At 42.5% G+C, this 1,148,187-nt stretch overlaps 21 protein-coding genes, 4 long non-coding RNA genes and 4 pseudogenes across 31 annotated transcripts; 24 read left to right on the plus strand and 5 right to left on the minus strand.

Moving 5' to 3' along the window:
* Positions 1-34,505: 34,505 nt before the first annotated feature.
* Positions 34,506-45,763, plus strand: LOC146548203 (protein NLRC3-like). Of its 2 annotated transcripts, XM_085266195.1 has the most exons (5): positions 34,506-34,530; positions 34,968-35,097; positions 36,721-36,944; positions 37,049-38,837; positions 38,978-39,079. In XM_085266195.1, the coding sequence occupies exons 1-5, from the start codon at positions 34,506-34,508 to the stop codon at positions 39,024-39,026; spliced, it is 2,217 nt and encodes a 738-aa protein (XP_085122321.1). In that variant the 3' UTR covers positions 39,027-39,079. The 2 variants fall into 2 exon arrangements, with proteins under 2 accessions (XP_085122321.1, XP_085122320.1); XM_085266194.1 differs by lacking the exons at positions 34,506-34,530; positions 34,968-35,097; positions 38,978-39,079 and adding an exon at positions 45,586-45,763 and having other exon boundaries at positions 36,689-36,944.
* A 9,225-nt stretch (positions 45,764-54,988) lies between these two features.
* Positions 54,989-58,881, plus strand: LOC146548204 (uncharacterized). The gene has a single exon (XM_085265039.1). It carries the CDS (start codon positions 54,989-54,991, stop codon positions 58,745-58,747), a length of 3,759 nt encoding a protein of 1,252 aa, XP_085121165.1. The 3' UTR covers positions 58,748-58,881.
* A 10,925-nt stretch (positions 58,882-69,806) lies between these two features.
* On the minus strand, positions 69,807-71,401 carry LOC146548205 (uncharacterized; annotated as a pseudogene).
* A 30,139-nt stretch (positions 71,402-101,540) lies between these two features.
* Positions 101,541-106,239, plus strand: LOC146548206 (NLR family CARD domain-containing protein 3-like). The gene is made up of 3 exons (XM_085266202.1): positions 101,541-101,817; positions 104,212-105,982; positions 106,062-106,239. Exons 1-3 carry the CDS (start codon positions 101,541-101,543, stop codon positions 106,237-106,239), a joined length of 2,226 nt encoding a protein of 741 aa, XP_085122328.1.
* Positions 106,240-113,578: 7,339 nt separating this feature from the next.
* LOC146548207 (ribonuclease inhibitor-like) lies at positions 113,579-121,475 on the plus strand. The gene is made up of 4 exons (XM_085263818.1): positions 113,579-113,754; positions 115,862-116,038; positions 118,746-118,922; positions 121,298-121,475. The coding sequence occupies exons 1-4, from the start codon at positions 113,579-113,581 to the stop codon at positions 121,473-121,475; spliced, it is 708 nt and encodes a 235-aa protein (XP_085119944.1).
* A 46,255-nt stretch (positions 121,476-167,730) lies between these two features.
* On the plus strand, positions 167,731-754,230 carry LOC146548208 (NACHT, LRR and PYD domains-containing protein 12-like). Its single transcript, XM_085266164.1, has 13 exons — positions 167,731-167,840; positions 168,169-168,303; positions 170,126-170,257; positions 170,563-170,694; positions 172,324-172,559; positions 172,664-174,449; positions 178,574-178,747; positions 186,734-186,928; positions 192,645-192,839; positions 198,556-198,750; positions 200,858-201,034; positions 753,327-753,503; positions 754,179-754,230. Exons 1-13 carry the CDS (start codon positions 167,731-167,733, stop codon positions 754,189-754,191), a joined length of 3,657 nt encoding a protein of 1,218 aa, XP_085122290.1. The 3' UTR covers positions 754,192-754,230.
* Positions 241,481-247,537, plus strand: LOC146548209 (NLR family CARD domain-containing protein 3-like). Its single transcript, XM_085266225.1, has 2 exons — positions 241,481-241,754; positions 245,763-247,537. The coding sequence occupies exons 1-2, from the start codon at positions 241,481-241,483 to the stop codon at positions 247,535-247,537; spliced, it is 2,049 nt and encodes a 682-aa protein (XP_085122351.1).
* On the minus strand, positions 296,171-307,731 carry LOC146548210 (uncharacterized). 4 transcript variants are annotated; one of them, XM_085266238.1, is made up of 4 exons: positions 307,484-307,731; positions 305,816-305,909; positions 303,583-303,802; positions 296,171-300,608 (listed from the first exon to the last, which is right to left on the minus strand). In XM_085266238.1, exon 4 carries the CDS (start codon positions 298,593-298,595, stop codon positions 297,033-297,035), a length of 1,563 nt encoding a protein of 520 aa, XP_085122364.1. In that variant the 5' UTR covers positions 298,596-300,608; positions 303,583-303,802; positions 305,816-305,909; positions 307,484-307,731; the 3' UTR covers positions 296,171-297,032. The 4 variants fall into 4 exon arrangements, with proteins under 4 accessions (XP_085122364.1, XP_085122366.1, XP_085122367.1 ...); XM_085266240.1 differs by having other exon boundaries at positions 296,171-298,887; positions 305,816-307,731; XM_085266241.1 differs by lacking the exon at positions 303,583-303,802 and having other exon boundaries at positions 296,171-298,887; positions 305,816-307,731.
* On the plus strand, positions 314,616-335,242 carry LOC146548211 (protein NLRC3-like). Its single transcript, XM_085263819.1, has 5 exons — positions 314,616-314,629; positions 315,239-315,481; positions 331,353-331,487; positions 333,110-333,345; positions 333,450-335,242. The coding sequence occupies exons 1-5, from the start codon at positions 314,616-314,618 to the stop codon at positions 335,240-335,242; spliced, it is 2,421 nt and encodes an 806-aa protein (XP_085119945.1).
* Positions 348,246-350,016, minus strand: LOC146548212 (uncharacterized; annotated as a pseudogene).
* Positions 351,105-362,260, plus strand: LOC146548213 (ribonuclease inhibitor-like). The gene is made up of 4 exons (XM_085263820.1): positions 351,105-351,109; positions 358,501-358,677; positions 361,053-361,226; positions 361,902-362,260. Exons 1-4 carry the CDS (start codon positions 351,105-351,107, stop codon positions 361,909-361,911), a joined length of 366 nt encoding a protein of 121 aa, XP_085119946.1. The 3' UTR covers positions 361,912-362,260.
* Positions 396,628-409,294, plus strand: LOC146548214 (NLR family CARD domain-containing protein 3-like). Its single transcript, XM_085266231.1, has 2 exons — positions 396,628-396,901; positions 407,520-409,294. The coding sequence occupies exons 1-2, from the start codon at positions 396,628-396,630 to the stop codon at positions 409,292-409,294; spliced, it is 2,049 nt and encodes a 682-aa protein (XP_085122357.1).
* On the plus strand, positions 416,110-552,922 carry LOC146548215 (ribonuclease inhibitor-like). Its single transcript, XM_085263821.1, has 4 exons — positions 416,110-416,177; positions 421,377-421,553; positions 550,445-550,618; positions 552,727-552,922. Exons 1-4 carry the CDS (start codon positions 416,110-416,112, stop codon positions 552,920-552,922), a joined length of 615 nt encoding a protein of 204 aa, XP_085119947.1.
* Positions 425,979-429,688, plus strand: LOC146548216 (uncharacterized). Its single transcript, XR_014890916.1, has 3 exons — positions 425,979-426,121; positions 428,481-428,671; positions 429,330-429,688. It is a non-coding gene; the product is annotated as an uncharacterized LOC146548216 (long non-coding RNA).
* LOC146548217 (protein NLRC3-like) lies at positions 457,456-468,762 on the plus strand. Of its 2 annotated transcripts, XM_085266189.1 has the most exons (4): positions 457,456-457,610; positions 459,233-459,474; positions 459,579-461,367; positions 461,507-461,555. In XM_085266189.1, the coding sequence occupies exons 1-4, from the start codon at positions 457,456-457,458 to the stop codon at positions 461,553-461,555; spliced, it is 2,235 nt and encodes a 744-aa protein (XP_085122315.1). The 2 variants fall into 2 exon arrangements, with proteins under 2 accessions (XP_085122315.1, XP_085122314.1); XM_085266188.1 differs by lacking the exons at positions 457,456-457,610; positions 461,507-461,555 and adding an exon at positions 468,585-468,762 and having other exon boundaries at positions 459,201-459,474.
* On the plus strand, positions 525,361-531,940 carry LOC146548218 (NLR family CARD domain-containing protein 3-like). The gene is made up of 3 exons (XM_085266203.1): positions 525,361-525,634; positions 529,913-531,683; positions 531,763-531,940. The coding sequence occupies exons 1-3, from the start codon at positions 525,361-525,363 to the stop codon at positions 531,938-531,940; spliced, it is 2,223 nt and encodes a 740-aa protein (XP_085122329.1).
* Positions 555,190-557,010, plus strand: LOC146548219 (uncharacterized). Its single transcript, XR_014890923.1, has 2 exons — positions 555,190-555,452; positions 556,128-557,010. It is a non-coding gene; the product is annotated as an uncharacterized LOC146548219 (long non-coding RNA).
* Positions 657,115-692,537, plus strand: LOC146548220 (NACHT, LRR and PYD domains-containing protein 12-like). Its single transcript, XM_085266175.1, has 10 exons — positions 657,115-657,235; positions 659,050-659,181; positions 659,487-659,618; positions 666,890-667,125; positions 667,230-669,015; positions 671,184-671,357; positions 686,478-686,654; positions 688,757-688,954; positions 691,330-691,503; positions 692,179-692,537. The coding sequence occupies exons 1-10, from the start codon at positions 657,204-657,206 to the stop codon at positions 692,189-692,191; spliced, it is 3,054 nt and encodes a 1,017-aa protein (XP_085122301.1). The 5' UTR covers positions 657,115-657,203; the 3' UTR covers positions 692,192-692,537.
* LOC146548221 (NLR family CARD domain-containing protein 3-like) lies at positions 735,347-741,803 on the plus strand. Its single transcript, XM_085266223.1, has 2 exons — positions 735,347-735,620; positions 740,029-741,803. The coding sequence occupies exons 1-2, from the start codon at positions 735,347-735,349 to the stop codon at positions 741,801-741,803; spliced, it is 2,049 nt and encodes a 682-aa protein (XP_085122349.1).
* An 11,987-nt stretch (positions 754,231-766,217) lies between the features above and the next one.
* LOC146548222 (dynein axonemal heavy chain 5-like) lies at positions 766,218-767,524 on the plus strand. The gene is made up of 3 exons (XM_085266303.1): positions 766,218-766,244; positions 766,953-767,139; positions 767,355-767,524. Exons 1-3 carry the CDS (start codon positions 766,218-766,220, stop codon positions 767,522-767,524), a joined length of 384 nt encoding a protein of 127 aa, XP_085122429.1.
* Positions 767,525-795,724: 28,200 nt separating this feature from the next.
* Positions 795,725-800,551, plus strand: LOC146548223 (NLR family CARD domain-containing protein 3-like). The gene is made up of 3 exons (XM_085266211.1): positions 795,725-795,998; positions 798,527-800,294; positions 800,374-800,551. The coding sequence occupies exons 1-3, from the start codon at positions 795,725-795,727 to the stop codon at positions 800,549-800,551; spliced, it is 2,220 nt and encodes a 739-aa protein (XP_085122337.1).
* Positions 800,552-809,233: 8,682 nt separating this feature from the next.
* Positions 809,234-810,828, minus strand: LOC146548224 (uncharacterized; annotated as a pseudogene).
* Positions 810,829-841,893: 31,065 nt separating this feature from the next.
* Positions 841,894-843,421, plus strand: LOC146548225 (uncharacterized). The gene is made up of 2 exons (XR_014890909.1): positions 841,894-842,266; positions 842,942-843,421. It is a non-coding gene; the product is annotated as an uncharacterized LOC146548225 (long non-coding RNA).
* Positions 843,422-874,848: 31,427 nt separating this feature from the next.
* Positions 874,849-1,117,097, plus strand: LOC146548226 (NACHT, LRR and PYD domains-containing protein 12-like; annotated as a pseudogene). The gene is made up of 12 exons (XR_014890740.1): positions 874,849-874,861; positions 875,558-877,628; positions 886,058-886,223; positions 888,207-888,397; positions 890,505-890,678; positions 892,788-892,964; positions 895,667-895,864; positions 897,970-898,146; positions 1,111,060-1,111,233; positions 1,113,341-1,113,514; positions 1,115,890-1,116,063; positions 1,116,739-1,117,097. The product of XR_014890740.1 is annotated as an NACHT, LRR and PYD domains-containing protein 12-like (transcript).
* On the plus strand, positions 950,972-954,522 carry LOC146548227 (uncharacterized). The gene is made up of 3 exons (XR_014890928.1): positions 950,972-951,095; positions 953,957-954,091; positions 954,397-954,522. It is a non-coding gene; the product is annotated as an uncharacterized LOC146548227 (long non-coding RNA).
* Positions 956,120-991,394, plus strand: LOC146548228 (protein NLRC3-like). Its single transcript, XM_085263822.1, has 7 exons — positions 956,120-956,393; positions 956,498-958,289; positions 972,370-972,543; positions 979,576-979,671; positions 987,534-987,710; positions 990,084-990,257; positions 990,933-991,394. The coding sequence occupies exons 1-7, from the start codon at positions 956,120-956,122 to the stop codon at positions 990,940-990,942; spliced, it is 2,697 nt and encodes an 898-aa protein (XP_085119948.1). The 3' UTR covers positions 990,943-991,394.
* On the plus strand, positions 1,001,618-1,006,164 carry LOC146548229 (uncharacterized). Its single transcript, XM_085263823.1, has 8 exons — positions 1,001,618-1,003,091; positions 1,003,213-1,003,284; positions 1,003,384-1,003,502; positions 1,003,586-1,003,646; positions 1,003,737-1,003,831; positions 1,004,267-1,004,810; positions 1,005,003-1,005,318; positions 1,006,031-1,006,164. Exons 1-8 carry the CDS (start codon positions 1,003,056-1,003,058, stop codon positions 1,006,162-1,006,164), a joined length of 1,377 nt encoding a protein of 458 aa, XP_085119949.1. The 5' UTR covers positions 1,001,618-1,003,055.
* On the plus strand, positions 1,027,534-1,034,233 carry LOC146548230 (NLR family CARD domain-containing protein 3-like). The gene is made up of 3 exons (XM_085266205.1): positions 1,027,534-1,027,807; positions 1,032,206-1,033,976; positions 1,034,056-1,034,233. Exons 1-3 carry the CDS (start codon positions 1,027,534-1,027,536, stop codon positions 1,034,231-1,034,233), a joined length of 2,223 nt encoding a protein of 740 aa, XP_085122331.1.
* Positions 1,039,859-1,042,929, minus strand: LOC146548231 (uncharacterized). The gene is made up of 5 exons (XM_085266291.1): positions 1,042,451-1,042,929; positions 1,041,304-1,041,554; positions 1,040,969-1,041,136; positions 1,040,753-1,040,848; positions 1,039,859-1,040,302 (listed from the first exon to the last, which is right to left on the minus strand). The coding sequence occupies exons 2-5, from the start codon at positions 1,041,445-1,041,447 to the stop codon at positions 1,039,985-1,039,987; spliced, it is 726 nt and encodes a 241-aa protein (XP_085122417.1). The 5' UTR covers positions 1,041,448-1,041,554; positions 1,042,451-1,042,929; the 3' UTR covers positions 1,039,859-1,039,984.
* Positions 1,117,098-1,148,187: the final 31,090 nt, after the last annotated feature.

Genomic DNA, 1,148,187 nt, shown 5'->3' on the forward strand with positions numbered 1-1,148,187 from the left:
TATGTGATTATTACAGATGTAATTCATATTTCAGAGTAGTAATTGCAAATTACTTTGTGTAATCAAGATGAGAGACCACGGCTATAAAAGCGAAGGTGGATTTGGGAAGTCTGTCGCAGCCATGTCCTGTCCGTTTACGCGAGCCACCCATTGCGGAAGGTGCAAGACCGTTAAGGAGAGTCCTCAGAATCCAGCGTATATTGCGGGACAGACAGGATCCTTTAGCTCAGCGCGACAGTGTGCTCATAGAGAGATATCGATTTTCCCGTGAGGGTATTATTTACTTAACCAACTTGTTGACGAGGGGGTGCAGGACCACCACCTGTCTTTTTTGCTCTGCCCTTTTCTTGGTTGCTGTTATGAACAAACAAGCAGATTATTTCAGGGTCTCTTTCCAAGAGACGAAAAGCAATATAAGTGATAAATATTACCATTCTGTAGAATATTCTTATATTTCACTTTTACTTGTTCCCATGTTCTAGTGGGTCCTGTTGTGGCTCTAATGTGAAAGGGGATATAATGTAATATAATATAATATAATGTAATATAATATTGGATAATATTTCAAGGCTGCATTTCTCACCCTCAGGAGCCTGTAGACCTCACCTGTGAGCCATGGTTTCTGATTGGCCTGGACAGTGGTCTCTATGACCTCATCGATGCCTTTTGAGATGTAGCCAATGACAGTTTCTGTATATTCCTGCAGGTCTGTGGTGTTGTCATGTGTGGCGGCCTGTTTAAGGATCTCCCAGTCTGTGGTGGAAAAGCAGTATTGCAGGTCCTTCTGGCCACACACGTACCTGCTTACGAACTGGTTTAGTGACTTTGACCAGGGGCCTGTATGCTGGCATTAGCATAACAGTGATGTGATCAGAGGCACCAAAGTGGGTGGGGGGCTTTGTAATCTCCTCTCTTGGTGGTGAAAACATTATCCAAAAAGTCGTTTCCTTGTGTTGGAAATTCAATGTGTCTATGCAGTAGTAAACATAGGGGGTGTCCAAATTCATGGGCTGCATCCTCCTGAGGACGCATTTGTAGACCGATTACGTCACAGCGACACGATGAAGGCTGTCCAAATTCATAGACTCCTCTGAATGCAGCCGACCAATGCGTCCTCTTTTTCCCCAAAATTAAAGGATGGGTCGGGTGTGTCCTTCGTGGCCCACCATATCCCAGAATTCATAGCGTGGCCCATCCAATTCCACTTTCCGGCAATGGCGGTCGCTACTAAGTTTTCAATATTACTCTTATTACTCTTTCTGGGTCACAAAATAAACTTTTAACATATTTTCAGGTGAGAATGTAGCTGTGTAAACTTTAAATATCTGCTCAGTTTATCAAGATATCGCATATTTGCAAAAGTGCTCCGACGTTTCTGAGACGTCTGTTACCCACCAGCTCGATAGCTAGCCGAGAGCTCGAGGGTCAGTAGAGCCGCCGAGAACAGCAAACTCCCGGCACATCATGTTCAGATCACCGCGGTCTTTCGCTACTCAGGTTAAACGTAATATATAAGTGACTTAGACAACCTAAAAATGTTATTGTTTGACTTTTTTCAGTGTTTTATTTGTTCCTGAGTAAATCAGTTTGGCTGAGATTAAAGTTATTAGATTAGATTAGACAAAATAAACCTTTACAGTGGCAAAAGTATTCGGTCCCCTTGAACTTTCCCACATTTTGTCACGTTACAGCCACAAACATGAATCAATTTTATTGGAATTCCACGTGAAAGACCAACACAAACTGGTGTACACATGAGAAGTGGAATGAAAATCATACATGACTCCAAACATTTTTTACAAATAAATAACTGCAAAGTGGGGTGTGTGTAATTATTCAGCCCCCTTTGGTCTGAGTGCAGTCAGTTGCCCATAGACGTTGCCTGATGAGTGCTAATGACTAAATAGAGTGCACCTGTGTGTAATCTAATGTCAGTACAAATACAGCTGCTCTGCGACGGCCTCAGAGGTTGTCTAAGAGAATATTGAGAGCAACAACACCATGAAGTCCAAAGAACACAGCAGACAGGTCAGGGATAAAGTTATTGAGAAATTTAAAGCAGGCTTAGGCTACAAAAAGATTTCCCAAGCCTTGAACATCCCACGGAGCACTGTTCAATAGTGATGGGCAGATGAAGCCCCATGAAGCACTGAAGCTTTTCATCCAATTGGTTCACCCCAACGCGAAGCTTCTTGAAGCTTCATTTGCTCTAGCAGGACACCTACTGGACGTAAAAATATTAGTTGGCATGAATTTGAAGAGTGTGGCATTTTGCACACAGCCTGTGAATGTCAACAACAAAAGGAGTGTGTAAAACATCTATATTGTAGTGATGGCAGTATACTGTGTATATTTATGCTGGCAGTATGGAAAATGATTATTTGGAAATGCCTAAAATGGAAATGATCATATACTGTGAGGTGAGGTGTGGACAGTGGTTGTGCTTTTGTAACATTGAGGCAAGGACAGTGATTAGTAGGGGTGCAACGATACACAAAATTCACGGTTCGGTTCGATACTTTGGTGTCACGGTTCGATATTTTTTCGATACAAAAAAAATGTTCATGCCTTTTTAATTTGTCATTTATTAAAATTATAAATATATATTTTAACTCAAAAGTACAGTTTTTAAATTTAACCCTAACCCTTGTGCGTGTTTTTTATTTTGACAGAGAATGCGCACCACTTATGTGCACCCCTGGTTATTTAGCTCGTCATATTGCAGCCACAGAAATTCTTTTGTCCATGAAACCATAAAGCTGCACTTTCTTTTTGCCTTATAGTCTGATTTGTCATAACTTCTCCGTTTTGTGGTAAGCTTTTCTTTGGCTGTCACTTCTTCACCCTGACCTGTCTTATTTGGCTCAGCAGAACTAAAATATATATTCTGCTGCTTTTACACGCGCACTCACATAAGCTCAGCGATTCTCTGCGCGATCAACTTCTCACATGTTTAAGCTGCGGGAGATTTCACTTGTCATGTTTGCATAGTAAGCTAACGATTAATAAGACAATGTCAGAGGAATTGGTGCACAAATTATCATCACTCACCAATCATTGCTGTCGCTCTCTATACACAGTTCGCACGATTGCAAAGTGAAAGCAAAAAAACAAGCGCAAATTCAAACGCGATTTCAATATGTCACATATTGACAGTGGCTCACCGATGCCAATGACATAATTACCCAGCTACATTTCCGAAAGAATGCAAAAGCATTGACATATATTTTTCCTTCCTACAATAGCCCGACGGGCAGGGCAGAGATAGATTTTGGTACCCCGACTGAAAAAATCGCTAGCCCCGGGACGTCGGGCTAGCGATATTGCGAGCCCTGTATCTGATTGAGGAATCACTCATCTTTGTCTTTGCACTAGGATAATGTCGGTGTAAATGTGCAGTCATATTCGTTATGTTCCCACTAGTGCTTTCAGGTTAATCTTGTTGAAATGACCTTAACGCCACAACACGGCAAATCTCCGTTAACGAGCTACCGCCGATCGCCCCGTGCATGGGGCTAGACGGCCAACACGTTAACGAGCTAACTGCGCTAACACACTAGCTCCCACCCATGTAATTGAGCATTGCGTGGCACATCCAACATACTGTTTTACTTTAGTCCATGACTCGCTTACCTTCAGGGTCATACGTCACATGAAAACCAAAATAATTCCAAATGCCAGATCTGAATGAGGGTGGGCGAGGTCCAAGTTGCAAGGAGTGCTTAACTTCTGTCTCGCTAGCTTGCCCTGCGCTCTTCCTTCTGACGATGCTGTCTGTGTTGAGCGCTCAGTGGATCTGCGCTGGACAGTACAGCCTAGGCGGAGTAGTCGAACGCAGATTCACTGAGCGCTCAACACAGACAGCATCGTCAGAAGGAAAGTTGATAAAATAAATTACAAATTTTGTATTGTTCGATACATATGCGTACCGAACCGAAAGCACTGTATCGAACGGTTCAATATCGATACGAATATCGTTGCACCCCTAGTGATTAGTGTTTAGGGGACACATCATTGGTTTTTATTTAAAAACAACAGTTTCTCCACTGTGGCAGGTCGTAGGCGATTTCTTTTTTTTCCAAACTGTCTCTAACTCTCACTAACCGCAACTCTCCATCAAACGCCCACATTTTGAATGGGGTCTGAGGGGTTTATATCGCTGTCATAGCTCGTGGCAAAGTTTGAACCGCTTCCTGAACCAGTCACGTGGTACAGCCGGACAGCGAGGCTTCGGACGTCATCATTTTCAGCTCCTCCCATAAATGAAGCAAGCCTCGATACGCGCTTCGCGGAAACGCCCCCTCCATTACTCGACACACGCTTCGAAGCCTCGATACAGAACGTCACATCACTACTGTTCAAGCCATCATTCAGAAATGGAAGAAGTATGGAACAACTGTAAACCTACCAAGACAAGGCTGTCCACCTAAACTCACAGGCCGAACAAGGAGAGCGCTGATCAGAAATGCAGCCAAGAGGCCCATGGTGACTCTGGATGAGCTGCAGAGATCTACAGCTCAGGTGGGGGAATCTGTCCATAGGACAACTATTAGTCGTGCACTGCACAAAGTTGGCCTTTATGGAAGAGTGGCAAGAAGAAAGCCATTGTTAACAGAAAACCATAAGAAGTCCCGTTTGTAGTTTGCCACAAGCCATGTAGGGGACACAGCAAACATGTGGAAGAAGCTGCTCTGGTCAGATGAGACCAAAATGGAACTTTTTGTTCAAAATGCTCTGTGTGGAAAACTAACAGTGCACATCACTCTGAACACACCATCCCCACTGTCAAATATGGTGGTGGCAGCATCATGCTCTGGGGGTGCTTCTCTTCAGCAGGGACAGGGAAGCTGGTCAGAGTTGATGGGAAGATGGATGGAGCCAAATACAGGGCAATCTTGGAAGAAACCCTCTTGGAGTCTGCAAAAGACTTGAGACTGGGGCGGAGCTTCACCTTCCAGCAGGACAACGACCCTAAACATAAAGCCAGGGCAACAATGGAGTGGTTTAAAACAAAACATATCCATGTGTTAGAACGGCCCAGTCAAAGTCCAGATCTAAATCCAATCAGGAGTCTGTGGCAAGATCTGAAAACTGCTGTTCACAAACGCTGCCCATCTAATCTGACTGAGCTGGAGCTGTTTTGCAAAGAAGAATGGGCAAAGATTTCAGTCTGTAGATGTGCAAAGCTGGTAGAGACAGACCCTAAAAGACTGGCAGCTGGAACTGCAGCAAAAGCTGGTTCTACAAAGTATTGACTCAGGGGGCTGAATAATTACACACACCCCACTTTGCAGTTATTTATTTGTACAAAATGTTTGGAATCATGTATGATTTTCGTTCCACTTCTCACGTGTGCACCACTTTGTGTTGGTCTTTCACCTGGAATTCCAATAAAAAATGATTCGTGTTTGTGGCTGTAATGTGACAAAATGGGGAAAAGTTCAAGGGGACCGAATACTTTTGCAAGCCACTTTATTAATCCCCCGGGTGGTTTTCACACAGCTGAATAAACGTCAAACAGAAAACTGATTAAGCAGAAGTGTGAGCTGGTCGAGAGTTTACTCCAGTGTCCTGTTATATTTTAGATAGCAAGGAGCAGACAGCTGAGTTTATTAAACTCCATCGAGACAGCGGTGATGCTAATCTGAAGGCTAGACCGTCCCATTTCATAGCCGTTTACTTCTGGCCTACCCGACCTTTGGAGGTATAGTTCTCATCACGCTGATTTATGTCCAAGTTTGATTCTAATTCCGACAGCGGTGATGTTAAAATGGGGTGTAACGTCATCATAGCAGCTTTGACTCAGAGTGATGCTGAAAAACTAGTTCATGCATTTATTACTTCCAGGCTGGACGACTGTAATTCATTATTATCAGGATGTCCAAAAAACTCGCTGAAAAGCCTTCAGCTAATCCAAAATGCTGCAGCAAGAGTCCTGACAGGGACTAGAAAGAGAGAGCAGATTTCTCCTGTTTTGGCTTCCCTTCATTGGCTTCCTGTTAAATCCAGAATTGAATTCAAAATCCTGCTCCTCACATACAAGGTCTTAAATAATCAGGCCCCATCTTATCTTAATGACCTTGTAGTACCATATCACCCTATTAGAGCACTTCGCTCTCGCTCTGCAGGCCTACTTGTTGTTCCTAGAGTATTTAAAAGTAGAATGGGAGGGAGAGCCTTCAGTTTTCAGGCCCCTCTTCTGTGGAACCAGCTTCCAGTTTGGATTCGGGAGACAGACACTATCTCTACTTTTAAGATTAGGCTTAAAACTTTCCTTTTTGCTAAAGCATATAGTTAGGGCTGGACCAGGTGACCCTGAATACTCCCTTAGTTATGCTGCAATAGATGTAGGCTGCCGGGGGATTCCCATGATGCATTGAGTTTTTCCTTTCCAGTCACCTTTCTCACTCACTATGTGTTAACAGACCTCTCTGCATTGAATCATATCTGTTATTAACCTCTGTCTCTCTTCCACAGCATGTCTTTTATCCTGTCTTCGTTCTCTCACCCCAACCAGCAGATGGCCGCCCCTCCCTGAGCCTGGTTCTGCCGGAGGTTTCATCCTGTTAAAAGGGAGTTTTTCCTTCCCACTGTCGCCAAAATGCTTGCTCATAGGGGGTCATATGATTGTTGGGTTTTTCTCTGTATCTATGAAGCGCCTTGAGGCGACTTTTGTTGTGATTTGGCGCTATATAAATAAAATTGAATTGAATTGAATTGACTGGCAGCTGCAGTCACGGAGAAACTTGCGTATCTCTGTTCGGGAATAGCAGATAGAGGTAGGCTCTGAGAGGACAGCCAGCGTTTACGCTACGAAGACACGGCCGAGTGTTTTAACCTGACAGCCTGAGGTGTTCTTCAGTAAACTGGACTACCCGACAGAAGGACCCGAGGCCCCGCTGCACTTTTTCGGTAAGTTAAACGTGTTTGTAAGCTACTCCGTAACTACCGTCCTTAGCTCGGTCCTGAGACCTAGCTAGCTAAGATGAGCACTCGGCCGTCAGGGTTTGTTTAGCTAACCCGTGCAGGTGAATGAATTTACTCTGACTAAAGAAATCAAGAGAAACGCCCCGGGCTGCTCAGTCACTAATTACCGTTACTGTACTTTTATTACAAGTATTATACTGTAAAGGCAACAGGCTGCACCCCGCTGCAGCTCCTGTGCAGAGCTGAATATTAAATATCTTATTAAACAGCACCATGTTTTCAGTCTCCACATGTGTAGAGACAGTAACACCTACTTTAAAAACCTGGCACTTCAGTAACTCCTCATTAATCTGTAAAAACCGATCAAATAGCAAAGCCTGATATTTACTGAAACCAACGACTTCCTCTTGGCAGCTTAAGTTAAAATTTAAATTTTTCGACTGATTAATTTTTTAGCACTGACTGTATTTTTTATACTGAGTTTGTTGCAAATATTCAGGTTAAAAACTGTCTGAAATATTGTTAATGAGGTATGTTCACAAAGACACATGTGCAGAACTCTGTACAGCTTCCATCCTTTAAGACAAATAGTTTGAAGCATTAATATTTCTTCTTCAATACCAGTGCTGATACCAGTGCTGATACCAGTGCTGATACCAGTGCTGATACCACCTCCGTATATTGTGACCAGGATGCAGCAGCACTGAAACCTGCTCCATCATCACATCTTTGCAGATGTCCATTTATAAAGCTCCAACAACTCAAAGGTGAACATGATATAGGAACATCTGTTCGTATATAAGGCTTTTTTTAAATAAACAGCTCATATGTCAGCTGTCAGCAGAACTGTAGGACTGAAAAAATGTAAGAGAAGAGAAGAACACTCCCGAGTGTGTGAGGACAGAAGGATCAGCTTTATTTCAGATTTGAGAGATAAACTTTATTTATTTATTTATTTATTAATTTATTTAGGACAGTGCATGTTAATGAACATAAATTGTAAAAAAAAAAATTACATGAATGTAAACATACCAGATTATAGCCAAGGACTAATTTCCATCTGTTGTCCTTAAGCATAAAAATAGACATAATAATTCATAAAAATTCATCATTCATTCATAATAAAAACTCCGTCACCAAACTTACACACACACACCATTCTGTTCCCAAATAAAACATTAAAACTGTACAATTCATACATGATCGCACACTTGATTTGTCCATAACCAGTTTTTCACCTTTGCCTTAAACAAACTGAGTGTAGAGCATTCTCTAATGGGTTGAGGAAGACTGTTCCACAGATGGCCTCCCTGGACAGAGAGGACGTTCTGCCCAAATGCTGTCCGTCTGTGGGGTATAAACAAGTCTCCTCGGATTGTAGCTCGAGTGGTCCTGTCTGAGCTTTCTTTATGCCTAATGAACTGCTTTAATGGTGGTGGAGCAAGGGAGTGTAAGACTTTATATATTAAACACACTCTTTTAAGTTTCACCTAGTTATTGAAGTTCAGTAATTTATGTTTTTTAACACATGACAGTGGTGGTGGGAAGTCGGTTTTTTGTCAAGTAGTTTTAAACGTCTTTTATAAATGTTTTCAATAGTTTTAAGTGTTGTTGGACAAGCAAGTGACCAGGACGTCAAACAATAGTCCATATGAGAGATGATCATTGAGTAAAAATAAGTTTTTGCAACATTCATATTTAAATTATTACGTATATGATTAAAATTTCGATTATTAAATTTAAGTACCTGGGACACTTTATTTATGTGACTCTTGAAGGATAATGTTGGGTCTAGAAGGACCCCAAGATATTTAGATTCTGGAGCTAATTCAAGCTCTACTCCATCATATTTATATTTCAGTTTGTGATGATTGTGTTCTTGTTGTGACTACAGGAGCCGTCCTCAGATTCAGACCTCAGCACCACCCAGTGACAGCAGACAGATCATCCTATAGTTTCACTCTTTGTAGTAACTCCATAATTAACTGATGAAAACAGTCCAAAGGTTAAAGTACCACATGTGCTGTCAGTGACAGCTGCAGCTGTTTAAAGATAAAGTTAAAAGGATGAATCACCCATGTAACTGTGTCACTGTATATCAGCATCAACAGGACCTGAGTTTGGTGTTTCAGAGAGCTGTTGTCTACGTCTGTGTGCTGTCATTGCTCAGTCTGACCGAACGATGGACAGACTCAAGTTTGACTTTGAAACAAACTGTGTTGTTAAACAGTTTCATGGTTCAAAAAACAAAACAATCAAAAACACTTTTTTCATACTTGTGTTAAGTTTTGTATAGAAATGAGACCAAATTGATTGTGAGGTTAAATGTGATAGAAACAGCTCACACTGACATCCATCCTGATCAAACATGAGTGTCATGAAGCCTGTTTGCAGTTGTTTGCACTGTTTTCCACTCTGGATGTTGTTTCTGTTCAGCTGTGAGTATAAAAGGCTCCATTCTACAACCTGTTTGTGTTAGTTGTTCAATAGAAACATTATTTTGTGCTGATGTTGCACTTCTTTTATTCACAACCAAAGAGTTTTTGACGTCCGCATCAAAATACAAAGATCAGTATTGTCTAATGTTTTGGCTGCAGTGTGTTTTTGCAGACAGGTATAACTGAACAGCTTTAGTGTTTAGATTTTTTAAACTTGAGTATGAACTTATACAAAATGCAGCAAGATATTAAAAAAACGTTTGATTATAAAATCGACTATATTGGATTCATATCGATATCGGACATAAAAAGTGGCATCGTTCCATCTCTGCTTTGACTAGAGACACAGCTCTAATCAAAGAGGTGGTCCGCTTGCCTCCGCCCCAGAGAGAAGGGTTACATCTCCTGGGTTTAGGTGCGGCTTGCCCCTCTGAGGGCGGGGGTACCTGGACTTGGGATATAGAGTATGTTTGGGGAGTGCGACGGTCTGTGCAGTTTCTATTTGTGTCTGTCTACACGTTGGGTGAGTGCCGAGTATTTGGTTGTGCATATGGGGTGGGAATGCACGTTGGTGTCCGCGTGCGCCTGTTCGTCTGTGTCTATGTGTCAGGTTGGGTCTTAGACTCCACCTCTCTGGGTACATCTCAGGCCCTCCAAAGTACGGAGGCCTATCTCCCCTCACCACACTCCCTGCCGGTGGCTGATGCCCTCAGACGTTGGTGTGTTGGTGGTCCTTGTCGTCTGGGGCTGGGCGCTCATGTATGTACCGGCTCACTCCTGGTGGCCGATTGGCGATTCCCCCCCTTTTGGTGGTCCTCCTCGGGTCCTTGTACTCTGGGGCCTCTGGATATCTGGGGCCTGGATCTCCTCCATACCTGCTTCATACCCTGGTGGACGGGGCTATGGCTCCCCACACTCCCTAGCAGATCGTTACATGGAGAAACCTTTGGAATACAAGCATGCTGATCCACACAGGTATGCACACAGGTGTACACACGGGTGTTCACAGACGCGGACTACACCTTTATGGCTGCTTCCTCTAAGCACATTGTGCGCTGTCTATCTTGCGTGCTGCACAATATCGTTTATTATTTAGTATCTACTGTTATCTACTACTAGCTAGTTTATTGTGATGGTGCTGTTTTTATTATGTTGCTTGCTTTCTCTTCTGTTTTTTTTTTCTCCATACAGGTGATCCAGGTGTTTTGTTTGTTTTTCTTTTTTTCTTCCCCCCTTTCTCACCGTCTCTTCTCCCCTTTGGTTTTCTTTCTCTCCCTCTCTTTCTTTCATTCTCTCTCCCTGTCCTGTCCCCCAGTCATGTCTGTCCCGTTTGTAGCAACCGAAAATAAAATAAATTCATAATTATAATAAAGGTCAATCAAATGGACCAATATGGAAAGGCCATGATGATCCACTTGGTAAAATAAATCCGCTTGGCATCTTTCTTGGCGTTAAGACAACAATTCTGATGGCTAAAGATCCAAATGGGACACACAAAAAAAAAGAGACACGTTTTGAAAGTTTACATTTCTTCAGTGTTGAGCAGCAGAAATGAGACTTTCCTGTCAGAGGTCATTTTTTAAAAAATGAGGTGAATCAACCATGAAAACCATGAATCAACATGTGAACATGAGCTGATGCTGCTGAAGTGAAGCAAAGTTACAGAGGTTTGATTAATATTGAGTAAGAACTGGACTCTCATACAGCGAGACTCAAATGCCTTTAAACATCAGCTTATCCTGCTGATCCAAGTCCAACACTGAGTTTGTAAAAACATGTTTGTCAATCATTTTGTTTGGTTTCTGAGGAAAATGATTCAATAACTTGCTGCTAATACACAACATTTCATCATATTTCCTCATAACCCTCTTTTGTCTGACCATTTGATCCCATTTGAATTTGCAATAAAGGATCCACAGAGTTTGGTGACAATAATGACAGTAGATGTTTGTGTGAAAGTGCTGGAAGCAAATGAGTGTGTGATGTTCTTTCAGTGTTGCACTTTGTAGACGCTCCCTGAGCACTGGTCTCACAGCCAGCTGCACATAGAGACCAGTGTTGTTAGTCCAGGTCAGAAGATGACTTGTTGGAATGAAAATGAGCTTGTAGTTTGTCTGCTTTAATAATGTGACTGGAAAAAGGTGTTGGACTTCAAATATGTCCATTTCTGTCACACTTCACCTTTAAAAGTGAAGCCATGTGGTTCCTGGAAGGAAAAACACGACTTTTTCAAGTCTTTGTCCTGTTTTTATGAGAAATGTACAACTTTAATGTGAAACATTCAGAGTTTTTTCTCTTGTTGTGTTTGTTTGAAGCTGCTTCCTGTTGGCTTCAGCTGTTTGGAGTTTCCATTTTCTAAACTTCTACATTCTGAACCTTCTTCAGCTCTGAACAGATGATGAAACACTGAATGATTTCAAGCACTTTGTCTAATAAACTTACATCTTTCATTCTTTATACAGATTGGAGCGCTGTGGTTTGTCAGAGATCAGCTGTGATTATCTGGCAGCAGCACTGAAGTCCAACCCCTCCCATCTGAGACAGCTGGACCTGAGCGACAACAACAACCTGCAGGATCCAGGAGTGAAGCATCTGTGTGGTTTCCTGGAGAGTCCAGGATGTAAACTTGAAACTCTGAGGTCAGTCAGCATGTTTTAGTTGTGCTGAGATGAATATGATGTGAAAGTTGTGCTGACACTAAACTGCAGACATCAGGCTGATATTATACTGATCCACACTGAGGATCTTCATGGTAAAGTCTGTTTTCTTCTTCTCTGGTTTAGTCCATTGACTGCAGCAGAACAATGTTCACATTTCAAACAGTGATACTCAACGTATGGCCCGCGGCCCACACGCGGCCTGCCCACCTTTCCTGATTCAGAGAGAGGGGACCCTGATTAACTGTGTAGCTTCTTCCTCACAGTTCTAAGTATCAGACACAACAATGAATAATCCACAGCTGACTGTCTTTAGCAGGTCAAAGGTCACGGCACACAGCAGACAGTCAGAAATATTCTAACTCTGATCATTTATCAGTTGTGACACTGTGAGACTTGATCAGAGGTGTGATCATCACAGCAGAGGCCTTTGTGTCAAAGTCACTGAGGATCAAACAGAAACACATGAAGCAGATTTTCCTCTTCTGGCTTTTTATAGCAGATAACCTTCAAAATATTCTGCAGTCGATCAAAAACTGAAGCAAACCATGAAGCAACATGTGAACATGAGCTGATGCTGCTGAAGTGAAGCAAAGTTACAGAGGTTTGATTACAGACACAGCTGAGAGTTTGTAATCTGTCATCATTTTAAAAAGTTTCCATGGAACAGCAGAAATGAGGCTTTACTGTCAGAGGCCGACAGCACTGAACACAACAGCAGACTGGTGGCTAATAAACAGTGAATGATGCAGAAACAGATGTTTGAAGCTGTTCTTGGAGTACACTGAGAGAGAGAGAGCTGTGCAGGCAGGAACAGCCAAAGTCAGAGAGAATTCATGAGCATATTGATCAAACGTGAAGCAGAGTTTGGATCTTCTTTTGCTGCTGCTTCACTCAGTTTTGGTTGGAGACAGATGAAACCTGCAGCTTCAGGATCTGTGAGCTGTCCACTTTCAGCCCCGACGGCGTGTCCGTGTACGTGCCGTCGAGTGAACGATCCACGCTCTGTGTTTCCATCTTTGTGTGTTTAGCTGCTCTCATTTACTGTTTTATCTGTTTGCTGCTTGTTGAAATAGTTTGTGAGCTTTAACCTGAGATTCTGGCAAAATACATTTATATTAAACATCGATTCAGGATTGAATGAATCAACATCGTTTTATTCAAATTAAAACCATTTAAATGGGAACATGAATTTTTTACAGCCGCCTCTAATGCTGGGTAATGTCAGCTGGTCCATGTGCAGCTGGCTGTGAGGCTCAGGGAGCGTCTACAAAGTGCAACACTGAAAGAACATCATCCATAAATATTGAGTAAGAACTGGACTCTCATACAGCGAGACTCAAATGCCTTTAAACATCAGCTTATCCTGCTGATCCAAGTCCAACACTGAGTTTGTAAAAACATGTTTGTCAATCATTTTGTTTGGTTTCTGAGGAAAATGATTCAATAACTTGCTGCTAATACACAACATTTCATCATATTTCCTCATAACCCTCTTTTGTCTGACCATTTGATCCCATTTGAATTTGCAATAAAGGATCCACAGAGTTTGGTGACAATAATGACAGTAGATGTTTGTGTGAAAGTGCTGGAAGCAAATGAGTGTGTGATGTTCTTTCAGTGTTGCACTTTGTAGACGCTCCCTGAGCACTGGTCTCACAGCCAGCTGCACATAGAGACCAGTGTTGTTAGTCCAGGTCAGAAGATGACTTGTTGGAATGAAAATGAGCTTGTAGTTTGTCTGCTTTAATAATGTGACTGGAAAAAGGTGTTGGACTTCAAATATGTCCATTTCTGTCACACTTCACCTTTAAAAGTGAAGCCATGTGGTTCCTGGAAGGAAAAACACGACTTTTTCAAGTCTTTGTCCTGTTTTTATGAGAAATGTACGACTTTAATGTGAAACATTCAGAGTTTTTTCTCTTGTTGTGTTTGTTTGAAGCTGCTTCCTGTTGGCTTCAGCTGTTTGGAGTTTCCATTTTCTAAACTTCTACATTCTGAACCTTCTTCAGCTCTGAACAGATGATGAAACACTGAATGATTTCAAGCACTTTGTCTAATAAACTTACATCTTTCATTCTTTATACAGATTGAGGAGCTGTGATTTGTCAGAGATCAGCTGTGATTATCTGGCAGCAGCACTGAAGTCCAACCCCTCCCATCTGAGAGAGCTGGACCTGAGCTTCAACAGCAACCTGCAGGATCCAGGAGTGAAGCATCTGTGTGGTTTCCTGGAGAGTCCAGGATGTAAACTTGAAACTCTGAGGTCAGTCAGCATGTTTTAGTTGTGCTGAGATGAATATGATGTGAAAGTTGTGCTGACACTAAACTGCAGACATCAGGCTGATATTATACTGATCCACACTGAGGATCTTCATGGTAAAGTCTGTTTTCTTCTTCTCTGGTTTAGTCCATTGACTGCAGCAGAACAATGTTCACATTTCAAACCTTCAAAGAAGAAGAAAAATCCTCCACTGGAAAATTCACTGTGAAACTCTCAAACTCTTCATTGCACCTTAAAGTCTGTCTGACACTGAAATCCAAAGCAAAATGTGCGTTTGCTTTACAGACAGCAGTCCAACACAAACATACACACATCATCCAAAACACAGTCCAACATCCAAATCTCCTCCACTGCCAGCATGAATGATGGGAAAGAGAAGGAGGAACACTCTGACATTCAGGGTTAGAATGAGTTTCATCAAGCAGACTGTGAAGATCAAAGCTGCATTAGAAAGCTTACATGAATGAATGAGTGGACAGAAGTGGACAGAGATCATCTGAAGCACTTCAAAGGCTTTAAATCAGCACATTTCTCTTTATTCTTTATCAACTCTGTTAGTTTCTCTCAGTTTTCTGTGGAATGAAGCTAACAGCAGGCTAATAAGATGCTGACCAATAGGTTTCTATTAAAGGTTGTAATTTGTATATGAAAAAGTGCTTTGGCTCAGCAGGGATCAGCTTACAGGTAGAATACAGCTGCTGGATGGGATTAGCATGTCATAGCTATCTACCAAACTGCTAACTGGGGGATTTCAGGCCATCTATGGATCATTTTTGCTAACTGTTTATTCAGCTTAGGCTCACAGGGCTGCAGCCTGTGCCCTAGCTGTCATAGGGCAAGAGGCGTGGTCCACCTGCACAGGTGAGCAGTCCATCACAGGGCCAACAGAGAGCGACAGAGAAGCACTCCCTCACATCCACACCTACAGCCAATGTAGAAGCACCAATGAACCTAAGCAGCATTTCATTGGACTGTGGGAGAACATCCAACCTCCACAGAAAGGCCCAGCTGACCAACAAGCTTCAACCTACAACCTTCTTGCTCTAAGGCACTAGTGCTAACCACTTTTGCCCATTTCAGCCCAAATCCTGCATCTTCCTGTTTCTGACTCCAGGCCAGCTCCACTAACACTTTCTCATCAGACACTGCCACCTAGTGGAGGAAGTCTTAGTTCCATTTGAAGCTTCAGATTACAGTTAGTTCCTTTACAAAGAGGTGGAGGTGGTGGGGCCACAGCACCATCATCACTGAGTGCCATAGGACACTTAACCTTTGTTTCCATATGCTGGGAACTTCCTGTTGTTCCAAGGAGGACTGGAAAATGTGTGAAAATCTCCCAGTCAGTTCCTCACAGCACACTTCAATCATTTCCCTCCCACAGCATCAGGACCAGGGCTTTTTCTCTCTTTGGTCCCACTAAGAGATTTCCACACAAACACCTCATCAGTGGGACTCTCAGAGCTACCAGCCCTTTGCTACAATCACAAAGCTCTTCATTGAAATCAATGATATCAAAGCTGGAATCAAATGAGTCCAAGTCTTCTGCTGATTCAGCATCACATTCATCTTTGCTCCTTGTTCTGCATCCCCACCATGGACTTCATTCCTTTCCAAGCCAGCCTTGAGTGTCCTTTATTCAGCTCATCCTCTGCTTTACTTTTACACCTGATTTTAGCTGCTTTATCTCTCTTTCAACAGGTTTCTGTGCCTCAATCTTTTTCTTCTCTCCCTCATAACAAGACAGCTTCTTCTGCCTGAGAACATGTTGGAGTGATTTACTAATCCAGGGCTGCTTATTGGGGAAAATACTTCCTGTTTGCAAAGTAATCCCCATTTTTCCCAGAAAGAAATGTCAGTAGAAATCGATGATCTAAGTGAGAACATGAGCCTTTAAAAAGTCCCAGTGGGTGCAGTCAAAGCAGTCCCTCAGTCCCAGTATAGAGTCTTTGGTCCAGACTGGAACTACTGTGTGCCCAGTTTGAGCTCTCTTCAGTGCTGTGACCTGACAGACCCAGAGGGGCCATCACATCACATTTAGAAGCTCCCCTGATGGAGCCACAACACATGTCCAATACTTAGTCTGTCTTGTTGGACCAACTGGAAGAAATGATTCAAGGACTTAGTCACAGAACAGAGATTCAAATCTCCAAAATCCAACTGGCTGCATCAGGACATATAGTCTGAAACTCTGCACAGTTTCCTGTTTGAAGCTGCTTCCTGTTGGCTTCAGCTGTTTGGAGTTTCCATTTTCTAAACTTCTACATTCTGAACCTTCTTCAGCTCTGAACAGATGATGAAACACTGAATGATTTCAAGCACTTTGTCTAATAAACTTACATCTTTCATTCTTTATACAGATTGAGCTGGTGTGGTTTGTCAAAGATCAGCTGTGATTATCTGGCAGCAGCACTGAAGTCCAACCCCTCCCATCTGAGAGAGCTGTACCTGTGGGGAAACAACCTGAAGGATCCAGATGTGAAGCAGCTGTCTGATCTTCAGCAGAGTCCAGACTACAGACTGAAGACTCTGCTGTAAGTAGAGTGATGGAGTGAGTGGGTGGTGCTGTCAGCAGTATTGTACTAAACACAGTCAGTATGAAACAAAGATCCAGTGTTTCCTGTAAAGCTGCAGCTTCTCAGTGAAGCTGTGAGAGGAGAACGGTGACAGGCTTCAGGATTGGACACAAACACTTCCTGTTTCTCACCTTTATGGTCACCATAGTAACGGCTGACACGCTCTGATCAAACGCTGTCAACAGCCAATCAGCTCTCTGAACAAAGCAGCACGCAGACCAATGACTGCATTGATTTCCAAGTTTAAAGCAGTGAAGAACACAGTCTGTAGGTGAGGAAGAATTTAGTGAGAGCAGATGTTTGGATGGAATTCCTCCAGTTAACAGCTGGAACCGTCCATCTGGATTGTTGGGCTTGTTGTTGGGGTTCCTACAGAGCTCAGAGTGGACACACCAAGGTTCTTCTAATGAATGAAAGTCCAAACTCAAACTAGGAGGGAAAAACATTTTCAGCAACTTCAATAAAAATCCAAAGATTAGAAAAAGTGAAGCAACAATGAGTCCTAGTACAGTCCCAGCACTGACGTCCCTGCTGCTCTTTATACTGGATGTGCTGCATCACTGACTGACAGCTGATGAAGAGTCTCTGGAAACACTCGTTTATCTCCTCTGCTCTTCCTCCTTCTCTCTGCAGGTGGTGATGATGGTAAACAGGACGGTGTGTGTGCTGAGAGAGGAGCAGCTGTGTCCTGATGATCCAGAGAGGTTGAAGCAGCAGCAGCTTGTGTGTAGAGACGCTCTGACTGGGCCATGTTACTGGGAGGTGGAGAGGAGAGCTTCATCCAGCAGTGACTGACAGAGGAATGAAGTGCAGATGACTGTCAGTGCTGCAGAGTGAACTGCTCTGAGAACAGCTCCACTGTCAGACACAATGTAGAGTCCAGCATCAGCCCTGTGTGTCCCTCTGGATCTGACAGAGGATCATCAGTGTATCTGGACTGCTCTGCTGCTGCTCTGTCCTTCTACAGTCTCTGCACAGTCTCTGTCTCACTCTGGAAAGATTTTACAACTTGTTGTAATTACAGAACGTTAATATAATATTCAAACATGTGATCTTCTCTTTATTTCTGAATCTTTACCAAATAAAGAAAAACCAAACTAACAAACAGAAGCTGTCGTGTCCTTTTTCACCACATCTGTGAATCTTTTCTGTGTTTTTCCTCTTTTCCTCCTTCCTGCAGCTCCATCTTCATCATTCTGTGTCCAGTATATGTGAACACGTCCAAAGCATCTGAGCCTCATGTTACCCGTTTGTGTGAGTTACGCCTGTCGTTGTGTTGTGGTGTATAAATAAGGGGCAGGAGACAGCGCTGGATCTCTGAGTTCTTTACTCTCAATTTCTGCAACATCTGCAATATCTAGAAATGCAAACCTGTGAGCTGTGTGTGTTGTGCGTCTGCTCGGCCACCTCTCCTCCGGCCGTGCTGGAAGCAGCTGTGCGTTTGACAGTTTTATCGACTCGACAATAATCGAACAAATTAAATGTTCAAAAATATCAACTTAAGCACTTCAAAGTCAACAAAAAGCTTAAAACAATGAAATAATATTTCACTGACAAAACAACAGCTCATAAGAACGATACACAAAATAATACAGAAACAAACAAATAAAAGTTATTAACCAGGATCCATGTTTTTGTCACAAACACTGAATCAGCTGATTCACTCTTTATGTTTCTGAGTTTGTTTTGTGATTATAGTTCTGGTTTCTGTTTCTGTGTCTTCACTGTGTCCCACGTCTCCTTACTTTGGACTCTGTGTTATATTTCCTGTTTTACTTTGACAGTCCTGTGTTACTGTTTCCTGTCTCGTGTGTGTAATTGGTCCCAGCTGTGTTTCCCTCCTGTCTCCCGTTCCCTGATTACTAAACTGCGTCCACGCCGCCGGCGCTCCTCTCCACAGCTGGATTCCAGGATTTCAGAGCATCCAGCTGTGGTGAGTGATGGAGACACTTTCTCTGCTCCCTCAGTAATCAGGACAGTTTATTGAACATCAGAGGACATAAAGGACTGTTTTTCACCTGCCCGTTCTGAACCTGGACATTAAAGACTGCTGGCTTCAAGGACATTAATCCCAGTGTCAGCCAGCCAATAACAGCCTGTGTTTTTCAGCTCTTTAGGAGTCAGAAATGAGAAAGACACAGACTGCTAACCTCTCCCTGCAGGAAATAAGCTCCGCCTCTTCCTTTCCTGTATATGAGTGATTCTGACATGAGACACAATGAGTTTCCTGTTTATTGTGACTTAAAGCGAGCAGCAAAGACACTAAACTGTGTGTTTCCAGCTGAAGCTGCTTTTTGTGTTGCTCCCACAATCCTGTCTGAAACAGTCAGTGAGGAAAACTCAGTTTATGCTTCCAAGCTCATTGTGAGAGGGCACATTGTGTTCCTGCAAGTGCTGATTTTGTCTGCATCCCTGAGTTTAGTGAGCTGCCTCCAAGGACTTGTGAAGCCCAGTGTGTTAAGGCTGCATCTCCCAGATGTTTCCACCTTTCCAGCACAGACGATAAATGTTCCCACAAAGGCTCAAAGATGGTTTGATTTTCTGAGTGTTGGCCTCAAGAGATTGCTCAGTGAGCACCTGAGTGTTTCTGGGACATCGGACACTAACTGGAACTTCAAGTCTGGTTCTGAAGCTGCACATGCAAAGACTGTTTCTGGTTGTAGAGACCTGGCTGTTCCAGGGATTGTAACCTCCCCAGAGGCTGAGCTGCTGACCTCAGCTGACTCTGGAGCCTTGAAGGTAACTAAGTTTGCACCGCTCGGGTGAGCCATCTCAGCTGCAACAGCCTCCACAGAGAGCTCACGCAAGCTTACCCAGCCTGCTGAGGATTTTATGCTGCTGCAGCCCAAAAGGCATCCTGAGCTGGCTGACAGCCACCCACAGCTTCAGCTGCCTCAGCCAGGGGTCTCCACACCTGCTGGCCCTGCATCTGCTCTGACTGGGGGCTCCGGAGAGCCGCGCCAGCCATCCATCTCTGCTGGGGCTCCTGTTTGAGAATGTAGGAGTGTAAACTTCAAATATCTGCTCGGTTTGTCAAGATATCACATATTTGCAAAAGTGCTCTGACGTTTTTGGAGACGTCTGTTACCCACCATCTGGATAGCTAACCGGGAGGTCGAGGGTCATTAGAGCCGGCGAGAACAGCGGACTCCCGGCACATCGTTTTTGGACCCCCACGGCCTTTGGCTGTTCAGGTTTAAACATGATATATAAGTCACTTAGATCATGTAAAAATGTTATCGTTTGGCTTTTTTCAGTGTTGTTTGTTTGGTTTGGCTGAAGTTACAGTTTTCACACAGCTGAATAAACGCCAAACAGAAAAGTGATTAAACAGAAGTGTGAGGCGGTCGAGAGTTTACTCTTTGGAAACATGTAGCGAGGCGCTAAATGCTCCACCAGACAACCGAGAGGTCTCTTGTTGTCACATGCAAGAAAGCATGCTCTGAAGAATATCCAGGTAGATAACTGTGGCGATATGTTGGTTATATTACTTTAAAGTGCAACTGGCTAATTCTTATTTTAGCCAACTCGAAAAGTAAAAATGATGCAACGACCTTGAAATAACATTTATCTCACTGAAACATGTCATTTAAATAAAAACATTTACTGAAATTAAAATAAATATACTGAATATAATATGGCTCAGATTTAATGGAATATAATGACCCTTTTGTGTTGCTGTTAAAGAAAGGGATAATGTGTGATTACTGTTTTTAAACTATGGGCTACAAACTAAATCCTTTTATTATTTCTGTCCTCGGTTTTAACTCATTAATAATCATTAGGATGAAGCCCCCTAAAAAACAACGTAAAGGTCATGAAAATGTAAACAATTTGGCATTTTGATGATGCATCATCCACATTAAAAAGTAGAGATCATATCAGCCCTGTATTTACTTGTATCGGATACATAAAAAATCTTTCCGTATCACACAGCACTACAGAAAGCTCTTTTCTAGGGTTGTATTAAACATCTGTAACTACCGTAACTCCTGATCCATTTCCTCAATTAAAAGAAGTCCAATGATTCCTGAGAGCAGCAACTCTGCACTTTTCATTAATATTTGCATCATTACGGTAATCCCAGGTACATTGTTGCAGCAGCCCCGTGAAGGCAAAGGTTGAGAGAATAGTGAGTGAGCGTGATGGAACAATGTTATCACACGTTTGGCTTCTTTTTACCATGTTTGTTTGTTTTGTTCTTTCATGTGTTATTTACCAAGATTTGGATGGTGTTCTGCCTCGAGTTACCATAATGTCCCTAACATCACAAAAAAGCAGAGTTGCTGCTTTCAAGAACTGCTGGAATTTTTCATTTGCCCCAATGGTTCAAGACTCAAGTTAGGCTAAAAACACTGGGACCAGTTTAAATGGGTTCATCTGTGTCAGCTGCATCGTCACTGCTGCTCTTATGTTATGTGTTTTTGTTGAAAACTAGGTGCTGTTTGGCCTTAATGATGTCAAACTTTTCATTCACTTGTTTGCTCCTAAATACGTTTCTATTGCAGGTCTTTTCCAGTTGAAAATGTGAGTGAGCACTACACAAATTACTGACACTGAAATACACTGAAAAGAAAAACAACAAAACTAAATCCAAACAAAAACAACTAAACGAAGTAGTTACACACGTTATAGAATATATATACTGGGCATACAAGCCTGGCCTAAGCTTTCTGTCAGGAAGACTGCAGCAGTCCAGGAGTTGGGTTAACTGTCTTTAAGTCCCACAGAAGAAATGTTTACATCAAAGTGCTTGCCAGGCTTAATCCAAATTAGGTACAGCCATACTTGAACTTATCATTGTATAGTATGTGGGACTATGAGCAATGGTTTTCTGGAAACAGAAACAGGCAATTTTATCATTAGTAGAGTCACAAATAACTAGAAAAACAATTGAAAACATAATGTACTCAACACAGCAATATCTCACAATATCCACAAGGGGTCACTATAGCTCATATATTGCCTAAATAGCACGTCATACAAATTGCCAATCATAAGGCACGGACATGGCAAGCTAGCCACAGTTAAACTAAACAATAGAAAAGTCCTTTATTTGTAATCTGGATGTAATGACTGCGGGAGATTACAGCCACTGCTATTAACTTAGTGCCAAATAATCCTACCAACATGGTATCAAAGAACTGAGGCATAACTTTAACATGCACAAACAATTATAACAGCTTCATGCGAGTCATCCTGCCAAAAGGACTAACACTCACAGGTTCATAAACACACAACTTAATCACACGAAACAACTGCGATGCTCTGCAGTGGCACCTTTAGTCACTCCCACTCTGCGTGCTGAGCACATGCCCACTGATACGCTTATTTCCTTTGAGTGTGCTTGATTTCTGCCTCTAGACATTCTGAGGCCGAGTCAGAGCAGGAAACTTGAGCACACGTGGTCTCATTAAATCAGACAGCTGGAGTCATTTAAAAAGGATCTTTTAAGCAGTGCTGTCCCTCAGCTTCATAGTAGATCCATCTATGGATCAGTTTGAAAATCCTAGCTGTCTTCTTTCCAGTTATCATGTTACAACATTTTAAGAAAACTTGAACGCTGATCATGAGTTGAATGCCACTGATCTTCAAAATCATCCAAGCTTTTTGATAAATGCACACAAAAGTCGGGTGTCCATGCCACCCGCATGCAAGGTGACAAAAATACCCCAATCAGCCTTTCAAGCTGACAGCTAAAAAACCATTTCACCAGATTTAGCTTCTTGGATATTGTGTTCACTATACTGTGTTCAAAATGTACTTCTCATTTAATAGAAGAAATGTAATCATGTCAATATAGAGGATTTCAAATTCTCACTCCGGTAATTAAAAAAAAGAAAAAAGTAGGATAAGACATGAGAAACTCCTTGAAAAGGACAGTCTCCATTATAGCACCTCATGGAAGCTTTGTTAGACGACCTGTCATTAAAAACTAGAAAGACCATCCAGCATCGGGAGCTTTCAGACTTCCAGGTACGACAACAAGCCTATTGCTGGTTTGCCCACTCTGACTGTGTCAGTATTTGCTCCACATACCAACTGCTCTGACCCTAAAGTAAGCCAGAATCACACACAGCCATATGTAGGCACATTCCAACCACAAAGAATAACTGGGGATTCTTCATCCTGTAAACATCCTGAACAACTGGTTTTGGTGGTTTGATGGGAACAGATCCTCACCTGATCAGGAATACCAACGATCACCCCACCACTCATGTCTTGTTGGGAAATGTTTGCAGTCCTCAAGCTGTGAAAGTCATCAGGTGCAGCAGTCATGAATACCATGTAAACATCCCTGTTGGTAGGACAAACAAATAACAGTGGGATTCATTCGAGAAAACAGAACTTGTTTGATTCCCTGTCTGACAAAAAGAAATTAATGCAACGTAAAAATTAGATTTAAAAAATCAGCAGCATCATATGTAACCAGGTCCTAAATTACATATTGTTATAATTACACAAAATTTGTTCTAAAGCCCAAACTGCTCCTGGTATATCTGACTTTTAGCACCTCCAAGCCTGTAGTCATCTTGGTTATTAGTTAGGCCCCTCCCCCGTGTGTCGCTATGTGTATAGGCACTGTTAATGCTAGCATGAACAGATCATTCTTGCTGGCTGTTGTAGTGGCTTGAGCTAACTCTCATCCCAACTGTTTATATTTGGTTATAGGAGCTGGAGTGGGCATTAATGCTCCACAATTTACAAGCTGGGACCTGCCGCTAATCCATGGTTAAAGCCTTTACCCACATCAACACTGCAGGCAGAGGCTAACATCTGCAATACTATTAATAATTACACATAACTGTAGCAACAACAAAGAGAGGCTCGAACAAGAAAGGCTTGAAACCCTTAGAAAAGACTGATCAGAGTTGGTTCAATGAACTCTGATCATGTTCATTCGGAGTTAAGCTCGTGTGTGTTTAGAGACAGAAAGCCATCATGTTACCAGGATTCTCCAGAGAAACACAGAAATAAAGAGCAGAGCCTCCATCTTCATTTAGTGGACAGAGGAATATGATCACAAATCAGTGTGGGCCAAAATTTGTATCTTAAAAACTAGGAGGGGATAAAGTTATACCAACATACTGTAATATTTTTATAATATACACTAGCAAACTTTCATGCTGTGTGTGATATTAAAAATATTGTATTGTGTGATATCACATTCTATTGTGATCCAGCATTTTAATCTGACCTTTGATTTCTAAATGCTTCATTAAACTGTCAAATATACAAATATAGACAACTGTGGGATTTGTCTAAAGTATTTGCATATGCCATAGAAATGTTAGCACTCACAGTTTACTGGGCAAGGTTTATGCAAATCTTCAACAAGACCAGTCCACTTATGACAAACGCGATCATACGAGCATTATAGTACGATGCAGTCTCTGCATGATATGACTATCTATTCAGCTGTAACCTGACAGGGACAAAGTCTAGGAGACAGAAACTGAAGATAGACACCATTTACTGATGGACCTGTTATATTAGGTGACAATTCCACGTGAAAGTCAAAAGAAATGAATACATACAGGGCAAGTCTTTATGAGGCAAACATGATGTGCATCTCACACGAAAGCGATTTAGGTGATTTTCTGTGAGAAATGTGTAAAAAGATCCGTACTCTGAATTTCAGATACTATTGATCTGTTTGTTGTGTGTCTGAGGGTTTACGCAGGGACGTTTTGTGTAAGCGCTGATTGCTACAATAGCATCCAATCAATGCTTACAGTGCAAAGAAACTGGCCTACAGTCTGACAGCTGCATTAATGTCTACACAATCTAAGAGTTTGAAAGATGGACACACGTGAGATGATCATAAATCCACAACAGAATCCTTTCTGTCCTAACATACTGATGAGAAAATAACTGAAGCACTCGTGTCAAGAACAACAACAAAGGGAAACATGCCTAACTTGGATTTCAGTGATTGTGAAAACAAACATATGCAAATGAATTTCCTCTGTGCGCTTTGCCTAATTCAGGAAATCACTATCAGTCAAGTTGAGTGTGAGTCAGTGAGTATGTTATGTTCACATAGACTGTTACCTCAGGGGCTAACTTACCAGATGAAATGAACCTTTATGGAACGGAAACCCAGAATTTGTTTCAAGTCACATTTTAGCTTAACCTGCATGGTGGAAAGTGCCTGTACCAGAGACATGATTGTTGCTGCTTAGGTTAAAATATCTAGTATATGTCAATAATGTAACAAAAAAGAAGAAGAAAATCTGTGGCGGTGTAAAAGTCCCACTAAATGCGTCTCTCGGTGTACATCTAAACTATATAACGATTAACCGCCAACTGTGAGTTCAATTTAAATTTTCCTTTACAAATCAGAATCAGAATCAGAATACTTTATTGATCCCTGGGGGAAATTATTTTTTGTTACAGTGCTCCATTTTAAACCAACATTAAGACAAGACAGACAATACGCTAACTAAGAATAGTACAATATATACATATATATACATACATACATACATAAGTCACTTATAAATAAATATTTGGAAAAGAAACATGTGTAGTTGTAGCAGCAAACAGTGTGTTAAGTGGATGCGTTGTACAGGGAGCCACAGGCAGGAATGATTTCCTGTGTCGTTCAGTGGTGCTTTTCGGTAATCTCAGTCTCTCACTGAACGAGCTCCTGTGACTGACCAACATGTCATGGAGTGGGTGGGAGGTGTTATCCAACATTGTCTTTATCTTGGACAGCATCCGCCTCTCCGACACCACCTTGAGGGAGTCCAGCTCCATCCCCACAACATTGCTGGCCTTACGGATCAGTTTATTAAGTCTGTTGGCATCTGCGACCCTCAGCCTGCTCCCCCAGCATGCAACAGCATAGAGGATCGCACTGGCCACCACAGACAAATGTGTGTTTGTTTAGGAAGGAAAGAAATGTGTGCGCACAGTGTTCGGCAATATAGACTCAAAGGCAGCAGCAAGACTGGCACGAGACTATTTCCACTGCACTGAGGGTGGGAACTCCAGGCCTCGGGGCCGCTGTCCTGCAGGGTTTAGATGTGTCCTTGATCCAACACAGCTGATTTAAATGGCTCATTTTGAACGTTGACATATACATCAAGGAATGGACCAGCCACTGCACTGATGTTAAACCAGTTCAGAAGTTCATTTATCATCATGAACCACCAATTTATGAGCAGACAAACCAAAGTGCACTCCAAGATTCAGTTGCTTGTAGAAGCACGTTTAGCAGCAACAGCTCAAAGTCATTGTTTTCTGTATGACTATCAGTCTCTCACATCATTGGGGAGTCATTTAGGCTCACTCTTCTTTATAATGTTGCTTCACTTCATTGAGGTTTGCACAAATTTGTTTATGCAAAACTCACGACCACACTACTTCTATTAAGCTGAGCTTTAAACTTTCTAAAATATAAAACCTGCTAGACACCGGTGTTGTGCCAAAAAGTGATTGTCTGCCAAAAACTGATTTCTGGTATTTGCCAAAAAGTGATTGCTCGTATTTAAACTGCTATAAGTAACTTGTTGGGCTATAATATGTGAAACATATGTCAAATGCTTCCCTCATGGATGACATAAAGTCATCTTGAGCCACAAACAACATTCGTGTAACAAGGTAGAAGCCGCGATCAGTTTTTGGCAGCGACTTTTATATAACCTTTATTTATGTAGTTAAAAAAAATCTCATTAACATTAAACATGTCTTTTGTAAGAGTAAGTTGGCCAAGAGGACAGCAGCAATGACAGCAAATATTACAATAGTTCAGTAAAAATATTTTAAGTGGGGATAAAGGAGCGGATTGGTTATAATGTAAGTACAGGGTGGGCCATTTATATGGATACACCGTAATAACATGGGAATGGTTGGTGATATTAAAGTCCTGTTTGTGGCACATTAGTATATGTGAGGGGCAAACTCCTCAAGATGGGTGGTGACCATGGTGGCCATTTAGAAGTCGGCCATCTTGGATACAACTTTTGTTTTTTCAATAGGAAGAGGGCCATGTGACACATCAAACTTATTGGTAATGTCACAAGAAAAACAATGGTGTGCTTGGTTTCAACGTAAACCTCCAGCAGAACCAGGCTCAGGGAGGGGCGGGGCCATCTGCTGACCGGTTGGGGTGAGAGAAGGAAGACAGGATGAAGACATGCTGTGGAAGCGAGACAGAGATTAATAACAGATATGATTCAATGCAGAGAGGTCTGTTAATACATAGTGAGTGAACCAACCAACCACAGCATCTGTGGTGAGAGAGTCATCAAGGAGTTCAGGCACTCCATCAAGCTCACAGTCACAGACTCAGGTGAGATTCTAGAGTTGCAGGGCTTCCTCCAGAGCAGCTGTTAGAAACACAGCTGCATCTTCTTTCTCTCACACACAGAAAAGAGTGAGACAGAGTGAGGCATCAGGGAGTTTAATTACCAGCTTTAAGACAAATGAATGAGAGTGCTGAATGATAGCACTCATGAGTGGTGCAGCATGCTTTAATTACTACCCACTAGTGAATGTGTCAGCAGCTGAAACTGTATTAATGGTGATTTAAAGAAACGAGTCCCAGTGTGTAGACCAGGCAAGCTGCTTCACTTGTAACACACTGGCAGAAACCCCAAGTCAGTTAGGATGACTACCTGAACATTTGAATGTTTCCACTGGTCACTGAGGTGGTACGTTACAGGGATCCAGTCTGTTCATTTACAGGACTCTACTAGAGCTGCTTTGCATGACTCACAGTTGAAATAATGCTTCTTTGTCTGATGCAGGGCCTTGGTTCACCCCATCAGTCGTGCAGGGGGTCGTCTGCTCTGCAAAAGTGCACTTTAATGTAAACTGTGCAGCAGTGCTGCAAACTAACCCAGACGAAATAAAAGCACAATGTCAGGAGCTACTGCAGTTCAGCATCAAACGTAGGCCAAATCAATCATTAATATGATTTTCATGATCATCTTGTTTGTCTTAATGTTCTTATGATTCAAAGAAACATCCAGCAGCTGTGAGATCGGCTGTACTGATTTAAAATGAAGTGTGTACGGCCCCAAAGCCTCTGAATGAGCTGCAGATGTGTTTCAAACTCCTGTAACAAAAGCAAACATGTCTGCATACCGGCTAACTTTGTCCACACACTGTTTCTGCTCTGCAGGTTTCACAGATGAAGATGCAAATAGTGGAGGATACGGGGATGGAGGAGATTGGGTTGGACTTTCATTAATAGTTTGTCTGTTAGTTTGGGCTGTTTGTTGTTCCTGCTGCTTCCGCTGTCGTCATAATTACCTGCAAGGAACTAAAGCCATTATAGCAGCATCCTCCTGAAAACAACATCTGCTCTGCTTTTCCACAAGAATGAAGATGCAGAGGTCTGGCTTTAGGATCTGAGCTCAGATAACATCTGGAGTTTAAAGCATCATTTTAATCTTCTTCTGCACAAAATGGCTCAGTCGAGTGCTGCCAACTCCAAGAGGTTTTCGGAGGATCGGGTGATGGAGATCTATAAAGTAGGAGTAACATTATATAGCTACTATGTCAAAATTCTATAGTATGGTATATGATATGGCACAGCCCTGCTGTAAAGATCAAATGTGTGACAGTGAAAGGTGCTACAAAGAAGTCGGGAGAGAAATGCTGCAGAAAAGTCTCTTTAGCAAACAACGAGCAAACATAAAGCCCGTCCATTTCACATTTAAGGCAGGTAGTATGTTTGTTTTTCTAATGTTGACAAACTGACCCTCCATCCATCCACTTCTGCTGATCCTTTTCAGGGTCGCGGGGGCGCTGGAGCCTAACCCAGCTGTCTTAGAGCGAGACAGACTGAAGACCTGTCCAGTCCGCTGTCCCTACTAAGTGCATGTCCTTGAAACAGTGGAATAAAAACTAAAGCAATGAAAAATAATGATCCTCATCATCAACATTACTACCGAAATGTGAACTAGCAAGTACAGCCTGAGCTCATAGAAACAACATCTTTGTAATCTGTAACAGTTTTGGATTTTTGGACATGTTAAACAACTTTTAAAGGGTTTTTCACAAAGATGCTGAACATTAAATGCAGGATGCCACAGACATCCATTTTAGCCAACAATCTGCCATCTTCACCTCCAGTGTTCAAATAAAACGGAGACGTTGTGACATCAGCAGGAGACAGAGATCAGCTAGAGACACGCAGACAGTTTAAGCAGGCTGCTGTTCAAGTGGAGGCTGGTATGAATCCTGCTTCTGTTTATGTTTCCTGTTGAACAAAAACTTGACCAGAAACTGACATACCAACTTTCAGACTAGCAGATCCATCCTCCTTCCCTCCATCCTCTGTGTGTCCTTCTGTCTGACCTGCAGCTGAGAAACAGGTGTGAGGTGTCAGCTGTCAGGTAGGTGATGAGTGAAGAACAGAACAGAATCCATTTCCTCTTCAAACTGCTGTCAGACATGAGCTGTGTTCCAATTCGTCGGCTGCATCCTTCGGAGGACCCGGCCTTTGCGGTCTACGTGGGCCGGGATGGTGGGGACAGAGAGGCTGTAACTACATCTGCTGGTGTCACTGTGACCTCAGAGCAGTTTACATGAAACATGAAACGAATTACAACTTTTGCGATATTGACCAGCTCATGATGCAGAGTGTAGACTGTATCTGTGATAATGAAAATGATTTAAGGACTGGTTTATGACACGTCTATAAAAAATATAAAGTCTGTACAAATGTGAAACTACAAAGTTAAAAGCAGCTGGAACGACAGCTGTTCAAAGCTGAACACTTACATCAGCCAGAAGACAGAGTGAGTCCTCCATCTCTCTGAAGGAGGCCATCGTGGTGAGCACAGATGCAGCAGCAGTGTGGATGTGTCCACTCTCACAGTGTCTCTCTTTCAAGTTTGTCCTCACATTCTCAAAAAAAGAACATGTCTATGCAGATGCCCAGAGCCTAACAACACACCCGCTATAAAAATTTTTTGCACCACCAGAGAGAGAGCAGGAAGAACCAGTCTCAACAAGAGACACACACACCTGATTTCCTGTAACTGCAGAGGGGAGGAGCCACCCGAGCAGGTGGGAACAGGAAGAGAAACAGCTGAGCCTCCGTCAGAGCAGCAGGAGGACGGTGGAGCTGAGGCAGGGTGAGTGTTAACACCACATTGTTGTAGTTTTGCTGTCAGAGTCTCTGAGTGTGTTTGTTTGTGTGACTGTAGAGAGAAGAAGAGTCACAGTGAGCTCTGTAGCTGTGATTGGCTCAATAATCACCTTCAATGGACTGAACGCAGAGAACGAGCCGAGGAACCTGACAAACCTGTTTGTGTGTGTGTGTGTGTGTGTGTGTGTGTGTGTGTGTGTGTGTGTGTGTGTGTGTGCCTGTTTAGACATGTTTGTGAGGACAAAGAGTTGGTATGCTACTATACTTGTGGGGACTAATAGGGTCCCACAAAATGGCCGTCCTCACGAGTTTGAGGATATTTTTGAGGCTTTTTGGTGTCCTCACTAAAATCTGAAAACAAGTGTCTGTGTGTGTGTCTGTGTGTGTATGTGTCATAAAGAGAGTCGAGTTCACGGTCGCACACTTTCTATCTCAGAGGCTGTATCCCAATTCTTCGGAGCCCCTCTGATGACATGGTCCAAAAAATAAATCAATTGTGGCCACAAAATACTACTTCGTGCGCACGAAATGCTAATTTGTGGGCACGAAACACTTGACCAATAACCGTGATCCTTCCCAGGCCCTTGCAGTTGGTTGACAATAAAATCTATCCCGGCGTCCAGGTCCTGTAAAGCAACTGGGCTCTCAGTATCCTGTTTAAATGTCTCTCCGTAATAATGGTTCCTTGCATTGCAGGCTTTTCAAAATGCATTGTAGCTCATTCCCAGCCTAAAATAAAACTCACTCATACCGTCTCTGTCCACGGTGTATAGGTTTAGCCTACTCTCATGCTTGTGTCTCTACGCAGCTGTCCAGGAATTGTATCAATATGATATGCGCACGTTATCTATTTTGTTGCCACAAATGAGTAATTCATTGCCACGTTATACCCATTTCATGCCCACAAATTAGCATTTCATGCGCACGTTATACCTATTTCGTGCCCTCGAAAATAGTATTTCGAGGGCACGAAATAGTATTTTGTGGCCACAATTTATTTATTTTTGGGCCATGTCATCAGAGGGGCTCCGTACAATTCAGGTTCTGCAGCCTCAACGATCCTCAAGGGCCACGTACTCAAGGACCGCTAAGGCCGGAAGTACGAGGCTTGTGAAATGGGCGGTCTAGCCTCCGTCGCGCTGCCCCGGTTGCCTAGCAACCATGATACTAACAGCTGGAAACGTTTCACACAGCTTTGTTTGACAGAAATGAAGGAGAACATATTTTAGACATCTTTGTGAAGGACGCATTTCGAGCAGCCTTTGAATTGGGAAAGCCTTCGGTGCGCCACTGTGACGTAATCGGCCTTAAAATGCAGCCTTTAAGGCTACAGACCCTGAATTGGGATACAGCCTTTATGAAAGTGCGACGTTTGAGCCACTTCCTGTTCTCAGTGCCGGCGTCCTGATCACCGAGGTTTCTGTTGCTCTGATATCTAATATTGATTATATCGGTAAACAGGCTGTAGGCAGAAACATCAGGTCTGATCTGAAAATCCCTTCAAAAACAAACTTTAAGAGTTTTATGTCCGTGTGAGGCCGCACGCTGATTGGATAACCACCTGTCAGTCTCAGGGTATTAGCCAATGAGCGCGCAGATTCACAGTAAGATCTTATCACGTCATTCTTTTAAACTAAAACATCGACAGTGAAACTGTAACGTGTCCTGTGATCTATAAACACTCTGTGATGAATAATCTGAAGTCATTTTGAGCCTGACAGTAGTTTCCTGTCACAGAGCAGAAGCTGCAGGCAGTTTTTGGCACCTTTATATTTAATTTATTCCAAAATAAATCAATAAAGGTAGAAAAGAACTCTCAGTGACATTAAAAATCTATTTTTAAAGACAGATGTGACCAAGTGCAACAAATATAAGATGAGATGTTTACAGATATTTGAAGTATTGATCATATGTAGAACACAGAGCAGGTCCAATAACAGAGTTCCTTCATCCACCTGATCATGTACTTATTAAATAATGTGATGGTTTTGGTGTTTTTTAAAGACTTTGAGCCTTTGAGCCTGGTTTGGACTTTAGGGCCAAAGCTCCAACATTAGAAAGCCGTCAGTGTGATGCTTCCAGTACAACAGCACCTCTGAGTGTGTGTGTTTACCTCTCAGACTAACTCCACCCTGACATCAAGAAGATGGAGGAAGAGGACGGAGCAGCATCTGCAGCATCCAGCTGTGTGTCTGTGAGGAGTGACGGAGTTACACAAACACCTCCACCTTACAGTCATGGACCTGCAGCAACAATGTAAGAACACTACTAACTTTATTAGTCATTTCAACGTAACCATGACAGAATCATTGATCTGTGATTGGTTCAAACTGTTTGATCTGAGTTTGATTTTTATTGACTTGTTTTCTTGCTAAGATCTGAACTCTGTAAGTTTAAGTGAAGTCAGTGCAGCAGAATCAGAGAGAAGAGCTGAGAACAAACTGAGTTCATTCAGAGACAGAAAAAACTGGCTGATGATTGGCTGACCTGTCAGCGTTATGAGGCAGACACAATATCACAGAGGGATCAGCTGATCATATGGCTGTCAGAGAGAACTGATCAGTTATTGATGTTTGTGTTTGCAGAGGTCAGAGGTCACAGTCTCCAGCATCCAGCTGTGTGTCTGTGAGGAGTGACTGGTCCAGAGAAAAACCTCCAGAGTTCAGTCATGAACCTGCAGCAACAATGTTCTTCAATCATGGAGCTCAGCTGACCATGTAAGAGAGCTGCTGACTCAGAGTTCAAAGGTTGTTTCTATAAATGTTCTGCCAGTGACATCATAACTTAACCTAACACTGGTCTGTGTATGAAGTATCATTTAGTGGCAGTTGTTAAAGTTGTATAATGATGATGCTAGTTTGGGGTGTATTTTCCTGCTGATGCAAATGCATCTACTTTGCCCTTTGTCTGGTGCTTTGGACAAAGACGTCCAATGAAACTCAGAACAACACAGTTTGCACCACCAGCAGGCAGAGGAAGTGGCTGACATCCAGAAATCCTACCAGTGGCTGAACAAAGCTGGACTGAAAGACAGCACAGAGGCACTAATCATGGCAGCACAGGAACAAGCTCCGAGCACAAGACCCATAGAGCCCGGGGTCTACATGGCTCTTTTTGGGGGGGTTGTGTTGTATTAATAGTGACTTTGTTTCTTTGGACCTGACCAAAATCTTTTGTTTTTCAGTTCAGTTGCAACATTGACTAACACTAATGCAGGGGTCGGCAACCTGCGGCTCTTTAGTCCTTACAGTGCGGCTCCTCGTGGTTTGGGAAAATAAATTAGAAGTATTTAGCTGAAGTGTATTTTATTTATGTTCTTTTTTAACTTGTAGTTCTAAATTGGAAGATTTTTGTGATATTGAAATATAAAAATAAAATTATATTTTTTTATTTTTTTCATCGTTCAAATAAGCGTCACACTCGCGGAAGCCGGTGTACCCGCCGAAACGCCGTGCATTTATCGAGACTTTCAGCCCCAGGTAGGCCAGTTATGGATCTTGGATCCACATTATGTCAGCAGCTGTTCTCCACCGTGAACTACGTTAAAAACAAACACCGCTCACGCCTCACAGACGACAGCTTACAGTCCTGTAAAGATGAAAGTGACTTCGTACAGCCCCGACCTGCAGACGCTGTGCGCAGAGGTTCAGGAGCAGAAGTCCCGTTGTAAACATATCACGGCAGACCCGACGATGTTTGCAGAACACGCTTTTCAGCTTCTCTTTATTGACCACTTTTCACACACGGTTGCTGTACGCACACAGCCGGCTGTAGCTTTGCAGCTCACAGCCCGACACACACCAACACAACAGCACAGACGTTAAGGCGGCGAGGCGTGATTGCGGGTGCTGCTCAGGTGCGTCCGCCTCCCCTGCAGCGGCGCTGCAGACCACGCCCCGCCACACACATTAACCAGGTAAAATACATATTTAGGCAGAATTTTGCAAATATCTATTTTTCATCTTTCAGCAGCATAGAGCTTTTTTTCCAATTGTTTTTTAAAAGTCAGGTCAAGGCTCCAAAAGCCCAAAGGAGATATAAGGGTGGCGGCTCACAGCAGTTTTTGTTTGCTACATCATTTTAGTTCAGCTGGGTGTCTTTCCTTTTGTTATATTTCTGTAAGAGTTCAAATGTGTTCATTACATAAATAACCTGTAATTTTCTCTGTAGCACTTCATGGATTTCATAAGCAACACACCTTAGTTGTTCACACAAAGCATAAAGGTAAAAAACAGTATATACAGTGTTATCTTCATTCTAGACGTCAAAAAGTATTTGTGGCTCCCAGTGTTTTCTTTTGCGTGGAAACTGGCTCCAAATGGCTCTTTGGGTCCTGAAGGTTGCTGACCCCTGACCTAATGGTATATTTTTTTTAGCTGGATCGTTCTATAAAAACATGAATCAAATCTGAGAAAAGTTTCCACCTGACCTGTTGAATGTTATTGAAGCCAGAAGTTTGCCTTCATACTGTGTTTCTTGCATGCCTTTTGTGGTGTACTAATTGATGTGAAATGAATGCAATGTGGTTGTGTTTGCAGAGGTCAGAGATCACAGTCTCCAGCATCCAGCTGTGTGTCTGTGAGGAGTGACCGGTCCAAAGACAGACCTGTAAACTTCAGTCATGAACCTGCAGCAACAATGTTCTTCAATCATGGAGCTCAGCTGACCATGTAAGAGAGCTGCTGAGTCAGAGTTCAAAGGTTGTTTCTATAAATGTTCTGCCAGTGACATCATAAATGATTCCTAATGGTGGTCCGGGTACGATAATGCTAGTATCAATCGTAGTAGTAATGCAATCCAAGGTAATGATTTCTTCTCTGCTGCTGTGAACGTCTCTGCAGCCGTCTGTACTCTAATCTGAGACAACTATTACTGACAGAAACCATCACATCATCCAGTTTGTGTGTTTGCAGCTGCTTAAAAGATTTTAAACAGAGATTAATCAGTAATTCATGTGATGTGTTTGTGTTTGCAGAGGTCAGAGGTCACAGTCTCCAGCATCCAGCTGTGTGTCTGTGAGGAGTGACTGGTCCAAAAACAAACCTCCAGAGTTCAGTGATGAACCTGCAGCAACAATGTTCTTCAATCATGGAGCTCAGCTGACCATGTAAGAGAGCTGCTGACTCATTTACGGGTGTTTGAAATTCTGTGACCACTTTGTAATTTTAGTTTATATTTTAAAAGTGTTTTTATTTGTAGTTGCCTGTATTTTTATTACACTGTGTGTAACGTGGTGGTTTGTGCTGTTTGGGATCGTTTTGGTGTATTTGTGTCAGAACATCAGATAAATGATTTCATCACATTTTAAAAGAAAGTATCAGGATAATAATCTGAACTGAGTCATCAGAAATAGAAAGATGGTCTCAACAGGCCACTGAGCTGATCTCCAAAGAAATGCAGAAGATTGAAGAGTCCGAGGCTGTTTATTTGTCACAGGCATCGTCATACACGTACAACACAGTGAAATGTGCTGAGCTGCTCCTGTGACTGGACAAAACATTAGAAACAATCATTAAATGAAATAATGAAACATTGTGCAGATGTAATGTTAAAGTGCTTTGTGCCACATTAGCACAGCATGTACTGACAGAGCAGTGCAAGCAGAACAAAGCAAATGAGCAAAGTGATGTAAACAGAGTAACTGAACAGAGTGAGCAGAGTAATATCAGCAGTAATGAAGCAGCAGGATCAGTGTAGCAGCGTGTGACGTCATAATGAATCAGGTATGATCTGAAATATGACAGTGAGACAAGAACATGATGTAAGGTCCTGTTTAAACCCTGATGGTGATGCTATGAGGGGAGCATGTTCTGATTTAGGACTTGGATGGTCTGAGGATAGAAGCTCCTCTCTGTTTGTGTCCTGATGGTGCAGAAGCTTCTGCCTGATTGTAGAAGGAGCTGAAGCCAGCATCATCCCAGAGGTGAAGCTCCTCTGTGTGCAGACCTGAGGTCAGATTCCTCCAGGCTGATGTTCAGGATCTACAGAAACGTGTGGTTGTAGTTATTGCTGCACTGTGTGCTGACAGCAGATACTCAGAACAAAGCGCTGCACACGTGTTCTTTACAAACATCTGTACATATCAAATATGGATCATGGCAGTGAATGAACACGTTTCTGTCATTTGTTTCATTGGCTTCTTTTTTCTGCCTGTGTTCATGTGATTAATGTCTAACACATAAACAGGTTTGTAATCAAACATCACATCATCAGGGAGGCATCATGAAACAAAGTTACTGCTGGAGGCTGAACTCAATTTGGTGGCAATGTTCAAAAATATCACTCAGATCATTTCAAAGCTTTTAGTTCTTCTTCTTCACTTCTGTAAAATAATAGAAAGGAAATCAGAACCCAGAAGTTCACTTCCTGATGACTGAACTCTTTCAAAATAAAGCTGAAAGCTCTGAATGTGACACCGCTGCTCCACCACAGTTTTTAGAGGAGGTCAAAGGTCAGTTGAAAGTGATGGATCCCAAACTTCCAGTACATCCAGTGAAGGACATAATCAGCTCTGTGATGAAGGCTTTTACTGTGGAGTTTGTAGGCTGATCACTCTGTGTTTAATAAGACAGGCAGGAACAGCAAAGGAAACTTGGATTCTGAACTCAAACACAAGTTTCTCCACTTTGACTTTTCTCTGTGACCATCAGAGCTTCTGCACAGTGTCATCAAATCTGGATGTTTGTCACTGACAGTCAATGATTTTAGTGATAAAGAAATGTGTTCACAGAGGGAGGAAGAGGAAGAGGAGTGGTGTCTGTGAGGAGGAGCAGCTGTCCTGCTGTGCTTTGTGTCAGGACGTCCTGAAGGATCCAGTCTCGTTCTGCAGACAGTGCATCTCCTCATACTGGGACCAGTCTGCTTCATCAGGAGACTGGTCCTGTCCCCAGTGTGGAGAAAGATCCAGAAGCAGAGCTGGAGTGCAGACAGCCAGTCAGAGCAGCTGTGTACAAAGTAAGACTGAACATCTGTCTGCTGATGGACTCATTTCTGAAAACTGGACTTCTTGTTGTTGTTCAGACATTGAAGAGTTTTCTTTCTGTTTTTCTTTCTTTCAGCAGATGTTGGTCTGCAGGAGGTTTTAGATGAACATAAGATCAGTCTGAGGAGGAGATGTGAACGTGTGACTGAAGGAAGTGATGAAACAGGAAGTAGAACCCTCCTCAACAGGATCTACACTGAGCTCTACATCACAGAGGGACAGAGTGAAGAGGTTCATAGCCAACATGAGGTGAGGCAGCTGGAGACAGCTTCCAAGATGGACGCCCTCCATGACACTCCAATCAGGTGCCAGGACATCTTTAAAGCCTTACCTGACCAACAGAGACCCATCAGAGTGGTTCTGACCAACGGCGTGGCTGGTGTTGGAAAAACCTTCTCAGTGCAGAAGTTCACTCTGGACTGGGCAGAGGGCTTGGAGAACCAACATGTCAGTGTGGTGGTTCTGCTTTCATTCAGGGAGCTGAACCTGATCAGAGAGGAGCAGTACAGTCTTCTGGAGCTGCTCCATGTTTTCCATCCAACACTACAGAAGGTCACAGCAGAGAAGCTGGCTGTCTCTCAGCTTTTGTTCATCTTTGACGGCCTGGATGAAAGCAGACTTTCATTGGATTTCACCAACAGGAAGCTGCTGTCTGATGTCACACAGAAGTCATCAGTCAGCCAGCTGCTGACAAACCTCATCCAGGGGAATCTGCTTCCCTCGGCTCTCGTCTGGATAACTTCCCGACCTGCAGCAGCCAATCAGATCCCTCCTACATGTGTTGACAGGCTAACAGAAGTACGAGGCTTCACTGACGCCCAGAAGGAGGAGTACTTCAGGAGGAGATTCAGTGATGAAGAGCTGTCCAGCAGAATCATCTCCCACATGAAGACATCCAGGAGCCTCCACATCATGTGTAGAATCCCAGTCTTCTGCTGGATCACTGCTACAGTTCTGGAGCACATGTTGACTACAGAGCAGAGAGGAGAGCTGCCCAAGACCCTGACTGACATGTACTCACACTTCCTGCTGGTTCAGACAAAGAGGAAGAAGAACAAGTACCACGAGGGACATGAGACGAGTCCACAGGAGCTGACGGAGGCTGACAGGGAAGTTCTTCTGAAGCTGGGGAGGCTGGCGTTTGAACATCTGGAGAAAGGAAACATCATGTTCTACCAAGAAGACCTGGAGCAGTGTGGTCTGGATGTGACAGAGGCCTCGGTGTACTCAGGAGTTTGTACAGAGATCTTCAAAAGAGAGTGTGTGATCTTCCAGAAACCAGTCTACTGCTTTGTTCATCTGAGCATCCAGGAGTTTCTGGCTGCAGTCTACATGTTCCACTGTTTCACCAACAGGAAGTCAGAGGTGCTGAAGAACTTCCTGGGAAAAAAATACAGAGAGTCATCTCTGGATGACTTCCTTAAACGAGCCATGGAGAAATCCCTCCAGAGTAAAAATGGCCACCTGGACCTGTTTGTCCGCTTCCTTCATGGCCTCTGTCTGGAGTCCAACCAGAGACTCTTAGGAGGTCTGCTGGGTCAGACAGAGAACAGTCCAGAAACCATCCAGAGAGTCATCAAGAACCTGAAGAATAACAAGAAGTTTAAATCCTCTCCTGACAGAAGCATCAACATCTTCCACTGTCTGATGGAGATGAACGACCTCTCAGTACATCAGGAGATCCAAGAGTTCCTGAAGTCAAAGAAAAGGTCAAAGGACCTCTCTATGATCCACTGCTCAGCTCTGGCCTTCATGCTGCAGATGTCAGAGGAGGTTCTGGATGAGTTTGACCTGCAGAAGTACAAAGCTTCAAAGGAGGGACGACTGAGACTGATTCCAGCTGTGAGGAACTGCAGAAAGGCTCGGTGAGTCCAGATGTGATCATTAACATCATTGATCAGTGTCGGTTAATAGTTTAATCTTTAAATTAAAAACACAGTCCTTGGTTATAAAGTGCTTTACAAACACCAACATTACGGCTAACAGCTGGATTCTCCTGTTTCAGTGCAGCTAGCCAAACAACAAAGAGCCACTTGCTGCTAAAGACAGAGTGAAAGTGGACGGTATATCCTCCATTCTTCATGTAAAACACATGCAATGAATTGTAATGCACCATCTGTGTTTCCCTTCATGCAGTTTTCTCTTTATGGTGGACTTGGATATTTAAATGTTTACCTCCTGGAGAGTCTTGTTCACTTGATTAGTTTTTGTGAAGGGGATTCTCCTCACCCCGTCTCCAAGGGAGACACCAGCTACCCTTCAGAGAAAATTTATTTGCCCCACTTGTAACCACGATCTGGTTCTTCCCGTCACTGCCCACAGCTCGTGACCATAGGTGAGGGCAGGGACGTAGATCGACCGGTAAATTTAGAGCTTTGCTGTCACGCTCAGCTCTCTCTCTTCACCACGACAGACCGGTACAGCGTCCACCTCACTGTTACCGCAGCAACAGTCTGTCTGTTGATTCCTGCTCCCCTCCCCCTTCTTTACACGACCCTGAGACTCCTCCACCTGGGGCAGGAACGTCTCTGAGCCAGAGTGGGCACTCCACCCTTTCCCAGCTGAGGACCATGGCCTCAGATGCTGATCCTCATTCACACGGCTTCACACTCTGCTGAGAACAGCTCCACTGTGAGCTGGAGGCCATCACCTGATGAAGCCAACAGAACCACATCCTCTGTGAAAACAGAGACCAGACTCTGGCTGTATCCCAATTCAGGGTCTGCAGCCTTAAAGGCCGCATTTTAAGGCCGATTACATCACAGCGACGGGACGAAGGTCGCTGCTCGAAATGCGGCCCTCAAATGCGTCCTTAATTTCGCTGAATTTTAAGGACGTGGCGGTGTAGACTTCATATAGTATACTACTATACTATACACTATTATTAGTATAGTCTACTATTATACTATACACTATTATTAGTATAGTATACTATACTATACTATACACTATTATTAGTATAGTATACTATTATACTATACACTATTATTAGTATAGTATACTATTATACTATACACTATTATTAGTATAGTATAGTATACTATACTAATAATAGTGTATAGTATACTATACTATAATACTATACACTATTATTAGTATAGTATACTATACTATACTATACACTATTATTAGTATAGTATACTATTATACTATACACTATTATTAGTATAGTATAGTATACTATACTCTATTATTAGTATAGTATACTATACTATACTATACACTATTATTAGTATAGTATACTATTATACTATACACTATTATTAGTATAGTCTACTATTATACTATACACTATTATTAGTATAGTATACTATACTAATAATAGTGTATAGTATACTATACACTATTATTAGTATAGTATACTATACTATACTATACACTATTATTAGTATAGTATACTATTATACTATACACTATTATTAGTATAGTATAGTATACTATACTCTATTATTAGTATAGTATACTATACTATACTATACACTATTATTAGTATAGTATACTATTATACTATACACTATTATTAGTATAGTCTACTATTATACTATACACTATTATTAGTATACTATACTAATAATAGTGTATAGTATACTATACACTATTATTAGTATAGTATACTATACTATACTATACACTATTATTAGTATAGTATACTATTATACTATACACTATTATTAGTATAGTATAGTATACTATACTCTATTATTAGTATAGTATACTATACTATACTATACTCTATTATTAGTATAGTATACTATTATACTATACACTATTATTAGTATAGTCTACTATTATACTATACACTATTATTAGTATAGTATAGTATACTATACTATACTATACACTATTATTAGTATAGTCTACTATTATACTATACACTATTATTAGTATAGTATAGTATACTATACTATACTATACACTATTATTAGTATAGTCTACTATTATACTATACACTATTATTAGTATAGTATAGTATACTATACTATACACTATTATTAGTGTAGTCTACTATTATACTATACATATCTGTTTTTAACAGGGAATCTTGATCATGTTACATTTGACTTCTGTTGAGCTTCTTGAATTGTCACCTTCAGTTCCTTTCCTTTACTCTTCCAGTGTCTTTGGTTTAAATGTATTTACCCTGATAACTGCATATGAAACAGTTCACCTCTTGTCACTCACTATTATCTGTTTGCCATAAAAGTGTTGGTGATGTGTTGGGAGAATCATTATTTTCAGTCTCTTCTTATAAACATAGTGAGGCAAAGATGTGGGTTGTGGTCCCTGATAATCAGACGTGTCTGTGTTCTGTTACATGTGACGTTAGAGAGGTTTTAGTGGAGATAAAAACAGGACCAACATCACTCGTGACTGCTTTCCTGTCTTCAGTGTGTTTACTGTTGGAGCTCGTCCTCCTGTTGCATCTGTCACAGCTGTTACGCTCCTCTGTGACTCCTCCTCTATCTGCTGTGACACTGCAGGAGTTTTTGGTCATGGCGTGTGAATAACTGCCGAGGTCGGCTAGGACGACGCCACCACTCGTTGTCAGACCCTGTCACGCTGTCTGTTTTCATCTTTAGCCGAGGTTATTAAGTACTTCAAAATGAAACCAGTCTCTGTTTTCAGTCTCCGCCCTCTTTTGCAGCTTTGAGCCAGGTTGTAACACCTGTTAAAGTCACCACCTGTTGTGACCGGGGAGTGAGATGAGTGTGAGAAAGATGAAAACAACGTCTCATTCTGACTAGTTACTGGGAACTGATGTGTGATGATGCAATAACAAAGATGACTGTTTCTATGATTTTCTGTTTTATTAATTGTTTTTATTGATGATAAGGACAGGCAGAGGAGATTGGATGGATTTACTTCGTTTTATTCTTTTGCACTGAAATGGAGTCCAGTGTACAGTCCTTTGGCGTTGCACATTTTAATATGTTTTAGCTGAGACTGTAGTGGGCACTCTTTAAATGTCGGGTCAGTTTGTCACGTTAGAGCTGCGATGACTTCAGACCGAGCTGACTGAGGGGTCTAAGCTCATGATGCCACCAGCAACACCCGGGTCATGCTGCAGAGTTTTCAAACCCGACATAATTTACTCAGGTTATATCAGGTGATCTAAGAAAGGCCGCTTAGAAAGAAAAGCGAGTGCACTGCTTTAAGTTTCTTGAAGATGTTTAATCCGAACATTCAGCTTCTTCACTTCTAAAACCAAAAAGTGGAGAGTCCCAGATTTTAATCCTAGTGGGAGTGTCCCTTAAGAGGGTCGCTGACCAACTATTGATCATGTGGCTCATCACATGAGCCAAGCTGTGAAAAAGGGTGTGGGTGATTATCAGCAGAGGTTTCGAGAGATGAAACGTCTTCAAGAAACTTAAAGAAGTCACTTTTCTTTCCAGGCTCCTTAGATTACCATGACTGTATGATGAGAACCTACACAGACATATCAGGTGAAGGTTTCAGTGTTTTGGTTCAGTTTAATGTAAAAATGGAGATGAAACACATATAAAGGCTGGTTTACACCACTGAGCCCTGCTCTAAAACACTGACACAGATCTGTCTGTGAAGCTGGCTTTAACAAATAAGAGCTTCAAGTTTTAAAAACATGTTTAGCGCCAAACTGTCCACTTTACTGTCTGTAGCAGGAAGTGGCTGTTTGGCACTGAAACGGGAGAATCCAGCTGTTAGCCGTGATGTTGTGTTTGTAAAGCTCTTCATAAACGAGGACTGTGGAGGAGGAGAGCCTGTGTGAGTCAGGTGGTTCACCGGCCGAGTGTGTCAGCGGCAGAAACAGCTGATCAGCGCCGTTTTATGCAGTAAAATAATCTTTCTGTTCCCAAACACATCCACACAGTTTACAACATAACAGCCCACTACATGCACATCACACCACAAATATGCATAAACCTAAACATAAAATATGCCCTGTACCTGTGTGATCTCTTTAAGTAACTCACAGAATATCAACACTAACGCCACAAGTTTGTTGGTATTTTAACATTTTGACCATTGATTTTGAATTAAAACCAACAGTTAAAATATTTTTGCACCAAAGGAAAGAGCAGCAGAAATATTAAGACAGATAAATCGTTCTGTCTTCAGTCTCCATGAACAGCATCAACATCCTCTGGTGAAATTTCTCTTTCCTCCTTAAAATATATTAAATGTCAGTTTAATTCCAGATTAATGGTTAAAACATGTATGTCACATATGAACATGAGGAAATAAAGAAAAGTGACTGATTCAGTTCCATATATGCTCCAGGGAGGCGTTAAGGTTCATTAAAATTGTTCAGTTATTAAAGTTTAATCTGAGCCGAGCTGACTTCCTCAGGAACAAATAAACACCGAGATAAACTTCACCTTACAGATATAATCTAAATGAATCATATCCAATCTCAGAGAGTTGACAGTCAGCTGTGTGCTGGGAGATATGTTTGTCTGCAGTGTACGAGCTCTGACCGCTCCCCAAAAATGTCGGAGTGAATATATGAATATTAAAAGTGTAGCTGGTGACACAGAAACAGAGGATTTAAGAAGTTTAAGTGTAGGTCGGGTCCACACATGTCCAAACACCTGTGCGTAGTCCTGCTTGTTACTGAGAAATGCACACTAATAAAATGGCCATAAGGCCAAAGCAATGGTTTTGACTGGTGTTGACCCCGCCCCCACCCTGAGTGTGGATGCTGAGAGAAGGGCCAGCTGTGAATATGAGGCTGTGGGAGCAGATGGAGAGAGAGTATGTCGGGGTATCCCAGTACAAGCTTTACTGGGGTCAGAAATTAGACAGACCCCAGTTCCTTTGTTTGATTTATCTAGTTTGATGTTAGGAAAGAGATTCATGAGATGGAAAAACCTCCCAGTCTACTGAGATTCAGAAATGATTTCTACACATGGAAACTCCCTGAGTGGGAACAAAGAGTGTCCTGTCAGGAAGAGCATTTGGAATATGGATGTTGAGGATGTGACAGTGCCTGAAATCCTGCTGCTGTTCTGAACCATAGTTTCTGATCTGAAGGTCAAACAGAGTCATGATGGTTGTTTCTATTTGTTCCTTTTTAGTTTAGTTCCCCTGAAATCAGATGTGATATCAGCAGCTCTGAGTTCATTCATCATTATTGTCCAGTGATGACATTTCTGCTCCGTTTGGTGACAGTCAGCAGGTTTTTCCTGAGTGTGGACGTGAACAGTCGTACCTGCAGTGTTGGGGAGTAACGGAATACATGTACCGCCGTTACGTATTTAAAATACAAAATATGAGTAACTGTATTCCGTTACAGTTACCGTTTAAAAAGGTGGTATTCAGAATACAGTTACTTTGTTGAAATAAATGGATTACACTGCGGTACTTTCCTGTTTCATATTGTCGCGGGTCAGGACTGTTTGGGTTTTGTTTGACAGCTACGTTCTTTCGTTCCAGGCGGCAGCGTTACGGTTGCCATGGTTACAGGGCGACGCTCTCTCTCTCTTTCTGCGACTGTGTGTTTCCTGGGTGAGAGAGCGCCTTTTCGTTGTTGTTGTTGTGCTAAGCTAACAGGCAGAATGCTACAAGCATAGCTCTAAAGAATGTAGCATCATGGGCAGTGTAGTCCGTGCTGCAGGGAGAATGGACTGCCATACACGTTATGGGTCTGTGAGCGCGAGGAGGGAGAAAAAGGCGAGTGGAAAGGTACGAGTTGTCATCGAGGAAAAACGGGAGCTGGAAACATGTAAATATAATAATAACCACTGCAGCCAAGAAGAGTGCCTGACGAGCCCAGTTGTAAGTAAGCTATTAAGACTCGACTGTACACCGTGTTCGTGTTTTCCTCCGAAAACAATAAGTTCCGTTGGAGCAGCCTTTCAACGCCTCTCTCTGTCTCTCGCAAGAAAAGTTGACCTACACAACAAAGTAAAGCTATTTTTCGGCTACGAGCAAACCTCTGACTAATACGACAGGGACCCCGCCGTATTAGTCAGAGGTCCCTTTACTACAGTTCGGAGTCGCGGACCTTCAGTAATAGTAATAAATCACACAGCAATAGTACATTCACGTTGTTGTAAAAAGCACGATAATATATTAAGTAATCCAAAGTATTCAGAATACGTTACTCTCATTGAGTAACATAACGGAATACGTTACAGAATACATTTTGGGGCATGTATTCTGTAACGGAATACATTTTAAAAGTAACCTTCCCAACACTGCGTACCTGACAGCAGCAGGTAGCAAACAGAGATCATCTTTCCAGCTGGAACTCTTCACTGAGCTGAGCTCATTCAAAATGTTCTGGATTCAAGACAGGAAACAGTCCAAATGTGTGTCTTCACTCTGACTCTGGATCAGATCTCAGTGACAGACTGTGGACATTATGGAAGCCTAAATGTGACACCATCTTCCTCCTTCATCTGCAGATTAAAGCCAAACAAAGATTCTCATTAAAAGTCTGCAGGTCTGAGAGAGACTCAATCGTTGTGTCATGTCAAACACAGTAAGAGGAGCTGAAGCACAGATGTGAAGAGCAGATGTTCATCAGATTATGACCTCACTATGTTTTGTCTTCATATACATTCAGTCTGTGTTTATAATGCAGACTTTCTGCTTTTATAATAACATATTTTATATTTTCTGTAATCTCAGACTGGCTGACTGTGGACTCTCAGAGACTCACTGTGAAGTTGTGGCCTCGGCTCTGAAGTCCATCCCCTCCCATCTGACAGAGCTGGAGATGAGTAACAACAAGCTGCAGGATTCAGCAGTGAAGCTTCTGTGTGCTGGACTGGAGAGTCCAAACTGTCGACTGGAGACTCTGAGGTGAGTTCACTGACTGCAGCTGTTGTTGTTTTTCTATATTTCAGGCTGCAGAGACTTTGAGCTTGTGTGGAAACAGAGAGAGGGAAAATAAAGACATGAATGTCAAAGCTAATAAAGGTGAAGTTAGGAGCTGTGACGATGTTCATGTATCAGAAGCTGATCTGGCTGCTACAGAGACGACCCACACAGCTGCTGTGGTGAGGTTTGTGTTAAAGCAGAGGAACACAGGCCCAAACATGACAGCAAAGCAGGTTTCAGGCTCTGTGAGAGGATTTCAAACAGAAGCTGGAGAAGAGAAAGGACTACAGAAAGAAGGCAGCTGAGACCAGTCCAAGTGTTTCCATGGAGCCCAGTCTAACATTCATTTATACACTAACGTACAGAAGTGAACGGGAAAATGAATCCATAGTTTCAAATGTAGAAATAGTTCTCAGTTCATTTACAGAGTTTAATACAGTTCATGAGGAAATGTTCAAAACAGCAGCTGAGAAAAAATCTGCTTGACAAAGTTGGATCCAATTCCAATAGTTTGTGATGCACTTGAACGCAGCGTGAGCAGTTCACTGCCTAACCCCACAGAGACTGTCAGTCTGGACTTTTCTTTATTTCTATTGGCTGTCAGTGAGATTTCAGAGCAATCAGAGACTGTGGGTCTGTGTATGAAGTATAATTCATGTGCAGTTGTTGAAGTTGTAGAATGAGAAATGGCAGTTTGGGGTATTTCCTGCTTTCATTGTCCTGCTTGTGCTGATGAAAATGTTTATTGACGTGTGAATTCATTCTTCAACGCTCGATTCTGCCTGAACAACGTGAAAACTTTGCTTTGTGTAACACAATTCAAAGCACTGAAGCATCGACTTATTTCATTATCCAACAATGGAAACAGGAAACAGAGACAGCTGGCCTTCAAAGTAAAAGCTGCTCCTTTTGAAACACGTTGGTGGTAAAATGTAAGAAGAGCTGAAGCACATAAATGATCTACGTGCCAAAATATTAAACACAGTTGATATATTTGTGTGAGTGTTGTGATTCAGGTGTAGATGTAATAATGTACATATAGCAGAGTTTCCTCTTCTAGATCAGCTGATCAGAGTCAGGCCAATCAGCTCTGAGCATGCTCAGTCTGAGGTATGGAGCCACATACTATGATTCACCATGGCAACGGCATGAGCAGAGGCTCCGTGTGAATCCAGAGGAGCAGGAACATGAATGATGACAGTAGATGATTGTGTGAAAGTGCTGGAAGCAAATGAGTGTGTGATGTTCTTTCAGTGTTGCACTTTGTAGACGCTCCCTGAGCACTGGTCTCACAGCCAGCTGCACATAGAGACCAGTGTTGTTAGTCCAGGTCAGAAGATGACTTGTTGGAATGAAAATGAGCTTGTAGTTTGTCTGCTTTAATAATGTGACTGGAAAAAGGTGTTGGACTTCAAATATGTCCATTTCTGTCACACTTCACCTTTAAAAGTGAAGCCATGTGGTTCCTGGAAGGAAAAACACGACTTTTTCAAGTCTTTGTCCTGTTTTTATGAGAAATGTACGACTTTAATGTGAAACATTCAGAGTTTTTTCTCTTGTTGTGTTTGTTTGAAGCTGCTTCCTGTTGGCTTCAGCTGTTTGGAGTTTCCATTTTCTAAACTTCTACATTCTGAACCTTCTTCAGCTCTGAACAGATGATGAAACACTGAATGATTTCAAGCACTTTGTCTAATAAACTTACATCTTTCATTCTTTATACAGATTGTGGAGCTGTGATTTGTCAGAGATCAGCTGTGATTATCTGGCAGCAGCACTGAAGTCCAACCCCTCCCATCTGAGAGAGCTGGAGCTGAGCGACAACTACAACCTGAAGGATCCAGGAGTGAAGCATCTGTGTGGTTTCCTGGAGAGTCCAGGATGTAAACTTGAAACTCTGAGGTCAGTCAGCATGTTTTAGTTGTGCTGAGATGAATATGATGTGAAAGTTGTGCTGACACTAAACTGCAGACATCAGGCTGATATTATACTGATCCACACTGAGGATCTTCATGGTAAAGTCTGTTTTCTTCTTCTCTGGTTTAGTCCATTGACTGCAGCAGAACAATGTTCACATTTCAAACAGTGATACTCAACGTATGGCCCGCGGCCCACACGCGGCCTGCCCACCTTTCCTGATTCAGAGAGAGGGGACCCTGATTAACTGTGTAGCTTCTTCCTCACAGTTCTAAGTATCAGACACAACAATGAATAATCCACAGCTGACTGTCTTTAGCAGGTCAAAGGTCACGGCACACAGCAGACAGTCAGAAATATTCTAACTCTGATCATTTATCAGTTGTGACACTGTGAGACTTGATCAGAGGTGTGATCATCACAGCAGAGGCCTTTGTGTCAAAGTCACTGAGGATCAAACAGAAACACATGAAGCAGATTTTCCTCTTCTGGCTTTTTATAGCAGATAACCTTCAAAATATTCTGCAGTCGATCAAAAACTGAAGCAAACCATGAAGCAACATGTGAACATGAGCTGATGCTGCTGAAGTGAAGCAAAGTTACAGAGGTTTGATTACAGACACAGCTGAGAGTTTGTAATCTGTCATCATTTTAAAAAGTTTCCATGGAACAGCAGAAATGAGGCTTTACTGTCAGAGGCCGACAGCACTGAACACAACAGCAGACTGGTGGCTAATAAACAGTGAATGATGCAGAAACAGATGTTTGAAGCTGTTCTTGGAGTACACTGAGAGAGAGAGAGCTGTGCAGGCAGGAACAGCCAAAGTCAGAGAGAATTCATGAGCATATTGATCAAACGTGAAGCAGAGTTTGGATCTTCTTTTGCTGCTGCTTCACTCAGTTTTGGTTGGAGACAGATGAAACCTGCAGCTTCAGGATCTGTGAGCTGTCCACTTTCAGCCCCGACGGCGTGTCCGTGTACGTGCCGTCGAGTGAACGATCCACGCTCTGTGTTTCCATCTTTGTGTGTTTAGCTGCTCTCATTTACTGTTTTATCTGTTTGCTGCTTGTTGAAATAGTTTGTGAGCTTTAACCTGAGATTCTGGCAAAATACATTTATATGAAACATCGATTCAGGATTGAATGAATCAACATCGTTTTATTCAAATTAAAACCATTTAAATGGGAACATGAATTTTTTACAGCCGCCTCTAATGCTGGGTAATGTCAGCTGGTCCATGTGCAGCTGGCTGTGAGGCTCAGGGAGCGTCTACAAAGTGCAACACTGAAAGAACATCATCCATAAATATTGAGTAAGAACTGGACTCTCATACAGCGAGACTCAAATGCCTTTAAACATCAGCTTATCCTGCTGATCCAAGTCCAACACTGAGTTTGTAAAAAGATGTTTGTCAATCATTTTGTTTGGTTTCTGAGGAAAATGATTCAATAACTTGCTGCTAATACACAACATTTCATCATATTTCCTCATAACCCTCTTTTGTCTGACCATTTGATCCCATTTGAATTTGCAATAAAGGATCCACAGAGTTTGGTGACAATAATGACAGTAGATGTTTGTGTGAAAGTGCTGGAAGCAAATGAGTGTGTGATGTTCTTTCAGTGTTGCACTTTGTAGACGCTCCCTGAGCACTGGTCTCACAGCCAGCTGCACATAGAGACCAGTGTTGTTAGTCCAGGTCAGAAGATGACTTGTTGGAATGAAAATGAGCTTGTAGTTTGTCTGCTTTAATAATGTGACTGGAAAAAGGTGTTGGACTTCAAATATGTCCATTTCTGTCACACTTCACCTTTAAAAGTGAAGCCATGTGGTTCCTGGAAGGAAAAACACGACTTTTTCAAGTCTTTGTCCTGTTTTTATGAGAAATGTTCGACTTTAATGTGAAACATTCAGAGTTTTTTCTCTTGTTGTGTTTGTTTGAAGCTGCTTCCTGTTGGCTTCAGCTGTTTGGAGTTTCCATTTTCTAAACTTCTACATTCTGAACCTTCTTCAGCTCTGAACAGATGATGAAACACTGAATGATTTCAAGCACTTTGTCTAATAAACTTACATCTTTCATTCTTTATACAGATTGGTGGACTGTGGTTTGTCAGATATCAGCTGTGATTATCTGGCAGCAGCACTGAAGTCCAACCCCTCCCATCTGAGAGAGCTGGACCTGAGCGACAACTACAACCTGCAGGATCCAGGAGTGAAGCATCTGTGTGGTTTCCTGGAGAGTCCAGGATGTAAACTTGAAACTCTGAGGTCAGTCAGCATGTTTTAATTGTGCTGAGATGAATATGATGTGAAAGTTGTGCTGACACTAAACTGCAGACATCAGGCTGATATTATACTGATCCACACTGAGGATCTTCATGGTAAAGTCTGTTTTCTTCTTCTCTGGTTTAGTCCATTGACTGCAGCAGAACAATGTTCACATTTCAAACAGTGATACTCAACGTATGGCCCGCGGCCCACACGCGGCCTGCCCACCTTTACTGATTCAGAGAGCTGTGTTTGTGTGGGCGGGGCTCAGACAGCTCTGCCCACTCAGTTTGTTCCCTCCTGATTCATCTGCATGTGTTCTGCTTCACACTGCTCACCTCCACCAAAGACTTCACAAACATCTTCTTTCTTTGAGTCCAGTTTGTCCCACAAACACTTCCAAATCTCCTCCTCTGAGATTCTGCAGCTTCTTGCAGTGTGACTCAGCTGACTTCTGACAGACCACAGACTGGCACAGCATCCACATGTGTCTCCTTTCAAACAGGCTCTTGATGTTTCCTCCCACATCATTCTGGCCTCTCAGTCTCCTTTGTTCTCCAGCTCTGTAGCTCCAGCTGGTGAAGCTTCAGTTTTCCATGTTGGTAACAGTAAACTACAGCCTCTGCTGTCAGCTGGGTAACTAAACAGAGCTGCAGCACGTCTCTGCGGTGGTGCTACATCCAGCCTGCAGACGGCCGTCTACATGTTGTAGTGGTTTACAGTCACCAGGGGGCGCTGTCCCAGCCATGCAGGCAGTGGGCTGCTCTGCTTGTGCTGTTGTTGGTGAAGCTGAAGTGAAAGTGATAGGTTTGTAGTTTGAACCTATCCACTGGAACGTTAAGGACAATCTGCTACGCAGCAAAAAGCAAGACACAAGGCACCAAAGTTCTCTGGTTTACTCATGCATGAGGGAGACCTGGCTGGAGCCAAGCGTCGTTCCACCACTTGACCACCATCAGACTCTCAGCCAGGCTCCCCATAGCACTCCTTTTATTGTGGTTACATGAATATGCATAGGGTCATTAACATATAGCATCTCACATAGGTATACATGTGAACAAAGAATACTGTGTGTGTGTGTGTGTGTGTGTGTGTGTGTGTGTGTGTGTGTGTGTGGTACTGCTGATCAAAGGGTCATATAACATCCTTGGTCAGGAAGAGGGTAGACCCCCCTTCACCCTAGATGGTTCACCCTAGATAACATGGTGAGGAAGTCCAGCAGTTCATCTAAACAAAAAGCACTTAGACTAGAACAGACGTAGCTACGTTAATCCTGCCATAAAACAATAAGAGAAGGTACGACCTCTCTCGTGCTCCCAGGATGTGGGTGTGCATTCTAGTGTGGAATACACACCAAGCCCCTGCAGCCTGCTAAAGATCACACATCCTATCACTACACAATTGATTATACACCTCTAAGAATATATGGTTAAATATTTCCTAATACAAATGACAATAATAAAATCTAAACCCATCAGAAAGCGAGAGTTAAAACACTGAACAGTGTCCACTGAGCTTCTTATGCTATTCTCATGCTCATTCTCACACTCACACGACGTGCGGCGAAGTTGATGGAGTAAAGGTTACAGTGAAAGAAGCTGAGGATGGGGTGTCAATGTGGAGCGATGAGGTGACCACCCTGCAGTCTACAGTAGAGAGTATGAAGGAGGAGCTGTCTGACCTGAAGGATAAATGTGATGAAGGCAGGAAGCGGAGAGCTAACATCCACATCATAGGGATCCCAAAGGGCCTGGACTCGAGCTCCTCCACGGCCGTATCCGTGCTACTACGTGAAGTGCTGGGTATGGATAAAGACGTTATTGTCGACCGCTCACACAGGAGCCCTATCCTGAGAAAGCCAGCTGGTAACCCGCACGCCGTCATAGCCGAGCGTCACTACTACCAGGATTGTGTGGCTACGCCGTGCCAGGGCCCAAGCCCCGCTTGAGTTTAACGGACAACCTATTGCAATATTACGACTGGGCGATATGACCCTAAATTCATATCTCGATATTCTTTAGCTGGATGGCGATATACGATATATATCTCGATATTTTTGAAGCCAGAAAGTACGAACAAAAAGAGAGTTCTTAGTCAAAGCTGTGTCCCAAATCTCACACAGGCACATTTATTAACATACAGCGTAGATGTACATGAAACAATTACTCAGAAATAAATGATCAGCATTTATTAAATAATAATGCTCCATAAATAAAAGAAAACAATGTTGTTTTTGTGCATAACAAAAAGCTCACAATCGTGCAGTCAAAATGTAAACAGACGCTGAGCATAATAACAAGCAGCTGCTCTGTTCCCAGGTTCTACTGCGTGACTGACAGCCTGGAGTTTGAAACCCTCTTTGTAACCGTGTCTCTTACAGGTGCCATTTATGGTCCTTATACACACTCAATACAGTAATATTACGTTGAAGCAGAGTACGTATCACTCCGCGAGGCTCCTCGTAGCTGTAATGCTCCAACAATCCATCAAGCGGTGCGGCCTCGTAGCTGAGCAAAGTCGTACCAAAACATCTTTTGAAAGGTTTCTGAGCGCCGTGTAGCACATAAAATCGGTTCGAGGTCAGTAAGCACAACCAGAATTCATCCATAAGCCGCACTGTCGATTTATGAGAAAATTACAGGATTTTAAGTGCAGAAAATATAGTTTATGGTTTTCCTTTGATCTTAGCAAATATCTACGCCTCTAATTGGGACGATCACAGATTTTTCACTAATGTCTTTGCGCGGCTCCCCAATATGTCATCACACAATATCATCTTTGAGGGAGACCTAAACTGCTCATTATCTGCTATGGACCACAGTTCACGCAAAAGTACACTTAGTCCAAAGTCAGCATGCGTCATTCAGAGCTTTCTTGATCATTATGGGCTGGCTGATGTATGGAGATTTCATAATCCTGCTTCACATCAATACTCTTTTTTTTCTAATGTCCATAAAACATATATTTGTATAGAAAAACGTCTCCCTTTAGTTACAGAATGTGATTATAAGACTCTGGTGATTTCTCCTCTTGTTTTTTCAATGTGTATTCCTGATGCCTGCTCCAACTATCAGCCATGGAGATTCAACTCAGTGTTGTTAGCAGATGAAGAGTTTGTCAGTTACAAAAGGTCTCAAAGACATTTTTTTTCTATCAATCAGACCCCAGAGATGTCATCATCAGTCATTTGGGAATCTCTAAAAGCATCTGAGAGGCCAAATAATTTCATTTTGTGCCAAACAGAATAGAATAGAATAGAATTAGAATAGAATTCAACTTTATTGTCATTGCACATGCACAGGTACAGGGCAACGAAATGCAGTTTGCATCCATCCAGAAGTGCTTTAGTGACATAGATATATTACAATATATATTAGCAATAATATAGATATGTGAGTATATTACAGAAATGGGTCTATTATGGTATGTTATAATGTACACGGTATGAAGTATGTTGTGAATATTCTATAACTATAAGTATGTACAGGCTGTAGTGAGTACGAGCTATGTACAGAATATGAACAGGATATAAATATGAAAAACTATACAGAATATGAAATAAATAACTTTACAGAATCTGGGATATACAGCTATACAGAAATGGGAACTATGCAAGTTGTAAACAGTTGTAGGATTAAAGATTATCGAATGTACAGAATGATTATTTACACAGAGCTAGTGCAGTTAAGATAAGTGAGATATGTAGATAGTTTCTACAGAGGCTATATAAAGTGCTGGTGGTTGTGAGTGGTGATTCAGTCCATGTTATTATTGTGTGTTTGAGGGTACAGTTGTCCATTGTGGGTGTGTGTATGTTCAGTCCATGAGTTTAACGTGGGTCAGATGTCAGGAGGCAGAGTTCAGGAGTCTGACAGCTGTGGGGAAGAAGCTGTTCCGGTACCTGGTGGTCTTAGTTCGGAGGCTCCTGTAGCGCCTCCCGGAGGGCAGGAGGGTGAAGAGTCCATGTGATGGGTGACTGGGGTCTTTGATGATTTTCCCAGCCCTTTTCAGACACCGCTTCCTGTAGATGTCCTTTATGGCAGGAAGTGGTGCTCCGGCGATGTGCTGGGCAGTTTTCACGACCCTCTGCAACGCCTTCCGGTCCGAGGCAGAGCAGTTCCCGTACCAGACTGTTATACAGTTGGTCAGGATGCTCTCGATGGTGCAACGATAGAAGTTCACCAGGATGTCTGAGGACAGGTGGTTCTTCCTCAGAGTCCTCAAGAAGAAGAGGCGCTGGTGAGCCTTCTTGACCAGCTTGGAGCAGTTGGTCGTCCAGATGAGATCCTCGGAGATGTGGACTCCCAGGAACTTGAAGCTGCTCACACGCTCCACAGCTGTCCCCTTAATGTGGATGGGTGGATGTGGGTCAGCATTCCTCCTGTAGTCCACGATGAGCTCCTTGGTCTTCTCAGTGTTAAGCAGCAGGTTGTTTCTGTCGCACCACTCAGCCAGACGATCCACCTCCTCCCTGTAGGCGGCCTCATTGTTGTCACTGATGAGGCCAATCACCGTGGTGTCATCTGCAAACTTAATGATGGTGTTGGAACCATCAGCAGGTCTGCAGTCGTGGGTGAAGAGGGAGTAGAGGAAAGGGCTCATCACACAGCCTTGTGGTACACCGGTGTTCATTGTGATGGTAGATGAGCAGTGGTTCCCTTTCAGTCGATTCACTCGGTACAACACATAAGTATGGGATATCACGCCCTCGCGTGTCCTGGCTGAAGAAACCTTTATTCACGCCTTTACGGCAGATGACGTGTGATGACACGCGCAAGGCCCCGCCCGCACATATAGCCGCTGCCATCACCGTCATCCCTCAGTTCTTACGCTCTTCACCTCGCTGAGAACACCTCTGCTGAGTTGGGCTAGCTAGCTACTGCTAGTTAGCTCCGTTGTCTGCCAACTTGAACCTAGCTTAACTGCCCCTGTTGGTGTTAGCCTCCACCGCCCAGCTGGTGCGTAGGCTGCCCGCGGAGCGCTATTTTCAAGTTTTTCTTGTGCAGCGTTTCGCTTTGCGTTTTGGGAATGGACTCCAAACCGAAGCGAGCAAAGCAGAAATCTTCTGTTCGCCCCTGTCCTCAGGGATGTGGTTTCTCTTTGCACGACAGCGACCAGCACGATGCCTGCCCTGTCTGCCTGGGGATCGTCCACGCTAGGAGAGCGTTGACGGAGCCCGAAGCTTGTGCGTTTTGTCGCCAGCTCCGACGCTCGACCCTGGAAAGACGGGTGACGTTTGTGGAAAGAGTGCTGGGACGCTCGGCTGTCGCACGGCATGACCCTCTTCTTTCCGAGTCTGGAGCCCCGGCTTCGTCCGAGTCCGAAGACGAAAATTTTCAGGTCGATGTCCCCGCGATTAGCTGGGCTGACCACATGGAATACGTTGACGGGTTAGCCGATGACGGACCGGAACCATGCAGGAGCGCTGACGGGCTTCAGCCTGGGTTGAAGCCCGCCAGCGCTCCCCAGGAAGACGATGACGTGCTGGACATCGGCCTGGACATCCATGGTTTGTCGGAGGATGAGCAGGAGAGCTCATTGTCGACCCAATATGCCGCCGCTGCTGCGCCGGTCGGCCACGATGACACCTCTCTTTTCTCCCTGTTTCGCCGTGCCGCTGAGAAGCTGCAGGTGGACTGGCCCTCTCCTCCACCAGCTCGGAAGCCGTCGCGGTTTGCGGGTTTTTTCCTTCCACCGGAGCCCGCAACGGCCAAAAACTGCCTCCCCATGTTCCCAGACTTTCTCTGCGAGCTAACAGCGTCATGGGACAAACCTCTGTCTACCCGCGTCACTGTGCCCGGCTATGGACAGTACATGGAATTGGACGGCGCCGAGGGAGCTGGTTTAGCTAACCCACCCCCTATGGAGCCGTCTCTGGCTGCTTATCTGGCCCCGTCCCATAACCATGGTGTCGGTGGCCCCGCAACTCTGCCGTCCAAGCACTGCAGATTCTCGGCCTCGCAGCTGGAGAAGATTTATCGGGCTCAGGCCGGCACCGCTCGAGCCATGAGCTCCGTCACCATGCTCCAGACGTACCAAGCAATGTGCCTGGCGGAGCTTGGATCGCTGGTTCCGGAGGACAGCCCGCTGTCACCTCTTCTTAACGAGGTTAGAGTCACCACGGATTACATCCTCCGTGCGTCTCGCTGTGCAGCGCTCTCCCTGGGCAGAGGGATGGCTTCGACAGTGGTGGCGCAGAGGCACCTGTGGCTGACCCTCTCCGACGTCCCTGATAGAGACAGAGCTGTGTATCTGGACGCACCAGTGTCTGCGGCTGGGTTATTCGGGCATTCACTTGAAGCCATTCAGGCTAGATTCGATCTGAGGAAGAAGCAGACGGAAGCTCTGCGCGACATCATCCCCAGACGCCAGCCCCAGCCCAAGCCCACTGCTAGCTCTCACAGGCCCGCCGCTCCTCTGACAGCTGGCAAGAGACCGGCGCCCACTGCTGGAGTGGGAGGGCCGCCGGCGAGAGCACGTACTCCGGCCCGAGCTCCACGCCAGTCGGCCTGGGGCAAAGGCCGGGAGACGCAGGGAGACGCTGCTCTTACCCCTCTGTTGCCGCACAAGAGGTGCCGCTTAAGTTCTGTTCAGGTTGTCAGCCCCAGAAGGCGCTGCACTTCCCTATCGCGGTCTCCCAAGCACATAACCCCTGCACACGGTTCAGATGTGTTGAATGTTCAAGCGACCACATCGAGTGTTCCCGCTGTTTTTCATTGTTATGCCCCGGAAAAGGTGCACCCAACAAAATGTATAAATGTACATGTTCCCATGTTGCAATCAATAAAGAGTGTTGTTTACTCTCAAACAATCTCAAATGCTCAACCTGCAGGCGAAATGAGCCAGGTCAGGCAGGGGATGCAGTCCCCTGCAGACACACTGGGGGGCGACGGCGCCCCGCCGTCAGTGCTGCAGGCCAGCCGGCTGGCTGCTCACTTCCCTCAGTGGCGCGCTTGCGCCCCCTCTCCGTGGGTGCTGCAAACCGTTGCCATGGGTTACCGGTTGCAGTTCCGGGTCAAGCCGCCTCGTTTCCAAAGAGTCGTGAACACGATTGTCAACCCCGAGGCAGCCTTGGTACTCAGAGAGGAAATACAGGCGCTATTACAGAAGAGAGCAATACGGGTGGTCCCCGCTTCGGAGACGGACAAAGGTTGGTACAGCCGTTATTTTGTCATTCCGAAGAAAGGGGGAGGGCTTCGTCCCATCCTCGACCTGCGAGTCTTGAACACGTACCTGCGAACGTACAGGTTCAAGATGCTAACACTCAGACAGCTCCTGAGTGCAGTCGGCCCGGGAGATTGGTTTGCGACAATCGATCTAACAGATGCTTATTTTCATGTCGCTTTACACCCGAAACACAGGCAGTTTCTGAGGTTTGCGTTCGAGGGCGTAGCCTACGAATACCTAGTGCTGCCGTTCGGGCTGTCGCTCGCTCCCCGCACCTTTACGAAATGTGCCGAGGCAGCGCTAGCGCCCCTCAGGAAGAGGGGCATCCGCATCTTGGCCTACCTGGACGACTGGGCTCTCGTGGCTTGCTCCAGAGAACAGGCGGAGACGCAGCTGTCGCGGGTTCTGTCACACATTCAGACACTGGGGTTCTCTGTGAACTTTCAGAAGAGCTCGCTAATCCCAGGTCAACAGATCGCTTTTCTCGGTCTGGAAATATGCTCTCTTTCCAGCCGCGCACGGTTGTCAGAGCACAGAGTGGCCGCGTTTCATCGCTGCCTCGCTCAATTTCAGCTGGGACGCAGACTGCGTTTCCAGACGATATTGCGCTTGTTGGGCATGATGGCATCTATGATCGCCGTAGTGCCGCTTGGGCTGTTGAAAATGAGAGCGTTTCAACGCTGGACTCTCTCTCACCGTTTGTGTGCTTCGCGTCACCTCCGGAGGAGGCTGCCGGTAACTGCGTCTTGCATGCTAGCTCTCCGTCCTTGGAGGGAGCCCGGGCTGCTGCACCAGGGCTCTCGGATTGGGAGGGTGTTGTTTCGCAAGGTGGTGTCCACAGATGCTTCCCTAAGTGGGTGGGGAGCGCTGTGCGAGGGTGCGTCAGTGAGAGGGATCTGGTCCGCGGCTCAGCGCCAGCTGCACATCAACCACTTAGAGCTGTTGGCAGTGTTCTTAGCTCTAAAGCGTTTCCGTCCAGTCCTGCAGGGCCAGCATGTCTTAGTCAGGACGGACAATTCAACAGTGGTGTCTTATATAAACAGGCAGGGAGGAACACGCTCTCTTCCCCTGTTGCAGCTGTCTCGCTCTCTGCTGTTATGGTGCAGTGTTCATTTTCTGACTCTAAGAGCCACCCATGTCCCAGGCCACCTGAACCTGGGGCCGGACCTTCTCTCCAGGGGGGGTCCTCTGGTGAGAGAATGGAGGTTACACCCTTCAATAGTGGCTCAGATTTGGGATCTATTTGGCGAGGCGCAAATAGATCTTTTTGCTTCCAGGGTGAATGCTCACTGCCCCCTGTACTTCTCCATAATCGACCACGATGCACCCTTGGGCTTGGACGCGCTAGCGCACCAATGGCCAGACGTGCTCCTGTATGCATTTCCCCCAGTGGAAATGATATCTCCAATTCTGGAGAGGGTGCGTCGGCATTCCCTCTCTCTGATCCTGGTGGCCCCTTGGTGGCCCGCGAAGTCGTGGTATGCAGAAATAATCAGCCTGCTTGCAGCAAGTCCTTGGCAGCTTCCTCTCCGCAGGGATCTCCTCTCTCAGGCGGGGGGGGAAGTGTTTCATCCGCGCCCGGATCTGTGGCACCTTCATGCTTACCTGCTGAGAGGTTAAACTTGGTTGCTAAGGGTCTGCCACCTAGTGTGGTAGCGACGATTCAGAGCGCCAGGGCCTCGTCTACTAGAGGCTTGTACGCTTACAAATGGCGAGCCTTCGAGCGATGGTGCCAGGACCGCCACACTCTCCCATTTCAGTGCTCTATTGTGGATGTTTTGACATTCCTGCAGGAGCTGTTGGATAAAGGCCTTTCGTTTCAACGATCAAGGTTTATTTAGCGGCTATATCTGCTTGTCATATCGGTTTTGACGGGGTGACACCAGGTGCGCATCCCCTCGCCGTGCGTTTTCTGAAAGGGGTTCGCCGGCTGAGGCCCGTGCTTAAGTCCAGTGTCCCGGCTTGGGACTTGTCTTTGGTGCTGGAGGCCCTTTGTGGCCCTCCGTTTGAACCCGTTGAGTCGGTAGATATGAAACTTCTTTCGTATAAGACCGCATTACTTCTCGCTTTGGCCTCGGCGAAGCGAGTGGGGGACCTTCATGCGCTGTCTGTGCATCCTGCCTGCACACAGTTTTCTCCTGATGGCCGCAAGGTCGTATTGCGTCCGAATGCCGCCTATCTTCCCAAGGTCATGCCTGCATCTTATAGTTCAATGGAGTTTGAGTTGCTGAGCTTTTGCTCCCCTCCTTTTGAATCTGAGGAGCAGAGGAGGGTGCATTCTCTTTGTCCGGTGCGTGCGCTACGCACCTACATTGAGCGCACTCGGGATGTGCGTTTGTGTGACCAGTTGTTTGTCTGCTTCGCTAATCCGAATAGAGGTAGAGCTCTGTCCAGACAGAGGCTGTCCCACTGGATTGTAGAAGCTATCTCGCTGGCATACAGCACCGGAGGTTTTGCGTTGCCCCACGGGGTGGGAGCTCATTCCACCAGGGGGATGGCGACCTCATGGGCTCTTTTTAGAGGGGTGCCTGTGGCTGATATTTGTGCAGCGGCTAATTGGGCGTCGCCGCACACTTTTGTGCGGTTTTATCGGTTGGACGTTACAGCCCCTTCGGTGGCTCATGCTGTCCTTTCTGCTGGGTCTACCACTCACTAAGGATGTGGTGGTCCCGTTCCGGTTCGGTGGCTGCTCTGCGGGGCGTGTATATAGGTCCCATACTTATGTGTTGTACCGAGTGAATCGACTGAAAGGGAACGATTAGTTATGTCTATAACTTCTGTTCCCTGAAGGAGAGGAACGAGGTACAACACAGGGTGGCCCCACTGAGCAGTTGGCTCGGTGAAGAGCGGCTATCGAACTGAGGGATGACGGTGATGGCAGCGGCTATATGTGCGGGCGGGGCCTTGCGCGTGTCATCACACGTCATCTGCCGTAAAGGCGTGAATAAAGGTTTCTTCAGCCAGGACACGCGAGGGCGTGATATCCCATACTTATGTGTTGTACCTCGTTCCTCTCCTTCAGGGAACAGAAGTTATAGACATAACTAATCGTTATCCAGCCGGACATGTTGGGGGCGGTTGGAATAAAATAGGGACCGAGCGCCTCTCTCAGTTAGCTGATGAAATGACTAAACTACATGCTGTGTACAGCCACTCTCCTGAGCCTGTATTATATACACAGCGGTTACAATGACAAACTGAATACAATCTCATATCTACAAAACAAGCTTAGTCAAAGTTGCAGCTACGCTTATGAACATGGAGAAAAAACAGGCGAGTTATCAGCTCACCAGCTACGACTAAGAACAGCTAACCAACTATCCTTGAGATCTACAATGACCAGGGAATAAGGTCTACAGACAACCAAACTATCCTTGAGATCCACAATGATTTCAATAAGGTGTTTTATATTCCCTCCTTGGGAGAAGATGCGATCGCTAGTCTGGAGGAACCTGTCTCTAATGTTGGAATTGAAACGGTCGTACGGAGCATGCAGTCTGGAAAATCTGCTGCCCCGACGGGTATCCATCTGATTTTTTCATAAAGTTTTCTGACCGACTGAATTCACTGTTAAAATCAACTTTTGAAGAATCCTTCCTCTCACAGTCGTTGCCTCCAACAATGCATCAAGCAGTGATGTGTTTAATTGTAAAACAGGAAAAAGACCATTTAGATTGTCGTTCATGTCGTTTAATATCTTTGTTCAACACAGACACCAAGATCCTGGCTCAAGTGTTGGCCCGTCGCTTACACAAGTATTTGTCCTCCATTATTTCACCAGACGGGCTTTATTAGGCACTCTTTTTTGAACATTAGAGCTCTATTAAATATCATTTATACCCATGTTAAAGGTGATACATTGGAAACTGTAATTTGGCTTGACGCAGAAAAGGCGTTGGATCGGGTGAGATGGGATTTTTTTTTATACGCTTAAAAAATGTGTCTTTAATTTTGTATCTTGGATAAAAGTATTGTATTGCTCCCCTCTAACAGCCGTCCGGACTAACAATAATCTGCCCTCCAGGACAGGGATGCCCTCTGTCTCCTTTTTGCCATTGAACCGCTAGCTGTTGCTCTGAGACAATGTGTTGGTGTTGAGGGAAAACATCGAGGGGTATCGAACATGAAGTCTCTCTTTATGCCGACGACATGATTTTATTTATTTCCAACCCATCGAACAGCCTCCGCAAACTTTTGGATAGACTTACAATGATAATAATAATAATAATAATACGTTTTATTTATATGTGCCTTTAAGAGCCTCAAGGTCACCTTAATGCATACTTAAGGAATTTGGGACAATTTCTGGATATAAAGTGAATTTTGGGAAGAGCGAGGCAAAGTCTATCTGTACGACAACTGGGAGTTTTGTGTATTTTAGCCCCTTTTAAACCCAGCTATAAGAAGTTTAAGTACTCGGGCATCTGGGTGACAAGAAAACCACAAAGACTTGTATAAAACTATCTTCCTTTATTGTCGAAGATTAAAGAGGATTTTGGAAAATGTGAGTTTTGCCTCTTTATATTTATGGTGGGGATGCAGAACAAGGAGCAAAGATTAATGTGATGCTGAATCAGCAGAAGACTTGGACTCATTTGATTCCAGCTTTGATATCATTGATTTCAATATGTCCATTTCTGTCACACTTCACCTATAAAAGTGAAGCCAAGTGGTTCCTGGAAGGAAAAACACGACTTTTTCAAGTCTTTGTCCTGTTTTTATGAGAAATGTACGACTTTAATGTGAAACATTCAGAGTTTTTTCTCTTGTTGTGTTTGTTTGAAGCTGCTTCCTGTTGGCTTCAGCTGTTTGGAGTTTCCATTTTCTAAACTTCTACATTCTGAACCTTCTTCAGCTCTGAACAGATGATGAAACACTGAATGATTTCAAGCACTTTGTCTAATAAACTTACATCTTTCATTCTTTATACAGATTGAAGAGCTGTGGTTTGTCAGAGATCAGCTGTGATTATCTGGCAGCAGCACTGAAGTCCAACCCCTCCCATCTGAGAGAGCTGGACCTGAGCTCCAACAACAACCTGCAGGATCCAGGAGTGAAGCATCTGTGTGGTTTCCTGGAGAGTCCAGGATGTAAACTTGAAACTCTGAGGTCAGTCAGCATGTTTTAGTTGTGCTGAGATGAATATGATGTGAAAGTTGTGCTGACACTAAACTGCAGACATCAGGCTGATATTATACTGATCCACACTGAGGATCTTCATGGTAAAGTCTGTTTTCTTCTTCTCTGGTTTAGTCCATTGACTGCAGCAGAACAATGTTCACATTTCAAACAGTGATGCTCAACGTATGGCCCGCGGCCCACACGCGGCCTGCCCACCTTTCCTGATTCAGAGAGAGGGGACCCTGATTAACTGTGTAGCTTCTTCCTCACAGTTCTAAGTATCAGACACAACAATGAATAATCCACAGCTGACTGTCTTTAGCAGGTCAAAGGTCACGGCACACAGCAGACAGTCAGAAATATTCTAACTCTGATCATTTATCAGTTGTGACACTGTGAGACTTGATCAGAGGTGTGATCATCACAGCAGAGGCCTTTGTGTCAAAGTCACTGAGGATCAAACAGAAACACATGAAGCAGATTTTCCTCTTCTGGCTTTTTATAGCAGATAACCTTCAAAATATTCTGCAGTCGATCAAAAACTGAAGCAAACCATGAAGCAACATGTGAACATGAGCTGATGCTGCTGAAGTGAAGCAAAGTTACAGAGGTTTGATTACAGACACAGCTGAGAGTTTGTAATCTGTCATCATTTTAAAAAGTTTCCATGGAACAGCAGAAATGAGGCTTTACTGTCAGAGGCCGACAGCACTGAACACAACAGCAGACTGGTGGCTAATAAACAGTGAATGATGCAGAAACAGATGTTTGAAGCTGTTCTTGGAGTACACTGAGAGAGAGAGAGCTGTGCAGGCAGGAACAGCCAAAGTCAGAGAGAATTCATGAGCATATTTATCAAACGTGAAGCAGAGTTTGGATCTTCTTTTGCTGCTGCTTCACTCAGTTTTGGTTGGAGACAGATGAAACCTGCAGCTTCAGGATCTGTGAGCTGTCCACTTTCAGCCCCGACGGCGTGTCCGTGTACGTGCCGTCGAGTGAACGATCCACGCTCTGTGTTTCCATCTTTGTGTGTTTAGCTGCTCTCATTTACTGTTTTAGCTGTTTGCTGCTTGTTGAAATAGTTTGTGAGCTTTAACCTGAGATTCTGGCAAAATACATTTATATTAAACATCGATTCAGGATTGAATGAATCAACATCGTTTTATTCAAATTAAAACCATTTATATGGGAACATGAATTTTTTACATCCGCCTCTAATGCTGGGTAATGTCAGCTGGTCCATGTGCAGCTGGCTGTGAGGCTCAGGGAGCGTCGACAAAGTGCAACACTGAAAGAACATCATCCATAAATATTGAGTAAGAACTGGACTCTCATACAGCGAGACTCAAATGCCTTTAAACATCAGCTTATCCTGCTGATCCAAGTCCAACACTGAGTTTGTAAAAACATGTTTGTCAATCATTTTGTTTGGTTTTTGAGGAAAAAGATTCAATAACTTGCTGCTAATACACAACATTTCATCATATTTCCTCATAACCCTCTTTTGTCTGACCATTTGATCCCATTTGAATTTGCAATAAAGGATCCACAGAGTTTGGTGACAATAATGACAGTAGATGTTTGTGTGAAAGTGCTGGAAGCAAATGAGTGTGTGATGTTCTTTCAGTGTTGCACTTTGTAGACGCTCCCTGAGCACTGGTCTCACAGCCAGCTGCACATAGAGACCAGTGTTGTTAGTCCAGGTCAGAAGATGACTTGTTGGAATGAAAATGAGCTTGTAGTTTGTCTGCTTTAATAATGTGACTGGAAAAAGGTGTTGGACTTCAAATATGTCCATTTCTTTCACACTTCACCTTTAAAAGTGAAGCCATGTGGTTCCTGGAAGGAAAAACACGACTCTTTCAAGTCTTTGTCCTGTTTTTATGAGAAATGTACGACTTTAATGTGAAACATTCAGAGTTTTTTCTCTTGTTGTGTTTGTTTGAAGCTGCTTCCTGTTGGCTTCAGCTGTTTGGAGTTTCCATTTTCTAAACTTCTACATTCTGAACCTTCTTCAGCTCTGAACAGATGATGAAACACTGAATGATTTCAAGCACTTTGTCTAATAAACTTACATCTTTCATTCTTTATACAGATTGATGGGCTGTGATTTGTCAGATATTGGCCTTGATTATCTGGCAGCAGCACTGAAGTCCAACCCCTCGTATCCCACAGAGGTGGACCTGAGTGGAACCTACAGCAACCTGAAGGGTTCAGGAGTGAAGCATCTGTGTGATTTTCGGGAGAATCCACGATGTCGATTTGAAACTCTGAGGTCAGTCAGCATGTTTTAGTTGTGCTGAGATGAATATGATGTGAAAGTTGTGCTGACACTAAACTGCAGACATCAGGCTGATATTATACTGATCCACACTGAGGATCTTCATGGTAAAGTCTGTTTTCTTCTTCTCTGGTTTAGTCCATTGACTGCAGCAGAACAATGTTCACATTTCAAACAGTGATACTCAACGTATGGCCCGCGGCCCACACGCGGCCTGCCCACCTTTCCTGATTCAGAGAGAGGGGACCCTGATTAACTGTGTAGCTTCTTCCTCACAGTTCTAAGTATCAGACACAACAATGAATAATCCACAGCTGACTGTCTTTAGCAGGTCAAAGGTCACGGCACACAGCAGACAGTCAGAAATATTCTAACTCTGATCATTTATCAGTTGTGACACTGTGAGACTTGATCAGAGGTGTGATCATCACAGCAGAGGCCTTTGTGTCAAAGTCACTGAGGATCAAACAGAAACGCATGAAGCAGATTTTCCTCTTCTGGCTTTTTATAGCAGATAACCTTCAAAATATTCTGCAGTCGATCAAAAACTGAAGCAAACCATGAAGCAACATGTGAACATGAGCTGATGCTGCTGAAGTGAAGCAAAGTTACAGAGGTTTGATTACAGACACAGCTGAGAGTTTGTAATCTGTCATCATTTTAAAAAGTTTCCATGGAACAGCAGAAATGAGGCTTTACTGTCAGAGGCCGACAGCACTGAACACAACAGCAGACTGGTGGCTAATAAACAGTGAATGATGCAGAAACAGATGTTTGAAGCTGTTCTTGGAGTACACTGAGAGAGAGAGAGCTGTGCAGGCAGGAACAGCCAAAGTCAGAGAGAATTCATGAGCATATTGATCAAACGTGAAGCAGAGTTTGGATCTTCTTTTGCTGCTGCTTCACTCAGTTTTGGTTGGAGACAGATGAAACCTGCAGCTTCAGGATCTGTGAGCTGTCCACTTTCAGCCCCGACGGCGTGTCCGTGTACGTGCCGTCGAGTGAACGATCCACGCTCTGTGTTTCCATCTTTGTGTGTTTAGCTGCTCTCATTTACTGTTTTAGCTGTTTGCTGCTTGTTGAAATAGTTTGTGAGCTTTAACCTGAGATTCTGGCAAAATACATTTATATTAAACATCGATTCAGGATTGAATGAATCAACATCGTTTTATTCAAATTAAAACCATTTAAATGGGAACATGAATTTTTTACAGCCGCCTCTAATGCTGGGTAATGTCAGCTGGTCCATGTGCAGCTGGCTGTGAGGCTCAGGGAGCGTCTACAAAGTGCAACACTGAAAGAACATCATCCATAAATATTGAGTAAGAACTGGACTCTCATACAGCGAGACTCAAATGCCTTTAAACATCAGCTTATCCTGCTGATCCAAGTCCAACACTGAGTTTGTAAAAACATGTTTGTCAATCATTTTGTTTGGTTTCTGAGGAAAATGATTCAATAACTTGCTGCTAATACACAACATTTCATCATATTTCCTCATAACCCTCTTTTGTCTGACCATTTGATCCCATTTGAATTTGCAATAAAGGATCCACAGAGTTTGGTGACAATAATGACAGTAGATGTTTGTGTGAAAGTGCTGGAAGCAAATGAGTGTGTGATGTTCTTTCAGTGTTGCACTTTGTAGACGCTCCCTGAGCACTGGTCTCACAGCCAGCTGCACATAGAGACCAGTGTTGTTAGTCCAGGTCAGAAGATGACTTGTTGGAATGAAAATGAGCTTGTAGTTTGTCTGCTTTAATAATGTGACTGGAAAAAGGTGTTGGACTTCAAATATGTCCATTTCTGTCACACTTCACCTTTAAAAGTGAAGCCATGTGGTTCCTGGAAGGAAAAACACGACTTTTTCAAGTCTTTGTCCTGTTTTTATGAGAAATGTACGACTTTAATGTGAAACATTCAGAGTTTTTTCTCTTGTTGTGTTTGTTTGAAGCTGCTTCCTGTTGGCTTCAGCTGTTTGGAGTTTCCATTTTCTAAACTTCTACATTCTGAACCTTCTTCAGCTCTGAACAGATGATGAAACACTGAATGATTTCAAGCACTTTGTCTAATAAACTTACATCTTTCATTCTCTATACAGATTGGAGCGCTGTGATTTGTCAGAGATCAGCTGTGATTATCTGGAAGCAGTGCTGAAGCTCAACCCTTCGTATCCCAGAGAGGTGGAGCTGAGCTACCACAAGCTGCAGGATTCAGGAGTGAAGCAGCTGTGTGTTCTTCTGGAGAATCCACAACATCAAATTGAAACTCTGAGGTCAGTCTCCACGTTTTAGTTGTGCTGACACTGTCGATCTGTGGAACTAAAACCTTTATACAGGAAGTCTGGTTCAGCTCTTTGTAGACCTTCTAATCTCTGATCCTCTGAGTCTTACTCAGTAGGTGATGCAGAGTTGTGAAGCCGATGTGGGTGAGGACACTCGCCCAGCTCTAACTACTTTGACGTCCAGGCGGCTTCCCTGCTTGTCCTGATACAAACAAACCTGAGTAACGTTGCAGGTCAGATCTCATCAGTCACACCTGTTATGGCAGCTCTCCTCTAGATTGTAGTTCTTGTTAACCTGGGATGGTTTTAGAAGCCTGGACCACAGACTGCAAGGGAAGATATTACTGGGAAAGGCCAAAGCAACCTATTAGACCCATTAAACACTAACATAGATGAATACTCAGATTTAAACCTTTATTGTTTCACAAAGGGTTAAAAAGGGAACGTCCACAGTTTAGACTGCAGCAGATTTTATTAAAGCAGTTTGACAGGAGCAAAGCAAAAACACAAAGAATAAGTGTTTCACATATTAATACATATAACATAATAATAAAAGAAAAGCAAAATAATGATACAAAAGAATGAAAAAGTTGTCCAGAGCAGCAGGATGTCTGAGGTCTGCAGAAACACAAAAACACAGCAGCTAAAAATAGTTGTTGAAAGAAAACGAGGTGGGAGCTGCTGATTCCTGAGCTTTGATACTGGATTAGCTTCAGTAGTTATTCCCATCACTGCTGTAGGAGCTACATTTAGTCACAGCTGATTGTCTCCTTTGACCAATCAGAAGACTACTGTTGTAAAAACAAGCAGACAAAGAACCAATGAGAGTGAAGAACAGGATAAAGAGCTCGTGTGATGGAGGCAAAGCAATAATCAGCAGACTGTAGCAGTTTCTATCTGGATGAAAGTAGAAGGAGCTCAGCGGAGCTCAGTCCCATATCTTTGGTTAGAAACAACATCAGTGATTTCCTGCTGCTCGAGATGATTCCAGCAGCTCTCATTACAGCAGCTGATGAGAGAAACAGCTGATGGCTCACAGCTCGTACACTGTTGGATCTCCAGATGTTCACGTGGCTGAAGTCTGTGAAGAAACTGTGGTCCACGTAGTTCACACGGCCTCAGATTGGACCGAGCTCCCTGGATCACTGCAGCATCCTCAGCTGGTACATGGACATCTCTGCTCCTCAGTCTTGGAGCCCCTGCAGGTCCGTCCACACCACCAGGGTCTTCTCACTCACCTTTCCTTTGTCCTCGTCCTTCATCGGCCGTGCTGTGTCTTTGTTCCTGCGGTGTTGTTCCCACGATGCAGCGCTGATGTTCCCTCCTTGAATGCACAACAAGTACGGTGCTGGTCTTTCTCGGGTGGAGCAGAGACAGATTGAAGTCTTTCAGGCTTTAGTGCCGACTTCCCTGACAGAGGCTGGACTCCATGGTCTGCACAGGAGGCTTCTACACTGTGTGGAGGTGACTCCTGGACTCGAAGACAGGCTGCAGGTACATGTGTGATGAAGAGGAGCTACAGCAGTGTGATGGAGCTGCAGGTGTGAAGGAAGTCCTGCTGTCCTGTCCCACCCTCATCTTTGCTTCCTCTGTCTTCTCTGGACTTGTCCTCCTGTTTCAGAAACAGCACTGCTTCATGCCGAGGGTGGACGGGAGCGTTGGCTCTGATTCTTTTACCGTCCACCACAAGGAGACACTGATGCTGACCTCCTGATTCATCTGCATGTGTTCTGCTTCACACTGCTCACCTCCACCAAAGACTTCACAAACATCTTCTTTCTTTGAGTCCAGTTTGTCCCACAAACACTTCCAAATCTCCTCCTCTGAGATTCTGCAGCTTCTTGCAGTGTGACTCAGCTGACTTCTGACAGACCACAGACTGGCACAGCATCCACATGTGTCTCCTTTCAAACAGGCTCTTGATGTTTCCTCCCACATCATTCTGGCCTCTCAGTCTCCTTTGTTCTCCAGCTCTGTAGCTCCAGCTGGTGAAGCTTCAGTTTTCCATGTTGGTAACAGTAAACTACAGCCTCTGCTGTCAGCTGGGTAACTAAACAGAGCTGCAGCACGTCTCTGCGGTGGTGCTACATCCAGCCTGCAGACGGCCGTCTACATGTTGTAGTGGTTTACAGTCACCAGGGGGCGCTGTCCCAGCCATGCAGGCAGTGGGCTGCTCTGCTTGTGCTGTTGTTGGTGAAGCTGAAGTGAAAGTGATAGGTTTGTAGTTTGAACCTATCCACTGGAATGTTAAGGACAATCTGCTACGCAGCAAAAAGCAAGACACAAGGCACCAAAGTTCTCTGGTTTACTCATGCATGAGGGAGACCTGGCTGGAGCCAAGCGTCGTTCCACCACTTGACCACCATCAGACTCTCAGCCAGGCTCCCCATAGCACTCCTTTTATTGTGGTTACATGAATATGCATAGGGTCATTAACATATAGCATCTCACATAGGTATACATGTGAACAAAGAATACTGTGTGTGTGTGTGTGTGTGTGTGTGTGTGTGTGTGTGTGTGTGTGTGTGTGTGTGTGTGTGTGTGTGTGTGTGTGTGTGTGTGGTACTGCTGATCAAAGGGTCATATAACATCCTTGGTCAGGAAGAGGGTAGACCCCCCTTCACCCTAGATGGTTCACCCTAGATAACATGGTGAGGAAGTCCAGCAGTTCATCTAAACAAAAAGCACTTAGACTAGAACAGACGTAGCTACGTTAATCCTGCCATAAAACAATAAGAGAAGGTACGACCTCTCTCGTGCTCCCAGGATGTGGGTGTGCATTCCAGTGTGGAATACACACCAAGCCCCTGCAGCCTGCTAAAGATCACACATCCTATCACTACACAATTGATTATACACCTCTAAGAATATATGGTTAAATATTTCCTAATACAAATGACAATAATAAAATCTAAACCCATCATCACCACCCTGTATTGTCATTTTTTAAGGCTATACGGCATATATATATCTTCAGCTCTACACCACTTGTCAACATTTTCAGTGCAGGCTTCATTTCATACACACATATTAGCCTTAGCATCCATGTCACTCTGCTGCAACAGTATGAAATTGGTAAAGGTGTTAGCAATCATTTTATTCACCATCGATCTTACACATGGCAAAATGCAACCTGTAAACAAGCAAAGCAAAGCCAATAATGTAAGAATGGGAGTCAAAAACTTTAGAAACATATTCCACCATGGTCCAGATGTCAACCAGGCTATCCAGCCTTGTGACGTGTCTCCTCCTGATGTGTGGTCCGCCACATATTTCTGCAGAGCAGTTAAGTTCTGCAGTGCCTCATAGATGTCTCCTCCAGTCGTATATCCATCCGGAATAAACGTACAACATGTCTCTCCAATCAGCTTACACACTCCTCCTTGTGATGCTGTTATCAAGTCTAGGGTCAGCCTGTTCTGCAGTACCATCGTTCTGATGGCCTTTTGCTCCTCCGCTAAGGCTGTTCCCAGAGTCTTAGTGAGATTAATGTGTCGCAGTAAGGCATATCGGTTGATCTCCACATGATCCCGCACCTCTGCAACTCCGATGTTTGGGATCAAACTTTGGAAGAATTTAGCTCCTCCACTCCAAATGCGGAATTCTCGTGGCACTCCAGTGTCTACTGTCACTCCAAAAGAGTTAGGTGAGGCTATATTCACCTCACGCTTCCGTCGGTTGCTAGGGTGATGTTCAACTCTGTCCATGAAGAAGACATGATCCGATAACTTCACCACGGCACACAATCCTCCCCATCCCTCAGGGAGTGATAGATAGGCTTTATGTCCACACAAGAAATACCAATCAGCCAAAACTCTTGTTCCTTTACTGCTCGGCACCATCCTTGCACATCCTGTCCACTTCTGACTCTTTGCTTTTACTGGTATCCTGTAAGCCCGGTTGGACTTGCATTCAGTCCTCCTTAATGTCAAGTTCTCAGCTCACTTTGCACTGGTCAAGCATTTCATACACCTGCTCTCATTCTCTGGAGGGCAGTAGGTGTATATGTATCCACATAAACGAAGCGGCAGCTCCCCCACTGACAGTGATCCATTGTTCATCACACACAACGGCAGTTGAGCTGTATTCAGCTTGTTCAGCAATATTATGTCTGGCAGTGGGTCTGACACTTGAGGCCAGGCCAATAAGTCAGTTTGCTCAGAACAATTCACATCTATAAGTGGCGACTTACTCCAGGTGATGTTCAGAGGTGTACTATAGTTGGCCTGGGACCAGAGGACTCTGTTGCCAGGATGAGTTGCTAAGCCCAACAGACACCAACTCCTGTCCTCTGGTATGCTGTACGGCCACAGTCCAGATGTATATGCGGATAACGGCATATGAGCACACACATAGCAGTCCGTCCTATTGTTCAAGTGAGCAGTTGTATTCATAAACTGCCACCAAAAGTTTGTAGAATAGCCATGAGGGTATTGGGTGTGGTTTCCTTGGACATACAGGGTCTCCACAGCTGACCATGATGACATCAAAGCCATTACACCCAGCAGGGTAGACAACACTTTACCAGCCATTCTGATGAGTACCTGTGGCTCAGTTGGTTTCTTCACCGGATTGAGACGAAGGGCCCTAGAGGCTTTCCCCCCCTTTGTACCCGGTCTTCCTGCCACTTACTCCGAGCTGGCCTGGATGTGTGTCACCTTTTTGCAGTGGCTTTGGTGTATCCAGGTGGGTCGTTCTGCAATCTTCACAGCAGTTGGTGTTGTCAGCAGAGCCTGGTATGGTCCGTCCCACCGTGGCTTCGACCAGCACTTCCTCTTTATGACCTTTATCAGTACCCAGTCCCCTGGCTTCAGACGTTCTTCCTGTACAGAAACAGAATCATCTGGCAGATTATTTGCACTCATGACTTCTTTGCTTTTCAGCATTTTAATCATCCAGTCTGCTAGTGTGTTTTCTTCTTCTGCTTTATCATTATCATTACAAAACACTGGAACTCTAAATGGCCTGCCATATATTATTTCAAAAGGCGTTAGGCCATTATCAGTTGGCGTGATTCTCATATACATTTTCACTAGCTCAATGCAGTCTACCCATGTTCTGCCTGTTTCCTCCATTGTTTTCCTGAGTCTCAGCTTTACTGTGCCATTAGTCCTTTCAACCAGCCCTGCACTTTGTGGGTGATATGAGCAATGGTTTTTCAGCGTTATCCCCAGATGTTGTGACATTTTCTCAATTACTTCATTCACAAAATGAGGACCATTGTCACTGTAAATAGTCTGGGGGATCCCATGCTCTGGGATCACATTTTTGCATATCACTTTAGCCACTGAAATAGCATCTGCTTTCTTAGTGGGGACAACTTCTACCCACTTTGAGAACGGGCACACAATCACCAGGCAGTACCTGTAGGTGTTACAGTTAGACAACTCAATGAAATCCATATGGATTACTTCAAATGGGTAGCTGGGTCTGGGAAACTTTCCTCTCCTAGGTCTGAGGTTTCCCTGAGCATTATGTTTACAACATATTAAACATGCTTTACAAAAATGTTTTGAATAAGCATTGAATCCCAGTGTGAAAAACTGCCGTTCGACTGCTGCCACCATCCCAGCTGTCGAGACATGGCAGAGCCCGTGGCTCAAACTTGCAGCAGTCCTGTATAGGCTCTTAGGCAATATAGGTTTATCACAAAGATAGTAGACATCACCTCGCAGGCTTGCTCCTTTAGTGAGCCACAGCTGCTTCTCAGCTGGAGGTGAGTGTGACTGCATGTCTGCTAACACATCATGTGTGATGGGCGTAGTTTGCTCCTGTGACGCCAGAACATGAACCCCATGTGTTCCAAGGGCCGCTTCCTTTGCAATTTTATCTGCAAAGGCGTTGCCTAGTACAATGGGGTCAGTGCCACGTGTGTGTGCTGCACATTTACAAACCGCAACTTTACTAGGCAGTAAGACTGCTTTCAACAGGGCCTGCAACAATGTCGCATGCTCCACAGGTTTACCTGTTGATGTTGTCATGCCTCGTCTTGACCACTGAGCGGCAAAGAAATGAAGTGTAGCATATGCATACTGACTGTCAGTATATATAGTCACTGCCTCCTGTCTCTTCTGCGCCTGTTCTAACCACAATTTAGCGGACGCCACTTGTAACTCTCTCTCCTGTTTCAATTTCCCTGTCGCACAAGCTGCTTTCACTGTCAACTGGTCTACTAACATTTGACATTGTCCTACAACCAATTTACCTTCAAAATCATATTTCTTGCGCCAATGTCCTAAATACTTTGCGCTACCGGGAGCGAATTTCACCATAAACTTCTCGTCACCCTCTGACACACTCTTGGTTGCTTGGGAACCCATAATAACAACAACAGCTGCCGACGTCACAGACCACGTGTTCTGCTCCGCACACACTCACACAACAACAACAACAACAACAAAAAATATCCTCACACACAAACAACAAAAATTAGGCCTATTGTCTCAACGCAGTCTCACACAGTGACTGCGTGCTTTGTCGCACACAGTGGCAAAGACTTACATAGCAGTGATCACGCGCTTTATCGCACACAGTGATAAAGACTTTCAACGCAACCTCACACAGTGGATGCGCGCTTTGCTGCACACAGCGGCAAAGAATAGTCGCACACAGTGACTACACGCTTTATCGCACACAGTGATAAAGACTTTACAACTCAGCCTCACACAGTGGCTTAGATTTTTCACATACCTACTTGGTGTTGCTTATTGCGAGTAGCATCAGTCCCGAATCCCGTCAATCGTCATCCATCGAGGAGAAAAAACAGACGGCTAATCCACCGGCTCGATGACGAATTCTCACGCCTCGGGACTTTGCTGCAGGACCTCTATAAGTCCTGGCTGACGTCAGTCTGTCGGCGTGTCTCTTTTCCCCTCGGTGAATGTCGACTCCAGGGATCCGGCTCTCGAAGGACCAATTAATGATAGGTTTGTAGTTTGAACCTATCCACTGGAACGTTAAGGACAATCTGCTACGCAGCAAAAAGCAAGACACAAGGCACCAAAGTTCTCTGGTTTACTCATGCATGAGGGAGACCTGGCTGGAGCCAAGCGTCGTTCCACCACTTGACCACCATCAGACTCTCAGCCAGGCTCCCCATAGCACTCCTTTTATTGTGGTTACATGAATATGCATAGGGTCATTAACATATAGCATCTCACATAGGTATACATGTGAACAAAGAATACTGTGTGTGTGTGTGTGTGTGTGTGTGTGTGTGTGTGTGTGTGTGTGTGTGTGTGTGTGTGTGTGTGTGTGTGTGTGTGTGTGTGTGGTACTGCTGATCAAAGGGTCATATAACATCCTTGGTCAGGAAGAGGGTAGACCCCCCCTTCACCCTAGATGGTTCACCCTAGATAACATGGTGAGGAAGTCCAGCAGTTCATCTAAACAAAAAGCACTTAGACTAGAACAGACGTAGCTACGTTAATCCTGCCATAAAACAATAAGAGAAGGTACGACCTCTCTCGTGCTCCCAGGATGTGGGTGTGCATTCTAGTGTGGAATACACACCAAGCCCCTGCAGCCTGCTAAAGATCACACATCCTATCACTACACAGTTGATTATACACCTCTAAGAATATATGGTTAAATATTTCCTAATACAAATGACAATAATAAAATCTAAACCCATCAGAAAGCGAGAGTTAAAACACTGAACAGTGTCCACTGAGCTTCTCATGCTATTCTCATGCTCAAAGAAGTTTAACAGGAAGGACGACTCGTCCATCAGGCGTCCAGCTGTCCGTGACCGTGTCCACAGCAGAGTGTGACTGAGGCTTCATGCTAACACGCACACATGAAGCTAATACCACCACGAGCAGCTGCTCAGTGGATTTGGAGGACAAATGTCTGCAGCTTCTCACAGGCAGTATGCAGAATGTGGATCTCCACAAAGACTGTGGAGAGCTCGTCCCACACTCTAAATCCAAACTTGTCTGCACAAAACTTCTCACACGTTCCCGTCACAAGTGTCTTCTAAGTGAAGCTACCAGGTTCAGGTCCAGCTTGTTTATCTGGAGCTGCAGGAGATGATCCATCCTCACAAAGCAACACAGCAGATATGCAAACACACAACACAACCAAAGGATTCTCTCTGCATGTCTGTGGCTGATGCTGCTGGAACGAAGCTGTTTGAAACCTTGTTGTTCTGCACTTTGGGACCAGAAGAGGAAACTGAAGCTCTGTGCAGAGGGTCCAATGGAAGCAGCCAAGCGCTGTAAGTGTCTGCTGTACAGGGATGCTGGTTCAGCTGTGGCTCAGTTTCACAGTGTGACTCAATAAAAGCAGCAGGAAATCAAAGCTTGATGCTTTCATCAGTGTGGAAATAAGAAAGTTTCCTGTGACAGACGCTGGAGCTCTTTCACTCTCAGCTTCACAGTTTCAGCTTCAAACTTCTTCCAACATGTTTCTAACACGGCCACATTCCACCTTAATGGAGCTGATATCTTGTGCATCAGCACATTTTCTAAAGGCAGCGATCACATCTTTAGTTTTGGATGTTTAACTGCAGATTGTTTATGTGTTTATAGCACATTAATTACAGCAGCAGCGTTGACCACAGTGCTGTACAAGAATCCAAGATAACTATTAAAATAACTCCTAATATTAATATCACACATCAAATATCAAATAACTCTCATGCTGTATTAAAAGCCAGTGAATACAAATGTGTTTTAAGAGCAGATTTACAGAGACTGACAGCAGGAGCTGGGGCTGTTCGATAGAACGATGTATATATGATGACCATATGAAAACGTCTATCGTTTCATATCACGCTCTTTGTTTCCTGCTTATGTGTTTGTGTTTTCCAGATAAAGCTTTCAAAATAAATCTGAAGATCCTGTTGAGAGTTTTCAAAATAAACACAATACAGTACTGCGGTCGCTCGTTTATCGAGTTACGTTCTAAAAATAAGTCTCAGAATGAAGTAGCAGCTTTATGTTTTACAAGTATTATAGAAGTTTTAAGGCAGTTAAACCCTCACTGCACACTTTCTACACTTTTCTCAGACAGGCATGAACATTTTCACACTTTTCTCTCTTGTTTAAACAAAGTTCAAACCTTCATAGAAAAATAAGTTCATTATTAAAGAATGAAAGCAAAGTGTTTCTGAAACGTGTCAAATCAGCCTTTGCTGGCATTAAATGAGCTTCTGTGTGAGGAGCACTCGTCCATGGCCTGGGCTCCTCGCTGTCAGGTAAAGTTTCATAAAGCTTTTGAGTTTTTCTGCAGATAATGTTGGTGTCCAGCACGATGTTCTTTTTCCTGCGGTCACTGAGCCACAAAGCCAAAGCTGACTCCATCCTTACGATGTTCTTGTTGTGGACAGTTACAACCTTTTTGCCTCCTTGTTGAAACTATGATGGTCAGCATCTTCCTCTGCCTTTGGCTGCTACCACAGGTGCAAAACGTCTCGTCATCATTGTTGTTTGTTGGGACAAAACGTACAAACATACAGTGCAGCACTGCAGAGTCACACTGCTGTAAATTTGAACACATTCTGTACTGTACAGGAGACACGGCACGAGATTGGCTGACAATGGTCTACAGCCAATCAGGACGCAGAACACAATGCGCTGTAAAAAACAAAAACATGCAAAATTGCACAAAAAAGATCAGCGAAACAGCGAGGCCGCCAAAGGTGAACTGTGTTACAGCGAGGGACCAGCGTATATGTGGTTGTTGGGACGATAAATGTCTTTGAGCTTGTGTCAGAAGACGAGCTGCAGCTTTCTGGACCAGCTGCAGTCTTGCCAGGCAGGTCCCACTAACTCCAACATATAAGGAGTTACAATAATCCAGCTGGGACGTCATGAAAACGTGGATCGCCCGTTCAAGGTTTTTAAAAGATAGAAATGATCTCACCTTAGATAAAAGCCTCAGTTTGAAGAAAGACCGCTGTACAACTGAGCTCAGCTGTTTTTCAAATTGCCGTCAAATATAAGCCCCAAATGTAATAATGCGATTTAATAAAAGAGCTGAACCAGTCTAATAGAGCGCCCTTGATGCCGCCATGCTCCAATGGTGAGGTCAAGATGCTGTGGTCAACGCAGCGGTCAGATCCAAAAGCACAGCGGAGTCTCCTGATCAGTGGCTGATAAAAGATCATTAAGAACTTTTCAAAGTGCAGTTTCAGTGCTGTGAAGAGCTTTAAAACTAGACTGAAACCTTTACAACAGATTGCAGCTGAACAAATATAATCTTTTACAAAATCTTCGACAGGAAGGGAAGCTTTGAAATAGGCCTGAAGTTTGAGCAGACAGAGGATCCAGATCAGGTTTTTAGTACAGGCTGTACAACAGCATGTTTAAAACAGGCTGTACAACACCTGAACTAAGACTGCTGTTAAAAATCGCTAAGATGTCGGAACCGACAACCTTTAAAATCTTTTTAAACACGTGTTGGAACAACTTCATTTGGACGAGATGATGTCTTTATAGCATCACATCGTTCCTCCACCTGATCAAACCACACAGGCTCAAACTGATCAAAAACAGCTGAGCAGGTGAATATTTTAGCCCCGGTGCGATCTCGGGCGAGAGTATCGATGATGGCCAAAGGGCAGCGTCCAGCTCTACGGCCGCTGAAGAGCAGACTCAACAGACGCGCGTGATGTGGATCCTACTGCTCTAAAACTGGAGCTTCTTCAATCCATTAAAGAGGACATTAGTACGCTGTTAAAAGAAGAAGTCAGAAATGCATTGAAAGAAGATTTTGACAATATAAGGGCTGACGTGCAAGGACTGAGAAATGAGATGGCAAACAGCATGGCGGCGACGTGCGGCGAAGTTGATGGAGTAAAGGTTACAGTGAAAGAAGCTGAGGATGGGCTGTCAATGTGGAGCGATGAGGTGACCACCCTGCAGTCTACAGTAGAGAGTATGAAGGAGGAGTGGTCTGACCTGAAGGATAAATGTGATGAAGGCAGGAAGCGGAGAGCTAACATCCACATCATAGGGATCCCAGAGGGCCTGGACTCGAGCTCCTCCACGGCCGTATCCGTGCTACTACGTGAAGTGCTGGGTATGGATAAAGACGTTATTGTCGACCGCTCACACAGGAGCCCTATCCTGAGAAAGCCAGCTGGTAACCCGCACGCCGTCATAGCCGAGCGTCACTACTACCAGGATTGTGTGGCTACGCCGTGCCAGGGCCCAAGCCCCGCTTGAGTTTAACGGACAACCTATTGCAATATTACGACTGGGCGATATGACCCTAAATTCATATCTCGATATTCTTTAGCTGGATGGCGATATACGATATATATCTCGATATTTTTAAAGCCAGAAAGTTCGAACAAAAAGAGAGTTCTTAGTCAAAGCTGTGTCCCAAATCTCACACAGGCACATTTATTAACATACAGCGTAGATGTACATGAAACAATTACTCAGAAATAAATGATCAGCATTTATTAAATAATAATGCTCCATAAATAAAAGAAAACAATGTTGTTTTTGTGCATAACAAAAAGCTCACAATCGTGCAGTCAAAATGTAAACAGACGCTGAGCATAATAACAAGCAGCTGCTCTGTTCCCAGGTTCTACTGCGTGACTGACAGCCTGGAGTTTGAAACCCTCTTTGTAACCGTGTCTCTTACAGGTGCCATTTATGGTCCTTATACACACTCAATACAGTAATATTACGTTGAAGCAGAGTACGTATCACTCCGCGAGGCTCCTCGTAGCTGTAATGCTCCAACAATCCATCAAGCGGTGCGGCCTCGTAGCTGAGCAAAGTCGTACCAAAACATCTTTTGAAAGGTTTCTGAGCGCCGTGTAGCACATAAAATCGGTTCGAGGTCAGTAAGCACAACCAGAATTCATCCATAAGGCGCACTGTCGATTTATGAGAAAATTACAGGATTTTAAGTGCGGAAAATATAGTTTATGGTTTTCCTTTGATCTTAGCAAATATCTACGCCTCTAATTGGGACGATCACAGATTTTTCACTAATGTCTTTGCGCGGCTCCCCAATATGTCATCACACAATATCATCTTTGAGGGAGACCTAAACTGCTCATTATCTGCTATGGACCACAGTTCACACAAAAGTACACTTAGTCCAAAGTCAGCATGCGTCATTCAGAGCTTTCTTGATAATTATGGGCTGGCTGATGTATGGAGATTTCATAATCCTGCTTCACGTCAATACTCTTTTTTTTTCTAATGTCCATAAAACATATATTTGTATAGAAAAACGTCTCCCTTTAGTTACAGAATGTGATTATAAGACTCTGGTGATTTCTCCTCTTGCTTTTTCAATGTGTATTCCTGATGCCTGCTCCAACTATCAACCATGGAGATTCAACTCAGTGTTGTTAGCAGATGAAGAGTTTGTCAGTTACAAAAGGTCTCAAAGACATTTTTTTTCTATCAATCAGACCCCAGAGATGTCATCATCAGTCATTTGGGAATCTCTAAAAGCATCTGAGAGGCCAAATAATTTCATTTTGTGCCAAACAAAGTGCAACACTGAAAGAACATCATCCATAAATATTGAGTAAGAACTGGACTCTCATACAGCGAGACTCAAATGCCTTTAAACATCAGCTTATCCTGCTGATCCAAGTCCAACACTGACTTTGTAAAAACATGTTTGTCAATCATTTTGTTTGGTTTCTGAGGAAAAAGATTCAATAACTTGCTGCTAATACACAACATTTCATCATATTTCCTCATAAGCCTCTTTTGTCTGACCATTTGATCCCATTTGAATTTGCAATAAAGGATCCACAGAGTTTGGTGACAATAATGACAGTAGATGTTTGTGTGAAAGTGCTGAAAGCAAATGAGTGTGTGATGTTCTTTCAGTGTTGCACTTTGTAGACGCTCCCTGAGCACTGGTCTCACAGCCAGCTGCACATAGAGACCAGTGTTGTTAGTCCAGGTCAGAAGATGACTTGTTGGAATGAAAATGAGCTTGTAGTTTGTCTGCTTTAATAATGTGACTGGAAAAAGGTGTTGGACTTCAAATATGTCCATTTCTGTCACACTTCACCTTTAAAAGTGAAGCCATGTGGTTCCTGGAAGGAAAAACACGACTTTTTCAAGTCTTTGTCCTGTTTTTATGAGAAATGTACGACTTTAATGTGAAACATTCAGAGTTTTTTCTCTTGTTGTGTTTGTTTGAAGCTGCTTCCTGTTGGCTTCAGCTGTTTGGAGTTTCCATTTTCTAAACTTCTACATTCTGAACCTTCTTCAGCTCTGAACAGATGATGAAACACTGAATATTTCAAGCACTTTGTCTAATAAACTTACATCTTTCATTCTTTATACAGATTGAAGAGCTGTGGTTTGTCAGATATTGGCCTTGATTATCTGGCAGCAGCACTGAAGTCCAACCCCTCGTATCCCACAGAGGTGGACCTGAGTGGAACCTACAGCAACCTGAAGGGTTCAGGAGTGAAGCATCTGTGTGGTTTTCGGGAGAATCCACGATGTCGATTTGAAACTCTGAGGTCAGTCAGCATGTTTTAGTTGTGCTGAGATGAATATGATGTGAAAGTTGTGCTGACACTAAACTGCAGACATCAGGCTGATATTATACTGATCCACACTGAGGATCTTCATGGTAAAGTCTGTTTTCTTCTTCTCTGGTTTAGTCCATTGACTGCAGCAGAACAATGTTCACATTTCAAACAGTGATACTCAACGTATGGCCCGCGGCCCACACGCGGCCTGCCCACCTTTCCTGATTCAGAGAGAGGGGACCCTGATTAACTGTGTAGCTTCTTCCTCACAGTTCTAAGTATCAGACACAACAATGAATAATCCACAGCTGACTGTCTTTAGCAGGTCAAAGGTCACGGCACACAGCACTCTGTGAAACAGTTTGGAGCAGGAATTCTTGCACATTTACAAACTGACACTGCTGCACGGCATGCTGGGTAATGCTAGCTGCTCAGGTATGGGCGTGCTAATGGCTGTGAGGCTCTGTGGCTGCAGAACACCGAAGAAGAGAAAAGAGAGGTGGAGGATGAAGAAAAGAGGCGGAGATGAAGCAGAAGTTTTGCTCCAGAGAGGAGCTGTGTCTGTGTGGGCAGGGCTCAGACAGCTCCGCCCACACAGTGACAGTGAAGCAGGTGAAGAGTAATAAATGAAGACAGCAGACAGTATTTGATAAGCTGATGTACAAACATGTAGGTCGTGTCCAAATTCATGGGCTGCATCCTCCTGAGGCCGCATTTGTAGACCGATTACGTCACAGCGACACGTCGAAGGCTGTCCAAATTCGTAGACTCCTCCGAATGCAGCCAACAAATGCGTCCTCCTTTTCCCCGAATTTGAAGGATGGGTCGGGTGTGTCCTTCGTGGCCTACCATATCCCAGAATTCATAGCGCGGCCCAGCCAAACTCCAGTTTCCAACAATGGCGGCCGCTACTAAGTTTTAAAATTACTCATACTAATCTTTTTCGGTCACAAAATAAACTTTTAACATATTTTCAGGCGAGAAAGTAGCTGTGTAAACATCAAATATCTGCTCGGTTTATCAAGATACCGCATATTTGCAAAAGTGCTTCGACATTTTCGGAGACGTCTGCTACCCACCAGCTCGATAGCTCGCCGGGAGCTCGAGGGTCACTGAAGCCGCCGAGAACGGCACAACTCCCGGCACATCATTTTCACATCACCGCGGACTTTCGCTACTCAGGTTAAACGTGATATATAAGTCACTTAGACAACCTCAAAATGTTATTGTTGGGCTTCTTTCAGTGTTTTGTTTGTTCGTGAGTAAATCGGTTTGGCTGAGATTAAAGTTATTAGATTAGATTAGATAAAATAAAACTTTATTAATCCCCCAGGTGGGTTCCTCCTTGGTCTTTACAGAGCTGACTAAACGTCAAACAGAAAACTGATTAAACAGAAGTATGAGACGGTCGAGAATTTACGCCAGTGTCCTGTTATATTTTAGATAGCAAGGAGCAGACGGCTGAGTTTATTAAACTCCACCGAGACAGCGGTGACGCTAATCAGAAGGCTAGACCGTCCAATTTCCCCAGCCGTTTATTTCCAGCCTACCCGACCTTCTGAGGACCCAGCCCACGTAGACCGCAAAGGCCGGGTCCTCGGGAGGATGCAGCCCATGAATTTGGACACGACCGTAGAATGATGGTGGCAGCTACAGAAACAGGTCCATACAGACTGAAGCGTGTCTCAGTCTGAATGTACACTGCTGTTATAAGAGCTGTGGAAACTCAGGTCAAAAGGACGTAACCACACTGCTGACAGTTCCAGGACATTCACAGAGTTACAGCATCATTTGTGACCATAAAGACAGAAAGCTCATCCAAATCCTGGGATTAAAAGTCTGTCCTGGTGGTGTCCAGTCAAACACGTCTCTGTGAAAGCTTCAATCCAACAGGCTCCAAAGTCCTTCTGCTCATTTCCTCGCCGGGTTCTTGATGCTCCTGTACCATCTCTCTGTCATCCTCCTCGCTCCCTCTTTGCACTCACAGTCTTTGTGCATCATTAACACTCACATGTGGAAAACCAAAGTTTTACTGGGCAGAAGATGATCATCAGTGACGCTGTCTTTAAAACACTCTTGTTAGAAATGTACGACTTTAATGTGAAACATTCAGAGTTTTTTCTCTTGTTGTGTTTGTTTGAAGCTGCTTCCTGTTGGCTTCAGCTGTTTGGAGTTTCCATTTTCTAAACTTCTACATTCTGAACCTTCTTCAGCTCTGAACAGATGATGAAACACTGAATGATTTCAAGCACTTTGTCTAATAAACTTACATCTTTCATTCTCTATACAGATTGGAGCGCTGTGATTTGTCAGAGATCAGCTGTGATTATCTGGAAGCAGTGCTGAAGCTCAACCCTTCGTATCCCAGAGAGGTGGAGCTGAGCTACCACAAGCTGCAGGATTCAGGAGTGAAGCAGCTGTGTGTTCTTCTGGAGAATCCACAACATCAAATTGAAACTCTGAGGTCAGTCTCCACGTTTTAGTTGTGCTGACACTGTCGATCTGTGGAACTAAAACCTTTATACAGGAAGTCTGGTTCAGCTCTTTGTAGACCTTCTAATCTCTGATGCTCTGAGTCTTACTCAGTAGATGATGCAGAGTTGTGAAGCCGATGTGGGTGAGGACACTCGCCCAGCTCTAACTACTTTGACGTCCAGGCGGCTTCCCTGCTTGTCCTGATACAAACAAACCTGAGTAACCTTGCAGGTCAGATCTCATCAGTCACACCTGTTATGGCAGCTCTCCTCTAGATTGTAGTTCTTGTTAACCTGGGATGGTTTTAGAAGCCTGGACCACAGACTGCAAGGGAAGATATTACTGGGAAAGGCCAAAGCAACCTATTATACCCATTAAACACTAACATAGATGAATACTCAGATTTAAACCTTTATTGTTTCACAAAGGGTTAAAAAGGGAACGTCCACAGTTTAGACTGCAGCAGATTTTATTAAAGCAGTTTGACAGGAGCAAAGCAAAAACACAAAGAATAAGTGTTTCACATATTAATACATATAACATAATAATAAAAGAAAAGCAAAATAATGATACAAAAGAATGAAAAAGTTGTCCAGAGCAGCAGGATGTCTGAGGTCTGCAGAAACACAAAAACACAGCAGCTAAAAATAGTTGTTGAAAGAAAACGAGGTGGGAGCTGCTGATTCCTGAGCTTTGATACTGGATTAGCTTCAGTAGTTATTCCCATCACTGCTGTAGGAGCTACATTTAGTCACAGCTGATTGTCTCCTTTGACCAATCAGAAGACTACTGTTGTAAAAACAAGCAGACAAAGAACCAATGAGAGTGAAGAACAGGATAAAGATCTCGTGTGATGGAGGCAAAGCAATAATCAGCAGACTGTAGCAGTTTCTATCTGGATGAAAGTAGAAGGAGCTCAGCGGAGCTCAGTCCCATATCTTTGGTTAGAAACAACATCAGTGATTTCCTGCTGCTCGAGATGATTCCAGCAGCTCTCATTACAGCAGCTGATGAGAGAAACAGCTGATGGCTCACAGCTCGTACACTGTTGGATCTCCAGATGTTCACGTGGCTGAAGTCTGTGAAGAAACTGTGGTCCACGTAGTTCACACGGCCTCAGATTGGACCGAGCTCCCTGGATCACTGCAGCATCCTCAGCTGGTACATGGACGTCTCTGCTCCTCAGTCTTGGAGCCCCTGCAGGTCCGTCCACACCACCAGGGTCTTCTCACTCACCTTTCCTTTGTCCTCGTCCTTCATCGGCCGTGCTGTGTCTTTGTTCCTGCGGTGTTGTTCCCACGATGCAGCGCTGATGTTCCCTCCTTGAATGCACAACAAGTACGGTGCTGGTCTTTCTCGGGTGGAGCAGAGACAGATTGAAGTCTTTCAGGCTTTAGTGCCGACTTCCCTGACAGAGGCTGGACTCCATGGTCTGCACAGGAGGCTTCTACACTGTGTGGAGGTGACTCCTGGACTCGAAGACAGGCTGCAGGTACATGTGTGATGAAGAGGAGCTACAGCAGTGTGATGGAGCTGCAGGTGTGAAGGAAGTCCTGCTGTCCTGTCCCACCCTCATCTTTGCTTCCTCTGTCTTCTCTGGACTTGTCCTCCTGTTTCAGAAACAGCACTGCTTCATGCCGAGGGTGGACGGGAGCGTTGGCTCTGATTCTTTTACCGTCCACCACAAGGAGACACTGATGCTGACCTCCTGATTCATCTGCATGTGTTCTGCTTCACACTGCTCACCTCCACCAAAGACTTCACAAACATCTTCTTTCTTTGAGTCCAGTTTGTCCCACAAACACTTCCAAATCTCCTCCTCTGAGATTCTGCAGCTTCTTGCAGTGTGACTCAGCTGACTTCTGACAGACCACAGACTGGCACAGCATCCACATGTGTCTCCTTTCAAACAGGCTCTTGATGTTTCCTCCCACATCATTCTGGCCTCTCAGTCTCCTTTGTTCTCCAGCTCTGTAGCTCCAGCTGGTGAAGCTTCAGTTTTCCATGTTGGTAACAGTAAACTACAGCCTCTGCTGTCAGCTGGGTAACTAAACAGAGCTGCAGCACGTCTCTGCGGTGGTGCTACATCCAGCCTGCAGACGGCCGTCTACATGTTGTAGTGGTTTACAGTCACCAGGGGGCGCTGTCCCAGCCATGCAGGCAGTGGGCTGCTCTGCTTGTGCTGTTGTTGGTGAAGCTGAAGTGAAAGTGATAGGTTTGTAGTTTGAACCTATCCACTGGAACGTTAAGGACAATCTGCTACGCAGCAAAAAGCAAGACACAAGGCACCAAAGTTCTCTGGTTTACTCATGCATGAGGGAGACCTGGCTGGAGCCAAGCGTCGTTCCACCACTTGACCACCATCAGACTCTCAGCCAGGCTCCCCATAGCACTCCTTTTATTGTGGTTACATGAATATGCATAGGGTCATTAACATATAGCATCTCACATAGGTATACATGTGAACAAAGAATACTGTGTGTGTGTGTGTGTGTGTGTGTGTGTGTGTGTGTGTGTGTGTGTGTGTGTGTGTGGTACTGCTGATCAAAGGGTCATATAACATCCTTGGTCAGGAAGAGGGTAGACCCCCCTTCACCCTAGATGGTTCACCCTAGATAACATGGTGAGGAAGTCCAGCAGTTCATCTAAACAAAAAGCACTTAGACTAGAACAGACGTAGCTACGTTAATCCTGCCATAAAACAATAAGAGAAGGTACGACCTCTCTCGTGCTCCCAGGATGTGGGTGTGCATTCTAGTGTGGAATACACACCAAGCCCCTGCAGCCTGCTAAAGATCACACATCCTATCACTACACAATTGATTATACACCTCTAAGAATATATGGTTAAATATTTCCTAATACAAATGACAATAATAAAATCTAAACCCATCAGAAAGCGAGAGTTAAAACACTGAACAGTGTCCACTGAGCTTCTTATGCTATTCTCATGCTCAAAGAAGTTTAACAGGAAGGACGACTCGTCCATCAGGCGTCCAGCTGTCCGTGACCGTGTCCACAGCAGAGTGTGACTGAGGCTTCATGCTAACACGCACACATGAAGCTAATACCACCACGAGCAGCTGCTTAGTGGATTTGGAGGACAAATGTCTGCAGCTTCTCACAGGCAGTATGCAGAATGTGGATCTCCACAAAGACTGTGGAGATCTCGTCCCACACTCTAAATCCAAACTTGTCTGCACAAAACTTCTCACACGTTCCCGTCACAAGTGTCTTCTAAGTGAAGCTACCAGGTTCAGGTCCAGCTTGTTTATCTGGAGCTGCAGGAGATGATCCATCCTCACAAAGCAACACAGCAGATATGCAAACACACAACACAACCAAAGGATTCTCTATGCATGTCTGTGGCTGATGCTGCTGGAACGAAGCTGTTTGAAACCTTGTTGTTCTGCACTTTGGGACCAGAAGAGGAAACTGAAGCTCTGTGCAGAGGGTCCAATGGAAGCAGCCAAGCGCTGTAAGTGTCTGCTGTACAGGGATGCTGGTTCAGCTGTGGCTCAGTTTCACAGGGTGACTCAATAAAAGCAGCAGGAAATCAAAGCTTGATGCTTTCATCAGTGTGGAAATAAGAAAGTTTCCTGTGACAGACGCTGGAGCTCTTTCACTCTCAGCTTCACAGTTTCAGCTTCAAACTTCTTCCAACATGTTTCTAACACGGCCACATTCCACCTTAATGGAGCTGATATCTTGTGCATCAGCACATTTTCTAAAGGCAGCGATCACATCTTTAGTTTTGGATGTTTAACTGCAGATTGTTTATGTGTTTATAGCACATTAATTACAGCAGCAGCGTTGACCACAGTGCTGTACAAGAATCCAAAATAACGATTAAAATAACTCCTAATATTAATATCACACATCAAATATCAAATAACTCTCATGCTGTATTAAAAGCCAGTGAATACAAATGTGTTTTCAGAGCAGATTTACAGAGACTGACAGCAGGAGCTGGGGCTGTTCGATAGAACGATGTATATATGATGACCATATGAAAACGTCTATCGTTTCATATCACGCTCTTTGTTTCCTGCTTATGTGTTTGTGTTTTCCAGATAAAGCTTTCAAAATAAATCTGAAGATCCTGTTGAGAGTTTTCAAAATAAATCTGAAGATCCTGTTTAGAGTTTTCAAAATAAACACAATACAGTACTGCGGTCGCTCGTTTATCGAGTTACGTTCTAAAAATAAGTCTCAGAATGAAGTAGCAGCTTTATGTTTTACAAGTATTATAGAAGTTTTAAGGCAGTTAAACCCTCACTGCACACTTTCTACACTTTTCTCAGACAGGCATGAACATTTTCACACTTTTCTCTCTTGTTTAAACAAAGTTCAAACCTTCATAGAAAAATAAGTTCATTATTAAAGAGTGAAAGCAAAGTGTTTCTGAAATGTGTCAAATCAGCCTTTGCTGGCATTAAATGAGCTTGGTTCTGTGTGAGGAGCACTCGTCCATGGCCTGGGCTCCTCGCTGTCAGGTAAAGTTTCATAAAGCTTTTGAGTTTTTCTGCAGATAATGTTGGTGTCCAGCACGATGTTCTTTTTCCTGCGGTCACTGAGCCACAAAGCCAAAGCTGACTCCATCCTTACGATGTTCTTGTTGTGGACAGTTACAACCTTTTTGCCTCCTTGTTGAAACTATGATGGTCAGCATCTTCCTCTGCCTTTGGCTGCTACCACAGGTGCAAAACGTCTCGTCATCATTGTTGTTTGTTGGGACAAAACGTACAAACATACAGTGCAGCACTGCAGAGTCACACTGCTGTAAATTTGAACACATTCTGTACTGTACAGGAGACACGGCACGAGATTGGCTGACAATGGTCTACAGCCAATCAGGACGCAGAACACAATGCGCTGTAAAAAACAAAAACATGCAAAATTGCACAAAAAAGATCAGCGAAACAGCGAGGCCGCCAAAGGTGAACTGTGTTACAGCGAGGGACCAGCGTATATGTGGTTGTTGGGACGATAAATGTCTTTGAGCTTGTGTCAGAAGACGAGCTGCAGCTTTCTGGACCAGCTGCAGTCTTGCCAGGCAGGTCCCACTAACTCCAACATATAAGGAGTTACAATAATCCAGCTGGGACGTCATGAAAACGTGGATCGCCCGTTCAAGGTTTTTAAAAGATAGAAATGATCTCACCTTAGATAAAAGCCTCAGTTTGAAGAAAGACCGCTGTACAACTGAGCTCAGCTGTTTTTCAAATTGCCGTCAAATATAAGCCCCAAATGTAATAATGCGATTTAATAAAAGAGCTGAACCAGTCTAATAGAGCGCCCTTGATGCCGCCATGCTCCAATGGTGAGGTCAAGATGCTGTGGTCAAGGCAGCGGTCAGATCCAAAAGCACAGCTGAGTCTCCTGATCAGTGGCTGATAAAAGATCATTAAGAACTTTTCAAAGTGCAGTTTCAGTGCTGTGAAGAGCTTTAAAACCAGACTGAAACCTTTACAACAGATTGCAGCTGAACAAATATAATCTTTTACAAAATCTTCGACAGGAAGGGAAGCTTTGAAATAGGCCTGAAGTTTGAGCAGACAGAGGATCCAGATCAGGTTTTTAGTACAGGCTGTACAACAGCATGTTTAAAACAGGCTGTACAACACCTGAACTAAGACTGCTGTTAAAAATCGCTAAGATGTCGGAACCGACAACCTTTAAAATCTTTTTAAACACGTGTTGGAACAACATCATTTGGACAAGATGATGTCTTTATAGCATCACATCGTTCCTCCACCTGATCAAACCACACAGGCTCAAACTGATCAAAAACAGCTGAGCAGGTGAATATTTTAGCCCCGGTGCGATCTCGGGCGAGAGTATCGATGATGGCCAAAGGGCAGCGTCCAGCTCTACGGCCGCTGAAGAGCAGACTCAACAGACGCGCGTGATGTGGATCCTACTGCTCTAAAACTGGAGCTTCTTCAATCCATTAAAGAGGACATTAGTACGCTGTTAAAAGAAGAACTCAGAAATGCATTGAAAGAAGATTTTGACAATATAAGGGCTGACGTGCAAGGACTGAGAAATGAGATCGCTAACAGCATGGCGGCGACGTGCGGCAAAGTTGATGGAGTAAAGGTTAGAGTGAAAGAAGCTGAGGATGGGCTGTCAATGTGGAGCGATGAGGTGACCACCCTGCAGTCTACAGTAGAGAGTATGAAGGAGGAGCTGTCTGACCTGAAGGATAAATGTGATGAAGGCAGGAAGCGGAGAGCTAACATCCACATCATAGGGATCCCAGAGGGCCTGGACTCGAGCTCCTCCACGGCCGTATCCGTGCTACTACGTGAAGTGCTGGGTATGGATAAAGACGTTATTGTCGACCGCTCACACAGGAGCCCTATCCTGAGAAAGCCAGCTGGTGACCCGCACGCCGTCATAGCCGAGCGTCACTACTACCAGGATTGTGTGGCTACGCCGTGCCAGGGCCCAAGCCCCGCTTGAGTTTAACGGACAACCTATTGCAATATTACGACTGGGCGATATGACCCAAAGTTCATATCTCGATATTCTTTAGCTGGATGGTGATATACGATATATATCTCGATATTTTTGAAGCCAGAAAGTACGAACAAAAAGAGAGTTCTTAGTCAAAGCTGTGTCCCAAATCTCACACAGGCACATTTATTAACATACAGCGTAGATGTACATGAAACAATTACTCAGGAATAAATGATCAGCATTTATTAAATAATAATGCTCCATAAATAAAAGAAAACTGTTGTTTTTGTGCATAACAAAAAGCTCACAATCGTGCAGTCAAAATGTAAACAGACGCTGAGCATAATAACAAGCAGCTGCTCTGTTCCCAGGTTCTACTGCGTGACTGACAGCCTGGAGTTTGAAACCCTCTTTGTAACCGTGTCTCTTACAGGTGCCATTTATGGTCCTTATACACACTCAATACAGTAATATTACGTTGAAGCAGAGTACGTATCACTCCGCGAGGCTCCTCGTAGCTGTAATGCTCCAACAATCCATCAAGCGGTGCGGCCTCGTAGCTGAGCAAAGTCGTACCAAAACATCTTTTGAAAGGTTTCTGAGCGCCGTGTAGCACATAAAATCGGTTCGAGGTCAGTAAGCACAACCAGAATTCATCCATAAGCCGCACTGTCGATTTATGAGAAAATTACAGGATTTTAAGTGCAGAAAACATAGTTTATGGTTTTCATTTGATCTTAGCAAATATCTACGCCTCTAATTGGGACGATCACAGATTTTTCACTAATGTCTTTGCGCGGCTCCCCAATATGTCATCACACAATATCATCTTTGAGGGAGACCTAAACTGCTCATTATCTGCTATGGACCACAGTTCACGCAAAAGTACACTTAGTCCAAAGTCAGCATGCGTCATTCAGAGCTTTCTTGATAATTATGGGCTGGCTGATGTATGGAGATTTCATAATCCTGCTTCACGTCAATACTCTTTTTTTTTCTAATGTCCATAAAACATATATTTGTATAGAAAAACGTCTCCCTTTAGTTACAGAATGTGATTATAAGACTCTGGTGATTTCTCCTCTTGTTTTTTCAATGTGTATTCCTGATGCCTGCTCCAACTATCAGCCATGGAGATTCAACTCAGTGTTGTTAGCAGATGAAGAGTTTGTCAGTTACAAAAGGTCTCAAAGACATTTTTTTTCTATCAATCAGACCCCAGAGATGTCATCATCAGTCATTTGGGAATCTCTAAAAGCATCTGAGAGGCCAAATAATTTCATTTTGTGCCAAACAAAGTGCAACACTGAAAGAACATCATCCATAAATATTGAGTAAGAACTGGACTCTCATACAGCGAGACTCAAATGCCTTTAAACATCAGCTTATCCTGCTGATCCAAGTCCAACACTGAGTTTGTAAAAACATGTTTGTCAATCATTTTGTTTGGTTTCTGAGGAAAATGATTCAATAACTTGCTGCTAATACACAACATTTCATCATATTTCCTCATAACCCTCTTTTGTCTGACCATTTGATCCCATTTGAATTTGCAATAAAGGATCCACAGAGTTTGGTGACAATAATGACAGTAGATGTTTGTGTGAAAGTGCTGGAAGCAAATGAGTGTGTGATGTTCTTTCAGTGTTGCACTTTGTAGACGCTCCCTGAGCACTGGCCTCACAGCCAGCTGCACATAGAGACCAGTGTTGTTAGTCCAGGTCAGAAGATGACTTGTTGGAATGAAAATGAGCTTGTAGTTTGTCTGCTTTAATAATGTGACTGGAAAAAGGTGTTGGACTTCAAATATGTCCATTTCTGTCACACTTCACCTTTAAAAGTGAAGCCATGTGGTTCCTGGAAGGAAAAACACGACTTTTTCAAGTCTTTGTCCTGTTTTTATGAGAAATGTACGACTTTAATGTGAAACATTCAGAGTTTTTTCTCTTGTTGTGTTTGTTTGAAGCTGCTTCCTGTTGGCTTCAGCTGTTTGGAGTTTCCATTTTCTAAACTTCTACATTCTGAACCTTCTTCAGCTCTGAACAGATGATGAAACACTGAATGATTTCAAGCACTTTGTCTAATAAACTTACATCTTTCATTCTTTATACAGATTGTGGAGCTGTGGTTTGTCAGAGATCAGCTGTGATTATCTGGCAGCAGCACTGAAGTCCAACCCCTCCCATCTGAGAGAGCTGGACCTGAGCTACAAGAACAACCTGCAGGATCCAGGAGTGAAGCATCTGTGTGGTTTCCTGGAGAGTCCAGGATGTAAACTTGAAACTCTGAGGTCAGTCAGCATGTTTTAGTTGTGCTGAGATGAATATGATGTGAAAGTTGTGCTGACACTAAACTGCAGACATCAGGCTGATATTATACTGATCCACACTGAGGATCTTCATGGTAAAGTCTGTTTTCTTCTTCTCTGGTTTAGTCCATTGACTGCAGCAGAACAATGTTCACATTTCAAACTTTCAAAGAAGAAGAAAAATCCTCCAGTGGAAAATTCACTGTGAAACTCTCAAACTCTTCATTGCACCTTAAAGTCTGTCTGACACTGAAATCCAAAGCAAAATGTGCGTTTGCTTTACAGACAGCAGTCCAACACAAACATACACACATCATCCAAAACACAGTCCAACATCCAAATCTCCTCCACTGCCAGCATGAATGATGGGAAAGAGAAGGAGGAACACTCTGACATTCAGGCTTAGAATGAGTTTCATCAAGCAGACTGTGAAGATCAAAGCTGCATTAGAAAGCTTACATGAATGAATGAGTGGACAGAAGTGGACAGAGATCATCTGAAGCACTTCAAAGGCTTTAAATCAGCACATTTCTCTTTATTCTTTATCAACTCTGTTAGTTTCTCTCAGTTTTCTGTGGAATGAAGCTAACAGCAGGCTAATAAGATGCTGACCAATAGGTTTCTATTAAAGGTTGTAATTTGTATATGAAAAAGTGCTTTGGCTCAGCAGGGATCAGCTTACAGGTAGAATACAGCTGCTGGATGGGATTAGCATGTCATAGCTATCTACCAAACTGCTAACTGGGGGATTTCAGGCCATCTATGGATCATTTTTGCTAACTGTTTATTCAGCTTAGGCTCACAGGGCTGCAGCCTGTGCCCTAGCTGTCATAGGGCAAGAGGCGTGGTCCACCTGCACAGGTGAGCAGTCCATCACAGGGCCAACAGAGAGCGACAGAGAAGCACTCCCTCACATCCACACCTACAGCCAATGTAGAAGCACCAATGAACCTAAGCAGCATTTCATTGGACTGTGGGAGAACATCCAACCTCCACAGAAAGGCCCAGCTGACCAACAAGCTTCAACCTACAACCTTCTTGCTCTAAGGCACTAGTGCTAACCACTTTTGCCCATTTCAGCCCAAATCCTGCATCTTCCTGTTTCTGACTCCAGGCCAGCTCCACTAACACTTTCTCATCAGACACTGCCACCTAGTGGAGGAAGTCTTAGTTCCATTTGAAGCTTCAGATTACAGTTAGTTCCTTTACAAAGAGGTGGAGGTGGTGGGGCCACAGCACCATCATCACTGAGTGCCATAGGACACTTAACCTTTGTTTCCATATGCTGGGAACTTCCTGTTGTTCCAAGGAGGACTGGAAAATGTGTGAAAATCTCCCAGTCAGTTCCTCACAGCACACTTCAATCATTTCCCTCCCACAGCATCAGGACCAGGGCTTTTTCTCTCTTTGGTCCCACTAAGAGATTTCCACACAAACACCTCATCAGTGGGACTCTCAGAGCTACCAGCCCTTTGCTACAATCACAAAGCTCTTCATTGAAATCAATGATATCAAAGCTGGAATCAAATGAGTCCAAGTCTTCTGCTGATTCAGCATCACATTCATCTTTGCTCCTTGTTCTGCATCCCCACCATGGACTTCATTCTTTTCCAAGCCAGCCTTGAGTGTCCTTTATTCAGCTCATCCTCTGCTTTACTTTTACACCTGATTTTAGCTGCTTTATCTCTCTTTCAACAGGTTTCTGTGCCTCAATCTTTTTCTTCTCTCCCTCATAACAAGACAGCTTCTTCTGCCTGAGAACATGTTGGAGTGATTTACTAATCCAGGGCTGCTTATTGGGGAAAATACTTCCTGTTTCCAAAGTAATCCCCATTTTTCCCAGAAAGAAATGTCAGTAGAAATCGATGATCTAAGTGAGAACATGAGCCTTTCAAAAGTCCCAGTGGGTGCAGTCAAAGCAGTCCCTCAGTCCCAGTATAGTCTTTGGTCCAGACTGGAACAACTGTGTGCCCAGTTTGAGCTCTCTTCAGTGCTGTGACCTGACAGACCCAGAGGGGCCATCACATCACATTTAGAAGCTCCCCTGATGGAGCCACAACACATGTCCAATACTTAGTCTGTCTTGTTGGACCAAAGGCGTAGATTTGGTTTTGCCATTGGTGGGGACGAATAATTCAACCACCGAACTCTGCCCTGTTTCTTTTTTTTTCCCTTTTTGTTTTGGCTTTGTTAAGGTTCAAAATATTGGGGATGGAGACAAGAGAAAAAACCACAATAACAACACTGGTCCGGCCGGGTTGAGTCAAACGATGATTTTAATGAACACACGCGTGGGAGATGGACACTGATGCAGACAGCCTCAAAATCTCAAAATGGTGGAGCATTGCTCAAACTTTTATAGCCTCTGGTGCCTCCACCTTATCATACAAAGCCTAAACATTCACATGCTTTCTCTCACACAGCGCCTAAGCTACGACCTTGGCTCCCTGTTTATCTGCTCCTGCTGAAATGGGGCAGAAAACTCCAGTATATTCTGTTCTCTTCTACTCAGACAAATTAGATTTCTTATAACTCAGCAGTATAATGCATCATAAAACAATATCATTCATTCACAACAAGTCAGCAGTTTAATGTAATGCAAATCAGTTTAACTAATGCAATAGTTATCAGCTTCTTCTAATTCAGGAGAATAATGCAAACTAAAACTACATAATAATTCACAATCTTTAATTAGGGGTCTAACATGGCATAAAATAATATTATAATCTAACAATTCCCCCTGATGAGGTCATTAGAATAATGACCTCACAAACACCCTGTAGCCCAGTGTGGCCGGGTTCATCTCTTCTCACTCCTGAGGTCCTTTGTCCCCCTGACGGGCAAACCATGTGTAAGATGACCTCTGTGTTTGCGCAAGTCAGGTGCAAGACAAACTATTACTACAAGGATAGCAGGTCCAGATGACACTCCCCTGTTCTCCCACAGCTTTATTTGGTGTTCCCTTATACCATTCAGACGTAGACTAGAACCTCTGTCCGAAGAGCTCTTAACCTTTATTTTATTGCTGCAGCTACCAGTGTCGTCCAGTTGCGTGATCCTCTGTTCTTCTTACTTCAACCTCAGGGGTTAGACAACCCTTCAGTCGTGACACAGATCAGGGGATTATTCTGCCCCTATTTCAAACAACGATCTGTGTATCCTCGGGTCCTGTGTCTCCCGTGTATCCTCCAGAAAAGAACAGGAAGGTGTCCCCCTTTTGCCCAAGAGCCTCTCGAACCTCGTTGGTCTGGTGTTTCCGGATTTCCGTCAACCCCTTCATGGTTATTGCTGTATTTATGGGATTCATCCTTTTAAAGTGACTAGCTGGAGCCCAAACGCCATGACCCTTGGACCCAGTTGGTGTCTCGGCAGTCACTGTATCTGTCTCTGCTGCGAAGGACCCTCGTATCTCTGTGGCCTCGTCTGGTGTCTGTTCCTTTCTCTGTAAGAGACAGAAAACCAAAACACCTCTCTTCCTAACCCTAATAATCTAATGTTGTTATCTACTGACCTTCTAGTGATTCAAAATTGGTCTAAAACATTCAGAATGTCCCAGGGACTTATTCTAATCATATCTTATGTGTGTGTAAGCGTGTTTGCATTTAGCCCTCTGCACTCAAGGCGTTTCCTACATTTTATCAGTCCGGACAGTCACGCCGAACGAAGCTTCTGACCTTCAAAAGGCCGAGTGCCAACTCGTTATAAGCACATTTGCAAGGTGTGTCTGAAAATTATTGAAACCACTCTTTTTAACAAAAGACAAAGAAATTAACAAATCTTCTAAGCGCTATTCAGTTCATTTCAATGAGTAATGATTAAACATGAAAGTGATAGTTTATGCTTTTTCACTGATTCTCTAAAAGGTCCGTCTTCTCGGACCGCTATTAGCTTAAGCTTTACCATTCCTAAATTATTAAAGACACAAATGAAGTTATAAATTGTTCAAATAATCCTTGTTTGATGTTAAAGCTCAACCTTCCCCCCCCCCCTTTTTTTTTTTTGACACATTCCAATGTGTCAAATCAACGGAGCTAGAACATTCAAAAAAAAAAAGTTAGGCAGCTACAAAGTTTCCCAGACTCTTAAGGTGATCCGCGTGTAACGTTCTGACTCAGGTATTTAATATTTTAATAAATGTCGTTTAATTAACTGCCACTATTTAAACTAACCTTAAAGACATAATTGAAGAAAAGATCACAAAGAATAACATGATATCAATGTTATGTAAGCGCGTGTGGCCTTCTATGCTCGAAGCCTTTTCCCTCAATAGATCGGTCAGACATTCGCGCTGACTGTAGCTTTTAACCCTTATTAACTTGAGCACAACTCTACAATGAGCAACAAGTTGCAATATGTATAAAAATGATCATAGTTACACCTGCAATGAAAAATTATATCATTATCCTAACACCTGTAAATAGAAGATTCATCAGAGGTTATAACCATCACAGGAACACAGATGTTAGTATAAGGTCAAAAGCTTCAATAAATGATCATCGATGCAATGCTTGTTGCATGATTCTCATACAATAATAATGCTGATATTAAAATAACAGTAAAACACCCCCTTTTGTCCCGTTTCACTTGACACCTAAACGTTTATAAATGCCTCTTTTATTCTTGATTTTATTTCCCCCTTTTCTCCCCTTACTGACCACAGCAGGGGGATCTTAGTTTTGAATCAGCCATGAATCCAGCTCACCTGATTCATCAGTGAGCTCCACCATCACTGGCGTCTGACAGGGTGGCGCTGCATACTCTTCCTTTAATGTCACTATTTTCAACCTGTTAATGAGAGTGTTTAAACCTGAAGTCGACTACGTCCACAACAAGTCAATACAGCTGTAAATGTGGCCAATTATCAATCTATTACCAATCAATAACAACAGATAACTTCTATTTTATGCATGCTTTTAATCAACCACTCACCCAGAGGATCTCCAATCCCAGGAAATGCCTTCTCCTCCTTTAATGAGTCTGTCCTCCTTCCATGCCCTCGTAACTGGTCCATCCAGAGCCATATGATCTCAAATATACATACAACAAGCCAAACCACACCTTGGTCACACCAACTCTCTTCCGCCCCGAAGATGTCCAATGCCATCCTAGTATGGACTGTCAAATGTGGCTTTAACGCTGACTGTTCTGACAATCCATTTTATAACGTTCCTGGTCAGATTTGCCAATCTCTGCACCAGGGTTTTAAACGTTTCGCCATTTTCATTAGGTTTTATTTTTTATTTAGTTTCGACTCCAGATTTTCAATTTTTTGCCAGTTGTAATTAGTTTTTACCAATTCTTTGCTAGTTTAGTCTAGTTTTTATTTTCTGAAAATCCTTAGTTTCAGTTTAGTTTTAGTTGTGTTTTGCAAAAGTTAAGTGTAACAAACTCTCAGTTCCATCATATCAATCATGCTCTTCTGCTTATCCTTGGGTGTTGAGACTAATAACTATTAATTCTTGCCGCACCGAGTGTTCCTAATTTTGGTTGAAGTCAATTGATAACCTTTTCCATGCGATTGTTACCCACACCTTTATTTAGATGTCCCAGTCCTGTTATCTCGGGATACATCACGCTGCCTTATCTGGGGTTAGCTATTTTCTTGGGATGCGAGTTAAGTGGGTGAGCTCTTCAAAGAGGGGGAGTGTGCTCCCCCTGATGAGGTCTTCTAGGTAAGCTAGGTTAACCTTCTTGTGTGAGCTTTTCAAGTGCACTTTTAAGGTTTGTGGGATTTTTTTTTATATAAATGTCCCTCAAGACCCCCTGATGGCCCAGTAATTCATTTTTTTCGCACTGTAGTACACATTTAGTTTTTTGCTTGTAGCTCTCATACTCTACTTGCCACTCCTCTAAGTCCTGATGTTTCTTAGAGAGGACAACAGTACCTTTAAAATTATGTCACATGTGTGGGGGTGTGGCCTTGCCAATTGTTTTTCCCACCTTTTCAAAATGGCTGGCGTGCCCACAAGCACATTTTATGGAAGAGAGAAAGGTAAGCTTGATATTTACATTTAAAATGTTTTGTTAAACTCAGATTTTTATTTTATTCAAAAAATAAACATCTAGTAAATAATTTCAGGGGTCTTTAAGAATTAGGCTCATTTACTTTCACAGGGAACATGACTAATTTATTAATGTGTGCTCTACACATTGGGACTTTATATTTATATTTATTTCACTTTTTCCTAATACCCAACTTTTGACCAAGGCGGAGAGAATTCTTAACACAATTATTAAGGGAGATTCAAACATAGATTTTTCAAAATATGAGAGGGTCAGGACCCACTAGAAGCCACACAAAGATTATCGAGATGCAGTGGCAGATGTAATAGAGAAAGACACAGGGCCACCTGAAATCTGTCATCCTATCTGGTGCAAAACCAACATGTAGTAGAATCTGGAATTTTGATTTTGAGTTAAAAATAAAATATGGGTAAAATGCAGAAATCTTTTCCAGTAAAGTAAAAAATAAGAGTCGCAATTATAGTTGAATCCATAACACCTAATTGTTTCTACGAGATCACGTCGTTGCTGAGAGTTATCAGTGATCTCAATGTGTGAAAGGAACTCACAGTATCTGGAGTTTAAGCTCCTCTTAGCTGAGAAACCTGGGACAAACATGTGAACAAGACCTGAATAATACCAGTAATGAAGACTTCTCTCCAAAGATCAATAAAGGGAAGCCCCAATCTGATGAGAGTCTAGCAAAATATAGTTCACTCCACTTGCCTGAAATGGTTAGCAGTCCAAGGCATTTCAGTTGTAGAATGATTGGGTACAACAATGAAACAGATGTGAGATGAGGGAAGTGCCAAATGTTCCTTTGTGTCTCCAAATAAAATCAGTACTTCCTCAGATATCCTAAATAAATTGACTTTTGTGAAATAGAAAGTTCAGTGCCATCACTTATTCCTAAACCAATAGTTTACAGCTAGTGAAGTGTCAGTGACTTCTGGGTTGGTCCCTGATCTTCATCTTATGAGATTGTTATTTTAATAACACTTGATTCATTTAAAAGAAAAAAAAGAAAAAAGAAAAAACGAAAATATTTTCTCCCTGTTTTTTCTTATTCTCTGGGTCTCAGGAGGACATTACGTCCCTCTCCACTACAAGACTCTTGTTATGTCTACAAAACAGTCATATTAAAATCATCCTCAATTCTATTCTGGCGCTGTCTCCCGACTTTTCCTGACCTGATTCTGCGCGTGGACGGAGCAGCAACACAGACGACTCGACTAACGTACTACCTTAATTTCACTACAGCAGGGCACGCACACATCAATGCAACCAAACACATTTTGCTATAAATCTAGTTAATTTTAGTTAGTTTTGTGAACATTCAGTACAGTTTTAGTTAGTATTTCTTTTTTTTTGATTTTATTACCGTTAACGCAAATTTTTCCACTTCTACTTTTCATTATTTCATTTGTTGTCTTTAATAATAATAATCTCCTCTGCACCCTTGAATAAACACCATTAACATGATCAACCTTTTGCTGCTTGTTTTTTCACCATCTTATTGAATCAAATACTTCATGCTTATGTGGTTTACGACATTATATTTATCTAAATCTCCACTTTGTGTCTAAATGTTTGAAGAATTTTTGAGGGTCAAATTTCGAGAATTTGACCATAGTGAAAGTTATGGCGTTATCACCCCCTTTGGGGATTACCTTTTGCCAGTTTTGATGATATTCCTCCCCGTTCTTTATTTTTTTTTGCAAGTACCCCTCTTCGGTGGCGAGAAACTGTTGGTGTGATCAAGCGGGTGCTGTAAAAACAAAAGCTCAGGACAGAACAGTCACCAGTCATGTACTTCATTCAAAATTAACAAATATCCAGCTTCATATTGATCCTCTGAGTGTAATGGTACATTTTAATTTGCACTTCTAAAAACAATATTTTCTTTATTTTACTCTTGTTCTTGTGCAGCACCACCCCTCAGCACATGCCCCTGTTATTTTATCTTACTTTTAAATTGTTGACTACTTCAAGAGAGCGCCCAAAAGACGGGGACCAGTGTTTATCATTACATATCTCCATTTTGAGTGTGGCTGTCTATCATTCCTCTCTTATTCATAGACCTCGGTGGAGGGTTTTTTGTTTGTTTGTTTTTTTTTCTAAAATTAATTGACTCTCTATAGTGACCCACTATGGTTAATAATAACATGCTCAGTCATGAGTGGGATCAAACCATTTCAAACTAAAACTACATAATAATTCACAGTCTTTAATTAGGGGTATAACATGGCATAAAATAATATCATAATTTTACACTACCTTGTCAGGTTCGAGCAGATTTTAAGGTCCTGCTGCTCACCTACAAGGCTTTAAACGGATTGGCACCTTCATACCTCTCCGACCTTTTACACCTTTATGTTCCATCTCGTGCTCTCCGATCTCAGGACTCTGGTCTTCTAAAAGTTCTTAGAGCCAGAAAAAAGACAATTGGAGAGCTTTTTCTTTTCATGCCCCGTTTCTGTGGAACAACCTCCCACAAGATATTCGGCAGGCTGCTCTGTGGAGGTTTTTAAAACCAAGTTGAAGACACATTTGTTCACCCGATCCTACATGTCTTAATTCTATGGCTTTTAGTTTTTACATTTTTATTGTTTTTAACTTGTATTGTGTCTTTTACCTGTATTGCTATGTATCGCCTTTATTTTATTTATCTCTTTAGTTGTACAGCACTTTGTTTGAAAGCGCTTTATAAATAAAGTTATTATTATTATTATTATTACAAGGTCCACATTTACGGGAACATCTGCTACAGATATGGGAGAATATTTGATTTCTATTGTAGACAGAAGCCACGGGTGTGTTCAGTCAAACGTTTAGAATAAACTTTGGTCTATAAATGTGTTTCATGATTTATTTTTTAACTCCAACTGCTTATTTGTACTATGCTTTCATTTCAGAGCGCAATGAGAAATAAAAAGGATATTTTCAATAAAACTGTCACGATCCTGGGTCTGTGACTCAGTGTTTTCTGTTTTGTATTGTTAATCTTTGATTTCATGATGTATCTTTGTTTATTCTTACGTTTTGGTTCTGTGTTTTGTTGTACCTCTAAGTTCAGTCTATGTATTTCCTGCTTTGTTGTGAAGGTCCGTGTCTCATGTCAGTGTGTTTAGTTTGCGTTTCCTCTGTCTCGTCTTGTCAATCACTCCCAGATGTGTCCTCCTTCTGTGTCTCATTCCCTCGTTATCCCTCTGTGTATTTAAGCCTTGTGTTTGCCTCTGTTAGTTGCTGGTTTGTCTGTGTATCTGTCAGGGTCCTGGGTCTCCTGATCTAGTGGTTTCAGTTCTTTGTGATTTTTGTGTTATGCCAGTTTAGTTTGTGAGTTATTCTATGCTTCCTAGGTTTTGATTCCCTGCCCCCCTTGTTTCTCTGTGCGCTCTGTTCTGTGTTTAGTCTTCTCTGTCCATTTGTTCTGTCCCTGTGTTGTTGCCTTCTGTGTCTCCCTCTGTGTAACTGTCTATATAGTGATGTGTTGTGGTGCTTTGCTCCCACCCCTTGTGTTCCGTGTTTTCGTCTTCCCTTCGTGTACTTCTTCATATTCGTGTACTATTAGTTTTTAGGTTTTTGCTTAGTTTCCATGCTCACCTTCGCCATTTCTGTTTGTATCACCATGTGATGAATAAACTCACTTGCATCTGAGCTGCCTGCATAAAGGGTCCTTTGATAATTTACACACGGCTCGCAAACCGTGACAAAAACACTGGAAAAATTGGGCTGTTCTAAAACGTTTGACGGGTAGTGTATATATTTAGTTTATATATTTTCTTTATTTATAATAGTTTGTTTTATATTGTAGCAAAGTGTTACTTGGATACTTCTCTATGTGCTTCTTCATGTGCAATTTTGTTGCATTCTGAGCCTAAGAATTTTATTGGTGGTAGTGATGAACTGCTGTTAGAATCAAGTTAAATTCTGATAAATCAGACAATTACCTCTCCAGCTGTTGTTACAGTCTTTGTTTATCGGGTCCTTACAGGGTAAAAGATGACGACACCTAAAGAAATCCTTCTGGGGACTTTGAAGGATTTGGGACGTGATGACTTTGAAGAATTTAAGTGGCATCTGAAGAACAATGGGTCTGTAGAAGGTTTACCAGCAATCCCAGTGAGTGAACTGGAGAATGCAGAGAGGACGGACATAGTGGATCTGATGTTTGATACCTACTCTATCAACACTTTTGAAGTCACTAAAAATCTTTTGGGGAGGATAAACAAGAATGATCTGTTGGAGAATTTAAATAAAACCATCCCAGAACCCACAGGTAAGTCAGGGAATGACTAAACAAAAAACACATAAACAATAAAAACCTTAGTTAACATTACACAGGTGCCATTAAAATCTATATAAATAATAAATCCAAAACACTTGCCAACACTTTCAGGAGTGAGAGACTGCAGAAAGCCTACAGTTTATGTTTTATGCATCTGCACAAATAACCTCCTGTGTACACACATGAATATCTGCTCTTTGGGTTGGTTTGATTAAAATGGGACCAGCAGCAGGTTTTCTGCCCATTTTACAGATTTATATTGTCAGATTGGTTTTAGAGCTGTTTTATCAACATAAATGAGGCGACAACAACAGTTTGGGACACGTCACAAATATGATCAAAGTGATAGGGTTTCCGAAAGAGACTCAGGCGCAGGCCAGGGTATTCCTTTAAGCGAAGAACAGTGCGTTTATTTACAGTGAACACATTCACCAAGTGGCTACATACAACGTGCAGGGGAAACGGGTCCGGGTCGCCAGGGTCCGTGGGAAACAGGGATGGGAGAAGGGTGCTCCACACTTTCTGTACAAATGTTCCTCCTCAATCACTCCTCTCAGAATCGGGTTCCAAAAAAACGATACTGATAGCTCAACGATCCAGCGAAGACTAGTGCAGACTCGCCATCTAAGTAGTGCAGTTATCAGCTGGGATCAGCGGCCGGTGCGGTGATGAGCAGGTGTGCAGGCCAGCAGCGGGAGCCCGCAATGAGCGTCGCCGCGGCGAGAGAGAGTGAGAGAGAGCAAACAAACCACAAACATATTGCACAATAGAGGATCGACCAGCGGGGCACAGGGACCATGACACAAAGTGCTTTTTCTTAAATCTATTTACTAGTTGAAGGTAAAGTTAAAAAAAATGGCTGCCATTTCTTTCTGCTGTTTGGAGACCCAAACAAAAAAATGCCCACACAGTAAATGCTTTTTATTATGGTTGATAAACAGGACACTAAGGTGATTGGTCAAAGGTTGGAGGAAAGCCACAGTTCTCCTTATTTGACTGAAATCCACCATTTCAGCTTCTGCAGCTTTCTGGGAGAGAGCAGATTTCTCCTGTTTTGGCTTCCCTTCACTGGCTTCCTGTTAAGTCCAGAATTGAATTCAAAATCCTGCTCCTCACATACAAGGTCTTAAATAATCAGGCCCCATCTTATCTTAATGACCTTGTAGTACCATATCACCCTATTAGAGCACTTCGCTCTCGCTCTGCAGGCCTACTTGTTGTTCACAGAGTATTTAAAAGTAGAATGGGAGGCAGAGCCTTCAGTTTTCAGGACCCAAAAAGATAGTTGGGTTTTTTTCTGTTGTATTATTGTAAGTTCTTTACCTTACAATATAAAGCACATTGGGGTGACTGTTGTTGTTATTTGGAGGAATTTAAAAAAACAACAACTTGAAATTCTTTCATTTATTCTACATATTTATTCATCACTGGCTCCATATTGTTGTTTATGTAATATGTGAAATGTTGCTAGTATTGATTTGGTGCTGTATAAATAAACATAATTAAATCAAATGTGTCTCTATAAAACCTGCCCTCAGTTATAACCCAAGTGTCAGGGCTCAATGGCTCATGAAAAGGAATGGAGTCAAGCACAGAACCAAAAAACGGAGGCTGAGTGACTTTTAACAGAAATGTATTTTACTAGATTTCTTGACAGAGAAAGCTGAATCACGGCTAAATTCAACAGCAAGCGAGGTATTATGAGAAGTGCAGAGCTGAGGCCAGAACATAAGCTGAGGCAGGTCAAAGGAACAACAGGGGCAGAATCGGGCGAATAGAAACTATCCAGGATCACTGGAACAAAGGAGATAATAATCAGAGTGGTCCACAGTGTAGTGAATGAGTCCAAGATTTAAAAACTAAGAGGTGTTACGTGGCTGCAGGTGGAGATCAGCTGGAGGAGGAGATGAATTAAATCTGGGTACAGAGTGAGATGTGGGTGCACAGGGAGGCAGGCAGGTGAGGATGGCAGTTTGCAAGAGTGAGTTTTCCCAGCAGTGGCAGGGCAGAATCCTGAGGCGTGACTTATGGCGAGAGTTGGAAGATATATCCAGGTGCCGACTAGGGAACAGGAAAAGAGGGTTACGCGAAACAAGCTGAGGAGCACAAGACAAAATGTGAGGCAGAGAACTGACTGTGCTAAGCACACAATCTGGAGAAGGTTCATTGTGAGTGCTGCTCATAAATACTGCCGGAGTAATTGGCAACAGGTGAGGAGCACGGAGGAGTGAGGAGGGCTCCACCCAGGGGAGGAGAGCTGATGCTGTGGAAAGTTACTCAGACTCACCCGGATCATGACACCAAGAGTCCAGTGAACTGAACACATAACCACAGTAACCAGAATGCAGTTTTCTCATTTGTGTCATTTGCTGTTTATTCATGCAGAGATTCTCACTGAGTGTCAGCTCAAACTCAAGTCAAAATTGAAAAAGAAGTTCCAGTGTGTGCTCGAGGGGATTTCTACAACAGAAAACCCGACCCTCCTGAGTCAGATCTACACAGAGCTCTACATCACAGGGGGAGGGACTGCAGAGGTCAATGATGAACATGAGGTCAGACAGATTGAAACAGCATCCAGGAAATCAGACAGACCAGAAACAACCATCAGACAAGAAGACATCTTTAAACTCCCACCTGGAAGAGATAAACCAATCAGAACAGTGCTGACAATGGGAGTGGCTGGCATTGGGAAAACAGTCCTAACACAGAAGTTCACTCTGGACTGGGCTGAAGACAAAGCCAACCAGGACATCCAGTTCATGTTTCCATTCATTTTCAGAAAGCTGAATCTGCTGAAAGAGGAAAAGTTCAGCTTGGTGGAACTTGTTCATCACTTCTTTACTGAAACCAAAGAAGCAGGAATCTGCAGCTTTGAAGACTTCCAGGTTGTGTTCATCTTTGATGGTCTGGATGAGTGTCGACCTCCTCTGGACTTCCACAAAACTACAATCCTGACTGACCCTAGAAAGTCCACCTCAGTGGATGTGCTGCTGATAAACCTCATTAGGGGGGAACTGCTTCCCTCTGCTCACCTCTGGATAACCACACGACCCGCAGCAGCCAATAAGATCCTTCGTGACATTGTTGACATGGTGACAGAAGTCAGAGGGTTCACTGACCCACAGAAGGAGGAGTACTTCAGGAAGAGATTCAGAAATGAGGAGCAGGCCAGCAGCATCATCTCCCACATCAAGACATCACGAAGCCTCCACATCATGTGCCACATCCCAGTCTTCTGCTGGATCACTGCTACAGTTCTGGAGTTTGTCATGAAGAACAAAGAGAGCAAAGATCTGCCTAAGACTCTCACAGAGCTCTACCTACGCCTTGTGCTATTTCACCTACAAACGAAGGACATCAAGTATGATGGAGGAGCTGAGACAGAGTCGTGCAGGAAGATCATTGAGTCTCTGGGAAAACTGGCCTTTGATCAGCTGCAGAAAGGAAACCTGATCTTCTATAAATCAGACCTGACAGAGTGTGGCATCGATATCAGAGCAGCCTCAGTGTACTCAGGAGTGTTCACACAGATCTTTAAAGCTGATGAGTGCCACATGTTCAACAACGTTGTTTACTGTTTCGTCCATCTGAGCATTCAGGAGTTCTTTGCTGCTCTTCATGTCTATCTGACCTTCATCAACTCTGGAGTCAACCTGCTTAAGAAACAATCTCCTCGCTTTAAAATCTTCCAGAAAACACTTACTGTAAAAGACTTCTACCAGAGTGCTGTGGACAAAGCCTTAGAGAGTCCAAATGGCCACCTGGACTTGTTCCTCCGCTTCCTCCTGGGTCTTTCACTGCAGACCAATCAGGATCGCCTATGCATGCTGACACAGACAGGATGTAGCTCACAGACCAATCAGGAAACAGTTCACTACATCAAGAAGAAGCTCAGTGGGAAACTGTCTGCAGAGAAAAGCATCAACCTGTTCCACTGTCTGAATGAACTGGATGATCGTTCTCTAGTGGAGGAGATCCAACAGTCCCTGAGATCAGGACGTCTCTCCACAGATCAACTGTCTCCTGCTCAGTGGTCGGCTCTGGTCTTCATCTTACTGTCATCAGATCTGGATGAGTTCAACCTGAAGAAATACTCCCGTTCAGAGAAGGCATTTTTGAAGCTGCTGCCAGTGGTCAAAGCATCCAAGAAAGTGCTGTAAGTGAATCTATGAACAAATATGTTTAATAATGCTAGATGAATAAAAGAATATGTCTCCATTGTTATTCTTCCTCAGGCTGAGAGATTGTAAACTCTCAAAAAGAAGCTTTGAAGCTTTGTCTGAAATTCTCAGCTCCCCATCCAATCATCTGAGAGAGCTGGACCTGAGCTCGAACAAACTGCAGGATTCAGGATTGGATTTGCTGTGTGTTGGACTAAAGAGTCCTGACTGTAAACTTGAAACTCTCAGGTAAGGATACAGACTTTTTGACACTTTTTGACTCTTAAATCTGTAAGTTTATCTTGATGCGGACGTTCAAAGTCAGCACAATTTTCCTTTTAAGTTCCTGAGTTTATATTTTTGACTGTCAGGTTGTCTGGACAGATGTTTTTATTTTATTTTATTTTTTTACTTGTCCCTAAAGTCAGAACTAAACCCACATGTAGATGACTTTCAAATTCAAATTCAAATTCAAATTCAAATTCAAATTTTATTTGTCACGTACACAGTCATACACAGTACGATATGTAGTGAAATGCTTGGACAACTGCTCGTGACCTAAAGAAAACAAAAAAGGAAAAGGCTATGAATAAGATAGGAAATAAATATGAAAAATTAAAAAGGGTAAATTTAACTAGGAAGGAATAAAATATAAATTAAGGTTAAAAATGAAATAACTGTACAACACAAATTAGAATGAAGGGTAAATTTAACTGGGAAAGAATAAGATAAAATACATAAATTAAAGTTGAAAATAAAATAACTGTACAACAAAATACACAATATAGAACTATATAAGAATGTATGAAGAAATATAAATAAATATATACACAATAACAGCAGCTGTACAAGTATTAGCTTGAAATGAAGAATATAGTGTCCAGTGTTGTGCAATCCACATTATGTCTTGTGCAGTGCAAATATGCTTAAAGTGATTTAAGTGATGAAGTGAAAACAATGTCCAGAATGTCCAGTGTGTGTGTAAGAACTGTATGTGTGGGTCAGTACTGTGTGGTGGTGTGATTGAGAGACCGTATCGCCTGCGGGAAGAAGCTCCTCCTCAGTCTCTCTGTGTTGGTCTTCAGGGAGCAGAATCGCTTTCCTGACCTCAACAGAGAGAACAGTCTGTTGTTGGGATGGCTGAGGTCCTTCACCATCTTCCTGGCCTTGGTCCAGCACCGCCTGCTGTAGATTGAGTGCAGGTCAGGGAGCTCGGAGCGGATGGTGCGCTCAGCTGACCGCACAACCCTCTGTAGAGCTCGTCTGTCCTGCATGGTGCTGTTCCCGAACCAGGTTAAGATGTTTCCCGTCAGGATGCTCTCTATGGTGCACGAGTAAAAGTTCCTGAGCACCTTGGAGGGCAGTTGGAAGTCTCTCAAGCGGCGTCCGGGTACACACCGGCTCACTCCTTGGCGGCTCGCTCGGGCCACTTCGGAGGTGGGGTGCCCCCGGCCTCTCGGCCTGGGGCTCGGTCACTCAGGCACAGCTGGCTGCCGGCGGAGCTCACGGGCGCGTCACTGCAACTCCCCCTGGCTTCTGCTCCGCGGCTGCTGAATGAGCCCTCATCTGGGACTCTCCTTAGCTCTTACTGGGACAGTGGCGCGGCTGCCCCTCTGTGGGTCTTCCTTGGTCTCTTGTGTTCTGGGGGCCTCTGGATGTCTAGAGTTTTGATCTCCTCCATACCTGCTTGATACCATAGAGGACAGGGCTGTGGCTCCCCACACTCCCTAGCAGATCATTACATGGAGAAACCTTTGGAATGCAAGCATGCTGATCCACACAGGTATGCACACAGGTGTACACATGGGTATTCATAGACGCGGACTACAGCTTTCTTGGCTGCTGCCTCAAAGCACACTGTGCGCTGGCTATCTTGCGTGCTGCACAATATCGTTTATTATTTAGTAACTATCGATATCTACTGCTAGCTAGTTTATTGTGATGGTGCTTTTTTTTTCTTATTATGTTGCTCTTTGTTGTTTGCTTTCTCCTCTGTTTTTTTTTCTCCATACAGGTGACCCAGGAGTTTTGTTTTTTTTGTTTGTTTGTTTTTTTCTCTCTTCCCCCCCTTCTCACCGTCTCTTCTCCCCTTTGGTTTTCTTTTTTTCTCTCCCTCTCTTTCTTTCATTCTTTCCCCCTGTCCTATCCCACAGTCATGTCTGTCCCGTTTGTAGCAACTGAAAATAAAATAAATTCATAATTATAATAAAGGTCAATCAAATGGACCAATATGGCAAGGCCATGATGATCCACTTGGTAAAATAAATCCGCTTGGCATCTTTCTTGGCCTTAAGACAACAATTCTGATGGCTAAAGATCCAAACGGGACAAAAAAAAAAAAAAAGGAAGTCTCTCGAGCGTCTGAGGTGGTAGAGACGCTGTCGGGCCTTTTTCACCACGGTGTTGATGTGACAGGACCATGACAGGTCCTGCGTGATGTGAACTCCGAGGTATTTGAAGTTGTCCACTCTCTCCACTGGGCACTCGTTGATGACGGGGGTCTGGTAGTTCCTCTCCTGCTTAGTGCTGAAGTCCACTATCAGCTCCTTTGTCTTACTGATGTTTAGAAGGAGGTTGTTCCTCTGGCACCAGTTCTCCAGATTCCTAATCTCCTTCAGGTAGGCCGTCTCGTTGTTATCAGAGATCAGGCCCACCACGACGGTGTCGTCAGCAAACTTGATGATGGTGGTGGAGCTGGTAGTGGCCACACAGTCATATGTGTACAGAGAGTACAGCAGGGGGCTCAGAACACACCCCTGGGGGGCTCCAGTGCTGAGAGTGGTGGAGGCTGAGACATGTCGGCCCATCCTTACTGCCTGTGGTCTGCCAGTTAGGAAGTTGGAGATCCACTGACACATAGATGAGCTGAGTCCCAGATGCTCCAGCTTGGTGGTGAGTGTGGAGGGAATTATGGTGTTAAATGCAGAGCTGTAGTCTATAATAATAATAATAATAATAATGGATACTTTATTGATCCCCATGGGGAAATTACTTGTTTTTCTCTGCATTTGACCCATTCACTCAGTGAAGCAGTGGGCAGCCCACTAAGCAGGCGCCCGGGGAGCAGTGTGTAGGGACGGTACCTTGCTCAGGGGTACCTCAGGGTAGCCGTTAAGTGGATTCGAACCGCCGACCTTCCGATCATGGGGTGCCCACTTTACCTACTGAGCTATCCCTGCCCCCTATGAAGAGCATTTTAACATAATTCCCCCTTCTAGTGTCCAAGTGAGTAAGTGATGTGTGGAGGAGATGAGAGATGGCATCGTCTGTGGAACGATTTGGACGGTAAGCGAACTGTAGTGGGTCCAGTGTGTCTGGTGGTGAAGAAATGATGAAGTCTCTGACCAGGCGTTCAAAACACTTCATCACTACTGAGGTGAGGGCTACAGGGCGATAGTCATTGAGAGAAGCAGGGTGGGGTTTCTTCGGGACAGGAACAATGATGGACTCTTTGAAGCATGTGGGGATCACCGACTGAGATAAAGAGATGTTGAATATCTCAGTGAACACAGGAGCTAGCTGGTATGCGCAGTCTCTTAGGATACGACCTGGGATGCCGTCTGGTCCTGCTGCTTTCCTGGTGTTCACTCTCTTGAAGGCTCTCCTTACTTCATGCTCGGAGATGACGAGCACGTTTCCGGTGCTGGCAGTATCTTCCTGTCTACAGCCGTTAGCGCCGCTAGCACTAGCATTGTTGGAGTCCTTAGCTGCAGCCTCAAAGCGAGCATAGAAAGTTACTGGAGCAGCCTTCCTGAAGACAGCAGTGTGTTTTCATGCTTTTAAAGCCAAACTCACCTTTCAGACCTGGCTTTCATTTATTATCTATTTTTATTTGTTTATTATATATTTATTTCTACTGTTTAACTACTGCTCACATCTTTTATCCTCCTTTTTAATTGTTCATTTCTTTTTACCCAGTGTTTCTATATTGCACTTTGTATTTGTCATCTATATTTATCATGCACTACTTTGCTCAATTATTGTTTGGTTTTAATGTTATTAAATTCCGGTTCTTTTGGTATTCGTTATGGCCAAAAAGACACGGCTCAAAAGTGGTCTTTTTACTTTAAAAGATTATCTTTATTTTACATATCCGGATATGGAGACCTGAACACACAACCCCAGGTCTGAAGCACAAAACAGCAAGCCTAGTCATTTATATAGACATCACACACACTTTAAGTTTCGACCAAACACTCTGCTTAGTTTCACTTTTCGCCTGCAAAAGCATGTAATTTCCTGTCAGTCCTGTCGGCACAGAGTGTACTCAGATTTGGGCCTTTCTTATAAAGCAATATAATCAGCATATAAGTATTTAAGATTATAAATTTAAACCTCAACAATGTTCTTACCTGGGGTCCGTTCTTCGTACCTCGCTTACTACATCCAAGATCAAATCATCGCGCCAACTTTGAGCTTGCTATTCCGGTACTCCGAACACACCTGTTGTTGACGATTAGTATAGCTGGATGAAGTAATGTGAGATCACTGGGTGGCTTAACAGGGGCTACGCATCGATAGTAGAAACATTGATCGGCAACCCTTTGTTTGTTTATTGATTTCACACAGATACATACAGGTCATTTCCTAAAAAAGGGAAATGTACTATTAACATTCTATTACATGTATGTGATTATTACAGATGTAATTCATATTTCAGAGTAGCAATTGCAAATTACTTTGTGTAATCAAGATGAGAGACCACGGCTATAAAAGCGAAGGTGGATTTGGGAAGTCTGTCGCAGCCATGTCCTGTCCGTATACGCGAGCCACCCATTGCGGAAGGTGCAAGATTGATAAGGAGAGTCCTCAGAATCCGGCGTATATTGCGGGACAGACAGGATCCTTTAGCTCAGCGCGACAGTGTGCTCATAGAGAGATATCGATATTCCCGTGAGGGTATTATTTACTTAACCAACTTGTTGACGAGGGGGTGCAGGACCACCACCTGTCTTTTTTGCTCTGCCCTTTTCTTGGTTGCTGTTATGAACAAACAGATTATTCCAGGGTCTCTTTCCAAGAGACGAAAAGCAATATAAGTGATAAATATTACCATTCTGTAGAATATTCTTATATTTCACTTTTACTTGTTCCCATGTTCTAGTGGGTCCTGTTGTGGCTCTAATGTGAAAGGGGATATAATATAACAATATAATATAATGTAATATAATATAATATAATGTAATATAATATTGGATAATATAGTGTAATATAATAAATCTACCCTACCGCCTACTGGTGTTGGCCAGAGGGGCCGATGGCGCGATATGGCAGCCTGGCTTCTGTCAGTCTGCCCCAGGGCAGCTGTGGCTACAACTGATTAAACTCTGAAACTCCTGAAATCCCTCACTCAAGAGTTCTTGCTCTGCTGCCGAAAAATACCGAGCGCGCTCCTTCGACATTTCCGCCGACCAATCAGAGGGTTGCCGATCAATGTTTCTGCTATCGATGTGTAGCCCCTTTTACGACACCCAGTGATCTCACATTACTTCATCCAGCTGTACTAATCGTCAACAGCAGGTGTGTTCGGAGAACCGGATTAGCGAGCTCACGGTTAGCGCGATGATTTGGTCTTGGATGTGTCATTTGATCTTGGATGTAGTAAGCGAGGTACGAAGAACGGGCCCCAGGTCTCTGGTTTGTTTGTTTGTTTGTTTTGCTCAGTTCTGTTTTTCTGAGGTTTTTTAAGTTATTAAATTTGTAACTCTAGTGATTTGTGTGTGTGACAGAGAGGCACTGCTAGGGATTTTTTGACACAAGTTGTTCTTGTAAAATCAGTCTGTGGAGGTTCTCAGACATCCAGGTCACCGTAGTCTAAGGAGCTTGGAAAGAAAAGCGTCTTCTTTAAGTTTCCTTGAAGATGTTTCACCTCTTATGAGAGGGTCAAATGGTGGAGTAGGGCAGTCAGTGAAAGGGCAATGGTGGTGGCTCAGGGTTTGTATGTTTGGGGGGTTCAGAGGGAAAAGATGAATGCAGGTCTGGAGTTGGTGTGTGAGAGCAGGGAGTGAATTCAGCATCCTGACAACCTGGATGAAGCTGTCTCTCAGTCTCCTGGTTCTGGCCCGGAGGCTCTTCAGTCTCCTCCCTGATGGCAGCAGGTCCTGACAAGCATGTTGATAGTGTCACCACCCGATCGTTGGGGGGTGGAGTCTTCTGTGCTGGGGTGTCGTTCTGTGTCTCAAAGCAAGAGAAAATTTCACTTAGCTCTTACGGTAATATGGTGGACCCGACAGCGGTCTGAGGAGTGGGCTTGTAGTCTGTGATGGTCTGTATCCCTTGCCACAGCCTCTGAGTATCTCTGCTGTCACTGAAGCTTTGCAAAATCCTCCTGGAGCACTGCATTTCCACCTCTCTGATGCATGTGACAGGTTTGCCCTTGCTGTTGTTAGGCTCACCTCATCCCCAGCTTTCAAGGCTGCATTTCTCACCCTCAGGAGCCTGTAGACCTCACCTGTGAGCCATGGTTTCTGATTGGCCTGGACAGTGGTCTCTATGACCTCATCGATGCCTTTTGAGATGTAGCCAATGACAGTTTCTGTATATTCCTGCAGGTCTGTGGTGTTGTCATGTGTGGCGGCCTGTTTAAGGATCTCCCAGTCTGTGGTGGAAAAGCAGTATTGCAGGTCCTTCTGGCCACACACGTACCTGCTTACGAACTGGTTTAGTGACTTTGACCAGGGGCCTGTATGCTGGCATTAGCATAACAGTGATGTGATCAGAGGCACCAAAGTGGGTGGGGGGCTTTGTAATCTCCTCTCTTGGTGGTGAAAACATTATCCAAAAAGTCGTTTCCTTGTGTTGGAAATTCAATGTGTCTATGCAGTAGTAAACATAGGGGCTGTCCAAATTCATAGACTCCTCTGAATGCAGCCGACCAATGCGTCCTCTTTTTCCCCAAAATTAAAGGATGGGTCGGGTGTGTCCTTCGTGGCCCACCATATCCCAGAATTCATAGCGTGGCCCATCCAATTCCACTTTCCGGCAATGGCGGTCGCTACTAAGTTTTCAATATTACTCTTATTACTCTTTCTGGGTCACAAAATAAACTTTTAACATATTTTCAGGTGAGAATGTAGCTGTGTAAACTTTAAATATCTGCTCAGTTTATCAAGATATCGCTGTGTGCTCCGACGTTTCTGAGACGTCTGTTACCCACCAGCTCGATATTTGCCTCTTTATATTTATGGTGGGAATGCAGAACAAGGAGCAAAGATGAATGTGATGCTGAATCAGCAGAAGACTTGGACTCATTTGATTCCAGCTTTGATATCATTGATTTCAATATGTCCATTTCTGTCACACTTCACCTTTAAAAGTGAAGCCATGTGGTTCCTGGAAGGAAAAACACGACTTTTTCAAGTCTTTGTCCTGTTTTTATGAGAAATGTACGACTTTAATGTGAAACATTCAGAGTTTTTTCTCTTGTTGTGTTTGTTTGAAGCTGCTTCCTGTTGGCTTCAGCTGTTTGGAGTTTCCATTTTCTAAACTTCTACATTCTGAACCTTCTTCAGCTCTGAACAGATGATGAAACACTGAATGATTTCAAGCACTTTGTCTAATAAACTTACATTTTTCATTCTTTATACAGATTGATGGACTGTGGTTTGTCAGAGATCAGCTGTGATTATCTGGCAGCAGCACTGAAGTCCAACCCCTCGTATCCCACAGAGGTGGACCTGAGTGGAACCTACAGCAAACTGCAGGATCCAGGAGTGAAGCATCTGTGTGATTTGCTGGAGAATCCACGATGTCGATTTGAAACTCTGAGGTCAGTCAGCATGTTTTAGTTGTGCTGAGATGAATATGATGTGAAAGTTGTGCTGACACTAAACTGCAGACATCAGGCTGATATTATACTGATCCACACTGAGGATCTTCATGGTAAAGTCTGTTTTCTTCTTCTCTGGTTTAGTCCATTGACTGCAGCAGAACAATGTTCACATTTCAAACAGTGATACTCAACGTATGGCCCGCGGCCCACACGCGGCCTGCCCACCTTTCCTGATTCAGAGAGAGGGGACCCTGATTAACTGTGTAGCTTCTTCCTCACAGTTCTAAGTATCAGACACAACAATGAATAATCCACAGCTGACTGTCTTTAGCAGGTCAAAGGTCACGGCACACAGCAGACAGTCAGAAATATTCTAACTCTGATCATTTATCAGTTGTGACACTGTGAGACTTGATCAGAGGTGTGATCATCACAGCAGAGGCCTTTGTGTCAAAGTCACTGAGGATCAAACAGAAACACATGAAGCAGATTTTCCTCTTCTGGCTTTTTATAGCAGATAACCTTCAAAATATTCTGCAGTCGATCAAAAACTGAAGCAAACCATGAAGCAACATGTGAACATGAGCTGATGCTGCTGAAGTGAAGCAAAGTTACAGAGGTTTGATTACAGACACAGCTGAGAGTTTGTAATCTGTCATCATTTTAAAAAGTTTCCATGGAACAGCAGAAATGAGGCTTTACTGTCAGAGGCCGACAGCACTGAACACAACAGCAGACTGGTGGCTAATAAACAGTGAATGATGCAGAAACAGATGTTTGAAGCTGTTCTTGGAGTACACTGAGAGAGAGAGAGCTGTGCAGGCAGGAACAGCCAAAGTCAGAGAGAATTCATGAGCATATTGATCAAACGTGAAGCAGAGTTTGGATCTTCTTTTGCTGCTGCTTCACTCAGTTTTGGTTGGAGACAGATGAAACCTGCAGCTTCAGGATCTGTGAGCTGTCCACTTTCAGCCCCGACGGCGTGTCCGTGTACGTGCCGTCGAGTGAACGATCCACGCTCTGTGTTTCCATCTTTGTGTGTTTAGCTGCTCTCATTTACTGTTTTATCTGTTTGCTGCTTGTTGAAATAGTTTGTGAGCTTTAACCTGAGATTCTGGCAAAATACATTTATATGAAACATCGATTCAGGATTGAATGAATCAACATCGTTTTATTCAAATTAAAACCATTTAAATGGGAACATGAATTTTTTACAGCCGCCTCTAATGCTGGGTAATGTCAGCTGGTCCATGTGCAGCTGGCTGTGAGGCTCAGGGAGCGTCTACAAAGTGCAACACTGAAAGAACATCATCCATAAATATTGAGTAAGAACTGGACTCTCATACAGCGAGACTCAAATGCCTTTAAACATCAGCTTATCCTGCTGATCCAAGTCCAACACTGAGTTTGTAAAAACATGTTTGTCAATCATTTTGTTTGGTTTCTGAGGAAAAAGATTCAATAAGTTGCTGCTAATACACAACATTTCATCATATTTCCTCATAACCCTCTTTTGTCTGACCATTTGATCCCATTTGAATTTGCAATAAAGGATCCACAGAGTTTGGTGACAATAATGACAGTAGATGTTTGTGTGAAAGTGCTGGAAGCAAATGAGTGTGTGATGTTCTTTCAGTGTTGCACTTTGTAGACGCTCCCTGAGCACTGGTCTCACAGCCAGCTGCACATAGAGACCAGTGTTGTTAGTCCAGGTCAGAAGATGACTTGTTGGAATGAAAATGAGCTTGTAGTTTGTCTGCTTTAATAATGTGACTGGAAAAAGGTGTTGGACTTCAAATATGTCCATTTCTGTCACACTTCACCTTTAAAAGTGAAGCCATGTGGTTCCTGGAAGGAAAAACACGACTTTTTCAAGTCTTTGTCCTGTTTTTATGAGAAATGTACGACTTTAATGTGAAACATTCAGAGTTTTTTCTCTTGTTGTGTTTGTTTGAAGCTGCTTCCTGTTGGCTTCAGCTGTTTGGAGTTTCCATTTTCTAAACTTCTACATTCTGAACCTTCTTCAGCTCTGAACAGATGATGAAACACTGAATGATTTCAAGCACTTTGTCTAATAAACTTACATCTTTCGTTCTTTATACAGATTTATGGACTGTGGTTTGTCAGAGATCAGCTGTGATTATCTGGCAGCAGCACTGAAGTCCAACCCCTCCCATCTGAGACAGCTGGACCTGTTCTACAACAACAAGCTGAAGGATCCAGGAGTGAAGCATCTGTGTGGCTTCCTGGAGAGTCCAGGATGTAAACTTGAAACTCTGAGGTCAGTCAGCATGTTTTAGTTGTGCTGAGATGAATATGATGTGAAAGTTGTGCTGACACTAAACTGCAGACATCAGGCTGATATTATACTGATCCACACTGAGGATCTTCATGGTAAAGTCTGTTTTCTTCTTCTCTGGTTTAGTCCATTGACTGCAGCAGAACAATGTTCACATTTCAAACAGTGATACTCAACGTATGGCCCGCGGCCCACACGAGGCCTGCCCACCTTTCCTGATTCAGAGAGAGGGGACCCTGATTAACTGTGTAGCTTCTTCCTCACAGTTCTAAGTATCAGACACAACAATGAATAATCCACAGCTGACTGTCTTTAGCAGGTCAAAGGTCACGGCACACAGCAGACAGTCAGAAATATTCTAACTCTGATCATTTATCAGTTGTGACACTGTGAGACTTGATCAGAGGTGTGATCATCACAGCAGAGGCCTTTGTGTCAAAGTCACTGAGGATCAAACAGAAACACATGAAGCAGATTTTCCTCTTCTGGCTTTTTATAGCAGATAACCTTCAAAATATTCTGCAGTCGATCAAAAACTGAAGCAAACCATGAAGCAACATGTGAACATGAGCTGATGCTGCTGAAGTGAAGCAAAGTTACAGAGGTTTGATTACAGACACAGCTGAGAGTTTGTAATCTGTCATCATTTTAAAAAGTTTCCATGGAACAGCAGAAATGAGGCTTTACTGTCAGAGGCCGACAGCACTGAACACAACAGCAGACTGGTGGCTAATAAACAGTGAATGATGCAGAAACAGATGTTTGAAGCTGTTCTTGGAGTACACTGAGAGAGAGAGAGCTGTGCAGGCAGGAACAGCCAAAGTCAGAGAGAATTCATGAGCATATTGATCAAACGTGAAGCAGAGTTTGGATCTTCTTTTGCTGCTGCTTCACTCAGTTTTGGTTGGAGACAGATGAAACCTGCAGCTTCAGGATCTGTGAGCTGTCCACTTTCAGCCCCGACGGCGTGTCCGTGTACGTGCCGTCGAGTGAACGATCCACGCTCTGTGTTTCCATCTTTGTGTGTTTAGCTGCTCTCATTTACTGTTTTAGCTGTTTGCTGCTTGTTGAAATAGTTTGTGAGCTTTAACCTGAGATTCTGGCAAAATACATTTATATTAAACATCGATTCAGGATTGAATGAATCAACATAGTTTTATTCAAATTAAAACCATTTAAATGGGAACATGAATTTTTTACAGCCGCCTCTAATGCTGGGTAATGTCAGCTGGTCCATGTGCAGCTGGCTGTGAGGCTCAGGGAGCGTCTACAAAGTGCAACACTGAAAGAACATCATCAGAATCAGAATCAGAATGGGGTTTATTGCCAAATGTTGAGCAGGTTTACAACATTAGGAAATTGCTGCGGTGCTTCAGTGCAAACATAGTGTCATAAATAGCACTTAAATAGACATGGAAAAAAATAAAAGTAGGGATAAGAATTAAAAGTGCTACGTGGGAAGATATGTGCATGAGATATACATGAGATATATACATGAGAATAAGAATTAAGAGTGCTACGTTGAAAGATATATACATGAGTGCAGGTGGTGATCAGTGCCAAACATGGAATGATGCAGTGAACACAGCGTAGGGTCATGTGTTAGTGATGGGAACAGTCATACGGTTATTGTTCATGTGTCCGACAGCAGAGGGGAAGAAACTGTTCTTATGGCGAGAGGTTCTGGTGCGAATGGACCGGAGCCTCCTGCCTGAGGGGAGCAGGTCAAACAGACTGTGTCCAGGGTGAGAAGGGTCAGCTGAGATCCGAGCTGCACGCCGCAATGTCCTGGAGGTGTACAGGTCCTGCAAAGATGGGAGTCTGCAGCCAATCACCTTCTCAGCAGAGCGCACAACACGCTGCAGTCTCTGTTTGCTGCAGTCTCTGTTTCATTCATCCATAAATATTGAGTAAGAACTGGACTCTCATACAGCGAGACTCAAATGCCTTTAAACATCAGCTTATCCTGCTGATCCAAGTCCAACACTGAGTTTGTAAAAACATGTTTGTCAATCATTTTGTTTGGTTTCTGAGGAAAATGATTCAATAACTTGCTGCTAATACACAACATTTCATCATATTTCCTCATAACCCTCTTTTGTCTGACCATTTGATCCCATTTGAATTTGCAATAAAGGATCCACAGAGTTTGGTGACAATAATGACAGTAGATGTTTGTGTGAAAGTGCTGGAAGCAAATGAGTGTGTGATGTTCTTTCAGTGTTGCACTTTGTAGACGCTCCCTGAGCACTGGTCTCACAGCCAGCTGCACATAGAGACCAGTGTTGTTAGTCCAGGTCAGAAGATGACTTGTTGCAATGAAAATGAGCTTGTAGTTTGTCTGCTTTAATAATGTGACTGGAAAAAGGTGTTGGACTTCAAATATGTCCATTTCTGTCACACTTCACCTTTAAAAGTGAAGCCATGTGGTTCCTGGAAGGAAAAACACGACTTTTTCAAGTCTTTGTCCTGTTTTTATGAGAAATGTTCGACTTTAATGTGAAACATTCAGAGTTTTTTCTCTTGTTGTGTTTGTTTGAAGCTGCTTCCTGTTGGCTTCAGCTGTTTGGAGTTTCCATTTTCTAAACTTCTACATTCTGAACCTTCTTCAGCTCTGAACAGATGATGAAACACTGAATGATTTCAAGCACTTTGTCTAATAAACTTACATCTTTCGTTCTTTATACAGATTTATGGACTGTGGTTTGTCAGAGATCAGCTGTGATTATCTGGCAGCAGCACTGAAGTCCAACCCCTCCCATCTGAGAGAGCTGGAGCTGAGCTCCAACTACAAGCTGCAGGATCCAGGAGTGAAGCATCTGTGTGGTTTCCTGGAGAGTCCAGGATGTAAACTTGAAACTCTGAGGTCAGTCAGCATGTTTTAGTTGTGCTGAGATGAATATGATGTGAAAGTTGTGCTGACACTAAACTGCAGACATCAGGCTGATATTATACTGATCCACACTGAGGATCTTCATGGTAAAGTCTGTTTTCTTCTTCTCTGGTTTAGTCCATTGACTGCAGCAGAACAATGTTCACATTTCAAACCTTCAAAGAAGAAGAAAAATCTTCCACTGGAAAATTCACTGTGAAACTCTCAAACTCTTCATCCCACCTTAGAGTCTGTCTGACACTGAAATCCAAAGCAAAATGTGCGTTTGCTTTACAGACAGCAGTCCAACACAAACATACACACATCATCCAAAACACAGTCCAACATCCAAATCTCCTCCACTGCCAGCATGAATGATGGGAAAGAGAAGGAGGAACACTCTGACATTCAGGGTTAGAATGAGTTTCATCAAGCAGACTGTGAAGATCAAAGCTGCATTAGAAAGCTTACATGAATGAATGAGTGGACAGAAGTGGACAGAGATCATCTGAAGCACTTCAAAGGCTTTAAATCAGCACATTTCTCTTTATTCTTTATCAACTCTGTTAGTTTCTCTCAGTTTTCTGTGGAATGAAGCTAACAGCAGGCTAATAAGATGCTGACCAATAGGTTTCTATTAAAGGTTGTAATTTGCATATGAAAAAGTGCTTTGGCTCAGCAGGGATCAGCTTACAGGTAGAATACAGCTGCTGGATGGGATTAGCATGTCATAGCTATCTACCAAACTGCTAACTGGGGGATTTCAGGCCATCTATGGATCATTTTTGCTAACTGTTTATTCAGCTTAGGCTCACAGGGCTGCAGCCTGTGCCCTAGCTGTCATAGGGCAAGAGGCGTGGTCCACCTGCACAGGTGAGCAGTCCATCACAGGGCCAACAGAGAGCGACAGAGAAGCACTCCCTCACATCCACACCTACAGCCAATGTAGAAGCACCAATGAACCTAAGCAGCATTTCATTGGACTGTGGGAGAACATCCAACCTCCACAGAAAGGCCCAGCTGACCAACAAGCTTCAACCTACAACCTTCTTGCTCTAAGGCACTAGTGCTAACCACTTTTGCCCATTTCAGCCCAAATCCTGCATCTTCCTGTTTCTGACTCCAGGCCAGCTCCACTAACACTTTCTCATCAGACACTGCCACCTAGTGGAGGAAGTCTTAGTTCCATTTGAAGCTTCAGATTACAGTTAGTTCCTTTACAAAGAGGTGGAGGTGGTGGGGCCGCAGCACCATCATCACTGAGTGCCATAGGACACTTAACCTTTGTTTCCATATGCTGGGAACTTCCTGTTGTTCCAAGGAGGACTGGAAAATGTGTGAAAATCTCCCAGTCACTTCCTCACAGCACACTTCAATCATTTCCCTCCCACAGCATCAGGACCAGGGCTTTTTCTCTCTTTGGTCCCACTAAGAGATTTCCACACAAACACCTCATCAGTGGGACTCTCAGAGCTACCAGCCCTTTGCTACAATCACAAAGCTCTTCATTGAAATCAATGATATCAAAGCTGGAATCAAATGAGTCCAAGTCTTCTGCTGATTCAGCATCACATTCATCTTTGCTCCTTGTTCTGCATCCCCACCATGGACTTCATTCCTTTCCAAGCCAGCCTTGAGTGTCCTTTATTCAGCTCATCCTCTGCTTTACTTTTACACCTGATTTTAGCTGCTTTATCTCTCTTTCAACAGGTTTCTGTGCCTCAATCTTTTTCTTCTCTCCCTCATAACAAGACAGCTTCTTCTGCCTGAGAACATGTTGGAGTGATTTACTAATCCAGGGCTGCTTATTGGGGAAAATACTTCCTGTTTCCAAAGTAATCCCCATTTTTCCCAGAAAGAAATGTCAGTAGAAATCGATGATCTAAGTGAGAACATGAGCCTTTCAAAAGTCCCAGTGGGTGCAGTCAAAGCAGTCCCTCAGTCCCAGTATAGAGTCTTTGGTCCAGACTGGAACAACTGTGTGCCCAGTTTGAGCTCTCTTCAATGCTGTGACCTGACAGACCCAGAGGGGCCATCACATCACATTTAGAAGCTCCCCTGATGGAGCCACAACACATGTCCAATACTTAGTCTGTCTTGTTGGACCAACTGGAAGAAATGATTCAAGGACTTAGTCACAGAACAGAGATTCAAATCTCCAAAATCCAACTGGCTGCATCAGGACATATAGTCTGAAACTCTGCACAGTTTCCTGTTTGAAGCTGCTTCCTGTTGGCTTCAGCTGTTTGGAGTTTCCATTTTCTAAACTTCTACATTCTGAACCTTCTTCAGCTCTGAACAGATGATGAAACACTGAATGATTTCAAGCACTTTGTCTAATAAACTTACATCTTTCATTCTTTATACAGATTGATGAACTGTGGTTTGTCAAAGATCAGCTGTGATTATCTGGCAGCAGCACTGAAGTCCAACCCCTCCCATCTGAGACAGCTGGACCTGTACTACAACAACCTGAAGGATCCAGATGTGAAGCAGCTGTCTGATCTTAAGAAGAGTCCAGACTACAGACTGGAGACTCTGGTGTAAGTAGAGTGATGGAGTGAGTGGGTGGTGCTGTCAGCAGTATTGTACTAAACACAGTCAGTATGAAACAAAGATCCAGTGTTTCCTGTAAAGCTGCAGCTTCTCAGTGAAGCTGTGAGAGGAGAACGGTGACAGGCTTCAGGATTGGACACAAACACTTCCTGTTTCTCACCCTTATGGTCACCATAGTAACGGCTGACACGCTCTGATCAAACACTGTCAACAGCCAATCAGCTCTCTGAACAAAGCAGCACGCAGACCAATGACTGCATTGATTTCCAAGTTTAAAGCAGTGAAGAACGCAGTCTGTAGGTGAGGAAGAATTTAGTGAGAGCAGATGTTTGGATGGAATTCCTCCAGTTAACAGCTGGAACCGTCCATCTGGATTGTTGGGCTTGTTGTTGGGGTTCCTACAGAGCTCAGAGTGGACACACCAAGGTTCTTGTTACGTTTCGGTGTTGTCAGGGTTTTGTTTTTGCGTGACTGTCATGTGTTTCCTGTTTTACTTTGAAGGTCTGTTGTTATCTTAGTGTGTTCAGTTTACGTTTCCTTGTCTCGTCAGGTCTAATTTGCCCCAGCTGTGTTTCCCTCCTGTGGTCCATTCCCTGATTGCTCCTTCTATGTATTTAAGCCCTGTGTGTCAGTTGGTCATGGTCGCGATCTCCCCCGAGTTGTAAATAGTTTGGTGTGTTTGTTGTAAATAAATAGTTTGTTGTAAATACTTTCGTCATGGGATATTTTCGTTTTGGGATTTTGGTGGAGAGCTTTAGTTTTTTTTCTCGTGTGTTTTGCCTTATTTTTATTTTCCTGCGTTGCACCCCGGTTGCCTAGGCCGGGGTGTAACATATGGGGGCTCGTCCAATCGCTGAGGGGTCCGAGGACCGCTTCAGCCGTCCGCCGTCGCTGGAGGGTCCGAGGGAGGGACCGCTTCAGCCGTCTGTCTTCGCTGGAGGGTCCGAGGGCCGGTCCAGCCTTCATCCGTCTTCGCTGGAGGGTCCGGGGGACCGCTCCAGCCTTCGTCGTCTGCTGGAGGGTCAGTGGGACCGCTCCAGCCTTCGTCAGCCTTCGTTTGTCTTCGCTGGAGGGTCCGAGGGACCGCTCCAGCCTTCATCCGCCTTCGCTGGAGGGTCCGAGGGACCGCTCCAGCCTTCGTCGTCTGCTGGAGGGTCAGTGGGACCGCTCCAGCCTTCATCAGCCTTCGTCCGCCTTCGCTGGAGGGTCCGAGGCACCGCTCCAGCCTTCGTCTGCCTTCGCTGGAGGGTCCGAGGAACCGCTTCAGTCTTCGTTGTCTTCGCTGGAGGGTCCGAGGCACCGCTCCAGCCTTCGTCTGCCTTCGCTGGAGGGTCCGTGGGACCGCTCCAGACTTCATCCGTCTTCGCTGGAGGGTCCGGGGGACCGCTCCAGCCTTCGTCGTCTGCTGGAGGGTCCGTGGGACCGCTCCAGCCTCCACCAGCCTTCATCCGCTTTTGATCAAACATTTCACTTGGGGTTACATGTTTGATTTTTGGGTGGGGGGAAATGTTACGTTTCGGTGTTGTCAGGGTTTTGTTTTTGCGTGACTGTCATGTGTTTCCTGTTTTACTTTGAAGGTCTGTTGTTATCTTAGTGTGTTCAGTTTACGTTTCCTTGTCTCGTCAGGTCTAATTTGCCCCAGCTGTGTTTCCCTCCTGTGGTCCATTCCCTGATTGCTCCTTCTATGTATTTAAGCCCTGTGTGTCAGTTGGTCATGGTCGCGATCTCCCCCGAGTTGTAAATAGTTTGGTGTGTTTGTTGTAAATAAATAGTTTGTTGTAAATACTTTCGTCATGGGATATTTTCGTTTTGGGATTTTGGTGGAGAGCTTTAGTTTTTTTTCTCGTGTGTTTTGCCTTATTTTTATTTTCCTGCGTTGCACCCCGGTTGCCTAGGCCGGGGTGTAACAGTTCTTCTAATGAATGAAAGTCCAAACTCAAACTAGGAGGGAAAAACATTTTCAGCAACTTCAATAAAAATCCAAAGATTAGAAAAAGTGAAGCAACAATGAGTCCTAGTACAGTCCCAGCACTGACGTCCCTGCTGCTCTTTATACTGGATGTGCTGCATCACTGACTGACAGCTGATGAAGAGTCTCTGGAAACACTCGTTTATCTCCTCTGCTCTTCCTCCTTCTCTCTGCAGGTGGAGGTTGTGGCATTAAACAGGACGGTGTGTGTGCTGAGAGAGGAGCAGCTGTGTCCTGATGATCCAGAGAGGTTGAAGCAGCAGCAGCTTGTGTGTAGAGACGCTCTGACTGGGCCATGTTACTGGGAGGTGGAGAGGAGAGCTTCATCCAGCAGTGACTGACAGAGGAATGAAGTGCAGATGACTGTCAGTGCTGCAGAGTGAACTGCTCTGAGAACAGCTCCACTGTCAGACACAATGTAGAGTCCAGCATCAGCCCTGTGTGTCCCTCTGGATCTGACAGAGGATCATCAGTGTATCTGGACTGCTCTGCTGCTGCTCTGTCCTTCTACAGTCTCTGCACAGTCTCTGTCTCACTCTGGAAAGATTTTACAACTTGTTGTAATTACAGAACGTTAATATAATATTCCAACATGTGATCTTCTCTTTATTTCTGAATCTTTACCAAATAAAGAAAAACCAAACGAACAAACAGAAGCTGTCGTGTCCTTTTTCACCACATCTGTGAATCTTTTCTGTGTTTTTCCTCTTTTCCTCCTTCCTGCAGCTCCATCTTCATCATTCTGTGTCCAGTATATGTGAACACGTCCAAAGCATCTGAGCCTCATGTTACCCGTTTGTGTGAGTTACGCCTGTCGTTGTGTTGTGGTGTATAAATAAGGGGCAGGAGACAGCGCTGGATCTCTGAGTTCTTTACTCTCAATTTCTGCAACATCTGCAATATATAGAAATGCAAACCTGTGAGCTGTGTGTGTTGTGCGTCTGCTCGGCCACCTCTCCTCCGGCCATGCTGGAAGCAGCTGTGCGTTTGACAGTTTTATCGACTCGACAATAATCGAACAAATTAAATGTTCAAAAATATCAACTTAAGCACTTCAAAGTCAACAAAAAGCTTAAAACAATGAAATAATATTTCACTGACAAAACAACAGCTCATAAGAACGATACACAAAATAATACAGAAACAAACAAATAAAAGTTATTAACCAGGATCCATGTTTTTGTCACAAACACTGAATCAGCTGATTCACTCTTTATGTTTCTGAGTTTGTTTTGTGATTATAGTTCTGGTTTCTGTTTCTGTGTCTTCACTGTGTCCCACGTCTCCTTACTTTGGACTCTGTGTTATATTTCCTGTTTTACGTTGACAGTCCTGTGTTACTGTTTCCTGTCTCGTGTGTGTAATTGGTCCCAGCTGTGTTTCCCTCCTGTCTCCCGTTCCCTGATTACTAAACTGCGTCCACGCCGCCGGCGCTCCTCTCCACAGCTGGATTCCAGGATTTCAGAGCATCCAGCTGTGGTGAGTGATGGAGACACTTTCTCTGCTCCCTCAGTAATCAGGACAGTTTATTGAACATCAGAGGACATAAAGGACTGTTTTTCACCTGCCCGTTCTGAACCTGGACATTAAAGACTGCTGGCTTCAAGGACATTAATCCCAGTGTCAGCCAGCCAATAACAGCCTGTGTTTTTCAGCTCTTTAGGAGTCAGAAATGAGAAAGACACAGACTGCTAACCGCTCCCTGCAGGAAATAAGCTCCGCCTCTTCCTGTCCTGTATATGAGTGATTCTGACATGAGACACAATGAGTTTCCTGTTTATTGTGACTTAAAGCGAGCAGCAAAGACACTAAACTGTGTGTTTCCAGCTGAAGCTGCTTTTTGTGTTGCTCCCACAATCCTGTCTAAAACAGTCAGTGAGGAAAACTCAATGTGACTTCAGAGTGACAGAGGTAAGCGACTCATGTTGTAACTGACGTCAGACGCCGGAGATTTTGGCGGAAAATTAAAGCGAATGGTAGTTTAGAATTGAACAAATTCCTTTAAGCTTCAGTATTACCAAATACACTTATCAATAGTCTTCTAACTAACAATATTTGTCTAAATCATCTCCAACACCCTGGAGAACAACGGGGAGAGTTTAGAGGCTCTCCAAGATTACATTGATCAGTGCTTCCAGGATCTTGTGATGAAGAAGGCTCAGAGTGCAAAACCTTCATCAAAACCCACCTGAAGCTGCCGGAGGACACGGTGAAGATCATCGCCTTTGATAGAGTGCATCGCATCGGCCCCATGCGGGCTGCGACCGGGAGACCACGTCCTACTGTGGCCAAGTTCGGCCACTTCAAACAAAAGGAACAGGTGAAAAGTCTCCGTGTCCATCGGTGTTTCTCCACGTCTCTCTTCCTTCTTCGTGTCATCTCTGTGTTTCCCTGCTGCCCTCATGTTTTCTGCTTTGTCTGTTAGTTCTTCCCAGTTTAGGTTGATGTTCACTTCTTCCCTCACCTTTGTTATTTTCACTGTAAATAAATCTCCACTCGCATCTCCACCGCCGTCTGCATCTTGGTCCTCATTCACTCCACCACACGACTGCTGCCCCAGCCGTGACAAATTTTGATGTTTCCTCTACATTTACCTTTAAAAAGTATTTACTTTGCCTTGTTTGGTATCATTTGGTATCAGATGGCCGACTTCTAAATGGTCACCATGGTCACCACCGAACTTGAGGAGTTTGCCCCCTCACATATACTAATGTGCCACAAACAGGACTTTAACATCACCAACCATTCCTATGTTATTACGGTGTATCCATATAACTGGCCCACCCTGTACAGTTATGCTTTCATGTTGACATACTGTATTAACACAATTCAGGGAGGATTCTAGGATCAGAGCTTCGGGGGGCTGAGCACCCAGAGAGCTGCCCAGCCAGCCAAGATACACTTTACTCGTCACAATGAGACTTCTTCCCCGTCTCTGTCCCTGCATCCTCCCTGTCCTCATGTTGTCTTCGCCTCCTTTATCAGTCATCATAATTTTACCGTCTCTGTGCAAGTCTGCAAATTTCTTTATTAAATCAAAAGATTATTAAATCCATCAAGTCTCTCTGTGTCTGGGTCCTCGTCACAAAACATGACATCACTGTTTTGTACTTTTTAACAATTTAATCCCACATTTGTGAAAGAAAAGCAAAACACTTTTTTGAAAAGTCTGTAACAAAACCATCAAATCTGATCAAGGTTATTTAAATGCTGCAAAAGAAGAATGGATTGGAATAAAAAAAATACATATCCTAACCTTAATTACTGGAGGAGAATAATGAATGATGCTCACAGTGAGTAAGAAGTAAACTGAGTGCATATTTTGGACAGAGATTTACTTTTAATGTGTTTGTATAATATAATACAGATGCATAAAAACACTCCTGAAACATAATAAATTATTACAAATAAATTATTACAAAATATTAAAAAATATTATGGATACTTTTGTTGTTAAAATGTTACCTCTCAACCAAACAGCAAATATTGTCCAAAAAAAGTAAGTAAGTGCTGAAGCACCCCCAAAAATAAACCAAAGCACCCCAAAAATAAACCAAAGCACCCCAAAAATGAACCAAAGCACCCCAAAAATGAACCAAAGCACCCCAAAAATGAACCAAAGCACCCCAAAAATGGGTTAAAATCGCCCCTGTTAACAAATAATAGCCCAACAGTCACTTTTATGCTTACTGTAGCTGTTAGCTAAAAACACTAATTTAGCTTAGTTTGCCCTGAATTCAGCTTTGACAGACATGATCGACTGTTTCCAGTAGAATTCCTCGTTGTCATCTTGTTCCCTCTCAGAGCCCCGTATGCTTGCAGAGACCCCTACAGTAGGGAAATGTGCCAAAGAACGTCCAAAACATTGCATTTTAGGTTTATTTATGCCTTACACACAATCCCAACTCTTTAGCTAACTTAACAACTTTGGCTAAAGTCTATAGTCTTACTCGTTTGTACAACATTTCTGGATCGCCACTGTTTGAAATGATATGACATATGACTCTCACTGAGACAGCAAACTTTGTAGAAAACACAACACTTCTGATTCTCTATCTAGCTGTTTGCTCACAGCTGTAGATTACATTATAAGTGGTTGTTCACTCTTGTCAATAATTACATTTCTAAATTCTATTTGTGCAGTTACATGTAAACAAAGTCCAATATTGTATCTAAATGATTGTGTTATCGTGGGACAGTTTCCAATTTTGTTGTATTATTGTACTAGGTATGACTGTGCAAGAGTTATCTTATCTTCCTTGCTTGCACCACACTCTTTGCAGAAATGTTGCACAGCAGCACTGCATCATGTTATTGTGTTGTATAATATACCAGAACTAATACAAAGCAACATCCATGTACACTATAGGTCCATGCCAATGTGCCCAAATGGGACCTCCATAAATGGTAAGGGGCGCAAAGGCACTTTAAGACCAGTGGGCACACCGTCGGTGCACATCCGCTCGGATGCTTTTTTCTATTCATTTATTTCCCTGTTTATTTATCGATGCACAAAAGCAATTATCTCAGAGACACCATCCTCTTAACAGAGACTCAAATCAGGAACCTGCAGATTATTAGTCAGCAGCTTTAACTTCCTGTCTTTGTCTCACTAAACCTTCCACGTGGAAACTTGAGCTGCCCACTCAAGCACAGTAGGCTTTAACTGGCTCTGCTCAAGTCACTTCAGTATCTGAGAAACTGTCTCGATGCATGCCAAAGAACACTTTGACAATACGCTTGTGTTGAGTCAAATCCACCACAAGCATATTCTATGGCAGTTTAATTCCACTCCACATAAAAATAGTCACGTATTATTTCCCCCCACCACACTTCCTGCCAGTAGCTGGTGCCCCCACCCACAGTGCATTAGTGGTTCTCTGTGTTTAGTGGCTCACTCTGGGCGGCTGCTCGGTGGGGCCCGGCCCCCTGGCTCTGTTGGGCCTGTGCTGCGGGTGGGGTGCCCTCAGGTCTCGGCCCTCTGGGCCCATTTACTGTGTGCTGCTCAGTGACATTTAACAACACCTGCAAAGCCAGGCTTCTACCTTTCTACCTATAAAACCCGGAGAGCAGCCAAATGGCTGATAGGCTTTTAGCTAAGCTTTAGCTTCAGCCAAGTGGAAGCTAAATTGGCTAGTCATTCATATGTATATTAGGTTGTTACCTGGGAATTCTGGAGGGAGGGGAGTGGGGGTGTGTGATTGAGGGCGTGGGGGAGCTGCTAAAAGCTGTGCACTTCCTTTTGTGTTTCATCTTGATGCATTCTCAATCATCCAGGGAAATAAATCTCCAAAAGTCACCAACTTGGAGTGTTTCAGTTTGCCATCTTAGGGAGAAATCAACACACATGGGTGTATGTCCTTTGTTGCTGAGATTTATTGATAAAAACAGTACAAAAAACCAACCATTTGTACACATATTTACAAATAATAATAAAAAGCGAGTGAGTACATTTCAACATTTTCAGCAATCACTCACAATCCTGGCACTGCCATGGTATCTGTAGTCTGCATTTACCACATGTGTATCAGTTGCAGTGAACACATCGCACAGTGGCATGATTGTTCTTGCATTTGTGTTTGACCTGACACATGGCTCTTTTTCCAGGGCTAGGTGTGGAGGGTTCTGCCCGAAGCAACTGATCTTTTCTTGCCTTCTTCGCAGCTACATGAGAGTGAGCCAACTCTCCTGCAAGCTCCACCAGGAAGTCCACCCGTCTTTCCTTCGTCCCGGTGCATGCTTGATACAGCACATGTGCATTCAGTGCTGCCATGTCAATCATGTTATAAAACACGGCAACTGGCCAGCACCGTGTTCCTCTGCGGACAGTGTACTCCCGAACCATCTGGTCCATCACATCCACGCCACACTTTGTTTTGTTGTAAAGGGTGACAGTGTTTGGCTTCCTTTTGGTAGTGTTATCAGTCTGAACCACGCTGTGCATGCTGCTAAGAATATAGACTGTCTTCTTCCGTTTGGCCGCATACGCCGTCAGCGTGGCAGCAGAGGTTGAAAACACCTAAGAAATAAGATAAATTGTTATTTCCATAGCCCTTTTACACACAATGAAACACATAAACATAGAACCACAAAAGACCTGCAACATACCTGAGTGGTGAATTCATTGCGATCTGTCTGTCTAGTGGATTGAGGAATTTCCCTGCGAATCTTGTTGACTGTGCCGAGGATGGTGGTTTTTCGTCTAAGAAGTTTTTGCGCAAGTGAAAGCGATGTGAAAAAATTGTCCGTGGTAACATTTCTGCCCTTGTCTAGGAACCATCAGCCTCATCACTACATTTTCAGAAAGTCTCTCCCTAGTGGGACGATTGGGGTCCTTGCCAAGATATGGGAAGACATTGCAAATGTACTTGGATTTTAGGTCGCAAGCCACCCAAAACTTGATCCCAAACTTGTCAGGTTTACTTGCAATATACTGCAGGAAACAGCACCGAGTCTTTGATGGGAAAAGCTGTTCATCAACGGTGATATGTAGACCAGGGTTGTAGCACGTGATGCAGTTGGTGACAAATGATCCCCACACACTGGAAATTGCAGCGAACTTATCAGTCTTTGCTCGATCACTGCGGGTGGACTTGTCATCAAAGCGTAGGTGTTGCATGATGTCTTGGAAGCGGTTCCGTGCCATAGTTCCAATGATCTGTGGGTTTCCCAGGTTTGCTGACCAGCAGTCACGTAAAGATGGAACCCTGTTAACCCCCCGCAAGATGACAATTGCAATAAATGCCATTAGTTCAGGGAGGTCCATGAACCAATGAACATGCTCCGTTTGCTGTGCATGTTGAATAGTCCATTCTTGAATGCTATGAAGCATGTCAAGAGTGATGAAACACAGGAAGCTCTGAAGGCGACTCGAGATACTTCTCCTGGCCTTAGCCGTTGGCTCTCCATCTGCAGCGTACGCTTCTATTGGGGTGAAAGGGAGACAGGTCCCCACCTGTTCTTCATGCCACACTGTGCCATCTTTCGCTGTCTCAGTCCCCAAACAAGCTCTCTTTTTAGGTGCAGAAGCAGTCTCCTCATCTGCAGTGTGAACAAATTCTAATTGTGAGCAATGGGAAGGTCAAACAAAATCACAAATGCATGCATAGATACTAATTATAATTCCAGTATCTCCTCCTCTGTATCAGAATAATGTCTGAAATATCTTACTTACTAACTACATCCACTTACTTGTTTGAAATGAAATAGGAAATAACATGAAATGAAACTAACCGGAAGACTGATCAGACAGCTCTGAGTCCGAATCCGGCTGAACTTCTAGGTCTTCTCCATCCGAGTCACAAGGGTCGACTTCCCTCAGGATCATTTCCAAGGCCTGCTGAGTGGTGAGTCTTCTCTGCATTTTCTTTCCTTGGAGAGGAGGTCCGTACACCACAGAATTCTTCAGGGCAATGAAGGATTAGGCTAAGTGCAGTGAGATTGTATCATATATATAGGGCTTGGCTTCCTGATCAATGGTCCACTACCAAAAGGAAGCCAAGCCCTGTGATCACACCTTGTTTTGTTGTAAAGGGTGACAGGGCTTGGCTTCCTTTTGGTAGTGGACCATTGATCAGTCGTCCATTGTGGCATCAATCAGACCACTGCTGTGGTGTTTTTAGCCCAGTCCAGTTTATTGTCAATGTGTACTCCAAGGTATTGTGGAGGACTATAAATACCTTGGAGTACACATTGACAATAAACTGGACTGGGCTAAAAACACCACAGCACTTTACAGGAAGGGCCAGAGTCGTCTCTATTTTTTGAGGCGACTGAGGTCCTTCAACATCTGCCAGAAAATGCTGAGGATTTTCTATGAGTCTGTTGTGGCCAGTGCGATCCTCTATGCTGTTGCATGCTGGGGGAGCAGGCTGAGGGTCGCACCTTGAGGAGCTGGACTCCCTCAAGGTGGTGTCGGAGAGGCGGATGCTGTCCAAGATAAAGACAATGTTGGATAACACCTCCCACCCACTCCATGACATGTTGGTCAGTCACAGGAGCACGTTCAGTGAGAGACTGAGATTACCGAAAAGCACCACTGAACGACAGGAAATCTTTCCTGCCTGTGGCCATCTCCCTGTACAACGCATCCACTTAACACACTGGTTACTGCTACAGCTACACATGTTTCTTTTCCAACTATTTATTTATAAGTGACTTATGTATGTATGTATGTATATATATGTATATATTGTACTATTCTTAGTTAGCGTATTGTCTGTCTTGTCTTAATGTTGGTTTAAAATGGAGCACTGTAACAAAAAATAATTTCCCCCAGGGATCAATAAAGTATTCTGATTCTGATTGATTTCTCCCTAAGATGGCAAACTGAAACACTCCAAGTTGGTGACTTTTGGAGATTTATTTCCCTGGATGATTGAGAATGCATCAAGATGAAACACAAAAGGAAGTGCACAGCTTTTAGCAGCTCCCCCACGCCCTCAATCACACACCCCCGCTCCCCTCCCTCCAGAATTCCCAGGTAACAACCTAATATACATATGAATGACTAGCCAATTTAGCTTCCACTTGGCTGAAGCTAAAGCTTAGCTAAAAGCCTATCAGCCATTTGGCAGCTCTCCGGGTTTTATAGGTAGAAAAGCCAAATGGCTGGTCTCTGGGAGTTTAATTAATATCTATTATTTACTACTACTTACTAGATTAGATTAGATAGATTAGATAGAACTTTATTAATCCCTCGGGTGGGTTCCTCTGGGAAATTCGATTTCCAAAAAATCACAGCACCGACAGAAGTTACAGAGGTACAGAATATTATATATATATACACACACACACACACACATATATATAAATACAGAGACAATATAAAAAAAATATACGAAGGGGATAAATAGAATAAATAGGAATAAAAAATAAAAATACAAGTGAATTGCACATTTCAAGTAACGCGTTACAAGTAACGCGTTACTGTAATCTGATTACTTTTTTCAAGTAACGAGTGAAGTAAGGGATTACTATTGCAAAAACGGTAATTAGATTACCGTTACTTTCCCGTAGGAACGCTGCGTTACTGCGTTACTAAAACCGTGATTTTTTGCGAGAATGTCTCACGACAGTGACGTAAGCGAGTGCGCCGTTCGTGACAACAGCTGTGTGCAGATCAACAATGGTTCACATATCGATTGTGGGAGAGAGTATGAGCGTGCAGCGTTTAAAGCGTGGAAGTACTGACCTTACTTTGAGTTTGATTCCATAAAAAGTGACAAAAACATTAGCGTCCATCGTGCGTGGGAAGAAAACTTCTTTTTACAGCGAAAAAAACCCCTAAACTTCCAAGCAAGCACCGAGTGCGCTATGACGTAATGGGAAACTCACAGAGAAACTCGCGGATTCTTCAACTGACCGCGGCACACCTGCACCAGGGTAAACCTCCGCCTACCACAGTCCTGCTTTACAGGTGAAAATAGAGCAACAGGACCGCTGAGTCTTTGACTTTATTTATTTTCTGCTGCGTTTTACTTGCATCTATTTGAAAGACTGAGTGTAAACACAAAAAATATTTTATTTTATGTGCTGGAATGTGTAGAAAATAGGTTTAAATGTTAAACTAATTTATTCAAGTCAGAGAATGTTGCATATAATTACATTTTTGCTTGATGCATAAAGTTAAAAGATTTAAACTAATAAAACAAGTTTAAAAAAAGAGACTTTTCCATTTGATTACATTTTGTATGATGGATTATGTAGAAAAAGTAGAATTGGGCTGAAAGATCTATCGCTTTATCACCTCTTCAGGTTGTAAATCGTGTTTTTAAAAAGTAACTAAGTAACTAAGTAATTAATTACTTTTGAAAATAAGTAATCAGTAAAGTAACGGGATTACTTTTTTGGGAAAGTAATCAGTAATTAGTTACTGATTACTTTTTTCAAGTAACTTGACCAACACTGGTTGACTATTTACAAAAGTATTGCACAAAAGGTATTGCACAGTGAGGTGAAGAGGCACTACAGCTTAGTTGTTCCCCCCTCCTTTGTCCTCCTGTTTCCCCTCCCTCTCCCCTCCAGAGAGGAGTTAAACAGTCTGATGGCGTGTGGGACAAAGGAGTTTTTAAGTCTGTTAGTTCTTGTCTTTGGGAGAAGCAACCTGTCACTGAACAGACTCTTCTGGTGGTTTATGGCCGTGTGCAGAGGATGCCTGGCATTGTCCATAATGTCCATCAGTTTCTTTAATGTCCTTTTCTCTGCCACTGTCACCAGAGTGTCCAGCTTCATGCCGACCACAGAGCTAGCCCTCCTGATCAGTTTCTCCAGCCTGGATGAGTCCTTCTTTGCTGTGCTGCTCCCCCAGCACACCACAGCATAGAAAAGGACTCCAGCAACCACCGACTGGTAAAACATCCTCAGGAGCTTCCTGCAGATGTTAAAAGACCTCAGCCTCCTGAGGAAGTACAGTCGGCTTTGGGCTTTTTTATACAGGTGCTCTGTGTTGCATGACCAGTCCAGTTTATTGTCCACCCACAGCCCGAGGTACTTGTACTTGTTGACCACCTCCACCTCCTCCCCCTCTATCTGAACCGGCAGTGGACCTGCTCTAGACCTCCCGAAGTCCACAACCAGTTCCTTAGTCTTTGAGGTGTTGAGTTGCAGGTGGTTTGTGTGACTCCATGCGACAAAGTTCCTCACCAGACTTCTGTACTCCTCTTCCTGATCATCCCAGGTACACCCCATGATGGCTGTGTCGTCTGCAAACTTCTGAATGTGGCATAATTCAGAGTTGTAGCAGAAGTCAGAGGTGTACAGGGTGAAGAGAAGAGGGGACAGCACAGTTCCCTGTGGTGCTCCTGTGCTGCTGACCACTGTGTCAGACGTGATGTCCTTCAGCCTGATGTACTGTGGTCTGTCGGTGAGGTAGTCGGAGATCCAAGCCACCAGGCAGGGGTCCACCTCCATCCTGTTCAGTTTTTCCTGAAGCATACAGGGCCGGATGGTATTAAAGGCACTGGAAAAGTCAAGAAACAGTATCCTGACCGTGCCTTTTCCCCCATCCAGGTGTGAGTGGGCTCTGTGTAGGAGGTACAGGATGGCATCCTCCACTCCGACACCCGCCTTGTATGCAAACTGTAGTGGGTCCTGGGCATGTTGTACCTGTGGTCGGAGGAGGTTGAGGAAGAGCCGCTCTAGAGTCTTCATAAGATGTGACGTCAGTGCCACCGGTCGGAAGTCATTCAGCTCATTGGGCCGGTTCTTTTTGGGGACCGGGACGATGCAGGATGTCTTCCATAGGGCGGACACTCTCCCCAGTCGCAGACTGAGGTTGAAGACTCGTTGTAGCGGCTCCCCAAGTTCAGCAGCACACGCCTTTAGCATCCTAGGACACACCTTGTCTGGGCCTGCTGCCTTTCTGGGGCGAAGCTTCCTCAGTTGTCTCCTGACCTGATCCACTGTGACACTGGGAGATGTTTGGGAGGAGGGGAGGGGGGAGATGTCTTGCTGCTGAGAGAGGGATTGGAGGAGGGGGGTGTCATGGTGTCAGGAAGGGGGGGAAGCGAGGGAGGTAGGAGAGTGGGGATTGGACTCTGTAGTGAAGGTGAGGGTGAGGGTGGGGGGGTTGTGGGCTGGTCAAACCTGTTGAAGAAGTTGTTGAGTTCGTTTGTCTTCTCCACAGTCCCCCCCACTGTGCTTTTCTTGGTGTTGTGGCCTGTGATGGTTTTCACACCATTCCAGACCTCCCTCATATTGTTCCTCTCCAACTTCTGCTCCACCTTCCTCCTGTAGGTGTCCTTTGCTTCCCTCAGGCAGCGTTTCACCTCCCGCTGTGCTGCTTTCATCTCCTCCTTCACTTTGCTCCTGAAAGCCTTCTTCTTCATGTTGAGGACAGCTTTGACTTCCTGTGTTACCCACGGTTTGTTATTAGGATAACACCGTACCATCTTAGCAGGGGCGACCGTGTCCACACAAAAGTTGAGGTAGTCTGTAAGACAGTGTGTCGCCCCCTCTATGTCCTCACCATGTGGGCTCAGGAGCACATCCCAGTCTGTGGTGTCATAACAGTCCCTCAGAGCATCCTCCTTTTCTGGGGTCCATCTCCGGATGGAGCGCGTTGTGACCGGCTGCCTTTGGACGAGGGGTGTGTATTGTGGCTGTAGGTAAACCAGGTTGTGGTCTGACTTCCCTAGTGGGGGGAGGGGGGTGGCTCTGTATGCATCTCTCACATTAGCATATAGTAGGTCAATTGTCCTGTTGCTCCTTGTGGGACAATTCACTAGCCTAGTTACTGCATATTATTGGTTGTTGCTGTGGGTTCCCCACTGTGTTGGTTTTTCCTTGTGTTTTTCAGCAGATGATGAAATAGATTTTCAGTATGTTTTCTCTCTTCCTCTCCATCTATTTCTCTTCTTCTCTATTTTTCCCTCTTCTTCTGTTAACTTTCTCCCCAGCTTATCTTTTTTCTTCTTTCCTGACCCCCGTTCTGATTCTAATGACTCAAAATAAAGTAAAATCATCATCAAATATGACTATCAAGTGGACCAGTATAGCAAAAACCATGATGGTCGCAGAGGCCACAGAGCCAAGTGGAGGATTTTCAACGTTCAAACCAGATAAAAAACAGAAATTAAATGGTGTTAAAAGCCATGAATTAAGGCAATTCATTCACAACATCATTACAAGTTTTACTGGACGTTAATATTTTTCTCTTTTTTCAGTGCAAAACAAACTAACAGTACACATGATGCTGGCAAGTTAAAATGTCAGTGTCTTTTATAGATAGCATGTCTAGCATCATAGTTTTATAGATCACGTAGTCAGGGTAAAAACTCCATCTCTGATTATTATTGTACATGACTGTGACATGCAGTGGCCTCAGCATCATGATGAAGGCGACCGGAGGAGATAGTTTGGTAGACATCGATGTTTTGCCGATGAAGGCTCATGTAGCGGTCCTCTTTGTCCTAAACAACAATTTACACTGTCATTTACATTTAATTAAAGTGCAGCTTAAAACACAGACATAATGCACTGCAGCCTCGGCACAATTAAGTGTAAAACAGAACTATGGAAAACTCACAAACATCTGGCGAGTTTCAGATCCTGTTAAGTTAGTTAGACCTGATCTGTTTTCTCTGTTAGGATAAAAACATCAGAGGTCATGGGGTGAAAAATACCTCAAAAACAAGACTAGCTATGTCTACAACTAATGTGTGGTGTTTTAAAAGAACCTATGAGATACTTTGAACACCACAGTGGCTGCTGTATGCAGTAATGTGCTCAAGTGATTTCAAAGGGTCATTTCATGAGTTTAAATGCGTCAGTAAAAGTTTTCACCTGCGAGGATTTCTCCTCAGGCTGTAACCACAGGTTATCACAGCCACACTGATGAGTGAAGCAGCAGCAGAAATGATGGGAACTGTAGCCATGAACTTCATGCCAGAAGAATCTCCATCGTCTGTTGAATGTTGCCACACACACAAAAAAACTTCATTTTGAAAACATGAAAAGTCACGAAATTTGCATTAGCCTGTTATATTAAAGTGGAAAACATGTTTATCTTTTCATTACATTAGAGTTTCAATTGCATCATTCAAACATTTCACTGATGAAATAACACCAAAGTTGTGATTGGAGCAGTTTTATAATGAAATTTTAAACAAATTAGCCAGAAGAAGAGCTTAAAAACATTCCAGATGTTCATCTCCTGACTGAAACCTTTCATTAAGCCGCTGCAGGCGGGAATGACGACCTCAAACCATGTATGACAGAAAAGAAAGTGTTAACGCAGTTCCAAACATCCACCTTGAATCTGCGGTGTGGGTATAAATAGAAAATGTTTTTACCTCTCACAGTCACACTGAGATGGAGAACATACAATCCACCACGAAATCCACACTCACAGGTGTAGTTCCCACTGTCTTCAGATGTTAAGTTGAGCAGGTGGAGAAACACAGTCTCATTTTCTTTGATCAGTGTGAACCTGGAGTCACAGCCATGAATAAAGCCTCGGTCGTAACGATAGAGCAGACGACACTGTTCTCCTCGGCTCCTCTCTGTGCTGATCTCACACAGTATCATCACAGTAATATTCAGAGTTGTTTTGCTGCATATTTGAGTGGAATCGGGTTTCTTTCCAATTGTCTTCACAAGAGTCTCTATAAATTGTTCCAGTTAAAATGAAACAAAATCGGGATTATAGTTTCTATATATTTGTTGTTGTGGGAAAATCAATCACATATATTATTTCACTAACCTAACTAAAGCTTTCTTCTTAAACACCTGGCTTTACAGCTTTTCTTTTTAAATTATATATATTTACCTTCACTGCTAAAAACCACAAGCAGAAGCAGGAGAAAGCAGAGTTTCCGTGCAGTCATGCTGGTGAGGAAGTAACTGTGGCTGACAGTGTGAGGTAGACTATAGTGAAGGCAGGAAGACTTGCACCCTCCTTATTTCACCTCTTGTGTCTACACTGAAACTTTTACTATGTCTAAAATAGAAGTGCATAAAAGTGGAAGGACAGTAGAAGGTAAACCACCAACATTGTTTAAGCCAGACTGATCTCTCTGTTTATCTGGATGGACATTGTGTTCAAATTATGATGAGATGTTTGTTCAAAAACAAAACTAGTCTGATACAAAGAGTCATGTTTGCCACAGTTTATTGTGTTTGTATTGTATTAAATCTGAGAGCCTGAGTTGGAGTATTATGACTGAATGGTCTCCATTACTGGGAAACAACTATCCAGTGTGAAAAGATGGACGTTTATTATAATATATGAATATTATTATATTAGTATGTCACCTAAAGTTTTATATACTTTAAAATGTTTCATAGAGCTTTATTATCCACTCCCACAGTTCCTGTGCTTCTTGCTGAGCGTGTCTTGTTGTCGTGTTGATGGTTCACTGAGATGAGAGTCTGGTAGGAATCACTCGATGGCTGCTGAAGGTTTGTATAGGGCTGATCTGGCTCATCGTCATCCTTTAGAAAAGTGAAATATTTTAGGTATTAATCAAGTTCAACCCGGTCTACCCACACACTCTATTGATCTTTAAATCTCTCCATCTGTTGCCTGGATTATTTAATGTTTCTGCTCATTTCTGTAAGAGCTTCTTCACAAAATAAAGGACACTGAAGTTGGCACTAATAGTATTATAACACTAATCTGTAATTATCTATATAAGTAGTTAACATCCTAAAACATAAATGTACATGTTTTATGTTTACTGGCAAACTTTTAACTAGCTGCTGTAGATCGTAGCAATAAATTGCTCACCAAACCGTTGGGATTTTCAGGTACAGACACTCCAGATGTTCCTGACCTTAAGCAGCCACGTTGATAAGAAAGGATGTCAGCATTAGTGTAACACTATTCACATTCAAACAGAGAAAAATCAAGTAAGAACATCTACATTTATATTATCTTCTCTCTTAATAATGATAATTATTTTTGGAAGGATAAAAAGTGTTCATTCTAGACATGATGTTTAACATACACCGAATTCTCATTTATTGAAATGTGATGTTTCCTTTTACTTTCTCTACATCTATATCATCTTTGAATTACTACAGCAAAAATAGTCTCACCCATTACTTTTCCTCCAGTAGATAAATCCCACGATAACTCCAGTTATAAAGATGATCACAACACCGGGCAGATAAACGGAAAAAGATTTGTCTGCTGAAGTGTGGGCCTCGTTTGTGTCTAAATCATTGAAAAGATGCATTTGTCAGTAAAATCATTTACTTTCATTTCCTGGAAATCAAAACACAAATCAAACACAGTTTACGTCTACTGAAACTCTGAGTGAAGTAATGAAACCCCAGTTTTATAACCACAGAGCTTTAAATATTGTCACTGTGCTCTTTTCTTTTGTCTTCTTCTTCTTCTTTTGCATCTTTTCTGAATATTACTATGAACTGAAATTGGTCCAGCTGCTTATATACATTCACTGGCCACTTTATGAGGTATACTTGTTCAGGGTGTAACACAAATATTTCAGTGTTCATTTCATTTGTCAATCACATGTCAGCTTCATCTTCCTGGTTAAATAAAGGTTAATAAAATAATAAAATGTCAGCAAATCAATGCTCAAACAGAGCAACATGGCACATGTTACTGGTCCCAGTGCTTCACAAACTGCTGATCTGCTGGGATTTTCCCACACAATCATCTCTGTTCACAGACAATGGTCTGAAAAATAGAAAATATCCAGTGAGCTGTGATTCTCTGGGTAAAAATGCTGTTTACACATCAAACCTTGAGGCAGAGCGGACCACACTGGATATCACTGCTGTCCTCTAACAACAGCAAGCTGAGGCTACAGTTTGCAAGTCTGGACAACAGAAGACTAAAAAAACGATGCCTTGCCCGATGAGTTGATTTCTAACAGTTCAGACTGCTGGTGGTGTAATGCTCTGTGGGGGATTTTCTTTGCAAACTTTGGACCCTGTAGTAACCACTGAGCATCATTTAAACACCACAGCCTGCCTGAAGGTTGTTGCTGACCACATTCATGTCTTTATGCCCAAAAAATACCCATCGTCTGATGGCTGCTTCCAGCAGGATACCACACCATGTCACGGCGCTCAAATCATGTACGGCCTGCGCAGTCACCAGATCTCAATCCAGCAGAGCACCTTTGGGATGTGGTGGAACGGAAAGTTTGCTTCAAGTAAGAGCAGCTGACGAATCTGCAGCAACTGTGTGATGATGTAATTTCAATATGTCTTGAGAATCTTTGAGGAATGTTTTTAGCGCCTTGTTGTGCCACAAAAAATGAAGACATGTTTGATGGCTGAAGGTGGTCCAACTCGGTTCAAAGATGTACCTGATAAATGAGTCAGTGAGAGTATTTAAACTGCTGTAAGTGAAAATAAGAAGAAAAGAAATGAACAAATTACAAGAATAAAAAACACATAAGCAGGTCAATACAATGCTGACACAGTGCTGAATAACTGTGTCAAATAAAGAAACCAAAATGCATTTACCTTCCACAGTGACACTGATATGGACAATATATGTCCCTTCAGTGTTTGTACACTCACAGGTGAAGTTCCCACTATCAGCTGGTGTTAAACTGGTCAGCTCGAGAAAGGCAGTCTGATTTTCTTTTGTTATTGAGAACCTGGGGTCACATTCCTGAGTAACGTTCTCTCCGTGTCGATACAGCAGATGACACTCTCCTCCTGTGTCCCTCTGTCTTTTGATCTTACAGATAATCAAAACAATAGTAGTCTGACTTTCCTTGTTGCAAATCCGAGTGACATCGTGTTCTCTCCTGACTGTCTTCACAACAGTCTCTGTAAACAGGGACAGCAAAATACGGTAAATACAAGATTCAGCCTGTGTCAGAGAGGACTTTAGTTTCTATATTTTGTGAATGTTAAACCATCTTTTTAATCCCATAATAATGTGTTTAGTTTAAACTAAAAGCAAGGAGGTTATAAATTTAAAAATATTAATAATGCATAATGAAAATAGTTTCCTTGTATTACCTTCAGCATCATGGGACACAGCTAGTGGTAACAGCAAAATCAAGCAAAGTTTTGATACGTCCATGCTTGTTAACATGTCTGTGAGCCACCGACAGTGAAGAGGAAGCTGTGCGGAAAGAAACAAGCTGAAGCTTTCCTGGCTAAGCAGACGTCAGACTGTTGCCCTTCACGGGGCAAGTGTGAAATGATGTAAAAAGGAAGTGTACTGACAGGACTTTCATATTAAAAGGCTGTAAAGTTGAAACACTGTGCCAGCTCCCACACAAAAAGAAAACAAGCTAATTTTTCTTTATCACAGAGGAATTATTACACTGCTAACTGTCATGTTCGCTGAAACTGAAGGATGGATAATATTGTAAAAGTAGCAACAAAACTACCATTTATCATAACATTATAAGCATTTTAAACTAAAATAGCGTGTGTTATGGTTCAAAATATTGGGGATGGAGACAAGAGGAAAAACCACAATAACAACACTGGTCCGGTCGGGTTGAGTCAAACGATGATTTTAATGAACACACGCGTGGGAGATGGGCACTGATGCAGACAGCCTCAGATCTCAAAATGGTGGAGCATTGCTCAAACTCTTATAGCCTCTGGTGCCTCCACCTTATCATAAAAAGCCTAAACATTCACATGCTTTCTCTCACACAGCGCCTAAGCTACGACCTTGGCTCCCCGTCTATCTGCTCCTGCTGAGATGGGGCAGAAAACTCCAGTATATTCTGTTCTCTTCTAATCAGACAAATAAGACAATAACTTTCTGCGAACAGTATTTCTTATAACTCAGCAGTATAATGCATCATAAAACAATATCATTCATTCACAACAAGTCAGCAGTTTAATGTAATGCAAATCAGTTTAACTAATGCAATAGTTATCAGCTTCTTCTAATTCAGGAGAATAATGCCAACTAAAACTACATAATAATTCACCATCTTTAATTAGGGGTCTAACATGGCATAAAATAATATTATAATCTAATAATTCCCCCTGATGAGCTCATTAGAATAATGAGCTCACCAACACCCCATAATCCAGTGTGGCTGGGTTCATCTCTTCTCACTCCTGAGGTCCTTTGTCCCCCTGAGGGGCGAACCATATGTGGGATGACCTCTATGTTTGCGCAGTTCAGATGCAAGACAAACTATTATTCCAACAATAGCAGGTCCAGATGACACTCCCCAGGTCTCCCACAGCTTTATTTGGTGCTACCTTATACCCTCCAGACGTACTCAGACTAGAACCTCTGTCCAAGGAGCTTTTAGCCTTTTATGTTATTGCTGCAGCTACCAGTGTCGTCCAGTTGGGTGATCCTCTGCTCTTCATTCTTCAACCTCAGGGGTTAGACAACCCTTCAGTCGTGGCACAGATCAGGGGATTATTCTGCCCCGATTTCAAACAACGATCTGTGTATCCTCCAGAAAAAGGAACAGGAACGTGTCCCCCTTTTTGCCCAAGAGCCTCTCGAACTTCGTTGGTCTGGTGTTCCCGGATTTCCGCCAACCCCTTCATGGTTATTGCTGTGTTTATGGGATCCATCCTTTTGTGGTGACTAGCTGGAGCCCAAACGCCATGACCCTTGGACCCAGTTGGTGTCTTGGCAGTCACTGTGTCTGTCTCTGCTGCGGAGGATCCTCGTATATCTGTGACCTCGTCTGGTGTCTGTTCCTTTCTCTGTAAGAGACAGAAAACCAAAACACCTCTCTTCCTAACCCTAATAATCTAATGTTGTTATCTACTGACCTTCTAGTGATTCAGAATTGGTTTAAAAACATTCAGAATGTCCCAGGGACTTATTCTAATCATATCCTATGTGTGTGTAAGCGTGTTTGCATTTAGCCCTCTGCACTCAAAGTCAATACCTGCAATATATCAGTCCGGACCATCACGCCGAACGAAGCTTATGACCTTCAAAAGACCAAGTGCCAACTCGTTATAAGCACATTTGCAAGGTGTGTCTGAACATTATTGAAACCACTCTTTTTAACAAAAGACAAAGAAATTAACAAATCTTCTCAACGCTATTCAGTTCATTTCAATGATTGATGCTTACACATGGAAATAATGATCTATGCTTCTTACTGATTCTCTACAAAAGACCGGAAACTTCTCGGGCCGCTATTAGCTTAAGTTTTACCATTCCTAAGGTATTAAAGACACAAATGAAGTTATAAAATGTTCAAATAATCCTTGTTTGATGTTAAAGCTCAACTTCCCCCCCCCTTTTTTTTTTTTGACACATCCCCATGTGTCAAATCAACGGAGCTAGAACATTAAAAGAAAAGGTTAGGCAGCTACAAGGTTTCCCAGATCGTTAAGGTGATCTGCGTGTAATGTTCTGACTCAGGTATTTAATATTTTAATAAATGTCGTTTAATTAACTGCCACTATTTAAACTAAACTTAAAGACATAATTGAAGAAAAGATCACAAAGAATAACATGATATCAGTGTTTTGTAAGCGCGTGCGGCCTTCTATGCTCGAAGCCTTTTCCCTCAATAGATCAGTCAGACATTCGCGCTGACTGTAGCTTTTAACCCTTATTAACTTGAGCACAACTCTACAATGAGCAACAAGTTGCAATATGTATAAAAATGATCATGGTTACACCTGCAATGAAAAATTATATCATTATCCTAACACCTGTAAATAGAAGATTCATCAGAGGTTATAACCATCACAGGAACACAGATGTTAGTACAAGGTCAAAAACTTCAATATATGATCATCGATGCAATACTTGTTGCATGATTCTCATACAATAATAATGCTGATATTAAAATAACAGTAAAACACCCCCTTTTATCCCGTTTCGCTTGACCCATAAACGTTTATAAATGCCTCTTTTAAATTTTATTTCCCCCTGTTCTCCCCTTCCTGACCACAGCAGGGGGATCTTAGTTTTGAATCAGCCATGAATCCAGCTCACCTGATTCATCAGTGAGCTCCACCGTCACTGGCGTCTGACAGGGTGGTGCTGCATACTCTTCCTTTAATGTCACTATTTTCAACCTGTTAATTAGAGTGCTTAAACCTGAAGTCGACTACGTCCACAACAAGTCAATACAGCTGTAAATGTGGCCAATTATCAATCTATTACCAATCAATAACAACAGATAACTTCTATTTTATGCATGCTTTTAATCAACCACTCACCCAGAGGATCTCCAATCCCAGGAAATTCCTTCTCCTCAGTCAATGAGTCTGTCCTCCTTCCATGCCCTGGTAACTGGTCCATCCAGAGCCATATGATCTCAAATATACATAAAACAAGCCAAACCACACCTTGGTCACACCAACTCTCTTCCGCCCCGAAGATGTCCAATGCCATCCTAGTATGGACTGAAAGTGGCTTTAACGCTGACTGTCCTGACAATCCATTTTATAACATTTCCTGGTCAGATCTGCCAATCTCCGCCCCAGGGTTTTAACTATTTTGCAATTTTCATTAGTTTCTATGTTTTTTCTAGTTTTGCCTCCAGATTTTCAATTTTTTTTTACCAGTTGGAATCAGTTTTTACCAATTCTTTGCTAGTTTAGTCTAGTTTTTATTTTCCTGAAAATCCTTAGTTTCAGTTTAGTTTTAGTTGTGTTTTGCAAAAATTAAGTGTAACAAAATCTCAGTTCCATCATATCAGTCATGCTCTTCTGGTTATCCTTGGGTGTTGAGACTAATAACTATTAACTCTTGCCGCACCGAGTGTTCCTAATTTTGGTTGAAGTGAATTGATAACCTTTTTGAAGGCGATTGTTTCACACATTTATTTAGATGTCCCAGTCCTGTTATCTCGGGATACATCACGCTGCCTTATCTGGGGTTAGCTGTTTTCGGGGGATGCGGGTTGAGTGGGGGAGCTCTTCAAGGTAAGCTAGGTTAACCTTCTTGTGTGAGCTTTTCAAGTGCACTTTAAGGTTTGTGGGATTTTTCGTGTCATAAATGTCCCTCATAACCCCCTGATGGCCCAGTAATTCATTTTTGCGCACTGTAGTACACATTTAGTTTTTGCTTGTAGCTCTCATACTCTACTTGCCACTCCTCTAAGTCCTGATGTTTCTTAGCGAGGACAACAGTACCTTTAAAATTATATCACATGTGTGGGGGTGTGGCCTTGCCAATTGTTTTTCCCACCTTTTCAAAATGGCTGACGTGCCCACAAGCACATTTTATGGAAGAAAGAAAGGTAAGCTTGATATTTACATTTAAAATGTTTTGTTAAACTCAGATTTTTATTAATTTTCAAAGAATAAACATCTAGTAAATGATTTGAGGGGTCTTTAAGAATTAGGCTCATTTAGTTTCACGGAGAACATGACAAAATATGGTTCACTCCACTTGCCTGAAATGGTTAACAGTCCAAGGCATTTCAGTTGTAGAATGGGTGCAACAGTAAAACATATGTGAGATGTGGGAAGTGCCAAATGTTCCTTTGTGTCTCCAAATACAAATAAAAATCACAGTACTTCCTCAGATATCATAAATGAATTGACTTTTGTGAAATAGAAAGCCCAGTGCAATCACTTATTCCTGAACCAATGGCTTACAGCTAGTGAAGTGTCAGTGACTTCTAAGTTGATCCCTGATCTACATTTTTATGATATTGTTATATAAATAAGTTTTAATATCCTGCTTACAAAAATTTCAGTGGAACATGTAATCTTCTTAAATAGCTCTTGAATGTTGTTAGTTTCACATTCGTGATCAATGAACTCCCCTTGTGCACTGTAGTGCACATGTTGTAAAATTTAAATAAAATTAGTTAAAAACAATTTTGTTTTTGTAATGTGTTTATTTTACCGTCCCAGCACTTGATTTATCTTAAAAAGAAAAAAGAAAAAGAAAAAGAAAAAAATGAAAATACTTTTCCCTTTTTTCTTTCCCTGGGTCTCAGGAGGACATTGTGTCTCTCTCCACTACAAGACTCTTGCTATATCTAAAAAACAGTCATATTCAAAGTAATCCTAAATTGGACTCTGGCGCTTTCTCCCGACTTTTCCTGACATGATTCTGCGCGTGGACGGAGCAGCAACACAGACGACTCGACTAACGTACTGCCTTGACTTTACTATTGCAGGGCACGCACACATCAATGCAACTAAACACATTTTGCTATAAATCTAGTTAATTTTAGTTAGTTTTGTGAACATTCAGTACAGTTTTAGTTAGTTTTCCTTTTTGTTTTGATTTTATTACCGTTAACGCAAATTTTTCCACTTCTAGTTTTCGTTATTTCATTTGTTGTCTTTAATAATAATAATCTTCTCTGCACCCTGGAATAAACATAATCAATATGATCAACATTTTGCTGCGTATCAATTCACCTTTTTGATTCAAATGCTCCAGCCTTATGTGGTTTGTGACATGTGTTGATCTAAACCTCCACTCTGTCTCTAAATGTTTGAAGAATTTTTCAAGTTCGGGGTCAAATTTTGAGAATTTGACCATAAGTGAAAGTTATGGCGTTATCACCCCCTTTGGGGATTACCTTTTCCAGTTTTGATGATATTCCTCCCCATTCTCTATTTTTTGCAAGTACCCCTCTTCGGTGGCGAGAAACTGTTGGTGTGATCAAGCGGGTGCTGTAAAAACAAAAGCTCAGGACAGAACAGTCACCAATCATGTACTTCATTCAAAATTGACATATATCAAACTTCATATTGATCCTCTGAGTGTAATGGTACATTTTAATTTGCACTTCTCCAAACTGAAAACAATATTCTCTTTATTTTACTCTTGTTCTTGTGCAGCACCACCCCTCAGCACATGCCCCTGTTATTTTATCTTACTTTTAAATTGTTGACTACTTCAAGAAAGCGCCCAAAAGACGGGGACCAGTGTTTATCATTACATATCTCCATTTTGAGTGTGGCTGTCTATCATTCCCCTGTTATTCATAGACCTCGGTGGAGGTTTTTTTTTTTTGTTGTTGTTTTTTTTTTACCTCTATAAAAATTAATTGACTCTTTACAGTGACCCACTATGGTTAATAATAACATGTTCAGTCATGAGTGGAATCAAACCTTTTCTTCACTTTAGCATTTAACATTCCCCACCATATAATATGATACATTAATCGAAACACAGCTACTAAAACACAATTTTCTTAATGCAAACATCAGTAACTCAAAATTAGCAACCAAAGGGTTAAGCCTGCAGTTCACACTCCTGTGAAGCTACAGCTCTTTAGTCTCTGTCATCCTTCTGTTCTTGCAAAAACAAAACATCCACCCTTCTTTTACAGGCTGGGTGAATTGTCTGTGGACATTCAATAATCCTAAAGTCGGTACCGTTTTTGTCTCAATATCAAGTCAGTTAAAACTTTTAGTCGTCAGTCCGTCACAGTTCAGTCACATGCATACATCCACACACATTCATACCAGATATTGCTGATAATGGAGTCTCACGCGCAACCTATTCGAGCCTCCATCACCAGCAAGATGACGTCATCATTTTAAAGGAAACAGTTCCTTGTTTGTTTTTTTTCTTTTTTGGACTGGATCGACTCGCTGCAATCCTTTTAGGCTCAGGACTTCTCATGTGATCAATGTCCCATATAAGTGAATTTCTCCCAAGCCCATTATAATCATGGAGAAAAATACTTTGCGACTGTTTTCAGTAAGAATATTTTATAGCGCTTTAAAGTTCAATCTCTCAGGCCTGGATTAAAGAGCTGATTTGTTAAATCAGGAACTCACAAGATACCAAAATATCACCACCGGTGGATCACACCTCTCTGATGTTCTTATCTCAGTGCACTGTAACAAAAGCACAAACAAACGCAACCAATAAAACACTCATATAATAACAAATACTGGGGCCCATTACAAACATGTCCAAAGATCAAACCCTCTTTCTCTATGTTAGAGAAAGAGAACAATCCAAACCTCACTGATAGTATCAACCTAGTGTCAAACAAAACCCAAAAATCAACCAGAACTTCACACACTATATTGTGTAGGCATACAGGTACCGTAACTCCTTTTTGCACTGACAAATACATGTTGGATTGACTTAATTCAATAGTGGACACTGGTTGCACACAAATGTTTTGCTTTGGCAGAAACTTAAACAACTGAGTCAAATCAACACAACCTTTTCATATTCTCTCCGAAATAAAACTCACACCGTTAATTCATCATTTTCACTCTGTACCACTGCTCCTTATCAGGCTGTGTGAAGCACAGTAAACAATTCAGTGGAGGCCTTGAGCCATAAACAGACATCACGCACAGACATTGTTTTCACAACCAAACTACTTTAGACCTTGTCCCCTAAATCTACACAGATGCCCTCTGTGTGGCATGAAATGCATTTAACCAATAAACAATCAATGGCTTCTTGTTGTTGTAACCGACTCCATATTTGGATGTTTGTGTGCAGCATTTGTTAGTAAAGCATTCTTCATTGCAACAGCGTGTGTGTATCACTCTTTATTGCACAAGCTTGTAAATGTGTGTGTGTGGATCACTCCTCAGTGACTTGAATCAGCATTTCGATTTTTTTTTTTTGCGCGTGTGTGTGTCATTTCTCACTCAATCAACGAGTGCATATGTTCATATGTGTGTTTCTCTTCATTCTGAGTCAGTGCATGTAGATGTGTGTGTTTGTGTGGGTGTTTGTGTTCATCACTTTCCTGTTCTGGTGTTCTGGGTAAACCACGGCCTGAAGCATGCCCTGGGGTCCTGCCCTCCTCCTTTTCAGTCTGTTTGCATCCGTTGGTGCTGCTGCTCAAAGTTCTGTCCATACTGGTTCTGGCCCCAATTGAGGCAGTGCTTTTCTCCAGTGTCCTGCAACTTCTCCCTGTTCCACTCCTCCTTAACTTGACCCTTTTTCTTCTGTAGCTCCTTCAGGGCTTGCTCCTGCTGTTGGAGCTTCTTCGTCAGGTTTGGCGACCTCCTGCTCCAGCAAGCTCCAGCCTGATTCCAAGTCCTGTGTCTGGGACTCCAAGCCTGATGGGTTCGATTATCAGCCAGCTCCTCCTGAGCCATGGTCAGTTTCTGCTCTGATGCCTTGAGCTCTTACTGAGGGGCAGAAACCTCAGAATCTTTTCCGTCCACTTCAGATTGAAGTCCATCGATGTTTTCTTTGCTTTGCTCCACGGCCTTTTGCGGCTCTGCTGTTCGGCTCTTCTCAGAGGTCAGCTCCTGGCCAAGCCCCGACACCTGTGCCTTCAGCTTATTTTCTCCTGGTGTTTTGTCCATTCTGAGGTGCCTCCTGACCTCAGTTACTCCTCCTGTCTCTGGCACGCCCTTTTTGCTGCCCGACGATCATTGTTGGTCCGTCACTGTCCTGCACAGTTTTAATGCAGGGTGGTTAAGGTCAGCATTGTTTTGCTCGGCCTCACTTTTCATCTGGGCTTAATGGGCGTCCCATCACAGCTCTGTCAGCTGAAGCTATCTTTTTCCATATGGCAAGAGTGTGAAGAGTGTGTGAGAGGGGTGTGTCCGATCAGGCACAATGCTGGTGGCTTTGCGAGTGCCTCGTTTTCCAAATCCAGATGTTTATTTGTCACGTACACAGCAACAGAGAGAACAGTCTGTTGTTGGGATGGCTGAGGTCCTTCACGATCTTCCTGGTCTTGGTCCAGCACCGCCTGCTGTAGATTGAGTGCAGGTCAGGGTGCTCAGAGCGGATGGTGCGCTCAGCTGATTGCACAACCCTCTGTAGAGCTTGTCTGTCCGGCATGGTGCTGTTCCCGAACCAGACAGTGATACAGCTGCTCAGGATGCTCTCGATAGTTCCTCTATAGAAGGTGGTCAGAATCGGTGGTGGGAGCCGGGCCTTTCTCAGTCTTCTCAGAAAGAAGAGACGCTGACGGAAATCTCCCCGTGTAGTGAAACGGGCCTTGGATTTAACGCTCTCCGTCTCCGCTGCATGAGATCGTTTTCCTGCAGCACTGTTGACATTTTCAAGTTGTTGTTGTGGGTCCAGCTGCTTTAGCATTTGGTCAGGGTCACATCAAAGATGGTAAAGGAGAGAGCAAAGATGGTAGGGGGGAGAGCAGGAGTCCAGGGTCAGCTTCGGCTTTCAGGGCCGACAAAGCAGCCTGTAATCAAGCATAAAGAGAAAAAACAAAACAAAAACAAAACAAAAACAGATGAACAGGAAAATGATGTTATTTTGGCTGTGTTACTCAGAGAGGGGAGAAACAACGGGACCAGGCCCTGTGTCAGCCTTCTCTCCCCCTTTTTTTGTTTTTTCTCACCATATAATCCACTCATGACCCACCAAGCTGACAGGACATCACAGGTACATGTTAAAATTCTTAAGATCGGTGCGTTGGTGGTTCTTTGTGTCCGGGGATGGGCGTCCAGGTACACACCGGCTCACTCCTTGGCGGCCGCTTATCGGGGCCTGGAGCCTGGGGCTCGCTCGGGCCACTTCGGAGGTGGGGTGCCCCCGGCCTCTCGGCCTGGGGCTCGGTCACTCAGGCGCAGCTGGCTGCCGGCGGAGCTCACGGGCGCGTCACTGCAACTCCCCCTGGCTTCTGCTCCGCGGCTGCTGAGTGAGCCCTCATCTGGGACTCTCCTCAGCTCTTTCCGGGACAGTGGCGCGGCTGCCCCTCTGTTGGTCTTCCTTGGTCTCTTGTGTTCTGGGGGCCTCTGGATGTCTGGAGTTTTGATCTCCTCCACACCTGCTTCACGCCCTGGAGGACGGGGCTGTGGCCCCCCCACACCCTCTAGCAGATTATTACATGAAGGAACCTTTTAAAAAAACAAAAAACAAGCACGTCCATGCTCACAGGTGTACACACGGGTGATCACACCCACAAACTACACCCTTTTTGGCTCCTACCTCAAAGCACACTGTGTTCTGTTGATCTTATGTGCTGCACAATAATGTTTAATATTTAGTATTTACTGTCATATTCCCATATATCATTGTGATGTTGTTTATTCTATTACTCTTGTTCTCTTCTGCTTGCTTTCTTTTTTCTTTCTCAGCAGGTGATCCAGGTGATTGATATATGCATTTTTTTTTTCTCTGCCCGTTCTGTTGGTTTTTGTCTTTTGCCCTTCTCCCCCGTCCCTCTTCTCAGCTGTTTCTCTTTCCCTCTTTCTTTCTCCCCTTCTTTCCCCCAGTCAAGTCTGTCCCGTATTCAGTAAGTGAAAATAAAATAAACAATAAAAGGTGAATCAAATGGACCATTACGGCAAGGCTGGGATGGTCAGTTTGGTAAAGTAAATCCGTTGGGCATCTTTCTTTGCCTTTAGACAACAATTCTGATGAAAAAGAGCCAAACGGGACAGGCCAAAAAAAAAGAAAGAAAAAAAGATCGTGTTTAAAAGCACAAAAATTGGAATTTTCTTTCATCTGGTAATCACTTGTATTGATCAATCAGCAGAAAACATGTCACAATTTGACTTTTCTAACCACTAAATTTGTCGTGTTATCACTGGTTGGTCAGACCAGTGCCTTTTTTTTTTTTTTGAAGTTAAGTTGTTGTCCTGCAACCCAGAGAGTTTATTTGTTAGTAGTGGATAAACTTTATTATTTAACGGCGGGTGTATGTTAAGTTTCACTGCTTTAAACTTGCTGGAAAATCTTCACGTGTTCATGAGTGTAAGCTGTTTCTTCATTGCGTGTATGTGCGTTTGTAGGTGGGCTAATTTAACGTTTTTTCCTCAAACAAGGCATTTCTCTAACATGTGCCTCTCTCTCACATTACTCTGCTTGTGTGTGTTTTTGTTTCACCTTTTGTTGTGATGCTCCGGAAGCCTTCCCAACCTCCACAAGTCTGTTGGCCCCAATTTTATGTGTTAAAGCTTCTCTTAATTTCTCCTTTAATTCTCTGCTAGCTGCTGTCTTTTCCACAGCTGCTGATTCTTGCTGAGTGTGGTCTCCATTACTATAATTTGCTTCGGCCGCTGTGCTTGTGGGGGCAGTTGGTCCAGGCCCGTAGCCACCTGTATCAACACACTGAGAGATTTATTTAATATCATTTTCCTCACAATCTTACTCTGCCGGCTGACGTGCCGGTCTTAATCATGCTCGATTTGTCTCTTCTATATCAAAACCCAGCCGAACATCAAACATTCAGCGTAGTCATTCAAAACCTTATCTGTAGTATTATAATCAGCAAAATCAGCGTTTTAATTACAGGCATGTATCATTATTTGCAAATCATAATTATAAAACTCAAAAACACGCTAAACAGCAACAAAAGTCCTCTGTGCGCTCCACAGCTCATTTGCATGTTCACACACAGTCTAAAAATAGCTCGCAGCGCTGCAGTGCGCTGTCGTCACACACAGGGTCACACAAAGCTCAGACAAAACTCTTTTATTTTATATTACAAAGACGTCTTATATTTACAATCACTGACAGGCCTGACAGATTCAGCGCCTAACAATTTCAACAAATTTAAGTTAACGGGTCCAACCGAAGAAAGTCCAACTTTTTTGTAATCAATTAACCAGTATCAGACTCTAACTTTATCTGGCCTAATCCCTAAGGTCCCTAACTCAATTTAACAGTATTCAAAAAAGCACATCACACCGTTCCAAACGGTGAGGAGACTCTAACTCCTAGCTTATTTCAGGATGCCCTGTACCCCACAGATAAGCCAAACTGAACTAACCCTGTTCGCCGACAGGTCAAGACCGCGCGTCCACGGCCAGGAGGGAGCGTAACCTCCGGGCTATGCGCTTCTTAGCGGACTCTAACCGCCGTTCTATAATAATTTATAACAATTTGAAACACCAGTCAACGCCTTAAAACAAGAGTATGACTAAGGCAAGTGCCACCTAGAGGTCAATGGGGACTCGAACCCACAAACTGACCACTCAGGTCCACTCTATAACCAATTTGGACTCTAACCAACAAAATGACCAATTCCCTATCAAACTACTTGAGACTCTAACTCAATTCCTTGGGACTCGAACCCAGCATTTCTTTCAATTCCTTTTTCAACTTCATTAAAGACTCTTAGCCGACTTTAACTGCATAACACACACGGATCCTCATCAAAATCAAAACAGACCCTCTACCAGTAATTTCAGTGAGTAGACTTTAATTTAGTCATATCCAATTTGGCACACTTTGGAAATAATTCAACAGGTAGTGCCTTACCTTTAGATAAGCCGGCTTATGCCCACTCACATAAGACCACTGGCTCGTGCCTGTCCGTTCGACAACCTCGGACCGTCCAAACTTTTAAATTCCACCCCAATACCACAGGACGAGCCCCCCAAATGTTATGGTTCAAAATATTGGGGATGGAGACAAGAGAAAAAACCACAATAACAACACTGGTCCGGTCGGGTTGAGTCAAACGATGATTTTAATGAACACACGCGTGGGAGATGGGCACTGATGCAGACAGCCTCAGATCTCAAAATGGTGGAGCATTGCTCAAACTCTTATAGCCTCTGGTGCCTCCACCTTATCATAAAAAGCCTAAACATTCACATGCTTTCTCTCACACAGCGCCTAAGCTACGACCTTGGCTCCCCGTCTATCTGCTCCTGCTGAGATGGGGCAGAAAACTCCAGTATATTCTGTTCTCTTCTAATCAGACAAATAAGACAATAACTTTATGCGAACAGTATTTCTTATAACTCAGCAGTATAATGCATCATAAAACAATATCATTCATTCACAACAAGTCAGCAGTTTAATGTAATGCAAATCAGTTTAACTAATGCAATAGTTATCAGCTTCTTCTAATTCAGGAGAATAATGCCAACTAAAACTACATAATAATTCACCATCTTTAATTAGGGGTCTAACATGGCATAAAATAATATTATAATCTAATACGTGTTACGTCATCAAACCGCTTCATCCAAGCACTCAGATACTTACAAAGTTTTGACTGCATTACCTTTAAAATTTGTACGAAGATGAGCATAAAATGAATAAAACTGACATGCTTGCATTTGTTGTGTAGTGCAACAGGTGTATGTGGCTGAGGGATTCCCATGATGCAATGCGTATTTCTTCTTCAGTCACCTTTCCTACTCACTGTGTGTTAATGCAGCTCTCTGCATTGAATCATACCTGTTATTAACCTCTGTCTCTCTTCCACAGCGTGTCTTTATCCTGTCTTCCTTCTCTCATCCCAACCAGTCGCAGCAGATGGCCCCGCCCCTCCCTGAGCCTGGTTCTGCTGGAGGTTTCTTCCTGTTAAAAGGGGGATTTTCCTTCCCACTGTCTCCAGACTGCTCACTCATAGGGAGTCATATGATTGTTGGGCTTTTTCTCTGTATGTATTATTGTAGGGTCTGCCTTATAATATTGTTGTGATTTGTCGCTGAGAAAATAAAATTGAATTGAAAATTGAATTGTGAAGGCCACACCAGAAGCCACACAATTGGGAAGTCAGTAACGTCAGACACCAGCATCTTTATTTTAATTTTAATGCACATTTCCACAAACATAAATAACGACACATGTCCCATAAACAATTTCTGGTTAATGTTTTACTGGTGCTGGAGGTCTGTTGGACTGCTGAGGGTAACTGGAGAGAAAATGATGTGTTGTTTTCATTGGGCGTTAAGGCGTCTGGGAAGGGATCTCAGACCATTTACATCCTGGGCCATCTGACCTCAGGAAATCACATGATAAGGTGGGGCCAGGTTTCACAATGAGCTCACCCGAAACCCTGGCTGATTAGGACCCACACCCGCTTTCACACCTTGGCTCATGTGATTAGGTAGAGGATCATCAGGGGTCCTTTGTCCCTCTTTGGGGGGAAACTCCCACTGGTTTTAAGTCTGGGACTCCCCACCATTGACCCTTAGAACTGAAGAAGCTTCTCGGATGAGAGGTGAAACGTCTTCAAGCAACTCAAGAAGTCCAGACGCTTTTCCTTCCAAGCTCCTTAGACTATGATGACCTGGATGACTGAGAACCTTCACAGACTTAAGTATTAAATTAATAGTTGGTTTTCATTCTTTGTTTTTAGATTTTTTTTTTCTATTCGTATCCTCTCGTGTATTTAACTGGCCAGTTCAGTCCAATTTACTTTGGGAAATATTTAATCTGAGGTAGGGTTGCACCGATACCGGTATCTGGTATCGATACCACATTTTCTAAAGTACTCGTTAAAAGTTCCCCGATACCGAGGACTGATACCACGGTCTGAGACCTGTCTATGTTTGAGCGGCATGTAAGGGGTTAATCACAGGCGCCGAGTGCCTGCCCCCAGGCCCCGGCTGCGTCTCAGAGCTGGGAGAAAGCGAGGCGAGACAAGTCAGCCGTGTGGAACTATTTCAAAGTGAACGAAGACACGAAAACAAAGGCGGACTGCAAATTGTGCTCATCGAAATTGTCCAGAGGAGGCTCTAAAGGTAGCGCATTTAACACAAGTAATTTAATCAAGCACCTAAAATCCCAACACGACAACGAGTACAAAGAGTTTGCCCACGCTTATTTACCCACGCTTATTAGCACAGAGGAGCATAGCTGATGCTAAAGCAGTGGGACGGAAAATAGTTGGGCATTTTAAACATTCCGCCTTAGCCTACTCCCGCCTCGAGGACATTCAGGGACAGCTCAACCAGCCAATAAAGAGACTGCAGCAGGACGTACAGACACGCTGGAACAGCACGTATTACATGACATCAGTCCTATTTTTCCACATATTAATACATTTATGAATTTTGTGTAGGTATAAAGATCGCTTCTTCTCCAACAACACTGCTCCAGAGGCCAAGCTGCACCTGAAGCAGGAGCTTCTAGAGGTGAGGCAGAGGGGAGTCGGGCAGAAGCTGCAGAACCTCCTGCTAAACTGTTCCTCAAGGCCCAGGCTGCCGCTGGCAGCAGGTGCTGCCATTGAGCTCGACACATACCTCGGAGAGGCCCCAAGCCCTCGTGAAGACAGTCCTCTGAAGTACTGGGGTGTCAACAAAATCAGGTTCCCCACTTTGGCTAAAATAGCCTGTAAATAGCTCTCAGCCCCATGTAGCAGTGTGGACAGTGAAAGGCTTTTTAGCTCAGTGTCACACATTATAGATGAAAACAGAAACAGTCTGACTGCTGATGATGCAGAAAAGCTACTTTTCTTAAAAAACCCTGCCACTCACTGTTTCTCTCCATTTAGTGAGTCATCTTAGACTTGATGTTAATACCTACCTCAGTTGCACTGACTGCCACAGTTCTATGTCAGTGGATGTTGTTAGTTTATTCACATATTGTGCACTAAATGGCAAAGATGTTTATTAATGCCCCTTGTGTTGTCCAAAGCGGCAGAGTTTAAAATAAACTGAAAAATACTTGAGTTGCACTGTCACTGTTTACATTTTTTTATAATTATTTATTCTGTAATATGTTGCATACAACATGCTTTTATTTTAAATAAATGTTCTTAATTCCAAACCAGTCCCTTGTTTTTTTGTTGTTAAATTATAGGACTAAAGCTGTTACCTGTCACGGGAGTGGAACGGACTCAGGCGCAGACTGAGGTAGCACAGTTCAACGACACTTTATTAATCACACTGGTGCACTATATACACGTGAAGGGGGGGGGAAACACCAGGGTCCCGGGGATCACTTGGCTGGGGAGACACACTTCTTCGCACTCGCTCTGCTCCTCGTCCAAACAGTCTCCACACAAGCAGCTCAGCTCACTCTCCTACTCACGGGGTCCAGGGGTCACAAAAGGGCTGATCCAGGTAAACCTGTTTACACAGACGAGGGTAAGTCGAAGGCAAACACGGGAACAGTAGAATCGCAAGGAAGCCAGGCAATACTAACGAGAGTTACTCAATATTCCAGCGACGAACAGCTCAGAGCCCCAGCCTTAAGAGCCAGAGAACTGCAATCCGCTCGAGATCAGCTGCAGGTGCGTGGGCCAAGGGCAGGAGCCCAATCAGAGCTCCGCCCAGGCAGACAGGTAGGAGAGAAAGAGTGAGAGAAAAACAACAAACACTTGTGGCCACACTGGGCTGGCCGGGGAGGCACAGGGACCATGACATTACCTGTAAATTTAAATCATGTTTTTATTAAGTACTCGGTATCGGCGAGTACTGAAATGCAAGTACTCGTACTCGTACTCGTTTCCAAAAAAGTGGTATCGGTGCATCCCTTATCTGAGGTAAACATTTTGCTTTTCATTTGACCCCTGACCTGTCTGCTGTAATGCAGGAGGCAGGTTTATGACCTATACTGCAGCCAGACACCACAGGAAGCCTTCCTCCATGTTTTCTTTACAGTAATTGATTCAGCCAGTTTAAGTCTCCTTTGTTTTTGTGCATTAGATCACTGTGTGGGTTGTGTTGAGTGGTTATGTATTTGTAAGTAGCCATTATGACTTGACTAGTGGTGTTTATCTCTTTTAAGGATCTAGTATCATCAGTTAATTAGTTTTTACACGTTGCAGGCACTTTGCTGTAAATACAACAACACTGCTGAAAACTCTAATTTAAATAATTACTACTGATGCACCTATCAAATAAACTAACATTTGCACAGGTGTTGAAATGCTGGACTCTTCCTCTCCTAAATCTGTGGCAGAGAAAAAATGTTGCAGGAGTGTTTTTTTACATGATATGTAAGAAAAATAAGAAAAAGAAAGAAACCCTGTGATTTTAATGTGAATGCATTACTGACATCTTATGCAAACACACATTGTGCACACTACTTTATCCCCTATTACAACTGCAGCTTTTATTAGTGCATGTTCACGGGACTTCTGATTCTATAGGGTCTTGACAAAAGTCTCTGCAATCAATTGATTACAATCAAGTGATTCAATTGAAACATGGAAATCAGCATTTCACCATTTTATACTATACATACATGTTTTGCTTTCAAGACTGGACAGGAGTGGCATGTGGGCGGCATTGTAGAGTGTGTTGACAGGAGGAAAACTTACACGCTCAGTAAATCACCCCCGTCACTACCTAAACCTCAAAGTCTGTAAACAGGAAGTGCATCTGCATGAAAGCTTCTGTTTTATATGCAGACAGATGACCTTTTGATGTAAAACCTTTCTCTGTATCTAGAGAAACACTTTAACTATATATTCAACTATATAGTTTAACATTTGGTCCGTAACTATCATTTAAAAACAATAAAAAGGTTTAAAAGAATATACATAGGCGGCTATAAAGACTGCAGGTCAAACATCGTGCAGATACAGAAGGACCTCCTGGGGTCCAAAATGTCGCACTATTACAGAGCAATGCTTACAATAGTCTTGCATGGTTAGCCAGTTAGACAGATGCAAATGTTAAAGTGCTAAAACAGACATGTAAATAAAATACAACATCATGTTAGCAGCTTATTGGTATTAATGTCTCTTAAAGCTCTCCATGACCTAGCTGCATCTTAACTCTCTGAGCTGCCACAGTCTTATAAACCCACCCGCTGTCTCAGGTCAGCTGATCAGCTGTTCCTGAATGTTCCCAGGACTGAGCGTAAACTTAGAGGACATCGTGCTTTTGCTGCAGCATCTCTGAAACTGTGACACGATCTGCCTTTAGAGATTAGACAGGCTTCTTCTCTGCCTGTTCTTAAATCACTCCTGAAAACTCATCTCTTCACCCTGACCTTTGACACCTTGTAAGATGTTGGTTTTTAGTTTGAGTTTTTTAGTTTATTTTTGCTGTTTTATCTTGTTTTGAAATATAGGGCTGTTTACATTTTTTATGTATTATGTGTTTTATTTTTTTACTGTTATGTTTTATTCTATTGTTCTTAACTCATTTACTGTACAGCACTTTGGTTTTGTCCTGGGTTTTTTAAAGTGCTTTCTCAATAAAGATGGATTGGATTGGACTGGAAGATAAACACTTTAGTTTGCAGTACTGTGGTGAGTTCACAGTAAAGCACTGTGTTGGACTGGCGCACAGTGACTGTGGCGTTCATGGTCAGTGTTAGGTTACCTCAAGTACAGTGGATTCATTTGCATTTAAGCTGATGATGCTTCGATTAAGTCATCAAATTTCACCTTTATATCAGCTCTATAAGCCAATTCTCAGGATACTGTTAGTGTAGGAAATGGAAAGACAACCAAGATATCTGTGAAACGTCTGCTTACATCTTGAATTCAGCTCCGGCGTATGTGGTAAGTTGTTAATGAGTGACTTTAATTGATTCTTTCTTCAGATGTGGCTATACACTCTACTGAGAATAAGCATACTGTCATGATATGAGTGGATCTTCAAAATAGACATCAAAATAGGTCATGGAGAAAATAAGTAGAAAAAGTAAAGATCTTATTAGGAATAATACTGTTTGGATAATTATAACCATCATAATCAACCAAATCATCTCAACATGTATTTGCTCAAAAATGTATTTATTACCACAAACACGTATTTAATTATCAACACAAGCAAAATCAACAGTTTCTAGAACTCCAACAGGGGCAGGACTTGGAGGTACTGGGATTTCAGGAGGCAGCAGAATGGTACACTGGTCAGTGTCATTATTATTGACCTGTGATGGTGGATGGCCTTGGAGGGAGCTGAGAGGTAACTCAGACCTCTTGTCTTCAGGACACGTAAAGCAAACATACTCCTCAGCAGCTGGAGACTTAGAGACATCCCAACTCATCAGCCTCATGCGTTTGGGCATCAAATGTTCCTCTTCATCATTAACAGAAAAAGCAGTAGAATATCTGCGCTTTCTGCAGAGACCTAACTCTGCAGTGGGTGGAGGTCTCGGAGGCAGAGGAACATCGCTAGGACACATGAAAAACATCACTTCATCATCCAGGGATGAACGATCGTTTTTCAAATCTGGATTAATGATCTTGTCAGTGTCCTTTGCATGAAAGCTGGCATCAGCAGGTGGAGGAACTGAAGAAACTGGAACATCAGAACTCATCAGCCTCATGCGTTTGGGCATCAAATGTTCCTCTTCATCCTCCACAGAAAAAGCAGTAGAATATCTGCGCTTTCTGCAGAGACCTACCTCTGCAGTGGGTGGAGGCACTGGGATTTCAGGAGGCAGCAGAATGGTACACTGGTCAGTGTCATTATTATTGACCTGTGATGGTGGATGGCCTTGGAGGGAGCTGAGAGGTAACTCAGACCTCTTGTCTTCAGGACAAGTAAAGCAAACATACTCCTTCTCAGCAGCTGGAGACTTAGAGACATCCCAACTCATCAGCCTCATGCGTTTGGGCATCAAATGTTCCTCTTCATCATTAACAGAAAAAGCAGTAGAATATCTGCGCTTTCTGCAGAGACCTACCTCTGCAGTGGGTGGAGGTCTCGGAGGCAGAGGAACATCGCTAGGACACATGAAAAACGTCACGTCATCATCCAGGGATGAACGATCGTTTTTCAAATCTGGATGCATGATCTTGTCTGTGTCCTTCGACTGAAGGCTGGCATCAGCAGGTGGTGGACTTAGGAGCTCACATGCAGGTGCGCTGATAGGTCGGAACATGAAAGCGGGAACTTCATTGTCCAGAGCACAACGGTCTGCACTGGATGAGCGTGGGAGCTTCTCCTTTGCCTGTGGAGGAGGCAGACTTTGACTTTGTGTTGCAGAGGAACATTCAAGTCATCTGACGTTTTGCTCTGTTACATATTATTATTGTTGTTGTTGGATTTTTCTTTAAAAATTCACACGATTTAATGTTTAGAAACAGACACAGTGAAGGGTAACTTACCACAGCTCGAGCCATTTTAGGCGTCTGTCAAGGCAAAGACGCAGGATTTGGTTTCTCTGTGTAAGATTACAGGACAGTTGTCAGTTTCATTTTCAAGTCAGTTGGATAAATTCATATCAAACTTCTCAAACTGTATCATTAAAGCATTGTTTAGGTGGACAAATATGAAAGATATGAAGATAAAAACAGTAACAGCTGACAATCAAGGGAAAACAACCTTACGAAAAAGGTCTTAATCATTATTGTTTTAAAGTAAATCTTTCAGTCCTTACTTCAGTGATTGTTTGAAGTCTCTGTGCTTGTTGTCAGTCGCAGATTTGTGTAAAATATTTGCAGTTTGTGCATAAAGTTTGCAGGAGCTCCAAAGTTTGTCTGTTCAATACCAAAGTAATGAGGAGACTGAGTGCAGGTTTGGAATCCTCAGTGACAGAAGAATGCAGCAATGTTTGAATTTGAATTTGTTATTGTTTTATTAACAACAACTACCAGGATCATACCATAGCAACACAGTGATGCCCAATCAAATGTCAGGTACAAGGGATAGCCCACATACACATCCAACAGCACAGTAAAGCAATGGGCACCAATGCCACCAGTCAGGCCTTAAAAATACCTGAGTTATATAACAGCACACTGACAGTGTCTCATCCAAAAATAGAAAATGTATAAATACAGTTAATATCATTTTCATTTAAATTTTATTTAATTCTCTTCATATACGGCCAAACAGATGTCTCAAGTCGTCACTGTTACAACATAGATAAACATGAACATGAAATCCATTATTTAATTCTCTTCCATTCACTCCAGTTCAATTCAATAGCTATATAGATGGATAGACAGATACTGTATTATATACTATATTGATTCCAAATGGAGAATTAATGTGTTATATCACCAGGATAATGAATTCAAGTAGTACAATCTCCAATAAACAGACAACACAGTTCAAGTTCAAAGTGCAATATGTGCAGGATCCAGGCTTTATATTGTAAGATGCAAAATGTTTATATATACATAATATTGTTGAAAAACTAAAGAAAGTTAAAAATCAAAATAAGTTTATTGTCACTGTGGCTGATGTGATTGCAATATGAACCCGGAAGCAGACAAGGGAGAGATGGAACTGAATCTTAACAAAAAAACAAACCATTTATTAGGTTGAAAAACACGAACACAAAACAAGGCCCAGCAAACAGGAGCGGAAACTAAAACTAAAACCTATCCTGAGAATAACTCGGTATGACTATGACAACTATGACAAGAAAACATGAACATGAATCCGAGGAGGTGCATGCGAGAAACTCTGATGAAAAAACATGAACATGAACATGGACCTAAACAGAATCAGGAGATAACCTGAAACCCGGAATAACGTGAACGGAGGAAAACGCACCAACACTGCCCAGAGGAAGACAGCGGACTTAAATACACAGAAGAGAAAGGAGGGAAGTGGAAACACAGCTGACACAAATGAACCTGACACCACAGGGGAAGCAAAATGAAACACACTGAACATGGAAACACAACCCTTTCATAATAAAAGACGAAACAAGGAGAGACGTGGACGTGTGATGGGCTGAGTTGCCAAATGGCTGGTAGGCTTTTAGCTAGGCTTTAGCTTCAGCCAAGTGGAAGCTAAATTGGCTAGTCATTCATATGTAAATTAGGTTGTTACCTGAGAATTCTGGAGGGGAGTGGGGGTGTGTGAATGATTGCTGATTTCTAACTGCCAACTGCCTCTTTGTTTGTCTGGGGGGGAGCTGCTAAAAGCGGTGAACTTCCTTTTGTGTTCGTCTTGATGCATTCTCAATCACCCAGGAAAATAAATCTCCAAAAGTCACCAACTTGGAGTGGTTAGTTTCCTGAGCCACAAGGAAACTTGTGTTTCAGTTTGCCATCTTAGGGAGAAATCAACGCACATGGGTGTATGTCCTTTGTTGCTGAGATTTATTGATAAAAACAGTACAAAAAAACCAACCATTTGTACACATATTTACAAATAATAATAAAAAGTGAGTGAGTACATTTCAACATTTTCAGCAATCACTCACAATCCTGGCACTGCCATGGTATCTGTAGTCTGCATTTACCACATGTGTATCTGTAGCAGTGAACACATCGCACAGTGGCATGATTGTTCTTGCATTTGTGTTTGACCTGACACATGGCTCTTTTTCCAGGGCTCGGTGTGGAGGGTTGTGTCCGAAGCAACTGTTCTTTTCTTGCCTTCTTCCCAGCTACATGAGAGTGAGCCAGCTCTCTTGCAAGCTCCACCAGGAAGTCCACCCGTCTTTCCTTCGTCCTGGTGCATGCTTGATACAGCACATCCTGCGGAGCTCCATAGGATAATTCTAAAAAATGCTTTAGTTCCTCACATTTTAATGCAACCCACTGAATTAAAGCTGAAACTACATCTGAGTTGTATCATTTCAAATTCATTGTTGTAATTTACAGAACCAAAGTTACAGAAAGTTGTTTCTGTCCAAAGTCTTATAGACATAACTGTATGATTTTCAATGATTTCAAGGACAGCTGAAGATAAAAAGTATTCAACAAGGAGAGACCAGGAATTAGTGACGTGCAGAGTTTGAATAAGAAGCTGTAATTAGACTGAATGCAAGACGAGAGTAAAGCCATGGCAACAGCAGGAAGTGGAGCAGGACCTGCGTGTGTCCATGAAGCTCGATGTTTTTCTGCACAGATCACATGCAGTCTGAAATGTTGTGCAGTCCAGACTGTATATTTTGCTGAGTGAAATACAAAAGCTTCCTTCATGGATGGAAAAGAAACTGTTTCAGTGTCAAATGAAACACTTTCTGTTGATTTCAACTCCCAGAACTGAGTTCAGCTGAGCTCCACGGTGCAACAATTAGACTCCACTATGTTTCCTCTGTTTTGTAACAGCAACAGGCTGTTTAGGGCAAGATTTGCTAAAAGGCTCAAAACAGCGCTTACAGACATGGTTCGTTTTTTGGGCCAATTACAAAAGTTCTGCTGTTTTCTAAACACAGGAGATGTGAGTTCAAATGTATAAAACACAAAAATAAGGCATGCTTATTTGTATTAAATATCTGGATAATGATCTGTAGATGTTAAAAACATTGTTCGTCTGGGGTTTCCTGCTCAGCAGCGCTAAACAGGCAAAAGCAGAAAAACACAAACAGAAAGAAACAGGAAAATATGTGTTTCTGTGAACAATGCAGCAGCAAAATGAAAGACCAGGATTTATCTTTTAATGACTGACAAAAACATTAAATGATCATGTTTATTTTCACATAAATGTTCCATCGGTCCTTCTTTTACAATAAGTTTAGAAATTAAAAATACTAATAACACACCAGGAAAAAGCCAACAGCACGAGTCCTGAAAGGCTTAAAGAGAAAATAAACGCACAAAGAATGAAACAAAAAGGCACAAAACCTCAAAACAAGAGTGAATTAAATCTGAGCGACACACAAAAATGCTAAAAGCCCCAAACATGAACCTGTGAGGTCATTAATACCTGTGTGTGTGCATGTTTACATGTCTTTGTGGGGACCAAAATGCCCGTCCCCAAAAGTTTGAAGACATTTGTGAGACTCAGAATGTGGTTTTAGTGTCAGGGACAGTCAGGTCAGGGTTAGGCATTCAGTCTTAATGGTTAGAGTAAAAGGCTGAGGAGAGCATGATGTCAAATAGATGTCCCCACAAGGATATGAAAACACAACCGTGTGTGTGTGTTACTGTGAATTTGTGAGACAAGTGAAGATTTCAGAATCAGTGAGAAATGTTTCACTTCCTGTTGGTGAAGAAGAGCAGACTCCTCTTCAGCCACAGAAATGAAGAAGCTTTTATTTTGTCAGCCTGACAAACACGAGCTCAGCCACGAGCAGAGGCGACCCTGCAGAGGTGAAGGTCACAGTCAGAATCAGCGCCAGAGAACCGCACAAGGACGGCCTCATTGGTCACGGCTGAGTTCATTATGTGATGGTAACAAGCTGATTATTACAGAACAGGAAACACACGTCTGCTCATCAAACACCAGCTGCTGCTGCTTTTATCAGTCTGACAACAAAACCTCACAAGAAAGAAGTTTTTGTGAGTTTGCAGCGTTCCTCTAAACTGAAAACTAAAACAGCCTGAAAATGGGAACACGCACCCACACTCGAGAGTCAGGCAGCTTAAATGTGTTTGTCTTCATCTGTAGTTACGTTTCATTGGCTGGAAATGTGCTAACTGGAATCATTCACGAGTCCAGATGAATAAAAACAAGTGTTTACTGCTCCACGCTGCACGAATCTGAATCAAAATCACTCAGACGCGCCCACGTAGGCATTCCACTAAAACCATGTGACCACCTTCACCTTTAAACCTGTCGTGAATATAATTTTAGACTTTTCACTTTATTTTGAAAGAACAGATTTGCAGGAAGTGCGGCTGCTGCAGAAACTCTTCACTTTTCACTGGCTTTAATCTTGAAGGTTTCTCCAGATGTGGAACTTTCATGCTAAACATTCAACATCTGACGACCGTCTCCGTGTAAAACACTGACAAACTCAAACTTTATACGGTAACTGACAGATTTATTCCTCCATTTTCAGGCATTTCACAATGAACTTGGATTAGTTTGATGATTTTATTCACGTTGGTGAATAAAACCAGCCAAGAGGCTGATTCCTGCAGAGGAGGAGGCAGAGTGGAGGAATCTGCAGGTTCTGTCTCTAACACACAACCAGAGCTTCAATCATAACGAGCACATAATAAAACCATGATCCCCCTGATCGACTCTTTTAGCCTGTTTCCTCTGGATCGAACAGGATCTAACAAACCCCAGCTTCTGCTGGGACACTGGTCATCATGGGAGGAAAAAGATGGCTGCCGTGTTGCCGTTTCCTGTCTTACACCAGCATTATACTTCCTGTATCTGTGGGTCTGAGTTTTTAATCAGAGGATGAAGTTAAAGCTTTCAGTCTGCTCTACAACCCACCACCTATCCACACGTCTGCTAAGTGGACTGGAAATCAGTAAAACTTCTACCAGACTTTAGTAAATATTGCATTAAGATGAGCAGACAGATTTTAATCTCAGCATCGTGCACACAGATTTTTCAGGACACTGGAAGAGTTCCTGCCGTGGATTTAGATGTTAGTGTTGTGTGGATGATCCCATTCTGTGATCTTTGTGTTACTAACACTGATGCTTTTACACTTTAGGACCCTCGAGACCTCTGCTGCTCAGCCGTCCTGATCGCTGCCTCCACTTTAACCAGAGGCTGTAACCTCTGATCATTTCACCTGCACCGGCAGTAAAACTCTTCTCCAGAACCAAACATGCCATAAACCCGTCACAGCTTCATCATCAGCTCAGTCTCAGCAACATGCAGACGACCGAGCAGCAGAAACTCTGCAGGGAACGTCTGAAGTCTGTTCTTCAGTTTTCCCAGCTTACTGTTTATTGAACATGAGACAGAAAAATAACTTCACCTTTAATGTGAAACTTTTATTGCCTGTGACATATTTGCAGGAAGTTTTCATGCTGTGATTTAGTGTCACAGCCATAAATATCACACAAGGTAAAAACTGTGTGTTTAGGGAGGAGCAGTGAAACAATGTACATTTCAAATTCCTTTAATTTTAAATATGTTTATATTGTCTATCCTGTAAAATAGTCAGATGTCTATTCATATTAATGTACAGAATTCACCTGCTTGCTGCTACTACTGTACATTCACCCAATATATATATATATAATGTTCTTCCTCTACCCCCCCAATTTTTGCACATGTCGAGGAGCGTGTCAGGCTACATTTCACTGTGTGTTATACTTATATAACTATGCATGTGGCAAATAAAGAACCTTGAACCTTGAACCTTGAAAGTGAAAGTGTTGATCCTCCGTTCAGAGCAGCAGGAGGAGGAAGGTGGAGCTGATGCAGGCGAGTGTTAACATGAATATGTTTCTTCTTATGACATAAAATAATTCCACGCTGTTCGTGTCTGTGGGTGAAACGTGAGGCCGGTCGGCTCCTCTGAGCGCTGGTTTCCTGTAAGTAGAGAGGAAGTGAGTTTAGCTGAGAGAGCAGGAGGAGAGTGAGAGCTGTGCTGAGGCAGCTGAGTGTTAACACCGCTCTGACATTACTGTGTCTCTGTGGCGGGAACAACAGGCTCCGTCAGTGGAGGCAAAAATAATCAGACTTTGGTTTTTCAAAGGAAACTACTTTATGTTGGGAGAAGCCGCGCGCGCATTGGATAACGACTTGTCAATCTCAAGTTATTAGCCAATGAGCGCGCAGGTTCACAGTAAGACCCGCCCTTATCACGACAAAAAAAGATGGCGACAGAAACTCCTTTCAGGCTGACTTTAAACTGTTTGAGCCACTTCCTGTTCTCAGTCCCGGCGTCCTGATCACCGAGGTTTCTGTTGCTCTGATGTCTGATATTGATTATATCGGTAAACAGGCTGTAGGCAGAAACATCAGGTCTGATCTGAAAATCCCGTCAGAAACAAACTTTAAGAGTTTTATGTCCGTGTGAGGCCGCACGCTGATTGGATAACCACGTGTCAGTCTCAAGTTATTAGCCAATGAGCGCGCAGATTCACAGTAAGACCTTAACACAGCATTTTTTTAAAAACTAAAACATCAACAGTGAAACTGTAACGTGTCCTGTGATCTATAAACACTCTGTGATGAATAATCTGAAGTCATTTTGAGCCTGACAGTAGTTTCCTGTCACAGAGCAGAAGCTGCAGGCAGTTTTTGGCACCTTTATATTTAATTTATTCCAAAATAAATCAATAAAGTTAGAAAAGAACTCTCAGTGACATTAAAAATCTATTTTTAAAGACAGATGTGACCAAGTGCAACAAATATAAGATGAGATGTTTACAGATATTTGAAGTATTGTTCATATGTAGAACACAGAGCAGGTCCAATAACAGAGTCATGCTGCTCACAAACAGCAGTTTGGTTTCATGAGCTCACTTCCTGCAGTGATCCTCAGCTTCTCTCCAAAGGAGCCGTAACATGTGGGCTCCTCACCATGATGATGATCCCAAACACACTGAGTTCCTTCATCCACCTGATCATGTACTTATTAAATAATGTGATGGTTTTGGTGTTTTTTAAAGACTTTGAGCCTCTAAAATAACTGGTTTGGACTTTAGGGCCAAAGATCCAACATTAGAAAGCCGTCAGTGTGATGCTTCCAGTACAACAGCACCTCTGAGTGTGTGTGTTTACCTCTCAGACTAACTCCACCCTGACATCAAGAAGATGGAGGAAGAGGACGGAGCAGCATCTGCAGCATCCAGCTGTGTGTCTGTGAGGAGTGACGGGGTTACACAAACACCTCCACCTTACAGTCATGGACCTGCAGCAACAATGTAAGAACACTACTAACTTTATTAGTCATTTCAACATAACCATGACAGAATCATTGATCTGTGATTGGTTCAAACTGTTTGATCTGAGTTTGCTTTTTATTGACTTGTTTTCTTGCTAAGATCTGAACTCTGTAAGTTTAAGTGAAGTCAGTGCAGCAGAATCAGAGAGAAGAGCTGAGAACAAACTGAGTTCATTCAGAGACAGAAAAAACCGCTGATGATTGGCTGACCTGTCAGCGTTATGAGGCAGACACAATATCACAGAGGGATCAGCTGATCATATGGCTGTCAGAGAGAACTGATCAGTTATTGATGTTTGTGTTTGCAGAGGTCAGAGGTCACAGTCTCCAGCATCCAGCTGTGTGTCTGTGAGGAGTGACTGGTCCAAAGAAAAAGTTCCTCCACACTTCAGTCATGAACCTGCAGCAACAATGTTCTTCAATCATGGAGCTCAGCTGACCATGTAAGAGATCTGCTGACTCAGAGTTCAAAGGTTGTTTCTATAAATGTTCTGCCAGTGACATCATAACTTAACCTAACACTGGTCTGTGTATGAAGTATCATTTAGTGGCAGTTGTTAAAGTTGTATAATGATGATGCTAGTTTGGGGTGTATTTTCCTGCTGATGCAAATGCATCTACTTTGCCCTTTGTCTGGTGCTTTGGACAAAGACGTCCAATGAAACTCAGAACAACACAGTTTGCACCACCAGCAGGCAGAGGAAGTGGCTGACATCCAGAAATCCTACCAGTGGCTGAACAAAGCTGGACTGAAAGACAGCACAGAGGCACTAATCATGGCAGCACAGGAACAAGCTCCGAGCACAAGACCCATAGAGCCCGGGGTCTACATGGCTCTTTTTGGGGGGGTTGTGTTGTATTAATAGTGACCTTGTTTCTTTGGACCTGACCAAAATCTTTTGTTTTTCAGTTCAGTTGCAACATTGACTAACACTAATGCAGGGGTCGGCAACCTGCGGCTCTTTAGTCCTTACAGTGCGGCTCCGTGTGGTTTGGGAAAATAAATTAGAAGTATTTAGCTGAAGTGTATTTTATTTATGTTCTTTTTTAACTTGTAGTTCTAAATTAGAAGATTTTTGTGATATTGAAATATAAAAATAAAATTATATTTTTTTATTTTTTCATCGCTCAAATAAGCATCACACTCGTGGAAGCCGGTGTACCCGCCGAAACGCCGTGCATTTATCGAGACTTTCAGCCCCAGGTCGGCCAATTATGGATCTTTGGATCCACATTATGTCAGCAGCTGTTCTCCACTGTGAACTATGTTAAAAACAAACACCGCTCACGCCTCACAGACGACAGCTTACAGTCCTGTAAAGATGAAAGTGACTTCGTACAGCCCCGACCTGCAGACGCTGTGCGCAGAGGTTCAGGAGCAGAAGTCCCGTTGTAAACATATCACGGCAGACCCGACGATGTTTGCATGAACACGCTTTTCAGCTTCTCTTTATTGACCACTTTTCACACACGGTTGCTGTACGCACACAGCCGGCTGTAGCTTTGCAGCTCACAGCCCGACACACACCAACACAACAGCACAGACGTTAAGGCGGCGAGGCGTGATTGCGGGTGCCGCTCAGGTGCGTCCGCCTCCCCTGCAGCGGCGCTGCAGACCACGCCCCGCCACACACATTAACCAGGTAAAATACATATTTAGGCAGAATTTTGCAAATATCTATTTTTCATCTTTCAGCAGCATAGAGCTTTTTTTCCAATTATTTTTTAAAAGTCAGGTCAAGGCTCCAAAAGCCCAAAGGAGATATAAGGGTGGCGGCTCACAGCAGCTTTTGTTTGCTACATCATTTTAGTTCAGCTGGGTGTCTTTCCTTTGGTTATATTTCTTTAAGAGTTCAAATGTGTTCATTACATAAATAACATGTAATTTTCTCTGTAGCACTTCATGGATTTCATAAGCAACACACCTTAGTTGTTCACACAAAGCATAAAGGTAAAAAACAGTATATACAGTGTTATCTTCATTCTAGATGTCAAAAAGTATTTGTGGCTCCCAGTGTTTTCTTTTGCGTGGAAACTGGCTCCAAATGGCTCTTTGGGTCCTGAAGGTTGCTGACCCCTGACCTAATGGTATATTTTTTTTAGCTGGATCGTTCTATAAAAACATGAATCAAATCTGAGAAAAGTTTCCACCTGACCTGTTGAATGTTATTGAAGCCAGAAGTTTGCCTTCATACTGTGTTTCTTGCATGCCTTTTGTGGTGTACTAATTGATGTGAAATGAATGCAATGTGGTTGTGTTTGCAGAGGTCAGAGGTCACAGTCTCCAGTATCCAGCTGTGTGTCTGTGAGGAGTGATTGGTCCAGAGACAGACCTCCAGACTTCAGTCATGAACCTGCACCAACAATGTTCTTCAATCATGGAGCTCAGCTGACCATGTAAGAGAGCTGCTGACTCAGAGTTCAAAGGTTGTTTCTATAAATGTTCTACCAGTGACATCATAAATGATTCCTAATGGTGGGCCGGGTACGATAATGCTAGTATCAATCGTAGTAGTGATGCAATCCAAGGTAATGATTTCTTCTCTGTTGCTGTGAACGTCTCTGCAGCCGTCTGTACTCTAATCTGAGACAACTATTACTGACAGAAACCATCACATCATCCAGTTTGTGTGTTTGCAGCTGCTTAAAAGATTTTAAACAGAGATTAATCAGTAATTCATGTGATGTGTTTGTGTTTGCAGAGGTCAGAGGTCACAGTCTCCAGCATCCAGCTGTGTGTCTGTGAGGAGTGACTGGTCCAAAAACAAACCTCCAGAGTTCAGTCATGAACCTGCAGCAACAATGTTCTTCAATCATGGAGCTCAGCTGACCATGTAAGAGAGCTGCTGACTCATTTACGGGTGTTTGAAATTCTGTGACCACTTTGTAATTTTAGTTTATATTTTTAAAGTGTTTTTATTTGTAGTTGCCTGTATTTTTATTACACTGTGTGTAACGTGGTGGTTTGTGCTGTTTGGGATTGTTTTGGTGTATTTGTGTCAGAACATCAGATAAATGATTTCATCACATTTTAAAAGAAAGTATCAGGATAATAATCTGAACTGAGTCATCAGAAATAGAAAGATGGTCTCAACAGGCCACTGAGCTGATCTCCAAAGAAATGCAGAAGATTGAAGAGTCCGAGGCTGTTTATTTGTCACAGGCATCGTCATACACGTACAACACAGTGAAATGTGCTGAGCTGCTCCTGTGACTGGACAAAACATTAGAAACAATCATTAAATGAAATAATGAAACATTGTGCAGATGTAATGTTAAAGTGCTTTGTGCCACATTAGCACAGCATGTACTGACAGAGCAGTGCAAGCAGAACAAAGCAAATGAGCAAAGTGATGTAAAGAGAGTAACTGAACAGAGTGAGCAGAGTAATATCAGCAGTAATGAAGCAGCAGGATCAGTGTAGCAGCGTGTGACGTCATAATGAATCAGGTATGATCTGAAATATGACAGTGAGACAAGAACATGATGTAAGGTCCTGTTTAAACCCTGATGGTGATGCTATGAGGGGAGCATGTTCTGATTTAGGACTTGGATGGTCTGAGGATAGAAGCTCCTCTCTGTTTGTGTCCTGATGGTGCAGAAGCTTCTGCCTGATTGTAGAAGGAGCTGAAGCCAGCATCATCCCAGAGGTGAAGCTCCTCTGTGTGCAGACCTGAGGTCAGATTCCTCCAGGCTGATGTTCAGGATCTACAGAAACGTGTGGTTGTAGTTATTGCTGCACTGTGTGCTGACAGCAGATACTCAGAACAAAGCGCTGCACACGTGTTCTTTACAAACATCTGTACATATCAAATATGGATCATGGCAGTGAATGAACACGTTTCTGTCATTTGTTTCATTGGCTTCTTTTTTCTGCCTGTGTTCATGTGATTAATGTCTAACACATAAACAGGTTTGTAATCAAACATCACATCATCAGGGAGGCATCATGAAACAAAGTTACTGCTGGAGGCTGAACTCAATTTGGTGGCAATGTTCAAAAATATCACTCAGATCATTTCAAAGCTTTTAGTTCTTCTTCTTCACTTCTGTAAAATAATAGAAAGGAAATCAGAACCCAGAAGTTCACTTCCTGATGACTGAACTCTTTCAAAATAAAGCTGAAAGCTCTGAATGTGACACCGCTGCTCCACCACAGTTTTTAGAGGAGGTCAAAGGTCAGTTCAGAGTGATGGATCCCAAACTTCCAGTACATCCAGTGAAGGACATAATCAGCTCTGTGATGAAGGCTTTTACTGTGGAGTTTGTAGGCTGATCACTCTGTGTTTAATAAGACAGGCAGGAACAGCAAAGGAAACTTGGATTCTGAACTCAAACACAAGTTTCTCCACTTTGACTTTTCTCTGTGACCATCAGAGCTTCTGCACAGTGTCATCAAATCTGGATGTTTGTCACTGACAGTCAATGATTTTAGTGATAAAGAAATGTGTTCACAGAGGGAGGAAGAGGAAGAGGAGTGGTGTCTGTGAGGAGGAGCAGCTGTCCTGCTGTGCTTTGTGTCAGGACGTCCTGAAGGATCCAGTCTCTACCAGCTGTGGACACTGGTTCTGCAGACAGTGCATCTCCTCATACTGGGACCAGTCTGCTTCATCAGGAGACTGGTCCTGTCCCCAGTGTGGAGAAAGATCCAGAACCAGAGCTGGACTGCAGACAGCCAGTCAGAGCAGCTGTGTACAAAGTAAGACTGAACATCTGTCTGCTGATGGACTCATTTCTGAAAACTGGACTTCTTGTTGTTGTTCAGACATTGAAGAGTTTTCTTTCTGTTTTTCTTTCTTTCAGCAGATGTTGGTCTGCAGGAGGTTTTAGATGAACATAAGATCAGTCTGAGGAGGAGATGTGAACGTGTGACTGAAGGAAGTGATGAAACAGGAAGTAGAACCCTCCTCAACAGGATCTACACTGAGCTCTACATCACAGAGGGACAGAGTGAAGAGGTTCATAGCCAACATGAGGTGAGGCAGCTGGAGACAGCTTCCAAGATGGACGCCCTCCATGACACTCCAATCAGGTGCCAGGACATCTTTAAAGCCTTACCTGACCAACAGAGACCCATCAGAGTGGTTCTGACCAACGGCGTGGCTGGTGTTGGAAAAACCTTCTCAGTGCAGAAGTTCACTCTGGACTGGGCAGAGGGCTTGGAGAACCAACATGTCAGTGTGGTGGTTCTGCTTTCATTCAGGGAGCTGAACCTGATCAGAGAGGAGCAGTACAGTCTTCTGGAGCTGCTCCATGTTTTCCATCCAACACTACAGAAGGTCACAGCAGAGAAGCTGGCTGTCTCTCAGCTTTTGTTCATCTTTGACGGCCTGGATGAAAGCAGACTTTCATTGGATTTCACCAACAGGAAGCTGCTGTCTGATGTCACACAGAAGTCATCAGTCAGCCAGCTGCTGACAAACCTCATCCAGGGGAATCTGCTTCCCTCGGCTCTCGTCTGGATAACTTCCCGACCTGCAGCAGCCAATCAGATCCCTCCTACATGTGTTGACAGGCTAACAGAAGTACGAGGCTTCACTGACGCCCAGAAGGAGGAGTACTTCAGGAGGAGATTCAGTGATGAAGAGCTGTCCAGCAGAATCATCTCCCACATGAAGACATCCAGGAGCCTCCACATCATGTGTAGAATCCCAGTCTTCTGCTGGATCACTGCTACAGTTCTGGAGCACATGTTGACTACAGAGCAGAGAGGAGAGCTGCCCAAGACCCTGACTGACATGTACTCACACTTCCTGCTGGTTCAGACAAAGAGGAAGAAGAACAAGTACCACGAGGGACATGAGACGAGTCCACAGGAGCTGACGGAGGTTGACAGGGAAGTTCTTCTGAAGCTGGGGAGGCTGGCGTTTGAACATCTGGAGAAAGGAAACATCATGTTCTACCAAGAAGACCTGGAGCAGTGTGGTCTGGATGTGACAGAGGCCTCGGTGTACTCAGGAGTTTGTACAGAGATCTTCAAAAGAGAGTGTGTGATCTTCCAGAAACCAGTCTACTGCTTTGTTCATCTGAGCATCCAGGAGTTTCTGGCTGCAGTCTACATGTTCCACTGTTTCACCAACAGGAAGTCAGAGGTGCTGAAGAACTTCTTGGGAAAAAAATACAAAGAGTCATCTCTGGATGATTTTTTGATGGAAACACTAACAAAATCCTTCAGGAGTAAAAATGGTCGTCTGGACCTGTTTGTTCGCTTCCTTCATGGCCTCTGTCTGGAGTCCAACCAGAGACTCTTAGGAGGTCTGCTGGGTCAGACAGAGAACAGTCCAGAAACCATCCAGAGAGTCATCAAGAATCTAAAAGGAAGGAAGACAAAATCCTCTCCTGACAGAAGCATTAACATCTTCCACTGTCTGATGGAGATGAACGACATCTTATTATCTCAGGAGATCCAAGAGTTCCTGAAGTCAGAGAACAAATCAAAGAAACTCTCTGAGATCCACTGCTCAGCTCTGGCCTTCATGCTGCAGATGTCAGAGGAGGTTCTGGATGAGTTTGACCTGCAGAAGTACAAAACATCAGCAGAGGGACAACGTCGACTGATTGCAGCTGTGAGGAACTTCAGAAAGGCTCGGTGAGTCCAGATGTGATCATTAATATTATCAATTAGTGATAGTTTAGTTACTCAGTCACACAGTAATAAATTCTGCTTTATTTTGTGTTCACAGTGAAGAGTTGTTTTCATGCTTTTAAAAATGTTTTGTTTTTTATCAGAACACTACATTTGTATTATTCTGGCAGAGACCTTGGTAGGAGAGTGCACCTTCACATGTATGTGGGTGTGTAACTGTGAGCTTTTCACCACGTCGTCGGTTTTTAGTCTTACGCTGAGTTTGCAGTCTGACATGTTTTATCTGTGTGCTGTTTCCGCTCGGTCGTGTTAACACGGTGCAGCAGACAGTAATGAGACTGTTGCTCATGTCTGTGCTGCTGTTGGTCTGTTAGCATTGCTCCTTAGGAGAGAAGACTGAAGTGAGACTTTACAAAGAACGTGTTTGTAGTAAAGTGAAACTGTGTGAAACAGTGAAGATGGTCCAACGCAGCCTCTGTTTGTGCTTCTGATCACTGCTCTTTCTGTCTGATGTTATTGTCTTTATCTGGGCTCTGATTGCACTTTCTTAATTTTTCCAACTAATTATTGAACGTGTGAACAATCACATTATCTGTGACATCATCACCATCAGCATATGTGCTTCAGTTCTTTAGTTTTTCTTTCCTCTGTACTAAAGAGCTGAGATGGACAGCAGTGTGCCAGCATACATCCAAAATTAGAGTCAAAGGTCACTGCAGGTCATTATTTTTATACTGTCACCACTCGTGACTCCGCCCCTTTACAACAAAAGTCCCACAAACAGCGTGTGAGGTCACGAACACACCACAGCATCACCAAGTCACAAGGACGAGGCTCTGACAGGGACGACTCACAGCAGGAAGAGGTCAGTCTGTGCCCGTTGGCAGAGTGTTGGGCGTGATCACGTCGTATCTGCATTATTTGGTACGATCATCATAGAAATGATCAGAAATCATCACCAGACGAGAAGCTGAGCTTTGATTACTTGATGCCAGCATCATCATCATCATCCCTGGTGGTTGGTGACGTGTAGCAGCAGTGAGTGGGCCAGAGTGATTTGTGTGTTTGTTTTTCTTAAAGTGGATTGTTGAGTCATTCTGGCTCGTTTTGGTTTCACAGCCATCCTCCTCACCTGGATGCTGACTTGCCACTTAGTGAGAGCTCTGTGGAGATCTTCAGGTTCGCCAGTATAGTCGAGAGTCACTTTTATTCTTTTGGGACCCGACGCTGGAGATGTGGAGCTCACAGGGGCCTTACTTGCCGAGTTCTTCAGCGTGATTTCTCCACGGTGAACAGGTTTACCGTGGAGCACAAGAAAGCTGACCTTATTGCTTCGATGGAAACGGAGTAAGGCCGAGTTTTAGGACCACGGTAAGAAAAATATTCCCGATCATTTTAAGATAAAGTCGAGGTTAAAGTCAAAATTGTATTTGGAGAAAAAAGTTGAAATGTGGAGATTTGATGTTTCAAGACAAACTGCCAGGTTTGCTGTCCCCTCTACAAAACGCTTTGTTTAGATGAGTTAGTGAAACAAAGTGATCCACCGTCTTATGATAATAACTTTATTTCTAAAGCGCTTTCAAACAAAGTGCTGAACCAATATTTCATCATCCAGTTTTGCAGCATCCATCCTCTTTATTGTATGAAGGTGGAACCATCGATAACCTCGCATCCGTCCATTACAAGACATTTGATTTTGTACAAATCTTCCAGATTTGTGTTTTTCAGCTTTCTGCACCATCCTTTCAGCATCTTTATACTTTTCACCACACTGTGTTTATATAACACATGGATGTGTAACAGGAATCATTTCCCTTCTTTAGCTAACACCACTGCTGAAGTTTCACTGACTCAGAGAGTACAGCAGCTGTGGCACTTTGTCCTGAAACAGCAAATCTCCACATTTCTTCTTTATTCTCAAAGTCATTTTCACCTTTAATGTTGAAATTAAGGACATTATTTTTTCCTTAATGTGGCATGGGCCTTCTGTATAACAGAGACCCAGCAGTAACTAGTGAAGCCCAGTGTGAGGGTCTCTGTCTTTAAAATAATGAGAGCTGGTGATAAAGTGGTGGTGAGGGAATCACGGCTGAGACTGAACTTCGATCCGCCTCCCTGCATCCTTTTTACTTACCAAGAGAGTTTCCACAGATCCTTGTTACTGATGTGTACGTTCAACTGAGGGCGAATGTGGAAGTCGCCACTCAGACCACAGTAACGTCACACCAGACGCTCCCAGTTTATTTTGTCATTTTAATCAATGTACAGTTGGGAGGTCGCTCGCTGACGTTTGTTATGGCTCCATCAAGGAACCTAATAAATCTTTCTGTAGAGCTCTCTGTGGCATGTTTGACTGAAATGTGTTTTATTTGGTTCCCATCATGAAATCTGTCTTAAAGAGAACTAAACCTCAGTGCTGGTTCTGGTGTGGTCAGCGAGTCCATCCAGACCCTTCAAGACTGTTTTTCTTGGACTGATTAGGACTTATTTCAAAATGCTTGTGTGACTTGGATAAATTTACAGACTGTGCACATGTGCACTGGCTCCAGACGTGGGGTTGTCCTGCATAGTCAGTGGTGTCAGTAAATCATTAAGTAAAATAATATGTAACTAGATTCCTTTGAAAGAGCAACCATGGACGACAAAGCTGGGCGGAGTCTGCTCTAAGACACCAAATGAGCAAATGTTTGCTGACCTGTATCAGTGATCACCTTTTTGTTGGCCTGGTCCCCCAGTCCTCCCACTCCCCCCGGTCCTCGGTGGATGCTGTCACTTCCTCTGACACTGGCTCACCATTTATGTTGTGTCAAAAATCAAACGTGAAGATCTAATTTACTCTAAACTCTCTGACTGTTACTAATATAGTCATAAAATATGCAACAACCACTGGAGATGGAGATGAAGCTTCAACTTGCATAAAATAGTTTATTAAAATCAGTTTGAATAAACCCAAGGCTCAGAGCAAAAGAGACAAAAGCGCCCCCAAGTGGTCAGACAATAGACGAACAGAATAAACCCTATCAAAGACAAACACGCTGGAAGCATCTTTTCTAACACTCCAGTATTTATTAGCATTTATTATAAATTTATTGTGACTTTGAAGACGTTCAGTGTTTCCTTTGGTATAACGGAGGTCTGACTACAGTCCAGTAAACACACTGATTAGGATTATAGATTAAACTGCAGTAATACTTTCACAGTGTGCAGTGATGCACAGGTCCGAGTGGTTTTACACTGAAATTCTCAACAACAGGAAACTATAAGAATTTGTTACTCTAATAATAAACATAGAAGAAGAAAAACATTTTTCATTTAGAGTTGATGAATATAAATGAATTTGAACTTTACAAACCAATCAAAGACAAACTGATCCATGTGAGTTTATAACAATATTCAAAGGCTGCTGCTGGACACAGACAGGTAACATCATTTTGACTTGCTGTCACCTGGATCTGGAGTCATAAACACTGAAGCGCTGAACATTAATACAAGTCTGTTTCTGCCAACTAGTGATAAACCTGCAGACTAATGGCTCAGAAAGCTAAAACGAGCCAATCATTTCTGTGTTTAGTTCCCCTGAAATCAGATGTGATATCAGCAGCTCTGAGTTCATTCATCATTATTGTCCAGTGATGAGATTTCTGCTCCGTTTGGTGACAGTCAGCAGATTTTTCCTGAGTGTGGACGTGAACAGTCGTACCTGACAGCAGCAGGTAGCAAACAGAGATCGTCTTTCCAGCTGGAACTCTTCACTGAGCTGAGCTCATTCAAAATGTTCTGGATTCAAGACAGGAAACAGTCCACATGTGTGTCTTCACTCTGACTCTGGATCAGATCTCAGTGACAGACTGTGGACATTATGGAAGCCTAAATGTGACACCATCTTCCTCCTTCACTGCAGATTAAATCCAAACAAAGATTCTCATTAAAAGTCTGCAGGTCTGAGAGAGACTGAATCATTGTGTCATGTCAAACACAGTAAGAGGAGCTGAAGCACAGATGTGAAGAGCAGATGTTCATCAGATTATGACCTCACTCTGTTTTGTCTTCATATACATTCAGTCTGTGTTTATAATGCAGATTTTCTGCTTTTATAATAACACATTTTATATTTTCTGTGATCACAGACTGACTCGGTGTGGACTCTCAGGGACTCATTGTGAAGTTGTGGCCTCGGCTCTGAAGTCCATCCCCTCCCATCTGACAGAGCTGGAGATGAGTGAGAACAAGCTGCTGGATTCAGCAGTGAAGCTTCTGTGTGCTGGACTGGAGAGTCCAAACTGTCGACTGGAGACTCTGAGGTGAGTTCACTGACTGCAGCTGTTGTTGTTTTTCTATATTTCAGATCTTTGATTGATGTTTGAAACGTTCTTTAGTTCCTAAATGTTCAGGATGTGTCTGAAGACAAATGTGAAGAAGTTTGAGTGCTTTCAGAAATGTTGTGTCTTTCCAAACGACTGAACAACAGTTTTTCCTCTTGGCTGCAAATAGAAGTGACAGACTTGAGCAGGGTTCATTTAAAGGCTGACAGAAGTGGAGTGGTGACGGGGAGATGTTTGACAGGACAGCTTTTCAGCCTCCACAGGTTCATGTTGTGCTCCATCAGTCAGTGAAGATGAAGTCAGTACTGATGAGGCTGTAGAGTGTGTGAGGGATGTGAATGAGGCTGTTGGAGATCTGATGATAGCAGATAAAAACAGGCTGCAGAGACTTTGAGCTTGTGTGGAAACAGACAGAGAAAAGAAAGACATGAATGTCAAAGCTAATAAAGGTGAAGTTAGGAGCTGTGATGATGTTCATGTATCAGAAGCTGATCGGGCTGCTACAGAGACGACCCACACAGCTGCTGTGGTGAGGTTTGTGTTAAAGCAGAGGAACACAGGCCCAAACATGACAGCAAAGCAGGTTTCAGGCTCTGTGAGAGGATTTCAAACAGAAGCTGGAGAAGAGAAAGGACTACAGAAAGAAGGCAGCTGAGACCAGTCCAAGTGTTTCCATGGAGCCCAGTCTAACATTCATTTATACACTAACGTACAGAAGTGAACGGGAAAATGAATCCATAGTTTCAAATGTAGAAATAGTTCTCAGTTCATTTACAGAGTTTAATACAGTTCATGAGGAAATGTTCAAAACAGCAGCTGAGAAGAAATCTGCTTCACAAAGTTGGATCCAATTCCAATAGTTTGTGATGCACTTGAACGCAGCGTGAGCAGTTCACTGCCTAACCCCACAGAGACTGTCAGTCTGGACTTTTCTTTATTTCTATTGGCTGTCAGTGAGATTTCAGAGCAATCAGAGACTGTGGGTCTGTGTATGAAGTATAATTCATGTGCAGTTGTTGAAGTTGTAGAATGAGAAATGGCAGTTTGGGGTATTTCCTGCTTTCATTGTCCTGCTTGTGCTGATGAAAATGTTTATTGACGTGTGAATTCATTCTTCAACGCTCGATTCTGCCTGAACAACGTGAAAACTTTGCTTTGTGTAACACAATTCAAAGCACTGAAGCATCGACTTATTTCATTATCCAACAATGAAAACAGGAAACACAGACAGCTGGCCTTCAAAGTAAAAGCTGCTCCTTTTGAAACATGTTGGTGGTAAAATGTTAGAAGAGCTGAAGCACATAAATGATCTACGTGCCAAAATATTAAACACAGTTGATATATTTGTGTGAGTGTTGTGATTCAGGTGTAGATGTAATAATGTACATATAGCAGAGTTTCCTCTTCTAGATCAGCTGATCAGAGTCGGGCCAATCAGCTCTGAGCATGCTCAGTCTGAGTTATGGAGCCACATACTATGATTCACCATGGCAACGGCATGAGCAGAGGCTCCGTGTGAATCCAGAGGAGCAGAAACATGAATGATGACAGTAGATGTTTGTGTGAAAGTGCTGGAAGCAAATGAGTGTGTGATGTTCTTTCAGTGTTGCACTTTGTAGACGCTCCCTGAGCACTGGTCTCACAGCCAGCTGCACATAGAGACCAGTGTTGTTAGTCCAGGTCAGAAGATGACTTGTTGGAATGAAAATGAGCTTGTAGTTTGTCTGCTTTAATAATGTGACTGGAAAAAGGTGTTGGACTTCAAATATGTCCATTTCTGTCACACTTCACCTTTAAAAGTGAAGCCATGTGGTTCCTGGAAGGAAAAACACGACTTTTTCAAGTCTTTGTCCTGTTTTTATGAGAAATGTACGACTTTAATGTGAAACATTCAGAGTTTTTTCTCTTGTTGTGTTTGTTTGAAGCTGCTTCCTGTTGGCTTCAGCTGTTTGGAGTTTCCATTTTCTAAACTTCTACATTCTGAACCTTCTTCAGCTCTGAACAGATGATGAAACACTGAATGATTTCAAGCACTTTGTCTAATAAACTTACATCTTTCATTCTTTATACAGATTGGAGAGCTGTGATTTGTCAGAGATCAGCTGTGATTATCTGGCAGCAGCACTGAAGTCCAACCCCTCCCATCTGAGAGAGCTGGAGCTGAGCTGGAACAACAACCTGCAGGATCCAGGAGTGAAGCATCTGTGTGGTTTCCTGGAGAGTCCAGGATGTAAACTTGAAACTCTGGGGTCAGTCAGCATGTTTTAGTTGTGCTGAGATGAATATGATGTGAAAGTTGTGCTGACACTAAACTGCAGACATCAGGCTGATATTATACTGATCCACACTGAGGATCTTCATGGTAAAGTCTGTTTTCTTCTTCTCTGGTTTAGTCCATTGACTGCAGCAGAACAATGTTCACATTTCAAACAGTGATACTCAACGTATGGCCCGCGGCCCACACGCAGCCTGCCCACCTTTCCTGATTCAGAGAGAGGGGACCCTGATTAACTGTGTAGCTTCTTCCTCACAGTTCTAAGTATCAGACACAACAATGAATAATCCACAGCTGACTGTCTTTAGCAGGTCAAAGGTCACGGCACACAGCAGACAGTCAGAAATATTCTAACTCTGATCATTTATCAGTTGTGACACTGTGAGACTTGATCAGAGGTGTGATCATCACAGCAGAGGCCTTTGTGTCAAAGTCACTGAGGATCAAACAGAAACACATGAAGCAGATTTTCCTCTTCTGGCTTTTTATAGCAGATAACCTTCAAAATATTCTGCAGTCGATCAAAAACTGAAGCAAACCATGAAGCAACATGTGAACATGAGCTGATGCTGCTGAAGTGAAGCAAAGTTACAGAGGTTTGATTACAGACACAGCTGAGAGTTTGTAATCTGTCATCATTTTAAAAAGTTTCCATGGAACAGCAGAAATGAGGCTTTACTGTCAGAGGCCGACAGCACTGAACACAACAGCAGACTGGTGGCTAATAAACAGTGAATGATGCAGAAACAGATGTTTGAAGCTGTTCTTGGAGTACACTGAGAGAGAGAGAGCTGTGCAGGCAGGAACAGCCAAAGTCAGAGAGAATTCATGAGCATATTGATCAAACGTGAAGCAGAGTTTGGATCTTCTTTTGCTGCTGCTTCACTCAGTTTTGGTTGGAGACAGATGAAACCTGCAGCTTCAGGATCTGTGAGCTGTCCACTTTCAGCCCCGACGGCGTGTCCGTGTACGTGCCGTCGAGTGAACGATCCACGCTCTGTGTTTCCATCTTTGTGTGTTTAGCTGCTCTCATTTACTGTTTTAGCTGTTTGCTGCTTGTTGAAATAGTTTGTGAGCTTTAACCTGAGATTCTGGCAAAATACATTTATATTAAACATCGATTCAGGATTGAATGAATCAACATCGTTTTATTCAAATTAAAACCATTTAAATGGGAACATGAATTTTTTACAGCCGCCTCTAATGCTGGGTAATGTCAGCTGGTCCATGTGCAGCTGGCTGTGAGGCTCAGGGAGCGTCTACAAAGTGCAACACTGAAAGAACATCATCCATAAATATTGAGTAAGAACTGGACTCTCATACAGCGAGACTCAAATGCCTTTAAACATCAGCTTATCCTGCTGATCCAAGTCCAACACTGAGTTTGTAAAAACATGTTTGTCAATCATTTTGTTTGGTTTCTGAGGAAAAAGATTCAATAACTTGCTGCTAATACACAACATTTCATCATATTTCCTCATAACCCTCTTTTGTCTGACCATTTGATCCCATTTGAATTTGCAATAAAGGATCCACAGAGTTTGGTGACAATAATGACAGTAGATGTTTGTGTGAAAGTGCTGGAAGCAAATGAGTGTGTGATGTTCTTTCAGTGTTGCACTTTGTAGACGCTCCCTGAGCACTGGTCTCACAGCCAGCTGCACATAGAGACCAGTGTTGTTAGTCCAGGTCAGAAGATGACTTGTTGGAATGAAAATGAGCTTGTAGTTTGTCTGCTTTAATAATGTGACTGGAAAAAGGTGTTGGACTTCAAATATGTCCATTTCTGTCACACTTCACCTTTAAAAGTGAAGCCATGTGGTTCCTGGAAGGAAAAACACGACTTTTTCAAGTCTTTGTCCTGTTTTTATGAGAAATGTACGACTTTAATGTGAAACATTCAGAGTTTTTTCTCTTGTTGTGTTTGTTTGAAGCTGCTTCCTGTTGGCTTCAGCTGTTTGGAGTTTCCATTTTCTAAACTTCTACATTCTGAACCTTCTTCAGCTCTGAACAGATGATGAAACACTGAATGATTTCAAGCACTTTGTCTAATAAACTTACATCTTTCATTCTTTATACAGATTGAAGAGCTGTGGTTTGGAAGGAAAAACACGACTTTTTCAAGTCTTTGTCCTGTTTTTATGAGACATGTACGACTTTAATGTTCTTTTTTTTTAACTCAATTTTTATTATAATTTACAACATTACAACTTGTACTTGTCAGTGTTCACAAGTAGGACAGTTACAGGAACTGCAATGCAGAAATGTAGATTAAAATAAGAACTGCAATTAGGAAGCACAAAACAAAACTGGGAAGCAAAACAAAACCCAAGCAAGCAAACAAACAAACAGACAACAACAAAAACAAAAAGAAAACAAAACAAAAACTTTATGTAATATTAAATAACTTGTGACAAACTTAGCCGTAAATGGACAAAACGAAACAGACCTATGCTAAATTATTGAAACAGTAAAGCATGTATGGGTCGCCAACGCTCAGTAAACAATTCTCTCTGAATCCGCAGAGCAGATGTTGTTTCCTCCATCTGGTAAATTTCTCTTGCTTTATCAATCCACATATTATATGAAGGTGGGTCAAGATTCAGCCATTTAATAGTGATACACTTTAGTGCTGCTGTAAGATTCTTAAGAGATACGTTTTATTGTTTCCCGCAAAACCCTTTGGTAAGACTCCTAAAATGACTAACTGTTGGTCTTTTGTTAATGGTTGTTGGAAAACTGTACTGAGAACTTTAAATATGTCATTCCAAAGTGAGCAGATTTTTGGGCATGACCAGAATATATGTGAGTGGGTTCCTAAAGAAGTACCACAATTTCGCCAGCAGGTGTCAGGATTTGTAGGCTTCATTTTGGCAATTATCTCTGGGGTTCTAAAATATCTCATGACCACCTTCCATTTAAATTCTCTCCACAGCCCAGAATTAGTCACCAGATGGGCTTCACCGAACACCTCTTCCCAGGTGTCCTCTGAGATTTGAGTGCCAGTCTCAGCTTCCCACCTTGCCTTAATATCCAAAGTTGCATTTGTATTGAAACTCATAAATGCGTTATAAAAATGACTGATTCATTTTGGGGAGGAATTACTTTGAAATGTTTTTAGAAATATTTCCTCAATGGGTGAGGGCTCCAAAACTTGCCTCCATTCTTTATGTTTTGTCAAAAAGCTTCTTAGCTGCAGAAATCTAAAAAAGTCAGAAGAAGGAAGCCGAAACTGACCTCAACTGTTCAAATGAGCTCAGGTGCCCATTCCTCACAACATGACAAAGTTGATGACCATGCTCTGAAGCCAGAGTCTTCCACAATAGGAGAAAAACCCTGCAGGGAGTAGAGACTTGATAGAATTGAAATTTCTTTTGGAAGACCAAATGATTGTTTGATTCTACGCCAAATCTTTAGTGTGACCCTCGTCCGTTCCCCCATATGCACATTTTTAATTGAAATGTTAGAACAAAGCAGGGATTCCAATGATCTTTCGCACATTGTCTTCTCAATGTTTAGCCACTGAGTTTCAGACAAATCTCGCACCCATACAGTCAGGGGTCTCATCTGAGCTGCCCAGAAATAATATTTCAGGTTTGGAACAGCCAATCCCCCCTGCAGCTTTGACAGTTTTAATGTTTGGAACTTGATCATCCCTCATGTGTATTTAGTCTCTGTGTCGCGTCATCTGTGTTCCCACCCTCCATATTTTCATGCGCAGTCTTTTGTATTCTTAGCCATAGCTTTCTGTGTCTTCATGATTTATTATAGTATTAGTTCCCCAGTTTAGCTCTCTTCACTGTGATTCTGCCTTGTTTGATGTCTTCAGCCGAAATAAAGGCTCGCTTTTCGTTCAAAACTCAGTTCCATGTCTGCGCCAGTGTCTGCGCCTGAGTCCTCCACACACTCTCCATACGGTCAGCCACTGTGACCGTGACACTAAACTACATGCTGTGTGCAGCCACTCTCCTGAGCCTGTATTATATACACAGCGGTTACAATGACAAACTGAATACAATCTCATATCTACAAAACAGGCTGAGTCAAAGTTGCAGCTACGCTTATGAACATGGAGAAAAAACAGGCGAGTTATCAGCTCACCAGCTACGACTAAGAACAGCTAACCAACTATCCTTGAGATCTACAATGATTTCAATAAGGTGTTTGATATTCCCTCCTTGGGAGAAGATGCGATCGCTAGTCTGGAGGAACCTGTCTCTAATGTTGAAATTGAAACGGTCGTACGGAGCATGCAGTCTGGAAAATCTGCTGCCCCGACGGGTATCCATCTGATTTTTTCATAAAGTTTTCTGACCGACTGAATTCACTGTTAAAATCAACTTTTGAAGAATCCTTCCTCTCACAGTCGTTGCCTCCAACAATGCATCAAGCAGTGATGTGTTTAATTGTAAAACAGGAAAAAGACCATTTAGATTGTCGTTCATGTCGTTTAATATCTTTGTTCAACACAGACACCAAGATCCTGGCTCAAGTGTTGGCCCGTCGCTTACACAAGTATTTGTCCTCCATTATTTCACCAGACGGGCTTTATTAGGCACTCTTTTTTGAACATTAGAGCTCTATTAAATATCATTTATACCCATGTTAAAGGTGATACATTGGAAACTGTCATTTGGCTTGACGCAGAAAAGGCGTTGGATCAAGTGAGATGGGATTTTTTTTTTTATACGCTTAAAAAATGTGTCTTTAATTTTGTATCTTGGATAAAAGTATTGTATTGCTCCCCTCTAACAGCCGTCCAGACTAACAATAATCTGCCCCCCAGGACAGGGATGCCCTCTGTCTCCTTTTTGCCATTGAACCGCTAGCTGTTGCTCTGAGACAATGTGTTGGTGTTGAGGGAAAACATCGAGGGGGTATCGAACATGAAGTCTCTCTTTATGCCGACGACATGATTTTATTTATTTCCAACACATCGAACAGCCTCCGCAAACTTTTGGATAGACTTACAATAATAATAATAATAATACGTTTTATTTATATGCGCCTTTAAGAGCCTCAAGGTCACCTTAATGCATACTTAAGGAATTTGGGACAATTTCTGGATATAAAGTGAATTTTGGGAAGAGCGAGGCAAAGTCTATCTGTACGACAACTGGGGAGTTTTGTGTATTCTAGCCCCTTTTAAACCCAGCTATAACAAGTTTAAGTACTCGGGCATCTGGGTGACAAGAAAACCACAAAGACTTGTATAAAACTATCTTCCTTTATTGTCGAAGCTTAAAGAGGATTTTGGAAAATGTGAGTTTTGCCTCTTTATATTTATGGTGGGGATGCAGAACAAGGAGCAAAGATGAATGTGATGCTGAATCAGCAGAAGACTTGGACTCATTTGATTCCAGCTTTGATATCATTGATTTCAATATGTCCATTTCTGTCACACTTCACCTTTAAAAGTGAAGCCATGTGGTTCCTGGAAGGAAAAACACGACTTTTTCAAGTCTTCGTCCTGTTTTTATGATAAATGTACGACTTTAATGTGAAACATTCAGAGTTTTTTCTCTTGTTGTGTTTGTTTGAAGCTGCTTCCTGTTGGCTTCAGCTGTTTGGAGTTTCCATTTTCTAAACTTCTACATTCTGAACCTTCTTCAGCTCTGAACAGATGATGAAACACTGAATGATTTCAAGCACTTTGTCTAATAAACTTACATCTTTCATTCTTTATACAGATTGAAGAGCTGTGATTTGTCAGAGATCAGCTGTGATTATCTGGCCGCAGCACTGAAGTCCAACCCCTCCCATCTGAGAGAGCTGGACCTGAGTAATGACTCCTTGTTGTTGACCAACAACAACCTGCAGGATCCAGGAGTGAAGCATCTGTGTGGTTTCCTGGAGAGTCCAGGATGTAAACTTGAAACTCTGGGGTCAGTCAGCATGTTTTAGTTGTGCTGAGATGAATATGATGTGAAAGTTGTGCTGACACTAAACTGCAGACATCAGGCTGATATTATACTGATCCACACTGAGGATCTTCATGGTAAAGTCTGTTTTCTTCTTCTCTGGTTTAGTCCATTGACTGCAGCAGAACAATGTTCACATTTCAAACAGTGATACTCAACGTATGGCCCGCGGCCCACACGCGGCCTGCCCACCTTTCCTGATTCAGAGAGAGGGGACCCTGATTAACTGTGTAGCTTCTTCCTCACAGTTCTAAGTATCAGACACAACAATGAATAATCCACAGCTGACTGTCTTTAGCAGGTCAAAGGTCACGGCACACAGCAGACAGTCAGAAATATTCTAACTCTGATCATTTATCAGTTGTGACACTGTGAGACTTGATCAGAGGTGTGATCATCACAGCAGAGGCCTTTGTGTCAAAGTCACTGAGGATCAAACAGAAACACATGAAGCAGATTTTCCTCTTCTGGCTTTTTATAGCAGATAACCTTCAAAATATTCTGCAGTCGATCAAAAACTGAAGCAAACCATGAAGCAACATGTGAACATGAGCTGATGCTGCTGAAGTGAAGCAAAGTTACAGAGGTTTGATTACAGACACAGCTGAGAGTTTGTAATCTGTCATCATTTTAAAAAGTTTCCATGGAACAGCAGAAATGAGGCTTTACTGTCAGAGGCCGACAGCACTGAACACAACAGCAGACTGGTGGCTAATAAACAGTGAATGATGCAGAAACAGATGTTTGAAGCTGTTCTTGGAGTACACTGAGAGAGAGAGAGCTGTGCAGGCAGGAACAGCCAAAGTCAGAGAGAATTCATGAGCATATTGATCAAACGTGAAGCAGAGTTTGGATCTTCTTTTGCTGCTGCTTCACTCAGTTTTGGTTGGAGACAGATGAAACCTGCAGCTTCAGGATCTGTGAGCTGTCCACTTTCAGCCCCGACGGCGTGTCCGTGTACGTGCCGTCGAGTGAACGATCCACGCTCTGTGTTTCCATCTTTGTGTGTTTAGCTGCTCTCATTTACTGTTTTAGCTGTTTGCTGCTTGTTGAAATAGTTTGTGAGCTTTAACCTGAGATTCTGGCAAAATACATTTATATTAAACATCGATTCAGGATTGAATGAATCAACATCGTTTTATTCAAATTAAAACCATTTAAATGGGAACATGAATTTTTTACAGCCGCCTCTAATGCTGGGTAATGTCAGCTGGTCCATGTGCAGCTGGCTGTGAGGCTCAGGGAGCGTCTACAAAGTGCAACACTGAAAGAACATCATCCATAAATATTGAGTAAGAACTGGACTCTCATACAGCGAGACTCAAATGCCTTTAAACATCAGCTTATCCTGCTGATCCAAGTCCAACACTGAGTTTGTAAAAACATGTTTGTCAATCATTTTGTTTGGTTTCTGAGGAAAAAGATTCAATAACTTGCTGCTAATACACAACATTTCATCATATTTCCTCATAAGCCTCTTTTGTCTGACCATTTGATCCCATTTGAATTTGCAATAAAGGATCCACAGAGTTTGGTGACAATAATGACAGTAGATGTTTGTGTGAAAGTGCTGGAAGCAAATGAGTGTGTGATGTTCTTTCAGTGTTGCACTTTGTAGACGCTCCCTGAGCACTGGTCTCACAGCCAGCTGCACATAGAGACCAGTGTTGTTAGTCCAGGTCAGAAGATGACTTGTTGGAATGAAAATGAGCTTGTAGTTTGTCTGCTTTAATAATGTGACTGGAAAAAGGTGTTGGACTTCAAATATGTCCATTTCTGTCACACTTCACCTTTAAAAGTGAAGCCATGTGGTTCCTGGAAGGAAAAACACGACTTTTTCAAGTCTTTGTCCTGTTTTTATGAGAAATGTACGACTTTAATGTGAAACATTCAGAGTTTTTTCTCTTGTTGTGTTTGTTTGAAGCTGCTTCCTGTTGGCTTCAGCTGTTTGGAGTTTCCATTTTCTAAACTTCTACATTCTGAACCTTCTTCAGCTCTGAACAGATGATGAAACACTGAATGATTTCAAGCACTTTGTCTAATAAACTTACATCTTTCATTCTTTATACAGATTGAAGAGCTGTGGTTTGGAAGGAAAAACACGACTTTTTCAAGTCTTTGTCCTGTTTTTATGAGACATGTACGACTTTAATGTTCTTTTTTTTTAACTCAATTTTTATTATAATTTACAACATTACAACTTGTACTTGTCAGTGTTCACAAGTAGGACAGTTACAGGAACTGCAATGCAGAAATGTAGATTAAAATAAGAACTGCAATTAGGAAGCACAAAACAAAACTGGGAAGCAAAACAAAACCCAAGCAAGCAAACAAACAAACAGACAACAACAAAAACAAAAAGAAAACAAAACAAAAACTTTATGTAATATTAAATAACTTGTGACAAACTTAGCCGTAAATGGACAAAACGAAACAGACCTATGCTAAATTATTGAAACAGTAAAGCATGTATGGGTCGCCAACGCTCAGTAAACAATTCTCTCTGAATCCGCAGAGCAGATGTTGTTTCCTCCATCTGGTAAATTTCTCTTGCTTTATCAATCCACATATTATATGAAGGTGGGTCAAGATTCAGCCATTTAATAGTGATACACTTTAGTGCTGCTGTAAGATTCTTAAGAGATACGTTTTATTGTTTCCCGCAAAACCCTTTGGTAAGACTCCTAAAATGACTAACTGTTGGTCTTTTGTTAATGGTTGTTGGAAAACTGTACTGAGAACTTTAAATATGTCATTCCAAAGTGAGCAGATTTTTGGGCATGACCAGAATATATGTGAGTGGGTTCCTAAAGAAGTACCACAATTTCGCCAGCAGGTGTCAGGATTTGTAGGCTTCATTTTGGCAATTATCTCTGGGGTTCTAAAATATCTCATGACCACCTTCCATTTAAATTCTCTCCACAGCCCAGAATTAGTCACCAGATGGGCTTCACCGAACACCTCTTCCCAGGTGTCCTCTGAGATTTGAGTGCCAGTCTCAGCTTCCCACCTTGCCTTAATATCCAAAGTTGCATTTGTATTGAAACTCATAAATGCGTTATAAAAATGACTGATTCATTTTGGGGAGGAATTACTTTGAAATGTTTTTAGAAATATTTCCTCAATGGGTGAGGGCTCCAAAACTTGCCTCCATTCTTTATGTTTTGTCAAAAAGCTTCTTAGCTGCAGAAATCTAAAAAAGTCAGAAGAAGGAAGCCGAAACTGACCTCAACTGTTCAAATGAGCTCAGGTGCCCATTCCTCACAACATGACAAAGTTGATGACCATGCTCTGAAGCCAGAGTCTTCCACAATAGGAGAAAAACCCTGCAGGGAGTAGAGACTTGATAGAATTGAAATTTCTTTTGGAAGACCAAATGATTGTTTGATTCTACGCCAAATCTTTAGTGTGACCCTCGTCCGTTCCCCCATATGCACATTTTTAATTGAAATGTTAGAACAAAGCAGGGATTCCAATGATCTTTCGCACATTGTCTTCTCAATGTTTAGCCACTGAGTTTCAGACAAATCTCGCACCCATACAGTCAGGGGTCTCATCTGAGCTGCCCAGAAATAATATTTCAGGTTTGGAACAGCCAATCCCCCCTGCAGCTTTGACAGTTTTAATGTTTGGAACTTGATCATCCCTCATGTGTATTTAGTCTCTGTGTCGCGTCATCTGTGTTCCCACCCTCCATATTTTCATGCGCAGTCTTTTGTATTCTTAGCCATAGCTTTCTGTGTCTTCATGATTTATTATAGTATTAGTTCCCCAGTTTAGCTCTCTTCACTGTGATTCTGCCTTGTTTGATGTCTTCAGCCGAAATAAAGGCTCGCTTTTCGTTCAAAACTCAGTTCCATGTCTGCGCCAGTGTCTGCGCCTGAGTCCTCCACACACTCTCCATACGGTCAGCCACTGTGACCGTGACACTAAACTACATGCTGTGTGCAGCCACTCTCCTGAGCCTGTATTATATACACAGCGGTTACAATGACAAACTGAATACAATCTCATATCTACAAAACAGGCTGAGTCAAAGTTGCAGCTACGCTTATGAACATGGAGAAAAAACAGGCGAGTTATCAGCTCACCAGCTACGACTAAGAACAGCTAACCAACTATCCTTGAGATCTACAATGATTTCAATAAGGTGTTTGATATTCCCTCCTTGGGAGAAGATGCGATCGCTAGTCTGGAGGAACCTGTCTCTAATGTTGAAATTGAAACGGTCGTACGGAGCATGCAGTCTGGAAAATCTGCTGCCCCGACGGGTATCCATCTGATTTTTTCATAAAGTTTTCTGACCGACTGAATTCACTGTTAAAATCAACTTTTGAAGAATCCTTCCTCTCACAGTCGTTGCCTCCAACAATGCATCAAGCAGTGATGTGTTTAATTGTAAAACAGGAAAAAGACCATTTAGATTGTCGTTCATGTCGTTTAATATCTTTGTTCAACACAGACACCAAGATCCTGGCTCAAGTGTTGGCCCGTCGCTTACACAAGTATTTGTCCTCCATTATTTCACCAGACGGGCTTTATTAGGCACTCTTTTTTGAACATTAGAGCTCTATTAAATATCATTTATACCCATGTTAAAGGTGATACATTGGAAACTGTCATTTGGCTTGACGCAGAAAAGGCGTTGGATCAAGTGAGATGGGATTTTTTTTTTTATACGCTTAAAAAATGTGTCTTTAATTTTGTATCTTGGATAAAAGTATTGTATTGCTCCCCTCTAACAGCCGTCCAGACTAACAATAATCTGCCCCCCAGGACAGGGATGCCCTCTGTCTCCTTTTTGCCATTGAACCGCTAGCTGTTGCTCTGAGACAATGTGTTGGTGTTGAGGGAAAACATCGAGGGGGTATCGAACATGAAGTCTCTCTTTATGCCGACGACATGATTTTATTTATTTCCAACACATCGAACAGCCTCCGCAAACTTTTGGATAGACTTACAATAATAATAATAATAATACGTTTTATTTATATGCGCCTTTAAGAGCCTCAAGGTCACCTTAATGCATACTTAAGGAATTTGGGACAATTTCTGGATATAAAGTGAATTTTGGGAAGAGCGAGGCAAAGTCTATCTGTACGACAACTGGGGAGTTTTGTGTATTCTAGCCCCTTTTAAACCCAGCTATAACAAGTTTAAGTACTCGGGCATCTGGGTGACAAGAAAACCACAAAGACTTGTATAAAACTATCTTCCTTTATTGTCGAAGCTTAAAGAGGATTTTGGAAAATGTGAGTTTTGCCTCTTTATATTTATGGTGGGGATGCAGAACAAGGAGCAAAGATGAATGTGATGCTGAATCAGCAGAAGACTTGGACTCATTTGATTCCAGCTTTGATATCATTGATTTCAATATGTCCATTTCTGTCACACTTCACCTTTAAAAGTGAAGCCATGTGGTTCCTGGAAGGAAAAACACGACTTTTTCAAGTCTTCGTCCTGTTTTTATGATAAATGTACGACTTTAATGTGAAACATTCAGAGTTTTTTCTCTTGTTGTGTTTGTTTGAAGCTGCTTCCTGTTGGCTTCAGCTGTTTGGAGTTTCCATTTTCTAAACTTCTACATTCTGAACCTTCTTCAGCTCTGAACAGATGATGAAACACTGAATGATTTCAAGCACTTTGTCTAATAAACTTACATCTTTCATTCTTTATACAGATTGAAGAGCTGTGATTTGTCAGAGATCAGCTGTGATTATCTGGCCGCAGCACTGAAGTCCAACCCCTCCCATCTGAGAGAGCTGGACCTGAGTAATGACTCCTTGTTGTTGACCAACAACAACCTGCAGGATCCAGGAGTGAAGCATCTGTGTGGTTTCCTGGAGAGTCCAGGATGTAAACTTGAAACTCTGGGGTCAGTCAGCATGTTTTAGTTGTGCTGAGATGAATATGATGTGAAAGTTGTGCTGACACTAAACTGCAGACATCAGGCTGATATTATACTGATCCACACTGAGGATCTTCATGGTAAAGTCTGTTTTCTTCTTCTCTGGTTTAGTCCATTGACTGCAGCAGAACAATGTTCACATTTCAAACAGTGATACTCAACGTATGGCCCGCGGCCCACACGCGGCCTGCCCACCTTTCCTGATTCAGAGAGAGGGGACCCTGATTAACTGTGTAGCTTCTTCCTCACAGTTCTAAGTATCAGACACAACAATGAATAATCCACAGCTGACTGTCTTTAGCAGGTCAAAGGTCACGGCACACAGCAGACAGTCAGAAATATTCTAACTCTGATCATTTATCAGTTGTGACACTGTGAGACTTGATCAGAGGTGTGATCATCACAGCAGAGGCCTTTGTGTCAAAGTCACTGAGGATCAAACAGAAACACATGAAGCAGATTTTCCTCTTCTGGCTTTTTATAGCAGATAACCTTCAAAATATTCTGCAGTCGATCAAAAACTGAAGCAAACCATGAAGCAACATGTGAACATGAGCTGATGCTGCTGAAGTGAAGCAAAGTTACAGAGGTTTGATTACAGACACAGCTGAGAGTTTGTAATCTGTCATCATTTTAAAAAGTTTCCATGGAACAGCAGAAATGAGGCTTTACTGTCAGAGGCCGACAGCACTGAACACAACAGCAGACTGGTGGCTAATAAACAGTGAATGATGCAGAAACAGATGTTTGAAGCTGTTCTTGGAGTACACTGAGAGAGAGAGAGCTGTGCAGGCAGGAACAGCCAAAGTCAGAGAGAATTCATGAGCATATTGATCAAACGTGAAGCAGAGTTTGGATCTTCTTTTGCTGCTGCTTCACTCAGTTTTGGTTGGAGACAGATGAAACCTGCAGCTTCAGGATCTGTGAGCTGTCCACTTTCAGCCCCGACGGCGTGTCCGTGTACGTGCCGTCGAGTGAACGATCCACGCTCTGTGTTTCCATCTTTGTGTGTTTAGCTGCTCTCATTTACTGTTTTAGCTGTTTGCTGCTTGTTGAAATAGTTTGTGAGCTTTAACCTGAGATTCTGGCAAAATACATTTATATTAAACATCGATTCAGGATTGAATGAATCAACATCGTTTTATTCAAATTAAAACCATTTAAATGGGAACATGAATTTTTTACAGCCGCCTCTAATGCTGGGTAATGTCAGCTGGTCCATGTGCAGCTGGCTGTGAGGCTCAGGGAGCGTCTACAAAGTGCAACACTGAAAGAACATCATCCATAAATATTGAGTAAGAACTGGACTCTCATACAGCGAGACTCAAATGCCTTTAAACATCAGCTTATCCTGCTGATCCAAGTCCAACACTGAGTTTGTAAAAACATGTTTGTCAATCATTTTGTTTGGTTTCTGAGGAAAAAGATTCAATAACTTGCTGCTAATACACAACATTTCATCATATTTCCTCATAACCCTCTTTTGTCTGACCATTTGATCCCATTTGAATTTGCAATAAAGGATCCACAGAGTTTGGTGACAATAATGACAGTAGATGTTTGTGTGAAAGTGCTGGAAGCAAATGAGTGTGTGATGTTCTTTCAGTGTTGCACTTTGTAGACGCTCCCTGAGCACTGGTCTCACAGCCAGCTGCACATAGAGACCAGTGTTGTTAGTCCAGGTCAGAAGATGACTTGTTGGAATGAAAATGAGCTTGTAGTTTGTCTGCTTTAATAATGTGACTGGAAAAAGGTGTTGGACTTCAAATATGTCCATTTCTGTCACACTTCACCTTTAAAAGTGAAGCCATGTGGTTCCTGGAAGGAAAAACACGACTTTTTCAAGTCTTTGTCCTGTTTTTATGAGAAATGTACGACTTTAATGTGAAACATTCAGAGTTTTTTCTCTTGTTGTGTTTGTTTGAAGCTGCTTCCTGTTGGCTTCAGCTGTTTGGAGTTTCCATTTTCTAAACTTCTACATTCTGAACCTTCTTCAGCTCTGAACAGATGATGAAACACTGAATGATTTCAAGCACTTTGTCTAATAAACTTACATCTTTCATTCTTTATACAGATTGAAGAGCTGTGGTTTGGAAGGAAAAACACGACTTTTTCAAGTCTTTGTCCTGTTTTTATGAGACATGTACGACTTTAATGTTCTTTTTTTTTAACTCAATTTTTATTATAATTTACAACATTACAACTTGTACTTGTCAGTGTTCACAAGTAGGACAGTTACAGGAACTGCAATGCAGAAATGTAGATTAAAATAAGAACTGCAATTAGGAAGCACAAAACAAAACTGGGAAGCAAAACAAAACCCAAGCAAGCAAACAAACAAACAGACAACAACAAAAACAAAAAGAAAACAAAACAAAAACTTTATGTAATATTAAATAACTTGTGACAAACTTAGCCGTAAATGGACAAAACGAAACAGACCTATGCTAAATTATTGAAACAGTAAAGCATGTATGGGTCGCCAACGCTCAGTAAACAATTCTCTCTGAATCCGCAGAGCAGATGTTGTTTCCTCCATCTGGTAAATTTCTCTTGCTTTATCAATCCACATATTATATGAAGGTGGGTCAAGATTCAGCCATTTAATAGTGATACACTTTAGTGCTGCTGTAAGATTCTTAAGAGATACGTTTTATTGTTTCCCGCAAAACCCTTTGGTAAGACTCCTAAAATGACTAACTGTTGGTCTTTTGTTAATGGTTGTTGGAAAACTGTACTGAGAACTTTAAATATGTCATTCCAAAGTGAGCAGATTTTTGGGCATGACCAGAATATATGTGAGTGGGTTCCTAAAGAAGTACCACAATTTCGCCAGCAGGTGTCAGGATTTGTAGGCTTCATTTTGGCAATTATCTCTGGGGTTCTAAAATATCTCATGACCACCTTCCATTTAAATTCTCTCCACAGCCCAGAATTAGTCACCAGATGGGCTTCACCGAACACCTCTTCCCAGGTGTCCTCTGAGATTTGAGTGCCAGTCTCAGCTTCCCACCTTGCCTTAATATCCAAAGTTGCATTTGTATTGAAACTCATAAATGCGTTATAAAAATGACTGATTCATTTTGGGGAGGAATTACTTTGAAATGTTTTTAGAAATATTTCCTCAATGGGTGAGGGCTCCAAAACTTGCCTCCATTCTTTATGTTTTGTCAAAAAGCTTCTTAGCTGCAGAAATCTAAAAAAGTCAGAAGAAGGAAGCCGAAACTGACCTCAACTGTTCAAATGAGCTCAGGTGCCCATTCCTCACAACATGACAAAGTTGATGACCATGCTCTGAAGCCAGAGTCTTCCACAATAGGAGAAAAACCCTGCAGGGAGTAGAGACTTGATAGAATTGAAATTTCTTTTGGAAGACCAAATGATTGTTTGATTCTACGCCAAATCTTTAGTGTGACCCTCGTCCGTTCCCCCATATGCACATTTTTAATTGAAATGTTAGAACAAAGCAGGGATTCCAATGATCTTTCGCACATTGTCTTCTCAATGTTTAGCCACTGAGTTTCAGACAAATCTCGCACCCATACAGTCAGGGGTCTCATCTGAGCTGCCCAGAAATAATATTTCAGGTTTGGAACAGCCAATCCCCCCTGCAGCTTTGACAGTTTTAATGTTTGGAACTTGATCATCCCTCATGTGTATTTAGTCTCTGTGTCGCGTCATCTGTGTTCCCACCCTCCATATTTTCATGCGCAGTCTTTTGTATTCTTAGCCATAGCTTTCTGTGTCTTCATGATTTATTATAGTATTAGTTCCCCAGTTTAGCTCTCTTCACTGTGATTCTGCCTTGTTTGATGTCTTCAGCCGAAATAAAGGCTCGCTTTTCGTTCAAAACTCAGTTCCATGTCTGCGCCAGTGTCTGCGCCTGAGTCCTCCACACACTCTCCATACGGTCAGCCACTGTGACCGTGACACTAAACTACATGCTGTGTGCAGCCACTCTCCTGAGCCTGTATTATATACACAGCGGTTACAATGACAAACTGAATACAATCTCATATCTACAAAACAGGCTGAGTCAAAGTTGCAGCTACGCTTATGAACATGGAGAAAAAACAGGCGAGTTATCAGCTCACCAGCTACGACTAAGAACAGCTAACCAACTATCCTTGAGATCTACAATGATTTCAATAAGGTGTTTGATATTCCCTCCTTGGGAGAAGATGCGATCGCTAGTCTGGAGGAACCTGTCTCTAATGTTGAAATTGAAACGGTCGTACGGAGCATGCAGTCTGGAAAATCTGCTGCCCCGACGGGTATCCATCTGATTTTTTCATAAAGTTTTCTGACCGACTGAATTCACTGTTAAAATCAACTTTTGAAGAATCCTTCCTCTCACAGTCGTTGCCTCCAACAATGCATCAAGCAGTGATGTGTTTAATTGTAAAACAGGAAAAAGACCATTTAGATTGTCGTTCATGTCGTTTAATATCTTTGTTCAACACAGACACCAAGATCCTGGCTCAAGTGTTGGCCCGTCGCTTACACAAGTATTTGTCCTCCATTATTTCACCAGACGGGCTTTATTAGGCACTCTTTTTTGAACATTAGAGCTCTATTAAATATCATTTATACCCATGTTAAAGGTGATACATTGGAAACTGTCATTTGGCTTGACGCAGAAAAGGCGTTGGATCAAGTGAGATGGGATTTTTTTTTTTATACGCTTAAAAAATGTGTCTTTAATTTTGTATCTTGGATAAAAGTATTGTATTGCTCCCCTCTAACAGCCGTCCAGACTAACAATAATCTGCCCCCCAGGACAGGGATGCCCTCTGTCTCCTTTTTGCCATTGAACCGCTAGCTGTTGCTCTGAGACAATGTGTTGGTGTTGAGGGAAAACATCGAGGGGGTATCGAACATGAAGTCTCTCTTTATGCCGACGACATGATTTTATTTATTTCCAACACATCGAACAGCCTCCGCAAACTTTTGGATAGACTTACAATAATAATAATAATAATACGTTTTATTTATATGCGCCTTTAAGAGCCTCAAGGTCACCTTAATGCATACTTAAGGAATTTGGGACAATTTCTGGATATAAAGTGAATTTTGGGAAGAGCGAGGCAAAGTCTATCTGTACGACAACTGGGGAGTTTTGTGTATTCTAGCCCCTTTTAAACCCAGCTATAACAAGTTTAAGTACTCGGGCATCTGGGTGACAAGAAAACCACAAAGACTTGTATAAAACTATCTTCCTTTATTGTCGAAGCTTAAAGAGGATTTTGGAAAATGTGAGTTTTGCCTCTTTATATTTATGGTGGGGATGCAGAACAAGGAGCAAAGATGAATGTGATGCTGAATCAGCAGAAGACTTGGACTCATTTGATTCCAGCTTTGATATCATTGATTTCAATATGTCCATTTCTGTCACACTTCACCTTTAAAAGTGAAGCCATGTGGTTCCTGGAAGGAAAAACACGACTTTTTCAAGTCTTCGTCCTGTTTTTATGATAAATGTACGACTTTAATGTGAAACATTCAGAGTTTTTTCTCTTGTTGTGTTTGTTTGAAGCTGCTTCCTGTTGGCTTCAGCTGTTTGGAGTTTCCATTTTCTAAACTTCTACATTCTGAACCTTCTTCAGCTCTGAACAGATGATGAAACACTGAATGATTTCAAGCACTTTGTCTAATAAACTTACATCTTTCATTCTTTATACAGATTGAAGAGCTGTGATTTGTCAGAGATCAGCTGTGATTATCTGGCCGCAGCACTGAAGTCCAACCCCTCCCATCTGAGAGAGCTGGACCTGAGTAATGACTCCTTGTTGTTGACCAACAACAACCTGCAGGATCCAGGAGTGAAGCATCTGTGTGGTTTCCTGGAGAGTCCAGGATGTAAACTTGAAACTCTGGGGTCAGTCAGCATGTTTTAGTTGTGCTGAGATGAATATGATGTGAAAGTTGTGCTGACACTAAACTGCAGACATCAGGCTGATATTATACTGATCCACACTGAGGATCTTCATGGTAAAGTCTGTTTTCTTCTTCTCTGGTTTAGTCCATTGACTGCAGCAGAACAATGTTCACATTTCAAACAGTGATACTCAACGTATGGCCCGCGGCCCACACGCGGCCTGCCCACCTTTCCTGATTCAGAGAGAGGGGACCCTGATTAACTGTGTAGCTTCTTCCTCACAGTTCTAAGTATCAGACACAACAATGAATAATCCACAGCTGACTGTCTTTAGCAGGTCAAAGGTCACGGCACACAGCAGACAGTCAGAAATATTCTAACTCTGATCATTTATCAGTTGTGACACTGTGAGACTTGATCAGAGGTGTGATCATCACAGCAGAGGCCTTTGTGTCAAAGTCACTGAGGATCAAACAGAAACACATGAAGCAGATTTTCCTCTTCTGGCTTTTTATAGCAGATAACCTTCAAAATATTCTGCAGTCGATCAAAAACTGAAGCAAACCATGAAGCAACATGTGAACATGAGCTGATGCTGCTGAAGTGAAGCAAAGTTACAGAGGTTTGATTACAGACACAGCTGAGAGTTTGTAATCTGTCATCATTTTAAAAAGTTTCCATGGAACAGCAGAAATGAGGCTTTACTGTCAGAGGCCGACAGCACTGAACACAACAGCAGACTGGTGGCTAATAAACAGTGAATGATGCAGAAACAGATGTTTGAAGCTGTTCTTGGAGTACACTGAGAGAGAGAGAGCTGTGCAGGCAGGAACAGCCAAAGTCAGAGAGAATTCATGAGCATATTGATCAAACGTGAAGCAGAGTTTGGATCTTCTTTTGCTGCTGCTTCACTCAGTTTTGGTTGGAGACAGATGAAACCTGCAGCTTCAGGATCTGTGAGCTGTCCACTTTCAGCCCCGACGGCGTGTCCGTGTACGTGCCGTCGAGTGAACGATCCACGCTCTGTGTTTCCATCTTTGTGTGTTTAGCTGCTCTCATTTACTGTTTTAGCTGTTTGCTGCTTGTTGAAATAGTTTGTGAGCTTTAACCTGAGATTCTGGCAAAATACATTTATATTAAACATCGATTCAGGATTGAATGAATCAACATCGTTTTATTCAAATTAAAACCATTTAAATGGGAACATGAATTTTTTACAGCCGCCTCTAATGCTGGGTAATGTCAGCTGGTCCATGTGCAGCTGGCTGTGAGGCTCAGGGAGCGTCTACAAAGTGCAACACTGAAAGAACATCATCCATAAATATTGAGTAAGAACTGGACTCTCATACAGCGAGACTCAAATGCCTTTAAACATCAGCTTATCCTGCTGATCCAAGTCCAACACTGAGTTTGTAAAAACATGTTTGTCAATCATTTTGTTTGGTTTCTGAGGAAAAAGATTCAATAACTTGCTGCTAATACACAACATTTCATCATATTTCCTCATAAGCCTCTTTTGTCTGACCATTTGATCCCATTTGAATTTGCAATAAAGGATCCACAGAGTTTGGTGACAATAATGACAGTAGATGTTTGTGTGAAAGTGCTGGAAGCAAATGAGTGTGTGATGTTCTTTCAGTGTTGCACTTTGTAGACGCTCCCTGAGCACTGGTCTCACAGCCAGCTGCACATAGAGACCAGTGTTGTTAGTCCAGGTCAGAAGATGACTTGTTGGAATGAAAATGAGCTTGTAGTTTGTCTGCTTTAATAATGTGACTGGAAAAAGGTGTTGGACTTCAAATATGTCCATTTCTGTCACACTTCACCTTTAAAAGTGAAGCCATGTGGTTCCTGGAAGGAAAAACACGACTTTTTCAAGTCTTTGTCCTGTTTTTATGAGAAATGTACGACTTTAATGTGAAACATTCAGAGTTTTTTCTCTTGTTGTGTTTGTTTGAAGCTGCTTCCTGTTGGCTTCAGCTGTTTGGAGTTTCCATTTTCTAAACTTCTACATTCTGAACCTTCTTCAGCTCTGAACAGATGATGAAACACTGAATGATTTCAAGCACTTTGTCTAATAAACTTACATCTTTCATTCTTTATACAGATTGTGGCGCTGTGGTTTGTCAGAGATCAGCTGTGATTATCTGGCAGCAGCACTGAAGTCCAACCCCTCCCATCTGAGAGAGCTGGAGCTGAGCTCCAACTACAAGCTGCAGGATCCAGGAGTGAAGCATCTGTGTGGTTTCCTGGAGAGTCCAGGATGTAAACTTGAAACTCTGAGGTCAGTCAGCATGTTTTAGTTGTGCTGAGATGAATATGATGTGAAAGTTGTGCTGACACTAAACTGCAGACATCAGGCTGTTATTATACTGATCCACACTGAGGATCTTCATGGTAAAGTCTGTTTTCTTCTTCTCTGGTTTAGTCCATTGACTGCAGCAGAACAATGTTCACATTTCAAACCTTCAAAGAAGAAGAAAAATCCTCCACTGGAAAATTCACTGTGAAACTCTCAAACTCTTCATTGCACCTTAAAGTCTGTCTGACACTGAAATCCAAAGCAAAATGTGCGTTTGCTTTACAGACAGCAGTCCAACACAAACATACACACATCATCCAAAACACAGTCCAACATCCAAATCTCCTCCACTGCCAGCATGAATGATGGGAAAGAGAAGGAGGAACACTCTGACATTCAGGGTTAGAATGAGTTTCATCAAGCAGACTGTGAAGATCAAAGCTGCATTAGAAAGCTTACATGAATGAATGAGTGGACAGAAGTGGACAGAGATCATCTGAAGCACTTCAAAGGCTTTAAATCAGCACATTTCTCTTTATTCTTTATCAACTCTGTTAGTTTCTCTCAGTTTTCTGTGGAATGAAGCTAACAGCAGGCTAATAAGATGCTGACCAATAGGTTTCTATTAAAGGTTGTAATTTGTATATGAAAAAGTGCTTTGGCTCAGCAGGGATCAGCTTACAGGTAGAATACAGCTGCTGGATGGGATTAGCATGTCATAGCTATCTACCAAACTGCTAACTGGGGGATTTCAGGCCATCTATGGATCATTTTTGCTAACTGTTTATTCAGCTTAGGCTCACAGGGCTGCAGCCTGTGCCCTAGCTGTCATAGGGCAAGAGGCGTGGTCCACCTGCACAGGTGAGCAGTCCATCACAGGGCCAACAGAGAGCGACAGAGAAGCACTCCCTCACATCCACACCTACAGCCAATGTAGAAGCACCAATGAACCTAAGCAGCATTTCATTGGACTGTGGGAGAACATCCAACCTCCACAGAAAGGCCCAGCTGACCAACAAGCTTCAACCTACAACCTTCTTGCTCTAAGGCACTAGTGCTAACCACTTTTGCCCATTTCAGCCCAAATCCTGCATCTTCCTGTTTCTGACTCCAGGCCAGCTCCACTAACACTTTCTCATCAGACACTGCCACCTAGTGGAGGAAGTCTTAGTTCCATTTGAAGCTTCAGATTACAGTTAGTTCCTTTACAAAGAGGTGGAGGTGGTGGGGCCACAGCACCATCATCACTGAGTGCCATAGGACACTTAACCTTTGTTTCCATATGCTGGGAACTTCCTGTTGTTCCAAGGAGGACTGGAAAATGTGTGAAAATCTCCCAGTCAGTTCCTCACAGCACACTTCAATCATTTCCCTCCCACAGCATCAGGACCAGGGCTTTTTCTCTCTTTGGTCCCACTAAGAGATTTCCACACAAACACCTCATCAGTGGGACTCTCAGAGCTACCAGCCCTTTGCTACAATCACAAAGCTCTTCATTGAAATCAATGATATCAAAGCTGGAATCAAATGAGTCCAAGTCTTCTGCTGATTCAGCATCACATTCATCTTTGCTCCTTGTTCTGCATCCCCACCATGGACTTCATTCCTTTCCAAGCCAGCCTTGAGTGTCCTTTATTCAGCTCATCCTCTGCTTTACTTTTACACCTGATTTTAGCTGCTTTATCTCTCTTTCAACAGGTTTCTGTGCCTCAATCTTTTTCTTCTCTCCCTCATAACAAGACAGCTTCTTCTGCCTGAGAACATGTTGGAGTGATTTACTAATCCAGGGCTGCTTATTGGGGAAAATACTTCCTGTTTCCAAAGTAATCCCCATTTTTCCCAGAAAGAAATGTCAGTAGAAATCGATGATCTAAGTGAGAACATGAGCCTTTAAAAAGTCCCAGTGGGTGCAGTCAAAGCAGTCCCTCAGTCCCAGTATAGAGTCTTTGGTCCAGACTGGAACAACTGTGTGCCCAGTTTGAGCTCTCTTCAGTGCTGTGACCTGACAGACCCAGAGGGGCCATCACATCACATTTAGAAGCTCCCCTGATGGAGCCACAACACATGTCCAATACTTAGTCTGTCTTGTTGGACCAACTGGAAGAAATGATTCAAGGACTTAGTCACAGAACAGAGATTCAAATCTCCAAAATCCAACTGGCTGCATCAGGACATATAGTCTGAAACTCTGCACAGTTTCCTGTTTGAAGCTGCTTCCTGTTGGCTTCAGCTGTTTGGAGTTTCCATTTTCTAAACTTCTACATTCTGAACCTTCTTCAGCTCTGAACAGATGATGAAACACTGAATGATTTCAAGCACTTTGTCTAATAAACTTACATCTTTCATTCTTTATACAGATTGATCGACTGTGGTTTGTCAAAGATCAGCTGTGATTATCTGGCAGCAGCACTGAAGTCCAACCCCTCCCATCTGAGAGAGCTGGAGCTGAGCTCCAACTACAACCTGAAGGATCCAGATGTGAAGCAGCTGTCTGATCTTCAGCAGAGTCCAGACTATAGACTGGAGACTCTGCTGTAAGTAGAGTGATGGAGTGAGTGGGTGGTGCTGTCAGCAGTGTTGTACTAAACACAGTCAGTATGAAACAAAGATCCAGTGTTTCCTGTAAAGCTGCAGCTTCTCAGTGAAGCTGTGAGAGGAGAACGGTGACAGGCTTCAGGATTGGACACAAACACTTCCTGTTTCTCACCTTTATGGTCACCATAGTAACGGCTGACACGCTCTGATCAAACACTGTCAACAGCCAATCAGCTCTCTGAACAAAGCAGCACGCAGACCAATGACTGCATTGATTTCCAAGTTTAAAGCAGTGAAGAACACAGTCTGTAGGTGAGGAAGAATTTAGTGAGAGCAGATGTTTGGATGGAATTCCTCCAGTTAACAGCTGGAACCGTCCATCTGGATTGTTGGGCTTGTTGTTGGGGTTCCTACAGAGCTCAGAGTGGACACACCAAGGTTCTTCTAATGAATGAAAGTCCAAACTCAAACTAGGAGGGAAAAACATTTTCAGCAACTTCAATAAAAATCCAAAGATTAGAAAAAGTGAAGCAACAATGAGTCCTAGTACAGTCCCAGCACTGACGTCCCTGCTGCTCTTTATACTGGATGTGCTGCATCACTGACTGACAGCTGATGAAGAGTCTCTGGAAACACTCGTTTATCTCCTCTGCTCTTCCTCCTTCTCTCTGCAGGTGGAGCTGGTGATGATGGTAAACAGGACGGTGTGTGTGCTGAGAGAGGAGCAGCTGTGTCCTGATGATCCAGAGAGGTTGAAGCAGCAGCAGCTTGTGTGTAGAGACGCTCTGACTGGGCCATGTTACTGGGAGGTGGAGAGGAGAGCTTCATCCAGCAGTGACTGACAGAGGAATGAAGTGCAGATGACTGTCAGTGCTGCAGAGTGAACTGCTCTGAGAACAGCTCCACTGTCAGACACAATGTAGAGTCCAGCATCAGCCCTGTGTGTCCCTCTGGATCTGACAGAGGATCATCAGTGTATCTGGACTGCTCTGCTGCTGCTCTGTCCTTCTACAGTCTCTGCACAGTCTCTGTCTCACTCTGGAAAGATTTTACAACTTGTTGTAATTACAGAACGTTAATATAATATTCAAACATGTGATCTTCTCTTTATTTCTGAATCTTTACCAAATAAAGAAAAACCAAACTAACAAACAGAAGCTGTCGTGTCCTTTTTCACCACATCTGTGAATCTTTTCTGTGTTTTTCCTCTTTTCCTCCTTCCTGCAGCTCCATCTTCATCATTCTGTGTCCAGTATATGTGAACACGTCCAAAGCATCTGAGCCTCATGTTACCCGTTTGTGTGAGTTACGCCTGTCGTTGTGTTGTGGTGTATAAATAAGGGGCAGGAGACAGCGCTGGATCTCTGAGTTCTTTACTCTCAATTTCTGCAACATCTGCAATATCTAGAAATGCAAACCTGTGAGCTGTGTGTGTTGTGCGTCTGCTCGGCCACCTCTCCTCCGGCCATGCTGGAAGCAGCTGTGCGTTTGACAGTTTTATCGACTCGACAATAATCGAACAAATTAAATGTTCAAAAATATCAACTTAAGCACTTCAAAGTCAACAAAAAGCTTAAAACAATGAAATAATATTTCACTGACAAAACAACAGCTCATAAGAACGATACACAAAATAATACAGAAACAAACAAATAAAAGTTATTAACCAGGATCCATGTTTTTGTCACAAACACTGAATCAGCTGATTCACTCTTTATGTTTCTGAGTTTGTTTTGTGATTATAGTTCTGGTTTCTGTTTCTGTGTCTTCACTGTGTCCCACGTCTCCTTACTTTGGACTCTGTGTTATATTTCCTGTTTTACTTTGACAGTCCTGTGTTACTGTTTCCTGTCTCGTGTGTGTAATTGGTCCCAGCTGTGTTTCCCTCCTGTCTCCCGTTCCCTGATTACTAAACTGCGTCCACGCCGCCGGCGCTTCTCTCCACAGCTGGATTCCAGGATTTCAGAGCATCCAGCTGTGGTGAGTGATGGAGACACTTTCTCTGCTCCCTCAGTAATCAGGACAGTTTATTGAACATCAGAGGACATAAAGGACTGTTTTTCACCTGCCCGTTCTGAACCTGGACATTAAAGACTGCTGGCTTCAAGGACATTAATCCCAGTGTCAGCCAGCCAATAACAGCCTGTGTTTTTCAGCTCTTTAGGAGTCAGAAATGAGAAAGACACAGACTGCTAACCTCTCCCTGCAGGAAATAAGCTCCGCCTCTTCCTGTCCTGTATATGAGGGATTCTGACATGAGACACAATGAGTTTCCTGTTTATTGTGACTTAAAGCGAGCAGCAAAGACACTAAACTGTGTGTTTCCAGCTGAAGCTGCTTTTTGTGTTGCTCCCACAATCCTGTCTAAAACAGTCAGTGAGGAAAACTCAGTTTATGCTTCCAAGCTCATTGTGAGAGGGCACATTGTGTTCCTGCAAGTGCTGATTTTGTCTGCATCCCTGAGTTTAGTGAGCTGCCTCCAAGGACTTGTGAAGCCCAGTGTGTTAAGGCTGCATCTCCCAGATGTTTCCACCTTTCCAGCACAGACGATAAATGTTCCCACAAAGGCTCAAAGACTGTTTGATTTTCTGAGTGTTGGCCTCAAGAGATTGCTCAGTGAGCACCTGAGTGTTTCTGGGACATCGGACACTAACTGGAACTTCAAGTCTGGTTCTGAAGCTGCACATGCAAAGACTGTTTCTGGTTGTAGAGACCTGGCTGTTCCAGGGATTGTAACCTCCCCAGAGGCTGAGCTGCTGACCTCAGCTGACTCTGGAGCCTTGAAGGTAACTAAGTTTGCACCGCTCGGGTGAGCCATCTCAGCTGCAACAGCCTCCACAGAGAGCTCACGCAAGCTTACCCAGCCTGCTGAGGATTTTATGCTGCTGCAGCCCAAAATGGGCTAAAATCGCCCCTGTTAACAAATAACAGCCCAACAGTAACTTTTATGCTTATTGTAGCTGTTAGCTAAAAACACTAATTTAGCTTAGTTTGCCCTGAATTCAGCTTTAACAGACATGATCGACTGTTTCCAGTTAGGGTTGCCAACCGTCCCTTAAAATACGGAATTGTCCCGTATTTAGAAACAAAAGTACACGTCCCGTATTGAGCTAATAAGGGACGCACTTTGTCCCGTAATACAGTGAGACTCAAAAGTAGTCTATAACTTTTAATGGAATTAACACTTTGTTTGAAAACATAATTCCCAGCCCCTCTCCTGCTTTGTGACCAATGAGCTGACAGCACACTTATCGCACACTGTTTGCCCAGCATAAAGCTGGGCAAACAGTGTGCGATTTTTTTTTTCAGTCACGTTATTCAGCTCCTGCTCAAACTGCACGATTGACTCGCAGGGGTTAGAAGTTGGTAGGTCACGATGCAGGTCTCACACTATACGGCCCGATGCTCTGATGCGACCTGAGTGCTCACACTGTGCCTCCATAAAATGAAGGTTATAGCAGAAAATCTGTCGCTCTCTGTCTTTCACTCACACAGACACACCACCACCATCAACTTTGCTAAATTGCTAATGAAAAACATTGATCAGGCAGCTCGGATGAGCTTTCCAAAGTTCTACAAGTTGTGCCTCCATCGCTTGTGTCCAGATCACACGCTGCACAGCCGTGCTGCTCCATCTTTTACACCGACGTTTACGTGTTTGCGCGTGAGCAGTGTGAGCGGCTCACGAGCGATTGATGATCGGGAGCTGCTCGAGGTGTTAATCGCTTCTCGTTACCCCACGTATACTACACGACGCACGACGAAGGCCAAAAAACGGTCCAATCACCAAAACGGTCGCACGACTCAAAAATCGGCTCAAAATGGGCCTAAAACCGCACAGTGTGAGCCCAGCATTAGAGCAGCAATGTTTGTTCCCCTCAGAGAAAGGGAAGAATGGGAAAAGGAAAACACCTGGCTGGAAAAAGTTAATATGGGCATGTGCAGTCAATATCAGCGCTATGTGGCCAGAAGTGTGATAATATAACTTATTTTGTGTAAGAAACAACTGCAAGGATAGATGATTACAACAAATAGATGACTAATACATAAAAGTAATACATAGATGAATAATGATGATGAGTTAAGATGCGTAATCATGGGAACAAGTGGGTTTACAAACAGGAGCAGCTGATTAGCATTAGAAAAGCTGAAATAATACCTCAGCTGAAGCCAATTGTACTAAATGCACTAAATGTGCACTGTTAGAAGAATATTTTTCTTTCTATTGTTTTCTATTATTTTAAGTTAAGCAGGACAGAGTTCTTTTAAAGAAAGATTTACTTATATTCTCAAAAGTTAAGCATGACAGGCTTCTGTTTAAGAAAGAGACCTGTTTTACTGTGTTAATGTTGTCATTTTGAGCTACAAAAAAATGGCTAAATGATCATTTGTTTCACATGTGTTCATATCACAAAGAATAGAATAGGATTTAAGTAGAACATATCTACTTAAATCAACTTCAAGTCAAATGGTTAAAAAAAAGAGCTAGAAAATTCACCACACTGGGAAGGGTGAAGACAACTGGGTCGCCTGGCCCTGGCCACGAGGTGTCCCTTATTTATTTTTCAGGAAGTTGGCAACCCTATTTCCAGTAGAATTCCTCGTTGTCATCTTGTTCCCTCTCAGAGCCCCGTATGCTTGCAGAGACCCCTACAGTAGGGAAATGTGCCAAAGAACGTCCAAAACATTGCATTTTAGGTTTATTTATGCCTTACACACAATCCCAACTCTTTAGCTAACTTAACAACTTTGGCTAAAGTCTATAGTTAGTCTTACTCGTTTGTACAACATTTCTGGATCGCCACTGTTTGAAATGATATGACATATGACTCTCACTGAAACAGCAAACTTTGTAGAAAACAACACTTCTGATTCTCTATCTAGCTGTTTGGTCACAGCTGTAGATTACATTATAAGTGGTTGTTCACTCTTGTCAATAATTACATTTCTAAATTCTATTTGTGCAGTTACATGTAAACAAAGTCCAATATTGTATCTAAATGATTGTGTTATGGTGGGACAGTTTCCAATTTTGTTGTATTATTGTACTAGGTATGACTGTGCAAGAGTTATCTTATCTTCCTTGCTTGCACCACACTCTTTGCAGAAATGGTGCACAGCAGCACTGCATCATGTTATTGTGTTGTATAATATACCAGAACTAATACAAAGCAATATCCATGTACACTATAGGTCCATGCCAATGTGCCCAAATGGGACCTCCATAAATGGTAAGGGGCGCAAAGGCACTTTAAGACCAGTGGGCACACCGTCGGTGCACATCCGCTCGGATGCTTTTTTCTATTCATTTATTTCCCTGTTTATTTATCGATGCACAAAAGCAATTATCTCAGAGACACCATCCTCTTAACAGAGACTCAAATCAGGAACCTGCAGATTATTAGTCAGCAGCTTTAACTTCCTGTCTTTGTCTCACTAAACCTTCCACGTGGAAACTTGAGCTGCCCACTCAAGCACAGTAGGCTTTAACTGGCTCTGCTCAAGTCACTTCAGTATCTGAGAAACTGTCTCGATGCATGCCAAAGAACACTTTGACAATACGCTTGTGTTGAGTCAAATCCACCACAAGCATATTCTATGGCAGTTTAATTCCACTCCACATAAAAATAGTCACGTATTATTTCCCCCCACCACACTTCCTGCCAGTAGCTGGTGCCCCCACCCACAGTGCATTAGTGGTTCTCTGTGTTTAGTGGCTCACTCTGGGCGGCTGCTCGGTGGGGCCCGGCCCCCTGGCTCTGTTGGGCCTGTGCTGCGGGTGGGGTGCCCTCAGGTCTCGGCCCTCTGGGCCCATTTACTGCTCAGTAACATTTAATATCTATTATTTACTACTACTTACTAGCCTACTTACTGCATATTATTGGTTGTTGCTGTGGGTTCCCCACTGTGTTGGTTTTTCCTTGTGTTTTTCAGCAGATGATGAAATAGATTTTCAGTATTTTTTCTCTCTTCCTCTCCATCTATTTCTCTTCTTCTCTATTTTTCCCTCTTCTTCTGTTAACTTTCTCCCCAGCTTATCTTTTTTCTTCTTTCCTGACCCCCGTTCTGATTCTAATGACTCAAAATAAAGTAAAATCATCATCAAATATGACTATCAAGTGGACCAGTATAGCAAAAACCATAATGGTGGCAGAGGCCACAGAGCCAAGTGGAGGATTTTCAACGTTCAAACCAGATAAAAAACAGAAATTAAATGGTGTTAAAAGCCATGAATTAAGGCAATTCATTCACAACATAATTACAAGTTTTACTGGACGTTAATATTTTTCTCTTTTTTCAGTGCAAAACAAACTAACAGTACACATGATGCTGGCAAGTTAAAATGTCAGTGTCTTTTATAGATAGCATGTCTAGCATCATAGTTTTATAGATCACGTAGTCAGGATAAAAACTACATCTCTGATTATTATTGTACATGACTGTGACATGCAGCGGCCTCAGCATCATGATGAAGGCGACCGGAGGAGATAGTTTGGTAGACATCGATGTTTTGCCGATGAAGGCTCATGTAGCGGTCCTCTTTGTCCTAAACAACAATTTACACTGTCATTTACATTTAATTAAAGGGCAGCTTAAAAACAGACATAATGCACTGCAGCCTCGGCACAATTAAATGTAAAACAGAACTATGGAAAACTCACAAACATCTGGCGAGTTTCAGATCCTGTTAAGTTAGTTAGACCTGATCTGTTTTCTCTGTTAGGATAAAAACATCAGAGGTCATGGGGTGAAAAATAGCTCAAAAACAAGACTAGCTATGTCTACAACTAATGTGTGGTGTTTTAAAAGAACCTATGAGATACTTTGAACACCACAGTGGCTGCTGTATGCAGTAATGTGCTCAAGTGATTTCAAAGGGTCATTTCATGAGTTTAAGTGCGTCAGTAAAAGTTTTCACCTGCGAGGATTTCTCCTCAGGCTGTAACCACAGGTTATCACAGCCACACTGATGAGTGAAGCAGCAGCAGAAATGATGGGAACTGTAGCCATGAACTTCATGCCAGAAGAATCTCCATCGTCTGTTGAATGTTGCCACACACACACAAAAAAACTTCATTTTGAAAACATGAAAAGTCACGAAATTTGCATTAACCTGTTATATTAAAGTGGAAAACATGTTTATCTTTTCATTACATTAGAGTTACAATTGCATCATTCAAACACTTCACTGATGAAATAACACCAAAATTGTGATTGGAGCAGTTTTATAATGAAATTTTAAACAAATTAGCCAGAAGAAGAGCTTAAAAACATTCCAGATGTTCATCTCCTGACTGAAACATTTCATTAATCCGCTGCAGGCGGGAATGACGACCTCAAACCATGTATGACAGAAAAGAAAGTGTTAACGCAGTTCCAAACATCCACCTTGAATCTGCGGTGTGGGTATAAATAGAAAATGTTTTTACCTCTCACAGTCACACTGAGATGGAGAACATACAATCCACCACGAAATCCACACTCACAGGTGTAGTTCCCACTGTCTTCAGATGTTAAGTTGAGCAGGTGGGGAAACACAGTCTCATTTTCTTTGATCAGTGTGAACCTGGAGTCACAGCCATGAATAAAGCCTCGGTCGTAACGATAGAGCAGACGACACTGTTCTCCTCGGCTCCTCTCTGTGCTGATCTCACACAGTATCATCACAGTAATATTCAGAGTTGTTTTGCTGCATATTTGAGTGGAATCGGGTTTCTTTCCAATTGTCTTCACAAGAGTCTCTATAAATTGTTCCAGTTAAAATGAAACAAAATCGGGATTATAGTTTCTATATATTTGTTGTTGTGGGAAAATCAATCACATATATTATTTCACTAACCTAACTAAAGCTTTCTTCTTAAACACCTGGCTTTACAGCTTTTCTTTTTTAATTATATATATTTACCTTCACTGCTAAAAACCACAAGCAGAAGCAGGAGAAAGCAGAGTTTCCGTGCAGTCATGCTGGTGAGGAAGTAACTGTGGCTGACAGTGTGAGGTAGACTATAGTGAAAGCAGGAAGACTTGCACCCTCCTTATTTCACCTCTTGTGTCTACACTGAAACTTTTACTATGTCTAAAATAGAAGTGCATAAAAGTGGAAGGACAGTAGAAGGTAAACCACCAACATTGTTTAAGCCAGACTGATCTCTCTGTTTATCTGGATGGACATTGTGTTCAAATTATGATGAGATGTTTGTTCAAAAACAAAACTAGTCTGATACAAAGAGTCATGTTTGCCACAGTTTATTGTGTTTGTATTGTATTAAATCTGAGAGCCTGAGTTGGAGTATTATGACTGAATGGTCTCCATTACTGGGAAACAACTATCCAGTGTGAAAAGATGGACGTTTATTATAATATATGAATATTATTATATTAGTATGTCACCTAAAGTTTTATATACTTTAAAATGTTTCATAGAGCTTTATTATCCACTCCCACAGTTCCTGCGCTTCTTGCTGAGCGTGTCTTGTTGTCGTGTTGATGGTTCACTGAGATGAGAGTCTGGTAGGAATCACTCGATGGCTGCTGAAGGTTTGTATAGGGCTGATCTGGCTCATCGTCATCCTTTAGAAAAGTGAAATATTTTAGGTATTAATCAAGTTCAACCCGGTCTACCCACACACTCTATTGATCTTTAAATCTCTCCATCTGTTGCCTGGATTATTTAATGTTTCTGCTCATTTCTGTAAGAGCTTCTTCACAAAATAAAGGACACTGAAGTTGGCACTAATAGTATTATAACACTAATCTGTAATTATCTATATAAGTAGTTAACATCCTAAAAAATAAATGTACATGTTTTATGTTTACTGGCAAACTTTTAACTAGCTGCTGTAGATCGTAGCAATAAATTGCTCACCAAACCGTTGGGATTTTCAGGTACAGACACTCCAGATGTTCCTGACCTTAAGCAGCCACGTTGATAAGAAAGGATGTCAGCATTAGTGTAACACTATTCACATTCAAACAGAGAAAAATCAAGTAAGAACATCTACATTTATATTATCTTCTCTCTTAATAATGATAATTATTTTTGGAAGGATAAAAAGTGTTCATTCTAGACATGATGTTTAACATACACCGAATTCTCATTTATTGAAATGTGATGTTTCCTTTTACTTTCTCTACATCTATATCATCTTTGAATTACTGCAGCAAAAATAGTCTCACCCATTACTTTTCCTCCAGTAGATAAATCCCACGATAACTCCAGTTATAAAGATGATCACAACACCGGGCAGATAAACGGAAAAAGATTTGTCTGCTGAAGTGTGGGCCTCGTTTGTGTCTAAATCATTGAAAAGATGCATTTGTCAGTAAAATCATTTACTTTCATTTCCTGGAAATCAAAACACAAATCAAACACAGTTTACGTCTACTGAAACTCTGAGTGAAGTAATGAAACCCCAGTTTTATAACCACAGAGCTTTAAATATTGTCACTGTGCTCTTTTCTTTTGTCTTCTTCTTCTTCTTTTGCATCTTTTCTGAATATTACTATGAACTGAAATTGGTCCAACTGCTTATATACATTCACTGGCCACTTTATGAGGTATACTTGTTCAGGGTGTAACACAAATATTTCAGTGTTCATTTCATTTGTCAATCACATGTCAGCTTCATCTTCCTGGTTAAATAAAGGTTAATAAAATAATAAAATGTCAGCAAATCAATGCTCAAACAGAGCAACATGGCACATGTTACTGGTCCCAGTGCTTCACAAACTGCTGATCTGCTGGGATTTTCCCACACAATCATCTCTGTTCACAGACAATGGTCTGAAAAATAGAAAATATCCAGTGAGCTGTGATTCTCTGGGTAAAAATGCTGTTTACACATCAAACCTTGAGGCAGAGCGGACCACACTGGATATCACTGCTGTCCTCTAACAACAGCAAGCTGAGGCTACAGTTTGCAAGTCTGGACAACAGAAGACTAAAAAAACGATGCCTTGCCCGATGAGTTGATTTCTAACAGTTCAGACTGCTGGTGGTGTAATGCTCTGTGGGGGATTTTCTTTGCAAACTTTGGACCCTGTAGTGACCACTGAGCATCATTTAAACACCACAGCCTGCCTGAAGGTTGTTGCTGACCACATTCATGTCTTTATGCCCAAAAAATACCCATCGTCTGATGGCTGCTTCCAGCAGGATACCACACCATGTCACGGCGCTCAAATCATGTACGGCCTGCGCAGTCACCAGATCTCAATCCAGCAGAGCACCTTTGGGATGTGGTGCAACAGAAAGTTTGCTTCAAGTAAGAGCAGCTGACGAATCTGCAGCAACTGTGTGATGATGTAATTTCAATATGTCTTGAGAATCTTTGAGGAATGTTTTTAGCGCCTTGTTGTGCCACAAAAAATGAAGACATGTTTGATGGCTGAAGGTGGTCCAACTCGGTTCAAAGATGTACCTGATAAATGAGTCAGTGAGAGTATTTAAACTGCTGTAAGTGAAAATAAGAAGAAAAGAAATGAACAAATTACAAGAATAAAAAACACATAAGCAGGTCAATACAATGCTAACACAGTGCTGAATAACTGTGTCAGATAAAGAAACCAAAATGCATTTACCTTCCACAGTGACACTGATATGGACAATATATGTCCCTTCAGTGTTTGTACACTCACAGGTGAAGTTCCCACTATCAGCTGGTGTTAAACTGGTCAGCTCCAGAAAGGCAGTCTGATTTTCTTTTGTTATTGAGAACCTGGGGTCACATTCCTGAGTAACGTTCTCTCCGTGTCGATACAGCAGATGACACTCTCCTCCTGTGTCCCTCTGTCTTTTGATCTTACAGATAATCAAAACAATAGTAGTCTGACTTTCCTTGTTGCAAATCCGAGTGACATCGTGTTCTCTCCTGACTGTCTTCACAACAGTCTCTGTAAACAGGGACAGCAAAATACGGTAAATACAAGATTCAGCCTGTGTCAGAGAGGACTTTAGTTTCTATATTTTGTGAATGTTAAACCATCTTTTTAATCCCATAATAATGTGTTTAGTTTAAACTAAAAGCAAGGAGGTTATAAATTTAAAAATATTAATAATGCATAATGAAAATAGTTTCCTTGTATTACCTTCAGCATCATGGGACACAGCTAGTGGTAACAGCAAAATCAAGCAAAGTTTTGATACGTCCATGCTTGTTAACATGTCTGTAAGCCACCGACAGTGAAGAGGAAGATGTGCGGAAAGAAAGAAGCTGAAGCTTTCCTGGCTAAGCAGACGTCAGACTGTTGCCCTTCACGGGGCAAGTGTGAAATGATGTAAAAAGGAAGTGTACTGACAGGACTTTCATATTAAAAGGCTGTAAAGTTGAAACACTGTGCGAGCTCCCACACAAAAAGAAAACAAGCTAATTTTTCTTTATCACAGAGGAATTATTACACTGCTAACTGTCATGTTCGCTGAAGCTGAAGGATGGATAATATTGTAAAAGTAACAACAAAACTACCATTTATCATAACATTATAAGCATTTTAAACTAAAATAGCGTGTTACGTCATCAAACCGCTTCATCCAATCACTCAGATACTTACAAAGTTTTGACTGCATTACCTTTAAAATTTGTACGAAGATTTGCATAAAATGAATAAAACTGACATGCTTGCATTTGTTGTGTAGTGCAACAGGTGTATGTGGCTGAGGGATTCCCATGATGCAATGCGTATTTCTTCTTCAGTCACCTTTCCTACTCACTGTGTGTTAATGCAGCTCTCTGCACTGAATCATACCTGTTATTAACCTCTGTCTCTCTTCCACAGCGTGTCTCTATCCTGTCTTCCTTCTCTCATCCCAACCAGTCGCAGCAGATGGCCCCGCCCCTCCCTGAGTCTGGTTCTGCTGGAGGTTTCTTCCTGTTAAAAGGGAGTTTTCCCTTCCCACTGTCTCCAGTCTGCTCACTCATAGGGAGTCATATGATTGTTGTGCTTTTTCTCTGTATGTATTATTGTAGGGTCTGCCTTACAATATAAAGCGCCTTGAGGCGACTTTATATTGTTGTGATTTGTCGCTGTGCAAATAAAATTGAATTGAAAATTGAATTGTGAAGGCCACACCAGAAGCCACACAATTGGGAAGTCAGTAACGTCAGACACCAGCATCTTTATTTTAATTTAATGCACATTTCCACAAACATAAATAACGACACATGTCCCATAAACTATTTCTGGTTAATGTTTTACTGGTGCTGGAGGTCTGTTGGACTGCTGAGGGTAACTGGAGAGAAAATGATGTGTTGTTTTCACTGGACGTTAAGGCGTCTGGGAAGGGATCTCAGACCATTTACATCCTGGGCCATCTGACCTCAGGAAATCACATGATAAGGTGGGGCCAGGTTTCACAATGAGCTCACCCGAAACCCTGGCTGATTAGGACCCACACCCGCTTTCACACCTTGGCTCATGTGATTAGGTAGAGGATCATCAGGGGTCCTTTGTCCCTCTTTGGGGGGAAACTCCCACTGGTTTTAAGTCTGGGACTCCCTACCATTGACCCTTAGAACTGAAGAAGCTTCTCGGATGAGAGGTGAAACGTCTTCAAGCAACTCAAGAAGTCCAGACGCTTTTCTTTCCAAGCTCCTTAGACTACGATGACCTGGATGACTGAGAACCTTCACAGACTTAAGTATTAAATTAATAGTTGGTTTTCATTCTTTGTTTTTAGATAATTTTTTTCTATTCGTATCCCCTCGTGTATTTAACTGGCCAGTTCAGTCCAATTTACTTTGGGAAATATTTAATCTGAGGTAGGGTTGCACCGATACCGGTATCTGGTATCGGCCTCGATACCACATTTTCTAAAGTACTCGTTAAAAGTTCCCCGATACCGAGGACCGATACCACGGTCTGAGACCTGTCTATGTTTGAGCGGCATGTAAGGGGTTAATGACAGGCGCCGAGTGCCCGCCCCACAGGCCCCGGCTGCATCTCAGAGCGGGGAGAAAGCGAGGCGAGACAAGTCAGCCGTGTGGAACTATTTCAAAGTGAACGAAGACACGAAAACAAAGGCGGACTGCAAATTATGCTCATCGAAATTGTCCAGAGGAGGCTCTAAAGGTAGCGCATTTAACACAAGTAATTTAATCAAGCACCTAAAATCCCAACACGACAACGAGTACAAAGAGTTTGCCCACGCTTATTTACCCACGCTTATTAGCACAGAGGAGCATAGCTGATGCTAAAGCAGTGGGACGGAAAATAGTTGGGCATTTTAAACATTTTAAACGCCTTAGCCTACTCCCGCCTCGAGGACATTCAGGGACAGCTCAACCAGCCAATAAAGAGACTGCAGCAGGACATACAGACACGCTGGAACAGCACGTATTACATGACATCAGTCCTATTTTTCCACATATTAATACATTTATGAATTTTGTACAGGTATAAAGATTGCTTCTTCTCCAACAACACTGCTCCAGAGGCCAAGCTGCACCTGAAGCAGGAGCTTCTAGAGGTGAGGCAGAGGGGAGTCGGGCAGAAGCTGCAGAACCTCCTGCTAAACTGTTCCTCAAGGCCCAGGCTGCCGCTGGCAGCAGGTGCTGCCATTGAGCTCGACACATACCTCGGAGAGGCCCCAAGCCCTCGTGAAGACAGTCCTCTGAAGTACTGGGGTGTCAACAAAATCAGGTTCCCCACTTTGGCTAAAATAGCCTGTAAATAGCTCTCAGCCCCATGTAGCAGTGTGGACAGTGAAAGGCTTTTTAGCTCAGTGTCACACATTATAGATGAAAACAGAAACAGTCTGACTGCTGATGATGCAGAAAAGCTACTTTTCTTAAAAAACCCTGCCACTCACTGTTTCTCTCCATTTAGTGAGTCATCTTAGACTTGATGTTAATACCTACCTCAGCTGCACTGACTGCCACAGTTCTATGTCAGTGGATGTTGTTAGTTTATTCACATATTGTGCACTAAATGGCAAAGATGTTTATTAATGCCCCTTGTGTTGTCCAAAGCGGCAGAGTTTACAATAAACTGAAAAATACTTGAGTTGCACTGTCACTGTTTAAATTTTTTTATAATTATTTATTCTGTAATATGTTGCATACAATATGCTTTTATTTTAAATAAATGTTCTTAATTCCAAACCAGTCCCTTGTTTGTTTGTTGTTAAATTATAGGACTAAAGCTGTTACCTGTAAATTTAAATCATGTTTTTATTAAGTACTCGGTATCGGTGAGTACTGAAATGCAAGTACTCGTAATAGTGGTATCGGTGCATCCCTAATCTGAGGTAAACATTTTGCTTTTCATTTGACCCCTGACCTGTCTGCTGTAATGCAGGAGGCAGGTTTATGACCTATACTGCAGACAGACACCACAGGAAGCCTTCCTCCATGTTTTCTTTACAGTAATTGATTCAGCCAGTTTAAGTCTCCTTTGTTTTTGTGCATTAGATCACTGTGTGGGTTGTGTTGAGTGGTTATGTATTTGTAAGTAGCCATTATGACTTGACTAGTGGTGTTTATCTCTTTTAAGGGTCTAGTATCATCAGTTAATTAGTTTTTACTGTTTGGAGAATTATAACCATCATAAGCAACCGAATCATCTCAACATGTATTTGCTCAAAAATGTATTTATTACCACAAACATGTATTTAATTATCAACACAAGGAAAATCAACAGTTTCTAGAACTCCAACAGGGGCAGGACTTGGAGGTACTGGGATTTCAGGAGGCAGCAGAATGGTACACTGGTCAGTGTCATTATTATTGACCTGTGATGGTGGATGGCCTTGGAGGGAGCTGAGAGGTAACTCAGACCTCTTGTCTTCAGGACACATAAAGCAAACATACTCCTTCTCAGCAGCTGGAGACTTAGAGACATCCCAACACATCAGCCTCATGCGTTTGGGCATCAAATGTTCCTCTTCATCATTAACAGAAAAAGCAGTAGAATACCTGCGCTTTCTGCAGAGACCTAACTCTGCAGTGGGTGGAGGTCTCGGAGGCAGAGGAACATCGCTAGGACACATGAAAAATGTCACTTCATCATCCAGGGATGAACGATCGTTTTTCAAATTTGGATGCATGATCTTGTCTGTGTCCTTCGACTGAAAGCTGGCATCAGCAGGTGGAGGACTTAGGAGCTCACATGCAGGTGCGCTGATAGGTCGGAACATGAAAGCGGGAACTTCATTGTCCAGAGCACAACGGTCTGCACTGGATGAGCGTGGGAGCTTCTCCTTTGCCTGTGGAGGAGGCAGACTTTGACTTTGTGTTGCAGAGGAACATTTAAGTCATCTGACGTTTTGCTCTGTTACATATTATTATTGTTGTTGTTGGATTTTTCTTTAAAAATTCACACGATTTAATGTTTAGAAACAGACACAGTGAAGGGTAACTTACCACAGCTCGAGCCATTTTAGGCGTCTGTCAAGGCAAAGACGCAGGATTTGGTTTCTCTGTGTAAGATTACAGGACAGTTGTCAGTTTCATTTTCAAGTCAGTTGGATAAATTCATATCAAACTTCTCAAACTGTATCATTAAAGCATTGTTTAGGTGGACAAATATGAAAGATATGAAGATAAAACAGTAACAGCTGGCAATCAAGGGAAAACAACCTTACGAAAAAGGTCTTAATCATTATTGTTTTAAAGTAAATCTTTCAGTCCTTACTTCAGTGATTGTTTGAAGTCTCTGTGCTTGTTGTCAGTCGCAGATTTGTGTAAAATATTTGCAGTTTGTGAATAAAGTTTGCAGGAGCTCCAAAGTTTGTCTGTTCAATACCAAAGTAATGAGGAGACTGAGTGCAGGTTTGGAATCCTCAGTGACAGAAGAATGCAGCAATGTTTGAATTTGAATTTGTTATTGTTTTATTAACAACAACTACCAGGATCATACCATAGCAACACAGTGATGCCCAATCAAATGTCAGGTACAAGGGATAGCCCACATACACATCCAACAGCACAGTAAAGCAATGGGCACCAATGCCACCAGTCAGGCCTTAAAAATACTGAGTTATATAACAGCACACTGACAGTGTCTCATCCAAAAATATAAAATGTATAAATACAGTTAATATCATTTTTATTTAAATTTTATTTAATTCTCTTCATATAGTGCAAAACAGATGTCTCAAGTCGTCACTGTTACAACATAGATAAACATGAACATGAAATCCATTATTTAATTCTCTTCCATTCACTCCAGTTCACTTCAATAGCTATATAGATGGATAGACAGATACTGTATTATATACTATATTGATTCCAAATGGAGAATTAATGTGTTATATCACCAGGATAATGAATTCAAGTAGTACAATCTCCAATAAACAGACAACACAGTTCAAGTTCAAAGTGCAATATGTGCAGGATCCAGGCTTTATATTGTAAGATGCAAAATGTTTATATATACATAATATTGTTGAAAAACTAAAGAAAGTTAAAAATCAAAATAAGTTTATTGTCACTGTGGCTGATGTGATTGCAATATGAACCCGGAAGCAGACAAGGGAGAGATGGACCTGAATCTTAACAAAAAAACAAACCATTTATTAGGTTGAAAAACACGAACACAAAACAAGGCCCAGCAAACAGGGGCGGAAACTAAAACTAAAACCTATACTGGGAATAACTCGGTATGACTATGACAACTATGACAAGAAAAACATGAACATGAATCCGAGGAGGTGCATGCGAGAAACTCTGATGAAAAAACATGAACATGAACATGGACCTAAACAGAATCAGGAGATAACCTGAAACCCGGAATAACGTGAACGGAGGAAAACGCACCAACACTGCCCAGAGGAAGACAGCGGACTTAAATACACAGAAGAGAAAGGAGGGAAGTGGAAACACAGCTGACACAAATGAACCTGACACCACAGGGGAAGCAACATGAAACACACTGAACATGGAAACACAACCCTTTCATAATAAAAGACGAAACAAGGAGAGACGTGGACGTGTGATGGGCTGAGTTGCCAAATGGCTGGTAGGCTTTTAGCTAGGCTTTAGCTTCAGCCAAGTGGAAGCTAAATTGGCTAGTCATTCATATGTAAATTAGGTTGTTACCTGAGAATTCTGGAGGGGAGTGGGGGTGTGTGAATGATTGCTGATTTCTAACTGCCAACTGCCTCTTTGTTTGTCTGGGGGGGAGCTGCTAAAAGCGGTGAACTTCCTTTTGTGTTCGTCTTGATGCATTCTCAATCATCCAGGAAAATAAATCTCCAAAAGTCACCAACTTGGAGTGGTTAGTTTCCTGAGCCACAAGGAAACTTGTGTTTCAGTTTGCCATCTTAGGGAGAAATCAACACACATGGGTGTATGTCCTTTGTTGCTGAGATTTATTGATAAAAACAGTACAAAAAAACCAACCATTTGTACACATATTTACAAATAATAATAAAAAGTGAGTGAGTACATTTCAACATTTTCAGCAATCACTCACAATCCTGGCACTGCCATGGTATCTGTAGTCTGCATTTACCACATGTGTATCTGTAGCAGTGAACACATCGCACAGTGGCATGATTGTTCTTGCATTTGTGTTTGACCTGACACATGGCTCTTTTTCCAGGGCTAGGTGTGGAGGGTTGTTTCCGAAGCAACTGTTCTTTTCTTGCCTTCTTCCCAGCTACATGAGAGTGAGCCAGCTCTCTTGCAAGCTCCACCAGGAAGTCCACCGTCTTTCCTGCGTCCCGGTGCATGCTTGATACAGCACATGTGCATTCAGTGCTGCCATGTCAATCATAATTATCAAAGACCAGTGGTCTGATTGATACCACAATGGACCTCTGATCAATGGTCCACTGTTCTCCCCGTGTTTGCGTGGGTTCCCTCCGGGTACTCCGGCTTCCTCCCACCGCCCAAAGACATGAAGCTTGTGGGGATAGGTTATTTGGATAATCCAAATTGTCACTAGGTGTGAATGTGCGAATGAATGTGGGGGGCGGTCAGCCTGTACTCGTGTCCCGTCTACAAGAAGCCTTGACGCACCGACCTGAACTTCATCTTCTCCCTGCAGCTGAGGAGCGTGCAGCCGCCCGAGCACTGGACGCTGCGAGGCGCCGCGCTGCTCTGCGACTGCAAGTGATCCAAACGTTGTTGTTCCACAGACACGGACAGACACTCACCGTGGGGCTCTGCCGTGTCTCACTCAGACCTCCCCACAGGTTTCACTTTTTTATTCTGATGTTCTGATATTTTCCATTTTTCTTCAGCACCAAACATGTTTGTAGGTTTTTAGTCTGTTAAATTTATGAAAATCAAAATGTTTCCACCTCTTCTCTCTGCAAGTCTCTAATAATAATAATAATAATAATAATAATAATAATAATAGTAACATTAATGATTTTGTATGGGACCTCACACAGTAAAGCTGATGTGAGGATCATCACAGTTTTGGTGGTTGTATGAACTTAGAATGCGTAAACTAATAATTTGTTTTAATTAAAAAACTTTCCCTCTGTCATTTCCTGAGTGTTTCAAAATAAAAGTCCTCTCTTTCATGTTTTGAATGTGAGGCTGTTCCTGTGATGCCTTCAAATCTGTTTCAGTCTGCAGATTTTTACATTTCAGACCCAAAGTGACTCAAACATTTACTTAAAAGAGATTTTTGTTCGTCTGGGTTTTCCTGCTCAGCAGCGCTAAACAGGCAAAAGCAGAAACACACAAACAGAAAGAAACAGGAAAATATGTGTTTCTGTGAACAATGCAGCAGCAAAATGAAAGACCAGGATTTATTTTTAATGATTGACCAGTGTTGGGTAAGTTACTTTAAATGAGTAACTTAGTTACATTGCTAGTTACTTCTATCAAAAGTAACTCAGTTACTTCAAGTTACTCGTTACTTTCAAAGTAACTAGTTACTAGGGAAAGTAACTTTGGTTTTACTCAGAATTCTCTTGTTAATGTGTTGCTTCCATAACTTTGCCAGTCTTCTAGCTTGCTTACCTGCCACAAGTGCACTGTGCCACCTACCAATAGAAAGGAAAAGATAATGTGCATATTTCCACGAGAGAAATCCCACGCCTGGACCGCCGTTGACCGCCACCATGATTCTAGCCTACGTCACAGCATCATGTGCGCCTTTTACATCCAACACAAAAACTGCAGTCGTGGTGCTTTCGATTGTACTCAGAACTCGGAAATTCTGCCTTCTGAATAGGAAGATGTTGGTAACACCAGACTGCAGATGAACTGCATACAGGGCTGGACTGGGACAAAAAAATCAGCCTGGGCATTGTGACTAGAGACCGGCCCACCATTATAGCAAAAATCCTAAAGCCTTTGAATGAAAACAAACGCTGTTGTGACAGTGATGCTCACTGTCTTGATGGTGTATATGCATCAATCTATCAATCGTTTGTTGTAAGATTCAGATAATTATTTTTTAAAAGCGAGACACTTTAAATGAGAATAAGATAGAAAAGTATTTCCTTGTGCCCCCCTCTCCCTGTTAATGCCCTACCTGGCCCCCCTGGCAAAACTTTGCTAGAGCTGCCCCTGCACAGTTACCAGCTGTCAGCTACCTAAAAAAGGATCCTGGTGTTATTTGTCTCTCAGAAACAGTTCATAACTTCCCTTCAACTCATTCATGTCACCTAAAAGGTAAACCTGTTTCTCCATCACAGCTCTGATGATTCAGTAAGGACATCTCCTGGTTTCATCTTCATGTTTCCCTCTCACCACGTAACCAAACCGACATCATGACCAGCAGCTTTTTTGCAGCTGTGGCTCCAGCAAACATCAGCTGATACTAGAAATTAATATGAAATAAATTCTAACAACAGCTGATCAAGCTTAAACGTGCTGCTGTTGTTTAACGTGAACTCCGCTGGTTTCCTCTTTCTGATGCAAAGTGGGAGATAAACAAACAAGAGAGACGATCAGCTGATCATTGATCAGTTTTCATGATTGAAGTAGAAACAGGAGAGGGAGGGGGGAGAGAATGAGAGAAGAAGAGGCAGCTGTACAGCAAAGACACAGAATAACTCCAGCTTTGTGCCTTTTTCATTGTAGCTGAATTACGGGACTAACTGTTCCTTTTCACCTCAATAAGAAATGCGTAATATTTTCTCTGAATACCAGATGAGACGGTTGGCAATTCTAATAACTTATGAACGAAATAAAGTTCAACATCATTAACTTCATAGCACCCACCCAGCTGTATAGAAACTCATGCTAGCTAGTATGCAGTACGGAAAAAGTCAGAATAACAAAAATAAACTCCACCTAAACTTGGTTTATATCTGACCCAGAGAGACTGCAGGTCATAACTTCTTACCTGAAGTTCAGTTCACACTTGGACCGGCGGCCGCCTCGGGTCTCTTTTCCTTCTGCGTCCCCCTTTCCCTCCTCCACCTGCTGGCTTCCACCACTTGCTAATGTTACTGAATCTGTGGAAGCTCCGCGATAGCCACCACATGAAGTAACGAGTAACGAGCCTATCTAAATCCCAGTAACGACTAACGCGTTCCTGATTTTAGTATAATAACTAGTTACTGTGCTCGTTACCACAATAATAACGTAGTTACTGTAACACGTTACTTAATAACGCGTTAGTCCCAACACTGTGATTGACAAAAACATTAAATGATCATGTTTATTTTCACATAAATGTTCCATCGGTCCTTCTTTTAGAATAAGTTTAGAAATGAAAAATACTAATAACACACCAGGAAAAAGCCAACAGCACGAGTCCTGAAAGGCTTAAAGAGAAAATAAACGCACAAAGAATGAAACAAAAAGGCACAAAACCTCAAAACAAGAGTGAATTAAATCTGACCGACACACAAAGATGCTAAAAGCCCCAAACATGAACCTGTGAGGTCATTAATACCTGTGTGTGTGCATGTTTACATGTCTTTGTGGGGACCAAAATGCCCGTCCCCACAAGTTTGAAGACATTTGTGAGACTCAGAATGTGGTTTTAGTGTCAGGGACAGTCAGGTCAGGGTTAGGCATTCAGTCTTAATGGTTAGAGTAAAAGGCTGAGGAGAGCATGATGTCAAATAGATGTCCCCACAAGGATATGAAAACACAACCGTGTGTGTGTGTTACTGTGAATTTGTGAGACAAGTGAAGATTTCAGAATCAGTGAGAAATGTTTCACTTCCTGTTGGTGAAGAAGAGCAGACTCCTCTTCAGCCACAGAAATGAAGAAGCTTTTATTTTTGTCAGCCTGACAAACACGAGCTCAGCCACGAGCAGAGGCGACCCTGCAGAGGTGAAGGTCACAGTCAGAATCAGCGCCAGAGAACCGCACAAGGACGGCCTCATTGGTCACGGCTGAGTTCATTATGTGATGGTAACAAGCTGATTATTACAGAACAGGAAACACACGTCTGCTCATCAAACACCAGCTGCTGCTGCTTTTATCAGTCTGACAACAAAACCTCACAAGAAAGAAGTTTTTGTGAGTTTGCAGCGTTCCTCTAAACTGAAAACTAAAACAGACTGAAAATGGGAACATGCACCCACACTCGAGAGTCAGGCAGCTTAAATGTGTTTGTCTTCATCTGTAGTTACGTTTCATTGGCTGGAAATGTGCTAACTGGAATCATTCATGAGTCCAGATGAACAAAAACAAGTGTTTACTGCTCCACGCTGCACGAATCTGAATCAAAATCACTCAGACGCGCCCACGTAGGCATTCCACTAAAACCATGTGACCACCTTCACCTTTAAACCTGTCGTGAATATAATTTTAGACTCTTCACTTTATTTTGAAAGAACAGATTTGCAGGAAGTGCGGCTGCTGCAGAAACTCTTCACTTTTCACTGGCTTTAATCTTGAAGGTTTCTCCAGATGTGGAACTTTCATGCTAAACATTCAACATCTGACGACCGTCTCCGTGTAAAACACTGACAAACTCAAACTTTATACGGTAACTGACAGATTTATTCCTCCATTTTCAGGCATTTCACAATGAACTTGGATTAGTTTGATGATTTTATTCACGTTGGTGAATAAAACCAGCCAAGAGGCTGATTCCTGCAGAGGAGGAGGCAGAGTGGAGGAATCTGCAGGTTCTGTCTCTAACACACAACCAGAGCTTCAATCATAACGTGCACATAATAAAACCATGATAATAATAATGGATTGGATTTATATAGCGCTTTTCAAGGCACCCAAAGCGCTTTACAATGCCACTATTCAGTCACTCTCACATTCACACACTGGTGGAGGCAGCTACAGTTGTAGCCACAGCTGCCCTGGGGCAGACTGACAGAAGCGAGGCTGCCATATCGCGCCATCGGCCCCTCTGGCCAACACCAGTAGGCGGTAGGGTAAAGCGTCTTGCCCAAGGACACAACGACCAGGACAGAGAGCCCAGGGATCGAACCGGCGACCTTCCAGTTACAGATACGCTTCCCAACCCCCTGAGCCACGGTCGCCCCCCCTGATCGACTCTTTTAGCCTGTTTCCTCTGGATCGAACAGGATCTAACAAACCCCAGCTTCTGCTGGGACACTGGTCATCATGGGAGGAAAAAGACGGCTGCCGTGTTGCCGTTTCCTGTCTTACACCAGCGTTATACTTCCTGTATCTGTGGGTCTGAGTTTTTAATCAGAGGATGAACTTAAAGCTTTCAGTCTGCTCTACAACCCACCACCTATCCACACGTCTGCTAAGTGGACTGGAAATCAGTAAAACTTCTACCAGACTTTAGTAAATATTGCATTAAGATGAGCAGACAGATTTTAATCTCAGCATCGTGCACACAGATTTTTCAGGACACTGGAAGAGTTCCTGCCGTGGATTTAGATGTTAGTGTTGTGTGGATGATCCCATTCTGTGATCTTTGTGTTACTAACACTGATGCTTTTACACTTTAGGACCCTCGAGACCTCTGCTACTCAGCCGTCCTGATCGCTGCCTCCACTTTAACCAGAGGCTGTAACCTCTGATCATTTCACCTGCACCGGCAGTAAAACTCTTCTCCAGAACCAAACGTGCCATAAACCCGTCACAGCTTCATCATCAGCTCAGTCTCAGCAACATGCAGACGACCGAGCAGCAGAAACTCTGCAGGGAACGTCTGAAGTCTGTTCTTCAGTTTTCCCAGCTCACTGTTTATTGAACATGAGACAGAAAAATAACTTCACCTTTAATGTGAAACTTTTATCGCCTGTGACATGTTTGCAGGAAGTTTACATGCTGTGATTTAGTGTCACAGCCATAAATATCACACAAGGTAAAAACTACAAGTCCCAGCATCCTCTGTGTTTAGGGAGGAGCAGTGAAAGTGTTGATCCTCCATTCAGAGTAGTGATGGGATTTCCGGCTCTTTTTAGAGAACCGGCTCTTTCGGCTCCAAACCGGCTCTTCAGGTTGTTTTGTTGCTTTAATTAATTTATTATTAACAATAATATAAAATTATGCACAAAAAGGAATTACTGACGTAAAAAAAAAGTGGTTATGGTAGATATATGCGGTGGCCCCTAGAGACAAAACACGTACAAACTCCAAAATACATTTCTAGCATGAACTGAACTTCCAAAGCTGAGCTACTAGATCACTTAAATTACACAATTGAAAGCATGTGTGTATTGTTTGTGTATTTATACACAGGCACTCATATATATTCAAATAATTTAAAAAATTTTTTCATTTACCTGTTACTACCACACACCAAATCCGGTCGTTGGTACTTGCTGGCTTGTGTAGCCACTAGGTAACAAAAGCTCAACACTGCGCCCAGCATCCTGGAGCACTTCTGTTGTCTTTTGTACGTGTTTTGAGTTTTTATGTGCTTCTGAGTTTTTATGTGCTTCGGCGTTTGTACGTGTTTCGGAGTTTGTACGTGTTTTGGAGTTTGTACGTGCTTCAGAGTTTGTACGTGATTTGAAGTTTGTATGTGCTTTGTCTCTAGGGGCCACCGTAAATATACTTTTATTTATTCACTCCACATAAAATGTAATAAATAAATCATATAATACAAAAATCAACTATTCACATTTCAACTTTTAACTGTTTAAATTTTCAGCTTTTTCCTTTTACAAATTTAAAGTGAAACAACACAACACACTGCAAACCACAACACAATTAAATATAAATTAAAATATGAAAACAAAAAGAAGATGCATATTCTCTGTCATATGGACCTGCATGAATAAACTTTCTGAATCCTTTATCATCTCCAACTGAAAATAGTTGTGGATGATTACTATACCTTTCTAATGTGACGTTGTTGGCCCTGGCTCTTTCTCTCTCTCTGCCTCTGTTCCTGTGAAGCAGAAAAAAAGTGCAAGAGAGAGAGAGAGAGGCTGAGAGAAAGAAAAAAAAAAACATGTGACGGCTCGTGATAAGGAGGCGGCTGCGTTGTTCACGTCTAAGATCCGGCTCTAAGAGCCATTTCGTTCGCGAACGACCCATCACTAGTTCAGAGCAGCAGGAGGAGGAAGGTGGAGCTGAGGCAGGTGAGTGTTAACATGAATATGTTTCTTCTTATGACATAAAATAATTCCACACTGTTCGTGTCTGTGGGTGAAACGTGAGGCCGGTCGGCTCCTCTGAGCGCTGGTTTCCTGTAAGTAGAGAGGAAGTGAGTTTAGCTGAGAGAGCAGGAGGAGAGTGAGAGCTGTGCTGAGGCAGCTGAGTGTTAACACCGCTCTGACATTACTGTGTCTCTGTGGCGGGAACAACAGTCAGTGGAGGCAAAAATAATCAGACTTTGGTTTTTCAAAGGAAACTACTTTATGTTGGGAGAAGCCGCGCGCTCATTGGATAACGGCTTGTCAATCTCAAGTTATTAGCCAATGAGCGCGCAGGTTCACAGTAAGACCCGCCCTTATCACGACGTCTTTTAAAAACTAAAATGGCGACAGAAACTTTTTTTTTTTTTAATTAAACTTTATTTACAAACAACAGTATAACATACAAGGCACCATAATTAATCCGATTACGTTACATCCTCGGTTGAGCATCAGAGGCGGAGCCAGATATTTGAAACACCCGGGGCTTAGCCCAAAGAGTAGTATGCATGTGGGATTTTTTTTTTTTTTTGGGGGGGGGGGGGTAGAAATGACTGAAAGATTAATAGGCTCTGTTCAAAAAAGAATGACTTCATATAGGGAAAAATATATATCACATGTGCAGGACACCTTAAACGAGTTTTTTAATTAAGCAGCAAGGCAGAACAAGGTCAGGGCTGTATCAAGACACGAGGACTAAACCCCAATTCAACCAGACCCAGAACTGATCCAGAATTAAAACAGGACTACAACAGTTCAAAATCAGGACTACTGAGGACTTAACCAAGACAGAACCACAATCAGAACTAGATGATAGTAGCACTAAAAACCATCATAGACCTGCACTACACTTGTTTTTTAATTCTACCAAAGTCCACTATTTAGATTGAGAAAAGTTTATATAATTATTCAGCCTTGTTGTACAAACAAGCCTGCAGAACTTAATAAATACAGAATTTGAAAAATAACAAACCTAAAAAGAAACACTAGGTACGAGATACATGAGGACCTATGATACGGTGATACTTTTGGTAAACAACCATGTGACTAACATGCGTGTCTCACCTGCTCGTGTTCATCTGTTCTGTCCTCGTTCTCCTCTCTCTCCCTCTTTGTGCTGACAATCATCAAATATACAGTTGAAACCAGATATTTACTCTTCAGATAAAAACACTTTTTTAATTGTAACATCAAATCAGACAAAATGTTTATTTTTTTAGATTGATAAATATAAAAACATATTTGTTAACTTTAAGAGTAAAGAGAGAAACTATCTGTATTTCTTAATAGCAAATGGCACCAAATTGTATTCAAACTGAGCCACACTTATGGAGCTCCACAGTTCTTTTCCTGGTGTTTTGGTTGACATCTCTTGATGTTCCCATGTCACAGAAACAGGCTCTGTGTTTTGCCTTATATGCATCCACAGGTGTGTCACCAACTTACTCACATGGACTCTACAAACCTATCAGAAGCTTCTTCAGCTCAGAATGGAATCGTCTGGAGTTTTCTTATTAATTAACAATAAACTTAGTGTATATGTACTCCTTAATATGATGAAAGTAATAATAAATAGACAGCTCTGTCTCTCTTTATTCTGACATTTAACTAATTCAAAAGATATTTCAATATTTATCTAAAACAAAAGTTTAATCTAAATTGATGTTGTACAGTAAAAATGTTTTATGTTTTCTCCCTAAAGTGTAAATATCTGGTTACAAATGTGAATATCCTGCTGTGTACTGAAATCCCTCTTGTTTTGCATAGAAATGACCAACATACAAAACATAATATATAAAATAACATCTACCTGAGTTTTTTCTTTGAAAGAACCCTCTAATGTCCATTCTTATATTTCAGTACATAACTGAAACCGATTTAGTCGGGAGGGTAAGAACTGAAAATATGAAATAAACACACGTAAGCTAAGACTCTCTAAAAAATAGCATTTGTTCGGCTTTTCATTTCGCCATTTGTTGATTCACTTGAAGAGCAAGTAACGTAATATTGGTCAAGTGATCAGTTTGATATCAATCTTTCGTGATGCACCGTCATATTTACATTATTTGTACAGTACGAATGATTTGCTTTGGTACCTGGTCAAACTTCAGCTCTCCTTAGTATGGCTGGCTGCGTTTCTCCAACAGCGCACTCACTGCTGGCAGCAGCTGCCCCGCCCCCTCGCTCAGTCGCTTAGTGCCTGAGCTCGGATCATACCAATATCGGGGGATTCACGCACAGTCGTAAATTCCCACAGTGTGCACTATGTGCTTCGAATATTGTGTGTACTTTTTGTTTTATACAGTTGTCAGCCAGGCATCTAACTATGAAAAATTACACTCCAAAAGACCCCGGGCTTCTGACAAAACAACCCGGGCTTAAGCCCAGTAAGCCACCCCCACGCTCCGCCCCTGTTGAGCATTATAGCAAAACAAACAAACAAAACGAACAAAAAAACAACAACAACAACAACAACAATAAGCACAAAGCTAAAAGAGTTAGCACAAAAAGAAAGAACAGTCATTGAAGGATTTGAACCAAAGGCAAAAAATAACGTGCAAAAAAAGGGCAGTCGTGATTATAAAATAGGGAGTTTTTTTTTTTTAACATAGGTTAAACTCTTTAAATAAAACAACAAGTTTATGGGCTTTCTTGTTATTCACAAGTTTCAGCGATTTAGCCCAGAGTCTAAAGTCATTCAGCCATCTGTTTATACATGGTTTAGCTTTAAAGTATCTGCATTTGTGAAGAAAAAATTTTCCCATCGTAAAGAAAACTCCCTTAAAATATGGACAATAACAAACCTGCTAAATTCCTTCCAGAATCTCTGTGTAAAAGAACAGTACCAAAAAAGATGTGTCACAGTTTCTGGATGATCCCCACAGAAAGTACAATTAGTATTAATGTCCCTTTTAAATTTTACCATGTAGTGACTGGCTGCATAACATTTATGTAGAATTTTAAATGAGACTTCTTTCACCTTATTTACAATCAAATATTTATGGGGGACCATCCAGACTGTCTTCCACTTGATATCTGGAACATATCGGTTCCAATAAGATATTACATATGGGAGAGAGACGATATCTTCTTGGAATAAACTACGTATTCTCTTATTGCTGTTACCAAGTTCCTGTGAAAAGCAGATTTTTCCTATTGGTAACTCAGCTGGATCAGGGAGAGCATAGGTGTCAAACTCTGGCCCGCGGGCCAAATTTGGCCCGCAGCCTAATTACATTTGGCCCGCGAAGCCATACCAAATTATTATTAGAGCTGGCCTACTGGTATTATACAGCTAATATATATATTGTTTAGTATTAAGCTTTGCTTGTTCCATATTCAGTTTTTCAGAAAAACTTGTTTGAGTCCATAAGAAGAGATTCATTCTTAAATCTGGAGGAAGATTTTTTTTTCAGTAAATATTAATGTTAGCCCGCGACCTTGTTCCAGTTTTGAATTTTGGCCCACTGTGTATTTGAGTTTGACACCCCTGAGGGAGAGTGACTGAGGTAGATATTGAGCTGTCAGTGTTTTTATATAATATTAAAGTCCCTGAGGGTATGGCACCAAGCACCATTGAGAATTCCTGAACACTGATTGGAAAATTATATAGTGCAATAAAGTCGTTGTAAGTAAGTAGTTGTCCCTCTTTATTAACCAGCTGAGCCACCAATAGGATCCCATTTTGGACCCAAGTTTCCAGGAAAAGTGATTTATTTTTCTATAAAATATCTCTGTTGTTCCAGATAAGGTATTTGTGAGGTGAGAAGTTGTGTTTATAAATGAGGGTCCACGCTAAGAGGACCTGCTTATGGAAGGATGAAAGCTTTACAGGGAGTTTCTCAACATTGTAATTACAATTTAAAACAAAATTAAAGCCACCAAAACGAGAGAAAATATAATGTGGTATAAAGTTCCAGATAGAGGTAGGGTTTTTAAGAAAATGTTTGGCCCAATTAATTTTGAAAGTGTTATTTAAAGTAGAAAAGTCTAAAACGTTAAGCCCACCTGATTCGTACTTATTCATCACAACAGTTTTTCTAATATAATGCGTACGGTTTTTCCATATAAAATTAAAGAGCATACAGTCAACATCTTTACTAATTTTCTTATCCAGATGTAAGGAGACAGCAGCATATGTTAATCGGGATATCCCTTCTGCTTTAGTAATTAACACTGTACCTTTCAAAGACAAGTCCCTTTGCAGCCACTGGTTGAACTTTTTTAGGGTTTTCTGTATAATTGGAGTGAAGTTTGAAGAGAATCTTGATTTTTGGTCTTTGGATATTAACAGTCCCAAGTATGTGACTTCTTGTTTAACAGAGATATTACAGATAGTATTTGCAGGGCAGTCTTTAAATGCTAGTAACTCACACTTTTTTAGATTTAGGCATAAACCAGAGGCCTCAGAGAAATCACTAATCACAGTAAGAGCTGGAGGGATTTGGTTTGCATTCTTCAAGAAGAGTGTGGTGTCATCGGCTAACTGGCTGATGACGAGCTCCTTATCAGCTATGGTGATTCCTTGTACAACACTGTTTGAAATATTAGTTGCAAGAATTTGTGTACAAAGTAAAAATAAATATGGTGAAATAGGACATCCTTGGCGAATACCACGTTTCAGGTCAAATCTCGGGGTGGAGCCGTTAATCATTTCAATAGAACTATTGCCATTTGTGTATAAGGTTTTGACAGCTTTACAGAAAAACTTGCCAAAGCCAAATTTTTCCAAAGAGTGGAAAATAAATTGATGTTCAATTGTATCAAAAGCCTTATAAAAATCCAGGAAGAGAATGAAGCTATTGTCAGATACCAAATCAGAGTAATCAAGTAAATCCAAAACCAGTCTAATGTTATTAGAAATGTGTCTGTTTCTCATAAAGCCTGATTGTGTCTCATCAATAATTGTTTCCAAGACCTCTTTAATTCTGTTAGCAAGTATTAAAGCCATAACCTTATAGTCATTATTGAGCAGGGAGATGGGTCTCCAATTATCAATAAAGAGTAAGTCTTTGTTTGGTTTTGGAATAAGTGTTATGAGACCTTGAGTTAGAGAAGGAGGGAGGATGTTATTCTCTATACTTTCTGTAAAAACCTGCAGTAAAAATGGAGCCAGGAGATTAGAAAATGATTTATAAAACTCTGCAGTCAAACCATCTGTGCCGGGAGATTTATTGGCCTTAAGTGCAGAAATGGAATTACAAACTTCCTCCACAGTCAGAGGGCTGTCACAATAACTTCTATCTTCCACAACAATAGATTTTAGGTTTTTAATATTATTGAAAAATCCTGTTGAGACAGCCTCATTATATTTTGAGTTGTATAGTTTAGTATAGAATTCGGCACAGAAATGTGAAATTTCTCCAGGATTGTCAGAGACAATGCCATTAATATTTAGTTGATGAATAGAGTTTGTTTTTGATCTGTATTTTTCAAGTCTGAAAAAGTAAGCAGAATTTTGTTCGCCCTCCTCCAGCCACCTCTTCCTGGATCTTATGAAAGCACCCTCAGCCTTGCGTCGATATAAACCGTCCAGTTTATTTTGAAGTTCTAGTAAACTTAATTTATCTTCCTCTGAGATTTCTTCTGGAGACTTCTGGTAATAAGAGGCAATTCTGCTTATTACTTCTTGTTCTTCAGCTTTCCTTAATTTAGCAATTTGACTCCCATATCTTCTCAAGAATTTGCATGCTTCAAATTTAAAAAGTTCCCAATTGGTACAAAAGGACTTCTCTCTGTTAGCTTTGTTCCAATAATAAACAATTAATTTATTAATCTGCATGTTAACCATTTTATCTTTTAGTAAAGAATTATTTAACTTCCAATAAGAGAATTTATGAGGTATATTATCCAGTGTAAACATTCGGACGTTAATGTAAATGGCTCTATGATCAGTGAGGGGCGTGGCAAGTATATTAACAGTAATATTATCTTTATCAATACAGTCAGAAACAAGCCAAAAGTCAATACGTGATTGCCTGGATCCTGTCTTATTGCTCCAAGCAAAGAGTCTATCATCTGGAAAATTTTCTCTCCAAATATCCACAAGATTAAATTTTCCCATGAAATTTTTTAAGTTTGCACTGTATGAAGACTGCTGCCCTGGAGGCCACCTATCAACCGTATTGTCTAAAGCAATGTTAAAGTCTCCACCAATTAAGAGGACTGAATTTGGGTATTTGGAGAGCCAGCAATTAATTCTTTCTTCTAAGGAGTCAAGTAATTTATCATTTTCAGTTTTATTATTGTAACCATATATATTTACTGCAATGAAAGTACTGTTATTGTGTCTGATTAGTGAGCAGAGGTAGTGTCCTAAGGTGTCACAGTCAGAGTGTAACACATCTCCAGAAAAATAATTTTTAAGCGTGCCAACTCCAGCAGAACGCTCAGAGCCATGGGACAACCAGACTTCATTACCCCATTGTGATTTCCAAAAATTTGTATCAGCAGGTGTGGAATGACTCTCTTGGAAAAAGCAAAAATCTGTTTTAAATTGTTTGGCAAATAAAAACAAAGCTTTGCGTTTACATGTTTGTCTTAAACCCCTGGTATTAAGAGAAACAAATGAAAAAGATAAAGTTATTAGAAAAAAGAAAGAGAAAAAGTAAGTTCCAAACTTCTACAACTAAGAATAGATCTATAGGATAAGGGGACCGGGTGCTGCACAATTTAGGTAGTAGAACAGTAAAAACCCTGAGTGACTAAGCTTATAAAAATACAGTATTTAACTATCTGCTATGGTTTAAATATAGCTTTTTATAGATAAACACACTCTTCAACACAAAATAAATCTTTAACCTGAGGGTGAAAATATCAAGTTCACCATGTAAACAAGCTTACAGAAATGTCATTTCGGAGACTGAATAAGCGTCTCTATGAAGGAGGGAAAACTTCTGATCCACTGATGAATCCTCGGCCTCCCACGAAATAAGCCGGCTTACCCTCCTTAGGGGCTTTGTCTATCATCGGCCACAGTTTGTCACGACGTTCTCTGTCCTCCCTGGACAGATCTTCAGCGAACCTCAAATGATTGTCCTGCAGGTAGGAGGATGTTTTGGCTGCTTTCCATACAGCATCTCTGTAGATTCGGGAGGTGAACTGCACGATGATGCCTCTAGGTCTGGTGCTACCTTGTCGCTTGGCTCCGAGTCGGTGTACGGTGTCGATGACGTCAGGCAGCCTATGATTTTGTTCTGGCAGAACAGACTGGCATATCACAGTCACCTTTCCCCTTACGTCTTCTTTCTCAGCCTACCTGACTCCATGTAGTCTGAGATTCCACCTCCTGGAATATCTTTCCAACTCAGAGATTCTCTGTTGGCAGTTGTCCACTCGACCTTCCTCTTTAGTTACTTTTTTTTCCAAGTCGCAAACTTTCCCCTTCATATCTTTCATTTCCGCGCACACAAAATCAATCGTCTTTTTGAGACCCTCAATCTGGAGCGTATTCTCTTTCACCATGTTCGAGTTCTCTCTCACCATGCTCTCAATGTTATCAGACCTGGTGTTTATTAGTGCCGACAGACGAGAAATTATCTCATTTACATCAACTGGGTCAGAGTTGCTGCGTTCGTACATCACCTTCTTCGGAGCTGGCGATTTGAGAGGTGTAACAGGGAGAGGTGGGAACTCATCCACTTCTTCTTCGGCTAACGTGAGTGCCACCGTAGTAGCTGCGTAGTTATGGAAGCTATCCATTAGCACGTTGCTGGGCGTAGCACTCTCCTCGTTAGCATTCTCAGGCGCTATCTTAGACTTGGAACTTTCCAGTCCCCTTTTCGCTCCTTTCTGATTCGGCATTCTGCTGCTTCTTGCCCTATGATTGCTGCATCTTCTCTTATTTAGTGAATTGTTAGTGTTAGCAGCATAAAGTTGAGGTTTTACCGTTGTTCACGAACTTTCTGTGCAGAACTCGGTAGAGAGCGTCTACTCACTCCGCCATTTGGCACACCCCCGATTGGGTAGTGACAGTGTCCAAATTCATCGGCTGCATCCTCCTGAGGACCCGGCCTTCGCGGCGTACGTGGGCTGGGTCCTCAGAAGGTCGGGTATGCCGGAAGTAAACAGCTGGGGAAATTGGACGGTCTAGCCTTCTGATTAGCGTCACCGCTGTCTCGGTGGAGTTTAATAAACTCGGCCGTCTGCTCCTTGCTATCTAAAATATAACAGGACACTGGAGTAAATTCTCGACCGTCTCATACTTCTGTTTAATCAGTTTTCTGTTTGATGTTTATTCAGCTGTGTAAAAACCAAGGAGGAACCCACCCGGGGGATTAATAAAGTTTTATTTTATCTAATCTAATAACTTTAATCTCAGCCAAACCGATTTACTCACGAACAAACAAAACACTGAAAAAAGCCAAACAATAACATTTTTAGGTTGTCTAAGTAAGTTATGCAGGCCCGTGCAGAGGGGGGGGGGGGGGGGGGGGCTGGAGGGGCTTGAGCACCCGCCCCTTTCCTGATGGGTGCCCAAAGTGCCCTTTTGTTGAGGCAACTTTTAAAAAACATTTTTTTTATTTTTTTATTTTTATGTGTGTGCGTGCGGAGTCCTGTCTGTGCCCCTCAACAATAATATTTAACTATTAATCACAGTTTTGCTAAATAAAAGGATCTGGCTTGCATCAGTCACATGATCACATTTAACCAATGATCGCCCTCGACGGCAGAACGCGCTGGTTACGAGCCGGGAACGAGCTCACAAAGAGCACGCGCATTTTTAGCGGTCCGGAGCTGTAGGAGAAACACAAGTTAACTCAGAGACACAGACTGATGCGACAAACCCAGTAAGTAGCTGTACAGCGTACACTGTAGTGTGTAGCACACAGGAGTATTGGCTTATTACGTACACGTTGGCAAGTTGTCTTGTGGCAATTTGACGAACTGAAACAAACGAGCGTGCTGTGTGTGCAACAGCGTGACAAACATTACCTGTCCTTTTATTAACTGCACATGTAGTGCTGGTCATAGCTGCTGGCTACCTGTGTAAGGCTGTCATAGGTCTGTAGCTCTGTCACCGTTTTAGGGAACATATTTAGTTTTAAAGTAAGTTACAGAGCATTTGCTGCCTTTCTGAGGGGATTATATTTCACTAAAAAACGATCTAATATGCATGTCCACATAATTATGCATTATTATAATTATAATATTTTAAAAAACACACGCTGTATTTTAAAGAACATACTTTAAGAAGCAGATTATATTAGCTTTATATTTTTAATAAGATAAAATTTGGATGTTACAGCAGTAAAATGATTGTATCTCTACAGTTTAAAAATGTAATAAGCTTTGCCCTGCACAGAGTGGATAGTGAAACAAATGGAATCATCATAAATACATTATTTCATATTTATTACTTCCCCCTCCTCATTGCTTTATTATTGTAGCTCTAGTAATAAATAATAATGTAAGGATTCTGGATCAGCACCATGGAAACTGTTATGAAATCAGTTTTACCCTGGTTCTTTTATTCCTCGAGCATCCAGAGATGGCACCGGACTCAGTAGTCATTTTCACAAAATCTTTATTCATCTTTATTCATCTTCATTTACTCATCTCCATTTATCTTTACTCTTCTTCATTTATCCTCATTTAAGCATGCACTTCTAGAAGGGAAGACGAGGCCGGTGTCCCTCTCCAAAATCTTCACTCCTTTGTCTGTGAAACACAGTTTTATAGAAGGACCCCATCATAAAACCCCCTAAGGTGTGCTGCAAACTCTGTGTCTGTGTCTATGTGCACGAGCACATGAATGCCTACATGTGCGCGTTCCCCGTGCCTATATGAGTGCTCGTGTGTGACTGTGTGCACATGAGTGAGTGTGCGTGTGGATGTGTGTGCGTGACAGTTAAAACACTGTGGGTGTAGGTAACTCCCTAGAGGTCATAAAACCCCTCTCCCTTCCAGACCACAGGTATCCAGTTACAATGTTGAGACCCCCCCCACCATACATCCTCTGGGGAATTTCCACTCAGCATTAACTCTTCTCTGTTTTACTTTCACAGCTCAAGTGGGGGAGGGGTACAATCTACTCCTAAGTTCACGACAGAGTCAGCCTTTATTATATTGAGGGCAGTGTCAGTGTCTCTACAACAGTTCTACATTCTATGATAATACATTTCTAAACTCTAAATCAGCTAAATATTCTACAATGCCCATAGTACAGTATTCTGAAGAAGGTCTAAAATGCATGAAATGTGCATGAAGTGTGATTTTATCCTGGTGGAAACAAAACAGCAAAAGTCAGAGTGAGTTCATGACGATGTTTATGTGAAGCGTAGTTTGGATCTCCTTTTGCTGCTGGTTCAGTCAATATTGTTTGGAGAGAGATAAAACTAACAGCTTTAGAATCAGCGTAAAAAGGACGTAAACACAAAGCTCGGAGCTCGGCTTTCAGCCCCGACCGTGTCCGTCCCATCGGGTGAGAAAGGCAACATCTCACTGATTCTGATGCGTCGGCGGCTCCGCGCTTTGTGTTTACATCTTTGTGCAGAATCCGTGTTCCTGCTCTCATTTACTGTTTCAGCTGTTTGGTGGTTGTTAAAGTTTTGTGAGGTTTAACCTGAGATTCTGGCGTTTCGGGCAAAATAAAATTATATTAAAAAATCGATTCAGGATTTTAATGCATCGATATCACGTTATCCAAGCCAGAATCGATTTTAATTGATAAATCGATTATCAAAACCCACCACTAGTCGCAAATTATAGACCCATCTCACGTCTGTCTTTTTTATCTAAAATCTTTGAAAAAGTGTTTTTTAAGCAGCTCACTGAGCATCTGTCAACTAACAATCTGTTTGAACCATTTCAGTCTGCTTTTAGACCAAATCACTCCACAGAAACAGCTTTAGTCAAAGTGGTAAATGATCTGCTGGTAAATGCAGACAACAATCGCACTTCAGTTTTATTACTGCTGGATCTAAGTGCTGTGTTTGACACTGTGCATCACTGCATTTTATTGGATAGGCTTGAACATTTTATTGGAATTACAGGAAATGTTTTATCATGGCTGAGATCTCACCTGTTTGGGAGGTCTCAGACTGTTAGTTTTAAAAACTATCTCTCCGAGACTTGTGCAGTGAGGCATGGGGTCCCTCAGGGCTCCATACTGGGACCATTGCTGTTTTCTATGTACCTGCTGCCTCTTGGTGTTCTTTTACGTTCTTTTAATGTAACCTTTCATTGTTACGCTGATGACCTGCAGCTTTATGTTCCTTTAACCATTGGAAATTGTGCTGAAGTCTCTAAACTAGAATGTTGTTTATCTGCAATTAAGGGCTGGTTATCAGATAATTTCTTGCTCCTAAATACTGATAAGACAGAGGTGATGGTCATTGGGCCACACAAATTTCAGCACTTGTCCCAAAATTTGATCTTGAGAATTGATGACAGTGTCATAAATTGCAGGAACAAGGTAAAAAACTTGGGTGTGTGGTTCGACATGGTGCTCTCTTTCGAATCTCATGTAAAAGAGATAACAAAGACCGCCTTTTATCATTAGAGGAACATCAGCCAGAATCAGACAAGTTTTGTCAAGCGACACTGCAGAGGTTCTTGTCCATGCATTTGTGTCTTCCCGTATTGATTATTGCAATGCTCTTCTTTCTGGCCTACCAAAGAAAAGTTTTAGAGGTCTGCAGATGGTGCAAAATGCAGCTGCTCGCATTTTAACAAGAACTGGGAAATTTGAGTACATTACCCCTGTTCTGAGATGTCTTCACTGGCTACCTTGTCAGGTTCGAGCAGATTTTAAGGTCCTGCTGCTCACCTACAAGGCTTTAAACGGATTGGCACCTTCATACCTCTCTGACCTTTTACACCTTTATGTTCCATCTCGTGCTCTCCGATCTCAGGACTCTGGTCTTCTAAAAGTTCTTAGAGCCAGAAAAAAGACAATTGGAGAGCTTTTTCTTTTCATGCCCCGTTTCTGTGGAACAACCTCCCACAAGATATTCGGCAGGCTGCTCTGTGGAGGTTTTTAAAACCAAGTTGAAGACACATTTGTTCACCCGATCCTACATGTCTTAATTCTATGGCTTTTAGTTTTTACATTTTTATTGTTTTTAACTTGTATTGTGTCTTTTACCTGTATTGCTATGTATCGCTTTTATTTAATTTATCTCTTTAGTTGTACAGCACTTTGTTTGAAAGCGCTTTATAAATAAAGTTATTATTATTATTATTATTATTACAAGGTCCACGTTTACGGGAACATCTGCCACAGATATGGGAGAATATTTGATTTCTATTGTAGACAGAAGCCACGGGTGTGTTCAGTCAAACGTTTAGAATAAACTTTGGTCTATAAATGTGTTTCATGATTTATTTTTAACTCCAACTGCTTATTTGTACTATGCTTTCATTTCAGAGCGCAATGAGAAATAAAAAGGATATTTTCAATAAAACTGTCACGATCCTGGGTCTGTGACTCAGTGTTTTCTGTTTTGTATTGTTAATCTTTGATTTCATGATGTATCTTTGTTTATTCTTACGTTTTGGTTCTGTGTTTTGTTGTACCTCTAAGTTCAGTCTTTGTATTTCCTGCTTTGTTGTGAAGGTCCGTGTCTCATGTCAGTGTGTTTAGTTTGCGTTTCCTCTGTCTCGTCTTGTCAATCACTCCCAGCTGTGTCCTCCTTCTGTGTCTCATTCCCTCGTCATCCCTCTGTGTATTTAAACCTTGTGTTTGCCTCTGTTAGTTGCTGGTTCGTCTGCGTATCTGTCAGGGTCCTGGGTCTCCTGATCTAGTGGTTTCAGTTCTTTGTGATTTTTGTATTATGTCAGTTTAGTTTGTGAGTTATTCTATGCTTCCTAGGTTTTGATTCCCTGCCCCCCTTGTTTCTCTGTGCGCTCTGTTCTGTGTTTAGTCTTCTCTGTCCATTTGTTCCGCCCTGTGTTGTTGCCTTCTGTGTCTCCCTCTGTGTAACTGTCTATATAGTGATGTGTTGTGGTGCTTTGCTCCCACCCCTTGTGTTCCGTGTTTTCGTCTTCCCTTCGTGTACTTCTTCATATTCGTGTACTATTAGTTTTTAGGTTTTTGCTTAGTTTCCATGCTCACCTTCGCCATTTCTTTTTGTATCACCATGTGATGAATAAACTCACTTGCATCTGAGCTGCCTGCATAAAGGGTCCTTTGATAATTTACACACGGCTCGCAAACCGTGACAAAAACACTGGAAAAATTGGGCTGTTCTAAAACGTTTGACGGGTAGTGTATATATTTAGTTTATATATTTTCTTTATTTATAATTGTTTGTTTTATATTGTAGCAAAGTGTTACTTGGATACTTCTCTATGTGCTTCTTCATGTGCAATTTTGTTGCATTCTTAGAAATTTATTGGTGGTAGTGATGAACTGCTGTTAGAATCAAGTTAAATTCTGATAAATCAGACAATTACCTCTCCAGCTGTTGTTACAGTCTTTGTTTATCGGATCCTTACAGGGTAAAAGATGACGACACCTAAAGAAATCCTTCTGGGGACTTTGGAGGATTTGGGACGTGATGACTTTGAAAAATTCAAGTGGCATCTGAAGAACGGGTCTGTAGAAGGTTTACCAGCAATCCCAGAGAGTAAACTGGAGAATGCAGAGAGGACGGACATAGTGGATCTGATGTTTGATACCTACTCTATCAACACTTTTGAAGTCACTAAAAATCTTTTGGGGAGGATAAACAAGAATGATCTGTTGGAGAATTTAAATAAAACCATCCCAGAACCCACAGGTAAGTCAGGGAATGACTAAACAAAAAACACATAAACAATAAAAACCTTAGTTAACATTACACAGGTGCCATTAAAATCCATATAAATAATAAATCCAAAACACTTGCCAACACTTTCAGGAGTGAGAGACTGCAGAAAGCCAACAGTTTGTGTTTTATGCATCTGCACAAATAACCTCCTGTGTACACATGAATATCTGCTCTTTGGGTTGGTTTGATTAAAATGGGACCAGCAGCAGGTTTTCTGCCCATTTTACAGATTTATATTGTCAGATTGGTTTTAGAGCTGTTTTATCAACATAAATGAGGCCAGATAACACACACCAATGAGTTAAACTGCAGGAATGTCTTAAAGACAGAAAGACCTGGATGGCCGCTAACTTTCTGCTTCTTAATTCAGATCAAACTGAGGTTATTGTACTCGGCCCTGAAAATCTTAGAAATATGGTATCTAAGCAGATTCTTACTCTGGATGGCATTACCTTGGCCTCCAGTAACGCTGTGAGGAACCTTGGAGTCATTTTTGACCAGGACATGTCCTTCAACGCACATATTAAACAAATATGTAAGACTGCTTTCTTCCATTTGTGCAACATCTCTAAAGTTAGAAATATCCTGTCTCAGAGTGACACTGAAAAACTAGTTCTGTCATGGTCCTGGGTCGTTCAGCGTTTTGTTTCATTTTTGGTATCACCTTGTGTACTTTGTGTTAATTCTGATTTTGTATTAGTTCTTAGGTTGATCTCTACCTGTGTCTTTCCTCTGTGTTCTGTTCGTGTCCCCGAGTTTGTGTTGTAAAACAGTCTGTTTCCTGTTTTACTTTGAAGGTTTGTGTCTCGTCTTGTGAATTAGGATCAGCTGTGCTCCCCTCCTGTGTGTCATTCCCTCATTACCTTGTGTGTATTTATAGTGTGTGTCTGCCTGTGTTCCTCGTTGTGTCGTCTGCATTACTGTGTTAATCAGTGTTACTACTCGTCTCTCTATCCAGCCTTCTTTGTGTCATCTCTGTGTATTCCCCGCTGTCCTTATGTTTTCAGGTTTGTCTGTTACAGTGGCAAAAGTATTCGGCCCCCTTGAACTTTTCCACATTTTGTCACATTACAGCCACAAACATGAATCAATTTTATTGGAATTCCAGGTGAAAGACCAACACAAAGCGGTGTACACGTGAGAAGTGGAACGAGAATCATACATGACTCCAAACATTTTTTACAAATAAATAACTGCAAAGTGGGGTGTGCGTAATTATTCAGCCCCCTTTGGTTTGAGTGCAGTCAGTTGCACATAGACGTTGCCTGATGAGTGCTAATGACTAAATAGAGTGCACCTGTGTGTAATCGAACAAGGCCGAACAAGGAGAGCGCTGATCAGAAATGCAGCCAAGAGGCCCATGGTGACTCTGGACGAGCTGCAGAGATCTACAGCTCAGGTGGGGGAATCTGTCCATAGGACAACTATTAGTCGTGCACTGCACAAAGTTGGCCTTTATGGAAGAGTGGCAAGAAGAAAGCCATTGTTAACAGAAAACCATAAGAAGTGCCGTTTGCAGTTTGCCACAAGCCATGTGGGGGACACAGCAAACATGTGGAAGAAGGTGCTCTGGTCAGATGAGACCAAAATGGAACTTTTTGGCCAAAATGCAAAACCCTATGTGTGGTGGAAAACTAACAGTGCACATCACTCTGAACACACCATCCCCACTGTCAGATATGGTGGTGGCAGCATCATGCTCTGGGGGTGCTTCTCTTCAGCAGGGACAGGGAAGCTGGTCAGAGTTGATGGGAAGATGGATGGAGCCAAATACAGGGCAATCTTGGAAGAAAACCTCTTGGAGTCTGCAAAAGACTTGAGACTGGGGCGGAGGTTCCCCTTCCAGCAGGACAACGACCCTGAACATAAAGCCAGGGCAACAATGGAATGGTTTAAAACAAAACATGTCCATGTGTTAGAACGGCCCAGTCAAAGTCCAGATCTAAATCCAATCCAGAATCTGTGGCAAGATCTGAAAACTGCTGTTCACAAACGCTGCCCATCTAATCTGCCTGAGCTGGAGCTGTTTTGCAAAGAAGATTGGGCAAGAATTTCAGTCTGTAGATGTGCAAAGCTGGTAGAGACAGACCCTAAAAGACTGGCAGCTGGAACTGCAGCAAAAGCTGGTTCTACAAAGTATTGACTCAGGGGCTGAATAATTACACACACCCCACTTTGCAGTTATTTATTTGTACAAAATGTTTGGAATGATGTATGATTTTCGTTCCACTTCTCACGTGTGCACCACTTTGTGTTGGTCTTTCACCTGGAATTCCACTAACATTGATTCATGTTTGTGGCTGTAATGTGACAAAATGTGGAAAAGTTCAAGGGGGCCGAATACTTTTGCAAGCCACTGTAGTTTTTCCAGTTTAGGTTTATGTTTAGTTCTGCCCTCACCTTGGTTTGTTCACTGTAAATAAAACCTCACTCGCATCTCCACCACTGTCTGCAACTTGGGTCCTCATTTAACTCCACCGCACGACTGCTGCCCCAGCCGTGACAAGTTTATGCATTTATTACGTCAAGGCTGGACGACTGTAATTCATTATTATCAGCAAGTCCTAAAAACTCGCTGAAAAGGCTTCAGTTAATCCAAAATGCTGCAGCAAGAGTCCTGACAGGGACTAGAAAGAGAGAGCAGATTTCTCCTGTATCGACTTCCTGTTAAATCCAGAATTGAATTCAAAATCCTGCTCCTCACATACAAGGTCTTAAATAATCAGGCCCCATCTTATCTTAATGACCTTGTAGTACCATATCACCCTATTAGAGCACTTCGCTCTCGCTCTGCAGGCCTACTTGTTGTTCACAGAGTATTTAAAAGTAGAATGGGAGGCAGAGCCTTCAGTTTTCAGGACCCAAAAAGATAGTTGGGGTTTTTTCTGTTGTATTATTGTAGGTTCTTTATCTTACAATATAAAGCACATTGGGGTGACTGTTGTTGTTATTTGGAGGAATTAATAAAAAAAACTTTTATACTTGAAATTCTTTCATTTATTCTACATATTTATTCATCACTGGCTCCATAGTGTTGTTTATGTAATATGTGAAATGTTGCTAGTATTGATTTGGTGCTGTATAAATAAACACAATTAAATCAAATGTGTCTCTATAAAACCTGCCCTCAGTTATAACCCAAGTGTCAGGGCTCAATGGCTCATGAAAAGGAATGGAGTCAAGCACAGAACCAAAAAACGGAGGCTGAGTGACTTTTAACAGAAATGTATTTTACTAGATTTCTTGACGGAGAAAGCTGAATCACAGCTAAATTCAACAGCAAGCGAGGTATTATGAGAAGTGCAGAGCTGAGGCCAGAACATAAGCTGAGGCAGGTCAAAGGAACAACAGGGGCAGAATCGGGCGAATAGAAACTATCCAGGATCACTGGAACAAAGGAGATAATAATCAGAGTGGTCCACAGTGTAGTGAATGAGTCCAAGATTTAAAAACTAAGAGGTGTTACGTGGCTGCAGGTGGAGATCAGCTGGAGGAGGAGATGAATTAAATCTGGGTACAGAGTGAGATGTGGGTGCACAGGGAGGCAGGCAGGTGAGGATGGCAGTTTGCAAGAGTGAGTTTTCCCAGCAGTGGCAGGGCAGAATCCTGAGGCGTGACTTATGGCAAGAGTTGGAAGATGTATCCAGGTGCCGACTAGGGAACAGGAAAAGAGGGTTACGCGAAACAAGCTGAGGAGCACAAGACAAAATGTGAGGCAGAGAACTGACTGTGCTAAGCACACAATCTGGAGAAGGTTCATTGTGAGTGCTGCTCATAAATACTGCCGGAGTAATTGGCAACAGGTGAGGAGCAGGGAGGAGTGAGGAGGGCTCCACCCAGGGGAGGAGAGCTGATGCTGTGGAAAGTTACTCAGACTCACCCGGATCATGACACCAAGAGTCCAGTGAACTGAACACATAACCACAGTAACCAGAATGCAGTTTTCTCATTTGTGTCATTTGCTGTTTATTCATGCAGAGATTCTCACTGAGTGTCAGCTCAAACTCAAGTCAGACCTGAAGCAGAAGTTCCAGTGTGTGCTCGAGGGGATTTCTACAACAGAAAACCCGACCCTCCTGAGTCAGTTCTACACAGAGCTCTATATCACAGGGGGAGGGACTGCAGAGGTCAATGATGAACATGAGGTCAGACAGATTGAAACAGCATCCAGGAAACCAGACAGACCAGAAACAACCATCAGACAAGAAGACATCTTTAAACTCCCACCTGGAAGAGATAAACCAATCAGAACAGTGCTGACAATGGGAGTGGCTGGCATTGGGAAAACAGTCCTAACACAGAAGTTCACTCTGGACTGGGCTGAAGACAAAGCCAACCAGGACATCCAGTTCATGTTTCCATTCACTTTCAGAGAGCTGAATCTGCTGAAAGAGGAAAAGTTCAGCTTGGTGGAACTTGTTCATCACTTCTTTACTGAAACCAAAAAAGCAGGAATCTACATCTTTGAAGACTTCCAGGTTGTGTTCATCTTTGATGGTCTGGATGAGTGTCGACCTCCTCTGGACTTCCACAAAACTGCAATCCTGACTGACCCTAGAAAGTCCACCTCAGTGGATGTGCTGCTGATAAACCTCATCAGGGGGAAACTGCTTCCCTCTGCTCGCCTCTGGATAACCACACGACCTGCAGCAGCCAATAAGATCCTTTGTGACATTGTTGACATGGTGACAGAAGTCAGAGGGTTCACTGACCCACAGAAGGAGGAGTACTTCAGGAAGAGATTCGGAGATTCAGAGCAGGCCAGCAGCATCATCTCCCACATCAAGACATCACGAAGCCTCCACATCATGTGCCACATCCCAGTCTTCTGCTGGATCACTGCTACAGTTCTGGAGTTTGTCATGAAGAACAAAGAGAGCAAAGATCTGCCTAAGACTCTCACAGAGCTCTACCTACGCCTTGTGCTATTTCACCTAAAAACGAAGGACATCAAGTATGATGGAGGAGCTGAGACAGAGTCGTGCAGGAAGATCATTGAGTCTCTGGGAAAACTGGCCTTTGATCAGCTGCAGAAAGGAAACCTGATCTTCTATAAATCAGACCTGACAGAGTGTGGCATCGATATCAGAGCAGCCTCAGTGTACTCAGGAGTGTTCACACAGATCTTTAAAGCTGATGAGTGTCACATGTTCAACAACGTTGTTTACTGTTTCATCCATCTGAGCATTCAGGAGTTCTTTGCTGCTCTTCATGTCTATCTGACCTTCATCAACTCTGGAGTCAACCTGCTTAAGAAACAATCTCCTCGCTTTAAAATCTTCCAGAAAACACTTACTGTAAAAGACTTCTACCAGAGTGCTGTGGACAAAGCCTTAGAGAGTCCAAATGGCCACCTGGACTTGTTCCTCCGCTTCCTCCTGGGTCTTTCACTGCAGACCAATCAGGATCTCCTATGCATGCTGACACAGACAGGAAGTAGCTCACAGACCAATCAGGAAACAGTTCACTACATCAAGAAGAAGCTCAGTGGGAAACTGTCTGCAGAGAAAAGCATCAACCTGTTCCACTGTCTGAATGAACTGGATGATCGTTCTCTAGTGGAGGAGATCCAACAGTCCCTGAGATTAGGATGTCTCTCCACAGATCAACTGTCTCCTGCTCAGTGGTCGGCTCTGGTCTTCATCTTACTGTCATCAGATCTGGATGAGTTCGACCTGGAGAAATACTCCGGTTCAGAGAAGGCATTTTTGAAGCTGCTGCCAGTGGTCAAAGCATCCAAGAAAGTGCTGTAAGTGAATCTATGAACAAATATGTTTAATAATGCTAGATGAATAAAAGAATATGTCTCCATTGTTATTCTTCCTCAGGCTGAGTTATTGTAAACTCTCAAAAAGAAGCTTTGAAGCTTTGTCTGAAATTCTCAGCTCCCCATCCAATCATCTGAGAGAGCTGGACCTGAGCTCGAACTACCTGCAGGATTCAGAATTGGATTTGCTGTGTGTTGGACTAAAGAGTCCTGACTGTAAACTTGAAACTCTCAGGTAAGGATACAGACTTTTTGACACTTTTTGACTCTTAAATCTGTAAGTTTATCTTGATGCGGACGTTCAAAGTCAGCACAATTTTCCTTTTAAGTTCCTGAGTTTATATTTTTGACTGTCAGGTTGTCTGGACAGATGTTTTTATTTTATTTTGTTTTTTTTACTTGTCCCTAAAGTCAGAACTAAACCCACATGTAGATGACTTTCTGTTACTGGAGCAGCCTTCCTGAAGACAGCAGTGTGTTTTCATGCTTTTAAAGCCAAACTCACCTTTCAGACCTGGCTTTCATTTATTATCTATTTTTGTTTGTTTATTATATATTTATTTCTACTGTTTAACTACTGCTCACATCTGTTATCCTCCTTTTTAATTGTTCATTTCTTTTTACCCAGTGTTTCTATATTGCACTTTGTATTTGTCTATATTTATCATGCACTACTTTGCTCATTTATTGTTTGCTTTTAATGTTATTAAATTCCGGTTCTTTTGGTATTTGTTATGGCCAAAAAGACACGGCTCAAAAGTGGTCTTTTTACTTTTTAAGTTATTAAATTTGTAACTGTAGTGATTTGTGTGTGTGACAGAGAGGCACTGCCAGGGATTTTTGACACAAGTTGTTCTTGTAAAATCAGTCTGTGAAGGTTCTCAGACATCCAGGTCATCGTAGTCTAAGGAGCTTGGAAAGAAAAGCGTCTGGACTTCCTTGAAGATGTTTCACCTCTTATGAGAGAAGCGTCTTCAGTTCTAAGAGTCAAATGGTGGAGTGGGGCAGTCAGTGAAAGGGCAATGGTGGTGGCTCAGGGTTTGTATGTTTGGGGGGTTCAGAGGGAAAAGATGAATGTAGGTCTGGAGTTGGTGTGTGAGAGCAGGGAGTGAATCTGATCAAACATGAGTGTCATGAAGCCTGTTTGCAGTTATTTGCACTGTTTTCCACTCTGGATGTTGTTTCTGTTCAGCTGTGAGTATAAAAGGCTCCATTCTACAACCTGTTTGTGTTAGTTGTTCAATAGAAACATTATTTGGTGCTGATGTTGCACTTCTTTTATTCACAACCAAAGAGTTTTTGACGTCTGCATCAGACTGATTTAAATGACTTTTGAATATTACTTTAAATACTTAGATTTAAAGTTCTGAAAAAAAGTTTAAATACAAAGATCACTATATTCTAATGTTTTGGCTGCAGTGTGTTTTTGCAGACAGGTATAACAGAACAGCTTTAGTGTTTAGATTTTTTAAACTTGAGTATGAACTTATACAAAATGCAGCAAGATATTAAAAAAAACGTTTGATTATAAAATTGACTATATTGGATTCATATCGATATCGGACATAAAAAGTGGCATCGTTCCATCCACCTCCGCCCCAGAGAGAAGGGTTACATCTCCTGGGTTTAGGTGTTTTCCAATTTGTCATCATTTTGAAAAGTTTACATTTCTTCAGTGTTGAGCAGCAGAAATGAGACTTTCCTGTCAGAGGTCATTTTTGAAAAAATGAGGTAAATCAACCATGAAAACCATGAATCAACATGTGAACATGAGCTGATGCTGCTGAAGTGAAGCAAAGTTACAGAGGTTTGATTACAGACACAGCTGAGAGTTTGTAATCTGTCATCATTTTAAAAAGTTTCCATGGAACAGCAGAAATGAGGCTTTACTGTCAGAGGCCGACAGCACTGAACACAACAGCAGACTGGTGGCTAATAAACAGTGAATGATGCAGAAACAGATGTTTGAAGCTGTTCTTGGAGTACACTGAGAGAGAGAGAGCTGTGCAGGCAGGAACAGCCAAAGTCAGAGAGAATTCATGAGCATATTGATCAAACGTGAAGCAGAGTTTGGATCTTCTTTTGCTGCTGTTTCACTCAGTTTTGGTTGGAGACAGATGAAACCTGCAGCTTCAGGATCTGTGAGCTGTCCACTTTCAGCCCCGACGGCGTGTCCGTGTACGTGCCGTGGAGTGAACGATCCACGCTCTGTGTTTCCATCTTTGTGTGTTTATCTGCTCTCATTTACTGTTTTATCTGTTTGCTGCTTGTTGAAATAGTTTGTGAGCTTTAACCTGAGATTCTGGCAAAATACATTTATATTAAACATCGATTCAGGATTGAATGAATCAACATCGTTTTATTCAAATTAAAACCATTTAAATGGGAACATGAATTTTTTACAGCCGCCTCTAATGCTGGGTAATGTCAGCTGGTCCATGTGCAGCTGGCTGTGAGGCTCAGGGAGCATCTACAAAGTGCAACACTGAAAGAACATCATCCATAAATATTGAGTAAGAACTGGACTCTCATACAGCGAGACTCAAATGCCTTTAAACATCAGCTTATCCTGCTGATCCAAGTCCAACACTGACTTTGTAAACACATGTTTGTCAATCATTTTGTTTGGTTTCTGAGGAAAATGATTCAATAACTTGCTGCTAATACACAACATTTCATCATATTTCCTCATAACCCTCTTTTGTCTGACCATTTGATCCCATTTGAATTTGCAATAAAGGATCCACAGAGTTTGGTGACAATAATGACAGTAGATGTTTGTGTGAAAGTGCTGGAAGCAAATGAGTGTGTGATGTTCTTTCAGTGTTGCACTTTGTAGACGCTCCCTGAGCACTGGTCTCACAGCCAGCTGCACATAGAGACCAGTGTTGTTAGTCCAGGTCAGAAGATGACTTGTTGGAATGAAAATGAGCTTGTAGTTTGTCTGCTTTAATAATGTGACTGGAAAAAGGTGTTGGACTTCAAATATGTCCATTTCTGTCACACTTCACCTTTAAAAGTGAAGCCATGTGGTTCCTGGAAGGAAAAACACGACTTTTTCAAGTCTTTGTCCTGTTTTTATGAGAAATGTACGACTTTAATGTTCTTTTTTTTTTTAACTCAATTTTTATTATAATTTACAACATTACAACTTGTACTTGTCGATGTTCACAAGTAGGACAGTTACAGGAACTGCAATGCAGAAATGTAGGTTAAAATAAGAACTGCAATTAGGAAGCACAAAACAAAACTGGGAAGCAAAACAAAACCCAAGCAAGCAAACAAACAAACAGACAACAACAAAAACAAAAAGAAAACAAAATCTTTATGTAATATTAAATAACATGTGACAAACTTAGCCGTAAATGGACAAAACGAAAGAGACCTATGCTAAATTATTGAAACAGTAAAGCATGTATGGGTCGCCAACGCTCAGTAAACAATTCTCTCTGAATCCGCAGAGCAGATGTTATTTCCTCCATCTGGTAAATTTCTCTTGCTTTATCAATCCACATATTATATGAAGGTGGGTCAAGATTCAGCCATTTAATAGTGATACACTTTAGTGCTGCTGTAAGCAAGATTCTTAAGAGATACTTTTTATTGTTTCCCGCAAAACCCTTTGGTAAGACTCCTAAAATGACTAACTGTTGGTCTTTTGTTAATGGTTGTTGGAAAACTGTACTGAGAACTTTAAATATGTCATTCCAAAGTGAGCAGATTTTTGGGCATGACCAGAATATATGTGAGTGGGTTCCTAAAGAAGTACCACAATTTCGCCAGCAGGTGTCAGGATTTGTAGGCTTCATTTTGGCAATTATCTCTGGGGTTCTAAAATATCTCATGACCACCTTCCATTTAAATTCTCTCCACAGCCCAGAATTAGTCACCAGATGGGCTTCACCGAACACCTCTTCCCAGGTGTCCTCTGAGATTTGAGTGCCAGTCTCAGCTTCCCACCTTGCCTTAATATCCAAAGTTGCATTTGTATTGAAACTCATAAATGCATTATAAAAATGAGTGATTCATTTTGGGGAGGAATTACTTTGAAATGTTTTTAGAAATATTTCCTCAATGGGTGAGGGCTCCAAAACTTGCCTCCATTCTTTATGTTTTGTCAAAAAGCTTCTTAGCTGCAGAAATCTAAAAAAGTCAGAAGAAGGAAGCCGAAACTGACCTCAACTGTTCAAATGAGCTCAGGTGCCCATTCCTCACAACATGACAAAGTTTATGAAGCCCGCTATGTGACCATGCTCTGAAGCCAGAGTCTTCCACAATAGGAGAAAAACCCTGCAGGGAGGAGAGGCTTGATAGAATTGAAATTTCTTTTGGAAGACCAAATGATTGTTTGATTCTACGCCAAATCTTTAGTGTGACCCTCGTCCGTTCCCCCATATGCACATTTTTAATTGAAATGTTAGAAAAAAGCAGGGATTCCAATGATCTTTCGCACATTGTCTTCTCAATGTTTAGCCACTGAGTTTCAGACAAATCCCGCACCCATACAGTCAGGGGTCTCATCTGAGCTGCCCAGAAATAATATTTCAGGTTTGGAACAGCCAATCCCCCCTGCAGGTTTGACAGTTTTAATGTTTGGAACTTGATCATCCCTCATGTGTATTTAGTCTCTGTGTCGCGTCATCTGTGTTCCCACCCTCCATATTTTCATGCCCAGTCTTTTGTATTCTTAGCCATAGCTTTCCGTGTCTTCATGATTTATTATAGTATTAGTTCCCCAGTTTAGTTCTCTTCACTGTGATTCTGCCTTGTTTGATGTCTTCAGCCGAAATAAAGGCACGCTTTTCGTTCAAGACTCAGTTTCATGTCTGCGCCAGTGTCTGCGCCTGAGTCCTCCACACACTCTCCATACGGTCAGCCACTGTGACCGTGACACTAAACTACATGCTGTGTGCAGCCACTCTCCTGAGCCTGTATCATATACACAGCGGTTACAATGACAAACTGAATACAATCTCATATCTACAAAACAGGCTGAGTCAAAGTTGCAGCTACGCTTATGAACATGGAGAAAAAACAGGCGAGTTATCAGCTCACCAGCTACGACTAAGAACAGCTAACCAACTATCCTTGAGATCTACAATGACCAGGGAATAAGGTCTACAGACAACCAAACTATCCTTGAGATCCACAATGATTTCAATAAGGTGTTTGATATTCCCTCCTTGGGAGAAGATGCGATCGCTAGTCTGGAGGAACCTGTCTCTAATGTTGGAATTGAAACGGCCGTACGGAGCATGCAGTCTGGAAAATCTGCTGCCCCGACGGGTATCCATCTGATTTTTTCATAAAGTTTTCTGACCGACTGAATTCACTGTTAAAATCAACTTTTGAAGAATCCTTCCTCTCACAGTCGTTGCCTCCAACAATGCATCAAGCAGTGATGTGTTTAATTGTAAAACAGGAAAAAGACCATTTAGATTGTCGTTCATGTCGTTTAATATCTTTGTTCAACACAGACACCAAGATCCTGGCTCAAGTGTTGGCCCGTCGCTTACACAAGTATTTGTCCTCCATTATTTCACCAGACCAGATGGGCTTTATTAGGCACTCTTTTTTGAACATTAGAGCTCTATTAAATATCATTTATACCCATGTTAAAGGTGATACATTGGAAACTGTAATTTGGCTTGACGCAGAAAAGGCGTTGGATCAAGTGAGATGGGATTTTTTTTTATACGCTTAAAAAATGTGGCTTTAATTTTGTATCTTGGATAAAAGTATTGTATTGCTCCCCTCTAACAGCCGTCCAGACTAACAATAATCTGCCCCCCAGGACAGGGATGCCCTCTGTCTCCTTTTTGCCATTGAACCGCTAGCTGTTGCTCTGAGACAATGTGTTGGTGTTGAGGGAAAACATCGAGGGGGTATCGAACATGAAGTCTCTCTTTATGCCGACGACATGATTTTATTTATTTCCAACCCATCGAACAGCCTCCGCAAACTTTTGGATAGACTTACAATAATAATAATAATAATACGTTTTATTTATATGCGCCTTTAAGAGCCTCAAGGTCACCTTAATGCATACTTAAGGAATTTGGGACAATTTCTGGATATAAAGTGAATTTTGGGAAGAGCGAGGAAAAGTCTATCTGTACGACAACTGGGAGTTTTGTGTATTTTAGCCCCTTTTAAACCCAGCTATAAGAAGTTTAAGTACTCGGGCATCTGGGTGACAAGAAAACCACAAAGACTTGTATAAAACTATCTTCCTTTATTGTCGAAGCTTAAAGAGGATTTTGGAAAATGTGAGTTTTGCCTCTTTATATTTATGGTGGGGATGCAGAACAAGGAGCAAAGATGAATGTGATGCTGAATCAGCAGAAGACTTGGACTCATTTGATTCCAGCTTTGATATCATTGATTTCAATATGTCCATTTCTGTCACACTTCACCTTTAAAAGTGAAGCCATGTGGTTCCTGGAAGGAAAAACACGACTTTTTCAAGTCTTTGTCCTGTTTTTATGAGAAATGTACGACTTTAATGTGAAACATTCAGAGTTTTTTCTCTTGTTGTGTTTGTTTGAAGCTGCTTCCTGTTGGCTTCAGCTGTTTGGAGTTTCCATTTTCTAAACTTCTACATTCTGAACCTTCTTCAGCTCTGAACAGATGATGAAACACTGAATGATTTCAAGCACTTTGTCTAATAAACTTACATCTTTCATTCTTTATACAGATTGAAGAGCTGTGGTTTGTCAGAGATCAGCTGTGATTATCTGGCAGCAGCACTGAAGTCCAACCCCTCCCATCTGAGAGAGCTGGACCTGAGTAATGACTCCTTGTTGTTGACCAACAACAACCTGCAGGATCCAGGAGTGAAGCATCTGTGTGGTTTCCTGGAGAGTCCAGGATGTAAACTTGAAACTCTGGGGTCAGTCAGCATGTTTTAGTTGTGCTGAGATGAATATGATGTGAAAGTTGTGCTGACACTAAACTGCAGACATCAGGCTGATATTATACTGATCCACACTGAGGATCTTCATGGTAAAGTCTGTTTTCTTCTTCTCTGGTTTAGTCCATTGACTGCAGCAGAACAATGTTCACATTTCAAACAGTGATACTCAACGTATGGCCCGCGGCCCACACGCGGCCTGCCCACCTTTCCTGATTCAGAGAGAGGGGACCCTGATTAACTGTGTAGCTTCTTCCTCACAGTTCTAAGTATCAGACACAACAATGAATAATCCACAGCTGACTGTCTTTAGCAGGTCAAAGGTCACGGCACACAGCAGACAGTCAGAAATATTCTAACTCTGATCATTTATCAGTTGTGACACTGTGAGACTTGATCAGAGGTGTGATCATCACAGCAGAGGCCTTTGTGTCAAAGTCACTGAGGATCAAACAGAAACACATGAAGCAGATTTTCCTCTTCTGGCTTTTTATAGCAGATAACCTTCAAAATATTCTGCAGTCGATCAAAAACTGAAGCAAACCATGAAGCAACATGTGAACATGAGCTGATGCTGCTGAAGTGAAGCAAAGTTACAGAGGTTTGATTACAGACACAGCTGAGAGTTTGTAATCTGTCATCATTTTAAAAAGTTTCCATGGAACAGCAGAAATGAGGCTTTACTGTCAGAGGCCGACAGCACTGAACACAACAGCAGACTGGTGGCTAATAAACAGTGAATGATGCAGAAACAGATGTTTGAAGCTGTTCTTGGAGTACACTGAGAGAGAGAGAGCTGTGCAGGCAGGAACAGCCAAAGTCAGAGAGAATTCATGAGCATATTGATCAAACGTGAAGCAGAGTTTGGATCTTCTTTTGCTGCTGCTTCACTCAGTTTTGGTTGGAGACAGATGAAACCTGCAGCTTCAGGATCTGTGAGCTGTCCACTTTCAGCCCCGACGGCGTGTCCGTGTACGTGCCGTCGAGTGAACGATCCACGCTCTGTGTTTCCATCTTTGTGTGTTTAGCTGCTCTCATTTACTGTTTTAGCTGTTTGCTGCTTGTTGAAATAGTTTGTGAGCTTTAACCTGAGATTCTGGCAAAATACATTTATATTAAACATCGATTCAGGATTGAATGAATCAACATCGTTTTATTCAAATTAAAACCATTTAAATGGGAACATGAATTTTTTACAGCCGCCTCTAATGCTGGGTAATGTCAGCTGGTCCATGTGCAGCTGGCTGTGAGGCTCAGGGAGCGTCTACAAAGTGCAACACTGAAAGAACATCTTCCATAAATATTGAGTAAGAACTGGACTCTCATACAGCGAGACTCAAATGCCTTTAAACATCAGCTTATCCTGCTGATCCAAGTCCAACACTGAGTTTGTAAACACATGTTTGTCAATCATTTTGTTTGGTTTCTGAGGAAAAAGATTCAATAACTTGCTGCTAATACACAACATTTCATCATATTTCCTCATAACCCTCTTTTGTCTGACCATTTGATCCCATTTGAATTTGCAATAAAGGATCCACAGAGTTTGGTGACAATGATGACAGTAGATGTTTGTGTGAAAGTGCTGGAAGCAAATGAGTGTGTGATGTTCTTTCAGTGTTGCACTTTGTAGACGCTCCCTGAGCACTGGTCTCACAGCCAGCTGCACATAGAGACCAGTGTTGTTAGTCCAGGTCAGAAGATGACTTGTTGGAATGAAAATGAGCTTGTAGTTTGTCTGCTTTAATAATGTGACTGGAAAAAGGTGTTGGACTTCAAATATGTCCATTTCTGTCACACTTCACCTTTAAAAGTGAAGCCATGTGGTTCCTGGAAGGAAAAACACGACTTTTTCAAGTCTTTGTCCTGTTTTTATGAGAAATGTACGACTTTAATGTTCTTTTTTTTTTTAACTCAATTTTTATTATAATTTACAACATTACAACTTGTACTTGTCGATGTTCACAAGTAGGACAGTTACAGGAACTGCAATGCAGAAATGTAGGTTAAAATAAGAACTGCAATTAGGAAGCACAAAACAAAACTGGGAAGCAAAACAAAACCCAAGCAAGCAAACAAACAAACAGACAACAACAAAAACAAAAAGAAAACAAAATCTTTATGTAATATTAAATAACATGTGACAAACTTAGCCGTAAATGGACAAAACGAAAGAGACCTATGCTAAATTATTGAAACAGTAAAGCATGTATGGGTCGCCAACGCTCAGTAAACAATTCTCTCTGAATCCGCAGAGCAGATGTTATTTCCTCCATCTGGTAAATTTCTCTTGCTTTATCAATCCACATATTATATGAAGGTGGGTCAAGATTCAGCCATTTAATAGTGATACACTTTAGTGCTGCTGTAAGATTCTTAAGAGATACGTTTTATTGTTTCCCGCAAAACCATTTGGTAAGACTCCTAAAATGACTAACTGTTGGTCTTTTGTTAATGGTTGTTGGAAAACTGTACTGAGAACTTTAAATATGTCATTCCAAAGTGAGCAGATTTTTGGGCATGACCAGAATATATGTGAGTGGGTTCCTAAAGAAGTACCACAATTTCGCCAGCAGGTGTCAGGATTTGTAGGCTTCATTTTGGCAATTATCTCTGGGGTTCTAAAATATCTCATGACCACCTTCCATTTAAATTCTCTCCACAGCCCAGAATTAGTCACCAGATGGGCTTCACCGAACACCTCTTCCCAGGTGTCCTCTGAGATTTGAGTGCCAGTCTCAGCTTCCCACCTTGCCTTAATATCCAAAGTTGCATTTGTATTGAAACTCATAAATGCATTATAAAAATGAGTGATTCATTTTGGGGAGGAATTACTTTGAAATGTTTTTAGAAATATTTCCTCAATGGGTGAGGGCTCCAAAACTTGCCTCCATTCTTTATGTTTTGTCAAAAAGCTTCTTAGCTGCAGAAATCTAAAAAAGTCAGAAGAAGGAAGCCGAAACTGACCTCAACTGTTCAAATGAGCTCAGGTGCCCATTCCTCACAACATGACAAAGTTTATGAAGCCCGCTATGTGACCATGCTCTGAAGCCAGAGTCTTCCACAATAGGAGAAAAACCCTGCAGGGAGGAGAGGCTTGATAGAATTGAAATTTCTTTTGGAAGACCAAATGATTGTTTGATTCTACGCCAAATCTTTAGTGTGACCCTCGTCCGTTCCCCCATATGCACATTTTTAATTGAAATGTTAGAAAAAAGCAGGGATTCCAATGATCTTTCGCACATTGTCTTCTCAATGTTTAGCCACTGAGTTTCAGACAAATCCCGCACCCATACAGTCAGGGGTCTCATCTGAGCTGCCCAGAAATAATATTTCAGGTTTGGAACAGCCAATCCCCCCTGCAGGTTTGACAGTTTTAATGTTTGGAACTTGATCATCCCTCATGTGTATTTAGTCTCTGTGTCGCATCGTCTGTGTTCCCACCCTCCATATTTTCATGCCCAGTCTTTTGTATTCTTAGCCATAGCTTTCCGTGTCTTCATGATTTATTATAGTATTAGTTCCCCAGTTTAGTTCTCTTCACTGTGATTCTGCCTTGTTTGATGTCTTCAGCCGAAATAAAGGCACGCTTTTCGTTCAAGACTCAGTTTCATGTCTGCGCCAGTGTCTGCGCCTGAGTCCTCCACACACTCTCCATACGGTCAGCCACTGTGACCGTGACACTAAACTACATGCTGTGTGCAGCCACTCTCCTGAGCCTGTATCATATACACAGCGGTTACAATGACAAACTGAATACAATCTCATATCTACAAAACAGGCTGAGTCAAAGTTGCAGCTACGCTTATGAACATGGAGAAAAAACAGGCGAGTTATCAGCTCACCAGCTACGACTAAGAACAGCTAACCAACTGTTAAGTCTAATTGTTGAATGTCGCCATTGTGTTTCTTAAATTTGTATAGTCTTAGTTTAAGCAGTAGGATCAAAGCCATTCCTTTGATCCCGACCACCTCTCCAGCCACTCTGTGCTGGGGGAGGTTTTATTGTAGATACATCCTAACTTGAAGATCTGTTTGATGTTTGGTAGAGCTTCCTACCCTTTGTATGGTTTCACTGTGTTATCTTTGGTAAACCATACATTGGGTGTGGGGGAAGACTACCCTCTTTATGACCAAGGATGTTGTTCCTGCTTTTAGGTTTTATGACCCTTTGACCAACCAACAAACACAAACACACACACACACACACACACACACACACACACTCACACACATTCACACACACACTCAGTGTATACATTTACATACAGTGCCTTGTCTTTGTAACCAAAGGGGGGTTGCAAGGGGAGGTGTTTTGTAAACTATTGTTTGAAGTTTGTCAATAAAAGGCGGCGAGAGGAGGCCACCAGTGTGGTCATTTCAACGTGCTGGTCACAGACGAGAGGCCTCCCTTGCGCAAGAAATCGATCGAACACTGTTGCCTTGCTTTTCTTTCATGGGAATAAGTCCTGGATACAGCGGGGTCTGAGTTTAGACCCAACATTTATTTGGTCCTTCGGAGCCGGAGCCTAACACATTGCATCCACCGAGGAGAGGGAGAGGACGCCACCGCAACGTCTGGGATGATTGACGTAAAGCCCTGGTGTTTTTGGCTTGCCACCAGGCCGGGAAGTTTGCGCCTGACCTCCCCTCGGGATGGATGACGATTGACGGGATCCAGAGACTCTTCCCATGAACGTAAACAAACAGTGAGTACAGAAGGCCTTAGAGAGCGTCTCTATAACCGTGTGAATGAATGTGGGATCCTAGAAACGCGTCACCGTGATTCTGCGTGAAACGTTTGAGTCCCGGGGAGCGCTGGTCACGAGAGCGCACGTGGACCCAAAACAATAGAGAGCGGCTACGGGCTGTGCGTTAAACGTGAGTCCGGGAGCGCGCTAGCCGCGTGAGAGAGACGCAGGCTTCTCCGCCGTTTGGGGCGTAGAGAGTTCTCCGCCATTTGGGGGCGTGGAGAGAACCTAGGTTCAGAGTCCGGAATCTCCGCCATTTGGGGCGTTGGAGAGTGTCCGAAGGTTGAATTCTCCGCCATATGGGGCGTTTGAGAGTTTTCAACAGAGAGCGCTAGCTGTGCGTGCAGACGCAAGCGATAGGCCTATGTTGTGTGTGTGCGGGCCAGACGTGGTCTGCGTGAGTGTGGCTGATTGTTGTCTTATAATGGAGAATAAAATGTGTAAGTCTGCCTTAGAAGGAGATGTAAAATTTATGCAGAAAGTTTACCAGGCAGCACGCAGTATGTAGGTTGTTGGTATAAGAAATGTGGATTTGAAGGGACATTAGTGGAAGTTAAGTGTAAAATGCTGGTAGAAAGAATTGCTGTAAGTGTAGCAGGTAAAACAGGTAAAGCGAAGCAGAGGAAGGAATTGCAGTTAGCAGTTGCTAAGTTGTGGCTGGAGCAGGTTCAGAAGAGGAGAGAAGCAAGAATGTTAGCAGAAAGTAGAGTCAGAGAAGAGCGTGAGAGAGCAGAGGTAGAAGTGGAGGAGAGATTAAAGGCATATTAGGAGCAGCATTAAGTCCAAGACAGACTAGGCAAGAGAGGAGACAGAAAGGAAAGAAAGTGAACACAAACGTTACAACTACATATCCATCCCTGACACAACACAAAAAAACCCAAAAAAAAAAACATATGGTGTTTCTGTAACAGAGTGTGAAGATGAAGAAAGTTTTTCTCCTGATCAATTCCGCGAGTGTGAGAGTGTCTGACGTCATGGTGTGTGTGAAAGGTATCCAGCTGGGGCAGACGTGATTCTGCAGGTCACCTGCCCAGTGGACAAAAAGAAATAAAATAGTTGTGTGGATGAATGATGGCACGAAGAGTGTTTGGTGTTTCTCAGTCTGAAACAGCTGTAATGCTATTTTCTGTTTTGGAGAAAAGTACAGTTAAAGAAAAAAAACAGAGAGAGATGTGTGTTGTTTTAAGCAGTGATGAGAATAATGAAAGTGTGATGAGAGAAGAACACAAAAACATACTGAAAATGCATTAACTATACTAACCCTACATGCATTTACACATAAATGATACTCATGAAGACCAGACAGCATCTTAAGCATGAGATTCTGTTTGTCATCTTGTCCAAGTCACTAGTAAGATGAAAGTGATACATAGACTAGTGGACTGAATATTATAGGAGGACAGATGGTTGCATCATAGAGGAGGAAACAGAATGCTGATGAGAGGTCTTAAATGAGTGAGTTGAGTGAGCTGATTGTGAGTTTCTGGTGTGTGAAGAAGTTTTACCATGACACACATTTAGTTACATGAGAACTAAAACTGATTATGTGCTAAGACAACAGGGTTATGCTGTATGTTGTGTGTATGGCTGATTGGATGAATGTTTGAGATTAAACTGGCTGTTTGATTTGTCTTTTGTTACGATTTATCCCCCTGGCATGAAGAACACGTGTCATGATTTAAACAAGGCCTATCTTTCCTTTATTTTCTTTGATTTCTTTTATTTTCTTTCTTTTATTTTGTTACTTTCATGGTGCACTGAAAGTTTTGTTTGATGATCTCTGAGCAGATCTGCACGATTAGAATCGAAGCGTCGTCGAGAAAACTGTTGCAAAGTGAGCTTCTCCAAAATTAAAATGGGCTCTTATTTGGGACAATCAGGAAACAAATTCCTGTCCAAAAGGATTCAACGAGGAAATCCAGTCTAAATTATTTTTCTTTTTGAAATGACGTTGTTTTGCTGAGCGTGGAAACGAATGCGACGATAATTTCCACAATTAGCAAAAGAAGGAATCACTGAGTGAATGAGTAAGAATTTTAAAATAAATGGGGAACTGACTGACTGACTTAACACCATTGTGTGAAGTCAACCCCCACTTGACAAAGGTGTGGATGTATCTCTGTGTGTGTCTCTGTTACAGGAGCAGAAAGATGATAGCAACATCTGAGGTTGCGTGATGGTTTAACCTTTTAAATGCCATTTTTATGTTTGTGAATCTATCAGAGGTGTGTTATTCATGGGCTTGTGGTACTCACAGAAGTTACTGTGAGAAAGTGTGTACACACCTGCGCAGCGCTAACATTTGCATTTTTTCTTACAGCATTGCAGTTTTTCATGTGATTTGATGATGTGGTTTTTAGCAGAACAACTGGTGGATGTTTGTTTCTTTATTTCAGGTTTTGTTTTCTTTAAGAGTGCATGTAGCATTCAGCAGAAGTGGACAAGTGACATGAGTAAAACAAATAAGAGATTACGATATTTATGGAATAGTTTATTATGGGCACATTTGCTGGCCACTTTTGGACCCATAATAAATATATGAGTGGAGTGACTTTGCTTAAGAGAAGTCACCGATTACATTAATGTTAACTGAGCACATGGGATGATCCATGTTTGAGGCGAATTATGGTAACAATAGTGATTTCATGATTTGAGAAAACCTGCACATGACACTTGTCTTGCTGATGCTGAATGCTTGTTACCCTTGTGATATACTTGTTTATAAGTGTGAAGTTTGATTTTACTTCCAGATCTTGTTTTCCAGGCCATGATGGTGAGTATGCAGGCTCCTGGTGGAGCCAGTTTTTAAGGCAGGGATCCAGGTTTGGTGAGTTGACGCATGAGTGTCCATGCGTCAAGAGGTGGGGTCCAGAAGTAACATTAAACAATGTTTTCTATTATTGTTGCAGTGATTTGTGTGATTAGCTGTTTATTTACAAGTATTAAACCTATGCAAGTGGTGCATCCTTGTTCAGATGAGGCTTTGATGGCCTATAAGTGAAGTTCACTGATTACAATGTGGAATAACATTGAGATGTTAAATAATTTGGAATAAATTATGGGAAAACGTAGGAGTTTGATGAGTTTAGAATAAACCTGCAATGATACTTGTCTCTGTGATGCTGAATACTTTATTACTCTTATGATCTACAGTTGGTTGCGAATGTGAAGTTGTTTTAAATTTAAGACTTTGTCTTCTGTGATACAGGAGCTGGGAGCTAAACAAGCTGAACATTTAAGTGCTGATTAATGTTTTTACACAGGGTTACAGCTGGGAGTGAAGCTGCTCCAAGGGACAAACCCTGGAGATTGTTTTAGGGAGACTGTGCAACATTCTTGTACATGTCTCATTGGGGAGTTGACACATGGCAAAAGCCGTGTGGCGAGGGGAGTGTCATTTTTTCAATTTGTAGATGTCGTGAGATGCCATGATGAGAAGGAGTGACTGAGAGGATCGCCCACAAAATGGAACCTGAGGGAGCGTGCCAAGCTCCAAAAAGTGACAGCGCAGAGGAGGTCCAGCGATGGACTTGCGGTTCTGTGAACAGCACAAATGCAAGGTGACTGTAAAATAACTAACAGCACTTTTTCCACAAGTGAAGCCAGTAACTTACTATCCTAAAAGATTAGCTCTAGTTGCTCGTGCTTTACCTCCATGCGTGAGATCAGTATGTGCAGCAGCTTAAGCTGTACAATGTTTCAATAGTTTATTTCACCTTTTGACACTGTTAGTTCCACACGAGGTAGATGTTTACTATTGCAGACTAAACTTACATTTCTGTCACCTACAAGACACTTGTCTTTAATGTTACTGTTACTCTCACAACCACACATATTACCATAAAGTGGTGCAGAATTCTGAATCTGTCCAACCCTTTTTGCCAACGGAGGAGGGCACTTCTCATGAGTGTAGAGAGCGCGAGGAGAAGACGTGTAAGCTGAGGGATGACTTAATAGATGTGCCACTCGTTGAGGGAAAGGTTTGGTTTGCTGATGGTTTGAGTTTTATAACAGCAGAGGGACAGACTAGAACAGGTTTTACTGTAGCAGACAGTGAGAGAGAGTTATCTATGTAGGACAACTAGCATGTTTCATATTTGCTTGAGCAGCAGAGATGCTAGCTTTAACGGAAGCGTGTAAAGCTGTAGAGAGACAATATACACTGATAGGTAGTATACATTTGCTACTGTACATTTCTTTGTAGTGCAGTGAGTGAGACGAGGTGTGACAACCTCTACAGGGAAACCTGCAGAACACACCAAACTCTTGCAAAATCTGCTGGAGGCAGTGTTATTAACCAGTGGAATTGCCGTTTGTAAATGTGCAGCACACATGTGAGGGAAAGATCCGGTTGCATTAGGGAAAGTTTTTGCAGATAAGATCGCAAAAGAGGCAGCTTTAGTTAAACATGGTGTTAACCTTTTATCAGTACAGCATTAGCAGACATGCAGGCCCACTCACCTACTGCAGGACAATAGTTGTGACTTACAGAGGGAGCAAGCTTGCAGGATGATTTTTTATCTGTGTGATAAACCAGTACTGCCTAATAATTTGTATAAGACTGCTGCTATTTTGAGCCATTGGCTATACCATGTCTCAAACAGGAGGGAGATGAGCAGTCGTTATACTCACTCTAGGATTATTAAATACTTTTTAAAAAAAAACTTTTTTGCAGAGAGAACTAATGGAACAGTAAAGTTAAGATTTAGGAAGACAGGCAGGACATGGTTAGACTGTATAGAATAAGTACATGAGGATTACTCCAACAGAGAATGGTCTGACTCTTTGAGATTACACATGTTAGAGCATTTAGAGTTCCAGTCTTCTGTAGTGATGATAGAAAAGCAGAAGAGAGAGCGTATTAGCAGATTAGATGCTTGAAAATGTTTAAAAGTAAAGTAGTCATGAGAACAAATGATCTGCCAGATGATTCTGTTTCTCCGCAGGAGCAGAGTCTGAAGTCTGGAGATTGGATGTTGATAAGGCCATGGAGAGGAAGTGCTGGTCCAGTCCATGGTGGGAAGGTCCATATCGGATGCTGCTGACGACGACCACAGCAGTGAAGATTGCTGGAAGGAACACTTGGATATATCAAGCGCACTGCAAGAAGGTGACACACATCCAGGCCAGCTCGGAGTAAGTGGCAGGAAGACCGGGAACAAAGGGGGGGGAAAGCCTCCAGGGCCCCTCGTCTCAATCCGGTGAAGAAACCAACTGAGCCACAGGTACTCATCAGAATGGCTGGGAATGTGCTGTGCATCTTCTTGTGCCTGTGGACCCTGAGTGGGATGACAGGAGCGCACTGGAACAGAGCAAACCACACCCAGTACCAGCATGGGTTTTCAACAACTACTGGTGGCAGTTTAAGAACACAACCGCTCACATAAACAACGAGACCAATGGTTATGCTTGTGATGCCACTGGCTACACATTCTTCTGGACTGTGGCCCTGTAGCATCACTGAGAGCGAGACAGTTTGTTTGGTTGCTTTAGCAACACATCCAGGAACACTGCCAACTTTTCAACTGCTCTGAACCTGAATGGAAGGTTGATTCACCAGTAGCTGGGAAGGTGAACTGCTCTGGTGAGACAGACCTGCTCGTCTGACTCAAAGAATATGACTTGTTGCAGGACATTATACAGTTAAACGAACTGGAAACAGGCCAATTGCCTATGTGTACGAAGGACAATGGATTAGCCCAAGTTGGAGATTAACCATGGAACATGGCAACATCACCTATTCTTTTGTCTTTTGCAAGAAGGATGTAAACAGAAGCCTTTTGTCTACATTTACATCATGAACACTTGAGGTTTTGAGCCAAGAAGATCAAAACACCTTGATCCAATTTCCTTTACAAAGCTTTTTCTGCGGTGACAACAGGACAGGAGAAGAGTTGTAAATGCAGATAATTCACAAGTTGACTCTAACCCCCACAGGATGCCTACAGTGAAAAGATTTGGGGGGTTGATAGGAGTCAATAAAGAAGGGTGTTGACTTGCTGCAGCTTTGAAGTTAGCTGAGAGCCACATGGACAAACAATAAAGTCAACTGATGCGTTTAAATACCTATGTCTGTATACAGTTGGATTGTAGTGACATATGATTTTTGAGAATGATGATTCTTCTTGTTTGACCTTTGACATTCAGTTGTGTACTTGAAGAAATACATAATGAATTGCACGACAGGAGTAGATCCGCCACAAGACTGGATAGCTTGGTTACCGTCTGGTCCTTGGTGGCATCTTCTTTTGAAAATATTAATTCCTGTTTTTGAACTGTTGATACTGATTTGCTTATGTATAGGATGTAGTTTACTGTGCATGAATGAAATCTACACTGACACTGTCTAAACAAAGGGTGCATAAGTTGAAATTTAAGTATACAATGACAAAAAGGAGGGAAATGTTAAGTCTAATTGTTGAATGTCGCCATTGTGTTTCTTAAATTTGTATAGTCTTAGTTTAAGCAGTAGGATCAAAGCCATTCCTTTGATCCCGACCACCTCTCCAGCCACTCTGTGCTGGGGGAGGTTTTATTGTAGATACATCCTAACTTGAAGATCTGTTTGATGTTTGGTAGAGCTTCCTACCCTTTGTATGGTTTCACTGTGTTATCTTTGGTAAACCATACATTGGGTGTGGGGGAAGACTACCCTCTTTATGACCAAGGATGTTGTTCCTGCTTTTAGGTTTTATGACCCTTTGACCAACCAACAAACACAAACACACACACACACACACACACACACACACACACTCACACACATTCACACACACACTCAGTGTATACATTTACATACAGTGCCTTGTCTTTGTAACCAAAGGGGGGTTGCAAGGGGAGGTGTTTTGTAAACTATTGTTTGAAGTTTGTCAATAAAAGGCGGCGAGAGGAGGCCACCAGTGTGGTCATTTCAACGTGCTGGTCACAGACGAGAGGCCTCCCTTGCGCAAGAAATCGATCGAACACTGTTGCCTTGCTTTTCTTTCATGGGAATAAGTCCTGGATACAGCGGGGTCTGAGTTTAGACCCAACACCAACTATCCTTGAGATCTACAATGACCAGGGAATAAGGTCTACAGACAACCAAACTATCCTTGAGATCCACAATGATTTCAATAAGGTGTTTGATATTCCCTCCTTGGGAGAAGATGCGATCGCTAGTCTGGAGGAACCTGTCTCTAATGTTGGAATTGAAACGGCCGTACGGAGCATGCAGTCTGGAAAATCTGCTGCCCCGACGGGTATCCATCTGATTTTTTCATAAAGTTTTCTGACCGACTGAATTCACTGTTAAAATCAACTTTTGAAGAATCCTTCCTCTCACAGTCGTTGCCTCCAACAATGCATCAAGCAGTGATGTGTTTAATTGTAAAACAGGAAAAAGACCATTTAGATTGTCGTTCATGTCGTTTAATATCTTTGTTCAACACAGACACCAAGATCCTGGCTCAAGTGTTGGCCCGTCGCTTACACAAGTATTTGTCCTCCATTATTTCACCAGACGGGCTTTATTAGGCACTCTTTTTTGAACATTAGAGCTCTATTAAATATCATTTATACCCATGTTAAAGGTGATACATTGGAAACTGTCATTTGGCTTGACGCAGAAAAGGCGTTGGATCAAGTGAGATGGGATTTTTTTTTTTATACGCTTAAAAAATGTGTCTTTAATTTTGTATCTTGGATAAAAGTATTGTATTGCTCCCCTCTAACAGCCGTCCAGACTAACAATAATCTGCCCCCCAGGACAGGGATGCCCTCTGTCTCCTTTTTGCCATTGAACCGCTAGCTGTTGCTCTGAGACAATGTGTTGGTGTTGAGGGAAAACATCGAGGGGGTATCGAACATGAAGTCTCTCTTTATGCCGACGACATGATTTTATTTATTTCCAACCCATCGAACAGCCTCCGCAAACTTTTGGATAGACTTACAATAATAATAATAATACGTTTTATTTATAGGCGCCTTTAAGAGCCTCAAGGTCACCTTAATGCATACTTAAGGAATTTGGGACAATTTCTGGATATAAAGTGAATTTTGGGAAGAGCGAGGAAAAGTCTATCTGTACGACAACTGGGAGTTTTGTGTATTTTAGCCCCTTTTAAACCCAGCTATAAGAAGTTTAAGTACTCGGGCATCTGGGTGACAAGAAAACCACAAAGACTTGTATAAAACTATCTTCCTTTATTGTCGAAGCTTAAAGAGGATTTTGGAAAATGTGAGTTTTGCCTCTTTATATTTATGGTGGGGATGCAGAACAAGGAGCAAAGATGAATGTGATGCTGAATCAGCAGAAGACTTGGACTCATTTGATTCCAGCTTTGATATCATTGATTTCAATATGTCCATTTCTGTCACACTTCACCTTTAAAAGTGAAGCCATGTGGTTCCTGGAAGGAAAAACACGACTTTTTCAAGTCTTTGTCCTGTTTTTATGAGAAATGTACGACTTTAATGTGAAACATTCAGAGTTTTTTCTCTTGTTGTGTTTGTTTGAAGCTGCTTCCTGTTGGCTTCAGCTGTTTGGAGTTTCCATTTTCTAAACTTCTACATTCTGAACCTTCTTCAGCTCTGAACAGATGATGAAACACTGAATGATTTCAAGCACTTTGTCTAATAAACTTACATCTTTCATTCTTTATACAGATTGAAGAGCTGTGGTTTGTCAGAGATCAGCTGTGATTATCTGGCAGCAGCACTGAAGTCCAACCCCTCCCATCTGAGAGAGCTGGACCTGAGTAATGACTCCTTGTTGTTGACCAACAACAACCTGCAGGATCCAGGAGTGAAGCATCTGTGTGGTTTCCTGGAGAGTCCAGGATGTAAACTTGAAACTCTGGGGTCAGTCAGCATGTTTTAGTTGTGCTGAGATGAATATGATGTGAAAGTTGTGCTGACACTAAACTGCAGACATCAGGCTGATATTATACTGATCCACACTGAGGATCTTCATGGTAAAGTCTGTTTTCTTCTTCTCTGGTTTAGTCCATTGACTGCAGCAGAACAATGTTCACATTTCAAACAGTGATACTCAACGTATGGCCCGCGGCCCACACGCGGCCTGCCCACCTTTCCTGATTCAGAGAGAGGGGACCCTGATTAACTGTGTAGCTTCTTCCTCACAGTTCTAAGTATCAGACACAACAATGAATAATCCACAGCTGACTGTCTTTAGCAGGTCAAAGGTCACGGCACACAGCAGACAGTCAGAAATATTCTAACTCTGATCATTTATCAGTTGTGACACTGTGAGACTTGATCAGAGGTGTGATCATCACAGCAGAGGCCTTTGTGTCAAAGTCACTGAGGATCAAACAGAAACACATGAAGCAGATTTTCCTCTTCTGGCTTTTTATAGCAGATAACCTTCAAAATATTCTGCAGTCGATCAAAAACTGAAGCAAACCATGAAGCAACATGTGAACATGAGCTGATGCTGCTGAAGTGAAGCAAAGTTACAGAGGTTTGATTACAGACACAGCTGAGAGTTTGTAATCTGTCATCATTTTAAAAAGTTTCCATGGAACAGCAGAAATGAGGCTTTACTGTCAGAGGCCGACAGCACTGAACACAACAGCAGACTGGTGGCTAATAAACAGTGAATGATGCAGAAACAGATGTTTGAAGCTGTTCTTGGAGTACACTGAGAGAGAGAGAGCTGTGCAGGCAGGAACAGCCAAAGTCAGAGAGAATTCATGAGCATATTGATCAAACGTGAAGCAGAGTTTGGATCTTCTTTTGCTGCTGCTTCACTCAGTTTTGGTTGGAGACAGATGAAACCTGCAGCTTCAGGATCTGTGAGCTGTCCACTTTCAGCCCCGACGGCGTGTCCGTGTACGTGCCGTCGAGTGAACGATCCACGCTCTGTGTTTCCATCTTTGTGTGTTTAGCTGCTCTCATTTACTGTTTTAGCTGTTTGCTGCTTGTTGAAATAGTTTGTGAGCTTTAACCTGAGATTCTGGCAAAATACATTTATATTAAACATCGATTCAGGATTGAATGAATCAACATCGTTTTATTCAAATTAAAACCATTTAAATGGGAACATGAATTTTTTACAGCCGCCTCTAATGCTGGGTAATGTCAGCTGGTCCATGTGCAGCTGGCTGTGAGGCTCAGGGAGCGTCTACAAAGTGCAACACTGAAAGAACATCATCCATAAATATTGAGTAAGAACTGGACTCTCATACAGCGAGACTCAAATGCCTTTAAACATCAGCTTATCCTGCTGATCCAAGTCCAACACTGAGTTTGTAAAAACATGTTTGTCAATCATTTTGTTTGGTTTCTGAGGAAAAAGATTCAATAACTTGCTGCTAATACACAACATTTCATCATATTTCCTCATAACCCTCTTTTGTCTGACCATTTGATCCCATTTGAATTTGCAATAAAGGATCCACAGAGTTTGGTGACAATGATGACAGTAGATGTTTGTGTGAAAGTGCTGGAAGCAAATGAGTGTGTGATGTTCTTTCAGTGTTGCACTTTGTAGACGCTCCCTGAGCACTGGTCTCACAGCCAGCTGCACATAGAGACCAGTGTTGTTAGTCCAGGTCAGAAGATGACTTGTTGGAATGAAAATGAGCTTGTAGTTTGTCTGCTTTAATAATGTGACTGGAAAAAGGTGTTGGACTTCAAATATGTCCATTTCTGTCACACTTCACCTTTAAAAGTGAAGCCATGTGGTTCCTGGAAGGAAAAACACGACTTTTTCAAGTCTTTGTCCTGTTTTTATGAGAAATGTACGACTTTAATGTTCTTTTTTTTTTTAACTCAATTTTTATTATAATTTACAACATTACAACTTGTACTTGTCGATGTTCACAAGTAGGACAGTTACAGGAACTGCAATGCAGAAATGTAGGTTAAAATAAGAACTGCAATTAGGAAGCACAAAACAAAACTGGGAAGCAAAACAAAACCCAAGCAAGCAAACAAACAAACAGACAACAACAAAAACAAAAAGAAAACAAAATCTTTATGTAATATTAAATAACATGTGACAAACTTAGCCGTAAATGGACAAAACGAAAGAGACCTATGCTAAATTATTGAAACAGTAAAGCATGTATGGGTCGCCAACGCTCAGTAAACAATTCTCTCTGAATCCGCAGAGCAGATGTTATTTCCTCCATCTGGTAAATTTCTCTTGCTTTATCAATCCACATATTATATGAAGGTGGGTCAAGATTCAGCCATTTAATAGTGATACACTTTAGTGCTGCTGTAAGATTCTTAAGAGATACGTTTTATTGTTTCCCGCAAAACCATTTGGTAAGACTCCTAAAATGACTAACTGTTGGTCTTTTGTTAATGGTTGTTGGAAAACTGTACTGAGAACTTTAAATATGTCATTCCAAAGTGAGCAGATTTTTGGGCATGACCAGAATATATGTGAGTGGGTTCCTAAAGAAGTACCACAATTTCGCCAGCAGGTGTCAGGATTTGTAGGCTTCATTTTGGCAATTATCTCTGGGGTTCTAAAATATCTCATGACCACCTTCCATTTAAATTCTCTCCACAGCCCAGAATTAGTCACCAGATGGGCTTCACCGAACACCTCTTCCCAGGTGTCCTCTGAGATTTGAGTGCCAGTCTCAGCTTCCCACCTTGCCTTAATATCCAAAGTTGCATTTGTATTGAAACTCATAAATGCATTATAAAAATGAGTGATTCATTTTGGGGAGGAATTACTTTGAAATGTTTTTAGAAATATTTCCTCAATGGGTGAGGGCTCCAAAACTTGCCTCCATTCTTTATGTTTTGTCAAAAAGCTTCTTAGCTGCAGAAATCTAAAAAAGTCAGAAGAAGGAAGCCGAAACTGACCTCAACTGTTCAAATGAGCTCAGGTGCCCATTCCTCACAACATGACAAAGTTTATGAAGCCCGCTATGTGACCATGCTCTGAAGCCAGAGTCTTCCACAATAGGAGAAAAACCCTGCAGGGAGGAGAGGCTTGATAGAATTGAAATTTCTTTTGGAAGACCAAATGATTGTTTGATTCTACGCCAAATCTTTAGTGTGACCCTCGTCCGTTCCCCCATATGCACATTTTTAATTGAAATGTTAGAAAAAAGCAGGGATTCCAATGATCTTTCGCACATTGTCTTCTCAATGTTTAGCCACTGAGTTTCAGACAAATCCCGCACCCATACAGTCAGGGGTCTCATCTGAGCTGCCCAGAAATAATATTTCAGGTTTGGAACAGCCAATCCCCCCTGCAGGTTTGACAGTTTTAATGTTTGGAACTTGATCATCCCTCATGTGTATTTAGTCTCTGTGTCGCATCGTCTGTGTTCCCACCCTCCATATTTTCATGCCCAGTCTTTTGTATTCTTAGCCATAGCTTTCCGTGTCTTCATGATTTATTATAGTATTAGTTCCCCAGTTTAGTTCTCTTCACTGTGATTCTGCCTTGTTTGATGTCTTCAGCCGAAATAAAGGCACGCTTTTCGTTCAAAACTCAGTTTCATGTCTGCGCCAGTGTCTGCGCCTGAGTCCTCCACACACTCTCCATACGGTCAGCCACTGTGACCGTGACACTAAACTACATGCTGTGTGCAGCCACTCTCCTGAGCCTGTATCATATACACAGCGGTTACAATGACAAACTGAATACAATCTCATATCTACAAAACAGGCTGAGTCAAAGTTGCAGCTACGCTTATGAACATGGAGAAAAAACAGGCGAGTTATCAGCTCACCAGCTACGACTAAGAACAGCTAACCAACTATCCTTGAGATCTACAATGACCAGGGAATAAGGTCTACAGACAACCAAACTATCCTTGAGATCCACAATGATTTCAATAAGGTGTTTGATATTCCCTCCTTGGGAGAAGATGCGATCGCTAGTCTGGAGGAACCTGTCTCTAATGTTGGAATTGAAACGGCCGTACGGAGCATGCAGTCTGGAAAATCTGCTGCCCCGACGGGTATCCATCTGATTTTTTCATAAAGTTTTCTGACCGACTGAATTCACTGTTAAAATCAACTTTTGAAGAATCCTTCCTCTCACAGTCGTTGCCTCCAACAATGCATCAAGCAGTGATGTGTTTAATTGTAAAACAGGAAAAAGACCATTTAGATTGTCGTTCATGTCGTTTAATATCTTTGTTCAACACAGACACCAAGATCCTGGCTCAAGTGTTGGCCCGTCGCTTACACAAGTATTTGTCCTCCATTATTTCACCAGACCAGATGGGCTTTATTAGGCACTCTTTTTTGAACATTAGAGCTCTATTAAATATCATTTATACCCATGTTAAAGGTGATACATTGGAAACTGTAATTTGGCTTGACGCAGAAAAGGCGTTGGATCAAGTGAGATGGGATTTTTTTTTATACGCTTAAAAAATGTGGCTTTAATTTTGTATCTTGGATAAAAGTATTGTATTGCTCCCCTCTAACAGCCGTCCAGACTAACAATAATCTGCCCCCCAGGACAGGGATGCCCTCTGTCTCCTTTTTGCCATTGAACCGCTAGCTGTTGCTCTGAGACAATGTGTTGGTGTTGAGGGAAAACATCGAGGGGGTATCGAACATGAAGTCTCTCTTTATGCCGACGACATGATTTTATTTATTTCCAACCCATCGAACAGCCTCCGCAAACTTTTGGATAGACTTACAATAATAATAATAATAATACGTTTTATTTATATGCGCCTTTAAGAGCCTCAAGGTCACCTTAATGCATACTTAAGGAATTTGGGACAATTTCTGGATATAAAGTGAATTTTGGGAAGAGCGAGGAAAAGTCTATCTGTACGACAACTGGGAGTTTTGTGTATTTTAGCCCCTTTTAAACCCAGCTATAAGAAGTTTAAGTACTCGGGCATCTGGGTGACAAGAAAACCACAAAGACTTGTATAAAACTATCTTCCTTTATTGTCGAAGCTTAAAGAGGATTTTGGAAAATGTGAGTTTTGCCTCTTTATATTTATGGTGGGGATGCAGAACAAGGAGCAAAGATGAATGTGATGCTGAATCAGCAGAAGACTTGGACTCATTTGATTCCAGCTTTGATATCATTGATTTCAATATGTCCATTTCTGTCACACTTCACCTTTAAAAGTGAAGCCATGTGGTTCCTGGAAGGAAAAACACGACTTTTTCAAGTCTTTGTCCTGTTTTTATGAGAAATGTACGACTTTAATGTGAAACATTCAGAGTTTTTTCTCTTGTTGTGTTTGTTTGAAGCTGCTTCCTGTTGGCTTCAGCTGTTTGGAGTTTCCATTTTCTAAACTTCTACATTCTGAACCTTCTTCAGCTCTGAACAGATGATGAAACACTGAATGATTTCAAGCTCTTTGTCTAATAAACTTACATCTTTCATTCTTTATACAGATTGAGGGGCTGTGGTTTGTCAGAGATCAGCTGTGATTATCTGGCAGCAGCACTGAAGTCCAACCCCTCCCATCTGAGAGAGCTGGACCTGAGCATCAACAGCAACCTGAAGGATCCAGGAGTGAAGCATCTGTGTGGTTTCCTGGAGAGTCCAGGATGTAAACTTGAAACTCTGAGGTCAGTCAGCATGTTTTAGTTGTGCTGAGATGAATATGATGTGAAAGTTGTGCTGACACTAAACTGCAGACATCAGGCTGATATTATACTGATCCACACTGAGGATCTTCATGGTAAAGTCTGTTTTCTTCTTCTCTGGTTTAGTCCATTGACTGCAGCAGAACAATGTTCACATTTCAAACAGTGATACTCAACGTATGGCCCGCGGCCCACACGCGGCCTGCCCACCTTTCCTGATTCAGAGAGAGGGGACCCTGATTAACTGTGTAGCTTCTTCCTCACAGTTCTAAGTATCAGACACAACAATGAATAATCCACAGCTGACTGTCTTTAGCAGGTCAAAGGTCACGGCACACAGCAGACAGTCAGAAATATTCTAACTCTGATCATTTATCAGTTGTGACACTGTGAGACTTGATCAGAGGTGTGATCATCACAGCAGAGGCCTTTGTGTCAAAGTCACTGAGGATCAAACAGAAACACATGAAGCAGATTTTCCTCTTCTGGCTTTTTATAGCAGATAACCTTCAAAATATTCTGCAGTCGATCAAAAACTGAAGCAAACCATGAATCAACATGGGAACATGAATTTTTTACAGCCGCCTCTAATGCTGGGTAATGTCAGCTGGTCCATGTGCAGCTGGCTGTGAGGCTCAGGGAGCGTCTACAAAGCGCAACACTGAAAGAACATCATCCATAAATATTGAGTAAGAACTGGACTCTCATACAGCGAGACTCAAATGCCTTTAAACATCAGCTTATCCTGCTGATCCAAGTCCAACACTGAGTTTGTAAAAACATGTTTGTCAATCATTTTGTTTGGTTTTTGAGGAAAATGATTCAATAAGTTGCTGCTAATACACAACATTTCATCATATTTCCTCATAACCCTCTTTTGTCTGACCATTTGATCCCATTTGAATTTGCAATAAAGGATCCACAGAGTTTGGTGACAATAATGACAGTAGATGTTTGTGTGAAAGTGCTGGAAGCAAATGAGTGTGTGATGTTCTTTCAGTGTTGCACTTTGTAGACGCTCCCTGAGCACTGGTCTCACAGCCAGCTGCACATAGAGACCAGTGTTGTTAGTCCAGGTCAGAAGATGACTTGTTGGAATGAAAATGAGCTTGTAGTTTGTCTGCTTTAATAATGTGACTGGAAAAAGGTGTTGGACTTCAAATATGTCCATTTCTGTCACACTTCACCTTTAAAAGTGAAGCCATGTGGTTCCTGGAAGGAAAAACACGACTTTTTCAAGTCTTTGTCCTGTTTTTATGAGAAATGTACGACTTTAATGTGAAACATTCAGAGTTTTTTCTCTTGTTGTGTTTGTTTGAAGCTGCTTCCTGTTGGCTTCAGCTGTTTGGAGTTTCCATTTTCTAAACTTCTACATTCTGAACCTTCTTCAGCTCTGAACAGATGATGAAACACTGAATGATTTCAAGCACTTTGTCTAATAAACTTACATCTTTCATTCTTTATACAGATTGAAGAGCTGTGGTTTGTCAGAGATCAGCTGTGATTATCTGGCAGCAGCACTGAAGTCCAACCCCTCCCATCTGAGAGAGCTGGACCTGAGCTGGAACAACAACCTTCAGGATCCAGGAGTGAAGCATCTGTGTGGTTTCCTGGAGAGTCCAGGATGTATACTTGAAACTCTGAGGTCAGTCAGCATGTTTTATTTGTGCTGAGATGAATATGATGTGAAAGTTGTGCTGACACTAAACTGCAGACATCAGGCTGATATTATACTGATCCACACTGAGGATCTTCATGGTAAAGTCTGTTTTCTTCTTCTCTGGTTTAGTCCATTGACTGCAGCAGAACAATGTTCACATTTCAAACCTTCAAAGAAGAAGAAAAATCCTCCACTGGAAAATTCACTGCGAAACTCTCAAACTCTTCATTGCACCTTAAAGTCTGTCTGACACTGAAATCCAAAGCAAAATGTGCGTTTGCTTTACAGACAGCAGTCCAACACAAACATACACACATCATCCAAAACACAGTCCAACATCCAAATCTCCTCCACTGCCAGCATGAATGATGGGAAAGAGAAGGAGGAACACTCTGACATTCAGGGTTAGAATGAGTTTCATCAAGCAGACTGTGAAGATCAAAGCTGCATTAGAAAGCTTACATGAATGAATGAGTGGACAGAAGTGGACAGAGATCATCTGAAGCACTTCAAAGGCTTTAAATCAGCACATTTCTCTTTATTCTTTATCAACTCTGTTAGTTTCTCTCAGTTTTCTGTGGAATGAAGCTAACAGCAGGCTAATAAGATGCTGACCAATAGGTTTCTATTAAAGGTTGTAATTTGTATATGAAAAAGTGCTTTGGCTCAGCAGGGATCAGCTTACAGGTAGAATACAGCTGCTGGATGGGATTAGCATGTCATAGCTATCTACCAAACTGCTAACTGGGGGATTTCAGGCCATCTATGGATCATTTTTGCTAACTGTTTATTCAGCTTAGGCTCACAGGGCTGCAGCCTGTGCCCTAGCTGTCATAGGGCAAGAGGCGTGGTCCACCTGCACAGGTGAGCAGTCCATCACAGGGCCAACAGAGAGCGACAGAGAAGCACTCCCTCACATCCACACATACAGCCAATGTAGAAGCACCAATGAACCTAAGCAGCATTTCATTGGACTGTGGGAGAACATCCAACCTCCACAGGAAGGCCCAGCTGACCAACAAGCTTCAACCTACAACCTTCTTGCTCTAAGGCACTAGTGCTAACCACTTTTGCCCATTTCAGCCCAAATCCTGCATCTTCCTGTTTCTGACTCCAGGCCAGCTCCACTAACACTTTCTCATCAGACACTGCCACCTAGTGGAGGAAGTCTTAGTTCCATTTGAAGCTTCAGATTACAGTTAGTTCCTTTACAAAGAGGTGGAGGTGGTGGGGCCACAGCACCATCATCACTGAGTGCCATAGGACACTTAACCTTTGTTTCCATATGCTGGGAACTTCCTGTTGTTCCAAGGAGGACTGGAAAATGTGTGAAACTCTCCCAGTCAGTTCCTCACAGCACACTTCAGTCATTTCCCTCCCACAGCATCAGGACCAGGGCTTTTTCTCTCTTTGGTCCCACTAAGAGATTTCCACACAAACACCTCATCAGTGGGACTCTCAGAGCTACCAGCCCTTTGCTACAATCACAAAGCTCTTCATTGAAATCAATGATATCAAAGCTGGAATCAAATGAGTCCAAGTCTTCTGCTGATTCAGCATCACATTCATCTTTGCTCCTTGTTCTGCATCCCCACCATGGACTTCATTCCTTTCCAAGCCAGCCTTGAGTGTCCTTTATTCAGCTCATCCTCTGCTTTACTTTTACACCTGATTTTAGCTGCTTTATCTCTCTTTCAACAGGTTTCTGTGCCTCAATCTTTTTCTTCTCTCCCTCATAACAAGACAGCTTCTTCTGCCTGAGAACATGTTGGAGTGATTTACTAATCCAGGGCTGCTTATTGGGGAAAATACTTCCTGTTTCCAAAGTAATCCCCATTTTTCCCAGAAAGAAATGTCAGTAGAAATCGATGATCTAAGTGAGAACATGAGCCTTTCAAAAGTCCCAGTGGGTGCAGTCAAAGCAGTCCCTCAGTCCCAGTATAGAGTCTTTGGTCCAGACTGGAACAGCTGTGTGCCCAGTTTGAGCTCTCTTCAGTGCTGTGACCTGACAGACCCAGAGGGGCCATCACATCACATTTAGAAGCTCCCCTGATGGAGCCACAACACATGTCCAATACTTAGTCTGTCTTGTTGGACCAACTGGAAGAAATGATTCAAGGACTTAGTCACAGAACAGAGATTCAAATCTCCAAAATCCAACTGGCTGCATCAGGACATATAGTCTGAAACTCTGCACAGTTTCCTGTTTGAAGCTGCTTCCTGTTGGCTTCAGCTGTTTGGAGTTTCCATTTTCTAAACTTCTACATTCTGAACCTTCTTCAGCTCTGAACAGATGATGAAACACTGAATGATTTCAAGCACTTTGTCTAATAAACTTACATCTTTCATTCTTTATACAGATTGAGTTACTGTGGTTTGTCAAAGATCAGCTGTGATTATCTGGCAGCAGCACTGAAGTCCAACCCCTCCCATCTGAGAGAGCTGTACCTGAGCTGGAACAACCTGAAGGATCCAGATGTGAAGCAGCTGTCTGATCTTCAGCAGAGTCCAGACTACAGACTGGAGACTCTGGGGTCAGTAGAGTGATGGAGTGAGTGGGTGGTGCTGTCAGCAGTATTGTACTAAACACAGTCAGTATGAAACAAAGATCCAGTGTTTCCTGTAAAGCTGCAGCTTCTCAGTGAAGCTGTGAGAGGAGAACGGTGACAGGCTTCAGGATTGGACACAAACACTTCCTGTTTCTCACCTTTATGGTCACCATAGTAACGGCTGACACGCTCTGATCAAACACTGTCAACAGCCAATCAGCTCTCTGAACAAAGCAGCACGCAGACCAATGACTGCATTGATTTCCAAGTTTAAAGCAGTGAAGAACACAGTCTGTAGGTGAGGAAGAATTTAGTGAGAGCAGATGTTTGGATGGAATTCCTCCAGTTAACAGCTGGAACCGTCCATCTGGATTGTTGGGCTTGTTGTTGGGGTTCCTACAGAGCTCAGAGTGGACACACCAAGGTTCTTCTAATGAATGAAAGTCCAAACTCAAACTAGGAGGGAAAAACATTTTCAGCAACTTCAATAAAAATCCAAAGATTAGAAAAAGTGAAGCAACAATGAGTCCTAGTACAGTCCCAGCACTGACGTCCCTGCTGCTCTTTATACTGGATGTGCTGCATCACTGACTGACAGCTGATGAAGAGTCTCTGGAAACACTCGTTTATCTCCTCTGCTCTTCCTCCTTCTCTCTGCAGGTGGTGATGATGGTAAACAGGACGGTGTGTGTGCTGAGAGAGGAGCAGCTGTGTCCTGATGATCCAGAGAGGTTGAAGCAGCAGCAGCTTGTGTGTAGAGACGCTCTGACTGGGCCATGTTACTGGGAGGTGGAGAGGAGAGCTTCATCCAGCAGTGACTGACAGAGGAATGAAGTGCAGATGACTGTCAGTGCTGCAGAGTGAACTGCTCTGAGAACAGCTCCACTGTCAGACACAATGTAGAGTCCAGCATCAGCCCTGTGTGTCCCTCTGGATCTGACAGAGGATCATCAGTGTATCTGGACTGCTCTGCTGCTGCTCTGTCCTTCTACAGTCTCTGCACAGTCTCTGTCTCACTCTGGAAAGATTTTACAACTTGTTGTAATTACAGAACGTTAATATAATATTCAAACATGTGATCTTCTCTTTATTTCTGAATCTTTACCAAATAAAGAAAAACCAAACTAACAAACAGAAGCTGTCGTGTCCTTTTTCACCACATCTGTGAATCTTTTCTGTGTTTTTCCTCTTTTCCTCCTTCCTGCAGCTCCATCTTCATCATTCTGTGTCCAGTATATCGTTAGCTTCATAGCATAATTGCCTAAGTCATTTGACTAAGTCAATGACTTAGGCACTTATGCTATGAAGCTAACGATATGTGAACACGTCCAAAGCATCTGAGCCTCATGTTACCCGTTTGTGTGAGTTACGCCTGTCGTTGTGTTGTGGTGTATAAATAAGGGGCAGGAGACAGCGCTGGATCTCCGAGTTCTTTACTCTCAATTTCTGCAACATCTGCAATATATAGAAATGCAAACCTGTGAGCTGTGTGTGTTGTGCGTCTGCTCGGCCACCTCTCCTCCGGCCGTGCTGGAAGCAGCTGTGCGTTTGACAGTTTTATCGACTCGACAATAATCGAACAAATTAAATGTTCAAAAATATCAACTTAAGCACTTCAAAGTCAACAAAAAGCTTAAAACAATGAAATAATATTTCACTGACAAAACAACAGCTCATAAGAACGATACACAAAATAATACAGAAACAAACAAATAAAAGTTATTAACCAGGATCCATGTTTTTGTCACAAACACTGAATCAGCTGATTCACTCTTTATGTTTCTGAGTTTGTTTTGTGATTATAGTTCTGGTTTCTGTTTCTGTGTCTTCACTGTGTCCCACGTCTCCTTACTTTGGACTCTGTGTTATATTTCCTGTTTTACTTTGACAGTCCTGTGTTACTGTTTCCTGTCTCGTGTGTGTAATTGGTCCCAGCTGTGTTTCCCTCCTGCCTCCCGTTCCCTGATTACTAAACTGCGTCCACGCCGCCGGCGCTCCTCTCCACAGCTGGATTCCAGGATTTCAGAGCATCCAGCTGTGGTGAGTGATGGAGACACTTTCTCTGCTCCCTCAGTAATCAGGACAGTTTATTGAACATCAGAGGACATAAAGGACTGTTTTTCACCTGCCCGTTCTGAACCTGGACATTAAAGACTGCTGGCTTCAAGGACATTAATCCCAGTGTCAGCCAGCCAATAACAGCCTGTGTTTTTCAGCTCTTTAGGAGTCAGAAATGAGAAAGACACAGACTGCTAACCGCTCCCTGCAGGAAATAAGCTCCGCCTCTTCCTGTCCTGTATATGAGTGATTCTGACATGAGACACAATGAGTTTCCTGTTTATTGTGACTTAAAGCGAGCAGCAAAGACACTAAACTGTGTGTTTCCAGCTGAAGCTGCTTTTTGTGTTGCTCCCACAATCCTGTCTAAAACAGTCAGTGAGGAAAACTCAATGTGACTTCAGAGTGACAGAGGTAAGCGACTCATGTTGTAACTGACGTCAGACGCCGGAGATTTTGGCGTAAAATTAAAGCGAATGGTAGTTTAGAATTGAACAAATTCCTTTAAGCTTCAGTATTACCAAATACACTTATCAATAGTCTTCTAACTAACAATATTTGTCTAAATCATCTCCAACACCCTGGAGAACAACGGGGAGAGTTTAGAGGCTCTCCAAGATTACATTGATCAGTGCTTCCAGGATCTTGTGATGAAGAAGGCTCAGAGTGCAAAACCTTCATCAAAACCCACCTGAAGCTGCCGGAGGACACGGTGAAGAACATGGCCTTTGATAGAGTGCATCGCATCGGCCCCATGCGGGCTGCGACCGGGAGACCACGTCCTACTGTGGCCAAGTTCGGCCACTTCAAACAAAAGGAACAGGTGAAAAGTCTCCGTGTCCATCGGTGTTTCTCCACGTCTCTCTTCCTTCTTCGTGTCATCTCTGTGTTTCCCTGCTGCCCTCATGTTTTCTGCTTTGTCTGTTAGTTCTTCCCAGTTTAGGTTGATGTTCACTTCTTCCCTCACCTTTGTTATTTTCACTGTAAATAAATCTCCACTCGCATCTCCACCGCCGTCTGCATCTTGGTCCTCATTCACTCCACCACACGACTGCTGCCCCAGCCGTGACAACTTTTGATGTTTCCTCTACATTTACCTTTAAAAATTATTTACTTTGCCTTGTTTGGTATCATTTGGTATCAGATGGCCGACTTCTACATGGCCACCATGGTCACCACCGAACTTGAGGAGTTTGCCCCCTCACATATACTAATGTGCCACAAACAGGACTTTAACATCACCAACCATTCCCATGTTATTACGGTGTATCCATATAACTGGCCCACCCTGTACAGTTATGCTTTCATGTTGACATACTGTATTAACACAATTCAGGGAGGATTCTAGGATCAGAGCTTCGGGGGGCTGAGCACCCAGAGAGCTGCCCAGCCAGCCAAGATACACTTTACTCGTCACAATGAGACTTCTTCCCCGTCTCTGTCGGTCCCTGCATCCTCCCTGTCCTCATCGTCTGTTGTCTTCGCCTCCTTTATCAGTCATCATAATTTTACCATCTCTGTGCAAGTCTGCAAATTTCTTTATTAAATCAAAAGATTATTAAATCCATCAAGTCTCTCTGTGCCTGGGTCCTCGTCACAAAACATGACATCACTGTTTTGTACTTTTTAACAATTTAATCCCACATTTGTGAAAGAAAAGCAAAACACTTTTTTGAAAAGTCTGTAACAAAACCATCAATTCTGATCAAGGTTATTTAAATTCTGCCAAAGAAGAATGGATTGGAATAAAAAAAATACATATCCTAACCTTAATTACTGGAGGAGAATAATGAATGATGCTCATAGTGAGTAAGAAGTAAACTGAGTGCATATTTTGGACAGAGATTCACTTTTAATGTGTTTGTATAATATAATACAGATGCATAAAAACACTCCTGAAACAGAATAAATTATTACAAATAAATTATTACAAAATATTAAAAAATATTATGGATACTTTTGTTGTTAAAATGTTACCTCTCAACCAAGTTCTGCCTTTTATATTTTTAGTAGTGTGTCACACAAACAGCAAATATTGTCAAAAAAAAGTAAGTAAGTGCTGAAGCACCCCAAAAATGAACCAAAGCACCCCAAAAATGAACCAAAGCACCCCAAAAATGAACCAAAGCACCCCCAAAAATGGGCTAAAATCGCCCCTGTTAACAAATAATAGCCCAACAGTCACTTTTATGCTTATTGTAGCTGTTAGCTAAAAACACTAATTTAGCTTAGTTTGCCCTGAATTCAGCTTTGACGAACATGATCGACTGTTTCCAGTAGAATTGTGGGCGACCGTGGCTCAGGGGGTTGGGAATCGCATCTGTAACCGGAAGGTCGCCGGTTCGATCCCAGGGCTCTCTGTCCTGGTCGTTGTGTCCCTGGGTAAGACACTTTACCCTACTTGTCTACTGGTGTTGGCCAGAGGGGCCGATGGCGCGATATGGCATCCTCGCTTCTGTCAGTCTGCCCCAGGGCAGCTGTGGCTACAACTGTAGCTTGCCTCCACCAGTGTATGAATGTGAGAGTGAATGAATAGTGGCATTGTAAAGCGCTTTGGGTGCCTTGAAAAGCGCTATATAAATCCAATCCATTATTATTATTAGAATTCCTCGTTGTCATCTTGTTCCCTCTCAGAGCCCCGTATGCTTGCAGAGACCCCTACAGTAGGGAAATGTGCCAAAGAACGTCCAAAACATTGCATTTTAGGTTTATTTATGCCTTACAAACAATCCCAACTCTTTAGCTAACTTAACAACTTTGGCTAAAGTCTATAGTTAGTCTTACTCGTTTGTACAACATTTCTGGATCGCCACTGTTTGAAATGATATGACATATGACTCTCACTGAAACAGCAAACTTTGTAGAAAACACAACACTTCTGATTCTCTATCTAGCTGTTTGCTCACAGCTGTAGATTACATTATAAGTGGTTGTTCACTCTTGTCAATAATTACATTTCTAAATTCTATTTGTGCAGTTACATGTAAACAAAGTCCAATATTGTATCTAAATGATTGTGTTATGGTGGGACAGTTTCCAATTTTGTTGTATTATTGTACTAGGTATGACTGTGCAAGAGTTATCTTATCTTCCTTGCTTGCACCACACTCTTTGCAGAAATGGTGCACAGCAGCACTGCATCATGTTATTGTGTTGTATAATATACCAGAACTAATACAAAGCAATATCCATGTACACTATAGGTCCATGCCAATGTGCCCAAATGGGACCTCCATAAATGGTAAGGGGCGCAAAGGCACTTTAAGACCAGTGGGCACACCGTCGGTGCACATCCGCTCGGATGCTTTTTTCTATTCATTTATTTCCCTGTTTATTTATCGATGCACAAAAGCAATTATCTCAGAGACACCATCCTCTTAACAGAGACTCAAATCAGGAACCTGCAGATTATTAGTCAGCAGCTTTAAATTCCTGTCTTTGTCTCACTAAACCTTCCACGTGGAAACTTGAGCTGCCCACTCAAGCACAGTAGGCTTTAACTGGCTCTGCTCAAGTCACTTCAGTATCTGAGAAACTGTCTCGATGCATGCCAAAGAACACTTTGACAATACGCTTGTGTTGAGTCAAATCCACCACAAGCATATTCTATGGCAGTTTAATTCCACTCCACATAAAAATAGTCACGTATTATTTCCCCCCACCACACTTCCTGCCAGTAGCTGGTGCCCCCACCCACAGTGCATTAGTGGTTCTCTGTGTTTAGTGGCTCACTCTGGGCGGCTGCTCGGTGGGGCCCGGCCCCCTGGCTCTGTTGGGCCTGTGCTGCGGGTGGGGTGCCCTCAGGTCTCGGCCCTCTGGGCCCATTTACTGCTCAGTAACATTTAATATCTATTATTTACTACTACTTACTAGCCTACTTACTGCATATTATTGGTTGTTGCTGTGGGTTCCCCACTGTGTTGGTTTTTCCTTGTGTTTTTCAGCAGATGATGAAATAGATTTTCAGTATGTTTTCTCTCTTCCTCTCCATCTATTTCTCTTCTTCTCTATTTTTCCCTCTTCTTCTGTTAACTTTCTCCCCAGCTTATCTTTTTTCTTCTTTCCTGACCCCCGTTCTGATTCTAATGACTCAAAATAAAGTAAAATCATCATCAAATATGACTATCAAGTGGACCAGTATAGCAAAAACCATAATGGTGGCAGAGGCCACAGAGCCAAGTGGCAGGATTTTCAACGTTCAAACCAGATAAAAAACAGAAATTAAATGGTGTTAAAAGCCATGAATTAAGGCAATTCATTCACAACATCATTACAAGTTTTACTGGACGTTAATATTTTTCTCTTTTTTCAGTGCAAAACAAACTAACAGTACACATGATGCTGGCAAGTTACAATGTCAGTGTCTTTTATAGATAGCATGTCTAGCATCATAGTTTTATAGATCACGTAGTCAGGGTAAAAACTCCATCTCTGATTATTATTGTACATGACTGTGACATGCAGCGGCCTCAGCATCATGATGAAGGCGACCGGAGGAGATAGTTTGGTAGACATCGATGTTTTGCCGATGAAGGCTCATGTAGCGGTCCTCTTTGTCCTAAACAACAATTTACGCTGTCATTTACATTTAATTAAAGTGCAGCTTAAAACACAGACATAATGCACTGCAGCCTCGGCACAATTAAGTGTAAAACAGAACTATGGAAAACTGACAAACATCTGGCGAGTTTCAGATCCTGTTAAGTTAGTTAGACCTGATCTGTTTTCTCTGTTAGGATAAAAACATCAGAGGTCATGGGGTGAAAAATACCTCAAAAACAAGACTAGCTATGTCTACAACTAATGTGTGGTGTTTGAAAAGAACCTATGAGATACTTTGAACACCACAGTGGCTGCTGTATGCAGTAATGTGCTCAAGTGATTTCAAAGGGTCATTTCATGAGTTTAAGTGCGTCAGTAAAAGTTTTCACCTGCGAGGATTTCTCCTCAGGCTGTAACCACAGGTTATCACAGCCACACTGATGAGTGAAGCAGCAGCAGAAATGATGGGAACTGTAGCCATGAACTTCATGCCAGAAGAATCTCCATCGTCTGTTGAATGTTGCCACACACACACAAAAAAACTTCATTTTGAAAACATGAAAAGTCACGAAATTTGCATTAACCTGTTATATTAAAGTGGAAAACATGTTTATCTTTTCATTACATTAGAGTTACAATTGCATCATTCAAACATTTCACTGATGAAATAACACCAAAGTTGTGATTGGAGCAGTTTTATAATGAAATTTTAAACAAATTAGCCAGAAAAAGAGCTTAAAAACATTCCAGATGTTCATCTCCTGACTGAAACCTTTCATTAATCCGCTGCAGGCGGGAATGACGACCTCAAACCATGTATGACAGAAAAGAAAGTGTTAACGCAGTTCCAAACATCCACCTTGAATCTGCGGTGTGGGTATAAATAGAAAATGTTTTTACCTCTCACAGTCACACTGAGATGGAGAACATACAATCCACCACGAAATCCACACTCACAGGTGTAGTTCCCACTGTCTTCAGATGTTAAGTTGAGCAGGTGGAGAAACACAGTCTCATTTTCTTTGATCAGTGTGAACCTGGAGTCACAGCCATGAATAAAGCCTCGGTCGTAACGATAGAGCAGACGACACTGTTCTCCTCGGCTCCTCTCTGTGCTGATCTCACACAGTATCATCACAGTAATATTCAGAGTTGTTTTGCTGCATATTTGAGTGGAATCGGGTTTCTTTCCAATTGTCTTCACAAGAGTCTCTATAAATTGTTCCAGTTAAAATGAAACAAAATCGGGATTATAGTTTCTATATATTTGTTGTTGTGGGAAAATCAATCACATATATTATTTCACTAACCTAACTAAAGCTTTCTTCTTAAACACCTGGCTTTACAGCTTTTCTTTTTTAATTATATATATTTACCTTCACTGCTAAAAACCACAAGCAGAAGCAGGAGAAAGCAGAGTTTCCGTGCAGTCATGCTGGTGAGGAAGTAACTGTGGCTGACAGTGTGAGGTAGACTATAGTGAAAGCAGGAAGACTTGCACCCTCCTTATTTCACCTCTTGTGTCTACACTGAAACTTTTACTATGTCTAAAATAGAAGTGCATAAAAGTGGAAGGACAGTAGAAGGTGAACCACCAACATTGTTTAAGCCAGACTGATCTCTCTGTTTATCTGGATGGACATCGTGTTCAAATTATGATGAGATGTTTGTTAAAAAACAAAACTAGTCTGATACAAAGAGTCATGTTTGCCACAGTTTATTGTGTTTGTATTGTATTAAATCTGAGAGCCTGAGTTGGAGTATTATGACTGAATGGTCTCCATTACTGGGAAACAAATATCCAGTGTGAAAAGATGGACGTTTATTATAATATATGAATATTATTATATTAGTATGTCACCTAAAGTTTTATATACTTTAAAATGTTTCATAGAGCTTTATTATCCACTCCCACAGTTCCTGTGCTTCTTGCTGAGCGTGTCTTGTTGTCATGTTGATGGTTCACTGAGATGATAGTCTGGTAGGAATCACTCGATGGCTGCTGAAGGTTTGTATAGGGCTGATCTGGCTCATCATCATCCTTTAGAAAAGTGAAATATTTTAGGTATTAATCAAGTTCAACCCGGTCTACCCACACACTCTATTGATCTTTAAATCTCTCCATCTGTTGCCTGGATTATTTAATGTTTCTGCTCATTTCAGTAAGAGCTTCTTCACAAAATAAAGGACACTGAAGTTGGCACTAATAGTATTATAACACTAATCTGTAATTATCTATATAAGTAACATCCTAAAACATAAATGTACATGTTTTACCAAGTCTGCCAGAGCTCATATTATATTTTTACATGCTGTAGTGCCATTTTTGGGAGCATTTCAAGTTGATATACATCAATACAACCATTATAGCCCAAATTCTAATAATATGTCTGCATTAAGTGCACAGTAATTACATAAATTGCAAAAAAAATGCAATAAACTACCAAAAAATTGAAAATCGTTTTTGTTTTTTAACATATATTTCTAGTTAGAGAAATTTAAGAGGCTTATCTCTCAAAACTGTAAATACAAAATAGTTGCACAAAATAGTTTCCCACCACAGGAAATTTATTTTGAGTGTCTTCATAGTTTTATTTCTGAAATACACCAATTTTTATATAATGCAGGAAAAACAAAAATAAATATTATAATGCAAAATTAATCATCAAAATAAACTATTTCCAGCAGTGCAATTTGAGTTCTAAGCATCCCAGAAACGACACAGAAAGTCATAAAGTCAAACATAACTTTTAAAAACACCAGTATAGGCTCATAAGGCCCTGATGGTAAAAAACTACATTTCTGCAAACTTTTAACTAGCTGCTGTAGATCGTAGCAATAAATTGCTCACCAAACCGTTGGGATTTTCAGGTACAGACACTCCAGATGTTCCTGACCTTAAGCAGCCACGTTGATAAGAAAGGATGTCAGCATTAGTGTAACACTATTCACATTCAAACAGAGAAAAATCAAGTAAGAACATCTACATTTATATTATCTTCTCTCTTAATAATGATAATTATTTTTGGAAGGATAAAAAGTGTTCATTCTAGACATGATGTTTAACATACACCGAATTCTCATTTATTGAAATGTGATGTTTCCTTTTACTTTCTCTACATCTATATCATCTTTGAATTACTACAGCAAAAATAGTCTCACCCATTACTTTTCCTCCAGTAGATAAATCCCACGATAACTCCAGTTATAAAGATGATCACAACACCGGGCAGATAAACGGAAAAAGATTTGTCTGCTGAAGTGTGGGCCTCGTTTGTGTCTAAATCATTGAAAAGATGCATTTGTCAGTAAAATCATTTACTTTCATTTCCTGGAAATCAAAACACAAATCAAACACAGTTTACGTCTACTGAAACTCTGAGTGAAGTAATGAAACCCCAGTTTTATAACCACAGAGCTTTAAATATTGTCACTGTGCTCTTTTCTTTTGTCTTCTTCTTCTTTTGCATCTTTTCTGAATATTACTATGAACTGAAATTGGTCCAACTGCTTATATACATTCACTGGCCACTTTATGAGGTATACTTGTTCAGGGTGTAACACAAATATTTCAGTGTTCATTTCATTTGTCAATCACATGTCAGCTTCATCTTCCTGGTTAAATAAAGGTTAATAAAATAATAAAATGTCAGCAAATCAATGCTCAAACAGAGCAACATGGCACATGTTACTGGTCCCAGTGCTTCACAAACTGCTGATCTGCTGGGATTTTCCCACACAATCATCTCTGTTCACAGACAATGGTCTGAAAAATAGAAAATATCCAGTGAGCTGTGATTCTCTGGGTAAAAATGCTGTTTACACATCAAACCTTGAGGCAGAGCGGACCACACTGGATATCACTGCTGTCCTCTAACAACAGCAAGCTGAGGCTACAGTTTGCAAGTCTGGACAACAGAAGACTAAAAAAATGATGCCTTGCCCGATGAGTTGATTTCTAACAGTTCAGACTGCTGGTGGTGTAATGCTCTGTGGGGGATTTTCTTTGCAAACTTTGGACCCTGTAGTGACCACTGAGCATCATTTAAACACCACAGCCTGCCTGAAGGTTGTTGCTGACCACATTCATGTCTTTATGCCCAAAAAATACCCATCGTCTGATGGCTGCTTCCAGCAGGATACCACACCATGTCACGGTGCTCAAATCATGTACGGCCTGCGCAGTCACCAGATCTCAATCCAGCAGAGCACCTTTGGGATGTGGTGGAACGGAAAGTTTGCTTCAAGTAAGAGCAGCTGACGAATCTGCAGCAACTGTGTGATGATGTAATTTCAATATGTCTTGAGAATCTTTGAGGAATGTTTTTAGCGCCTTGTTGAGCCACAAAAAATGAAGACATGTTTGATGGCTGAAGGTGGTCCAACTCGGTTCAAAGATGTACCTGATAAATGAGTCAGTGAGAGTATTTAAACTGCTGTAAGTGAAAATAAGAAGAAAAGAAATGAACAAATTACAAGAATAAAAAACACATAAGCAGGTCAGTACAATGCTAACACAGTGCTGAATAACTGTGTCAGATAAAGAAACCAAAATGCATTTACCTTCCACAGTGACACTGATATGGACAATATATGTCCCTTCAGTGTTTGTACACTCACAGGTGAAGTTCCCACTATCAGCTGGTGTTAAACTGGTCAGCTCCAGAAAGGCAGTCTGATTTTCTTTTGTTATTGAGAACCTGGGGTCACATTCCTGAGTAACGTTCTCTCCGTGTCGATACAGCAGATGACACTCTCCTCCTGTGTCCCTCTGTCTTTTGATCTTACAGATAATCAAAACAATAGTAGTCTGACTTTCCTTGTTGCAAATCCGAGTGACATCGTGTTCTCTCCTGACTGTCTTCACAACAGTCTCTGTAAACAGGGACAGCAAAATACGGTAAATACAAGATTCAGCCTGTGTCAGAGAGGACTTTAGTTTCTATATTTTGTGAATGTTAAACCATCTTTTTAATCCCATAATAATGTGTTTAGTTTAAACTAAAAGCAAGGAGGTTATAAATTTAAAAATATTAATAATGCATAATGAAAATAGTTTCCTTGTATTACCTTCAGCATCATGGGACACAGCTAGTGGTAACAGCAAAATCAAGCAAAGTTTTGATACGTCCATGCTTGTTAACATGTCTGTAAGCCACCGACAGTGAAGAGGAAGATGTGCGGAAAGAAACAAGCTGAAGCTTTCCTGGCTAAGCAGACGTCAGACTGTTGCCCTTCACGGGGCAAGTGTGAAATGATGTAAAAAGGAAGTGTACTGACAGGACTTTCATATTAAAAGGCTGTAAAGTTGAAACACTGTGCGAGCTCCCACACAAAAAGAAAACAAGCTAATTTTTCTTTATCACAGAGGAATTATTACACTGCTAACTGTCATGTTCGCTGAAGCTGAAGGATGGATAATATTGTAAAAGTAGCAACAAAACTACCATTTATCATAACATTATAAGCATTTTAAACTAAAATAGCGTGTGTTATGGTTCAAAATATTGGGGATGGAGACAAGAGGAAAAACCACAATAACAACACTGGTCCGGTCGGGTTGAGTCAAACGATGATTTTAATGAACACACGCGTGGGAGATGGGCACTGATGCAGACAGCCTCAGATCTCAAAATGGTGGAGCATTGCTCAAACTCTTATAGCCTCTGGTGCCTCCACCTTATCATAAAAAGCCTAAACATTCACATGCTTTCTCTCACACAGCGCCTAAGCTACGACCTTGGCTCCCCGTCTATCTGCTCCTGCTGAGATGGGGCAGAAAACTCCAGTATATTCTGTTCTCTTCTAATCAGACAAATAAGACAATAACTTTCTGCGAACAGTATTTCTTATAACTCAGCAGTATAATGCATCATAAAACAATATCATTCATTCACAACAAGTCAGCAGTTTAATGTAATGCAAATCAGTTTAACTAATGCAATAGTTATCAGCTTCTTCTAATTCAGGAGAATAATGCAAACTAAAACTACATAATAATTCACCATCTTTAATTAGGGGTCTAACATGGCATAAAATAATATTATAATCTAATAATTCCCCCTGATGAGCTCATTAGAATAATGAGCTCACCAACACCCCATAATCCAGTGTGGCTGGGTTCATCTCTTCTCACTCCTGAGGTCCTTTGTCCCCCTGAGGGGCGAACCATATGTGGGATGACCTCTATGTTTGCGCAGTTCAGATGCAAGACAAACTATTATTCCAACAATAGCAGGTACAGATGACACTCCCCAGGTCTCCCACAGCTTTATTTGGTGCTACCTTATACCCTCCAGACGTACTCAGACTAGAACCTCTGTCCAAGGAGCTTTTAGCCTTTTATGTTATTGCTGCAGCTACCAGTGTCGTCCAGTTGGGTGATCCTCTGCTCTTCATTCTTCAACCTCAGGGGTTAGACAACCCTTCAGTCGTGGCACAGATCAGGGGATTATTCTGCCCCGATTTCAAACAACGATCTGTGTATCCTCCAGAAAAAGGAACAGGAAGGTGTCCCCCTTTTTGCCCAAGAGCCTCTCGAACTTCGTTGGTCTGGTGTTCCCGGATTTCCACCAACCCCTTCATGGTTATTGCTGTGTTTATGGGATCCATCCTTTTGTGGTGACTAGCTGGAGCCCAAACGCCATGACCCTTGGACCCAGTTGGTGTCTTGGCAGTCACTGTGTCTGTCTCTGCTGCGGAGGATCCTCGTATATCTGTGACCTCGTCTGGTGTCTGTTCCTTTCTCTGTAAGAGACAGAAAACCAAAACACCTCTCTTCCTAACCCTAATAATCTAATGTTGTTATCTACTGACCTTCTAGTGATTCAGAATTGGTTTAAAAACATTCAGAATGTTCCAGGGACTTATTCTAATCATATCCTATGTGTGTGTAAGCGTGTTTGCATTTAGCCCTCTGCACTCAAAGTCAATACCTGCAATATATCAGTCCGGACCATCACGCCGAACGAAGCTTCTGGCCTTCAAAAGACCAAGTGCCAACTCGTTATAAGCACATTTGCAAGGTGTGTCTGAAAATTATTGAAACCACTCTTTTTAACAAAAGACAAAGAAATTAACAAATCTTCTAAACGCTATTCAGTTCATTTCAATGATTGATGCTTACACATGGAAATAATGATTTATGCTTCTTACTGATTCTCTACAAAAGACCGGAAACTTCTCGGGCCGCTATTAGCTTAAGTTTTACCATTCCTAAATTATTAAAGACACAAATGAAGTTATAAAATGTTCAAATAATCCTTGTTTGATGTTAAAGCTCAACTTCCCCCCCCCCCCCCCCCCCTTTTTTTTTGACACATCCCCATGTGTCAAATCAACGGAGCTAGAACATTAAAAGAAAAGGTTAGGCAGCTACAAGGTTTCCCAGATCGTTAAGGTGATCTGCGTGTAATGTTCTGACTCAGGTATTTAATATTTTAATAAATGTCGTTTAATTAACTGCCACTATTTAAACTAAACTTAAAGACATAATTGAAGAAAAGATCACAAAAAATAACATGATATCAGTGTTTTGTAAGCGCGTGCGGCCTTCTATGCTCGAAGCCTTTTCCCTCAATAGATCGGTCAGACATTCGCGCTGACTGTAGCTTTTAACCCTTATTAACTTGAGCACAACTCTACAATGAGCAACAAGTTGCAATATGTATAAAAATGATCATGGTTACACCTGCAATAAAAATTATATCATTATCCTAACACCTGTAAATAGAAGATTCATCAGAGGTTATAACCATCACAGGAACACAGATGTTAGTATAAGGTCAAAAGCTTCAATATATGATCATCGATGCAATACTTGTTGCATGATTCTCATACAATAATAATGCTGATATTAAAATAACAGTAAAACACCCCCTTTTATCCCGTTTCGCTTGACCCATAAACGTTTATAAATGCCTCTTTTAAATTTTATTTCCCCCTGTTCTCCCCTTCCTGACCACAGCAGGGGGATCTTAGTTTTGAATCAGCCATGAATCCAGCTCACCTGATTCATCAGTGAGCTCCACCGTCACTGGCGTCTGACAGGGTGGCGCTGCATATTCTTCCTTTAATGTCACTATTTTCAACCTGTTAATTAGAGTGTTTAAACCTGAAGTCGACTACGTCCACAACAAGTCAATACAGCTGTAAATGTGGCCAATTATCAATCTATTACCAATCAATAACAACAGATAACTTCTATTTTATGCATGCTTTTAATCAACCACTCACCCAGAGGATCTCCAATCCCAGGAAATTCCTTCTCCTCAGTCAATGAGTCTGTCCTCCTTCCATGCCCTGGTAACTGGTCCATCCAGAGCCATATGATCTCAAATATACATAAAACAAGCCAAACCACACCTTGGTCACACCAACTCTCTTCCGCCTCGAAGATGTCCAATGCCATCCTAGTATGGACTGAAAGTGGCTTTAACGCTGACTGTCCTGACAATCCATCTTATAACATTTCCTGGTCAGATCTGCCAATCTCCGCCCCAGGGTTTTAACTATTTTGCAATTTTCATTAGTTTCTATGTTTTTTCTAGTTTTGCCTCCAGATTTTCAATTTTTTTTTACCAGTTGGAATCAGTTTTTACCAATTCTTTGCTAGTTTAGTCTAGTTTTTATTTTCCTGAAAATCCTTAGTTTCAGTTTAGTTTTAGTTGTGTTTTTTTTTTTTTTTTTTTTTTTTTTTTTTTTATAAATGACATCAGAAACAGCAGTATGCGACATTACGTGATGGCAGAGCTTCAGTTCATCCTTTGTCATTTTTTTTTTTTTTTTTTTTTTTTTTTAATAAATAGGACAGGGGGAATGAATGAGAGAGAGAGGGGGAGAGAAAGAAAGAAAACCCAAGGGGAGAAGAGACGGTGAGAAGGGGGGGGAAGAGAGACAAAAAAAAAAAAAAAAAAAACTCCTGGGTCACCTGTATGGAGAAAAAACAAACAAACAAACAAACAAACAAACAGAGGAGACAGCAAACAACAAAGAGCAACATAATAATAGAGAAAACAAAGCACCATCACAATAAACTAGCTAGTCATAGATATCAGTATTTACTAAGTAATAAACGATATTGTGCAGCACGCAAGATAGACAGCGCACAGTGTGCTTTGAGGCAGCAGCCAAGAAAGCTTTAGTCCGCGTCTGTGAATACCCATGTGTGCATACCTGTGTGGATCAGCATGCTTGCATTCCAAAGGTTTCTCCATGTAATGATCTGCTAGGGAGTGTGGGGGGGCCACAGCCCCGTCCTCCAGGGTGTGAAACGGGTATGGAGGAGATCAAAACTCCAGACATCCAGAGGCCCCCAGAACACAAGAGACCATGGAAGACCAACAGAGGGGCAGCCGCGCCACTGTTCCAGTAAGAGCTGAGGAGAGTCCCAGATGAGGGCTCACTCAGCAGCCGCGGAGCAGAAGCCAGGGGGGGTTGCAGTGACGCGCCCGTGAGCTCCGCCGGCCCCCAGCTGCGCCTGAGTGACCGAGCCCTAGGCCGAGAGGCCGGGGGCACCCCACCTCCAAAGGGGCCCGAGCGAGCCCCAGGCCCCAGGCCCCGACAAGCGGCCGCCAAGGAGTGAGCCGGTGTGTACCCGGACGCCCACCCCCAGACACAAAGAACCACCAACACACCGACACCTGAGGGAGTCCGCCACCGGCAGGGGAAGTGGTGGTGGGTGGAGATAGGCCTCCAAACCTTGGAGGGCCTGAGGTGTCCCCAGAGAGGTGGCGTCTGATACCCAACCTGACATATAGACACAGACATACAGGCACACACAGACACAAACATCCATTCCCACCCTCATGCTCTCATATGCACTCACTCCACACTCAACCAACGTGGAGACAGACATAAAGAGACGCTGTACACACAATCACACTCCCCAAGCGTACTCTACAAACCGGGTCTAGGTACCCTTGCCCCTGGAGGGGGGAATTGCACCCAGACCCAGGTGGTGTTACCCTTTTCCCTGCGGTGGGGAGAGGCAGACCACCCCGACTCCGCAGCAGCAGGGAGGCCCCATACCCCAGACCGCAGCCGGACGGCCAACTCCTCCTACTAGCCCCCCCGCTCCAGCAGGCCGCAGAGAATGGGGGTGGGAGAAGACTCCAAACCTCCCTCCACCCGCTCATTGTAGTGTTGATGCATATGTGTTCTAAGGTGCAATTAAAACCCAGGAGGGCATGGAGCTACCTGCCAAGGAGCAGCAGGTAAGCGCATGGTCCCTCCTGCTAGCCCTCAATGACTAAGTGTATTTAAAATTGAGAGGTGGGCAACGAGGTCAGGGGTGAGGTATACACCCAGATGGTGATTTGGACTCCGTGATTGTGCCCACCCCCAAGATCCTATATGTATGTGTAATGAGAGTGTGAATAATGTGAATGTCTAAGTTGTGGGATAAAATTGAGGCAGAGGCAGCCAGAAGGGGACAGGGGGGGGGGTAGCCTCCTCTGCACCCTGGTGACATACCCCCACTCCAAGGCCCTGCATGTGTGGGTGGTTGTGGAGGAGCGGGAAGAGGGAGGCAGCTGGAGATGGGGAGGGAAGGAAGGGAGGGGCAGGTAACCCCTCCCTGGGGCCAGCTCCCCCGCTGACCCCAGTAGGCACTCCCACCCTCCGCGACCCGCCAGGGAAAGGGGGGCCCAGGCCCATCAGACCGGGGCCCAGTGCAGTAGCGCCCCCCGGCTCCACAGAGCCCTGGACAGTCCACCCAACCCCACCACAGAGAAAACTGCACCCACCCCACCAACCACACATCTTCCAGACTACATAAGACGGTAAACGCCCAGGCTGAGATCTTCCTCCACCTCTCCTGTATCTCCCCCTCCTGCAGAGAGTTCCTGAGAGAAGAAAGCTCCTGCCAGATGTGACCATCCCCCCCACCAGTTGAAGAGCCCCCCAGGCGGCTCGATGCACCGGCGGCACCCTGCTCCAGGGCCGGGCCCCCATGCACCCACCCGCCCACAACCCCGGCAACACACCAACCAGGACCCGAGCCCCCGAGGCCCTGCCCGGGCCCCCGCCCAGAGACGGAGCACCCCCAGAACCTCACGCCCATCCCGGACCCACCCAGGGGCAGCCAGGTTGCCAGGTCAGTAACCCACGTCCGTCAGCACAGACCCTCCCCTAGCCCCGCTGCACGCAGCCGCGAGGAAACAGTCACCTGAGAGCCAACAGAGCCCTCAACCGGACGTGACCGCTACCCCGGGTTGAGCCCCCCAAGGAAGATGCCTCCGGGGAACCCCCCGACGCCCTAAGCCTGTCCCTACCCCCTAGTTTTAGTTGTGTTTTGCAAAAATTAAGTGTAACAAAATCTCAGTTCCATCATATCAATCATGCTCTTCTGGTTATCCTTGGGTGTTGAGACTAATAACTATTAACTCTTGCCGCACCGAGTGGTCCTAATTTTGGTTGAAGTGAATTGATAACCTTTTTGAAGGCGATTGTTTCACACATTTATTTAGATGTCCCAGTCCTGTTATCTCGGGATACATCAGGGTGCCTTATCTGGGGTTAGCTGTTTTCGGGGGATGCGGGTTGAGTGGGTGTTGGGGGAAAACTCTGTAAAAGACCCAGGAGAAATAAAGACACAATGAGACAAAGTTACTTTCTTTATCAAACGTGTACACGGGTGAGCTGCTAAGAACAACTCACACCATGCACAGTGGCTTGGTAATTTTTAAAGGAAAGACAGTGAGAACAGGATAAGAAAATACAAAACAAATAAAATAAACAACTCCATATGTGGCGCTAGTCTCGTCAGCAGAGAGCTGGGAGAAGGCTGTGAGAGATAAAACAATCTAAAACAATATGTCCCAAAACAGTATGTCTTTGCTGAGAAAGTCTAAAAAGATAATTCTAAACTAATCTAACCATAGACAAAAGGGCATCTTTGTACATTTAAAAGAAGGTAAAGAAACATAGAAACATTTTTCCTGTAACATTCCCTCCTGTTTTAACTTATTTTAAATGTATACAACAATTGTCTGTGAAGGTTATTTATTAAGTATCTTAAGCAATTTTTAAATTTTCAAAATGTCAGCATAGCAGAAATGGCAGTCATTTGGTCTAAAGAATAAAACAAAAGAAAATAATAAAAGAAAAACATAGTAAATGAAAATCATAGTAAATGAAAATCATAGTAAATGAAATAACAAGTGGAATAAACAAGAAAAAATAATAAAACTAAAACTACAAAAAATAAAGGATAAAAACCTTATATTTTAAAAATAATGAAAACTTCATATTAAAATGAAAACTTCAAAGAATAAAAGGATGAGAACTTCAAAAAAAATAAAAGGATGAGAACTTTATATTTAAAATGAAAAACTTTATGTTTAAAACTCAAGACTTCAAAAAAAAAAAATAAAAGCATGAAAACTTGCATAACCTACTAATGTTTTAATCAGTGCATGATCACTTGACAAGTCATTTTTAATCACCACGTCATTTATTAGCAGCTAGTACAAGTTCTCCTCTAACAGAATTGCAACGGGATGTTGTTCTTCTTCAGGCACGGCAACATAAGCAGTCATTGTAGTTGTTATCATCTGTGAAATCATTACTCTTAGGCATGGCAACACACACAACACTAATATGAGCAGTGCTATCATGATGAGACCTAGAAGAAAAAATGGCTTTGCTACAGCAGCCAGCCATGAACCGCTGAACAGCCAGTCAAGCCAGCCTTGTGCTGTAGCTGCTCCAGGTGTGTGGTCAGTGACATATTTTTGCAGAGCGGTCAAATTCCGCAAAGCTTCATAAATGTCTCCTCCAGTTTCGTATCCATCAGGGATAAAAGTGCAACATGTTTCCCCGATCAGCTTGCAAACTCCTCCTTGTGATGCTGTTAGCAGGTCTAGTGTCAGTCTGTTCTGCAGCACCATCGTTCTGATGGCCTGCTGTTCTCCTGCTAAGGCGGTTCCCAGGGTCTTAGTCAAGTTGATGTGTCGTAGCAGAGCATATCGGTTGATTTCCACATGATCCCGCACCTCGGCAACTCCAATGCCGGGGATCAAGCTCTGTAAGAATTTCACTCCTCCTCCCCAGATGCGAAACTCTCCCGGCACTCCAGTGTCCACGGTAATGCCGAAAGAATTGGGGGAGGCGATGTCCACTTCACGTCTCTGCCGGCTGCTTGGGTGATGTGCAACACTTTGCATGAAGAAAACGTGATCTGATAATTCCACCAGGGCGCACAGACCTCCCCAACCTTCAGGGAGTGACAGATAAGCCTTGTTGCCACATAGGAAGTACCAGTCAGCCAAAACTCTGGTTCCTCTGCTGCTGGGTGCCGTCCGTGCACATCCTGTCTGGTACTGAGTCTTTGTTTGTAGTGGCATTCGGTAGCTGTAGTCGGAGCGACAGTTTAGGCCCATCAGCGTCGTGTTACTGGCACAGGTGGCGTTGATTGAACAGGCCATACACTTCCTCTCGTTCCTTGGTGGGCAGAAAGTGTATATGGACTTACATAGGTGAGTAGGCAGCTCCCCCACTGCCCGCGAGCCATTGTTCATCACACATACTGGCAGTTGTGATGCGTTCAGTTTGTTCAGTAGAATTACATCAGGCAGTGGGTCTGAGACTTGGGGCCAGGTCAGTAGGTAGGTCTGTCCGGAACAGTTCACATTTGTGAGTGATGATGACCTCCAGGTTGCTTTTGCTGGGATGCTGTAGTTGGCTTTGGACCAAAGAGTACCGTAGCCTGGATGTGTTGCCAGGCCCAACAGACACCAACTGCGATCTTCAGGTATGCTGTACGGCCACAGGCCAGACGTCTGTGAGGATAGGGGCATATGGGTACATGCATAGCAGTCAGTTTTGTTATTCAAATGAGCTGTAGTGTTCATAAACTGCCACCAGAAGTTAGTGGCGTAGCCATGGGGAAACTTGGTGTACTTTCCTTTGTCATACAGTGTCTGCCTTTTCTCCATATAGCGTGACTTGTTGTCCCTCATGGAAGCAAAGGTGAAGAGCCCGGCCATGGTCAGGGCCGCTGCAGTTGATAAGAGCCACCACCTCATGACGACGGAACACACCCTCCTGTCGCGAGTAGACCCCCCGGCCAGGAAAGCTGACCCCTCCACCGGGCGAGATCACAACAAGTAGGCAAGCCTGCCGTCAGCTGTGTTTAGATGGCTTCACTGACTCGCCTGCAGTGACTCTGATGGACCCAGGATGGTCGTTCCGCAATTTTGCAAGCGGTCGGTGTAGTGAGGAGGACTTGGTATGGCCCCTCCCACCTGGGTGTGCTCCAGTTTTTCCTTTGGAGCACCTTGATCAGAACCCAGTCACCGGGCTTTAGTCTGCAAGACACTGGAGAAACATCATCAGGTTGTTGATTATGTACAATGATCTCTTTGTTTTCTAACAGCTTAGACATCCATTCTGCTAATGTGTTTTCTCTGATTGCTTTGTCTATTGGTTGACTGGTAATAGGCAGTGGAAACGGCCTGCCATGAATGATTTCAAATGGAGTTAGTTTATGGGAGCCTTGTGTTAAGCGCATCCACATCTTCACTAAACCCAAACATTCAGGCCACGGCCTTCCTGTTTCTGCCATGCATTTCCTGAGCCTTTGTTTTATAGTGCCGTTAGTTCTCTCTACAAGGCCTGCGCTCTGAGGGTGATAAGCACAGTGGTGTTTTATGCTGAAACCGAGTGCTTCAGAGACCTTAGTGATGACATCATTTACAAAATGAGTGCCGTTGTCTGATCGTATCAAAGCTGGAATGCCATATGTGGGTATGAAGTGATTGCACAGGCACTTTGCTACTGAAATTGCATCTGCCTTTCTCACTGGATAGATTTCCGGCCACTTTGAGAACACGTCTATAACCACTAGGGCGTATTTTGACCCTTGACATTCGCTTAGTTCAATAAAATCCATATGGATTGTGTGGTCTCAGGTTTCCCTGAGCATTACATTTTTGACACGTCATGCATGTTCTGACAAATTGTTTTGCTGAGGTTTCAAAATTTACAGTGTAGAATTTACAGTGTAGAAATGAGAGTATTGTGTAGAATTTACAGTGTAGAAATGAGAGTTGACAATACTGGTCAGTCCCCCCGTTGACAAATGCGTACAGCCATGAGTCACTAATGCCGCCATTTTGTGGAGGAATTTTGGCAACACTGGCTTGCCATAACACATCATTAAGTCGTTTGTCAGAACTGCACCGTGTTTTAGCCATTTTGCCTGCTCTGCTGTGCTTGCTGCTTTTTGTTCATTTTTCAACACATCCAGTGGAATCTGATGTGTGTTTACTGCCATCAATGTGATGTTTGCCTGTTGTGCCGCCTATTTTGCTGCTCTGTCAGCAAAATTGTTGCCTGTAGTAATGAAAGAGTCAGTAGGCGTTGTAAGAGGTTGGCATGCTGGTTTGCCAGTTGGTGTAATCATTCCTCTGTTATGCCAAATTTTTTGCAAAATGATGCACAGCAGAGAAAACATACTGGCTGTCTGTATGTATGTTTATTAGTTTGTTTTTGTGTATTTAGCTTTCGCGTATCACAGCTATCAGCTCCGCGCTCTGTGCAGGACATGAAGAAGAAAATGGTTTTGCTTCTATTATTTTACTATCTGTGGTTACTGCGTAACCTACACAATTTCGGCCTGTGCTGTAAGGTCAAATGCTAATACCAGAAAAGAATGGCATGACTGCTATCTTAAGTTTTGTCAGAGCGTCTCTACCTAGCAAAGTTACTGGACACGACGGGTCATATTCATTTAATAAAGCACCTGCGGCCACTTGCTGTATGTACTAGTTCTAAAGGGGCAGTTAATTGTTGTACAGTTGTGTGGCCTGCAGCTGACTTTACAACTAATTTGTCCTTTGAAAACTGTAAGTTTAAGTGGCTGCCTCAAAACTGTTTTGGATTATTTCTCTGTGGCCTACTCCTACAATCTCGTGGGAAGTGGCCTTCCTCTCCACGGTTCTAGCAGGCGTTGTCTCTATGTTATCTGCTGTTTCTGCGTGGCTGTCTGCAGCCTTAGTGTTTGTGACTTTGCTCGCCTCTCTGTTCCTGATAGCCACCTGCGGATTCGTGTTTTAGCCTGTTGTCAACACGTCAGCCTTATTTCTAAGTTACAGAATGCTTCTTCTCCTTTTTTTTTTTGGTATGGGAGAATAGATGCAACTCTACATTTTCACTTAAGGCATTTTTAGATAATTTCTAGTTCTTCAAACAATTCATGGATCTCACACATTTCAAACTTTCAAGTTAGGGTTGTTTCCCATTTATACAAATATATATATATTTAACTTTGCATTGCTCACAGCTCACAGCTCACAGCTCTAAACCTAGGCATTTTTCAATCATATGCCTAATCACTATGTGTCACTGTGATTCTCAAGTATTGTCACAAGTTCGTTTAAATGCGTTTCCAAAACCAACAAAATAATCAAACAAAAACAAAAAACATAAACGTGTCAGGACACAAAAGAAAAAAGAAAAATGCTGCCACCCGAACAAGGCAGAAGTCTGCATATGTTGGCTTTTAATAGCATGCAGCTTGTAACATGGTAGACTAATGTGCCTGTGTTAATTCAGCTCCATATTATTGTGTGAAGTTGCACTGGGTTGGGAGTGGTTTTGTGTGTGTCACATTTTTGGTGAGCCAATGGCTGGAATGAGGTTGGACTAATTAGAGGCAGGTGTACTTGATTGCACTGATACACTGGTCTACTTATAGCCCACACTACAAACACTGCTGTTTCGTTTTGTCTCTCTGTGCAGGTATGTAATGTGATGAAATCAGATATGTTTGGGATGGATGGATTTTGCACTATGAATTTTATATTAAGTGTGTCGTTTTGTCTCTCTGTGCAGGCCAGGGCCTATTATATGCCACAGCCTAAAGGCAGCAGGGTTGCAGAGGCTTGAGTGACCACTGACTATATGCTTGCAGGGTGGTGGGTCTCCAAGGACAACTTCTAACCCTGTTAGAGGCAACATGTGGGGTGCAACTTGGCTGTGTGGCATAGCTGGCTCTGGCCTTGGGACTGTGTGTTTTTATACAATTCTTAAGTGGGACACTGGACTGTTTTATCTTTTATCTCTTGATATATTTTTTGTCAATAAATTATCTTTTAGAATTTTATTGACTGACATCTTTTTGCCCATGACTGAAACGGTTGGTCAGACCTAGAGTCTTTCTTTGGGTGTGTTACAGCAGCTTCTGCTCTAAAAGAAACAAAAAAGAAAAAGAAAAGAACATGTGGAACATGCTCATCAGCTTAGCAGTGTCTACATATTTAATTCAGCTTCTCAATCCTGTAGTTTTAGCTGTTGTCTACAGGGTTTTGCTTATTGGTTGTTATTATAGGTGTGCTCTATATCTCAGCAATGTGTCATTGTAGGATGATAAGTTTCAAGCTGGTCAAGTGCCTCTATGCACTTCATTAGTTTAGTTATTCTCCGTATTGTCTTCATCTCACATGTCATTACACTGAGTTTCAGCAAACCTTAAGCTTGATGCAGACTACTGCTTAACAGTTATCCACCTCACATCATAACCGATTAAGGTGCCTCTTCATATTAATATTATGTCATTGTTAATATTATACCCTTTGTCTTATATAACAGCAATAGCATAATATTTTATCAGTGTGTACCACTATACTACTACTGAGCCAATTTGTTAGTTAGGATCATCTTATTCAGCAAACAGATAATTTTGAATTCATGCAATCTGCGGTCACATTTGTTCTCTCTGTTGCATGGCGGACCAGGCAGTTCTATTATAATATATTATTTTTATTTTATTTTGTATCCATCAAGGGCTTCAGATGACCTGCAGAATCATCCTTTTCCCAAGGTGGAGACAGTTACCTTTTCACACACTGTCCTTGGCTGAACAGTGACACAGCCTTAATATACCTTATTTATTTTATTAAAATATTTTCGTGTGAATTATTTGCTTTATATTCATTTTATACATGCTGGGCATGGTCATCATGCCAACTGTGTTTCATTGTTAATATCACTTTACAGGTTGTTATCCTTGCTATTATTAATTTCAAATACTCAGATCATTTCTACTGTAATTTTCCCTTTGTTTATCTTTATTTCGTACTTTTTATATTTATATCTACTCAGTGGGGTCTGTTTTCAACCCTTTTAAACTACTTCAAACTACTTTGATCTCTAGTTTTCACCTAATAAGGGATTATTATGTTCTTCCTGATATGGGTGTTGCTGCAGATGCGGCTGCAGGAGTGAGTGATGGTTTACTAAAAGGATTGTGGACACTGCACAGTGTCTTGTCTTCTGGTTTTACTAAACTGGCAGTTGAGTTCTGGTCTTCTGACTGTTTATATTTTGTTTTCTTAAATCTCTCTCTGTTTTTGTCCGGCGTCTGGACTTTTCTTTTCTCACCACTGCTCGTCAGCAGGAGTGAGTTTTAATTTCACTTGCTTGATTACCCATCTTATTTATGTATTTACTTATTTTTGTTTAAGTAATATATACACAATACAGCTGCTATCACCTTCGCTGGTATTAGAGACGAGAGTGGTTGCTCACACGCCCTTCTACTTTCGGACTATTTCCAAAAGCGGTGTGAACTTTACGAGACGGAACTCGACCGTTCTCTCAACTCACCAGCACGTCAGTGAATAGCAGTAAAAGAAAAACACAGTAGGAGCAGCTCAGTCTCTTGTTGGACCGTGAAAATTCAGCTTGCTCCGTTAATTAAAACAATACACACACATACATTCACACTTATTCGCGCGATCGGAACCCTTATCATAAGGGGAGCTGCCAGTCTTTCTGTAGACGAGCTACTTATTCCCTTGACCCAGCTGGGGGAGCTACCCAGAGCTCCAAACCTAACCCACAAGAGTGGGGAGCTTCCAGTCGACGAGCTCCAAGCTACCAGCCGACGAGCTACTTTAAACCCACAGAAGTGGGGAGCTTCCAGTCGCGACGAGCTACTTTCGCTATTTTAAATTCCCTGAATTTAAAATACGTTTTTACGCAAGATTGTGTCAGTGTGTCTGTATCTACCTGGTCAGTGTCGCCGGGTCTGGTCCACCTCGATCGGGCCCCACCACCGTGGGTCGCTTTCTAAGAACGTTGGCCAAGACTCGAATTTAACGCCCTTGGTCTTTGACCACACACCTAGTGTGTGGGCTGTCGACAGACGAACAACGTGGACTGGTCACGGAGATGGGACACGATGGAGGCGCTCCGGCTCCGAAGGACCAAGAAATGTTGGGGGAAAACTCTGTAAAAAACCCAGGAGAAATAAAGACACAATGAGACAAAGTTACTTTCTTTATCAAACGTGTACACGGGTGAGCTGCTAAGAACAACTCACACCATGCACAGTGGCTTGGTAATTTTTATAGGAAAGACAGTGAGAACAGGATAAGAAAATACAAAACAAATAAAATAAACAACTCCATATGTGGCGCTAGTCTCGTCAGCAGAGAGCTGGGAGAAGGCTGTGAGAGATAAAACAATCTAAAACAATATGTCCCAAAACAGTATGTCTTTGCTGAGAAAGTCTAAAAAGATAATTCTAAACTAATCTAACCATAGACAAAAGGGCATCTTTGTACATTTAAAAGAAGGTAAAGAAACATAGAATCATTTTTCCTGTAACAGTGGGGGAGCTCTTCAAGGTAAGCTAGGTTAACCTTCTTGTGTGAGCTTTTCAAGTGCACTTTAAGGTTTGTGGGATTTTTCGTGTCATAAATGTCCCTCATAACCCCCTGATGGCCCAGTATTTCATTTTTACACACTGTAGTACACATTTAGTTTTTGCTTGTAGCTCTCATACTCTACTTGCCACTCCTCTAAGTCCTGATGTTTCTTAGAGAGGGCAACAGTACCTTTAAAATTATATCACATGTGTGGGGGTGTGGCCTTGCCAATTGTTTTTCCCACCTTTTCAAAATGGCTGACGTGCCCACAAGCACATTTTATGGGAGAAAGAAAGGTAAGCTTGATATTTACATTTAAAATGTTTTGTTAAACTCAGATTTTTATTAATTTTCAAAGAATAAACATCTAGTAAATGATTTGAGGGGTCTTTAAGAATTAGGCTCATTTAGTTTCACGGAGAACATGACAAAATATGGTTCACTCCACTTGCCTGAAATGGTTAACAGTCCAAGGCATTTCAGTTGTAGAATGGGTGCAACAGTAAAACATATGTGAGATGTGGGAAGTGCCAAATGTTCCTTTGTGTCTCCAAATAAAAATAAAAATCACAGTACTTCCTCAGATATCATAAATGAATTGACTTTTGTGAAATAGAAAGCCCAGTGCAATCACTTATTCCTGAACCAATGGCTTACAGCTAGTGAAGTGTCAGTGACTTCTAAGTTGATCCCTGATCTACATTTTTATGATATTGTTATATAAATAAGTTTTAATATCCTGCTTACAAAAATTTCAGTGGAACATGTAATCTTCTTAAATAGCTCTTGAATGTTGTTAGTTTCACATTCGTGATCAATGAACTCCCCTTGTGCACTGTAGTGCACATGTTGTAAAATTTAAATAAAATTAGTTAAAAACAATTTTGTTTTTGTAATGTGTTTATTTTACCGTCCCAGCACTTGATTTATCTTAAAAAGAAAAAAGAAAAAGAAAAAAATGAAAATACTTTTCCCTTTTTTCTTTCCCTGGGTCTCAGGAGGACATTGTGTCTCTCTCCACTACAAGACTCTTGCTATATCTAAAAAACAGTCATATTCAAAGTAATCCTAAATTGGACTCTGGCGCTTTCTCCCGACTTTTCCTGACATGATTCTGCGCGTGGACGGAGCAGCAACACAGACGACTCGACTAACGTACTGCCTTGACTTTACTATTGCAGGGCACGCACACATCAATGCAACTAAACACATTTTGCTATAAATCTAGTTAATTTTAGTTAGTTTTGTGAACATTCAGTACAGTTTTAGTTAGTTTTCCTTTTTGTTTTGATTTTATTACCGTTAACACAAATTTTTCCACTTCTAGTTTTCGTTATTTCATTTGTTGTCTTTAATAATAATAATCTTCTCTGCACCCTGGAATAAACATAATCAATATGATCAACATTTTGCTGCGTATCAATTCACCTTTTTGATTCAAATGCTCCAGCCTTATGTGGTTTGTGACATGTGTTGATCTAAACCTCCACTCTGTCTCTAAATGTTTGAAGAATTTTTCAAGTTCGGGGTCAAATTTTGAGAATTTGACCATAAGTGAAAGTTATGGCGTTATCACCCCCTTTGGGGATTACCTTTTCCAGTTTTGATGATATTCCTCCCCATTCTCTATTTTTTGCAAGTACCCCTCTTCGGTGGTGAGAAACTGTTGGTGTGATCAAGCGGGTGCTGTAAAAACAAAAGCTCAGGACAGAACAGTCACCAATCATGTACTTCATTCAAAATTAACAAATATCAAGCTTCATATTGATCCTCTTAGTGTAATGGTACATTTTAATTTGCACTTCTCAAAACTGAAAACAATATTCTCTTTATTTTACTCTTGTTCTTGTGCAGCACCACCCCTCAGCACATGCCCCTGTTATTTTATCTTACTTTTAAATTGTTGACTACTTCAAGAAAGCGCCCAAAAGACGGGGACCAGTGTTTATCATTACATATCTCCATTTTGAGTGTGGCTGTCTATCATTCCCCTGTTATTCATAGACCTCGGTGGAGGTTTTTTTTTTTTTTTTTTACCTCTATAAAAATTAATTGACTCTTTACAGTGACCCACTATGGTTAATAATAACATGTTCAGTCATGAGTGGAATCAAACCTTTTCTTCACTTTAGCATTTAACATTCCCCACCATATAATATGATACATTAATCGAAACACAGCTACTAAAACACAATTTTCTTAATGCAAACATCAGTAACTCAAAATTAGCAACCAAAGGGTTAAGCCTGTGTTGCCTCCCTAAGATGATGACCAGAGGGGCAACTGGTTTCCTGTTCAACAACGTGTGGCGCTGTGATAAAGAATAGAAAAAGGGACACACGTTGAGCTGATGCCAGTTTCACAACAGGAAGGTTTATTCTTCACAACAGCTTAGAACAGCTTCAGGTATCACCATACTAACTGCAAAGAAATGGCCTTATGTTTCAGTCCAGTTTACCATACATGGCCACAGTTCCATGAGCTAGAGACTGTATAAATCCCTCAATACAACTTTGACAAAACATAAACAAAATGTTGCTTAAATCCATTGATAATATCAGATCCACAATGTATCACAATAAACACATTTGTTTTACAATGATAAACAAAACACAATAGTGTACTCTGTACTTCATTTTTAACTACATTTACAAACATCGTAAAATTAACTCATTTTAATTCTTGTTCAGCACTAAATTATTTATGTGAAATGTATTTCCACTGTACTGACAATGTAACTTCTGTTTTTTTAAATATAGCTATTTTACTCTTTACAAGGAAATAATGTCTTTGACATAAAACAGACATATTCACTGTTCTGATACAACCTACAACTATATAGAGTGCAATGCTCCTTTAACAGCGTTCACTACTACTGTGCAGTCAGCATTGATCAAACAGTTTCCTTATAACACTTTATAAATGTCTTTGTATTAAACCACAAACTTGTTCTTATAACCACAAGATCAACCAGAAGAATAAAACGTAGTATGAAGCCCATTTATCAGAGTGCATAATACATCAAGAGTTCAGTCCAGAAATCTCTCACAGGTCAGATTAGCTTCCCCACACACACTCCGTATTCCACATTAGCCAAGTCCGCTAGCATTAGCATCATTTAGCCTGCAGCCTTAACCCACAATTCAGACACAACTCAGAATGAATCCATTTCTTTAGCGAGTTGCGCTCATTACCCACATAAACAACATCGTCTGTTTGTAAGGTCTGCAGTATACATTCATTTAAATGCATTTACTAACCTGTGATAAAGAATAGAAAAAGGGACACACGTTGAGCTGATGCCAGTTTCACAACAGGAAGGTTTATTCTTCCTCTGTGCCCCAAAACGCTACTCGATACCACTGCGCGTAATGCGCCCTCTAGCGGCTGGATGTAGGATAGCATCTTAAATGACAGGTACAAAGATACAATCACAACAAAACACAACAACAACTGGGCTGTTTTCCCCAGTTTAATTCTGATACTAGATTTTACTAGAAAGCTATTTTCAACTCTCTACACCTGCAGTTCACACTCCTGTGAAGCTACAGCTCTTTAGTCTCTGTCATCCTTCTGTTCTTGCAAAAACAAAACATCCACCCTTCTTTTACAGGCTGGGTGAATTGTCTGTGGACATTCAATAATCCTAAAGTCGGTACCGTTTTTGTCTCAATATCAAGTCAGTTAAAACTTTTAGTCGTCAGTCCGTCACAGTCCAGTCACATGCATACATCCACACACATTCATACCAGATATTGCTGATAATGGAGTCTCACGCGCAACCTATTCGAGCCTCCATCACCAGCAAGATGACGTCATCATTTTAAAGGAAACAGTTCCTTGTTTGTTTTTTTTTCTTTTTTGGACTGGATCGACTCGCTGCAATCCTTTTAGGCTCAGGACTTCTCATGTGATCAATGTCCCATATAAGTGAATTTCTCCCAAGCCCATTATAATCATGGAGAAAAATACTTTGCGACTGTTTTCAGTAAGAATATTTTATAGCGCTTTAAAGTTCAATCTCTCAGGCCTGGATTAAAGAGCTGATTTGTTAAATCAGGAACTCACAAAATACCAAAATATCACCACCGGTGGATCACACCTCTCTGATGTTCTTATCTCAGTGCACTGTAACAAAAGCAAAAACAAACGTAACCAATAAAACACTCATATAATAACAAATACTGGGGCCCATTACAAACATGTCCAAAGATCAAACCCTCTTTCTCTATGTTAGAGAAAGAGAACAATCCAAACCTCACTGATAGAATCAACCTAGTGTCAAACAAAACCCAAAAATCAACCAAAACTTCACACACTATATTGTGTAGGCATACAGGTACCGTAACTCCTTTTTGCACTGACAAAAACATGTTGGATTGACTTAATTCAATAGTGGACACTGGTTGCACACAAATGTTTTGCTTTGGCAGAAACTTAAACAACTGAGTCAAATCAACACAACCTTTTCATATTCTCTCCGAAATAAAACTCACACCGTTCATTCATCATTTTCACTCTGTACCACTGCTCCTTATCAGGCTGTGTGAAGCACAGTAAACAATTCAGTGGAGGCCTTGAGCCATAAACAGACATCACGCACAGACATTGTTTTCACAACCAAACTACTTTAGACCTTGTCCCCTAAATCTACACAGATGCCCTCTGTGTGGCATGAAATGCATTTAACCAATAAACAATCAATGGCTTCTTGTTGTTGTAACCGACTCCATATTTGGATGTTTGTGTGCAGCATTTGTTAGTAAAGCATTCTTCATTGCAACAGCGTGTGTGTATCACTCTTTATTGCACAAGCTTGTAAATGTGTGTGTGTGGATCACTCCTCAGTGAGTTGAATCAGCATTTCGATTTTTTTTTTTTTGCACGTGTGTGTGTCATTTCTCACTCAATCAACGAGTGCATATGTTCATATGTGTGTTTCTCTTCATTCTGAGTCAGTGCATGTAGATGTGTGTGTTTGTGTGGGTGTTTGTGTTCATCACTTTCCTGTTCTGGTGTTCTGGGTAAACCACGGCCTGAAGCATGCCCTGGGGTCCTGCCCTCCTCCTTTTCAGTCTGTTTGCATCTGTTGGTGCTGCTGCTCAAAGTTCTGTCCATACTGGTTCTGGCCCCAATTGAGGCAGTGCTTTTCTCCAGTGTCCTGCAACTTCTCCCTGTTCCACTCCTCCTTAACTTGACCCTTTTTCTTCTGTAGCTCCTTCAGGGCTTGCTCCTGCTGTTGGAGCTTCTTCGTCAGGTTTGGCGACCTCCTGCTCCAGCAAGCTCCGGCCTGATTCCAAGTCCTGTGTCTGGGACTCCAAGCCTGATGGGTTCGATTATCAGCCAGCTCCTCCTGAGCCATGGTCAGTTTCTGCTCTGATGCCTTGAGCTCTTACTGAGGGCAGAAACCTCAGAATCTTTTCCGTCCACTTCAGATTGAAGTCCATCGATGTTTTCCTTGCTTTGCTCCACGGCCTTTTGCGGCTCTGCTGTTCGGCTCTTCTCAGAGGTCAGCTCCTGGCCGAGCCCCGACACCTGTGCCTTCAGCTTATTTTCTCCTGGTGTTTTGTCCATTCTGAGGTGCCTCCTGACCTCAGTTACTCCTCCTGTCTCTGGCACGCCCTTTTTGCTCCCCGACGATCATTGTTGGTCCGTCACTGTCCTGCACAGTTTTAATGCAGAGTGGTTAAGGTCAGCATTGTTTTGCTCGGCCTCACTTTTCATCTGGGCTTAATGGGCGTCTCATCACAGCTCTGTCAGCTGAAGCTGTCTTTTTCCATATGGCAAGAGTGTGAAGAGTGTGTGAGAGGGGTGTGTCCGATCAGGCACAATGCTGTTGGCTTTGCGAATGCCTCGTTTTCCAAATCCAGATGTTTATTTGTCACGTACACAGCAACAGAGAGAACAGTCTGTTGTTGGGATGGCTGAGGTCCTTCACGATCTTCCTGGTCTTGGTCCAGCACCGCCTGCTGTAGATTGAGTGCAGGTCAGGGTGCTCAGAGCGGATGGTGCGCTCAGCTGATTGCACAACCCTCTGTAGAGCTTGTCTGTCTGGCATGGTGCTGTTCCCGAACCAGACAGTGATACAGCTGCTCAGGATGCTCTCGATAGTTCCTCTATAGAAGGTGGTCAGAATCGGTGGTGGGAGCCGGGCCTTTCTCAGTCTTCTCAGAAAGAAGAGACGCTGACGGAAATCTCCCCGTGTAGTGAAACGGGCCTTGGATTTAACGCTCTCCGTCTCTGCTGCATGAGATCGTTTTCCTGCAGCACTGTTGACATTTTCAAGTTGTTGTTGTGGGTCCAGCTGCTTTAGCATTTGGTCAGGGTCACATCAAAGATGGTAGAGGAGAGAGCAAAGATGGTAGGGGGGAGAGCAGGAGTCCAGGGTCAGCTTCGGCTTTCAGGGCCGACAAAGCAGCCTGTAATCAAGCATAAAGAGAAAAAACAAAACAAAAACAAAACAAAAACAGATGAACAGGAAAATGATGTTATTTTGGCTGCGTTATTCAGAGAGGGGAGAAACAACGGGACCAGGCCCTGTGTCAGCCTTCTCTCCCCCTTTTTTTGTTTTTTCTCACCATATAATCCACTCATGACCCACCAAGCTGACAGGACATCACAGGTACATGTTAAAATTCTTAAGATCGTGTTTAAAAGCACAAAAATTGGAATTTTCTTTCATCTGGTAATCACTTGTATTAATCAATCAGCAGAAAACATGTCACAATTTGACTTTTCTAACCACTAAATTTGTCGTGTTATCACTGGTTGGTCAGACCAGTGCCTTTTTTTTTTTTTTTGAAGTTAAGTTGTTGTCCTGCAACCCAGAGGGTTTATTTGTTAGTAGTGGATAAACTTTATTATTTAACGGCGGGTGTATGTTAAGTTTCACTGCTTTAAACTTGCTGGAAAATCTTCACGTGTTCATGAGTGTAAGCTGTTTCTTCATTGCGTGTATGTGCGTTTGTAGGTGGGCTAATTTAACGTTTTTTCCTCAAACAAGGCATTTCTCTAACATGTGCCTCTCTCTCACATTACTCTGCTTGTGTGTGTTTTTGTTTCACCTTTTGTTGTGATGCTCCGGAAGCCTTCCCAACCTCCACAAGTCTGTTGGCCCCAATTTTATGTGTTAAAGCTTCTCTTAATTTCTCCTTTAATTCTCTGCTAGCTGCTGTCTTTTCCACAGCTGCTGATTCTTGCTGAGTGTGGTTTCCATTACTATAATTTGCTTCGGCCGCTGTGCTTGTGGGGGCAGTTGGTCCAGCCCCGTAGCCACCTGTATCAACACACTGAGAGATTTATTTAATATCATTTTCCTCACAATCTTACTCTGCCGGCTGACGTGCCGGTCTTAATCATGCTCGATTTGTCTCTTCTATATCAAAACCCAGCCGAACATCAAACATTCAGCGTAGTCATTCAAAACCTTATCTGTAGTATTATAATCAGCAAAATCAGCGTTTTAATTACAGGCATGTATCATTATTTGCAAATCATAATTATAAAACTCAAAAACACGCTAAACAGCAACAAAAGTCCTCTGTGCGCTCCACAGCTCATTTGCATGTTCACACACAGTCTAAAAATAGCTCGCAGCGCTGCAGTGCGCTGTCGTCACACACAGGGTCACACAAAGCTCAGACAAAATTCTATTATTTTATATTACAAAGACGTCTTATATTTACAATCACTGACAGGCCTGACAGATTCAGCACCTAACAATTTCGACAAATTTAAGTTAACGGGTCCAACCGAAGAAAGTCCAACTTTTTTGTAATCAATTAACCAGTATCAGACTCTAACTTTATCTGGCCTAATCCCTAAGGTCCCTAACTCAATTTAACAGTATTCAAAAAAGCACATCACACCGTTCCAAACGGTGAGGAGACTCTAACTCCTAGCTTATTTCAGGATGCCCTGTACCCCACAGATAAGCCAAACTGAACTAACCCTGTTCGCCGACAGGTCAAGACCGCGCGTCCACGGCCAGGAGGGAGCGTAACCTCCGGGCTATGCGCTTCTTAGCGGACTCTAACCGCCGTTCTATAATAATTTATAACAATTTGAAACACCAGTCAACGCCCTAAAACAAGAGTATGACTAAGGCAAGTGCCACCTAGAGGTCAATGGGGACTCGAACCCACAAACTGACCACTCAGGTCCACTCTATAACCAATTTGGACTCTAACCAACAAAATGACCAATTCCCTATCAAACTACTTGAGACTCTCACTCAATTCCTTGGGACTCGAACCCAGCATTTCTTTCAATTCCTTTTTCAACTTCATTAAAGACTCTTAGCCGACTTTAACTGCATAACACACACGGATCCTCATCAAAATCAAAACAGACCCTCTACCAGTAATTTCAGTGAGTAGACTTTAATTTAGTCATATCCAATTTGGCACACTTTGGAAATAATTCAACAGGTAGTGCCTTACCTTTAGATAAGCCGGCTTATGCCCACTCACATAAGACCACTGGCTCGTGCCTGTCCGTTCGACAACCTCGGACCGTCCAAACTTTTAAATTCCACCCCAATACCACAGGACGAGCCCCCAAAATGTTATGGTTCAAAATATTGGGGATGGAGACAAGAGAAAAAAACCACAATAACAACACTGGTCCGGTCGGGTTGAGTCAAACGATGATTTTAATGATCACACGCGTGGGAGATGGACACTGATGCAGACAGCCTCAGATCTCAAAATGGTGGAGCATTGCTCAAACTCTTATAGCCTCTGGTGCCTCCACCTTATCATAAAAAGCCTAAACATTCACATGCTTTCTCTCACACAGCGCCTAAGCTACGACCTTGGCTCCCCGTCTATCTGCTCCTGCTGAGATGGGGCAGAAAACTCCAGTATATTCTGTTCTCTTCTAATCAGACAAATAAGACAATAACTTTCTGCGAACAGTATTTCTTATAACTCAGCAGTATAATGCATCATAAAACAATATCATTCATTCACAACAAGTCAGCAGTTTAATGTAATGCAAATCAGTTTAACTAATGCAATAGTTATCAGCTTCTTCTAATTCAGGAGAATAATGCAAACTAAAACTACATAATAATTCACCATCTTTAATTAGGGGTCTAACATGGCATAAAATAATATTATAATCTAATACGTGTTACGTCATCAAACCGCTTCATCCAATCACTCAGATACTTACAAAGTTTTGACTGCATTACCTTTAAAATTTGTACGAAGATGAGCATAAAATGAATAAAACTGACATGCTTGCATTTGTTGTGTAGTGCAACAGGTGTATGTGGCTGAGGGATTCCCATGATGCAATGCGTATTTCTTCTTCAGTCACCTTTCCTACTCACTGTGTGTTAATGCAGCTCTCTGCATTGAATCATACCTGTTATTAACCTCTGTCTCTCTTCCACAGCGTGTCTTTATCCTGTCTTCCTTCTCTCATCCCAACCAGTCGCAGCAGATGGCCCCGCCCCTCCCTGAGTCTGGTTCTGCTGGAGGTTTCTTCCTGTTAAAAGGGAGTTTTTCCTTCCCACTGTCTCCAGACTGCTCACTCATAGGGAGTCATATGATTGTTGGGCTTTTTCTCTGTATGTATTATTGTAGGGTCTGCCTTACAATATAAAGCGCCTTGAGGCGACTTTATATTGTTGTGATTTGTCGCTGAGAAAATAAAATTGAATTGAAAATTGAATTGTGAAGGCCACACCAGAAGCCACACAATTGGGAAGTCAGTAACGTCAGACACCAGCATCTTTATTTTAATTTTAATGCACATTTCCACAAACATAAATAACGACACATGTCCCATAAACTATTTCTGGTTAATGTTTTACTGGTGCTGGAGGTCTGTTGGACTGCTGAGGGTAACTGGAGAGAAAATGATGTGTTGTTTTCACTGGACGTTAAGGCGTCTGGGAAGGGATCTCAGACCATTTACATCCTGGGCCATCTGACCTCAGGAAATCACATGATAAGGTGGGGCCAGGTTTCACAATGAGCTCACCCGAAACCCTGGCTGATTAGGACCCACATCCGCTTTCACACCTTGGCTCATGTGATTAGGTAGAGGATCATCAGGGGTCCTTTGTCCCTCTTTGGGGCGAAACTCCCACTGGTTTTAAGTCTGGGACTCCCCACCATTGACCCTTAGAACTGAAGAAGCTTCTCGGATGAGAGGTGAAACGTCTTCAAGCAACTCAAGAAGTCCAGACGCTTTTCCTTCCAAGCTCCTTAGACTACGATGACCTGGATGACTGAGAACCTTCACAGACTTAAGTATTAAATTAATAGTTGGTTTTCATTCTTTGTTTTTAGATTTTTTTTTTCTATTCGTATCCTCTCGTGTATTTAACTGGCCAGTTCAGTCCAATTTACTTTGGGAAATATTTAATCTGAGGTAGGGATGCACCGATACCGGTATCTGGTATCGGCCTCGATACCGCATTTTCTAAAGTACTCGTGAAAAGTTCCCCGATACCGAGGACCGATACCACGGTCTGAGACCTGTCTATGTTTGAGCGGCATGTAAGGGGTTAATCACAGGCGCCGAGTGCCCGCCCCCAGGCCCCGGCTGCATCTCAGAGCTGGGAGAAAGCGAGGCGAGACAAGTCAGCCGTGTGGAACTATTTCAAAGTGAACGAAGACACGAAAACAAAGGCGGACTGCAAATTGTGCTCATCGAAATTGTCCAGAGGAGGCTCAAAAGGTAGCGCATTTAACACAAGTAATTTAATCAAGCACCTAAAATCCCAACACGACAACGAGTACAAAGAGTTTGCCCACGCTTATTTACCCACACTTATTAGCACAGAGGAGCATAGCTGATGCTAAAGCAGTGGGACGGAAAATAGTTGGGCATTTTAAACATTCCGCCTTAGCCTACTCCCGCCTCGAGGACATTCAGGGACAGCTCAACCAGCCAATAAAGAGACTGCAGCAGGACGTACAGACACGCTGGAACAGCACGTATTACATGACATCAGTCCTATTTTTCCACATATTAATACATTTATGAATTTTGTGCAGGTATAAAGATCGCTTCTTCTCCAACACTGCTCCAGAGGCCAAGCTGCACCTGAAGCAGGAGCTTCTAGAGGTGAGGCAGAGGGGAGTCGGGCAGAAGCTGCAGAACCTCCTGCTAAACTGTTCCTCAAGGCCCAGGCTGCCGCTGGCAGCAGGTGCTGCCATTGAGCTCGACACATACCTCGGAGAGGCCCCAAGCCCTCGTGAAGACAGTCCTCTGAAGTACTGGGGTGTCAACAAAATCAGGTTCCCCACTTTGGCTAAAATAGCCTGTAAATAGCTCTCAGCCCCATGTAGCAGTGTGGACAGTGAAAGGCTTTTTAGCTCAGTGTCACACATTATAGATGAAAACAGAAACAGTCTGACTGCTGATGATGCAGAAAAGCTACTTTTCTTAAAAAACCCTGCCACTCACTGTTTCTCTCCATTTAGTGAGTCATCTTAGACTCGATGTTAATACCTACCTCAGTTGCACTGACTGCCACAGTTCTATGTCAGTGGATGTTGTTAGTTTATTCACATATTGTGCACTAAATGGCAAAGATGTTTATTAATGCCCCTTGTGTTGTCCAAAGCGGCAGAGTTTAAAATAAACTGAAAAATACTTGAGTTGCACTGTCACTGTTTACATTTTTTTTTATAATTATTTATTCTGTAATATGTTGCATACAACATGCTTTTCATTTTAAATAAATGTTCTTAATTCCAAACCAGTCCCTTGTTTGTTTGTTGTTAAATTATAGGACTAAAGCTGTTACCTGTAAATTTAAATCATGTTTTTATTAAGTACTCGGTATCGGCGAGTACTGAAATGCAAGCACTCGTACTTGTTTCCAAAAAAGTGGTATCGGTGCATCCCTAATCTGAGGTAAACATTTTGCTTTTCATTTGACCCCTGACCTGTCTGCTGTAATGCAGGAGGCAGGTTTATGACCCATACTGCAGCCAGACACCACAGGAAGCCTTCCTCCATGTTTTCTTTACAGTAATTGATTCAGCCAGTTTAAGTCTCCTTTGTTTTTGTGCATTAGATCACTGTGTGGGTTGTGTTGAGTGCTTATGTATTTGTAAGTAGCCATTATGACTTGACTAGTGGTGTTTATCTCTTTTAAGGGTCTAGTATCATCAGTTAATTAGTTTTTACTGTTTGGAGAATTATAACCATCATAATCAACCGAATCATCTCAACATGTATTTGCTCAAAAATGTATTTATTACCACAAACATGTATTTAATTATCAACAAAAGGAAAATCAACAGTTTCTAGAACTCCAACAGGGGCAGGACTTGGAGGTACTGGGATTTCAGGAGGCAGCAGAATGGTACACTGGTCAGTGTCATTATTATTGACCTGTGATGGTGGATGGCCTTGGAGGGAGCTGAGAGGTAACTCAGACCTCTTGTCTTCAGGACACATAAAGCAAACATACTCCTTCTCAGCAGCTGGAGACTTAGAGACATCCCAACTCATCAGCCTCATGCGTTTGGGCATCAAATGTTCCTCTTCATCATTAACAGAAAAAGCAGTAGAATACCTGCGCTTTCTGCAGAGACCTACCTCTGCAGTGGGTGGAGGTCTCGGAGGCAGAGGAACATCGCTAGGACACATGAAAAACATCACGTCATCATCCAGGGATGAACGATCGTTTTTCAAATCTGGATGCATGATCTTGTCTGTGTCCTTTGCATGAAAGCTGGCATCAGCAGGTGGAGGAACTGAAGAAACTGGTACATCAGAACTCATCAGCCTCATGCGTTTGGGCATCAAGTGTTCCTCTTCATCCTCCACAGAAAAAGCAGTAGAATATCTGCGCTTTCTGCAGAGACCTACCTCTGCAGTGTGTGGAGGCACTGGGATTTCAGGAGGCAGCAGAATGGTACACTGGTCAGTGTCATTATTATTGACCTGTGATGGTGGATGGCCTTGGAGGGAGCTGAGAGGTAACTCAGACCTCTTGTCTTCAGGACACGTAAAGCAAACATACTCCTTCTCAGCAGCTGGAGACTTAGAGACATCCCAACTCATCAGCCTCATGCGTTTGGGCATCAAATGTTCCTCTTCATCCTCCACAGAAAAAGCAGTAGAATATCTGCGCTTTCTGCAGAGACCTACCTCTGCAGTGGGTGGAGGTCTCGGAGGCAGAGGAACATCGCTAGGACACATGAAAATTGTCACTTCATCATCCAGGGATGAACGATCGTTTTTCAAATCTGGATGCATGATCTTGTCTGTGTCCTTCGACTGAAAGCTGGCATCAGCAGGTGTTGGACTTAGGAGCTCACATGCAGGTGCGCTGATAGGTCGGAACATGAAAGCGGGAACTTCATTGTCCAGAGCACAACGGTCTGCACTGGATGAGCGTGGGAGCTTCTCCTTTGCCTGTGGAGGAGGCAGACTTTGACTTTGTGTTGCAGAGGAACATTCAAGTCATCTGACGTTTTGCTCTGTTACATATTATTATTGTTGTTGTTGGATTTTTCTTTAAAAATTCACACGATTTAATGTTTAGAAACAGACACAGTGAAGGGTAACTTACCACAGCTCGAGCCATTTTAGGCGTCTGTCAAGGCAAAGACGCAGGATTTGGTTTCTCTGTGTAAGATTACAGGACAGTTGTCAGTTTCATTTTCAAGTCAGTTGGATAAATTCATATCAAACTTCTCAAAATGTATCATTAAACCATTGTTCAGGTGGACAAATATGAAAGATATGAAGATAAAAACAGTAACAGCTGGCAATCAAGGGAAAACAACCTTACGAAAAAGGTCTTAATCATTATTGTTTTAAAGTAAATCTTTCAGTCCTTACTTCAGTGATTGTTTGAAGTCTCTGTGCTTGTTGTCAGTCGCAGATTTGTGTAAAATATTTGCAGTTTGTGAATAAAGTTTGCAGGAGCTCCAAAGTTTGTCTGTTCAATACCAAAGTAATGAGGAGACTGAGTGCAGGTTTGGAATCCTCAGTGACAGAAGAATGCAGCAATGTTTGAATTTGAATTTGTTATTGTTTTATTAACAACAACTACCAGGATCATACCATAGCAACACAGTGATGCCCAATCAAATGTCAGGTACAAGGGATAGCCCACATACACATCCAACAGCACAGTAAAGCAATGGGCACCAATGCCACCAGTCAGGCCTTAAAAATACCTGAGTTATATAACAGCACACTGACAGTGTCTCATCCAAAAATATAAAATGTATAAATACAGTTAATATCATTTTCATTTAAATTTTATTTAATTCTCTTCATATAGTGCCAAACAGATGTCTCAAGTCGTCACTGTTACAACATAGATAAACATGAACATGAAATCCATTATTTAATTCTCTTCCATTCACTCCAGTTCAATTCAATAGCTATATAGATGGATAGACAGATACTGTATTATATACTATATTGATTCCAAATGGATAATTAATGTGTTATATCACCAGGATAATGAATTCAAGTAGTACAATCTCCAATAAACAGACAACACAGTTCAAGTTCAAAGTGCAATATGTGCAGGATCCAGGCTTTATATTGTAAGATGCAAAATGTTTATATATACATAATATTGTTGAAAAAATAAAGAAAGTTAAAAATCAAAATAAGTTTATTGTCACTGTGGCTGATGTGATTGCAATATGAACCCGGAAGCAGACAAGGGAGAGATGGAACTGAATCTTAACAAAAAAACAAACCATTTATTAGGTTGAAAAACACGAACACAAAACAAGGCCCAGCAAACAGGGGCGGAAACTAAAACTAAAACCTATCCTGGGAATAACTCGGTATGACTGTGACAACTATGACAAGAAAAACATGAACATGAATCCGAGGAGGTGCATGCGAGAAACTCTGATGAAAAAACATGAACATGAACATGGACCTAAACAGAATCAGGAGATAACCTGAAACCCGGAATAACGTGAACGGAGGAAAACGCACCAACACTGCCCAGAGGAAGACAGCGGACTTAAATACACAGAAGAGAAAGGAGGGAAGTGGAAACACAGCTGACACAAATGAACCTGACACCACAGGGGAAGCAAAATGAAACACACTGAACATGGAAACACAACCCTTTCATAATAAAAGACGAAACAAGGAGAGACGTGGACGTGTGATGGGCTGAGTTGCCAAATGGCTGGTAGGCTTTTAGCTAGGCTTTAGCTTCAGCCAAGTGGAAGCTAAATTGGCTAGTCATTCATATGTAAATTAGGTTGTTACCTGAGAATTCTGGAGGGGAGTGGGGGTGTGTGAATGATTGCTGATTTCTAACTGCCAACTGCCTCTTTGTTTGTCTGGGGGGGGAGCTGCTAAAAGCGGTGAACTTCCTTTTGTGTTCGTCTTGATGCATTCTCAATCATCCAGGAAATTAAATCTCCAAAAGTCACCAACTTGGAGTGGTTAGTTTCCTGAGCCACAAGGAAACTTGTGTTTCAGTTTGCCATCTTAGGGAGAAATCAACACACATGGGTGTATGTCCTTTGTTGCTGAGATTTATTGATAAAAACAGTACAAAAAAACCAACCATTTGTACACATATTTACAAATAATAAGAAAAAGTGAGTGAGTACATTTCAACATTTTCAGCAATCACTCACAATCCTGGCACTGCCATGGTATCTGTAGTCTGCATTTACCACATGTGTATCTGTAGCAGTGAACACATCGCACAGTGGCATGATTGTTCTTGCATTTGTGTTTGACCTGACACATGGCTCTTTTTCCAGGGCTAGGTGTGGAGGGTTGTGTCCGAAGCAACTGTTCTTTTCTTGCCTTCTTCCCAGCTACATGAGAGTGAGCCAGCTCTCTTGCAAGCTCCACCAGGAAGTCCACCCGTCTTTCCTTCGTCCTGGTGCATGCTTGATACAGCACATCCTGCGGAGCTCCATAGGATAATTCTAAAAAGTGCTTTAGTTCCTCACATTTTAATGCAACCCACTGAATTAAAGCTGAAACTACATCTGAGTTGTATCATTTCAAATTCATTGTTGTAATTTACAGAACCAAAGTTAGAGAAAGTTGTTTCTGTCCAAAGTCTTATAGACATAACTGTATGATTTTCAATGATTTCAAGGACAGCTGAAGATAAAAAGTATTCAACAAGGAGAGACCAGGAATTAGTGACGTGCAGAGTTTGAATAAGAAGCTGTAATTAGACTGAATGCAAGACGAGAGCAAAGCCATGGCAACAGCAGGAAGTGGAGCAGGACCTGCGTGTGTCCATGAAGCTCGATGTTTTTGTGCACAGATCACATGCAGTCTGAAATGTTGTGCAGTCCAGACTGTATATTTTGCTGAGTGAAATACAAAAGCTTCCTTCATGGATGGAAAAGAAACTGTTTCAGTGTCAAATGAAACACTTTCTGTTGATTTCAACTCCCAGAACTGAGTTCAGCTGAGCTCCACGGTGCAACAATTAGACTCCACTATGTTTTCTCTGCTTTGTAACAGCAACAGGCTGTTTAGGGCAAGATTTGCTAAAAGGCTCAAAACAGCGCTTACAGACATGGTTCGTTTTTTGGGCCAATTACAAAAGTTCTGCTGTTTTCTAAACACAGGAGATGTGAGTTCAAATGTATAAAACACAAAAATAAGACATGCTTATTTGTATTAAATATCTGGATAATGATCTGTAGATGTTAAAAACATTAATAACACAGTTTGAATGTCCAGAATTGGTCTTCATCAGGGTCACAAAAATCTTTGAGATTCTGTCTCTGACACACAATCCTGTCGCTGCGCTCGATTTGTAAACACTAACAGCTCTTTGACTCCAGAACCCAGTTTGTGTTGGTGCGAGGCATTAGTGGATCTCTCTCTTAGAGTAGAGTTAGAGTTACTACAGTTTCTTAGGAAACTGAAGAAGGCCCGTCTCCCTCCTCCAGATTCCCGTGCAAATGTCAGACAATTCAAAATCCTGTTTGACTTTATAAAGGAGACACAAATGTGCAACAATCTTGACAGAGTGCTACAGTGTCACAGACAGTTGCACTGCCTTTGATGAGAAACACTGAGTGATAGTAAAACTAAACAATCACTGCAACACACTGATACAGGAGAAGTTGTGATTGTTCTTTTCATTTGTCCTGTTGTGTAGTTTGGCTGTAGTGTGCCCCCCACCCACCCCCCTTTCAAGAAGCCAGCTGTATGATCGTCCACATTAAGAGAAGGAGTTAAAAGTGGGAGTCAAAACCTCCAAGTTAAAGTGGAACATTAATGTCACACAAATGCAGACACAGACTCAGTGCCATTTTTATATTGTTAGATTCAGAGATTTTATTGAAGTTCTCAGTTATATTAGGGACATACAGAATGCTTTCTAATGGAATAAGAGGAGAGAGTGAAGCAACTGTGCCACCCTAAGGACCATGGAGTGGGATTAATGATGAGTTGTGCTCATTTGATACCAACTAATGTGTGTTGGGTGCATTGTGAGCGCCGTCCAGGAGCGAACCAAACCCCAAGACTGGCAATTGGGACATTGAATGTCACCTCTCTGGTGGGGAAGGAGCCTGAGTTAGTGCGTGAGGTTGAGAGGAACCGGCTAGATATAGTCAGGCTCACCTCAACACACGGCTTGGGCTCTGGAACCAGCCTCCTGGAGAGGGGCTGGACTCTGTCTCAGTCTGGAGTTGCCCCTGGTGAGAGGCGGCGGCCTGGGGTGGGTATCCTGGTGTCCCTTCAGCTTGCTGCCTGTATGTTGGGGTTTCTCCCAGTGGATGAGAGGGTTTGTTATCTGTGCCTCCGGGTTGGGGTTCAGAGTACCCAGCCTTCTTGGAGTCCCTGGGTGGGACACTGGAGGGTCCTACTGGGAGACTTAAATGCTCATGTGGGCAACAACAGTGAAACCTGGAGGGGCGTGATTGGGAGGAATGGACCCCAGGACCTGAACCCGAGTGGTGTTTTGTTATTGAACTTCTGTGCAAACCACAGCTTGGCCATAACGAACACCATGTTCGAACATAAGAGTGTCCATAAGTGCACGTGGCACCAGGACACTCTAGGCCACAGGTTGGTGATTTGTTGAGTCTTCTCAGTTTGTGCTAAATCATTGAGTTGATTCTCAGTACTGTTCATTAGAGTTCCTGACCTGTTCTTTCCTGTACCTAGATTTCCTGGACGCGTCCCTGACCCTGTGTGGATTGCCTGTTGCTGGATTGGCATGAGAGTGTAACGGTGTGAGGGTGAGTGGCTGAAGAGGAGTGAGCGTGCGAGCCTGGAAGAGGTGAGTGTAACACAGACGATGCGACGAGGAGCACAGGCAGACAGGAGGGGACACAGCTGGAACTAATGGGCATAACGAGACACAAACCTACAAAGTAAAACAGGAAACTCACAGGCTGTTTCACAATACCAACTTGGGGACACGAACAGAACACAGAGGAAAGACACAGGTAGGGACAATAGAAACACTAAACACACAACTCAAACCCTAAGAACAAATACAAAACAGCAGAAACTGGAAAATAATACCAACAAACTCAAAACACTGGGTCAATGACTCAGGACCACGACAGATCTGCCCTGTTTCACACTTAACACTTTGTGCCCACAGAAATTGGGCGCACCCACAGAAACGCAAAGCAGGAGATGAAGCATTGCTGAATATATGTCCAAACCAACTTCATTCTAAGCCAAAGACTAGAAAATATGGTGAAGCATATTTTACATGTAGTTGTTTTTTCCTGTGTAATAATATTCAACATTGCTATCAATACCTACCTCGGCACTTGTGCAGGTGAAACCAAAGGGAAGATAATCACACCGTGACGCCTCTGCCTTTGTAAATGGAGGGACAGCAACTGCATGTGTGTATGTAAGTGTGTAAAACCTGCAGATAGTCAGATTAACAGTATTTTGTCTCTATCTGCCATTCTGCAATTCATCTCATGTAAACAATAATGTGCGCACAGCGTGACGTGAAAAAAAGGCACATATCTTTGACGTTGCGTGACCAACTCTGTATTCCTCGTCCACATGTAAACGCAAAAAAGGAGTTTTAAAAAATCTCAGTTTTCGGTGATTCGAAACGCCGTTTACATGTGGACGAAAGGTCCAAACACATAGAAACAGCTGCGTTTTCAAAAATCCCCGTTTAGATGTGGACGTAGCGTAAAAGAGTTAGTAGTTTATTTTCTTACTACCTGTAATTTATTGCAGATTATTTGTATTTGCTTAATTGTTTACTAAATGTTTGAGGTGTGAAATAAACCGCAATGGAGCAAAATATGGGCGTGTGTGGTTGGAGGTTGTGTTTGTGCGTGCGCGCGCGAGAGGGGGGCGTGAACATTTATCTTGTAAAACAAGAGGGGCCCAGCAAAAAAAAGTTTGGGAACCACTGCTTTAGGGTTTCCTGACCGCCATGCGCCAGGAGACGACACGCTCCAACCTGTCCAGGGGCTGGGCCTTGGACATGGTCACCCTTAGCAACGATGTCACCAAGATGATGAGGGAGGTTGTCTAAGCTCTGATGTTCTCATATTTTCCATTTTTCTTCAGCACCAAACATGTTTGTAGGTTTTTAGTCTGTTAAATTTATGAAAATCAAAATGTTTCCACCTCTTCTCTCTGCAAGTCTCTAATAATAATAATAATAATAATAATAATAATAATAGTAACATTAATGATCGTGTATGTGACCTCACACAGTAAAGCTGATGTGAGGATCATCACAGTTTTGGTGGTTGTATGAACTTAGAATGCATAAAATAATAATTTGTTTTAATTAAAAAACTTTCCCTCTGTCATTTCCTGAGTGTTTCAAAATAAAAGTCCTCTCTTTCATGTTTTGAATGTGAGGCTGTTCCTGTGATGCCTTCAAATCTGTTTCAGTCTGCAGTTTTTTACAGTTCAGACCCAAAGTGACTCAAACATTTACTTAAAAGAGGTTTTTGTTCGTCTGGGTTTTCCTGCTCAGCAGCGCTAAACAGGCAAAAGCAGAAAAACACAAACAGAAAGAAACAGGAAAATATGTGTTTCTGTGAACAATGCAGCAGCAAAATGAAAGACCAGGATTTATCTTTTAATGACTGACAAAAACATTAAATGATCATGTTTATTTTCACATAAATGTTCCATCGGTCCTTCTTTTACAATAAGTTTAGAAATGAAAAATACTAATAACACACCAGGAAAAAGCCAACAGCACGAGTCCTGAAAGGCTTAAAGAGAAAATAAACGCACAAAGAATGAAACAAAAAGGCACAAAACCTCAAAACAAGAGTGAATTAAATCTGAGCGACACACAAAGATGCTAAAAGCCCCAAACATGAACCTGTGAGGTCATTAATACCTGTGTGTGTGCATGTTTACATGTCTTTGTGGGGACCAAAATGCCCGTCCCCACAAGTTTGAAGACATTTGTGAGACTCAGAATGTGGTTTTAGTGTCAGGGACAGTCAGGTCAGGGTTAGGCATTCAGTCTTAATGGTTAGAGTGAAAGGCTGAGGAGAGCATGATGTCAAATAGATGTCCCCACAAGGATATGAAAACACAACCGTGTGTGTGTTACTGTGAGTTTGTGAGACAAGTGAAGATTTCAGAATCAGTGAGAAATGTTTCACTTCCTGTTGGTGAAGAAGAGCAGACTCCTCTTCAGCCACAGAAATGAAGAAGCTTTTATTTTGTCAGCCTGACAAACACGAGCTGAGCCACGAGCAGAGGCGACCCTGCAGAGGTGAAGGTCACAGTCAGAATCAGCGCCAGAGAACCGCACAAGGACGGCCTCATTGGTCACGGCTGAGTTCATTATGTGATGGTAACAAGCTGATTATTACAGAACAGGAAACACACGTCTGCTCATCAAACACCAGCTGCTGCTGCTTTTATCAGTCTGACAACAAAACCTCACAAGAAAGAAGTTTTTGTGAGTTTGCAGCGTTCCTCTAAACTGAAAACTAAAACAGACTGAAAATGGGAACACGCACCCACACTCGAGAGTCAGGCAGCTTAAATGTGTTTGTCTTCATCTGTAGTTACGTTTCATTGGCTGGAAATGTGCTAACTGGAATCCTTCATGAGTCCAGATGCACAAAAACAAGTGTTTACTGCTCCACGCTGCACGAATCTGAATCAAAATCACTCAGACGCACCCACGTAGGCATTCCACTAAAACCATGTGACCACCTTCACCTTTAAACCTGTCGTGAATATAATTTTAGACTCTTCACTTTATTTTGAAAGAACAGATTTGCAGGAAGTGCGGCTGCTGCAGAAACTCTTCACTTTTCACTGGCTTTAATCTTGAAGGTTTCTCCAGATGTGGAACATTCATGCTAAACATTCAACATCTGACGACCGTCTCCGTGTAAAACACTGACAAACTCAAACTTTATACGGTAACTGACAGATTTATTCCTCCATTTTCAGGCATTTCACAATGAACTTGGATTAGTTTGATGATTTTATTCACGTTGGTGAATAAAACCAGCCAAGAGGCTGATTCCTGCAGAGGAGGAGGCAGAGTGGAGGAATCTGCAGGTTCTGTCTCTAACACACAACCAGAGCTTCAATCATAACGAGCACATAATAAAACCATGATCCCCCCTGATCGACTCTTTTAGCCTGTTTCCTCTGGATCGAACAGGATCTAACAAACCCCAGCTTCTGCTGGGACACTGGTCATCATGGGAGGAAAAAGATGGCTGCCGTGTTGCCGTTTCCTGTCTTACACCAGCATTATACTTCCTGTATCTGTGGGTCTGAGTTTTTAATCAGAGGATGAACTTAAAGCTTTCAGTCTGCTCTACAACCCACCACCTATCCACACGTCTGCTAAGTGGACTGGAAATCAGTAAAACTTCTACCAGACTTTAGTAAATATTGCATTAAGATGAGCAGACAGATTTTAATCTCAGCATCGTGCACACAGATTTTTCAGGACACTGGAAGAGTTCCTGCCGTGGATTTAGATGTTAGTGTTGTGTGGATGATCCCATTCTGTGATCTTTGTGTTACTAACACTGATGACACCACCGTTATTGGACTCATCTCGGACGGGGATGAGTCTGCCTACAGGAGGGAGGTTGAACGTCTGGTGTCCTGGTGCAGCCACAACAACCTGGTGCTGAATGCCCAGAAGACAGTGGAGATTATTGTGGACTTCAGGACGCACACAGCTCCACTCCCCCCCATCATCCTGTCTGACACCCCCATCACCTCTGTGGACTCATTCCGCTTCCTGGGTACCACCATCACCCAGGACCTGAAGTGGGAGCCCACCATCATCTCCGTCATTAAGAAAGCCCAGCAGAGGATGTACTTCCTGAGGCAGCTGAAGAAATTCAACCTGCCAACACGGACGATGATGCAGTTCTACACCGCAATCATCGAGTCCATCCTCACCTCCTCCATCACTGTGTGGTACGCTGGAGCCACTATCAGGGACAAACAGAGACTGCAGCGTGTTGTGCGCTCTGCTGACAAGGTGATTGGCTGCAGACTCCCATCTCTGCAGGACCTGTACACCTCCAGGACACTGGGGCGTGCAGCTCGGATCTCAGCTGACCCTTCTCACCCTGGACACAGTCTGTTTGACCTGCTCCCCTCAGGCAGGAGGCTCCGGTCCATTCGCACCAGAACCTCTCGCCATAAGAACAGTTTCTTCCCCTCTGCTGTTGGACACATGAACAATAACCGTATGACTGTTCCCACCACTAACACATGACCCTATGCTGTGTTCACTGCATCATTCCATGTTTGGCACTGATCACCACCTGCACTCATGTATATATCATGTATATATCTATCTACTTAGCACTTTTAATTCTTATTCTTATTTTTATTTTCATGTCTATTTAAGCGTAATTTATGACAGTATGTTTGCACTGAAGCACCACAGCAATTTCCTAATGTTGTAAACCTGCTCAACATTTGGCAATAAAACCCTTTCTGATTCTGATTCTGATGCTTTTACACTTTAGGACCCTCGAGACCTCTGCTGCTCAGCCGTCCTGATCGCTGCCTCCACTTTAACCAGAGGCTGTAACCTCTGATCATTTCACCTGCACCGGCAGTAAAACTCTTCTCCAGAACCAAACGTGCCATAAACCCGTCACAGCTTCATCATCAGCTCAGTCTCAGCAACATGCAGACGACCGAGCAGCAGAAACTCTGCAGGGAACGTCTGAAGTCTGTTCTTCAGTTTTCCCAGCTCACTGTTTATTGAACATGAGACAGAAAAATAATTTCACCTTTAATGTGAAACTTTTATCGCCTGTGACATGTTTGCAGGAAGTTTACATGCTGTGATTTAGTGTCACAGCCATAAATATCACACAAGGTAAAAACTACAAGTCCCAGCATCCTCTGTGTTTAGGGAGGAGCAGTGAAAGTGAAAGTGTTGCTCCTCCGTTCAGAGCAGCAGGAGGAGGAAGGTGGAGCTGAGGCAGGTGAGTGTTAACATGAATATGTTTCTTCTTATGACATAAAATAATTCCACGCTGTTCGTGTCTGTGGGTGAAACGTGAGGCCGGTCGGCTCCTCTGAGCGCTGGTTTCCTGTAAGTAGAGAGGAAGTGAGTTTAGCTGAGAGAGCAGGAGGAGAGTGAGAGCTGTGCTGAGGCAGGTGAGTGTTAACACCGCTCTGACATTACTGTGTCTCTGTGGCGGGAACAACAGGCTCCGTCAGTGGAGGCAAAAATAATCAGACTTTGGTTTTTCAAAGGAAACTACTTTATGTTGGGAGAAGCCGCGCGCTCATTGGATAACGACTTGTCAATCTCAAGTTATTAGCCAATGAGCGCGCAGGTTCACAGTAAGACCCGCCCTTATCTCGACGTGTTTTAAAACTAAAATGGCGACACAAACTCGGTGAGTGGAGTTCAGGCTGACTTTATGAAAGTGCGACGTTTGAGCCACTTCCTGTTCTCAGTCCCGGCGTCCTGATCACCGAGGTTTCTGTTGCTCTGATATCTGATATTGATTATATCGGTAAACAGGCTGTAGGCAGAAACATCAGGTCTGATCTGAAAATCCCTTCAAAAACAAACTTTAAGAGTTTTATGTCCGTGTGAGGCCGCACGCTGATTGGATAACCACCTGTCAGTCTCAGGGTATTAGCCAATGAGCGCGCAGATTCACAGTAAGACCTTCGTCATTCTTGTAAACTAAAACATCGACAGTAAAACTGTAACGTGTCCTGTGATCTATAAACACTCTGTGATGAATAATCTGAAGTCATTTTGAGCCTGACAGTAGTTTCCTGTCACAGAGCAGAAGCTGCAGGCAGTTTTTGGCACCTTTTATGTTTAATTTATTCCAAAATAAATCAATAAAGGTAGAAAAGAACTCTCAGTGACATTAAAAATCTATTTTTAAAGACAGATGTGACCAAGTGCAACAAATATAAGATGAGATGTTTACAGATATTTGAAGTATTGATCATATGTAGAACACAGAGCAGGTCCAATAACAGAGTCATCCTGCTCACAAACAGCAGTTTGGTTTCATGAGCTCACTTCCTGCAGTGATCCTCAGCTTCTCTCCAAAGGAGCCGTAACATGTGGGCTCCTCACCATGATGATGATCCCAAACACACTGAGTTCCTTCATCCACCTGATCATGTACTTATTAAATAATGTGATGGTTTTGGTGTTTTTTAAAGACTTTGAGCCTCTAAAATAACTGGTTTGGACTTTAGGGCCAAAGCTCCAACATTAGAAAGCCGTCAGTGTGATGCTTCCAGTACAACAGCACCTCTGAGTGTGTGTGTTTACCTCTCAGACTAACTCCACCCTGACATCAAGAAGATGGAGGAAGAGGACGGAGCAGCATCCAGCTGTGTATCTGTGAGGAGTGACGGGGTTACACAAACACCTCCACCTTACAGTCATGGACCTGCAGCAATAATGTAAGAACACTACTAACTTTATTAGTCATTTCAACATAACCATGACAGAATCATTGATCTGTGATTGGTTCAAACTGTTTGATCTGAGTTTGATTTTTATTGACTTGTTTTCTTGCTAAGATCTGAACTCTGTAAGTTTAAGTGAAGTCAGTGCAGCAGAATCAGAGAGAAGAGCTGAGAACAAACTGAGTTCATTCAGAGACAGAAAAAACCGCTGATGATTGGCTGACCTGTCAGCGTTATGAGGCAGACACAATATCACAGAGGGATCAGCTGATCATATGGCTGTCAGAGAGAACTGATCAGTTATTGATGTTTGTGTTTGCAGAGGTCAGAGGTCACAGTCTCCAGCATCCAGTTGTGTGTCTGTGAGGAGTGACTGGTCCAAAGAAATATTTCCTCCAGGCTTCAGTGATGAACCTGCAGCAACAATGTTCTTCAATCATGGAGCTCAGCTGACCATGTAAGAGAGCTGCTGACTCAGAGTTCAAAGGTTGTTTCTATAAATGTTCTGCCAGTGACATCATAACTTAACCTAACACTGGTCTGTGTATGAAGTATCATTTAGTGGCAGTTGTTAAAGTTGTATAATGATGATGCTAGTTTGGGGTGTATTTTCCTGCTGATGCAAATGCATCTACTTTGCCCTTTGTCTGGTGCTTTGGACAAAGACGTCCAATGAAACTCAGAACAACACAGTTTGCACCACCAGCAGGCAGAGGAAGTGGCTGACATCCAGAAATCCTACCAGTGGCTGAACAAAGCTGGACTGAAAGACAGCACAGAGGCACTAATCATGGCAGCACAGGAACAAGCTCCGAGCACAAGACCCATAGAGCCCGGGGTCTACATGGGTCTTTTTGGGGGGGTTGTGTTGTATTAATAGTGACTTTGTTTCTTTGGACCTGACCAAAATCTTTTGTTTTTCAGTTCAGTTGCAACATTGACTAACACTAATGCAGGGGTCGGCAACCTGCAGCTCTTTAGTCCTTACAGTGCGGCTCCTCGTGGTTTGGGAAAATAAATTAGAAGTATTTAGCTGAAGTGTATTTTATTTATGTTCTTTTTTAACTTGTAGTTCTAAATTGGAAGATTATTGTGATATTGAAATATAAAAATAAAATTATATTTTTTATTTTTCATCGCTCAAATAAGCGTCACACTCGTGGAAGCCGGTGTACCCGCCGAAACGCCGTGCATTTATCGAGACTTTCAGCCCCAGGTAGGCCAATTATGGATCTTGGATCCACATTATGTCAGCAGCTGTTCTCCACCGTGAACTATGTTAAAAACAAACACCGCTCACGCCTCACAGACGACAGCTTACAGTCCTGTAAAGATGAAAGTGACTTCGTACAGCCCCGACCTGCAGACGCTGTGCGCAGAGGTTCAGGAGCAGAAGTCCCGTTGTAAACATATCACGGCAGACCCGACGATGTTTGCATGAACACGCTTTTCAGCTTCTCTTTATTGACCACTTTTCACACACGGTTGCTGTACGCACACAGCCGGCTGTAGCTTTGCAGCTCACAGCCCGACACACAACAGCACAGACGTTAAGGCGGCGAGGCGTGATTGCGGGTGCCGCTCAGGTGCGTCCGCCTCCCCTGCAGCGGCGCTGCAGACCACGCCCCGCCACACACATTAACCAGGTAAAATACATATTTAGGCAGAATTTTGCAAATATCTATTTTTCATCTTTCAGCAGCATAGAGCTTTTTTTCCAATTATTTTTTAAAAGTCAGGTCAAGGCTCCAAAAGCCCAAAGGAGATATAAGGGTGGCGGCTCACAGCAGTTTTTGTTTGCTACATCATTTTAGTTCAGCTGGGTGTCTTTCCTTTGGTTATATTTCTTTAAGAGTTCAAATGTGTTCATTACATAAATAACCTGTAATTTTCTCTGTAGCACTTCATGGATTTCATAAGCAACACACCTTAGTTGTTCACACAAAGCATAAAGGTAAAAAACAGTATATACAGTGTTATCTTCATTCTAGACGTCAAAAAGTATTTGTGGCTCCCAGTGTTTTCTTTTGCGTGGAAACTGGCTCCAAATGGCTCTTTGGGTCCTGAAGGTTGCTGACCCCTGACCTAATGGTATATTTTTTTTAGCTGGATCGTTCTATAAAAACATGAATCAAATCTGAGAAAAGTTTCCACCTGACCTGTTGAATGTTATTGAAGCCAGAAGTTTGCCTTCATACTGTGTTTCTTGCATGCCTTTTGTGGTGTACTAATTGATGTGAAATGAATGCAATGTGGTTGTGTTTGCAGAGGTCAGAGGTCACAGTCTCCAGTATCCAGCTGTGTGTCTGTGAGGAGTGATTGGTCCAAAGAAAAAGATCCTCCAAACTTCAGTCATGAACCTGCAGCAACAATGTTCTTCAATCATGGAGCTCAGCTGACCATGTAAGAGAGCTGCTGACTCATTTACAGGTGTTTGAAATTCTGTGACCACTTTGTAATTTTAGTTTATATTTTAAAGTGTTTTTATTTGTAGTTGCCTGTATTTTTATTACACTGTGTGTAACGTGGTGGTTTGTGCTGTTTGGGATTGTTTTGGTGTATTTGTGTCAGAACATCAGATAAATGATTTCATCACATTTTAAAAGAAAGTATCAGGATAATAATCTGAACTGAGTCATCAGAAATAGAAAGATGGTCTCAACAGGCCACTGAGCTGATCTCCAAAGAAATGCAGAAGATTGAAGAGTCCGAGGCTGTTTATTTGTCACAGGCATCGTCATACACGTACAACACAGTGAAATGTGCTGAGCTGCTCCTGTGACTGGACAAAACATTATAAACAATCATTAAATGAAATAATGAAACATTGTGCAGATGTAATGTTAAAGTGCTTTGTGCCACATTAGCACAGCATGTACTGACAGAGCAGTGCAAGCAGAACAAAGCAAATGAGCAAAGTGATGTAAACAGAGTAACTGAACAGAGTGAGCAGAGTAATATCAGCAGTAATGAAGCAGCAGGATCAGTGTAGCAGCGTGTGACGTCATAATGAATCTGGTATGATCTGAAATATGACAGTGAAACAAGAACATGATGTAAGGTCCTGTTTAAACCCTGATGGTGATGCTATGAGGGGAGCATGTTCTGATTTAGGACTTGGATGGTCTGAGGATAGAAGCTCCTCTCTGTTTGTGTCCTGATGGTGCAGAAGCTTCTGCCTGATTGTAGAAGGAGCTGAAGCCAGCATCATCCCAGAGGTGAAGCTCCTCTGTGTGCAGACCTGAGGTCAGATTCCTCCAGGCTGATGTTCAGGATCTACAGAAACGTGTGGTTGTAGTTATTGCTGCACTGTGTGCTGACAGCAGATCCTCAGAACAAAGCGCTGCACACGTGTTCTTTACAAACATCTGTACATATCAAATATGGATCATGGCAGTGAATGAACACGTTTCTGTCATTTGTTTCATTGGCTTCTTTTTTCTGCCTGTGTTCATGTGATTAATGTCTAACACATAAACAGGTTTGTAATCAAACATCACATCATCAGGGAGGCATCATGAAACAAAGTTACTGCTGGAGGCTGAACTCAATTTGGTGGCAATGTTCAAAAATATCACTCAGATCATTTCAAAGCTTTTAGTTCTTCTTCTTCACTTCTGTAAAATAATAGAAAGGAAATCAGAACCCAGAAGTTCACTTCCTGATGACTGAACTCTTTCAAAATAAAGCTGAAAGCTCTGAATGTGACACCGCTGCTCCACAACAGTTTTTAGAGGAGGTCAAAGGTCAGTTGAAAGTGATGGATCCCAAACTTCCAGTACATCCAGTGAAGGACATAATCAGCTCTGTGATGAAGGCTTTTACTGTGGAGTTTGTAGGCTGATCACTCTGTGTTTAATAAGACAGGCAGGAACAGCAAAGGAAACTTGGATTCTGAACTCAAACACAAGTTTCTCCACTTTGACTTTTCTCTGTGACCATCAGAGCTTCTGCACAGTGTCATCAAATCTGGATGTTTGTCACTGACAGTCAATGATTTTAGTGATAAAGAAATGTGTTCACAGAGGGAGGAAGAGGAGTGGTGTCTGTGAGGAGGAGCAGCTGTCCTGCTGTGCTTTGTGTCAGGACGTCCTGAAGGATCCAGTCTCTACCAGCTGTGGACACTGGTTCTGCAGACAGTGCATGTCCTCATACTGGGACCAGTCTGCTTCATCAGGAGACTGGTCCTGTCCCCAGTGTGGAGAAAGATCCAGAACCAGAGCTGGACTGCAGACAGCCAGTCAGAGCAGCTGTGTACAAAGTAAGACTGAACATCTGTCTGCTGATGGACTCATTTCTGAAAACTGGACTTCTTGTTGTTGTTCAGACATTGAAGAGTTTTCTTTCTGTTTTTCTTTCTTTCAGCAGATGTTGGTCTGCAGGAGGTTTTAGATGAACATAAGATCAGTCTGAGGAGGAGATGTGAACGTGTGACTGAAGGAAGTGATGAAACAGGAAGTAGAACCCTCCTCAACAGGATCTACACTGAGCTCTACATCACAGAGGGACAGAATGAAGAGGTTCATAGCCAACATGAGGTGAGGCAGCTGGAGACAGCTTCCAAGATGGACGCCCTCCATGACACTCCAATCAGGTGCCAGGACATCTTTAAAGCCTTACCTGACCAACAGAGACCCATCAGAGTGGTTCTGACCAACGGCGTGGCTGGTGTTGGAAAAACCTTCTCAGTGCAGAAGTTCACTCTGGACTGGGCAGAGGGCTTGGAGAACCAACATGTCAGTGTGGTGGTTCTGCTTTCATTCAGGGAGCTGAACCTGATCAGAGAGGAGCAGTACAGTCTTCTGGAGCTGCTCCATGTTTTCCATCCAACACTACAGAAGGTCACAGCAGAGAAGCTGGCTGTCTCTCAGCTTTTGTTCATCTTTGACGGCCTGGATGAAAGCAGACTTTCATTGGATTTCACCAACAGGAAGCTGCTGTCTGATGTCACACAGAAGTCATCAGTCAGCCAGCTGCTGACAAACCTCATCCAGGGGAATCTGCTTCCCTCGGCTCTCGTCTGGATAACTTCCCGACCTGCAGCGGCCAATCAGATCCCTCCTACATGTGTTGACAGGCTAACAGAAGTACGAGGCTTCACTGATGCCCAGAAGGAGGAGTACTTCAGGAGGAGATTCAGTGATGAAGAGCTGTCCAGCAGAATCATCTCCCACATGAAGACATCCAGGAGCCTCCACATCATGTGTAGAATCCCAGTCTTCTGCTGGATCACTGCTACAGTTCTGGAGCACATGTTGACTACAGAGCAGAGAGGAGAGCTGCCCAAGACCCTGACTGACATGTACTCACACTTCCTGCTGGTTCAGACAAAGAGGAAGAAGAACAAGTACCACGAGGGACATGAGACGAGTCCACAGGAGCTGACGGAGGCTGACAGGGAAGTTCTTCTGAAGCTGGGGAGGCTGGCGTTTGAACATCTGGAGAAAGGAAACCTCATGTTCTACCAAGAAGACCTGGAGCAGTGTGGTCTGGATGTGACAGAGGCCTCGGTGTACTCAGGAGTTTGTACAGAGATCTTCAAAAGAGAGTGTGTGATCTTCCAGAAACCAGTCTACTGCTTTGTTCATCTGAGCATCCAGGAGTTTCTGGCTGCAGTCTACATGTTCCACTGTTTCACCAACAGGAAGTCAGAGGTGCTGAAGGACTTCCTGGGAATAAAATACAAAGAGTCATCTCTGGATGATTTCCTTAAACGAGCCATGGAGAAATCCCTCCAGAGTAAAAATGGCCACCTGGACCTGTTTGTCCGCTTCCTTCATGGCCTCTGTCTGGAGTCCAACCAGAGACTCTTAGGAGGTCTGCTGGGTCAGACAAAGAACAGTCCAGAAACCATCCAGAGAGTCATCAAGAACCTGAAGAATAACAAGAAGTTTAATTCCTGTCCTGACAGAAACATCAACATCTTCCACTGTCTGATGGAGATGAACGACCTCTCAGTACATCAGGAGATCCAAGAGTTCCTGAAGTCAAAGCAAAGGTCAAAGGACCTCTCTATGATCCAGTGCTCAGCTCTGGCCTTCATGCTGCAGATGTCAGAGGAGGTTCTGGATGAGTTTGACCTGCAGAAGTACAAAGCTTCAAAGGAGGGACGACTGAGACTGATTCCAGCTGTGAGGAACTGCAGAAAGGCTCGGTGAGTCCAGATGTGATCATTACATCATTGATCAGTGTCGGTTAACAGTTTAATCTTTAAATTAAAAACACAGTCCTTGGTTATAAAGTGCTTTACAAACACCAACGTTACGGCTAACAGCTGGATTCTCCTGTTTCAGTGCAGCTAGCCAAACAACAAAGAGCCACTTGCTGCTAAAGACAGAGTGAAAGTGGACGGTATATCCTCCATTCTTCATGTAAAACACATGCAGTGAATTGTAATGCACCATCTGTGTTTCCCTTCATGCAGTTTTCTCTTTATGGTGGACTTGGATATTTAAATGTTTCCCTCCTGGAGAGTCTTGTTCACTTGATTAGTTTTTGTGAAGGGGATTCTCCTCACCCCGTCTCCAAGGGAGACACCAGCTACCCTTCAGAGAAAATTTATTTGCCCCACTTGTAACCATGATCTGGTTCTTCCCGTCACTGCCCACAGCTCGTGACCATAGGTGAGGGCAGGGACGTAGATCGACCGGTAAATTTAGAGCTTCGCTGTCACGCTCAGCTCTCTCTCTTCACCACGACAGACTGGTACAGCGTCTACCTCACTGTTACCGCAGCAACAGTCTGTCTGTTGATTCCTGCTCCCCTCCCCCTTCTTTACACGACCCTGAGATACTCAGACTCCTCCACCTGGGGCAGGAACTTGTCTCTGACCCAGAGTGGGCACTCCACCCTTTCCCAGCTGAGGACCATGGCCTCAGATGCTGATCCTCATTCACACGGCTTCACACTCTGCTGAGAACAGCTCCACTGTGAGCTGCAGGCCATCACCTGATGAAGCCAACAGAACCACATCCTCTGTGAAAACAGAGACGAGACTGTGACACCACACAAGTGGAATATAAGGTCAGAGGTCAGCTAATACCTAATATGGTAATCCTGAGCTAACAGGAAAGGGAAATGCAGTGAAGAAATGGATTTTCAAATGAGGAGTGGAATCACCATTTTAAATGTACAAAGTAAATCTTTGATTTTATTTTTTAAAAGATTTGTAAAATTGGAATTCAAAAATGTTTTTTAAAATGAAATACATTTACTCACTAAATTTACTATTATTAGTGTAGTCTACTATTATACTAGACACTATTATTAGTGTAGTCTACTATTATACTATACATATCTGTTTTTAACAGGGAATCTTGATCATGTTACATTTGACTTCTGTTGAGCTTCTTGAATTGTCACCTTCAGTTCCTTTCATTTTGTCTTCCAGTGTCTTTGGTTTAAATGTATTTACCCTGATAACTGCATATGAAACAGTTCACCTCTTGTCACTCACTATTATCTGTTTGCCATAAAAGTGTTGGTGATGTGTTGGGAGAATCATTATTTTCAGTCTCTTCTTATAAACATAGTGAGGCAAAGATGTGGGTCGTGGTCCCTGATAATCAGATGTGTCTGTGTTCTGTTACATGTGACGTTAGAGAGGTTTTAGTGGAGATAAAAACAGGACCAACATCACTCGTGACTGCTTTCCTGTCTTCAGTGTGTTTACTGTTGGAGCTCGTCCTCCTGTTGCATCTGTCACAGCTGTTACGCTCCTCTGTGACTCCTCCTCTGTCTGCTGTGACACTGCAGGAGTTTTTGGTCATGGCGTGTGAATAACTGCCGAGGTCGGCTAGGACGACGCCACCACTCGTTGTCAGACCCTGTCACGCTGTCTGGTGTCATCTTTAGCCGAGGTTATTAAGAACTTCAAAATGAAACCAGTCTCTGTTTTCAGTCTCCGCCCTCTTTTGCAGCTTTGAGCCAGGTTGTAACACCTGTTAAAGTCACCACCTGTTGTGACCGGGGAGTGAGATGAGTGTGAGAAAGATGAAAACAACGTCTCATTCTGACTAGTTACTGGGAACTGATGTGTGATGATGCAATAACAAAGATGACTGTTTCTATGATTTTCTGTTTTATTAATTGTTTTTATTGATGATAAGGACAGGCAGAGGAGATTGGATGGATTTACTTTGTTTTATTATTTTGCACTGAAATGGAGTCCAGTGTACAGTCCTTGGCGTTGCACATTTTAATATGTTTTAGCTGAGACTGTAGTGGGCACTCTTTAAATGTCGGGTCAGTTTGTCACGTTAGAGCCTATTTGTGCCTGTTAGTGCTGACGATGACTTCAGACCGAGCTGACTGAGGGGTCTAAGCTCATGATGCCACCAGCAACACCCGGGTCATGCTGCAGAGTTTTCAAACCCGACATAATTTACTCAGGTTACATCAGGTGATCTAAGAAAGGCCGCTTAGAAAGAAAAGTGAGTGCACTGCTTTAAGTTTCTTGAAGATGTTTAATCCGAACATTCAGCTTCTTCACTTCTAAAACCAAAAAGTGGAGAGTCCCAGATTTTAATCCTAGTGGGAGTGTCCCTTAAGAGGGTCGCTGACCAACTATTGATCATGTGGCTCATCACATGAGCCAAGCTGTGAAAAAGGGTGTGGGTGATTATCAGCAGCGGTTTCGAGAGATGAAACGTCTTCAAGAAACTTAAAGAAGTCACTTTTCTTTCCAGGCTCCTTAGATTACCATGACTGTATGATGAGAACCTGCACAGACACATCAGGTGAAGGTTTCAGTGTTTTGGTTCAGTTTAATGTAAAAATGGAGATGAAACACATATAAAGGCTGGTTTACACCACTGAGCCCTGCTCTAAAACACTGACACAGATCTGTCTGTGAAGCTGGCTTTAACAAATAAGAGCTTAAAGTTTTAAAAACATGTTTAGCGCCGAACTGTCCACTTTACTGTCTGTAGCAGGAAGTGGCTGTTTGGCACTGAAACGGGAGAATCCAGCTGTTAGCCGTGATGTTGTGTTTGTAAAGCTCTTCATAAACGAGGACTGTGGAGGAGGAGAGCCTGTGTGAGTCAGGTGGTTCACCGGCCGAGTGTATCAGCGGCAGAAACAGCTGATCAGCGCCGTTTTATGCAGTAAAATAATCTTTCTGTTCCCAAACACATCCACACAGTTTACAACATAACAGCCCACTACATGCACATCTCACCGCAAACATGCATAAACCTGAACATAAAATATGTCCTGTACCTGTGTGATCTCTTTAAGTAACTCACAGAATATCAACACTAACGCCACAAGTTTGTTGGTATTTTAACATTTTAACCATTGATTTTGAATTAAAACCAACAGTTAAAATATTTTTGCACCTGAGGAAAGAGCAGCAGAAATATTAAGACAGATAAATCATTCTGTCTTCAGTCTCCATGAACAGCATCAACATCCTCTGGTGAAATTTCTCTTTCCTCCTTAAAATATATTAAATGTCAGTTTAATTCCAAATTAATGGTTAAAACATGTATGTCACATATGAACATCAGGAAATAAAGAAAAGTGACTGATTCAGTTCCATATATGCTCCAGGGAGGCGTTAAGGTTCATTGAAATTGTTCAGTTATTAAAGTTTAATCTGAGCCGAGCTGACTTCCTCAGGAACAAATAAACACCGAGATAAACTTCACCTTACAGATATAATCTAAATGAATCATATCCAATCTCAGAGAGTTGACAGTCAGCTGTGTGCTGGGAGACATGTTTGTCTGCAGTGTACGAGCTCTGACCGCTCCCCAAAAATGTCGGAGTGAATACATTAATATTAAAAGTGTAGCTGGTGACACAGAAACAGAGGATTTAAGAAGTTTAAGTGTAGGTCGGGTCCACACATGTCCAAACACCTGTGCGTAGGCCTGCTTGTTACTCAGAAACGAACACTAATAAAATGGCCATAAGGCCAAAGCAATGGTTTTGACTGGTGTTGACCCCGCCCCCACCCTGAGTGTGGATGCTGAGAGAAGGGCCAGCTGTGAATATGAGGCTGTGGGAGCAGATGGAGAGAGAGTATGTCGGGGTATCCCAGTACAAGCTTTACTGGGGTCAGAAATTAGACAGACTCCAGTTCCTTTGTTTGATTTATCTAGTTTGATGTTAGGAAAGAGATTCATGAGATGGAAAAACCTCCCAGTCTACTGAGATTCAGAAATGATTTGTACACATGGAAACTCCCTGAGTGGGAACAAAGAGTGTCCTGTCAGGAAGAGCATTTGGAATATGGATGTTGAGGATGTGACAGTGCCTGAAATCCTGCTGCTGTTCTGAACCATAGTTTCTGATCTGAAGGTCAAACAGAGTCATGATGGTTGTTTCTATTTGTTCCTTTTTAGTTTAGTTCCCCTGAAATCAGATGTGATATCAGCAGCTCTGAGTTCATTCATCATTATTGTCCAGTGATGAGATTTCTGCTCCGTTTGGTGACAGTCAGCAGGTTTTTCCTGCGTGTGGACGTGAACAGTCGTACCTGACAGCAGCAGGTAGCAAACAGAGATCGTCTTTCCAGCTGGAACTCTTCACTGAGCTGAGCTCATTCAAAATGTCCTGGATTCAAGACAGGAAACAGTCCAAGTGTGTGTCTTCACTCTGACTCTGGATCAGATCTCACTGACAGACTGTGGACATTATGGAAGCCTAAATGTGACACCATCTTCCTCCTTCATCTGCAGATTAAAGCCAAACAAAGATTCTCATTAAAAGTCTGCAGGTCTGAGAGAGACTCAATCGTTGTGTCATGTCAAACACAGTAATAGGAGCTGAAGCACAGATGTGAAGAGCAGATGTTCATCAGATTATGACCTCACTCTGTTTTGTCTTCATATACATTCAGTCTGTGTTTATAATGCAGACTTTCTGCTTTTATAATAACATATTTTATATTTTCTGTAATCTCAGACTGGCTGACTGTGGACTCTCAGAGACTCACTGTGAAGTTGTGGCCTCGGCTCTGAAGTCCATCCCCTCCCATCTGACAGAGCTGGACATTAGTAACAACAAGCTGCAGGATTCAGGCGTGAAGCTTCTGTGTGCTGGACTGGAGAGTCCAAACTGTCGACTGGAGACTCTGAGGTGAGTTCACTGACTGCAGCTGTTGTTGTGTTTCTATATTTCAGGCTGCAGAGACTTTGAGCTTGTGTGGAAACAGAGAGAGAAAAGAAAGACATGAATGTCAAAGCTAATAAAGGTGAAGTTAGGAGCTGTGATGATGTTCATGTATCAGAAGCTGATCGGGCTGCTACAGAGACGACCCACACAGCTGCTGTGGTGAGGTTTGTGTTAAAGCAGAGGAACACAGGCCCAAACATGACAGCAAAGCAGGTTTCAGGCTCTGTGAGAGGATTTCAAACAGAAGCTGGAGAAGAGAAAGGACTACAGAAAGAAGGCAGCTGAGACCAGTCCAAGTGTTTCCATGGAGCCCAGTCTAACATTCATTCATACACTAACGTACAGAAGTGAACGGGAAAATGAATCCATAGTTTCAAATGTAGAAATAGTTCTCAGTTCATTTACAGAGTTTAATACAGTTCATGAGGAAATGTTCAGTTCGATTCAATTCGATTGGAATCTGGGAAATTTTGCCTCAGACAGAAATATTATAATTCAGTACATTTACATATTTTTGTGTCTATAAAAAGGAAGCTGACACTCGCAAGACTTTATCAAATGTGTGAGCATCACAGCAGAGGCCTTTGTGTCAAAGTAGCTGAAGATAAAACACGGAAGAACATGAAGGTGATTTTCCTGTTCTGGGATTTTATAGAAATATTCTGCAGTAGATCAAAAACGAAAGAAAACCATGAATCAACACATGAACATTACCTGATGCTGCTGAAGTGAAGCAGAGCAAAGTTACAGTGTTTTTATTAAAGACACAACTGAGCGTTTTGCAATTTGCATAATTTTAAAAAGTTTAAATTTGTTCAGTATTGAACAGCAGAAATTAGGTTTTCTTTTCGAAAGCAAGTAAAAGGAAAAAAACAGCGGCCGACAGCCTGTAAACAACGGTAGACTTGTGCGTAACAAGCAAGCGAATAATGCAGAAAACAGATTTTAAACAGGAAACTGTTCTTGAAGTACAGAGAGAGAGAGAGAGAGAGCTGTGCATGAAGTGTGATTTTATTGTGGTGGAAGCAAAACAGCAAAAGTCAGAGTGAGTTCATGACGATGTTTATGTGAAGCGTAGTTTGGATCTTCTTTTGCTGCTGGTTCAGTCAATATTGTTTGGAGAGAGATAAAACTAACAGCTTCAGAATCGAGCGCAAAAAGGACGTAAACACAAAGCGTGGACCCGCCGAAACATCAGAATCGGCGAGCTGTCGGCTTTCAGCCCCGACCGTGTCCGTGCCGTCAGTGAGAAAGGTGACATCTCACTGATTCTGATGTGTCGGCGGGTCCGAGCTTTGTGTTTACGTCTCTGTGCAGAATCCGTGTTCCTGCTCTCATTTACTGTTTCAGCTGTTTGGTGGTTGTTAAAGTTTTGTGAGGTTTAACCTGAGATTCTGACATTTCGGGCAAAATAAATTAATATTAAAAAATTGATTCAGGATTTTAATTAATCAATATCACGTTATCCAAGCCAGAATCGATTTTAATCGATGAATCGATTATTAAAACCCACTCCTAATTCAAAGCACTGAAGCATCGACTTGTTCCATTATCCAACAATGAAAACAAGAAACACAGACAGCTGGCCTTCAAAGTAAAAGCTGCTCCTTTTGAAACATGTTGGTGGTAAAATGTAAGAAGAGCTGAAGCACATAAATGATCTACGTGCCAAAATATTAAACACAGTTGATATATTTGTGTGAGTGTTGTGATTCAGGTGTAGATGTAATAATGTACATATAGCAGAGTTTCCTCTTCTAGATCAGCTGATCAGAGTCGGGCCAATCAGCTCTGAGCATGCTCAGTCTGAGTTATGGAGCCACATACTATGATTCACCATGGCAACGGCATGAGCAGAGGCTCCGTGTGAATCCAGAGGAGCAGGAACATGAATGATGACAGTAGATGTTTGTGTGAAAGTGCTGGAAGCAAATGAGTGTGTGATGTTCTTTCAGTGTTGCACTTTGTAGACGCTCCCTGAGCACTGGTCTCACAGCCAGCTGCACATAGAGACCAGTGTTGTTAGTCCAGGTCAGAAGATGACTTGTTGGAATGAAAATGAGCTTGTAGTTTGTCTGCTTTAATAATGTGACTGGAAAAAGGTGTTGGACTTCAAATATGTCCATTTCTTTCACACTTCACCTTTAAAAGTGAAGCCATGTGGTTCCTGGAAGGAAAAACACGACTTTTTCAAGTCTTTGTCCTGTTTTTATGAGAAATGTACGACTTTAATGTGAAACATTCAGAGTTTTTTCTCTTGTTGTGTTTGTTTGAAGCTGCTTCCTGTTGGCTTCAGCTGTTTGGAGTTTCCATTTTCTAAACTTCTACATTCTGAACCTTCTTCAGCTCTGAACAGATGATGAAACACTGAATGATTTCAAGCACTTTGTCTAATAAACTTACATCTTTCATTCTTTATACAGATTGAAGAGCTGTGGTTTGTCAGATATTGGCCTTGATTATCTGGCAGCAGCACTGAAGTCCAACCCCTCGTATCCCACAGAGGTGGACCTGAGTGGAACCTACAGCAACCTGAAGGGTTCAGGAGTGAAGCATCTGTGTGGTTTTCGGGAGAATCCACGATGTCGATTTGAAACTCTGAGGTCAGTCAGCATGTTTTAGTTGTGCTGAGATGAATATGATGTGAAAGTTGTGCTGACACTAAACTGCAGACATCAGGCTGATATTATACTGATCCACACTGAGGATCTTCATGGTAAAGTCTGTTTTCTTCTTCTCTGGTTTAGTCCATTGACTGCAGCAGAACAATGTTCACATTTCAAACAGTGATACTCAACGTATGGCCCGCGGCCCACACGCGGCCTGCCCACCTTTCCTGATTCAGAGAGAGGGGACCCTGATTAACTGTGTAGCTTCTTCCTCACAGTTCTAAGTATCAGACACAACAATGAATAATCCACAGCTGACTGTCTTTAGCAGGTCAAAGGTCACGGCACACAGCACTCTGTGAAACAGTTTGGAGCAGGAATTCTTGCACATTTACAAACTGACACTGCTGCACGGCATGCTGGGTAATGCTAGCTGCTCAGGTATGGGCGTGCTAATGGCTGTGAGGCTCTGTGGCTGCAGAACACCGAAGAAGAGAAAAGAGAGGTGGAGGATGAAGAAAAGAGGCAGAGATGAAGCAGAAGTTTTGCTCCAGAGAGGAGCTGTGTCTGTGTGGGCGGGGCTCAGGCTGCTCCGCCCACACAGTGACAGTGAAGCAGGTGAAGAGTAATAAATGAAGACAGCAGACAGTATTTGATAAGCTGATGTACAAACATGTAGGTCGTGTCCAAATTCATGGGCTGCATCCTCCTGAGGCCGCATTTGTAGACCGATTACGTCACAGCGACACGTCGAAGGCTGTCCAAATTCGTAGACTCCTCCGAATGCAGCCAACAAATGCGTCCTCCTTTTCCCCGAATTTGAAGGATGGGTCGGGTGTGTCCTTCGTGGCCTACCATATCCCAGAATTCATAGCGCGGCCCAGCCAAACTCCAGTTTCCAACAATGGCGGCCGCTACTAAGTTTTAAAATGACTCATACTAATCTTTTTCGGTCACAAAATAAACTTTTAACATATTTTCAGGCGAGAAAGTAGCTGTGTAAACATCAAATATCTGCTCGGTTTATCAAGATACCGCATATTTGCAAAAGTGCTTCGACGTTTTCGGAGACGTCTGCTACCCACCAGCTCGATAGCTCGCCGGGAGCTCGAGGGTCACTGAAGCCGCCGAGAACGGCACAACTCCCGGCACATCATTTTCAGATCACCGCGGACTTTCGCTACTCAGGTTAAACGTGATATATAAGTCACTTAGACAACCTCAAAATGTTATTGTTTGGCTTTTTTCAGTGTTTTGTTTGTTCGTGAGTAAATCGGTTTGGCTGAGATTAAAGTTATTAGATTAGATTAGATAAAATAAAACTTTATTAATCCCCCAGGTGGGTTCCTCCTTGGTCTTTACAGAGCTGACTAAACGTCAAACAGAAAACTGATTAAACAGAAGTATGAGACGGTCGAGAATTTACGCCAGTGTCCTGTTATATTTTAGATAGCAAGGAGCAGACGGCTGAGTTTATTAAACTCCACCGAGACAGCGGTGACGCTAATCAGAAGGCTAGACCGTCCAATTTCCCCAGCCGTTTATTTCCAGCCTACCCGACCTTCTGAGGACCCAGCCCACGTAGACCGCAAAGGCCGGGTCCTCGGGAGGATGCAGCCCATGAATTTGGACACGACCGTAGAATGATGGTGGCAGCTACAGAAACAGGTCCATACAGACTGAAGCGTGTCTCAGTCTGAATGTACACTGCTGTTATAAGAGCTGTGGAAACTCAGGTCAAAAGGACGTAACCACACTGCTGACAGTTCCAGGACATTCACAGAGTTACAGCATCATTTGTGACCATAAAGACAGAAAGCTCATCCAAATCCTGGGATTAAAAGTCTGTCCTGGTGGTGTCCAGTCAAACACGTCTCTGTGAAAGCTTCAATCCAACAGGCTCCAAAGTCCTTCTGCTCATTTCCTCGCCGGGTTCTTGATGCTCCTGTACCATCTCTCTGTCATCCTCCTCGCTCCCTCTTTGCACTCACAGTCTTTGTGCATCATTAACACTCACATGTGGAAAACCAAAGTTTTACTGGGCAGAAGATGATCATCAGTGACTCTGTCTTTAAAACACTCTTGTTAGAAATGTACGACTTTAATGTGAAACATTCAGAGTTTTTTCTCTTGTTGTGTTTGTTTGAAGCTGCTTCCTGTTGGCTTCAGCTGGTTGGAGTTTCCATTTTCTAAACTTCTACATTCTGAACCTTCTTCAGCTCTGAACAGATGATGAAACACTGAATGATTTCAAGCACTTTGTCTAATAAACTTACATCTTTCATTCTCTATACAGATTGAGGAGCTGTGATTTGTCAGAGATCAGCTGTGATTATCTGGAAGCAGTGCTGAAGCTCAACCCTTCGTATCCCAGAGAGGTGGACCTGAGCTACCACAAGCTGCAGGATTCAGGAGTGAAGCAGCTGTGTGTTCTTCTGGAGAATCCACAACATCAAATTGAAACTCTGAGGTCAGTCTCCACGTTTTAGTTGTGCTGACACTGTCGATCTGTGGAACTAAAACCTTTATACAGGAAGTCTGGTTCAGCTCTTTGTAGACCTTCTAATCTCTGATGCTCTGAGTCTTACTCAGTAGATGATGCAGAGTTGTGAAGCCGATGTGGGTGAGGACACTCGCCCAGCTCTAACTACTTTGACGTCCAGGCGGCTTCCCTGCTTGTCCTGATACAAACAAACCTGAGTAACCTTGCAGGTCAGATCTCATCAGTCACACCTGTTATGGCAGCTCTCCTCTAGATTGTAGTTCTTGTTAACCTGGGATGGTTTTAGAAGCCTGGACCACAGACTGCAAGGGAAGATATTACTGGGAAAGGCCAAAGCAACCTATTAGACCCATTAAACACTAACATAGATGAATACTCAGATTTAAACCTTTATTGTTTCACAAAGGGTTAAAAAGGGAACGTCCACAGTTTAGACTGCAGCAGATTTTATTAAAGCAGTTTGACAGGAGCAAAGCAAAAACACAAAGAATAAGTGTTTCACATATTAATACATATAACATAATAATAAAAGAAAAGCAAAATAATGATACAAAAGAATGAAAAAGTTGTCCAGAGCAGCAGGATGTCTGAGGTCTGCAGAAACACAAAAACACAGCAGCTAAAAATAGTTGTTGAAAGAAAACGAGGTGGGAGCTGCTGATTCCTGAGCTTTGATACTGGATTAGCTTCAGTAGTTATTCCCATCACTGCTGTAGGAGCTGCATTTAGTCACAGCTGATTGTCTTTGACCAATCAGAAGACTACTGTTGTAAAAACAAGCAGACAAAGAACCAATGAGAGTGAAGAACAGGATAAAGAGCTCGTGTGATGGAGGCAAAGCAATAATCAGCAGACTGTAGCAGTTTCTATCTGGATGAAAGTAGAAGGAGCTCAGCGGAGCTCAGTCCCATATCTTTGGTTAGAAACAACATCAGTGATTTCCTGCTGCTCGAGATGATTCCAGCAGCTCTCATTACAGCAGCTGATGAGAGAAACAGCTGATGGCTCACAGCTCGTGCACTGTTGGATCTCCAGATGTTCACGTGGCTGAAGTCTGTGAAGAAACTGTGGTCCACGTAGTTCACACGGCCTCAGATTGGACCGAGCTCCCTGGATCACTGCAGCATCCTCAGCTGGTACATGGACGTCTCTGCTCCTCAGTCTTGGAGCCCCTGCAGGTCCGTCCACACCACCAGGGTCTTCTCACTCACCTTTCCTTTGTCCTCGTCCTTCATCGGCCGTGCTGTGTCTTTGTTCCTGCGGTGTTGTTCCCACGATGCAGCGCTGATGTTCCCTCCTTGAATGCACAACAAGTACGGTGCTGGTCTTTCTCGGGTGGAGCAGAGACAGATTGAAGTCTTTCAGGCTTTAGTGCCGACTTCCCTGACAGAGGCTGGACTCCATGGTCTGCACAGGAGGCTTCTACACTGTGTGGAGGTGACTCCTGGACTCGAAGACAGGCTGCAGGTACATGTGTGATGAAGAGGAGCTACAGCAGTGTGATGGAGCTGCAGGTGTGAAGGAAGTCCTGCTGTCCTGTCCCACCCTCATCTTTGCTTCCTCTGTCTTCTCTGGACTTGTCCTCCTGTTTCAGAAACAGCACTGCTTCATGCCGAGGGTGGACGGGAGCGTTGGCTCTGATTCTTTTACCGTCCACCACAAGGAGACACTGATGCTGACCTCCTGATTCATCTGCATGTGTTCTGCTTCACACTGCTCACCTCCACCAAAGACTTCACAAACATCTTCTTTCTTTGAGTCCAGTTTGTCCCACAAACACTTCCAAATCTCCTCCTCTGAGATTCTGCAGCTTCTTGCAGTGTGACTCAGCTGACTTCTGACAGACCACAGACTGGCACAGCATCCACATGTGTCTCCTTTCAAACAGGCTCTTGATGTTTCCTCCCACATCATTCTGGCCTCTCAGTCTCCTTTGTTCTCCAGCTCTGTAGCTCCAGCTGGTGAAGCTTCAGTTTTCCATGTTGGTAACAGTAAACTACAGCCTCTGCTGTCAGCTGGGTAACTAAACAGGGCTGCAGCACGTCTCTGCGGTGGTGCTACATCCAGCCTGCAGACGGCCGTCTACATGTTGTAGTGGTTTACAGTCACCAGGGGGCGCTGTCCCAGCCATGCAGGCAGTGGGCTGCTCTGCTTGTGCTGTTGTTGGTGAAGCTGAAGTGAAAGCGATAGGTTTGTAGTTTGAACCTATCCACTGGAACGTTAAGGACAATCTGCTACGCAGCAAAAAGCAAGACACAAGGCACCAAAGTTCTCTGGTTTACTCATGCATGAGGGAGACCTGGCTGGAGCCAAGCGTCGTTCCACCACTTGACCACCATCAGACTCTCAGCCAGGCTCCCCATAGCACTCCTTTTATTGTGGTTACATGAATATGCATAGGGTCATTAACATATAGCATCTCACATAGGTATACATGTGAACAAAGAATACTGTGTGTGTGTGTGTGTGTGTGTGTGTGTGTGTGTGTGTGTGTGTGGTACTGCTGATCAAAGGGTCATATAACATCCTTGGTCAGGAAGAGGGTAGACCCCCCTTCACCCTAGATGGTTCACCCTAGATAACATGGTGAGGAAGTCCAGCAGTTCATCTAAACAAAAAGCACTTAGACTAGAACAGACGTAGCTACGTTAATCCTGCCATAAAACAATAAGAGAAGGTACGACCTCTCTCGTGCTCCCAGGATGTGGGTGTGCATTCCAGTGTGGAATACACACCAAGCCCCTGCAGCCTGCTAAAGATCACACATCCTATCACTACACAATTGATTATACACCTCTAAGAATATATGGTTAAATATTTCCTAATACAAATGACAATAATAAAATCTAAACCCATCATCACCACCCTGTATTGTCATTTTTTAAGGCTATACGGCATATATATATCTTCAGCTCTACACCACTTGTCAACATTTTCAGTGCAGGCTTCATTTCATACACACATATTAGCCTTAGCATCCATGTCACTCTGCTGCAACAGTATGAAATTGGTAAAGGTGTTAGCAATCATTTTATTCACCATCGATCTTACACATGGCAAGATGCAACCTGTAAACAAGCAAAGCAAAGCCAATAATGTAAGAATGGGAGTCAAAAACTTTAGAAACATATTCCACCATGGTCCAGATGTCAACCAGGCTATCCAGCCTTGTGACGTGTCTCCTCCTGATGTGTGGTCCGCCACATATTTCTGCAGAGCAGTTAAGTTCTGCAGTGCCTCATAGATGTCTCCTCCAGTCGTATATCCATCCGGAATAAACGTACAACATGTCTCTCCAATCAGCTTACACACTCCTCCTTGTGATGCTGTTATCAAGTCTAGGGTCAGCCTGTTCTGCAGTACCATCGTTCTGATGGCCTTTTGCTCCTCCGCTAAGGCTGTTCCCAGAGTCTTAGTGAGATTAATGTGTCGCAGTAAGGCATATCGGTTGATCTCCACATGATCCCGCACCTCTGCAACTCCGATGTTTGGGATCAAACTTTGGAAGAATTTAGCTCCTCCACTCCAAATGCGGAATTCTCGTGGCACTCCAGTGTCTACTGTCACTCCAAAAGAGTTAGGTGAGGCTATATTCACCTCACGCTTCCGTCGGTTGCTAGGGTGATGTTCAACTCTGTCCATGAAGAAGACATGATCCGATAACTTCACCACGGCACACAATCCTCCCCATCCCTCAGGGAGTGATAGATAGGCTTTATGTCCACACAAGAAATACCAATCAGCCAAAACTCTTGTTCCTTTACTGCTCGGCACCATCCTTGCACATCCTGTCCACTTCTGACTCTTTGCTTTTACTGGTATCCTGTAAGCCCGGTTGGACTTGCATTCAGTCCTCCTTAATGTCAAGTTCTCAGCTCACTTTGCACTGGTCAAGCATTTCATACACCTGCTCTCATTCTCTGGAGGGCAGTAGGTGTATATGTATCCACATAAACGAAGCGGCAGCTCCCCCACTGACAGTGATCCATTGTTCATCACACACAACGGCAGTTGAGCTGTATTCAGCTTGTTCAGCAATATTATGTCTGGCAGTGGGTCTGACACTTGAGGCCAGGCCAATAAGTCAGTTTGCTCAGAACAATTCACATCTATAAGTGGCGACTTACTCCAGGTGATGTTCAGAGGTGTACTATAGTTGGCCTGGGACCAGAGGACTCTGTTGCCAGGATGAGTTGCTAAGCCCAACAGACACCAACTCCTGTCCTCTGGTATGCTGTACAGCCACAGTCCAGATGTATATGCGGATAACGGCATATGAGCACACACATAGCAGTCCGTCCTATTGTTCAAGTGAGCAGTTGTATTCATAAACTGCCACCAAAAGTTTGTAGAATAGCCATGAGGGTATTGGGTGTGGTTTCCTTGGACATACAGGGTCTCCACAGCTGACCATGATGACATCAAAGCCATTACACCCAGCAGGGTAGACAACACTTTACCAGCCATTCTGATGAGTACCTGTGGCTCAGTTGGTTTCTTCACCGGATTGAGACGAAGGGCCCTAGAGGCTTTCCCCCCTTTGTACCCGGTCTTCCTGCCACTTACTCCGAGCTGGCCTGGATGTGTGTCACCTTTTTGCAGTGGCTTTGGTGTATCCAGGTGGGTCGTTCTGCAATCTTCACAGCAGTTGGTGTTGTCAGCAGAGCCTGGTATGGTCCGTCCCACCGTGGCTTCGACCAGCACTTCCTCTTTATGACCTTTATCAGTACCCAGTCCCCTGGCTTCAGACGTTCTTCCTGTACAGAAACAGAATCATCTGGCAGATTATTTGCACTCATGACTTCTTTGCTTTTCAGCATTTTAGTCATCCAGTCTGCTAGTGTGTTTTCTTCTTCTGCTTTATCATTATCATTACAAAACACTGGAACTCTAAATGGCCTGCCATATATTATTTCAAAAGGCGTTAGGCCATTATCAGTTGGCGTGATTCTCATATACATTTTCACTAGCTCAATGCAGTCTACCCATGTTCTGCCTGTTTCCTCCATTGTTTTCCTGAGTCTCAGCTTTACTGTGCCATTAGTCCTTTCAACCAGCCCTGCACTTTGTGGGTGATATGAGCAATGGTTTTTCAGCGTTATCCCCAGATGTTGTGACATTTTCTCAATTACTTCATTCACAAAATGAGGACCATTGTCACTGTAAATAGTCTGGGGGATCCCATGCTCTGGGATCACATTTTTGCATATCACTTTAGCCACTGAAATAGCATCTGCTTTCTTAGTGGGGACAACTTCTACCCACTTTGAGAACGGGCACACAATCACCAGGCAGTACCTGTAGGTGTTACAGTTAGACAACTCAATGAAATCCATATGGATTACTTCAAATGGGTAGCTGGGTCTGGGAAACTTTCCTCTCCTAGGTCTGAGGTTTCCCTGAGCATTATGTTTACAACATATTAAACATGCTTTACAAAAATGTTTTGAATAAGCATTGAATCCCAGTGTGAAAAACTGCCGTTCGACTGCTGCCACCATCCCAGCTGTCGAGACATGGCAGAGCCCGTGGCTCAAACTTGCAGCAGTCCTATATAGGTTCTTAGGCAATATAGGTTTATCACAAAGATAGTAGACATCACCTCGCAGGCTTGCTCCTTTAGTGAGCCACAGCTGCTTCTCAGCTGGAGGTGAGTGTGACTGCATGTCTGCTAACACATCATGTGTGATGGGCGTAGTTTGCTCCTGTGACGCCAGAACATGAACCCCATGTGTTCCAAGGGCCGCTTCCTTTGCAATTTTATCTGCAAAGGCGTTGCCTAGTACAATGGGGTCAGTGCCACGTGTGTGTGCTGCACATTTACAAACCGCAACTTTACTAGGCAGTAAGACTGCTTTCAACAGGGCCTGCAACAATGTCGCATGCTCCACAGGTTTACCTGTTGATGTTGTCATGCCTCGTCTTGACCACTGAGCGGCAAAGAAATGAAGTGTAGCATATGCATACTGACTGTCAGTATATATAGTCACTGCCTCCTGTCTCTTCTGCGCCTGTTCTAACCACAATTTAGCGGACGCCACTTGTAACTCTCTCTCCTGTTTCAATTTCCCTGTCGCACAAGCTGCTTTCACTGTCAACTGGTCTACTAACATTTGACATTGTCCTACAACCAATTTACCTTCAAAATCATATTTCTTGCGCCAATGTCCTAAATACTTTGCGCTACCGGGAGCGAATTTCACCATAAACTTCTCGTCACCCTCTGACACACTCTTGGTTGCTTGGGAACCCATAATAACAACAACAGCTGCCGACGTCACAGACCACGTGTTCTGCTCCGCACACACTCACACAACAACAACAACAACAAAAAATATCCTCACACACAAACAACAAAAATTAGGCCTATTGTCTCAACGCAGTCTCACACAGTGACTGCGTGCTTTGTCGCACACAGTGGCAAAGACTTACATAGCAGTGATCACGCGCTTTATCGCACACAGTGATAAAGACTTTCAACGCAACCTCACACAGTGGATGCGCGCTTTGCTGCACACAGCGGCAAAGAATAGTCGCACACAGTGACTACACGCTTTATCGCACACAGTGATAAAGACTTTACAACTCAGCCTCACACAGTGGCTTAGATTTTTCACATACCTACTTGGTGTTGCTTATTGCGAGTAGCATCAGTCCCGAATCCCGTCAATCGTCATCCATTGAGGAGAAAAAACAGACGGCTAATCCACCGGCTCGATGACGAATTCTCACGCCTCGGGACTTTGCTGCAGGACCTCTATAAGTCCTGGCTGACGTCAGTCTGTCGGCGTGTCTCTTTTCCCCTCGGTGAATGTCGACTCCAGGGATCCGGCTCTCGAAGGACCAATTAATGATAGGTTTGTAGTTTGAACCTATCCACTGGAACGTTAAGGACAATCTGCTACGCAGCAAAAAGCAAGACACAAGGCACCAAAGTTCTCTGGTTTACTCATGCATGAGGGAGACCTGGCTGGAGCCAAGCGTCGTTCCACCACTTGACCACCATCAGACTCTCAGCCAGGCTCCCCATAGCACTCCTTTTATTGTGGTTACATGAATATGCATAGGGTCATTAACATATAGCATCTCACATAGGTATACATGTGAACAAAGAATACTGTGTGTGTGTGTGTGTGTGTGTGTGTGTGTGTGTGTGTGTGTGTGTGTGTGTGGTACTGCTGATCAAAGGGTCATATAACATCCTTGGTCAGGAAGAGGGTAGACCCCCCTTCACCCTAGATGGTTCACCCTAGATAACATGGTGAGGAAGTCCAGCAGTTCATCTAAACAAAAAGCACTTAGACTAGAACAGACGTAGCTACGTTAATCCTGCCATAAAACAATAAGAGAAGGTACGACCTCTCTCGTGCTCCCAGGATGTGGGTGTGCATTCCAGTGTGGAATACACACCAAGCCCCTGCAGCCTGCTAAAGATCACACATCCTATCACTACACAATTGATTATACACCTCTAAGAATATATGGTTAAATATTTCCTAATACAAATGACAATAATAAAATCTAAACCCATCAGAAAGCGAGAGTTAAAACACTGAACAGTGTCCACTGAGCTTCTCATGCTCTTCTCATGCTCAAAGAAGTTTAACAGGAAGGACGACTCGTCCATCAGGCGTCCAGCTGTCCGTGACCGTGTCCACAGCAGAGTGTGACCGAGGCTTCATGCTAACACGCACACATGAAGCTAATACCACCACGAGCAGCTGCTCAGTGGATTTGGAGGACAAATGTCTGCAGCTTCTCACAGGCAGTATGCAGAATGTGGATCTCCACAAAGACTGTGGAGAGCTCGTCCCACACTCTAAATCCAAACTTGTCTGCACAAAACTTCTCACACGTTCCCGTCACAAGTGTCTTCTAAGTGAAGCTACCAGGTTCAGGTCCAGCTTGTTTATCTGGAGCTGCAGTAGATGATCCATCCTCACAAAGCAACACAGCAGATATGCAAACACACAACACAACCAAAGGATTCTCTCTGCATGTCTGTGGCTGATGCTGCTGGAGCGAAGCTGTTTGAAACCTTGTTGTTCTGCACTTTGGGACCAGAAGAGGAAACTGAAGCTCTGTGCAGAGGGTCCAATGGAAGCAGCCAAGCGCTGTAAGTGTCTGCTGTACAGGGATGCTGGTTCAGCTGTGGCTCAGTTTCACAGTGTGACTCAATAAAAGCAGCAGGAAATCAAAGCTTGATGCTTTCATCAGTGTGGAAATAAGAAAGTTTCCTGTGACAGACGCTGGAGCTCTCTCAGCTTCACAGTTTCAGCTTCAAACTTCTTCCAACATGTTTCTAACACGGCCACATTCCACCTTAATGGAGCTGATATCTTGTGCATCAGCACATTTTCTAAAGGCAGCGATCACATCTTTAGTTTTGGATGTTTAACTGCAGATTGTTTATGTGTTTATAGCACATTAATTACAGCAGCAGCGTTGACCACAGTGCTGTACAAGAATCCAAGATAACTATTAAAATAACTCCTAATATTAATATCACACATCAAATATCAAATAACTCTCATGCTGTATTAAAAGCCAGTGAATACAAATGTGTTTTCAGAGCAGATTTACAGAGACTGACAGCAGGAGCTGGGGCTGTTCGATAGAACGATGTATATATGATGACCATATGAAAACGTCTATCGTTTCATATCACGCTCTTTGTTTCCTGCTTATGTGTTTGTGTTTTCCAGATAAAGCTTTCAAAATAAATCTGAAGATCCTGTTGAGAGTTTTCAAAATAAACACAATACAGTACTGCGGTCGCTGGTTTATCGAGTTACGTTCTAAAAATAAGTCTCAGAATGAAGTAGCAGCTTTATGTTTTACAAGTATTATAGAAGTTTTAAGGCAGTTAAACCCTCACTGCACACTTTCTACACTTTTCTCAGACAGGCATGAACATTTTCACACTTTTCTCTCTTGTTTAAACAAAGTTCAAACCTTCATAGAAAAATAAGTTCATTATTAAAGAGTGAAAGCAAAGTGTTTCTGAAACGTGTCAAATCAGCCTTTGCTGGCATTAAATGAGCTTCTGTGTGAGGAGCACTCGTCCATGGCCTGGGCTCCTCGCTGTCAGGTAAAGTTTCATAAAGCTTTTGAGTTTTTCTGCAGATAATGTTGGTGTCCAGCACGATGTTCTTTTTCCTGCGGTCACTGAGCCACAAAGCCAAAGCTGACTCCATCCTTACGATGTTCTTGTTGTGGACAGTTACAACCTTTTTGCCTCCTTGTTGAAACTATGATGGTCAGCATCTTCCTCTGCCTTTGGCTGCTACCACAGGTGCAAAACGTCTCGTCATCATTGTTGTTTGTTGGGGACAAAACGTACAAACATACAGTGCAGCACTGCAGAGTCACACTGCTGTAAATTTGAACACATTCTGTACTGTACAGGAGACACGGCACGAGATTGGCTGACAATGGTCTACAGCCAATCAGGACGCAGAACACAATGCGCTGTAAAAAACAAAAACATGCAAAATTGCACAAAAAAGATCAGCGAAACAGCGAGGCCGCCAAAGGTGAACTGTGTTACAGCGAGGGACCAGCGTATATGTGGTTGTTGGGACGATAAATGTCTTTGAGCTTGTGTCAGAAGACGAGCTGCAGCTTTCTGGACCAGCTGCAGTCTTGCCAGGCAGGTCCCACTAACTCCAACATATAAGGAGTTACAATAATCCAGCTGGGACGTCATGAAAACGTGGATCGCCCGTTCAAGGTTTTTAAAAGATAGAAATGATCTCACCTTAGATAAAAGCCTCAGTTTGAAGAAAGACCGCTGTACAACTGAGCTCAGCTGTTTTTCAAAGGTCACATTGCCGTCAAATATAAGCCCCAAATGTAATAATGCGATTTAATAAAAGAGCTGAACCAGTCTAATAGAGCGCCCTTGATGCCGCCATGCTCCAATGGTGAGGTCAAGATGCTGTGGTCAAGGCAGCAGTCAGATCCAAAAGCACAGCGGAGTCTCCTGATCAGTGGCTGATAAAAGATCATTAAGAACTTTCCAAAGTGCAGTTTCAGTGCTGTTAAGAGCTTTAAAACCAGACTGAAACCTTTACAACAGATTGCAGCTGAACAAATATAATCTTTTACAAAATCTTCGACAGGAAGGGAAGCTTTGAAATAGGCCTGAAATTTGAGCGGACAGAGGATCCAGATCAGGTTTTTAGTACAGGCTGTACAACAGCATGTTTAAAACAGGCTGTACAACACCTGAACTAAGACTGCTGTTAAAAATCGCTAAGATGTCGGAACCGACAACCTTTAAAATCTTTTTAAACACGTGTTGGAACAACATCATTTGGACAAGATGATGTCTTTATAGCATCACATCGTTCCTCCACCTGATCAAACCACACAGGCTCAAACTGATCAAAAACAGCTGAGCAGGTGAATATTTTAGCCCCGGTGCGATCTCGGGCGAGAGTATCGATGATGGCCAAAGGGCAGCGTCCAGCTCTACGGCCGCTGAAGAGCAGACTCAACAGACGCGCGTGATGTGGATCCTACTGCTCTAAAACTGGAGCTTCTTCAATCCATTAAAGAGGACATTAGTACGCTGTTAAAAGAAGAACTCAGAAATGCATTGAAAGAAGATTTTGACAATATAAGGGCTGACGTGCAAGGACTGAGAAATGAGATCGCTAACAGCATGGCGGCGACGTGCGGCGAAGTTGATGGAGTAAAGGTTACAGTGAAAGAAGCTGAGGATGGGCTGTCAATGTGGAGCGATGAGGTGACCACCCTGCAGTCTACAGTAGAGAGTATGAAGGAGGAGCTGTCTGACCTGAAGGATAAATGTGATGAAGGCAGGAAGCGGAGAGCTAACATCCACATCATAGGGATCCCAGAGGGCCTGGACTCGAGCTCCTCCACGGCCGTATCCGTGCTACTACGTGAAGTGCTGGGTATGGATAAAGACGTTATTGTCGACCGCTCACACAGGAGCCCTATCCTGAGAAAGCCAGCTGGTGACCCGCACGCCGTCATAGCCGAGCGTCACTACTACCAGGATTGTGTGGCTACGCCGTGCCAGGGCCCAAGCCCCGCTTGAGTTTAACGGACAACCTATTGCAATATTACGACTGGGCGATATGACCCAAAGTTCATATCTCGATATTCTTTAGCTGGATGGCGATATACGAGATATATCTCGATATTTTTAAAGCCAGAAAGTTCGAACAAAAAGAGAGTTCTTAGTCAAAGCTGTGTCCCAAATCTCACACAGGCACATTTATTAACATACAGCGTAGATGTACATGAAACAATTACTCAGGAATAAATGATCAGCATTTATTAAATAATAATGCTCCATAAATAAAAGAAAACAATGTTGTGTTTGTGCATAACAAAAAGCTCACAATCGTGCAGTCAAAATGTAAACAGACGCTGAGCATAATAACAAGCAGCTGCTCTGTTCCCAGGTTCTACTGCGTGACTGACAGCCTGGAGTTTGAAACCCTCTTTGTAACCGTGTCTCTTACAGGTGCCATTTATGGTCCTTATACACACTCAATACAGTAATATTACGTTGAAGCAGAGTACGTATCACTCCGCGAGGCTCCTCGTAGCTGTAATGCTCCAACAATCCATCAAGCGGTGCGGCCTCGTAGCTGAGCAAAGTCGTACCAAAACATCTTTTGAAAGGTTTCTGAGCGCCGTGTAGCACATAAAATCGGTTCGAGGTCAGTAAGCACAACCAGAATTCATCCATAAGGCGCACTGTCGATTTATGAGAAAATTACAGGATTTTAAGTGCAGAAAACATAGTTTATGGTTTTCCTTTGATCTTAGCAAATATCTACGCCTCTAATTGGGACGATCACAGATTTTTCACTAATGTCTTTGCGCGGCTCCCCAATATGTCATCACACAATATCATCTTTGAGGGAGACCTAAACTGCTCATTATCTGCTATGGACCACAGTTCACACAAAAGTACACTTAGTCCAAACTCAGCATGCGTCATTCAGAGCTTTCTTGATAATTATGGGCTGGCTGATGTATGGAGATTTCATAATCCTGCTTCACGTCAATACTCTTTTTTTTTCTAATGTCCATAAAACATATATTTGTATAGAAAAACGTCTCCCTTTAGTTACAGAATGTGATTATAAGACTCTGGTGATTTCTCCTCTTGCTTTTTCAATGTGTATTCCTGATGCCTGCTCCAACTATCAGCCATGGAGATTCAACTCAGTGTTGTTAGCAGATGAAGAGTTTGTCAGTTACAAAAGGTCTCAAAGAGATTTTTTTTCTATCAATCAGACCCCAGAGATGTCATCATCAGTCATTTGGGAATCTCTAAAAGCATCTGAGAGGCCAAATAATTTCATTTTGTGCCAAACAAAGTGCAACACTGAAAGAACATCATCCATAAATATTGAGTAAGAACTGGACTCTCATACAGCGAGACTCAAATGCCTTTAAACATCAGCTTATCCTGCTGATCCAAGTCCAACACTGAGTTTGTAAAAACATGTTTGTCAATCATTTTGTTTGGTTTCTGAGGAAAATGATTCAATAAGTTGCTGCTAATACACAACATTTCATCATATTTCCTCATAACCCTCTTTTGTCTGACCATTTGATCCCATTTGAATTTGCAATAAAGGATCCACAGAGTTTGGTGACAATAATGACAGTAGATGTTTGTGTGAAAGTGCTGGAAGCAAATGAGTGTGTGATGTTCTTTCAGTGTTGCACTTTGTAGACGCTCCCTGAGCACTGGTCTCACAGCCAGCTGCACATAGAGACCAGTGTTGTTAGTCCAGGTCAGAAGATGACTTGTTGGAATGAAAATGAGCTTGTAGTTTGTCTGCTTTAATAATGTGACTGGAAAAAGGTGTTGGACTTCAAATATGTCCATTTCTGTCACACTTCACCTTTAAAAGTGAAGCCATGTGGTTCCTGGAAGGAAAAACACGACTTTTTCAAGTCTTTGTCCTGTTTTTATGAGAAATGTACGACTTTAATGTGAAACATTCAGAGTTTTTTCTCTTGTTGTGTTTGTTTGAAGCTGCTTCCTGTTGGCTTCAGCTGTTTGGAGTTTCCATTTTCTAAACTTCTACATTCTGAACCTTCTTCAGCTCTGAACAGATGATGAAACACTGAATGATTTCAAGCACTTTGTCTAATAAACTTACATCTTTCATTCTTTATACAGATTGAGGAGCTGTGGTTTGTCAGAGATCAGCTGTGATTATCTGGCAGCAGCACTGAAGTCCAACCCCTCCCATCTGAGACAGCTGGACCTGAGCTTCAACAGCAACCTGCAGGATCCAGGAGTGAAGCATCTGTGTGGTTTCCTGGAGAGTCCAGGATGTAAACTTGAAACTCTGAGGTCAGTCAGCATGTTTTAGTTGTGCTGAGATGAATATGATGTGAAAGTTGTGCTGACACTAAACTGCAGACATCAGGCTGATATTATACTGATCCACACTGAGGATCTTCATGGTAAAGTCTGTTTTCTTCTTCTCTGGTTTAGTCCATTGACTGCAGCAGAACAATGTTCACATTTCAAACCTTCAAAGAAGAAGAAAAATCCTCCACTGGAAAATTCACTGTGAAACTCTCAAACTCTTCATTGCACCTTAAAGTCTGTCTGACACTGAAATCCAAAGCAAAATGTGCGTTTGCTTTACAGACAGCAGTCCAACACAAACATACACACATCATCCAAAACACAGTCCAACATCCAAATCTCCTCCACTGCCAGCATGAATGATGGGAAAGAGAAGGAGGAACACTCTGACATTCAGGGTTAGAATGAGTTTCATCAAGCAGACTGTGAAGATCAAAGCTGCATTAGAAAGCTTACATGAATGAATGAGTGGACAGAAGTGGACAGAGATCATCTGAAGCACTTCAAAGGCTTTAAATCAGCACATTTCTCTTTATTCTTTATCAACTCTGTTAGTTTCTCTCAGTTTTCTGTGGAATGAAGCTAACAGCAGGCTAATAAGATGCTGACCAATAGGTTTCTATTAAAGGTTGTAATTTGTATATGAAAAAGTGCTTTGGCTCAGCAGGGATCAGCTTACAGGTAGAATACAGCTGCTGGATGGGATTAGCATGTCATAGCTATCTACCAAACTGCTAACTGGGGGATTTCAGGCCATCTATGGATCATTTTTGCTAACTGTTTATTCAGCTTAGGCTCACAGGGCTGCAGCCTGTGCCCTAGCTGTCATAGGGCAAGAGGCGTGGTCCACCTGCACAGGTGAGCAGTCCATCACAGGGCCAACAGAGAGCGACAGAGAAGCACTCCCTCACATCCACACCTACAGCCAATGTAGAAGCACCAATGAACCTAAGCAGCATTTCATTGGACTGTGGGAGAACATCCAACCTCCACAGAAAGGCCCAGCTGACCAACAAGCTTCAACCTACAACCTTCTTGCTCTAAGGCACTAGTGCTAACCACTTTTGCCCATTTCAGCCCAAATCCTGCATCTTCCTGTTTCTGACTCCAGGCCAGCTCCACTAACACTTTCTCATCAGACACTGCCACCTAGTGGAGGAAGTCTTAGTTCCATTTGAAGCTTCAGATTACAGTTAGTTCCTTTATAAAGAGGTGGAGGTGGTGGGGCCACAGCACCATCATCACTGAGTGCCATAGGACACTTAACCTTTGTTTCCATATGCTGGGAACTTCCTGTTGTTCCAAGGAGGACTGGAAAATGTGTGAAAATCTCCCAGTCAGTTCCTCACAGCACACTTCAATCATTTCCCTCCCACAGCATCAGGACCAGGGCTTTTTCTCTCTTTGGTCCCACTAAGAGATTTCCACACAAACACCTCATCAGTGGGACTCTCAGAGCTACCAGCCCTTTGCTACAATCACAAAGCTCTTCATTGAAATCAATGATATCAAAGCTGGAATCAAATGAGTCCAAGTCTTCTGCTGATTCAGCATCACATTCATCTTTGCTCCTTGTCCTGCATCCCCACCATGGACTTCATTCCTTTCCAAGCCAGCCTTGAGTGTCCTTTATTCAGCTCATCCTCTGCTTTACTTTTACACCTGATTTTAGCTGCTTTATCTCTCTTTCAACAGGTTTCTGTGCCTCAATCTTTTTCTTCTCTCCCTCATAACAAGACAGCTTCTTCTGCCTGAGAACATGTTGGAGTGATTTACTAATCCAGGGCTGCTTATTGGGGAAAATACTTCCTGTTTCCAAAGTAATCCCCATTTTTCCCAGAAAGAAATGTCAGTAGAAATCGATGATCTAAGTGAGAACATGAGCCCTTAAAAAGTCCCAGTGGGTGCAGTCAAAGCAGTCCCTCAGTCCCAGTATAGAGTCTTTGGTCCAGACTGGAACAGCTGTGTGCCCAGTTTGAGCTCTCTTCAGTGCTGTGACCTGACAGACCCAGAGGGGCCATCACATCACATTTAGAAGCTCCCCTGATGGAGCCACAACACATGTCCAATACTTAGTCTGTCTTGTTGGACCAACTGGAAGAAATGATTCAAGGACTTAGTCACAGAACAGAGATTCAAATCTCCAAAATCCAACTGGCTGCATCAGGACATATAGTCTGAAACTCTGCACAGTTTCCTGTTTGAAGCTGCTTCCTGTTGGCTTCAGCTGTTTGGAGTTTCCATTTTCTAAACTTCTACATTCTGAACCTTCTTCAGCTCTGAACAGATGATGAAACACTGAATGATTTCAAGCACTTTGTCTAATAAACTTACATCTTTCATTCTTTATACAGATTGATGGACTGTGATTTGTCACAGATCAGCTGTGATTATCTGGCAGCAGCACTGAAGTCCAACCCCTCCCATCTGAGAGTGCTGAACCTGTTGAACAACAACCTGAAGTATCCAGATGTGAAGCAGCTGTCTGATCTTAAGAAGAGTCCAGACTACAGACTGGAGACTCTGGAGTAAGTAGAGTGATGGAGTGAGTGGGTGGTGCTGTCAGCAGTGTTGTACTAAACACAGTCAGTATGAAACAAAGATCCAGTGTTTCCTGTAAAGCTGCAGCTTCTCAGTGAAGCTGTGAGAGGAGAACGGTGACAGGCTTCAGGATTGGACACAAACACTTCCTGTTTCTCACCTTTATGGTCACCATAGTAACGGCTGACACGCTCTGATCAAACACTGTCAACAGCCAATCAGCTCTCTGAACAAAGCAGCACGCAGACCAATGACTGCATTGATTTCCAAGTTTAAAGCAGTGAAGAACACAGTCTGTAGGTGAGGAAGAATTTAGTGAGAGCAGATGTTTGGATGGAATTCCTCCAGTTAACAGCTGGAACCGTCCATCTGGATTGTTGGGCTTGTTGTTGGGGTTCCTACAGAGCTCAGAGTGGACACACCAAGGTTCTTCTAATGAATGAAAGTCCAAACTCAAACTAGGAGGGAAAAACATTTTCAGCAACTTCAATAAAAATCCAAAGATTAGAAAAAGTGAAGCAACAATGAGTCCTAGTACAGTCCCAGCACTGACGTCCCTGCTGCTCTTTATACTGGATGTGCTGCATCACTGACTGACAGCTGATGAAGAGTCTCTGGAAACACTCGTTTATCTCCTCTGCTCTTCCTCCTTCTCTCTGCAGGTGGAGCTGATGATGGTAAACAGGACGGTGTGTGTGCTGAGAGAGGAGCAGCTGTGTCCTGATGATCCAGAGAGGTTGAAGCAGCAGCAGCTTGTGTGTAGAGACGCTCTGACTGGGCCATGTTACTGGGAGGTGGAGAGGAGAGCTTCATCCAGCAGTGACTGACAGAGGAATGAAGTGCAGATGACTGTCAGTGCTGCAGAGTGAACTGCTCTGAGAACAGCTCCACTGTCAGACACAATGTAGAGTCCAGCATCAGCCCTGTGTGTCCCTCTGGATCTGACAGAGGATCATCAGTGTATCTGGACTGCTCTGCTGCTGCTCTGTCCTTCTACAGTCTCTGCACAGTCTCTGTCTCACTCTGGAAAGATTTTACAACTTGTTGTAATTACAGAACGTTAATATAATATTCAAACATGTGATCTTCTCTTTATTTCTGAATCTTTACCAAATAAAGAAAAACCAAACTAACAAACAGAAGCTGTCGTGTCCTTTTTCACCACATCTGTGAATCTTTTCTGTGTTTTTCCTCTTTTCCTCCTTCCTGCAGCTCCATCTTCATCATTCTGTGTCCAGTATATGTGAACACGTCCAAAGCATCTGAGCCTCATGTTACCCGTTTGTGTGAGTTACGCCTGTCGTTGTGTTGTGGTGTATAAATAAGGGGCAGGAGACAGCGCTGGATCTCTGAGTTCTTTACTCTCAATTTCTGCAACATCTGCAATATCTAGAAATGCAAACCTGTGAGCTGTGTGTGTTGTGCGTCTGCTCGGCCACCTCTCCTCCGGCCGTGCTGGAAGCAGCTGTGCGTTTGACAGTTTTATCGACTCGACAATAATCGAACAAATTAAATGTTCAAAAATATCAACTTAAGCACTTCAAAGTCAACAAAAAGCTTAAAACAATGAAATAATATTTCACTGACAAAACAACAGCTCATAAGAACGATACACAAAATAATACAGAAACAAACAAATAAAAGTTATTAACCAGGATCCATGTTTTTGTCACAAACACTGAATCAGCTGATTCACTCTTTATGTTTCTGAGTTTGTTTTGTGATTATAGTTCTGGTTTCTGTTTCTGTGTCTTCACTGTGTCCCACGTCTCCTTACTTTGGACTCTGTGTTATATTTCCTGTTTTACTTTGACAGTCCCGTGTTACTGTTTCCTGTCTCGTGTGTGTAATTGGTCCCAGCTGTGTTTCCCTCCTGTCTCCCGTTCCCTGATTACTAAACTGCGTCCACGCCGCCGGCGCTCCTCTCCACAGCTGGATTCCAGGATTTCAGAGCATCCAGCTGTGGTGAGTGATGGAGACACTTTCTCTGCTCCCTCAGTAATCAGGACAGTTTATTGAACATCAGAGGACATAAAGGACTGTTTTTCACCTGCCCGTTCTGAACCTGGACATTAAAGACTGCTGGCTTCAAGGACATTAATCCCAGTGTCAGCCAGCCAATAACAGCCTGTGTTTTTCAGCTCTTTAGGAGTCAGAAATGAGAAAGACACAGACTGCTAACCGCTCCCTGCAGGAAATAAGCTCCGCCTCTTCCTTTCCTGTATATGAGTGATTCTGACATGAGACACAATGAGTTTCCTGTTTATTGTGACTTAAAGCGAGCAGCAAAGACACTAAACTGTGTGTTTCCAGCTGAAGCTGCTTTTTGTGTTGCTCCCACAATCCTGTCTGAAACAGTCAGTGAGGAAAACTCAATGTGACTTCAGAGTGACAGAGGTAAGCGACTCATGTTGTAACTGACGTCAGACGCGGAGATTTTGGCGTAAAATTAAAGCGAACGGTAGTTTAGAATTGAACAAATTCCTTTAAGCTTCAGTATTACCAAATACACTCATCAATAGTCTTCTAACTAACAATATTTGTCTAAATCATCTCCAACACCCTGGAGAACAACAGGGAGAGTTTAGAGGCTCTCCAAGATTACATTGATCAGTGCTTCCAGGATCTTGTGATGAAGAAGGCTCAGAGTGCAAAACCTTCATCAAAACCCACCTGAAGCTGCTGGAGGACACGGTGAAGAACATGGCCTTTGATAGAGTGCATCGCATCGGCCCCATGCGGGCTGCGACCGGGAGACCACGTCCTACTGTGGCCAAGTTCGGCCACTTCAAACAAAAGGAACAGGTGAAAAGTCTCCGTGTCCATCGGTGTTTCTCCACGTCTCTCTGCCTTCTTCGTGTCATCTCTGTGTTTCCCTGCTGCCCTCATGTTTTCTGCTTTGTCTGTTAGTTCTTCCCAGTTTAGGTTGATGTTCACTTCTTCCCTCACCTTTGTTATTTTCACTGTAAATAAATCTCCACTCGCATCTCCACCGCCGTCTGCATCTTGGTCCTCATTCACTCCACCACACGACTGCTGCCCCAGCCGTGACAACTTTTGATGTTTCCTCTACATTCACTTTTAAAAATTATTTACTTTGCCTTGTTTGGTATCATTTGGCATCAGATGGCCGACTTCTAAATGGCCACCATGGTCACCACCGAACTTGAGGAGTTTGCCCCCTCACATATACTAATGTGCCACAAACAGGACTTTAACATCACCAACCATTCCTATGTTATTACGGTGTATCCATATAACTGGCCCACCCTGTACAGTTATGCTTTCATTTTGACATACTGTATTAACACAATTCAGGGAGGATTCTAGGATCAGAGCTTCGGGGGGCTGAGCACCCAGAGAGCTGCCCAGCCAGCCAAGATACACTTTACTCGTCACAATGAGACTTCTTCCCCGTCTCTGTCGGTCCCTGCATCCTCCCTGTCCTCATCGTCTGTTGTCTTCGTCTCCTTTATCAGTCATCATAATTTTACCGTCTCTGTGCAAGTCTGCAAATTTCTTTATTAAATCAAAAGATTATTAAATCCATCGAGTCTCTCTGTGTCTGGGTCCTCGTCACAAAACATGACATCACTGTTTTGTACTTTTTAACAATTTAATCCCACATTTGTGAAAGAAAAGCAAAACACTTTTTTGAAAAGTCTGTAACAAAACCATCAATTCTGATCAAGGTTATTTAAATGCTGCCAAAGAAGAATGGATTGGAATAAAAAAAAATACATATCCTAACCTTAATTACTGGAGGAGAATAATGAATGATGCTCACAGTGAGTAAGAAGTAAACTGAGTGCATATTTTGGACAGAGATTCACTTTTAATGTGTTTGTATAATATAATACAGATACATAAAAACACTCCTGAAACAGAATAAATTATTACAAATAAATTATTACAAAATATTAAAAAATATTATGGATACTTTTGTTGTTAAAATGTTACCTCTCAACCAAGTTCTGCCTTTTATATTTTTAGTAGTGTGTCACACAAACAGGAAATATTGTCAAAAAAAAGTAAGTAATTGCTGAAGCACCCCAAAAATGAACCAAAGCACCCCAAAAATGGGCTAAAATCGCCCCTGTTAACAAATAATAGCCCAACAGTCACTTTTATGCTTACTGTAGCTGTTAGCTAAAAACACTAATTTAGCCTAGTTTGCCCTGAATTCAGCTTTGACAGACATGATCGACTGTTTCCAGTAGAATTCCTCGTTGTCATCTTGTTCCCTCTCAGAGCCCCGTATGCTTGCAGAGACCCCTACAGTAGGGAAATGTGCCAAAGAACGTCCAAAACATTGCATTTTAGGTTTATTTATGCCTCACACACAATCCCAACTCTTTAGCTAACTTAACAACTTTGGCTAAAGTCTATAGTTAGTCTTACTCGTTTGTACAACATTTCTGGATCGCCACTGTTTGAAATGATATGACATATGACTCTCACTGAAACAGCAAACTTTGTAGAAAACACAACACTTCTGATTCTCTATCTAGCTGTTTGGTCACAGCTGTAGATTACATTATAAGTGGTTGTTCACTCTTGTCAATAATTACATTTCTAAATTCTATTTGTGCAGTTACATGTAAACAAAGTCCAATATTGTATCTAAATGATTGTGTTATCGTGGGACAGTTTCCAATTTTGTTGTATTATTGTACTAGGTATGACTGTGCAAGAGTTATCTTATCTTCCTTGCTTGCACCACACTCTTTGCAGAAATGGTGCACAGCAGCACTGCATCATGTTATTGTGTTGTATAATATACCAGAACTAATACAAAGCAACATCCATGTACACTATAGGTCCATGCCAATGTGCCCAAATGGGACCTCCATAAATGGTAAGGGGCGCAAAGGCACTTTAAGACCAGTGGGCACACCATCGGTGCACATCCGCTCGGATGCTTTTTTCTATTCATTTATTTCCCTGTTTATTTATCGATGCACAAAAGCAATTATCTCAGAGACACCATCCTCTTAACAGAGACTCAAATCAGGAACCTGCAGATTATTAGTCAGCAGCTTTAACTTCCTGTCTTTGTCTCACTAAACCTTCCACGTGGAAACTTGAGCTGCCCACTCAAGCACAGTAGGCTTTAACTGGCTCTGCTCAAGTCACTTCAGTATCTGAGAAACTGTCTCGATGCATGCCAAAGAACACTTTGACAATACGCTTGTGTTGAGTCAAATCCACCACAAGCATATTCTATGGCAGTTTAATTCCACTCCACATAAAAATAGTCACGTATTATTTCCCCCCACCACACTTCCTGCCAGTAGCTGGTGCCCCCACCCACAGTGCATTAGTGGTTCTCTGTGTTTAGTGGCTCACTCTGGGCGGCTGCTCGGTGGGGCCCGGCCCCCTGGCTCTGTTGGGCCTGTGCTGCGGGTGGGGTGCCCTCAGGTCTCGGCCCTCTGGGCCCATTTACTGCTCAGTAACATTTAATATCTATTATTTACTACTACTTACTAGCCTACTTACTGCATATTATTGGTTGTTGCTGTGGGTTCCCCACTGTGTTGGTTTTTCCTTGTGTTTTTCAGCAGATGATGAAATAGATTTTCAGTATTTTTTCTCTCTTCCTCTCCATCTATTTCTCTTCTTCTCTATTTTTCCCTCTTCTTCTGTTAACTTTCTCCCCAGCTTATCTTTTTTCTTCTTTCCTGACCCCCGTTCTGATTCTAATGACTCAAAATAAAGTAAAATCATCATCAAATATGACTATCAAGTGGACCAGTATAGCAAAAACCATAATGGTGGCAGAGGCCACAGAGCCAAGTGGAGGATTTTCAACGTTCAAACCAGATAAAAAACAGAAATTAAATGGTGTTAAAAGCCATGAATTAAGGCAATTCATTCACAACATAATTACAAGTTTTACTGGACGTTAATATTTTTCTCTTTTTTCAGTGCAAAACAAACTAACAGTACACATGATGCTGGCAAGTTAAAATGTCAGTGTCTTTTATAGATAGCATGTCTAGCATCATAGTTTTATAGATCACGTAGTCAGGGTAAAAACTCCATCTCTGATTATTATTGTACATGACTGTGACATGCAGTGGCCTCAGCATCATGATGAAGGCGACCGGAGGAGATAGTTTGGTAGACATCGATGTTTTGCCGATGAAGGCTCATGTAGCGGTCCTCTTTGTCCTAAACAACAATTTACACTGTCATTTACATTTAATTAAAGTGCAGCTTAAAACACAGACATAATGCACTGCAGCCTCGGCACAATTAAGTGTAAAACAGAACTATGGAAAACTCACAAACATCTGGCGAGTTTCAGATCCTGTTAAGTTAGTTAGACCTGATCTGTTTTCTCTGTTAGGATAAAAACATCAGAGGTCATGGGGTGAAAAATACCTCAAAAACAAGACTAGCTATGTCTACAACTAATGTGTGGTGTTTTAAAAGAACCTATGAGATACTTTGAACACCACAGTGGCTGCTGTATGCAGTAATGTGCTCAAGTGATTTCAAAGGGTCATTTCATGAGTTTAAGTGCGTCAGTAAAAGTTTTCACCTGCGAGGATTTCTCCTCAGGCTGTAACCACAGGTTATCACAGCCACACTGATGAGTGAAGCAGCAGCAGAAATGATGGGAACTGTAGCCATGAACTTCATGCCAGAAGAATCTCCATCGTCTGTTGAATGTTGCCACACACACAAAAAAACTTCATTTTGAAAACATGAAAAGTCACGAAATTTGCATTAGCCTGTTATATTAAAGTGGAAAACATGTTTATCTTTTCATTACATTAGAGTTACAATTGCATCATTCAAACATTTCACTGATGAAATAACACCAAAGTTGTGATTGGAGCAGTTTTATAATGAAATTTTAAACAAATTAGCCAGAAGAAGAGCTTAAAAACATTCCAGATGTTCATCTCCTGACTGAAACCTTTCATTAATCCGCTGCAGGCGGGAATGACGACCTCAAACCATGTATGACAGAAAAGAAAGTGTTAACGCAGTTCCAAACATCCACCTTGAATCTGCGGTGTGGGTATAAATAGAAAATGTTTTTACCTCTCACAGTCACACTGAGATGGAGAACATACAATCCACCACGAAATCCACACTCACAGGTGTAGTTCCCACTGTCTTCAGATGTTAAGTTGAGCAGGTGGAGAAACACAGTCTCATTTTCTTTGATCAGTGTGAACCTGGAGTCACAGCCATGAATAAAGCCTCGGTCGTAACGATAGAGCAGACGACACTGTTCTCCTCGGCTCCTCTCTGTGCTGATCTCACACAGTATCATCACAGTAATATTCAGAGTTGTTTTGCTGCATATTTGAGTGGAATCGGGTTTCTTTCCAATTGTCTTCACAAGAGTCTCTATAAATTGTTCCAGTTAAAATGAAACAAAATCGGGATTATAGTTTCTATATATTTGTTGTTGTGGGAAAATCAATCACATATATTATTTCACTAACCTAACTAAAGCTTTCTTCTTAAACACCTGGCTTTACAGCTTTTCTTTTTTAATTATATATATTTACCTTCACTGCTAAAAACCACAAGCAGAAGCAGGAGAAAGCAGAGTTTCCGTGCAGTCATGCTGGTGAGGAAGTAACTGTGGCTGACAGTGTGAGGTAGACTATAGTGAAAGCAGGAAGACTTGCACCCTCCTTATTTCACCTCTTGTGTCTACACTGAAACTTTTACTATGTCTAAAATAGAAGTGCATAAAAGTGGAAGGACAGTAGAAGGTAAACCACCAACATTGTTTAAGCCAGACTGATCTCTCTGTTTATCTGGATGGACATTGTGTTCAAATTATGATGAGATGTTTGTTCAAAAACAAAACTAGTCTGATACAAAGAGTCATGTTTGCCACAGTTTATTGTGTTTGTATTGTATTAAATCTGAGAGCCTGAGTTGGAGTATTATGACTGAATGGTCTCCCTTACTGGGAAACAACTATCCAGTGTGAAAAGATGGACGTTTATTATAATATATGAATATTATTATATTAGTATGTCACCTAAAGTTTTATATACTTTAAAATGTTTCATAGAGCTTTATTATCCACTCCCACAGTTCCTGTGCTTCTTGCTGAGCGTGTCTTGTTGTCGTGTTGATGGTTCACTGAGATGATAGTCTGGTAGGAATCACTCGATGGCTGCTGAAGGTTTGTATAGGGCTGATCTGGCTCATCGTCATCCTTTAGAGAAGTGAAATATTTTAGGTATTAATCAAGTTCAACCCGGTCTACCCACACACTCTATTGATCTTTAAATCTCTCCATCTGTTGCCTGGATTATTTAATGTTTCTGCTCATTTCTGTAAGAGCTTCTTCACAAAATAAAGGACACTGAAGTTGGCACTAATAGTATTATAACACTAATCTGTAATTATCTATATAAGTAGTTAACATCCTAAAACATAAATGTACATGTTTTATGTTTACTGGCAAACTTTTAACTAGCTGCTGTAGATCGTAGCAATAAATTGCTCACCAAACCGTTGGGATTTTCAGGTACAGACACTCCAGATGTTCCTGACCTTAAGCAGCCACGCTGATAAGAAAGGATGTCAGCATTAGTGTAACACTATTCACATTCAAACAGAGAAAAATCAAGTAAGAACATCTACATTTATATTATCTTCTCTCTTAATAATGATAATTATTTTTGGAAGGATAAAAAGTGTTCATTCTAGACATGATGTTTAACATACACCGAATTCTCATTTATTGAAATGTGATGTTTCCTTTTACTTTCTCTACATCTATATCATCTTTGAATTACTGCAGCAAAAATAGTCTCACCCATTACTTTTCCTCCAGTAGATAAATCCCACGATAACTCCAGTTATAAAGATGATCACAACACCGGGCAGATAAACGGAAAAAGATTTGTCTGAAGTGTGGGCCTCGTTTGTGTCTAAATCATTGAAAAGATGCATTTGTCAGTAAAATCATTTACTTTCATTTCCTGGAAATCAAAACACAAATCAAACACAGTTTACGTCTACTGAAACTCTGAGTGAAGTAATGAAACCCCAGTTTTATAACCACAGAGCTTTAAATATTGTCACTGTGCTCTTTTCTTTTGTCTTCTTCTTCTTCTTTTGCATCTTTTCTGAATATTACTATGAACTGAAATTGGTCCAACTGCTTATATACATTCACTGGCCACTTTATGAGGTATACCTGTTCAGGGTGTAACACAAATATTTCAGTGTTCATTTCATTTGGCAATCACATGTCAGCTTCATCTTCCTGGTTAAATAAAGGTTAATAAAATAATAAAATGTCAGCAAATCAATGCTCAAACAGAGCAACATGGCACATGTTACTGGTCCCAGTGCTTCACAAACTGCTGATCTGCTGGGATTTTCACACACAATCATCTCTGTTCACAGACAATGGTCTGAAAAATAGAAAATATCCAGTGAGCTGTGATTCTCTGGGTAAAAATGCTGTTTACACATCAAACCTTGAGGCAGAGCGGACCACACTGGATATCACTGCTGTCCTCTAACAACAGCAAGCTGAGGCTACAGTTTGCAAGTCTGGACAACAGAAGACTAAAAAAACGATGCCTTGCCCGATGAGTTGATTTCTAACAGTTCAGACTGCTGGTGGTGTAATGCTCTGTGGGGGATTTTCTTTGCAAACTTTGGACCCTGTAGTAACCACTGAGCATCATTTAAACACCACAGCCTGCCTGAAGGTTGTTGCTGACCACATTCATGTCTTTATGCCCAAAAAATACCCATCGTCTGATGGCTGCTTCCAGCAGGATACCACACCATGTCACGGCGCTCAAATCATGTACGGCCTGCGCAGTCACCAGATCTCAATCCAGCAGAGCACCTTTGGGATGTGGTGGAACGGAAAGTTTGCTTCAAGTAAGAGCAGCTGACGAATCTGCAGCAACTGTGTGATGATGTAATTTCAATATGTCTTGAGAATCTTTGAGGAATGTTTTTAGCGCCTTGTTGTGCCACAAAAAATGAAGACATGTTTGATGGCTGAAGGTGGTCCAACTCGGTTCAAAGATGTACCTGATAAATGAGTCAGTGAGAGTATTTAAACTGCTGTCAGTGAAAATAAGAAGAAAAGAAATGAACAAATTACAAGAATAAAAAACACATAAGCAGGTCAATACAATGCTAACACAGTGCTGAATAACTGTGTCAGATAAAGAAACCAAAATGCATTTACCTTCCACAGTGACACTGATATGGACAATATATGTCCCTTCAGTGTTTGTACACTCACAGGTGAAGTTCCCACTATCAGCTGGTGTTAAACTGGTCAGCTCCAGAAAGGCAGTCTGATTTTCTTTTGTTATTGAGAACCTGGGGTCACATTCCTGAGTAACGTTCTCTCCGTGTCGATACAGCAGATGACACTCTCCTCCTGTGTCCCTCTGTCTTTTGATCTTACAGATAATCAAAACAATAGTAGTCTGACTTTCCTTGTTGCAAATCCGAGTGACATCGTGTTCTCTCCTGACTGTCTTCACAACAGTCTCTGTAAACAGGGACAGCAAAATACGGTAAATACAAGATTCAGCCTGTGTCAGAGAGGACTTTAGTTTCTATATTTTGTGAATGTTAAACCATCTTTTTAATCCCATAATAATGTGTTTAGTTTAAACTAAAAGCAAGGAGGTTATAAATTTAAAAATATTAATAATGCATAATGAAAATAGTTTCCTTGTATTACCTTCAGCATCATGGGACACAGCTAGTGGTAACAGCAAAATCAAGCAAAGTTTTGATACGTCCATGCTTGTTAACATGTCTGTGAGCCACCGACAGTGAAGAGGAAGATGTGCGGAAAGAAACAAGCTGAAGCTTTCCTGGCTAAGCAGACGTCAGACTGTTGCCCTTCACGGGGCAAGTGTGAAATGATGTAAAAAGGAAGTGTACTGACAGGACTTTCATATTAAAAGGCTGTAAAGTTGAAACACTGTGCGAGCTCCCACACAAAAAGAAAACAAGCTAATTTTTCTTTATCACAGAGGAATTATTACACTGCTAACTGTCATGTTCGCTGAAGCTGAAGGATGGATAATATTGTAAAAGTAACAACAAAACTACCATTTATCATAACATTATAAGCATTTTAAACTAAAATAGCGTGTGTTATGGTTCAAAATATTGGGGATGGAGACAAGAGGAAAAACCACAATAACCACACTGGTCCGGTCGGGTTGAGTCAAATGATGATTTTAATGAACACACGCGTGGGAGATGGGCACTGATGCAGACAGCCTCAGATCTCAAAATGGTGGAGCATTGCTCAAACTCCTATAGCCTCTGGTGCCTCCACCTTATCATAAAAAGCCTAAACATTCACATGCTTTCTCTCACACAGTGCCTAAGCTACGACCTTGGCTCCCCGTCTATCTGCTCCTGCTGAGATGGGGCAGAAAACTCCAGTATATTCTGTTCTCTTCTAATCAGACAAATAAGACAATAACTTTCTGCGAACAGTATTTCTTATAACTCAGCAGTATAATGCATCATAAAACAATATCATTCATTCACAACAAGTCAGCAGTTTAATGTAATGCAAATCAGTTTAACTAATGCAATAGTTATCAGCTTCTTCTAATTCAGGAGAATAATGCCAACTAAAACTACATAATAATTCACCATCTTTAATTAGGGGTCTAACATGGCATAAAATAATATTATAATCTAATAATTCCCCCTGATGAGCTCATTAGAATAATGAGCTCACCAACACCCCATAATCCAGTGTGGCTGGGTTCATCTCTTCTCACTCCTGAGGTCCTTTGTCCCCCTGAGGGGCGAACCATATGTGGGATGACCTCTATGTTTGCGCAGTTCAGATGCAAGACAAACTATTATTCCAACAATAGCAGGTACAGATGACACTCCCCAGGTCTCCCACAGCTTTATTTGGTGCTACCTTATACCCTCCAGACGTACTCAGACTAGAACCTCTGTCCAAGGAGCTTTTAGCCTTTTATGTTATTGCTGCAGCTACCAGTGTCGTCCAGTTGGGTGATCCTCTGCTCTTCATTCTTCAACCTCAGGGGTTAGACAACCCTTCAGTCGTGGCACAGATCAGGGGATTATTCTGCCCCGATTTCAAACAACGATCTGTGTATCCTCCAGAAAAAGGAACAGGAAGGTGTCCCCCTTTTTGCCCAAGAGCCTCTCGAACTTCGTTGGTCTGGTGTTCCCGGATTTCCGCCAACCCAGAAGTCCAGACGCTTTTCCTTCCAAGCTCCTTAGACTACGATGACCTGGATGACTGAGAACCTTCACAGACTTAAGTATTAAATTAATAGTTGGTTTTCATTCTTTGTTTTTAGATAATTTTTTTTCTATTTGTATCCCCTCGTGTATTTAACTGGCCAGTTCAGTCCAATTTACTTTGGGAAATATTTAATCTGAGGTAGGGTTGCACCGATACCGGTATCTGGTATCGGCCTCGATACCACATTTTCTAAAGTACTCATTAAAAGTTCCCCGATATCGAGGACCGATACCACGGTCTGAGACCTGTCTATGTTTGAGCGGCATGTAAGGGGTTAATCACAGGCGCCGAGTGCCCGCCCACAGAACCCGGCTGAGTCTCAGAGCTGGGAGAAGGCGAGGCGAGACAAGTCAGCCGTGTGGAACTATTTCAAAGTGAACGAAGACACGAAAACAAAGACGGACTGCAAATTGTGCTCATCGAAATTGTCCAGAGGAGGCTCTAAAGGTAGCGCATTTAACACAAGTAATTTAATCAAGCACCTAAAATCCCAACACGACAACGAGTACAAAGAGTTTGCCCACGCTTATTTACCCACGCTTATTAGCACAGAGGAGCATAGCTGATGCTAAAGCAGTGGGACGGAAAATAGTTGGGCATTTTAAACATTCCGCCTTAGCCTACTCCCGCCTCGAGGACATTCAGGGACAGCTCAACCAGCCAATAAAGAGACTGCAGCAGGACGTACAGACACGCTGGAAGAGCACGTATTACATGACATCAGTCCTATTTTTCCACATATTAATACATTTATGAATTTTGTGCAGGTATAAAGAGCGCTTCTTCTCCAACACTGCTCCAGAGGCCAAGCTGCACCTGAAGCAGGAGCTTCTAGAGGTGAGGCAGAGGGGAGTCGGGCAGAAGCTGCAGAACCTCCTGCTAAACTGTTCCTCAAGGCCCATGCTGCCGCTGGCAGCAGGTGCTGCCATTGAGCTCGACACATACCTCGGAGAGGCCCCAAGCCCTCGTGAAGACAGTCCTCTGAAGTACTGGGGTGTCAACAAAATCAGGTTCCCCACTTTGGCTAAAATAGCCTGTAAATAGCTCTCAGCCCCATGTAGCAGTGTGGACAGTGAAAGGCTTTTTAGCTCAGTGTCACACATTATAGATGAAAACAGAAACAGTCTGACTGCTGATGATGCAGAAAAGCTACTTTTCTTAAAAAACCCTGCCACTCACTGTTTCTCTCCATTTAGTGAGTTATCTTAGACTTGATGTTAATACCTACCTCAGTTGCACTGACTGCCACAGTTCTATGTCAGTGGATGTTGTTAGTTTATTCACATATTGTGCACTAAATGTATTTGTAAGTAGCCATTATGACTTGACTAGTGGTGTTTATCTCTTTTATTAAGGATCTAGTATCATCAGTTAATTAGTTTTTACACTTTGCAGGCACTTTGCTGTAAATACAACAACACTGCTGAAAACTCTAATTTAAATAATTACTACTGATGCACCTATCAAATAAACTAACATTTGCACAGGTGTTGAAATGCTGGACTCTTCCTCTCCTAAATCTGTGGCAGAGAAAAAATGTTGCAGGAGTGTTTTTTTTACATGATATGTAAGAAAAATAAGAAAAAGAAAGAAACCCTGTGATTTTAATGTGAATGCATTACTGACATCTTATCCAAACACACATTGTGCACACTACTTTATCCCTTATTACAACTGCAGCTTTTATTAGTGCATGTTCACGGGACTTCTGATTCTATAGGGTCTTGACAAAAGTCTCTGCAATCAATTGATTACAATCAAGTGATTCAATTGAAACATGGAAATCAGCATTTCACCATTTTATACTATACATACATGTTTTGCTTTCAAGACTGGACAGGAGTGGCATGTGGGCGGCATTGTAGAGTGTGTTGACAGGAGGAAAACTTACACGCTCAGTAAATCACCCCCGTCACTACCTAAACCTCAAAGTCTCTAAACAGGAAGTGCATCTGCATGAAAGCTTCTGTTTTATATGCAGACAGATGACCTTTTGATGTAAAACCTTTCTCTGTATCTAGAGAAACACTTTAACTATATATTCAACTATATAGTTTAACATTTGGTCCGTAACTATCATTTAAAAACAATAAAAAGGTTTAAAAGAATATACATAGGCGGCTATAAAGACTGCAGGTCAAACATCGTGCAGATACAGAAGGACCTCCTGGGGTCCAAAATGTCGCACTATTACAGAGCAATGCTTGCAATAGTCTTGCATGGTTAGCCAGTTAGACAGATGCAAATGTTAAAGAGCTAAAACAGACATGTAAATAAAATACAACATCATCTTAGCAGCTTTTTGGTATTAATGTCTCTTAAAGCTCTCCATGACCTAGCTGCATCTTAACTCTCTGAGCTGCCACAGTCTTATAAACCCACCCGCTGTCTCAGGTCAGCTGATCAGCTGTTCCTGAATGTTCCCAGGACTGAGCGTAAACTTAGAGGACATCGTGCTTTTGCTGCAGCATCTCTGAAACTGTGACACGATCTGCCTTTAGAGATTAGACAGGCTTCTTCTCTGCCTGTTCTTAAATCACTCCTGAAAACTCATCTCTTCACCCTGACCTTTGACACCTTGTAAGATGTTGGTTTTTAGTTTGAGTTTTTTAGTTTATTTTTGCTGTTTTATCTTGTTTTGAAATATAGGGCTGTTTACATTTTTTATGTATTATGTGTTTTATTTTTTTACTGTTATGTTTTATTCTATTGTTCTTAACTCATTTACTGTACAGCACTTTGGTTTTGTCCTGGGTTTTTTAAAGTGCTTTCTCAATAAAGATGGATTGGATTGGACTGGAAGATAAACACTTTAGTTTGCAGTACTGTGGTGAGTTCACAGTAAAGCACTGTGTTGGACTGGCGCACAGTGATTGTGGCGTTCATGGTCAGTGTTAGGTTACCTCAAGTACAGTGGATTCATTTGCATTTAAGCTGATGATGCTTCGATTAAGTCATCAAATTTCACCTTTATATCAGCTCTATAAGCCAATTCTCAGGATACTGTTAGTGTAGGAAATGGAAAGACAACCAAGATATCTGTGAAACATCTGCTTACATCTTGAATTCAGCTCCGGCGTATGTGGTAAGTTGTTAATGAGTGACTTTAATTGATTCTTTCTTCAGATGTGGCTATACACTCTACTGAGAATAAGCATACTGTCATGATATGAGTGGATCTTCAAAATAGACATCAAAATAGGTCATGGAGAAAATAAGTATAAAAAGTAAAGATCTTATTAGGAATAATACTGTTTGGATAATTATAACCATCATAAGCAACCGAATCATCTCAACACGTATTTGCTCAAAAATGTATTTATTACCACAAACACGTATTTAATTATCAACAAAAGCAAAATCAACAGTTTCTAGAACTCCAACAGGGGCAGGACTTGGAGGTACTGGGATTTCAGGAGGCAGCAGAATGGTACACTGGTCAGTGTCATTATTATTGACCTGTGATGGTGGATGGCCTTGGAGGGAGCTGAGAGGTAACTCAGACCTCTTGTCTTCAGGACACATAAAGCAAACATACTCCTTCTCAGCAGCTGGAGACTTAGAGACATCCCAACTCATCAGTCTCATGCGTTTGGGCATCAAATGTTCCTCTTCATCATTAACAGAAAAAGCAGTAGAATATCTGCGCTTTCTGCAGAGACCTAACTCTGCAGTGGGTGGAGGTCTCGGAGGCAGAGGAACATCGCTAGGACACATGAAAAATGTCACTTCACCATCCAGGGATGAACGATCGTTTTTCAAATCTGGATTAATGATCTTGTCTGTGTCCTTTGCATGAAAGCTGGCATCAGCAGGTGGAGGATTTGAAGAAACTGGTACATCAGAGCTCATCAGTCTCATGCGTTTGGGCATCAAATGTTCCTCTTCATCCTCCACAGAAAAAGCAGTAGAATATCTGCGCTTTCTGCAGAGACCTAACTCGGCAGTGGGTGGAGGTCTCGGAGGCAGAGGAACATCAGTAGGACACATGAAAAACATCACGTCATCATCCAGGGATGAACGATCGTTTTTCAAATCTGGATGCATGATCTTGTCTGTGTCCTTCGACTGAAAGCTGGCATCAGCAGGTGGAGGATTTGAAGAAACTGGTACATCAGAACTCATCAGCCTCATGCGTTTGGGCATCAAATGTTCCTCTTCATCATTAACAGAAAAAGCAGTAGAATACCTGCGCTTTCTGCAGAGACCTACCTCTGCAGTGGGTGGAGGTCTCGGAGGCAGAGGAACATCGCTAGGACACATGAAAAATGTCACGTCATCATCCAGGGATGAACGATCATTTTTCAAATCTGGATGCATGATCTTGTCTGTGTCCTTCGACTGAAAGCTGGCATCAGCAGGTGGTGGACTTAGGAGCTCACATGCAGGTGCGCTGATAGGTCGGAACATGAAAGCGGGAACTTCATTGTCCAGAGCACAACGGTCTGCACTGGATGAGCGTGGGAGCTTCTCCTTTGCCTGTGGAGGAGGCAGACTTTGACTTTGTGTTGCAGAGGAACATTTAAGTCATCTGACGTTTTGCTCTGTTACATATTATTATTGTTGTTGTTGGATTTTTCTTTAAAAATTCACACGATTTAATGTTTAGAAACAGACACAGTGAAGGGTAACTTACCACAGCTCGAGCCATTTTAGGCGTCTGTCAAGGCAAAGACGCAGGATTTGGTTTCTCTGTGTAAGATTACAGGACAGTTGTCAGTTTCATTTTCAAGTCAGTTGGATAAATTCATATCAAACTTCTCAAACTGTATCATTAAAGCATTGTTCAGGTGGACAAATATGAAAGATATGAAGATAAAAACAGTAACAGCTGGCAATCAAGGGAAAACAACCTTACGAAAAAGGTCTTAATCATTATTGTTTTAAAGTAAATCTTTCAGTGCTTACTTCAGTGATTGTTTGAAGTCTCTGTGCTTGTTGTCAGTCGCAGATTTGTGTAAAATATTTGCAGTTTGTGAATAAAGTTTGCAGGAGCTCCAAAGTTTGTCTGTTCAATACCAAAGTAATGAGGAGACTGAGTGCAGGTTTGGAATCCTCAGTGACAGAAGAATGCAGCAATGTTTGAATTTGAATTTGTTATTGTTTTATTAACAACAACTACCAGGATCATACCATAGCAACACAGTGATGCCCAATCAAATGTCAGGTACAAGGGATAGCCCACATACACATCCAACAGCACAGTAAAGCAATGGGCACCAATGCCACCAGTCAGGCCTTAAAAATACCTGAGTTATATAACAGCACACTGACAGTGTCTCATCCAAAAATATAAAATGTATAAATACAGTTAATATCATTTTCATTTAAATTTTATTTAATTCTCTTCATATAGTGCCAAACAGATGTCTCAAGCCGTCACTGTTACAACATAGATAAACATGAACATGAAATCCATTATTTAATTCTCTTCCATTCACTCCAGTTCAATTCAATAGCTATATAGATGGATAGACAGATACTGTATTATATACTATATTGATTCCAAATGGAGAATTAATGTGTTATATCACCAGGATAATGAATTCAAGTAGTACAATCTCCAATAAACAGACAACACAGTTCAAGTTCAAAGTGCAATATGTGCAGGATCCAGGCTTTATATTGTAAGATGCAAAATGTTTATATATACATAATATTGTTGAAAAAATAAAGAAAGTTAAAAATCAAAATAAGTTTATTGTCACTGTGGCTGATGTGATTGCAATATGAACCCAGAAGCAGACAAGGGAGAGATGGAACTGAATCTTAACAAAAAAACAAAAACTTCCTTGGGGGGCTCAACCCGGGGTAGCGGTCATGTCCGGTTAGGGGCTCTGTTGGCTCTCAGGTGACTGTTTCCTCGCGGCTGCGTGCAGCGGGGCTAGGGGAGGGTCTGTGCTGACGGACGTGGGTTACTGACCTGGTAGCCTGGCTGCCCCTGGGTGGGTCCGGGATGGGCGTGAGGTTCTGGGGGCGCTCCGTCTCTGGGCTGGGACCCGGACCGGGCCTCGGGGGCTTGGGTCCTGGTTGGTGTGTTGCCGGGGTTGTGGGCGGGTGGGTGCGTCGAGCCACCTGGGGGGCTCTTCAACTGGTGGGGGAGATTGTCACATCTTGCAGGAGCTTTCCTCTCCTCAGGAGCTCCCTCTGCAGGAGGGGGAGATACAGGAGAGGTGGAGGAAGATCTCAGCCTGGGTGTTTATTGTCTTATGTAGTCTGGAAGATGAGTGGATGGTGGGGTGGGTGCAGTTTTCTCTGTGGTGGGGTTGGGTGGACTGTCCCGGGCTCTGTGGGGCCGGGCGGCGCTGCTGCACTGGGCCCGGTCTGGATGGGCCTGGGCCCCCTTTCCCTGGCGGGTCGCGGAGTATGGGGGTGCCTACTGGGGTCAGCGGGGGAGCTGGCCCCAGGGAGGGGTCACTTGCCCCTCCCTTCCTTCCCTCCCCATCTCCAGCTGCCTCTCTCTTCCCGCTCCACCACAACCACCCACACATGCAGGGCCTTGGAGTAGGGGTATGTCACCAGGGTGCAGAGGAGGCTACCCCCCCCTCTGTCCCCTTCTGGCTGCCTCTGCCTCAATTTTATCCCACAACTTAGACATTCACATTACTCACACTCTCATTACACATACATATAGGATCTTGGGGGTGGGCACGATACACGGAGTCCAAAGTACCATCAGGGTGTACACCCCACCCCTGGCATCGTTGCCCACCTCTCAATTTTAAATACACGTAGACATTGAGGGCTAGCAGGAGGGACCATGCGCTTACCTGCTGCTCTCTGGCAGGTAGCTCCATGCCCTCCTGGGTTTTAAATGCACCTTAGAACACACATGCATCAACATTACAATGAGCGGGTGGAGGGAGGTTCGGAGTCTTCTCTCACCCCCGTTCTCTGCGACCTGCTGGAGCAGGGGGGCTAGGACTAGGAGGAGGAGTTGGCCGTCCGACTGCGGTCTGGAGTGTGGAGCCTTCCTGCTGCTGCGGAGTCGGGGCGGTCTGCCTCCCCCCACCGCAGGGAAAAGGGAAACACCACCTGGGTCTGGGTGCAGTTCCCCCCTCCAGGGGCGGGGGCACCTAGACCCGGTTTGTAGAGTACGCTTGGGGAGTGTGATCGTGTGTACAGCGTCTCTTTATGTCTGTCTCCACGTTGGTTGAGTGTGGAGTAAGTGCATATGAGAGCATGAGGGTGGGAATGGATGTTTGTATCTGTGTGTGCCTGTATGTCTGTGTCTATATGTCAGGTTAGGTGTCAGGCGCCACCTCTCTGGGGACATCTCAGGCCCTCCAAGGTTTGGAGGCCTATCTCCCCCTACCACCACTTCCCCTGCCAGTGGCGGACCCCCTCAGACATCGGTGCGTTGGTGGTTCTTTGTGTCCGGGGATGGGCGTCCAGGTACACACCGGCTCACTCCTTGGCGGCCGCTTATCGGGGCCTGGAGCCTGGGGCTCGCTCGGGCCACTTCGGAGGTGGGGTGCCCCCGGCCTCTCGGCCTGGGGCTCGGTCACTCAGGCGCAGCTGGCTGCCGGCGGAGCTCACGGGCGCGTCACTGCAACTCCCCCTGGCTTCTGCTCCGCGGCTGCTGAGTGAGCCCTCATCTGGGACTCTCCTCAGCTCTTTCCGGGACAGTGGCGCAGCTGCCCCTCTGTTGGTCTTCCTTGGTCTCTTGTGTTCTGGGGGCCTCTGGATGTCTGGAGTTTTGATCTCCTCCACACCTGCTTCACGCCCTGGAGGACGGGGCTGTGGCCCCCCCACACCCTCTAGCAGATCATTACATGAAGGAACCTTTTAAAAAAACAAAAAACAAGCGCGTCCATGCTCACAGGTGTACACACGGGTGATCACACCCACAAACTACACCCTTTTTGGCTCCTACCTCAAAGCACACTGTGTTCTGTTGATCTTATGTGCTGCACAATAATGTTTAATATTTAGTATTTACTGTCATATTCCCATATATCATTGTGATGCTGTTTATTCTATTACTCTTGTTCTCTTCTGCTTGCTTTCTTTTTTCTTTCTCAGCAGGTGATCCAGGTGATTGATATATGCATTTTTTTTCTCTGCCCGTTCTGTTGGTTTTTGTCTTTTGCCCTTCTCCCCCGTCCCTCTTCTCAGCTGTTTCTCTTTCCCTCTTTCTTTCTCCCCTTCTTTCCCCCAGTCAAGTCTGTCCCGTATTCAGTAAGTGAAAATAAAATAAACAATAAAAGGTGAATCAAATGGACCATTACGGCAAGGCTGGGATGGTCAGTTTGGTAAAGTAAATCCGTTGGGCATCTTTCTTTGCCTTTAGACAACAATTCTGATGGCAAAAGAGCCAAACGGGACAGGCCAAAAAAAAAAGAAAAAAAAGAAAAAAAAAAACAAACAAACAAAAAAAACCATTTATTAGGTTGAAAGACACGAACACAAAACAAGGCCCAGCAAACAGGGGCGGAAACTAAAACTAAAACCTATCCTGGGAATAACTCGGTATGACTATGACAACTATGACAAGAAAAACATGAACATGAATCCGAGGAGGTGCATGCGAGAAACTCTGATGAAAAAACATGAACATGAACATGGACCTAAACAGAATCAGGAGATAACCTGAAACCCGGAATAACGTGAACGGAGGAAAACGCACCAACACTGCCCAGAGGAAGACAGCGGACTTAAATACACAGAAGAGAAAGGAGGGAAGTGGAAACACAGCTGACACAAATGAACCTGACACCACAGGGGAAGCAAAATGAAACACACTGAACATGGAAACACAACCCTTTCATAATAAAAGACGAAACAAGGAGAGACGTGGACGTGTGATGGGCTGAGTTGCCAAATGGCTGGTAGGCTTTTAGCTAGGCTTTAGCTTCAGCCAAGTGGAAGCTAAATTGGCTAGTCATTCATATGTAAATTAGGTTGTTACCTGAGAATTCTGGAGGGGAGTGGGGGTGTGTGAATGATTGCTGATTTCTAACTGCCAACTGCCTCTTTGTTTGTCTGGGGGGGAGCTGCTAAAAGCGGTGAACTTCCTTTTGTGTTCGTCTTGATGCATTCTCAATCATCCAGGAAAATAAATCTCCAAAAGTCACCAACTTGGAGTGGTTAGTTTCCTGAGCCACAAGGAAACTTGTGTTTCAGTTTGCCATCTTAGGGAGAAGGAGGATCATCACAGTTTTGGTGGTTGTATAAACTAATAATTTGTTTTAATTAAAAAACTTTCCCTCTGTCATTTCCTGAGTGTTTCAAAATAAAAGTCCTTTCTTTCATGTTTTGAATGTGAGGCTGTTCCTGTGATGCCTTCAAATCTGTTTCAGTTTGCAGATTTTTACATTTCAGACCCAAAGTGACTCAAACATTTACTTAAAAGAGGTTTTTGTTCGTCTGGGTTTTCCTGCTCAGCAGCTCTAAACAGGCAAAAGCAGAAACACACAAACAGAAAGAAACAGGAAAATATGTGTTTCTGTGAACAATGCAGCAGCAAAATGAAAGACCAGGACTTATTTTTAATGATTGACCAGTGTTGGGTAAGTTACTTTAAATTAGTAACTTAGTTACATTACTAGTTACTTCTATCAAAAGTAACTCAGTTACTTCAAGTTACTCGTTACTTTCAAAGTAACTAGTTACTAGGGAAAGTAACTTTGGTTTTACTCAGAATTCTCTTGTTAATGTGTTGCTTCCATAACTTTGCCAGTCTTCTAGCTTGCTTACCTGCCACAAGTGCACTGTGCCACCTACCAATAGAAAGGAAAAGATAATGTGCATATTTCCACGAGAGAAATCCCACGCCTGGACCGCCGTTGACCGCCACCATGATTCTAGCCTACGTCACAGCATCATGTGCGCCTTTTACATCCAACACAAAAACTGCAGTCGTGGTGCTGTCGATTGTACTCAGAACTCGGAAATTCTGCCTTCTGAATAGGAAGATGTAGGTAACACCAGACTGCAGATGAGCTGCATACAGGGCTGGACTGGGACAAAAAAATCAGCCTGGGCATTGTGACTAGAGACCGGCCCACCATTATAGCAAAAATCCTAAAGCCTTTGAATGAAAACAAACGCTGCTGTGACAGTGATGCTCACTGTCTTGATGGTATATATGTATCAATCTATCAATCGTTTGTTGTAAGATTCAGATAATTATTTTTTAAAAGCGAGACACTTTAAATGAGAATAAGATAGAAAAGTATTTCCTTGTGCCCCCCTCTCCCTGTTAATGCCCTACCTGGCCCCCCTGGCAAAACTTTGCTAGAGCTGCCCCTGCACAGTTACCAGCTGTCAGCTACCTAAAAAAGGATGCTGGTGTTATTTGTCTCTCAGAAACAGTTCATAACTTCCCTTCAACTCATTCATGTCACCTAAAAGGTAAACCTGTTTCTCCATCACAGCTCTGATGATTCAGTAAGGACATCTCCTGGTTTCATCTTCATGTTTCCCTCTCACCACATAACCAAACCGACATCATGACCAGCAGCTTTTTTGCAGCTGTGGCTCCAGCAAACATCAGCTGATACTAGAAATTAATATTAAATAAATTCTAACAACAGCTGATCAAGCTTAAACGTGCTGCTGTTGTTTAACGTGAACTCCGCTGGTTTCCTCTTTCTGATGCAAAGTGGGAGATAAACAAACAAGAGAGACGATCAGCTGATCATTGATCAGTTTTCATGATTGAAGTAGAAACAGGAGAGGGAGGGGGGAGAATGAAAGAAGAAGAGGCAGCTGTGCAGCAAAGACACAGAATAACTCCAGCTTTGTGCCTTTTTCATTGTAGCTGAATTACGGGACTAACTGTTCCTTTTCACCTCAATAAGAAATGCGTAATATTTTCTCTGAATACCAGATGAGACGGTTGGCAATTCTAATAACTTATGAACAAAATAAAGTTCAACATCATTAACTTCATAGCACCACCCAGCTGTATAGAAACTCTGTCATGCTAGCTAGTATGCAGTACGGAAAAAGTCAGAATAACGAAAATAAACTCCACCTAAACTTGGTTTATATCTGACCCAGAGAGACTGCAGGTCATAACTTCTTACCTGAAGTTCAGTTCACACTTGGACCGGCGGCCGCCTCGGGTCTCTTTTCCTTCTGCATCCCCCTTTCCCTCCTCCACCTGCTGGCTTCCACCACTTGCTAATGTTACTGAATCTGTGGAAGCTCCGCGATAGCCACCACACGAAGTAACGAGTAACGAGCCTATCTAAATCCCAGTAACGACTAACGCGTTCCTGATTTTAGCATAATAACTAGTTACCGTGCTCGTTACCACAATAATAACGTAGTTACTGTAACACGTTACTTAATAACGCGTTAGTCCCAACACTGTGATTGACAAAAACATTAAATGATCATGTTTATTTTCACATAAATGTTCCATCGGTCCTTCTTTTAGAATAAGTTTAGAAATGAAAAATACTAATAACACACCAGGAAAAAGCCAACAGCACGAGTCCTGAAAGGCTTAAAGAGAAAATAAACGCACAAAGAATGAAACAAAAAGGCACAAAACCTCAAAACAAGAGTGAATTAAATCTGAGCGACACACAAAGATGCTAAAAGCCCCAAACATGAACCTCTGAGGTCATTAATACCTGTGTGTGTGCATGTTTACATGTCTTTGTGGGGACCAAAATGCCCGTCCCCACAAGTTTGAAGACATTTTTGAGACTCAGAATGTGGTTTTAGTGTCAGGGACAGTCAGGTCAGGGTTAGGCATTCAGTCTTAATGGTTAGAGTAAAAGGCTGAGGAGAGCATGATGTCAAATAGATGTCCCCACAAGGATATGAAAACACAACCGTGTGTGTGTGTTACTGTGAATTTGTGAGACAAGTGAAGATTTCAGAATCAGTGAGAAATGTTTCACTTCCTGTTGGTGAAGAAGAGCAGACTCCTCTTCAGCCACAGAAATGAAGAAGCTTTTATTTTGTCAGCCTGACAAACACGAGCTCAGCCACGAGCAGAGGCGACCCTGCAGAGGTGAAGGTCACAGTCAGAATCAGCGCCAGAGAACCGCACAAGGACGGCCTCATTGGTCACGGCTGAGTTCATTATGTGATGGTAACAAGCTGATTATTACAGAACAGGAAACACACGTCTGCTCATCAAACACCAGCTGCTGCTGCTTTTATCAGTCTGACAACAAAACCTCACAAGAAAGAAGTTTTTGTGAGTTTGCAGCGTTCCTCTAAACTGAAAACTAAAACAGCCTGAAAATGGGAACATGCACCCACACTCGAGAGTCAGGCAGCTTAAATGTGTTTGTCTTCATCTGTAGTTACGTTTCATTGGCTGGAAATGTGCTAACTGGAATCCTTCATGAGTCCAGATGAACAAAAACAAGTGTTTACTGCTCCACGCTGCACGAATCTGAATCAAAATCACTCAGACGCGCCCACGTAGGCATTCCACTAAAACCATGTGACCACCTTCACCTTTAAACCTGTCGTGAATATAAATTTAGACTTTTCACTTTATTTTGAAAGAACAGATTTGCAGGAAGTGCGGCTGCTGCAGAAACTCTTCACTTTTCACTGGCTTTAATCTTGAAGGTTTCTCCAGATGTGGAACATTCATGCTAAACATTCAACATCTGACGACCGTCTCCGTGTAAAACACTGACAAACTCAAACTTTATACGGTAACTGACAGATTTATTCCTCCATTTTCAGGCATTTCACAATGAACTTGGATTAGTTTGATGATTTTATTCACGTTGGTGAATAAAACCAGCCAAGAGGCTGATTCCTGCAGAGGAGGAGGCAGAGTGGAGGAATCTGCAGGTTCTGTCTCTAACACACAACCAGAGCTTCAATCATAACGAGCACATAATAAAACCATGATCCCCCCTGATCGACTCTTTTAGCCTGTTTCCTCTGGATCGAACAGGATCTAACAAACCCCAGCTTCTGCTGGGACACTGGTCATCATGGGAGGAAAAAGATGGCTGCCATGTTGCTGTTTCCTTTCTTACACCAGGGTTATACTTCCTGTATCTATGGGTCTGAGTTTTTAATCAGAGGATGAACTTAAAGCTTTCAGTCTGCTCTACAACCCACCACCTATCCACACGTCTGCTAAGTGGACTGGAAATCAGTAAAACTTCTACCAGACTTTAGTAAATATTGCATTAAGATGAGCAGACAGATTTTAATCTCAGCATCGTGCACACAGATTTTTCAGGACACTGGAAGAGTTCCTGCCGTGGATTTAGATGTTAGTGTTGTGTGGATGATCCCATTCTGTGATCTTTGTGTTACTAACACTGATGCTTTTACACTTTAGGACCCTCGAGACCTCTGCTGCTCAGCCGTCCTGATCGCTGCCTCCACTTTAACCAGAGGCTGTAACCTCTGATCATTTCACCTGCACCGGCAGTAAAACTCTTCTCCAGAACCAAATGTGCCATAAACCCATCACAGCTTCATCATCAGCTCAGTCTCAGCAACATGCAGACGACCGAGCAGCAGAAACTCTGCAGGGAACGTCTGAAGTCTGTTCTTCAGTTTTCCCAGCTCACTGTTTATTGAACATGAGACAGAAAAATAACTTCACCTTTAATGTGAAACGTTTATCGCCTGTGACATGTTTGCAGGAAGTTTTCATGCTGTGATTTAGTGTCACAGCCATAAATATCACACAAGGTAGTCTAAGGAGCTTGCAAAGAAAAGCGTCTGGACTTCTTTAAGTTGCTTGAAGACGTTTCACCTCTCATCCGAGAAGCTTCTTCAGTTCTAAGGTCAAATGGTGGAGAGTCCCAGATATAACCCTAGTGGGAGTATCCCCCCACAGAGGGACAAAAGGACCCCCTGATGATCCTCTAATCACCTGAGCCAAGGTGTGAAATTGGGTGTGGGACCCAATCAGCCAGAGTTTCGGGTGAGTTCATTGTGAAACCTGGCCCCACCTTGTCATGCGAAGTCCAGACGCTTTTCATTGCAAGCTCCTTTGACTACGATGACCTGGATGACTGAGAACCTTCACAGACATATCACACAAGGTAAAAACTACAAGTCCCAGCATCCTCTGTGTTTAGGGAGGAGCAGTGAAAGTGAAAGTGTTGATCCTCCGTTCAGAGCAGCAGGAGGAGGAAGGTGGAGCTGAGGCAGGCGAGTGTTAACATGAATATGTTTCTTCTTATGACATAAAATAATTCCACGCTGTTCGTGTCTGTGGGTGAAACGTGAGGCCGGTCGGCTCCTCTGAGCGCTGGTTTCCTGTAAGTAGAGAGGAAGTGAGTTTAGCTGAGAGAGCAGGAGGAGAGTGAGAGCTGTGCTGAGGCAGCTGAGTGTTAACACCGCTCTGACATTACTGTGTCTCTGTGGCGGGAACAACAGGCTCCGTCAGTGGAGGCAAAAATAATCAGACTTTGGTTTTTCAAAGGAAACTACTTTATGTTGGGAGAAGCCGCGCGCTCATTGGATAACGACTTGTCAATCTCAAGTTATTAGCCAATGAGCGCGCAGGTTCACAGTAAGACCCGCCCTTATCACGACGTCTTTAAAACTAAACGTCCAAATTCATCGGCTGCATCCTCCCGAGGACCCGGCCTTCGCGGTGTACGTGGGCTGGGTCCTCAGAAGGTTGGATATGCTGGAAGTAGTGAGGGCCAAATGAAGCTTTCCGAAGCACTGAAGCTTGTATTGAAAAACTGTTCATTACTCGAAGCTTTTCAACACAGTCCTCTCCGGTGACATCTGGTGGTGAAAATTTTGAAGAGCAGCTTGAATCTGCAAAATAAAACGGACTGCTCAATCATCACTGCTCACTCAAGAGCAGGGACGTGCAGAGGGGGGGGGGGCTAGAGGGGCTTGAGCACCCGCCCCTTTCCTGATGAGTGCCCAAAGTGCCCTTTTGTTGAGGCAACTTTTAAATTTTTTTTTATTTATTTATTTATTTATTTATTTTATGTGTGTGTGCGTGCGGAGTCCTGTCTGTGCCCCTCAACAATAATATTTAACTATTAATCATAGTTTTGCTAAATAAAAGGATCTGGCTTGCATCAGTCACATGATCACATTTAATAGAAGTATTAGCTTATTACGTACACGTTGGTAAGCTGTCTTGTTGCAACTGACGAACTGAAACAAACGAGCGTGCTGTGTGTGCAACAGCACGACAAACATTACCTGTCCTTTTATTAACTGCACAAGTAGTGCTGGTCATAGCTGCTGGCTACCTGTGTAAGGCTGTCATAGGTCTGTAGCTCTGTCACCGTTTTAGGGAACATATTTAGTTTTAAAGTAAGTTACAGAGCATTTCCTGCCTTTCTGAGGGGATTATATTTCACTAAAAAACGATCTAATATGCATGTCCACATAATAATTATTATAATTATAATATATTAAAAAAACACACGCTGTATTTTAAAGAACATACTTTAAGAAGCAGATTATATTAGATTTATATATTTAATAAGACAAAATTTGGATTTTACAGCAGCAAAATGATTGTATCTCTACAGTTTAAAAATGTAATAAGCTTTGCCCCTGCACAGAGTGGATAGTGAAACAAATGCAATCATCATAAATACATTATTTCATATTTATTACTTCCCCCTCCTCATTGCTTTATTATTGTAGCTCTAGTAATGAATAATAATGTAAGGATTCTGGATCAGCACCATGATGCCCATAGTATATACAGTATTCTGAAGAAGGTCTAAAATATCACTGTGTGTGCATGTGTGTGTTTTATTTACCTGGATTTAAAAAAATTATTACTCATGATATAACATTGTGCAGACATGGCTGGTAAGGACATGAGGAGGAAACAGCAGGAGCTGTGTGAGGCTACTAAAGGCAGGGCTATAACATTTTTCTCTCATCATTTTATTATAGATTAAGTGCAAGAGTTGTTAGGTGTGGATAATTAGATTATAGTTTATTGCAATAGCAAGTTGTGCCTTGTTCTCAGATAGACAGCAAGTGGAGAGTGATATATGAAATGATGGGATGGAAGGAAGAAGAGAAGCAAAGAGTGATTCACAGGCAGAGCCGAGTTTATGTCACAGTTTTTTGTTGCCTTATGGTTCCAAGCGCTGTCACCAATCTTTGCATTTTGTTATTATCTCATGACAATTGTTTAATCAGCTACCATCTCTCCTATGGACTTTTTAATGTCTACAGTCTCAGATCAACACAGCCCTGCCCTCCAGCACTATCAGCAGCAGGAGCAGCAGAAACACCTCAACAGCAACATTGTACCCATCAGGTAAAACATCGGCTACGTTTGCTTTGCCTTGTCGCCACCTCACAACAGTGATATAGTATGATGCAATCCCATATTAGATTGTTGATGAATGTGTGTTGTTGTTATTCAGCCTGGTTCAATGTGCACCTTTTTAACTTTGAGCACCCGCCCCTTTAAACGTCTCTGCACGGCCCTGGACTTATATATCACGTTTAACCTGAGTAGCGAAAGTCCGCGGTGATCTGAAAACGATGTGCCGGGAGTTGTGCCGTTCTCGGTGGCTTCAGTGACCCTCGAGCTCCCGGCTGGCTATAGTGCTGGTGGGTAGCAGACGTCTCCGAAAACGTCGAAGCACTTTTGCAAATATGCGGTATCTTGATAAACCGAGCAGATATTTGATGTTTACACAGCTACTTTCTTGCCTGAAAATATGTTAAAAGTTTATTTTGTGACACAGAAAGATTAGTATGAGTCATTTTAAAACTTAGTAGCGGCCGCCAAATTGAGGAACTGGATTTGGTGGTCATGAAAATGGCATTAAACAAGTCCCCAGGGACAGATGGACTCACTACTAATTTTTATCAATTCTTCTGGAAGGACCTAAGAACTTTATTGTTTGATGCATTAAAGGAATCGATAGAGAAAAAAAGAACTGATGCCGAGCATGAAACAAGCGCTGATAACCCTGATCCCTAAATCGGGTAAGGATAAAAGAATTTTAGACAATTTAAGACCCATCACCTTAAACACTGACTATAAGATCCTGTCTGGAGCTGTAGCTGAGAGGCTAAAGAAAGGCATCTCAAACATTATCAGTGAAACACAATCAGGTTTTTTGAAAGGAAGACTAATTCATAACAATATTGGGCTGGTTTTGGACCTCCTTGAGTACAGTGAAATAATCCAAGATGTCACGGTCCTGAGTCTGTGGACTCAGTGTTTTTCTGTTTGTATTAGTTATCTTTGATTTCATGATGTGTTTTGATTCTCTTGGGTTTGATTTTTGTCGCTAGTATTCCTAACTCCCTAGGTCCTTGGCATTTCTTGTGTTCTCCTTCTTAGGTCGTGGTTCTGTGTTACTTCTGTTAGTATACAGTCATCTCTGTCAGTGTGTCTCTTGTTCTGTCACTGTATCCCCTAGTTTAGTCCACGTCTGTTCAGTTTCCTGTTTTACTTTGAAAGTCTGTGTACTATGTCAATGTGTTGAGTTTTGCCACCCCTTGTCTTGTCATGTCTGATGAGTCCCAGCTGTGTTCTCCTCCTGTTTCACATTCCCTAATCACCTCAGTATGTATTTAAGCCCTGTGTTTTTCTCTGCCAGTTGTTGCGTCCTCCACGTTTGTTGTGTGTGTATTCGTTGTCGTCTACCTTCAGCATCTCCAGTCTAGTTAGTTTAAGTTGTTGTTTATGTATCGCCAAGGGTGACTCACCAGCAAATAAAGCTGTCGTTTAAGTTAATGTTTTTTCTCTGAGTCCTGCACGTGGGTCCAGCCACTGACAGCCACACAACTCATCGTGACACAAGAGAGAGGATACATCCTGTTCTTAGATTTTTACAAAGCATTTGACTCAGTTGAACATACGTTCATATTCAAAACTCTGCAGTCTTTTGGTTTTGGACAGGAATTTATCAATGTTATAGAGATGCTATATAATGACATTAACAGCTCTGTTTTGCACATATTCAACTCTGTATATTTTATATATTTTATTATTATTTTTTTTACTATTTAATTTGTAAAAATGTGTATACACACACACACACACACACACACACACACACACACACACACACACACGTAGGAAAATATTTAGTATACACATCCAGAAATGCATACACTATTATATATTGTACATATATTTATTAGTTTCAGGTTGGCCATTCTTGTATTTTGCTCGTTTGTGTTGTTGTGTTTGCACATCTCTGTTGCTTGTGGGGCTCGCCCACAAGAATTTCACTCGCATGTGCTGTGCCAGTGTGCCTGCACATGTGATGTGACAATAAAAGTGATTTGATTTGATTTGCTAGAACATGGTACATGTTCAAGGTTTGAGGTTAATAGAGGGATAAGGCAGGGATGTAGCAGCTCACCACTTCTGTTCATCATGGTTGCTGAGTTATCTATTTTGATTAAAAACAGTCACATTGAGGGGTTAACTGTGATGGGTGAACAGATAAGAATCAGTCAGCTCGCAGATGATACCACCCTGTTTCTAAAAAATGAGGACCAGATTCCTTTAGCCTTGCAGGTGATCAACCACTTCTCCAAAGCTTCTGGCCTACAGCTGAATATTAATGAATAAGAAATTCTAGCTCTGCATGAGTGTCCCCTGCAAGCAATAAATAATATACAGATCAAAAAAAGAGGTTAAGTATCTGGGCATTGTAATTTGCAAGGATAAGACATCAACTGAAAATAATCTGTGCCAATATAGAAAAGTGTAAGTCAATTTTAAACAGGTGGCTGCAAAGGGACATAACTCTGTTTGGGAGAATCTTGCTAACCAAAATGGACAGTCTGTCCAGACTAATCTATCCAGCCTTTTCTCTGCCCATATCTCCAAAACTAATTAAATCTATAAATAATCTTAATTTTAGGTTCATATGGAGGAACAAATGTCATTATATAAAGAAAAATGATATGATTAAGAATTATGAAGAGGGAGGGGCTAATGCCATTGACTTTGATGTTATGAATGGTGTACTAAAATTGAAATGGTTAAGATCTTTCATTAGGAACAAAAATTCCTTTTGGAACATTATTCCCAGTGTGATTTTTGGCAAAATGGGTGGAATAGACTTTTTGTTACGTTGTGACTTTGATTGCAGTTCGTTACCTGTTAAACTCTCAGCTTTCCATCAGCAGGTCCTTCTCTACTGGAAGATCTAAAGGGATTTGGGCTGTAGCTCATTTTACGGATGATAATGGGGTCTTATTAAAACATGAGACGTTTTGTGAGAAATTTGATGTAAGATGTACTGCTAAGAGATATAAATCCCTAGTGAAAGCCATCCCAGTCCCTTTGAGATCAATGATAAAAGAAGATATTGTGCAGTCTAAAATTTCTCCTGGACTGAGGCAGCTCTGCATAGCTGGAGCTGAATTTGGTGACAGCAGGTTTACAAACAAGGTGATCAGGAATATTTTGATCAACGACATTTGCCCTAATCTGGTTAAAAGAAATTATATCCTTAAAGAATTTGAGACCATGGAGGTTAAGGCGATAAGAAAAAAGTATATTTCACTTCCTCTTTCCCCTAAAGTAAAAGAGGTTCACTTTAAAATCATTAATGAGGTTTATCCAACCAATGAATTCTTAAGACGGAAATTTAACTTAGATGTGAACGCCTGCACATTTTGTGAAAATGATATTGAAAGTCTGGATCACTTGTTTTTCTACTGTGAATCAGTGCACTCCTTCTGGACTGACATGTGGAGCTGGCTACAGTCCAGGAGAATTCAGTTACCACATTTGACGGTGACAGTAATAAAATTTGGAATACTTGCTGAGAATGCAGATTTTGACCTGTTGATTAGGACGATTTTGTTAATGGGAAAATTTTTTCTTCACAAATGCAGATACTTTAAAGCTAAACCATGTATAAACAGATGGCTGAATGACTTTAGACTCTGGGCTAAATCGCTGAAACTTGTGAATAACAAGAAAGCCCATAAACTTGTTGTTTTATTTAACGAGTTTAGTCTATGTTAAAAAAAAGAAACCTCCCTATTTTATAATCATGACTGCCATTTTTTGCTCATGGTATTTTTTGCCTTTGGTTCAAATCCTTCAAAATACATACAAAATCAGTATCGATACTGACGTAAATTAATAGAAATAGAGATGGACCGATACGTAATATCGCATCGGTCCATCTCTATTTCCCTGTCTGGATTAAGTAAGGTTGTAAAAGCAGCTCGATGTACAACCTGTTCTTTGGATCCTCTACCAGCCTGGGCTATAAAGGAACTGTGGTCAGCATTAGGACCCTACAACCTGTTTCTTTTAAATACTTCATTGAGTCTTTCCTGAATGTTTTAAATCAGCTGTGGTAGTACCAATCTTGAAAAAGCCTGGACTGGATGTTGACATGGTCGCAAATAGGGCAGGGTATCGTCACTGATTTCTAGAATCGATTTGATTCCGATTCACAAGGTCCTGAATCAATTCGATCCACGATTCGATTCAATTCGATTTGAATCTGGGAAATTTTGCCTCAGACAGTCAGAAATATTATAATTCAGATCAGTACATTTACATATTTTTGTATCTATAAAAAGGAAGCTGACACTCGCAAGACTTTATCAAAGGTGTGAGCATCACAGCAGAGGCCTTTGTGTCAAAGTAGCTGAAGATAAAACAGAAAAACATGAAGGTGGTTTTATAAAAATATTCTACAGTAGATCAAAAACGAAAGAAAACCATTAATCGACATATGAACATTACCTCTGAAGTTACAGCGGTTTTATTAGAGACACAGCGTTTTGCAATTTGCATAATTTTAAAAAGTTTAAATTTGTTCAGAAGCCTGTTGAACGGCAGAAATTAGGTTTTCTTTTTGGAAGTAAGTAAAAGGAAAAAAACAGCGGCCGACAGCGCTGTAAACAACGGTAGACTTGTGCGTAACAAGCAAGCGAATAATGCAGAAAACAGATTTTTAGACAGGAAACTGTGTGAGAGAGAGAGAGAGAGAGAGAGAGCTGTGCATGACGTGTGATTTTATCCTGGTGGAAGCAAAACAGCAAAAGTCAGAGTGAGTTCATGACGATGTTTATGTGAAGCGTAGTTTGGATCTTCTTTTGCTGCTGGTTCAGTCAATATTGTTTGGAGAGAGATAAAACTAACAGCTTTAGAATCAGCGTAAAAAGGACGTAAACACAAAGCTCGGAGCCGCAGAAACATCAGAATCAGCGAGCTGTCTGCTTTCAGCCCCGACCGTGTCCGTGCCATCGGGTGAGAAAGGCGACATCTCACTGATTCTGATGTGTCGGCGGCTCCGAGCTTTGTGTTTACGTCTTTGTGCAGAATCCGTGTTCCTGCTCTCATTTACTGTTTCAGCTGTTTGGTGGTTGTTAAAGTTTTGTGAGGTTTAACCTGAGATTCTGGCGTTGGTGCAAAATGCAGCTGCTCGCATTTTAACAAGAACTGGGAAATTTGAGCACATTACCCCTGTTCTGAGATGTCTTCACTGGCTACCTTGTCAGGTTCGAGCAGATTTTAAGGTCCTGCTGCTCACCTACAAGGTTTTAAACGGATTGGCACCTTCATACCTCTCCGACCTTTTACACCTTTATGTTCCATCTCGTGCTCTCCGATCTCAGGACTCTGGTCTTCCAAAAGTTCTTAGAGCCAGAAAAAAGACAATTGGAGAGCTTTTTCTTTTCATGCCCCGTTTCTGTGGAACAACCTCCCACAAGATATTCGGCAGGCTGCTCTGTGGAGGTTTTTAAAACCAAGTTGAAGACACATTTGTTCACCCGATCCTACATGTCTTAATTCTATGGCTTTTAGTTTTTACATTTTTATTGTTTTTAACTTGTATTGTGTCTTTTACCTGTATTGCTATGTATCGCTTTTATTTAATTTATCTCTTTAGGTGTACAGCACTTTGTTTGAAAGCGCTTTATAAATAAAGTTATTATTATTATTATTATTACAAGGTCCACGTTTACGGGAACATCTGCTACAGATATGGGAGAATATTTGATTTCTATTGTAGACAGAAGCCACGGGTGTGTTCAGTCAGACGTTTAGAATAAACTTTGGTCTATAAATGTGTTTCATGATTTATTTTTAACTCCAACTGCTTATTTGTACTATGCTTTCATTTCAGAGCGCAATGAGAAATAAAAAGGATATTTTCAATAAAACTGTCACGATCCTGGGTCTGTGACTCAGTGTTTTCTGTTTTGTATTGTTAATCTTTGATTTCATGATGTATCTTTGTTTATTCTTACGTTTTGGTTCTGTGTTTTGTTGTACCTCTAAGTTCAGTCTTTCTATTTCCTGCTTTGTTGTGAAGGTCCGTGTCTCATGTCAGTGTGTTTAGTTTGCGTTTCCTCTGTCTCGTCTTGTCAATCACTCCCAGCTGTGTCCTCCTTCTGTGTCTCATTCCCTCGTTATCCCTCTGTGTATTTAAACCTTGTGTTTGCCTCTGTTAGTTGCTGGTTTGTCTGTGTATCTGTCAGGGTCCTGGGTCTCCTGAGCTAGTGGTTTCAGTTCTTTGTGATTTTTGTGTTATGTCAGTTTAGTTTGTGAGTTATTCTATGCTTCCTAGGTTTTGATTCCCTGTCCCCCTTGTTTCTCTGTGCACTCTGTTCTGTGTTTAGTCTTCTCTGTCCATTTGTTCCGCCCTGTGTTGTTGCCTTCTGTGTCTCCCTCTGTGTAACTGTCTATATAGTGATGTGTTGTGGTGCTTTGCTCCCACCCCTTGTGTTCTGTGTTTTCGTCTTCCCTTCGTGTACTTCTTCATATTCGTGTACTATTAGTTTTTAGGTTTTTGCTTAGTTTCCATGCTCACCTTCGCCATTTCTGTTTGTATCACCATGTGATGAATAAACTCACTTGCATCTGAGCTGCCTGCATAAAGGGTTCTTTGATAATTTACACACGGCTCGCAAACCGTGACAAAAACACTGGAAAAATTGGGCTGTTCTAAAACGTTTGACGGGTAGTGTATATATTTAGTTTATATATTTTCTTTATTTATAATAGTTTGTTTTATATTGTAGCAAAGTGTTACTTGGATACTTCTCTATGTGCTTCTTCATGTGCAATTTTGTTGCATTCTGAGCCTAAGAAATTTATTGGTGGTAGTGATGAACTGCTGTTAGAATCAAGTTAAATTCTGATAAATCAGACAATTACCTCTCCAGCTGTTGTTACAGTCTTTGTTTATCGGATCCTTACAGGGTAAAAGATGACGACACCTAAAGAAATCCTTCTGGGGACTTTGAAGGATTTGGGACGTGATGACTTTGAAGAATTTAAGTGGCATCTGAAGAATGGGTCTGTAGAAGGTTTACCAGCAATCCCAGAGAGTGAACTGGAGAATGCAGAGAGGACGGACATAGTGGATCTGATGTTTGATACCTACTCTATCAACACTTTTGAAGTTGCTAAAAATCTTTTGGGGAGGATAAACAAGAATGATCTGTTGGAGAATTTAAATAAAACCATCCCAGAACCCACAGGTAAGTCAGGGAATGACTAAACAAAAAATACATAAACAATAAAAACATTAGTTAACATTACACAGGTGCCATTAAAATCCATATAAATAATAAATCCAAAACACTTGCCAACACTTTCAGGAGTGAGAGACTGCAGAAAGCCAACAGTTTGTGTTTTATGCATCTGCACAAATAACCTCCTGTGTACACACATGAATATCTGCTCTTTGGGTTGGTTTGATTAAAATGGGACCAGCAGCAGGTTTTCTGCCCATTTTACAGATTTATATTGTCAGATTGGTTTTAGAGCTGTTTTATCAACATAAATGAGGCGACAACAACAGTTTGGGACACGTCACAAATATGATCAAAGTGCTTTTTCTTAAATCTATTTACCAGTTGAAGGTAAAGTTAAAAAAATGGCTGCCATTTCTTTCTGCTGTTTGGAGACCCAAACAAAAAAATGCCCACACAGTAAATGCTTTTTATTATGGTTTATAAACAGGACACTAAGGTGATTGGTCAAAAGTTGGAGGAAAGCCACAGTTCTTCTTATATGACTAAAATCCACCATTTCAGCTCATGTTTTTTCTTCTGCAGCTTTCTTGGAGATTCCACTTCAGCCTTCTGCTGGCAACGCTCCAGTTACCAAGCTTCCCTTAGGCAGCATCATTAGAAGACATAGCATACATTTACACTGCTATGCTGATGACACCCAGCTCCATCTGTCCATGAAGTCAGATAACACACACCAATTAAACTGCAGGAACGTCTTAAAGACATAAAGACCTGGATGGCCGCTAACTTTCTGCTTCCTAATACAGATCAAACTGAGGTTATTGTACTCGGCCCTGAAAATCTTAGAAATATGGTATCTAAGCAGATTCTTACTCTGGATGGCATTACCTTGGCCTCCAGTAACGCTGTGAGGAACCTTGGAGTCATTTTTGACCAGGACATGTCCTTCAACGCACATATTAAACAAACATGTAAGACTGCTTTCTTCCATTTGTGCAACTAAAGTTAGAAATATCCTGTCTCAGAGAGACTCTGAAAAACTAGTTCATGCATTTATTACTTCCAATTCATTATTATCAGGAAGTCCAAAAAATTCCCTGAAAAGCCTTCAGTTAATCCAAAATGCTGCAGCAAGAGTCCTGACAGGGACTAGAAAGAGAGAGCAGATTTCTCCTGTATCGGCTTCCCTTCATTGACTTCCTGTTAAATCCAGAATTCAAAATCCTGCTCCTCACATACAAGGTCTTAAATAATCAGGCCCCATCTTATCTTAATGACCTTGTAGTACCATATCCCCCTATTAGAGCGCTTCGCTCTCACACTGCAGGCCTACTTGTTGTTCACAGAGTATTTAAAAGTAGAATGGGAGGCAGAGCCTTCAGTTTTCAGGACCCAAAAAGATAGTTGGGTTTTTTTCTGTTGTATTATTGTAGGTTCTTTACCTTACAATATAAAGCACATTGGGGTGACTGTTGTTGTTATTTGGAGGAATTAAAAAAAAACGTTTATACTTGAAATTCTTTCATTTATTCTTTTTTTTTTTTTTTTGCCTGTCCCGTTTGGCTCTTTTGCCATCAGAATTATTGTCTAAAGGCAAAGAAAGATGCCCAACGGATTTACTTTACCAAATTGACCATTCCAGCCTTGCCATAATGGTCCATTTGATTCACCTTTTATTGTTTATTTTATTTTCACTTGCTGTATACGGGACAGACTTGACTGGGGGAAAGAAGGGGAGAAAGAAAGAGGGAAAGAGAAACAGCTTAGAAGAGGGACGGGGGAGAAGGGCAAAAAACAAAAACCAACAGAATGGGCAGGAAAAAAAAATGCATATATCAATCACCTGGATCACCTGTTGAGAAAGAAAAAAGAAAACAAGCCGAAGCGAACAAGAGTAATAGAATAAACAACATCACAATGATATATGGGAATATGACAGTAAATACTAAATATTAAACATTATTGTGCAGCACATAAGATCAACAGAACACAGTGTGCTTTGAGGTAGGAGCCAAAAGGGTGTAGTTTGTGAGTGTGATCACCTGTGTGTACACCTGTGAGCATGGACGCGCTTGTTTTTTTAAAAGGTTCCTTCATGTAATGATCTGCTAGAGGGTGTGGGGGGGCACAGCCCCGTCCTCCAGGGCATGAAGCAGGTATGGAGGAGATCAAAACTCCAGACATCCAGAGGCCCCCAGAACACAAGAGACCAAGGAAGACTAACAGAGGGGCAGCAGCACCACTGTCCTCAGCTCTTTAGCTGAGGAGAGTCCCAGATGAGGGTTCACCCAGCAGCCGCGGAGCAGAAGCCAGGGGGAGTTGCAGTGACGCGCCCGTGAGCTCCGCCGGCAGCCAGCTGTGCCTGAGTGACCGAGCCCCAGGCCGAGAGGCCGAGGGCACCCCACCTCCGAAGGGGCCCGAGCGAGCCCCAGGCTCCAGGCCCCGATAAGCGGCCGCCAAGGAGTGAGCCGGTGTGTACCTGGACGCCCATCCCCAGACACAAAGAACCACCAACGCACCGATGTCTGAGGGAGTCCGCCACTGGCAGGGGAAGTGGTGGTGGGGGGAGATAGGCCTCCAAACCTTGGAGGGCCTGAGATGTCCCCAGAGAGGTGGCGTCTGATACCCAACCTGACATATAGACACAGACATACAGGCACACACAAATACAAACATCCATTCCCACCCTCATGCTCTCATATGCACTTACTCCACACTCAACCAACGTGGAGACAGACATAAAGAGACGCTGTACACACGATCACACTCCCCAAGCGTACTCTACGAACCGGGTCTAGGTACCCTTGCCCCTGGAGGGGGGAACTGCACCCAGACCCAGGTGGTGTTACCCTTTTCCCTGCGGTGGGGAGAGGCAGACCGCCCCGACTCCGCAGCAGCAGGGAGGCCCCACACTCCAGACCGCAGTCGGACGTCCAACTCCTCCTCCTAGCCCCCCCGCTCCAGCAGGTCGCAGAGAACGGAGGTGAGAGAAGACTCCAAACCTCCCTCCACCCGCTCATTGTAGTGTTGATGCATGTGTGTTCTAAGGTGCATTTAAAACCCAGGAGGGCATGGAGCTACCTGCCAGAGAGCAGCAGGTAAGCGCATAGTCCCTCCTGCTAGCCCTCAATGTCTAAGTGTATTTAAAATTGAGAGGTGGGCAACAACGCCAGTGGTGAGGTGTACACCCTGATGGTAACCTGGATTCCGTGTATCGTGCCCACCCCCAAGATCCTATATGTATGTGTAATGAGAGTGTGAGTAATGTGAATGTCTAAGTTGTGGGATAAAATTGAGGCAGAGGCAGCAAGAAGAAGACAGAGGGGGGGGTAGCCTCCTCTGCACCCTGGTGACATACCCCTACTCCAAGGCCCTGCATGTGTGGGTGGTTGTGGTGGAGCGGGAAGAGGGAGGCAGCTGGAGATGGGGAGGGAAGGAAGGGAGGGGCAAGTGACCCCTCCCTGGGGCCAGCTCCCCCGCTGACCCCAGTAGGCACCCCCATACTCCGCGACCCGCCAGGGAAAGGGGGCCCAGGCCCATCCAGACCGGGGACCAGTGCAGCAGCGCCTCCCGGCCCCACAGAGCCTGGGACAGTCCACCCAACCCCACCACAGAGAAAACTGCACCCACCCCACCATCCACTCATCTTCCAGACTACATAAGACAATAGACGCCCAGGCTGAGATCTTCCTCCACCTCTCCTGTATCTCCCCCTCCTGCAGAGGCAGCTCCTGAGGAGAGGAAAGCTCCTGCAAGATGTGACAATCTCCCCCACCAGTTGAAGAGCCCCCCAGGTGGCTCGATGCACCGGCGGCACCCCGCGCCAGGGCTGGGCCCCCATGCACCCGCCCGCCCACAACCCCGGCAACACACCAACCAGGACCCAAGCCCCCGAGGCCCGGCCAGGGCCCCAGCCCAGAGACGGAGCGCCCCCAGAACCTCACGCCCATCCCGGACCCACCCAGGGGCAGCCAGGCTACCAGGTCAGTAACCCACGTCCGTCAGCACAGACCCTCCCCTAGCCCCGCTGCACGCAGCCACGAGGAAACAGTCACCTGAGAGCCAACAGAGCCCCTAACCGGACATGACCGCTACCCCGGGTTGAGCCCCCCAAGGAAGATGCCTCCGGGAAACCCCCCGACGCCCTAGGCCTGTCCCTACCCCCACACCAATCACAACAGTGAAGGCGGGACCAAACTATGACCCCCCCACCCCCACTAGGTGATGGAGCTGATCAAAGGAGCCCAGAGCAATTGATCTGATGTGGTGGCAGAGGCTGTATCAAGACTAATGTAATCCTAGCCCCCCCGCTCCAGCAGGTCGGCAACAACAATTAACTAATAGATAATTTCTATATTGGTTAGAATTAAGATTATTTTTATTTTTCCAGTTCATGAGGACTGTTTTCTTGGCTATGCATAGGGCAGTGAAAACCATATGGGCTATATTCTTTTCTGAAGTGACATTATCTAAGCTGCCCAACAAACACACTAAGGGGGAAGTTGGAATGTTACATTTCAGACACTTCGATAAGTCTTCACATATCTCGCGCCAAAACTTCCGAACTGGTGGACAGAACCAAAGAGCGTGGATATAATTGTCCGGTGAATTGGTTTGGCAGTGTGAGCAGTTGTTGGTAGACGTAAAGCCCATCTTGAACATCCGATGACCTGTATAGTGCACTCTATGTAATATTTTGTATTGAATTAATTGAAGACTGGGATTTCTAATTAGATGAAAGGTTTTTAAGCAAATCTGAGACCAGAAGTTTAGGTCTAAGTTAACTGATAAATCCGCTTCCCATTTTGCAATAGGAAGTGATATTGATTCATCTGTTTTAGAAAGCATTCTGTATATTTTGGATAGTAATTTGGGGGTTTTAAGAGTAAGAAATTGAACCACACTTGGTGGTGTTTGTAGTTCAACTTGACCCGGTTTAAATTTCGTTTTTACTATGGATTTAATTTGTTGATATTCTAAAAATCTTTTCTTGTTGATCCCATATTGTGTAACTAGTCCGTCAAATGAAATAAATTCTGTTCCTTCTAGTATATGTTCTAAATATTTGATTCCTTTACCACTCCAATCTGAAAAGTTTATCATATTATTGTTTTGTAATATGTCAGGGTTGTTCCAGATAGGTGTACGTTTGCATGGGATTAATGAAGACGCCGTCAATTTTAGAAACTCCCACCATGCTGTCAGAGAAGAGCTGATGTTGATGCTTTTAAAGCATTCATGTCGTTGGATGTTTGAGCTGATAAATGGTAGGTCTGAGATCTCTAGATTATTGCAAAGTGCTTGTTCTACATCTAGCCAAGGTTCATCTAAGAGGGTGTGTTTTAGCCATCCTGAGATAAACTGAAGCCTGTTGGCTAAGAAGTAGTGCTGAAAGTTAGGCAGTTCTAGTCCTCCTTTATCCTTGGTCTTTTGTAGTGTTTTTAAGCTTATACGTGGGGGTTTATTTTTCCAAAGGAATTTGGACATACATGAATCTAGAGATCTGAACCAATCTTGTGGCGGTTTAGTTGGGATCATTGAGAATAAATAATTTATTTTTGGTAAGACCATCATTTTTATAGCGGCAACCCTTCCCACGAGTGATATGGGTAGACATTTCCATCTAGCCAGATCATCTTCTACCTTCTTTAAAAGTGGGATATGGTTTAATTTAGTTAGATCTGCAAGCTTGGGAGAAACATTAATACCTAAATATTTTATATTTCCCGATTGCAGTGGTGTAGAAGAGGAATTATGGAGGGAGCAATTAATCGGTAGGACTGTAGATTTTGACCAGTTAATTGAGTAATCTGATATTCTTGCAAAAGAGTTTATCAATTCAATCACCCCAGAGATATTGGTTTGTGAATTTTGGAGAAAGAGTAACACATCATCCGCATAAAGGCTGATTTTATGTTCCACGTTCTTGCATTTTATGCCCTTAATTACTAAATTCTGTCTAATTGCTGCTGCTAGTGGTTCAATAAAAATTGCAAACAGTGAAGGGGAGAGTGGGCATCCCTGCCTGGTGCCCCTCAAGAGACAGAAGCTGGAGGATGTCTGGTCATTTGTTCTGACACAAGCTGTTGGGGAATTATATAATATTTTTAACCAGTTGATGAAAGAGGATCCAAAACCAAATTTGTGTAAAGTTGCAAATAGAAATTTCCAGTTAACTCTGTCAAATGCTTTTTCTGCGTCTAAAGAGAATATTGTAGTTTCTAGGTTTTTACTGTATGAGTAGTCTATCAAATTAAGTAATCTACGTGTATTTGTTGATGAGTGCCTACCTTTTATGAAACCAGTTTGGTCAGGATGAATTAAGAGGGGGGTTATTTTCTCCAGTCTCTTTGAGAGAGCTTTGCAGATTATTTTAAGGTCTACATTTATAAGGGATATTGGACGATAGCTTGAGGGATATACAGGGTCTTTGCCTGGTTTTAGCAGGAGATTAATGTTTGCAGAATTCATATTTGATGGAAGTCTGCCCTTTTCTTTGATTTCCAACAACGTTCTGTAGAAAACTGGTGCTAGAATCGACCAGAATTCTTTGTAGAATTCTGCAGGAAAGCCATCTGGACCTGGAGCCTTATTATTGGGCATACTTATCAGGGCTTCCTGGAGTTCACCTGGTGTCAGTGGTGAATCCAGTGCCATTGCTTGAGTGTCTAATAATTTTGGAAGAGTTATGTTGTCCAAAAACTGATCAATTTCTTTTTTAGATGGGTTTATTTGTGGTGAATACAACGTTTTATAGAAATCCCTGAAAATGTTGTTTATTTGTATCGGTTCATATATTGTGTTCCCAGATAAATCTTGAACAGCACATATAGTTGTTTTTTCTTTATTTATTTTTAGCTGGTTTGCTAGAAATTGACCGGATTTATTACTATGTTCATAATTTTGTAAGCGTAGTCTTTGTACTAAGAATTTTGTTTTTTTATCAATTATCTCATTTAATTCTAGTTTTGTTTTGCGTATTTTGTTCAATGTTTCCTGATCTTGGTGGGACACGTAGGCTTCTTCTAGTGATTTGATGTTTTTTTCTAATTCCTGAATATTTTTGTTTTCTTTTTTCTTTTTATGTGATGAGAAAGAAATTATTTTACCTCTCATCACAGCTTTCCCTGCTTCCCATAGAACAGAAGCTGATGTTTCGGGAATGTCATTATAGTCCAAATATGAAGTCCACTCTTTTTTAAAATATTTAATAAAGTCTTCATCTTTAAGTAGTGATATATTAAATCTCCAGTTTTTTCTTGGCGTAGTATTATTCTTGTGCATTAGTGTTAAAGATACAGGACCATGATCGCTGACAGCTATAGGATGAATCTCAGTGTCTGAAATGTCGTTCAGCAGTGAGCTGCTGACCAAAAAATAATCCAGACGAGAGTAGGAGTGATGGACATGTGAGAAAAAAGTATATTCCTTACTGGTGGGGTGAAGGGAGCGCCATGCATCGCAAAGACCAAAGTCGCTCATATACTGTTTGATTATATTTGTGGACTGCCAATTACGCTGAGTTCCCGCTGTATTGAGCCTATCCATGTCTTCATTTAGTCCAAGGTTGAGGTCGCCTCCAAGAACAAGTGTGCCATCTAAGTGTTCAGAGAGTGCACTGAAAAAACCGTGAAAGAATGAGGGATCATCAACATTTGGACCATATACACTTGCAATACATAGCTTTTTATCAAGTATAGATAGTTTAATGATTAAGAATCTGCCCTCTGGATCTATAACTGTATCGAGTACTGTGAAATTAATATTTTTATGTATTAAAATTGCTACTCCCCTTTGTCTAGAATTATAACAAGCTGAGAACACATTAGGAAACTCAGGTGTTTTAAGTTCATTCGAACCTCTAAGAGGTCTGTGGGTCTCTTGTAATAGGACAACATCCGCCTGTAGTTTTTTGAGTTGGTTAAATATTTTTAACCTCTTTTCTCTGGAGCCAGCTCCATTTATATTCCATGTAATGAACCTCAGTGTACCCATAGATGTTTGTGTATAACTAGGGATGTATGCTGTGTGCCTCGCTTAGACAGGTGGAGAGAATACGTCACTTGTTCATAAATAAAGAGAAGGAGAGAGAGAAAAAATGTGTGGCGAGATGCTCCCTGAGTCTGACTTTGTGTATGCATAGTTACTAATATGAGTAGGCTTGGCTTAAGTGTGTGTATCCTAAACGACTGTGTGCGCTGTCTGACTGAAGTAAATGTGCTGCCGTTGAGCGCATGGTGCGTATGTGTCGAAATAAAGGATGTTTGTGGATGAGTGTCGAAGCAGGTGATCGAGGCAGTGAAAGGAATAAAGAAAGAAACCAAGGACAGGGGTGAGCAGCATAAAACCGAGAGGGGGAAAAAAAAACAAAAAAAACAAAAACCCGAGAAGAAAAAAAACAAAAACAAAACGTAAACATTCCAATTAAATCACTGACGGAGAGTGACGGTGTTAATTCTGCTATGAAATCACACTTTAAGATGCGATTTGATACCGGTAAGTTAAACAGATGTTAATGCAAGTTAGTGTGAGTGGATAGGGAAAGGGTGTAGCTGATTCTTATCTGGTGTGAGGTTAATACAGCCACGGAGTGATGTTGGGGTCGCGGTGGAGCTGTCCGTCCACGTACAGCCGGTCCACAGCGATGACAGCGCGGGAGCCCTTCTGGATGAAGCCGCGTCGGATTGGGAAGAGGACCTTGCGTCGTTCCAAGATCTCTTTGGGGAACTGGTCGTTCACGCTGAAGTCCGTTCCTTTTAATTCCCTGCCGCGGCTTTTCACATGTTGCTTTTGTTTGAAGTGGCCGAATTTGGCCACGATAGGACGTGGTCTCCCGGCCGTAGCCCGAATGGGGCCGAGGCGATGTACCCGATCAAAGACGATGTTCTTCACAGTGTCCTCCGGCAGCTTCAGGTGGGTTTTGATGAAGCTTTTTACCGTGGTCTCCGCATCCTCTCCAGCGGCTTCTGGAATACCAGAAAATACCAGATTATCACGCATGCTACGAGCTTGTAGATCAATAACTGTTTCTTTTATTTTTTTATTTTCTCTAATTGAGCTGGGTAACATTTTCTGTGAGACATTTCACCGACTCCCTTAGCGTGGCATTTTCAGCAGCAAGCGTTTCCACCTGCTGCTGGCTGAACTCCAGGGATTCTCGCAAGCATTTAAATTCTCGGTGAAGAATCTCCACCAAGGACAGCCTTGCGTCGAAACTGGACAATCGCTTGTCGATTGACTCCAGTATGTCGGCAATGTCTTTGCCGGCTGGCGATGTTGAGCCGGGGGAATCTGCCGGGCGTTGTCTTTTCGACGACGGCGTCTCAGGTTTGGCCGGGGAAGCTGCACACTGGGCCTTCTTCATCACGAGATCCTGAAAGCACTGATCAATATAATCTTGGAGAGTCTCTAAACTCTCCTCGTTGTTCTCCAGGGTGTTGGAGATTATTTAGACAAATATTGTTAGTTATAAGACAATTGATAAGTGTATTTGGTAATACTGAAGCTTAAATGAATTTGTTCAAATCTAAACTACCATTCGCTTTAATTTTCCGCCAAAATCTCCGGCGTCTGACGTCAGTTACAACATGAGTCGCTTACCTTGTCCGTCACTTCCGTCACTTACCTCTCCTTCTTTCATTTATTCTACATATTTATTCATTACTGGCTCCATATTGTTGTTTATGTAATATGTGAAATGTTGCTAGTATTGATTTGGTGCTGTATAAATAAACACAATTAAATCAAATGTGTCTCTATAAAACCTGCCCTCAGTTATAACCCAAGTGTCAGGGCTCAATGGCTCATGAAAAGGAATGGAGTCAAGCACAGAACCAAAAAACGGAGGCTGAGTGACTTTTAACAGAAATGTATTTTACTAGATTTCTTGACGGAGAAAGCTGAATCACGGCTAAATTCAACAGCAAGCGAGGTATTATGAGAAGTGCAGAGCTGAGGCCAGAACATAAGCTGAGGCAGGTCAAAGGAACAACAGGGGCAGAAACGGGCGAATAGAAACTATCCAGGATCACTGGAACAAAGGAGATAATAATCAGAGTGGTCCACAGTGTAGTGAATGAGTCCAAGATTTAAAAACTAAGAGGTGTTACGTGGCTGCAGGTGGAGATCAGCTGGAGGAGGAGATGAATTAAATCTGGGTACAGAGTGAGATGTGGGTGCACAGGGAGGCAGGCAGCTGAGGATGGCAGTTTGCAAGAGGGAGTTTTCCCAGCAGTGGCAGGCCAGAATCCTGAGGCGTGACTTATGGCGAGAGTTGGAAGATGTATCCAGGTGCCGACTAGGGAACAGGAAAAGAGGGTTACGCGAAACAAGCTGAGGAGCACAAGACAAAATGTGAGGCAGAGAACTGACTGTGGTAAGCAGACAATCTGGAGAAGGTTCATTGTGAGTGCTGCTCATAGATACTGCCGGAGTAATTGGCAACAGGTGAGGAGCAGGGAGGAGTGAGGAGGGCTCCACCCAGGGGAGGAGAGCTGATGCTGTGGAAAGTTACTCAGACTCACCCGGATCATGACACCAAGAGTCCAGTGAACTGAACACATAACCACAGTAACCAGAATGCAGTTTTCTCATTTGTGTCATTTGCTGTTTATTCATGCAGAGATTCTCACTGAGTGTCAGCTCAAACGCAAGTCAGACCTGAAGCAGAAGTTCCAGTGTGTGCTCGAGGGGATTTCTACAACAGAAAACCCGACCCTCCTGAGTCAGATCTACACAGAGCTCTATATCACAGGGGGAGGGACTGCAGAGGTTAATGATGAACATGAGGTCAGACAGATTGAAACAGCATCCAGGAAACCAGACAGACCAGAAACAACCATCAGACAAGAAGACATCTTTAAACTCCCACCTGGAAGAGATAAACCAATCAGAACAGTGCTGACAATGGGAGTGGCTGGCATTGGGAAAACAGTCCTAACACAGAAGTTCACCCTGGACTGGGCTGAAGACAAAGCCAACCAGGACATCCAGTTCATGTTTCCATTCACTTTCAGAGAGCTGAATCTGCTGAAAGAGGAAAAGTTCAGCTTGGTGGAACTTGTTCATCACTTCTTCACTGAAACCAAAAAAGCAGGAATCTACATCTTTGAAAACTTCCAGGTTGTGTTCATCTTTGATGGTCTGGATGAGTGTCGACCTCCTCTGGACTTCCACAAAACTACAATCCTGACTGACCCTAGAAAGTCCACCTCAGTGGATGTGCTGCTGATAAACCTCATCAGGGGGAAACTGCTTCCCTCTGCTCGCCTCTGGATAACCACACGACCTGCAGCAGCCAATCAGATCCCTCCTGACTGTGTTGGCGTGGTGACAGAGGTCAGAGGGTTCACTGACCCACAGAAGGAGGAGTACTTCAGGAAGAGATTCAGAAATGAGGAGCAGGCCAGCAGCATCATCTCCCACATCAAGACATCACGAAGCCTCCACATCATGTGCCACATCCCAGTCTTCTGCTGGATCACTGCTACAGTTCTGGAGTTTGTCATGAAGAACAAAGAGAGCAAAGATCTGCCTAAGACTCTCACAGAGCTCTACCTACGCCTTGTGCTATTTCACCTAAAAACGAAGGACATCAAGTATGATGGAGGAGCTGAGACAGAGTCGTGCAGGAAGATCATTGAGTCTCTGGGAAAACTGGCCTTTGATCAGCTGCAGAAAGGAAACCTGATCTTCTATGAATCAGACCTGACAGAGTGTGGCATCGATATCAGAGCAGCCTCAGTGTACTCAGGAGTGTTCACACAGATCTTTAAAGCTGATGAGTGCCACATGTTCAACAACGTTGTTTACTGTTTCATCCATCTGAGCATTCAGGAGTTCTTTGCTGCTCTTCATGTCTATCTGACCTTCATCAACTCTGGAGTCAACCTGCTTAAGAAACAATCTCCTCTCTTTAAAATCTTCCAGAAAACACTTACTGTAAAAGACTTCTACCAGAGTGCTGTGGACAAAGCCTTAGAGAGTCCAAATGGCCACCTGGACTTGTTCCTCCGCTTCCTCCTGGGTCTTTCACTGCAGACCAATCAGGATCTCCTATGCATGCTGACACAGACAGGAAGTAGCTCACAGACCAATCAGGAAACAGTTCACTACATCAAGAAGAAGCTCAGTGGGAAACTGTCTGCAGAGAAAAGCATCAACCTGTTCCACTGTCTGAATGAACTGGATGATCGTTCTCTAGTGGAGGAGATCCAACAGTCCCTGAGATCAGGACGTCTCTCCACAGATCAACTGTCTCCTGCTCAGTGGTCGGCTCTGGTCTTCATCTTACTGTCATCAGATCTGGATGAGTTCAACCTGAAGAAATATTTTGGTTCAGAGAAGGCATTTTTGAAGCTGCTGCCAGTGGTCAAAGCATCCAAGAAAGTGCTGTAAGTGAATCTATGAACAAATATGTTTAATAATGCTAGATGAATAAAAGAATATGTCTCCATTGTTATTCTTCCTCAGGCTGAGAGATTGTAAACTCTCAAAAAGAAGCTTTGAAGCTTTGTCTGAAATTCTCAGCTCCCCATCCAATCATCTGAGAGAGCTGGACCTGAGCTCGAACTACCTGCAGGATTCAGAATTGGATTTGCTGTGTGTTGGACTAAAGAGTCCTGACTGTAAACTTGAAACTCTCAGGTAAGGATACAGACCTTTTGACACTTTTTGACTCTTAAATCTGTAAGTTTATCTTGATGCGGACATTCAAAGTCAGCACAATTTTCCTTTTAAGTTCCTGAGTTTATATTTTTGACTGTCAGGTTGTCTGGACAGATGTTTTTATTTTATTTTATTTTTTTACTTCAGAATCAGAATCAGAATCAGAATGGGTTTATTGCCAGATGTTGAGGTTTACAACATTAGGAAATTGCTGCGGTGCTTCAGTGCAGACAATAAGAATTAAAGTGCTATGTAGAAAGAAAGATATGTGCATGAGATATACATGAGATATATACATGAGAATAAGAATTATGAGTGCTACGTAGAAAGATATATACATGAGTGCAGGTGGTGATCAGTGCCAAACATGAAATGATGCAGTTACACAGCGTAGGGTCATATGTTAGTGGCGGGGACAATCATGTGGTTATTGTTCATGTGTCCAACAGCAGAGGGGAAGAAACTGTTCTTATGGCGAGAGGTTCTGGTGCGAATGGACCGGAGCCTCCTGCCTGAGGGGAGCAGGTCAAACAGACTGTGTCCAGGGTGAGAAGGGTCAGCTGAGATCCGGGCTGCACGCCGCAGTGTCCTGGAGGTGTACAGGTCCTGCAGAGATGGGAGTCTGCAGCCAATCACCTTCTCAGCAGAGCGCACAACACGCTGCAGTCTCTGTTTGTCCCTGATAGTGGCTCCAGCGTACCACACGGTGATGGAGGAGGTGAGGATGGACTCGATGATTGCAGTGTAGAATTGCATCATCGTCCGTGTTGGCAGGTTGAATTTCTTCAGCTGCCTCAGGAAGTACATCCTCTGCTGGGCTTTCTTGATGACGGAGGTGATGGTGGGCTCCCACTTCAGGTCCTGGGTGATGGTGGTACCCAGGAAGCGGAATGAGTCCACAGAGGTGATGGGGGTGTCAGTCAGGATGATGGGGGGGAGTGGGGCTGTGTGCTTCCTGAAGTCCACAATAATCTCCACTGTCTTCTGGGCATTCAGCACCAGGTTGTTGTGGCTGCACCAAGACACCAGACGTTCAACCTCCCTCCTGTAGGCAGACTCGTCCCCGTCCGAGATGAGCCCAATGACTTGATTAGCTTGACAGACTGGTGGGTGGAGGTGCAGCAGTTGGTGTACAGGGAGAAGAGCAGAGGAGAAAGAACACAGCCCTGAGGGGAGCCGGTGCTGATGGTCCGGGAGTCCGAGACATTCTTTCCCAGCCTCACGTGCTGCTTCCTGTCCGTCAGGAAGTCAGTGATCCACCGGCAGATGGGATCAGGCACATTCATCTGGGAAAGCTTGTCTCGGAGATGGTCTGGAAGGATGGTGTTGAAGGCAGAGCTGAAGTCCACAAACAGGATCCTGGCGTAGGTTCCTGGGGAGTCCAGATGCTGCAGGATGAAGTGTAGGGCCATGTTGATGGCGTCGTCTACAGACCTGTTGGCTCTATATGCAAACTGCAGGGGGTCCAGGAGGGGGGCCGTGAGGGTCTTAAGATGGGAGAGAACTAGGCGCTCAAATGACTTCATGACCACAGATGTCAGAGCCACGGGTCTGTAGTCATTTAGTCCAGTGATCCTAGGTTTCTTGGGGACAGGGATTATGGTAGAGGACTTGAAGCAGGCAGGCACATGACATGCCTGCAGTGAGGAGTTGAAGATGCCAGAAAACACTGGGGCCAGCTCGTTTGCACAGTGTCTGAGGGTGGCAGGAGACACACCGTCTGGGCCGGGAGCTTTCCGAGCATTCAGACTCCTAAACTGCTTCCTCACATCTGCTTCATGAATATGAAGAGTTGTGGTCGGAGGAGGTGGTGTGAAATCCTCTTTTGTGTGGGGTGAGGGGGCGGGTGTTGCAGGTGAACAGTTTGAAGGTGGTGATGGCTCTATGGAGGGGGGGGAGGTGGGGGAATGAGTGTCCAAAGTGCCTCTATTGTTGGGGTCGTTGGAGGTGTGAAGGCTGCCTGATGGCTCGTCAAAACGGCAGTAGAAGTCGTTAAGGGTGTTGGCTAAGAGCAAGTCATCAGTGGAGTGGGGGGTTTTAGGCTTGTAGTTTGTAATATTCCTAAAACCTTTCCACACAGAGGCCGAGTCATTCTCTGAGATCTGCTGCTGCATCTTCTCAGAGTGCTGATGTTTGGCAATGTCCACTTCTTTAGTGAACCTGTACTTGGCCTCTCTGTAGCAGTCCCTGTCTCCGCTTCTGAACGCCTTTCTCTTTTCCAGCCACAGCTTTTTGAGTTTAGGAGTAAACCAGGGTTTGTCATTGTTATAACTCACCCTGGTGCGTGATGGCACAATGCTGTCCTCACAGAAGTGGATATAGGAGGTGACAGTGTCCGTAAACTCGTCCAAGCTGTTAGAAGCAGCCTTCATTGTGTCCCAGTCTGTGGTCTCCAAACACGTGCGAAGCTCCTCCACAGCCTCGTTGCTCCACAGTTTTTTAGTCCTCACGACAGGTTTGGAGAGCTTCAGCCTCTGTCTGTACGCGGGGATTAGGTGGATCATGACGTGGTCAGAAAGTCCGAGTGAAGCGCGGGGCACCGCGCGATAGGCCCCGCTGATCGTGCTGTAGCAGTGGTCTAATGTCCTCTCCTCTCTGGTCGGGCATTTAATATACTGCTTATATTTTGGAAGCTCATGGCTCAGATTGGCTTTGTTAAAGTCCCCAAGAGCAATGATGAGAGAGTCCGGGAATGTCCGCTCCGTGTGGAGAATCTGCTCCGCGAGTGCGCACTGAACTGCCTGCGCATCTGCGTCTGGCGGGATGTAAACAGCGGCCAGGATGAATGAAGCAAACTCCCGCGGAGAATAAAACGGTTTGCAGTGAATAAAAAGATATTCCAGAGAGGGAGAGCAGTGCTGAGCAATCACTGTTACATCTGTGCACCAGCCACTATTGATGTAGAAGCAGACACCTCCACCTTTGGTTTTACCGGAGAGAGCGGCCTGCCGGTCCGCGCGCAGCAGATGAAAGCCCTCCAGCTTGAGCGCGCAGTCCGGGATGTCCTCACTGAGCCACGACTCCGTAAAACATAAGACACAGGAGGAGGCAAAGTCTCTGTTCATGCTTCTCATCAGGGCCAGTTCGTCTATCTTATTCCAGAGTGAGCGTACATTAGAAAGGAAGATCCCAGGAAGGGCCGTTCTCAATCCGCGTTTCCTCAAACGCACGAGTACGCCGGCTCGCTTACCTCTCTTTCGACGTCTCACTTTCCTGATCAGAGTCAGCAGTAAATCTGCCGCAGATGCGACAAATATTGGAAATAAATCCACAGGCGTTGTAGTCCTGCAGTTAAGGAGCTCTTCTCTGGTGTAAGAATATCCAGAGGAGTGCCCAGACACAGAAGAAATGCACAAAAACAAGACAAAAGTAACGCACTGAAGCACCAGGGAATCCATACGCGGCGCCATCTTGGTTGTCCCTAAAGTCAGAACTAAACCCACATGTAGATGACTTTCTGTTACTGGAGCAGCCTTCCTGAAGACAGCAGTGTGTTTTCATGCTTTTAAAGCCAAACTCACCTTTCAGACCTGGCTTTCATTTATTATCTATTTTTGTTTGTTTATTATATATTTATTTCTACTGTTTAACTACTGCTCACATCTTTTATCCTCCTTTTTAATTGTTCATTTCTTTTTACCCAGTGTTTCTATATTGCACTTTGTATTTGTCTATATTTATCATGCACTACTTTGCTCATTTATTGTTTGGTTTTAATGTTATTAAATTCCGGTTCTTTTGGTATTCGTTATGGCCAAAAAGACACGGCTCAAAAGTGGTCTTTTTACTTTTGAAGTTATTAAATTTGTAACTGTAGTGATTTGTGTGTGTGACAGAGAGGCACTGCCAGGGATTTTTGACACAAGTTGTTCTTGTAAAATCAGTCTGTGAAGGTTCTCAGACATCCAGGTCATCGTAGTCTAAGGAGCTTGGAAAGAAAAGCGTCTGGACTTCTTTAAGTTTCCTTGAAGATGTTTCACCTCTTATGAGAGAAGCGTCTTCAGTTCTAAGAGTCAAATGGTGGAGTGGGGCAGTCAGTGAAAGGGCAATGGTGGTGGCTCAGGGTTTGTATGTTTGGGGGGTTCAGAGGGAAAAGATGAATGCAGGTCTGGAGTTGGTGTGTGAGAGCAGGGAGTGAATCTGATCAAACATGAGTGTCATGAAGCCTGTTTGCAGTTATTTGCACTGTTTTCCACTCTGGATGTTGTTTCTGTTCAGCTGTGAGTATAAAAGGCTCCATTCTACAACCTGTTTGTGTTAGTTGTTCAATAGAAACATTATTTTGTGCTGATGTTGCACTTCTTTTAGTCACAACCAAAGAGTTTTTGAAGTCTGCATCAGACTGATTTAAATGACTTTTGAATATTACTTTAAATACTTTAGATTTAAAATTCTGAAAAAAGTTTAAATACAAAGATCAGTATTGTCTAATGTTTTGGCTGCAGTGTGTTTTTGCAGACAGGTATAACAGAACAGCTTTAGTGTTTAGATTTTTTAAACTTGAGTATGAATTTATACAAAATGCAGCAAGATATTAAAAAAAAACGTTTGATCATAAAATCGACTATATTGGATTCATATCGATATCGGACATAAAACGTGGCATCGTTCCATCCACCTCCGCCCCAGAGAGAAGGGTTACATCTCCTAGGTTTAGGTGTTTTCCAATTTGTCATCATTTTGAAAAGTTTACATTTCTTCAGTGTTGAGCAGCAGAAATGAGACTTTACTGTCAGAGGCCGACAGCACTGAACACAACAGCAGACTGGTGGCTAATAAACAGTGAATGATGCAGAAACAGATGTTTGAAGCTGTTCTTGGAGTACACTGAGAGAGAGAGAGCTGTGCAGGCAGGAACAGCCAAAGTCAGAGAGAATTCATGAGCATATTTATCAAACGTGAAGCAGAGTTTGGATCTTCTTTTGCTGCTGCTTCACTCAGTTTTGGTTGGAGACAGATGAAACCTGCAGCTTCAGGATCTGTGAGCTGTCCACTTTCAGCCCCGACGGCGTGTCCGTGTACGCGCCGTCGAGTGAACGATCCACGCTCTGTGTTTCCATCTTTGTGTGTTTAGCTGCTCTCATTTACTGTTTTAGCTGTTTGCTGCTTGTTGAAATAGTTTGTGAGCTTTAACCTGAGATTCTGGCAAAATACATTTATATTAAACATCGATTCAGGATTGAATGAATCAACATCATTTTATTCAAATTAAAACCATTTAAATGGGAACATGAATTTTTTACAGCCGCCTCTAATGCTGGGTAATGTCAGCTGGTCCATGTGCAGCTGGCTGTGAGGCTCAGGGAGCGTCGACAAAGTGCAACACTGAAAGAACATCATCCATAAATATTGAGTAAGAACTGGACTCTCATACAGCGAGACTCGAATGCCTTTAAACATCAGCTTATCCTGCTGATCCAAGTCCAACACTGAGTTTGTAAAAACATGTTTGTCAATCATTTTGTTTGGTTTCTGAGGAAAATGATTCAATAACTTGCTGCTAATACACAACATTTCATCATATTTCCTCATAAGCCTCTTTTGTCTGACCATTTGATCCCATTTGAATTTGCAATAAAGGATCCACAGAGTTTGGTGACAATAATGACAGTAGATGTTTGTGTGAAAGTGCTGGAAGCAAATGAGTGTGTGATGTTCTTTCAGTGTTGCACTTTGTAGACGCTCCCTGAGCACTGGTCTCACAGCCAGCTGCACATAGAGACCAGTGTTGTTAGTCCAGGTCAGAAGATGACTTGTTGGAATGAAAATGAGCTTGTAGTTTGTCTGCTTTAATAATGTGACTGGAAAAAGGTGTTGGACTTCAAATATGTCCATTTCTGTCACACTTCACCTTTAAAAGTGAAGCCATGTGGTTCCTGGAAGGAAAAACACGACTTTTTCAAGTCTTTGTCCTGTTTTTATGAGAAATGTACGACTTTAATGTTCTTTTTTCTATACTCAATTTTTATTATAATTTACAACATTGCAACTTGTACTTGTCAATGTTCACAAGTAGGACAGTTACAGGAACTGCAATGCAGAAATCTAGATTAAAATAAGAACTGCAATTAGGAAGCACAAAACAAAACCCAAGCAAGCAAACAAACAGACAACAACAACAAAAACAAAAAGAAAACAAAATCTTTATGTAATATTAAATAACATGTGACAAACTTAGCCGTAAATGGACAAAACGAAACAGACCTATGCTAAATTATTGAAACAGTAAAGCATGTATGGGTCGCCAACGCTCAGTAAACAATTCTCTCTGAATCCGCAGAGCAGATGTTATTTCCTCCATCTGGTAAATTTCTCTTGCTTTATCAATCCACATATTATATGAAGGTGGGTCAAGATTCAGCCATTTAATAGTGATACACTTTAGTGCTGCTGTAAGATTCTTAAGAGATACGTTTTATTGTTTCCCGCAAAACCCTTTGGTAAGACTCCTAAAATGACTAACTGTTGGTCTTTTGTTAATGGTTGTTGGAAAACTGTACTGAGAACTTTAAATATGTCATTCCAAAGTGAGCAGATTTTTGGGCATGACCAGAATATATGTGAGTGGGTTCCTAAAGAAGTACCACAATTTCGCCAGCAGGTGTCAGGATTTGTAGGCTTCATTTTGGCAATTATCTCTGGGGTTCTAAAATATCTCATGACCACCTTCCATTTAAATTCTCTCCACAGCCCAGAATTAGTCACCAGATGGGCTTCACCGAACACCTCTTCCCAGGTGTCCTCTGAGATTTGAGTGCCAGTCTCAGCTTCCCACCTTGCCTTAATATCCAAAGTTGCATTTGTATTGAAACTCATAAATGCGTTATAAAAATGAGTGATTAATTTTGGGGAGGAATTACTTTGAAATATTTTTAGAAATATTTCCTCAATGGGTGAGGGCTCCAAAACTTGCCTCCATTCTTTATGTTTTGTCAAAAAGCTTCTTACTGCAGAAATTTAAAAAAGTCAGAAGAAGGAAGCCGAAACTGACCTCAACTGTTCAAATGAGCTCAGGTGCCCATTCCTCACAACATGACAAAGTTTATGAAGCCCGCTATGTGACCATGCTCTGAAGCCAGAGTCTTCCACAACAGGAGAAAAACCCTGCAGGGAGGAGAGGCTTGATAGAATTGAAATTTCTTTTGGAAGACCAAATGATTGTTTGATTCTACGGCAAATCTTTAGTGTGACCCTCGTCCGTTCCCCCATATGCACATTTTTAATTGAAATGTTAGAACAAAGCAGGGATTCCAATGATCTTTCGCACATTGTCTTCTCAATGTTTAGCCACTGAGTTTCAGACAAATCCCGCACCCATACAGTCAGGGGTCTCATCTGAGCTGCCCAGAAATAATATTTCAGGTTTGGAACAGCCAATCCCCCCTGCAGGTTTGACAGTTTTAATGTTTGGAACTTGATCATCCCTCATGTGTATTTAGTCTCTGTGTCGCGTCATCTGTGTTCCCACCCTCCATATTTTCATGCCCAGTCTTTTGTATTCTTAGCCATAGCTTTCTGTGTCTTCATGATTTATTATAGTATTAGTTCCCCAGTTTAGTTCTCTTCACTGTGATTCTGCCTTGTTTGATGTCTTCAGCCGAAATAAAGGCTCGCTTTTCGTTCAAAACTCAGTTTCATGTCTGCGCCAGTGTCTGCGCCTGAGTCCTCCACACACTCTCCATACGGTCAGCCACTGTGACCGTGACACTAAACTACATGCTGTGTGCAGCCACTCTCCTGAGCCTGTATTATATACACAGCGGTTACAATGACAAACTGAATACAATCTCATATCTACAAAACAGGCTGAGTCAAAGTTGCAGCTACGCTTATGAACATGGAGAAAAAACAGGCGAGTTATCAGCTCACCAGCTACGACTAAGAACAGCTAACCAACTATCCTTGAGATCTACAATGACCAGGGAATAAGGTCTACAGACAACCAAACTATCCTTGAGATCCACAATGATTTCAATAAGGTGTTTGATATTCCCTCCTTGGGAGAAGATGCGATCGCTAGTCTGGAGGAACCTGTCTCTAATGTTGGAATTGAAACGGCCGTACGGAGCATGCAGTCTGGAAAATCTGCTGCCCCGACGGGTATCCATCTGATTTTTTCATAAAGTTTTCTGACCGACTGAATTCACTGTTAAAATCAACTTTTGAAGAATCCTTCCTCTCACAGTCGTTGCCTCCAACAATGCATCAAGCAGTGATGTGTTTAATTGTAAAACAGGAAAAAGACCATTTAGATTGTCGTTCATGTCGTTTAATATCTTTGTTCAACACAGACACCAAGATCCTGGCTCAAGTGTTGGCCCGTCGCTTACACAAGTATTTGTCCTCCATTATTTCACCAGACGGGCTTTATTAGGCACTCTTTTTTGAACATTAGAGCTCTATTAAATATCATTTATACCCATGTTAAAGGTGATACATTGGAAACTGTAATTTGGCTTGACGCAGAAAAGGCGTTGGATCAAGTGAGATGGGATTTTTTTTTATACGCTTAAAAAATGTGGCTTTAATTTTGTATCTTGGATAAAAGTATTGTATTGCTCCCCTCTAACAGCCGTCCGGACTAACAATAATCTTCCCCCCAGGACAGGGATGCCCTCTGTCTCCTTTTTGCCATTGAACCGCTAGCTGTTGCTCTGAGACAATGTGTTGGTGTTGAGGGAAAACATCGAGGGGGTATCGAACATGAAGTCTCTCTTTATGCCGACGACATGATTTTATTTATTTCCAACCCATCGAACAGCCTCCGCAAACTTTTGGATAGACTTACAATAATAATAATAATAATATGTTTTATTTATATGCGCCTTTAAGAGCCTCAAGGTCACCTTAATGCATACTTAAGGAATTTGGGACAATTTCTGGATATAAAGTGAATTTTGGGAAGAGCGAGGCAAAGTCTATCTGTACGACAACTGGGGAGTTTTGTGTATTTTAGCCCCTTTTAAACCCAGCTATAACAAGTTTAAGTACTCGGGCATCTGGGTGACAAGAAAACCACAAAGACTTGTATAAAACTATCTTCCTTTATTGTCGAAGCTTAAAGAGGATTTTGGAAAATGTGAGTTTTGCCCCTTTATATTTATGGTGGGGATGCAGAACAAGGAGCAAAGATGAATGTGATGCTGAATCAGCAGAAGACTTGGACTCATTTGATTCCAGCTTTGATATCATTGATTTCAATATGTCCATTTCTGTCACACTTCACCTTTAAAAGTGAAGCCATGTGGTTCCTGGAAGGAAAAACACGACTTTTTCAAGTCTTTGTCCTGTTTTTATGAGAAATGTACGACTTTAATGTGAAACATTCAGAGTTTTTTCTCTTGTTGTGTTTGTTTGAAGCTGCTTCCTGTTGGCTTCAGCTGTTTGGAGTTTCCATTTTCTAAACTTCTACATTCTGAACCTTCTTCAGCTCTGAACAGATGATGAAACACTGAATGATTTCAAGCACTTTGTCTAATAAACTTACATCTTTCATTCTTTATACAGATTGAAGAGCTGTGGTTTGTCAGAGATCAGCTGTGATTATCTGGCAGCAGCACTGAAGTCCAACCCCTCCCATCTGAGAGAGCTGGACCTGAGTAATGACTGCTTTCCGTCGACTAAGAACAACAAGCTGCAGGATCCAGGAGTGAAGCATCTGTGTGGTTTCCTGGAGAGTCCAGGATGTAAACTTGAAACTCTGAGGTCAGTCAGCATGTTTTAGTTGTGCTGAGATGAATATGATGTGAAAGTTGTGCTGACACTAAACTGCAGACATCAGGCTGATATTATACTGATCCACACTGAGGATCTTCATGGTAAAGTCTGTTTTCTTCTTCTCTGGTTTAGTCCATTGACTGCAGCAGAACAATGTTCACATTTCAAACAGTGATACTCAACGTATGGCCCGCGGCCCACACGCGGCCTGCCCACCTTTCCTGATTCAGAGAGAGGGGACCCTGATTAACTGTGTAGCTTCTTCCTCACAGTTCTAAGTATCAGACACAACAATGAATAATCCACAGCTGACTGTCTTTAGCAGGTCAAAGGTCACGGCACACAGCAGACAGTCAGAAATATTCTAACTCTGATCATTTATCAGTTGTGACACTGTGAGACTTGATCAGAGGTGTGATCATCACAGCAGAGGCCTTTGTGTCAAAGTCACTGAGGATCAAACAGAAACACATGAAGCAGATTTTCCTCTTCTGGCTTTTTATAGCAGATAACCTTCAAAATATTCTGCAGTCGATCAAAAACTGAAGCAAACCATGAAGCAACATGTGAACATGAGCTGATGCTGCTGAAGTGAAGCAAAGTTACAGAGGTTTGATTACAGACACAGCTGAGAGTTTGTAATCTGTCATCATTTTAAAAAGTTTCCATGGAACAGCAGAAATGAGGCTTTACTGTCAGAGGCCGACAGCACTGAACACAACAGCAGACTGGTGGCTAATAAACAGTGAATGATGCAGAAACAGATGTTTGAAGCTGTTCTTGGAGTACACTGAGAGAGAGAGAGCTGTGCAGGCAGGAACAGCCAAAGTCAGAGAGAATTCATGAGCATATTTATCAAACGTGAAGCAGAGTTTGGATCTTCTTTTGCTGCTGCTTCACTCAGTTTTGGTTGGAGACAGATGAAACCTGCAGCTTCAGGATCTGTGAGCTGTCCACTTTCAGCCCCGACGGCGTGTCCGTGTACGTGCCGTCGAGTGAACGATCCACGCTCTGTGTTTCCATCTTTGTGTGTTTAGCTGCTCTCATTTACTGTTTTAGCTGTTTGCTGCTTGTTGAAATAGTTTGTGAGCTTTAACCTGAGATTCTGGCAAAATACATTTATATTAAACATCGATTCAGGATTGAATGAATCAACATCGTTTTATTCAAATTAAAACCATTTAAATGGGAACATGAATTTTTTACAGCCGCCTCTAATGCTGGGTAATGTCAGCTGGTCCATGTGCAGCTGGCTGTGAGGCTCAGGGAGCGTCTACAAAGTGCAACACTGAAAGAACATCATCCATAAATATTGAGTAAGAACTGGACTCTCATACAGCGAGACTCAAATGCCTTTAAACATCAGCTTATCCTGCTGATCCAAGTCCAACACTGAGTTTGTAAAAACATGTTTGTCAATCATTTTGTTTGGTTTCTGAGGAAAATGATTCAATAACTTGCTGCTAATACACAACATTTCATCATATTTCCTCATAACCCTCTTTTGTCTGACCATTTGATCCCATTTGAATTTGCAATAAAGGATCCACAGAGTTTGGTGACAATAATGACAGTAGATGTTTGTGTGAAAGTGCTGGAAGCAAATGAGTGTGTGATGTTCTTTCAGTGTTGCACTTTGTAGACGCTCCCTGAGCACTGGTCTCACAGCCAGCTGCACATAGAGACCAGTGTTGTTAGTCCAGGTCAGAAGATGACTTGTTGGAATGAAAATGAGCTTGTAGTTTGTCTGCTTTAATAATGTGACTGGAAAAAGGTGTTGGACTTCAAATATGTCCATTTCTGTCACACTTCACCTTTAAAAGTGAAGCCATGTGGTTCCTGGAAGGAAAAACACGACTTTTTCAAGTCTTTGTCCTGTTTTTATGAGAAATGTACGACTTTAATGTGAAACATTCAGAGTTTTTTCTCTTGTTGTGTTTGTTTGAAGCTGCTTCCTGTTGGCTTCAGCTGTTTGGAGTTTCCTTTTTCTAAACTTCTACATTCTGAACCTTCTTCAGCTCTGAACAGATGATGAAACACTGAATGATTTCAAGCACTTTGTCTAATAAACTTACATCTTTCATTCTTTATACAGATTGTGGAGCTGTGGTTTGTCAGAGATCAGCTGTGATTATCTGGCAGCAGCACTGAAGTCCAACCCCTCCCATCTGAGAGAGCTGGACCTGAGCGACAACAACAAGCTGCAGGATCCAGGAGTGAAGCATCTGTGTGGTTTCCTGGAGAGTCCAGGATGTAAACTTGAAACTCTGAGGTCAGTCAGCATGTTTTAGTTGTGCTGAGATGAATATGATGTGAAAGTTGTGCTGACACTAAACTGCAGACATCAGGCTGATATTATACTGATCCACACTGAGGATCTTCATGGTAAAGTCTGTTTTCTTCTTCTCTGGTTTAGTCCATTGACTGCAGCAGAACAATGTTCACATTTCAAACAGTGATGCTCAACGTATGGCCCGCGGCCCACACGCGGCCTGCCCACCTTTCCTGATTCAGAGAGAGGGGACCCTGATTAACTGTGTAGCTTCTTCCTCACAGTTCTAAGTATCAGACACAACAATGAATAATCCACAGCTGACTGTCTTTAGCAGGTCAAAGGTCACGGCACACAGCAGACAGTCAGAAATATTCTAACTCTGATCATTTATCAGTTGTGACACTGTGAGACTTGATCAGAGGTGTGATCATCACAGCAGAGGCCTTTGTGTCAAAGTCACTGAGGATCAAACAGAAACACATGAAGCAGATTTTCCTCTTCTGGCTTTTTATAGCAGATAACCTTCAAAATATTCTGCAGTCGATCAAAAACTGAAGCAAACCATGAAGCAACATGTGAACATGAGCTGATGCTGCTGAAGTGAAGCAAAGTTACAGAGGTTTGATTACAGACACAGCTGAGAGTTTGTAATCTGTCATCATTTTAAAAAGTTTCCATGGAACAGCAGAAATGAGGCTTTACTGTCAGAGGCCGACAGCACTGAACACAACAGCAGACTGGTGGCTAATAAACAGTGAATGATGCAGAAACAGATGTTTGAAGCTGTTCTTGGAGTACACTGAGAGAGAGAGAGCTGTGCAGGCAGGAACAGCCAAAGTCAGAGAGAATTCATGAGCATATTGATCAAACGTGAAGCAGAGTTTGGATCTTCTTTTGCTGCTGCTTCACTCAGTTTTGGTTGGAGACAGATGAAACCTGCAGCTTCAGGATCTGTGAGCTGTCCACTTTCAGCCCCGACGGCGTGTCCGTGTACGTGCCGTCGAGTGAACGATCCACGCTCTGTGTTTCCATCTTTGTGTGTTTAGCTGCTCTCATTTACTGTTTTATCTGTTTGCTGCTTGTTGAAATAGTTTGTGAGCTTTAACCTGAGATTCTGGCAAAATACATTTATATTAAACATCGATTCAGGATTGAATGAATCAACATCGTTTTATTCAAATTAAAACCATTTAAATGGGAACATGAATTTTTTACAGCCGCCTCTAATGCTGGGTAATGTCAGCTGGTCCATGTGCAGCTGGCTGTGAGGCTCAGGGAGCGTCTACAAAGTGCAACACTGAAAGAACATCATCCATAAATATTGAGTAAGAACTGGACTCTCATACAGCGAGACTCAAATGCCTTTAAACATCAGCTTATCCTGCTGATCCAAGTCCAACACTGAGTTTGTAAAAACATGTTTGTCAATCATTTTGTTTGGTTTCTGAGGAAAAAGATTCAATAAGTTGCTGCTAATACACAACATTTCATCATATTTCCTCATAACCCTCTTTTGTCTGACCATTTGATCCCATTTGAATTTGCAATAAAGGATCCACAGAGTTTGGTGACAATAATGACAGTAGATGTTTGTGTGAAAGTGCTGGAAGCAAATGAGTGTGTGATGTTCTTTCAGTGTTGCACTTTGTAGACGCTCCCTGAGCACTGGTCTCACAGCCAGCTGCACATAGAGACCAGTGTTGTTAGTCCAGGTCAGAAGATGACTTGTTGGAATGAAAATGAGCTTGTAGTTTGTCTGCTTTAATAATGTGACTGGAAAAAGGTGTTGGACTTCAAATATGTCCATTTCTTTCACACTTCACCTTTAAAAGTGAAGCCATGTGGTTCCTGGAAGGAAAAACACGACTTTTTCAAGTCTTTGTCCTGTTTTTATGAGAAATGTACGACTTTAATGTGAAACATTCAGAGTTTTTTCTCTTGTTGTGTTTGTTTGAAGCTGCTTCCTGTTGGCTTCAGCTGTTTGGAGTTTCCATTTTCTAAACTTCTACATTCTGAACCTTCTTCAGCTCTGAACAGATGATGAAACACTGAATGATTTCAAGCTCTTTGTCTAATAAACTTACATCTTTCATTCTTTATACAGATTGATGGACTGTGGTTTGTCAGAGATCAGCTGTGATTATCTGGCAGCAGCACTGAAGTCCAACCCCTCCCATCTGAGACAGCTGGACCTGAGCGACAACTACAACCTGAAGGATCCAGGAGTGAAACATCTGTGTGGTTTCCTGGAGAGTCCAGGATGTAAACTTGAAACTCTGGGGTCAGTCAGCATGTTTTAGTTGTGCTGAGATGAATATGATGTGAAAGTTGTGCTGACACTAAACTGCAGACATCAGGCTGATATTATACTGATCCACACTGAGGATCTTCATGGTAAAGTCTGTTTTCTTCTTCTCTGGTTTAGTCCATTGACTGCAGCAGAACAATGTTCACATTTCAAACAGTGATACTCAACGTATGGCCCGCGGCCCACACGCGGCCTGCCCACCTTTCCTGATTCAGAGAGAGGGGACCCTGATTAACTGTGTAGCTTCTTCCTCACAGTTCTAAGTATCAGACACAACAATGAATAATCCACAGCTGACTGTCTTTAGCAGGTCAAAGGTCACGGCACACAGCAGACAGTCAGAAATATTCTAACTCTGATCATTTATCAGTTGTGACACTGTGAGACTTGATCAGAGGTGTGATCATCACAGCAGAGGCCTTTGTGTCAAAGTCACTGAGGATCAAACAGAAACACATGAAGCAGATTTTCCTCTTCTGGCTTTTTATAGCAGATAACCTTCAAAATATTCTGCAGTCGATCAAAAACTGAAGCAAACCATGAAGCAACATGTGAACATGAGCTGATGCTGCTGAAGTGAAGCAAAGTTACAGAGGTTTGATTACAGACACAGCTGAGAGTTTGTAATCTGTCATCATTTTAAAAAGTTTCCATGGAACAGCAGAAATGAGGCTTTACTGTCAGAGGCCGACAGCACTGAACACAACAGCAGACTGGTGGCTAATAAACAGTGAATGATGCAGAAACAGATGTTTGAAGCTGTTCTTGGAGTACACTGAGAGAGAGAGAGCTGTGCAGGCAGGAACAGCCAAAGTCAGAGAGAATTCATGAGCATATTGATCAAACGTGAAGCAGAGTTTGGATCTTCTTTTGCTGCTGCTTCACTCAGTTTTGGTTGGAGACAGATGAAACCTGCAGCTTCAGGATCTGTGAGCTGTCCACTTTCAGCCCCGACGGCGTGTCCGTGTACGTGCCGTCGAGTGAACGATCCACGCTCTGTGTTTCCATCTTTGTGTGTTTAGCTGCTCTCATTTACTGTTTTAGCTGTTTGCTGCTTGTTGAAATAGTTTGTGAGCTTTAACCTGAGATTCTGGCAAAATACATTTATATTAAACATCGATTCAGGATTGAATGAATCAACATCGTTTTATTCAAATTAAAACCATTTAAATGGGAACATGAATTTTTTACAGCCGCCTCTAATGCTGGGTAATGTCAGCTGGTCCATGTGCAGCTGGCTGTGAGGCTCAGGGAGTGTCTACAAAGTGCAACACTGAAAGAACATCATCCATAAATATTGAGTAATAACTGGACTCTCATACAGCGAGACTCAAATGCCTTTAAACATCAGCTTATCCTGCTGATCCAAGTCCAACACTGAGTTTGTAAAAACATGTTTGTCAATCATTTTGTTTGGTTTCTGAGGAAAATGATTCAATAACTTGCTGCTAATACACAACATTTCATCATATTTCCTCATAACCCTCTTTTGTCTGACCATTTGATCCCATTTGAATTTGCAATAAAGGATCCACAGAGTTTGGTGACAATAATGACAGTAGATGTTTGTGTGAAAGTGCTGGAAGCAAATGAGTGTGTGATGTTCTTTCAGTGTTGCACGTTGTAGACGCTCCCTGAGCACTGGTCTCACAGCCAGCTGCACATAGAGACCAGTGTTGTTAGTCCAGGTCAGAAGATGACTTGTTGGAATGAAAATGAGCTTGTAGTTTGTCTGCTTTAATAATGTGACTGGAAAAAGGTGTTGGACTTCAAATATGTCCATTTCTGTCACACTTCACCTTTAAAAGTGAAGCCATGTGGTTCCTGGAAGGAAAAACACGACTTTTTCAAGTCTTTGTCCTGTTTTTATGAGAAATGTACGACTTTAATGTGAAACATTCAGAGTTTTTTCTCTTGTTGTGTTTGTTTGAAGCTGCTTCCTGTTGACTTCAGCTGTTTGGAGTTTCCATTTTCTAAACTTCTACATTCTGAACCTTCTTCAGCTCTGAACAGATGATGAAACACTGAATGATTTCAAGCACTTTGTCTAATAAACTTACATCTTTCATTCTTTATACAGATTGTGGAGCTGTGGTTTGTCAGAGATCAGCTGTGATTATCTGGCAGCAGCACTGAAGTCCAACCCCTCCCATCTGAGAGAGCTGGACCTGAGCATCAACAACAACCTGCAGGATCCAGGAGTGAAGCATCTGTGTGGTTTCCTGGAGAGTCCAGGATGTAAACTTGAAACTCTGAGGTCAGTCAGCATGTTTTAGTTGTGCTGAGATGAATATGACGTGAAAGTTGTGCTGACACTAAACTGCAGACATCAGGCTGATATTATACTGATCCACACTGAGGATCTTCATGGTAAAGTCTGTTTTCTTCTTCTCTGGTTTAGTCCATTGACTGCAGCAGACCAATGTTCACATTTCAAACCTTCAAAGAAGAAGAAAAATCCTCCAGTGGAAAATTCACTGTGAAACTCTCAAACTCTTCATTGCACCTTAAAGTCTGTGTGACACTGAAATCCAAAGCAAAATGTGCGTTTGCTTTACAGACAGCAGTCCAACACAAACATACACACATCATCCAAAACACAGTCCAACATCCAAATCTCCTCCACTGCCAGCATGAATGATGGGAAAGAGAAGGAGGAACACTCTGACATTCAGGGTTAGAATGAGTTTCATCAAGCAGACTGTGAAGATCAAAGCTGCATTAGAAAGCTTACATGAATGAATGAGTGGACAGAAGTGGACAGAGATCATCTGAAGCACTTCAAAGGCTTTAAATCAGCACATTTCTCTTTATTCTTTATCAACTCTGTTAGTTTCTCTCAGTTTTCTGTGGAATGAAGCTAACAGCAGGCTAATAAGATGCTGACCAATAGGTTTCTATTAAAGGTTGTAATTTGCATATGAAAAAGTGCTTTGGCTCAGCAGGGATCAGCTTACAGGTAGAATACAGCTGCTGGATGGGATTAGCATGTCATAGCTATCTACCAAACTGCTAACTGGGGGATTTCAGGCCATCTATGGATCATTTTTGCTAACTGTTTATTCAGCTTAGGCTCACAGGGCTGCAGCCTGTGCCCTAGCTGTCATAGGGCAAGAGGCGTGGTCCACCTGCACAGGTGAGCAGTCCATCACAGGGCCAACAGAGAGCGACAGAGAAGCACCTACAGCCAATGTAGAAGCACCAATGAACCTAAGCAGCATTTCATTGGACTGTGGGAGAACATCCAACCTCCACAGAAAGGCCCAGCTGACCAACAAGCTTCAACCTACAACCTTCTTGCTCTAAGGCACTAGTGCTAACCACTTTTGCCCATTTCAGCCCAAATCCTGCATCTTCCTGTTTCTGACTCCAGGCCAGCTCCACTAACACTTTCTCATCAGACACTGCCACCTAGTGGAGGAAGTCTTAGTTCCATTTGAAGCTTCAGATTACAGTTAGTTCCTTTACAAAGAGGTGGAGGTGGTGGGGCCACAGCACCATCATCACTGAGTGCCATAGGACACTTAACCTTTGTTTCCATATGCTGGGAACTTCCTGTTGTTCCAAGGAGGACTGGAAAATGTGTGAAAATCTCCCAGTCAGTTCCTCACAGCACACTTCAATCATTTCCCTCCCACAGCATCAGGACCAGGGCTTTTTCTCTCTTTGGTCCCACTAAGAGATTTCCACACAAACAGCTCATCAGTGGGACTCTCAGAGCTACCAGCCCTTTGCTACAATCACAAAGCTCTTCATTGAAATCAATGATATCAAAGCTGGAATCAAATGAGTCCAAGTCTTCTGCTGATTCAGCATCACATTCATCTTTGCTCCTTGTTCTGCATCCCCACCATGGACTTCATTCCTTTCCAAGCCAGCCTTGAGTGTCCTTTATTCAGCTCATCCTCTGCTTTACTTTTACACCTGATTTTAGCTGCTTTATCTCTCTTTCAACAGGTTTCTGTGCCTCAATCTTTTTCTTCTCTCCCTCATAACAAGACAGCTTCTTCTGCCTGAGAACATGTTGGAGTGATTTACTAATCCAGGGCTGCTTATTGGGGAAAATACTTCCTGTTTGCAAAGTAATCCCCATTTTTCCCAGAAAGAAATGTCAGTAGAAATCGATGATCTAAGTGAGAACATGAGCCCTTAAAAAGTCCCAGTGGGTGCAGTCAAAGCAGTCCCTCAGTCCCAGTATAGAGTCTTTGGTCCAGACTGGAACAGCTGTGTGCCCAGTTTGAGCTCTCTTCAGTGCTGTGACCTGACAGACCCAGAGGGGCCATCACATCACATTTAGAAGCTCCCCTGATGGAGCCACAACACATGTCCAATACTTAGTCTGTCTTGTTGGACCAACTGGAAGAAATGATTCAAGGACTTAGTCACAGAACAGAGATTCAAATCTCCAAAATCCAACTGGCTGCATCAGGACATATAGTCTGAAACTCTGCACAGTTTCCTGTTTGAAGCTGCTTCCTGTTGGCTTCAGCTGTTTGGAGTTTCCATTTTCTAAACTTCTACATTCTGAACCTTCTTCAGCTCTGAACAGATGATGAAACACTGAATGATTTCAAGCACTTTGTCTAATAAACTTACATCTTTCATTCTTTATACAGATTGAGTTACTGTGGTTTGTCAAAGATCAGCTGTGATTATCTGGCAGCAGCACTGAAGTCCAACCCCTCCCATCTGAGAGAGCTGGACCTGAGCTGGAACAACCTGAAGGATCCAGATGTGAAGCAGCTGTCTGATCTTCAGCAGAGTCCAGACTACAGACTGGAGACTCTGGAGTCAGTAGAGTGATGGAGTGAGTGGGTGGTGCTGTCAGCAGTATTGTACTAAACACAGTCAGTATGAAACAAAGATCCAGTGTTTCCTGTAAAGCTGCAGCTTCTCAGTGAAGCTGTGAGAGGAGAACGGTGACAGGCTTCAGGATTGGACACAAACACTTCCTGTTTCTCACCTTTATGGTCACCATAGTAACGGCTGACACGCTCTGATCAAACACTGTCAACAGCCAATCAGCTCTCTGAACAAAGCAGCACGCAGACCAATGACTGCATTGATTTCCAAGTTTAAAGCAGTGAAGAACACAGTCTGTAGGTGAGGAAGAATTTAGTGAGAGCAGATGTTTGGATGGAATTCCTCCAGTTAACAGCTGGAACCGTCCATCTGGATTGTTGGGCTTGTTGTTGGGGTTCCTACAGAGCTCAGAGTGGACACACCAAGGTTCTTCTAATGAATGAAAGTCCAAACTCAAACTAGGAGGGAAAAACATTTTCAGCAACTTCAATAAAAATCCAAAGATTAGAAAAAGTGAAGCAACAATGAGTCCTAGTACAGTCCCAGCACTGACGTCCCTGCTGCTCTTTATACTGGATGTGCTGCATCACTGACTGACAGCTGATGAAGAGTCTCTGGAAACACTCGTTTATCTCCTCTGCTCTTCCTCCTTCTCTCTGCAGGTGGAGGCCATGATGGTAAACAGGATGGTGTGTGTGCTGAGAGAGGAGCAGCTGTGTCCTGATGATCCAGAGAGGTTGAAGCAGCAGCAGCTTGTGTGTAGAGACGCTCTGACTGGGCCATGTTACTGGGAGGTGGAGAGGAGAGCTTCATCCAGCAGTGACTGACAGAGGAATGAAGTGCAGATGACTGTCAGTGCTGCAGAGTGAACTGCTCTGAGAACAGCTCCACTGTCAGACACAATGTAGAGTCCAGCATCAGCCCTGTGTGTCCCTCTGGATCTGACAGAGGATCATCAGTGTATCTGGACTGCTCTGCTGCTGCTCTGTCCTTCTACAGTCTCTGCACAGTCTCTGTCTCACTCTGGAAAGATTTTACAACTTGTTGTAATTACAGAACGTTAATATAATATTCAAACATGTGATCTTCTCTTTATTTCTGAATCTTTACCAAATAAAGAAAAACCAAACTAACAAACAGAAGCTGTCGTGTCCTTTTTCACCACATCTGTGAATCTTTTCTGTGTTTTTCCTCTTTTCCTCCTTCCTGCAGCTCCATCTTCATCATTCTGTGTCCAGTATATGTGAACACGTCCAAAGCATCTGAGCCTCATGTTACCCGTTTGTGTGAGTTACGCCTGTCGTTGTGTTGTGGTGTATAAATAAGGGGCAGGAGACAGCGCTGGATCTCCGAGTTCTTTACTCTCAATTTCTGCAACATCTGCAATATCTAGAAATGCAAACCTGTGAGCTGTGTGTGTTGTGCGTCTGCTCGGCCACCTCTCCTCCGGCCGTGCTGGAAGCAGCTGTGCGTTTGACAGTTTTATCGACTCGACAATAATCGAACAAATTAAATGTTCAAAAATATCAACTTAAGCACTTCAAAGTCAACAAAAAGCTTAAAACAATGAAATAATATTTCACTGACAAAACAACAGCTCATAAGAACGATACACAAAATAATACAGAAACAAACAAATAAAAGTTATTAACCAGGATCCATGTTTTTGTCACAAACACTGAATCAGCTGATTCACTCTTTATGTTTCTGAGTTTGTTTTGTGATTATAGTTCTGGTTTCTGTTTCTGTGTCTTCACTGTGTCCCACGTCTCCTTACTTTGGACTCTGTGTTATATTTCCTGTTTTATTTTGACAGTCCTGTGTTACTGTTTCCTGTCTCGTGTGTGTAATTGGTCCCAGCTGTGTTTCCCTCCTGTCTCCCGTTCCCTGATTACTAAACTGCGTCCACGCCGCCGGCGCTCCTCTCCACAGCTGGATTCCAGGATTTCAGAGCATCCAGCTGTGGTGAGTGATGGAGACACTTTCTCTGCTCCCTCAGTAATCAGGACAGTTTATTGAACATCAGAGGACATAAAGGACTGTTTTTCACCTGCCTGTTCTGAACCTGGACATTAAAGACTGCTGGCTTCAAGGACATTAATCCCAGTGTCAGCCAGCCAATAACAGCCTGTGTTTTTCAGCTCTTTAGGAGTCAGAAATGAGAAAGACACAGACTGCTAACCTCTCCCTGCAGGAAATAAGCTCCGCCTCTTCCTGTCCTGTATATGAGTGATTCTGACATGAGACACAATGAGTTTCCTGTTTATTGTGACTTAAAGCGAGCAGCAAAGACACTAAACTGTGTGTTTCCAGCTGAAGCTGCTTTTTGTGTTGCTCCCACAATCCTGTCTGAAACAGTCAGTGAGGAAAACTCAATGTGACTTCAGAGTGACAGAGGTAAGCGACTCATGTTGTAACTGACGTCAGACGCCGGAGATTTTGGCGTAAAATTAAAGCGAATGGTAGTTTAGAATTGAACAAATTCCTTTAAGCTTCAGTATTACCAAATACACTTATCAATAGTCTTCTAACTAACAATATTTGTCTAAATCATCTCCAACACCCTGGAGAACAACGGGGAGAGTTTAGAGGCTCTCCAAGATTACATTGATCAGTGCTTCCAGGATCTTGTGATGAAGAAGGCTCAGAGTGCAAAACCTTCATCAAAACCCACCTGAAGCTGCTGGAGGACACGGTGAAGAACATGGCCTTTGATAGAGTGCATCGCATCGGCCCCATGCGGGCTGCGACCGGGAGACCACGTCCTACTGTGGCCAAGTTTGGCCACTTCAAACAAAAGGAACAGGTGAAAAGTCTCCGTGTCCATCGGTGTTTCTCCACGTCTCTCTGCCTTCTTCGTGTCATCTCTGTTTCCCTGCTGCCCTCATGTTTTCTGCTTTGTCTGTTAGTTCTTCCCAGTTTAGGTTGATGTTCACTTCTTCCCTCACCTTTGTTATTTTCACTGTAAATAAATCTCCACTCGCATCTCCACCGCCGTCTGCATCTTGGTCCTCATTCACTCCACCACACGACTGCTGCCCCAGCCGTGACAACTTTTGATGTTTCCTCTACATTTACTTTTAAAAATTATTTACTTTGCCTTGTTTGGTATCATTTGGTATCAGATGGCCGACTTCTAAATGGTCACCATGGTCACCACCGAACTTGAGGAGTTTGCCTCCTCACATATACTAATGTGCCACAAACAGGACTTTAACATCACCAACCATTCCTATGTTATTACGGTGTATCCATATAACTGGCCCACCCTGTACAGTTATGCTTTCATGTTGACATACTGTATTAACACAATTCAGGGAGGATTCTAGGATCAGAGCTTCGGGGGGCTGAGCACCCAGAGAGCTGCCCAGCCAGCCAAGATACACTTTACTCGTCACAATGAGACTTCTTCCCCGTCTCTGTCGGTCCCTGCATCCTCCCTGTCCTCATCGTCTGTTGTCTTCGTCTCCTTTATCAGTCATCATAATTTTACCATCTCTGTGCAAGTCTGCAAATTTCTTTATTAAATCAAAAGATTCTTAAACCCATCAAGTCTCTCTGTGCCTGGGTCCTCGTCACAAAACATGACATCACTGTTTTGTACTTTTTAACAATTTAATCCCACATTTGTGAAAGAAAAGCAAAACACTTTTTTGAAAAGTCTGTAACAAAACCATCAATTCTGATCAAGGTTATTTAAATGCTGCCAAAGAAGAATGGATTGGAATAAAAAAAATACATATCCTAACCTTAATTACTGGAGGAGAATAATGAATGATGCTCATAGTGAGTAAGAAGTAAACTGAGTGCATATTTTGGACAGAGATTCACTTTTAATGTGTTTGTATAATATAATACAGATACATAAAAACACTCCTGAAACAGAATAAATTATTACAAATAAATTATTACAAAATATTAAAAAATATTATGGATACTTTTGTTGTTAAAATGTTACCTCTCAACCAAGTTCTGCCTTTTATATTTTTAGTAGTGTGTCACACAAACAGGAAATATTGTCAAAAAAAAGTAAGTAAGTGCTGAAGCACCCCAAAAATGAACCAAAGCACCCCAAAAATGAACCAAAGCACCCCAAAAATGAACCAAAGCACCCCAAAAATGGGCTAAAATCGCCCCTGTTAACAAATAATAGCCCAACAGTCACTTTTATGCTTACTGTAGCTGTTAGCTAAAAACACTAATTTAGCCTAGTTTGCCCTGAATTCAGCTTTGACAGACATGATCGACTGTTTCCAGTAGAATTCCTCGTTGTCATCTTGTTCCCTCTCAGAGCCCCGTATGCTTGCAGAGACCCCTACAGTAGGGAAATGTGCCAAAGAACGTCCAAAACATTGCATTTTAGGTTTATTTATGCCTCACACACAATCCCAACTCTTTAGCTAACTTAACAACTTTGGCTAAAGTCTATAGTTAGTCTTACTCGTTTGTACAACATTTCTGGATCGCCACTGTTTGAAATGATATGACATATGACTCTCACTGAAACAGCAAACTTTGTAGAAAACACAACACTTCTGATTCTCTATCTAGCTGTTTGGTCACAGCTGTAGATTACATTATAAGTGGTTGTTCACTCTTGTCAATAATTACATTTCTAAACTCTATTTGTGCAGTTACATGTAAACAAAGTCCAATATTGTATCTAAATGATTGTGTTATGGTGGGACAGTTTCCAATTTTGTTGTATTATTGTACTAGGTATGACTGTGCAAGAGTTATCTTATCTTCCTTGCTTGCACCACACTCTTTGCAGAAATGGTGCACAGCAGCACTGCATCATGTTATTGTGTTGTATAATATACCAGAACTAATACAAAGCAATATCCATGTACACTATAGGTCCATGCCAATGTGCCCAAATGGGACCTCCATAAATGGTAAGGGGCGCAAAGGCACTTTAAGACCAGTGGGCACACCGTCGGTGCACATCCGCTCGGATGCTTTTTTCTATTCATTTATTTCCCTGTTTATTTATCGATGCACAAAAGCAATTATCTCAGAGACACCATCCTCTTAACAGAGACTCAAATCAGGAACCTGCAGATTATTAGTCAGCAGCTTTAACTTCCTGTCTTTGTCTCACTAAACCTTCCACGTGGAAACTTGAGCTGCCCACTCAAGCACAGTAGGCTTTAACTGGCTCTGCTCAAGTCACTTCAGTATCTGAGAAACTGTCTCGATGCATGCCAAAGAACACTTTGACAATACGCTTGTGTTGAGTCAAATCCACCACAAGCATATTCTATGGCAGTTTAATTCCACTCCACATAAAAATAGTCACGTATTATTTCCCCCCACCACACTTCCTGCCAGTAGCTGGTGCCCCCACCCACAGTGCATTAGTGGTTCTCTGTGTTTAGTGGCTCACTCTGGGCGGCTGCTCGGTGGGGCCCGGCCCCCTGGCTCTGTTGGGCCTGTGCTGCGGGTGGGGTGCCCTCAGGTCTCGGCCCTCTGGGCCCATTTACTGCTCAGTAACATTTAATATCTATTATTTACTACTACTTACTAGCCTACTTACTGCATATTATTGGTTGTTGCTGTGGGTTCCCCACTGTGTTGGTTTTTCCTTGTGTTTTTCAGCAGATGATGAAATAGATTTTCAGTATGTTTTCTCTCTTCCTCTCCATCTATTTCTCTTCTTCTCTATTTTTCCCTCTTCTTCTGTTAACTTTCTCCCCAGCTTATCTTTTTTCTTCTTTCCTGACCCCCGTTCTGATTCTAATGACTCAAAATAAAGTAAAATCATCATCAAATATGACTATCAAGTGGACCAGTATAGCAAAAACCATAATGGTGGCAGAGGCCACAGAGCCAAGTGGAGGATTTTCAACGTTCAAACCAGATAAAAAACAGAAATTAAATGGTGTTAAAAGCCATGAATTAAGGCAATTCATTCACAACATAATTACAAGTTTTACTGGACGTTAATATTTTTCTCTTTTTTCAGTGCAAAACAAAATAACAGTACACATGATGCTGGCAAGTTAAAATGTCAGTGTCTTTTATAGATAGCATGTCTAGCATCATAGTTTTATAGATCACGTAGTCAGGGTAAAAACTCCATCTCTGATTATTATTGTACATGACTGTGACATGCAGTGGCCTCAGCATCATGATGAAGGCGACCGGAGGAGATAGTTTGGTAGACATCGATGTTTTGCCGATGAAGGCTCATGTAGCGGTCCTCTTTGTCCTAAACAACAATTTACACTGTCATTTACATTTAATTAAAGTGCAGCTTAAAACACAGACATAATGCACTGCAGCCTCGGCACAATTAAGTGTAAAACAGAACTATGGAAAACTGACAAACATCTGGCGAGTTTCAGATCCTGTTAAGTTAGTTAGACCTGATCTGTTTTCTCTGTTAGGATAAAAACATCAGAGGTCATGGGGTGAAAAATACCTCCAACACAAGACTAGCTATGTCTACAACTAATGTGTGGTGTTTTAAAAGAACCTATGAGATACTTTGAACACCACAGTGGCTGCTGTATGCAGTAATGTGCTCAAGTGATTTCAAAGGGTCATTTCATGAGTTTAAGTGCGTCAGTAAAAGTTTTCACCTGCGAGGATTTCTCCTCAGGCTGTAACCACAGGTTATCACAGCCACACTGATGAGTGAAGCAGCAGCAGAAATGATGGGAACTGTAGCCATGAACTTCATGCCAGAATCTCCATCGTCTGTTGAATGTTGCCACACACACAAAAAAACTTCATTTTGAAAACATGAAAAGTCACGAAATTTGCATTAACCTGTTATATTAAAGTGGAAAACATGTTTATCTTTTCATTACATTAGAGTTACAATTGCATCATTCAAACATTTCACTGATGAAATAACACCAAAGTTGTGATTGGAGCAGTTTTATAATGAAATTTTAAACAAATTAGCCAGAAGAAGAGCTTAAAAACATTCCAGATGTTCATCTCCTGACTGAAACCTTTCATTAATCCGCTGCAGGCGGGAATGACGACCTCAAACCATGTATGACAGAAAAGAAAGTGTTAACGCAGTTCCAAACATCCACCTTGAATCTGCGGTGTGGGTATAAATAGAAAATGTTTTTACCTCTCACAGTCACACTGAGATGGAGAACATACAATCCACCACGAAATCCACACTCACAGGTGTAGTTCCCACTGTCTTCAGATGTTAAGTTGAGCAGGTGGAGAAACACAGTCTCATTTTCTTTGATCAGTGTGAACCTGGAGTCACAGCCATGAATAAAGCCTCGGTCGTAACGATAGAGCAGACGACGCTGTTCTCCTCGGCTCCTCTCTGTGCTGATCTCACACAGTATCATCACAGTAATATTCAGAGTTGTTTTGCTGCATATTTGAGTGGAATCGGGTTTCTTTCCAATTGTCTTCACAAGAGTCTCTATAAATTGTTCCAGTTAAAATGAAACAAAATCAGGATTATAGTTTCTATATATTTGTTGTTGTGGGAAAATCAATCACATATATTATTTCACTAACCTAACTAAAGCTTTCTTCTTAAACACCTGGCTTTACAGCTTTTCTTTTTTAATTATATATATTTACCTTCACTGCTAAAAACCACAAGCAGAAGCAGGAGAAAGCAGAGTTTCCGTGCAGTCATGCTGGTGAGGAAGTAACTGTGGCTGACAGTGTGAGGTAGACTATAGTGAAAGCAGGAAGACTTGCACCCTCCTTATTTCACCTCTTGTGTCTACACTGAAACTTTTACTATGTCTAAAATAGAAGTGCATAAAAGTGGAAGGACAGTAGAAGGTGAACCACCAACATTGTTTAAGCCAGACTGATCTCTCTGTTTATCTGGATGGACATTGTGTTCAAATTATGATGAGATGTTTGTTCAAAAACAAAACTAGTCTGATACAAAGAGTCATGTTTGCCACAGTTTATTGTGTTTGTATTGTATTAAATCTGAGAGCCTAGGTTGGAGTATTATGACTGAATGGTCTCCATTACTGGGAAACAACTATCCAGTGTGAAAAGATGGACGTTTATTATAATATATGAATATTATTATATTAGTATGTCACCTAAAGTTTTATATACTTTAAAATGTTTCATAGAGCTTTATTATCCACTCCCACAGTTCCTGCGCTTCTTGCTGAGCGTGTCTTGTTGTCGTGTTGATGGTTCACTGAGATGAGAGTCTGGTAGGAATCACTCGATGGCTGCTGAAGGTTTGTATAGGGCTGATCTGGCTCATCGTCATCCTTTAGAAAAGTGAAATATTTTAGGTATTAATCAAGTTCAACCCGGTCTACCCACACACTCTATTGATCTTTAAATCTCTCCATCTGTTGCCTGGATTATTTAATGTTTCTGCTCATTTCTGTAAGAGCTTCTTCACAAAATAAAGGACACTGAAGTTGGCACTAATAGTATTATAACACTAATCTGTAATTATCTATGTAAGTAACATCCTAAAACATAAATGTACATGTTTTATGTTTACTGGCAAACTTTTAACTAGCTGCTGTAGATCGTAGCAATAAATTGCTCACCAAACCGTTGGGATTTTCAGGTACAGACACTCCAGATGTTCCTGACCTTAAGCAGCCACGTTGATAAGAAAGGATGTCAGCATTAGTGTAACACTATTCACATTCAAACAGAGAAAAATCAAGTAAGAACATCTACATTTATATTATCTTCTCTCTTAATAATGATAATTATTTTTGGAAGGATAAAAAGTGTTCATTCTAGACATGATGTTTAACATACAGCGAATTCTCATTTATTGAAATGTGATGTTTCCTTTTACTTTCTCTACATCTATATCATCTTTGAATTACTGCAGCAAAAATAGTCTCACCCATTACTTTTCCTCCAGTAGATAAATCCCACGATAACTCCAGTTATAAAGATGATCACAACACCGGGCAGATAAACGGAAAAAGATTTGTCTGCTGAAGTGTGGGCCTCGTTTGTGTCTAAATCATTGAAAAGATGCATTTGTCAGTAAAATCATTTACTTTCATTTCCTGGAAATCAAAACACAAATCAAACACAGTTTACGTCTACTGAAACTCTGAGTGAAGTAATGAAACCCCAGTTTTATAACCACAGAGCTTTAAATATTGTCACTGTGCTCTTTTCTTTTGTCTTCTTCTTCTTCTTTTGCATCTTTTCTGAATATTACTATGAACTGAAATTGGTCCAACTGCTTATATACATTCACTGGCCACTTTATGAGGTATACTTGTTCAGGGTGTAACACAAATATTTCAGTGTTCATTTCATTTGTCAATCACATGTCAGCTTCATCTTCCTGGTTAAATAAAGGTTAATAAAATAATAAAATGTCAGCAAATCAATGCTCAAACAGAGCAACATGGCACATGTTACTGGTCCCAGTGCTTCACAAACTGCTGATCTGCTGGGATTTTCCCACACAATCATCTCTGTTCACAGACAATGGTCTGAAAAATAGAAAATATCCAGTGAGCTGTGATTCTCTGGGTAAAAATGCTGTTTACACATCAAACCTTGAGGCAGAGCGGACCACACTGGATATCACTGCTGTCCTCTAACAACAGCAAGCTGAGGCTACAGTTTGCAAGTCTGGACAACAGAAGACTAAAAAAACGATGCCTTGCCCGATGAGTTGATTTCTAACAGTTCAGACTGCTGGTGGTGTAATGCTCTGTGGGGGATTTTCTTTGCAAACTTTGGACCCTGTAGTGACCACTGAGCATCATTTAAACACCACAGCCTGCCTGAAGGTTGTTGCTGACCACATTCATGTCTTTATGCCCAAAAAATACCCATCGTCTGATGGCTGCTTCCAGCAGGATACCACACCATGTCACGGCGCTCAAATCATGTACGGCCTGCGCAGTCACCAGATCTCAATCCAGCAGAGCACCTTTGGGATGTGGTGGAACGGAAAGTTTGCTTCAAGTAAGAGCAGCTGACGAATCTGCAGCAACTGTGTGATGATGTAATTTCAATATGTCTTGAGAATCTTTGAGGAATGTTTTTAGCGCCTTGTTGTGCCACAAAAAATGAAGACATGTTTGATGGCTGAAGGTGGTCCAACTCGGTTCAAAGATGTACCTGATAAATGAGTCAGTGAGAGTATTTAAACTGCTGTAAGTGAAAATAAGAAGAAAAGAAATGAACAAATTACAAGAATAAAAAACACATAAGCAGGTCAATACAATGCTGACACAGTGCTGAATAACTGTGTCAGATAAAGAAACCAAAATGCATTTACCTTCCACAGTGACACTGATATGGACAATATATGTCCCTTCAGTGTTTGTACACTCACAGGTGAAGTTCCCACTATCAGCTGGTGTTAAACTGGTCAGCTCCAGAAAGGCAGTCTGATTTTCTTTTGTTATTGAGAACCTGGGGTCACATTCCTGAGTAACGTTCTCTCCGTGTCGATACAGCAGATGACACTCTCCTCCTGTGTCCCTCTGTCTTTTGATCTTACAGATAATCAAAACAATAGTAGTCTGACTTTCCTTGTTGCAAATCCGAGTGACATCGTGTTCTCTCCTGACTGTCTTCACAACAGTCTCTGTAAACAGGGACAGCAAAATACGGTAAATACAAGATTCAGCCTGTGTCAGAGAGGACTTTAGTTTCTATATTTTGTGAATGTTAAACCATCTTTTTAATCCCATAATAATGTGTTTAGTTTAAACTAAAAGCAAGGAGGTTATAAATTTAAAAATATTAATAATGCATAATGAAAATAGTTTCCTTGTATTACCTTCAGCATCATGGGACACAGCTAGTGGTAACAGCAAAATCAAGCAAAGTTTTGATACGTCCATGCTTGTTAACATGTCTGTAAGCCACCGACAGTGAAGAGGAAGATGTGCGGAAAGAAACAAGCTGAAGCTTTCCTGGCTAAGCAGACGTCAGACTGTTGCCCTTCACGGGGCAAGTGTGAAATGATGTAAAAAGGAAGTGTACTGACAGGACTTTCATATTAAAAGGCTGTAAAGTTGAAACACTGTGCGAGCTCCCACACAAAAAGAAAACAAGCTAATTTTTCTTTATCACAGAGGAATTATTACACTGCTAACTGTCATGTTCGCTGAAGCTGAAGGATGGATAATATTGTAAAAGTAACAACAAAACTACCATTTATCATAACATTATAAGCATTTTAAACTAAAATAGCGTGTTACGTCATCAAACCGCTTCATCCAATCACTCAGATACTTACAAAGTTTTGACTGCATTACCTTTAAAATTTGTACGAAGATGAGCATAAAATGAATAAAACTGACATGCTTGCATTTGTTGTGTAGTGCAACAGGTGTATGTGGCTGAGGGATTCCCATGATGCAATGCGTATTTCTTCTTCAGTCACCTTTCCTACTCACTGTGTGTTAATGCAGCTCTCTGCATTGAATCATACCTGTTATTAACCTCTGTCTCTCTTCCACAGCGTGTCTTTATCCTGTCTTCCTTCTCTCATCCCAACCAGTCGCAGCAGATGGCCCCGCCCCTCCCTGAGCCTGGTTCTGCTGGAGGTTTCTTCCTGTTAAAAGGGAGTTTTTCCTTCCCACTGTCTCCAGACTGCTCACTCATAGGGAGTCATATGATTGTTGGGCTTATTCTCTGTATGTATTATTGTAGGGTCTGCCTTATAATATTGTTGTGATTTGTCGCTGAGAAAATAAAATTGAATTGAAAATTGAATTGTGAAGGCCACACCAGAAGCCACACAATTGGGAAGTCAGTAACGTCAGACACCAGCATCTTTATTTTAATTTTAATGCACATTTCCACAAACATAAATAACGACACATGTCCCATAAACTATTTCTGGTTAATGTTTTACTGGTGCTGGAGGTCTGTTGGACTGCTGAGGGTAACTGGAGAGAAAATTATGTGTTGTTTTCACTGGACGTTAAGGCGTCTGGGAAGGGATCTGAGACCATTTACATCCTGGGCCATCTGACCTCAGGAAATCACATGATAAGGTGGGGCCAGGTTTCACAATGAGCTCACCCGAAACCCTGGCTGATTAGGACCCACACCCGCTTTCACACCTTGGCTCATGTGATTAGGTAGAGGATCATCAGGGGGTCCTTTGTCCCTCTTTGGGGGGAAACTCCCACTGGTTTTAAGTCTGGGACTCCCCACCATTGACCCTTAGAACTGAAGAAGCTTCTCGGATGAGAGGTGAAACGTCTTCAAGCAACTCAAGAAGTCCAGACGCTTTTCCTTCCAAGCTCCTTAGACTACGATGACCTGGATGACTGAGAACCTTCACAGACTTAAGTATTAAATTAATAGTTGGTTTTCATTCTTTGTTTTTAGATTTTTTTTTTTCTATTCGTATCCTCTCGTGTATTTAACTGGCCAGTTCAGTCCAATTTACTTTGGGAAATATTTAATCTGAGGTAGGGATGCACCGATACCGGTATCTGGTATCGGCCTCGATACCACATTTTCTAAAGTACTCGTGAAAAGTTCCCCGATACCGAGGACTGATACCACGGTCTGAGACCTGTCTATGTTTGAGCGGCATGTAAGGGGTTAATCACAGGCGCCGAGTGCCCGCCCCACAGGCCCCGGCTGCATCTCAGAGCTGGGAGAAGGCGAGGCGAGACAAGTCAGCCGTGTGGAACTATTTCAAAGTGAACGAAGACACGAAAACAAAGGCGGACTGCAAATTGTGCTCATCGAAATTGTCCAGAGGAGGCTCTAAAGGTAGCGCATTTAACACAAGTAATTTAATCAAGCACCTAAAATCCCAACACGACAACGAGTACAAAGAGTTTGCCCACGCTTATTTACCCACGCTTATTAGCACAGAGGAGCATAGCTGATGCTAAAGCAGTGGGACGGAAAATAGTTGGGCATTTTAAACATTTTAAACGCCTTAGCCTACTCCCGCCTCGAGGACATTCAGGGACAGCTCAACCAGCCAATAAAGAGACTGCAGCAGGACATACAGACACGCTGGAAGAGCACGTATTACATGACATCAGTCCTATTTTTCCACATATTAATACATTTATGAATTTTGTGCAGGTATAAAGATCGCTTCTTCTCCAACACTGCTCCAGAGGCCAAGCTGCACCTGAAGCAGGAGCTTCTAGAGGTGAGGCAGAGGGGAGTCGGGCAGAAGCTGCAGAACCTCCTGCTAAACTGTTCCTCAAGGCCCAGGCTGCCGCTGGCAGCAGGTGCTGCCATTGAGCTCGACACATACCTCGGAGAGGCCCCAAGCCCTCGTGAAGACAGTCCTCTGAAGTACTGGGGTGTCAACAAAATCAGGTTCCCCACTTTGGCTAAAATAGCCTGTAAATAGCTCTCAGCCCCATGTAGCAGTGTGGACAGTGAAAGGCTTTTTAGCTCAGTGTCACACATTATAGATGAAAACAGAAACAGTCTGACTGCTGATGATGCAGAAAAGCTACTTTTCTTAAAAAACCCTGCCACTCACTGTTTCTCTCCATTTAGTGAGTCATCTTAGACTTGATGTTAATACCTACCTCAGTTGCACTGACTGCCACAGTTCTATGTCAGTGGATGTTGTTAGTTTATTCACATATTGTGCACTAAATGGCAAAGATGTTTATTAATGCCCCTTGTGTTGTCCAAAGCGGCAGAGTTTACAATAAACTGAAAAATACTTGAGTTGCACTGTCACTGTTTAAATTTTTTTTATAATTATTTATTCTGTAATATGTTGCATACAACATGCTTTTATTTTAAATAAATGTTCTTAATTCCAAACCAGTCCCTTGTTTGTTTGTTGTTAAATTATAGGACTAAAGCTGTTACCTGTAAATTTAAATCATGTTTTTATTAAGTACTCGGTATCGGCGAGTACTGAAATGCAAGTACTCGTACTCGTTTCCAAAAAAGTGGTATCGGTGCATCCCTTATCTGAGGTAAACATTTTGCTTTTCATTTGACCCCTGACCTGTCTGCTGTAATGCAGGAGGCAGGTTTATGACCCATACTGCAGCCAGACACCACAGGAAGCCTTCCTCCATGTTTTCTTTACAGTAATTGATTCAGCCAGTTTAAGTCTCCTTTGTTTTTGTGCATTAGATCACTGTGTGGGTTGTGTTGAGTGCTTATGTATTTGTAAGTAGCCATTATGACTTGACTAGTGGTGTTTATCTCTTTTAAGGGTCTAGTATCATCAGTTAATTAGTTTTTACACTTTGCAGGCACTTTGCTGTAAATACAACAACACTGCTGAAAACTCTAATTTAAATAATTACTACTGATGCACCTATCAAATAAACTAACATTTGCATAAGTGTTGAAATGCTGGACTCTTCCTCTCCTAAATCTGTGGCAGAGAAAAAATGCTGCAGGAGTGTTTTTTTACATGATATGTAAGAAAAATAAGAAAAAGAAAGAAACCCTGTGATTTTAATGTGAATGCATTACTGACATCTTATCCAAACACACATTGTGCACACCACTTTATCCCCTATTACAACTGCAGCTTTTATTAGTGCATGTTCACGGGACTTCTGATTCTATAGGGTCTTGACAAAAGTCTCTGCAATCAATTGATTACAATCAAGTGATTCAATTGAAACATGGAAATCAGCATTTCACCATTTTATACTATACATACATGTTTTGCTTTCAAGACTGGACAGGAGTGGCATGTGGGCGGCATTGTAGAGTGTGTTGACAGGAGGAAAACTTACACGCTCAGTAAATCACCCCCGTCACTACCTAAACCTCAAAGTCTCTAAACAGGAAGTGCATCTGCATGAAAGCTTCTGTTTTATATGCAGACAGATGACCTTTTGATGTAAAACCTTTCTCTGTATCTAGAGAAACACTTTAACTATATATTCAACTATATAGTTTAACATTTGGTCCGTAACTATCATTTAAAAACAATAAAAAGGTTTAAAAGAATATACATAGGCGGCTATAAAGACTGCAGGTCAAACATCGTGCAGATACAGAAGGACCTCCTGGGGTCCAAAATGTCGCACTATTACAGAGCAATGCTTACAATAGTCTTGCATGGTTAGCCAGTTAGACAGATGCAAATGTTAAAGTGCTAAAACAGACATGTAAATAAAATACAACATCATGTTAGCAGCTTATTGGTATTAATGTCTCTTAAAGCTCTCCATGACCTAGCTGCATCTTAACTCTCTGAGCTGCCACAGTCTTATAAACCCACCCGCTGTCTCAGGTCAGCTGAACAGCTGTTCCTGAATGTTCCCAGGACTGAGCGTAAACTTAGAGGACATCGTGCTTTTGCTGCAGCATCTCTGAAACTGTGACACGATCTGCCTTTAGAGATTAGACAGGCTTCTTCTCTGCCTGTTCTTAAATCACTCCTGAAAACTCATCTCTTCACCCTGACCTTTGACACCTTGTAAGATGTTGGTTTTTAGTTTGAGTTTTTTAGTTTATTTTTGCTGTTTTATCTTGTTTTGAAATATAGGGCTGTTTACATTTTTTATGTATTATGTGTTTTATTTTTTTACTGTTATGTTTTATTCTATTGTTCTTAACTCATTTACTGTACAGCACTTTGGTTTTGTCCTGGGTTTTTTAAAGTGCTTTCTCAATAAAGATGGATTGGATTGGACTGGAAGATAAACACTTTAGTTTGCAGCACTGTGGTGAGTTCACAGTAAAGCACTGTGTTGGACTGGCGCACAGTTATTGTGGCGTTCATGGTCAGTGTTAGGTTACCTCAAGTACAGTGGATTCATTTGCATTTAAGCTGATGATGCTTCGATTAAGTCATCAAATTTCACCTTTATATCAGCTCTATAAGCCAATTCTCAGGATACTGTTAGTGTAGGAAATGGAAAGACAACCAAGATATCTGTGAAACGTCTGCTTACATCTTGAATTCAGCTCCGGCGTATGTGGTAAGTTGTTAATGAGTGACTTTAATTTATTATTTGTTCACATGTGGCTATACACTCTACTGAGAATAAGCATACTGTCATGATATGAGTGGATCTTCAAAATAGACATCAAAATAGTTCATGGAGAAAATAAGTAGAAAAAGTAAAGATCTTATTAGGAATAATACTGTTTGGATAATTATAACCATCATAATCAACCAAATCATCTCAACATGTATTTGCTCAAAAATGTATTTATTACCACAAACATGTATTTAATTATCAACAAAAGGAAAATCAACAGTTTCTAGAACTCCAACAGGGGCAGGACTTGGAGGTACTGGGATTTCAGGAGGCAGCAGAATGGTACACTGGTCAGTGTCATTATTATTGACCTGTGATGGTGGATGGCCTTGGAGGGAGCTGAGAGGTAACTCAGACCTCTTGTCTTCAGGACACGTAAAGCAAACATACTCCTCAGCAGCTGGAGACTTAGAGACATCCCAACTCATCAGCCTCATGCGTTTGGGCATCAAATGTTCCTCTTCATCATTAACAGAAAAAGCAGTAGAATACCTGCGCTTTCTGCAGAGACCTACCTCTGCAGTGGGTGGAGGTCTCGGAGGCAGAGGAACATCGCTAGGACACATGAAAAATGTCACTTCATCATCCAGGGATGTATGATCGTTTTTCAAATCTGGATTAATGATCTTGTCAGTGTACTTTGCATGAAAGCTGGCATCAGCAGGTGGAGGAACTGAAGAAACTGGAACATCAGAACTCATCAGCCTCATGCGTTTGGGCATCAAATGTTCCTCTTCATCCTCCACAGAAAAAGCAGTAGAATATCTGCGCTTTCTGCAGAGACCTACCTCTGCAGTGGGTGGAGGCACTGGGATTTCAGGAGGCAGCAGAATGGTACACTGGTCAGTGTCATTATTATTGACCTGTGATGGTGGATGGCCTTGGAGGGAGCTGAGAGGTAACTCAGACCTCTTGTCTTCAGGACAAGTAAAGCAAACATACTCCTTCTCAGCAGCTGGAGACTTAGAGACATCCCAACTCATCAGCCTCATGCGTTTGGGCATCAAATGTTCCTCTTCATCCTCCACAGAAAAAGCAGTAGAATATCTGCGCTTTCTGCAGAGACCTACCTCTGCAGTGGGTGGAGGTCTCGGAGGCAGAGGAACATCAGTAGGACACATGAAAAACATCACGTCATCATCCAGGGATGAACGATCGTTTTTCAAATCTGGATGCATGATCTTGTCTGTGTCCTTCGAATGAAAGCTGGCATCAGCAGGTGGTGGACTTAGGAGCTCACATGCAGGTGCGCTGATAGGTCGGAACATGAAAGCGGGAACTTCATTGTCCAGAGCACAACGGTCTGCACTGGATGAGCGTGGGAGCTTCTCCTTTGCCTGTGGAGGAGGCAGACTTTGACTTTGTGTTGCAGAGGAACATTTAAGTCATCTGACGTTTTGCTCTGTTACATATTATTATTGTTGTTGTTGGATTTTTCTTTAAAAATTCACACGATTTAATGTTTAGAAACAGACACAGTGAAGGGTAACTTACCACAGCTCGAGCCATTTTAGGCGTCTGTCAAGGCAAAGACGCAGGATTTGGTTTCTCTGTGTAAGATTACAGGACAGTTGTCAGTTTCATTTTCAAGTCAGTTGGATAAATTCATATCAAACTTCTCAAACTTTATCATTAAAGCATTGTTTAGGTGGACAAATATGAAAGATATGAAGATAAAAACAGTAACAGCTGGCAATCAAGGGAAAACAACCTCACGAAAAAGGTCTTAATCATTATTGTTTTAAAGTAAATCTTTCAGTCCTTACTTCAGTGATTGTTTGAAGTCTCTGTGCTTGTTGTCAGTCGCAGATTTGTGTAAAATATTTGCAGTTTGTGAATAAAGTTTGCAGGAGCTCCAAAGTTTGTCTGTTCAATACCAAAGTAATGAGGAGACTGAGTGCAGGTTTGGAATCCTCAGTGACAGAAGAATGCAGCAATGTTTGAATTTGAATTTGTTATTGTTTTATTAACAACAACTACCAGGATCATACCATAGCAACACAGTGATGCCCAATCAAATGTCAGGTACAAGGGATAGCCCACATACACATCCAACAGCACAGTAAAGCAATGGGCACCAATGCCACCAGTCAGGCCTTAAAAATACTGAGTTATATAACAGCACACTGACAGTGTCTCATCCAAAAATATAAAATGTATAAATACAGTTAATATCATTTTTATTTAAATTTTATTTAATTCTCTTCATATAGTGCCAAACAGATGTCTCAAGTCGTCACTGTTACAACATAGATAAACATGAACATGAAATCCATTATTTAATTCTCTTCCATTCACTCCAGTTCAATTCAATAGCTATATAGATGGATAGACAGATACTGTATTATATACTATATTGATTCCAAATGGAGAATTAATGTGTTATATCACCAGGATAATGAATTCAAGTAGTACAATCTCCAATAAACAGACAACACAGTTCAAGTTCAAAGTGCAATATGTGCAGGATCCAGGCTTTATATTGTAAGATGCAAAATGTTTATATATACATAATATTGTTGAAAAACTAAAGAAAGTTAAAAATCAAAATAAGTTTATTGTCACTGTGGCTGATGTGATTGCAATATGAACCCGGAAGCAGACAAGGGAGAGATGGAACTGAATCTTAACAAAAAAACAAACCATTTATTAGATTGAAAAACACGAACACAAAACAAGGCCCAGCAAACAGGAGCGGAAACTAAAACTAAAACCTATCCTGGGAATAACTCGGTATGACTATGACAACTATGACAAGAAAAACATGAACATGAATCCGAGGAGGTGCATGCGAGAAACTCTGATGAAAAAACATGAACATGAACATGGACCTAAACAGAATCAGGAGATAACCTGAAACCCGGAATAACGTGAACGGAGGAAAACGCACCAACACTGCCCAGAGGAAGACAGCGGACTTAAATACACAGAAGAGAAAGGAGGGAAGTGGAAACACAGCTGACACAAATGAACCTGACACCACAGGGGAAGCAACATGAAACACACTGAACATGGAAACACAACCCTTTCATAATAAAAGACGAAACAAGGAGAGACGTGGACGTGTGATGGGCTGAGTTGCCAAATGGCTGGTAGGCTTTTAGCTAGGCTTTAGCTTCAGCCAAGTGGAAGCTAAATTGGCTAGTCATTCATATGTAAATTAGGTTGTTACCTGAGAATTCTGGAGGGGAGTGGGGGTGTGTGAATGATTGCTGATTTCTAACTGCCAACTGCCTCTTTGTTTGTCTGGGGGGGAGCTGCTAAAAGCGGTGAACTTCCTTTTGTGTTCGTCTTGATGCATTCTCAATCATCCAGGAAAATAAATCTCCAAAAGTCACCAACTTGGAGTGGTTAGTTTCCTGAGCCACAAGGAAACTTGTGTTTCAGTTTGCCATCTTAGGGAGAAGGAGGATCATCACAGTTTTGGTGGTTGTATGAACTTAGAATGCATAAACTAATAATTTGTTTTAATTAAAAAACTTTCTCTCTGTCATTTCCTGAGTGTTTCAAAATAAAAGTCCTCTCTTTCATGTTTTGAATGTGAGGCTGTTCCTGTGATGCCTTCAAATCTGTTTCAGTTTGCAGATTTTTACATTTCAGACCCAAAGTGACTCAAACATTTACTTAAAAGAGATTTTTGTTCGTCTGGGTTTTCCTGCTCAGCAGCGCTAAACAGGCAAAAGCAGAAACACACAAACAGAAAGAAACAGGAAAATATGTGTTTCTGTGAACAATGCAGCAGCAAAATGAAAGACCAGGATTTATTTTTAATGATTGACCAGTGTTGGGTAAGTTACTTTAAATTAGTAACTTAGTTACATTACTAGTTACTTCTATCAAAAGTAACTCAGTTACTTCAAGTTACTCGTTACTTTCAAAGTAACTAGTTACTAGGGAAAGTAACTTTGGTTTTACTCAGAATTCTCTTGTTAATGTGTTGCTTCCATAACTTTGCCAGTCTTCTAGCTTGCTTACCTGCCACAAGTGCACTGTGCCACCTACCAATAGAAAGGAAAAGATAATGTGCATATTTCCACGAGAGAAATCCCACGCCTGGACCGTCGTTGACCGCCACCATGATTCTAGCCTACGTCACAGCATCATGTGCGCCTTTTACATCCAACACAAAAACTGCAGTCGTGGTGCTTTCGATTGTACTCAGAACTCGGAAATTCTGCCTTCTGAATAGGAAGATGTAGGTAACACCAGACTGCAGATGAGCTGCATACAGGGCTGGACTGGGACAAAAAAATCAGCCTGGGCATTTTGACTAGAGACCGGCCCACCATTATAGCAAAAATCCTAAAGCCTTTGAATGAAAACAAACGCTGTTGTGACAGTGATGCTCACTGTCTTGATGGTGTATATGCATCAATCTATCAATCGTTTGTTGTAAGATTCAGATAATTATTTTTTAAAAGCGAGACATTTTAAATGAGAATAAGAAAGAAAAGTATTTCTTTGTGCCCCCCTCTCCCTGTTAATGCCCTACCTGGCCCCCCTGGCAAAACTTTGCTAGAGCTGCCCCTGCACAGTTACCAGCTGTCAGCTACCTAAAAAAGGATCCTGGTGTTATTTGTCTCTCAGAAACAGTTCATAACTTCCCTTCAACTCATTCATGTCACCTAAAAGGTAAACCTGTTTCTCCATCACAGCTCTGATGATTCAGTAAGGACATCTCCTGGTTTCATCTTCATGTTTCCCTCTCACCACATAACCAAACCGACATCATGACCAGCAGCTTTTTTGCAGCTGTGGCTCCAGCAAACATCAACTGATACTAGAAATTAATATTAAATAAATTCTAACAACAGCTGATCAAGCTTAAACGTGCTGCTGTTGTTTAACGTGAACTCCGCTGGTTTCCTCTTTCTGATGCAAAGTGGGCGATAAACAAACAAGAGAGACGATCAGCTGATCATTGATCAGTTTTCATGATTGAAGTAGAAACGGGAGAGGGAGGGGGAGAGAATGAGAGAAGAAGAGGCAGCTGTGCAGCAAAGACACAGAATAAATCCAGCTTTGTGTCTTTTTCATTGTAGCTGAATTACGGGACTAACTGTTCCTTTTCACCTCAATAAGAAATGCGTAATATTTTCTCTGAATACCAGATGAGACGGTTGGCAATTCTAATAACTTATGAACAAAATAAAGTTCAACATCATTAACTTCATAGCACCCACCCAGCTGTATAGAAACTCTGTCATGCTAGCTAGTATGCAGTACGGAAAAAGTCAGAATAACAAAAATAAACTCCACCTAAACTTGGTTTATATCTGACCCAGAGAGACTGCAGGTCATAACTTCTTACCTGAAGTTCAGTTCACACTTGGACCGGCGGCCGCCTCGGGTCTCTTTTCCTTCTGAGTCCCCCTTTCCCTCCTCCACCTGCTGGCTTCCACCACTTGCTAATGTTACTGAATCTGTGGAAGCTCCGCGACAGCCACCACACGAAGTAACGAGTAACGACCCTATCTAAATCCCAGTAACGACTAACGCGTTCCTGATTTTAGCATAATAACTAGTTACCGTGCTCGTTACCACAATAATAACGTAGTTACTGTAACACGTTACTTAATAACGCGTTAGTCCCAACACTGTGATTGACAAAAACATTAAATGATCATGTTTATTTTCACATAAATGTTCCATCGGTCCTTCTTTTAGAATAAGTTTAGAAATGAAAAATACTAATAACACACCAGGAAAAAGCCAACAGCACGAGTCCTGAAAGGCTTAAAGAGAAAATAAACGCACAAAGAATGAAACAAAAAGGCACAAAACCTCAAAACAAGAGTGAATTAAATCTGAGCGACACACAAAGATGCTAAAAGCCCCAAACATGAACCTGTGAGGTCATTAATACCTGTGTGTGTGCATGTTTACATGTCTTTGTGGGGACCAAAATGCCCGTCCCCACAAGTTTGAAGACATTTGTGAGACTCAGAATGTGGTTTTAGTGTCAGGGACAGTCAGGTCAGGGTTAGGCATTCAGTCTTAATGGTTAGAGTAAAAGGCTGAGGAGAGCATGATGTCAAATAGATGTCCCCACAAGGATATGAAAACACAACCGTGTGTGTGTGTTACTGTGAATTTGTGAGACAAGTGAAGATTTCAGAATCAGTGAGAAATGTTTCACTTCCTGTTGGTGAAGAAGAGCAGACTCCTCTTCAGCCACAGAAATGAAGAAGCTTTTATTTTGTCAGCCTGACAAACACGAGCTCAGCCACGAGCAGAGGCGACCCTGCAGAGGTGAAGGTCACAGTCAGAATCAGCGCCAGAGAACCGCACAAGGGCGGCCTCATTGGTCACGGCTGAGTTCATCATGTGATGGTAACAAGCTGATTATTACAGAACAGGAAACACACGTCTGCTCATCAAACACCAGCTGCTGCTGCTTTTATCAGTCTGACAACAAAACCTCACAAGAAAGAAGTTTTTGTGAGTTTGCAGCGTTCCTCTAAACTGAAAACTAAAACAGACTGAAAATGGGAACACGCACCCACACTCGAGAGTCAGGCAGCTTAAATGTGTTTGTCTTCATCTGTAGTTACGTTTCATTGGCTGGAAATGTGCTAACTGGAATCATTCATGAGTCCAGATGAACAAAAACAAGTGTTTACTGCTCCACGCTGCACGAATCTGAATCAAAATCACTCAGACGCGCCCACGTAGGCATTCCACTAAAACCATGTGACCACCTTCACCTTTAAACCTGTCGTGAATATAAATTTAGACTTTTCACTTTATTTTGAAAGAACAGATTTGCAGGAAGTGCGGCTGCTGCAGAAACTCTTCACTTTTCACTGGCTTTAATCTTGAAGGTTTCTCCAGATGTGGAACTTTCATGCTAAACATTCAACATCTGACGACCGTCTCCGTGTAAAACACTGACAAACTCAAACTTTATACGGTAACTGACAGATTTATTCCTCCATTTTCAGGCATTTCACAATGAACTTGGATTAGTTTGATGATTTTATTCACGTTGGTGAATAAAACCAGCCAAGAGGCTGATTCCTGCAGAGGAGGAGGCAGAGTGGAGGAATCTGCAGGTTCTGTCTCTAACACACAACCAGAGCTTCAATCATAACGTGCACATAATAAAACCATGATAATAATAATGGATTGGATTTATATAGCGCTTTTCAAGGCACCCAAAGCGCTTTACAATGCCACTATTCAGTCACTCTCACATTCACACACTGGTGGAGGCAAGCTACAGTTGTAGCCACAGCTGCCCTGGGGCAGACTGACAGAAGCGAGGCTGCCATATCGCGCCATCGGCCCCTCTGGCCAACACCAGTAGGCGGTAGGGTAAAGCGTCTTGCCCAAGGACACAACGACCAGGACAGAGAGCCCAGGGATCGAACCGGCGACCTTCCAGTTACAGATACGCTTCCCAACCCCCTGAGCCACGGTCGCCCCCCCCTGATCGACTCTTTTAGCCTGTTTCCTCTGGATCGAACAGGATCTAACAAACCCCAGCTTCTGCTGGGACACTGGTCAGCATGGGAGGAAAAAGATGGCTGCCGTGTTGCCGTTTCCTGTCTTACACCAGGGTTATACTTCCTGTATCTGTGGGTCTGAGTTTTTAATCAGAGGATGAACTTAAAGCTTTCAGTCTGCTCTACAACCCACCACCTATCCACACGTCTGCTAAGTGGACTGGAAATCAGTAAAACTTCTACCAGACTTTAGTAAATATTGCATTAAGATGAGCAGACAGATTTTAATCTCAGCATCGTGCACACAGATTTTTCAGGACACTGGAAGAGTTCCTGCCGTGGATTTAGATGTTAGTGTTGTGTGGATGATCCCATTCTGTGATCTTTGTGTTACTAACACTGATGACACCACCGTTATTGGACTCATCTCGGACGGGGATGAGTCTGCCTACAGGAGGGAGGTTGAACGTCTGGTGTCCTGGTGCAGCCACAACAACCTGGTGCTGAATGCCCAGAAGACAGTGGAGATTATTGTGGACTTCAGGACGCACACAGCTCCACTCCCCCCCATCATCCTGACTGACACCCCCATCACCTCTGTGGACTCATTCCGCTTCCTGGGTACCACCATCACCCAGGACCTGAAGTGGGAGCCCACCATCACCTCCGTCATTAAGAAAGCCCAGCAGAGGATGTACTTCCTGAGGCAGCTGAAGAAATTCAACCTGCCAACACGGACGATGATGCAATTCTACACTGCAATCATCGAGTCCATCCTCACCTCCTCCATCACTGTGTGGTACGCTGGAGCCACTATCAGGGACAAACAGAGACTGCAGCGTGTTGTGCGCTCTGCTGAGAAGGTGATTGGCTGCAGACTCCCATCTCTGCAGGACCTGTACACCTCCAGGACACTGGGGCGTGCAGCTCGGATCTCAGCTGACCCTTCTCACCCTGGACACAGTCTGTTTGACCTGCTCCCCTCAGGCAGGAGGCTCCGGTCCATTCGCACCAGAACCTCTCGCCATAAGAACAGTTTCTTCCCCTCTGCTGTTGGACTCATGAACAATAACCGTATGACTGTTCCCACCACTAACACCCTACGCTGTGTTCACTGCATCATTCCATGTTTGGCACTGATCACCACCTGCACTCATGTATATATCATGTATATATCTATCTACTTAGCACTTTTAATTCTTATTCTTATTTTTATTTTCATGTCTATTTAAGCGTAATTTATGACAGTATGTTTGCACTGAAGCACCGCAGCAATTTCCTAATGTTGTAAACCTGCTCAACATTTGGCAATAAAACCCTTTCTGATTCTGATTCTGATGCTTTTACACTTTAGGACCCTCGAGACCTCTGCTGCTCAGCCGTCCTGATCGCTGCCTCCACTTTAACCAGAGGCTGTAACCTCTGATCATTTCACCTGCACCGGCAGTAAAACTCTTCTCCAGAACCAAACGTGCCATAAACCCATCACAGCTTCATCATCAGCTCAGTCTCAGCAACATGCAGACGACCGAGCAGCAGAAACTCTGCAGGGAACGTCTGAAGTCTGTTCTTCAGTTTTCCCAGCTCACTGTTTATTGAACATGAGACAGAAAAATAACTTCACCTTTAATGTGAAACTTTTATCGCCTGTGACATGTTTGCAGGAAGTTTTCATGCTGTGATTTAGTGTCACAGCCATAAATATCACACAAGGTAAAAACTACAAGTCCCAGCATCCTCTGTGTTTAGGGAGGAGCAGTGAAAGTGAAAGTGTTGCTCCTCCGTTCAGAGCAGCAGGAGGAGGAAGGTGGAGCTGATGCAGGCGAGTGTTAACATGAATATGTTTCTTCTTATGACATAAAATAATTCCACGCTGTTCGTGTCTGTGGGTGAAACGTCCTCTGAGCGCTGGTTTCCTGTAAGTAGAGAGGAAGTGAGTTCAGCTGAGAGAGCAGGAGGAGAGTGAGAGCTGTGCTGAGGCAGGTGAGTGTTAACACCGCTCTGACATTACTGTGTCTCTGTGGCGGGAACAACAGGCTCCGTCAGTGGAGGCAAAAATAATCAGACTTTGGTTTTTCAAAGGAAACTACTTTATGTTGGGAGAAGCCGCGCGCTCATTGGATAAGGACTTGTCAATCTCAAGTTATTAGCCAATGAGCGCGCAGGTTCACAGTAAGACCCGCCCTTATCTCGACGTGTTTTAAAACTAAAATGGCGACAGAAACTCTGTGAGTGGAGTTCAGGCTGACTTTATGAAAGTGCGACGTTTGAGCCACTTCCTGTTCTCAGTCCCGGCGTCCTGATCACCGAGGTTTCTGTTGCTCTGATGTCTGATATTGATTATATCGGTAAACAGGCTGTAGGCAGAAACATCAGGTCTGATCTGAAAATCCCTTCAGAAACAAACTTTAAGAGTTTTATGTCCGTGAGGCTGTAAAACTGTAACGTGTCCTGTGATCCATAAACACTCTGTGATGAATAATCTGAAGTCATTTTGAGCCTGACAGTAGTTTCCTGTCACAGAGCAGAAGCTGCAGGCAGTTTTTGGCACCTTTATATTTAATTTATTCCAAAATAAATCAATAAAGGTAGAAAAGAACTCTCAGTGACATTAAAAATCTATTTTTAAAGACAGATGTGACCAAGTGCAACAAATATAAGATGAGATGTTTACAGATATTTGAAGTATTGATCATATGTAGAACACAGAGCAGGTCCAATAACAGAGTCATCCTGCTCACAAACAGCAGTTTGGTTTCATGAGCTCACTTCCTGCAGTGATCCTCAGCTTCTCTCCAAAGGAGCCGTAACATGTGGGCTCCTCACCATGATGATGATCCCAAACACACTGAGTTCCTTCATCCACCTGATCATGTACTTATTAAATAATGTGATGGTTTTGGTGTTTTTTAAAGACTTTGAGCCTCTAAAATAACTGGTTTGGACTTTAGGGCCAAAGCTCCAACATTAGAAAGCCGTCAGTGTGATGCTTCCAGTACAACAGCACCTCTGAGTGTGTGTGTTTACCTCTCAGACTAACTCCACCCTGACATCAAGAAGATGGAGGAAGAGGACGGAGCAGCATCCAGCTGTGTGTCTGTGAGGAGTGACGGAGTTACACAAACACCTCCACCTTACAGTCATGGACCTGCAGCAACAATGTAAGAACACTACTAACTTTATTAGTCATTTCAACATAACCATGACAGAATCATTGATCTGTGATTGGTTCAAACTGTTTGATCTGAGTTTGATTTTTATTGACTTGTTTTCTTGCTAAGATCTGAACTCTGTAAGTTTAAGTGAAGTCAGTGCAGCAGAATCAGAGAGAAGAGCTGAGAACAAACTGAGTTCATTCAGAGACAGAAAAACTGGCTGATGATTGGCTGACCTGTCAGCGTTATGAGGCAGACACAATATCACAGAGGGATCAGCTGATCATATGGCTGTCAGAGAGAACTGATCAGTTATTGATGTTTGTGTTTGCAGAGGTCAGAGGTCACAGTCTCCAGTATCCAGCTGTGTGTCTGTGAGGAGTGACTGGTCCAAAGGAATATTTCCTCCAGACTTCAGTCATGAACCTGCAGCAACAATGTTCTTCAATCATGGAGCTCAGCTGACCATGTAAGAGAGCTGCTGACTCAGAGTTCAAAGGTTGTTTCTATAAATGTTCTACCAGTGACATCATAACTTAACCTAACACTGGTCTGTGTATGAAGTATCATTTAGTGGCAGTTGTTAAAGTTGTATAATGATGATGCTAGTTTGGGGTGTATTTTCCTGCTGATGCAAATGCATCTACTTTGCCCTTTGTCTGGTGCTTTGGACAAAGACGTCCAATGAAACTCAGAACAACACAGTTTGCACCACCAGCAGGCAGAGGAAGTGGCTGACATCCAGAAATCCTACCAGTGGCTGAACAAAGCTGGACTGAAAGACAGCACAGAGGCACTAATCATGGCAGCACAGGAACAAGCTCCGAGCACAAGACCCATAGAGCCCGGGGTCTACATGGCTCTTTTTGGGGGGGTTGTGTTGTATTAATAGTGACTTTGTTTCTTTGGACCTGACCAAAATCTTTTGTTTTTCAGTTCAATTGCAACATTGACTAACACTAATGCAGGGGTCGGCAACCTGCGGCTCTTTAGTCCTTACAGTGCGGCTCCTCGTGGTTTGGGAAAATAAATTAGAAGTATTTAGCTGAAGTGTATTTTATTTATGTTCTTTTTTAACTTGTAGTTCTAAATTGGAAGATTTTTGTGATATTGAAATATAAAAAGAAAATTATATTTTTTATTTTTTCATCGTTCAAATAAGCGTCACACTCGTGGAAGCCGGTGTACCCGCCGAAACGCCGTGCATTTATCGAGACTTTCAGCCCCAGGAAGGCCAATTATGGATCTTCGGATCCACATTATGTCAGCGGCTGTTCTCCACCGTGAACTATGTTAAAAACAAACACCGCTCACGCCTCACAGACGACAGCTTACAGTCCTGTAAAGATGAAAGTGACTTCGTACAGCCCCGACCTGCAGACGCTGTGGGCAGAGGTTCAGGAGCAGAAGTCCCGTTGTAAACATATCACGGCAGACCCGACGATGTTTGCATGAACACGCTTTTCAGCTTCTCATTTTCACACACGGTTGCTGTACGCACACAGCCGGCTGTAGCTTTGCAGCTCACAGCCCGACACACACCAACACAACAGCACAGACGTTAAGGCGGCGAGGCGTGATTGCGGGTGCCGCTCAGGTGCGTCCGCCTCCCCTGCAGCGGCGCTGCAGACCACGCCCCGCCACACACATTAACCAGGTAAAATACATATTTAGGCAGAATTTTGCAAATATCTATTTTTCATCTTTCAGCAGCATAGAGCTTTTTTTCCAATTATTTTTTAAAAGTCAGGTCAAGGCTCCAAAAGCCCAAAGGAGATATAAGGGTGGCGGCTCACAGCAGCTTTTGTTTGCTACATCATTTTAGTTCAGCTGGGTGTCTTTCCTTTGGTTATATTTCTTTAAGAGTTCAAATGTGTTCATTACATAAATAACATGTAATTTTCTCTGTAGCACTTCATGGATTTCATAAGCAACACACCTTAGTTGTTCACACAAAGCATAAAGGTAAAAAACAGTATATACAGTGTTATCTTCATTCTAGATGTCAAAAAGTATTTGTGGCTCCCAGTGTTTTCTTTTGCGTGGAAACTGGCTCCAAATGGCTCTTTGGGTCCTGAAGGTTGCTGACCCCTGACCTAATGGTATATTTTTTTCAGCTGGATCGTTCTATAAAAACATGAATCAAATCTGAGAAAAGTTTCCACCTGACCTGTTGAATGTTATTGAAGCCAGAAGTTTGCCTTCATACTGTGTTTCTTGCATGCCTTTTGTGGTGTACTAATTGATGTGAAATGAATGCAATGTGGTTGTGTTTGCAGAGGTCAGAGGTCACAGTCTCCAGCATCCAGCTGTGTGTCTGTGAGGAGTGACTGGTCCAAAGACAAACCTCCAGTCTTCAGTCATGAACCTGCAGCAACAATGTTCTTCAATCATGGAGCTCAGCTGACCATGTAAGAGAGCTGCTGACTCATTTACGGGTGTTTGAAATTCTGTGACCACTTTGTAATTTTAGTTTATATTTTAAAGTGTTTTTATTTGTAGTTGCCTGTATTTTTATTACACTGTGTGTAACGTGGTGGTTTGTGCTGTTTGGGATCGTTTTGGTGTATTTGTGTCAGAACATCAGATAAATGATTTCATCACATTTTAAAAGAAAGTATCAGGATAATAATCTGAACTGAGTCATCAGAAATAGAAAGATGGTCTCAACAGGCCACTGAGCTGATCTCCAAAGAAATGCAGAAGATTGAAGAGTCCGAGGCTGTTTATTTGTCACAGGCATCGTCATACACGTACAACACAGTGAAATGTGCTGAGCTGCTCCTGTGACTGGACAAAACATTAGAAACAATCATTAAATGAAATAATGAAACATTGTGCAGATGTAATGTTAAAGTGCTTTGTGCCACATTAGCACAGCATGTACTGACAGAGCAGTGCAAGCAGAACAAAGCAAATGAGCAAAGTGATGTAAACAGAGTAACTGAACAGAGTGAGCAGAGTAATATCAGCAGTAATGAAGCAGCAGGATCAGTGTAGCAGCGTGTGACGTCATAATGAATCAGGTATGATCTGAAATATGACAGTGAGACAAGAACATGATGTAAGGTCCTGTTTAAACCCTGATGGTGATGCTATGAGGGGAGCATGTTCTGATTTAGGACTTGGATGGTCTGAGGATAGAAGCTCCTCTCTGTTTGTGTCCTGATGGTGCAGAAGCTTCTGCCTGATTGTAGAAGGAGCTGAAGCCAGCATCATCCCAGAGGTGAAGCTCCTCTGTGTGCAGACCTGAGGTCAGATTCCTCCAGGCTGATGTTCAGGATCTACAGAAACGTGTGGTTGTAGTTATTGCTGCACTGTGTGCTGACAGCAGATACTCAGAACAAAGCGCTGCACACGTGTTCTTTACAAACATCTGTACATATCAAATATGGATCATGGCAGTGAATGAACACGTTTCTGTCATTTGTTTCATTGGCTTCTTTTTTCTGCCTGTGTTCATGTGATTAATGTCTAACACATAAACAGGTTTGTAATCAAACATCACATCATCAGGGAGGCATCATGAAACAAAGTTACTGCTGGAGGCTGAACTCAATTTGGTGGCAATGTTCAAAAATATCACTCAGATCATTTCAAAGCTTTTAGTTCTTCTTCTTCACTTCTGTAAAATAATAGAAAGGAAATCAGAACCCAGAAGTTCACTTCCTGATGACTGAACTCTTTCAAAATAAAGCTGAAAGCTCTGAATGTGACACCGCTGCTCCACAACAGTTTTTAGAGGAGGTCAAAGGTCAGTTGAAAGTGATGGATCCCAAACTTCCAGTACATCAAGTGAAGGACATAATCAGCTCTGTGATGAAGGCTTTTACTGCGGAGTTTGTAGGCTGATCACTCTGTGTTTAATAAGACAGGCAGGAACAGCAAAGGAAACTTGGATTCTGAACTCAAACACAAGTTTCTCCACTTTGACTTTTCTCTGTGACCATCAGAGCTTCTGCACAGTGTCATCAAATCTGGATGTTTGTCACTGACAGTCAATGATTTTAGTGATAAAGAAATGTGTTCACAGAGGGGGGAAGAGGAAGAGGAGTGGTGTCTGTGAGGAGGAGCAGCTGTCCTGCTGTGCTTTGTGTCAGGACGTCCTGAAGGATCCAGTCTCTACCAGCTGTGGACACTGGTTCTGCAGACAGTGCATCTCCTCATACTGGGACCAGTCTGCTTCATCAGGAGACTGGTCCTGTCCCCAGTGTGGAGAAAGATCCAGAAGCAGAGCTGGACTGCAGACAGCCAGTCAGAGCAGCTGTGTACAAAGTAAGACTGAACATCTGTCTGCTGATGGACTCATTTCTGAAAACTGGACTTCTTGTTGTTGTTCAGACATTGAAGAGTTTTCTTTCTGTTTTTCTTTCTTTCAGCAGATGTTGGTCTGCAGGAGGTTTTAGATGAACATAAGATCAGTCTGAGGAGGAGATGTGAACGTGTGACTGAAGGAAGTGATGAAACAGGAAGTAGAACCCTCCTCAACAGGATCTACACTGAGCTCTACATCACAGAGGGACAGAGTGAAGAGGTTCATAGCCAACATGAGGTGAGGCAGCTGGAGACAGCTTCCAAGATGGACGCCCTCCATGACACTCCAATCAGGTTCCAGGACATCTTTAAAGCCTTACCTGACCAACAGAGACCCATCAGAGTGGTTCTGACCAACGGCGTGGCTGGTGTTGGAAAAACCTTCTCAGTGCAGAAGTTCACTCTGGACTGGGCAGAGGGCTTGGAGAACCAACATGTCAGTGTGGTGGTTCTGCTTTCATTCAGGGAGCTGAACCTGATCAGAGAGGAGCAGTACAGTCTTCTGGAGCTGCTCCATGTTTTCCATCCAACACTACAGAAGGTCACAGCAGAGAAGCTGGCTGTCTCTCAGCTTTTGTTCATCTTTGACGGCCTGGATGAAAGCAGACTTTCATTGGATTTCACCAACAGGAAGCTGCTGTCTGATGTCACACAGAAGTCATCAGTCAGCCAGCTGCTGACAAACCTCATCCAGGGGAATCTGCTTCCCTCGGCTCTCGTCTGGATAACTTCCCGACCTGCAGCGGCCAATCAGATCCCTCCTACATGTGTTGACAGGCTAACAGAAGTACGAGGCTTCACTGACGCCCAGAAGGAGGAGTACTTCAGGAGGAGATTCAGTGATGAAGAGCTGTCCAGCAGAATCATCTCCCACATGAAGACATCCAGGAGCCTCCACATCATGTGTAGAATCCCAGTCTTCTGCTGGATCACTGCTACAGTTCTGGAGCACATGTTGACTACAGAGCAGAGAGGAGAGCTGCCCAAGACCCTGACTGACATGTACTCACACTTCCTGCTGGTTCAGACAAAGAGGAAGAAGAACAAGTACCACGAGGGACATGAGACGAGTCCACAGGAGCTGACGGAGGCTGACAGGGAAGTTCTTCTGAAGCTGGGGAGGCTGGCGTTTGAACATCTGGAGAAAGGAAACATCATGTTCTACCAAGAAGACCTGGAGCAGTGTGGTCTGGATGTGACAGAGGCCTCGGTGTACTCAGGAGTTTGTACAGAGATCTTCAAAAGAGAGTGTGTGATCTTCCAGAAACCAGTCTACTGCTTTGTTCATCTGAGCATCCAGGAGTTTCTGGCTGCAGTCTACATGTTCCACTGTTTCACCAACAGGAAGTCAGAGGTGCTGAAGGACTTCCTGGGAAAAAAATACAAAGAGTCATCTCTGGATGATTTCCTTAAACGAGCCATGGAGAACTCCCTCCAGAGTAAAAATGGCCACCTGGACCTGTTCGTCCGCTTCCTTCATGGCCTCTGTCTGGAGTCCAACCAGAGACTCTTAGGAGGTCTGCTGGGTCAGACAGAGAACAGTCCAGAAACCATCCAGAGAGTCATCAAGAACCTGAAGAATAACAAGAAGTTTAAATCCTCTCCTGACAGAAGCATCAACATCTTCCACTGTCTGATGGAGATGAACGACCTCTCAGTACATCAGGAGATCCAAGAGTTCCTGAAGTCAAAGAAAAGGTCAAAGGACCTCTCTATGATCCACTGCTCAGCTCTGGCCTTCATGCTGCAGATGTCAGAGGAGGTTCTGGATGAGTTTGACCTGCAGAAGTACAAAGCTTCAAAGGAGGGACGACTGAGACTGATTCCAGCTGTGAGGAACTGCAGAAAGGCTCGGTGAGTCCAGATGTGATCATTACATCATTGATCAGTGTCGGTTAATAGTTTAATGTTTAAATTAAAAACACAGTCCTTGGTTATAAAGTGCTTTACAAACACCAACGTTACGGCTAACAGCTGGATTCTCCTGTTTCAGTGCAGCTAGCCAAACAACAAAGAGCCACTTGCTGCTAAAGACAGAGTGAAAGTGGACGGTATATCCTCCATTCTTCATGTAAAACACATGCAATGAATTGTAATGCACCATCTGTGTTTACCTTCATGCAGTTTTCTCTTTATGGTAGACTTGGATATTTAAATGTTTCCCTCCTGGAGAGTCTTGTTCACTTGATTAGTTTTTGTGAAGGGGATTCTCCTCACCCCGTCTCCAAGGGAGACACCAGCTACCCTTCAGAGAAAATGTATTTGCCCCACTTGTAACCATGATCTGGTTCTTCCAGTCACTGCCCACAGCTCGTGACCATAGGTGAGGGCAGGGACGTAGATCGACCGGTAAATTTAGAGCTTCGCTGTCACGCTCAGCTCTCTCTCTCTTCACCACGACAGACCAGTACAGCGTCCACCTCACTGTTACCGCAGCAACAGTCTGTCTGTTGATTCCTGTTCCCCTCCCCCTTCTTTACTCAACCCTGAGATACTCAGACTCCTCCACCTGGGGCAGGAACGTCTCTGAGCCAGAGTGGGCACTCCACCCTTTCCCAGCTGAGGACCATGGCCTCAGATGCTGATCCTCATTCACACGGCTTCACACTCTGCTGAGAACAGCTCCACTGTGAGCTGGAGGCCATCACCTGATGAAGCCAACAGAACCACATCCTCTGTAAAAACAGAGACGAGACTCTGACACCACACAAGTGGAATATAAGGTCAGAGGTCAGCTAATACCTAATATGGTAATCCTGAGCTAACAGGAAAGGGAAATGCAGTGAAGAAATGGATTTTCAAATGAGGAGTGGAATCACCATTTTAAATGTACAAAGTAAATCTTTGATTTTATTTTTTAAAAGATTTTAAAATCATTTTAAAAATTGGAATTCAAAAATGTTTTTTAAAATGAAATAAATGTACTCATGTTTTATTGCACAATTTATTAATGAAGCATGAAATGTATTTTGATGTGTTTTGACTCTTCTGATCCTCCATAATATTGAGATTGTATAGAAGTTTTCAACATTTGCAGATTTAGGATTATACTGTACACTATTATTAGCATAGTATGTAACACATGGGGACACTAAAGCAGTCGCGCCAGAATGTCCTCTAAAAAGAAAGCTTCTTTAAAATACAAGCGAGTCAGACACCGAGGGCACAGAGATGAAGCATGTCTGATCAGGAACAGTTTATTACTGGGCCAGGGAGCACAAATAAAAACACCCTTAAAATGTACGTGATACAAGGTTGTCAATTTAGTAAAACTAAATAAAACAATCCTAGAACCCGTAAAACTACCATTTTCTATATTCACTAACAAACCCCTGCTATAATTATGCCACATGTTCATTATGGGTCCATCAGCAGGCCAGGAATTCCGGCTTTAGAGCAGAGTCCACGCCAGCCCCGTCTTCGGCAGACAAGCAAGAGCCTCCCATCTTGTCCTTCCACTGGCCCATCATATCCCAGCCCAGCTTGCGTTCTGCACCCGAATCCATCATGCGACCACCGCCACAGCTCCCCTTGCATCAGTGTCCTGTAAAATAACAGATAGTAAACCTGCTGCCAATCACACGCGTTGTCTCCTACTGTTGCCGTTCCATGAGGTCAGGACTGGGTCGCCGTGTCACGCTGGCCATCTAGCATTAGCCTTCCAGTCTTGGGCTTCTCTCCTTCAGTGCTCAGCTAGCCTGCTTTTAAAAGGTCTTTACACAGCTGACACACCCATGCCTCAGCAGGTGGTCCCTATCAGCTAATTTGTCCCATGTGTAGCCAGTCCACAGTGGATTAAAAACTGTGTCACATAAAACACTAAAGCCCATGCAATAGAAACAGAATAAAACAATGCAAATAAAACGTCACTCATAAATAAACACTAAAAATCTGAATAAAAACAATATACAAGATAAATACAAATTTCCACTGTGTGACATCCCCCCATATTTTAACTGTGACAGTCCCTGTCACAACATTCAGGTGTTCTGTCCAGGAGGGTGGCTGAACAACACTTGGCCTTGCTGGCTACTGTGTCTCTGGTAGTCTCTTCTTTACACATAACACATGAAACATCAGCAATAATCTGCTACCAACGAGTTCCTTTGAATGCATCCTAGAAAAGTTACAGCATAGGTGAGTTATACAGTCCAATTGCCACATCCAGGTAACCTGCTGTTCTTCCATTTCGTGACCACATAGCATAGCTAATGTATGGGATTATCAGAACACTGACTCCTCTCAGCTCAGCTCCTCTGATATCCCTTGTGGATGAACACTACTCATGAATACTCACGTGGCAATAAAACGTCTTTTCTGTACACCCCTTGCTCACAACCCTCAACAAGGGTAGCTGATTTAAACACTTAGCATTCTATCATCTATATCTGTACCCCAGGTACTGAACACTGCTCCCAAACTTGTATCCTGTCGACAAACGCCAAAATTATGTAGCCGCTAAGACTGGTGGACCTAAATCTTCACCTCCAAGTCCGTTCACATACAAGAGGAAGGGGAGCAAGCGGGTCAGCGCTCAGGGCACAGAAACTAAGCTGGCTTTGAACACACACCATTTATTTCCATAAAAAACACAGCCAGAATCACAAATACAAGTTAAAATCCCCCGTATACAATAAGAGTGTTCTCAATGCGCTAAAAACCCTGCCAGCAGAAATAACTATACACTATTAAAACAAAGCTAAAAAAATGTTTTCCATATGCTAAAATTACCCTCCCACAGTCCCATAATCCCACAGTACAGCCACACGCGGGCGAATGTGCCTTATCTGAAACAGGAGAGGAATTTCTCTTCCGGGATGGAAACCACGCCGGCCAGAAGAACAAGGAGGGGGCTCCTGTCGCAGACCTGTCTCCTGACAGCGCGTCGCCGCACAGTCTCGCCCCACTCCACACCTGCACACGGCCTCCCTCGTAGCACCGTCAGATGCAGGCAGAGGGGCATCCCTGCCCTGTTGTGAATTGAGGGCCATCGCCACCCACTGTTGCTGTCCCTGCAGTTGGGACTGGATCGCCGAACGACTCGCGGCGCCCCACAGTCAGGCAGCAGTTCCTTCAACACACGTGCGGGCTTACACGCGTTCCTTTTTCTCCTGCTCACCTTTCGTGCGTCGCTCCTCTTGTCTCTGCGCTCACCATCCCCTTTAACAGGTCAATCTGGCAGCTGATAGGCCACCTTGGGGAACGCCCCCATCTGTTTAGTCCTCAGTGGATTAAAGGAATATGGTACAACAACATTAACACACATAATATAAGTATGAGGATAAAACCATGCAATATAAATATCACAATAAAATCATGCAAATAAAATCAACACTATGTACCAATACACAGATTGATAAAACATAAAAACACAAATTTCCACTGTGTGACAAGTATACTACTATACTAATAACAGTGTATAGTATACTATTGTACTATACACTATTATTAACATAGTATATTTTAACAGGGAATCTTGATCCTGTTACATTTGACTTCTGTTGAGCTTCTTGAATTGTCACCTTCAGTTCCTTTCCTTTACTCTTCCAGTGTCTTTGGTTTAAATGTATTTACCCTGATAACTGCATATGAAACAGTTCACCTCTTTTCACTCACTATTATCTGTTTGCCATAAAAGTGTTGGTGATGTGTTGGGAGAATCATTATTTTCAGTCTCTTCGTATAAACATAGTGAGGCAAAGATGTGGGTCGTGGTCCCTGATAATCAGACGTGTCTGTGTTCTGTTACATGTGACGTTAGAGAGGTTTTAGTGGAGATAAAAACAGGACCAACATCACTCGTGACTGCTTTCCTGTCTTCAGTGTGTTTACTGTTGGAGCTCGTCCTCCTGTTGCATCTGTCACAGCTGTTACGCTCCTCTGTGACTCCTCCTCTATCTGCTGTGACACTGCAGGAGTTTTTGGTCATGGCGTGTGAATAACTGCCGAGGTCGGCTAGGACGACGCCACCACTCGTTGTCAGACCCTGTCACGCTGTCTGTTTTCATCTTTAGCCGAGGTTATTAAGAACTTCAAAATGAAACCAGTCTCTGTTTTCAGTCTCCGCCCTCTTTTGCAGCTTTGAGCCAGGTTGTAACACCTGTTAAAGTCACCACCTGTTGTGACCGGGGAGTGAGATGAGTGTGAGAAAGATGAAAACAACGTCTCATTCTGACTAGTTACTGGGAACTGATGTGTGATGATGCAATAACAAAGATGACTGTTTCTATGATTTTCTGTTTTATTAATTGTTTTTATTGATGATAAGGACAGGCAGAGGAGATTGGATGGATTTACTTCGTTTTATTCTTTTGCACTGAAATGGAGTCCAGTGTACAGTCCTTGGCGTTGCACATTTTAATATGTTTTAGCTGAGACTGTAGTGGGCACTCTTTAAATGTCGGGTCAGTTTGTCACGTTAGAGCCTATTTGTGCCTGTTAGTGCTGACGATGACTTCAGACCGAGCTGACTGAGGGGTCTAAGCTCATGATGCCACCAGCAACACCCGGGTCATGCTGCAGAGTTTTCAAACCCGACATAATTTACTCAGGTTATATCAGGTGATCTAAGAAAGGCCGCTTAGAAAGAAAAGTGAGTGCACTGCTTTAAGTTTCTTGAAGATGTTTAATCTGAACATTCAGCTTCTTCACTTCTAAAACCAAAAAGTGGAGAGTCCCAGATTTTAATCCTAGTGGGAGTGTCCCTTAAGAGGGTCGCTGACCAACTATTGATCATGTGGCTCATCACATGAGCCAAGCTGTGAAAAAGGGTGTGGGTGATTATCAGCAGAGGTTTCGAGAGATGAAACGTCTTCAAGAAACTTAAAGAAGTCACTTTTCTTTCCAGGCTCCTTAGATTACCATGACTGTATGATGAGAACCTGCACAGACATATCAGGTGAAGTTTTCAGTGTTTTGGTTCAGTTTAATGTAAAAATGGAGATGAAACACATATAAAGGCTGGTTTACACCACTGAGCCCTGCTCTAAAACACTGACACAGATCTGTCTGTGAAGCTGGCTTTAACAAATAAGAGCTTAAAGTTTTAAAAACGTGTTTAGCGCCAAACTGTCCACTTTACTGTCTGTAGCAGGAAGTGGCTGTTTGGCACTGAAACGGGAGAATCCAGCTGTTAGCCGTGATGTTGTGTTTGTAAAGCTCTTCATAAACGAGGACTGTGGAGGAGGAGAGCCTGTGTGAGTCAGGTGGTTCACCGGCCGAGTGTGTCAGCGGCAGAAACAGCTGATCAGCGCCGTTTTATGCAGTAAAATAATCTTTCTGTTCCCAAACACATCCACACAGTTTACAACATAACAGCCCACTACATGCACATCTCACCGCAAACATGCATAAACCTGAACATAAAATATGTCCTGTACCTGTGTGATCTCTTTAAGTAACTCACAGAATATCAACACTAACGCCACAAGTTTGTTGGTATTTTAACATTTTAACCATTGATTTTGAATTAAAACCAACAGTTAAAATATTTTTACACCAGAGGAAAGAGCAGCAGAAATATTAGGACAGATAAATCATTCTGTCTTCAGTCTCCATGAACAGCATCAACATCCTCTGGTGAAATTTCTCTTTCCTCCTTAAAATATATTAAATGTCAGTTTAATTCCAGATTAATGGTTAAAACATGTATGTCACATATGAACATCAGGAAATAAAGAAAAGTGACTGATTCAGTTCCATATATGCTCCAGGGAGGCGTTAAGGTTCATTAAAATTGTTCAGTTATTAAAGTTTAATCTGAGCCGAGCTGACTTCCTCAGGAACAAATAAACACCGAGATAAACTTCACCTTACAGATATAATCTAAATGAATCATATCCAATCTCAGAGAGTTGACAGTCAGCTGTGTGCTGGGAGACATGTCTGTCTGCAGTGTACGAGCTCTGACTGCTCTCCAAAAATGTCGGAGTGAATACATTAATATTAAAAGTGTAGCTGGTGACACAGAAACAGAGGATTTAAGAAGTTTAAGTGTAGGTCGGGTCCACACATGTCCAAACACCTGTGCGTAGTCCTGCTTGTTACTCAGAAACGCACACTAATAAAATGGCCATAAGGCCAAAGCAATGGTTTTGACTGGTGTTGACCCCGCCCCCACCCTGAGTGTGGATGCTGAGAGAAGGGCCAGCTGTGAATATGAGGCTGTGGGAGCAGATGGAGAGAGAGTATGTCGGGGTATCCCAGTACAAGCTTTACTGGGGTCAGAAATTAGACAGACTCCAGTTCCTTTGTTTGATTTATCTAGTTTGATGTTAGGAAAGAGATTCATGAGATGGAAAAACCTCCCAGTCTACTGAGATTCAGAAATGATTTGTACACATGGAAACTCCCTGAGTGGGAACAAAGAGTGTCCTGTCAGGAAGAGCATTTGGAATATGGATGTTGAGGATGTGACAGTGCCTGAAATCCTGCTGCTGTTCTGAACCATAGTTTCTGATCTGAAGGTCAAACAGAGTCATGATGGTTGTTTCTATTTGTTCCTTTTTAGTTTAGTTCCCCTGAAATCAGATGTGATATCAGCAGCTCTGAGTTCATTCATCATTATTGTCCAGTGATGACATTTCTGCTCCGTTTGGTGACAGTCAGCAGATTTTTCCTGAGTGTGGACGTGAACAGTCGTACCTGACAGCAGCAGGTAGCAAACAGAGATCGTCTTTCCAGCTGGAACTCTTCACTGAGCTGAACTCATTCAAAATGTCCTGGATTCAAGACAGGAAACAGTCCAAATATGTGTCTTCACTCTGACTCTGGATCAGATCTCAGTGACAGACTGTGGACATTATGGAAGCCTAAATGTGACACCATCTTCCTCCTTCATCTGCAGATTAAAGCCAAACAAAGATTCTCATTAAAAGTCTGCAGGTCTGAGAGAGACTCAATCGTTGTGTCATGTCAAACACAGTAAGAGGAGCTGAAGCACAGATGTGAAGAGCAGATGTTCATCAGATTATGACCTCACTCTGTTTTGTCTTCATATACATTCAGTCTGTGTTTATAATGCAGACTTTCTGCTTTTATAATAACACATTTTGTATTTTCTATGATCACAGACTGGCTGACTGTGGACTCTCAGGGACTCATTGTGAAGTTGTGGCCTCGGCTCTGAAGTCCATCCCCTCCCATCTGACAGAGCTGGAGATGAGTAACAACGAGCTGCAGGATTCAGCAGTGAAGCTTCTGTGTGCTGGACTGGAGAGTCCAAACTGTCGACTGGAGACTCTGAGGTGAGTTCACTGACTGCAGCTGTTGTTGTTTTTCTATATTTCAGATCTTTGATTGATGTTTGAAACTTTCTTTAGTTCCTAAATGTTCAGGATGTGTCTGAAGACAAATGTGAAGAAGTTTGAGTGCTTTCAGAAATGTTGTGTCTTTCCAAACGACTGAACAACAGTTTTCCTCTTGGCTCCAAATAGAAGTGACAGACTTGAGCAGGGTTCATTTAAAGGCTGACAGAAGTGCAGTGGTGACGGGGAGATGTTTGTCAGGACAGCTTTTCAGCCTCCACAGGTTCATGTTGTGTCCATCAGTCAGTGAAGATGAAGTCAGTACTGGTGAGGCTGTAGAGTGTGTGAGGGATGTGAATGAGGCTGTTGGAGATCTGATGATAGCAGATAAAAACAGGCTGCAGAGACTTTGAGCTTGTGTGGAAACAGACAGAGAGAAAAGAAAGACATGAATGTCAAAGCTAATAAAGGTGAAGTTAGGAGCTGTGATGATGTTCATGTATCAGAAGCTGATCGGGCTGCTACAGAGACGACCCACACAGCTGCTGTGGTGAGGTTTGTGTTAAAGCAGAGGAACACAGGCCCAAACATGACAGCAAAGCAGGTTTCAGGCTCTGTGAGAGGATTTCAAACAGAAGCTGGAGAAGAGAAAGGACTACAGAAAGAAGGCAGCTGAGACCAGTCCAAGTGTTTCCATGGAGCCCAGTCTAACATTCATTTATACACTAACGTACAGAAGTGAACGGGAAAATGAATCCATAGTTTCAAATGTAGAAATAGTTCTCAGTTCATTTACAGAGTTTAATACAGTTCATGAGGAAATGTTCAAAACAGCAGCTGAGAAGAAATCTGCTTCACAAAGTTGGATCCAATTCCAATAGTTTGTGATGCACTTGAACGCAGCGTGAGCAGTTCACTGCCTAACCCCACAGAGACTGTCAGTCTGGACTTTTCTTTATTTCTATTGGCTGTCAGTGAGATTTCAGAGCAATCAGAGACTGTGGGTCTGTGTATGAATTCATGTGCAGTTGTTGAAGTTGTAGAATGAGAAATAGCAGTTTGGGGTATTTCCTGCTTTCATTGTCCTGCTTGTGCTGATGAAAATGTTTATTGACGTGTGAATTCATTCTTCAACGCTCGATTCTGCCTGAACAACGAGAAACTTTGCTTATTTTTGTGTAACACAATTCAAAGTAGGGCTGGGTATCGTCACTGATTTCTAGAATCGATTCGATTCAATTCGATTGGAATCTGGGAAATGTTGCCTCAGACAGAAATATTATAATTCAGATCAGTATATTTACATATTTTTGTATCTATAAAAGGGAAGCTGGCACTTTCGCGACTTTATCAAAGGTGTGAGCATCACAGCAGAGGCCTTTGTGTCAAAGTAGCTGAAGATAAAACACAGAAAAACATGAAGCTGATTTTCCTGGGATTTTATAAAAATATTCTGCAGTAGATCAAAAACACATAAACAGTACCTGATGCTGCTGAAGTGAAGCAGAGCAAAGTTACACCGTTTTTATTACAAACACAGCGTTTTGCAGTTTTGCATAATTTTAAAAAGTTTAAATTTGTTCAGTATTGAACGGCAGAAATGAGGCTTTCTTTTCGAAAGTAAGTAAAAGGAAAAAAACAGCGGCCGACAGCGCTGTAAACAACGGTAGACTTGTGCGTAACAAGCAAGCGAATAATGCAGAAAACAGATTTTTAGATGGGAAACTGTTCTTGAAGTACAGAGAGAGAGAGAGCTGTGCATGAAGTGTGATTTTTATCCTGGTGGAAACAAACAGCAAAAGTCAGAGTGAGTTCATGACGATGTTTATGTGAAGCGTAGTTTGGATCTTCTTTTGCTGCTGGTTCAGTCAATATTGTTTGGAGAGAGATAAAACTAACAGCTTTAGAATCAGTGTAAAAAGGACGTAATAGAATAGAATAGAATAGAATAGAATAGCCTTTATTGTCATTGTACAGAGTACAACGAAATTGGAGTGCCACTCCCTTGGTGCAAGATTCAAAAATAAATATAAATGTAAAATATAAAAAGTACAATAAAACAATCGCAAGTATTCAAACAATAGTAAGTAAGATATATACAGGATAGCAGCATTAATATAATGACAGTATGAATAGCAGCATAATATAATGGCAGTGACGGTATGGTATAGCTAAGCAGGTTCAAACAGGTTAAACACAAAGCGCGGAGCCGCCGAAACATCAGAATCAGCGAGCTGTCGGCTTTCAGCCCCGACTGTGTCCGTGTCATCGGGTGAGAAAAGCGACATCTCACTGATTCTGATTCGCGGGTCGCGCTGTGTGTTTAAGTCTTTGTGCAGAATCCGTGTTCCTGCTCTCATTTACTGTCTTAGCTGTTGTTGAGATTTTGTGAGATTTCACCAGAAATTCTGGAATTTCAAGCAAAATAAATTTATATTAAAAAATAGATTCAGGATTTTAATTAATCGATTTTACGTTATCCAAGCCAGAATCGATTTTAATCGATAAATCGATTATAAAAACCCACCCCCTAAAAGCGTCCTATTAGACCCATTAAACACTAACATAGATGAATACTCAGATTTAAACCTTTATTGTTTCACAAAGGGTTAAAAAGGGAACGTCCACAGTTTAGACTGCAGCAGATTTTATTAAAGCAGTTTGACAGGAGCAAAGCAAAAACACAAAGAATAAGTGTTTCACATATTAATACATATAACATAATAATAAAAGAAAAGCAAAAGAATGATACAAAAGAATGAAAAAGTTGTCCAGAGCAGCAGGATGTCTGAGGTCTGCAGAAACACAAAAACACAGCAGCTAAAAATAGTTGTTGAAAGAAAACGAGGTGGGAGCTGCTGATTCCTGAGCTTTGATACTGGATTAGCTTCAGTAGTTATTCCCATCACTGCTGTAGGAGCTACATTTAGTCACAGCTGATTGTCTCCTTTGACCAATCAGAAGACTACTGTTGTAAAAACAAGCAGACAAAGAACCAATGAGAGTGAAGAACAGGATAAAGAGCTCGTGTGATGGAGGCAAAGCAATAATCAGCAGACTGTAGCAGTTTCTATCTGGATGAAAGTAGAAGGAGCTCAGCGGAGCTCAGTCCCATATCTTTGGTTAGAAACAACATCAGTGATTTCCTGCTGCTCGAGATGATTCCAGCAGCTCTCATTACAGCAGCTGATGAGAGAAACAGCTGATGGCTCACAGCTCGTGCACTGTTGGATCTCCAGATGTTCACGTGGCTGAAGTCTGTGAAGAAACTGTGGTCCACGTAGTTCACACGGCCTCAGATTGGACCGAGCTCCCTGGATCACTGCAGCATCCTCAGCTGGTACATGGACGTCTCTGCTCCTCAGTCTTGGAGCCCCTGCAGGTCCGTCCACACCACCGGGGTCTTCTCACTCACCTTTCCTTTGTCCTCGTCCTTCATCGGCCGTGCTGTGTCTTTGTTCCTGCGGTGTTGTTCCCACGATGCAGCGCTGATGTTCCCTCCTTGAATGCACAACAAGTACGGTGCTGGTCTTTCTCGGGTGGAGCAGAGACAGATTGAAGTCTTTCAGGCTTTAGTGCCGACTTCCCTGACAGAGGCTGGACTCCATGGTCTGCACAGGAGGCTTCTACACTGTGTGGAGGTGACTCCTGGACTTGAAGACAGGCTGCAGGTACATGTGTGATGAAGAGGAGCTACAGCAGTGTGATGGAGCTGCAGGTGTGAAGGAAGTCCTGCTGTCCTGTCCCACCCTCATCTTTGCTTCCTCTGTCTTCTCTGGACTTGTCCTCCTGTTTCAGAAACAGCACTGCTTCATGCCGAGGGTGGACGGGAGCGTTGGCTCTGATTCTTTTACCGTCCACCACAAGGAGACACTGATGCTGACCTCCTGATTCATCTGCATGTGTTCTGCTTCACACTGCTCACCTCCACCAAAGACTTCACAAACATCTTCTTTCTTTGAGTCCAGTTTGTCCCACAAACACTTCCAAATCTCCTCCTCTGAGATTCTGCAGCTTCTTGCAGTGTGACTCAGCTGACTTCTGACAGACCACAGACTGGCACAGCATCCACATGTGTCTCCTTTCAAACAGGCTCTTGATGTTTCCTCCCACATCATTCTGGCCTCTCAGTCTCCTTTGTTCTCCAGCTCTGTAGCTCCAGCTGGTGAAGCTTCAGTTTTCCATGTTGGTAACAGTAAACTACAGCCTCTGCTGTCAGCTGGGTAACTAAACAGAGCTGCAGCACGTCTCTGCGGTGGTGCTACATCCAGCCTGCAGACGGCCGTCTACATGTTGTAGTGGTTTACAGTCACCAGGGGGCGCTGTCCCAGCCATGCAGGCAGTGGGCTGCTCTGCTTGTGCTGTTGTTGGTGAAGCTGAAGTGAAAGCGAGAGTTAAAACCCTGAACAGTGTCCACTGAGCTTCTCATGCTCTTCTCATGCTCAAAGAAGTTTAACAGGAAGGGCGACTCGTCCATCAGGCGTCCAGCTGTCCGTGACCGTGTCCACAGCAGAGTGTGACTGAGGCTTCATGCTAACACGCACACATGAAGCTAATACCACCACGAGCAGCTGCTCAGTGGATTTGGAGGACAAATGTCTGCAGCTTCTCACAGGCAGTATGCAGAATGTGGATCTCCACAAAGACTGTGGAGATCTCGTCCCACACTCTAAATCCAAACTTGTCTGCACAAAACTTCTCACACGTTCCCGTCACAAGTGTCTTCTAAGTGAAGCTACCAGGTTCAGGTCCAGCTTGTTTATCTGGAGCTGCAGGAGATGATCCATCCTCACAAAGCAACACAGACAGCAGATATGCAAACACACAACACAACCAAAGGATTCTCTATGCATGTCTGTGGCTGATGCTGCTGGAACGAAGCTGTTTGAAACCTTGTTGTTCTGCACTTTGGGACCAGAAGAGGAAACTGAAGCTCTGTGCAGAGGGTCCAATGGAAGCAGCCAAGCGCTGTAAGTGTCTGCTGTACAGGGATGCTGGTTCAGCTGTGGCTCAGTTTCACAGTGTGACTCAATAAAAGCAGCAGGAAATCAAAGCTTGATGCTTTCATCAGTGTGGAAATAAGAAAGTTTCCTGTGACAGACGCTGGAGCTCTTTCACTCTCAGCTTCACAGTTTCAGCTTCAAACTTCTTCCAACATGTTTCTAACACGGCCACATTCCACCTTAATGGAGCTGATATCTTGTGCATCAGCACATTTTCTAAAGGCAGCGATCACATCTTTAGTTTTGGATGTTTAACTGCAGATTGTTTATGTGTTTATAGCACATTAATTACAGCAGCAGCGTTGACCACAGTGCTGTACAAGAATCCAAAATAACTATTAAAATAACTCCTAATATTAATATCACACATCAAATATCAAATAACTCTCATGCTGTATTAAAAGCCAGTGAATACAAATGTGTTTTAAGAGCAGATTTACAGAGACTGACAGCAGGAGCTGGGGCTGTTCGATAGAACGATGTATATATGATGACCATATGAAAACGTCTATCGTTTCATATCACGCTCTTTGTTTCCTGCTTATGTGTTTGTGTTTTCCAGATAAAGCTTTCAAAATAAATCTGAAGATCCTGTTGAGAGTTTTCAAAATAAACACAATACAGTACTGCAGTCGCTCGTTTATCGAGTTACGTTCTAAAAATAAGTCTCAGAATGAAGTAGCAGCTTTATGTTTTACAAGTATTATAGAAGTTTTAAGGCAGTTAAACCCTCACTGCACACTTTCTACATTTTTCTCAGACAGGCATGAACATTTTCACACTTTTCTCTCTTGTTTAAACAAAGTTCAAACCTTCATAGAAAAATAAGTTCATTATTAAAGAGTGAAAGCAAAGTGTTTCTGAAACGTGTCAAATCAGCCTTTGCTGGCATTAAATGAGCTTCTGTGTGAGGAGCACTCGTCCATGGCCTGGGCTCCTCGCTGTCAGGTAAAGTTTCATAAAGCTTTTGAGTTTTTCTGCAGATAATGTTGGTGTCCAGCACGATGTTCTTTTTCCTGCGGTCACTGAGCCACAAAGCCAAAGCTGACTCCATCCTTACGATGTTCTTGTTGTGGACAGTTACAACCTTTTTGCCTCCTTGTTGAAACTATGATGGTCAGCATCTTCCTCTGCCTTTGGCTGCTACCACAGGTGCAAAACGTCTCGTCATCATTGTTGTTTGTTGGGACAAAACGTACAAACATACAGTGCAGCACTGCAGAGTCACACTGCTGTAAATTTGAACACATTCTGTACTGTACAGGAGACACGGCACGAGATTGGCTGACAATGGTCTACAGCCAATCAGGACGCAGAACACAATGCGCTGTAAAAAACAAAAACATGCAAAATTGCACAAAAAAGATCAGCGAAACAGCGAGGCCGCCAAAGGTGAACTGTGTTACAGCGAGGGACCAGCGTATATGTGGTTGTTGGGACGATAAATGTCTTTGAGCTTGTGTCAGAAGACGAGCTGCAGCTTTCTGGACCAGCTGCAGTCTTGCCAGGCAGGTCCCACTAACTCCAACATATAAGGAGTTACAATAATCCAGCTGGGGCGTCATGAAAACGTGGATCGCCCGTTCAAGGTTTTTAAAAGATAGAAATGATCTCACCTTAGATAAAAGCCTCAGTTTGAAGAAAGACCGCTGTACAACTGAGCTCAGCTGTTTTTCAAATTGCCGTCAAATATAAGCCCCAAATGTAATAATGCGATTTAATAAAAGAGCTGAACCAGTCTAATAGAGCGCCCTTGATGCCGCCATGCTCCAATGGTGAGGTCAAGATGCTGTGGTCAAGGCAGCAGTCAGATCCAAAAGCACAGCTGAGTCTCCTGATCAGTGGCTGATAAAAGATCATTAAGAACTTTCCAAAGTGCAGTTTCAGTGCTGTGAAGAGCTTTAAAACCAGACTGAAACCTTTACAACAGATTGCAGCTGAACAAATATAATCTTTTACAAAATCTTCGACAGGAAGGGAAGCTTTGAAATAGGCCTGAAGTTTGAGCGGACAGAGGATCCAGATCAGGTTTTTAGTACAGGCTGTACAACAGCATGTTTAAAACAGGCTGTACAACACCTGAACTAAGACTGCTGTTAAAAATCGCTAAGATGTCGGAACCGACAACCTTTAAAATCTTTTTAAACACGTGTTGGAACAACTTCATTTGGACAAGATGATGTCTTTATAGCATCACATCGTTCCTCCACCTGATCAAACCACACAGGCTCAAACTGATCAAAAACAGCTGAGCAGGTGAATATTTTAGCCCGGTGCGATCTCGGGCGAGAGTATCGATGATGGCCAAAGGGCAGCGTCCAGCTCTACGGCCGCTGAAGAGCAGACTCAACAGACGCGCGTGATGTGGATCCTACTGCTCTAAAACTGGAGCTTCTTCAATCCATTAAAGAGGACATTAGTACGCTGTTAAAAGAAGAACTCAGAAATGCATTGAAAGAAGATTTTGACAATATAAGGGCTGACGTGCAAGGACTGAGAAATGAGATCGCTAACAGCATGGCGGCGACGTGCGGCGAAGTTGATGGAGTAAAGGTTACAGTGAAAGAAGCTGAGGATGGGCTGTCAATGTGGAGCGATGAGGTGACCACCCTGCAGTCTACAGTAGAGAGTATGAAGGAGGAGCTGTCTGACCTGAAGGATAAATGTGATGAAGGCAGGAAGCGAAGAGCTAACATCCACATCATAGGGATCCCAGAGGGCCTGGACTCGAGCTCCTCCACGGCCGTATCCGTGCTACTACGTGAAGTGCTGGGTATGGATAAAGACGTTATTGTCGACCGCTCACACAGGAGCCCTATCCTGAGAAAGCCAGCTGGTAACCCGCACGCCGTCATAGCCGAGCGTCACTACTACCAGGATTGTGTGGCTACGCCGTGCCAGGGCCCAAGCCCCGCTTGAGTTTAACGGACAACCTATTGCAATATTACGACTGGGCGATATGACCCAAAGTTCATATCTCGATATTCTTTAGCTGGATGGCGATATACGATATATATCTCGATATTTTTAAAGCCAGAAAGTACGAACAAAAAGAGAGTTCTTAGTCAAAGCTGTGTCCCAAATCTCACACAGGCACATTTATTAACATACAGCGTAGATGTACATGAAACAATTACTCAGAAATAAATGATCAGCATTTATTAAATAATAATGCTCCATAAATAAAAGAAAACAATGTTGTGTTTGTGCATAACAAAAAGCTCACAATCGTGCAGTCAAAATGTAAACAGACGCTGAGCATAATAACAAGCAGCTGCTCTGTTCCCAGGTTCTACTGCGTGACTGACAGCCTGGAGTTTGAAACCCTCTTTGTACCCGTGTCTCTTACAGGTGCCATTTATGGTCCTTATACACACTCAATACAGTAATATTACGTTGAAGCAGAGTACGTATCACTCCGCGAGGCTCCTCGTAGCTGTAATGCTCCAACAATCCATCAAGCGGTGCGGCCTCGTAGCTGAGCAAAGTCGTACCAAAACATCTTTTGAAAGGTTTCTGAGCGCCGTGTAGCACATAAAATCGGTTCGAGGTCAGTAAGCACAACCAGAATTCATCCATAAGGCGCACTGTCGATTTATGAGAAAATTACAGGATTTTAAGTGCAGAAAATATAGTTTATGGTTTTCCTTTGATCTTAGCAAATATCTACGCCTCTAATTGGGACGATCACAGATTTTTCACTAATGTCTTTGCGCGGCTCCCCAATAAGTCATCACACAATATCATCTTTGAGGGAGACCTAAACTGCTCATTATCTGCTATGGACCACAGTTCACACAAAAGTACACTTAGTCCAAAGTCAGCATGCGTCATTCAGAGCTTTCTTGATAATTATGGGCTGGCTGATGTATGGAGATTTCATAATCCTGCTTCACGTCAATACTCTTTTTTCTTAATGTCCATAAAACATATATTTGTATAGAAAAACGTCTCCCTTTAGTTACAGAATGTGATTATAAGACTCTGGTGATTTCTGCTCTTGTTTTTTCAATGTGTATTCCTGATGCCTGCTCCAACTATCAGCCATGGAGATTCAACTCAGTGTTGTTAGCAGATGAAGAGTTTGTCAGTTACAAAAGGTCTCAAAGACATTTTTTTTCTATCAATCAGACCCCAGAGATGTCATCATCAGTCATTTGGGAATCTCTAAAAGCATCTGAGAGGCCAAATAATTTCATTTTGTGCCAAACAGAATAAAATAGCGACCGAGCGCCTCTCTCAGTTAGCTGATGAAATGACTAAACTACATGCTGTGTACAGCCACTCTCCTGAGCCTGTATTATATACACAGCGGTTAGAATGACAAACTGAATACAATCTCATATCTACAAAACAGGCTGAGTCAAAGTTGCAGCTACGCTTATGAACATGGAGAAAAAACAGGTGAGTTATCAGCTCACCAGCTACGACTAAGAACAGCTAACCAACTATCCTTGAGATCTACAATGACCAGGGAATAAGGTCTACAGACAACCAAACTATCCTTGAGATCCACAATGATTTCAATAAGGTGTTTGATATTCCCTCCTTGGGAGAAGATGCGATCGCTAGTCTGGAGGAACCTGTCTCTAATGTTGGAATTGAAACGGCCGTACGGAGCACGCAGTCTGGAAAATCTGCTGCCCCGACGGGTATCCATCTGATTTTTTCATAAAGTTTTCTGACCGACTGAATTCACTGTTAAAATCAACTTTTGAAGAATCCTTCCTCTCACAGTCGTTGCCTCCAACAATGCATCAAGCAGTGATGTGTTTAATTGTAAAACAGGAAAAAGACCATTTAGATTGTCGTTCATGTCGTTTAATATCTTTGTTCAACACAGACACCAAGATCCTGGCTCAAGTGTTGGCCCGTCGCTTACACAAGTATTTGTCCTCCATTATTTCACCAGACGGGCTTTATTAGGCACTCTTTTTTGAACATTAGAGCTCTATTAAATATCATTTATACCCATGTTAAAGGTGATACATTGGAAACTGTCATTTGGCTTGACGCAGAAAAGGCGTTGGATCGGGTGAGATGGGATTTTTTTTTATACGCTTAAAAAATGTGGCTTTAATTTTGTATCTTGGATAAAAGTATTGTATTGCTCCCCTCTAACAGCCGTCCGGACTAACAATAATCTGCCCCCCAGGACAGGGATGCCCTCTGTCTCCTTTTTGCCATTGAACCGCTAGCTGTTGCTCTGAGACAATGTGTTGGTGTTGAGGGAAAACATCGAGGGGGTATCGAACATGAAGTCTCTCTTTATGCCGACGACATGATTTTATTTATTTCCAACCCATCGAACAGCCTCCACAAACTTTTGGATAGACTTACAATAATAATAATAATAATATGTTTTATTTATAGGCGCCTTTAAGAGCCTCAAGGTCACCTTAATGCATACTTAAGGAATTTGGGACAATTTCTGGATATAAAGTGAATTTTGGGAAGAGCGAGGCAAAGTCTATCTGTACGACAACTGGGGAGTTTTGTGTATTTTAGCCCCTTTTAAACCCAGCTATAAGAAGTTTAAGTACTCGGGCATCTGGGTGACAAGAAAACCACAAAGACTTGTATAAAACTATCTTCCTTTATTGTCGAAGCTTAAAGAGGATTTTGGAAAATGTAAGTTTTGCCTCTTTATATTTATGGTGGGGATGCAGAACAAGGAGCAAAGATGAATGTGATGCTGAATCAGCAGAAGACTTGGACTCATTTGATTCCAGCTTTGATATCATTGATTTCAATATGTCCATTTCTGTCACACTTCACCTATAAAAGTGAAGCCATGTGGTTCCTGGAAGGAAAACACGACTTTTTCAAGTCTAAATGATTGTGTTATGGTGGGACAGTTTCCAGTTTTGTTGTATTATTGCACTAGGTATGACTGTGCAAGAGTTATCTTATCTTCCTTGCTTGCACCACACTCTTTGCAGAAATGGTGCACAGCAGCACTGCATCATGTTATTGTGTTGTATAATATACCAGAACTAATACAAAGCAACATCCATGTACACTATAGGTCCATGCCAATGTGCCCAAATGGGACCTCCATAAATGGTAAGGGGCGCAAAGGCACTTTAAGACCAGTGGGCACACCATCGGTGCACATCCGCTCGGATGCTTTTTTCTATTCATTTATTTCCCTGTTTATTTATCGATGCACAAAAGCAATTATCTCAGAGACACCATCCTCTTAACAGAGACTCAAATCAGGAACCTGCAGATTATTAGTCAGCAGCTTTAACTTCCTGTCTTTGTCTCACTAAACCTTCCACGTGGAAACTTGAGCTGCCCACTCAAGCACAGTAGGCTTTAACTGGCTCTGCTCAAGTCACTTCAGTATCTGAGAAACTGTCTCGATGCATGCCAAAGAACACTTTGACAATACGCTTGTGTTGAGTCAAATCCACCACAAGCATATTCTATGGCAGTTTAATTCCACTCCACATAAAAATAGTCACGTATTATTTCCCCCCACCACACTTCCTGCCAGTAGCTGGTGCCCCCACCCACAGTGCATTAGTGGTTCTCTGTGTTTAGTGGCTCACTCTGGGCGGCTGCTCGGTGGGGCCCGGCCCCCTGGCTCTGTTGGGCCTGTGCTGCGGGTGGGGTGCCCTCAGGTCTCGGCCCTCTGGGCCCATTTACTGCTCAGTAACATTTAATATCTATTATTTACTACTACTTACTAGCCTACTTACTGCATATTATTGGTTGTTGCTGTGGGTTCCCCACTGTGTTGGTTTTTCCTTGTGTTTTTCAGCAGATGATGAAATAGATTTTCAGTATTTTTTCTCTCTTCCTCTCCATCTATTTCTCTTCTTCTCTATTTTTCCCTCTTCTTCTGTTAACTTTCTCCCCAGCTTATCTTTTTTCTTCTTTCCTGACCCCCGTTCTGATTCTAATGACTCAAAATAAAGTAAAATCAGAATCAAATTCTAATAAAATATGACTATCAAGTGGACCAATATAGCAAAAACCATAATGGTGGCAGAGGCCACAGAGCCAAGTGGCAGGATTTTCAACGTTCAAACCAGATAAAAAACAGAAATTAAATGGTGTTAAAAGCCATGAATTAAGGCAATTCATTCACAACATAATTACAAGTTTTACTGGACGTTAATATTTTTCTCTTTTTTCAGTGCAAAACAAACTAACAGTACACATGATGCTGGCAAGTTAAAATGTCAGTGTCTTTTATAGATAGCATGTCTAGCATCATAGTTTTATAGATCACGTAGTCAGGGTAAAAACTCCATCTCTGATTATTATTGTACATGACTGTGACATGCAGTGGCCTCAGCATCATGATGAAGGCGACCGGAGGAGATAGTTTGGTAGACATCGATGTTTTGCCGATGAAGGCTCATGTAGCGGTCCTCTTTGTCCTAAACAACAATTTACACTGTCATTTACATTTAATTAAAGTGCAGCTTAAAACACAGACATAATGCACTGCAGCCTCGGCACAATTAAGTGTAAAACAGAACTATGGAAAACTCACAAACATCTGGCGAGTTTCAGATCCTGTTAAGTTAGTTAGACCTGATCTGTTTTCTCTGTTAGGATAAAAACATCAGAGGTCATGGGGTGAAAAATACCTCAAAAACAAGACTAGCTATGTCTACAACTAATGTGTGGTGTTTGAAAAGAACCTATGAGATACTTTGAACACCACAGTGGCTGCTGTATGCAGTAATGTGCTCAAGTGATTTCAAAGGGTCATTTCATGAGTTTAAGTGCGTCAGTAAAAGTTTTCACCTGCGAGGATTTCTCCTCAGGCTGTAACCACAGGTTATCACAGCCACACTGATGAGTGAAGCAGCAGCAGAAATGATGGGAACTGTAGCCATGAACTTCATGCCAGAAGAATCTCCATCGTCTGTTGAATGTTGCCACACACACACAAAAAAACTTCATTTTGAAAACATGAAAAGTCACGAAATTTGCATTAACCTGTTATATTAAAGTGGAAAACATGTTTATCTTTTCATTACATTAGAGTTACAATTGCATCATTCAAACATTTCACTGATGAAATAACACCAAAGTTGTGATTGGAGCAGTTTTATAATGAAATTTTAAACAAATTAGCCAGAAGAAGAGCTTAAAAACATTCCTGATGTTCATCTCCTGACTGAAACCTTTCATTAATCCGCTGCAGGCGGGAATGACGACCTCAAACCATGTATGACAGAAAAGAAAGTGTTAACGCAGTTCCAAACATCCACCTTGAATCTGCGGTGTGGGTATAAATAGAAAATGTTTTTACCTCTCACAGTCACACTGAGATGGAGAACATACAATCCACCACGAAATCCACACTCACAGGTGTAGTTCCCACTGTCTTCAGATGTTAAGTTGAGCAGGTGGAGAAACACAGTCTCATTTTCTTTGATCAGTGTGAACCTGGAGTCACAGCCATGAATAAAGCCTCGGTCGTAACGATAGAGCAGACGACGCTGTTCTCCTCGGCTCCTCTCTGTGCTGATCTCACACAGTATCATCACAGTAATATTCAGAGTTGTTTTGCTGCATATTTGAGTGGAATCGGGTTTCTTTCCAATTGTCTTCACAAGAGTCTCTATAAATTGTTCCAGTTAAAATGAAACAAAATCGGGATTATAGTTTCTATATATTTGTTGTTGTGGGAAAATCAATCACATATATTATTTCACTAACCTAACTAAAGCTTTCTTCTTAAACACCTGGCTTTACAGCTTTTCTTTTTTAATTATATATATTTACCTTCACTGCTAAAAACCACAAGCAGAAGCAGGAGAAAGCAGAGTTTCCGTGCAGTCATGCTGGTGAGGAAGTAACTGTGGCTGACAGTGTGAGGTAGACTATAGTGAAAGCAGGAAGACTTGCACCCTCCTTATTTCACCTCTTGTGTCTACACTGAAACTTTTACTATGTCTAAAATAGAAGTGCATAAAAGTGGAAGGACAGTAGAAGGTAAACCACCAACATTGTTTAAGCCAGACTGATCTCTCTGTTTATCTGGATGGACATTGTGTTCAAATTATGATGAGATGTTTGTTCAAAAACAAAACTAGTCTGATACAAAGAGTCATGTTTGCCACAGTTTATTGTGTTTGTATTGTATTAAATCTGAGAGCCTGAGTTGGAGTATTATGACTGAATGGTCTCCATTACTGGGAAACAACTATCCAGTGTGAAAAGATGGACGTTTATTATAATATATGAATATTATTATATTAGTATGTCACCTAAAGTTTTATATACTTTAAAATGTTTCATAGAGCTTTATTATCCACTCCCACAGTTCCTGTGCTTCTTGCTGAGCGTGTCTTGTTGTCGTGTTGATGGTTCACTGAGATGATAGTCTGGTAGGAATCACTCGATGGCTGCTGAAGGTTTGTATAGGGCTGATCTGGCTCATCGTCATCCTTTAGAAAAGTGAAATATTTTAGGTATTAATCAAGTTCAACCCGGTCTACCCACACACTCTATTGATCTTTAAATCTCTCCATCTGTTGCCTGGATTATTTAATGTTTCTGCTCATTTCTGTAAGAGCTTCTTCACAAAATAAAGGACACTGAAGTTGGCACTAATAGTATTATAACAATAATCTGTAATTATCTATATAAGTAACATCCTAAAACATAAATGTACATGTTTTACCAAGTCTGCCAGAGCTCATATTATATTTTTACATGCTGTAGTGCCATTTTTGGGAGCATTTCAAGTTGATATACATCAATACAACCATTATAGCCCAAATTCTAATAATATGTCCGCATTAAGTGCACAGTAATTACATAAATTGCAAAAAAATGCAATAAACTACCAAAAAATTGAAAATCGTTTTTGTTTTTGAACATATATTTCTAGTTAGAGAAATTTAAGAGGCTTATCTCTCAAAACTGTAAATACAAAATAGTTGCACAAAATAGTTTCCCACCACAGGAAATTTATTTTGAGTGTCTTCATAGTTTTATTTCTGAAATACACCAATTTATATATAATGCAGGAAAAACAAAAATAAATATTATAATGCAAAATTAATCATCAAAATAAACTATTTCCAGCAGTGCAATATGAGTTCTAAGCATCCCAGAAATGAGACAGAAAGTCATAAAGTCAAACATAACTTTTAAAAACACCAGTATAGGCTCATAAGGCCCTGATGGTAAAAAACTACATTTCTGCAAACTTTTAACTAGCTGCTGTAGATCGTAGCAATAAATTGCTCACCAAACCGTTGGGATTTTCAGGTACAGACACTCCAGATGTTCCTGACCTTAAGCAGCCACGTTGATAAGAAAGGATGTCAGCATTAGTGTAACACTATTCACATTCAAACAGAGAAAAATCAAGTAAGAACATCTACATTTATATTATCTTCTCTCTTAATAATGATAATTATTTTTGGAAGGATAAAAAGTGTTCATTCTAGACATGATGTTTAACATACACCGAATTCTCATTTATTGAAATGTGATGTTTCCTTTTACTTTCTCTACATCTATATCATCTTTGAATTACTGCAGCAAAAATAGTCTCACCCATTACTTTTCCTCCAGTAGATAAATCCCACGATAACTCCAGTTATAAAGATGATCACAACACCGGGCAGATAAACGGAAAAAGATTTGTCTGCTGAAGTGTGGGCCTCGTTTGTGTCTAAATCATTGAAAAGATGCATTTGTCAGTAAAATCATTTACTTTCATTTCCTGGAAATCAAAACACAAATCAAACACAGTTTACGTCTACTGAAACTCTGAGTGAAGTAATGAAACCCCAGTTTTATAACCACAGAGCTTTAAATATTGTCACTGTGCTCTTTTCTTTTGTCTTCTTCTTCTTTTGCATCTTTTCTGAATATTACTATGAACTGAAATTGGTCCAACTGCTTATATACATTCACTGGCCACTTTATGAGGTATACTTGTTCAGGGTGTAACACAAATATTTCAGTGTTCATTTCATTTGTCAATCACATGTCAGCTTCATCTTCCTGGTTAAATAAAGGTTAATAAAATAATAAAATGTCAGCAAATCAATGCTCAAACAGAGCAACATGGCACATGTTACTGGTCCCAGTGCTTCACAAACTGCTGATCTGCTGGGATTTTCCCACACAATCATCTCTGTTCACAGACAATGGTCTGAAAAATAGAAAATATCCAGTGAGCTGTGATTCTCTGGGTAAAAATGCTGTTTACACATCAAACCTTGAGGCAGAGCGGACCACACTGGATATCACTGCTGTCCTCTAACAACAGCAAGCTGAGGCTACAGTTTGCAAGTCTGGACAACAGAAGACTAAAAAAACGATGCCTTGCCCGATGAGTTGATTTCTAACAGTTCAGACTGCTGGTGGTGTAATGCTCTGTGAAGGATTTTCTTTGCAAACTTTGGACCCTGTAGTGACCACTGAGCATCATTTAAACACCACAGCCTGCCTGAAGGTTGTTGCTGACCACATTCATGTCTTTATGCCCAAAAAATACCCATCGTCTGATGGCTGCTTCCAGCAGGATACCACACCATGTCACGGCGCTCAAATCATGTACGGCCTGCGCAGTCACCAGATCTCAATCCAGCAGAGCACCTTTGGGATGTGGTGGAACGGAAAGTTTGCTTCAAGTAAGAGCAGCTGACGAATCTGCAGCAACTGTGTGATGATGTAATTTCAATATGTCTTGAGAATCTTTGAGGAATGTTCTTAGCGCCTTGTTGTGCCACAAAAAATGAAGACATGTTTGATGGCTGAAGGTGGTCCAACTCGGTTCAAAGATGTACCTGATAAATGAGTCAGTGAGAGTATTTAAACTGCTGTAAGTGAAAATAAGAAGAAAAGAAATGAACAAATTACAAGAATAAAAAACACATAAGCAGGTCAATACAATGCTAACACAGTGCTGAATAACTGTGTCAGATAAAGAAACCAAAATGCATTTACCTTCCACAGTGACACTGATATGGACAATATATGTCCCTCCAGTGTTTGTACACTCACAGGTGAAGTTCCCACTATCAGCTGGTGTTAAACTGGTCAGCTCCAGAAAGGCAGTCTGATTTTCTTTTGTTATTGAGAACCTGGGGTCACATTCCTGAGTAACGTTCTCTCCGTGTCGATACAGCAGATGACACTCTCCTCCTGTGTCCCTCTGTCTTTTGATCTTACAGATAATCAAAACAATAGTAGTCTGACTTTCCTTGTTGCAAATCCGAGTGACATCGTGTTCTCTCCTGACTGTCTTCACAACAGTCTCTGTAAACAGGGACAGCAAAATACGGTAAATACAAGATTCAGCCTGTGTCAGAGAAGACTTTAGTTTCTATATTTTGTGAATGTTAAACCATCTTTTTAATCCCATAATAATGTGTTTAGTTTAAACTAAAAGCAAGGAGGTTATAAATGTAAAAATATTAATAATGCATAATGAAAATAGTTTCCTTGTATTACCTTCAGCATCATGGGACACAGCTAGTGGTAACAGCAAAATCAAGCAAAGTTTTGATACGTCCATGCTTGTTAACATGTCTATGAGCCACCGACAGTGAAGAGGAAGATGTGCGGAAAGAAACAAGCTGAAGCTTTCCTGGCTAAGCAGACGTCAGACTGTTGCCCTTCACGGGGCAAGTGTGAAATGATGTAAAAAGGAAGTGTACTGACAGGACTTTCATATTAAAAGGCTGTAAAGTTGAAACACTGTGCGAGCTCCCACACAAAAAGAAAACAAGCTAATTTTTCTTTATCACAGAGGAATTATTACACTGCTAACTGTCATGTTCGCTGAAGCTGAAGGATGGATAATATTGTAAAAGTAACAACAAAACTACCATTTATCATAACATTATAAGCATTTTAAACTAAAATAGCGTGTGTTATGGTTCAAAATATTGGGGATGGAGACAAGAGGAAAAACCACAATAACAACACTGGTCCGGTCGGGTTGAGTCAAACGATGATTTTAATGATCACACGCGTGGGAGATGGGCACTGATGCAGACAGCCTCAGATCTCAAAATGGTGGAGCATTGCTCAAACTCTTATAGCCTCTGGTGCCTCCACCTTATCATAAAAAGCCTAAACATTCACATGCTTTCTCTCACACAGCGCCTAAGCTACGACCTTGGCTCCCCGTCTATCTGCTCCTGCTGAGATGGGGCAGAAAACTCCAGTATATTCTGTTCTCTTCTAATCAGACAAATAAGACAATTACTTTCTGCGAACAGTATTTCTTATAACTCAGCAGTATAATGCATCATAAAACAATATCATTCATTCACAACAAGTCAGCAGTTTAATGTAATGCAAATCAGTTTAACTAATGCAATAGTTATCAGCTTCTTCTAATTCAGGAGAATAATGCCAACTAAAACTACATAATAATTCACCATCTTTAATTAGGGGTCTAACATGGCATAAAATAATATTATAATCTAATAATTCCCCCTGATGAGCTCATTAGAATAATGAGCTCACCAACACCCCATAATCCAGTGTGGCTGGGTTCATCTCTTCTCACTCCTGAGGTCCTTTGTCCCCCTGAGGGGCGAACCATATGTGGGATGACCTCTATGTTTGCGCAGTTCAGATGCAAGACAAACTATTATTCCAACAATAGCAGGTACAGATGACACTCCCCAGGTCTCCCACAGCTTTATTTGGTGCTACCTTATACCCTCCAGACGTACTCAGACTAGAACCTCTGTCCAAGGAGCTTTTAGCCTTTTATGTTATTGCTGCAGCTACCAGTGTCGTCCAGTTGGGTGATCCTCTGCTCTTCATTCTTCAACCTCAGGGGTTAGACAACCCTTCAGTCGTGGCACAGATCAGGGGATTATTCTGCCCCGATTTCAAACAACGATCTGTGTATCCTCCAGAAAAAGGAACAGGAAGGTGTCCCCCTTTTTGCCCAAGAGCCTCTCGAACTTCGTTGGTCTGGTGTTCCCGGATTTCCGCCAACCCCTTCATGGTTATTGCTGTGTTTATGGGATCCATCCTTTTGTGGTGACTAGCTGGAGCCCAAACGCCATGACCCTTGGACCCAGTTGGTGTCTTGGCAGTCACTGTGTCTGTCTCTGCTGCGGAGGATCCTCGTATATCTGTGACCTCGTCTGGTGTCTGTTCCTTTCTCTGTAAGAGACAGAAAACCAAAACACCCCTCTTCCTAACCCTAATAATCTAATGTTGTTATCTACTGACCTTCTAGTGATTCAGAATTGGTTTAAAAACATTCAGAATGTTCCAGGGACTTATTCTAATCATATCCTATGTGTGTGTAAGCGTGTTTGCATTTAGCCCTCTGCACTCAAAGTCAATACCTGCAATATATCAGTCCGGACCATCACGCCGAACGAAGCTTATGACCTTCAAAAGACCAAGTGCCAACTCGTTATAAGCACATTTGCAAGGTGTGTCTGAAAATTATTGAAACCACTCTTTTTAACAAAAGACAAAGAAATTAACAAATCTTCTAAACGCTATTCAGTTCATTTCAATGATTGATGCTTACACATGGAAATAATGATTTATGCTTCTTACTGATTCTCTACAAAAGACCGGAAACTTCTCGGGCCGCTATTAGCTTAAGTTTTACCATTCCTAAATTATTAAAGACACAAATGAAGTTATAAAATGTTCAAATAATCCTTGTTTGATGTTAAAGCTCAACTTCCCCCCCCCCTTTTTTTTTTTGACACATCCCCATGTGTCAAATCAACGGAGCTAGAACATTAAAAGAAAAGGTTAGGCAGCTACAAGGTTTCCCAGATCGTTAAGGTGATCTGCGTGTAATGTTCTGACTCAGGTATTTAATATTTTAATAAATGTCGTTTAATTAACTGCCACTATTTAAACTAAACTTAAAGACATAATTGAAGAAAAGATCACAAAAAATAACATGATATCAGTGTTTTGTAAGCGCGTGTGGCCTTCTGTGCTCGAAGCCTTTTCCCTCAATAGATCAGTCAGACATTCGCGCTGACTGTAGCTTTTAACCCTTATTAACTTGAGCACAACTCTACAATGAGCAACAAGTTGCAATTTGTATAAAAATGATCATGGTTACACCTGCAATGAAAAATTATATCATTATCCTAATACCTGTAAATAGAAGATTCATCAGAGGTTATAACCATCACAGGAACACAGATGTTAGTATAAGGTCAAAAGCTTCAATATATGATCATCGATGCAATACTTGTTGCATGATTCTCATACAATAATAATGCTGATATTAAAATAACAGTAAAACACCCCCTTTTATCCCGTTTCGCTTGACCCATAAACGTTTATAAATGCCTCTTTTAAATGTTATTTCCCCCTGTTCTCCCCTTCCTGACCACAGCAGGGGGATCTTAGTTTTGAATCAGCCATGAATCCAGCTCACCTGATTCATCAGTGAGCTCCACCATCACTGGCGTCTGACAGGGTGGCGCTGCATATTCTTCCTTTAATGTCACTATTTTCAACCTGTTAATTAGAGTGCTTAAACCTGAAGTCGACTACGTCCACAACAAGTCAATACAGCTGTAAATGTGGCCAATTATCAATCTATTACCAATCAATAACAACAGATAACTTCTATTTTATGCATGCTTTTAATCAACCACTCACCCAGAGGATCTCCAATCCCAGGAAATTCCTTCTCCTCAGTCAATGAGTCTGTCCTCCTTCCATGCCCTGGTAACTGGTCCATCCAGAGCCATATGATCTCAAATATACATAAAACAAGCCAAACCACACCTTGGTCACACCAACTCTCTTCCGCCCCGAAGATGTCCAATGCCATCCTAGTATGGACTGAAAGTGGCTTTAACGCTGACTGTCCTGACAATCCATCTTATAACATTTCCTGGTCAGATCTGCCAATCTCCGCCCCAGGGTTTTAACTATTTTGCAATTTTCATTAGTTTCTATGTTTTTTCTAGTTTTGCCTCCAGATTTTCAATTTTTTTTTACCAGTTGGAATCAGTTTTTACCAATTCTTTGCTAGTTTAGTCTAGTTTTTATTTTCCTGAAAATCCTTAGTTTCAGTTTAGTTTTAGTTGTGTTTTGCAAAAATTAAGTGTAACAAAATCTCAGTTCCATCATATCAATCATGCTCTTCTGGTTATCCTTGGGTGTTGAGACTAATAACTATTAACTCTTGCCGCACCGAGTGTTCCTAATTTTGGTTGAAGTGAATTGATAACCTTTTTGAAGGCGATTGTTTCACACATTTATTTAGATGTCCCAGTCCTGTTATCTCGGGATACATCACGCTGCCTTATCTGGGGTTAGCTGTTTTCGGGGGATGCGGGTTGAGTGGGGGAGCTCTTCAAGGTAAGCTAGGTTAACCTTCTTGTGTGAGCTTTTCAAGTGCACTTTAAGGTTTGTGGGATTTTTCGTGTCATAAATGTCCCTCATGACCCCCTGATGGCCCAGTAATTCATTTTTGCGCACTGTAGTACACATTTAGTTTTTGCTTGTAGCTCTCATACTCTACTTGCCACTCCTCTAAGTCCTGATGTTTCTTAGCGAGGACAACAGTACCTTTAAAATTATATCACATGTGTGGGGGTGTGGCCTTGCCAATTGTTTTTCCCACCTTTTCAAAATGGCTGACGTGCCCACAAGCACATTTTATGGAAGAAAGAAAGGTAAGCTTAATATTTACATTTAAAATGTTTTGTTAAACTCAGATTTTTATTAATTTTCAAAGAATAAACATCTAGTAAATGATTTGAGGGGTCTTTAAGAATTAGGCTCATTTAGTTTCACGGAGAACATGACAAAATATGGTTCACTCCACTTGCCTGAAATGGTTAACAGTCCAAGGCATTTCAGTTGTAGAATGGGTGCAACAGTAAAACATATGTGAGATGTGGGAAGTGCCAAATGTTCCTTTGTGTCTCCAAATAAAAATAAAAATCACAGTACTTCCTCAGATATCATAAATGAATTGACTTTTGTGAAATAGAAAGCCCAGTGCAATCACTTATTCCTGAACCAATGGCTTACAGCTAGTGAAGTGTCAGTGACTTCTAAGTTGATCCCTGATCTACATTTTTATGATATTGTTATATAAATAAGTTTTAATATCCTGCTTACAAAAATTTCAGTGGAACATGTAATCTTCTTAAACAGCTCTTGAATGTTGTTAGTTTCACATTCGTGATCAATGAACTCCCCTTGTGCACTGTAGTGCACATGTTGTAAAATTTAAATAAAATTAGTTAAAAACAATTTTGTTTTTGTAATGTGTTTATTTTACCGTCCCAGCACTTGATTTATCTTAAAAAGAAAAAAGAAAAAAATGAAAATACTTTTCCCTTTTTTCTTTCCCTGGGTCTCAGGAGGACATTGTGTCTCTCTCCACTACAAGACTCTTGCTATATCTAAAAAACAGTCATATTCAAAGTAATCCTAAATTGGACTCTGGCGCTTTCTCCCGACTTTTCCTGACATGATTCTGCGCGTGGACGGAGCAGCAACACAGACGACTCGACTAACGTACTGCCTTGACTTTACTATTGCAGGGCACGCACACATCAATGCAACTAAACACATTTTGCTATAAATCTAGTTAATTTTAGTTAGTTTTGTGAACATTCAGTACAGTTTTAGTTAGTTTTCCTTTTTGTTTTGATTTTATTACCGTTAACGCAAATTTTTCCACTTCTAGTTTTCGTTATTTCATTTGTTGTCTTTAATAATAATAATCTTCTCTGCACCCTGGAATAAACATAATCAATATGATCAACATTTTGCTGCGTATCAATTCACCTTTTTGATTCAAATGCTCCAGCCTTATGTGGTTTGTGACATGTGTTGATCTAAACCTCCACTCTGTCTCTAAATGTTTGAAGAATTTTTCAAGTTCGGGGTCAAATTTTGAGAATTTGACCATAAGTGAAAGTTATGGCGTTATCACCCCCTTTGGGGATTACCTTTTCCAGTTTTGATGATATTCCTCCCCATTCTCTATTTTTTGCAAGTACCCCTCTTCGGTGGCGAGAAACTGTTGGTGTGATCAAGCGGGTGCTGTAAAAACAAAAGCTCAGAACAGAACAGTCACCAATCATGTACTTCATTCAAAATTAACAAATATCAAGCTTCATATTGATCCTCTTAGTGTAATGGTACATTTTAATTTGCACTTCTCAAAACTGAAAACAATATTCTCTTTATTTTACTCTTGTTCTTGTGCAGCACCACCCCTCAGCACATGCCCCTGTTATTTTATCTTACTTTTAAATTGTTGACTACTTCAAGAAAGCGCCCAAAAGACGGGGACCAGTGTTTATCATTACATATCTCCATTTTGAGTGTGGCTGTCTATCATTCCCCTGTTATTCATAGACCTCGGTGGAGGTTTTTTTTTTTTTTTTTTACCTCTATAAAAATTAATTGACTCTTTACAGTGACCCACTATGGTTAATAATAACATGTTCAGTCATGAGTGGAATCAAACCTTTTCTTCACTTTAGCATTTAACATTCCCCACCATATAATATGATACTTTAATTAAAACACAGCTACTAAAACACAATTTTCTTAATGCAAACATCAGTAACTCAAAATTAGCAACCAAAGGGTTCAGCCTGCAGTTCACACTCCTGTGAAGCTACAGCTCTTTAGTCTCTGTCATCCTTCTGTTCTTGCAAAAACAAAACATCCACCCTTCTTTTACAGGCTGGGTGAATTGTCTGTGGACATTCAATAATCCTAAAGTCGGTACCGTTTTTGTCTCAATATCAAGTCAGTTAAAACTTTTAGTCGTCAGTCCGTCACAGTCCAGTCACATGCATACATCCACACACATTCATACCAGATATTGCTGATAATGGAGTCTCACGCGCAACCTATTCGAGCCTCCATCACCAGCAAGATGACGTCATCATTTTAAAGGAAACAGTTCCTTGTTTGTTTGTTTTTCTTTTTTGGACTGGATCGACTCGCTGCAATCCTTTTAGGCTCAGGACTTCTCATGTGATCAATGTCCCATATAAGTGAATTTCTCCCAAGCTCATTATAATCATGGAGAAAAATACTTTGCGACTGTTTTCAATAAGAATATTTTATAGCGCTTTAAAGTTCAATCTCTCAGGCCTGGATTAAAGAGCTGATTTGTTAAATCAGGAACTCACAAGATACCAAAATATCACCACCGGTGGATCACACCTCTCTGATGTTCTTATCTCAGTGCACTGTAACAAAAGCAAAAACAAACGTAACCAATAAAACACTCATATAATAACAAATACTGGGGCCCATTACAAACATGTCCAAAGATCAAACCCTCTTTCTCTATGTTAGAGAAAGAGAACAATCCAAACCTCACTGATAGAATCAACCTAGTGTCAAACAAAACCCAAAAATCAACCAAAACTTCACACACTATATTGTGTAGGCATACAGGTACCGTAACTCCTTTTTGCACTGACAAATACATGTTGGATTGACTTAATTCAATAGTGGACACTGGTTGCACACAAATGTTTTGCTTTGGCAGAAACTTAAACAACTGAGTCAAATCAACACAACCTTTTCATATTCTCTCCGAAATAAAACTCACACCGTTAATTCATCATTTTCACTCTGTACCACTGCTCCTTATCAGGCTGTGTGAAGCACAGTAAACAATTCAGTGGAGGCCTTGAGCCATAAACAGACATCACGCACAGACATTGTTTTCACAACCAAACTACTTTAGACCTTGTCCCCTAAATCTACACAGATGCCCTCTGTGTGGCATGAAATGCATTTAACCAATAAACAATCAATGGCTTCTTGTTGTTGTAACCGACTCCATATTTGGATGTTTGTGTGCAGCATTTGTTAGTAAAGCATTCTTCATTGCAACAGCGTGTGTGTATCACTCTTTATTGCACAAGCTTGTAAATGTGTGTGTGTGGATCACTCCTCAGTGAGTTGAATCAGCATTTCGATTTTTTTTTTTTGCACGTGTGTGTGTCATTTCTCACTCAATCAACGAGTGCATATGTTCATATGTGTGTTTCTCTTCATTCTGAGTCAATGCATGTAGATGTGTGTGTTTGTGTGGGTGTTTGTGTTCATCACTTTCCTGTTCTGGTGTTCTGGGTAAACCACGGCCTGAAGCATGCCCTGGGGTCCTGCCCTCCTCCTTTTCAGTCTGTTTGCATCTGTTGGTGCTGCTGCTCAAAGTTCTGTCCATACTGGTTCTGGCCCCAATTGAGGCAGTGCTTTTCTCCAGTGTCCTGCAACTTCTCCCTGTTCCACTCCTCCTTAACTTGACCCTTTTTCTTCTGTAGCTCCTTCAGGGCTTGCTCCTGCTGTTGGAGCTTCTTCGTCAGGTTTGGCGACCTCCTGCTCCAGCAAGCTCCGGCCTGATTCCAAGTCCTGTGTCTGGGACTCCAAGCCTGATGGGTTCGATTATCAGCCAGCTCCTCCTGAGCCATGGTCAGTTTCTGCTCTGATGCCTTGAGCTCTTACTGAGGGCAGAAACCTCAGAATCTTTTCCGTCCACTTCAGATTGAAGTCCATCGATGTTTTCCTTGCTTTGCTCCACGGCCTTTTGCGGCTCTGCTGTTCGGCTCTTCTCAGAGGTCAGCTCCTGGCCGAGCCCCGACACCTGTGCCTTCAGCTTATTTTCTCCTGGTGTTTTGTCCATTCTGAGGTGCCTCCTGACCTCAGTTACTCCTCCTGTCTCTGGCACGCCCTTTTTGCTGCCCGACGATCATTGTTGGTCCGTCACTGTCCTGCACAGTTTTAATGCAGAGTGGTTAAGGTCAGCATTGTTTTGCTCGGCCTCACTTTTCATCTGGGCTTAATGGGCGTCTCATCACAGCTCTGTCAGCTGAAGCTGTCTTTTTCCATATGGCAAGAGTGTGAAGAGTGTGGCTTTGCGAATGCCTCGTTTTCCAAATCCAGATGTTTATTTATCACGTACACAGCAACAGAGAGAACAGTCTGTTGTTGGGATGGCTGAGGTCCTTCACGATCTTCCTGGCCTTGGTCCAGCACCGCCTGCTGTAGATTGAGTGCAGGTCAGGGTGCTCAGAGCGGATGGTGCGCTCAGCTGATTGCACAACCCTCTGTAGAGCTTGTCTGTCCGGCATGGTGCTGTTCCCGAACCAGACAGTGATACAGCTGCTCAGGATGCTCTCGATAGTTCCTCTATAGAAGGTGGTCAGAATCGGTGGTGGGAGCCGGGCCTTTCTCAGTCTTCTCAGAAAGAAGAGACGCTGACGGAAATCTCCCCGTGTAGTGAAACGGGCCTTGGATTTAACGCTCTCCGTCTCCGCTGCATGAGATCGTTTTCCTGCAGCACTGTTGACATTTTCAAGTTGTTGTTGTGGGTCCAGCTGCTTTAGCATTTGGTCAGGGTCACATCAAAGATGGTAGAGGAGAGAGCAAAGATGGTAGGGGGGAGAGCAGGAGTCCAGGGTCAGCTTCGGCTTTCAGGGCCGACAAAGCAGCCTGTAATCAAGCATAAAGAGAAAAAACAAAACAAAAACAAAAACAGATGAACAGGAAAATGATGTTATTTTGGCTGCGTTATTCAGAGAGGGGAGAAACAACGGGACCAGGCCCTGTGTCAGCCTTCTCTCCCCCTTTTTTTGTTTTTTCTCACCATATAATCCACTCATGACCCACCAAGCTGACAGGACATCACAGGTACATGTTAAAATTCTTAAGATCATGTTTAAAAGCACAAAAATTGGAATTTTCTTTCATCTGGTAATCACTTGTATTAATCAATCAGCAGAAAACATGTCACAATTTGACTTTTCTAACCACTAAATTTGTCGTGTTATCACTGGTTGGTCAGACCAGTGCCTTTTTTTTTTTTTTTGAAGTTAAGTTGTTGTCCTGCAACCCAGAGAGTTTATTTGTTAGTAGTGGATAAACTTTATTATTTAACGGCGGGTGTATGTTAAGTTTCACTGCTTTAAACTTGCTGGAAAATCTTCACGTGTTCATGAGTGTAAGCTGTTTCTTCATTGCGTGTATGTGCGTTTGTAGGTGGGCTAATTTAACGTTTTTTCCTCAAACAAGGCATTTCTCTAACATGTGCCTCTCTCTCACATTACTCTGCTTGTGTGTGTTTTTGTTTCACCTTTTGTTGTGATGCTCCGGAAGCCTTCCCAACCTCCACAAGTCTGTTGGCCCCAATTTTATGTGTTAAAGCTTCTCTTAATTTCTCCTTTAATTCTCTGCTAGCTGCTGTCTTTTCCACAGCTGCTGATTCTTGCTGAGTGTGGTTTCCATTACTATAATTTGCTTCGGCCGCTGTGCTTGTGGGGGCAGTTGGTCCAGGCCTGTAGCCACCTGTATCAACACACTGAGAGATTTATTTAATATCATTTTCCTCACAATCTTACTCTGCCGGCTGACGTGCCGGTCTTAATCATGCTCGATTTGTCTCTTCTATATCAAAACCCAGCCGAACATCAAACATTCAGCGTAGTCATTCAAAACCTTATCTGTAGTATTATAATCAGCAAAATCAGCGTTTTAATTACAGGCATGTATCATTATTTGCAAATCATAATTATAAAACTCAAAAACACGCTAAACAGCAACAAAAGTCCTCTGTGCGCTCCACAGCTCATTTGCATGTTCACACACAGTCTAAAAATAGCTCGCAGCGCTGCAGTGCGCTGTCGTCACACACAGGGTCACACAAAGCTCAGGCAAAACTCTTTTATTTTATATTACAAAGACGTCTTATATTTACAACCACTGACAGGCCTGACAGATTCAGCGCCTAACAATTTCGACAAATTTAAGTTAACGGGTCCAACCGAAGAAAGTCCAACTTTTTTGTAATCAATCAAACAGTATCTGTTACTTCTGGAACAGTTTCTGACCTAACTTCTAAAGAGCACCTACACAATTTCGACAAATTTAACCATAACGGGTCCAACCGAAGAAAGTCCAACTTTTTTGTAATCAATCAAACAGTATCTGTTACTTCTGGAACAGTTTCTGACCTAATTTCTAAAGAGCACCTACACAATTTCGACAAATTTAACCATAACGGGTCCAACCGAAGAAAGTCCAACTTTTTTGTAATCAATTAACCAGTATCAGACTCTAACTTTATCTGGCCTAATCCCTAAGGTCCCTAACTCAATTTAACAGTATTCAAAAAAGCACATCACACCGTTCCAAACGGTGAGGAGACTCTAACTCCTAGCTTATTTCAGGATGCCCTGTACCCCACAGATAAGCCAAACTGAACTAACCCTGTTCGCCGACAGGTCAAGACCGCGCGTCCACGGCCAGGAGGGAGCGTAACCTCCGGGCTATGCGCTTCTTAGCGGACTCTAACCGCCGTTCTATAATAATTTATAACAATTTGAAACACCAGTCAACGCCCTAAAACAAGAGTATGACTAAGGCAAGTGCCACCTAGAGGTCAATGGGGACTCGAACCCACAAACTGACCACTCAGGTCCACTCTATAACCAATTTGGACTCTAACCAACAAAATGACCAATTCCCTATCAAACTACTTGAGACTCTAACTCAATTCCTTGGGACTCGAACCCAGCATTTCTTTCAATTCCTTTTTCAACTTCATTAAAGACTCTTAGCCGACTTTAACTGCATAACACACACGGATCCTCATCAAAATCAAAACAGACCCTCTACCAGTAATTTCAGTGAGTAGACTTTAATTTAGTCATATCCAATTTGGCACACTTTGGAAATAATTCAACAGGTAGTGCCTTACCTTTAGATAAGCCGGCTTATGCCCACTCACATAAGACCACTGGCTCGTGCCTGTCCGTTCGACAACCTCGGACCGTCCAAACTTTTAAATTCCACCCCAATACCACAGGACGAGCCCCCAAAATGTTATGGTTCAAAATATTGGGGATGGAGACAAGAGAAAAAACCACAATAACAACACTGGTCCGGTCGGGTTGAGTCAAACGATGATTTTAATGAACACACGCGTGGGAGATGGACACTGATGCAGACAGCCTCAGATCTCAAAATGGTGGAGCATTGCTCAAACTCTTATAGCCTCTGGTGCCTCCACCTTATCATAAAAAGCCTAAACATTCACATGCTTTCTCTCACACAGCGCCTAAGCTACGACCTTGGCTCCCCGTCTATCTGCTCCTGCTGAGATGGGGCAGAAAACTCCAGTATATTCTGTTCTCTTCTAATCAGACAAATAAGACAATTACTTTCTGCGAACAGTATTTCTTATAACTCAGCAGTATAATGCATCATAAAACAATATCATTCATTCACAACAAGTCAGCAGTTTAATGTAATGCAAATCAGTTTAACTAATGCAATAGTTATCAGCTTCTTCTAATTCAGGAGAATAATGCAAACTAAAACTAAATAATAATTCACCATCTTTAATTAGGGGTCTAACATGGCATAAAATAATATTATAATCTAATACGTGTTACGTCATCAAACCGCTTCATCCAAGCACTCAGATACTTACAAAGTTTTGCCTGCATTACCTTTAAAATTTGTACGAAGATGAGCATAAAATGAATAAAACTGACATGCTTGCATTTGTTGTGTAGTGCAACAGGTGTATGTGGCTGAGGGATTCCCATGATGCAATGCGTATTTCTTCTTCAGTCACCTTTCCTACTCACTGTGTGTTAATGCAGCTCTCTGCATTGAATCATACCTGTTATTAACCTCTGTCTCTCTTCCACAGCGTGTCTTTATCCTGTCTTCCTTCTCTCATCCCAACCAGTCGCAGCAGATGGCCCCGCCCCTCCCTGAGCCTGGTTCTGCTGGAGGTTTCTTCCTGTTAAAAGGGAGTTTTTCCTTCCCACTGTCTCCAGACTGCTCACTCATAGGGAGTCATATGATTGTTGGGCTTTTACTCTGTATGTATTATTGTAGGGTCTGCCTTATAATATTGTTGTGATTTGTCGCTGAGAAAATAAAATTGAATTGAAAATTGAATTGTGAAGGCCACCCCAGAAGCCACACAATTGGGAAGTCAGTAACGTCAGACACCAGCATCTTTATTTTAATTTTAATGCACATTTCCACAAACATAAATAACGACACATGTCCCATAAACAATTTCTGGTTAATGTTTTACTGGTGCTGGAGGTCTGTTGGACTGCTGAGGGTAACTGGAGAGAAAATGATGTGTTTTTTTCATTGGACGTTAAGGCGTCTGGGAAGGGATCTCAGACCATTTACATCCTGGGCCATCTGACCTCAGGAAATCACATGATAAGGTGGGGCCAGGTTTCACAATGAGCTCACCCGAAACCCTGGCTGATTAGGACCCACATCCGCTTTCACACCTTGGCTCATGTGATTAGGTAGAGGATCATCAGGGGGTCCTTAGTCCCTCTTTGGGGGGAAACTCCCACTGGTTTTAAGTCTGGGACTCCCCACCATTGACCCTTAGAACTGAAGTAGCTTCTCGGATGAGAGGTGAAACGTCTTCAAGCAACTCAAGAAGTCCAGACGCTTTTCCTTCCAAGCTCCTTAGACTACGATGACCTGGATGACTGAGAACCTTCACAGACTTAAGTATTAAATTAATAGTTGGTTTTCATTCTTTGTTTTTAGATATTTTTTTTCTATTCGTATCCCCTCGTGTATTTAACTGGCCAGTTCAGTCCAATTTACTTTGGGAAATATTTAATCTGAGGTAGGGTTGCACCGATACCGGTATCTGGTATCGGCCTCGATACCACATTTTCTAAAGTACTCGTGAAAAGTTCCCCGATACCGAGGACCGATACCACGGTCTGAGACCTGTCTATGTTTGAGCGGCATGTAAGGGGTTAATCACAGGCGCCGAGTGCCCGCCCCACAGGCCCCGGCTGCATCTCAGAGCTGGGAGAAGGCCAGGCGAGACAAGTCAGCCGTGTGGAACTATTTCAAAGTGAACGAAGACACGAAAACAAAGGCGGACTGCAAATTATGCTCATCGAAATTGTCCAGAGGAGGCTCTAAAGGTAGTGCATTTAACACAAGTAATTTAATCAAGCACCTAAAATCCCAACACGACAACGAGTACAAAGAGTTTGCCCACGCTTATTTACCCACGCTTATTAGCACAGAGGAGCATAGCTGATGCTAAAGCAGTGGGACGGAAAATAGTTGGGCATTTTAAACATTCCGCCTTAGCCTACTCCCGCCTCGAGGACATTCAGGGACAGCTCAACCAGCCAATAAAGAGACTGCAGCAGGACATACAGACACGCTGGAACAGCACATATTACATGACATCAGTCCTATTTTTCCACATATTAATACATTTATGAATTTTGTGCAGGTATAAAGATCGCTTCTTCTCCAACACTGCTCCAGAGGCCAAGCTGCACCTGAAGCAGGAGCTTCTAGAGCTGAGGCAGAGGGGAGTCGGGCAGAAGCTGCAGAACCTCCTGCTAAACTGTTCCTCAAGGCCCAGGCTGCCGCTGGCAGCAGGTGCTGCCATTGAGCTCGACACATACCTCGGAGAGGCCCCAAGCCCTCGTGAAGACAGTCCTCTGAAGTACTGGGGTGTCAACAAAATCAGGTTCCCCACTTTGGCTAAAATAGCCTGTAAATAGCTCTCAGCCCCATGTAGCAGTGTGGACAGTGAAAGGCTTTTTAGCTCAGTGTCACACATTATAGATGAAAACAGAAACAGTCTGACTGCTGATGATGCAGAAAAGCTACTTTTCTTAAAAAACCCTGCCACTCACTGTTTCTCTCCATTTAGTGAGTCATCTTAGACTCGATGTTAATACCTACCTCAGTTGCACTGACTGCCACAGTTCTATGTCAGTGGATGTTGTTAGTTTATTCACATATTGTGCACTAAATGGCAAAGATGTTTATTAATGCCCCTTGTGTTGTCCAAAGCGGCAGAGTTTAAAATAAACTGAAAAATACTTGAGTTGCACTGTCACTGTTTACATTTTTTTATAATTATTTATTCTGTAATATGTTGCATACAACATGCTTTTATTTTAAATAAATGTTCTTAATTCCAAACCAGTCCCTTGTTTGTTTGTTGTTAAATTATAGGACTAAAGCTGTTACCTGTAAATTTAAATCGTGTTTTTATTAAGTACTCGGTATCGGTGAGTACTGAAATGCAAGTACTCGTACTCGTTTCCAAAAAAGTGGTATCGGTGCATCCCTTATCTGAGGTAAACATTTTGCTTTTCATTTGACCCCTGACCTGTCTGCTGTAATGCAGGAGGCAGGTTTATGACCTATACTGCAGCCAGACACCACAGGAAGCCTTCCTCCATGTTTTCTTTACAGTAATTGATTCAGCCAGTTTAAGTCTCCTTTGTTTTTGTGCATTAGATCACTGTGTGGGTTGTGTTGAGTGGTTATGTATTTGTAAGTAGCGATTATGACTTGACTAGTGGTGTTTATCTCTTTTAAGGGTCTAGTATCATCAGTTAATTAGTTTTTACTGTTTGGAGAATTATAACCATCATAAGCAACCGAATCATCTCAACATGTATTTGCTCAAAAATGTATTTATTACCACAAACATGTATTTAATTATCAACACAAGGAAAATCAACAGTTTCTAGAACTCCAACAGGGGCAGGACTTGGAGGTACTGGGATTTCAGGAGGCAGCAGAATGGTACACTGGTCAGTGTCATTATTATTGACCTGTGATGGTGGATGGCCTTGGAGGGAGCTGAGAGGTAACTCAGACCTCTTGTCTTCAGGACACGTAAAGCAAACATACTCCTTCTCAGCAGCTGGAGACTTAGAGACATCCCAACTCATCAGTCTCATGCGTTTGGGCATCAAATGTTCCTCTTCATCATTAACAGAAAAAGCAGTAGAATATCTGCGCTTTCTGCAGAGACCTACCTCTGCAGTGGGTGGAGGTCTCGGAGGCAGAGGAACATCGCTAGGACACATGAAAAATGTCACTTCATCATCCAGGGATGCATGATCATTTTTCAAATCTGGATTAATGATCTTGTCAGTGTACTTTGCATGGAAGCTGGCATCAGCAGGTGGAGGATTTGAAGAAACTGGAACATCAGAACTCATCAGCCTCATGCGTTTGGGCATCAAATGTTCCTCTTCATCCTCCACAGAAAAAGCAGTAGAATATCTGCGCTTTCTGCAGAGACCTACCTCTGCAGTGGGTGGAGGCACTGGGATTTCAGGAGGCAGCAGAATGGTACACTGGTCAGTGTCATTATTATTGACCTGTGATGGTGGATGGCCTTGGAGGGAGCTGAGAGGTAACTCAGACCTCTTGTCTTCAGGACAAGTAAAGCAAACATACTCCTTCTCAGCAGCTGGAGACTTAGAGACATCCCAACTCATCAGCCTCATGCGTTTGGGCATCAAATGTTCCTCTTCATCATTAACAGAAAAAGCAGTAGAATATCTGCGCTTTCTGCAGAGACCTAACTCTGCAGTGGGTGGAGGTCTCGGAGGCAGAGGAACATCAGTAGGACACATGAAAAACATCACGTCATCATCCAGGGATGAACGATCGTTTTTCAAATCTGGATGCATGATCTTGTCTGTGTCCTTCGACTGAAAGCTGGCATCAGCAGGTGTTGGACTTAGGAGCTCACATGCAGGTGCGCTGATAGGTCTGAACATGAAAGCGGGAACTTCATTGTCCAGAGCACAACGGTCTGCACTGGATGAGCGTGGGAGCTTCTCCTTTGCCTGTGGAGGAGGCAGACTTTGACTTTGTGTTGCAGAGGAACATTTAAGTCATCTGACGTTTTGCTCTGTTACATATTATTATTGTTGTTGTTGGATTTTTCTTTAAAAATTCACACGATTTAATGTTTAGAAACAGACACAGTGAAGGGTAACTTACCACAGCTCGAGCCATTTTAGGCGTCTGTCAAGGCAAAGACGCAGGATTTGGTTTCTCTGTGTAAGATTACAGGACAGTTGTCAGTTTCATTTTCAAGTCAGCTGGATAAATTCATATCAAACTTCTCAAACTGTATCATTAAAGCATTGTTCAGGTGGACAAATATGAAAGATATGAAGATAAAAACAGTAACAGCTGGCAATCAAGGGAAAACAACCTTATGAAAAAGGTCTTAATCATTATTGTTTAAAAGTAAATCTTTCAGTGCTTACTTCAGTGATTGTTTGAAGTCTCTGTGCTTGTTGTCAGTCGCAGATTTGTGTAAAATATTTGCAGTTTGTGTATAAAGTTTGCAGGAGCTCCAAAGTTTGTCTGTTCAATACCAAAGTAATGAGGAGACTGAGTGCAGGTTTGGAATCCTCAGTGACAGAAGAATGCAGCAATGTTTGAATTTGAATTTGTTATTGTTTTATTAACAACAACTACCAGGATCATACCATAGCAACACAGTGATGCCCAATCAAATGTCAGGTACAAGGGATAGCCCACATACACATCCAACAGCACAGTAAAGCAATGGGCACCAATGCCACCAGTCAGGCCTTAAAAATACCTGAGTTATATAACAGCACACTGACAGTGTCTCATCCAAAAATATAAAATGTATAAATACAGTTAATATCATTTTCATTTAAATTTTATTTAATTCTCTTCATATAGTGCCAAACAGATGTCTCAAGTCGTCACTGTTACAACATAGATAAACATGAACATGAAATCCATTATTTAATTCTCTTCCATTCACTCCAGTTCAATTCAATAGCTATATAGATGGATAGACAGATACTGTATTATATACTATATTGATTCCAAATGGAGAATTAATGTGTTATATCACCAGGATAATGAATTCAAGTAGTACAATCTCCAATAAACAGACAACACAGTTCAAGTTCAAAGTGCAATATGTGCAGGATCCAGGCTTTATATTGTAAGATGCAAAATGTTTATATATACATAATATTGTTGAAAAACTAAAGAAAGTTAAAAATCAAAATAAGTTTATTGTCACTGTGGCTGATGTGATTGCAATATGAACCCGGAAGCAGACAAGGGAGAGATGGAACTGAATCTTAACAAAAAAACAAAAACTTCCTTGGGGGGCTCAACCCGGGGTAGCGGTCATGTCCGGTTAGGGGCTCTGTTGGCTCTCAGGTGACTGTTTCCTCGCGGCTGCGTGCAGCGGGGCTAGGGGAGGGTCTGTGCTGACGGACGTGGGTTACTGACCTGGTAGCCTGGCTGCCCCTGGGTGGGTCCGGGATGGGCGTGAGGTTCTGGGGGCGCTCCGTCTCTGGGCTGGGACCCGGACCGGGCCTCGGGGGCTTGGGTCCTGGTTGGTGTGTTGCCGGGGTTGTGGGCGGGTGGGTGCATGGGGGCCCAGCCCTGGAGCAGGGTGCCGCCGGTGCGTCGAGCCACCTGGGGGGCTCTTCAACTGGTGGGGGAGATTGTCACATCTTGCAGGAGCTTTCCTCTCCTCAGGAGCTCCCTCTGCAGGAGGGGGAGATACAGGAGAGGTGGAGGAAGATCTCAGCCTGGGTGTTTATTGTCTTATGTAGTCTGGAAGATGAGTGGATGGTGGGGTGGGTGCAGTTTTCTCTGTGGTGGGGTTGGGTGGACTGTCTGTGGGGCCGGGCGGCACTGCTGCACTGGGCCCGGTCTGGATGGGCCTGGGCCCCCTTTCCCTGGCGGGTCGCGGAGTATTGGGGTGCCCACTGGGGTCAGCGGGGGAGCTGGCCCCAGGGAGGGGTCACTTGCCCCTCCCTTCCTTCCCTCCCCATCTCCAGCTGCCTCCCTCTTCCCGCTCCACCACAACCACCCACACATGCAGGGCCTTGGAGTAGGGGTATGTCACCAGGGTGCAGAGGAGGCTACCCCCCCCCCCCCCCCCCCCCTCTGTCCCCTTCTGGCTGCCTCTGCCTCAATTTTATCCCACAACTTAGACATTCACATTACTCACACTCTCATTACACATACATATAGGATCTTGGGGGTGGGCACGATACACGGAGTCCAAAGTACCATCAGGGTGTACACCCCACCCCTGGCATCGTTGCCCACCTCTCAATTTTAAATACACGTAGACATTGAGGGCTAGCAGGAGGGACCATGCGCTTACCTGCTGCTCTCTGGCAGGTAGCTCCATGCCCTCCTGGGTTTTAAATGCACCTTAGAACACACATGCATCAACATTACAATGAGCGGGTGGAGGGAGGTTCGGAGTCTTCTCTCACCCCCGTTCTCTGCGACCTGCTGGAGCAGGGGGGCTAGGACTAGGAGGAGGAGTTGGCCGTCCGACTGCGGTCTGGAGTGTGGAGCCTTCCTGCTGCTGCGGAGTCGGGGCGGTCTGCCTCCCCCCACCGCAGGGAAAAGGGTAACACCACCTGGGTCTGGGTGCAGTTCCCCCCTCCAGGGGCGGGGGCACCTAGACCCAGTTTGTAGAGTACGCTTGGGGAGTGTGATCGTGTGTACAGCGTCTCTTTATGTCTGTCTCCACGTTGGTTGAGTGTGGAGTAAGTGCATATGAGAGCATGAGGGTGGGAATGGATGTTTGTATCTGTGTGTGCCTGTATGTCTGTGTCTATATGTCAGGTTGGGTGTCAGGCGCCACCTCTCTGGGGACATCTCAGGCCCTCCAAGGTTTGGAGGCCTATCTCCCCCTACCACCACTTCCCCTGCCAGTGGCGGACCCCCTCAGACATCGGTGCGTTGGTGGTTCTTTGTGTCCGGGGATGGGCGTCCAGGTACACACCGGCTCACTCCTTGGCGGCCGCTTATCGGGGCCTGGAGCCTGGGGCTCGCTCGGGCCACTTCAGAGGTGGGGTGCCCCCGGCCTCTCGGCCTGGGGCTCGGTCACTCAGGCGCAGCTGGCTGCCGGCGGAGCTCACGGGCGCGTCACTGCAACTCCCCCTGGCTTCTGCTCCGCAGCTGCTGAGTGAGCCCTCATCTGGGACTCTCCTCAGCTCTTTCCGGGACAGTGGCGCAGCTGCCCCTCTGTTGGTCTTCCTTGGTCTCTTGTGTTCTGGGGGCCTCTGGATGTCTGGAGTTTTGATCTCCTCCACACCTGCTTCACGCCCTGGAGGACGGGGCTGTGGCCCCCCCACACCCTCTAGCAGATTATTACATGAAGGAACCTTTTAAAAAACAAAAAACAAGCGCGTCCATGCTCACAGGTGTACACACGGGTGATCACACCCACAAACTACACCCTTTTTGGCTCCTACCTCAAAGCACACTGTGTTCTGTTGATCTTATGTGCTGCACAATAATGTTTAACATTTAGTATTTACTGTCATATTCCCATATATCATTGTGATGTTGTTTATTCTATTACTCTTGTTCTCTTCTGCTTGCTTTCTTTTTTCTTTCTCAGCAGGTGACCCAGGTGATTGATATATGCATTTTTTTTTCTCTGCCCGTTCTGTTGGTTTTTGTCTTTTGCCCTTCTCCCCCGTCCCTCTTCTCAGCTGTTTCTCTTCCCCTCTTTCTTTCTCCCCTTCTTTCCCCCAGTCAAGTCTGTCCCGTATTCAGTAAGTGAAAATAAAATAAACAATAAAAGGTGAATCAAATGGACCATTACGGCAAGGCTGGGATGGTCAGTTTGGTAAAGTAAATCCATTGGGCATCTTTCTTTGCCTTTAGACAACAATTCTGATGGCAAAAGAGCCAAACGGGACAGGCCAAAAAAAAAAGAAAAAAAAGAAAAAAAACAAACAAACAAACAAAAAAAACCATTTATTAGGTTGAAAGACACGAACACAAAACAAGGCCCAGCAAACAGGGGCGGAAACTAAAACTAAAACCTATACTGGGAATAACTCGGTATGACTATGACAACTATGACAAGAAAAACATGAACATGAATCCGAGGAGGTGCATGCGAGAAACTCTGATGAAAAAACATGAACATGAACATGGACCTAAACAGAATCAGGAGATAACCTGAAACCCGGAATAACGTGAACGGAGGAAAACGCACCAACACTGCCCAGAGGAAGACAGCGGACTTAAACACACAGAAGAGAAAGGAGGGAAGTGGAAACACAGCTGACACAAATGAACCTGACACCACAGGGGAAGCAACATGAAACACACTGAACATGGAAACACAACCCTTTCATAATAAAAGACGAAACAAGGAGAGACGTGGACGTGTGATGGGCTGAGTTGCCAAATGGCTGGTAGGCTTTTAGCTAGGCTTTAGCTTCAGCCAAGTGGAAGCTAAATTGGCTAGTCATTCATATGTAAATTAGGTTGTTACCTGAGAATTCTGGAGGGGAGTGGGGGTGTGTGAATGATTGCTGATTTCTAACTGCCAACTGCCTCTTTGTTTGTCTGGGGGGGAGCTGCTAAAAGCGGTGAACTTCCTTTTGTGTTCGTCTTGATGCATTCTCAATCATCCAGGAAAATAAATCTCCAAAAGTCACCAACTTGGAGTGGTTAGTTTCCTGAGCCACAAGGAAACTTGTGTTTCAGTTTGCCATCTTAGGGAGAAGGAGGATCATCACAGTTTTGGTGGTTGTATGAACTTAGAATGCATAAACTAATAATTTGTTTTAATTAAAAAACTTTCCCTCTGTCATTTCCTGAGTGTTTCAAAATAAAAGTCCTCTCTTTCATGTTTTGAATGTGAGGCTGTTCCTGTGATGCCTTCAAATCTGTTTCAGTCTGCAGATTTTTACATTTCAGACCCAAAGTGACTCAAACATTTACTTAAAAGAGGTTTTTGTTCGTCTGGGTTTTCCTGCTCAGCAGCTCTAAACAGGCAAAAGCAGAAACACACAAACAGAAAGAAACAGGAAAATATGTGTTTCTGTGAACAATGCAGCAGCAAAATGAAAGACCAGGATTTATTTTTAATGATTGACCAGTGTTGGGTAAGTTACTTTAAATTAGTAACTTAGTTACATTACTAGTTACTTCTATCAAAAGTAACTCAGTTACTTCAAGTTACTCGTTACTTTCAAAGTAACTAGTTACTAGGGAAAGTAACTTTGGTTTTACTCAGAATTCTCTTGTTAATGTGTTGCTTCCATAACTTTGCCAGTCTTCTAGCTTGCTTACCTGCCACAAGTGCACTGTGCCACCTACCAATAGAAAGGAAAAGATAATGTGCATATTTCCACGAGAGAAATCCCACGCCTGGACCGCCGTTGACCGCCACCATGATTCTAGCCTACGTCACAGCATCATGTGCGCCTTTTACATCCAACACAAGAACTGCAGTCGTGGTGCTGTCGATTGTACTCAGAACTCAGAAATTCTGCCTTCTGAATAGGAAGATGTAGGTAACACCAGACTGCAGATGAGCTGCATACAGAGCTGGACTGGGACAAAAAAATCAGCCTGGGCATTTTTGACTAGAGACCGGCCCACCATTATAGGAAAAATCATAAAGCCTTTGAATGAAAACAAACGCTGTTGTGACAGTGATGCTCACTGTCTTGATGGTGTATATGCATCAATCTATCAATCGTTTGTTGTAAGATTCAGATAATGATTTTTTAAAAGCGAGACACTTTAAACGAGAATAAGAATGAAAAGTATTTCTTTGTGCCCCCCTTTCCCTGTTAATGCCCTACCTGCCCCCCTGGCAAAACTTTGCTAGACCCGCCCCTGCACAGTTACCAGCTGTCAGCTACCTAAAAAAGGATCCTGGTGTTATTTGTCTCTCAGAAACAGTTCATAACTTCCCTTCAACTCATTCATGTCACCTAAAAGGTAAACCTGTTTCTCCATCACTGTTCAGCTCTGATGATTCAGTAAGGACATCTCCTGGTTTCATCTTCATGTTTCCCTCTCACCAGATAACCAAACCGACATCATGACCAGCAGCTTTTTTGCAGCTGTGGCTCCAGCAAACATCAGCTGATACTAGAAATTAATATTAAATAAATTCTAACAACAGCTGATCAAGCTTAAACGTGCTGCTGTTGTTTAACGTGAACTCCGCTGGTTTCCTCTTTCTGATGCAAAGTGGGAGATAAACAAACAAGAGAGACGATCAGCTGATCATTGATCAGTTTTCATGATTGAAGTAGAAACAGGAGAGGGAGGGGGAGAGGATGAGAGAAGAAGAGGCAGCTGTGCAGCAAAGACACAGAGTAACTCCAGCTTTGTGCCTTTTTCATTGTAGCTGAATTACGGGACTAACTGTTCCTTTTCACCTCAATAAGAAATGCGTAATATTTTCTCTGAATACCAGATGAGACGGTTGGCAATTCTAATAACTTATGAACAAAATAAAGTTCAACATCATTAACTTCATAGCACCCACCCAGCTGTATAGAAACTCTGTCATGCTAGCTAGCACGCAGTACGGAAAAAGTCAGAATAACAAAAATAAACTCCACCTAAACTTGGTTTATATCTGACCCAGAGAGACTGCAGGTCATAACTTCTTACCTGAAGTTCAGTTCACACTTGGACCGGCGGCTGCCTCGGGTCTCTTCTCCTCCTGCCTCCCCTTTCCCTCATCCACCTGTTGGCCTCCACCACTTGCTAATGTTACTGAATCTGTGGAAGCTCCGCGACAGCCACCACACGAAGTAACGAGTAACGAGCCTATCTAAATCCCAGTAACGACTAACGCGTTCCTGATTTTAGCATAATAACTAGTTACCGTGCTCGTTACCACAATAATAACGTAGTTACTGTAACACGTTACTTAATAACGCGTTAGTCCCAACACTGTGATTGACAAAAACATTAAATGATCATGTTTATTTTCACATCAATGTTCCATCGGTCCTTCTTTTAGAATAAGTTTAGAAATGAAAAATACTAATAACACACCAGGAAAAAGCCAACAGCACGAGTCCTGAAAGGCTTAAAGAGAAAATAAACGCACAAAGAATGAAACAAAAAGGCACAAAACCTCAAAACAAGAGTGAATTAAATCTGAGCGACACACAAAGATGCTAAAAGCCCCAAACATGAACCTGTGAGGTCATTAATACCTGTGTGTGTGCATTAGGGGTGGGTTTTTATAATCGATTCATCGATTAAAATCGATTCTGGCTTGGATAACGTAAAATCGATTCATTAAAATCCTGAATCGATTTTTTTAATATAAATTTATTTTGCCCGAAATGCCAGAATCTCTGGTGACATCTCACAAAATTTCAAGAACCACCAAACAGTTAAGACAGTAAATGAGAGCAGGTACACGGATTCTGCACATAGACTTAAACACACAGCGCGACCCGCGGATCAGAATCAGTGAGATGTCGCCTTTCTCACGGTCGGGGCTGAAAGCCGACAGCTCGCTGATTCTGATCTGTCGGCGGGTCCGCGCTTTGTGTTCACGCCCTTTATGAGCCGATTCTAAAGCTGTTAGTTTGCAAAAGAAGATCCAAACGCTTCACATAAACATCGTCATGAATTCACTCTGACTTTTACTGTTTTGCTTCCACCGCGATGCACAGCTCTCTCTCTCTCTCTCTCTCTCTCTCTGTACTTCAAGAACAGTTTCCCATCTAAAAATCTGTTTTCTTCATTATTCGCTTGCTTGTTACACAAGTCTACTGTTGTTTACAGCGCTGTCAGCCGCTGTTTTTTTCCCTTTTACATTCTTCCGAAAAGAAAACCTCATTTCTGCTGTTCAATACTGAATAAATTTAAACTTTTTAAAATTATTCAAAATGCAAAACGCTTAACCGTGTCTCTAATAAAACCGCTGTAACTTCAGAGGTGATGTTCATATGTTGATTAATGGTTTTCTTTCGTTTTTGATGTACTGCAGAATATTTTTATAAAATCCCAGGCCAGGAAAATCACCTTCATGTTTTTCTGTGTTTTATCTTCAGCTACTTTGACACAAAGGCATCTGCTGTGATGCTCACACCTTTGATAAAGTCTTGCGAGTGTCAGCTTCCTTTTTATAGATACAAAAATATGTAAATGTACTGATCTGAATTATAATATTTCTGACTGTCAAAATTTCCCAGATTTAAATCGAATCGAATCGAATTAAATCGAATTAAATCGAATTAAATCGAATCGTGGATCGAATCGATTCGGGACCTTGTGAATCGGAATTGAATCGATTCTAGAAATCAGTGACGATACCCAGCCCTAGTGTGCATGTTTACATGTCTTTGTGGGGACCAAAATGCCCGTCCCCACAAGTTTGAAGACATTTGTGAGACTCAGAATGTGGTTTTAGTGTCAGGGACAGTCAGGTCAGGGTTAGGCATTCAGTCTTAATGGTTAGAGTAAAAGGCTGAGGAGAGCATGATGTCAAATAGATGTCCCCACAAGGATATGAAAACACAACCGTGTGTGTGTTACTGTGAGTTTGTGAGACAAGTGAAGATTTGAGAATCAGTGAGAAATGTTTCACTTCCTGTTGGTGAAGAAGAGCAGACTCCTCTTCAGCCACAGAAATGAAGAAGCTTTTATTTTGTCAGCCTGACAAACACGAGCTCAGCCACGAGCAGAGGCGACCCTGCAGAGGTGAAGGTCACAGTCAGAATCAGCGCCAGAGAACCGCACAAGGACGGCCTCATTGGTCACGGCTGAGTTCATTATGTGATGGTAACAAGCATTTGACAGAGTTAATTGGAAATTTTTATTCGCAACTTTACACAAATTTGGTTTTGGAAACTCTTTCATAAACTGGATAAGAATATTATACAATTCCCCAACGGCTCGTATCAGAACAAATGACCAGACATCCTCCAGCTTCTGTCTCCTGAGGGGCACCAGACAGGGATGCCCACTCTCCCCCTCACTTTTTGCAATTTTTATCGAACCTCTAGCAGCAGCAATTAGACAGGCTACAACAATTAAGGGCATAAAATGTAAGAACATAGAACATAAAATCAGTCTCTATGCGGATGATGTGTTGCTTTTTCTGCAAAACACACAAACCAACCTCTCTGAGGTAATTACTTTAATAAACTGGTTTTCAAGAGTTTCAGATTATTCAATTAACTGGCCAAAATCTACAGTTCTCCCCATTAACTGCTCCTTCCATAATTCTTCCTCTGCCCCACTGCAATCCGGAAATATTAAATATTTAGGTATTAATATCTCTCCTAAGCTTTCAGACTTAACTAAACTAAACCACATCCCACTTCTAAAGAAAGTAGAAGGCGATCTGACTAGATGGAAATCTTTACCCATATCACTCATGGGAAGGGTCGCCACTATAAAAATGATGATCTTGCCAAAAATAAATTACTTATTTTTGATGATCCCTAACAAACCATCACAAGATTGGTTCAGATCTCTGGATTCATATATTTCCAAATTCCTTTGGAAAGATAAACCCCCGCGTATTAGCTTAAAAACGCTACAAAGAACCAAGGATAGAGGAGGATTAGATCTGCCTAATTTTCACCAATACTTCTTAGCCAACAGGCTTCAGTTCATCTCAGAATGGTTAAAACATACCTTCTTAGTTGAGCCCTGGCTAGATGTTGAACAGGCACTATGCAAGGATCTAGAGATTTCAGACCTACCATTTATTAGCTCAAACATCAAAAGACATGAATGCTTTAAAAGTATCAACATCAGCTTTTCTCTAACAGCATGGTGGGAGTTTCTAAAAATAACGGAGTCTTCATTAATCCCATGCAAACGTACACCTATCTGGAATAACCCTGACATATTACAAAACAATAATATGATTAATTTCCCAGAATGGAGTTGTAAAGGAATTAAATACTTAGAACATATATTAGAGGGAACAGAATTTATTCCATTTGACAGACTAGTTGAACAATATGGGATCAACAAGACAAGGTTTTTAGAATATCAACAAATTAAATCCATAGTAAAAAAGAAATTTAACCTCAGTCAAGTTGAATTACAAACACCACTAAGTGCGGCACATTTTCTTACTCTTAAATCCCCCAAATTATTATCTAAAATATACAGAACACTTTCTAAATTAGATGAATCAATATCCCTTCCTACTGCAAAGTGGGAAGCAGATTTATCAGTCAACCTAGACCAAAACTTCTGGTCTCAGATTTGCTTAAAAACTTTTAAATTAATTAAAAATCCCAGTCTGCAATTAATACAATACAAAATACTTCATAGAGTGCACTATACAGGTCATCGGATGTTCAAGATGGGCTTTACATCTTCCAACAACTGCTCACACTGTCAAGGCAATACACCAGACAATTACATCCACGCTCTTTGGTTCTGTCCACCAGTGCAAAAGTTTTGGCGCGAGATATGTGAAGACTTATCAAAATGTCTGAAATGTAACATTCCAACTTCCCCCTTAGTGTGTTTGTTGGGCAGCTTAGATAATGTCACTTCAGAAAAGAATATAGCCCATATGATCTTCACTGCCCTATGCATAGCCAAGAAAACAGTCCTCATGAACTGGAAAAATAAAAATAATCTTAATTCTAACCAATATAGAAATTATCTATTAGATTACATTAGTCTTGACACAGCCTCTGCCACCACATTAGATCAATTGCTCTGGGCCCCTTTTATCAGCTCCATCACCTAGTGGGGGTGGGGGGTCATAGTTTGGTCCCGCCTTCACTGTTGTGATTGGTGAGGGGGTAGGGACAGGCTTAGGGCGTCGGGGGGTTCCCCGGAGGCATCTTCCTTGGGGGGCTCAACCCGGGGTAGCGGTCACGTCCGGTTGAGGGCTCTGTTGGCTCTCAGGTGACTGTTTCCTCGCGGCTGCGTGCAGCGGGGCTAGGGGAGGGTCTGTGCTGACGGACGCGGGTTACTGACCTGGCAACCTGGCTGCCCCTGGGTGGGTCCGGGATGGGCGTGAGGTTCTGGGGGCGCTCCGTCTCTGGGCTGGGGCCCGGGCCGGACCTCGGGGGCTCGGGTCCTGGTTGGTGTGTTGCCGGGGTTGTGGGCGGGTGGGTGCATGGGGGCCCGGCCCTGGAGCAGGGTGCCGCCGGTGCATCGAGCCGCCTGGGGGGCTCTTCAACTGGTGGGGGGGATGGTCACATCTTGCAGGAGCTTTCTTCTCTCAGGAATTCTCTGCAGGAGGGGGAGATACAGGAGAGGTGGAGGAAGATCTCAGCCTGGGCGTTTACCGTCTTATGTAGTCTGGAAGATGTGTGGTTGGTGGGGTGGGTGCAGTTTTCTCTGTGGTGGGGTTGGGTGGACTGTCCAGGGCTCTGTGGAGCCGGGGGGCGCTACTGCACTGGGCCCCGGTCTGATGGGCCTGGGCCCCCCTTCCCTGGCGGGTCGCGGAGGGTGGGAGTGCCTACTGGGGTCAGCGGGGGAGCTGGCCCCAGGGAGGGGTTACCTGCCCCTCCCTTCCTTCCCTCCCCATCTCCAGCTGCCTCCCTCTTCCCGCTCCTCCACAACCACCCACACATGCAGGGCCTTGGAGTGGGGGTATGTCACCAGGGTCCAGAGGAGGCTACCCCCCCCCCCCCCTGTCCCCTTCTGGCTGCCTCTGCCTCAATTTTATCCCACAACTTAGACATTCACATTATTCACACTCTCATTACACATACATATAGGATCTTGGGGGTGGGCACAATCACGGAGTCCAAATCACCATCAGGGTGTATACCTCACCCCTGACGTCGTTGCCCACCTCTCAATTTTAAATACACTTAGTCATTGAGGGGTAGCAGGAGGGACTATGCGCTTACCTGCTGCTCCTTGGCAGGTAGCTCCATGCCCTCCTGGGTTTTAATTGCACCTTAGAACACATATGCATCAACACTACAATGAGCGGGTGGAGGGAGGTTTGGAGTCTTCTCCCACCCCCATTCTCTGCGGCCTGCTGGAGCGGGAGGGCTAGTAGGAGGAGTTGGCCGTCCGACTGCGGTCTGGGGTGTGGGGCCTCCCTGCTGCTGCGGAGTCGGGGTGGTCTGCCTCTCCCCACCGCAGGGAAAAGGGTAACACCACCTGGGTCTGGGTGCAATTCCCCCCTCCAGGGGCAAGGGTACCTAGACCCGGTTTGTAGAGTACGCTTGGGGAGTGTGATTGTGTGTACAGCGTCTCTTTATGTCTGTCTCCACGTTGGTTGAGTGTGGAGTGAGTGCATATGAGAGCATGAGGGTGGGAATGGATGTTTGTGTCTGTGTGTGCCTGTATGTCTGTGTCTATATGTCAGGTTGGGTATCAGACGCCACCTCTCTGGGGACACCTCAGGCCCTCCAAGGTTTGGAGGCCTATCTCCACCCACCACCACTTCCCCTGCCGGTGGCGGACTCCCTCAGGTGTCGGTGTGTTGGTGGTTCTTTGTGTCTGGGGGTGGGCGTCCGGGTACACACCGGCTCACTCCTTGGCGGCCGCTTGTCGGGGCCTGGGGCCTGGGGCTCGCTCGGGCCCCTTTGGAGGTGGGGTGCCCCCGGCCTCTCGGCCTAGGGCTCGGTCACTCAGGCGCAGCTGGGGGCCGGCGGAGCTCACGGGCGCGTCACTGCAACTCCCCCTGACTTCTGCTCCGCGGCTGCTGGGCGAGCCCTCATCTGGGACTCTCCTCAGCTCTTACTGGGACAGTGGCGCGGCTGCCCCTCTGTTGGTCTTCCATGGTCTCTTGTGTTCTGGGGGCCTCTGGATGTCTGGAGTTTTGATCTCCTCCATACCCGCTTCACACCCTGGAGGACGGGGCTGTGGCCCCCCCACACTCCCTAGCAGATCATTACATGGAGAAACCTTTGGAATGCAAGCATGCTGATCCACACAGGTATGCACACATGGGTATTCACAGACGCGGACTAAAGCTTTCTTGGCTGCTGCCTCAAAGCACACTGTGCGCTGTCTATCTTGCGTGCTGCACAATATCGTTTATTACTTAGTAAATACTGATATCTATGACTAGCTAGTTTATTGTGATGGTGCTTTGTTTTCTCTATTATTATGTTGCTCTTTGTTGTTTGCTGTCTCCTCTGTTTGTTTTTGTTTGTTTGTTTGTTTGTTTCTTTTTCTCCATACAGGTGACCCAGGAGTTTTTGTTTTTTTTTTTGTCTCTCTTCCCCCCCCTTCTCACCGTCTCTTCTCCCCTTTGGTTTTCTTTCTTTCTCTCCCCCTCTCTCTCTCATTCATTCCCCCTGTCCTATTTATTAAAAAAAAAAAAAAAAAAAAAAAAAAATGACAAAGGATGAACTGAAGCTCTGCCATCACGTAATGTCGCATACTGCTGTTTCTGATGTCATTTAGGAAAAAAAAAAAAAAAAAAAAAAAAAAAAAAAAGATCGACTCTTTTAGCCTGTTTCCTCTGGATCGAACAGGATCTAACAAACCCCAGCTTCTGCTGGGACACTGGTCAGCATGGGAGGAAAAAGATGGCTGCCGTGTTGCTGTTTCCTGTCTTACACCAGGGTTATACTTCCTGTATCTGTGGGTCTGAGTTTTTAATCAGAGGATGAACTTAAAGCTTTCAGTCTGCTCTACAACCCACCACCTATCCACACGTCTGCTAAGTGGACTGGAAATCAGTAAAACTTCTACCAGACTTTAGTAAATATTGCATTAAGATGAGCAGACAGATTTTAATCTCAGCATCGTGCACACAGATTTTTCAGGACACTGGAAGAGTTCCTGCCGTGGATTTAGATGTTAGTGTTGTGTGGATGATCCCATTCTGTGATCTTTGTGTTACTAACACTGATGCTTTTACACTTTAGGACCCTCGAGACCTCTGCTGCTCAGCCGTCCTGATCGCTGCCTCCAATTTAACCAGAGGCTGTAACCTCTGATCATTTCACCTGCACCGGCAGTAAAACTCTTCTCCAGAACCAAACGTGCCATAAACCCATCACAGCTTCATCATCAGCTCAGTCTCAGCAACATGCAGACGACCGAGCAGCAGAAACTCTGCAGGGAACGTCTGAAGTCTGTTCTTCAGTTTTCCCAGCTCACTGTTTATTGAACATGAGACAGAAAAATAAATTCACCTTTAATGTGAAACGTTTATCGCCTGTGACATGTTTGCAGGAAGTTTTCATGCTGTGATTTAGTGTCACAGCCATAAATATCACACAAGGTAGTCAAAGGAGCTTGCAAAGAAAAGCGTCTGGACTTCTTTAAGTTGCTTGAAGACGTTTCACCTCTCATCCGAGAAGCTTCTTCAGTTCTAAGGTCAAATGGTGGAGAGTCCCAGATATAACCCTAGTGGGAGTATCCCCCCACAGAGGGACAAAAGGACCCCCTGATGATCCTCTAATCACCTGAGCCAAGGTGTGAAATTGGGTGTGGGACCCAATCAGCCAGAGTTTCGGGTGAGTTCATTGTGAAACCTGGCCCCACCTTGTCATGCGAAGTCCAGACGCTTTTCATTGCAAGCTCCTTTGACTACGATGACCTGGATGACTGAGAACCTTCACAGACATATCACACAAGGTAAAAACTACAAGTCCCAGCATCCTCTGTGTTTAGGGAGGAGCAGTGAAAGTGAAAGTGTTGATTCTCCGTTCAGAGCAGCAGGAGGAGGAAGGTGGAGCTGAGGCAGGCGAGTGTTAACATGAATATGTTTCTTCTTATGACATAAAATAATTCCACGCTGTTCGTGTCTGTGGGTGAAACGTGAGGCCGGTCGGCTCCTCTGAGCGCTGGTTTCCTGTAAGTAGAGAGGAAGTGAGTTTAGCTGAGAGAGCAGGAGGAGAGTGAGAGCTGTGCTGAGGCAGGTGAGTGTTAACACCGCTCTGACATTACTGTGTCTCTGTGGCGGGAACAACAGGCTCCGTCAGTGGAGGCAAAAATAATCAGACTTTGGTTTTTCAAAGGAAACTACTTTATGTTGGGAGAAGCCGCGCGCTCATTGGATAACGACTTGTCAATCTCAAGTTATTAGCCAATGAGCGCGCAGGTTCACAGTAAGACCCGCCCTTATCACGACGTCTTTAAAACTAAACGTCCAAATTCATCGGCTGCATCCTCCCGAAGACCCGGCCTTCGCGGTGTACGTGGGCTGGGTCCTCAGAAGGTTGGATATGCTGGAAGTAGTGAGGGCCAAATGAAGCTTTCCGAAGCACTGAAGCTTGTATTGAAAAACTGTTCATTACTCGAAGCTTTTCAACACAGTCCTCTCCGGTGACATCTGGTGGTGAAAATTTTGAAGAGCAGCTTGAATCTGCAAAATAAAACGGACTGCTCAATCATCACTGCTCACTCAAGAGCAGGGACGTGCAGAGGGGGGGGCTAGAGGGGCTTGAGCACCCGCCCCTTTCCTGATGGGTGCCCAAAGTGCCCTTTTGTTGAGGCAACTTTTAAATTTTTTTTATTTATTTATTTATTTATTTTATGTGTGTGTGCGTGCGGAGTCCTGTCTGTGCCCCTCAACAATAATATTTAACTATTAATCATAGTTTTGCTAAATAAAAGGATCTGGCTTGCATCAGTCACATGATCACATTTAACCAATGATCGCCCTCGACGGCAGAACGCGCTGGTTACGAGCCGGGAACGAGCTCACAAAGAGCACGCGCATCTTTTGCGGTCCGGAGCTGTAGGAGAAACACAAGTTAACTCAGAGACACAGACTGATGCGACAAACCCAGTAAGTAGGTGTACAGCCTACACTGTAGTGTGTAGCACCCAGGAGTATTGGCTTATTACGTACACGTTGGTAAGCTGTCTTGTTGCAACTGACGAACTGAAACAAACGAGCGTGCTGTGTGTGCAACAGCACGACAAACATTACCTGTCCTTTTATTAACTGCACAAGTAGTGCTGGTCACAGCTGCTGGCTACCTGTGTAAGGCTGTCATAGGTCTGTAGCTCTGTCACCGTTTTAGTGAACATATTTAGTTTTAAAGTAAGTTACAGAGCATTTCCTGCCTTTCTGAGGGGATTATATTTCACTAAAAAACGATCTAATATGCATGTCCACATAATAATTATTATAATTATAATATATTAAAAAACACACGCTGTATTTTAAAGAACATACATTAAGAAGCAGATTATATTAGATTTATATTTTAAATAAGACAAAATTTGGATTTTACAGCAGCAAAATGATTGTATCTCTACAGTTTAAAAATGTAATAAGCTTTGCCCTGCACAGAGTGGATAGTGAAACAAATGCAATCATCATAAATACATTATTTCATATTTATTACTTCCCCCTCCTCATTGCTTTATTATTGTAGCTCTAGTAATGAATAATAATGTAAGGATTCTGGATCAGCACCATGATGCCCATAGTATATACAGTATTCTGAAGAAGGTCTAAAATGTCACTGTGTGTGCATGTGTGTGTTTTATTTAGCTGGATTTAAAAAAATTATTACTCATGATATAACATTGTGCAGACATGGCTGGTAAGGACATGAGGAGGAAACAGTAGGAGCTGTATGAGGCTACTAAAGGCAGGGCTATAACATTTTTCTGTCATCATTTTATTATAGATTAAGTGCAAGAGTTGTTAGGTGTGGATAATTAGATTATAGTTTATTGCAATAGCAAGTTGTGCCTTGTTCTCAGATGGACAGCAAGTGGAGAGTGATATATGAAATGATGGGATGGAAGGAAGAAGAGAAGCAAAGAGTGATTCACAGGCAGAGCCTAATTTGTTTCTCACAGTTTTTTGTTGCCTTATGGTTCCAAGCGCTGTCACCAATCTTTGCATTTTGTTATTATCTCATGACACTTGTTTAATCAGCTACCATCTCTCCTGTGGACTTTTTAATGTCTAGAGTCTCAGATCAACACAGCCCTGCCCTTTCCATATTAGATTGTTGATGAATGTGTGTTGTTGTTATTCAGCCTGGTTCAATGTGCCCCTTTTTAACTTTGAGCACCCGCCCCTTTAAACGTCTCTGCACGGCCCTGGACTTATATATCACGTTTAACCTGAGTAGCGAAAGTCCGCGGTGATCTGAAAATGATGTGCCGGGAGTTGTGCCGTTCTCGGCGGCTTCAGTGACCCTCGAGCTCCCGGCTGGCTATAGTGCTGGTGGGTAGCAGATGTCTCCGAAAACGTCGAAGCACTTTTGCAAATATGCGGTATCTTGATAAACCGAGCAGATATTTGATGTTTACACAGCTACTTTCTCGCCTGAAAATATGTTAAAAGTTTATTTTGTGACCCAGAAAGAATAGTATGAGTAATTTTAAAACTTAGTAGCGGCCGCCAAATTGAGGAACTGGATTTGGTGGTCATGAAAATGGCATTAAACAAGTCCCCAGGGACAGATGGACTCACTACTAATTTTTATCAATTCTTCTGGAAGGACCTAAGAACTTTATTGTTTGATGCATTAAAGGAATCGATAGAGAAAAAAAGAACTGATGCCGAGCATGAAACAAGCGCTGATAACCCTGATCCCTAAATCGGGTAAGGATAAAAGAATTTTAGACAATTTAAGACCCATCACCTTACTAAACACTGACTATAAGATCCTGTCTGGAGCTGTAGCTGAGAGGCTAAAGAAAGGCATCTCAAACATTATCAGTGAAACGCAATCAGGTTTTTTGAAAGGAAGACTAATTCATAACAATATTGGGCTGGTTTTGGACCTCCTTGAGTACAGTGAAATAATCCAAGATGTCACGGTCCTGAGTCTGTGGACTCAGTGTTTTTCTGTTTGTATTAGTTATCTTTGATTTCATGATGTGTTTTGATTCTCTTGGGTTTGATTTTTGTCGCTAGTATTCCTAACTCCCTAGGTCCTTGGCATTTCTTGTGTTCTCCTTCTTAGGTCGTGGTTCTGTGTTACTTCTGTTAGTATACAGTCATCTCTGTCAGTGTGTCTCTTGTTCTGTCACTGTATCCCCTAGTTTAGTCCACGTCTGTTCAGTTTCCTGTTTTACTTTGAAAGTCTGTGTACTATGTCAATGTGTTGAGTTTTGCCGCCCCTTGTCTTGTCATGTCTGATGAGTCCCAGCTGTGTTCTCCTCCTGTTTCACATTCCCTAATCACCTCAGTATGTATTTAAGCCCTGTGTTTTTCTCTGCCAGTTGTTGCGTCCTCCACGTTTGTTGTGTGTGTATTCGTTGTCGTCTACCTTCATCATCTCCAGTCTAGTTAGTTTAAGTTGTTGTTTATGTATCGCCAAGGGTGACTCACCAGCAAATAAAGCTGTCGTTTAAGTTAATGTTTTTTCTCTGAGTCCTGCACGTGGGTCCAGCCACTGACAGCTACACAACTCATCGTGACACAAGAGAGAGGATACATCCTGTTCTTGGATTTTTACAAAGCATTTGACTCAGTTGAACATACGTTCATATTCAAAACTCTGCAGTCTTTTGGTTTTGGACAGGAATTTATCAATGTTATAGAGATGCTATATAATGACATTAACAGCTCTGTTTTGCTAGAACATGGTACATGTTCAAGGTTTGAGGTTAATAGAGGGATAAGGCAGGGATGTAGCAGCTCACCACTTCTGTTCATCATGGTTGCTGAGCTGTTGTCTATTTTGATTAAAAACAGTCACATTGAGGGGTTAACTGTGATGGGTGAACAGATAATAATCAGTCAGCTCGCAGATGATACCACCCTGTTTTTAAAAAATGAGGACCAGATTCCTTTAGCCTTACAGGTGATCAACCACTTCTCCAAAGCTTCTGGCCTACAGCTGAATATTAATGAATAAGAAATTCTAGCTCTGCATGAGTGTCCCCTGCAAGCAATAAATAATATACAGATAAAAAAAGAGGTGAAGTATCTGGGCATTGTAATTTGCAAGGATAAGACATCAACAGAAAATAAGAATATCTGTGCCAATATAGAAAAGTGTAAGTCTATTTTAAACAGGTGGCTGCAAAGGGACATAACTCTGTTTGGGAGAATCTTGCTAACCAAAATGGACAGTCTGTCCAGACTAATCTATCCAGCCTTTTCTCTGCCCATATCTCCAAAACTAATTCAATCTATAAATAATCTTAATTTTAGGTTCATATGGAGGAACAAATGTCAATATATAAAGAAAAATGATATGATTAAGAATTATGAAGAGGGAGGGGCTAATGCCATTGACTTTGATGTTATGAATGGTGTACTAAAACTGAAATGGTTAAGATCTTTCATTAGGAACAAAAATTCCTTTTGGAACATTATTCCCAGTGTGATTTTTGGCAAAATGGGTGGAATAGACTTTTTGTTACGTTGTGACTTTGATTGCAGTTCGTTACCTGTTAAACTCTCAGCTTTCCATCAGCAGGTCCTTCTCTACTGGAAATTAATCTACAAACATAACTTTACTCCTCACAATACCCCTATATGGAACAACAGGTATATCCGTTTGTGTAGGAAATCTGTGTACATGGATGAATGGAGATCTAAAGGGATTTGGGCTGTAGCTCATTTTATGGATGATAATGGGGTCTTATTAAAACATGAGACGTTTTGTGAGAAATTTGATGTAAGATGTACTGCTAAGAGATATAAATCCCTAGTGAAAGCCATCCCAGTCCCTTTGAGATCAAGGATAAAAGAAGATATTGTGCAGTCTAAAATTTCTCCTGGACTGAGGCAGCTCTGCATAGCTGGAGCTGAATTTGGTGACAGCAGGTTTACAAACAAAGTGATCAGGAATATTTTGATCAACGACATTTGCCCTAATCTGGTTAAAAGAAATTATATCCTTAAAGAATTTGAGACCATGGAGGTTAAGGCGATAAGAAAAAAGTATATTTCACTTCCTCTTTCCCCTAAAGTAAAAGAGGTTCACTTTAAAATCATTAATGAGGTTTATCCAACCAATGAATTCTTAAGACGGAAATTTAACTTAGATGTGAACGCCTGCACATTTTGTGAAAATGATATTGAAAGTCTGGATCACTTGTTTTTCTACTGTGAATCAGTGCACTCCTTCTGGACTGACATGTGGAGCTGGCTACAGTCCAGGAGAATTCAGTTACCACATTTGACGGTGACAGTAATAAAATTTGGAATACTTGCTGAGAATGCAGATTTTGACCTGTTGATTAGGACGATTTTGTTAATGGGAAAATTTTTTCTTCACAAATGCAGATACTTTAAAGCTAAACCATTTATAAACAGAAGGCTGAATGACTTTAAACTCTGGGCTAAATCGCTGAAACTTGTGAATAACAAGAAAGCTCATAAACTTGTTGTTTTATTTAAAGAGTTTAACCTATGTTAAAAAAAAAAAACTCCCTATTTTATAATCATGACTGCCATTTTTTGCTCATGGTATTTTTTGCCTTTGGTTCAAATCCTTCAAAATACATACAAAATCAGTATCGATACTGACGTAAATTAATAGAAATAGAGATGGACCGATACGTAATATCGCATTGGTCCATCTCCATTTCCCTTTCTGGATTAAGTAAGGTTGTAAAAGCAGCTCGATGTACAACCTGTTCTTTGGATCCTCTACCAGCCTGGGCTATAAAGGAACTGTGGTCAGCATTAGGACCCTACAACCTGTTTCTTTTAAATACTTCATTGAGTCTTTCCTGAATGTTTTAAATCAGCTGTGGTAGTACCAATCTTGAAAAAGCCTGGACTGGATGTTGACATGGTCGCAAATAGGGCAGGGTATCGACACTGAATTCTAGAATCGATTTGATTCCGATTCACAAGGTCCTGAATCAATTCGATCCACGATTCGATTCAATTCGATTTGAATCTGGGAAATTTTGCCTCAGACAGTCAGAAATATTATAATTCAGATCAGTACATTTACATATTTTTGTATCTATAAAAAGGAAGCTGACACTCGCAAGACTTTATCAAAGGTGTGAGCATCACAGCAGAGGCCTTTGTGTCAAAGTAGCTGAAGATAAAACAGAAAAACATGAAGGTGGTTTTATAAAAATATTCTACAGTAGATCAAAAACGAAAGAAAACCATTAATCGACATATGAACATTACCTCTGAAGTTACAGCGGTTTTATGACAGACACAGCGTTTTGCAATTTGCATAATTTTAAAAAGTTTAAATTTGTTCAGAAGCCTGTTGAACGGCAGAAATTAGGTTTTCTTTTCGGAAGTAAGTAAAAGGAAAAAAACAGCGGCCGACAGCGCTGTAAACAACGGTAGACTTGTGCGTAACAAGCAAGCGAATAATGCAGAAAACAGATTTTTAGACAGGAAACTGTGTGTGAGAGAGAGAGAGAGAGAGAGCTGTGCATGACGTGTGATTTTATCCTGGTGGAAGCAAAACAGCAAAAGTCAGAGTGAGTTCATGACGATGTTTATGTGAAGCGTAGTTTGGATCTTCTTTTGCTGCTGGTTCAGTCAATATTGTTTGGAGAGAGATAAAACTAACAGCTTTAGAATCAGCGTAAAAAGGACGTAAACACAAAGCTCGGAGCCGCCGAAACATCAGAATCAGCGAGCTGTCGGCTTTCAGCCCCGACCGTGTTCGTGCCATCGGGTGAGAAAGGCGACATCTCACTGATTCTGATGTGTCGGCGGCTCTGAGCTTTGTGTTTACGTCTTTGTGCAGAATCCGTGTTCCTGCTCTCATTTACTGTTTCAGCTGTTTGGTGGTTGTTAAAGTTTTGTGAGGTTTAACCTGAGATTCTGGCGTTGGTGCAAAATGCAGCTGCTCGCATTTTAACAAGAACTGGGAAATTTGAGCACATTACCCCTGTTCTGAGATGTCTTCACTGGCTACCTTGTCAGGTTCGAGCAGATTTTAAGGTCCTGCTGCTCACCTACAAGGCTTTAAACGGATTGGCACCTTCATACCTCTCCGACCTTTTACACCTTTATGTTCCATCTCGTGCTCTCCGATCTCAGGACTCTGGTCTTCTAAAAGTTCTTAGAGCCAGAAAAAAGACAATTGGAGAGCTTTTTCTTTTCATGCCCCGTTTCTGTGGAACAACCTCCCACAAGATATTCGGCAGGCTGCTCTGTGGAGGTTTTTAAAACCAAGTTGAAGACACATTTGTTCACCCGATCCTACATGTCTTAATTCTATGGCTTTTAGTTTTTACATTTTTATTGTTTTTAACTTGTATTGTGTCTTTTACCTGTATTGCTATGTATCGCTTTTATTTAATTTATCTCTTTAGTTGTACAGCACTTTGCGTTTCCTCTGTCTCGTCTTGTCAATCACTCCCAGCTGTGTCCTCCTTCTGTGTCTTATTCCCTCGTTATCCCTCTGTGTATTTAAACCTTGTGTTTGCCTCTGTTAGTTGCTGGTTTGTCTGCGTATCTGTCAGGGTCCTGGGTCTCCTGATCTAGTGGTTTCAGTTCTTTGTGATTTTTGTGTTATGTCAGTTTCGTTTGTGAGTTATTCTATGCTTCCTAGGTTTTGATTCCCTGCCCCCCTTGTTTCTCTGTGCACTCTGTTCTGTGTTTAGTCTTCTCTGTCCATTTGTTCCGCCCTGTGTTGTTGCCTTCTGTGTCTCCCTCTGTGTAACTGTCTATATAGTGATGTGTTGTGGTGCTTTGCTCCCACCCCTTGTGTTCCGTGTTTTCGTCTTCCCTTCGTGTAATTCTTCATATTCGTGTACTGTTAGTTTTCCCAGTTTAGGTTTTTGCTTAGTTTCCATGCTCACCTTCGCCATTTCTGTTTGTATCACCATGTGATGAATAAACTCACTTGCATCTGAGCTGCCTGCATAAAGGGTCCTTTGATAATTTACACACAGCTCGCAAACCGTGACAAAAACACTGGAAAAATTGGGGTGTTCTAAAACGTTTGACGGGTAGTGTATATATTTAGTTTATATATTTTCTTTATTTATAATAGTTTGTTTTATATTGTAGCAAAGTGTTACTTGGATACTTCTCTATGTGCTTCTTCATGTGCAATTTTGTTGCATTCTGAGCCTTAGAAATTTATTGTGATGAACTGCTGTTAGAATCAAGTTAAATTCTGATAAATCAGACAATTACCTCTCCAGCTGTTGTTACAGTCTTTGTTTATCGGGTCCTTACAGGGTAAAAGATGACGACACCTAAAGAAATCCTTCTGGGGACTTTGGAGGATTTGGGACGTGATGACTTTGAAAAATTTAAGTGGCATCTGAAGAACGGGTCTGTAGAAGGTTTACCAGCAATCCCAGTGAGTAAACTGGAGAATGCAGAGAGGACGGACATAGTGGATCTGATGTTTGATACCTACTCTATCAACACTTTTGAAGTCACTAAAAATCTTTTGGGGAGGATAAACAAGAATGATCTGTTGGAGAATTTAAATAAAACCATCCCAGAACCCACAGGTAAGTCAGGAAATGACTAAACAAAAAACACATAAACAATAAAAACATTAGTTAACATTACACAGGTGCCATTAAAATCCATATAAATAATAAATCCAAAGCACTTGCCAACACTTTCAGGAGTGAGAGACTGCAGAAAGCCAACAGTTTGTGTTTTATGCATCTGCACAAATAACCTCCTGTGTACACACATGAATATCTGCTCTTTGGGTTGGTTTGATTAAAATGGGACCAGCAGCAGGTTTTCTGCCCATTTTACAGATTTATATTGTCAGATTGGTTTTAGAGCTGTTTTATCAACATAAATGAGGCGACAACAACAGTTTGGGACACGTCACAAATATGATCAAAGTGCTTTTTCTTAAATCTATTTACCAGTTGAAGGTAAAGTTAAAAAAATGGCTGCCATTTCTTTCTGCTGTTTGGAGACCCAAACAAAAAATGCCCACACAGTAAATGCTTTTTATTATGGTTTATCACTTAGACCCCTGGAGAGCAGTCATTTTGGTTTTCTACCTTAGACCCCTGCGGAGTCATCATTTTGCGTTTCTACCTTTAAAAGCCGGAGAGCAGTCAGTCAAATGCTGGAGTCGTTCATATGTATATTAGGTCGTTACCTAGGAATTCTGGAGGGAGGGGAGTGGGGGTGAGTGATTGAGGGGGTTTGGGAGTGGAGTGTTTCAGTTTGCCATCTTAGGGAGAAATCAACACATGTCCTTTGTATGTCCTTTGTTGCTGACATTTATTGATGAAAACAGTACAAAAAACCAACCATTTGTACACATATTTACAAATAATGATAAAAAGTGAGTGAGTACATTTCAACATTTTCAGCAATCACTCACAATCCTGGCACTGCCACGGTATCTGTCGTCTGCATTTACCACATGTGTACCTGTAGCAGTGAACACATCGCACAGTGGCCTGATTTTTTTTGCATCTGTGTACTTGGATTTTAGGTCGCAAGCCACCCAAAACTTGCTCCATGCACCACTCAGCAGGCCATTTGTAAATATGTGTACAAATGGTTGGTTTTTTGTACTGTTTTTATCAATAAATGTCAGCAACAAAGGACATACACCCATGTGTGTTGATTTCTCCCTAAGATGGCAAACTGAAACACTCCAAGTTGGTGACTTTTGGAGATTTGTTTCCCTGGATGATTGAGAATGCTTCAAGATGAAACACAAAAGGAAGCTCACCGCTTTTAGCAGCTCCCCCACCCCCTCAATCACTCACTGAGTGATTGAGGGGGTGGGGGAGTGGAGTGTTTCAGTGTTTCAGTTTGCCATCTTAGGGAGAAATCAACACATGTCCTTTGTATGTCCTTTGTTGCTGACATTTATTGATAAAAACAGTACAAAAAACCAACCATTTGTACACATATTTACAAATGGCCTGCTGAGTGGTGCATGGAGCAAGTTTTGGGTGGCTTGCGACCTAAAATCCAAGTACACAGATGCAAAAAAAATCAGGCCACTGTGCGATGTGTTCACTGCTACAGGTACACATGTGGTAAATGCAGACGACAGATACCGTGGCAGTGCCAGGATTGTGAGTGATTGCTGAAAATGTTGAAATGTACTCACTCACTTTTTATCATTATTTGTAAATATGTGTACAAATGGTTGTTTTTTTGTACTGTTTTCATCAATAAATCTCAGCAACAAAGGACATACACCCATGTGTGTTGATTTCTCCCTAAGATGGCAAACTGAAACACTCCAAGTTGGTGACTTTTGGAGATTTGTTTCCCTGGATGATTGAGAATGCATCAAGATGAAACACAAAAGGAAGCTCACCGCTTTTGTTGCTGCCATAAATGCCATTAGTTCAGGGAGGTCCATGAACCAATGAACATGCTCCATGCACCACTCAGCAGGCCATTTGTAAATATGTGTACAAATGGTTGGTTTTTTGTACTGTTTTTATCAATAAATGTCAGCAACAAAGGACATACAAAGGACATGTGTTGATTTCTCCCTAAGATGGCAAACTGAAACACTCCACTCCCCCACCCCCTCAATCACTCACCCCCACTCCCCTCCCTCCAGAATTCCTAGGTAACGACCTAATATACATATGAATGACTAGCCAATTTAGCTTCCACTTCCACCATTTGACTGCTCTCGGGTTTTATAGGTAGAAAGGTAGAAGCCACTTCCACCATTTGACTGCTCTCGGGTTTTATAGGTAGAAAGGTAGAAGCCTGGGGATGCTAGTGTTAAAAACAGGACACTAAGGTGATTGGTCAAAGGTTGGAGGAAAGCCACAGTTCTCCTTATATGACTGAAATCCACCATTTCAGCTCATGTTTTTTCTTCTGCAGCTTTCTTGGAGATTCCACTTCAGCCTTCTGCTGGCAACGCTCCCATTACCATGCTTCCCATAGGCAGCATCATTAGAAAACATAGCATACATTTACACTGCTATGCAGATGACACCCAGCTCCATCTGTCCATGAAGCCAGATAACACACACCAATGAGTTAAACTGCAGGAATGTCTTAAAGACATAAAGACCTGGATGGCCGCTAACTTTCTGCTTCTTAATACAGATAAAACTGAGGTTATTGTACTCGGCCCTGAAAAGCCTAGAAATATGGTATCTAAGCAGATTCTTACTCTGGATGGCATTACCTTGGCCTCCAGTAACACTGTGAGGAACCTTGGAGTCATTTTTGACCAGGACATGTCCTTCAACGCACATATTAAACAAACATGTAAGACTGCTTTCTTCCATTTGTGCAACATCTCTAAATTTAGAAATATCCCGTCTCAGAGAGACTCTGAAAAACTAGTTCATGCATTTATTACTTCCAGGCTGGACGACTGTAATTCATTATTATCAGGATGTCCAAAAAACTCGCTGAAAAGCCTTCAGCTAATCCAAAATGCTGCAGCAAGAGTCCTGACAGGGACTAGAAAGAGAGAGCATATTTCTCCTGTTTTGGCTTCCCTTCATTGACTTCCTGTTAAATCCAGAATTCAAAATCCTGCTCCTCACATACAAGGTCTTAAATAATCAGGCCCCATCTTATCTTAATGACCTTGTAGTACCATATGACCCTGTTAGAGCACTTCGCTCTCGCTCTGCAGGCCTACTTGTTGTTCACAGAGTATTTAAAAGTAGAATGGGAGGCAGAGCCTTCAGTTTTCAGGACCCAAAAAGATAGTTGGGGTTTTTTCTGTTGTATTATTGTAGGTTCTTTATCTTACAATATAAAGCACATTGGGGTGACTGTTGTTGTTATTTGGAGGAATTAAAAAAAAACTTTTATACTTGAAATTCTTTCATTTATTCTACATATTTATTCATCACTGGCTCCATAGTGTTGTTTATGTAATATGTGAAATGTTGCTAGTATTGATTTGGTGCTGTATAAATAAACATAATTAAATCGAATGTGTCTCTATAAAACCTGCCCTCAGTTATAACCCAAGTGTCAGGGCTCAATGGCTCATGAAAAGGAATGGAGTCAAGCACAGAACCAAAAAACGGAGGCTGAGTGACTTTTAACAGAAATGTATTTTACTAGATTTCTTGACGGAGAAAGCTGAATCACGGCTAAATTCAACAGCAAGCGAGGTATTATGAGAAGTTCAGAGCTGAGGCCAGAACATAAGCTGAGGCAGGTCAAAGGAACAACAGGGGCAGAATCGAGCGAATAGAAACTATCCAGGATCACTGGAACAAAGGAGATAATAATCAGAGTGGTCCACAGTGTAGTGAATGAGTCCAAGATTTAAAAACTAAGAGGTGTTACGTGGCTGCAGGTGGAGATCAGCTGGAGGAGGAGATGAATTAAATCTGGGTACAGAGTGAGATGTAGGTGCACATGGAGGCAGGCAGGTGAGGATGGCAGTTTGCAAGAGTGAGTTTTCCCAGCAGTGGCAGGCCAGAATCCTGAGGCGTGACTTATGGCGAGAGTTGGAAGATGTATCCAGGTGCCGACTAGGGAACAGGAAAAGAGGGTTACGCGAAACAAGCTGAGGAGCACAAGACAAAATGTGAGGCAGAGAACTGACTGTGGTAAGCACACAATCTGGAGAAGGTTCATTGTGAGTGCTGCTCATAAATACTGCCGGAGTAATTGGCAACAGGTGAGGAGCAGGGAGGAGTGAGGAGGGCTCCACCCAGGCGAGGAGAGCTGATGCTGTGGAAAGTTACTCAGACTCACCCGGATCATGACACCAAGAGTCCAGTGAACTGAACACATAACCACAGTAACCAGAATGCAGTTTTCTCATTTGTGTCATTTGCTGTTTATTCATGCAGAGATTCTCACTGAGTGTCAGCTCAAACTCAAGTCAGACCTGAAGCAGAAGTTCCAGTGTGTGCTCGAGGGGATTTCTACAACAGAAAACCCGACCCTCCTGAGTCAGATCTACACAGAGCTCTATATCACAGGGGGAGGGACTGCAGAGGTTAATGATGAACATGAGGTCAGACAGATTGAAACAGCATCTAGGAAACCGGACAGACCAGAAACAACCATCAGACAAGAAGACATCTTTAAACTCCCACCTGGAAGAGATAAACCAATCAGAACAGTGCTGACAATGGGAGTGGCTGGCATTGGGAAAACAGTCCTAACACAGAAGTTCACTCTGGACTGGGCTGAAGACAAAGCCAACCAGGACATCCAGTTCATGTTTCCATTCACTTTCAGAGAGCTGAATCTGCTGAAAGAGGAAAAGTTCAGCTTGGTGGAACTTGTTCATCACATCTTTACTGAAACCAAAAAAGCAGGAATCTACATCTTTGAAGACTTCCAGGTTGTGTTCATCTTTGATGGTCTGGATGAGTGTCGACCTCCTCTGGACTTCCACAAAACTGCAATCCTGACTGACCCTAGAAAGTCCACCTCAGTGGATGTGCTGCTGATAAACCTCATCAGGGGGAAACTGCTTCCCTCTGCTCGCCTCTGGATAACCACACGACCTGCAGCAGCCAATAAGATCCTTTGTGACATTGTTGACATGGTGACAGAAGTCAGAGGGTTCACTGACCCACAGAAGGAGGAGTACTTCAGGAAGAGATTCGGAGATGAGGAGCAGGCCAGCAGCATCATCTCCCACATCAAGACATCACGAAGCCTCCACATCATGTGCCACATCCCAGTCTTCTGCTGGATCACTGCTACAGTTCTGGAGTTTGTCATGAAGAACAAAGAGAGTCAAGATCTGCCTAAGACTCTCACAGAGCTCTACCTACGCCTTGTGCTATTTCACCTAAAAACGAAGGACATCAAGTATGATGGAGGAGCTGAGACAGAGTCATGCAGGAAGATCATTGAGTCTCTGGGAAAACTGGCCTTTGATCAGCTGCAGAAAGGAAACCTGATCTTCTATAAATCAGACCTGACAGAGTGTGGCATCGATATCAGAGCAGCCTCAGTGTACTCAGGAGTGTTCACACAGATCTTTAAAGCTGATGAGTGTCACATGTTCACCGGTGTCGTTTACTGTTTCGTCCATCTGAGCATTCAGGAGTTCTTTGCTGCTCTTCATGTCTATCTGACCTTCATCAACTCTGGAGTCAACCTGCTTAAGAAACAATCTCCTCTCTTTAAAATTTTCCAGAAAACACTTACTGTAAAAGACTTCTACCAGAGTGCTGTGGACAAAGCCTTAGAGAGTCCAAATGGACACCTGGACTTGTTCCTCCGCTTCCTCCTGGGTCTTTCACTGCAGACCAATCAGGATCTTCTATGCATGCTGACACAGACAGGAAGTAGCTCACAGACCAATCAGGAAACAGTCCAGTACATCAAGAAGAAGCTCAGTGGGAAACTGTCTGCAGAGAAAAGCATCAACCTGCTCCACTGTCTGAATGAACTGGATGATCGTTCTCTAGTGGAGGAGATCCAACAGTCCCTGAGATCAGGACGTCTCTCCACAGATCAACTGTCTCCTGCTCAGTGGTCGGCTCTGGTCTTCATCTTACTGTCATCAGATCTGGATGAGTTCGACCTGGAGAAATACTCCCGTTCAGAGAAGGCATTTTTGAAGCTGCTGCCAGTGGTCAAAGCATCCAAGAAAGTGCTGTAAGTGAATCTATGAACAAATATGTTTAATAATGCTAGATGAATAAAAGAATATGTCTCCATTGTTATTCTTCCTCAGGCTGAGAGATTGTAAACTCTCAAAAAGAAGCTTTGAAGCTTTGTCTGAAATTCTCAGCTCCCCATCCAATCATCTGAGAGAGCTGGACCTGAGCTCGAACAAACTGCAGGATTCAGGATTGGATTTGCTGTGTGTTGGACTAAAGAGTCCTGACTGTAAACTTGAAACTCTCAGGTAAGGATACAGACTTTTTGACACTTTTTGACTCTTAAATCTGTAAGTTTATCTTGATGCGGACGTTCAAAGTCAGCACAATTTTCCTTTTAAGTTCCTGAGTTTATATTTTTGACTGTCAGGTTGTCTGGACAGATGTTTTTATTTTATTTTATTTTTTTACTTGTCCCTAAAGTCAGAACTAAACCCACATGTAGATGACTTTCAAATTCAAATTCAAATTCAAATTCAAATTTTTATTTGTCACGTACACAGTCATACACAGTACGATATGTAGTGAAATGCTTGGACAACTGCTCGTGACCTAAAGAAAACAAAAAAGGAAAAGGCTATGAATAAGATAGGAAATAAATATGAAAAATTAAAAAGGGTAAATTTAACTAGGAAGGAATAAAATATAAATTAAGGTTAAAAATGAAATAACTGTACAACACAAATTAGAATGAAGGGTAAATTTAACTGGGAAAGAATAAGATAAAATACATAAATTAAAGTTGAAAATAAAATAACTGTACAACAAAATACACAATATAGAACTATATAAGAATGTATGAAGAAATATAAATAAATATATACACAATAACAGCAGCTGTACAAGTATTAGCTTGAAATGAAGAATATAATGTCCAGTGTTGTGCAATCCACATTATGTCTTGTGCAGTGCAAATATGCTTAAAGTGATTTAAGTGATGAAGTGAAAACAATGTCCAGAATGTCCAGTGTGTGTGTAAGAACTATATGTGTGGGTCAGTACTGTGTGGTGGTGTGATTGTGATTGAGAGACCGAAGAAGCTCCTCCTCAGTCTCTCTGTGTTGGTCTTCAGGGAGCGGAATCGCTTTCCTGACCTCAACAGAGAGAACAGTCTGTTGTTGGGATGGCTGAGGTCCTTCACGATCTTCCTGGCCTTGGTCCAGCACCGCCTGCTGTAGATTGAGTGCAGGTCAGGGAGCTCGGAGCGGATGGTGCGCTCAGCTGACCGCACAACCCTCTGTAGAGCTCGTCTGTCCTGCATGGTGCTGTTCCCGAACCAGGTTAAGATGTTTCCCGTCAGGATGCTCTCTATGGTGCACGAGTAAAAGTTCCTGAGCACCTTGGAGGGCAGTTGGAAGTCTCTCAAGCGGCGTCCGGGTACACACCGGCTCACTCCTTGGCGGCTCGCTCGGGCCACTTCGGAGGTGGGGTGCCCCCGGCCTCTCGGCCTGGGGCTCGGTCACTCAGGCACAGCTGGCTGCCGGCGGAGCTCACGGGCGCGTCACTGTAACTCCCCCTGGCTTCTGCTCCGCGGCTGCTGAATGAGCCCTCATCTGGGACTCTCCTTAGCTCTTACTGGGACAGTGGCACGGCTGCCCCTCTGTGGGTCTTCCTTGGTCTCTTGTGTTCTGGGGGCCTCTGGATGTCTGGAGTTTTGATCTCCTCCATACCTGCTTGATACCATAGAGGACAGGGCTGTGGCTCCCCACACTCCCTAGCAGATCATTACATGGAGAAACCTTTGGAATGCAAGCATGCTGATCCACACAGGTATGCACACAGGTGTACACATGGGTATTCATAGACGCGGACTACAGCTTTCTTGGCTGCTGCCTCAAAGCACACTGTGCGCTGTCTATCTTGCGTGCTGCACAATATCGTTTATTATTTAGTAACTATCGATATCTACTGCTAGCTAGTTTATTGTGATGGTGCTTTTTTTTTCTTATTATGTTGCTCTTTGTTGTTTGCTTTCTCCTCTGTTTTTTTTTCTCCATACAGGTGACCCAGGAGTTTTGTTTTTTTTGTTTGTTTGTTTTTTTCTCTCTTCCCCCCCTTCTCACCGTCTCTTCTCCCCTTTGGTTTTCTTTTTTTCTCTCCCTCTCTTTCTTTCATTCTTTCCCCCTGTCCTATCCCACAGTCATGTCTGTCCCGTTTGTAGCAACTGAAAATAAAATAAATTCATAATTATAATAAAGGTCAATCAAATGGACCAATATGGCAAGGCCATGATGATCCACTTGGTAAAATAAATCCGCTTGGCATCTTTCTTGGCCTTAAGACAACAATTCTGATGGCTAAAGATCCAAACGGGACAAAAAAAAAAAAAAAAGGAAGTCTCTCGAGCGTCTGAGGTGGTAGAGACGCTGTTGGGCCTTTTTCACCACGGTGTTGATGTGACAGGACCATGACAGGTCCTGCGTGATGTGAACTCCGAGGTATTTGAAGTTGTCCACTCTCTCCACTGGGCACTCGTTGATGACGGGGGTCTGGTAGTTCCTCTCCTGCTTAGTGCTGAAGTCCACTATCAGCTCCTTTGTCTTACTGATGTTTAGAAGGAGGTTGTTCCTCTGGCACCAGTTCTCCAGATTCCTAATCTCCTTCAGGTAGGCCGTCTCGTTGTTATCAGAGATCAGGCCCACCACGACGGTGTCGTCAGCAAACTTGATGATGGTGGTGGAGCTGGTAGTGGCCACACAGTCATATGTGTACAGAGAGTACAGCAGGGGGCTCAGAACACACCCCTGGGGGGCTCCAGTGCTGAGAGTGGTGGAGGCTGAGACATGTCCGCCCATCCTTACTGCCTGTGGTCTGCCAGTTAGGAAGTTGGAGATCCACTGACACATAGATGAGCTGAGTCCCAGATGCTCCAGCTTGGTGGTGAGTGTGGAGGGAATTATGGTGTTAAATGCAGAGCTGTAGTCTATAATAATAATAATAATAATGGATACTTTATTGATCCCCATGGGGAAATTACTTGTTTTTCTCTGCATTTGACCCATTCACTCAGTGAAGCAGTGGGCAGCCCACTAAGCAGGCGCCCGGGGAGCAGTGTGTAGGGACGGTACCTTGCTCAGGGGTACCTCAGGGTAGCCGTTAAGTGGATTCGAACCGCCGACCTTCCGATCATGGGGTGCCCACTTTACCTACTGAGCTATCCCTGCCCCCTATGAAGAGCATTTTAACATAATTCCCCCTTCTAGTGTCCAAGTGAGTAAGTGATGTGTGGAGGAGATGAGAGATGGCATCGTCTGTGGAACGATTTGGACGGTAAGCGAACTGTAGTGGGTCCAGTGTGTCTGGTGGTGAAGAAATGATGAAGTCTCTGACCAGGCGTTCAAAACACTTCATCACTACTGAGGTGAGGGCTACAGGGCGATAGTCATTGAGAGAAGCAGGGTGGGGTTTCTTCGGGACAGGAACAATGATGGACTCTTTGAAGCATGTGGGGATCACCGACTGAGATAAAGAGATGTTGAATATCTCAGTGAACACAGGAGCTAGCTGGTATGCGCAGTCTCTTAGGATACGACCTGGGATGCCGTCTGGTCCTGCTGCTTTCCTGGTGTTCACTCTCTTGAAGGCTCTCCTTACTTCATGCTCGGAGATGACGAGCACGTTTCCGGTGCTGGCAGTATCTTCCTGTCTACAGCCGTTAGCGCCGCTAGCACTAGCATTGTTGGAGTCCTTAGCTGCAGCCTCGAAGCGAGCATAGAAAGTTACTGGAGCAGCCTTCCTGAAGACAGCAGTGTGTTTTCATGCTTTTAAAGCCAAACTCACCTTTCAGACCTGGCTTTCATTTATTATCTATTTTTATTTGTTTATTATATATTTATTTCTACTGTTTAACTACTGCTCACATCTTTTATCCTCCTTTTTAATTGTTCATTTCTTTTTACCCAGTGTTTCTATATTGCACTTTGTATTTGTCATCTATATTTATCATGCACTACTTTGCTCATTTATTGTTTGGTTTTAATGTTATTAAATTCCAGTTCTTTTGGTATTCGTTATGGCCAAAAAGACACGGCTCAAAAGTGGTCTTTTTACTTTAAAAGATTATCTTTATTTTACATATCCGGATATGGAGACCTGAACACACAACCCCAGGTCTGAAGCACAAAACAGCAAGCCTAGTCATTTATATAGACATCACACACACTTTAAGTTTCGACCAAACACTCTGCTTAGTTTCACTTTTCGCCTGCAAAAGCATGTAATTTCCTGTCAGTCCTGTCGGCACAGAGTGTACTCAGATTTGGGCCTTTCTTATAAAGCAATATAATCAGCATATAAGTATTTAAGATTATAAATTTAAACCTCAACAATGTTCTTACCTGGGGTCCGTTCTTCGTACCTCGCTTACTACATCCAAGATCAAATCATCGCGCCAACTTTGAGCTTGCTATTCCGGTACTCCGAACACACCTGTTGTTGACGATTAGTATAGCTGGATGAAGTAATGTGAGATCACTGGGTGGCTTAACAGGGGCTACGCATCGATAGTAGAAACATTGATCGGCAACCCTTTGTTTGTTTATTGATTTCACACAGATACATACAGGTCATTTCCTAAAAAAGGGAAATGTACTATTAACATTCTATTACATGTATGTGATTATTACAGATGTAATTCATATTTCAGAGTAGTAATTGCAAATTACTTTGTGTAATCAAGATGAGAGACCACGGCTATAAAAGCGAAGGTGGATTTGGGAAGCCTGTCGCAGCCATGTCCTGTCCGTTTACGCGAGCAACCCATTGCGGAAGGTGCAAGACCGTTAAGGAGAGTCCTCAGAATCCAGCGTATATTGCGGGACAGACAGGATCCTTTAGCTCAGCGCGACAGTGTGCTCATAGAGAGATATCGATTTTCCCGTGAGGGTATTATTTACTTAACCAACTTGTTGACGAGGGGGTGCAGGACCACCACCTGTCTTTTTTGCTCTGCCCTTTTCTTGGTTGCTGTTATGAACAAACAAACAGATTATTTCAGGGTCTCTTTCCAAGAGACGAAAAGCAATATAAGTGATAAATATTACCATTCTGTAGAATATTCTTATATTTCACTTTTACTTGTTCCCATGTTCTAGTGGGTCCTGTTGTGGCTCTAATGTGAAAGGGGATATAATGTAATATAATGTTGGATATTGGATAATATTTCAAGGCTGCATTTCTCACCCTCAGGAGCCTGTAGACCTCACCTGTGAGCCATGGTTTCTGATTGGCCTGGACAGTGGTCTCTATGACCTCATCGATGCCTTTTGAGATGTAGCCAATGACAGTTTCTGTATATTCCTGCAGGTCTGTGGTGTTGTCATGTGTGGCGGCCTGTTTAAGGATCTCCCAGTCTGTGGTGGAAAAGCAGTATTGCAGGTCCTTCTGGCCACACACGTACCTGCTTACGAACTGGTTTAGTGACTTTGACCAGGGGCCTGTATGCTGGCATTAGCATAACAGTGATGTGATCAGAGGCACCAAAGTGGGTGGGGGGCTTTGTAATCTCCTCTCTTGGTGGTGAAAACATTATCCAAAAAGTCGTTTCCTTGTGTTGGAAATTCAATGTGTCTATGCAGTAGTAAACATAGGGGGTGTCCAAATTCATGGGCTGCATCCTCCTGAGGACGCATTTGTAGACCGATTACGTCACAGCGACACGATGAAGGCTGTCCAAATTCATAGACTCCTCTGAATGCAGCCGACCAATGCGTCCTCTTTTTCCCCAAAATTAAAGGATGGGTCGGGTGTGTCCTTCGTGGCCCACCATATCCCAGAATTCATAGCGTGGCCCATCCAATTCCACTTTCCGGCAATGGCGGTCGCTACTAAGTTTTCAATATTACTCTTATTACTCTTTCTGGGTCACAAAATAAACTTTTAACATATTTTCAGGTGAGAATGTAGCTGTGTAAACTTTAAATATCTGCTCAGTTTATCAAGATATCGCATATTTGCAAAAGTGCTCCGACGTTTCTGAGACGTCTGTTACCCACCAGCTCGATAGCTAGCCGAGAGCTCGAGGGTCAGTAGAGCCGCCGAGAACAGCAAACTCCCGGCACATCATGTTCAGATCACCGCGGTCTTTCGCTACTCAGGTTAAACGTAATATATAAGTGACTTAGACAACCTAAAAATGTTATTGTTTGACTTTTTTCAGTGTTTTATTTGTTCCTGAGTAAATCAGTTTGGCTGAGATTAAAGTTATTAGATTAGATTAGACAAAATAAACCTTTACAGTGGCAAAAGTATTCGGTCCCCTTGAACTTTCCCACATTTTGTCACGTTACAGCCACAAACATGAATCAATTTTATTGGAATTCCACGTGAAAGACCAACACAAACTGGTGTACACATGAGAAGTGGAATGAAAATCATACATGACTCCAAACATTTTTTACAAATAAATAACTGCAAAGTGGGGTGTGTGTAATTATTCAGCCCCCTTTGGTCTGAGTGCAGTCAGTTGCCCATAGACGTTGCCTGATGAGTGCTAATGACTAAATAGAGTGCACCTGTGTGTAATCTAATGTCAGTACAAATACAGCTGCTCTGCGACGGCCTCAGAGGTTGTCTAAGAGAATATTGAGAGCAACAACACCATGAAGTCCAAAGAACACAGCAGACAGGTCAGGGATAAAGTTATTGAGAAATTTAAAGCAGGCTTAGGCTACAAAAAGATTTCCCAAGCCTTGAACATCCCACGGAGCACTGTTCAATAGTGATGGGCAGATGAAGCCTCATGAAGCACTGAAGCTTTTCATCCAATTGGTTCACCCCAACGCGAAGCTTCTTGAAGCTTCATTTGCTCTAGCAGGACACCTACTGGACGTAAAAATATTAGTTGGCATGAATTTGAAGAGTGTGGCATTTTGCACACAGCCTGTGAATGTCAACAACAAAAGGAGTGTGTAAAACATCTATATTGTAGTGATGGCAGTATACTGTGTATATTTATGCTGGCAGTATGGAAAATGATTATTTGGAAATGCCTAAAATGGAAATGATCATATACTGTGAGGTGAGGTGTGGACAGTGGTTGTGCTTTTGTAACATTGAGGCAAGGACAGTGATTAGTAGGGGTGCAACGATACACAAAATTCACGGTTCGGTTCGGTTCGATACTTTGGTGTCACGGTTCGATATTTTTTCAATACAAAAAAAATGTTCATGCCTTTTTAATTTGTCATTTATTAAAATTATAAATATATATTTTAACTCAAAAGTACAGTTTTTAAATTTAACCCTAACCCTTGTGCGTGTTTTTTATTTTGACAGAGAATGCGCACCACTTATGTGCAGCCCTGGTTATTTAGCTCGTCATATTGCAGCCACAGAAATTCTTTTGTCCATGAAACCATAAAGCTGCACTTTCTTTTTACCTTATAGTCTGATTTGTCATAACTTCTCCGTTTTGTGGTAAGCTTTTCTTTGGCTGTCACTTCTTCACCCTGACCTGTCTTATTTGGCTCAGCAGAACTAAAATATATATTCTGCTGCTTTTACACGCGCACTCACATAAGCTCAGCGATTCTCTGCGCGATCAACTTCTCACATGTTTAAGCTTGCTGCGGGAGATTTCACTTGTCATGTTTGCATAGTAAGCTAACGATTAATAAGACAATGTCAGAGGAATTGGTGCACAAATTATCATCACTCACCAATCAGTGCTGTCGCTCTCTATACACAGTTCGCACGATTGCAAAGTGAAAGCAAAAAAACAAGCGCAAATTCAAACGCGATTTCAATATGTCACATATTGACAGTGGCTCACCGATGCCAATGACATAATTACCCAGCTACATTTCCGAAAGAATGCAAAAGCATTGACATATATTTTTCCTTCCTACAATAGCCCGACGGGCAGGGCAGAGATAGATTTTGGTACCCCGACTGAAAAAATCGCTAGCCCCGGGACGTCGGGCTAGCGATATTGCGAGCCCTGTATCTGATTGAGGAATCACTCATCTTTGTCTTTGCACTAGGATAATGTCGGTGTAAATGTGCAGTCATATTCGTTATGTTCCCACTAGTGCTTTCAGGTTAATCTTGTTGAAATGACCTTAACGCCACAACACGGCAAATCTCCGTTAACGAGCTACCGCCGATCGCCCCGTGCATGGGGCTAGACGGCCAACACGTTAACGAGCTAACTGCGCTAACACACTAGCTCCCACCCATGTAATTGAGCATTGCGTGGCACATCCAACATACTGTTTTACTTTAGTCCATGACTCGCTTACCTTCAGGGTCATACGTCACATGAAAACCAAAATAATTCCAAATGCCAGATCTGAATGAGGGTGGGCGAGGTCCAAGTTGCAAGGAGTGCTTAACTTCTGTCTCGCTAGCTTGCCCTGCGCTCTTCCTTCTGATGATGCTGTCTGTGTTGAGCGCTCAGTGGATCTGCGCTGGACAGTACAGCCTAGGCGGAGTAGTCGAACGCAGATTCACTGAGCGCTCAACACAGACAGCATCGTCAGAAGGAAAGTTGATAAAATAAATTACAAATTTTGTATTGTTCGATACATATGCGTACCGAACCGAAAGCACTGTATCGAACGGTTCAATATCGATACGAATATCGTTGCACCCCTAGTGATTAGTGTTTAGGGGACACATCATTGGTTTTTATTTAAAAACAACAGTTTCTCCACTGTGGCAGGTCGTAGGCGATTTCTTTTTTTTCCAAACTGTCTCTAACTCTCACTAACCGCAACTCTCCATCAAACGCCCACATTTTGAATGGGGTCTGAGGGGTTTATATCACTGTCATAGCTCGCGGCAAAGTTTGAACCGCTTCCTGAACCAGTCACGTGGTACAGCCGGACAGCGAGGCTTCGGACGTCATCATTTTCAGCTCCTCCCATAAATGAAGCAAGCCTCGATACGCGCTTCGCGGAAACGCCCCCTCCATTACTCGACACACGCTTCGAAGCCTCGATACAGAACGTCACATCACTACTGTTCAAGCCATCATTCAGAAATGGAAGAAGTATGGAACAACTGTAAACCTACCAAGACAAGGCTGTCCACCTAAACTCACAGGCCGAACAAGGAGAGCGCTGATCAGAAATGCAGCCAAGAGGCCCATGGTGACTCTGGATGAGCTGCAGAGATCTACAGCTCAGGTGGGGGAATCTGTCCATAGGACAACTATTAGTCGTGCACTGCACAAAGTTGGCCTTTATGGAAGAGTGGCAAGAAGAAAGCCATTGTTAACAGAAAACCATAAGAAGTCCCGTTTGTAGTTTGCCACAAGCCATGTAGGGGACACAGCAAACATGTGGAAGAAGCTGCTCTGGTCAGATGAGACCAAAATGGAACTTTTTGTTCAAAATGCTCTGTGTGGAAAACTAACACTGCACATCACTCTGAACACACCATCCCCACTGTCAAATATGGTGGTGGCAGCATCATGCTCTGGGGGTGCTTCTCTTCAGCAGGGACAGGGAAGCTGGTCAGAGTTGATGGGAAGATGGATGGAGCCAAATACAGGGCAATCTTGGAAGAAACCCTCTTGGAGTCTGCAAAAGACTTGAGACTGGGGCGGAGCTTCACCTTCCAGCAGGACAACGACCCTAAACATAAAGCCAGGGCAACAATGGAGTGGTTTAAAACAAAACATGTCCATGTGTTAGAACGGCCCAGTCAAAGTCCAGATCTAAATCCAATCAGGAGTCTGTGGCAAGATCTGAAAACTGCTGTTCACAAACGCTGCCCATCTAATCTGACTGAGCTGGAGCTGTTTTGCAAAGAAGAATGGGCAAAGATTTCAGTCTGTAGATGTGCAAAGCTGGTAGAGACAGACCCTAAAAGACTGGCAGCTGGAACTGCAGCAAAAGCTGGTTCTACAAAGTATTGACTCAGGGGCTGAATAATTACACACACCCCACTTTGCAGTTATTTATTTGTACAAAATGTTTGGAATCATGTATGATTTTCGTTCCACTTCTCACGTGTGCACCACTTTGTGTTGGTCTTTCACCTGGAAGTCCAATAAAAAATGATTCGTGTTTGTGGCTGTAATGTGACAAAATGGGGAAAAGTTCAAGGGGACCGAATACTTTTGCAAGCCACTTTATTAATCCCCCGGGTGGTTTTCACACAGCTGAATAAACGTCAAACAGAAAACTGATTAAGCAGAAGTGTGAGATGGTCGAGAGTTTACTCCAGTGTCCTGTTATATTTTAGATAGCAAGGAGCAGACAGCTGAGTTTATTAAACTCCATCGAGACAGCGGTGATGCTAATCTGAAGGCTAGACCGTCCCATTTCATAGCCGTTTACTTCTGGCCTACCCGACCTTTGGAGGTATAGTTCTCATCACGCTGATTTATGTCCAAGTTTGATTCTAATTCCGACAGCGGTGATGTTAAAATGGGGTGTAACGTCATCATAGCAGCTTTGACTCAGAGTGATGCTGAAAAACTAGTTCATGCATTTATTACGTCCAGGCTGGACGACTGTAATTCATTATTATCAGGATGTCCAAAAAACTCGCTGAAAAGCCTTCAGCTAATCCAAAATGCTGCAGCAAGAGTCCTGACAGGGACTAGAAAGAGAGAGCAGATTTCTCCTGTTTTGGCTTCCCTTCATTGGCTTCCTGTTAAATCCAGAATTGAATTCAAAATCCTGCTCCTCACATACAAGGTCTTAAATAATCAGGCCCCATCTTATCTTAATGACCTTGTAGTACCATATCACCCTATTAGAACACTTCGCTCTCGCTCTGCAGGCCTACTTGTTGTTCCTAGAGTATTTAAAAGTAGAATGGGAGGGAGAGCCTTCAGTTTTCAGGCCCCTCTTCTGTGGAACCAGCTTCCAGTTTGGATTCGGGAGACAGACACTATCTCTACTTTTAAGATTAGGCTTAAAACTTTCCTTTTTGCTAAAGCATATAGTTAGGGCTGGACCAGGTGACCCTGAATCCTCCCTTAGTTATGCCGCAATAGACGTAGGCTGCCGGGGGATTCCCATGATGCATTGAGTTTTTCCTTTCCAGTCACCTTTCTCACTCACTATGTGTTAACAGACCTCTCTGCATTGAATCATATCTGTTATTAACCTCTGTCTCTCTTCCACAGCATGTCTTTTATCCTGTCTTCGTTCTCTCACCCCAACCAGCAGATGGCCGCCCCTCCCTGAGCCTGGTTCTGCCGGAGGTTTCATCCTGTTAAAAGGGAGTTTTTCCTTCCCACTGTCGCCAAAGTGCTTGCTCATAGGGGGGTCATATGATTGTTGGGTTTTTCTCTGTATCTATGAAGCGCCTTGAGTCGACTTTTGTTGTGATTTGGCGCTATATAAATAAAATTGAATTGAATTGAATTGAATTGACTGGCAGCTGCAGTCACGGAGAAACTTGCGTATCTCTGTTCGGGAATAGCAGATAGAGGTAGGCTCTGAGAGGACGGCCTGCGTTTACGCTACGAAGACACGACCGAGTGTTTTAACCTGACAGCCTGAGGTGTTCTTCAGTAAACTGGACTACCCGACAGAAGGACCCGAGGCCCCGCTGCACTTTTTCGGTAAGTTAAACGTGTTTGTAAGCTACTCCGTAACTACCGTCCTTTGCTCGGTCCTGAGACCTAGCTAGCTAAGATGAGCACTCGGCCGTCAGGGTTTGTTTAGCTAACCCGTGCAGGTGAATGAATTTACCCTGACTAAAGAAATCAAGAGAAACGCCCCGGGCTGCTCAGTCACTAATTACCGTTACTGTACTTTTATTACAAGTATTATACTGTAAAGGCAACAGGCTGCACCCCGCTGCAGCTCCTGTGCAGAGCTGAATATTAAATATCTTATTAAACAGCACCATGTTTTCAGTCTCCACATGTGTAAAGACAGTAACACCTACTTTAAAAACCTGGCACTTCAGTAACTCCTCATTAATCTGTAAAAACCGATCAAATAGCAAAGCCCGATATTTACTGAAACCAACGACTTCCTCTTGGCAGCTTAAGTTAAAATTTTAATTTTTCGACTGATTAATTTTTTAGCACTGACTGTATTTTTTATACTGAGTTTGTTGCAAATATTCAGGTTAAAAACTGTCTGAAATATTGTTAATGAGGTATGTTCACAAAGACACATGTGCAGAACTCTGTACAGCTTCCATCCTTTAAGACAAATAGTTTGAAGCATTAATATTTCTTGTTCAATACCAGTGCTGATACCAGTGCTGATACCAGTGCTGATACCAGTGCTGATACCAGTGCTGATACCACCTCCGTATGTTGTGACCAGGATGCAGCAGCACTGAAACCTGCTCCATCATCACATCTTTGCAGATGTCCATTTATAAAGCTCCAACAACTCAAAGGTGAACATGATATAGGAACATCTGTTCGTATATAAGGCTTTTTTTAAATAAACAGCTCATATGTCAGCTGTCAGCAGAACTGTAGGACTGAAAAAATGTAAGAGAAGAGAAGAACACTCCCGAGTGTGTGAGGACAGAAGGATCAGCTTTATTTCAGATTTGAGAGATAAACTTTATTTATTTATTTATTTATTTATTTATTTATTTAGGACAGTGCATGTTAATGAACATAAATGTAAAAAAAAAAAATTACATGAATGTAAACATACCAGATTATAGCCAAGGACTAATTTCCATCTGTTGTCCTTAAGCATAAAAAATAGACATAATAATTCATAAAAATTCATCATTCATTCATAATAAAAACTCCGTCACCAAACTTACACATACACACCATTCTGTTCCCAAATAAAACATTAAAACTATACAATTCATACATGATCGCACACTTGATTTGTCCATAACCAGTTTTTAACCTTTGCCTTAAACAAACTGAGTGTAGAGCATTCTCTAATGGGTTGAGGAAGACTGTTCCACAGATGGCCTCCCTGGACAGAGAGGACGTTCTGCCCAAATGCTGTCCGTCTGTGGGGTATAAACAAGTCTCCTCGGATTGTAGCTCGAGTGGTCCTGTCTGAGCTTTCTTTATGCCTAATGAACTGCTTTAATGGTGGTGGAGCAAGGGAGTGTAAGACTTTATATATTAAACTCACTCTTTTAAGTTTCACCTAGTTATTGAAGTTCAGTAATTTATGTTTTTTAACACATGACAGTGGTGGTGGGAAGTCGGTTTTTTGTCAAGTAGTTTTAAACTTCTTTTATAAATGTTTTCAATAGTTTTAAGTGTTGTTGGACAAGCAAGTGACCAGGACGTCAAACAATAGTCCATATGAGAGATGATCATTGAGTAAAAATAAGTTTTTGCAACATTCATATTTAAATTATTACGTATATGATTAAAATTTCGATTATTAAATTTAAGTACCTGGGACACTTTATTTATGTGACTCTTGAAGGATAATGTTGGGTCTAGAAGGACCCCAAGATATTTAAATTCTGGAGCTAATTCAAGCTCTACTCCATCATATTTATATTTCAGTTTGTGATGATTGTGTTCTTGTTGTGACTACAGGAGCCGTCCTCAGATTCAGACCTCAGCACCACCCAGTGACAGCAGACAGATCATCCTATAGTTTCACTCTTTGTAGTAACTCCATAATTAACTGATGAAAACAGTCCAAAGGTTAAAGTACCACATGCGCTGTCAGTGACAGCTGCAGCTGTTTAAAGATAAAGTTAAAAGGATGAATCACCCATGTAACTGTGTCACTGTATATCAGCATCAACAGGACCTGAGTTTGGTGTTTGAGAGAGCTGTTGTCTACGTCTGTGTGCTGTCATTGCTCAGTCTGACCGAACGATGGACAGACTCAAGTTTGACTTTGAAACAAACTGTGTTGTTAAACAGTTTCATGGTTCAAAAAACAAAACAATCAAAAACACTTTTTTCATACTTGTGTTAAGTTTTGTATAGAAATGAGACAAAATTGATTGTGAGGTTAAATGTGATAGAAACAGCTCACACTGACATCCATCCTGATCAAACATGAGTGTCATGAAGCCTGTTTGCAGTTATTTGCACTGTTTTCCACTCTGGATGTTGTTTCTGTTCAGCTGTGAGTATAAAAGGCTCCATTCTACAACCTGTTTGTGTTAGTTGTTCAATAGAAACATTATTTTGTGCTGATGTTGCACTTCTTTTATTCACAACCAAAGAGTTTTTGACGTCCGCATCAAAATACAAAGATCAGTATTGTCTAATGTTTTGGCTGCAGTGTGTTTTTGCAGACAGGTATAACTGAACAGCTTTAGTGTTTAGATTTTTTAAACTTGAGTATGAACTTATACAAAATGCAGCAAGATATTAAAAAAACGTTTGATTATAAAATCGACTATATTGGATTCATATCGATATCGGACATAAAAAGTGGCATCGTTCCATCTCTGCTTTGACTAGAGACACAGCTCTAATCAAAGAGGTGGTCCGCTTGCCTCCGCCCCAGAGAGAAGGGTTACATCTCCTGGGTTTAGGTGCGGCTTGCCCCTCTGAGGGCGGGGGTACCTGGACTTGGGATATAGAGTATGTTTGGGGAGTGCGACGGTCTGTGCAGTTTATATTTGTGTCTGTCTACACGTTGGGTGAGTGCCGAGTATTTGGTTGTGCATATGGGGTGGGAATGCACGTTGGTGTCCGCGTGCGCCTGTCTATGTGTCAGGTTGGGTCTTAGACTCCACCTCTCTGGGTACATCTCAGGCCCTCCAAAGTACGGAGGCCTATCTCCCCTCACCACACTCCCTGCCGGTGGCTGATGCCCTCAGACGTTGGTGTGTTGGTGGTCCTTGTCGTCTGGGGCTGGGCGCTCATGTATGTACCGGCTCACTCCTGGTGGCCGATTGGCGATTCCCCCCCTTTTGGTGGTCCTCCTCGGGTCCTTGTACTCTGGGGCCTCTGGATATCTGGGGCCTGGATCTCCTCCATACCTGCTTCATACCCTGGTGGACGGGGCTGTGGCTCCCCACACTCCCTAGCAGATCGTTACATGGAGAAACCTTTGGAATACAAGCATGCTGATCCACACAGGTGTGCACACAGGTGTACACACGGGTGTTCACAGACGCGGACTACACCTTTATGGCTGCTGCCTCTAAGCACATTGTGCGCTGTCTATCTTGCGTGCTGCACAATATCGTTTATTATTTAGTATCTACTGTTATCTACTACTAGCTAGTTTATTGTGATGGTGCTGTTTTTATTATGTTGTTTGCTTTCTCTTCTGTTTTTTTTTTCTCCATACAGGTGATCCAGGTGTTTTGTTTGTTTTTCTTTTTTTCTTCCCCCCTTTCTCACCGTCTCTTCTCCCCTTTGGTTTTCTTTCTCTCCCTCTCTTTCTTTCATTCTCTCTCCCTGTCCTGTCCCCCAGTCATGTCTGTCCCGTTTGTAGCAACCGAAAATAAAATAAATTCATAATTATAATAAAGGTCAATCAAATGGACCAATATGGAAAGGCCATGATGATCCACTTGGTAAAATAAATCCGCTTGGCATCTTTCTTGGCGTTAAGACAACAATTCTGATGGCTAAAGATCCAAACGGGACACACAAAAAAAAAGACACACAGCTCTGTGTTTTCCAATTTGTCATCGTTTTGAAAATTTACATTTCTTCAGTGTTGAACAGCAGAAATGAGACTTTCCTGTCAGAGGTCATTTTTTAAAAAATGAGGTGAATCAACCATGAAAACCATGAATCAACATGTGAACATGAGCTGATGCTGCTGAAGTGAAGCAAAGTTACAGAGCTTTGATTAATATTGAGTAAGAACTGGACTCTCATACAGCGAGACTCAAATGCCTTTAAACATCAGCTTATCCTGCTGATCCAAGTCCAACACTGAGTTTGTAAAAACATGTTTGTCAATCATTTTGTTTGGTTTCTGAGGAAAAAGATTCAATAAGTTGCTGCTAATACACAACATTTCATCATATTTCCTCATAAGCCTCTTTTGTCTGACCATTTGATCCCATTTGAATTTGCAATAAAGGATCCACAGAGTTTGGTGACAATAATGACAGTAGATGTTTGTGTGAAAGTGCTGGAAGCAAATGAGTGTGTGATGTTCTTTCAGTGTTGCACTTTGTAGACGCTCCCTGAGCACTGGTCTCACAGCCAGCTGCACATAGAGACCAGTGTTGTTAGTCCAGGTCAGAAGATGACTTGTTGGAATGAAAATGAGCTTGTAGTTTGTCTGCTTTAATAATGTGACTGGAAAAAGGTGTTGGACTTCAAATATGTCCATTTCTGTCACACTTCACCTTTAAAAGTGAAGCCATGTGGTTCCTGGAAGGAAAAACACGACTTTTTCAAGTCTTTGTCCTGTTTTTATGAGAAATGTACGACTTTAATGTGAAACATTCAGAGTTTTTTCTCTTGTTGTGTTTGTTTGAAGCTGCTTCCTGTTGGCTTCAGCTGTTTGGAGTTTCCATTTTCTAAACTTCTACATTCTGAACCTTCTTCAGCTCTGAACAGATGATGAAACACTGAATGATTTCAAGCACTTTGTCTAATAAACTTACATCTTTCATTCTTTATACAGATTGGAGCGCTGTGGTTTGTCAGAGATCAGCTGTGATTATCTGGCAGCAGCACTGAAGTCCAACCCCTCCCATCTGAGACAGCTGGACCTGAGCAGGAACTACAAGCTGCAGGATCCAGGAGTGAAGCATCTGTGTGGTTTCCTGGAGAGTCCAGGATGTAAACTTGAAACTCTGAGGTCAGTCAGCATGTTTTAGTTGTGCTGAGATGAATATGATGTGAAAGTTGTGCTGACACTAAACTGCAGACATCAGGCTGATATTATACTGATCCACACTGAGGATCTTCATGGTAAAGTCTGTTTTCTTCTTCTCTGGTTTAGTCCATTGACTGCAGCAGAACAATGTTCACATTTCAAACAGTGATACTCAACGTATGGCCCGCGGCCCACACGCGGCCTGCCCACCTTTCCTGATTCAGAGAGAGGGGACCCTGATTAACTGTGTAGCTTCTTCCTCACAGTTCTAAGTATCAGACACAACAATGAATAATCCACAGCTGACTGTCTTTAGCAGGTCAAAGGTCACGGCACACAGCAGACAGTCAGAAATATTCTAACTCTGATCATTTATCAGTTGTGACACTGTGAGACTTGATCAGAGGTGTGATCATCACAGCAGAGGCCTTTGTGTCAAAGTCACTGAGGATCAAACAGAAACACATGAAGCAGATTTTCCTCTTCTGGCTTTTTATAGCAGATAACCTTCAAAATATTCTGCAGTCGATCAAAAACTGAAGCAAACCATGAAGCAACATGTGAACATGAGCTGATGCTGCTGAAGTGAAGCAAAGTTACAGAGGTTTGATTACAGACACAGCTGAGAGTTTGTAATCTGTCATCATTTTAAAAAGTTTCCATGGAACAGCAGAAATGAGGCTTTACTGTCAGAGGCCGACAGCACTGAACACAACAGCAGACTGGTGGCTAATAAACAGTGAATGATGCAGAAACAGATGTTTGAAGCTGTTCTTGGAGTACACTGAGAGAGAGAGAGCTGTGCAGGCAGGAACAGCCAAAGTCAGAGAGAATTCATGAGCATATTGATCAAACGTGAAGCAGAGTTTGGATCTTCTTTTGCTGCTGCTTCACTCAGTTTTGGTTGGAGACAGATGAAACCTGCAGCTTCAGGATCTGTGAGCTGTCCACTTTCAGCCCCGACGGCGTGTCCGTGTACGTGCCGTCGAGTGAACGATCCACGCTCTGTGTTTCCATCTTTGTGTGTTTAGCTGCTCTCATTTACTGTTTTATCTGTTTGCTGCTTGTTGAAATAGTTTGTGAGCTTTAACCTGAGATTCTGGCAAAATACATTTATATTAAACATCGATTCAGGATTGAATGAATCAACATCGTTTTATTCAAATTAAAACCATTTAAATGGGAACATGAATTTTTTACAGCCGCCTCTAATGCTGGGTAATGTCAGCTGGTCCATGTGCAGCTGGCTGTGAGGCTCAGGGAGCGTCTACAAAGTGCAACACTGAAAGAACATCATCCATAAATATTGAGTAAGAACTGGACTCTCATACAGCGAGACTCAAATGCCTTTAAACATCAGCTTATCCTGCTGATCCAAGTCCAACACTGAGTTTGTAAAAACATGTTTGTCAATCATTTTGTTTGGTTTCTGAGGAAAAAGATTCAATAACTTGCTGCTAATACACAACATTTCATCATATTTCCTCATAACCCTCTTTTGTCTGACCATTTGATCCCATTTGAATTTGCAATAAAGGATCCACAGAGTTTGGTGACAATAATGACAGTAGATGTTTGTGTGAAAGTGCTGGAAGCAAATGAGTGTGTGATGTTCTTTCAGTGTTGCACTTTGTAGACGCTCCCTGAGCACTGGTCTCACAGCCAGCTGCACATAGAGACCAGTGTTGTTAGTCCAGGTCAGAAGATGACTTGTTGGAATGAAAATGAGCTTGTAGTTTGTCTGCTTTAATAATGTGACTGGAAAAAGGTGTTGGACTTCAAATATGTCCATTTCTGTCACACTTCACCTTTAAAAGTGAAGCCATGTGGTTCCTGGAAGGAAAAACACGACTTTTTCAAGTCTTTGTCCTGTTTTTATGAGAAATGTACGACTTTAATGTGAAACATTCAGAGTTTTTTCTCTTGTTGTGTTTGTTTGAAGCTGCTTCCTGTTGGCTTCAGCTGTTTGGAGTTTCCATTTTCTAAACTTCTACATTCTGAACCTTCTTCAGCTCTGAACAGATGATGAAACACTGAATGATTTCAAGCACTTTGTCTAATAAACTTACATCTTTCGTTCTTTATACAGATTGAGTCTCTGTGGTTTGTCAGAGATCAGCTGTGATTATCTGGCAGCAGCACTGAAGTCCAACCCCTCCCATCTGAGACAGCTGGAGCTGAGCTGGAACAACCTGAAGGATCCAGGAGTGAAGCATCTGTGTGGTTTCCTGGAGAGTCCAGGATGTAAACTTGAAACTCTGAGGTCAGTCAGCATGTTTTAGTTGTGCTGAGATGAATATGATGTGAAAGTTGTGCTGACACTAAACTGCAGACATCAGGCTGATATTATACTGATCCACACTGAGGATCTTCATGGTAAAGTCTGTTTTCTTCTTCTCTGGTTTAGTCCATTGACTGCAGCAGAACAATGTTCACATTTCAAACAGTGATGCTCAACGTATGGCCCGCGGCCCACACGCGGCCTGCCCACCTTTCCTGATTCAGAGAGAGGGGACCCTGATTAGCTGTGTAGCTTCTTCCTCACAGTTCTAAGTATCAGACACAACAATGAATAATCCACAGCTGACTGTCTTTAGCAGGTCAAAGGTCACGGCACACAGCAGACAGTCAGAAATATTCTAACTCTGATCATTTATCAGTTGTGACACTGTGAGACTTGATCAGAGGTGTGATCATCACAGCAGAGGCCTTTGTGTCAAAGTCACTGAGGATCAAACAGAAACACATGAAGCAGATTTTCCTCTTCTGGCTTTTTATAGCAGATAACCTTCAAAATATTCTGCAGTCGATCAAAAACTGAAGCAAACCATGAAGCAACATGTGAACATGAGCTGATGCTGCTGAAGTGAAGCAAAGTTACAGAGGTTTGATTACAGACACAGCTGAGAGTTTGTAATCTGTCATCATTTTAAAAAGTTTCCATGGAACAGCAGAAATGAGGCTTTACTGTCAGAGGCCGACAGCACTGAACACAACAGCAGACTGGTGGCTAATAAACAGTGAATGATGCAGAAACAGATGTTTGAAGCTGTTCTTGGAGTACACTGAGAGAGAGAGAGCTGTGCAGGCAGGAACAGCCAAAGTCAGAGAGAATTCATGAGCATATTGATCAAACGTGAAGCAGAGTTTGGATCTTCTTTTGCTGCTGCTTCACTCAGTTTTGGTTGGAGACAGATGAAACCTGCAGCTTCAGGATCTGTGAGCTGTCCACTTTCAGCCCCGACGGCGTGTCCGTGTCCGTGCCGTCGAGTGAACGATCCACGCTCTGTGTTTCCATCTTTGTGTGTTTAGCTGCTCTCATTTACTGTTTTATCTGTTTGCTGCTTGTTGAAATAGTTTGTGAGCTTTAACCTGAGATTCTGGCAAAATACATTTATATTAAACATCGATTCAGGATTGAATGAATCAACATCGTTTTATTCAAATTAAAACCATTTAAATGGGAACATGAAGTTTTTTACAGCCGCCTCTAATGCTGGGTAATGTCAGCTGGTCCATGTGCAGCTGGCTGTGAGGCTCAGGGAGCGTCTACAAAGTGCAACACTGAAAGAACATCATCCATAAATATTGAGTAAGAACTGGACTCTCATACAGCGAGACTCAAATGCCTTTAAACATCAGCTTATCCTGCTGATCCAAGTCCAACACTGAGTTTGTAAAAACATGTTTGTCAATCATTTTGTTTGGTTTCTGAGGAAAAAGATTCAATAAGTTGCTGCTAATACACAACATTTCATCATATTTCCTCATAAGCCTCTTTTGTCTGACCATTTGATCCCATTTGAATTTGCAATAAAGGATCCACAGAGTTTGGTGACAATAATGACAGTAGATGTTTGTGTGAAAGTGCTGGAAGCAAATGAGTGTGTGATGTTCTTTCAGTGTTGCACTTTGTAGACGCTCCCTGAGCACTGGTCTCACAGCCAGCTGCACATAGAGACCAGTGTTGTTAGTCCAGGTCAGAAGATGACTTGTTGGAATGAAAATGAGCTTGTAGTTTGTCTGCTTTAATAATGTGACTGGAAAAAGGTGTTGGACTTCAAATATGTCCATTTCTGTCACACTTCACCTTTAAAAGTGAAGCCATGTGGTTCCTGGAAGGAAAAACACGACTTTTTCAAGTCTTTGTCCTGTTTTTATGAGAAATGTACGACTTTAATGTGAAACATTCAGAGTTTTTTCTCTTGTTGTGTTTGTTTGAAGCTGCTTCCTGTTGGCTTCAGCTGTTTGGAGTTTCCATTTTCTAAACTTCTACATTCTGAACCTTCTTCAGCTCTGAACAGATGATGAAACACTGAATGATTTCAAGCACTTTGTCTAATAAACTTACATCTTTCATTCTTTATACAGATTGTGGAACTGTGATTTGTCAGAGATCAGCTGTGATTATCTGGCAGCAGCACTGAAGTCCAACCCCTCCCATCTGAGACAGCTGGACCTGAGCATCAACAACAACCTGCAGGATCCAGGAGTGAAGCATCTGTGTGGTTTCCTGGAGAGTCCAGGATGTAAACTTGAAACTCTGGGGTCAGTCAGCATGTTTTAGTTGTGCTGAGATGAATATGATGTGAAAGTTGTGCTGACACTAAACTGCAGACATCAGGCTGATATTATACTGATCCACACTGAGGATCTTCATGGTAAAGTCTGTTTTCTTCTTCTCTGGTTTAGTCCATTGACTGCAGCAGAACAATGTTCACATTTCAAACCTTCAAAGAAGAAGAAAAATCCTCCAGTGGAAAATTCACTGTGAAACTCTCAAACTCTTCATTGCACCTTAAAGTCTGTCTGACACTGAAAATCAAAGCAAAATGTGCGTTTGCTTTACAGACAGCAGTCCAACACAAACATACACACATCATCCAAAACACAGTCCAACATCCAAATCTCCTCCACTGCCAGCATGAATGATGGGAAAGAGAAGGAGGAACACTCTGACATTCAGGGTTAGAATGAGTTTCATCAAGCAGACTGTGAAGATCAAAGCTGCATTAGAAAGCTTACATGAATGAATGAGTGGACAGAAGTGGACAGAGATCATCTGAAGCACTTCAAAGGCTTTAAATCAGCACATTTCTCTTTATTCTTTATCAACTCTGTTAGTTTCTCTCAGTTTTCTGTGGAATGAAGCTAACAGCAGGCTAATAAGATGCTGACCAATAGGTTTCTATTAAAGGTTGTAATTTGTATATGAAAAAGTGCTTTGGCTCAGCAGGGATCAGCTTACAGGTAGAATACAGCTGCTGGATGGGATTAGCATGTCATAGCTATCTACCAAACTGCTAACTGGGGGATTTCAGGCCACCTATGGATCATTTTTGCTAACTGTTTATTCAGCTTAGGCTCACAGGGCTGCAGCCTGTGCCCTAGCTGTCATAGGGCAAGAGGCGTGGTCCACCTGCACAGGTGAGCAGTCCATCACAGGGCCAACAGAGAGCGACAGAGAAGCACTCCCTCACATCCACACCTACAGCCAATGTAGAAGCACCAATGAACCTAAGCAGCATTTCATTGGACTGTGGGAGAACATCCAACCTCCACAGAAAGGCCCAGCTGACCAACAAGCTTCAACCTACAACCTTCTTGCTCTAAGGCACTAGTGCTAACCACTTTTGCCCATTTCAGCCCAAATCCTGCATCTTCCTGTTTCTGACTCCAGGCCAGCTCCACTAACACTTTCTCATCAGACACTGCCACCTAGTGGAGGAAGTCTTAGTTCCATTTGAAGCTTCAGATTACAGTTAGTTCCTTTACAAAGAGGTGGAGGTGGTGGGGCCACAGCACCATCATCACTGAGTGCCATAGGACACTTAACCTTTGTTTCCATATGCTGGGAACTTCCTGTTGTTCCAAGGAGGACTGGAAAATGTGTGAAACTCTCCCAGTCAGTTCCTCACAGCACACTTCAATCATTTCCCTCCCACAGCATCAGGACCAGGGCTTTTTCTCTCTTTGGTCCCACTAAGAGATTTCCACACAAACACCTCATCAGTGGGACTCTCAGAGCTACCAGCCCTTTGCTACAATCACAAAGCTCTTCATTGAAATCAATGATATCAAAGCTGGAATCAAATGAGTCCAAGTCTTCTGCTGATTCAGCATCACATTCATCTTTGCTCCTTGTTCTGCATCCCCACCATGGACTTCATTCCTTTCCAAGCCAGCCTTGAGTGTCCTTTATTCAGCTCATCCTCTGCTTTACTTTTACACCTGATTTTAGCTGCTTTATCTCTCTTTCAACAGGTTTCTGTGCCTCAATCTTTTTCTTCTCTCCCTCATAACAAGACAGCTTCTTCTGCCTGAGAACATGTTGGAGTGATTTACTAATCCAGGGCTGCTTATTGGGGAAAATACTTCCTGTTTCCAAAGTAATCCCCATTTTTCCCAGAAAGAAATGTCAGTAGAAATCGATGATCTAAGTGAGAACATGAGCCTTTCAAAAGTCCCAGTGGGTGCAGTCAAAGCAGTCCCTCAGTCCCAGTATAGAGTCTTTGGTCCAGACTGGAACAGCTGTGTGCCCAGTTTGAGCTCTCTTCAGTGCTGTGACCTGACAGACCCAGAGGGGCCATCACATCACATTTAGAAGCTCCCCTGATGGAGCCACAACACATGTCCAATACTTAGTCTGTCTTGTTGGACCAACTGGAAGAAATGATTCAAGGACTTAGTCACAGAACAGAGATTCAAATCTCCAAAATCCAACTGGCTGCATCAGGACATATAGTCTGAAACTCTGCACAGTTTCCTGTTTGAAGCTGCTTCCTGTTGGCTTCAGCTGTTTGGAGTTTCCATTTTCTAAACTTCTACATTCTGAACCTTCTTCAGCTCTGAACAGATGATGAAACACTGAATGATTTCAAGCACTTTGTCTAATAAACTTACATCTTTCATTCTTTATACAGATTGAGTGTCTGTGGTTTGTCAAAGATCAGCTGTGATTATCTGGCAGCAGCACTGAAGTCCAACCCCTCCCATCTGAGAGTGCTGGAGTTGAGCTGGAACAACGTGAAGGATCCAGATGTGAAGCAGCTGTCTGATCTTCAGCAGAGTCCAGACTACAGACTGGAGACTCTGAGGTCAGTAGAGTGATGGAGTGAGTGGGTGGTGCTGTCAGCAGTATTGTACTAAACACAGTCAGTATGAAACAAAGATCCAGTGTTTCCTGTAAAGCTGCAGCTTCTCAGTGAAGCTGTGAGAGGAGAACGGTGACAGGCTTCAGGATTGGACACAAACACTTCCTGTTTCTCACCTTTATGGTCACCATAGTAACGGCTGACACGCTCTGATCAAACACTGTCAACAGCCAATCAGCTCTCTGAACAAAGCAGCACGCAGACCAATGACTGCATTGATTTCCAAGTTTAAAGCAGTGAAGAACACAGTCTGTAGGTGAGGAAGAATTTAGTGAGAGCAGATGTTTGGATGGAATTCCTCCAGTTAACAGCTGGAACCGTCCATCTGGATTGTTGGGCTTGTTGTTGGGGTTCCTACAGAGCTCAGAGTGGACACACCAAGGTTCTTCTAATGAATGAAAGTCCAAACTCAAACTAGGAGGGAAAAACATTTTCAGCAACTTCAATAAAAATCCAAAGATTAGAAAAAGTGAAGCAACAATGAGTCCTAGTACAGTCCCAGCACTGACGTCCCTGCTGCTCTTTATACTGGATGTGCTGCATCACTGACTGACAGCTGATGAAGAGTCTCTGGAAACACTCGTTTATCTCCTCTGCTCTTCCTCCTTCTCTCTGCAGGTGGAGGCGATGATGGTAAACAGGACGGTGTGTGTGCTGAGAGAGGAGCAGCTGTGTCCTGATGATCCAGAGAGGTTGAAGCAGCAGCAGCTTGTGTGTAGAGACTAGAGATGGACCGATCCGATATTACGTATCGGTATCGGTCCGATACTGACCTAAATTACTGGATCGGATATCGGAGAAAAATAAAAAATGTAATCCGATCCATTAAATATCATGAAAGCACCTCACAAAACTTGCAACACCCCGTAACTCACCTCAGAACGTTAGCACTCGGAGCAGTATGCATCACGTGATAGAGCAGCTGTGGCATGCGGGACCTGTCGGTGGTCTGGATAGCATTTGGAGCTTCGCTAGCAACCCGGCATTTCATCTCCGACAAAGTTATCCCCGAGAGAAGTAAAGCAAGTGTGTAAGTCCATCTCTGAATGTTTGTAAAGCATTCCCACGTTAAGCTTAACGAGCGACTGCCTCTCGCTCTCGCTGCTACTTCAATCATGAAACTGCTTAAATGATCAGCTGATCGGCTTTTCTGTCGCGAGTCCGCCTCACTTGTTTGTTTTTGGTCCACTTTGCGCCAGAAAGAGGAAACCAGCGGCTGAACAACAGCAGCATGTTTAAGCTTGATAAGCTGTTGTTACAATTTATTTAATATTACTTTCTACTCGAGGATCTTTTTCTACAGCTGACGGCTGGTAACTGTGCAGGGGCGGATCTAGCAAAGTTTAGCCAGGGGGGCCGATAGGGCATTAACAGGGAAAAGGGGGCACAAAGACATACTTTTCTTTCTTATTCTCATTTAAAATGTCTAGCTTTTAATAAATAATTATCTGACACCCAAAGTTTTAATTTGATGCAAAATAAATAGAAGTCCATTACTGTATATAGTGACTATTAAGTCTAATATATATACCCTAGTAAGCTATAGTACTTTTTCCTTTGGGAAGGTACCATCTGTGCAGTCTGCAATTTTGTTGAAGAAAGATGTTGAATCTATTTAATATTTCTTGAAAAATAATTGATTTCTGTGCATTTTTTTTCACACTGCATCAAATTAAGGTTGATTACGTTGATTAAGCATCATGAGGTGGCGCGTGAGGGGTGGTTCCTTATTTTTTATTTATTTATTTTTGTTGTTGCTGGGAGTTGGAACCCTATTAGTTAGGTTGCTTAATATTTATGCTAAGTACTCTTTAAAATACCAGAATAGGGAGGATGGTGTAGGTTTATGTTTATTAGATTGATCAGTGTTGCTGAACTATGAAATATTTTTTATGTATACAGGTATAACAGAATAGCTTTAGTGTAGTTGTTGTTTTAAACTTGAGTATGAACTTATACAAAATGCAGCAAGATATTTAAAAAACAGTTTTGTTGATTAAAAAACACTATATTGGATTCATATCGGTATCGGCAGATATCCAAATTTATGATATCGGTATCGGTATCGGACATAAAAAAGTGGTATCGTGCCATCTCTAGTAGAGACGCTCTGACTGGGCCATGTTACTGGGAGGTGGAGAGGAGAGCTTCATCCAGCAGTGACTGACAGAGGAATGAAGTGCAGATGACTGTCAGTGCTGCAGAGTGAACTGCTCTGAGAACAGCTCCACTGTCAGACACAATGTAGAGTCCAGCATCAGCCCTGTGTGTCCCTCTGGATCTGACAGAGGATCATCAGTGTATCTGGACTGCTCTGCTGCTGCTCTGTCCTTCTACAGTCTCTGCACAGTCTCTGTCTCACTCTGGAAAGATTTTACAACTTGTTGTAATTACAGAACGTTAATATAATATTCCAACATGTGATCTTCTCTTTATTTCTGACTCTTTACCAAATAAAGAAAAACCAAACTAACAAACAGAAGCTGTCGTGTCCTTTTTCACCACATCTGTGAATCTTTTCTGTGTTTTTCCTCTTTTCCTCCTTCCTGCAGCTCCATCTTCATCATTCTGTGTCCAGTATATGTGAACACGTCCAAAGCATCTGAGCCTCATGTTACCCGTTTGTGTGAGTTACGCCTGTCGTTGTGTTGTGGTGTATAAATAAGGGGCAGGAGACAGCGCTGGATCTCTGAGTTCTTTACTCTCAATTTCTGCAACATCTGCAATATATAGAAATGCAAACCTGTGAGCTGTGTGTGTTGTGCGTCTGCTCGGCCACCTCTCCTCCGGCCATGCTGGAAGCAGCTGTGCGTTTGACAGTTTTATCGACTCGACAATAATCGAACAAATTAAATGTTCAAAAATATCAACTTAAGCACTTCAAAGTCAACAAAAAGCTTAAAACAATGAAATAATATTTCACTGAAAAAACAACAGCTCATAAGAACGATACACAAAATAATACAGAAACAAACAAATAAAAGTTATTAACCAGGATCCATGTTTTTGTCACAAACACTGAATCAGCTGATTCACTCTTTATGTTTCTGAGTTTGTTTTGTGATTATAGTTCTGGTTTCTGTTTCTGTGTCTTCACTGTGTCCCACGTCTCCTTACTTTGGACTCTGTGTTATATTTCCTGTTTTACTTTGACAGTCCCGTGTTACTGTTTCCTGTCTCGTGTGTGTAATTGGTCCCAGCTGTGTTTCCCTCCTGCCTCCCGTTCCCTGATTACTAAACTGCGTCCACGCCGCCGGCGCTCCTCTCCACAGCTGGATTCCAGGATTTCAGAGCATCCAGCTGTGGTGAGTGATGGAGACACTTTCTCTGCTCCCTCAGTAATCAGGACAGTTTATTGAACATCAGAGGACATAAAGGACTGTTTTTCACCTGCCCGTTCTGAACCTGGACATTAAAGACTGCTGGCTTCAAGGACATTAATCCCAGTGTCAGCCAGCCAATAACAGCCTGTGTTTTTCAGCTCTTTAGGAGTCAGAAATGAGAAAGACACAGACTGCTAACCTCTCCCTGCAGGAAATAAGCTCCGCCTCTTCCTGTCCTGTATATGAGTGATTCTGACATGAGACACAATGAGTTTCCTGTTTATTGTGACTTAAAGCGAGCAGCAAAGACACTAAACTGTGTGTTTCCAGCTGAAGCTGCTTTTTGTGTTGCTCCCACAATCCTGTCTAAAACAGTCAGTGAGGAAAACTCAATGTGACTTCAGAGTGACAGAGGTAAGCGACTCATGTTGTAACTGACGTCAGACGCCGGAGATTTTGGCGTAAAATTAAAGCGAATGGTAGTTTAGAATTGAACAAATTCCTTTAAGCTTCAGTATTACCAAATACACTTATCAATAGTCTTCTAACTAACAATATTTGTCTAAATCATCTCCAACACCCTGGAGAACAACGGGGAGAGTTTAGAGGCTCTCCAAGATTACATTGATCAGTGCTTCCAGGATCTTGTGATGAAGAAGGCTCAGAGTGCAAAACCTTCATCAAAACCCACCTGAAGCTGCTGGAGGACACGGTGAAGAACATCGCCTTTGATAGAGTGCATCGCATCGGCCCCATGCGGGCTGCGACCGGGAGACCACGTCCTACTGTGGCCAAGTTCGGCCACTTCAAACAAAAGGAACAGGTGAAAAGTCTCCGTGTCCATCGGTGTTTCTCCACGTCTCTCTGTCTTCTTCGTGTCATCTCTGTGTTTCCCTGCTGCCCTCATGTTTTCTGCTTTGTCTGTTAGTTCTTCCCAGTTTAGGTTGATGTTCGCTTCTTCCCTCACCTTTGTTATTTTCACTGTAAATAAATCTCCACTCGCATCTCCACCGCCGTCTGCATCTTGGTCCTCATTCACTCCACCACACGACTGCTGCCCCAGCCGTGACAACTTTAGGTGTTTCCTCTACATTTACTTTTAAAAATTATTTACTTTGCCTTGTTTGGTATCATTTGGTATCAGATGGCCGACTTCTAAATGGTCACCATGGTCACCACCCAACTTGAGGAGTTTGCCCCCTCACATATACTAATGTGCCACAAACAGGACTTTAACATCACCAACCATTCCCATGTTATTACGGCGTATCCATATAACTGGCCCACCCTGTACAGTTATGCTTTCATGTTGACATACTGTATTAACACAATTCAGGAGCGATTCTAGGATCAGAGCTTTGGGGGGCTGAGCACCCAGAGAGCTGCCCAGCCAGCCAAGATACACTTTACTGGTCACAATGAGACTTCTTCCCCGTCTCTGTCCCTGCATCCTCCCTGTCCTCATCGTCTGTTGTCTTCATCTCCTTTATCAGTCATCATAATTTTACCATCTCTGTGCAAGTCTGCAAATTTCTTTATTAAATCAAAAGATTCTTAAATCCATCAAGTCTCTCTGTGCCTGGGTCTTCGTCACAAAACATGACATCACTGTTTTGTACTTTTTAACAATTTAATCCCACATTTGTGAAAGAAAAGCAAAACACTTTTTTGAAAAGTCTGTAACAAAACCATCAAATCTGATCAAGGTTATTTAAATGCTGCCAAAGAAGAATGGATTGGAATAAAAAAAATACATATCCTAACCTTAATTACTGGAGGAGAATAATGAATGATGCTCATAGTGAGTAAGAAGTAAACTGAGTGCATATTTTGGACAGAGATTCACTTTTAATGTGTTTGTATAATATAATACAGATGCATAAAAACACTCCTGAAACAGAATAAATTATTACAAATAAATTATTACAAAATATTAAAAAATATTATGGATACTTTTGTTGTTAAAATGTTACCTCTCAACCAAGTTCTGCCTTTTATATTTTTAGTAGTGTGTCACACAAACAGGAAATATTGTCAAAAAAAAGTAAGTAAGTGCTGAAGCACCCCCAAAAATGAACCAAAGCACCCCAAAAATGAACCAAAGCACCCCAAAAAATGAACCAAAGCACCCCAAAAATGAACCAAAGCACCCCAAAAATGGGCTAAAATCGCCCCTGTTAACAAATAATAGCCCAACAGTCACTTTTATGCTTACTGTAGCTGTTAGCTAAAAACACTAATTTAGCTTAGTTTGCCCTGAATTCAGCTTTGACAGACATGATCGACTGTTTCCAGTAGAATTCCTCGTTGTCATCTTGTTCCCTCTCAGAGCCCCGTATGCTTGCAGAGACCCCTACAGCAGGGAAATGTGCCAAAGAACGTCCAAAACATTGCATTTTAGGTTTATTTATGCCTTACACACAATCCCAACTCTTTAGCTAACTTAACAACTTTGGCTAAAGTCTATAGTTAGTCTTACTCGTTTGTACAACATTTCTGGATCGCCACTGTTTGAAATGATATGACATATGACTCTCACTGAAACAGCAAACTTTGTAGAAAACAACACTTCTGATTCTCTATCTAGCTGTTTGCTCACAGCTGTAGATTACATTATAAGTGGTTGTTCACTCTTGTCAATAATTACATTTCTAAATTCTATTTGTGCAGTTACATGTAAACAAAGTCCAATATTGTATCTAAATGATTGTGTTATGGTGGGACAGTTTCCAAATTTGTTGTATTATTGTACTAGGTATGACTGTGCAAGAGTTATCTTATCTTCCTTGCTTGCACCACACTCTTTGCAGAAATGGTGCACAGCAGCACTGCATCATGTTATTGTGTTGTATAATATACCAGAACTAATACAAAGCAACATCCATGTACACTATAGGTCCATGCCAATGTGCCCAAATGGGACCTCCATAAATGGTAAGGGGCGCAAAGGCACTTTAAGACCAGTGGGCACACCATCGGTGCACATCCGCTCGGATGCTTTTTTCTATTCATTTATTTCCCTGTTTATTTATCGATGCACAAAAGCAATTATCTCAGAGACACCATCCTCTTAACAGAGACTCAAATCAGGAACCTGCAGATTATTAGTCAGCAGCTTTAACTTCCTGTCTTTGTCTCACTAAACCTTCCACGTGGAAACTTGAGCTGCCCACTCAAGCACAGTAGGCTTTAACTGGCTCTGCTCAAGTCACTTCAGTATCTGAGAAACTGCCTCGATGCATGCCAAAGAACACTTTGACAATACGCTTGTGTTGAGTCAAATCCACCACAAGCATATTCTATGGCAGTTTAATTCCACTCCACATAAAAATAGTCACGTATTATTTCCCCCCACCACACTTCCTGCCAGTAGCTGGTGCCCCCACCCACAGTGCATTAGTGGTTCTCTGTGTTTAGTGGCTCACTCTGGGCGGCTGCTCAGTGGGGCCCGGCCCCCTGGCTCTGTTGGGCCTGTGCTGCGGGTGGGGTGCCCTCAGGTCTCGGCCCTCTGGGCCCATTTACTGTGTGCTGCTCAGTGACATTTAACACCTGCAAAGCCAGGCTTCTACCTTTCTACCTATAAAACCCGGAGAGCAGCCAAATGGCTGATAGGCTTTTAGCTAAGCTTTAGCTTCAGCCAAGTGGAAGCTAAATTGGCTAGTCATTCATATGTATATTAGGTTGTTACCTGGGAATTCTGGAGGGAGGGGAGTGGGGGTGTGTGATTGAGGGCGTGGGGGAGCTGCTAAAAGCTGTGCACTTCCTTTTGTGTTTCATCTTGATGCATTCTCAATCATCCAGGGAAATAAATCTCCAAAAGTCACCAACTTGGAGTGTTTCAGTTTGCCATCTTAGGGAGAAATCAACACACATGGGTGTATGTCCTTTGTTGCTGAGATTTATTGATAAAAACAGTACAAAAAACCAACCATTTGTACACATATTTACAAATAATAATAAAAAGCGAGTGAGTACATTTCAACATTTTCAGCAATCACTCACAATCCTGGCACTGCCATGGTATCTGTAGTCTGCATTTACCACATGTGTATCTGTTGCAGTGAACACATCGCACAGTGGCATGATTGTTCTTGCATTTGTGTTTGACCTGACACATGGCTCTTTTTCCAGGGCTAGGTGTGGAGGGTTGTGTCCAAAGCAACTGTTCTTTTCTTGCCTTCTTCCCAGCTACATGAGAGTGAGCCAACTCTCTTGCAAGCTCCACCAGGAAGTCCACCCGTCTTTCCTTCGTCCCGGTGCATGCTTGATACAGCACATGTGCATTCAGTGCTGCCATGTCAATCATGTTATAAAACACGGCAACTGGCCAGCACCGTGTTCCTCTGCGGACAGTGTACTCCCGAACCATCTGGTCCATCACATCCACGCCACACTTTGTTTTGTTGTAAAGGGTGACAGTGTTTGGCTTCCTTTTGGTAGTGTTATCAGTCTGAACCACGCTGTGCATGCTGCTAAGAATATAGACTGTCTTCTTCCGTTTGGCCGCATACGCCGTCAGCGTGGCAGCAGAGGTTGAAAACACCTAAGAAATAAGATAAATTGTTATTTCCATAGCCCTTTTACACACAATGAAACACATAAACATAGAACCACAAAAGACCTGCAACATACCTGAGTGGTGAATTCATTGCGATCTGTCTGTCTAGTGGATTGAGGAATTTCCCTGCGAATCTTGTTGACTGTGCCGAGGATGGTGGTTTTTCGTCTAAGAAGTTTTTGCGCAAGTGAAAGCGATGTGAAAAAATTGTCCGTGGTAACATTTCTGCCCTTGTCTAGGAACCATCAGCCTCATCACTACATTTTCAGAAAGTCTCTCCCTAGTGGGACGATTGGGGTCCTTGCCAAGATATGGGAAGACATTGCAAATGTACTTGGATTTTAGGTCGCAAGCCACCCAAAACTTGATCCCAAACTTGTCAGGTTTACTTGCAATATACTGCAGGAAACAGCACCGAGTCTTTGATGGGAAAAGCTGTTCATCAACGGTGATATGTAGACCAGGGTTGTAGCACGTGATGCAGTTGGTGACAAATGATCCCCACACACTGGAAATTGCAGCGAACTTATCAGTCTTTGCTCGATCACTGCGGGTGGACTTGTCATCAAAGCGTAGGTGTTGCATGATGTCTTGGAAGCGGTTCCGTGCCATAGTTCCAATGATCTGTGGGTTTCCCAGGTTTGCTGACCAGCAGTCACGTAAAGATGGAACCCTGTTAACCCCCCGCAAGATGACAATTGCAATAAATGCCATTAGTTCAGGGAGGTCCATGAACCAATGAACATGCTCCGTTTGCTGTGCATGTTGAATAGTCCATTCTTGAATGCTATGAAGCATGTCAAGAGTGATGAAACACAGGAAGCTCTGAAGGCGACTCGAGATACTTCTCCTGGCCTTAGCCGTTGGCTCTCCATCTGCAGCGTACGCTTCTATTGGGGTGAAAGGGAGACAGGTCCCCACCTGTTCTTCATGCCACACTGTGCCATCTTTCGCTGTCTCAGTCCCCAAACAAGCTCTCTTTTTAGGTGCAGAAGCAGTCTCCTCATCTGCAGTGTGAACAAATTCAAATTGTGAGCAATGGGAAGGTCAAACAAAATCACAAATGCATGCATAGATACTAATTATAATTCCAGTATCTCCTCCTCTGTATCAGAATAATGTCTGAAATATCTTACTTACTAACTACATCCACTTACTTGTTTGAAATGAAATAGGAAATAACATGAAATGAAACTAACCGGAAGACTGATCAGACAGCTCTGAGTCCGAATCCGGCTGAACTTCTAGGTCTTCTCCATCCGAGTCACAAGGGTCGACTTCCCTCAGGATCATTTCCAAGGCCTGCTGAGTGGTGAGTCATATCTGCATTTTCTTTCCTTGGAGAGGAGGTCCGTACACCACAGAATTCTTCAGGGCAATGAAGGATTAGGCTAAGTGCAGTGAGATTGTATCATATATATAGGGCTTGGCTTCCTGATCAATGGTCCACTACCAAAAGGAAGCCAAGCCCTGTCACCCTTTACAACAAAACAAGGTGTGATCACAGGGCTTGGCTTCCTTTTGGTAGTGGACAATTGATCAGGAAGCCAAGCCAAGGTAAATGCAGACTACAGATACCATGGCAGTGCCAGGATTGTGAGTGATTGCTGAAAATGTTGAAATGTACTTACTCGCTTTTTATTATTATTTGTAAATATGTGTACAAATGGTTGGTTTTTTGTACTGTTTTTATCAATAAATCTCAGCAACAAAGGACATACACCCATGTGTGTTGATTTCTCCCTAAGATGGCAAACTGAAACACTCCAAGTTGGTGACTTTTGGAGATTTATTTCCCTGGATGATTGAGAATGCATCAAGATGAAACACAAAAGGAAGTTCACAGCTTTTAGCAGCTCCCCCACGCCCTCATCCACACACCCCCACTCCCCTCCCTCCAGAATTCCCAGGTAACAACCTAATATACATATGAATGACTAGCCAATTTAGCTTCCACTTGGCTGAAGCTAAAGCTTAGCTAAAAGCCTACCAGCCATTTGGCAGCTCTCCGGGTTTTATAGGTAGAAAAGCCAAATGGCTGGTCTCTGGGAGTTTAATTAATATCTATTATTTACTACTACTTACTAGATTAGATTAGATAGATTAGATAGAACTTTATTAATCCCTCGGGTGGGTTCCGCTGGGAAATTCGATTTCCAAAAAAGCACAGCACCGACAGATGTTACAGAGTTACAGAATATTATATATATACACACACACACACACACACACACATATATATAAATACAGAGACAATATAAATAAAATATACGAAGGGGATAAATAGAATAAATAGGAATAAAAAAAAAAATACAAGTGAATTGCACATTTCAAGTATTGAGTCTATTGCACTGTTGACTATTTACAAAAAGTATTGCACAAGGTATTGTACAGTGAGGTGAAGAGGCACTACAGCTTAGTTGTTCCCCCCTCCTTTGTCCTCCTGTTTCCCCTCCCTCTCCCCTCCAGAGAGGAGTTAAACAGTCTGATGGCGTGTGGGACAAAGGAGTTTTTAAGTCTGTTAGTTCTTGTCTTTGGGAGAAGCAACCTGTCACTGAACAGACTCTTCTGGTTGTTAATGGCCGTGTGCAGAGGATGCCTGGCATTGTCTATAATGTCCATCAGTTTCTTTAATGTCCTTTTCTCTGCCACTGTCACCAGAGTGTCCAGCTTCATGCCGACCACAGAGCTAGCCCTCCTGATCAGTTTCTCCAGCCTGGATGAGTCCTTCTTTGCTGTGCTGCTCCCCCAGCACACCACAGCATAGAAAAGGACTCCAGCAACCACCGACTGGTAAAACATCCTCAGGAGCTTCCTGCAGATGTTAAAAGACCTCAGCCTCCTGAGGAAGTACAGTCGGCTTTGGGCTTTTTTATACAGGTGCTCTGTGTTGCATGACCAGTCCAGTTTATTGTCCACCCACAGCCTGAGGTACTTGTACTTGTTGACCACCTCCACCTCCTCCCCCTCTATCTGAACCGGCAGTGGACCTTCTCTGGACCTCCCGAAGTCCACAACCAGTTCCTTAGTCTTTGAGGTGTTGAGTTGCAGGTGGTTTGTGTGACTCCATGCGACAAAGTTCCTCACCAGACTTCTGTACTCCTCTTCCTGATCATCCCAGATACACCCCATGATGGCTGTGTCGTCTGCAAACTTCTGAATGTGGCATAATTCAGAGTTGTAGCAGAAGTCAGAGGTGTACAGGGTGAAGAGAAGAGGGGACAGCACAGTTCCCTGTGGTGCTCCTGTGCTGCTGACCACTGTGTCAGACGTGATGTCCTTCAGCTTGACGTACTGTGGTCTGTCGGTGAGGTAGTCGGAGATCCAAGCCACCAGGCAGGGGTCCACCTCCATCCTGTTCAGTTTTTCTTGAAGCATACAGGGCCGGATGGTATTAAAGGCACTGGAAAAGTCAAGAAACAGGATCCTGACCGTGCCTTTTCCCCCATCCAGGTGTGAGTGGGCTCTGTGTAGGAGGTACAGGATGGCATCCTCCACTCCGACACCCGCCTTGTATGCAAACTGTAGTGGGTCCTGGGCATGTTGTACCTGTGGTCGGAGGAGGTTGAGGAAGAGCCGCTCTAGAGTCTTCATAAGATGTGACGTCAGTGCCACCGGTCGGAAGTCATTCAGCTCATTGGGCTGGTTCTTTTTGGGGACCGGGACGATGCAGGATGTCTTCCATAGGGCGGGCACTCTCCCCAGTCGCAGACTGAGGTTGAAGACTCGTTGCAGCGGCTCCCCAAGTTCAGCAGCACACGCCTTTAGCATCCTAGGACACACCTTGTCTGGGCCTGCTGCCTTTCTGGGGCGAAGCTTCCTCAGTTGTCTCCTGACCTGATCCACTGTGACACTGGGAGATGTTTGGGAGGAGGGGAGGGGGGGAGATGTCTTGCTGCTGAGAGAGGGATTGGAGGAGGGGGGTGTCATGGTGTCAGGAAGGGGGGAAGCGAGGGAGGTAGGAGAGTGGGGATTGGACTCTGTAGTGAAGGTGAGGGTGAGGGTGGGGGGGTTGTGGGCTGGTCAAACCTGTTGAAGAAGTTGTTGAGTTCGTTTGCCTTCTCCACAGTCCCCCCCACTGTGCTTTTCTTGGTGTTGTGGCCTGTGATGGTTTTCACACCATTCCAGACCTCCCTCATATTGTTCCTCTCCAACTTCTGCTCCACCTTCCTCCTGTAGGTGTCCTTTGCTTCCCTCAGGCAGCGTTTCACCTCCCGCTGTGCTGCTTTCATCTCCTCCTTCACTTTGCTCCTGAAAGCCTTCTTCTTCATGTTGAGGACAGCTTTGACTTCTTGTGTTACCCACGGTTTGTTATTAGGATAACACCGTACCGTCTTAGCAGGGGCGACCGTGTCCACACAAAAGTTGAGGTAGTCTGTAAGACAGTGTGTCGCCCCCTCTATGTCCTCACCATGTGGGCTCAGGAGCACATCCCAGTCTGTGGTGTCATAACAGTCCCTCAGAGCATCCTCCTTTTCTGGGGTCCATCTCCGGATGGAGCGCGTTGTGACCGGCTGCCTTTGGACGAGGGGTGTGTATTGTGGCTGTAGGTAAACCAGGTTGTGGTCTGACTTCCCTAGTGGGGGGAGGGGGGTGGCTCTGTATGCATCTCTCACATTAGCATACAGTAGGTCAATTGTCCTGTTGCTCCTTGTGGGACAATTCACTAGCCTAGTTACTGCATATTATTGGTTGTTGCTGTGGGTTCCCCACTGTGTTGGTTTTTCCTTGTGTTTTTCAGCAGATGATGAAATAGATTTTCAGTATTTTTTCTCTCTTCCTCTCCATCTATTTCTCTTCTTCTCTATTTTTCCCTCTTCTTCTGTTAACTTTCTCCCCAGCTTATCTTTTTTCTTCTTTCCTGACCCCCGTTCTGATTCTAATGACTCAAAATAAAATAAAATCAGAATCAAATTCTAATAAAATATGACTATCAAGTGGACCAGTATACAGTGGGGCAAAAAAGTATTTAGTCAGCCACCGATTGTGCAAGTTCCCCCACCTAAAATGATGACAGAGGTCAGTAATTTGCACCAGAGGTACACTTCAACTGTGAGAGACAGAATGTGAAAAAAAAATCCATGAATCCACATGGTAGGATTTGTAAAGAATTTATTCGTAAATCAGGGTTGAAAATAAGTATTTGGTCAATAACAAAAATACAACTCAATACTTTGTAACATAACCTTTGTTGGCAATAACAGAGGTCAAACGTTTACTATAGGTCTTTACCAGGTTTGCACACACAGTAGCTGGTATTTTGGCCCATTCCTCCATGCAGATCTTCTCGAGAGCAGTGATGTTTTGGGGCTGTTGCCGAGCAACACGGACTTTCAACTCCCGCCACAGATTTTCTATGGGGTTGAGGTCTGGAGACTGGCTAGGCCACTCCAGAACTTTCAAATGCTTCTTACGGAGCCACTCCTTTGTTGCCCGGGCGGTGTGTTTTGGATCATTGTCATGTTGGAAGACCCAGCCTCGTTTCATCTTCAAAGTTCTCACTGATGGAAGGAGGTTTTGGCTCAAAATCTCACGATACATGGCCCCATTCATTCTGTCCTTAACACGGATCAGTCGTCCTGTCCCCTTGGCAGAAAAACAGCCCCATAGCATGATGTTTCCACCCCCATGCTTCACAGTAGGTATGGTGTTCTTGGGATGCAACTCAGTATTCTTCTTCCTCCAAACACGACGAGTTGAGTTTATACCAAAAAGTTCTACTTTGGTTTCATCTGACCACATGACATTCTCCCAATCCTCTGCTGTATCATCCATGTGCTCTCTGGCAAACTTCAGACGGGCCTGGACATGCACTGGCTTCAGCAGCGGAACACGTCTGGCACTGCGGGATTTGATTCCCTGCCGTTGTAGTGTGTTACTGATGGTGACCTTTGTTACTTTGGTCCCAGCTCTCTGCAGGTCATTCACCAGGTCCCCCCGTGTGGTTCTGGGATCTTTGCTCACCGTTCTCATGATCATTTTGACCCCACGGGATGAGATCTTGCGTGGAGCCCCAGATCGAGGGAGATTATCAGTGGTCTTGTATGTCTTCCATTTTCTGATGATTGCTCCCACAGTTGATTTTTTCACACCAAGCTGCTTGCCTATTGTAGATTCACTCTTCCCAGTCTGGTGCAGGTCTACAATACTTTTCCTGGTGTCCTTCGAAAGCTCTTTGGTCTTGGCCATGGCGGAGTTTGGAGTCTGACTGTTTGAGGCTGTGGACAGGTGTCTTTTATACAGATGATGAGTTCAAACAGGTGCCATTCATACAGGTAACAAGTGGGGGACAGAAAAGCTTCTTACAGAAGACGTTACAGGTCTGTGAGAGCCAGAGATTTTCCTTGTTTGAGGTGACCAAATACTTATTTTCCACCCTAATTTACGAATAAATTCTTTACAAATCCTACCATGTGGATTCATGGATTTTTTTTTCACATTCTGTCTCTCACAGTTGAAGTGTACCTCTGGTGCAAATTACTGACCTCTGTCATCATTTTAAGTGGGGGAACTTGCACAATCGGTGGCTGACTAAATACTTTTTTGCCCCACTGTAGCAAAAACCATAATGATCGCAGAGGCCACAGAGCCAAGTGGCAGGATTTTCAACGTTCAAACCAGATAAAAAACAGAAATTAAATGGTGTTAAAAGCCATGAATTAAGGCAATTCATTCACAACATCATTACAAGTTTTACTGGACGTTAATATTTTTCTCTTTTTTCAGTGCAAAACAAACTAACAGTACACATGATGCTGGCAAGTTAAAATGTCAGTGTCTTTTATAGATAGCATGTCTAGCATCATAGTTTTATAGATCACGTAGTCAGGGTAAAAACTCCATCTCTGATTATTATTGTACATGACTGTGACATGCAGTGGCCTCAGCATCATGATGAAGGCGACCGGAGGAGATAGTTTGGTAGACATCGATGTTTTGCCGATGAAGGCTCATGTAGCGGTCCTCTTTGTCCTAAACAACAATTTACACTGTCATTTACATTTAATTAAAGTGCAGCTTAAAACACAGACATAATGCACTGCAGCCTCGGCACAATTAAGTGTAAAACAGAACTATGGAAAACTCACAAACATCTGGCGAGTTTCAGATCCTGTTAAGTTAGTTAGACCTGATCTGTTTTCTCTGTTAGGATAAAAACATCAGAGGTCATGGGGTGAAAAATACCTCAAAAACAAGACTAGCTATGTCTACAACTAATGTGTGGTGTTTTAAAAGAACCTATGAGATACTTTGAACACCACAGTGGCTGCTGTATGCAGTAATGTGCTCAAGTGATTTCAAAGGGTCATTTCATGAGTTTAAGTGCGTCAGTAAAAGTTTTCACCTGTGAGGATTTCTCCTCAGGCTGTAACCACAGGTTATCACAGCCACACTGATGAGTGAAGCAGCAGCAGAAATGATGGGAACTGTAGCCATGAACTTCATGCCAGAAGAATCTCCATCGTCTGTTGAATGTTGCCACACACACAAAAAAACTTCATTTTGAAAACATGAAAAGTCACGAAATTTGCATTAGCCTGTTATATTAAAGTGGAAAACATGTTTATCTTTTCATTACATTAGAGTTACAATTGCATCATTCAAACATTTCACTGATGAAATAACACCAAAGTTGTGATTGGAGCACAGTTTTATAATGAAATTTTAAACAAATTAGCCAGAAGAAGAGCTTAAAAACATTCCAGATGTTCATCTCCTGACTGAAACCTTTCATTAATCCGCTGCAGGCGGGAATGACGACCTCAAACCATGTATGACAGAAAAGAAAGTGTTAACGCAGTTCCAAACATCCACCTTGAATCTGCGGTGTGGGTATAAATAGAAAATGTTTTTACCTCTCACAGTCACACTGAGATGGAGAACATACAATCCACCACGAAATCCACACTCACAGGTGTAGTTCCCACTGTCTTCAGATGTAAAGTTGAGCAGGTGGAGAAACACAGTCTCATTTTCTTTGATCAGTGTGAACCTGGAGTCACAGCCATGAATAAAGCCTCGGTCGTAACGATAGAGCAGACGACGCTGTTCTCCTCGGCTCCTCTCTGTGCTGATCTCACACAGTATCATCACAGTAATATTCAGAGTTGTTTTGCTGCATATTTGAGTGGAATCGGGTTTCTTTCCAATTGTCTTCACAAGAGTCTCTATAAATTCTTCCAGTTAAAATGAAACAAAATCGGGATTATAGTTTCTATATATTTGTTGTTGTGGGAAAATCAATCACATATATTATTTCACTAACCTAACTAAAGCTTTCTTCTTAAACACCTGGCTTTACAGCTTTTCTTTTTTAATTATATATATTTACCTTCACTGCTAAAAGCCACAAGCAGAAGCAGGAGAAAGCAGAGTTTCCGTGCAGTCATGCTGGTGAGGAAGTAACTGTGGCTGACAGTGTGAGGTAGACTATAGTGAAAGCAGGAAGACTTGCACCCTCCTTATTTCACCTCTTGTGTCTACACTGAAACTTTTACTATGTCTAAAATAGAAGTGCATAAAAGTGGAAGGACAGTAGAAGGTAAACCACCAACATTGTTTAAGCCAGACTGATCTCTCTGTTTATCTGGATGGACATTGTGTTCAAATTATGATGAGATGTTCGTTAAAAAACAAAACTAGTCTGATACAAAGAGTCATGTTTGCCACAGTTTATTGTGTTTGTATTGTATTAAATCTGAGAGCCTGAGTTGGAGTATTATGACTGAATGGTCTCCATTACTGGGAAACAACTATCCAGTGTGAAAAGATGGACGTTTATTATAATATATGAATATTATTATATTAGTATGTCACCTAAAGTTTTATATACTTTAAAATGTTTCATAGAGCTTTATTATCCACTCCCACAGTTCCTGCGCTTCTTGCTGAGCGTGTCTTGTTGTCGTGTTGATGGTTCACTGAGATGAGAGTCTGGTAGGAATCACTCGATGGCTGCTGAAGGTTTGTATAGGGCTGATCTGGCTCATCGTCATCCTTTAGAAAAGTGAAATATTTTAGGTATTAATCAAGTTCAACCCGGTCTACCCACACACTCTATTGATCTTTAAATCTCTCCATCTGTTGCCTGGATTATTTAATGTTTCTGCTCATTTCTGTAAGAGCTTCTTCACAAAATAAAGGACACTGAAGTTGGCACTAATAGTATTATAACACTAATCTGTAATTATCTATATAAGTAACATCCTAAAACATAAATGTACATGTTTTATGTTTACTGGCAAACTTTTAACTAGCTGCTGTAGATCGTAGCAATAAATTGCTCACCAAACCGTTGGGATTTTCAGGTACAGACACTCCAGATGTTCCTGACCTTAAGCAGCCACGTTGATAAGAAAGGATGTCAGCATTAGTGTAACACTATTCACATTCAAACAGAGAAAAATCAAGTAAGAACATCTACATTTATATTATCTTCTCTCTTAATAATGATAATTATTTTTGGAAGGATAAAAAGTGTTCATTCTAGACATGATGTTTAACATACACCGAATTCTCATTTATTGAAATGTGATGTTTCCTTTTACTTTCTCTACATCTATATCATCTTTGAGTTACTGCAGCAAAAATAGTCTCACCCATTACTTTTCCTCCAGTAGATAAATCCCACGATAACTCCAGTTATAAAGATGATCACAACACCGGGCAGATAAACGGAAAAAGATTTGTCTGCTGAAGTGTGGGCCTCGTTTGTGTCTAAATCATTGAAAAGATGCATTTGTCAGTAAAATCATTTACTTTCATTTCCTGGAAATCAAAACACAAATCAAACACAGTTTACGTCTACTGAAACTCTGAGTGAAGTAATGAAACCCCAGTTTTATAACCACAGAGCTTTAAATATTGTCACTGTGCTCTTTTCTTTTGTCTTCTTCTTCTTTTGCATCTTTTCTGAATATTACTATGAACTGAAATTGGTCCAACTGCTTATATACATTCACTGGCCACTTTATGAGGTATACTTGTTCAGGGTGTAACACAAATATTTCAGTGTTCATTTCATTTGTCAATCACATGTCAGCTTCATCTTCCTGGTTAAATAAAGGTTAATAAAATAATAAAATGTCAGCAAATCAATGCTCAAACAGAGCAACATGGCACATGTTACTGGTCCCAGTGCTTCACAAACTGCTGATCTGCTGGGATTTTCCCACACAATCATCTCTGTTCACAGACAATGGTCTGAAAAATAGAAAATATCCAGTGAGCTGTGATTCTCTGGGTAAAAATGCTGTTTACACATCAAACCTTGAGGCAGAGCGGACCACACTGGATATCACTGCTGTCCTCTAACAACAGCAAGCTGAGGCTACAGTTTGCAAGTCTGGACAACAGAAGACTAAAAAAACGATGCCTTGCCCGATGAGTTGATTTCTAACAGTTCAGACTGCTGGTGGTGTAATGCTCTGTGGGGGATTTTCTTTGCAAACTTTGGACCCTGTAGTAACCACTGAGCATCATTTAAACACCACAGCCTGCCTGAAGGTTGTTGCTGACCACATTCATGTCTTTATGCCCAAAAAATACCCATCGTCTGATGGCTGCTTCCAGCAGGATACCACACCATGTCACGGCGCTCAAATCATGTACGGCCTGCGCAGTCACCAGATCTCAATCCAGCAGAGCACCTTTGGGATGTGGTGGAACAGAAAGTTTGCTTCAAGTAAGAGCAGCTGACGAATCTGCAGCAACTGTGTGATGATGTAATTTCAATATGTCTTGAGAATCTTTGAGGAATGTTTTTAGCGCCTTGTTGTGCCACAAAAAATGAAGACATGTTTGATGGCTGAAGGTGGTCCAACTCGGTTCAAAGATGTACCTGATAAATGAGTCAGTGAGAGTATTTAAACTGCTGTAAGTGAAAATAAGAAGAAAAGAAATGAACAAATTACAAGAATAAAAAACACATAAGCAGGTCAATACAATGCTGACACAGTGCTGAATAACTGTGTCAGATAAAGAAACCAAAATGCATTTACCTTCCACAGTGACACTGATATGGACAATATATGTCCCTTCAGTGTTTGTACACTCACAGGTGAAGTTCCCACTATCAGCTGGTGTTAAACTGGTCAGCTCCAGAAAGGCAGTCTGATTTTCTTTTGTTATTGAGAACCTGGGGTCACATTCCTGAGTAACGTTCTCTCCGTGTCGATACAGCAGATGACACTCTCCTCCTGTGTCCCTCTGTCTTTTGATCTTACAGATAATCAAAACAATAGTAGTCTGACTTTCCTTGTTGCAAATCCGAGTGACATCGTGTTCTCTCCTGACTGTCTTCACAACAGTCTCTGTAAACAGGGACAGCAAAATACGGTAAATACAAGATTCAGCCTGTGTCAGAGAGGACTTTAGTTTCTATATTTTGTGAATGTTAAACCATCTTTTTAATCCCATAATAATGTGTTTAGTTTAAACTAAAAGCAAGGAGGTTATAAATGTAAAAATATTAATAATGCATAATGAAAATAGTTTCCTTGTATTACCTTCAGCATCATGGGACACAGCTAGTGGTAACAGCAAAATCAAGCAAAGTTTTGATACGTCCATGCTTGTTAACATGTCTGTAAGCCACCGACAGTGAAGAGGAAGATGTGCGGAAAGAAACAAGCTGAAGCTTTCCTGGCTAAGCAGACGTCAGACTGTTGCCCTTCACGGGGCAAGTGTGAAATGATGTAAAAAGGAAGTGTACTGACAGGACTTTCATATTAAAAGGCTGTAAAGTTGAAACACTGTGCGAGCTCCCACACAAAAAGAAAACAGGCTAATTTTTCTTTATCACAGAGGAATTATTACACTGCTAACTGTCATGTTCGCTGAAACTGAAGGATGGATAATATTGTAAAAGTAACAACAAAACTACCATTTATCATAACATTATAAGCATTTTAAACTAAAATAGCGTGTTACGTCATCAAACCGCTTCATCCAATCACTCAGATACTTACAAAGTTTTGACTGCATTACCTTTAAAATTTGTACGAAGATGAGCATAAAATGAATAAAACTGACATGCTTGCATTTGTTGTGTAGTGCAACAGGTGTATGTGGCTGAGGGATTCCCATGATGCAATGCGTATTTCTTCTTCAGTCACCTTTCCTACTCACTGTGTGTTAATGCAGCTCTCTGCATTGAATCATACCTGTTATTAACCTCTGTCTCTCTTCCACAGCGTGTCTTTATCCTGTCTTCCTTCTCTCATCCCAACCAGTCGCAGCAGATGGCCCCGCCCCTCCCTGAGCCTGGTTCTGCTGGAGGTTTCTTCCTGTTAAAAGGGGGATTTTCCTTCCCACTGTCTCCAGACTGCTCACTCATAGGGAGTCATATGATTGTTGGGCTTTTACTCTGTATGCATTATTGTAGGGTCTGCCTTATAATATTGTTGTGATTTGTCGCTGTGCAAATAAAATTGAATTGAAAATTGAATTGTGAAGGCCACCCCAGAAGCCACACAATTGGGAAGTCAGTAACGTCAGACACCAGCATCTTTATTTTAATTTAATGCACATTTCCACAAACATAAATAACGACACATGTCCCATAAACAATTTCTGGTTAATGTTTTACTGGTGCTGGAGGTCTGTTGGACTGCTGAGGGTAACTGGAGAGAAAATGATGTGTTGTTTTCACTGGACGTTAAGGCGTCTGGGAAGGGATCTCAGACCATTTACATCCTGGGCCATCTGACCTCAGGAAATCACATGATAAAGTGGGGCCAGGTTTCACAATGAGCTCACCCAAAACCCTGGCTGATTAGGACCCACATCCGCTTTCACACCTTGGCTCATGTGATTAGGTAGAGGATCATCAGGGGGTCCTTTGTCCCTCTTTGGGGGGAAACTCCCACTGGTTTTAAGTCTGGGACTCCCCACCATTGACCCTTAGAACTGAAGAAGCTTCTCGGATGAGAGGTGAAACGTCTTCAAGCAACTCAAGAAGTCCAGACGCTTTTCTTTCCAAGCTCCTTAGACTACGATGACCTGGATGACTGAGAACCTTCACAGACTTAAGTATTAAATTAATAGTTGGTTTTCATTCTTTGTTTTTAGATATTTTATTTTCTATTCTTATCCCCTCGTGTATTTAACTGGCCAGTTCAGTCCAATTTACTTTGGGAAATATTTAATCTGAGGTAGGGTTGCACCGATACCGGTATCTGGTATCGGCCTCGATACCACATTTTCTAAAGTACTCGTGAAAAGTTCCCCGATACCGAGGACCGATACCACGGTCTGAGACCTGTCTATGTTTGAGCGGCATGTAAGGGGTTAATCACAGGCGCCGAGTGCCCGCCCCACAGGCCCCGGCTGCATCTCAGAGCTGGGAGAAGGCGAGGCGAGACAAGTCAGCCGTGTGGAACTATTTCAAAGTGAACGAAGACACGAAAACAAAGGCGGACTGCAAATTATGCTCATCGAAATTGTCCAGAGGAGGCTCTAAAGGTAGCGCATTTAACACAAGTAATTTAATCAAGCACCTAAAATCCCAACACGACAACGAGTACAAAGAGTTTGCCCACGCTTATTTACCCACACTTATTAGCACAGAGGAGCATAGCTGATGCTAAAGCAGTGGGACGGAAAATAGTTGGGCATTTTAAACATTCCGCCTTAGCCTACTCCCGCCTCGAGGACATTCAGGGACAGCTCAACCAGCCAATAAAGAGACTGCAGCAGGACATACAGACACGCTGGAAGAGCACGTATTACATGACATCAGTCCTATTTTTCCACATATTAATACATTTATGAATTTTGTGCAGGTATAAAGATCGCTTCTTCTCCAACAACACTGCTCCAGAGGCCAAGCTGCACCTGAAGCAGGAGCTTCTAGAGGTGAGGCAGAGGGGAGTCGGGCAGAAGCTGCAGAACCTCCTGCTAAACTGTTCCTCAAGGCCCAGGCTGCCGCTGGCAGCAGGTGCTGCCATTGAGCTCGACACATACCTCGGAGAGGCCCCAAGCCCTCGTGAAGACAGTCCTCTGAAGTACTGGGGTGTCAACAAAATCAGGTTCCCCACTTTGGCTAAAATAGCCTGTAAATAGCTCTCAGCCCCATGTAGCAGTGTGGACAGTGAAAGGCTTTTTAGCTCAGTGTCACACATTATAGATGAAAACAGAAACAGTCTGACTGCTGATGATGCAGAAAAGCTACTTTTCTTAAAAAACCCTGCCACTCACTGTTTCTCTCCATTTAGTGAGTCATCTTAGACTTGATGTTAATACCTACCTCAGTTGCACTGACTGCCACAGTTCTATGTCAGTGGATGTTGTTAGTTTATTCACATATTGTGCACTAAATGGCAAAGATGTTTATTAATGCCCCTTGTGTTGTCCAAAGCGGCAGAGTTTAAAATAAACTGAAAGATACTTGAGTTGCACTGTCACTGTTTACATTTTTTTTATAATTATTTATTCTGTAATATGTTGCATACAACATGCTTTTATTTTAAATAAATGTTCTTAATTCCAAACCAGTCCCTTGTTTTGTTGTTGTTAAATTATAGGACTAAAGCTGTTACCTGTAAATTTAAATCATGTTTTTATTAAGTACTCGGTATCGGCGAGTACTGAAATGCAAGTACTCGTACTCCTACTGGTTTCCAAAAAAGTGGTATCGGTGCATCCCTAATCTGAGGTAAACATTTTGCTTTTCATTTGACCCCTGACCTGTCTGCTGTAATGCAGGAGGCAGGTTTATGACCTATACTGCAGCCAGACACCACAGGAAGCCTTCCTCCATGTTTTCTTTACAGTAATTGATTCAGCCAGTTTAAGTCTCCTTTGTTTTTGTGCATTAGATCACTGTGTGGGTTGTGTTGAGTGCTTATGTATTTGTAAGTAGCCATTATGACTTGACTAGTGGTGTTTATCTCTTTTAAGGGTCTAGTATCATCAGTTAATTAGTTTTTACACTTTGCAGGCACTTTGCTGTAAATACAACAACACTGCTGAAAACTCTAATTTAAATAATTACTACTGATGCACCTATCAAATAAACTAACATTTGCATAAGTGTTGAAATGCTGGACTCTTCCTCTCCTAAATCTGTGGCAGAGAAAAAATGCTGCAGGAGTGTTTTTTTACATGATATGTAAGAAAAATAAGAAAAAGAAAGAAACCCTGTGATTTTAATGTGAATGCATTACTGACATCTTATCCAAACACACATTGTGCACACCACTTTATCCCTTATTACAACTGCAGCTTTTATTAGTGCATGTTCACGGGACTTCTGATTCTATAGGGTCTTGACAAAAGTCTCTGCAATCAATTGATTACAATCAAGTGATTCAATTGAAACATGGAAATCAGCATTTCACCATTTTATACTATACATACATGTTTTGCTTTCAAGACTGGACAGGAGTGGCATGTGGGCGGCATTGTAGAGTGTGTTGACAGGAGGAAAACTTACACGCTCAGTAAATCACCCCCGTCACTACCTAAACCTCAAAGTCTCTAAACAGGAAGTGCATCTGCATGAAAGCTTCTGTTTTATATGCAGACAGATGACCTTTTGATGTAAAACCTTTCTCTGTATCTAGAGAAACACTTTAACTATATATTCAACTATATAGTTTAACATTTGGTCCGTAACTATCATTTAAAAACAATAAAAAGGTTTAAAAGAATATACATAGGCGGCTATAAAGACTGCAGGTCAAACATCGTGCAGATACAGAAGGACCTCCTGGGGTCCAAAATGTCGCACTATTACAGAGCAATGCTTACAATAGTCTTGCATGGTTAGCCAGTTAGACAGATGCAAATGTTAAAGAGCTAAAACAGACATGTAAATAAAATACAACATCATGTTAGCAGCTTATTGGTATTAATGTCTCTTAAAGCTCTCCATGACCTAGCTGCATCTTAACTCTCTGAGCTGCCACAGTCTTATAAACCCACCCGCTGTCTCAGGTCAGCTGATCAGCTGTTCCTGAATGTTCCCAGGACTGAGCGTAAACTTAGAGGACATCGTGCTTTTGCTGCAGCATCTCTGAAACTGTGACACGATCTGCCTTTAGAGATTAGACAGGCTTCTTCTCTGCCTGTTCTTAAATCACTCCTGAAAACTCATCTCTTCACCCTGACCTTTGACACCTTGTAAGATGTTGGTTTTTAGTTTGAGTTTTTTAGTTTATTTTTGCTGTTTTATCTTGTTTTGAAATATAGGGCTGTTTACATTTTTTATGTATTATGTGTTTTATTTTTTTACTGTTATGTTTTATTCTATTGTTCTTAACTCATTTACTGTACAGCACTTTGGTTTTGTCCTGGGTTTTTTAAAGTGCTTTCTCAATAAAGATGGATTGGATTGGACTGGAAGATAAACACTTTTGTTCTCTTGTTAATGTGTTGCTTCCATAACTTTGCCAGTCTTCTAGCTTGCTTACTTGCCACAAGTGCACTATGCCACCTACCAATAGAAAGGAAAAGATAAGGTGCATATTTCCACGAGAGAAATCCCACGCCTGGACCGTCGTTGACCGCCACCATGATTCTAGCCTACGTCACAGCATCATATGCGCTTTTTACATCCAACACAAAAACTGCAGTCGTGGTGCTTTCGATTGTACTCAGAACTCGGAAATTCTGCCTTCTGAATAGGAAGATGTAGGCAACACCAGACTGCAGATGAGCTGCATACAGGGCTGGACTGGGACAAAAAAATCAGCCTGGGCATTTTGACTAGAGACCGGCCCACCATTATAGCAAAAATCCTAAAGCCTTTGAATGAAAACAAACGCTGTTGTGACAGTGATGCATATACACCATCAAGACAGTAGTGATGGGTCGTTCGTAGGGTTGCCAACTCCCTGAAAAATAAATAAGGGACACCTCGTGGCCAGGGCCAGGCGACCCAGTTGTCTTCACCCTTCCCAGTGTGGTGAATTTTCTAGCTCTTTTTTTGTGTGTGAAATTATTTTTTTAACCATTTGACTTGAAGTTGATTTAAGTAGATATGTTCTACTTAAATCCTATTCTATTCTTTGTGATATGAACACATGTGAAACAAATGATCATTTAGCCATTTATTTTTAGCTCAAAATGACAACATTAACACAGTAAAACAGGTCTCTTTCTTAAACAGAAGCCTGTCATGCTTAACTTTTGAGACTATAAGTAAATCTTTCTTTAAAAGAACTCTGTCCTGCTTAACTTAAAATAATAGAAAACAATAGAAAGAAAAATATTCTTCTAACAGTGCACATTTAGTGCATTTAGTACAATTGGCTTCAGTTGAGGTATTATTTCAGCTTTTCTAATGCTAATCAGCTGCTCCTGTTTGTAAACCCGCCTGTTCCCATGATTACGCATCTTAACTCATCATCATTATTCATCTATGTATTACTTTTATGTATTAGTCATCAATTTGTTGTAATCATCTATCCTTGCAGTTGTTTATTACACAAAATAAATTATATTATCACACTTCTGGCGCTGATATTCACTGCACATGCCCATATTAACTTTTTCCAGCCAGGTGTTTTCCTTTTCCCATTCTTCCCTTTCTCTGAGGGGAACAAACATTGCTGCTCTAACGCTGGGCTCACACTGTGCGGTTTTTGGCCCATTTTGAGCCGATTTTTGAGTGATCGGACCGATTTTGGCCTTCATCGTGCGTCGTGTAGTATACGTGGGGTAACGAGAAGTGATTAACACCTCACGACCAGCTCCCAATCATCAATCGCTCGTGAGGTTCTCACCACAGCCGCTCACACTGCTCGCGCGCAAACACGTAAACGTCGGTGAAAAAGACGGAGCAGCACGGCTGTGCAGCGTGTGATCTGGACACAAGCGATGGAGGCACAACTTGTAGAACTTTGGAAAGCTCATCCGAGCCTTTTCGATGTGGCATCACAAAATTATCACGACCACAACAACCGTGAAAATAGTTGGATTTACACTGCTGCTCAATCACAGCTGCCTGATCAATGTTTTTCATTAGCAATTTAGCAAAGTTGATGGTGGTGGTGTGTCTGTGTGAGTGAAAGACAGAGAGAGGGAGCGACAGATTTTCTGTTATAACCTTCATGTTATGGAGGCACAGTGTGAGCACTCAGGTTCCATCAGAGCATCGGGCGGTATAGTGTGAGAGTACATCGTGACATACGAACTTCTAACCCCTGCGAGTCAATCGTGCAGTTTGAGCAGGAGCTGAATAACGTGACTGAAAAAATCGCACAGTGTTTGCCCAGCTTTAGGTGACTGTCATCCGAGACTTGCACCGCAGAGTCGGCGTTTGTTCCCCTGTTGGCCATGCTTCTTGTTGTGGTCATCTGTTGTCTTCCGGTATTTTCTCCGCAAGCGACCTTTCCTCGACCAATGAGATGAGCGGTAATCTGAATTGTCATACTCGAATTGTCATAAGTGTGCTGTCAGCTCATTGGTCACAAAGCAGGAGAGGGGCTGGGAATTATGTTTTCAAACAAAGTGTTAATTCCATAAACATTTATAGACTACTTTTGATTCTCACTGTATTACGGGACAAAGTGCGTCCCTTATTAGCTCAATACGGGACGTGTACTTTTGTTTCGAAATACGGGACGATTCCGTATTTTAAGGGACGGTTGGCAACCCTAAGTGTGTCTGGTGGTGAAGAAATGATGAAGTCTCTGACCAGGCGTTCAAAACACTTCATCACTACTGAGGTGAGGGCTACAGGGCGATAGTCATTGAGAGAAGCAGGGTGGGGTTTCTTCGGGACAGGAACAATGATGGACTCTTTGAAGCATGTGGGGATCACCGACTGAGATAAAGAGATGTTGAATATCTCAGTGAACACAGGAGCTAGCTGGTATGCGCAGTCTCTTAGGATACGACCTGGGATGCCGTCTGGTCCTGCTGCTTTCCTGGTGTTCACTCTCTTGAAGGCTCTCCTTACTTCATGCTCGGAGATGACGAGCACGTTTCCGGTGCTGGCAGTATCTTCCTGTCTGCAGCCGTTAGCGCCGCTAGCACTAGCATTGTTGGAGTCCTTAGCTGCAGCCTCAAAGCGAGCATAGAAAGTTACTGGAGCAGCCTTCCTGAAGACAGCAGTGTGTTTTCATGCTTTTAAAGCCAAACTCACCTTTCAGACCTGGCTTTCATTTATTATCTATTTTTATTTGTTTATTATATATTTATTTCTACTGTTTAACTACTGCTCACATCTTTTATCCTCCTTTTTAATTGTTCATTTCTTTTTACCCAGTGTTTCTATATTGCACTTTGTATTTGTCATCTATATTTATCATGCACTACTTTGCTCATTTATTGTTTGGTTTTAATGTTATTAAATTCCGGTTCTTTTGGTATTCGTTATGGCCAAAAAGACACGGCTCAAAAGTGGTCTTTTTACTTTAAAAGATTATCTTTATTTTACATATCCGGATATGGAGACCTGAACACACAACCCCAGGTCTGAAGCACAAAACAGCAAGCCTAGTCATTTATATAGACATCACACACACTTTAAGTTTCGACCAAACACTCTGCTTAGTTTCACTTTTCGCCTGCAAAAGCATGTAATTTCCTGTCAGTCCTGTCGGCACAGAGTGTACTCAGATTTGGGCCTTTCTTATAAAGCAATATAATCAGCATATAAGTATTTAAGATTATAAATTTAAACCTCAACAATGTTCTTACCTGGGGTCCGTTCTTCGTACCTCGCTTACTACATCCAAGATCAAATCATCGCGCCAACTTTGAGCTTGCTATTCCGGTACTCCGAACACACCTGTTGTTGACGATTAATATAGCTGGATGAAGTAATGTGAGATCACTGGGTGGCTTAACAGGGGCTACGCATCATTGATCGGCAACCCTTTGTTTGTTTATTGATTTCACACAGATACATACAGGTCATTTCCTAAAAAAGGGAAATGTACTATTAACATTCTATTACATGTATGTGATTATTACAGATGTAATTCATATTTCAGAGTAGTAATTGTAAATTACTTCGTGTAATCAAGATGAGAGACCACGGCTATAAAAGCGAAGGTGGATTTGGGAAGTCTGTCGCAGCCATGTCCTGTCCGTATACGCGAGCCACCCATTGCGGAAGGTGCAAGATTGATAAGGAGAGTCCTCAGAATCCAGCGTATATTGCGGGACAGACAGGATCCTTTAGCTCAGCGCGACAGTGTGCTCATAGAGAGATATCGATATTCCCGTGAGGGTATTATTTACTTAACCAACTTGTTGACGAGGGGGTGCAGGACCACCACCTGTCTTTTTTGCTCTGCCCTTTTCTTGGTTGCTGTTATGAACAAACAGATTATTCCAGGGTCTCTTTCCAAGAGACGAAAAGCAATATAAGTGATAAATATTACCATTCTGTAGAATATTCTTATATTTCACTTTTACTTGTTCCCATGTTCTAGTGGGTCCTGTTGTGGCTCTAATGTGAAAGGGGATATAATGTAATATAATATAATATAATGTAATATAATATTGGATAATATAGTGTAATATAATAAATCTACCCTACCGCCTACTGGTGTTGGCCAGAGGGGCCGATGGCGCGATATGGCAGCCTGGCTTCTGTCAGTCTGCCCCAGGGCAGCTGTGGCTACAACTGATTAAACTCTGAAACTCCTGAAATCCCTCACTCAAGAGTTCTTGCTCTGCTGCCGAAAAATACCGAGCGCGCTCCTTCGACATTTCCGCCGACCAATCAGAGGGTTGCCGATCAATGTTTCTGCTATCGATGTGTAGCCCCTTTTACGACACCCAGTGATCTCACATTACTTCATCCAGCTGTACTAATCGTCAACAGCAGGTGTGTTCGGAGAACCGGATTAGCGAGCTCACCGTTAGCGCGATGATTTGGTCTTGGATGTGTCATTTGATCTTGGATGTAGTAAGCGACGTACGAAGAACGGGCCCCAGGTCTCTGGTTTGTTTGTTTGTTTGTTTGTTTGTTTGTTTGTTTTGCTCAGTTCTGTTTTTCTGAGGTTTTTTAAGTTATTAAATTTGTAACTCTAGTGATTTGTGTGTGTGACAGAGAGGCACTGCTAGGGATTTTTTGACACAAGTTGTTCTTGTAAAATCAGTCTGTGGAGGTTCTCAGACATCCAGGTCACCGTAGTCTAAGGAGCTTGGAAAGAAAAGCGTCTTCTTTAAGTTTCCTTGAAGATGTTTCACCTCTTATGAGAGGGTCAAATGGTGGAGTAGGGCAGTCAGTGAAAGGGCAATGGTGGTGGCTCAGGGTTTGTATGTTTGGGGGGTTCAGAGGGAAAAGATGAATGCAGGTCTGGAGTTGGTGTGTGAGAGCAGGGAGTGAATTCAGCATCCTGACAACCTGGATGAAGCTGTCTCTCAGTCTCCTGGTTCTGGCCCGGAGGCTCTTCAGTCTCCTCCCTGATGGCAGCAGGTCCTGACAAGCATGTTGATAGTGTCACCACCCGATCGTTGGGGGGTGGAGTCTTCTGTGCTGGGGTGTCGTTCTGTGTCTCAAAGCAAGAGAAAATTTCACTTAGCTCTTACGGTAATGTGGTGGACCCGACAGCGGTCTGAGGAGTGGGCTTGTAGTCTGTGATGGTCTGTATCCCTTGCCACAGCCTCTGAGTATCTCTGCTGTCACTGAAGCTTTGCAAAATCCTCCTGGATCACTGCATTTCCACCTCTCTGATGCATGTGACAGGTTTGCCCTTGCTGTTGTTAGGCTCACCTCATCCCCAGCTTTCAAGGCTGCATTTCTCACCCTCAGGAGCCTGTAGACCTCACCTGTGAGCCATGGTTTCTGATTGGCCTGGACAGTGGTCTCTATGACCTCATCGATGCCTTTTGAGATGTAGCCAATGACAGTTTCTGTATATTCCTGCAGGTCTGTGGTGTTGTCATGTGTGGCGGCCTGTTTAAGGATCTCCCAGTCTGTGGTGGAAAAGCAGTATTGCAGGTCCTTCTGGCCACACACGTACCTGCTTACGAACTGGTTTAGTGACTTTGACCAGGGGCCTGTATGCTGGCATTAGCATAACAGTGATGTGATCAGAGGCACCAAAGTGGGTGGGGGGCTTTGTAATCTCCTCTCTTGGTGGTGAAAACATTATCCAAAAAGTCGTTTCCTTGTGTTGGAAATTCAATGTGTCTATGCAGTAGTAAACATAGGGGGTGTCCAAATTCATGGGCTGCATCCTCCTGAGGACGCATTTGTAGACCGATTACGTCACAGCGACACGATGAAGGCTGTCCAAATTCATAGACTCCTCTGAATGCAGCCGACCAATGCGTCCTCTTTTTCCCCAAAATTAAAGGATGGGTCGGGTGTGTCCTTCGTGGCCCACCATATCCCAGAATTCATAGCGTGGCCCATCCAATTCCACTTTCCGGCAATGGCGGTCGCTACTAAGTTTTCAATATTACTCTTATTACTCTTTCTGGGTCACAAAATAAACTTTTAACATATTTTCAGGTGAGAATGTAGCTGTGTAAACTTTAAATATCTGCTCAGTTTATCAAGATATCGCATATTTGCAAAAGTGCTCCGACGTTTCTGAGACGTCTGTTACCCACCAGCTCGATAGCTAGCCGAGAGCTCGAGGGTCAGTAGAGCCGCCGAGAACAGCAAACTCCCGGCACATCATGTTCAGATCACCGCGGTCTTTCGCTACTCAGGTTAAACGTAATATATAAGTGACTTAGACAACCTAAAAATGTTATTGTTTGACTTTTTTCAGTGTTTTATTTGTTCCTGAGTAAATCAGTTTGGCTGAGATTAAAGTTATTAGATTAGATTAGACAAAATAAACCTTTACAGTGGCAAAAGTATTCGGTCCCCTTGAACTTTCCCACATTTTGTCACGTTACAGCCACAAACATGAATCAATTTTATTGGAATTCCACGTGAAAGACCAACACAAACTGGTGTACACATGAGAAGTGGAATGAAAATCATACATGACTCCAAACATTTTTTACAAATAAATAACTGCAAAGTGGGGTGTGCGTAATTATTCAGTCCCCTTTGGTCTGAGTGCAGTCAGTTGCCCATAGACGTTGCCTGATGAGTGCTAATGACTAAATAGAGTGCACCTGTGTGTAATCTAATGTCAGTACAAATACAGCTGCTCTGCGACGGCCTCAGAGGTTGTCTAAGAGAATATTGAGAGCAACAACACCATGAAGTCCAAAGAACACAGCAGACAGGTCAGGGATAAAGTTATTGAGAAATTTAAAGCAGGCTTAGGCTACAAAAAGATTTCCCAAGCCTTGAACATCCCACGGAGCACTGTTCAATAGTGATGGGCAGATGAAGCCTCATGAAGCACTGAAGCTTTTCATCCAATTGGTTCACCCCAACGCGAAGCTTCTTGAAGCTTCATTTGCTCTAGCAGGACACCTACTGGACGTAAAAATATTAGTTGGCATGAATTTGAAGAGTGTGGCATTTTGCACACAGCCTGTGAATGTCAACAACAAAAGGAGTGTGTAAAACATCTATATTGTAGTGATGGCAGTATACTGTGTATATTTATGCTGGCAGTATGGAAAATGATTATTTGGAAATGCCTAAAATGGAAATGATCATATACTGTGAGGTGAGGTGTGGACAGTGGTTGTGCTTTTGTAACATTGAGGCAAGGACAGTGATTAGTAGGGGTGCAACGATACACAAAATTCACGGTTCGGTTCGGTTCGATACTTTGGTGTCACGGTTCGATATTTTTTCGATACAAAAAAAATGTTCATGCCTTTTTAATTTGTCATTTATTAAAATTATAAATATATATTTTAACTCAAAAGTACAGTTTTTAAATTTAACCCTAACCCTTGTGCGTGTTTTTTATTTTGACAGAGAATGCGCACCACTTATGTGCAGCCCTGGTTATTTAGCTCATCATATTGCAGCCACAGAAATTCTTTTGTCCATGAAACCATAAAGCTGCACTTTCTTTTTACCTTATAGTCTGATTTGTCATAACTTCTCCGTTTTGTGGTAAGCTTTTCTTTGGCTGTCACTTCTTCACCCTGACCTGTCTTATTTGGCTCAGCAGAACTAAAATATATATTCTGCTGCTTTTACACGCACTCACATAAGCTCAGCGATTCTCTGCGCGATCAACCTCTCACATGTTTAAGCTGCGGGAGATTTCACTTGTCATGTTTGCATAGTAAGCTAACGATTAATAAGACAATGTCAGAGGAATTGGTGCACAAATTATCATCACTCACAGATCAGTGCTGTCGCTCTCTATACACAGTTCGCACGATTGCAAAGTGAAAGCAAAAAAACAAGCGCAAATTCAAACGCGATTTCAATATGTCACATATTGACAGTGGCTCACCGATGCCAATGACATAATTACCCAGCTACATTTCCGAAAGAATGCAAAAGCATTGACATATATTTTTCCTTCCTACAATAGCCCGACGGGCAGGGCAGAGATAGATTTTGGTAGCCCGACTGAAAAAAATCGCTAGCCCCGGGACGTCGGGCTAGCGATATTGCGAGCCCTGTATCTGATTGAGGAATCACTCATCTTTGTCTTTGCACTAGGATAATGTCGGTGTAAATGTGCAGTCATATTCGTTGTGTTCCCACTAGTGCTTTCAGGTTAATCTTGTTGAAATGACCTTAACGCCACAACACGGCAAATCTCCGTTAACGAGCTACCGCCGATCGCCCCGTGCATGGGGCTAGACGGCCAACACGTTAACGAGCTAACTGCGCTAACACACTAGCTCCCACCCATGTAATTGAGCATTGCATGGCACATCCAACATACTGTTTTACTTTAGTCCATGACTCGCTTACCTTCAGGGTCATACGTCACATGAAAACCAAAATAATTCCAAATGCCAGATCTGAATGAGGGTGGGCGAGGTCCAAGTTGCAAGGAGTGCTTAACTTCTGTCTCGCTAGCTTGCCCTGCGCTCTTCCTTCTGATGATGCTGTCTGTGTTGAGCGCTCAGTGGATCTGCGCTGGACAGTACAGCCTAGGCGGAGTAGTCGAACGCAGATTCACTGAGCGCTCAACACAGACAGCATCGTCAGAAGGAAAGTTGATAAAATAAATTACAAATTTTGTATTGTTCGATACATATGCGTACCGAACCGAAAGCACTGTATCGAACGGTTCAATATCGATACGAATATCGTTGCACCCCTAGTGATTAGTGTTTAGGGGACACATCATTGGTTTTTATTTAAAAACAACAGTTTCTCCACTGTGGCAGGTCGTAGGCGATTTCTTTTTTTTCCAAACTGTCTCTAACTCTCACTAACCGCAACTCTCCATCAAACGCCCACATTTTGAATGGGGTCTGAGGGGTTTATATCACTGTCATAGCTCGCGGCAAAGTTTGAACCGCTTCCTGAACCAGTCACGTGGTACAGCCGGACAGCGAGGCTTCGGACGTCATCATTTTCAGCTCCTCCCATAAATGAAGCAAGCCTCGATACGCGCTTCGCGGAAACGCCCCCTCCATTACTCGACACACGCTTCGAAGCCTCGATACAGAACGTCACATCACTACTGTTCAAGCCATCATTCAGAAATGGAAGAAGTATGGAACAACTGTAAACCTACCAAGACAAGGCTGTCCACCTAAACTCACAGGCCGAACAAGGAGAGCGCTGATCAGAAATGCAGCCAAGAGGCCCATGGTGACTCTGGATGAGCTGCAGAGATCTACAGCTCAGGTGGGGGAATCTGTCCATAGGACAACTATTAGTCGTGCACTGCACAAAGTTGGCCTTTATGGAAGAGTGGCAAGAAGAAAGCCATTGTTAACAGAAAACCATAAGAAGTCCCGTTTGTAGTTTGCCACAAGCCATGTAGGGGACACAGCAAACATGTGGAAGAAGCTGCTCTGGTCAGATGAGACCAAAATGGAACTTTTTGTTCAAAATGCTCTGTGTGGAAAACTAACACTGCACATCACTCTGAACACACCATCCCCACTGTCAAATATGGTGGTGGCAGCATCATGCTCTGGGGGTGCTTCTCTTCAGCAGGGACAGGGAAGCTGGTCAGAGTTGATGGGAAGATGGATGGAGCCAAATACAGGGCAATCTTGGAAGAAACCCTCTTGGAGTCTGCAAAAGACTTGAGACTGGGGCGGAGCTTCACCTTCCAGCAGGACAACGACCCTAAACATAAAGCCAGGGCAACAATGGAGTGGTTTAAAACAAAACATGTCCATGTGTTAGAACGGCCCAGTCAAAGTCCAGATCTAAATCCAATCAGGAGTCTGTGGCAAGATCTGAAAACTGCTGTTCACAAACGCTGCCCATCTAATCTGACTGAGCTGGAGCTGTTTTGCAAAGAAGAATGGGCAAAGATTTCAGTCTGTAGATGTGCAAAGCTGGTAGAGACAGACCCTAAAAGACTGGCAGCTGGAACTGCAGCAAAAGCTGGTTCTACAAAGTATTGACTCAGGGGCTGAATAATTACACACACCCCACTTTGCAGTTATTTATTTGTACAAAATGTTTGGAATCATGTATGATTTTCGTTCCACTTCTCACGTGTGCACCACTTTGTGTTGGTCTTTCACCTGGAAGTCCAATAAAAAATGATTCGTGTTTGTGGCTGTAATGTGACAAAATGGGGAAAAGTTCAAGGGGACCGAATACTTTTGCAAGCCACTTTATTAATCCCCCGGGTGGTTTTCACACAGCTGAATAAACGTCAAACAGAAAACTGATTAAGCAGAAGTGTGAGATGGTCGAGAGTTTACTCCAGTGTCCTGTTATATTTTAGATAGCAAGGAGCAGACAGCTGAGTTTATTAAACTCCATCGAGACAGCGGTGATGCTAATCTGAAGGCTAGACCGTCCCATTTCATAGCCGTTTACTTCTGGCCTACCCGACCTTTGGAGGTATAGTTCTCATCACGCTGATTTATGTCCAAGTTTGATTCTAATTCCGACAGCGGTGATGTTAAAATGGGGTGTAACGTCATCATAGCAGCTTTGACTCAGAGTGATGCTGAAAAACTAGTTCATGCATTTATTACGTCCAGGCTGGACTACTGTAATTCATTATTATCAGGATGTCCAAAAAACTCGCTGAAAAGCCTTCAGCTAATCCAAAATGCTGCAGCAAGAGTCCTGACAGGGACTAGAAAGAGAGAGCATATTTCTCCTGTTCTGGCTTCCCTTCATTGGCTTCCTGTTAAATCCAGAATTGAATTCAAAATCCTGCTCCTCACATACAAGGTCTTAAATAATCAGGCCCCATCTTATCTTAATGACCTTGTAGTACCATATCACCCTATTAGAGCACTTCGCTCTCGCTCTGCAGGCCTACTTGTTGTTCCTAGAGTATTTAAAAGTAGAATGGGAGGGAGAGCCTTCAGTTTTCAGGCCCCTCTTCTGTGGAACCAGCTTCCAGTTTGGATTCGGGAGACAGACACTATCTCTACTTTTAAGATTAGGCTTCAAACTTTCCTTTTTGCTAAAGCATATAGTTAGGGCTGGACCAGGTGACCCTGAATCCTCCCTTAGTTATGCTGCAATAGATGTAGGCTGCCGGGGGATTCCCATGATGCATTGAGTTTGTCCTTTCCAGTCACCTTTCTCACTCACTATGTGTTAACAGACCTCTCTGCATTGAATCATATCTGTTATTAACCTCTGTCTCTCTTCCACAGCATGTCTTTTATCCTGTCTTCGTTCTCTCACCCCAACCGGTCGCAGCAGATGGCCCCGCCCCTCCCTGAGCCTGGTTCTGCCGGAGGTTTCTTCCTGTTAAAAGGGAGTTTTTCCTTCCCACTGTCGCCAAAGTGGTTGCTCATAGGGGGTCATATGATTGTTGGGTTTTTCTCTGTATCTATGAAGCGCCTTGAGGCGACTTTTGTTGTGATTTGGCGCTATATAAATAAAATTGAATTGAATTGACTGGCAGCTGCAGTCACGGAGAAACTTGCGTATCTCTGTTCGGGAATAGCAGATAGAGCGTAGACTCTGAGAGGACGGCCAGCGTTTACGCTACGAAGACACGGCCGAGTGTTTTAACCTGACAGCCTGAGGTGTTCTTCAGTAAACTGGACTACCCGACAGAAGGACCCGAGGCCCCGCTGCACTTTTTCGGTAAGTTAAACGTGTTTGTAAGCTACTCCGTAACTACCGTCCTTAGCTCGGTCCTGAGACCTAGCTAGCTAAGATGAGCACTCGGCCGTCAGGGTTTGTTTAGCTAACCCGTGCAGGTGAATGAATTTACCCTGACTAAAGAAATCAAGAGAAACGCCCCGGGCTGCTCAGTCACTAATTACCGTTACTGTACTTTTATTACAAGTATTATACTGTAAAGGCAACAGGCTGCACCCTGCTGCAGCTCCTGTGCAGAGCTGAATATTAAATATCTTATTAAACAGCACCATGTTTTCAGTCTCCACATGCGTAGAGACAGTAACACCTACTTTAAAAACCTGGCACTTCAGTAACTCCTCATTAATCTGTAAAAACCGATCAAATAGCAAAGCCCGATATTTACTGAAACCAACGACTTCCTCTTGGCAGCTTAAGTTAAAATTTTAATTTTTCGACTGATTAATTTTTTAGCACTGACTGTATTTTTTATACTGAGTTTGTTGCAAATATTCAGGTTAAAAACTGTCTGAAATATTGTTAATGAGGTATGTTCACAAAGACACATGTGCAGAACTCTGTACAGCTTCCATCCTTTAAGACAAATAGTTTGAAGCATTAATATTTCTTGTTCAATACCAGTGCTGATACCAGTGCTGATACCAGTGCTGATACCACCTCCGTATGTTGTGACCAGGATGCAGCAGCACTGAAACCTGCTCCATCATCACATCTTTGCAGATGTCCATTTATAAAGCTCCAACAACTCAAAGGTGAACATGATATAGGAACATCTGTTCGTATATAAGGCTTTTTTTAAATAAACAGCTCATATGTCAGCTGTCAGCAGAACTGTAGGACTGAAAAAATGTAAGAGAAGAGAAGAACACTCCCGAGTGTGTGAGGACAGAAGGATCAGCTTTATTTCAGATTTGAGAGATAAACTTTATTTATTTATTTATTTATTTATTTATTTATTTAGGACAGTGCATGTTAATGAACATAAATGTAAAAAAAAAATTACATGAATGTAAACATACCAGATTATAGCCAAGGACTAATTTCCATCTGTTGTCCTTAAGCATAAAAAATAGACATAATAATTCATAAAAATTCATCATTCATTCATAATAAAAACTCCGTCACCAAACTTACACACACACACCATTCTGTTCCCAAATAAAACATTAAAACTATACAATTCATACATGATCGCACACTTGATTTGTCCATAACCAGTTTTTAACCTTTGCCTTAAACAAACTGAGTGTAGAGCATTCTCTAATGGGTTGAGGAAGACTGTTCCACAGATGGCCTCCCTGGACAGAGAGGACGTTCTGCCCAAATGCTGTCCGTCTGTGGGGTATAAACAAGTCTCCTCGGATTGTAGCTCGAGTGGTCCTGTCTGAGCTTTCTTTATGCCTAATGAACTGCTTTAATGGTGGTGGAGCAAGGGAGTGTAAGACTTTATATATTAAACTCACTCTTTTAAGTTTCACCTAGTTATTGAAGTTCAGTAATTTATGTTTTTTAACACATGACAGTGGTGGTGGGAAGTCGGTTTTTTGTCAAGTAGTTTTAAACTTCTTTTATAAATGTTTTCAATAGTTTTAAGTGTTGTTGGACAAGCAAGTGACCAGGACGTCAAACAATAGTCCATATGAGAGATGATCATTGAGTAAAAATAAGTTTTTGCAACATTCATATTTAAATTATTACGTATATGATTAAAATTTCGATTATTAAATTTAAGTACCTGGGACACTTTATTTATGTGACTCTTGAAGGATAATGTTGGGTCTAGAATGACCCCAAGATATTTAAATTCTGGAGCTAATTCAAGCTCTACTCCATCATATTTATATTTCAGTTTGTGATGATTGTGTTCTTGTTGTGACTACAGGAGCCGTCCTCAGATTCAGACCTCAGCACCACCCAGTGACAGCAGACAGATCATCCTATAGTTTCACTCTTTGTAGTAACTCCATAATTAACTGATGAAAACAGTCCAAAGGTTAAAGTACCACATGCGCTGTCAGTGAAAGCTGCAGCTGTTTAAAGATAAAGTTAAAAGGATGAATCACCCATGTAACTGTGTCACTGTATATCAGCATCAACAGGACCTGAGTTTGGTGTTTGAGAGAGCTGTTGTCTACGTCTGTGTGCTGTCATTGCTCAGTCTGACCGAACGATGGACAGACTCAAGTTTGACTTTGAATCAAACTGTGTTGTTAAACAGTTTCATGGTTCAAAAAACAAAACAATCAAAAACACTTTTTTCATACTTGTGTTAAGTTTTGTATAGAAATGAGACCAAATTGATTGTGAGGTTAAATGTGATAGAAACAGCTCACACTGACATCCATCCTGATCAAACATGAGTGTCATGAAGCCTGTTTGCAGTTGTTTGCACTGTTTTCCACTCTGGATGTTGTTTCTGTTCAGCTGTGAGTATAAAAGGCTCCATTCTACAACCTGTTTGTGTTAGTTGTTCAATAGAAACATTATTTTGTGATGATGTTGCACTTCTTTTATTCACAACCAAAGAGTTTTTGACGTCCGCATCAAAATACAAAGATCAGTATTGTCTAATGTTTTGGCTGCAGTGTGTTTTTGCAGACAGGTATAACTGAACAGCTTTAGTGTTTAGATTTTTTAAACTTGAGTATGAACTTATACAAAATGCAGCAAGATATTAAAAAAACGTTTGATTATAAAATCGACTATATTGGATTCATATCGATATCGGACATAAAAAGTGGCATCATTCCATCTCTGCTTTGATTAGAGACACAGCTCTAATCAAAGAGGTGGTCCGCTTGCCTCCGCCCCAGAGAGAAGGGTTACATCTCCTGGGTTTAGGTGCGGCTTGCCCCTCTGAGGGCGGGGGTACCTGGACTTGGGATATAGAGTATGTTTGGGGAGTGCGACGGTCTGTGCAGTTTCTATTTGTGTCTGTCTACACGTTGGGTGAGTGCCGAGTATTTGGTTGTGCATATGGGGTGGGAATGCACGTTGGTGTCCGCGTGCGCCTGTCTATGTGTCAGGTTGGGTCTTAGACTCCACCTCTCTGGGTACATCTCAGGCCCTCCAAAGTACGGAGGCCTATCTCCCCTCACCACACTCCCTGCCGGTGGCTGATGCCCTCAGACGTTGGTGTGTTGGTGGTCCTTGTCGTCTGGGGCTGGGCGCTCATGTATGTACCGGCTCACTCCTGGTGGCCGATTGGCGATTCCCCCCCTTTTGGTGGTCCTCCTCGGGTCCTTGTACTCTGGGGCCTCTGGATATCTGGGGCCTGGATCTCCTCCATACCTGCTTCATACCCTGGGGGACGGGGCTATGGCTCCCCACACTCCCTAGCAGATCGTTACATGGAGAAACCTTTGGAATACAAGCATGCTGATCCACACAGGTGTGCACACGGGTGTACACACGGGTGTTCACAGACGCGAACTACAGCTTTCTTGGCTGCTGCCTCTAAGCACATTGTGCGCTGTCTATCTTGCGTGCTGCACAATATCGTTTATTATTTAGTATCTACTGTTATCTACTACTAGCTAGTTTATTGTGATGGTGCTGTTTTTATTATGTTGCTTGCTTTCTCTTCTGTTTTTTTTTTCTCCATACAGGTGATCCAGGTGTTTTGTTTGTTTTTCTTTTTTTCTTCCCCCCTTTCTCACCGTCTCTTCTCCCCTTTGGTTTTCTTTCTCTCCCTCTCTTTCTTTCATTCTCTCTCCCTGTCCTGTCCCCCAGTCATGTCTGTCCCGTTTGTAGCAACCGAAAATAAAATAAATTCATAATTATAATAAAGGTCAATCAAATGGACCAATATGGAAAGGCCATGATGATCCACTTGGTAAAATAAATCCGCTTGGCATCTTTCTTGGCGTTAAGACAACAATTCTGATGGCTAAAGATCCAAACGGGACACACACAAAAAAAGAGACACAGCTCTGTGTTTTCCAATTTGTCATTGTTTTGAAAGTTTACATTTCTTAAGTGTTGAGCAGCAGAAATGAGACTTTCCTGTCAGAGGTCATTTTTTTAAAAATGAGGTGAATCAACCATGAAAACCATGAATCAACATGTGAACATGAGCTGATGCTGCTGAAGTGAAGCAAAGTTACAGAGGTTTGATTAGGTAATGAGTCCTAATGAGTCCAAGTCTTCTGCTGAATCAGCAGAAGACTTGGACTCATTTGATTCCAGCTTTGATATCATTGATTTCAATATGTCCATTTCTTTCACACTTCACCTTTAAAAGTGAAGCCATGTGGTTCCTGGAAGGAAAAACACGACTTTTTCAAGTCTTTGTCCTGTTTTTATGAGAAATGTACGACTTTAATGTGAAACATTCAGAGTTTTTTCTCTTGTTGTGTTTGTTTGAAGCTGCTTCCTGTTGGCTTCAGCTGTTTGGAGTTTCCATTTTCTAAACTTCTACATTCTGAACCTTCTTCAGCTCTGAACAGATGATGAAACACTGAATGATTTCAAGCACTTTGTCTAATAAACTTACATCTTTCATTCTTTATACAGATTTATGGACTGTGGTTTGTCAGAGATCAGCTGTGATTATCTGGCAGCAGCACTGAAGTCCAACCCCTCCCATCTGAGAGAGCTGGACCTGAGCATCAACAACAACCTGCAGGATCCAGGAGTGAAGCATCTGTGTGGTTTCCTGGAGAGTCCAGGATGTAAACTTGAAACTCTGAGGTCAGTCAGCATGTTTTAGTTGTGCTGAGATGAATATGATGTGAAAGTTGTGCTGACACTAAACTGCAGACATCAGGCTGATATTATACTGATCCACACTGAGGAGCTTCATGGTAAAGTCTGTTTTCTTCTTCTCTGGTTTAGTCCATTGACTGCAGCAGAACAATGTTCACATTTCAAACAGTGATACTCAACGTATGGCCCACGGCCCACACGCGGCCTGCCCACCTTTGCTGATTCAGAGAGAGGGGACCCTGATTAACTGTGTAGCTTCTTCCTCACAGTTCTAAGTATCAGACACAACAATGAATAATCCACAGCTGACTGTCTTTAGCAGGTCAAAGGTCACGGCACACAGCAGACAGTCAGAAATATTCTAACTCTGATCATTTATCAGTTGTGACACTGTGAGACTTGATCAGAGGTGTGATCATCACAGCAGAGGCCTTTGTGTCAAAGTCACTGAGGATCAAACAGAAACACATGAAGCAGATTTTCCTCTTCTGGCTTTTTATAGCAGATAACCTTCAAAATATTCTGCAGTCGATCAAAAACTGAAGCAAACCATGAAGCAACATGTGAACATGAGCTGATGCTGCTGAAGTGAAGCAAAGTTACAGAGGTTTGATTACAGACACAGCTGAGAGTTTGTAATCTGTCATCATTTTAAAAAGTTTCCATGGAACAGCAGAAATGAGGCTTTACTGTCAGAGGCCGACAGCACTGAACACAACAGCAGACTGGTGGCTAATAAACAGTGAATGATGCAGAAACAGATGTTTGAAGCTGTTCTTGGAGTACACTGAGAGAGAGAGAGCTGTGCAGGCAGGAACAGCCAAAGTCAGAGAGAATTCATGAGCATATTTATCAAACGTGAAGCAGAGTTTGGATCTTCTTTTGCTGCTGCTTCACTCAGTTTTGGTTGGAGACAGATGAAACCTGCAGCTTCAGGATCTGTGAGCTGTCCACTTTCAGCCCCGACGGCGTGTCCGTGTACGTGCCGTCGAGTGAACGATCCACGCTCTGTGTTTCCATCTTTGTGTGTTTAGCTGCTCTCATTTACTGTTTTAGCTGTTTGCTGCTTGTTGAAATAGTTTGTGAGCTTTAACCTGAGATTCTGGCAAAATACATTTATATTAAACATCGATTCAGGATTGAATGAATCAACATCGTTTTATTCAAATTAAAACCATTTAAATGGGAACATGAATTTTTTACAGCCGCCTCTAATGCTGGGTAATGTCAGCTGGTCCATGTGCAGCTGGCTGTGGGGCTCAGGGAGCGTCTACAAAGTGCAACACTGAAAGAACATCATCCATAAATATTGAGTAAGAACTGGACTCTCATACAGCGAGACTCAAATGCCTTTAAACATCAGCTTATCCTGCTGATCCAAGTCCAACACTGAGTTTGTAAAAACATGTTTGTCAATCATTTTGTTTGGTTTCTGAGGAAAATGATTCAATAAGTTGCTGCTAATACACAACATTTCATCATATTTCCTCATAACCCTCTTTTGTCTGACCATTTGATCCCATTTGAATTTGCAATAAAGGATCCTCAGAGTTTGGTGACAATAATGACAGTAGATGTTTGTGTGAAAGTGCTGGAAGCAAATGAGTGTGTGATGTTCTTTCAGTGTTGCACTTTGTAGACGCTCCCTGAGCACTGGTCTCACAGCCAGCTGCACATAGAGACCAGTGTTGTTAGTCCAGGTCAGAAGATGACTTGTTGGAATGAAAATGAGCTTGTAGTTTGTCTGCTTTAATAATGTGACTGGAAAAAGGTGTTGGACTTCAAATATGTCCATTTCTGTCACACTTCACCTTTAAAAGTGAAGCCATGTGGTTCCTGGAAGGAAAAACACGACTTTTTCAAGTCTTTGTCCTGTTTTTATGAGAAATGTTCGACTTTAATGTGAAACATTCAGAGTTTTTTCTCTTGTTGTGTTTGTTTGAAGCTGCTTCCTGTTGGCTTCAGCTGTTTGGAGTTTCCATTTTCTAAACTTCTACATTCTGAAGCTTCTTCAGCTCTGAACAGATGATGAAACACTGAATGATTTCAAGCACTTTGTCTAATAAACTTACATCTTTCATTCTTTATACAGATTGCAGAGCTGTGGTTTGTCAGAGATCAGCTGTGATTATCTGGCAGCAGCACTGAAGTCCAACCCCTCCCATCTGAGAGAGCTGGACCTGAGAGACAACTACAACCTGCAGGATCCAGGAGTGAAGCATCTGTGTGGTTTCCTGGAGAGTCCAGGATGTAAACTTGAAACTCTGAGGTCAGTCAGCATGTTTTAGTTGTGCTGAGATGAATATGATGTGAAAGTTGTGCTGACACTAAACTGCAGACATCAGGCTGATATTATACTGATCCACACTGAGGAGCTTCATGGTAAAGTCTGTTTTCTTCTTCTCTGGTTTAGTCCATTGACTGCAGCAGAACAATGTTCACATTTCAAACAGTGATACTCAACGTATGGCCCGCGGCCCACACGCGGCCTGCCCACCTTTACTGATTCAGAGAGCTGTGTTTGTGTGGGCGGGGCTCAGACAGCTCCGCCCACTCAGTTTGTTCCCTCCTGATTCATCTGCATGTGTTCTGCTTCACACTGCTCACCTCCACCAAAGACTTCACAAACATCTTCTTTCTTTGAGTCCAGTTTGTCCCACAAACACTTCCAAATCTCCTCCTCTGAGATTCTGCAGCTTCTTGCAGTGTGACTCAGCTGACTTCTGACAGACCACAGACTGGCACAGCATCCACATGTGTCTCCTTTCAAACAGGCTCTTGATGTTTCCTCCCACATCATTCTGGCCTCTCAGTCTCCTTTGTTCTCCAGCTCTGTAGCTCCATCTGATGAAGCTTCAGTTTTCCATGTTGGTAACAGTAAACTACAGCCTCTGCTGTCAGCTGGGTAACTAAACAGAGCTGCAGCACGTCTCTGCGGTGGTGCTACATCCAGCCTGCAGACGGCCGTCTACATGTTGTAGTGGTTTACACTCACACGACGTGCGGCGAAGTTGATGGAGTAAAGGTTAGAGTGAAAGAAGCTGAGGATGGGCTGTCAATGTGGAGCGATGAGGTGACCACCCTGCAGTCTACAGTAGAGAGTATGAAGGAGGAGCTGTCTGACCTGAAGGATAAATGTGATGAAGGCAGGAAGCGGAGAGCTAACATCCACATCATAGGGATCCCAGAGGGCCTGGACTCGAGCTCCTCCACGGCCGTATCCGTGCTACTACGTGAAGTGCTGGGTATGGATAAAGACGTTATTGTCGACCGCTCACACAGGAGCCCTATCCTGAGAAAGCCAGCTGGTAACCCGCACGCCGTTATAGCCGAGCGTCACTACTACCAGGATTGTGTGGCTACGCCGTGCCAGGGCCCAAGCCCCGCTTGAGTTTAACGGACAACCTATTGCAATATTACGACTGGGCGATATGACCCAAAGTTCATATCTCGATATTCTTTAGCTGGATGGCGATATACGATATATATCTCGATATTTTTAAAGCCAGAAAGTTCGAACAAAAAGAGAGTTCTTAGTCAAAGCTGTGTCCCAAATCTCACACAGGCACATTTATTAACATACAGCGTAGATGTACATGAAACAATTACTCAGAAATAAATGATCAGCATTTATTAAATAATAATGCTCCATAAATAAAAGAAAACAATGTTGTTTTTGTGCATAACAAAAAGCTCACAATCGTGCAGTCAAAATGTAAACAGACGCTGAGCATAATAACAAGCAGCTGCTCTGTTCCCAGGTTCTACTGCGTGACTGACAGCCTGGAGTTTGAAACCCTCTTTGTAACCGAGTCAGGAGTGGACAAACATCTTGAGAAAGTTGAGGGTAAACAGGAAAGTTTCCTCTGGATGAGTCCGACTCTACCAGAGGAAAAGGGGAAAGATGCAGAGAAGACAGCGCGAATGTAACAGGTGCCATTTATGGTCCTTATACACACTCAATACAGTAATATTACGTTGAAGCAGAGTACGTATCACTCCGCGAGGCTCCTCGTAGCTGTAATGCTCCAACAATCCATCAAGCGGTGCGGCCTCGTAGCTGAGCAAAGTCGTACCAAAACATCTTTTGAAAGGTTTCTGAGCGCCGTGTACCACATAAAATCGGTTCGAGGTCAGTAAGCACAACCAGAATTCATCCATAAGGCGCACTGTCGATTTATGAGAAAATTACAGGATTTTAAGTGCAGAAAATATAGTTTATGGTTTTCCTTTGATCTTAGCAAATATCTACGCCTCTAATTGGGACGATCACAGATTTTTCACTAATGTCTTTGCGCGGCTCCCCAATATGTCATCACACAATATCATCTTTGAGGGAGACCTAAACTGCTCATTATCTGCTATGGACCACAGTTCACACAAAAGTACACTTAGTCCAAACTCAGCATGCGTCATTCAGAGCTTTCTTGATAATTATGGGCTGGCTGATGTATGGAGATTTCATAATCCTGCTTCACATCAATACTCTTTTTTTTCTAATGTCCATAAAACATATATTTGTATAGAAAAACGTCTCCCTTTAGTTACAGAATGTGATTATAAGACTCTGGTGATTTCTCCTCTTGTTTTTTCAATGTGTATTCCTGATGCCTGCTCCAACTATCAGCCATGGAGATTCAACTCAGTGTTGTTAGCAGATGAAGAGTATGTCAGTTACAAAAGGTCTCAAAGAGATTTTTTTTCTATCAATCAGACCCCAGAGATGTCATCATCAGTCATTTGGGAATCTCTAAAAGCATCTGAGAGGCCAAATAATTTCATTTTGTGCCAAACAGAATAGAATAGAATAGAATTAGAATAGAATTCAACTTTATTGTCATTGCACATGCACAGGTACAGGGCAACGAAATGCAGTTTGCATCCATCCAGAAGTGCTTTAGTGATATAGATATATTACAATATATATTAGCAATAATATAGATATGTGAGTATATTACAGAAATGGGTCTATTATGGTATGTTATAATGTACACGGTATGAAGTATGTTGTGAATATTCTATAACTATAAGTATGTACAGGCTGTAGTGAGTACAAGCTATGTACAGAATATGAACAGGATATAAATATGAAAAACTATACAGAATATGAAATAAATAACTTTACAGAAATCTGAGATATACAGCTATACAGAAATGGGAACTATGCAAGTTGTAAACAGTTGTAGGATTAAAGATTATCGAATGTACAGAATGATTATTTACAGAGCTATACAGTAGTGCAGTTAAGATAAGTGAGGGTGTAGATAGTTTCTACAGAGGCTATATAAAGTGCTAGTGGTTGTGAGTGGTGGTTCAGTCCATGTTATTATTGTGTGTTTGAGGGTACAGTTGTCCATTGTGGGTGTGTGTATGTTCAGTCCATGAGTTTAACGTGGGTCAGATGTCAGGAGGCAGAGTTCAGGAGTCTGACAGCTGTGGGGAAGAAGCTGTTCCGGTACCTGGTGGTCTTAGTTCGGAGGCTCCTGTAGCGCCTCCCGGAGGGCAGGAGGGTGAAGAGTCCATGTGATGGGTGACTGGGGTCTTTGATGATTTTCCCAGCCCTTTTCAGACACCGCTTCCTGTAGATGTCCTTTATGGCAGGAAGTGGTGCTCCGGCGATGCGCTGGGCAGTTTTCACGACCCTCTACAACGCCTTCCGGTCCGAGGCAGAGCAGTTCCCGTACCAGACTGTTATACAGTTGGTCAGGATGCTCTCGATGGTGCAACGATAGAAGTTCACCAGGATGTCTGAGGACAGGTGGTTCTTCCTCAGAGTCCTCAAGAAGAAGAGGCGCTGGTGAGCCTTCTTGACCAGCTTGGAGCAGTTGGTCGTCCAGATGAGATCCTCGGAGATGTAGACTCCCAGGAACTTGAAGCTGCTCACACGCTCCACAGCTGTCCCCTTAATGTGGATGGGTGGATGTGGGTCAGCATTCCTCCTGTAGTCCACGATGAGCTCCTTGGTCTTCTCAGTGTTAAGCAGCAGGTTGTTTCTGTCGCACCACTCAGCCAGACGATCCACCTCCTCCCTGTAGGCGGCCTCATCGTTGTCACTGATGAGGCCAATCACCGTGGTGTCATCTGCAAACTTAATGATGGTGTTGGAACCATCAGCAGGTCTGCAGTCGTGGGTGAAGAGGGAGTAGAGGAAAGGGCTCATCACACAGCCTTGTGGTATACCGGTGTTCATTGTGATGGTAGATGAGCAGTGGTTATCCAGCCGGACATGTTGGGGGCGGTTGGAATAAAATAGGGACCGAGCGCCTCTCTCAGTTAGCTGATGAAATGACTAAACTACATGCTGTGTACAGCCACTCTCCTGAGCCTGTATTATATACACAGCGGTTACAATGACAAACTGAATACAATCTCATATCTACAAAACAAGCTTAGTCAAAGTTGCAGCTACGCTTATGAACATGGAGAAAAAACAGGCGAGTTATCAGCTCACCAGCTACGACTAAGAACAGCTAACCAACTATCCTTGAGATCTACAATGACCAGGGAATAAGGTCTACAGACAACCAAACTATCCTTGAGATCCACAATGATTTCAATAAGGTGTTTGATATTCCCTCCTTGGGAGAAGATGCGATCGCTAGTCTGGAGGAACCTGTCTCTAATGTTGGAATTGAAATGGCCGTACGGAGCATGCAGTCTGGAAAATCTGCTGCCCCGACGGGTATCCATCTGATTTTTTCATAAAGTTTTCTGACCGACTGAATTCACTGTTAAAATCAACTTTTGAAGAATCCTTCCTCTCACAGTCGTTGCCTCCAACAATGCATCAAGCAGTGATGTGTTTAATTGTAAAACAGGAAAAAGACCATTTAGATTGTCGTTCATGTCGTTTAATATCTTTGTTCAACACAGACACCAAGATCCTGGCTCAAGTGTTGGCCCGTCGCTTACACAAGTATTTGTCCTCCATTATTTCACCAGACGGGCTTTATTAGGCACTCTTTTTTGAACATTAGAGCTCTATTAAATATCATTTATACCCATGTTAAAGGTGATACATTGGAAACTGTAATTTGGCTTGACGGAGAAAAGGCGTTGGATCGGGTGAGATGGGATTTTTTTTTATACGCTTAAAAAATGTGTCTTTAATTTTGTATCTTGGATAAAAGTATTGTATTGCTCCCCTCTAACAGCCGTCCGGACTAACAATAATCTGCCCCCCAGGACAGGGATGCCCTCTGTCTCCTTTTTGCCATTGAACCGCTAGCTGTTGCTCTGAGACAATGTGTTGGTGTTGAGGGAAAACATCGAGGGGGTATCGAACATGAAGTCTCTCTTTATGCCGACGACATGATTTTATTTATTTCCAACCCATCGAACAGCCTCCACAAACTTTTGGATAGACTTACAATAATAATAATAATACATTTTATTTATAGGCGCTTTTAAGAGCCTCAAGGTCACCTTAATGCATACTTAAGGAATTTGGGACAATTTCTGGATATAATGTGAATTTTGGGAAGAGCGAGGCAAAGTCTATCTGTACGACAACTGGGGAGTTTTGTGTATTTTAGCCCCTTTTAAACCCAGCTATAACAAGTTTAAGTACTCGGGCATCTGGGTGACAAGAAAACCACAAAGACTTGTATAAAACTATCTTCCTTTATTGTCGAAGCTTAAAGAGGATTTTGGAAAATGTGAGTTTTGCCTCTTTATATTTATGGTGGGAATGCAGAACAAGGAGCAAAGATGAATGTGATGCTGAATCAGCAGAAGACTTGGACTCATTTGATTCCAGCTTTGATATCATTGATTTCAATATGTCCATTTCTGTCACACTTCACCTTTAAAAGTGAAGCCATGTGGTTCCTGGAAGGAAAAACACGACTTTTTCAAGTCTTTGTCCTGTTTTTATGAGAAATGTACGACTTTAATGTGAAACATTCAGAGTTTTTTCTCTTGTTGTGTTTGTTTGAAGCTGCTTCCTGTTGGCTTCAGCTGTTTGGAGTTTCCATTTTCTAAACTTCTACATTCTGAACCTTCTTCAGCTCTGAACAGATGATGAAACACTGAATGATTTCAAGCACTTTGTCTAATAAACTTACATTTTTCATTCTTTATACAGATTGATGGACTGTGGTTTGTCAGAGATCAGCTGTGATTATCTGGCAGCAGCACTGAAGTCCAACCCCTCGTATCCCACAGAGGTGGACCTGAGTGGAACCTACAGCAACCTGAAGGATTCAGGAGTGAAGCATCTGTGTGATTTGCTGGAGAATCCACGATGTCGATTTGAAACTCTGAGGTCAGTCAGCATGTTTTAGTTGTGCTGAGATGAATATGATGTGAAAGTTGTGCTGACACTAAACTGCAGACATCAGGCTGATATTATACTGATCCACACTGAGGATCTTCATGGTAAAGTCTGTTTTCTTCTTCTCTGGTTTAGTCCATTGACTGCAGCAGAACAATGTTCACATTTCAAACAGTGATACTCAACGTATGGCCCGCGGCCCACACGCGGCCTGCCCACCTTTCCTGATTCAGAGAGAGGGGACCCTGATTAACTGTGTAGCTTCTTCCTCACAGTTCTAAGTATCAGACACAACAATGAATAATCCACAGCTGACTGTCTTTAGCAGGTCAAAGGTCACGGCACACAGCAGACAGTCAGAAATATTCTAACTCTGATCATTTATCAGTTGTGACACTGTGAGACTTGATCAGAGGTGTGATCATCACAGCAGAGGCCTTTGTGTCAAAGTCACTGAGGATCAAACAGAAACACATGAAGCAGATTTTCCTCTTCTGGCTTTTTATAGCAGATAACCTTCAAAATATTCTGCAGTCGATCAAAAACTGAAGCAAACCATGAAGCAACATGTGAACATGAGCTGATGCTGCTGAAGTGAAGCAAAGTTACAGAGGTTTGATTACAGACACAGCTGAGAGTTTGTAATCTGTCATCATTTTAAAAAGTTTCCATGGAACAGCAGAAATGAGGCTTTACTGTCAGAGGCCGACAGCACTGAACACAACAGCAGACTGGTGGCTAATAAACAGTGAATGATGCAGAAACAGATGTTTGAAGCTGTTCTTGGAGTACACTGAGAGAGAGAGAGCTGTGCAGGCAGGAACAGCCAAAGTCAGAGAGAATTCATGAGCATATTGATCAAACGTGAAGCAGAGTTTGGATCTTCTTTTGCTGCTGCTTCACTCAGTTTTGGTTGGAGACAGATGAAACCTGCAGCTTCAGGATCTGTGAGCTGTCCACTTTCAGCCCCGACGGCGTGTCCGTGTACGTGCCGTCGAGTGAACGATCCACGCTCTGTGTTTCCATCTTTGTGTGTTTAGCTGCTCTCATTTACTGTTTTAGCTGTTTGCTGCTTGTTGAAATAGTTTGTGAGCTTTAACCTGAGATTCTGGCAAAATACATTTATATGAAACATCGATTCAGGATTGAATGAATCAACATCGTTTTATTCAAATTAAAACCATTTAAATGGGAACATGAATTTTTTACAGCCGCCTCTAATGCTGGGTAATGTCAGCTGGTCCATGTGCAGCTGGCTGTGAGGCTCAGGGAGCGTCTACAAAGTGCAACACTGAAAGAACATCATCCATAAATATTGAGTAAGAACTGGACTCTCATACAGCGAGACTCAAATGCCTTTAAACATCAGCTTATCCTGCTGATCCAAGTCCAACACTGAGTTTGTAAAAACATGTTTGTCAATCATTTTGTTTGGTTTCTGAGGAAAAAGATTCAATAACTTGCTGCTAATACACAACATTTCATCATATTTCCTCATAACCCTCTTTTGTCTGACCATTTGATCCCATTTGAATTTGCAATAAAGGATCCACAGAGTTTGGTGACAATAATGACAGTAGATGTTTGTGTGAAAGTGCTGGAAGCAAATGAGTGTGTGATGTTCTTTCAGTGTTGCACTTTGTAGACGCTCCCTGAGCACTGGTCTCACAGCCAGCTGCACATAGAGACCAGTGTTGTTAGTCCAGGTCAGAAGATGACTTGTTGGAATGAAAATGAGCTTGTAGTTTGTCTGCTTTAATAATGTGACTGGAAAAAGGTGTTGGACTTCAAATATGTCCATTTCTGTCACACTTCACCTTTAAAAGTGAAGCCATGTGGTTCCTGGAAGGAAAAACACGACTTTTTCAAGTCTTTGTCCTGTTTTTATGAGAAATGTACGACTTTAATGTGAAACATTCAGAGTTTTTTCTCTTGTTGTGTTTGTTTGAAGCTGCTTCCTGTTGGCTTCAGCTGTTTGGAGTTTCCATTTTCTAAACTTCTACATTCTGAACCTTCTTCAGCTCTGAACAGATGATGAAACATTGAATGATTTCAAGCACTTTGTCTAATAAACTTACATCTTTCATTCTTTATACAGATTGTGGAGCTGTGGTTTGTCAGAGATCAGCTGTGATTATCTGGCAGCAGCACTGAAGTCCAACCCCTCCCATCTGAGAGAGCTGGTGCTGAGCGACAACAACAACCTGCAGGATCCAGGAGTGAAGCATCTGTGTGGTTTCCTGGAGAGTCCAGGATGTAAACTTGAAACTCTGAGGTCAGTCAGCATGTTTTAGTTGTGCTGAGATGAATATGATGTGAAAGTTGTGCTGACACTAAACTGCAGACATCAGGCTGATATTATACTGATCCACACTGAGGATCTTCATGATAAAGTCTGTTTTCTTCTTCTCTGGTTTAGTCCATTGACTGCAGCAGAACAATGTTCACATTTCAAACAGTGATACTCAACGTATGGCCCGCGGCCCACACGCGGCCTGCCCACCTTTCCTGATTCAGAGAGAGGGGACCCTGATTAACTGTGTAGCTTCTTCCTCACAGTTCTAAGTATCAGACACAACAATGAATAATCCACAGCTGACTGTCTTTAGCAGGTCAAAGGTCACGGCACACAGCAGACAGTCAGAAATATTCTAACTCTGATCATTTATCAGTTGTGACACTGTGAGACTTGATCAGAGGTGTGATCATCACAGCAGAGGCCTTTGTGTCAAAGTCACTGAGGATCAAACAGAAACACATGAAGCAGATTTTCCTCTTCTGGCTTTTTATAGCAGATAACCTTCAAAATATTCTGCAGTCGATCAAAAACTGAAGCAAACCATGAAGCAACATGTGAACATGAGCTGATGCTGCTGAAGTGAAGCAAAGTTACAGAGGTTTGATTACAGACACAGCTGAGAGTTTGTAATCTGTCATCATTTTAAAAAGTTTCCATGGAACAGCAGAAATGAGGCTTTACTGTCAGAGGCCGACAGCACTGAACACAACAGCAGACTGGTGGCTAATAAACAGTGAATGATGCAGAAACAGATGTTTGAAGCTGTTCTTGGAGTACACTGAGAAAGAGAGAGCTGTGCAGGCAGGAACAGCCAAAGTCAGAGAGAATTCATGAGCATATTGATCAAACGTGAAGCAGAGTTTGGATCTTCTTTTGCTGCTGCTTCACTCAGTTTTGGTTGGAGACAGATGAAACCTGCAGCTTCAGGATCTGTGAGCTGTCCACTTTCAGCCCCGACGGCGTGTCCGTGTACGTGCCGTCGAGTGAACGATCCACGCTCTGTGTTTCCATCTTTGTGTGTTTAGCTGCTCTCATTTACTGTTTTAGCTGTTTGCTGCTTGTTGAAATAGTTTGTGAGCTTTAACCTGAGATTCTGGCAAAATACATTTATATTAAACATCGATTCAGGATCGAATGAATCAACATCGTTTTATTCAAATTAAAACCATTTAAATGGGAACATGAATTTTTTACAGCCGCCTCTAATGCTGGGTAATGTCAGCTGGTCCATGTGCAGCTGGCTGTGAGGCTCAGGGAGCGTCTACAAAGTGCAACACTGAAAGAACATCATCCATAAATATTGAGTAAGAACTGGACTCTCATACAGCGAGACTCAAATGCCTTTAAACATCAGCTTATCCTGCTGATCCAAGTCCAACACTGAGTTTGTAAAAACATGTTTGTCAATCATTTTGTTTGGTTTCTGAGGAAAATGATTCAATAAGTTGCTGCTAATACACAACATTTCATCATATTTCCTCATAACCTTCTTTTGTCTGACCATTTGATCCCATTTGAATTTGCAATAAAGGATCCACAGAGTTTGGTGACAATAATGACAGTAGATGTTTGTGTGAAAGTGCTGGAAGCAAATGAGTGTGTGATGTTCTTTCAGTGTTGCACTTTGTAGATGCTCCCTGAGCACTGGTCTCACAGCCAGCTGCACATAGAGACCAGTGTTGTTAGTCCAGGTCAGAAGATGACTTGTTGGAATGAAAATGAGCTTGTAGTTTGTCTGCTTTAATAATGTGACTGGAAAAAGGTGTTGGACTTCAAATATGTCCATTTCTGTCACACTTCACCTTTAAAAGTGAAGCCATGTGGTTCCTGGAAGGAAAAACACGACTTTTTCAAGTCTTTGTCCTGTTTTTATGAGAAATGTACGACTTTAATGTGAAACATTCAGAGTTTTTTCTCTTGTTGTGTTTGTTTGAAGCTGCTTCCTGTTGGCTTCAGCTGTTTGGAGTTTCCATTTTCTAAACTTCTACATTCTGAACCTTCTTCAGCTCTGAACAGATGATGAAACACTGAATGATTTCAAGCACTTTGTCTAATAAACTTACATCTTTCATTCTTTATACAGATTGTGGAGCTGTGGTTTGTCAGAGATCAGCTGTGATTATCTGGCAGCAGCACTGAAGTCCAACCCCTCCCATCTGAGAGAGCTGGACCTGAAGTCCAACAACAAGCTGCAGGATCCAGGAGTGAAGCATCTGTGTGGTTTCCTGGAGAGTCCAGGATGTAAACTTGAAACTCTGAGGTCAGTCAGCATGTTTTAGTTGTGCTGAGATGAATATGATGTGAAAGTTGTGCTGACACTAAACTGCAGACATCAGGCTGATATTATACTGATCCACACTGAGGATCTTCATGGTAAAGTCTGTTTTCTTCTTCTCTGGTTTAGTCCATTGACTGCAGCAGAACAATGTTCACATTTCAAACCTTCAAAGAAGAAGAAAAATCCTCCACTGGAAAATTCACTGTGAAACTCTCAAACTCTTCATTGCACCTTAAAGTCTGTGTGACACTGAAATCCAAAGCAAAATGTGCGTTTGCTTTACAGACAGCAGTCCAACACAAACATACACACATCATCCAAAACACAGTCCAACATCCAAATCTCCTCCACTGCCAGCATGAATGATGGGAAAGAGAAGGAGGAACACTCTGACATTCAGGGGTAGAATGAGTTTCATCAAGCAGACTGTGAAGATCAAAGCTGCATTAGAAAGCTTACATGAATGAATGAGTGGACAGAAGTGGACAGAGATCATCTGAAGCACTTCAAAGGCTTTAAATCAGCACATTTCTCTTTATTCTTTATCAACTCTGTTATTTTCTCTCAGTTTTCTGTGGAATGAAGCTAACAGCAGGCTAATAAGATGCTGACCAATAGGTTTCTATTAAAGGTTGTAATTTGTATATGAAAAAGTGCTTTGGCTCAGCAGGGATCAGCTTACAGGTAGAATACAGCTGCTGGATGGGATTAGCATGTCATAGCTATCTACCAAACTGCTAACTGGGGGATTTCAGGCCATCTATGGATCATTTTTGCTAACTGTTTATTCAGCTTAGGCTCACAGGGCTGCAGCCTGTGCCCTAGCTGTCATAGGGCAAGAGGCGTGGTCCACCTGCACAGGTGAGCAGTCCATCACAGGGCCAACAGAGAGCGACAGAGAAGCACTCCCTCACATCCACACCTACAGCCAATGTAGAAGCACCAATGAACCTAAGCAGCATTTCATTGGACTGTGGGAGAACATCCAACCTCCACAGAAAGGCCCAGCTGACCAACAAGCTTCAACCTACAACCTTCTTGCTCTAAGGCACTAGTGCTAACCACTTTTGCCCATTTCAGCCCAAATCCTGCATCTTCCTGTTTCTGACTCCAGGCCAGCTCCACTAACACTTTCTCATCAGACACTGCCACCTAGTGGAGGAAGTCTTAGTTCCATTTGAAGCTTCAGATTACAGTTAGTTCCTTTACAAAGAGGTGGAGGTGGTGGGGCCACAGCACCATCATCACTGAGTGCCATAGGACACTTAACCTTTGTTTCCATATGCTGGGAACTTCCTGTTGTTCCAAGGAGGACTGGAAAATGTGTGAAAATCTCCCAGTCAGTTCCTCACAGCACACTTCAATCATTTCCCTCCCACAGCATCAGGACCAGGGCTTTTTCTCTCTTTGGTCCCACTAAGAGATTTCCACACAAACACCTCATCAGTGGGACTCTCAGAGCTACCAGCCCTTTGCTACAATCACAAAGCTCTTCATTGAAATCAATGATATCAAAGCTGGAATCAAATGAGTCCAAGTCTTCTGCTGATTCAGCATCACATTCATCTTTGCTCCTTGTTCTGCATCCCCACCATGGACTTCATTCCTTTCCAAGCCAGCCTTGAGTGTCCTTTATTCAGCTCATCCTCTGCTTTACTTTTACACCTGATTTTAGCTGCTTTATCTCTCTTTCAACAGGTTTCTGTGCCTCAATCTTTTTCTTCTCTCCCTCATAACAAGACAGCTTCTTCTGCCTGAGAACATGTTGGAGTGATTTACTAATCCAGGGCTGCTTATTGGGGAAAATACTTCCTGTTTCCAAAGTAATCCCCATTTTTCCCAGAAAGAAATGTCAGTAGAAATCGATGATCTAAGTGAGAACATGAGCCTTTCAAAAGTCCCAGTGGGTGCAGTCAAAGCAGTCCCTCAGTCCCAGTATAGAGTCTTTGGTCCAGACTGGAACAACTGTGTGCCCAGTTTGAGCTCTCTTCAGTGCTGTGACCTGACAGACCCAGAGGGGCCATCACATCACATTTAGAAGCTCCCCTGATGGAGCCACAACACATGTCCAATACTTAGTCTGTCTTGTTGGACCAACTGGAAGAAATGATTCAAGGACTTAGTCACAGAACAGAGATTCAAATCTCCAAAATCCAACTGGCTGCATCAGGACATATAGTCTGAAACTCTGCACAGTTTCCTGTTTGAAGCTGCTTCCTGTTGGCTTCAGCTGTTTGGAGTTTCCATTTTCTAAACTTCTACATTCTGAACCTTCTTCAGCTCTGAACAGATGATGAAACACTGAATGATTTCAAGCACTTTGTCTAATAAACTTACATCTTTCATTCTTTATACAGATTGTGGGACTGTGGTTTGTCAAAGATCAGCTGTGATTATCTGGCAGCAGCACTGAAGTCCAACCCCTCCCATCTGAGACAGCTGGACCTGGACTTTAACAACCTGAAGGATCCAGATGTGAAGCAGCTGTCTGATCTTAAGAAGAGTCCAGACTACAGACTGGAGACTCTGAGGTCAGTAGAGTGATGGAGTGAGTGGGTGGTGCTGTCAGCAGTATTGTACTAAACACAGTCAGTATGAAACAAAGATCCAGTGTTTCCTGTAAAGCTGCAGCTTCTCAGTGAAGCTGTGAGAGGAGAACGGTGACAGGCTTCAGGATTGGACACAAACACTTCCTGTTTCTCACCTTTATGGTCACCATAGTAACGGCTGACACGCTCTGATCAAACACTGTCAACAGCCAATCAGCTCTCTGAACAAAGCAGCACGCAGACCAATGACTGCATTGATTTCCAAGTTTAAAGCAGTGAAGAACACAGTCTGTAGGTGAGGAAGAATTTAGTGAGAGCAGATGTTTGGATGGAATTCCTCCAGTTAACAGCTGGAACCGTCCATCTGGATTGTTGGGCTTGTTGTTGGGGTTCCTACAGAGCTCAGAGTGGACACACCAAGGTTCTTCTAATGAATGAAAGTCCAAACTCAAACTAGGAGGGAAAAACATTTTCAGCAACTTCAATAAAAATCCAAAGATTAGAAAAAGTGAAGCAACAATGAGTCCTAGTACAGTCCCAGCACTGACGTCCCTGCTGCTCTTTATACTGGATGTGCTGCATCACTGACTGACAGCTGATGAAGAGTCTCTGGAAACACTCGTTTATCTCCTCTGCTCTTCCTCCTTCTCTCTGCAGGTGGAGGCGATGATGGTAAACAGGACGGTGTGTGTGCTGAGAGAGGAGCAGCTGTGTCCTGATGATCCAGAGAGGTTGAAGCAGCAGCAGCTTGTGTGTAGAGACTAGAGATGGACCGATCCGATATTACGTATCGGTATCGGTCCGATACTGACCTAAATTACTGGATCGGATATCGGAGAAAAATAAAAAATGTAATCCGATCCATTAAATATCACGAAAGCACCTCACAAAACTTGCAACACGCCGTAACTCACCTCAGAACGTTAGCACTCGGAGCAGTATGCATCACGTGATAGAGCGGCTGTGGCATGCGGGACCTGTCGGTGGTCTGGATAGCATTTGGAGCTTCGCTAGCAATCCGGCATTTCATCTCCGACAAAGTTATCCCCGAGAGAAGTAAAGCAAGTGTGTAAGTCCATCTCTGAATGTTTGTAAAGCATTCCTGCATTAAGCTTAACGAGCGACTGCCTCTCGCTCTTGCTGCTACTTCAATCATGAAACTGCTTAAATGATCAGCTGATCGGCTTTTCTGTCGCGAGTCCGCCTCACTTGTTTGTTTTTGATCCACTTTGCGCCAGAAAGAGGAAACCAGCAGCTGAACAACAGCAGCATGTTTAAGCTTGATAAGCTGTTGTTAGAATTTATTTAATATTACTTTCTACACCAGGATCTTTTTCTACAGCTGACGGCTGGTAACTGTGCAGGGGCGGATCTAGCAAAGTTTAGCCAGGGGGGCCGATAGGGCATTAACAGGGAAAAGGGGGCACAAAGACATACTTTTCTTTCTTATTCTCATTTAAAATGTCGAGCTTTTAATAAATAATTATCTGACACCCAAAGTTTTAATTTGATGCAAAATAAATAGAAGTCCATTACTGTATATAGTGACTATTAAGTCTAATATATATACCCTAGTAAGCTATAGTACTTTTTCCTTTGGGAAGGTACCATCTGTGCAGTCTGCAATTTTGTTGAAGAAAGATGTTGAATCTATTTAATATTTCTTGAAAAATAATTGATTTCTGTGCATTTTTTTTCACACTGCATCAAATTAAGGTTGATTACGTTGATTAAGCATCATGAGGTGGAGCGTGAGGGGTGGTTCCCTATTTTTTATTTATTTATTTTTGTTGTTGCTGGGAGTTGGAACCCTATTATTTAGGTTGCTTAATATTTACGCTAAGTACTCTTTAAAATACCAGAATAGGGAGGATGGTGTAGGTCTAAGTTTATTAGATTGATCAGTATTGCTGAACTATGAAATATTTTTTATGTATACAGGTATAACAGAATAGCTTTAGTGTAGTTGTTGTTTTAAACTTGAGTATGAACTTGCAGACTTGCAAAATGCAGCAAGATATTTTAAAAAACAGTTTTGTTGATTAAAAAACACTATATTGGATTCATATCGGTATCGGCAGATATCCAAATTTATGATATCGTATCGGTATCGGACATAAAAAAGTGGTATCGTGCCATCTCTAGTAGAGACGCTCTGACTGGGCCATGTTACTGGGAGGTGGAGAGGAGAGCTTCATCCAGCAGTGACTGACAGAGGAATGAAGTGCAGATGACTGTCAGTGCTGCAGAGTGAACTGCTCTGAGAACAGCTCCACTGTCAGACACAATGTAGAGTCCAGCATCAGCCCTGTGTGTCCCTCTGGATCTGACAGAGGATCATCAGTGTATCTGGACTGCTCTGCTGCTGCTCTGTCCTTCTACAGTCTCTGCACAGTCTCTGTCTCACTCTGGAAAGATTTTACAACTTGTTGTAATTACAGAACGTTAATATAATATTCAAACATGTGATCTTCTCTTTATTTCTGAATCTTTACCAAATAAAGAAAAACCAAACTAACAAACAGAAGCTGTCGTGTCCTTTTTCACCACATCTGTGAATCTTTTCTGTGTTTTTCCTCTTTTCCTCCTTCCTGCAGCTCCATCTTCATCATTCTGTGTCCAGTATATGTGAACACGTCCAAAGCATCTGAGCCTCATGTTACCCGTTTGTGTGAGTTACGCCTGTCGTTGTGTTGTGGTGTATAAATAAGGGGCAGGAGACAGCGCTGGATCTCTGAGTTCTTTACTCTCAATTTCTGCAACATCTGCAATATCTAGAAATGCAAACCTGTGAGCTGTGTGTGTTGTGCGTCTGCTCGGCCACCTCTCCTCCGGCCATGCTGGAAGCAGCTGTGCGTTTGACAGTTTTATCGACTCGACAATAATCGAACAAATTAAATGTTCAAAAATATCAACTTAAGCACTTCAAAGTCAACAAAAAGCTTAAAACAATGAAATAATATTTCACTGACAAAACAACAGCTCATAAGAACGATACACAAAATAATACAGAAACAAACAAATAAAAGTTATTAACCAGGATCCATGTTTTTGTCACAAACACTGAATCAGCTGATTCACTCTTTATGTTTCTGAGTTTGTTTTGTGATTATAGTTCTGGTTTCTGTTTCTGTGTCTTCACTGTGTCCCACGTCTCCTTACTTTGGACTCTGTGTTATATTTCCTGTTTTACTTTGACAGTCCTGTGTTACTGTTTCCTGTCTCGTGTGTGTAATTGGTCCCAGCTGTGTTTCCCTCCTGTCTCCCGTTCCCTGATTACTAAACTGCGTCCACGCCGCCGGCGCTCCTCTCCACAGCTGGATTCCAGGATTTCAGAGCATCCAGCTGTGGTGAGTGATGGAGACACTTTCTCTGCTCCCTCAGTAATCAGGACAGTTTATTGAACATCAGAGGACATAAAGGACTGTTTTTCACCTGCCCGTTCTGAACCTGGACATTAAAGACTGCTGGCTTCAAGGACATTAATCCCAGTGTCAGCCAGCCAATAACAGCCTGTGTTTTTCAGCTCTTTAGGAGTCAGAAATGAGAAAGACACAGACTGCTAACCTCTCCCTGCAGGAAATAAGCTCCGCCTCTTCCTGTCCTGTATATGAGTGATTCTGACATGAGACACAATGAGTTTCCTGTTTATTGTGACTTAAAGCGAGCAGCAAAGCCACTAAACTGTGTGTTTCCAGCTGAAGCTGCTTTTTGTGTTGCTCCCACAATCCTGTCTGAAACAGTCAGTGAGGAAAACTCAATGTGACTTCAGAGTGACAGAGGTAAGCGACTCATGTTGTAACTGACGTCAGACGCCGGAGATTTTGGCGGAAAATTAAAGCGAACGGTAGTTTAGAATTGAACAAATTCCTTTAAGCTTCAGTATTACCAAATACACTTATCAATAGTCTTCTAACTAACAATATTTGTCTAAATCATCTCCAACACCCTGGAGAACAACGGGGAGAGTTTAGAGGCTCTCCAAGATTACATTGATCAGTGCTTCCAGGATCTTGTGATGAAGAAGGCTCAGAGTGCAAAACCTTCATCAAAACCCACCTGAAGCTGCTGGAGGACACGGTGAAGAACATCGCCTTTGATAGAGTGCATCGCATCGGCCCCATGCGGGCTGCGACCGGGAGACCACGTCCTACTGTGGCCAAGTTCGGCCACTTCAAACAAAAGGAACAGGTGAAAAGTCTCCGTGTCCATCGGTGTGTCTCCACGTCTCTCTTCCTTCTTCGTGTCATCTCTGTGTTTCCCTGCTGCCCTCATGTTTTCTGCTTTGTCTGTTAGTTTGTCCCAGTTTAGGTTGATGTTCGCTTCTTCCCTCACCTTTGTTATTTTCACTGTAAATAAATCTCCACTCGCATCTCCACCGCCGTCTGCATCTTGGTCCTCATTCACTCCACCACACGACTGCTGCCCCAGCCGTGACAACGTTTGATGTTTCCTCTACATTCACTTTTAAAAATTATTTACTTTGCCTTGTTTGGTATCTTTTGGCATCAGATGGCCGACTTCTAAATGGTCACCATGGTCACCACCCATCTTGAGGAGTTTGCCCCCTCACATATACTAATGTGCCACAAACAGGACTTTAACATCACCAACCATTCCTATGTTATTACGGTGTATCCATATAACTGGCCCACCCTGTACAGTTATGCTTTCATGTTGACATACTGTATTAACACAATTCAGGGAGGATTCTAGGATCAGAGCTTCGGGGGGCTGAGCACCCAGAGAGCTGCCCAGCCAGCCAAGATACACTTTACTCGTCACAATGAGACTTCTTCCCCGTCTCTGTCCCTGCATCCTCCCTGTCCTCATCGTCTGTTGTCTTCGTCTCCTTTATCAGTCATCATAATTTTACCATCTCTGTGCAAGTCTGCAAATTTCTTTATTAAATCAAAAGATTCTTAAATTCATCAAGTCTCTCTGTGCCTGGGTCCTCGTCACAAAACATGACATCACTGTTTTGTACTTTTTAACAATTTAATCCCACATTTGTGAAAGAAAAGCAAAACACTTTTTTGAAAAGTCTGTAACAAAACCATCAATTCTGATCAAGGTTATATAATTGCTGCCAAAGAAGAATGGATTGGAATAAAAAAAATACATATCCTAACCTTAATTACTGGAGGAGAATAATGAATGATGCTCACAGTGAGTAAGAAGTAAACTGAGTGCATATTTTGGACAGAGATTCACTTTTAATGTGTTTGTATAATATAATACAGATACATAAAAACACTCCTGAAACAGAATAAATTATTACAAATAAATTATTACAAAATATTAAAAAATATTATGGATACTTTTGTTGTTAAAATGTTACCTCTCAACCAAGTTCTGCCTTTTATATTTTTAGTAGTGTGTCACACAAACAGGAAATATTGTCAAAAAAAAGTAAGTAAGTGCTGAAGCACCCCAAAAATGAACCAAAGCACCCCAAAAATGAACCAAAGCACCCCAAAAATGGGCTAAAATCGCCCCTGTTAACAAATAATAGCCCAACAGTCACTTTTATGCTTATTGTAGCTGTTAGCTAAAAACACTAATTTAGCCTAGTTTGCCCTGAATTCAGCTTTGACAGACATGATCGACTGTTTCCAGTAGAATTGTGGGCGACCGTGGCTCAGGGGGTTGGGAATCGCATCTGTAACCGGAAGGTCGCCGGTTCGATCCCAGGGCTCTCTGTCCTGGTCGTTGTGTCCCTGGGTAAGACACTTTACCCTACTTGTCTACTGGTCTTGGCCAGAGGGGCCGATGGCGCGATATGGCAGCCTCGCTTCTGTCAGTCTGCCCCAGGGCAGCTGTGGCTACAACTGTAGCTTGCCTCCACCAGTGTATGAATGTGAGAGTGAATGAATAGTGGCATTGTAAAGCGCTTTGGGTTCCTTGAAAAGCGCTATATAAATCCAATCCATTATTATTATTATTATTATTATTATTATTATTATTATTATTATTAGAATTCCTCGTTGTCATCTTGTTCCCTCTCAGAGCCCCGTATGCTTGCAGAGACCCCTACAGCAGGGAAATGTGCCAAAGAACGTCCAAAACATTGCATTTTAGGTTTATTTATGCCTTACACACAATCCCAACTCTTTAGCTAACTTAACAACTTTGGCTAAAGTCTATAGTTAGTCTTACTCGTTTGTACAACATTTCTGGATCGCCACTGTTTGAAATGATATGACATATGACTCTCACTGAGACAGCAAACTTTGTAGAAAACACAACACTTCTGATTCTCTATCTAGCTGTTTGGTCACAGCTGTAGATTACATTATAAGTGGTTGTTCACTCTTGTCAATAATTACATTTCTAAATTCTATTTGTGCAGTTACATGTAAACAAAGTCCAATATTGTATCTAAATGATTGTGTTATGGTGGGACAGTTTCCAATTTTGTTGTATTATTGCACTAGGTATGACTGTGCAAGAGTTATCTTATCTTCCTTGCTTGCACCACACTCTTTGCAGAAATGGTGCACAGCAGCACTGCATCATGTTATTGTGTTGTATAATATACCAGAACTAATACAAAGCAACATCCATGTACACTATAGGTCCATGCCAATGTGCCCAAATGGGACCTCCATAAATGGTAAGGGGCGCAAAGGCACTTTAAGACCAGTGGGCACACCATCGGTGCACATCCGCTCGGATGCTTTTTTCTATTCATTTATTTCCCTGTTTATTTATCGATGCACAAAAGCAATTATCTCAGAGACACCATCCTCTTAACAGAGACTCAAATCAGGAACCTGCAGATTATTAGTCAGCAGCTTTAACTTCCTGTCTTTGTCTCACTAAACCTTCCACGTGGAAACTTGAGCTGCCCACTCAAGCACAGTAGGCTTTAACTGGCTCTGCTCAAGTCACTTCAGTATCTGAGAAACTGTCTCGATGCATGCCAAAGAACACTTTGACAATACGCTTGTGTTGAGTCAAATCCACCACAAGCATATTCTATGGCAGTTTAATTCCACTCCACATAAAAATAGTCACGTATTATTTCCCCCCACCACACTTCCTGCCAGTAGCTGGTGCCCCCACCCACAGTGCATTAGTGGTTCTCTGTGTTTAGTGGCTCACTCTGGGCGGCTGCTCGGTGGGGCCCGGCCCCCTGGCTCTGTTGGGCCTGTGCTGCGGGTGGGGTGCCCTCAGGTCTCGGCCCTCTGGGCCCATTTGCTGCTCAGTAACATTTAATATCTATTATTTACTACTACTTACTAGCCTACTTACTGCATATTATTGGTTGTTGTACAACAATCATCTCTGTTCACAGACAATGGTCTGAAAAATAGAAAATATCCAGTGAGCTGTGATTCTCTGGGTAAAAATGCTGTTTACACATCAAACCTTGAGGCAGAGCGGACCACACTGGATATCACTGCTGTCCTCTAACAACAGCAAGCTGAGGCTACAGTTTGCAAGTCTGGACAACAGAAGACTAAAAAACGATGCCTTGCCCGATGAGTTGATTTCTAACCGTTCAGACTGCTGGTGGTGTAATGCTCTGTGAAGGATTTTCTTTGCAAACTTTGGACCCTGTAGTAACCACTGAGCATCATTTAAACACCACAGCCCATTATTCTAATGACCTCATCAGGGGGAATTGTAAAATTATGATATTATTTTATGCCATGTTATACCCCTAATTAAAGATTTTGAATTATTATGTAGTTTTAGTTTGCATTATTCTCCTGAATTAGAAGAAGCTGATAACTATTGCATTAGTTAAACTGATTTGCATTACATTAAATTGCTGACTTGTTGGGAATGAATGATATTGTTTTATGATGCATTATACTGCTGAGTTATAAGAAATACTGTTCGCAGAAGGTTATTGTCTAATTTGTCTGAGTAGAAGAGAATAGAGTGTGCTGGAGTTTTCTGCCCCATTTCAGCAGGAGCAGATAAACAGGGAGCCAAGGTCGTAGCTTAGGCGCTGTGTGAGAGAGAGCATGTGAATGTTTAGGCTTTTTATGATAAGGTGGAGGCACCAGAGGCTATAAGAGTTTGAGCAATGCTCCACCATTTTGAGATCTGAGGCTGTCTGCATCAGTGTCCATCTCCCACGTGTGTGATCATTAAATCATCGTTTGACTCAACCCGGCCGGACCAGTGTTGTTATTGTGGTTTTTGCTCTTGTCTCCATCCCCAATATTTTGAACCTTAACAGTTCCCCACTGTGTTGGTTTTTCCTTGTGTTTTTCAGCAGATGATGAAATAGATTTTCAGTATGTTTTCTCTCTTCCTCTCCATCTATTTCTCTTCTTCTCTATTTTTCCCTCTTCTTCTGTTAACTTTCTCCCCAGCTTATCGTTTTTCTTCTTTCCTGACCCCCGTTCTGATTCTAATGACTCAAAATAAAGTAAAATCAGAATCAAATTCTAATCAAATATGACTATCAAGTGGACCAATATAGCAAAAACCATAATGGTGGCAGAGGCCACAGAGCCAAGTGGCAGGATTTTCAACGTTCAAACCAGATAAAAAACAGAAATTAAATGGTGTTAAAAGCCATGAATTAAGGCAATTCATTCACAACATCATTACAAGTTTTACTGGACGTTAATATTTTTCTCTTTTTTCAGTGCAAAACAAACTAACAGTACACATGATGCTGGCAAGTTAAAATGTCAGTGTCTTTTATAGATAGCATGTCTAGCATCATAGTTTTATAGATCACGTAGTCAGGGTAAAAACTCCATCTCTGATTATTATTGTACATGACTGTGACATGCAGTGGCCTCAGCATCATGATGAAGGCGACCGGAGGAGATAGTTTGGTAGACATCGATGTTTTGCCGATGAAGGCTCATGTAGCGGTCCTCTTTGTCCTAAACAACAATTTACACTGTCATTTACATTTAATTAAAGTGCAGCTTAAAACACAGACATAATGCACTGCAGCCTCGGCACAATTAAGTGTAAAACAGAACTATGGAAAACTCACAAACATCTGGCGAGTTTCAGATCCTGTTAAGTTAGTTAGACCTGATCTGTTTTCTCTGTTAGGATAAAAACATCAGAGGTCATGGGGTGAAAAATACCTCAAAAACAAGACTAGCTATGTCTACAACTAATGTGTGGTGTTTTAAAAGAACCTATGAGATACTTTGAACACCACAGTGGCTGCTGTATGCAGTAATGTGCTCAAGTGATTTCAAAGGGTCATTTCATGAGTTTAAGTGCGTCAGTAAAAGTTTTCACCTGCGAGGATTTCTCCTCAGGCTGTAACCACAGGTTATCACAGCCACACTGATGAGTGAAGCAGCAGCAGAAATGATGGGAACTGTAGCCATGAACTTCATGCCAGAAGAATCTCCATCGTCTGTTGAATGTTGCCACACACACAAAAAAACTTCATTTTGAAAACATGAAAAGTCACGAAATTTGCATTAGCCTGTTATATTAAAGTGGAAAACATGTTTATCTTTTCATTACATTAGAGTTACAATTGCATCATTCAAACATTTCACTGATGAAATAATACCAAAGTTGTGATTGGAGCAGTTTTATAATGAAATTTTAAACAAATTAGCCAGAAGAAGAGCTTAAAAACATTCCAGATGTTCATCTCCTGACTGAAACCTTTCATTAATCCGCTGCAGGCGGGAATGACGACCTCAAACCATGTATGACAGAAAAGAAAGTGTTAACGCAGTTCCAAACATCCACCTTGAATCTGCGGTGTGGGTATAAATAGAAAATGTTTTTACCTCTCACAGTCACACTGAGATGGAGAACATACAATCCACCACGAAATCCACACTCACAGGTGTAGTTCCCACTGTCTTCAGATGTTAAGTTGAGCAGGTGGAGAAACACAGTCTCATTTTCTTTGATCAGTGTGAACCTGGAGTCACAGCCATGAATAAAGCCTCGGTCGTAACGATAGAGCAGACGACGCTGTTCTCCTCGGCTCCTCTCTGTGCTGATCTCACACAGTATCATCACAGTAATATTCAGAGTTGTTTTGCTGCATATTTGAGTGGAATCGGGTTTCTTTCCAATTGTCTTCACAAGAGTCTCTATAAATTGTTCCAGTTAAAATGAAACAAAATCGGGATTATAGTTTCTATATATTTGTTGTTGTGGGAAAATCAATCACATATATTATTTCACTAACCTAACTAAAGCTTTCTTCTTAAACACCTGGCTTTACAGCTTTTCTTTTTTAATTATATATATTTACCTTCACTGCTAAAAACCACAAGCAGAAGCAGGAGAAAGCAGAGTTTCCGTGCAGTCATGCTGGTGAGGAAGTAACTGTGGCTGACAGTGTGAGGTAGACTATAGTGAAAGCAGGAAGACTTGCACCCTCCTTATTTCACCTCTTGTGTCTACACTGAAACTTTTACTATGTCTAAAATAGAAGTGCATAAAAGTGGAAGGACAGTAGAAGGTAAACCACCAACATTGTTTAAGCCAGACTGATCTCTCTGTTTATCTGGATGGACATTGTGTTCAAATTATGATGAGATGTTTGTTCAAAAACAAAACTAGTCTGATACAAAGAGTCATGTTTGCCACAGTTTATTGTGTTTGTATTGTATTAAATCTGAGAGCCTGAGTTGGAGTATTATGACTGAATGGTCTCCATTACTGGGAAACAACTATCCAGTGTGAAAAGATGGACGTTTATTATAATATATGAATATTATTATATTAGTATGTCACCTAAAGTTTTATATACTTTAAAATGTTTCATAGAGCTTTATTATCCACTCCCACAGTTCCTGTGCTTCTTGCTGAGCGTGTCTTGTTGTCGTGTTGATGGTTCACTGAGATGATAGTCTGGTAGGAATCACTCGATGGCTGCTGAAGGTTTGTATAGGGCTGATCTGGCTCATCGTCATCCTTTAGAAAAGTGAAATATTTTAGGTATTAATCAAGTTCAACCCGGTCTACCCACACACTCTATTGATCTTTAAATCTCTCCATCTGTTGCCTGGATTATTTAATGTTTCTGCTCATTTCTGTAAGAGCTTCTTCACAAAATAAAGGACACTGAAGTTGGCACTAATAGTATTATAACACTAATCTGTAATTATCTATATAAGTAACATCCTAAAACATAAATGTACATGTTTTATGTTTACTGGCAAACTTTTAACTAGCTGCTGTAGATCGTAGCAATAAATTGCTCACCAAACCGTTGGGATTTTCAGGTACAGACACTCCAGATGTTCCTGACCTTAAGCAGCCATGTTGATAAGAAAGGATGTCAGCATTAGTGTAACACTATTCACATTCAAACAGAGAAAAATCAAGTCAGAACATCTACATTTATATTATCTTCTCTCTTAATAATGATAATTATTTTTGGAAGGATAAAAAGTGTTCATTCTAGACATGATGTTTAACATACACCGAATTCTCATTTATTGAAATGTGATGTTTCCTTTTACTTTCTCTACATCTATATCATATCACAACACCGGGCAGATAAACGGAAAAAGATTTGTCTGCTGAAGTGTGGGCCTCGTTTGTGTCTAAATCATTGAAAAGATGCATTTGTCCGTAAAATCATTTACTTTCATTTCCTGGAAATCAAAACACAAATCAAACACAGTTTACGTCTACTGAAACTCTGAGTGAAGTAATGAAACCCCAGTTTTATAACCACAGAGCTTTAAATATTGTCACTGTGCTCTTTTCTTTTGTCTTCTTCTTCTTCTTTTGCATCTTTTCTGAATATTACTATGAACTGAAATTGGTCCAACTGCTTATATACATTCACTGGCCACTTTATGAGGTATACCTGTTCAGGGTGTAACACAAATATTTCAGTGTTCATTTCATTTGTCAATCACATGTCAGCTTCATCTTCCTGGTTAAATAAAGGTTAATAAAATAATAAAATGTCAGCAAATCAATGCTCAAACAGAGCAACATGGCACATGTTACTGGTCCCAGTGCTTCACAAACTGCTGATCTGCTGGGATTTTCCCACACAATCATCTCTGTTCACAGACAATGGTCTGAAAAATAGAAAATATCCAGTGAGCTGTGATTCTCTGGGTAAAAATGCTGTTTACACATCAAACCTTGAGGCAGAGCGGACCACACTGGATATCACTGCTGTCCTCTAACAACAGCAAGCTGAGGCTACAGTTTGCAAGTCTGGACAACAGAAGACTAAAAAAACGATGCCTTGCCCGATGAGTTGATTTCTAACAGTTCAGACTGCTGGTGGTGTAATGCTCTGTGGGGGATTTTCTTTGCAAACTTTGGACCCTGTAGTGACCACTGAGCATCATTTAAACACCACAGCCTGCCTGAAGGTTGTTGCTGACCACATTCATGTCTTTATGTCCAAAAAATACCCATCGTCTGATGGCTGCTTCCAGCAGGATACCACACCATGTCACGGCGCTCAAATCATGTACGGCCTGCGCAGTCACCAGATCTCAATCCAGCAGAGCACCTTTGGGATGTGGTGGAACGGAAAGTTTGCTTCAAGTAAGAGCAGCTGACGAATCTGCAGCAACTGTGTGATGATGTAATTTCAATATGTCTTGAGAATCTTTGAGGAATGTTTTTAGCGCCTTGTTGTGCCACAAAAAATGAAGACATGTTTGATGGCTGAAGGTGGTCCAACTCGGTTCAAAGATGTACCTAATAAATGAGTCAGTGAGAGTATTTAAACTGCTGTAAGTGAAAATAAGAAGAAAAGAAATGAACAAATTACAAGAATAAAAAACACATAAGCAGGTCAATACAATGCTGACACAGTGCTGAATAACTGTGTCAAATAAAGAAACCAAAATGCATTTACCTTCCACAGTGACACTGATATGGACAATATATGTCCCTTCAGTGTTTGTACACTCACAGGTGAAGTTCCCACTATCAGCTGGTGTTAAACTGGTCAGCTCCAGAAAGGCAGTCTGATTTTCTTTTGTTATTGAGAACCTGGGGTCACATTCCTGAGTAACGTTCTCTCCGTGTCGATACAGCAGATGACACTCTCCTCCTGTGTCCCTCTGTCTTTTGATCTTACAGATAATCAAAACAATAGTAGTCTGACTTTCCTTGTTGCAAATCCGAGTGACATCGTGTTCTCTCCTGACTGTCTTCACAACAGTCTCTGTAAACAGGGACAGCAAAATACGGTAAATACAAGATTCAGCCTGTGTCAGAGAGGACTTTAGTTTCTATATTTTGTGAATGTTAAACCATCTTTTTAATCCCATAATAATGTGTTTAGTTTAAACTAAAAGCAAGGAGGTTATAAATTTAAAAATATTAATAATGCATAATGAAAATAGTTTCCTTGTATTACCTTCAGCATCATGGGACACAGCTAGTGGTAACAGCAAAATCAAGCAAACTTTTGATACGTCCATGCTTGTTAACATGTCTGTGAGCCACCGACAGTGAAGAGGAAGCTGTGCGGAAAGAAACAAGCTGAAGCTTTCCTGGCTAAGCAGACGTCAGACTGTTGCCCTTCACGGGGCAAGTGTGAAATGATGTAAAAAGGAAGTGTACTGACAGGACTTTCATATTAAAAGGCTGTAAAGTTGAAACACTGTGCGAGCTCCCACACAAAAAGAAAACAAGCTAATTTTTCTTTATCACAGAGGAATTATTACACTGCTAACTGTCATGTTCGCTGAAACTGAAGGATGGATAATATTGTAAAAGTAACAACAAAACTACCATTTATCATAACATTATAAGCATTTTAAACTAAAATAGCGTGTGTTATGGTTCAAAATATTGGGGATGGAGACAAGAGGAAAAACCACAATAACAACACTGGTCCGGTCGGGTTGAGTCAAACGATGATTTTAATGAACACACGCGTGGGAGATGGGCACTGATGCAGACAGCCTCAGATCTCAAAATGGTGGAGCATTGCTCAAACTCTTATAGCCTCTGGTGCCTCCACCTTATCATAAAAAGCCTAAACATTCACATGCTTTCTCTCACACAGCGCCTAAGCTACGACCTTGGCTCCCCGTCTATCTGCTCCTGCTGAGATGGGGCAGAAAACTCCAGTATATTCTGTTCTCTTCTAATCAGACAAATAAGACAATAACTTTCTGCGAACAGTATTTCTTATAACTCAGCAGTATAATGCATCATAAAACAATATCATTCATTCACAACAAGTCAGCAGTTTAATGTAATGCAAATCAGTTTAACTAATGCAATAGTTATCAGCTTCTTCTAATTCAGGAGAATAATGCCAACTAAAACTACATAATAATTCACCATCTTTAATTAGGGGTCTAACATGGCATAAAATAATATTATAATCTAATAATTCCCCCTGATGAGCTCATTAGAATAATGAGCTCACCAACACCCCATAATCCAGTGTGGCTGGGTTCATCTCTTCTCACTCCTGAGGTCCTTTGTCCCCCTGAGGGGCGAACCATATGTGGGATGACCTCTATGTTTGCGCAGTTCAGATGCAAGACAAACTATTATTCCAACAATAGCAGGTACAGATGACACTCCCCAGGTCTCCCACAGCTTTATTTGGTGCTACCTTATACCCTCCAGACGTACTCAGACTAGAACCTCTGTCCAAGGAGCTTTTAGCCTTTTATGTTATTGCTGCAGCTACCAGTGTCGTCCAGTTGGGTGATCCTCTGCTCTTCATTCTTCAACCTCAGGGGTTAGACAACCCTTCAGTCGTGGCACAGATCAGGGGATTATTCTGCCCCGATTTCAAACAACGATCTGTGTATCCTCCAGAAAAAGGAACAGGAAGGTGTCCCCCTTTTTGCCCAAGAGCCTCTCGAACTTCGTTGGTCTGGTGTTCCCGGATTTCCGCCAACCCCTTCATGGTTATTGCTGTGTTTATGGGATCCATCCTTTTGTGGTGACTAGCTGGAGCCCAAACGCCATGACCCTTGGACCCAGTTGGTGTCTTGGCAGTCACTGTGTCTGTCTCTGCTGCGGAGGATCCTCGTATATCTGTGACCTCGTCTGGTGTCTGTTCCTTTCTCTGTAAGAGACAGAAAACCAAAACACCTCTCTTCCTAACCCTAATAATCTAATGTTGTTATCTACTGACCTTCTAGTGATTCAGAATTGGTTTAAAAACATTCAGAATGTTCCAGGGACTTATTCTAATCATATCCTATGTGTGTGTAAGCGTGTTTGCATTTAGCCCTCTGCACTCAAAGTCAATACCTGCAATATATCAGTCCGGACCATCACGCCGAACGAAGCTTATGACCTTCAAAAGACCAAGTGCCAACTCATTATAAGCACATTTGCAAGGTGTGTCTGAACATTATTGAAACCACTCTTTTTAACAAAAGACAAAGAAATTAACAAATCTTCTAAACGCTATTCAGTTCATTTCAATGATTGATGCTTACACATGGAAATAATGATTTATGCTTCTTACTGATTCTCTACAAAAGACCGGAAACTTCTCGGGCCGCTATTAGCTTAAGTTTTACCATTCCTAAGGTATTAAAGACACAAATGAAGTTATAAAATGTTCAAATAATCCTTGTTTGATGTTAACACTTAGACCCCTGGAGAGCAGTCATTTTGGTTTTCTACCTTAGACCCCTGCGGAGTCATCATTTTGCGTTTCTACCTTTAAAAGCCGGAGAGCAGTCAGTCAAATGCTGGAGTCGTTCATATGTATATTAGGTCGTTACCTAGGAATTCTGGAGGGAGGGGAGTGGGGGTGAGTGATTGAGGGGGTTTGGGAGTGGAGTGTTTCAGTTTGCCATCTTAGGGAGAAATCAACACATGTCCTTTGTATGTCCTTTGTTGCTGACATTTATTGATGAAAACAGTACAAAAAACCAACCATTTGTACACATATTTACAAATAATGATAAAAAGTGAGTGAGTACATTTCAACATTTTCAGCAATCACTCACAATCCTGGCACTGCCACGGTATCTGTCGTCTGCATTTACCACATGTGTACCTGTAGCAGTGAACACATCGCACAGTGGCCTGATTTTTTTTGCATCTGTGTACTTGGATTTTAGGTCGCAAGCCACCCAAAACTTGCTCCATGCACCACTCAGCAGGCCATTTGTAAATATGTGTACAAATGGTTGGTTTTTTGTACTGTTTTTATCAATAAATGTCAGCAACAAAGGACATACACCCATGTGTGTTGATTTCTCCCTAAGATGGCAAACTGAAACACTCCAAGTTGGTGACTTTTGGAGATTTGTTTCCCTGGATGATTGAGAATGCTTCAAGATGAAACACAAAAGGAAGCTCACCGCTTTTAGCAGCTCCCCCACCCCCTCAATCACTCACTGAGTGATTGAGGGGGTGGGGGAGTGGAGTGTTTCAGTGTTTCAGTTTGCCATCTTAGGGAGAAATCAACACATGTCCTTTGTATGTCCTTTGTTGCTGACATTTATTGATAAAAACAGTACAAAAAACCAACCATTTGTACACATATTTACAAATGGCCTGCTGAGTGGTGCATGGAGCAAGTTTTGGGTGGCTTGCGACCTAAAATCCAAGTACACAGATGCAAAAAAAATCAGGCCACTGTGCGATGTGTTCACTGCTACAGGTACACATGTGGTAAATGCAGACGACAGATACCGTGGCAGTGCCAGGATTGTGAGTGATTGCTGAAAATGTTGAAATGTACTCACTCACTTTTTATCATTATTTGTAAATATGTGTACAAATGGTTGTTTTTTTGTACTGTTTTCATCAATAAATCTCAGCAACAAAGGACATACACCCATGTGTGTTGATTTCTCCCTAAGATGGCAAACTGAAACACTCCAAGTTGGTGACTTTTGGAGATTTGTTTCCCTGGATGATTGAGAATGCATCAAGATGAAACACAAAAGGAAGCTCACCGCTTTTGTTGCTGCCATAAATGCCATTAGTTCAGGGAGGTCCATGAACCAATGAACATGCTCCATGCACCACTCAGCAGGCCATTTGTAAATATGTGTACAAATGGTTGGTTTTTTGTACTGTTTTTATCAATAAATGTCAGCAACAAAGGACATACAAAGGACATGTGTTGATTTCTCCCTAAGATGGCAAACTGAAACACTCCACTCCCCCACCCCCTCAATCACTCACCCCCACTCCCCTCCCTCCAGAATTCCTAGGTAACGACCTAATATACATATGAATGACTAGCCAATTTAGCTTCCACTTCCACCATTTGACTGCTCTCGGGTTTTATAGGTAGAAAGGTAGAAGCCACTTCCACCATTTGACTGCTCTCGGGTTTTATAGGTAGAAAGGTAGAAGCCTGGGGATGCTAGTGTTAAAGCTCAACTTCCCCCCCTTTTTTTTTTTGACACATCCCCATGTGTCAAATCAACGGAGCTAGAACATTAAAAGAAAAGGTTAGGCAGCTACAAGGTTTCCCAGATCGTTAAGGTGATCTGCGTGTAATGTTCTGACTCAGGTATTTAATATTTTAATAAATGTCGTTTAATTAACTGCCACTATTTAAACTAAACTTAAAGACATAATTGAAGAAAAGATCACAAAGAATAACATGATATCAGTGTTTTGTAAGCGCGTGCGGCCTTCTGTGCTCGAAGCCTTTTCCCTCAATAGATCAGTCAGACATTCGCGCTGACTGTAGCTTTTAACCCTTATTAACTTGAGCACAACTCTACAATGAGCAACAAGTTGCAATATGTATAAAAATGATCATGGTTACACCTGCAATGAAAAATTATATCATTATCCTAACACCTGTAAATAGAAGATTCATCAGAGGTTATAACCATCACAGGAACACAGATGTTAGTATAAGGTCAAAAGCTTCAATATATGATCATCGATGCAATACTTGTTGCATGATTCTCATACAATAATAATGCTGACATTGAAATAACAGTAAAACACCCCCTTTTGTCCCGTTTCGCTTGACCCATAAACGTTTATAAATGCCTCTTTTAAATGTTATTTCCCCCTGTTCTCCCCTTCCTGACCACAGCAGGGGGATCTTAGTTTTGAATCAGCCATGAATCCAGCTCACCTGATTCATCAGTGAGCTCCACCGTCACTGGCGTCTGACAGGGTGGTGCTGCATATTCTTCCTTTAATGTCACTATTTTCAACCTGTTAATTAGAGTGCTTAAACCTGAAGTCGACTACGTCCACAACAAGTCAATACAGCTGTAAATGTGGCCAATTATCAATCTATTACCAATCAATAACAACAGATAACTTCTATTTTATGCATGCTTTTAATCAACCACTCACCCAGAGGATCTCCAATCCCAGGAAATTCCTTCTCCTCAGTCAATGAGTCTGTCCTCCTTCCATGCCCTGGTAACTGGTCCATCCGGAGCCATATGATCTCAAATATACATAAAACAAGCCAAACCACACCTTGGTCACACCAACTCTCTTCCGCCCCGAAGATGTCCAATGCCATCCTAGTATGGACTGAAAGTGGCTTTAACGCTGACTGTCCTGACAATCCATCTTATAACATTTCCTGGTCAGATCTGCCAATCTCCGCCCCAGGGTTTTAACTATTTTGCAATTTTCATTAGTTTCTATGTTTTTTCTAGTTTTGCCTCCAGATTTTCAATTTTTTTTTACCAGTTGGAATCAGTTTTTACCAATTCTTTGCTAGTTTAGTCTAGTTTTTATTTTCCTGAAAATCCTTAGTTTCAGTTTAGTTTTAGTTGTGTTTTGCAAAAATTAAGTGTAACAAAATCTCAGTTCCATCATATCAATCATGCTCTTCTGGTTATCCTTGGGTGTTGAGACTAATAACTATTAACTCTTGCCGCACCGAGTGGTCCTAATTTTGGTTGAAGTGAATTGATAACCTTTTTGAAGGCGATTGTTTCACACATTTATTTAGATGTCCCAGTCCTGTTATCTCGGGATACATCACGCTGCCTTATCTGGGGTTAGCTGTTTTCGGGGGATGCGGGTTGAGTGGGGGAGCTCTTCAAGGTAAGCTAGGTTAACCTTCTTGTGTGAGCTTTTCAAGTGCACTTTAAGGTTTGTGGGATTTTTCGTGTCATAAATGTCCCTCATAACCCCCTGATGGCCCAGTAATTCATTTTTGCGCACTGTAGTACACATTTAGTTTTTGCTTGTAGCTCTCATACTCTACTTGCCACTCCTCTAAGTCCTGATGTTTCTTAGCGAGGACAACAGTACCTTTAAAATTATATCACATGTGTGGGGGTGTGGCCTTGCCAATTGTTTTTCCCACCTTTTCAAAATGGCTGACGTGCCCACAAGCACATTTTATGGAAGAAAGAAAGGTAAGCTTGATATTTACATTTAAAATGTTTTGTTAAACTCAGATTTTTATTAATTTTCAAAGAATAAACATCTAGTAAATGATTTGAGGGGTCTTTAAGAATTAGGCTCATTTAGTTTCACGGAGAACATGACAAAATATGGTTCACTCCACTTGCCTGAAATGGTTAACAGTCCAAGGCATTTCAGTTGTAGAATGGTTGGGTGCAACAGTAAAACATATGTGAGATGTGGGAAGTGCCAAATGTTCCTTTGTGTCTCCAAATAAAAATAAAAATCACAGTACTTCCTCAGATATCATAAATGAATTGACTTTTGTGAAATAGAAAGCCCAGTGCAATCACTTATTCCTGAACCAATGGCTTACAGCTAGTGAAGTGTCAGTGACTTCTAAGTTGATCCGTGATCTACATTTTTATGATATTGTTATATAAATAAGTTTTAATATCCTGCTTACAAAAATTTCAGTGGAACATGTAATCTTCTTAAATAGCTCTTGAATGTTGTTAGTTTCACATTTGTGATCAATGAACTCCCCTTGTGCACTGTAGTGCACATGTTGTAAAATGTAAATAAAATTAGTTAAAAACAATTTTGTTTTTGTAATGTGTTTATTTTACCGTCCCAGCACTTGATTTATCTTAAAAAGAAAAAAGAAAAAGAAAAAAATGAAAATACTTTTCCCTTTTTTCTTTCCCTGGGTCTCAGGAGGACATTGTGTCTCTCTCCACTACAAGACTCTTGCTATATCTAAAAAACAGTCATATTCAAAGTAATCCTAAATTGGACTCTGGCGCTTTCTCCCGACTTTTCCTGACATGATTCTGCGCGTGGACGGAGCAGCAACACAGACGACTCGACTAACGTACTGCCTTGACTTTACTATTGCAGGGCACGCACACATCAATGCAACTAAACACATTTTGCTATAAATCTAGTTAATTTTAGTTAGTTTTGTGAACATTCAGTACAGTTTTAGTTAGTTTTCCTTTTTGTTTTGATTTTATTACCGTTAACGCAAATTTTTCCACTTCTAGTTTTCGTTATTTCATTTGTTGTCTTTAATAATAATAATCTTCTCTGCACCCTGGAATAAACATAATCAATATGATCAACATTTTGCTGCGTATCAATTCACCTTTTTGATTCAAATGCTCCAGCCTTATGTGGTTTGTGACATGTGTTGATCTAAACCTCCACTCTGTCTCTAAATGTTTGAAGAATTTTTCAAGTTCGGGGTCAAATTTTGAGAATTTGACCATAAGTGAAAGTTATGGCGTTATCACCCCCTTTGGGGATTACCTTTTCCAGTTTTGATGATATTCCTCCCCATTCTCTATTTTTTGCAAGTACCCCTCTTCGGTGGCGAGAAACTGTTGGTGTGATCAAGCGGGTGCTGTAAAAACAAAAGCTCAGGACAGAACAGTCACCAATCATGTACTTCATTCAAAATTAACATATATCAAGCTTCATATTGATCCTCTTAGTGTAATGGTACATTTTAATTTGCACTTCTCAAAACTGAAAACAATATTCTCTTTATTTTACTCTTGTTCTTGTGCAGCACCACCCCTCAGCACATGCCCCTGTTATTTTATCTTACTTTTAAATTGTTGACTACTTCAAGAAAGCGCCCAAAAGACGGGGACCAGTGTTTATCATTACATATCTCCATTTTGAGTGTGGCTGTCTATCATTCCCCTGTTATTCATAGACCTCGGTGGAGGTTTTTTTTTTTTTTGTTTTGTTTTTTTTTACCTCTATAAAAATTAATTGACTCTTTACAGTGACCCACTATGGTTAATAATAACATGTTCAGTCATGAGTGGAATCAAACCTTTTCTTCACTTTAGCATTTAACATTCCCCACCATATAATATGATACTTTAATTAAAACACAGCTACTAAAACACAATTTTCTTAATGCAAACATCAGTAACTCAAAATTAGCAACCAAAGGGTTCAGCCTGCAGTTCACACTCCTGTGAAGCTACAGCTCTTTAGTCTCTGTCATCCTTCTGTTCTTGCAAAAACAAAACATCCACCCTTCTTTTACAGGCTGGGTGAATTGTCTGTGGACATTCAATAATCTTAAAGTCGGTACCGTTTTTGTCTCAATATCAAGTCAGTTAAAACTTTTAGTCGTCAGTCCGTCACAGTCCAGTCACATGCATACATCCACACACATTCATACCAGATATTGCTGATAATGGAGTCTCACGCGCAACCTATTCGAGCCTCCATCACCAGCAAGATGACGTCATCATTTTAAAGGAAACAGTTCCTTGTTTGTTTTTTTTTCTTTTTTGGACTGGATCGACTCGCTGCAATCCTTTTAGGCTCAGGACTTCTCATGTGATCAATGTCCCATATAAGTGAATTTCTCCCAAGCCCATTATAATCATGGAGAAAAATACTTTGCGACTGTTTTCAGTAAGAATATTTTATAGCGCTTTAAAGTAAAATAAAAAATAATAAAAATAAAAATAAAACTCACACCGTTCATTCATCATTTTCACTCTGTACCACTGCTCCTTATCAGGCTGTGTGAAGCACAGTAAACAATTCAGTGGAGGCCTTGAGCCATAAACAGACATCACGCACAGACATTGTTTTCACAACCAAACTACTTTAGACCTTGTCCCCTAAATCTACACAGATGCCCTCTGTGTGGCATGAAATGCATTTAACCAATAAACAATCAATGGCTTCTTGTTGTTGTAACCGACTCCATATTTGGATGTTTGTGTGCAGCATTTGTTAGTAAAGCATTCTTCATTGCAACAGCGTGTGTGTATCACTCTTTATTGCACAAGCTTGTAAATGTGTGTGTGTGGATCACTCCTCAGTGAGTTGAATCAGCATTTCGATTTTTTTTTTTTGCACGTGTGTGTGTCATTTCTCACTCAATCAACGAGTGCATATGTTCATATGTGTGTTTCTCTTCATTCTGAGTCAATGCATGTAGATGTGTGTGTTTGTGTGGGTGTTTGTGTTCATCACTTTCCTGTTCTGGTGTTCTGGGTAAACCACGGCCTGAAGCATGCCCTGGGGTCCTGCCCTCCTCCTTTTCAGTCTGTTTGCATCCGTTGGTGCTGCTGCTCAAAGTTCTGTCCATACTGGTTCTGGCCCCAATTGAGGCAGTGCTTTTCTCCAGTGTCCTGCAACTTCTCCCTGTTCCACTCCTCCTTAACTTGACCCTTTTTCTTCTGTAGCTCCTTCAGGGCTTGCTCCTGCTGTTGGAGCTTCTTCGTCAGGTTTGGCGACCTCCTGCTCCAGCAAGCTCCGGCCTGATTCCAAGTCCTGTGTCTGGGACTCCAAGCCTGATGGGTTCGATTATCAGCCAGCTCCTCCTGAGCCATGGTCAGTTTCTGCTCTGATGCCTTGAGCTCTTACTGAGGGCAGAAACCTCAGAATCTTTTCCGTCCACTTCAGATTGAAGTCCATCGATGTTTTCCTTGCTTTGCTCCACGGCCTTTTGCGGCTCTGCTGTTCGGCTCTTCTCAGAGGTCAGCTCCTGGCCGAGCCCCGACACCTGTGCCTTCAGCTTATTTTCTCCTGGTGTTTTGTCCATTCTGAGGTGCCTCCTGACCTCAGTTACTCCTCCTGTCTCTGGCACGCCCTTTTTGCTGCCCGACGATCATTGTTGGTCCGTCACTGTCCTGCACAGTTTTAATGCAGAGTGGTTAAGGTCAGCATGGTTTTGCTCGGCCTCACTTTTCATCTGGGCTTAATGGGCGTCTCATCACAGCTCTGTCAGCTGAAGCTGTCTTTTTCCATATGGCAAGAGTGTGAAGAGTGTGTGAGAGGGGTGTGTCCGATCAGGCACAATGCTGTTGGCTTTGCGAATGCCTCGTTTTCCAAATCCAGATGTTTATTTGTCACGTACACAGCAACAGAGAGAACAGTCTGTTGTTGGGATGGCTGAGGTCCTTCACGATCTTCCTGGTCTTGGTCCAGCACCGCCTGCTGTAGATTGAGTGCAGGTCAGGGTGCTCAGAGCGGATGGTGCGCTCAGCTGATTGCACAACCCTCTGTAGAGCTTGTCTGTCCGGCATGGTGCTGTTCCCGAACCAGACAGTGATACAGCTGCTCAGGATGCTCTCGATAGTTCCTCTATAGAAGGTGGTCAGAATCGGTGGTGGGAGCCGGGCCTTTCTCAGTCTTCTCAGAAAGAAGAGACGCTGACGGAAATCTCCCCGTGTAGTGAAACGGGCCTTGGATTTAACGCTCTCCGTCTCCGCTGCATGAGATCGTTTTCCTGCAGCACTGTTGACATTTTCAAGTTGTTGTTGTGGGTCCAGCTGCTTTAGCATTTGGTCAGGGTCACATCAAAGATGGTAGAGGAGAGAGCAAAGATGGTAGGGGGGAGAGCAGGAGTCCAGGGTCAGCTTCGGCTTTCAGGGCCGACAAAGCAGCCGCCTGTAATCAAGCATAAAGAGAAAAAACAAAACAAAACAAAAACAGATGAACAGGAAAATGATGTTATTTTGGCTGCGTTATTCAGAGAGGGGAGAAACAACGGGACCAGGCCCTGTGTCAGCCTTCTCTCCCCCTTTTTTTGTTTTTTCTCACCATATAATCCACTCATGACCCACCAAGCTGACAGGACATCACAGGTACATGTTAAAATTCTTAAGATCATGTTTAAAAGCACAAAAATTTGAATTTTCTTTCATCTGGTAATCACTTGTATTAATCAATCAGCAGAAAACATGTCACAATTTGACTTTTCTAACCACTAAATTTGTCGTGTTATCACTGGTTGGTCAGACCAGTGCCTTTTTTTTTTTTTGAAGTTAAGTTGTTGTCCTGCAACCCAGAGAGTTTATTTGTTAGTAGTGGATAAACTTTATTATTTAACGGCGGGTGTATGTTAAGTTTCACTGCTTTAAACTTGCTGGAAAATCTTCACGTGTTCATGAGTGTAAGCTGTTTCTTCATTGCGTGTATGTGCGTTTGTAGGTGGGCTAATTTAACGTTTTTTCCTCAAACAAGGCATTTCTCTAATATGTGCCTCTCTCTCACATTACTCTGCTTGTGTGTGTTTTTGTTTCACCTTTTGTTGTGATGCTCCAGGCGCCTTCCCAACCTCCACAAGTCTGTTGGCCCCAATTTTATGTGTTAAAGCTTCTCTTAATTTCTCCTTTAATTCTCTGCTAGCTGCTGTCTTTTCCACAGCTGCTGATTCTTGCTGAGTGTGGTTTCCATTACTATAATTTGCTTCGGCCGCTGTGCTTGTGGGGGCAGTTGGTCCAGGCCCGTAGCCACCTGTATCAACACACTGAGAGATTTATTTAATATCATTTTCCTCACAATCTTACTCTGCCGGCTGACGTGCCGGTCTTAATCATGCTCGATTTGTCTCTTCTATATCAAAACCCAGCCGAACATCAAACATTCAGCGTAGTCATTCAAAACCTTATCTGTAGTATTATAATCAGCAAAATCAGCGTTTTAATTACAGGCATGTATCATTATTTGCAAATCATAATTATAAAACTCAAAAACACGCTAAACAGCAACAAAAGTCCTCTGTGCGCTCCACAGCTCATTTGCATGTTCACACACAGTCTAAAAATAGCTCGCAGCGCTGCAGTGCGCTGTCGTCACACACAGGGTCACACAAAGCTCAGGCAAAACTCTTTTATTTTATATTACAAAGACGTCTTATATTTACAATCACTGACAGGCCTGACAGATTCAGCGCCTAACAATTTCGACAAATTTAAGTTAACGGGTCCAACCGAAGAAAGTCCAACTTTTTTGTAATCAATTAACCAGTATCTGTTACTTCTGGAACAGTTTCTGACCTAATTTCTAAAGAGCACCTACACAATTTCGACAAATTTAACCATAACGGGTCCAACCGAAGAAAGTCCAACTTTTTTGTAATCAATTAACCAGTATCAGACTCTAACTTTATCTGGCCTAATCCCTAAGGTCCCTAACTCAATTTAACAGTATTCAAAAAAGCACATCACACCGTTCCAAACGGTGAGGAGACTCTAACTCCTAGCTTATTTCAGGATGCCCTGTACCCCACAGATAAGCCAAACTGAACTAACCCTGTTCGCCGACAGGTCAAGACCGCGCGTCCACGGCCAGGAGGGAGCGTAACCTCCGGGCTATGCGCTTCTTAGCGGACTCTAACCGCCGTTCTATAATAATTTATAACAATTTGAAACACCAGTCAACGCCCTAAAACAAGAGTATGACTAAGGCAAGTGCCACCTAGAGGTCAATGGGGACTCGAACCCACAAACTGACCACTCAGGTCCACTCTATAACCAATTTGGACTCTAACCAACAAAATGACCAATTCCCTATCAAACTACTTGAGACTCTAACTCAATTCCTTGGGACTCGAACCCAGCATTTCTTTCAATTCCTTTTTCAACTTCATTAAAGACTCTTAGCCGACTTTAACTGCATAACACACACGGATCCTCATCAAAATCAAAACAGACCCTCTACCAGTAATTTCAGTGAGTAGACTTTAATTTAGTCATATCCAATTTGGCACACTTTGGAAATAATTCAACAGGTAGTGCCTTACCTTTAGATAAGCCGGCTTATGCCCACTCACATAAGACCACTGGCTCGTGCCTGTCCGTTCGACAACCTCGGACCGTCCAAACTTTTAAATTCCACCCCAATACCACAGGACGAGCCCCCAAAATGTTATGGTTCAAAATATTGGGGATGGAGACAAGAGAAAAAAACCACAATAACAACACTGGTCCGGTCGGGTTGAGTCAAACGATGATTTTAATGATCACACGCGTGGGAGATGGACACTGATGCAGACAGCCTCAGATCTCAAAATGGTGGAGCATTGCTCAAACTCTTATAGCCTCTGGTGCCTCCACCTTATCATAAAAAGCCTAAACATTCACATGCTTTCTCTCACACAGCGCCTAAGCTACGACCTTGGCTCCCCGTCTATCTGCTCCTGCTGAGATGGGGCAGAAAACTCCAGTATATTCTGTTCTCTTCTAATCAGACAAATAAGACAATAACTTTCTGCGAACAGTATTTCTTATAACTCAGCAGTATAATGCATCATAAAACAATATCATTCATTCACAACAAGTCAGCAGTTTAATGTAATGCAAATCAGTTTAACTAATGCAATAGTTATCAGCTTCTTCTAATTCAGGAGAATAATGCCAACTAAAACTACATAATAATTCACCATCTTTAATTAGGGGTCTAACATGGCATAAAATAATATTATAATCTAATACGTGTTACGTCATCAAACCGCTTCATCCAATCACTCAGATACTTACAAAGTTTTGACTGCATTACCTTTAAAATTTGTACGAAGATGAGCATAAAATGAATAAAACTGACATGCTTGCATTTGTTGTGTAGTGCAACAGGTGTATGTGGCTGAGGGATTCCCATGATGCAATGCGTATTTCTTCTTCAGTCACCTTTCCTACTCACTGTGTGTTAATGCAGCTCTCTGCATTGAATCATACCTGTTATTAACCTCTGTCTCTCTTCCACAGCGTGTCTTTATCCTGTCTTCCTTCTCTCATCCCAACCAGTCGCAGCAGATGGCCCCGCCCCTCCCTGAGTCTGGTTCTGCTGGAGGTTTCTTCCTGTTAAAAGGGGGATTTTCCTTCCCACTGTCTCCAGACTGCTCACTCATAGGGAGTCATATGATTGTTGGGCTTTTTCTCTGTATGTATTATTGTAGGGTCTGCCTTACAATATTGTTGTGATTTGTCGCTGAGAAAATAAAATTGAATTGAAAATTGAATTGTGAAGGCCACACCAGAAGCCACACAATTGGGAAGTCAGTAACGTCAGACACCAGCATCTTTATTTTAATTTTAATGCACATTTCCACAAACATAAATAACAACACATGTCCCATAAACTATTTCTGGTTAATGTTTTACTGGTGCTGGAGGTCTGTTGGACTGCTGAGGGTAACTGGGGAGAAAATGATGTGTTGTTTTCACTGGACGTTAAGGTGTCTGGGAAGGGATCTCAGACCATTTACATCCTGGGCCATCTGACCTCAGGAAATCACATGATAAGGTGGGGCCAGGTTTCACAATGAGCTCACCCGAAACCCTGGCTGATTAGGACCCACATCCGCTTTCACACCTTGGCTCGTGTGATTAGGTAGAGGATCATCAGGGGTCCTTTGTCCCTCTTTGGGGGGAAACTCCCACTGGTTTTAAGTCTGGGACTCCCCACCATTGACCCTTAGAACTGAAGAAGCTTCTCGGATGAGAGGTGAAACGTCTTCAAGCAACTCAAGAAGTCCAGACGCTTTTCCTTCCAAGCTCCTTAGACTACGATGACCTGGATGACTGAGAACCTTCACAGACTTAAGTATTAAATTAATAGTTGGTTTTCATTCTTTGTTTTTAGATATTTTTTTTCTATTCGTATCCCCTCGTGTATTTAACTGGCCAGTTCAGTCCAATTTACTTTGGGAAATATTTAATCTGAGGTAGGGTTGCACCGATACCGGTATCTGGTATCGGCCTCGATACCACATTTTCTAAAGTACTCGTGAAAAGTTCCCCGATACCGAGGACCGATACCACGGTCTGAGACCTGTCTATGTTTGAGCGGCATGTAAGGGGTTAATCACAGGCGCCGAGTGCCTGCCCCACAGGCCCCGGCTGCATCTCAGAGCTGGGAGAAAGCGAGGCGAGACAAGTCAGCCATGTGGAACTATTTCAAAGTGAACGAAGACACGAAAACAAAGGCGGACTGCAAATTGTGCTCATCGAAATTGTCCAGAGGAGGCTCAAAAGGTAGCGCATTTAACACAAGTAATTTAATCAAGCACCTAAAATCCCAACACGACAACGAGTACAAAGAGTTTGCCCACGCTTATTTACCCACGCTTATTAGCACAGAGGAGCATAGCTGATGCTAAAGCAGTGGGACGGAAAATAGTTGGGCATTTTAAACATTCCGACTTAGCCTACTCCCGCCTCGAGGACATTCAGGGACAGCTCAACCAGCCAATAAAGAGACTGCAGCAGGACGTACAGACACGCTGGAACAGCACGTATTACATGACATCAGTCCTATTTTTCCACATATTAATACATTTATGAATTTTGTGCAGGTATAAAGATCGCTTCTTCTCCAACAACACTGCTCCAGAGGCCAAGCTGCACCTGAAGCAGGAGCTTCTAGAGGTGAGGCAGAGGGGAGTCGGGCAGAAGCTGCAGAACCTCCTGCTAAACTGTTCCTCAAGGCCCAGGCTGCCGCTGGCAGCAGGTGCTGCCATTGAGCTCGACACATACCTCGGAGAGGCCCCAAGCCCTCGTGAAGACAGTCCTCTGAAGTACTGGGGTGTCAACAAAATCAGGTTCCCCACTTTGGCTAAAATAGCCTGTAAATAGCTCTCAGCCCCATGTAGCAGTGTGGACAGTGAAAGGCTTTTTAGCTCAGTGTCACACATTATAGATGAAAACAGAAACAGTCTGACTGCTGATGATGCAGAAAAGCTACTTTTCTTAAAAAACCCTGCCACTCACTGTTTCTCTCCATTTAGTGAGTCATCTTAGACTTGATGTTAATACCTACCTCAGTTGCACTGACTGCCACAGTTCTATGTCAGTGGATGTTGTTAGTTTATTCACATATTGTGCACTAAATGGCAAAGATGTTTATTAATGCCCCTTGTGTTGTCCAAAGCGGCAGAGTTTAAAATAAACTGAAAAATACTTGAGTTGCACTGTCACTGTTTAAATTTTTTTATAATTATTTATTCTGTAATATGTTGCATACAACATGCTTTTCATTTTAAATAAATGTTCTTAATTCCAAACCAGTCCCTTGTTTGTTTGTTGTTAAATTATAGGACTAAAGCTGTTACCTGTAAATTTAAATCGTGTTTTTATTAAGTACTCGGTATCGGCGAGTACTGAAATGCAAGTACTCGTACTCGTTTCCAAAAAAGTGGTATCGGTGCATCCCTTATCTGAGGTAAACATTTTGCTTTTCATTTGACCCCTGACCTGTCTGCTGTAATGCAGGAGGCAGGTTTATGACCTATACTGCAGCCAGACACCACAGGAAGCCTTCCTCCATGTTTTCTTTACAGTAATTGATTCAGCCAGTTTAAGTCTCCTTTGTTTTTGTGCATTAGATCACTGTGTGGGTTGTGTTGAGTGCTTATGTATTTGTAAGTAGCCATTATGACTTGACTAGTGGTGTTTATCTCTTTTAAGGGTCTAGTATCATCAGTTAATTAGTTTTTACACTTTGCAGGCACTTTGCTGTAAATACAACAACACTGCTGAAAACTCTAATTTAAATAATTACTACTGATGCACCTATCAAATAAACTAACATTTGCACAGGTGTTGAAATGCTGGACTCTTCCTCTCCTAAATCTGTGGCAGAGAAAAAATGTTGCTGGAGTGTTTTTTTTTACATGATATGTAAGAAAAATAAGAAAAAGAAAGAAACCCTGTGATTTTAATGTGAATGCATTACTGACATCTTATGCAAACACACATTGTGCACACTACTTTATCCCTTATTACAACTGCAGCTTTTATTAGTGCATGTTCACGGGACTTCTGATTCTATAGGGTCTTGACAAAAGTCTCTGCAATCAATTGATTACAATCAAGTGATTCAATTGAAACATGGAAATCAGCATTTCACCATTTTATACTATACATACATGTTTTGCTTTCAAGACTGGACAGGAGTGGCATGTGGGCGGCATTGTAGAGTGTGTTGACAGGAGGAAAACTTACACGCTCAGTAAATCACCCCCGTCACTACCTAAACCTCAAAGTCTCTAAACAGGAAGTGCATCTGCATGAAAGCTTCTGTTTTATATGCAGACAGATGACCTTTTGATGTAAAACCTTTCTCTGTATCTAGAGAAACACTTTAACTATATATTCAACTATATAGTTTAACATTTGGTCCGTAACTATCATTTAAAAACAATAAAAAGGTTTAAAAGAATATACATAGGCGGCTATAAAGACTGCAGGTCAAACATCGTGCAGATACAGAAGGACCTCCTGGGGTCCAAAATGTCGCACTATTACAGAGCAATGCTTACAATAGTCTTGCATGGTTAGCCAGTTAGACAGATGCAAATGTTAAAGTGCTAAAACAGACATGTAAATAAAATACAACATCATGTTAGCAGCTTATTGGTATTAATGTCTCTTAAAGCTCTCCATGACCTAGCTGCATCTTAACTCTCTGAGCTGCCACAGTCTTATAAACCCACCCGCTGTCTCAGGTCAGCTGATCAGCTGTTCCTGAATGTTCCCAGGACTGAGCGTAAACTTAGAGGACATCGTGCTTTTGCTGCAGCATCTCTGAAACTGTGACACGATCTGCCTTTAGAGATTAGACAGGCTTCTTCTCTGCCTGTTCTTAAATCACTCCTGAAAACTCATCTCTTCACCCTGACCTTTGACACCTTGTAAGATGTTGGTTTTTAGTTTGAGTTTTTTAGTTTATTTTTGCTGTTTTATCTTGTTTTGAAATATAGGGCTGTTTACATTTTTTATGTATTATGTGTTTTATTTTTTTACTGTTATGTTTTATTCTATTGTTCTTAACTCATTTACTGTACAGCACTTTGGTTTTGTCCTGGGTTTTTTAAAGTGCTTTCTCAGTAAAGATGGATTGGATTGGACTGGAAGATAAACACTTTAGTTTGAAGTACTGTGGTGAGTTCACAGTAAAGCACTGTGTTGGACTGGCGCACAGTGATTGTGGCGTTCATGGTCAGTGTTAGGTTACCTCAAGTACAGTGGATTCATTTGCATTTAAGCTGATGATGCTTCGATTAAGTCATCAAATTTCACCTTTATATCAGCTCTATAAGCCAATTCTCAGGATACTGTTAGTGTAGGAAATGGAAAGACAACCAAGATATCTGTGAAACGTCTGCTTACATCTTGAATTCAGCTCCGGCGTATGTGGTAAGTTGTTAATGAGTGACTTTAATTGATTCTTTCTTCAGATGTGGCTATACACTCTACTGAGAATAAGCATACTGTCATGATATGAGTGGATCTTCAAAATAGACATCAAAATAGGTCATGGAGAAAATAAGTAGAAAAAGTAAAGATCTTATTAGGAATAATACTGTTTGGATAATTATAACCATCATAAGCAACCGAATCATCTCAACATGTATTTGCTCAAAAATGTATTTATTACCACAAACACGTATTTAATTATCAACAAAAGGAAAATCAACAGTTTCTAGAACTCCAACAGGGGCAGGACTTGGAGGTACTGGGATTTCAGGAGGCAGCAGAATGGTACACTGGTCAGTGTCATTATTATTGACCTGTGATGGTGGATGGCCTTGGAGGGAGCTGAGAGGTAACTCAGACCTCTTGTCTTCAGGACACGTAAAGCAAACATACTCCTTCTCAGCAGCTGGAGACTTAGAGACATCCCAACTCATCAGCCTCATGCGTTTGGGCATCAAATGTTCCTCTTCATCATTAACAGAAAAAGCAGTAGAATATCTGCGCTTTCTGCAGAGACCTAACTCTGCAGTGGGTGGAGGTCTCGGAGGCAGAGGAACATCGCTAGGACACATGAAAAACGTCACGTCATCATCCAGGGATGAACAATCGTTTTTCAAATCTGGATTAATGATCTTGTCAGTGTCCTTTGCATGAAAGCTGGCATCAGCAGGTGGAGGAACTGAAGAAAATGGAACATCAGAACTCATCAGCCTCATGCGTTTGGGCATCAAATGTTCCTCTTCATCCTCCACAGAAAAAGCAGTAGAATATCTGCGCTTTCTGCAGAGACCTACCTCTGCAGTGGGTGGAGGCACTGGGATTTCAGGAGGCAGCAGAATGGTACACTGGTCAGTGTCATTATTATTGACCTGTGATGGTGGATGGCCTTGGAGGGAGCTGAGAGGTAACTCAGACCTCTTGTCTTCAGGACACATAAAGCAAACATACTCCTTCTCAGCAGCTGGAGACTTAGAGACATCCCAACTCATCAGCCTCATGCGTTTGGGCATCAAATGTTCCTCTTCATCCTCCACAGAAAAAGCAGTAGAATATCTGCGGTTTCTGCAGAGACCTAACTCTGCAGTGGGTGGAGGTCTCGGAGGCAGAGGAACATCAGTAGGACACATGAAAAATGTCACTTCATCATCCAGGGATGAATGATCGTTTTTCAAATCTGGATGCATGATCTTGTCTGTGTCCTTCGACTGAAAGCTGGCATCAGCAGGTGTTGGACTTAGGAGCTCACATGCAGGTGCACTGATAGGTCGGAACATGAAAGCGGGAACTTCATTGTCCAGAGCACAACGGTCTGCACTGGATGAGCGTGGGAGCTTCTCCTTTGCCTGTGGAGGAGGCAGACTTTGACTTTGTGTTGCAGAGGAACATTTAAGTCATCTGACGTTTTGCTCTGTTACATATTATTATTGTTGTTGTTGGATTTTTCTTTAAAAATTCACACGATTTAATGTTTAGAAACAGACACAGTGAAGGGTAACTTACCACAGCTCGAGCCATTTTAGGCGTCTGTCAAGGCAAAGACGCAGGATTTGGTTTCTCTGTGTAAGATTACAGGACAGTTGTCAGTTTCATTTTCAAGTCAGTTGGATAAATTCATATCAAACTTCTCAAACTGTATCATTAAAGCATTGTTTAGGTGGACAAATATGAAAGATATGAAGATAAAAACAGTAACAGCTGGCAATCAAGGGAAAACAACCTTACGAAAAAGGTCTTAATCATTATTGTTTTAAAGTAAATCTTTCAGTCCTTACTTCAGTGATTGTTTGAAGTCTCTGTGCTTGTTGTCAGTCGCAGATTTGTGTAAAATATTTGCAGTTTGTGCATAAAGTTTGCAGGAGCTCCAAAGTTTGTCTGTTCAATACCAAAGTAATGAGGAGACTGAGTGCAGGTTTGGAATCCTCAGTGACAGAAGAATGCAGCAATGTTTGAATTTGAATTTGTTATTGTTTTATTAACAACAACTACCAGGATCATACCATAGCAACACAGTGATGCCCAATCAAATGTCAGGTACAAGGGATAGCCCACATACACATCCAACAGCACAGTAAAGCAATGGGCACCAATGCCACCAGTCAGGCCTTAAAAATACCTGAGTTATATAACAGCACACTGACAGTGTCTCATCCAAAAATATAAAATGTATAAATACAGTTAATATCATTTTCATTTAAATTTTATTTAATTTTCTTCATATAGTGCCAAACAGATGTCTCAAGTCGTCACTGTTACAACATAGATAAACATGAACATGAAATCCATTATTTAATTCTCTTCCATTCACTCCAGTTCAATTCAATAGCTATATAGATGGATAGACAGATACTGTATTATATACTATATTGATTCCAAATGGAGAATTAATGTGTTATATCACCAGGATAATGAATTCAAGTAGTACAATCTCCAATAAACAGACAACACAGTTCAAGTTCAAAGTGCAATATGTGCAGGATCCAGGCTTTATATTGTAAGATGCAAAATGTTTATATATACATAATATTGTTGAAAAAATAAAGAAAGTTAAAAATCAAAATAAGTTTATTGTCACTGTGGCTGATGTGATTGCAATATGAACCCGGAAGCAGACAAGGGAGAGATGGAACTGAATCTTAACAAAAAACAAACCATTTATTAGGTTGAAAAACACGAACACAAAACAAGGCCCAGCAAACAGGAGCGGAAACTAAAACCTATACTGGGAATAACTCGGTATGACTATGACAACTATGACAAGAAAAACATGAACATGAATCCGAGGAGGTGCATGCGAGAAACTCTGATGAAAAAACATGAACATGAACATGGACCTAAACAGAATCAGGAGATAACCTGAAACCCGGAATAACGTGAACGGAGGAAAACGCACCAACACTGCCCAGAGGAAGACAGCGGACTTAAATACACAGAAGAGAAAGGAGGGAAGTGGAAACACAGCTGACACAAATGAACCTGACACCACAGGGGAAGCAACATGAAACACACTGAACATGGAAACACAACCCTTTCATAATAAAAGACGAAACAAGGAGAGACGTGGACGTGTGATGGGCTGAGTTGCCAAATGGCTGGTAGGCTTTTAGCTAGGCTTTAGCTTCAGCCAAGTGGAAGCTAAATTGGCTAGTCATTCATATGTAAATTAGGTTGTTACCTGAGAATTCTGGAGGGGAGTGGGGGTGTGTGAATGATTGCTGATTTCTAACTGCCAACTGCCTCTTTGTTTGTCTGGGGGGGAGCTGCTAAAAGCGGTGAACTTCCTTTTGTGTTCGTCTTGATGCATTCTCAATCATCCAGGAAAATAAATCTCCAAAAGTCACCAACTTGGAGTGGTTAGTTTCCTGAGCCACAAGGAAACTTGTGTTTCAGTTTGCCATCTTAGGGAGAAGGAGGATCATCACAGTTTTGGTGGTTGTATGAACTTAGAATGCATAAACTAATAATTTGTTTTAATTAAAAAACTTTCCCTCTGTCATTTCCTGAGTGTTTCAAAATAAAAGTCCTCTCTTTCATGTTTTGAATGTGAGGCTGTTTCTGTGATGCCTTCAAATCTGTTTCAGTCTGCAGATTTTTACATTTCAGACCCAAAGTGACTCAAACATTTACTTAAAAGAGGTTTTTGTTCATCTGGGTTTTCCTGCTCAGCAGCGCTAAACAGGCAAAAGCAGAAACACACAAACAGAAAGAAACAGGAAAATATGTGTTTCTGTGAACAATGCAGCAGCAAAATGAAAGACCAGGATTTATTTTTAATGATTGACCAGTGTTGGGTAAGTTACTTTAAATTAGTAACTTTGTTACATTACTAGTTACTTCTATCAAAAGTAACTCAGTTACTTCAAGTTACTCGTTACTTTCAAAGTAACTAGTTACTAGGGAAAGTAACTTTGGTTTTACTCAGAATTCTCTTGTTAATGTGTTGCTTCCATAACTTTGCCAGTCTTCTAGCTTGCTTACCTGCCACAAGTGCACTGTGCCACCTACCAATAGAAAGGAAAAGATAAGGTGCATATTTCCACGAGAGAAATCCCACGCCTGGACCGCCGTTGACCGCCACCATGATTCTAGCCTACGTCACAGCATCATGTGCGCCTTTTACATCCAACACAAAAACTGCAGTCGTGGTGCTGTCGATTGTACTCAGAACTCGGAAATTCTGCCTTCTGAATAGGAAGATGTAGGTAACACCAGACTGCAGATGAGCTGCATACAGGGCTGGACTGGGACAAAAAAATCAGCCTGGGCATTTTGACTAGAGACCGGCCCACCATTATAGCAAAAATCATAAAGCCTTTGAATGAAAACAAACGCTGTTGTGACAGTGATGCTCACTGTCTTGATGGTGTATATGCATCAATCTATCAATCGTTTGTTGTAAGATTCAGATAATTATTTTTTAAAAGCGAGACATTTTAAATGAGAATAAGAAAGAAAAGTATTTCTTTGTGCCCCCCTCTCCCTGTTAATGCCCTACCTGGCCCCCCTGGCAAAACTTTGCTAGACCCGCCCCTGCACAGTTACCAGCTGTCAGCTACCTAAAAAAGGATCCTGGTGTTATTTGTCTCTCAGAAACAGTTCATAACTTCCCTTCAACTCATTCATGTCACCTAAAAGGTAAACCTGTTTCTCCATCACTGTTCAGCTCTGATGATTCAGTAAGGACATCTCCTGGTTTCATCTTCATGTTTCCCTCTCACCACATAACCAAACCGACATCATGACCAGCAGCTTTTTTGCAGCTGTGGCTCCAGCAAACATCAGCTGATACTAGAAATTAATATTAAATAAATTCTAACAACAGCTGATCAAGCTTAAACGTGCTGCTGTTGTTTAACGTGAACTCCGCTGGTTTCCTCTTTCTGATGCAAAGTGGGAGATAAACAAACAAGAGAGACGATCAGCTGATCATTGATCAGTTTTCATGATTGAAGTAGAAACGGGAGAGGGAGGGGGAGAATGAGAGAAGAAGAGGCAGCTGTGCAGCAAAGACACAGAATAAATCCAGCTTTGTGCCTTTTTCATTGTAGCTGAATTACGGGACTAACTGTTCCTTTTCACCTCAATAAGAAATGCGTAATATTTTCTCTGAATACCAGATGAGACGGTTGGCAATTCTAATAACTTATGAACAAAATAAAGTTCAACATCATTAACTTCATAGCACCCACCCAGCTGTATAGAAACTCTGTCATGCTAGCTAGCACGCAGTACGGAAAAAGTCAGAATAACAAAAATAAACTCCACCTAAACTTGGTTTATATCTGACCCAGAGAGACTGCAGGTCATAACTTCTTACCTGAAGTTCAGTTCACACTTGGACCGGCGGCCGCCTCGGGTCTCTTTTCCTTCTGCGTCCCCCTTTCCCTCCTCCACCTGCTGGCCTCCACCACTTGCTAATGTTACTGAATCTGTGGAAGCTCCGCGATAGTCACCACACGAAGTAACGAGTAACGAGCCTATCTAAATCCCAGTAACGACTAACGCGTTCCTGATTTTAGTATAATAACTAGTTACCGTGCTCGTTACCACAATAATAACGTAGTTACTGTAACACGTTACTTAATAACGCGTTAGTCCCAACACTGTGATTGACAAAAACATTAAATGATCATGTTTATTTTCACATCAATGTTCCATCGGTCCTTCTTTTAGAATAAGTTTAGAAATGAAAAATACTAATAACACACCAGGAAAAAGCCAACAGCACGAGTCCTGAAAGGCTTAAAGAGAAAATAAACGCACAAAGAATGAAACAAAAAGGCACAAAACCTCAAAACAAGAGTGAATTAAATCTGACCGACACACAAAGATGCTAAAAGCCCCAAACATGAACCTGTGAGGTCATTAATACCTGTGTGTGTGCATGTTTACATGTCTTTGTGGGGACCAAAATGCCCGTCCCCACAAGTTTGAAGACATTTGTGAGACTCAGAATGTGGTTTTAGTGTCAGGGACAGTCAGGTCAGGGTTAGGCATTCAGTCTTAATGGTTAGAGTAAAAGGCTGAGGAGAGCATGATGTCAAATAGATGTCCCCACAAGGATATGAAAACACAACCGTGTGTGTGTTACTGTGAATTTGTGAAACAAGTGAAGATTTCAGAATCAGTGAGAAATGTTTCACTTCCTGTTGGTGAAGAAGAGCAGACTCCTCTTCAGCCACAGAAATGAAGAAGCTTTTATTTTGTCAGCCTGACAAACACGAGCTCAGCCACGAGCAGAGGCGACCCTGCAGAGGTGAAGGTCACAGTCAGAATCAGCGCCAGAGAACCGCACAAGGACGGCCTCATTGGTCACGGCTGAGTTCATTATGTGATGGTAACAAGCTGATTATTACAGAACAGGAAACACACGTCTGCTCATCAAACACCAGCTGCTGCTGCTTTTATCAGTCTGACAACAAAACCTCACAAGAAAGAAGTTTTTGTGAGTTTGCAGCGTTCCTCTAAACTGAAAACTAAAACAGACTGAAAATGGGAACATGCAGCCACACTCGAGAGTCAGGCAGCTTAAATGTGTTTGTCTTCATCTGTAGTCACGTTTCATTGGCTGGAAATGTGCTAACTGGAATCATTCATGAGTCCAGATGAACAAAAACAAGTGTTTACTGCTCCACACTGCACGAATCTGAATCAAAATCACTCAGACGCGCCCATGTAGGCATTCCACTAAAACCATGTGACCACCTTCACCTTTAAACCTGTCGTGAATATAATTTTAGACTCTTCACTTTATTTTGAAAGAACAGATTTGCAGGAAGTGCGGCTGCTGCAGAAACTCTTCACTTTTCACTGGCTTTAATCTTGAAGGTTTCTCCAGATGTGGAACTTTCATGCTAAACATTCAACATCTGACGACCGTCTCCGTGTAAAACACTGACAAACTCAAACTTTATACGGTAACTGACAGATTTATTCCTCCATTTTCAGGCATTTCACAATGAACTTGGATTAGTTTGATGATTTTATTCACGTTGGTGAATAAAACCAGCCAAGAGGCTGATTCCTGCAGAGGAGGAGGCAGAGTGGAGGAATCTGCAGGTTCTGTCTCTAACACACAACCAGAGCTTCAATCATAACGAGCACATAATAAAACCATGATCCCCCCTGATTGACTCTTTTATTTTTTTTTTATTTTTTTTTTTTTTCTAAATGACATCAGAAACAGCAGTATGCGACATTACGTGATGGCAGAGCTTCAGTTCATCCTTTGTCATTTTTTTTTTTTTTTTTTTTTTTTTTTTAATAAATAGGACAGGGGGAATGAATGAGAGAGAGAGGGGGAGAGAAAGAAAGAAAACCAAAGGGGAGAAGAGACGGTGAGAAGGGGGGGGAAGAGAGACAAAAAAAAAAAACTCCTGGGTCACCTGTATGGAGAAAAAAAACAAAAAAACAAACAAACAAACAAAAACAAACAGAGGAGACAGCAAACAACAAAGAGCAACATAATAATAGAGAAAACAAAGCACCATCACAATAAACTAGCTAGTCATAGATATCAGTATTTACTAAGTAATAAACGATATTGTGCAGCACGCAAGATAGACAGCGCACAGTGTGCTTTGAGGCAGCAGCCAAGAAAGCTTTAGTCCGCGTCTGTGAATACCCATGTGTGCATACCTGTGTGGATCAGCATGCTTGCATTCCAAAGGTTTCTCCATGTAATGATCTGCTAGGGAGTGTGGGGGGGCCACAGCCCCGTCCTCCAGGGTGTGAAGCGGGTATGGAGGAGATCAAAACTCCAGACATCCAGAGGCCCCCAGAACACAAGAGACCATGGAAGACCAACAGAGGGGCAGCCGCGCCACTGTCCCAGTAAGAGCTGAGGAGAGTCCCAGATGAGGGCTCGCCCAGCAGCCGCGGAGCAGAAGTCAGGGGGAGTTGCAGTGACGCGCCCGTGAGCTCCGCCGGCCCCCAGCTGCGCCTGAGTGACCGAGCCCTAGGCCGAGAGGCCGGGGGCACCCCACCTCCAAAGGGGCCCGAGCGAGCCCCAGGCCCCAGGCCCCGACAAGCGGCCGCCAAGGAGTGAGCCGGTGTGTACCCGGACGCCCACCCCCAGACACAAAGAACCACCAACACACCGACACCTGAGGGAGTCCGCCACCGGCAGGGGAAGTGGTGGTGGGTGGAGATAGGCCTCCAAACCTTGGAGGGCCTGAGGTGTCCCCAGAGAGGTGGCGTCTGATACCCAACCTGACATATAGACACAGACATACAGGCACACACAGACACAAACATCCATTCCCACCCTCATGCTCTCATATGCACTCACTCCACACTCAACCAACGTGGAGACAGACATAAAGAGACGCTGTACACACAATCACACTCCCCAAGCGTACTCTACAAACCGGGTCTAGGTACCCTTGCCCCTGGAGGGGGGAATTGCACCCAGACCCAGGTGGTGTTACCCTTTTCCCTGCGGTGGGGAGAGGCAGACCACCCCGACTCCGCAGCAGCAGGGAGGCCCCACACCCCAGACCGCAGTCGGACGGCCAACTCCTCCTACTAGCCCTCCCGCTCCAGCAGGCCGCAGAGAATGGGGGTGGGAGAAGACTCCAAACCTCCCTCCACCCGCTCATTGTGGTGTTGATGCATATGTGTTCTAAGGTGCAATTAAAACCCAGGAGGGCATGGAGCTACCTGCCAAGGAGCAGCAGGTAAGCGCATAGTCCCTCCTGCTAACCCTCAATGACTAAGTGTATTTAAAATTGAGAGGTGGGCAACGACGTCAGGGGTGAGGTATACACCCTGATGGTGATTTGGACTCCGTGATTGTGCCCACCCCCAAGATCCTATATGTATGTGTAATGAGAGTGTGAATAATGTGAATGTCTAAGTTGTGGGATAAAATTGAGGCAGAGGCAGCCAGAAGGGGACAGGGGGGGGGGGGGGGGGGGGGTAGCCTCCTCTGCACCCTGGTGACATACCCCTACTCCAAGGCCCTGCATGTGTGGGTGGTTGTGGAGGAGCGGGAAGAGGGAGGCAGCTGGAGATGGGGAGGGAAGGAAGGGAGGGGCAGGTAACCCCTCCCTGGGGCCAGCTCCCCCGCTGACCCCAGTAGGCACTCCCACCCTCCGCGACCCGCCAGGGAAGGGGGGCCCAGGCCCATCAGACCGGGGCCCAGTGCAGTAGCGCCCCCCGGCTCCACAGAGCCCTGGACAGTCCACCCAACCCCACCACAGAGAAAACTGCACCCACCCCACCATCCACACATCTTCCAGACTACATAAGACGGTAAACGCCCAGGCTGAGATCTTCCTCCACCTCTCCTGTATCTCCCCCTCCTGCAGAGAGTTCCTGAGAGAAGAAAGCTCCTGCAAGATGTGACCATCCCCCCCACCAGTTGAAGAGCCCCCCAGGCGGCTCGATGCACCGGCGGCACCCTGCTCCAGGGCCGGGCCCCCATGCACCCACCCGCCCACAACCCCGGCAACACACCAACCAGGACCCGAGCCCCCGAGGCCCGGCCCGGGCCCCAGCCCAGAGACGGAGCGCCCCCAGAACCTCACGCCCATCCCGGACCCACCCAGGGGCAGCCAGGTTGCCAGGTCAGTAACCTGCGTCCGTCAGCACAGACCCTCCCCTAGCCCCGCTGCACGCAGCCGCGAGGAAACAGTCACCTGAGAGCCAACAGAGCCCTCAACCGGACGTGACCGCTACCCCGGGTTGAGCCCCCCAAGGAAGATGCCTCCGGGGAACCCCCCGACGCCCTAAGCCTGTCCCTACCCCCTCACCAATCACAACAGTGAAGGCGGGACCAAACTATGACCCCCCACCCCCACTAGGTGATGGAGCTGATAAAAGGGGCCCAGAGCAATTGATCTAATGTGGTGGCAGAGGCTGTGTCAAGACTAATGTAATCTAATAGATAATTTCTATATTGGTTAGAATTAAGATTATTTTTATTTTTCCAGTTCATGAGGACTGTTTTCTTGGCTATGCATAGGGCAGTGAAGATCATATGGGCTATATTCTTTTCTGAAGTGACATTATCTAAGCTGCCCAACAAACACACTAAGGGGGAAGTTGGAATGTTACATTTCAGACACTTTGATAAGTCTTCACATATCTCGCGCCAAAACTTTTGCACTGGTGGACAGAACCAAAGAGCGTGGATGTAATTGTCTGGTGTATTGCCTTGACAGTGTGAGCAGTTGTTGGAAGATGTAAAGCCCATCTTGAACATCCGATGACCTGTATAGTGCACTCTATGAAGTATTTTGTATTGTATTAATTGCAGACTGGGATTTTTAATTAATTTAAAAGTTTTTAAGCAAATCTGAGACCAGAAGTTTTGGTCTAGGTTGACTGATAAATCTGCTTCCCACTTTGCAGTAGGAAGGGATATTGATTCATCTAATTTAGAAAGTGTTCTGTATATTTTAGATAATAATTTGGGGGATTTAAGAGTAAGAAAATGTGCCGCACTTAGTGGTGTTTGTAATTCAACTTGACTGAGGTTAAATTTCTTTTTTACTATGGATTTAATTTGTTGATATTCTAAAAACCTTGTCTTGTTGATCCCATATTGTTCAACTAGTCTGTCAAATGGAATAAATTCTGTTCCCTCTAATATATGTTCTAAGTATTTAATTCCTTTACAACTCCATTCTGGGAAATTAATCATATTATTGTTTTGTAATATGTCAGGGTTATTCCAGATAGGTGTACGTTTGCATGGGATTAATGAAGACTCCGTTATTTTTAGAAACTCCCACCATGCTGTTAGAGAAAAGCTGATGTTGATACTGATCGACTCTTTTAGCCTGTTTCCTCTGGATCGAACAGGATCTAACAAACCCCAGCTTCTGCTGGGACACTGGTCATCATGGGAGGAAAAAGATGGCTGCCGTGTTGCCGTTTCCTGTCTTACACCAGCATTATACTTCCTGTATCTGTGGGTCTGAGTTTTTAATCAGAGGATGAACTTAAAGCTTTCAGTCTGCTCTACAACCCACCACCTATCCACACGTCTTCTAAGTGGACTGGAAATCAGTAAAACTTCTACCAGACTTTAGTAAATATTGCATTAAGATGAGCAGACAGATTTTAATCTCAGCATCGTGCACACAGATTTTTCAGGACACTGGAAGAGTTCCTGCCGTGGATTTAGATGTTAGTGTTGTGTGGATGATCCCATTCTGTGATCTTTGTGTTACTAACACTGATGACACCACCGTTATTGGACTCATCTCGGACGGGGATGAGTCTGCCTACAGGAGGGAGGTTGAACGTCTGGTGTCCTGGTGCAGCCACAACAACCTGGTGCTGAATGCCCAGAAGACAGTGGAGATTATTGTGGACTTCAGGACGCACACAGCTCCACTCCCCCCCATCATCCTGTCTGACACCCCCATCACCTCTGTGGACTCATTCCGCTTCCTGGGTACCACCATCACCCAGGACCTGAAGTGGGAGCCCACCATCACCTCCGTCATTAAGAAAGCCCAGCAGAGGATGTACTTCCTGAGGCAGCTGAAGAAATTCAACCTGCCAACACGGACGATGATGCAATTCTACACTGCAATCATCGAGTCCATCCTCACCTCCTCCATCACTGTGTGGTACGCTGGAGCCACTGTCAGGGACAAATAGAGACTGCAGCGTGTTGTGCGCTCTGCTGACAAGGTGATTGGCTGCAGACTCCCATCTCTGCAGGACCTATACACCTCCAGGACACTGGGGCGTGCAGCTCGGATCTCAGCTGACCCTTCTCACCCTGGACACAGTCTGTTTGACCTGCTCCCCTCAGGCAGGAGGCTCCGGTCCATTCGCACCAGAACCTCTCGCCATAAGAACAGTTTCTTCCCCTCTGCTGTTGGACTCATGAACAATAACCACATGACTGTTCCCACCACTAACACATGACCCTATGCTGTGTTCACTGCATCATTCCATGTTTGGCACTGATCACCACCTGCACTCATGTATATATCATGTATATATCTATCTACTTAGCACTTTTAATTCTTATTCTTATTTTTATTTTCATGTCTATTTAAGCGTAATTTATGGCAGTATGTTTGCACTGAAGCACCGCAGCAATTTCCTAATGTTGTAAACCTGCTCAACATTTGGCAATAAAACCCTTTCTGATTCTGATTCTGATGCTTTTACACTTTAGGACCCTCGAGACCTCTGCTGCTCAGCCGTCCTGATCGCTGTCTCCACTTTAACCAGAGGCTGTAACCTCTGATCATTTCACCTGCACCGGCAGTAAAACTCTTCTCCACAACCAAACGTGCCATAAACCCGTCACAGCTTCATCATCAGCTCAGTCTCAGCAACATGCAGACGACCGAGCAGCAGAAACTCTGCAGGGAACGTCTGAAGTCTGTTCTTCAGTTTTCCCAGCTCACTGTTTATTGAACATGAGACAGAAAAATAACTTCACCTTTAATGTGAAACTTTTATCGCCTGTGACATGTTTGCAGGAAGTTTTCATGCTGTGATTTAGTGTCACATCCATAAATATCACACAAGGTAAAAACTACAAGTCCCAGCATCCTCTGTGTTTAGGGAGGAGCAGTGAAAGTGAAAGTGTTGATCCTCCGTTCAGAGCAGCAGGAGGAGGAAGGTGGAGCTGAGGCAGGTGAGTGTTAACATGAATATGTTTCTTCTTATGACATAAAATAATTCCACGCTGTTCGTGTCTGTGGGTGAAACGTGAGGCCGGTCGGCTCCTCTGAGCGCTGGTTTCCTGTAAGTAGAGAGGAAGTGAGTTTAGCTGAGAGAGCAGGAGGAGAGTGAGAGCTGTGCTGAGGCAGGTGAGTGTTAACACCGCTCTGACATTACTGTGTCTCTGTGGCGGGAACAACAGGCTCCGTCAGTGGAGGCAAAAATAATCAGACTTTGGTTTTTCAAAGGAAACTACTTTATGTTGGGAGAAGCCGCGCGCTCATTGGATAACGACTTGTCAATCTCAAGTTATTAGCCAATGAGCGCGCAGGTTCACAGTAAGACCCGCCCTTATCACGACGGGTTTTAAAACTAAAATGGCGACAGAAACTCTGTGAGTGGAGTTCACTTTATGAAAGTGCGACGTTTGAGCCACTTCCTGTTCTCAGTCCCGGCGTCCTGATCACCGAGGTTTCTGTTGCTCTGATGTCTGATATTGATTATATCGGTAAACAGGCTGTAGGCAGAAACATCAGGTCTGATCTGAAAATCCCTTCAGAAACAAACTTTAAGAGTTTTATGTCCGTGAGGCTGTAAAACTGTAACGTGTCCTGTGATCTATAAACACTCTGTGATGAATAATCTGAAGTCATTTTGAGCCTGACAGTAGTTTCCTGTCACAGAGCAGAAGCTGCAGGCAGTTTTTGGCACCTTTATATTTAATTTATTCCAAAATAAATCAATAAAGTTAGAAAAGAACTCTCAGTGACATTAAAAATCTATTTTTAAAGACAGATGTGACCAAGTGCAACAAATATAAGATGAGATGTTGACAGATATTTGAAGTATTGATCATATGTAGAACACAGAGCAGGTCCAATAACAGAGTCATCCTGCTCACAAACAGCAGTTTGGTTTCATGAGCTCACTTCCTGCAGTGATCCTCAGCTTCTCTCCAAAGGAGCCGTAACATGTGGGCTCCTCACCATGATGATGATCCCAAACACACTGAGTTCCTTCATCCACCTGATCATGTACTTATTAAATAATGTGATGGTTTTGGTGTTTTTTAAAGACTTTGAGCCTCTAAAATAACTGGTTTGGACTTTAGGGCCAAAGCTCCAACATTAGAAAGCCGTAAGTGTGATGCTTCCAGTACAACAGCACCTCTGAGTGTGTGTGTTTACCTCTCAGACTAACTCCACCCTGACATCAAGAAGATGGAGGAAGAGGACGGAGCAGCATCCAGCTGTGTGTCTGTGAGGAGTGACGGGGTTACACAAACACCTCCACCTTACAGTCATGGACCTGCAGCAATAATGTAAGAACACTACTAACTTTATTAGTCATTTCAACATAACCATGACAGAATCATTGATCTGTGATTGGTTCAAACTGTTTGATCTGAGTTTGATTTTTATTGACTTGTTTTCTTGCTAAGATCTGAACTCTGTAAGTTTAAGTGAAGTCAGTGCAGCAGAATCAGAGAGAAGAGCTGAGAACAAACTGAGTTCATTCAGAGACAGAAAAAACTGGCTGATGATTGGCTGACCTGTCAGCGTTATGAGGCAGACACAATATCACAGAGGGATCAGCTGATCATATGGCTGTCAGAGAGAACTGATCAGTTATTGATGTTTGTGTTTGCAGAGGTCAGAGGTCACAGTCTCCAGTATCCAGCTGTGTATCTGTGAGGAGTGACTGGTCCAAAGAAAAAGTTCCTCCAGACTTCAGTGATGAACCTGCAGCAACAATGTTCTTCAATCATGGAGCTCAGCTGACCATGTAAGAGAGCTGCTGACTCAGAGTTCAAAGGTTGTTTCTATAAATGTTCTGCCAGTGACATCATAACTTAACCTAACACTGGTCTGTGTATGAAGTATCATTTAGTGGCAGTTGTTAAAGTTGTATAATGATGATGCTAGTTTGGGGTGTATTTTCCTGCTGATGCAAATGCATCTACTTTGCCCTTTGTCTGGTGCTTTGGACAAAGACGTCCAATGAAACTCAGAACAACACAGTTTGCACCACCAGAGGAAGTGGCTGACATCCAGAAATCCTACCAGTGGCTGAACAAAGCTGGACTGAAAGACAGCACAGAGGCACTAATCATGGCAGCACAGGAACAAGCTCCGAGCACAAGACCCATAGAGCCCGGGGTCTACATGGCTCTTTTTGGGGGGGTTGTGTTGTATTAATAGTGACTTTGTTTCTTTGGACCTGACCAAAATCTTTTGTTTTTCAGTTCAGTTGCAACATTGACTAACACTAATGCAGGGGTCGGCAACCTGCGGCTCTTTAGTCCTTACAGTGCGGCTCCTCGTGGTTTGGGAAAATAAATTAGAAGTATTTAGCTGAAGTGTATTTTATTTATGTTCTTTTTTTAACTTGTAGTTCTAAATTGGAAGATTATTGTGATATTGAAATATAAAAATAAAATTATATTTTTTATTTTTTCATCGCTCAAATAAGCGTCACACTCGCGGAAGCCGGTGTACCCGCCGAAACGCCTGCATTTATCGAGACTTTCAGCCCCAGGTAGGCCAATTATGGATCTTCGGATCCACATTATGTCAGCAGCTGTTCTCCACCGTGAACTATGTTAAAAACAAACACCGCTCACGCCTCACAGACGACAGCTTACAGTCCTGTAAAGATGAAAGTGACTTCGTACAGCCCCGACCTGCAGACGCTGTGCGCAGAGGTTCAGGAGCAGAAGTCCCGTTGTAAACATATCACGGCAGACCCGACGATGTTTGCATGAACACGCTTTTCAGCTTCTCTTTATTGACCACTTTTCACACACGGTTGCTGTACGCACACAGCCGGCTGTAGCTTTGCAGCTCACAGCCCGACACACACCAACACAACAGCACAGACGTTAAGGCGGCGAGGCGTGATTGCGGGTGCCGCTCAGGTGCGTCCGCCTCCCCTGCAGCGGCGCTGCAGACCACGCCCCGCCACACACATTAACCAGGTAAAATACATATTTAGGCAGAATTTTGCAAATATCTATTTGTCATCTTTCAGCAGCATAGAGCTTTTTTTCCAATTATTTTTTAAAAGTCAGGTCAAGGCTCCAAAAGCCCAAAGGAGATATAAGGGTGGCGGCTCACAGCAGTTTTTGTTTGCTACATCATTTTAGTTCAGCTGGGTGTCTTTCCTTTGGTTATATTTCTTTAAGAGTTCAAATGTGTTCATTACATAAATAACATGTAATTTTCTCTGTAGCACTTCATGGATTTCATAAGCAACACACCTTAGTTGTTCATACAAAGCATAAAGGTAAAAAACAGTATATACAGTGTTATCTTCATTCTAGATGTCAAAAAGTATTTGTGGCTCCCAGTGTTTTCTTTTGCGTGGAAACTGGCTCCAAATGGCTCTTTGGGTCCTGAAGGTTGCTGACCCCTGACCTAATGGTATATTTTTTTTAGCTGGATCGTTCTATAAAAACATGAATCAAATCTGAGAAAAGTTTCCACCTGACCTGTTGAATGTTATTGAAGCCAGAAGTTTGCCTTCATACTGTGTTTCTTGCATGCCTTTTGTGGTGTACTAATTGATGTGAAATGAATGCAATGTGGTTGTGTTTGCAGAGGTCAGAGGTCACAGTCTCCAGCATCCAGCTGTGTGTCTGTGAGGAGTGACTGGTCCAGAAACACACCTCTACAATTCAGTCATGAACCTGCAGCAACAATGTTCTTCAATCATGGAGCTCAGCTGACCATGTAAGAAAGCTGCTGACTCAGAGTTCAAAGGTTGTTTCTATAAATGTTCTGCCAGTGACATCATAAATGATTCCTAATGGTGGTCCGGGTACGATAATGCTAGTATCAATCGTAATGGTAATGCAATCCAAGGTAATGATTTCTTCTCTGTTGCTGTGAACGTCTCTGCAGCCGTCTGTACTCTAATCTGAGACAACTATTACTGACAGAAACCATCACATCATCCAGTTTGTGTGTTTGCAGCTGCTTAAAAGATTTTAAACAGAGATTAATCAGTAATTCATGTGATGTGTTTGTGTTTGCAGAGGTCAGAGGTCACAGTCTCCAGCATCCAGCTGTGTGTCTGTGAGGAGTGACTGGTCCAAAAACAGACCTCCAGAGTTCATTGATGAACCTGCAGCAACAATGTTCTTCAATCATGGAGCTCAGCTGACCATGTAAGAGAGCTGCTGACTCATTTACGGGTGTTTGAAATTCTGTGACCACTTTGTAATTTTAGTTCCCTTTCAGTCGATTCACTCGGTACAACACATAAGTATGGGATATCACGCCCTCGCGTGTCCTGGCTGAAGAAACCTTTATTCACGCCTTTACGGCAGATGACGTGTGATGACACGCGCAAGGCCCCGCCCGCACATATAGCCGCTGCCATCACCGTCATCCCTCAGTTCTTACGCTCTTCACCTCGCTGAGAACACCTCTGCTGAGTTGGGCTAGCTAGCTACTGCTAGTTAGCTCCGTTGTCTGCCAACTTGAACCTAGCTTAACTGCCCCTGTTGGTGTTAGCCTCCACCGCCCAGCTGGTGCGTAGGCTGCCCGCGGAGCGCTATTTTCAAGTTTTTCTTGTGCAGCGTTTCGCTTTGCGTTTTGGGAATGGACTCCAAACCGAAGCGAGCAAAGCAGAAATCTTCTGTTCGCCCCTGTCCTCAGGGATGTGGTTTCTCTTTGCACGACAGCGACCAGCACGATGCCTGCCCTGTCTGCCTGGGGATCGTCCACGCTAGGAGAGCGTTGACGGAGCCCGAAGCTTGTGCGTTTTGTCGCCAGCTCCGACGCTCGACCCTGGAAAGACGGGTGACGTTTGTGGAAAGAGTGCTGGGACGCTCGGCTGTCGCACGGCATGACCCTCTTCTTTCCGAGTCTGGAGCCCCGGCTTCGTCCGAGTCCGAAGACGAAAATTTTCAGGTCGATGTCCCCGCGATTAGCTGGGCTGACCACATGGAATACGTTGACGGGTTAGCCGATGACGGACCGGAACCATGCAGGAGCGCTGACGGGCTTCAGCCTGGGTTGAAGCCCGCCAGCGCTCCCCAGGAAGACGATGACGTGCTGGACATCGGCCTGGACATCCATGGTTTGTCGGAGGATGAGCAGGAGAGCTCATTGTCGACCCAATATGCCGCCGCTGCTGCGCCGGTCGGCCACGATGACACCTCTCTTTTCTCCCTGTTTCGCCGTGCCGCTGAGAAGCTGCAGATGGACTGGCCCTCTCCTCCACCAGCTCGGAAGCCGTCGCGGTTTGCGGGTTTTTTCCTTCCACCGGAGCCCGCAACGGCCAAAAAAACTGCCTCCCCATGTTCCCAGACTTTCTCTGCGAGCTAACAGCGTCATGGGACAAACCTCTGTCTACCCGCGTCACTGTGCCCGGCTATGGACAGTACATGGAATTGGACGGCGCCGAGGGAGCGGGTTTAGCTAACCCACCCCCTATGGAGCCGTCTCTGGCTGCTTATCTGGCCCCGTCCCATAACCATGGTGTCGGTGGCCCCGCAACTCTGCCGTCCAAGCACTGCAGATTCTCGGCCTCGCAGCTGGAGAAGATTTATCGGGCTCAGGCCGGCACCGCTCGAGCCATGAGCTCCGTCACCATGCTCCAGACGTACCAAGCAATGTGCCTGGCGGAGCTTGGATCGCTGGTTCCGGAGGACAGCCCGCTGTCACCTCTTCTTAACGAGGTTAGAGTCACCACGGATTACATCCTCCGTGCGTCTCGCTGTGCAGCGCTCTCCCTGGGCAGAGGGATGGCTTCGACAGTGGTGGCGCAGAGGCACCTGTGGCTGACCCTCTCCGACGTCCCTGATAGAGACAGAGCTGTGTATCTGGACGCACCAGTGTCTGCGGCTGGGTTATTCGGACATTCACTTGAAGCCATTCAGGCTAGATTCGATCTGAGGAAGAAGCAGACGGAAGCTCTGCGCGACATCATCCCCAGACGCCAGCCCCAGCCCAAGCCCACTGCTAGCTCTCACAGGCCCGCCGCTCCTCTGACAGCTGGCAAGAGACCGGCGCCCACTGCTGGAGTGGGAGGGCCGCCGGCGAGAGCACGTACTCCGGCCCGAGCTCCACGCCAGTCGGCCTGGGGCAAAGGCCCTCCCCCGGGCCCCCGACGGGACCCGACGCCCAGGAGGAAGAAGCCTCAGCCCTCCTAGCTGTGATTGCGAGTGGGGAAGGGATCCGGCAGCAGGGAGACGCTGCTCTTACCCCTCTGTTGCCGCACAAGAGGTGCCGCTTAAGTTCTGTTCAGGTTGTCAGCCCCAGAAGGCGCTGCACTTCCCTATCGCGGTCTCCCAAGCACATAACCCCTGCACACGGTTCAGATGTGTTGAATGTTCAAGCGACCACATCGAGTGTTCCCGCTGTTTTTCATTGTTATGCCCCGGAAAAGGTGCACCCAACAAAATGTATAAATGTACATGTTCCCATGTTGCAATCAATAAAGAGTGTTGTTTACTCTCAAACAATCTCAAATGCTCAACCTGCAGGCGAAATGAGCCAGGTCAGGCAGGGGATGCAGTCCCCTGCAGACACACTGGGGGGCGACGGCGCCCCGCCGTCAGTGCTGCAGGCCAGCCGGCTGGCTGCTCACTTCCCTCAGTGGCGCGCTTGCGCCCCCTCTCCGTGGGTGCTGCAAACCGTTGCCATGGGTTACCGGTTGCAGTTCCGGGTCAAGCCGCCTCGTTTCCAAAGAGTCGTGAACACGATTGTCAACCCCGAGGCAGCCTTGGTACTCAGAGAGGAAATACAGGCGCTATTACAGAAGAGAGCAATACGGGTGGTCCCCGCTTCGGAGACGGACAAAGGTTGGTACAGCCGTTATTTTGTCATTCCGAAGAAAGGGGGAGGGCTTCGTCCCATCCTCGACCTGCGAGTCTTGAACACGTACCTGCGAACGTACAGGTTCAAGATGCTAACACTCAGACAGCTCCTGAGTGCAGTCGGCCCGGGAGATTGGTTTGCGACAATCGATCTAACAGATGCTTATTTTCATGTCGCTATACACCCGAAACACAGGCAGTTTCTGAGGTTTGCATTCGAGGGCGTAGCCTACGAATACCTAGTGCTGCCGTTCGGGCTGTCGCTCGCTCCCCGCACCTTTACGAAATGTGCCGAGGCAGCGCTAGCGCCCCTCAGGAAGAGGGGCATCCGCATCTTGGCCTACCTGGACGACTGGGCTCTCGTGGCTTGCTCCAGAGAACAGGCGGAGACGCAGCTGTCGCGGGTTCTGTCACACATTCAGACACTGGGGTTCTCTGTGAACTTTCAGAAGAGCTCGCTAATCCCAGGTCAACAGATCGCTTTTCTCGGTCTGGAAATATGCTCTCTTTCCAGCCGCGCACGGTTGTCAGAGCACAGAGTGGCCGCGTTTCATCGCTGCCTCGCTCAATTTCAGCTGGGACGCAGACTGCGTTTCCAGACGATATTGCGCTTGTTGGGCATGATGGCATCTATGATCGCCGTAGTGCCGCTTGGGCTGTTGAAAATGAGAGCGTTTCAACGCTGGACTCTCTCTCACCGTTTGTGTGCTTCGCGTCACCTCCGGAGGAGGCTGCCGGTAACTGCGTCTTGCATGCTAGCTCTCCGTCCTTGGAGAGAGCCCGGGCTACTGCACCAGGGCTCTCGGATTGGGAGGGTGTTGTTTCGCAAGGTGGTGTCCACAGATGCTTCCCTAAGTGGGTGGGGAGCGCTGTGCGAGGGTGCGTCAGTGAGAGGGATCTGGTCCGCGGCTCAGCGCCAGCTGCACATCAACCACTTAGAGCTGTTAGCAGTGTTCTTAGCTCTAAAGCGTTTCCGTCCAGTCCTGCAGGGCCAGCATGTCTTAGTCAGGACGGACAATTCAACAGTGGTGTCTTATATAAACAGGCAGGGAGGAACACGCTCTCTTCCCCTGTTGCAGCTGTCTCGCTCTCTGCTGTTATGGTGCAGTGTTCATTTTCTGACTCTAAGAGCCACCCATGTCCCGGGCCACCTGAACCTGGGGCCGGACCTTCTCTCCAGGGGGGGTCCTCTGGTGAGAGAATGGAGGTTACACCCTTCAATAGTGGCTCAGATTTGGGATCTATTTGGCGAGGCGCAAATAGATCTTTTTGCTTCCAGGGTGAATGCTCACTGCCCCCTGTACTTCTCCATAATCGACCACGATGCACCCTTGGGCTTGGACGCGCTAGCGCACCAATGGCCAGACGTGCTCCTGTATGCATTTCCCCCAGTGGAAATGATATCTCCAATTCTGGAGAGGGTGCGTCGGCATTCCCTCTCTCTGATCCTGGTGGCCCCTTGGTGGCCCGCGAAGTCGTGGTATGCAGAAATAATCAGCCTGCTTGCAGCAAGTCCTTGGCAGCTTCCTCTCCGCAGGGATCTCCTCTCTCAGGCGGGGGGGGAAGTGTTTCATCCGCGCCCGGATCTGTGGCACCTTCATGCTTACCTGCTGAGAGGTTAAACTTGGTTGCTAAGGGTCTGCCACCTAGTGTGGTAGCGACGATTCAGAGCGCCAGGGCCTCGTCTACTAGAGGCTTGTACGCTTACAAATGGCGAGCCTTCGAGCGATGGTGCCAGGACCGCCACACTCTCCCATTTCAGTGCTCTATTGTGGATGTTTTGACATTCCTGTAGGAGCTGTTGGATAAAGGCCTTTCGTTTTCGACGATCAAGGTTTATTTAGCGGCTATATCTGCTTGTCATATCGGTTTTGACGGGGTGACACCAGGTGCGCATCCCCTCGCCGTGCGTTTTCTGAAAGGGGTTCGCCGGCTGAGGCCCGTGCTTAAGTCCAGTGTCCCGGCTTGGGACTTGTCTTTGGTGCTGGAGGCCCTTTGTGGCCCTCCGTTTGAACCCGTTGAGTCGGTAGATATGAAACTTCTTTCGTATAAGACCGCATTACTTCTCGCTTTGGCCTCGGCGAAGCGAGTGGGGGACCTTCATGCGCTGTCTGTGCATCCTGCCTGCACACAGTTTTCTCCTGATGGCCGCAAGGTCGTATTGCGTCCGAATGCCGCCTATCTTCCCAAGGTCATGCCTGCATCTTATAGTTCAATGGAGTTTGAGTTGCTGAGCTTTTGCTCCCCTCCTTTTGAATCTGAGGAGCAGAGGAGGGTGCATTCTCTTTGTCCGGTGCGTGCGCTACGCACCTACATTGAGCGCACTCGGGATGTGCGTTTGTGTGACCAGTTGTTTGTCTGCTTCGCTAATCCGAATAGAGGTAGAGCTCTGTCCAGACAGAGGCTGTCCCACTGGATTGTAGAAGCTATCTCGCTGGCATACAGCACCGGAGGTTTTGCGTTGCCCCACGGGGTGGGAGCTCATTCCACCAGGGGGATGGCGACCTCATGGGCTCTTTTTAGAGGGGTGCCTGTGGCTGATATTTGTGCAGCGGCTAATTGGGCGTCGCCGCACACTTTTGTGCGGTTTTATCGGTTGGACGTTGCAGCCCCTTCGGTGGCTCATGCTGTCCTTTCTGCTGGGTCTACCACTCACTAAGGATGTGGTGGTCCCGTTCCGGTTCGGTGGCTGCTCTGCGGGGCGTGTATATAGGTCCCATACTTATGTGTTGTACCGAGTGAATCGACTGAAAGGGAACGGTTAGTTATGTCTATAACTTCTGTTCCCTGAAGGAGAGGAACGAGGTACAACACAGGGTGGCCCCACTGAGCAGTTGGCTCGGTGAAGAGCGGCTATCGAACTGAGGGATGACGGTGATGGCAGCGGCTATATGTGCGGGCGGGGCCTTGCGCGTGTCATCACACGTCATCTGCCGTAAAGGCGTGAATAAAGGTTTCTTCAGCCAGGACACGCGAGGGCGTGATATCCCATACTTATGTGTTGTACCTCGTTCCTCTCCTTCAGGGAACAGAAGTTATAGACATAACTAACCGTTTATATTTTTAAAGTGTTTATTTGCAGTTGCCTGTATTTTTATTACACTGTGTGTAACGTGGTGGTTTGTGCTGTTTGGGATTGTTTTGGTGTATTTGTGTCAGAACATCAGATAAATGATTTCATCACATTTTAAAAGAAAGTATCAGGATAATAATCTGAACTGAGTCATCAGAAATAGAAAGATGGTCTCAACAGGCCACTGAGCTGATCTCCAAAGAAATGCAGAAGATTGAAGAGTCCGAGGCTGTTTATTTGTCACAGGCATCGTCATACACGTACAACACAGTGAAATGTGCTGAGCTGCTCCTGTGACTGGACAAAACATTATAAACAATCATTAAATGAAATAATGAAACATTGTGCAGATGTAATGTTAAAGTGCTTTGTGCCACATTAGCACAGCATGTACTGACAGAGCAGTGCAAGCAGAACAAAGCAAATGAGCAAAGTGATGTAAACAGAGTAACTGAACAGAGTGAGCAGAGTAATATCAGCAGTAATGAAGCAGCAGGATCAGTGTAGCAGCATGTGACGTCATAATGAATCAGGTATGATCTGAAATATGACAGTGAGACAAGAACATGATGTAAGGTCCTGTTTAAACCCTGATGGTGATGCTATGAGGGGAGCATGTTCTGATTTAGGACTTGGATGGTCTGAGGATAGAAGCTCCTCTCTGTTTGTGTCCTGATGGTGCAGAAGCTTCTGCCTGATTGTAGAAGGAGCTGAAGCCAGCATCATCCCAGAGGTGAAGCTCCTCTGTGTGCAGACCTGAGGTCAGATTCCTCCAGGCTGATGTTCAGGATCTACAGAAACGTGTGGTTGTAGTTATTGCTGCACTGTGTGCTGACAGCAGATACTCAGAACAAAGCGCTGCACACGTGTTCTTTACAAACATCTGTACATAGAAAATATGGATCATGGCAGTGAATGAACACGTTTCTGTCATTTGTTTCACTGGCTTCTTTTTTCTGCCTGTGTTCATGTGATTAATGTCTAACACATAAACAGGTTTGTAATCAAACATCACATCATCAGGGAGGCATCATGAAACAAAGTTACTGCTGGAGGCTGAACTCAATTTGGTGGCAATGTTCAAAAATATCACTCAGATCATTTCAAAGCTTTTAGTTCTTCTTCTTCACTTCTGTAAAATAATAGAAAGGAAATCAGAACCCAGAAGTTCACTTCCTGATGACTGAACTCTTTCAAAATAAAGCTGAAAGCTCTGAATGTGACACCGCTGCTCCACCACAGTTTTTAGAGGAGGTCAAAGGTCAGTTGAAAGTGATGGATCCCAAACTTCCAGTACATCCAGTGAAGGACATAATCAGCTCTGTGATGAAGGCTTTTACTGTGGAGTTTGTAGGCTGATCACTCTGTGTTTAATAAGACAGGCAGGAACAGCAAAGGAAACTTGGAATCTGAACTCAAACACAAGTTTCTCCACTTTGACTTTTCTCTGTGACCATCAGAGCTTCTGCACAGTGTCATCAAATCTGGATGTTTGTCACTGACAGTCAATGATTTTAGTGATAAAGAAATGTGTTCACAGAGGGAGGAAGAGGAGTGGTGTCTGTGAGGAGGAGCAGCTGTCCTGCTGTGCTTTGTGTCAGGACGTCCTGAAGGATCCAGTCTCTACCAGCTGTGGACACTGGTTCTGCAGACAGTGCATCTCCTCATACTGGGACCAGTCTGCTTCATCAGGAGACTGGTCCTGTCCCCAGTGTGGAGAAAGATCCAGAAGCAGAGCTGGACTGCAGACAGCCAGTCAGAGCAGCTGTGTACAAAGTAAGACTGAACATCTGTCTGCTGATGGACTCATTTCTGAAAACTGGACTTCTTGTTGTTGTTCAGACATTGAAGAGTTTTCTTTCTGTTTTTCTTTCTTTCAGCAGATGTTGGTCTGCAGGAGGTTTTAGATGAACATAAGATCAGTCTGAGGAGGAGATGTGAACGTGTGACTGAAGGAAGTGATGAAACAGGAAGTAGAACCCTCCTCAACAGGATCTACACTGAGCTCTACATCACAGAGGGACAGAGTGAAGAGGTTCATAGCCAACATGAGGTGAGGCAGCTGGAGACAGCTTCCAAGATGGACGCCCTCCATGACACTCCAATCAGGTGCCAGGACATCTTTAAAGCCTTACCTGACCAACAGAGACCCATCAGAGTGGTTCTGACCAACGGCGTGGCTGGTGTTGGAAAAACCTTCTCAGTGCAGAAGTTCACTCTGGACTGGGCAGAGGGCTTGGAGAACCAACATGTCAGTGTGGTGGTTCTGCTTTCATTCAGGGAGCTGAACCTGATCAGAGAGGAGCAGTACAGTCTTCTGGAGCTGCTCCATGTTTTCCATCCAACACTACAGAAGGTCACAGCAGAGAAGCTGGCTGTCTCTCAGCTTTTGTTCATCTTTGACGGCCTGGATGAAAGCAGACTTTCATTGGATTTCACCAACAGGAAGCTGCTGTCTGATGTCACACAGAAGTCATCAGTCAGCCAGCTGCTGACAAACCTCATCCAGGGGAATCTGCTTCCCTCGGCTCTCGTCTGGATAACTTCCCGACCTGCAGCGGCCAATCAGATCCCTCCTACATGTGTTGACAGGCTAACAGAAGTACGAGGCTTCACTGACGCCCAGAAGGAGGAGTACTTCAGGAGGAGATTCAGTGATGAAGAGCTGTCCGGCAGAATCATCTCCCACATGAAGACATCCAGGAGCCTCCACATCATGTGTAGAATCCCAGTCTTCTGCTGGATCACTGCTACAGTTCTGGAGCACATGTTGACTACAGAGCAGAGAGGAGAGCTGCCCAAGACCCTGACTGACATGTACTCACACTTCCTGCTGGTTCAGACAAAGAGGAAGAAGAACAAGTACCACGAGGGACATGAGACGAGTCCACAGGAGCTGACGGAGGCTGACAGGGAAGTTCTTCTGAAGCTGGGGAGGCTGGCGTTTGAACATCTGGAGAAAGGAAACATCATGTTCTACCAAGAAGACCTGGAGCAGTGTGGTCTGGATGTGACAGAGGCCTCGGTGTACTCAGGAGTTTGTACAGAGATCTTCAAAAGAGAGTGTGTGATCTTCCAGAAACCAGTCTACTGCTTTGTTCATCTGAGCATCCAGGAGTTTCTGGCTGCAGTCTACATGTTCCACTGTTTCACCAACAGGAAGACAGAGGTGCTGAAGGACTTCCTGGGAAAAAAATACAAAGAGTCATCTCTGGATGATTTTTTGATGGAAACACTAATAAAATCCTTCAGGAGTAAAAATGGTCGTCTGGACCTGTTTGTTCGCTTCCTTCATGGCCTCTGTCTGGAGTCCAACCAGAGACTCTTAGGAGGTCTGCTGGGTCAGACAGAGAACAGTCCAGAAACCATCCAGAGAGTCATCAAGAATCTAAAAGAAAGGAAGACAAAATCCTCTCCTGACAGAAGCATCAACATCTTCCACTGTCTGATGGAGATGAACGACCTCTCAGTACATCAGGAGATCCAAGAGTTCCTGAAGTCAGAGAACAAATCAAAGGAACTCTCTGAGATCCACTGCTCAGCTCTGGCCTTCATGCTGCAGATGTCAGAGGAGGTTCTGGATGAGTTGGACCTGAAGAAGTACAAAACATCAGTAGAGGGACGACTGAGACTGATTCCAGCTGTGAGGAACTGCAGAAAGGCCCGGTGAGTCCAGATGTGATCATTAATATTATCAGTTGGTGATAGTTTAGTTACTCAGTCATAAACTGCAATCATTTCTTATTTGAGGTCACACTAGGGCTGCCACAAACGATTATTTTTGTGATTATTTGACTAATCAGATCAAAAATAAAACATACAGCTTATTGCACCAGCATGCATCTGCTGTTATATAACTATCATTAGCTTACAGCTTAGAGTTTTTAAGGTATGTGCTAACTAAAAATAAAGACCAGATGATAGTTTATTAAACTTTTAATGAAATTTGCAGATTGTAGCAACAAACAGAAAGGCCCCCAAAATGTGTGCCGAGTTCTTCAGTGTGATTTCTCCACGGTGAAAGCACACTCTGCTCCACATAGTTATGAAGATCTTGATTAACCACATTAGCTTCACATTAGTAACTTTGTCCTCGACAGCTCGGCCATCTTCAGAACCTGCCCAGGAATTGAACTGCACATGTGCACTGGCTCCAGACGTGGGGTTGTCCTGCATAGTCAGTGGTGTCAGTAGATCATTAAGTAAAATAATATGTAACTAGATTCCTTTGAAAGAGCAACCATGGACGACAAAGCTGGGCGGAGTCTGCTCTAAGACACCAAATGAGCAAATGTTTGCTGACCTGTATCAGTGATCACCTTTTTGTTGGCCTGGTCCCCCAGTCCTCCCACTCCCCCCGGTCCTCGGTGGATGCTGTCACTTCCTCTGACACTGGCTCACCATTTATGTTGTGTCAAAAATCAAACGTGAAGATCTAATTTACTCTAAACTCTCTGACTGTTACTAATATAGTCATAAAATATGCAACAACCACTGGAGATGGAGATGAAGCTTCAACTTGCAGAAAATAGTTTATTAAAATCAGTTTGAATAAACCCAAGGCTCAGAGCAAAAGAGACAAAAGCGCCCCCAAGTGGTCAGACAATAGACGAACAGAATAAACCCTATCAAAGACAAACACGCTGGAAGCATCTTTTCTAACACTCCAGTATTTATTAGCATTTATTATAAATTTATTGTGACTTTGAAGACGTTCAGTGTTTCCTTTGGTATAACGGAGGTCTGACTACAGTCCAGTAAACACACTGATTAGGATTATAGATTAAACTGCAGTAATACTTTCACAGTGTGCAGTGATGCACAGGTCCGAGTGGTTTTACACTGAAATTCTCAACAACAGGAAACTATAAGAATTTGTTACTCTAATAATAAACATAGAAGAAGAAAAACATTTTTCATTTAGAGTTGATGAATATAAATGAATTTGAACTTTACAAACCAATCAAAGACAAACTGATCCATGTGAGTTTATAACAATATTCAAAGGCTGCTGCTGGACACAGACAGGTAACATCATTTTGACTTGCTGTCACCTGGATCTAGAGTCATAAACACTGAAGTGCTGAACATTAATACAAGTCTGTTTCTGCCAACTAGTGATAAACCTGCAGACTAATGGCTCAGAAAGCTAAAACGAGCCAATCATTTCTGTGTTTAGTTCCCCTGAAATCCTGCTGCTGTTCTGAACCATAGTTTCTGATCTGAAGGTCAAACAGAGTCATGATGGTTGTTTCTATTTGTCCCTTTTTAGTTTAGTTCCCCTGAAATCAGATGTGATATCAGCAGCTCTGAGTTCATTCATCATTATTGTCCAGTGATGACATTTCTGCTCCGTTTGGTGACAGTCAGCAGATTTTTCCTGAGTGTGGACGTGAACAGTCGTACCTGACAGCAGCAGGTAGCAAACAGAGATCATCTTTCCAGCTGGAACTCTTCACTGAGCTGAGCTCATTCAAAATGTTCTGGATTCAAGACAGGAAACAGTCCACATGTGTGTCTTCACTCTGACTCTGGATCAGATCTCAGTGACAGACTGTGGACGTTATGGAAGCCTAAATGTGACACCATCTTCCTCCTTCATCTGCAGATTAAAGCCAAACAAAGATTCTCATTAAAAGTCTGCAGGTCTGAGAGAGACTCAATCGTTGTGTCATGTCAAACACAGTAAGAGGAGCTGAAGCACAGATGTGAAGAGCAGATGTTCATCAGATTATGACCTCACTTTGTTTTGTCTTCATATACATTCAGTCTGTGTTTATAATGCAGACTTTCTGCTTTTATAATAACACGTTTTGTATTTTCTGTAATCACAGACTGGCTGACTGTGGACTCTCAGAGACTCACTGTGAAGTTGTGGCCTCGGCCCTGAAGTCCATCCCCTCCCATCTGACAGAGCTGGACATTAGTAACAACAAGCTGCAGGATTCAGCAGTGAAGCTTCTGTGTGCTGGACTGGAGAGTCCAAACTGTCGACTGGAGACTCTGAGGTGAGTTCACTGACTGCAGCTGTTGTTGTGTTTCTATATTTCAGGCTGCAGAGACTTTGAGCTTGTGTGGAAACAGACAGAGAAAAGAAAGACATGAATGTCAAAGCTAATAAAGGTGAAGTTAGGAGCTGTGATGATGTTCATGTATCAGAAGCTGATCGGGCTGCTACAGAGACGACCCACACAGCTGCTGTGGTGAGGTTTGTGTTAAAACAGAGGAACACAGGCCCACACATGACAGCAAAGCAGGTTTCAGGCTCTGTGAGAGGATTTCAAACAGAAGCTGGAGAAGAGAAAGGACTCTGTTGGAATGACTACAGAAAGAAGGCAGCTGAGACCAGTCCAAGTGTTTCCATGGAGCCCAGTCTAACATTCATTTATACACTAACGTACAGAAGTGAACGGGAAAATGAATCCATAGTTTCAAATGTAGAAATAGTTCTCAGTTCATTTACAGAGTTTAATACAGTTCATGAGGAAATGTTCAGTTCGATTCAATTCGATTGGAATCTGGGAAATTTTGCCTCAGACAGAAATATTATAATTCAGTACATTTACATATTTTTGTGTCTATAAAAGGGAAGCTGACACTCGCAAGACTTTATCAAATGTGTGAGCATCACAGCAGAGGCCTTTGTGTCAAAGTAGCTGAAGATAAAACACGGAAGAACATGAAGGTGATTTTCCTGTTCTGGGATTTTATAGAAATATTCTGCAGTAGATCAAAAACGAAAGAAAACCATGAATCAACACATGAACATTACCTGATGCTGCTGAAGTGAAGCAGAGCAAAGTTACAGTGTTTTTGTTAAAGACACAACTGAGCGTTTTGCAATTTGCATAATTTTAAAAAGTTTAAATTTGTTCAGAAGCCTGTTGAACAGGAGAAATTAGGTTTTCTTTTCGAAAGCAAGTAAAAGGAAAAAAACAGCGGCCGACAGCGCTGTAAACAACGGTAGACTTGTGCGTAACAAGCAAGCGAATAATGCAGAAAACAGATTTTAAACAGGAAACTGTTCTTGAAGTACAGAGAGAGAGAGAGAGAGCTGTGCATGAAGTGTGATTTTATTGTGGTGGAAGCAAAACAGCAAAAGTCAGAGTGAGTTCATGACGATGTTTATGTGAAGCGTAGTTTGGATCTTCTTTTGCTGCTGGTTCAGTCAATATTGTTTGTAGAGAGATAAAACTAACAGCTTCAGAATCGAGCGCAAAAAGGACGTAAACACAAAGCGTGGACCCGCCGAAACATCAGAATCGGCGAGCTGTCGGCTTTCAGCCCCGACCGTGTCTGTGCCGTCAGTGAGAAAGGCGACATCTCACTGATTCTGATGTGTCGGCGGGTCCGAGCTTTGTGTTTACGTCTCTGTGCAGAATCCGTGTTCCTGCTCTCATTCACTGTTTCAGCTGTTTGGTGGTTGTTAAAGTTTTGTGAGGTGTAACCTGAGATTCTGACATTTCGGGCAAAATAAATTAATATTAAAAAATTGATTCAGGATTTTAATTAATCAATATCACGTTATCCAAGCCAGAATCGATTTTAATCGATGAATCGATTATTAAAACCCACTCCTAATTCAAAGCACTGAAGCATCGACTTGTTCCATTATCCAACAATGAAAACAGGAAACACAGACAGCTGGCCTTCAAAGTAAAAGCTGCTCCTTTTGAAACATGTTGGTGGTAAAATGTAAGAAGAGCTGAAGCACATAAATGATCTACGTGCCAAAATATTAAACACAGTTGATATATTTGTGTGAGTGTTGTGATTCAGGTGTAGATGTAATAATGTACATATAGCAGAGTTTCCTCTTCTAGATCAGCTGATCAGAGTCGGGCCAATCAGCTCTGAGCATGCTCAGTCTGAGTTATGGAGCCACATACTATGATTCACCATGGCAACGGCATGAGCAGAGGCTCCGTGTGAATCCAGAGGAGCAGGAACATGAATGATGACAGTAGATGTTTGTGTGAAAGTGCTGGAAGCAAATGAGTGTGTGATGTTCTTTCAGTGTTGCACTTTGTAGACGCTCCCTGAGCACTGGTCTCACAGCCAGCTGCACATAGAGACCAGTGTTGTTAGTCCAGGTCAGAAGATGACTTGTTGGAATGAAAATGAGCTTGTAGTTTGTCTGCTTTAATAATGTGACTGGAAAAAGGTGTTGGACTTCAAATATGTCCATTTCTGTCACACTTCACCTTTAAAAGTGAAGCCATGTGGTTCCTGGAAGGAAAAACACGACTTTTTCAAGTCTTTGTCCTGTTTTTATGAGAAATGTACGACTTTAATGTGAAACATTCAGAGTTTTTTCTCTTGTTGTGTTTGTTTGAAGCTGCTTCCTGTTGGCTTCAGCTGTTTGGAGTTTCCATTTTCTAAACTTCTACATTCTGAAGCTTCTTCAGCTCTGAACAGATGATGAAACACTGAATGATTTCAAGCACTTTGTCTAATAAACTTACATCTTTCATTCTTTATACAGATTGAAGAGCTGTGGTTTGTCAGATATTGGCCTTGATTATCTGGCAGCAGCACTGAAGTCCAACCCCTCGTATCCCACAGAGGTGGACCTGAGTGGAACCTACAGCAACCTGAAGGGTTCAGGAGTGAAGCATCTGTGTGGTTTTCGGGAGAATCCACGATGTCGATTTGAAACTCTGAGGTCAGTCAGCATGTTTTAGTTGTGCTGAGATGAATATGATGTGAAAGTTGTGCTGACACTAAACTGCAGACATCAGGCTGATATTATACTGATCCACACTGAGGATCTTCATGGTAAAGTCTGTTTTCTTCTTCTCTGGTTTAGTCCATTGACTGCAGCAGAACAATGTTCACATTTCAAACAGTGATACTCAACGTATGGCCCGCGGCCCACACGCGGCCTGCCCACCTTTCCTGATTCAGAGAGAGGGGACCCTGATTAACTGTGTAGCTTCTTCCTCACAGTTCTAAGTATCAGACACAACAATGAATAATCCACAGCTGACTGTCTTTAGCAGGTCAAAGGTCACGGCACACAGCACTCTGTGAAACAGTTTGGAGCAGGAATTCTTGCACATTTACAAACTGACACTGCTGCACGGCATGCTGGGTAATGCTAGCTGCTCAGGTATGGGCGTGCTAATGGCTGTGAGGCTCTGTGGCTGCAGAACACCGAAGAAGAGAAAAGAGAGGTGGAGGATGAAGAAAAGAGGCGGAGATGAAGCAGAAGTTTTGCTCCAGAGAGGAGCTGTGTCTGTGTGGGCAGGGCTCAGACAGCTCCGCCCACACAGTGACAGTGAAGCAGGTGAAGAGTAATAAATGAAGACAGCAGACAGGATTTGATAAGCTGATGTACAAACATGTAGGTCGTGTCCAAATTCATGGGCTGCATCCTCCTGAGGCCGCATTTGTAGACCGATTACGTCACAGCGACACGATGAAGGCTGTCCAAATTCGTAGACTCCTCCGAATGCAGCCAACAAATGCGTCCTCCTTTTCCCCGAATTTGAAGGATGGGTCGGGTGTGTCCTTCGTGGCCTACCATATCCCAGAATTCATAGCGCGGCCCAGCCAAACTCCAGTTTCCAACAATGGCGGCCGCTACTAAGTTTTAAAATTACTCATACTAATCTTTTTCGGTCACAAAATAAACTTTTAACATATTTTCAGGCGAGAAAGTAGCTGTGTAAACATCAAATATCTGCTCGGTTTATCAAGATACCGCATATTTCCAAAAGTGCTTCGACGTTTTCGGAGACGTCTGCTACCCACCAGCTCGATAGCTCGCCGGGAGCTCGAGGGTCACTGAAGCCGCCGAGAACGGCACAACTCCCGGCACATCATTTTCAGATCACCGCGGACTTTCGCTACTCAGGTTAAACGTGATATATAAGTCACTTAGACAACCTCAAAATGTTATTGTTTGGCTTTTTTCAGTGTTTTGTTTGTTCGTGAGTAAATCGGTTTGGCTGAGATTAAAGTTATTAGATTAGATTAGATAAAATAAAACTTTATTAATCCCCCAGGTGGGTTCCTCCTTGGTCTTTACAGAGCTGACTAAACGTCAAACAGAAAACTGATTAAACAGAAGTATGAGACGGTCGAGAATTTACGCCAGTGTCCTGTTATATTTTAGATAGCAAGGAGCAGACGGCTGAGTTTATTAAACTCCACCGAGACAGCGGTGACGCTAATCAGAAGGCTAGACCGTCCAATTTCCCCAGCCGTTTATTTCCAGCCTACCCGACCTTCTGAGGACCCAGCCCACGTAGACCGCAAAGGCCGGGTCCTCGGGAGGATGCAGCCCATGAATTTGGACACGACCGTAGAATGATGGTGGCAGCTACAGAAACAGGTCCATACAGACTGAAGCGTGTCTCAGTCTGAATGTACACTGCTGTTATAAGAGCTGTGGAAACTCAGGTCAAAAGGACGTAACCACACTGCTGACAGTTCCAGGACAGTCACAGAGTTACAGCATCATTTGTGACCATAAAGACAGAAAGCTCATCCAAATCCTGGGATTAAAAGTCTGTCCTGGTGGTGTCCAGTCAAACACGTCTCTGTGAAAGCTTCAATCCAACAGGCTCCAAAGTCCTTCTGCTCATTTCCTCGCCGGGTTCTTGATGCTCCTGTACCATCTCTCTGTCATCCTCCTCGCTCCCTCTTTGCACTCACAGTCTTTGTGCATCATTAACACTCACATGAGGAAAACCAAAGTTTTACTGGGCAGAAGATGATCATCAGTGACTCTGTCTTTAAAACACTCTTGTTAGAAATGTACGACTTTAATGTGAAACATTCAGAGTTTTTTCTCTTGTTGTGTTTGTTTGAAGCTGCTTCCTGTTGGCTTCAGCTGTTTGGAGTTTCCATTTTCTAAACGTCTACATTCTGAACCTTCTTCAGCTCTGAACAGATGATGAAACACTGAATGATTTCAAGCACTTTGTCTAATAAACTTACATCTTTCATTCTCTATACAGATTGGAGAGCTGTGATTTGTCAGAGATCAGCTGTGATTATCTGGAAGCAGTGCTGAAGCTCAACCCTTCGTATCCCAGAGAGGTGGGCCTGAGAGACCACAAGCTGCAGGATTCAGGAGTGAAGCAGCTGTGTGTTCTTCTGGAGAATCCACAACATCAAATTGAAACTCTGAGGTCAGTCTCCACGTTTTAGTTGTGCTGACACTGTCGATCTGTGGAACTAAAACCTTTATACAGGAAGTCTGGTTCAGCTCTTTGTAGACCTTCTAATCTCTGATGCTCTGAGTCTTACTCAGTAGATGATGCAGAGTTGTGAAGCCGATGTGGGTGAGGACACTCGCCCAGCTCTAACTACTTTGACGTCCAGGTGGCTTCCCTGCTTGTCCTGATACAAACAAACCTGAGTAACCTTGCAGGTCAGATCTCATCAGTCACACCTGTTATGGCAGCTCTCCTCTAGATTGTAGTTCTTGTTAACCTGGGATGGTTTTAGAAGCCTGGACCACAGACTGCAAGGGAAGATATTACTGGGAAAGGCCAAAGCAACCTATTAGACCCATTAAACACTAACATAGATGAATACTCAGATTTAAACCTTTATTGTTTCACAAAGGGTTAAAAAGGGAACGTCCACAGATTTTATTAAAGCAGTTTGACAGGAGCAAAGCAAAAACACAAAGAATAAGTGTTTCACATATTAATACATATAACATAATAATAAAAGAAAAGCAAAATAATGATACAAAAGAATGAAAAAGTTGTCCAGAGCAGCAGGATGTCTGAGGTCTGCAGAAACACAAAAACACAGCAGCTAAAAATAGTTGTTGAAAGAAAACGAGGTGGGAGCTGCTGATTCCTGAGCTTTGATACTGGATTAGCTTCAGTAGTTATTCCCATCACTGCTGTAGGAGCTACATTTAGTCACAGCTGATTGTCTTCTTTGACCAATCAGAAGACTACTGTTGTAAAAACAAGCAGACAAAGAACCAATGAGAGTGAAGAACAGGATAAAGAGCTCGTGTGATGGAGGCAAAGCAATAATCAGCAGACTGTAGCAGTTTCTATCTGGATGAAAGTAGAAGGAGCTCAGCGGAGCTCAGTCCCATATCTTTGGTTAGAAACAACATCAGTGATTTCCTGCTGCTCGAGATGATTCCAGCAGCTCTCATTAGTTTTCAGTTTTCAGTTTTATTTGTCATATGCAAGTTAGCACAGGGTCAACATTGCAATGAAATGTGTTTGATGAGCAGCAGTCACTCAGCAGCATGATACAGTAGGAGAAAATATAATAAAAGAAAATAAAATAATAAAGAAAATAGAAAAATAGTAAGGAGCAAAATATTAGAGAGACGTGGTAAAAGAGAAAAGATGACTAAATATATATGTATCTATAAATATAAATATATGTACACTAGTGATTAAATAAGAAAATCTTGAAAAGAAATATGACGGGAGGGCAGATGGGATATTGCACAGGAATGAACAGCAGAAAATTACAGTATTGCACTTTTAAATATAAATATCAATGACAATAAAGTGGAGTGACCAGTGCAGATTAAACAGAGTACTTGTGAAGCTGCAGGGTAGCTTCTGAGTGCTGTGTTGTGTGTGTTTAAGTGTTGTGGTTGAGGTGTCGTATGGCTTGGTGGTAAAAACTGTTTTTAAGTCTTGTAGTCCGAGCAGACAGACTCCTGTAACGTCTGCCAGATGGTAACAAGGAGAACAGCTGATGTGCTGGGTGGCTGTGGTCCTTGATGATGCTGTGTGCTTTACGGAGGCATCGCTGGAGATAAATGTCCTGAATGGCAGGAAGCCTCGTGCCAGTGATGTGCTCTGCTGCCTTCACCACCCTCTGTAGCGATTTACGGCTGCTGGCAGAGCAGCTTCCGTACCAAACTGTGATGCAGCTCGTCAGCAAGCTCTCAATTGCACACCTGTAAAAATTTGAGGTGATGTTGGCGTTCATGCCAAACTTCCTCAGCTTCCTCAGGAAGTAAAGCCGCTGGCGAGCTTTCCTGATAGCAGTGTCTGTGTGAAGGGTCCAGGAGAAGTCCTCGGTGATGTTGACTCCAAGGAATTTGAAGCTGCTGACCCTTTCGACCTTGACACCGTTGATGTGGATGGGCTGGTGTTCCCTGACTGGTCGTTTCCGGTAGTCCACTATCATTTCTCTAGTTTTGCTGATGTTGAGAGTCAGGTTATTTTCCAGACACCACTCGTACAGTGCCATCACCTCCTCTCTATAGGCCGTCTCATCGTTGTCTGTGATGAGGCCTATGATGGTTGTGTCATCCGCAAACTTGATGATGATGTTGGACTCGTGTTTAGCAACACAGTCGTGTGTGAACAGGGAATATAGGAGGGGCTAAGCACACAACCCTGTGGCGTACCTGTGTTCAGGATGAGTGATGAGGAGGTGTGCTTACCAACTCTCACCACCTGGGGCCTGTTTGTGAGGAAGTTTAGAATCCATCTGCAGATCGGTGTTCCCAGCCCAAGGTCGACGAGCTTCGTGGCAAGTTTTGAGGGGATGATGGTGTTAAATGCCGAGCTGTAGTCGATGAAGAGCATCCTTGCATATGTATTCCCTTTCTCCAGGTGAGTGAGGGTGGTGTGCGTTGCCAGGGCGATGGCATCCTCTGTGGCTCTGTTTGTCCGATAGGCAAACTGAAGAGGGTCCAGTGTGTCAGGGAGGGAGGAGCAGATGTGACCTTTGACCAACCGCTCCAGGCACTTCATGATGACGGATGTCAGTGCAACAGGACGGTAGTCATTCAGAAGGGAGACCACTGATTTTTTGGGAACGGGAATGATGGTGGATGCTTTGAGGGACGTGGGAACCACTGACTGCCTCAGGGAGAGGTTGAAGATGTTGGTGAACACCTCTGCCAGCTCGTCTGCACACACTCTGAGTTGCCGGCCTGGGATGCCGTCTGGGCCTGGAGCTTTGTGAGGATTTACCTTTTTAAAGGTCCATCTCACAGCTTCTGTTTTCAGAGTTAAAGTTGCAGCCTCACTGTCCTCCTGAGGGTAGAGGATCTGTTCTCTGTTGTCTGCGTCAAAATGAGCATAGAAGTTGTTAAGCTCGTCTGCAAGAGATGCAGTGGGCTGAACACTGACTGTGTTGACCTTCTTGTAGTCAGTGATGCAGCACAGTCCATTCCACAGTTGCCTGGTGTCAAAGCTGTGGTAGCTGGACTCCATTTTGTCCCTGTAGTCCTTTCTGGCCTTTTTTATGGATTTCGGAGGTCGTACCTGGCTGCTTTATATGCATCAGCATCCCCGGAGTTAAAGGCAGAGGTCGGCACATTCCAGCAGCTGATGAGAAAAACAGCTGATGGCTCACAGCTCGTGCACTGTTGGATCTCCAGATGTTCACGTGGCTGAAGTCTGTGAAGAAACTGTGGTCCAAGTAGTTCACACGGCCTCAGATTGGACCGAGCTCCCTGGATCACTGCAGCATCCTCAGCTGGTACATGGACGTCTCTGCTCCTCAGTCTTGGAGCCCCTGCAGGTCCGTCCACACCACCGGGGTCTTCTCACTCACCTTTCCTTTGTCCTCCTCCTTCATCGGCCGTGCTGTGTCTTTGTTCCTGCGGTGTTGTTCCCACGATGCAGCGCTGATGTTCCCTCCTTGAATGCACAACAAGTACGGTGCTGGTCTTTCTCGGGTGGAGCAGAGACAGATTGAAGTCTTTCAGGCTTTAGTGCCGACTTCCCTGACAGAGGCTGGACTCCATGGTCTGCACAGGAGGCTTCTACACTGTGTGGAGGTGACTCCTGGACTTGAAGACAGGCTGCAGGTACATGTGTGATGAAGAGGAGCTACAGCAGTGTGATGGAGCTGCAGGTGTGAAGGAAGTCCTGCTGTCCTGTCCCACCCTCATCTTTGCTTCCTCTGTCTTCTCTGGACTTGTCCTCCTGTTTCAGAAACAGCACTGCTTCATGCCGAGGGTGGACGGGAGCGTTGGCTCTGATTCTTTTACCGTCCACCACAAGGAGACACTGATGCTGACCTCCTGATTCATCTGCATGTGTTCTGCTTCACACTGCTCACCTCCACCAAAGACTTCACAAACATCTTCTTTCTTTGAGTCCAGTTTGTCCCACAAACACTTCCAAATCTCCTCCTCTGAGATTCTGCAGCTTCTTGCAGTGTGACTCAGCTGACTTCTGACAGACCACAGACTGGCACAGCATCCACATGTGTCTCCTTTCAAACAGGCTCTTGATGTTTCCTCCCACATCATTCTGGCCTCTCAGTCTCCTTTGTTCTCCAGCTCTGTAGCTCCAGCTGGTGAAGCTTCAGTTTTCCATGTTGGTAACAGTAAACTACAGCCTCTGCTGTCAGCTGGGTAACTAAACAGAGCTGCAGCACGTCTCTGCGGTGGTGCTACATCCAGCCTGCAGACGGCCGTCTACATGTTGTAGTGGTTTACAGTCACCAGGGGGCGCTGTCCCAGCCATGCAGGCAGTGGGCTGCTCTGCTTGTGCTGTTGTTGGTGAAGCTGAAGTGAAAGCGAGAGTTAAAACACTGAACAGTGTCCACTGAGCTTCTCATGCTATTCTCATGCTCAAAGAAGTTTAACAGGAAGGACGACTCGTCCATCAGGCGTCCAGCTGTCCGTGACCGTGTCCACAGCAGAGTGTGACCGAGGCTTCATGCTAACACGCACACATGAAGCTAATACCACCACGAGCAGCTGCTCAGTGGATTTGGAGGACAAATGTCTGCAGCTTCTCACAGGCAGTATGCAGAATGTGGATCTCCACAAAGACTGTGGAGAGCTCGTCCCACACTCTAAATCCAAACTTGTCTGCACAAAACTTCTCACACGTTCCCGTCACAAGTGTCTTCTAAGTGAAGCTACCAGGTTCAGGTCCAGCTTGTTTATCTGGAGCTGCAGGAGATGATCCATCCTCACAAAGCAACACAGCAGATATGCAAACACACAACACAACCAAAGGATTCTCTCTGCATGTCTGTGGCTGATGCTGCTGGAACGAAGCTGTTTGAAACCTTGTTGTTCTGCACTTTGGGACCAGAAGAGGAAACTGAAGCTCTGTGCAGAGGGTCCAATGGAAGCAGCCAAGCGCTGTAAGTGTCTGCTGTACAGGGATGCTGGTTCAGCTGTGGCTCAGTTTCACAGTGTGACTCAATAAAAGCAGCAGGAAATCAAAGCTTGATGCTTTCATCAGTGTGGAAATAAGAAAGTTTCCTGTGACAGACGCTGGAGCTCTTTCACTCTCAGCTTCACAGTTTCAGCTTCAAACTTCTTCCAACATGTTTCTAACACGGCCACATTCCACCTTAATGGAGCTGATATCTTGTGCATCAGCACATTTTCTAAAGGCAGCGATCACATCTTTAGTTTTGGATGTTTAACTGCAGATTGTTTATGTGTTTATAGCACATTAATTACAGCAGCAGCGTTGACCACAGTGCTGTACAAGAATCCAAAATAACTATTAAAATAACTCCTAATATTAATATCACACATCAAATATCAAATAACTCTCATGCTGTATTAAAAGCCAGTGAATACAAATGTGTTTTAAGAGCAGATTTACAGAGACTGACAGCAGGAGCTGGGGCTGTTCGATAGAACGATGTATATATGATGACCATATGAAAACGTCTATCGTTTCATATCACGCTCTTTGTTTCCTGCTTATGTGTTTGTGTTTTCCAGATAAAGCTTTCAAAATAAATCTGAAGATCCTGTTGAGAGTTTTCAAAATAAACACAATACAGTACTGCGGTCGCTCGTTTATTGAGTTACGTTCTTAAAATAAGTCTCAGAATGAAGTAGCAGCTTTATGTTTTACAAGTATTATAGAAGTTTTAAGGCAGTTAAACCCTCACTGCACACTTTCTACACTTTTCTCAGACAGGCATGAACATTTTCACACTTTTCTCTCTTGTTTAAACAAAGTTCAAACCTTCATAGAAAAATAAGTTCATTATTAAAGAATGAAAGCAAAGTGTTTCTGAAACGTGTCAAATCAGCCTTTGCTGGCATTAAATGAGCTTCTGTGTGAGGAGCACTCGTCCATGGCCTGGGCTCCTCGCTGTCAGGTAAAGTTTCATAAAGCTTTTGAGTTTTTCTGCAGATAATGTTGGTGTCCAGCACGATGTTCTTTTTCCTGCGGTCACTGAGCCACAAAGCCAAAGCTGACTCCATCCTTACGATGTTCTTGTTGTGGACAGTTACAACCTTTTTGCCTCCTTGTTGAAACTATGATGGTCAGCATCTTCCTCTGCCTTTGGCTGCTACCACAGGTGCAAAACGTCTCGTCATCATTGTTGTTTGTTGGGACAAAACGTACAAACATACAGTGCAGCACTGCAGAGTCACACTGCTGTAAATTTGAACACATTCTGTACTGTACAGGAGACACGGCACGAGATTGGCTGACAATGGTCTACAGCCAATCAGGACGCAGAACACAATGCGCTGTAAAAAACAAAAACATGCAAAATTGCACAAAAAAGATCAGCGAAACAGCGAGGCCGCCAAAGGTGAACTGTGTTACAGCGAGGGACCAGCGTATATGTGGTTGTTGGGACGATAAATGTCTTTGAGCTTGTGTCAGAAGACGAGCTGCAGCTTTCTGGACCAGCTGCAGTCTTGCCAGGCAGGTCCCACTAACTCCAACATATAAGGAGTTACAATAATCCAGCTGGGATGTCATGAAAACGTGGATCGCCCGTTCAAGGTTTTTAAAAGATATAAATGATCTCACCTTAGATAAAAGCCTCAGTTTGAAGAAAGACCGCTGTACAACTGAGCTCAGCTGTTTTTCAAATTGCCGTCAAATATAAGCCCCAAATGTAATAATGCGATTTAATAAAAGAGCTGAACCAGTCTAATAGAGCGCCCTTGATGCCGCCATGCTCCAATGGTGAGGTCAAGATGCTGTGGTCAAGGCAGCGGTCAGATCCAAAAGCACAGCGGAGTCTCCTGATCAGTGGCTGATAAAAGATCATTAAGAACTTTTCAAAGGGCAGTTTCAGTGCTGTGAAGAGCTTTAAAACCAGACTGAAACCTTTACAACAGATTGCAGCTGAACAAATATAATCTTTTACAAAATCTTCGACAGGAAGGGAAGCTTTGAAATAGGCCTGAAGTTTGAGCAGACAGAGGATCCAGATCAGGTTTTTAGTACAGGCTGTACAACAGCATGTTTAAAACAGGCTGTACAACACCTGAACTAAGACTGCTGTTAAAAATCGCTAAGATGTCGGAACCAACAACCTTTAAAATCTTTTTAAACACGTGTTGGAACAACTTCATTTGGACAAGATGATGTCTTTATAGCATCACATCGTTCCTCCACCTGATCAAACCACACAGGCTCAAACTGATCAAAAACAGCTGAGCAGGTGAATATTTTAGCCCCGGTGCGATCTCGGGCGAGAGTATTGATGATGGCCAAAGGGCAGCGTCCAGCTCTACGGCCGCTGAAGAGCAGACTCAACAGACGCGCGTGATGTGGATCCTACTGCTCTAAAATTGGAGCTTCTTCAATCCATTAAAGAGGACATTAGTACGCTGTTAAAAGAAGAACTCAGAAATGCATTGAAAGAAGATTTTGACAATATAAGGGCTGACGTGCAAGGACTGAGAAATGAGATCACTAACAGCATGGCGGCGACGTGCGGCGAAGTTGATGGAGTAAAGGTTACAGTGAAAGAAGCTGAGGATGGGCTGTCAATGTGGAGCGATGAGGTGACCACCCTGCAGTCTACAGTAGAGAGTATGAAGGAGGAGCTGTCTGACCTGAAGGATAAATGTGATGAAGGCAGGAAGCGGAGAGCTAACATCCACATCATAGGGATCCCAGAGGGCCTGGACTCGAGCTCCTCCACGGCCGTATCCGTGCTACTACGTGAAGTGCTGGGTATGGATAAAGACGTTATTGTCGACCGCTCACACAGGAGCCCTATCCTGAGAAAGCCAGCTGGTAACCCGCACGCCGTCATAGCCGAGCGTCACTACTACCAGGATTGTGTGGCTACGCCGTGCAAGGGCCCAAGCCCCGCTTGAGTTTAACGGACAACCTATTGCAATATTACGACTGGGCGATATGACCCAAAGTTCATATCTCGATATTCTTTAGCTGGATGGCGATATACGATATATATCTCGATATTTTTAAAGCCAGAAAGTTCGAACAAAAAGAGAGTTCTTAGTCAAAGCTGTGTCCCAAATCTCACACAGGCACATTTATTAACATACAGCGTAGATGTACATGAAACAATTACTCAGAAATAAATGATCAGCATTTATTAAATAATAATGCTCCATAAATAAAAGAAAACAATGTTGTTTTTGTGCATAACAAAAAGCTCACAATCGTGCAGTCAAAATGTAAACAGACGCTGAGCATAATAACAAGCAGCTGCTCTGTTCCCAGGTTCTACTGCGTGACTGACAGCCTGGAGTTTGAAACCCTCTTTGTAACCGTGTCTCTTACAGGTGCCATTTATGGTCCTTATACACACTCAATACAGTAATATTACGTTGAAGCAGAGTACGTATCACTCCGCGAGGCTCCTCGTAGCTGTAATGCTCCAACAATCCATCAAGCGGTGCGGCCTCGTAGCTGAGCAAAGTCGTACCAAAACATCTTTTGAAAGGTTTCTGAGCGCCGTGTAGCACATAAAATCGGTTCGAGGTCAGTAAGCACAACCAGAATTCATCCATAAGGCGCACTGTCGATTTATGAGAAAATTACAGGATTTTAAGTGCAGAAAATATAGTTTATGGTTTTCCTTTGATCTTAGCAAATATCTACGCCTCTAATTGGGACGATCACAGATTTTTCACTAATGTCTTTGCGCGGCTCCCCAATATGTCATCACACAATATCATCTTTGAGGGAGACCTAAACTGCTCATTATCTGCTATGGACCACAGTTCACACAAAAGTACACTTAGTCCAAACTCAGCATGCGTCATTCAGAGCTTTCTTGATAATTATGGGCTGGCTGATGTATGGAGATTTCATAATCCTGCTTCACATCAATACTCTTTTTTTCTAATGTCCATAAAACATATATTTGTATAGAAAAACGTCTCCCTTTAGTTACAGAATGTGATTATAAGACTCTGGTGATTTCTCCTCTTGTTTTTTCAATGTGTATTCCTGATGCCTGCTCCAACTATCAGCCATGGAGATTCAACTCAGTGTTGTTAGCAGATGAAGAGTTTGTCAGTTACAAAAGGTCTCAAAGACATTTTTTTTCTATCAATCAGACCCCAGAGATGTCATCATCAGTCATTTGGGAATCTCTAAAAGCATCTGAGAGGCCAAATAATTTCATTTTGTGCCAAACAAAGTGCAACACTGAAAGAACATCATCCATAAATATTGAGTAAGAACTGGACTCTCATACAGCGAGACTCAAATGCCTTTAAACATCAGCTTATCCTGCTGATCCAAGTCCAACACTGAGTTTGTAAAAACATGTTTGTCAATCATTTTGTTTGGTTTCTGAGGAAAATGATTCAATAACTTGCTGCTAATACACAACATTTCATCATATTTCCTCATAACCCTCTTTTGTCTGACCATTTGATCCCATTTGAATTTGCAATAAAGGATCCACAGAGTTTGGTGACAATAATGACAGTAGATGTTTGTGTGAAAGTGCTGGAAGCAAATGAGTGTGTGATGTTCTTTCAGTGTTGCACTTTGTAGACGCTCCCTGAGCACTGGTCTCACAGCCAGCTGCACATAGAGACCAGTGTTGTTAGTCCAGGTCAGAAGATGACTTGTTGGAATGAAAATGAGCTTGTAGTTTGTCTGCTTTAATAATGTGACTGGAAAAAGGTGTTGGACTTCAAATATGTCCATTTCTGTCACACTTCACCTTTAAAAGTGAAGCCATGTGGTTCCTGGAAGGAAAAACACGACTTTTTCAAGTCTTTGTCCTGTTTTTATGAGAAATGTACGACTTTAATGTGAAACATTCAGAGTTTTTTCTCTTGTTGTGTTTGTTTGAAGCTGCTTCCTGTTGGCTTCAGCTGTTTGGAGTTTCCATTTTCTAAACTTCTACATTCTGAACCTTCTTCAGCTCTGAACAGATGATGAAACACTGAATGATTTCAAGCTCTTTGTCTAATAAACTTACATCTTTCATTCTTTATACAGATTGAGGAACTGTGGTTTGTCAGAGATCAGCTGTGATTATCTGGCAGCAGCACTGAAGTCCAACCCCTCCCATCTGAGACAGCTGGACCTGAGCTTCAACAACAAGCTGCAGGATCCAGGAGTGAAGCATCTGTGTGGTTTCCTGGAGAGTCCAGGATGTAAACTTGAAACTCTGAGGTCAGTCAGCATGTTTTAGTTGTGCTGAGATGAATATGATGTGAAAGTTGTGCTGACACTAAACTGCAGACATCAGGCTGATATTATACTGATCCACACTGAGGATCTTCATGGTAAAGTCTGTTTTCTTCTTCTCTGGTTTAGTCCATTGACTGCAGCAGAACAATGTTCACATTTCAAACAGTGATACTCAACGTATGGCCCACGGCCCACACGCGGCCTGCCCACCTTTCCTGATTCAGAGAGAGGGGACCCTGATTAACTGTGTAGCTTCTTCCTCACAGTTCTAAGTATCAGACACAACAATGAATAATCCACAGCTGACTGTCTTTAGCAGGTCAAAGGTCACGGCACACAGCAGACAGTCAGAAATATTCTAACTCATTTATCAGTTGTGACACTGTGAGACTTGATCAGAGGTGTGATCATCACAGCAGAGGCCTTTGTGTCAAAGTCACTGAGGATCAAACAGAAACACATGAAGCAGATTTTCCTCTTCTGGCTTTTTATAGCAGATAACCTTCAAAATATTCTGCAGTCGATCAAAAACTGAAGCAAACCATGAAGCAACATGTGAACATGAGCTGATGCTGCTGAAGTGAAGCAAAGTTACAGAGGTTTGATTACAGACACAGCTGAGAGTTTGTAATCTGTCATCATTTTAAAAAGTTTCCATGGAACAGCAGAAATGAGGCTTTACTGTCAGAGGCCGACAGCACTGAACACAACAGCAGACTGGTGGCTAATAAACAGTGAATGATGCAGAAACAGATGTTTGAAGCTGTTCTTGGAGTACACTGAGAGAGAGAGAGCTGTGCAGGCAGGAACAGCCAAAGTCAGAGAGAATTCATGAGCATATTGATCAAACGTGAAGCAGAGTTTGGATCTTCTTTTGCTGCTGCTTCACTCAGTTTTGGTTGGAGACAGATGAAACCTGCAGCTTCAGGATCTGTGAGCTGTCCACTTTCAGCCCCGACGGCGTGTCCGTGTACGTGCCGTGGAGTGAACGATCCACGCTCTGTGTTTCCATCTTTGTGTGTTTAGCTGCTCTCATTTACTGTTTTATCTGTTTGCTGCTTGTTGAAATAGTTTGTGAGCTTTAACCTGAGATTCTGGCAAAATACATTTATATTAAACATCGATTCAGGATTGAATGAATCAACATCGTTTTATTCAAATTAAAACCATTTAAATGGGAACATGAATTTTTTACAGCCGCCTCTAATGCTGGGTAATGTCAGCTGGTCCATGTGCAGCTGGCTGTGAGGCTCAGGGAGCGTCGACAAAGTGCAACACTGAAAGAACATCATCCATAAATATTGAGTAAGAACTGGACTCTCATACAGCGAGACTCAAATGCCTTTAAACATCAGCTTATCCTGCTGATCCAAGTCCAACACTGAGTTTGTAAAAACATGTTTGTCAATCATTTTGTTTGGTTTCTGAGGAAAATGATTCAATAACTTGCTGCTAATACACAACATTTCATCATATTTCCTCATAACCCTCTTTTGTCTGACCATTTGATCCCATTTGAATTTGCAATAAAGGATCCACAGAGTTTGGTGACAATGATGACAGTAGATGTTTGTGTGAAAGTGCTGGAAGCAAATGAGTGTGTGATGTTCTTTCAGTGTTGCACTTTGTAGACGCTCCCTGAGCACTGGTCTCACAGCCAGCTGCACATAGAGACCAGTGTTGTTAGTCCAGGTCAGAAGATGACTTGTTGGAATGAAAATGAGCTTGTAGTTTGTCTGCTTTAATAATGTGACTGGAAAAAGGTGTTGGACTTCAAATATGTCCATTTCTGTCACACTTCACCTTTAAAAGTGAAGCCATGTGGTTCCTGGAAGGAAAAACACGACTTTTTCAAGTCTTTGTCCTGTTTTTATGAGAAATGTACGACTTTAATGTGAAACATTCAGAGTTTTTTCTCTTGTTGTGTTTGTTTGAAGCTGCTTCCTGTTGGCTTCAGCTGTTTGGAGTTTCCATTTTCTAAACTTCTACATTCTGAACCTTCTTCAGCTCTGAACAGATGATGAAACACTGAATGATTTCAAGCACTTTGTCTAATAAACTTACATCTTTCATTCTTTATACAGATTGAAGAGCTGTGATTTGTCAGAGATCAGCTGTGATTATCTGGCAGCAGCACTGAAGTCCAACCCCTCCCATCTGAGAGAGCTGGACCTGGGTAATGACTTCTTGTATTCGACTAAGAACAACAAGCTGCAGGATCCAGGAGTGAAGCATCTGTGTGGTTTCCTGGAGAGTCCAGGATGTAAACTTGAAACTCTGAGGTCAGTCAGCATGTTTTAGTTGTGCTGAGATGAATATGATGTGAAAGTTGTGCTGACACTAAACTGCAGACATCAGGCTGATATTATACTGATCCACACTGAGGATCTTCATGGTAAAGTCTGTTTTCTTCTTTTCTGGTTTAGTCCATTGACTGCAGCAGAACAATGTTCACATTTCAAACCTTCAAAGAAGAAGAAAAATCCTCCACTGGAAAATTCACTGTGAAACTCTCAAACTCTTCATTGCACCTTAAAGTCTGTCTGACACTGAAATCCAAAGCAAAATGTGCGTTTGCTTTACAGACAGCAGTCCAACACAAACATACACACATCACCCAAAACACAGTCCAACATCCAAATCTCCTCCACTGCCAGCATGAATGATGGGAAAGAGAAGCAGGAACACTCTGACATTCAGGGTTAGAATGAGTTTCATCAAGCAGACTGTGAAGATCAAAGCTGCATTAGAAAGCTTACATGAATGAATGAGTGGACAGAAGTGGACAGAGATCATCTGAAGCACTTCAAAGGCTTTAAATCAGCACATTTCTCTTTATTCTTTATCAACTCTGTTAGTTTCTCTCAGTTTTCTGTGGAATGAAGCTAACAGCAGGCTAATAAGATGCTGACCAATAGGTTTCTATTAAAGGTTGTAATTTGTATATGAAAAAGTGCTTTGGCTCAGCAGGGATCAGCTTACAGGTAGAATACAGCTGCTGGATGGGATTAGCATGTCATAGCTATCTACCAAACTGCTAACTGGGGGATTTCAGGCCATCTATGGATCATTTTTGCTAACTGTTTATTCAGCTTAGGCTCACAGGGCTGCAGCCTGTGCCCTAGCTGTCATAGGGCAAGAGGCGTGGTCCACCTGCACAGGTGAGCAGTCCATCACAGAGCGAACAGAGAGCGACAGAGAAGCACTCCCTCACATCCACACCTACAGCCAATGTAGAAGCACCAATGAACCTAAGCAGCATTTCATTGGACTGTGGGAGAACATCCAACCTCCACAGAAAGGCCCAGCTGACCAACAAGCTTCAACCTACAACCTTCTTGCTCTAAGGCACTAGTGCTAACCACTTTTGCCCATTTCAGCCCAAATCCTGCATCTTCCTGTTTCTGACTCCAGGCCAGCTCCACTAACACTTTCTCATCAGACACTGCCACCTAGTGGAGGAAGTCTTAGTTCCATTTGAAGCTTCAGATTACAGTTAGTTCCTTTACAAAGAGGTGGAGGTGGTGGGGCCACAGCACCATCATCACTGAGTGCCATAGGACACTTAACCTTTGTTTCCATATGCTGGGAACTTCCTGTTGTTCCCAGGAGGACTGGAAAATGTGTGAAAATCTCCCAGTCAGTTCCTCACAGCACACTTCAATCATTTCCCTCCCACAGCATCAGGACCAGGGCTTTTTCTCTCTTTGGTCCCACTAAGAGATTTCCACACAAACACCTCATCAGTGGGACTCTCAGAGCTACCAGCCCTTTGCTACAATCACAAAGCTCTTCATTGAAATCAATGATATCAAAGCTGGAATCAAATGAGTCCAAGTCTTCTGCTGATTCAGCATCACATTCATCTTTGCTCCTTGTTCTGCATCCCCACCATGGACTTCATTCCTTTCCAAGCCAGCCTTGAGTGTCCTTTATTCAGCTCATCCTCTGCTTTACTTTTACACCTGATTTTAGCTGCTTTATCTCTCTTTCAACAGGTTTCTGTGCCTCAATCTTTTTCTTCTCTCCCTCATAACAAGACAGCTTCTTCTGCCTGAGAACATGTTGGAGTGATTTACTAATCCAGGGCTGCTTATTGGGGAAAATACTTCCTGTTTCCAAAGTAATCCCCATTTTTCCCAGAAAGAAATGTCAGTAGAAATCGATGATCTAAGTGAGAACATGAGCCTTTAAAAAGTCCCAGTGGGTGCAGTCAAAGCAGTCCCTCAGTCCCAGTATAGAGTCTTTGGTCCAGACTGGAACAGCTGTGTGCCCAGTTTGAGCTCTCTTCAGTGCTGTGACCTGACAGACCCAGAGGGGCCATCACATCACATTTAGAAGCTCCCCTGATGGAGCCACAACACATGTCCAATACTTAGTCTGTCTTGTTGGACCAACTGGAAGAAATGATTCAAGGACTTAGTCACAGAACAGAGATTCAAATCTCCAAAATCCAACTGGCTGCATCAGGACATATAGTCTGAAACTCTGCACAGTTTCCTGTTTGAAGCTGCTTCCTGTTGGCTTCAGCTGTTTGGAGTTTCCATTTTCTAAACTTCTACATTCTGAACCTTCTTCAGCTCTGAACAGATGATGAAACACTGAATGATTTCAAGCACTTTGTCTAATAAAGTTACATCTTTCATTCTTTATACAGATTGAGGGTCTGTGGTTTGTCAAAGATCAGCTGTGATTATCTGGCAGCAGCACTGAAGTCCAACCCCTCCCATCTGAGAGAGCTGAACCTGTACTACAACAACCTGAAGGATCCAGATGTGAAGCAGCTGTCTGATCTTCAGCAGAGTCCAGACTACAGACTGGAGACTCTGGGGTCAGTAGAGTGATGGAGTGAGTGGGTGGTGCTGTCAGCAGTATTGTACTAAACACAGTCAGTATGAAACAAAGATCCAGTGTTTCCTGTAAAGCTGCAGCTTCTCAGTGAAGCTGTGAGAGGAGAACGGTGACAGGCTTCAGGATTGGACACAAACACTTCCTGTTTCTCACCTTTATGGTCACCATAGTAACGGCTGACACGCTCTGATCAAACACTGTCAACAGCCAATCAGCTCTCTGAACAAAGCAGCACGCAGACCAATGACTGCATTGATTTCCAAGTTTAAAGCAGTGAAGAACACAGTCTGTAGGTGAGGAAGAATTTAGTGAGAGCAGATGTTTGGATGGAATTCCTCCAGTTAACAGCTGGAACCGTCCATCTGGATTGTTGGGCTTGTTGTTGGGGTTCCTACAGAGCTCAGAGTGGACACACCAAGGTTCTTCTAATGAATGAAAGTCCAAACTCAAACTAGGAGGGAAAAACATTTTCAGCAACTTCAATAAAAATCCAAAGATTAGAAAAAGTGAAGCAACAATGAGTCCTAGTACAGTCCCAGCACTGACGTCCCTGCTGCTCTTTATACTGGATGTGCTGCATCACTGACTGACAGCTGATGAAGAGTCTCTGGAAACACTCGTTTATCTCCTCTGCTCTTCCTCCTTCTCTCTGCAGGTGGAGGCCATGATGGTAAACAGGACGGTGTGTGTGCTGAGAGAGGAGCAGCTGTGTCCTGATGATCCAGAGAGGTTGAAGCAGCAGCAGCTTGTGTGTAGAGACGCTCTGACTGGGCCATGTTACTGGGAGGTGGAGAGGAGAGCTTCATCCAGCAGTGACTGACAGAGGAATGAAGTGCAGATGACTGTCAGTGCTGCAGAGTGAACTGCTCTGAGAACAGCTCCACTGTCAGACACAATGTAGAGTCCAGCATCAGCCCTGTGTGTCCCTCTGGATCTGACAGAGGATCATCAGTGTATCTGGACTGCTCTGCTGCTGCTCTGTCCTTCTACAGTCTCTGCACAGTCTCTGTCTCACTCTGGAAAGATTTTACAACTTGTTGTAATTACAGAACGTTAATATAATATTCAAACATGTGATCTTCTCTTTATTTCTGAATCTTTACCAAATAAAGAAAAACCAAACTAACAAACAGAAGCTGTCGTGTCCTTTTTCACCACATCTGTGAATCTTTTCTGTGTTTTTCCTCTTTTCCTCCTTCCTGCAGCTCCATCTTCATCATTCTGTGTCCAGTATATGTGAACACGTCCAAAGCATCTGAGCCTCATGTTACCCGTTTGTGTGAGTTACGCCTGTCGTTGTGTTGTGGTGTATAAATAAGGGGCAGGAGACAGCGCTGGATCTCTGAGTTGTTTACTCTCAATTTCTGCAACATCTGCAATATCTAGAAATGCAAACCTGTGAGCTGTGTGTGTTGTGCGTCTGCTCGGCCACCTCTCCTCCGGCCATGCTGGAAGCAGCTGTGCGTTTGACAGTTTTATCGACTCGACAATAATCGAACAAATTAAATGTTCAAAAATATCAACTTAAGCACTTCAAAGTCAACAAAAAGCTTAAAACAATGAAATAATATTTCACTGACAAAACAACAGCTCATAAGAACGATACACAAAATAATACAGAAACAAACAAATAAAAGTTATTAACCAGGATCCATGTTTTTGTCACAAACACTGAATCAGCTGATTCACTCTTTATGTTTCTGAGTTTGTTTTGTGATTATAGTTCTGGTTTCTGTTTCTGTGTCTTCACTGTGTCCCACGTCTCCTTACTTTGGACTCTGTGTTATATTTCCTGTTTTACTTTGACAGTCCTGTGTTACTGTTTCCTGTCTCGTGTGTGTAATTGGTCCCAGCTGTGTTTCCCTCCTGTCTCCCGTTCCCTGATTACTAAACTGCGTCCACGCCGCCGGCGCTCCTCCCCACAGCTGGATTCCAGGATTTCAGAGCATCCAGCTGTGGTGAGTGATGGAGACACTTTCTCTGCTCCCTCAGTAATCAGGACAGTTTATTGAACATCAGAGGACATAAAGGACTGTTTTTCACCTGCCCGTTCTGAACCTGGACATTAAAGACTGCTGGCTTCAAGGACATTAATCCCAGTGTCAGCCAGCCAATAACAGCCTGTGTTTTTCAGCTCTTTAGGAGTCAGAAATGAGAAAGACACAGACTGCTAACCTCTCCCTGCAGGAAATAAGCTCCGCCTCTTCCTTTCCTGTATATGAGTGATTTGATTCTGACATGAGACACAATGAGTTTCCTGTTTATTGTGACTTAAAGCGAGCAGCAAAGACACTAAACTGTGTGTTTCCAGCTGAAGCTGCTTTTTGTGTTGCTCCCACAATCCTGTCTGAAACAGTCAGTGAGGAAAACTCAGTTTATGCTTCCAAGCTCATTGTGAGAGGGCACATTGTGTTCCTGCAAGTGCTGATTTTGTCTGCATCCCTGAGTTTAGTGAGCTGCCTCCAAGGACTTGTGAAGCCCAGTGTGTTAAGGCTGCATCTCCCAGATGTTTCCACCTTTCCAGCACAGACGATAAATGTTCCCACAAAGGCTCAAAGACGGTTTGATTTTGTGAGTGTTGGCCTCAAGAGATTGCTCAGTGAGCACCTGAGTGTTTCTGGGACATCGGACACTAACTGGAACTTCAAGTCTGGTTCTGAAGCTGCACATGCAAAGACTGTTTCTGGTTGTAGAGACCTGGCTGTTCCAGGGATTGTAACCTCCCCAGAGGCTGAGCTGCTGACCTCAGCTGACTCTGGAGCCTTGAAGGTAACTAAGTTTGCACCGCTCGGGTGAGCCATCTCAGCTGCAACAGCCTCCACAGAGAGCTCACGCAAGCTTACCCAGCCTGCTGAGGATTTTATGCTGCTGCAGCCCAAAAGGCATCCTGAGCTGGCTGACAGCCACCCACAGCTTCAGCTGCCTCAGCCAGGGGTCTCCACACCTGCTGGCCCTGCATCTGCTCTGACTGGGGGCTCCGGAGAGCCGCGCCAGCCATCCATCTCTGCTGGGGCTCCTGTTTGAGAATGTAGGAGTGTAAACTTCAAATATCTGCTCGGTTTGTCAAGATATCACATATTTGCAAAAGTGCTCTGACGTTTTTGGAGACGTCTGTTACCCACCATCTGGATAGCTAACCGGGAGGTCGAGGGTCATTAGAGCCGGCGAGAACAGCGGACTCCCGGCACATCGTTTTTAGACCCCCATGGCCTTTGGCTGTTCAGGTTTAAACATGATATATAAGTCACTTAGATCACGTAAAAATGTTATCGTTTGGCTTTTTTCAGGGTTTTTTGTTTGGTTTGGCTGAAGTTACAGTTTTCACACAGCTGAATAAACGTCAAACAGAAAAGTGATTAAACAGAAGTGTGAGACGGTCGAGAGTTTACTCCAGTGTCCTGTTAGATTTTAGACAGCAAGGAGCAGACGGCTGAGTTTATTAAACTCCACCCAGACAGCGGTGACGCGGATCTGAAGGCCAGACCGTCACAGCCGCTCACTTCCTGCCTACCCGACCTTTGGAGGACCCGGCCCACGTAGACCTTGAAGGCCGGGTCCTCAGGAGGATGCAGCCTGTGAGTTTGGACACGCCATGACACATGATGTTCTACAGCTGATGTGTTTAAATGAGCTCTACAGGTGATCAGACTTATTAACGTTACCAGCATAATAAACTGTCCTGTCACTGAAGGTGTCTGCCCAACAAGGACGTGGTGCTGAATGCATCCAGACCCCTGCTGACTGTCTTTGCAGCTTCGGTCAAAGGTACAGTGTCCACTGTGACCCTGAGAGCAGGACACAGCCAGAGGTGAGTCAGCAGTTACAAACTAAATGCTGCTGACATGAATCAAACTGCTGGATAACCCACTGCTCATGAAAATGGCACCTTTCTGTTGCTTTTTGAGATTACTGAGAATATTTGAATTGTGACTCAGATGGCAGATCCAGGCTCTCAGCCTCCAGCTGAAACTTCCAGTCCTCCCCCAGCCAGAAGCTCTGATGCTGGGCTGAGAGACTTTGATCCTTCCCTGGATCCAGAAATCCAGGAGGGAGAAGGAGAACAGGACCTCCTTCCTGATCTGGAGAGGCCTGAGGGAAAGAAAGATGGAGCAGACAGAGCTTTGAACAAATCCAAACCTCCTGAGCTTCACCTCCACAAAGGTGCAGACACTGATGCACAGATTCACATGTGACACCTGCAGCGTCCAGCTTGTGCCGCTGACATTATCTCCACTCTGATACAAGCCTCATTCACTCGCTCACACACGTTCATACAATCACCTTTTCCTCACAGTCACACACATGAATGTAATGAGGGGAACTCGGGTTCACTGTCATTCCTCAGGATACTTTGATATGCAGACTGGAGGCTCTGTGGATGAAACACCGACTGTCTGAACCACTCTGAAGTGTTCATGATGGACTTCATCCTGATTAACACTACAATACTTGTTAGAGGCCTTTTATATGTAATAATATTCTTTTCCATTAAAGCTCTGAACATTCTCACTCTTTCTTGACCAGGTGTGACAGGTGAAGGACACCGGCGAATAGGAGGACAGAAGCTGAGAGCCATTAGTCACATGACTTCAGCTGCTGCTGCCTCACCAACCACTGGCCCCTCGGTGAGTCTAGAGTTACAGCAGTGACCACAGGAAGTGCACACGTGTGATCTAAAGCTACATGTGGGCCTGTGACCATCAGTCTTCTCACTGTGGTAGACGGGTTTGTGAGTCCCTGTGATGCTGGGAGTGTCCAGGACAGTCGCTCCTGATCGGGTCTCTCATGGAAAGCTGGTCCCAGGAATTCCTGGAAAATTCCTCCACAAAAGAGAACTGGGAACATAAGTGCAGAGTGACAGAGGTGCTCAGCAGCCCTGCTGCTATATGGGAATAGAACCAGAATAGTCGGCAACCACTTGAGTTAAGTTAGCCAAAGAGATGCGACTCAGACTGACTTCATCATGTTGGCAACGTGTCTGCATTGATAAATTCCAGTTATTGACAAATCAGAGAATAATTCCAGTCGTTCAGAGACAGATTGTGATTGTTTGGAGGATGTAATCGTTTCCCTTCAGGGAGCTGTTAAGGTTCAAAATATTGGGGATGGAGACAAGAGAAAAAACCACAATAACAACACTGGTCCGGCCGGGTTGAGTCAAACGATGATTTAATGATCACACACGTGGGAGATGGGCACTGATGCAGACAGCCTCAAAATCTCAAAATGGTGGAGCATTGCTCAAACTTTTATAACCTCTGGTGCCTCCACCTTATCATAAAAAGCCTAAACATTCACATGCTCTCTCTCACACAGCGCCTAAGCTACGACCTTGGCTCCCCGTCTATCTGCTCCTGCTGAGATGGGGCAGAAAACTCCAGTATATTCTGTTCTCTTCTACTCAGACAAATTAGACAATAACCTTCTGCGAACAGTATTTCTTATAACTCAGCAATATAATGCATCATAAAACAATATCATTCATTCACAACAAGTCAGCAATTTAATGTAATGCAAATCAGTTTAACTAATGCAATAGTTATCAGCTTCTTCTAATTCAGGAGAATAATGCAAACTAAAACTACATAATAATTCACAATCTTTGATTAGGGGTATAACATGGCATAAAATAATATCATAATTTTACAATTCCCCCTGATGAGGTCATTAGAATAATGACCTCACAAACACCCTGTAGCCCAGTGTGGCCGGGTTCATCTCTTCTCACTCCTGAGGTCCTTTGTCCCCCTGACGGGCGAACCATATGTAAGATGACCTCTGTGTTTGCGCAAGTCAGGTGCAAGACAAACTATTACTACAAGGATAGCAGGTACAGATGACACTCCCCTGTCCTCCCACAGCTTTATTTGGTGTTCCCTTATACCATTCAGACGTAGACTAGAACCTCTGTCCGAAGAGCTCTTAACCTTTATTTTATTGCTGCAGCTACCAGTGTCGTCCAGTTGGGTGATCCTCTGCTCTTAATTCTTCAACCTTAGGGGTTAGACAACAGAGGCGGAGCCAGACATTTGAAACACCCGGGGCTTAGCCCTAAAGGGTAGTATGCATGTGGGATTTTTTTTTTTTGGGGGGGGTGGGGTTAGAAATGACTGAAAGATTAATTGGCTCTGTTTTGAGTTTTGTTCAAAAAAGAATGACTTCATATAGGGAAATATATATATCACACATGCAGGACACCTTAAACTAGTTTTTTAATTAAGCAGCAAGACAGAACGAAGTCGGGGCTGTATCAAGACACAGGGACTAAACCCCAATTCAACCAGACGCAGAACTGATCCAGAATTAAAACAGGACTACAACAGTTCAAAATCAGGACTACTGAGGACTTAACCAAGACAGAACCAGAATCAGAACTAGATGATAGTAGCACTAAAAATCATCATAGACCTGCACTACACTTATTTTTTTAAATCTACCAAAGTACAATATTTAGATTGAGAAAAGTTTATATAATTATTTTGGCCTTGTTGTGCAAACAAGCCTGCATAACTTAATAAATATAGAATTTGAAAAATAGCAAACCTAAAAAGAAACACTAGGTACGAGATACATGAGTACCTATGATACGGTGATACTTTTGGCAAACGACCATTTGACTAACATGTGTGTCTCACCTGCTCTTGTTCATCTGTTCTGTCCTCATTCTGCTCTCTCTCTCTGTTCCTCTCTCTCTCTCTCTTTGTGCTGACAATCATAAAATATACAGTTGAAACCAGATATTTACAAACTCTTCAGATCAAAACAAACACTTTTTTAATTGTAACATCAAATCAGACTAAATGTTTATTTTTTTAGATTGATAAATATAAAAAACATATTTGTTAACTTTAAGAGTAAAGAGAGAAACTATCTGTATTTCTTAATTGCAAATGGCACCAAATTGTATTCAAACTGAGCCACACTTATGGAGCTCCACAGTTCTTTTCCTGGTGTTTTGGTTGACATCTCTTGATGTTCCCATGTCACAGAAACAGGCTCTGTGTTTTGCCTTATATGCATCCACAGCTGTGCCACCAGTTTACTCACATGGACTCTACTAACCTATCAGAAGCTTCTTCAGCTCAGAATGGAATCGTCTGGAGTTTTCTTATTAATTAACAAACTTAGTGTATATGTACTCCTAAATTTGATGAAAGTGATAATAAATAGACAGATCTCTCTCTCTTTATTCTGACATTTAACTAATTCAAAAGATATTTCAATATTTATCTAAAACAAAAGTTTACTCTAAATTGATGTTGTACAGTAAAAAAAATGTTTTATGTTTTCTCCCTAAAGTGTATGTAAATATCTGGTTACAAATGTAAATATCCTGCTGTGTACTGAAATCCCTCTTGTTTTGCATAGAAATATACTGAACAACATACAAAGCACAATATATAAAATAACATTTACCTGAGTTTTTTCTTTGAAAGAGCCCTCTAATGTCCATTCTTATATTTCAGTACATAACTGAAACCGATTTAGTCGGGGAGGGTAAGAACTGAAAATATGAAATAAACACACGTAAGCTAAGACTCTAAAAAATAGCATTTGTTCGGCTTTTCATTTCGCCATTTGTTGATTCACTTGAAGAGCAAGTAACGTAATATTGGTCAAGTGATCAGTTTCATATCAATCTTTCGTGATGCACCGTCATATTTACATTATTTGTACGGTACGAATGATTTGCTTTGGTACCTGGTCAAACTTAAGCTCTCCTTAGTATGGCTGGCTCTGTTTCTCCAACAGCGCACTAACAGGTAGCAGCTGCCCCGCCCCCTCGCTCAGTCGCTTAGTGCCTGAGCTCGGATCATACCAATATCAGGGGGGGATTCACGCACAGTCGTAAATTCCCACAGTGTGCACTATGTGCTTCGAATATTGTGTGTACTTTTTGTTTTATACAGTTGTCAGCCAGGCATCTAACTATGAAAAAATTACACTCCAAAAGACCCCGGGCTTCTGACAAAACAACCCGGGCTTAAGCCCAGTAAGCCACCCCCACGCTCCGCCCCTGTTAGACAACCCTTCAGTCGTAACACAGATCAGGGGATTATTCTGCTCCGATTTCAAACAACGATCTGTGTATTCTCCAGAAAAAGGAACAGGAAGGTGTCCCCTTTTTGCCCAAAAGCCTCTCGAACCTCGTTGGTCTGGTGTTTCCGGATTTCCGTCAACCCCTTCATGGTTATTGCTGTGTTTATGGGATCCATCCTTTTGTGGTGACTAGCTGGAGCCCAAACGCCATGACCCTTGGACCCAATTGATGTCTCGGCAGTCACTGTGTCTGACTCTGCTACGGAGGGTCCTCGCATCTCTGTGACCTCGTCTGGTGTCTGTTCCTTTCTCTGTAAGAGACAGAAAACCAAAACACCCCTCTTCCTAACCCTAATAATCTAATGTTATTATCTACTGACCTTCTAGTGATTCAGAATTGGTCTAAAACATTCAGAATGTCCCAGGGACTTATTCTAATCATATCTTATGTGTGTGTAAGCATGTTTGCATTTAGCCCTCCGCACTCAAGGCATTTCTTACACTTTATCAGTCCGGACAGTCACGCCGAACGAAGCTTCTGACCTTCAAAAGGCCGAGTGCCAACTCGTTATAAGCACATTTGCAAGGTGTGTCTGAAAATTATTGAAACCCCTCTTTTTAACAAAAGACAAAAAATTAACAAATCTTCTAAACGCTATTCAGTTCATTTCAATGAGTAATGATTAAACATGAAAATGATAGTTTATGCTTTTTCACTGATTCTCTAAAAGGTCCGTCTTCTCGGACCGCTATTAGCTTAAGCTTTACCATTCCTAAATTATTAAAGACACAAATGAAGTTATAAAATGTTCAAATAATCCTGGTTTGATGTTAAAGCTCAACCTTCCCCCCCTTTTTGACACATTCCAATGTGTCAAATCAACGGAGCTAGAACATTCAAAAAAAAAAGTTAGGCAGCTACAAAGTTTCCCAGACTCTTAAGGTGATCCGCGTGTAACGTTCTGACTCAGGTATTTAATATTTTAATAAATCTCGTTTAATTAACTGCCACTATTTAAACTAACCTTAAAGACATAATTTAAGAAAAGATCACAAAGAATAACATGATATCAGTGTTTTGTAAGCGCGTGCGGCCTTCTATGCTCGAAGCCTTTTCCCTCAATAGATCAGTCAGACATTCGCGCTGACTGTAGCTTTTAACCCTTATTAACTTGAGCACAACTCTACAATGAGCAACAAGTTGCAATATGTATGAAAATGATCATGGTTACACCTGCAATGAAAAATTATATCATTATCCTAACACCTGTAAATGGAAGATTCATCAGAAGTTATAACAATCACAGGAACACAGATGTTAGTATAAGGTCAAAAACTTCAATAAATGATCATCGATGCAATACTTGTTGCATGATTCTCATACAATAATAATGCTGACATTGAAAATAACAGTATAACACCCCCTTTTGTCCCGTTTCACTTGACACTTAAACGTTTATAAATGCCTCTCTAATTCTTGATTTTATTTCCCCCTTTTCTCCCCTTCCTGACCACAGCAGGGGGATCTTAGTTTTGAATCAGCCATGAATCCAGCTCACCTGATTCATCAGTGAGCTCCACCATCACTGGCGTCTGACAGGGTGGTGCTGCATACTCTTCCTTTAATGTCACTATTTTCAATCTGTTAATTAGAGTGTTTAAACCTGAAGTCGACTACGTCCACAACAAGTCAATACAGCTGTAAATGTGGCCAATTATCAATCTATTACCAATCAATAACAACAGATAACTTCTATTTTATGCATGCTTTTAATCAACCACTCACCCAGAGGATCTCCAATCCCAGCAAGTTCCTTCTCCTCCTTTAATGAGTCTGTCCTCCTTCCATGCCCTGGTAACCGGTCCATCCAGAGCCATATGATCTCAAATATACATACGACAAGCCAAACCACACCTTGGTCACACCAACCCCTTTCCACCCCCAAGATGTCCAATGCCACCCTAGTATGGACTGTCAAATGTGGCTTTAACGCTGACTGTTCTGACAATCCATTTTATAACGTTCCTGGTCAGATTTGCCAATCTCTGCACCAGAGTTTTAGACGTTTCGCCATTTTCATTAGGTTTTATCTTTTATTTAGTTTCGACTCCAGATTTTCAATTTTTTTCCAGTTGTAATTAGTTTTTACCAATTCTTTGCTAGTTTAGTCTAGTTTTTATTTTCTGAAAATCCTTAGTTTCAATTTAGTTTTATTTGTGTTTTGCAAAAGTTAAGTGTAACAAAATCTCAGTTCCATCATATCAGTCATGCTCTTCTAATTATCCTTGGGTGTTGAGACTAATAACTATTAACTCTTGCCGCACCGAGTGGTCCTAGTTTTGGTTAAAGTTAATTGATAACCTTTTGAAGGCGATTGTTTCACACCTTTATTTAGATGTCCCAGTCCTGTTATCTCGGGATACATCACGCTGCCTTATCTGGGGTTAGCTGTTTTCTTGGGATGCGAGTTAAGTGGGTGAGCTCTTCAACGAGGGGGAGCGTGCTCCCCCTGATGAGGTCTTCTAGGTAAGCTAGGTTAACCTTCTTGTGTGAGCTTTTCAAGTGCACTTTTAAGGTTTGTGGGATTTTTTGTTTTATAAATGTCCCTCAAGACCCCCTGATGACCCAGTAATTCATTTTTGCGCACTGTAGTACACATTTAGTTTTTTGCTTGTAGCTCTCATACTCTACTTGCCACTCCTCTAAGTCCTGATGTTTCTTAGAGAGGACAACAGAACCTTTAAAATTATATCCCATGTGTGGGGGTGTGGCCTTGCCAATTGTTTTTCCCACCTTTTCAAAATGGCTGGCGTGCCCACAAGCACATTTTATGGAAGAGAGAAAGGTAAGCTTGATATTTACATTTAAAATGTTTTGTTAAACTCAGATTTTTATTTTATTCAAAAAATAAACATCTAGTAAATAATTTCAGGGGTCTTTAAGAATTAGGCTCATTTACTTTCACAGGGAACATGACTAATTTATTAATGTGTGCTCTACACATTGGGACTTTATATTTATATTTATTTCACTTTTTCCTAATACAAAGGCGGAGAGAATTCTTAACACAATTATTAAGGGAGATTCAAACATAGATTTTTCAAAATATGAGAGGGTCAGGACCCACTAAAAGCCACAGAGAAGATTATCGAGATGCAGTGGCAGATGTAATAGAGAAAGACACAGGGCCACCTGAAATCTGTCGTCCTATCTGGTGCAAAACCAACATGTAGTAGAATCTGGAATTTTGATTTTGAGTTAAAAATAAAATATGGGTAAAATGCAGAAATGTTTTCCAGTAAAGTAAAAAATAAGAGTCGCAATTATAGTTGAATCCATAACACCTAATTGTTTCTACGAGATCACGTCGTTGCTGAGAGTTATCAGTGATCTCAATGTGTGAAAAGAACTCACAGTATCTGGGGTTTAAGCTCCTCTTGGCTGAGAAACCTGGGACAAACATGTGAACAAGACCTGAATAATACCAGTAATGAAGACTTCTCTCCAAAGATTAATAAAAGGAAGCCCCAATCTGATGAGAGTCTAGCAAAATATGGTTCACTCCACTTGCCTGAAATGGTTAGCAGTCCAAGGCATTTCAGTTGTAGAATGATTGGGTACAACAATGAAACAGATGTGAGATGAGGGAAGTGCCAAATGTTCTTTTGTGTCTCCAAATAAAATCAGTACTTCCTCAGATATCCTAAATAAATTGACTTTTGTGAAATAGAAAGTTCAGTGCCATCACTTATTCCTAAACCAATAGTTTACAGCTAGTGAAGTGTCAGTGACTTCTGGGTTGGTCCCTGATCTTCATCTTATGAGATTGTTATTTTAATAACACTTGATTCATTTAAAAGAAAAAAGAAAAAAAAAAAAGAAAAAAGAAAAAACGAAAATATTTTCTCCCTGTTTTTTCTTATTCTCTGGGTCTCAGGAGGACATTACGTCCCTCTCCACTACAAGACTCTTGTTATGTCTACAAAACAGTCATATTAAAATCATCCTCAATTCTATTCTGGCGCTGTCTCCCGACTTTTCCTGACCTGATTCTGCGCGTGGACGGAGCAGCAACACAGACGACTCGACTAACGTACTACCTTAATTTCACTATATCAGGGCACGCACACATCAATGCAACCAAACACATTTTGCTATAAATCCAGTTAATTTTAGTTAGTTTTGTGAACATTCAGTACAGTTTTAATTAGTATTCCTTTTTGTTTTGATTTTATTACCGTTAACGCAAATTCTTTCCACTTCTACTTTTCGTTATTTCATTTGTTGTCTTTAATAATAATAATCTCCTCTGCACCCTTGAATAAACCCCATTAACATGGTCAACCTTTTGCTGCTTGTTATTTCACCATCTTATTGAATCAAATACTTCATGCTTATGTGGTTTATGACATTATATTTATCTAAATCTCCACTTTGTGTCTAAATGTTTGAAGAATTTTTGAGGGTCAAATTTTGAGAATTTGACCATAGTGAAAGTTATGGCATTATCACCCCCTTTGGGGATTACCTTTTTCCAGTTTTGATGATATTCCTCCCCGTTCTTTATTTTTTTTTTGCAAGTACCCCTCTTCGGTGGCGAGAAACTGTTGGTGTGATCAAGCGGGTGCTGTAAAAACAAAAGCTCAGGACAGAACAGTCACCAGTCATGTACTTCCTTCAAAATTAACAAATATCAAGCTTCATATTGATCCTCTGAGTGTAATGGTACATTTTAATTTGCACTTCTAAAAACAATATTTGCTTTATTTTACTCTTGTTCTTGTGCAGCACCACCCCTCAGCACATGCCCCTGTTATTTTATCTTACTTTTAAATTGTTGACTACTTCAAGAGAGCGCCCAAAAGACGGGGACCAGTGTTTATCATTACATATCTCCATTTTGAGTGTGGCTGTCTATCATTCCCCTGTTATTCATAGACCTCGGTGGAGGGTTTTTTGTTTGTTTGTTTTTTTTTTTCCTAAAATTAATTGACTCTCTATAGTGACCCACTATGGTTAATAATAACATGCTCAGTCATGAGTGGGATCAAACCTTTTCTTCACTTTAGCATTTAACATTCCCAACAATATAATGTAATACCTTAATTAAAACACAGCTACTAAAACACAATTTCCTTAATGCAAACATCAGTAGCTCAAAATTAGCAACCAAAGGGTTCAGTCTGCAGTTCACACTGCTGTGAAGCTACAGCTCTTTAGTCTCTGTCATTCTTCTGTTCTTGCAGACAAAACAAAGCAAAACAAAACATCCACCCTTCTTTTACAGGCTGGGTGAATTGTCTGTGGACATTCAATAATCCTAAAGTCAGCACCATTTTTGTCTCAGTATCAAGTCAGTTAAACTTTTAGTCGTCAGTCCATGACTTTTAGTCGTCAGTCATATGCATACATCCACACACATTCATACCAAAAGTTGCTGATAATGGAGTCTCACGCGCAGCCTATTCGAGGCTCCATCACCAGCAAGATGACGTCATCATTTTAAAGGAAACAGCTCCTTGTTTGTTTTTCCTTCTTTGGACTGGATTGACTCGCTGCAATCCTTTTAGGCTTCAGGATCAGTGTCCCATATAAGTCAATTTTCTCCCAAGCTCATTATAATCATGGAGAAAAAATACTTTGCGACTGTTTTCAATAAGAATATTTTATAGCGCTTTAAAGTTCAATCTCTCAGGCCTGGATTAAAGAGCTGATTTGTTAAATCAGGAACTCACAAAATACCAAAATATCACCACCGGTGGATCACACCTCTCAGATGTTCTTATCTCAGTGCACTGTAACAAAAGCAAAAACAAACGTAAACAATAAAACACTCATACAATAACAGATACTGGGGCCCATTGCAAACATGTCCAAAGTTCAAACCATCTTTCTCTCTCTTAGAGAAAGAGAACAATCCAAACCTCACTGATAGAATCAACCTAGTGTCAAACAAAACCCAAAGATCAACCAAAACTCCTTTTTGCACCAACAAAACATGTTGGATTTACTTGACTCAATAGTAGACACTATTTACACACCAACTCTTTACCTTGACAAAAACGTAAACAACTAAGTTGAATCAACACAACCTTTTCATAATTTCTTCGAAATAAAACTCACACCATTCATTCATCATTTTCGCTCTGTACCACTGCTCCTTGTTAGACTGTGTGAAGCACAGTAAACAATTCAGTGGAGGCTTTGAGCCATAAACAGACATCACGCACAGACATTGTTTTCATTATCAAAGTGCTTCAGACCATGTCCTCTAAATCTACACAAATGCCCTCTGCGTGGCATGAAATACATTTAAGCAATAAATAATCAATCAGTTCTTGCTGTTGTAACCAACTCCGTATTTGGATGTTTGTGTGCAGCATTTGTTAGTAAAGCATTCTTCATTGCATCAGCGTGTGTGTGTGTGTGTGTGTGGATCACTTCTCAGTTCATTGAATCAACATTTTAATTTGTGTGTGTGTGTGTGTGTCATTTCTCCCTCAATCAACGAGTGCATATGTTCATATGTATGTTTCCTTTCACTCTGAGTCGGTGCATGTAGATGTGTGTGTTTGTGTGGGTGTTTGTGTTCATCACTTTCCTGTTGTAGTGTTCTGGGTAAACCACGGCCTGAAGCGTGCCCTGGGTCCTGCCCTCCTCCTTTTCAGTCTGTTTGCATCCATTGGTGCTGCTGCTCAGAGTTCTGTCCATACTGGTTCTGGCCCCAATTGAGGCAGTCCTTTTCTCCAGTGTCCAGCATCTTCTCCTTATTTCGCTCCTCCTTAACTTGACCCTTTTGCTTCGGTCTTCCTTCAGGGTTTTGATACGCAGCTCAATTGTCTGGATGTCCGTTTGTTGCTTGCAGAAGTGCGACTGCTGTCCGTTTGTTTGCAGGTGGAACGGCTGACATCCAGAAGGTGTATAGGAGAGTCTGCAGCTTCCACCTCCCCAGTGGAAGACCTCAACCTTTGTTCTGTTAGTTTAACACAGGCCTCAAGGCTCTCTGGGATCCCTGCTTGCACTCTCAAGCCCACGGCTGAGGTCGTAGTCGTGGTCCCATTCCAGGGGAATGGAGTCCATGGTTGTTTGGGTGTCTCGGCCCGAGCGTTCAGTCCAGAGCTGGGCAGCCCAGGACGCTGAGCGATCGGAGGACGGCAGAGGCGACAGGAAGCCATCCCCCTAACGTTCGCTCCATAGCAGACCGGACAAATCACACTGCTCATCTAGCTCCAGGATGCTCCGGCCTGATTTCAAGTCCGGTGTCTTGGACTCCAAGCCTGATGGGTTCGATTTTCAGCTAGCTCCTCCTGGGCCATGCTCAGTTTCTGCTCTGATGCCTCGAGGTCTTATTGAGGGCAGAAACCTCAGAGTCTTTTCCGTAGAAATCAGATTTAAGTCCATTGATGTTTTCCTTGCTTTGCTCCACGGCCTTTTGCGGCTCTGCTGTTCGGCTCTTCTCAGAGGTCAGCTCCTGGCCAAGCCCCGACACCTGTGCCTTCAGCTTATTTTCTCCTGGTGTTTTGTCCATTCTGAGGTGCCTCCTGACCTCAGTTACTCCTCCTGTCTCTGGCACGCCCTTTTTGCTGCCCGATGGTCATTGTTGGTCCATCACTGTCCTGCACAGTTTTAATGCAGAGTGGTTAAGGTCAGCATGGTTTTGCTCGGCCTCACTTTTCATCTGGGCTTAATGGGCGTCTCGTCACAGCTCTGTCAGCTGAAGCTGTCTTTTTCCATATGGCAAGAATGTAAAGAGTGTGTGAGAGGGGTGTGTCCAATCAGGCACAATGCTGGTGGCTTTGCGAGTGCCTCGTTTTCCAAATCCAGGTGTTTATTTGTCACGTACACAGCAACAGAGAGAACAGTCTGTTGTTGGGATGGCTGAGGTCCTTCACGATCTTCCTGGTCTTGGTCCAGCACCGCCTGCTGTAGATTGAGTGCAGGTCAGGGTGCTCGGAGCGGATGGTGCACTCAGCTGATTGCACAACCCTCTGTAGTGCTTGTCTGTCCGGCATGGTGCTGTTCCCGAACCAGACAGTGATATAGCTGCTCAGGATGCTCTCAATAGTTCCTTTATATAAGGTGGTCAGAATCGGTGGTGGGAGCCGGGCCTTTCTCAATCTTCTCAGAAAGAAAAGACGCTGACAGAAATCTCCCCGTGTAGTGAAACGGGCCTTGGATTACCGCTCTCCGTCTCTGCTGCATGAGATCATTTTCCTGCAGCACTGTTGACATTTTCAAGTTGTTGTTGCGGGTTCAGCTGCTTTAGCATTTAGTCAGGGTCACATCAAAGATGGTAGAGGAGAGAGCAAAGATGGTAGAGGGGAGAGCAGGAGTCCAGGGTCAGCTTCGGCTTTCAGGGCCGACAAAGCAGCCTGTAATCAAGCATAAAGAGAAAAAACAAAACAAAACAAAAACAAAAACAAACGAACAGGAAAATCATGTTGTATTGGCTGTGTTACTCAGAGAGGGGAAAAACAACGGGACCAGGCCCTGTGTCAGCCTTCTCTCCCCCTTTTTTTTTGTTTTTTCTCACCATATAATCCTCTCATAACCCACCAAGCTGACAGGACAACACAGGTACATGTTAAAATTCTTAAGATCATGTTTAAAGCACAAAAATGGAATTTTCTTTCATTCAGTACTCACTTGTATTAATCAATCAGAAGAAAACATGTCACAATTTGACTTTTATTAACCACTAAATTTGTCGTGTTATCACTGGTTGTGATTTTTTTTTTTTTTTTTTTTGAAGTTAAGTTGTTGTCCTGCAACCCAGAGAGTTTATTTGTTAGTAGTGGATAAACTTTATTGTGTAACGGCGGGTGTATGTTAAGTTTCACTGCTTTAAACTTGCTGGAAAATCTTCACGTGTTCATGGGTGTAAGCTGTTTCTTCATTGCGTGTATGTGCGTTTGTACATGGGCTAATTTAACGTTTTTTCTCAAACGAGGCATTTCTCTAGCACGTGCCTCTCTCTCACATTTCTCTGCTTGTGTGTGTTTTTGTTTCACCTTTTTGTTGTGATGCTCCGGAAGCCTTCCCAACCTCCACAAGTCTGTTGGCCGCAATTTTATGTGTAAAACTTCTCTTAATTTCTCCTTTAATTCTCTGCTAGCTGCTGTCTTTTCCACAGCTGCTGATTCTTGCTGAGTTTGGTTTCCATTACTATAATTTTGCTTCGGCCGCCGTGCTTGTGGGGGCAGTTGGTCCAGCCCCATAGCCACCTGTATCAACACACTGAGAGATTTATTTAATATCATTTTCATCACTGTTAAATAGACTAGCAGGCAAGACGCCCACCTTTGCACTGCAGACTACATGCCAGTCTCCCAACACACTCCTCTCTGAGTTTCCGCTTTAAACTCCAACATCATTCACACCCTAGTCATTCAACACCTTATTTGTAGTATCATAATCAGCAAAATCAGCGTTTTACTTACAGGCATGTATCATTGTTTGCAAATCAAAATTATAAAACTCAAAAACACGCTAAACAGGAAGCAAAGTCCTCTGTGCGCGTCACAGCTCATTTGCATGTTCACACACCGTCTAAAAATAGCTCGCAGCGCTGCAGTGCGCTGTCGTCACACACAGGGTCACACAAAGCTCAGACAAAACTCTTCTATTTTATATTACAAAGACGTCTTATATTTACAATCACTGACAGGCCTGACAGATTCAGCACCTAACAAATTTCGACAAATTTAAGTTAACGGGTCCAACCGAAGAAAGCTTCACTTTTTTGTAATCAATTAACCAGTATCTGTTTCCTCCAGAACAGCCTATGGCCTGATTTCTAAAGTCCCTAACTCAATTTAACTTTGTCCAAACAAGCACATGACACCATTTAAAACGGTGAGGAGATTCTAACTCCTAGCTTATTTCAGGATGCCCTGTACCCCACAGTTAAGCAAAAACTGAACTAACCCTGTTCGCCGACAGGTCAAGACCGCGCGTCCACGGCCAGGAGGGAGCGTAACCTCCGGGCTATGTGCTTCTTAGCATCTTCCAGTGCCGTCCTATAACAATTTTCACCTAAACAATTTTGACAAATTTTAACATATCAATTAAACAGTATCTGTTACCTCCAGAACAGTTTCTGACCTAATTTGTAAAACTATTAACCAGTCTCTGTTACTTCTGGGAACAGTTTCTGTCCTAATTTCCCTACCAAACTACCTGAGCCTTCAGCTCAATATCCAGGGACTCAAACCCAACATTATATCTGTTACCTCCAGAACAGTTTCATATTTCGTCAACTTCATTAAACATTCTTAAGCAACTTTAACTGCATAACACACGGTGATTCTCATCAAAATCAAAACAGACACTCTACCAGTAATTTCAGTGAGTAGACTTTAATTTAGTCATATCCAATTTGGCACATTTTGGAAATAATTCAACAGGTAGTGCCTTACCTTTAGATAAGCCGGCTTTTGTCCACTCAAATCAGACCACTGGCTCGTGCCTGTCCGTTCGACAACCTCGGACCGTCCAAACTTTTAAATTCCACCCCAATACCACAGGACGAGCCCCCAAGCTGTTAAGGTTCAAAATATTGGGGATGGAGACAAGAGAAAAAACCACAATAACAACACTGGTCCGGCCGGGTTGAGTCAAACGATGATTTAATGATCACACACGTGGGAGATGGACACTGATGCAGACAGCCTCAAAATCTCAAAATGGTGGAGCATTGCTCAAACTTTTATAACCTCTGGTGCCTCCACCTTATCATAAAAAGCCTAAACATTCACATGCTCTCTCTCACACAGCGCCTAAGCTACGACCTTGGCTCCCTGTTTATCTGCTCCTGCTGAAATGGGGCAGAAAACTCCAGCACACTCTGTTCTCTTCTACTCAGACAAATTAGACAATAACCTTCTGCGAACAGTATTTCTTATAACTCAGCAATATAATGCATCATAAAACAATATCATTCATTCACAACAAGTCAGCAATTTAATGTAATGCAAATCAGTTTAACTAATGCAATAGTTATCAGCTTCTTCTAATTCAGGAGAATAATGCCAACTAAAACTACATAATAATTCACAATCTTTGATTAGGGGTATAACATGGCATAAAATAATATCATAATTTTACAGAGCGTGTTGGACGCTCAGTGTCCGGGTGATTAGCTGATGCAACTACTTAGAATCAGTTTGTGAATATGAAGAAAATCAGTGCAGTCACTGGACAAACTCTGATTCTTCCTAGTTTCACTCTTGTTTCAGTCCAGTGTGACTGAGGTGGTAAAAAATGATCTGACTTTTAGCCACACAGCTGTCTGCTAGAAAAAAAGCCTTTGTGCACAACTTTCTTAAAGGCAAACGGCACCATGTTCACTGCAGCTGCAGCAAACGCAGCAAAGAGTGAAAGTTGGACTGAGAATGTTGTGACTGTTTCATGAGAAAGAGCAGGAAAACAAGCATCACACACCCAGACACAGTGCTGGGATTAGAATTAGACTTTAGAGCCAAATGTAGGACAAAAGCTTTAATATGAAAGAGGAAAACCCAACAACAGCCAGAGCATGAAGCTCAAATCTATACCAATCACCAAGAAAGCTGACAGGCCTGTGACACGTCAGAGACGCCGTTCAAATCATAAAGAAGTTGGTTTATTGACAAAATGTAAAAAACCAAAAGAATCAAGTCAACCTTCAGTTTCGAGCGAGTAGACCAATCAGGCACAGCAGCAGCTCTAGAATAAGCAACAGTTTGATGTATTACAAACAACCTTTCATATACACACATACATATGGCTCATATGCTGTTTAAAAAGGGCTCAAAGACCCAACAGATTACACAAAGTACAAAAACACTTTCATTCAGACAACAGTCAGCTGTGCACGAGACAGAGAGCCGACTACAGTTAGTAACATGGACTCACTTTGTTTCAGACACGACACAAAGTAACACAAAGCCACAAAGAGCAGAAACATCAAAAAGGAGGCAGAGCAGCAGCAACTCTCCATGAGCTGTGAGGCTAACAGCCACCCACACTTCCTGTGATGCATAATGAAAACAACATTAACCTGAAGGATGATAACAACAGAAAGAAGTCTAAGCTAACGTTACACAGCGCTCACACAGCGCTGACTGTACAGGCCTCACACAGCTACGACCTGCATCCACAACACCTGATTCTACTGAACACAAACAAGTTAATGATATATGAGCAATCCAGGGAAGGCTTACAGGAAGGTGAGGATCCAAAGACAGCTCTACAACAGCATCAGTCAGCAACAATGTTACTAATCACTGACTCTTTCATCCTTTTATACTCAATCAAAAAGTGCTGTGTTCACATTTGTTTCTGCTGAAATCCAGAGACTGAAAATGCGTCTTTTTAAAGTTTGAATAAACTGACTGAACTTCTCACGAGTCCAACCGTGAGGAACACTTCCCCCCATGACACATCACAGGACAACGTCTCAGTGGAGGGGGGACAGTAGCTCAGTTTAGGCAGTCACACTCAGAATCGATGCCTCCAGTCAGGGTCAAACGTGGTCCTCAGAAACCTGCAGATGTTTGGGCCAAGCTCTCACTGGTCTCTGCGTCTGTAGACTGAGCTGATGTTTCTCCAGGTGTCTGGTAAAAGGACGATGCTGCTGTCCAATGAGGCGAGGAGAGAAGTAGCCAAACAGGCGAGAGCCGTGAAGGAGGAACGGCGGGCAGCTCTGGATGCCCGACATAAATACCTGATGAGCAGGCTGGCAGACGCCGGCAGCCTGGAGGAGGCGGCGGTGGAAGACGCCATCGTCTCTGATGACAGAGTAAGTTCAGAGACGTGATCCTTCCTCAGAGTTGAACCTTTGAGTCATTAATGTCTGATTCTTCCAGTTCAGTCTGATCCATGAATTCTTTGCTGCAAACGGATCCAAGAAGCTGATTTTCTTCTATCAGGATGTCAAACAGGTAACTTTGATCACATTTCAATGACTGACACATGAAGGTCTAACCGCTCTTCATAATCTGCTGTCCTGTTTGTTGCAGCGTACTTTGTATTCATATCTTTTAATATCTGCCTTTCTCCCAGAGTCTGTCCTCCCGTCAGTCTTCCTTTGTGGACGCATCAAACTCAGCTGTGGCTCAGAGGAAACTCTTCCTCACTACGGGGAACTCTGAGGTTGGCTTCAGCTTTTTATGTTTAGTTCATGTGAGAATCACAGAAAAATGCTGATATGAGTGGAAGCTTCTGCTGGGAAATTGGCAAAGAGCAGATTATTGAACAGCGAGGCAGACAGTTCATTTCAGTGATGCCAGTTTATTAGAAACGAGGACTGTGGGGCTGCTGGAAGTCAGGACGGCCGTTCTCTGGATAAACCTGACAGCTGAGGTGGAGAGCAGGATTTATCCACAGACGGCTTCTTCCAAGCAAATGTCCTGAACACACCTGAGCTGAGGGTTACACAGTGTGTCCTGTGTGATCTCTGCTTTATGGTGGTTGAATCTCACAAATGTGACCATCAGACCTGACGACTTATTTGTGATGTTTTAATTAAAAATATCCTGGGTGAGGTGTTTGGGGCATGTCCCATGAGGAGGAGTCTCCAGGGCAGACCCAGGACACACTAGAGAGGTTATATCTCTCAGCAGGCCTGGGAATGCCTCAGTATTGTCCTGGATATGCTGGAGGAAGTGGTTGTTTAGGGAGGTCTGGGATTCTCTGCTTAGACTGCTGCACCTGTGACCCGGGACCAGATAAACAGGAAATGGATGTTTGAAATTCAAAGAAATCCTCTTTTAATAATGAGGAAAAAAAGACAGCAGGAGATCCATCGCAACTAACAAAACACTTCAAACACATCAGTGCATCAACTTTAATCAACTTCATTTGGTTCAAATGAAGGAATCTAACAAAGCACTCACTAAAATGAAACACCAGTTAGTTTCCCGAGCTCAACAGGTCGAACACCTGAGTTTAGTTTGCGGTGCAGTTTTTATTTCTTCTAGATAACTTGGGTTATTTGCACAGGAAGGTTTTTTAAATGTATTTCTTAAGTACGATCTTATATGGGGGTTGATTTTATAGCATAACAGAATAATGTAATAACTCTAATAGAGTATAAAACATTTGCAGAATGAAGTACAAGGTGAAGAAAAGTCAGAACGTCCCTGTTTGAAAATACAGTCTCAGAAGGTCAGAGATGGACAAATTCAGCTACAGAAACATGTGGCCATTTTTTTAAAGCCATAGAGCATATTACAGACGACACAAAGAGCAAACACTGTAAACTTCTAACCACAGACCTCACACAGCTCACACACGTCAGAGTGAAGCTGTCATTTCCTGAAGCTTCCACACAAGAGAACTGGCAACAAGGTGGAGTCCTCATGGATCACTAGCAGAGAAATGTGGGTGGGTGCCAGACCACATGGACTCGACTCACTTTATTTCATACAAAGGAGCAGACTAATGCTGTCATCCTTAAAGACTAACTAGAAACAAGCAGTGCGCTCGCATCGACTCGACTTGTTTTGCAAGTTTGAAGTGAGATGGTACTTTGGAGTCAGCCTCCCGAGATGATGGCTGGTTTTTGAAAAACATCTCATATTTATACAATGAGCAGCAGACTTTCCTGACTTGCAGAGGTCAACGTCCTCCTCAGTCATGCGCCATGAGTGGCACAGATACTATTCATCAAATAACTAACATGGCCTTGATTGTTACTCCAGAGACTTATCTGCGATGTAGCTTTATAGCATTTTCATTAGCAATCGTATGATTTGTGTTACAATGACCTTTGTGGACGGGCCCGGACCCCCAGGCCTCGTCCGTGACGCCGACGGTGAGCGCAACGTTTTTGTTTTCTTGCGCTTAAAATAACCTGATCAGCGTTCTGCGGACGGTTTGTTTACATTTCTCACATCTGTGATTGTTCACCCGGGTTGGACACGAGCAGAGAGGGCTTTCAAGATGAAAAAGCCAACGTGAAACTTTAACGGACGACAAAGTTTTCCAATCAAATCTCCGTCACACCCTTCCTTGACCTCATCACGTTACCCACCTTAGTCAAGGAACAGTGGTTCGGGAAAATATGCATTTGTTTTTTGGACTACTTTAAAACGTATCTCAACTAGTGATGTGCGGATCAATACTGAAATATCGATTCCTCCGATACCCGTCATTGTGTCCGGCCCCTTGGCGTGCACACTCACAACAATGGCTGAGCGTAAACAGAGTCATGTGCAGACGTATTTTACCTCCACGAACAGCTGAGACGTGGTTTGCCATACATGTGGCAAGAATGTGAGGTGTTGTGGTAACACCGCTGACCTGGTCAAACACCTCAGAGTGAATCATATCACAGAATATGACGAGCGTATGTTGAGGCGAACTGAAGAGGAGGAGAGGGAGAGGTGCTGCCAGGGCGAGACAGACGTCTCTCACGGAGTCCTTTAATGCTGCAGGCAGGCAACAAATAGCCACAACTTCAGGTTTTTCATTTCTATATGATAATTCTGCATCATTAAGTGATAAGAACAAGTAATCTGATGTCCTGTGATCATTACGACGCTATAATTTGAGATAAAATAAAAGATAGAGTAAAAAAAATAAGTTTTTGTTCAGAGTATCGGTATCAGATCAGTATCGTCGATACCACCCTGAATTTTACTTGGTATCGGATCGGAAAGGAAATCAGTGGAAATCAAATCCTGCTTCTACAGGTGTCCAGTTCATTCACTCTGACCCCTCCAGATAAGCGTTGCCAGTTCTCACTGTGCTGTAGATCACATTTTCTTGTGTTTGGGGTTATAACGGTTACTTTTGAGGTCTGTGTTATAAAGCAAGTTAATCCTGAATTTAACTGGAGAAGACAAATTCCCACTGCGTGGTGTAGTGCACAGCCAGGCATTCTTTACATTAGTTCGTTTGACAAAACCAAAAAGCCGAAAGTATTTACTTGGAGTTTGGTTTGATGAAATAAGTGCCAGAATCAGTGAATACAAATGATTCCAATGACATGAAAACTGGTGGAAGGACAAATCCCTCAAGAAAAGCACGACTAGCACATTAAGTTTGTTTGTAATCATCATCATCTCTAACACCATGCGCACAACAGTGATTTTGTTACAGAACACTAAGATAGTAAAATCTGGGAAATGATGATATTTCTTTCCAAAACTTCCTGTCTGGAAGACATTAAAGCTGCTGTGCCACCTGCAGCTTCTTTCAATCTATGTTATGTGAATATATCTTTTTTTTGGGTTTGAACATCCATTCAAACTCACTCTCTGCCTAGCAAGTCTCATTCCCTCATTTCCTTGGGGTCCAGCTTCACATACGTGGCACTGAGCCTTTTCCTTTGTCACCTCTTTCTGCTACATGCCTAGCCTCCCAGTTTCTTGGTCTATTTTCTTCATTTCGCTAACTACACTTCTTTTTCTTTGTAAATCTCTTCCTTCAAATACTTTCAAAATCACTTTTCTTTTTTCCCTTTCTTCTGTGCAGAGAAGCCGTCAAACCCCTTCTTGGCAGTTTATCTCAATAAAGCTGTACTATCCCAGCCATCTGGTAAGTCTTCCCTACTACCCAGAGCCTGTTTATACTCCTGCATGTCTCTGCCTTCACTCACTTCCTCTTCTTGATGTCCAAACTCATCCTTCAAACTACCATTTGATGCTGCATAGCTGCATTCTCCCTGACACCTCCTTGTCTCCTGTCTTTTTGATTTCACCTTCTGCATAATATTTAGTTGCCCTGTGTGCAGCTTCCTCCACTTTCATATATTTCTACAAGTTCCTCCCTGTTCTTGAAGTATGTGTGCACCACGGCCATTTCCACTTGGAAAATCTGCCCCACATCTGTCTTTCTAGATTTCTCTCCTAAACACCACACCTACCCAACACCTCATAACCTCTGTTCCCTTCACCTAAATGTCCATTGAAGTCTGTGTCAATCACCACTGTAGTATGTGGTCTCTTGCACACAAAATGTGTCTACCCTCCACCTCCATAATATGAGTCCGCCAGCCCTCCCATTGCCAGTCAGAGTCCATAACAAGTCAAAAACATAAACAGCTCGAACGTATTATTTATTTAAAAAAGAGAGAGAGAGAGAGAGAGAGCTCAGTTGTCCTTGCTCTAGCATCAAGAGTCAGTGACTGGCTGTTCACTGCAGGCTCAGCAGTCCAATGGCCGATCAGCAACAAAACAAATAAAAAAATAAGACACGTTCTTGATTATGACAACAAACCACATCCAAAAAAATATGACAGCAACACTTTAAGTTTTGTGTGCATTCATCATGTGCAACTCTGCAGAAAGTCTCATGTCAAGGATGTGTGGACAGGGGGGCTATTAAAAAGTTCCAGTATACAGAATAGAAAACCATCAAATGAATGAAATAAAATCTGTTGTCACAGTGGTTTTTGAAGGAACAATTACTTCACAGATGGACAGCCTCATTATATTTGAGTTAAATCTGATGATACACACTTCACGTCACCCTAGTTACATGTTTTTATTTGCCATGTGTATGTTATCCAAGGGAGGAAGAAAATGAAAAAGAAAACTTTTGATGTGTCCAGACATTTCTTCACATCAGCTGCCAGCAACCAGTTTCAGCATGTACAACTGTTGCAGTAAGTGTGCTCATGCAGACCAACTATGCTGGTCCACTGTTCTTAATGGTGCTGCATGTTGAGAAAGAAGTGAAACAAATGTTTTGTTTAACAAGTCCACTAGTGTTAGAATAACTTGGCATTTCCAATCTGTTTCTGCTGTAGTTCAATGAAAGGTTTCAGTTACTTAAGTTTGAGAAAAACCAAAAAAACAAATTGCGTTTACAATTGTAGTTTCATCTTGTTATAAGATATTTGAAATAAAAACAAACAAAAAACATGAACAAACAAACCACAAACAAACAAACCACAAACAAACCACAAACAAACAAACCACAAACAAACAAACCACTACATTTTCAGAAATATTTCTGCAGTCTGATTTACAAGTATAAACTTTCTGACCAAAACACCACAATTTCATCCCTCAAACAAGTTGTCAACTGTGTCAACGACCAATGAGGACATCACTGCTACACTTGATGATACTCACACCTTGAAAAAGTGCAAAGGTTTCCCAACAGGACTTCGACGGTTGGTCTTCTTGATCAAGCTATAATCTGTTCTCATCAAAACCACCATAAAACCAGTTTGACAGGATGATGCTGATAAATCCCTCTAGACCTTTTTGTGACAGTATTAAAAGCTTGCTGGAAATTCTCTGTACTCATATTTGTGCTCAGTATCTGTAGGAGCCATTTTTGTGTGGGTACCTCATGTATGCCACTAGGGGTCACCTTTTGTGTTACATATGGTGTGTCTATTTAAGGTAGATAGGTCATTGGCAGCAGGTGTGTTGTTGTTGGGAAGGAGCAAACAGATTGTGACCGCTGCGCTGTTATGTTAAATTGTGTTGGAATAAAGAATCTAAAGGACAAGATAAGTATGGTTTCAGTTATTGAACTAAGTTTAATACGTTTATTCATACCAGTGACATTGCATTAACCTGCCAACAAACAGCTCAGTGGCTTTAAATGTAGGCTTAGCCTCGACAGCATCTATAACACCATTAAAATGCAGTAATGGCCACACAAAAAATAAAACGTGACCATATTCAGTTTAAGCCATTTTATGTGGTTTAGTTTATACACTTGAATCACAGTAGATGATAGCTTTCTGTTTTTAAATGTCTCCATTTATTGCAAACACTATAGTTACTGTTCTGCCTTTTATAAGGTAAACTGGATATTATGGTTGCAAACGGCCCTAGAGCTCCCTCTAGTGGCTGCTTTGTAATATGGGTTTGACTACTTTGGGAAAGGAACAATGAGAAGGTGAAAAAATCAAAGATGGCGGAAAGTTATCGTTCTAAGCTGATATGGACCTTAAAATGTTGTTGCCTTGGACAAGATATGTCTGTAAGTATGAGTGACGATAAAATAATTATTATCTTTTGTTTTGTGTAAAAATGGTACGATAATTTGTACATTTGAAAGTTTTATCTTGTTATCAAATCACTTTGATTGTCACATCACATGTGCAGGTACACTGGTACAGTACATGTGAGTGAAATTCTTGTTTGCGAGCTTCACAAGCAACAGAGGTGTGCAAAAATACAATAACGTAAAACAAGCAAAATATAAGAACGGCTAAATCTGAGACTAATAAATATATGTACAATATATAATAGTACATGCATTACTGGATGTGTATACTAAATATGTTTTTCTACACGCGCGTGTGTGTGTGTACATATTTTACAATTTAAATAGAGTAAACAATAAAATAAAATATACAGAGGTTGGTAGTTGGACATGTGCAAAACAAGTGGCATTTATATACAGTGTGGAGTGCATAATGTTGAAGTTCCAGTAGTGAAGCTGAGGTGTCTATGAAGTGTCCAGCAGTCTGATGGCCTGGTGGAAGAAGCTGTCTCTCAGTCTGCTGGTTGGGGACCGGATGCTGCAGAACCTCCTTCCTGATGGAAGTAGTCTGAACAGTTGATGGCTGGGGGGACTGGAGTCCTTGATGGTCCTCCCCGCTTTCCTCGGGCAGCGCTTCCTGTAGATGTCTTGGAGGGAGGGAAGCTCACCTCCAATTATCCGTTCAGAGCACCGCACTACTTGCTGGAGAGCTTTGCAGTTGTAGGCGGTGCTGTTGCCGTACCAGGTGGTGATGCATCCAGTGAGGATGCTCTCAATGGCACAGTGATAGAAGGTCCTGAGGATGCGGGGGCTCATGCCAAATCTTTTCAGTCTCCTGAGAAAGAAGAGGCGCTGCTGCGCCTTCTTCACTGTTTTGTTTATGTGTACTGACCACGTAAGATCCTCAGCCAGATGTACTCCAAGGAAGCGGAAGCTGCTCACTCTCCACAGCAGCGCCGTTGATGGTGATGGGGGTGTGTACTTCTCTGCACCTCCGGAAGTCCACTATCAACTCCTTTGTCTTTGCGACGTTGAGGGTGAGATGGTTGTCTTGACACCAGTGGGTCAGGGCGCTGACCTCCTCCCTGTAAGCCGTCTCATCACTGTTGGTGATAAGACCCACCACTGTAGTGTCATCCGCAAACTTCACAATGATGTTGGAGTTGTTAGTGGCTGTGCAGTCGTAGGTGTAGAGTGAGTACAGGAGAGGGCTCAGTACACACCCCTGTGGTGCACCAGTGTTCAGTGTGATGGGGGATGAGGTGATGCTGCCCAGTCTGACTACTTGGCGTCTATCAGACAGGAAGTTAAGGATCCAGCTGCAGAGGGAGCTGCTCAGTCCTAGATCCTGCAGATTCCTGTCCAGCTTCGAGGGAACGATGGTATTGAATACTGAGCTGTAATCTACTGTTAGCTTGCAGTAAGAGTGTAACAAACTAGTTTACAATGTTAGTTAGCTAATACAGTATTTTGTACTTTCAGTTTTACGATGGTCAAAGAGAAGGCAATGGTCAGAGGCCATTCTTCAATAAATCAGCACAGAAAGGAAAATAAGTCTGGTTATTGGAGCATCGTTATCTCGCTGTCTAGCTGGTGAAACTAAGGAACTCAGGGCGAGGACAGCAAAGTTACCAAAGGGGAAAAACTATCAAATTAAAACTGCATCATCTCAAAAATCACAAGTTTCTCTAAAATGTGTTTATTCTAGGGCTGCAGTTATTCATCATTTTAGTCATCAATCATTTTATTGATTGTTCGAAAATTGAATTGGATTAGAAATAGTTTTCTTATTAATGAGCAATAATTATTATTATTCCAAAGAGAAAACACACGGGTCTTTTGGTTACCATTTTAGAAATTGCCATCCTTTAATGATTCATCTGTTAAAAAAAATATTTTGACTGCTTTTATCTAAAAAATATTTTGAGATGCTGAAATGCTGAAATAATAATAATAAAAAAAACAGACACTGATGTCAACATAAAGGTAAACACGCAATTTAGTTTCTTTAGTTTCTGGTTCTCTCCTGTATGGACTAGAGAACGCACGATACCACTTTTTTGTGTCCAGTATCGATATGAATCCGATACAGCGTATTTTTATAATCAATAAAACTGTTTTTTTAATATCTTTCTTTATTTTGTATAAGTTCATACTCAAGTTTTAAAAAATAAAACATTAAAGTTATTTAGTTATACCTGTATGCAAAAAACACACTGCACCCAAAATATTTCATAGTTCAGCAACACTGATCAATCTAATAAACTTAAACCTGCACCATCCTCCCTATTCTGGTATTTTAAAGAGTACTTAGCAGAAATATTAAACAACCTAACTAATAGGGTTGCAAACTCCCAGCAAAAAAAAAACTAAAGGGAACCATCGCCCACCCTCTGCCTCGTGATGCTTAATCGACATAATCGACTTTAATTTAATGCATGTATTTAAAAAAAATGCACAGAAATCAATTATTTTTCAACAACAATTAAATAGATTCAACATCTTTCTTCAACAGAACTGCAGACTGCACAGATGGTATCTTCCCAAAGGAAAAAGTACTATAACTTACTAGGGTATATATTAGACTTAATAGTTACTATATACAATATTAGATTTCTATACATTTTACGTTAGATAAAAACTTTGGTTGTAAGATTCAGATAATTATTTATTAAAAGCGAGACATTTTAAACGAGAATAAGAAAGAAAAGTATTTCTTTGTGCCCCCCTTTTCCCTGTTAATGCCCCAGCTGGCCCCCTGGCAAAACCGTGCTAGACCCGCCCCTGCACAGTTACCAGCTGTCAGCTACTTATAGCATTAGGCATTAAAGTAATATTAAATAAATTCTAACAACAGCTTATCAAGCTTAAACGTGCTGCTGTGGTTTATCTGCTGGTTTCCTCTTTCTGGTGCAAAGTGGGAAACAAACAAGAGAGACGGAACTTGCGATCAGCTGATCATTGATCAGTTTCATGATTGAAGTAGCAGCAGGAGAGGGAGGGGGAGAGGAGACGCGGCAGTCGCTCCATATATCGGTTGTTAAGCTTAACGTGGGAATGCGTTACAAACATTGAGAGAGAAACTTACAAACTTGCTTTACTTCTCTAGGACAGCTTTCACTGAGAAGAAATGCCGATTTGGAAACATGTAGCGAGGCGCTAAATGCTCCACCAGACAACCGAGAGGTCTCTTGTTGTCACATGCAAGAAAGCATGCTCTGAAGAATATCCAGGTAGATAACTGTGGCGATATGTTGGTTATATTACTTTAAAGTGCAACTGGCTAATTCTTATTTTAGCCAACTCAAAAAGTAAAAATGATGCAACGACCTTGAAATAACACATTTATCTCACTGAAACATGTCATTTAAATAAAAACATTTACTGAAATTAAAATAAAGATACTGAATATAATATGGCTCAGATTTAATGGAACATAATGATCCTTTTGTGTTGCTGTTAAAGAAAGGGATAATGTGTGATTACTGTTTTTAAACTATGGGCTACAAACTAAATCCTTTTATTATTTCTGTCCTCGGTTTTAACTCATTAATAATCATTAGGATAAAGCCCCCTAAAAAACAACGTAAAGGTCATGAAAATGTAAACAATTTGGCATTTTGATGATGCATCATCCACATTAAAAAGTAGAGATCATATCAGCCCTGTATTTACTTGTATCGGATACATAAAACATCTTTCCGTATCGCACAGCACTACAGAAAGCTCTTTTCTAGGGTTGTATTAAACATCTGTAACTACCGTAACTCCTGATCCATTTCCTCAATTAAAAGAAGTCCAATGATTCCTGAGAGCAGCAACTCTGCACTTTTCATTAATATTTGCATCATTACGGTAATCCCAGGTACATTGTTGCAGCAGCCCTGTGAAGGCAAAGGTTGAGAGAATAGTGAGTGAGCGTGATGGAACAATGTTATCACACGTTTGGCTTCTTTTTACCATGTTTGTTTGTTTTGTTCTTTCATGTGTTATTTACCAAGATTTGGATGGTGTTCTGCCTCGAGTTACCATAATGTCCCTAACATCACAAAAAAGCACAGAGTTGCTGCTTTCAAGAACTGCTGGAATTTTTCATTTGCCCCAATGGTTCAAGACTCAAGTTAGGCTAAAAACACTGGGACCAGTTTAAATGGGTTCATGTGTGTCAGCTGCATCGTCACTGCTGCTCTTATGTTATGTGTTTTTGTTGAAAACTAGGTGCTGTTTGGGCTTAATGATGTCAAACTTTTCATTCACTTGTTTGCTCCTAAATACGTTTCTATTGCAGGTCTTTTCCAGTTGAAAATGTGAGTGAGCACTACACAAATTACTGACACTGAAATACACTGAAAAGAAAAACAACTAAACTAAATCCAAACAAAAACAACTAAACGAAGTAGTTACACACGTTATAGAATATATATACTGGGCATACAAGCCTGGCCTAAGCTTTCTGTCAGGAAGACTGCAGCAGTCCAGGAGTTGGGTTAACTGTCTTTAAGTCCCACAGAAGAAATGTTTACATCAAAGTGCTTGCCAGGCTTAATCCAAATTAGGTACAGCCATACTTGAACTTATCATTGTATAGTATGTGGGACTATGAGCAATGGTTTTCTGGAAACAGAAACAGGCAATTTTATCATTAGTAGAGTCACAAATAACTAGAAAAACAATTGAAAACATAATGTACTCAACACAGCAATATCTCACAATATCCACAAGGGGTCACTATAGCTCATATATTGCCTAAATAGCACGTCATACAAATTGCCAATCATAAGGCACAGACATGGCAAGCTAGCCACAGTTAAACTAAACAATAGAAAAGTCCTTTATTTGTAATACCGCTGGATGTAATGACTGCGGGAGATTACAGCCACTGCTATTAACTTAGTGCCAAATAATCCTACCAACATGGTATCAAAGAACTGAGGCATAACTTTAACATGCACAAACAATTATAACAGCTTCATGCGAGTCATCCTGCCAAAAGGACTAACACTCACAGGTTCATAAACACACAACTTAATCACACGAAACAACTGCGATGCTCTGCAGTGGCACCTTTAGTCACTCCCACTCTGCGTGCTGAGCACATGCCCACTGATACGCTTATTTCCTTTGAGTGTGCTTGATTTCTGCCTCTAGACATTCTGAGGCCGAGTCAGAGCAGGAAACTTGAGCACACGTGGTCTCATTAAATCAGACAGCTGGAGTCATTTAAAAAGGATCTTTTAAGCAGTGCTGTCCCTCAGCTTCATAGTAGATCCATCTATGGATCAGTTTGAAAATCCTAGCTGTCTTCTTTCTAGTTATCATGTTACAAGATTTTAAGAAAACTTGAACGCTGATCATGAGTTGAATGCCACTGATCTTCAAAATCATCCAAGCTTTTTGATAAATGCACACAAAAGTCGGGTGTCCATGCCACCCGCATGCAAGGTGACAAAAATACCCCAATCAGCCTTTCAAGCTGACAGCTAAAGAAACCATTTCACCAGATTTAGCTTCTTGGATATTGTGTTCACTATACTGTGTTCAAAATGTACTTCTCATTTAATAGAAGAAATGTAATCATGTCAATATAGAGGATTTCAAATTCTCCCTCCTGTTAATTAAAAAAAGAAAAAAGTAGGATAAGACATGAGAAACTCGTTGAAAAGGACAGTCTCCATTATAGCACCTCATGGAAGCTTTGTTAGACGACCTGTCATTAAAAACTAGAAAGACCATCCAGCATCGGGAGCTTTCAGACTTCCAGGTATGACAACAAGCCTATTGCTGGTTTGCCCACTCTGACTGTGTCAGTATTTGCTCCACATACCAACTGCTCTGACTCTAAAGTAAGCCAGAATCCCACACAGCCATATGTAGGCACATTCCAACCACAAAGAATAACTGGGGATTCTTCATCCTGTAAACATCCTGAACAACTGGTTTTGGTGGTTTGATGGGAACAGATCCTCACCTGATCAGGAATACCAACGATCACCCCACCACTCATGTCTTGTTGGGAAATGTTTGCAGTCCTCAAGCTGTGAAAGTCATCAGGTGCAGCAGTCATGAATACCATGTAAACATCCCTGTTGGTAGGACAAACAAATAACAGTGGGATTCATTCGAGAAAACAGAACTTGTTTGATTCCCTGTCTGACAAAAAGAAATTAATGCAACGTAAAAATTAGATTTAAAAAATCAGCAGCATCATATGTAACCAGGTCCTAAATTACATATTGTTATAATTACACAAAATTTGTTCTAAAGCCCAAACTGCTCCTGGTATATCTGACTTTTAGCACCTCCAAGCCTGTAGTCATCTTGGTTATTAGTTAGGCCCCTCCCCCGTGTGTCGCTATGTGTATAGGCACTGTTAATGCTAGCATGAACAGATCATTCTTGCTGGCTGTTGTAGTGGCTTGAGCTAACTCTCATCCCAACTGTTTATATTTGGTTATAGGAGCTGGAGTGGGCATTAATGCTCCACAATTTACAAGCTGGGACCTGCCGCTAATCCATGGTTAAAGCCTTTACCCACATCAACACTGCAGGCAGAGGCTAACATCTGCAATACTATTAATAATTACACATAACTGTAGCAACAACAAAGAGAGGCTCGAACAAGAAAGGCTTGAAACCCTTAGAAAAGACTGATCAGAGTTGGTTCAATGAACTCTGATCATGTTCATTCGGAGTTAAGCTCGTGTGTGTTTAGAGACAGAAAGCCATCATGTTACCAGGATTCTCCAGAGAAACACAGAAATAAAGAGCAGAGCCTCCATCTTCATTTAGTGGACAGAGGAATATGATCACAAATCAGTGTGGGCCAAAATTTGTATCTTAAAAACTAGGAGGGGATAAAGTTATACCAACATACTGTAATATTTTATAATATACACTAGCAAACTTTCATGCTGTGTGTGATATTAAAAATATTGTATTGTGTGATATCACATTCTATTGTGATACAGCATTTTAATCTGACCTTTGATTTCTAAATGCTTCATTAAACTGTCAAATATACAAATATAGACAACTGTGGGATTTGTCTAAAGTATTTGCATATGCCATAGAAATGTTAGCACTCACAGTTTACTGGGCAAGGTTTATGCAACGTTTCAACAAGACCAGTCCACTTATGACAAACGCGATCATACGAGCATTATAGTACGATGCAGTCTCTGCATGATATGACTATCTATTCAGCTGTAACCTGACAGGGACAAAGTCTAGGAGACAGAAACTGAAGATAGACACCATTTACTGATGGACCTGTTATATTAGGTGACAATTCCACGTGAAAGTCAAAAGAAATGAATACATACAGGGCAAGTCTTTATGAGGCAAACATGATGTGCATCTCACACGAAAGCGATTTAGGTGATTTTCTGTGAGAAATGTGTAAAAAGATCCGTACTCTGAATTTCAGATACTATTGATCTGTTTGTTGTGTGTCTGAGGGTTTACGCAGGGACGTTTTGTGTAAGCACTGATTGCTACAGTAGCATCCAATCAATGCTTACAGTGCAAAGAAACTGGCCTACAGTCTGACAGCTGCATTAATGTCTACACAATCTAAGAGTTTGAAAGATGGACACACGTGAGATGATCATAAATCCACAACAGAATCCTTTCTGTCCTAACATACTGATGAGAAAATAACTGAAGCACTCGTGTCAAGAACAACAACAAAAAGGGAAACATGCCTAACTTGGATTTCAGTGATTGTGAAAACAAACATATGCAAATGAATTTCCTCTGTGCGCTTTGCCTAATTCAGGAAATCACTATCAATCAAGTTGAGTGTGAGTCAGTGAGTATGTTATGTTCACATAGACTGTTACCTCAGGGGCTAACTTACCAGATGAAATGAACCTTTATGGAACGGAAACCCAGAATTTGTTTCAAGTCACATTTTAGCTTAACCTGCATGGTGGAAAGTGCCTGTACCAGAGACATGATTGTTGCTGCTTAGGTTAAAATATCTAGTATATGTCAATAATGTAACAAAAAAGAAGAAGAAAATCTGTGGCGGTGTAAAAGTCCCACTAAATGCATCTCTCGGTGTACATCTAAACTATATAACGATTAACCGCCAACTGTGAGTTCAATTTAAATTTTCCTTTACAAATGTGTGTTTGTTTAGGAAGGAAAAAAATGTGTGCGCACAGTGTTCGGCAATATAGACTCAAAGGCAGCACCAAGACTGGCACGAGACTATTTCCACTGCACTGAGGGTGGGAACTCCAGGCCTCGGGGCCGCTGTCCTGCAGGGTTTAGATGTGTCCTTGATCCAACACAGCTGATTTAAATGGCTTATTTTGAACGTTGACATATACATCAAGGAATGGACCAGCCACTGCACTGATGTTAAACCAGTTCAGAAGTTCATTTATCATCATGAACCACCAATTTATGAGCAGACAAACCAAAGTCCACTCCAAGATTCAGTTGCTTGTAGAAGCATGTTTAGCAGCAACAGCTCAAAGTCATTGTTTTCTGTATGACTATCAGTCTCTCACATCATTGGGGAGTCATTTAGGCTCACTCTTCTTTATAATGTTGCTTCACTTCATTGAGGTTTGCACAAATTTGTTTATGCAAAACTCACGACCACACTACTTCTATTAAGCTGAGCTTTAAACTTTCTAAAATATAAAACCTGCTAGACACCGGTGTTGTGCCAAAAAGTGATTGTCTGCCAAAAACTGATTTCTGGTATTTGCCAAAAAGTGATTGCTCGTATTTAAACTGCTATAAGTAACTTGTTGGGCTATAATATGTGAAACATATGTCAAATGCTTCCCTCATGGATGACATAAAGTCATCTTGAGCCACAAACAACATTCGTGTAACAAGGTAGAAGCCGCGATCAGTTTTTGGCAGCGACTTTTATATAACCTTTATTTATTTAGTTAAAAAAAAATCTCATTAACATTAAACATGTCTTTTGTAAGAGTAAGTTGGCCAAGAGGACAGCAGCAATGGCAGCAAATATTACAATAGTTCAGTAAAAATATTTTAAGTGAGGATAAAGGAGCGGATTGGTTATAATGTAAGTACAGGGTGGGCCATTTATATGGATACACCGTAATAACATGGGAATGGTTGGTGATATTAAAGTCCTGTTTGTGGCACATTAGTATATGTGAGGGGCAAACTCCTCAAGATGGGTGGTGACCATGGTGGCCATTTAGAAGTCGGCCATCTTGGATACAACTTTTGTTTTTTCAATAGGAAGAGGGCCATGTGACACATCAAACTTATTGGTAGTGTCACAAGAAAAACAATGGTGTGCTTGGTTTCAACGTAAACCTCCAGCAGAACCAGGCTCAGGGAGGGGCGGGGCCATCTGCTGACCGGTTGGGGTGAGAGAAGGAAGACAGGATGAAGACATGCTGTGGAAGCGAGACAGAGATTAATAACAGATATGATTCAATGCAGAGAGGTCTGTTAATACATAGTGAGTGAACCAACCAACCACAGCATCTGTGGTGAGAGAGTCATCAAGGAGTTCAGGCACTCCATCAAGCTCACAGTCACAGACTCAGGTGAGATTCTAGAGTTGCAGGGCTTCCTCCAGAGCAGCTGTTAGAAACACAGCTGCATCTTCTTTCTCTCACACACAGAAAAGAGTGAGACAGAGTGAGGCATCAGGGAGTTTAATTACCAGCTTTAAGACAAATGAATGAGAGTGCTGAATGATAGCACTCATGAGTGGTGCAGCATGCTTTAATTACTACCCACTAGTGAATGTGTCAGCAGCTGAAACTGTATTAATGGTGATTTAAAGAAACGAGTCCCAGTGTGTAGACCAGGCAAGCTGCTTCACTTGTAACACACTGGCAGAAACCCCAAGTCAGTTAGGATGACTACCTGAACATTTGAATGTTTCCACTGGTCACTGAGGTGGTACGTTACAGGGATCCAGTCTGTTCATTTACAGGACTCTACTAGAGCTGCTTTGCATGACTCACAGTTGAAATAATGCTTCTTTGTCTGATGCAGGGCCTTGGTTCACCCCATCAGTCGTGCAGGGGGTCGTCTGCTCTGCAAAAGTGCACTTTAATGTAAACTGTGCAGCAGTGCTGCAAACTAATCCAGACGAAATAAAAGCACAATGTCAGGAGCTACTGCAGTTCAGCATCAAACGTAGGCCAAATCAATCATTAATATGATTTTCATGATCATCTTGTTTGTCTCAATGTTCTTATGATTCAAAGAAACATCCAGCAGCTGTGAGATCGGCTGTACTGATTTAAAATGAAGTGTGTACGGCCCCAAAGCCTCTGAATGAGCTGCAGATGTGTTTCAAACTCCTGTAACAAAAGCAAACATGTCTGCATACCAGCTAACTTTGTCCACACACTGTTTCTGCTCTGCAGGTTTCACAGATGAAGATGCAAATAGTGGAGGATACGGGGATGGAGGAGATTGGGTTGGACTTTCATTAATATTTTGTCTGTTAGTTTGGGCTGTTTGTTGTTCCTGCTGCTTCCGCTGTCGTCATAATTACCTGCAAGGAACTAAAGCCATTATAGCAGCATCCTCCTGAAAACAACATCTGCTCTGCTTTTCCACAAGAATGAAGATGCAGAGGTCTGGCTTTAGGATCTGAGCTCAGATAACATCTGGAGTTTAAAGCATCATTTTAATCTTCTTCTGCACAAAATGGCTCAGTCGAGTGCTGCCAACTCCAAGAGGTTTTCGGAGGATCGGGTGATGGAGATCTATAAAGTAGGAGTAACATTATATAGCTACTATGTCAAAATTCTATAGTATGGTATATGATATGGCACAGCCCTGCTGTAAAGATCAAATGTGTGACAGTGAAAGGTGCTACAAAGAAGTCGGGAGAGAAATGCTGCAGAAAAGTCTCTTTAGCAAACAACGAGCAAACATAAAGCCCGTCCATTTCACATTTAAGGCAGGTAGTATGTTTGTTTTTCTAATGTTGACAAACTGACCCTCCATCCATCCACTTCTGCTGATCCTTTTCAGGGACGCGGGGGCGCTGGAGCCCAACCCAGCTGTCTTAGAGCGAGACAGACTGAAGACCTGTCCAGTCCGCTGTCCCTACTAAGTGCATGTCCTTGAAACAGTGGAATAAAAACTAAAGCAATGACAAATAATGATCCTCATCATCAACATTACTACCGAAATGTGAACTAGCAAGTACAGCCTGAGCTCATAGAAACAACATCTTTGTAATCTGTAACAGTTTTGGATTTTTGGACATGTTAAACAACTTTTAAAGGGTTTTTCACAAAGATGCTGAACATTAAATGCAGGATGCCACAGACATCCATTTTAGCCAACAATCTGCCATCTTCACCTCCAGTGTTCAAATAAAACGGAGACGTTGTGACATCAGCAGGAGACAGAGATCAGCTAGAGACATGCAGACAGTTTAAGCAGGCTGCTGTTCAAGTGGAGGCTGGTATGAATCCTGCTTCTGTTTATGTTTCCTGTTGAACAAAAACTTGACCAGAAACTGACATACCAACTTTCAGACTAGCAGATCCATCCTCCTTCCCTCCATCCTCTGTGTGTCCTCCTGTCTGACCTGCAGCTGAGAAACAGGTGTGAGGTGTCAGCTGTCAGGTAGGTGATGAGTGAAGAACAGAACAGAATCCATTTCCTCTTCAAACTGCTGTCAGACATGAGCTGTGTTCCAATTCGTCGGCTGCATCCTTCGGAGGACCCGGCCTTTGCGGTCTACGTGGGCCGGGATGGTGGGGACAGAGAGGCTGTAACTACATCTGCTGGTGTCACTGTGACCTCAGAGCAGTTTACATGAAACATGAAACAAATTACAACTTTTGCGATATTGACCAGCTCATGATGCAGAGTGTAGACTGTATCTGTGATAATGAAAATGATTTAAGGACTGGTTTATGACACGTCTATAAAAAATATAAAGTCTGTACAAATGTGAAACTACAAAGTTAAAAGCAGCTGGAACGACAGCTGTTCAAAGCTGAACACTTACATCAGCCAGAAGACAGAGTGAGTCCTCCATCTCTCTGAAGGAGGCCATCGTGGTGAGCACAGATGCAGCAGCAGTGTGGATGTGTCCACTCTCACAGTGTCTCTCTTTCAAGTTTGTCCTCACATTCTCAAAAAAAGAACATGTCTATGCAGATGCCCAGAGCCTAACAACACACCCGCTATAAAAACTTTTGCACCACCAGATTTTCATATACTTACATTTGAAAGTGTTCGTCTCCTGCATTAACTCCCACTTCGATCACTATCATTATCAGAAAAATATCTCCTGTATGGCCCGCAATGAATCCTGGGATATGTTGGGCCACAAAGGACACACCTGACCCATCCTTCAAATTCAGGGAAATGAAGGACGCATTTGGAAGACTTCAAATTTGAACAGCCTTCGTCGCGTCCATGTGATACAATTTCCTACAAATGTGGCATTCGAAGCATCCTCTCCCTGAATTTGGAAACACCCAATGTGATGATAGAGAGCAGGAAGAACCAGTCTCAACAAGAGACACACACACCTGATTTCCTGTAACTGCAGAGGGGAGGAGCCACCCGAGCAGGTGGGAACAGGAAGAGAAACAGCTGAGCCTCCGTCAGAGCAGCAGGAGGACGGTGGAGCTGAGGCAGGGTGAGTGTTAACACCACATTGTTGTAGTTTTGCTGTCAGAGTCTCTGAGTGTGTTTGTTTGTGTGACTGTAGAGAGAAGAAGAGTCACAGTGAGCTCTGTAGCTGTGATTGGCTCAATAATCACCTTCAATGGACTGAACGCAGAGAACGAGCCGAGGAACCTGACAAACCTGTTTGTGTGTGTGTCTGTGTGTGTGTGTGTACCTGTTTAGACATGTTTGTGAGGACAAAGAGTTGGTATGCTACTATGTGGGCTAATAGAGTCCCACAAAATGGCCGTCCTCACGAGTTTGAGGATATTTTTGAGGCTTTTTGGTGTCCTCACTAAAATCTGAAAACAAGTGTCTGTGTGTGTGTCTGTGTGTGTATGTGTCATAAAGAGAGTCGAGTTCACGGTCGCACACTTTCTATCTCAGAGGCTGTATCCCAATTCTTCGGAGCCCCTCTGATGACATGGTCCAAAAAATAAATCAATTGTGGCCACAAAATACTACTTCGTGCGCACGAAATGCTAATTTGTGGGCACGAAACACTTGACCAATAACCGTGATCCTTCCCAGGCCCTTGCAGTTGGTTGACAATAAAATCTATCCCGGCGTCCAGGCCCTGTAAAGCAACTGGGCTCTCAGTATCCTGTTTAAATGTCTCTCCGTAATAATGGTTCCTTGCATTGCAGGCTTTTCAAAATGCATTGTAGCTCATTCCCAGCCTAAAATAAAACTCACTCATACCGTCTCTGTCCACGGTGTATAGGTTTAGCCTACTCTCATGCTTGTGTCTCTACGCAGCTGTCCAGGAATTGTATCAATATGATGTTGCCACAAATGCGTAATTCGTTGCCACGTTATACCCATTTCGTGCTCTCGAAAATAGTATTTCGAGGGTATTTTGTGGCCACAATTTATTTATTTTTGGACCATGTCATCAGAGGGGCTCCGTACAATTCAGGTACTATTATTATACTATTAGTGTTAATTGTACTTTCTGCAGTGTTTAAATGATTACATATACACACAGTTACTGTCCCTCCACACATACGACTTGGTTCTCCTTCTATGCCCCAGCTTTGTTTACTTTTTCCCACCGAGGCTTCTAGACTTCTGATTGGCCAGCATTTCTGCACGGTTAGGAATATATCTCCACCTGTTGCTTTGGCATGTTCCTAGCAGTGTTTTCCTTCATTTCTGCCTTTACGTGTGGACGGGATTATTTTTGAAAACAAAAACGGAAAATCTCCGTTCTCAAAAATACCCGTGTACGTGTGGACGTCGCCTCAGTCTATGTATTTACTGCTTTGTGGTGAAGGTCCGTGTCTCATGTCAGTGTGTTTAGTTTGCGTTTCCTCTGTCTCATCTTGTCAATCACTCCCAGCTGTGTCCTGGGACAGGGATAAAGGGCAAAAAAACAAAAACCAACTAAATAAGCAGACAAAAAAAAATATATATATATATATATATATATATACACACACACACATACATCAATCACCTGGATCACCTGTTGAGAAAGAAAAAAGAAAACAAGCAGAAGAAAACGAGAGCAATACAATAAACAACATCACAATGATATATAGTAATATAACAGTAAATACTAAATATTAAACATTATTGTGCAGCACATAAGATCAACAGAACACAGTGTGCTTTGAGGTACACTCTAAGAACTAAAACTGATAATTACTTAAATATTTTGGTGCAACACACTGACATTTTAGACCTTCTTCAGAATACTGTATATACTATGGGCATCATGGTGCTGATCCAGAATCCTTACATTATTATTTATTACTAGAGCTACAATAATAAAGCAATGAGGAGGGGGAAGTAATAAATATGAAATAATGTATTTATGATGATTCCATTTGTTTCACTATCCACTCTGTGCAGGGCAAAGCTTATTACATGTATAGAGATACAATCATTTTACTGCTGTAAAATCCAAATTTTGTCTTATTTAAAATATAAATCTAATATAATCTGCATCTTAATGTATGTTCTTTAAAATACAGTGTGTTTTTTAATATATTATAATTATAATAATGCATAATTATGTGGACATGTATATTAGATCGTTTTTTAGTGAAATATAATCCCCCCAGAAAGGCAGGAAATGCTCTGTAACTTACTTTAAAACTAAATATGTTCACTAAAACGGTGACAGAGCTACAGACCCATGACAGCCTTACACAGGTAGCCAGCAGCTATGACCAGCACTACATGTGCAGTTAATAAAAGGACAGGTAATGTTTGTCACGCTGTTGCACACACAGCACGCTCGTTTGTTTCAGTTCGTCAAATTGCCACAAGACAACTTACCAACGTGTACGTAATAAGCTAATACTCCTGTGTGCTACACACTACAGTGTACGCTGTACACCTACTTACTGGTTTTGTCGCATCAGTCTGTGTCTCTGAGTTAACTTGTGTTTCTCTTACAGCTCCGGACCGCAAAAGATGCGCGTGCTCTTTGTGAGCTCGTTCCCGGCTCGTAACCAGCGCGTTCTGCCGTCGAGGGCGATCATTGGTTAAATGTGATCATGTGACTGATGCAAGCCAGATCCTTTTATTTAGCAAAACTGTGATTAATAGTTAAATATTATTGTTGAGGGGCACAGACAGGACTCCGCACGCACGCACACATTAAAAAAAAATAATACTTTTTTTTTTTAAAAAGTTGCCTCAACAAAAGGGCACCTTGGGTACCCATCAGGAAAGGGGCGGGTGCTCAAGCCCCTCTAGCCCCCCCCTCTGCACGTGCCTGTCGCAGAGAACGGGGGTGTGAGAAGACTCCAAAACCTCCCTCCGCCCGCTCATTGTAGTGTTGATGCATGTGTGTTCTAAGGTGCATTTCCCCAGCTTTGGAAAATTCAGAGGCACAGATGAAGCTGGGGTACACAAAAACTGTAAAGCCAGGTGGAAAAGGTTCAGATAAGATGTCTTCCTGTTCCCCCAGTACGTTAAAGGATCCTCTGATCTTGGAATGTTTCTCTCCGACACTCTCCACAATACTAAGGGGTTGGCAGTCCGTTATAATAAAACTCAGGACTGCATGGTCCAGAACAGACTTCCTAGGTGCTTGATTTCAAAATAATAAAACGCATGTTAATTAAAAAATGATGATAAAGCAGTTCAGTGTCAATATAGGCCGACCTGTGTTCATTCTCGGTGTGTTTGTCTCCTCATTTTCATGTTTGGTTCTGTAATGCCTGAACACTGAGGAGGTGCTTTTGATTGTGTAACAAAGCTCAGCAGAATAGAAAATAAATAATTTACACTGCAAGTCACATTGCTGTTTTTCCTATTCTGATAGATTACACTGAAACAAAGACAGACAAACTATTCCCTTATTTGCAGTTAAAAGATCAAAATGATCCCACACAGCAGAAACATTTTTTTTTCTTTCAAGCTCAATTTTGTTATGGAGAGATGTTTTTATTTATTTATTTTTTTTATCTTTGCGAGAGTAATTTTGGTTTTTTTGGGGGGTTTTTTGGTGGCGACTCATCCCATTGACAGATGCAGATGCGGTACCTTTTAAACACAGTTTAGCGCGTTGGTAATGAGCGATACAGCAGCTGTATCGATCACGTGACTTTTTCTTAAAGCGACACACGCACCGATACAGGTTTCGCTCTGTGAGCTTGATACAAGCGTCGGTGCATCAGTGTTGCTGGACCCATCACTACTATATAGTGATGTGTTGTGGTGCTTTGCTCCCACCCCTTGTGTTCCGTGTTTTCGTCTTCCCTTCGTGTAATTCTTCATATTCGTGTACTGTTAGTTTTCCCAGTTTAGGTTTTTGCTTAGTTTCCATGCTCACCTTCGCCATTTCTGTTTGTATCACCATGTGATGAATAAACTCACTTGCATCTGAGCTGCCTGCATAAAGGGTCCTTTAATAATTTACACACGGCTCGCAAACCGTGACAAAAACACTGGAAAAATTGGGCTGTTCTAAAACGTTTGACGGGTAGTGTATATATTTAGTTTATATATTTTCTTTATTTATAATAGTTTGTTTTATATTGTAGCAAAGTGTTACTTGGATACTTCTCTATGTGCTTCTTCATGTGCAATTTTGTTGCATTCTGAGCCTTAGAAATTTATTGGTGGTAGTGATGAACTGCTGTTAGAATCAAGTTAAATTCTGATAAATCAGACAATTACCTCTCCAGCTGTTGTTACAGTCTTTGTTTATCGGGTCCTTACAGGGTAAAAGATGACGACACCTAAAGAAATCCTTCTGGGGACTTTGAAGGATTTGGGACGTGATGACTTTGAAGAATTTAAGTGGCATCTGAAGAACGGGTCTGTAGAAGGTTTACCAGCAATCCCAGAGAGTGAACTGGAGAATGCAGAGAGGACGGACATAGTGGATCTGATGTTTGATACCTACTCTATCAACACTTTTGAAGTCACTAAAAATCTTTTGGGGAGGATAAACAAGAATGATCTGTTGGAGAATTTAAATAAAACCATCCCAGAACCCACAGGTAAGTCAGGGAATGACTAAACAAAAAACACATAAACAATAAAAACATTAGTTAACATTACACAGGTGCCATTAAAATCTATATAAATAATAAATCCAAAACACTTGCCAACACTTTCAGGAGTGAGAGACTGCAGAAAGCCAACAGTTTGTGTTTTATGCATCTGCACAAATAACCTCCTGTGTACACATGAATATCTGCTCTTTGGGTTGGTTTGATTAAAATGGGACCAGCAGCAGGTTTTCTGCTCATTTTACAGATTTATATTGTCAGATTGGTTTTAGAGCTGTTTTATCAACATAAATGAGGCGACAACAGTTTGGGACACGTCACAAATATGATCAAAGTGCTTTCTCTTAAATCTATTTACCAGTTGAAGGTAAAGTTAAAAAAATGGCTGCCATTTCTTTCTGCTGTTTGGAGACCCAAACAAAAAAATGCCCACACAGTAAATGCTTTTTATTATGGTTGATAAACAGGACACTAAGGTGATTGGTCAAAGGTTGGAGGAAAGCCACAGTTCTCCTTATTTGACTAAAATCCACCATTTCAGCTCATGTTTTTTCTTCTGCAGCTTTCTGGGAGATTCCACTTCAGCCTTCTGCTGGCAACGCTCCCGTTACCAAGCTTCCCTTAGGTAGTGTCATTAGAAGACATAGCATACATTTACACTGCTATGCAGATGACACCCAGCTCCATCTGTCCATGAAGTCAGATAACACACACCAATTAGTTAAACTGCAGGAATGTCTTAAAGACATAAAGACCTGGATGGCCGCTAACTTTCTGCTTCTTAATTCAGATCAAACTGAGGTTATTGTACTCGGCCCTGAAAATCTTAGAAATATGGTATCTAAGCAGATTCTTACTCTGGATGGCATTACCTTGGCCTCCAGTAACACTGTGAGGAACCTTGGAGTCATTTTTGACCAGGACATGTCCTTCAACGCACATATTAAACAAATATGCAAGACTGCTTTCTTCCATTTGTGCAACATCTCTAAAGTTAGAAATATCCTGTCTCAGAGTGACACTGAAAAACTAGTTCTGTCATGGTCCTGGGTCGTTCAGCGTTTTGTTTCATTTTTGGTATCACCTTGTGTACTTTGTGTTAATTCTGATTTTGTATTAGTTCTTAGGTTGATCTCTACCTGTGTCTTTCCTCTGTGTTCTGTTCGTGTCCCCGAGTTTGTGTTGTAAAACAGTCTGTTTCCTGTTTTACTTTGAAGGTTTGTGTCTCGTCTTGTGAATTAGGATCAGCTGTGCTCCCCTCCTGTGTGTCATTCCCTCATTACCTTGTGTGTATTTATAGTATGTGTCTGCCTGTGTTCCTCGTTGTGTCGTCTGCATTACTGTGTTAATCAGTGTTACTACTCGTCTCTCTATCCAGCCTTCTTTGTGTCATCTCTGTGTATTCCCCGCTGTCCTTATGTTTTCAGGTTTGTCTGTTACAGTGGCAAAAGTATTCGGCCCCCTTGAACTTTTCCACATTTTGTCACATTACAGCCACAAACATGAATCAATTTTATTGGAATTCCAGGTGAAAGACCAACACAAAGCGGTGTACACGTGAGAAGTGGAATGAGAATCATACATGACTCCAAACATTTTTTACAAATAAATAACTGCAAAGTGGGGTGTGCGTAATTATTCAGCCCCCTTTGGTTTGAGTGCAGTCAGTTGCCCATAGACGTTGCCTGATGAGTGCTAATGACTAAATAGAGTGCACCTGTGTGTAATCGAACAAGGCCGAACAAGGAGAGCGCTGATCAGAAATGCAGCCAAGAGGCCCATGGTGACTCTGGACGAGCTGCAGAGATCTACAGCTCAGGTGGGGGAATCTGTCCATAGGACAATTATTAGTCGTGCACTGCACAAAGTTGGCCTTTATGGAAGAGTGGCAAGAAGAAAGCCATTGTTAACAGAAAACCATAAGAAGTCCCGTTTGCAGTTTGCCACAAGCCATGTGGGGGACACAGCAAACATGTGGAAGAAGCTGCTCAGGTCAGATGAGACCAAAATGGAACTTATTGTTCAAAATGCAAAATGCTCTGTGTGGAAAACTAACACTGCACATGACTCTGAACACACCATCCCCACTGTCAAATATGGTGGTGGCAGCATCATGCTCTGGGGGTGCTTCTCTTCAGCAGGGACAGGGAAGCTGGTCAGAGTTGATGGGAAGATGGATGGAGCCAAATACAGGGCAATCTTGGAAGAAAACCTCTTGGAGTCTGCAAAAGACTTGAGACTGGGGCGGAGGTTCCCCTTCCAGCAGGACAACGACCCTGAACATAAAGCCAGGGCAACAATGGAATGGTTTAAAACAAAACATGTCCATGTGTTAGAACGGCCCAGTCAAAGTCCAGATCTAAATCCAATCCAGAATCTGTGGCAAGATCTGAAAACTGCTGTTCACAAACGCTGCCCATCTAATCTGCCTGAGCTGGAGCTGTTTTGCAAAGAAGAATGGGCAAAGATTTCAGTCTGTAGATGTGCAAAGCTGGTAGAGACAGACCCTAAAAGACTGGCAGCTGTAACTGCAGCAAAAGCTGGTTCTACAAAGTATTGACTCAGGGGGCTGAATAATTACGCACACCCCACTTTGCAGTTATTTATTTGTACAAAATGTTTGGAATGATGTATGATTTTCGTTCCACTTCTCACGTGTGCACCACGTTGTGTTGGTCTTTCACCTGGAATTCCACTAACATTGATTCATGTTTGTGGCTGTAATGTGACAAAATGTGGAAAAGTTCAAGGGGGCCGAATACTTTTGCAAGCCACTGTAGTTTTTCCAGTTTAGGTTTATGTTTAGTTCTGCCCTCACCTTGGTTTGTTCACTGTAAATAAAACCTCACTCGCATCTCCACCACTGTCTGCAACTTGGGTCCTCATTTAACTCCACCGCACGACTGCTGCCCCAGCCGTGACAAGTTTATGCATTTATTACGTCAAGGCTGGACGACTGTAATTCATTATTATCAGCAAGTCCTAAAAACTCGCTGAAAAGGCTTCAGTTAATCCAAAATGCTGCAGCAAGAGTCCTGACAGGGACTAGAAAGAGAGAGCAGATTTCTCCTGTATCGACTTCCTGTTAAATCCAGAATTGAATTCAAAATCCTGCTCCTCACATACAAGGTCTTAAATAATCAGGCCCCATCTTATCTTAATGACCTTGTAGTACCATATCCCCCTATTAGAGCACTTCGCTCTCGCTCTGCAGGCCTACTTGTTGTTCACAGAGTATTTAAAAGTAGAATGGGAGGCAGAGCCTTCAGTTTTCAGGACCCAAAAAGATAGTTGGGGTTTTTTCTGTTGTATTATTGTAGGTTCTTTATCTTACAATATAAAGCACATTGGGGTGACTGTTGTTGTTATTTGGAGGAATTAATAAAAAAAACTTTTATACTTGAAATTCTTTCATTTATTCTACATATTTATTCATCACTGGCTCCATAGTGTTGTTTATGTAATATGTGAAATGTTGCTAGTATTGATTTGGTGCTGTATAAATAAACATAATTAAATCGAATGTGTCTCTATAAAACCTGCCCTCAGTTATAACCCAAGTGTCAGGGCTCAATGGCTCATGAAAAGGAATGGAGTCAAGCACAGAACCAAAAAACGGAGGCTGAGTGACTTTTAACAGAAATGTATTTTACTAGATTTCTTGACGGAGAAAGCTGAATCACGGCTAAATTCAACAGCAAGCGAGGTATTATGAGAAGTGCAGAGCTGAGGCCAGAACATAAGCTGAGGCAGGTCAAAGGAACAACAGGGGCAGAATCGGGCGAATAGAAACTATCCAGGATCACTGGAACAAAGGAGATAATAATCAGAGTGGTCCACAGTGTAGTGAATGAGTCCAAGATTTAAAAGCTAAGAGGTGTTACGTGGCTGCAGGTGGAGATCAGCTGGAGGAGGAGATGAATTAAATCTGGGTACAGAGTGAGATGTGGGTGCACAGGGAGGCAGGCAGCTGAGGATGGCAGTTTGCAAGAGTGAGTTTTCCCAGCAGTGGCAGGCCAGAATCCTGAGGCGTGACTTATGGCGAGAGTTGGAAGATGTATCCAGGTGCCGACTAGGGAACAGGAAAAGAGGGTTACGCGAAACAAGCTGAGGAGCACAAGACAAAATGTGAGGCAGAGAACTGACTGTGCTAAGCACACAATCTGGAGAAGGTTCATTGTCAGTGCTGTTCATAAATACTGCCGGAGTAATTGGCAACAGGTGAGGAGCAGGGAGGAGTGAGGAGGGCTCCACCCAGGGGAGGAGAGCTGATGCTGTGGAAAGTTACTCAGACTCACTCGGATCATGACACCAAGAGTCCAGTGAACTGAACACATAACCACAGTAACCAGAATGCAGTTTTCTCATTTGTGTCATTTGCTGTTTATTCATGCAGAGATTCTCACTGAGTGTCAGCTCAAACTCAAGTCAGACCTGAAGCAGAAGTTCCAGTGTGTGCTCGAGGGGATTTCTACAACAGAAAACCCGACCCTCCTGAGTCAGATCTACACAGAGCTCTACATCACAGGGGGAGGGACTGCAGAGGTTAATGATGAACATGAGGTCAGACAGATTGAAACAGCATCCAGGAAACCAGACAGACCAGAAACAACCATCAGACAAGAAGACATCTTTAAACTCCCACCTGGAAGAGATAAACCAATCAGAACAGTGCTGACAATGGGAGTGGCTGGCATTGGGAAAACAGTCCTAACACAGAAGTTCACTCTGGACTGGGCTGAAGACAAAGCCAACCAGGACATCCAGTTCATGTTTCCATTCACTTTCAGAGAGCTGAATCTGCTGAAAGAGGAAAAGTTCAGCTTGGTGGAACTTGTTCATCACATCTTTACTGAAACCAAAAAAGCAGGAATCTACATCTTTGAAGACTTCCAGGTTGTGTTCATCTTTGATGGTCTGGATGAGTGTCGACCTCCTCTGGACTTCCACAAAACTACAATCCTGACTGACCCTAGAAAGTCCACCTCAGTGGATGTGCTGCTGATAAACCTCATCAGGGGGAAACTGCTTCCCTCTGCTCGCCTCTGGATAACCACACGACCTGCAGCAGCCAATCAGATCCCTCCTGACTGTGTTGGCGTGGTGACAGAGGTCAGAGGGTTCACTGACCCACAGAAGGAGGAGTACTTCAGGAAGAGATTCGGAGATTCGGAGCAGGCCAGCAGCATCATCTCCCACATCAAGACATCACGAAGCCTCCACATCATGTGCCACATCCCAGTCTTCTGCTGGATCACTGCTACAGTTCTGGAGTTTGTCATGAAGAACAAAGAGAGCAAAGATCTGCCTAAGACTCTCACAGAGCTCTACCTACGTCTTGTGCTATTTCACCTAAAAACGAAGGACATCAAGTATGATGGAGGAGCTGAGACAGAGTCATGCAGGAAGATCATTGAGTCTCTGGGAAAACTGGCCTTTGATCAGCTGCAGAAAGGAAACCTGATCTTCTATAAATCAGACCTGACAGAGTGTGGCATCGATATCAGAGCAGCCTCAGTGTACTCAGGAGTGTTCACACAGATCTTTAAAGCTGATGAGTGCCACATGTTCAACAACGTTGTTTACTGTTTCATCCATCTGAGCATTCAGGAGTTCTTTGCTGCTCTTCATGTCTATCTGACCTTCATCAACTCTGGAGTCAACCTGCTTAAGAAACAATCTCCTCGCTTTAAAATCTTCCAGAAAACACTTACTGTAAAAGACTTCTACCAGAGTGCTGTGGACAAAGCCTTAGAGAGTCCAAATGGACACCTGGACTTGTTCCTCCGCTTCCTCCTGGGTCTTTCACTGCAGACCAATCAGGATCTCCTATGCATGCTGACACAGACAGGAAGTAGCTCACAGACCAATCAGGAAACAGTTCACTACATCAAGAAGAAGCTCAGTGGGAAACTGTCTGCAGAGAAAAGCATCAACCTGTTCCACTGTCTGAATGAACTGGATGATCGTTCTCTAGTGGAGGAGATCCAACAGTCCCTGAGATCAGGACGTCTCTCCACAGATCAACTGTCTCCTGCTCAGTGGTCGGCTCTGGTCTTCATCTTACTGTCATCAGATCTGGATGAGTTCGACCTGGAGAAATACTCCCGTTCAGAGAAGGCATTGTTGAAGCTGCTGCCAGTGGTCAAAGCATCCAAGAAAGTGCTGTAAGTGAATCTATGAACAAATATGTTTAATAATGCTAGATGAATAAAATAATATGTCTCCATTGTTATTCTTCCTCAGGCTGAGAGATTGTAAACTCTCAAAAAGAAGCTTTGAAGCTTTGTCTGAAATTCTCAGCTCCCCATCCAATCATCTGAGAGAGCTGGACCTGAGCTCGAACTACCTGCAGGATTCAGAATTGGATTTGCTGTGTGTTGGACTAAAGAGTCCTGACTGTAAACTTGAAACTCTCAGGTAAGGATACAGACTTTTTGACACTTTTTGACTCTTAAATCTGTAAGTTTATCTTGATGCGGACGTTCAAAGTCAGCACAATTTTCCTTTTAAGTTCCTGAGTTTATATTTTTGACTGTCAGGTTGTCTGGACAGATGTTTTTATTTTATTTTATTTTTTTACTTGTCCCTAAAGTCAGAACTAAACCCACATGTAGATGACTTTCTGTTACTGGAGCAGCCTTCCTGAAGACAGCAGTGTGTTTTCATGCTTTTAAAGCCAAACTCACCTTTCAGACCTGGCTTTCATTTATTATCTATTTTTGTTTGTTTATTATATATTTATTTCTACTGTTTAACTACTGCTCACATCTTTTATCCTCCTTTTTAATTGTTCATTTCTTTTTACCCAGTGTTTCTATATTGCACTTTGTATTTGTCTATATTTATCATGCACTACTTTGCTCATTTATTGTTTGGTTTTAATGTTATTAAATTCCGGTTCTTTTGGTATTCGTTATGGCCAAAAAGACACGGCTCAAAAGTGGTCTTTTTACTTTTTAAGTTATTAAATTTGTAACTCTAGTGATTTGTGTGTGTGACAGAGAGGCACTGCCAGGGATTTTTGACACAAGTTGTTCTTGTAAAATCAGTCTGTGAAGGTTCTCAGACATCCAGGTCATCATAGTCTAAGAAGCTTGGAAAGAAAAGCGTCTGGACTTCTTTAAGTTTCCTTGAAGATGTTTCACCTCTTATGAGAGAAGCGTCTTCAGTTCTAAGGGTCAAATGGTGGAGTGGGGCAGTCAGTGAAAGGGCAATGGTGGTGGCTCAGGGTTTGTATGTTTGGGGGGTTCAGAGGGAAAAGATGAATGCAGGTCTGGAGTTGGTGTGTGAGAGCAGGGAGTGAATCTGATCAAACATGAGTGTCATGAAGCCTGTTTGCAGTTGTTTGCACTGTTTTCCACTCTGGATGTTGTTTCTGTTCAGCTGTGAGTATAAAAGGCTCCATTCTACAACCTGTTTGTGTTAGTTGTTCAATAGAAACATTATTTGGTGCTGATGTTGCACTTCTTTTATTCACAACCAAAGAGTTTTTGAAGTCTGCATCAGACTGATTTAAATGACTTTTGAATATTACTTTAAATACTTTAGATTTAAAATTCTGATAAAAGTTTAAATACAAAGATCAGTATTGTCTAATGTTTTGGCTGCAGTGTGTTTTTGCAGACAGGTATAACAGAACATCTTTAGTGTTTAGATTTTTTAAACTTGAGTATGAATTTATACAAAATGCAGCAAGATATTAAAAAAAAACGTTTGATCATAAAATCGACTATATTGGATTCATATCGATATCGGACATGAAACGTGGCATCGTTCCATCTCTGCTTTGATTAGAGACACAGCTCTAATCAAAGAGGTGGTCCGCTTGCCTCCGCCCCGGAGAGAAGGGTTACATCTCCTGGGTTTAGGTGTTTTCCAATTTGTCATCATTTTGAAAAGTTTACATTTCTTCAGTGTTGAGCAGCAGAAATGAGACTTTCCTGTCAGAGGTCATTTTTGAAAAAATGAGGTAAATCAACCATGAAAACCATGAAGCAACATGTGAACATGAGCTGATGCTGCTGAAGTGAAGCAAAGTTACAGAGGTTTGATTACAGACACAGCTGAGAGTTTGTAATCTGTCATCATTTTAAAAAGTTTCCATGGAACAGCAGAAATGAGGCTTTACTGTCAGAGGCCGACAGCACTGAACACAACAGCAGACTGGTGGCTAATAAACAGTGAATGATGCAGAAACAGATGTTTGAAGCTGTTCTTGGAGTACACTGAGAGAGAGAGAGCTGTGCAGGCAGGAACAGCCAAAGTCAGAGAGAATTCATGAGCATATTGATCAAACGTGAAGCAGAGTTTGGATCTTCTTTTGCTGCTGCTTCACTCAGTTTTGGTTGGAGACAGATGAAACCTGCAGCTTCAGGATCTGTGAGCTGTCCACTTTCAGCCCCGACGGCGTGTCCGTGTACGTGCCGTCGAGTGAACGATCCACGCTCTGTGTTTCCATCTTTGTGTGTTTAGCTGCTCTCATTTACTGTTTTATCTGTTTGCTGCTTGTTGAAATAGTTTGTGAGCTTTAACCTGAGATTCTGGATAAATACATTTATATTAAACATCGATTCAGGATTGAATGAATCAACATCATTTTATTCAAATTAAAACCATTTAAATGGGAACATGAATTTTTTACAGCCGCCTCTAATGCTGGGTAATGTCAGCTGGTCCATGTGCAGCTGGCTGTGAGGCTCAGGGAGCGTCTACAAAGTGCAACACTGAAAGAACATCATCCATAAATATTGAGTAAGAACTGGACTCTCATACAGCGAGACTCAAATGCCTTTAAACATCAGCTTATCCTGCTGATCCAAGTCCAACACTGAGTTTGTAAAAACATGTTTGTCAATCATTTTGTTTGGTTTCTGAGGAAAATGATTCAATAACTTGCTGCTAATACACAACATTTCATCATATTTCCTCATAACCCTCTTTTGTCTGACCATTTGATCCCATTTGAATTTGCAATAAAGGATCCACAGAGTTTGGTGACAATAATGACAGTAGATGTTTGTGTGAAAGTGCTGGAAGCAAATGAGTGTGTGATGTTCGTTCAGTGTTGCACTTTGTAGACGCTCCCTGAGCACTGGTCTCACAGCCAGCTGCACATAGAGACCAGTGTTGTTAGTCCAGGTCAGAAGATGACTTGTTGGAATGAAAATGAGCTTGTAGTTTGTCTGCTTTAATAATGTGACTGGAAAAAGGTGTTGGACTTCAAATATGTCCATTTCTGTCACACTTCACCTTTAAAAGTGAAGCCATGTGGTTCCTGGAAGGAAAAACACGACTTTTTCAAGTCTTTGTCCTGTTTTTATGAGAAATGTACGACTTTAATGTTCTTTTTTCTATACTCAATTTTTATTATAATTTACAACATTGCAACTTGTACTTGTCAATGTTCACAAGTAGGACAGTTACAGGAACTGCAATGCAGAAATGTAGATTAAAATAAGAACTGCAATTAGGAAGCACAAAACAAAACCCAAGCAAGTAAACAAACAGACAACAACATAACAAAAAGAAAACAAAACATAAACTTTATGTAATATTAAATAACATGTGACAAACTTAGCCATAAATGAACAAAACGAAACAGACCTATGCTAAATTATTGAAACAGTAAAGCATGTATGGGTCGCCAACGCTCAGTAAACAATTCTCTCTGAATCTGCAGAGCAGATGTTGTTTCCTCCATCTGGTAAATTTCTCTTGCTTTATCAATCCACATATTATATGAAGGTGGGTCAAGATTCAGCCATTTAATAGTGATACACTTTAGTGCTGCTGTAAGCAAGATTCTTAAGAGATACTTTTTATTGTTTCCCGCAAAACCCTTTGGTAAGACTCCTAAAATGGCTAACTGTTGGTCTTTTGTTAATGGTTGTTGGAAAACTGTACTGAGAACTTTAAATATGTCATTCCAAAGTGAGCAGATTTTTGGGCATGACCAGAATATATGTGAGTGAGTTCCTAAAGAAGTACCACAATTTCGCCAGCAGGTGTCAGGATTTGTAGGCTTCATTTTGGCAATTATCTCTGGGGTTCTAAAATATCTCATGACCACCTTCCATTTAAATTCTCTCCACAGCCCAGAATTAGTCACCAGATGGGCTTCACCGAACACCTCTTCCCAGGTGTCCTCTGAGATTTGAGTGGCAGTCTCAGCTTCCCACCTTGCCTTAATATCCAAAGTTGCATTTGTATTGAAACTCATAAATGTGTTATAAAAATGACTGATTAATTTTGGGGAGGAATTACTTTGAAATATTTTTAGAAATATTTCCTCAATGGGTGAGGGCTCCAAAACTTGCCTCCATTCTTTATGTTTTGTCAAAAAGCTTCTTAGCTGCAGAAATCTAAAAAAGTCAGAAGAAGGAAGCCGAAACTGACCTCAACTGTTCAAATGAGCTCAGGTGCCCATTCCTCACAACATGACAAAGTTTATGAAGCCCGCTATGTGACCATGCTCTGAAGCCAGAGTCTTCCACAATAGGAGAAAAACCCTGCAGGGAGGAGAGGCTTGATAACAATGAAATTTCTTTTGGAAGACCAAATGATTGTTTGATTCTACGCCAAATCTTTAGTGTGACCCTCGTCCGTTCCCCCATATGCACATTTTTAATTGAAATGTTAGAACAAAGCAGGGATTCCAATGATCTTTCGCACATTGTCTTCTCAATGTTTAGCCACTGAGTTTCAGACAAATCCCGCACCCATACAGTCAGGGGTCTCATCTGAGCTGCCCAGAAATAATATTTCAGGTTTGGAACAGCCAATCCCCCCTGCAGGTTTGACAGTTTTAATGTTTGGAACTTGATCATCCCTCATGTGTATTTAGTCTCTGTGTCGCGTCATCTGTGTTCCCACCCTCCATATTTTCATGCCCAGTCTTTTGTATTCTTAGCCATAGCTTTCTGTGTCTTCATGATTTATTATAGTATTAGTTCCCCAGTTTAGTTCTCTTCACTGTGATTCTGCCTTGTTTGATGTCTTCAGCCGAAATAAAGGCTCGCTTTTCGTTCAAAACTCAGTTTCATGTCTGCGCCAGTGTCTGCGCCTGAGTCCTCCACACACTCTCCATACGGTCAGCCACTGTGACCGTGACACTAAACTACATGCTGTGTGCAGCCACTCTCCTGAGCCTGTATTATATACACAGCGGTTACAATGACAAACTGAATACAATCTCATATCTACAAAACAGGCTGAGTCAAAGTTGCAGCTACGCTTATGAACATGGAGAAAAAACAGGCGAGTTATCAGCTCACCAGCTACGACTAAGAACAGCTAACCAACTATCCTTGAGATCCACAATGATTTCAATAAGGTGTTTGATATTCCCTCCTTGGGAGAAGATGCGATCGCTAGTCTGGAGGAACCTGTCTCTAATGTTGGAATTGAAACGGCCGTACGGAGCATGCAGTCTGGAAAATCTGCTGCCCCGACGGGTATCCATCTGATTTTTTCATAAAGTTTTCTGACCGACTGAATTCACTGTTAAAATCAACTTTTGAAGAATCCTTCCTCTCACAGTCGTTGCCTCCAACAATGCATCAAGCAGTGATGTGTTTAATTGTAAAACAGGAAAAAGACCATTTAGATTGTCGTTCATGTCGTTTAATATCTTTGTTCAACACAGACACCAAGATCCTGGCTCAAGTGTTGGCCCGTCGCTTACACAAGTATTTGTCCTCCATTATTTCACCAGACGGGCTTTATTAGGCACTCTTTTTTGAACATTAGAGCTCTATTAAATATCATTTATACCCATGTTAAAGGTGATACATTGGAAACTGTAATTTGGCTTGACGCAGAAAAGGCGTTGGATCGGGTGAGATGGGATTTTTTTTTATACGCTTAAAAAATGTGGCTTTAATTTTGTATCTTGGATAAAAGTATTGTATTGCTCCCCTCTAACAGCCGTCCGGACTAACAATAATCTGCCCCCCAGGACAGGGATGCCCTCTGTCTCCTTTTTGCCATTGAACCGCTAGCTGTTGCTCTGAGACAATGTGTTGGTGTTGAGGGAAAACATCGAGGGGGTATCGAACATGAAGTCTCTCTTTATGCCGACGACATGATTTTATTTATTTCCAACCCATCGAACAGCCTCCGCAAACTTTTGGATAGACTTACAATAATAATAATAATACGTTTTATTTATAGGCGCCTTTAAGAGCCTCAAGGTCACCTTAATGCATACTTAAGGAATTTGGGACAATTTCTGGATATAAAGTGAATTTTGGGAAGAGCGAGGCAAAGTCTATCTGTACGACAACTGGGGAGTTTTGTGTATTTTAGCCCCTTTTAAACCCAGCTATAACAAGTTTAAGTACTCGGGCATCTGGGTGACAAGAAAACCACAAAGACTTGTATAAAACTATCTTCCTTTATTGTCGAAGCTTAAAGAGGATTTTGGAAAATGTGAGTTTTGCCTCTTGATATTTATGGTGGGGATGCAGAACAAGGAGCAAAGATGAATGTGATGCTGAATCAGCAGAAGACTTGGACTCATTTGATTCCAGCTTTGATATCATTGATTTCAATATGTCCATTTCTGTCACACTTCACCTTTAAAAGTGAAGCCATGTGGTTCCTGGAAGGAAAAACACGACTTTTTCAAGTCTTCGTCCTGTTTTTATGATAAATGTACGACTTTAATGTGAAACATTCAGAGTTTTTTCTCTTGTTGTGTTTGTTTGAAGCTGCTTCCTGTTGGCTTCAGCTGTTTGGAGTTTCCATTTTCTAAACTTCTACATTCTGAACCTTCTTCAGCTCTGAACAGATGATGAAACACTGAATGATTTCAAGCACTTTGTCTAATAAACTTACATCTTTCATTCTTTATACAGATTGAGGAGCTGTGGTTTGTCAGAGATCAGCTGTGATTATCTGGCAGCAGCACTGAAGTCCAACCCCTCCCATCTGAGAGAGCTGGACCTGAGCGACAACAACAAGCTGCAGGATCCAGGAGTGAAGCATCTGTGTGGTTTCCTGGAGAGTCCAGGATGTAAACTTGAAACTCTGAGGTCAGTCAGCATGTTTTAGTTGTGCTGAGATGAATATGATGTGAAAGTTGTGCTGACACTAAACTGCAGACATCAGGCTGATATTATACTGATCCACACTGAGGATCTTCATGGTAAAGTCTGTTTTCTTCTTCTCTGGTTTAGTCCATTGACTGCAGCAGAACAATGTTCACATTTCAAACAGTGATGCTCAACGTATGGCCCGCGGCCCACACGCGGCCTGCCCACCTTTCCTGATTCAGAGAGAGGGGACCCTGATTAACTGTGTAGCTTCTTCCTCACAGTTCTAAGTATCAGACACAACAATGAATAATCCACAGCTGACTGTCTTTAGCAGGTCAAAGGTCACGGCACACAGCAGACAGTCAGAAATATTCTAACTCTGATCATTTATCAGTTGTGACACTGTGAGACTTGATCAGAGGTGTGATCATCACAGCAGAGGCCTTTGTGTCAAAGTCACTGAGGATCAAACAGAAACACATGAAGCAGATTTTCCTCTTCTGGCTTTTTATAGCAGATAACCTTCAAAATATTCTGCAGTCGATCAAAAACTGAAGCAAACCATGAAGCAACATGTGAACATGAGCTGATGCTGCTGAAGTGAAGCAAAGTTAGAGGTTTGATTACAGACACAGCTGAGAGTTTGTAATCTGTCATCATTTTAAAAAGTTTCCATGGAACAGCAGAAATGAGGCTTTACTGTCAGAGGCCGACAGCACTGAACACAACAGCAGACTGGTGGCTAATAAACAGTGAATGATGCAGAAACAGATGTTTGAAGCTGTTCTTGGAGTACACTGAGAGAGAGAGAGCTGTGCAGGCAGGAACAGCCAAAGTCAGAGAGAATTCATGAGCATATTGATCAAACGTGAAGCAGAGTTTGGATCTTCTTTTGCTGCTGCTTCACTCAGTTTTGGTTGGAGACAGATGAAACCTGCAGCTTCAGGATCTGTGAGCTGTCCACTTTCAGCCCCGACGGCGTGTCCGTGTACGTGCCGTCGAGTGAACGATCCACGCTCTGTGTTTCCATCTTTGTGTGTTTAGCTGCTCTCATTTACTGTTTTAGCTGTTTGCTGCTTGTTGAAATAGTTTGTGAGCTTTAACCTGAGATTCTGGCAAAATACATTTATATTAAACATCGATTCAGGATTGAATGAATCAACATCGTTTTATTCAAATTAAAACCATTTAAATGGGAACATGAATTTTTTACAGCCGCCTCTAATGCTGGGTAATGTCAGCTGGTCCATGTGCAGCTGGCTGTGAGGCTCAGGGAGCGTCTACAAAGTGCAACACTGAAAGAACATCATCCATAAATATTGAGTAAGAACTGGACTCTCATACAGCGAGACTCAAATGCCTTTAAACATCAGCTTATCCTGCTGATCCAAGTCCAACACTGAGTTTGTAAAAACATGTTTGTCAATCATTTTGTTTGGTTTCTGAGGAAAAAGATTCAATAAGTTGCTGCTAATACACAACATTTCATCATATTTCCTCATAACCCTCTTTTGTCTGACCATTTGATCCCATTTGAATTTGCAATAAAGGATCCACAGAGTTTGGTGACAATAATGACAGTAGATGTTTGTGTGAAAGTGCTGGAAGCAAATGAGTGTGTGATGTTCGTTCAGTGTTGCACTTTGTAGACGCTCCCTGAGCACTGGTCTCACAGCCAGCTGCACATAGAGACCAGTGTTGTTAGTCCAGGTCAGAAGATGACTTGTTGGAATGAAAATGAGCTTGTAGTTTGTCTGCTTTAATAATGTGACTGGAAAAAGGTGTTGGACTTCAAATATGTCCATTTCTGTCACACTTCACCTTTAAAAGTGAAGCCATGTGGTTCCTGGAAGGAAAAACACGACTTTTTCAAGTCTTTGTCCTGTTTTTATGAGAAATGTATGACTTTAATGTGAAACAGTCAGAGTTTTTTCTCTTGTTGTGTTTGTTTGAAGCTGCTTCCTGTTGGCTTCAGCTGTTTGGAGTTTCCATTTTCTAAACTTCTACATTCTGAACCTTCTTCAGCTCTGAACAGATGATGAAACACTGAATGATTTCAAGCACTTTGTCTAATAAACTTACATCTTTCATTCTTTATACAGATTGTGGAGCTGTGGTTTGTCAGAGATCAGCTGTGATTATCTGGCAGCAGCACTGAAGTCCAACCCCTCCCATCTGAGACAGCTGAACCTGTTCAACAACAACAAGCTGCAGGATCCAGGAGTGAAGCATCTGTGTGGTTTCCTGGAGAGTCCAGGATGTAAACTTGAAACTCTGAGGTCAGTCAGCATGTTTTAGTTGTGCTGAGATGAATATGATGTGAAAGTTGTGCTGACACTAAACTGCAGACATCAGGCTGATATTATACTGATCCACACTGAGGATCTTCATGGTAAAGTCTGTTTTCTTCTTCTCTGGTTTAGTCCATTGACTGCAGCAGAACAATGTTCACATTTCAAACCTTCACAGAAGAAGAAAAATCCTCCACTGGAAAATTCACTGTGAAACTCTCAAACTCTTCATTGCACCTTAAAGTCTGTCTGACACTGAAATCCAAAGCAAAATGTGCGTTTGCTTTACAGACAGCAGTCCAACACAAACATACACACATCACCCAAAACACAGTCCAACATCCAAATCTCCTCCACTGCCAGCATGAATGATGGGAAAGAGAAGCAGGAACACTCTGACATTCAGGGTTAGAATGAGTTTCATCAAGCAGACTGTGAAGATCAAAGCTGCATTAGAAAGCTTACATGAATGAATGAGTGGACAGAAGTGGACAGAGATCATCTGAAGCACTTCAAAGGCTTTAAATCAGCACATTTCTCTTTATTCTTTATCAACTCTGTTAGTTTCTCTCAGTTTTCTGTGGAATGAAGCTAACAGCAGGCTAATAAGATGCTGACCAATAGGTTTCTATTAAAGGTTGTAATTTGTATATGAAAAAGTGCTTTGGCTCAGCAGGGATCAGCTTACAGGTAGAATACAGCTGCTGGATGGGATTAGCATGTCATAGCTATCTACCAAACTGCTAACTGGGGGATTTCAGGCCATCTATGGATCATTTTTGCTAACTGTTTATTCAGCTTAGGCTCACAGGGCTGCAGCCTGTGCCCTAGCTGTCATAGGGCAAGAGGCGTGGTCCACCTGCACAGGTGAGCAGTCCATCACAGGGCCAACAGAGAGCGACAGAGAAGCACTCCCTCACATCCACACCTACAGCCAATGTAGAAGCACCAATGAACCTAAGCAGCATTTCATTGGACTGTGGGAGAACATCCAACCTCCACAGAAAGGCCCAGCTGACCAACAAGCTTCAACCTACAACCTTCTTGCTCTAAGGCACTAGTGCTAACCACTTTTGCCCATTTCAGCCCAAATCCTGCATCTTCCTGTTTCTGACTCCAGGCCAGCTCCACTAACACTTTCTCATCAGACACTGCCACCTAGTGGAGGAAGTCTTAGTTCCATTTGAAGCTTCAGATTACAGTTAGTTCCTTTACAAAGAGGTGGAGGTGGTGGGGCCACAGCACCATCATCACTGAGTGCCATAGGACACTTAACCTTTGTTTCCATATGCTGGGAACTTCCTGTTGTTCCAAGGAGGACTGGAAAATGTGTGAAAATCTCCCAGTCAGTTCCTCACAGCACACTTCAATCATTTCCCTCCCACAGCATCAGGACCAGGGCTTTTTCTCTCTTTGGTCCCACTAAGAGATTTCCACACAAACACCTCATCAGTGGGACTCTCAGAGCTACCAGCCCTTTGCTACAATCACAAAGCTCTTCATTGAAATCAATGATATCAAAGCTGGAATCAAATGAGTCCAAGTCTTCTGCTGATTCAGCATCACATTCATCTTTGCTCCTTGTTCTGCATCCCCACCATGGACTTCATTCATTTCCAAGCCAGCCTTGAGTGTCCTTTATTCAGCTCATCCTCTGCTTTACTTTTACACCTGATTTTAGCTGCTTTATCTCTCTTTCAACAGGTTTCTGTGCCTCAATCTTTTTCTTCTCTCCCTCATAACAAGACAGCTTCTTCTGCCTGAGAACATGTTGGAGTGATTTACTAATCCAGGGCTGCTTATTGGGGAAAATACTTCCTGTTTCCAAAGTAATCCCCATTTTTCCCAGAAAGAAATGTCAGTAGAAATCGATGATCTAAGTGAGAACATGAGCCTTTCAAAAGTCCCAGTGGGTGCAGTCAAAGCAGTCCCTCAGTCCCAGTATAGAGTCTTTGGTCCAGACTGGAACAACTGTGTGCCCAGTTTGAGCTCTCTTCAGTGCTGTGACCTGACAGACCCAGAGGGGCCATCACATCACATTTAGAAGCTCCCCTGATGGAGCCACAACACATGTCCAATACTTAGTCTGTCTTGTTGGACCAACTGGAAGAAATGATTCAAGGACTTAGTCACAGAACAGAGATTCAAATCTCCAAAATCCAACTGGCTGCATCAGGACATATAGTCTGAAACTCTGCACAGTTTCCTGTTTGAAGCTGCTTCCTGTTGGCTTCAGCTGTTTGGAGTTTCCATTTTCTAAACTTCTACATTCTGAACCTTCTTCAGCTCTGAACAGATGATGAAACACTGAATGATTTCAAGCACTTTGTCTAATAAACTTACATCTTTCATTCTTTATACAGATTGATGAGCTGTGGTTTGTCAAAGATCAGCTGTGATTATCTGGCAGCAGCACTGAAGTCCAACCCCTCCCATCTGAGAGAGCTGGACCTGAGCTACAACTACAACCTGAAGGATCCAGATGTGAAGCAGCTGTCTGATCTTAAGAAGAGTCCAGACTACAGACTGGAGACTCTGGTGTAAGTAGAGTGATGGAGTGAGTGGGTGGTGCTGTCAGCAGTATTGTACTAAACACAGTCAGTATGAAACAAAGATCCAGTGTTTCCTGTAAAGCTGCAGCTTCTCAGTGAAGCTGTGAGAGGAGAACGGTGACAGGCTTCAGGATTGGACACAAACACTTCCTGTTTCTCACCTTTATGGTCACCATAGTAACGGCTGACACGCTCTGATCAAACACTGTCAACAGCCAATCAGCTCTCTGAACAAAGCAGCACGCAGACCAATGACTGCATTGATTTCCAAGTTTAAAGCAGTGAAGAACACAGTCTGTAGGTGAGGAAGAATTTAGTGAGAGCAGATGTTTGGATGGAATTCCTCCAGTTAACAGCTGGAACCGTCCATCTGGATTGTTGGGCTTGTTGTTGGGGTTCCTACAGAGCTCAGAGTGGACACACCAAGGTTCTTCTAATGAATGAAAGTCCAAACTCAAACTAGGAGGGAAAAACATTTTCAGCAACTTCAATAAAAATCCAAAGATTAGAAAAAGTGAAGCAACAATGAGTCCTAGTACAGTCCCAGCACTGACGTCCCTGCTGCTCTTTATACTGGATGTGCTGCATCACTGACTGACAGCTGATGAAGAGTCTCTGGAAACACTCGTTTATCTCCTCTGCTCTTCCTCCTTCTCTCTGCAGGTGGAGGTTATGATGGTAAACAGGACGGTGTGTGTGCTGAGAGAGGAGCAGCTGTGATCCAGAGAGGTTGAAGCAGCAGCAGCTTGTGTGTAGAGACGCTCTGACTGGGCCATGTTACTGGGAGGTGGAGAGGAGAGCTTCATCCAGCAGTGACTGACAGAGGAATGAAGTGCAGATGACTGTCAGTGCTGCAGAGTGAACTGCTCTGAGAACAGCTCCACTGTCAGACACAATGTAGAGTCCAGCATCAGCCCTGTGTGTCCCTCTGGATCTGACAGAGGATCATCAGTGTATCTGGACTGCTCTGCTGCTGCTCTGTCCTTCTACAGTCTCTGCACAGTCTCTGTCTCACTCTGGAAAGATTTTACAACTTGTTGTAATTACAGAACGTTAATATAATATTCAAACATGTGATCTTCTCTTTATTTCTGAATCTTTACCAAATAAAGAAAAACCAAACTAACAAACAGAAGCTGTCGTGTCCTTTTTCACCACATCTGTGAATCTTTTCTGTGTTTTTCCTCTTTTCCTCCTTCCTGCAGCTCCATCTTCATCATTCTGTGTCCAGTATATGTGAACACGTCCAAAGCATCTGAGCCTCATGTTACCCGTTTGTGTGAGTTACGCCTGTCGTTGTGTTGTGGTGTATAAATAAGGGGCAGGAGACAGCGCTGGATCTCTGAGTTCTTTACTCTCAATTTCTGCAACATCTGCAATATCTAGAAATGCAAACCTGTGAGCTGTGTGTGTTGTGCGTCTGCTCGGCCACCTCTCCTCCGGCCGTGCTGGAAGCAGCTGTGCGTTTGACAGTTTTATCGACTCGACAATAATCGAACAAATTAAATGTTCAAAAATATCAACTTAAGCACTTCAAAGTCAACAAAAAGCTTAAAACAATGAAATAATATTTCACTGACAAAACAACAGCTCATAAGAACGATACACAAAATAATACAGAAACAAACAAATAAAAGTTATTAACCAGGATCCATGTTTTTGTCACAAACACTGAATCAGCTGATTCACTCTTTATGTTTCTGAGTTTGTTTTGTGATTATAGTTCTGGTTTCTGTTTCTGTGTCTTCACTGTGTCCCACGTCTCCTTACTTTGGACTGTCTGTCCTGTCACTGAAGGTGTCTGCCCAACAAGGACGTGGTGCTGAATGCATCCAGACCCCTGCTGACTGTCTTTGCAGCTTCGGTCAAAGGTACAGTGTCCACTGTGACCCTGAGAGCAGGACACAGCCAGAGGTGAGTCAGCAGTTACAAACTAAATGCTGCTGACATGAATCAAACTGCTGGATAACCCACTGCTCATGAAAATGGCACCTTTCTGTTGCTTTTTGAGATTACTGAGAATATTTGAATTGTGACTCAGATGGCAGATCCAGGCTCTCAGCCTCCAGCTGAAACTTCCAGTCCTCCCCCAGCCAGAAGCTCTGATGCTGGGCTGAGAGACTTTGATCCTTCCCTGGATCCAGAAATCCAGGAGGGAGAAGGAGAACAGGACCTCCTTCCTGATCTGGAGAGGCCTGAGGGAAAGAAAGATGGAGCAGACAGAGCTTTGAACAAATCCAAACCTCCTGAGCTTCACCTCCACAAAGGTGCAGACACTGATGCACAGATTCACATGTGACACCTGCAGCGTCCAGCTTGTGCCGCTGACATTATCTCCACTCTGATACAAGCCTCATTCACTCGCTCACACACGTTCATACAATCACCTTTTCCTCACAGTCACACACATGAATGTAATGAGGGGAACTCGGGGTTCACTGTCATTCCTCAGGATCCTTTGATATGCAGACTGGAGGCTCTGTGGATGAAACCACCGACTGTCTGAAGCACTCTGAAGTGTTCATGATGGACTTCATCCTGATTAACACTACAATACTTGTTAGAGGCCTTTTATATGTAATAATATTCTTTTCCATTAAAGCTCTGAACATTCTCACTCTTTCTTGACCAGGTGTGACAGGTGAAGGACACCGGCGAATAGGAGGACAGAAGCTGAGAGCCATTAGTCACATGACTTCAGCTGCTGCTGCCTCACCAACCACTGGCCCCTCGGTGAGTCTAGAGTTACAGCAGTGACCACAGGAAGTGCACACGTGTGATCTAAAGCTACATGTGGGCCTGTGACCATCAGTCTTCTCACTGTGGTAGACGGGTTTGTGAGTCCCTGTGATGCTGGGAGTGTCCAGGACAGTCGCTCCTGATCGGGTCTCTCATGGAAAGCTGGTCCCAGGAATTCCTGGAAAATTCCTCCACAAAAGAGAACTGGGAACATAAGTGCAGAGTGACAGAGGTGCTCAGCAACCCTGCTGTTATATGGGAATAGAACCAGAATAGTCGGCAACCACTTGAGTTAAGTTAGCCAAAGAGATGCGACTCAGACTGACTTCATCATGTTGGCAACGTGTCTGCATTGATAAACTCCAGTTATTGACAAATCAGAGAATAATTCCAGTCGTTCAGAGACAGATTGTGATTGTTTGGAGGATGTAATCGTTTCCCTTCAGGGAGCGTGTTGGACGCTCAGTGTCCGGGTGATTAGCTGATGCAACTACTTAGAATCAGTTTGTGAATATGAAGAAAATCAGTGCAGTCACTGGACAAACTCTGATTCTTCCTAGTTTCACTCTTGTTTCAGTCCAGTGTGACTGAGGTGGTAAAAAATGATCTGACTTTTAGCCACACAGCTGTCTGCTAGAGAAAAAGCCTTTGTGCACAACTTTCTTAAAGGCAAACGGCACCATGTTCACTGCAGCTGCAGCAAACGCAGCAAAGAGTGAAAGTTGGACTGAGAATGTTGTGACTGTTTCATGAGAAAGAGCAGGAAAACAAGCATCACACACCCAGACACAGTGCTGGGATTAGAATTAGACTTTAGAGCCAAATGTAGGACAAAAGCTTTAATATGAAAGAGGAAAACCCAACAACAGCCAGAGCATGAAGCTCAAAACTATACCAATCACCAAGAAAGCTGACAGGCCTGTGACACGTCAGAGACGCCGTTCAAATCATAAAGAAGTTGGTTTATTGACAAAATGTAAAAAACCAAAAGAATCAAGTCAACCTTCAGTTTCGAGCGAGTAGACCAATCAGGCACAGCAGCAGCTCTAGAATAAGCAACAATTTGATGTATTACAAACAACCTTTCATATACACACATACATATGGCTCATATGCTGTTTAAAAAGGCCTCAAAGACCCAACAGATTACACAAAGTACAAAAACACTTTCATTCAGACAACAGTCAGCTGTGCACGAGACAGAGAGCCGACTACAGTTAGTAACATGGACTCACTTTGTTTCAGACACAACACAAAGTAACACAAAGCCACAAAGAGCAGAAACATCAAAAAGGAGGCAGAGCAGCAGCAACTCTCCATGAGCTGTGAGGCTAACAGCCACCCACACTTCCTGTGATGCATAATGAAAACAACATTAACCTGAAGGATGATAACAACAGAAAGAAGTCTAAGCTAACGTTACACAGCGCTCACACAGCGCTGACTGTACAGGCCTCACACAGCTACGACCTGCATCCACAACACCTGATTCTACTGAACACAAACAAGTTAATGATATATGAGCAATCCAGGGAAGGCTTCCAGGAAGGTGAGGATCCAAAGACAGCTCTACAACAGCATCAGTCAGCAACAATGTTACTAATCACTGACTCTTTCATCCTTTTATACTCAATCAAAAAGTGCTGTGTTCACATTAGTTTCTGCTGAAATCCAGAGACTGAAAATGCGTCTTTTTAAAGTTTGAATAAACTGACTGAACTTGTCACGAGTCCAACCGTGAGGAACACTTCCCCCCATGACACATCACAGGACAACGTCTCAGTGGAGGGGGGACAGTAGCTCAGTTTAGGCAGTCACACTCAGAATCGATGCCTCCAGTCAGGGTCAAACGTGGTCCTCAGAAACCTGCAGATGTTTGGGCCAAGCTCTCACTGGTCTCTGCGTCTGTAGACTGAGCTGATGTTTCTCCAGGTGTCTGGTAAAAGGACGATGCTGCTGTCCAATGAGGCGAGGAGAGAAGTAGCCAAACAGGCGAGAGCCGTGAAGGAGGAACGGCAGGCAGCTCTGGATGCCCGACATAAATACCTGATGAGCAGGCTGGCAGACGCCGGCCGCCTGGAGGAGGCGGCGGTGGAAGACGCCATCGTCTCTGATGACAGAGTAAGTTCAGAGACGTGATCCTTCCTCAGAGTTGAACCTTTGAGTCATTAATGTCTGATTCTTCCAGTTCAGTCTGATCCATGAATTCTTTGCTGCAAACGGATCCAAGAAGCTGATTTTCTTCTATCAGGATGTCAAACAGGTAACTTTGATCACATTTCTTTTTTTTTTTCTTTTCTTTTTTTTCTTTTCTTTTCTTTTTTTTACTCTCTTCCTCTTTTCTCTTCTTTTTAGTGCTCGGAGACTAACCCTCTCTGCACAGGAGGAACAAACTGTGCGCACTTAGTTTGTTTCTTAGCACTAATTAGCAGATATGTGTCTTGCCAATCAAGTTTGCTAGTATTAGCAGCTAGCTTAGCCGTCAAGCTTTTTATCTAAATATGGTCATTGGCAACTCCAAAAAAGCAGTGGTGAAAATGCCAACAATGACGTCAACATTTTCTCAGAGCAGTGGGGAGCACTACAGTGTTTCTGTCGTATGGCAGCACCTATTGTAAGGAGAAAAATGCTGAAATGTGACTCGCTGATCTTGCTATGGCTATGATAACATTATTCAGTTCATTGTTATGTAAAATATGTTTATACTATTTAAGGTATTCATTGCAATGGGTGGTTCCACACTGCAGTCTCTAATCTTGCAAGGAAAGAGAGGAGCTTCCCTCTGTAATGGAAGGACATTTTGAAATAAAGACGGCTGCAACTTTTCCTTCTCTTTTTCTGGACCTCCAGCGCACCTTTAGCGAACAAAGAAAAGCACAAATGAAAACAGGAATAAAATAAAATCTTTTGAACAAGTGTCTATTTGTGAATCACTGTATTATTTCATTTATTTGTTTCTGTTTATTTATGTTTTGAACTATCATAATATTTTCTCCAAACTTCTGATGATAGTAGAATTTGGATTTGAATCCAAAATATGACTATCCAATAAAACCAGTAAATGTGTATTTGTATCAGACATCATTTGGGTTCATTGCAATTTCAGAACAAATTCTTATTATTAGTAGTAGTAGCAGTATAAACCTCTATTACAAATGTATTCTTTACCTGTCATTATAAATTTGCCATTGTATTGATTTGATTTATAAATTAAGCCAAATAAATTATTAATTTTACAACTGAGAGTCCTATGTGTATGTTTTGCCACCATCATGGCTCTCGTCAATGAACTATTTTTAGACATGCTGTAACTGTCATGTGCTCAAACGACTTTCTGTAAACACAATGAAGATTTCTATCCTTCCTGGTAAACTATTTGTGAAGTTTCAAGAACTTTGCTCCTCTGAAAAAGCATCACTCAGAGGAATGTTGGCAGTGACTCAGAGAGACGATCAGACATGTAGAGCACCATAAACTCAGTGACTGAAGGGTCACACATTCAGCTTTGGATTCACTGTAAAATGTGAAGCTGGAGATGATTTCATTCACCAGCAACAGCAGACAGCTGAATGGAAAAGTTCAAAGGTTTAAAACCACAACATTTGGAAATCCGGAGGATGTCATTTAATGTTGTGTCAGAGATAATTCCCCCCAAGTTATTAGTGAATATTTCATAATAGAAATGACCAGGTTTCCCTATTGACAAGGGTGTCATATTTGATACATGGGTTTTTGAGATCCTAACCTACTTATATGTTTTGTTTTGTTTTTTGCAGTTATTTAATTTTTTTATATGACTGTCCTTGATTATTTTACTATCTTGTGTATTTTAAAATTTAAAAAAACTGACAGTGTAAGAGTCAAGGCAGGGATTACTGTCATAGCGCTTTGAAATTATTTAAACTAAGAAGGAAGGATCATAGTAAAATACACGTTTAGAAGTTGAAATGTTGAAATGTAAATCTGTAAGTAACAATTTGTAATACCTTTATTATATTATCTTCTACATTTCCAGTTAAGATTTAAAGCTCGGCTTAAATTTTGTCAGATTTATTTTTAACGTAAGTGACCTCTCGGGGGATTTTAAGGGTTCCAAGGAAGACAAGTAACTTGCTTAAACTGACATAATTATTGCATGTTTGCCGGAGTCAGCAAGCTGAAGAAAAATTAGGATCTTACTGGAATCAGATCAGAGACATAACATCAGAAGTGGTGGGGAGGTTGGGAAATTCAGGAGGCAGGAGGATAAAAACAAGCTCAGACATATCTGACGTTCAGTTCAAAGAACTCAATAAAACAGAAAAACTCTTTGATGCAGTTCTTGGAAGCAAACGTGGGATGGTTTTCATCAGCAGGCAGGTTTCTTTCAAAATGAAACTACAGTTCAGATCAGACTCAGATCCATCTGTTCAGTCACTTTCTACTGCTTTATTCAATTCAGGGTTGTGGTGGAGCTGGAGCCTGTCCCAGTTTCACAGGACGAGATGCAGGGGACACACCCTGAACAGGTTGCCAGTCTGCCACAGGGCCAACAAAGAGAGACAGAGTCCTGCAGGAATGTGGGTTACTCGGTTTTGCCAAGAGAAAAGTATAGAATAGCTTGCCAGTCAGCAATTAACATATAACCACTCCAAGGTTCACCCAGTGCTATTTGAATAAATTTGCGCCAGAGGCTTTACAAAGCATTTCAAACAAACACCGTACCATATGCACAAAAATGCTAAAAGTTGAGTAAAAGTTAAGAGAAGGATATTGTAGGGGAGACCGGGGATAGTTGTAACGTGGGTCAGTTGTAACACTTCCAATTTCTCCAATCAGGGCTAAGTTTCAAATGATGTGACTCATCCTGTGCATGCCCAACTCAGTTCTGCTATCACATGTGAAAAATCAGCACATTTTGTCAAACACAGACAATTTAACACGAAAAAAAGTAATTTGTAGGCCAAAAAGTAAGTTTTTCTACTTTATTTCAATGTTTAATAGCATTATCTGCTTTGCAGTTAAACTCATCAAACTTAAATTATGTTATTTGTATGTCTATGGGGATATATTCTGTGTAGGTCTTTAGTGCTAATGTTTTAGCCGTTGGCTGTAATGTTAGCTAGTTCATGGCTATAGGAGTCTGGGTCAGTTGTAACAGCAACAGTCTGGGTTAGTTGTAACAATAATGCAGATGTTACAACTTACCACACTTTTACTTTAACTTATATTAAACAAGTTGGGGCAACGACATCAGCAGAGAGAGGTTCACTGGTCACATTTCTATATGTGGTTAATGCCATTGGCAACATAATTACTTCACTGTTTGTGTTCCCACACATACATTATGCAGACCTCTGCATCAGAGATGGACCAGTAGGAAGTACTGGTAGTGGAAATAAATCAGGATGGGTGCAAGAAACAGATTTCCTCATCTTTCTGAAGCACTTTGCAAACCACACCAAGGTAAGCCATGATAAAAAGTAATGGAACTGCGATGCTGGTGAACAACTACATTTTTTCAGCTTCATTGTTATGTTCAAAATTGGTGCAAGAGTTGTAGGTTATGATGCCCACTGAGCCAATGAGGCCAAACTCAAGGAAGACCAACCAAAATTAATGAAATATTCAGTTGCAGAAAATTCCATAATTTGTCTTTTTTGGGGGGTTGGAATATGTTCAAAAGCTAGATTTCTGCATTCTGTCACACACACACAGAGCTACATAAATGGCTCTAAGTGCATTCATGTGTTGAATAAACAAAGATTACATGTTAATGTTTTGTTAGTACCCTTATTTCATTGTGTTACATTTTACCCCAGGATGTGTTACAACTAACCCAGACTATGGGGTTAATTGTAACATTTCACTTTTATTTTTTTTCTTTGTGTCCCGTTTGGATCTTTAGCCATCAGAATTGTTGTCTTAAGGCCAAGAAAGATGCCAAGCGGATTTATTTTACCAAGTGGATCATCATGGCCTTGCCATATTGGTCCATTTGATTGACCTTTATTATAATTATGAATTTATTTTATTTTCAGTTGCTACAAACGGGACAGACATGACTGGGGGACAGGACAGGGAGAAAGAATGAAAGAAAGAGAGGGAGAGAAAGAAAACCAAAGGGGAGAAGAGACGGTGAGAAGGGGGGGAAGAAAGAAAAAAAAAAGAAAAAAAAAAACACCAACAAAAAAAAAAAAAAACACCTGGGTCACCTGTATGGAGAAAAAAAACAGAAGAGAAAGCAAACAACAAAGAACAACATAATAAAAAAAACAGCACCATCACAATAAACTAGCTAGCAGTAGATATCAGTAGATACTAAATAATAAACGATATTGTGCAGCACGCAAGATAGACAGCGCACAATGTGCTTTGAGGCAGCAGCCAAGAAAGCTGTAGTCTGCGTCTGTGAACACCCGTGTGTACACCTGTGTGCATACCTGTGTGGATCAGCATGCTTGCATTCCAAAGGTTTCTCCATGTAACGATCTGCTAGGGAGTGTGGGGAGCCACAGCCCCGTCCTCCAGGGCATGAAGCAGGTATGGAGGAGATCAAAACTCCAGACATCCAGAGGCCCCCAGAACACAAGAGACCAAGGAAGACCAACAGAGGGGCAGCCGCGCCACTGTCCCAGTTTGATCACATTTCAATGACTGACACATGAAGGTCTAACCGCTCTTCATAATCTGCTGTCCTGTTTGTTGCAGCGTACTTTGTATTCATATCTTTTAATATCTGCCTTTCTCCCAGAGTCTGTCCTCCCGTCAGTCTTCCTTTGTGGACGCATCAAACTCAGCTGTGGCTCAGAGGAAACTCTTCCTCACTACGGGGAACTCTGAGGTTGGCTTCAGCTTTTTATGTTTAGTTCATGTGAGAATCACAGAAAAATGCTGATATGAGTGGAAGGTTCTGCTGGGAAATTGGCAAAGAGCAGATTATTGAACAGCGAGGCAGACAGTTCATTTCAGTGATGCCAGTTTATTAGAAACGAGGACTGTGGGGCTGCTGGAAGTCAGGACGGCCGTTCTCTGGATAAACCTGACAGCTGAGGTGGAGAGCAGGATTTATCCACAGACGGCTTCTTCCAAGCAAATGTCCTGAACACACCTGAGCTGAGTGTTACACAGAAACGTGTCTTAAAGCACGAGCCTGGATCAGACTCGAGGACTCAGAGCTCAGGTGTGTGACGTCACATTGATCCACCTCTCGGGGTTTTTGTGTTCTGATGTATCTGGTTTCTCTTTAAGCTCCAAACAATACCGAGCCTACGATTCATCATCGTCCTGCTCAGAGATGATGAGCCTGAGCGTGTTTGTGTTTCCATGGATCAAACTGTGCTGTTTTGTTTGGTTAACGAGGTGATTAAAGTCTTTGAGCAAACACTGGATGACTGACAGCTGCAGGCTGAACATCAGGAGGTCGAGAGGCCAAAGTCTGAGGAGCTCAAAGCTCCACAAACACTTATTCACAGAAAAAAGGACTACAAACATGGAGGAGCAGCAATCAGAACATGAGCTAAAGGCTACATGCTAATAACATTTCCCCTGGATGTGGTTTTAACAGGATCATGAATGATGAAGTATTTAAAGTCAGTTCCAGCCTGAGTCGGTGCCGTGTTGGCAGCTCTGATATGCAGAAACGTTCAAACATGGGACAGGAATAAAAACACTCCTGTGACGTCAGAGTTTATGAATGATGACAAACTGTTGCTTGTTTTTAGAAACTTTGTTGATGCTTAAAATGATCAGGAAATAAAAGCTGAATAGATCCACTTCAAACAGGAGAAGCTTTCCAGTTTGCATCAGCTGGGAAACTCGCTCATATCCAGTGTTGGGCAAGTTACTTTCAAATAGTCATTCAAAATTAATTAAGTCATTAATTATAGTTACTAATTACTTCTTCAAAAAGTAACTTAGTTAGTAACTGAGTGACAAGGTTCTAGATGTAATTAATTACTAGGAAAAGTAACTATTGTGTAACTTTAAAAATACCCTCTGGGCTCCAGGGTATAATCGGCCATTGTGACTCCTTTTGTCAGGGTCCTGGGTCGCAGCGTTTTGTGTTTCCTTTTGGTTTCATCTTGTGTTTGGTGTTTATTCTGATTTTGTTTTAGTTCTTAGGGTTTGGTTCTTATGTTTAGTGCTTCCGTGTTTTATCAGCCCTGCCTGTGTCTGTCCTCTGTGCTCTGTTCGTGTCCTTGTGTTGTAAAACAGTCTGTGTGTTTCCTGTTTTACTTTGAAGGTTTGTGTCTCGTCTTGTGGTTCAGCTGTGCTCCCCTCCTGTGTGTCATCCCCTCATTACCTCGTGTGTATTTATAGTGTGTGTCTGCCTGTGTTGCTTGTGGCGTCGTCTGCATTACTCTGTGTGTCTCCGTGTCCATCGGTGTTTCTCCACGTCTCTCTGCCTTCTTCGTGTCATCTCTGTGTTTCCCTGCTGCCCTCATGTTTTCTGCTTTGTCTGTTAGTTTGTCCCAGTTTAGGTTGATGTTCGCTTCTTCCCTCACCTTTGTTATTTTCACTGTAAATAAATCTCCACCGCCGTCTGCATCTTGGTCCTCATTCACTCCACCACACGACTGCTGCCCCAGCCGTGACAACTTTTGATGTTTCCTCTACATTTACCTTTAAAAATTATTTACTTTGCCGTGTTTGGTCTCATTCTTTTCAGCACAACCTCACGTGTCTGAATCTGCAGTTATGTTTTCATTTTGACAAACTGTATTAACACAATTGATCTAAAATCAGACAGAAAACAAAAAAGTTATATTTTTTACTGTAACAACCACGAACATGTTTAACGAATCATTTTTATAACTTTAAATGTAAATATAAATTTGAAAATTATACACACAAGTTTTGCAAACAACGTTATTTGCAGCCATTTACCTTTTACCCTTTTTTTAATAACCATTAAACTATTTCCAGAACAATCAGCTGTTCTGCATTCAATAAGACGCCACACGAATTATTTGTGCGACTCCAAAATAATAATTAGTGTCCAGTATAAAGGAGAAGATCACAGCCTGATACCTGCAGGTCTGACAGCAGCTCATAAGCAGAGAGTGCTCGCTGCTGTCCTTAGACACTAAACATGAAACTATTGAGGAACAAACACGCGTATATATTGTTTATCATGACTCTGGTTTTACTGGCCTATCAACACAGTTTATAAACTGGTATATGTCACCTTGTTGCTTTGTCTGTAAGTGGTCATGTGATTGTCTTACCACGACTCCTTTATTCTTCCTCAGGCAAACAGCAGCACTCATGCGATTGTTTTGCCCCCTGAGCTCCAGCTGTTGTGCCAAAAAGTGATGGTCTGTCTGCGGGAGCGCACAGCTGCTTAAAGCTGCAGCGCCCAGATTACTTACAGCTACTTCCTGCAGCTGATATAAGCTGCTGTAAGCTGAACACAGCTTCAACCGTCTGTTTGTTGAAAAATAGTAACGGACCGCCCCACATTTTCTTGTTAGTAATTGTAACGGCGTTGTAACGATAGGAATAGTAATTAGATTACTCTTTACTGAAAAAGTAGTGCCGTTACTCCCATTACTGGTAACGAGCAGCCTGCAGAGCTCTCCAACCACCCCGTCTTTAAAGCCCATGAAAGGTTTTCCTTTGCATGGTGAACTTTGGTGACAGAGTGCAGAGGAAGTGCTCTGTCTGCGTCACGTTAAAGGAATCTGAACTCCATCACGTTCTGTATTTCCAGCCTTTACTGGGGAAATGTCTGTTCTTCCTGAGAACCACTGAGAAGGCCATAACCACCGCTAACGTGCAGCAGGTCAGTAACTGGTCTGGGTCACCTCCTCACCTGCACATTTAACAAACCGCACAGACCTCATTGGTTGACTGTGACGTGGATGCAGCCAATCATTCTGATCTTCTCGTGCAACCTGATGTTTCCAGGAAGTGAACTTTGGCGTGTTGGACTGCGGCGGCGGCGTCCTGAACAGTCTGGAAACTCTGCTGACTCGCATCATGTTACCTGCTCTCAGGTCGCAGCAGGTAAAACACCTCCATCCATTCAGGCTTTCACTGAGCACAAAAAGGGAGATGTTTTAAGCTTCCAGTGATCACATGACACCATATATGAAGACTTTGTTGATGGTGGGAAGGAAGAACTCTTTTTAAACAGGAAGAGACTGAAAGCAAAGAAAGGGGCAGGGAGGGGCAGCCATGAGGGGTCAATCCTGTGAAGAGAAGCCAGTGTAGGAGAAATCTGCTCTCTCTTTCTAGTCCCTGTCAGGACTCTTGCTGCAGCATTTTGGATCAACTGAAGGATTTTCAGGGAGTTTTTTGGACATCCTGATAATAATGAATTACAGTCGTCCAGCCTGGAAGTAATAAATGCATGAACTAGTTTTTCAGCGTCACTCTGAGACAGGATATTTCTAACTTTAGAGATGTTGCACAAATGGAAGAACGCAGTCTTACATGTTTGTTTAATATGTGCGTTGAAGGACATGTGCTGGTCAAACATGACTCCAAGGTTCCTCACAGTGTTACTGGAGGCCACACCTTGGGCTCATCTGTACCTGCTGGTTTCTCTTTGTGGGCTTTGACTGTAGAGCAGCTGTTACATAATGATCCATGAAAAGTCTTATTTGTGTGCAGTGCTCCTCTTGATGCTTTTGGCTGTGAATGAGGTAAAAAGTGAAACAGGAAAACACATTAACCTTTGTTGTTATTGCTGACCTTTGACCCTGTGCCCAGTCGTGGGGCTCTGTGCAGGACGGCGCCTCGTGTCCACACGTCCAGTCCTTCCTGTCCTCGGTGGATCAGTTTGTCAGTAATCTGAGCTCAGCCCGACTGAACATGGAGAGAAAGTTGCAGCTGCAGCACGTGGAGCTTCCTGACGCCATCAGCCAGCTGAGCAGCCCTGCAGACTACAGAGCAGCAGGTATGAAGCTCAAGCTGTTCACATCTCACACAAACAATAAGACTGTTGGAAATACAGGAAACATCATTTAAAGCTTTAAAAATCAACTCTCAGGTAAATCAAACCAGTTTATCTGTGGAAGCTGAAGGAAGCATCTGACCTGAGACGATGGCTTCTTTGAAATAATGAGTCCGTGTTCACGTGTGTTTAGAGGAACTCGTGTGTTTCGCTCTCAGCCAATAACAGTGAGCTGGTGGAGCGTCTGGAGGAGGTGTCGACCCTGTGGACCAATCAAATCAAGCAGGTGCTGACGGAGAGCGAGCAGATGAGGAAAGAGGCCGACGACGTCGGGCCGTCGGCCGAGCTGGAGCGCTGGAAGAGCCGCACGGTGACCTTCAACAGGTAGACGCGTCCTCTCAGCTGGATCTCCTGTAGCGTCAGCATTTACAGGTTTCACTTTAAACTCAGTTTATCAAACATGATCTGACGTCTGTGGACAGAAGCTCCTCAGACCTGCAACAGTTTAGTCTCCACTCTGAGACTTCAGGACAAAACCACTTTTACACAATATAACTTTCTGTTCTTTCTCTTTCTGCTCTTTAAAGTTGAAATGTTCCAAAATATTCATGTTTGTTTGTTTGTAGAATAGTTTTTAACCCTTTCATGCATGAATTATGACGACATCAATCAGGATTTATTCTTTAGTATTTTTATTCATCTTTAGGGATGAAAACAGATTTTTGAACTTCATTTTTTAAACATGTATTTTTCCATCTTGGTTTGAAGAAATGTTTTGTGCACTTACACTGGCTGACCAGTAGGTGGCAGGTATGGCGCGACACATCAGAGTCCAATGTAGAGGTTTATGTGCAAGTACAACATCAACACTGTGTGTGTGTGTGTGTGTGTGTGTGTGTGTGTGTGTGTGTGTGTGTGTGTGTGTGTGTGTGTGTGTGTGTGTGCTGCAGTGAATCTCTGACTGCTGTAATCTGAATGCGGCGTATCAGCGAAGCTTCCACAGCGTCAGAGACAAACTGAGAGGAAACCTGAGAACAGACAGTTTGACTTCAGGTGATCAGTAACTGACTCTGAGTCAGAGCGTGTCAGCAGCGTCACACTAACCTTTACACACGTGTGTGCGTGTTTTCAGTGAGAACTACATCTTCGGGAAGTTTGACTCTTTCTGCCGCCGTCTGGAGAAGATGGCTGACATGGCGTCCACTCTGGAGAGCCTGGCTGCTCTGCAGAGCATGAAGGTGGATGATTGTCAGATTAGAAACAAGTGACTCCATCAGATATTCATCAATGCACAATAATAATTATAATAAGACATTTATAATATAAAAATGGTCGAATTAAAGTCGATGCAAAGCTACAGTGATGAATGGACATTTGTAATGATCTTGTATAAATGTATTTCCTCCTTTTATTATTTATTAATCGTATCAAAAGTCTATTTTCCAGAAATGAGACGGATTCAAACTGAGCTCAGGTGTGTTTCAGGTGGAGGGCGTGGAGAAGATCTGTGTTCGCTACCAGACCATCGTCTCCACGACTGAGTCCAAGACCTGTGACGTCCTGGATCAGCGCAAACTGGAGGAGATTTCAAGGGGAAACAATAGAATCAGATAAACAGAATAACATACGAGACAAAATAGAAAAATACTATATCTGTCATTTATGACAATAATCATTGAATTATACTTTGAATCTCAGCGTTTACGTGAATCCTAGTTTGGTCTTCACAGTATTGGCCAACAATAACAATGATTGATTGGATCATTACTCACATTTCTTTTTTAAAATCAGCTGAGAAAAGATCTCATTTCAGTTTTTCATCAGAGGTGAAGGTCACCGACTGCCAGACAGTCACAGGACTTACAAAGATACAGAAGACTTGATTTTCAGTCTCATGTGCATCCCTGTGCTCTGCTGCCAAAACTGAATCTGGATTTATTTGAAAATTCTGAAATGATTCTGATCATTCTCCACTTTTATTATTATGGTCTGTGTGTCAGATTGGGCCTGAATATTCTTCCAGATATGCTTCCTGACAGAAATCTTCTTCTGTTCTTAATCCTGTGTTTGTGGAGCAGCTTTGTGCTTTCAGTGTCTGTAAAAGTGTGTTAAGAAAACCAAAAAGGCTCCACAGTGTGTTTGTGCTTTGGTGTTTTAATGGTTTCTTCTTCTTTGTAATAATAGAAAAGCTGGTGCTCAGAGGAAGAGGGCGGCTTTACTTGGTGTCAGTGACAGAAATGAAAAGAAGCTGAAACGAGTGAGAAGGACGATGAAGGAAACATCTGTGCTGTGTCTGCTCTGTAAGGAGAATCTCTGTGTTTCTTTGAATTCTTGCACTTTGACTGTCGGCTCTCCTGATAACTGATGATGGAGGAGAAGACATGAAAACAAAACAGCTGAATAGAAACTACTGACTCTGCAGGACCCGTTGTCCTCAGTCACCATGTTGACCTCAAAAGGTCTCAATCACAAATGTGGTGTTACAGATGTCACCAATTACAAGCCAAATGTTGTGTATTACAAATGTATTATTATCATGTAATTGTAAGTTTGTATGCTGTCTCATCATCACATCCTAAAATAAGAGCTCTTTAACACCTCAGCAGAGATCAGGTGCTGTTGTTCTTTTGAACACTTCACCTTTTAAAAGACTGAAAATGATAAGAAATGAGAGGCAGAGTGAAGAGAAGGGGCTCGACACACATCCTTGGGGAGCCTGTGTTCAGTGTTCTTGTGCTGGAGGTGTTGCTGCCGACCTGTCTGCTGTCTTCCTCTCAGGACATCCAGCAGCCAGTGACACAGCGAGGTGCTGATGCCCAGCAGATCCAGTTTGTGAATGAGTTGCTGGGGAAAGATGGTGTTGAACGCTGAAGTCTGTGAACATCATTCTAACGTATGAGTGTCCAGATGTGTGAGGGCTGAATAAGAGGGCAGTTGAAATCGCATCATCGGTCGAGCGGTTTGAGCGGTATGTGACTGACATGGATCCAGGTTGGAGGGAAGTTTTGATTTGATGCATGACTAACTGTTCAAAGCTCTTCATAATGATGGAGGTGAGTGGGACCGGACAGTCGTCCTTCATGCAGGAGGGACACGACTACTTCAGCACAGGAATGATGGTGGAGAGTTTGAGGCTTGTGAGAACAACAGCCTGACTCAGTGAAGGATTAAAGATGTCTGTGAAGTATGATTGGACTACAAATGTTCCAACCAACGTTCATCAGTCCTATAAATGAGATGGTGATATTCACACAGGTCACTTTTTGATGGGCGGAGCAATGTAATCATGCACTGACTGATTTTACACGTTTGGTTTTTAAATGCTTTTCTTGTTTGTTTCACTACTAATATAGCTACTTTTGGATTATTTCTGTATTTATTTATGTGAGATGTTCTTTTTTTATTTTGTGTTTGTTATTTGGTCGAGTGTGTGAGACAGATAAAGACTGGAACGGCCTGTAAACACAGTTATAGTGGAAAAAAGAAGCCAGTTTCTCTGTTTCCCTCCCACTGTGGTGTTTTTGTTCTAAATTTGAATCAAATGTTTTGGGTTTTTCTGAACACAGACTGCTGCCTGTGCACTTGTGCCTTAATTAAAAAACAAATATTTGATGGAAGTTGAGTCTCTGAAGGCACACAGCTGTTTGTGCCAAGCAGGAGCTCTCTTTAAAGCACTTGTTGGTAAAAATGAATCCATTCAGTGTGACTGGACCTTCATGTTCTCTACCTGATCTCCCCTGATGGCTTTTTTTTACCCATGTTACACTACAGTGCTATTGATCCGTATCATCCCCTCCCTGCTCAGCATGACCTCCATGACTGTTAGTAATAAAATGTGCGCACGGGAGCATCATCATCATCACAGTGGAGCTTCATCACAGCTTAATCTGTAGGAGTTGTGCGGGACTGTGGGTGTTCAGAGGATGTGAAATGGCACTGCCTCTATAATCTGAGCTTTGTCTTGGACTACAAGAGCTAATCTGCCCATGGGGCCTCTTAAAGCAACACAACAGTCTATTCATCCAAGGCTGCTACTAAACGAGATGCGCAGATGTGGCCATACATCATTCTCCATATGTGATCCTCTCGGGCACCTGCTTTAGGCACTTGTAGCATCAAATTAATCCCCCCCCCCCCCCCCCTTTATGTGGTGTAAAGGGAAATAAGGGCACAAGAGAATGAGTGTAAACTATCAAAGGTGGACAGGAGGGCAAATGATGATGAATATCCACCGCGTCACTGCTTGGGAATCTAGTCAACAAGTCTTCGGCTTTCCAGTTCTCCTTTCTTCTGTTGTGTGTGTGCGCGTGTGTGCGTGCAGTTGTGTACCAGAGAGAGAGAGACCTGCTCCACAAGAAGGAGGGAGAGAGGAGCGAAAGAAAGAGGAAGGCTGCGTGTAGTTACATGCAAACTGCATCTGCATCTCTCTGAGACTGAGCTCAGTACTGCTGCTGTTAGAACACATGTTTTCAGAGCCGTTGCAGGGGAGATATGAACTTAAAAACAACAACATGCTTGGACACTGCCAGCATCATGGACAGGTTTTTAAATCCCACACAGTTGCAAAGCAGAAGATGAAGCGTCGCCAAATATGTTTCCAAACCAACTTCCTTCCAAGCCAAACAAGAAAATATGATGTCCAAATCACGGACAAGCAGCATCCCACAGCTGTTTATGTTTTTAAAACGATTCTGCACAGAGAAGCATTTTTTGAAAACTGTATTGATTAGGGCTGTTCGATATAACGATATGTGTCGGATGACGATACAAAAACATCTATCGTTTCATTTTACGCTATCGTTTGTTTCGTGGTGTCACAAAATAAACTGTTTACAGCAATATTTTTTCATGTTTTGATGGTCACTGTAGAGGCTATATTCATTTCTTAAAGTTCTCTTTCTCTTATATTTAATATAACCACACTACGGACGGACAAGCGCCTGTTTTTATGCGTTGTCGTTAGCAACAACGATGGTAAAACCATCGACTGTCCGCTTGTTTATTTTCCACATAAACCTTTCACAATAAAGCCATAAAGCCTGTTGAGACTTTTCAAAATAAACTGAATCACGTGAAAGATGCAGAGTGTTTACGGATGAGAAGCAAAAACTAAAGCTTAGACTCAAACGTTAGAACAGGCTTGTCCCTGCAGCACGCCGTGGAATAAATACTCACAAAGAAAACGGCGGCCGTTACAACTTATGTCTAAAAATGTATCGTTTCAATTAAAACACTCGACTCCAGGTACACGACGCCCAGCTTGAAACACTTCACGCAAGTCGAGCTGCCCGAGATTCACAGAATTTACAGAAAATGTAAAATTTTTGCAGGAGCGATTCTAGGATCAGAGCTTTGGGGGGCTGAGCACCCAGAGAGCTGCCCAGCCAGCCAAGATACACTTTACTCGTCACAATGAGACTTCTTCCCCGTCTCTGTCCCTGCATCCTCCCTGTCCTCATCGTCTGTTGTCTTCGCCTCCTTTATCAGTCATCATAATTTTACCATCTCTGTGCAAGTCTGCAAATTTCTTTATTAAATCAAAAGATTCTTAAATCCATCAAGTCTCTCTGTGCCTGGGTCCTCGTCACAAAACATGACATCACTGTTTTGTACTTTTTAACAATTTAATCCCACATTTGTGAAAGAAAAGCAAAACACTTTTTTGAAAAGTCTGTAACAAAACCATCAATTCTGATCAAGGTTATTTAAATGCTGCCAAAGAAGAATGGATTGGAATAAAAAAAATACATATCCTAACCTTAATTACTGGAGGAGAATAATGAATGATGCTCATAGTGAGTAAGAAGTAAACTGAGTGCATATTTTGGACAGAGATTCACTTTTAATGTGTTTGTATAATATAATACAGATACATAAAAAATATAATTACATTAATAAATAAATAAATTATTACAAATAAATTATTACAAAATATTTAAAAAACGAATATAAAAATGGAGGCAACTTTGCCTGTGGTAGAATGTATACAATGCATGAAAAAATCTTTACTGCAGATACTAATTTTGTGTTTTTAGATTTATGAGTTTCATGCTTTCATAGTGGTGCTTGGGAGAGCTTGACATTTTTATCAGGTGGTCCACACTGTAAAAAGTGTGAAAAACACTGATAAGTGTATGTGTGCTTCTGGAAAACATTTAAAGGTGCAGTACAGAATCTTTGAAACAAGCTTAAAACATTTGTAGAATATAAACAGAGCATCTGCTTCTCTTTACAGCTCCTCACTCCACCAGGGCTGTTTGGCTCTGATAGTGTGCAAATGTGATGCACGTACTGCGGCAGTCGTACAGACAACTGGACGGTCCAAAAGTTGGCCGACCTATTACTGGCTGAGGTTTTAGTAGAGTTGTGGCTGAACCACATAAAAATATATCATTAATTTTAATCTCCCCAATCAATGATAATGTTATGTTGGAATGTTGTTAAAGAGGGTCAAAATGTTTCAACCCAGTTTGTTTTGCAGATTCTGTTTAGCAGCTTTAATATAGGGAGAACACAACTTCCAGATATTGTGAGTAAAATCAGGTTTTTTCTCTTTGTCAGTTTAACAGTTTCTGTTGTGCCTGTCACTGCTCCCTGTCTGTTTTCTTACCTGGTTCTTCCTGACCTTGTACTTTCTCCTCACGTTCCCCTCTTTCCTCTCTCCCTCTTTCGACTGACAATCATACACAAATAGATTGTATTCAATCAGATGAAAAATTAAATTAATATGAAAAAATACTATTAAGATCACTAACAAAAAGTCCTCTCAGTCTACTTTCAACCAAAAGGCAAATAACCAAACCACACGAACATCTAATAAAAGATATAAACATTGAAACACTGATCCAACATTATTCTTGATTCACGGATCATTTGATCTTACACTTTTTCCTGAATGTGGCTCCTTTTTTTGAAAAAACTTCCTTATATCCATTATGAACCTGGCTGTCTCTCTGTACACACACACACACACACACACACACACACACACACACACACACACACACACACACACACACACCAGGAGTTATAAGGTTAATGGGCATTCAGTCAGTTAGCTAGTTAGCATCCATTTAAAACAGGACAGTGGTAACAACAGCAGGCTACGGACAATTATAAGTTTTAGATTTTAAATAGTCTGTATACATTTCAATGGGAGCAACAGGACGGTCAAATGTCGCTGATTTTACTACAGAGCAGGACGGATTGTAGGGTAGCAAACATTGTGGGAAAACACGCTTTCAACACTGCAGGTTACCTGGTGTAATGTTTTTCAGCTAAAAGAAACATGGCCTGACTCCTACCTAACTATATAAAGAGTAACTGAAGGTTAAATGCAGCCAATATGTCCTGTTTTAAGCCAGGCACTTACACCTCCGCTCTGCTGCGTCTCAGCCACCATCCTCTGGCAGAAAGGGCGCTAAAGCCAGAGCAGGGGAGAGCTGGAACAAACCACTTTAGGAGGGGGGGGAGGTTATCTATACTTTTGTTGTTAAAGTGTTACGTCTCAACCAAGTCTGTATGCTTTTTATATTTTTAGTAGTGTGTCACACAAACAGCAAATATTGTCAAAAAAGTAAGAAATCTTTGGGGGTGCTTTGATTCATTTTGGGGGGTGCTGAAGCACCCAGGCTAACTGGGAACATTCCCGCATCAATCAAGTCAAACTTCTGTTATTGAAGCTAGCCGCCCACAATGGTGGAGAGAAAAGTTGATTCTGAAAGCAGAGCCTTTCAGCGCCAGTGGGAGACTGAATATATGTTTACAGACATGCTGGTAAACCCATGTATCTTATTAGTGGAGCTAATGTGGCTGTAATTAAGGAATTTAATTTAAGACGGCACTTCGAGACAAAACGTCAGGATAACCTGAAAAACCTAAATGCAGAGCAGAAACTACAGAAAGTAGAAGAGCTAAAGAAGAATCTGACATTTCAGCAGACGTTTGTCACTGTGATAGATTGATTATTTGTTGAAGTTCATAATGGAGTAAAAAGTTGTGGTTAAAAGTTACCCAATATATTATTCAATTTATTTCAAATATGTAAATGTATAAACAAGGGTAAACGAAGTCCCATCAAAGAGATGTAATGTAACACAGGCTAAAATAGTTAAAAGAGTTCATGACTATGTTCAACCGGATAATAATCCTTAATGCGACTACAACCTGTGTAACATTCAATCTGTGATCTACTTGTTGAGCCTGGGGAATAATCCATGTGATTTAGTGATCACGATTGATTAGTTATGCCTGCCGTTGCCGGAAGGGGGAGCTCTGGCCACGAAGCAATGAAGCTGCTGAAGGAGAAGCATCGTGTCTGAGCGTCGTCATTGACTTATCCCCTTTTCAGCCCCTTTTCAGGGTGTAACATCACCAGAGCAAAATCACAAAGTGAAGCTGTTGTGAGAGCAAGTTTTATTGTAGCAGAGGAGCCAAATCAGCCCGATACCACTCTGAAGAGCTGCATGATGAAGCTGTGCGACGTCTTGTGTCCAAACAAAACGCTAGTGATGGCCAAATGAAGCTTTCCGAAGCACTGAAGCTTGTATTGAAAAACGCTTCATTACTCGAAGCTTTTCAACACAGTCCTCTCCGGTGACATCTGGTGGCGAATATTTTGGAGAGCAGCTTGAATCTGCAAAATAAAACGGACTGCTCAATCATCACTGCTCACTCAAGAGTGGCGTTCTCTCCGATATTGGGCCACCGTTCCGTTGCTTTGAACATGTAATTGGTTTTGTTTTCTCGATTGGGGGGCTGAAAAAAATGTAATGCGTATCTGCGTAATACATGTTGATCAATAAACTTTCCCTATTTAAACATGCACTATGGTGTGGCCTTTCTTTGCTCATAACTCCTTGATGTTGGTAAATACAATAAGTGAGCAATATATATAATATACATATGATAACGCACAGCACATTATGGAGTATGCCCCTGCTGTGGAGTCCTGCCTCCATCTACTTGTCGTTTAATCACTGGACAGCTGGACAGGTTCATACAAAATATTAGATGAGGCCAATTGTCCTATACATATTTGTGACCTAGGGGTGGGATTGATTGTGAACTGGAAAGGGAGAATGCTTAGGAAGCTGAGTACGGCTGCATCGTCACTGATTTGTAGAATCATTTTGATTCGATACAGGATCCGATTCAATTTGATTGGAATCTGGAAAGTTTTGCCTCAGTCAGAAATATTACAATTCTGGTCATTTAACAATATATATCCATAATTTCGTATCTATTAAAAGAAAGCTGACACATGTGAGACTTAATTAGAGATGTAAACAGAGAGTTATGAAACCTGCAGCTGCAGAAGCCAGCGGGAAAAAAAAGAGGCAAACACAGCGCGGACCCGCCGACACATCAAAATCTGACTCTGACGCGTCGGGTCCGCGCTCTGTGTTCACGTTTGTATGCAGAATCCGTAAACCTGCTCCCAGTTACTGTTTTAGCTGCATGGTGTTTGACGACATGTTGTGAGGTTTAACCTGAGATGCTGGCGTTTCAGGCATAATAACGTTAATTTACAAATCGACGCAGGATTGTAATGAATCAATATCACTTTATTCAATTTAGCATGGATTGTAATCAGAAAGGCGATAATCAAAACCCACCCCTAATCAAGAACTTGCAAAGTAAAAACATGATCTATGTAAGGTAGCCCTTTTGTTATTTACATTTAAAAAGAGGATTAGTGTTACTGTGCGCTGGCTGAGTCTGTTTCTTTTCTTAGAAATAGTTTCTCCTGCCCTGGAGAAAATCCACTTGCATGGAACAGAAGAGGCTGTGGAGTGCAGGAACCACACTGCAAGCTGGTAGATATGCAGGTATTCCTGGGTCCTGCAGACTATCACCTAAAAACAATAAACAAAATGATTTTCTAAACTGTAGCAATGTAATGTACGTATAGTGTCAAATACATTTTTGTAGTCTTCATCAGCTTTAATTCACATGGAAGTGTTCCTAAAGTCATATGCTGTAATGATATTTACATTATGAAAACATGATTTTGGACATTTCAAGTTTTTCACTTCGGCAGATAAAATGAATTGAGCAAAATCAACTCAAAATATTCCCACACGCCAGAACGTCCTCTCTTCCTCGCTGGCTCCATATCTGTCAGTGGAATGATCACCTCCTCGCTCTCTGTCACCATCAACACACTCCATGAATCCCGTGGATGATTCACTTCCTTATATCCGTTTGAATCAGGTACCGAAGCAGTTACGTGCGTAATGAAGCTTCGGACGTCACTGGTCACGTGACTTTTGCCAAACGAAGCAAGCCTCGACACAGTGCTTCTGAACCAGTGTGTTGTTTTTTTCGACACACGCTCCGGAGCGCCAGCTTCAAGCGGGCCATCACTACAAAACGCAGATTTTTGCAAATGTGGGCCTGAGCAGAAATACGATTGCTGATCGGGTTTGTGAGATGGCCACTGATTTAAGAACACAGTTGTGTGAAAGAAGCAAAAACTTTATTGCTTGCTGTGGATGAAAGTACAGACATGATGGACATTGCACAGCTGGCCATCTTCATCCGTGGAGAGGAAATACTGAACATTAAATCGATGCACGGGACAACGACAGGGAAAGACATTTTTGAAAACGTATGTTAAAGTGTAACCGACATGAAACTGCCCTTGTGTGTGCTTTTTTTGCTTTTTCTGGGGGTTTTGGCAGCATGTTCATATTTCTAACTTGCATAATTTTGACAGGATATATTTTTATGAAGAGCAAAATATTTAAAGTTTTTTTTTTAAGTTTATTTAGTCTGGAATATTATTCCTGTCTGTTTTTATTCATATTTATGTTTAAAAAAACATTGTTTTAGTGTGTTCAATAAATGTTTATCTTGTTTGGCCCACGACCTAAAGTGTGCCTTGAGTTTTGGCCCCCTGTGCGATTGAGTTTGACGCCCCTGATCTAATCTGCCTGAGCTGGAGCTGTTTTGCAAAGAAGAATGTGCAAAGATTTCAGTCTGTAGATGTGCAAAGCTGGTACAGACAGACCCTAAAAGACTGGCAGCTGGAACTGCAGCAAAAGCTGGTTCTACAAAGTATTGACTCAGGGGCTGAATAATTACACACACCCCACTTTGCAGTTATTTATTTGTACAAAATGTTTGGAATCATGTATGATTTTCGTTCCACTTCTCACGTGTGCACCACTTTGTGTTGGTCTTTCACGTGGAATTCCACTAACATTGATTCATGTTTGTGACTGTAATGTGACAAAATGTGGAAAAGTTCATGGGGGCCGAATATTTTTGCAAGCCACTGTGTCACGATCCTGGGTCTTATGACCCAGTGTTTTGAGTTTTAGTTCTTTTGATGTTTATAGTGTATGTTTAAGCTTATTAGGTTTCCTATGTTCGTTTGCTTATTAGCTCCCCCTTGTGTTTTCAACCCCTGTGAAGTCTCCCTTGCCCTTCGTGTGTTTCATGTCTGTTGTCTTATGTTGTCATGTCTGCCTCTCGTGTTTCCTGTTTTATTTTGAAGAGATCTCGTGTTTTTATATTATGGTTTATGTTTTGAGTCCTTTGTTGTACTGTTTCCTGTTTCCCTAGATTTCAGTTATGGTTATCATAGGTTTAGTTCTTTGGCTTTGTAATATGGCTTCCCTGTGTTCAATGTTGTGTCTACTGTGACCTCTTTATACCATGTTTCTGGTCCCTATGTTCTGTCTTCTCAGTTGCTGTTAAGTTTGCATGTTTAGAGTTCAGTGTGTTTCCTGTTTTATTTTGAAGGTCCATGTCTCATGTGAGTGTTTCTAGTTTTGCTTCCCTTGTCTCGTCCAGCCTGATTACTCCCAGCTGTGCTCTCCTTCTGTGTCTCATTCCCTCGTTATCCCTCAGTGTATTTAAGCCCTGTGTTTCTCTTTGTCAGTGTCGTAGTCTCCCTCATGGCTGTGTTTCCCTGTGTGTCAGTTTATCCATGCCCCAGTTTAGTTTTGTTATATTTTTGTGCCATTCTGCAATAAAGCAGCTTTTTGAGTTTTATTCCTGCGTGGTGAGTTTTGCGTTTGGGTCCTTCTCTTGCCTGTACACAGCCGAAACATGACACACTGTATATTTGAGACGGGCAGTTCACAGTCAGCCTGACACCTGCTGGCAGTCAGGTGATGATGACGCAGACGAGCTTTAGTCTACATCAAACATCTGTGATACCAGATTATTAATAACATGTGCAAACAAGGAAATTATAAAAAATATGAGCAGTGATTGTAAAGAACAGTGTGTTTCAAAAAATGCAATTTTATCCTTTTGTCAACATACGAGGCTAACACACCAAAGTCCCCCAAACTTTCAGTTCTGCTCCATCTTTTTAGCACCAAATCACAAGAACAGTGACCTCAAAGCATTTTGTACTCGACTGAAATAGTTTACATTAATACAGAGGAAATGCTAACAATCACGGCTCCCTGTGAACAAGCACTTAGCAACAGTGTGAAGGAAAAACTCCCTTGTAACAGGAGGAAACCTCCAGCAGGTCCAAGCTCAGGGAGGCGCGGCCATCTGCTGGTGTATTGGTGGTAAAAGGAGGGAGAAAAGGAAAAGAAAGCACGGGGAGACGCCACAACACACAGACTAAAGGAAAGGGGGGACAAAATTCACTGGCAGTGCTGATATAGAAACAGTGGGCAGTGAAAACATTTCCAAGTTCTTGTATTTATTTTTAAATCCTTCTATTTTCTCACCCCACCTACCTGTCTGAGCTGCGTTACTCCTACTGATGAGAGGTCACATGAAGGTGCTTTTCAACTTGATAAATTACCCCAGACTTTTTCAATCAATAGGTAAGAGTGTGTTCACATGAAAGAGGCAGTGTTCCCATGTTTACGATTCTGACCAATCAGAAACAGACACAGGTCTATTGGCATCAGAGCCACTGATGGTGTGTGTGTGTCCATGACTCACACAGAAATCAAAGCGACGCCCAGACAAGAGGCCACCTTTCGCTGTCCGTGTCCCAGAGCTGCAGCCATCACCCTGCTGCAGTGGAGCAGACGTGGCCTGGATCCTCTGTTCTATCGTAACTTGTTTCAAAGACAGCAGCCTGAGTCCTTTGGAGACCGAGTGGAGTTGAAGGATGGAGACCTCACTTTGATTCTGAAGAACGTCATCATCAGCGATAACGGCACAAACAAGTGTCGGATTGTGTTCAGGAACAAAAACAGCACAGAGAGATCGTTCAGTGCTTCATCAAGCTCACAGTGAGGCCTCGGGTGAGTTTGGATCATCCTACTACTGCTGTTACTGCAAAATATACAGAAAATGCAAAAAATCCTCTTGATTTTCTCATGTTAAATATTCCAGTTCTTTGATCTTTGGGCTGAAGGAAGAACAGCACTCGGTGTATAAATGCTCAATCAACAATCTCTTTATTCCAGACAAACACTTTGACCATAAACCATCCGGATGGGGAGATGAGCGCGGGAGGGTGTCCGCCTGATCTCCAAGTGTCTGAGCGTTTCTCACATTCTTATAGCTTCAGCCCCTCCAAGCTAAACATCCACATTCTTTCTCTCTCAGTGAGCCTGAGTTATGACCTCGGCTTCCTGTGCAGTATGTTCTGTTCTTTGCTAATCAGACAAATAAGGCCTTGATTCTCTGAAAACAGTATTTCTTATAACTCAGCAGTATCATGCATCATAAAACAATATCATTCATTCACCATAAATCAGCAGTCTGATGTAATACAAATCAGTCTGATAAATCAAATAGTTATCACCTTCTTCTAAGTCTGGAGAATAATGCAAACTAAAACTACATAATAATTTCACAATCTTTTATTAGGGGTACAACGTGGCATAAGATAATATAATAATCTTACACTCATAGTTATGGAATTATAGAAATTTATAGTCTCGAGTAATAAACTGCAGCAATATTGATCTGACTCTAAGTTCTCATCACGAAACTCTTCTGATCATTTCATCTGAGCACACATTTGAGTGAAGTCTCACTTTAGACCACACAGATGTCAAAGTGAGGTCTGAACAAGACGTCACTCTTCAGTGTCGGGGACCCACAGATGCAGATATCACAGCATTAGAGTGGAGCAGACCCGAGCTCGAGTCAGACGGCTCTGTGTTCTTCCAAAGCCATCACTCAGATGAGAACTATCAGCACGAGTCCTTCAAATGCCGAGTGGAGCTGAGACGCTCATCCATGAAGGAGCGAGACGTTTCTGTGATTGTGAGGAACATCAGCATCAGCGATACAGGAAGATATGAATGTAAGATTACAGCCAACCACAGCATCTGTGGTGAGAGAGTCATCAAGGAGTTCAGGCACTCCATCAAGCTCACAGTCACAGACTCAGGTGAGATTCTAGAGTTGCAGGGCTTCCTCCAGAGAAGCTGTTAGAAACACAGCTGCATCTTCTTTCTCTCACACACAGAAAAGAGTGAGACAGAGTGAGGCATCAGGGAGTTTAATTACCAGCTTTAAGACAAATGAATGAGAGTGCTGAATGATAGCACTCATGAGTGGTGCAGCATGCTTTAATTACTACCCACTAGTGAATGTGTCAGCAGCTGAAACTGTATTAATGGTGATTTAAAGAAACGAGTCCCAGTGTGTAGACCAGGCAAGCTGCTTCACTTGTAACACACTGGCAGAAACCCCAAGTCAGTTAGGATGACTACCTGAACATTTGAATGTTTCCACTGGTCACTGAGGTGGTACGTTACAGGGATCCAGTCTGTTCATTTACAGGACTCTACTAGAGCTGCTTTGCATGACTCACAGTTGAAATAATGCTTCTTTGTCTGATGCAGGGCCTTGGTTCACCCCATCAGTCGTGCAGGGGGTCGTCTGCTCTGCAAAAGTGCACTTTAATGTAAACTGTGCAGCAGTGCTGCAAACTAACCCAGACGAAATAAAAGCACAATGTCAGGAGCTACTGCAGTTCAGCATCAAACGTAGGCCAAATCAATCATTAATATGATTTTCATGATCATCTTGTTTGTCTTAATGTTCTTATGATTCAAAGAAACATCCAGCAGCTGTGAGATCGGCTGTACTGATTTAAAATGAAGTGTGTACGGCCCCAAAGCCTCTGAATGAGCTGCAGATGTGTTTCAAACTCCTGTAACAAAAGCAAACATGTCTGCATACCGGCTAACTTTGTCCACACACTGTTTCTGCTCTGCAGGTTTCACAGATGAAGATGCAAATAGTGGAGGATACGGGGATGGAGGAGATTGGGTTGGACTTTCATTAATAGTTTGTCTGTTAGTTTGGGCTGTTTGTTGTTCCTGCTGCTTCTGCTGTCGTCATAATTACCTGCAAGGAACTAAAGCCATTATAGCAGCATCCTCCTGAAAACAACATCTGCTCTGCTTTTCCACAAGAATGAAGATGCAGAGGTCTGGCTTTAGGATCTGAGCTCAGATAACATCTGGAGTTTAAAGCATCATTTTAATCTTCTTCTGCACAAAATGGCTCAGTCGAGTGCTGCCAACTCCAAGAGGTTTTCGGAGGATCGGGTGATGGAGATCTATAAAGTAGGAGTAACATTATATAGCTACTATGTCAAAATTCTATAGTATGGTATATGATATGGCACAGCCCTGCTGTAAAGATCAAATGTGTGACAGTGAAAGGTGCTACAAAGAAGTCGGGAGAGAAATGCTGCAGAAAAGTCTCTTTAGCAAACAACGAGCAAACATAAAGCCCGTCCAAATGAGGATCTGTTTCTAAATGTTTGGTCCCCGTTGCTTTTTTTATTTGCCAAATGATCTGTCCCAACTGTTGGGGGGGGGGGGGGGGGGGAGCTGCTTCTAAGATGTCCTCAGGTAAATATGGAGTGAGTGTAAAGCACAACAGTTCACTCTTGTAGTTTATCTTTTTTTCTAAATCTGTGAGTAAATATTTATTTTCTCTTTTCCTTTCTTTTTTGTTTCTTTGTTTGTTTCTCTCTTCTTTCAGTCCCCCCACCCCCCACCCCCAATATGTGTATTTGCACAGGTATATCCCATATGGAAAAGAAATAGTAAAAACATATATGATTTACTCATGAAAGTGGTCACTTTCTCATTACTTTCATATATTTTTTAGTAAGTATATAAAACATACAAGTTTCATTATATAATTTTTCAAGGGATCTTATATGTGCTTTCACTCCTGTATGCTTTTCATACAAGTTTCATACAAGACAGATAAAAACGTTATAAGATTTCTATATATCTTTTCCATATGGGATAATGACTTCAATGTATTTCCTTTGGGGTTTTTTTTCTCTTGTTTGTCTGCTTTGTTATGTTTTAATGCTTTTCCTGATAATGAATAAAAACTGTTAAAAGCCTAAAATCTTATTGGCGACTTATAAAGCACTGAATAGACAGGTCCCAGGGTGTCTGTCAGACCTACTGCAGCCTTATGTGCCCCCTACAGCTCTTAGATCACCAAGGTCGAGGCTGGTTCTTAGAGGTGATCGTGCATTTACTCACTGGCTTTTAATACTACATGAGAGTTATTTACTCATTTTTTATTACCTATTTAGCATTGATGTTAATTGATATTGCTATTTTATTGTGTAATTTGTATGTTTGTACAGCACCACTGTTGTAATTAAAAGTGCCAAATAAATAAATAAATAAAATAAACAACGTTCTGCACATTTTCACTTTGATTTCAACCTTTATTTGGATCATTTTTACACACAAACTCTGGAAAGAACATTTCTTTATTGTCACGCTGTTTTAAATAAAGTTTAAACCCCGCCCCTACACAGGGGCGTGCCCACAGTGGGGGCACCGACCCCATTGGGCGACAGCGTGGATATGACCAGTGCTGGAATGTAACAGAGTACATTTACTCGAGTACTTCGCTGATTGAAGTATTCCTATCAGGATGTGTCAGACGTGATTGGAGCTGTGAGGATTCAGGTGTGAACACGTTTGAACACAGCCACAGGTAAAACACTGCCCAGGTAATCACCAGCAGGACCTTTAAATCACCACCAGGACACCAGACGCGTCTGGTGTCCTGGTGCAGCCACAACAACCTGGTGCTGAATGCCCAGAAGACAGTGGAGATTATTGTGGACTTCAGGAAGCACACAGCTCCACTCCCCCCCATCATCCTGTCTGACACCCCCATCACCTCTGTGGACTCATTCCGCTTCCTGGGTACCACCATCACCCAGGACCTGAAGTGGGAGCCCACCATCACCTCCGTCATCAAGAAAGCCCAGCAGAGGATGTACTTCCTGAGGCAGCTGAAGAAATTCAACCTGCCAACACGGACGATGATGCAATTCTACACTGCAATCATCGAGTCCATCCTCACCTCCTCCATCACTGTGTGGTACGCTGGAGCCACTATCAGGGACAAACAGAGACTGCAGCGTGTTGTGCGCTCTGCTGAGAAGGTGATTGGTTGCAGACTCCCATCTCTGCAGGACCTGTACACCTCCAGGACACTGGGGCGTGCAGCTCGAATCTCAGCTGACCCTTCTCACCCTGGACACAGTCTGTTTGACCTGCTCCCCTCAGGCAGGAGGCTCCGGTCCATTCGCACCAGAACCTCTCGCCATAAGAACAGTTTCTTCCCCTCTGCTGTCGGACACATGAACAATAACCGTATGACTGTTCCCACCACTAACACATGACCCTTTGCTGTGTTTACTGCATCATTCCATGTTTGGCACTGATCACCACCTGCACTCATGTATATATCTTTCTACGTAGCACTTTTAATTCTTATTCTTACTTTTATTTTTTCACGTCTATTTAAGCGCAACTTATGACACTATGTTTGCACTGAAGCACCGCAGCAATTTCCTGATGTTGTAAACCTGCTCAACATTTGGCAATAAACCCCTTTCTGATTCTGATTCTGATTCTAAACCTTGCTGGGTGGATCTCTGGAGCTCCAAGAAAGTCCACAGCTGAGGGGAACTTGTTTTTTGGGGCCTGGGTCACAGCGAGGACGTCAGTGGAGAACGGGGAAGCTGAGCTGGTCTGTTACGGTCTGAAATAAATAGCATGAATATGATTATTGTACAGAGCACAAAGCAGACGGCCATGTTGCTTCAGTTCACGTCTTATTTGGTGTGTTTTCACTGAGGGTTCGGTGGCAGACACGTCTGAGCTCAGTCTGCTGTCAGAAACACTGCAGCACTCTAGGAATTTACTCACACTCTTTCAGAAAGTCCCACAGGAGCCAAACAACAGCCATAAAGGCTCGGCCTCACACCACAAGCAACATGTTCACAAAAACACTGAGCACAGCTTTTATTGTGAAATATTAGGAGGAAGCTGAGTAAAATTCTCCTTGAGGTGGAGGTCACTGAGATTCAAAGCCGTTAAAGATTGACAGCCAAAAAAAAGAAGCAAAACTTCTATGAAGAGCTTACAGAGCGCCGTCAGCCTCGGGATGGTGGGGACAGAGAGGCTGTAACTACATCTGCTGGTGTCACTGTGACCTCAGAGCAGTTTACATGAAACATGAAACGAATTACAACTTTTGCGATATTGACCAGCTCATGATGCAGAGTGTAGACTGTATCTGTGATAATGAAAATGATTTAAGGACTGGTTTATGACACGTCTATAAAAAATATAAAGTCTGTACAAATGTGAAACTACAAAGTTAAAAGCAGCTGGAACGACAGCTGTTCAAAGCTGAACACTTACATCAGCCAGAAGACAGAGTGAGTCCTCCATCTCTCTGAAGGAGGCCATCGTGGTGAGCACAGATGCAGCAGCAGTGTGGATGTGTCCACTCTCACAGTGTCTCTCTTTCAAGTTTGTCCTCACATTCTCAAAAAAAGAACATGTCTATGCAGATGCCCAGAGCCTAACAACACACCCGCTATAAAAACTTTTTGCACCACCAGAGAGAGAGCAGGAAGAACCAGTCTCAACAAGAGACACACACACCTGATTTCCTGTAACTGCAGAGGGGAGGAGCCACCCGAGCAGGTGGGAACAGGAAGAGAAACAGCTGAGCCTCCGTCAGAGCAGCAGGAGGACGGTGGAGCTGAGGCAGGGTGAGTGTTAACACCACATTGTTGTAGTTTTGCTGTCAGAGTCTCTGAGTGTGTTTGTTTGTGTGACTGTAGAGAGAAGAAGAGTCACAGTGAGCTCTGTAGCTGTGATTGGCTCAATAATCACCTTCAATGGACTGAACGCAGAGAACGAGCCAAGGAACCTGACAAACCTGTTTGTGTGTGTGTCTGTGTGTGTGTGTGTACCTGTTTAGACATGTTTGTGAGGACAAAGAGTTGGTATGCTACTATACTTGTGGGGACTAATAGAGTCCCACAAAATGGCCGTCCTCACGAGTTTGAGGATATTTTTGAGGCTTTTTGGTGTCCTCACTAAAATCTGAAAACAAGTGTCTGTGTGTGTGTCTGTGTGTGTATGTGTCATAAAGAGAGTTGAGTTCACGGTCGCACACTTTCTATCACAGAGGCTGTATCTCAATTCTATGGAGCCCCTCTGATGACATGGTCCAAAAAATAAATCAATTGTGACCACGAAATGCTAGTTGGTGGGCACGAAACACTTGACCAATAACCGTGATCCTTCCCAGGCCCTTGCAGTTGGTTGACAATAAAATCTATCCCGGCGTCCAGGTCCTGTAAAGCAACTGGGCTCTCAGTATCCTGTTTAAATGTCTCTCCGTAATAATGGTTCCTTGCATTGCAGGCTTTTCAAAATGCATTTGTAGCTCATTCCCAGCCTAAAATAAAACTCAATCATACCGTCTCTGTCCACGGTGTATAGGTTTAGCCTACTCTCATGCTTGTGTCTCTACGCAGCTGTCCAGGAATTGTATCAATATGATATGCGCACGCTAACTATTTCGTTGCCACAAATGCGTAATTCGTTGCCACGTTAAACCCATTTCGTGCCCACAAATTAGCATTTCGTGCGCACGTTATACCTATTTCATGCCCTCGAAAATAGTATTTCGAGGGCACGAAATAGTATTTTGTGGCCACAATTTATTTATTTTTGGACCATGTCATCAGAGGGGCACCGTACAATTCAGGTTCTGCAGCCTCAAAGTACGCAGCCTCAACGGTCCTCAAGGGCCGCGTACTCAAAGACCGCTAAGGCCGGAAGTGCGAGGCTTGTGAAATGGGCGGTCTAGCCTCCGTCGCGCTGACTAGGTTGCCTAGCAACCATGATACTAACAGCTGGAAACGTTTCACACAGCTTTGTTTGACAGAAATGAAGGAGAACATATTTTCGTTTGTTTCTACATGAGCTTTGTGTGATTTGATAAGTATCTGAGGCTGAGGCCACAGGATTGTAAAACATGATTGTTGGGCTTCATTTCTGTGCTGAACAGTTATTTTAAGATTAGCTAGTAAATAACAATTAGCTAATGTTGTTCATGAGACTAAAGTCATCTCACTGTGGTAATGTAAATATAATATGGCCAATATTATATGTATTGTCAGATTATTATGATATATTACAACAGTGAGTTTGAACTCTGTGTCAAAGATTCAAGTTGCAGTTATTTATATTTCCTGTCAACTTAAATCTTCACTCAAAGACAAGCATCTGTGACAGTGTGTATACAGATGTATTATATAAGAGACAAATATTGTTTGTTTAATATTTTGGCATCATTACATTTGACTCAATGCTTACATATATGTGTAAAAAGCAAGTGTACGAGCTGTGATAACTGTTTCTGATAGAATGAAGAGTAGACTGATATATTAAATATTCCTTTATTGGGTGAGAAAATCAGACCATGTCATAACTGCTTTAAGTCATACAGAATAGATATCAGAGCCTTAAACAGGCTGACTTCTACTAAATGGGTCAAACTGGGCAGAAAGTCTACAAACACTTAACATCCTTATAGAATATGATGTAACACTATAGATCAACTTACCTCAGAATATATAAAGCATATAAACAGTTACAGCAATATGATGCAACAAACACAGCAGTGCTACTGATCCAAAATACTCACAGCTTCATAGAACTGAAACAAACATTTATTTTTAGCTCCAACTTTAGGTTTCTGAACATTAAACTTGTTGCTGCCTGTAACTTGAAGGCCCTGAGTACTTTCTCCCACACTGAAAACACTGGAATGATCAAATTATTTGAACATTACCTAATAAGACTGATTCAGGACAGACAATTAGTTATGTTAAACTTTTCTAGCAGTCCTTCACAAACAGGGAACAGTCTTCTGTCCACAAACTGGACAGAAGACTGAAAGCAAAGCAACCTACATGGTCCTTACCATCGGTGACCCTGGCTGTTTAGGACTTTATTTTAGCCTCAACCAGCGTTGCCTTCTTCCTGTTTACCCGACGTCATCGGAGCACGCTCACCCAAAGCTGCTTTATTGGTCGCCATGCCGATGGGATACGAGGGGAGGTGGAGCAAATATGAACAACCTACAAATACTGCCTGCTACCACGGATGGACAGACAGTTAAATTAGCTCTCTTAAACACAAGATCTGTATCAAATAAAACTCATGTTCTTCGGGACTTTTTTGGTACTCATGTACCTGGATGTCATGCTCCTAACTCAGACATGGCTGTGCGCTGGTGAAGTGGCACCCTTGCTGGAACTTTGCCCCTCCGATGCCAGCTTCTTCAGCTACCCCAGCTTAGGAGGGGAGTGGGGTAGCCTCTATCATCAAAGACTGTTTTAAATGCCAACAGATACAAAGTCCTGGTGCTTTTACCTCATTTGAGTCCCAACTTCTGACTTTAAGCTGTCCCGTGGTTCTAATTATAGTCATCTATCGTCCACCTAAATATAATGACTTGATTATTTCGGAATTTTCAGACTTCTTGACATGTTTTATCACTCACTATGAAAGGATTCTTACAGTGGGGGACTTTAATATCCATCTATGTTGTGAGGATAAACCCCTGGTCAAAGATTTCTTAAATGTAACTGATTCCTTAAACTTCACACAATTTGTGTCTGGGCCAACACATAAGGGCCACACCCTAGACCTTGTCTTGGGCTACGGGCTGAATGTATCAATGACTGAAAATTGTGTTTTGCCTATTCTAGACCACTCAGCAATCTTATTTGATACTTTAATCCCTAAATCTCCAGCTTCTGAGAGGGGAAAATTGCCCCTCAGATCATCTCGTTATATTAGCCCCAAAGCATTGCTTGGAGTTAAATTACATCTACCTGATGTGTTGGACCCTATTTTTACCCAGGATGTATGTGTGGACACCTTGACTGCAAATCTTAATAATAAACTTCTTGAACTACCGAACTCTGTTGCTCCCGTAAGGAAGTTGAAATGTCCAAAAAAGGAACCCTATGCCTTGGTTCTGAACTTGAGAAGAGATTGTAGAAAAGCAGAGCGTCACTGGAGATCTTCCAGACTAGAAGTATTTCTCCAGGCTTGGAAGGACTCATTGTCTTTTCTTCAATCAGCGATGTTGACAGCGAAAGCAAATTATTTCTCAAATCTCATCATGAGCCATAAACATAACTCAAAACTCTTATTCAACACAGTGTCGCAGCTTACAGAGAGTAAGTCAACTCTCTGCTGCTCTAATTTGATGGCTCATGACTTTCTTACGTTTTTCAGAGACAGGGCTGCAACACTTAGGAACAGAGATGGGCAGTAACGCGTTACAAGTAACGCGTTTCTGTAATCCGATTACTTTTTCAAGTAACGAGTAAAGTAAGGGATTACTATTGCAAAAACGGTAATTAGATTACCGTTACTTTCCCGTAGGAACGCTGCGTTACTGCGTTACTAAAACCGTGATTTTTTTGCGAGAATGTCTCATGACAGTGACGTAAGCAAGTGCGAAGTTCGTGGCAACAGCTGTGTGCAGATCAACAATGGATAATATATCGAGTGTGGGAGAGAGTATGAGCATGCAGCGTTTAAAGCGTGGAAGTACTGACCTTACTTTGAGTTTGATTCCATAAAAAGTGACAAAAACATTAGTGTCCATTAGCATTGTGCGTGGGAAGAAAACTTCTTTTTACAGCGAAAAAACCCCTAAACTTCCAAGCAAGCACCGAGTGCGCAACGACGTAATGGGAAATTCACAGAGAAACCCGCAGATTCTTCCACTGACCGCTGCGGCACACCTGCACCAGGGTAAACCTCCGCCTACCCTACTCCTGCTTTACAGGTGAAAATAGAGCAACAGGACCGCTGAGTCTTTGACTTTATTTATTTTCTGGTGTGTTTTACTTTCATCTATTTGAAAGAGTGAGTGTAAACACACCAAAAAAATATTTTATGTGCTGGACTGTGCAGAAAATAGGTTTAAATGTTAAACTAATTTCTTCCAGTCAGAGAATGTTGCATATAATTAAATTTTTGCTTGATGCATAAAGTCAAAAGATTAAAACTAGTAAAACAAGTTTTAAAAAGAGACTTTTCCATTTGATTACATTTTGTATGATCGAATATGTAGAAAAAGTAGAATTGGGCTGAAAGATCTATCACTTTATCACCTCTTCAGGTTGTAAATCATGTTTTTAAAAAGTAACTAGGCAACTAAGTAATTAATTACTTTTGAAAATAAGTAATCAGTAAAGTAACGGGATTACTTTTGGGGGGAAGTAATCAGTAATTAGTTACTGATTACTTTTTTCAAGTAACTTGACCAACACTGCTTAGGAATCAGATTACTCCCTCCTCAAGCTGTTCATTAGACTACTCAGCTGCTTTGCCTGTTGGTGCTGATAAAGTGTTCTGTGACTTCAAGGTTATTTCCCTGTAGAGATGGCACGATACCACTTTTTTTTTATGTCTGATACCGATATCATAAATTTGGATATCTGCCGATACCGATATGAATCCGATATAGTGTATTTTTTGATCAATAAAACTGTTTTTTTTAATATCTTGCTTTTTTTTTTTTAGAAATCTAATAAACTTAAACCTAATCCATCCTCCCTATTCTGGTATTTTAAATAGTAAGCAACCTAACTAATAGGGCTCTAAAACTCCCAGCAAATAAATAAATAAATAAAAAATAGGGAACCACCCTCCACCTCATGATGCTTAATTGACGTAATCAACTTTAATTTGATGCAGTGTGAAAAAAATGCACAGAAATAAATTATTTTTTAAGAATAATTAAATATATTCAACATCTTTCTTCAACAGAACTGCAGACTGCACAGATGGTACCTTCCCAAAGGAAAAAGTACTATAGCTTACTAGGGTATATTAGACTTAACAGTTACTATATACAGTAATGGACTTCTATACATTTTACATCAGATTAAAACTTTGGGTGTAAGATTCAGATAATTATTTATTAAAAGCTAGACATTTTAAATGAGAATAAGAAAGAAAAGTATGTCTTTGTGCCCCCCTTTTCCCTGTTAATCACCTATCGGCCCCCCTGGCTAAACTTTGCTAGATCCGCCCCTGCAGAGTTACCAGCCGTCAGCTACAAAAAAGAGGATCCTGGTTAGGGATGGGTATTGATAAGATTTTCACGATTCCGATTCCATTTTCGATTCTGTTTAACGATTCGATTCTTTATCGATTCTCTTATCGATTCTTTTTAAAAAAGGAGAACACTAAGGTCGATTAGCTTAGAACTTTGTTTTATATCTTCTCTTTGAAGAAGATAGAAATTTAGGAGTAACATGGCCTTACAAACCCAACAGTGAGATCTTAAGAGATCCACAGCCTACGGCTCTTCAATGGGGTGTCACAGGATCCCCGGGGAAAAAATTGTAAATGTAAAATAATAAAATAAATATTCTTCTGTAGCAATAACAAAGTATAACATAAATTATTCTGTAGCAATTACACAAGAATATCCAGTAATGTCCCTGCCTACAATTAAACACATTCACTTACTGAAAATCGGGGCATCTGCTGCGGCAAATGGCTGCAAGCCTTTGACCACAAACTTAGTCACTGCTCGGTGACATTCGCCTATCCTGGCCTGAAAGGAGACGCTACCGGTAGACTGCAGCGAGAACTGCCAGCGTCTGAGCCAGCCAGACTCTGTCTCTCTCATCATGGTCACCTAAATGCACAGTAATGGCAGGTTTTGTAATAAGGCAGATCGCGCTAACATAATATGCACTGTTAGTTGATTATTTACCTGCCACATTAACGGGAGAGGACGAGCAAACGTTACCGCTGCTGCTGGGTTGAGATTCACGAGTCCGGAGCAAAATTAAAAACATGACATTCAATTAAGGTCATCGTGTGTTTTGTGAGCAAATGCTTTTGCATATTCGTAGTGTTTCCTCCCTTAAATGAAATATCTACTTTGCAAGTATTGCAAGTTGTCCTGTAGTCATCCGTTCTCATAAAGTATGACCAAACTTTTGAGTGTTTGAACTGCTTATGCGCCGTGTTTCCTGCCAGGTAAATGACGCTCCGCAACGTGGTGACGTCATTCGGGGCGACTGGAATCGATAAGGGAATCGTTTGCAAAAATGGCAAACGATTCCAAGGAATTGAAACAGTGGGAACCGTTTTTCTCAACAAGAACCGGTTTTCGATACCCATCCCTACTCCTGGTGTAGAAAGTAATATTAAATAAATTCTAACAACAGCTTATCAAGCTTAAACGTGCTGCTGTTGTTCAGCTGCTGGTTTCCTCTTTCTGGTGCAAAGTGGGCCAAAAACAAACAAGAGAGACGGACTCGCGACAGAAAAGCCGATCAGCTGATCATTGATCAGTTTCATGATTGAAGTAGCAGCAGGAGAGGGAGGGAGAGAGAAGAGGCAGTCGCTCCATATATCGGTTGTTAAGCTTAACGCGGGGATGCTTTACAAACATTCAGAGATGAACTTACACACTTGCTTTACTTCTCTCTGGGATAACTTCCTCGGAGATGAAATGCCGGGTTGGTAGCGAGGCTCCAAATACACGCAGCCGCTCTATCACATGACGCATACTGCTGCGACGTGCTACGGTTATGAGCCGAGTTACGCCATGTCGCAAGTTTTTGATATTTAATGGATCGGATTACATTTTTAATTTCTCTCCAATATCCGATCCAGTAATTTCCGTCAGTATCGGACCGATACGTAATATTGGTCCATCTCTATTTCCCTTTCTGGATTAAGTAAGTTTGTAAAAGCAGCTCGATGTACAACCTGTTCTTTGGATCCTCTACCAGCCTGGGCTATAAAGGAACTGTGGTCAGCATTAGGACCCTACAACCTGTTTCTTTTAAATACTTCATTGAGTCTTTCCTGAATGTTTTAAATCAGCTGTGGTAGTACCAATCTTGAAAAAGCCTGGACTGGATGTTGACATGGTCGCAAATAGGGCAGGGTATCGTCACTGAATTCTAGAATCGATTTGATTCCGATTCACAAGGTCCTGAATCAATTCGATCCACGATTCGATTCAATTCGATTTGAATCTGGGAAATTTTGCCTCAGACAGTCAGAAATATTATAATTCAGATCAGTACATTTACATATTTTTGTATCTATAAAAAGGAAGCTGACACTCGCAAGACTTTATCAAAGGTGTGAGCATCACAGCAGAGGCCTTTGTGTCAAAGTAGCTGAAGATAAAACAGAAAAACATGAAGGTGGTTTTATAAAAATATTCTACAGTAGATCAAAAACGAAAGAAAACCATTAATCGACATATGAACATTACCTCTGAAGTTACAGCGGTTTTATGACAGACACAGCGTTTTGCAATTTGCATAATTTTAAAAAGTTTAAATTTGTTCAGAAGCCTGTTGAACGGCAGAAATTAGGTTTTCTTTTTGGAAGTAAGTAAAAGGAAAAAAACAGCGGCCGACAGCGCTGTAAACAACGGTAGACTTGTGCGTAACAAGCAAGCAAATAATGCAGAAAACAGATTTTTAGACAGGAAACTGTGTGTGAGAGAGAGAGAGAGAGAGAGAGAGAGCTGTGCATGACGTGTGATTTTATCCTGGTGGAAGCAAAACAGCAAAAGTCAGAGTGAGTTCATGACGATGTTTATGTGAAGCGTAGTTTGGATCTTCTTTTGCTGCTGGTTCAGTCAATATTGTTTGGAGAGAGATAAAACTAACAGCTTTAGAATCAGCGTAAAAAGGACGTAAACACAAAGCTCGGAGCCGCCGAAACATCAGAATCAGCGAGCTGTCGGCTTTCAGCCCCGACCGTGTCCGTGCCATCGGGTGAGAAAGGCGACATCTCACTGATTCTGATGTGTCGGCGGCTCTGAGCTTTGTGTTTACGTCTTTGTGCAGAATCCGTGTTCCTGCTCTCATTTACTGTTTCAGCTGTTTGGTGGTTGTTAAAGTTTTGTGAGGTTTAACCTGAGATTCTGGCGTTGGTGCAAAATGCAGCTGCTCGCATTTTAACAAGAACTGGGAAATTTGAGCACATTACCCCTGTTCTGAGATCTCTTCACTGGCTACCTTGTCAGGTTCGAGCAGATTTTAAGGTCCTGCTGCTCACCTACAAGGCTTTAAACGGATTGGCACCTTCATACCTCTCCGACCTTTTACACCTTTATGTTCCATCTCGTGCTCTCCGATCTCAGGACTCTGGTCTTCCAAAAGTTCTTAGAGCCAGAAAAAAGACAATTGGAGAGCTTTTTCTTTTCATGCCCCGTTTCTGTGGAACAACCTCCCACAAGATATTCGGCAGGCTGCTCTGTGGAGGTTTTTAAAACCAAGTTGAAGACACATTTGTTCACCCGATCCTACATGTCTTAATTCTATGGCTTTTAGTTTTTACATTTTTATTGTTTTTAACTTGTATTGTGTCTTTTACCTGTATTGCTATGTATCGCTTTTATTTTATTTATCTCTTTAGTTGTACAGCACTTTGTTTGAAAGCGCTTTATAAATAAAGTTATTATTATTATTATTATTACAAGGTCCACGTTGTGTTTGCCTCTGTTAGTTGCTGGTTTGTCTATGTAGCTGTCAGGGTCCTGGGTCTCCTGAGCTGGTGGTTTCAGTTCTTTGTGATTTTTGTATTATGTCAGTTTAGTTTGTGAGTTATTCTATGCTTCCTAGGTTTTGATTCCCTGCCCCCCTTGTTTCTCTGTGCACTCTGTTCTGTGTTTAGTCTTCTCTGTCCATTTGTTCCGCCCTGTGTTGTTGCCTTCTGTGTCTCCCTCTGTGTAACTGTCTATATAGTGATGTGTTGTGGTGCTTTGCTCCCACCTCTTGTGTTCCGTGTTTTCGTCTTCCCTTCGTGTACTTCTTCATATTCGTGTACTATTAGTTTTTAGGTTTTTGCTTAGTTTCCATGCTCACCTTCGCCATTTCTGTTTGTATCACCATGTGATGAATAAACTCACTTGCATCTGAGCTGCCTGCATAAAGGGTCCTTTGATAATTTACACACGGCTCGCAAACCGTGACAAAAACACTGGAAAAATTGGGCTGTTCTAAAACGTTTGACGGGTAGTGTATATATTTAGTTTATATATTTTCTTTATTTATAATAGTTTGTTTTATATTGTAGCAAAGTGTTACTTGGATACTTCTCTATGTGCTTCTTCATGTGCAATTTTGTTGCATTCTGAGCCTTAGAAATTTATTGGTGGTAGTGATGAACTGCTGTTAGAATCAAGTTAAATTCTGATAAATCAGACAATTACCTCTCCAGCTGTTGTTACAGTCTTTGTTTATCGGGTCCTTACAGGGTAAAAGATGACGACACCTAAAGAAATCCTTCTGGGGACTTTGGAGGATTTGGGACGTGATGACTTTGAAAAATTTAAGTGGCATCTGAAGAACGGGTCTGTAGAAGGTTTACCAGCAATCCCAGTGAGTAAACTGGAGAATGCAGAGAGGACGAACATAGTGGATCTGATGTTTGATACCTACTCTATCAACACTTTTGAAGTCACTAAAAATCTTTTGGGGAGGATAAACAAGAATGATCTGTTGGAGAATTTAAATAAAACCATCCCAGAACCCACAGGTAAGTCAGGGAATGACTAAACAAAAAACACATAAACAATAAAAACCTTAGTTAACATTACACAGGTGCCATTAAAATCCATATAAATAATAAATCCAAAACACTTGCCAACACTTTCAGGAGTGAGAGACTGCAGAAAGCCAACAGTTTATGTGTTTTATGCATCTGCACAAATAACCTCCTGTGTACACATGAATATCTGCTCTTTGGGTTGGTTTGATTAAAATGGGACCAGCAGCAGGTTTTCTGCCCATTTTACAGATTTATATTGTCAGATTGGTTTTAGAGCTGTTTTATCAACATAAATGAGGCGACAACAACAGTTTGGGACACGTCACAAATATGATCAAAGTGCTTTCTCTTAAATCTATTTACCAGTTGAAGGTAAAGTTAAAAAAATGGCTGCCATTTCTTTCTGCTGTTTGGAGACCCAAACAAAAAAATGCCCAGACAGTAAATGCTTTTTATTATGGTTGATAAACAGGACACTAAGGTGATTGGTCAAAGGTTGGAGGAAAGCCACAGTTCTCCTTATATGACTGAAATCCACCATTTCAGCTCATGCTTTTTCTTCTGCAGCTTTCTTGGAGATTCCACTTCAGCCTTCTGCTGGCAACGCTCCCGTTACCAAGCTTCCCTTAGGCAGCATCATTAGAAGACATAGCATACATTTACACTGCTATGCAGATGACACCCAGCTCCATCTGTCCATGAAGCCAGATAACACACACCAATTAGTTAAACTGCAGGAATGTCTTAAAGACATAAAGACCTGGATGGCCGCTAACTTTCTGCTTCTTAATTCAGATCAAACTGAGGTTATTGTACTCGGCCCTGAAAATCTTAGAAATATGGTATCTAAGCAGATTATTACTCTGGATGGCATTACCTTGGCCTCCAGTAACACTGTGAGGAACCTTGAAGTCATTTTTGACCAGGACATGTCCTTCAACGCACATATTAAACAAACATGTAAGACTGCTTTCTTCCATTTGTGCAACATCTCTAAAGTTAGAAATATCCTGTCTCAGAGTGACACTGAAAAACTAGTTCATGCATTTATTACTTCCAGGCTGGACGACTGTAATTCATTATTATCAGGATGTCCAAAAAACTCGCTGAAAAGCCTTCAGCTAATCCAAAATGCTGCAGCAAGAGTCCTGACAGGGACTAGAAAGAGAGAGCATATTTCTCCTGTTTTGGCTTCCCTTCATTGGCTTCCTGTTAAATCCAGAATTCAAAATCCTGCTCCTCACATACAAGGTCTTAAATAATCAGGCCCCATCTTATCTTAATGACCTTGTAGTACCATATCCCCCTATTAGAGCACTTCGCTCTCGCTCTGCAGGCCTACTTGTTGTTCACAGAGTATTTAAAAGTAGAATGGGAGGCAGAGCCTTCAGTTTTCAGGACCCAAAAAGATAGTTGGGGTTTTTTCTGTTGTATTATTGTAGGTTCTTTATCTTACAATATAAAGCACATTGGGGTGACTCTTGTTGTTATTTGGAGGAATTAAAAAAAAACTTTTATACTTGAAATTCTTTCATTTATTCTACATATTTATTCATCACTGGCTCCATAGTGTTGTTTATGTAATATGTGAAATGTTGCTAGTATTGATTTGGTGCTGTATAAATAAACATAATTAAATCGAATGTGTCTCTATAAAACCTGCCCTCAGTTATAACCCAAGTGTCAGGGCTCAATGGCTCATGAAAAGGAATGGAGTCAAGCACAGAACCAAAAAACGGAGGCTGAGTGACTTTTAACAGAAATGTATTTTACTAGATTTCTTGACGGAGAAAGCTGAATCACGGCTAAATTCAACAGCAAGCGAGGTATTATGAGAAGTGCAGAGCTGAGGCCAGAACATAAGCTGAGGCAGGTCAAAGGAACAACATGGGCAGAAACGGGCGAATAGAAACTATCCAGGATCACTGGAACAAAGGAGATAATAATCAGAGTGGTCCACAGTGTAGTGAATGAGTCCAAGATTTAAAAACTAAGAGGTGTTACGTGGCTGCAGGTGGAGATCAGCTGGAGGAGGAGATGAATTAAATCTGGGTACAGAGTGAGATGTGGGTGCACAGGGAGGCAGGCAGGTGAGGATGGCAGTTTGCAAGAGTGAGTTTTCCCAGCAGTGGCAGGCCAGAATCCTGAGGCGTGACTTATGGCGAGAGTTGGAAGATGTATCCAGGTGCCGACTAGGGAACAGGAAAAGAGGGTTACGCGAAACAAGCTGAGGAGCACAAGACAAAATGTGAGGCAGAGAACTGATTGTGGTAAGCACACAATCTGGAGAAGGTTCATTGTGAGTGCTGCTCATAGATACTGCCGGAGTAATTGGCAACAGGTGAGGAGCACGGAGGAGTGAGGAGGGCTCCACCCAGGGGAGGAGAGCTGATGCTGTGGAAAGTTACTCAGACTCACTTGGATCATGACACCAAGAGTCCAGTGAACTGAACACATAACCACAGTAACCAGAATGCAGTTTTCTCATTTGTGTCATTTGCTGTTTATTCATGCAGAGATTCTCACTGAGTGTCAGCTCAAACTTAAGTCAGACCTGAAGCAGAAGTTCCAGTGTGTGCTCGAGGGGATTTCTACAACAGAAAACCCGACCCTCCTGAGTCAGATCTACACAGAGCTCTATATCACAGGGGGAGGGACTGCAGAGGTCAATGATGAACATGAGGTCAGACAGATTGAAACAGCATCCAGGAAACCAGACAGACCAGAAACAACAATCAGACAAGAAGACATCTTTAAACTCCCACCTGGAAGAGATAAACCAATCAGAACAGTGCTGACAATGGGAGTGGCTGGCATTGGGAAAACAGTCCTAACACAGAAGTTCACTCTGGACTGGGCTGAAGACAAAGCCAACCAGGACATCCAGTTCATGTTTCCATTCACTTTCAGAGAGCTGAATCTGCTGAAGGAGGAAAAGTTCAGCTTGGTGGAACTTGTTCATTACTTCTTTACTGAAACCAAAGAAGCAGGAATCTACACCTTTGAAGACTTCCAGGTTGTGTTCATCTTTGATGGTCTGGATGAGTGTCGACCTCCTCTGGACTTCCACAAAACTACAATCCTGACTGACCCTAGAAAGTCCACCTCAGTGGATGTGCTGCTGATAAACCTCATCAGGGGGAAACTGCTTCCCTCTGCTCGCCTCTGGATAACCACACGACCTGCAGCAGCCAATCAGATCCCAGACTGTGTTGGCGTGGTGACAGAGGTCAGAGGGTTCACTGACCCACAGAAGGAGGAGTACTTCAGGAAGAGATTCAGAGATGAGGAGCAGGCCAGCAGCATCATCTCCCACATCAAGACATCACGAAGCCTCCACATCATGTGCCACATCCCAGTCTTCTGCTGGATCACTGCTACAGTTCTGGAGTTTGTCATGAAGAACAAAGAGAGCAAAGATCTGCCTAAGACTCTCACAGAGCTCTACCTACGCCTTGTGCTATTTCACCTAAAAACGAAGGACATCAAGTATGATGGAGGAGCTGAGACAGAGTCATGCAGGAAGATCATTGAGTCTCTGGGAAAACTGGCCTTTGATCAGCTGCAGAAAGGAAACCTGATCTTCTATGAATCAGACCTGACAGAGTGTGGCATCGATATCAGAGCAGCCTCAGTGTACTCAGGAGTGTTCACACAGATCTTTAAAGCTGATGAGTGCCACATGTTCAACAACGTTGTTTACTGTTTCGTCCATCTGAGCATTCAGGAGTTCTTTGCTGCTCTTCATGTCTATCTGACCTTCATCAACTCTGGAGTCAACCTGCTTAAGAAACAATCTCCTCTCTTTAAAATCTTCCAGAAAACACTTACTGTAAAAGACTTCTACCAGAGTGCTGTGGACAAAGCCTTAGAGAGTCCAAATGGCCACCTGGACTTGTTCCTCCGCTTCCTCCTGGGTCTTTCACTGCAGACCAATCAGGATCTCCTATGCATGCTGACACAGACAGGAAGTAGCTCACAGACCAATCAGGAAACAGTTCACTACATCAAGAAGAAGCTCAGTGGGAAACTGTCTGCAGAGAAAAGCATCAACCTGTTCCACTGTCTGAATGAACTGGATGATCGTTCTCTAGTGGAGGAGATCCAACAGTCCCTGAGATCAGGACGTCTCTCCACAGATCAACTGTCTCCTGCTCAGTGGTCGGCTCTGGTCTTCATCTTACTGTCATCAGATCTGGATGAGTTCGACCTGGAGAAATACTCCCGTTCAGAGGAGGCATTGTTGAAGCTGCTGCCAGTGGTCAAAGCATCCAAGAAAGTGCTGTAAGTGAATCTATGAACAAATATGTTTAATAATGCTAGATGAATAAAATAATATGTCTCCATTGTTATTCTTCCTCAGGCTGCGTCGTTGTGCACTCTCAAAAAGAAGCTTTGAAGCTTTGTCTGAAATTCTCAGCTCCCCATCCAATCATCTGAGAGAGCTGGACCTGAGCTCGAACAAGCTGCAGGATTCAGAATTGGATTTGCTGTGTGTTGGACTAAAGAGTCCTGACTGTAAACTTGAAACTCTCAGGTAAGGATACAGACTTTTTGACACTTTTTGACTCTTAAATCTGTAAGTTTATCTTGATGTGGACGTTCAAAGTCAGCACAATTTTCCTTTTAAGTTCCTGAGTTTATATTTTTGACTGTCAGGTTGTCTGGACAGATGTTTTTATTTTATTTTATTTTTTTACTTGTCCCTAAAGTCAGAACTAAACCCACATGTAGATGACTTTCTGTTACTGGAGCAGCCTTCCTGAAGACAGCAGTGTGTTTTCATGCTTTTAAAGCCAAACTCACCTTTCAGACCTGGCTTTCATTTATTATCTATTTTTGTTTGTTTATTATATATTTATTTCTACTGTTTAACTACTGCTCACATCTTTTATCCTCCTTTTTAATTGTTCATTTCTTTTTACCCAGTGTTTCTATATTGCACTTTGTATTTGTCATCTATATTTATCATGCACTACTTTGCTCATTTATTGTTTGGTTTTAATGTTATTAAATTCCGGTTCTTTTGGTATTTGTTATGGCCAAAAAGACACGGCTCAAAAGTGGTCTTTCTACTTTTTAAGTTATTAAATTTGTAACTGTAGTGATTTGTGTGTGTGACAGAGAGGCACTGCCAGGGATTTTTGACACAAGTTGTTCTTGTAAAATCAGTCTGTGAAGGTTCTCAGACATCCAGGTCATCGTAGTCTAAGGAGCTTGGAAAGAAAAGCGTCTGGACTTCTTTAAGTTTCCTTGAAGATGTTTCACCTCTTATGAGAGAAGCGTCTTCAGTTCTAAGGGTCAAATGGTGGAGTGGGGCAGTCAGTGAAAGGGCAATGGTGGTGGCTCAGGGTTTGTATGTTTGGGGGGTTCAGAGGGAAAAGATGAATGCAGGTCTGGAGTTGGTGTGTGAGAGCAGGGAGTGAATCTGATCAAACATGAGTGTCATGAAGCCTGTTTGCAGTTATTTGCACTGTTTTCCACTCTGGATGTTGTTTCTGTTCAGCTGTGAGTAGAAAAGGCTCCATTCTACAACCTGTTTGTGTTAGTTGTTCAATAGAAACATTATTTTGTGCTGATGTTGCACTTCTTTTATTCACAACCAGAGTTTTTGAAGTCTGCATAAAAATGATTTAAATGACTTTTGAATATTACTTTAAATACTTAGATTTACAGTTCTGAAAAAAGTTTAAATACAAAGATCAGTATATTCTAATGTTTTGGCTGCAGTGTGTTTTTGCAGACAGGTATAACAGAACAGCTTTAGTGTTTAGATTTTTTAAACTTGAGTATGAACTTATACAAAATGCAGCAAGATATTAAAAAAAAAAGTGGCATCGTTCCATCTCTGCTTTGATTAGAGACACAGCTCTAATCAAAGAGGTGGTCCGCTTGCCTCCGCCCCAGAGAGAAGGGTTACATCTCCTGGGTTTAGGTATTTTCCAATTTGTCATCATTTTGAAAAGTTTACATTTCTTCAGTGTTGAGCAGCAGAAATGAGACTTTCCTGTCAGAGGTCATTTTTGAAAAAATGAGGTAAATCAACCATGAAAACCTTGAATCAACATGTGAACATGAGCTGATGCTGCTGAAGTGAAGCAAAGTTACAGAGGTTTGATTACAGACACAGCTGAGAGTTTGTAATCTGTCATCATTTTAAAAAGTTTCCATGGAACAGCAGAAATGAGGCTTTACTGTCAGAGGCCGACAGCACTGAACACAACAGCAGACTGGTGGCTAATAAACAGTGAATGATGCAGAAACAGATGTTTGAAGCTGTTCTTGGAGTACACTGAGAGAGAGAGAGCTGTGCAGGCAGGAACAGCCAAAGTCAGAGAGAATTCATGAGCATATTTATCAAATGTGAAGCAGAGTTTGGATCTTCTTTTGCTGCTGCTTCACTCAGTTTTGGTTGGAGACAGATGAAACCTGCAGCTTCAGGATCTGTGAGCTGTCCACTTTCAGCCCCGACGGCGTGTCCGTGTACGTGCCGTCGAGTGAACGATCCACGCTCTGTGTTTCCATCTTTGTGTGTTTAGCTGCTCTCATTTACTGTTTTAGCTGTTTGCTGCTTGTTGAAATAGTTTGTGAGCTTTAACCTGAGATTCTGGCAAAATACATTTATATTAAACATCGATTCAGGATTGAATGAATCAACATCGTTTTATTCAAATTAAAACCATTTAAATGGGAACATGAATTTTTTACAGCCGCCTCTAATGCTGGGTAATGTCAGCTGGTCCATGTGTAGCTGGCTGTGAGGCTCAGGGAGCGTCTACAAAGTGCAACACTGAAAGAACATCATCCATAAATATTGAGTAAGAACTGGACTCTCATACAGCGAGACTCAAATGCCTTTAAACATCAGCTTATCCTGCTGATCCAAGTCCAACACTGAGTTTGTAAAAACATGTTTGTCAATCATTTTGTTTGGTTTCTGAGGAAAAAGATTCAATAAGTTGCTGCTAATACACAACATTTCATCATATTTCCTCATAACCCTCTTTTGTCTGACCATTTGATCCCATTTGAATTTGCAATAAAGGATCCACAGAGTTTGGTGACAATAATGACAGTAGATGTTTGTGTGAAAGTGCTGGAAGCAAATGAGTGTGTGATGTTCTTTCAGTGTTGCACTTTGTAGACGCTCCCTGAGCACTGGTCTCACAGCCAGCTGCACATAGAGACCAGTGTTGTTAGTCCAGGTCAGAAGATGACTTGTTGGAATGAAAATGAGCTTGTAGTTTGTCTGCTTTAATAATGTGACTGGAAAAAGGTGTTGGACTTCAAATATGTCCATTTCTGTCACACTTCACCTTTAAAAGTGAAGCCATGTGGTTCCTGGAAGGAAAAACACGACTTTTTCAAGTCTTTGTCCTGTTTTTATGAGAAATGTACGACTTTAATGTGAAACATTCAGAGTTTTTTCTCTTGTTGTGTTTGTTTGAAGCTGCTTCCTGTTGACTTCAGCTGTTTGGAGTTTCCATTTTCTAAACTTCTACATTCTGAACCTTCTTCAGCTCTGAACAGATGATGAAACACTGAATGATTTCAAGCACTTTGTCTAATAAACTTACATCTTTCATTCTTTATACAGATTGAAGAGCTGTGGTTTGTCAGATATTGGCCTTGAATATCTGGCAGCAGCACTGAAGTCCAACCCCTCGTATCCCACAGAGGTGGACCTGAGTGGAACCTACAGCAACCTGAAGGGTTCAGGAGTGAAGCATCTGTGTGATTTTCGGGAGAATCCACGATGTCGATTTGAAACTCTGAGGTCAGTCAGCATGTTTTAGTTGTGCTGAGATGAATATGATGTGAAAGTTGTGCTGACACTAAACTGCAGACATCAGGCTGATATTATACTGATCCACACTGAGGATCTTCATGGTAAAGTCTGTTTTCTTCTTCTCTGGTTTAGTCCATTGACTGCAGCAGAACAATGTTCACATTTCAAACAGTGATACTCAACGTATGGCCCACGGCCCACACGCGGCCTGCCCACCTTTCCTGATTCAGAGAGAGGGGACCCTGATTAACTGTGTAGCTTCTTCCTCACAGTTCTAAGTATCAGACACAACAATGAATAATCCACAGCTGACTGTCTTTAGCAGGTCAAAGGTCACGGCACACAGCACTCTGTGAAACAGTTTGGAGCAGGAATTCTTGCACATTTACAAACTGACACTGCTGCACGGCATGCTGGGTAATGCTAGCTGCTCAGGTATGGGCGTGCTAATGGCTGTGAGGCTCTGTGGCTGCAGAACACCGAAGAAGAGAAAAGAGAGGTGGAGGATGAAGAAAAGAGGCGGAGATGAAGCAGAAGTTTTGCTCCAGAGAGGAGCTGTGTCTGTGTGGGCAGGGCTCAGACAGCTCCGCCCACACAGTGACAGTGAAGCAGGTGAAGAGTAATAAATGAAGACAGCAGACAGTATTTGATAAGCTGATGTACAAACATGTAGGTCGTGTCCAAATTCATGGGCTGCATCCTCCTGAGGCCGCATTTGTAGACCGATTACATCACAGCGACACGTCGAAGGCTGTCCAAATTCGTAGACTCCTCCGAATGCAGCCAACAAATGCGTCCTCCTTTTCCCCGAATTTGAAGGATGGGTCGGGTGTGTCCTTCGTGGCCTACCATATCCCAGAATTCATAGCGCGGCCCAGCCAAACTCCAGTTTCCAACAATGGCGGCCGCTACTAAGTTTTAAAATTACTCATACTAATCTTTCTGGGTCACAAAATAAACTTTTAACATATTTTCAGGCGAGAAAGTAGCTGTGTAAACATCAAATATCTGCTCGGTTTATCAAGATACCGCATATTTGCAAAAGTGCTTCGACGTTTTCGGAGACGTCTGCTACCCACCAGCTCGATAGCTCGCCGGGAGCTCGAGGGTCACTGAAGCCGCCGAGAACGGCACAACTCCCGGCACATCATTTTCAGATCACCGCGGACTTTCGCTACTCAGGTTAAACGTGATATATAAGTCACTTAGACAACCTCAAAATGTTATTGTGTGGCTTTTTTCAGTGTTTTGTTTGTTCGTGAGTAAATCGGTTTGGCTGAGATTAAAGTTATTAGATTAGATAAAATAAAACTTTATTAATCCCCCAGGTGGGTTCCTCCTTGGTCTTTACAGAGCTGACTAAACGTCAAACAGAAAACTGATTAAACAGAAGTATGAGACGGTCGAGAATTTACGCCAGTGTCCTGTTATATTTTAGATAGCAAGGAGCAGACGGCTGAGTTTATTAAACTCCACCGAGACAGCGGTGACGCTAATCAGAAGGCTAGACCGTCCAATTTCCCCAGCCGTTTATTTCCAGCCTACCCGACCTTCTGAGGACCCAGCCCACGTAGACCGCAAAGGCCGGGTCCTCAGGAGGATGCAGCCCATGAATTTGGACACGACCGTAGAATGATGGTGGCAGCTACAGAAACAGGTCCATACAGACTGAAGCGTGTCTCAGTCTGAATGTACACTGCTGTTATAAGAGCTGTGGAAACTCAGGTCAAAAGGACGTAACCACACTGCTGACAGTTCCAGGACAGTCACAGAGTTACAGCATCATTTGTGACCATAAAGACAGAAAGCTCATCCAAATCCTGGGATTAAAAGTCTGTCCTGGTGGTGTCCAGTCAAACACGTCTCTGTGAAAGCTTCAATCCAACAGGCTCCAAAGTCCTTCTGCTCATTTCCTCGCCGGGTTCTTGATGCTCCTGTACCATCTCTCTGTCATCCTCCTCGCTCCCTCTTTGCACTCACAGTCTTTGTGCATCATTAACACTCACATGTGGAAAACCAAAGTTTTACTGGGCAGAAGATGATCATCAGTGACGCTGTCTTTAAAACACTCTTGTTAGAAATGTTCGACTTTAATGTGAAACATTCAGAGTTTTTTCTCTTGTTGTGTTTGTTTGAAGCTGCTTCCTGTTGGCTTCAGCTGTTTGGAGTTTCCATTTTCTAAACTTCTACATTCTGAACCTTCTTCAGCTCTGAACAGATGATGAAACACTGAATGATTTCAAGCACTTTGTCTAATAAACTTACATCTTTCATTCTCTATACAGATTGGAGCGCTGTGATTTGTCAGAAATCAGCTGTGATTATCTGGAAGCAGTGCTGAAGCTCAACCCTTCGTATCCCAGAGTGGTGGACCTGAGCTACCACAAGCTGCAGGATTCAGGAGTGAAGCAGCTGTGTGTTCTTCTGGAGAATCCACAACATCAAATTGAAACTCTGAGGTCAGTCTCCACGTTTTAGTTGTGCTGACACTGTCGATCTGTGGAAGTAAAACCTTTATACAGGAAGTCTGGTTCAGCTCTTTGTAGACCTTCTAATCTCTGATGCTCTGAGTCTTACTCAGTAGATGATGCAGAGTTGTGAAGCCGATGTGGGTGAGGACACTCGCCCAGCTCTAACTACTTTGACGTCCAGGCGGCTTCCCTGCTTGTCCTGATACAAACAAACCTGAGTAACCTTGCAGGTCAGATCTCATCAGTCACACCTGTTATGGCAGCTCTCCTCTAGATTGTAGTTCTTGTTAACCTGGGATGGTTTTAGAAGCCTGGACCACAGACTGCAAGGGAAGATATTACTGGGAAAGGCCAAAGCAACCTATTAGACCCATTAAACACTAACATAGATGAATACTCAGATTTAAACCTTTATTGTTTCACAAAGGGTTAAAAAGGGAACGTCCACAGTTTAGACTGCAGCAGATTTTATTAAAGCAGTTTGACAGGAGCAAAGCAAAAACACAAAGAATAAGTGTTTCACATATTAATACATATAACATAATAATAAAAGAAAAGCAAAATAATGATACAAAAGAATGAAAAAGTTGTCCAGAGCAGCAGGATGTCTGAGGTCTGCAGAAACACAAAAACACAGCAGCTAAAAATAGTTGTTGAAAGAAAACGAGGTGGGAGCTGCTGATTCCTGAGCTTTGATACTGGATTAGCTTCAGTAGTTATTCCCATCACTGCTGTAGGAGCTACATTTAGTCACAGCTGATTGTCTCCTTTGACCAATCAGAAGACTACTGTTGTAAAAACAAGCAGACAAAGAACCAATGAGAGTGAAGAACAGGATAAAGAGCTCGTGTGATGGAGGCAAAGCAATAATCAGCAGACTGTAGCAGTTTCTATCTGGATGAAAGTAGAAGGAGCTCAGCGGAGCTCAGTCCCATATCTTTGGTTAGAAACAACATCAGTGATTTCCTGCTGCTCGAGATGATTCCAGCAGCTCTCATTACAGCAGCTGATGAGAGAAACAGCTGATGGCTCACAGCTCGTGCACTGTTGGATCTCCAGATGTTCACGTGGCTGAAGTCTGTGAAGAAACTGTGGTTCACACGGCCTCAGATTGGACCGAGCTCCCTGGATCACTGCAGCATCCTCAGCTGGTACATGGACGTCTCTGCTCCTCAGTCTTGGAGCCCCTGCAGGTCCGTCCACACCACCAGGGTCTTCTCACTCACCTTTCCTTTGTCCTCGTCCTTCATCGGCCGTGCTGTGTCTTTGTTCCTGCGGTGTTGTTCCCACGATGCAGCGCTGATGTTCCCTCCTTGAATGCACAACAAGTACGGTGCTGGTCTTTCTCGGGTGGAGCAGAGACAGATTGAAGTCTTTCAGGCTTTAGTGCCGACTTCCCTGACAAAGGCTGGACTCCATGGTCTGCACAGGAGGCTTCTACACTGTGTGGAGGTGACTCCTGGACTCGAAGACAGGCTGCAGGTACATGTGTGATGAAGAGGAGCTACAGCAGTGTGATGGAGCTGCAGGTGTGAAGGAAGTCCTGCTGTCCTGTCCCACCCTCATCTTTGCTTCCTCTGTCTTCTCTGGACTTGTCCTCCTGTTTCAGAAACAGCACTGCTTCATGCCGAGGGTGGACGGGAGCGTTGGCTCTGATTCTTTTACCGTCCACCACAAGGAGACACTGATGCTGACCTCCTGATTCATCTGCATGTGTTCTGCTTCACACTGCTCACCTCCACCAAAGACTTCACAAACATCTTCTTTCTTTGAGTCCAGTTTGTCCCACAAACACTTCCAAATCTCCTCCTCTGAGATTCTGCAGCTTCTTGCAGTGTGACTCAGCTGACTTCTGACAGACCACAGACTGGCACAGCATCCACATGTGTCTCCTTTCAAACAGGCTCTTGATGTTTCCTCCCACATCATTCTGGCCTCTCAGTCTCCTTTGTTCTCCAGTTCTGTAGCTCCAGCTGGTGAAGCTTCAGTTTTCCATGTTGGTAACAGTAAACTACAGCCTCTGCTGTCAGCTGGGTAACTAAACAGAGCTGCAGCACGTCTCTGCGGTGGTGCTACATCCAGCCTGCAGACGGCCGTCTACATGTTGTAGTGGTTTACAGTCACCAGGGGGCGCTGTCCCAGCCATGCAGGCAGTGGGCTGCTCTGCTTGTGCTGTTGTTGGTGAAGCTGAAGTGAAAGTGATAGGTTTGTAGTTTGAACCTATCCACTGGAACGTTAAGGACAATCTGCTACGCAGCAAAAAGCAAGACACAAGGCACCAAAGTTCTCTGGTTTACTCATGCATGAGGGAGACCTGGCTGGAGCCAAGCGTCGTTCCACCACTTGACCACCATCAGACTCTCAGCCAGGCTCCCCATAGCACTCCTTTTATTGTGGTTACATGAATATGCATAGGGTCATTAACATATAGCATCTCACATAGGTATACATGTGAACAAAGAATACTGTGTGTGTGTGTGTGTGTGTGTGTGTGTGTGTGTGTGTGTGTGTGTGTGTGTGTGTGTGTGTGTGGTACTGCTGATCAAAGGGTCATATAACATCCTTGGTCAGGAAGAGGGTAGACCCCCCTTCACCCTAGATGGTTCACCCTAGATAACATGGTGAGGAAGTCCAGCAGTTCATCTAAACAAAAAGCACTTAGACTAGAACAGACGTAGCTACGTTAATCCTGCCATAAAACAATAAGAGAAGGTACGACCTCTCTCGTGCTCCCAGGATGTGGGTGTGCATTCCAGTGTGGAATACACACCAAGCCCCTGCAGCCTGCTAAAGATCACACATCCTATCACTACACAATTGATTATACACCTCTAAGAATATATGGTTAAATATTTCCTAATACAAATGACAATAATAAAATCTAAACCCATCATCACCACCCTGTATTGTCATTTTTTAAGGCTATACGGCATATATATATCTTCAGCTCTACACCACTTGTCAACATTTTCAGTGCAGGCTTCATTTCATACACACATATTAGCCTTAGCATCCATGTCACTCTGCTGCAACAGTATGAAATTGGTAAAGGTGTTAGCAATCATTTTATTCACCATCGATCTTACACATGGCAAAATGCAACCTGTAAACAAGCAAAGCAAAGCCAATAATGTAAGAATGGGAGTCAAAAACTTTAGAAACATATTCCACCATGGTCCAGATGTCAACCAGGCTATCCAGCCTTGTGACGTGTCTCCTCCTGATGTGTGGTCCGCCACATATTTCTGCAGAGCAGTTAAGTTCTGCAGTGCCTCATAGATGTCTCCTCCAGTCGTATATCCATCCGGAATAAACGTACAACATGTCTCTCCAATCAGCTTACACACTCCTCCTTGTGATGCTGTTATCAAGTCTAGGGTCAGCCTGTTCTGCAGTACCATCGTTCTGATGGCCTTTTGCTCCTCCGCTAAGGCTGTTCCCAGAGTCTTAGTGAGATTAATGTGTCGCAGTAAGGCATATCGGTTGATCTCCACATGATCCCGCACCTCTGCAACTCCGATGTTTGGGATCAAACTTTGGAAGAATTTAGCTCCTCCACTCCAAATGCGGAATTCTCGTGGCACTCCAGTGTCTACTGTCACTCCAAAAGAGTTAGGTGAGGCTATATTCACCTCACGCTTCCGTCGGTTGCTAGGGTGATGTTCAACTCTGTCCATGAAGAAGACATGATCCGATAACTTCACCACGGCACACAATCCTCCCCATCCCTCAGGGAGTGATAGATAGGCTTTATGTCCACACAAGAAATACCAATCAGCCAAAACTCTTGTTCCTTTACTGCTCGGCACCATCCTTGCACATCCTGTCCACTTCTGACTCTTTGCTTTTACTGGTATCCTGTAAGCCCGGTTGGACTTGCATTCAGTCCTCCTTAATGTCAAGTTCTCAGCTCACTTTGCACTGGTCAAGCATTTCATACACCTGCTCTCATTCTCTGGAGGGCAGTAGGTGTATATGTATCCACATAAACGAAGCGGCAGCTCCCCCACTGACAGTGATCCATTGTTCATCACACACAACGGCAGTTGAGCTGTATTCAGCTTGTTCAGCAATATTATGTCTGGCAGTGGGTCTGACACTTGAGGCCAGGCCAATAAGTCAGTTTGCTCAGAACAATTCACATCTATAAGTGGCGACTTACTCCAGGTGATGTTCAGAGGTGTACTATAGTTGGCCTGGGACCAGAGGACTCTGTTGCCAGGATGAGTTGCTAAGCCCAACAGACACCAACTCCTGTCCTCTGGTATGCTGTACGGCCACAGTCCAGATGTATATGCGGATAACGGCATATGAGCACACACATAGCAGTCTGTCCTATTGTTCAAGTGAGCAGTTGTATTCATAAACTGCCACCAAAAGTTTGTAGAATAGCCATGAGGGTATTGGGTGTGGTTTCCTTGGACATACAGGGTCTCCACAGCTGACCATGATGACATCAAAGCCATTACACCCAGCAGGGTAGACAACACTTTACCAGCCATTCTGATGAGTACCTGTGGCTCAGTTGGTTTCTTCACCGGATTGAGACGAAGGGCCCTAGAGGCTTTCCCCCCCTTTGTACCCGGTCTTCCTGCCACTTACTCCGAGCTGGCCTGGATGTGTGTCACCTTTTTGCAGTGGCTTTGGTGTATCCAGGTGGGTCGTTCTGCAATCTTCACAGCAGTTGGTGTTGTCAGCAGAGCCTGGTATGGTCCGTCCCACCGTGGCTTCGACCAGCACTTCCTCTTTATGACCTTTATCAGTACCCAGTCCCCTGGCTTCAGACGTTCTTCCTGTACAGAAACAGAATCATCTGGCAGATTATTTGCACTCATGACTTCTTTGCTTTTCAGCATTTTAATCATCCAGTCTGCTAGTGTGTTTTCTTCTTCTGCTTTATCATTATCATTACAAAACACTGGAACTCTAAATGGCCTGCCATATATTATTTCAAAAGGCGTTAGGCCATTATCAGTTGGCGTGATTCTCATATACATTTTCACTAGCTCAATGCAGTCTACCCATGTTCTGCCTGTTTCCTCCATTGTTTTCCTGAGTCTCAGCTTTACTGTGCCATTAGTCCTTTCAACCAGCCCTGCACTTTGTGGGTGATATGAGCAATGGTTTTTCAGCGTTATCCCCAGATGTTGTGACATTTTCTCAATTACTTCATTCACAAAATGAGGACCATTGTCACTGTAAATAGTCTGGGGGATCCCATGCTCTGGGATCACATTTTTGCATATCACTTTAGCCACTGAAATAGCATCTGCTTTCTTAGTGGGGACAACTTCTACCCACTTTGAGAACGGGCACACAATCACCAGGCAGTACCTGTAGGTGTTACAGTTAGACAACTCAATGAAATCCATATGGATTACTTCAAATGGGTAGCTGGGTCTGGGAAACTTTCCTCTCCTAGGTCTGAGGTTTCCCTGAGCATTATGTTTACAACATATTAAACATGCTTTACAAAAATGTTTTGAATAAGCATTGAATCCCAGTGTGAAAAACTGCCGTTCGACTGCTGCCACCATCCCAGCTGTCGAGACATGGCAGAGCCCGTGGCTCAAACTTGCAGCAGTCCTATATAGGTTCTTAGGCAATATAGGTTTATCACAAAGATAGTAGACATCACCTCGCAGGCTTGCTCCTTTAGTGAGCCACAGCTGCTTCTCAGCTGGAGGTGAGTGTGACTGCATGTCTGCTAACACATCATGTGTGATGGGCGTAGTTTGCTCCTGTGACGCCAGAACATGAACCCCATGTGTTCCAAGGGCCGCTTCCTTTGCAATTTTATCTGCAAAGGCGTTGCCTAGTACAATGGGGTCAGTGCCACGTGTGTGTGCTGCACATTTACAAACCGCAACTTTACTAGGCAGTAAGACTGCTTTCAACAGGGCCTGCAACAATGTCGCATGCTCCACAGGTTTACCTGTTGATGTTGTCATGCCTCGTCTTGACCACTGAGCGGCAAAGAAATGAAGTGTAGCATATGCATACTGACTGTCAGTATATATAGTCACTGCCTCCTGTCTCTTCTGCGCCTGTTCTAACCACAATTTAGCGGACGCCACTTGTAACTCTCTCTCCTGTTTCAATTTCCCTGTCGCACAAGCTGCTTTCACTGTCAACTGGTCTACTAACATTTGACATTGTCCTACAACCAATTTACCTTCAAAATCATATTTCTTGCGCCAATGTCCTAAATACTTTGCGCTACCGGGAGCGAATTTCACCATAAACTTCTCGTCACCCTCTGACACACTCTTGGTTGCTTGGGAACCCATAATAACAACAACAGCTGCCGACGTCACAGACCACGTGTTCTGCTCCGCACACACTCACACAACAACAACAACAACAAAAAATATCCTCATACACAAACAACAAAAATTAGGCCTATTGTCTCAACGCAGTCTCACACAGTGACTGCGTGCTTTGTCGCACACAGTGGCAAAGACTTACATAGCAGTGATCACGCGCTTTATCGCACACAGTGATAAAGACTTTCAACGCAACCTCACACAGTGGATGCGCGCTTTGCTGCACACAGCGGCAAAGAATAGTCGCACACAGTGACTACACGCTTTATCGCACACAGTGATAAAGACTTTACAACTCAGCCTCACACAGTGGCTTAGATTTTTCACATACCTACTTGGTGTTGCTTATTGCGAGTAGCATCAGTCCCGAATCCCGTCAATCGTCATCCATCGAGGAGAAAAAACAGACGGCTAATCCACCGGCTCGATGACGAATTCTCACGCCTCGGGACTTTGCTGCAGGACCTCTATAAGTCCTGGCTGACGTCAGTCTGTCGGCGTGTCTCTTTTCCACTCGGTGAATGTCGACTCCAGGGATCCGGCTCTCGAAGGACCAATTAATGATAGGTTTGTAGTTTGAACCTATCCACTGGAACGTTAAGGACAATCTGCTACGCAGCAAAAAGCAAGACACAAGGCACCAAAGTTCTCTGGTTTACTCATGCATGAGGGAGACCTGGCTGGAGCCAAGCGTCGTTCCACCACTTGACCACCATCAGACTCTCAGCCAGGCTCCCCATAGCACTCCTTTTATTGTGGTTACATGAATATGCATAGGGTCATTAACATATAGCATCTCACATAGGTATACATGTGAACAAAGAATACTGTGTGTGTGTGTGTGTGTGTGTGTGTGTGTGTGTGTGTGTGTGTGTGTGTGGTACTGCTGATCAAAGGGTCATATAACATCCTTGGTCAGGAAGAGGGTAGACCCCCCTTCACCCTAGATGGTTCACCCTAGATAACATGGTGAGGAAGTCCAGCAGTTCATCTAAACAAAAAGCACTTAGACTAGAACAGACGTAGCTACGTTAATCCTGCCATAAAACAATAAGAGAAGGTACGACCTCTCTCGTGCTCCCAGGATGTGGGTGTGCATTCTAGTGTGGAATACACACCAAGCCCCTGCAGCCTGCTAAAGATCACACATCCTATCACTACACAATTGATTATACACCTCTAAGAATATATGGTTAAATATTTCCTAATACAAATGACAATAATAAAATCTAAACCCATCAGAAAGCGAGAGTTAAAACACTGAACAGTGTCCACTGAGCTTCTTATGCTATTCTCATGCTCAAAGAAGTTTAACAGGAAGGACGACTCGTCCATCAGGCGTCCAGCTGTCCGTGACCGTGTCCACAGCAGAGTGTGACCGAGGCTTCATGCTAACACGCACACATGAAGCTAATACCACCACGAGCAGCTGCTCAGTGGATTTGGAGGACAAATGTCTGCAGCTTCTCACAGGCAGTATGCAGAATGTGGATCTCCACAAAGACTGTGGAGAGCTCGTCCCACACTCTAAATCCAAACTTGTCTGCACAAAACTTCTCACACGTTCCCGTCACAAGTGTCTTCTAAGTGAAGCTACCAGGTTCAGGTCCAGCTTGTTTATCTGGAGCTGCAGGAGATGATCCATCCTCACAAAGCAACACAGCAGATATGCAAACACACAACACAACCAAAGGATTCTCTCTGCATGTCTGTGGCTGATGCTGCTGGAACGAAGCTGTTTGAAACCTTGTTGTTCTGCACTTTGGGACCAGAAGAGGAAACTGAAGCTCTGTGGGTCCAATGGAAGCAGCCAAGCGCTGTAAGTGTCTGCTGTACAGGGATGCTGGTTCAGCTGTGGCTCAGTTTCACAGTGTGACTCAATAAAAGCAGCAGGAAATCAAAGCTTGATGCTTTCATCAGTGTGGAAATAAGAAAGTTTCCTGTGACAGACGCTGGAGCTCTTTCACTCTCAGCTTCACAGTTTCAGCTTCAAACTTCTTCCAACATGTTTCTAACACGGCCACATTCCACCTTAATGGAGCTGATATCTTGTGCATCAGCACATTTTCTAAAGGCAGCGATCACATCTTTAGTTTTGGATGTTTAACTGCGGATTGTTTATGTGTTTATAGCACATTAATTACAGCAGCAGCGTTGACCACAGTGCTGTACAAGAATCCAAGATAACTATTAAAATAACTCCTAATATTAATATCACACATCAAATATCAAATAACTCTCATGCTGTATTAAAAGCCAGTGAATACAAATGTGTTTTCAGAGCAGATTTACAGAGACTGACAGCAGGAGCTGGGGCTGTTCGATAGAACGATGTATATATGATGACCATATGAAAACGTCTATCGTTTCATATCACGCTCTTTGTTTCCTGCTTATGTGTTTGTGTTTTCCAGATAAAGCTTTCAAAATAAATCTGAAGATCCTGTTGAGAGTTTTCAAAATAAACACAATACAGTACTGCGGTCGCTCATTTATCGAGTTACGTTCTAAAAATAAGTCTCAGAATGAAGTAGCAGCTTTATGTCTTACAAGTATTATAGAAGTTTTAAGGCAGTTAAACCCTCACTGCACACTTTCTACACTTTTCTCAGACAGGCATGAACATTTTCACACTTTTCTCTCTTGTTTAAACAAAGTTCAAACCTTCATAGAAAAATAAGTTCATTATTAAAGAGTGAAAGCAAAGTGTGTCATGGTCCTGGGTCGGTGACCCAGCGCTTTTAGTTTGTTATCATTTTCTAGATGATGATTGTTTTAGTTCTGTGTTATTTTCGATCTGCCTCTGAGTCTGCGTCTGTATCTGTCTGTCTATGGTGTCTCCCCATCTGTTTGTGAATCTGTCTGTTTAGTTCAATGTCTTGTCTGGTTCCATGTATCTGAGTTTCCTGTTTTATTGTGAAGGTCCGTGTCATATGTGAGTGTGATCAGTTTACGTTTCCCCTGTCCCGTCAGCCCAGATTCCTCCCAGCTGTGTTGCCCTCCTGTCTCGCATCCCCTGATTACTGGTGTGTGTATTTAAGCCCTGTGTGTTCTCCTGCCTGTTGCCGGTTCGTCTGTGTTCCTCCGTGTCAGTCTGTGTAACTCTGTGTCAGTCTGTTACCCTGTGTTCCACGGTGTCCTGTTCCTCGTCTGTGTCTCTCTGCTATTCATCATCCGTTGTCATATGCTCCCAGGTCTGTTATTTTAGTTCTCCCAGTGTAGGTGTCTTTAGTTGTTTGTTATGCCCCACTGTTTGTTTGCCACTACACCTCTGTAAATAAAACCACCGGTATCTCATCCACTGCCTGCATCTTGGGTCCTCCTTCTATATCCACACGGCTCGCCTCGGCAGCCGTGACAGTACGAACCGGCCACTATGGACCCAGCAGCATTCAACCCGCCCAAGGAGCTCCGGGAGGACATTGTTTACTCCGTGGACAAATTAATCAACGCGTGGCTGGAGCACGAGGGGAGAGAATTTCGCCAAGCCGTGGCTAATCGGCTACAGCGCTTGGTTTCTGGTCTCCCCTGGCTGCTCAGCTCACTTCACCCGCTCGCACAGAATTTCATTCTGAATGGACTCCGTCTTCACCCCCCGGCTGCTACCACCCACCCTGCAGCTCATGCTTCACTGCCCAGTCCGACAGAGGATGTTCTGCCCGGCCCGTCAACCCAGCCTTCGAGGGGGAAACGGCGCTCACGCTGCCGACGCTCCTCGCCACAGTCGGACCTGGGGATTTCCGAGCAGCCAGCTGTGGTGAGTGGACAGGACAGTATTGTTGGTCTGAACTGTGGGACCGTTTACTCAGGGGTGATGTTCTGTACGGCACTGGACAAAAACTGTTTATCGCCAGAAGCTCAGTTAGCCGCCCGGCCAGAAGCTCAGTTAGCCGCCCGGCCAGAAGCTCAGTTAGCCGCCCGGCCAGAAGCCCAGTCGCCACCTCCGCCACATTCAGCCTCACAATCCATAGCTCAATTACAGTCACAGCCAGACTTATTACAAACCCTGTTACAATCCATGGCCCAGTCAGTAGCCCGGTTAGCAGAAGAATCATTAGCTTTATCCTCAGTTCAGCAGTCACCAGCCCTGCATCCTGTGTCAGTTGCTCCACTACCTGTTCAGCCATCACCTTCACCTACTCCTCCTGTACAGCAAGCCATGTCAGTCCAACCCATAACGGACAGTTCAACAACTCCGTACTCTAAGCAGAGAGACAAACCCAAGAACAATGTCAACATTCCTCAAAGGCTGGCCAGTTCTGAGACTGAGGTGCACTCCAGGGCCTCCCCAGAGGCTGGGTTTCAGCCCCCATTAGACTCTGGACCCCTGGAGTTTAAGAAGCCAGCTGAGGACTGCACAGAGCTGTCGCTGCCTGAGCAGGGTCAATGCTCTGCGCAGCTGCAGGCCGCTATGTGTTTGCCAGAGGCCCGTGTGCCTGCTGGTCCTGTTCTGTCCCTGCCAGAGGCCCGTGTGCCTGCTGGTCCTGTTGCGTTCCTGCCAGAGGCCCGTGTGCCTGCTGGTCCTGTTGCGTTCCTGCCAGAGGCCCGTGTGCCTGCTGGTTCTGTTGCGTTCCTGCCAGAGGTCTCCGCACCTGCTGGTTCTGTTCTGTGTGTGCCAGGGGCTCCAGTGCCCACTGGTTCTGAGACTGTTTTTGCTGGGGGGCCCGAGGAGCCCGTCCAGCCTTCTGCCTCGTTAGCTGGGGGGCCCGAGGAGCCCGTCCAGCCACCAGCTGCTCCACCAGCAGCCTCATCCACGCTTGCAGCAGCAGTTTCATCCATGCCGCCACCTGCTGCAGCGCCTCCGTCTGCATCCTCCACGCCGTTGCCTGGCCCGGCCTCTGCTGCATCCTCCACGCCGTCGCCTGGTCCGGATTCAGCATCCTCAGCGTCGCCTGGTCCAGCGCATGCTTCGGCTTCATCCGCTTCACCTGGTCCAGCCACTGCTTCATCCTCGCCTGGCCCAGCCACTGCTTCATCCTCGCCTGGTCCAGCCTCCGTGTCTTCATCCTCGCCTGGTCCAGCCTCCGCATCACCTGCAGTGGCCTCCTCTTCAGCTTCCTCATCAGCTGCTTTGCCTGGTCCAGCTTCAGCTTCCTCATCAGCTGCTTTGCCTGGTCCAGCTTCAGCTTCCTCATCAGCTGCTTTGCCTGGTCCAGCTTCAGCATCCTCATCAGCTGCTTTGCCTGGTCCAGCTTCAGCATCCTCATCAGCTGCTTTGCCTGGTCCAGCTTCTGCTTCAGCCTCGTCTGGTCCAGCCTCTGCATCATCGTCTGGTCCAGCCTCTGCATCATCGTCTGGTCCAGCCTCTGCCTCATCGTCTGGTCCAGCCTCTGCCTCATCGTCTGGTCCAGCCTCTGCGTCATCGTCTGGTCCAGCCTCTGCGTCTTCGCCTGGTCCGGCTTCAGCCTCCTCATCCGGTCCGGCTTCAGCCTCCTCATCCTCGCCTGGCCCGGCTTCAGCCTCCTCATCCTCGCCTGGCCCGGCTTCAGCCTCCGCTTCACCTGGGGCTGCAGGGGCCACGCAGCCTTCAGGTCCCCTACTACCACCTCCACATCGTCGGTCATCTGCCTGGCCGCCTGTTGGGCATCTCCGCCACCGTGGACGCCCTCCTGAACGCCGCCACTGCCTTCCACGTGGCCGGCCTCCGGACTTGTTTCCACGCCGCTGTTGCCGTCCGCACGGTCGGCCCCCAGAACTGTTTCCACGCCGCTGTTGCCGTCCGCACGGTCGGCCCCCAGAACTGTTTCCACGCCACTGCCTACTGCGTGGCCGGCATCCGGACCTGCCCCGTTGCCATTCGCATGGTCGGCTTCCTGAACTTGTCCATCTGGGCCTTTTTGGACTCTGTCCCTCCGTCCTGGGCCCCCTCCGCCCGCCCTGGTCGGGTTGTTTTCTGTTTTGTTTTGGTCCATTTTTTCGTTTCTGCTGGGCTGTCTGGTGCCAGCCCTTGAGGGGGGTGTACTGTCATGGTCCTGGGTCGGTGACCCAGCGCTTTTAGTTTGTTATCATTTTCTAGATGATGATTGTTTTAGTTCTGTGTTATTTTCGATCTGCCTCTGAGTCTGCGTCTGTATCTGTCTGTCTATGGTGTCTCCCCATCTGTTTGTGAATCTGTCTGTTTAGTTCAATGTCTTGTCTGGTTCCATGTATCTGAGTTTCCTGTTTTATTGTGAAGGTCCGTGTCATATGTGAGTGTGATCAGTTTACGTTTCCCCTGTCCCGTCAGCCCAGATTCCTCCCAGCTGTGTTGCCCTCCTGTCTCGCATCCCCTGATTACTGGTGTGTGTATTTAAGCCCTGTGTGTTCTCCTGCCTGTTGCCGGTTCGTCTGTGTTCCTCCGTGTCAGTCTGTGTAACTCTGTGTCAGTCTGTTACCCTGTGTTCCACGGTGTCCTGTTCCTCGTCTGCGTCTCTCTGCTATTCATCATCCGTTGTCATATGCTCCCAGGTCTGTTATTTTAGTTCTCCCAGTGTAGGTGTCTTTAGTTGTTTGTTATGCCCCACTGTTTGTTTGCCACTACACCTTTGTAAATAAAACCACCGGTATCTCATCCACTGCCTGCATCTTGGGTCCTCCTTCTATATCCACACGGCTCGCCTCAGCAGCCGTGACAAAGTGTTTCTGAAATGTGTCAAATCAGCCTTTGCTGGCATTAAATGAGCTTGGTTCTGTGTGAGGAGCACTCGTCCATGGCCTGGGCTCCTCGCTGTCAGGTAAAGTTTCATAAAGCTTTTGAGTTTTTCTGCAGATAATGTTGGTGTCCAGCACGATGTTCTTTTTCCTGCGGTCACTGAGCCACAAAGCCAAAGCTGACTCCATCCTTACGATGTTCTTGTTGTGGACAGTTACAACCTTTTTGCCTCCTTGTTGAAACTATGATGGTCAGCATCTTCCTCTGCCTTTGGCTGCTACCACAGGTGCAAAACGTCTCGTCATCATTGTTGTTTGTTGGGACAAAACGTACAAACATACAGTGCAGCACTGCAGAGTCACACTGCTGTAAATTTGAACACATTCTGTACTGTACAGGAGACACGGCACGAGATTGGCTGTAGACCATTGTCAGCCAATCAGGACGCAGAACACAATGCGCTGTAAAAAACAAAAACATGCAAAATTGCACAAAAAAGATCAGCGAAACAGCGAGGCCGCCAAAGGTGAACTGTGTTACAGCGAGGGACCAGCGTATATGTGGTTGTTGGGACGATAAATGTCTTTGAGCTTGTGTCAGAAGACGAGCTGCAGCTTTCTGGACCAGCTGCAGTCTTGCCAGGCAGGTCCCACTAACTCCAACATATAAGGAGTTACAATAATCCAGCTGGGACGTCATGAAAACGTGGATCGCCCGTTCAAGGTTTTTAAAAGATATAAATGATCTCACCTTAGATAAAAGCCTCAGTTTGAAGAAAGACCGCTGTACAACTGAGCTCAGCTGTTTTTCAAAGGTCACATTGCCGTCAAATATAAGCCCCAAATGTAATAATGCGATTTAATAAAAGAGCTGAACCAGTCTAATAGAGCGCCCTTGATGCCGCCATGCTCCAATGGTGAGGTCAAGATGCTGTGGTCAACAGTGTCAAAGGCAGCGGTCAGATCCAAAAGCACAGCTGAGTCTCCTGATCAGTGGCTGATAAAAGATCATTAAGAACTTTCCAAAGTGCAGTTTCAGTGCTGTGAAGAGCTTTAAAACCAGACTGAAACCTTTACAACAGATTGCAGCTGAACAAATATAATCTTTTACAAAATCTTCGACAGGAAGGGAAGCTTTGAAATAGGCCTGAAATTTGAGCGGACAGAGGATCCAGATCAGGTTTTTAGTACAGGCTGTACAACAGCATGTTTAAAACAGGCTGTACAACACCTGAACTAAGACTGCTGTTAAAAATCGCTAAGATGTCGGAACCAACAACCTTTAAAATCTTTTTAAACACGTGTTGGAACAACTTCATTTGGACAAGATGATGTCTTTATAGCATCACATCGTTCCTCCACCTGATCAAACCACACAGGCTCAAACTGATCAAAAACAGCTGAGCAGGTGAATATTTTAGCCCCGGTGCGATCTCGGGCGAGAGTATCGATGATGGCCAAAGGGCAGCGTCCAGCTCTACGGCCGCTGAAGAGCAGACTCTTTTGTGGATCCTACTGCTCTAAAACTGGAGCTTCTTCAATCCATTAAAGAGGACATTCGTACGCTGTTAAAAGAAGAACTCAGAAATGCATTGAAAGAAGATTTTGACAATATAAGGGCTGACGTGCAAGGACTGAGAAATGAGATCGCTAACAGCATGGCGGCGACGTGCGGCGAAGTTGATGGAGTAAAGGTTAGAGTGAAAGAAGCTGAGGATGGGCTGTCAATGTGGAGCGATGAGGTGACCACCCTGCAGTCTACAGTAGAGAGTATGAAGGAGGAGCTGTCTGACCTGAAGGATAAATGTGATGAAGGCAGGAAGCGGAGTGCTAACATCCACATCATAGGGATCCCAGAGGGCCTGGACTCGAGCTCCTCCACGGCCGTATCCGTGCTACTACGTGAAGTGCTGGGTATGGATAAAGACGTTATTGTCGACCGCTCACACAGGAGCCCTATCCTGAGAAAGCCAGCTGGTAACCCGCACGCCGTCATAGCCGAGCGTCACTACTACCAGGATTGTGTGGCTACGCCGTGCCAGGGCCCAAGCCCCGCTTGAGTTTAACGGACAACCTATTGCAATATTACGACTGGGCAATATGACCCAAAGTTCATATCTCGATATTCTTTAGCTGGGTGGCGATATACAATATATATCTCGGTATTTTTAAAGCCAGAAAGTACGAACAAAAAGAGAGTTCTTAGTCAAAGCTGTGTCCCAAATCTCACACAGGCACATTTATTAACATACAGCGTAGATGTACATGAAACAATTACTCAGGAATAAATGATCAGCATTTATTAAATAATAATGCTCCATAAATAAAAGAAAACAATGTTGTGTTTGTGCATAACAAAAAGCTCACAATCGTGCAGTCAAAATGTAAACAGACGCTGAGCATAATAACAAGCAGCTGCTCTGTTCCCAGGTTCTACTGCGTGACTGACAGCCTGGAGTTTGAAACCCTCTTTGTAACCGTGTCTCTTACAGGTGCCATTTATGGTCCTTATACACACTCAATACAGTAATATTACGTTGAAGGAGAGTACGTATCACTCCGCGAGGCTCCTCGTAGCTGTAATGCTCCAACAATCCATCAAGCGGTGCGGCCTCGTAGCTGAGCAAAGTCGTACCAAAACATCTTTTGAAAGGTTTCTGAGCGCCGTGTAGCACATAAAATCGGTTCGAGGTCAGTAAGCACAACCAGAATTCATCCATAAGGCGCACTGTCGATTTATGAGAAAATTACAGGATTTTAAGTGCAGAAAACATAGTTTATGGTTTTCATTTGATCTTAGCAAATATCTACGCCTCTAATTGGGACGATCACAGATTTTTCACTAATGTCTTTGCGCGGCTCCCCAATATGTCATCACACAATATCATCTTTGAGGGAGACCTAAACTGCTCATTATCTGCTATGGACCACAGTTCACACAAAAGTACACTTAGTCCAAAGTCAGCATGCGTCATTCAGAGCTTTCTTGATAATTATGGGCTGGCTGATGTATGGAGATTTCATAATCCTGCTTCACGTCAATACTCTTTTTTTTCTAATGTCCATAAAACATATATTTGTATAGAAAAACGTCTCCCTTTAGTTACAGAATGTGATTATAAGACTCTGGTGATTTCTCCTCTTGTTTTTTTCAATGTGTATTCCTGATGCCTGCTCCAACTATCAGCCATGGAGATTCAACTCAGTGTTGTTAGCAGATGAAGAGTTTGTCAGTTACAAAAGGTCTCAAAGAGATTTTTTTCTATCAATCAGACCCCAGAGATGTCATCATCAGTCATTTGGGAATCTCTAAAAGCATCTGAGAGGCCAAATAATTTCATTTTGTGCCAAACAGAATAAAATAGGGACCGAGCGCCTCTCTCAGTTAGCTGATGAAATGACTAAACTACATGCTGTGCACAGCCACTCTCCTGAGCCTGTATTATATACACAGCGGTTACAATGACAAACTGAATACAATCTCATATCTACAAAACAGGCTGAGTCAAAGTTGCAGCTACGCTTATGAACATGGAGAAAAAACAGGCGAGTTATCAGCTCACCAGCTATGACTAAGAACAGCTAACCAACTATCCTTGAGCTCTACAATGACCAGGGAATAAGGTCTACAGACAACCAAACTATCCTTGAGATCCACAATGATTTCAATAAGGTGTTTGATATTCCCTCCTTGGGAGAAGATGCGATCGCTAGTCTGGAGGAACCTGTCTCTAATGTTGAAATTGAAACGGCCGTACGGAGCGTGCAGTCTGGAAAATCTGCTGCCCCGACGGGTATCCATCTGATTTTTCATAAAGTTTTCTGACCGACTGAATTCACTGTTAAAATCAACTTTTGAAGATTGGGGTTTTTTTTTTTATATGCTTAAAAAATGTGTCTTTAATTTTGTATCTTGGATAAAAGTATTGTATTGCTCCCCTCTAACAGCCGTCCGGACTAACAATAATCTGCCCCCCAGGACAGGGATGCCCTCTGTCTCCTTTTTGCCATTGACCCGCTAGCTGTTGCTCTGAGACAATGTGTTGGTGTTGAGGGAAAACATCGAGGGGGTATCGAACATGAAGTCTCTCTTTATGCCGACGACATGATTTTATTTATTTCCAACCCATCGAACAGCCTCCACAAACTTTTGGATAGACTTACAATAATAATAATAATACATTTTATTTATAGGTGCCTTTAAGAGCCTCAAGGTCACCTTAATGCATACTTAAGGAATTTGGGACAATTTCTGGATATAAAGTGAATTTTGGGAGGAGCGAGGCAAAGTCTATCTGTACGACAACTGGGGAGTTTTGTGTATTTTAGCCCCTTTTAAACGCAGCTATAACAAGTTTAAGTACTCGGGCATCTGTGTGACAAGAAAACCACAAAGACTTGTATAAAACTATCTTCCTTTATTGTCGAAGCTTAAAGAGGATTTTGGAAAATGTGAGTTTTGCCTCTTTATATTTATGGTGGGGATGCAGAACAAGGAGCAAAGATGAATGTGATGCTGAATCAGCAGAAGACTTGGACTCATTTGATTCCAGCTTTGATATCATTGATTTCAATATGTCCATTTCTGTCACACTTCACCTTTAAAAGTGAAGCCATGTGGTTCCTGGAAGGAAAAACACGACTTTTTCAAGTCTTTGTCCTGTTTTTATGAGAAATGTACGACTTTAATGTAAAACATTCAGAGTTTTTTCTCTTGTTGTGTTTGTTTGAAGCTGCTTCCTGTTGGCTTCAGCTGTTTGGAGTTTCCATTTTCTAAACTTCTACATTCTGAACCTTCTTCAGCTCTGAACAGATGATGAAACACTGAATGATGTCAAGCAGTTTGTCTAATAAACTTACATCTTTCATTCTTTATACAGATTGAAGGACTGTGGTTTGTCAGAGATCAGCTGTGATTATCTGGCAGCAGCACTGAAGTCCAACCCCTCCCATCTGAGAGAGCTGGACCTGAGAAACAACAACAACCTGCAGGATCCAGGAGTGAAGCATCTGTGTGGTTTCCTGGAGAGTCCAGGATGTAAACTTGAAACTCTGAGGTCAGTCAGCATGTTTTAGTTGTGCTGAGATGAATATGATGTGAAAGTTGTGCTGACACTAAACTGCAGACATCAGGCTGATATTATACTGATCCACACTGAGGATCTTCTTGGTAAAGTCTGTTTTCTTCTTCTCTGGTTTAGTCCATTGACTGCAGCAGAACAATGTTCACATTTTTTTAAACAATGTCTTTTTTATTAAGAGGTTTCCTTTTATACACAGAAACATCAACGTATATATTATACATATAAACAGAAAGAAAAGAGAAGGATTACAGATGATCTGTACATTAGGGTTAAGTAGTACATTTAAGCCGTGAAATGAGTTCAAAAATGTATCTTTGGCTGTGAAATAAAAGAAAAAAAAGAAAAAAGGGAAAGAAAGAGAAAAAAGAGAATATAAACAAATGTATAAAATATCCCAAAGTAACAAAATCCCTGCAAAACAATCCCATTCATTCCCACCCAGGTCACTGCCTGCACCCGCACACTGTATTTCCACACCTGACTTAAGAGAGTTTGCTGAAAAATTCTTATAGATTTTGAAAAGCATCAAGGAAGGGTCCCCACATGTCTTGAAATTTCCCAGTGGAGTTCTGAAGTGAGTGTCTTATCTTTTCCAGTTTTAGACAGGCCATGAGGTCATATAACCACTGTTTGTGAGTGGGAGGGGCAGCGTCCCGCCACCTCAGTAGGATTGCCCTCCTGGCCAACAGGGAACAGAATGATAATGCCTGTTTTTTTAGAGGCCGGTAGAAGCACCTCATTCCCACTGATGCCAAACAGAGCAAGAAGGGGGCCGGGGGCCAGCGTCACACTGAGAATCCTGGACAGGGTACGAAAAACCTCTGACCAGAACTGAGTGAGATTGGGACAAGACCAGTACATGTGGACCAGTGAGGCTTCAGCAGTTTTGCATCTGTCACAATATGGAGAGATTTCAGGGTAGATACGGGATAATCTGGATTTTGAGAAATGGGCTCTATGCACCACTTTGAACTGGATTAAACAATGGCGGGCACATAGTGATGTTGTGTTGACATGTTTGAGTATAGAGGCCCATGTTTCGTCAGAGATTGTCATGTTTTAAGTCTTCTTCCCACAGTGTCTTGAGCTTGGATGAAGAGGTATGTGTCAAATTTAACATGTTATTGTAAAGCAAGGAAATCAGCCCTCTATTGGTTGGATTGAGTTGCAGGATAGTTTCTAGTAGTGTAGGCTCTGGTGGAGGGCTTGAGCCTGAAGTCTGGGAACAAATAAAGTGCCTGACTTGCAAGTATCTGAAAAAGTGTGATGGTGGAAGAATATATTTATTAGCAAGTTGTTCAAATGATGCTAGTTTGTTGGCTATGAATAGGTCCTTGACGCAAGTTATTCCACTTCTGTGCCACTCCGCAAACCCACCGTCCTGGGTAGAAGGTTTAAAGAGATGGTTAGATGCAATGGGGCTGAGAAGGGAGAAGTCACAAAGTTTAAAATATTTCCTAAACTGGCCCCATATTTTTAATGAGTGCACCACTACAGGGTTGGGAATGAAGTTGAATGAAGAGGATGAGAGTGGAGAACAAAGTGCAGCTGGTAAGGATATACTGTTGTCACTATGCAATTCCATAGTGACCCAGTCAGGACAACCACTCCGATTATGGTAAAAATACCAAAACACCAAACATCGTATGTTAGCAGCCCAATAATAAAAACGAAAGTTGGGAAGTGCAAACCCACCCTCAATTTTAGATTTTTGAAGATGCATCTTATTAAGCCTTGGGCGTTTACTCTGCCACAGATAAGATGAGATGACAGAGTCCAGCTTATTGAAAAAAGTGTTGGGAATGAAAATGGGTGTGGCCTGGAAAAGGTATAGAAATTTGGGTAGAATGGTCATTTTAATTGAATTGATACGTCCTACCAGAGACATAGAGAGTGGTGTCCAGTGGGTAAGGGACCGCTTCACTTGGTTCAGCAATGTACTCACATTTTCTGTGAAAAGGTTTTTATGTTTTTTTGTCACTGTGATTCCCAAATATGTAATTTTTGTCCTTTCAACTCTGAAGGGCAAGCAGGTGAAGTCTAACATACTGGCTTTGCTACTTAGCGGGAAGAGCTCACTTTTATTAAGGTTCAGTTTATACCCTGAAATCTGACCAAATTGACTAAGCAGATTCAATGCAGATGGTAGTGAGGCTAAGGGCTTAGAAATAAAGAGCAGGAGATCATCTGCATAGAGCGAGACCTTATGTTCTGTATTGTTTCTCCAAATGCCGTGTACCTCTTTGCAACTGTGGAACGCAATGGCAAGGGGTTCTATGGCCAGATCAAAAAGCAGGGGGCTGAGAGGACATCCCTGGCGTGTGCCTCTGTGAAGTTTGAAAGGTTTTGACAATTGGAGGTTAGTTCGTATTGTAGCAGATGGTTGAGAATAGAGTAATTTAATCCATGAAGTAAATTTTGCTCCAAAGCCAAATCTATCAAGGAACGCAAAGAGATAATCAAACTCAACTCGATCAAAGGCCTTTTCAGCGTCAAGCGAGACCACACATTCATCAGAGTCTGTAGAGCTGGAGTAGACTATGTTAAATAGCCTCCTTACGTTAAAATATGAATGACGACCTTTAATGAAGCCTGTCTGGTCTTTCGAAATAATTTTTGGAAGAACTATTTCTAGTCTACGGGCAAGTATCTTGGCTAATATTTTAACGTCTGTGTTCAGTAGAGAAATGGGTCTATAGGAGGCACATTCCAACGGATCTTTTCCTTTCTTTTTAATAAGTGTAATACAGGCTTCATAGAATGATCGAGGAAGAGATCCTTGTTCCTTGCAGTCTGTGAGGGTTGCACTAAGCTGCGTGGACAGTAATGAAGAGAAGTGTTTGAAAAATTCTGACGGAAAACCATCCGGACCCGGACACTTACCAGAGTGCATCGAAGCTATAGCCAAAGAAACTTCTAACTGGGAGATGGGTTCATCCAGCCTTGTTTTAAGTTCTGGTGGAACTTCAGGAATGTTCACATTTCAAACAGTGATACTCAACGTATGGCCCGCGGCCCACACGCGGCCTGCCCACCTTTCCTGATTCAGAGAGAGGGGACCCTGATTAACTGTGTAGCTTCTTCCTCACAGTTCTAAGTATCAGACACAACAATGAATAATCCACAGCTGACTGTCTTTAGCAGGTCAAAGGTCACGGCACACAGCAGACAGTCAGAAATATTCTAACTCTGATCATTTATCAGTTGTGACACTGTGAGACTTGATCAGAGGTGTGATCATCACAGCAGAGGCCTTTGTGTCAAAGTCACTGAGGATCAAACAGAAACACATGAAGCAGATTTTCCTCTTCTGGCTTTTTATAGCAGATAACCTTCAAAATATTCTGCAGTCGATCAAAAACTGAAGCAAACCATGAAGCAACATGTGAACATGAGCTGATGCTGCTGAAGTGAAGCAAAGTTACAGAGGTTTGATTACAGACACAGCTGAGAGTTTGTAATCTGTCATCATTTTAAAAAGTTTCCATGGAACAGCAGAAATGAGGCTTTACTGTCAGAGGCCGACAGCACTGAACACAACAGCAGACTGGTGGCTAATAAACAGTGAATGATGCAGAAACAGATGTTTGAAGCTGTTCTTGGAGTACACTGAGAGAGAGAGAGCTGTGCAGGCAGGAACAGCCAAAGTCAGAGAGAATTCATGAGCATATTGATCAAACGTGAAGCAGAGTTTGGATCTTCTTTTGCTGCTGCTTCACTCAGTTTTGGTTGGAGACAGATGAAACCTGCAGCTTCAGGATCTGTGAGCTGTCCACTTTCAGCCCCGACGGCGTGTCCGTGTACGTGCCGTCGAGTGAACGATCCACGCTCTGTGTTTCCATCTTTGTGTGTTTAGCTGCTCTCATTTACTGTTTTATCTGTTTGCTGCTTGTTGAAATAGTTTGTGAGCTTTAACCTGAGATTCTGGCAAAATACATTTATATTAAACATCGATTCAGGATTGAATGAATCAACATCGTTTTATTCAAATTAAAACCATTTAAATGGGAACATGAATTTTTTACAGCCGCCTCTAATGCTGGGTAATGTCAGCTGGTCCATGTGCAGCTGGCTGTGAGGCTCAGGGAGCGTCGACAAAGTGCAACACTGAAAGAACATCATCCATAAATATTGAGTAATAACTGGACTCTCATACAGCGAGACTCAAATGCCTTTAAACATCAGCTTATCCTGCTGATCCAAGTCCAACACTGAGTTTGTAAAAACATGTTTGTCAATCATTTTGTTTTGTTTCTGAGGAAAATGATTCAATAACTTGCTGCTAATACACAACATTTCATCATATTTCCTCATAACCCTCTTTTGTCTGACCATTTGATCCCATTTGAATTTGCAATAAAGGATCCACAGAGTTTGGTGACAATAATGACAGTAGATGTTTGTGTGAAAGTGCTGGAAGCAAATGAGTGTGTGATGTTCTTTCAGTGTTGCACTTTGTAGACGCTCCCTGAGCACTGGTCTCACAGCCAGCTGCACATAGAGACCAGTGTTGTTAGTCCAGGTCAGAAGATGACTTGTTGGAATGAAAATGAGCTTGTAGTTTGTCTGCTTTAATAATGTGACTGGAAAAAGGTGTTGGACTTCAAATATGTCCATTTCTGTCACACTTCACCTTTAAAAGTGAAGCCATGTGGTTCCTGGAAGGAAAAACACGACTTTTTCAAGTCTTTGTCCTGTTTTTATGAGACATGTACGACTTTAATGTTCTTTTTTTTTTTTTAACTCAATTTTTATTATAATTTACAACATTGCAACTTGTGCTTGTCGATGTTCACAAGTAGGACAGTTACAGGAACTGCAATGCAGAAATGTAGATTAAAATAAGAACTGCAATTAGGAAGCACAAAACAAAACTGGGAAGCAAAACAAAACCCAAGCAAGCAAACAAACAAACAGACAACAACAAAAACAAAAAGAAAACAAAAACTTTATGCAATATTAAATAACATGTGACAAACTTAGCCGTAAATGGACAAAACCAAACAGACCTATGCTAAATTATTGAAACAGTAAAGCATGTATGGGTCGCCAACGCTCAGTAAACAATTCTCTCTGAATCCGCAGAGCAGATGTTATTTCCTCCATCTGGTAAATTTCTCTTGCTTTATCAATCCACATATTATATGAAGGTGGGTCAAGATTCAGCCATTTAATAGTGATACACTTTAGTGCTGCTGTAAGATTCTTAAGAGATACGTTTTATTGTTTCCCGCAAAACCCTTTGGTAAGACTCCTAAAATGACTAACTGTTGGTCTTTTGTTAATGGTTGTTGGAAAACTGTACTGAGAACTTTAAATATGTCATTCCAAAGTGAGCAGATTTTTGGGCATGACCAGAATATATGTGAGTGGGTTCCTAAAGAAGTACCACAATTTCGCCAGCAGGTGTCAGGATTTGTAGGCTTCATTTTGGCAATTATCTCTGGGGTTCTAAAATATCTCATGACCACCTTCCATTTAAATTCTCTCCACAGCCCAGAATTAGTCACCAGATGGGCTTCACCGAACACCTCTTCCCAGGTGTCCTCTGAGATTTGAGTGCCAGTCTCAGCTTCCCACCTTGCCTTAATATCCAAAGTTGCATTTGTATTGAAACTCATAAATGTGTTATAAAAATGACTGATTAATTTTGGGGAGGAATGACTTTGAAATGTTTTTAGAAATATTTCCTCAATGGGTGAGGGCTCCAAAACTTGCCTCCATTCTTTATGTTGTGTCAAAAAGCTCCTTAGCTGCAGAAATCTAAAAAAGTCAGAAGAAGGAAGCCGAAACTGACCTCAACTGTTCAAATGAGCTCAGGTGCCCATTCCTCACAACATGACAAAGTTGATGAAGCCCGCTATGTGACCATGCTCTGAAGCCAGAGTCTTCCACAATAGGAGAAAAACCCTGCAGGGAGGAGAGGCTTGATAACATTGAAATTTCTTTTGGAAGACCAAATGATTGTTTGATTCTACGCCAAATCTTTAGTGTGACCCTCGTCCGTTCCCCCATATGCACATTTTTAATTGAAATGTTAGAACAAAGCAGGGATTCCAATGATCTTTCGCACATTGTCTTCTCAATGTTTAGCCACTGAGTTTCAGACAAATCCCGCACCCATACAGTCAGGGGTCTCATCTGAGCTGCCCAGAAATAATATTTCAGGTTTGGAACAGCCAATCCCCCCTGCAGGTTTGACAGTTTTAATGTTTGGAACTTGATCATCCCTCATGTGTATTTAGTCTCTGTGTCGCGTCATCTGTGTTCCCACCCTCCATATTTTCATGCCCAGTCTTTTGTATTCTTAGCCATAGCTTTCCGTGTCTTCATGATTTATTATAGTATTAGTTCCCCAGTTTAGTTCTCTTCACTGTGATTCTGCCTTGTTTGATGTCTTCAGCCGAAATAAAGGCTCGCTTTTCGTTCAAAACTCAGTTTCATGGCTGCACCAGTGTCTGCGCCTGAGTCCTCCACACACTCTCCATACGGTCAGCCACTGTGACCGTGACACTAAACTACATGCTGTGTGCAGCCACTCTCCTGAGCCTGTATTATATACACAGCGGTTACAATGACAAACTGAATACAATCTCATATCTACAAAACAGGCTGAGTCAAAGTTGCAGCTACGCTTATGGACATGGAGAAAAAACAGGCGAGTTATCAGCTCACCAGCTACGACTAAGAACAGCTAACCAACTATCCTTGAGATCTACAATGACCAGGGAATAAGGTCTACAGACAACCAAACTATCCTTGAGATCTACAATGATTTCAATAAGGTGTTTGATATTCCCTCCTTGGGAGAAGATGCGATCGCTAGTCTGGAGGAACCTGTCTCTAATGTTGAAATTGAAACGGCCGTACGGAGCATGCAGTCTGGAAAATCTGCTGCCCCGACGGGTATCCATCTGATTTTTTCATAAAGTTTTCTGACCGACTGAATTCACTGTTAAAATCAACTTTTGAAGAATCCTTCCTCTCACAGTCGTTGCCTCCAACAATGCATCAAGCAGTGATGTGTTTAATTGTAAAACAGGAAAAAGACCATTTAGATTGTCGTTCATGTCGTTTAATATCTTTGTTCAACACAGACACCAAGATCCTGGCTCAAGTGTTGGCCCGTCGCTTACACAAGTATTTGTCCTCCATTATTTCACCAGACGGGCTTTATTAGGCACTCTTTTTTTGAACATTAGAGCTCTATTAAATATCATTTATACCCATGTTAAAGGTGATACATTGGAAACTGTAATTTGGCTTGACGCAGAAAAGGCGTTGGATCGGGTGAGATGGGATTTTTTTTTATACGCTTAAAAAATGTGGCTTTAATTTTGTATCTTGGATAAAAGTATTGTATTGCTCCCCTCTAACAGCCGTCCAGACTAACAATAATCTGCCCCCCAGGACAGGGATGCCCTCTGTCTCCTTTTTGCCATTGAACCGCTAGCTGTTGCTCTGAGACAATGTGTTGGTGTTGAGGGAAAACATCGACGGGGTATCGAACATGAAGTCTCTCTTTATGCCGACGACATGATTTTATTTATTTCCAACCCATCGAACAGCCTCCGCAAACTTTTGGATAGACTTACAATGATAATAATAATAATACGTTTTATTTATAGGCGCCTTTAAGAGCCTCAAGGTCACCTTAATGCATACTTAAGGAATTTGGGACAATTTCTGGATATAAAGTGAATTTTGGGAAGAGCGAGGCAAAGTCTATCTGTACGACAACTGGGGAGTTTTGTGTATTTTAGCCCCTTTTAAACCCAGCTATAACAAGTTTAAGTACTCGGGCATCTGGGTGACAAGAAAACCACAAAGACTTGTATAAAACTATCTTCCTTTATTGTCGAAGCTTAAAGAGGATTTTGGAAAATGTGAGTTTTGCCTCTTTATATTTATGGTGGGGATGCAGAACAAGGAGCAAAGATGAATGTGATGCTGAATCAGCAGAAGACTTGGACTCATTTGATTCCAGCTTTGATATCATTGATTTCAATATGTCCATTTCTGTCACACTTCACCTTTAAAAGTGAAGCCATGTGGTTCCTGGAAGGAAAAACACGACTTTTTCAAGTCTTTGTCCTGTTTTTATGAGAAATGTACGACTTTAATGTGAAACATTCAGAGTTTTTTCTCTTGTTGTGTTTGTTTGAAGCTGCTTCCTGTTGGCTTCAGCTGTTTGGAGTTTCCATTTTCTAAACTTCTACATTCTGAACCTTCTTCAGCTCTGAACAGATGATGAAACACTGAATGATTTCAAGCACTTTGTCTAATAAACTTACATCTTTCATTCTTTATACAGATTGAGGGGCTGTGGTTTGTCAGAGATCAGCTGTGATTATCTGGCAGCAGCACTGAAGTCCAACCCCTCCCATCTGAGAGAGCTGGACCTGGGTAATGCCTACTCCTTTTTTTCAACTAAGAACAACCTGCAGGATCCAGGAGTGAAGCATCTGTGTGGTTTCCTGGAGAGTCCAGGATGTAAACTTGAAACTCTGAGGTCAGTCAGCATGTTTTAGTTGTGCTGAGATGAATATGATGTGAAAGTTGTGCTGACACTAAACTGCAGACATCAGGCTGATATTATACTGATCCACACTGAGGATCTTCATGGTAAAGTCTGTTTTCTTCTTCTCTGGTTTAGTCCATTGACTGCAGCAGAACAATGTTCACATTTCAAACAGTGATACTCAACATATGGCCCGCGGCCCACACGCGGCCTGCCCACCTTTCCTGATTCAGAGAGAGGGGACCCTGATTAGCTGTGTAGCTTCTTCCTCACAGTTCTAAGTATCAGACACAACAATGAATAATCCACAGCTGACTGTCTTTAGCAGGTCAAAGGTCACGGCACACAGCAGACAGTCAGAAATATTCTAACTCTGATCATTTATCAGTTGTGACACTGTGAGACTTGATCAGAGGTGTGATCATCACAGCAGAGGCCTTTGTGTCAAAGTCACTGAGGATCAAACAGAAACACATGAAGCAGATTTTCCTCTTCTGGCTTTTTATAGCAGATAACCTTCAAAATATTCTGCAGTCGATCAAAAACTGAAGCAAACCATGAAGCAACATGTGAACATGAGCTGATGCTGCTGAAGTGAAGCAAAGTTACAGAGGTTTGATTACAGACACAGCTGAGAGTTTGTAATCTGTCATCATTTTAAAAAGTTTCCATGGAACAGCAGAAATGAGGCTTTACTGTCAGAGGCCGACAGCACTGAACACAACAGCAGACTGGTGGCTAATAAACAGTGAATGATGCAGAAACAGATGTTTGAAGCTGTTCTTGGAGTACACTGAGAGAGAGAGAGCTGTGCAGGCAGGAACAGCCAAAGTCAGAGAGAATTCATGAGCATGTTTATCAAACGTGAAGCAGAGTTTGGATCTTCTTTTGCTGCTGCTTCACTCAGTTTTGGTTGGAGACAGATGAAACCTGCAGCTTCAGGATCTGTGAGCTGTCCACTTTCAGCCCCGACGGCGTGTCCGTGTACGTGCCGTCGAGTGAACGATCCACGCTCTGTGTTTCCATCTTTGTGTGTTTAGCTGCTCTCATTTACTGTTTTATCTGTTTGCTGCTTGTTGAAATAGTTTGTGAGCTTTAACCTGAGATTCTGGCAAAATACATTTATATTAAACATCGATTCAGGATTGAATGAATCAACATCGTTTTATTCAAATTAAAACCATTTAAATGGGAACATGAATTTTTTACAGCCGCCTCTAATGCTGGATAATGTCAGCTGGTCCATGTGCAGCTGGCTGTGAGGCTCAGGGAGCGTCTACAAAGTGCAACACTGAAAGAACATCATCCATAAATATTGAGTAAGAACTGGACTCTCATACAGCGAGACTCAAATGCCTTTAAACATCAGCTTATCCTGCTGATCCAAGTCCAACACTGAGTTTGTAAAAACATGTTTGTCAATCATTTTGTTTGGTTTCTGAGGAAAAAGATTCAATAAGTTGCTGCTAATACACAACATTTCATCATATTTCCTCATAACCCTCTTTTGTCTGACCATTTGATCCCATTTGAATTTGCAATAAAGGATCCACAGAGTTTGGTGACAATAATGACAGTAGATGTTTGTGTGAAAGTGCTGGAAGCAAATGAGTGTGTGATGTTCTTTCAGTGTTGCACTTTGTAGACGCTCCCTGAGCACTGGTCTCACAGCCAGCTGCACATAGAGACCAGTGTTGTTAGTCCAGGTCAGAAGATGACTTGTTGGAATGTAAATGAGCTTGTAGTTTTTCTGCTTTAATAATGTGACTGGAAAAGGGTGTTGGACTTCAAATATGTCCATTTCTGTCACACTTCACCTTTAAAAGTGAAGCCATGTGGTTCCTGGAAGGAAAAACACGACTTTTTCAAGTCTTTGTCCTGTTTTTATGAGAAATGTACGACTTTAATGTGAAACATTCAGAGTTTTTTCTCTTGTTGTGTTTGTTTGAAGCTGCTTCCTGTTGGCTTCAGCTGTTTGGAGTTTCCATTTTCTAAACTTCTACATTCTGAACCTTCTTCAGCTCTGAACAGATGATGAAACACTGAATGATTTCAAGCACTTTGTCTTATAAACTTACATCTTTCATTCTTTATACAGATTGAGGAGCTGTGGTTTGTCAGAGATCAGCTGTGATTATCTGGCAGCAGCACTGAAGTCCAACCCCTCCCATCTGAGACAGCTGGACCTGAGCTTCAACAGCAACCTGCAGGATCCAGGAGTGAAGCATCTGTGTGGTTTCCTGGAGAGTCCAGGATGTAAACTTGAAACTCTGAGGTCAGTCAGCATGTTTTAGTTGTGCTGAGATGAATATGATGTGAAAGTTGTGCTGACACTAAACTGCAGACATCAGGCTGATATTATACTGATCCACACTGAGGATCCTCATGGTAAACGTCTGTTTTCTTCTTCTCTGGTTTAGTCCATTGACTGCAGCAGAACAATGTTCACATTTCAAACAGTGATACTCAACGTATGGCCCGCGGCCCACACGCGGCCTGCCCACCTTTCCTGATTCAGAGAGAGGGGACCCTGATTAACTGTGTAGCTTCTTCCTCACAGTTCTAAGTATCAGACACAACAATGAATAATCCACAGCTGACTGTCTTTAGCAGGTCAAAGGTCACGGCACACAGCAGACAGTCAGAAATATTCTAACTCTGATCATTTATCAGTTGTGACACTGTGAGACTTGATCAGAGGTGTGATCATCACAGCAGAGGCCTTTGTGTCAAAGTCACTGAGGATCAAACAGAAACACATGAAGCAGATTTTCCTCTTCTGGCTTTTTATAGCAGATAACCTTCAAAATATTCTGCAGTCGATCAAAAACTGAAGCAAACCATGAAGCAACATGTGAACATGAGCTGATGCTGCTGAAGTGAAGCAAAGTTACAGAGGTTTGATTACAGACACAGCTGAGAGTTTGTAATCTGTCATCATTTTAAAAAGTTTCCATGGAACAGCAGAAATGAGGCTTTACTGTCAGAGGCCGACAGCACTGAACACAACAGCAGACTGGTGACTAATAAACAGTGAATGATGCAGAAACAGATGTTTGAAGCTGTTCTTGGAGTACACTGAGAGAGAGAGAGCTGTGCAGGCAGGAACAGCCAAAGTCAGAGAGAATTCATGAGCATCTTGATCAAACGTGAAGCAGAGTTTGGATCTTCTTTTGCTGCTGCTTCACTCAGTTTTGGTTGGAGACAGATGAAACCTGCAGCTTCAGGATCTGTGAGCTGTCCACTTTCAGCCCCGACGGCGTGTCCGTGTACGTGCCGTCGAGTGAACGATCCACGCTCTGTGTTTCCATCTTTGTGTGTTTAGCTGCTCTCATTTACTGTTTTAGCTGTTTGCTGCTTGTTGAAATAGTTTGTGAGCTTTAACCTGAGATTCTGGCAAAATACATTTATATGAAACATCGATTCAGGATTGAATGAATCAACATCGTTTTATTCAAATTAAAACCATTTAAATGGGAACATGAATTTTTTACAGCCGCCTCTAATGCTGGGTAATGTCAGCTGGTCCATGTGCAGCTGGCTGTGAGGCTCAGGGAGCGTCTACAAAGTGCAACACTGAAAGAACATCATCCATAAATATTGAGTAAGAACTGGACTCTCATACAGCGAGACTCAAATGCCTTTAAACATCAGCTTATCCTGCTGATCCAAGTCCAACACTGAGTTTGTAAAAACATGTTTGTTAATCAGTTTGTTTGGTTTCTGAGGAAAAAGATTCAATAAGTTGCTGCTAATACACAACATTTCATCATATTTCCTCATAACCCTCTTTTGTCTGACCATTTGATCCCATTTGAATTTGCAATAAAGGATCCACAGAGTTTGGTGACAATAATGACAGATGTTTGTGTGAAAGTGCTGGAAGCAAATGAGTGTGTGATGTTCTTTCAGTGTTGCACTTTGTAGACGCTCCCTGAGCACTGGTCTCATAGCCAGCTGCACATAGAGACCAGTGTTGTTAGTCCAGGTCAGAAGATGACTTGTTGGAATGAAAATGAGCTTGTAGTTTGTCTGCTTTAATAATGTGACTGGAAAAAGGTGTTGGACTTCAAATATGTCCATTTCTGTCACACTTCACCTTTAAAAGTGAAGCCATGTGGTTCCTGGAAGGAAAAACACGACTTTTTCAAGTCTTTGTCCTGTTTTTATGAGAAATGTACGACTTTAATGTGAAACATTCAGAGTTTTTTCTCTTGTTGTGTTTGTTTGAAGCTGCTTCCTGTTGGCTTCAGCTGTTTGGAGTTTCCATTTTCTAAACTTCTACATTCTGAACCTTCTTCAGCTCTGAACAGATGATGAAACACTGAATGATTTCAAGCACTTTGTCTAATAAACTTACATCTTTCATTCTTTATACAGATTGATGGACTGTGGTTTGTCAGGTATTGGCCTTGATTATCTGGCAGCAGCACTGAAGTCCAACCCCTCCCATCTGAGACAGCTGGACCTGAGTAATGACAACTCCTGGTTTTTGTCCTACAACAACAAGCTGCAGGGTCCAGGAGTGAAGCATCTGTGTGGTTTCCTGGAGAGTCCAGGATGTAAACTTGAAACTCTGAGGTCAGTCAGCATGTTTTAGTTGTGCTGAGATGAATATGATGTGAAAGTTGTGCTGACACTAAACTGCAGACATCAGGCTGATATTATACTGATCCACACTGAGGATCTTCATGGTAAAGTCTGTTTTCTTCTTCTCTGGTTTAGTCCATTGACTGCAGCAGAACAATGTTCACATTTCAAACAGTGATACTCAACGTATGGCCCGCGGCCCACACGCGGCCTGCCCACCTTTCCTGATTCAGAGAGAGGGGACCCTGATTAACTGTGTAGCTTCTTCCTCACAGTTCTAAGTATCAGACACAACAATGAATAATCCACAGCTGACTGTCTTTAGCAGGTCAAAGGTCACGGCACACAGCAGACAGTCAGAAATATTCTAACTCTGATCATTTATCAGTTGTGACACTGTGAGACTTGATCAGAGGTGTGATCATCACAGCAGAGGCCTTTGTGTCAAAGTCACTGAGGATCAAACAGAAACACATGAAGCAGATTTTCCTCTTCTGGCTTTTTATAGCAGATAACCTTCAAAATATTCTGCAGTCGATCAAAAACTGAAGCAAACCATGAAGCAACATGTGAACATGAGCTGATGCTGCTGAAGTGAAGCAAAGTTACAGAGGTTTGATTACAGACACAGCTGAGAGTTTGTAATCTGTCATCATTTTAAAAAGTTTCCATGGAACAGCAGAAATGAGGCTTTACTGTCAGAGGCCGACAGCACTGAACACAACAGCAGACTGGTGGCTAATAAACAGTGAATGATGCAGAAACAGATGTTTGAAGCTGTTCTTGGAGTACACTGAGAGAGAGAGAGCTGTGCAGGCAGGAACAGCCAAAGTCAGAGAGAATTCATGAGCATATTGATCAAACGTGAAGCAGAGTTTGGATCTTCTTTTGCTGCTGCTTCACTCAGTTTTGGTTGGAGACAGATGAAACCTGCAGCTTCAGGATCTGTGAGCTGTCCACTTTCAGCCCCGACGGCGTGTCCGTGTACGTGCCGTCGAGTGAACGATCCACGCTCTGTGTTTCCATCTTTGTGTGTTTATCTGCTCTCATTTACTGTTTTAGCTGTTTGCTGCTTGTTGAAATAGTTTGTGAGCTTTAACCTGAGATTCTGGCAAAATACATTTATATTAAACATCGATTCAGGATTGAATGAATCAACATCGTTTTATTCAAATTAAAACCATTTAAATGGGAACATGAATTTTTTACAGCCGCCTCTAATGCTGGGTAATGTCAGCTGGTCCATGTGCAGCTGGCTGTGAGGCTCAGGGAGCGTCTACAAAGTGCAACACTGAAAGAACATCATCCATAAATATTGAGTAATAACTGGACTCTCATACAGCGAGACTCAAATGCCTTTAAACATCAGCTTATCCTGCTGATCCAAGTCCAACACTGAGTTTGTAAAAACATGTTTGTCAATCATTTTGTTTGGTTTCTGAGGAAAAAGATTCAATAAGTTGCTGCTAATACACAACATTTCATCATATTTCCTCATAACCCTCTTTTGTCTGACCATTTGATCCCATTTGAATTTGCAATAAAGGATCCACAGAGTTTGGTGACAATAATGACAGTAGATGTTTGTGTGAAAGTGCTGGAAGCAAATGAGTGTGTGATGTTCTTTCAGTGTTGCACTTTGTAGACGCTCCCTGAGCACTGGTCTCACAGCCAGCTGCACATAGAGACCAGTGTTGTTAGTCCAGGTCAGAAGATGACTTGTTGAAATGAAAATGAGCTTGTAGTTTGTCTGCTTTAATAATGTGACTGGAAAAAGGTGTTGGACTTCAAATATGTCCATTTCTTTCACACTTCACCTTTAAAAGTGAAGCCATGTGGTTCCTGGAAGGAAAAACACGACTTTTTCAAGTCTTTGTCCTGTTTTTATGAGAAATGTACGACTTTAATGTGAAACATTCAGAGTTTTTTCTCTTGTTGTGTTTGTTTGAAGCTGCTTCCTGTTGGCTTCAGCTGTTTGGAGTTTCCATTTTCTAAACTTCTACATTCTGAACCTTCTTCAGCTCTGAACAGATGATGAAACACTGAATGATTTCAAGCACTTTGTCTAATAAACTTACATCTTTCATTCTTTATACAGATTGGAGCGCTGTGGTTTGTCAGAGATCAGCTGTGATTATCTGGCAGCAGCACTGAAGTCCAACCCCTCCCATCTGAGAGAGCTGGACCTGGGTAATGCCTACTCCTTTTTTTCAACTAAGAACAACCTGCAGGATCCAGGAGTGAAGCATCTGTGTGGTTTCCTGGAGAGTCCAGGATGTAAACTTGAAACTCTGAGGTCAGTCAGCATGTTTTAGTTGTGCTGAGATGAATATGATGTGAAAGTTGTGCTGACACTAAACTGCAGACATCAGGCTGATATTATACTGATCCACACTGAGGATCTTCATGGTAAAGTCTGTTTTCTTCTTCTCTGGTTTAGTCCATTGACTGCAGCAGAACAATGTTCACATTTCAAACCTTCAAAGAAGAAGAAAAATCCTCCACTGGAAAATTCACTGTGAAACTCTCAAACTCTTCATTGCACCTTAAAGTCTGTGTGACACTGAAATCCAAAGCAAAATGTGCGTTTGCTTTACAGACAGCAGTCCAACACAAACATACACACATCATCCAAAACACAGTCCAACATCCAAATCTCCTCCACTGCCAGCATGAATGATGGGAAAGAGAAGGAGGAACACTCTGACATTCAGGGTTAGAATGAGTTTCATCAAGCAGACTGTGAAGATCAAAGCTGCATTAGAAAGCTTACATGAATGAATGAGTGGACAGAAGTGGACAGAGATCATCTGAAGCACTTCAAAGGCTTTAAATCAGCACATTTCTCTTTATTCTTTATCAACTCTGTTAGTTTCTCTCAGTTTTCTGTGGAATGAAGCTAACAGCAGGCTAATAAGATGCTGACCAATAGGTTTCTATTAAAGGTTGTAATTTGTATATGAAAAAGTGCTTTGGCTCAGCAGGGATCAGCTTACAGGTAGAATACAGCTGCTGGATGGGATTAGCATGTCATAGCTATCTACCAAACTGCTAACTGGGGGATTTCAGGCCATCTATGGATCATTTTTGCTAACTGTTTATTCAGCTTAGGCTCACAGGGCTGCAGCCTGTGCCCTAGCTGTCATAGGGCAAGAGGCGTGGTCCACCTGCACAGGTGAGCAGTCCATCACAGGGCCAACAGAGAGCGACAGAGAAGCACTCCCTCACATCCACACCTACAGCCAATGTAGAAGCACCAATGAACCTAAGCAGCATTTCATTGGACTGTGGGAGAACATCCAACCTCCACAGAAAGGCCCAGCTGACCAACAAGCTTCAACCTACAACCTTCTTGCTCTAAGGCACTAGTGCTAACCACTTTTGCCCATTTCAGCCCAAATCCTGCATCTTCCTGTTTCTGACTCCAGGCCAGCTCCACTAACACTTTCTCATCAGACACTGCCACCTAGTGGAGGAAGTCTTAGTTCCATTTGAAGCTTCAGATTACAGTTAGTTCCTTTACAAAGAGGTGGAGGTGGTGGGGCTACAGCACCATCATCACTGAGTGCCATAGGACACTTAACCTTTGTTTCCATATGCTGGGAACTTCCTGTTGTTCCAAGGAGGACTGGAAAATGTGTGAAAATCTCCCAGTCAGTTCCTCACAGCACACTTCAATCATTTCCCTCCCACAGCATCAGGACCAGGGCTTTTTCTCTCTTTGGTCCCACTAAGAGATTTCCACACAAACACCTCATCAGTGGGACTCTCAGAGCTACCAGCCCTTTGCTACAATCACAAAGCTCTTCATTGAAATCAATGATATCAAAGCTGGAATCAAATGAGTCCAAGTCTTCTGCTGATTCAGCATCACATTCATCTTTGCTCCTTGTTCTGCATCCCCACCATGGACTTCATTCCTTTCCAAGCCAGCCTTGAGTGTCCTTTATTCAGCTCATCCTCTGCTTTACTTTTACACCTGATTTTAGCTGCTTTATCTCTCTTTCAACAGGTTTCTGTGCCTCAATCTTTTTCTTCTCTCCCTCATGACAAGACAGCTTCTTCTGCCTGAGAACATGTTGGAGTGATTTACTAATCCAGGGCTGCTTATTGGGGAAAATACTTCCTGTTTCCAAAGTAATCCCCATTTTTCCCAGAAAGAAATGTCAGTAGAAATCGATGATCTAAGTGAGAACATGAGCCTTTCAAAAGTCCCAGTGGGTGCAGTCAAAGCAGTCCCTCAGTCCCAGTATAGAGTCTTTGGTCCAGACTGGAACAGCTGTGTGCCCAGTTTGAGCTCTCTTCAGTGCTGTGACCTGACAGAGCCAGAGGGGCCATCACATCACATTTAGAAGCTCCCCTGATGGAGCCACAACACATGTCCAATACTTAGTCTGTCTTGTTGGACCAACTGGAAGAAATGATTCAAGGACTTAGTCACAGAACAGAGATTCAAATCTCCAAAATCCAACTGGCTGCATCAGGACATATAGTCTGAAACTCTGCACAGTTTCCTGTTTGAAGCTGCTTCCTGTTGGCTTCAGCTGTTTGGAGTTTCCATTTTCTAAACTTCTACATTCTGAACCTTCTTCAGCTCTGAACAGATGATGAAACACTGAATGATTTCAAGCACTTTGTCTAATAAACTTACATCTTTCATTCTTTATACAGATTGATGAGCTGTGGTTTGTCAAAGATCAGCTGTGATTATCTGGCAGCAGCACTGAAGTCCAACCCCTCCCATCTGAGAGAGCTGTACCTGTGGGGAAACAACCTGAAGGATCCAGATGTGAAGCAGCTGTCTGATCTTCAGCAGAGTCCAGACTACAGACTGGAGACTCTGGTGTAAGTAGAGTGATGGAGTGAGTGGGTGGTGCTGTCAGCAGCATTGTACTAAACACAGTCAGTATGAAACAAAGATCCAGTGTTTCCTGTAAAGCTGCAGCTTCTCAGTGAAGCTGTGAGAGGAGAACGGTGACAGGCTTCAGGATTGGACACAAACACTTCCTGTTTCTCACCTTTATGGTCACCATAGTAACGGCTGACACGCTCTGATCAAACACTGTCAACAGCCAATCAGCTCTCTGAACAAAGCAGCACGCAGACCAATGACTGCATTGATTTCCAAGTTTAAAGCAGTGAAGAACACAGTCTGTAGGTGAGGAAGAATTTAGTGAGAGCAGATGTTTGGATGGAATTCCTCCAGTTAACAGCTGGAACCGTCCATCTGGATTGTTGGGCTTGTTGTTGGGGTTCCTACAGAGCTCAGAGTGGACACACCAAGGTTCTTCTAATGAATGAAAGTCCAAACTCAAACTAGGAGGGAAAAACATTTTCAGCAACTTCAATAAAAATCCAAAGATTAGAAAAAGTGAAGCAACAATGAGTCCTAGTACAGTCCCAGCACTGACGTCCCTGCTGCTCTTTATACTGGATGTGCTGCATCACTGACTGACAGCTGATGAAGAGTCTCTGGAAACACTCGTTTATCTCCTCTGCTCTTCCTCCTTCTCTCTGCAGGAACTGGTGATGATGGTAAACAGGACGGTGTGTGTGCTGAGAGAGGAGCAGCTGTGTCCTGATGATCCAGAGAGGTTGAAGCAGCAGCAGCTTGTGTGTAGAGACGCTCTGACTGGGCCATGTTACTGGGAGGTGGAGAGGAGAGCTTCATCCAGCAGTGACTGACAGAGGAATGAAGTGCAGATGACTGTCAGTGCTGCAGAGTGAACTGCTCTGAGAACAGCTCCACTGTCAGACACAATGTAGAGTCCAGCATCAGCCCTGTGTGTCCCTCTGGATCTGACAGAGGATCATCAGTGTATCTGGACTGCTCTGCTGCTGCTCTGTCCTTCTACAGTCTCTGCACAGTCTCTGTCTCACTCTGGAAAGATTTTACAACTTGTTGTAATTACAGAACGTTAATATAATATTCAAACATGTGATCTTCTCTTTATTTCTGACTCTTTACCAAATAAAGAAAAACCAAACTAACAAACAGAAGCTGTCGTGTCCTTTTTCACCACATCTGTGAATCTTTTCTGTGTTTTTCCTCTTTTCCTCCTTCCTGCAGCTCCATCTTCATCATTCTGTGTCCAGTATATGTGAACACGTCCAAAGCATCTGAGCCTCATGTTACCCGTTTGTGTGAGTTACGCCTGTCGTTGTGTTGTGGTGTATAAATAAGGGGCAGGAGACAGCGCTGGATCTCTGAGTTCTTTACTCTCAATTTCTGCAACATCTGCAATATATAGAAATGCAAACCTGTGAGCTGTGTGTGTTGTGCGTCTGCTCGGCCACCTCTCCTCCGGCCGTGCTGGAAGCAGCTGTGCGTTTGACAGTTTTATCGACTCGACAATAATCGAACAAATTAAATGTTCAAAAATATCAACTTAAGCACTTCAAAGTCAACAAAAAGCTTAAAACAATGAAATAATATTTCACTGACAAAACAACAGCTCATAAGAACGATACACAAAATAATACAGAAACAAACAAATAAAAGTTATTAACCAGGATCCATGTTTTTGTCACAAACACTGAATCAGCTGATTCACTCTTTATGTTTCTGAGTTTGTTTTGTGATTATAGTTCTGGTTTCTGTTTCTGTGTCTTCACTGTGTCCCACGTCTCCTTACTTTGGACTCTGTGTTATATTTCCTGTTTTACTTTGACAGTCCTGTGTTACTGTTTCCTGTCTCGTGTGTGTAATTGGTCCCAGCTGTGTTTCCCTCCTGCCTCCCGTTCCCTGATTACTAAACTGCGTCCACGCCGCCGGCGCTCCTCTCCACAGCTGGATTCCAGGATTTCAGAGCATCCAGCTGTGGTGAGTGATGGAGACACTTTCTCTGCTCCCTCAGTAATCAGGACAGTTTATTGAACATCAGAGGACATAAAGGACTGTTTTTCACCTGCCCGTTCTGAACCTGGACATTAAAGACTGCTGGCTTCAAGGACATTAATCCCAGTGTCAGCCAGCCAATAACAGCCTGTGTTTTTCAGCTCTTTAGGAGTCAGAAATGAGAAAGACACAGACTGCTAACCTCTCCCTGCAGGAAATAAGCTCCGCCTCTCCCTTTCCTGTATATGAGTGATTCTGACATGAGACACAATGAGTTTCCTGTTTATTGTGACTTAAAGCGAGCAGCAATGACACTAAACTGTGTGTTTCCAGCTGAAGCTGCTTTTTGTGTTGCTCCCACAATCCTGTCTGAAACAGTCAGTGAGGAAAACTCAGTTTATGCTTCCAAGCTCATTGTGAGAGGGCACATTGTGTTCCTGCAAGTGCTGATTTTGTCTGCATCCCTGAGTTTAGTGAGCTGCCTCCAAGGACTTGTGAAGCCCAGTGTGTTAAGGCTGCATCTCCCAGATGTTTCCACCTTTCCAGCACAGACGATAAATGTTCCCACAAAGGCTCAAAGACTGTTTGATTTTCTGAGTGTTGGCCTCAAGAGATTGCTCAGTGAGCACCTGAGTGTTTCTGGGACATCGGACACTAACTGGAACTTCAAGTCTGGTTCTGAAGCTGCACATGCAAAGACTGTTTCTGGTTGTAGAGACCTGGCTGTTCCAGGGATTGTAACCTCCCCAGAGGCTGAGCTGCTGACCTCAGCTGACTCTGGAGCCTTGAAGGTAACTAAGTTTGCACCGCTCGGGTGAGCCATCTCAGCTGCAACAGCCTCCACAGAGAGCTCACGCAAGCTTACCCAGCCTGCTGAGGATTTTATGCTGCTGCAGCCCAAAAGGCATCCTGAGCTGGCTGACTGCCACCCACAGCTTCAGCTGCCTCAGCCAGGGGTCTCCACACCTGCTGGCCCTGCATCTGCTCTGACTGGGGGCTCCGGAGAGCCGCGCCAGCCATCCATCTCTGCTGGGGCTCCTGTTTGAGAATGTAGGAGTGTAAACTTCAAATATCTGCTCGGTTTGTCAAGATATCACATATTTGCAAAAGTGCTCTGACGTTTTTGGAGACGTCTGTTACCCACCATCTTGATAGCTAACCGGGAGGTCGAGGGTCATTAGAGCCGGCGAGAACAGCGGACTCCCGGCACATCGTTTTTGGACCCCCACGGCCTTTGGCTGTTCAGGTTTAAACATGATATATAAGTCACTTAGATCACGTAAAAATGTTATCGTTTGGCTTTTTTCAGTGTTGTTTGTTTGGTTTGGCTGAAGTTACAGTTTTCACACAGCTGAATAAACGTCAAACAGAAAAGTGATTAAACAGAAGTGTGAGACGGTCGAGAGTTTACTCCTGTGTCCTGTTAGATTTTAGACAGCAAGGAGCAGACGGCTGAGTTTATTAAACTCCACCGAGACAGCGGTGACGCGGATCTGAAGGCCAGACCGTCACAGCCGCTCACTTCCCGCCTACCCGACCTTTGGAGGACCCGGCCCACGTAGACCTTGAAGGCCGGGTCCTCAGGAGGATGCAGCCTGTGAGTTTGGACACGCCATGACACATGATGTTCTACAGCTGATGTGTTTAAATGAGCTCTACAGGTGATCAGACTTATTAACGTTACCAGCATAATAAACTGTCCTGTCACTGAAGGTGTCTGCCCAACAAGGACGTGGTGCTGAATGCATCCAGACCCCTGCTGACTGTCTTTGCAGCTTCGGTCAAAGGTACAGTGTCCACTGTGACCCTGAGAGCAGGACACAGCCAGAGGTGAGTCAGCAGTTACAAACTAAATGCTGCTGACATGAATCAAACTGCTGGATAACCCACTGCTCATGAAAATGGCACCTTTCTGTTGCTTTTTGAGATTACTGAGAATATTTGAATTGTGACTCAGATGGCAGATCCAGGCTCTCAGCCTCCAGCTGAAACTTCCAGTCCTCCCCCAGCCAGAAGCTCTGATGCTGGGCTGAGAGACTTTGATCCTTCCCTGGATCCAGAAATCCAGGAGGGAGAAGGAGAACAGAACCTCCTTCCTGATCTGGAGAGGCCTGAGGGAAAGAAAGATGGAGCAGACAGAGCTTTGAACAAATCCAAACCTCCTGAGCTTCACCTCCACAAAGGTGCAGACACTGATGCACAGATTCACATGTGACACCTGCAGCGTCCAGCTTGTGCCGCTGACATTATCTCCACTCTGATACAAGCCTCATTCACTCGCTCACACACGTTCATACAATCACCTTTTCCTCACAGTCACACACATGAATGTAATGAGGGGAACTCGGGGTTCACTGTCATTCCTCAGGATCCTTTGATATGCAGACTGGAGGCTCTGTGGATGAAACACCGACTGTCTGAAGCACTCTGAAGTGTTCATGATGGACTTCATCCTGATTAACACTACAATACTTGTTAGAGGCCTTTTATATGTAATAATATTCTTTTCCATTAAAGCTCTGAACATTCTCACTCTTTCTTGACCAGGTGTGACAGGTGAAGGACACCGGCGAATAGGAGGACAGAAGCTGAGAGCCATTAGTCACATGACTTCAGCTGCTGCTGCCTCACCAACCACTGGCCCCTCGGTGAGTCTAGAGTTACAGCAGTGACCACAGGAAGTGCACACGTGTGATCTAAAGCTACATGTGGGCCTGTGACCATCAGTCTTCTCACTGTGGTAGACGGGTTTGTGAGTCCCTGTGATGCTGGGAGTGTCCAGGACAGTCGCTCCTGATCGGGTCTCTCATGGAAAGCTGGTCCCAGGAATTCCTGGAAAATTCCTCCACAAAAGAGAACTGGGAACATAAGTGCAGAGTGACAGAGGTGCTCAGCAACCCTGCTGTTATATGGGAATAGAACCAGAATAGTCGGCAACCACTTGAGTTAAGTTAGCCAAAGAGATGCGACTCAGACTGACTTCATCATGTTGGACAACGTGTCTGCATTGATAAACTCCAGTTATAGACAAATCAGAGAATAATTCCAGTCGTTCAGAGACAGATTGTGATTGTTTGGAGGATGTAATCGTTTCCCTTCAGGGAGCGTGTTGGACGCTCAGTGTCCGGGTGATTAGCTGGCTGATGCAACTACTTAGAATCAGTTTGTGAATATGAAGAAAATCAGTGCAGTCACTGGACAAACTCTGATTCTTCCTAGTTTCACTCTTGTTTCAGTCCAGTGTGACTGAGGTGGTAAAAAATGATCTGACTTTTAGCCACACAGCTGTCTGCTAGAGAAAAAGCCTTTGTGCACAACTTTCTTAAAGGCAAACGGCACCATGTTCACTGCAGCTGCAGCAAACGCAGCAAAGAGTGAAAGTTGGACTGAGAATGTTGTGACTGTTTCATGAGAAAGAGCAGGAAAACAAGCATCACACACCCAGACACAGTGCTGGGATTAGAATTAGACTTTAGAGCCAAATGTAGGACAAAAGCTTTAATATGAAAGAGGAAAACCCAACAACAGCCAGAGCATGAAGCTCAAATCTATACCAATCACCAAGAAAGCTGACAGGCCTGTGACACGTCAGAGACGCCGTTCAAATCATAAAGAAGTTGGTTTATTGACAAAATGTAAAAAACCAAAAGAATCAAGTCAACCTTCAGTTTCGAGCGAGTAGACCAATCAGGCACAGCAGCAGCTCTAGAATAAGCAACAATTTGATGTCTTACAAACAACCTTTCATATACACACATACATATGGCTCATATGCTGTTTAAAAAGGGCTCAAAGACCCAACAGATTACACAAAGTACAAAAACACTTTCATTCAGACAACAGTCAGCTGTGCACGAGACAGAGAGCCGACTACAGTTAGTAACATGGACTCACTTTGTTTCAGACACGACACAAAGTAACACAAAGCCACAAAGAGCAGAAACATCAAAAAGGAGGCAGAGCAGCAGCAACTCTCCATGAGCTGTGAGGCTAACAGCCACCCACACTTCCTGTGATGCATAATGAAAACAACATTAACCTGAAGGATGATAACAACAGAAAGAAGTCTAAGCTAACGTTACACAGCGCTCACACAGCGCTGACTGTACAGGCCTCACACAGCTACGACCTGCATCCACAACACCTGATTCTACTGAACACAAACAAGTTAATGATATATGAGCAATCCAGGGAAGGCTTCCAGGAAGGTGAGGATCCAAAGACAGCTCTACAACAGCATCAGTCAGCAACAATGTTACTAATCACTGACTCTTTCATCCTTTTATACTCAATCAAAAAGTGCTGTGTTCACATTTGTTTCTGCTGAAATCCAGAGACTGAAAATGCGTCTTTTTAAAGTTTGAATAAACTGACTGAACTTGTCACGAGTCCAACCGTGAGGAACACTTCCCCCCATGACACATCACAGGACAACGTCTCAGTGGAGGGGGGACAGTAGCTCAGTTTAGGCAGTCACACTCAGAATCGATGCCTCCAGTCAGGGTCAAACGTGGTCCTCAGAAACCTGCAGATGTTTGGGCCAAGCTCTCACTGGTCTCTGCGTCTGTAGACTGAGCTGATGTTTCTCCAGGTGTCTGGTAAAAGGACGATGCTGCTGTCCAATGAGGCGAGGAGAGAAGTAGCCAAACAGGCGAGAGCCGTGAAGGAGGAACGGCGGGCAGCTCTGGATGCCCGACATAAATACCTGATGAGCAGGCTGGCCGACGCCGGCAGCCTGGAGGAGGCGGCGGTGGAAGACGCCATCGTCTCTGATGACAGAGTAAGTTCAGAGACGTGATCCTTCCTCAGAGTTGAACCTTTGAGTCATTAATGTCTGATTCTTCCAGTTCAGTCTGATCCATGAATTCTTTGCTGCAAACGGATCCAAGAAGCTGATTTTCTTCTATCAGGATGTCAAACAGGTAACTTTGATCACATTTCAATGACTGACACATGAAGGTCTAACCGCTCTTCATAATCTGCTGTCCTGTTTGTTGCAGCGTACTTTGTATTCATATCTTTTAATATCTGCCTTTCTCCCAGAGTCTGTCCTCCCGTCAGTCTTCCTTTGTGGACGCATCAAACTCAGCTGTGGCTCAGAGGAAACTCTTCCTCACTACGGGGAACTCTGAGGTTGGCTTCAGCTTTTTATGTTTAGTTCATGTGAGAATCACAGAAAAATGCTGATATGAGTGGAAGCTTCTGCTGGGAAATTGGCAAAGAGCAGATTATTGAACAGCGAGGCAGACAGTTCATTTCAGTGATGCCAGTTTATTAGAAACGAGGACTGTGGGGCTGCTGGAAGTCAGGACGGCCGTTCTCTGGATAAACCTGACAGCTGAGGTGGAGAGCAGGATTTATCCACAGACGGCTTCTTCCAAGCAAATGTCCTGAACACACCTGAGCTGAGGGTTACACAGTGTGTCCTGTGTGATCTCTGCTTTATGGTGGTTGAATCTCACAAATGTGACCATCAGACCTGACGACTTATTTGTGATGTTTTCATTAAAAATATCCTGGGTGAGGTGTTTGGGGCCTGTCCCATGAGGAGGAGTCTCCAGGGCAGACCCAGGACACACTAGAGAGGTTATATCTCTCAGCAGGCCTGGGAATGCCTCAGTATTGTCCTGGATATGCTGGAGGAAGTGGTTGTTTAGGGAGGTCTGGGATTCTCTGCTTAGACTGCTGCACCTGTGACCCGGGACCAGATAAACAGGAAATGGATGTTTGAAATTCAAAGAAATCCTCTTTTAATAATGAGGAAAAAAGACAGCAGGAGATCCATCGCAACTAACAAAACACTTCAAACACATCAATGCATCAACTTTAATCAACTTCATTTGGTTCAAATGAAGGAATCTAACAAAGCACTCACTAAAATGAAACACCAGTTAGTTTCCCGAGCTCAACAGGTCGAACACCTGAGTTTGGTTTGCGGTGCAGTTTTTATTTCTTCTAGATAACTTGGGTTATTTGCACAGGAAGGTTTTTTAAATGTATTTCTTAAGTACGATCTTATATGGGGGTTGATTTTATAGCATAACAGAATAATGTAATAACTCTAATAGAGTATGAAACATTTGCAGAATGAAGTACAAGGTGAAGAAAAGTCAGAACGTCCCTATTTGAAAATACAGTCTCAGAAGGTCAGAGATGGACAAATTCAGCTACAGAAACATGTGGCCATTTTTTTTAAAGCCATAGAGCATATTACAGACGACACAAAGAGCAAACACTGTAAACTTCTAACCACAGACCTCACACAGCTCACACACGTCAGAGTGAAGCTGTCATTTCCTGAAGCTTCCACACAAGAGAACTGGCAACAAGGTGGAGTCCTCATGGATCACTAGCAGAGAAATGTGGGTGGGTGCCAGACCACATGGACTGGACTCACTTTATTTCATACAAAGGAGCAGACTAATGCTGTCATCCTTAAAGACTAACTAGAAACAAGCAGTGCGCTCGCATCGACTCGACTTGTTTTGCAAGTTTGAAGTGAGATGGTACTTTGGAGTCAGCCTCCCGAGATGATGGCTGGTTTTTGAAAAACATCTCATATTTATACAATGAGTAGCAGACTTTCCTGACTTGCAGAGGTCAACGTCCTCCTCAGTCATGCGCCATGAGTGGCACAGATACTATTCATCAAATAACTAACATGGCCTTGATTGTTACTCCAGAGACTTATCTGCGATGTAGCTTTATAGCATTTTCATTAGCAATCGTATGATTTGTGTTACAATGACCTTTGTGGACGGGCCCGGACCCCCAGGCCTCGTCCGTGACGCCGACGGTGAGCGCAACGTTTTTGTTTTCTTGCGCTTAAAATAACCTGATCAGCGTTCTGTGGACGGTTTGTTTACATTTCTCACATCTGTGATTGTTCACACGGGTTGGACACGAGCAGAGAGGGCTTTCAAGATGAAAAAGCCAACGTGAAACTTTAACGGATGACAATTGCAAGTTTTTCAATCAAATCTCCGTCACACCCTTCCTTGACCTCATCACGTTATCCACCTTAGTCAAGGAACAGTGGTTCGGGAAAATATGCATTTGTTTTTTGGACCAGTTTAAAACGTATCTCAACTAGTGATGTGCGGATCAATACTGAAATATCGATTCCTCCGATACCCGTCATTGTGTCCGGCCCCTTGGCGTGCACACTCACAACAATGGCTGAGCGTAAACAGAGTCATGTGCAGACGTATTTTACCTCCACGAACAGCTGAGACGTGGTTTGCCATACATGTGGCAAGAATGTGAGGTGTTGTGGTAACACCGCTGACCTGGTCAAACACCTCAGAGTGAATCATATCACAGAATATGACGAGCGTATGTTGAGGCGAACTGAAGAGGAGGAGAGGGAGAGGTGCTGCCAGGGCGAGACAGACGTCTCTCACGGAGTCCTTTAATGCTGCAGGCAGGCAACAAATAGCCACAACTTCAGGTTTTTCATTTCTATATGATAATTCTGCATCATTAAGTGATAAGAACAAGTAATCTGATGTCCTGTGATCATTACGACGCTATAATTTGAGATAAAATAAAAGATAGAGTAAAAAAAATAAGTTTTTGTACAGAGTATCGGTATCAGATCAGTATCGTCGATACCAGCCTGAATTTTACTTGGTATCGGATCGGAAAGGAAATCAGTGGAAATCAAATCCTGCTTCTACAGGTGTCCAGTTCATTCACTCTGACCCCTCCAGATAAGCGTTGCCAGTTCTCACTGTGCTGTAGATCACATTTTCTTGTGTTTGGGGTTATAACGGTTACTTTTGAGGTCTGTGTTATAAAGCAAGTTAATCCTGAATTTAACTGGAGAAGACAAATTCCCACTGCGTGGTGTAGTGCACAGCCAGGCATTCTTTACATTAGTTCGTTTGACAAAACCAAAAAGCCGAAAGTATTTACTTGGAGTTTGGTTTGATGAAATAAGTGCCAGAATCAGTGAATACAAATGATTCCAATGACATGAAAACTGGTGGAAGGACAAATCCCTCAAGAAAAGCACGACTAGCACATTAAGTTTGTTTGTAATCATCATCATCTCTAACACCATGCGCACAACAGTGATTTTGTTACAGAACACTAAGATAGTAAAATCTGGGAAATGATGATATTTCTTTCCAAAACTTCCTGTCTGGAAGACATTAAAGCTGCTGTGCCACCTGCAGCTTCTTTCAATCTATGTTATGTGAATATATCTTTTTTTTTTTTGGGTTTGAACATCCATTCAAACTCACTCTCTGCCTAGCAAGTGTCATTCCCTCATTTCCTTGGGGTCCAGCTTCACATACGTGGCACTGAGCCTTTTCCTTTGTCACCTCTTTCTGCTACATGCCTAGCCTCCCAGTTTCTTGGTCTATTTTCTTCATTTCACTAACTACACTTCTTTTTCTTTGTAAATCTCTTCCTTCAAATACTTTCAAAATCACTTTTCTTTTTTCCCTTTCTTCTGTGCAGAGAAGACGTCAAACCCCTTCTTGGCAGTTTATCTCAATAAAGCTGTACTATCCCAGCCATCTGGTAAGTCTTCCCTACTACCCAGAGCCTGTTTATACTCCTGCATGTCTCTGCCTTCACTCACTTCCTCTTCTTGATGTCCAAACTCATCCTTCAAACTACCATTTGATGCTGCATAGCTGCATTCTCCCTGACACCTCCTTGTCTCCTGTCTTTTTGATTTCACCTTCTGCATAATATTTAGTTGCCCTGTGTGCAGCTTCCTCCACTTTCATATATTTCTACAAGTTCCTCCCTGTTCTTGAAGTATGTGTGCACCACGGCCATTTCCACTTGGAAAATCTGCCCCACATCTGTCTTTCTAGATTTCTCTCCTAAACACCACACCTACCCAACACCTCATAACCTCTGTTCCCTTCACCTAAATGTCCATTGAAGTCTGTGTCAATCACCACTGTAGTATGTGGTCTCTTGCACACAAAATGTGTCTACCCTCCACCTCCATAATATGAGTCCGCCAGCCCTCCCATTGCCAGTCATAGTCCATAACAAGTCAAAAACATAAACAGCTCGAACGTATTATTTATTTAAAAGAGAGAGAGAGAGAGAGAGAGAGAGAGAGAGAGAGAGAGAGAGAGAGAGAGAGAGTGAGCTCAGTTGTCCTTGCTCTAGCATCAAGAGTCAGTGACTGGCTGTTCACTGCAGGCTCAGCAGTCCAATGGCCGATCAGCAACAAAACAAATAAAAAAATAAGACACGTTCTTGATTATGACAACAAACCACATCCAAAAAAATATGACAGCAACACTTTAAGTTTTGTGTGCATTCATCATGTGCAACTCTGCAGAAAGTCTCATGTCAAGGATGTGTGGACAGGGGGGCTATTAAAAAGTTCCAGTATACAGAATAGAAAACCATCAAATGAATGAAATAAAATCTGTTGTCACAGTGGTTTTTGAAGGAACAATTACTTCACAGATGGACAGCCTCATTATATTTAAGTTAAACCTGATGATACACACTTCACGTCACCCTAGTTACATGTTTTTATTTGCCATGTGTATGTTATCCAAGGGAGGGAAAAAATGAAAAAGAAAACTTTTGATGTGTCCAGACATTTCTTCACATCAGCTGCCAGCAACCAGTTTCAGCATGTACAACTGTTGCAGTAAGTGTGCTCATGCAGACCAACTATGCTGGTCCACTGTTCTTAATGGTGCTGCATGTTGAGAAAGAAGTGAAACAAATGTTTTGTTTAACAAGTCCACTAGTGTTAGAATAACTTGGCATTTCCAATCTGTTTCTGCTGTAGTTCAATGAAAGGTTTCAGTTACTTAAGTTTGAGAAAAACCAAAAAACCAAATTGCGTTTACAATTGTAGTTTCATCTTGTTATAAGATATTTGAAATAAAAACAAACAAAAAACATGAACAAACAAACCACAAACAAACAAACCACAAACAAACAAACCACAAACAAACAAACCACAAACAAACAAACCACTACATTTTCAGAAATATTTCTGCAGTCTGATTTACAAGTATAAACTTTCTGACCAAAACGCCACAATTTCATCCCTCAAACAAGTTGTCAACTGTGTCAACGACCAATGAGGACATCACTGCTACACTTGATGATACTCACACCTTGAAAAAGTGCAAAGGTTTCCCAACAGGACTTCGACGGTTGGTCTTCTTGATCAAGCTATAATCTGTTCTCATCAAAACCACCATAAAACCAGTTTGACAGGATGATGCTGATAAATCCCTCTAGACCTTTTTGTGACAGTATTAAAAGCTTGCTGGAAATTCTCTGTACTCATATTTGTGCTCAGTATCTGTAGGAGCCATTTTTGTGTGGGTACCTCATGTATGCCACTAGGGGTCACCTTTTGTGTTACATATGGTGTGTCTATTTAAGGTAGATAGGTCATTAGCAGCAGGTGTGTTGTTGTTGGGAAGGAGCAAACAGATTGTGACCGCTGCGCTGTTATGTTAAATTGTGTTGGAATAAAGAATCTAAAGGACAAGATAAGTATGGTTTCAGTTATTGAACTAAGTTTAATACGTTTATTCATACCAGTGACATTGCATTAACCTGCCAACAAACAGCTCAGTGGCTTTAAATGTAGGCTTAGCCTCGACAGCATCTATAACACCATTAAAATGCAGTAATGGCCACACAAAAAATAAAACGTGACCATATTCAGTTTAAGCCATTTTATGTGGTTTAGTTTATACACTTGAATCACAGTAGATGATAGCTTTCTGTTTTTAAATGTCTCCATTTATTGCAAACACTATAGTTACTGTTCTGCCTTTTATAAGGTAAACTGGATATTATGGTTGCAAACGGCCCTAGAGCTCCCTCTAGTGGCTGCTTTGTAATATGGGTTTGACTACTTTGGGAAAGGAACAATGAGAAGGTGAAAAAATCAAAGATGGCGGAAAGTTATCGTTCTAAGCTGATATGGACCTTAAAATGTTGTTGCCTTGGACAAGATATGTCTGTAAGTATGAGTGACGATAAAATAATTATTAACTTTTGTTTTGTGTAAAAATGGTACGATAATTTGTACATTTGAAAGTTTTATCTTGTTATCAAATCACTTTGATTGTCACATCACATGTGCAGGTACACTGGTACAGTACATGTGAGTGAAATTCTTGTTTGCGAGCTTCACAAGCAACAGAGGTGTGCAAAAATACAATAACGTAAAACAAGCAAAATATAAGAACGGCTAAATCTGAGACTAATAAATATATGTACAATATATAATAGTACATGCATTACTGGATGTGTATACTAAATATGTTTTTCTACACGCGCGCGTGTGTGTGTACATATTTTACAAATTAAATAGAGTAAACAATAAAATAAAATATACAGAGGTTGGTAGGTGGACATGTGCAAAACAAGTGCCATTTATATACAGTGTGGAGTGCATAATGTTGAAGTTCCAGTAGTGAAGCTGAGGTGTCTATGACGTGTTCAGCAGTCTGATGGCCTGGTGGAAGAAGCTGTCTCTCAGTCTGCTGGTTGGGGACCGGATGCTGCAGAACCTCCTTCCTGATGGAAGTAGTCTGAACAGTTGATGGCTGGGGTGACTGGAGTCCTTGATGATCCTCCCCGCTTTCCTCAGGCAGCGCTTCCTGTAGATGTCTTGGAGGGAGGGAAGCTCACCTCCAATTATCCGTTCAGAACACCGCACTACTCGCTGGAGAGCTTTGCAGTTGTAGGCGGTGCTGTTGCCGTACCAGGTGGTGATGCATCCAGTGAGGATGCTCTCAATGGCACAGTGATAGAAGGTCCTGAGGATGCGGGGGCTCATGCCAAATCTTTTCAGTCTCCTGAGAAAGAAGAGGCGCTGCTGCGCCTTCTTCACTGTTTTGTTTATGTGTACTGACCACGTAAGATCCTCAGCCAGGTGTACACCAAGGAAGCGGAAGCTGCTCACTCTCCACAGCAGCGCCGTTGATGGTGATGGGGGTGTGTACTTCTCTGCACCTCCGGAAGTCCACTATCAACTCCTTTGTCTTTGCGACGTTGAGGGTGAGATGGTTGTCTTGACACCAGTGGGTCAGGGCGCTGACCTCCTCCCTGTAAGCCGTCTCATCACTGTTGGTGATAAGACCCACCACTGTAGTGTCATCCGCAAACTTCACAATGATGTTGGAGTTGTTAGTGGCTGTGCAGTCATAGGTGTAGAGTGAGTACAGGAGAGGGCTCAGTACACACCCCTGTGGAGCACCAGTGTTCAGTGTGATGGGGGATGAGGTGATGCTGCCCAGTCTGACTACTTGGCGTCTATCAGACAGGAAGTTAAGGATCCAGTTGCAGAGGGAGCTGCTCAGTCCTAGATCCTGCAGATTCCTGTCCAGCTTCGAGGGAACGATGGTATTGAATACTGAGCTGTAATCTACTGTTAGCTTGCAGTAAGAGTGTAACAAGCTAGTTTACAATGTTAGTTAGCTAATACAGTATTTTGTACTTTCAGTTTTACGATGGTCAAAGAGAAGGCAATGGTCAGAGGCCATTCTTCAATAAATCAGCACAGAAAGGAAAATAAGTCTGGTTATTGGAGCATCGTTATCTCGCTGTCTAGCTGGTGAAACTAAGGAACTCAGGGCGAGGACAGCAAAGTTACCAAAGGGGAAAAACGATCAAATTAAAACTGCATCATCTCAAAAATCACAAGTTTCTCTAAAATGTGTTTATTCTAGGGCTGCAGTTATTCATCATTTTAGTCATAAAGTATTTTATTGATTGTTCGAAAATTGAATTGGATTAGAAATAGTTTTCTTATTAATGAGCAATAATTATTATTATTCAAAAGAGAAAACACACGGGTCTTTTGGTTACCATTTTAGAAATTGCCATCCTTTAATGATTCATCTGTTAAAAACAATATTTTGACTGCTTTTATCTAAAAAATATTTTGAGATGCTGAAATGCTGAAATAATAATAATAAAAAAAACAGACACTGATGTCAACATAAAGGTAAACACGCAATTTAGTTTCTTTAGTTTCTGGTTCTCTCCTGTATGGACTAGAGAACGCACGATACCACTTTTTTGTGTCCAGTATCGATATGAATCCGATACAGCGTATTTTTATAATCAATAAAACAGTTTTTTTAATATCTTTCTTTATTTTGTATAAGTTCATACTCAAGTTTTAAAAAATAAAACATTAAAGTTATTTAGTTATACCTGTATGCAAAAAACACACTGCACCCAAAATATTTCATAGTTCAGCAACACTGATCAATCTAATAAACTTAAACCTGCACCATCCTCCCTATTCTGGTATTTTAAAGAGTACTTAGCAGAAATATTAAACAACCTAACTAATAGGGTTGCAAACTCCCAGCAAAAAAAAAACTAAAGGGAACCATCGCCCACCCTCTGCCTCGTGATGCTTAATCGACATAATCGACTTTAATTTAATGCATGTATTTAAAAAAAATGCACAGAAATCAATTATTTTTCAACAACAATTAAATAGATTCAACATCTTTCTTCAACAGAACTGCAGACTGCACAGATGGTATCTTCCCAAAGGAAAAAGTACTATAACTTACTAGGGTATATATTAGACTTAATAGTTACTATATACAATATTAGATTTCTATACATTTTACGTTAGATAAAAACTTTGGTTGTAAGATTCACATAATTATTTATTAAAAGCGAGACATTTTAAACGAGAATAAGAAAGAAAAGTATTTCTTTGTGCCCCCCTTTTCCCTGTTAATGCCCCAGCTGGCCCCCTAGCAAAACCGTGCTAGACCCGCCCCTGCACAGTTACCAGCTGTCAGCTACTTATAGCATTAGGCATTAAAGTAATATTAAATAAATTCTAACAACAGCTTATCAAGCTTAAACGTGCTGCTGTGGTTTATCTGCTGGTTTCCTCTTTCTGGCGCAAAGTGGGAAACAAACAAGAGAGACGGAACTTGCGATCAGCTGATCATTGATCAGTTTCATGATTGAAGTAGCAGCAGGAGAGGGAGAGGGAGAGGAGGCGCGGCAGTCGCTCCATATATCGGTTGTTAAGCTTAACGTGGGAATGCGTTACAAACATTGAGAGAGAAACTTACAAACTTGCTTTACTTCTCTAGGACAGCTTTCACTGAGAAGAAATGCCGATTTGGAAACATGTAGCGAGGCGCTAAATGCTCCACCAGACAACCGAGAGGTCTCTTGTTGTCACATGCAAGAAAGCATGCTCTGAAGAATATCCAGGTAGATAACTGTGGCGATATGTTGGTTATATTACTTTAAAGTGCAACTGGCTAATTCTTATTTTAGCCAACTCAAAAAGTAAAAATGATGCAACGACCTTGAAATAACACATTTATCTCACTGAAACATGTCATTTAAATAAAAACATTTACTGAAATTAAAATAAATATACTGAATATAATATGGCTCAGATTTAATGGAATATAATGATCCTTTTGTGTTGCTGTTAAAGAAAGGGATAATGTGTGATTACTGTTTTTAAACTATGGGCGACAAACTAAATCCTTTTATTATTTCTGTCCTCGGTTTTAACTCATTAATAATCATTAGGATGAAGCCCCCTAAAAAACAACGTAAAGGTCATGAAAATGTAAACAATTTGGCATTTTGATGATGCATCATCCACATTAAAAAGTAGAGATCATATCAGCCCTGTATTTACTTGTATCGGATACATAAAAAATCTTTCCGTATCGCACAGCACTACAGAAAGCTCTTTTCTAGGGTTGTATTAAACATCTGTAACTACCGTAACTCCTGATCCATTTCCTCAATTAAAAGAAGTCCAATGATTCCTGAGAGCAGCAACTCTGCACTTTTCATTAATATTTGCATCATTACGGTAATCCCAGGTACATTGTTGCAGCAGCCCCGTGAAGGCAAAGGTTGAGAGAATAGTGAGTGAGCGTGATGGAACAATGTTATCACACGTTTGGCTTCTTTTTACCATGTTTGTTTCTTTTGTTCTTTCATGTGTTATTTACCAAGATTTGGATGGTGTTCTGCCTCGAGTTACCATAATGTCCCTAACATCACAAAAAAGCACAGAGTTGCTGCTTTCAAGAACTGCTGGAATTTTTCATTTGCCCCAATGGTTCAAGACTGAAGTTAGGCTAAAAACACTGGGACCAGTTTAAATGGGTTCATGTGTGTCAGCTGCATCGTCACTGCTGCTCTTATGTTATGTGTTTTTGTTGAAAACTAGGTGCTGTTTGGCCTTAATGATGTCAAACTTTTCATTCACTTGTTTGCTCCTAAATACGTTTCTATTGCAGGTCTTTTCCAGTTGAAAATGTGAGTGAGCACTACACAAATTACTGACACTGAAATACACTGAAAAGAAAAACAACTAAACTAAATCCAAACAAAAACAACTAAACGAAGTAGTTACACACGTTATAGAATATATATACTGGGCATACAAGCCTGGCCTAAGCTTTCTGTCAGGAAGACTGCAGCAGTCCAGGAGTTGGGTTAACTGTCTTTAAGTCCCACAGAAGAAATGTTTACATCAAAGTGCTTGCCAGGCTTAATCCAAATTAGGTACAGCCATACTTGAACTTATCATTGTATAGTATGTGGGACTATGAGCAATGGTTTTCTGGAAACAGAAACAGGCAATTTTATCATTAGTAGAGTCACAAATAACTAGAAAACAATTGAAAACATAATGTACTCAACACAGCAATATCTCACAATATCCACAAGGGGTCACTATAGCTCATATATTGCCTAAATAGCACGTCATACAAATTGCCAATCATAAGGCACGGACATGGCAAGCTAGCCACAGTTAAACTAAACAATAGAAAAGTCCTTTATTTGTAATACCGCTGGATGTAATGACTGCGGGAGATTACAGCCACTGCTATTAACTTAGTGCCAAATAATCCTACCAACATGGTATCAAAGAACTGAGGCATAACTTTAACATGCACAAACAATTATAACAGCTTCATGCGAGTCATCCTGCCAAAAGGACTAACACTCACAGGTTCATAAACACACAACTTAATCACACGAAACAACTGCGATGCTCTGCAGTGGCACCTTTAGTCACTCCCACTCTGCGTGCTGAGCACATGCCCACTGATACGCTTATTTCCTTTGAGTGTGCTTGATTTCTGCCTCTAGACATTCTGAGGCCGAGTCAGAGCAGGAAACTTGAGCACACGTGGTCTCATTAAATCAGACAGCTGGAGTCATTTAAAAAGGATCTTTTAAGCAGTGCTGTCCCTCAGCTTCATAGTAGATCCATCTATGGATCAGTTTGAAAATCCTAGCTGTCTTCTTTCTAGTTATCATGTTACAAGATTTTAAGAAAACTTGAACGCTGATCATGAGTTGAATGCCACTGATCTTCAAAATCATCCAAGCTTTTTGATAAATGCACACAAAAGTCGGGTGTCCATGCCACCCGCATGCAAGGTGACAAAAATACCCCAATCAGCCTTTCAAGCTGACAGCTAAAGAAACCATTTCACCAGATTTAGCTTCTTGGATATTGTGTTCACTATACTGTGTTCAAAATGTACTTCTCATTTAATAGAAGAAATGTAATCATGTCAATATAGAGGATTTCAAATTCTCCCTCCTGTTAATAAAAAAAAGAAAAAAGTAGGATAAGACATGAGAAACTCCTTGAAAAGGACAGTCTCCATTATAGCACCTCATGGAAGCTTTGTTAGACGACCTGTCATTAAAAACTAGAAAGACCATCCAGCATCGGGAGCTTTCAGACTTCCAGGTATGACAACAAGCCTATTGCTGGTTTGCCCACTCTGACTGTGTCAGTATTTGCTCCACATACCAACTGCTCTGACCCTAAAGTAAGCCAGAATCCCACACAGCCATATGTAGGCACATTCCAACCACAAAGAATAACTGGGGATTCTTCATCCTGTAAACATCCTGAACAACTGGTTTTGGTGGTTTGATGGGAACAGATCCTCACCTGATCAGGAATACCAACGATCACCCCACCACTCATGTCTTGTTGGGAAATGTTTGCAGTCCTCAAGCTGTGAAAGTCATCAGGTGCAGCAGTCATGAATACCATGTAAACATCCCTGTTGGTAGGACAAAGAAATAACAGTGGGATTCATTCGAGAAAACAGAACTTGTTTGATTCCCTGTCTGACAAAAAGAAATTAATGCAACGTAAAAATTCGATTTAAAAAATCAGCAGCATCATATGTAACCATGTCCTAAATTACATATTGTTATAATTACACAAAATTTGTTCTAAAGCCCAAACTGCTCCTGGTATATCTGACTTTTAGCACCTCCAAGCCTGTAGTCATCTTGGTTATTAGTTAGGCCCCTCCCCCGTGTGTCGCTATGTGTATAGGCACTGTTAATGCTAGCATGAACAGATCATTCTTGCTGGCTGTTGTAGTGGCTTGAGCTAACTCTCATCCCAACTGTTTATATTTGGTTATAGGAGCTGGAGTGGGCATTAATGCTCCACAATTTACAAGCTGGGACCTGCCGCTAATCCATGGTTAAAGCCTTTACCCACATCAACACTGCAGGCAGAGGCTAACATCTGCAATACTATTAATAATTACACATAACTGTAGCAACAACAAAGAGAGGCTCGAACAAGAAAGGCTTGAAACCCTTAGAAAAGACTGATCAGAGTTGGTTCAATGAACTCTGATCATGTTCATTCGGAGTTAAGCTCGTGTGTGTTTAGAGACAGAAAGCCATCATGTTACCAGGATTCTCCAGAGAAACACAGAAATAAAGAGCAGAGCCTCCATCTTCATTTAGTGGACAGAGGAATATGATCACAAATCAGTGTGGGCCAAAATTTGTATCTTAAAAACTAGGAGGGGATAAAGTTATACCAACATACTGTAATATTTTTATAATATACACTAGCAAACTTTCATGCTGTGTGTGATATTAAAAATATTGTATTGTGTGATATCACATTCTATTGTGATCCAGCATTTTAATCTGACCTTTGATTTCTAAATGCTTCATTAAACTGTCAAATATACAAATATAGACAACTGTGGGATTTGTCTAAAGTATTTGCATATGCCATAGAAATGTTAGCACTCACAGTTTACTGGGCAAGGTTTATGCAACGTTTCAACAAGACCAGTCCACTTATGACAAACGCGATCATACGAGCATTATAGTACGATGCAGTCTCTGCATGATATGACTATCTATTCAGCTGTAACCTGACAGGGACAAAGTCTAGGAGACAGAAACTGAAGATAGACACCATTTACTGATGGACCTGTTATATTAGGTGACAATTCCACGTGAAAGTCAAAAGAAATGAATACATACAGGGCAAGTCTTTATGAGGCAAACATGATGTGCATCTCACACGAAAGCGATTTAGGTGATTTTCTGTGAGAAATGTGTAAAAAGATCCGTACTCTGAATTTCAGATACTATTGATCTGTTTGTTGTGTGTCTGAGGGTTTACGCAGGGACGTTTTGTGTAAGCACTGATTGCTACAGTAGCATCCAATCAATGCTTACAGTGCAAAGAAACTGGCCTACAGTCTGACAGCTGCATTAATGTCTACACAATCTAAGAGTTTGAAAGATGGACACACGTGAGATGATCATAAATCCACAACAGAATCCTTTCTGTCCTAACATACTGATGAGAAAATAACTGAAGCACTCGTGTCAAGAACAACAACAACAAAGGGAAACATGCCTAACTTGGATTTCAGTGATTGTGAAAACAAACATATGCAAATGAATTTCCTCTGTGCGCTTTGCCTAATTCAGGAAATCACTATCAATCAAGTTGAGTGTGAGTCAGTGAGTATGTTATGTTCACATAGACTGTTACCTCAGGGGCTAACTTACCAGATGAAATGAACCTTTATGGAACGGAAACCCAGAATTTGTTTCAAGTCACATTTTAGCTTAACCTGCATGGTGGAAAGTGCCTGTACCAGAGACATGATTGTTGCTGCTTAGGTTAAAATATCTAGTATATGTCAATAATGTAACAAAAAAGAAGAAGAAAATCTGTGGCGGTGTAAAAGTCCCACTAAATGCGTCTCTCGGTGTACATCTAAACTATATAACGATTAACCGCCAACTGTGAGTTCAATTTAAATTTTCCTTTACAAATGTGTGTTTGTTTAGGAAGGAAAAAAATGTGTGCGCACAGTGTTCGGCAATATAGACTCAAAGGCAGCACCAAGACTGGCACGAGACTATTTCCACTGCACTGAGGGTGGGAACTCCAGGCCTCGGGGCCGCTGTCCTGCAGGGTTTAGATGTGTCCTTGATCCAACACAGCTGATTTAAATGGCTCATTTTGAACGTTGACATATACATCAAGGAATGGACCAGCCACTGCACTGATGTTAAACCAGTTCAGAAGTTCATTTATCATCATGAACCACCAATTTATGAGCAGACAAACCAAAGTCCACTCCAAGATTCAGTTGCTTGTAGAAGCACGTTTAGCAGCAACAGCTCAAAGTCATTGTTTTCTGTATGACTATCAGTCTCTCACATCATTGGGGAGTCATTTAGGCTCACTCTTCTTTATAATGTTGCTTCACTTCATTGAGGTTTGCACAAATTTGTTTATGCAAAACTCACGACCACACTACTTCTATTAAGCTGAGCTTTAAACTTTCTAAAATATAAAACCTGCTAGACACCGGTGTTGTGCCAAAAAGTGATTGTCTGCCAAAAACTGATTTCTGGTATTTGCCAAAAAGTGATTGCTCGTATTTAAACTGCTATAAGTAACTTGTTGGGCTATAATATGTGAAACATATGTCAAATGCTTCCCTCGTGGATGACATAAAGTCATCTTGAGCCACAAACAACATTCGTGTAACAAGGTAGAAGCCGCGATCAGTTTTTGGCAGCGACTTTTATATAACCTTTATTTATTTAGTTAAAAAAAAATCTCATTAACATTAAACATGTCTTTTGTAAGAGTAAGTTGGCCAAGAGGAAATATTACAATAGTTCAGTAAAAATATTTTAAGTGGGGATAAAGGAGCGGATTGGTTATAATGTAAGTACAATAACACAGAGTTGTAAAGACACTTGAAACACAGATTTTTTTTTAAATTCTATATAAAACCCCTTTGTAAACCCTGTTCACCGAAGTCTATTTACCAACGTACGTAAAGATATTACACATAAAAAATACACAGAAACATTGGAAATCACTTTTTGGCACAACACCGTAACCTCTCCAGAGGTGGTATCAATATTAATGTCTCTAAACCCTATAAATGTTTCTTTTAAAGTCTGACGAAAGGAAGGAGCTGCGAGAAGTGTGCCTCTCAACCGGTGGCTCGCTCAATAACGTCTGGCTGTGCAGCTGAAACCTTTTTGACCCACCAACAGTCACACAGAGGCCACAAAATCTCACATGCGGGTTTCACTCTTTCAGGCGGAGTCTCTCTAAGAAATTCTAGTTTTAACTTCAGTTCAAATGCTTCATCTTCTGTGAATCGAGTCAAATTAGAAAAAAACTAAATATAAAACAGGTTTAAATGAACAAAAAAGAAACTCATCTGATCATTGTTAACATACACAGTGAGCACTCATGCAGGTTCATCAAGACTTTGCTTTTCTAAAAAAGATCTAAAGATTTGCATGAGGAAAAACTGAATAACACCTTTAAAATGTTAGTTTTTCCCTTTTTTGTTCGATTGTAACGTGATTAATACAAAATATTTTAAAGAAAACATTTTAAATAAAGAAAAACTTGCCTAATTAATCATTTTATCCTGTGATTTCTTTATTTCGCAATATTTTTTACTGATTAAACATGTTGTTTGTGTTATTGTTACAGCTAATTTGATGATTTAGGATTCAGTTTTGCTGCATGTTATCATTAAATCCTGTTTCGCCTGGTTTGCAAGAAAAATAACAGGAGACAATGTGATTAGTGCTGAGTATCAATTTCAATTCCTACAACTGCTTCAATTCCCATTAGTAGTAATACCTACACTTTTTTTGATTTCACTTTTCTAATAGTTTCACAGGCTAATAGTTTTTAAACAGAATAGCACAAACAACATGTATCCCTTTAGAAATCAAACTGTGAGACTTCTAAAAGCACATATTCACACCTAGCCACACTAGCACTGTATCAACCCCCAATGTTCCTTTAATGCAACTAGCCCTATAATTATCTACTAGTCACAAACACACTGCAACAGTAAGACTTGTTGATTACACATAGATGATTTATCTACTTTAGGAGCATTTGACTTTTTCTTTAGCGCTCCGAAAAGACACAGAGGCTAATAGTTTTAAACAGAGCACCACAAACAACAACAGGTATTCCTTTAGAAATAAACTTTTCTGGTGTTACTTCTAAAAACTACAGATTCTTAACTAGTCACACTCTGCAACAGTTAGACAGAGTGGGTTACAGTTAGGCCCCCAACAGTCAGCAAAAGAAGTCATAAAACAATAAAAGAGGCTCCCTTTATCAAGAGCATCCCAGCACTCACACATCCCAACTGTAGTTCCATAGTTTTTCCACCTTTTTCATTACAAACAGTTCCTTTATCTTATCTTATCATGTCAGAGGTCAACTGAAACCATGTCCACCTGAACCTCCAAAGGTTTTACACCTTTTCTTACACCCCACACCTTTATCTCTGCAGGCAGACAATTACACCTCCTACTGACTAACTGTACCTCTATAGTTTCCACCTTTTTTCATTACAAACTGCTCTTTTATCTGTCAATTACACTTTCTACAGACCAACTGAACCTCCATAGGCTTTCCACCTTTCTTCTTTACATCCTACTCTTTTATCTCTACATCTCAGAGCCCAACTGAAACCAAGTCCACCTATATAAAAACACCCTAATCAGAAACCCTGTATTTTTCCTCAGCACTTCACAACTACTGCAAGGTATAGCGTTTGAACTTTTTATTTTTTCGGATCCCAGACACAGCGGTGTGAGGTACTTAGCACACAGTTTGGACATGTAGATAACATCGTTTGTTTGGAACACAGCAGCAGAGAGGTAGAATTCACACGAGTTTAATTGAATCAAACCTCATTTTACGGCTCTAAGTGGCTCCTCATCACGAGCCAATTCACCATTTTATTTAAATATCTGAATTTTCGGAATGATGATCCAAGCGGGACACAGAGGCTGCTAGTTTTAACACACCAGAATGCAAATATAAATAAAAGCCTGACTATCCTGAGAGCTGCAGCGACACCGTTCTTTCACACGGATGCCTGGATGTGCGTTGGAGCCGACTTTGCTACCCGCACAGAGCGTTTCTGACCTACGGGCGTTGCTTATACAATAGAGAAAAGCAACAATACAGCGCGTTTCTCTGCTCCAAGACATCCCAGGGCCTTTCACAGGGTAAGCATGTCTGTTATACCCAGAGCATAAATGTCTGTATGTCAGCGCTGATTATTCAAACCCTGTTTAAAATGTGACACATATGTTGTCTGAAAACAAATCCTCTAAATTTGCAAAGTTACTGATTTAAAAATATATTTTCAAATTTTTAGTTGCATGACAAACATATGATAGACTCTTGAGCATATTTATTTATATAGCTACATTCACAATGGTATAACCGTGCTAAATAAAAGATGCCCAAGCACCAATGCACTCTAATGCAAACCTCTAAACTGCATGTTGATAAGTGCATGAAGTATACCTGTGTGTGTGTGTGTGTGTGTGTGTGTGTGTGTGTGTGTGTGTGTGTGTGTGTGTGTGTGCCCTCACAGAAGGAAGGTCACAGCAGGAGCTTTTCTCGAACGCATTTCCAATCAGTTTTTTACAAGAAGTGTGGCTCATACAACGGTATAAATGTATTCTTTGTGATACTTTATAAATATGAAACTCTAAAGATTTTGAGTTCATGCACATTGTGAAGCAAGAATCTAAATATTTGTGTCACAATGATTTCTATAAAAGCATTTTGTTTATGGGGATAATGTGACAAATCTTTTGTGACCCTATTAATGATCAGTGGTAATTGAAGAGGAACCCTGGCTCGGGACATTTTCATGACAAGTGTCAGCGCAGACATCTACTAACGAGAGAACATGTTTTATCATCATAAACACGGTGATGTGAAGCATCGTTAAAGTGTCACTTCAGTAATGTTGACTCATGTTTTTAATAATGACTTTAAAACACTCATTTCTGTGGTTTATTTTAAGTTTACAGAATATAACATGTGGTAAGACGACGAGTTTTACATCTCACTGTCCGTGTTATGTGTATCTATTTATCATGTATGCTACTTTGCCGAAAATGTTTCATTGTGTTCATGAAATAAACCAGACTTTCACTGTCTGCATCTTTTACTGTTTTCTGCTTTTGTTCACTCCAAGTTTGACAAACCTACAGATATCCAGAGTTAACTCACTAACAATGTGGAGCAGTCTCAGTGTATTTAGCTGCTTTTTCCCTGAACACAACCAACTGAGAGAAACACCTGTAGGCCTCACTTTGGTCATTTTGAACGCTGAAGGAGATTTGTTCCATAGACACCTTATACTAGTGTTTCCTGCACTACTATGTTCTATTTAAATCCAGATTCCTTTTATAGTTTGCAGTGAAATTTGTTAAACCGTTGCTTAATGGGACAGAAGTACAAGTCACTCTTTACTAACACATTTATAGATGAGTTTATTGCTGAACGACACAGCTAGCAGTCTCACACACTCTTTAGGTTTTTCAAGTTTTGTGTGTAATGGTTTAGTCTATTTTTAGTCCTGCTTTTGCTTTGAGCAGTCTGTTTTTATTTTGTCTCGCAAGTGTGTGTTTTTCAAACCAGATCCTCCTCAGTTTGATTTTGTTACCACAAACTTTGTGTGAAGTTCACAACAGAGGTAAAGAGATTTAAACACACCAGTTTAAGGACGCAGCGATTGGACCAGCTGCACAGGGCTGGTGAAGCAGAGAGTGTCGGGGGAGATGTGCAACAGAAGCAGAGGGAACATTTTACTAGATGATAAATGGCACATTTAGGTGATTAAGGATTTGTTGACAAGATTAAAAGACACGTCCGTCAGAGTTCAACAACATTACAGTTTGATTAAATAAAAAGTTTTTAAACTACACAAGGTTCATTTTCTCCTCTGATAGTAAGCATATTAAACATGTCAAGAAAGAAAGAGTATAAAGAAAAATAGTAAATGTGTGTCTAATTAAACTCTTCCTGTGAACCTTATATCATCCTTTAATATGTTCGGTGTTACAAACTTGAAGAAGCACAGAAAAGATCATCAGACATTAATCTAATCAGTTTTCAGCCTTCATTCATATTGAAAAGTTGAAATCTTCCCTGCTAGACCCAAGTGCAGCGTTTAACACCGTTGGCCAGAACATTTTATTACAGCTATTATTAAATGGAGAGTCCTCTTCACACACTGAGGTTAATTATGAAGCTCCACAGGCTTCTGTGCAAAGACCAGTTCTGCTTACATTATACGTGCTTTAGAAGACATAGCATACATTTTCACTGCTATGCATATGATACCCGCTTTTATTGGTTAAACTGCCGGGATGTCTTAGACACATAATGAGCTTTAATTTTCTGCTTCTAAGTTCAGATAAAACTGAGGTTATTGTAACGGGGCGTAAAAATCTTAGAAACACTGGCTAACAAGATCCTTACTCTGGATGGCATCGCCTTAAGCCGCCTGTTGCAGTCATTTGGCACATTATAAGTCAAATTGAAGCACACGATCCCAAAGCACAACATCAACATTTATTTATATACAAAAATAAAAATTCTTTTTACAGAAAAGAATTGTAACTTCACAATATTGCATTAAGATGAGCAGACAGATTTTAATCTCAGCATCGTGCACACAGATTTTTCAGGACACTGGAAGAGTTCCTGCCGTGGATTTAGATGTTAGTGTTGTGTGGATGATCCCATTCTGTGATCTTTGTGTTACTAACACTGATGCTTTTACACTTTAGGACCCTCGAGACCTCTGCTGCTCAGCCGTCCTGATCGCTGCCTCCACTTTAACCAGAGGCTGTAACCTCTGATCATTTCACCTGCACCGACAGTAAAACTCTTCTCCAGAACCAAACGTGCCATAAACCCATCACAGCTTCATCATCAGCTCAGTCTCAGCAACATGCAGACGACCGAGCAGCAGAAACTCTGCAGGGAACGTCTGAAGTCTGTTCTTCAGTTTTCCCAGCTCACTGTTTATTGAACATGAGACAGAAAAATAACTTCACCTTTAATGTGAAACTTTTATCGCCTGTGACATGTTTGCAGGAAGTTTTCATGCTGTGATTTAGTGTCACAGCCATAAATATCACACAAGGTAAAAACTACAAGTCCCAGCATCCTCTGTGTTTAGGGAGGAGCAGTGAAAGTGAAAGTGTTGATCCTCCGTTCAGAGCAGCAGGAGGAGGAAGGTGGAGCTGAGGCAGGCGAGTGTTAACATGAGTATGTTTCTTCTTATGACATAAAATAATTCCACGCTGTTCGTGTCTGTGGGTGAAACGTGAGGCCGGTCGGCTCCTCTGAGCGCTGGTTTCCTGTAAGTAGAGAGGAAGTGAGTTTAGCTGAGAGAGCAGGAGGAGAGTGAGAGCTGTGCTGAGGCAGGTGAGTGTTAACACCGCTCTGACATTACTGTGTCTCTGTGGCGGGAACAACAGGCTCCGTCAGTGGAGGCAAAAATAATCAGACTTTGGTTTTTCAAAGGAAACTACTTTATGTTGGGAGAAGCCGCGCGCTCATTGGATAACGACTTGTCAATCTCAAGTTATTAGCCAATGAGCGCGCAGGTTCACAGTAAGACCCGCCCTTATCACGACGGGTTTTAAAACTAAAATGGCGACAGAAACTCTGTGAGTGGAGTTCAGGCTGACTTTATGAAAGTGCGACGTTTGAGCCACTTCCTGTTCTCAGTCCCGGCGTCCTGATCACCGAGGTTTCTGTTGCTCTGATGTCTGATATTGATTATATCGGTAAACAGGCTGTAGGCAGAAACATCAGGTCTGATCTGAAAATCCCTTCAGAAACAAACTTTAAGAGTTTTATGTCCGTGAGGCTGTAAAACTGTAACGTGTCCTGTGATCCATAAACACTCTGTGATGAATAATCTGAAGTCATTTTGAGCCTGACAGTAGTTTCCTGTCACAGAGCAGAAGCTGCAGGCAGTTTTTGGCACCTTTATATTTAATTTATTCCAAAATAAATCAATAAAGGTAGAAAAGAACTCTCAGTGACATTAAAAATCTATTTTTAAAGACAGATGTGACCAAGTGCAACAAATATAAGATGAGATGTTTACAGATATTTGAAGTATTGATCATATGTAGAACACAGAGCAGGTCCAATAACAGAGTCATCCTGCTCACAAACAGCAGTTTGGTTTCATGAGCTCACTTCCTGCAGTGATCCTCAGCTTCTCTCCAAAGGAGCCGTAACATGTGGGCTCCTCACCATGATGATGATCCCAAACACACGGAGTTCCTTCATCCACCTGATCATGTACTTATTAAATAATGTGATGGTTTTGGTGTTTTTTAAAGACTTTGAGCCTCTAAAATAACTGGTTTGGACTTTAGGGCCAAAGCTCCAACATTAGAAAGCCGTCAGTGTGATGCTTCCAGTACAACAGCACCTCTGAGTGTGTGTGTTTACCTCTCAGACTAACTCCACCCTGACATCAAGAAGATGGAGGAAGAGGACGGAGCAGCATCCAGCTGTATGTCTGTGAGGAGTGACGGAGTTACACAAACACCTCCACCTTACAGTCATGGACCTGCAGCAATAATGTAAGAACACTACTAACTTTATTAGTCATTTCAACATAACCATGACAGAATCATTGATCTGTGATTGGTTCAAACTGTTTGATCTGAGTTTGCTTTTTATTGACTTGTTTTCTTGCTAAGATCTGAACTCTGTAAGTTTAAGTGAAGTCAGTGCAGCAGAATCAGAGAGAAGAGCTGAGAACAAACTGAGTTCATTCAGAGACAGAAAAACTGGATGATGATTGGCTGACCTGTCAGCGTTATGAGGCAGACACAATATCACAGAGGGATCAGCTGATCATATGGCTGTCAGAGAGAACTGATCACTTATTGATGTTTGTGTTTGCAGAGGTCAGAGGTCACAGTCTCCAGTATCCAGCTGTGTGTCTGTGAGGAGTGACTGGTCCAAAGAAATATTTCCTCCACACTTCAGTCATGAACCTGCAGCAACAATGTTCTTCAATCATGGAGCTCAGCTGACCATGTAAGAGAGCTGCTGACTCAGAGTTCAAAGGTTGTTTCTATAAATGTTCTGCCAGTGACATCATAACTTAACCTAACACTGGTCTGTGTATGAAGTATCATTTAGTGGCAGTTGTTAAAGTTGTATAATGATGATGCTAGTTTGGGGTGTATTTTCCTGCTGATGCAAATGCATCTACTTTGCCCTTTGTCTGGTGCTTTGGACAAAGACGTCCAATGAAACTCAGAACAACACAGTTTGCACCACCAGCAGGCAGAGGAAGTGGCTGACATCCAGAAATCCTACCAGTGGCTGAACAAAGCTGGACTGAAAGACAGCACAGAGGCACTAATCATGGCAGCACAGGAACAAGCTCCGAGCACAAGACCCATAGAGCCCGGGGTCTACATGGCTCTTTTTGGGGGGGTTGTGTTGTATTAATAGTGACTTTGTTTCTTTGGACCTGACCAAAATCTTTTGTTTTTCAGTTCAGTTGCAACATTGACTAACACTAATGCAGGGGTCGGCAACCTGCGGCTCTTTAGTCCTTACAGTGCGGCTCCTCGTGGTTTGGGAAAATAAATTAGAAGTATTTAGCTGAAGTGTATTTTATTTATGTTCTTTTTTAACTTGTAGTTCTAAATTGGAAGATTATTGTGATATTGAAATATAAAAAGAAAATTATATTTTATTATTTTTTCATCGTTCAAATAAGCGTCACACTCGTGGAAGCCGGTGTACCCGCCGAAATGCCGTGCATTTATCGAGACTTTCAGCCCCAGGTAGGCCAATTATGGCTCTTCGGATCCACATTATGTCAGCAGCTGTTCTCCACCGTGAACTAAGTTAAAAACAAACACCGCTCACGCCTCACAGACGACAGCTTACAGTCCTGTAAAGATGAAAGTGACTTCGTACAGCCCCGACCTGCAGACGCTGTGCGCAGAGGTTCAGGAGCAGAAGTCCCGTTGTAAACATATCACGGCAGACCCGACGATGTTTGCATGAACACACTTTTCAGCTTCTCTTTATTGACCACTTTTCACACACGGTTGCTGTACGCACACAGCCGGCTGTAGGTTTGCAGCTCACAGCCCGACACACAACAGCACAGACGTTAAGGCGGCGAGGCGTGATTGCGGGTGCCGCTCAGGTGCGTCCGCCTCCCCTGCAGCGGCGCTGCAGACCACACCCCGCCACACACATTAACCAGGTAAAATACATATTTAGGCAGAATTTTGCAAATATCTATTTTTCATCTTTCAGCAGCATAGACCTTTTTTTCCAATTATTTTTTAAAAGTCAGGTCAAGGCTCCAAAAGCCCAAAGGAGATATAAGGGTGGCGGCTCACAGCAGTTTTTGTTTGCTACATCATTTTAGTTCAGCTGGGTGTCTTTCCTTTGGTTATATTTCTTTAAGAGTTCAAATGTGTTCATTACATAAATAACATGTAATTTTCTCTGTAGCACTTCATGGATTTCATAAGCAACACACCTTAGTTGTTCACACAAAGCATAAAGGTAAAAACAGTATATACAGTGTTATCTTCATTCTAGATGTCAAAAAGTATTTGTGGCTCCCAGTGTTTTCTTTTGCGTGGAAACTGGCTCCAAATGGCTCTTTGGGTCCTGAAGGTTGCTGACCCCTGACCTAATGGTATATTTTTTTTAGCTGGATCGTTCTATAAAAACATGAATCAAATCTGAGAAAAGTTTCCACCTGACCTGTTGAATGTTATTGAAGCCAGAAGTTTGCCTTCAGACTGTGTTTCTTGCATGCCTTTTGTGGTGTACTAATTGATGTGAAATGAATGCAATGTGGTTGTATTTGCAGAGGTCAGAGGTCACAGTCTCCAGTATCCAGCTGTGTGTCTGTGAGGAGTGACTGGTCCAAAGAATATCCTCCATATTTCAGTGATGAACCTGCAGCAACAATGTTCTTCAATCATGGAGCTCAGCTGACCATGTAAGAGAGCTGCTGACTCAGAGTTCAAAGGTTGTTTCTATAAATGTTCTACCAGTGACATCATAAATGATTCCTAATGGTGGTCCGGGTACGATAATGCTAGTATCAATCGTAGTAGTGATGCAATCCAAGGTAATGATTTCTTCTCTGTTGCTGTGAATGTCTCTGCAGCCGTCTGTACTCTAATCTGAGACAACTATTACTGACAGAAACCATCACATCATCCAGTTTGTGTGTTTGCAGCTGCTTAAAAGATTTTAAACAGAGATTAATCAGTAATTCATGTGATGTGTTTGTGTTTGCAGAGGTCAGAGGTCACAGTCTCCAGCATCCAGCTGTGTGTCTGTGAGGAGTGACTGGTCCAAAGACAAACCTCCAGTCTTCAGTGATGAACCTGCAGCAACAATGTTCTTCAATCATGGAGCTCAGCTGACCATGTAAGAGAGCTGCTGACTCATTTACGGGTGTTTGAAATTCTGTGACCACTTTGTAATTTTAGTTTATATTTTTAAAGTGTTTTTATTTGTAGTTGCCTGTATTTTTATTACACTGTGTGTAACGTGGTGGTTTGTGCTGTTTGGGATTGTTTTGGTGTGTTTGTGTCAGAACATCAGATAAATGATTTCATCACATTTTAAAAGAAAGTATCAGGATAATAATCTGAACTGAGTCATCAGAAATAGAAAGATGGTCTCAACAGGCCACTGAGCTGATCTCCAAAGAAATGCAGAAGATTGAAGAGTCCGAGGCTGTTTATTTGTCACAGGCATCGTCATACACGTACAACACAGTGAAATGTGCTGAGCTGCTCCTGTGACTGGACAAAACATTAGAAACAATCATTAAATGAAATAATGAAACATTGTGCAGATGTAATGTTAAAGTGCTTTGTGCCACATTAGCACAGCATGTACTGACAGAGCAGTGCAAGCAGAACAAAGCAAATGAGCAAAGTGATGTAAACAGAGTAACTGAACAGAGTGAGCAGAGTAATATCAGCAGTAATGAAGCAGCAGGATCAGTGTAGCAGCGTGTGACGTCATAATGAATCAGGTATGATCTGAAATATGACAGTGAGACAAGAACATGATGTAAGGTCCTGTTTAAACCCTGATGGTGATGCTATGAGGGGAGCATGTTCTGATTTAGGACTTGGATGGTCTGAGGATAGAAGCTCCTCTCTGTTTGTGTCCTGATGGTGCAGAAGCTTCTGCCTGATTGTAGAAGGAGCTGAAGCCAGCATCATCCCAGAGGTGAAGCTCCTCTGTGTGCAGACCTGAGGTCAGATTCCTCCAGGCTGATGTTCAGGATCTACAGAAACGTGTGGTTGTAGTTATTGCTGCACTGTGTGCTGACAGCAGATACTCAGAACAAAGCGCTGCACACGTGTTCTTTACAAACATCTGTACATATCAAATATGGATCATGGCAGTGAATGAACACGTTTCTGTCATTTGTTTCATTGGCTTCTTTTTTCTGCCTGTGTTCATGTGATTAATGTCTAACACATAAACAGGTTTGTAATCAAACATCACATCATCAGGGAGGCATCATGAAACAAAGTTACTGCTGGAGGCTGAACTCAATTTGGTGGCAATGTTCAAAAATATCACTCAGATCATTTCAAAGCTTTTAGTTCTTCTTCTTCACTTCTGTAAAAGAATAGAAAGGAAATCAGAACCCAGAAGTTCACTTCCTGATGACTGAACTCTTTCAAAATAAAGCTGAAAGCTCTGAATGTGACACCGCTGCTCCACCACAGTTTTTAGAGGAGGTCAAAGGTCAGTTGAAAGTGATGGATCCCAAACTTCCAGTACATCCAGTGAAGGACATAATCAGCTCTGTGATGAAGGCTTTTACTGTGGAGTTTGTAGGCTGATCACTCTGTGTTTAATAAGACAGGCAGGAACAGCAAAGGAAACTTGGATTCTGAACTCAAACACAAGTTTCTCCACTTTGACTTTTCTCTGTGACCATCAGAGCTTCTGCACAGTATCATCAAATCTGGATGTTTGTCACTGACAGTCAATGATTTTAGTGATAAAGAAATGTGTTCACAGAGGGAGGAAGAGGAAGAGGAGTGGTGTCTGTGAGGAGGAGCAGCTGTCCTGCTGTGCTTTGTGTCAGGACGTCCTGAAGGATCCAGTCTCTACCAGCTGTGGACGCTGGTTCTGCAGACAGTGCATCTCCTCATACTGGGACCAGTCTGCTTCATCAGGAGACTGGTCCTGTCCCCAGTGTGGAGAAAGATCCAGAAGCAGAGCTGGACTGCAGACAGCCAGTCAGAGCAGCTGTGTACAAAGTAAGACTGAACATCTGTCTGCTGATGGACTCATTTCTGAAAACTGGACTTCTTGTTGTTGTTCAGACATTGAAGAGTTTTCTGTCTGTTTTTCTTTCTTTCAGCAGATGTTGGTCTGCAGGAGGTTTTAGATGAACATAAGATCAGTCTGAGGAGGAGATGTGAACGTGTGACTGAAGGAAGTGATGAAACAGGAAGTAGAACCCTCCTCAACAGGATCTACACTGAGCTCTACATCACAGAGGGACAGAGTGAAGAGGTTCATAGCCAACATGAGGTGAGGCAGCTGGAGACAGCTTCCAAGATGGACGCCCTCCATGACACTCCAATCAGGTGCCAGGACATCTTTAAAGCCTTACCTGACCAACAGAGACCCATCAGAGTGGTTCTGACCAACGGCGTGGCTGGTGTTGGAAAAACCTTCTCAGTGCAGAAGTTCACTCTAGACTGGGCAGAGGGCTTGGAGAACCAACATGTCAGTGTGGTGGTTCTGCTTTCATTCAGGGAGCTGAACCTGATCAGAGATGAGCAGTACAGTCTTCTGGAGCTGCTCCATGTTTTCCATCCAACACTACAGAAGGTCACAGCAGAGAAGCTGGCTGTCTCTCAGCTTTTGTTCATCTTTGACGGCCTGGATGAAAGCAGACTTTCATTGGATTTCACCAACAGGAAGCTGCTGTCTGATGTCACACAGAAGTCATCAGTCAGCCAGCTGCTGACAAACCTCATCCAGGGGAATCTGCTTCCCTCGGCTCTCGTCTGGATAACTTCCCGACCTGCAGCGGCCAATCAGATCCCTCCTACATGTGTTGACAGGCTAACAGAAGTACGAGGCTTCACTGACGCCCAGAAGGAGGAGTACTTCAGGAGGAGATTCAGTGATGAAGAGCTGTCCAGCAGAATCATCTCCCACATGAAGACATCCAGGAGCCTCCACATCATGTGTAGTATCCCAGTCTTCTGCTGGATCACTGCTACAGTTCTGGAGCACATGTTGACTACAGAGCAGAGAGGAGAGCTGCCCAAGACCCTGACTGACATGTACTCACACTTCCTGCTGGTTCAGACAAAGAGGAAGAAGAACAAGTACCACGAGGGACATGAGACGAGTCCACAGGAGCTGACGGAGGCTGACAGGGAAGTTCTTCTGAAGCTGGGGAGGCTGGCGTTTGAACATCTGGAGAAAGGAAACATCATGTTCTACCAAGAAGACCTGGAGCAGTGTGGTCTGGATGTGACAGAGGCCTCGGTGTACTCAGGAGTTTGTACAGAGATCTTCAAAAGAGAGTGTGTGATCTTCCAGAAACCAGTCTACTGCTTTGTTCATCTGAGCATCCAGGAGTTTCTGGCTGCAGTCTACATGTTCCACTGTTTCACCAACAGGAAGTCAGAGGTGCTGAAGAACTTCCTGGGAATAAAATACAAAGAGTCATCTCTGGATGATTTTTTGATGGAAACACTAACAAAATCCTTCAGGAGTAAAAATGGTCGTCTGGACCTGTTTGTTCGCTTCCTTCATGGCCTCTGTCTGGAGTCCAACCAGAGACTCTTAGGAGGTCTGCTGGGTCAGACAGAGAACAGTCCAGAAACCATCCAGAGTGTCATCAAGAACCTGAAGAATAACAAGAAGCTTAAAATCTCTCCTGACAGAAGCATCAACATCTTCCACTGTCTGATGGAGATGAACGACCTCTCATTACACCAGGAGATCCAAGAGTTCCTGAAGTCAGAGAACAGATCAAAGAAGAAACTCACTATGATCCAGTGCTCAGCTCTGGCCTTCATGCTGCAGATGTCAGAGGAGGTTCTGGATGAGTTGGACCTGCAGAAGTACAACACATCAGCAGAGGGACGACAGAGACTGATTCCAGCTGTGAGGAACTGCAGAAAGGCTCGGTGAGTCCAAGATTTGTTATTTAGAAATGCAGAAGCTGGAGGATGTTTGGTCATTTGTTCTGACACAAGCTGTTGTGTAATATTTTTGAAAGAGTTTCCAAAACCAAATTTGTGTAAAGTTGGAAATAAACATTTCCAGTTAACTCTGTCAAACGTTTTTTCTGCATCTAAAGAAAATATTGTAGTTTCGATGTTTTTACTGCATGAGTAGTCTATGAAACTAAGTAATCTGTGTGTATTTGTTGATGAGTGCCGACCTTTTATGAAACCAGTTTGGTCAGGATGAATTAAGAGTGAGGTTATTTTCTCTAATCTCTTTGAGAGAGCTTTGCAGATTATTTTAAGGTCTACATTTATAAGTGATATTGGACGATAGCTTGAGGGATATACAGGGTCTTTGCCTGGTTTTAGCAGGAGACTAATGTTTGCAGAATTCATATTTGATGGAAGTCTTCCCTTTTCTTTGATTTCCAACAACGTTCTGTAAAAAACTGGTGCCAGAATCGTCCAGAATTCTTTGTAGAATTCTGCCATCTGGACCTGGAGCCTTATTATTGGGCATACTTATCAGGGCTTCCTGGAGTTCACCCGGCGTCACCTGGTGAATCCACTGACATTGCTTGACTGTCTAGTAATTTTGGAAGAGTTACGCTGTCAAGAAACTAATAAATGTCTTTTTTAGACGCGTTTATTTGTGGTGAATATAAAGTTTCATAGAAATCCCTAAAAATGTTGTTCATTCTTTCAGGTCATACATTGTGTTCCCAGATCATCTTTAACAGCACATATAGTTGTTTTTTCTTTATTTATTTTTAACTGGTTAGCTAGAAATCGACCAAATTTGTTACTGTGTTCAAATTTTTGGGGTATTTTGTTCAGTATTTCCTAAGTCCACTCTTATTTAACAATATATTTAACAAAGTCTTCATCTCCAGTTTTTACTCGGCAGAATGTTCTTCTTATGTATTATTGTTAAAGATCCAGGAGAATGATCGCTGACAGCTGTAAGGTGAATCTGAGTGTCTGAGATGTCACTCAGCAGTGAGCTGCTGACCAAAAAATAATCCAGGCGAGAGTAGGAGTGATGGACATGTGAGAAGAAAGTACAGTCGTGGCCAAAAAGTTTTGAGAATGACACAAATATTAGTTTTCACAAAGTTTGCTGCTAAACTGCTTTTAGATCTTTGTTTCAGTTGTGTCTGTGATGTACTGAAATATAATGACAAGCACTTCATACGTTTCAAAGGCTTTTATCGACAATTACATGACATTTATGCAAACAGTCAGTATTTGCAGTGTTGGCCCTTCTTTTTCAGGACCTCTGCAATTCGACTGGGCGTGCTCTCAGTCAAATCCTGACTGACAGCAACCCATTCTGTCATAATCACTTCTTGGAGTTTGTCAGAATTAGTGGGGTTTTTGTTTCCTCCACCCGCTTCTTGAGGATTGACCACAAATTCTCAATTGGATTAAGATCTGGGGAGTTTCCAGGCCATGGACCCAAAATTTCAACGTTGTGGTCCCCGAGCCAGTTATCACTTTTGCCTTATGGCACGGTGCTGTGGAACGCCAGGACTGCCATAATGAATTAATTAAATACACCATTAAATAATTAAATGTGGCAATAATTAATTACAATTGGAAATAATTAATTAAATAAATATTTATGACACATTTAATTAATTATTGACAATTTTAATTAGTTATTTAATGATGTATTTATTTAATTCATTTTGGCACTTTTGTCCCCTTCATGTCTCAACTTGAAATCATTTTATCTGTCAGCCTCACCCATCAAACTAAGTGCATCATGCTAACTGCAGCTTCTCTAGCATTTGATTGGTTGCCGTGCAAAGTAAGTCAAGACAGGTCGATCCTAGATAATCGATTGCTTGTGTGGCCTTGGGGCAGCCAGGTATTCCAGAATGCATTTCAAATCACCGTCAGCAATGGTGGTGTAAAGTTATAAAATATCCTGTTTTTCTGTCACCAACTACACTTTTAACAGTGTTTTAGCCGCAAATGTCGCAGCGTAATCTTCACACGTCTGGTCAGGTTGTCAACATAGAACGTGTTTGCAAAAGTGCTCAGATGTTTTCAGAGATTTCACTCGCTCTGCTAACAGTCAGCTGACAGAGAGCACCGAGCTCACAGCCCCGGTGTTCCAGCTTAACTGTTTTTTTGGGGGGGGTTACGTTACCCAGTTTGTTTACATATTCCACTGTCCGTGTTCCACATGTTGCATTTGCAGATTCTCATTTTCACCGTCTTTTTCCGCCTTGTGTCTCTGTGCTTCTGTAACATAAAGAACGAGCTGACGTGTTTCTCAGGACACCAGCGATCAGCTCAACAGACCCTCAGTTTACCTGCATGCATCCTCCTCCTCACCTGTCAGCTGTTTAGCTGCTAATTCAAGAAACGCGCCCACGTGACCTGGTGATAGTCACAGTTTAACTGGGCAGCCGGTGCTCGATATAACGCAATGTCAGCGCATTTTTCTGCACAAGATAAGTAAATATAGTTTTTTCCCCGAGCGCAGAGCTGCTGGAGCTTGTTTCCCTACAGAGCACTTTATAGGCGAACCAACTTCATCAGCAGCTGATGTCCAATCACACAGCTTTGAAACCTCACCTGAGTTTTAGCTCTCAGTGGTTAAACGCTGGACTTAATTCACTCAGGTTCTGTCTGTCGGGTCACGTTTACTTCATTGTTTTATTTACAACTGAGCAAATCGGTTTGGCTGAGGTTAAACTGCATGTCTCCAAAAGTTGATTCTGTTCATCTGGACGTAGCGTTTTGTTTCGTCATCATCCAGGTGACTTCTTCAGTCTCAGCTGACTGCAGGTTTCAATCTTATAAACAGTACATTTGCATAATGACTGAAACCAGCCCACTGAAGGAACAATGGGCTGGGAGGTCAGTTCATTAATCAGAATTATGCAAACTGTCACAGCCATTGATCAACAACCACTGATCAATGTCCATGAGTCCCATTCACAGAGAGTTGGGGAACGGCTGCAATCACAGCATGTAAGATGGTGACAGATGTACCCTTAGGCTCCTCCTCGATTCAGAGATGGTCTTTCCCTTTTCACTTACTTCCCTGGATGATTGAGAATGCATCAAGACGTCATAACTTCATAGTTTTACTGAAGTTTAATGGTTCACTGTGTTAGACTGAACCGTTCGCTTTTCTTTATCTGGTGTGTTTTGGATTTAACAGTGAATTTTGAGATTAAACTGACTTAAAATGTTTTTATACAAAGAGGAAAGAGACGGCGTATTTCCACTGAGAGGAGCAGAGCTTGCAACAGCGTGTTCAGACTGCAACCTGGGCAGAAATATTACATCATCTGGTTTTTAATAGTTATTCAACTGTATTCTAAGCACCAGCGATCTGTTGGAATTTTTAGAGTTTACTTAACTAAAAATAAACGAGGTTAACATATAATTTGTGTGATTGTTTTTGTTTGTTTGTGTGTGTTTCGGTCATGTTATGTTTACCTGTCAAAGGCTTGTTAAAAACTATGAAACACATCATGCAGACTTCTGGATGTTAGAAGAAAACTAATACTGCTCATGAATGAGACTAAAGGCAGGAAGGTGTCCTGTAAAACTAAACATGTTAATAGGACCTCCCTATTTATATCATAGTTTATGATATAGCACGTGTATTTCAGTAATAGCCTGCTGATTTCAGTGTAGTGGTGAACAGTCACACAGCTCCGTGGGTGTTATCTGTGAGACTGCTTAACTATAATTTATCCAAGTTAACGTCAGTTAACCATTCAGACAGTTCTTTTGCAATGACAAACCTCATGTCGCCGGTAGGTTTCCGCTGTGCCAGCTGTTTACATTACAGCTGCTTATGCAGTAACCATGGTAACCACGGACTCCAGGTCAGACAACAATTTTACATATACGATCTTAAAACAGGACACAGCCACTGTACGTGCTGGCCTCATATCAAATGTGAACGCAGACTGAGTCTATGTTTGACGTTTGTTTATATCTAATCTTCCTCTCAAACATTTAAACAGCAGCGAGTCTGCAGCTGAGGGAACACAAACTCAAACTGTCGGAACAGGTTTGATCGTTTCGTGTATGATTTATGATTTATTAAACGTATAAATGTTATTCTAATCTGCTGCTGAGTCTCTTACGCTGATGAAAATGCAGAAAACACAGCTCACGGACACCTGTTCAACCAATCACATTCATTCCACTTTGATCTGCGACAAACTGACGGTTCATCTCTGTTACAGTGTTGCGTTAGACTGCTATATTTTTTGTTCTTTATGCTGTAGATTTTCACGTCTCTGGAATAGTTGGCAGTAAAAAGGATGATTTTCTGTAAAATCATATTGATATGAGCCGTGACATATTCGTAGATGACAGTTAGATTAGTCAGCTGGGAAACTCTGGGTTAACTCAGAGAGCTGAAGATATCGTGGACATGCTGACCTCGCTCCGTGGTGTACAGGGCCGTTTACCCTCGTGATTAATATTCACAATTAAAATATTAGCCGAACATCATGAAGTCTGTATGTGTGTCATAGTGTCGAACAACCTTTGTACAGTTAAAGCCAGCAGTTACTACATGAAACACCAACGTTATCTCTTTTATGCGTTTATACGCAGGTCACGCTGATTACTGAACAAAAACACAAAGATCAGATGTTAATCGGATTTATTTGCTTTCTCTCCTCCTTAAACATGTTTTTATGTTAGTTATAATTCAGAATTGGCGACTGAAACACGCAGGACACATACGAACATCAGGAAATAAAAACCTGATAAATATAACCTCAGTAAATGAAGTCAGTGTACTGCGGGGGTTATGGCGGCTGAAATCAAATCACTTTGACTGTCACATCACATGTGCAGGTACACTGGTACAGTACATGCGAGTGAAATTCTTGTGTGCGAGCTTCACAAGCAACAGAGGTGTGCAAAAATACAATAACATAAGAACAAGCAAAATAGAAGAATGGCTAAATCTGAGAGTTATATGGAAATTAAATAGAGTAAACAATAAAATAAAATATACAGAGGTTGGTAGTTGGACATGTGCAAAACAAGTGGCATTTATATACAGTGTGGAGTGCATAATGTTGAAGTTCCAGTAGTGAAGGTGAGGTGTCTATGAAGTGTCCAGCAGTCTGATGGCCTGGTGGAAGAAGCTGTCTCTCAGTCTGCTGGTTGGGGACCGGATGCTGCAGAACCTCCTTCCTGATGGAAGTAGTCTGAACAGTTGATGGCTGGGGGGACTGGAGTCCTTGATGGTCCTCCCCGCTTTCCTCAGGCAGCGCTTCCTGTAGATGTCCTGTAGGGAGGGAAGCTCACCTCCAATTATCCTAATTACATTTGGCCCGCGAAACCATTCCAAATTACCAAATTACTATTGTTATACAACATAACGTGAGACATTTGTTGTTTTTATGTTCAGTCTCAACTGTTACGAAGTTGATGTGCAGTTAATAAGTGCAATAAATATTTATACTGGAAAAGAAAACCGTGAGAGAATCGTGATCTCAATTCTAAGCCAAAAAATCGTGATTCTCATTTTATGCAAAATCGTGCAGCCCTAGTACTGACCACGTAAGATCGTCAGCCAGGTGTACACCAAGGAAGCTGAAGCTGCTCACTCTCCACAGAAGCGCCGTTGATGGTGATGGGGGTGTGTACTTCTCTGCACCTCCGGAAGTCCACTATCACCTCCTTTGTCTTTGCGACGTTGAGGGTGAGATGGTTGGCTTGACACCAGTGGGTCAGGGCGCTGACCACCTCCCTGTAAGCCGTCTCATCACCTTTGGTGGTAAGACCCACCACTGTAGTGTCGTCCGCAAACTGTACTCCGCCCTCTCCTGTGAGTACAGGAGAGGGCTCAGTACACACCCCTGTGGAGCACCAGTGTTCAGTGTGAGGGGGGATGAGGTGATGCTGCCCAGTCTGACCACTTGGCATCTGTCAGACAGGAAGTTAAGAATCCAGCTGCAAAGGGAGCTGCTCAGTCCTAGATCCTGCAGTTTCCTGTCCAGCTTCGAGGGAACGATGGTATTGAATGCTGAGCTGTAATCTACAAACAGCATTCTCACATACAGTGGGGCAAAAAAGTATTTAGTCAGCCACCGATTGTGCAAGTTCCCCCACCTAAAATGATGACAGAGGTCAGTAATTTGCACCAGAGGTACACTTCAACTGTGAGAGACAGAATGTGAAAAAAAAATCCATGAATCCACATGGTAGGATTTGTAAAGAATTTATTCGTAAATCAGGGTGGAAAATAAGTATTTGGTCAATAACAAAAATGCAACTCAATACTTTGTAACATAACCTTTGTTGGCAATAACAGAGGTCAAACGTTTACTATAGGTCTTTACCAGGTTTGCACACACAGTAGCTGGTATTTTGGCCCATTCCTCCATGCAGATCTTCTCGAGAGCAGTGATGTTTTGGGGCTGTCGCCGAACAACACGGACTTTAAACTCCCGCCACAGATTTTCTATGGGGTTGAGGTCTGGAGACTGGCTAGGCCACTCCAGGACTTTCAAATGCTTCTTACGGAGCCACTCCTTTGTTGCCCGGGCGGTGTGTTTTGGATCATTGTCATGTTGGAAGACCCAGCCTCGTTTCATCTTCAAAGTTCTCACTGATGGAAGGAGGTTTTGGCTCAAAATCTCACGATACATGGCCCCATTCATTCTGTCCTTAACACGGATCAGTCGTCCTGTCCCCTTGGCAGAAAAACAGCCCCATAGCATGATGTTTCCACCCCCATGCTTCACAGTAGGTATGGTGTTCTTGGGATGCAACTCAGTATTCTTCTTCCTCCAAACACGACGAGTTGAGTTTATACCAAAAAGTTCTACTTTGGTTTCATCTGACCACATGACATTCTCCCAATCCTCTGCTGTATCATCCATGTGCTCTCTGGCAAACTTCAGACGGGCCTGGACATGCACTGGCTTCAGCAGCGGAACACGTCTGGCACTGCGGGATTTGATTCCCTGCCGTTGTAGTGTGTTACTGATGGTGACCTTTGTTACTTTGGTCCCAGCTCTCTGCAGGTCATTCACCAGGTCCCCCCGTGTGGTTCTGGGATCTTTGCTCACCGTTCTCATGATCATTTTGACCCCACGGGATGAGATCTTGCGTGGAGCCCCAGATCGAGGGAGATTATCAGTGGTCTTGTATGTCTTCCATTTTCTGATGATTGCTCCCACAGTTGATTTTTTCACACCAAGCTGCTTGCCTATTGTAGATTCACTCTTCCCAGTCTGGTGCAGGTCTACAATACTTTTCCTGGTGTCCTTCGAAAGCTCTTTGGTCTTGGCCATGGCGGAGTTTGGAGTCTGACTGTTTGAGGCTGTGGACAGGTGTCTTTTATACAGATGATGAGTTCAAACAGGTGCCATTCATACAGGTAACGAGTGGGGGACAGAAAAGCGTCTTACAGAAGACGTTACAGGTCTGTGAGAGCCAGAGATTTTCCATGTTTGAGGTGACCAAATACTTATTTTCCACCCTGATTTACGAATAAATTCTTTACAAATCCTACCATGTGAATTCATGGATTTTTTTTTCACATTCTGTCTCTCACAGTTGAAGTGTACCTCTGGTGCAAATTACTGACCTCTGTCATCATTTTAAGTGGGGGAACTTGCACAATCGGTGGCTGACTAAATACTTTTTTGCCCCACTGTACGTGTCTCTCTTCTCCAGGTGTGACAGGGCAGGCCGGGTCCTCAGGAGGATGCAGCCTATGAAAGTACTCACTGGCTGTATCACAATTCAGGGTCTGAAGCCTTAACGGTCCTCAAGGGCCGCGTACTCAAAGACCGCAAAGGACGGAAGTGCGAGGCTTTTGAAATGGGACGGCAGGAGCAGGAACATGAATAATGACAATAGATGTTTGTGTGAAAGTGCTGGAAGCAAATGAGTGTGTGATGTTCTTTCAGTGTTGCACTTTGTAGACGCTCCCTGAGCACTGGTCTCACAGCCAGCTGCACATAGAGACCAGTGTTGTTAGTCCAGGTCAGAAGATGACTTGTTGGAATGAAAATGAGCTTGTAGTTTGTCTGCTTTAATAATGTGACTGGAAAAAGGTGTTGGACTTCAAATATGTCCATTTCTGTCACACTTCACCTTTAAAAGTGAAGCCATGTGGTTCCTGGAAGGAAAAACACGACTTTTTCAAGTCTTTGTCCTGTTTTTATGAGAAATGTACGACTTTAATGTGAAACATTCAGAGTTTTTTCTCTTGTTGTGTTTGTTTGAAGCTGCTTCCTGTTGGCTTCAGCTGTTTGGAGTTTCCATTTTCTAAACTTCTACATTCTGAACCTTCTTCAGCTCTGAACAGATGATGAAACACTGAATGATTTCAAGCTCTTTGTCTAATAAACTTACATCTTTCATTCTTTATACAGTGTCTGTGGTTTGTCAGATATTGGCCTTGATTATCTGGCAGCAGCACTGAAGTCCAACCCCTCGTATCCCACAGAGGTGGACCTGAGTGGAACCTACAGCAACCTGAAGGATTCAGGAGTGAAGCATCTGTGTGGTTTCCTGGAGAATCCACGATGTCGATTTGAAACTCTGAGGTCAGTCAGCATGTTTTAGTTGTGCTGAGATGAATATGATGTGAAAGTTGTGCTGACACTAAACTGCAGACATCAGGCTGATATTATACTGATCCACACTGAGGATCTTCATGGTAAAGTCTGTTTTCTTCTTCTCTGGTTTAGTCCATTGACTGCAGCAGAACAATGTTCACATTTCAAACAGTGATGCTCAACGTATGGCCCGCGGCCCACACGCGGCCTGCCCACCTTTCCTGATTCAGAGAGAGGGGACCCTGATTAACTGTGTAGCTTCTTCCTCACAGTTCTAAGTATCAGACACAACAATGAATAATCCACAGCTGACTGTCTTTAGCAGGTCAAAGGTCACGGCACACAGCACTCTGTGAAACAGTTTGGAGCAGGAATTCTTGCACATTTACAAACTGACACTGTTGCACGGCATGCTGGGTAATGCTAGCTGCTCAGGTATGGGCGTGCTAACGGCTGTGAGGCTCTGTGGCTGCAGAACACCGAAGTAGAGAAAAGAGAGGTGGAGGATGAAGAAAAGAGGCAGAGATGAAGCAGAAGTTTCTACAGAGAACAGTGTGAGCTCTCAGCAGCTCACTTCAATAAGAAGGACAAAGTGCAGCAGGAATGACTAAACCCACTAACAATCTGATATCCCCGTGTTCCTGTTGTTCTACAGCATCATCATTAATGCTGCTCCACCACCATCACTGCAGCTGACCAATCAGCTTCTGTCACGTCATGTGACGCTCTGTGACTCAGACTGGAGAAATGCTAAATGGCTAACCTGAAGCTAACCTGAGAAACAGTCAAAGTACTGATGATTCCTACAAAGTGTGTGTGTTCAGTATGAGATGAGTGTGAACGAAACCATGGAGGAGCGGGCCGTGGCTGCTCTCACACACGTTTGCTGCAGGGGCGGAGCTACAGAAATGTTCATAGGGGGCAAAATCAAAGCCATTATTGTTGACACATATGCAGCTGTTACATCCTGTAATATGCATTAAATATGGTTCAAATACATTAAATGCATTAAATATACATGTTTCATATAAATACAGTCTACAACGGTGTTTTCTTCAGCCCACATAAGGAAACAGTTGAGTCAGATAAAGACAGAAGGCCTTTTCCACGTCCCTCTGCTCAGTGTTAAAGTGCTGATGATGTTCAAGCTCAGGCAGCAGGAGGGATTTCTAAGCATCCTTCACTGATCCACAACAAAGGTCCAGAGTTTGATCCGTCCTAGTAGGACAGGAAACATACTGATAAGAGTTTCAAAGTGTCTTTGTAAGCAGACATGATTGAAGTGAGCCAGTCTGAGTTTGGTTCCTGCAGTTTGTGCTTCATAAACAGAGCTGAAGCAGAGGCAGCGTGTGCCTGCAGGTCAATGTACACTGCTGTTATAAGAGCTGTGGAAACTCAGGTCAAAAGGACGTAACCATACTGCTGACAGTTCCAGGACAGTCACAGAGTTACAGCATCATTTGTGAACATAAAGACAGAAAGCTCATCCAAATCCTGGGATTAAAAGTCTGTCCTGGTGGTGTCCAGTCAAACACGTCTCTGTGAAAGCTTCAATCCAACAGGCTCCAAAGTCCTTCTGCTCATTTCCTCGCCGGGTTCTTGATGCTCCTGTACCATCTCTCTGTCATCCTCCTCGCTCCCTCTTTGTACTCACAGTCTTTGTGCATCATTAACACTCACATGAGGAAAACCAAAGTTTTACTGGGCAGAAGATGATCATCAGTGACGCTGTCTTTAAAACACTCTTGTTAGAAATGTTCGACTTTAATGTGAAACATTCAGAGTTTTTTCTCTTGTTGTGTTTGTTTGAAGCTGCTTCCTGTTGGCTTCAGCTGTTTGGAGTTTCCATTTTCTAAACTTCTACATTCTGAACCTTCTTCAGCTCTGAACAGATGATGAAACACTGAATGATTTCAAGCACTTTGTCTAATAAACTTACATCTTTCATTCTTTATACAGATTGGAGCGCTGTGGTTTGTCAGAGATCAGCTGTGATTATCTGGCAGCAGCACTGAAGTCCAACCCCTCCCATCTGAGAAAGCTGGAGCTGGGTAATGACTCCTCTTCTTCAACTAAGAACAACCTGCAGGATCCAGGAGTGAAGCATCTGTGTGGTTTCCTGGAGAGTCCAGGATGTAAACTTGAAACTCTGAGGTCAGTCAGCATGTTTTAGTTGTGCTGAGATGAATATGATGTGAAAGTTGTGCTGACACTAAACTGCAGACATCAGGCTGATATTATACTGATCCACACTGAGGATCTTCATGGTAAAGTCTGTTTTCTTCTTCTCTGGTTTAGTCCATTGACTGCAGCAGAACAATGTTCACATTTCAAACAGTGATATTCAACGTATGGCCCGCGGCCCACACGCGGCCTGCCCACCTTTCCTGATTCAGAGAGAGGGGACCCTGATTAACTGTGTAGCTTCTTCCTCACAGTTCTAAGTATCAGACACAACAATGAATAATCCACAGCTGACTGTCTTTAGAGGGTCAAAGGTCACGGCACACAGCAGACAGTCAGAAATATTCTAACTCTGATCATTTATCAGTTGTGACACTGTGAGACTTGATCAGAGGTGTGATCATCACAGCAGAGGCCTTTGTGTCAAAGTCACTGAGGATCAAACAGAAACACATGAAGCAGATTTTCCTCTTCTGGCTTTTTATAGCAGATAACCTTCAAAATATTCTGCAGTCGATCAAAAACTGAAGCAAACCATGAAGCAACATGTGAACATGAGCTGATGCTGCTGAAGTGAAGCAAAGTTACAGAGGTTTGATTACAGACACAGCTGAGAGTTTGTAATCTGTCATCATTTTAAAAAGTTTCCATGGAACAGCAGAAATGAGGCTTTACTGTCAGAGGCCGACAGCACTGAACACAACAGCAGACTGGTGGCTAATAAACAGTGAATGATGCAGAAACAGATGTTTGAAGCTGTTCTTGGAGTACACTGAGAGAGAGAGAGCTGTGCAGGCAGGAACAGCCAAAGTCAGAGAGAATTCATGAGCATATTGATCAAACGTGAAGCAGAGTTTGGATCTTCTTTTGCTGCTGCTTCACTCAGTTTTGGTTGGAGACAGATGAAACCTGCAGCTTCAGGATCTGTGAGCTGTCCACTTTCAGCCCCGACGGCGTGTCCGTGTACGTGCCGTCGAGTGAACGATCCACGCTCTGTGTTTCCATCTTTGTGTGTTTAGCTGCTCTCATTTACTGTTTTATCTGTTTGCTGCTTGTTGAAATAGTTTGTGAGCTTTAACCTGAGATTCTGGCAAAATACATTTATATTAAACATCGATTCAGGATTGAATGAATCAACATCGTTTTATTCAAATTAAAACCATTTAAATGGGAACATGAATTTTTTACAGCCGCCTCTAATGCTGGGTAATGTCAGCTGGTCCATGTGCAGCTGGCTGTGAGGCTCAGGGAGCGTCTACAAAGTGCAACACTGAAAGAACATCATCCATAAATATTGAGTAAGAACTGGACTCTCATACAGCGAGACTCAAATGCCTTTAAACATCAGCTTATCCTGCTGATCCAAGTCCAACACTGAGTTTGTAAAAACATGTTTGTCAATCATTTTGTTTGGTTTCTGAGGAAAAAGATTCAATAACTTGCTGCTAATACACAACATTTCATCATATTTCCTCATAACCCTCTTTTGTCTGACCATTTGATCCCATTTGAATTTGCAATAAAGGATCCACAGAGTTTGGTGACAATAATGACAGTAGATGTTTGTGTGAAAGTGCTGGAAGCAAATGAGTGTGTGATGTTCTTTCAGTGTTGCACTTTGTAGACGCTCCCTGAGCACTGGTCTCACAGCCAGCTGCACATAGAGACCAGTGTTGTTAGTCCAGGTCAGAAGATGACTTGTTGGAATGAAAATGAGCTTGTAGTTTGTCTGCTTTAATAATGTGACTGGAAAAAGGTGTTGGACTTCAAATATGTCCATTTCTGTCACACTTCACCTTTAAAAGTGAAGCCATGTGGTTCCTGGAAGGAAAAACACGACTTTTTCAAGTCTTTGTCCTGTTTTTATGAGAAATGTACGACTTTAATGTGAAACATTCAGAGTTTTTTCTCTTGTTGTGTTTGTTTGAAGCTGCTTCCTGTTGGCTTCAGCTGTTTGGAGTTTCCATTTTCTAAACTTCTACATTCTGAACCTTCTTCAGCTCTGAACAGATGATGAAACACTGAATGATTTCAAGCACTTTGTCTAATAAACTTACATCTTTCATTCTTTATACAGCTTGAAGGACTGTGATTTGTCAGAGATCAGCTGTGATTATCTGGCAGCAGCACTGAAGTCCAACCCCTCCCATCTGAGAGAGCTGGAGCTGAGCTGGAACAACCTGCAGGATCCAGGAGTGAAGCATCTGTGTGGTTTCCTGGAGAGTCCAGGATGTAAACCTGAAACTCTGAGGTCAGTCAGCATGTTTTAGTTGTGCTGAGATGAATATGATGTGAAAGTTGTGCTGACACTAAACTGCAGACATCAGGCTGATATTATACTGATCCACACTGAGGATCTTCATGGTAAAGTCTGTTTTCTTCTTCTCTGGTTTAGTCCATTGACTGCAGCAGAACAATGTTCACATTTCAAACAGTGATACTCAACGTATGGCCCGCGGCCCACACGCGGCCTGCCCACCTTTCCTGATTCAGAGAGAGGGGACCCTGATTAACTGTGTAGCTTCTTCCTCACAGTTCTAAGTATCAGACACAACAATGAATAATCCACAGCTGACTGTCTTTAGCAGGTCAAAGGTCACGGCACACAGCAGACAGTCAGAAATATTCTAACTCTGATCATTTATCAGTTGTGACACTGTGAGACTTGATCAGAGGTGTGATCATCACAGCAGAGGCCTTTGTGTCAAAGTCACTGAGGATCAAACAGAAACACATGAAGCAGATTTTCCTCTTCTGGCTTTTTATAGCAGATAACCTTCAAAATATTCTGCAGTCCATCAAAAACTGAAGCAAACCATGAAGCAACATGTGAACATGAGCTGATGCTGCTGAAGTGAAGCAAAGTTACAGAGGTTTGATTACAGACACAGCTGAGAGTTTGTAATCTGTCATCATTTTAAAAAGTTTCCATGGAACAGCAGAAATGAGGCTTTACTGTCAGAGGCCGACAGCACTGAACACAACAGCAGACTGGTGGCTAATAAACAGTGAATGATGCAGAAACAGATGTTTGAAGCTGTTCTTGGAGTACACTGAGAGAGAGAGAGAGCTGTGCAGGCAGGAACAGCCAAAGTCAGAGAGAATTCATGAGCATATTTATCAAACGTGAAGCAGAGTTTGGATCTTCTTTTGCTGCTGCTTCACTCAGTTTTGGTTGGAGACAGATGAAACCTGCAGCTTCAGGATCTGTGAGCTGTCCACTTTCAGCCCCGACGGCGTGTCCGTGTACGTGCCGTCGAGTGAACGATCCACGCTCTGTGTTTCCATCTTTGTGTGTTTAGCTGCTCTCATTTACTGTTTTAGCTGTTTGCTGCTTGTTGAAATAGTTTGTGAGCTTTAACCTGAGATTCTGGCAAAATACATTTATATTAAACATCGATTCAGGATTGAATGAATCAACATCGTTTTATTCAAATTAAAACCATTTAAATGGGAACATGAATTTTTTACAGCCGCCTCTAATGCTGGGTAATGTCAGCTGGTCCATGTGCAGCTGGCTGTGAGGCTCAGGGAGCGTCTACAAAGTGCAACACTGAAAGAACATCATCCATAAATATTGAGTAAGAACTGGACTCTCATACAGCGAGACTCAAATGCCTTTAAACATCAGCTTATCCTGCTGATCCAAGTCCAACACTGACTTTGTAAAAACATGTTTGTCAATCATTTTGTTTGGTTTCTGAGGAAAAAGATTCAATAAGTTGCTGCTAATACACAACATTTCATCATATTTCCTCATAACCCTCTTTTGTCTGACCATTTGATCCCATTTGAATTTGCAATAAAGGATCCACAGAGTTTGGTGACAATAATGACAGTAGATGTTTGTGTGAAAGTGCTGGAAGCAAATGAGTGTGTGATGTTCTTTCAGTGTTGCACTTTGTAGACGCTCCCTGAGCACTGGTCTCACAGCCAGCTGCACATAGAGACCAGTGTTGTTAGTCCAGGTCAGAAGATGACTTGTTGGAATGAAAATGAGCTTGTAGTTTGTCTGCTTTAATAATGTGACTGGAAAAAGGTGTTTGACTTCAAATATGTCCATTTCTGTCACACTTCACCTTTAAAAGTGAAGCCATGTGGTTCCTGGAAGGAAAAACACGACTTTTTCAAGTCTTTGTCCTGTTTTTATGAGAAATGTACGACTTTAATGTGAAACATTCAGAGTTTTTTCTCTTGTTGTGTTTGTTTGAAGCTGCTTCCTGTTGGCTTCAGCTGTTTGGAGTTTCCATTTTCTAAACTTCTACATTCTGAACCTTCTTCAGCTCTGAACAGATGATGAAACACTGAATGATTTCAAGCACTTTGTCTAATAAACTTACATCTTTCATTCTTTATACAGATTGAGGAGCTGTGGTTTGTCAGAGATCAGCTGTGATTATCTGGCAGCAGCACTGAAGTCCAACCCCTCCCATCTGAGAGAGCTGGACCTGAGCAGGAACTACAACCTGCAGGATCCAGGAGTGAAGCATCTGTGTGGTTTCCTGGAGAGTCCAGGATGTAAACTTGAAACTCTGAGGTCAGTCAGCATGTTTTAGTTGTGCTGAGATGAATATGATGTGAAAGTTGTGCTGACACTAAACTGCAGACATCAGGCTGATATTATACTGATCCACACTGAGGATCTTCATGGTAAAGTCTGTTTTCTTCTTCTCTGGTTTAGTCCATTGACTGCAGCAGAACAATGTTCACATTTCAAACAGTGATACTCAACGTATGGCCCGCGGCCCACACGCGGCCTGCCCACCTTTCCTGATTCAGAGAGAGGGGACCCTGATTAACTGTGTAGCTTCTTCCTCACAGTTCTAAGTATCAGACACAACAATGAATAATCCACAGCTGACTGTCTTTAGCAGGTCAAAGGTCACGGCACACAGCAGACAGTCAGAAATATTCTAACTCTGATCATTTATCAGTTGTGACACTGTGAGACTTGATCAGAGGTGTGATCATCACAGCAGAGGCCTTTGTGTCAAAGTCACTGAGGATCAAACAGAAACACATGAAGCAGATTTTCCTCTTCTGGCTTTTTATAGCAGATAACCTTCAAAATATTCTGCAGTCGATCAAAAACTGAAGCAAACCATGAAGCAACATGTGAACATGAGCTGATGCTGCTGAAGTGAAGCAAAGTTACAGAGGTTTGATTACAGACACAGCTGAGAGTTTGTAATCTGTCATCATTTTAAAAAGTTTCCATGGAACAGCAGAAATGAGGCTTTACTGTCAGAGGCCGACAGCACTGAACACAACAGCAGACTGGTGGCTAATAAACAGTGAATGATGCAGAAACAGATGTTTGAAGCTGTTCTTGGAGTACACTGAGAGAGAGAGAGCTGTGCAGGCAGGAACAGCCAAAGTCAGAGAGAATTCATGAGCATATTTATCAAACGTGAAGCAGAGTTTGGATCTTCTTTTGCTGCTGCTTCACTCAGTTTTGGTTGGAGACAGATGAAACCTGCAGCTTCAGGATCTGTGAGCTGTCCACTTTCAGCCCCGACGGCGTGTCCGTGTACGTGCCGTCGAGTGAACGATCCACGCTCTGTGTTTCCATCTTTGTGTGTTTAGCTGCTCTCATTTACTGTTTTAGCTGTTTGCTGCTTGTTGAAATAGTTTGTGAGCTTTAACCTGAGATTCTGGCAAAATACATTTATATTAAACATCGATTCAGGATTGAATGAATCAACATCGTTTTATTCAAATTAAAACCATTTAAATGGGAACATGAATTTTTTACAGCCGCCTCTAATGCTGGGTAATGTCAGCTGGTCCATGTGCAGCTGGCTGTGAGGCTCAGGGAGCGTCTACAAAGTGCAACACTGAAAGAACATCATCAGAATCAGAATCAGAATCAGAATGGGGTTTATTGCCAAATGTTGAGCAGGTTTACAACATTAGGAAATTGCTGCGGTGCTTCAGTGCAAACATAGTGTCATAAATAGCACTTAAATAGACATGGAAAAAAATAAAAGTAGGGATAAGAATTAAAAGTGCTACGTGGGGAGATATGTGCATGAGATATATACATGAGAATAAGAATTAAGAGTGCTATGTTGAAAGATATATACATGAGTGCAGGTGGTGATCAGTGCCAAACATGGAATGATGCAGTGAACACAGCGTAGGGTCATGTGTTAGTGATGGGAACAGTCATATGGTTATTGTTCATGTGTCCGACAGCAGAGGGGAAGAAACTGTTCTTATGGCGAGAGGTTCTGGTGCGAATGGACCGGAGCCTCCTGCCTGAGGGGAGCAGGTCAAACAGACTGTGTCCAGGGTGAGAAGGGTCAGCTGAGATCCGAGCTGCACGCCCCAGTGTCCTGGAGGTGTATAGGTCCTGCAGAGATGGGAGTCTGCAGCCAATCACCTTCTCAGCAGAGCGCACAACACGCTGCAGTCTCTGTTTGCTGCAGTCTCTGTTTCATTCATCCATAAATATTGAGTAAGAACTGGACTCTCATACAGCGAGACTCAAATGCCTTTAAACATCAGCTTATCCTGCTGATCCAAGTCCAACACTGACTTTGTAAAAACATGTTTGTCAATCATTTTGTTTGGTTTCTGAGGAAAAAGATTCAATAAGTTGCTGCTAATACACAACATTTCATCATATTTCCTCATAACCCTCTTTTGTCTGACCATTTGATCCCATTTGAATTTGCAATAAAGGATCCACAGAGTTTGGTGACAATAATGACAGTAGATGTTTGTGTGAAAGTGCTGGAAGCAAATGAGTGTGTGATGTTCTTTCAGTGTTGCACTTTGTAGACGCTCCCTGAGCACTGGTCTCACAGCCAGCTGCACATAGAGACCAGTGTTGTTAGTCCAGGTCAGAAGATGACTTGTTGGAATGAAAATGAGCTTGTAGTTTGTCTGCTTTAATAATGTGACTGGAAAAAGGTGTTGGACTTCAAATATGTCCATTTCTGTCACACTTCACCTTTAAAAGTGAAGCCATGTGGTTCCTGGAAGGAAAAACACGACTTTTTCAAGTCTTTGTCCTGTTTTTATGAGAAATGTACGACTTTAATGTGAAACATTCAGAGTTTTTTCTCTTGTTGTGTTTGTTTGAAGCTGCTTCCTGTTGGCTTCAGCTGTTTGGAGTTTCCATTTTCTAAACTTCTACATTCTGAACCTTCTTCAGCTCTGAACAGATGATGAAACACTGAATGATTTCAAGCACTTTGTCTAATAAACTTACATCTTTCATTCTTTATACAGATTGAAGGACTGTGGTTTGTCAGAGATCAGCTGTGATTATCTGGCAGCAGCACTGAAGTCCAACCCCTCCCATCTGAGAGAGCTGGACCTGAGTAGTGACTCCTCCTCTTCTTCAACTAAGAACAAGCTGCAGGATCCAGGAGTGAAGCATCTGTGTGGTTTCCTGGAGAGTCCAGGATGTAAACTTGAAACTCTGAGGTCAGTCAGCATGTTTTAGTTGTGCTGAGATGAATATGATGTGAAAGTTGTGCTGACACTAAACTGCAGACATCAGGCTGATATTATACTGATCCACACTGAGGATCTTCATGGTAAAGTCTGTTTTCTTCTTCTCTGGTTTAGTCCATTGACTGCAGCAGAACAATGTTCACATTTCAAACAGTGATACTCAACGTATGGCCCGCGGCCCACACGCGGCCTGCCCACCTTTCCTGATTCAGAGAGAGGGGACCCTGATTAACTGTGTAGCTTCTTCCTCACAGTTCTAAGTATCAGACACAACAATGAATAATCCACAGCTGACTGTCTTTAGCAGGTCAAAGGTCACGGCACACAGCAGACAGTCAGAAATATTCTAACTCTGATCATTTATCAGTTGTGACACTGTGAGACTTGATCAGAGGTGTGATCATCACAGCAGAGGCCTTTGTGTCAAAGTCACTGAGGATCAAACAGAAACACATGAAGCAGATTTTCCTCTTCTGGCTTTTTATAGCAGATAACCTTCAAAATATTCTGCAGTCGATCAAAAACTGAAGCAAACCATGAAGCAACATGTGAACATGAGCTGATGCTGCTGAAGTGAAGCAAAGTTACAGAGGTTTGATTACAGACACAGCTGAGAGTTTGTAATCTGTCATCATTTTAAAAAGTTTCCATGGAACAGCAGAAATGAGGCTTTACTGTCAGAGGCCGACAGCACTGAACACAACAGCAGACTGGTGGCTAATAAACAGTGAATGATGCAGAAACAGATGTTTGAAGCTGTTCTTGGAGTACACTGAGAGAGAGAGCTGTGCAGGCAGGAACAGCCAAAGTCAGAGAGAATTCATGAGCATATTGATCAAACGTGAAGCAGAGTTTGGATCTTCTTTTGCTGCTGCTTCACTCAGTTTTGGTTGGAGACAGATGAAACCTGCAGCTTCAGGATCTGTGAGCTGTCCACTTTCAGCCCCGACGGCGTGTCCGTGTACGTGCCGTGGAGTGAACGATCCACGCTCTGTGTTTCCATCTTTGTGTGTTTAGCTGCTCTCATTTACTGTTTTAGCTGTTTGCTGCTTGTTGAAATAGTTTGTGAGCTTTAACCTGAGATTCTGGCAAAATACATTTATATTAAACATCGATTCAGGATTGAATGAATCAACATCGTTTTATTCAAATTAAAACCATTTAAATGGGAACATGAATTTTTTACAGCCGCCTCTAATGCTGGGTAATGTCAGCTGGTCCATGTGCAGCTGGCTGTGAGGCTCAGGGAGCGTCGACAAAGTGCAACACTGAAAGAACATCATCCATAAATATTGAGTAAGAACTGGACTCTCATACAGCGAGACTCAAATGCCTTTAAACATCAGCTTATCCTGCTGATCCAAGTCCAACACTGAGTTTGTAAAAACATGTTTGTCAATCATTTTGTTTGGTTTCTGAGGAAAAAGATTCAATAAGTTGCTGCTAATACACAACATTTCATCATATTTCCTCATAACCCTCTTTTGTCTGACCATTTGATCCCATTTGAATTTGCAATAAAGGATCCACAGAGTTTGGTGACAATAATGACAGTAGATGTTTGTGTGAAAGTGCTGGAAGCAAATGAGTGTGTGATGTTCTTTCAGTGTTGCACTTTGTAGACGCTCCCTGAGCACTGGTCTCACAGCCAGCTGCACATAGAGACCAGTGTTGTTAGTCCAGGTCAGAAGATGACTTGTTGGAATGAAAATGAGCTTGTAGTTTGTCTGCTTTAATAATGTGACTGGAAAAAGGTGTTGGACTTCAAATATGTCCATTTCTGTCACACTTCACCTTTAAAAGTGAAGCCATGTGGTTCCTGGAAGGAAAAACACGACTTTTTCAAGTCTTTGTCCTGTTTTTATGAGAAATGTACGACTTTAATGTGAAACATTCAGAGTTTTTTCTCTTGTTGTGTTTGTTTGAAGCTGCTTCCTGTTGGCTTCAGCTGTTTGGAGTTTCCATTTTCTAAACTTCTACATTCTGAACCTTCTTCAGCTCTGAACAGATGATGAAACACTGAATGATTTCAAGCACTTTGTCTAATAAACTTACATCTTTCATTCTTTATACAGATTGAAGGACTGTGGTTTGTCAGAGATCAGCTGTGATTATCTGGCAGCAGCACTGAAGTCCAACCCCTCCCATCTGAGAGAGCTGGACCTGAGCTGGAACAACAACCTGCAGGATCCAGGAGTGAAGCATCTGTGTGGTTTCCTGGAGAGTCCAGGATGTAAACTTGAAACTCTGAGGTCAGTCAGCATGTTTTAGTTGTGCTGAGATGAATATGATGTGAAAGTTGTGCTGACACTAAACTGCAGACATCAGGCTGATATTATACTGATCCACACTGAGGATCTTCATGGTAAAGTCTGTTTTCTTCTTCTCTGGTTTAGTCCATTGACTGCAGCAGAACAATGTTCACATTTCAAACCTTCAAAGAAGAAGAAAAATCCTCCACTGGAAAATTCACTGTGAAACTCTCAAACTCTTCATTGCACCTTAAAGTCTGTGTGACACTGAAATCCAAAGCAAAATGTGCGTTTGCTTTACAGACAGCAGTCCAACACAAACATACACACATCATCCAAAACACAGTCCAACATCCAAATCTCCTCCACTGCCAGCATGAATGATGGGAAAGAGAAGGAGGAACACTCTGACATTCAGGGTTAGAATGAGTTTCATCAAGCAGACTGTGAAGATCAAAGCTGCATTAGAAAGCTTACATGAATGAATGAGTGGACAGAAGTGGACAGAGATCATCTGAAGCACTTCAAAGGCTTTAAATCAGCACATTTCTCTTTATTCTTTATCAACTCTGTTAGTTTCTCTCAGTTTTCTGTGGAATGAAGCTAACAGCAGGCTAATAAGATGCTGACCAATAGGTTTCTATTAAAGGTTGTAATTTGTATATGAAAAAGTGCTTTGGCTCAGCAGGGATCAGCTTACAGGTAGAATACAGCTGCTGGATGGGATTAGCATGTCATAGCTATCTACCAAACTGCTAACTGGGGGATTTCAGGCCATCTATGGATCATTTTTGCTAACTGTTTATTCAGCTTAGGCTCACAGGGCTGCAGCCTGTGCCCTAGCTGTCATAGGGCAAGAGGCGTGGTCCACCTGCACAGGTGAGCAGTCCATCACAGGGCCAACAGAGAGCGACAGAGAAGCACTCCCTCACATCCACACCTACAGCCAATGTAGAAGCACCAATGAACCTAAGCAGCATTTCATTGGACTGTGGGAGAACATCCAACCTCCACAGAAAGGCCCAGCTGACCAACAAGCTTCAACCTACAACCTTCTTGCTCTAAGGCACTAGTGCTAACCACTTTTGCCCATTTCAGCCCAAATCCTGCATCTTCCTGTTTCTGACTCCAGGCCAGCTCCACTAACACTTTCTCATCAGACACTGCCACCTAGTGGAGGAAGTCTTAGTTCCATTTGAAGCTTCAGATTACAGTTAGTTCCTTTACAAAGAGGTGGAGGTGGTGGGGCCACAGCACCATCATCACTGAGTGCCATAGGACACTTAACCTTTGTTTCCATATGCTGGGAACTTCCTGTTGTTCCAAGGAGGACTGGAAAATGTGTGAAAATCTCCCAGTCAGTTCCTCACAGCACACTTCAATCATTTCCCTCCCACAGCATCAGGACCAGGGCTTTTTCTCTCTTTGGTCCCACTAAGAGATTTCCACACAAACACCTCATCAGTGGGACTCTCAGAGCTACCAGCCCTTTGCTACAATCACAAAGCTCTTCATTGAAATCAATGATATCAAAGCTGGAATCAAATGAGTCCAAGTCTTCTGCTGATTCAGCATCACATTCATCTTTGCTCCTTGTTCTGCATCCCCACCATGGACTTCATTCCTTTCCAAGCCAGCCTTGAGTGTCCTTTATTCAGCTCATCCTCTGCTTTACTTTTACACCTGATTTTAGCTGCTTTATCTCTCTTTCAACAGGTTTCTGTGCCTCAATCTTTTTCTTCTCTCCCTCATAACAAGACAGCTTCTTCTGCCTGAGAACATGTTGGAGTGATTTACTAATCCAGGGCTGCTTATTGGGGAAAATACTTCCTGTTTCCAAAGTAATCCCCATTTTTCCCAGAAAGAAATGTCAGTAGAAATCGATGATCTAAGTGAGAACATGAGCCTTTAAAAAGTCCCAGTGGGTGCAGTCAAAGCAGTCCCTCAGTCCCAGTATAGAGTCTTTGGTCCAGACTGGAACAACTGTGTGCCCAGTTTGAGCTCTCTTCAGTGCTGTGACCTGACAGACCCAGAGGGGCCATCACATCACATTTAGAAGCTCCCCTGATGGAGCCACAACACATGTCCAATACTTAGTCTGTCTTGTTGGACGAACTGGAAGAAATGATTCAAGGACTTAGTCACAGAACAGAGATTCAAATCTCCAAAATCCAACTGGCTGCATCAGGACATATAGTCTGAAACTCTGCACAGTTTCCTGTTTGAAGCTGCTTCCTGTTGGCTTCAGCTGTTTGGAGTTTCCATTTTCTAAACTTCTACATTCTGAACCTTCTTCAGCTCTGAACAGATGATGAAACACTGAATGATTTCAAGCACTTTGTCTAATAAACTTACATCTTTCATTCTTTATACAGATTGTGGGGCTGTGGTTTGTCAGAGATCAGCTGTGATTATCTGGCAGCAGCACTGAAGTCCAACCCCTCCCATCTGAGAGAGCTGGACCTGAGATACAACGACAAGCTGCAGGATCCAGGAGTGAAGCAGCTGTCTGATCTTCAGCAGAGTCCAGACTACAGACTGAAGACTCTGCTGTAAGTAGAGTGATGGAGTGAGTGGGTGGTGCTGTCAGCAGTATTGTACTAAACACAGTCAGTATGAAACAAAGATCCAGTGTTTCCTGTAAAGCTGCAGCTTCTCAGTGAAGCTGTGAGAGGAGCACGGTGACAGGCTTCAGGATTGGACACAAACACTTCCTGTTTCTCACCCTTATGGTCACCATAGTAACGGCTGACACGCTCTGATCAAACACTGTCAACAGCCAATCAGCTCTCTGAACAAAGCAGCACGCAGACCAATGACTGCATTGATTTCCAAGTTTAAAGCAGTGAAGAACACAGTCTGTAGGTGAGGAAGAATTTAGTGAGAGCAGATGTTTGGATGGAATTCCTCCAGTTAACAGCTGGAACCGTCCATCTGGATTGTTGGGCTTGTTGTTGGGGTTCCTACAGAGCTCAGAGTGGACACACCAAGGTTCTTCTAATGAATGAAAGTCCAAACTCAAACTAGGAGGGAAAAACATTTTCAGCAACTTCAATAAAAATCCAAAGATTAGAAAAAGTGAAGCAACAATGAGTCCTAGTACAGTCCCAGCACTGACGTCCCTGCTGCTCTTTATACTGGATGTGCTGCATCACTGACTGACAGCTGATGAAGAGTCTCTGGAAACACTCGTTTATCTCCTCTGCTCTTCCTCCTCTCTGCAGGTGGAGGTCGTGGCATTAAACAGGACGGTGTGTGTGCTGAGAGAGGAGCAGCTGTGTCCTGATGATCCAGAGAGGTTGAAGCAGCAGCAGCTTGTGTGTAGAGACGCTCTGACTGGGCCATGTTACTGGGAGGTGGAGAGGAGAGCTTCATCCAGCAGTGACTGACAGAGGAATGAAGTGCAGATGACTGTCAGTGCTGCAGAGTGAACTGCTCTGAGAACAGCTCCACTGTCAGACACAATGTAGAGTCCAGCATCAGCCCTGTGTGTCCCTCTGGATCTGACAGAGGATCATCAGTGTATCTGGACTGCTCTGCTGCTGCTCTGTCCTTCTACAGTCTCTGCACAGTCTCTCTCACTCTGGAAAGATTTTACAACTTGTTGTAATTACAGAACGTTAATATAATATTCAAACATGTGATCTTCTCTTTATTTCTGAATCTTTACCAAATAAAGAAAAACCAAACTAACAAACAGAAGCTGTCGTGTCCTTTTTCACCACATCTGTGAATCTTTTCTGTGTTTTTCCTCTTTTCCTCCTTCCTGCAGCTCCATCTTCATCATTCTGTGTCCAGTATATGTGAACACGTCCAAAGCATCTGAGCCTCATGTTACCCGTTTGTGTGAGTTACGCCTGTCGTTGTGTTGTGGTGTATAAATAAGGGGCAGGAGACAGCGCTGGATCTCTGAGTTCTTTACTCTCAATTTCTGCAACATCTGCAATATCTAGAAATGCAAACCTGTGAGCTGTGTGTGTTGTGCGTCTGCTCGGCCACCTCTCCTCCGGCCGTGCTGGAAGCAGCTGTGCGTTTGACAGTTTTATCGACTCGACAATAATCGAACAAATTAAATGTTCAAAAATATCAACTTAAGCACTTCAAAGTCAACAAAAAGCTTAAAACAATGAAATAATATTTCACTGACAAAACAACAGCTCATAAGAACGATACACAAAATAATACAGAAACAAACAAATAAAAGTTATTAACCAGGATCCATGTTTTTGTCACAAACACTGAATCAGCTGATTCACTCTTTATGTTTCTGAGTTTGTTTTGTGATTATAGTTCTGGTTTCTGTTTCTGTGTCTTCACTGTGTCCCACGTCTCCTTACTTTGGACTGTGTTATATTTCCTGTTTTACTTTGACAGTCCTGTGTTACTGTTTCCTGTCTCGTGTGTGTAATTGGTCCCAGCTGTGTTTCCCTCCTGTCTCCCGTTCCCTGATTACTAAACTGCGTCCACGCCGCCGGCGCTCCTCTCCACAGCTGGATTCCAGGATTTCAGAGCATCCAGCTGTGGTGAGTGATGGAGACACTTTCTCTGCTCCCTCAGTAATCAGGACAGTTTATTGAACATCAGAGGACATAAAGGACTGTTTTTCACCTGCCCGTTCTGAACCTGGACATTAAAGACTGCTGGCTTCAAGGACATTAATCCCAGTGTCAGCCAGCCAATAACAGCCTGTGTTTTTCAGCTCTTTAGGAGTCAGAAATGAGAAAGACACAGACTGCTAACCTCTCCCTGCAGGAAATAAGCTCCGCCTCTTCCTTTCCTGTATATGAGAGATTCTGACATGAGACACAATGAGTTTCCTGTTTATTGTGACTTAAAGCGAGCAGCAAAGACACTAAACTGTGTGTTTCCAGCTGAAGCTGCTTTTTGTGTTGCTCCCACAATCCTGTCTGAAACAGTCAGTGAGGAAAACTCAATGTGACTTCAGAGTGACAGAGGTAAGCGACTCATGTTGTAACTGACGTCAGACGCCGGAGATTTTGGCGGAAAATTAAAGCGAATGGTAGTTTAGAATTGAACAAATTCCTTTAAGCTTCAGTATTACCAAATACACTTATCAATAGTCTTCTAACTAACAATATTTGTCTAAATCATCTCCAACACCCTGGAGAACAACGGGGAGAGTTTAGAAGCTCTCCAAGATTACATTGATCAGTGCTTCCAGGATCTTGTGATGAAGAAGGCTCAGAGTGCAAAAACTTCATCAAAACCCACCTGAAGCTGCTGGAGGACACGGTGAAGAACATCGCCTTTGATAGAGTGCATCGCATCGGCCCCATGCGGGCTGCGACCGGGAGACCACGTCCTACTGTGGCCAAGTTCGGCCACTTCAAACAAAAGGAACAGGTGAAAAGTCTCCGTATCCATCGGTGTTTCTCCACGTCTCTCTTCCTTCTTCGTGTCATCTCTGTGTTTCCCTGCTGCCCTCATGTTTTCTGCTTTGTCTGTTAGTTCTTCCCAGTTTAGGTTGATGTTCGCTTCTTCCCTCACCTTTGTTATTTTCACTGTAAATAAATCTCCACTCGCATCTCCACCGCCGTCTGCATCTTGGTCCTCATTCACTCCACCACACGACTGCTGCCCCAGCCGTGACAACTTTTGATGTTTCCTCTACATTTACTTTTAAAAATTATTTACTTTGCCTTGTTTGGTATCATTTGGTATCAGATGGCCGACTTCTAAATGGTCACCATGGTCACCACCGAACTTGAGGAGTTTGCCCCCTCACATATACTAATGTGCCACAAACAGGACTTTAACATCACCAACCATTCCTATGTTATTACGGTGTATCCATATAACTGGCCCACCCTGTACAGTTATGCTTTCATGTTGACATACTGTATTAACACAATTCAGGGAGGATTCTAGGATCAGAGCTTCGGGGGGCTGAGCACCCAGAGAGCTGCCCAGCCAGCCAAGATACACTTTACTGGTCACAATGAGACTTCTTCACCGTCTCTGTCGGTCCCTGCATCCTCCCTGTCCTCATCGTCTGTTGTCTTCGCCTCCTTTATCAGTCATCATAATTTTACCATCTCTGTGCACGTCTGCAAATTTCTTTATTAAATCAAAAGATTATTAAATCCATCAAGTCTCTCTGTGCCTGGGTCCTCGTCACAAAACATGACATCACTGTTTTGTACTTTTTAACAATTTAATCTCACATTTGTGAAAGAAAAGCAAAACACTTTTTTGAAAAGTCTGTAACAAAACCATCAATTCTGATCAAGGTTATTTAAATGCTGCCAAAGAAGAATGGATTGGACTAAAAAAAATACATATCCTAACCTTAATTACTGGAGGAGAATAATGAATGATGCTCATAGTGAGTAAGAAGTAAACTGAGTGCATATTTTGGACAGAGATTCACTTTTAATGTGTTTGTATAATATAATACAGATGCATAAAAACACTCCTGAAACAGAATAAATTATTACAAATAAATTATTACAAAATATTAAAAAATATTATGGATACTTTTGTTGTTAAAATGTTACCTCTCAACCAAGTTCTGCCTTTTATATTTTTAGTAGTGTGTCACACAAACAGGAAATATTGTCAAAAAAAAGTAAGTAAGTGCTGAAGCACCCCAAAAATGAACCAAAGCACCCCAAAAATGAACCAAAGCACCCCAAAAATGAACCAAAGCACCCCAAACATGAACCAAAGCACCCCAAAAATGAACCAAAGCACCCCAAAAATGAACCAAAGCACCCCAAAAATGAACCAAAGCACCCCAAAAATGGGCTAAAATCGCCCCTGTTAACAAATAATAGCCCAACAGTCACTTTTATGCTTACTGTAGCTGTTAGCTAAAAACACTAATTTAGCCTAGTTTGCCCTGAATTCAGCTTTGACAGACATGATCGACTGTTTCCAGTAGAATTCCTCGTTGTCATCTTGTTCCCTCTCAGAGCCCCGTATGCTTGCAGAGACCCCTACAGCAGGGAAATGTGCCAAAGAACGTCCAAAACATTGCATTTTAGGTTTATTTATGCCTTACACACAATCCCAACTCTTTAGCTAACTTAACAACTTTGGCTAAAGTCTATAGTTAGTCTTACTCGTTTGTACAACATTTCTGGATCGCCACTGTTTGAAATGATATGACATATGACTCTCACTGAAACAGCAAACTTTGTAGAAAACACAACACTTCTGATTCTCTATCTAGCTGTTTGCTCACAGCTGTAGATTACATTATAAGTGGTTGTTCACTCTTGTCAATAATTACATTTCTAAATTCTATTTGTGCAGTTACATGTAAACAAAGTCCAATATTGTATCTAAATGATTGTGTTATCGTGGGACAGTTTCCAATTTTGTTGTATTATTGCACTAGGTATGACTGTGCAAGAGTTATCTTATCTTCCTTGCTTGCACCACACTCTTTGCAGAAATGGTGCACAGCAGCACTGCATCATGTTATTGTGTTGTATAATATACCAGAACTAATACAAAGCAATATCCATGTACACTATAGGTCCATGCCAATGTGCCCAAATGGGACCTCCATAAATGGTAAGGGGCGCAAAGGCACTTTAAGACCAGTGGGCACACCATCGGTGCACATCCGCTCGGATGCTTTTTTCTATTCATTTATTTCCCTGTTTATTTATCGATGCACAAAAGCAATTATCTCAGAGACACCATCCTCTTAACAGAGACTCAAATCAGGAACCTGCAGATTATTAGTCAGCAGCTTCAACTTCCTGTCTTTGTCTCACTAAACCTTCCACGTGGAAACTTGAGCTGCCCACTCAAGCACAGTAGGCTTTAACTGGCTCTGCTCAAGTCACTTCAGTATCTGAGAAACTGTCTCGATGCATGCCAAAGAACACTTTGACAATACGCTTGTGTTGAGTCAAATCCACCACAAGCATATTCTATGGCAGTTTAATTCCACTCCACATAAAAATAGTCACGTATTATTTCCCCCCACCACACTTCCTGCCAGTAGCTGGTGCCCCCACCCACAGTGCATTAGTGGTTCTCTGTGTTTAGTGGCTCACTCTGGGCGGCTGCTCGGTGGGGCCCGGCCCCCTGGCTCTGTTGGGCCTGTGCTGCGGGTGGGGTGCCCTCAGGTCTCGGCCCTCTGGGCCCATTTACTGTGTAACAGTAACATTTAATATCTATTATTTACTACTACTTACTAGCCTACTTACTGCATATTATTGGTTGTTGCTGTGGGTTCCCCACTGTGTTGGTTTTTCCTTGTGTTTTTCAGCAGATGATGAAATAGATTTTCAGTATTTTTTCTCTCTTCCTCTCCATCTATTTCTCTTCTTCTCTATTTTTCCCTCTTCTTCTGTTAACTTTCTCCCCAGCTTATCTTTTTTCTTCTTTCCTGACCCCCGTTCTGATTCTAATGACTCAAAATAAAGTAAAATCATCATCAAATATGACTATCAAGTGGACCAGTATAGCAAAAACCATAATGATCGCAGAGGCCACAGAGCCAAGTGGCAGGATTTTCAACGTTCAAACCAGATAAAAAACAGAAATTAAATGGTGTTAAAAGCCATGAATTAAGGCAATTCATTCACAACATCATTACAAGTTTTACTGGACGTTAATATTTTTCTCTTTTTTCAGTGCAAAACAAACTAACAGTACACATGATGCTGGCAAGTTAAAATGTCAGTGTCTTTTATAGATAGCATGTCTAGCATCATAGTTTTATAGATCACGTAGTCAGGGTAAAAACTCCATCTCTGATTATTATTGTACATGACTGTGACATGCAGCGGCCTCAGCATCATGATGAAGGCGACCGGAGGAGATAGTTTGGTAGACATCGATGTTTTGCCGATGAAGGCTCATGTAGCGGTCCTCTTTGTCCTAAACAACAATTTACACTGTCATTTACACTTAATTAAAGTGCAGCTTAAAACACAGACATAATGCACTGCAGCCTCGGCACAATTAAGTGTAAAACAGAACTATGGAAAACTCACAAACATCTGGCGAGTTTCAGATCCTGTTAAGTTAGTTAGACCTGATCTGTTTTCTCTGTTAGGATAAAAACATCAGAGGTCATGGGGTGAAAAATACCTCAAAAACAAGACTAGCTATGTCTACAACTAATGTGTGGTGTTTTAAAAGAACCTATGAGATACTTTGAACACCACAGTGGCTGCTGTATGCAGTAATGTGCTCAAGTGATTTCAAAGGGTCATTTCATGAGTGCGTCAGTAAAAGTTTTCACCTGCGAGGATTTCTCCTCAGGCTGTAACCACAGGTTATCACAGCCACACTGATGAGTGAAGCAGCAGCAGAAATGATGGGAACTGTAGCCATGAACTTCATGCCAGAAGAATCTCCATCGTCTGTTGAATGTTGCCACACACACAAAAAAACTTCATTTTGAAAACATGAAAAGTCACGAAATTTGCATTAACCTGTTATATTAAAGTGGAAAACATGTTTATCTTTTCATTACATTAGAGTTACAATTGCATCATTCAAACATTTCACTGATGAAATAACAACAAAGTTGTGATTGGAGCAGTTTTATAATGAAATTTTAAACAAATTAGCCAGAAGAACAGCTTAAAAACATTCCAGATGTTCATCTCCTGACTGAAACCTTTCATTAATCCGCTGCAGGCGGGAATGACGACCTCAAACCATGTATGACAGAAAAGAAAGTGTTAACGCAGTTCCAAACATCCACCTTGAATCTGCGGTGTGGGTATAAATAGAAAATGTTTTTACCTCTCACAGTCACACTGAGATGGAGAACATACAATCCACCACGAAATCCACACTCACAGGTGTAGTTCCCACTGTCTTCAGATGTTAAGTTGAGCAGGTGGAGAAACACAGTCTCATTTTCTTTGATCAGTGTGAACCTGGAGTCACAGCCATGAATAAAGCCTCGGTCGTAACGATAGAGCAGACGACACTGTTCTCCTCGGCTCCTCTCTGTGCTGATCTCACACAGTATCATCACAGTAATATTCAGAGTTGTTTTGCTGCATATTTGAGTGGAATCGGGTTTCTTTCCAATTGTCTTCACAAGAGTCTCTATAAATTGTTCCAGTTAAAATGAAACAAAATCGGGATTATAGTTTCTATATATTTGTTGTTGTGGGAAAATCAATCACATATATTATTTCACTAACCTAACTAAAGCTTTCTTCTTAAACACCTGGCTTTACAGCTTTTCTTTTTTAATTATATATATTTACCTTCACTGCTAAAAACCACAAGCAGAAGCAGGAGAAAGCAGAGTTTCCGTGCAGTCATGCTGGTGAGGAAGTAACTGTGGCTGACAGTGTGAGGTAGACTATAGTGAAAGGAGGAAGACTTGCACCCTCCTTATTTCACCTCTTGTGTCTACACTGAAACTTTTACTATGTCTAAAATAGAAGTGCATAAAAGTGGAAGGACAGTAGAAGGTAAACCACCAACATTGTTTAAGCCAGACTGATCTCTCTGTTTATCTGGATGGACATTGTGTTCAAATTATGATGAGATGTTTGTTAAAAAACAAAACTAGTCTGATACAAAGAGTCATGTTTGCCACAGTTTATTGTGTTTGTATTGTATTAAATCTGAGAGCCTGAGTTGGAGTATTATGACTGAATGGTCTCCATTACTGGGAAACAACTATCCAGTGTGAAAAGATGGACGTTTATTATAATATATGAATATTATTATATTAGTATGTCACCTAAAGTTTTATATACTTTAAAATGTTTCATAGAGCTTTATTATCCACTCCCACAGTTCCTGTGCTTCTTGCTGAGCGTGTCTTGTTGTCGTGTTGATGGTTCACTGAGATGATAGTCTGGTAGGAATCACTCGATGGCTGCTGAAGGTTTGTATAGGGCTGATCTGGCTCATCGTCATCCTTTAGAAAAGTGAAATATTTTAGGTATTAATCAAGTTCAACCCGGTCTACCCACACACTCTATTGATCTTTAAATCTCTCCATCTGTTGCCTGGATTATTTAATGTTTCTGCTCATTTCTGTAAGAGCTTCTTCACAAAATAAAGGACACTGAAGTTGGCACTAATAGTATTATAGCACTAATCTGTAATTATCTATATAAGTAACATCCTAAAACATAAATGTACATGTTTTATGTTTACTGGCAAACTTTTAACTAGCTGCTGTAGATCGTAGCAATAAATTGCTCACCAAACCGTTGGGATTTTCAGGTACAGACACTCCAGATGTTCCTGACCTTAAGCAGCCACGTTGATAAGAAAGGATGTCAGCATTAGTGTAACACTATTCACATTCAAACAGAGAAAAATCAAGTAAGAACATCTACATTTATATTATCTTCTCTCTTAATAATGATAATTATTTTTGGAAGGATAAAAAGTGTTCATTCTAGACATGATGTTTAACATACAGCGAATTCTCACTTATTGAAATGCGATGTTTCCTTTTACTTTCTCTACATCTATATCATCTTTGAATTACTGCAGCAAAAATAGTCTCACCCATTACTTTTCCTCCAGTAGATAAATCCCACGATAACTCCAGTTATAAAGATGATCACAACACCGGGCAGATAAACGGAAAAAGATTTGTCTGCTGAAGTGTGCGCCTCGTTTGTGTCTAAATCATTGAAAAGATGCATTTGTCAGTAAAATCATTTACTTTCATTTCCTGGAAATCAAAACACAAATCAAACACAGTTTACGTCTACTGAAACTCTGAGTGAAGTAATGAAACCCCAGTTTTATAACCACAGAGCTTTAAATATTGTCACTGTGCTCTTTTCTTTTGTCTTCTTCTTCTTCTTTTGCATCTTTTCTGAATATTACTATGAACTGAAATTGGTCCAACTGCTTATATACATTCACTGGCCACTTTATGAGGTATACTTGTTCAGGGTGTAACACAAATATTTCAGTGTTCATTTCATTTGTCAATCACATGTCAGCTTCATCTTCCTGGTTAAATAAAGGTTAATAAAATAATAAAATGTCAGCAAATCAATGCTCAAACAGAGCAACATGGCACATGTTACTGGTCCCAGTGCTTCACAAACTGCTGATCTGCTGGGATTTTCCCACACAATCATCTCTGTTCACAGACAATGGTCTGAAAAATAGAAAATATCCAGTGAGCTGTGATTCTCTGGGTAAAAATGCTGTTTACACATCAAACCTTGAGGCAGAGCGGACCACACTGGATATCACTGCTGTCCTCTAACAACAGCAAGCTGAGGCTACAGTTTGCAAGTCTGGACAACAGAAGACTAAAAAAACGATGCCTTGCCCGATGAGTTGATTTCTAACAGTTCAGACTGCTGGTGGTGTAATGCTCTGTGAAGGATTTTCTTTGCAAACTTTGGACCCTGTAGTAACCACTGAGCATCATTTAAACACCACAGCCTGCCTGAAGGTTGTTGCTGACCACATTCATGTCTTTATGCCCAAAAAATACCCATCGTCTGATGGCTGCTTCCAGCAGGATACCACACCATGTCACGGCGCTCAAATCATGTACGGCCTGCGCAGTCACCAGATCTCAATCCAGCAGAGCACCTTTGGGATGTGGTGGAACGGAAAGTTTGCTTCAAGTAAGAGCAGCTGACGAATCTGCAGCAACTGTGTGATGATGTAATTTCAATATGTCTTGAGAATCTTTGAGGAATGTTTTTAGCGCCTTGTTGTGCCACAAAAAATGAAGACATGTTTGATGGCTGAAGGTGGTCCAACTCGGTTCAAAGATGTACCTGATAAATGAGTCAGTGAGAGTATTTAAACTGCTGTCAGTGAAAATAAGAAGAAAAGAAATGAACAAATTACAAGAATAAAAAACACATAAGCAGGTCAATACAATGCTACCACAGTGCTGAATAACTGTGTCAGATAAAGAAACCAAAATGCTTTTACCTTCCACAGTGACACTGATATGGACAATATATGTCCCTTCAGTGTTTGTACACTCACAGGTGAAGTTCCCACTATCAGCTGGTGTTAAACTGGTCAGCTCGAGAAAGGCAGTCTGATTTTCTTTTGTTATTGAGAACCTGGGGTCACATTCCTGAGTAACGTTCTCTCCGTGTCGATACAGCAGATGACACTCTCCTCCTGTGTCCCTCTGTCTTTTGATCTTACAGATAATCAAAACAATAGTAGTCTGACTTTCCTTGTTGCAAATCCGAGTGACATCGTGTTCTCTCCTGACTGTCTTCACAACAGTCTCTGTAAACAGGGACAGCAAAATACGGTAAATACAAGATTCAGCCTGTGTCAGAGAGGACTTTAGTTTCTATATTTTGTGAATGTTAAACCATCTTTTTAATCCCATAATAATGTGTTTAGTTTAAACTAAAAGCAAGGAGGTTATAAATTTAAAAATATTAATAATGCATAATGAAAATAGTTTCCTTGTATTACCTTCAGCATCATGGGACACAGCTAGTGGTAACAGCAAAATCAAGCAAAGTTTTGATACGTCCATGCTTGTTAACATGTCTATAAGCCACCGACAGTGAAGAGGAAGATGTGCGGAAAGAAACAAGCTGAAGCTTTCCTGGCTAAGCAGACGTCAGACTGTTGCCCTTCACGGGGCAAGTGTGAAATGATGTAAAAAGGAAGTGTACTGACAGGACTTTCATATTAAAAGGCTGTAAAGTTGAAACACTGTGCGAGCTCCCACACAAAAAGAAAACAGGCTAATTTTTCTTTATCACAGAGGAATTATTACACTGCTAACTGTCATGTTCGCTGAAACTGAAGGATGGATAATATTGTAAAAGTAACAACAAAACTACCATTTATCATAACATTATAAGCATTTTAAACTAAAATAGCGTGTGTTATGGTTCAAAATATTGGGGATGGAGACAAGAGGAAAAACCACAATAACAACACTGGTCCGGTCGGGTTGAGTCAAACGATGATTTTAATGATCACACGCGTGGGAGATGGACACTGATGCAGACAGCCTCAGATCTCAAAATGGTGGAGCATTGCTCAAACTCTTATAGCCTCTGGTGCCTCCACCTTATCATAAAAAGCCTAAACATTCACATGCTTTCTCTCACACAGCACCTAAGCTACGACCTTGGCTCCCCGTCTATCTGCTCCTGCTGAGATGGGGCAGAAAACTCCAGTATATTCTGTTCTCTTCTAATCAGACAAATAAGACAATTACTTTCTGCGAACAGTATTTCTTATAACTCAGCAGTATAATGCATCATAAAACAATATCATTCATTCACAACAAGTCAGCAGTTTAATGTAATGCAAATCAGTTTAACTAATGCAATAGTTATCAGCTTCTTCTAATTCAGGAGAATAATGCAAACTAAAACTACATAATAATTCACCATCTTTAATTAGGGGTCTAACATGGCATAAAATAATATTATAATCTAATAATTCCCCCTGATGAGCTCATTAGAATAATGAGCTCACCAACACCCCATAATCCAGTGTGGCTGGGTTCATCTCTTCTCACTCCTGAGGTCCTTTGTCCCCCTGAGGGGCGAACCATATGTGGGATGACCTCTATGTTTGCGCAGTTCAGATGCAAGACAAACTATGATTCCAACAATAGCAGGTACAGATGACACTCCCCAGGTCTCCCACAGCTTTATTTGGTGCTACCTTATACCCTCCAGACGTACTCAGACTAGAACCTCTGTCCAAGGAGCTTTTAGCCTTTTATGTTATTGCTGCAGCTACCAGTGTCGTCCAGTTGGGTGATCCTCTGCTCTTCATTCTTCAACCTCAGGGGTTAGACAACCCTTCAGTCGTGGCACAGATCAGGGGATTATTCTGCCCCGATTTCAAACAACGATCTGTGTATCCTCCAGAAAAAGGAACAGGAAGGTGTCCCCCTTTTTGCCCAAGAGCCTCTCGAACTTCGTTGGTCTGGTGTTCCCGGATTTCCGCCAACCCCTTCATGGTTATTGCTGTGTTTATGGGATCCATCCTTTCGTGGTGACTAGCTGGAGCCCAAACGCCATGACCCTTGGACCCAGTTGGTGTCTTGGCAGTCACTGTGTCTGTCTCTGCTGCGAAGGATCCTCGTATATCTGTGACCTCGTCTGGTGTCTGTTCCTTTCTCTGTAAGAGACAGAAAACCAAAACACCTCTCTTCCTAACCCTAATAATCTAATGTTGTTATCTACTGACCTTCTAGTGATTCAGAATTGGTTTAAAAACATTCAGAATGTTCCAGGGACTTATTCTAATCATATCCTATGTGTGTGTAAGCGTGTTTGCATTTAGCCCTCTGCACTCAAAGTCAATACCTGCAATATATCAGTCCGGACCATCACGCCGAACGAAGCTTATGACCTTCAAAAGACCAAGTGCCAACTCGTTATAAGCACATTTGCAAGGTGTGTCTGAACATTATTGAAACCACTCTTTTTAACAAAAGACAAAGAAATTAACAAATCTTCTAAACGCTATTCAGTTCATTTCAATGATTGATGCTTACACATGGAAATAATGATTTATGCTTCTTACTGATTCTCTACAAAAGACCGGAAACTTCTCGGGCCGCTATTAGCTTAAGTTTTACCATTCCTAAGGTATTAAAGACACAAATGAAGTTATAAAATGTTCAAATAATCCTTGTTTGATGTTAAAGCTCAACTTCCCCCCCCTTTTTTTTTTTTTGACACATCCCCATGTGTCAAATCAACGGAGCTAGAACATTAAAAGAAAAGGTTAGGCAGCTACAAGGTTTCCCAGATCGTTAAGGTGATCTGCGTGTAATGTTCTGACTCAGGTATTTAATATTTTAATAAATGTCGTTTAATTAACTGCCACTATTTAAACTAAACTTAAAGACATAATTGAAGAAAAGATCACAAAAAATAACATGATATCAGTGTTTTGTAAGCGCGTGCGGCCTTCTATGCTCGAAGCCTTTTCCCTCAATAGATCAGTCAGACATTCGCGCTGACTGTAGCTTTTAACCCTTATTAACTTGAGCACAACTCTACAATGAGCAACAAGTTGCAATATGTATGAAAATGATCATGGTTACACCTGCAATAAAAATTATATCATTATCCTAACACCTGTAAATAGAAGATTCATCAGAGGTTATAACCATCACAGGAACACAGATGTTAGTATAAGGTCAAAAGCTTCAATATATGATCATCGATGCAATACTTGTTGCATGATTCTCATACAATAATAATGCTGATATTAAAATAACAGTAAAACACCCCCTTTTATCCCGTTTCGCTTGACCCATAAACGTTTATAAATGCCTCTTTTAAATGTTATTTCCCCCTGTTCTCCCCTTCCTGACCACAGCAGGGGGATCTTAGTTTTGAATCAGCCATGAATCCAGCTCACCTGATTCATCAGTGAGCTCCACCGTCACTGGCGTCTGACAGGGTGGCGCTGCATATTCTTCCTTTAATGTCACTATTTTCAACCTGTTAATTAGAGTGTTTAAACCTGAAGTCGACTACGTCCACAACAAGTCAATACAGCTGTAAATGTGGCCAATTATCAATCTATTACCAATCAATAACAACAGATAACTTCTATTTTATGCATGCTTTTAATCAACCACTCACCCAGAGGATCTCCAATCCCAGGAAATTCCTTCTCCTCAGTCAATGAGTCTGTCCTCCTTCCATGCCCTGGTAACTGGTCCATCCAGAGCCATATGATCTCAAATATACATAAAACAAGCCAAACCACACCTTGGTCACACCAACTCTCTTCCGCCCCGAAGATGTCCAATGCCATCCTAGTATGGACTGAAAGTGGCTTTAACGCTGACTGTCCTGACAATCCATCTTATAACATTTCCTGGTCAGATCTGCCAATCTCCGCCCCAGGGTTTTAACTATTTTGCAATTTTCATTAGTTTCTATGTTTTTTCTAGTTTTGCCTCCAGATTTTCAATTTTTTTTTACCAGTTGGAATCAGTTTTTACCAATTCTTTGCTAGTTTAGTCTAGTTTTTATTTTCCTGAAAATCCTTAGTTTCAGTTTAGTTTTAGTTGTGTTTTGCAAAACTTAAGTGTAACAAAATCTCAGTTCCATCATATCAATCATGCTCTTCTGGTTATCCTTGGGTGTTGAGACTAATAACTATTAACTCTTGCCGCACCGAGTGTTCCTAATTTTGGTTGAAGTGAATTGATAACCTTTTTGAAGGCGATTGTTTCACACATTTATTTAGATGTCCCAGTCCTGTTATCTCGGGATACATCACGCTGCCTTATCTGGGGTTAGCTGTTTTCGGGGGATGCGGGTTGAGTGGGGGAGCTCTTCAAGGTAAGCTAGGTTAACCTTCTTGTGTGAGCTTTTCAAGTGCACTTTAAGGTTTGTGGGATTTTTCGTGTCATAAATGTCCCTCATAACCCCCTGATGGCCCAGTAATTCATTTTTGCGCACTGTAGTACACATTTAGTTTTTGCTTGTAGCTCTCATACTCTACTTGCCACTCCTCTAAGTCCTGATGTTTCTTAGCGAGGACAACAGTACCTTTAAAATTATATCACATGTGTGGGGGTGTGGCCTTGCCAATTGTTTTTCCCACCTTTTCAAAATGGCTGACGTGCCCACAAGCACATTTTATGGAAGAAAGAAAGGTAAGCTTGATATTTACATTTAAAATGTTTTGTTAAACTCAGATTTTTATTAATTTTCAAAGAATAAACATCTAGTAAATGATTTGAGGGGTCTTTAAGAATTAGGCTCATTTAGTTTCACGGAGAACATGACAAAATATGGTTCACTCCACTTGCCTGAAATGGTTAACAGTCCAAGGCATTTCAGTTGTAGAATGGGTGCAACAGTAAAACATATGTGAGATGTGGGAAGTGCCAAATGTTCCTTTGTGTCTCCAAATAAAAATAAAAATCACAGTACTTCCTCAGATATCATAAATGAATTGACTTTTGTGAAATAGAAAGCCCAGTGCAATCACTTATTCCTGAACCAATGGCTTACAGCTAGTGAAGTGTCAGTGACTTCTAAGTTGATCCCTGATCTACATTTTTATGATATTGTTATATAAATAAGTTTTAATATCCTGCTTACAAAAATTTCAGTGGAACATGTAATCTTCTTAAATAGCTCTTGAATGTTGTTAGTTTCACATTCGTGATCAATGAACTCCCCTTGTGCACTGTAGTGCACATGTTGTAAAATTTAAATAAAATTAGTTAAAAACAATTTTGTTTTTGTAATGTGTTTATTTTACCGTCCCAGCACTTGATTTATCTTAAAAAGAAAAAAGAAAAAGAAAAAAATGAAAATACTTTTCCCTTTTTTCTTTCCCTGGGTCTCAGGAGGACATTGTGTCTCTCTCCACTACAAGACTCTTGCTATATCTAAAAAACAGTCATATTCAAAGTAATCCTAAATTGGACTCTGGCGCTTTCTCCCGACTTTTCCTGACATGATTCTGCGCGTGGACGGAGCAGCAACACAGACGACTCGACTAACGTACTGCCTTGACTTTACTATTGCAGGGCACGCACACATCAATGCAACTAAACACATTTTGCTATAAATCTAGTTAATTTTAGTTAGTTTTGTGAACATTCAGTACAGTTTTAGTTAGTTTTCCTTTTTGTTTTGATTTTATTACCGTTAACGCAAATTTTTCCACTTCTAGTTTTCGTTATTTCATTTGTTGTCTTTAATAATAATAATCTTCTCTGCACCCTGGAATAAACATAATCAATATGATCAACATTTTGCTGCGTATCAATTCACCTTTTTGATTCAAATGCTCCAGCCTTATGTGGTTTGTGACATGTGTTGATCTAAACCTCCACTCTGTCTCTAAATGTTTGAAGAATTTTTCAAGTTCGGGGTCAAATTTTGAGAATTTGACCATAAGTGAAAGTTATGGCGTTATCACCCCCTTTGGGGATTACCTTTTCCAGTTTTGATGATATTCCTCCCCATTCTCTATTTTTTGCAAGTACCCCTCTTCGGTGGCGAGAAACTGTTGGTGTGATCAAGCGGGTGCTGTAAAAACAAAAGCTCAGGACAGAACAGTCACCAATCATGTACTTCATTCAAAATTGACATATATCAAACTTCATATTGATCCTCTTAGTGTAATGGTACATTTTAATTTGCACTTCTCAAAACTGAAAACAATATTCTCTTTATTTTACTCTTGTTCTTGTGCAGCGCCACCCCTCAGCACATGCCCCTGTTATTTTATCTTACTTTTAAATTGTTGACTACTTCAAGAAAGCGCCCAAAAGACGGGGACCAGTGTTTATCATTACATATCTCCATTTTGAGTGTGGCTGTCTATCATTCCCCTGTTATTCATAGACCTCGGTGGAGGGTTTTTTTTTTCTTTTTTACCTCTATAAAAATTAATTGACTCTTTACAGTGACCCACTATGGTTAATAATAACATGTTCAGTCATGAGTGGAATCAAACCTTTTCTTCACTTTAGCATTTAACATTCCCAACAATATAATATGATACATTAATCGAAACACAGCTACTAAAACACAATTTTCTTAATGCAAACATCAGTAACTCAAAATTAGCAACCAAAGGGTTAAGCCTGCAGTTCACACTCCTGTGAAGCTACAGCTCTTTAGTCTCTGTCATCCTTCTGTTCTTGCAAAAACAAAACATCCACCCTTCTTTTACAGGCTGGGTGAATTGTCTGTGGACATTCAATAATCCTAAAGTCGGTACCGTTTTTGTCTCAATATCAAGTCAGTTAAAACTTTTAGTCGTCAGTCCGTCACAGTCCAGTCACATGCATACATCCACACACATTCATACCAGATATTGCTGATAATGGAGTCTCACGCGCAACCTATTCGAGCCTCCATCACCAGCAAGATGACGTCATCATTTTAAAGGAAACAGTTCCTTGTTTGTTTTTTTTTTCTTTTTTGGACTGGATTGACTCGCTGCAATCCTTTTAGGCTCAGGACTTCTCATGTGATCAATGTCCCATATAAGTGAATTTCTCCCAAGCTCATTATAATCATGGAGAAAAATACTTTGCGACTGTTTTCAGTAAGAATATTTTATAGCGCTTTAAAGTTCAATCTCTCAGGCCTGGATTAAAGAGCTGATTTGTTAAATCAGGAACTCACAAGATACCAAAATATCACCACCGGTGGATCACACCTCTCTGATGTTCTTATCTCAGTGCACTGTAACAAAAGCAAAAACAAACGTAACCAATAAAACACTCATATAATAACAAATACTGGGGCCCATTACAAACATGTCCAAAGATCAAACCCTCTTTCTCTATGTTAGAGAAAGAGAACAATCCAAACCTCACTGATAGAATCAACCTAGTGTCAAACAAAACCCAAAAATCAACCAAAACTTCACACACTATATTGTGTAGGCATACAGGTACCGTAACTCCTTTTTGCACTGACAAATACATGTTGGATTGACTTAATTCAATAGTGGACACTGGTTGCACACAAATGTTTTGCTTTGGCAGAAACTTAAACAACTGAGTCAAATCAACACAACCTTTTCATATTCTCTCCGAAATAAAACTCACACCGTTAATTCATCATTTTCACTCTGTACCACTGCTCCTTATCAGGCTGTGTGAAGCACAGTAAACAATTCAGTGGAGGCCTTGAGCCATAAACAGACATCACGCACAGACATTGTTTTCACAACCAAACTACTTTAGACCTTGTCCCCTAAATCTACACAGATGCCCTCTGTGTGGCATGAAATGCATTTAACCAATAAACAATCAATGGCTTCTTGTTGTTGTAACCGACTCCATATTTGGATGTTTGTGTGCAGCATTTGTTAGTAAAGCATTCTTCATTGCAACAGCGTGTGTGTATCACTCTTTATTGCACAAGCTTGTAAATGTGTGTGTGTGGATCACTCCTCAGTGAGTTGAATCAGCATTTCGATTTTTTTTTTTTTGCACGTGTGTGTGTCATTTCTCACTCAATCAACGAGTGCATATGTTCATATGTGTGTTTCTCTTCATTCTGAGTCAATGCATGTAGATGTGTGTGTTTGTGTGGGTGTTTGTGTTCATCACTTTCCTGTTCTGGTGTTCTGGGTAAACCACGGCCTGAAGCGTGCCCTGGGGTCCTGCCCTCCTCCTTTTCAGTCTGTTTGCATCTGTTGGTGCTGCTGCTCAAAGTTCTGTCCATACTGGTTCTGGCCCCAATTGAGGCAGTGCTTTTCTCCAGTGTCCTGCAACTTCTCCCTGTTCCACTCCTCCTTAACTTGACCCTTTTTCTTCTGTAGCTCCTTCAGGGCTTGCTCCTGCTGTTGGAGCTTCTTCGTCAGGTTTGGCGACCTCCTGCTCCAGCAAGCTCCGGCCTGATTCCAAGTCCTGTGTCTGGGACTCCAAGCCTGATGGGTTCGATTATCAGCCAGCTCCTCCTGAGCCATGGTCAGTTTCTGCTCTGATGCCTTGAGCTCTTACTGAGGGCAGAAACCTCAGAATCTTTTCCGTCCACTTCAGATTGAAGTCCATCGATGTTTTCCTTGCTTTGCTCCACGGCCTTTTGCGGCTCTGCTGTTCGGCTCTTCTCAGAGGTCAGCTCCTGGCCAAGCCCCGACACCTGTGCCTTCAGCTTATTTTCTCCTGGTGTTTTGTCCATTCTGAGGTGCCTCCTGACCTCAGTTACTCCTCCTGTCTCTGGCACGCCCTTTTTGCTGCCCGACGATCATTGTTGGTCCGTCACTGTCCTGCACAGTTTTAATGCAGAGTGGTTAAGGTCAGCATTGTTTTGCTCGGCCTCACTTTTCATCTGGGCTTAATGGGCGTCTCATCACAGCTCTGTCAGCTGAAGCTGTCTTTTTCCATATGGCAAGAGTGTGAAGAGTGTGTGAGAGGGGTGTGTCCGATCAGGCACAATGCTGGTGGCTTTGCGAATGCCTCGTTTTCCAAATCCAGATGTTTATTTATCACGTACACAGCAACAGAGAGAACAGTCTGTTGTTGGGATGGCTGAGGTCCTTCACGATCTTCCTGGTCTTGGTCCAGCACCGCCTGCTGTAGATTGAGTGCAGGTCAGGGTGATCAGAGCGGATGGTGCGCTCAGCTGATTGCACAACCCTCTGTAGAGCTTGTCTGTCCGGCATGGTGCTGTTCCCGAACCAGACAGTGATACAGCTGCTCAGGATGCTCTCGATAGTTCCTCTATAGAAGGTGGTCAGAATCGGTGGTGGGAGCCGGGCCTTTCTCAGTCTTCTCAGAAAGAAGAGACGCTGACGGAAATCTCCCCGTGTAGTGAAACGGGCCTTGGATTTAACGCTCTCCGTCTCCGCTGCATGAGATCGTTTTCCTGCAGCACTGTTGACATTTTCAAGTTGTTGTTGCGGGTTCAGCTGCTTTAGCATTTGGTCAGGGTCACATCAAAGATGGTAGAGGAGAGAGCAACGATGGTAGGGGGGAGAGCAGGAGTCCAGGGTCAGCTTCGGCTTTCAGGGCCGACAAAGCAGCCGCCTGTAACCAAGCATAAAGAGAAAAAACAAAACAAAACAAAAACAGATGAACAGGAAAATGATGTTATTTTGGCTGCGTTATTCAGAGAGGGGAGAAACAACGGGACCAGGCCCTGTGTCAGCCTTCTCTCCCCCTTTTTTTGTTTTTTCTCACCATATAATCCACTCATGACCCACCAAGCTGACAGGACATCACAGGTACATGTTAAAATTCTTAAGATCATGTTTAAAAGCACAAAAATTTGAATTTTCTTTCATCTGGTAATCACTTGTATTAATCAATCAGCAGAAAACATGTCACAATTTGACTTTTCTAACCACTAAATTTGTCGTGTTATCACTGGTTGATCAGACCAGTGCCTTTTTTCTTTTTTTTGAAGTTAAGTTGTTGTCCTGCAACCCAGAGAGTTTATTTGTTAGTAGTGGATAAACTTTATTATTTAACGGCGGGTGTATGTTAAGTTTCACTGCTTTAAACTTGCTGGAAAATCTTCACGTGTTCATGAGTGTAAGCTGTTTCTTCATTGCGTGTATGTGCGTTTGTAGGTGGGCTAATTTAACGTTTTTTCCTCAAACAAGGCATTTCTCTAACATGTGCCTCTCTCTCACATTTCTCTGCTTGTGTGTGTTTTTGTTTCACCTTTTGTTGTGATGCTCCGGAAGCCTTCCCAACCTCCACAAGTCTGTTGGCCCCAATTTTATGTGTTAAAGCTTCTCTTAATTTCTCCTTTAATTCTCTGCTAGCTGCTGTCTTTTCCACAGCTGCTGATTCTTGCTGAGTGTGGTTTCCATTACTATAATTTGCTTCGGCCGCTGTGCTTGTGGGGGCAGTTGGTCCAGGCCCGTAGCCACCTGTATCAACACACTGAGAGATTTATTTAATATCATTTTCCTCACAATCTTACTCTGCCGGCTGACGTGCCGGTCTTAATCATGCTCGATTTGTCTCTTCTATATCAAAACCCAGCCGAACATCAAACATTCAGCGTAGTCATTCAAAACCTTATCTGTAGTATTATAATCAGCAAAATCAGCGTTTTAATTACAGGCATGTATCATTATTTGCAAATCATAATTATAAAACTCAAAAACACGCTAAACAGCAACAGAAGTCCTCTGTGCGCTCCACAGCTCATTTGCATGTTCACACACAGTCTAAAAATAGCTCGCAGCGCTGCAGTGCGCTGTCGTCACACACAGGGTCACACAAAGCTCAGACAAAACTCTTTTATTTTATATTACAAAGACGTCTTATATTTACAATCACTGACAGGCCTGACAGATTCAGCGCCTAACAATTTCGACAAATTTAAGTTAACGGGTCCAACCGAAGAAAGTCCAACTTTTTTGTAATCAATCAAACAGTATCTGTTACTTCTGGAACAGTTTCTGACCTAATTTCTAAAGAGCACCTACACAATTTCGACAAATTTAACCATAACGGGTCCAACCGAAGAAAGTCCAACTTTTTTGTAATCAATCAAACAGTATCAGACTCTAACTTTATCTGGCCTAATCCCTAAGGTCCCTAACTCAATTTAACAGTATTCAAAAAAGCACATCACACCGTTCCAAACGGTGAGGAGACTCTAACTCCTAGCTTATTTCAGGATGCCCTGTACCCCACAGATAAGCCAAACTGAACTAACCCTGTTCGCCGACAGGTCAAGACCGCGCGTCCACGGCCAGGAGGGAGCGTAACCTCCGGGCTATGCGCTTCTTAGCGGACTCTAACCGCCGTTCTATAATAATTTATAACAATTTCAAACACCAGTCAACGCCCTAAAACAAGAGTATGACTAAGGCAAGTGTCACCTAGAGGTCAATGGGGACTCGAACCCACAAACTGACCACTCAGGTCCACTCTATAACCAATTTGGACTCTAACCAACAAAATGACCAATTCCCTATCAAACTACTTGAGACTCTAACTCAATTCCTTGGGACTCGAACCCAGCATTTCTTTCAATTCCTTTTTCAACTTCATTAAAGACTCTTAGCCGACTTTAACTGCATAACACACACGGATCCTCATCAAAATCAAAACAGACCCTCTACCAGTAATTTCAGTGAGTAGACTTTAATTTAGTCATATCCAATTTGGCACACTTTGGAAATAATTCAACAGGTAGTGCCTTACCTTTAGATAAGCCGGCTTATGCCCACTAGTGATGGGATTTCCGGCTCTTTTTAGAGATCCGGCTCTTTCGGTTCGGCTCACTAAAAAGAGCCGGCTCTTTCGGCTCCGAACCGGCTCTTCAGGTTGTTTTGTTGCTTTAATTAATTTATTATTAACAATAATATAAAATTATGCACAAACGGAATTACTAACGTAAAAAAAAGTGGTTTTATTTGTATATGTTTAAATATAAATATATGCGGTGGCCCCTAGAGACAAAACACGTACAAACTCCAAAACACATTTCTAGCATGAACTGAACTTCCAAAGCAGAGCTACTAGATCACTTAAATTACACAATTGAAAGCATGTATGTATTGTTTGTGTATTTATACACAGGCACTCATATATATTCAAATAATTAAAAAAAATTTTTCATTTACCTGTTACTACCACACACCAAAATCCGGTCGTTGGTACTTGCTGGCTTGTGTAGCCACTAGGTAACAAAAGCTCAACTCTGCGCCCAGCATCCTGGAGCACTTCTGTTGTCTTTTGTACGTGTTTTGAGTTTTTATGTGCTTCTTTGTTTTTTGTACGTGTTTTTACATGTTTTGGAGTTTTTACGTGTTTTGGAGTTCGTACGTGATTTGAAGTTTGTATGTGCTTTGTCTGTAGGAGCCACTGTAAATTAAACTTTTATTTTTTCACTCCACATAAAATGTAATAAATAAATCATATAATACAAAAATCAACTATTCACATTTCAACTTTTAACTATTTAAATTTTCAGCTTTTTCCTTTTACAAATTTAAAGTGAAAACAACACAAAACACTGCAAACCACAACACAATTAAATATAAATTATAATATGAAAACAAAAAGAACATGCATATTCTCTGTCATATGGACCTGCATGAATAAACTTTCTGAATCCTTTATCATCTGCAACCGAAAATAGTTGTGGATGATTACTATACCTTTCTAATGTGACGTTGTTGTCCCTGCCTCTCTTTCTCTCTCTCTCCCTCTGGCTCTGTTCCTGTGCTACTGAGTGTAACTACCGCCCCTCCCCCCTCTGCCCAGCATAAAGCACAAGGCTCAGGTGCGAAGTGAAGCGGAAAAAAGTGCGAGAGAGAGAGAGAGGGTGAGAGAAAGAAAGAAAAAAAAACCCCACGTGACGGCTCGCGATAAGGAGCCGGCTCGCGTCGTTCACGTCAAAGAGCCGGCTCTAAGAGCCATTTCGTTCGCGAACGACCCATCACTAATGCCCACTCACATAAGACCACTGGCTCGTGCCTGTCCGTTCGACAACCTCGGACCGTCCAAACTTTTAAATTCCACCCCAATACCACAGGACGAGCCCCCAAAATGTTATGGTTCAAAATATTGGGGATGGAGACAAGAGGAAAAACCACAATAACAACACTGGTCCGGTCGGGTTGAGTCAAACGATGATTTTAATGAACACACGCGTGGGAGATGGACACTGATGCAGACAGCCTCAGATCTCAAAATGGTGGAGCATTGCTCAAACTCTTATAGCCTCTGGTGCCTCCACCTTATCATAAAAAGCCTAAACATTCACATGCTTTCTCTCACACAGCGCCTAAGCTACGACCTTGGCTCCCCGTCTATCTGCTCCTGCTGAGATGGGGCAGAAAACTCCAGTATATTCTGTTCTCTTCTAATCAGACAAATAAGACAATAACTTTCTGCGAACAGTATTTCTTATAACTCAGCAGTATAATGCATCATAAAACAATATCATTCATTCACAACAAGTCAGCAGTTTAATGTAATGCAAATCAGTTTAACTAATGCAATAGTTATCAGCTTCTTCTAATTCAGGAGAATAATGCAAACTAAAACTACATAATAATTCACCATCTTTAATTAGGGGTCTAACATGGCATAAAATAATATTATAATCTAATAATTCCCCCTGATGAGCTCATTAGAATAATGAGCTCACCAACACCCCATAATCCAGTGTGGCTGGGTTCATCTCTTCTCACTCCTGAGGTCCTTTGTCCCCCTGAGGGGCAAACCATATGTGGGATGACCTCTGTGTTTGCGCAGTTCAGATGCAAGACAAACTATTATTCCAACAATAGCAGGTACAGATGACACTCCCCAGGTCTCCCACAGCTTTATTTGGTGCTACCTTATACCCTCCAGACGTACTCAGACTAGAACCTCTGTCCAAGGAGCTTTTAGCCTTTTATGTCATTGCTGCAGCTACCAGTGTCGTCCAGTTGGGTGATCCTCTGCTCTTCATTCTTCAACCTCAGGGGTTAGACAACCCTTCAGTCGTGGCACAGATCAGGGGATTATTCTGCCCCGATTTCAAACAACGATCTGTGTATCCTCCAGAAAAAGGAACAGGAAGGTGTCCCCCTTTTTGCCCAAGAGCCTCTCGAACTTCGTTGGTCTGGTGTTCCCGGATTTCCGCCAACCCCTTCATGGTTATTGCTGTGTTTATGGGATCCATCCTTTTATGGTGACTAGCTGCAGCCCAAACGCCATGACCCTTGGACCCAGTTGGTGTCTTGGCAGTCACTGTGTCTGTCTCTGCTGCGGAGGATCCTCGTATATCTGTGACCTCGTCTGGTGTCTGTTCCTTTCTCTGTAAGAGACAGAAAACCAAAACACCTCTCTTCCTAACCCTAATAATCTAATGTTGTTATCTACTGACCTTCTAGTGATTCAGAATTGGTTTAAAAACATTCAGAATGTTCCAGGGACTTATTCTAATCATATCCTATGTGTGTGTAAGCGTGTTTGCATTTAGCCCTCTGCACTCAAAGTCAATACCTGCAATATATCAGTCCGGACCATCACGCCGAACGAAGCTTATGACCTTCAAAAGACCAAGTGCCAACTCATTATAAGCACATTTGCAAGGTGTGTCTGAACATTATTGAAACCACTCTTTTTAACAAAAGACAAAGAAATTAACAAATCTTCTAAACGCTATTCAGTTCATTTCAATGATTGATGCTTACACATGGAAATAATGATTTATGCTTCTTACTGATTCTCTACAAAAGACCGGAAACTTCTCGGGCCGCTATTAGCTTAAGTTTTACCATTCCTAAGGTATTAAAGACACAAATGAAGTTATAAAATGTTCAAATAATCCTTGTTTGATGTTAAAGCTCAACTTCCCCCCCCCATTTTTTTTTTTTGACACATCCCCATGTGTCAAATCAACGGAGCTAGAACATTAAAAGAAAAGGTTAGGCAGCTACAAGGTTTCCCAGATCGTTAAGGTGATCTGCGTGTAATGTTCTGACTCAGGTATTTAATATTTTAATAAATGTCGTTTAATTAACTGCCACTATTTAAACTAAACTTAAAGACATAATTGAAGAAAAGATCACAAAAAATAACATGATATCAGTGTTTTGTAAGCGCGTGCGGCCTTCTGTGCTCGAAGCCTTTTCCCTCAATAGATCAGTCAGACATTCGCGCTGACTGTAGCTTTTAACCCTTATTAACTTGAGCACAACTCCACAATGAGCAACAAGTTGCAATATGTATAAAAATGATCATGGTTACACCTGCAATGAAAAATTATATCATTATCGACAACCTCGGACCGTCCAAACTTTTAAATTCCACCCCAATACCACAGGACGAGCCCCCAAAATGTTATGGTTCAAAATATTGGGGATGGAGACAAGAGGAAAAACCACAATAACAACACTGGTCCGGTCGGGTTGAGTCAAACGATGATTTTAATGAACACACGCGTGGGAGATGGACACTGATGCAGACAGCCTCAGATCTCAAAATGGTGGAGCATTGCTCAAACTCTTATAGCCTCTGGTGCCTCCACCTTATCATAAAAAGCCTAAACATTCACATGCTTTCTCTCACACAGCGCCTAAGCTACGACCTTGGCTCCCCGTCTATCTGCTCCTGCTGAGATGGGGCAGAAAACTCCAGTATATTCTGTTCTCTTCTAATCAGACAAATAAGACAATTACTTTCTGCGAACAGTATTTCTTATAACTCAGCAGTATAATGCATCATAAAACAATATCATTCATTCACAACAAGTCAGCAGTTTAATGTAATGCAAATCAGTTTAACTAATGCAATAGTTATCAGCTTCTTCTAATTCAGGAGAATAATGCCAACTAAAACTACATAATAATTCACCATCTTTAATTAGGGGTCTAACATGGCATAAAATAATATTATAATCTAATACGTGTTACGTCATCAAACCGCTTCATCCAATCACTCAGATACTTACAAAGTTTTGACTGCATTACCTTTAAAATTTGTACGAAGATGAGCATAAAATGAATAAAACTGACATGCTTGCATTTGTTGTGTAGTGCAACAGGTGTATGTGGCTGAGGGATTCCCATGATGCAATGCGTATTTCTTCTTCAGTCACCTTTCCTACTCACTGTGTGTTAATGCAGCTCTCTGCATTGAATCATACCTGTTATTAACCTCTGTCTCTCTTCCACAGCGTGTCTTTATCCTGTCTTCCTTCTCTCATCCCAACCAGTCGCAGCAGATGGCCCCGCCCCTCCCTGAGTCTGGTTCTGCTGGAGGTTTCTTCCTGTTAAAAGGGGGATTTTCCTTCCCACTGTCTCCAGACTGCTCACTCATAGGGAGTCATATGATTGTTGGGCTTTTTCTCTGTATGTATTATTGTAGGGTCTGCCTTATAATATTGTTGTGATTTGTCGCTGAGAAAATAAAATTGAATTGAAAATTGAATTGTGAAGGCCACACCAGAAGCCACACAATTGGGAAGTCAGTAACGTCAGACACCAGCATCTTTATTTTAATTTTAATGCACATTTCCACAAACATAAATAACGACACATGTCCCATAAACTATTTCTGGTTAATGTTTTACTGGTGCTGGAGGTCTGTTGGACTGCTGAGGGTAACTGGAGAGAAAATGATGTGTTGTTTTCACTGGACGTTAAGGCGTCTGGGAAGGGATCTCAGACCATTTACATCCTGGGCCATCTGACCTCAGGAAATCACATGATAAGGTGGGGCCAGGTTTCACAATGAGCTCACCCGAAACCCTGGCTGATTAGGACCCACACCCACTTTCACATCTTGGCTCGTGTGATTAGGTAGAGGATAATCAGGGGGTCCTTTGTCCCTCTTTGGGGGGAAACTCCCACTGGTTTTAAGTCTGGGACTCCCCACCATTGACCCTTAGAACTGAAGAAGCTTCTCGGATGAGAGGTGAAACGTCTTCAAGCAACTCAAGAAGTCCAGACGCTTTTCCTTCCAAGCTCCTTAGACTACGATGACCTGGATGACTGAGAACCTTCACAGACTTAAGTATTAAATTAATAGTTGGTTTTCATTCTTTGTTTTTAGATATTTTTTTTCTATTCGTATCCCCTCGTGTATTTAACTGGCCAGTTCAGTCCAATTTACTTTGGGAAATATTTAATCTGAGGTAGGGATGCACCAATACCGGTATCTGGTATCGGCCTCGATACCACATTTTCTAAAGTACTCGTGAAAAGTTCCCCGATACCGAGGACTGATACCACGGTCTGAGACCTGTCTATGTTTGAGCGGCATGTAAGGGGTTAATCACAGGCACCGAGTGCCCGCCCCACAGGCCCCGGCTGCGTCTCAGAGCGGGGAGAAAGCGAGGCGAGACAAGTCAGCCGTGTGGAACTATTTCAAAGTGAACGAAGACACGAAAACAAAGGCGGACTGCAAATTATGCTCATTGAAATTGTCCAGAGGAGGCTCAAAAGGTAGCGCATTTAACACAAGTAATTTAATCAAGCACCTAAAATCCCAACACGACAACGAGTACAAAGAGTTTGCCCACGCTTATTTACCCACGCTTATTAGCACAGAGGAGCATAGCTGATGCTAAAGCAGTGGGACGGAAAATAGTTGGGCATTTTAAACATTTTAAACGACTTAGCCTACTCCCGCCTCGAGGACATTCAGGGACAGCTCAACCAGCCAATAAAGAGACTGCAGCAGGACGTACAGACACGCTGGAACAGCACGTATTACATGACATCAGTCCTATTTTTCCACATATTAATACATTTATAAATTTTGTGCAGGTATAAAGAGCGCTTCTTCTCCAACAACACTGCTCCAGAGGCCAAGCTGCACCTGAAGCAGGAGCTTCTAGAGGTGAGGCAGAGGGGAGTCGGGCAGAAGCTGCAGAACCTCCTGCTAAACTGTTCCTCAAGGCCCAGGCTGCCGCTGGCAGCAGGTGCTGCCATTGAGCTCGACACATACCTCGGAGAGGCCCCAAGCCCTCGTGAAGACAGTCCTCTGAAGTACTGGGGTGTCAACAAAATCAGGTTCCCCACTTTGGCTAAAATAGCCTGTAAATAGCTCTCAGCCCCATGTAGCAGTGTGGACAGTGAAAGGCTTTTTAGCTCAGTGTCACACATTATAGATGAAAACAGAAACAGTCTGACTGCTGATGATGCAGAAAAGCTACTTTTCTTAAAAAACCCTGCCACTCACTGTTTCTCTCCATTTAGTGAGTCATCTTAGACTTGATGTTAATACCTACCTCAGTTGCACTGACTGCCACAGTTCTATGTCAGTGGATGTTGTTAGTTTATTCACATATTGTGCACTAAATGGCAAAGATGTTTATTAATGCCCCTTGTGTTGTCCAAAGCGGCAGAGTTTAAAATAAACTGAAAAATACTTGAGTTGCACTGTCACTGTTTAAATTTTTTTTATAATTATTTATTCTGTAATATGTTGCATACAACATGCTTTTCATTTTAAATAAATGTTCTTAATTCCAAACCAGTCCCTTGTTTTTTTGTTGTTAAATTATAGGACTAAAGCTGTTACCTGTAAATTTAAATCATGTTTTTATTAAGTACTCGGTATCGGCGAGTACTGAAATGCAAGTACTCGTACTCGTTTCCAAAAAAGTGGTATCGGTGCATCCCTTATCTGAGGTAAACATTTTGCTTTTCATTTGACCCCTGACCTGTCTGCTGTAATGCAGGAGGCAGGTTTATGACCTATACTGCAGCCAGACACCACAGGAAGCCTTCCTCCATGTTTTCTTTACAGTAATTGATTCAGCCAGTTTAAGTCTCCTTTGTTTTTGTGCATTAGATCACTGTGTGGGTTGTGTTGAGTGCTTATGTATTTGTAAGTAGCCATTATGACTTGACTAGTGGTGTTTATCTCTTTTAAGGATCTAGTATCATCAGTTAATTAGTTTTTACACTTTGCAGGCACTTTGCTGTAAATACAACAACACTGCTGAAAACTCTAATTTAAATAATTACTACTGATGCACCTATCAAATAAACTAACATTTGCACAGGTGTTGAAATGCTGGACTCTTCCTCTCCTAAATCTGTGGCAGAGAAAAAATGCTGCAGGAGTGTTTTTTTTACATGATATGTAAGAAAAATAAGAAAAAGAAAGAAACCCTGTGATTTTAATGTGAATGCATTACTGACATCTTATCCAAACACACATTGTGCACACCACTTTATCCCTTATTACAACTGCAGCTTTTATTAGTGCATGTTCACGGGACTTCTGATTCTATAGGGTCTTGACAAAAGACAGCAAACAACAAAGAGCAACATAATAATAGAGAAAACAAAGCACCATCACAATAAACTAGCTAGTCATAGATATCAGTATTTACTAAGTAATAAACGATATTGTGCAGCACGCAAGATAGACAGCGCACAGTGTGCTTTGAGGCAGCAGCCAAGAAAGCTTTAGTCCGCGTCTGTGAATACCCATGTGTGCATACCTGTGTGGATCAGCATGCTTGCATTCCAAAGGTTTCTCCATGTAATGATCTGCTAGGGAGTGTGGGGGGGCCACAGCCCCGTCCTCCAGGGTGTGAAGCGGGTATGGAGGAGATCAAAACTCCAGACATCCAGAGGCCCCCAGAACACAAGAGACCATGGAAGACCAACAGAGGGGCAGCCGCGCCACTGTCCCAGTAAGAGCTGAGGAGAGTCCCAGATGAGGGCTCACTCAGCAGCCGCGGAGCAGAAGCCAGGGGGGGTTGCAGTGACGTGCCCGTGAGCTCCGCCGGCCCCCAGCTGCGCCTGAGTGACCGAGCCCTAGGCCGAGAGGCCGGGGGCACCCCACCTCCAAAGGGGCCCGAGCGAGCCCCAGGCCCCAGGCCCCGACAAGCGGCCGCCAAGGAGTGAGCCGGTGTGTACCCGGACGCCCACCCCCAGACACAAAGAACCACCAACACACCGACACCTGAGGGAGTCCGCCACCGGCAGGGGAAGTGGTGGTGGGTGGAGATAGGCCTCCAAACCTTGGAGGGCCTGAGGTGTCCCCAGAGAGGTGGCGTCTGATACCCAACCTGACATATAGACACAGACATACAGGCACACACAGACACAAACATCCATTCCCACCCTCATGCTCTCATATGCACTCACTCCACACTCAACCAACGTGGAGACAGACATAAAGAAACGCTGTACACACAATCACACTCCCCAAGCGTACTCTACAAACCGGGTCTAGGTACCCTTGCCCCTGGAGGGGGGAATTGCACCCAGACCCAGGTGGTGTTACCCTTTTCCCTGCGGTGGGGAGAGGCAGACCACCCCGACTCCGCAGCAGCAGGGAGGCCCCACACCCCAGACCGCAGTCGGACGGCCAACTCCTCCTACTAGCCCTCCCGCTCCAGCAGGCCGCAGAGAATGGGGGTGGGAGAAGACTCCAAACCTCCCTCCACCCGCTCATTGTAGTGTTGATGCATATGTGTTCTAAGGTGCAATTAAAACCCAGGAGGGCATGGAGCTACCTGCCAAGGAGCAGCAGGTAAGCGCATAGTCCCTCCTGCTAACCCTCAATGACTAAGTGTATTTAAAATTGAGAGGTGGGCAACGACGTCAGGGGTGAGGTATACACCCTGATGGTGATTTGGACTCCGTGATTGTGCCCACCCCCAAGATCCTATATGTATGTGTAATGAGAGTGTGAATAATGTGAATGTCTAAGTTGTGGGATAAAATTGAGGCAGAGGCAGCCAGAAGGGGACAGGGGGGGGGGGGGGTAGCCTCCTCTGCACCCTGGTGACATACCCCCACTCCAAGGCCCTGCATGTGTGGGTGGTTGTGGAGGAGCGGGAAGAGGGAGGCAGCTGGAGATGGGGAGGGAAGGAAGGGAGGGGCAGGTAACCCCTCCCTGGGGCCAGCTCCCCCGCTGACCCCAGTAGGCACCCCCACCCTCCGCGACCCGCCAGGGAAGGGGGGCCCAGGCCCATCAGACCGGGGCCCAGTGCAGTAGCGCCCCCCGGCTCCACAGAGCCCTGGACAGTCCACCCAACCCCACCACAGAGAAAACTGCACCCACCCCACCAACCACACATCTTCCAGACTACATAAGACAATAGACGCCCAGGCTGAGATCTTCCTCCACCTCTCCTGTATCTCCCCCTCTTGCAGAGAGTTCCTGAGAGAAGAAAGCTCCTGCCAGATGTGACCATCCCCCCCACCAGTTGAAGAGCCCCCCAGGCGGCTCGATGCACCGGCGGCACCCTGCTCCAGGGCCGGGCCCCCATGCACCCACCCGCCCACAACCCCGGCAACACACCAACCAGGACCCGAGCCCCCGAGGCCCGGCCCGGGCCCCCGCCCAGAGACGGAGCACCCCCAGAACCCCACGCCCATCCCGGACCCACCCAGGGGCAGCCAGGTTGCCAGGTCAGTAACCCACGTCCGTCAGCACAGACCCTCCCCTAGCCCCGCTGCACGCAGCCGCGAGGAAACAGTCACCCGAGAGCCAACAGAGCCCTCAACCGGACGTGACCGCTACCCCGGGTTGAGCCCCCCAAGGAAGATGCCTCCGGGGAACCCCCCGACGCCCTAAGCCTGTCCCTACCCCCTCACCAATCACAACAGTGAAGGCGGGACCAAACTATGACCCCCCACCCCCACTAGGTGATGGAGCTGATAAAAGGGGCCCAGAGCAATTGATCTGATGTGGTGGCAGAGGCTGTGTCAAGACTAATGTAATCTAATAGATAATTTCTATATTGGTTAGAATTAAGATTATTTTTATTTTTCCAGTTCATGAGGACTGTTTTCTTGGCTATGCATAGGGCAGTGAAGATCATATGGGCTATATTCTTTTCTGAAGTGACATTATCTAAGCTGCCCAACAAACACACTAAGGGGGAGGTTGGAATGTTACATTTCAGACATTTTGATAAGTCTTCACATATCTCGCGCCAAAACTTTTGCACTGGTGGACAGAACCAAAGAGCGTGGATGTAATTGTCTGGTGTATTGCCTTGACAGTGTGAGCAGTTGTTGGAAGATGTAAAGCCCATCTTGAAAATCCGATGACCTGTATAGTGCACTCTATGAAGTATTTTGTATTGTATTAATTGCAGACTGGGATTTTTAATTAATTTAAAAGTTTTTAAGCAAATCTGAGACCAGAAGTTTTGGTCTAGGTTGACTGATAAATCTGCTTCCCACTTTGCAGTAGGAAGGGATATTGATTCATCTAATTTAGAAAGTGTTCTGTATATTTTAGATAATAATTTGGGGGATTTAAGAGTAAGAAAATGTGCCGCACTTAGTGGTGTTTGTAATTCAACTTGACTGAGGTTAAATTTCTTTTTTACTATGGATTTAATTTGTTGATATTCTAAAAACCTTGTCTTGTTGATCCCATATTGTTCAACTAGTCTGTCAAATGGAATAAATTCTGTTCCCTCTAATATATGTTCTAAGTATTTAATTCCTTTACAACTCCATTCTGGGAAATTAATCATATTATTGTTTTGTAATACGTCAGGGTTATTCCAGATAGGTGTACGTTTGCATGGGATTAATGAAGACTCCGTTATTTTTAGAAACTCCCACCATGCTGTCAGAGAAAAGCTGATGTTGATACTTTTAAAGCATTCATGTCTTTTGATGTTTGAGCTAATAAATGGTAGGTCTGAAATCTCTAGATCCTTGCATAGTGCCTGTTCAACATCTAGCCAGGGCTCAACTAAGAAGGTATGTTTTAACCATTCTGAGATGAACTGAAGCCTGTTGGCTAAGAAGTATTGGTGAAAATTAGGCAGATCTAATCCTCCTCTATCCTTGGTTCTTTGTAGCGTTTTTAAGCTAATACGCGGGGGTTTATCTTTCCAAAGGAATTTGGAAATATATGAATCCAGAGATCTGAACCAATCTTGTGATGGTTTGTTAGGGATCATCAAAAATAAGTAATTTATTTTTGGCAAGATCATCATTTTTATAGTGGCGACCCTTCCCATGAGTGATATGGGTAGAGATTTCCATCTAGTCAGATCGCCTTCTACTTTCTTTAGAAGTGGGATGTGGTTTAGTTTAGTTAAGTCTGAAAGCTTAGGAGAGATATTAATACCTAAATATTTAATATTTCCGGATTGCAGTGGGGCAGAGGAAGAATTATGGAAGGAGCAGTTAATGGGGAGAACTGTAGATTTTGGCCAGTTAATTGAATAATCTGAAACTCTTGAAAACCAGTTTATTAAAGTAATTACCTCAGAGAGGTTGGTTTGTGTGTTTTGCAGAAAAAGCAACACATCATCCGCATAGAGACTGATTTTATGTTCTATGTTCTTACATTTTATGCCCTTAATTGTTGTAGCCTGTCTAAATGCTGCTGCTAGAGGTTCGATAAAAATTGCAAAAAGTGAGGGGGAGAGTGGGCATCCCTGTCTGGTGCCCCTCAGGAGACAGAAGCTGGAGGATGTCTGGTCATTTGTTCTGATACGAGCTGTTGGGGAATTGTATAATATTCTTATCCAGTTTATGAAAGAGTTTCCAAAACCAAATTTGTGTAAAGTTGCGAATAAAAATTTCCAATTAACTCTGTCAAATGCTTTTTCTGCATCTAGAGATAATATTATGGCTTCGATGTTTTTATCGTATGAGTAGTCTATTAAATTAAGTAATCTACGAGTGTTTGTTGAGGAGTGCCGACCTTTTATGAAACCAGTTTGGTCAGGATGAATTAAGAGGGGGGTCATTTTCTCTAATCTCTTTGAGAGAGCTTTGCAGATTATTTTAAGGTCTACATTTAAAAGAGAAATTGGACGATAGCTTGAGGGAAATAAAGGGTCTTTGCCTGGTTTTAGCAGGAGACTAATGTTGGCAGAATTCATATTTGGTGGTAGTCTGCCCTTTTCCTCGATTTCCTGCAACATGCTGTGCCAAAATTGTCCAGAATTCTTTGTAGAATTCTGCAGGGAAGCCGTCTGGACCTGGAGCCTTATTATTGGGCATACTTATCAGGGCTTCCTGGAGTTCACTTGGCGTCAGTGGCGAATCCAATTCCATTGCTTGACTGTCTAGTAATTTTGGAAGAGTTACGTTGTCAAGAAACAGATCAATTTCATTTTTAGATGGGTTTATTTGTGGTGAGTATAAAGTTTCATAGAAATCCCTAAAAATGTTGTTTATTCTTCCAGGATCATATATTGTGTTCCCCGATAAATCTTTAGCAGCACATATAGTTGTTTTTTCTTTATTTATTTTTAGCTGGTTAGCTAGAAATCGACCTGATTTGTTACTGTGTTCAAAATTCTGCAAGCGAAGTCTTTGTATAAGGAATTGTGTTTTTTTATTAATAGTTTCATTTAATTCTAGTTTTGTTTTGCATATTTTGTTCAATGTTTCCTGATCTTGGTGGGACGCGTAGGCTTCTTCTAGTGATTTGATGTTTTTTTCTAATTCCTGAATATTTTTGTTTTCTTCTTTCTTTTTGTGTGATGAGAAAGAAATTATTTTACCTCTCATCACAGCTTTCCCTGCTTCCCATAGAACAGAAGCAGATATTCCGGGAGTGTCATTAAAGTCTAAATATGAAGTCCATTCCTTTTTAAAGTATTTAATAAAGTCTTCATCTTTAAGTAGTGATATATTAAATCTCCAGTTTTTACTTGGCGTAGTATTATTCTTGTGCATTAGTGTTAAAGATACAGGAGCATGATCGCTGACAGCTATAGGATGAATCTCAGTGTCTGAAATGTCACACAGCAGTGAGCTGCTGACCAAAAAATAATCCAGACGAGAGTAAGAGTGATGAACATGCGAGAAAAAAGTATATTCCTTACTGGTGGGGTGAAGAGAGCGCCATGCATCGCAAAGACCAAAGTCGTTCATATACTGTTTGATTATATTTGTGGACTGCCAATTACGCTGAGTTCCTGTTGTGTTGAGCCTATCCATTTCTTCATTTAGTCCAAGGTTGAGGTCACCGCCAAGAATGAGTGTGCAATCAAGGTGTTCAGAGAGTGCACTAAAAAAACCGTGGAAGAATGAGGGTTCATCAACATTTGGACCATATATACTAACAATACATAGTTTTTTGTTCAATATTGATAGTTTAATAATTAGAAATCTACCCTCTGGATCTATAACTGTATCGAGTACTGTAAAATTAACATTTTTATGTATTAAAATTGCTACTCCCCGTTGTCTAGAATTATAACCGGCTGCAAACACGTTAGGAAACTCAGGTGTTTTAAGTTCATTTAAACCTGTGACAGGTTTGTGAGTTTCTTGTAATAAAATAACATCTGCCTGTAGTTTTTTAAGCTGGTTAAATATTTTTAACCTCTTTCCTCTGGTGCCAGCTCCATTTATATTCCATGTGACAAACCTCAGCATGCCCTTAATTGTGCGTGTATGTTTAATGATGTATGCTGGGTGTTTCGTTTAGACAGGTGGAGAAAATATGGAAACATCCCTTGTTTGTAAATAGAAAGAGAAAAAGAAGTGTGGTGAGAGACTCCATAAGTCTGACTATGTGTGTGAATATTCACTAATATGAACAAGCGTGGCTTGCTTATGTGTCCTGCAAGTCTGTGCGTGCTGTGAGGCTGTTGTGAATGTGCTGCCGTTGAGCTGATGTGTTTGCGTGATCGTGTTGTGAAAATATGGAGAAATAGAGGGTGTTGTTTGTAGGTGAGTGGGGAAGTAGGTGACCACAGCAGTGAAAGACAAGAGAAAGAAAGAAACCACGTGAACTGTGAGTGACAACAAAAAAAAAAAGAAACGAAACGGAAACATTCCAATTAAAGCAATGACGGAGGGTGACGGTGTTATATCTGCTATGACATCCTACTGATATTACTAGGTTAAACACATTTTAAAGGAGAGAGTGTGAATGAATAAGAAAAGAGTGTAGCGGGTTCTTATCTGGAGTGCAGTCAGTATAACCACGGTGTGGTGCCGGGGTCGCGGTACAGCTGTCCGTCCACGTAGAGCCGGTCCACAGTGATGACAGCACGGGAGCCTTTCTGGATAACGGTACGTCGAACTGGGAACAGGACCTTGCGTCGTTCCAGGATCTCTTTGGGGAACTGGTCGTTCACGCTGAAGTCCGTTCCTTTCAGCTCTCTGCCGCGACTCTTCACCTGTTCCTTTTGTTTGAATTGGCTGAATTTGGCCACAATAGGCCGTGGTCTCCCGGTCCGCGACCGCGCGCCCCCCAAGCGATGTACTCTATCGAAGTCGATGTTCTTTACGGTGTCCTCCGGCAGCTTCAGGTGGATTTTAATGAAGCTTTTCACCGTTGCCTCTGCGTCCTCTCCGGCAGTTTCTGGAATACCAGAAAACACAAGATTATCTCTCATGCTACGGGCTTGTAAATCGATAACGGACTCTTTTATTTTTTTATTTTCAATGTTTAGCTGGGTCACGTTATCGGTGAGAGATTTAACCGACTCCCGTAGCGTGGCATTTTCAGCGGCAAGCGTTTCCACCTGCCGCTGGCTGAATTCCAGGGATTCTCTCAGAGATTTAAATTCCCGGTGTAAGATCTCCACCAGGGACAGCCTCGCATCGAAACTGGACAATCGCTTGTCGATGGACTCCAGGATTTCTGCGATGTCTTTGCCGGCAGGCGATGTTGTACCGGGGGAGTCTGCCTGGCGACTTCTCTTCGATGACGGCGTCTCGATTTTGGCCGGGGAAGATGCACTTTGGGCCTTATGCATTACTAAATCTTGAAAACAGCGGTCGATGTAATCTTGGAGAGCGTCTAAACTCTCCCCGTTGTCCTCCAGGGTGTTAGAGATGATAAAACAGATGTTGTTAGTTATATGACAATTGATTAGTATATTTGGAAAATATTTGGAAATACTGAAGCTTGGAAAACCTTTGTTAAACTCTATGCTACCATTTGCTTTTTCTCCGCCAAAATCTCCGGCGTCTGACGTCACCTACAACATCACTTCCGTCACTTACCTCTCCTTCCGTCACTTACCTGCCCTATTCTATTGTTCTTAACTCATTTACTGTACAGCACTTTGGTTTTGTCCTGGGTTTTTTAAAGTGCTTTCTCAATAAAGATGGATTGGATTGGACTGGAAGATAAACACTTTAGTTTGCAGTACTGTGGTGAGTTCACAGTAAAGCACTGTGTTGGACTGGCGCACAGTGATTGTGGCGTTCATGGTCAGTGTTAGGTTACCTCAAGTACAGTGGATTCATTTGCATTTAAGCTGATGATGCTTCGATTAAGTCATCAAATTTCACCTTTATATCAGCTCTATAAGCCAATTCTCAGGATACTGTTAGTGTAGGAAATGGAAAGACAACCAAGATATCTGTGAAACGTCTGCTTACATCTTGAATTCAGCTCCGGCGTATGTGGTAAGTTGTTAATGAGTGACTTTAATTTATTATTTGTTCACATGTGGCTATACACTCTACTGAGAATAAGCATACTGTCATGATATGAGTGGATCTTCAAAACAGACATCGAAATAGGTCATGGAGAAAATAAGTATAAAAAGTAAAGATCTTATTAGGAATAATACTGTTTGGATAATTATAACCATCATAATCAACCAAATCATCTCAACATGTATTTGCTCAAAAATGTATTTATTACCACAAACATGTATTTAATTATCAACACAAGGAAAATCAACAGTTTCTAGAACTCCAACAGGGGCAGGACTTGGAGGTACTGGGATTTCAGGAGGCAGCAGAATGGTACACTGGTCAGTGTCATTATTATTGACCTGTGATGGTGGATGGCCTTGGAGGGAGCTGAGAGGTAACTCAGACCTCTTGTCTTCAGGACACGTAAAGCAAACATACTCCTTCTCAGCAGCTGGAGACTTAGAGACATCCCAACTCATCAGCCTCATGCGTTTGGGCATCAAATGTTCCTCTTCATCATTAACAGAAAAAGCAGTAGAATATCTGCGCTTTCTGCAGAGACCTACCTCTGCAGTGGGTGGAGGTCTCGGAGGCAGAGGAACATCGCTAGGACACATGAAAAATGTCACTTCACCATCCAGGGATGAACGATCGTTTTTCAAATCTGGATTAATGATCTTGTCAGTGTACTTTGCATGGAAGCTGGCATCAGCAGGTGGAGGATTTGAAGAAACTGGAACATCAGAACTCATCAGCCTCATGCGTTTGGGCATCAAATGTTCCTCTTCATCCTCCACAGAAAAAGCAGTAGAATATCTGCGCTTTCTGCAGAGACCTACCTCTGCAGTGGGTGGAGGTCTCGGAGGCAGAGGAACATCAGTAGGACACATGAAAAACGTCACGTCATCATCCAGGGATGAACGATCGTTTTTCAAATCTGGATGCATGATCTTGTCTGTGTCCTTCGACTGAAAGCTGGCATCAGCAGGTGGTGGACTTAGGAGCTCACATGCAGGTGCGCTGATAGCTCGGAACATGAAAGCGGGAACTTCATTGTCCAGAGCACAACGGTCTGCACTGGGTGAGCGTGGGAGCTTCTCCTTTGCCTGTGGAGGAGGCAGACTTTGACTTTGTGTTGCAGAGGAACATTCAAGTCATCTGACGTTTTGCTCTGTTACATATTATTATTGTTGTTGTTGGATTTTTCTTTAAAAATTCACACGATTTAATGTTTAGAAACAGACACAGTGAAGGGTAACATAACACAGCTCGAGCCATTTTAGGCGTCTGTCAAGGCAAAGACGCAGGATTTGGTTTCTCTGTGTAAGATTACAGGACAGTTGTCAGTTTCATTTTCAAGTCAGTTGGATAAATTCATATCACACTTCTCAAACTTTATCATTAAAGCATTGTTTAGGTGGACAAATATGAAAGATATGAAGATAAAAACAGTAACAGCTGGCAATCAAGGGAAAACAACCTTACGAAAAAGGTCTTAATCATTATTGTTTTAAAGTAAATCTTTCAGTGCTTACTTCAGTGATTGTTTGAAGTCTCTGTGCTTGTTGTCAGTCGCAGATTTGTGTAAAATATTTGCAGTTTGTGAATAAAGTTTGCAGGAGCTCCAAAGTTTGTCTGTTCAATACCAAAGTAATGAGGAGACTGAGTGCAGGTTTGGAATCCTCAGTGACAGAAGAATGCAGCAATGTTTGAATTTGAATTTGTTATTGTTTTATTAACAACAACTACCAGGATCATACCATAGCAACACAGTGATGCCCAATCAAATGTCAGGTACAAGGGATAGCCCACATACACATCCAACAGCACAGTAAAGCAATGGGCACCAATGCCACCAGTCAGGCCTTAAAAATACCTGAGTTATATAACAGCACACTGACAGTGTCTCATCCAAAAATATAAAATGTATAAATACAGTTAATATCATTTTTATTTAAATTTTATTTAATTCTCTTCATATAGTGCCAAACAGATGTCTCAAGTCGTCACTGTTACAACATAGATAAACATGAACATGAAATCCATTATTTAATTCTCTTCCATTCACTCCAGTTCAATTCAATAGCTATATAGATAGATAGACAGATACTGTATTATATACTATATTGATTCCAAATGGAGAATTAATGTGTTATATCACCAGGATAATGAATTCAAGTAGTACAATCTCCAATAAACAGACAACACAGTTCAAGTTCAAAGTGCAATATGTGCAGGATCCAGGCTTTATATTGTAAGATGCAAAATGTTTATATATACATAATATTGTTGAAAAACTAAAGAAAGTTAAAAATCAAAATAAGTTTATTGTCACTGTGGCTGATGTGATTGCAATATGAACCCGGAAGCAGACAAGGGAGAGATGGAACTGAATCTTAACAAAAAAACAAACCATTTATTAGGTTGAAAAACACGAACACAAAACAAGGCCCAGCAAACAGGGGCGGAAACTAAAACTAAAACCTATCCTGGGAATAACTCGGTATGACTATGACAACTATGACAAGAAAAACATGAACATGAATCCGAGGAGGTGCATGCGAGAAACTCTGATGAAAAAACATGAACATGAACATGGACCTAAACAGAATCAGGAGATAACCTGAAACCCGGAATAACGTGAACGGAGGAAAACGCACCAACACTGCCCAGAGGAAGACAGCGGACTTAAATACACAGAAGAGAAAGGAGGGAAGTGGAAACACAGCTGACACAAATGAACCTGACACCACAGGGGAAGCAACATGAAACACACTGAACATGGAAACACAACCCTTTCATAATAAAAGACGAAACAAGGAGAGACGTGGACGTGTGATGGGCTGAGTTGCCAAATGGCTGGTAGGCTTTTAGCTAGGCTTTAGCTTCAGCCAAGTGGAAGCTAAATTGGCTAGTCATTCATATGTAAATTAGGTTGTTACCTGAGAATTCTGGAGGGGAGTGGGGGTGTGTGAATGATTGCTGATTTCTAACTGCCAACTGCCTCTTTGTTTGTCTGGGGGGGAGCTGCTAAAAGCGGTGAACTTCCTTTTGTGTTCGTCTTGATGCATTCTCAATCATCCAGGAAAATAAATCTCCAAAAGTCACCAACTTGGAGTGGTTAGTTTCCTGAGCCACAAGGAAACTTGTGTTTCAGTTTGCCATCTTAGGGAGAAGGAGGATCATCACAGTTTTGGTGGTTGTATAAACTAATAATTTGTTTTAATTAAAAAACTTTCCCTCTGTCATTTCCTGAGTGTTTCAAAATAAAAGTCCTCTCTTTCATGTTTTGAATGTGAGGCTGTTCCTGTGATGCCTTCAAATCTGTTTCAGTCTGCAGATTTTTACAGTTCAGACCCAAAGTGACTCAAACATTTACTTAAAAGAGGTTTTTGTTCGTCTGGGTTTTCCTGCTCAGCAGCTCTAAACAGGCAAAAGCAGAAACACACAAACAGAAAGAAACAGGAAAATATGTGTTTCTGTGAACAATGCAGCAGCAAAATGAAAGACCAGGATTTATTTTTAATGATTGACCAGTGTTGGGTAAGTTACTTTAAATTAGTAACTTAGTTACATTACTAGTTACTTCGATCAAAAGTAACTCAGTTACTTCAAGTTACTCGTTACTTTCAAAGTAACTAGTTACTAGGGAAAGTAACTTTGGTTTTACTCAGAATTCTCTTGTTAATGTGTTGCTTCCATAACTTTGCCAGTCTTCTAGCTTGCTTACCTGCCACAAGTGCACTGTGCCACCTACCAATAGAAAGGAAAAGATAATGTGCATATTTCCACGAGAGAAATCCCACGCCTGGACCGCCGTTGACCGCCACCATGATTCTAGCCTACGTCACAGCATCATGTGCGCCTTTTACATCCAACACAAGAACTGCAGTCGTGGTGCTTTCGATTGTACTCAGAACTCGGAAATTCTGCCTTCTGAATAGGAAGATGTAGGTAACACCAGACTGCAGATGAGCTGCATACAGGGCTGGACTGGGACAAAAAAATCAGCCCGGGCATTGTGACTAGAGACCGGCCCACCATTATAGCAAAAATCCTAAAGCCTTTGAATGAAAACAAACGCTGTTGTGACAGTGATGCTCACTGTCTTGATGGTATATATGTATCAATCTATCAATCGTTTGTTGTAAGATTCAGATAATTATTTTTTAAAAGCGAGACATTTTAAACGAGAATAAGAAAGAAAAGTATTTCTGTCACGGCGGGGTGCGCCGATGTGTGCGGAAACAGGACCCAAAAGCAGATGATGACGAGGAATAGTAATGATTAACAGAAAAGTGAACCTTTATTGCGATGACGGCAGGAAATGAACCAAGAGACCAAAGCAAACAGGCAAAACACTAAGAAACAAAACACTGAACTGACAAAACACTAAGAAACAAAACACTAAAGGTACTAAGACCAAAAACTATAACTATGACCGAGGTGGAAAAATAAACAGGCTAAGACTATGACCATGACTCTGGTGAGAATAAACAGACGAACTGACAATGGCATGAAGAAAACAAAAGGCTTAAATACAGACATGAGGTGATCAGGGGAAGTGGCGACACATGAGGAAACAGCTGACTGACATGAATCTAATGACAGGACCAGGAGGAGTGAAACTAAATACAATGACCAAAGAACACATGACACTGTCAGAATAAAACAGGAAACACTAAAACTAGACATGACAATACAAACTTAACATACCAAATACGTGATGAATAATGCAAGAACTCAAACAGAAAACCCAGGAACAATAACTGCCTAAACTAAAGGCAAATAGGAAATAACACAAAACTAACAACATCTCAAAAAATGAGAACAATACAAAGAAAGCTCAAAGTGCTGGGTCGGAGACCCAGCCAGTGACAATTTCCTTGTGCCCCCCTCTCCCTGTTAATGCCCTACCTGGCCCCCCTGGCAAAACTTTGCTAGACCCGCACCTGCACAGTTACCAGCTGTCAGCTACCTAAAAAAGGATCCTGGTGTTATTTGTCTCTCAGAAACAGTTCATAACTTCCCTTCAACTCATTCATGTCACCTAAAAGGTAAACCTGTTTCTCCATCACAGCTCTGATGATTCAGTAAGGACATCTCCTGGTTTCATCTTCATGTTTCCCTCTCATCACATAACCAAACCGACATCATGACCAGCAGCTTTTTTGCAGCTGTGGCTCCAGCAAACATCAGCTGATACTAGAAATTAATATTAAATAAATTCTAACAACAGCTGATCAAGCTTAAACGTGCTGCTGTTGTTTAACGTGAACTCCGCTGGTTTCCTCTTTCTGATGCAAAGTGGGAGATAAACAAACAAGAGAGACGATCAGCTGATCATTGATCAGTTTTCATGATTGAAGTAGAAACGGGAGAGGGAGGGGAGAGAATGAGAGAAGAAGAGGCAGCTGTGCAGCAAAGACACAGAATAAATCCAGCTTTGTGCCTTTTTCATTGTAGCTGAATTACGGGACAAACTGTTCCTTTTCACCTCAATAAGAAATGCGTAATATTTTCTCTGAATACCAGATGAGACGGTTGGCAATTCTAATAACTTATGAACAAAATAAAGTTCAACATCATTAACTTCATAGCACCCACCCAGCTGTATAGAAACTCTGTCATGCTAGCTAGTATGCAGTACGGAAAAAGTCAGAATAACAAAAATAAACTCCACCTAAACTTGGTTTATATCTGACCCAGAGAGACTGCAGGTCATAACTTCTTACCTGAAGTTCAGTTCACACTTGGACCGGCGGCTGCCTCGGGTCTCTTTTCCTTCTGCATCCCCCTTTCCCTCCTCCACCTGCTGGCTTCCACCACTTGCTATGTTACTGAATCTGTGGAAGCTCCGCGACAGCCACCACACGAAGTAACGAGTAATGAGCCTATCTAAATCCCAGTAACGACTAACGCGTTCCTGATTTTAGCATAATAACTAGTTACCGTGCTCGTTACCACAATAATAACGTAGTTACTGTAACGTGTTACTTAATAACGCGTTAGTCCCAACACTGTGATTGACAAAAACATTAAATGATCATGTTTATTTTCACATAAATGTTCCATCGGTCCTTCTTTTAGAATAAGTTTAGAAATGAAAAATACTAATAACACACCAGGAAAAAGCCAACAGCACGAGTCCTGAAAGGCTTAAAGAGAAAATAAACGCACAAAGAATGAAACAAAAAGGCACAAAACCTCAAAACAAGAGTGAATTAAATCTGAGCGACACACAAAGATGCTAAAAGCCCCAAACATGACCCTGCAGAGGTGAAGGTCACAGTCAGAATCAGCGCCAGAGAACCGCACAAGGACGGCCTCATTGGTCACGGCTGAGTTCATTATGTGATGGTAACAAGCTGATTATTACAGAACAGGAAACACACGTCTGCTCATCAAACACCAGCTGCTGCTGCTTTTATCAGTCTGACAACAAAACCTCACAAGAAAGAAGTTTTTGTGAGTTTGCAGCGTTCCTCTAAACTGAAAACTAAAACAGACTGAAAATGGGAACACGCACCCACACTCGAGAGTCAGGCAGCTTAAATGTGTTTGTCTTCATCTGTAGTCACGTTTCATTGGCTGGAAATGTGCTAACTGGAATCATTCATGAGTCCAGATGAACAAAAACAAGTGTTTACTGCTCCACGCTGCACGAATCTGAATCAAAATCACTCAGACGCGCCCACGTAGGCATTCCACTAAAACCATGTGACCACCTTCACCTTTAAACCTGTCGTGAATATAATTTTAGACTCTTCACTTTATTTTGAAAGAACAGATTTGCAGGAAGTGCGGCTGCTGCAGAAACTCTTCACTTTTCACTGGCTTTAATCTTGAAGGTTTCTCCAGATGTGGAACATTCATGCTAAACATTCAACATCTGACGACCGTCTCCGTGTAAAACACTGACAAACTCAAACTTTATACGGTAACTGACAGATTTATTCCTCCATTTTCAGGCATTTCACAATGAACTTGGATTAGTTTGATGATTTTATTCACGTCGGTGAATAAAACCAGCCAAGAGGCTGATTCCTGCAGAGGAGGAGGCAGAGTGGAGGAATCTGCAGGTTCTGTCTCTAACACACAACCAGAGCTTCAATCATAACGAGCACATAATAAAACCATGATCCCCCCTGATCGACTCTTTTAGCCTGTTTCCTCTGGATCGAACAGGATCTAACAAACCCCAGCTTCTGCTGGGACACTGGTCATCATGGGAGGAAAAAGATGGCTGCCGTGTTGCTGTTTCCTGTCTTACACCAGCATTATACTTCCTGTATCTGTGGGTCTGAGTTTTTAATCAGAGGATGAACTTAAAGCTTTCAGTCTGCTCTACAACCCACCACCTATCCACACGTCTGCTAAGTGGACTGGAAATCAGTAAAACTTCTACCAGACTTTAGTAAATATTGCATTAAGATGAGCAGACAGATTTTAATCTCAGCATCATGCACACAGATTTTTCAGGACACTGGAAGAGTTCCTGCCGTGGATTTAGATGTTAGTGTTATGTGGATGATCCCATTCTGTGATCTTTGTGTTACTAACACTGATGACACCACCGTTATTGGACTCATCTCGGACGGGGATGAGTCTGCCTACAGGAGGGAGGTTGAACGTCTGGTGTCCTGGTGCAGCCACAACAACCTGGTGCTGAATGCCCAGAAGACAGTGGAGATTATTGTGGACTTCAGGACGCACACAGCTCCACTCCCCCCCATCATCCTGACTGACACCCCCATCACCTCTGTGGACTCATTCCGCTTCCTGGGTACCACCATCACCCAGGACCTGAAGTGGGAGCCCACCATCACCTCCGTCATTAAGAAAGCCCAGCAGAGGATGTACTTCCTGAGGCAGCTGAAGAAATTCAACCTGCCAACACGGACGATGATGCAATTCTACACTGCAATCATCGAGTCCATCCTCACCTCCTCCATCACTGTGTGGTACGCTGGAGCCACTATCAGGGACAAACAGAGACTGCAGCATGTTGTGCGCTCTGCTGACAAGGTGATTGGCTGCAGACTCCCATCTCTGCAGGACCTGTACACCTCCAGGACACTGGGGCGTGCAGCTCGGATCTCAGCTGACCCTTCTCACCCTGGACACAGTCTGTTTGACCTGCTCCCCTCAGGCAGGAGGCTCCGGTCCATTCGCACCAGAACCTCTCGCCATAAGAACAGTTTCTTCCCCTCTGCTGTCGGACTCATGAACAATAACCGTATGACTGTTCCCACCACTAACACCCTACGCTGTGTTCACTGCATCATTCCATGTTTGGCACTGATCACCACCTGCACTCATGTATATATCATGTATATATCTATCTACTTAGCACTTTTAATTCTTATTCTTATTTTTATTTTCATGTCTATTTAAGCGTAATTTATGACAGTATGTTTGCACTGAAGCACCGCAGCAATTTCCTAATGTTGTAAACCTGCTCAACATTTGGCAATAAAACCCTTTCTGATTCTGATGCTGATGCTTTTACACTTTAGGACCCTCGAGACCTCTGCTGCTCAGCCGTCCTGATCGCTGCCTCCACTTTAACCAGAGGCTGTAACCTCTGATCATTTCACCTGCACCGACAGTAAAACTCTTCTCCAGAACCAAACGTGCCATAAACCTGTCACAGCTTCATCATCAGCTCAGTCTCAGCAACATGCAGACGACCGAGCAGCAGAAACTCTGCAGGGAACGTCTGAAGTCTGTTCTTCAGTTTTCCCAGCTCACTGTTTATTGAACATGAGACAGAAAAATAATTTCACCTTTAATGTGAAACTTTTATCGCCTGTGACATATTTGCAGGAAGTTTTCATGCTGTGATTTAGTGTCACATCCATAAATATCACACAAGGTAAAAACTACAAGTCCCAGCATCCTCTGTGTTTAGGGAGGAGCAGTGAAAGTGAAAGTGTTGATCCTCCGTTCAGAGCAGCAGGAGGAGGAAGGTGGAGCTGAGGCAGGTGAGTGTTAACATGAATATGTTTCTTCTTATGACATAAAATAATTCCACGCTGTTCGTGTCTGTGGGTGAAACGTGAGGCCGGTCGGCTCCTCTGAGCGCTGGTTTCCTGTAAGTAGAGAGGAAGTGAGTTTAGCTGAGAGAGCAGGAGGAGAGTGAGAGCTGTGCTGAGGCAGGTGAGTGTTAACACCGCTCTGACATTACTGTGTCTCTGTGGCGGGAACAACAGGCTCCGTCAGTGGAGGCAAAAATAATCAGACTTTGGTTTTTCAAAGGAAACTACTTTATGTTGGGAGAAGCCGCGCGCTCATTGGATAACGGCTTGTCAATCTCAAGTTATTAGCCAATGAGCGCGCAGGTTCACAGTAAGACCCGCCCTTATCACGACGGGTTTTAAAACTAAAATGGCGACAGAAACTCTGTGAGTGGAGTTCAGGCTGACTTTATAAAAGTGCGACGTTTGAGCCACTTCCTGTTCTCAGTCCCGGCGTCCTGATCACCGAGGTTTCTGTTGCTCTGATGTCTGATATTGATTATATCGGTAAACAGGCTGTAGGCAGAAACATCAGGTCTGATCTGAAAATCCCTTCAGAAACAAACTTTAAGAGTTTTATGTCCGTGAGGCTGTAAAACTGTAACGTGTCCTGTGATCTATAAACACTCTGTGATGAATAATCTGAAGTCATTTTGAGCCTGACAGTAGTTTCCTGTCACAGAGCAGAAGCTGCAGGCAGTTTTTGGCACCTTTATATTTAATTTATTCCAAAATAAATCAATAAAGGTAGAAAAGAACTCTCAGTGACATTAAAAATCTATTTTTAAAGACAGATGTGACCAAGTGCAACAAATATAAGATGAGATGTTTACAGATATTTGAAGTATTGATCATATGTAGAACACAGAGCAGGTCCAATAACAGAGTCATGCTGCTCACAAACAGCAGTTTGGTTTCATGAGCTCACTTCCTGCAGTGATCCTCAGCTTCTCTCCAAAGGAGCCGTAACATGTGGGCTCCTCACCATGATGATGATCCCAAACACACTGAGTTCCTTCATCCACCTGATCATGTACTTATTAAATAATGTGATGGTTTTGGTGTTTTTTAAAGACTTTGAGCCTCTAAAATAACTGGTTTGGACTTTAGGGCCAAAGCTCCAACATTAGAAAGCCGTCAGTGTGATGCTTCCAGGACAACAGCACCTCTGAGTGTGTGTGTTTACCTCTCAGACTAACTCCACCCTGACATCAAGAAGATGGAGGAAGAGGACGGAGCAGCATCCAGCTGTGTGTCTGTGAGGAGTGACGGAGTTACACAAACACCTCCACCTTACAGTCATGGACCTGCAGCAACAATGTAAGAACACTACTAACTTTATTAGTCATTTCAACATAACCACGACAGAATCATTGATCTGTGATTGGTTCAAACTGTTTGATCTGAGTTTGCTTTTTATTGACTTGTTTTCTTGCTAAGATCTGAACTCTGTAAGTTTAAGTGAAGTCAGTGCAGCAGAATCAGAGAGAAGAGCTGAGAACAAACTGAGTTCATTCAGAGACAGAAAAACTGGATGATGATTGGCTGACCTGTCAGCGTTATGAGGCAGACACAATATCACAGAGGGATCAGCTGATCATATGGCTGTCAGAGAGAACTGATCAGTTATTGATGTTTGTGTTTGCAGAGGTCAGAGGTCACAGTCTCCAGCATCCAGCTGTGTGTCTGTGAGGAGTGACTCGTCCAAAAACACACCTCCAGACTTCAGTGATGAACCTGCAGCAACAATGTTCTTCAATCATGGAGCTCAGCTGACCATGTAAGAGAGCTGCTGACTCAGAGTTCAAAGGTTGTTTCTATAAATGTTCTGCCAGTGACATCATAACTTAACCTCACACTGGTCTGTGTATGAAGTATCATTTAGTGGCAGTTGTTAAAGTTGTATAATGATGATGCTAGTTTGGGGTGTATTTTCCTGCTGATGCAAATGCATCTACTTTGCCCTTTGTCTGGTGCTTTGGACAAAGACGTCCAATGAAACTCAGAACAACACAGTTTGCACCACCAGCAGGCAGAGGAAGTGGCTGACATCCAGAAATCCTACCAGTGGCTGAACAAAGCTGGACTGAAAGACAGCACAGAGGCACTAATCATGGCAGCACAGGAACAAGCTCCGAGCACAAGACCCATAGAGCCCGGGGTCTACATGGCTCTTTTTGGGGGGGTTGTGTTGTATTAATAGTGACTTTGTTTCTTTGGACCAAAATCTTTTGTTTTTCAGTTCAGTTGCAACATTGACTAACACTAATGCAGGGGTCGGCAACCTGCAGCTCTTTAGTCCTTACAGTGCGGCTCCTCGTGGTTTGGGAAAATAAATTAGAAGTATTTAGCTGAAGTGTATTTTATTTATGTTCTTTTTTAACTTGTAGTTCTAAATTGGGAGATTATTGTGATATTGAAATATAAAAAGAAAATTATATTTTATTATTTTTTCATCGTTCAAATAAGCGTCACACTCGTGGAAGCCGGTGTACCCGCCGAAACGCCGTGCATTTATCGAGACTTTCAGCCCCAGGTAGGCCAATTATGGATCTTCGGATCCACATTATGTCAGCAGCTGTTCTCCACCGTGAACTACGTTAAAAACAAACACCGCTCACGCCTCACAGACGACAGCTTACAGTCCTGTAAAGATGAAAGTGACTTCGTACAGCCCCGACCTGCAGACGCTGTGCGCAGAGGTTCAGGAGCAGAAGTCCCGTTGTAAACATATCACGGCAGACCCGACGATGTTTGCATGAACTCGCTTTTCAGCTTCTCTTTATTGACCACTTTTCACACACGGTTGCTGTACGCACACAGCCGGCTGTAGCTTTGCAGCTCACAGCCCGACACACACCAACACAACAGCACAGACGTTAAGGCGGCGAGGCGTGATTGCGGGTGCCGCTCAGGTGCGTCCGCCTCCCCTGCAGCGGCGCTGCAGACCACGCCCCGCCACACACATTAACCAGGTAAAATACATATTTAGGCAGAATTTTGCAAATATCTATTTTTCATCTTTCAGCAGCATAGAGCTTTTTTTCCAATTGTTTTTTAAAAGTCAGCTCAAGGCTCCAAAAGCCCAAAGGAGATATAAGGGTGGCGGCTCACAGCAGCTTTTGTTTGCTACATCATTTTAGTTCAGCTGGGTGTCTTTCCTTTGGTTATATTTCTTTAAGAGTTCAAATGTGTTCATTACATAAATAACATGTAATTTTCTCTGTAGCACTTCATGGATTTCATAAGCAACACACCTTAGTTGTTCACACAAAGCATAAAGGTAAAAAACAGTATATACAGTGTTATCTTCATTCTAGATGTCAAAAAGTATTTGTGGCTCCCAGTGTTTTCTTTTGCGTGGAAACTGGCTCCAAATGGCTCTTTGGGTCCTGAAGGTTGCTGACCCCTGACCTAATGGTATATTTTTTTTAGCTGGATCGTTCTATAAAAACATGAATCAAATCTGAGAAAAGTTTCCACCTGACCTGTTGAATGTTATTGAAGCCAGAAGTTTGCCTTCATACTGTGTTTCTTGCATGCCTTTTGTGGTGTACTAATTGATGTGAAATGAATGCAATGTGGTTGTGTTTGCAGAGGTCAGAGGTCACAGTCTCCAGCATCCAGCTGTGTGTCTGTGAGGAGTGACTGGTCCAGAGAAAAACCTCTAAACTTCAGTCATGAACCTGCAGCAACAGTGAACTTCAATCATGGAGCTCAGCTGACCATGTAAGAGAGCTGCTGACTCAGAGTTCAAAGGTTGTTTCTATAAATGTTCTGCCAGTGACATCATAACTTAACCTCACACTGGTCTGTGTATGAAGTATCATTTAGTGGCAGTTGTTAAAGTTGTATAATGATGATGCTAGTTTGGGGTGTATTTTCCTGCTGATGCAAATGCATCTACTTTGCCCTTTGTCTGGTGCTTTGGACAAAGACGTCCAATGAAACTCAGAACAACACAGTTTGCACCACCAGCAGGCAGAGGAAGTGGCTGACATCCAGAAATCCTACCAGTGGCTGAACAAAGCTGGACTGAAAGACAGCACAGAGGCACTAATCATGGCAGCACAGGAACAAGCTCCGAGCACAAGACCCATAGAGCCCGGGGTCTACATGGCTCTTTTTGGGGGGGTTGTGTTGTATTAATAGTGACTTTGTTTCTTTGGACCAAAATCTTTTGTTTTTCAGTTCAGTTGCAACATTGACTAACACTAATGCAGGGGTCGGCAACCTGCGGCTCTTTAGTCCTTACAGTGCGGCTCCTCGTGGTTTGGGAAAATAAATTAGAAGTATTTAGCTGAAGTGTATTTTATTTATGTTCTTTTTTAACTTGTAGTTCTAAATTGGAAGATTTTTGTGATATTGAAATATAAAAATAAAATTATATATATATATTTTTTTCATCGTTCAAATAAGCGTCACACTCGCGGAAGCCGGTGTACCCGCCGAGACGCCGTGCATTTATCGAGACTTTCAGCCCCAGGTAGGCCAATTATGGATCTTCGGATCCACATTATGTCAGCAGCTGTTCTCCACCGTGAACTATGTTAAAAACAAACACCGCTCACTAGGGATGGGTATCGAAAACCGGTTCTTGTTGAGAAAAACGGTTCCCACTGTTTCAATTCCTTGGAATCGTTTGCCATTTTTGCAAACGATTCCCTTATCGATTCCAGTCACCCTGAATGACGTCACCACGTTGCGGAGCGTCATTTACCTGGCAGGAAACATGGCGGCTCAAACGCTAAAAAGATTGGTTATACTTTACAAGAACGGATGACAACAGGGCAACTTGCAATACTTGCAAAGTAGATACTTCATTTAAGGGAGGAAACACTACGAATATGCAAAAGCATTTGCTCACAAAACACACGATGACCTTAAATGAATGTCGTGTTTTTAATTCCGCTCCGGACTCGTGAATCTCAACCCAGCAGCAGCGGTAACGTTTGCACGTCCTCTCCCATTAATGCGGCAGGTAAATAATCAGCTAACAGTGCATATTATGTTAGCGCGATCTGCCTTATCTGCCATTACTGCGCGTTTAGGTGACCATGATGAGAGAGACAGAGTCTGGCTGGCGCTCGCTGCCAGTTCTCGCTGCAGTCTACCGGTAGCGTCTCCTTTCAAGCCAGGATAGACTAATGTTACAGAGCAGTGACTAAGTTTGTGGTCAAAGGTTTGCACCCATTTGCCACAGCAGATGCCCCCGATTGTCAGTAAGTGAATGTGTTTAATTGTAGGCAGGGACATTACTGGATATTCTTGTGTAATTGCTACAGAATAATTTATGTTATACTTTGTTATTGCTACAGAAGAATATTTATTTTATTATTTTACATTTACAATTTTTTTCCCCGGGGTCCCTGTGACACCACATTGAAGAGCCGTAGGCTGGATCTCTTAAGATCTCACTGCTGTGTTTGTAAGGCCATGTTACTCCTAAATTTCTATCTTCTTCAAAGAGAAGATATAAAACAAAGTTCTAAGCTAATCGACCTTAGTGTTCTCCTTTTTTAAAAAGAATCGATAAAGAATCGAATCGTTAAACAGAATCGAAAATGGAATCGGAATCGTGAAAATCTTATCAATACCCATCCCTACCGCTCACGCCTCACAGACGACAGCTTACAGTCCTGTAAAGATGAAAGTGACTTCGTACAGCCCCGACCTGCAGACGCTGTGCGCAGAGGTTCAGGAGCAGAAGTCCCGTTGTAAACATATCACGGCAGACCCGACGATGTTTGCATGAACACGCTTTTCAGCTTCTCTTTATTGACCACTTTTCACACACGGTTGCTGTACCCACACAGCCGGCTGTAGCTTTGCAGCTCACAGCCCGACACACACCAACACAACAGCACAGACGTTAAGGCGGCGAGGCGTGATTGCGGGTGCCGCTCAGGTGCGTCCGCCTCCCCTGCAGCGGCGCTGCAGACCACGCCCCGCCACACACATTAACCAGGTAAAATACATATTTAGGCAGAATTTTGCAAATATCTATTTTTCATCTTTCAGCAGCATAGAGCTTTTTTTCCAATTATTTTTTAAAAGTCAGGTCAAGGCTCCAAAAGCCCAAAGGAGATATAAGGGTGGCGGCTCACAGCAGCTTTTGTTTGCTACATCATTTTAGTTCAGCTGGGTGTCTTTCCTTTGGTTATATTTCTTTAAGAGTTCAAATGTGTTCATTACATAAATAACATGTAATTTTCTCTGTAGCACTTCATGGATTTCATAAGCAACACACCTTAGTTGTTCACACAAAGCATAAAGGTAAAAAACAGTATATACAGTGTTATCTTCATTCTAGATGTCAAAAAGTATTTGTGGCTCCCAGTGTTTTCTTTTGCGTGGAAACTGGCTCCAAATGGCTCTTTGGGTCCTGAAGGTTGCTGACCCCTGACCTAATGGTATATTTTTTTTAGCTGGATCGTTCTATAAAAACATGAATCAAATCTGAGAAAAGTTTCCACCTGACCTGTTGAATGTTATTGAAGCCAGAAGTTTGCCTTCATACTGTGTTTCTTGCATGCCTTTTGTGGTGTACTAATTGATGTGAAATGAATGCAATGTGGTTGTGTTTGCAGAGCTCAGAGGTCACAGTCTCCAGTATCCAGCTGTGTGTCTGTGAGGAGTGATTGGTCCAAAGAAAAAGATCCTCCATATTTCAGTGATGAACCTGCAGCAACAATGTTCTTCAATCATGGAGCTCAGCTGACCATGTAAGAGAGCTGCTGACTCAGAGTTCAAAGGTTGTTTCTATAAATGTTCTACCAGTGACATCATAAATGATTCCTAATGGTGGTCCGGGTACGATAATGCTAGTATCAATCGTAGTAGTAATGCAATCCAAGGTAATGATTTCTTCTCTGTTGCTGTGAACGTCTCTGCAGCCGTCTGTACTCTAATCTGAGACAACTATTACTGACAGAAACCATCACATCATCCAGTTTGTGTGTTTGCAGCTGCTTAAAAGATTTTAAACAGAGATTAATCAGTAATTCATGTGATGTGTTTGTGTTTGCAGAGGTCAGAGGTCACAGTCTCCAGCATCCAGCTGTGTGTCTGTGAGGAGTGACTGGTCCAGAAACAAACCTCCACTCTTCAGTCATGAACCTGCAGCAACAATGTTCTTCAATCATGGAGCTCAGCTGACCATGTAAGAGAGCTGCTGACTCATTTACGGGTGTTTGAAATTCTGTGACCACTTTGTAATTTTAGTTTATATTTTTAAAGTGTTTTTATTTGTAGTTGCCTGTATTTTTATTACACTGTGTGTAACGTGGTGGTTTGTGCTGTTTGGGATTGTTTTGGGGTATTTGTGTCAGAACATCAGATAAATGATTTCATCACATTTTAAAAGAAAGTATCAGGATAATAATCTGAACTGAGTCATCAGAAATAGAAAGATGGTCTCAACAGGCCACTGAGCTGATCTCCAAAGAAATGCAGAAGATTGAAGAGTCCGAGGCTGTTTATTTGTCACAGGCATCGTCATACACGTACAACACAGTGAAATGTGCTGAGCTGCTCCTGTGACTGGACAAAACATTATAAACAATCATTAAATGAAATAATGAAACATTGTGCAGATGTAATGTTAAAGTGCTTTGTGCCACATTAGCACAGCATGTACTGACAGAGCAGTGCAAGCAGAACAAAGCAAATGAGCAAAGTGATGTAAACAGAGTAACTGAACAGAGTGAGCAGAGTAATATCAGCAGTAATGAAGCAGCAGGATCAGTGTAGCAGCGTGTGACGTCATAATGAATCAGGTATGATCTGAAATATGACAGTGAGACAAGAACATGATGTAAGGTTCTGTTTAAACCCTGATGGTGATGCTATGAGGGGAGCATGTTCTGATTTAGGACTTGGATGGTCTGAGGATAGAAGCTCCTCTCTGTTTGTGTCCTGATGGTGCAGAAGCTTCTGCCTGATTGTAGAAGGAGCTGAAGCCAGCATCATCCCAGAGGTGAAGCTCCTCTGTGTGCAGACCTGAGGTCAGATTCCTCCAGGCTGATGTTCAGGATCTACAGAAACGTGTGGTTGTAGTTATTGCTGCACTGTGTGCTGACAGCAGATACTCAGAACAAAGCGCTGCACACGTGTTCTTTACAAACATCTGTACATAGAAAATATGGATCATGGCAGTGAATGAACACGTTTCTGTCATTTGTTTCATTGGCTTCTTTTTTCTGCCTGTGTTCATGTGATTAATGTCTAACACATAAACAGGTTTGTAATCAAACATCACATCATCAGGGAGGCATCATGAAACAAAGTTACTGCTGGAGGCTGAACTCAATTTGGTGGCAATGTTCAAAAATATCACTCAGATCATTTCAAAGCTTTTAGTTCTTCTTCTTCACTTCTGTAAAAGAATAGAAAGAAAATCAGAACCCAGAAGTTCACTTCCTGATGACTGAACTCTTTCAAAATAAAGCTGAAAGCTCTGAATGTGACACCGCTGCTCCACCACAGTTTTTAGAGGAGGTCAAAGGTCAGTTGAAAGTGATGGATCCCAAACTTCCAGTACATCCAGTGAAGGACATAATCAGCTCTGTGATGAAGGCTTTTACTGTGGAGTTTGTAGGCTGATCACTCTGTGTTTAATAAGACAGGCAGGAACAGCAAAGGCAACTTGGATTCTGAACTCAAACACAAGTTTCTCCACTTTGACTTTTCTCTGTGACCATCAGAGCTTCTGCACAGTGTCATCAAATCTGGATGTTTGTCACTGACAGTCAATGATTTTAGTGATAAAGAAATGTGTTCACAGAGGGAGGAAGAGGAAGAGGAGTGGTGTCTGTGAGGAGGAGCAGCTGTCCTGCTGTGCTTTGTGTCAGGACGTCCTGAAGGATCCAGTCTCTACCAGCTGTGGACACTGGTTCTGCAGACAGTGCATCTCCTCATACTGGGACCAGTCTGCTTCATCAGGAGACTGGTCCTGTCCCCAGTGTGGAGAAAGATCCAGAAGCAGAGCTGGACTGCAGACAGCCAGTCAGAGCAGCTGTGTACAAAGTAAGACTGAACATCTGTCTGCTGATGGACTCATTTCTGAAAACTGGACTTCTTGTTGTTGTTCAGACATTGAAGAGTTTTCTGTCTGTTTTTCTTTCTTTCAGCAGATGTTGGTCTGCAGGAGGTTTTAGATGAACATAAGATCAGTCTGAGGAGGAGATGTGAACGTGTGACTGAAGGAAGTGATGAAACAGGAAGTAGAACCCTCCTCAACAGGATCTACACTGAGCTCTACATCACAGAGGGACAGAGTGAAGAGGTTCATAGCCAACATGAGGTGAGGCAGCTGGAGACAGCTTCCAAGATGGACGCCCTCCATGACACTCCAATCAGGTGCCAGGACATCTTTAAAGCCTTACCTGACCAACAGAGACCCATCAGAGTGGTTCTGACCAACGGCGTGGCTGGTGTTGGAAAAACCTTCTCAGTGCAGAAGTTCACTCTGGACTGGGCAGAGGGCTTGGAGAACCAACATGTCAGTGTGGTGGTTCTGCTTTCATTCAGGGAGCTGAACCTGATCAGAGATGAGCAGTACAGTCTTCTGGAGCTGCTCCATGTTTTCCATCCAACATTACAGAAGGTCACAGCAGAGAAGCTGGCTGTCTCTCAGCTTTTGTTCATCTTTGATGGCCTGGATGAAAGCAGACTTTCATTGGATTTCACCAACAGGAAGCTGCTGTCTGATGTCACACAGAAGTCATCAGTCAGCCAGCTGCTGACAAACCTCATCCAGGGGAATCTGCTTCCCTCGGCTCTCGTCTGGATAACTTCCCGACCTGCAGCAGCCAATCAGATCCCTCCTACATGTGTTGACAGGCTAACAGAAGTACGAGGCTTCACTGACGCCCAGAAGGAGGAGTACTTCAGGAGGAGATTCAGTGATGAAGAGCTGTCCAGCAGAATCATCTCCCACATGAAGACATCCAGGAGCCTCCACATCATGTGTAGTATCCCAGTCTTCTGCTGGATCACTGCTACAGTTCTGGAGCACATGTTGACTACAGAGCAGAGAGGAGAGCTGCCCAAGACCCTGACTGACATGTACTCACACTTCCTGCTGGTTCAGACAAAGAGGAAGAAGAACAAGTACCACGAGGGACATGAGACGAGTCCACAGGAGCTGACGGAGGCTGACAGGGAAGTTCTTCTGAAGCTGGGGAGGCTGGCGTTTGAACATCTGGAGAAAGGAAACATCATGTTCTACCAAGAAGACCTGGAGCAGTGTGGTCTGGATGTGACAGAGGCCTCGGTGTACTCAGGAGTTTGTACAGAGATCTTCAAAAGAGAGTGTGTGATCTTCCAGAAACCAGTCTACTGCTTTGTTCATCTGAGCATCCAGGAGTTTCTGGCTGCAGTCTACATGTTCCACTGTTTCACCAACAGGAAGTCAGAGGTGCTGAAGAACTTCCTGGGAAAAAAATACAAAGAGTCATCTCTGGATGATTTTTTGATGGAAACACTAACAAAATCCTTCAGGAGTAAAAATGGTCGTCTGGACCTGTTTGTTCGCTTCCTTCATGGCCTCTGTCTGGAGTCCAACCAGAGACTCTTAGGAGGTCTGCTGGGTCAGACAGAGAACAGTCCAGAAACCATCCAGAGTGTCATCAAGAACCTGAAGAATAACAAGAAGCTTAAAATCTCTCCTGACAGAAGCATCAACATCTTCCACTGTCTGATGGAGATTAACGACCTCTCATTACACCAGGAGATCCAACAGTTCCTGAAGTCAGAGAACAGATCAAAGAAGAAACTCACTATGATCCAGTGCTCAGCTCTGGCCTTCATGCTGCAGATGTCAGAGGAGGTTCTGGATGAGTTGGACCTGCAGAAGTACAACACATCAGCAGAGGGACGACAGAGACTGATTCCAGCTGTGAGGAACTGCAGAAAGGCTCGGTGAGTCCAAGATTTGTTATTCAGAAATGCAGAAGCTGGAGGATGTTTGGTCATTTGTTCTGACACAAGCTGTTGTGTAATATTTTTGAAAGAGTTTCCAAAACTAAATTTGTGTAAAGTTGGAAATAAACATTTCCAGTTAACTCTGTCAAACGTTTTTTCTGCATCTAAAGAAAATATTGTAGTTTCGATGTTTTTACTGCATGAGTAGTCTATGAAACTAAGTAATCTATGTGTATTTGTTGATGAGTGCCGACCTTTTATGAAACCAGTTTGGTCAGGATGAATTAAGAGGGAGGTTATTTTCTCTAATCTCTTTGAGAGAGCTTTGCAGATTATTTTAAGGTCTACATTTATAAGTGATATTGGACGATAGCTTGAGGGATGTACAGGGTCTTTGCCTGGTTTTAGCAGGAGACTAATGTTTGCAGAATTCATATTTGATGGAAGTCTGCCCTTTTCTTTGATTTCCAACAACGTTCTGTAAAAAACTGGTGCCAGAATCGTCCAGAATTCTTTGTAGAATTCTGCCATCTGGACCTGGAGCCTTATTATTGGGCATACTTATCAGGGCTTCCTGGAGTTCACCCGGCGTCACCTGGTGAATCCACTGACATTGCTTGACTGTCTAGTAATTTTGGAAGAGTTACGCTGTCAAGAAACTAATAAATGTCTTTTTTAGACGCGTTTATTTGTGGTGAATATAAAGTTTCATAGAAATCCCTAAAAATGTTGTTCATTCTTTCAGGTCATACATTGTGTTCCCAGATCATCTTTAACAGCACATATAGTTGTTTTTTCTTTATTTATTTTTAACTGGTTAGCTAGAAATCAACCAAATTTGTTACTGTGTTCAAATTTTTGGGGTATTTTGTTCAGTATTTCCTAAGTCCACTCTTTTTTAAAAATATTTAACAAAGTCTTCATCTCAGTGTCTGAGATGTCACTCTGCAGTGAGCTGCTGACCAAAAAATAATCCAGGCGAGAGTAGGAGTGATGGACATGTGAGAAGAAAGTACAGTCGTGGCCAAAAAGTTTTGAGAATGACACAAATATTAGTTTTCACAAAGTTTGCTGCTAAACTGCTTTTAGATCTTTGTTTCAGTTGTGTCTGTGATGTACTGAAATATAATGACAAGCACTTCATACGTTTCAAAGGCTTTTATTGACAATTACATGACATTTATGCAAACAGTCAGTATTTGCAGTGTTGGCCCTTCTTTTTCAGGACCTCTGCAATTCGACTGGGCGTGCTCTCAGTCAAATCCTGACTGACAGCAACCCATTCTGTCATAATCACTTCTTGGAGTTTGTCAGAATTAGTGGGTTTTTGTTTCCTCCACCCGCCTCTTGAGGATTGACCACAAATTCTCAATTGGATTAAGATCTGGGGACCTGGTCCCCGAGCCAGTTATCACTTTTGCCTTATGGCACGGTGCTGTGGAACGCCAGGACTGCCATAATGAATTAATTAAATACACCATTAAATAATTAATTAAATGTGGCAATAATTAATTAAAATTGGAAATAATTAATTAAATAAATATTTACAACACATTTAAATAAGTATTGACAGTTTTAATTAATTATTTAATGATGTATTTATTTAATTCATTTTGGCACTTTTGTCCCCTTCATGTCTCAACTTGAAATCATTTTATCTGTCAGCCTCACCCATCAAACTAAGTGGGCGGGGTTAACACTGCCACTGCAGCTTCTCTAGCATTTGATTGGTTGCCGTGCAAAGTAAGTCAAGACAGGTCGATCCTAGATAATCGATTGCTTGTGTGGCCTTGGGGCAGCCAGGTATCCCAGAATGCATTTCAAATCACAGGCAGCAATGGTGGTGTAAAGTTATAAAATATCCTGTTTTTCTGTCACCAACTACACTTTTAACAGTGTTTTAGCCGCAAATGTCGCAGCGTAATCTTCACACGTCTGGTCAGGTTGTCAACATAGAACGTGTTTGCAAAAGTGCTCAGAAGTTTTCAGAGATTTCACTCGCTCTGCTAACAGTCAGCTGACAGAGAGCACCGAGCTCACAGCCCCGGTGTTCCAGCTTAACTGTTTTTGGGTTTTTTTTGGGGGGGGTTACGTTACCCAGTTTGTTTACATATTCCACTGTCCGTGTTCCACATGTTGCATTTGCAGATTCTCATTTTCACCGTCTTTTTCCGCCTTGTGTCTCTGTGCTTCTGTAACATAAAGAACGAGCTGACGTGTTTCTCAGGACACCAGCGATCAGCTCAACAGGCCCTCAGTTTACCTGCATGCATCCTCCTCCTCACCTGTCAGCTGTTTAACTGCTAATTCAAGAAACGCGCCCACGTGACCTGGTGATAGTCACAGTTTAACTGGGCAGCCGGTGCTCGATATAACGCAATGTCACATTTTTCTGCACAAGATAAGTAAATATAGTTTTTTTCCCGAGCGCAGAGCTGCTGAAGCTTGTTTCCCTACAGAGCACTTTATAGGCGAACCAGCTTTATCAGCAGCTGATGTCCAATCACACAGCTTTGAAACCTCAGCTGAGTTTTAGCTCTCAGTGGTTAAACGCTGGACTTAATTCACTCAGGTTCTGTCTGTCGGGTCACGTTTACTTCACTGTTTTATTTACAACTGAGCAAATCGGTTTGGCTGAGGTTAAACTGCATGTCTCCAAAAGTTGATTCTGTTCATCTGGACGTAGCGTTTTGTTTCGTCATCATCAGGTGACTTCTTCAGTCTCAGCTGACTGCAGGTTTCAATCTTATAAACAGTACATTTGCATAATGACTGAAACCAGCCCACTGAAGGAACAATGGGCTGGGAGGTCAGTTCATTAATCAGAATTATGCAAACTGTCACAGCCATTGATCAACAACCACTGATCAATGTCCATGAGTCCCATTCACAGAGAGTTGGGGAATGGCTGCAATCACAGCATGTAAGATGGTGACAGATGTACCCTTAGGCTCCTCCTCGATTCAGAGATGGTCTTTCCCTTTTCACTTACCGTATTTCCCGGACTACAAAGCGCACCCGAATATTAGCCGCACAAGCTAAAATCAGGGGAAAATCCTGTTTTGTACATACATTAGCCGCACCTGACTAAAGGCCGCAGGTGTTTCAATGTTGACTTATCATATGTAAGAGAATATGCACAAAGGGAATTGTCAGGAAAGAGATGGCTGTTTGGAGACACACCCCTTTTATTAATATTTTGAAAAACAAGTTATGGGTACATATTTGCATAACCTTTTAGGTATATGTACAAGTAGCGGTAATTACAAGTAGGAAACATGTACTGTGCTTCATAAATGAGTAACAAATGTAGTACATAACAATAACCTACAGCACACCAGAAAAATAGATTCGGACTACCTTTTAGGCTCAGGTGCAGTGACACGGCTTTAACAAGAAGAAAAGTCAGTCATTCACCACCATCTTCCTGCCCACTAAAACCACCAAAGTCCTCGTCTCCAGTGTCGGATACAAACAGGCTCAGGATGGCTTCGTCATCCACTCTCAGCTTCTTTCCTTCGTTGTCACTTTCAAAACCAAAGAAATCCTCGTTGTCAGTGTCAGAGTCGAACACCCTCAGAAGGGCCGTGGCGGTGTCCTCCTCTCCATCATGCAGCATTCAGCCCTTCGAAATCCGTTGGTGATCGTGGATGTTTTCACACTTTTCCACGCTGTCAGATTCCACCGGTGGAGTTGAGCATAACTTGCTTTTCGCATTGTTTTTCGCGCTACTTGTACGACACTATGTTGTCTGGCGGATGGACACGTGACCAACACACCACTCTTGAACCCCGATACTGTGTGTCTGATCACATGCCCTTCCGCCAGGCAACGTAGTGCCGTACGACAGCGGAACAAACAAAACAAATCGTCTTACGATATGACAAAAATCATGGACAATCCATAGAAAAGCCGCACCTGACTAAAAGCCGCAGGGTTCAAAGCTTGTGGAAAAAGTAGCGGCTTATAGCCCGACAATTACGGTACTTCCCTGGATGATTGAGAATGCATCAAGACGTCATAACTTCATAGTTTTACTGAAGTTTAATGGTTCACTGTGTTAGACTGAACCGTTCGCTTTTCTTTATCTGGTGTGTTTTGGATTTAACAGTGAATTTTGAGATTAAACTGACTTTTAAAATGTTTTTATACAAAGAGGAAAGAGACGGCGTATTTCCACTGAGAGGAGCAGAGCTTGCAACAGCATGTTCAGACTGCAACCTGGGCAGAAATATTACATTGTGGCGGACCACCAGGTGGCTCCACTCACACACAAGTTGAAGGGAAGTGTGGGGGTGGAGATTTTGGCGCTGACTATATGTGAAGTTCTGTCAGTTAATAAAGTTGTTGGAGTGAGACACTGAGATCTCTCCTGTCGTTGTTACATACCTCCACATTGGTGACCCCTGTAGTGAACATGCTAAGGCTCGACGACGAAGCCAGCTCTGGCCTGGAAGCATCGGCGGCCGCCGGACCTTCACCTCCGCCGATGGCTGCGTTTGCTGTGGCGCTTAAATTGCCGGATTTTTGGCTTCACGATCCTCCTTCATGGTTCATGCACGTAGAAGCTCAGTTTGCTCTTCGTGGAGTTTCAGCCGACGACACTAAATACCACCATGTGGTGGCCTCACTTGACCCGCTGTCAACCCGCCATGTGATGACTCTCCTCCGGGATCCCCCAGCCCAGGGCAAGTACGCCGCCCTCAAGGGGCTGCTGCTGCGGCGTTACTCCCTCTCTGATGCTGAGCGGGCCGAGAAACTCCTTTCCATCGCGGGCCTGGGCGACGGCACCGCCCTCGAGCTCATGGAGAGCATGCTGTCCTTGCTGGGCGCGGAGGACGGAGGATTTCTCTTCACCCACCTCTTTCTTCGACAGCTGCCGGCTCCAGTGCGCGCTGGCCTTGCCAACTCCCCGCTATTGGCCACGAAGGATTACCGCTCCCTTGCGGAAGAGGCGGATCGCATCCTCCTGGCTACCAGGACTTTCGGCGTCCAGACGGTTATTCAGGACCCACCAGCGTTTTCCCCCTCCCCCTCACCGATGCTCCACGGGCCCTCCGACTCGTCCACTGTGGCCGGAATCGCTGCACGGCGGCACCGCGGAAAGGGGCTTTGTTTTTATCACCAGCGTTTTGGAGCGAAGGCACGGCGCTGCCTCCCGCCTTGCAGTTTCCAGACCCAGGGAAACGGGCATGTCAGCGCTCTGTAGCAGCCGCGACCGCTGGCAACAAGGAAAGGCTGCTTTTCTTAGAGGACTCACGCTCGGGGAGGCGTTTCCTGGTGGACTCCGGCTCACAGAAGAGCCTTCTTCCCCCGGCTGGCTCGGACAGGCTAGCTGAGGGTTGCGGGCCATTGCTAACAGCGGCTAATGGCTCTCCCATCAAAACCTTCGGTGAAAGGTTGGTGACTGTTTGCTTTCACGACCGTGACTTTCAGTGGAACTTTGTTGTTGCTGCTAGCTCTGTGCCTATAATAGGCGCTGATTTTCTTTGTGCTCACGGACTACTGGTTGATGTGGCTAACAGACGTTTAATTGATGCTGTGTCCTTTTCCTCATTACCCTGTTTGACTCGGGGTGCTCAGCCCGTGGTGCATGCTAACTCAGTAGATTCGGGTGACGTTTTTCAGTGTTTGCTTTCTGAGTTTCCCTCACTCACTGTCCCCACTTTTTCGAGCACGGTGACGAAGCATGGGGTAGAGCATTACATAACTACAGTAGGGCCCCCGGTGTTCGCGCGCGCGCGCCGCCTCGACCCCGCCAAACTGGCTGTCGCTAGGGAAGAATTTGCCACCATGGAGCGTCTGGGCATCGTGCAGCGTTCGAACAGTGCCTGGGCTTCTCCGTTACACATGGTGCCTAAATCTGATGGTCGGTGGCGACCTTGTGGGGATTTCCGCCGTCTTAATAATGTCACGGAGAACGATCGTTATCCCATTCCCCACATCCAAGATTTTTCCGCCCATCTTGCGGGGACCTCGGTTTTTTCTAAGATCGATTTGGTACGGGGATATCACCAGGTTCCCGTGCGCGCGGAGGATGTCCCCCCAAACCTTCCAGCGGTTGATGGACTCGGTCTTGCGCGGGCTGCCCTTTGTTTTTGTATATCTTGATGATATACTGGTGGCCAGCAGCTCGAAGGAGCAGCACATGTTCCATCTGCGTCAGGTTTTTCAGCGTTTGGCGGAGCATGGACTGATTATTAATCCGTCTAAATGCCAGTTTGGGTTGCCCGTTCTCGATTTCCTTGGGCACCGTGTTTCCGCCGAGGGCGCGGTTCCGTTGCCTGACAAAGTCCGAGCTGTTTCGGAATTTCCGCGTCCCACGACTGTTAAGGCACTGCAGGAATTTTTGGGGATGGTGAATTTTTACAACCGTTTTCTCCCCAGAGCGGCACATCTGCTGAAGCCCCTTTATGGGGCGTTAAAGGGTAAAAAAGCTAATGACCCCGTTGACTGGTTTCCGGACAGCATCCAAGCGTTTTCTGATGCTAAGTCAGCGTTAGCTAATGCTGCCCTTCTGGCCCACCCATCCCCCTCAGCGCCGATTGCGTTGACCACTGATGCGTCGGACATAGCGGTGGGTGCGGTGCTGGAACAGCGAATCTCGGGTGTCTGGCAACCGCTCGCCTTTTTCAGCCGTACGCTACGTGACAGCGAATGCAATTACAGCGTTTTTGACAGGGAGCTACTGGCGCTCCACCTGGCGTCTCGTCATTTCCGGTTTTTTCTCGAGGGTCGTCACTTTACCGCATACGTGGACCACAAACCCTTGACGTTTGCCATGTCCAAGGTTTCCGATCCATGGAGTGCACGCCAGCAGCGCCAGTTGGCAGCCATTTCTGAGTTTACCACGGACATTCGGCACGTGGCTGGTAAATCCAATCATGTGGCTGACTGTTTGTCCCGTGCGCTGGTTTCTCCCGTCTTTCTCGGCATAGACTACTCCGCCATGGCTGCCGATCAGAGCGGTGACCCTGACATCCTCGCGCTTAAATCCACCCAGACGGGCCTCATACTGGAGGACAGACCCGTGCAGGACGGTGGTCCCCTCCTCGTCTGTGACGTTTCCACCGGCCGCCCTCGCCCTGTGGTTCCCGCTTCCTGGCGTCGTCAAGTTTTTGACTCGGTACATGCTCTCTCTCATCCAGGGGTCCGGGCCTCTGTTAAACTGGTCAGCTCTAAATTTGTTTGGCCAGGCCTTCGCAAATCTGTTAAGGAATGGGCGTCGTCGTGCATTCCCTGCCAGCGCGCGAAGGTTCATAAACACACCAAGGCGCCCCTGGAGCCGTTCTTCATACCCGGCAAACGTTTCGATCATGTGCATGTCGATCTGGTGGGTCCCTTGCCGCAGTCACAAGGTTTTACGCACCTTTTGACTGTTGTTGACCGGACCACCAGGTGGCCGGAGGCGGTCCCCCTGGCGTCCACTACCGCAGCAGTGGTGGCCAAGGCGTTTTTGTCGACCTGGGTCTCGCGTTTCGGCCCACCCGCGGACATTACGTCAGACAGAGGCCCCCAGTTCATTTCCGAGCTTTGGTCGGCCATGGCTGATGGACTGGGGGCTAAAGTCCACCGCACAACCGCATACAACCCGCAGGCTAATGGGATGTGTGAACGGTTCCACCGGTCGCTGAAGGCTGCCTTTCGCGCCTCCTTAAAGGATGGCAATTGGGTTGACCGCCTCCCGTGGGTTTTGCTTGGGCTGCGCTCTGCGGTTAAGGAGGATCTCGGCGCTTCCCCAGCTGAGCTAGTGTTTGGTCAGCCCCTCCGCGTGCCTGGAGAATTCTTGCCTGAAAATCCTCCTCCCTGCTTCGATCCATCGGTGCTCTCTCTCACCCCGCTTTTGCACTCGCTTCGGGTTCCTGGTCCGGTGCACCATTGCGTGCCTGACACCTTTGTTCCAAAGACTTTAGAGACTGCTAAGTTTGTTTTTGTCAGGCACGATGCCCACAGGACACCGCTGCGGCCGCTGTATGACGGCCCGTTCAGGGTTATTGAACCGGGCCGGAAACATTTTGTTTTGGATTTTGGGGGTCGAAGGGAGACTGTGTGTGTTGACAGACTTAAACCAGCACATGTTCTTCCGGACAGTGATGTAGTGCCGGCCCAGGCCCCTCGCCGTGGCCGACCTCCTGCGCTGGGGTTGACAGTCTCTGGTTTTCCCCCCAGGACTACCCCCGGACCACCAACGTTTGAGCCTCCTCCTGCCTTTCCTGCTCGCCTTCACCAGCCTCGTTCACAGGATGGACCTTCCTCTGCCTGTTCTCTCCCTCCCAGGTTCAGTCGTGCGGGTCGTTTGCTTAGACCCAGGGTCCTGGACTGAATGGAGACCTGACTGTGTGTTCAAGGGGGGGTATGTGTGGCGGACCACCAGGTGGCTCCACTCACACACAAGTTGAAGGGAAGTGTGGGGGTGGAGATTTTGGCGCTGACTATATGTGAAGTTCTGTCAGTTAATAAAGTTGTTGGAGTGAGACACTGAGATCTCTCCTGTCGTTGTTACATACCTCCACAACATCATCTGGTTTTTAATAGTTATTCAACTGTATTCTAAGCACCAGCGATCTGTTAGAATTTTTAGAGTTTACTTAACTAAAAATAAACGAGGTTAACATATAATTTGTGTGATTGTTTTTGTTTGTTTGTGTGTGTTTCGGTCATGTTATGTTTACCTGTCAAAGGCTTGTTAGAAACTATGAAACACATCATGCAGACTTCTGGATGTTAGAAGAAAACTAATACTGCTCATGAATGAGACTAAAGGCAGGAAGGTGTCCTGTAAAACTAAACATGTTAATAGGACCTCCCTATTTATATCATAGTTTATGATATCCGGTTGTTCAGTCTGACGTCACTAGCCGTGTCTGGGTCTAAACTCCGCTGCAGGTCCATATATCAAACGATCACTATGGCATTACTGAGAGTTGAAAAACTGTCTAAAGTCTTTCATCTTTAATAAAATCATCAGCGTTCTGCTCTACCAGGTGTAACAATTGAGTTTAACATCCAGGCATCCATGAAAACGGAATTTATGACAATTAACGGAGTTAGAAGTTAGCAGGGAGTTAGCTCGCTAGCTTCTATCTAAATACAATATAGCATGTCCTGACTGCGGGGTTTTGGAAACAAATTAAAACGTACAGCTCTGCTATCACTTCCAGCATAAATGAAGACAGAAAACTAAACAGCAGTGACGTTTGTAGGGTTACTGAAGTTGGGCTAGCTGGTATATAATGATGTGCTACGTGACCGCTAGCGACACAGCTATGTTAGCATAATATAAACAAGCTAACTGTTTTTCCACTCGATAAAAGTTAACGTGAGTGTTCTCGGTGGTCAGGAACAAATGTAATCGCATGGCAGGATGCTGTAAAAGGACCAAACTTCAGCCAGGAGAACAACTGAGATAATCCATCCACAATACGAGGTTAGTCATTCATATACTGCTGCATGGGCTGGGCTGTAGTTACATCGTAAGGTTTTAAAAACTGAGCTTAAATAAATGATTAGCGGTAATAAAAGCCGAGGGAGGTCAACAGTGGTCGCTGACTGTTTTAGGAGCTTTTTGAGATCAAATAGAAGAAAATACATAACATTAAACATGTTAACAACACAAAAGCCATATTAAACGCAGACTACTTTAGACCCGGAAGTAGGATTCGTCGCGTCATCACTGAACAACCGGATAGCACATGTATTTCAGTAATAGCCTGCTGATTTCAGTGTAGTGGTGAACAGTCACACAGCTCCGTGGGTGTTATCTGTGAGACTGCTTAACTATAATTTATCCAAGTTAACGTCAGTTAACCATTCAGACAGTTCTGTTGCAATGACAAACCTCATGTCGCCGGTAGGTTTCCGCTGTGCCAGCTGTTTACATTACAGCTGCTTATGCAGTAACCATGGTAACCACGGACTCCAGGTCAGACAACAATTTTACATATACGATCTTAAAACAGGACACAGCCACTGTACGTGCTGGCCTCATATCAAATGTGAACGCAGACTGAGTCTATGTTTGACGTTTGTTTATATCTAATCTTCCTCTCAAACATTTAAACAGCAGCGAGTCTGCAGCTGAGGGAACACAAACTCAAACTGTCGGAACAGGTTTGATCGTTTCGTGTATGATTTATGATTTATTAAACGTATAAATGTTATTCTAATCTGCTGCTGAGTCTCTTACGCTGATGAAAATGCAGAAAACACAGATCACGGACACCTGTTCAACCAATCACATTCATTCCACTTTGATCTGCGACAAACAGACGGTTCATCTCTGTTACAGTGTTGCGTTAGACTGCTATATTTTTTGTTCTTTATGCTGTAGATTTTCACGTCTCTGGAATAGTTGGCAGTAAAAAGGATGATTTTCTGTAAAATCATATTGATATGAGCCGTGACATATTCGTAGATGACAGTTAGATTAGTCAGCTGGGAAACTCTGGGTTAACTCAGAGAGCTGAAGATATCGTGGACATGCTGACCTCGCTCCGTGGTGTACAGGGCCGTTTACCCTCGTGATTAATATTCACAATTAAAATATTAGCCGAACATCATGAAGTCTGTATGTGTGTCATAGTGTCGAACAACCTTTGTACAGTTAAAGCCAGCAGTTACTACATGAAACACCAACGTTATCTCTTTTATGCGTTTATACGCAGGTCACGCTGATTACTGAACAAAAACACAAAGATCAGATGTTAATCGGATTTATTTGCTCTCTCTCCTCCTTAAACATGTTTTTATGTTAGTTATAATTCAGAATTGGCGACTGAAACACGCAGGACACATACGAACATCAGGAAATAAAAACCTGATGAATATAACCTCAGTAAATGAAGTCAGTGTACTGCGGGGGTTATGGCGGCTGAAATCAAATCACTTTGACTGTCACATCACATGTGCAGGTACACTGGTACAGTACATGCGAGTGAAATTCTTGTGTGCGAGCTTCACAAGCAACAGAGGTGTGCAAAAATACAATAACATAAGAACAAGCAAAATAGAAGAATGGCTCAATCTGAGAGTTATATGGAAATTAAATAGCGTAAACAATAAAATAAAATATACAGAGGTTGGTAGTTGGACATGTGCAAAACAAGTGGCATTTATATACAGTGTGGAGTGCATAATGTTGAAGTTCCAGTAGTGAAGGTGAGGTGTCTATGACGTGTTCAGCAGTCTGATGGCCTGGTGGAAGAAGCTGTCTCTCAGTCTGCTGGTTGGGGACCGGATGCTGCAGAACCTCCTTCCTGATGGAAGTAGTCTGAACAGTTGATGGCTGGGGGGACTGGAGTCCTTGATGATCCTCCCCGCTTTCCTCAGGCAGCGCTTCCTGTAGATGTCTTGGAGGGAGGGAAGCTCACCTCCAATTATCCGTTCAGAACACCGCACTACTCGCTGGAGAGCTTTGCAGTTGTAAGCGGTGCTGTTGCCGTACCAGGTGGTGATGCATCCGGTGAGGATGCTCTCAATGGCAAAGCGATAGAAGGTCCTGAGGATGCGGGGGCTCATGCCGAATCTTTTCAGTCTCCTGACAAAGAAGAGGCGCTGCTGCGCCTTCTTCACTGTTTTGTTTATGTGTCCTGACTAGGGCTGCATGATTAATCGTTAGAAAATCGCGATCTCAATTCATACTTATGTGCGATCTCATTTCCAAATTACAACGATTTAAAAAAAAAGAGAGAGAGAAAAGACGACGACGATTGTACCGCATTTAGATCCGGGACGTAATCTGCATGAAAACAAGCGCTCACTCTTCCTGCTCAACAAATGACAAGGGCGGAGCCTTATACCACGTGGTACAGAAGCTGGCTGCGAAAATTAGCAGGGAAAAAACCACGGAGAGCACGTCAGGGATGACGAAAGTAACAGGAGAAAATCCGTCCCGGTCAACAACCCAAACATCAATAACGGGAACCTTATACAGCGCTTCTCTATACACGTCGAACTCCCGCAGGCACAAAGAAATTAGGGAGGCTATCACTTATCACCTGACCAAAGATATGGCTCCCATCAACACTGTGCAAAACGAGGGATTTAGGAAAATGATCAACACCCTAGACAAACGCTACACAGTGCCGTCCCGCAACTATTTTTCTATTGTTGCACTACCTGCTCTATACACGCAGTGTGGAGCAACGGTGGAGACGGAATTTCAAGCAGTACAACATTTTGCGGCAACAACAAAACGTGAGACATTTGTTGTTTTTATGTTTATTTATTGTTTTTATGTTCAGTCTCAACTGTTACGAAGTTGATGTGCAGTTAATAAGTGCAATAAATATTTATACTGGAAAAGAAAATCGTGAGAGAATCGTGATCTCAATTCTAAGCAAAAAAATCGTGATTCTCATTTTATGCAAAATCGTGCAGCCCTAGTACTGACCACGTAAGATCGTCAGCCAGATGTACACCAAGGAAGTGGAAGCTGCTCACTCTCCACAGCAGCACCATTGATGGTGATGGGGTGTGTACTTCTCTGCACCTCCGGAAGTCCACTATCAACTCCTTTGTCTTTGCGACGTTGAGGGTGAGATGGTTGTCTTGACACCGGTGGGTCAGGGCGCTGACCTCCTCCCTGTAAGCCGTCTCATCACCTTTGGTGATAAGACCCACCACTGTAGTGTCGTCCGCAAACTGTACTCCGCCCTCTCCTGTGAGTACAGGACAGGGCTCAGTACACACCCCTGTGGAGCACCAGTGTTCAGTGTGAGGGGGGATGAGGTGATGCTGCCCAGTCTGACCACTTGGCGTCTGTCAGACAGGAAGTTAAGAATCCAGCTGCAGAGGGAGCTGCTCAGTCCTAGATCCTGCAGTTTCCTGTCCAGCTTCGAGGGAATGATGGTATTGAATACTGAGCTGTAATCTACAAACAGCATTCTCACATACGTGTCTCTCTTCTCCAGGTGTGACAGGGCAGTGTGTAGTGTCAGGGCTATGGCATCATCAGTGGACCTCTTGTGGCGGTATGCAAATTGTAGAGGGTCCAGTGAGTCGGGTAGTGCAGAGCAGATGAAGTCCCTGACCAGCTTCTCGAAGCATTTGCTCACAATGGGGGTCAGGGCTACAGGTCGCCAGAAGTTCAATGATGAGATGGTGGAGGATTTGGGTACAGAGACGATGGTGGCCATTTTGAAGAAGGCTGGGACTACAGACAGAGAGAGGGAAAGGTTGAAGATGTGTGTAAACACTGTGTGTGCGCACTGACGTCATCCACCAGTGTCCTGTTATATTTTAGATAGCAAGGAGCAGACGGCCGAGGTTATTAAACTCCACCGAGACAGCGGTGATGCTAATCAGAAGGCTAGACCGTCTGATGTTACAGCCTCGCACTTCCGGCCTACCCGACCTTCGGAGGACCCGGCCCACATAGACCGTGAAGGCCGGGTCCTCAGGAGGATGCAGCCTATGAAAGTACTCACTGGCTGTATCACAATTCAGGGTCTGAAGCCTTAACGGTCCTCAAGGGCCGCGTACTCAAAGACCGCAAAGGCCGGAAGTGCAAGGCTTGTGAAATGGGACGGCAGGAGCAGGAACATGAATAATGACAGTAGATGTTTGTGTGAAAGTGCTGGAAGCAAATGAGTGTGTGATGTTCTTTCAGTGTTGCACTTTGTAGACGCTCCCTGAGCACTGGTCTCACAGCCAGCTGCACATAGAGACCAGTGTTGTTAGTCCAGGTCAGAAGATGACTTGTTGGAATGAAAATGAGCTTGTAGTTTGTCTGCTTTAATAATGTGACTGGAAAAAGGTGTTGGACTTCAAATATGTCCATTTCTGTCACACTTCACCTTTAAAAGTGAAGCCATGTGGTTCCTGGAAGGAAAAACACGACTTTTTCAAGTCTTTGTCCTGTTTTTATGAGAAATGTACGACTTTAATGTGAAACATTCAGAGTTTTTTCTCTTGTTGTGTTTGTTTGAAGCTGCTTCCTGTTGGCTTCAGCTGTTTGGAGTTTCCATTTTCTAAACTTCTACATTCTGAACCTTCTTCAGCTCTGAACAGATGATGAAACACTGAATGATTTCAAGCACTTTGTCTAATAAACTTACATCTTTCATTCTTTATACAGTGTCTGTGGTTTGTCAGATATTGGCCTTGATTATCTGGCAGCAGCGCTGAAGTCCAACCCCTCGTATCCCACAGAGGTGGACCTGAGTGGAACCTACAGAAACCTGAAGGATCCAGGAGTGAAGCATCTGTGTGGTTTCCTGGAGAATCCACGATGTCGATTTGAAACTCTGAGGTCAGTCAGCATGTTTTAGTTGTGCTGAGATGAATATGATGTGAAAGTTGTGCTGACACTAAACTGCAGACATCAGGCTGATATTATACTGATCCACACTGAGGATCTTCATGGTAAAGTCTGTTTTCTTCTTCTCTGGTTTAGTCCATTGACTGCAGCAGAACAATGTTCACATTTCAAACAGTGATACTCAACGTATGGCCCGCGGCCCACACGCGGCCTGCCCACCTTTCCTGATTCAGAGAGAGGGGACCCTGATTAACTGTGTAGCTTCTTCCTCACAGTTCTAAGTATCAGACACAACAATGAATAATCCACAGCTGACTGTCTTTAGCAGGTCAAAGGTCACGGCACACAGCAGACAGTCAGAAATATTCTAACTCTGATCATTTATCAGTTGTGACACTGTGAGACTTGATCAGAGGTGTGATCATCACAGCAGAGGCCTTTGTGTCAAAGTCACTGAGGATCAAACAGAAACACATGAAGCAGATTTTCCTCTTCTGGCTTTTTATAGCAGATAACCTTCAAAATATTCTGCAGGCGATCAAAAACTGAAGCAAACCATGAAGCAACATGTGAACATGAGCTGATGCTGCTGAAGTGAAGCAAAGTTACAGAGGTTTGATTACAGACACAGCTGAGAGTTTGTAATCTGTCATCATTTTAAAAAGTTTCCATGGAACAGCAGAAATGAGGCTTTACTGTCAGAGGCCGACAGCACTGAACACAACAGCAGACTGGTGGCTAATAAACAGTGAATGATGCAGAAACAGATGTTTGAAGCTGTTCTTGGAGTACACTGAGAGAGAGAGAGCTGTGCAGGCAGGAACAGCCAAAGTCAGAGAGAATTCATGAGCATATTGATCAAACGTGAAGCAGAGTTTGGATCTTCTTTTGCTGCTGCTTCACTCAGTTTTGGTTGGAGACAGATGAAACCTGCAGCTTCAGGATCTGTGAGCTGTCCACTTTCAGCCCCGACGGCGTGTCCGTGTACGTGCCGTGGAGTGAACGATCCACGCTCTGTGTTTCCATCTTTGTGTGTTTAGCTGCTCTCATTTACTGTTTTAGCTGTTTGCTGCTTGTTGAAATAGTTTGTGAGCTTTAACCTGAGATTCTGGCAAAATACATTTATATTAAACATCGATTCAGGATTGAATGAATCAACATCGTTTTATTCAAATTAAAACCATTTAAATGGGAACATGAATTTTTTACAGCCGCCTCTAATGCTGGGTAATGTCAGCTGGTCCATGTGCAGCTGGCTGTGAGGCTCAGGGAGCGTCTACAAAGTGCAACACTGAAAGAACATCATCCATAAATATTGAGTAAGAACTGGACTCTCATACAGCGAGACTCAAATGCCTTTAAACATCAGCTTATCCTGCTGATCCAAGTCCAACACTGAGTTTGTAAAAACATGTTTGTCAATCATTTTGTTTGGTTTCTGAGGAAAATGATTCAATAACTTGCTGCTAATACACAACATTTCATCATATTTCCTCATAACCCTCTTTTGTCTGACCATTTGATCCCATTTGAATTTGCAATAAAGGATCCACAGAGTTTGGTGACAATAATGACAGTAGATGTTTGTGTGAAAGTGCTGGAAGCAAATGAATGTGTGATGTTCTTTCAGTGTTGCACTTTGTAGACGCTCCCTGAGCACTGGTCTCACAGCCAGCTGCACATAGAGACCAGTGTTGTTAGTCCAGGTCAGAAGATGACTTGTTGGAATGAAAATGAGCTTGTAGTTTGTCTGCTTTAATAATGTGACTGGAAAAAGGTGTTGGACTTCAAATATGTCCATTTCTGTCACACTTCACCTTTAAAAGTGAAGCCATGTGGTTCCTGGAAGGAAAAACACGACTTTTTCAAGTCTTTGTCCTGTTTTTATGAGAAATGTACGACTTTAATGTTCTTTTTTTTATACTCAATTTTTATTATAATTTACAACATTGCAACTTGTACTTGTCAATGTTCACAAGTAGGACAGTTACAGGAACCGCAATGCAGAAATGTAGATTAAAATAAGAACTGCAATTAGGAAGCACAAAACAAAACCCAAGCAAAACAAACAAACAGACAACAACATAACAAAAAGAAAACAAAACAAAAACTTTATGTAATATTAAATAACATGTGATAGGGCTGGGCGATATATCAAAAATTTATCGTTACCGAAATTTATGACTCTCATCGACATCATTTTGCCCATGTCGGTAAATTCGGTATTTAAAAAAAAAAAGGAAAGGCATGTGCAGGTTGGCGATGTTCATGTCCCTTTAAGACGCTGTGCTACGTTACAGACTTGACGGGGTGGAGTCACATGACTCTACTACCTGTAACAAGACGAGACACGGGTGAACAAATGGAGGACGATTTAAATGTTGAAGCAGCAGCGACGGAGGTAGGCTGGTGGAGGAGGAAGAGGAGACGCTTGTTAATAAAAAAAAATGCATCATCAATCGTTTGGCAACATTTTGGATTCAACAAGGATGATATTGATCAAAAAATTGTTAAATGTAAACTCTGCAAAAAGACTGTTGCGTCAAGTCAAGGTAACACAACCAACCTCTTAATAAATAATATTTATTATTAAACTATTTTGTTTACAAGGGATATACATTTTTTAGAGAGCATGGTTACATATTGTATCCGACACTTTTTATTTTGTTCAGTTAATAAATCTTAACCACTAAAAGTACTTACTACTATTGTCTTCATTTATTTTCAGTGACATTTTACAGTCCTTTAAAGTGGTAATAATATAATTGCAATGAATAGGTCTAGGGGGAATAATATTATCAAAATAACTGGAGGAACTATGCTGCCTGCCACAGCCCCATCAAATGAAAAAAAAAAAAAACGTTTGTTTTTTGGCACTTGGGGTGGTTATCGTCCATTTATCGTTATCGAGGTTAACTGCTCAATTTATCATGATATTGATTTTAGGCCATATCGCCCAGCCCTAACATGTGACAAACTTAGCCGTAAATGGACAAAACGAAACAGACCTATGCTAAATTACTGAAACAGTAAAGCATGTATGGGTCGCCAACGCTCAGTAAACAATTCTCTCTGAATCTGCAGAGCAGATGTTATTTCCTCCATCTGGTAAATTTCTCTTGCTTTATCGATCCACATTTTGTATGAAGGTGGGTCAAGATTCAGGCATTTAATAGTGATACACTTTAGTGCTGCTGTAAGATTCTTAAGAGATACTTTTTATTGTTTCCTGCAAAACCCTTTGGTAAGACTCCTAAAATGACTAACTGTTGGTCTTTTGTTAATGGTTGTTGGAAAACTGTACTGAGAACTTTAAATATGTCATTCCAAAGTGAGCAGATTTTTGGGCATGACCAGAATATATGTGAGTGGGTTCCTAAAGAAGTACCACAATTTCGCCAGCAGGTGTCAGGATTTGTAGGCTTCATTTTGGCCATTATCTCTGGGGTTCTAAAATATCTCATGACCACCTTCCATTTAAATTCTCTCCACAGCCCAGAATTAGTCACCAGATGGGCTTCACCGAACACCTCTTCCCAGGTGTCCTCTGAGATTTGAGTGCCAGTCTCAGCTTCCCACCTTGCCTTAATATCCAAAGTTGCATTTGTATTGAAACTCATAAATGCGTTATAAAAATGACTGATTAATTTTGGGGAGGAATTACTTTGAAATGTTTTTAGAAATATTTCCTCAATGGGTGAGGGCTCCAAAACTTGCCTCCATTCTTTATGTTTTGTCAAAAAGCTTCTTAGCTGCAGAAATCTAAAAAAGTCAGAAGAAGGAAGCCGAAACTGACCTCAACTGTTCAAATGAGCTTAGGTGCCCATTCCTCACAACATGACAAAGTTTATGAAGCCCGCTATGTGACCATGCTCTGAAGCCAGAGTCTTCCACAATAGGAGAAAAACCCTGCAGGGAGGAGAGGCTTGATAGAATTGAAATTTCTTTTGGAAGACCAAATGATTGTTTGATTCTACGCCAAATCTTTAGTGTGACCCTCGTCCGTTCCCCCATATGCACATTTTTAATTGAAATGTTAGAACAAAGCAGGGATTCCAATGATCTTTCGCACATTGTCTTCTCAATGTTTAGCCACTGAGTTTAAGACAAATCCCACACCCATACAGTCAGGGGTCTCATCTGAGCTGCCCAGAAATAATATTTCAGGTTTGGAACAGCCAATCCCCCCTGCAGGTTTGACAGTTTTAATGTTTGGAACTTGATCCTTGGGCGTTTGCTTTGCCATATAAATTTGGAAAAAAGTTTATCTAAATTATCAAATGTAGAGTTGGGAATGTTAATAGGCAGCATTTGAAAAAGGTATAGAAGTCTTGGCAATACATTCATACGTATACTCTCGATCCGACCCAAGAAAGACAGAGGCAGGACTGTCCATCGCTCAAATTTTTTTTTATTTTTGCAACTATAACTTCATAATTTACTTTAAACAAGTCTGATAATGAGTGAGGAATTTGAATTCCTAAATACTTGATACCTTCGTTTGGCCATTTAAAGCCACATCGCTCCTTGAATGTTAGTGAAATGTTTCCTCCTATATCCATTGCCAATGTTTTGTCAATATGGCACTATATTGCAGGAAGGCAATATAGTGCCATAGTTGTCATGGTCCTGGGTCGTTGACCCAGCGTTTTGTGTTTTGTGACTATTTCCCTCTGTTCTAGTTATTCTGTGTCCTCCCCCCTTGTGTCCGGTTCGGGTTCTAGATTTCCTGTTTTACTTTGTAGGTCTGTGTCTCGTTATGCCCATTAAGTTGCAGCTGTGTCCCCTCCTGTGTGCCATTTCCTCATTACCTGGTGTGTGTATTTATAGTTGGTGTCTGCCTGTGCTCCTCGTCGGCTCGTCTGCGTTCATCCATGTATCACTGCGTTCCTCCGTGTAGCTCTGCATTCTATGGTGTTTCGTTCCTGTCTCTGCGTCTCTCTGCCCCGCACCCCTTTTGTATGGTCTCAGGTTTGTCTTTAGTTTCTCCCAGTTTAGGTTTGTAATTGCTCATGTTGAGTTGCCTGTTTTTGCCACCACCTCCACCTTGTAAATAAACATCACTCTGTCATCAGTTCGCTGCATCTTGGGTCCTCCTTTTCCTCCACACCACACGGCTCCCTCCGCCAGCCGTGACAATAGTGCCTTCCTGCAATGAACCCCGTTTGATCTGGATTTATAACCTGTGTAATAATTTTACTAACTCTTTTGGCTAAAATCGTGGTGAGAATGCGCAAATCAGTATTAAGTAATGAGATTGGCCTGTATGATTGACAGTTTGTGGGGTCCTTGCCCTCTTTATGGATTACAACAACTGTAGCATCGTTCCAGGACGACGCGCACACACATACACTTACACTGATAAGCACGCACTCATCCCCCTCCCTTTCCAAACGCCTTCGATGCTTGTTTCCTGTGGGGGAAGACGGCGGGTCCGTGTGCCACGCTGGAATGGTAGCGCTGTGTAGGACGACTGCTGTGTTCCTTCGTATTACTCCTCACCCCCTACCCAACCCCGGTGGCTTGTCACGTGCTCCAATGTTGTGACGTGGACATTTATGTGCTCTCTGTGCAGAGGAGTTTTTTTTGTTTCCTGTTCTCATGCTGTCCTCCCATAGGTGCCCAGCGTGAGAAGAGGTCTCTGTTTTTCCTCATGTACTTTTCCCATTGTTGTGTACTTTTTCAGTTTTTTTTTTTTTTCCTGTAACGCTCCCGATCTCCGACTGTATTCCCATGTGATGTCTTTGTTGTGTGTGTAAGTCGGGGGGGAGGGGTCCTATTCCTCTGCGGGGCAACCTGCATATGGCCAATAAAGCATTCATTCAATTCAATTCAATTCATAGTCCCAGTCTCCAGAGCGCAGTGGTAAGCTTTCAGTAATAAGGGTGCGACTTTGTCCTTAAGTTTTTTAAGTGCTAAGCCTCTTAAGTGTTAAGGTTTGAAATCACCTGTAAAATTTCTTGTTCATCTAACTCCTTTGCTACAGACTCTGACAGTGTTTTTAAATTGATCTTTTCTAACAAATCAGATAGTGTATTGTTATCTTTACATGTATCTGAATTTTTATATAATGACTCGAAAAAATTGGCAAAACAACTTGCAATTTGATTTGGTTTAGTAATTAGGGTTTGATCTGACTTCAACTTTTGGACCATATTACAAGTTTGCTGTTTCCTGAGTCTTATTGCCAGCAATCTACTAGTCCTACTACCCTGTTCATAGTACTTTTGTTTAGTGAATCTTAAATTGCCCTCAATTTTCACGTTCATTAAACTATTAAGCTCACTACGTAACATTTTAAGATCGGAAAGCAAATTGGCTGTCCGTGCTTTTTTGTGTTGTTGATCTAGGTGTTTTATTTTGGCCTCCAATTCACACCGCCTAGCCTCTTTTCTTTTTTTCCCGGCACTTGCAAATGATATTATGCGACCTCTAATGTATGTCTTGGTGCAATCCCAGAGGGTTAAAGGCGATATTTTCGGAGTTGTGTTCAACTGCAAGTAAGTATTTAGTTCAGTATGTATGAACTCAAAAAACTGGCTGTCATTTAGGAGTGAGGCATTTAATCGCCAGACTTTAATGTTCTTGATGCTCCTGTACCATCTCTCTGTCATCCTCCTCGCTCCCTCTTTGCACTCACAGTCTTTGTGCATCATTAACACTCACATGAGGAAAACCAAAGTTTTACTGGGCAGAAGATGATCATCAGTGACGCTGTCTTTAAAACACTCTTGTTAGAAATATACGACTTTAATGTGAAACATTCAGAGTTTTTTCTCTTGTTGTGTTTGTTTGAAGCTGCTTCCTGTTGGCTTCAGCTGTTTGGAGTTTCCATTTTCTAAACTTCTACATTCTGAACCTTCTTCAGCTCTGAACAGATGATGAAACACTGAATGATTTCAAGCACTTTGTCTAATAAACTTACATCTTTCATTCTCTATACAGATTGGAGCGCTGTGATTTGTCAGAGATCAGCTGTGATTATCTGGAAGCAGTGCTGAAGCTCAACCCTTCGTATCCCAGAGAGGTGGAGCTGAGCTCCAACAATCTTCAGGATTCAGGAGTGAAGCAGCTGTGTGTTCTTCTGGAGAATCCACAACATCAAATTGAAACTCTGAGGTCAGTCTCCACGTTTTAGTTGTGCTGACACTGTCGATCTGTGGAACTAAAACCTTTATACAGGAAGTCTGGTTCAGCTCTTTGTAGACCTTCTAATCTCTGATGCTCTGAGTCTTACTCAGTAGATGATGCAGAGTTGTGAAGCCGATGTGGGTGAGGACACTCGCCCAGCTCTAACTACTTTGACGTCCAGGTGGCTTCCCTGCTTGTCCTGATACAAACAAACCTGAGTAACCTTGCAGGTCAGATCTCATCAGTCACACCTGTTATGGCAGCTCTCCTCTAGATTGTAGTTCTTGTTAACCTGGGATGGTTTTAGAAGCCTGGACCACAGACTGCAAGGGAAGATATTACTGGGAAAGGCCAAAGCAACCTATTAGACCCATTAAACACTAACATAGATGAATACTCAGATTTAAACCTTTATTGTTTCACAAAGGGTTAAAAAGGGAACGTCCACAGTTTAGACTGCAGCAGATTTTATTAAAGCAGTTTGACAGGAGCAAAGCAAAAACACAAAGAATAAGTGTTTCACATATTAATACATATAACATAATAATAAAAGAAAAGCAAAATAATGATACAAAAGAATGAAAAAGTTGTCCAGAGCAGCAGGATGTCTGAGGTCTGCAGAAACACAAAAACACAGCAGCTAAAAATAGTTGTTGAAAGAAAACGAGGTGGGAGCTGCTGATTCCTGAGCTTTGATACTGGATTAGCTTCAGTAGTTATTCCCATCACTGCTGTAGGAGCTACATTTAGTCACAGCTGATTGTCTTCTTTGACCAATCAGAAGACTACTGTGGTAAAAACAAGCAGACAAAGAACCAATGAGAGTGAAGAACAGGATAAAGAGCTCGTGTGATGGAGGCAAAGCAATAATCAGCAGACTGTAGCAGTTTCTATCTGGATGAAAGTAGAAGGAGCTCAGCGGAGCTCAGTCCCATATCTTTGGTTAGAAACAACATCAGTGATTTCCTGCTGCTCGAGATGATTCCAGCAGCTCTCATTACAGCAGCTGATGAGAGAAACAGCTGATGGCTCACAGCTCGTGCACTGTTGGATCTCCAGATGTTCACGTGGCTGAAGTCTGTGAAGAAACTGTGGTCCACGTAGTTCACACGGCCTCAGATTGGACCGAGCTCCCTGGATCACTGCAGCATCCTCAGCTGGTACATGGACGTCTCTGCTCCTCAGTCTTGGAGCCCCTGCAGGTCCGTCCACACCACCAGGGTCTTCTCACTCACCTTTCCTTTGTCCTCGTCCTTCATCGGCCGTGCTGTGTCTTTGTTCCTGCGGTGTTGTTCCCACGATGCAGCGCTGATGTTCCCTCCTTGAATGCACAACAAGTACGGTGCTGGTCTTTCTCGGGTGGAGCAGAGACAGATTGAAGTCTTTCAGGCTTTAGTGCCGACTTCCCTGACAGAGGCTGGACTCCATGGTCTGCACAGGAGGCTTCTACACTGTGTGGAGGTGACTCCTGGACTCGAAGACAGGCTGCAGGTACATGTGTGATGAAGAGGAGCTACAGCAGTGTGATGGAGCTGCAGGTGTGAAGGAAGTCCTGCTGTCCTGTCCCACCCTCATCTTTGCTTCCTCTGTCTTCTCTGGACTTGTCCTCCTGTTTCAGAAACAGCACTGCTTCATGCCGAGGGTGGACGGGAGCGTTGGCTCTGATTCTTTTACCGTCCACCACAAGGAGACACTGATGCTGACCTCCTGATTCATCTGCATGTGTTCTGCTTCACACTGCTCACCTCCACCAAAGACTTCACAAACATCTTCTTTCTTTGAGTCCAGTTTGTCCCACAAACACTTCCAAATCTCCTCCTCTGAGATTCTGCAGCTTCTTGCAGTGTGACTCAGCTGACTTCTGACAGACCACAGACTGGCACAGCATCCACATGTGTCTCCTTTCAAACAGGCTCTTGATGTTTCCTCCCACATCATTCTGGCCTCTCAGTCTCCTTTGTTCTCCAGCTCTGTAGCTCCAGCTGGTGAAGCTTCAGTTTTCCATGTTGGTAACAGTAAACTACAGCCTCTGCTGTCAGCTGGGTAACTAAACAGAGCTGCAGCACGTCTCTGCGGTGGTGCTACATCCAGCCTGCAGACGGCCGTCTACATGTTGTAGTGGTTTACAGTCACCAGGGGGCGCTGTCCCAGCCATGCAGGCAGTGGGCTGCTCTGCTTGTGCTGTTGTTGGTGAAGCTGAAGTGAAAGCGAGAGTTAAAACCCTGAACAGTGTCCACTGAGCTTCTCATGCTATTCTCATGCTCAAAGAAGTTTAACAGGAAGGACGACTCGTCCATCAGGCGTCCAGCTGTCCGTGACCGTGTCCACAGCAGAGTGTGACCGAGGCTTCATGCTAACACGCACACATGAAGCTAATACCACCACGAGCAGCTGCTCAGTGGATTTGGAGGACAAATGTCTGCAGCTTCTCACAGGCAGTATGCAGAATGTGGATCTCCACAAAGACTGTGGAGAGCTCGTCCCACACTCTAAATCCAAACTTGTCTGCACAAAACTTCTCACACGTTCCCGTCACAAGTGTCTTCTAAGTGAAGCTACCAGGTTCAGGTCCAGCTTGTTTATCTGGAGCTGCAGGAGATGATCCATCCTCACAAAGCAACACAGCAGATATGCAAACACACAACACAACCAAAGGATTCTCTCTGCATGTCTGTGGCTGATGCTGCTGGAACGAAGCTGTTTGAAACCTTGTTGTTCTGCACTTTGGGACCAGAAGAGGAAACTGAAGCTCTGTGCAGAGGGTCCAATGGAAGCAGCCAAGCGCTGTAAGTGTCTGCTGTACAGGGATGCTGGTTCAGCTGTGGCTCAGTTTCACAGTGTGACTCAATAAAAGCAGCAGGAAATCAAAGCTTGATGCTTTCATCAGTGTGGAAATAAGAAAGTTTCCTGTGACAGACGCTGGAGCTCTTTCACTCTCAGCTTCACAGTTTCAGCTTCAAACTTCTTCCAACATGTTTCTAACACGGCCACATTCCACCTTAATGGAGCTGATATCTTGTGCATCAGCACATTTTCTAAAGGCAGCGATCACATCTTTAGTTTTGGATGTTTAACTGCAGATTGTTTATGTGTTTATAGCACATTAATTACAGCAGCAGCGTTGACCACAGTGCTGTACAAGAATCCAAAATAACGATTAAAATAACTCCTAATATTAATATCACACATCAAATATCAAATAACTCTCATGCTGTATTAAAAGCCAGTGAATACAAATGTGTTTTCAGAGCAGATTTACAGAGACTGACAGCAGGAGCTGGGGCTGTTCGATAGAACGATGTATATATGATGACCATATGAAAACGTCTATCGTTTCATATCACGCTCTTTGTTTCCTGCTTATGTGTTTGTGTTTTCCAGATAAAGCTTTCAAAATAAATCTGAAGATCCTGTTGAGAGTTTTCAAAATAAACACAATACATTACTGCGGTCGCTCGTTTATCGAGTTACGTTCTAAAAATAAGTCTCAGAATGAAGTAGCAGCTTTATGTTTTACAAGTATTATAGAAGTTTTAAGGCAGTTAAACCCTCACTGCACACTTTCTACACTTTTCTCAGACAGGCATGAACATTTTCACACTTTTCTCTCTTGTTTAAACAAAGTTCAAACCTTCATAGAAAAATAAGTTCATTATTAAAGAGTGAAAGCAAAGTGTTTCTGAAACGTGTCAAATCAGCCTTTGCTGGCATTAAATGAGCTTCTGTGTGAGGAGCACTCGTCCATGGCCTGGGCTCCTCGCTGTCAGGTAAAGTTTCATAAAGCTTTTGAGTTTTTCTGCAGATAATGTTGGTGTCCAGCACGATGTTCTTTTTCCTGCGGTCACTGAGCCACAAAGCCAAAGCTGACTCCATCCTTACGATGTTCTTGTTGTGGACAGTTACAACCTTTTTGCCTCCTTGTTGAAACTATGATGGTCAGCATCTTCCTCTGCCTTTGGCTGCTACCACAGGTGCAAAACGTCTCGTCATCATTGTTGTTTGTTGGGGACAAAACGTACAAACATACAGTGCAGCACTGCAGAGTCACACTGCTGTAAATTTGAACACATTCTGTACTGTACAGGAGACACGGCACGAGATTGGCTGACAATGGTCTACAGCCAATCAGGACGCAGAACACAATGCGCTGTAAAAAACAAAAACATGCAAAATTGCACAAAAAAGATCAGCGAAACAGCGAGGCCGCCAAAGGTGAACTGTGTTACAGCGAGGGACCAGCGTATATGTGGTTGTTGGGACGATAAATGTCTTTGAGCTTGTGTCAGAAGACGAGCTGCAGCTTTCTGGACCAGCTGCAGTCTTGCCAGGCAGGTCCCACTAACTCCAACATATAAGGAGTTACAATAATCCAGCTGGGACATCATGAAAACGTGGATCGCCCGTTCAAGGTTTTTAAAAGATATAAATGATCTCACCTTAGATAAAAGCCTCAGTTTGAAGAAAGACCGCTGTACAACTGAGCTCAGCTGTTTTTCAAATTGCCGTCAAATATAAGCCCCAAATGTAATAATGCGATTTAATAAAAGAGCTGAACCAGTCTAATAGAGCGCCCTTGATGCCGCCATGCTCCAATGGTGAGGTCAAGATGCTGTGGTCAAGGCAGCGGTCAGATCCAAAAGCACAGCGGAGTCTCCTGATCAGTGGCTGATAAAAGATCATTAAGAACTTTCCAAAGTGCAGTTTCAGTGCTGTGAAGAGCTTTAAAACCAGACTGAAACCTTTACAACAGATTGCAGCTGAACAAATATAATCTTTTACAAAATCTTCGGCAGGAAGGGAAGCTTTGAAATAGGCCTGAAGTTTGAGCGGACAGAGGATCCAGATCAGGTTTTTAGTACAGGCTGTACAACAGCATGTTTAAAACAGGCTGTACAACACCTGAACTAAGACTGCTGTTAAAAATCGCTAAGATGTCGGAACCAACAACCTTTAAAATCTTTTTAAACACGTGTTGGAACAACATCATTTGGACAAGATGATGTCTTTATAGCATCACATCGTTCCTCCACCTGATCAAACCACACAGGCTCAAACTGATCAAAAACAGCTGAGCAGGTGAATATTTTAGCCCCGGTGCGATCTCGGGCGAGAGTATCGATGATGGCCAAAGGGCAGCGTCCAGCTCTACGCCCGCTGAAGAGCAGACTCAACAGACACGCGTGATGTGGATCCTACTGCTCTAAAATTGGAGCTTCTTCAATCCATTAAAGAGGACATTAGTACGCTGTTAAAAGAAGAAGTCAGAAATGCATTGAAAGAAGATTTTGACAATATAAGGGCTGACGTGCAAGGACTGAGAAATGAGATCGCTAACAGCATGGCGGCGACGTGCGGCAAAGTTGATGGAGTAAAGGTTAGAGTGAAAGAAGCTGAGGATGGGCTGTCAATGTGGAGCGATGAGGTGACCACCCTGCAGTCTACAGTAGAGAGTATGAAGGAGGAGCTGTCTGACCTGAAGGATAAATGTGATGAAGGCAGGAAGCGGAGAGCTAACATCCACATCATAGGGATCCCAGAGGGCCTGGACTCGAGCTCCTCCACGGCCGTATCCGTGCTACTACGTGAAGTGCTGGGTATGGATAAAGACGTTATTGTCGACCGCTCACACAGGAGCCCTATCCTGAGAAAGCCAGCTGGTGACCCGCACGCCGTCATAGCCGAGCGTCACTACTACCAGGATTGTGTGGCTACGCCGTGCCAGGGCCCAAGCCCCGCTTGAGTTTAACGGACAACCTATTGCAATATTACGACTGGGCGATATGACCCAAAGTTCATATCTCGATATTCTTTAGCTGGATGGCGATATACGATATATATCTCGATATTTTTAAAGCCAGAAAGTTCGAACAAAAAGAGAGTTCTTAGTCAAAGCTGTGTCCCAAATCTCACACAGGCACATTTATTAACATACAGCGTAGATGTACATGAAACAATTACTCAGGAATAAATGATCAGCATTTATTAAATAATAATGCTCCATAAATAAAAGAAAACAATGTTGTTTTTGTGCATAACAAAAAGCTCACAATCGTGCAGTCAAAATGTAAACAGACGCTGAGCATAATAACAAGCAGCTGCTCTGTTCCCAGGTTCTACTGCGTGACTGACAGCCTGGAGTTTGAAACCCTCTTTGTAACCGTGTCTCTTACAGGTGCCATTTATGGTCCTTATACACACTCAATACAGTAATATTACGTTGAAGCAGAGTACGTATCACTCCGCGAGGCTCCTCGTAGCTGTAATGCTCCAACAATCCATCAAGCGGTGCGGCCTCGTAGCTGAGCAAAGTCGTACCAAAACATCTTTTGAAAGGTTTCTGAGCGCCGTGTAGCACATAAAATCGGTTCGAGGTCAGTAAGCACAACCAGAATTCATCCATAAGCCGCACTGTCAATTTATGAGAAAATTACAGGATTTTAAGTGCAGAAAATATAGTTTATGGTTTTCCTTTGATCTTAGCAAATATCTACGCCTCTAATTGGGACGATCACAGATTTTTCACTAATGTCTTTGCGCGGCTCCCCAATATGTCATCACACAATATCATCTTTGAGGGAGACCTAAACTGCTCATTATCTGCTATGGACCACAGTTCACACAAAAGTACACTTAGTCCAAACTCAGCATGCGTCATTCAGAGCTTTCTTGATAATTATGGGCTGGCTGATGTATGGAGATTTCATAATCCTGCTTCACATCAATACTCTTTTTTTCTAATGTCCATAAAACATATATTTGTATAGAAAAACGTCTCCCTTTAGTTACAGAATGTGATTATAAGACTCTGGTGATTTCTCCTCTTGTTTTTTCAATGTGTATTCCTGATGCCTGCTCCAACTATCAGCCATGGAGATTCAACTCAGTGTTGTTAGCAGATGAAGAGTTTGTCAGTTACAAAAGGTCTCAAAGAGATTTTTTTTCTATCAATCAGACCCCAGAGATGTCATCATCAGTCATTTGGGAATCTCTAAAAGCATCTGAGAGGCCAAATAATTTCATTTTGTGCCAAACAAAGTGCAACACTGAAAGAACATCATCCATAAATATTGAGTAAGAACTGGACTCTCATACAGCGAGACTCAAATGCCTTTAAACATCAGCTTATCCTGCTGATCCAAGTCCAACACTGAGTTTGTAAAAACATGTTTGTCAATCATTTTGTTTGGTTTCTGAGGAAAAAGATTCAATAACTTGCTGCTAATACACAACATTTCATCATATTTCCTCATAACCCTCTTTTGTCTGACCATTTGATCCCATTTGAATTTGCAATAAAGGATCCACAGAGTTTGGTGACAATAATGACAGTAGATGTTTGTGTGAAAGTGCTGGAAGCAAATGAGTGTGTGATGTTCTTTCAGTGTTGCACTTTGTAGACGCTCCCTGAGCACTGGTCTCACAGCCAGCTGCACATAGAGACCAGTGTTGTTAGTCCAGGTCAGAAGATGACTTGTTGGAATGAAAATGAGCTTGTAGTTTGTCTGCTTTAATAATGTGACTGGAAAAAGGTGTTGGACTTCAAATATGTCCATTTCTGTCACACTTCACCTTTAAAAGTGAAGCCATGTGGTTCCTGGAAGGAAAAACACGACTTTTTCAAGTCTTTGTCCTGTTTTTATGAGAAATGTACGACTTTAATGTGAAACATTCAGAGTTTTTTCTCTTGTTGTGTTTGTTTGAAGCTGCTTCCTGTTGGCTTCAGCTGTTTGGAGTTTCCATTTTCTAAACTTCTACATTCTGAACCTTCTTCAGCTCTGAACAGATGATGAAACACTGAATGATTTCAAGCACTTTGTCTAATAAACTTACATCTTTCATTCTTTATACAGATTGAGTTACTGTGGTTTGTCAGAGATCAGCTGTGATTATCTGGCAGCAGCACTGAAGTCCAACCCCTCCCATCTGAGACAGCTGGACCTGAGCTACAACAACAAGCTGCAGGATCCAGGAGTGAAGCATCTGTGTGGTTTCCTGGAGAGTCCAGGATGTAAACTTGAAACTCTGAGGTCAGTCAGCATGTTTTAGTTGTGCTGAGATGAATATGATGTGAAAGTTGTGCTGACACTAAACTGCAGACATCAGGCTGATATTATACTGATCCACACTGAGGATCTTCATGGTAAAGTCTGTTTTCTTCTTCTCTGGTTTAGTCCATTGACTGCAGCAGAACAATGTTCACATTTCAAACCTTCAAAGAAGAAGAAAAATCCTCCACTGGAAAATTCACTGTGAAACTCTCAAACTCTTCATTGCACCTTAAAGTCTGTCTGACACTGAAATCCAAAGCAAAATGTGCGTTTGCTTTACAGACAGCAGTCCAACACAAACATACACACATCATCCAAAACACAGTCCAACATCCAAATCTCCTCCACTGCCAGCATGAATGATGGGAAAGAGAAGGAGGAACACTCTGACATTCAGGCTTAGAATGAGTTTCATCAAGCAGACTGTGAAGATCAAAGCTGCATTAGAAAGCTTACATGAATGAATGAGTGGACAGAAGTGGACAGAGATCATCTGAAGCACTTCAAAGGCTTTAAATCAGCACATTTCTCTTTATTCTTTATCAACTCTGTTAGTTTCTCTCAGTTTTCTGTGGAATGAAGCTAACAGCAGGCTAATAAGATGCTGACCAATAGGTTTCTATTAAAGGTTGTAATTTGTATATGAAAAAGTGCTTTGGCTCAGCAGGGATCAGCTTACAGGTAGAATACAGCTGCTGGATGGGATTAGCATGTCATAGCTATCTACCAAACTGCTAACTGGGGGATTTCAGGCCATCTATGGATCATTTTTGCTAACTGTTTATTCAGCTTAGGCTCACAGGGCTGCAGCCTGTGCCCTAGCTGTCATAGGGCAAGAGGCGTGGTCCACCTGCACAGGTGAGCAGTCCATCACAGGGCCAACAGAGAGACAGAGAAGCACTCCCTCACATCCACACCTACAGCCAATGTAGAAGCACCAATGAACCTAAGCAGCATTTCATTGGACTGTGGGAGAACATCCAACCTCCACAGAAAGGCCCAGCTGACCAACAAGCTTCAACCTACAACCTTCTTGCTCTAAGGCACTAGTGCTAACCACTTTTGCCCATTTCAGCCCAAATCCTGCATCTTCCTGTTTCTGACTCCAGGCCAGCTCCACTAACACTTTCTCATCAGACACTGCCACCTAGTGGAGGAAGTCTTAGTTCCATTTGAAGCTTCAGATTACAGTTAGTTCCTTTACAAAGAGGTGGAGGTGGTGGGGCCACAGCACCATCATCACTGAGTGCCATAGGACACTTAACCTTTGTTTCCATATGCTGGCAACTTCCTGTTGTTCCAAGGAGGACTGGAAAATGTGTGAAAATCTCCCAGTCAGTTCCTCACAGCACACTTCAATCATTTCCCTCCCACAGCATCAGGACCAGGGCTTTTTCTCTCTTTGGTCCCACTAAGAGATTTCCACACAAACACCTCATCAGTGGGACTCTCAGAGCTACCAGCCCTTTGCTACAATCACAAAGCTCTTCATTGAAATCAATGATATCAAAGCTGGAATCAAATGAGTCCAAGTCTTCTGCTGATTCAGCATCACATTCATCTTTGCTCCTTGTTCTGCATCCCCACCATGGACTTCATTCCTTTCCAAGCCAGCCTTGAGTGTCCTTTATTCAGCTCATCCTCTGCTTTACTTTTACACCTGATTTTAGCTGCTTTATCTCTCTTTCAACAGGTTTCTGTGCCTCAATCTTTTTCTTCTCTCCCTCATAACAAGACAGCTTCTTCTGCCTGAGAACATGTTGGAGTGATTTACTAATCCAGGGCTGCTTATTGGGGAAAATACTTCCTGTTTGCAAAGTAATCCCCATTTTTCCCAGAAAGAAATGTCAGTAGAAATCGATGCTCTAAGTGAGAACATGAGCCTTTCAAAAGTCCCAGTGGGTGCAGTCAAAGCAGTCCCTCAGTCCCAGTATAGAGTCTTTGGTCCAGACTGGAACAGCTGTGTGCCCAGTTTGAGCTCTCTTCAGTGCTGTGACCTGACAGAGCCAGAGGGGCCATCACATCACATTTAGAAGCTCCCCTGATGGAGCCACAACACATGTCCAATACTTAGTCTGTCTTGTTGGACCAACTGGAAGAAATGATTCAAGGACTTAGTCACAGAACAGAGATTCAAATCTCCAAAATCCAACTGGCTGCATCAGGACATATAGTCTGAAACTCTGCACAGTTTCCTGTTTGAAGCTGCTTCCTGTTGGCTTCAGCTGTTTGGAGTTTCCATTTTCTAAACTTCTACATTCTGAACCTTCTTCAGCTCTGAACAGATGATGAAACACTGAATGATTTCAAGCACTTTGTCTAATAAACTTACATCTTTCATTCTTTATACAGATTGCAGAGCTGTGGTTTGTCAGAGATCAGCTGTGATTATCTGGCAGCAGCACTGAAGTCCAACCCCTCCCATCTGAGAGAGCTGGACCTGAGATACAACTACCTGCAGGATCCAGATGTGAAGCAGCTGTCTGATCTTAAGAAGAGTCCAGACTATAGACTGGAGACTCTGAGGTCAGTAGAGTGATGGAGTGAGTGGGTGGTGCTGTCAGCAGTATTGTACTAAACACAGTCAGTATGAAACAAAGATCCAGTGTTTCCTGTAAAGCTGCAGCTTCTCAGTGAAGCTGTGAGAGGAGAACGGTGACAGGCTTCAGGATTGGACACAAACACTTCCTGTTTCTCACCTTTATGGTCACCATAGTAACGGCTGACACGCTCTGATCAAACACTGTCAACAGCCAATCAGCTCTCTGAACAAAGCAGCACGCAGACCAATGACTGCATTGATTTCCAAGTTTAAAGCAGTGAAGAACACAGTCTGTAGGTGAGGAAGAATTTAGTGAGAGCAGATGTTTGGATGGAATTCCTCCAGTTAACAGCTGGAACCGTCCATCTGGATTGTTGGGCTTGTTGTTGGGGTTCCTACAGAGCTCAGAGTGGACACACCAAGGTTCTTCTAATGAATGAAAGTCCAAACTCAAACTAGGAGGGAAAAACATTTTCAGCAACTTCAATAAAAATCCAAAGATTAGAAAAAGTGAAGCAACAATGAGTCCTAGTACAGTCCCAGCACTGACGTCCCTGCTGCTCTTTATACTGGATGTGCTGCATCACTGACTGACAGCTGATGAAGAGTCTCTGGAAACACTCGTTTATCTCCTCTGCTCTTCCTCCTTCTCTCTGCAGGTGGAGGTGATGATGGTAAACAGGACGGTGTGTGTGCTGAGAGAGGAGCAGCTGTGTCCTGATGATCCAGAGAGGTTGAAGCAGCAGCAGCTTGTGTGTAGAGACGCTCTGACTGGGCCATGTTACTGGGAGGTGGAGAGGAGAGCTTCATCCAGCAGTGACTGACAGAGGAATGAAGTGCAGATGACTGTCAGTGCTGCAGAGTGAACTGCTCTGAGAACAGCTCCACTGTCAGACACAATGTAGAGTCCAGCATCAGCCCTGTGTGTCCCTCTGGATCTGACAGAGGATCATCAGTGTATCTGGACTGCTCTGCTGCTGCTCTGTCCTTCTACAGTCTCTGCACAGTCTCTGTCTCACTCTGGAAAGATTTTACAACTTGTTGTAATTACAGAACGTTAATATAATATTCAAACATGTGATCTTCTCTTTATTTCTGAATCTTTACCAAATAAAGAAAAACCAAACTAACAAACAGAAGCTGTCGTGTCCTTTTTCACCACATCTGTGAATCTTTTCTGTGTTTTTCCTCTTTTCCTCCTTCCTGCAGCTCCATCTTCATCATTCTGTGTCCAGTATATGTGAACACGTCCAAAGCATCTGAGCCTCATGTTACCCGTTTGTGTGAGTTACGCCTGTCGTTGTGTTGTGGTGTATAAATAAGGGGCAGGAGACAGCGCTGGATCTCTGAGTTCTTTACTCTCAATTTCTGCAACATCTGCAATATATAGAAATGCAAACCTGTGAGCTGTGTGTGTTGTGCGTCTGCTCGGCCACCTCTCCTCCGGCCGTGCTGGAAGCAGCTGTGCGTTTGACAGTTTTATCGACTCGACAATAATCGAACAAATTAAATGTTCAAAAATATCAACTTAAGCACTTCAAAGTCAACAAAAAGCTTAAAACAATGAAATAATATTTCACTGACAAAACAACAGCTCATAAGAACGATACACAAAATAATACAGAAACAAACAAATAAAAGTTATTAACCAGGATCCATGTTTTTGTCACAAACACTGAATCAGCTGATTCACTCTTTATGTTTCTGAGTTTGTTTTGTGATTATAGTTCTGGTTTCTGTTTCTGTGTCTTCACTGTGTCCCACGTCTCCTTACTTTGGACTGTCTGTCCTGTCACTGAAGGTGTCTGCCCAACAAGGACGTGGTGCTGAATGCATCCAGACCCCTGCTGACTGTCTTTGCAGCTTCGGTCAAAGGTACAGTGTCCACTGTGACCCTGAGAGCAGGACACAGCCAGAGGTGAGTCAGCAGTTACAAACTAAATGCTGCTGACATGAATCAAACTGCTGGATAACCCACTGCTCATGAAAATGGCACCTTTCTGTTGCTTTTTGAGATTACTGAGAATATTTGAATTGTGACTCAGATGGCAGATCCAGGCTCTCAGCCTCCAGCTGAAACTTCCAGTCCTCCCCCAGCCAGAAGCTCTGATGCTGGGCTGAGAGACTTTGATCCTTCCCTGGATCCAGAAATCCAGGAGGGAGAAGGAGAACAGGACCTCCTTCCTGATCTGGAGAGGCCTGAGGGAAAGAAAGATGGAGCAGACAGAGCTTTGAACAAATCCAAACCTCCTGAGCTTCACCTCCACAAAGGTGCAGACACTGATGCACAGATTCACATGTGACACCTGCAGCGTCCAGCTTGTGCCGCTGACATTATCTCCACTCTGATACAAGCCTCATTCACTCGCTCACACACGTTCATACAATCACCTTTTCCTCACAGTCACACACATGAATGTAATGAGGGGAACTCGGGGTTCACTGTCATTCCTCAGGATACTTTGATATGCAGACTGGAGGCTCTGTGGATGAAACACCGACTGTCTGAAGCACTCTGAAGTGTTCATGATGGACTTCATCCTGATTAACACTACAATACTTGTTAGAGGCCTTTTATATGTAATAATATTCTTTTCCATTAAAGCTCTGAACATTCTCACTCTTTCTTGACCAGGTGTGACAGGTGAAGGACACCGGCGAATAGGAGGACAGAAGCTGAGAGCCATTAGTCACATGACTTCAGCTGCTGCTGCCTCACCAACCACTGGCCCCTCGGTGAGTCTAGAGTTACAGCAGTGACCACAGGAAGTGCACACGTGTGATCTAAAGCTACATGTGGGCCTGTGACCATCAGTCTTCTCACTGTGGTAGACGGGTTTGTGAGTCCCTGTGATGCTGGGAGTGTCCAGGACAGTCGCTCCTGATCGGGTCTCTCATGGAAAGCTGGTCCCAGGAATTCCTGGAAAATTCCTCCACAAAAGAGAACTGGGAACATAAGTGCAGAGTGACAGAGGTGCTCAGCAACCCTGCTGTTATATGGGAATAGAACCAGAATAGTCGGCAACCACTTGAGTTAAGTTAGCCAAAGAGATGCGACTCAGACTGACTTCATCATGTTGGCAACGTGTCTGCATTGATAAACTCCAGTTATTGACAAATCAGAGAATAATTCCAGTCATTCAGAGACAGATTGTAATTGTTTGGAGGATGTAATCGTTTCCCTTCAGGGAGCGTGTTGGACGCTCAGTGTCCGGGTGATTAGCTGATGCAACTACTTAGAATCAGTTTGTGAATATGAAGAAAATCAGTGCAGTCACTGGACAAACTCTGATTCTTCCTAGTTTCACTCTTGTTTCAGTCCAGTGTGACTGAGGTGGTAAAAAATGATCTGACTTTTAGCCACACAGCTGTCTGCTAGAGAAAAAGCCTTTGTGCACAACTTTCTTAAAGGCAAACGGCACCATGTTCACTGCAGCTGCAGCAAACGCAGCAAAGAGTGAAAGTTGGACTGAGAATGTTGTGACTGTTTCATGAGAAAGAGCAGGAAAACAAGCATCACACACCCAGACACAGTGCTGGGATTAGAATTAGACTTTAGAGCCAAATGTAGGACAAAAGCTTTAATATGAAAGAGGAAAACCCAACAACAGCCAGAGCATGAAGCTCAAATCTATACCAATCACCAAGAAAGCTGACAGGCCTGTGACACGTCAGAGACGCCGTTCAAATCATAAAGAAGTTGGTTTATTGACAAAATGTAAAAAACCAAAAGAATCAAGTCAACCTTCAGTTTCGAGCGAGTAGACCAATCAGGCACAGCAGCAGCTCTAGAATAAGCAACAATTTGATGTCTTACAAACAACCTTTCATATACACACATACATATGGCTCATATGCTGTTTAAAAAGGGCTCAAAGACCCAACAGATTACACAAAGTACAAAAATACTTTCATTCAGACAACAGTCAGCTGTGCACGAGACAGAGAGCCGACTACAGTTAGTAACATGGACTCACTTTGTTTCAGACACGACACAAAGTAACACAAAGCCACAAAGAGCAGAAACATCAAAAAGGAGGCAGAGCAGCAGCAACTCTCCATGAGCTGTGAGGCTAACAGCCACCCACACTTCCTGTGATGCATAATGAAAACAACATTAACCTGAAGGATGATAACAACAGAAAGAAGTCTAAGCTAACGTTACACAGCGCTCACACAGCGCTGACTGTACAGGCCTCACACAGCTACGACCTGCATCCACAACACCTGATTCTACTGAACACAAACAAGTTAATGATATATGAGCAATCCAGGGAAGGCTTCCAGGAAGGTGAGGATCCAAAGACAGCTCTACAACAGCATCAGTCAGCAACAATGTTACTAATCACTGACTCTTTCATCCTTTTATACTCAATCAAAAAGTGCTGTGTTCACATTTGTTTCTGCTGAAATCCAGAGACTGAAAATGCGTCTTTTTAAAGTTTGAATAAACTGACTGAACTTGTCACGAGTCCAACCGTGAGGAACACTTCCCCCCATGACACATCACAGGAGAACGTCTCAGTGGAGGGGGGACAGTAGCTCAGTTTAGGCAGTCACACTCAGAATCGATGCCTCCAGTCAGGGTCAAACGTGGTCCTCAGAAACCTGCAGATGTTTGGGCCAAGCTCTCACTGGTCTCTGCGTCTGTAGACTGAGCTGATGTTTCTCCAGGTGTCTGGTAAAAGGACGATGCTGCTGTCCAATGAGGCGAGGAGAGAAGTAGCCAAACAGGCGAGAGCCGTGAAGGAGGAACGGCGGGCAGCTCTGGATGCCCGACATAAATACCTGATGAGCAGGCTGGCCGACGCCGGCAGCCTGGAGGAGGCGGCGGTGGAAGACGCCATCGTCTCTGATGACAGAGTAAGTTCAGAGACGTGATCCTTCCTCAGAGTTGAACCTTTGAGTCATTAATGTCTGATTCTTCCAGTTCAGTCTGATCCATGAATTCTTTGCTGCAAACGGATCCAAGAAGCTGATTTTCTTCTATCAGGATGTCAAACAGGTAACTTTGATCACATTTCAATGACTGACACATGAAGGTCTAACCGCTCTTCATAATCTGCTGTCCTGTTTGTTGCAGCGTACTTTGTATTCATATCTTTTAATATCTGCCTTTCTCCCAGAGTCTGTCCTCCCGTCAGTCTTCCTTTGTGGACGCATCAAACTCAGCTGTGGCTCAGAGGAAACTCTTCCTCACTACGGGGAACTCTGAGGTTGGCTTCAGCTTTTTATGTTTAGTTCATGTGAGAATCACAGAAAAATGCTGATATGAGTGGAAGCTTCTGCTGGGAAATTGGCAAAGAGCAGATTATTGAACAGCGAGGCAGACAGTTCATTTCAGTGATGCCAGTTTATTAGAAACGAGGACTGTGGGGCTGCTGGAAGTCAGGACGGCCGTTCTCTGGATAAACCTGACAGCTGAGGTGGAGAGCAGGATTTATCCACAGACGGCTTCTTCCAAGCAAATGTCCTGAACACACCTGAGCTGAGGGTTACACAGTGTGTCCTGTGTGATCTCTGCTTTATGGTGGTTGAATCTCACAAATGTGACCATCAGACCTGACGACTTATTTGTGATGTTTTCATTAAAAATATCCTGGGTGAGGTGTTTGGGGCCTGTCCCATGAGGAGGAGTCTCCAGGGCAGACCCAGGACACACTAGAGAGGTTATATCTCTCAGCAGGCCTGGGAATGCCTCAGTATTGTCCTGGATATGCTGGAGGAAGTGGTTGTTTAGGGAGGTCTGGGATTCTCTGCTTAGACTGCTGCACCTGTGACCCGGGACCAGATAAACAGGAAATGGATGTTTGAAATTCAAAGAAATCCTCTTTTAATAATGAGGAAAAAAGACAGCAGGAGATCCATCGCAACTAACAAAACACTTCAAACACATCAATGCATCAACTTTAATCAACTTCATTTGGTTCAAATGAAGGAATCTAACAAAGCACTCACTAAAATGAAACACCAGTTAGTTTCCCGAGCTCAACAGGTCGAACACCTGAGTTTGGTTTGCGGTGCAGTTTTTATTTCTTCTAGATAACTTGGGTTATTTGCACAGGAAGGTTTTTTAAATGTATTTCTTAAGTACGATCTTATATGGGGGTTGATTTTATAGCATAACAGAATAATGTAATAACTCTAATAGAGTATAAAACATTTGCAGAATGAAGTACAAGGTGAAGAAAAGTCAGAACGTCCCTGTTTGAAAATACAGCCTCAGAAGGTCAGAGATGGACAAATTCAGCTACAGAAACATGTGGCCATTTTTTTTAAAGCCATAGAGCATATTACAGACGACACAAAGAGCAAACACTGTAAACTTCTAACCACAGACCTCACACAGCTCACACACGTCAGAGTGAAGCTGTCATTTCCTGAAGCTTCCACACAAGAGAACTGGCAACAAGGTGGAGTCCTCATGGATCACTAGCAGAGAAATGTGGGTGGGTGCCAGACCACATGGACTCGACTCACTTTATTTCATACAAAGGAGCAGACTAATGCTGTCATCCTTAAAGACTAACTAGAAACAAGCAGTGCGCTCGCATCGACTCGACTTGTTTTGCAAGTTTGAAGTGAGATGGTACTTTGGAGTCAGCCTCCCGAGATGATGGCTGGTTTTTGAAAAACATCTCATATTTATACAATGAGCAGCAGACTTTCCTGACTTGCAGAGGTCAACGTCCTCCTCAGTCATGCGCCATGAGTGGCACAGATACTATTCATCAAATAACTAACATGGCCTTGATTGTTACTCCAGAGACTTATCTGCGATGTAGCTTTATAGCATTTTCATTAGCAATCGTATGATTTGTGTTACAATGACCTTTGTGGACGGGCCCGGACCCCCAGGCCTCGTCCGTGACGCCGACGGTGAGCGCAACGTTTTTGTTTTCTTGCGCTTAAAATAACCTGATCAGCGTTCTGTGGACGGTTTGTTTACATTTCTCACATCTGTGATTGTTCACCCGGGTTGGACACGAGCAGAGAGGGCTTTCAAGATGAAAAAGCCAACGTGAAACTTTAACGGACGACAAAGTTTTTCAATCAAATCTCCGTCACACCCTTCCTTGACCTCATCACGTTATCCACCTTAGTCAAGGAACAGTGGTTCGGGAAAATATGCATTTGTTTTTTGGACCAGTTTAAAACGTATCTCAACTAGTGATGTGCGGATCGATACTGAAATATCGTCATTGTGTCCGGCCCCTTGGCGTGCACACTCACAACAATGGCTGAGCGTAAACAGAGTCATGTGCAGACGTATTTTACCTCCACGAACAGCTGAGACGTGGTTTGCCATACATGTGGCAAGAATGTGAGGTGTTGTGGTAACACCGCTGACCTGGTCAAACACCTCAGAGTGAATCATATCACAGAATATGACGAGCGTATGTTGAGGCGAACTGAAGAGGAGGAGAGGGAGAGGTGCTGCCAGGGCGAGACAGACGTCTCTCACGGAGTCCTTTAATGCTGCAGGCAGGCAACAAATAGCCACAACTTCAGGTTTTTCATTTCTATATGATAATTCTGCATCATTAAGTGATAAGAACAAGTAATCTGATGTCCTGTGATCATTACGACGCTATAATTTGAGATAAAATAAAAGATAGAGTAAAAAAATAAGTTTTTGTTCAGAGTATCGTATCAGATCAGTATCGTCGATACCACCCTGAATTTTACTTGGTATCAGATCGGAAAGGAAATCAGTGGAAATCAAATCCTGCTTCTACAGGTGTCCAGTTCATTCACTCTGACCCCTCCAGATAAGCGTTGCCAGTTCTCACTGTGCTGTAGATCACATTTTCTTGTGTTTGGGGTTATAACGGTTACTTTTGAGGTCTGTGTTATAAAGCAAGTTAATCCTGAATTTAACTGGAGAAGACAAATTCCCACTGCGTGGTGTAGTGCACAGCCAGGCATTCTTTACATTAGTTCGTTTGACAAAACCAAAAAGCCGAAAGTATTTACTTGGAGTTTGGTTTGATGAAATAAGTGCCAGAATCAGTGAATACAAATGATTCCAATGACATGAAAACTGGTCGAAGGACAAATCCCTCAAGAAAAGCACGACTAGCACATTAAGTTTGTTTGTAATCATCATCATCTCTAACACCATGCGCACAACAGTGATTTTGTTACAGAACACTAAGATAGTAAAATCTGGGAAATGATGATATTTCTTTCCAAAACTTCCTGTCTGGAAGACATTAAAGCTGCTGTGCCACCTGCAGCTTCTTTCAATCTATGTTATGTGAATATATCTTTTTTTTTTTTGGGGTTTGAACATCCATTCAAACTCACTCTCTGCCTAGCAAGTCTCATTCCCTCATTTCCTTGGGGTCCAGCTTCACATACGTGGCACTGAGCCTTTTCCTTTGTCACCTCTTTCTGCTACATGCCTAGCCTCCCAGTTTCTTGGTCTATTTTCTTCATTTCACTAACTACACTTCTTTTTCTTTGTAAATCTCTTCCTTCAAATACTTTCAAAATCACTTTTCTTTTTTCCCTTTCTTCTGTGCAGAGAAGACGTCAAACCCCTTCTTGGCAGTTTATCTCAATAAAGCTGTACTATCCCAGCCATCTGGTAAGTCTTCCCTACTACCCAGAGCCTGTTTATACTCCTGCATGTCTCTGCCTTCACTCACTTCCTCTTCTTGATGTCCAAACTCATCCTTCAAACTACCATTTGATGCTGCATAGCTGCATTCTCCCTGACACCTCCTTGTCTCCTGTCTTTTTGATTTCACCTTCTGCATAATATTTAGTTGCCCTGTGTGCAGCTTCCTCCACTTTCATATATTTCTACAAGTTCCTCCCTGTTCTTGAAGTATGTGTGCACCACGGCCATTTCCACTTGGAAAATCTGCCCCACATCTGTCTTTCTAGATTTCTCTCCTAAACACCACACCTACCCAACACCTCATAACCTCTGTTCCCTTCACCTAAATGTCCATTGAAGTCTGTGTCAATCACCACTGTAGTATGTGGTCTCTTGCACACAAAATGTGTCTACCCTCCACCTCCATAATATGAGTCCGCCAGCCCTCCCATTGCCAGTCAGAGTCCATAACAAGTCAAAAACATAAACAGCTCGAACGTATTATTTATTTAAAAGAGAGAGAGAGAGAGAGAGAGAGTGAGAGAGAGAGAGAGAGAGAGAGAGAGAGAGAGAGAGAGAGAGAGAGAGCTCAGTTGTCCTTGCTCTAGCATCAAGAGTCAGTGACTGGCTGTTCACTGCAGGCTCAGCAGTCCAATGGCCGATCAGCAACAACACAAATAAAAAATAAGACACGTTCTTGATTATGACAACAAACCACATCCAAAAAAATATGACAGCAACACTTTAAGTTTTGTGTGCATTCATCATGTGCAACTCTGCAGAAAGTCTCATGTCAAGGATGTGTGGACAGGGGGGCTATTAAAAAGTTCCAGTATACAGAATAGAAAACCATCAAATGAATGAAATAAAATCTGTTGTCACAGTGGTTTTTGAAGGAACAATTACTTCACAGATGGACAGCCTCATTATATTTGAGTTAAACCTGATGATACACACTTCACGTCACCCTAGTTACATGTTTTTATTTGCCATGTGTATGTTATCCAAGGGAGGAAGAAAATGAAAAAGAAAACTTTTGATGTGTCCAGACATTTCTTCACATCAGCTGCCAGCAACCAGTTTCAGCATGTACAACTGTTGCAGTAAGTGTGCTCATGCAGACCAACTATGCTGGTCCACTGTTCTTACAGTTTTTTACAGTCGCTAACAAGCGTTTGTCCAAACAGTTGTCACATTTGCAAAACTCTAAACACAATTAGCACAGCATCGGTCTGTTGTGGCCATACCATTCACACATTTCATGTCGTGTTCACCCAATATGCAGTCAGTGAACACATTTCCACAATGCTTACATTTTCTTAACAGACAAGTTATACCTCCCAGCAAAATCATGAACTGTTTTTGTAGTATCTACGAATGTTAACACACAACATCCCACAATAGCAAAAACAATATTCCAAACCTTAGATACAGTATAAAAACCTCTGCTTCTGCAATGATATGTCGGTGGATCCGACATACCAGGCGGTTTCATCCCAGGTGCATCGACTTGGATAACATCAGATGTGATGTTGATGAAAACATGTGGCCTAACCCTGAAGATCGCAGAGATTAGATGCAAATCTTATGCCTTTTTTTAGCCCCCCTCCCCCTCCCCCCCTTTTTATCTTGGCTTTTTGCTGTTGTTTTTTTGTTCAGAATGCTCTTGTGTGTTTCATGGATATTTTGTTCACTGTAAGCAATACTGTAGAACTTTCTCTGTCCTATCATACCGTGTTTCTACTGTACCTCCTGTGGTAAACAGTAAAGAAACAAAAACTTGTTTGCTTTTTACTGGAATGCTTTTGAATGTGAACATTACTGTACATGTGGACATACAGTTACCAACCAAGACATTTCTGGTGTCAATATGGTGGATTGCATGTTTCGCATGAAAATACCTGTGAAACTGAAACATAAAAGTCTATGCAGTTTTTGTAATGTCAATAATAGCCAGTATTTTGAAACCTGGTGTACTTTGATTGACTGCATGTACCTTGTGAAGTGAAAACAAGTGTTATTCTTTGACAGACTAATTTCATTTTGAGTCAGATTTATAGTGTTTTTGTACAGTTAGTGTGTGCAGAGAACGATGTGTTCTAATTTTGAAATGAGGAGTTAGTATATATTTAACAAAGTGTATTTTTGGGAAGGATATTATCCATTTGGCCAATTGTGTTTTGTAGGTGTGGGTCTGTGTTAAGAGTTTAGAAAAGGTATCTGAAGTATGGGTAGGCGCTTGTTAGCGACTGTAAAAAACTGTAATGGTGCTGCATGTTGAGAAAGAAGTGAAACAAATGTTTTGTTTAACAAGTCCACTAGTGTTAGAATAACTTGGCATTTCCAATCTGTTTCTGCTGTAGTTCAATGAAAGGTTTCAGTTACTTAAGTTTGAGAAAAACCAAAAAAAAACGTTGGCCAGCTTCCCTCAGGGTCACTCCACGGTTGATGACATGGTCCACTATTGTAGCTCTGATGTCATCAGCAATTCTATTTCTTACTCTTCTTACCCGTCCTCTCCCCCCTCCTCGTCCTCCTCTTGCTCCTCCTTGTCCTTGTCGTCCTCTTCATCCTACTTCTTCACCTCCACGTCCTCTTCCTCGGCCTCCTCTCGCTCTTCCTGCTCCCTCCATTGTACTCCACACACAGAGCTTACCTGTATCATAGTGCTTAGGCTGATTGCAAAGTGAACTAATTATCTAAAAAAGCTTTCACATGTGGCAGTTTGCCAGACAGTTGACAAAATAGTGTAAATAATGGCCATAAATGTGTATAGTTTTGCTAGGAGTGCGTTGATCATTTGGAAATTGAGTGCAAAGCAGTGAGTTGTGTTTACAGTTCTGCAAAAAGAGTGCTGTGCAGTGGATTGTAGCTACAGGTTTGCAAAGTGTGTGTTACAAAATGGCAAACTGAGTGCAAAGCAGTGTTTGTGCTTTTAGTTTTGCACACTCAGTGAGTGGTTTTGCTATAAGTATCAATAGTTTTAGGAATTGTGCTGTAAGAATCACAGTTAGGGTTTAAGCATTCAGAAAAACCTGTAATAAACGCACACGCATGCGTCTTCAGCATTACTGGGTTTCTGCAGCTCCTGGTTTCCTGTTTAATACATTCACACAAGCAATCAAACGCTATGAATCGTTCCACAATGTTTGCAGTCACTTTTCTTATCCCTCCTGACTCAAGAGCATAAAGCGATCTACGTTAGCTCTGGGAATTCTGACGGTCGTTCAGTAAATCTTTGTTTAATTTCTTTATTTGCTTTTTGGAGAAGTGAAGGTACAAAAACCTCGTCAATCAAATTTGCTTCGGTGGACAGAAAACAGCCGTTGTAGACTGTTTGGGGTTACCTTTTATAAGTATTGAATTTTCAAAAGTGAAGTCAGTTCTTCTGACCAGGTTCAGACCAGGATGAACACAAGTATGATACTGGACCCACTAGAGAACTGGTCCCAGCTGTGGGTTCACCTCCTCCTGCTGAACTCATAGGACAGACTCTAATGTAGCATCACGTTCATCGGTCACTCCTGACCTCCTGTGAAGCATGACGGATGTGTAATTAATGACTTCATTATTTGGGGGCATTATTGCTCTAAAAATCATATTAATAGTATTATTATTATTGTGCTTTAGGCTGCACTGATAACGCAGAGGTCTCTTCTTCCTCTGGGCTGTTTAAAGGGCCAGTTTGTCCAAAGCTGTGTATATACCAGCTGCTGTCAGGCTTCAGATGTCTGCATTAGTCCACAGTCCACTGTTTGTAAGCCATTGCTTTACTGCAAAAGTTCCCATCTACTGTAAAGAAATGGAGATAAGCAGGCACATAATATGAAAAGGCATGCTGTAGCTGACTTTGTCTTTTCTGATCCATCGGTTTGTGTGGCTCTTTCCACAGGAGGGACCTAACCCACACTTTATTTACTTATATGATACGTTTAGTGGAGTGTAGTGCAAAATACACAGTGTTTGCTTTTAATTTAACAACATGAAGCTGCATCAAGTTTCCATGGTGACTGCTCAAGAAATTCTGCATTCATAAATAAACATCAGACTGTCAAAAGAGCTCATCTGTGCGAGACCACCGAGCTGAGAGCATTTTCAGGTCCAGATCCCCCGTACGCCATCGTTGGAGAGCAGTTGACGTTTTTCTTCCTGACTTTGATTTGAACACGTTTAAATGGAAAAGAGTCAAGGAATCTATAAGCCTATCAGGGTATGTGACGCTTTTGCTTTTACTGCATTTCAGTAATTTGAAGAATTTGATGTCGTTTTAAAAGTTGACAAACTGAAAATCATTTTAAGTAACAATGACTAAATTGCTATTTCTTTGACAGGTGTTGTTCAACACACCGATTTATGAAACAGCTGTAAAGATCTGCTGGTATCTTCCGGGCTACAAGGCTCAGGTTAGACCCAGATTCATGCAAACCAAAGCTGACAGAAAATATCAGGTCATTTCTGAGGACCTGAGAGTGGTGGTGATTAAATGTCTCCTTTACTTTTAGGTTGCGATAATGACGGAGTTTCTCAGACTTCAGCAGGAAGATCTAATTCCACCGAACCTCACTGCTGAAGATCTGAGAGATCTTTTGGTGGAGAAGAGCAGGGAGACGCTCAGAGAGCAGTGAGTTACTGTCACGCCTGAAAGTCTGTTTGTGATGACGTGTAAGTGCTGAGAGAAAACCTCTGCTTTGCTTTCTTTTGAAGGCTGTGGGAGTTTGAGTTAGAGGATTTTGACGAAGAGGAAGCCAAACCTCTTCTAAGGCTGGTAAGACGAGAAAACCCACAAGACTTTTTTTTCATTACGTGCACATAACCTTTACACATAAGCGCACTGTAAATGTGTTTTCTGTTTCAGGTGTGGGCGGTGAACGTCAGCAATAAAATGAGGGACGTTGAATTTGAAGCCAGGTTGCTTCTTCAGTTCCCAGAGGCCGTACCTCCTAAATTTCAGTGAGTCACATGTAACATACAGTTATTAACCCTGTAAGACCCAACCCATCAAAAAACAGCCAGAAAATTCAGATTCTTTGGAACTGAGATGTTTATCAACCCTTTAAACAAAAGCCACACATGAGTTCTTTGCTATGTCATGTTGTGTATGATTTACTTTTATTGTGTATTTATTTTTTGTATCACATTTGATACACTGGGTGTTTTTGGCAACTTTTTGTTAACGACAATGTTAACTTTAGACTAAAAAAGAGTTTTGTCCACAACATTTAGAAATTATAGCAAGTATTGATCATGTTGATGAGATCGAGGTCTCAGAAACTCATGTATGATACAAAGGTGGTTACAGGGTTAACAGTCCAGCTACAGTGTTTCAATATTTAAATGATGCTTTGAATATGTTTAACAGATAACTCTTATCATGTTTTTCTACAGAGCACCTAAACTCCTCAGCGCGGTGAAGGATTACGTTGAAATCCTGAAAAAGAAGCAGCAGGAACAGCCTAACAGCAAACTGCTCACCGCGCAGGAGGTAGTGGTCGAGGTAGTTCCCCGCGTTCTCCAGGGCTTCTGGGAGCTTCCTCCTCGTCCCCTCCTAAACATGGCCTCCCAGAGTCTAAGTATCCTCTCCACCAGTGTCACCAAGGCCACTTTAGATCGTGTCTCCAAGAGCCTCACGGCGATGGAAACACAGGCCGTCTTCACCCGCTCTATCCGAGACGATCTGCTCGACAGCATCCTGACGGAGATTAGACAGAAATTTCCTGAAGAAATTCTGTCTATCCAAGTTGCAAACTTTGCACCCCTGTTGCTGAAGACCATTGCTGATGTAGCAAGGATCCGGATATGTGAAATCTTTGAGCCCCCTTCAAGTCCTGATGTGAAGAGCACAAATGGTGAGCGCTCCTCTGACGGCCTTTCAGTGGCAAATGTTCCACCAGCCGAAGAAGCTCTGTCAGAAAGTGTTGCAGAGCCCGACGTTCCCTGTGAGGAACTTCTTTCTGAAAGGGCATCCAGTCTGAGTACTCGAGACCTTACGATCGAAGGAGCTTTGTCAGAAAGTGTTGCAGAGCCCGACGTTCCCTGTGAGGAACTTCTTTCTGAAAGGGCATCCAGTCTGAGTACTCGAGACCTTACGATCGAAGGAGCTCTGTCAGAAAGTGTTGCAGAGCCCGACGCTCCCTGTGAGGAACTTCTTTCTGAAAGGGCATCCAGTCTGAGTACTCGAGACCTTACGATCGAAGGAGCTCTGTCAGAAAGTGTTGCAGAGCCCGACGTTCCCTGTGAGGAACTTCTTTCTGAAAGGGCATCCAGTCTGAGTACTCGAGACCTTACGATCGAAGGAGCTCTGTCAGAAAGTGTTGCAGAGCCCGACGCTCCCTGTGAGGAACCCTATGGCGAGTCCAAATCCTGTGTTGAAGGTGAAGCTCATATGATCAACGGATCTTGTTCTGAAATTGGGCCGGTTCCTGATGTTCCCTTTGAGGGTTTTTATCGCTTTTCAGCGTTATTTTGTTATCGTTTTTATCATTAACTCTGTTTTCCTGGGTCTTTTCACGTGTGTTATGAATAAATCTTCTTTTTCGGTACCGGTACTAGTTTTATTTTGTTGTATTTATCCGCGACACCTTAAAGGCCGGTCCGTGAAAATATTGTCGGGCATAAACCGGTCGGTGGTGCAAAAAAGGTTGGAGACCGCTGACCTAGATCACGTAAATTACACAATTGAAAGCATGAAAGCATATGTGTATTGTTTGTGTATTTATGCACAAGCATTCATATATATTCAAATCATTAAAAAAAAAAAGTTCATTTGCCTGTTACTACCACACACCAAATCTGGTCGTTGGTACTTGGTGAACTGAGAGACACAACAGCAGAGGTCACTATTAATGCTATAAAAGAGGCCTTTGCAAGACATGCAGTTGCCGAAACTGTGGTATCGGACAACAGGCCGCAAGTTTCATCAGAACAGTTCAAGCACTTTGCTAAAGAGTACCAGTTCACACATGAAACGAGCAGCCCCAGGTACCCCCAAGCCAACGGGGAGGCAGAACGCGCTGATTGTACCATTAAAGACTTGAGAGGACTGTGACTACAGCAGAGCACTGCTAGCGTGCAGGGCCACCCCACTGGAACATGGGCTCTCACCGGCACAGTTGCTCATGGGGAGACACCTGCGTACCTCTCTGCCACAAGCTGCTGCGAAGCTGGTGCCAAAGTGGCCCGACCTACAGGCTTTTCGCGAGAAGGATGAGGAGGGGAGGCGTGAGCAGGCAAAACACTACAACCGCAGACATAGAGTCAGGACAGAAGGTGTGGATTACTACTGAAGGAACCACTGGAGCAGTAGTTGGACCTGCCAGTGCTCCCAGATCTTATGTGGTAGAGACAGACAGGTTTTCTAAGGAGAAATAGGAGCCACCTCACACCAACAGGGACTGTTACCAGATCTGGTCGAGCGGTGAGACCTCGTGTAAGATTGGATGTGTAATTCTCTGAAGTTATCCATTCAGGCCCTATTCAAAGCTGGCTTAGGCTGTTAGAGATGTTTACAATTATGTGTTTCGTTTAAATGTAAGTGAACAAGTGAGAGATGTGTATCATTTTAACGTTTGATAATGCTCTGCATTCCTGTTCTTGTGAGCTGAGTGAGTCATTGTGAAGTATGTCTTTAGCTAAAAGGAGGTGTAGCGGGAGACTACTGTACCCATAAGGCTGTGTGTGTGTGTGTGTGTGGGGGGGGGTATGATCTAAATTATAATATTGCTGACTGTCTGAGGCAAAATTTCCCCAAATCGAATCGAATCGAATCATGGATTGAATCGATTCGGGCAAGGGCGTCGATTTGGCATGGACGGAGGGGACATGTCCCCACCAATATCCAGCGATTATTGAATTGTCCTCACCAATAATTTGATCTCTTCGAGTAAAGAAAAGCAAACCTGATAGAAAGAAGAAAAAAAAAGATCTGTCAACGTCTCATTCACCCAGCGGTGCCGAAAGAGTTAAATTACGTCCTGTACTGGAGTCCTACCTCATGTGACAAATATGGCCAATGTGATTGGCTGAACCTTTCAGGGAGCTCCGTTGAGTTTTAGCAGCGGCAAGCCTGCGCTCCCAGGAGGAGAGGAGGACGGCAGCAAAGAGGAAGAACCTGGATATAAGAAAGTATTTTTCAGAGAAACCTGTAAGTCACTTAAAGCCAAGTTCACTCATAATGTCACGGTCTGGCTGGCAGACCGTGGGGGTGTAGGGAAGGAGGACACAGGCGCGGTGCTCTATGTACAAGCAGTGCGTTTATTTACAGCGATGGACAGACATGACAATAAATCCCGTGCTCTCCCGACTCCCGTGACGTGTCCTCTTCCCAGTGCTAGTGCTCCTGTCTCCGCTTCTCCGTGATGAGCACCCCGTGCTCGCTGTCCTCTCGTCTCCCCGTAACTCCTGGGGACATAAGAGAGAGGAAGCCGTCAGACACACAATAATGCAGCAGACTCAAACTAGGAACTGGTCGAGAGACTGACGTGAAGCCACGCAATGATCCAGCGTCGGAGAGAGCTCCACCACACTCTCAAATAGCTCCTCCGACAGGCCTGATCAGCTGCAGGTGTGGCCAATCACCTGCCAGGGCCACACACACACACACACACACACACACACACACACACACACACACACACACACACACGTCTACAAGCAGGGAGAACGAGGGACAGCAATACAAAATACATACATTATAATATTAGTCCATAACTGCTCAGGGTCCTGGGTCTGACACATAAAATGTGTCCGTCACAATAACGTTGCAGGCTATGTAGGCTTTGGCCCACATCAGTCTAAAACTGTATGTAACCATGAATAACGTGTTTTGGAAACTAACAGCACAACATGCAGCACTGTTAGTTCTCTCAGTCTCAGAGCAGCGTTTCTAATTCTAATCTAAGTGAAGCTGTCAGAGAAAACAGCAGCCTCGAGCAGCCAGGATATTAGTTTACAGAGGCTGTTAGAATTATATGCCTAACGTTAAAATGTTGGTGACACAAGAATTTCATCTTAATGGCACTGACGTATTCATAGGTCATAGTTATGATTTTGCAAATATTCCACCTTGTAGTGCAGTTTGCACAACTTGTTTTAAAAATGCACTCAGCCTACAAACATTACTGATCAGTCAAGATCTGCACAAAGTGACAGACACACTGAAGCAGCTCCACATTTTATTCTTATTGTCATGTATGTCCTATTTGTCAGGTGACAGAAGAAGCAACACAAAGCTCAGAGAGCAATGGTGACACAAGATCACAGGTGGAATTGGATGATGACGCAGAATGAGAAGAGCGAAAGTGGATCGCTAAATGAAACGGATGAACCAGAACTGGTTTGTAAAAATGCTGCAGCTTCAGTGGTGTGGAACTGGTTTAGCTTTCGTCCGTCAGATACACAACAAAGCACTATTTTTGGTAGAGCATGCTAGCGGGCCGTCGTTATTACCGTGTTGTTTGGAAAATACGGCGCACTTAAAATCAATCCTTTGATTTTTCTGAAAGTCGACAGAGCCCCTTATAACCCCGTGTGCCTTATGTATGAACTCTGGTTGTGTTTACTGACCTCGAAACGATTTTATGTGCACGGCGCTCGAAAATCTGTCAGATGTTTCAGTACGACTTTGCTAAGCTACCACCGCTTGATGGATTGTCGGAGCGTTACGGCTGTCGTAGGCAGGAGCCTCGCGGAGTGAGCCATGTCTCCGTGACGACCAGGACACGGCAGTCACGGACGATTGGCTGTGCGGCGAGAAGTAGGTTCAGTTCGTCTATTTTGTTGACGACCGACCGTGCGCTGGTCAGAAAGATGCTCGGGAGCGGTGGTTTGAAAGGCTGCTTCTTTAGCCTGGCCAGCAGGCCCGACAGGCATCCCCGCTTTTGTTTGCGTTCCTTCCGCCGCCTGCGTTTCTTGGCAGAGCCGATAACAATCCACGGAGCACCCGATGTTCTCGCTATCTCCGGGGGGATGTTGTGCACCCTCTGATAATCACTGGTAATGGGGATCTGGCTGTTATATCCGATCTTGCATAATTCCAGATGGTTGTAGGAAAATTTGGCTTCACAATAAGGAAAACAAAAGAAGAAGAAAAAGTGGAGAAACAAAAAAGAAAGGCACCCAAGTGGAGAGCATAGAGCTGCTGCGTCTGTGCGCGCCGCCATCTAGTATACTTCTTCTAGTACACAGCCTGGAGGTGTGTTTGGGGTCATTGTCCTGTTGAAAACTGGTCCCTAAATGCAATTTCTCAACGAGAAGTTTGGGCTCGGGTGAGTCTGCGTGCTGAAGATATCTACCTATTCGGAACCATGGTAACAGGGTTCTGGCTGATCAGAGCTGGCTTGAGAAAGCAGAACTGGCTGTTCAAACCCCCACAAGGCTGCCCGCTGGGATTGGAACGATGGGAGAGGCGTGAGTTTCTCAAAATGGGCTCATTGAGTCAGCACGGATAAGATCTTGGAGAGGCTACGGCTGCTGTGAATACTCAGAATAAGATCTCTGACTGCAGACTGGATACATCTCGGAAGGGCTCGCTCAGAATAACATCTCTGGGCGCAAATTGGATGACATCTCGGGGAGGCACACTGCCGTGAGTTCTCAGAATCGGCTCCTTGAGCACAAGAATGACAACATCACAGAACGCAAGTATGGCGAAGCTCGCGGCTCTCCAACGGGAGATTGAGAGACCAGTGTTGGACTGTAGAACTGCTTTGAAATTCATATGAGCTGTTCGCACTAAAGTAAAAAGCACCATCACTTATGCGGAGACCCTCTCGGCGCCAGCTGTGGGCTCAAGGCTGGAGCCGAACAAAAACACCCTGATAACGACTGTGTTGAGTCTGTTCCTTCCTATTCCATGCAAGGCCACCTGGGTTGGCTGGAAGACTGTTTACTTAGCCTGGCAGGGCGAAGGACACTGTCTCAGCTGAACCCTGGACACGCACACACATACAGGGAGTGCAGAATTATTAGGCAAATGAGTATTTTGTCCACATCATCCTCTTCATGCATGCTGTCTTCCAAGCTGTATAGGCTCAAAAGCCTACTACCAATTAAGCATATTAGGTGATGTGCATCTCTGTTGATAGGTTTGTAGCTTGAACCCATCCGCTGGAACGTTGAAGACAATATAATTACACTGCAAAGCAAGACACAAGTAGGCAAAGACTTCATGTTTCTCGTGCACGGGAGAAATGACCGGACAAAGCGCCATTCCTTCGCTTGACCCCAGTCACTCTCGTCCGTCCTCCCGTACCACTGTTCTTTTATTGAGGTTACATGAATATGCATAGGTTCATTAACATATGACGTCTACATACACACAAAGAGTACCTTGCCTGTGTGTGTGTGTGTGTGTGTGTGTGTGTGTGTGTGTGTGTGTGTGTGTGTGTGTGTGTGACTTGTGTGAGGTCAAGATGTGACCCTGTGAAGACTCCCCAAAGCTGGTGCCAGAAGTCTGGGTCCATCTAACAAAAGGCTCTTATACTTAAACAGATATACGTGTGTTTGCTATACCATAAATCAGCAAAAGAAGATACGACCTCTCCTCTGTAGGGGAGTGAACTCACCCCCCTCTTCATGCTACACAGAGTTGTTACAGACCTCCTAGAATGAGACATTCTTTCAATCTACAAATGATTATATACTTCTAAGCATATATAAGTAAATATTTCTAAGCATAAATGACAATCAACAATACAAAACCTATCACTCCCTATTCTGGTATTTTAAAGAGTACTTAGCAGAAATATTAAACAACCTAACTAATAGGGTTGCAAACTCCCAGCAAAAAAAAAAACTAAAGGGAACCATCGCCCACCCTCTGCCTCGTGATGCTTAATCGACATAATCGACTTTAATTTAATGCATGTATTTAAAAAAAATGCACAGAAATCAATTATTTTTCAACAACAATTAAATAGATTCAACATCTTTCTTCAACAGAACTGCAGACTGCACAGATGGTATCTTCCCAAAGGAAAAAGTACTATAACTTACTAGGGTATATATTAGACTTAATAGTTACTATATACAATATCAGATTTCTATACATTTTACGTTAGATAAAAACTTTGGTTGTAAGATTCAGATAATTATTTATTAAAAGCGAGACATTTTAAACGAGAATAAGAAAGAAAAGTATGTCTTTGTGCCCCCCTTTTCCCTGTTAATGCCCCAGCTGGCCCCCTGGCAAAACCGTGCTAGACCCGCCCCTGCACAGTTACCAGCTGTCAGCTACTTATAGCATTAGGCATTAAAGTAATATTAAATAAATTCTAACAACAGCTTATCAAGCTTAAACGTGCTGCTGTGGTTTATCTGCTGGTTTCCTCTTTCTGGCGCAAAGTGGGAAACAAACAAGAGAGACGGAACTTGCGATCAGCTGATCATTGATTAGTTTCATGATTGAAGTAGCAGCAGGAGAGGGAGGGGGAGAGGAGGCGCGGCAGTCGCTCCATATATCGGTTGTTAAGCTTAACGTGGGAATGCGTTACAAACATTGAGAGAGAAACTTACAAACTTGCTTTACTTCTCTAGGACAGCTTTCACTGAGAAGAAATGCCGATTTGGAAACATGTAGCGAGGCGCTAAATGCTCCACCAGACAACCGAGAGGTCTCTTGTTGTCACATGCAAGAAAGCATGCTCTGAAGAATATCCAGGTAGATAACTGTGGCGATATGTTGGTTATATTACTTTAAAGTGCAACTGGCTAATTCTTATTTTAGCCAACTCAAAAAGTAAAAATGATGCAACGACCTTGAAATAACACATTTATCTCACTGAAACATGTCATTTAAATAAAAACATTTACTGAAATTAAAATAAAGATACTGAATATAATATGGCTCAGATTTAATGGAATATAATGATCCTTTTGTGTTGCTGTTAAAGAAAGGGATAATGTGTGATTACTGTTTTTAAACTATGGGCTACAAACTAAATCCTTTTATTATTTCTGTCCTCGGTTTTAACTCATTAATAATCATTAGGAAGGAGACCCACTAAAAAACAACGTAAAGGTCATGAAAATGTAAACAATTTGGCATTTTGATGATGCATCATCCACATTAAAAAGTAGAGATCATATCAGCCCTGTATTTACTTGTATCGGATACATAAAACATCTTTCCGTATCGCACAGCACTACAGAAAGCTCTTTTCTAGGGTTGTATTAAACATCTGTAACTACCGTAACTCCTGATCCATTTCCTCAATTAAAAGAAGTCCAATGATTCCTGAGAGCAGCAACTCTGCACTTTTCATTAATATTTGCATCATTACGGTAATCCCAGGTACATTGTTGCAACAGCCCCGTGAAGGCAAAGGTTGAGAGAATAGTGAGTGAGCGTGATGGAACAATGTTATCACACGTTTGGCTTCTTTTTACCATGTTTGTTTCTTTTGTTCTTTCATGTGTTATTTACCAAGATTTGGATGGTGTTCTGCCTCGAGTTACCATAATGTCCCTAACATCACAAAAAAAGCACAGAGTTGCTGCTTTCAAGAACTGCTGGAATTTTTCATTTGCCCCAATGGTTCAAGACTCAAGTTAGGCTAAAAACACTGGGACCAGTTTAAATGGGTTCATGTGTGTCAGCTGCATCGTCACTGCTGCTCTTATGTTATGTGTTTTTGTTGAAAACTAGGTGCTGTTTGGGCTTAATGATGTCAAACTTTTCATTCACTTGTTTGCTCCTAAATACGTTTCTATTGCAGGTCTTTTCCAGTTGAAAATGTGAGTGAGCACTACACAAATTACTGACACTGAAATACACTGAAAAGAAAAACAACTAAACTAAATCCAAACAAAAACAACTAAACGAAGTAGTTACACACGTTATAGAATATATATACTGGGCATACAAGCCTGGCCTAAGCTTTCTGTCAGGAAGACTGCAGCAGTCCAGGAGTTGGGTTAACTGTCTTTAAGTCCCACAGAAGAAATGTTTACATCAAAGTGCTTGCCAGGCTTAATCCAAATTAGGTACAGCCATACTTGAACTTATCATTGTATAGTATGTGGGACTATGAGCAATGGTTTTCTGGAAACAGAAACAGGCAATTTTATCATTAGTAGAGTCACAAATAACTAGAAAAACAATTGAAAACATAATGTACTCAACACAGCAATATCTCACAATATCCACAAGGGGTCACTATAGCTCATATATTGCCTAAATAGCACGTCATACAAACTGCCAATCATAAGGCACGGACATGGCAAGCTAGCCACAGTTAAACTAAACAATAGAAAAGTCCTTTATTTGTAATACCGCTGGATGTAATGACTGCGGGAGATTACAGCCACTGCTATTAACTTAGTGCCAAATAATCCTACCAACATGGTATCAAAGAACTGAGGCATAACTTTAACATGCACAAACAATTATAACAGCTTCATGCGAGTCATCCTGCCAAAAGGACTAACACTCACAGGTTCATAAACACACAACTTAATCACACGAAACAACTGCGATGCTCTGCAGTGGCACCTTTAGTCACTCCCACTCTGCGTGCTGAGCACATGCCCACTGATACGCTTATTTCCTTTGAGTGTGCTTGATTTCTGCCTCTAGACATTCTGAGGCCGAGTCAGAGCAGGAAACTTGAGCACACGTGGTCTCATTAAATCAGACAGCTGGAGTCATTTAAAAAGGATCTTTTAAGCAGTGCTGTCCCTCAGCTTCATAGTAGATCCATCTATGGATCAGTTTGAAAATCCTAGCTGTCTTCTTTCCAGTTATCATGTTACAAGATTTTAAGAAAACTTGAACGCTGATCATGAGTTGAATGCCACTGATCTTCAAAATCATCCAAGCTTTTTGATAAATGCACACAAAAGTCGGGTGTCCATGCCACCCGCATGCAAGGTGACAAAAATACCCCAATCAGCCTTTCAAGCTGACAGCTAAAGAAACCATTTCACCAGATTTAGCTTCTTGGATATTGTGTTCACTATACTGTGTTCAAAATGTACTTCTCATTTAATAGAAGAAATGTAATCATGTCAATATAGAGGATTTCAAATTCTCACTCCTGTTAATTAAAAAAAGAAAAAAGTAGGATAAGACATGAGAAACTCCTTGAAAAGGACAGTCTCCATTATAGCACCTCATGGAAGCTTTGTTAGACGACCTGTCATTAAAAACTAGAAAGACCATCCAGCATCGGGAGCTTTCAGACTTCCAGGTATGACAACAAGCCTATTGCTGGTTTGCCCACTCTGACTGTGTCAGTATTTGCTCCACATACCAACTGCTCTGACCCTAAAGTAAGCCAGAATCCCACACAGCCATATGTAGGCACATTCCAACCACAAAGAATAACTGGGGATTCTTCATCCTGTAAACATCCTGAACAACTGGTTTTGGTGGTTTGATGGGAACAGATCCTCACCTGATCAGGAATACCAACGATCACCCCACCACTCATGTCTTGTTGGGAAATGTTTGCAGTCCTCAAGCTGTGAAAGTCATCAGGTGCAGCAGTCATGAATACCATGTAAACATCCCTGTTGGTAGGACAAACAAATAACAGTGGGATTCATTCGAGAAAACAGAACTTGTTTGATTCCCTGTCTGACAAAAAGAAATTAATGCAACGTAAAAATTAGATTTAAAAAATCAGCAGCATCATATGTAACCAGGTCCTAAATTACATATTGTTATAATTACACAAAATTTGTTCTAAAGCCCAAACTGCTCCTGGTATATCTGACTTTTAGCACCTCCAAGCCTGTAGTCATCTTGGTTATTAGTTAGGCCCCTCCCCCGTGTGTCGCTATGTGTATAGGCACTGTTAATGCTAGCATGAACAGATCATTCTTGCTGGCTGTTGTAGTGGCTTGAGCTAACTCTCATCCCAACTGTTTATATTTGGTTAAAGGAGCTGGAGTGGGCATTAATGCTCCACAATTTACAAGCTGGGACCTGCCGCTAATCCATGGTTAAAGCCTTTACCCACATCAACACTGCAGGCAGAGGCTAACATCTGCAATACTATTAATAATTACACATAACTGTAGCAACAACAAAGAGAGGCTCGAACAAGAAAGGCTTGAAACCCTTAGAAAAGACTGATCAGAGTTGGTTCAATGAACTCTGATCATGTTCATTCGGAGTTAAGCTCGTGTGTGTTTAGAGACAGAAAGCCATCATGTTACCAGGATTCTCCAGAGAAACACAGAAATAAAGAGCAGAGCCTCCATCTTCATTTAGTGGACAGAGGAATATGATCACAAATCAGTGTGGGCCAAAATTTGTATCTTAAAAACTAGGAGGGGATAAAGTTATACCAACATACTGTAATATTTTTATAATATACACTAGCAAACTTTCATGCTGTGTGTGATATTAAAAATATTGTATTGTGTGATATCACATTCTATTGTGATCCAGCATTTTAATCTGACCTTTGATTTCTAAATGCTTCATTAAACTGTCAAATATACAAATATAGACAACTGTGGGATTTGTCTAAAGTATTTGCATATGTCATAGAAATGTTAGCACTCACAGTTTACTGGGCAAGGTTTATGCAAAGTTTCAACAAGACCAGTCCACTTATGACAAACGCGATCATACGAGCATTATAGTACGATGCAGTCTCTGCATGATATGACTATCTATTCAGCTGTAACCTGACAGGGACAAAGTCTAGGAGACAGAAACTGAAGATAGACACCATTTACTGATGGACCTGTTATATTAGGTGACAATTCCACGTGAAAGTCAAAAGAAATGAATACATACAGGGCAAGTCTTTATGAGGCAAACATGATGTGCATCTCACACGAAAGCGATTTAGGTGATTTTCTGTGAGAAATGTGTAAAAAGATCCGTACTCTGAATTTCAGATACTATTGATCTGTTTGTTGTGTGTCTGAGGGTTTACGCAGGGACGTTTTGTGTAAGCACTGATTGCTACAGTAGCATCCAATCAATGCTTACAGTGCAAAGAAACTGGCCTACAGTCTGACAGCTGCATTAACGTCTACACAATCTAAGAGTTTGAAAGATGGACACACGTGAGATGATCATAAATCCACAACAGAATCCTTTCTGTCCTAACATACTGATGAGAAAATAACTGAAGCACTCGTGTCAAGAACAACAACAACAAAGGGAAACATGCCTAACTTGGATTTCAGTGATTGTGAAAACAAACATATGCAAATGAATTTCCTCTGTGCGCTTTGCCTAATTCAGGAAATCACTATCAATCAAGTTGAGTGTGAGTCAGTGAGTATGTTATGTTCACATAGACTGTTACCTCAGGGGCTAACTTACCAGATGAAATGAACCTTTATGGAACGGAAACCCAGAATTTGTTTCAAGTCACATTTTAGCTTAACCTGCATGGTGGAAAGTGCCTGTACCAGAGACATGATTGTTGCTGCTTAGGTTAAAATATCTAGTATATGTCAATAATGTAACAAAAAAGAAGAAGAAAATCTGTGGCGGTGTAAAAGTCCCACTAAATGCGTCTCTCGGTGTACATCTAAACTATATAACGATTAACCGCCAACTGTGAGTTCAATTTAAATTTTCCTTTACAAATGTGTGTTTGTTTAGGAAGGAAAGAAATGTGTGCACACAGTGTTCGGCAATATAGACTCAAAGGCAGCACCAAGACTGGCACGAGACTATTTCCACTGCACTGAGGGTGGGAACTCCAGGCCTCGGGGCCGCTGTCCTGCAGGGTTTAGATGTGTCCTTGATCCAACACAGCTGATTTAAATGGCTCATTTTGAACGTTGACATATACATCAAGGAATGGACCAGCCACTGCACTGATGTTAAACCAGTTCAGAAGTTCATTTATGAACCACCAATTTATGAGCAGACAAACCAAAGTACACTCCAAGATTCAGTTGCTTGTAGAAGCACGTTTAGCAGCAACAGCTCAAAGTCATTGTTTTCTGTATGACTATCAGTCTCTCACATCATTGGGGAGTCATTTAGGCTCACTCTTCTTTATAATGTTGCTTCACTTCATTGAGGTTTGCACAAATTTGTTTATGCAAAACTCACGACCACACTACTTCTATTAAGCTGAGCTTTAAACTTTCTAAAATATAAAACCTGCTAGACACCGGTGTTGTGCCAAAAAGTGATTGTCTGCCAAAAACTGATTTCTGGTATTTGCCAAAAAGTGATTGCTCGTATTTAAACTGCTATAAGTAACTTGTTGGGCTATAATATGTGAAACATATGTCAAATGCTTCCCTCATGGATGACATAAAGTCATCTTGAGCCACAAACAACATTCGTGTAACAAGGTAGAAGCCGCGATCAGTTTTTGGCAGCGACTTTTATATAACCTTTATTTATGTAGTTAAAAAAATCTCATTAACATTAAACATGTCTTTTGTAAGAGTAAGTTGGCCAAGAGGAAATATTACAATAGTTCAGTAAAAATATTTTAAGTGAGGATAAAGGAGCGGATTGGTTATAATGTAAGTACAGGGTGGGCCATTTATATGGATACACCGTAATAACATGGGAATGGTTGGTGATATTAAAGTCCTGTTTGTGGCACATTAGTATATGTGAGGGGCAAACTCCTCAAGATGGGTGGTGACCATGGTGGCCATTTAGAAGTCGGCCATCTTGGATACAACTTTTGTTTTTTCAATAGGAAGAGGGCCATGTGACACATAAAACTTATTGGTAATGTCACAAGAAAAACAATGGTGTGCTTGGTTTCAACGTAAACCGCCAGCAGAACCAGGCTCAGGGAGGGGCGGGGCCATCTGCTGACCGGTTGGGGTGAGAGAAGGAAGACAGGATGAAGACATGCTGTGGAAGCGAGACAGAGATTAATAACAGATATGATTCAATGCAGAGAGGTCTGTTAATACATAGTGAGTGAACCAACCAACCACAGCATCTGTGGTGAGAGAGTCATCAAGGAGTTCAGGCACTCCATCAAGCTCACAGTCACAGACTCAGGTGAGATTCTAGAGTTGCAGGGCTTCCTCCAGAGCAGCTGTTAGAAACACAGCTGCATCTTCTTTCTCTCACACACAGAAAAGAGTGAGACAGAGTGAGGCATCAGGGAGTTTAATTACCAGCTTTAAGACAAATGAATGAGAGTGCTGAATGATAGCACTCATGAGTGGTGCAGCATGCTTTAATTACTACCCACTAGTGAATGTGTCAGCAGCTGAAACTGTATTAATGGTGATTTAAAGAAACGAGTCCCAGTGTGTAGACCAGGCAAGCTGCTTCACTTGTAACACACTGGCAGAAACCCCAAGTCAGTTAGGATGACTACCTGAACATTTGAATGTTTCCACTGGTCACTGAGGTGGTACGTTACAGGGATCCAGTCTGTTCATTTACAGGACTCTACTAGAGCTGCTTTGCATGACTCACAGTTGAAATAATGCTTCTTTGTCTGATGCAGGGCCTTGGTTCACCCCATCAGTCGTGCAGGGGGTCGTCTGCTCTGCAAAAGTGCACTTTAATGTAAACTGTGCAGCAGTGCTGCAAACTAACCCAGACGAAATAAAAGCACAATGTCAGGAGCTACTGCAGTTCAGCATCAAACGTAGGCCAAATCAATCATTAATATGATTTTCATGATCATCTTGTTTGTCTTAATGTTCTTATGATTCAAAGAAACATCCAGCAGCTGTGAAATCGGCTGTACTGATTTAAAATGAAGTGTGTACGGCCCCAAAGCCTCTGAATGAGCTGCAGATGTGTTTCAAACTCCTGTAACAAAAGCAAACATGTCTGCATACCGGCTAACTTTGTCCACACACTGTTTCTGCTCTGCAGGTTTCACAGATGAAGATGCAAATAGTGGAGGATACGGGGATGGAGGAGATTGGGTTGGACTTTCATTAATATTTTGTCTGTTAGTTTGGGCTGTTTGTTGTTCCTGCTGCTTCCGCTGTCGTCATAATTACCTGCAAGGAACTAAAGCCATTATAGCAGCATCCTCCTGAAAACAACATCTGCTCTGCTTTTCCACAAGAATGAAGATGCAGAGGTCTGGCTTTAGGATCTGAGCTCAGATAACATCTGGAGTTTAAAGCATCATTTTAATCTTCTTCTGCACAAAATGGCTCAGTCGAGTGCTGCCAACTCCAAGAGGTTTTCGGAGGATCGGGTGATGGAGATCTATAAAGTAGGAGTAACATTATATAGCTACTATGTCAAAATTCTATAGTATGGTATATGATATGGCACAGCCCTGCTGTAAAGATCAAATGTGTGACAGTGAAAGGTGCTACAAAGAAGTCGGGAGAGAAATGCTGCAGAAAAGTCTCTTTAGCAAACAACGAGCAAACATAAAGCCCGTCCATTTCACATTTAAGGCAGGTAGTATGTTTGTTTTTCTAATGTTGACAAACTGACCCTCCATCCATCCACTTCTGCTGATCCTTTTCAGGGTCGCGGGGGCGCTGGAGCCTAACCCAGCTGTCTTAGAGCGAGACAGACTGAAGACCTGTCCAGTCCGCTGTCCCTACTAAGTGCATGTCCTTGAAACAGTGGAATAAAAACTAAAGCAATGACAAATAATGATCCTCATCATCAACATTACTACCGAAATGTGAACTAGCAAGTACAGCCTGAGCTCATAGAAACAACATCTTTGTAATCTGTAACAGTTTTGGATTTTTGGACATGTTAAACAACTTTTAAAGGGTTTTTCACAAAGATGCTGAACATTAAATGCAGGATGCCACAGACATCCATTTTAGCCAACAATCTGCCATCTTCACCTCCAGTGTTCAAATAAAACGGAGACGTTGTGACATCAGCAGGAGACGGAGATCAGCTAGAGACACGCAGACAGTTTAAGCAGGCTGCTGTTCAAGTGGAGGCTGGTATGAATCCTGCTTCTGTTTATGTTTCCTGTTGAACAAAAACTTGACCAGAAACTGACATACCAACTTTCAGACTAGCAGATCCATCCTCCTTCCCTCCATCCTCTGTGTGTCCTTCTGTCTGACCTGCAGCTGAGAAACAGGTGTGAGGTGTCAGCTGTCAGGTAGGTGATGAGTGAAGAACAGAACAGAATCCATTTCCTCTTCAAACTGCTGTTAGACATGAGCTGTGTTCCAATTCGTCGGCTGCATCCTTCGGAGGACCCGGCCTTTGCGGTCTACGTGGGCCGGGATGGTGGGGACAGAGAGGCTGTAACTACATCTGCTGGTGTCACTGTGACCTCAGAGCAGTTTACATGAAACATGAAACGAATTACAACTTTTGCGATATTGACCAGCTCATGATGCAGAGTGTAGACTGTATCTGTGATAATGAAAATGATTTAAGGACTGGTTTATGACACGTCTATAAAAAATATAAAGTCTGTACAAATGTGAAACTACAAAGTTAAAAGCAGCTGGAACGACAGCTGTTCAAAGCTGAACACTTACATCAGCCAGAAGACAGAGTGAGTCCTCCATCTCTCTGAAGGAGGCCATCGTGGTGAGCACAGATGCAGCAGCAGTGTGGATGTGTCCACTCTCACAGTGTCTCTCTTTCAAGTTTGTCCTCACATTCTCAAAAAAAGAACATGTCTATGCAGATGCCCAGAGCCTAACAACACACCCGCTATAAAAACTTTTGCACCACCAGATTTTCATATACTTACATTTGAAAGTGTTCGTCTCCTGCATTAACTCCCACTTCGATCACTATCATTATCAGAAAAATATCTCCTGTATGGCCCGCAATGAATCCTGGGATATGTTGGGCCACAAAGGACACACCTGACCCATCCTTCAAATTCAGGGAAATGAAGGACGCATTTGGAAGACTTCAAATTTGAACAGCCTTCGTCGCGTCCATGTGATACAATTTCCTACAAATGTGGCATTCGAAGCATCCTCTCCCTGAATTTGGAAACACCCAATGTGATGATAGAGAGCAGGAAGAACCAGTCTCAACAAGAGACACACACACCTGATTTCCTGTAACTGCAGAGGGGAGGAGCCACCCGAGCAGGTGGGAACAGGAAGAGAAACAGCTGAGCCTCCGTCAGAGCAGCAGGAGGACGGTGGAGCTGAGGCAGGGTGAGTGTTAACACCACATTGTTGTAGTTTTGCTGTCAGAGTCTCTGAGTGTGTTTGTTTGTGTGACTGTAGAGAGAAGAAGAGTCACAGTGAGCTCTGTAGCTGTGATTGGCTCAATAATCACCTTCAATGGACTGAACGCAGAGAACGAGCCGAGGAACCTGACAAACCTGTTTGTGTGTGTGTCTGTGTGTGTGTGTGTACCTGTTTAGACATGTTTGTGAGGACAAAGAGTTGGTATGCTACTATGTGGGCTAATAGAGTCCCACAAAATGGCCGTCCTCACGAGTTTGAGGATATTTTTGAGGCTTTTTGGTGTCCTCACTAAAATCTGAAAACAAGTGTCTGTGTGTGTGTCTGTGTGTGTATGTGTCATAAAGAGAGTCGAGTTCACGGTCGCACACTTTCTATCTCAGAGGCTGTATCCCAATTCTTCGGAGCCCCTCTGATGACATGGTCCAAAAAATAAATCAATTGTGGCCACAAAATACTACTTCGTGCGCACGAAATGCTAATTTGTGGGCACGAAACACTTGACCAATAACCGTGATCCTTCCCAGGCCCTTGCAGTTGGTTGACAATAAAATCTATCCCGGCGTCCAGGTCCTGTAAAGCAACTGGGCTCTCAGTATCCTGTTTAAATGTCTCTCCGTAATAATGGTTCCTTGCATTGCAGGCTTTTCAAAATGCATTGTAGCTCATTCCCAGCCTAAAATAAAACTCACTCATACCGTCTCTGTCCACGGTGTATAGGTTTAGCCTACTCTCATGCTTGTGTCTCTACGCAGCTGTCCAGGAATTGTATCAATATGATGTTGCCACAAATGCGTAATTCGTTGCCACGTTATACCCATTTCGTGCTCTCGAAAATAGTATTTCGAGGGTATTTTGTGGCCACAATTTATTTATTTTTGGACCATGTCATCAGAGGGGCTCCGTACAATTCAGGTACTATTATTATACTATTAGTGTTAATTGTACTTTCTGCAGTGTTTAAATGATTACATATACACACAGTTACTGTCCCTCCACACATACGACTTGGTTCTCCTTCTATGCCCCAGCTTTGTTTACTTTTTCCCACCGAGGCTTCTAGACTTCTGATTGGCCAGCATTTCTGCACGGTTAGGAATATATCTCCACCTGTTGCTTTGGCATGTTCCTAGCAGTGTTTTCCTTCATTTCTGCCTTTACGTGTGGACGGGATTATTTTTGAAAACAAAAACGGAAAATCTCCGTTCTCAAAAATACCCGTGTACGTGTGGACGTAGCCTCAGTCTATGTATTTACTGCTTTGTGGTGAAGGTCCGTGTCTCATGTCAGTGTGTTTAGTTTGCGTTTCCTCTGTCTCATCTTGTCAATCACTCCCAGCTGTGTCCTGGGACAGGGATAAAGGGCAAAAAAACAAAAACCAACTAAATAAGCAGACAAAAAAAAATATATATATATATATATATATATATATATATACACACACACACACACACATACATCAATCACCTGGATCACCTGTTGAGAAAGAAAAAAGAAAACAAGCAGAAGAAAACGAGAGCAATACAATAAACAACATCACAATGATATATAGTAATATAACAGTAAATACTAAATATTAAACATTATTGTGCAGCACATAAGATCAACAGAACACAGTGTGCTTTGAGGTACACTCTAAGAACTAAAACTGATAATTACTTAAATATTTTGGTGCAACACACTGACATTTTAGACCTTCTTCAGAATACTGTATATACTATGGGCATCATGGTGCTGATCCAGAATCCTTACATTATTATTTATTACTAGAGCTACAATAATAAAGCAATGAGGCGGGGGAAGTAATAAATATGAAATAATGTATTTATGATGATTCCATTTGTTTCACTATCCACTCTGTGCAGGGCAAAGCTTATTACATGTATAGAGATACAATCATTTTACTGCTGTAAAATCCAAATTTTGTCTTATTTAAAATATAAATCTAATATAATCTGCATCTTAATGTATGTTCTTTAAAATACAGCGTGTTTTTAATATATTATAATTATAATAATGCATAATTATGTGGACATGTATATTAGATCGTTTTTTAGTGAAATATAATCCCCCCAGAAGGGCAGGAAATGCTCTGTAACTTACTTTAAAACTAAATATGTTTCTAAATACTTTAAAACTAAATATGTTCACTAAAACGGTGACAGAGCTACAGACCCATGACAGCCTTACACAGGTAGCCAGCAGCTATGACCAGCACTACATGTGCAGTTAATAAAAGGACAGGTAATGTTTGTCACGCTGTTGCACACACAGCACGCTCGTTTGTTTCAGTTCGTCAAATTGCCACAAGACAACTTACCAACGTGTACGTAATAAGCTAATACTCCTGTGTGCTACACACTACAGTGTACGCTGTACAGCTACTTACTGGGTTTGTCGCATCAGTCTGTGTCTCTGAGTTAACTTGTGTTTCTCTTACAGCTCCGGACCGCAAAAAATGCGCGTGCTCTTTGTGAGCTCGTTCCCGGCTCGTAACCAGCGCGTTCTGCCGTCGAGGGCGATCATTGGTTAAATGTGATCATGTGACTGATGCAAGCCAGATCCTTTTATTTAGCAAAACTGTGATTAATAGTTAAATATTATTGTTGAAGGGCACAGACAGGACTCCGCACGCACGCACACATTAAAAAAAAATAATACTTTTTTTTAAAAAAAAGTTGCCTCAACAAAAGGGCACCTTGGGCACCCATCAGGAAAGGGGCGGGTGCTCAAGCCCCTCTAGCCCCCCCCCCCCCCCCTCTGCACGTGCCTGTCGCAGAGAACGGGGGTGTGAGAAGACTCCAAAACCTCCCTCCGCCCGCTCATTGTAGTGTTGATGCATGTGTGTTCTAAGGTGCATTTCCCCAGCTTTGGAAAATTCAGAGGCACAGATAAAGCTGGGGTACACAAAAACTGTAAAGCCAGGTGGAAAAGGTTCAGATAAGATGTCTTCCTGTTCCCCCAGTACGTTAAAGGATCCTCTGATCTTGGAATGTTTCTCTCCGACACTCTCCACAATACTAAGGGGTTGGCAGTCCGTTATAATAAAACTCAGGACTGCATGGTCCAGAACAGACTTCCTAGGTGCTTGATTTCAAAATAATAAAACGCATGTTAATTAAAAAATGATGATAAAGCAGTTCAGTGTCAATATAGGCCGACCTGTGTTCATTCTCGGTGTGTTTGTCTCCTCATTTTCATGTTTGGTTCTGTAATGCCTGAACACTGAGGAGGTGCTTTTGATTGTGTAACAAAGCTCAGCAGAATAGAAAATAAATAATTTACACTGCAAGTCACATTGCTGTTTTTCCTATTCTGATAGATTACACTGAAACAAAGACAGACAAACTATTCCCTTATTTGCAGTTAAAAGATCAAAATGATCCCACACAGCAGAAACATTTTTTTTTCTTTCAAGCTCAATTTTGTTATGGAGAGATGTTTTTTTTTTTTTGTTTTGTTTTATCTTTGCGAGAGTAATTTTGGTTTTTTGGGGGGTTTTTTGGTGGCGACTCATCCCATTGACAGATGCAGATGCGGTACCTTTTAAACACAGTTTAGCGCGTTGGTAATGAGCGATACAGCAGCTGTATCGATCACGTGACTTTTTCTTAAAGCGACACACGCACCGATACAGGTTTCGCTCTGTGAGCTTGATACAAGCGTCGGTGCATCAGTGTTGCTGGACCCATCACTACTATTTCGGAGTTGACGTCACGCCGCAATGCATTGTGGGAGCACGGCGGCATTTTCGGGGTCTACGAATCAAATCAAACACACTGTGTTGGAACGACGATTACAAGATGCTTAAAAGCAGCTTAAAAGAGAATGGACTGTATAGAGACCGATTGCGTCCAGAGGCGAAGCGGCGGTACTTGCAGAAAATAGCGTGCATTGGAAATGTGGACCCGTATGAAATACGGCCGTGGAGTAGAAACCCTGAAGACCAACCGCTATTGACGTAGCCTGATATATTTCATACCTTATCTGTGGAGTCAGCGCGTACAAGTCGTCATTCAATCAAAGGTAAGTCAGCTCGAGTACAGCGAGTGAAATGCGTTTGATTTCCCTGCAAACATTCAGATTACTGCAGCATAAATTCATTCATGAGGGGAAATTACAGTGAGAACATGTGGAGACTGTTAGGTGGATAACATAGTGAGTTCAGTGCATTGATGAGACACTGTCCTGAAGGATTTAGTTATTCTCTATGGTTAAAGAAATTGCAATGATTTATTAATGTTTATTATAAATAATTCTAATTATACATCTTGCTTCCATATTTGTATCTTGTGTCACTAAAAATACATTTTATTTTAGTTTTATACTTTGATTAATGACCTGCAGAATCTCCTTAACATATTAAGTGATTCATAATTGTCACTTTATGCTTTCTCCATCTCTAAAGTGATGACATCCTTGCATTACATACTTTAGGTTCATTTTCTGCAGGCAGGTTTCTGACAGAACAGACAGATTTAGACTATAACATGCAGCGTTCTATAGATGGACACATAAAGAAATGAAAAATGACATGTATGTGCTAACTTTCTTGACACTTTGTTACATTTATGATAAAGTAGATTAAACACATTTGTGTCGGCCTTGGCTCATAGTTCTTGTCTTTAAATGAACTTTGTCTGTGTGTGTTTCAGGTCCTGCACTCTAAGACTGAATGAACCAGCATTGCAGCCATGGGTCACTGTGAGCATCACAGGGAAGGTTGAAGCCGCCCGCTGCACCTGTATGGCCGGAGTCGCAGAGACCTGCACCCACGTCGCTGCTCTTCTGTCTAAAGTAGACGGAACAGTGTTGATCCGTGGCACAAGGACTGTTACAGATGAACCTGCATACTGGGTTTTGCCTGGTAATAATACCAAGATACACCCAGAGGTTGGCCATAAGATAGACGACTTCTCTTCAGCTGCCCAAAAAAAGGCTCTTGATCAAAACATACACAGACCATCTGTAGTGACAGGTAAAAGGAGCCGTCCTCAAAAAAGAAAAACCCCACCTGCTACTGTGGAGGAGTTGTCACTGCTATAATGCCATCATGTTTTATCTAGGGGTCTAGATGTATGCCTGTAGTGCACTGCTGTGTAAATAATTTGCATTTACTGAATATGTACTGACTGAGTCCCACTGTTCAAAAGTTGAATAAAGAAACTAAATTATTTTGCCTTTTTTTTTTTTATTAAAACCACTTTATAGAACATCACATCAGTAACAGTGTAGAATCCATGTCATTTACAGTTTACAAATGACAAAATGTTTACACCAAATCATGAGTGTTTACATGATATCACCCACTACTAACATTACTTTATTTACTGTATCTTTTGAAAAAATAACAGCACAAGACTTAAGAACATTTAACAGGAGCAGGTTTCATTCTTCTCTGGTTTTATTATCACACTGTTCACCAAACGCAGCAAACCTTCACCATCTTATCCAGAAGGGTCACCTCTTCACCCTCACATGGAAGAAGTAATCTGATTGGCATGGTGGTTTGTTTGAAGCAGGTCCCTCGTGTAGCGCTGGAAACCTGTCATGATGTTTCATCCATTTCATCGGCTGGTTTGCTGCAATAATGCCAAATAATTAGCAACTCTATAAATAGACGGTAGTTCTGCAAAATCACTCAGTAGGATGTTTGTTCTAATTTGCTATGAGCTCAGAGCGCATCGAAAATGAAACTAATAGGCTATAAAGAGAGATATGAACATATTTAGAACTTACCGGAATGAAAATGTCTGGAGCACCAACAGATATTTGGAGATGGAAGAGAGCTGCACGTCAGCTCATCTCACAGCTGCTATCCAGGCTAGACGCCTTCGTTTGGTAACATCGATACACGAGCTGCCTCATGTCGCTTCCAGGTTGGGAAAGCATAAAAAGACAATCCAACCTTATTCCCGTGCCGGTCGTAAGATCGAACATTGCAGCCGAGCACACAGCAAGTACGAACCATGGCTATGCTATCGCTCCTAGCTTAGACCCCCAAAATGGTGAATCGGGCCAAAATCCTTTCCACGCCCACCCCCGTGACATCACGCTCCGAAGCCCTATAGTGATGTGTTGTGGTGCTTTGCTCCCACCCCTTGTGTTCCGTGTTTTCGTCTTCCCTTCGTGTAATTCTTCATATTCGTGTACTGTTAGTTTTCCCAGTTTAGGTTTTTGCTTAGTTTCCATGCTCACCTTCGCCATTTCTGTTTGTATCACCATGTGATGAATAAACTCACTTGCATCTGAGCTGCCTGCATAAAGGGTCCTTTGATAATTTACACACGGCTCGCAAACCGTGACAAAAACACTGGAAAAATTGGGCTGTTCTAAAACGTTTGACGGGTAGTGTATATATTTAGTTTATATATTTTCTTTATTTATAATAGTTTGTTTTATATTGTAGCAAAGTGTTACTTGGATACTTCTCTATGTGCTTCTTTATGTGCAATTTTGTTGCATTCTGAGCCTTAGAAATTTATTGTGATGAACTGCTGTTAGAATCAAGTTAAATTCTGATAAATCAGACAATTACCTCTCCAGCTGTTGTTACAGTCTTTGTTTATCGGGTCCTTACAGGGTAAAAGATGACGACACCTAAAGAAATCCTTCTGGGGACTTTGGAGGATTTGGAACGTGATGACTTTGAAAAATTTAAGTGGCATCTGAAGAACGGGTCTGTAGAAGGTTTACCAGCAATCCCAGTGAGTAAACTGGAGAATGCAGAGAGGACGAACATAGTGGATCTGATGTTTGATACCTACTCTATCAACACTTTTGAAGTTGCTAAAAATCTTTTGGGGAGGATAAACAAGAATGATCTGTTGGAGAATTTAAATAAAACCATCCCAGAACCCACAGGTAAGTCAGGGAATGACTAAACAAAAAATACATAAACAATAAAAACCTTAGTTAACATTACACAGATGCCATTAAAATCCATATAAATAACAAATCCAAAACACTTGCCAACACTTTCAGGAGTGAGAGACTGCAGAAAGCCAACAGTTTATGTTTTATGCATCTGCACAAATAACCTCCTGTGTACACATGAATATCTGCTCTTTGGGTTGGTTTGATTAAAATGGGACCAGCAGCAGGTTTTCTGCCCATTTTACAGATTTATATTGTCAGATTGGTTTTAGAGCTGTTTTATCAACATAAATGAGGCGACAACAACAGTTTGGGACACGTCACAAATATGATCAAAGTGCTTTCTCTTAAATCTATTTACCAGTTGAAGGTAAAGTTAAAAAAATGGCTGCCATTTCTTTCTGCTGTTTGGAGACCCAAACAAAAAAATGCCCAGACAGTAAATGCTTTTTATTATGGTTGATAAACAGGACACTAAGGTGATTGGTCAAAAGTTGGAGGAAAGCCACAGTTCTCCTTATTTGACTGAAATCCACCATTTCAGCTCATGTTTTTTCTTCTGCAGCTTTCTGGGAGATTCCACTTCAGCCTTCTGCTGGCAACGCTCCCGTTACCAAGCTTCCCTTAGGCAGCATCATTAGAAGACATAGCATACATTTACACTGCTATGCAGATGATACCCAGCTCCATCTGTCCATGAAGTCAGATAACACACACCGATTAGTTAAACTGCAGGAACGTCTTAAAGACATAAAGACCTGGATGGCCGCTAACTTTCTGCTTCTTAATTCAGATCAAACTGAGGTTATTGTACTCGGCCCTGAAAATCTTAGAAATATGGTATCTAAGCAGATTCTTACTCTGGATGGCATTACCTTGGCCTCCAGTAACGCTGTGAGGAACCTTGGAGTCATTTTTGACCAGGACATGTCCTTCAACGCACATATTAAACAAATATGCAAGACTGCTTTCTTCCATTTGTGCAACATCTCTAAAGTTAGAAATATCCTGTCTCAGAGTGACGCTGAAAAACGAGTTCTGTCATGGTCCTGGGTCGTTCAGCGTTTTGTTTCATTTTTGGTATCACCTTGTGTACTTTGTGTTAATTCTGATTTTGTATTAGTTCTTAGGTTGATCTCTACCTGTGTCTTTCCTCTGTGTTCTGTTCGTGTCCCCGAGTTTGTGTTGTAAAACAGTCTGTTTCCTGTTTTACTTTGAAGGTTTGTGTCTCGTCTTGTGAATTAGGATCAGCTGTGCTCCCCTCCTGTGTGTCATTCCCTCATTACCTTGTGTGTATTTATAGTATGTGTCTGCCTGTGTTCCTCGTTGTGTCGTCTGCATTACTGTGTTAATCAGTGTTACTACTCGTCTCTCTATCCAGCCTTCTTTGTGTCATCTCTGTGTATTCCCCGCTGTCCTTATGTTTTCAGGTTTGTCTGTTACAGTGGCAAAAGTATTCGGCCCCCTTGAACTTTTCCACATTTTGTCACATTACAGCCACAAACATGAATCAGTTTTATTTGAATTCCAGGTGAAAGACCAACACAAAGCGGTGCACACGTGAGAAGTGGAATGAGAATCATACATGACTCCAAACATTTTTTACAAATAAATAACTGCAAAGTGGGGTGTGCGTAATTATTCAGCCCCCTTTGGTTTGAGTGCAGTCAGTTGCACATAGACGTTGCCTGATGAGTGCTAATGACTAAATAGAGTGCACCTGTGTGTAATCGAACAAGGCCGAACAAGGAGAGCGCTGATCAGAAATGCAGCCAAGAGGCCCATGGTGACTCTGGACGAGCTGCAGAGATCTACAGCTCAGGTGGGGGAATTATTAGTCGTGCACTGCACAAAGTTGGCCTTTATGGAAGAGTGGCAAGAAGAAAGCCATTGTTAACAGAAAACCATAAGAAGTCCCGTTTGCAGTTTGCCACAAGCCATGTGGGGGACACAGCAAACATGTGGAAGAAGGTGCTCAGGTCAGATGAGACCAAAATGGAACTTATTGTTCAAAATGCAAAACGCTATGTGTGGTGGAAAACTAACAGTGCACATGACTCTGAACACACCATCCCCACTGTCAAATATGGTGGTGGCAGCATCATGCTCTGGGGGTGCTTCTCTTCAGCAGGGACAGGGAAGCTGGTCAGAGTTGATGGGAAGATGGATGGAGCCAAATACAGGGCAATCTTGGAAGAAAACCTCTTGGAGTCTGCAAAAGACTTGAGACTGGGGCGGAGGTTCCCCTTCCAGCAGGACAACGACCCTGAACATAAAGCCAGGGCAACAATGGAATGGTTTAAAACAAAACATGTCCATGTGTTAGAACGGCCCAGTCAAAGTCCAGATCTAAATCCAATCCAGAATCTGTGGCAAGATCTGAAAACTGCTGTTCACAAACGCTGCCCATCTAATCTGCCTGAGCTGGAGCTGTTTTGCAAAGAAGAATGGGCAAAGATTTCAGTCTGTAGATGTGCAAAGCTGGTAGAGACAGACCCTAAAAGACTGGCAGCTGTAACTGCAGCAAAAGCTGGTTCTACAAAGTATTGACTCAGGGGGCTGAATAATTACACACACCCCACTTTGCAGTTATTTATTTGTACAAAATGTTTGGAATGATGTATGATTTTCGTTCCACTTCTCACGTGTGCACCACTTTGTGTTGGTCTTTCACCTGGAATTCCACTAACATTGATTCATGTTTGTGGCTGTAATGTGACAAAATGTGGAAAAGTTCAAGGGGGCCGAATACTTTTGCAAGCCACTGTAGTTTTTCCAGTTTAGGTTTATGTTTAGTTCTGCCCTCACCTTGGTTTGTTCACTGTAAATAAAACCTCACTCGCATCTCCACCACTGTCTGCAACTTGGGTCCTCATTTAACTCCACCGCACGACTGCTGCCCCAGCCGTGACAAGTTTATGCATTTATTACGTCAAGGCTGGATGACTGTAATTCATTATTATCAGCAAGTCCTAAAAACTCGCTGAAAAGGCTTCAGTTAATCCAAAATGCTGCAGCAAGAGTCCTGACAGGGACTAGAAAGCGAGAGCAGATTTCTCCTGTATCGACTTCCTGTTAAATCCAGAATTGAATTCAAAATCCTGCTCCTCACATACAAGGTCTTAAATAATCAGGCCCCATCTTATCTTAATGACCTTGTAGTACCATATCCCCCTATTAGAGCACTTCGCTCTCGCTCTGCAGGCCTACTTGTTGTTCACAGAGTATTTAAAAGTAGAATGGGAGGCAGAGCCTTCAGTTTTCAGGACCCAAAAAGATAGTTGGGGTTTTTTCTGTTGTATTATTGTAGGTTCTTTATCTTACAATATAAAGCACATTGGGGTGACTGTTGTTGTTATTTGGAGGAATTAATAAAAAAAACTTTTATACTTGAAATTCTTTCATTTATTCTACATATTTATTCATCACTGGCTCCATATTGTTGTTTATGTAATATGTGAAATGTTGCTAGTATTGATTTGGTGCTGTATAAATAAACATAATTAAATCAAATGTGTCTCTATAAAACCTGCCCTCAGTTATAACCCAAGTGTCAGGGCTCAATGGCTCATGAAAAGGAATGGAGTCAAGCACAGAACCAAAAAACGGAGGCTGAGTGACTTTTAACAGAAATGTATTTTACTAGATTTCTTGACAGAGAAAGCTGAATCACGGCTAAATTCAACAGCAAGCGAGGTATTATGAGAAGTGCAGAGCTGAGGCCAGAACATAAGCTGAGGCAGGTCAAAGGAACAACAGGGGCAGAATCGGGCGAATAGAAACTATCCAGGATCACTGGAACAAAGGAGATAATAATCAGAGTGGTCCACAGTGTAGTGAATGAGTCCAAGATTTAAAAACTAAGAGGTGTTACGTGGCTGCAGGTGGAGATCAGCTGGAGGAGGAGATGAATTAAATCTGGGTACAGAGTGAGATGTGGGTGCACAGGGAGGCAGGCAGCTGAGGATGGCAGTTTGCAAGAGTGAGTTTTCCCAGCAGTGGCAGGCCAGAATCCTGAGGCGTGACTTATGGCGAGAGTTGGAAGATGTATCCAGGTGCCGACTAGGGAACAGGAAAAGAGGGTTACGCGAAACAAGCTGAGGAGCACAAGACAAAATGTGAGGCAGAGAACTAACTGTGGTAAGCAGACAATCTGGAGAAGGTTCATTGTGAGTGCTGCTCATAAATACTGCCGGAGTAATTGGCAACAGGTGAGGAGCACGGAGGAGTGAGGAGGGCTCCACCCAGGCGAGGAGAGCTGATGCTGTGGAAAGTTACTCAGACTCACCCGGATCATGACACCAAGAGTCCAATGAACTGAACACATAACCACAGTAACCAGAATGCAGTTTTCTCATTTGTGTCATTTGCTGTTTATTCATGCAGAGATTCTCACTGAGTGTCAGCTCAAACTCAAGTCAGACCTGAAGCAGAAGTTCCAGTGTGTGCTCGAGGGGATTTCTACAACAGAAAACCCGACCTTCCTGAGTCAGATCTACACAGAGCTCTACATCACAGGGGGAGGGACTGCAGAGGTCAATGATGAACATGAGGTCAGACAGATTGAAACAGCATCCAGGAAACCAGACAGACCAGAAACAACCATCAGACAAGAAGACATCTTTAAACTCCCACCTGGAAGAGATAAACCAATCAGAACAGTGCTGACAATGGGAGTGGCTGGCATTGGGAAAACAGTCCTAACACAGAAGTTCACTCTGGACTGGGCTGAAGACAAAGCCAACCAGGACATCCAGTTCATGTTTCCATTCACTTTCAGAGAGCTGAATCTGCTGAAAGAGGAAAAGTTCAGCTTGGTGGAACTTGTTCATCACATCTTTACTGAAACCAAAAAAGCAGGAATCTACATCTTTGAAGACTTCCAGGTTGTGTTCATCTTTGATGGTCTGGATGAGTGTCGACCTCCTCTGGACTTCCACAAAACTGCAATCCTGACTGACCCTAGAAAGTCCACCTCAGTGGATGTGCTGCTGATAAACCTCATCAGGGGGAAACTGCTTCCCTCTGCTCGCCTCTGGATAACCACACGACCTGCAGCAGCCAATAAGATCCTTTGTGACATTGTTGACATGGTGACAGAAGTCAGAGGGTTCACTGACCCACAGAAGGAGGAGTACTTCAGGAAGAGATTCGGAGATTCGGAGCAGGCCAGCAGCATCATCTCCCACATCAAGACATCACGAAGCCTCCACATCATGTGCCACATCCCAGTCTTCTGCTGGATCACTGCTACAGTTCTGGAGTTTGTCATGAAGAACAAAGAGAGTCAAGATCTGCCTAAGACTCTCACAGAGCTCTACCTACGCCTTGTGCTATTTCACCTAAAAACGAAGGACATCAAGTATGATGGAGGAGCTGAGACAGATTCATGCAGGAAGATCATTGAGTCTCTGGGAAAACTGGCCTTTGATCAGCTGCAGAAAGGAAACCTGATCTTCTATAAATCAGACCTGACAGAGTGTGGCATCGATATCAGAGCAGCCTCAGTGTACTCAGGAGTGTTCACACAGATCTTTAAAGCTGATGAGTGTCACATGTTCAACAACGTTGTTTACTGTTTCATCCATCTGAGCATTCAGGAGTTCTTTGCTGCTCTTCATGTCTATCTGACCTTCATCAACTCTGGAGTCAACCTGCTTAAGAAACAATCTCCTCGCTTTAAAATCTTCCAGAAAACACTTACTGTAAAAGACTTCTACCAGAGTGCTGTGGACAAAGCCTTAGAGAGTCCAAATGGACACCTGGACTTGTTCCTCCGCTTCCTCCTGGGTCTTTCACTGCAGACCAATCAGGATCTTCTATGCATGCTGACACAGACAGGAAGTAGCTCACAGACCAATCAGGAAACAGTCCAGTACATCAAGAAGAAGCTCAGTGGGAAACTGTCTGCAGAGAAAAGCATCAACCTGTTCCACTGTCTGAATGAACTGGATGATCGTTCTCTAGTGGAGGAGATCCAACAGTCCCTGAGATCAGGACGTCTCTCCACAGATCAACTGTCTCCTGCTCAGTGGTCGGCTCTGGTCTTCATCTTACTGTCATCAGATCTGGATGAGTTCGACCTGGAGAAATACTCCCGTTCAGAGAAGGCATTTTTGAAGCTGCTGCCAGTGGTCAAAGCATCCAAGAAAGTGCTGTAAGTGAATCTATGAACAAATATGTTTAATAATGCTAGATGAATAAAATAATATGTCTCCATTGTTATTCTTCCTCAGGCTGAGAGATTGTAAACTCTCAAAAAGAAGCTTTGAAGCTTTGTCTGAAATTCTCAGCTCCCCATCCAATCATCTGAGAGAGCTGGACCTGAGCTCGAACTACCTGCAGGATTCAGAATTGGATTTGCTGTGTGTTGGACTAAAGAGTCCTGACAGTAAACTTGAAACTCTCAGGTAAGGATACAGACGTTTTGACACTTTTTGACTCTTAAATCTGTAAGTTTATCTTGATGCGGACGTTCAAAGTCAGCACAATTTTCCTTTTAAGTTCCTGAGTTTATATTTTTGACTGTCAGGTTGTCTGGACAGATGTTTTTATTTTATTTTATTTTTTTACTTGTCCCTAAAGTCAGAACTAAACCCACATGTAGATGACTTTCTGTTACTGGAGCAGCCTTCCTGAAGACAGCAGTGTGTTTTCATGCTTTTAAAGCCAAACTCACCTTTCAGACCTGGCTTTCATTTATTATCTATTTTTGTTTGTTTATTATATATTTATTTCTACTGTTTAACTACTGCTCACATCTGTTATCCTCCTTTTTAATTGTTCATTTCTTTTTACCCAGTGTTTCTATATTGCACTTTGTATTTGTCATCTATATTTATCATGCACTACTTTGCTCATTTATTGTTTGCTTTTAATGTTATTAAATTCCGGTCCTTTGGTATTCTTTACGGCCAAAAAGACACGGCTCAAAAGTGGTCTTTTTACTTTAAAAAATTATCTTTATTTTACATATCCGGATATGGAGACCTGAACACACAACCCCAGGTCTGAAGCACAAAACAGGAAGCCTAGTCATTTATATAGACGTCACACACACTTTAAGTTTCGATCAAACACTCTGCTTAGTTTCACTTTTTGCCTGCAAAAGCATGTAATTTCCTGTCAGTCCTGTCGGCACAGAGTGTACTCAGAGTTGGGCCTTTCTTATAAAGCAATATAATCAGCATATAAGTATTTAAGATTATAAATTTAAACCTCAACAATGTTCTTACCTGGTCTCTGGTTTGTTTGTTTGTTTGTTTGTTTGTTTGTTTGTTTGTTTGTTTGTTTGGTTTGCTCAGTTCTGTTTTTCTGAGGTTTTTAAGTTATTAAATTTGTAACTGTAGTGATTTGTGTGTGTGACAGAGAGGCACTGCCAGGGATTTTTGACACAAGTTGTTCTTGTAAAATCAGTCTGTGAAGGTTCTCAGACATCCAGGTCATCGTAGTCTAAGAAGCTTGGAAAGAAAAGCGTCTGGACTTCCTTGAAGATGTTTCACCTCTTATGAGAGAAGCGTCTTCAGTTCTAAGAGTCAAATGGTGGAGTGGGGCAGTCAGTGAAAGGGCAATGGTGGTGGCTCAGGGTTTGTATGTTTGGGGGGTTCAGAGGGAAAAGATGAATGCAGGTCTGGAGTTGGTGTGTGAGAGCAGGGAGTGAATCTGATCAAACATGAGTGTCATGAAGCCTGTTTGCAGTTATTTGCACTGTTTTCCACTCTGGATGTTGTTTCTGTTCAGCTGTGAGTATAAAAGGCTCCATTCTACAACCTGTTTGTGTTAGTTGTTCAATAGAAACATTATTTTGTGCTGATGTTGCACTTCTTTTAGTCACAACCAAAGAGTTTTTGAAGTCTGCATCAAACTGATTTAAATGACTTTTGAATATTACTTTAAATACTTTAGATTTAAAATTCTGATAAAAGTTTAAATACAAAGATCACTATATTCTAATGTTTTGGCTGCAGTGTGTTTTTGCAGACAGGTATAACAGAACAGCTTTAGTGTTTAGATTGTTTAAACTTGAGTATGAATTTATACAAAATGCAGCAAGAGATTAAAAAAAACGTTTGATTATAAAATCGACTATATTGGATTCCTATCGATATCGGACATGAAAAGTGGCATCGTTCCATCTCTGCTTTGATTAGAGACACAGCTCTGTGTTTTCCAATTTGTCATTTTGAAAATTTACATTTCTTCACTGTTGAACAGCAGAAATGAGACTTTCCCAGGGAGGGGTCACTTGCCCCTCCCTTCCTTCCCTCCCCATCTCTAGCTGCCTCCCTCTTCCCGCTCCACCACAACCACCCACACATGCAGGGCCTTGGAGTAGGGGTATGTCACCAGGGTGCAGAGGAGGCTACCCCCCCCCTCTGTCCCCTTCTGGCTGCCTCTGCCTCAATTTTATCCCACAACTTAGACATTCACATTACTCACACTCTCATTACACATACATATAGGATCTTGGGGGTGGGCACGATACACGGAGTCCAAAGTACCATCAGGGTGTACACCCCACCCCTGGCATCGTTGCCCACCTCTCAATTTTAAATACACGTAGACATTGAGGGCTAGCAGGAGGGACCATGCGCTTACCTGCTGCTCTCTGGCAGGTAGCTCCATGCCCTCCTGGGTTTTAACTGCACCTTAGAACACACATGCATCAACATTACAATGAGCGGGTGGAGGGAGGTTTGGAGTCTTCTCTCACCCCCATTCTCTGCGACCTGCTGGAGCGGGGGGGCTAGGAGGAGTTGGCCGTCCGACTGCGGTCTGGAGTGTGGAGCCTTCCTGCTGCTGCAGAGTCGGGGTGGTCTGCCTCCCCCCACCGCAGGGAAAAGGGAAACACCACCTGGGTCTGGGTGCAGTCCCCCCCTCCAGGGGCGGGGGCACCTAGACCCGGTTTGTAGAGTACGCTTGGGGAGTGTGATCGTGTGTACAGCGTCTCTTTATGTCTGTCTCCACGTTGGTTGAGTGTGGAGTGAGTGCATATGAGAGCATGAGGGTGGGATGGATGTTTGTATCTGTGTGTGCCTGTATGTCTGTGTCTATATGTCAGGTTGGGTATCAGGCGCCACCTCTCTGGGGACATCTCAGGCCCTCCAAGGTTTGGAGGCCTATCTCCCCCTACCACCACTTCCCCTGCCAGTGGCAGACTCCCTCAGACTTCGGTGCGTTGGTGGTTCTTTGTGTCCGGGGATGGGCGTCCAGGCACACACCGGCTCACTCCTTGGCGGCCGCTTATCGGGGCCTGGAGCCTGGGGCTCGCTCGGGCCACTTCGGAGGTGGGGTGCCCCCGGCCTCTCGGCCTGGGGCTCGGTCACTCAGGCGCAGCTGGCTGCCGGCGGAGCTCACGGGCGCGTCACTGCAACTCCCCCTGGCTTCTGCTCCGCGGCTGCTGAGTGAGCCCTCATCTGGGACTCTCCTCAGCTCTTTCCGGGACAGTGGCGCAGCTGCCCCTCTGTTGGTCTTCTTTGGTCTCTTGTGTTCTGGGGGCCTCTGGATGTCTGGAGTCTTGATCTCCTCCACACCTGCTTCACGCCCTGGAGGACGGGGCTGTGGCCCCCCCCCCCACACCCTCTAGCAGATTATTACATGAAGGAACCTTTTAAAAAACAAAAAACAAGCGCGTCCATGCTCACAGGTGTACACACGGGTGATCACACCCACAAACTACACCCTTTTTGGCTCCTACCTCAAAGCACACTGTGTTCTGTTGATCTTATGTGCTGCACAATAATGTTTAACATTTAGTATTTACTGTCATATTCCCATATACAGTGGGGCAAAAAAGTATTTAGTCAGCCACCGATTGTGCAAGTTCCCCAACTTAAAATGATGACAGAGGTCAGTAATTTGCACCAGAGGTACACTTCAACTGTGAGAGACAGAATGTGGAAAAAAAAATCCATGAATCCACATGGTAGGATTTGTAAAGAATTTATTGGTAAATCAGGGTGGAAAATAAGTATTTGGTCAATAACAAAAATACAACTCAATACTTTGTAACATAACCTTTGTTGGCAATAACAGAGGTCAAACGTTTACTATAGGTCTTTACCAGGTTTGCACACACAGTAGCTGGTATTTTGGCCCATTCCTCCATGCAGATCTTCTCGAGAGCAGTGATGTTTTGGGGCTGTCGCCGAGCAACACGGACTTTCAACTCCCGCCACAGATTTTCTATGGGGTTGAGGTCTGGAGACTGGCTAGGCCACTCCAGGACTTTCAAATGCTTCTTACGGAGCCACTCCTTTGTTGCCCGGGCGGTGTGTTTTGGATCATTGTCATGTTGGAAGACCCAGCCTCGTTTCATCTTCAAAGTTCTCACTGATGGAAGGAGGTTTTGGCTCAAAATCTCACGATACATGGCCCCATTCATTCTGTCCTTAACACGGATCAGTCGTCCTGTCCCCTTGGCAGAAAAACAGCCCCATAGCATGATGTTTCCACCCCCATGCTTCACAGTAGGTATGGTGTTCTTGGGATGCAACTCAGTATTCTTCTTCCTCCAAACACGACGAGTTGAGTTTATACCAAAAAGTTCTACTTTGGTTTCATCTGACCACATGACATTCTCCCAATCCTCTGCTGTATCATCCATGTGCTCTCTGGCAAACTTCAGACGGGCCTGGACATGCACTGGTTTCAGCAGCGGAACACGTCTGGCACTGCGGGATTTGATTCCCTGCCGTTGTAGTGTGTTACTGATGGTGACCTTTGTTACTTTGGTCCCAGCTCTCTGCAGGTCATTCACCAGGTCCCCCCGTGTGGTTCTGGGATCTTTGCTCACCGTTCTCATGATCATTTTGACCCCACGGGATGAGATCTTGCGTGGAGCCCCAGATCGAGGGAGATCAGTGGTCTTGTATGTCTTCCATTTTCTGATGATTGCTCCCACAGTTGATTTTTTCACACCAAGCTGCTTGCCTATTGTACACTGTAAAACCCAATAAGTTAATTTTACTCAACTTTTGGTGAAACTGATTACATAAAATATTTTAAGTAACTAAAACTTAAAAATAAAAGTTAAATAAACACACTTTATTTATTAGCTTTAGATAAATATTTTTAAGTACCATTGACAAATGTTTTTAGGTTATATCCACATTTTTGGTTTAGTACTCTCTACTTGATATTTTGAGTTTCAAGTACAAATCTAGCTCAAGTAACTTTAAGGAATTAATTTTTAGTTTCAAAATGTTAACCATTTTAAGCTAATACAACTCAAAAATTTAAAAAACAAATGCTTGTAATATCCAAATCTACTGTGTTTTGAATTTGATATAAAAAAAGTGCCCAAAATAATTACACTTGTAAAAACATAAGACAGAAAACATAAATTCAAGTTACAAATTTATTGAGTTACTTTAACACATAGCCTTTCTAACAAAAAGCCCAAAGACATAAATCCACCACATTTTATAGGGAATAATGTCGGAAATTTTGGCACAAGGTTACAATATTAGAAATAAAGAAATTCACAACATGTTTTAAGAGTATTCAAATTTGATTAACACATGAGTATGGCCTGTTTATTAAAAAACAAACAAAAGGAAAAGAAAATCCTGCATTATTAGGTGGGAAAACTGAATGAAAGTAATAGTATAGTATAGTGCAGCTAATACACTGAAATATAATTGGTAACCTTTTTAATATGCCAATACTGTGGTTATGCAAAATGCACATTTGTAGAGTGCAATCACAGTCTCAACAACAAAGCAATAAAACATTAAATAGAAAAATACTTCTTTAGAGACATAAAACAAAGTGTTATAAACCTCCTTAGCGCCTTATGTCAGTTATGAATAGTTCAGGAGGAACGTTCCTTACGTGACATTCAAGATCCCACCTAGAAGCCAGAAATGTAGTGAGATTGTCCTTCATTTTCTCTACAGATTTACAGTTATCTGACTAAAAACACAATCAAAATCAACTAAAACACAAGTGATGTTGGGGGAAAAAAATAAATTAATAAAATAAAATCACCCCTTTTACTTTGTATGTGGCTTTTAGATAATGAAGTATGAAACAGAGTCTGCAAAGATTTCTTTATTCTATTCTCTCTTTTTAAAAAAACCAAACTTATCCAGACTTGGAAACATGATAAACTGAATTACTTGCTTTAACAGGCACTTGAGGACTGTGTAGGAATCCTGGACATTATTCTGCTGCCAAAAGATCATTTTTAAGACTCAGCACTTTGGGCTTCAACTTCCCACCCTCCAGACCCATCAAAACGTTCTGAATGAAGTCAAAAATGTTGGCCAAACATTTTGGGTAGCTTAGGTGCAGGGCGTAGGTGAGTCCAAATATCACTAGAAATGCATCAGCCAGGGTGGTGAAAACAATGATCATGTTACCCTCGACCAAAACTGCAGTCTTCTCAGGGCAGAAGAATGTTGCATCGCTGGAATTGGCTCTGATCAGGAGTCGTCCAAGTGGCACTTCACTAATATCTGGTCTATCAGAATGCATCATCTACAGAAAACAAAATTACTTCATGTTAGTGCATTCCTATTTCTTAGTTTCATCTATACAAGTCACATTTCTGGATTATTACTAGCTCAGAAATCAATTGTTTGAACAACAAAAAAGCCACAACACACCAAAGATTTGAAAAAACAAACTGACAAAAATAGTACTTTTAGTAAAGCAAAGTCATACCTCTTCGTAGCAATAACAACAGAAAGTCAATAGGAGTTATATATCTTTTTTCATTTGTACAGTGATGTATGGTTGGGCTAGGAACATTATAGAAGGTCTACGCACATTAAAAACATGTAGTGTTTCCATTATGTGACATGGACACTGTTGTAGACAGATCCAAGCATGGAGATGCTTCTCAAACTCTCAAAGTGTCATAATGTTTTGAGAAATCTAAACAAGGATGCTACTAAGATATTGTTCACAACTTTGTCCAAAACTTACATCCCATGTTTTGATGAAGGTAGAGGTGTCTTCGTACAAATAGGCAGAGAGGGCATGAAGCACACCAGCACTTTGGGCATGGATATCAGCTTGTTCCTACATCACAAGAAAATTTTTATTTTAAATTATTGGCTAACCTAGTCAAGAATGGTAATTAAAATTGGAAAAATTGATCAAATTAAATAAAGCTCAAAAACAAGACAAAAACCCACTAACCTGGAGATTATAGCTTCTGAAGAGCTGAGACAGGACATCAGACACGTTCCCTGTGCAAACAGCTTTCTTTCTGAATAAGCTCTGGAGCCAGGGAGCATGTTGGTCCAGCACAGCATAAAAGTGGTTCTTCAGGTGGAGGTTTGTAATCCTGTGGAATTCTGCACAGATCTGAACACACAGGATACATTTGTGTTTACAAGTTTCAATTAGTCTATAAATCTTTGCAAAATACATCAAAATCCTTACACTCCAAAGGCATAATTTGTTCAGACAGGCCAGATAACAGGAGTTGATATAAAATACACCTTGTTAGATACATCTATATACATTCATACCTGGGACTGGGATTTCAGAGTAGGCCAGCAATCCAGGATCTGACCTACTGGTAGGTCATCATTGATGATCTCTTTGCATCGCAAGGCCAAAGTTGTGTGCATCAGCTTTGTAATCAGGATTCTTTTCACTTTTCTCGACTTCATCTACAATCTGTAGTCTTAGCTGGTCAAGGTAAACAGCATCTTCACCCCTGAAAATTTACTTCTGCCCTGGCATGGACATAACAGTAAAACACAGAAGACAAGACAGACTACACAGAGAACAGAAAAGACACATAACCAAGGAGACACAGATGAAACATAACCAGCCCAGAACTCAACTAAACCTTAACTAATAATAACAACAATACAAGAACTTCACCTCATTTCAATATAACATAAGAAAGCAAAAATACAAAATAAACTCAAAATGCTGTGTCACACACCCAGCCCCTGACAGATAAAAAACTAAGTCTTTCACGAATGAACACTGGGCATCAGAATAAAATAAAACGAAAAAATAACTGTTTGGTAAATATATTATTGATGGATTCACCCTTAAGCTAACCTAAAATAGACCAGGCACAACAATTTTACAGTTCAGAAGATTCTACATTTCAACTTGGTATACATAACTATTTGCAATGTAAACCAAGTTCTACCGCGTAAATATGTAATGATTATTCACTGCTTTTGTAAGTATGTCCTGTGCCTACAATTTTGCTGCCCCAGTTTTAATATGTACAACTCCAGAGAACTAAACGTAAGTTTTAAGTTCCACCAGTTAGCAAATGGGTTAGCCAAAGTCAATATCCACGTATGCGCTAAGTGTGAAGCAGCGCAGCAGTGCATATTGATTCAACAATTTAACCACAAGGCAGTTTATAATCTGCAAATCCAGAAACGCCTTCTAAAGACTTCTTTTAAAATAGTAAGATTAGAAAAGTTATTAACACATTATTAGTCCCAGCCTCTGCTCGGACTAATAATGTGTTATACTAAATATGAGCTTATTAGCATAATTCATGCAAAACACTTTGGGGCCAAGCCGACATGGATAAAACGACGCATGCATGTAATTCTTAAATGCCTGCTAGAGTTGTACATTTATGACGATAAAAACCCATATTACAATGGAGAACTATAGTTTCAGAAAAATAAAACTTACCACAAAGCGCTCCTGAAGATGCTGCAAAGGCGGTAAATGCAGCTAGCCAAGTGCAGAGCGTTAGCTGTTCCAGTTCAAAAGTCCGTAACATACCATAGCATGCCCTCCTTTATCCAGCGTCAAAGGCAATGCCGCAAAAAACCCCTTGACAAATGTTTTTATTTCTGTTCGGATATTAACGTTCCACAAGTTTCTTTCGGAGTAATGAGCGGGCATTCGCACTCGAAGCGAGGAATCCAAGATGGTTGCCAGCACTTCATAAAGAAACAGGTGGCGCACGTAGGTACGTACGTAGGCACGTAAGTGACGTCAGTGTTAAAACTCAAATTATTTGAGGGCAATGCCAGAAACTAATCAATATATTCAAGTACTGATAACTTGAAAAAACAAACTTGTTCAAACTACTCAAAAAATAAAGGTGTATGAACTTATAACAGGTTTTTAAGTAGTTGGAACTCATTTCATTTATCAAACTATTACTATTCGGTCTTACAGTGTAGATTCACTCTTCCCAGTCTGGTGCAGGTCTACAATACTTTTCCTGGTGTCCTTCGAAAGCTCTTTGGTCTTGGCCATGGCGGCGTTTGGAGTCTGACTGTTTGAGGCTGTGGACAGGTGTCTTTTATACAGATGATGAGTTCAAACAGGTGCCATTCATACAGGTAACGAGTGGGGGACAGAAAAGCTTCTTACAGAAGACGTTACAGGTCTGTGAGAGCCAGAGATTTTCCTTGTTTGAGGTGACCAAATACTTATTTTCCACCCTAATTTACGAATAAATTCTTTACAAATCCTACCATGTGAATTCATGGATTTTTTTTTCACATTCTGTCTCTCACAGTTGAAGTGTACCTCTGGTGCAAATTACTGACCTCTGTCATCATTTTAAGTGGGGGAACTTGCACAATCGGTGGCTGACTAAATACTTTTTTGCCCCACTGTATCATTGTGATGTTGTTTATTCTATTACTCTTGTTCTCTTCTGCTTGCTTTCTTTTTTCTTTCTCAGCAGGTGATCCAGATGATTGATATATGCATTTGTTTTTTTCTCTGCCCGTTCTGTTGGTTTTTGTCTTTTGCCCTTCTCCCCCGTCCCTCTTCTCAGCTGTTTCTCTTTCCCTCTTTCTTTCTCCCCTTCTTTCCCCCAGTCAAGTCTGTCCCGTATTCAGTAAGTGAAAATAAAATAAACAATAAAAGGTGAATCAAATGGACCATTACGGCAAGGCTGGGATGGTCAGTTTGGTAAAGTAAATCCGTTGGGCATCTTTCTTTGCCTTTAGACAACAATTCTGATGGCAAAAGAGCCAAACGGGACAGGCCAAAAAAAAAAAAAAAAAAAAAAAGAAAAAAGAAATGAGACTTTCCTGTCAGAGGTCATTTTTTTAAAAATGAGGTGAATCAACCATGAAAACCATGAATCAACATGTGAACATGAGCTGATGCTGCTGAAGTGAAGTAAAGTTACAGAGGTTTGATTAGGTAATGAGTCCTAATGAGTCCAAGTCTTCTGCTGAATCAGCAGAAGACTTGGACTCAATTGATTCCAGCTTTGATATCATTGATTTCAATATGTCCATTTCTGTCACACTTCACCTTTAAAAGTGAAGCCATGTGGTTCCTGGAAGGAAAAACACGACTTTTTCAAGTCTTTGTCCTGTTTTTATGAGAAATGTACGACTTTAATGTGAAACATTCAGAGTTTTTTCTCTTGTTGTGTTTGTTTGAAGCTGCTTCCTGTTGGCTTCAGCTGTTTGGAGTTTCCATTTTCTAAACTTCTACATTCTGAACCTTCTTCAGCTCTGAACAGATGATGAAACACTGAATGATTTCAAGCACTTTGTCTAATAAACTTACATCTTTCATTCTTTATACAGATTGATGGACTGTGGTTTGTCAGAGATCAGCTGTGATTATCTGGCAGCAGCACTGAAGTCCAACCCCTCCCATCTGAGAGAGCTGGACCTGAGCATCAACAACAAGCTGCAGGATCCAGGAGTGAAGCATCTGTGTGGTTTCCTGGAGAGTCCAGGATGTAAACTTGAAACTCTGAGGTCAGTCAGCATGTTTTAGTTGTGCTGAGATGAATATGATGTGAAAGTTGTGCTGACACTAAACTGCAGACATCAGGCTGATATTATACTGATCCACACTGAGGATCTTCATGGTAAAGTCTGTTTTCTTCTTCTCTGGTTTAGTCCATTGACTGCAGCAGAACAATGTTCACATTTCAAACAGTGATACTCAACGTATGGCCCGCGGCCCACACGCGGCCTGCCCACCTTTCCTGACTCAGAGAGAGGGGACCCTGATTAACTGTGTAGCTTCTTCCTCACAGTTCTAAGTATCAGACACAACAATGAATAATCCACAGCTGACTGTCTTTAGCAGGTCAAGGGTCACGGCACACAGCAGACAGTCAGAAATATTCTAACTCTGATCATTTATCAGTTGTGACACTGTGAGACTTGATCAGAGGTGTGATCATCACAGCAGAGGCCTTTGTGTCAAAGTCACTGAGGATCAAACAGAAACACATGAAGCAGATTTTCCTCTTCTGGCTTTTTATAGCAGATAACCTTCAAAATATTCTGCAGTCGATCAAAAACTGAAGCAAACCATGAAGCAACATGTGAACATGAGCTGATGCTGCTGAAGTGAAGCAAAGTTACAGAGGTTTGATTACAGACACAGCTGAGAGTTTGTAATCTGTCATCATTTTAAAAAGTTTCCATGGAACAGCAGAAATGAGGCTTTACTGTCAGAGGCCGACAGCACTGAACACAACAGCAGACTGGTGGCTAATAAACAGTGAATGATGCAGAAACAGATGTTTGAAGCTGTTCTTGGAGTACACTGAGAGAGAGAGAGCTGTGCAGGCAGGAACAGCCAAAGTCAGAGAGAATTCATGAGCATATTGATCAAATGTGAAGCAGAGTTTGGATCTTCTTTTGCTGCTGCTTCACTCAGTTTTGGTTGGAGACAGATGAAACCTGCAGCTTCAGGATCTGTGAGCTGTCCACTTTCAGCCCCGACGGCGTGTCCGTGTACGTGCCGTCGAGTGAACGATCCACGCTCTGTGTTTCCATCTTTGTGTGTTTAGCTGCTCTCATTTACTGTTTTAGCTGTTTGCTGCTTGTTGAAATAGTTTGTGAGCTTTAACCTGAGATTCTGGCAAAATACATTTATATTAAACATCGATTCAGGATTGAATGAATCAACATCGTTTTATTCAAATTAAAACCATTTAAATGGGAACATGAATTTTTTACAGCCGCCTCTAATGCTGGGTAATGTCAGCTGGTCCATGTGCAGCTGGCTGTGAGGCTCAGGGAGCGTCTACAAAGTGCAACACTGAAAGAACATCATCCATAAATATTGAGTAAGAACTGGACTCTCATACAGCGAGACTCAAATGCCTTTAAACATCAGCTTATCCTGCTGATCCAAGTCCAACACTGAGTTTGTAAAAACATGTTTGTCAATCATTTTGTTTGGTTTCTGAGGAAAATGATTCAATAAGTTGCTGCTAATACACAACATTTCATCATATTTCCTCATAACCCTCTTTTGTCTGATCATTTGATCCCATTTGAATTTGCAATAAAGGATCCACAGAGTTTGGTGACAATAATGACAGTAGATGTTTGTGTGAAAGTGCTGGAAGCAAATGAGTGTGTGATGTTCTTTCAGTGTTGCACTTTGTAGACGCTCCCTGAGCACTGGTCTCACAGCCAGCTGCACATAGAGACCAGTGTTGTTAGTCCAGGTCAGAAGATGACTTGTTGGAATGAAAATGAGCTTGTAGTTTGTCTGCTTTAATAATGTGACTGGAAAAAGGTGTTGGACTTCAAATATGTCCATTTCTTTCACACTTCACCTTTAAAAGTGAAGCCATGTGGTTCCTGGAAGGAAAAACACGACTTTTTCAAGTCTTTGTCCTGTTTTTATGAGAAATGTACGACTTTAATGTGAAACATTCAGAGTTTTTTCTCTTGTTGTGTTTGTTTGAAGCTGCTTCCTGTTGGCTTCAGCTGTTTGGAGTTTCCATTTTCTAAACTTCTACATTCTGAACCTTCTTCAGCTCTGAACAGATGATGAAACACTGAATGATTTCAAGCACTTTGTCTAATAAACTTACATCTTTCATTCTTTATACAGATTGAAGGACTGTGGTTTGTCAGAGATCAGCTGTGATTATCTGGCAGCAGCACTGAAGTCCAACCCCTCCCATCTGAGACAGCTGGACCTGAGTAATGACTTCTCCTGGTTTTCGATCAACAACAACAACGTGCAGGATTCAGGAGTGAAGCATCTGTGTGGTTTCCTGGAGAGTCCAGGATGTAAACTTGAAACTCTGAGGTCAGTCAGCATGTTTTAGTTGTGCTGAGATGAATATGATGTGAAAGTTGTGCTGACACTAAACTGCAGACATCAGGCTGATATTATACTGATCCACACTGAGGATCTTCATGGTAAAGTCTGTTTTCTTCTTCTCTGGTTTAGTCCATTGACTGCAGCAGAACAATGTTCACATTTCAAACAGTGATGCTCAACGTATGGCCCGCGGCCCACACGCGGCCTGCCAACCTTTCCTGATTCAGAGAGAGGGGACCCTGATTAACTGTGTAGCTTCTTCCTCACAGTTCTAAGTATCAGACACAACAATGAATAATCCACAGCTGACTGTCTTTAGCAGGTCAAAGGTCACGGCACACAGCAGACAGTCAGAAATATTCTAACTCTGATCATTTATCAGTTGTGACACTGTGAGACTTGATCAGAGGTGTGATCATCACAGCAGAGGCCTTTGTGTCAAAGTCACTGAGGATCAAACAGAAACACATGAAGCAGATTTTCCTCTTCTGGCTTTTTATAGCAGATAACCTTCAAAATATTCTGCAGTCGATCAAAAACTGAAGCAAACCATGAAGCAACATGTGAACATGAGCTGATGCTGCTGAAGTGAAGCAAAGTTACAGAGGTTTGATTCCAGACACAGCTGAGAGTTTGTAATCTGTCATCATTTTAAAAAGTTTCCATGGAACAGCAGAAATGAGGCTTTACTGTCAGAGGCCGACAGCACTGAACACAACAGCAGACTGGTGGCTAATAAACAGTGAATGATGCAGAAACAGATGTTTGAAGCTGTTCTTGGAGTACACTGAGAGAGAGAGAGCTGTGCAGGCAGGAACAGCCAAAGTCAGAGAGAATTCATGAGCATATTGATCAAACGTGAAGCAGAGTTTGGATCTTCTTTTGCTGCTGCTTCACTCAGTTTTGGTTGGAGACAGATGAAACCTGCAGCTTCAGGATCTGTGAGCTGTCCACTTTCAGCCCCGACGGCGTGTCCGTGTACGTGCCGTCGAGTGAACGATCCACGCTCTGTGTTTCCATCTTTGTCTGTTTAGCTGCTCTCATTTACTGTTTTATCTGTTTGCTGCTTGTTGAAATAGTTTGTGAGCTTTAACCTGAGATTCTGGCAAAATACATTAAAAAATCGATTTCACGTTATCCAAGCCAGAATCGATTTTAATCGATAAATCGATTATAAAAACCAACCACTTGTGCTGATGTTCCCTCCTTGAATGCACAACAAGTACGGTGCTGGTCTTTCTCGGGTGGAGCAGAGACAGATTGAAGTCTTTCAGGCTTTAGTGGCGACTTCCCTGACAGAGGCTGGACTCCATGGTCTGCACAGGAGGCTTCTACACTGTGTGGAGGTGACTCCTGGACTCGAAGACAGGCTGCAGGTACATGTGTGATGAAGAGGAGCTACAGCAGTGTGATGGAGCTGCAGGTGTGAAGGAAGTCCTGCTGTCCTGTCCCACCCTCATCTTTGCTTCCTCTGTCTTCTCTGGACTTGTCCTCCTGTTTCAGAAACAGCACTGCTTCATGCCGAGGGTGGACGGGAGCGTTGGCTCTGATTCTTTTACCGTCCACCACAAGGAGACACTGATGCTGACCTCCTGATTCATCTGCATGTGTTCTGCTTCACACTGCTCACCTCCACCAAAGACTTCACAAACATCTTCTTTCTTTGAGTCCAGTTTGTCCCACAAACACTTCCAAATCTCCTCCTCTGAGATTCTGCAGCTTCTTGCAGTGTGACTCAGCTGACTTCTGACAGACCACAGACTGGCACAGCATCCACATGTGTCTCCTTTCAAACAGGCTCTTGATGTTTCCTCCCACATCATTCTGGCCTCTCAGTCTCCTTTGTTCTCCAGCTCTGTAGCTCCAGCTGGTGAAGCTTCAGTTTTCCATGTTGGTAACAGTAAACTACAGCCTCTGCTGTCAGCTGGGTAACTAAACAGAGCTGCAGCACGTCTCTGCGGTGGTGCTACATCCAGCCTGCAGACGGCCGTCTACATGTTGTAGTGGTTTACAGTCACCAGGGGGCGCTGTCCCAGCCATGCAGGCAGTGGGCTGCTCTGCTTGTGCTGTTGTTGGTGAAGCTGAAGTGAAAGCGAGAGTTAAAACCCTGAACAGTGTCCACTGAGCTTCTCATGCTCTTCTCATGCTCAAAGAAGTTTAACAGGAAGGACGACTCGTCCATCAGGCGTCCAGCTGTCCGTGACCGTGTCCACAGCAGAGTGTGACCGAGGCTTCATGCTAACACGCACACATGAAGCTAATACCACCACGAGCAGCTGCTCAGTGGATTTGGAGGACAAATGTCTGCAGCTTCTCACAGGCAGTATGCAGAATGTGGATCTCCACAAAGACTGTGGAGAGCTCGTCCCACACTCTAAATCCACACTTGTCTGCACAAAACTTCTCACACGTTCCCGTCACAAGTGTCTTCTAAGTGAATCTACCAGGTTCAGGTCCAGCTTGTTTATCTGGAGCTGCAGGAGATGATCCATCCTCACAAAGCAACACAGCAGATATGCAAACACACAACACAACCAAAGGATTCTCTCTGCATGTCTGTGGCTGATGCTGCTGGAACGAAGCTGTTTGAAACCTTGTTGTTCTGCACTTTGGGACCAGAAGAGGAAACTGAACCTCTGTGCAGAGGGTCCAATGGAAGCAGCCAAGCGCTGTAAGTGTCTGCTGTACAGGGATGCTGGTTCAGCTGTGGCTCAGTTTCACAGTGTGACTCAATAAAAGCAGCAGGAAATCAAAGCTTGATGCTTTCATCAGTGTGGAAATAAGAAAGTTTCCTGTGACAGACGCTGGAGCTCTTTCACTCTCAGCTTCACAGTTTCAGCTTCAAACTTCTTCCAACATGTTTCTAACACGGCCACATTCCACCTTAATGGAGCTGATATCTTGTGCATCAGCACATTTTCTAAAGGCAGCGATCACATCTTTAGTTTTGGATGTTTAACTGCAGATTGTTTATGTGTTTATAGCACATTAATTACAGCAGCAGCGTTGACCACAGTGCTGTACAAGAATCCAAAATAACTATTAAAATAACTCCTAATATTAATATCACACATCAAATATCAAATAACTCTCATGCTGTATTAAAAGCCAGTGAATACAAATGTGTTTTCAGAGCAGATTTACAGAGACTGACAGCAGGAGCTGGGGCTGTTCGATAGAACGATGTATATATGATGACCATATGAAAACGTCTATCGTTTCATATCACGCTCTTTGTTTCCTGCTTATGTGTTTGTGTTTTCCAGATAAAGCTTTCAAAATAAATCTGAAGATCCTGTTGAGAGTTTTCAAAATAAACACAATACAGTACTGCGGTCGCTCGTTTATCGAGTTACGTTCTAAAAATAAGTCTCAGAATGAAGTAGCAGCTTTATGTTTTACAAGTATTATAGAAGTTTTAAGGCAGTTAAACCCTCACTGCACACTTTCTACACTTTTCTCAGACAGGCATGAACATTTTCACACTTTTCTCTCTTGTTTAAACAAAGTTCAAACCTTCATAGAAAAATAAGTTCATTATTAAAGAGTGAAAGCAAAGTGTTTCTGAAATGTGTCAAATCAGCCTTTGCTGGCATTAAATGAGCTTCTGTGTGAGGAGCACTCGTCCATGGCCTGGGCTCCTCGCTGTCAGGTAAAGTTTCATAAAGCTTTTGAGTTTTTCTGCAGATAATGTTGGTGTCCAGCACGATGTTCTTTTTCCTGCGGTCACTGAGCCACAAAGCCAAAGCTGACTCCATCCTTACGATGTTCTTGTTGTGGACAGTTACAACCTTTTTGCCTCCTTGTTGAAACTATGATGGTCAGCATCTTCCTCTGCCTTTGGCTGCTACCACAGGTGCAAAACGTCTCGTCATCATTGTTGTTTGTTGGGGACAAAACGTACAAACATACTGTGCAGCACTGCAGAGTCACACTGCTGTAAATTTGAACACATTCTGTACTGTACAGGAGACACGGCACGAGATTGGCTGACAATGGTCTACAGCCAATCAGGACGCAGAACACAATGCGCTGTAAAAAACAAAAACATGCAAAATTGCACAAAAAAGATCAGCGAAACAGCGAGGCCGCCAAAGGTGAACTGTGTTACAGCGAGGGACCAGCGTATATGTGGTTGTTGGGACGATAAATGTCTTTGAGCTTGTGTCAGAAGACGAGCTGCAGCTTTCTGGACCAGCTGCAGTCTTGCCAGGCAGGTCCCACTAACTCCAACATATAAGGAGTTACAATAATCCAGCTGGGACGTCATGAAAACGTGGATCGCCCGTTCAAGGTTTTTAAAAGATATAAATGATCTCACCTTAGATAAAAGCCTCAGTTTGAAGAAAGACCGCTGTACAACTGAGCTCAGCTGTTTTTCAAATTGCCGTCAAATATAAGCCCCAAATGTAATAATGCGATTTAATAAAAGAGCTGAACCAGTCTAATAGAGCGCCCTTGATGCCGCCATGCTCCAATGGTGAGGTCAAGATGCTGTGGTCAAGGCAGCGGTCAGATCCAAAAGCACAGCGGAGTCTCCTGATCAGTGGCTGATAAAAGATCATTAAGAACTTTCCAAAGTGCAGTTTCAGTGCTGTGAAGAGCTTTAAAACCAGACTGAAACCTTTACAACAGATTGCAGCTGAACAAATATAATCTTTTACAAAATCTTCGACAGGAAGGGAAGCTTTGAAATAGGCCTGAAGTTTGAGCGGACAGAGGATCCAGATCAGGTTTTTAGTACAGGCTGTACAACAGCATGTTTAAAACAGGCTGTACAACACCTGAACTAAGACTGCTGTTAAAAATCGCTAAGATGTCGGAACCAACAACCTTTAACATCTTTTTAAACACGTGTTGGAACAACATCATTTGGACAAGATGATGTCTTTATAGCATCACATCGTTCCTCCACCTGATCAAACCACACAGGCTCAAACTGATCAAAAACAGCTGAGCAGGTGAATATTTTAGCCCCGGTGCGATCTCGGGCGAGAGTATCGATGATGGCCAAAGGGCAGCGTCCAGCTCTACGGCCGCTGAAGAGCAGACTCAACAGACGCGCGTGATGTGGATCCTACTGCTCTAAAACTGGAGCTTCTTCAATCCATTAAAGAGGACATTAGTACGCTGTTAAAAGAAGAACTCAGAAATGCATTGAAAGAAGATTTTGACAATATAAGGGCTGACGTGCAAGGACTGAGAAATGAGATCGCTAACAGCATGGCGGCGACGTGCGGCGAAGTTGATGGAGTAAAGGTTAGAGTGAAAGAAGCTGAGGATGGGCTGTCAATGTGGAGCGATGAGGTGACCACCCTGCAGTCTACAGTAGAGAGTATGAAGGAGGAGCTGTCTGACCTGAAGGATAAATGTGATGAAGGCAGGAAGCGGAGAGCTAACATCCACATCATAGGGATCCCAGAGGGCCTGGACTCGAGCTCCTCCACGGCCGTATCCGTGCTACTACGTGAAGTGCTGGGTATGGATAAAGACGTTATTGTCGACCGCTCACACAGGAGCCCTATCCTGAGAAAGCCAGCTGGTAACCCGCACGCCGTCATAGCCGAGCGTCACTACTACCAGGATTGTGTGGCTACGCCGTGCCAGGGCCCAAGCCCCGCTTGAGTTTAACGGACAACCTATTGCAATATTACGACTGGGCGATATGACCCAAAGTTCATATCTCGATATTCTTTAGCTGGATGGCGATATACGATATATATCTCGATATTTTTAAAGCCAGAAAGTTCGAACAAAAAGAGAGTTCTTAGTCAAAGCTGTGTCCCAAATCTCACACAGGCACATTTATTAACATACAGCGTAGATGTACATGAAACAATTACTCAGAAATAAATGATCAGCATTTATTAAATAATAATGCTCCATAAATAAAAGAAAACAATGTTGTTTTTGTGCATAACAAAAAGCTCACAATCGTGCAGTCAAAATGTAAACAGACGCTGAGCATAATAACAAGCAGCTGCTCTGTTCCCAGGTTCTACTGCGTGACTGACAGCCTGGAGTTTGAAACCCTCTTTGTAACCGTGTCTCTTACAGGTGCCATTTATGGTCCTTATACACACTCAATACAGTAATATTACGTTGAAGCAGAGTACGTATCACTCCGCGAGGCTCCTCGTAGCTGTAATGCTCCAACAATCCATCAAGCGGTGCGGCCTCGTAGCTGAGCAAAGTCGTACCAAAACATCTTTTGAAAGGTTTCTGAGCGCTGTGTAGCACATAAAATCGGTTCGAGGTCAGTAAGCACAACCAGAATTCATCCATAAGCCGCACTGTCGATTTATGAGAAAATTACAGGATTTTAAGTGCAGAAAATATAGTTTATGGTTTTCATTTGATCTTAGCAAATATCTACGCCTCTAATTGGGACGATCACAGATTTTTCACTAATGTCTTTGCGCGGCTCCCCAATATGTCATCACACAATATCATCTTTGAGGGAGACCTAAACTGCTCATTATCTGCTATGGACCACAGTTCACACAAAGGTACACTTAGTCCAAAGTCAGCATGCGTCATTCAGAGCTTTCTTGATAATTATGGGCTGGCTGATGTATGGAGATTTCATAATCCTGCTTCACATCAATACTCTTTTTTTTTCTAATGTCCATAAAACATATATTTGTATAGAAAAACGTCTCCCTTTAGTTACAGAATGTGATTATAAGACTCTGGTGATTTCTCCTCTTGTTTTTTCAATGTGTATTCCTGATGCCTGCTCCAACTATCAGCCATGGAGATTCAACTCAGTGTTGTTAGCAGATGAAGAGTTTGTCAGTTACAAAAGGTCTCAAAGAGATTTTTTTTCTATCAATCAGACCCCAGAGATGTCATCATCAGTCATTTGGGAATCTCTAAAAGCATCTGAGAGGCCAAATAATTTCATTTTGTGCCAAACAAAGTGCAACACTGAAAGAACATCATCCATAAATATTGAGTAAGAACTGGACTCTCATACAGCGAGACTCAAATGCCTTTAAACATCAGCTTATCCTGCTGATCCAAGTCCAACACTGAGTTTGTAAAAACATGTTTGTCAATCATTTTGTTTGGTTTCTGAGGAAAATGATTCAATAAGTTGCTGCTAATACACAACATTTCATCATATTTCCTCATAACCCTCTTTTGTCTGACCATTTGATCCCATTTGAATTTGCAATAAAGGATCCACAGAGTTTGGTGACAATAATGACAGTAGATGTTTGTGTGAAAGTGCTGGAAGCAAATGAGTGTGTGATGTTCTTTCAGTGTTGCACTTTGTAGACGCTCCCTGAGCACTGGTCTCACAGCCAGCTGCACATAGAGACCAGTGTTGTTAGTCCAGGTCAGAAGATGACTTGTTGGAATGAAAATGAGCTTGTAGTTTGTCTGCTTTAATAATGTGACTGGAAAAAGGTGTTGGACTTCAAATATGTCCATTTCTGTCACACTTCACCTTTAAAAGTGAAGCCATGTGGTTCCTGGAAGGAAAAACACGACTTTTTCAAGTCTTTGTCCTGTTTTTATGAGAAATGTACGACTTTAATGTGAAACATTCAGAGTTTTTTCTCTTGTTGTGTTTGTTTGAAGCTGCTTCCTGTTGGCTTCAGCTGTTTGGAGTTTCCATTTTCTAAACTTCTACATTCTGAACCTTCTTCAGCTCTGAACAGATGATGAAACACTGAATGATTTCAAGCACTTTGTCTAATAAACTTACATCTTTCATTCTTTATACAGATTGATGGACTGTGGTTTGTCAGAGATCAGCTGTGATTATCTGGCAGCAGCACTGAAGTCCAACCCCTCCCATCTGAGAGAGCTGGACCTGAGCTCCAACAACAAGCTGCAGGATCCAGGAGTGAAGCATCTGTGTGGTTTCCTGGAGAGTCCAGGATGTAAACTTGAAACTCTGAGGTCAGTCAGCATGTTTTAGTTGTGCTGAGATGAATATGATGTGAAAGTTGTGCTGACACTAAACTGCAGACATCAGGCTGATATTATACTGATCCACACTGAGGATCTTCATGGTAAAGTCTGTTTTCTTCTTCTCTGGTTTAGTCCATTGACTGCAGCAGAACAATGTTCACATTTCAAACCTTCAAAGAAGAAGAAAAATCCTCCACTGGAAAATTCACTGTGAAACTCTCAAACTCTTCATTGCACCTTAAAGTCTGTCTGACACTGAAATCCAAAGCAAAATGTGCGTTTGCTTTACAGACAGCAGTCCAACACAAACATACACACATCATCCAAAACACAGTCCAACATCCAAATCTCCTCCACTGCCAGCATGAATGATGGGAAAGAGAAGGAGGAACACTCTGACATTCAGGGTTAGAATGAGTTTCATCAAGCAGACTGTGAAGATCAAAGCTGCATTAGAAAGCTTACATGAATGAATGAGTGGACAGAAGTGGACAGAGATCATCTGAAGCACTTCAAAGGCTTTAAATCAGCACATTTCTCTTTATTCTTTATCAACTCTGTTAGTTTCTCTCAGTTTTCTGTGGAATGAAGCTAACAGCAGGCTAATAAGATGCTGACCAATAGGTTTCTATTAAAGGTTGTAATTTGTATATGAAAAAGTGCTTTGGCTCAGCAGGGATCAGCTTACAGGTAGAATACAGCTGCTGGATGGGATTAGCATGTCATAGCTATCTACCAAACTGCTAACTGGGGGATTTCAGGCCATCTATGGATCATTTTTGCTAACTGTTTATTCAGCTTAGGCTCACAGGGCTGCAGCCTGTGCCCTAGCTGTCATAGGGCAAGAGGCGTGGTCCACCTGCACAGGTGAGCAGTCCATCACAGGGCCAACAGAGAGACAGAGAAGCACTCCCTCACATCCACACCTACAGCCAATGTAGAAGCACCAATGAACCTAAGCAGCATTTCATTGGACTGTGGGGGAACATCCAACCTCCACAGAAAGGCCCAGCTGACCAACAAGCTTCAACCTACAACCTTCTTGCTCTAAGGCACTAGTGCTAACCACTTTTGCCCATTTCAGCCCAAATCCTGCATCTTCCTGTTTCTGACTCCAGGCCAGCTCCACTAACACTTTCTCATCAGACACTGCCACCTAGTGGAGGAAGTCTTAGTTCCATTTGAAGCTTCAGATTACAGTTAGTTCCTTTACAAAGAGGTGGAGGTGGTGGGGCCACAGCACCATCATCACTGAGTGCCATAGGACACTTAACCTTTGTTTCCATATGCTGGGAACTTCCTGTTGTTCCAAGGAGGACTGGAAAATGTGTGAAAATCTCCCAGTCAGTTCCTCACAGCACACTTCAATCATTTCCCTCCCACAGCATCAGGACCAGGGCTTTTTCTCTCTTTGGTCCCACTAAGAGATTTCCACACAAACACCTCATCAGTGGGACTCTCAGAGCTACCAGCCCTTTGCTACAATCACAAAGCTCTTCATTGAAATCAATGATATCAAAGCTGGAATCAAATGAGTCCAAGTCTTCTGCTGATTCAGCATCACATTCATCTTTGCTCCTTGTTCTGCATCCCCACCATGGACTTCATTCCTTTCCAAGCCAGCCTTGAGTGTCCTTTATTCAGCTCATCCTCTGCTTTACTTTTACACCTGATTTTAGCTGCTTTATCTCTCTTTCAACAGGTTTCTGTGCCTCAATCTTTTTCTTCTCTCCCTCATAACAAGACAGCTTCTTCTGCCTGAGAACATGTTGGAGTGATTTACTAATCCAGGGCTGCTTATTGGGGAAAATACTTCCTGTTTCCAAAGTAATCCCCATTTTTCCCAGAAAGAAATGTCAGTAGAAATCGATGATCTAAGTGAGAACATGAGCCTTTAAAAAGTCCCAGTGGGTGCAGTCAAAGCAGTCCCTCAGTCCCAGTATAGAGTCTTTGGTCCAGACTGGAACAACTGTGTGCCCAGTTTGAGCTCTCTTCAGTGCTGTGACCTGACAGACCCAGAGGGGCCATCACATCACATTTAGAAGCTCCCCTGATGGAGTCACAACACATGTCCAATACTTAGTCTGTCTTGTTGGACCAACTGGAAGAAATGATTCAAGGACTTAGTCACAGAACAGAGATTCAAATCTCCAAAATCCAACTGGCTGCATCAGGACATATAGTCTGAAACTCTGCACAGTTTCCTGTTTGAAGCTGCTTCCTGTTGGCTTCAGCTGTTTGGAGTTTCCATTTTCTAAACTTCTACATTCTGAACCTTCTTCAGCTCTGAACAGATGATGAAACACTGAATGATTTCAAGCACTTTGTCTAATAAACTTACATCTTTCATTCTTTATACAGATTGACTCTCTGTGGTTTGTCAGAGATCAGCTGTGATTATCTGGCAGCAGCACTGAAGTCCAACCCCTCCCATCTGAGAGAGCTGGACCTGAGATGCAACTACAACCTGCAGGATCCAGATGTGAAGCAGCTGTCTGATCTTCAGCAGAGTCCAGACTACAGACTGGAGACTCTGAGGTCAGTACAGTGATGGAGTGAGTGGGTGGTGCTGTCAGCAGTATTGTACTAAACACAGTCAGTATGAAACAAAGATCCAGTGTTTCCTGTAAAGCTGCAGCTTCTCAGTGAAGCTGTGAGAGGAGAACGGTGACAGGCTTCAGGATTGGACACAAACACTTCCTGTTTCTCACCTTTATGGTCACCATAGTAACGGCTGACACGCTCTGATCAAACACTGTCAACAGCCAATCAGCTCTCTGAACAAAGCAGCACGCAGACCAATGACTGCATTGATTTCCAAGTTTAAAGCAGTGAAGAACACAGTCTGTAGGTGAGGAAGAATTTAGTGAGAGCAGATGTTTGGATGGAATTCCTCCAGTTAACAGCTGGAACCGTCCATCTGGATTGTTGGGCTTGTTGTTGGGGTTCCTACAGAGCTCAGAGTGGACACACCAAGGTTCTTCTAATGAATGAAAGTCCAAACTCAAACTAGGAGGGAAAAACATTTTCAGCAACTTCAATAAAAATCCAAAGATTAGAAAAAGTGAAGCAACAATGAGTCCTAGTACAGTCCCAGCACTGACGTCCCTGCTGCTCTTTATACTGGATGTGCTGCATCACTGACTGACAGCTGATGAAGAGTCTCTGGAAACACTCGTTTATCTCCTCTGCTCTTCCTCCTTCTCTCTGCAGGTGGAGGTCGTGGTAGTGTTAAACAGGACGGTGTGTGTGCTGAGAGAGGAGCAGCTGTGTCCTGATGATCCAGAGAGGTTGAAGCAGCAGCAGCTTGTGTGTAGAGACGCTCTGACTGGGCCATGTTACTGGGAGGTGGAGAGGAGAGCTTCATCCAGCAGTGACTGACAGAGGAATGAAGTGCAGATGACTGTCAGTGCTGCAGAGTGAACTGCTCTGAGAACAGCTCCACTGTCAGACACAATGTAGAGTCCAGCATCAGCCCTGTGTGTCCCTCTGGATCTGACAGAGGATCATCAGTGTATCTGGACTGCTCTGCTGCTGCTCTGTCCTTCTACAGTCTCTGCACAGTCTCTGTCTCACTCTGGAAAGATTTTACAACTTGTTGTAATTACAGAACGTTAATATAATATTCAAACATGTGATCTTCTCTTTATTTCTGAATCTTTACCAAATAAAGAAAAACCAAACTAACAAACAGAAGCTGTCGTGTCCTTTTTCACCACATCTGTGAATCTTTTCTGTGTTTTTCCTCTTTTCCTCCTTCCTGCAGCTCCATCTTCATCATTCTGTGTCCAGTATATGTGAACACGTCCAAAGCATCTGAGCCTCATGTTACCCGTTTGTGTGAGTTACGCCTGTCGTTGTGTTGTGGTGTATAAATAAGGGGCAGGAGACAGCGCTGGATCTCCGAGTTCTTTACTCTCAATTTCTGCAACATCTGCAATATATAGAAATGCAAACCTGTGAGCTGTGTGTGTTGTGCGTCTGCTCGGCCACCTCTCCTCCGGCCGTGCTGGAAGCAGCTGTGCGTTTGACAGTTTTATCGACTCGACAATAATCGAACAAATTAAATGTTCAAAAATATCAACTTAAGCACTTCAAAGTCAACAAAAAGCTTAAAACAATGAAATAATATTTCACTGACAAAACAACAGCTCATAAGAACGATACACAAAATAATACAGAAACAAACAAATAAAAGTTATTAACCAGGATCCATGTTTTTGTCACAAACACTGAATCAGCTGATTCACTCTTTATGTTTCTGAGTTTGTTTTGTGATTATAGTTCTGGTTTCTGTTTCTGTGTCTTCACTGTGTCCCACGTCTCCTTACTTTGGACTGTCTGTCCTGTCACTGAAGGTGTCTGCCCAACAAGGACGTGGTGCTGAATGCATCCAGACCCCTGCTGACTGTCTTTGCAGCTTCGGTCAAAGGTACAGTGTCCACTGTGACCCTGAGAGCAGGACACAGCCAGAGGTGAGTCAGCAGTTACAAACTAAATGCTGCTGACATGAATCAAACTGCTGGATAACCCACTGCTCATGAAAATGGCACCTTTCTGTTGCTTTTTGAGATTACTGAGAATATTTGAATTGTGACTCAGATGGCAGATCCAGGCTCTCAGCCTCCAGCTGAAACTTCCAGTCCTCCCCCAGCCAGAAGCTCTGATGCTGGGCTGAGAGACTTTGATCCTTCCCTGGATCCAGAAATCCAGGAGGGAGAAGGAGAACAGGACCTCCTTCCTGATCTGGAGAGGCCTGAGGGAAAGAAAGATGGAGCAGACAGAGCTTTGAACAAATCCAAACCTCCTGAGCTTCACCTCCACAAAGGTGCAGACACTGATGCACAGATTCACATGTGACACCTGCAGCGTCCAGCTTGTGCCGCTGACATTATCTCCACTCTGATACAAGCCTCATTCACTCGCTCACACACGTTCATACAATCACCTTTTCCTCACAGTCACACACATGAATGTAATGAGGGGAACTCGGGGTTCACTGTCATTCCTCAGGATGCTTTGATATGCAGACTGGAGGCTCTGTGGATGAAACACCGACTGTCTGAAGCACTCTGAAGTGTTCATGATGGACTTCATCCTGATTAACACTACAATACTTGTTAGAGGCCTTTTATATGTAATAATATTCTTTTCCATTAAAGCTCTGAACATTCTCACTCTTTCTTGACCAGGTGTGACAGGTGAAGGACACCGGCGAATAGGAGGACAGAAGCTGAGAGCCATTAGTCACATGACTTCAGCTGCTGCTGCCTCACCAACCACTGGCCCCTCGGTGAGTCTAGAGTTACAGCAGTGACCACAGGAAGTGCACACGTGTGATCTAAAGCTACATGTGGGCCTGTGACCATCAGTCTTCTCACTGTGGTAGACGGGTTTGTGAGTCCCTGTGATGCTGGGAGTGTCCAGGACAGTCGCTCCTGATCGGGTCTCTCATGGAAAGCTGGTCCCAGGAATTCCTGGAAAATTCCTCCACAAAAGAGAACTGGGAACATAAGTGCAGAGTGACAGAGGTGCTCAGCAACCCTGCTGTTATATGGGAATAGAACCAGAATAGTCGGCAACCACTTGAGTTAAGTTAGCCAAAGAGATGCGACTCAGACTGACTTCATCATGTTGGCAACGTGTCTGCATTGATAAACTCCAGTTATTGACAAATCAGAGAATAATTCCAGTCATTCAGAGACAGATTGTGATTGTTTGGAGGATGTAATCGTTTCCCTTCAGGGAGCGTGTTGGACGCTCAGTGTCCGGGTGATTAGCTGATGCAACTACTTAGAATCAGTTTGTGAATATGAAGAAAATCAGTGCAGTCACTGGACAAACTCTGATTCTTCCTAGTTTCACTCTTGTTTCAGTCCAGTGTGACTGAGGTGGTAAAAAATGATCTGACTTTTAGCCACACAGCTGTCTGCTAGAGAAAAAGCCTTTGTGCACAACTTTCTTAAAGGCAAACGGCACCATGTTCACTGCAGCTGCAGCAAACGCAGCAAAGAGTGAAAGTTGGACTGAGAATGTTGTGACTGTTTCATGAGAAAGAGCAGGAAAACAAGCATCACACACCCAGACACAGTGCTGGGATTAGAATTAGACTTTAGAGCCAAATGTAGGACAAAAGCTTTAATATGAAAGAGGAAAACCCAACAACAGCCAGAGCATGAAGCTCAAATCTATACCAATCACCAAGAAAGCTGACAGGCCTGTGACACGTCAGAGACGCCGTTCAAATCATAAAGAAGTTGGTTTATTGACAAAATGTAAAAAACCAAAAGAATCAAGTCAACCTTCAGTTTCGAGCGAGTAGACCAATCAGGCACAGCAGCAGCTCTAGAATAAGCAACAGTTTGATGTATTACAAACAACCTTTCATATACACACATACATATGGCTCATATGCTGTTTAAAAAGGGCTCAAAGACCCAACAGATTACACAAAGTACAAAAACACTTTCATTCAGACAACAGTCAGCTGTGCACGAGACAGAGAGCCGACTACAGTTAGTAACATGGACTCACTTTGTTTCAGACACGACACAAAGTAACACAAAGCCACAAAGAGCAGAAACATCAAAAAGGAGGCAGAGCAGCAGCAACTCTCCATGAGCTGTGAGGCTAACAGCCACCCACACTTCCTGTGATGCATAATGAAAACAACATTAACCTGAAGGATGATAACAACAGAAAGAAGTCTAAGCTAACGTTACACAGCGCTCACACAGCGCTGACTGTACAGGCCTCACACAGCTACGACCTGCATCCACAACACCTGATTCTACTGAACACAAACAAGTTAATGATATATGAGCAATCCAGGGAAGGCTTCCAGGAAGGTGAGGATCCAAAGACAGCTCTACAACAGCATCAGTCAGCAACAATGTTACTAATCACTGACTCTTTCATCCTTTTATACTCAATCAAAAAGTGCTGTGTTCACATTTGTTTCTGCTGAAATCCAGAGACTGAAAATGCGTCTTTTTAAAGTTTGAATAAACTGACTGAACTTCTCACGAGTCCAACCGTGAGGAACACTTCCCCCCATGACACATCACAGGACAACGTCTCAGTGGAGGGGGGACAGTAGCTCAGTTTAGGCAGTCACACTCAGAATCGATGCCTCCAGTCAGGGTCAAACGTGGTCCTCAGAAACCTGCAGATGTTTGGGCCAAGCTCTCACTGGTCTCTGCGTCTGTAGACTGAGCTGATGTTTCTCCAGGTGTCTGGTAAAAGGACGATGCTGCTGTCCAATGAGGCGAGGAGAGAAGTAGCCAAACAGGCGAGAGCCGTGAAGGAGGAACGGCGGGCAGCTCTGGATGCCCGACATAAATACCTGATGAGCAGGCTGGCCGACGCCGGCAGCCTGGAGGAGGCGGCGGTGGAAGACGCCATCGTCTCTGATGACAGAGTAAGTTCAGAGACGTGATCCTTCCTCAGAGTTGAACCTTTGAGTCATTAATGTCTGATTCTTCCAGTTCAGTCTGATCCATGAATTCTTTGCTGCAAACGGATCCAAGAAGCTGATTTTCTTCTATCAGGATGTCAAACAGGTAACTTTGATCACATTTCAATGACTGACACATGAAGGTCTAACCGCTCTTCATAATCTGCTGTCCTGTTTGTTGCACCGTACTTTGTATTCATATCTTTTAATATCTGCCTTTCTCCCAGAGTCTGTCCTCCCGTCAGTCTTCCTTTGTGGACGCATCAAACTCAGCTGTGGCTCAGAGGAAACTCTTCCTCACTACGGGGAACTCTGAGGTTGGCTTCAGCTTTTTATGTTTAGTTAATGTGAGAATCACAGAAAAATGCTGATATGAGTGGAAGGTTCTGCTGGGAAATTGGCAAAGAGCAGATTATTGAACAGCGAGGCAGGCGGTTCATTTCAGTGATGCCAGTTTATTAGAAACGAGGACTGTGGGGCTGCTGGAAGTCAGGACGGCCGTTCTCTGGATAAACCTGACAGCTGAGGTGGAGAGCAGGATTTATCCACAGACGGCTTCTTCCAAGCAAATGTCCTGAACACACCTGAGCTGAGGGTTACACAGTGTGTCCTGTGTGATCTCTGCTTTATGGTGGTAGAATCTCACAAATGTGACCATCAGACCTGACGACTTATTTGTGATGTTTTCATTAAAAATATCCTGGGTGAGGTGTTTGGGGCCTGTCCCATGAGGAGGAGTCTCCAGGGCAGACCCAGGACACACTAGAGAGGTTATATCTCTCAGCAGGCCTGGGAATGCCTCAGTATTGTCCTGGATATGCTGGAGGAAGTGGTTGTTTAGGGAGGTCTGGGATTCTCTGCTTAGACTGCTGCACCTGTGACCCGGGACCAGATAAACAGGAAATGGATGTTTGAAATTCAAAGAAATCCTCTTTTAATAATGAGGAAAAAAGACAGCAGGAGATCCATCGCAACTAACAAAACACTTCAAACACATCAATGCATCAACTTTAATCAACTTCATTTGGTTCAAATGAAGGAATCTAACAAAGCACTCACTAAAATGAAACACCAGTTAGTTTCCCGAGCTCAACAGGTCGAACACCTGAGTTTGGTTTGCGGTGCAGTTTTTATTTCTTCTAGATAACTTGGGTTATTTGCACAGGAAGGTTTTTAAATGTATTTCTTAAGTACGATCTTATATGGGGGTTGATTTTATAGCATAACAGAATAATGTAATAACTCTAATAGAGTATAAAACATTTGCAGAATGAAGTACAAGGTGAAGAAAAGTCAGAACGTCCCTATTTGAAAATACAGCCTCAGAAGGTCAGAGATGGACAAATTCAGCTACAGAAACATGTGGCCATTTTTTTAAAGCCATAGAGCATATTACAGACGACACAAAGAGCAAACACTGTAAACTTCTAACCACAGACCTCACACAGCTCACACACGTCAGAGTGAAGCTGTCATTTCCTGAAGCTTCCACACAAGAGAACTGGCAACAAGGTGGAGTCCTCATGGATCACTAGCAGAGAAATGTGGGTGGGTGCCAGACCACATGGACTCGACTCACTTTATTTCATACAAAGGAGCAGACTAATGCTGTCATCCTTAAAGACTAACTAGAAACAAGCAGTGCGCTCGCATCGACTCGACTTGTTTTGCAAGTTTGAAGTGAGATGGTACTTTGGAGTCAGCCTCCCGAGATGATGGCTGGTTTTTGAAAAAAATCTCATATTTATACAATGAGTAGCAGACTTTCCTGACTTGCAGAGGTCAACGTCCTCCTCAGTCATGCGCCATGAGTGGCACAGATACTATTCATCAAATAACTAACATGGCCTTGATTGTTACTCCAGAGACTTATCTGCGATGTAGCTTTATAGCATTTTCATTAGCAATCGTATGATTTGTGTTACAATGACCTTTGTGGACGGGCCCGGACCCCCAGGCCTCGTCCGTGACGCCGACGGTGAGCGCAACGTTTTTGTTTTCTTGCGCTTAAAATAACCTGATCAGCGTTCTGCGGACGGTTTGTTTACATTTCTCACATCTGTGATTGTTCACACGGGTTGGACACGAGCAGAGAGGGCTTTCAAGATGAAAAAGCCAACGTGAAACTTTAACGGACGACAAAGTTTTTCAATCAAATCTCCGTCACACCCTTCCTTGACCTCATCACGTTATCCACCTTAGTCAAGGAACAGTGGTTCGGGAAAATATGCATTTGTTTTTTGGACCAGTTTAAAACGTATCTCAACTAGTGATGTGCGGATCGATACTGAAATATCGATTCCTGCGATACCCGTCATTGTGTCCGGCCCCTTGGCGTGCACACTCACAACAATGGCTGAGCGTAAACAGAGTCATGTGCAGACGTATTTTACCTCCACGAACAGCTGAGACGTGGTTTGCCATACATGTGGCAAGAATGTGAGGTGTTGTGGTAACACCGCTGACCTGGTCAAACACCTCAGAGTGAATCATATCACAGAATATGACGAGCGTATGTTGAGGCGAACTGAAGAGGAGGAGAGGGAGAGGTGCTGCCAGGGCGAGACAGACGTCTCTCACGGAGTCCTTTAATGCTGCAGGCAGGCAACAAATAGCCACAACTTCAGGTTTTTCATTTCTATATGATAATTCTGCATCATTAAGTGATAAGAACAAGTAATCTGATGTCCTGTGATCATTACGACGCTATAATTTGAGATAAAATAAAAGATAGAGTAAAAAAAATAAGTTTTTGTTCAGAGTATCGGTATCAGATCAGTATCGTCGATACCACCCTGAATTTTACTTGGTATCGGATCAGAAAGGAAATCAGTGGAAATCAAATCCTGCTTCTACAGGTGTCCAGTTCATTCACTCTGACCCCTCCAGATAAGCGTTGCCAGTTCTCACTGTGCTGTAGATCACATTTTCTTGTGTTTGGGGTTATAACGGTTACTTTTGAGGTCTGTGTTATAAAGCAAGTTAATCCTGAATTTAACTGGAGAAGACAAATTCCCACTGCGTGGTGTAGTGCACAGCCAGGCATTCTTTACATTAGTTCGTTTGACAAAACCAAAAAGCCGAAAGTATTTACTTGGAGTTTGGTTTGATGAAATAAGTGCCAGAATCAGTGAATACAAATGATTCCAATGACATGAAAACTGGTCGAAGGACAAATCCCTCAAGAAAAGCACGACTAGCACATTAAGTTTGTTTGTAATCATCATCATCTCTAACACCATGCGCACAACAGTGATTTGTTTACAGAACACTAAGATAGTAAAATCTGGGAAATGATGATATTTCTTTCCAAAACTTCCTGTCTGGAAGACATTAAAGCTGCTGTGCCACCTGCAGCTTCTTTCAATCTATGTTATGTGAATATATCTTTTTTTTTTTTGGGTTTGAACATCCATTCAAACTCACTCTCTGCCTAGCAAGTCTCATTCCCTCATTTCCTTGGGGTCCAGCTTCACATACGTGGCACTGAGCCTTTTCCTTTGTCACCTCTTTCTGCTACATGCCTAGCCTCCCAGTTTCTTGGTCTATTTTCTTCATTTCGCTAACTACACTTCTTTTTCTTTGTAAATCTCTTCCTTCAAATACTTTCAAAATCACTTTTCTTTTTTCCCTTTCTTCTGTGCAGAGAAGACGTCAAACCCCTTCTTGGCAGTTTATCTCAATAAAGCTGTACTATCCCAGCCATCTGGTAAGTCTTCCCTACTACCCAGAGCCTGTTTATACTCCTGCATGTCTCTGCCTTCACTCACTTCCTCTTCTTGATGTCCAAACTCATCCTTCAAACTACCATTTGATGCTGCATAGCTGCATTCTCCCTGACACCTCCTTGTCTCCTGTCTTTTTGATTTCACCTTCTGCATAATATTTAGTTGCCCTGTGTGCAGCTTCCTCCACTTTCATATATTTCTACAAGTTCCTCCCTGTTCTTGAAGTATGTGTGCACCACGGCCATTTCCACTTGGAAAATCTGCCCCACATCTGTCTTTCTAGATTTCTCTCCTAAACACCACACCTACCCAACACCTCATAACCTCTGTTCCCTTCACCTAAATGTCCATTGAAGTCTGTGTCAATCACCACTGTAGCATGTGGTCTCTTGCACACAAAATGTGTCTACCCTCCACCTCCATAATATGAGTCCGCCAGCCCTCCCATTGCCAGTCAGAGTCCATAACAAGTCAAAAACATAAACAGCTCGAACGTATTATTTATTTAAAAGAGAGAGAGAGAGAGAGAGAGAGAGAGAGCTCAGTTGTCCTTGCTCTAGCATCAAGAGTCAGTGACTGGCTGTTCACTGCAGGCTCAGCAGTCCAATGGCCGATCAGCAACAAAACAAATAAAAAAATAAGACACGTTCTTGATTATGACAACAAACCACATCCAAAAAAATATGACAGCAACACTTTAAGTTTTGTGTGCATTCATCATGTGCAACTCTGCAGAAAGTCTCATGTCAAGGATGTGTGGACAGGGGGGCTATTAAAAAGTTCCAGTATACAGAATAGAAAACCATCAAATGAATGAAATAAAATCTGTTGTCACAGTGGTTTTTGAAGGAACAATTACTTCACAGATGGACAGCCTCATTATATTTTAGTTAAACCTGATGATACACACTTCACATCACCCTAGTTACATGTTTTTCTTTGCCATGTGTATGTTATCCAAGGGAGGAAGAAAATGAAAAAGAAAACTTTTGATGTGTCCAGACATTTCTTCACATCAGCTGCCAGCAACCAGTTTCAGCATGTACAACTGTTGCAGTAAGTGTGCTCATGCAGACCAACTATGCTGGTCCACTGTTCTTAATGGTGCTGCATGTTGAGAAAGAAGTGAAACAAATGTTTTGTTTAACAAGTCCACTAGTGTTAGAATAACTTGGCATTTCCAATCTGTTTCTGCTGTAGTTCAATGAAAGGTTTCAGTTACTTAAGTTTGAGAAAAAACCAAAAAACCAAATTGCGTTTACAATTGTAGTTTCATCTTGTTATAAGATATTTGAAATAAAAACAAACAAAAAACATGAACAAACAAACCACAAACAAACAAACCACAAACAAACCACAAACAAAGAAACCACAAACAAAGAAACCACAAACAAACAAACCACAAACAAACAAACCACAAACAAACAAACCACAAACAAACAAACCACAAACAAACAAACCACTACATTTTCAGAAATATTTCTGCAGTCTGATTTACAAGTATAAACTTTCTGACCAAAACGCCACAATTTCATCCCTCAAACAAGTTGTCAACTGTGTCAACGACCAATGAGGACATCACTGCTACACTTGATGATACTCACACCTTGAAAAAGTGCAAAGGTTTCCCAACAGGACTTCGACGGTTGGTCTTCTTGATCAAGCTATAATCTGTTCTCATCAAAACCACCATAAAACCAGTTTGACAGGATGATGCTGATAAATCCCTCTAGACCTTTTTGTGACAGTATTAAAAGCTTGCTGGAAATTCTCTGTACTCATATTTGTGCTCAGTATCTGTAGGAGCCATTTTTGTGTGGGTACCTCATGTATGCCACTAGGGGTCACCTTTTGTGTTACATATGGTGTGTCTATTTAAGGTAGATAGGTCATTAGCAGCAGGTGTGTTGTTGTTGGGAAGGAGCAAACAGATTGTGACCGCTGCGCTGTTATGTTAAATTGTGTTGGAATAAAGAATCTAAAGGACAAGATAAGTATGGTTTCAGTTATTGAACTAAGTTTAATACGTTTATTCATACCAGTGACATTGCATTAACCTGCCAACAAACAGCTCAGTGGCTTTAAATGTAGGCTTAGCCTCGACAGCATCTATAACACCATTACAGTTTTTGCCCGTTGCTTGAACACATTTGGCAAAACGTCGCTCATTGTGCCAAAACTCTAAACACAAGTAAACACGACACAACACTGGGAAATATACCATACACATCTGTGCCAAAATGAAACTCTACTCCCAAAACCTAAACTCTGCTGTCAAAACCTAACATTCCTCTGTCAAAATGTAACTCTGTTGACAAAATGACACATACTTGCATCATATGCAAACACTTACAGATCAGGGGGAACACACTAGTCTTCTTTACATAAAACACTGCAGTCCTTGATTTCCATTGTGTATTCAGAAGGCACATTTACAGGAGACACATTTCCAAACAACCAAAAACGCAAATAGACCTACTCAATAGTGTACATCGCAGTACCATGAATTCAGATGAAGCAAAAAAAAAAAAAAACCACAACACAATAATACTGCAATAGAAAAAACACTATACTGTAAACACAAAAAACCATGACAATTGTGCATACGTGGGCTCATGGATCCCGCCGTCTGTTGGGGTCTGGCCACAGGACCTCATCAACATCGCAAGCAGTGTCTTCTCCCGCTGGGCACCGGGGAAAACATCCTCTTGCATGTCGAAACCCTGTCACTGTTCCTCTCGAATGGGACTCTGTAGAGCTGCTTCATGGTGATGCTGTGTTTACCCAAGATGCGTCTGATGGTGGTGATGCTCACATGGTTTATGTTGCTGAACACTCGCCTGTCTGCAAGTATTTTCCATCGTAGCTGGTGGAGACGGATGGCATTGTCTGCCCTCACTAGGTCCACAACGGCAAGTTCCTGCTGTTGTGTGAACAGGCGTTGCCGTCCTCCCCCAGAAGGTCTTCGGGTCATTCTGGAGGAATACAACCACATATTGTCATCGGTTTGCTTATTTTTCTTACAGTACTTTACTGTACGTACTGTGTCATCCACTGTACAACACTGTACTTCAATATAAGGAATCAGCCACTTTGGCTGCAAAAGGAGCATTAGCACCCCGTACACTTGATATGGTAATGTGATATACTGTAGAACAGTGCTATGAAACCATCTGAGTAGAGCAGAAGGTATGGAGGTGAAGACAGACCTGTTTTCTAGTCGGAATGTTCGTATTACAGATGCCACTGTGAAGCGGCTTAGATGTGGGTGGACTCTCTGCCCAGCTTCCCTCATAGTCAGGCCATGGTTGATGACATGGTCCACCAAAGTTGCTCTTATTTCATCAGAAATATGGGTCCGTTCATGGCCTCTTCGGCCTTCTCCTCCTCTTCCTCCTCCTCCTCTACCTCTTCCTCTTCCTCTTGCTCTCCCTCCATCCATGCTTGCAAAGTTCTTGGAATGGCTACGCTGAGGGCTTTTTGTAGTTGGCTAATTGGTGTTCGGTTTTGCAAGTAGGTGCCTTCAGGTGTGTATTTGAGTGGTTGCAATTATCCGATGTGTTTTGTATTTTGGATACATGTGTTTTCCGAATGGCACCCTGAAGTTTCATTTTGTGAGCGAAGTGTCTTATGTATGAAATAGAGTGTAGCATGCAGGACCATGTGTGTTGCATAAAGGAGTAGGAGTGTTGCATAATTGGTACTGGGGTGCAAAGCAGCGCTTTTGTTTAAGGTATGGGTACATGTGTTTGAGGTATGGTAACAACAGCTTCACGTTGTGTTACTTTAGTCTAAGCATGGGTTTATAGTGTTCAAGCAACGGGCAAAAACTGTAAAAACATGAGTCAGCATTGTGTATTGTGTACATTTTGACAGAGGAATGTTAGGTTTTGACAGCAGAGTTTAGGTTTTGGGAGTGGAGTTTCATTTTGGCACAGATGTGTATGGTATATTTCCCAGTGTTGTGTCGTGTTTACTTGTGTTTAGAGTTTTGGCACAATGAGCGACGTTTTGCCAAATGTGTTCAAGCAACGGGCAAAAACTGTAATATGAACAGTCACATAAAATTCATTCCAGTTTTTTTTTTGCCTTTGCTTCAATTAAGATGTTTCTTTAAATCTACAACAGCTTCCTTTTCAAAAAAGTTTACAGACATAGTAAGGAAGTAGCTAGGGACCTCAGTAAGTATGAGCAACAATAGCTTAGGGCCAGTTTCTACAATAAAGAGGATTTCATCATCTGCTGTTCGTCAAAAAGTGCCGTATTAAAAACAATTCAGCAGACCCTCAGAGTGCGGATACAAACTGTTTTCAGCTGTAGAGGTAGAGGTACGCTTCATGTACTTATCAACATGCAGTTTAGAGGTTTGCATTAGAGTGCATTGGTGCTTGGGCCTCTTTTATTTAGCACGGTTATACCATTGTGAATTTAGCTATATAAATATGCTCAAGAGTCTATCATATGTTTGACATGCAACTAAAAATTCGAAAATATATATATTTTTAAATCAGTAACTTTGCAAATTTAGAGGAAATGTTTTCAGACAACATATGTGTCACATTTTAAACAGGGTTTGAATAATCAGCGCTGACATCCAGACATTTATGCTCTGGGTATAACAGACATGCTTACCTTGTGAAAGGCCCTGGGATGTCTTGGAGCAGAGAAACACTCTGTATTGTTGCTTTTCTCTATTGTATAAGCAGCGCCCGACTGTCAGAAACGTTCTGTGTGGGTAGCAAAGTCGGCTCCAACGCACATTCAGGTGAAAAAATAAAAAGTTAAAACGATATACCTCGCTGCAGTTGTGAAGTGCTGAGGAAAATACTGTGTGTCTGATGGGGTGTTTTTATATAGGTGGGGCTACTTTCAGTTGACCTCTGAGATGTAGAGATAAAAGAGCACGATGTAAGGAAGAAAGGTGGAAAGCCTTTGGAGACTCTGTTGGACATAGTTTCTGCCGGCCTCTGACATGATAAGACTAGTTGCATTAAAGCCATTAACTGTTTGTGAATATACACCTTTGGGTTGGGATACTCTTGATAAGGAGCATCTTTTGTTTGCTTCATGACTTCTTTTACAGACTGATGGGATCAGCTAGGCAGCTGCTGCACCCCCTCTGTCTAACTGTTGCAGAGTGTGAGAATATGTGTTTTTTAGAAGTATCACAGGTTATTTCTAAAAGAAATACATGTTGTTTGCGGTGCTCTATTTAAAACTATTGGTCTGTGAAACTTTTAGAAAAGTGAAATGCCCCTAAAGTAGTTAAATCATCTATGTGTAATCAGCGAGTCTAACTGTTGCAGACTAGTAGATAATTATAAGACTAGTTGCATTAAAGCCCCATTGAGGTTGATACAGCTCTAGTGTGAATATGTACTTTTAGAAGTATCACAGTTTATTTCTAAAGGGATACATGTTGTTTGTGGTGCTCTATTTAAAAAAAAACTACTAGCCTGTGAAACTATTAGAAAAGTGAAATCTTCCTAAACTAGCTAAATTAAATGCTGTGTGGGAATACACGGTTTTTAGAAGTATCACTGTTTATTTCTAAAGGGATACCTGTTATTTACTCCTAAATAGCACTGAAGAAAATGCAAAAGGCTCCTAACTAGTTAAAATACCCATAAAGTAGTTAAATTAAATCACCTATGTCTAAATAACAGAACTCTGAGACCTATACAATCCTTTAAAAAGAGTTTAATTAAAACACATAATGGTTTCATTAAATAATACACTATTAAACACATGTGAACTCATATGACCCCTGGACACACACGCACGTGCAAAAAGTCCGTTCTCGCGCACGTGCACATGCACATGGACGCGGCGGGGGATAGGGGAGGGGGGGAAATGCCCTCGGGGTGGGGGGTGTGGGGGAGAGGGGTGGGGGGGTGGGGGGCAAATGCCCTCGGGGTGGGGGGGGGGGGGGGGGAAGCTATAGGTATATTACTACTGATGTGTTTTTTTTCATTGGACGTTAAGGCGTCTGGGAAGGGATCTCAGACCATTTACATCCTGGGCCATCTGACCTCAGGAAATCACATGATAAGGTGGGGCCAGGTTTCACAATGAGCTCACCCGAAACCCTGGCTGATTAGGACCCACACCCACTAAATGGCAAAGATGTTTATTACAGTTTTTTCTGATTGCTTAAGCACATTTTTTGTAACTATTGGCTAATTTTGCAAAACTCTTCACACAAATAAGAAAACCTGTCACCCAATCATCAAAACATTGTAGTTCTCTTGCAAAAGCAAACACAGCTAGATTAACTCTACACACCTTCGTAAAAATGGTGTTTCCGTATCAAACAGTACACACAAGCCATCATCTACTAAGCACACAATGCGCCAACTGCACACTGATGGTATGAATACAAAACACATCTGGCTTTTGCTTTCTCTGTGCACAAGGTAGGCTATGTCAGTTTGAGCTCATACTTCTGTCATAGATCCATAAGCATAGAGGGATCCAAACTTCAAGTACTGGTGTTTATTCAAACACATCAAAACAAACACAAGTGTTCATTTCCAAGTATAGGATTATTTGCAATCGCCATAATGACTATATGGGTTACTTGGTCTGCAGTGAACATGCTTCCTCTGCCCTGGGAAGAGCATAAATATATGCGGTGGCCCCTAGAGACAAAACACGTACAAACTCCAAAACACATTTCTAGCATGAACTGAACTTCCAAAGCAGAGCTACTAGATCACTTAAATTACACAATTGAAAGCATGTGTGTATTGTTTGTGTATTTATACACAGGCACTCATATATATTCAAATAATTAAAAAAAAATTTTCATTCACCTGTTACTACCACACACCAAATCCGGTCGTTGGTACTTGCTGGCTTGTGTAGCCACTAGGTAACAAAAGCTCAACTCTGCGCCCAGCATCCTGGAGCACTTCTGTTGTCTTTTGTACGTGTTTTGAGTTTTTATGTGCTTCTGAGTTTTTATGTGCTTCAGAGTTTGTACGTGATTTGAAGTTTGTATGTGCTTTGTCTCTAGGGGCCACCGTAAATATACTTTTATTTATTCACTCCACATAAAATGTAATAAATAAATCATATAATACAAAAATCAACTATTCACATTTCAACTTTTAACTGTTTAAATTTTCAGCTTTTTCCTTTTACAAATTTAAAGTGAAACAACACAAAACACTGCAAACCACAACACAATTAAATATAAATTATATGAAAACAAAAAGAACATGCATATTCTCTGTCATATGGACCTGCATGAATAAACTTTCTGAATCCTTTATCATCTCCAACTGAAAATAGTTGTGGATGATTACTATACCTTTCTAATGTGACGTTGTTGGCCCTGCCTCTTTCTCTCTCTCTGCCTCTGTTCCTGTGAAGCAGAAAAAAAGTGCAAGAGAGAGAGAGAGAGGCTGAGAGAAAGAAAAAAAAAAATGTGACGGCTCGTGATAAGGAGGCGGCTGCGTTGTTCACGTCTAAGATCCGGCTCTAAGAGCCATTTCGTTCGCGAACGACCCATCACTAGTTCAGAGCAGCAGGAGGAGGAAGGCGGAGCTGAGGCAGGTGAGTGTTAACATGAATATGTTTCTTCTTATGACATAAAATAATTCCACGCTGTTCGTGTCTGTGGGTGAAACGTGAGGCCGGTCGGCTCCTCTGAGCGCTGGTTTCCTGTAAGTAGAGAGGAAGTGAGTTCAGCTGAGAGAGCAGGAGGAGAGTGAGAGCTGTGCTGAGGCAGGTGAGTGTTAACACCGCTCTGACATTACTGTGTCTCTGTGGCGGAAACAACAGGCTCCGTCAGTGGAGGCAAAAATAATCAGACTTTGGTTTTTCAAAGGAAACTACTTTATGTTGGGAGAAGCCGCGCGCTCATTGGATAACGACTTGTCAATCTCAAGTTATTAGCCAATGAGCGCGCAGGTTCACAGTAAGACCCGCCCTTATCACGACGGGTTTTAAAACTAAAATGGCGACAGAAACTTTTTTTTTTAATTAAACTTTATTTACAAACAACAGTATAACATACAAGGCACCATCATTAATCCGATTATGTTACATCCTTGGTTGAGCATCAGAGGCGGAGCCAGATATTTGAAACACCCGGGGCTTAGCCCAAAGAGTAGTATGCATGTGGGATTTTTTTTTTTTTTTTTTGGGGGGGGGGGTAGAAATGACTGAAAGATTAATAGGCTCTGTTCAAAAAAGAATGACTTCATATAGGGAAAAATCTATATCACATGTGCAGGACACCTTAAACTAGTTTTTTAATTAAGCAGCAAGGCAGAACAAGGTCAGGGCTGTATCAAGACACGAGGACTAAACCCCAATTCAACCAGACCCAGAACTGATCCAGAATTAAAACAGGACTACAACAGTTCAAAATCAGGACTACTGAGGACTTAACCAAGACAGAACCAGAATCAGAACTAGATGATAGCACTAAAAATCATCATAGACCTGCACTACACTTGTTTTTTAATTCTACCAAAGTCCACTATTTAGATTGAGAAAAGTTTATATAATTATTTAGCCTTGTTGTGCGAACAAGCCTGCATAACTTAATAAATACAGAATTTGAAAAATAGCAAACCTAAAAAGAAACACTAGGTACGAGATACATGAGGACCTATGATACGCTGATACTTTTGGTAAACGACCATGTGACTAACATGTGCGTCTCACCTGCTCTTGTTCATCTGTTCTGTCCTCGTTCTCCTCTCTCTCCCTCTTTGTGCTGACAATCATCAAATATACAGTTGAAACCAGATATTTACTCTTCAGATAAAAACACTTTTTTAATTGTAACATCAAATCAGACAAAATGTTTATTTTTTTAGATTGATAAATATAAAAACATATTTGTTAACTTTAAGAGTAAAGAGAGAAACTATCTGTATTTCTTAATAGCAAATGGCACCAAATTGTATTCAAATTGAGCCACACTTATGGAGCTCCACAGTTCTTTTCCTGGTGTTTTGGTCGACATCTCTTGATGTTCCCATGTCAAAGAAACAGGCTCTGTGTTTTGCCTTATATGCATCCACAGCTGTGCCACAAACTTACTCACATGGACTCTACTAACCTATCAGAAGCTTCTTCAGCTCAGAATCGAATCGTCTGGAGTTTCTTATTAATTAACAATAAACTTAGTGTACATGTACTCCTAAATTTGATCAAAGTGATAAAAATAGACAGCTCTGTCTCTCTTTATTCTGACATTTAACTAATTCAAAAGATATTTCAATATTTATCTAAAACAAAAGTTTACTCTAAATTGATGTTGTACAGTAAAAATGTTTTATGTTTTCTCCCTAAAGTGTAAATATCTGGTTACAAATGTGAATATCCTGCTGTGTACTGAAATCCCTCTTGTTTTGCATAGAAATATACTGAACAACATACAAAGCATAATATATAAAATAACATTTACCTGAGTTTTTTCTTTGAAAGAAGCCTCTAATGTCCATTCTTATATTTCAGTACATAACTGAAACCGATTTAGTCGGGGAGGGTAAGAACTGAAAATATGAAATAAACACACGTAAGCTAAGACTCTAAAAAAATAGCATTTGTTCGGCTTTTCATTTCGCCATTTGTTGATTCACTCGAAGAGCAAGTAACGTAATATTGGTCAAGTGATCAGTTTGATATCAATCTTTCGTGATGCACTGTCATATTTACATTATTTGTACAGTACGAATGATTTTCTTTGGTACCTGGTCAAACTTCAGCTCTCCTTAGTATGGCTGGCTGCGTTTCTCCAACAGCGCACTCACTGCTGGCAGCAGCTGCCCCGCCCCCTCGCTCAGTCGCTTAGTGCCTGAGCTCGGATCATACCAATATCAGGGGGGATTCACGCACAGTCGTAAATTCCCACAGTGTGCACTATGTGCTTCGAATATTGTGTGTACTTTTTGTTTTATACAGTTGTCAGCCAGGCATCTAACTATGAAAAATTACACTCCAAAAGACCCCGGGCTTCTGACAAAACAACCCGGGCTTAAGCCCAGTAAGCCACCCCCACGCTCCGCCCCTGTTGAGCATTATAGCAAAACAAACAAACAAACAAAACGACCAAAAAAAACAAAACAACAACAACAATAAGCACAAAGCAGTCATTGAAGGACTTGAACCAAAGGCAAAAAATAACGTGCAAAAAAAGGGCAGTCGTGATTATAAAATAGGGAGGTTTTTTTTTAACATAGATTAAACTCTTTAAATAAAACAACAAGTTTATGGGCTTTCTTGTTATTCACAAGTTTCAGCGATTTAGCCCAGAGTCTAAAGTCATTCAGCCATCTGTTTATACATGGTTTAGCTTTAAAGTATCTGCATTTGTGAAGAAAAAATTTTCCCATTAACAAAATCGTCCTAATCAACAGGTCAAAATCTGCATTCTCAGCAAGTATTCCAAATTTTATTACTGTCACTGTCAAATGTGGTAACTGAATTCTCCTGTCCAAAAATTAGTAGTAAGTCCATCTGTCCCTGGGGACTTGTTTAATGCCATTTCCATGACCACCAAATCCAGTTCCTCAATTTTAAACTCTGAATCCCACAGATCTTTGAAAGGCTTGTCAATACATGGGATGAGATTATGAATCTTATCAAAGAAACTATCAGAATCAGCTGCTGAATATTCTGAGGAGTACAATTTGGAATAAAAAGTGAAGACTTCCTTTTCAATCTTTCTGAAATCTTTACATTCAGTCCCATTTATCAACAAGCTTGAGATTAGATTTCTCTGCTGTCTACACTTTTCCAGCTTACTAAAATATGATGAGTTCTTTTCTAGTGATGGGTCGTTCGCGAACGAAATGGCTCTTAGAGCCGGCTCTTTGAAGTGAACGACGGGAGCCGACTCCTTATTGGGAGCCGTGGGGTTTTTTTTTCTTTCTCTTGCCCTCTCACTAACCTTTTTCGCTTAATGCCACACCTGAGCCTTGTGTTTGCGCTGAGCAGAGGGGGGAGGGAAGCAAACACAGCTGTGCGTTTGTGCCCCTCCCGCCTCTGCTCAGCGCTGGGCAGAGGGGGGAGGGGCGGTAGTTACACTCACAGCAGCAGTAGAACACGAACAGAGCAGGAGGGAGAGAGAGAAAGAGAGCAACAACAAGAGACAACGTCGTCAATTTAGAAAGGTACAGTAAAGAAAATGAGTGAAGCAACCAAGAAAACAAGCAAAATCTGGAACCACTTCAATTTTATTGACAGTACAAAGGCAGAGTGTAGAGTCTGCAAGAAAAGAATTTCATATAGAGCTGGCTCCACAAACAATATGAATAGGCAAGCAGGAAGGCTCTCTCCCAAAAAATCATCCCAGGCATATATGAAAGAGAACGTGCATCACTGCAAGAGAGGGTTAAAAAAGCCACAGCAGTGTGTCTAACAACTGACAGCTGGACATCCCAAACCACCACATCCTTCTTGTCAGTTACGTGTCACTTTATTGAAAATTATAAAATGGTATCCTGTCTTCTGGATTGTTTTGAGTTCAGTGACAGACACACTTCTGAGAACTTAGCAGAAGAGCTGCTCAAAGTGGCAAAAGAGTGGGATGTGGAAAAGAAAGTGGTTTGCTGTGTTACTGACAATGCAGCTAACATAACAAAAGCAATTAAAATCCTGAAATGGACCCACCACCCATGTCTTGCGCACACAATTAACCTTGTTGTGAGAGATGCTTTGAAGGTGATGAAGCCAGCTGTGGACAAAGTGAAGGCAATAGTGGAATTTTTCCACAGGAGCACAACAGCCACACACAAGCTCAAATCTACCCAACAACAGATGGGCATGCCTGAGCTAAAGCTCAAACAAGAATGTATCACAAGGTGGAACTCAACCTTTCATATGCTAAAACGGATTCTGGAGTCCAAGGATGCTGTCATCTCTACCCTGGCAGTTATCAATGCACCGGTTGATAGTGATGTGCGATACCACTGATTTCCTTTCCGATCCGATACCAAGTAATATTCAGGGTGGTATCGACGATACTGATCCGATACCGATACTTTGTACAAAAACTTTTATTTATTGTATCTCACATTATAGCGTCATAATGATTACAGGACATCAGATTACTTGTTCTTATCACTTAATAATGCAGAGTTCATCATATAGAAATAAAAAAAAATTGAAGTTGTGCTATTTGAAAACATTGCCTCCCTGCAGCACTGAAGGACTCCGTGAGAGACGTCTGTCTCGCCCTAGCAGCACCTGTCCCTCTTGTTACGTCTGGTTCAGTTTGGGTAAGAAGGAAAAACAGCCAAGTCCGTGTAGGTGACAAAAATAGTGATTTTATTACACACTTCTAAGACAGAAGCATGGGAAGACAAGCGTACAGCCACAGATCTCCAAAGAGTGGACAGCTCCCCATCCTTATATAACCCATGATGACGTAACACAGTCAGACCTTACTGGAAATGATAACAGTTTGGGCCTGTTCAGAGAGTTTACCTAATATGGACATCAACTGTTAGTTTTAGAGAAAAACAAGTGTGTATTACATTCGTGCCTTTTGTGAAAGTATATCTATCAGAAAACTGTCCTCAGACGACCCTCCTATTCTTACTAAGTGTGTGTGTACACATGCATGTGTTATATAAGAGCGTGCATGTACTTTAAAGGCCTGTGTACGTGCAGAACTGAACATAGAACTAAGGCAGGGTCCAGCAGGACCCACAGGCTTCTGAGTGGTTACAGAACTGTGAAACAGCTTTAAGCAAATAACATGAATAGTACAGAACAACAATAGACTGATTAAAGTACTGATAATCTGTGTAGATTAATGTTAACATAGATGTGGTTCAAAGATTATTCTGTCAACTGGTTCAACAATGGTAAATGATTAATGATTGATACTTCTGATTATAACTGTGATCGTAAGAAGACAAAATAAAATATCTCCTGGTCACACTCTCCTCCTCTTCAGTTCACCTCAATATACGCTCGTCATAGTCTGTGATATGATTTACTCTGACAGAGCGTTCTCACTCCCGAGGCGTAACATGTCGACGTTTTGTCACGTCCCGCGGCGTTCCTGAGGAACGCGAAAGGAGACCTTCGGCGTTCTTATGGTACGTGGCGGGTTATGGCTGGGATCCAGTGCAATGACGCTTCCGCGGTAATAGATGTTCCAGCCCTGTATTCCAGCCCTAAACCTAACCTTATCCCTAGCCCTGACCATAACCTTATTCCTGACCTTAACTAGGACTTTAATGAAGTTAAATAGCGTGTTTCTAAGCGATTTGAATAAAAAGAGCGAACATGTGTAGATTCAGTCCAGACGGTTCTCATATGTCCTCTTTTTTCCGAGGTCGTCATTTAGGAACGTGGTGGGTAGCCGAAAACGTAATATGGTGACGATTTGTCACCTAGCGTAAAATGTTACGCTTTGGGAGTGAGAACGGGTTGACTCTGAGGTGTTTGACAAGGTCAGTGATGTTGCCACAACCATACATGCCAACCCTCTCGATTTTTCCGGGAGAATACCGAATTTCAGTGCCCCTCCCATAAATCTCCCGGAGCCACCATTCTCCCGAATTTCTCCCGATTTTCCACCCGGACAACAAAATTGAAAAACCATATCGCAGAATTCATAGCGCGGCCCAGCCAATTCCAGTCTCCAACAATGACAGCAGCTACTTAGTTTTAATATTGCTCTTATTACTCTTTCTGGGTCGCAAAAAACTTTTAACATATTTTCAGGTGAGAATGTAGCTGTGTAAACTTCAAATATCTGAGCCAATCGACAAATCGTCTTCAAACCCCCGCAGTCTTTCATTACTCAGGTTAAACAAGTCACTTTGATAACTTAAAAGTGTTGTTTGGCTTTTTCAGTGTTTTATTTGTTCGTGAGTAAATCGGTTTGGCTGAGATTAAAGTTATTCGATTAGATTAAATTAAATTTAACTTTATTAATCCCTCAGGATGGTTCCTCCGGGGTTTTCACACAGCTGAATAAACGTCAAACAGAAAACTAATTAAACAAAGTGTGAGACGGTCGAGAGTTTACGCCAGCGCCCAGTTATATTTTAGATAGCAAGGAGCAGACGGCAGAGTTTCACTCCACCGAGGGAGCTCGTGACGTACTACCCGGCTTTCTTTAGACCGCGAAAGCCGAGTCCTCAGGTGGAAGCAGCCTCTGAATTTGGACACCCCCGCTGTTTCTGGGCCGGCCAATAATAACGGTGACATTTAACATATTTTATCTGATAAATAAACACTGTAAAATGTATTCATCACCCCCCCCTCCCCAACAGCCCTTTTGAATGTCTCCCTAATTCTGATGTCTCAAGGTTGGCAGGTATGGCCACAACACCTCACTTTTTTGCCACATGTATCGCAAACCACGTCTCAGGTGTTTATGGAGGTCAAATACATCCGCACAATTACGCTCAGCCATTGTTGTGAGTGCGCGCGCCAAGGGGCTGCGAGACATTTATACAGCTGTATTTCGCACATAACTGTGAAAGGCGGAAGAGGAAGTAGTTCCTTTGAATGTACACAATCCGAATGTTATAGTTTCTTTTCACTGTGTTCCTGTTAATGATAAACTACAAATTTACCCTAAATTACTAAAATATCGATATTTTAATGTGAGAATCGATTCTAGAACATAAATGATTGGTATCGGAGGAATCGATATTTCAGGATCGATCCGCACATCACTACCGGTTGACCCTCTGAGCCATGAGGAATGGGAGGTACTACAGCAGGCATGCACTGTTTTGGAGCCATTTGAGCAGGTCACCGTGGAGATCAGTGCAGACAGGTGAGTGTGCAAATGTTATTGCATTATTATTATTATTAGTAGTAGTAGTCGTAGTTAGTTGCATTGCTGGTATGAAAAGTAGATTAGACATGATCATAAATAATAATATACTGCTGAATTTTAAAAAAGTATAATTTTGAAACTTGTTATGTACTCTTTTTCAGCCATGTCACAGCCTCCAAAATGTTAATCCTGTGCAAGGGTCTGCAGAGAGTGACAGCTGAACACCAAACCAGAGTAACTACTGGAAAAGTGAAAGAGTTGGTGGATGCTCTCTGTGCATCCATGGACAGAAAATTCCACAGAATGGAATATAATGCTGTTCTCTCTGAAACCACCATTCTTGATCCAAGATTCAAGAAGCTGGTCTTTAATGACAACAGAGCGGTGGATGAAGCTCTTCAGAGAATAACTGCAGCAGCAAGATCCAGCCAACCAACTCCACTGCCAGGGAACCAAGAGGGAGAAGAGGCAGAAGAGGATGAACAAAAGGAGCAACAAGCATCTGCTGTTTGGAGGTTCTTTGAAGAACGAGCAAATAGAGACACTACCAGAAGGAATCCCTCAGCAGATGTAATACTGGAAGTGAGATCCTACATTGATGAGCCCCTTTGCCAGAGAAGTGCAGATCCACTGAGCTGGTGGGAGACAAAGGCTTATACTTATCCACGTCTTACCCAGGTGATGACACGGAGACTTTGCATTGTAGCAACATCAGTCCCCTCAGAGAGAATCTTCTCCAAAACAGGACAGATAATGAATGACAGAAGAAACCGGATCAGCTCCTCAAAGCTAAGGCACTTGATATTCCTGAATGCCAACCTTTCCGTCAATTAAAGATCTGGTTGTTCATGTTTTCTTTTTGTTTTGCATATTTTAATTGATATTTTATTGTGTTGTGGTTTGTAGTGTTTTGTGTTCTTTCATTTTGAATTGGTTTAAAAGGAAAAAAGCTGAAAATTTAAAAGGAAAAAAGTTGAATTGTAAATAGTTGGTTTTTGTACTTATAATTTATTTTTTTTTACATTTTGTGTGCTGTGAATAAATACAAGAATATTTATATGATAAACATTTATAAATAAAAAAGACATTTTTTACATTAGTAGTTCATTGTGTGCATGATTTTATATTGTTGTTAATAATAAATTACTTAAAGCAATAAAACAACCTGAAGAGCCGGTTCGGAGCCGAAAGAGCCGCCTCTTTTTAGTGATCTGAGCCGAAAGAGCCGGTTCTCTAAAAAGAGCCGGAAATCCAATCACTATTCTTTTCACCTGCCTCAATCCACTTGGCTCTCGATCTTATAAAGGCACCGTGGGCTTTCTCTAGGTAAAGATCGTCCAATTTAGTTTGTAACTCCATCAATTTATTCTTCTCTTGCACGTTTAGTTTTTCTTTACTACAGCACTGAGTTATTTCACGAAGTAAATTACTTTCATATTCCCGTTTTTCCCTGTTCAGTTCTTTGCAGAATTTTATAGTGAATTCTCTGATTTTGAATTTAACAAATTCCCATTTCTGTATATTACCCACTACTGAGTCATCATTTTTTATATCTGTAATTATATGTCTAATTTTATCACAATACTTGTCCTTATTTAAAAGGCTGGCATTAAATTTCCAATATCCTCTGCTACTACGTCTCATCCTTGTTGGTTCTAAGACAAGATCAATGAAACAGTGATCAGAAAGGGGTGCATTGGAGATTTTAGATTGTGAAGTACACCTCAAAATGTCATCGCTCACTAACCAATAATCAAGTCTTGACCTGCTTTCTCCATTAGGTTTAAACCAAGAATAATTCTTAACTCCAGGATTCAAACTTCTCCAAATGTCTGTAAAATTATTATCACTAGAAAAGTTCTCAATAATGTTATTCTGTTGCCTCCTTCCTAAGCGAGGAGGCCATCTGTCCATCCATTCATCTGGTGTCATGTTCCAGTCTCCTCCTACTAGGATGTAATCTGTGGGGTACATAACTTTAAACTCTGAAATAACATTTGTTAGATTTTCCAATAGACTTTTATTTTGACCCTCATTATTATGTCCATAAAGATTTGTAACAATTAGAAATATACCTTCGCTCTTCAAGACTGCAGTTAACCAATGACCCTCACTATCAGCTTTATATGTTATAATCTCCCCTGGGAACTTATTAAAACAAATCGCCACACCTCCAGATCTGTTAGATCCATGACTGAAAAGAATCTTGTCTCCCCACTGATTAGCCCAAAAGGTAGCATCGGCATCCACAGAGTGAGTTTCTTGTAAAAACAGACAATGACATTTTTGCACCTTGCAAAATAAAAAAAGTGCCTTTCTCTTACCAATTTCCTTCAAACCCCGAACGTTTAATGAACCAAAAGAAATTTTTGAGTGAACCATAATAAGAATATGCTAAGAAAATAACTTTTTTAAAAAAAGTAAAGAAAAATATATAAATATGAGTTTAAATTGTAACACTTGTCACCAACTCAGTGACTAATAATCTTTAACTTTAAGTAGAACTCTTTTGTCCCATTAATAATATTCCACTGTATACAGTCTTACATCAAGTCTTTCATTCAACGTCAATGATCCTCCGTCCTTCGATGTATCCATGAGGACCCCGGAAAAAGGCCCGTTTCCCAGCCCGTCTGGCTTGTTCAATTTGCGGCCACAGCCGCCTCCTCTCTTCCCAGTCCTCCCGCGGCAGTACCTCAGCGAAGTGGAAACCCCCGTTCTTACAGACAGCCGAATCTTTGGTGCGACGCCAAATCTCCTCTTTAGCGTGTCTCAGAGCAAACAGAATGATGATATGTCGGACCTTGTTCTCAATCTTCTTCCAAACTCTATGCACCACATCCACAGATTCTTCAAGCTTTGATATCATATCAGGTGCGATCTTGCCAAGAATTCCAATAACCAGCGATCTGACATCTTCATCTCTTTTCTCTTCTAATCCTTTAATCCGGAGGCACCACCTCATTTTGTACCTTTCTTGCTCTCTCACTCTCTCCTTGAGATCGTAGTTATCTTTGGTCAACTGCTCGTTTCGTCTCTCCAACTCTTTAACCTTTTGTTTACATTCTTTCACCTCCTCCAAGTTGAACTGAACCGCTTTGGCTAGGCTGGCTAGCATCGTACTAGCTTGCTTGCATTGCACACTCAGGTCAGCTAGCTGCTCGTCCACTCTTTTTTCAAGGTTTAGAATCGCTTTCAATATAGTAGCATTGGAGACTTCGTCACTTTCACTTATCTCTGCTGACTTAACTTTCTTTTCTGCAGGCTTCTTACAAGGTGTAGATGGAACCGAATCATTGCCCCGTTCCCTTTTGCTCATCACTGCTACGTCCATTGCTACGTAGTCATGATCCGTTCCTTCTCTGCTGTCTTCCCTTCCATCACATGGCGATGTTGTTTCTTGTTTTTTGAGGTCGAGTTTGAATTTAGCAGGTTTAACTATACTTGGGGCAGTCATTTTACTACTTTCGAGTGGAAACAATAACGAACACAAAGTAAATTCTGGGACAAGTTCAACGAGCTCCTAATTTGTACGACTGCTCAACACGCCATCTTGCGCCACCACGGATGATGGCGACAGAAACTCTGGTCGTGTCTTTTTTTTTTTTAAACTTTATTTAACAAACAATGAGTATACAACATACGAACAGATGAAGTATACAAAACAACAGAACATTAACACAAAAAGCCAAGGGTAAAAGAAAAAGGTAACAATTATAAGAATACACGCAAAAATTCACATACATATATTGTTTTGGGAGCCTTTTTGTTGGTGGAGTCTGATATTGATTGTATGTACATTTCCACATCCTTAAAATAATGACCGAAATATGGTGTTTTGTTAGTAAACTTACATTTATGGATAAAAAATTTAGCTAAAAGTATTAACAAATTTATCATAAAAAAACATTTATCATACTTCTTGGGGAACTTAAAGAAACAGAATAAAACATTTTCCCATCGTAAAGAAAACTCCCTTAAAATATGGACAATAACAAACCTGCTAAATTCCTTCCAGAATCTCTGTGTAAAAGAACAGTACCAAAAAAGATGTGTCACAGTTTCTGGATGATCCCCACAGAAAGTACAATCAGTATTAATGTCCCTTTTAAATTTTACCATGTAGTGACTGGCTGGATAACATTTATGTAGAATTTTAAATGAGACTTCTTTCACCTTATTTACAATCAAATATTTATGGGGGACCATCCAGACTGTCTTCCACTTGATATCTGGAACATATTGGTTCCAATAAGATATATGGGAGAGAGACGATATCTTCTTGGAATAAACTACGTATTCTCTTATTGCTGTTACCAAGTTCCTGTGAAAAGCAGATTTTTCCTATTGGTGACTCAGCTGGATCAGGGAGAGCATAGGTGTCAAACTCTGGCCCGCGGGCCAAATTTGGCCCGCAGCCTAATTACATTTGGCCCGCGAAGCCATACCAAATTATTATTAGAGCTGGCCTACTGGTATTATACAGCTAATATATATATTGTTTAGTATTAAGCTTTGCTTGTTCCATATTCAGTTTTTCAGAAAAACTTGTTTGAGTCCATAAGAAGAGATTCATTCTTAAATCTGGAGGAAGATTTTTTTTTCAGTAAATATTAATGTTAGCCCGCGACCTTGTTCCAGTTTTGAATTTTGGCCCACTGTGTATTTGAGTTTGACACCCCTGAGGGAGAGTGACTGAGGTAGATATTGAGCTGTCAGTGTTTTTATATAATATTAAAGTCCCTGAGGGTATGGCACCAAGCACCATTGAGAATTCCTGAACACTGATTGGAAAATTATATAGTGCAATAAAGTCGTTGTAAGTAAGTAGTTGTCCCTCTTTATTAACCAGCTGAGCCACCAATAGGATCCCATTTTGGACCCAAGTTTCCAGGAAAAGTGATTTATTTTTATATAAAATATCTCTGTTGTTCCAGATAAGGTATTTGTGAGGTGAGAAGTTGTGTTTATAAATGAGGGTCCACGCTAAGAGGACCTGCTTATGGAAGGATGAAAGCTTTACAGGGAGTTTCTCAACATTGTAATTACAATTTAAAACAAAATTAAAGCCACCAAAACGAGAGAAAATATAATGTGGTATAAAGTTCCAGATAGAGGTAGGGTTTTTAAGAAAATGTTTGGCCCAATTAATTTTGAAAGTGTTATTTAAAGTAGAAAAGTCTAAAACGTTAAGCCCACCTGATTCGTACTTATTCATCACAACAGTTTTTCTAATATAATGCGTACGGTTTTTCCATATAAAATTAAAGAGCATACGGTCAACATCTTTACTAATTTTCTTATCCAGATGTAAGGAGACAGCAGCATATGTTAATCGGGATATCCCTTCTGCTTTAGTAATTAACACTCTACCTTTCAAAGACAAGTCCCTTTGCAGCCACTGGTTGAACTTTTTTAGGGTTTTCTGTATAATTGGAGTGAAGTTTGAAGAGCATCTTGATTTTTGGTCTTTGGATATTAACAGATTGGGATTGGGGCTGCAGCTGCAGTAATGCGGACGCTGGACGCCGGTCAGTCGTGGTGAAGAGGGAGCTGAGTGTAAAAGCGAAGCTCTCAATTTACCGGTCGATCTACGGTCGATCTACGTCCCTACCCTCACCTATGGCCACGAGCTGTGGGTAGTGACCGAAAGAACGAGATCGCGGATACAAGCGGCAGAAATGAGCTTCCTCCGAAGGGTGGCTGGCCTCTCCCTTAGAGATAGGGTGAGAAGTTCGGCCATCTGGGAGGGGCTCAGAGTAGAGCAGCTGCTGCTCCACATCGAAAGGAGCCAGCTGAGGTGGTTCGGGCATCTGACAAGGATGCCCCCTGGGTGAGGTGTTTCAGGCATGTCCCACCGGGAGGAGGCCCCGGGGCAGACCCAGGACACGCTGGAGAGGTTATATCTCTTGGCTGGCCTGGGAACGCCTTGGTGTTCCACCGGATAAGCTGGAGGAGGTGGCTGGGGAGAGGGAGGTCTGGGCCTCTTTGCTTAGGCTGCTGCCCCCGCGACCCGGCCTCGGATAAAGCGGATGAAGATGGATGGATGGATATTAACAGTCCCAAGTATGTGACTTCTTGTCTAACAGAGATATTACAGATAGTATTTGCAGGGCAGTCTTTAATTGCTAGTAACTCACACTTTTTTAGATTTAGGCATAAACCAGAGGCCTCAGAGAAATCACTAATTTAGTAAGAGCTGGAGGGATTTGGTTTGCATTCTTCAAGAAGAGTGTGGTGTCATCGGCTAACTGGCTGATGACGAGCTCCTTATCAGCTATGGTGATTCCTTGTACAACACTGTTTGAAATATTAGTTGCAAGAATTTGTGTACAAAGTAAAAATAAATATGGTGAAATAGGACATCCTTGGCGAATACCACGTTTCAGGTCAAATCTCGGGGTGGAGCCGTTAATCATTTTAATAGAACTATTGCCATTTGTGTATAAGGTTTTGACAGCTTTACAGAAAAACTTGCCAAAGCCAAATTTTTCCAAAGAGTGGAAAATAAATTGATGTTCAATTGTATCAAAAGCCTTATAAAAATCCAGGAAGAGAATGAAGCTATTGTCAGATACCAAATCAGAGTAATCAAGTAAATCCAAAACCAGTCTAATGTTATTAGAAATGTGTCTGTTTCTCATAAAGCCCGATTGTGTCTCATCAATAATTGTTTCCAAGACCTCTTTAATTCTGTTAGCAAGTATTAAAGCCATAACCTTATAGTCATTATTGAGCAGGGAGATGGGTCTCCAATTATCAATAAAGAGTAAGTCTTTGTTTGGTTTTGGAATAAGTGTTATGAGACCTTGAGTTAGAGAAGGAGGGAGGATGTTATTCTCTATACTTTCTGTAAAAACCTGCAGTAAAAATGGAGCCGGGAGATTAGAAAATGATTTATAAAACTCTGCAGTCAAACCATCTGTGCCGGGAGATTTATTGGCCTTAAGTGCAGAAATGGAATTACAAACTTCCTCCACAGTCAGAGGGCTGTCACAATAACTTCTATCTTCCACAACAATAGATTTTAGGTTTTTAATATTATTGAAAAATCCTGTTGAGACAGCCTCATTATATTTTGAGTTGTATAGTTTAGTATAGAATTCGGCACAGAAATGTGAAATTTCTCCAGGATTGTCAGAGACAATGCCATTAATATTTAGTTGATGAATAGAGTTTGTTTTTGATCTGTATTTTTCAAGTCTGAAAAAGTAAGCAGAATTTTGTTCGCCCTCCTCCAGCCACCTCTTCCTGGATCTTATGAAAGCACCCTCAGCCTTGAGTCGTTATAAACCGTCCAATTTATTTTGAAGTTCTAGTAAACTTAATTTATCTTCCTCTGAGATTTCTTCTGGAGACTTCTGGTAATAAGAGGCAATTCTGCTTATTACTTCTTGTTCTTCAGCTTTCCTTAATTTAGCAATTTGACTCCCATATCTTCTCAAGAATTTGCATGCTTCAAATTTAAAAAGTTCCCAATTGGTACAAAAGGACTTCTCTCTGTTAGCTTTGTTCCAATAATAAACAATTAATTTATTAATCTGCATGTTAACCATTTTATCTTTTAGTAAAGAATTATTTAACTTCCAATAAGAGAATTTATGAGGTATATTATCCAGTGTAAACATTCGGACGTTAATGTAAATTGCTCTATGATCAGTGAGGGGAGTGGCAAGTATATTAACAGTAATATTATCTTTATCAATACAGTCAGAAACAAGCCAAAAGTCAATACGTGATTGCCTGGATCCTGTCTTATTGCTCCAAGTAAAGAGTCTATCATCTGGAAATTTTTCTCTCCAAATATCCACAAGATTAAATTTTCCCATGAAATTTTTTAAGTTTGCACTGTATGAAGACTGCTGCCCTGGAGGCCACCTATCAACCGTATTGTCTAAAGCAATGTTAAAGTCTCCACCAATTAAGAGGACTGAATTTGGGTATTTGGAGAGCCAGAAATTAATTCTTTCTTCTAAGGAGTCAAGTAATTTATCATTTTCAGTTTTATTATTGTAACCATATATATTTACTGCAATGAAAGTACTGTTATTGTGTCTGATTAGTGAGCAGAGGTAGTGTCCTAAGGTGTCACAGTCAGAGTGTAACACATCTACAGAAAAAGAATTTTTAAGCGTGCCAACTCCAGCAGAACGCTCAGAGCCATGGGACAACCAGACTTCATTACCCCATTGTGATTTCCAAAAATTTGTATCAGCAGGTGTGGAATGACTCTCTTGGAAAAAGCAAAAATCTGTTTTAAATTGTTTGGCAAATAAAAACAAAGCTTTGCGTTTACATGTTTGTCTTAAACCCCTGGTATTAAGAGAAACAAATGAAAAAGACAAAGTTATTAGAAAAAAGAAAGAGAAAAAGTAAGTTCTAAACTTCTACAACTAAGAATAGATCTATAGGATAAGGGGACCGGGTGCTGCACAATTTAGGTAGTAGAACAGTAAAAACCCTGAGTGACTAAGCTTATAAAAATACAGTATTTAACTATCTGCTATGGTTTAAATATAGCTTTTTATAGATAAACACACTCTTCAACACAAAATAAAACTTTAACCTGAGGGTGAAAATATCAAGTTCACCATGTAAACAAGCTTACAGAAATGTCATTTCGGAGACTGAATAAGCGTCTCTATGAAGGAGGGAAAACTTCTGATCCACTGATGAATCCTCGGCCTCCCACGAAATAAGCCGGCTTACCCTCCTTACGGGCTTTGTCTATCATCGGCCACAGTTTGTCACGACGTTCTCTGTCTTCCCTGGACAGATCTTCAGCGAACCTCAAATGATTGTCCTGCAGGTAGGAGGATGTTTTGGCTGCTTTCCATACAGCATCTCTGTAGATTCGGGAGGTGAACTGCACGATGATGCCTCTAGGTCTGGTGCTACCTTGTCGCTTGGCTCCGAGTCGGTGTACGGTGTCGATGACGTCAGGCAGCCTATGATTTTGTTCTGGCAGAACAGACTGGCATATCACAGTCACCTTTCCCCTTGCGTCTTCTTTCTCAGCCTCCCTGACTCCATGTAGTCTGAGATTCCACCTCCTGGAATATCTTTCCAACTCAGAGATTCTCTGTTGGCAGTTGTCCACTCGACCTTCCTCTTTAGTTACTTTTTTTTCCAAGTCGCAAACTTTCCCCTTCATATCTTTCATTTCCGCGCACACAAAATCAATCGTCTTTTTGAGACCCTCAATCTGGAGCGTATTCTCTTTCACCATGTTCGAGTTCTCTCTCACCATGCTCTCAATGTTATCAGACCTGGTGTTTATTAGTGCCGACAGACGAGAAATTGTCTCATTTACATCAACTGGGTCAGAGTTGCTGCGTTCGTACATCACCTTCTTCGGAGCTGGCGATTTGAGAGGTGTAACAGGGAGAGGCGGGAACTCATCCACTTCTTCTTCGGCTAACGTGAGTGCCACCGTAGTAGCTGCGTAGTTATGGAAGCTATCCATTAGCACGTTGCTGGGCGTAGCACTCTCCTCGTTAGCATTCTCAGGCGCTATCTTAGACTTGGAACTTTCCAGTCCCCTTTTCGCTCCTTTCTGATTAAGCATTCTGCTGCTTCTTGCCCTATGATTGCTGCATCTTCTCTTATTTAGTGAATTGTTAGTGTTAGCAGCATAAAGTTGAGGTTTTACCGTTGTTCACGAACTTTCTGTGCAGAACTCGGTAGAGAGCGTCTACTCACTCCGCCATTTGGCACACCCCCGATCGGGTAGTGACAGTGTCCAAATTCATCGGCTGCATCCTCCCGAGGACCCGGCCTTCGCGGCGTACGTGGGCTGGGTCCTCAGAAGGTTGGATATGCTGGAAGTAAACAGCTGGGGAAATTGGACGGTCTAGCCTTCTGATTAGCGTCACCGCTGTCTCGGTGGAGTTTAATAAACTCGGCTGTCTGTTCCTTGCTATCTGCAATATAACAGGACACTGGAGTAAATTCTCGACCGTCTCATACTTCTGTTTAATCAGTTTTCTGTTTGATGTTTATTCAGCTGTGTAAAAACCAAGGAGGAACCCACCCGGGGGATTAATAAAGTTTTATTTTATCTAATCTAATCTAATAACTTTAATCTCAGCCAAACCGATTTACTCACGAACAAACAAAACACTGAAAAAAGCCAAACAATAACACTTTTAGGTTGTCTATACAGGCACGTGCAGGGGGGGGGGGGGGGGGGGGGGCTAGAGGGGCTTGAGCACCCGCCCCTTTCCTGATGGGTGCCCAAAGTGCCCTTTTGTTGAGGCAACTTTTAAAAAACTTTTTTTTTTTTAATTTATTTTTATGTGTGTGTGCGTGCGGAGTCCTGTCTGTGCCCCTCAACAATAATATTTAACTATTAATCACAGTTTTGCTAAATAAAAGGATCTGGCTTGCATCAGTCACATGATCACATTTAACCAATGATCGCCCTCGACGGCAGAACGCGCTGGTTACGAGCCGGGAACGAGCTCACAAAGAGCACGCGCATTTTTAGCGGTCCGGAGCTGTAGGAGAAACACAAGTTAACTCAGAGACACAGACTGATGCGACAAACCCAGTAAGTAGCTGTACAGCGTACACTGTAGTGTGTAGCACACAGGAGTATTAGCTTATTACGTACACGTTGGTAAGTTGTCTTGTGGCAATTTGACGAACTGAAACAAACGAGCGTGCTGTGTGTGCAACAGCGTGACAAACATTACCTGTCCTTTTATTAACTGCACATGTAGTGCTGGTCATAGCTGCTGGCTCACTGGGTAAGGCTGTCATAGGTCTGTAGCTCTGTCACCGTTTTAGGGAACATATTTAGTTTTAAAGTAAGTTACAGAGCATTTCCTGCCTTTCTGGAGGGATTATATTTCACTAAAAAACGATTTAATATACATGTCCACATAATAATTATTATAATTATAATATATTAAAAAAACACACGCTGTATTTTAAAGAACATACATTAAGAAGCAGATTATATTAGATTTATATTTTAAATAAGACAAAATTTGGATTTTACAGCAGTAAAGTTATTGTATCTCTACAGTTTAAAAATGTAATAAGCTTTGCCCTGCACAGAGTGGATAGTGAAACAAATGGAATCATCATAAATACATTATTTCATATTTATTACTTCCCCCTCCTCATTGCTTTATTATTGTAGCTCTAGTAATAAATAATAATGTAAGGATTCTGGATCAGCACCATTATGCCCATAGTATATACAGTATTCTGAAGAAGGTCTAAAATATCACTGTGCGTGCATGTGTGTGTTTTATGTATATGGAGTTTAAAAAAAAATATTACTCATGATATAACATTTTCCAGACATGGCTGGTAAGGACATGAGGAGGAAACAGTAGGAGCTGTGTGAGGCTACTAAAGGCAGGGCTATAACATTTTTCTGTCATCATTTTATTATAGATTAAGTGCTGGAGTTGTTAGGTGTGGATAATTAGATTATAGTTTATTGCAATAGCAAGTTGTGCCTTGTTCTCAGATAGACAGCAAGTGGAGAGTGATATATGAAATGATGGGAATGGAAGGAAGAAGAGAAGCAAAGAGTGATTCACAGGCAGAGCCTAATTTATTTCTCACAGTTTTTTGTTGCCTTATGGTTCCAAGCGCTGTCACCAATCTTTGCATTTTGTTATTATCTCATGACACTTGTTTAATCAGCTACCATCTCTCCTGTGGACTTTTTAATGTCTACAGTCTCAGATCAACACAGCCCTGCCCTCCAGCACTATCAGCAGCAGGAGCAGCAGAAACACCTCAACAGCAACATTGTACCCATCAGGTAAAACATCGGCTACGTTTGCTTTGCCTTGTCGCCACCTCACAACAGTGATATAGTATGATGCGATCCCATATTAGATTGTTGATGAATGTGTGTTGTTGTTATTCAGCCTGGTTCAATGTGCCCCTTTTTAACTTTGAGCACCCGCCCCTTTAAACGTCTCTGCACGGCCCTGGACTTGTATATCACGTTTAACCTGAGTAGCGAAAGTCCGCGGTGATCTGAAAATGATGTGCCGGGAGTTGTGCCGTTCTCGGTGGCTTCAGTGACCCTCGAGCTCCTGGCTGGCTATAGTGCTGGTGGGTAGCAGACGTCTCCGAAAACGTCGAAGCACTTTTGCAAATATGCGGTATCTTGATAAACCGAGCAGATATTTGATGTTTACACAGCTACTTTCTCGCCTGAAAATATGTTAAAAGTTTATTTTGTGACCCAGAAAGATTAGTATGAGTAATTTTAAAACTTAGTAGCGGCCGCCAAATTGAGGAACTGGATTTGGTGGTCATGAAAATGGCATTAAACAAGTCCCCAGGGACAGATGGACTCACTACAAATTTTTATCAATTCTTCTGGAAGGACCTAAGAACTTTATTGTTTGATGCATTAAAGGAATCGATAGAGAAAAAAAGAACTGATGCCGAGCATGAAACAAGCGCTGATAACCCTGATCCCTAAATCGGGTAAGGATAAAAGAATTTTAGACAATTTAAGACCCATCACCTTAAACACTGACTATAAGATCCTGTAGCTGAGAGGCTAAAGAAAGGCATCTCAAACATTATCAGTGAAACACAATCAGGTTTTTTGAAAGGAAGACTAATTCATAACAATATTAGGCTGGTTTTGGACCTCCTTGAGTACAGTGAAATAATCCAAGATGTCACGGTCCTGAGTCTGTGGACTCAGTGTTTTTCTGTTTGTATTAGTTATCTTTGATTTCATGATGTGTTTTGATTCTCTTGGGTTTGATTTTTGTCGCTAGTATTCCTAACTCCCTAGGTCCTTGGCATTTCTTGTGTTCTCCTTCTTAGGTCGTGGTTCTGTGTTACTTCTGTTAGTATACAGTCATCTCTGTCAGTGTGTCTCTTGTTCTGTCACTGTATCCCCTAGTTTAGTCCACGTCTGTTCAGTTTCCTGTTTTACTTTGAAAGTCTGTGTACTATGTCAATGTGTTGAGTTTTGCCGCCCCTTGTCTTGTCATGTCCGATGAGTCCCAGCTGTGTTCTCCTCCTGTTTCACATTCCCTAATCACCTCAGTATGTATTTAAGCCCTGTGTTTTTCCCTGCCAGTTGTTGCGTCCTCCACGTTTGTTGTGTGTGTATTCATTGTCGTCTACCTTCATCATCTCCAGTCTAGTTAGTTTAAGTTGTTGTTTATGTATCGCCAAGGGTGACTCACCAGCAAATAAAGCTGTCGTTTAAGTTAATGTTTTGTCTCCGAGTCCTGCACGTGGGTCCAGCCACTGACAGCTACACAACTCATCGTGACACAAGAGAGAGGATACATCCTGTTCTTGGATTTTTACAAAGCATTTGACTCAGTTGAACATACGTTCATATTAAAAACTCTGCAGTCTTTTGGTTTTGGACAGGAATTTATCAATGTTATAGAGATGCTATATAATGACATTAACAGCTCTGTTTTGCTAGAACATGGTACATGTTCAAGGTTTGAGGTTAATAGAGGGATAAGGCAGGGATGTAGCAGCTCACCACTTCTGTTCATCATGGTTGCTGAGTTATCTATTTTGATTAAAAACAGTCACATTGAGGGGTTAACTGTGATGGGTGAACAGATAATAATCAGTCAGCTCGCAGATGATACCACCCTGTTTCTAAAAAACGAGGACCAGATTCCTTTAGCCTTACAGGCGATCAACCACTTCTCCAAAGCTTCTGGCCTACAGCTGAATATTAATGAATAAGAAATTCTAGCTCTGCATGAGTGTCCCCTGCAAGCAATAGATAATATACAGATCAAAAAAGAGGTGAAGTATCTGGGCATTGTAATTTGCAAGGATAAGACATCAACTGAAAATAATCTGTGCCAATATAGAAAAGTGTAAGTCTATATTAAACAGGTGGCTGCAAAGGGACATAACTCTGTTTGGGAGAATCTTGCTAACCAAAATGGACAGTCTGTCCAGACTAATCTATCCAGCCTTTTCTCTGCCCATATCTCCAAAACGAATTCAATCTATAAATAATCTTAATTTTAGGTTCATATGGAGGAACAAATGTCATTATATAAAGAAAAATGATATGATTAAGAATTATGAAGAGGGTGGGGCTAATGCCATTGACTTTGATGTTATGAATGGTGTACTAAAACTGAAATGGTTAAGATCTTTCATTAGGAACAAAAATTCCTTTTGGAACATTATTCCCAGTGTGATTTTTGGCAAAATGGGTGGAATAGACTTTTTGTTACGTTGTGACTTTGATTGCAGTTCGTTACCTGTTAAACTCTCAGCTTTCCATCAGCAGGTCCTTCTCTACTGGAAGATCTTAAGGGATTTGGGCTGTAGCTCATTTTATGGATGATAATGGGGTCTTATTAAAACATGAGACGTTTTGTGAGAAATTTGATGTAAGATGTACTGCTAACAGATATAAATCCCTAGTGAAAGCCATCCCAGTCCCTTTGAGATCAAGGATAAAAGAAGATATTGTGCACTCTAAAATTTCTCCTGGACTGAGGCAGCTCTGCATAGCTGGAGTTGAATTTGGTGACAGCAGGTTTACAAACAAGGTGATCAGGAATATTTTGATCAACGACATTTGCCCTAATCCGGTTAAAAGAAATTATATCCTTAAAGAATTTGAGACCATGGAGGTTAAGGCGATAAGAAAAAAGTATATTTCACTTCCTCTTTCCCCTAAAGTAAAAGAGGTTCACTTTAAAATCATTAATGAGGTTTATCCAACCAATGAATTCTTAAGACGGAAATTTAACTTAGATGTGAACGCCTGCACATTTTGTGAAAATGATATTGAAAGTCTGGATCACTTGTTTTTCTACTGTGAATCAGTGCACTCCTTCTGGACTGACATGTGGAGCTGGCTACAGTCCAGGAGAATTCAGTTACCACATTTGACGGTGACAGTAATAAAATTTGGAATACTTGCTGAGAATGCAGATTTTGACCTGTTGATTAGGACGATTTTGTTAATGGGAAAATTTTTTCTTCACAAATGCAGATACTTTAAAGCTAAACCATGTATAAACAGATGGCTGAATGACTTTAGACTCTGGGCTAAATCGCTGAAACTTGTGAATAACAAGAAAGCTCATAAACTTGTTGTTTTATTTAAAGAGTTTAATCTATGTTAAAAAAAAAAGAAACCTCCCTATTTTATAATCATGACTGCCATTTTTTGCTCATGGTATTTTTTGCCTTTGGTTCAAATCCTTCAAAATACATACAAAATCAGTATCGATACTGACGTATCACAAGGTCCTGAATCAATTCAATCATAAATTCCGTTTTCATGGATGCCTGGATGTTAAACTCAATTGTTACACCTGGTAGAGCAGAACGCTGATCATTTTATTAAAGATGAAAGACTTTAGACAGTTTTTCAACTCTCAGTAATGCCATAGTGATCGTTTGATATATGGACCTGCAGCGGAGTTTAGACCCAGACACGGCTAGTGACGTCAGACTGAACAACCGGATAGTGATGTGTTGTGGTGCTTTGCTCCCACCCCTTGTGTTCCGTGTTTTCGTCTTCCCTTCGTGTACTTCTTCATATTCGTGTACTATTAGTTTTTAGGTTTTTGCTTAGTTTCCATGCTCACCTTCGCCATTTCTGTTTGTATCACCATGTGATGAATAAACTCACTTGCATCTGAGCTGCCTGCATAAAGGGTCCTTTGATAATTTACACACGGCTCGCAAACCGTGACAAAAACACTGGAAAAATTGGGCTGTTCTAAAACGTTTGACGGGTAGTGTATATATTTAGTTTATATATTTTCTTTATTTATAATAGTTTGTTTTATATTGTAGCAAAGTGTTACTTGGATACTTCTCTATGTGCTTCTTCATGTGCAATTTTGTTGCATTCTGAGCCTTAGAAATTTATTGTGATGAACTGCTGTTAGAATCAAGTTAAATTCTGATAAATCAGACAATTACCTCTCCAGCTGTTGTTACAGTCTTTGTTTATCGGGTCCTTACAGGGTAAAAGATGACGACACCTAAAGAAATCCTTCTGGGGACTTTGGAGGATTTGGGACGTGATGACTTTGAAAAATTTAAGTGGCATCTGAAGAACGGGTCTGTAGAAGGTTTACCAGCAATCCCAGTGAGTAAACTGGAGAATGCAGAGAGGACGGACATAGTGGATCTGATGTTTGATACCTACTCTATCAACACTTTTGAAGTCACTAAAAATCTTTTGGGGAGGATAAATAGGAATGATCTGTTGGAGAATTTAAATAAAACCATCCCAGAACCCACAGGTAAGTCAGGGAATGACTAAACAAAAAATACATAAACAATAAAAACATTAGTTAACATTACACAGGTGCCATTAAAATCCATATAAATAATAAATCCAAAACACTTGCCAACACTTTCAGGAGTGAGAGACTGCAGAAAGCCAACAGTTTATGTTTTATGCATCTGCACAAATAACCTCCTGTGTACACATGAATATCTGCTCTTTGGGTTGGTTTGATTAAAATGGGACCAGCAGCAGGTTTTCTGCCCATTTTACAGATTTATATTGTCAGATTGGTTTTAGAGCTGTTTTATCAACATAAATGAGGCGACAACAACAGTTTGGGACACGTCACAAATATGATCAAAGTGCTTTCTCTTAAATCTATTTACCAGTTGAAGGTAAAGTTTAAAAAAATGGCTGCCATTTCTTTCTGCTGTTTGGAGACCCAAACAAAAAAATGCCCAGACAGTAAATGCTTTTTATTATGGTTGATAAACAGGACACTAAGGTGATTGGTCAAAGGTTGGAGGAAAGCCACAGTTCTCCTTATTTGACTGAAATCCACCATTTCAGCTCATGTTTTTTCTTCTGCAGCTTTCTTGGAGATTCCACTTCAGCCTTCTGCTGGCAACGCTCCCGTTACCAAGCTTCCCTTAGGCAGCATCATTAGAAGACATAGCATACATTTACACTGCTATGCAGATGATACCCAGCTCCATCTGTCCATGAAGCCAGATAACACACACCAATGAGTTAAACTGCAGAAACGTCTTAAAGACACAAAGACCTGGATGGCCGCTAACTTTCTGCTTCTTAATACAGATAAAACTGAGGTTATTGTACTCGGCCCTGAAAATCTTAGAAATATGGTATCTAAGCAGATTATTACTCTGGATGGCATTACCTTGGCCTCCAGTAACACTGTGAGGAACCTTGGAGTCATTTTTGACCAGGACATGTCCTTCAACGCACATATTAAACAAACATGTAAGACTGCTTTCTTCCATTTGTGCAACATCTCTAAATTTAGAAATATCCTGTCTCAGAGAGACTCTGAAAAACTAGTTCATGCATTTATTACTTCCAGGCTGGACGACTGTAATTCATTATTATCAGGATGTCCAAAAAACTCGCTGAAAAGCCTTCAGCTAATCCAAAATGCTGCAGCAAGAGTCCTGACAGGGACTAGAAAGAGAGGGCAGATTTCTCCTGTTTTGGCTTCCCTTCATTGGCTTCCTGTTAAATCCAGAATTGAATTCAAAATCCTGCTCCTCACATACAAGGTCTTAAATAATCAGGCCCCATCTTATCTTAATGACCTTGTAGTACCATATCACCCTATTAGAGCACTTCGCTCTCGCTCTGCAGGCCTACTTGTTGTTCCTAGAGTATTTAAAAGTAGAATGGGAGGGAGAGCCTTCAGTTTTCAGGCCCCTCTTCTGTGGAACCAGCTTCCAGTTTGGATTCGGGAGACAGACACTATCTCTACTTTTAAGATTAGGCTTCAAACTTTCCTTTTTGCTAAAGCATATAGTTAGGGCTGGACCAGGTGACCCTGAATCCTCCCTTAGTTATGCTGCAATAGATGTAGGCTGCCGGGGGATTCCCATGATGCATTGAGTTTTTCCTTTCCAGTCACCTTTCTCACTCACTATGTGTTAACAGACCTCTCTGCATTGAATCATATCTGTTATTAACCTCTGTCTCTCTTCCACAGCATGTCTTTTATCCTGTCTTCGTTCTCTCACCCCAACCGGTCGCAGCAGATGGCCCCGCCCCTCCCTGAGCCTGGTTCTGCCGGAGGTTTCTTCCTGTTAAAAGGGAGTTTTTCCTTCCCACTGTCGCCAAAGTGCTTGCTCATAGGGGGGTCATATGATTGTTGGGTTTTTCTCTGTATCTATGAAGCGCCTTGAGGCGACTTTTGTTGTGATTTGGCGCTATATAAATAAAATTGAATTGAATTGAATTGAATTGACTGGCAGCTGCAGTCACGGAGAAACTTGCGTATCTCTGTTCGGGAATAGCAGATAGAGCGTAGACTCTGAGAGGACGGCCAGCGTTTACGCTACGAAGACACGGTCGAGTGTTTTAACCTGACAGCCTGAGGTGTTCTTCAGTAAACTGGACTACCCGACAGAAGGACCCGAGGCCCCGCTGCACTTTTTCGGTAAGTTAAACGTGTTTGTAAGCTACTCCGTAACTACCGTCCTTAGCTCGGTCCTGAGACCTAGCTAGCTAAGATGAGCACTCGGCCGTCAGGGTTTGTTTAGCTAACCCGTGCAGGTGAATGAATTTACCCTGACTAAAGAAATCAAGAGAAACGCCCCGGGCTGCTCAGTCACTAATTACCGTTACTGTACTTTTATTACAAGTATTATACTGTAAAGGCAACAGGCTGCACCCTGCTGCAGCTCCTGTGCAGAGCTGAATATTAAATATCTTATTAAACAGCACCATGTTTTCAGTCTCCACATGTGTAGAGACAGTAACACCTACTTTAAAAACCTGGCACTTCAGTAACTCCTCATTAATCTGTAAAAACCGATCAAATAGCAAAGCCCGATATTTACTGAAACCAACGACTTCCTCTTGGCAGCTTAAGTTAAAATTTTAATTTTTCGACTGATTAATTTTTTAGCACTGACTGTATTTTTTATACTGAGTTTGTTGCAAATATTCAGGTTAAAAAACTGTCTGAAATATTGTTAATGAGGTATGTTCACAAAGACACATGTGCAGAACTCTGTACAGCTTCCATCCTTTAAGACAAATAGTTTGAAGCATTAATATTTCTTCTTCAATACCAGTGCTGATACCAGTGCTGATACCAGTGCTGATACCACCTCCGTATGTTGTGACCAGGATGCAGCAGCACTGAAACCTGCTCCATCATCACATCTTTGCAGATGTCCATTTATAAAGCTCCAACAACTCAAAGGTGAACATGATATAGGAACATCTGTTCGTATATAAGGCTTTTTTTAAATAAACAGCTCATATGTCAGCTGTCAGCAGAACTGTAGGACTGAAAAAATGTAAGAGAAGAGAAGAACACTCCCGAGTGTGGGAGGACAGAAGGATCAGCTTTATTTCAGATTTGAGAGATAAAATTTATTTATTTATTTATTTATTTATTTATTTATTTATTAATTTATTAATTTATTTAGGACAGTGCATGTTAATGAACAGAAATGTAAAAAAAAAAAAATTACATGAATGTAAACATACCAGATTATAGCCAAGGACTAATTTCCATCTGTTGTCCTTAAGCATAAAAAATAGACATAATAATTCATAAAAATTCATCATTCATTCATAATAAAAACTCCGTCACCAAACTTACACACACACACCATTCTGTTCCCAAATAAAACATTAAAACTGTACAATTCATACATGATCGCACACTTGATTTGTCCATAACCAGTTTTTCACCTTTGCCTTAAACAAACTGAGTGTAGAGCATTCTCTAATGGGTTGAGGAAGACTGTTCCACAGATGGCCTCCCTGGACAGAGAGGACGTTCTGCCCAAATGCTGTCCGTCTGTGGGGTATAAACAAGTCTCCTCGGATTGTAGCTCGAGTGGTCCTGTCTGAGCTTTCTTTATGCCTAATGAACTGCTTTAATGGTGGTGGAGCAAGGGAGTGTAAGACTTTATATATTAAACTCACTCTTTTAAGTTTCACCTAGTTATTGAAGTTCAGTAATTTATGTTTTTTTAACACATGACAGTGGTGGTGGGAAGTCGGTTTTTTGTCAAGTAGTTTTAAACTTCTTTTATAAATGTTTTCAATAGTTTTAAGTGTTGTTGGACAAGCAAGTGACCAGGACGTCAAACAATAGTCCATATGAGAGATGATCATTGAGTAAAAATAAGTTTTTGCAACATTCATATTTAAATTATTACGTATATGATTAAAATTTCGATTATTAAATTTAAGTACCTGGGACACTTTATTTATGTGACTCTTGAAGGATAATGTTGGGTCTAGAAGGACCCCAAGATATTTAAATTCTGGAGCTAATTCAAGCTCTACTCCATCATATTTATATTTCAGTTTGTGATGATTGTGTTCTTGTTGTGACTACAGGAGCCGTCCTCAGATTCAGACCTCAGCACCACCCAGTGACAGCAGACAGATCATCCTATAGTTTCACTCTTTGTAGTAACTCCATAATTAACTGATGAAAACAGTCCAAAGGTTAAAGTACCACATGCGCTGTCAGTGACAGCTGCAGCTGTTTAAAGATAAAGTTAAAAGGATGAATCACCCATGTAACTGTGTCACTGTATATCAGCATCAACAGGACCTGAGTTTGGTGTTTGAGAGAGCTGTTGTCTACGTCTGTGTGCTGTCATTGCTCAGTCTGACCGAACGATGGACAGACTCAAGTTTGACTTTGAATCAAACTGTGTTGTTAAACAGTTTCATGGTTCAAAAAACAAAACAATCAAAAACACTTTTTTCATACTTGTGTTAAGTTTTGTATAGAAATGAGACAAAATTGATTGTGAGGTTAAATGTGATAGAAACAGCTCACACTGACATCCATCCTGATCAAACATGAGTGTCATGAAGCCTGTTTGCAGTTGTTTGCACTGTTTTCCACTCTGGATGTTGTTTCTGTTCAGCTGTGAGTATAAAAGGCTCCATTCTACAACCTGTTTGTGTTAGTTGTTCAATAGAAACATTATTTTGTGCTGATGTTGCACTTCTTTTATTCACAACCAAAGAGTTTTTGACGTCCGCATCAAAATACAAAGATCAGTATTGTCTAATGTTTTGGCTGCAGTGTGTTTTTGCAGACAGGTATAACTGAACAGCTTTAGTGTTTACATTTTTTAAACTTGAGTATGAACTTATACAAAATGCAGCAAGATATTAAAAAAACGTTTGATTATAAAATCGACTATATTGGATTCATATCGATATCGGACATAAAAAGTGGCATCGTTCCATCTCTGCTTTGACTAGAGACACAGCTCTAATCAAAGAGGTGGTCCGCTTGCCTCCGCCCCAGAGAGAAGGGTTACATCTCCTGGGTTTAGGTGCGGCTTGCCCCTCTGAGGGCGGGGGTACCTGGACTTGGGATATAGAGTATGTTTGGGGAGTGCGATGGTCTGTGCAGTTTCTATTTGTGTCTGTCTACACGTTGGGTGAGTGCCGAGTATTTGGTTGTGCATATGGGGTGGGAATGCACGTTGGTGTCCGCGTGCGCCTGTCTATGTGTCAGGTTGGGTCTTAGACTCCACCTCTCTGGGTACATCTCAGGCCCTCCAAAGTACGGAGGCCTATCTCCCCTCACCACACTCCCTGCCGGTGGCTGATGCCCTCAGACGTTGGTGTGTTGGTGGTCCTTGTCGTCTGGGGCTGGGCGCTCATGTATGTACCGGCTCACTCCTGGTGGCCGATTGGCGATTCCCCCCCTTTTGGTGGTCCTCCTCGGGTCCTTGTACTCTGGGGCCTCTGGATATCTGGGGCCTGGATCTCCTCCATACCTGCTTCATACCCTGGGGGACGGGGCTATGGCTCCCCACACTCCCTAGCAGATCGTTACATGGAGAAACCTTTGGAATACAAGCATGCTGATCCACACAGGTGTACACACGGGTGTTCACAGACGCGGACTACACCTTTATGGCTGCTGCCTCTAAGCACATTGTGCGCTGTCTATCTTGCGTGCTGCACAATATCGTTTATTATTTAGTATCTACTGTTATCTACTACTAGCTAGTTTATTGTGATGGTGCTGTTTTTATTATGTTGTTTGCTTTCTCTTCTGTTTTTTTTTTCTCCATACAGGTGATCCAGGTGTTTTGTTTGTTTTTCTTTTTTTCTTCCCCCCTTTCTCACCGTCTCTTCTCCCCTTTGGTTTTCTTTCTCTCCCTCTCTTTCTTTCATTCTCTCTCCCTGTCCTGTCCCCCAGTCATGTCTGTCCCGTTTGTAGCAACCGAAAATAAAATAAATTCATAATTATAATAAAGGTCAATCAAATGGACCAATATGGAAAGGCCATGATGATCCACTTGGTAAAATAAATCCGCTTGGCATCTTTCTTGGCGTTAAGACAACAATTCTGATGGCTAAAGATCCAAACGGGACACACAAAAAAAAAAAAGAGACACAGCTCTGTGTTTTCCAATTTGTCATCGTTTTGAAAGTTTACATTTCTTCAGTGTTGAGCAGCAGAAATGAGACTTTCCTGTCAGAGGTCATTTTTTAAAAAATGAGGTGAATCAACCATGAAAACCATGAATCAACATGTGAACATGAGCTGATGCTGCTGAAGTGAAGCAAAGTTACAGAGCTTTGATTAATATTGAGTAAGAACTGGACTCTCATACAGCGAGACTCAAATGCCTTTAAACATCAGCTTATCCTGCTGATCCAAGTCCAACACTGAGTTTGTAAAAACATGTTTGTCAATCATTTTGTTTGGTTTCTGAGGAAAAAGATTCAATAAGTTGCTGCTAATACACAACATTTCATCATATTTCCTCATAACCCTCTTTTGTCTGACCATTTGATCCCATTTGAATTTGCAATAAAGGATCCACAGAGTTTGGTGACAATAATGACAGTAGATGTTTGTGTGAAAGTGCTGGAAGCAAATGAGTGTGTGATGTTCTTTCAGTGTTGCACTTTGTAGACGCTCCCTGAGCACTGGTCTCACAGCCAGCTGCACATAGAGACCAGTGTTGTTAGTCCAGGTCAGAAGATGACTTGTTGGAATGAAAATGAGCTTGTAGTTTGTCTGCTTTAATAATGTGACTGGAAAAAGGTGTTGGACTTCAAATATGTCCATTTCTGTCACACTTCACCTTTAAAAGTGAAGCCATGTGGTTCCTGGAAGGAAAAACACAACTTTTTCAAGTCTTTGTCCTGTTTTTATGAGAAATGTACGACTTTAATGTGAAACATTCAGAGTTTTTTCTCTTGTTGTGTTTGTTTGAAGCTGCTTCCTGTTGGCTTCAGCTGTTTGGAGTTTCCATTTTCTAAACTTCTACATTCTGAACCTTCTTCAGCTCTGAACAGATGATGAAACACTGAATGATTTCAAGCACTTTGTCTAATAAACTTACATCTTTCATTCTTTATACAGATTGTGAAGCTGTGGTTTGTCAGAGATCAGCTGTGATTATCTGGCAGCAGCACTGAAGTCCAACCCCTCCCATCTGAGACAGCTGAACCTGAGCGACAACAAGAACCTGCAGGATCCAGGAGTGAAGCATCTGTGTGGTTTCCTGGAGAGTCCAGGATGTAAACTTGAAACTCTGAGGTCAGTCAGCATGTTTTAGTTGTGCTGAGATGAATATGATGTGAAAGTTGTGCTGACACTAAACTGCAGACATCAGGCTGATATTATACTGATCCACACTGAGGATCTTCATGGTAAAGTCTGTTTTCTTCTTCTCTGGTTTAGTCCATTGACTGCAGCAGAACAATGTTCACATTTCAAACAGTGATACTCAACGTATGGCCCGCGGCCCACACGCGGCCTGCCCACCTTTCCTGATTCAGAGAGAGGGGACCCTGATTAACTGTGTAGCTTCTTCCTCACAGTTCTAAGTATCAGACACAACAATGAATAATCCACAGCTGACTGTCTTTAGCAGGTCAAAGGTCACGGCACACAGCAGACAGTCAGAAATATTCTAACTCTGATCATTTATCAGTTGTGACACTGTGAGACTTGATCAGAGGTGTGATCATCACAGCAGAGGCCTTTGTGTCAAAGTCACTGAGGATCAAACAGAAACACATGAAGCAGATTTTCCTCTTCTGGCTTTTTATAGCAGATAACCTTCAAAATATTCTGCAGTCGATCAAAAACTGAAGCAAACCATGAAGCAACATGTGAACATGAGCTGATGCTGCTGAAGTGAAGCAAAGTTACAGAGGTTTGATTACAGACACAGCTGAGAGTTTGTAATCTGTCATCATTTTAAAAAGTTTCCATGGAACAGCAGAAATGAGGCTTTACTGTCAGAGGCCAACAGCACTGAACACAACAGCAGACTGGTGGCTAATAAACAGTGAATGATGCAGAAACAGATGTTTGAAGCTGTTCTTGGAGTACACTGAGAGAGAGAGAGAGCTGTGCAGGCAGGAACAGCCAAAGTCAGAGAGAATTCATGAGCATATTGATCAAACGTGAAGCAGAGTTTGGATCTTCTTTTGCTGCTGCTTCACTCAGTTTTGGTTGGAGACAGATGAAACCTGCAGCTTCAGGATCTGTGAGCTGTCCACTTTCAGCCCCGACGGCGTGTCCGTGTACGTGCCGTCGAGTGAACGATCCACGCTCTGTGTTTCCATCTTTGTGTGTTTAGCTGCTCTCATTTACTGTTTTAGCTGTTTGCTGCTTGTTGAAATAGTTTGTGAGCTTTAACCTGAGATTCTGGCAAAATACATTTATATTAAACATCGATTCAGGATTGAATGAATCAACATCGTTTTATTCAAATTAAAACCATTTAAATGGGAACATGAATTTTTTACAGCCGCCTCTAATGCTGGGTAATGTCAGCTGGTCCATGTGCAGCTGGCTGTGAGGCTCAGGGAGCGTCTACAAAGTGCAACACTGAAAGAACATCATCCATAAATATTGAGTAAGAACTAGAGATGGACCGATCTTATATTACGTATCGGTATCGGTCCGATACTGACCTAAATGACTGGATCGGATATCGGAGAAAAATAAAAAATGTAATCCGATCCATTAAATATCACGAAAGCACCTCACAAAACTTGCAACACGCCGTAACTCACCTCAGAACGTTAGCATGTCGGAGCAGTATGCATCACGTGATAGAGCGGCTGTGGCATGCGGGACCTGTCGGTGGTCTGGATAGCATTTGGAGCTTCGCTAGCAACCTGGCATTTCATCTCCGACAAAGTTATCCCCGAGAGAAGTAAAGCAAGTGTGTAAGTCCATCTCTGAATGTTTGTAAAGCATTCCTGCGTTAAGCTTAATGAGCGACTGCCTCTCGCTCTCCGGCTGCTACTTCAATCGTGAAACTGCTTAATAATCAGCTGATCGGCTTTTCTGTTGCGAGTCCTTGTCTCTAGTTTGTTTTTGGCCCACTTTGCACCAGAAAGAGGAAACCAGCGGCTGAACAACAGCAGCACGTTTAAGCTTGATCAGCTGTTGTTAGAATGTATTTAATATTACTTTCTACTCGAGGATCTTTTTCTACGTAGCTGACGCTGGTAACTGTGCAGGGGCGGATCTAGCAAAGTTTAGCCAGGGGGGCCGATAGGGCATTAACTGGGAAAAGGGGGCACAAAGACATACTTTTCTTTCTTATTCTCATTTAAAATGTCTAGCTTTTAATAAATAATTATCTGACACACAAAGTTTTAATTTGATGTAAAATGAATAGAAGTCAATTACTGTATATAGTGACTATTAAGTCTAATATATATACCCTAGTAAGCTATAGTACTTTTTCCTTTGGGAAGGTACCATCTGTGCAGTCTGCAATTTTGTTGAAGAAAGATGTTGAATCTATTTAATATTTCTTGAAAAATAATTGATTTCTGTGCATTTTTTTCACACTGCATCAAATTAAGGTTGATTACGTCGATTAAGCATCATGAGGTGGCGCGTGAGGGGTGGTTCCCTATTTTTTATTTATTTATTTTTGTTGTTGCTGGGAGTTGGAACCCTATTAGTTAGGTTGCTTAATATTTACGCTAAGTACTCTTTAAAATACCAGAATAGGGAGGATGGTGTAGGTCTAAGTTTATTAGATTGATCAGTATTGCTGAACTATGAAATATTTTTTTTTGCATACAGGTATAACAGAATAGCTTTAGTGTAGTTGTTGTTTTAAACTTGAGTATGAACTTGCAGACTTGCAAAATGCAGCAAGATATTTTAAAAAACAGTTTTGTTGATTAAAAAACACTATATTGGATTCATATCGGTATCGGCAGATATCCAAATTTATGATATCGGTATCGGTATCGGACATAAAAAAGTGGTATCGTGCCATCTCTAGTAAGAACTGGACTCTCATACAGCGAGACTCAAATGCCTTTAAACATCAGCTTATCCTGCTGATCCAAGTCCAACACTGACTTTGTAAAAACATGTTTGTCAATCATTTTGTTTGGTTTCTGAGGAAAATGATTCAATAACTTGCTGCTAATACACAACATTTCATCATATTTCCTCATAACCCTCTTTTGTCTGACCATTTGATCCCATTTGAATTTGCAATAAAGGATCCACAGAGTTTGGTGACAATAATGACAGTAGATGTTTGTGTGAAAGTGCTGGAAGCAAATGAGTGTGTGATGTTCGTTCAGTGTTGCACTTTGTAGACGCTCCCTGAGCACTGGTCTCACAGCCAGCTGCACATAGAGACCAGTGTTGTTAGTCCAGGTCAGAAGATGACTTGTTGGAATGAAAATGAGCTTGTAGTTTGTCTGCTTTAATAATGTGACTGGAAAAAGGTGTTGGACTTCAAATATGTCCATTTCTGTCACACTTCACCTTTAAAAGTGAAGCCATGTGGTTCCTGGAAGGAAAAACACGACTTTTTCAAGTCTTTGTCCTGTTTTTATGAGAAATGTACGACTTTAATGTTCTTTTTTTTTTTTAACTAAATTTTTATTATAATTTACAACATTGCAACTTGTACTTGTCAATGTTCACAAGTAGGACAGTTACAGGAACTGCAATGCAGAAATGTAGATTAAAATAAGAACTGCAATTAGGAAGCACAAAACAAAACCCAAACAAACAAACAAACAGACAACAACATAACAAAAAGAAAACAAAACATAAACTTTATGTAATATTAAATAACATGTGACAAACTTAGCCATAAATGGACAAAACGAAACAGACCTATGCTAAATTATTGAAACAGTAAAGCATGTATGGGTCGCCAACGCTCAGTAAACAATTCTCTCTGAATCTGCAGAGCAGATGTTATTTCCTCCATCTGGTAAATCTCTCTTGCTTTATCAATCCACATATTATATGAAGGTGGGTCAAGATTCAGCCATTTAATAGTGATACACTTTAGTGCTGCTGTAAGATTCTTAAGAGATACGTTTTATTGTTTCCCGCAAAACCTTTTGGTAAGACTCCTAAAATGGCTAACTGTTGGTCTTTTGTTAATGGTTGTTGGAAAACTGTACTGAGAACTTTAAATATGTCATTCCAAAGTGAGCAGATTTTTGGGCATGACCAGAATATATGTGAGTGGGTTCCTAAAGAAGTACCACAATTTCGCCAGCAGGTGTCAGGATTTGTAGGCTTCATTTTGGCAATTATCTCTGGGGTTCTAAAATATCTCATGACCACCTTCCATTTAAATTCTCTCCACAGCCCAGAATTAGTCACCAGATGGGCTTCACCGAACACCTCTTCCCAGGTGTCCTCTGAGATTTGAGTGCCAGTCTCAGCTTCCCACCTTGCCTTAATATCCAAAGTTGCATTTGTATTGAAACTCATAAATGCGTTATAAAAATGACTGATTAATTTTGGGGAGGAATTACTTTGAAATGTTTTTAGAAATATTTCCTCAATGGGTGAGGGCTCCAAAACTTGCCTCCATTCTTTATGTTTTGTCAAAAAGCTTCTTAGCTGCAGAAATCTAAAAAAGTCAGAAGAAGGAAGCCGAAACTGACCTCAACTGTTCAAATGAGCTCAGGTGCCCATTCCTCACAACATGACAAAGTTTATGAAGCCTGCTATGTGACCATGCTCTGAAGCCAGAGTCTTCCACAATAGGAGAAAAACCCTGCAGGGAGGAGAGCCTTGATAACATTGAAATTTCTTTTGGAAGACCAAATGATTGTTTGATTCTACGCCAAATCTTTAGTGTGACCCTCGTCCGTTCCCCCATATGCACATTTTTAATTGAAATGTTAGAAAAAAGCAGGGATTCCAATGATCTTTCGCACATTGTCTTCTCAATGTTTAGCCACTGAGTTTCAGACAAATCCCGCACCCATACAGTCAGGGGTCTCATCTGAGCTGCTCAGAAATAATATTTCAGGTTTGGAACAGCCAATCCCCCCTGCAGGTTTGACAGTTTTAATGTTTGGAACTTGATCATCCCTCATGTGTATTTAGTCTCTGTGTCGCATCGTCTGTGTTCCCACCCTCCATATTTTCATGCCCAGTCTTTTGTATTCTTAGCCATAGCTTTCTGTGTCTTCATGATTTATTATAGTATTAGTTCCCCAGTTTAGTTCTCTTCACTGTGATTCTGCCTTGTTTGATGTCTTCAGCCGAAATAAAGGCTCGCTTTTCGTTCAAAACTCAGTTTCATGTCTGCGCCAGTGTCTGCGCCTGAGTCCTCCACACACTCTCCATACGGTCAGCTACTGTGACCGTGACACTAAACTACATGCTGTGTACAGCCACTCTCCTGAGCCTGTATTATATACACAGCGGTTACAATGACAAACTGAATACAATCTCATATCTACAAAACAGGCTGAGTCAAAGTTGCAGCTACGCTTATGAACATGGAGAAAAAACAGGCGAGTTATCAGCTCACCAGCTACGACTAAGAACAGCTAACCAAACTATCCTTGAGATCCACAATGATTTCAATAAGGTGTTTGATATTCCCTCCTTGGGAGAAGATGCGATCGCTAGTCTGGAGGAACCTGTCTCTAATGTTGGAATTGAAACGGCAGTACGGAGCATGCAGTCTGGAAAATCTGCTGCCCCGACGGGTATCCATCTGATTTTTTCATAAAGTTTTCTGACCGACTGAATTCACTGTTAAAATCAACTTTTGAAGAATCCTTCCTCTCACAGTCGTTGCCTCCAACAATGCATCAAGCAGTGATGTGTTTAATTGTAAAACAGGAAAAAGACCATTTAGATTGTCGTTCATGTCGTTTAATATCTTTGTTCAACACAGACACCAAGATCCTGGCTCAAGTGTTGGCCCGTCGCTTACACAAGTATTTGTCCTCCATTATTTCACCAGACGGGCTTTATTAGGCACTCTTTTTTGAACATTAGAGCTCTATTAAATATCATTTATACCCATTTTAAAGGTGATACATTGGAAACTGTAATTTGGCTTGACGCAGAAAAGGCGTTGGATCGGGTGAGATGGGATTTTTTTTTTTTATACGCTTAAAAAATGTGTCTTTAATTTTGTATCTTGGATAAAAGTATTGTATTGCTCCCCTCTAACAGCCGTCCAGACTAACAATAATCTGCCCCCCAGGACAGGGATGCCCTCTGTCTCCTTTTTGCCATTGAACCGCTAGCTGTTGCTCTGAGACAATGTGTTGGTGTTGAGGGAAAACATCGAGGGGGTATCGAACATGAAGTCTCTCTTTATGCCGACGACATGATTTTATTTATTTCCAACCCATCGAACAGCCTCCACAAACTTTTGGATAGACTTACAACAATAATAATAATAATACATTTTATTTATATGCGCCTTTAAGAGCCTCAAGGTCACCTTAATGCATACTTAAGGAATTTGGGACAATTTCTGGATATAATGTGAATTTTGGGAAGAGCGAGGCAAAGTCTATCTGTACGACAACTGGGGAGTTTTGTGTATTTTAGCCCCTTTTAAACCCAGCTATAACAAGTTTAAGTACTCGGGCATCTGGGTGACAAGAAAACCACAAAGACTTGTATAAAACTATCTTCCTTTATTGTTGAAGCTTAAAGAGGATTTTGGAAAATGTGAGTTTTGCCTCTTTATATTTATGGTGGGGATGCAGAACAAGGAGCAAAGATGAATGTGATGCTGAATCAGCAGAAGACTTGGACTCATTTGATTCCAGCTTTGATATCATTGATTTCAATATGTCTATTTCTGTCACACTTCACCTTTAAAAGTGAAGCCATGTGGTTCCTGGAAGGAAAAACACGACTTTTTCAAGTCTTTGTCCTGTTTTTATGAGAAATGTGCGACTTTAATGTGAAACATTCAGAGTTTTTTCTCTTGTTGTGTTTGTTTGAAGCTGCTTCCTGTTGGCTTCAGCTGTTTGGAGTTTCCATTTTCTAAACTTCTACATTCTGAACCTTCTTCAGCTCTGAACAGATGATGAAACACTGAATGATTTCAAGCACTTTGTCTAATAAACTTACATCTTTCATTCTTTATACAGATTGGAGAGCTGTGGTTTGTCAGAGATCAGCTGTGATTATCTGGCAGCAGCACTGAAGTCCAACCCCTCCCATCTGAGACAGCTGGAGCTGAGCTGGAACAACCTGCAGGATCCAGGAGTGAAGCATCTGTGTGGTTTCCTGGAGAGTCCAGGATGTAAACTTGAAACTCTGAGGTCAGTCAGCATGTTTTAGTTGTGCTGAGATGAATATGATGTGAAAGTTGTGCTGACACTAAACTGCAGACATCAGGCTGATATTATACTGATCCACACTGAGGATCTTCATGGTAAAGTCTGTTTTCTTCTTCTCTGGTTTAGTCCATTGACTGCAGCAGAACAATGTTCACATTTCAAACAGTGATACTCAACGTATGGCCCGCGGCCCACACGCGGCCTGCCCACCTTTCCTGATTCAGAGAGAGGGGACCCTGATTAACTGTGTAGCTTCTTCCTCACAGTTCTAAGTATCAGACACAACAATGAATAATCCACAGCTGACTGTCTTTAGCAGGTCAAAGGTCACGGCACACAGCAGACAGTCAGAAATATTCTAACTCTGATCATTTATCAGTTGTGACACTGTGAGACTTGATCAGAGGTGTGATCATCACAGCAGAGGCCTTTGTGTCAAAGTCACTGAGGATCAAACAGAAACACATGAAGCAGATTTTCCTCTTCTGGCTTTTTATAGCAGATAACCTTCAAAATATTCTGCAGTCGATCAAAAACTGAAGCAAACCATGAAGCAACATGTGAACATGAGCTGATGCTGCTGAAGTGAAGCAAAGTTACAGAGGTTTGATTACAGACACAGCTGAGAGTTTGTAATCTGTCATCATTTTAAAAAGTTTCCATGGAACAGCAGAAATGAGGCTTTACTGTCAGAGGCCGACAGCACTGAACACAACAGCAGACTGGTGGCTAATAAACAGTGAATGATGCAGAAACAGATGTTTGAAGCTGTTCTTGGAGTACACTGAGAGAGAGAGAGCTGTGCAGGCAGGAACAGCCAAAGTCAGAGAGAATTCATGAGCATATTGATCAAACGTGAAGCAGCGTTTGGATCTTCTTTTGCTGCTGCTTCACTCAGTTTTGGTTGGAGACAGATGAAACCTGCAGCTTCAGGATCTGTGAGCTGTCCACTTTCAGCCCCGACGGCGTGTCCGTGTACGTGCCGTCGAGTGAACGATCCACGCTCTGTGTTTCCATCTTTGTGTGTTTAGCTGCTCTCATTTACTGTTTTAGCTGTTTGCTGCTTGTTGAAATAGTTTGTGAGCTTTAACCTGAGATTCTGGCAAAATACATTTATATTAAACATCGATTCAGGATTGAATGAATCAACATCGTTTTATTCAAATTAAAACCATTTAAATGGGAACATGAATTTTTTACAGCCGCCTCTAATGCTGGGTAATGTCAGCTGGTCCATGTGCAGCTGGCTGTGAGGCTCAGGGAGCGTCTACAAAGTGCAACACTGAAAGAACATCATCCATAAATATTGAGTAAGAACTGGACTCTCATACAGCGAGACTCAAATGCCTTTAAACATCAGCTTATCCTGCTGATCCAAGTCCAACACTGAGTTTGTAAAAATATGTTTGTCAATCAGTTTGTTTGGTTTCTGAGGAAAAAGATTCAATAACTTACTGCTAATACACAACATTTCATCATATTTCCTCATAACCCTCTTTTGTCTGACCATTTGATCCCATTTGAATTTGCAATAAAGGATCCACAGAGTTTGGTGACAATAATGACAGTAGATGTTTGTGTGAAAGTGCTGGAAGCAAATGAGTGTGTGATGTTCTTTCAGTGTTGCACTTTGTAGACGCTCCCTGAGCACTGGTCTCACAGCCAGCTGCACATAGAGACCAGTGTTGTTAGTCCAGGTCAGAAGATGACTTGTTGGAATGAAAATGAGCTTGTAGTTTGTCTGCTTTAATAATGTGACTGGAAAAAGGTGTTGGACTTCAAATATGTCCATTTCTGTCACACTTCACCTTTAAAAGTGAAGCCATGTGGTTCCTGGAAGGAAAAACACGACTTTTTCAAGTCTTTGTCCTGTTTTTATGAGAAATGTACGACTTTAATGTGAAACATTCAGAGTTTTTTCTCTTGTTGTGTTTGTTTGAAGCTGCTTCCTGTTGGCTTCAGCTGTTTGGAGTTTCCATTTTCTAAACTTCTACATTCTGAACCTTCTTCAGCTCTGAACAGATGATGAAACACTGAATGATTTCAAGCACTTTGTCTAATAAACTTACATCTTTCATTCTTTATACAGATTGAGCTGGTGTGGTTTGTCAGAGATCAGCTGTGATTATCTGGCAGCAGCACTGAAGTCCAACCCCTCCCATCTGAGAGAGCTGGAGCTGAGTAAGAACCACCTGCAGGATCCAGGAGTGAAGCATCTGTGTGGTTTCCTGGAGAGTCCAGGATGTAAACTTGAAACTCTGAGGTCAGTCAGCATGTTTTAGTTGTGCTGAGATGAATATGATGTGAAAGTTGTGCTGACACTAAACTGCAGACATCAGGCTGATATTATACTGATCCACACTGAGGATCTTCATGGTAAAGTCTGTTTTCTTCTTCTCTGGTTTAGTCCATTGACTGCAGCAGAACAATGTTCACATTTCAAACCTTCAAAGAAGAAGAAAAATCCTCCACTGGAAAATTCACTGTGAAACTCTCAAACTCTTCATTGCACCTTAAAGTCTGTCTGACACTGAAATCCAAAGCAAAATGTGCGTTTGCTTTACAGACGGCAGTCCAACACAAACATACACACATCATCCAAAACACAGTCCAACATCCAAATCTCCTCCACTGCCAGCATGAATGATGGGAAAGAGAAGGAGGAACACTCTGACATTCAGGGTTAGAATGAGTTTCATCAAGCAGACTGTGAAGATCAAAGCTGCATTAGAAAGCTTACATGAATGAATGAGTGGACAGAAGTGGACAGAGATCATCTGAAGCACTTCAAAGGCTTTAAATCAGCACATTTCTCTTTATTCTTTATCAACTCTGTTAGTTTCTCTCAGTTTTCTGTGGAATGAAGCTAACAGCAGGCTAATAAGATGCTGACCAATAGGTTTCTATTAAAGGTTGTAATTTGTATATGAAAAAGTGCTTTGGCTCAGCAGGGATCAGCTTACAGGTAGAATACAGCTGCTGGATGGGATTAGCATGTCATAGCTATCTACCAAACTACTAACTGGGGGATTTCAGGCCATCTATGGATCATTTTTGCTAACTGTTTATTCAGCTTAGGCTCACAGGGCTGCAGCCTGTGCCCTAGCTGTCATAGGGCAAGAGGCGTGGTCCACCTGCACAGGTGAGCAGTCCATCACAGGGCCAACAGAGAGCGACAGAGAAGCACTCCCTCACATCCACACCTACAGCCAATGTAGAAGCACCAATGAACCTAAGCAGCATTTCATTGGACTGTGGGAGAACATCCAACCTCCACAGAAAGGCCCAGCTGACCAACAAGCTTCAACCTACAACCTTCTTGCTCTAAGGCACTAGTGCTAACCACTTTTGCCCATTTCAGCCCAAATCCTGCATCTTCCTGTTTCTGACTCCAGGCCAGCTCCACTAACACTTTCTCATCAGACACTGCCACCTAGTGGAGGAAGTCTTAGTTCCATTTGAAGCTTCAGATTACAGTTAGTTCCTTTACAAAGAGGTGGAGGTGGTGGGGCCACAGCACCATCATCACTGAGTGCCATAGGACACTTAACCTTTGTTTCCATATGCTGGGAACTTCCTGTTGTTCCAAGGAGGACTGGAAAATGTGTGAAAATCTCCCAGTCAGTTCCTCACAGCACACTTCAATCATTTCCCTCCCACAGCATCAGGACCAGGGCTTTTTCTCTCTTTGGTCCCACTAAGAGATTTCCACACAAACACCTCATCAGTGGGACTCTCAGAGCTACCAGCCCTTTGCTACAATCACAAAGCTCTTCATTGAAATCAATGATATCAAAGCTGGAATCAAATGAGTCCAAGTCTTCTGCTGATTCAGCATCACATTCATCTTTGCTCCTTGTTCTGCATCCCCACCATGGACTTCATTCCTTTCCAAGCCAGCCTTGAGTGTCCTTTATTCAGCTCATCCTCTGCTTTACTTTTACACCTGATTTTAGCTGCTTTATCTCTCTTTCAACAGGTTTCTGTGCCTCAATCTTTTTCTTCTCTCCCTCATAACAAGACAGCTTCTTCTGCCTGAGAACATGTTGGAGTGATTTACTAATCCAGGGCTGCTTATTGGGGAAAATACTTCCTGTTTCCAAAGTAATCCCCATTTTTCCCAGAAAGAAATGTCAGTAGAAATCGATGATCTAAGTGAGAACATGAGCCTTTCAAAAGTCCCAGTGGGTGCAGTCAAAGCAGTCCCTCAGTCCCAGTATAGAGTCTTTGGTCCAGACTGGAACAACTGTGTGCCCAGTTTGAGCTCTCTTCAGTGCTGTGACCTGACAGACCCAGAGGGGCCATCACATCACATTTAGAAGCTCCCCTGATGGAGCCACAACACATGTCCAATACTTAGTCTGTCTTGTTGGACCAACTGGAAGAAATGATTCAAGGACTTAGTCACAGAACAGAGATTCAAATCTCCAAAATCCAACTGGCTGCATCAGGACATATAGTCTGAAACTCTGCACAGTTTCCTGTTTGAAGCTGCTTCCTGTTGGCTTCAGCTGTTTGGAGTTTCCATTTTCTAAACTTCTACATTCTGAACCTTCTTCAGCTCTGAACAGATGATGAAACACTGAATGATTTCAAGCACTTTGTCTAATAAACTTACATCTTTCATTCTTTATACAGATTGAGTGACTGTGGTTTGTCAAAGATCAGCTGTGATTATCTGACAGCAGCACTGAAGTCCAACCCCTCCCATCTGAGAGAGCTGGAGCTGTACTACAACAACCTGGAGGATCCAGATGTGAAGCAGCTGTCTGATCTTCAGCAGAGTCCAGACTACAGACTGGAGACTCTGAGGTCAGTAGAGTGATGGAGTGAGTGGGTGGTGCTGTCAGCAGTATTGTACTAAACACAGTCAGTATGAAACAAAGATCCAGTGTTTCCTGTAAAGCTGCAGCTTCTCAGTGAAGCTGTGAGAGGAGAACGGTGACAGGCTTCAGGATTGGACACAAACACTTCCTGTTTCTCACCTTTATGGTCACCATAGTAACGGCTGACACGCTCTGATCAAACACTGTCAACAGCCAATCAGCTCTCTGAACAAAGCAGCACGCAGACCAATGACTGCATTGATTTCCAAGTTTAAAGCAGTGAAGAACACAGTCTGTAGGTGAGGAAGAATTTAGTGAGAGCAGATGTTTGGATGGAATTCCTCCAGTTAACAGCTGGAACCGTCCATCTGGATTGTTGGGCTTGTTGTTGGGGTTCCTACAGAGCTCAGAGTGGACACACCAAGGTTCTTCTAATGAATGAAAGTCCAAACTCAAACTAGGAGGGAAAAACATTTTCAGCAACTTCAATAAAAATCCAAAGATTAGAAAAAGTGAAGCAACAATGAGTCCTAGTACAGTCCCAGCACTGACGTCCCTGCTGCTCTTTATACTGGATGTGCTGCATCACTGACTGACAGCTGATGAAGAGTCTCTGGAAACACTCGTTTATCTCCTCTGCTCTTCCTCCTTCTCTCTGCAGGTGGAGCTGGTGATGGTAAACAGGACGGTGTGTGTGCTGAGAGAGGAGCAGCTGTGTCCTGATGATCCAGAGAGGTTGAAGCAGCAGCAGCTTGTGTGTAGAGACGCTCTGACTGGGCCATGTTACTGGGAGGTGGAGAGGAGAGCTTCATCCAGCAGTGACTGACAGAGGAATGAAGTGCAGATGACTGTCAGTGCTGCAGAGTGAACTGCTCTGAGAACAGCTCCACTGTCAGACACAATGTAGAGTCCAGCATCAGCCCTGTGTGTCCCTCTGGATCTGACAGAGGATCATCAGTGTATCTGGACTGCTCTGCTGCTGCTCTGTCCTTCTACAGTCTCTGCACAGTCTCTGTCTCACTCTGGAAAGATTTTACAACTTGTTGTAATTACAGAACGTTAATATAATATTCAAACATGTGATCTTCTCTTTATTTCTGAATCTTTACCAAATAAAGAAAAACCAAACTAACAAACAGAAGCTGTCGTGTCCTTTTTCACCACATCTGTGAATCTTTTCTGTGTTTTTCCTCTTTTCCTCCTTCCTGCAGCTCCATCTTCATCATTCTGTGTCCAGTATATGTGAACACGTCCAAAGCATCTGAGCCTCATGTTACCCGTTTGTGTGAGTTACGCCTGTCGTTGTGTTGTGGTGTATAAATAAGGGGCAGGAGACAGCGCTGGATCTCTGAGTTCTTTACTCTCAATTTCTGCAACATCTGCAATATCTAGAAATGCAAACCTGTGAGCTGTGTGTGTTGTGCGTCTGCTCGGCCACCTCTCCTCCGGCCGTGCTGGAAGCAGCTGTGCGTTTGACAGTTTTATCGACTCGACAATAATCGAACAAATTAAATGTTCAAAAATATCAACTTAAGCACTTCAAAGTCAACAAAAAGCTTAAAACAATGAAATAATATTTCACTGACAAAACAACAGCTCATAAGAACGATACACAAAATAATACAGAAACAAACAAATAAAAGTTATTAACCAGGATCCATGTTTTTGTCACAAACACTGAATCAGCTGATTCACTCTTTATGTTTCTGAGTTTGTTTTGTGATTATAGTTCTGGTTTCTGTTTCTGTGTCTTCACTGTGTCCCACGTCTCCTTACTTTGGACTCTGTGTTATATTTCCTGTTTTACTTTGACAGTCCTGTGTTACTGTTTCCTGTCTCGTGTGTGTAATTGGTCCCAGCTGTGTTTCCCTCCTGCCTCCCGTTCCCTGATTACTAAACTGCGTCCACGCCGCCGGCGCTCCTCTCCACAGCTGGATTCCAGGATTTCAGAGCATCCAGCTGTGGTGAGTGATGGAGACACTTTCTCTGCTCCCTCAGTAATCAGGACAGTTTATTGAACATCAGAGGACATAAAGGACTGTTTTTCACCTGCCCGTTCTGAACCTGGACATTAAAGACTGCTGGCTTCAAGGACATTAATCCCAGTGTCAGCCAGCCAATAACAGCCTGTGTTTTTCAGCTCTTTAGGAGTCAGAAATGAGAAAGACACAGACTGCTAACCGCTCCCTGCAGGAAATAAGCTCCGCCTCTTCCTGTCCTGTATATGAGTGATTCTGACATGAGACACAATGAGTTTCCTGTTTATTGTGACTTAAAGCGAGCAGCAAAGACACTAAACTGTGTGTTTCCAGCTGAAGCTGCTTTTTGTGTTGCTCCCACAATCCTGTCTGAAACAGTCAGTGAGGAAAACTCAGTTTATGCTTCCAAGCTCATTGTGAGAGGGCACATTGTGTTCCTGCAAGTGCTGATTTTGTCTGCATCCCTGAGTTTAGTGAGCTGCCTCCAAGGACTTGTGAAGCCCAGTGTGTTAAGGCTGCATCTCCCAGATGTTTCCACCTTTCCAGCAGAGATGATAAATGTTCCCACAAAGGCTCAAAGACGGTTTGATTTTCTGAGTGTTGGCCTCAAGAGATTGCTCAGTGAGCACCTGAGTGTTTCTGGGACATCGGACACTAACTGGAACTTCAAGTCTGGTTCTGAAGCTGCACATGCAAAGACTGTTTCTGGTTGTAGAGACCTGGCTGTTCCAGGGATTGTAACCTCCCCAGAGGCTGAGCTGCTGACCTCAGCTGACTCTGGAGCCTTGAAGGTAACTAAGTTTGCACCGCTCGGGTGAGCCATCTCAGCTGCAACAGCCTCCACAGAGAGCTCACGCAAGCTTACCCAGCCTGCTGAGGATTTTATGCTGCTGCAGCCCAAAATGGGCTAAAATCGCCCCTGTTAACAAATAACAGCCCAACAGTAACTTTTATGCTTATTGTAGCTGTTAGCTAAAAACACTAATTTAGCTTAGTTTGCCCTGAATTCAGCTTTAACAGACATGATCGACTGTTTCCAGTTAGGGTTGCCAACTGTCCCTTAAAATACGGAATTGTCCCGTATTTAGAAACAAAAGTACACGTCCCGTATTGAGCTAATAAGGGACGCACTTTGTCCCGTAATACAGTGAGACTCAAAAGTAGTCTATAACTTTTAATGGAATTAACACTTTGTTTGAAAACATAATTCCCAGCCCCTCTCCTGCTTTGTGACCAATGAGCTGACAGCACACTTATCGCACACTGTTTGCCCAGCATAAAGCTGGGCAAACAGTGTGCGATTTTTTTTTTCAGTCACGTTATTCAGCTCCTGCTCAAACTGCACGATTGACTCACAGGGGTTAGAAGTTGGTAGGTCACGATGCAGGGTCTCACACTATACGGCCCGATGCTCTGATGCGACCTGAGTTCTCACACTGTGCCTCCATAAAATGAAGGTTATAACAGAAAATCTGTCGCTCGCTCTCTCTGTCTTTCACTCACACAGACACACCACCACCATCAACTTTGCTAAATTGCTAATGAAAAACATTGATCAGGCAGCTGTGATTGAGCAGCAGTGTAAATCCAACTATTTTCACGGTTGTTGTGGTCGTGATCATTTTGTGAGGCCACATCGAAAAGGCTCGGATGAGCTTTTCAAAGTTCTACAAGTTGTGCCTCCATCGCTTGTGTCCAGATCACACGCTGCACAGCCGTGCTGCTCCGTCTTTTTCACCGACGTTTACGTGTTTGCGCGTGAGCAGTGTGAGCGGCTCACGAGCGATTGATGATCGGGAGCTGCTCGAGGTGTTAATCGCTTCTCGTTACCCCACGTATACTACACGACGCACGATGAAGGCCAAAATCGGGCCGATCACCAAAACGGTCGCACGACTCAAAAATCGGCTCAAAATGGGCCTAAAACCGCACAGTGTGAGCCCAGCATTAGAGCAGCAATGTTTGTTCCCCTCAGAGAAAGGGAAGAATGGGAAAAGGAAAACACCTGGCTGGAAAAAGTTAATATGGGCATGTGCAGTGAATATCAGCGCTATGTGGCCAGAAGTGTGATAATATAACTTATTTTGTGTAAGAAACAACTGCAAGGATAGATGATTACAACAAATAGATGACTAATACATAAAAGTAATACATAGATGAATAATGATGATGAGTTAAGATGCGTAATCATGGGAACAGGCGGGTTTACAAACAGGAGCAGCTGATTAGCATTAGAAAAGCTGAAATAATACCTCAACTGAAGCCAATTGTACTAAATGCACTAAATGTGCACTGTTACAAGAATATTTTTCTTTCTATTGTTTTCTATTATTTTAAGTTAAGCAGGACAGAGTTCTTTTAAAGAAAGATTTACTTATATTCTCAAAAGTTAAGCATGACAGGCTTCTGTTTAAGAAGGAGACCTGTTTTACTGTGTTAATGTTGTCATTTTGAGCTAAAAATAAATGGCTAAATGATCATTTGTTTCACATGTGTTCATATCACAAAGAATAGAATAGGATTTAAGTAGAACATATCTACTTAAATCAACTTCAAGTCAAATGGTTAAAAAAAAGAGCTAGAAAATTCACCACACTGGGAAGGGTGAAGACAACTGGGTCGCCTGGCCCTGGCCACGAGGTGTCCCTTATTTATTTTTCAGGAAGTTGGCAACCCTATTTCCAGTAGAATTCCTCGTTGTCATCTTGTTCCCTCTCAGAGCCCCGTATGCTTGCAGAGACCCCTACAGTAGGGAAATGTGCCAAAGAACGTCCAAAACATTGCATTTTAGGTTTATTTATGCCTTACACACAATCCCAACTCTTTAGCTAACTTAACAACTTTGGCTAAAGTCTATAGTTAGTCTTACTCGTTTGTACAACATTTCTGGATCGCCACTGTTTGAAATGATATGACATATGACTCTCACTGAAACAGCAAACTTTGTAGAAAACACAACACTTCTGATTCTCTATCTAGCTGTTTGGTCACAGCTGTAGATTACATTATAAGTGGTTGTTCACTCTTGTCAATAATTACATTTCTAAATTCTATTTGTGCAGTTACATGTAAACAAAGTCCAATATTGTATCTAAATGATTGTGTTATGGTGGGACAGTTTCCAATTTTGTTGTATTATTGCACTAGGTATGACTGTGCAAGAGTTATCTTATCTTCCTTGCTTGCACCACACTCTTTGCAGAAATGGTGCACAGCAGCACTGCATCATGTTATTGTGTTGTATAATATACCAGAACTAATACAAAGCAATATCCATGTACACTATAGGTCCATGCCAATGTGCCCAAATGGGACCTCCATAAATGGTAAGGGGCGCAAAGGCACTTTAAGACCAGTGGGCACACCGTCGGTGCACATCCGCTCGGATGCTTTTTTCTATTCATTTATTTCCCTGTTTATTTATCGATGCACAAAAGCAATTATCTCAGAGACACCATCCTCTTAACAGAGACTCAAATCAGGAACCTGCAGATTATTAGTCAGCAGCTTTAACTTCCTGTCTTTGTCTCACTAAACCTTCCACGTGGAAACTTGAGCTGCCCACTCAAGCACAGTAGGCTTTAACTGGCTCTGCTCAAGTCACTTCAGTATCTGAGAAACTGTCTCGATGCATGCCAAAGAACACTTTGACAATACGCTTGTGTTGAGTCAAATCCACCACAAGCATATTCTATGGCAGTTTAATTCCACTCCACATAAAAATAGTCACGTATTATTTCCCCCCACCACACTTCCTGCCAGTAGCTGGTGCCCCCACCCACAGCGCATTAGTGGTTCTCTGTGTTTAGTGGCTCACTCTGGGCGGCTGCTCGGTGGGGCCCGGCCCCCTGGCTCTGTTGGGCCTGTGCTGCGGGTGGGGTGCCCTCAGGTCTCGGCCCTCTGGGCCCATTTACTGCTCAGTAACATTTAATATCTATTATTTACTACTACTTACTAGCCTACTTACTGCATATTATTGGTTGTTGCTGTGGGTTCCCCACTGTGTTGGTTTTTCCTTGTGTTTTTCAGCAGATGATGAAATAGATTTTCAGTATGTTTTCTCTCTTCCTCTCCATCTATTTCTCTTCTTCTCTATTTTTCCCTCTTCTTCTGTTAACTTTCTCCCCAGCTTATCTTTTTTCTTCTTTCCTGACCCCCGTTCTGATTCTAATGACTCAAAATAAAGTAAAATCATCATCAAATATGACTATCAAGTGGACCAGTATAGCAAAAACCATAATGGTGGCAGAGGCCACAGAGCCAAGTGGCAGGATTTTCAACGTTCAAACCAGATAAAAAACAGAAATTAAATGGTGTTAAAAGCCATGAATTCAGGCAATTCATTCACAACATAATTACAAGTTTTACTGGACGTTAATATTTTTCTCTTTTTTCAGTGCAAAACAAACTAACAGTACACATGATGCTGGCAAGTTAAAATGTCAGTGTCTTTTATAGATAGCATGTCTAGCATCATAGTTTTATAGATCACGTAGTCAGGGTAAAAACTCCATCTCTGATTATTATTGTACATGACTGTGACATGCAGTGGCCTCAGCATCATGATGAAGGCGACCGGAGGAGATAGTTTGGTAGACATCGATGTTTTGCCGATGAAGGCTCATGTAGCGGTCCTCTTTGTCCTAAACAACAATTTACACTGTCATTTACATTTAATTAAAGTGCAGCTTAAAACAGACATAATGCACTGCAGCCTCGGCACAATTAAGTGTAAAACAGAACTATGGAAAACTGACAAACATCTGGCGAGTTTCAGATCCTGTTAAGTTAGTTAGACCTGATCTGTTTTCTCTGTTAGGATAAAAACATCAGAGGTCATGGGGTGAAAAATACCTCAAAAACAAGACTAGCTATGTCTACAACTAATGTGTGGTGTTTTAAAAGAACCTATGAGATACTTTGAACACCACAGTGGCTGCTGTATGCAGTAATGTGCTCAAGTGATTTCAAAGGGTCATTTCATGAGTTTAAGTGCGTCAGTAAAAGTTTTCACCTGCGAGGATTTCTCCTCAGGCTGTAACCACAGGTTATCACAGCCACACTGATGAGTGAAGCAGCAGCAGAAATGATGGGAACTGTAGCCATGAACTTCATGCCAGAAGAATCTCCATCGTCTGTTGAATGTTGCCACACACACAAAAAAACTTCATTTTGAAAACATGAAAAGTCACCAAATTTGCATTAGCCTGTTATATTAAAGTGGAAAACATGTTTATCTTTTCATTACATTAGAGTTACAATTGCATCATTCAAACATTTCACTGATGAAATAACACCAAAGTTGTGATTGGAGCAGTTTTATAATGAAATTTTAAACAAATTAGCCAGAAGAAGAGCTTAAAAACATTCCAGATGTTCATCTCCTGACTGAAACCTTTCATTAATCCGCTGCAGGCGGGAATGACGACCTCAAACCATGTATGACAGAAAAGAAAGTGTTAACGCAGTTCCAAACATCCACCTTGAATCTGCGGTGTGGGTATAAATAGAAAATGTTTTTACCTCTCACAGTCACACTGAGATGGAGAACATACAATCCACCACGAAATCCACACTCACAGGTGTAGTTCCCACTGTCTTCAGATGTTAAGTTGACCAGGTGGAGAAACACAGTCTCATTTTCTTTGATCAGTGTGAACCTGGAGTCACAGCCATGAATAAAGCCTCGGTCGTAACGATAGAGCAGACGACGCTGTTCTCCTCGGCTCCTCTCTGTGCTGATCTCACACAGTATCATCACAGTAATATTCAGAGTTGTTTTGCTGCATATTTGAGTGGAATCGGGTTTCTTTCCAATTGTCTTCACAAGAGTCTCTATAAATTGTTCCAGTTAAAATGAAACAAAATCAGGATTATAGTTTCTATATATTTGTTGTTGTGGGAAAATCAATCACATATATTATTTCACTAACCTAACTAAAGCTTTCTTCTTAAACACCTGGCTTTACAGCTTTTCTTTTTTAATTATATATATTTACCTTCACTGCTAAAAACCACAAGCAGAAGCAGGAGAAAGCAGAGTTTCCGTGCAGTCATGCTGGTGAGGAAGTAACTGTGGCTGACAGTGTGAGGTAGACTATAGTGAAAGCAGGAAGACTTGCACCCTCCTTATTTCACCTCTTGTGTCTACACTGAAACTTTTACTATGTCTAAAATAGAAGTGCATAAAAGTGGAAGGACAGTAGAAGGTAAACCACCAACATTGTTTAAGCCAGACTGATCTCTCTGTTTATCTGGATGGACATTGTGTTCAAATTATGATGAGATGTTTGTTCAAAAACAAAACTAGTCTGATACAAAGAGTCATGTTTGCCACAGTTTATTGTGTTTGTATTGTATTAAATCTGAGAGCCTGAGTTGGAGTATTATGACTGAATGGTCTCCATTACTGGGAAACAACTATCCAGTGTGAAAAGATGGACGTTTATTATAATATATGAATATTATTATATTAGTATGTCACCTAAAGTTTTATATACTTTAAAATGTTTCATAGAGCTTTATTATCCACTCCCACAGTTCCTGCGCTTCTTGCTGAGCGTGTCTTGTTGTCGTGTTGATGGTTCACTGAGATGAGAGTCTGGTAGGAATCACTCGATGGCTGCTGAAGGTTTGTATAGGGCTGATCTGGCTCATCGTCATCCTTTAGAAAAGTGAAATATTTTAGGTATTAATCAAGTTCAACCCGGTCTACCCACACACTCTATTGATCTTTAAATCTCTCCATCTGTTGCCTGGATTATTTAATGTTTCTGCTCATTTCTGTAAGAGCTTCTTCACAAAATAAAGGACACTGAAGTTGGCACTAATAGTATTATAACACTAATCTGTAATTATCTATGTAAGTAGTTAACATCCTAAAACATAAATGTACATGTTTTATGTTTACTGGCAAACTTTTAACTAGCTGCTGTAGATCGTAGCAATAAATTGCTCACCAAACCGTTGGGATTTTCAGGTACAGACACTCCAGATGTTCCTGACCTTAAGCAGCCACGTTGATAAGAAAGGATGTCAGCATTAGTGTAACACTATTCACATTCAAACAGAGAAAAATCAAGTAAGAACATCTACATTTATATTATCTTCTCTCTTAATAATGATAATTATTTTTGGAAGGATAAAAAGTGTTCATTCTAGACATGATGTTTAACATACACCGAATTCTCATTTATTGAAATGCGATGTTTCCTTTTACTTTCTCTACATCTATATCATCTTTGAATTACTACAGCAAAAATAGTCTCACCCATTACTTTTCCTCCAGTAGATAAATCCCACGATAACTCCAGTTATAAAGATGATCACAACACCGGGCAGATAAACGGAAAAAGATTTGTCTGCTGAAGTGTGGGCCTCGTTTGTGTCTAAATCATTGAAAAGATGCATTTGTCAGTAAAATCATTTACTTTCATTTCCTGGAAATCAAAACACAAATCAAACACAGTTTACGTCTACTGAAACTCTGAGTGAAGTAATGAAACCCCAGTTTTATAACCACAGAGCTTTAAATATTGTCACTGTGCTCTTTTCTTTTGTCTTCTTCTTCTTTTGCATCTTTTCTGAATATTACTATGAACTGAAATTGGTCCAACTGCTTATATACATTCACTGGCCACTTTATGAGGTATACTTGTTCAGGGTGTAACACAAATATTTCAGTGTTCATTTCATTTGTCAATCACATGTCAGTTTCATCTTCCTGGTTAAATAAAGGTTAATAAAATAATAAAATGTCAGCAAATCAATGCTCAAACAGAGCAACATGGCACATGTTACTGGTCCCAGTGCTTCACAAACTGCTGATCTGCTGGGATTTTCCCACACAATCATCTCTGTTCACAGACAATGGTCTGAAAAATAGAAAATATCCAGTGAGCTGTGATTCTCTGGGTAAAAATGCTGTTTACACATCAAACCTTGAGGCAGAGCGGACCACACTGGATATCACTGCTGTCCTCTAACAACAGCAAGCTGAGGCTACAGTTTGCAAGTCTGGACAACAGAAGACTAAAAAAACGATGCCTTGCCCGATGAGTTGATTTCTAACAGTTCAGACTGCTGGTGGTGTAATGCTCTGTGGGGGATTTTCTTTGCAAACTTTGGACCCTGTAGTAACCACTGAGCATCATTTAAACACCACAGCCTGCCTGAAGGTTGTTGCTGACCACATTCATGTCTTTATGCCCAAAAAATACCCATCGTCTGATGGCTGCTTCCAGCAGGATACCACACCATGTCACGGCGCTCAAATCATGTACGGCCTGCGCAGTCACCAGATCTCAATCCAGCAGAGCACCTTTGGGATGTGGTGGAACGGAAAGTTTGCTTCAAGTAAGAGCAGCTGACGAATCTGCAGCAACTGTGTGATGATGTAATTTCAATATGTCTTGAGAATCTTTGAGGAATGTTTTTAGCGCCTTGTTGTGCCACAAAAAATGAAGACATGTTTGATGGCTGAAGGTGGTCCAACTCGGTTCAAAGATGTACCTGATAAATGAGTCAGTGAGAGTATTTAAACTGCTGTAAGTGAAAATAAGAAGAAAAGAAATGAACAAATTACAAGAATAAAAAACACATAAGCAGGTCAATACAATGCTAACACAGTGCTGAATAACTGTGTCAGATAAAGAAACCAAAATGCATTTACCTTCCACAGTGACACTGATATGGACAATATATGTCCCTTCAGTGTTTGTACACTCACAGGTGAAGTTCCCACTATCAGCTGGTGTTAAACTGGTCAGCTCCAGAAAGGCAGTCTGATTTTCTTTTGTTATTGAGAACCTGGGGTCACATTCCTGAGTAACGTTCTCTCCGTGTCGATACAGCAGATGACACTCTCCTCCTGTGTCCCTCTGTCTTTTGATCTTACAGATAATCAAAACAATAGTAGTCTGACTTTCCTTGTTGCAAATCCGAGTGACATCGTGTTCTCTCCTGACTGTCTTCACAACAGTCTCTGTAAACAGGGACAGCAAAATACGGTAAATACAAGATTCAGCCTGTGTCAGAGAGGACTTTAGTTTCTATATTTTGTGAATGTTAAACCATCTTTTTAATCCCATAATAATGTGTTTAGTTTAAACTAAAAGCAAGGAGGTTATAAATTTAAAAATATTAATAATGCATAATGAAAATAGTTTCCTTGTATTACCTTCAGCATCATGGGACACAGCTAGTGGTAACAGCAAAATCAAGCAAACTTTTGATACGTCCATGCTTGTTAACATGTCTGTGAGCCACCGACAGTGAAGAGGAAGATGTGCGGAAAGAAACAAGCTGAAGCTTTCCTGGCTAAGCAGACGTCAGACTGTTGCCCTTCACGGGGCAAGTGTGAAATGATGTAAAAAGGAAGTGTACTGACAGGACTTTCATATTAAAAGGCTGTAAAGTTGAAACACTGTGCGAGCTCCCACACAAAAAGAAAACAAGCTAATTTTTCTTTATCACAGAGGAATTATTACACTGCTAAATGTCATGTTCGCTGAAGCTGAAGGATGGATAATATTGTAAAAGTAACAACAAAACTACCATTTATCATAACATTATAAGCATTTTAAACTAAAATAGCGTGTTACGTCATCAAACCGCTTCATCCAATCACTCAGATACTTACAAAGTTTTGACTGCATTACCTTTAAAATTTGTACGAAGATGAGCATAAAATGAATAAAACTGACATGCTTGCATTTGTTGTGTAGTGCAACAGGTGTATGTGGCTGAGGGATTCCCATGATGCAATGCGTATTTCTTCTTCAGTCACCTTTCCTACTCACTGTGTGTTAATGCAGCTCTCTGCATTGAATCATACCTGTTATTAACCTCTGTCTCTCTTCCACAGCGTGTCTTTATCCTGTCTTCCTTCTCTCATCCCAACCAGTCGCAGCAGATGGCCCCGCCCCTCCCTGAGCCTGGTTCTGCTGGAGGTTTCTTCCTGTTAAAAGGGAGTTTTTCCTTCCCACTGTCTCCAGACTGCTCACTCATAGGGAGTCATATGATTGTTGGGCTTTTTCTCTGTATGTATTATTGTAGGGTCTGCCTTACAATATAAAGCGCCTTGAGGCGACTTTATATTGTTGTGATTTGTCGCTGAGAAAATAAAATTGAATTGAAAATTGAATTGTGAAGGCCACACCAGAAGCCACACAATTGGGAAGTCAGTAACGTCAGACACCAGCATCTTTATTTAAATTTTAATGCACATTTCCACAAACATAAATAACGACACATGTCCCATAAACTATTTCTGGTTAATGTTTTACTGGTGCTGGAGGTCTGTTGGACTGCTGAGGGTAACTGGAGAGAAAATGTGTTGTTTTCACTGGACGTTAAGGCGTCTGGGAAGGGATCTCAGACCATTTACATCCTGGGCCATCTGACCTCAGGAAATCACATGATAAGGTGGGGCCAGGTTTCACAATGAGCTCACCCGAAACCCTGGCTGATTAGGACCCACATCCGCTTTCACATCTTGGCTCATGTGATTAGGTAGAGGATCATCAGGGGTCCTTTGTCCCTCTTTGGGGGGAAACTCCCACTGGTTTTAAGTCTGGGACTCCCCACCATTGACCCTTAGAACTGAAGAAGCTTCTCGGATGAGAGGTGAAACGTCTTCAAGCAACTCAAGAAGTCCAGACGCTTTTCCTTCCAAGCTCCTTAGACTACGATGACCCGGATGACTGAGAACCTTCACAGACTTAAGTATTAAATTAATAGTTGGTTTTCATTCTTTGTTTTTAGATTTTTTTTTTTCTATTCGTATCCTCTCGTGTATTTAACTGGCCAGTTCAGTCCAATTTACTTTGGGAAATATTTAATCTGAGGTAGGGTTGCACCGATACTGGTATCTGGTATCGGCCTCGATACCACATTTTCTAAAGTACTCGTTAAAAGTTCCCCGATACCGAGGACCGATACCACGGTCTGAGACCTGTCTATGTTTGAGCGGCATGTAAGGGGTTAATCACAGGCGCCGAGTGCCCGCCCCACAGGCCCCGGCTGCATCTCAGAGCTGGGAGAAGGCGAGGCGAGACAAGTCAGCCGTGTGGAACTATTTCAAAGTGAACGAAGACACGAAAACAAAGGCGGACTGCAAATTGTGCTCATCGAAATTGTCCAGAGGAGGCTCTAAAGGTAACGCATTTAACACAAGTAATTTAATCAAGCACCTAAAATCCCAACACGACAACGAGTACAAAGAGTTTGCCCACGCTTATTTACCCACGCTTATTAGCACAGAGGAGCATAGCTGATGCTAAAGCAGTGGGACGGAAAATAGTTGGGCATTTTAAACATTCCGCCTTAGCCTACTCCCGCCTCGAGGACATTCAGGGACAGCTCAACCAGCCAATAAAGAGACTGCAGCAGGACGTACAGACACGCTGGAAGAGCACGTATTACATGACATCAGTCCTATTTTTCCACATATTAATACATTTATGAATTTTGTGCAGGTATAAAGATCGCTTCTTCTCCAACAACACTGCTCCAGAGGCCAAGCTGCACCTGAAGCAGGAGCTTCTAGAGGTGAGGCAGAGGGGAGTCGGGCAGAAGCTGCAGAACCTCCTGCTAAACTGTTCCTCAAGGCCCAGGCTGCCGCTGGCAGCAGGTGCTGCCATTGAGCTCGACACATACCTCGGAGAGGCCCCAAGCCCTCGTGAAGACAGTCCTCTGAAGTACTGGGGTGTCAACAAAATCAGGTTCCCCACTTTGGCTAAAATAGCCTGTAAATAGCTCTCAGCCCCATGTAGCAGTGTGGACAGTGAAAGGCTTTTTAGCTCAGTGTCACACATTATAGATGAAAACAGAAACAGTCTGACTGCTGATGATGCAGAAAAGCTACTTTTCTTAAAAAACCCTGCCACTCACTGTTTCTCTCCATTTAGTGAGTCATCTTAGACTTGATGTTAATACCTACCTCAGCTGCACTGACTGCCACAGTTCTATGTCAGTGGATGTTGTTAGTTTATTCACATATTGTGCACTAAATGGCAAAGATGTTTATTAATGCCCCTTGTGTTGTCCAAAGCGGCAGAGTTTAAAATAAACTGAAAAATACTTGAGTTGCACTGTCACTGTTTAAATTTTTTTTATAATTATTTATTCTGTAATATGTTGCATACAACATGCTTTTATTTTAAATAAATGTTCTTAATTCCAAACCAGTCCCTTGTTTTCTTGTTGTTAAATTATAGGACTAAAGCTGTTACCTATAAATTTAAATCACGTTTTTATTAAGTACTCGGTATCGGCGAGTACTGAAATGCAAGTACTCGTACTGGTTTCCAAAAAAGTGGTATCGGTGCATCCCTAATCTGAGGTAAACATTTTGCTTTTCATTTGACCCCTGACCTGTCTGCTGTAATGCAGGAGGCAGGTTTATGACCTATACTGCAGCCAGACACCACAGGAAGCCTTCCTCCATGTTTTCTTTACAGTAATTGATTCAGCCAGTTTAAGTCTCCTTTGTTTTTGTGCATTAGATCACTGTGTGGGTTGTGTTGAGTGCTTATGTATTTGTAAGTAGCCATTATGACTTGACTAGTGGTGTTTATCTCTTTTAAGGGTCTAGTATCATCAGTTAATTAGTTTTTACTGTTTGGATAATTATAACCATCATAATCAACCGAATCATCTCAACATGTATTTGCTCAAAAATGTATTTATTACCACAAACATGTATTTAATTATCAACAAAAGGAAAATCAACAGTTTCTAGAACTCCAACAGGGGCAGGACTTGGAGGTACTGGGATTTCAGGAGGCAGCAGAATGGTACACTGGTCAGTGTCATTATTATTGACCTGTGATGGTGGATGGCCTTGGAGGGAGCTGAGAGGTAACTCAGACCTCTTGTCTTCAGGACACGTAAAGCAAACATACTCCTTCTCAGCAGCTGGAGACTTAGAGACATCCCAACTCATCAGCCTCATGCGTTTGGGCATCAAATGTTCCTCTTCATCATTAACAGAAAAAGCAGTAGAATATCTGCGCTTTCTGCAGAGACCTACCTCTGCAGTGGGTGGAGGTCTCGGAGGCAGAGGAACATCGCTAGGACACATGAAAAACGTCACGTCATCATCCAGGGATGTATGATCGTTTTTCAAATCTGGATGCATGATCTTGTCTGTGTCCTTTGCATGAAAGCTGGCATCAGCAGGTGGAGGATTTGAAGAAACTGGTACATCAGAACTCATCAGCCTCATGCGTTTGGGCATCAAATGTTCCTCTTCATCATTAACAGAAAAAGCAGTAGAATATCTGCGCTTTCTGCAGAGACCTACCTCTGCAGTGGGTGGAGGCACTGGGATTTCAGGAGGCAGCAGAATGGTACACTGGTCAGTGTCATTATTATTGACCTGTGATGGTGGATGGCCTTGGAGGGAGCTGAGAGGTAACTCAGACCTCTTGTCTTCAGGACACATAAAGCAAACATACTCCTTCTCAGCAGCTGGAGACTTAGAGACATCCCAACTCATCAGTCTCATGCGTTTGGGCATCAAATGTTCCTCTTCATCATTAACAGAAAAAGCAGTAGAATATCTGCGCTTTCTGCAGAGACCTAACTCTGCAGTGGGTGGAGGTCTCGGAGGCAGAGGAACATCAGTAGGACACATGAAAAACGTCACGTCATCATCCAGGGATGAATGATCGTTTTTCAAATCTGGATGCATGATCTTGTCTGTGTCCTTCGACTGAAAGCTGGCATCAGCAGGTGGTGGACTTAGGAGCTCACATGCAGGTGCGCTGATAGGTCGGAACATGAAAGCGGGAACTTCATTGTCCAGAGCACAACGGTCTGCACTGGATGAGCGTGGGAGCTTCTCCTTTGCCTGTGGAGGAGGCAGACTTTGACTTTGTGTTGCAGAGGAACATTTAAGTCATCTGACGTTTTGCTCTGTTACATATTATTATTGTTGTTGTTGGATTTTTCTTTAAAAATTCACACGATTTAATGTTTAGAAACAGACACAGTGAAGGGTAACTTACCACAGCTCGAGCCATTTTAGGCGTCTGTCAAGGCAAAGATGCAGGATTTGGTTTCTCTGTGTAAGATTACAGGACAGTTGTCAGTTTCAGTTTCAAGTCAGTTGGATAAATTCATATCAAACTTCTCAAACTGTATCATTAAAGCATTGTTCAGGTGGACAAATATGAAAGATATGAAGATAAAAACAGTAACAGCTGGCAATCAAGGGAAAACAACCTTACGAAAAAGGTCTTAATCATTATTGTTTAAAAGTAAATCTTTCAGTCCTTACTTCAGTGATTGTTTGAAGTCTCTGTGCTTGTTGTCAGTCGCAGATTTGTGTAAAATATTTGCAGTTTGTTAATAAAGTTTGCAGGAGCTCCAAAGTTTGTCTGTTCAATACCAAAGTAATGAGGAGACTGAGTGCAGGTTTGGAATCCTCAGTGACAGAAGAATGCAGCAATGTTTGAATTTGAATTTGTTATTGTTTTATTAACAACAACTACCAGGATCATACCATAGCAACACAGTGATGCCCAATCAAATGTCAGGTACAAGGGATAGCCCACATACACATCCAACAGCACAGTAAAGCAATGGGCACCAATGCCACCAGTCAGGCCTTAAAAATACCTGAGTTATATAACAGCACACTGACAGTGTCTCATCCAAAAATATAAAATGTATAAATACAGTTAATATCATTTTTATTTAAATTTTATTTAATTCTCTTCATATAGTGCCAAACAGATGTCTCAAGTCGTCACTGTTACAACATAGATAAACATGAACATGAAATCCATTATTTAATTCTCTTCCATTCACTCCAGTTCAATTCAATAGCTATATAGATGGATAGACAGATACTGTATTATATACTATATTGATTCCAAATGGAGAATTAATGTGTTATATCACCAGGATAATGAATTCAAGTAGTACAATCTCCAATAAACAGACAACACAGTTCAAGTTCAAAGTGCAATATGTGCAGGATCCAGGCTTTATATTGTAAGATGCAAAATGTTTATATATACATAATATTGTTGAAAAAATAAAGAAAGTTAAAAATCAAAATAAGTTTATTGTCACTGTGGCTGATGTGATTGCAATATGAACCCGGAAGCAGACAAGGGAGAGATGGAACTGAATCTTAACAAAAAAACAAAAACTTCCTTGGGGGGCTCAACCCGGGGTAGCGGTCATGTCCGGTTAGGGGCTCTGTTGGCTCTCAGGTGACTGTTTCCTCGCGGCTGCGTGCAGCGGGGCTAGGGGAGGGTCTGTGCTGACGGACGTGGGTTACTGACCTGGTAGCCTGGCTGCCCCTGGGTGGGTCCGGGATGGGCGTGAGGTTCTGGGGGCGCTCCGTCTCTGGGCTGGGACCCGGACCGGGCCTCGGGGGCTTGGGTCCTGGTTGGTGTGTTGCCGGGGTTGTGGGCAGGTGGGTGCATGGGGGCCCAGCCCTGGAGCAGGGTGCCGCCGGTGCGTCGAGCCACCTGGGGGGCTCTTCAACTGGTGGGGGAGATTGTCACATCTTGCAGGAGCTTTCCTCTCCTCAGGAGCTGCCTCTGCAGGAGGGGGAGATACAGGAGAGGTGGAGGAAGATCTCAGCCTGGGTGTTTATTGTCTTATGTAGTCTGGAAGATGAGTGGATGGTGGGGTGGGTGCAGTTTTCTCTGTGGTGGGGTTGGGTGGACTGTCCCGGGCTCTGTGGGGCCGGGCGGCGCTGCTGCACTGGGCCCGGTCTGGATGGGCCTGGGCCCCCTTTCCCTGGCGGGTCGCGGAGTATGGGGGTGCCTACTGGGGTCAGCGGGGGAGCTGGCCCCAGGGAGGGGTCACTTGCCCCTCCCTTCCTTCCCTCCCCATCTCCAGCTGCCTCCCTCTTCCCGCTCCACCACAACCACCCACACATGCAGGGCCTTGGAGTAGGGGTATGTCACCAGGGTGCAGAGGAGGCTACCCCCCCCCCCCCCCCTCTGTCCCCTTCTGGCTGCCTCTGCCTCAATTTTATCCCACAACTTAGACATTCACATTACTCACACTCTCATTACACATACATATAGGATCTTGGGGGTGGGCACGATACACGGAGTCCAAAGTACCATCAGGGTGTACACCCCACCCCTGGCATCGTTGCCCACCTCTCAATTTTAAATACACGTAGACATTGAGGGCTAGCAGGAGGGACCATGCGCTTACCTGCTGCTCTCTGGCAGGTAGCTCCAAGCCCTCCTGGGTTTTAAATGCACCTTAGAACACACATGCATCAACATTACAATGAGCGGGTGGAGGGAGGTTCGGAGTCTTCTCTCACCCCCGTTCTCTGCGACCTGCTGGAGCAGGGGGGCTAGGACTAGGAGGAGGAGTTGGCCGTCCGACTGCGGTCTGGAGTGTGGAGCCTTCCTGCTGCTGCGGAGTCGGGGCGGTCTGCCTCCCCCCACCGCAGGGAAAAGGGTAACACCACCTGGGTCTGGGTGCAGTTCCCCCCTCCAGGGGCGGGGGCACCTAGACCCGGTTTGTAGAGTACGCTTGGGGAGTGTGATCGTGTGTACAGCGTCTCTTTATGTCTGTCTCCACGTTGGTTGAGTGTGGAGTAAGTGCATATGAGAGCATGAGGGTGGGAATGGATGTTTGTATCTGTGTGTGCCTGTATGTCTGTGTCTATATGTCAGGTTGGGTGTCAGGCGCCACCTCTCTGGGGACATCTCAGGCCCTCCAAGGTTTGGAGGCCTATCTCCCCCTACCACCACTTCCCCTGCCAGTGGCGGACCCCCTCAGACATCGGTGCGTTGGTGGTTCTTTGTGTCCGGGGATGGGCGTCCAGGTACACACCGGCTCACTCCTTGGCGGCCGCTTATCGGGGCCTGGAGCCTGGGGCTCGCTCGGGCCACTTCGGAGGTGGGGTGCCCCCGGCCTCTCGGCCTGGGGCTCGGTCACTCAGGCGCAGCTGGCTGCCGGCGGAGCACACGGGCGCGTCACTGCAACTCCCCCTGGCTTCTGCTCCGCGGCTGCTGAGTGAGCCCTCATCTGGGACTCTCCTCAGCTCTTTCCGGGACAGTGGCGCAGCTGCCCCTCTGTGGGTCTTCCTTGGTCTCTTGTGTTCTGGGGGCCTCTGGATGTCTGGAGTTTTGATCTCCTCCACACCTGCTTCATGCCCTGGAGGACGGGGCTGTGGCCCCCCCCACACCCTCTAGCAGATCATTACATGAAGGAACCTTTTAAAAAACAAAAAACAAGCGCGTCCATGCTCACAGGTGTACACACGGGTGATCACACCCACAAACTACACCCTTTTTGGCTCCTACCTCAAAGCACACTGTGTTCTGTTGATCTTATGTGCTGCACAATAATGTTTAATATTTAGTATTTACTGTCATATTCCCATATATCATTGTGATGTTGTTTATTCTATTACTCTTGTTCTCTTCTGCTTGCTTTCTTTTTTCTTTCTCAGCAGGTGACCCAGGTGATTGATATATGCATTTTTTTTTTCTCTGCCCGTTCTGTTGGTTTTTGTCTTTTGCCCTTCTCCCCCGTCCCTCTTCTCAGCTGTTTCTCTTCCCCTCTTTCTTTCTCCCCTTCTTTCCCCCAGTCAAGTCTGTCCCGTATTCAGTAAGTGAAAATAAAATAAACAATAAAAGGTGAATCAAATGGACCATTACGGCAAGGCTGGGATGGTCAGTTTGGTAAAGTAAATCCATTGGGCATCTTTCTTTGCCTTTAGACAACAATTCTGATGGCAAAAGAGCCAAACGGGACAGGCAAAAAAAAAAAGAAAAAAAAGAAAAAAAACAAACAAACAAACAAAAAAAAACATTTATTAGGTTGAAAGACACGAACACAAAACAAGGCCCAGCAAACAGGGGCGGAAACTAAAACTAAAACCTATCCTGGGAATAACTCGGTATGACTATGACAACTATGACAAGAAAAACATGAACATGAATCCGAGGAGGTGCATGCGAGAAACTCTGATGAAAAAACATGAACATGAACATGGACCTAAACAGAATCAGGAGATAACCTGAAACCCGGAATAACGTGAACGGAGGAAAACGCACCAACACTGCCCAGAGGAAGACAGCGGACTTAAATACACAGAAGAGAAAGGAGGGAAGTGGAAACACAGCTGACACAAATGAACCTGACACCACAGGGGAAGCAAAATGAAACACACTGAACATGGAAACACAACCCTTTCATAATAAAAGACGAAACAAGGAGAGACGTGGACGTGTGATGGGCTGAGTTGCCAAATGGCTGGTAGGCTTTTAGCTAGGCTTTAGCTTCAGCCAAGTGGAAGCTAAATTGGCTAGTCATTCATATGTAAATTAGGTTGTTACCTGAGAATTCTGGAGGGGAGTGGGGGTGTGTGAATGATTGCTGATTTCTAACTGCCAACTGCCTCTTTGTTTGTCTGGGGGGGAGCTGCTAAAAGCGGTGAACTTCCTTTTGTGTTCGTCTTGATGCATTCTCAATCATCCAGGAAAATAAATCTCCAAAAGTCACCAACTTGGAGTGGTTAGTTTCCTGAGCCACAAGGAAACTTGTGTTTCAGTTTGCCATCTTAGGGAGAAGGGGGATCATCACAGTTTTGGTGGTTGTATAAACTAATAATTTGTTTTAATTAAAAAACTTTCCCTCTGTCATTTCCTGAGTGTTTCAAAATAAAAGTCCTCTCTTTCATGTTTTGAATGGCTGTTCCTGTGATGCCTTCAAATCTGTTTCAGTCTGCAGATTTTTACAGTTCAGACCCAAAGTGACTCAAACATTTACTTAAAAGAGATTTTTGTTCGTCTGGGTTTTCCTGCTCAGCAGCTCTAAACAGGCAAAAGCAGAAACACACAAACAGAAAGAAACAGGAAAATATGTGTTTCTGTGAACAATGCAGCAGCAAAATGAAAGACCAGGACTTATTTTTAATGACTGACCAGTGTTGGGTAAGTTACTTTAAATTAGTAACTTAGTTACATTACTAGTTACTTCTATCAAAAGTAACTCAGTTACTTCAAGTTACTCGTTACTTTCAAAGTAACTAGTTACTAGGGAAAGTAACTTTGGTTTTACTCAGAATTCTCTTGTTAATGTGTTGCTTCCATAACTTTGCCAGTCTTCTAGCTTGCTTACCTGCCACAAGTGCACTGTGCCACCTACCAATAGAAAGGAAAAGATAAGGTGCATATTTCCACGAGAGAAATCCCACGCCTGGACCGCCGTTGACCGCCACCATGATTCTAGCCTACGTCACAGCATCATGTGCGCCTTTTACATCCAACACAAAAACTGCAGTCGTGGTGCTGTCGATTGTACTCAGAACTCGGAAATTCTGCCTTCTGAATAGGAAGATGTAGGTAACACCAGACTGCAGATGAGCTGCATACAGGGCTGGACTGGGACAAAAAAATCAGCCCGGGCATTGTGACTAGAGACCGGCCCACCATTATAGCAAAAATCCTAAAGCCTTTGAATGAAAACAAACGCTGTTGTGACAGTGATGCTCACTGTCTTGATGGTGTATATGCATCAATCTATCAATCGTTTGTTGTAAGATTCAGATAATGATTTTTTAAAAGCGAGACACTTTAAACGAGAATAAGAAAGAAAAGTATTTCTTTGTGCCCCCCTTTCCCTGTTAATGCCCTACCTGGCCCCCCTGGCAAAACTTTGCTAGACCCGCCCCTGCACAGTTACCAGCTGTCAGCTACCTAAAAAAGGATCCTGGTGTTATTTGTCTCTCAGAAACAGTTCATAACTTCCCTTCAACTCATTCATGTCACCTAAAAGGTAAACCTGTTTCTCCATCACAGCTCTGATGATTCAGTAAGGACATCTCCTGGTTTCATCTTCATGTTTCCCTCTCACCACATAACCAAACCGACATCATGACCAGCAGTTTTTTTGCAGCTGTGGCTCCAGCAAACATCAGCTGATACTAGAAATTAATATGAAATAAATTCTAACAACAGCTGATCAAGCTTAAACGTGCTGCTGTTGTTTAACGTGAACTCCGCTGGTTTCCTCTTTCTGATGCAAAGTGGGCGATAAACAAACAAGAGAGACGATCAGCTGATCATTGATCAGTTTTCATGATTGAAGTAGAAACAGGAGAGGGAGGGGGGAGAATGAAAGAAGAAGAGGCAGCTGTGCAGCAAAGACACAGAATAACTCCAGCTTTGTGCCTTTTTCATTGTAGCTGAATTACGGGACTAACTGTTCCTTTTCACCTCAATAAGAAATGCGTAATATTTTCTCTGAATACCAGATGAGACGGTTGGCAATTCTAATAACTTATGAACGAAATAAAGTTCAACATCATTAACTTCATAGCACCCACCCAGCTGTATAGAAACTCTGTCATGCTAGCTAGTATGCAGTACGGAAAAAGTCAGAATAACGAAAATAAACTCCACCTAAACTTGGTTTATATCTGACCCAGAGAGACTGCAGGTCATAACTTCTTACCTGAAGTTCAGTTCACACTTGGACCGGCGGCCGCCTCGGGTCTCTTCTCCTCCTGCCTCCCCTTTCCCTCCTCCACCTGCTGGCTTCCACCACTTGCTAATGTTACTGAATCTGTGGAAGCTCCGCGACAGCCACCACACGGAGTAACGAGTAACGAGCCTATCTAAATCCCAGTAACGACTAACGCGTTCCTGATTTTAGTATAATAACTAGTTACCGTGCTCGTTACCACAATAATAACGTAGTTACTGTAACACGTTACTTAATAACGCGTTAGTCCCAACACTGTGATTGACAAAAACATTAAATGATCATGTTTATTTTCACATCAATGTTCCATCGGTCCTTCTTTTAGAATAAGTTTAGAAATGAAAAATACTAATAACACACCAGGAAAAAGCCAACAGCACGAGTCCTGAAAGGCTTAAAGATAAAATAAACGCACAAAGAATGAAACAAAAAGTCACAAAACCTCAAAACAAGAGTGAATTAAATCTGAGCGACACACAAAGATGCTAAAAGCCCCAAACATGAACCTGTGAGGTCATTAATACCTGTGTGTGTGCATGTTTACATGTCTTTGTGGGGACCAAAATGCCCGTCCCCACAAGTTTGAAGACATTTTTGAGACTCAGAATGTGGTTTTAGTGTCAGGGACAGTCAGGTCAGGGTTAGGCATTCAGTCTTAATGGTTAGAGTAAAAGGCTGAGGAGAGCATGATGTCAAATAGATGTCCCCACAAGGATATGAAAACACAACCGTGTGTGTGTGTTACTGTGAATTTGTGAGACAAGTGAAGATTTCAGAATCAGTGAGAAATGTTTCACTTCCTGTTGGTGAAGAAGAGCAGACTCCTCTTCAGCCACAGAAATGAAGAAGCTTTTATTTTGTCAGCCTGACAAACACGAGCTCAGCCACGAGCAGAGGCGACCCTGCAGAGGTGAAGGTCACAGTCAGAATCAGCGCCAGAGAACCGCACAAGGACGGCCTCATTGGTCACGGCTGAGTTCATTATGTGATGGTAACAAGCTGATTATTACAGAACAGGAAACACACGTCTGCTCATCAAACACCAGCTGCTGCTGCTTTTATCAGTCTGACAACAAAACCTCACAAGAAAGAAGTTTTTGTGAGTTTGCAGCGTTCCTCTAAACTGAAAACTAAAACAGACTGAAAATGGGAACACGCACCCACACTCGAGAGTCAGGCAGCTTAAATGTGTTTGTCTTCATCTGTAGTTACGTTTCATTGGCTGGAAATGTGCTAACTGGAATCATTCATGAGTCCAGATGAACAAAAACAAGTGTTTACTGCTCCACGCTGCACGAATCTGAATCAAAATCACTCAGACGCGCCCACGTAGGCATTCCACTAAAACCATGTGACCACCTTCACCTTTAAACCTGTCGTGAATATAATTTTAGACTCTTCACTTTATTTTGAAAGAACAGATTTGCAGGAAGTGCGGCTGCTGCAGAAACTCTTCACTTTTCACTGGCTTTAATCTTGAAGGTTTCTCCAGATGTGGAACATTCATGCTAAACATTCAACATCTGACGACCGTCTCCGTGTAAAACACTGACAAACTCAAACTTTATACGGTAACTGACAGATTTATTCCTCCATTTTCAGGCATTTCACAATGAACTTGGATTAGTTTGATGATTTTATTCACGTTGGTGAATAAAACCAGCCAAGAGGCTGATTCCTGCAGAGGAGGAGGCAGAGTGGAGGAATCTGCAGGTTCTGTCTCTAACACACAACCAGAGCTTCAATCATAACGAGCACATAATAAAACCATGATCCCCCCGATCGACTCTTTTAGCCTGTTTCCTCTGGATCGAACAGGATCTAACAAACCCCAGCTTCTGCTGGGACACTGGTCATCATGGGAGGAAAAAGATGGCTGCCGTGTTGCCGTTTCCTGTCTTACACCAGGGTTATACTTCCTGTATCTATGGGTCTGAGTTTTTAATCAGAGGATGAACTTAAAGCTTTCAGTCTGCTCTACAACCCACCACCTATCCACACGTCTGCTAAGTGGACTGGAAATCAGTAAAACTTCTACCAGACTTTAGTAAATATTGCATTAAGATGAGCAGACAGATTTTAATCTCAGCATCGTGCACACAGATTTTTCAGGACACTGGAAGAGTTCCTGCCGTGGATTTAGATGTTAGTGTTGTGTGGATGATCCCATTCTGTCATCTTTGTGTTACTAACACTGATGACACCACCGTTATTGGACTCATCTCGGACGGGGATGAGTCTGCCTACAGGAGGGAGGTTGAACGTCTGGTGTCCTGGTGCAGCCACAACAACCTGGTGCTGAATGCCCAGAAGACAGTGGAGATTATTGTGGACTTCAGGACGCACACAGCTCCACTCCCCCCCATCATCCTGTCTGACACCCCCATCACCTCTGTGGACTCATTCCGCTTCCTGGGTACCACCATCACCCAGGACCTGAAGTGGGAGCCCACCATCACCTCCGTCATTAAGAAAGCCCAGCAGAGGATGTACTTCCTGAGGCAGCTGAAGAAATTCAACCTGCCAACACGGACGATGATGCAGTTCTACACTGCAATCATCGAGTCCATCCTCACCTCCTCCATCACCGTGTGGTACGCTGGAGCCACTATCAGGGACAAACAGAGACTGCAGCGTGTTGTGCGCTCTGCTGAGAAGGTGATTGGCTGCAGACTCCCATCTCTGCAGGACCTGTACACCTCCAGGACACTGCGGCGTGCAGCTCGGATCTCAGCTGACCCTTCTCACCCTGGACACAGTCTGTTTGACCTGCTCCCCTCAGGCAGGAGGCTCCGGTCCATTCGCACCAGAACCTCTCGCCACAAGAACAGTTTCTTCCCCTCTGCTGTCGGACACATGAACAATAACCGTATGACTGTTCCCACCACGTGACCCTACGCTGTGTTCACTGCATCATTCCATGTTTGGCACTGATCACCACCTGCACTCATGTATATATCATGTATATATCTATCTACTTAGCACTTTTAATTCTTATTCTTATTTTTATTTTCATGTCTATTTAAGCGTAATTTATGACAGTATGTTTGCACTGAAGCACCGCAGCAATTTCCTAATGTTGTAAACCTGCTCAACATTTGGCAATAAAACCCTTTCTGATTCTGATTCTGATGCTTTTACACTTTAGGACCCTCGAGACCTCTGCTGCTCAGCCGTCCTGATCGCTGCCTCCACTTTAACCAGAGGCTGTAACCTCTGATCATTTCACCTGCACCGGCAGTAAAACTCTTCTCCACAACCAAACGTGCCATAAACCCATCACAGCTTCATCATCAGCTCAGTCTCAGCAACATGCAGACGACCGAGCAGCAGAAACTCTGCAGGGAACGTCTGAAGTCTGTTCTTCAGTTTTCCCAGCTCACTGTTTATTGAACATGAGACAGAAAAATAACTTCACCTTTAATGTGAAACTTTTATTGCCTGTGACATGTTTGCAGGAAGTTTTCATGCTGTGATTTAGTGTCACAGCCATAAATATCACACAAGGTAAAAACTACAAGTCCCAGCATCCTCTGTGTTTAGGGAGGAGCAGTGAAAGTGAAAGTGTTGATCCTCCGTTCAGAGCAGCAGGAGGAGGAAGGTGGAGCTGAGGCAGGCGAGTGTTAACATGAATATGTTTCTTCTTATGACATAAAATAATTCCACGCTGTTCGTGTCTGTGGGTGAAACGTGAGGCCGGTCGGCTCCTCTGAGCGCTGGTTTCCTGTAAGTAGAGAGGAAGTGAGTTTAGCTGAGAGAGCAGGAGGAGAGTGAGAGCTGTGCTGAGGCAGCTGAGTGTTAACACCGCTCTGACATTACTGTGTCTCTGTGGCGGGAACAACAGGCTCCGTCAGTGGAGGCAAAAATAATCAGACTTTGGTTTTTCAAAGGAAACTACTTTATGTTGGGAGAAGCCGCGCGCTCATTGGATAACGACTTGTCTATCTCAAGTTATTAGCCAATGAGCGCGCAGGTTCACAGTAAGACCCGCCCTTATCACGACGTGTTTTTAAAACTAAAATGGCGACAGAAACTCTGTGAGTGGAGTTCAGGCTGACTTTATGAAAGTGCCACGTTTGAGCCACTTCCTGTTCTCAGTCCCGGCGTCCTGATCACCGAGGTTTCTGTTGCTCTGATATCTGATATTGATTATATCGGTAAACAGGCTGTAGGCAGAAACATCAGGTCTGATCTGAAAATCCCTTCAGAAACAAACTTTAAGAGTTTTATGTCCGTGTGAGGCCGCACGCTGATTGGATAACCACCTGTCAGTCTCAGGGTATTAGCCAATGAGCGCGCAGATTCACAGTAAGACCTTATCACGTCATTCTTTTAAACTAAAACATCGACAGTGAAACTGTAACGTGTCCTGTGACCTATAAACACTCTGTGATGAATAATCTGAAGTCATTATGAGCCTGACAGTAGTTTCCTGTCACAGAGCAGAAGCTGCAGGCAGTTTTTGGCACCTTTATATTTAATTTATTCCAAAATAAATCAATAAAGGTAGAAAAGAACTCTCAGTGACATTAAAAATCTATTTTTAAAGACAGATGTGACCAAGTGCAACAAATATAAGATGAGATGTTTACAGATATTTGAAGTATTGATCATATGTAGAACACAGAGCAGGTCCAATAACAGAGTCATGCTGCTCACAAACAGCAGTTTGGTTTCATGAGCTCACTTCCTGCAGTGATCCTCAGCTTCTCTCCAAAGGAGCCGTAACATGTGGGCTCCTCACCATGATGATGATCCCAAACACACTGAGTTCCTTCATCCACCTGATCATGTACTTATTAAATAATGTGATGGTTTTGGTGTTTTTTAAAGACTTTGAGCCTCTAAAATAACTGGTTTGGACTTTAGGGCCAAAGCTCCAACATTAGAAAGCCGTCAGTGTGATGCTTCCAGTACAACAGCACCTCTGAGTGTGTGTGTTTACCTCTCAGACTAACTCCACCCTGACATCAAGAAGATGGAGGAAGAGGACGGAGCAGCATCTGCAGCATCCTGCTGTGTGTCTGTGAGGAGTGACTGGTCCAAAGAAATATTTCCTCCACACTTCAGTCATGAACCTGCAGCAACAATGTTCTTCAATCATGGAGCTCAGCTGACCATGTAAGAGATCTGCTGACTCAGAGTTCAAAGGTTGTTTCTATAAATGTTCTGCCAGTGACATCATAACTTAACCTCACACTGATCTGTGTATGAAGTATCATTTAGTGGCAGTTGTTAAAGTTGTATAATGATGATGCTAGTTTGGGGTGTATTTTCCTGCTGATGCAAATGCATCTACTTTGCCCTTTGTCTGGTGCTTTGGACAAAGATGTCCAATGAAACTCAGAACAACACAGTTTGCACCACCAGCAGGCAGAGGAAGTGGCTGACATCCAGAAATCCTACCAGTGGCTGAACAAAGCTGGACTGAAAGACAGCACAGAGGCACTAATCATGGCAGCACAGGAACAAGCTCCGAGCACAAGACCCATAGAGCCCGGGGTCTACATGGCTCTTTTTGGGGGGGTTGTGTTGTATTAATAGTGACTTTGTTTCTTTGGACCAAAATCTTTTGTTTTTCAGTTCAGTTGCAACATTGACTAACACTAATGCAGGGGTCGGCAACCTGCGGCTCTTTAGTCCTTACAGTGCGGCTCCTCGTGGTTTGGGAAAATAAATTAGAAGTATTTAGCTGAAGTGTATTTTATTTATGTTCTTTTTTAACTTGTAGTTCTAAATTGGAAGATTATTGTGATATTGAAATCTAAAAATAAAATTATATTTTTTATTTTTTGATCGTTCAAATAAGCGTCACACTCGTGGAAGCCGGTGTACCCGCCGAAACGCCGTGCATTTATCGAGACTTTCAGCCCCAGGTAGGCCAATTATGGATCTTCGGATCCACATTATGTCAGCAGCTGTTCTCCACCGTGAACTATGTTAAAAACAAACACCGCTCACGCCTCACAGACGACAGCTTACAGTCCTGTAAAGATGAAAGTGACTTCGTACAGCCCCGACCTGCAGACGCTGTGCGCAGAGGTTCAGGAGCAGAAGTCCCGTTGTAAACATATCACGGCAGACCCGACGATGTTTGCATGAACACGCTTTTCAGCTTCTCTTTATTGACCACTTTTCACACGGTTGCTGTACGCACACAGCCGGCTGTAGCTTTGCTGCTCACAGCCCGACACACACCAACACAACAGCACAGACGTTAAGGCGGCGAGGCGTGATTGCGGGTGCCGCTCAGGTGCGTCCGCCTCGCCGCTGCTGACCACGCCCCGCCACACACATTAACCAGGTAAAATACATATTTAGGCAGAATTTTGCAAATATCTATTTTTCATCTTTCAGCAGCATAGAGCTTTTTTTCCAATTATTTTTTAAAAGTCAGGTCAAGGCTCCAAAAGCCCAAAGGAGATATAAGGGTGGCGGCTCACAGCAGTTTTTGTTTGCTACATCATTTTAGTTCAGCTGGGTGTCTTTCCTTTGGTTATATTTCTTTAAGAGTTCAAATGTGTTCATTACATAAATAACCTGTAATTTTCTCTGTAGCACTTCATGGATTTCATAAGCAACACACCTTAGTTGTTCACACAAAGCATAAAGGTAAAAAACAGTATATACAGTGTTATCTTCATTCTAGATGTCAAAAAGTATTTGTGGCTCCCAGTGTTTTCTTTTGCGTGGAAACTGGCTCCAAATGGCTCTTTGGGTCCTGAAGGTTGCTGACCCCTGACCTAATGGTATATTTTTTTTAGCTGGATCGTTCTATAAAAACATGAATCAAATCTGAGAAAAGTTTCCACCTGACCTGTTGAATGTTATTGAAGCCAGAAGTTTGCCTTCATACTGTGTTTCTTGCATGCCTTTTGTGGTGTACTAATTGATGTGAAATGAATGCAATGTGGTTGTGTTTGCAGAGGTCAGAGGTCACAGTCTCCAGCATCCAGCTGTGTGTCTGTGTGGAGTGACTGGTTCAAAGGAATAGATCCTCCAGACTTCAGTCATGAACCTGCAGCAACAGTGAACTACAATCATGGAGCTCAGCTGACCATGTAAGAGAGCTGCTGACTCAGAGTTCAAAGGTTGTTTCTATAAATGTGTTCTACCAGTGACATCATAAATGATTCCTAATGGTGGTCCGGGTACGATAATGCTAGTATCAATCGTAGTAGTAATGCAATCCAAGGTAATGATTTCTTCTCTGTTGCTGTGAACGTCTGAGACAACTATTACTGACAGAAACCATCACATCATCCAGTTTGTGTGTTTGCAGCTGCTTAAAAGATTTTAAACAGATTAATCAGTAATTCATGTGACGTGTTTGTGTTTGCAGAGGTCAGAGGTCACAGTCTCCAGTATCCAGCTGTGTGTCTATGAGGAGTGACTGGTCCAGAAACAGACCTCCACAATTCAGTCATGAACCTGCAGCAACAACGTTCTTCAATCATGGAGCTCAGCTGACCATGTAAGAGAGCTGCTGACTCAGAGTTCAAAGGTTGTTTCTATAAATGTTCTGCCAGTGACATCATAACTTAACCTAACACTGGTCTGTGTATGAAGTATCATTTAGTGGCAGTTGTTAAAGTTGTATAATGATGATGCTAGTTTGGGGTGTATTTTCCTGCTGATGCAAATGCATCTACTTTGCCCTTTGTCTGGTGCTTTGGACAAAGACGTCCAATGAAACTCAGAACAACACAGTTTGCACCACCAGCAGGCAGAGGAAGTGGCTGACATCCAGAAATCCTACCAGTGGCTGAACAAAGCTGGACTGAAAGACAGCACAGAGGCACTAATCATGGCAGCACAGGAACAAGCTCCGAGCACAAGACCCATAGAGCCCGGGGTCTACATGGCTCTTTTTGGGGGGGTTGTGTTGTATTAATAGTGACTTTGTTTCTTTGGACCAAAATCTTTTGTTTTTCAGTTCAGTTGCAACATTGACTAACACTAATGCAGGGGTCGGCAACCTGCGGCTCTTTAGTCCTTACAGTGCGGCTCCTCGTGGTTTGGGAAAATAAATTAGAAGTATTTAGCTGAAGTGTATTTTATTTATGTTCTTTTTTAACTTGTAGTTCTAAATTGGAAGATTATTGTGATATTGAAATAAAAAAATAAAATTATATTTTTTTATTTTTCATCGCTCAAATAAGCGTCACACTCGTGGAAGCCGGTGTACCCGCCGAAACGCCGTGCATTTATCGAGACTTTCGGCCCCAGGAAGGCCAATTATGGATCTTCGGATCCACATTATGTCAGCAGCTGTTCTCCACCGTGAACTACGTTAAAAACAAACACCGCTCACGCCTCACAGACGACAGCTTACAGTCCTGTAAAGATGAAAGTGACTTCGTACAGCCCCGACCTGCAGACGCTGTGCGCAGAGGTTCAGGAGCAGAAGTCCCGTTGTAAACATATCACGGCAGACCCGACGATGTTTGCATGAACACGCTTTTCAGCTTCTCTTTATTGACCACTTTTCACACATGGTTGCTGTACGCACACAGCCAGCTGTAGCTTTGCAGCTCACAGCCCGACACACACCAACACAACAGCACAGACGTTAAGGCGGCGAGGCGTGATTGCGGGTGCCGCTCAGGTGCGTCCGCCTCGCCGCTGCTGACCACGCCCCGCCACACACATTAACCAGGTAAAATACATATTTAGGCAGAATTTTGCAAATATCTATTTTTCATCTTTCAGCAGCATAGAGCTTTTTTTCCAATTATTTTTTAAAAGTCAGGTCAAGGCTCCAAAAGCACAAAGGAGATATAAGGGTGGCGGCTCACAGCAGTTTTTGTTTGCTACATCATTTTAGTTCGGCTGGGTGTCTTTCCTTTGGTTATATTTCTTTAAGAGTTCAAATGTGTTCATTACATAAATAACATGTAATTTTCTCTGTAGCACTTCATGGATTTCATAAGCAACACACCTTAGTTGTTCACACAAAGCATAAAGGTAAAAAACAGTATATACAGTGTTATCTTCATTCTAGATGTCAAAAAGTATTTGTGGCTCCCAGTGTTTTCTTTTGCGTGGAAACTGGCTCCAAATGGCTCTTTGGGTCCTGAAGGTTGCTGACCCCTGACCTAATGGTATATTTTTTTTAGCTGGATCGTTCTATAAAAACATGAATCAAATCTGAGAAAAGTTTCCACCTGACCTGTTGAATGTTATTGACGCCAGAAGTTTGCCTTCATACTGTGTTCCTTGCATGCCTTTTGTGGTGTACTAATTGATGTGAAATGAATGCAATGTGGTTGTGTTTGCAGAGGTCAGAGGTCACAGTCTCCAGTATCCAGCTGTGTGTCTGTGAGGAGTGACTGGTCCAAAAACAAACCTCCAGACTTCAGTCATGAACCTGCAGCAACAATGTTCTTCAATCATGGAGCTCAGCTGACCATGTAAGAGAGCTGCTGACTCATTTACGGGTGTTTGAAATTCTGTGACCACTTTGTAATTTTAGTTTATATTTTAAAGTGTTTTTATTTGTAGTTGCCTGTATTTTTATTACACTGTGTGTAACGTGGTGGTTTGTGCTGTTTGGGATTGTTTTGGTGTATTTGTGTCAGAACATCAGATAAATGATTTCATCACATTTTAAAAGAAAGTATCAGGATAATAATCTGAACTGAGTC

This window comes from Mchenga conophoros, linkage group LG23 (assembly GCF_057382185.1).
Source record: "Mchenga conophoros isolate Kocher_MC1m ecotype Shallow Benthic linkage group LG23, M_conophoros_male_GT1.1, whole genome shotgun sequence".
NCBI lineage: Eukaryota > Metazoa > Chordata > Actinopteri > Cichliformes > Cichlidae > Mchenga > Mchenga conophoros.

Bases quoted from the DNA above. Each gene is read 5' to 3' on its own strand.
- LOC146548222 (XM_085266303.1), top strand. From the start codon at position 766,218: ATGTTACCTGCTCTCAGGTCGCAGCAG. The intron at 766,245-766,952 runs GTAAAACACCTC...CCCTGTGCCCAG, and splicing joins CTGCTCTCAGGTCGCAGCAG to TCGTGGGGCTCTGTGCAGGA. The intron at 767,140-767,354 runs GTATGAAGCTCA...TTTCGCTCTCAG, and splicing joins TGCAGACTACAGAGCAGCAG to CCAATAACAGTGAGCTGGTG.
- LOC146548217 (XM_085266188.1), top strand. From the start codon at position 459,201: ATGATTTTAGTGATAAAGAAATGTGTTCACAGAGGGGGGAAGAGGAAG. The intron at 459,475-459,578 runs GTAAGACTGAAC...TCTTTCTTTCAG, and splicing joins TCAGAGCAGCTGTGTACAAA to CAGATGTTGGTCTGCAGGAG. The intron at 461,368-468,584 runs GTGAGTCCAGAT...CTATGATCACAG, and splicing joins AGGAACTGCAGAAAGGCTCG to ACTGGCTGACTGTGGACTCT.
- LOC146548206 (XM_085266202.1), top strand. From the start codon at position 101,541: ATGACGACACCTAAAGAAATCCTTCTGGGGACTTTGAAGGATTTGGGA. The intron at 101,818-104,211 runs GTAAGTCAGGGA...TTATTCATGCAG, and splicing joins AACCATCCCAGAACCCACAG to AGATTCTCACTGAGTGTCAG. The intron at 105,983-106,061 runs GTAAGTGAATCT...ATTCTTCCTCAG, and splicing joins AAAGCATCCAAGAAAGTGCT to GCTGAGAGATTGTAAACTCT.
- LOC146548218 (XM_085266203.1), top strand. From the start codon at position 525,361: ATGACGACACCTAAAGAAATCCTTCTGGGGACTTTGGAGGATTTGGGA. The intron at 525,635-529,912 runs GTAAGTCAGGAA...TTATTCATGCAG, and splicing joins AACCATCCCAGAACCCACAG to AGATTCTCACTGAGTGTCAG. The intron at 531,684-531,762 runs GTAAGTGAATCT...ATTCTTCCTCAG, and splicing joins AAAGCATCCAAGAAAGTGCT to GCTGAGAGATTGTAAACTCT.
- LOC146548215 (XM_085263821.1), top strand. From the start codon at position 416,110: ATGACCAGAATATATGTGAGTGGGTTCCTAAAGAAGTACCACAATTTC. The intron at 416,178-421,376 runs GTAGGCTTCATT...TTCTTTATACAG, and splicing joins GCCAGCAGGTGTCAGGATTT to ATTGTGGAGCTGTGGTTTGT. The intron at 550,619-552,726 runs GTCAGTCAGCAT...TTCTTTATACAG, and splicing joins TGTAAACTTGAAACTCTGAG to ATTGTGGAACTGTGATTTGT.
- LOC146548213 (XM_085263820.1), top strand. The intron at 358,678-361,052 runs GTCAGTCAGCAT...TTCTTTATACAG, and splicing joins TGTAAACTTGAAACTCTGAG to ATTGATGGACTGTGATTTGT.
- LOC146548230 (XM_085266205.1), top strand. From the start codon at position 1,027,534: ATGACGACACCTAAAGAAATCCTTCTGGGGACTTTGGAGGATTTGGAA. The intron at 1,027,808-1,032,205 runs GTAAGTCAGGGA...TTATTCATGCAG, and splicing joins AACCATCCCAGAACCCACAG to AGATTCTCACTGAGTGTCAG. The intron at 1,033,977-1,034,055 runs GTAAGTGAATCT...ATTCTTCCTCAG, and splicing joins AAAGCATCCAAGAAAGTGCT to GCTGAGAGATTGTAAACTCT.
- LOC146548203 (XM_085266194.1), top strand. From the start codon at position 36,689: ATGATTTTAGTGATAAAGAAATGTGTTCACAGAGGGAGGAAGAGGAAG. The intron at 36,945-37,048 runs GTAAGACTGAAC...TCTTTCTTTCAG, and splicing joins TCAGAGCAGCTGTGTACAAA to CAGATGTTGGTCTGCAGGAG. The intron at 38,838-45,585 runs GTGAGTCCAGAT...CTGTAATCTCAG, and splicing joins AGGAACTGCAGAAAGGCTCG to ACTGGCTGACTGTGGACTCT.
- LOC146548211 (XM_085263819.1), top strand. The intron at 331,488-333,109 runs GTAAGAGAGCTG...ATGTGTTCACAG, and splicing joins CATGGAGCTCAGCTGACCAT to AGGGAGGAAGAGGAGTGGTG. The intron at 333,346-333,449 runs GTAAGACTGAAC...TCTTTCTTTCAG, and splicing joins TCAGAGCAGCTGTGTACAAA to CAGATGTTGGTCTGCAGGAG.
- LOC146548223 (XM_085266211.1), top strand. From the start codon at position 795,725: ATGACGACACCTAAAGAAATCCTTCTGGGGACTTTGGAGGATTTGGGA. The intron at 795,999-798,526 runs GTAAGTCAGGGA...TTATTCATGCAG, and splicing joins AACCATCCCAGAACCCACAG to AGATTCTCACTGAGTGTCAG. The intron at 800,295-800,373 runs GTAAGTGAATCT...ATTCTTCCTCAG, and splicing joins AAAGCATCCAAGAAAGTGCT to GCTGCGTCGTTGTGCACTCT.
- LOC146548228 (XM_085263822.1), top strand. From the start codon at position 956,120: ATGATTTTAGTGATAAAGAAATGTGTTCACAGAGGGAGGAAGAGGAAG. The intron at 958,290-972,369 runs GTGAGTCCAAGA...TTCTTTATACAG, and splicing joins AGGAACTGCAGAAAGGCTCG to TGTCTGTGGTTTGTCAGATA. The intron at 972,544-979,575 runs GTCAGTCAGCAT...TTCGTATCCCAG, and splicing joins TGTCGATTTGAAACTCTGAG to AGAGGTGGAGCTGAGCTCCA.
- LOC146548208 (XM_085266164.1), top strand. From the start codon at position 167,731: ATGGAGGAAGAGGACGGAGCAGCATCTGCAGCATCCAGCTGTGTGTCT. The intron at 172,560-172,663 runs GTAAGACTGAAC...TCTTTCTTTCAG, and splicing joins TCAGAGCAGCTGTGTACAAA to CAGATGTTGGTCTGCAGGAG. The intron at 198,751-200,857 runs GTCAGTCAGCAT...TTCTTTATACAG, and splicing joins TGTAAACTTGAAACTCTGGG to ATTGTGGCGCTGTGGTTTGT.
- LOC146548204 (XM_085265039.1), top strand. From the start codon at position 54,989: ATGGACTCCAAACCGAAGCGAGCAAAGCAGAAATCTTCTGTTCGCCCC.
- LOC146548231 (XM_085266291.1), bottom strand. From the start codon at position 1,041,447: ATGAAGTCGAGAAAAGTGAAAAGAATCCTGATTACAAAGCTGATGCAC. The intron at 1,040,849-1,040,968 runs GTTAGTGGGTTT...CTTGTGATGTAG, and splicing joins TCAGAAGCTATAATCTCCAG to GAACAAGCTGATATCCATGC. The intron at 1,040,303-1,040,752 runs GTAAGTTTTGGA...TGTTTTCTGTAG, and splicing joins CCTTCATCAAAACATGGGAT to ATGATGCATTCTGATAGACC.
- LOC146548207 (XM_085263818.1), top strand. From the start codon at position 113,579: ATGGACTGTGGTTTGTCAGAGATCAGCTGTGATTATCTGGCAGCAGCA. The intron at 113,755-115,861 runs GTCAGTCAGCAT...TTCTTTATACAG, and splicing joins TGTCGATTTGAAACTCTGAG to ATTTATGGACTGTGGTTTGT. The intron at 116,039-118,745 runs GTCAGTCAGCAT...TTCTTTATACAG, and splicing joins TGTAAACTTGAAACTCTGAG to ATTTATGGACTGTGGTTTGT.
- LOC146548209 (XM_085266225.1), top strand. From the start codon at position 241,481: ATGACGACACCTAAAGAAATCCTTCTGGGGACTTTGGAGGATTTGGGA. The intron at 241,755-245,762 runs GTAAGTCAGGGA...TTATTCATGCAG, and splicing joins AACCATCCCAGAACCCACAG to AGATTCTCACTGAGTGTCAG.
- LOC146548229 (XM_085263823.1), top strand. From the start codon at position 1,003,056: ATGGAAAAGAGTCAAGGAATCTATAAGCCTATCAGG. The intron at 1,003,285-1,003,383 runs GTTAGACCCAGA...CTTTACTTTTAG, and splicing joins TTCCGGGCTACAAGGCTCAG to GTTGCGATAATGACGGAGTT. The intron at 1,004,811-1,005,002 runs GTTCCCTGTGAG...AGTGTTGCAGAG, and splicing joins AAAGTGTTGCAGAGCCCGAC to CCCGACGCTCCCTGTGAGGA.
- LOC146548210 (XM_085266238.1), bottom strand. From the start codon at position 298,595: ATGAGGTGGTGGCTCTTATCAACTGCAGCGGCCCTGACCATGGCCGGG.
- LOC146548214 (XM_085266231.1), top strand. From the start codon at position 396,628: ATGACGACACCTAAAGAAATCCTTCTGGGGACTTTGAAGGATTTGGGA. The intron at 396,902-407,519 runs GTAAGTCAGGGA...TTATTCATGCAG, and splicing joins AACCATCCCAGAACCCACAG to AGATTCTCACTGAGTGTCAG.
- LOC146548220 (XM_085266175.1), top strand. From the start codon at position 657,204: ATGTTCTTCAATCATGGAGCTCAGCTGACCAT. The intron at 669,016-671,183 runs GTGAGTCCAGAT...CTGTAATCACAG, and splicing joins AGGAACTGCAGAAAGGCCCG to ACTGGCTGACTGTGGACTCT. The intron at 671,358-686,477 runs GTGAGTTCACTG...TTCTTTATACAG, and splicing joins TGTCGACTGGAGACTCTGAG to ATTGAGGAACTGTGGTTTGT.
- LOC146548221 (XM_085266223.1), top strand. From the start codon at position 735,347: ATGACGACACCTAAAGAAATCCTTCTGGGGACTTTGAAGGATTTGGGA. The intron at 735,621-740,028 runs GTAAGTCAGGGA...TTATTCATGCAG, and splicing joins AACCATCCCAGAACCCACAG to AGATTCTCACTGAGTGTCAG.